This window comes from Meleagris gallopavo, chromosome 22 (assembly GCF_905368555.1).
Source record: "Meleagris gallopavo chromosome 22, MGAL_WU_HG_1.1, whole genome shotgun sequence".
NCBI classification, from domain to species: Eukaryota; Metazoa; Chordata; class Aves; order Galliformes; family Phasianidae; genus Meleagris; species Meleagris gallopavo.
Genome location: NC_139425.1, coordinates 2,850,016 through 3,847,719, shown reverse-complemented (window position 1 = coordinate 3,847,719; position 997,704 = coordinate 2,850,016). Strand labels below are relative to the sequence as shown.

The 997,704-nt window shown below is 44.4% G+C and overlaps 11 protein-coding genes, 1 long non-coding RNA gene and 8 pseudogenes across 40 annotated transcripts; 14 read left to right on the top strand and 6 right to left on the bottom strand.

Annotated features, from left to right (window-relative positions):
- Nucleotides 1-32,093: 32,093 nt before the first annotated feature.
- On the top strand, nucleotides 32,094-35,779 carry SLC32A1 (solute carrier family 32 member 1). The gene is made up of 2 exons (XM_085241491.1): nucleotides 32,094-32,878; nucleotides 33,627-35,779. Exons 1-2 carry the CDS (start codon nucleotides 32,501-32,503, stop codon nucleotides 34,812-34,814), a joined length of 1,566 nt encoding a protein of 521 aa, XP_085097617.1. The 5' UTR covers nucleotides 32,094-32,500; the 3' UTR covers nucleotides 34,815-35,779.
- A 1,888-nt stretch (nucleotides 35,780-37,667) lies between these two features.
- Nucleotides 37,668-52,164, top strand: SGK2 (serum/glucocorticoid regulated kinase 2). 3 transcript variants are annotated; one of them, XM_085242051.1, is made up of 15 exons: nucleotides 37,668-37,781; nucleotides 39,826-39,911; nucleotides 43,642-43,711; nucleotides 44,672-44,729; nucleotides 45,504-45,553; nucleotides 46,103-46,160; nucleotides 46,715-46,798; nucleotides 47,085-47,216; nucleotides 48,032-48,144; nucleotides 48,608-48,644; nucleotides 49,193-49,279; nucleotides 49,779-49,874; nucleotides 50,124-50,279; nucleotides 50,684-50,773; nucleotides 50,985-52,164. In XM_085242051.1, exons 2-15 carry the CDS (start codon nucleotides 39,875-39,877, stop codon nucleotides 51,138-51,140), a joined length of 1,224 nt encoding a protein of 407 aa, XP_085098177.1. In that variant the 5' UTR covers nucleotides 37,668-37,781; nucleotides 39,826-39,874; the 3' UTR covers nucleotides 51,141-52,164. The 3 variants fall into 3 exon arrangements, with proteins under 3 accessions (XP_085098177.1, XP_085098176.1, XP_085098175.1); XM_085242050.1 differs by having other exon boundaries at nucleotides 37,751-37,886; nucleotides 49,193-49,315; XM_085242049.1 differs by lacking the exons at nucleotides 37,668-37,781; nucleotides 39,826-39,911; nucleotides 43,642-43,711 and adding an exon at nucleotides 43,826-43,927.
- Nucleotides 52,165-52,270: 106 nt separating this feature from the next.
- IFT52 (intraflagellar transport 52) lies at nucleotides 52,271-63,265 on the top strand. 2 transcript variants are annotated; one of them, XM_010722330.4, is made up of 14 exons: nucleotides 52,271-52,470; nucleotides 52,819-52,906; nucleotides 53,725-53,854; nucleotides 54,614-54,689; nucleotides 54,776-54,847; nucleotides 55,710-55,836; nucleotides 56,714-56,869; nucleotides 57,649-57,735; nucleotides 58,355-58,423; nucleotides 59,191-59,345; nucleotides 60,452-60,539; nucleotides 61,649-61,757; nucleotides 62,247-62,392; nucleotides 62,958-63,265. In XM_010722330.4, the coding sequence occupies exons 1-14, from the start codon at nucleotides 52,352-52,354 to the stop codon at nucleotides 63,003-63,005; spliced, it is 1,470 nt and encodes a 489-aa protein (XP_010720632.1). In that variant the 5' UTR covers nucleotides 52,271-52,351; the 3' UTR covers nucleotides 63,006-63,265. The 2 variants fall into 2 exon arrangements, with proteins under 2 accessions (XP_010720632.1, XP_003211995.1); XM_003211947.5 differs by lacking the exon at nucleotides 56,714-56,869 and having other exon boundaries at nucleotides 52,273-52,470.
- Nucleotides 63,266-64,819: 1,554 nt separating this feature from the next.
- On the bottom strand, nucleotides 64,820-67,364 carry LOC104914002 (uncharacterized). The gene is made up of 2 exons (XM_010722331.4): nucleotides 67,111-67,364; nucleotides 64,820-66,477 (listed from the first exon to the last, which is right to left on the bottom strand). Exon 2 carries the CDS (start codon nucleotides 66,447-66,449, stop codon nucleotides 65,772-65,774), a length of 678 nt encoding a protein of 225 aa, XP_010720633.1. The 5' UTR covers nucleotides 66,450-66,477; nucleotides 67,111-67,364; the 3' UTR covers nucleotides 64,820-65,771.
- Nucleotides 67,365-67,407: 43 nt separating this feature from the next.
- Nucleotides 67,408-221,568, top strand: MYBL2 (MYB proto-oncogene like 2). Of its 10 annotated transcripts, none has more exons than XM_085242039.1 (33): nucleotides 67,408-67,472; nucleotides 67,973-68,066; nucleotides 69,199-69,270; nucleotides 69,667-69,759; nucleotides 71,460-71,680; nucleotides 71,846-72,002; nucleotides 72,716-72,985; nucleotides 73,778-74,161; nucleotides 75,943-76,082; nucleotides 77,051-77,150; nucleotides 77,812-77,925; nucleotides 78,507-78,623; nucleotides 79,354-79,500; nucleotides 81,579-86,862; nucleotides 87,831-87,952; nucleotides 92,350-92,473; nucleotides 93,411-93,515; nucleotides 93,619-96,230; nucleotides 106,226-113,922; nucleotides 115,993-116,097; nucleotides 185,006-185,293; nucleotides 188,606-188,991; nucleotides 189,715-189,848; nucleotides 194,082-194,259; nucleotides 195,927-196,080; nucleotides 197,306-197,441; nucleotides 201,792-201,888; nucleotides 206,517-206,858; nucleotides 207,180-207,320; nucleotides 208,027-208,154; nucleotides 215,846-215,945; nucleotides 218,520-218,644; nucleotides 219,627-221,568. In XM_085242039.1, the coding sequence occupies exons 1-14, from the start codon at nucleotides 67,453-67,455 to the stop codon at nucleotides 81,705-81,707; spliced, it is 2,058 nt and encodes a 685-aa protein (XP_085098165.1). In that variant the 5' UTR covers nucleotides 67,408-67,452; the 3' UTR covers nucleotides 81,708-86,862; nucleotides 87,831-87,952; nucleotides 92,350-92,473; nucleotides 93,411-93,515; nucleotides 93,619-96,230; nucleotides 106,226-113,922; nucleotides 115,993-116,097; nucleotides 185,006-185,293; nucleotides 188,606-188,991; nucleotides 189,715-189,848; nucleotides 194,082-194,259; nucleotides 195,927-196,080; nucleotides 197,306-197,441; nucleotides 201,792-201,888; nucleotides 206,517-206,858; nucleotides 207,180-207,320; nucleotides 208,027-208,154; nucleotides 215,846-215,945; nucleotides 218,520-218,644; nucleotides 219,627-221,568. The 10 variants fall into 10 exon arrangements, with proteins under 10 accessions (XP_085098165.1, XP_085098164.1, XP_085098167.1 ...); XM_085242038.1 differs by having other exon boundaries at nucleotides 93,411-95,439; nucleotides 96,089-96,230; XM_085242041.1 differs by adding an exon at nucleotides 141,902-141,997 and having other exon boundaries at nucleotides 93,411-96,230.
- On the top strand, nucleotides 154,867-156,773 carry LOC146542937 (uncharacterized). The gene is given in 2 exon segments (XM_085241850.1): nucleotides 154,867-155,136; nucleotides 155,458-156,773. Coding segments are annotated over 2 exon segments (1,224 nt in total). The 3' UTR covers nucleotides 156,412-156,773.
- LOC146542936 (uncharacterized) lies at nucleotides 156,444-163,642 on the top strand. Its single transcript, XM_085241849.1, is given in 3 exon segments — nucleotides 156,444-156,531; nucleotides 157,044-157,225; nucleotides 161,325-163,642. Coding segments are annotated over 3 exon segments (1,224 nt in total). The 3' UTR covers nucleotides 162,279-163,642.
- LOC146542935 (uncharacterized) lies at nucleotides 166,601-169,669 on the top strand. Its single transcript, XM_085241848.1, is given in 2 exon segments — nucleotides 166,601-166,870; nucleotides 167,192-169,669. Coding segments are annotated over 2 exon segments (1,224 nt in total). The 3' UTR covers nucleotides 168,146-169,669.
- Nucleotides 168,178-175,150, top strand: LOC146542934 (uncharacterized). Its single transcript, XM_085241846.1, is given in 3 exon segments — nucleotides 168,178-168,265; nucleotides 168,778-168,959; nucleotides 173,054-175,150. Coding segments are annotated over 3 exon segments (1,224 nt in total). The 3' UTR covers nucleotides 174,008-175,150.
- On the top strand, nucleotides 174,040-178,831 carry LOC146542933 (uncharacterized; annotated as a pseudogene).
- Nucleotides 221,569-312,360: 90,792 nt separating the features above from the next.
- On the bottom strand, nucleotides 312,361-867,269 carry PTPRT (protein tyrosine phosphatase receptor type T). Of its 12 annotated transcripts, none has more exons than XR_014887677.1 (46): nucleotides 866,717-867,269; nucleotides 745,842-745,967; nucleotides 696,096-696,367; nucleotides 690,886-690,967; nucleotides 687,383-687,498; nucleotides 684,966-685,140; nucleotides 645,022-645,315; nucleotides 578,557-578,853; nucleotides 575,823-575,932; nucleotides 543,626-543,827; nucleotides 540,372-540,474; nucleotides 521,563-521,836; nucleotides 513,708-513,744; nucleotides 500,993-501,128; nucleotides 495,418-495,447; nucleotides 488,082-488,129; nucleotides 485,775-485,923; nucleotides 479,440-479,475; nucleotides 470,705-470,892; nucleotides 464,477-464,564; nucleotides 458,079-458,155; nucleotides 457,128-457,164; nucleotides 455,700-455,797; nucleotides 454,211-454,327; nucleotides 452,867-453,021; nucleotides 450,085-450,220; nucleotides 448,978-449,127; nucleotides 445,964-446,137; nucleotides 443,721-443,852; nucleotides 440,826-440,951; nucleotides 439,310-439,473; nucleotides 438,689-438,824; nucleotides 432,913-437,961; nucleotides 363,360-363,471; nucleotides 353,611-353,840; nucleotides 340,037-340,173; nucleotides 337,720-337,760; nucleotides 334,975-335,075; nucleotides 329,506-329,634; nucleotides 327,784-328,022; nucleotides 326,432-326,514; nucleotides 321,014-321,207; nucleotides 316,267-316,345; nucleotides 316,060-316,187; nucleotides 315,478-315,656; nucleotides 312,361-314,275 (listed from the first exon to the last, which is right to left on the bottom strand). XR_014887677.1 is itself a non-coding variant. In XM_085241335.1 (34 exons), the coding sequence occupies exons 1-34, from the start codon at nucleotides 866,784-866,786 to the stop codon at nucleotides 437,908-437,910; spliced, it is 4,476 nt and encodes a 1,491-aa protein (XP_085097461.1). In that variant the 5' UTR covers nucleotides 866,787-867,269; the 3' UTR covers nucleotides 430,354-437,907. The 12 variants fall into 12 exon arrangements, 3 of the variants coding, with proteins under 3 accessions (XP_085097461.1, XP_085097462.1, XP_085097460.1); XR_014887681.1 differs by having other exon boundaries at nucleotides 495,418-495,444; XR_014887680.1 differs by lacking the exon at nucleotides 316,267-316,345.
- LOC146542932 (uncharacterized) lies at nucleotides 369,988-371,911 on the bottom strand (annotated as a pseudogene).
- LOC146542931 (uncharacterized) lies at nucleotides 374,835-376,758 on the bottom strand (annotated as a pseudogene).
- On the top strand, nucleotides 379,843-381,055 carry LOC146542930 (uncharacterized). The gene has a single exon (XM_085241845.1). It carries the CDS (start codon nucleotides 380,159-380,161, stop codon nucleotides 381,053-381,055), a length of 897 nt encoding a protein of 298 aa, XP_085097971.1. The 5' UTR covers nucleotides 379,843-380,158.
- Nucleotides 384,608-386,074, bottom strand: LOC146542929 (uncharacterized; annotated as a pseudogene).
- On the top strand, nucleotides 432,736-449,188 carry LOC146542928 (uncharacterized). 6 transcript variants are annotated; one of them, XR_014887692.1, is made up of 7 exons: nucleotides 432,748-432,860; nucleotides 432,982-433,231; nucleotides 434,528-434,615; nucleotides 438,305-438,422; nucleotides 439,218-439,443; nucleotides 441,199-441,302; nucleotides 442,763-449,188. It is a non-coding gene; the product is annotated as an uncharacterized LOC146542928 (long non-coding RNA). The 6 variants fall into 6 exon arrangements; XR_014887690.1 differs by having other exon boundaries at nucleotides 442,710-449,188; XR_014887689.1 differs by having other exon boundaries at nucleotides 442,211-449,188.
- Nucleotides 764,449-770,310, bottom strand: LOC146542927 (uncharacterized; annotated as a pseudogene).
- On the top strand, nucleotides 770,398-771,450 carry LOC146542926 (uncharacterized; annotated as a pseudogene).
- A 117,189-nt stretch (nucleotides 867,270-984,458) lies between the features above and the next one.
- LOC146542925 (uncharacterized) lies at nucleotides 984,459-985,497 on the top strand (annotated as a pseudogene).
- Nucleotides 985,498-996,972: 11,475 nt separating this feature from the next.
- Nucleotides 996,973-997,704, top strand: part of LOC146542924 (uncharacterized) — a 1,229-nt pseudogene continuing 497 nt past the window's right edge.

The window sequence follows — 997,704 nt, the reverse complement described above, 5'->3', positions numbered from 1 at the left end:
AGCTTATCAAGCTCATTTCACCCATTCATCTTCAGTAGTATCAAAGTGCTAATCTCTCTCATCCTCAAGGGCATTTTTTGATTGATCATTACATAGCTATCTCCCCTGCTCAGAACAAAAGCCCAGTATTTATTCTGTGTGCAACTTAGTTGGGTGTGCTGAGATAACGCAGCGTAGTAAAAAAGAATCTTGCCAATGCTGGTTCAAGTTAGCGTGGATGAAGTGGAACTGAAATACCACATCTCTAACAGTAAGTAGTTTGTTTTGGGAGAAAACAAACTCTGTAGCATTACACGATCTTTACAGGAACGAGGGGAGTTTCAACACTTGGAGGGAAATGCCAGATGAGAACAAATAAACAGGCTTCCAGAGCAAAGTAAGTAAATGACAGCAAACAGTTGAAAACAAACAAACAAAAAGAGTTGTGTTTGGTTAAGTCCATTGCTTTCATTTCCTAGTGCACTCTTTGTTGAAAACAAAGCAAATGGCATCTGTGTTTGCCTGCTGTCTTGTCTGTGGGAATGAAACTCTCAAGCTCCCTACAAATCCTGTCTGGCTCTACACACCAGGGCTGTGTGTGCAAGCTAGAGCCCAGTTTGGAGACGGGCACAATTGGATGTGTTTATAGTGACACGGTTATAACTCAGGTTCTTACAGTGCATGGCCACATCTTAGCCTTGAAATGTTCATGTAGTCACTGTATTTTTAACTAATGGGGCAATGGATGTATGCTTGGAGCTCTCTCCTCTTGGCTACAGCACCAATGTCCTGACTCTTCTGCCTGACTTCTGGAGCTGAAGTCCCTCTGTAGGGCAGCTCCTATTTTCTAAAAGGGTTCACCCAATTCCTGCCTGCCTTCTCCTTGGAGAAAGAACTAAGGCTATAGGTGAATGTTTTGAGATATTACGTAGAGAACTGTTTTCCCACTTGGTTTTGTCATTGAACTCCATCTAAGGGAAAGTAAAAGCAATGAGAAGTGATAAAAATCCATTTTTCTTTAGCTCTGGGAAGGAAACCTGAAGTGGTGATGGATGCTGCCATGTGTCTTGTCCTTTCTTGCCTGGATGGTATATTCTGAAGAGGTAAACAACAATTAGGGGATAAAAGAGGGAAAGAGGAAGAAAACACATAGGAATGGAAGATGTAGCTGTACTTCTTGTAGTGTGCTTCTTTTTGTTGTAGAGTTTTTGGTTGTTCTCCCTTCCAACCTCTGGCTTTGGAAGCTATGTGAATGCACGTGAGCTCTGCTGTTCTTGCTTTGCTCATCCCAAACCTTGTTCTGGACAATAGAAACCTTCTCCAATGCTTCCCTATCTTTGCTGGCTGAAAACCAAAGGCAGGCTCCTCTTGCCTCCAGTATTTGCTACCTTGCAAATGAAGTCTAAGGAGCCCAGGTTCTGCTTGTGACCAGAAAGGAAGCATAAACAACTTCTGTGGGTGTTGCAGTAGGATGTTGGGAGCCCCTCAACGTTACCTTAATGCAGCAGGGTCTTGCAGCTGGTGAAGTAATCATGCAAGTGAAGAACAGGCTCCTTCACTGCTGGAGGAGCTGAGTCTGATTCTTAATGTGGTTGTAGGTGGACACATGCTAGCACAGTGATTGCTACAGAGGAGAAAGAGCACTGCGATATCCCCTGATCTGTGATTCTGGGGCTAGTTCTTGCTGTGTAAGTTCAGGCTCAGCCTTAGACTCTGACAGTCGGGGTTTGGTTTATGTGCAGAGATTACAACAGGTTTATGGTTTGGATGGGAAAGAGATTTGGGCAAGATTTTTCTTGTTTGTGATAAGAAAGTACTCCTAGATATAGGAGAAAGACCCGTATATTTGAAACCAAATATTTTGATTCTCATTCAGAATTTTAACAGCATCAAGAAGTAGGGTGATGCGTAACCCACCTGCGTTACCTCCTGTCTCAGCAATTTGTATTTGCCTTGCCACTGCAAGCAGAGGAAGATGCTGTGCTGCTGATCATCTATGCTGATGGCTCAATATTAAGCCATTATCTGGACACAAGAGGCAGTCAAAAAGTGGAATAATTGCTTTTTACTTATAACAAACCAGCAGAGCTGTCCCAGGGTTTCAAGAGAGACAATTAAAGATATTGCATTGTTTTCTTCAACAGGAGAAATAGACCTGGGGTTACCTAATAGCCCTCCTGGTTCAGTGCTGTGCTCTGAGCACGTTGTTGTGGGTTGCATTTATTATGAGCCACTTACTATTATCCCTAATTGTTTAGCTGGGGGGAGGTCTCTCTCTAACAGGCAAATTTGTGACTTGATGAACACTCAGCTGTCTGTATTTAAGATAAAATTACTGTAATTAACAAATCGATCAACCCTACTTTCACTCTGCTGGCTGGGACAGAACAAACGGGCTAAATTAGACATATTTAGTACAAAGGTAGAGAAGGAGGTTTGCAGACTTCAGGATACGCAGGCTTAAAGCTTTTTCACACACTGCTTTCAATGATAATGTCACATAATTGTCTCTCATTAGATAATTTTGTCTCCAACAAAAAAGCACTCATGCTGTGCTCTCTGCAGCTCTGCCCAGCGAGGCTATTGTAGCTGCTGCATGGCCAGGTGGGTTGTTTTCTTAAACCCAAACCTCGACAGGGCTGGGCTGGATTCTGTGGATGCTCTCCCGTGCCTGACCTTCACACCCTTCCTCCCAGTGATGTTATACCAGCAGAAGTCATCCCCAGCTCTTCCATTAGGTAACTGTACTTGCTTGTGGTTGCTCTCTTTGGATAGGAATTCAAAGAGCTCTTCTGCAGCTGTAGGTTTGCCCTGGGTTTTGGTGTGGCTGCCCCTGGCACATCAGAAGTGAGTTGAAATAGTCCAGGGTGCAGGACAGTCATCGGGCTTTGTGATTTGATTCACAGTTGTTTCCTAATGAAAGCAAATGCCTGGAGTCAAGTGCTGTCTAGAAAGTCAGCTGCAGGGATTTGTCCCTGTTTAAGCTTCTGAGGTATGTCTAGGTGCTTTGGCAAGTTTATGCTCTGTCGTCAGCCCATCCCAGCTGCCTTATCACTCTGGGGTTGTGTGGCATCTATGCATGTATTTAAGGTAACTCTGTTACAATGGACAAAGGACTGGAGGGCCAAGGAGGTGCTCTGCACTTCTGTGTTCTGCTGTCCTGTGAAACCAGCTGGTAAATGGTGGGTGTGCACGGGAAGAAGAAACAGCTCTGGCCATTATTACAAAGAAGGAGAGGGCAACTAAGTGCCATCTTCAAGAAATATTCCTGTGATTGATTCTGTGAGGGCTGGGTCTGGCAATGATAGAAGGTGAGACTGCTCCAGTTATAAATGGAGTTGCTCCAGCATCGGCTGGCTGCTGGATGGAAGGTTGCTTGGATGTAGGGAAACTGATACTTCTTCTGGTGATGGTTCTTGCTACACCTACTCATCCAGAAGAAAAGAGGCTTGCTTATATGTGGTACGTAAGATAGTTTCCATCAAACATATTCTGACTGAGCTCTACCTGTACCTGCTGGTGCACAGGTGGCTGTGGTGTGATAAGAGTGTTATGTCCCATGGGTCAGTGGGCACCAGAGGAAGCCTGGCTTCATCTATAAAGCCTATGGTTCATCATTTAAAGGCCATGTTTCACGGTGTGCATGACTGCGCTCCATTTTGGATGCTGGCTTTCTGTGTCAGGCATTTTGCCACTCTTCTCCCATCCTGCCCATCACTATCCATTGGGCGTTCCCTCCGTCCAGCTTCGGAGACGTCTGTGGCTGGAGGGGACATCGAGTGGCTGCTATAACTGTCACATTGGTGCAAGGAAAACCCACACTGAGCCGTCAAAGGCATTGCCAAGAGCATGTGAAAGCTTCATTACCCAGGCTTTGTTCCGAGGAGCAGCCAGGCGGGGTTATCAGCCCGATGCAGGCCGCGGTTGCGTAGCAACCCGACAGGCTGCGGCCCTGCTGCTCCAGAGCAAGAGGAAATACTCATTTTCCTCAATTTAGAGGCACTGTAAACATGAATTCATTACTGATGAGAGATTCACTAGATTTTACATCTCATCAATGCAATGGCAGGTGATGTTGGCCTTGTTTTGGCATCATGTATGTGCACACTCACAGGTTGAATGAAGAATGAAGATGGAACAATCCCTGATTGTTGTGGGTTTTTTTGTTTGTTTTTTTTGGTTGGTTGGTTGGTTGGTTTTTTTTTGTTTTGTTTTTTTTTTTTTTTTTTTTTTTTTTTTTTTGGTCAGGTGGTTTTCATCTCTTCATCTCTTTGTCCTGCTTGGGACTCAGAATGAGAATGAGGTCTGGGAATGTCATTGCTACTTTTAATTTTTCAGGCATCAGCTTTGGTGTACATTGGGCAATGATGGCTGTGGTGGTTGGAAGATCTCCATCCTGGGCTGCTGAGACCTCGTGTGGACATTCCTGTCAGATTTGTCTGGATTTAATGCCCCTGAGCTCACTTGGTACAGGGCAGCACGCTGTCCTCATGCTATGCTAGTTAGCTCTTAATGTCTGTATTGGCAGAAAGAATGTTGTTTGTGTGTTATGAAACTCCTTTCTTTCTTCTGCTTGATCCTTTAACTTCTCCCTTTCAATATTGAACCATAATATATCTTCCCTTCTCATTAGAAATTCAGTCTGCAGACTGATTCAGATTAACTTGGACTTACACTGTATTAAACATTTTAAGAAAAAAGCAGAAGGGCTCAGGATGTTTATGAAAAGCAATTTCCTCAATGCCAGGCAGTTTAATAACTCTAGAGCTAGTGGCATTCAGGCTCATTTATTTTAAGCTGTGTTTCTAAACTGTGATGGGTCAAAAATAAGCAAGGCACGGTGGCAGATTTGGCATAGGAGAGAGCTCATTTCAAAGAGAAGAACATATGCAAGTGCAAGAAATAACATAGCTTGTAGGTCCACACAATTAGAGGTTCATTTGAAAAATTTTATTTTCTTGTAGATCAATATTTCTCTGCTGAATCATTGGCAAGAAGTGAACATTTGGAGGTGTACGTGGCAAAGAAGAGAGAACTCTGCTAATCTCTTGTCTAAATTGCTTTGTTTCTTGTAGTAGGAAGATTGTTCTGTGTATCAGTCTGGATTTTTTTTCTTTAATCAAGTTCCTGGCGGAGAGGTGTATAACCCCAGGCAGTGCTTTGCACCTGAGACCTCAGACCTATTCAAGCAATAAATGCAAGCATTGCAGTATGTTTCAAAGGACTTGTTAAAAATATTGGAAATCGGTATCTTGTAGGAAACAAAGTAAGTTAATACTATTTGTTGGAAACACCTTCTACAAGCCATATGGGACACTGAGTAGGTCAACTGGAATGTGTAACAGCATCCACCTGTCTCCTGTTTATGGATAATCAAGCACAGATGTTGGTGTTTTTGAGTTAGTGCAGAACATGCTGAAGAATGAAGCTGAATTGCTTTGTATCCCGCTCCACTTAAAGAAATGTGGGGTTCTACAGCCCAGGAAAGTCCACCATGTTCAAGGCAGCAAGTCCAAATTGTAAAAAATTTCCAAAAAAAATGTAAGGGCCAGATTGTCATTAAGGTACAGGTTGTGGAAACTGGCTTCTGTTGGAGAAGCTTCCTTTCAGATTATTCTTTGGTGGACAATATCCCCATCTTTTCCCTATGGAATATGAAATACCACAAATAGTCCCTTGCTATTCAGAATATTAACCTTAATTAAAGTGTTATCCAACTTGCTAATATTTAACACCTATCTGTTGGATATCTCTGTGAGTAATTGCGCAGGTAAGTTGTTTGTCATTTGTTCAGAACCAGCTGTGAAGGAGGGAGGCAGAGGTGGCTCTGCCTTTTGTTTGGTGCACAACAGTTACAAATCAGGTGCCCAGCATGAAGAGTTATTTAAGAGTCCTAACTTTTTTCTCATAATGCTCCTGAGTGCTCACTTATTGGAGTGCTCACACTGTGAATCCCCAGGAATTCATGAGATGCTTTATGTGTTTGCGTACTTCAAACGAAGCTTATGAATGCATGCTGCAGGCCCTGGGTTGTTGTAGAGCTGATAGTTTCTCCTAATTATTCTAACAAGGAGGCTGCGAATAGACATCTGCTGCCTTCCTGTGACATCCTTCTTCTGAAAGTTGTGGTGACGACCATTCCTTTCAAACACTTTTAGTCCAGAAATGTGCAGGGACCTGCCCTCACTGCTCTGTGCCATACTTCTGACCAGGTTTCCCATGACAGTCCTCACCTTGTCCAGGTGACAGAGTTGCACCACAATCTGGAATCTTCAACCTGTTGATGAACTTACGTATGGGCTTGCTTGTTTGAAATGAGCTTCAGTGCCAGCTGGACCGGGTGATGCTGGAGTTATGGGGGCCCTTTCTTCAGTGACGGTGTGGATAATGGATGAAGCGAACTGAAAAATATGTGAGAAAAGATCCATGACTGCTAGTTTGTGGCTTCAATCAATGTTATTCCAAATAATGCTTTTTATGTTGGACTGTGTATTCTGGTTGTGATGCTTGGTGTATCATTGCCCTACAAGCAAGGGTACCTAATAATGGTATCTCTCAGTGCCGTGGCATTTCAGCAAGGTTTTCTGAGATCAAAATTGGTTTCTTTAAAAAAAAATTACACCCTAAATCCTGTCCTTCTAAGACAGATCAGGCATAAAAATACCTTCAGCCTTCTGCCTGCCCCCCTTCTCTTCCTCCGTGTCTTAAAGCCTGTGATCTCCATGGCTGAGTGAATTAATGCATGTGTAAATACCTACAGTAGAATGCAAATGCACAACACAGTGACAAATACTGCTTCTTTGATGGTCAAAGGATTATTTTTAGAACTACTGTAATAAACTAAGTCCTACAGCTTGCTTGCCCTAGCAAGGATTAAATGGAGAAAATGCAATGCCTGGTCCTCCCGCAGCCCTGCCTGTGAGGATCTCTGCTCTCAGAGCCATTTCTGAATCATCGCTTGATGTGTTTGACTGCAGGGCACTGACTGAGTCCCAGGGTAGTCAAGGGCTGAATTGCAGCATGCCATGCAGGGATGCCTGCTGCTACAGCAGGCAGCAGGCACATGCATTGGTGACTGCCTTTTGGCTTTTTAATTCCTTAGATTTAAAGGAATGTTGCCAATGTGTGTGTGTGTGGGGGGGTCATTTTGCTTATGGGAGTCACAGAGAGCAAGAATTGTCATCTAGACTGTTGGCAGTGCTTTCAGTTCATGTTCTGGCTCACCAGTGCTTTGCTTTCACTCCAGATTTTGAGGTATGACTTTGTCTGTCCTTCCTTCCCAAAAAGCCTGTCTAAAACATACCACAAGCTGAGGAAAATTTCTGTCTGAAAATTGTACCTGATTTAAGGCTTCCCTGCAAACCAGAGTGTCTGGTCAGGTGGCTGGATAATACGTACAAATAGCTGAGAAAGCAGATAGTCTGCCAGCATTAGCTGCTCAGCTCTGATAATGCAGTCCCAGCTGTTTGCAATCTTCACTTTTCTAGAGAACCCATTTCCAAGACTATAATCATTTGACAGCTTTTAATCTTCCAGTGCAGATGTGACAAAATAGTTTCATAATCCTCTGCTGTGCTTTAGGCTGCTCATCCTGTAGATCTGTGGCTGACTAATGCATGGCTTTGTCCTGTGGTACGTAACAAAGCCATACTGCCTTCAGCTGTGTGAGACACGGGGCTGTCACGTTGCGTACAGTAAACGCCTCCAAAAGTGGGTGCACTGTAAGTGCATCATCGTGATTTCCAGTACGAGTTGGAAACTCGAAGCAAAAAGCCACAAAAACACAAAACAATACCCACAATGAATAGCACCTGAAAAAAAAAAGAAACAAAGCACTTGTGTGAGTCATGGTAAGGAAATCACTGGGGCCGAGCAGTACCCTCTGCATGAGCAGAACAGTGACTTTCCCAGTGCTTTGCCTTCAACGTGGCCTCCCTGCTTTCAGTTATGTTAGATGATGTGTGGGCTTGAGGCCAAAAATAGGAGATGATGACTCACCCCTGCTCCAATGGGTGTAGATCATCAGACAACAGCTCACTCCCCTCTGTCGTAAAGGATTCTGATGGCTTAAGAGTGCCCCTGTGGAGTTCCTGTGAGCCATCTGTGGGAAGAAAAGCACAGGGATGATGCGGAGCAAACCAAGGAGTGTGTCATCTGAGTGCCATGAGTCTTATGGGAAGGGGATCAAGTTTGAAGTTGAGGCTGCTTTGAGAGAAGAAGGATGGAATGGCTGATTATACGTCTGAGTGTTTCGCTGTACCTGGTGCACGTGGTCATCTGAGGTTATGGGTGTTCAATTTACACTGAGTGCACTGGTTTGACCTTGTTTAGGCTGAGTGAAAGAAGGATCAGATGCTTACCCACAGTTAGGATCTGCATATTCTCTTGTTCTTAGTTGACCACATTAACTTAAAAATAATAAAACATTCAATGAGTTTATCAGTGTACACAGAGCCTGAAATGGAGATAAATGTGGCTAAAATATCAATATCTCAGTCAGTACTAGAATTTCTTTTTGAGAAGTGTCGCTGAACCCTATAGGGGGAAAATGGGACAAGCCCATTTCCTTTGGAGATCACCTCTGATGAGACATGAGAGTTATTAGTTGGAAATTGCTTTTTCTTTCTCTGCTTAATGAATCTACTAAAGCCCATGGAAATGGGTGTGGAAGATTTTGATAAAGAATCTAACAGTTATTTTGTTAGGAATAGCAATAATAACAATAAGATTTAAAGGTATGGAGAGACACGAGTCCAAAGCTGAAGTGGGGCATAAATCTCATCGTTTATCTTCTGTATTTTCAGAAACAAGAAGTGACTGACGCACATGCTTAATTCAAACTAAATAGCCTATAAAACAAGTTCCCCAAGGCTAATAATAATAATATCAGGATAAATGAATATAGGGATGATTGAATACAGGATACACTGAACTGCGAATATGGAATATAAGATACATATCGCGCTAGCAAGAGCGGGCTGCTGTTTATGGTCTGTGCAGAAGTTCAATCCATCATCTGACCAGAGGATGTAATGCAGTTAGAATCAAAAAAGATTCCTCTGTCCAAAGCAATACATGCCTGTTATAAACCAGCAAATGCAAATAATCAATCAAAAGCAGCAAGCAAACAAAAGCGGAATATCATCAAGCAATAATTCAGATCACAGCTGTGATTATGAGCAATAACCTTAAATCTGCTATTTAATTAATATTAAGCTTCTGACACCCTCTATGTTGGGGCCCATAAACCTTCTCTGCCTAATATGACAGTAGCAAGGCGTAACGCTGTGTTCCTCACATCTCTGTGGAAGTGAATTAGCCATTCATGGATCCCTCATCAAAAGCTCTCAGGTCTGAGTGCATAAATAACACTCCCTTCATCCCAGAGCTGCTCGGGCAGCAGGCTGGCAGAGACTGAGCACCCCGCATCGGTGGTGCCCACTGAGGCCATCTGCAGCATCAGTGGCCCAGGAACCTGTGGTCTGCAGGTGTTCTGTTCGAGCACTCAGCAGAGGAGATCCGATGTCTTCAGCAGCGAAATGTGTGGCTGGAAAAGTGGCTCCCACCTGTCCCCACTGCCCGAATGGTCGTAGACTGTTTCCAGGTGAGTGAGCAAGCTGCTAGATAGATACATCTTTGCACTAGGATTTTATATTTGCTGATGGAAGCGGCTTCCTTCACCTTCCTGTGCTTTGTGAGTGTGTGTGTGCGTTAAGTGACCTTTGGAATGAAAATATTAACAGAAAAGGAAAACATGGTTGTAATTTATGAAATGTTAGCCCAGATGCCTCTAGGGGGCTGTAGACCTTTCAGTCTTTCAAGCTGATACATTGCTGTGGTGCTGGCATCTACACAGGTGCACTTAAAGAGTCAATTAAGGGAAAGCTGTGTATTTACACAGCCTGGGTTAATTTTGCATTTCGGCATCTTTCTTTTTAAACAGTTGAGCCTGCTGGTATTTCTTAAAGAGGCTGCTTGCTCAGAAAGTGCTGGAGGAGTGAGGAGATAGAGCACAGACTGATACCAAACTATGGAAGAGGAGATGTTCCTGTGGGAATGGGGAGGACCAGGCATCTGCTGGCCAGCAGTGTCCAGGCAGAGCAACCCTTGGTGGTAGGCTTTGGCAAATGACTGTAAATAATTGTCACGTTTCCAGGGACGTTATCTGAAAGAGAACAAAGAAAGCGGGCACACTGCTGGCAGTTTTTTTGTGCAATTCAATTTCCTGGGTAAAAGACCTCGGTTTCTGTCTTCATTACTGGCCAGGAGCTTCCATGTAGGGATGTAAGAACATTAAAAGATTCTCTTTGAACTTTGAGGTAGATCAATGCAAAATGGAATGGGGGGAAATTGTTTATTGCGGGAGAAAATGCAGCGCTGTGAACAATAAGGAACAAAATGCAGCCGAGGGCTCAAATTGAATCTCTATTATGCCTATGATTAAAGATAATGTGCTAGGAAGAGGGAATTACAGGAGGGTTTCTGTGCTAGGCTGAAAACGCAGTGATTACTTCTCCAGAGCCCTCATTGGCCTGGGCTTGATATCTAAATCACAGGGCTATTACATGAAATGAGCCTGTGCTCATTCTGCAATGCAAAGCCCCTCTGCTGCCCAGCTGGTGGGGGGAAGTGGCCGAGCTTGGGCTTGGGGACTCTGTTCCATGATTTTATTGACAGTGGAGGGTTCAGAATGCTTTGCAGGACCGAGAGGCTGGCTGAGTTCCATCTCTGTCCCTTTTGTGAGCAGTGAGCAGGAGGTGAACTTGCTGATGCAGGGGAGAAGTGTTATTCCTTGTGCTGGCCAAAGCCTTTCCCCATCTCCCCGTGTTCTCAGTGTCAGCAGAGCTGGAGGCCCTGCAGGACTAGGGCATGAGTGGTTTGAGTTGTGTCTTCTCTTGAAAAACTCAGAAATGCCAAGGGAAAGGAAAGAGAAGGAAGCAGAGCTGAGAATGACTGCATGCCCAGCAGTACTGGTGTGCGGAGCAGGAAAGCCTTGGGCTGGGAGGGCGAGTGGCAAGGGCTGAGTTTTGTGTCTGATTATGAATGCTATTGCAAGCCTGAAAATATCTCCCTCCCTCTGAGCATCTCTGATAACACTGTAGAATAGGATAAAAATATTACTTTGGTGCATTTTGATCTGAACAGTTTATAAGATCTCTTGCAGAAGAGTGTGGGGGTCATTATACAAAGAGGCATTACGTTGGGTTGGATTTTCTAGACCAGAATAACATGCAATAACTCTGTACAATGCCCTCTGAAGAAAGCTACCTGGAAATCACCAGCCTGAGCTCTGAACAGTGGTGCTTAATTTTACTGCAAAATTTCACACTAAAGTGATTTGTCTTTTAAGTGGCTAACAATCAAATCTGTATAGGTCCCATACATCATGTGCTGTCCCATGTAAACCTCCCGTCAGTTCATGAGTGGTTGTTTTGTTTTAAAACTAATCATTGATTTTCATGAAATCTATGTCCTGCTATCGATAATGTAGGGTGAGGCGGTGCAAAATTGATGATGTTCTCAAGAACAAACTTAAGGGCTTTTAAACAGTTAGGGCTGTAAGCAATAGCTTAATTACAAACTAAATTAACAATTCATATTGATCTGGGCTTAAAACTGGGGGATGCTTCTCTCCATTCAGAGCAAAATAATTGTCTGTAGGGATGAGACAATCTTGGTGATGAGACTTATTTAGTAGGCTCAAGGTGCTTTGCACAGATTTCAGAACCACTCAGCATCACAAACCATTCTCTCTGGGAGATCTTTCCCTGCTCCTCGTCCTCAGCCCTGCAAGCCTTGAGCTGGGAATTGTGCTATCAGCTGCCTGCAGGGCTCTGCTCCTGGCTTATCTCCCCAACACACACAGCGTGCTGCCAACCACTCCTCAGCTCCCAGCCTCAAGATCTTCCAGAAACATCAGCAGCATCCATGCTGTCACCCCAGTTTCTTTCCCTTTCATATGATGGGGATGGGGTGGGGGAAAGCATCCTTTACTGTCTATAATTTCCCCAAGCTTAAAATGTGCAGTGTTGTCTAATGTGCTCATTGTGTGGCTACACAGCTGTTTAGCTGCACCTTATTTTTAATCACAGAATTACTTAAACTCAGTGTTATGGGGCACGCAGCTGTCCACTCAGCCTCTCATCAAGGCCAGGTATACACACACCATAGCACTTGTGCTGCTCCAGCCTGCCCTGGTCACTGCTGTGGTTTTTTCGTTTTTCTATGGCTGCTCCTATTTCTTCTGCTGCTCTGACTGCCTTTACCTGGGCCACTAATGTGACAGCTGTCATCACAGTGCCAAAATGTGGCAAGGATGGCATGGGAAACTGGAGGAAACTGGATCCTGGACTGGAGAAGATGTCAAGACAGCATTTGACTGATGAACACAAGCATTTGTGTGAGGTTGCTGTGATTTTACTGAAAAACTGGGTGATGTGGACAGGGTGAACTGCTAGCTCTAAGCTCTGTGCAGTTTTTAATGTCCTTAAAGGAGGAAGAATACTTGGAATTCAGGAGGGCCAGGCTGAGGTGCACAGCAAAGTTGCAGTGCAGCAGTGACAGAAGGACAAGGCAGTGGCATCTCCTCTGGCTTATGTGTCCCCTATGCCTGGTTCCTATGAAATTTTTGTGGCTAACGAAATATGCCTCTGTGGCAGTGTGTCCATAGTGAGAGTGAGGTGATTGATGCTGAAGCCCAGCCTCCTCCTGTCCGGTCTTCTGAATGCAAGCAGTCAAGGCAAGAGGCACCATACTTCTCTTTTCACAGTTGTTCTGCTGTAATTTTTTTTTTTTTTTTTTTCAAGAGCCAATCATGTGTGAAATCAGGCAAAGGTTAAATCGCAAAGCTCTCTTAGCCAGGCGAAAATGTGACCCTTAGCCTGGGGCAGGGCTGTCTGACCTGCACTGCTGTGTGGCTCGTTAGGTTCTGTTTTCCAGAGATGAACACTCGGACACTGTGACCCCACGTTGCTCCTTGCTGTGAGGTTTTAGCCCAAATGTGAGTGTGATCCCCTCCACCCTGGTAACGTGTTCCATCAGACTTTGGGCTGTCAAAAAGAAGCTGCTTTGTGCACTTTTGGTGTTACGCCAGGAGAAAAGCACCTGTGTCTCCAGAGGGAGCAGGAGTTGTTAGATGTCCCTTTGGGTTTATGCCACTGCAGGTGAACAAATGGATTCTTGCGTGTGTTTGTAGGGCATACACTTGGCTCATGACATGGCCACGAGTGTTGACTGATGGCCTCTGCTTTGTAGGGGAATTGCAGAAATTTAACATCAATTACATACACTCAGCCACAACGCAATTTACACAAACGCAGCCTGAAGGCATTTTGCTGCCAGCACGCTGGGTGGCAGCTCAGCTTTGGTGTGCTGAGTGGACCTGGGACTGAAATAGCACTCTGTGTTGCTTTGTGTGTTAAAAAAGAAGTGAAGCTGCAGTAAAGCCAGCTGTCACCTTGCAGCTGCATCCATCTGTGGGGTCCCACGGCCCAGCCAGGCCTGCAGGGCCCTGTGCCCACTGACCCACGGAGGGAGCCGTGACAGAGAGGGGTTTGCTTGTGTTGTCAGCAGGGACGGTGCTTAGATACAGCAGAGGGTTTTGTAGCAATGGTTGCCTTCTGTGAAGCCTTCTGTTATTAATTTTTCCTTGTGGCAAACCTCGCTTCTACATCTGCTGTGGTTTTCTCGTCCTTGTGTGGATGCTGCATGCTCTTTGTTGCAGTCCTTTGTGTGGTGCTAAAGGCAGCAGTTTCTCTACCCAATCCTCCTCAGTTTCCCTTGTGTTTTTGGGAATGTTTCCGATCGCATCTCTGTGTGATTTTTAGATTTGTAGCTGAGGAGGAAAATTGCAAAAGGTCCAACATTGTTTCAGTCTCAAGTATCTGCTGAAACACAGCTCTGTAGGGCTGTATCTTGGCAGTAACATCTGTCTTCCTTCCTATTCCTTCTGGGCACACCTGACCACCTGATCCATTCACAAAATAAATATATAGGTAATCGGGCCCCACGTGGTGTTACAGAACAGCTCCAAGTCTCTTGGAGTCTCACACCAATTTTTAAGGTCACCCAAAGTCCTGGTCCAGGAACTGAGACTGAAACATGGGCAGTGACTTACTGCCTTCTGGCTGACAAATTAAAAGTCAGGGTCCCAAAGGGCTCAGAACTTAGGGCATATCAAAGCTGCCAACATCTAAGGTGAATTTTGGAAGAAAGCACAGCTGACCTTCCTTTCCGTTCTGCAGGCTGTTCATTTCTCTGGTGTCTGTACAACATAAGCCCCCGCAGACAGGAAACAATCCTTGCTTTCGCATCAGGACTCAGATAAACAAAGGCATCGTCGCCTACCCCCGGAGAGGCCGGGGTGTAATTGAGGTTATTAGCTCTGCCGTTCTTCAGACAGCAGAGTGGGCTGGCAGGGGGCCGAGCCCATCCCCTCCAGCAGCATCCCAGCTGCTCCAGCCACGGCTGCATTGCATGGCTCTGCACAGTCACTCCAGCACAAACTGGGAGATTTGGAGATGGTAGCTCATCCATGCAAAACAAAATGAAACTTCAGTGACTGCAAAATGTTCCCCTTTTCCACCCAGTTGTCCTCAAGAGGAAGCTTTGTAGGCTGGGGACTGCCCATGTGATGTCATGCAAGGGGATGCCTCCTGCGTGTTTTACTGGGGCTGTGTGGTCATAGGAAGGGCAGAGAAACCAAATAGATATTTTAATCACAGCATTAATTTTAGATTGCCTTTTAATGGCAGTGGATATCAAAGGGATCATTGCTTCTGCTCTGTAGTGACTTGTAGAGGTGACTGCCTGGTTGGGATGGGTCTGCTGACACTGGTGCCTGAATGAAGCATTCTGGGGCTGTTATCAGTGCTTCCAGACCAAACCTGGGTGTGGTGGGAGAGCCCTGAGCACCAGGGGAGCTTCACTGCAGAGTCCTATCTTGGGACACAAGCATAACATTGTGCTGGGCTGCTCAATGCATGGTCTTGATTGAATTTCTTGTTATTCTCTGATTTTTGCCCTTGGGCAAACACTGTTGTTGTAACACAGTGTTTGTGTTCCCTCAAGCATAGTGCTGAACCACTGCCTTGCACCTCAGCTGCTCCAGAGACTGCAGTGCTGGAATACCTCTGAGCCCTTTTCTTGGTCGTGTTTGTGACCTGTTATATCACCGTTAAATAACTGATTTGGAGACAATGGATTAAGCCATACATCAATAACAAAGCAGTGTGTCTATCAAGAGGGGGGACCATGGGATGAGATGACTGGAGGCGTTTCAGCCCTCACAGGGATTGCCACTGCAAGACCTGCTCCCCATGGCAGAGCTCTGCAGCAGCCTTCCACCTGTGAGCTCCTCCCAGACTGTCCAACTCGAGCACTTGATAAGATCAGCATTGATTACAGACCTTGCCCTGCTTGCATTTCCTTGCTGGAAAGACTTAAGCCTGCAGCATCCCCACCCAGGAGGGGCTGGAGCCCCATGAGGGGTCGGTTTGGTTCTGGTGTTGGTCTCACGATGAGGAGGGACCAAAGCCAAACCTGTGGCACAGCATAATTTTGGGATAGCTGCAAGTGGAGTTGCAGGGATAGCAGAGGATAACCCATCCCACAGCCTCTCCTCCCCCGGGTGCATTTGGCCATGCTTTGGGGCAGCAGCTCAGTGCCCTGTGGCATTCCCTATGTGACAAACAAGCACTTCTTCCTCCTGTGCTTGCTCACAATCAGGAGACAAAGCTGCAGTCATTGTTTTTATCTGCCCCTGTAGCTTGATAGATTTACGTCACACTTCTGGCTGCTGTAATTTGATGAGAAATGTGTGGTATTGGTGTCTAGAAATCAGAGTGGTGGGTGCTTTACAAACATCTCGGTGTCTAAAAATAGCTGCAGTGCTGCTCAGGCATTTCAAGCAGAAGAACATGCAATGAAAGCCCAGCAATGCTTGAGGGGATAGCAGACTTTCCATTTAAGGCAGTATTATTTAATTGGATAATCTGATTAAATATATAGGTTATGTGAGGACTTGATTCCAGCTCCCCTTAGAAACTGCTGCATACATGTGAAAATGGCACAACAGCCAACTGCATGCCAGGGAGGATGACAGTAAATGCTATTCTTGATGCAATGGCTCTGGCGAATCAGAGGCAGATGCGTTCTGCTGCTATTTGGATAAAGGGCTCTCCACACAAATAGCTTTACGAACTGCTGTGAATTGTCCTTTCCCAAAGTAACTGATTAAATCTGAGTCATCAGACTTGAATTTGCCGTGTTTTCTTTATCCTTTTATTTATTCACTGGGATTATGTGCCAAATGTACTCCTGTGATGACGCTGCGATGGACCTAACTGAAAGTCACGAGGTTGCTGTTTGAGCTCTGGTTTTAGCAGCAGTTGTGCCCTGCTCCTATGAGTTAAGCACACTGAATATATTTGCCCTGCTGTTCTCCTGTCCCTAAGCAAGGGGTTTGCCATACCCCATGGTTGGTGCTTTATTAGCATAGCTTAATGGCCAGCTATAAATAGAAATGCAGGGAGGTGCGGATGGAGACCTGCCTGCCTGGGTCCCCGCCTGTGGTCGGCTTCTATTTTTTTTTCTCTCTCTCTCTTTTCCACAGCGATAAATAGTTAAAAGGCAATTACAATGTTAATTTGTCGTGTTAATGTACTGCAGCAGGAAGCGAGGGAACGCGCGGGCGGCCGCAGGACCCGTCGGTTCCCATTAACCAGCCTGGCTGCCCGGGGAGTTCTGTGCTGTGCAGAGACACGGCCGGCGTGTTATCGAGTCTGACACTGCAAACGATGCAATCATGGTCAAGTGTCCCAGAAGGACCACGGTGCTGAATAAAGATAAAGCCACTCAGCTCTTTCTTTCTTCGCTGAGGTCATTGGGAAGGGAAGGATATCATTAGCCCAGCAATAAATCTCACTCCTGAGGCTTCTCTTTTTGGCTTTCTCTCCCACAACTTCTGTTTTGCCCTTTGAGGGCCGTGCCGGGATGGGGCTGGCACCCAGTCTGTGGCCTCATCGCCAGGGGAAGGCATTGTGGCCTTAAGGTGAGCATCTGCCAGCTGTGCCATGTCGCTCCTCTGCTGCTTGTTGCTGCCAGATGTGGTCCTTTGCAAATCTTGTGAGCATCCCATGCTTCCCAGCATCCATTGGGATGCCCTGTCCCTCATCTGTCCTCACCACAGAGCCAAATGGAGACATTGGGGCAGTGTCAAGGCTTGGATGCTTTGGACAGACAAGATTTGCTCAGCCCTGTCTGGCCAAGGAGAGTTCCAGTGCCTTTTGCAGGGCTCTTGGTGACTCCTGGGTTCCATCAGCAGCCATAAAGTGTCTGGACCCCAAAGTCAACGTTCCAGTGTGTGGGGGATCCTTGAAGGGAACGTCACATCCTCCCTCAAGGATCCCCATTTTCTTCATGTCACATCCCAGCTTTCCTCCCCAGGAAGGTTATGAGGCTGTAACAGTTCCTCTTGCCTTTCTATGAAGGCATTGGCTGAGGATGAGGAAGAACAGCTCTCCAGGTTGGGGACTTGCTGTAGGACATTACTGTCCTGTGGCCAGAGGATGGCTGGGCACTGCAGGCTTTAAATGTTCGGTGAGAATTAGGAGAGCTCCCCTGGCATTGCCTGTCTCCATTGCTCCCTCGCGTAATGAGGTTTATTGGAAGAATTTACAGCAGAATTTTAACTTAGCTGGATATTAATGTGAGATTTGCAAATCTGGACTGTGGACAAACATAGCAATGCTCAGGTAAAACCCCAAGCTGTATGTCGAAACCTGAAATATTATTCTTAGTTTCAGTGTAGAGCAGCACCCAGCTGATCTCTTCATGGCTCCTAGGCTGCTTTTGTTGTGTTTTAGCCCCCTACTCTGAGCATATGAGAACTTCAATATTTCAGAGTGCCTGAGCCCAAATCATGGCTTTTGGCTCATGATTGTTCTCTTTCCCTGTCCTTGTTGATGGAGTAAACTTGCAGTACTCTGTGTAGAGTGGTCAGGCACTGGAATGGGCTGCCCAGGGAGGTGGTGGAGTCACCGACCCTGGAGGTGTTCAAGGAACGTTTGGATTTTGTGTTGAGGGATATGGTTTAGTGAGAACTATTGATGATAGGTGGATGGTTGGACTGGGTGATCTCATAGGTCTTTTCCAACCTTGGTGTTTCTGTAATTTCTATGATTCCGTAATTTCTTGAATGATAAAACAGCCTTAATCAAATGGTTTTTGGTCAGGAGGTACATGCATAGAGGAAACCAGCCTGCAAACCAAATGACTTGGTACTGAAAGAAGCATCCCTTTAACAGAAGGAGCTAACCTTCTGAGGTATTAAAACTCATTAGCCTCTCCCATTTAGGGAAGAAAAAAAAGGCTTTTAAACATCAATTTAGAATCCATTTGCAAGCTCTCTCAAGGCCTTTTATTGCCACTTAGATCCAGTGAGAGTTCTCACTAATAAACAGCCCAAAAGTGCAGAAAAGCAGTTATGGTCTGTGTGGGAAATGGAATTTCTGATTTATTTATTTATTTGTTTGTTTATTTGAACTAAAATGAATATTGGTTTATTATATTAGCAATTGATAATAAAACATCTTTCGGGGTTCCTGTGAAGAGGACAGAGAGAGAATTACCAAATGCCAAAGTCCCAAAGGACAAAAAGCACATTCCTGCTCCTTGCAGCCCTGGCCCAGCACTGTGCTTCCTAGAGAGCAAATGGTACTTCCATGGGCAAAAGGTACTGGCGCTAAAATAAATATTATTAAGTTGAAGATTATTTATTTTCATAGAAAATCGTAGAATCACAGCACAGTCTGTGTTGGCAGTGTAGCTCTTTAACCACTTGTAGATGTACAGGTGCTCTTCTTTCCCTGTTCTGTGACTTGATGTTGTGAGAACGGGTTGTTCAGGGGTCCAGTGCCCCAAGAATGCAAATACTGCCTATTGAGTTTGGATGTTGAACATAACAGTTGTTTAATAATGCTAAATTCCACTTAAAATCTGGTGCATCTTGAGTTAAGTGTATAACAAAGAGCTGTACTCCATCATTATGGTGGGGATAATGTTGCCATGTCCTCCTCAATTAAAAAAAAAAAAGTTGCTATTTATTTGCTCATTAGATATTAGTCTTTCCATGTGTAGGAGACATGAGGAAAAGGAGTGTTGGTAGGAAAACTGTATTCTGGATTTGCTTAGAGATGCTGAATTAAGGCTCTAGGCATAAAATCAGCTCTGATGCCTTTGGTTGCTTATGGGCTTCCATTTGCAAAGAAGCTCTTTGAATACTTGAATATTTTCTTAGCAAGAAGGTTATGCTGGACTTTGGCACCCTTTGTGAAAGCCAGTAGGCAATGTGCTGGTGTGAATGTGAAAGTTGAATGTGTTTAAAAAGCATTAATAAAGACTGTCTGTGTCCCACTGGCATCTGCAGAAGTAGTATTTAGTCCTCAAAAATAATAAAAAAGAAAGAATATACATACATACGTATGTATAGCCCTAAATAGAAGGGCAGAGTAAGTAGGAACATCAACACAACGTTCCTGCTTCACAAAGGTGATGTACTGAGATGCCTTCACATACTTTCTCTTTCTCCTTACTGCACATTGCTGGGACAACTTGGGCTCTGCCCACTTCATCACCCAAACTCAGCTTGTGCTCCCAATGCTGGATCTGTCTGAGGCTGTTCTGTATGGAAGAGACTCAAGTTAAGTGTTAAGAGACCCAAGCTGGGTGTAAGTTAAAATCCAACAGGGAAATGCCATCTTGTTTGTGGTCTCAGTGAAAACAGTGACTGCAGTGCAAGGCCATGCTGGGCTCACACCTGCACCACTGCTTGCCCTTTAGTTGAATGGACAAAAACAAGGATCAAACTGTGATGTTGCTTTTACATATCTTCACAATAACGTCCTGCTTATGTGTAGGATATCAACGTAATAGTAAGGTCCATCATTTGCAAATGATGATTATTTTATTTTTCTTTAAATACCCTGCTGTATTTGCCAAAAGAGACGGACTGTTCCCCCCTTGGCACTCTGTGGTGCCACACAGCTGGTGTGGATTTTAATATCATCATCTTCAATTTAAAAAAATTAAGCCAATTTTGGACAAGAAATAAAAAAAGGATTTTTCACCCCCCCCTTAAGATGTTATAAATAGGAAAACATCATCAACAAACTCTGTCACTGTGCAAGAGCCTAATTTCTTCCTCTCCACTGGGATCTGGTGTGTTTTTCAGCCTCTGTCATTAATTGTGCTGTATTGTGTGCATTTTCTGCTTCACTAGTTAGTCAGATAGGCAGCAAATGGAGTCAGCTCTAGGTCATGGAACACAAAAAGCCAACTCCTGCTGTCTCCCAGTCAGGTAGAGATATTGAATTGAGCTTCACATAATTGAAAACATTAGCAGGCTGGAAAATAAGCCAATTCTTAAACACAGGGAAAAAGAAAAAAAAAAAAAGGAGAAGGTCTGAAATTCCTGATGGAGCTGATCCAACTCCCACTGAAAACTACAGAAATCCTCCCATCTCTTGTGATGGGTTTAGGTTGAGGTGACTGGAAGGAGGTGCTGAGAGCACAGTGATATAGCACAAATAAAATAAAATTCCCCAAAACTTGTGAAGAAAATAAGGTTTAGTATTCCTATATTTTTTGTACAAACATGCTGAGGCATGGGGGAAAAAAAAAGGTTTTTGACTGTTCTTATTTTTAAACTGGATAATAGTGACTTTTCCTTATCCTCAAATAGAGTTCATCGATGTATTTTAGTTATCCTATCCTGAGCTTTTTCTTTTCTTTTTATTCCTTTTTCCAGCTTGATGCCCAGAACTTGCTTGTAGTCTATTTCCGACGGAGGGATTTCTGCAGGGCAGACAATGCCCCCTGTTCCATGGTGGGCACTCCCCTGGCTGTGGGCTTCTGACTGACACCTGCACCTCCAGCTCGTCCCAGTGTCACGGCTTCACCCTGAGCTGGGTGGGACTTCTGTGCCAGACCCCCATTGCAGGGCTTTTTTTAAGCTTATTGCTAATAAACTTGGGTGAGTAGGTAAATATTTTGATGCCTTATGTGCATAGGGTATACCTTTAGCATAGTGTAGCTGTAAATAGTTGTCCATCTTTTTTGGTTTTGTGGCTTGAGTCAGTGGTGACAGAGCTCACTCTGGCTGTAGGAGTGTGCAGAGGAAGAGGCTATAATGCCTCAGCATGCTCTGCTTCTTATTTACAACATAACACCGTTACAGGAGGAAGCCAGAGACTGCAGTTCAGGCCGAGTGCATGCTGCGGGTAGGGCAGAAAGCAGCAGCTCCCAGCTTCTCTACAGGGAGCATCTCCAGGTGCCTTCATACAGACTCATTCCTGGTGTTAAAATACAGGGCAGGAGGAGACAGGAAGGGAAAGAGGCTCGATTTTCTGCACAGACAAATTTTCTTCTGGGATATCTATAGCATTTCTTCCCATTGAGCACCATGCAGCACTCAGCATAACCTTGCACTTTACATTGTAGCGTGCAAATATCAGGACTCTGTGCCTGGCCTCCTCAGTGCCATGACACCACCAGCCAATACGTGCATTTTAATTAGAATTAATTTGCATGTGCTTTCTTCCAAATCTCCTTAGATCTAAGGAATGCAGAAGAGCCGCTGTGGCTGTGCATGTAACGAAAGGAGCTGTACAAGGGTACGTGGTGGAGCGTCCCTTATCGGCTGGCAGTGTTGGCAGATGCATCCTCAGGGACGTGTGTTGGGAATGGCAGGAGCAGTGACGTGCTCTGAGCAGAGGAGATAAGGCGAGGAATAATTCCTCATTGCCTCCTGCTGCTTTGGGCTTGCTATCTTACATCATCACACCCCCTGCTCTGTGTATGCGGAGTGTTCGGCGCTCCGGCCCCACAATGCCCATGCAGCATATCAGCAAAATGTCTTAAGTTTGGTGCTCTGAATCTCCTCAGCTCCACGGCTCTGAAAGGGGTGAGTGTCAGCTTGCTGCTCTGCGTTATTGGCCCCAGAAGAGTGATAGGATTCTCTGAACAAAGAGCCACCGGGGTGCGCGTGGATGGATGTGGATGAGTGGCTGCAGCTCCTGCCCAGCAGCAGATTGGTGCTCCAGAAGGAACTCCGAGGAGAGAGGAACAACCCTCTCCCTGGGGAAAAGTAAAAAGGAGTCTATTCACTGTATTTATATATACAGCAGTTTCTTGTTAGTAAAGGACATACCCATACATTTTGTCATCTTCCCCTTTTTAAAGGACAATCCATTTCGTTACAGCTCGGGCAATAAGGTTGTTCCAAAGCACAGTGCTCTGCAGCAGGGTGCCTGCCCACTTCACAACCTCACGTTATAGTGGGATGTAAATTCAAAGCTGATGAAATCGGTATGAGGTGTTAAATGCAGTAAAACACAGCTTTGGATTTTACCCAGTGTCTCTCTAGAGCCCACCTCAGAGCTGCATTCCCATTTCTGACAGCTAACTGCTGGGGGAGAGAAGAGGGAAGCACAGCTATTATGAAGGTAAATATATTTAATGCTGTTGATGACGCAAGCAGAAATCCCTCATCTGTGGTGATGCAGAGGGCAGATGGGAACATCTGAAAATAGCTTCATGGGATTCTGTTACTGCTGCACACCTCACTGCTGCCTAGCACTGGTTGTGCAGCACGTGGACTGTGAGGATCACAGAGAAACAGCTGTTAGCAAGTCACCTTCACTAGGTTTCAGAGTAAACACAACATCGGGGTGAATAAGGTCATTCACACTGCTCAGGGAATAGTGGAAGGTGTTGATTTTAGGCTCTGTAAAGATTTCAGGAAGGTGAAAATGACTCTGCCCTAACCAGGCTGCATGCTTCTGCTCCTGGTGCTGGGGCACGGCAGCAGCTCTGTGCATGCAGTGCCTGTGCTGTGATCTGCTGGGATTGTGGCGGATGGCTCCTGGCTCCAGCCCTGTGCTTCTATGGTTGCTGAAGCCCTGGTGTGCCCGTGGGTAGCTGTGTCATCTTCTGAAACAGGCTGGCTTGTATTCCAGGCCATACAGGCTATGTGCAGGACTAAAATCTTAGGCTGATGCAGACACTTGGAAACATGAGGTTAAAATAATGCTTTTCAGTGCTGGCATTAGGACATGGGGTTGGAGCCTGGCAAATTTTGTTTTTGTGTGTTCTCATACTGACAGAATGAATTTGCTGCTCATTGAAAATCAAAAGAAACTACTCAAGAATAACAAGGAACTGGGGAAAGGAAAAAAAAAGAGGGAGAGAGAAAGAAATACAGATTTTGCTCATAAGATACAACTTTAATTCTTATAAAGCCTTGGATGAGATGCAAGAAGTGCAAATATTTGCTCTGCCTCTGACCTTCTCAGGCAAATAGTACGGCAGGCCCTGGCGGGCTGCAGGGATCGCACTGCAGGGAAGTGAGAAGTCAACGAGCAGCAGCTCATTGCTGCAGGAGTCATGTGAATTCCCTGAGTTCCAGCACAGGGAGAGGCTCTTATCTGGATGGATGTGCCCACATGGGCTTTGAGTCCCATCTGTCCCAATGAGACATGCCCTCCCTGCGCAGCTGAGAGACCACTGAGTCTGCTGGCACCTGCCTTGCCTCCATAGGAAACCTCCCTTATCAACCTCTTTAAATCTAGGAAGTAATTATTATGGTTAAAGGGCTTTAATGCAGTATGGTGTCAGCCCCAGATGCACAGCGAATGGGGAGGACTGGGCACCATGGATGGGCTTGCCACCATTACAACAGAGTTGCAAAGATGTTTGCAAAATGAAGTCACAATGCATAGCTCTTGAAGAATAGGAAGTTCTTTTGTGCAAATTCTGAAACAGTTGCCCTCTTACTCAGATTTACTGTAAACTTTACAAAGCTCAGTAAGAAAATATTCCCTGGGTTAATAGTTTTTTCAGCACCAAAATTGGTTTATTTTTGTACAGTCATCCATCACTGCTGCTGGGGACAGATTTGTTTTCAGTGCAAGTCTAGAAATGAAATTTTAACATCTTGGCCTGTCCCATCACTACTACAGAGAATACTTTTTGATGTTTTGAGCTGAGAAATGACCTCTTAACAAACATTGGTAGCGTGTGCTATTGCTTTGCTCTAGGCAGCTGGTCCTGGCCTGCCCGTGGATGCAGTGTGCTGCTGTGGTGCAGGGGATGGTACTCATTGGAGCTGGACAGGGTGAGAATCACTCTGGATTTACCCACCGCCTTGGGAAGTGATGGTATCCTGATACAAGCACCTGGCTGATGGGTTAGAAGGACATGTGTCACCACGGCTCCTGGTTCCTCACTGCATCCCCCCCCGTCCCTCAAGCACCCCAATATCGAGTCGGCATCCCCATTGCGGGCAGCTGACTGTCTCCATAATGATGCCATTCATGAGCAATCTTCCAGGATTAGAACTGAACTGTGGCTGCTGCAGCTTCCACCTTTGCCGCATAGCAACGAGAGTGGAAAGTCAATTAATTACCTTCTCACTGGAATCCGGGGGCCCTTTCGTCCCCGGCTCAGCCATGTGTGTAATGGGAAGGGAGCGCGGCAGGCTGCGGCTGGCCAGCGGGGAATTGCATGACAGAGTGAAAGATGAGCTCGAGGACAGGAGAGGGAGGGCATCGGGGGAAATCCTACAGGTTCATTTAAAAAGTAAGAGGCTACTGATTAGCCAATTATTGGCTCATTTCCCCTCTTTCGGCACCAGTGACAGCTCCATGGACACCTCTGAGGGCACCACCTGAGCTCCAGCAGCACACATGACTTGGTTGGAGCACTGGCCTGCTCACAGCTGGGCCTTCCAGAAGTTTCTTCCCAAAGCATTGCTCCTTTTTGGGTTGCCATCACCTCTGAGAATCTCTGTTCGCTTGCTTTCAGAAATGGTTTCACAGCGACCATTTTATTTTTCTTCTGGGTTGTTTTTCATGGGCAAAGTTAATGGAAAAAATGTTTTAAAGGTTGACTTTCCTAAAAAAGATTTACTGATGAGTACAAACAGAACTGAGGAACCGTGGGTGACGATCTGAACCAGCACTAGGTTTTACTCAGAGCAAGAGCAGGTCCTTCTCCTGTGGCTTGTCTGGGACATAGGGACTTGCAAAGTCACAGTGAGCAGGAGTCCTTGAACAGGTCCCAGTCTGAGTCAATCTGGAGAAATGAAGGAAGGTAAGGATATTTTAATGTCAATTTGTCAGATCCAGCAGCTTCGGACCCCTCTGTGGTTGCCTGTTAGAGAGTCAGTTCATGCTGTCCTCTACCTGTCTGCCTTCGCAGTGCCCCTCAGGTTGGGAGCAGGGATGTCGTGAGTGACACCTGGGATGGGAAAGTGGCTGTGGGAAGAGAACAAGTCCTGAGGGTCTTTGAATCACAGAACCACAAAACATCCCAAGACAGAAGAGACTTACAGGATCATGGAGTCCAACCCCCTGCTCCACATGTGACCACCCAAACCCTATGGCTGCGAGCTGTGTCCCAGTACTCCCTGTTCCATGCCATGCCCACCGCCCTCTGGGCCAGAACCTTTCCTTCACACCCAGCCTGACACAGCTTCTACCCAGAGCCATCCCCAGTGCACATGTAATTAATACGTTAATCCCAAGATGGAGCATTTCAGCACAGGAACAAAGTGCTGAAATGTCGGTCCTGCGCTCACTTGGCACATCCTCACCTTCTTCAAGCTCGCAGTGCTCTGTTTTCAGATGCTCCAGAAGTGGCAGTACCTTTCAGTCTCACTGCTAATTTATCCCAGCCTTAATTTACGTGTGTGCAGGGGAGCTAATCACACATTTACCTTCCCTGCTGGCTTTTTTTCAGAGATTTTATGCTCTCCAAATTTTTCTTTTTTTTTTTTTTTTTTATAAATCAAATTAGTTAAATTGCTTAAGAAGCACTTTTCTATTAAGAGAAGATACTGTTATGATGCCTGAAGGTTTACTATGAGAACTGTCTTTTCAATAGTAACACTTTGAGGTTATGAACTGCTGTCTTCTCTTTGAAGTTTAAGGGTTTTGTGCCTGCTTAGTGTCCCCCTGAGAAATGAATATTCCAGAATGCACTTGCAGAGATCTAAACCAAGTTATAAATGACTGAAAAGTCATAAATATGGCTAAAAGAGTGGCTCTGGAGTGTGGAGCGAGTGGCTGCCTCCTGCTTGCCAGTGAAGCTGGGAGAAGAGCAGAAATGCTGCTTTGGCGCAGGGGCAGCACTGCAGGGTGCTGTGTGGTCACTGCTTCGCTGGGATCTTTGCTGGGCTGGGGGTTTGTAATGGTAAAACAGAGCCAATGTGAGAGAGAAGAGAATAAAAATATATCCCACAAGATGACGACGACGATTATAGTTTTCAGGCTGGAAGAGAAGGGCATTTAGAAAGGAATCAGCCTTGGGGTTCAGCCCTTTTTGTCCTGGTGATGTAGACCCGAATGTCTGCACACAACATGGTGCTGAACTGCAGCTCTGGGCAGAGGAGAGGTGGGCCCTACCCACACCTGGGTGAGGACACAGCTGACCATGCTTGCCCAGCAGTGCTGATCTGAAGCACTGATAGAAGAACTTTCCAGCTCAGAGTGTTTTAGAGACTCTACAGAAAGGCTCCATGTGAGCCCTGTCCCAGTGAGTGCACCCAGAATCAGCAGAGAGCATCTGCAGTACGGCGTGCTGCTCTGCTGTGTGGGCTGCAGCAATGGGTGAAGACTCCAAACTGCTCATTTCTCCATGGCACGAAGGAAATAGGTGGTTCTCTACTGCTTGAGTTGGACACATAGCTATATTCCCTGTATTTATCCCCAGTCAGATGCAGGCACGCTTGTTCTGCTGTGTGCTGTGCCCCATTTTGGCTGCTGGAAGCCCACTAACCTCACCACTGCACTCAGCAGTGTCACACTGTGTTTTGCTCCTTGCTTTTCCTTAGACACCACAATGCCTTTGCACAGCACCTTACAATGTTGGCTGCATCCTTTACGTGGCTGTATTTTTGGCCTCTAGCAGGAGAGAACTCACAGCATCAGCACACAGAGACTACAGATCTGGAAACAGCAGGGGGTGCAGAGCTGTGCTCAGAGCCACAGTTCACCACCAACACTGCTCCCTGCATGGCTTTGGTGCACCCTGTGCCATCCTAAAACCCCAAGTGAGGTCCTGCTAAGGGAAAGCACAGAAGCTTGTGCCCACTGCTTTCCTTGGTGCCCTTGGCTGAATCACCAGCAATATCAGAGCAGGGGGCTGGGCTGCGTGTGCGGGTCGGGCTGTGCCGGAGGTGCTGTGGGAGCTGAGGGCACTGTGCTGTGTGCTTGCTGTGCCTATTGCAGCAGTGGGCATGAAATGGAGAGGGAAAACGAGCAGATGGGGGATGGACCCTGCTGACATTGGGCCCCAAAGGCAAAAGGCTGCTAGAGCCGTGCTCTGCTCAGCTGCACAGGTCTAAAATAATATGTATTAAAAAATAAAGAAAATAAAGCATACACTGAGCACGTGACTGAGCCCTGATTTGTGTAAAATGACCAGGAAATAAAATCCCCAAGTGAGCTTAACTTCATGCTGGAGGAAAACAGTTGATCTGGGAGCAGGGAGTGTGTTCGTTTCTTCTGGAAAACAGCTCTGACTCTACAGCTGTAGAGGAGAAGTGCTTTGTACATGAAAACTGAAATGAAAATCTTGGCATGTGTGAGGAATGCTTTCCCTGGTTCCTAATCGTTTCCTACGAAACTCTTCAGCTCATACACACACGTATTGAATTTGACAGTGATGAAGTTTATCTGTTTATTCAATGGAAATGCAGTTAAGCTCATGGGAACAATACGGTTTGTAAAGTGGGAATTCGACATTGCAGGTAACTAAGGACTTTCACTTCATTTTTATGACAGCAATAAAGGCAAATCCTGGGCTAAATTTAATTCCAATTAATTGGAAGCATTGTTGAGGAGGTGTTGTGGTCAGATCATAGCAAATGTTTGGTCTATAGATGTGGCTGCTGATCGGGGCTGGGCTGGGAAGTGCGAATCGCAGAAATCCCTGCACAGCCACCCACAGTACAGATCAGAAGGCTATTTCGTAATTAGTGAGCTTGGAGTCTTGCTAAGTAAAGTCTAAAGAAGCCTTTGCTTTGTTTTAATGGATTGTTCAGGTGAATTTTCCTCTGGGCACAGGCCCAAGCCATGCTCACTGGTGATGCCCATATCCCAGCCCCTCATCTCTTTGTCTGACATCTCTCCAATTTAGGCAGCCATTTTGTGTTCAGTTAAAAAAAAAAAAACAAGCAACAAACGATTAAATGAGGAGGAGGCATCCATCGTGGGCAACCTCCCGGAGATGCTATTTTGGGATTTTATTCCCTTGTGCTCACCTTACCCCAGAGCAGCTGTAATTCTGCCTACAGATGTCTGTGACTTGAAACCCATCCTGTGAACGGATGCAGCCTCACCATCAGGACCCCAAATATGAAGTGAAAATCACTGGAAGCAAGTGCTGCTCCTACCCATGGCGTTCTGTGTTGTGCCCTGAGTGCTGATGGCCGGGTCAGGAGGGAGCAACGTGGGGCAGAGCTGTACTCTCGGTGCCACGGGGCTGCTTGGAGGCTCAGGGCGCTGTGCTGCAGCATCCTCTCTCCCTCCCCACCACCTCCCAGCCACCACTGCTTTTCCTTCCCTATCCTCCCGAAAGTCCCCGAGCTATTAAGTAGGTCACGAGAGCTGGTCCCCATCCAGCAGTTTGTCTAATTGCCTTTTTATAGTCGCACCGTGCCGCTCTTCATTACGCTGTCAGTGCTGCGGGAGGACGGGGCGAGGAGTGAGCGGAGCTGGGGGCGACGGCTGCGGGCGGGGGGAGCGCGCCGGGCTGCGGCCGTTGCTTTGCTAAGTACACACGGGTGGGTCTGGGAGGGGATGCGGCCGAGGAGGGCTTTGGTAGGGTTAAGTTCCTCCCCCCGGCCTTCTCCTTGCAGTGCTGAGACGCCCAGCAGCAGCTCTTGGGGGTTTGTATGGAGTTTTGTGCCACGAGGACGGGATGTGTGCGGGGATCGGGGCACTGCACCCAGCTCAGGACGCTGCGGAGCGGGGCGAGGCTGAGCGTGCAGGGATTGCTTTCGATCCCTTTCTTTCTTATGGCTGTATTTCAGTTTCAGACGTGGTTTGCAATGCTGTGTTTGAGGAAGCGCACAGCTCACTGAAAGCCATAGGAATGAAATGCTTTGAGGTCCGGGGAGCAGCCCCTCCTGGCCCGGGTAATTGCGCTGCCATGGTGCTCCGCAGCTCGGAGAGGGGCTGGCACCGAGGGCTGCAGAAGCACAGCCTGCTTAAGCTCAGCCTTTCCTGCCTTCCTCAAACGATTTTTAAGCACGAGGAGCTCTGTTCCCTTCACTTTGTTAATCAGAAATCCCAGCCCCAACCCCTGAGCCTGCTCTGTGCAGATAAGGCAGCTTCTCTTCTCCATCTGCATCTCCTGCAGCCGGGGGTTCCGGGCGGGCTGCTCCCCCGGGGCTGCTCCTCGAGCCGTGCCGGGACCCCCCACCCCTCCCTTCTGCGGGGGGAGCGACGCCCGAAGCCCCCGGCGCCAGGCAGAGGGAGCGCCCGGCAGCCGCAGAGCAGGGGCTGCAGCTCGTTGCTGTGCTCTCTCCTTTTAGCTCCACCTGAGAAGATTTGCGGCTCAAACGCTCACCCGAGACCCGCTAACCTTTGGGTAAGGTTTGGCTCCGCGATCTTGCTTGGGTTAAATAGGAATTAGGGGGGGCACAGGAGGGACGCGGCTGCAGCCCCGCACCTCATCCCTGCATCCTCCATCCCCGCAGTCCCCATCCCCGCATCCTTCCATTCCCCCAACCCCGCATCTCCCCATCCCACGTACCCATTCCTCCCAGTCCCGCTCCCGGAGGAGCAGCGCGCTGAGAGCTGCAGAGGTAAATGCCCCGATCCTCCTCGCAATCTCTCCGTACCTTTTCTTCTCTTCCTCTGCCTCTCTTCTCCTTTTTCTTCCTTTTTCTCTTTTTATTTCCCTTCCTTTCGCTGCGTTCTATCCCTATTTTCAGCCGCCGGCAGAAGTCGGGGCGATTTTTGTTTCCAGGAGCCGCCGAACAAAATCTCCTTCTCCCACCTTCGGACGCGGCAGCGATCGGGGCTGCCCTGGCTGCGGTCCCCACGGCGATCCCACGAGGCAGGGGGGGCTCAGCGATGCCCCAGAAGCGGGGGGGAATTTGGGAGTCGAGGAAGAGCCCCGGCGGCCCGCATCCCTCGTGTTCCCGCAGCGTTGAGCTCGCCGGCATCCCTCACCCCCCCATTTATCTCCGTGTCTCGCCACGTGTACGCCGGGGCCGTGAGGTGTTTGTGGGGGTACCGCTGTATCCAACAGCGGCACAAAGCCCCGCGCCCCCGCCCAGAAGCATCTTCCCCCGGGCTGGCGCTGCCTGGGGACACGTTTGTCCCGCACCGGACCGGGGTCATTTTCAGGCTCCGTGGACGTTATTCGGTGTTTTTAATGATGACGATCATCATTATTTTAATGATGTTTCTAAATAGGTTTCCCGAGCCCGACGCACCCCGCAGCTCCGCACCGTACGGGGCCTCAGCGGTGCGGGGCCGGGGCTCTGCGGGGTGAGAGATGGGGAGGAGGGGGGAAATGCCCCAGTGTCCCCGCAGCACGCTGCGACTGGGGCGAAATTTCGTTGTTTTGTCCCTGACGCCCTCTGCGGCCCCCGAACATCGATCTCCTTCGCGTCTTTTGCAATGAACTTATCGCAGGTTAAATGAGAAATCATAATACTAATAACGAAAATTTTAAAAAAAATCGTTGCATGAACGCCGAGGTGTTCATCTGCTCAGTATAATGGTTCGGGTTTTCTTTTCTTTTCTTTTTTCTTTTTTTTTTTTTTTTTCTTTGTTTCTCGACCTATTTGTGCACTGATTTGTGTTAATCCCCGCCCCGGTGCAGTGCGATTCCCATTGGGGTCGGACCCGGAGGGTAACCGCGACCGAAAGACCCCCGTGGGGCGCAGCCCCGCTGCGGCGACGGCTCTTTTTGACGCATTTCATCCGCTTTGCACCTAATTCCCCTCCTGCTTCCGTCAGAAGGAAAATAAATAAATAAATAAAATAAAATAAAAAAAATAAGGGGGGATTGGAGGCGGTGGTATTTGAGGCGTTTTCTGGAAGCTCCGCTCCGTGCCGCACCCAACCGCAGCCCTCCCCTCTTCCCCCTCCTCCCCATCCCAAAGAACGGCATCAGGAAATCATTCAACGTTGTGTTTTCCGTTGTCTGTAGTAAAACAAAAAATGCTCGTTATAACCTCCGAAAAGCAGCGAACCGAACAGGCGCTCCCCCCAGCTCCACTTCGGGAACGTCTATTATTATTATTATTATTTTTCCTGAACCACAGATCCTCGGCGATCCCCACGCAGTGCCGCAGCGCTGCTGTTTCCCACCGGCCCCGAACCCCAAATGCCATCGCTCCCCCCGCGCCTCCTCGCACGGATTTCCCGTGGCCGTTATGTGCAGTGCGGGCTGCGCACCTCGGGGACAATTAAACAAAGAAAACTCGAGGAGGGCTTTTCTGTTCAACATAAGTATGGGCGTTCAAGGGAGCAGAACGGAAAAATGGATTTTTATGAGGAAAAATGGGAAATGGCTCCGCGAGACGGAGCGGAGACCGAGGAACGCCCCGGTGCCGCCCGCGGAGCGGTGCGGGGCAGAGCGAAGCCCGGGCGCGGAGCGGAGCAGAGCGGGACCGCAGCCGTCGGTGCTGCCGCTGCGTTCCCGAGGCGGTGCTTCTCCCGCTGCCTCCGGGCTCCGAGGGGGGTGCGAGGGGATTTGGGTGGAAAACCGACAAGGGAGGAGCTGCGAGAAGGCGAAATTCGTTGAGAATCTTTCGACAGCCGCCTGTCCGCCCCTTCGGTGGGGCCGTTTTCCCTCTGCTGCTCGGTTCACGGGGGGGGAAGGGGCTGGGAGCGGGGCTGCGGGGCTGTGGGGCTGCGGGGCTGCGGGTCAGGGGTTGCGGAGGGCTGCGAGGGGCTGCGGGGCCGGGGGGAGCCGCGCTGCGGCGCTGCTGGCGGGACCCGGCGGGCGTGGGTGTCACCGTGCCGGGGGGGGGAGGCTGGGCTTGGCCGGGGCCGCTGGTACCTCCCCCAGAAATGCAGCAATCCTCTCCCCTCTCTTCTCTCCGCGAGGTGGGCGCACTGCGATGGAGACGCGGCTCTCTCCGCCAGGGGTTTGCGCCGGCCGCCCGCTGACAGCCGTCGGTTGGTGACAGCCGCAGACCTGTGACCACCGCAGCTCGGCGACAGCCGCCGTCCGGGAGGGACCGGCGGAAAGGAGCGGAGCGGCGCGGAGCGGGGCGGGAGGGCCCGCGGCTTCCCGCAGCGGTGGCATGCCCCAGGGCAGCCCGCAGCGCAGCCGCTCGCCCTGCGCTCGGGAGCGGAGGTAGCGGCTCGGCAGAGCCTCCCGCAGCCGCCGCCGCCGTCGCCCTTCTCCCGGCGCCGAGGTCCCGGCCTCCGCCTCGCCGCCCACCCGCCCCGTCGGGTCTCTGCGTCTCCACGGCCCTCCGAGCCCGACAGCCGCCATGGCCACCCTCCTCCGCAGCAAGCTGTCCAACGTGGCCACCTCGGTGTCCAACAAGTCCCAGGCGAAGATGAGCGGCATGTTCGCCAGGATGGGCTTCCAGGCGGCCACCGACGAGGAGGCGGTGGGCTTCGCTCACTGTGACGACTTGGACATGGAGCACCGGCAGGGACTGCAGATGGACATCCTCAAGTCCGAAGGCGGTGAGGAGGGCGGCGAGCAGCCCCTGGAGGGGGACATCCACTACCAGCGGGACGGCACCGGGCCGCTGCCGCCCTCCGCCTCCAAGGATGCGGGGGTCTGTTCCGAGCTGTCCGGGCAGGGCAAGCCCAAGATCACGGCGTGGGAGGCGGGCTGGAACGTCACCAATGCCATCCAGGTACGGCCGGGCACCCGCTGCCACCCGCGCCGGGACGCGAGCTCCGATCTCAGCCCCTCTCCCATCCCTGGGCTCAGCGTTCATCCCCTTCAGCAATGTCGGGGTGCAACACCCTTCGGCAGAAAAAGAAAGGAAAAAAGGGGGGGGGGGGGAGGGAAGAAGAAGAAGAAGAAAAAGAAGAGAAAGCAGGGGAAAAGGAGAAAAAAAGAAAAATGGGAGAAAGAGGGAAAAAAAAAAAAGGAAACAATAATCTCCTCCCTTCCCCAAATTCAAAATAAAACATCTGTATTGCTTTGCTCTGCCTGCCCCCAGGGCAGCATGCGGGATGGGGGGGGCTGAGGAGGGGGATGTGCTGTGGGGGGTCCCCCCTGCGTTAGGATGGCTCTGCAGGGTGATGGGTTCTTGGTGCACAGAGGTTGCTGGGAACACACAGGGTGGAGATTTGGGTAAAAGCCGAGTGGCAGAGCTGTGCTTGCTTGCTGTGGGTGCTCCGGGGTGCGATGCTGTGGGTGTGCATGGATGTGATGGGTGTGCATGGGTGTGCATGGATGTGATGGGTGTGATGGCATGGGCGGCACGTCGGAGAGAGAAGGGTGTGCGTGTCATGGTGACCACACGGTGTGACTGTGGGGCTGTGGGCTGTGCCATTGGTGTCACTGCATGTGGCTGAGGCAGCGGGTGTGCGCCTGCTCACTGCCTGGCCCCTCCATCAGGAGAGCAACACGGTTTCCATTTTGTCTCTTTCTAGGGGATGTTTGTGCTGGGCCTGCCCTATGCTATCCTTCATGGTGGATACCTAGGACTCTTTTTAATAATTTTCGCTGCTGTGGTTTGCTGCTATACTGGGAAAATCCTTATTGCCTGTCTTTATGAAGAGAATGAGGATGGGGAGATAGTCAGGGTGAGAGACTCCTACGTGGACATAGCAAACGCGTGCTGCGCGCCCCGCTTCCCCACGCTGGGAGGCAGAATTGTGAATGTGGCTCAGATCATTGAACTGGTCATGACCTGCATCCTCTACGTCGTGGTCAGTGGGAACCTGATGTACAACAGCTTCCCTAACCTGCCCGTATCCCAGAAGTCGTGGTCCATTATTGCCACAGCCGTTCTCCTGCCTTGCGCGTTCTTGAAGAACCTGAAGGCAGTCTCCAAGTTCAGCTTGCTCTGCACATTGGCTCACTTTGTGATCAACATCTTGGTGATCGCCTACTGCCTCTCCCGGGCACGCGACTGGGCGTGGGACAAGGTCAAGTTCTACATCGATGTGAAGAAGTTTCCCATCTCCATTGGCATCATTGTCTTCAGCTACACCTCTCAGATCTTTCTGCCCTCCCTGGAGGGGAACATGCAGAACCCCAAGGAGTTCCATTGCATGATGAACTGGACGCACATAGCAGCTTGCATCCTTAAGGGACTCTTTGCCTTGGTCGCCTATCTGACCTGGGCTGACGAGACCAAGGAGGTCATCACAGACAACTTGCCATCCACCATTAGGGCAGTAGTCAACATTTTCTTGGTAGCCAAAGCCTTGCTCTCCTACCCCTTGCCGTTTTTTGCAGCTGTGGAGGTCCTGGAGCGATCCCTTTTCCAGGATGGAAACAGGGCGTTCTTCCCCAACTGCTATGGGGGTGATGGGCGGCTCAAGTCCTGGGGGCTCACCCTCAGGTGTGCCCTGGTGGTGTTCACCCTGCTCATGGCTATCTACGTCCCGCACTTTGCCCTCTTGATGGGTCTCACTGGGAGCCTCACAGGTGCGGGTCTCTGCTTCCTGCTCCCCAGTCTTTTCCACCTCAAGCTCTTGTGGAGGAAGCTCTTGTGGCACCACGTCTTCTTTGACGTCGCCATTTTCGTTATAGGAGGGATCTGCAGTGTCTCCGGGTTCATCCACTCTTTAGAAGGCCTCATAGAGGCATTTAGAACCAATGCTGAAGACTAAGGAGGGGCCAGAGCTGGTGGCAGTATGAGAATAGCATCGAACATCTGCATAGCCATGAGATTCTGCGTCCCTTCAAGGAGGAGTCATTACTTTCGTTACATGCATCCAACAAATTTTACATTATAGAATCTGCAAATTAAATGATATCAGAAGAGATGAAAACGCGTGCCCTGCCATCTTTTTAAATAAGCTAAGATTAAAAATATATATATTTATTTTTTTCTTCTTTCAAATATTTGGAAGGAAAATCCATGGTGCCCCACCCTGACCTCCTCACCAGTTGCCTGAAGCTCAGCCCCACGAATGAACCATCGGGAAAGGATAACAGCTCCCAGCACTGCCCGCAGATCTGCACTGCAGTGCTGCAGGAGGTGCCGACCCGATGGGATTGTGTTTACAGATGGAAGCAGACAGGCTGCGGGTGCTGGGAGCAGCAACATTCCTTTACATACACCACGAGACAGACGTAGATGAGACCTAGACTGTAGGAATAGCCCAGCAACCCGCGCTCCAGCCAATGGCCAGTGCTGCAGTCATCTGCAATGTTTACACTGTAGTCACATCGATGTCAGACTGCTTCATTCTTCCATCCGGATTGACACGAGGAATGGCGCTTCCCATTGATTACATTTTGCCTCTGGTTGAACTCACAGACCTGGAGTCCACTTCTCAGTGATTATTTTTTTTGTTGTTGTTGTTCGTTTGTTTCATTTTAAGAATTATTTCTGAATAATGAAAAGAAAAAAATATATATTGTTGGATTTGACGTCGTTCAGGATACAGGAACAAAACCAAGACAAAACTCATTCTGTGCAATCTACCAGATCCGTGGAGCTGTTTCCAATGTATGTGTGGTGTAATTGTGGTAAATAAGATGAAAAATGTATATCAGAAAAAAAAAGTCTATCTTTAACATATAATGTGGTACATAAATATATCAAACAATAAAGAGAAAACATATCTGAGGAGCTGGCCTGCTTCGTTGGGCTGGGCAGGGGCAGGGGGACGGTTGGGGCACCAGGTTTGTGGGTGTTGGAAGGGGAAGGGGAGGGGGCCAGTCCCCAAATCCCTTACAACCAAAGGTAGAGAAGGGGGAAACAAAACAAAATATGGGACTTGGAGGAGCCCTGGCTTGAGCTGAGCTCCCGATTCCCTTCCCATGGGTTGTGCCCAGCACTGGGATAGCCATGGCAGGAGGGCTGGGGGCTGCAGCATCGCAGCTGTGCTTCACATCTGCTTTGCACCCTGCAGCTCCAGGGCCTTTCTCTCACTGCATTCCCCGTTGGGATCGCACTGTGCTCTGTTCTCTGTCCTTGTGGGATGTGGGATGTTCATGGGCCGACACAGCCCTTTGTTTTGTATTTGTTGGGGCCAAAGGGCTGCTGTTAGGGGCACAAGCTGACGTAAGCTGTGGGAAGTGCTGTATTATTCTGGGAGCCCCCCTGGGCTTTGTCTTGCTGTCAGTTCTGCTCAAGCGCTTCCCTCTGTGCTTCCATTGGGTAATGCATGAGCAGCTCACAGAGTGAGCCCAGGCTCTGTCCTCTCAGCGTGGCTTTGGCTGTGGTGGAGCCCCTCTGGTGGTACTGCGGTGCAGGCAGCCCCCACCTGCCCAGCACACATCTCAGTGCTGTGCCAGCAGCAGTGACAGCACATGGATTCGGCTCTGCTGGGGATGTGCAGCCTTTCAGAAAGAGATGCAATGGGCTGAGCAAAACAAAGCCCAGAATAGTAGCAGAAATGGAAGAAAAGGATGGAAAAGGATGATCTCTATTCCAGATGGCTTCTGACTGCAGATATGTAGCTTCTGGTCATGTGCTGCAGCATCCTCCAGACCTTCTTATTCCAAAAATGAATGGCACAAAGGCCTTATCTGCACCAGGAGGGGACAGGTTTCCTTATTGCTCTGTGTCTTTGCAGCCCCATGCATAGGGGGCCCCTATTTGGGTTGGTTCCCTAATACATAGTGGCAATACCAAATTCTTGTCCTCATGGCCATGCAGGAACACCAGTGGCAACTGCAGTGATGTGAGGGCTCTGCCCGCTGAACTCTGGGTGCTAGTGCTGCACAAAGGACCTCATGGCTTCACACTTCCCCACGGACAGGGATCTGGGAACCTTGGCTGTGGTGTCTGAGCCTCATGAACCTTCACATAATCATAGAATCATTGAGGTTGGAAAAGACATTAAGATCACCAAGTCCAACCCACCCCACCATGCCCACTGACCTTGTCCCTCAGTGCCACATCTCCACGGTTCTTTGAACACCTCCAGGGATGGTGACTTCCCCACCTGCCTGGGCAGCCTCTTCCAGTGCATCACCATTCTTTTGGAGGATAAATGTTTCCTAATATCCAACCTGAACCTCTCCTTTTGCAATTTGAGGCCATTCCCTGTCATCCTATCGCTATTACCCGGGAGCAGAGGCTGACTCCCACCTCGCCACAACCTCCTTTCAGGGAGTTGCAGACAGCAATAAGGTCTCCCCTGAGCCTCCTCTTCTCCAGACTGAACCATCCCAGTTCCCTCATCCTCCACTCCCCATAAGACCCCACTGTGCTCCAGACCTTCCTCAGCTTTGCTGCCCTTTTCTGAACAGGTTCCAGGGTCTCAGTGTCTTTTCTGTAGTCAGGGGCCCACAGCTGAGCGCAGCACTTGTGCCTCAGACCCTGCAGACTGCCCTGCATTTTGGATCAGGAGCCGTGTGCCCTGGTGAGCAGCAGTGACTCCTGCTCTCACCCTCTCCTCTTTCCTGGAGCCAAGATGTCCTCTGGTTGCCCCACTGAGAGATTTTCCTGTCCCACCCAGCTCTTTCCATCCCTTGCTAATCATTTACTCCTACCACAGGCCACTCCTTTTGACTTCTCTTTCGACCTTCAGACTGAATCACCAAAACAAAAGCCCAGGGCAGGTGGGAGGGGAGCACTGCCTCTGCTGCTGCTGCAGGACTGCTGCCCCATGCTGCTGCAGGTAAAGGCATTGCTTTCTCTACGACTTTCCCTTCTTCTCCTGAGGGCTGAGCCAGCTTGAGACAATCACAGAGGTTTTGGTGGAGGGCTCATCCGTCACTGCTGGGTGAGTTGGTGGGCACAGGACTGGGGTGCAGGGGAGGCAGCTGGGAGCAGGGGGGCTCAGATATCCCGAATCATAGAATCATAGAGATACTTAAACTAAAAGAGGGGAAATTCATGTCAAGTGTTAAGAATTAATTCTTCACTCAGAGAATGGTGAGGCCTTGGCAATGCTGCCCAGAGAAGAGTGGGTGCCCCATCCTTGGAGGTGCCCAAGGCCAGGCTGGGTGGGACGCTGAGCAGCCTGTTCTGATGGGGGCAGCAAATCCACAGGCAAGGTTGGAATGCAATGTGCTCGAAGGCCCCTTTTATCCAACTAGTTCATGATTCTGCGATGTTATGATTAAGGTTGCAAAAGACTGAGATTATCAAGTCCAACCCCAGCCCACCCCACCATGCCCACTCACCACGTCCCTCAGTGCCACATCCCCACAGTTCTTGAACACCTCCAGGGATGGTGAACCCACCTCCTCCCTGGGCAGCTGTGTCACTGCATCACCACTCTTTTGGAGAAGAAATGTTTACTAATATCCAACCTGAAATCAGGCTCAATCCCCAGTAATCCCAGCAGCTCCAGGGAGGAGAGAAATAGCATCCTCACCCTTGGAAATATTGCAGGAGGTGAAAAGGTTTATTGCATTAAATGTGCACCAAAAATGAAGTTTTGATCTCAAGGAGCTCAAGGTGGCTGTGTTCACATTTGTGCAAGGGGACAGCCTCTCTCGGGCACTAGGGGGGGGGCTGCTCATGGGACGTGAGTGCCCTTAATGAGGACAACACAGCAAGGCTGCTCTGGGGGCAACTCACAGAGCCGTCTCTGTGCTGCTGAGCCCTGCTCGATCCGGTGCAAAACTGCTGCTCTGCCCTTGTCCTCAGGGCCAGTCCTGCACTGCTCTAGGATTTTAGAGAACCGCACTGTCCATGTACAGTCTGTTCAGCCTTTGTTGAATCCTCTTAGATGAAGAAATGGGCTCAGATCTTTTAAAGATTCTCCTGTCCCTGTCCCACTTGACTCTGTTCCACCTCATCCCTCCTGCAGCACTGATAACCCAGCACCAAACAGCCCCTGCTGACACCTCGAGTGCTGTGGGTCACCTTTCACTGCTGGCTGAAGGAGACTGACACAGTGCCTTCTGCAGAAGTGTTTGTTTTCCCCTTATCAGAGCCCTTCCCTGTAATCCCAGCTGCTTGGCACCGTGTGCTTCCTCTGCAAGTGACACATTTATGATTATGGGTATGGATATTGCCTGATAGGGAGATGCAGATAGCATGCCGTATCTTAACCACACACATTCCTTACACAATAGGTGCATGAAACAATTCAAAACAGAGTGTGCACCTGTGATGGGACAGGGGGTCCTTCCTGGATGTGCCCTTCTCTGAGCTGCACGGCAGCAGGGCAGTGACCTCCTGCTCCTCAGTGATGCTGGCAGCACCTGGAATTCATTTCTTCTGTTTAGAAAACCAGGCACCAGGGGGGACCTCTGTGACTGCTATCCCCCCAGGCACATGGGGACAGCCAGCTTGGGGTGATGTCCCCTCTGTGGGGCTGATGTCCCTGTCTGTGTCTCACAGCTGTCAGGGTGTCGCCAGGGCTGGGAGGTGACACTGGCAGGGCTGAGGAGCCGGGCACACTGTCACAGTGGGGCCAGCAGCCACGTGGCAATGTCTTGCTGCTGCACTGCCATGGGGCTCCGTTGGCCAATGTTTAATTGCATCATGGATTAATGATTTAAGAGCTGAGTTTCAGTGCCAGTTCCCACCAGCACCATGGGGGACACGTGGGGACACAGTGTGTGGGGGATGAAGGGATCTGTGTGCCTGTCCTGGTGCACAAAGTGTGTGGCCCTACAGGGAGGTGTGCCTGTATGACACACGTGCCCTCCAGCACAGCCACCCACAATCATCCCTCCTTTCACTGTGTGCTCTTTGCCTTCACACAGGGATTGCCTAAGGACACCCAGGGCCGGCTGCCCTGATGCCCAAGCCTGGATGGAGCCTTCCTTCAGCGCCTTGGGGAAGACAAAGGGTAATAGGCTCTGGGGTGGGAGAGAAGGGCAGTGTGGGAGCAGGCATGAGGGCTGGGAGGGCACAGCTCAAGCACTGCTCCCATTGCACTCCCATCAGGCACGCTGCAGCAGCGAGCATAGCCCTGACGTGGAGCGTGGGGTTCCCTCCATCGCTGGCACTGCAGCACCCATCACTGGCACTGCAGCACCCATCGCTGGCACTGCAGCCCCCACAGCCCCATGGCAGTGCGCATCACCAGGCAGAGCTGCTGCTGGGACAGCTACGCTCCTGCTGCAGGCACAGTCAGGAGATGTTATAGGAAATGACAACAGAAGCCGAAGGAGACTCTTTTATTTTTAATGATGAGAGAGAGAAGACACCAGCCCTTCTGCAATACCTGCTTTTGCTCAGAGCTTTATCTCTGGTTCTCCTTTTCCACATGTCCGTGTTTGCATTTAACCCAACACCACAGGCAGGAGGAGCACTGTGTAAGGAACTTCTAGGCTCAAGCACTTCTAACCTTCCTCCCAACCACATGACCAAATGCCCAGCTAACTAAAACAAGCAAAATATTGCTGTAAAGCACCTGACAGGACCCCAGCAGCCCACAGCCCATCACCCTCAGCTGGGCTGACTATATCTGGCAGGTGCCTGGTTGTGCTAGCAGCTGATCAGCTTTCCTGCTCTCGTTATAAGGCTGCAATGTACCAGCAGCACTCAGAGCAAGAAGGGTGCCCATGAGTTCCATGCTATGCTGCAGGCAGCCCTGCTGCTCCCTGCTGGGGTGTGGGGAAGAGCCCCCTGGGGCTACAGAGCTGCTGGGGGTGGGCTGGGCTGGGGCAGGGATGGGAAGTGAGGGGACTGCGTGCTCACCCACTGCACGCTGCTTCATGTGCCTCCCAGCACAGCCTATGCTGGGCAATGTGCTCCCAGGTGTGTGGCTGATGTTTTGTTCTCTGTTTTTGCAGGTTTTTAGTCTTAAGTTCTTTTTTGTCTTAATCTTTGCAAAGTGCTGCGGGCTTTAGCCACCTGCTGTTTTCCAGGTTTGCACACAGCTTTCTCTCTAAAACCCTGAGGGCTGCTGTCTGGAGGCTCCAGCTGGAGCTGGCACTGCTCAGCTTGTACCCTCCCACTCTGCAGTGCTGTGTAGGCATCAGAGATGGGATCCCCAGGAGATAACTGGGTGAGGAGCTCTGTGGGACAGCTCAGAGCATTTCCACAAGTGGAGGAGCCCTTAAAGTATTCTTCCTCCTCTGTCTTCTCACCTTCCTCTGGCTTCTAATGAGCACGGAAGCAGAGCTCAGTGCCAACCTGCAGCTATCTTTCAGCTCTGTAGCAGAGGGAAGCTGAATGTTTCCTTGCCAGCAGAGCATTGTGCCTGCAGAAGTCCTTCCCACCACCTGTGCTCCTTCTCTGTGCTGAAACTGGGACATCCCCCCATGCTGTGTGCAGGATGGGAGCCGTGGGCTGCCCCGGTGGCTCCCTCTAAGTCCTGTACTCCTTCCAAAGCCCTGCTGGCCATCCTGCCTTGCGTTCCCAGCATGGGAGTGGGTTTGCAATCTGGGTTAGGTATGAAGCAGTGCTGAGAGTGCTGACATCAGGAGGAGGGTTGGGAGGCAGCTGCACATGACGCGTCCATGAGGTTGCCTCTCCGCAAGGTACGCGTTGCATCGGTAATGTGTTTGTAGCAAATAATGCTGGGCTGGCATGGGAATGTGGGTCACTGCTGGCAGAGCTGCTGTAGGAAGAGGGAGCTGCTGCTGTGTGCTAGGAGGAAACGTGTTACTGAGGGATGCTTCTGGGGAGAGACTGCGCTGCAGCGAGTGCTCCTGTAAGTAGCAGCTCTGTGCTGGGTGTGATGCTAGCTGGGGAGGGCTATGGGGTGCGTGGTTTGTGCTCCTGGTGTGCAGTAAGTCACTGTGCCACAGAACTCTTCAGGACTTGGTGATGCTCCATGGCCCTGTGCCTGGAGCATCCCTACTGCCCCGTGTGTGCAGGGAGTGATGCAGCCAGGCATGGATAACCCGGAGCTCCTATGTGCTTCCCTGACCTAGTTCTGATTCTGTTGTTCTGTGTATGTGTGCAGTGGGAAATCTCTGTGCTTTCGGGGGAGAGGGGTTTGTTAGCAATAAGGAAAAGCCTCTTGGGCTCTATTCCATGAGCAATCAGGAGCTGGCCAGGCTTTGCAGGTGAGTGCAGGCTGATGGTGGAAGCGGCTCTGGGTCTGAACAGAAGTGGTATAGGATGGGGATGGACATTGCCTAATACTTGCATGGTGTCTCAGTGCAGAGAGGTTCCTCCCTCAGAGAGAGTGCACCTGATGGAGTGGTGCCTGTGGTCAGCAGGGACTTGTTGAACATCTCCCCTGGCTGCAGAGGGACAGCAGAGCAGCGTGGGGCATGGGGGGTGCGGGCTGGGGAGAGGGGGTGAAATACATGCATGTCCCTGTGGAACTGCCTGCCTTTGTTCAGCAGCACTGCTCTGCCTCACTGCAGCTCCCAGCTCCTCCTGCCCAATGTCCCACGTTGCCTGCAGGTGCAGCTATATGGATGTATTTCTGTGCTTTGCTCACGTGCTCCCCAGTCACCCACGCTGACCCTACCCCCAGCCTTGGGTCAGGGCTGAACGCCCTGCACTGTGCCCGCAATATCTGCCCAGTCTGTCTGGCAGTATGTGGGGCACAGAGTAACTGACTCAGGTGACCTTCAGCAAACCTCAGCGGGCTGGGGAGGCAAACAGGGAAACGAGGACTGTGCCCGGTGGGAGGGAGCAGGCTCAAACCGTCTGGGTGCTGCCCTTTTGGCAGGTGCTGCAGGGCTGCTGTACTCACTGCAGGGTGAGGTGCTGCTGAATGCCTCATGGGGGTTTGCTTTGGGTGCTTGCGTTTCCTGCCTGCTGTAACGTGAATGGGCTCTACAGTTTGGCTTGGACTTGTTTCCTCCCAAAATATGTCCTCCTACCAACCTCTTGTTTGGGGAGGTGTTTTCTGGCAGCCACTGCTTTGGCCGTAGTAGAACTATTCTGGTATGGCAGCCACTGCTTGTGTCCACAAAAGCACTTGTTTTTAAGGGAGGGGAAGAAGTACACGTGTGGATGTTTTTCTTCTTTACAGAGGGTGAGAATGAGCCTTAGAATTTTTCTGTTATCTGCTGCTGAGCAAACAGAGAGCTCCCCTGCTCAGCTTGAGCTCCTGAGGCCATCCCATGTGCAGTGGGCTCAGGTCTCTGCTCTTCCTCCAGGGCAGAGGTGATGATGACGTGTACTGGCAGCTGCTCCTAGGTGGGAATCCAGATGCTGGCTGTTCTGGCTCACCTCCTGTGGGCCCTGAAAGGTCTCATTCAGGCCCATCATTACTTGCAGAGCCCTGAATGAAAGTGGCCGTACATGTGCCAAGTGTGATGTGTTTCAGCACAGCAGCAACCTTGTGAGCGTTGCTCATCCCTCCTGCGGGTCAGAATAGCTGACAGGGGCTTGGTGGTGCTGCGGGAGCCCTGGTCCTGCTCTGCCCTGGAGGAGGGGAGCACCTGCTTTGGGGCTTCTGTCCCCATCCTGGGAGCTCTTGAGGGCTCCAGGTGGGTTGGGAGGGAGATGTCCTGGTTCCTATAATTTCCTGGTTATTTTGGTATGTGGGTGGGAGGGGAGGAGGGTGGCTGTGGGGAGAGGAGCAAGGTCAGTGAAGAACAAACATGCCTCTGTGCCTGTGATTGCACTGCCTGCTGATCAGCTCCGTGCTCCAACTTTCTCCGCAGAATTCATCAGGCACGGCCGTGAGAGGATAGAACAAACCATCAAGGCGTCCGGCTCCAGGCTCTGCTCATAGTGAGTATGGAACCCACTGAGTCCGGGAGCCCTTTAAAAGCTCAGCCTGGTGATGCTGGTGGTGGATGGCACTGGCTGGCACTGGCCAGATGTGGGCTGTCCCAGGGATGGCCGCCAGTGCCTGCTGCCAGCCTGCAGCTCCAGCCCTGCGCTGCCCCGCTGGGTGTGGGGTGACCATGGGTCTGTGTATGGGGCAAAGAGGGGCATTACTAACAGGTGAGATTTTTGGGGGGCTGGTGGAGGCTTCAGGACCCCTTTGTGCATGGGGTGAGGCAGAGAGAGGGTGGGGGAGTGGGGAGGGAGGAATGTTCAGAGCTGCTCTGTCTGGGATTCAGAGCCTGGGGGGGGTGGGGGGGGAGGGGAGGAGGAATAACGCTTTCTGGAGCAAGAGAGAAGGAACAGATTTTGGTTTTGTCCCCCTTCCTGTTGTCATCTCTTTAATCCTGACTTTTGCAAGGCATTTAGCAGAACCCTTTAAGCTAACGGGAACAGCTGTTGTGACAGGACCCAGCGATGCTCAAGCTGGACAGGTCTAAGCCAACCAGGGCACCCAGCAGCTTCACCTGGCTGCACTGCAGGGCTGGGGGCTGTGGCATCCCTGTGCAGTGGGGTGGGGGTCTGGGGCTCTGCCAATCTCCATGTATCCATGCCCTGACCAGTTGCTGCCATCCCAAACTGAAGGCCAGCCATGGTGTTTAGGAAGCCTGTACTCATTCAAACTCCTTGTGCACCTGTGAAGCTTCTCTCCCCCAATCTCCTGTTGGTATGTTTGATGTGCCACTACTGTCCTGCTTCCCACCACACTCACACCTCTATGCCCTGGGAGCATACTGAGGAGTTAGCTGGGGACCTCAGCTGATGTTCTGTGATGGAGACAGCATGGTCATACCTGGTAGATTAATGGTATAAAGCTGCTTCTCTTGGATTTGGTTTTCATTGCTCCCTTGCTCTCTTCCCCAGTGCTGAACGAGTTGCTATTTTAATGGATCGTTCCCGGACCTCAGACAGCAGTGCCCAGGTGAGATCCCAGCTTGGAGCTGGCAATCCCTACCTCGGGGATGGAGAGGGGAAAGTTACCATAGGAGAAAGGTGAGGAGGATTACCTGGGTTAGCCTGCTGGGAGATCCAGTTCTGCCCTGTCCCTGGGAGTGATGCTGGGTGGAAAAAAGAGGAAGAAGCCCTCTTTAGTCTCTGTGAGAATGAGATGAGGGCAATGTATTTGTCTGATGTGTACATAGTGAGTTTCTCACTGGGAAGAAGGAGGCTGCGCCTGCTGTGCTGCTGTGCTTAAGGTCACCTCCAAGACTCCAGACCTGACAGTTTGAAGTCTTAATGGGAAAGGGCATGGGCAGTAGGCTCTGGGGACAGTGCTGATGCCTGCTGCAGGAGTGCTCCTGCATCTCAGAGCAGTGCTGGGAGTTCCCTGCCCAGAGCAGGTGATGGGGAGCACCTTACCACTGCTGTGCTGAGCGACTGAACCACGGAGTGCCTTGCTTACTGTGCCAGTACTGAGAGTCTTGGATGCATCGAGTCAGGAGCTAAGCCACCTCTCAATCCTTTCTCTGCATGTATGGGTTGCAGACTTGAGCACAGACTGTAGCCAAGCAGAGCCTCCAGCTTGGGCATGATATTGCCACAGTGCATAGATCTTCCCTTTCTCCATCACTCAGTTTACCAATCCACTGCATATCTCACTGATACCTTATTGAAGGTAAGGGGTGCTATGTTAAAGGACAGGAAAACACAGACTGCAACATGTTCTTGTGACTAATACTGCTGTCTTCTTCTCTAGCCTACAACACCAACTGACAACATCAACCTTGGACCTTCTGCTAACCCAAAGTAAGCTCCCTGCAGAAGCCAGGTAGGGTGTGGAGCTTTCTGTGAAGAGATCTGGTAGGGGGAAGCAGGCACTCCCTGTGTCCTGCAAGGGTGGTATCTGCAAAAGACTTAACAACTACATCACTTAGCTTTTAACACTGTGCATCAGCTTTCAAGATACTCAGCTACAGCTCATTCCTGTTTCATGATCATCCTCTGTCCATGTCCTCTGCAGCCTCTAATCACATCTCCCTCTTCTGATGGATAATAGGGTGAAATTTTCCTCATTACTACTGGCTTCCAAACTGATTTTTCACTCTACTAAGGAGGGTAAGCTGCCTCAGAAGGTGGCTTTCTGAGGGGCTCCTTGCCCTTTTCTCAGTGCACTGACATATAGTGTGAATCCCCTGCTTGCTGACTGCTGGCTGCCAGGGAGGGTCCCTGTCTTGTGTCCTTCAGTCACTTTCACAAATGCTTCTGCTCCCAAGAAGGATGATTGCTTTGATAAAGGTGTTGCTGTTGCATGTTTTTCTTCTAGAAACTTTAACTTCTTTCATTCTTGCCCAACAGTGCCAAGCCAACAGACTTTGACTTCTTGAAGGTTATTGGCAAAGGAAGCTTTGGAAAAGTAAGTAGGCTTTTACTGGTGGGCTGTAGATTTTTAGAGATGCCCTAACAGAAGGAATTTGCCCTTTGTTGTGCCTCTCCTGAGGATCCTGGCCATGTTTGGAGGGGGACTGAGACAGGATGGGACTCGAGTAGTTTCCACAGTTTATTCTTACTTTGAGCTCCCCTGCAGCCGCTCTGGGAATAAGTGGGGTGTTTCATGCCCTAGGTGGTGATGAGCAGCACTTGACTGAAAAAGAATGATTGTAATAGAGCCTCAGATGGCTTCAATTAGCAGAAGGTGCCTAGGCAAAGCTGTGCTTCATAAGATGTCAATGATGAACTTGAAACAGGACTGCCTCTAAATGTTCTCAAACCACTTTCTGTCAAGAGTGTAAGATACTTGGAGATGCTAAGTGTCTTTTTCTGGCAACTTGCAACCCCTGGGCAGGGGAAGACAGTAGGCTGTCTTTAAAACTTTGTACCTGGCCCTCTGAAGCTGCATAATCACTTCCAAAAGCCCAGCTAGTGGGGAAGGAGGGAGGGACTCAAAGCTGTGACATGACTCTGTTGCAGGTTCTCCTGGCCAAACGCAAGTGTGATGGGACTTTTTATGCTGTGAAAGTCTTGCATAAGAAAACCATCCTAAAGAAAAAGGAGGTATGTCTGCTCTCCTCGGCCATGCATACACACAGTGATTGGTATCTAAGCAATCCTGGTAATGCAATTGAACCATCTGGTGGCTGAAGTGAGTGTTCACATCAACAATGCACGCAGTAAGCATGGATTTATCTGTGAGATGAAGCAAAGTTAGATAGGGGGGAGTACTCTCATTTTTGGGGCTGGATATGATCCATAGGATTCCCAGATTCCACATGGTTTCAGAACAACAGTGAGTCTGTAGAGCAGACTTCTGGAGAGCTTCTCCTTTCCTGCTTTTTGATAGCAAAACCACATCATGGCAGAACGCAACGTGCTTCTGAAAAATGTCAAGCACCCCTTCCTGGTGGGCCTCCATTACTCCTTCCAGACCTCGGAGAAGCTTTACTTTGTGCTTGATTATGTAAATGGGGGAGAGGTGAGTACAAACTTTAAGTCTTCTGTTTAGTTCTTCCCAGCCATACTGTTTTATTGCTTGAAACTTTCTTGTCTGGAGATAATGATGTTGAAGCATAACATTACTTTGTTGGAAAGAACAGCTAGGAGGGGCTGGCAAGCATCTCACTTCAAAGTGAAAATATTGCTGAGTGTGACCTGTGCCAACTGGTTATCAAGACAAGTAAGCTGAGAAAAAAGTTAGGGATGCTTTAAAATCCCATGGAGAGCATGAGAAATTCCAGTGTTGGTGAACTTCATGGAAAACTCACTCGTGCCAGCTCTAAGTCCCAGACTAGTGCTGATGTGATGCTACTGCAGTACGTCAGGCTTCTTTTTCTGATATGTAACAGCTGCTCTCTCTACAGCTGTCCCTTTCAGTGCTACCTGAAACAGACTGGGAGATGCTATTAACATAGATGTCTTGTTTATACAGAGTTCTGACTCATATGAGATTCTTAGGTTAATACTGTTTTATGACCATACTATAGGCTATACTATATGTACACCTATAACTGGCTCATGAGTTAGAGCTAGCAAGCAAGCTTAACTAGACCAGCAGATGGCCAGGTTTTGGGCACTGACTTCTTAGGTGTAATATTGATATGAGGAAGACAAATGCAACAATTCCTGGGAAGGTGCTTAGATAGTAAAATAAGGCTACTTGGTTTGGGCTTATTTGGTGCTGTTTGTGTACCCCTTGCTACAAATCAGCTTTCCCTTGAGTAGCTGGCTTGTGGACCAGAAGATACCTTTCTGTTTTTAGAGTGGCCATAAATCCTCTTGTCTCTGTCTTAGCTCTTCTTCCACTTGCAAAGAGAGCGTTGTTTCCGTGAGCCCCGTGCAAGATTCTATGCTGCAGAAGTTGCTAGTGCAATTGGTTACCTGCATTCCTTAAACATCATCTATAGGTAAGGTACACATCCATGCTTGGGAGAGCAGGGGCAATGGATCCAACAGCCAGCTGGGTGCTGGGCTGGGGAGAGAAAGGAGGCTTTTAGGTCCGTGTGAAGTGTAGTGGCATTCAGCAGTGTGAGGGACCTGCTGGGCAATAAACACCCCCAGCCCAATAGTGGGGAGAAGACAGCAGTTGCATAGAAAGATTTAGGATAAACCTTACTAAAGAAAAAAAGAGTTTCTATGACAAATCATGCATAGTGAAATGCAAATTAATATCTGACCCTGCATGAGAGCAGTTCTAAGTTAATATGTATATATTAATGCCCAAGAGCAATGGGAGTTTGCACCTTTGGAAAGGTCTTGGTGAGTTGGCTTATGAAGTCTTGTTAGTTCCTCCTTTCACCTGACGCTGTTGATATTTAGGCCAAATATTTAGAAAAGCCTGATCTGCTCAAAAAGTTTTTTGCCTTGCAGGGATTTAAAACCTGAGAACATCCTCCTGGATTGCCAGGTATATATGCACCTCTTGTGCTGCCTTCTGATTTTAAAAGCATTAGCATCATAACCAGAGAGCTATAGTTTTACAAGCCACGGCTTATTCCATTGCATGGATTTTGCATCTATGTTCCACTAAGTTTCTGTTCAGATCTTGCAAGAGGAAGCAAGCACATACTCTGCAGAACTGCATACAAAACACTCTGCTTGGTCCCAAGAGCTGGGACCTGGCTTGTGGGGAGGGACTTGAGTGCTAAGAGTAAGTCACTGTATTCTGGTGGTAACACTATGCCACCTGGCTTTGGGATAAAGCAGCGCCGAGGCACAGAAGTGTTGGATGTCATCACGGTGCAGTTGAAGTGAAACTTTAGAAAATGTCTATACTTATTTATTTTCTCCATAGACTTTCTACTTGCATGATAGGACACCCAAAAGGTGAGGGAAAGGAAAATAAGTGACCAGTGGGACACTAAAACATAGATTGGATTAAATGTGAAGGCCAATGCTTGGGAATCCTGCTGTTTCTCATGAGAGAGTGGGCCAGGCTGAAATTCTTTTTGTCAGGGACATGTGGTGTTGACAGATTTTGGACTCTGCAAGGAAGGAATGGAGGAAGAGGAGACTACCTCTACGTTTTGTGGCACTCCTGAGGTATGGCCCATGTTGGAGCTCTGCTATGAGCTGAGGGTGAGAACCTCCTTGATACAGGGAGCCTGATAACATGGAAATGATCATATGTGAGACCAGACTTGATGTGCTGCTTGTCCTGCAGGGCCACATGAATGCTTACCTGTTGCACCTGGGCTCTGAGTAGTTTCATTGTTTTGGATAGGTCTACTGGGTATGGAAACTGCAACCATCTCAAAACGACAGTGAGGGACAGGTTTGCTGTTGGTGGGTGGGCAATCACTGTACAAACTGTTTCTAGAAAGAAAGCACTCTGTAGCCCAGGAAAACAATTTTTTTTTTTTTTGTGGGCAGTTGGGTGTTGGTGGGTGGCAAATGGTGAATCTTTTAAGCCTATTTGAAGATGCTGCTGTGTTCTTCCAAATAATTTGCTGAACTTGAGCTGCAACCAGGCTTGCATACTTACAAAGGTGAAGTCCTTCCTTTATGACTGGATTCCAGTATCTGTTTCTGACTCTTCCAGTACTTAGCTCCTGAGGTGCTAAAGAAGCAGCCGTATGACAGGACAGTAGACTGGTGGTGCCTTGGAGCTGTCCTCTATGAGATGCTTTTTGGACTGGTAAGCATGGAAGCTATTTTATTTTATTTAGTGGAGAACTTATTTTCCAAATGTGTGAAGTGATGTCAACCTCATGTTCCTATGGCACTCAGTATGGACAACTGAGGCAGGTAACTGAATGCAGGATTCAGTTTCAACAGAGTTAAGGTTGCCCTTAACTTCTCCCTGTGGGACACATCTTGCCAGTAATGTGTGGTTCCTTACCATAGCTTTTACTTGATAGGCTGTTTCTCTTCTCTTTCAAATTAGCCTCCCTTTTATAGCCGGGATGTGTCTCAGATGTATGACAACATTCTCCACAAGCAACTCCAGATCCAAGGAAGCAAGACTGTGGCAGCCTGTGATATCCTCCATGGACTTCTCCACAAGGACCAGAAGAGGAGGCTGGGTGCCAAAACAGACTTTGTAGGTGGTCTCCCTTATGATTAGGAGGGAGGATGGATAAGAAGCCTTCCTATGATGAGCTTTTTCTTTTCTTTTCTTTTATGGTAATAGCACTGCCTTGGGAAAGGCTTTCCATGTAGGTAGATCTTTCCAGTTCCCTAAAAGAGGTATATGGGGTTGACTCATTCCTGAAGGGAAATGCTATGATGTGGTGGCAAGCTAGAACATCTGCAATGGTGTCATCTCATTCCTTCAAGGGATTACAGGACTATGACCCTCATGCGTTAAAGACTTACTACATGTCCATATAGGGTCCATGTGGCAGCTCCAAGTCTTGTTTCAATGACTTATTGCTATGAAACCAGTTGGCAGGTGCTGAGAGAGAAGGGTTATCAGGCAACTGACATCTCCCCTTCTCCATGCAGCTTGAGATAAAGAACCACGTATTCTTCAGCCCAATAAACTGGGATGACTTGTACCACAAGAGGATTACCCCTCCATTCAACCCTAATGTGGTAAGTGGGTATTTAACTTGGTATCTACCTTATAGGGGTCCACAAGGAATTGGGGCTGCAAGGTCAAAGGCTTTTCCCCAGGCGTCCCTCACTGATAGCGAGGGATGCTGAAGTGCAGGTTATGCACTGCAAATGTGGTGATAAGGGACTGGCGACAAGCAGGTGCTTGGGCTCTGCTTGCCCAAAATGATATGTCCTTCTGCTCCTTTAGGCTGGCCCATCTGATCTGCGGCACTTTGACCCAGAATTCACCCAGGAAGCCATCTCTGCCTCCATCACCCACACACCTGACTTAGCAGCCAGCAGCTCCAGTGCCTCAGATGCATTTTTAGGATTTTCTTATGCACCAACTGAAGAGGACTTCTAGATTTTATAAAGGCTTTGAGAAGCCAGATTTTAACTGAATGGAATTTTATGTTTGCTGTTATTGTTGTGGCTTTCCTCGTTTCAGTTTTTGAAAGGAATGGTAATGTCACTTGCTCACGGTTTAAGGAAATTGGGACTAATACACTAACTGGTTGGGATGGAACAGAGCTCTTAATTTGTGCTGTTTGGTGGATTTGCCTCTAAATGTGTGTTCCTCGAGCAAGGAAAGTGAGACACTAATAATTATCGCTGTACTACTTGGTAGGATTGTATTCACTGTGGTTGTATTTATGACTAAGATGTGTACCATCACTCACATCACAGCCACATCTCTGTAACAGGTCATTTCTATGGTGTGGAGCTAATGCTGCCTTGTAACAAAGGGAAACTCTTCACAGCACTGCAGTGGGAAGATCAGTGGCTTCTTCCTTTGAAGTAGGATGCTCTCATCTGAACGGCTGGGAAAAGGACAATCTGATCACAGGAGCAAGGCTGGAGATACAGCAGGGTAGTTCAGCAAGCCTTCTGCCTAGGGCAATAAAAAATCTCGTTGGATTTCAGTACTTCAGAGCGGAAATGAGGAGGTGAATGGACGCCTCTGGAGAAGCAGAGCTGCCTTGATGGAAGGAAGGAGGGAGCGCTGCTGATGGGAGGACACAGCAGCCTCGTGCTGGGCCGAGCAGCCGTCAGTTACTGCTGGCAGGGCTGCGGATCCTGTGCTGTGACCTCTCAAAAGCTGCTCCTCGGCAGCAGCAGAAGCCTTCCGGTGCCCGCCTTGCTCTGATGATGCCTGTCGCGATGCGCGCACGATATTTGTTCTGCCTTAATTTAAATGCCGGTATACTGCTTGAGCGTCACTTCCCCCCTTTCTTTCCTCGAGTCCTTTTCTTACTGCTGCTGGGAGGAGGAAAAAGGGGGGCGAGTGCTGTTCGCGCTGTGGGAAGCTCGTACGGGACCGTTTCTCTTGTATGTGCAGCAGCCGCCACAACTACCACACGGTTTCAATTAAAGCGCAATGCACCCCCCGTGCTCTCCCGCCTATATGTCAACACGGGGTGGGGGTGGTTGTACAGCACAGCGCCCCTACCGGCGGCTGTCGGTACGATCCCAGCCGCAGTGTTTCCTGGGAGCTGCTGCAAACCGCCTTCCCTCCGGGCTGCTGCGCATGTGCGGGCGCGCGTTGCCGGGCGGCCGCGAGCCGCTCCGTGCCGTATGGAGAAGGGCCCGCGGAACGCCATCGTCTTCAACGCTTCCAAAGGGGAAGCCTTCACTCCCGCCAGCAGCTACAAGGCCTGGCGTAAGAGGCTCCGAGGGAACTGGAAGATCCTGAGGTGAGGGCCGGGCCGCTGCTCTCCCCGTCCTCGCGGTGCTGCGCAGTTCGGCTGCCCTGTTTGCGGTTCCCGGGGGAGCAGAAGGAAAGCGCTTCGTTTGCACGGATTTTGCTTTCTGATTCAGGGCCACACAACGTGTGAGGTACAGGCTGTGGCTCTGCCGCGGGGCCTTGCTGACGGTGCTTTGTGTTTCATAGGTTCTGATTCTCTTCGTTTGAGTTGTGAATTCTAAACCGTAACAAAAGGATTGAAGCGACTGGAGTGATTTGCTTAATGTTTATTTGTCAGTTCTTAATAATATTGTGGTCCAGGACAAGAATACCGTGTCTTTTTGTTGTCTGTTTGTAGCTTAAAAGATGAGATCACGTCTGAGAAGCTCTTTGGAGCGAAACTGTGGATAACAGCTGGGCCAAGAGAGAAGTTCAGTGCTGCTGAGGTAAGAATTGCAGAGTCACAGAATGGCCTGGTTTGGAAGGGATCTCAAGGATCATGAAGCTCCAACCCCCTGCCACACGCAGAGCCACCAACCTCCACATTTCAAACCACACCAAGCTGTCCATCCAACCTCCAACACCTCCAGGGATGGGGCATCTACAGCCTCTCTGGGCAGCTGTTCCAGCCCTCACCATCATTTGTAAAGAACTTCCCCTGACATCCAACCTAAATCTTCCCTCCCGCAACTTAAAACCATACCTGTTTGCACTTGGGCTGTGTTTTAAGCAAATCTTAAAACAAAATAGAAAATAACGGTGTAGATGATTTTGCAACGTTACTACTTTGTATGAATTTACACAGCTTGAGATCTGAATGCTTTTCTCGTAGCATCAAATTCATTGCAGGTTGTCAGAATCATCTCAATGTAGCTTCTTCCATTACCTGAAGGGAGCATATAAACAGGAGGGAGACGGCTGTTTATGAGGGTGGATAGTGATAGGACAAGGGGGAATGGTTTTAAACTGAGACAGGGGAGATTTAGGTTAGATATTAGGAGGATGTTCTTCACACAGAGGGAGGTGAGGCACTGGAACAGGTTGCCCAAGGAGGTTGTGGATGCCCCATCCCTGGAGGCATTCAAGGCCAGGCTGGATGTGGCTCTGGGCAGCCTGGGCTGGTGGTTGGTGACCCTGCACATAGCAGGGGGGTGGAACTGGATGAGCATTGTGGTCTTTTTCAACCCAGGCCATTCTATTCTTGCAGTCTTGCTACTGTCTTCTTTTACTTATGGTTTTTTTCTGGATCCTTGTTGTCTTTTAGTTTTTGGTTCTGAAGAAATTCCTGGAGGATGGTGGAGCCATCCTGGTGATGCTAAGAGAAGGCGGCGAGTCCAGATCTGGCACGAACATTAACTTTTTGTTAGAAGAATACGGGATCGTTTTCAATAATGGTAATGGGGCTCACTGATGCCTTTTATTCTTTCATTTCCTAGAAAATCTAAGAGTAGTTCAGTCTGTAGGGTATGAGCTCTGCAGGTCCTGCACACAAAGTATGCCCTTGGGTCTTTTCAGGATGTGTTTCTCTTGAAATCTGTATGTGCTTTATAGTGTAATACTGAGGCACACCAAGGGTTTTCATGGGCACAGCAGCTTGGTAACAACTTGGCCATCTCTGTACCTCACCTGGAGCAGCTGTGGCACTTTCTTAGAGGAGACCAATAACATGCAATCCATTAGCTTTTGCACTGCCAAAGTGTAAATAAACTGCGTGTCTCAGTGTACAGGAAATATTTGTAGGCTCTTTGATGGCATTTGGATTGGTATTTTTTGTTTTCCTTTTTTTTGTTCTCGTTTTTTTTGTGCATCAACACTACTGATCATCATCATGCTTTAGGAGGTGTATTAAAAACTTTGATAAGAATTCTTTTAACTTCATCTTCTTTTTTAATCTAAGAATATGCAGAAGACATGGGGATGTGGTCATTTTTCATAGTTTTATTTTGCAAATATATTGCTGGTCTAAATCTTTATTTTCAGTAGGGAACAATAGTGAAGACTGACAGGAACTCTTTTGGGGGCCATGTGCCAGCTTTGCAGTGTTAGAAAGAAACACTCAAGGGAGCCCAGAGCTAAACTCATTTCAATTGCTACGTTTAGCATACTGATCAGTTAAGATAAAAATTTTCTCTTATTTCATTTTTTTATCCAAGATGCTGTTGTACGAAATGTATATTACAAGTACTACCACCCAAAAGAAGCACTGATCTCTGATGGAGTTTTGAATAGGTAGGTATTTTGGCTTTATACATCTTCACAATAAACTCTTTTAGCCCATAGTGTTTTCAGTAGGCTTTGCTTTCAATTTGTTGTAGGGGAATCAGTGAAGCTGCAAGAAAAACAGTGCTTGAGACAACAGGTGAAGATGGGAACGGGCATGACTCACAGTAAGTGTTTTCCTTTGGGGCAGCTGGTGTGAAAAGCTTTAGCCTCACTCTCCACTGATAGCCTCCATGGGCAGGAATTTCTTTAGCTTATGTTGAGCTTTTCTAACATATGTATGTCAGTGAGCTTCTTGCTTCCCAAGGCTTTATCTGGAAAGAAGGCTGTTTAGTGACTCTTGATAGCAGGTAAAGAGCAGGAATGATAGATTTTGAGGGGAATTATTACTTTCTTGACCAGATTTTTTTTTCCCCTTCTCTCTATATTTGAGTTTGATTGAACAGCATAAATAGGCATGGCCTCTAGTTGGTGAGTGGTCTAGCTGTAGAGAACAGGAAACCTACTTCTTTCTAAAGAGTTTTAGTTGAGGATCAGGAAGATGTGTTACAGTGTTTAATTTTCTGTCTGTCTGTGCTATTTTATTCTGCAGAGGAGTGAAAAGACATGGAGAATAATACAGCTTTTCCACAAATAGCTTCAAATGTTTTTATTTTTTCTAGTTCATAGACTAGTACAGTAAATGTGTGGATGATTACACGGAAGATGATAAATGTAAAAACATTTAATATGTTTATTTGTTTATGATTAAGTATGCCTGCTCTTCTCTCAGATACGTGAGTGTGCAAACAGAAATTGAGAGGAATCTTTTTTTCATTTTTTATTTTTTACCCCAGACAAATTGTGAGCCAGGAAACACCTTGTAGGAAGTAATGTCATTATGGTGATCTGAATTTCTCAAACAGGGCTCTTGGCATTCCACCATCAGTGCACGGTTAAACTTCTCAGCTTAGGCAGATAGGCTCGTCTCATCTATAAAAGTCTATCTGATGCATGCAGACACTTAAGGAGTCTGTGTATTTTCTGCAGAGCTCTCACTTTTGTGTATCCATTTGGTGCCACACTAAATGTGATGAGACCAGCAGTGGCTGTTCTGTCAACAGGATCTGTCTGCTTCCCTCTCAACAGACCTATTCTTGCATTCTATCAGCATGAGGTATGATTCTGCATGAAGCAAACCATGTAATTTGACCATTTACTGAGATTGTTAGCTTAGTTAATACTGGATTAAGAGCTCAGAACTGTAGATGTCTGTTATCTGTACAGCTTCCTTAGTTTATTAAAAAAAAGAAAACTACTAGTAGTGGATGGATATGAGGAATTAATATTGTTAGTGAACATAGCTACATTAATGTGTTCTTTACTGTGTACATAACTCTCTAACACTGTTGTGGGGTTTTTGTTTTTTTGTATCTTAGATAGGAAGGAAATTTTTCTTTATTTTTTTACTGAAGATATCTGTCTTCATTCCCCCACGTTGTATCTGAAATGCACCCTGTAAATCAAAGACAATACAGCAGTGTGAGTGAACTTACAAGTACACTTTACTGCTCGTATTTTGTGTGCAACTGTTGGAATAAAATACAGTAAAAATCCTTTCCCCCAACACAATATTTGCACATAAATCCAATGGACCTACAGGCTGATGTCTAATCTCACACCTATGGTAATCTTGAAATTATTTGCATTAATGCAAAGATGTCTTTTTGTGACATAAGTTTGCCAAAATTATGTAAAGCCTCACTGGGATTATAGCCTTGCTGCTTAGTGTTCTCATTTCAAGAGTTTGCTTGTTTTTGTGAAGCTCCACGTGCTTCACCTTGTGGGTACAGAGAAGTGTGTTTTCTTCTGAGAAATATAACAAATACATTGTGCTCCAAGTGCAATCCATGTAACTTCTATGTACCTCTAAAAGATCTTCTACGTGGGGTGATCACTGAAATGGAAACAATTTCATCTCATCCGGGTAGTTCTTCCTGCATTATAATACTGCCGTGTGAATTCGAACAGATGGCATCATTTTTCCTGTCCAGCTTGCAGAAGTTGTAGACAAAAAGATAGAAGATGAAGCCAGAGACAGAGCTTCTTTCTCAGGCAGAGCAGAGAAACGTACCAGAAGGAAAACAGAATCTATTGAAGCAAAGAAGAGATGCAGTAAAGAACAGCAACAAAAATTGAAGGAGTGGAAAGTAAGAGCAGGGGATGCTGTTTGGAATCAAACATTTAGAATTCAAGTTGAGCTTTGTTTGCAAAATGTGGAGAATATCAGAAGTTTGTTAGACAGACTGGAGCTCTGAGTGTCTTCAATGTCTGTACGGTTATGTTGTGCCACGAGTTCCACAGCTGGTGCAGGAAGCACACCTGGTGTCTGGTTCTGTTGAAAACTTCCTATTTCTTATGTGTGCCCTTGTGGAGGGCATGAGGGGTAACCTGGATAGAGAAGAGTACCAAAGTTGTTTCATGAATGCCTTTTTATGCACGTTTGATTTAGCTAAAGAAAAATATAAGGGCCTGAATAGTTTGCATTTTATATTAGAAGCAATGAAATTATCAAACTTTTCTGTTGCTAGCTGATGTACTCACGTGCTGTACTGACATGCATGCATGTCGCTGTCCTTTAGGTTTCCATTCTTTTAGCTTATTTTTTTGCTTCATCAAAAAAAAAGTGCTCTTTTTTCTGCCAAAATAACATAAGGGCAGCTATTGTTCACGATATGGGATTTTTTGGATTGTCAGCCAGTTCTTTCTAATCTTTAAAAAGATCAGTATTTTACTGAATTTATGAGCCTGCAGAGCATGTGCTCTTATAAAGAATGCCGCGCTCTTGTGAGCTTTCCGTGTTTGAAACTGCCTTTGATGCTTATTTTCTCATTTGTTTCAATTGCTTTGTAATTAGATGCCATTAACAATTGCCTTGAAAACTGCACCGAGGAATGTTGTTTTGTTATATTGTGTTCTTTCTCGATAGAGTCAAGGTGGAAAGATGGCAGCACTGGGATCTTGCCACATGTTCAGTGATCAGTATTTAGATAAAGAAGAAAATGCTAAGATCATGGTAAGTTAAAAAGTATGTGTATCTTCATAGGGTTATAAAGGAATTCAAGCTCAGTAGCTTCCTCTTGGCCAAGAAAGCTGTGAAAGTGATCTGGTGTGGAGTCTTATTGCTAACAGCTAACACATCCTGGAGACTTTGTCACAGCACAACTAGCAGAAAGGAGTTTTTAACAATACAGTGTATTGTTTATGTTTCAGGACTCTAAAAAGCTTTTCCTACTCCTGTTCACCACTCACTGTTATTAAAATGATCAATAGGCCTTGTGTAGTCTGTTACTTTTTAGCTCCTTTAGTGCTTGATTTTTGGAACATGATTAATAATAAACCTTTGTATATGTAGCTCCTGATAGGTTGTAATGTGCTGTCCGAGGTGTAGTGCCTACTGCCCTTATTTGTAAGAAGAGGCTTTTCCTGAAAGCACACATCTCACACAGGGTGTGCTTGTTGTTGTGAATCACTGCTTCCATAAGTAAATAAAAATTAAAGTTTGTCTTTTCTTTCTAGATATTCTTTGTTTTATTACCCATTTTACCTTTTTTTTTTTTTTGCTGTACATTATTATATTTAATATGAATGAACTTGGGCCTCCCTGATTTTAATAAAGTTTTCTCCTTTTCCAGGATGTACTTTTCCAGTGGCTCACAACATCAGATATTCATTTAAACCAGATGGACATGGAAGACCCTGAGGTAAGAGAGATCCTTCACAAGGCAGTAAATAATAGAGTGGTCCCAGCTGTGCTGGTTTTGCCAAACCATGATTTAGTGTGGAATGGTTAACAGCTAAATGAATGCTATTGTTGTTACAGACCCTTTATTTTGGGTAGAAGTTGGAGAATTCCTAGACAGACTAGGAGAGAAAATCGAGAATAACAAAATATATCTATTTTAGTCTTGGGTTGGTGCTTATTCATAAAGCTTGCTGTGAAAGACTTTTCCCAGTTTGGCTGTTTGAGATTTTTTTGCTGCTCAAACTTAACAAGTTTGTACTTCAGCTTTGAGCCTTCAATCAAGAGAAACGTGTGAAGCAAAGGCAGATTTTGTTTGTCTGGTTAAGGATCAGCCTTTGTATGAATTTTAGTTGTGGTTATTTTTTTTTTTAACAGGCATATGCAGATATTATTTTTTATTTAGAAAAATACGTGACAAAATTGTATACTCTGTGTATATGAAAAGAAAAAGTCTTGCACAGTTGAGTGTTAAGCTGTCTCTTGACTTTAACAAGAACTAACAAATTCAGAGGCAGTGTCTATGCAGCAAGTAGCTGTGCAGCTAAGAACAGTGTGCAGCTAAGAACAGAGCCTGCAGTCTTCTGGTGTAAGCTGCACTTCAAAGGGTCGTGCCTGGTGGAGAATGGAGTAATTATTTCTAGATGACGTTAGGAGAGGTGTAAACTAGTAAGAGACTGTAATTGACTTGGTCTTCTTAATAATGTGTGTGTCTGTGTGTTTGTTCAGATTTCAGACTACACCTTGCTCCCAGACACAGCTGCACTGTCTGAGCAACTGCGGGTCTGCCTGCAAGAAGGAGATGAGAACCCAAGAGACTTCACAAAGCTGTTTGATACATCCCTGTATCAGCTGGACACAACCGCCCTCCCTTCAGTTATCAAGTCAGCAGCTGTGAACTTATTTATTTATTAATGTGCTACATTCCTTTTTTTTTTTTTTTCTTCTACGTTTTCTGCTTGTGCTAATTGTGTCCACTTAGCAGAAGAAACTGAACTGTGTACCTCATTCTGAATATGGATATACCAGAGCTCTCAGGGTGATAGCGTGTCTTCTCTTGTTCTGCAGGTTTTTTTATTTCTGGTTTAACAAGTTTTCTCTTTGATATGAATTTTGCTGTAGTTTCTGACATTCTTTTTTACTTTTTCTATCAGTTGTTGCCTCAAGGAACTGGTACTTTCTGTAGAACTGCATGCAGTGATGTTGGGTACTTTCTGGAGGGATAAGAGAGAGATACTTTCTGAGAGCTGGTTGTTTCTCCACTCATGTATTATTACTTGGCATTTACTGAAGCTCTTTTTATTTCATCTTTGCATTTCCCAGCAATTCTCTGCCTGAAGATTGATCTGCTGCTTGGTTTCATCACTTTTCTATCACTAGCAGCTTTGCCCCACGTAACTTATGCTACTCAGATCATGTATGAACATGTTGAATAATAGCAGGCTTGGCACAGATTTCATGAAACTCCACTCCTTTGTGGACATCTTCTTACCATGTATTTTTTCTATTTTCCCTAGATGTGAATTCATACTGGAATGTCCCTTCTGATCCCATAGCAAATAATTTTTTAAACAGCTTTTGTTAGAAACTTTCTGAAAAACTTTGTTGAAATCTCCAGTCAGCTCCTTTTGATCTGGATCACTTTTTCCTTGTGTGTGTCCATCCCTTTAGAAGTTGTTGGAATAATTGAGAGGTGTGACTTCCTTCTATTTTGTCATTCTACTTGTCCATCTATCGTTGTCTGCTCTGCCATAACTTCAGTTTGTGTGCTTTAAAAGTCAGTTATTACTAATATGTAGTTCTCTGGGTTCCTTTGAAAAATGAGTGTCCATTTTTTTGTGCCCTTACTTTCTGCAAAATGTTGACCTTTGTGTCTTTGTGGAAAATTAACTTCTATACTCCTTAATGCATGCAAGTGCAAATTGTGTTATTTCTTTTCTCATACTTTGGGATTTTTTTTGTTGTTGTTGTTTGTTTTGGTTTACTGCAGAGCTTATGAGCAGTTGAATGTGAAGCATGAACCTCTCCAACTCATTCAGCCTCAATTTGAGACTCCGCTACCTGTCTTGCAGCCAGCTGTAAGTAATCTGGCTGATACAGGACCTGGAGGGTCTTTGTTTCATATGGACACACTGTACGTTGTTTCTATGTTTCTTTCAAGAAAAAAAAGGGAGAGGAATACTGATCTTGCAACATATTTGACTCTTATGAAGTAGCTTTTTTACACTTGTAATTTTTGTCAGCAGAACTTGAAAATGTGGCATCTGGCATGGTACAGAAACTCTCTAGGAGTGCCTTGCATGTCTAATCACTTCATCTGTGTAGCTGCTCCTGGCCCTGTAAGGCTTTGGGGTTCCGCTTTACTGTGAAAACAGAAAGTGGTGTTTCAGAAAATAGTGGTGTTGTAATCAGTATAATTGTACTGCTGGGGAAGAGCCAGTCAGTTCCACTGTTCTCTGACCTTCTGCATTTTTGGGGGAAGAGGAAAGTAAAGCGTTGGTCTTTTACAGCAAGGGCTGGCCAAACTGTTACTTGCAGAGATTTGGACTGGCACCAACACAGTGAGCTTCGGTGGTGTCACACTTATTTTTCTCTCTGAGCTCTGCCATTGTGGCCTGTGCTTTGGTTTGAGCACTGAAGAAATGTTACTGTGATAACTTACAGCTAGTTTCAGGGGTCAACTGGAAGTAGTATCTCTTGCAGTGCTCTTTAAAAACAGGTTCATTTAGAAATAAAGTGCTCTTTTAAGCACTTGATAGCCCTGTTAAATGCAGAGTCACAGTTGTGGCACATGTGGTGACTGCATGAAAAAGAGAATACCCTCATCAAAATTAGCACAGAAATGTTTCAAGGTGAGTTGTTATGGTCTGCTTCCTTGACTATCTCAGTACTAAACGGAATCACCTGGATGTCTTGGAACAAAATTAAAAATAAACTGCAAATATAGCATCTGTAGTTGTTCTAGGTGATAATTCTGGCATACTAGAGACTAAAATCTTGAAATATTTAGTTGTTTTTACAAACCACAAATGAAATTTTTAAAAGGATGTACATTTGTACTCTGGGCTTTGGAGTTGCTTTTGACTTTCTGAAAGGTTTATTGAAGTGCAGTCTAAAACTGTTGTCTTGGAGACTTTTGAAGTATGAGGAAAATAATTGTCAGTAAAACATGCTAATTCTCTTCAAGGTTTTTCCACCTGCTTTCAGAGAATTGCCCCCTCCTCCTCTGGAGCTGTTTGACTTGGATGAAACATTTTCCTCTGAGAAAGCTCGTCTTGCAGAGATTACAAACAAATGTAAGCAGAGCAGACTGATTTTTCATATGTGTATATGGCAGTTTTTGTAAGGAAATAGGTGTTTTACTTTAACCTGGTCGTAATTTATGAAAATTCGCTGTTGTAATCCTGGGCCAAGTATGCTTTGAATGTTGGAAGCTGTGGTTCATGACTTACAGCTCGACACATCAGTTAGCATCTTCCTCTTCCTATCCCTGTCTTTTCCTCTTCCAAATGGGCATTTCATTTGTAAGGCCTGCTGTTGTTTTAGAGAGTTGCTGGCCTCCCTTTCTATTCTTCTGGGGAATGGTTTTTGAAGTCAGCAGTTCAATATCTAGTACTGACTCAATGAGAAAGTACTGGCTGCAGGAATACATCATGACTAGTTCTTTGAACCTATTGGTATCCCCAGAATACCAGAAATGAATGGAGACTGGTAGTATGTTTTTGCCCAGCTGGTACAGCTATGTGTGATGCTCACCTGCTTCTTTCCTTGTGATGCTTGTTTAGGTACTGATGATGACCTGGAGTTTTATGTACGAAAGTGTGGTGATATCCTAGGAGTAACAAGTAAACTCCCAAAGGAGAAGCAGGATGCCAAACATATTCTGGAGCACATCTTCTTCCAAGTGGTTGAATTTAAGAAACTGAATCAGGTATTTTTAATAACAGAGTTACAAGTGAATTGTTGATAGTATCAGCACTAGGATGATACATCTTTGTAGCAGCTGCTCTTGTCACAGGCAGGAGGTACAGCAATGTGTAAAGGCAGTTGATGGACAATAAAGTAGACCACTGGTGTTTGATACAGATACCTATAATGATATAGATTGTGTAGTGCTCAATTTATTAAGTCTCCCATTTATTTTAATTGGGGGATATTGATACATGCAAGTGTAGTTTGAGTAATTTCAGTCATTTACATGCACAACATGTAAAAGCAGCCTGCCCTCATGGGTGTTCCTATGCTTGCTAATGCTACAATGTAGATGTGAAACCAGCATTGTGACTTACAAGGAGTGTTGTGTTCAAATTTACAGTAAAGAAGTACCTTATGCTTATAGCTCTGTTTGGCAGATCAGCTGTTTTTACTAACAAGTATCTCAAATTGTCCAGTTAAGGTCAAAATCTGACACTAGTTATGTTATACAAACTATAGTATATAATCTGTATAGTGAAATGTTTTATTCTGATTTTGTTTCTCCTTTCCTCTTCCCTAAGGAACATGATACTGACACAAGTGAAGCTGGATTCCAGAATGGTAACTGAGACCTGGCTTTCCCCGGATGGAGATGGATCTATTAAAAATGTACTTAGCAATTTTCTTCAACCTCTGTGTTCAGTACGTTGATTGAGACTGTCTGAGTATTTCACTGAATGTACGGATCAGTTACATGTAGTAGTTGGGATAACTAATGCCTTTTGAGGAAATGTTTGTATTTTACAGATAATTTCCTATTTTTCTATTTCTTTGTTGAAACTGTAATTTTGTTATATATATATATAAATCTTATGCTAAGAAAATGTAAGTTTGGTCCTTTCTTGCTCTGGTATTTATTTTCTTCTACTAAGTCTTACTGTGGGCCCTTTTGGCATACATGTAGTTTTTAATTGCACTGTGAGAAAGATCATTACTTTGGTTGGTGAGCTGGAAAAAGAAAATACAGCAATAAATGTAGGAGATGCTGAAAACATATTACTGTATCACCCCAAGGCAGTCTTCTTTTGAATCTCTGCAAAAATGAACCAAGGCGAGGTAGGTTTGGAACTGTAGGAGCAGAAGGTTTCTTTCCAGGGAGGGGAAGAGTTGAAATCAGACAGTGATGATGTTGTTAGATTGCTGCCTTGTTCAGGGTTGGAAGTACATCATGAAAAGAAGGGATGGTGTTGGGATTAATAAGTTAAGATTTAATGGATCTCTATTAGGAAAGGCTGATACTGTGCAGGAAACTCAGGGAGACATTAAACTAGGTATTGCACAGGAATGGAAACTCACGTGGAATTCATCATCCATGAAATATTGAAGCTCAGTGCATGGTGAAAATATAGCCAAGGGTATAAACAGTGAGAGGAATGGATTTGTCACTATCATTAACACTGTGTGTCAGTGTTGCTGGAGATTTTTAACAACTCTCTGAGGTTGCACTTTGATATTCAAAGAGTTCTGTATTTCATCAGACATCCTGACTGTAAAACTTGATTTTTTTTCCCCCACTCAAGCACTTTGTAAAGCCTTTGCAACACTTGTGCCTTATCTTTGTCTGTCATGTTTTTTAATACAAAGCTGCTGCTTTTCCAAAAGGTTTGTCTTACCCTCTCTCCCCTACTCCTTCGCCCCCTCCCCTCCCAAAACACCAAAAACATTTCACATTGTTTCATGTTTAGGATGCTTTCCTAAAGCTGGTTTCCCAATGCACCTACAAGGCTACTAACCAGCTGAGATGTGCCAACGTAATACTGGCAGAAGGGATCATACTGTATACTTTGCATCTGTATACGCTACAGACAATCCTTTATCATAGCAGCATGTTTCAGGATTTTCATTTTTTCCTCTTTCATTTATTTTTCTTTAATAATATGGTTGTGATTTTCACTCACAGAAGCTCTGGATTTACATAATAAGCCTTATCTTTCCCCCACAGTATCAATACCAGTCAACCAGCACCGACTACAGCTGAACCAAACAACTGTGTGATCTTCCTGCTAATTATAGATGTGGTTTGTACTGTTCTTTTGGTGTTTAGACTGCAAACTGTAAATACTTTCCTTCTGTGTCCCTTTTCAGTGTTGTTTTTGTCACCTGTTCCTGATGTTGTAACATGGTTTTTAGAAAGAAGTCATCTGAGCAGCTAGAGAATACAAGCAGCTCCCTGTTTGCTGTTTGTCTCTTGTGCCACGCTGACAGCTGAAGTAAAAGAACAGCTTTTTTTCCACTGAATGGAGGTTGTTTTGGCCAGAATGTCTGCTGTGAACTGTGTGCAGAGGCAATAGCTGCATTCTGTCTTTTAAAATTGTCCCTTTGGCCCTTGGGAAGTGTTTAAACTGTTATTCTATGAACAGAAATAGTGCTTTGGATGAGGAAATAAAATACATGTAATCTTTATTGCTGATTGAGAGAAGTTGGAAGGAGTTTGATCCAATGAAGGCTTTCAATAAGTGAAGCTAGCCAGCAGAAATGAAGGCAGCCAGCAGAAATAACTCTAGGCTTAACAGGTGCTGCTGTTGGTAAAACTGGGTACAAGTTAATTTCCCCTTTTACTCTCATGTAGTATTTTACCACTTCTCCTTTCATCTCTGAAAGAGAAGCAATAGTGTTTCTTCTGCAACCTGTGAGTGCCCTGAAAGCTGGCGTTAGCAAGTAACTTTAGAGACAAAAAAAGAGTGGAAGCGTGAGGTAGGAAGAGCAGCTCCAGGAGTGCGGTGGGAGCGTTCTGCCAGGCTCAAAGCTGAAGTACAAACTTGTTAAGTTTGAACAGCAAAAAAATCTCAAACGGCTCACAGCTGGCAGCCCCTGCTGCCCCGCGCTCTGCCTGTGCTTCTCCCCACGTGCCAGAAGAGGGATCCCGAGCCCCGGCCCCGCAGATACCCGCGGGCCAGACAGCCGCCCGGCTCCCGCACAGCAGAGCCGGGAAGGGCAGGATGCGGCGCTCCTTCTCGCACGGCCGCCGGGGCCGCGAGGCAGGTAACGCCGCGGGACGGGCAGCAGCGCGGCCGGGAGCGGGGCAGGGCCGGCCATCTTGGGGCGGGGTGGCGCGGGGCCGGCCGAAGGCCTTCACGCTCCGTCAGTCAGAAGGAGCCCGGGGGGTTGGAGGGCGCTGAGCGAGGCCCGGCCTGCGGAAAGGCGCAGAGGGGGAAGTTTAAAGCTTTATTACCTTAATACAAAAGATAGCAGTAGGATAGGAGCGGGGAGATGGGCCGGAGGCTGTGAGCTGCAGCTCGCGGGGCTCTGCTGTCTGCTTTCCACCGCAGAGGAGAAAAACCTCACCGTGTTACCCCACACCGTGCAGCTGTGACCGCCCTGCCAGGGCTGAGGCATCACGGGGCCTGGTGCAGGAGCACAGAGCCGGGCTCTGTATCGCCCAGCTGGGCCTCGTGGGACAGAGCCATGTGTCTCCTGGGCCAGGACACAGGGAGCACTACAGGGGTGCCCAGCAGTGATATGTCTGGCTTGGAGCAGCCCAGGAAGCTCATATCGAGGGGCAGGCTGGCGTCCAGGGGGGGCTTTATTTCTGAGATCTCCCACCTGGCTGCTGGGAGCTTCCCAGGGGACTGCAGGTCACTCAGCAGCTCGGTGCTATGGGACAGTGCTCTCTCCTTGAGGCTCTTCCTAGCCTTGCACGGCGTGGAGGTGTTCCTTGATGTCACGTCCAGCAAGCAGCCAGGCCCAGCTGGCAGCTCGCAGGGCACAGCTGACAGGTCGAGTATGGCAGGGCCAGAGGGGCTCTTACAGAAGGAGAGGAAGCTGAGGTCTGAGGAGCTCAGGCCGGCCCTCACTCCGCTGCCCATGGGTTGTGCCACCATACACACAGAGCTGTCCCTCGTGGTGTCCGCATCTGCCAGCAGCTCCCAGGCACTCTGCTTTGGGGCACTACTGGAGTCCAGATAGTAACTGCACACAGGAGAGAAGTGAGTGTGCCCAGAGGCCCCAGCCACAAATCCATTGTCCAGGAGGTCCTTAATGGTCAGGATGCTGTGCTGCTTGGAGGACAGCATGGTGCAGGGCTGGAGGAGCCAGGAGTCCCTGTTGGAGCACACAGTTTAAAGGCTACCCCCACTGGCAGCCCTTCAGAGCTATGCAGGGCACCCTCCCTGCCCCATCTCCTGATGGGGCACAGGACCCGCACTGCAGCACCAGGGAATGACTTTTCAGACCCCTTGTTAGGCAGAGGGACAAGGTAGCATCCCTAGGTTTGTGCTCACTCAATCTGCTATTAGCTTTGTTCCTCTGGGTGCGAGGAGCCTTAAAGCATCCCTGCTGCAGGGTACACCTGGGGTGGCCATCAGAGAGGCTTTATTCCCATTCCTGAGGTCAGGAGAGAATTTACTCTACGTGGAACCAGGCTGCATCCCACTAAGTGCAGCACAGAGGCCTTACAGACACAGCTATGCCAGGATGACCTGGGGACACACGGCATCAGAAATCACATCACACAGTGCCCTTTCAGAGCAAAAGCAGAGAGCTCACAGGTTTACTCAGGACAATTATGTGATCATCCCAAAAGGAAATGCTCAAGAGACCCAAATACTTCTTAAATAAAACTTTAAGTAGCACTTGGGGGTTGGAGATTCATGACCCTTGAGGTCTCTTCCAACCCTGGCCATTCTGTGATTCTAAACGGAGCAATATCTGGGAAATAAGAAGAGCACTACTTGCCTTCAATGCCTATAGGCTTCTTTCAGGATCGCAGCCCTTCCTTTACCCCTGCTTGAAGAGCTTTTATAATTCTGGCAGTTAATTAACGGGCTGATTCCCTCATTAAGTTCATTTGGGAACGCCGCGCGTTAGTTCCGTTCGTTCCGTTAAGCCCGATCGCGGCCCACTGCGCTGCGGGTTCGCCCTCGGCTCAGGCGGGGCACAGGCGGCAGGGCGCCCTCCCGCGCGCGCCTCTTTGTGCGGCCGGCGGCGCTGTGCGCATGCGCGGCCCGGCCCCGCGCGGGGGGGGGGCAGCCGTTGGCGCGAGATAGGAAAGTGCCGCCGCCGCCCGGCTCCGCCGCCATGGCGCGCCGCAGCCGCGGGTGAGTGGCCGGCGCGGGGACGATCCGACCGCTTTTCGCTGGGGATGGGGGGGGGAGGTTGCGGCCCGCGGGGTCTCGCGGTCTCGCTCTCGGGGTCCCTGAGCGGTGTGGATGGGGTGGCGGAGCCCGGCCCGCAGCTGCCGTCCCGCCGCCCGCCTCTTCGCGCTGCCCTCGGGCTGGGCCCGGCGGCTCAGAGCTGTCCGGCCCCGGGCCCGCTGTGCCAATGCAGTGAGGGAGGGAGTTGGGGGGCTGCATAGAGGGGGATGGAACGGGGCTGGGCTCACGGAGCCCGCACTGACGGGCGGGAACTGAAGAGAGTCCATTCTTGGTGTCACTGCGAGACTGGCAAACACACGGCAGGTCCTGGAGCTGGGGTGTGGAGAGGGTGAGGGAGGGTCGGAGTGTGTGTGTGTGTGTGTGTGTGTGTGCTGGGGGGGCTGCTCCCTCTGCCCTACTTTTCCTAGAGGAAACGGGATAACGCTCTGTCTGTTGCTCTGCAGTGAGGACCAGGATGAGCTGCATTGCCAGGACACCGACTCGGATGTGCCTGAGCAGCGGGACGGCAGGTGCAAGGTCAAGTGGACGCAGGAGGAGGTGAGTGAGGACAGGGTGCTCGCTGCTGACAGGGCTGTGGGTGGAGTTTAGTAGGCCTTTAGGGTGAGCGGTTCATCCCGCTCCTTGCCTGCTGCCACAACACCCACTCACAGTGTCTTATTGCTGGGAAAGGCCCTTTGTCTGTTTTGCTGAGGCTTTGATGGGAGGAAGGTCAGGTGAGTTTGAAACCTGGGGAGCGAAGAACTCTGACCACTTCAGCATCTGGGCTTACAGCATGGTGTCAGCTGCCTGCAGCAGCTACTAGAAGGTGGCGGAGGCCTGGAGCTGGTTCATGGAGTGCAGATGCCCTTTTCTGTAGTCAAACTGGACAGTGATTGGGCCATTAGGATTGTGCCAATAAGTTTGAAATGAGTAGGCATGTTTTCTGCCCTACTTCTATTTCCTCCTAAATCCTTTCTTTTTATTTTGTGAAAACTAAAAAGCGTTTCATTTCCCTTGGGCTCTAAATATGGAATAAGAGTGGCCTTTATGCAGAGATCAAAATCTCGAGTTTGTGTTGGGCAACGAATTATTTCTTATCTTTCTTTGCCCACCCACAAGGTGTTTCATTTCCTTGCCCATAGGCAAGGAAGCCTATAGCAGGCTTTGTGCGAGGTGTAATAGCAGGAAAACTGTAGTGCAGGACTTGTGAGAGAAGTGCTGTAGAAATGTCAGTGTAAAAAGGCAGCAGGCTGCCTGGTTAGTAGCAATGTAGTTAGAACAGTCTGTTTCTTTGGTCAGGTGAAGGCACTATGTGAGCTGGGAGATGGATTGCCTGGTCAGGGGCATACTGGGGCTGGATAAGCAGGTAGCTCTGGCCACGTAGTTTGAACCAAACTAGTTTGGAACAGAGCTCAGTGTGAGCCTGTGAACCACAGCAACTGAGTGTGTTTTGTACTCTGCTCTCATCATGCACACACCAGGAATTTGCCCTAGTACAGAGTCCTGAATCAAAAGTGTTCTAGCTGGCCTCTGTGCACTGGGACTGTTAAAGGACTCATATACCCTCTTCCTTGTAATGCAGACATAAAAAGCTTAACAGTTAAAAAATATCTAGATTGTTCTCTTGATGTCGTTAGTCCTGGGGTAACTGTGGCACATTTTGCTCAGTGGATGTCTTTGTTCTTTGCAGGATGAGCGGCTGAAGATGTTAGTAAGACATTATGGGCAGAATGACTGGAAGTTCCTGGCCAGTCACTTTCCTGTAAGTGCCCCTTTGCCTGGTTGGGAATCGTAGTGTTTGCATGCTGATTCTTGTGCTCAGGGCGCTGACTGTGTCTATGCAACACCTTGTGTGGTGGGACTTTGTTCTGTAGCTGCTACTGTTGAACAAATTTAGTGCTCCTCTAGAGCAGGGTAACACATCCTTCTTGCTTAGAGGAGTTCATGTGTGAGTTTGTTGGGAGCTGGAGTGAGACACTGAAGTTCCTGTTCCTGTATTCTATACCCAATACCCTCTACTATAACCATAGTATGCATTCTCTCAGTGCATCTGTAGTTTCTCTGTGGGGCAGGTTGTGTATGTGAGGACTGCTGTGTTTCTACAGGGGGTTTTGGAGCCTCCAGTCTAATGTATGTCTGTTCTGATTCCTTTCCCCAGAACCGTAGTGACCAGCAGTGTCAGTACCGTTGGCTGAGGGTGTTGAATCCAGACTTGGTTAAGGGCCCTTGGACCAAAGAGGAGGACCAAAAGGTAAGTCAGGCAAGGACAAGATCTGAGCATTGTGTGGCTGTGATCCTCTGTCAACAAAGTGGAGGTGTCAGACTCTCTGGTCTTACAGACTGTAGGTAGTTCTTTCCAGTTGTGGATACTCATAAAAGCTCCACTCTTGACCTGTTCTGAAGAGCCTAATGCAGCCATGGTCATGATGAGCAGAAGCAGGCCTAGGCATCTTCAGCTGAACACCCTCTCTCTTTCACACTGTACTGCTGAAGTAAGCTAGCAAGGGAGAGGGCAGATATGGGAATTAATTCATCCATCTGTCTGTGGTTCTCTGTCTGACCTGGCCATGATGAGCCTAACCAAAAATAAATCTGGCTTTTTCTGTGCTGTGGTGGATGTCTAATATTTGACAGATAAATTGTGAGTTCCGAGATACTGCTGGTTCCACAGTGAGCTGAGAGCAAGCAGCTCAGACATCCTTAAGAAAATTTGAAATTAATTCCTAGTCATATTTGTTCTGCTGTTTAATTTCTTAGTTTGTCAGATTCCCTGTGACATCACTGCTCACCCATTTCTTTCCATTTTGCACCCATTATAATTCCTTCTTCCTTGTGGGCTTTCCATCTGTGTTACGTCAAACTCTTCCTGAGGAGGCTTATAATAATGCCCTTCTACCTTCCTACAGCAGAACAGTTGCTCCCTATTCTCTCCTTGTCTTTTTATGTCCTGATTGCCAGCCAACCTAGTCCTGATGCCCACTGCCATCGTGGCCAAACCAGGCTCCAGCTTTCTGAAACTGTGGATAGCTTTGTGCTGGAAACTCTCCACGTCCTTGCACGTGGGTATCTGTGGCCCATTTGTCTGCCCTAGGCAATCAGTCTGTAGTGGGAATGTTAGTTATAGATCAAGAGCCCTGTGATGCACCTGCTACCTGCGCCTTTTCAGCTAAGCACTGCTGGACAGGATGAAAATACTTTTTTGGAGTCATCTGTCCTCCTCTCTGAGATTTTGGCAGGCTAAACGCTGCAGGCAGCATGTTATGTTACATTGCTTTGTTGCATGGATGTATTTCAAGCCAATCAGCAAAGATTCCTTGCCTGGAAGCATTTGTACTGAGTTTCAGGCAGACATGTCAAATCCCTAGGTGAAGAGAAAGTTGCAAAGCAGATGGCTTTTAAGTGAATTTTGTTCATTTCTGCTTTGGTGCTTGTACCACGTGTTCTGGTGTTAGTGGGGCATGGAGCTGCAGGTTGTGTCCTCTCCTGGGAGTTGTACCCTCTGTTAAAGGAAGGCTGTGCCTTGCTGTCCCAGTAGGCAGAGGAGTGTAGGCACGGTGGGAACTCTGGTCATGCAGCCAGGTTCTTGGGAAGAGAGGAAGGCAGAGGAGCCTTGGAGAACATGGGACTTGATGCTTTGACTTGTTCCTCACTGCCCTTGCCCATTTCTGTCCTAGCCCTCTGTGAGCCACCATCTACATACATAGGTGTCAAGTGGCAAGATGACTGCATGAAAACTGCCTCTTCCAGGCATATGGTTGAATTGTTGCTCACAAAAATGCTTTTCACCTGTCAGTGACATTGTCATGTGTCAGTGCTGGATCCCTCCAGCTTTTTTGCCTTAATGGATCCTTCACTGTCTGCTGGTTCCGACACAAGTGAAATGCAAAGCAATGCCTGTATTGACCTTCTCCTTTGCTCTGTTTCCTTATTTCCTTTCTATTTTCTTCAAAGGTAATAGAACTGGTTAAAAAATATGGCACCAAACAATGGACTCTGATAGCCAAGCACCTGAAAGGACGCTTAGGGAAGCAGTGCCGGGAACGCTGGCATAACCACCTGAACCCTGAGGTGAAGAAATCCTCGTGGACAGAGGAGGAGGATCGCATCATTTTTGAGGCCCACAAGGTCCTGGGGAATCGCTGGGCTGAGATTGCCAAGCTGCTGCCTGGGAGGTAGGGAGTCTTTGCTCACTCGTACCGTCAGAGCTGGGTAGCTTGTGGAGATTCATGTGTTGGTCTCATGGGATGAGGCTGGGGAGCTCACAGGAGCTGTTAGCTGTGCTTTAAGGCTGCTGATAATAACAATTTTTTATTTTCTTCTGCTTTCTCTCTCTGTAGGACTGACAATGCTGTGAAGAATCACTGGAACTCCACCATCAAGCGCAAAGTGGACACGGGGGGCTTCCTCAATGAAACAAAGGAGTCCCAGCCACTGTATTTGCTAGTGGAAGTGGATGACAATGAGAGCCAAAGTGGAACAAGAGCTGAGAGCCAGGTACTGAACAAGTATGTGGGCAGTTAGGTCTGTCTTGGCTCTGCTAATGTGCATCAGAGCTGTTCAGTCACCCTGCTGCTGCCTCTAACGCTGCCTTCATGTTTATATAAAGAGTGCCTTCTCCAAGACACTGACTCTAGGGAGATATCTCCCTCCAAGAATTAGAGGTATATGTGCCCAAGTGTGTTATCCAAGTGGAAGACAGCAGCCTGCTACTGTTATCTTGCTAACCCCACTGTCAAGTCTGTATTGGAGTCAGAAAAATTGGGGGGGACAGGGGGGAGAGGTTGCTTCAGGCTGTGCAGTGATGGGGGGGGAATGATGAAGAGGTACTAAATTCTCTTCCTTTAAAATGGAAAGCAGGAAAAGTATACATAGTTATTTGTGTGAAGAAAGCATGACACTTTCAAATGCAGGCTCTTCAGAGGAAGTATAGAGTTACTGCTACCTGCCCAGCCTTTGTTCCACTTCTTTCCGGGATACTGTTGAGAGACATCTTCAGTTAAATAGTCCTTCCCTTAATTTGCATGGGCTCCTTCAGGTGGTGTATGCAACAGAGCAATGAGGGAGAACAGGGATGTGAGACAATCCAAATGGCTGTTAGGAAAGCAGGGGGAGTGGTGGGCCCAGGGATCAGTGCTCGTGGCTTAGGACTTGATCTTGTTCACTTGGTTTCTGCTAATGGCTGCACTTTCTTTCTTGTTTGCATGAAGACCGTTGTGCCAAACTGGCCAGTTGATATCTCTGAAATAAAGGAGGAGGATGTCAGCGATGAGGAGGTGACAGGTTTGCAGGAGTTACCCTCAGAGTTGCCAGCTGCTGACCTGGCTGAGCACAACGGGGAAGGAACCCCAGATGATGTGGTGCCTGAGGATGCCTCGGCATCTGTCGCATCTCCGTACAAATGGGTCGTTGAAGCTGCCAATTATTTGTGTCCTTCGTCTGTCCCAGCATTAAATGAAGCTCTGGACATGATTGAATCAGTAAGTAGCACACCTTTGCTCCTCCACGTAGTGGTGGGAGACTTACGGGACCTGATTTCCACCACTCTTCCACTGAGTGAACTTGCTGGGTCACCTTGCTTATCACCATAGGTATAAGGAGAGTTGTGTGGATTCCTTTAATTTAGCCTCCAGTTTGATTCATCTACAGAACAATTTGCAGCCAACAAAGGGAAATATCTGTGCAATCTGGTTTATGAGCTGATTATCTGTGAAATATTCACTCCGCATGTGTAAAGAAGGACTTTGTGCCCAAGCCTTAATGGCCAATTTGTGGGTCCTTACAGGCCTATTTGAATGATACTTATATTGGGGTTGAGCTGTGAATAGTTCTGGCTATTTTTCATCTGTTTACAGCAGTGTGCTTTACAGAGTAGCCCTGTGTCCACCCATACTGGTGTAACCAAGTTTGGCAACAGTCACCTTTTTCAGACTCTGTCCCCAACCATTTCTGTTTTGCTCCCTCTGTGTGGATGCAGCTGTGTGTTGCAGCTGTGCTGTGAACTGAACTGGGAAACCGACCTAGCGTAAAAAGAAAGAACTGCCCTATGCACAAACAGTTTTCAGGTGGATCAGGTCTGTGGTCTGACTGTCAGCTGTGTTGACTGCAGATAAAAGAGAGCTTGATTTCTTATGTATAGCCAGGCTCCTTGCAAAAGGCAGTGCACTCTGCACACCTGCTTTTTTCACCTCGCAGTTAACCTTTGTATTTGCACCAGCCAGCTGCTCAGCTTTCTTTCCTGGGCTGTTGCTGATAGCTTCTCTTGTATGCAGGACCCGGATGGGTGGTGTGACCTGACCCAGTTTGACCTGCCTGAGGAACCCTCTGCTAACAGCAGCAGTAGCAACAGCCCCGTGCGGCAAACGCCCAGCAAACCAACGCCATCCCTACCCAACGTGACTGAGTACCGCCTGGATGGCCACACCATCTCCGACCTGAGCAAGAGCAGCAAGGGGGAACTCATCCCCATCTCACCACATGCGGAGGTGAGCTTTGGCACGCCGCCCTCTGTGTTGAAGAGGCAGAAGAAGAGGAAAATCTCCCTCTCCCCTGTCACGGAGAATGCCCCCAGCACCAGCCTCTCCTTCCATGACTCCTGCAACAGCATGACGCCCAAGAGCACACCTGTCAAGACACTGCCCTTCTCTCCATCTCAGGTACAGAATAGTGGTGCAGCCCTGCCTGGGCTCCTCTGCTTAGGTTTGTTTGTGAACTATAAGCATGTTAATGCTTTGTCTTAATGCTGTAATCTCATCAGCTCTGCCATCTTTGTGTTTCTCTTCTCTTGCATTAGGCAGTTCCAGTGCATAGAGTATGCATGTGTTTCTGGTAAAACAAGGTGTGGAGCTGGGTTCTGGCACTGCTTGTCTTCAGTGCTGCTCTTTCTGTGAGAGCAGCAGCCTATGATTCCCTCAGCAGGAGTGCTTGCAGCACAGGCCAAGCCCAGTTACCCTGTATGATGGATGGGGCCATGTGCCTGCTATGAGGAAGGAGCACTGCTATGCAGATCTGCACCTGCCCCCGCTGCAGGAGAGAGCACAGTGCTTCCTTGTCCAGGGTACCATGTGTGGGCATTAATGCCCTGGCATGGGATAGCAGTGATGTGACAGTGCATGTGGCTTTCCTTTCTTATTTGTAGCACAGTCATCTGTCTGGACAGCACCTGCTGGTGCACATCTGTGAGTTGATGGCACAGGGATGTGCTCACGGGCCTTGTCTTTGTTACAAAGTAAACTTAGGACTTTCCCATCTTTACCATGACTGTTGTAGCATCCATACCTGGTCTCACAACAAACATCTTACTGGAATGCTGCGGCATTCAGACTCCCTAACTCCTACCTTGACACAGTGAAGTTCTGTCAATAAGACAAGATAAATCCTGCTGCACTGCTGCGTCAGCTAGCAAAGCTTCCACAGCTACTCTGTCGTTCACACACTGTCTCCCTGTGCCACTGGCTGAACCTTCCAGGACTTTGTATTTCTGGGGTTTCTGCTGCCCTCAGTGGCATGTGGTAGAACATCATGGGACACTCTGATACCCAGATTCAGATCAACCTTGAATGCAAGGCCATCGAGAACTGGGGATTCAAAGTGAAACCTGAATAGTGCAGTTCTGCCATGAGAAGCTGAGAGGCCTAGAATTAATCTGGGAACATAGGAAGTTCCATATGAGTATGAGAAAAAATTTCTTTGGGAGTGACAGCGCTGTGAAACAGGCTGCCCAACGAAGTTGTAGAGACTCCTTCTCTGGAGATATTCAAAACCTGCCTGAGTGCTTTGTTGTATTATCTACTGTAGAGAACCTGCTTTAGCAGCTGGGTTGGACTTGGTGATCTCGATAGGTGCCTTCCAACCCCTACAATTCTGTGATTCCACAATCACCTGAGAAGTCAGTCTCAAACTGAACCCAACATCTCAACTGAAACTCAACATCAGTTGAATGTAACACAAACAGCTCATGTATTTATTACAGTCAATAGTCTGTGTTACTTGAAGTGACCTTGTGGTTGCTGACTGGAACTCAGAGCAGGCTTTTTGTTGTGCTGGTGGTACTGCTCCTTCACCACATAGCCAGGCCTTATCTGGACCAGTGCGAGCAGAGACTTCCTTCCCACCTTGTAGCTGACTGGTTGTATCTGCTTACCTCTTTTGGGAAAGTAAACTTTGTAGGTGTGAGGCACCTTCTTTGAAGAAGATGGACTTCTTAGTCCATCTGATGGACTATCTCAGTAAGAGCCATCCCAGCTGATGGATCCCCCTTCTGCCACTTGATTTTTGACAAAGGTCACCCTTGATCTTACTGGGGCAGATCCTCCAGTGAGTGCCATTCAGTATGGGAGGGTTGTCCCTACATCAGGTTTTCCCTCCCTCCCCCTGATGATATACCATGTTGGGAAGTTTGAGACTGTGTTTTCCTCTTTCTGTCCTATGTCATCAGTTCTTAAACTTTTGGACCAAACAAGATACACTAGAACTGGAGAACCCATCTCTTACCTCCACACCTGTGTGCAGTCAGAAGGTGATTGTCACCACCCCTCTGCACAGGGACAAGACTCCTCTGCTCCAGAAAAACTCAGCGTAAGTCCTGTATTTCTTCTTTCCCATTCCATCCTGAGCAGTGTCCTTTTTCACACAGGAGTTTGATTTAGGTCAAACAAAACTTCCCCAGTGCTGGCATTACTGAGAGTGACAAGGCAGGCTGAGGGATTTCCTTAAATTGGTGTGGCACCCAAAGACAGCTTCTCCATTTGCTGCAGGGGAACAAGTGTCCCATCTGGTTGGGACCTCAGCCAAATGACTGCTGTTGTGTTCAGCTGCTTGGTCGGCTGATGCCTTCTGTGCATGTCTTTGGGAAGCGTTACAATGCTGTGAGCCCTCTGCCAGCAGGGAAGCAGCTCAACAAAGACTGTTCAGATCCATCCCTTTAGATCTGCACCCTCTGACATGTGGGGCAGTCCAGGACATGATCTTGAGGCACCATCCCAGCTAGGTGAGAGAGGGTGTCCTGCACAGGGAGTGTTCTGCTGGCAGGCCTGTCTCTGCATGTCGCTACACCGATGCAGCATAGTTTGTGGGGTGCTGGCTGTGCTAGCAAAACTGATGTGGCCCTGAGCAGCAACCATATCCCATTGGTGTAAGCTGGCTTGGCTGCTCCAAGTGTAATTGCACTAGGATTTCCCCTGATCACAAAGCTCTGGCTGGCCTTGAGGAACTCTGCTAGCAGAAGCACTGCAGAGAAGTACTGGCCTGCAGAGATCTGTCATGCCAGTATTGCAAGTGTTGTATCACTTTCTGATAAGGGTGCTTGGCAGTTGACAGATTGGAGAAGCATAGCTGGCATTTCTGAAATATTTTCCCTACTAAAGGTTCCTTGGTAGCCTTTGGCCCTGCTTATGTCCCAGGAATGCCCTAACCAGACATATGGCTTCTGCTGTCACCATGTGAGACTCTGCAAGTGATTTGTGTAGTGAGAGTGGAAGGATGGGGTTTACTTTGTGATGTACAGCATGTCTGATCCTTAATCTTTTCTGCTTCTCTACTGGCAGGTTTGTCACACCAGATCAGAAATATGTGGTGGACAATACTCCACATACCCCAACACCTTTCAAAAATGCTCTGGAAAAATACGGACCAATTAGGCCTTTGGTATGTACTGGACAGGCCTGTTGCTTGCTGGTGGCAGTGCGTGGGGTAGTTTGCAGCAGAGCTGTGAGCCAGCCATTATTTGAGTAGCAACATGGTAGAGTTTGGTAGTGCTGGGCTGAGATGAGGGGGATGGAGACCTTGTCATACCAAACATGCATCATGGTAAGTAACCACAGGATTTCTAGGTCCTCTGCAAAGTAGTAAAAACAGAACAAAAAACAAAAACAAACAAACAAACAAAAAAAAACAAAACAAAAAACCCAAACTCCAAACAGCTTTTGAATATGGCCTCAGTGCTTGCTTATTCATGACCTTGGAGAAAGCAAGGAAACACTGCATCCCTAGATCTCTAACGTGGACTGTGGGTGCTTTGAGGATGGCAGTTTCAGTGTACTGTGCCTTTAGTACACACTGGTCTCTTGATGGCAATTCTGGGGGTTCAACTGCTAAGAGTCTCCCTTGCATGGAGATCCTGTAAGTCTGTCAGGCTAACAGAAATCTTGTAATGTCTTTTCCTGCTGGAAAGTAAATACTTTGTAATGTTTGTCTTCCCACTGTGAGTTCCTGTGGGTTACCCTGGCCCCATTATCCACTGATAGAATTCTAAATTTGCCTGGTGTACAAATTATGACAGTCTTGTGCTCTTTCTCCTTCACATCAGCCGCAGACTCCTCACCTGGAAGAAGACTTGAAAGAGGTGCTCCGAAGTGAAGCAGGCATTGAACTTATTATTGAGGATGACGTGAAGCCTGAGAAACAGAAAAGGAAACAAGGGGTGAACTGGTTTTGCTTTCAGTATCTGTTTTTGGACTGTCCTGAGCTGTAGAGGGGTGTTTTTGCTGCCTGTGTTCATCTTGCTATTTATGCCAAAAAGTTTTTCAGTATGTGGTTGCTGCCTTTTAGTGAGTGAATCTGCTTGTATGCCTGAGGTTAAGGCCTGCTTAAAATACTGGTGGCTGCGGCCTGGTTTATGCAGAACTCAGGGCTGTGCCAGGAGCTGCTGTCTCCCTAATGTGCAAGGAGAGACTTAGGGCAGACCAGAAGTATCTGTGGCAAGCTGGGCTCCGCACAGGCTGTAGTCTGGTGCAAAAAGTGTCTTGGCTCAGTAGGCCCAGGTGATATGACCTTTCCTTCCTGCTGGAAGGAGTTTCCCCTTCTAAATCAGTGGCTCTTAGGGCCAGCGGGGGGAGCACTAGAAGCTGCTGTGCACTGTGGTGGGGAAGGCAGCAGCATGTCTTTTTGAGCTGCTAGTGCGATGCAGATGGGTGGTTTTGCAGGCTCAGTATGCACCCTTGGCCCTTAGGATGGGAGTTCACCGAGTTGATTCATGCTCACACTTGTATTTGTGTTCCACAGTTGCGCAGGAGTCCCATCAAGAAGGTCCGGAAGTCACTGGCCCTGGATATTGTGGATGAAGATATGACGCAAAATATGGCAGCCCTCCCCAAAACTATCTGTTTCAAAAGAACCCAGGTGAGTGTTTTTAACACTAGCAATTTAATACAAGGGCTGTGTGATTCAGAGTTCAGGCATGGTGTAGGGGCTGTAGGCTGAATCACAGCCTGAAGGCCCAAGGCTCCGGATGAACAGAAATTCTTGTGAAAAAGCTGCCTGCGGAAGGAGATGCAAATTCCTTTGTGATTTGATTACTACCCAGCTGCTTTTCTACCTGTGGGATAGGAGAAGCCTTATGTGTTCTCATTCTTGGAGGTTTCCTTGGCTGGCTGCAGGAGTAAGAAGCACCTTCATCTCAGAAGACAAAGGCTGTGTTTTAGCACAGTTACTTATTTCTTACACTATTTGTGCTTTTTCTTTGTCAGCAAGCCTATTTTGGTTAGTAAGCTCTCCAAAGAAATCTTATGCAAAGCAGTGGTGAAGAATGACTTTAGCCACTTCATAGGAAGGCACAGGGAAGGGATGGGGTGCTGCTGTGAGCATGGGCTGGAGAATAGCAGCTCATTCTGTCCTGCTTTCTTTAGGAGTCCAAGCTGTGTGTGTAGCCACTTTGGTGCAATATGGTGATTTGGAGCCCTGTTTTACGTAGCCAAAAGTGAAATGCAGTGATTAGAGCAACACTCTAATTGCCTTATAATGTGTGGATGAAGTGCTGGGATTTGTTAGTTCACCTTTTGGCCAGGAGAAGTATCAGCACTGTTAGTGCAAATTGACTTTTTTCTTTATACAATTTTCTTTCTTTTTGCAGCCTGTGAATTTCCTGTCGAGATCCTTGAATCTTTCCTCCTCAAACAGGAAGAACGACTCTGGCTTGCTCAACAGAGCCTTTGTGCAAGTACAGTCAGAGAAAATGTCCTACAGGAAAATGCCAAGCCATTTCAGACCACCGGCACCAGTAAGCCCTGCAGCTATTCCCTTCCATCACCAGATCAGCTGGTAGTGCTGCCCCTGTTCTACTTCGGGAGGAGAGTTATGGGGGTCAAGCTCAAGAGGAATATAGTGTGCTCCTGTGTGGACATCTGTATGCTCTCAGGGCTGTCTTGGCATTCAGGTTTGGACATACCGAACTAGCAGTGTCACACTGCAGCTTCCTCTGCTTTTCTTGCAAACTTGCCCTTCCACTGGGGCTCAAAGCCCCGTGGCTGATCAGAGCTGTGGCCTGCAGGGCCTGTTTGGCCCTGGATTTCTTCCTGGGAATCTGTGTTCTGTCTCAGCTCATCAAGGGATTTAGACTAACCCAGCAGTGAAGTAAACTTCTTTTTTAGGAATCATTCCTTGTGTGGACTACAGTAGGTTAATCTTTGTTTCTCTGACTGTAACAACTCTGTGAGGCACAATATAAGTACCAAAGAGGCACTTCTCACCCCTGTAAGGCATATTTCTAGGCTATAGTGAAATCTGTGTGCCACAGACAGCATGGGCTGCCTTTGTCCTGCCATTTACCTGAACAGTGGCATTACCGTGCTCCAGTGGATGATGTTTACTTGCCTTTCAAGCATAACTCGTAACCTCTACTGTGATTGGTGCTTTTAAGGGCTGTTGACCTTAGAGTTATTTAACCTTTGGGACATAAATGGTTGTGTTCTTCGTAAAATCTTCACCAGTTGATGTAGTTTCAGACAGTGCATTAAAAGAATCGGATCCCTCCTTCATTTGGTGTGGTTCCTTGGAGAATGGCATGATTTTTGTAGGTATTTGTCTGGGCTGAGTCATGGCAATTCTCTGATAGGATGATATATATGAGATATTATATAGGCATTTTCCTAGGTGAGGAGTGAAACCACAGCTGGGGGCTAGCACAGAGGTGTTTTCAGATGCAAGGAAAAGCCCAGGTCCAATCTCTACAGAGCAGCCTTGGCTCGTTCCATCTTCAGATAAACAGAGTATCTATCTCTGGATTAGAGCTGTCTGTTGTGAAAGCTCTTTCTGACAAATAAGTACTCCTCAGCCAGTGTAATTCCTTCCCCTTCTCAAAATAGACCCCACTTAAACACTTCCATTTCTCCTCCTGTCCTGGGTAGAGGTGTATTGCTCTGAGTGCTAATAGATCCGTATAAATAAAGCTCTGGGAGTGATTTGAGGGTTGCAGTAAATCAGTAAGTCAGCTTGTGTGGTGGCAGAGTACAGATGTGCTGAGAAATCCTAGTCCAAAGACAGCAGAGCTGCCTGTCGTATTGCTGGACTCTTGGGATTTGTTGCACCAGACTGGTGCTGCTAGCAGTGGCAGCTATAGATTAAGGGTGCTCACTTAGCTGTGAACTGAACCTAAATTGTCCCTGAAGCCATGCTGTGTCTGCATGGGGTGTTACTGTTAGCAAATACTGCACATCAAATTCCAGTTCTTTGCCATACACATAAATGACTACTTCCAGTTGAGGGCAGTATATGTTGTTTTGCAGCATTTATCAGAAGATTTGTAGAGGTTTTCCTAGCATAGCAAAGCATGTCATGGGGGCTCTTGCTTTACACTGTGACTGAAGCACACCTGATTTTTTTTTTTCTTCCTGTGTGCTATGTGAGGGCCCTGTTGAAGCTACAGGCACTAAATTACTGCTAAGGATGGATGGTCTTTCTGACCAATTAAACCTTTCAAGATCTGGGGCTGAGCAGCTTCTGCAGGAGTTGAGCTGGTCAGCAGTAAACCTGGAAGCTGCTGTTGAATTCCTTTCATCCCTCCAGGCTCTGTTCAGCATGGTGAAGCTTAGTGGGCTTGTTCTCTGGGCTTTTGGTCCCGAGACAAGCTGGGAAAAGCTCTAAAGAGGCTATGGATGGTTCTGCAATGGGACACTTAACTGGAAACTGCTGAACATAGCACCCCAAGCTAGAGGTTTTTGTTTTTCCTGGGGAGCAGATAGTTTTTATTTATGCACGTTGTTTTAAAACAGTATGTCAACATTGTGCTTGTTTCACTAGTCCCCAGTGCCTTCCTCTCCCTGGGCTGTGTTGTACATATTCTTTCTTTTCCCTCCATAGATGACCAGGGCTTGGAAGGCGGTGGCCTGTGGTGGAACCCGAGACCAACTCTTCATGCAGGAGAAAGCACGACAGTTCTTGGGCATGCTGAAACAAAGTCACACATCAAGGACCTTAATCTTATCGTGAAGGATTGTTCTACTCTTTTTATTTTATGTTTTAAATTTTGTTATAAAAGAAGAGGAGGGAACTTCAAAGTTGGGGGGGGGAAAAGTCCTCTGCAAGGCCATAGCGTGTAGGGGTGAATTTCTTCCTTCTATTCCCAGGTTAGATCTGTATTGTAATAAATTGAGTTAACTGCTGGCTTAAATGTTGGATGCAAGTTCTGGAATCCCTGTGGAAAGGCAAATGAGGGAGGGGTGGAGAACTGACAGCAAGAGCACTCAGCAAGACCTGGGTTCTACAAGCATAGGAAGCTGATTCGCCTTCAAGCGTGCACGTCAGGCACTGGAAACAGACTTTGAAGGCTGCTGGATTTCATGCTGGCTGCTCTGGTACCTTGGGAATGGCTCTTGTTAAGTTTCCATTGCATCTCCTCATCTGGTTTTTTGTAGGGGATGGTGGTTCCTCCTTGCTTCTAGGGTGAAGATGATGTGCTGTCATGAGAGATGTGCTTTGGGGTGATTCGCATTTGGAGTCGGCCAGCCCTGCAGGGCTGTTTGTGGCTGTTTGTACTGCCGTGCTGCACAATGGGAGCAGCGGGTGCTTCTTCCCAGGGACTTGCTCCCTTTGGAAATAAACAATGGTGCTAACAACACCCTGTTGTTCAGATTTGCTTTGACTCTGCCTGGGGCCTCACAATGTGCACAGGGAGGCAGTGCTGTGCTGGGGTGGCACAAAGCAGCAGAGCATGCTGTGTACTGCAGCATTTCTGAGGCAGGTCAGTGTGGCTGCAGCCCTCTTGGACAGCTGCTGTGAGCCTCTGGCCTTGAGGAGCCTCTTGGCTCCTGGGTCAGTGCTCCTTGGGTGGAGGAGGCCGATCCAGCTGAACAAAGTGCTCAGCTATTAATAACTGGCGGGGATTAATGTTTAAGCATGGGCCTGATCTGGGCCCAAGAGGTAATGCTGTCTTTTGTAGGTGATGTTTGAGATACACTGAGGTCAAATGATGAACAGATGGGCACAGGATTTGATGCAGAGGTGGGAAAGACAGGATAGGCCAGCAGGAATCTTGTTTTCATGTGGAATCTCTTATTTCCTGGCAAGTTGTAGGCTTTCTCTGTTGGCCTTCCCAAGTTAGGGGAGGAGGGATGGTTTTCCTATTCCCCTCAACAGTTTTGCTAGTTTAGGAATGGCTTTGGCCACTTCATGGGAAGGCACAGGGAAAGGATAGGGTGCTGCTGTGAGCATGGGCTGGAGAATAACAGCTCGTATAGCAGAGCTGTTCTGTCCTGCTTCCTTTAGGAGTCCAAGATGTGTGTGTAGCCACTTTGGTGCAATATGGTGATTTGGAGCCCTGTTTTATGTAGCTGAAAGTGAAATGCAGTGATTAGAGCAACACACATCTGTTTGCAATTGGAAAGGTGCTGGAAAATGAAGAGCATCTCACTGGTCAGACTGGTACATGAATGGCTCTGCAAGCAAGCTCTGTTGTCTCTGTGTTGCAGTGTGCCAACCTTCGTAAGCCAGCAAAGCCATGGTGGCAGTCTTGCCTCTGGTGGTTGGCAGCACAGCGAAGTGCAGGGTGAGCATCCCTGCACCCCTGAGCCTCTTCAGTGGAGGACACTGCAGTCCCTTTGCAGGGCAGGCAAACAGGAGTGCTGTGTACATCTTGTTTCAGGCTGCGTTTTATATCAAATACAGAGCCAAAAAATCCCTACCAACAAACTTGTTAATAAAACCTTGGATCCTGGGAAACAAGGGAGTTTTCGAAGGCTGGCTCATTTTTCATTTCTACAAGCTCTGGGCCAAAGCAAATCCATGAAGTCATTTTTATTTCTGTTTCTCTGTGCTGCAGTGTTTGCTTTGGAAATACGGCTGGGACCACTTGTCTGAAAGCCTGGCTGTAGCAGTTTCAATTTTGTTGTTATTTTAAGAGAAATCGTTGTAAAACTCTCCCTCCTTCTTTGGCTTCAGTGGTGGAAGGCAGCCTTTGGGTACCTCCCAGGATATTTTTTCCCTAATCGTGTTGGACGCATCCCATGTTGATTCTCATTTTATTCTGAGCCCTCAGGATACTGAGTTTTGATGGAGATCATCCACAAAATTGCTTGCCATGAGGACTGCCTTGTCTCAGTGACTCTTCCACGTGCCCTGAGCTCTGCCATACCTGTGTGACTTCTGGCTTTCCTCTGTGGGACAAGAGGACGCTGCTCTCTGGGTTTAAGTGCTCTTGGCACTAAAATAAATAAGTACTAAGTTATATTTGTGATCCTGCACTGATGTGAGCTGAGTCCTGAGCGGGTGTTGCTGGCTCCACTGCAGGATAAATCAGTGCACGATCCCAGTGCATATGTTTGAGCTGCCCCTAAATTAAAGGATTATGAGGCTGAGAAGTATTAACTGCTCTCTAATGTTGTAAATCCAGATAGAGCTGGGTGTCCTGCATTGCAGATTGCTTATTAAGAAAGATTGAGGGGCAGAAAAATAGAAAAGAAAATGAGCAAGGCTAGCACGGTTAATGGGGAAAAAGACAATTAGCTTTTAATTAGAAAATGGAGCTCCTTGTGAGGATATTATCAACCTGGCTTGTCCATCCTTGGGCTTGAGGACAGGAATAGGCACTGTTCTGCTGCTGGGGAAAAACAGCTAGACCTGCTTTTTAATTCATAATTCAGATACTCCAGTTTCTTTCCAGTAAAAACTCGTTCAGCTCTCCGTGGCTGTAGGGGCCCTGGGCCCTCTGACTGGAGCTGGGGAACCTGGGCATGGGGATTGTGGAAATGGGGTTCCAATGCCATCCTAAGCAGTGCTGACAGTGCTCCCAGAGAGACCTGGAGGTTTAACTTTAAGCAAAAGATGAGGATGAAGGCGTCTCAGGGGCTGCCGTGCTTCTGATGTGCTGGAGAAAAATCCCCTCTGCAGCCCTGCTGTGAGGAAAGCTGCAGAAAACCCCAGGTTGCTGGGTATTTTATTGTTGTTATTGTTATTACTTCTTAGCTTTGTGTTTGCTTTGTGTTTTGCATTCCTAACTTGAGGCAGATTGCCCTTGTTTGAGTCCAGGCATGGGAAATTGATCAATTTTAGTAGGGTGAGAGAGGAACTCTGGAGCTGGCGCTCCTGAATCATAGAATTATAGAACGAAGGTTGGAAAAGACCACTAGGATCACTCAGTCCAACCCAATCCCACCCCCACTGTGTCCATTGCCCACGTCTCTCAGTGCCACATCCCCACGGATACTCCTGGGGTGATGACAATGCCCAGACTGCAGTGGGGACGTCATGCCTAGCTGAGGAAAGCAAAAATGTTGGGGTAAGGAGGGATAAAAAGGAAGGATGGGAGGAAGGAGAAGTAGCACCCAAGGATTTTTCTGTTCTTTTTTTTTTTTTTTTGGCAGGGTCCCTTTTGGGATGGACCTGGGCTGGTGCCTGGCTGGGCAGCATGGCCATTGTGTCCATCAGAGGGCTGTCACGTCCAGGCCCTGTTCTGCTGGCAGGGGAGCTCAGTTTCTCTGCCTTGTTCTCACAGCTGATGGTGCTAAAGCGCTGTGCAAGCAGCAGGCTGTGGGGAGGGACATTGGCTGGGCATCCGCAGGGAGCTCTGACCCTTCACACAGCTGTAGAGGAATGCAGAGGGTAAAGAAAGCATTTTCTCCTGTTTCAGGAATTACCTGAATTTGATCCTGAAATTTTCCTGCAGGAAAAAGAAAATTTTCTGTTGGTGGCTAAGCTTGAGCTTGTTACGCTTGCAGCTGCTGTGGTGATGTTTCATGAGCTTTATCCTGGCTGTGTGCAGGAAGGGAAACTGCATTGGACTTATGTGAGACCTCATGGTAGGGGAAAAACCTGGGTGCAGTGAAGGGCTGCTGGGGCTTCACATCTCGTGGCTTTGACCCCAGGATTTTTCAGAGCAGTGATGTGCCTCTCCTCCTGCCTTGCTTGGGCCATTTAGCAAGCAGTTGCTCAGCACTGACTTTGTAAAACTTAAAACATGTATTTTTATTTTTAGCATTCTAATTCGTGTTTAGAGGCCTAGGAGATGGATGGTTTTAGGGCAGTAGATACATGCTGAGGACTAGCTGAGCAGCTCCCTGATTCTTAGAGGGTTGGAGACAACTTGTGTGAAGAGCTGGTAGAACTGGACACAGAACTAATTGTGCTTTGGAAGCACACTTTTTTTCCCTGTCTCTGGACTGAGGACATTGCTATTTCCCATGTCTGCTGGGTCAGTCTGCGTGTCTTATGTGAGCTGCGGTCTGCTGGTGGAAAGTCAAGGGGAAAGCTGTCCTCATCAGTCTTAAGCCCTGCTAAATCTGGACAGAAATCCTTTTCTGCCCCTGAGAACAGTGCACCCCTCAGGCACCAGCAGGCCTGGCGTGGTGTGGGCCATCCCCGGGCAGACCTCAGGTACCCAAATGGAGAGGCATGGATTGGTTTTGCTTTTTTTTTTTTTTTAAATTGCTTTTAAATTGGTTATGGTCCAGTGTTGATAGAGTAACTGCAATGGACCTTCATGCTGCATTTCAGCCCTTCTTCCCTTCCAAACCAAAGTCATCTGCTTCTCCTAAAGAACAGCCGCCTCTGTATCTTCTCTGACACTTCTGCAGGTAGGGAAAAGTAATAATTTTAGATCTAGTTCTGCTGATGTGTTTGTCTGTTCTCAGCACTAGTGTAAATCTGGGTTTGAATTAAGCCCAAAACCTAATGTCTGAAAGTGCTATTTCTCAGGACATGTAGAAGCAGGAATGCACAAAATCAGTGTTTTCTCTAACTGCTGCTAAGTTTTCTTTACTGGTTAATTTCAGCCCAGTGATCTCCACAACCTGCAGAGCCCTCCTGCCTCAGGATCCTGCCCTGCAGCTCCTGGCTGCTGGGCACCAGCACCTGATGGGTGCTGGGTGTGCACCACCATCCCCTTCTCCTCCCCTCCCTGCCTTGTGCTCCTGAGTCTGCTCAACCTCTTCATTTGTCTTTCTCTGATCTAAGGTGATTTTCTGACTCTTTCATTGTCCCCTGACAGCCAACTGCACATCTCAGTGACATCTCTGCTGGTTGTGTCTTGCCTGTGTGACAGGTCTGAAGCAGATGTGAAAGACCAAACACACTGTCCCAAAGGAGAGGGCGAATATCCTGTCCCATCGAAAGGGAGAGTGACCTGATCTCAGGCTTGTTTTGGGCAATGAGGGTGAGTGTTATCCTTCCCTTCCAGCTAATGGATCTGACAGCTTGAGTAGGGGGACTGCCCGACCCAGGAAACATTGTGAGGCCTGAGGAGGAGATGCTGCTGACAGGCAGAATGAGGTGCAGGTGGTGGGTTAGTGCTGGGCAGGCTACTGGGTTGGCCTTTGCTGCTGCAGAAATGTGAGGATCAAAATAGAAGAAATACCCCAAAAATCTAACGTAAAAGTGGTTCTTTGGAGCCTGGAAAAGAGATATAAATGGATCTCAGTCATTTTTTACAGAGGCGTACCTCAGGATCTCTTCTTTGAGTGCTTTTGTATGAATCATAGAATCACAGTCTATCCTGAGTTGGAAGGGCCCCACAAGTCCAACCCTTGGCTCTACATGGGATTACCCAAACCCTATGTCTGAGAGCATTCTCCAACAGCTCCTTGAACTCTGGCAGCTCGGGGCCATGCCCCCTGCCCTGTGCAGCCTGTTCCAGGGCTCCATGTGAAGTGGGATATTGTTGCTCCTTGTCCCAGGTATCAGTAAGAGACACCTCTGCTCCACCTTTCACTAACAGCTCTTTTGTCTCACCTTGCAAGAGGTCAGAACTGATTTTTGTGTTGTAATTTACATGCTCCAGTTGGTCTGGAAGTTGTCTGCCTGCCCTATGCGATGCAATACAAGGGAGGCTGGCTTTGCCTTGCTGAGGTTATTTCAACCAGGATAAAATTCATCCCTTTCCCTGGTTAGGATACTACTCCCTTTGCCTATGACATGCAGATAAACCCATTTATCCTATTTATTTATTTACTTTTTATCTTTCCCTACAAAAGATTTGGGGATCTACAAATGCCAAACATGCTTGTTTACAGCTTGCTGGATTTAGAGTTGTGAATTTTCTTTAAAAAAAAAAAAAAAAAGTATGCTCTGTTTTCAATTTCTTATTCCATTTCAAATGTCATCCTTTTTCTCTTCTTCATCCAGGGCCACCCAGGGATTTTGTTCACAGAACGGAATGAGCTGCAAAAGGGATAAAGATCATTCACAGGAACCTTGAAAGAACTGCTTGAGCTCCATGAAATGAAGATTAAAAATAAAACAGGGAGGTGAGGCACAGGCTCCAGCACGAACATCTTATAAATATTTGGCCTTAGAAGTGCAAGTACTTCCTAGCAAGCCTGAGATGTGCAGAAGCACAGCCTTGGAGCAAGTCAGGGATGTTGCTTCTGTTGCTTCCTCCCTGTGAAGGGAACAGCAGAGGTGGGCTCTGCCACGAGTTACTTCAAAGTTGGGTGATGCAACAGGAGGAGGTTGCTAGAAATATGCTTGTCTTACGGTTTCAGTAGCTGTAAAATTAAGGGTTATGCTGATGGTGGCCCTGGGTGAATAAGACCTTAGCAGTGGCTGGGTTTTGTGCTGGATTTTGCCTGGTATTGCTGGTATATTTAGAGGTGGTCTGGTTGCATCTGGCTTGCTTGTGGGTCTGAGTTATTCTAGGCATCACTGATAAGAAAGCAAGTAAATCTCTCCTTTCTGCATCCCCATCTTTGCAAAAGACAGTTCAGTGAAGGGCTGAAAGTGATTGAGTGGGGGGAAAGTGATTGGAAAATACTATCATTTAAATTCTGAATTGCTCTGTTAGGAAAAGTGCCCCTGGCATTGCACATCAACCCGTGGTGTGTTAATGTTCCATGTCACCCAAACCATGATTAATAAGAATCAAATGCAACGTCAGCCTGTCTGAGCTCACAGGCAGCCTCAGACCACAGGTCACAACAAAATGTGCTTTTGGCATGGTCAGGGAAGTGTGATGGAGCCTGGGGGTCTGCCCAGACTGGGCAGGTGGGTCACCTTACCAGGTGGGCTTTGCTAGGACCTTGGCCTGCTTCTGGTGGGGCTGCCATGCCCTGCTACCCACAGGGGCTTCTCTATTGGCTTTAGCCAAGGTGGAGAGACGGATCACTCTGTCTTTGTCTCAGAAAAAGTGGAAATTGTTTCCTGGGAAGTAACAGCTGCCTGCCATCAACTGTGCAACACTTGGACATATTTCAGGAGGAGGTGTGAATGAGTGCACCCTGCTTAGTGTGAGCTCTCAGTGGTAGGACTGGGGTTAAAAGGGAAGGGCTGTTAGATCTTCCACTGATATCTTCCTCTGTTCTTCTGGTAAAATATGGTACTGGAAGAGTTTGGCAGAGAAATAGTTCACTTGGGGGTCCCTAGACCCTGTGTTCTTTATCTGCATCCATGGAGCGATGCATTCACCCCTCTAATGGGAAACAAATTTGGGAGTGGGGGGGGAAAGAAACAATGCAGAGGCAAGCTGTTTGGGAAGAGATGGCTTTGTTTTCATTTGTCGAAGGAACAATCTTCCAGCTGCCCTGCTCTTAATGGCTTCCCAGGGCCATTCGTTAACCTGCCAAGTCCAACCAAGAGCAACGATTCCAGCCGTATGCCAAGATGTCTCTTTTTATGCCAATAAACTTCCTGTTCCTTGCAGCCCAGCCGATGGCTCTGCCCTATGGTGCAGATGAGGGGATCTTGAAACAATGAATCCCTGTCAAAAGATTTGTGAGCAGCTGGCCAAACAATTCCAGCCCCAGAAAGACACAGGCAAGAACATCATTCCTGAAAGCACTGCATTATTGATTAAGCACTTGTGATCCATAAAGTACAGTAACAACATGGGGATGGCTGCAAATGAATTCTACTGAAAAGATCTTTTTACTGCCCCTGATCCTCAAAGACAAGGGTAAAATAAGTTTATGTGGAGCAGGAATTCATTTGTATAATAATGGTTTTTGAGGACTTGCAAAGGTTATTTTATGATTAGCCATCTAATTATAAAATGGCCAACAATTTCATCTTATCCAAATCTACATCGGCTAAATTATGAAATGCCCTTGGTTTATGCAAATTCTGAAAATATTGCTTCTCTAACCTTTCAACCCTGCTGTCTGTCAATAAGGCTCATGCGGAGCATAAATCTTGGGGTAGCACTGGAGCACAATTCAGCTGCAAGTAAATGACAGTGAATTAATTGTGCAGGATCCCTGGAAGGCAGGAAGCTGTCTGGTTCTGGAGTGGGCTTCCTTGGTCACCACAGGGGCTGGGTGTGAAGTGTCCTGTATGACAGCCGGTCCCTGTCATGGGGCTGAGCGAGCTCCTGAGGAGCATTGGGTGAGAACAGGGGATGCACAGCAGGAGCTGGGTGCTGATGTGGGTACCCCAGAGGGGGATCCAGAGGGGATGCCTGGAGCCTGGGGTGGCTGTGGGACAGCTGCTGTGGGCTCAGGCTGAGGCAGGGAACAGGCCCTCTGCTTCGGAGTGAGGGAGGAGTGGCAGAGAGGAAAGGCTGGAAAAGGGGGAGGAAAGCAGGATTATAAAGATTAGCTCCAATTAGATACGTGTACAACCATCAGATCCTGTTAAACACCCCTGGTTTAAATTCAAACCCTATTATATGGCTGCGGCTTCCAGACAAAACCCTATTAAGTGGAGCTGCTTTGAAATGCAGACACAGCCACTACAAAGACTATTAAAGCCCTGCAGGCTGAAGGCCAGGCCCCGCTTTGTTCATTCCACCTGATGGGACAGGGCCAGGCAGCAATGGGTGCCTTGGGCATGGGGATACTGGTGGGCTCCAATCCCTCCGGAATGACCTGAAGTAGGCAGGGAGCTGAGATGCAGTGACCCATCCCTGGGGAGTCCTCTGCAGGATGGGAGCTGGATGGGCTCTGGCAGGGCTTTGGGAGACTTCCAGTGATGCTGCCTGCAGGACAGGTTCAGCACCAACCTCCCCTTCCTGCTGGCTGTTACACCCATCGGGCTCCATCCCTTCCTTGTGCTTTCTGTGGTGTTGCACAGCAGTGTGAGGAGCAACGAGGACTGCTTCCATCCGACCCTGTGTCCACCAAGAGCACCTGAGATGCTCTCGTGAACATTGCTGGCATCACCACCACTTGTTTTCAGGGGATTTATTTGACGTAGAGCCCTGGTAGAATCAGATTTTAATTAACACTGGGTGCTTTCGTCTTTAACAGAGCAAAGGGATTTTGCCATTTGAATTTTAGTATGTGAAATATTAACTTAGATATCTATTTGATTTTTTTGTATTAAATACTATGCAGTTGTGTCTTATTAATATTAAAACTTTAATACAATGTAAATGTCAGAGTGAGTCGTAATGATAAAACCTAAATGAAATTGTATTTGCTTTGCTGCTTCACTTACAATAGCAAAAGATCTCCAAGTCAAAACAGACTTTTTTCACTTTTCAGTAGAAGCACGGTTTCTTTGTTTCACCAAAAAACATTCCTTCAGAGGGTTTCTCCCCACTCCCAATCACCGTGATGGAGACGTGGGGTGTCAGTGTGCTAGGCTGGGACCTGCAGGGCTCGCTGTTGTCTCCCAGTTCCTGCTCTACTCTTCCCTGTTCCCCTGTGGGAATGCTGAGGTGATGAATAGAGCACAGGGTGCTGGTGGGGCACTGCCTTCTCTATGAGAGCAGGAGATGAAGCTGGGACGTGAGGCACATGGGGCGTGCAGCAGGTCTCAGCATGGTGCGTAGGGGTGTGAGGCTTCCTTTCCCTTTCATCTTTTTATCTCCATCCTTTTCTGAAGGTGCAGCAGATGAAAGAGCCCACCACTTGTGTGAAATTCCTATCAAGTGTATTAAAGGGAATCTTTTTGTCTTTTTGGCTTGCTTTGAAAGGAAACACTGGCAAAAGGAGCAAGGAAGGTACAAAATAGACCCTGGCTAGCTTAGCTCCATTTATAGTGTCAGCGATTAGCTCTCCAAAGTAATTAAGATGCAGGTGCTTGGGGAGTATGCACAAAGCTGCATCGGTGCAGTGCACCTTCCTTGGGCTTCTGCGTAGCTGCAAGCTGCCCCAAATTCACTCTGCCATTCCAAGTAAGCCACAGGCTTTTTGGGATGGCAGGGACAGAGGCTGCTGGAGGATGCAGCTGATGCTACTGGGCTTGCCTCTGGGCAGCCCGGCTGTTTTAATTCCCCCTCCTTGCTGCATTCGATAAATCAGATGCAAGGGCTTCCTGTAGCAGGAGCAAGGTGTGTTTGGCCAAGACTGTGAGGCAGAGGAGCAGGGCGATGCACTGCATCCCTGAGCGAGGTGCTGAGGGGGTTGGCTGGGCTCCCCCACCTGCTAGGAAATCGTTTCTCCTGTCTCAGCCTCCCAGGGACCAGTATTTAATAATGGAGCAGATCACAGAGCATGATTGCAAATATCTTACATGGAGATGAGGAAACTTCCTGTTTTACTGTGTATGAGCTGTAAATCTCAGGCTTGTGTCTAGATGTGTGGAGGTTAATAAAACTAAATAAAAAATGGATTCTAGCAGTCAGAGCTGGCAGCTGATGGCAGCATCACTGCACGTCCCCAAGGCTGGCCACACATGGAAGCGGTATGATGCTAGGGAAGTATTTGGCAATTTCTTCCTTTTTGCACTCCTTTTCCAAGCCTGTAACGGTGTCTCATCTCCACAGGGACAATAAGTCAGTTGATAACTGCGCTGTCAGCTGGTGTCACCACGAGGATGTGATGGGAGAAGGGTTGGATCTGCAGGACCCTGTGCTGCATGCGCAACCATGGAGGATGTCCTCACCACTGGTCAGTGCAAAATTCACTGCAAGATTATTTAACTGGGTATCATCTTGTCCTTGTGCTGCTGCAAAAAAAACACTTGCAACAGAGTCTGCTTTTCATTTGCTTAGTGCTGATTTCTTTTTTTTTTTTTTTTTTTCCCCTCTACTTCCTGTTCAGTGGTGGTGGGTTGCTGGGGGAAAACATCTGCAGCAGTAGGAGATTCAGAGTCTGTAACAGGAGGGATGGTATCTGAGCCTTGTACTTTAGAAGGCTGCAGTAATCCCCAGCTCATTACAGCTGGGCTGGTGCAGTGGGAAATTGGGACAGATGTTGGACAGATGGTGACCCTCTGCTGTTGGGATCACTGCTGCTGGTTGGTATAAAGATGTGGTTTTTTGGTTTTTATTTTTTTAATATTAGAGTAGGCCATGATGCTTCTTTACCAGGATGGAGAAGCATCTCTTCTGCTCTTCTTTGTTAACAAATATTGGGATTTGATCATCCTAGCAGTCTGGTCATCAGTCCCATAAACCAGTACTAATACCAGCACTGGTACTGTGCCCCACAGAGGGGTTTGGGTTGGCCCTGGGGTCTGTGACCACTGGCTGGGTTTTGCTGATGGGTGGCAAAGCCCCTACCTGGCAGCAAGGGGCTGTATGAGGATGCTACTGTCCTGCTCAACTGCAGAAAAGAGGACTGGCTCAGAGATGGGAGATTTTAGTGAGTGAAAAAGCATCCTGGAGAGATGAAGGACCGGTGGGTTTTGGGGAGTTCATTGTTTTAATGGCAGCAGCGTTACAGGATTGCATGTGCTCAGTCTGCCCTGCATTGAGCTGCTCTATTGATCATCGCTTTGATTCCTGCTGGTTTATTTACTTGCTTGATAATAATTTGCTTAATAAAGCCTTGCTAGAGTGATTACAGAGTCCCAAAACCTTTTGATTTCCAATTTCATTCCCAGCTCCAAAGTCACTGGAATTTCTATGTTCCCTTGGAGGGATGGCCTGGGGTTCACTTTGCATGAATCAGGGTTACATGAGCTGACCCATGGCTGATTCATCGACAGGTACAAGTAGATGAAGCTGGTGAGATGATGCAAGCTCAAGTGCAATAAATTTGTAAGGTGAAAAGGTCCGTATTTCATCTTCTCTGGCCCCTTTTCCCCACAGGTGTTGTCAGCAAAGGCCTCTCTCTTTCTGTGCAGCTTCCCTTTGTGTCAAAGCATACCACGCTGAAATGAAAGTGGGATCTTCATCAAAGAGCACAGCCTGTCTTTGGGTGTGATTTCTTCGTGGGAACAAACGCTGCCTGATACATGTAGACATGTACCGGGGTGAGGAGGACAGCTTCCATTGCAGCTATGCAATGGAATAATGGGAGAATAACTTCAACAAAAAGAACAGAACTGGACCTTGCCTGGTGCAGACACACTGGGGCTTGTCAGGCAAGGCCAGAGCAGCGTGCAGGATCTGTGTGGGGTCAGAAGGTGCTGGGGAAGCATTCCTCAGCCTTGAACCAAAGCTGGTTAAAAGTGTGCAGGCATGGCTAGCTTAACTGCTGCAAAACAGGGCGACACAGGCAGGCACAGCCTGAACCCAACGAGGGGAAGAATGTGATATTTTTTTTCTCATTTAACATTTTTCCTCAACTTTCCATTTCTGGGGGTGTGGAGGGAGGGAGGGAATGAATCCTATTTAGCTGATTCAGTCTAATTTGGAATGAAAATGAAATGCTGAAATATTCCTCTGGCCTGAGGCACCGGTTAGCTGCTGCGTTAATGGAGCCACGCAGATGACGTGGGATACGCCAAGCAGAGCTGGGACCGCAGGGAACAGTCACTGTCCTGTGTGTCTGTGCCCCCAGGAGCTACGTGTGTGATGCACAAGGACACGATGCCTCGCTGGGCTCACACAGTACTGGGCCCACATGGCCAGCGGGTGCTGTGTGAATGCTGGGCGCCTTCGGGTGCTCTCAGGCACTTTCTGCTGCTTCACTGCCTCTAGATGGCACTGACCCAACGCGTAAGGTTGAGAGCAGGACAGCTTCTGAATTAATTTTTCTTTCCCCTTTCTGGTTATTTTTGTTTTGGAATCCTGTAATAATGGATTTTTCAGTTTCTCCAACGAGGTGCTGATCGCAGAAATGATCGATGTCTCTGGGAGAGAAGAGCTGCGCGGTGCCAGGCTCTGCCCTGCTCTCCTGTGCTGTGTGGGCTCAGCAGGGCTCCGGCCCTCTGGGGTGTGCACTGAGCAGGGATATGGGAACAGGAGGGCAGGGTTATGCTGTCTGCATAGCCCCAAACCCTCCCTTGTCCCTGGTGCTTTGGTGAGAAAGGCCGGTGAAGGCAGCATGGCAGCGTTCCTCGTTCTGCTCTCAGTTATCCCCGCTAGCAGCTTTGCTCTCTAAATCCCATTTTCTGCCTATTCCCACATCCCTTGAGTCAGGCTGCAAAAGGATCTGCCTTAAACTGTGAGGTAATGGGGGATCTGTGAAATGTGGGGATATGAACATAAGCACAGTTTCCTCCTTCCTTTTCATGAGGCCCTGCTTGGAATCTTTTTTTTTCCTCATTCCTAATGCTTGGCACATTGACAGCCCCACGATGATGGGTGCAGGGAGACCTGGGGGGCTGCAAGGTGGGACAAAGGACAGCATGGAAAACACTCATGAGGAGAAAGGAGGGACAGTTACTGTTCATGCTTGGCCTGCTGTGCAGGAGTGCAAGACTGCAAGTGGTCCGTGAGTCCTGCCCCATCTCCTCTCTGCAGTGCCTGTGCACAAGCATCCTCCTCCCTGTGGGGATGGGGTATGATTGTTTCAAGGAGAGACTGAGCTTCTTCAAGAGACCCAGACATAAGGAGTGCTGTAGAGAATTACGTGTCCAGTGCCCATCAGAAGGAGGCATGGCTGTAGCACGGGAGCTAGCAAGTCTGTTCCTTGCATACCTGCAAGGCTGCATCCAGCCCAAGGCATTACTTCTGGGCTGGAAGGTAAGGCTCCAGGGCCTTCAGGCTGAAAAGCTGCTTGTGTTCCCTCCTGGGAAATAATCGCAGCTTCTTCCATCAATTTTTGCTTGATCTTGTGGGTAGTAACATGTGTGGATGGGGCTCAGCGTGGCCAGTGCATAGCAAGGGAGCCACTGTGCCTGCTGCTCCTGCTGGGTGGCTTAGTGGAGGGATGAGGATATATTTGTATTTTGTAATATTCTCCAGCAAGATGCCTAAAGGACACTGGGGCATTACTTAAGCACATTTTAAGATGGATGGATATGTCACTAGGATGTGCCCTGAGAGCTCCTTACCTGACACTCCTGGGGCAAAGTGAACCGAACCAAGCACAGGCTGTGGGCAGGAGTGCCAGTGGGATGGGGAAACCTATTTGCTGAGTTATGTGAAAGCCTGCAAGGCTTCAGCTCCATCCCATGTGCACTGGGGAGCTCTGGTGGATGGGTTTTACCACTGGAATTCACCTTATTGCTTCTGACAAGAAAGAATCACTGAAATGCACATTTTCCAAAAGGTTGTGGGAGGGCGTATGAATGTCAGTATAAGAAACATGGATGCTTTGTTTGGATGAGGGCTCAAAAATTGTCTGGGGGATGGAATTGCATAAAACATGTGCACTATTTTCTATTTGCAGAGTTATCAAAGCTCCCAGAATCGTTGCTCTTAGTACTAGCAGTGTGTATGCCATTCTTCCTGCAGCAAAGGGAAGCTCAAAGGAAGGCAGCAGGTTTGCTGCTTGTCCCAGTGCAGCACAGTGCAGCACTGTGCAGGTCCTGGTAAGTCTCCATCTGCTCGTTGATTTCCTGCTCTGTTTTTTTTTTTTTTTTTTTTTTTTTTTTGCAAAACTTTTGTCTTTCCTGGAGAAAAAAAAAACACGTGTGAATGTGAGGTTTGATGAGATACAAACAGATTTTTCCCTTGCCATCCCAAATGGTGAGTGTTCTTGGGGCAGTCCTGTTTCTGCTCTGGTATCAGCTGCAAAGTCACCTCCAGGGCAAGGTGGGAGATGTGCCCCTAAATCTGAGGTAAAAGCAGCCAGTGGGTTGTGGTTTGCTCACAGTTCTGCACACCAAGGCAGTAATTAATGTGGGGAAGCTCTTGAGGCAGCTTTGCACACCTGTGTGTCCCAGGAGTGTGGAGCGAGGCTCAGCTCTGGCATCAGGTGAGGAGAACAAATCTTGCAGCTGCAGAGAGGTAAACAATCCAGAGCATTTATAATGAACAGTAAATAAGCAAGCAGGGGCTAGCTGTCTGCACAGGTATACAGCTTCATCAAGTGGCGCCCGTGACACACTGATAATGGCTTGCATTTAATAACAGGATTTAACATCCCTGTAAAGGGAGCAGGCAGTCAGCTGGTGTCAGGACGGTCAGATAGAGTTTCCTTGTATTACACCTTTACAAATTGCTTGTGAGGTGAGGCCAGCAGCAGGTCTGCCATCCCCACAGTCAGGTGTGGGGCTGCACACAGCTGTGCTCTCAGACCCGTTCCTGTTTGCACAACCAGAGCACCCAGCGGGGCCAGGCAGTGCATCAGGCTCACACCATCCAGAGGGACTGCAGACCTCCTCACCCCGCTGCTATTGCAGACTTTCCCTGCAGCTCTGAGGCTGTGGGCGTGCAGATGTGGAAGGGCAGCAGCTTCCCTCCTCACAGGCTCTATCAAAGGGGTCTGATGCTATGGTGGTACCCATAGGGGTGAAACTTGACTAGCTGGGGTTGTGATCAATAATTAATGATGGTTATTTAATATTTGCTAAGTGCCAGTGCTATGTTTGCCTCCAAATCCCCTAATGTATGTCTAGCCTTGTTCAGCATCCTTCGGTTGCATTTTTATACCGATGTGGGTCACAAAAAATTTTACAGAGAGAATATTTAAGAAAAAAGGAAGGGTAATCCTTTGTACAGAAAGAACAGAACCATCTCACTGGTTCTGGAAAATCAGCTGTAACCAGAGAGGAAAATTCTCATTCCTGGTAGTGTGATTTCAGGGCAGGCAGCTCCATCAGCCTGAGATGGCCAGATCCAGGTTGGGAGCCGTTTTGGAAGTGCATCCATGCTGCATCTCTGCCCAATGGTTGCAGCAGGGCAGGGAAGGGTGACATGGCTGGATATTAAAAGATGTGGATAATTCAGGTACTGGGCAGGACAGGCTCTTTGGTGCCTCTGCAGTGCTATCAGTGCTAGGGGCAGAAGGTACAGGAGGGTCCCTGGCGTTCCTTTATCCACACAGAGGGATGCAGGCACTATTTCCATGTGGTTGCTGGGGGCAGAACAAGGAAAAAACAGCGTGTCACAAAGCAACAGCCAGAGCTGGGAGCGGAGCTGCGGGGCACTGGCAGTGCTCGTGGCTGGAGGATGAGGAGAGATGCAGCCTGCTCCATGCCCACCCCATAAATCCTGCCTGCCCCATCAATCCCACCACCCCAGTGCCCCCATTCATCCCTCCCTCGCTTTAGCTCTCATTCCTGCAGCTCAGTGCTGCCTTCAACCACGAGTGCCTGAGCGGGGCCGGCGCGTGATGGATGCGGCAGCGTGGGCACAGAACGGATGTGGGTTGGGTGTCAGTGTTATTTGTTGCTGCCTGACTACAACAAATCAAATTTTTAAGCAAACTCTCAACGCTCCATGGCCCTATTGTTATCTGGCTGGTGCTGGTGACTTGGACAAATCACTTAAGCTTTGTGCTCGTGGTTTCTATTTCGTGCCAGCCAGCTTTGTTAGCATCCCATCCCAGGCGTGTGTCACGCAGCAGTGGAGTTAATCTTCTCTCTATAGAGAGAGCATTTGGTACATACAGAGTATTATTTTGTACTGAAATGCTATTTAATCCCTGTTTTGATGCAACAAGAGAGGGAGAGAAGGGTTAATGAACCCTCCCTGGGGAGATTAGGCTGGGGTTGTTCAGGCTTCCTTAGTCCCGCAACATTTATTAAAGGCTCTTTTTTGTTTTATTGTTGTAATGCTTCATTCAAAGAAATCCCTCCTGGAGAATTCTTTCAATTTGATCTCCAGCACGGAAATAAACTAGCTTATCTGCGATCTTTTAATATCATATTCAAGGCTTTTAATAAATGTGAGCTTCATCAGTGCCTTTTTTCTTTCTTTTTTTTTTCTCCTCTTTTTTTTTTTTTTTTTTACTGGTGAGATAATTTAATATTAACATATCACACCTTGTCACCCAATAGCAGTTAGTCCTTGTAATCCCATGACAGGCTAATTTCTGTAGCAACATCCCTTGTGTCAAATCTGCTCCATTCCATTGCTGCCCGGCTGCTCGTGGAGCCTGATTTGGTGATGAATATTCTGACTTCGAAGCTTTCATCTAAGGATTATGAAATGAATTTGGAGTTTAGCTGGAGGGAGTAACAGCTTCATTTTGCCTAGCGGAGTTTGTTCCTATCATTGGAACAAATGACAGCTTTTAATGCTAAAAATATGAGATGGAGAACTGAGAATACATGTGTGTGGAATCCCCCGGAGGGGTTGGGATGTTAAGTGCTAGATTTGAGAAAAAGGGTTAATTGGGAAGAGGACTGGGGAGTGGGGAAGGAATGCCAACGATGGTTTGCAGGGGGAAGGAATAGTCCTTGCTTTTCCAGGGGTGTCACCCACTGGGGCAGCGGGGTGCTGGCAGGGTGATGGGTAACCCCAGCCCTGTGCTGTCCCTGTGTAGGGTGACCCACCTCCGGATGCCAGCTCTCATTTCATGCAATGTGTGTGGCTCAGAAGCCAGCAGCGAGGTGAAGTCGTTTGGCATAAGTAGCGGATGTGCTGGAAATGTGATGCTGGAGCAGCATCGCCGTTTCAAAGCCGTCACACCTCGGCTGCTGGTGCTGCAAGGGTAGGGAATGCACCTGCTTCCTCGAGCAGAAAATAGATGCTTAAAGAAAACTGGCACAGGGTGAGCTGCTCTCATGGTGAGGTTCAGGATATGCTCCTGCTCGGCTCTCATTTAACCACAAGCAGGCAGGGGCTGCTGCTGCAAAGGAATCTCCCATGGACAATGCTCCAGTTGTGCCCAGTGCCCCTGGTCCTGGCCATGCTGTGCAGAGAGCCTGGCTCTGACCTTTCAGTTTCCTGCAGGGATCCATGGATGGGGATGGGACCCCCTGCCCCAGGCAGAGCAGCCTCAGCTCTCAGCTTCTCCTCCCAGCAGCAGAATGGAGCAGGTCGTACCCGAGGTGCAGGGTACATTCACCAGCTCTGTCCCATTCACCTGCTGTGCGTGGTGCCTGACTGCCTGACCCCCCCACTGCCTGACTCTTCCTTCCCAGCTGAAGGTTGAATAATAAATTAAAAAAAAAATAAATCATAAATTAGGTATTAGCATATGAATTAGAGTTTAACATATGAAAGGGCTTTTGATGCCATATAAAGTTAGTATAGAAAATGACCATTACAGAAGAACAAATTGTGCTGTAAAAAGCCCAGTGTAGCCAGCAGCTAGGGAAAGCTGGGGGGGGCATGGCTGTGCCTGGGACAGAGGGCAGCACTGCTTGGCACTGTCCCCTCTCTGTCCCCTCCATGGCTGCTTTAGGGGTGAGCACAGTGCTTGCATAGGAGACCCTCCTGGGGCACACCAGGGTGGGGGTCATTCATGGCCATCATCTGATGTGAATCGTGAGAAATTCATGGCTGTTGCTTTTCTCTCACTGTGTATATTTTTCCCTTTTTTTTTTCTTTTGGTCTGTATGATGAGAAATCCCTTAGGCCATACACACACCCAAGATAGTAACGTAATTACACCTTCCCAGCCACTGTTTCCAAGAGCTCTTGCCGGGAGTGCCAATTGAAATAAATGCAGCAGATCACTGGGAACTTAAAGGACAAGCAAAGTGCTTTTTGGCCATATATCAGCCTGGGTACCAGATGCTGCAGCCACGGAGGTGCTCTGCATAAGTACATTCGTCACCTGTACTGGGCATTTGACAGGGAACAGACCCCCAGGATCGTGGGGTTGGCTTTAGGAGAGCCTAAAGGTGGGGGGTGCTTGCTGCCCCTGCAGGCACTGGCTTTGAGTGCAGGAGCTGATGGGCCGCAGACATTAACTGCAATAGTCTGTTACTGCTAGCAAAGAGTGGGGCTTTGCACTCACCAGCTTCGAGAATCTATGGTTCAGGCTGTTTGTTCCCTTTTTGTCCGAAAGAATGATTGTCTCCTTGGACAAGGTTGTCCTCCAAATTGCACTGAATTGGTGGCAGTGCATGTGGTGTTTCTCACTTTGTCCAGTGGCGATTTGCTGTTTGCTGGTGCTCCCACCACAGCCTGCTTTTGGGGTGCTCACCTCCCACCCAGGGGTGCTGCAGGGATCTGATGGAGCCTCAGTGGTTTGATGCTGCTGACAGCTGCCTCAGCAGAGGCCAGCTGCATCTGGGATGTGGTTTAGCAGAAACACCTTCACTATGTGAGATACGTGCTGCCTTTTGTCACTTTTTTCGTTTGTCCAGCTGTTCCCTGTGGAGGACGTATGCTGCTCTCTCTCCTTTGCTGCCCTGCCATGAAGGGTTTTGTTTTTAATTTCATTTAGTTCAGACTTCTTCACCAAATGTCTAGAGAGAGTGAGTATCTTTGGCACTAGATTAGAAAGGTGTTGCAGTGAGACAATCTTTCTGCAAATATTCTCAGTCTGCTGCGATGTGTTTCCTTGGATGTGTTGCAGCACTGTGTTTTTATGGCACATGACCGTGAGCAGTCCAACTCTGTGCAGGAGTTCCCTGAAACCTCTCCATCTAAGGGCTTTTTCTATTTCCCTTGGTAGGGGGTTTGTTGATGTTCCATGGTGCTCACAGAGCTGGGATGGGTCTTGTGGGTGAGTGATGTGCCACGCTGGCCCCACGTCACACATCTAGGGGTGGTGAGGTGGAAATAGGCAGAATTAGATGGAGTTTAGGGAAATTACTAAATGTTGGATCTCGTGCCTTCGTTGGAAGCTGTGAGCTACCAGCAGGCCCTGAGATAGGACATGCACCAACCAACACCATGGGGTCCTGGAGCTGGGGGGCAACATGGCCTCACCATCCCAACCACCAATTATTGCCCCTTCTTAAGGCACAGAGTGGGACTTTGCCATGAGACCTTGGGTGGTGTGGGGAGACATCAGAGTCTCAGGATCTGAATGGCCAGCTCATCCCTGCTAAGGAGGTGCTGTTATATGATGGTTTCCTGCCACCCCCTCCAAGACAATCACTAGCTTAGATTCCACAATGAAGATCCACTGCTATCTTTAATGTCTTGGGCTCTTGTTTCATTTTTCCTTTGTTGCTGAAGCTGATTGCCTACAATGACATTTCTCTCCAGCCCATTCCTGCTGCTTCTCCCATCCCATGTTTGCAGCCGTAACTCTTCATGGACAAAAGCTGACTTTAGCACAAGTCTCCTTTGATCACAGGGAGCCTTATCTGGTCCCTGAGACAAATGCGTCCCAGGGAAATGGCAGAAATTAGGTCAGTTCTGCACCACAGCCTGCCCTTCTGCTGTGCTGTCTTCCATCCACCAGCCTCCCCTCTGTGGCCGCTGGAGGCTGGCCTGGCTCTCTCCTTTATCTCAGGGTTATCAGCCAGCTGTGAAGCCCAGGGGCTGCCTCAAACCCCTCCTGCTCTGCTCACCACCCCAGGCTTGGTTACCCCAGTTGGTCCCCTTGCCACTCATGCCACCAGAGCCCAAACCAAAGGGAAGCAGGGCTTGGCTCAGCAGGCAGGAGCCCCCAGCAGCATGCAGTGCAGCTCCGACCTTTTGTGCAGCTCATTAACAGCCAATACTAAAGAGAAGGAGGGCAGAAGCATTATGGAGCAATTTATATGTAAATGTCTGAAGTATCAAATAAAAGCGAGCCCACTGGCATTCATTAGGAAAAAAAAGAAAAAACATTATTGGATTTTCTTGTATTTTTGCTTTGTTGCATTTTGCTTTGTTTTTCCATCCTGGCAAGACAAAGCACGCTGACACACCACCTGTTTGGCTTCTTGATCCTCCAGCTGCATCCTTGCTGCGCCCAGACACAGTGCAGGGCCAGGATTTCCCTGTCCTGCAGGCAGGAAGGAGTGATATGGGGGGGCTCTGGACATCCATGGGACTGGGACCTCACGTCCCTTTGGAAGGATGATCCAAAGCCTTCATTTCAGAGGAGTTTCCAACCTGCACTGTCTCTGCTGTGGGCTGTCAGTTTCCAGCTGAGGCCCACTTCTCCAGAAAGAATAGAAAAAGGTAAAATGGTAATTCAGGCCATTTTGACGATAGCCCCAAGATCTACAGCTGGTGGCATTGCTGCTAGAGCCAGCCTTGGTGTGTTTGGCAAAGAGCTGATTTTCTCTTCCCAGCGCTGTAACACCTCCTGGAGTGCCAAGACCCAGCAGTGGGCTTAGGGTCTCCGACTGCAGCTGAAGGCCAGGGGAACGCTTGTGCTGCCAGCCTGGAGATTGTAGGATTAGAGGCAGAAAAGCTCAGCAAAGGCTATTTTTGGATTTATATACAAACAGGCTGAGTTTGAGCTGCACCAACCTCAGTTGTCGTGGGCAGAGCAGGAGGACCATGGGTTCATGGAGGATTTGGATTTGGTGGATGTCTGTAGAGCTGTGCTGATGTATGTGCAGCTCTCCACAATGCTCCTGCAGCACAGTGCCTGGCTTTGGTGGGGAAACTGCATCATAACCCCATGCTTGGCATTCTGGGTAACCTTATGTAAATTAATGTAAATGTGAAGAGGGCTGCCCTCCTGAAGCAGCAGTGGGATTGGCTCCTTTGTCAGGTGCTAGCTCTAACAGCATATTTCTATAGTGCTCCTCCACATAGGGTGTCTGGAGGTTTCTGAGGCAGACTTTCAGCAGCTGTGTGAGGGAAAGCTATTCAAATGGGAGAGGAGGAAAAATTGAAAACTACTGATGTTGTAACATCACTATCAAATATGTAAGAACTGAAAAGATGCGTTCATTACCTCCCGAGCCGTTATTGCCATATCAAACATGCAGGCTCACTCTGGGATGCTGATGCCTGTGGCCAGGCACTGCACACCCCATGTAAGTACGATGAGCAAACGTGTCCTCAGCCTTACTCATCCTGGGGGGAGTACTCAGGTAGGGCACAAAAATGATGATGCATCGCCATGTAGCGCAAGACACTGATATATAACACAACACAGCTCTAAGGTGGTGAATTCATATCTTGATGCGAGACTCTGCTTTTATTGCGTCCGTAATACATCTAATTCGATGCAAGATAAACATGATCATAACTTTTAATCTGAGGGAGATAGAAGGAATGCCTGTTGACAAAGCGGTGCTCCTGCTGTGGTTCCTCACTGCCTGCTCAGCACTGCCTCATCCCTGCCTGGCGTGTGCTTTCTAATCCTATAGCTTCCACTTGGCTTAATTCAAGCTAAGCTCACCTCAGCTGCGTGGTATGCTTGTGTAAGCTGAATGACTGCTTGTGTCATACTCTGTCTCTGCCCAACATCATCTGGTCTATTATATCAAATTAAAACCTAAGGCTGCAGACGTGGATAGGATGAAATGCTGAGCATCCAGCTGAGATTTCCTCCTTCACCAATTGGCCCTGGAGGACTGGGGTGATCCCAACATCCTCCTGCTCTCCTCCATCCTTTCCACCATCCACCCCCTCATCCTTCCGTCATTTCTTCACCCATCATCCCCTCTGTTGTTCCCACCAGCAAGGGATGGCAGATCTCCAGCAGGTCCTCACCTGGCCCAGGAGGGGATGAGGTGAAGAGGAGACTCCGGCCATGCTTTCCCCAACTGATTTCCAACCCACAGCGGGAGATGTGAAGCATTTCTCATCCTCCATGTGGTACGTCCAAGGGCAGAGCAATTAATCAGTCCCCAGCTGCTGTCTACCTGGAATTAGTGTATTTTCTGAGGATTAGCCTAATTGTCTAATTAAATTGTATCACCTCTCCTCATTTCTCGTTTGACTGTTTTATTTGTAAAATATCCTTAGTTTCTGTTATTTAAAGACTTTCAAGAGGCTGGTTTGGGTTTTGTATGCATTCCTCCTCTGACACAAACCTCTCAGGCTCCTGGAGAGCCAGGGTGGAGTCTGAGCCCTACTTCTTGTCATCTCTCTTCTGGTTGTCACCTCTCTCCCTGCCCAAATGCAAGACCTCTAATCCCTTATTTTTCCTGTGCTTGCCTTGCATGTGTGACAGAAGGGACATGTCCAGAGAAGATGCTCTATGAGACTGCCTTGACAGGAGGTTTAGGGCTATGATAGGGCATAAATGATATAAATGCCATTTCTCCTTCAGTGGAGTTTAACTTACCAAATCTATCTTTCTTTGCATTTTGGCTGGGGGTTGCAATGGCAGCATCCAGAGTTAGAGTATGACTTTCCTAGTGAAGGAGTGTTTGCTGTTTCCTCTTGGCTGAGGACCTTTGGTACTGGTGAGTAGTGGCAGGCTCATAAGGATGCCCAGGCTGAATCACTGTAGGTAATGACTCTTTCTTGATTTTGCCTCATTTTTATGATCATTTAAGAATGTTCTCTAAGCAGAACGAGACAATCTTCTGATCTCCTAGCAGGGTCTCAGTTCCACCATGGCTGAAGCGGGTGGTTGGGTTTGCTGGGTGCTAACGTTGGAGCCTTCTGGGGACAGGTCAATTCAGCAGAACCTTAACTGTGTTTTGATGGGTTCCCAAAATGTATATATGTATGTATACATTAGCATTCCGTGCATAGCTATGTTGGGGCTGGGAGTGGAGATGGATGGAGGTTGGGGTCTGAGGGAGCTCTGTGGTCGTTGTAACCCTCATGCTTGTGGACATGGGGAGCTTCCCACAGAGGGGAGAAGGAATGAGTGTGTGTGTGTGCATGTTGATAGAATTCTGCACATTCTGTTCAAGTGTCTGCAATGAAGATGCTTGAATGCAGCCAATTTCAAGCTGCAGCAGCACCATTCTGCTGCTCAGAGGTGCTTATTGGCTCACGCAACTGAAAAGATTATGGCATTCAAAATCAATCATTTATAAACAGCAGATGTTTCATAAACTATGATAAAAAAAAAACTCTGCCAGCAGAACATCAGCCCACCCAGTGTGTGTGTGCGCCTGGACTTGGAAAAAGGTATCTGACGGAGCAGCTGCTGGTAGAGGCAGAGGAGGTCGGCTCCAGAGCAGCAGGGAGATGCACGCGGTGCCATGTGCCCAATGAGGAACCTCGGAGTGATACAGAGAGGGCAATGGAGGGCAATTAAACTCATGTCATTTTATAAGAAATAGAGAAGGGGGAGGAAATGATATGAAGTGATGAGAAGCGATGTGGGGAATGGAGAAGGAGGTGGGTAACAATACGAGAGCTCTCCTCCAGAGCCAAGGAGGATGTGAACTACCCTCCCAGTGAGCTCTGAGCAAACCGGAGCTTGAAAACTGCTCAGCAGTGCAATGGGAACAGGGAGGGTTTCCCTTTACCTGTTCTTCTAGTTTGTCCTTGCCTGGGAGCCACTGAGATTTTGGACTTTTCTGCTGGGACCCAACTCCTGCTGCTGCCTGGAGCAAAAGTCTTGTGATGGATGTGCAGTGGTTTCTCAGGGTTTGGGTTATGCAGTGTTGCAAAAGCAGTGTGATTATCCTGAAAGAAGGAGGCCAAGCTCTGGTTTAAGAATGACTCGGGCTCCTTGGAAACTGTCACATAAAAGGCCTTAGAAACTGCCCTAATTATCATTCCCTTTCCCCTTTGTGTGCCCCAGGCCCAATGCATGTTTGTTGTGCAGACTGTGCATATGCAGGTGTTTAATTTTCACTTTCTGCTCATATTTCCCCAGAATGACACAGAATTCCTACAAACCTGGTGCTCTCCTCCCCACGGTCCAGGCTGAGAGCTGACGTTCACATTCCGTGCTGCTCATGGGCTCTGTTTCATGGATGGCCTGCTGTTTGCAGGTTCTCTTTGAGGAAGTGTGCACATCAGAGAGATGGGATGGTGCTGTCGCTGTTACCTGCCTCACCCCAGAGCTTCAGGTTCTCCAGATGGAAGGAGGAACTTTCCAGTCTAAAGACATCTGTCATAGCTGTCTCCACATGCTTCATATCCTTCTGCAGGCATTAAGAGCTGCAGGATTGCTTTGAGCACGGCAGAAGCACTGGGATGCTGTCCCACTCCCAACCTCCTTCCTGACCCAGAGAACAGGGCTGGCTTCTCTGGCTCTGCCTGAAGCCATTCCCCCAGAAATATTTTGTTTTGTGCCTGGAGTGTTTCATTTCCTTTTATTTGTTAATTTTCTGTTAAAGGAGAGATTGGACTCTTTCAAACAAGACTGGAATACAACCTCTGCGCATTATGGAGAGTTGTCACAGGGCTCACAAAGGGAGAGAGAGGAAATATCTGCAGCAGTGCAGCTTGACAGGAACAGGAAGATCGAGCATGAAGACAAAGCTACTGGGGGAGAGGGCTGCAGAGATCTCAGTGATGTGCTGCCTAGTGAGGGCCATAAGGTGAGGATCACCCTGCACAGGTCGTGCTGGGCTCAGCCAGCCTGAGAGGACAGCAGTGATGTCCCCACATTGCTATGAAGAGGCACAAGCCCTCAGGACCACAGATGAGATGTCTTCTGGAGGTTTGCATGCATCTCCAGGCTCCAGTCACCTTGACGAGCTTCGCCTGGACATGTTCCCTCTCACCCCACATCTCCAGTCCCTGTGCTGCATTTAAGCTCAGGCTCCAAGCACTATTCCCCTGGCTGGACCGTGCCTGCTCATGGCTTTCTGTTTGTCCTTGGATTTGCTTCATCACTTTGACTGCTTCTCCTTGTTCTGGTCCTGCCCTTTGTCGCTAGCGATGCTGCTGCCCACCTTGCTTCCTGGCTTCCTTGCAGTTGCTTCTCAATGCTGTGTCCCCAGGTAGGTCAGGCTATTTCACTTTCCTTGCCTCTGAGTGTGAAGGAGTTGGTTGCTCGTCCCCATTCATCCTACCAGTGTGTGCCAGGCTGCTGTGGGATTAGGAGCTGATTTTCAATGCTCAGAGTGAAATGCTGCTTCCTGCTGCTGGCAGAGCTTTGAAGTGCTGTAGACTGCCTGTGACATACTCAGCAGCGTGGCTTCAGGTGGGGACGTGGGGCCGGGATGTGTCATGGGAAAAGATCTGAGGAGGCACAGAAATAGAAATAAGGATAAAGAAGAGAGGTAAGGAGAACTGGAGGCAGCTGATGGAGAACTGCACTAAGGTGAGGAGAAGCCAGCACAGCAGCTGCTCAGTGCACCTGGTAACAAAGCATGTTTAATGAGGTGCTGCTAACCTAGGGTTGGCTTCTTTAAGTAAATGTTGCAATGATCTGTGGGAAACTGCTCTGTTAGGCATCCAGATTTGGTGCTGGTGCTTTTAGTTGGGATGCTGAGGTGTTTTTTGGTGAAAGATGCTGTGGTTCGCATGGGTGCATCCAGGGGCAGAGCGATGCTTTTACCCAGCCCTGAGAGTTCTGAGGCCTTGCAGTGAGCTCAGGGCAACGTTCTGCTCTGCACACCCACGCAGCTCTCTTCTGTTTCACCCATGGCTTTGAGAACTGCTAGAGCAGCCTTAATAAAGATGGTGAAAGAGAGAAGGTGTAAAAAAACAGTTTAAACAATTTCTGCATAGCTTGCTCTATTTTTAGTCCCAATTTGAGGAATGAATGTAGGTCAAAAATGGGGGAGTTTGCATTTTTCTTGTTGTGTAGCAAACATCAAGGGAATTCTGGAGAAGTGGAACAGCCCTGGAAAGGACGATAGGTCTACCAAGCACAGAGCTTCTGCCTGAGGAGTGGGGTCGTTGGGGGGTGGGCAGGGAGGAGTGAGATACCAGGGGGATCTCTCAGGTGGGGGATACCCTTTAACATACAGACTGTGTGCTCCTGGGTCTTCCATGCAGGTGCAGAGCTGGGGTCAAGCTGGTACCTCTCCTGGGTGTGAAGGCAGCCTGGGAGGTGGCTCTTCAATGGTTAAGGAAGAGCAACAGCCTTCCCAGTATGCAAGAGTGTTATATTCCTTATTATAGCAGTTAGAGAAGTTATAATTTAACTTGCACTTAACAACAATGAAAAAAAAAAAGCCCCCTAGAATGGAACTAGACTTGATCCTTTTTTCAGCATATTATTACTTGGAGCATACGGCTGCTTGCTACAGAGTGATAGAAATCCCCAGCAGAGTTAAGTAAGTGCTAAGTGGTATGCCTGGGGCAGGAAGCACCGAAGTCTCTTCTCAATGTTGGAGGTGGGCTTGGGTTCCCAGCAGGGCTCCGGCTGGTGTGGTCCTTCCCATCTGCAGGGCAGTGGAAGAGATCCTCAGTGTGCACCAAGCTGGTGAGATGTCTGCTGAATGCATGGGGAAATTCCCACCTGGTGGATACAGAACTAGAAGCTGGTGTTTGGTTCCTTTGCCACAGATTTCTGCTCCCCAGGGAAGTGTTTGAAGGCTGGGTTTGTGCTGAGAAAAGGAGTACAGAGTGGGAAGATGAGTTACTCTGCAATGGGCCTGGAGCTTGACCTAGCCCCAGTGCAGCCTCAGCTGGGTTTAGAAGTTTTACATCAGGTTTTCTGGATGTTGGGGTCCTCTGGAGAGAAGGAGCAGCACTGGTACTGTGGTGAAGGAGAGCAGTTGTACGGAGGGCATCTGTGCTTTGATCAAGAGGAGCTGAGGATGAGGATCCTCCTCTGCAGCACCATAAAGGCGTTCCCCTTGGAGGCAGGCTCAGGTTGGATGGTCTCTTTGTTCTCGCTGCATGAAACTGAGCCTGGATGGCTCAGTGTGCTCTGAGCTATGCCCCCAGCAGCCCCCATCCCACCTCACCCCACCCTGCGAAGAACCATCTGACAAAACAACTTGTGCTCGTTGCCTTCAAGACGCGCTGCTCATTCTTCTGTCTTTTCAGGCGTATGCAAATGTAATTAATAAGTTCTAAATGAATCCTCAGCACGCAGGGGAGCAAAAAGACAGCACCTTCCCCCCCATCTCCCCAGGTCCTTGCTCCACTTAATGATGGTGCAGACTAATAGGGCTGTGAGGAAGCGTTTAGAGTCCTGCCGTGCCATTAGGAGGGCGTGCAGCAGCTCTCCATGTGCTGGGATAATTGCGGTGCTGGCAGCTCTCGGCCATCACAGCAGGAGCAGTACCTGCAAGGATCCCCTCGGCTTGCTTGGGCTTCAGAAAATGTCACTGCTGTGCCACTGTGGAGCTGAGTGTCCCTCCAGCCTTTTCCCTGCTGAGATTTCTCGGTGGTGGCTGGTGAGGGGTTGTCAAAGGTCCCAGCTGGAATTGTGTGCCAGGAAGCCAAAGAATGGGATTGTATTTTTCTTAAAAAAGAAAACCATTTGATGGCCACCTCTCCTAGCAGGTGTGCTGTGTGCTGCTCCCAGGTTCTGCTGCATTTTGGCTCCCTGCTCCTGACACTGCTGTGCCTGGTGCCTCTGGGATGGGAAGTGGACATATTAAGTTTGGTGGGAGGCTTTAAGAGCAGCAGGATTAAGTGTTGCTGCTTAGTCTTGTTTGCCTGTGACCACTTAACAACATTTATGCACTGGGAGGAAACAAGTTGAGTTCCCTGCGTGTGCAAATCACGTTTCATTATGCACTGACCTTCTTCAGTGGCTTTTAGGAGCCTCAAAGCATCTGGTGAGGGGAGATGTGTGGCTGTGATGGTGCAGAGTGGCACTGCAGGGGCCACCCCAGCCTGCTCCCATGGAGCTGGGTGAAACCACGCTCTGAGCATGCAGCAGCCCAGTGCTGTGTTGCACAGAGAGCTGCTTGCACAGCCCAAACAAGAGTGAGGTGTTTCCTCACTAACGCTTCCTGTAAGAATGCTTGCTCTTGAACCACCCAACACGTTGCTTCTCGTTGAAGGAGCAAACATACCTGTCAGTGTCTGTGCACAGTGTTGTCTCAGACACTTCCCCTCTTCCTTTGAATACTCACTCTTGCTCTCACCAAATGCATTGCTTCCTATTGAAGAGGCAAATACAGATGGCACTGCTCACATGTAGTGTGGTCTCAGTGCATCCTTCCAGCATTTTGTACAGATACTCCAACAACACTGAGGTCTGTGCTCATGGGTGCTCTGTGCAGGTGTCCCACTCTCTGGCCACCAACGGCTAACCAAGTGCTCGGTGCTGCTAATGGCACATGCCTGCTGATAGCAGAAAGCAATGGCTTGATTTTTCTTTTAGACTCAGCTAGAGCAAGACTAATGGAAAAATCAATGTGTGTGCTGTAAATTCTGTGTAGTTAATACATACAATATTTTAAAAGTACCAAATAATAGAAAAGCAAGTAGGGTAAAAAAGACAGTAATTGATGGATTGCCTTTGAGTTTTGTAGAGAGAATAATTGTGTGTGTAACTCTAAGATGAGGCACTTAGCAAGCTGACATCCTGTTCTGCAACTCTCCCAACCATTTAGTCATGAAAATCACTGTTTTCAATGTACCTGGAAAGCTGTACCAGAGAATAGAGCAGCACATTCATTAGAGTCTTGAAGGTGTGTTGTACCTGAGTTGTGGCTGAAGAAGCTGCAGATGTGACTTATAAAATGCCAACCTGGTGTTTTGTGGTGTTTTCTTTTGTGCTGGCTCTTTCCCATCACCACCAGTGTCTGTGAGGTGTAGGATTCCATCCTTAATAATCAGGAGGTCATGCTACACTGCACTGAAGGAGGTATGGGCATAGGTGCAGCTTGCTACATAATGAATACTTAAGTTTCAGGAAGATGTTCCCCCTGGAGGCCCAATTTAATCTCTGAGTTAGCATACAAAATACCATATTCCATGACATGTGGGAAATAAGAGCTGTGACAGCCTGTGGAGCAAGGAAGTCTTTCACCAGAAGATGTAGCACTCAATTTCCACAACTTAAATGAGTTGCCAGACCTTCTAGGCTAAGACCTCGTTAATTCAAGGTACGTGAGCATCTCTCAGAAGGCACAGCTGTGTCCTGCTGATCCTTCCTGAGATGGGTGGCTCAATGAGATCCTGGCCAAAACCTTCACGGTGGGAAGAGGAGGGCTGGGTGTTGGCCACATGAAGGTCCTCCACTGCTGTACTCTCAGATCCAGGTGTTGGTTCCAATCTTCAGTCCCCTGCAGGTGTTGGGATGCAGAGTATCCATTGCTGTAGTGTTAGCTTGCATCTGTAGACCAGGAGTGTGTGATGAAGCCCAGCTGAAAATAGCACTCCAAGGAGCTGCTCCTAGGAAAAAGTTAGGATGTGGACATAGCTGCTCCTGGGAAGGCTGGTCTCTTCACTTGAGATTGATGGCTTCACCTCAGTAAGTGTTATTAAACATAAAAATGCAAGGGGATAAATTCTAGTATAAACCCCAAAGATTTATGCTTGAGCTCTTCCACCCAGCCTTGGTATTTATTTTATGGCTTACTTGAGGGGCTCAGCTATGTCATGGGAGAGGTGGGGGAAGGAAGCTGCCACCTACATGACATGGTGTGGTGCTTCAAGAAGGTGCAGTTCCTCTGGCTGCTGAAAGTGGGGAGGGATGGCAGCATTTGGGTGGAGGTGACAGCAACACCCTCACCCCCAGTGCGTGTGGGGCAGGTGAAGACCTAGGACTGAGAATGTGTGGAGGAACAGGATTACCCCAGCCACCTGGGTGCTCTGCTGCTCCAAAAATAGCCTCAACCATCAGCAAAAATCCTTTTGCTGAGCTCAGGGTAAGGGGCTGGGGGACCTTGGGAGCTCAAGGGGATCCCTCCTGCTTCCTCACCACCTGAGATGGGCTCTGCGTTGTTCTCACTTTCCCTTCCTCTGCATCAAGAGGAAATCTTCGGTGCACCATTGATAGCCTGAAGCACAAACATGGCAAGTGGTGTGGTCAGCCTGACTGATAATGGGGGGGAAAAAGCCAAACAAATGTTCCAGCTAAAGAACTTTGTTACTGTCAGCCTGAACAGCAGCTGAGTTATGTTCCATATCCTTCAGTTTTCCACCTTTTTCATCCAACAGTAATTCTCCTGGGGTTAAAAAGGTGCTTGTTTCTCCTTTATACAAATCTACTTCTGTCTTTCAGACTTTTGCTTTTAAAAATATATGTAATGGAAGAAGCACACAGTAATTTATTGCAGCTGTTTCTGTCCTGTCACCAGGGAGATGCTGCAAGAAGAGCAAGTGCATAGCCAAGAGAAAGTGGGAATGGGGGGAGAGACTGGGGTGGAGGTGGGGGAGGGCAAAGTCCCCCTCTGTATATGTGTACATACATGTATGCACAGACATGCCATGGATACATTTATGTATGCGTGTCACAAGTTTATCTGTTTCTATATGACTTACAAGCTCAGAAATCATATTTATTATTGCTATTATTGCCAAGAACTTTTTCTTCCTTTGATGCCTGAGTAGCAAGAGAAAAAAAATCTATATTCATGCCATCTTGTACAAGATGTCGGTACACAGGTTAATGAAAAACAGGCATGAATTTGGATAGATGTATAAAGGTCCCTTGGGTGTTCAGTCATAAATCTTTGTAGCTGGCAGGCACAGCAGACGTAAATAGGCCTGATATAACCAACTGTTTTACATACAAATGAATGCTTGCCTTTTATTTAGCTGACAATATTATTATTTTGAATCTAGGAGGAATATTAAGTAAATTCTGCTGTGCTGTCTCCATTAGGTGTGATCCTTGATCTCCAAATTGACTGTAGTGCTGCCTTTGGGCTTTGTGTAGGGTTCTACAAAGAGGGTGTGTGGATTATTCCCTGAAATGGGGCAACCATCACTGAAATACACTTCGTTCTTTAGAGAAAACTCTGTAAAGCTCTCTTAGGATGAAGGGGAAAAGGAAACAAATTGGCTTAGAGTGGTCCCATCTAATCACAAAGGGCTCTGCACAACGGGCTTCTACTGAACTGACAACAGCAGAGAGCCTTTTTCTTTTTAAGTATAAATAATCCCTGCCTCCTCCCTGCAGGCTGCATGGTGCAGGTGGATGCTGGCATCCTGGTTTCCTTTGGCACATGGGTTGGTATTGAGTGTAACCCCAAACAGCCCCGATCACTCATCCAGCTGCAAGCAGGGGCTGAACTCAGCAGGAGGGTCACAGAGCTGCTGGTGGCCATGGGATTAGTGATGCTGAAGCCTTCCAGTGATGGCAAGAAGCTTCACGTGGCATTTCACTGCAGTGCTACCAGCTCCTTTTAGATAGAGGGTGGTGTTAAAAACAAAATTAAACCAGGAGGTTGGTTGTTCTGCTTGTCCTTTGGCCACAGAACTTGGAAAAAGCTGCACTGTGTGGTCACTTCAGATATGTTACTGCAAAGGGCAAGGACAGTGGTGTAGTGGAAACACTGAGTCACAGCCTGAACCAGTGATGGAGCACCTGGTGGGAAGGCAGGGCCAACCCAGGGGTGCTCAGGTGTGTATGCAATGCAGCTGAGTGACTGGAATGGCTGGAGTGAGGATCCACCCCTTCCCAGACCTCATTTAAGGGCTGGAAGCTGAGGTGAGGGCGTCTTTTGCCAGAGATCCCTGCCTACCTGAGGCCTTCCACAAGTAAGTAGCTCTTTTTGTTTATTTCTGCCTCTGTGGTTGCTGATTTTTGTGCTTGTTCTCATTTGCAGCAATGAAAGACTTTGCTACCCTGCTATTATCCTGGTACTTTCCATCCCATTATAGCATTACATGTGGTAAGGCTTATTTAGCACAGCTCATTTTATGGAGGAATAGCCATTGCCAAGATGAGGGAGAAACTGTTGCTTTATTGGATTTGTATAGATTGTTCTTCTTTGTCTTTGCATAAGCAGTGTTAAAATGACTGTAAGCCCTTCAGCGTTTGTGATAGCTTGCTGACTGCTGTTACAGCACATTTCTGTATGCTTTTCTGTGAGCTGGGGCTGATCATTGCTCACCTTAATGCTCTGCTGATATTAGGTCTCTGAGCAAAATTTGATGGTTTTTTTGGAGCTACCTAGTAGAGTTCATGGCCTTAAATAATCGCTGAATACCTGTGTATTTGGGTTCCTCACTGCTTGTCTTTGTGCTCACAAAATCCATAGCAGGTAGGAGAGTGAATTGCCTCTACAAACAGTACGTGGGGTGATGTAAACTTCAGTCTCATTTGGTCAGAGTTGAAGAGAGGATCTGGAGCAAACCAAAGAGCTGAGCATGGTTTCCCCCAACCCACAGATTGTCTTCCACCTACAGCAATATATGCAATGTTATTCTAGCACCAAGATGCACCTTTTGAATATCACAGTTCCAAATGGAACCTCTGCAAGGGTTCGAGCAACCCAAGGAAAGGTTAAAATCTCAGAGCAGCGTTAGAACTGTGAGTTGTGTGCTGAGGGCTTTGGTGTGTAGAAAGGATTTTGCTCACTCTTCCAAGTTACTGTTTCAGCTGGGTTGAAAAAGAAAACAGAGCCCAAGTGGGCTGCCTGAGAGCACCTGAATCCTGTCTGCCCTGCAGCGTGCTGCCTCCCCTCTGCCTGTGGCTCTCCTTGCCTCGCTGATGCCCATAGGTGGGCAATGCCTCATCCAGGAGAAACCCTCTCTAGTACTTTGATATTTTTTAGCACTGTCAGATGCTGCCTTTCATTCCCTGAGCTTAGTTGAGGCGTTTCTTGCCTCTCTGGGAGTAAGACAGAGCAAAATGCAGCGTGGTTACTTTGCTACAGAACCGTGGGGTTATTTCTGCTCTTGGCTCACCTGAGCCATGGAGAAGTAGCTATTGAAATCTATACAGAGGAGGCTTTAATTCAAGGAAAGAAAGGTCTTTCAAACAGACAGAGCCAGCCAGCTTGAGAGACGGGGCTTTGAAAGGAGGAAGAAAAAAACAGCATTTGAAAATGATCTCCTTGATTCTACATTAATCAGGAAAACTATTGTTAATAAAAATAATTACAGAAACGAGTGGTAATGTCAGAGCTGTAGGATTGTTCCCCCTTGTCCTACTGCTATTGCAGTCCATGTAAACAACATCCCCCTTTAAACACTGGAAGACCACAGCAAGGTCTCCCCAGAGCCTTCCTCTAGGCCTGCTCTAGGTCCGCTGAGGACCTCCGTGCTTCTGGTGCAACACTATCAGCTTCTTAGGGTGGTGTATCTGCAAGCTGGGAACTTTGCAAAGCAGCATCGTTGAGGATGCCATAGGGGTCAGTGACAACAGCCCATTCCCTTGTTCCACTTGTCAGCCAGAAATAAGGAAAACCCAGCGGAGGACAGTGCTGTTGCTGTGGTGTGGGCAGTAATGATTTGCATGGCTTTTGTTTGCAGCTCCAAAACCAGGGATGGGGCAGGCTAAGGGAGCCATGCAGGAGCAGCCTGTAGCAGAGCTCATGTAGCAGTGCCCAGTGAGGCTGTTAGCTGCAGTGCTGCCTATTCCTCTTTTATTTGCATTGAATGTGCTATGGCTGAGTAGAGATGCAGAGCTGTGCAATGAGCACAGACTGCAATCTGTTTATAAGCAAATGGGGATGATATTTTTTTCTTCTCACATGTGTCCTGCAGCCCAGTGAGAGCTCTGGGACTTGGTATTCCATGTGTATGTCTTCAGTGGATGCTGTTTGTGTCTGTTGTGACCCTGGTGGTGTTTCAAGCCCTGGGTTTTGTGCTGATCTCTTGTAGTAACTTTCCTCTGGTGCCCAAATCCCAGCTCCTGGTGCTGCAGAGGGATGTCAGAGCTCTGCTGCTGAACAGCTGATGATGAAGACATCGGGATGTGCACTGTCAGTGAGTACCAGCTGATACAGAGCATTTGCTGGCGTTACTGGTTTAAGCTCTTCTGTATCATCTACTCCTCCTGCTTGCTTGCTTGCAAACAAAAGCACAGCACTCGCTGAGCCTCTCTGCTGATCCCTTCCTCGCCCCCAGGAGGAGAACTGCAGCCCATCTCTTGGGGAACAGGGCTGGGAGCAGGCAGCAATGCCAGTTGGGCACCTCTGCAGGTTGTTTTTGTCTCCCTATGGGGGAGGTGTATGTGTGTATGATAAAGGAGGTGCAGGGCTCAGGGTCACAGGGAGGAGTGGCTGCCTGCAGGGCTGAGGCAGGAGGTGCATTCTTCATTCGCTTGCTTAAAATGGAACACATTAATTCCTCTTGCTCAGTTGTGCCTTACAAAGCAATGAACACTTTTTTTTTTTCTTTTTTTTTTTTTTTCTCCTCCCATCTCAAGGAAGGCTCCAGTTCCTTCTACTTCATTCTAGGGTCTGCTTGGGCCTGCAGGGAACTGAATGGCTTCTTGATGCTGTTCCTGTGCCCTGCAGCTGGGAGCATGGAGGGAAAATCCCTCGGTGTGTTTGGAGGGTGGAAGTAGCAGGGATGGGGAAGGTCATGGGAAATGCATGTCCCTGGTGCAGAGCAGCCTGCATTTCCCACTTAGTGACTGTTTCCTGGCCATCTCTTGGAGGATGTAGCCTGTGTTTTGAGCTGTGGTCTTGTTTTTCTTCCACCTACATGAATTACATTGTGTGAGCTCTCCTCCTTGTGTTGAGGTGGTGCCTTCACACCAAGGGCTGTTGGTGCTGCTGTGGGCACAAAGCCAAGCAGTGGGGGAGGGAACACCTGTAGTCACCACAAATTATTATTTTTAATTTCTAGGCAGGCTTGGTCCCCAGCCCAGGCTTCCTAACATCTAACCAGTCCTGTGCATGGGCTCTGCCTGAGCTCCATCCAGCCCTGCTTTTGTGAGTGTAGCATGAAAGGGCACTAATAAATTAACTACTTATGTCCAAACCGATGTGCTGGCCTGTCCACTTAATTTTCTCTTCAAAGACAACCAGTGCTGATTCCTGAGGTCACCCTGCATTTCTGCAGTGCTGCATACACATGTGCTTCCAGTGACTGCTGGAAGAGGAGCAGAAGGAAGACTTGAAGTTCTTTTGTGTGGGTATGGGTGCAAATTGTTGATCTGGCCAAAGGGCTTCAGGTTTCAACCCTGTGGATGGTGACAAAAAAGCTGGAACTTGAAAAATCATTAGTGATTTGGCATTATTCTTCCTGGTCCTATGCTATAATAATGCATCAGCAGAGTGGTTCTGGCTTTTGGATGAAGGCAAATCTTTATCTCCTGGTGCCTGGGAGGTGAAGCCACCTGTGTTCAGCTTTGAAAGCACAGGTCTGTCTGCTCACAACAAGGCTTTTGGTCACAGTTATAGCATAAAACGTGGGACTGTCACCCAACACCAGGGCTCTCTGCAGTCTGGGCTGGGCACAAATAAGCTGCTGCCTGGCCCCTGGGAGCTGTCTGCTCTCGTCCCTATGGGCTGATGGTTGGACTGGATGAGACAAGATGATCTCAGTGGTCTTTTCCAACCTTAATGATTCTATGATCCTGGTCTAACGTGCTGAGTGATCACCCAAACCATCCTGCTGTAGGTGTTTTATCTTGTCCTGAGAGCTCCACCTATGTTCTGTCTGCGAAGAGACCTCAACGAGAGGTGGAGCAGATAAAAATAGATGGCTTTCAAGCAACCAGATTTCTTTTTCTTTTAAATCATAATAAGAACCAAACAACGCCTATCTCCCCAAACCAGGGAAGTTGTTTTTATTTCTGCAGTCTCTGTTTTAAAAAAACAAAACAAAACAAAAAAGCTCTGATGCAAGAAGGTTATACCAGTTAGCTCTAACATGTTGGTAGATTTATTTCCAGTAACTGGGGCCAATCAGTTCAATTTAAGCGAGTGCATGTCATTCTTCTTTTCTTTGATAAATCAGATTTAAATGCGAAGCATGTTTTAATACAAATATTTTTATTACCTAGCGTGCACACAAAGAGCTTCTAATAGAAAGCTCTGTGAAATGCTGATTTGTGCATTTGCATTCTCTTCCAGCTTTGGCACAAATAGATTGGCACGAGAAAAAAATAAACAATTTGGTGAATAAAGACATCCTTTTAGCATTGTTTATCACTGCAAAAAAAAAAAAAAAAAAAAAAGAGGAAGAATTCAGACTGCAGGAATGAAGGTATCTGTGCTTGTATTAATGCATATGGGTGCAGCAGGCAATGCTGCCTAAGGAAGAAGCAGTGAATGGTGTCTAAAGGTGAGATCTAATTGCAGTGCGATAGCAACGACCGTGCAGGATCGGTCTCTCTCCTCCCTTCTTGGAACAGGTTGCCCAAGGAGGCTGTGGATGCCCCATCCTTGGAGGCATTCAAGGCCAGGTTGGATGTGGCTCTGGGCAGCCTGGTCTGGTGGTTGGAGACATTGCACATAGCAGGGGGTTGAAACTGGATGATCATTGTGGTCCTTTTCAACCCAGGTCAGTCTGTGATTCTTCCTCTCTATAAGGAGCTGTTTTGTGCTGACAACTCGATCTCAGAAAAATTACATCCACCAAACTTGGTGCCCCTGAAATGCTATGTTTAATAAAATGTGTTGCACATCAATAATTTAGTTGCTTGTGACAACATATAAAAATCTTGTAAAATTATTGCAAACTTGGCCCGGTATTCCTGGTAATTAAAAATGGATGAAACAGCGAAGTATGTCAGTTGTTACTCTAGTTCGGGTTTCCATTGTGTTTAAAACAGGCTATCAATTTTGAAATGCTATAAAAATGTAGAGATTGCACTATTTTAAATGTCTGATATGTTGTCCTAGGTATGTTAATTATTAATAAACAACGCAGCCAACAAGAGTCTAAACTGTACCTTACAGGAGCTCCAGGCAGTTGTAATAAGAGGAGCTGGGAAAGCTGGAGGGGAATGGAGATGAACTGCAGCACTTTTCTCTTTCCCTGGGCCCAGATCTCCCCTACCTTGCTCTGTGCTGAGCCACTCGCATGTGCATGGATGGGGAGCTACCATTTCTTGAAGTTATTTGTTTAGGGCTGCCTACAGGCTCAGAAGGGCAGCAGAGCTGTGTCTGTTCTGCCTGGCATCGCATGCAGGCTCTGTTGATGCTGCTCTTGGGGCTGTGCAAGCACTGCTGCCTTTGGGGTGAGATCAACATCCTTGTTGTTCCTCCAAGGGCGCAATCTGTAGGTGATATTTAAGAGAAATCAATGCAAAATGGAAATGGACGTCTTTGACTCGCTGTGCAAATCACAAGTGCATCATTATTGGCCCAAAGCTTTATTTATTTGGAAAGCAGAGTAGAAAATGTCAATGTTCTGCTTTTCTTCTTAAGTGCACTCAGATTATTGTGGCCGTTATGGAAGCATGTTTTATTTTCTGTTTAGTACCATCTTCGTTAGGTGCCAGAACGGTTCTTTCCATGTAGCAGAACACACCATAAAGAATTAAACTGTGTGTTCACAGAGCTGATACTTTCTTGAGTCACTGATAGCAATGACTGTGGTACTTCTTTCAAGACTTTTTTTTTTTTTTCCTTAGAAAAACTATTAAAAAATAAAAATTAAGGAGCATCTTCTTGATTTGCTGGGCAGCAGCAGGGTGCAGGGATGGAAGTTTGGCATCCTCCTTGGACAGTCAGTTCTGGTGCTCTGTTCCCCCTGTAATTCAACAGGCTTTATTGATGTGTACCCTGGATGCGTGCTGCTGCAATTCAGATGTGAACTCTTGTTTATTAAGTTGTGTTCGTGTGCTCATTGTCTCCAATTTGCTCATGGCTTTGCCCCAGATAAAATCATCTACAAACTTAGTATCACCCCAGGTCAAATAGTGAAAATAGTGGATGATATTGGCCCGGGACAAATAATTACCCAGTGCACACTGATATGTCCAACAGTACTACCTGTCCTCTCTGTGAGCCCTGCTGCCTTGTCATAGAAAAAAATATCTGATGGACTTGACATGATCTGTTCCTGACAAATCCATGTTGGCCATTCCTTGCTGCCTAGGTACCATTCAGGTGCTTGTAAAGCACTTTTTTGATGATTTGTTCCAATATTTTTTTCTGGGAATTGAGGCTAAATTGACTGGCCTGTAATTCCCTGCTATGTTTGCTGTTCTCCATTCTTCTGGGACCAACTGCAGTCCCTGAGTTTTCAATGATAAGTGCTAACGGCCCCAAGATTGTCTCCACCACCTCTAAATACCTGGCAGTGAATCTCTGCAGACCCAGCTGATTTGCAAACATGTAGTTTACATGAATATCTTCCAAATTATTGCTTCACCCCTGTAGTCAGGGGTCACCAACAGCAGTGGAAGTATCAGTACAGTGAACCAGTCACTTTTCACAGGGGATCATTATTAGTCTTTGCAATGGCAGTTGGTAGCTGAGCTCTGCTTAGTTACGGAGGAACTCCTTCCTTTGCCAGTGTCTTATTACTAACATGACTTATTTTTTGTAATTACTGTTATTCAGGTTCCTTACAAGCTCTATAGCAATATATATCCTGACTTGACTAATTTTTTTTTTTTTTTTGCACAAATTCAAGAATGTCTTATTCTTTTATATGATCCTTAACACATTGAATCAGTTTCTACAACCTGTTTGTAGAATGGCTGGGATTGGAAGGGATCTTTAAGAGCACTGAGCTCTGATCCCTGCTGTGGGCTGGTTGCACCCCCAGCTCGGGCTGCCCAGGGTCCCATCCAACCCAGCCTTGAGCACCTCCAGGGATGGGAAACCCACAGCTCTGGGCAGCAGTGCCAGGGCCTCATTGCCTTCTGAATAAAGAATTTCTCCCTAACATCTAACCTAAATCTCCCATCTTTAAATGAAAAGATATTTCCCCTTGCTCTGTCACTACTAAACCATGTAGAAAGGTCACTCTCCCTCCTGTTAATAAGCTCCCCTCAAATGGTGGAAGGTCACAGTGAAGTCTTCCCAGAGCCTTCTCTTCTCCAGGCTGAACAACTCCCTCAGCCTGTCTTTACAGGAGAGCTGCTGCAGCCCTCTGAGTGTCCTCATGGCCCTTCTTGTGCTGTGTCCCCACTCCTGGATGCAATACTGCAGGTGGGCAGAGTAGACTGGGACGATTCTGTAATTCTGTGATTCCCTCCCTGCCTGCTGCCACCCCCTGCTGATGCAGCCCAGGATGCAGTTGACCTTTCAGGCTGCAAGTGTGCTCTGCAGGCTCACATCCAGCTTTTGTCCTCCAGAACCTCAGGTCCTTTTCCGCAGGGCTCTTGGTGACTGCTTTCAGCCTGTATTTGTGACTGGGATTGCTCTGACCCAAGTGCAACACCTAGAACTTGGCCTTGTTGTATCTCATCATGTTCAGACTGACCCACTTCTCAAGCCCATCCAAGTCCCTTTGGATGACATCGCTTTCTTCTATGGCATCAGCTGCACCACTCAGCTTGGTGCCATCAGCAAACTTGCTGAGGGTGCCCTCAATCCCATCATCTAGAACCGAGGTCATTGATAAAGGTATTGAATAGCACCAATCCTGGGGGACGCTCCCCATCACAGGCTTCTACCTGGGCATAGAGCTGTTCACCTCTGTCTGTGGCTATTCAACTATTTTGTTATTCACTGAATAGGGCTTTAAATCCATATCTCTCCAACTTAGTGATAAGAATGAGATGTGGAACCATATCAAAGGCCTATCGTTTTTGACACCATGTTAATAGTGAAGAGCAGACTTTACTGATAATGGTATACTGTAAAACAAATCATGGTAATGTTTTTCTCACTTGCATTAGGGATGGCTGGGATCTGGCTTGCTGAACAAAACCTCAGATTTTTCCCGTGTTTCAAAGTGTTTCCCATTTAGTTTGCAGTGAAATGGTTTGACATTTCTCAAGTAGGCAACGCTTTGATCAGTGTGTCAGCTTGCTTCAACTTGCTTCATTGGAACAAACAGGAGATGTTTTGTTCTGGAGAAGTATTTGGTATCTGCTATCCTGGATGTTTTAGAAATAAATAAGTAAAAAGCCAAGAATGTTTCAAGTCATACATTCTGTCATGGTAGAACTTGTCAGCCACAATAACAAGGTATGGTGGGCATGTCAGAAACTGGGAGAACACAAAGCTGTAGGACAGATGGCAATGGAAACTCCACAATTCTGAAATGAAGTTTTTCTCAGAAAACTTGAGACGAAGTGCTGCCGTGTCGTTTTGTTATTTCTTAATGGCAATTGACAGAAAGGAGCGTTTTTCTTTACATCTGTGTTTCACAGTTCCTATGCTTTGCAGACGTCCACTGGATCCATCCATCCCTGCCCCTTGTGCCACACAGCAGGCTGTTGCTCCACTGTTTGATGAAGTCGTGCTTTTCTGCATGTGCAGCATGCAGTAATTGTATTGATTTGACAATTTAAGTTCTCAGAGGGAAAAAAAGGCAGTATTTGGAAGTTGACTGGATTCGAATGACAGGTTTTGATATTTTTAGTTTGAAATAACCTTTTATTTCAAAATACAGAAAAGCAAGAGGGAGGAGTAGTTAAGAGACCAAACTGAAGAGAAACACGTCAGTTGACACGAGATTTCTTTTCTTCCCTTTGGAATGGTATTTCACCATTTAACAAAGGAAAGTAAAAAGATTCTGAATTTACACCTAGAACAAAAATCCCGACTCTGTGGGCGATGGCCAGCTCTACGCAGGACATCAACCAAGAGCTGCAGGTGGGAAGGGTTATTTCTGTGTGTACACCCTTCCTTCCTTTTGCTTTTCCTGTAGCCTCAATACAATCATGGAGAGGGTTTGCACTGGAAGCCATTGGGGTGACCTGGTGGCATCACTGAGCCCTCCAGCTGATGCTGGCTGCATTGCAGCAGTGTCCAGCTTTTAAAGCTTGGCATTCAGGGAAGCATCCTGGAGGTTACATGATAATAGAGATGCAGAGATGAATGTGTGCATAGTCTTGTGAATGGCACTGAGCTATGGGTGTGGGCTGTGTTACAGTGATGCAGGGTTGGAAAGGTTTGGGTCTGAGCGTGGCTGCTGAAAGGTTTCACAGGACCCGTCCTGAGCTTGCAGGTTGGCTGCTCTGTCAGCAGAACAATAATGAATGTACTTCTGAGTAATGTCCAGCTTCTTGATTGTATTCAGAAGCCAAGCTGAATAAATAGAGAATCCTAATCTCCTTGGTGCAGTGGTGTCCTCATCAGGATTGGGTGATCAGTGGAAAGAAATTTCAATTTGTATTGCAGCCAGACTCCTAAAGACCTTTGATGAATTGTTCTTATTAATACTCGGACAACTGAGACCAGTGAGGGTGGGACTGGCCCAGGTCCCATGCAGCAGCACCACAGAGCACACAGCTGCAAACTTTTTCTTATAAGGCCAGAAGTATGTTCTCTTCCAGAAGCCCTGAGCACCAACTAGAGCCCCAAAGCAAGAAATGTGTAGCCATGCAACCAGCATCAGGGCTCTGGTGAGGATGCTTAGCTCCGTGTGCTGGGACAGATCCTCTTGCGTTTGTTCCCTGCTGCCTTTTGCTTGGTGAAAGGCACTGAGCTGATTTATGGGGCTGGGAGAGGCAGTAGGTGCCCACAACAAAGAAACCAGCCCCTCTCCTGCTGACCTATCTTAGTGCACGACCTCACCTTGAGTCCTTTTCAGTTACAGTTTCACTGCTGCCTTTAGGTTGTCTTATTTCTGAGCTGAAAACTGTAACAAAGGGGAAAGATAAAGTGTGAAATTCACTGAAAGCTTTTTTTGGTTCTGTGGGGTTTTAAAATATTGCCTCACCTTGATGTTGTCTGTGTTCTCAGTGGCTAAGCGGAATGCTAATTCTGCCCATACCTCTGCTCCCAGCTCTGCCTTTCAAGCTCATCTCAAATAGAAGATTAAAAAAATCACCCGGATTTCATTTTTAATCTCCCTTTCACTTCAAACAATTTATCCTTTTTTGTGATACCTAATTAACTGACCTCTTTCAGATAACTGCATGATGTGTGTGCGTTACATCTGTGATCGCAAACAGAATATCTGATCCCCGTGGAACCATCCATTGGGGAATTAGGGTAATTAGTCTCTAACAAATACAAATTTGGAAACATCTGTGCAGATTTAAGCTTAGGGAATAGGACTGGGGAGCGGGTTTCAGCCACAGGAAGACAGTACGGAGGCAGAGCTGAAGGTACCAGGCAAATACTGCAATTAAATTAGTCAGCTTGAGGAAATTAAATCAAGGGAAATTGGAGTGTGTCATATTTTTCGATCTGGGTTTCTGCTGTTAGGAGATTTGGAAGAAAGGCAGTGAAGAAAATAGAAGCTAATAAGTTTTCTTTTTTTTTTTTCTGAGTGACTCAGAGGAGGGCTGGATAAAGCCCTTTCTCGTTTGGTGATAATTAATGTGACTCCCATGGCAAAGGGAAGCGTAGTGATTACTCACCAGTCAGCTCCGCTTTCACAGCAGATTTTCGGACAACTTCTCATGGTTTCAGCCTGCACAGCAACATCCTGCCCGCGGGGAAATCTCTGCCCCACAAAGCTGGGTGCAAACATCTGAGAGGGGCGGGTGAATTTTGCTGGAAGGAGCACAGGTGGGGATGTCCATTGGTTAACAGACACAGCTCGGGCTGGGGAGCTGATGTGCAAGTCCTTAAACACTTGAAGAGAGAACTTCCCTTATTTGTAGGGGATTTGGGTCAAGCTCCATTCCTTGTATCAGCATTATTGATTGTTTACCGAAGTCAGCACTGGGAAAAGTAGTTCAGTGGTGGTTAGTTTAATGTGCGTGCTTAGTTAAGGATAGATGGGAGCTCATCTGAAGGGCATTCACGAAAAAGGACACTTCCAAGTTATGAATGTGTGGATTTAGGTATTCTTTTGATAAAAATTGCATGAGATGCTATGAGTGCCTTGATAGCAGTGCCCACAGAGCCAGAACTAAGTTATGTAGTCAAAGGTGATTGTAAAATGGACAAAGAGCCTTTGCTACAGATTTCTGCTTTCTCATATGACCGAGGCTGCTTCCAGTCTGCAGCACTATCAGTTTGGGCACGGTCTGGGTGTTCTCTTGCAAACTAAGAGGACCAAGGGCTGTTGTTATAAGCCGTAGCTCCTGAGTTCTTCAGGGAATGGAGCAATACCTCCATAGCAGTACCATTCATTTCTCTGGTGCCATACAGCTCCACGGCCCCAGCAGATTTCAATTCAGCTGTGAGCCAAGAAGAGGCCAAAGGCCTTTGCACAAAGCAGATGAATTATGGTTTCATTTTTCATGATTACTCAGATAATACCATACTGACAGTCAATATAGAAAAAGGGACACGTCCTTCTTCATAGAGAGAGCAGGGGTCTGAAGAAGGATGTGCCATAGGGACATGGGCAAACTCAGCAATGCAGCAGATTTTCCTGCTGCTGTGCTCTTCCTGAGCCTCATTTCTTTCTCTTCTTGAAGTCTCTCCTTGCCCAGGGATGGTGGGGAGAGGAAACCTGGTGATGTGCGTTCAACCGCATTGTACCTCCAAAGATGCACAAAAGACATGCAGATATGGCATGTATCTGCTCTAAAACTGCAAAAGGTGTTGAGGTTGGAAAATGTGAAGAGCCCTAGTGAGCTTCCTGCTGGGCAGGCAGGGGAGAAGTGGAGTGAAAGCAAAGGCTCGATGCCTTCTTCCGAGCACCCAAGGGTGGCATCCAAGAGCTGCAAGAAAACACTGCTGAGCCTTGCTTGCTGTGCATGCCTTGTGCAAGAGGGGGAGAGCAATGCACGATGGTAGTGGGTGATCTTCTGCCACAGGAAGGCTGCCCTCCCAGGAGTGCTTTGCTTGTTTTGTTGTTGTTGTTGGTTTTAAAATCTGCTCGTGATGTGAGAGGAAAGGCTTTCAAGGCTGCACGCCCACAAGAAGACACTCGCTTTCCTCAGATGAAGCCTGTGTTGAGTTTTCTGATGTTGATTTTCTTCACTGATTGCCCTGACCTGGGGGTTCAGAAGCAGCTGCTGTGTAGTTTTTGCCCTCCAGAGCAATTTTGCTTCTGAAAACAATAAGCAGGAAGAAACCTGAATTACTGTTTTCAAAAAGGCCAACTCAGTCTCTCAGACCTGTTCTTAGAAAACACCACTGTTCCGAAGAAGTCTGCAAAACCTTCCCAAACCAAGCCATGGCTTTGGCCAGGAGCCAGCTGTGCCCTGCCCAAACAGTCCATGTCATTGCCTTAAAAAGCCTCAAAAGGTGATTTGTCTTCCTGCCCCCAGCTGTGCTTGCAGGTGGAGCAAGCAGGCCTGGATCCCTTCCTAAACATGCAGCTCCTTCCCCAGCTTTTGCTGGCATCGTTTGGCTCTTCCTGAATCTTTGCAGGCAGCTGCCTGGATGGAATTGATCTTTGTATCCCTTACATGCTAACAACTTCTAGCAGAAGAAGAAAATAAATGCGGGTGGGGTCACTGTGGAACAAAATAAGGGGCTAAGTTTGTTTTCATGCTGCCTCAGTGATTTAATGTTAACACATGCCGTGAGATTGCTATTTATTTCTATTAGCACTTTTTGCATCTTAGGTGTTTATTACAGGCTCCTTTAAACAAATGAATCATCTACTGTCAACAGCATTTCACCAGGGTGTGGAGAGGATGAGATACCGAGTTCAGATGGGTCTGTCCCCAGGTGTGCAGTGATTGATTTGTGCAGTGCTGGGACAAGCAGCGTCCCCGTGCTGCAGGCCATGGCAAATGATGTCAGGCTCAGTGCATTGCCTGGCGGCAGTGCAAACCACATGGATTCTCAAAGGGAAGGCTGGGATGTGATGGCCCCCTGGGAAGTGCTGCTGTCTGGATGCATTTGGTTTGGTTTCTCCCTGTAGGTTGAACTTGAGAAGGTTTTCCTATGGCTTCTAAAGTTCTGCAAATGGCTCTGTTGGTTTGGACTTTCTCGGTTGGAGGAGAGCTCATGTGCAGTGGGTGCTGCGTGGAGCAGACAGAAGCTGGTTAATTCCCTTATGAGGGAGTGGACCTAAATGAAACCAAAGGCCCTGGCTCAGTTGAGGCAATTAAATGGGTAAGAGAATCCTGCCTTGATTGCTGGGAGCCTTTAGGATGGATGGCCCTTTGGGAAGATGGCTTTGTGTACCAGGGCAGCAGAGCTGGCTGTGGTTGGCATGGCTGGAGGGAGGCTTTGTGCTGGGAACTGCTCAGTCCTACTATGAAAGGAGGAAATTTTGTTTGTTGCTGCTCTTCTCTTGTTTCCTGGTCTTTGTTAACTGAGAGTATGGGAGAGTGGCAGGAAGAGCACAGCATGGTTCCCATCTCCTCCACTTACAATGTCATTTCTTTGTGAATGTTTGCAAGCAAAAGTAGAAAAATAAATAGATGTTGAAGCAAATCCTAGATATGATCTGTAATTAGATTAAGACAGTTATGGAATAATAAATTATCTAAGTACAACAGTACAGCTTCATAACGCTTTTAAGATTGATTTTTGCCCAAGGCCCTGGAAAAGTGACTTCAACAAAACTTAGAGATTAAGTCTGATTATTATGTGAAAATACTTTTTTAATGCCCCTTCAAGGCACGCAAGGAGCTCTTCGTGGCCCTGTTAAAAAGCAGTGCTCTGAGCAACTCCAGCGGTGGCAATAGGGCTTGGAGATATATGGCCAAGTGTCCATGTTATTTCCAAGTGTGATTGTCTTCAGCCAAATGGTCTAATCATAGAGTCCTCAAGGCTGGAAAAGATGACTGAGATCATCAAGTCCAACCATCAACCCATCCCACCATGCCCACTAACTGAGTCCCTCAGTACCACAATCCTTCTTTCTCCTTGGGCAGAGCTAATGCATTTTTCCTTAGCTACACATAACTCCAGTCCCCCCAAGGTTTTCTTCTCCCCCACCGATGACTTTTGTTCTGCTTTGGGATGTGATGGCCATGCATTTCTAGCCTAGGCACAGTGGAGGTCATATCTGGCAGCAGCTCACAGCACTCAGGGCTCTTTACCTGTGCTCGCAGCAGGAGTTAACAAGTCAAATGCTGACCAGAAAACATGGCTGTGAGATGACGTTTTATTTTCAGCCCTTTGAAATTAAAACACGTGCCCTGGTGTTTCAAGTATGATGATTGTCTCCATTCCTGCCACTATATTACCTCTGCAACTCAAAAGTGATTTGCAGCATCATTCAGCCTGCTAATTCTACCAGGCTGAGCCTTACAGGGCCCCTTGGCTCACAGTGAGGTTTTGTTTCATAGAATCATAGAATGGTTTAGGTTGGGAGAGACCTTAGAGATTATTTAGTTCCAACCCTCTGCCACGTGCAACCAATAGGTCAGACTGCCCAGGGCTCCATCAGCCCTTTGCAGTGTCAGCTGGCAGCACGTTTGCTGACCCAGCCATGCCAGGGGAGAGCTCACAGTTCCCAGGTGGGAGCTCAGACCCCATGGGGTGACTTCATCCACCCCATGCAAGTACTCTCCCCATCTCCATCCTGCTGCAACATGGGCTGCGACGCTGCCTGCTTGGGCTCTTCCAATTCCAGGTGGGATGCTACAGGGATTTGATGCTAAGAGAATTGAATTACTTTTAATTCCCTCGGGACACCAATCCCTTTTTATTTTTATGGTTGTGGGCGATAGAAATATGTGCCTGGCTCATAGAGGTGTTAACAAGCAGCAATTAGGCAGTGTTTGCACATGGCTCTGAGAGCGTGGTGCTATTATTTCTCACCTGTGGTGCAGTTAACAATCCATGCACTTTTTTCTCTGCTTCACAGCACACCACAAGCAGCATTTAGGAAGGATTCACTGGCTGCCACATAGGAGCATTTGGAAGCCATTATTATTAAATTAATCCAAGTGGCTTGACAAGGCCATTGTACAGTGTGCTGGCCTCTTACCTCTGGCCACGCAAGAGCACTCCGTCTCATAAAAACACACATTGCTCCCCATTCATCTTCACTGTGAGGCTCTTGGGTCTTGCCACCATCGAAGGAAAGTGAGGGGGGGAAATGTGGGGCAGAACACATGGAGGTTTCCAGGTGGGAGCGTTCAGCTCTCAGCCTATGGGAACCACCAAGCCTGCCTCAAGCCTGGGTGCTGTTGGCACGTGCGGTGTGTGACAGTGAATGCAGCTCATTAATTGCTTGTCAGCCTTCACTGCCTGCCTCGCTGCTGTTGCGTGTGGGGGAAGGACAAATTGCTCCTTCCGTGAGCGTTAAATATTTTATTTTGCGACCTTCCTCTAATCAGATGCTTTATCTCAGCTGTATATTAAAAGCAAAGTCATAAAAAAAGGATTTTAATAAAAGTAACCTCCTTAAATTGTGTAATTGTCACTTTCCCAGGACATTAGGGAAGCTGTAAGGGGGGAAAAATATGTACAGAGTAGATTTTGGTACATTGATAATTTATTATCTAATAATCTCTCCTCTTCCTTGCTATTCCCGGCTTTCTCATTACACGTAAAGCAGCAGCACTCCCTGTTGCTGGCAGTGGGTTGCTGTGCTCCTGCAGAGCCCGATCAGCTCTGTGCTGGTGGCAGCAGCAGGGCTGCAGGCACAGCTGGGACCTGAGGCTGTTGCACTGCTCAGTGCCCTGATTTCTCTGCTGGTGCTGGTCTGACCTCGAGGAGCATCATCTCCAGTAGAGGTGCCAGCGTCCTGTCCAGCTTGCCAGTATTTCTCAGACACAAAGCAGAGTTGAGGCTCAGCCCACACTGATGGGCTGTATGTTGGTCACCCATGCTCATGGGCTGTACGAAGTGGGGTCTGGCTGTCATCTGTAGCTGCTCTTCTATGGCTGTTCTCATAGCATGGCTTGGATGGTGATTTGCAGCCTTGGGAGGAGAGGAGCGCATCCAAATGCAGATCAGGTCTGTTTTCACCTCTGCACCCTGTGCTTGTCAAAGCCTGTGGGGCCATTGGAAAGGACAGAGATGACAGCAGTCCTCTGGGATGCATCCTCATGTCCCAGGGCCATGTCTACACTGCAGTGTAACACTGCTTGGGCCTCTTTAGTGTGATTTATGTGACATAGCACACCCAGTGAGGATGTCTCTCTCCTGGTACCAAGGGCAGCTATAGGTGTAAGCAGTATGTGATTCTTCATGTGTTCCATTCCCTCCCCCAGCTTGGCGTTAATAGGGTGGAAAAACTTAGGAGAGCATCTCCAAGTCCAGCTTAGTGTCTGACCCTGAATTGTCAGTGGGTGGATCTTCAGCTCCCTGAAAGGAGATGGTGGTGGTGAGGTGAAGATCAGCCTCTTCTCCCAGGTAACAGCAATAGGATGAGAGATGATTAGTTCGGATATAAGAAAGTCTTTTACATTGGGAATTGTGAGGCACTGGCACAGGTTGCCTAGAGATGTTGTGGGTCAGACTCTGCACATCCCCTCTTCTTCCCAAGAAATCTGTCCCAGATGAGACTTCTTTTGCCTTAAGTTGCCATTATCTGGATAATGATGCTGTGAGTTTGTCGTCCCTGTGCTTGAGTGGTGCACGGACGCACTGCCAGCACAACGTGCCTGCTTGGAGAGCTGGTGGAAGCCATTGGCACAGCCTGTGCTCCTGCTGCAAAAACCTTGTGTTTGGGTGGGTGCAGGACCTGGGATTGAGGAGCTCTTTTTCTTACGTGGGTCTATCAAGCTGCCTATCAAAATGTAAAAGTACACATGGCTTAGGTGTGAAGAGGGAACTCCACGCCAGCTATATAAGGGGAAGCAGAGATGTATGTTGGAGATACGACTTCTTCTCTTGCCTGTATTTTAAAGTGAATGAGCCTCCCATTTTAAGTTTACTTTCACATGAGGATTTGTGTGACAGCTTTACCTGCCCCAGAGAGTTTTTCCCTGAGATGAATTTATGCAGTGAGTCACTTCTGGATCAGAAGATTATTAATGAAGAGCGAGCATGGGTCAGATAAGTTATGCAAGCTGCAGTTTGCTATTATTTACTGCATTTGGGAACACACACGAAAGTTTTCCCATCGTTAAGCTTTGGGCTGGTCAAATTGATGGATATGATTTGATTGAAATTGTGTAGAGGGTGATTACAATAAGGAGCTAGGAAATTAAATGGTACTGGTCAGGAGCCAAAGGTAAATGATTTGCCTCTGTTCTTCAAAGCTTTATGTAGGCTGATGTGCATCTGCCTTGCAAGGGAAGGACACAGTGCACAGGGTGCAGAAGATTGTAAGTGCTGAAGGCAGATGAAAGTGCTGTGGCTGTTGGGGATGGAAGGTCCCTTCCAACCCAGCTATTCTGTGATCCTGTATCCCACTGCCCTGACGAAAGGTTTGACCATAGCACAGTCTGGGGCTGCAAACCACTGGGGTTCGTGGTGGTTTATTTAGGAGTTGTGAATTCAGTGCTCTGTAGACAGCCTGTGGGATAGGGGGAGTATTGCCATGGGAGCCTGCTGTGGTTTGAATGCATGCGTGTGGCTGGGGCCCTGCTGGCAGCTTGGGCTGGTTGAGAATGGGAGGATCTGTTGTGAAGCTCAGATCCAGATCTAAACTCAGCCACAGGGGATAAAGGTCTCAGACCTCATCACTGCCCACCTTGCCCATGGAAATCGCTGCCACTGCTCTGCTCTCCCCTTGATTGTCGTGATTATAAAGTGTGATCAGCCTTATTTATTATTCATGAGAAGCTGGGATGTCTCTGCCCACCAACAAATAGGATACTGATAAAAGAGTCAATAAGGCTAATGTTGTTTTCAGTCACTAAATTTGACTTAAGGCTGGCCTGGAAAAAGGGAATTCATCTCTGAATATATTAGTTGATGACTGACAGGAAAATATTGCAAATGATGTAGTTGGTGTATATTATTCAGTCACCTGTTAGACTGGCTGAATATTGGAAAAATGTTTTTGCAAATGTATCGTAGTAATTGGCAGAAAAGAAAGAAATGACTGTTATGCAACTGATTCCCACACAGGTTGCTCCATTATGTAACTACACAAGCAAGAGCTTCCAAAATCAGGAACAGGCTCAAGACCAAAATCTCCATTTTTGGGTTCCCTGAGTGCTCTGTAAGGAACGTGTCCAGAGAAGGATAACGGAGCTGTAAAGGGTCTGGAGCACTATGGGATCTTATGGGGAGCGACTGAGGGAACTGGGATGGCTCAGTCTGGAGAAGATGAGGCTCAGGGGAGACCTTATTGCTGTCTGCAGCTGTCTGAATGGAGGTGGTGGCAATTTGGGGTTGGGCTCTGCTCCCAGGTATGAGCAATAGGATGAGAGGTGATGACCTCGAGTTGTGCCAGTGGAGATTCAGGCTTCATATTAGGACATGTTTCTTCTCAGAAAGAGGGGTGATGCAGTGGCACAGCTGCCCAGGGAGGGGGGGATTCAGTGTCCCTGGGGCTGTTCAAGACCCGTGGAGATGTGGCACTGAGGGACGTGGTCAGTGGGCATGGTGGGATGGATTGGGGTTGGACTTGGGGATCTTAGTGTCTTTTCCAGTAGTGTCTTTTCCAACCTTAATGATTCTGTGAGCTAGAGGCAGGGCTGGGAATGCTCCTGCAGTTTCCAGTGCTATGTGCAAGTCAGCTGCCCTGGTTTGGGGTGAGAAAGAGTTAATTTTCTTCACTGTGGTTCATACAGTGCTGTGCTTTCACATCTGATCTGCACAACTCAGAGACCCACCAATCCATTCCGTGGGTCTTCCGTTTGATATCTTAACACCACAGATGACAACCCCCTGGCAATGCCATCTATGTGCATGGTGTGTCGTGCACCCAGGGAAGGGTGCCCCTGGCTGGCTATGCTGCTATGCGCTCACAGACACATGGGGAGGATTTGCAGCTGACAAACACAATGCCTGCCACCCTCCAGTAGGTCTGGAGCTGGGGAAATCTCCTGGAAAAATCAGGGCAAGAGACAGCTAGACGAGGCAATAGATAACATTGGCAGGTGAGAGAACAATGGAGTAGGAAGAGGAGGAATAATCTATGAGGCAGTTCATGATGTAAGTGGCAGGACCCAAGGGGATGGCGGGTGCAAGCATCAGCTGCTTGCGAGGGGGACCCTCTGTTGAGCCAAAGCCTTACAGGAGGAGATTTTGTTATCCCTGGCCTCACCTGCAGCCAGGAGCCCAGTTAGAGCTCATGTTCTGCAGTCAGATCCAGTCGTTGCGGCTGTTGATTTCTCCTCTGGCTGTGTCCGCTGGATCCAAACTGCAAGCAATGTAATTGGATGCAACACCAGAGTGGCCGATGACTCAAAGCATCTTTCTGAAAGCATTTCCCCCCCGTGTTGCTGAAAGATTACATCTGATGTTGTAAACCAGCATTGCTCCCAGTTGGTACCACTGCTAAGTAATTTACCCTTCTGGAAAAGCTTCTCGTTATTGCAGCATGTTCACTGCAGCCATCTAGTGAAATTATTTCTTTCAAGTTAGAAAAAAAAAAAAAGAGACAAGATCTCTCTCTTTTATCATCCAATGTATCAAAACCCTTGGAGAAAAATGAGATATAGATCCAGCCCGAGGTGGGGGGAACACCTGTTATTAAGTTTGATTTCTAAAATAAGAGAGAGGCTTTGGGGGCAGGTTTCTGAGGGCAGAGGGGAGCAGGCAGCCTGCAGGATGCTGACCTTTCTTGGAAGGGCAAACATTGAGAAACCTTGGATGATGGGATGCAGAGTAGGGTTAGTGCTGGAATTTCCTCTGACTACAGGTGGGTGTTCCAGAGGAAAGAAACCAATGTATCACCAAAGGTATCTCGGCAATTTGGTGAATGAGCATTGGGATTTCTGTGGGGGAGAGGAGGTGTGATTTGACCACATCAGGTTGCCCTTAATTTCGCTTCCTCCACTCGAAGAGGAATTCCTCTCTTTTCCCCAACTCGTGCTTTGTTCCCCTTGCTTTGGGAGCAATGCAAGATGTTTATGGAGGGGTCTGGCCATGGCTACCTGCTGCTCACAGTCCCATTGCTGCCCTGAGCTCTGCTGTGGGACGCCTTCCCAAAAACACCCAGAGGGCAGTTGGAGACAGGATATGGGGATCAGATACAAAGCAGTACAAGATCTAATTTTGATCCAGATCAGAATGCAGACTGAAAAGGCTTTGCTTCTGGTCCAAAGTCTTCTGTGTTTCCCTCTGATTTGGGACTACACCTTGTGAGGGCTGATCTGAGCTCTCAGGCTCTGACCAGGTGTTGCTGCCTGGAGCTGTTGCTCCTGGCATCCCCAGGCTGGCTGGAAGCAGGGAGGTGTCTGCATTGTGTTTGTTGGTTGTTTTTCTTTGGTAGGCTTCGTTAGCAGGGAGAACAAAAGCTGCGTAAATGCTAAATGCCTGTGTCTGCCTGTCAGGCTGTTCTTGTCATCTTCTGAACAACTGGCCAATTTCATTGCAATTTGACAGGCAAGAGCTTGGGAAGGTAATATATTTCTGAAAGGCTCTGGAGAAATAGCTGGGCAGGTGGGGAGGCTCTTCTGTGGGCTTAACAAAGAGAAAATCCACAGCATGAACTCATGTCTTGGGGATGTCAGAAAATATTCTTGGGAGTTTTCCATAAGGTGGGACTTGGTGATTTTCCTGGCTTTTTTTCCACTAAGGTAAAGGTGGGATCGGATGTTTATAGTGTTCCCTAGTGCCTAGGGACCATGGTAGTTACCTAAATTAAGGTGGATATTGATAGGAAAAAGAATCGAGAAGGGGCAAGGCCATATGCAGCAGGACAAGAAGGAAATAATTGAAGAAATTTTAATGGAGAAAGAAAATCTTGCAGTTCTTTAATCCTTCCTGTTCAAGATCTCTTACTGAAAATTGGTGGGTTTTAAGGTGAGCTTGAAGGACATGGGAAGTCTGTGCTGGGATCTGACGTGGTCTCTGAGCAGACTAGTTCTGATCTTGGAGCCTCACTCACAGGACACTCCATTTTCTCGTAGCCAAGGATAAATTGGAGGTAAAGGAAATGAAGAAACCATTGGGAGCTGCCATTTCTCACGGGAAAAAAATCGTGTGATATTGTCTATTTTTATAATAGGTTTTTTAGAAAGTCTGTCAGGATTGATTTGAAATGTGCAGGATTAGAGAATCTTGGACATCTCCAGGTCAGCCATCCCAGAGGTTAACAATTTCTGTTAAAAAGAGTGCTTTGCTTCTCATGTAGGGTTTTCAGATGGGGAAGGAAGGCTCAGCTCTGCTCTCCTTGATGCTCTTTTCTTTGCTGGCTGCCGAAGCCAGAATTTCTTCCAAAGCCTCCACATACAGCCAGTGCAAGAGCCCAGATCAGCCCTGCTCCCAGTGCTGAGGTGTGCTGGGGGCTGACCTTCCCACCTACACAAACCTTAAGGAACTCCTTTCCCTGGTCAGGAGCCCAGGTGTGGAAGTCCTGCAGCACGGCTGACACCCGCCTGCCCTCCTGGGGAAGGATTTTGCAAGCTAAAGAAAGAGAAGCTTAAACCACCGGGATATCTCTCTGTCTGAGAAAGAAAATCTATCCGAGGTGATTCCTGGCCTTGTTCCTAATCAGCCCGAGGTGACAGGAGGATGCACGCTCCTGTGGTTTAATCACAGAGGATGCAGTGTATGTCAGTGCAGCTCAATGTTGGGCACAGCTGTGGCAGCTGGGTGAGCCCACTCCAAAAACCAGCCCGTGGAGGCTGGGGTGGATGAACATCCTGCAAAATGCTCCTGCTGCCTCCTGCTTAGACTCCGTGTTGGCAAAATGACCGGCTAATAACAGGCAGATCTGCAAATCACCATGAAGATGTGAGGGAACGGCTGCACTCTGCTAACTTTCAATAATCAGTGGAGGAGCAGCAATAGAGTTTGTGCACTGCAGTGGAAGAGATCTATTAAGAGTCCTTTCCCAGCCTGTGCTGCTGGGGAGAAGAGTTAATTGAAACTAAAGTGCTCATTTTAATTGTGCCTGTCCATAAGCTTTGCTGGAATTGCTGTGTCAATCTGGCTGCCCCACGGATGGCTCTGGCTGACGGTGTCAGTGAAGGTTTGTTACGGTGGGTTCAGATTTATTGGTGTGAAGTGCAATGGGACCTCAGAGCTGTGCAGCAATCATTCCCTCAGCTGCTTCCTTGCAGCCCAGGCTGCCTCCATCCTCCTGCATGGGGCACTTGGGGTATTTCAGAAGTGACAGTTGTCACCTCCGCTGGAGTAGATCTATGTGAGCGTGGCATGCAGGTTCTTGTTCCACACTGGCAAAAAGACACAGCTCATGGTGGTGACTATGATGAAAAATATTGGTTTATAGCTGAGAATTTGCTTTATCAAATAATGTAATTTACTACTTGTACTGGTTGTAGTTTCCATGGGAATAAAAGGAGGCATTACTTTCAGAGCAACCTATGTATAAAGGCAGCCCAAGGACAGGCTGTGTCGGGAGATGCAGTGCTGGGGAGGTCAGATGCCAGCTGTGCTGTGCATCCCATGGCAGCTGCTTCCGATTTGCAGAGGGGAGAGGCAAATGCTGAATTGCAATAGCTACAGAAGTGACATGGATGAGTGCAGTTTGTCAGAGAGCCGTGTTAGTCCGTGTTGTACCTCCATGTGTGACCCTCCCTCCCTCCATGAGGGTCTGGTAGCTGCCCAGGAGTGCTGGGCTCCATTCCCAGCACTGTGCTGCTGGCACCCTGCAGGGAAGGTGATGCTGTGCAGGCGACTTTGTGCAAATTACGTGGGCTGTAAATCATCCTGATTTCAAAACCACTCTGAGGTGCCAAGAAAATACAAACTGGTTTCAAGGCGCCTCAAAAAGACCTGTTCACCTGCAGCCTGGGACCCCGGGGAGGCTTCCATAGTCTCCAGCAGAGTTTTGCTTTGTTTGTGTGGATTAGAAATGTAAATATATTTAGGCTACGCATGCGGAATGGGAGAAAAGAAAAGATTAAAATAAAATACTGTGCGTTTCTGATTTTCAGATTTATGCTCATCCTCATAAAAGCATGAATGACATTTATTTGGCTGGCTGCATAATCCATGTTAACAAGACAATTAGTATGTGCTGGAAGTTATTATTTTCCTTGGCACGTCACAGTCAGGGCTGCTGTTGGATTTGGAATGGAGCCTTGATTCATTCCTGCTTTGCGGTAAAAGATAATATTGAATTTTTCTCCAAAGATCTTGGCAGCATGTAATTAATACCTTTTTTTTTTTTTTTTTTTTTTTCCTTTTTTCCCCCTTGCCTTAAATATAATGGAACAAAACACAACAACCCAGCTAGGGAAAAATTCAGACTTAAAAGAACTACTTTTTAAATTGTGTCTGGAGTGAATCCTGTGCCCTTGGGAGGCAGCGGATTGGTGACTAAGCACAGCTCCCTCCTTGCTCCCCATGGGATGTCCCCAAGGGACACCTCTGCTGGAGTTTCACTGCTGGAAGCAGCTCCGAGCTGTTTCAGTCCTAAAGAGCCCATGGATGCCTTGTTAAGTGAGAGTGCACCATTTAAATCAGCGCAGAAAGGAGTGGGTGTGATGCCCAGGCTGCAGGAACGTGGCTGAGCTGCTCTGGGCAGAGGGGGGTATAGGCATGCTGGAGGCCACGTGGATGATGGTTGGGGGTTTTGTGTTTTTGTTAGGGTTATCTTATGTGAGGGTTTCCTTCTGGCCACAGGAAGATGCTGGCTCCATCCCCAGGCTGGTCCCACAGAGGGAGGCTGCAGCAGCCATGGCACAGCAGGGAGCGTCCTCTGGGGCACAGTTCTGGTTTCCTCTGGGCACTGTAGCAGTCCCTGTGCCATGGCTCCCTACCTGCTCTGCTTTCCTGTGCTCTCCTGGCAACAGGCAGAGCAGCAGCTTAGCTCCAGTAAATGATAAATGCCCCTGGAAAGATCTGCATCTAATGAGAATGAATTCAACAGGGGCCCTACAGATAGAAGTGTGATTATATCCTAAAGCATCCTTCTGTGCTGGGAGGGTGAAGGCAGAGAGCAGCTTGCATTGTAGTGCAGATCTCCCTGGCCCTGCTGAAGCGGCACGACATGGGGCCAGGCACCCCTGACAAATGGTGTCTGTGGTGGGGAGATGGATGAGAAACCCCAAAGAGAAGAAAAGATGTGGGGTTAAGGATGACAAATGGCAGTTTTCTTGGCAGCCTGGCAGTCTCCATGGACACATTTCAATCCCTGGATGAAGGTCACAGGCGCTTCCCAGCCAGCACCATTGCAGCACACAACTGCATGGATGCATGCATCCCTCTTAGAAACTAGAGGCAGAAGCAGAGCTGCAGTGTTTGTTTTATTGTGACCCAAAGCAGTTCTTTTACTGCAGTGTTAGTGTTCAAGGATTTAGTTACTTCAGGGCAGGTTCTGTGGGCACAGCTTTGTTCCCATCATCAGTCTCTACTTCACCAATCTCACCACAGCCCCTACCTGCAGCCTCCAAGAGATGCTGTGGCAAGGCAGGCCCATCATCAGCCCTGAACAGTGGTTAACTGTATTCATCAGAAGATGAGGTTAAGCCACAGCAGCTCATACATGTCTTCTGGGCTCTGCCCACCCTCATTATTGACACAGAGCCTTCAGAAGCAGTGATCTGTGTTTTTTTTTTCTCTTGCTAGAATAAATTCATAGAATCATGGAATCATTAAGGTTGGAAAAGACATCTAAGATCACCCAGTCCAACTTCAGCCCATCCTACCCTACCCATTGACTGTATCTCTCAGTGCCACATCTGGATGGGTTTTGAACACCTCCAGCTGCATGGGCAGCTGTGCCACTGCATCACCACTCTTTTGGAGAATAAATGTTTCCTAATTTCCAACCTGAACTGCCCCTGGCACAACTTGAGGCCATCGCCTCTCATCCTATTGCTGTTACCTGAAATCAGAGACTGAACCCCACCCTCCCCTCACCACAACCTCCATTCAGACAGCTGTAGACAGCAATAAGGTCTCCCTTGAGCCTCATCTTCTCCAGACTGAGCCATCCCAGCTCCCTCAGCCGCTCCCTATAAGATCCCATAGTGCTCCAGACCCTTCACAACTCCATTGGTCCTCTCTGGACATGCTTCAGAACTTCAATGTCTTTCTTGCAGTGAAAGGCAACCCCAGTAGTTCCCTATCCCTCTGCCTCTCCCCAGAGCTCATCAGTGCAGTGCCCATCCTGCCTCAATTAAAGGGAATTTCAGCAGCTCAGTATTCTAAGGGAAAAGCACTGCCTGTTTGTTCTGCACAGCAGTTTGGCTACCCATAAGCAGACGTGTCCTGCTAAATGCATCTGTGGTAATGAGCTCTTATGTAATTAATATTTCAATAGAGTGATATACTGTAAACAAACAGCATCATCTGACAATGGAAATTAGATAAGGAGCAGCTGGAAGCGACCTGCTGGTAGTTAAGATCAGCCCTACTAAGAAATGCCTTTATTAGTAGATAGCTGAGTGCAGGGATCCCAATTTCAGATGCGGATGATGCTCTGCTGATGAGGGGTGGGATTTCTTGATGACTGCTGAATGTCAGAAGTCCTCTCAGCAAAAACCATCACTCCACTCTGGGGACAAATTTGCCAATTTCTTGAAGTTATTATTCACCTCATTATATGGTTTCCAGTTCATTCTTGGCGTGTTGTTTGTAGACCATGGATTTGGTTTTAGATCTTTGATCACTAAAAGATGATTCAGCCTAACACTGTGTTTTGTCTTGTGTGTGTTATATCTGCCTTGAATACATGCCATATGCATGTTATTTATGTCAGGGGAGATGCTATGGCTCCCTCAGAGCTGAGTGGTAAACAAAAGTTTGAAGGCTGGCTGATTTGTTTTTGTTAGGATGGGAAGGCAGTGATATGTGGCAGCTACATCTTTCATGTAGCCTTCTTCTTTTTCTAAATTATTCATAATAATAATAAAACAAATCCATATCAGTCTTGTTTCCTTAAGCACAACAGAGATAATTCAAGCAGATTTTGAGGCAGAAATCAATACATCTGCCACACCAGTGGGTGCTGTGATGGGAAAGCTCAACAGCTTGCGTTCTGTGTTGGGGATTTCTCTTGGGTTGCTGACTCTGTGGAGAGGCCACATCCTGTCCCCGCTTCCTCCTGCACCTCCTATGGGCTCCTGCACCACAGCATCCTTGCTGGTGGACATCCCTGGCATGGGAGATGAAGGATGCCCAGCATGGTCTGAGCCTGTCCTGGAGGTGGTCTTCAGGATGCTGCTTTTGTCCCAGGTCTTGGTTGTCCCATACAATGCCACCTATATGGCAGGATTTCTGTCTCAATGGCCAGACCTGGAATACAATGCATTGTTATAGGAGATTGGTGCCTGCATCCTATTTTTGTTCTGATTAAAATATATTGTGTTCAGTGTTGAAAACCTACCTGCTCTGTGCAGTACATGTTCACACTTGTGGACATCAGGGCTCTGTGACTGTTCTGGAGTCCAAAATACCCCCTGGCAGCCATTAGCCACCTGTTGGGGAGCCAGACAGCTGCTCAGTCCTTTACAAGGCACGGCATCCAGAAGAGGTGATTTATTTTCAGTTTGGCTGAAGAACACTTGCAAAAAAGAAACCCCTGTGACAGGAAAACTCATTTCAAAAAAAAAGAGAGAGAAAAATGTTCCTTTTATGAAATGTAAACTCCCCGCTGTGGAAAACTATTGAGGCAAGTAGATGAGTAAGATTATAAAAAGGATTAGATATGGATTATCCAGGATTAAGGCAATGAACTCTCTTGGATAAAATTCACAAGAGGTTTTCATCCTAGTGTGTTTAGGGCCCTAGATAAGCTATTACTTCATGTTAGGAAAGAAACCATCTCTCCTGCATCTTAAGGACCAATAGATTGTTTGGATTTTTTCCATTTCCTCCTTAATAAAACCTCCTGTGAACAGAGCCTGGGTGCAATGAGCTTAGTTGTGTGAGTGGCTGCACAGCATTCAGTGGGGCTGAATGTAAAGTATGTAGATGGAGAAAAAGGGTCAGCAGCCATGCAGGAGGTGGGAGAGCACAGCCTGCACAGTGTGAGCATGGTCACAGGGCTGGGCCATGCTGGAAAAGATGGGGTTTGGTGTAAATCATCCTCTGAGGCTTCCAGCACCGTCCTGCTGGAGTGAACAACAGTTATGTGTGTGTTACCACAGAGCTTTAATCCACAGCATCATCTTTCATGATGCTTTGCTCTTGAAATAAGCTTGGAACTGCAACAGTCCGAGCTGTCAGCTCCGTCCCTGTGTCTAATAAAGGAGCTGTTGCTTGGCTGTAGACAGAGAAAAATAATTTTCAGATGTTGCTGCTACTCTCAGCAGGGTGTAATAGAAACTCATTATCTTTCACAAGTCTAACTTAATTACATTTTTTCTTGAAGGATGCTATGCTGGTTCAGCAGGAAGGGGAGGGCTCATCTGCATACATTCAGGTCTGTCTTCTCAAATCAATTAGTAATATCCACGATAAAGGCTGGAGGAATGTGCCGAATGACTGTACAACCCTCTGATCAATGCAAGCTGCAGTATGGATCTGCCAGACCCATGGAAAACAGTATTGTGGGCAGTATCCAGATCAAGAGAGAAAGAGATGTTGCATTACTCCTCCTGTGGTTGTTATTTGCATCATAGGGTCACCAAAAATTGAAAATCAGTATCTCCTTTGTTGATCAAACCTTGAAGGCTTAACTTGGGTTATTCTTTGCAAAAGGAAATTGTGTTATATTGAAAGGGGAAAGAAAAGATGTTGGAATACAGTCTGGGGTGAAAAAGCAGCCTTTGGTTACTGACAGGTGATGGCTGGATATAAGTGGCCATGTGTGTGATGCATGTGTTGCTGTCCTGTGGAGTGGCTGCACTGGTTGCAAGGAGACCATTCCCAAGGCCAAGTCTCCTCAGAGCTCTTCCTTCCTTCTTCTGCAGTGCCTGGCCCCCATGTGCTGTCATTGGGAGGGTATGATTGAAAGCTGAAGATACCCACATGATATACCTGTGAGCATTTACTGATGGTTACCTCTGGTGAGTTCCTTGATGTTGCTTCCCAGGGCAGCTGGGAGGGCTCTGAGGTCTGACCCCGGCTCAGCAATGCAATTAATGCTTAGTGGGGTTTGGATGCGTGGCCACAGTCTGCACAGCCTTGGGTTGGAGGAGATGAACTTTGCGGGCAGGCTTCAAGCTGGGAACAAAAGAGAGGTGAAAGGAGGAGAACTCACCCATACAATTAGCTGTGTAATTAAGTCTCCTATTGGGTGAGGAACACTGGGAAGGTTCTGCCCCTTGTGAAGAGTGGTGACACCTCTGTCAACTCTACTTTAGGATAAATAAAAGCTGTGCCCAGGAGTATTCTTCCAATGAGAGACACAGATGCAAACACGGCTCCTGTAGCAGGCTTAACAAATGTTTGTGGGGTGAAAATGAATGGGTTGAGCCATTGGTATGGGATAGGGGATTGCCTGGTGGTGCATGTAGTCACAGTGGGGAAGAAACAAAATCTGAAACAAAGCAAAAATAATTACATAGAGCAGGTGGCACTTCTTTGCTAGATAATCCATGCAAACTACAAGGGCTCCTGTCCAGACAATCAATAAACCAGCCCATTCCATTTTATGTCTGTGTGGTTGCATGTCCTGTGATATTGTGATGGAAACATCGCAAAGAATCGATTCCCAGATAGAAATATATGTGGGTTGCTTGTAGTTTATTAAGAAGATCAAGATAACAAGTGCTGCATTATTGATCAAATCCAGAGGGACACTTCCTTTTTTACCTCTTGTCAATGAAATCCCGTTGTAATTATTTTTTCCTTTTTCTCATTCTTCCTTTCCTCTCACTCCTTCTCAGCCTTCTGGAGATGCAATAATGAAGTCGGTGCAAAAAACCTTAGCTGGGGCTAGCAAAAGGCAGGAGAAGGGGATAGGAAGGAAGCCAGCAGGCAGGGATACTGGGAGCAGAGTAAGCGCTTGTTGGAGTGCCTGGGGAGTGCCTCCTCTGCTAATGCACATCATTGCAGCTTAACAGAGAAAGAAGCTTAATAGAAGCCCAAGAAACCCTTTTTATTTGCACATTAGAAATCTCTTAGTGTGGATTTAAATCTCTCTTAACAGCACAACCAGGCCTGCCCACTGGCTCCTGTGCAGAGCTGGAATTACCAAGGGTACGTGCTGGTGGTCCAGCAGAGGAAAGATGTGGGTCTCCTTCCAGGGCCCTGCAGGGAGCAGCTGGTGTGCGCTCACCCCCCTGGGCTGAGAGTGATCTTCAGAGCAGGCAGAGCCCACAGCCTTTCTCTTTCCATCTCTAATTCTGGCAAGTAGCTGTGGGTTCCTTGGCTGCCTCTCCCAGGGATGGGCATCCCCTGGGGACAGGCACTGGGCTGCAAAATGCCAGTCATGCAGATGTGCTGTAAGGAAATCCACCAGCCCTTGGGATAGACCAGCAGCTCCCTTTCTTCTGTGGCTCTGCTTCCCCTTGCCTTCCTCTCCTGGAAACAGGAAAGCCCACAGCTCAGCCAATTTGCTGAATCAGGAATACTATGAACTCAACAGAAAGATACTGGGGGAGCATAGCAAAGAATGGCAAAGTCAGGAAGAGGCCAGAATTAATCACGGTTTGTCTGGTGTACATCAGTGTTCTGACCATGGTGGTGTTTAAAAGTTCTCTGATGGCACCATGCATCCCTGCCAGGAAGGATGAGATGCTCTGACTCTCCTTGGGAGAGCATCACCACCTGGTTTGGTATTCTTTGTAAGATAGGAACATTTTTGTTTGTTTATTTTTCTCTTGTCTGAAATCCCAGACTCATTTTGGACAAGCTATTTCAGACCTCTTCAGCCTGAGGTAGACACTACTGGTAGAACACGTTGTCCTCATGGAGAATTTGGCATTATAATGCAGAGCAACAGGACAATGAGAGGCCCTTCAGTGACTGGTGTTTCTGCGTGCTGAAGGTGATGCATGCAGCTGAAAAATAAAACGTATTTACTTACAGAGGAAAAATAAAGGAGAAGATTGGAGATCCAGAATTCCTCTCTGACTTAGGAAGCGATAGCCAAGTGCTGGAGTAAACCAGGGGCAGGAGCTCATAATGAGACAGAGATAGGTGGTACTGCACATCTGCCTTTTATTTCTTGACTCAGATTTGGCACTGAAATGTGAAAGGTTCGGGAGAAGCATTATGACACGGCAGCCACCCAGGGTTTGTCCTGCTGTCAGAGAAGAGCTAGGCAAGGCCTGGAAGCAGCACATTGACACTCCTGATTTAGGCAGCTGTTACAGATAGGTAGGCTTAATTTTGTCTAAACAAAATGACTACAACACTTCCTATAACAGCTCCAGGATTACGAGCAGAGGTGGGAGAGGGCATGAATCAGAGAAGATAAATTTGATATTCAAAGGTAGTCTGGCAAGTTCTTATGGCACTTAATAGCTAGCATACTCCCACTGCAAGGGAGGCAGAAAGCAAATTCAATCATTTCTGTTACTAAAATCCCACCGCTCTTTATTATGAGCACAGATGGCGTCTCGGGAGCTTTGCTGCCAGTGCTCTGCATGCCTAATGCCGGGCAGGGAGCAGTGCTTTTCCAGCCCAGTGACACGGGAAGGCTCCTTTTTTCATTTGCTAGGACCGTGTGGGTTTCCATGCTCTCCCACTTATACATTTCATTTAAACCAACCACCCAGCAAAAAGTCAAAGCGTTACTGCAGACCATATTTAGCAGAGGTGAAAGCAGAGACACAAATGAGAACAGATTATGCACTACGGAGGTGAAAAACTGTTGCGAAGAGAACAGCAAATAGAAGAGCATTGCAGGACATAAAGTATGGTGGGAAATGGAGTTCCCTTGCCTTAAATCCTCCCTCTGTGCAGAAACCTGGAAGGGTAATGCGTAGGATAGGCTAGATCTCTGGAAATTTTTTAACTCCAGGAATGGAATAATCTCAATTAAAGACCTTCCTGTTTTTGAAGGTGTCTTAATGCAGCGCTGCCTTCTGCAGAGCTGCACTTCTGCAGCTCTTTATGGATTATACATTATACCACTGTGGCCTTTTTTGATAAGCACCATCTTTCCTGTGCTGGTCACTGTGCTGGAGTTGTGTACCAGAAGCTCATGTTATCTCACTGCCAGATAGGTCTGGAATCTTATTCTAAGCAAAAGTTAGAGAACCATTGAAAGGTCAGATCTGCTCAGCCTCTTTTTTTTTTTCTCTTTTTTCTTTTGAGTGCTGCACTAAGAGTACCATTTACTTTAAGCAATAAAACACTCTGTGAGTTTATGCTTTCCCCCTCCAGCCTGAAGCTCTCCTGGCACTTAGCAGCTGTCGTGTTATGATGTACAGCACCACTAGGACAAGGTGAAGCATTATCCCAGGTTCATAAGTAGGGAAATAAACCACAGAAGACCTGGTCATCTTTTGAGAATCACAGATCTTATCTCACAAATGCTTTGGACCAGTAGAATTGAACGACAAGGTCCTCCAGCTAACAGAATTTGGCAAAGCTCCATCTCGCTGCATGCTGATAGAATAATTACTGCCAGATAAGAGATACGACGGGCAGGCTGTGGTTTTTTTTTTTTTAATTTCTCTTCCTCCTTTCCCAAAGGACACGAATACCCTTGTGCTGTAGTTGATGAGCTTTGCCCTTGGTTGTGTACAGACGAGTTGAAATGTGCTTTAAAGGGGAAGATAAACACAGTTCCAAATCCTAGGCTGTGTGGAATCAAAGTAGATATTTTAATTTTTGTGCACGTGCCTGGAGTGCCTTCATATCTAATGTTGGAGGTCATAGATTTAGTATGTATGATATCTTACTGGATCATGGACAAGCTGAGACACCGACTCCAAATGACTGCAGATAGAACATCTTCCATTGCAGAGCTTTTGATCCTTAGTCAACTGAAAACCAAAGGATGTAACACACAGCTGCTGAGCTGCCTTCATATCCTTCAGCAGAACTAAAATGAAACTGAGCTCTCTGGGAACTTTAGTAGTTTGAAAAAAGTAGACCTTACGTTCTTGATTCACCAGTGCCTCTGCTTCTTGTGGACTTCAGCATGCTCAAGAATTCTGGTTTCTGTGGTAATGCTGAAGGCTGATCACCTGTAAATGGCAGCACTAGAAATTCTTGAGAATTTTCTCCTAGATATTTTACTTCTGGCTTTTATTAGAGAACCTTCCAGATTGCTCTGCTGATTTTCATTAGTCAGTCTTAAGAGGCAGTTGTAGAGTGCGCTATGCCTCTACAATCTTCTTGTATTTAGGGCAATATTTCTGTACTCAGTGCTTCATTTTCCCTTTGGTCTTTCTTACTACTTTCCTGTTGTTTATGAATTAAAAGGACAAAATGAAGACTTGTACTTGTTAGCCACACTCAGCATGCCCTGATGGCTTTGAAAACTGAAGTGGATGCTCAGGGAATTGAGGGGCAGTCGTTTATCTCAGCTGGCTTCTGAAAGAAGTTTAGCACTTCCAGCCTTTCACCTTCAGTGCTACCAGCTGAGCCAACCTGAGATGCTGGCCCAAAGGAAGCTAATAATATAGTTTGCACTGTGAAGCTAGAGGAGTCGATAGTAATGAATATTTAAGTGGTGGAATTTTCCACTGCCACCACTGAACTTTTTTTTCCCGACTAATTACTGCCTTTAATAAAGTCCTGCCAACACCTGACTAATGAGGACTCAGCACCAACTTTACTTAATCTATGGCCTTTTGTCATCTTGGTTGCACAGTGCACATGGCAATTGCTAGGTAGCAAAAGCAGCATAAGGAGACTTTCTGGGCATGGAGTTTTAGAGAGTTTAGTACAATATGGAAGCTGTCTTGCAAGACCTTGGTGTTGATGAACTTAATTCAGACTCCATGGCTAAAGTTCTTGTTTTGTCTCTATGTGACTGAATCTAAAAAGAGTGTTTACACAGAGGTGAAATTCCAATGGAGCATGCACCTGCTCCTGAAGGTGCCCTACCACAGAAGCTGGGTAGAGTTAGCATCGCTACAGCTCACTGGTAAATCTTACCAAAGAGACAGTTTGAAAAAGGTACTTTTGGGTACCTAAAGAGAGCCCATAAACAGGAGGGGAGCCACCTCTTTGAGAGGGTAGATAACAGCAGGACAAGGGGAAATGGTTTTAAGTTGAAGGAGGGAAGATTTAGGTTGGACGTCAGGGGGAAGTTCTTTACAGAGAGAGTGGTGAGGTGCTGGAACAGCTGCCCAGAGAGGCTGTGGATGCCCTGTCCATCCCTGGAGGTGTTCAAGGCCAGGTTGGATGGGGCCCTGGGCAGCCTGGTCTGGTATGAAATGGGGAGGATGCTGGCCCTGCATGTGGCAGGGGGGTTGGAGATTCGTGATCCTTGAGGTCCCTTCCAGCCCTGGCCGTTCTGTGACTCATCTGTAGATTTTTTCCATACTGTTAGTTGGTGCATAACATGCTACGGGCAGTCAAGTGTCCAATATGTGGCCCTCCTGGGGATGATGTTCTAAGTGCTGATGCAGGGGCCTGGTGGTAATACCTTCCCTTTGTGTGGCTTTTTTATGCAAGTCAAATCCTTTGCTCAGGAGTAGATGTGAATTCTCTGAGACGGTGGAATTACTGACACTGCTGAGAAAAGATGGGGAGTGTAATTGCTGAACCAAAAAGTCAGCCTGACTCTGAAAGATGGGCTACGGGCTGTGATTTCAGTCAACACTTAGCTCTGGCTCCTATCATTTTAGAGTTGTCTCATGTTTAAACAGTGTAATCGCAGTTAAACGCAAGTTCTCTGTGCTTTAATAAAAATAGCATCACATTAATCTAACCAATTTTTACAGACGAGATTGATAACATTTATTAAAGGGCTTATATAATGCATTTGTCTGCAATAAAAGATGATAGGACTTGATGACCTGAGAGATCTTTCTGGTCCCAGTGCCTCTATTGCAGGTGGGCCAGCCATGAGAGGGCAACAAAGGCTTGTGGGCTGTCTAAAGTCTGTAATTAAAAACCAATTAACATATGATGAATCTGTCAACCCAGGGAAAAATATTTGCCACTGCTCACTAGAAGCTGGTGTGACAGCCTCAGTGAGCAGCTCCACTTCATGATGCTGATGCTCATAGGTAATGTGCTGGGTTCTGTCTGGGACAGGGAAGGAACTGAGCTTTAGAGCTGTCTCATGCTCTGTAATAATGACCACTGGGAGCTCTGGAAAAACACACTCAGAGCATCCCAGCTTGTGAGTCACTGCCTTTAGAAAGCAGGAAAACTAGTAATTGGTATGCAGCTATGAAGTGTTTGTAATGAATTTCAGTCCTGTTCCTTCTTAAATAACAACAAACAAGTGTCAAAAGGCAATTGTAATTGCAGACAGCCTGATTATAATGGGAAATTGCTCTGGATATGGTGAAGCACAGGTCAGTGCTGAGTGGGCAGTGTGGCTGTGGCCAGGCCCTGTAGTAATGTCGTTACAGAAATCCCATAAGGTTTCCTACACACACACACATTGGATGTTTCTGCATCATGTTTCTTGGACATGACAGCTAAAAGAGCTTTCTGCAACCATTGGTTTTAGAAGGTTTCTTTGATCCTTGGGTTCGGATCTTCAGGTTGACACCCACGTCACTTTTGGATGTTCACCCCTGGGTCTGGGAGCCCTGTTTAGTTTCAGGAGTTCAGCCCTGTGCATTTCAGCAATCTGTGCGGACTGCTGTGATGCTGCAGCTGCTCTGAGTCCCCAGACTGGCTGCAATTGCTAAAGGTGTTACCTAGAGGTGGGGGAGGATTTCATGGTGGTTAATCCTGCGCATCCCATTCCCTACCCCAAGCCCTGGATGAGCGACCAAATCTTGTCTCTGCTTTGGAGTCTGCCTGTGCTGCAGTGCTAATTGCTAAGGCATTGCTGATGCGTCAGCAGCTAATGCACAGGGGTTGCCTCAAATCCTGACCACTGTTCATCTCCTTGCTCGTTGGCAGTAGTGGCCTGAGGCAGGGCAGAAGGCTCCTTAATGGCCTTAAAATTCTTTCCTGACAGAACTGAATAAAACGTGCAGGAAGAACATGAAATCACTGGAACAACCCTTAGGCTCAGTTCAGCCATGGGGTGAGTGAATGTGCTCCCCTCTGAGAAGAATGTGCCCTGCAAAGCAGCAGCCCAAAGGTACAGCAGATCTGTTGCATGCCTGTTAATGGCAATCAATCCTTCAGCACTGCTTATCCCCATCAGTTTATTAAGCTGTTGGTGAACACTTTACTATTGTTTCAAAAAACTTCATTAAGTGCAGTTTCAAATGAAAAATGAAGAAAAAGTGGTAGAGCTGGAGATGGAAAGAATGCTGCTGAATGGAAGATTTGATGGAGGAGATTGTTGGGGAGAAGGGAGAGAGGGGAAACTGTAGGGAGCTGAGGGGAAGGCAGGATGAGGGAGGGGTGCAGAAGGGGAAAAGTGGGCACTGCCGCTCAGAATAAGAGAGAAAGGTGGAAAAGATGCGGTCAAAAGTTTATGAATCCTGTGGTGGACACTTTTCTGTTCCTGGTGGTCCTGTCACGAGGAAGCATATCTGTAAATATTTAATATAGATGAGGGGAATTTTTCTGCAGCCCGTTTGTCTGGGGGCAGTGCTTGACCCACTCCCAACATGACATGAATGCAGAACACGCTGTCAGTCAGCTCCCTCAGCCAGCAGGGAGGGGACGTGACGGGAGTTATAACTGCAAGAGCTAAAGATGAAAAACTGCTGCTTCCACAGACTCGGAAATAAAAGCTTCATGTGGCATTTTTTATTTCCTCGCACTGCCTCTTTGTTTTTAAAGGGGGAGAGAAGAACAAGATTATTTGTGGAGGTGTTAAGTTAAGCACCAGAAAAATCCCTGACTTGGAGTTGCTGGTAGTTTCTTCTCATTTGGGTTTTTTTTTTTTTTTTTTTTTTTTTTTTTTTGGAGCCTGACACATTCCTCTCCAGCATCTTCATAGGCTGAGGAATAAAACACGACATAACTAAGATGTACAGTGTGCTTTTTGGCTAAACTGCGGGGCTAGCAAAGCATTACCATTATTTTTTCTGGCTTTTATTTGAAATCATAAAGAGTTAAGTGCATCAGTTTGCTGTGGTTATTTTTTTCTTCCTTTCTGTGGGTAAAAAATGAAGGAAGAGGTTGGCAGTTAATTTAATAGTTTGTTTGGAAAATATACTGATCTATGACACCGTTAATTGAAATGAAGGGCAGAGAACATTTAGAGCTGCAGGAAAGGAATGTAAAGGAATATTTGGCAAATGACATAAAGTAAAAAATGAGATCTCAGGGCTCCAAGTTACCACTACCAAAACAATTTCCTGAGACCATTCAGAATGCTAAGGGAGAGTGAGCAGGGCGACCAGGTGGGCTTCTGAGTCGTGCCATTCTTCATTACCCCCCATCCAAATATGATAAATGAGTAGATATTTGTCAATGAATATTCATGGGACCCTTTCCAAGCAGCTGCCTTTCCCTGTTCTGACGATTACACGGTAGTTGTTGAGCCAGTTCCAAACGTAAGAATTTATTAAGGAAGGCACTAAATCCATATGTGGATACTTGATATTTATTTTCAGTATCTTACCTTTGAAGGATGACTGCACATAAATGATAAAAGTTGTCTGCAGGTTCCTGGGATAGTTATTTAAGCACAGTTTTAGAGGTGGCTGAAGACCTCAGATGCAAGATAGACTGACCATATTTATTATCAATCACATTCAACTAACTGCACTGTAAACCCAAAGTGCTGCTGTTAACCCTGGGTTATTTGTCTTCTGTTTGACTTATTTTGGTTATTCTTAATGGTTCTGTAGGACTAAATAGAGTGCTGTGCTTTCCTAGTACCTGCAACTTTGTGACAGCTCTTGTATTTCCATTAAATGTTAGTAGAAGAAGATAGGCTTTTACCATTAAGGCTCGAGGACATCCTAAATTTAGAGAGAGGAGGAGGAATATTCAGATGTTGCATGGCTGTCCAACCTTTTGGCTTGCCTGGATTGCATTGAGTGAAGAGGAATTCTCTTGGACTGCATATACGTAGGTTGCTCCATAAGTAATGCCTTCTATTTCTTTCTCTGGAATTGACAACTGACCCTGCGGGCCAGCAGCTCTGCAACATCTGCGTGAGCTTTTGCTTACTAAAGGCCATGGAGGGTTATTGCACCATGTGGAGATGGAGCCAGGTGTCTGGGGAACCTAACTATACACCTGTGTATCTTCTTCAGAAGATGATGTGCTTGGAAATTTAAAAGGAGTGAAATGTTAGCACAGAAATTAATTTCTTAGACTTCAATGCTATCTGGTTAGAGTAATTGCTTATTACCTACTTCCCTGAGGTTTTAAGCTCTTGGAAATGGCTCTTTGCATCTTGGGTTGTGCTTAAAGGAAAATTGTGCACCATCTTTTCAAGGCTCTGTTCTGGCTCTTTGATATTCCAGGAATAAAAAAGAATTTAGAGAAATCTTTCTCCTGACCCATCTGTTCTAAGCAGCAGCAGAGACTGACACATTTGTTTGGCTGGTGGGGATGGTAGCTAGTGGACTATGAGATCTGCCATTGTACCTGGTCTATCTTGGCTAAGCCCTGCTGTCAGCCCAGAATTATCCCCATGAGCCCTACTAATGCATTAAAAGTTTTTTTTATAAAAGGCAGATCAAATCATCATGTAAATACTAAGGAAACAGGGCCTGTGGAATAATCTAAATTAGGAGGAAAGTCTCTTTGTATCATCAGTAACTTGAATTTGCAGTGGGTTGTTGGAAGGGAATATGAGATCTGTTTGTGTGCATCCCAGGTTTGGTGTCTGCCAGGCTTCCAGGCCTCGTTCCCACCAGATAGATTGCTTCTGGTGGCCAGATGGAGCTGGGCTATGAAAACAGGGCAGCTCAGGCAGTTACCATCAGGCTTCAGAGTAAGAAAGCAGAGGGTGAGGAACAGTCTTAAGAACTGTTCACCTGGAGTGTCTCACAAAACTGACAGAAACCAGAAACAGGGTCAATGCCTGAAGTGCTCCAGTGAGATTGCCCAAATGGACAAGTTGGAAAGATGGGAGTATCAGCTGGGAGCCCAGGCACAGCAGGGGAGGAACTGACCCTGTATGACAGATGGAGTCTGGGATGTGGGGAAGGATCTGCACCAGGATCAGTTAGCTGTCCAGGTCCAAGCGATGACTGGGTCTCACTGTGCTTGGTACTGTGTGTTCATCTTGGGGCACAAAGCTGAGAGTGATGTGGGGCACAAACCTTCTCCTCCTGTACTGCACTTCCCAGGCTGGGATCTGGTATCTTTTGCAGCCTCTGATTTTTAATGTTATTTAAGCTGTGATTAAGCACAGTGCAGGGTAGTGGATCAGAAGCCACATTGGAGAGTGGGTAATAGGGAAGTTTTTGTCCTTCTCTTTGTCTTTTTATTTATTTGTTTCTAAGTCTACAGTAAACACTGCTATAAAATACACTGATGTAAAACAACTGCAAATTGAGGCATTATTCCACATTATTTGTACCACAATTTTATCGCTATCACAGTTATTTACAGTATGTAAATAAGATTCACAGTGTAGAAAAATGTTCTGCTATAACTCAGTTGGTTGAGCATTTAAAAAACAAGGGTGGGTGGGAAATCAACGCAAACCCTTCAATGCATGCATGCAAAAAAAAAAAAATTATGGACAATATTATGGATGTTTTTGTATATTGTTGTTGTTATAGGATTAGCTCTGTATGAAAATAGTACTCATTTCCTGAAACGCCAAAATTTGCGTGCTTTAGCTACCTGCATTGTGCTATAAATCTATAAGGACTATTTTCCATCGCATATTGTGATACAATTTGAATTATTAAATGCTACCTGGCTGTGTGCAGAGTGCAAAGCGAGGAGGATTTTCTGCCAGTTGAAAGAGAGACCCGGTGTGGGTAAGAATATAGCCTTAGAGCATTGCAGCATCTGTAGACACAAGCAATTATATGCAGATGGAGCACAGGCAGTACAAAGGTAAATGCAGGGTCCTTTTAAATCCCGCTTGCAGTATTCCCTACGTGAATATGGACTGTGGTGTGATTGTCTGGCTTTCTTAAGGCTTAATTTTCATCCCACTGAACGTAATGGTGAAAGATCTATTAATTTCAGTGGCAGCAGGGCAGGGTGCTTTGGCTCTAGATTAAAGCAGTCTGAAAAACAGTGGAGAGAGAGGCAGTGAACTACTTTGGCAGAAGAATATTGCTTGGGTGCCTGTAGTTTGAAGAGACTGTTCAGAAAGGGAAGAGGTTTCTGTGTTAGCCCTCGTGCTTTGTATTAGCAAGCTGGGCGTGTTTCCAGGACCCTGATCGAGGCTACTGTTAAGCTTTCCTTTTTCTCTGCAGAGATCATGGTGTTTCACTAACATAGCAAGAAAATAAGCCATTACAGCGCAGCAGAAATGAGACAACCATCCCAGTAGTCCTGACTAAATAAGGAGAGGATGCAAGGTAGGTGAGGAGTGATCCCAAAAAAACAGTAGTCAGGGCAGTGGCTGCAGCCCCAACTCTGCTGGTCACAGCTCTCTGCCAGGGCTCCAGAGCCACCAGATGAGCAACAACTGGAAGGACTTCTCTGCATGTGGAAGAAGAGTTAAAGAAATGGGACATTGTTACATCTAAACTGCAGAATTTATTCTCCTCCCTGAGGAACAAACCTTGCAAACAATAGGACACAGCACTCTCCTGGCATCGCCACTGTACAGTTGTATTTATTTCTTCACTCTTTAAAGTCAAAATACGGCTATGTAAATGAAAAGCAACAAGTGCTGTTCAGCAATGCAATGCAGTGATGATTTGCAATGATACTGGACTCTGCTTTTCCTCTTCAACAAATCACAGAATCTCTTGGCTTAGGAGGGACCTCAAATATCATCTGGTTCCAGCCCCCTGCTGCGGGCACAGTTGCCCACCAGTAAATCAGGTTCAAGATCAGGTTGCCCACGGCCCGATCCAACCTTTCTTTGAGCACCTCCAGGGATGAGGAAGCATACACAACTTCTCTGGGCAGCCTGTGCCAGGACCTCAACATCTCAGTGAAGATTTCCCCTCTTTTAGTTTAAAAATGTTCTCCTTCATCTTATCAGCATCCATCCCTGTAAAAAGTCTATTTCCACCCTGTTTATAAGATCCTTTTAAGGATTGGAAAGCCACAATGAGGTTTCCTATGGAATGCTTCCAGGCTGAAAGAGCCCAGCTCCTTCAGCCTGTCTTTGTAGGAGAGGTGCTGCAGCCCTCAGCATCTTCATGGCCTCTGCTGGGACTCTTCCAAAAGCTCCACGTCTTTCTTGTGCTGGAGGCCCCAGGCCTGCATACAGTAAAAGACTATTCCTCCAAGGTGGGATGAGAGAGATACCTGCGATGGTGCTGAAGATTCAATCTTACTAAAAGAAGAAAAAGACTTTCCAAGCTTGCACTGACAACCAGAGGAACAGAAGCAGTCCTCCAGTTTATTCTCACCCAGGGAAGGGTTCCTAGTGTGGGAGTTGAGTCTGATGGTGTCACGGTGCTGAGAATAAACAGTTCCATGCAGGACACACTACATGGAGAGCTGTCACCAGTTAGGTGGTTACCGCCTGGGGATTAAGAGTCTCAGGGTTCTGGGAGTAAAGTGCTGCAAAGTAGTGGCATCTGGGTTTCTCAATTGTTTTCTTTTTGACAGCCTTACGCTTTTCTGTTCCCAGAGAGCAAAATCATCACAGCGTGGTGGTTCTGACTTAGTGGTGTTGCATCACAAAGCAGTGGTCAGCCTAAGCAGAATGAGAGCCCTTTTTGATATCTGTGTTTATCATTTGCAGTTAAATGCCTTAGTCCTCCTATCTCAAAGCAGTGGCAACTCATCTGCTTTGCATTTTTAAAAAGCAGCTCTTTTACAACAGTGCCTTGTTGAAGACATGTTGTCCCCACCTGGTCCAAGAGGGCAAGGCCGGAGCTGGCCTGAAAAGGAGAGCCTCAGCGGCACCTTCTGTGGAGCAGATGTGAAGGGGAGCTGCCCCAGAAGCAGCCCTGAGGCTCAGCCCGGGTGGGTGGCTGCTGCCGGGCAGGACAGGCCCCGTCTGCAGCAGCTCCAGAGGAGGACAGGCAGCAGCAGCACGGTGGGCTCTGCGCTCCCCAAGTGCCGTGCCAAAGCCCCTCCCTGGTCGCTGGTGGCCGTGCGGCCTCAGGTGCAGCTGCCACACGGCCGGGCTGTGCTGCAGCAGCAGGCAGAGCCCTGCTCAGCCCTCTGCCCCCCTGGTGCGTGCTGCCACGCAGTCACAGAGCTGGGGCTCTCAGGGCTCTGGAAGTCAACGGTTTCACCAGCCGACCTCTTCCTCGTTCCCCGTCCCTGTTTTGCACTGGGATTCCAGGCTTATGGTTTACCTTCCAGAATGAAAGAGACACAACAACTGCTCATTTTAGGGTGCATGAAAGGGTTTATTGAGAGTGCCCAGATCCCCCCACGCCCTCTCTGTGGCAGCAGGGCCATCCCGGCGCCGTCCTCGTAGCCTCACAAGCGAGGCCCGTCGGGGTGCCGCGCGTGCTCTCCGGCGCCCATCTGCCGCTCCCGCGCCACCCGCCTCAGCCATTCGCGGTCTTCGTCCTCCCGCGGCGGTTCCTCGAAGCGGCTGCGCTGGTTGAGCTCCCCGTGCCAGGAGGAGCTGCGCACCAGCCGCCGGGGGGACCTGGAGCGGCTGCGCGGCGGGCTCCGTGCTGGGACGCTGCGGGACCGCCGGGCAGATCTCGTGTCCCGCCGCTCCCTGGTGCGCTGCAGCCTTCCCTGGGGCCGGCGGGTCGGGGGCTGAGCCGAGGGGCGCCAGTCAAGGCGCTGCTTGCCGAATATTCTCTGGCGGCACAGGGGGCAGCTGGGGTTGTTGGCAGTCCACTGCTGGATGCACTCCCTGCAGAAGATGTGCCTGCAGGGCAGAGCGCGGACGGTGTCCACGATGTGGTCGAGGCAGATGGGGCACCGCTCCTCGCAGGCCTCCACCGGCCAGACCCACGCCTTGCGCCTCGGGTTGGGAGCCGCCTCCTGGCTCATGGCTGCGGCTGCCCTGGCGCTGTGGGGCTCCAAGGATGGATTTGGAGCCCCAAGGATGATGGATTCGCTGGAGGCTGCCTCTTGCGGAGCAGTCGGCAGCCTCTGCGCCTCCACTCGCAAATCGCTCGCAAGACTCCTCTGTCTCACGCACTGGCAAGGTCTCAGTGTCTCGTGCTCCCACAGGAAGACGCTCACACCTCGAGAGTCGCCAGCAAGACTCAACGCAGGCTGGGCCCGCTGGCTATTTATAGGCACCCGGCGCACTGTGAGGTCACGGGCTGACTGTGACTCTGCGATGCCGTCACCAAGTGCGCACATAGGTGGAGCTTTGCTGTCCGGTTGCCGTGGCGTTCCTATTGTTGGCATTGGCCTGCCCGAGTCCACCCAAGGACTTTCAATGGGACATTTTCACAAGCGGTGAAAAATAAAGGATTGATTGAAGCAACCAATGGAATGGACTTGGTGTTGCCATTGATCAGTGCTGTGGCTGTGACCGTGCTGGTGTTTGATAGCAGTGCTTGCGAAGGAAATGCTATCCTGGGTATTTTTCACCAAGAAGTGAAGGGGCAGTGCTTAGCAAGAAGGGATCCCTGTCTTGGTGGGGAAGGAGCAGCGCAGCTTCTCTGTTTCTCTTGTCTCCTTAATTTCTCTCCCCGCCCCTCCTCTGCACCCTCCAGGACTTTCCCTCACATCCTAACCTCATCTGTTCCCTTTTGGGGTGACTTTTAGCGTGTCTTGGGTGGAGAGTCATGAACATCAGTCGTGTGTTTATAGCACGTTCCTCTTGGAGGGTGTTATCCTACTCAGGGTATGAACTTTAATATTTCCTTCAGCCTGCTCCATGTCAGTTGTCAGTCATTGGTTCTCCTGTCTTATTTGTTGGTTGGTTGGGGGTGAATGCTTTAATTCCCTTTTCTGGCCAACGTATTTGTGGAAGGAAGCCTTTGTTAGTCTTCACGTCCCTTGCCAAAGCCGCGTCCAAGTGTGCTTTGGAGAGCGTTGGCGGCCAAGGGGCTTTTCTGCAGGGCTGCTTTCCATCTGGTCACTCCTCAGGTGCCCTGGTGCCTCGGGTCGTTCCTCCCCGAGGGCAGGACTTTGCACTTCCCCTTGGTGCAATCCTGGAGATTCCCCTCAAGCCGTTTCTCCAGCCCGCCCGGATCCCTCTGGATGGCTGCACGGCCTTCTGCTGCGTCAGCCGCTCCTCCCAGTTTGGGATCCTGCGCGGCCTTGTGAGGGTACGCTGTGTTCCGTCACCCAGATGGTTCTTGAGGCTCTTCTGGGGGACTGGACCCACTTTTGACCCCTGCAAAGAGCCTGCAGGGTGGCTGCAGTTCTTCCAAATTCAGCAGAGCAGCAGATCTGTAGAGGTGCAAAGGGGCACAGGTATCTCAGCTTTGCATTGTTGGCAGATTGCCCCCAGTCATTTTCCAGGTGCAGGTGAAGTTGTTTCATGGCACAGTTACAACTGTATCCCTGATGGCTACGCTTGCTGATGGCCCTGCTAGCATGTAAGCATCTCATGCTTCCCTCTGAATGTGGTCATCCAGCTTGCAGCCCTGTCTCTCAGCTTCATTTCCCTTCCTCAGGTCCCTGCCTCGTGTCACAAACGCGCATTTCACTCCTGTAGCCTGATCTCTGCAGTGAATCACTGCATATTAATAGTCTGAAACTTTAAGATTTCCCTCCCCAACAGACTTCCCTGGTAGCGACTCTAAGCTGCATCTCTCTGTATGCTTAGACTCACGTAATGGCTTCGGTTGGGAAGGACCTTAGAGCCCACTCAGTTCCAGCCCTTTGCCACGGCCTGGGTTTCCACGCGGCAGCTCGGGCATCACAGCTCCATCCAACTTGGCCTTGAATGCCTCTGGGGACGGGGCACCCACACTTCTCTGGGCAGCAGTGCCAGGGCCTCACTGCCCTCTGAGTAAAGAGATTTCTCTTTGCATGGAACCTAAATCTCCCTCTGCTTTTCTTTAAACTGTTCCCCCTTGTCCTGTCTCTGTCTGGCAGTGTGAACAGTTGCTCTCCCTCCTGTTAAGCTCCCTTTGAGTACTGGAAGACAGAATCACAGAATTGTAGGGGTTGGAAGGGACCTCTAGAGATCATCGAGACCAACCCCCTGCCAAAGCAGGTTCCCTACACCAGGTCGCACAGGTAGGCGTCCAGGCGAGACTTGAATATCTCCAGAGAAGGAGACTCCACAACCTCCCTGGGCAGCCTGTTCCAGTGCTCCGTCACCCTCACCGTGAAGAAGTTCTTACGCATATTCATGCAAAACTTCCTATGCTGCAGCTGATGTCCGTTTCCCCTCGTCCTGTCTCCACGTACCACTGAAAAGAGACTGGCCTCACCGCTATGGCCGCCACACCTCAGATATTTATAAACCTGGATCAGGTCCCCTCTCCGTCGTCTTTTCTCAAGGCTAAACAGACCCAGTTCACTTAGCCTTTCTTCATAGGGGAGATGCTCCAGGCCCTTCACCATCTTTGTGGCCCTCCGCTGGACTCTTTCCAAGAGATCCCTGTCTTTTTTGTACTGGGGAGCCCAGAACTGGACACAGTAAATCCAGAAGCAAGAGGCATGAGATTTGCTTGTAAGCATAGCTGGGTACAGACTGCCTGCCTGCATGGGCAGGTGAGCCTTACAAGCAGTAACGAGCCGCTTGGTGGGGCAGTCAGTGCCATGATGGCAGGGGATGGCTGCAGGATGGGCTGGCTGTGTGCCTGCGGGTTGGAATGCCAAAGGTAAGCTGTTTACAGCCGTGGTGGGAATTACTGTCACTGAATGTGGCGTGAGAGGTTGGTTGAGCTGTAGTGTTTCTTGTTGGCAGTAAAACCCAGGGAGGTTTGCTTAGTCTAAAGTGTGTGTAGGGTGGCACTCACACTGTGCATCTTCCAAGTGTTGTAGCAACAGCAGAAATCAGATTTACGTTAGGGAAGGCAACTTTTCTTACTTTCTGGAGGCAAAAATTGAGGGGAGGTGTTTGGAAATGCTGTTACACATAGATGATTGAAAAAGAGGTTGCAGTAACATCATGTCCTAGTTTTTTCTTAGTTGTCCAAGGAAACCAGATGCCAGGCCTTGTGCTCGCTGTGTTGGATTAAATGCTTATCTTGTACATCCAGGTTATGGCTTACAGTAGCACCTCTGTCTGTTTTCTGGGAGGAATATAAGCCATGTCAGCTCTCTCCTGACTGGCACAACTGTCTTGCTTCCAAGGGGCTGCTGTCTGTGTGCTGCAGCACAAAGCCACGGGCACAGCTCACCTGCTCTGTCTTCAGTATGGTACTCCTCTGAGCCATTTAAGCGTGCATTTATAAGAAAAGAGGAGCTGTATTTAATTCCTGTCTGCGCCAGATTAGAAAAGTTGAGACCTGGCAAACCAACCAAACTGCAGCTTGCCTCTGGTGGGAGCTCGGGCCACTCAGCCTCGTTTGGTTGCACAGGGGAAGTGCTGTAAAAACTAAAAAGCGTGCTTGAAGTTGAATCTCATCATCCACGTTGCAGCTGGGAGTCACCTGTTTGCATCCAGCTTAATGTCTTAGGGCCACAAAGATGGTGAAGGGCCTGGAGCATCTCCCCTATGAAGAAAGGCTAAGTGAACTGGGTCTGTTTAGCCTTGAGAAAAGACGACGGAGAGGGGACCTGATCCAGGTTTATAAATATCTGAGGTGTGGCGGCCATAGCGGTGAGGCCAGTCTCTTTTCAGTGGTACGTGGAGACAGGACGAGGGGAAACGGACATCAGCTGCAGCATAGGAAGTTTTGCATGAATATGCGTAAGAACTTCTTCACGGTGAGGGTGACGGAGCACTGGAACAGGCTGCCCAGGGAGGTTGTGGAGTCTCCTTCTCTGGAGATATTCAAGTCTCGCCTGGACGCCTACCTGTGCGACCTGGTGTAGGGAACCTGCTTTGGCAGGGGGGTTGGTCTCGATGATCTCTAGAGGTCCCTTCCAACCCCTACAATTCTGTGATTCTGTGATTCTGTCTGTTCCCAAATGTGCTGCTTTCAGCCTTGCTGATGCTTTGTCTTATGAGATGTGAGCTTGAACAAAACACTGAAATTTCAGGGAACCATCGAACGACTTGGGTTGGAAGGGACCCTGGCATGCGCGTCGTCTGGCCCCGTGGACTTGTGCACATTCAGTCTTACCAGGTGCCTGTGGCAGCCTCTGCTGTGGCCGTGCCAAAGCCACCTCCGTGGCAGCCCCACGCTGCCCTGCTGCACCAGCGGCCCCGACAGGGCAGCTGCAGGCAGAGAGCTGGCGCCCAGCACAGGGGCACTGGGCAGAGGAGAGAGATGGGCACCCAGGGAAGGGTTCCAGGTGTGGGAGTTGAGTCTGATGGTGTCACGGTGCTGAGAATTAACAGTTCCATGCAGGACACACTACATGGAGAGCTGTCACCAGTTAGGTGGTTACCGCCTGGGGGTTAAGAGTCTCAGGGTTCTGGGAGTAAAGTGCTGCAAAGTAGTGGCATCTGGGTTTCTCAATTGTTTTCTTTTTGACAGCCTTACGCTGTTCTGTTCCCAGAGAGCAAAATCATCACAGCGTGGTGGTTCTGACTTAATGGTGTTGCATCACAAAGCAGTGGTCAGCCTAAGCAGAATGAGAGCCCTTTTTGATATCTGTGTTTATCATTTGCAGTTAAATGCCTTAGTCCTCCTATCTCAAAGCAGTGGCAACTCATCTGCTTTGCATTTTTAAAAAGCAGCTCTTTTACAACAGTGCCTTGTTGAAGACATGTTGTCCCCACCTGGTCCAAGAGGGCAAGGCCGGAGCTGGCCTGAAAAGGAGAGCCTCAGCGGCACCTTCTGTGGAGCAGATGTGAAGGGGAGCTGCCCCAGAAGCAGCCCTGAGGCTCAGCCCGGGTGGGTGGCTGCTGCCGGGCAGGACAGGCCCCGTCTGCAGCAGCTCCAGAGGAGGACAGGCAGCAGCAGCACGGTGGGCTCTGCGCTCCCCAAGTGCCGTGCCAAAGCCCCTCCCTGGTCGCTGGTGGCCGTGCGGCCTCAGGTGCAGCTGCCACACGGCCGGGCTGTGCTGCAGCAGCAGGCAGAGCCCTGCTCAGCCCTCTGCCCCCCTGGTGCGTGCTGCCACGCAGTCACAGAGCTGGGGCTCTCAGGGCTCTGGAAGTCAACGGTTTCACCAGCCGACCTCTTCCTCGTTCCCCGTCCCTGTTTTGCACTGGGATTCCAGGCTTATGGTTTACCTTCCAGAATGAAAGAGACACAACAACTGCTCATTTTAGGGTGCATGAAAGGGTTTATTGAGAGTGCCCAGATCCCCCCACGCCCTCTCTGTGGCAGCAGGGCCATCCCGGCGCCGTCCTCGTAGCCTCACAAGCGAGGCCCGTCGGGGTGCCGCGCGTGCTCTCCGGCGCCCATCTGCCGCTCCCGCGCCACCCGCCTCAGCCATTCGCGGTCTTCGTCCTCCCGCGGCGGTTCCTCGAAGCGGCTGCGCTGGTTGAGCTCCCCGTGCCAGGAGGAGCTGCGCACCAGCCGCCGGGGGGACCTGGAGCGGCTGCGCGGCGGGCTCCGTGCTGGGACGCTGCGGGACCGCCGGGCAGATCTCGTGTCCCGCCGCTCCCTGGTGCGCTGCAGCCTTCCCTGGGGCCGGCGGGTCGGGGGCTGAGCCGAGGGGCGCCAGTCAAGGCGCTGCTTGCCAAAGATCCTCTGGCGGCACAGGGGGCAGCTGGGGTTGTTGGCAGTCCACTGCTGGATGCACACCCTGCAGAAGATGTGCCTGCAGGGCAGAGCGCGGACGGTGTCCACGATGTGGTCGAGGCAGATGGGGCACCGCTCCTCGCGGGCCTCCACCGGCCAGACCCACGCCTTGCGCCTCGGGTTGGGAGCTGCCTCCTGGCTCATGGCTGCGGCTGCCCTGGCGCTGTGGGGCTCCAAGGATGGATTTGGAGCCCCAAGGATGATGGATTCGCTGGAGGCTGCCTCTTGCGGAGCAGTCGGCAGCCTCTGCGCCTCCACTCGCAAATCGCTCGCAAGACTCCTCTGTCTCACGCACTGGCAAGGTCTCAGTGTCTCGTGCTCCCACAGGAAGACGCTCACACCTCGAGAGTCGCCAGCAAGACTCAACGCAGGCTGGGCCCGCTGGCTATTTATAGGCACCCGGCGCACTGTGAGGTCACGGGCTGACTGTGACTCTGCGATGCCGTCACCAAGTGCGCACATAGGTGGAGCTTTGCTGTCCGGTTGCCGTGGCGTTCCTATTGTTGGCATTGGCCTGCCCGAGTCCACCCAAGGACTTTCAATGGGACATTTTCACAAGCGGTGAAAAATAAAGGATTGATTGAAGCAACCAATGGAATGGACTTGGTGTTGCCATTGATCAGTGCTGTGGCTGTGACCGTGCTGGTGTTTGATAGCAGTGCTTGCGAAGGAAATGCTATCCTGGGTATTTTTCACCAAGAAGTGAAGGGGCAGTGCTTAGCAAGAAGGGATCCCTGTCTTGGTGGGGAAGGAGCAGCGCAGCTTCTCTGTTTCTCTTGTCTCCTTAATTTCTCTCCCCGCCCCTCCTCTGCACCCTCCAGGACTTTCCCTCACATCCTAACCTCATCTGTTCCCTTTTGGGGTGACTTTTAACGTGTCTTGGGTGGAGAGTCATGAACATCAGTCGTGTGTTTATAGCACGTTCCTCTTGGAGGGTGTTATCCTACTCAGGGTATGAACTTTAATATTTCCTTCAGCCTGCTCCATGTCAGTTGTCAGTCATTGGTTCTCCTGTCTTATTTGTTGGTTGGTTGGGGGTGAATGCTTTAATTCCCTTTTCTGGCCAACGTATTTGTGGAAGGAAGCCTTTGTTAGTCTTCACGTCCCTTGCCAAAGCCGCGTCCAAGTGTGCTTTGGAGAGCGTTGGCGGCCAAGGGGCTTTTCTGCAGGGCTGCTTTCCATCTGGTCACTCCTCAGGTGCCCTGGTGCCTCGGGTCGTTCCTCCCCGAGGGCAGGACTTTGCACTTCCCCTTGGTGCAATCCTGGAGATTCCCCTCAAGCCGTTTCTCCAGCCCGCCCGGATCCCTCTGGATGGCTGCACGGCCTTCTGCTGCGTCAGCCGCTCCTCCCAGTTTGGGATCCTGCGCGGCCTTGTGAGGGTACGCTGTGTTCCGTCACCCAGATGGTTCTTGAGGCTCTTCTGGGGGACTGGACCCACTTTTGACCCCTGCAAAGAGCCTGCAGGGTGGCTGCAGTTCTTCCAAATTCAGCAGAGCAGCAGATCTGTAGAGGTGCAAAGGGGCACAGGTATCTCAGCTTTGCATTGTTGGCAGATTGCCCCCAGTCATTTTCCAGGTGCAGGTGAAGTTGTTTCATGGCACAGTTACAACTGTATCCCTGATGGCTACGCTTGCTGATGGCCCTGCTAGCATGTAAGCATCTCATGCTTCCCTCTGAATGTGGTCATCCAGCTTGCAGCCCTGTCTCTCAGCTTCATTTCCCTTCCTCAGGTCCCTGCCTCGTGTCACAAACGCGCATTTCACTCCTGTAGCCTGATCTCTGCAGTGAATCACTGCATATTAATAGTCTGAAACTTTAAGATTTCCCTCCCCAACAGACTTCCCTGGTAGCGACTCTAAGCTGCATCTCTCTGTATGCTTAGACTCACGTAATGGCTTCGGTTGGGAAGAACCTTAGAGCCCACTCAGTTCCAGCCCTTTGCCACGGCCTGGGTTTCCACGCGGCAGCTCGGGCATCACAGCTCCATCCAACTTGGCCTTGAATGCCTCTGGGGACGGGGCACCCACACTTCTCTGGGCAGCAGTGCCAGGGCCTCACTGCCCTCTGAGTAAAGAGATTTCTCTTTGCATGGAACCTAAATCTCCCTCTGCTTTTCTTTAAACTGTTCCCCCTTGTCCTGTCTCTGTCTGGCAGTGTGAACAGTTGCTCTCCCTCCTGTTAAGCTCCCTTTGAGTACTGGAAGACAGAATCACAGAATTGTAGGGGTTGGAAGGGACCTCTAGAGATCATCGAGACCAACCCCCTGCCAAAGCAGGTTCCCTACACCAGGTCGCACAGGTAGGCGTCCAGGCGAGACTTGAATATCTCCAGAGAAGGAGACTCCACAACCTCCCTGGGCAGCCTGTTCCAGTGCTCCGTCACCCTCACCGTGAAGAAGTTCTTACGCATATTCATGCAAAACTTCCTATGCTGCAGCTGATGTCCGTTTCCCCTCGTCCTGTCTCCACGTACCACTGAAAAGAGACTGGCCTCACCGCTATGGCCGCCACACCTCAGATATTTATAAACCTGGATCAGGTCCCCTCTCCGTCGTCTTTTCTCAAGGCTAAACAGACCCAGTTCACTTAGCCTTTCTTCATAGGGGAGATGCTCCAGGCCCTTCACCATCTTTGTGGCCCTCCGCTGGACTCTTTCCAAGAGATCCCTGTCTTTTTTGTACTGGGGAGCCCAGAACTGGACACAGTAAATCCAGAAGCAAGAGGCATGAGATTTGCTTGTAAGCATAGCTGGGTACAGACTGCCTGCCTGCATGGGCAGGTGAGCCTTACAAGCAGTAACGAGCCGCTTGGTGGGGCAGTCAGTGCCATGATGGCAGGGGATGGCTGCAGGATGGGCTGGCTGTGTGCCTGCGGGTTGGAATGCCAAAGGTAAGATGTTTACAGCCGTGGTGGGAATTACTGTCACTGAATGCAGCGTGAGAGGTTGGTCGAGCTGTAGTGTTTCTTGTTGGCAGTAAAACCCAGGGAGGTTTGCTTAGTCTAAAGTGTGTGTAGGGTGGCACTCACACTGTGCATCTTCCAAGTGTTGTAGCAACAGCAGAAATCAGATTTACGTTAGGGAAGGCAACTTTTCTTACTTTCTGGAGGCAAAAATTGAGGGGAGGTGTTTGGAAATGCTGTTACACATAGATGATTGAAAAAGAGGTTGCAGTAACATCATGTCCTAGTTTTTTCTTAGTTGTCCAAGGAAACCAGATGCCAGGCCTTGTGCTCGCTGTGTTGGATTAAATGCTTATCTTGTACATCCAGGTTATGGCTTACAGTAGCACCTCTGTCTGTTTTCTGTGAGGAATATAAGCCATGTCAGCTCTCTCCTGACTGGCACAACTGTCTTGCTTCCAAGGGGCTGCTGTCTGTGTGCTGCAGCACAAAGCCACGGGCACAGCTCACCTGCTCTGTCTTCAGTATGGTACTCCTCTGAGCCATTTAAGCGTGCATTTATAAGAAAAGAGGAGCTGTATTTAATTCCTGTCTGCGCCAGATTAGAAAAGTTGAGACCTGGCAAACCAACCAAACTGCAGCTTGCCTCTGGTGGGAGCTCGGGCCACTCAGCCTCGTTTGGTTGCACAGGGGAAGTGCTGTAAAAACTAAAAAGCGTGCTTGAAGTTGAATCTCATCATCCACGTTGCAGCTGGGAGTCACCTGTTTGCATCCAGCTTAATGTCTTAGGGCCACAAAGATGGTGAAGGGCCTGGAGCATCTCCCCTATGAAGAAAGGCTAAGTGAACTGGGTCTGTTTAGCCTTGAGAAAAGACGACGGAGAGGGGACCTGATCCAGGTTTATAAATATCTGAGGTGTGGCGGCCATAGCGGTGAGGCCAGTCTCTTTTCAGTGGTACGTGGAGACAGGACGAGGGGAAACGGACATCAGCTGCAGCATAGGAAGTTTTGCATGAATGTGCGTAAGAACTTCTTCACGGTGAGGGTGACGGAGCACTGGAACAGGCTGCCCAGGGAGGTTGTGGAGTCTCCTTCTCTGGAGATATTCAAGTCTCGCCTGGACGCCTACCTGTGCGACCTGGTGTAGGGAACCTGCTTTGGCAGGGGGGTTGGTCTCGATGATCTCTAGAGGTCCCTTCCAACCCCTACAATTCTGTGATTCTGTGATTCTGTCTGTTCCCAAATGTGCTGCTTTCAGCCTTGCTGATGCTTTGTCTTATGAGATGTGAGCTTGAACAAAACACTGAAATTTCAGGGAACCATCGAACGACTTGGGTTGGAAGGGACCCTGGCATGCGCGTCGTCTGGCCCCGTGGACTTGTGCACATTCAGTCTTACCAGGTGCCTGTGGCAGCCTCTGCTGTGGCCGTGCCAAAGCCACCTCCGTGGCAGCCCCACGCTGCCCTGCTGCACCAGCGGCCCCGACAGGGCAGCTGCAGGCAGAGAGCTGGCGCCCAGTACAGGGGCACTGGGCAGAGGAGAGAGATGGGCACCCAGGGAAGGGTTCCAGGTGTGGGAGTTGAGTCTGATGGTGTCACGGTGCTGAGAATTAACAGTTCCATGCAGGACACACTACATGGAGAGCTGTCACCAGTTAGGTGGTTACCGCCTGGGGGTTAAGAGTCTCAGGGTTCTGGGAGTAAAGTGCTGCAAAGTAGTGGCATCTGGGTTTCTCAATTGTTTTCTTTTTGACAGCCTTACGCTGTTCTGTTCCCAGAGAGCAAAATCATCACAGCGTGGTGGTTCTGACTTAATGGTGTTGCATCACAAAGCAGTGGTCAGCCTAAGCAGAATGAGAGCCCTTTTTGATATCTGTGTTTATCATTTGCAGTTAAATGCCTTAGTCCTCCTATCTCAAAGCAGTGGCAACTCATCTGCTTTGCATTTTTAAAAAGCAGCTCTTTTACAACAGTGCCTTGTTGAAGACATGTTGTCCCCACCTGGTCCAAGAGGGCAAGGCCGGAGCTGGCCTGAAAAGGAGAGCCTCAGCGGCACCTTCTGTGGAGCAGATGTGAAGGGGAGCTGCCCCAGAAGCAGCCCTGAGGCTCAGCCCGGGTGGGTGGCTGCTGCCGGGCAGGACAGGCCCCGTCTGCAGCAGCTCCAGAGGAGGACAGGCAGCAGCAGCACGGTGGGCTCTGCGCTCCCCAAGTGCCGTGCCAAAGCCCCTCCCTGGTCGCTGGTGGCCGTGCGGCCTCAGGTGCAGCTGCCACACGGCCGGGCTGTGCTGCAGCAGCAGGCAGAGCCCTGCTCAGCCCTCTGCCCCCCTGGTGCGTGCTGCCACGCAGTCACAGAGCTGGGGCTCTCAGGGCTCTGGAAGTCAACGGTTTCACCAGCCGACCTCTTCCTCGTTCCCCGTCCCTGTTTTGCACTGGGATTCCAGGCTTATGGTTTACCTTCCAGAATGAAAGAGACACAACAACTGCTCATTTTAGGGTGCATGAAAGGGTTTATTGAGAGTGCCCAGATCCCCCCACGCCCTCTCTGTGGCAGCAGGGCCATCCCGGCGCCGTCCTCGTAGCCTCACAAGCGAGGCCCGTCGGGGTGCCGCGCGTGCTCTCCGGCGCCCATCTGCCGCTCCCGCGCCACCCGCCTCAGCCATTCGCGGTCTTCGTCCTCCCGCGGCGGTTCCTCGAAGCGGCTGCGCTGGTTGAGCTCCCCGTGCCAGGAGGAGCTGCGCACCAGCCGCCGGGGGGACCTGGAGCGGCTGCGCGGCGGGCTCCGTGCTGGGACGCTGCGGGACCGCCGGGCAGATCTCGTGTCCCGCCGCTCCCTGGTGCGCTGCAGCCTTCCCTGGGGCCGGCGGGTCGGGGGCTGAGCCGAGGGGCGCCAGTCAAGGCGCTGCTTGCCAAAGATCCTCTGGCGGCACAGGGGGCAGCTGGGGTTGTTGGCAGTCCACTGCTGGATGCACACCCTGCAGAAGATGTGCCTGCAGGGCAGAGCGCGGACGGTGTCCACGATGTGGTCGAGGCAGATGGGGCACCGCTCCTCGCGGGCCTCCACCGGCCAGACCCACGCCTTGCGCCTCGGGTTGGGAGCTGCCTCCTGGCTCATGGCTGCGGCTGCCCTGGCGCTGTGGGGCTCCAAGGATGGATTTGGAGCCCCAAGGATGATGGATTCGCTGGAGGCTGCCTCTTGCGGAGCAGTCGGCAGCCTCTGCGCCTCCACTCGCAAATCGCTCGCAAGACTCCTCTGTCTCACGCACTGGCAAGGTCTCAGTGTCTCGTGCTCCCACAGGAAGACGCTCACACCTCGAGAGTCGCCAGCAAGACTCAACGCAGGCTGGGCCCGCTGGCTATTTATAGGCACCCGGCGCACTGTGAGGTCACGGGCTGACTGTGACTCTGCGATGCCGTCACCAAGTGCGCACATAGGTGGAGCTTTGCTGTCCGGTTGCCGTGGCGTTCCTATTGTTGGCATTGGCCTGCCCGAGTCCACCCAAGGACTTTCAATGGGACATTTTCACAAGCGGTGAAAAATAAAGGATTGATTGAAGCAACCAATGGAATGGACTTGGTGTTGCCATTGATCAGTGCTGTGGCTGTGACCGTGCTGGTGTTTGATAGCAGTGCTTGCGAAGGAAATGCTATCCTGGGTATTTTTCACCAAGAAGTGAAGGGGCAGTGCTTAGCAAGAAGGGATCCCTGTCTTGGTGGGGAAGGAGCAGCGCAGCTTCTCTGTTTCTCTTGTCTCCTTAATTTCTCTCCCCGCCCCTCCTCTGCACCCTCCAGGACTTTCCCTCACATCCTAACCTCATCTGTTCCCTTTTGGGGTGACTTTTAACGTGTCTTGGGTGGAGAGTCATGAACATCAGTCGTGTGTTTATAGCACGTTCCTCTTGGAGGGTGTTATCCTACTCAGGGTATGAACTTTAATATTTCCTTCAGCCTGCTCCATGTCAGTTGTCAGTCATTGGTTCTCCTGTCTTATTTGTTGGTTGGTTGGGGGTGAATGCTTTAATTCCCTTTTCTGGCCAACGTATTTGTGGAAGGAAGCCTTTGTTAGTCTTCACGTCCCTTGCCAAAGCCGCGTCCAAGTGTGCTTTGGAGAGCGTTGGCGGCCAAGGGGCTTTTCTGCAGGGCTGCTTTCCATCTGGTCACTCCTCAGGTGCCCTGGTGCCTCGGGTCGTTCCTCCCCGAGGGCAGGACTTTGCACTTCCCCTTGGTGCAATCCTGGAGATTCCCCTCAAGCCGTTTCTCCAGCCCGCCCGGATCCCTCTGGATGGCTGCACGGCCTTCTGCTGCGTCAGCCGCTCCTCCCAGTTTGGGATCCTGCGCGGCCTTGTGAGGGTACGCTGTGTTCCGTCACCCAGATGGTTCTTGAGGCTCTTCTGGGGGACTGGACCCACTTTTGACCCCTGCAAAGAGCCTGCAGGGTGGCTGCAGTTCTTCCAAATTCAGCAGAGCAGCAGATCTGTAGAGGTGCAAAGGGGCACAGGTATCTCAGCTTTGCATTGTTGGCAGATTGCCCCCAGTCATTTTCCAGGTGCAGGTGAAGTTGTTTCATGGCACAGTTACAACTGTATCCCTGATGGCTACGCTTGCTGATGGCCCTGCTAGCATGTAAGCATCTCATGCTTCCCTCTGAATGTGGTCATCCAGCTTGCAGCCCTGTCTCTCAGCTTCATTTCCCTTCCTCAGGTCCCTGCCTCGTGTCACAAACGCGCATTTCACTCCTGTAGCCTGATCTCTGCAGTGAATCACTGCATATTAATAGTCTGAAACTTTAAGATTTCCCTCCCCAACAGACTTCCCTGGTAGCGACTCTAAGCTGCATCTCTCTGTATGCTTAGACTCACGTAATGGCTTCGGTTGGGAAGGACCTTAGAGCCCACTCAGTTCCAGCCCTTTGCCACGGCCTGGGTTTCCACGCGGCAGCTCGGGCATCACAGCTCCATCCAACTTGGCCTTGAATGCCTCTGGGGACGGGGCACCCACACTTCTCTGGGCAGCAGTGCCAGGGCCTCACTGCCCTCTGAGTAAAGAGATTTCTCTTTGCATGGAACCTAAATCTCCCTCTGCTTTTCTTTAAACTGTTCCCCCTTGTCCTGTCTCTGTCTGGCAGTGTGAACAGTTGCTCTCCCTCCTGTTAAGCTCCCTTTGAGTACTGGAAGACAGAATCACAGAATTGTAGGGGTTGGAAGGGACCTCTAGAGATCATCGAGACCAACCCCCTGCCAAAGCAGGTTCCCTACACCAGGTCGCACAGGTAGGCGTCCAGGCGAGACTTGAATATCTCCAGAGAAGGAGACTCCACAACCTCCCTGGGCAGCCTGTTCCAGTGCTCCGTCACCCTCACCGTGAAGAAGTTCTTACGCATATTCATGCAAAACTTCCTATGCTGCAGCTGATGTCCGTTTCCCCTCGTCCTGTCTCCACGTACCACTGAAAAGAGACTGGCCTCACCGCTATGGCCGCCACACCTCAGATATTTATAAACCTGGATCAGGTCCCCTCTCCGTCGTCTTTTCTCAAGGCTAAACAGACCCAGTTCACTTAGCCTTTCTTCATAGGGGAGATGCTCCAGGCCCTTCACCATCTTTGTGGCCCTCCGCTGGACTCTTTCCAAGAGATCCCTGTCTTTTTTGTACTGGGGAGCCCAGAACTGGACACAGTAAATCCAGAAGCAAGAGGCATGAGATTTGCTTGTAAGCATAGCTGGGTACAGACTGCCTGCCTGCATGGGCAGGTGAGCCTTACAAGCAGTAACGAGCCGCTTGGCAGTCAGTGCCATGATGGCAGGGGATGGCTGCAGGATGGGCTGGCTGTGTGCCTGCGGGTTGGAATGCCAAAGGTAAGATGTTTACAGCCGTGGTGGGAATTACTGTCACTGAATGCAGCGTGAGAGGTTGGTCGAGCTGTAGTGTTTCTTGTTGGCAGTAAAACCCAGGGAGGTTTGCTTAGTCTAAAGTGTGTGTAGGGTGGCACTCACACTGTGCATCTTCCAAGTGTTGTAGCAACAGCAGAAATCAGATTTACGTTAGGGAAGGCAACTTTTCTTACTTTCTGGAGGCAAAAATTGAGGGGAGGTGTTTGGAAATGCTGTTACACATAGATGATTGAAAAAGAGGTTGCAGTAACATCATGTCCTAGTTTTTTCTTAGTTGTCCAAGGAAACCAGATGCCAGGCCTTGTGCTCGCTGTGTTGGATTAAATGCTTATCTTGTACATCCAGGTTATGGCTTACAGTAGCACCTCTGTCTGTTTTCTGGGAGGAATATAAGCCATGTCAGCTCTCTCCTGACTGGCACAACTGTCTTGCTTCCAAGGGGCTGCTGTCTGTGTGCTGCAGCACAAAGCCACGGGCACAGCTCACCTGCTCTGTCTTCAGTATGGTACTCCTCTGAGCCATTTAAGCGTGCATTTATAAGAAAAGAGGAGCTGTATTTAATTCCTGTCTGCGCCAGATTAGAAAAGTTGAGACCTGGCAAACCAACCAAACTGCAGCTTGCCTCTGGTGGGAGCTCGGGCCACTCAGCCTCGTTTGGTTGCACAGGGGAAGTGCTGTAAAAACTAAAAAGCGTGCTTGAAGTTGAATCTCATCATCCACGTTGCAGCTGGGAGTCACCTGTTTGCATCCAGCTTAATGTCTTAGGGCCACAAAGATGGTGAAGGGCCTGGAGCATCTCCCCTATGAAGAAAGGCTAAGTGAACTGGGTCTGTTTAGCCTTGAGAAAAGACGACGGAGAGGGGACCTGATCCAGGTTTATAAATATCTGAGGTGTGGCGGCCATAGCGGTGAGGCCAGTCTCTTTTCAGTGGTACGTGGAGACAGGACGAGGGGAAACGGACATCAGCTGCAGCATAGGAAGTTTTGCATGAATGTGCGTAAGAACTTCTTCACGGTGAGGGTGACGGAGCACTGGAACAGGCTGCCCAGGGAGGTTGTGGAGTCTCCTTCTCTGGAGATATTCAAGTCTCGCCTGGACGCCTACCTGTGCGACCTGGTGTAGGGAACCTGCTTTGGCAGGGGGGTTGGTCTCGATGATCTCTAGAGGTCCCTTCCAACCCCTACAATTCTGTGATTCTGTGATTCTGTCTGTTCCCAAATGTGCTGCTTTCAGCCTTGCTGATGCTTTGTCTTATGAGATGTGAGCTTGAACAAAACACTGAAATTTCAGGGAACCATCGAACGACTTGGGTTGGAAGGGACCCTGGCATGCGCGTCGTCTGGCCCCGTGGACTTGTGCACATTCAGTCTTACCAGGTGCCTGTGGCAGCCTCTGCTGTGGCCGTGCCAAAGCCACCTCCGTGGCAGCCCCACGCTGCCCTGCTGCACCAGCGGCCCCGACAGGGCAGCTGCAGGCAGAGAGCTGGCGCCCAGTACAGGGGCACTGGGCAGAGGAGAGAGATGGGCACCCAGGGAAGGGTTCCAGGTGTGGGAGTTGAGTCTGATGGTGTCACGGTGCTGAGAATTAACAGTTCCATGCAGGACACACTACATGGAGAGCTGTCACCAGTTAGGTGGTTACCGCCTGGGGGTTAAGAGTCTCAGGGTTCTGGGAGTAAAGTGCTGCAAAGTAGTGGCATCTGGGTTTCTCAATTGTTTTCTTTTTGACAGCCTTACGCTGTTCTGTTCCCAGAGAGCAAAATCATCACAGCGTGGTGGTTCTGACTTAGTGGTGTTGCATCACAAAGCAGTGGTCAGCCTAAGCAGAATGAGAGCCCTTTTTGATATCTGTGTTTATCATTTGCAGTTAAATGCCTTAGTCCTCCTATCTCAAAGCAGTGGCAACTCATCTGCTTTGCATTTTTAAAAAGCAGCTCTTTTACAACAGTGCCTTGTTGAAGACATGTTGTCCCCACCTGGTCCAAGAGGGCAAGGCCGGAGCTGGCCTGAAAAGGAGAGCCTCAGCGGCACCTTCTGTGGAGCAGATGTGAAGGGGAGCTGCCCCAGAAGCAGCCCTGAGGCTCAGCCCGGGTGGGTGGCTGCTGCCGGGCAGGACAGGCCCCGTCTGCAGCAGCTCCAGAGGAGGACAGGCAGCAGCAGCACGGTGGGCTCTGCGCTCCCCAAGTGCCGTGCCAAAGCCCCTCCCTGGTCGCTGGTGGCCGTGCGGCCTCAGGTGCAGCTGCCACACGGCCGGGCTGTGCTGCAGCAGCAGGCAGAGCCCTGCTCAGCCCTCTGCCCCCCTGGTGCGTGCTGCCACGCAGTCACAGAGCTGGGGCTCTCAGGGCTCTGGAAGTCAACGGTTTCACCAGCCGACCTCTTCCTCGTTCCCCGTCCCTGTTTTGCACTGGGATTCCAGGCTTATGGTTTACCTTCCAGAATGAAAGAGACACAACAACTGCTCATTTTAGGGTGCATGAAAGGGTTTATTGAGAGTGCCCAGATCCCCCCACGCTCTCTCTGTGGCAGCAGGGCCATCCCGGCGCCGTCCTCGTAGCCTCACAAGCGAGGCCCGTCGGGGTGCCGCGCGTGCTCTCCGGCGCCCATCTGCCGCTCCCGCGCCACCCGCCTCAGCCATTCGCGGTCTTCGTCCTCCCGCGGCGGTTCCTCGAAGCGGCTGCGCTGGTTGAGCTCCCCGTGCCAGGAGGAGCTGCGCACCAGCCGCCGGGGGGACCTGGAGCGGCTGCGCGGCGGGCTCCGTGCTGGGACGCTGCGGGACCGCCGGGCAGATCTCGTGTCCCGCCGCTCCCTGGTGCGCTGCAGCCTTCCCTGGGGCCGGCGGGTCGGGGGCTGAGCCGAGGGGCGCCAGTCAAGGCGCTGCTTGCCAAAGATCCTCTGGCGGCACAGGGGGCAGCTGGGGTTGTTGGCAGTCCACTGCTGGATGCACACCCTGCAGAAGATGTGCCTGCAGGGCAGAGCGCGGACGGTGTCCACGATGTGGTCGAGGCAGATGGGGCACCGCTCCTCGCGGGCCTCCACCGGCCAGACCCACGCCTTGCGCCTCGGGTTGGGAGCTGCCTCCTGGCTCATGGCTGCGGCTGCCCTGGCGCTGTGGGGCTCCAAGGATGGATTTGGAGCCCCAAGGATGATGGATTCGCTGGAGGCTGCCTCTTGCGGAGCAGTCGGCAGCCTCTGCGCCTCCACTCGCAAATCGCTCGCAAGACTCCTCTGTCTCACGCACTGGCAAGGTCTCAGTGTCTCGTGCTCCCACAGGAAGACGCTCACACCTCGAGAGTCGCCAGCAAGACTCAACGCAGGCTGGGCCCGCTGGCTATTTATAGGCACCCGGCGCACTGTGAGGTCACGGGCTGACTGTGACTCTGCGATGCCGTCACCAAGTGCGCACATAGGTGGAGCTTTGCTGTCCGGTTGCCGTGGCGTTCCTATTGTTGGCATTGGCCTGCCCGAGTCCACCCAAGGACTTTCAATGGGACATTTTCACAAGCGGTGAAAAATAAAGGATTGATTGAAGCAACCAATGGAATGGACTTGGTGTTGCCATTGATCAGTGCTGTGGCTGTGACCGTGCTGGTGTTTGATAGCAGTGCTTGCGAAGGAAATGCTATCCTGGGTATTTTTCACCAAGAAGTGAAGGGGCAGTGCTTAGCAAGAAGGGATCCCTGTCTTGGTGGGGAAGGAGCAGCGCAGCTTCTCTGTTTCTCTTGTCTCCTTAATTTCTCTCCCCGCCCCTCCTCTGCACCCTCCAGGACTTTCCCTCACATCCTAACCTCATCTGTTCCCTTTTGGGGTGACTTTTAACGTGTCTTGGGTGGAGAGTCATGAACATCAGTCGTGTGTTTATAGCACGTTCCTCTTGGAGGGTGTTATCCTACTCAGGGTATGAACTTTAATATTTCCTTCAGCCTGCTCCATGTCAGTTGTCAGTCATTGGTTCTCCTGTCTTATTTGTTGGTTGGTTGGGGGTGAATGCTTTAATTCCCTTTTCTGGCCAACGTATTTGTGGAAGGAAGCCTTTGTTAGTCTTCACGTCCCTTGCCAAAGCCGCGTCCAAGTGTGCTTTGGAGAGCGTTGGCGGCCAAGGGGCTTTTCTGCAGGGCTGCTTTCCATCTGGTCACTCCTCAGGTGCCCTGGTGCCTCGGGTCGTTCCTCCCCGAGGGCAGGACTTTGCACTTCCCCTTGGTGCAATCCTGGAGATTCCCCTCAAGCCGTTTCTCCAGCCCGCCCGGATCCCTCTGGATGGCTGCACGGCCTTCTGCTGCGTCAGCCGCTCCTCCCAGTTTGGGATCCTGCGCGGCCTTGTGAGGGTACGCTGTGTTCCGTCACCCAGATGGTTCTTGAGGCTCTTCTGGGGGACTGGACCCACTTTTGACCCCTGCAAAGAGCCTGCAGGGTGGCTGCAGTTCTTCCAAATTCAGCAGAGCAGCAGATCTGTAGAGGTGCAAAGGGGCACAGGTATCTCAGCTTTGCATTGTTGGCAGATTGCCCCCAGTCATTTTCCAGGTGCAGGTGAAGTTGTTTCATGGCACAGTTACAACTGTATCCCTGATGGCTACGCTTGCTGATGGCCCTGCTAGCATGTAAGCATCTCATGCTTCCCTCTGAATGTGGTCATCCAGCTTGCAGCCCTGTCTCTCAGCTTCATTTCCCTTCCTCAGGTCCCTGCCTCGCATGGAACCTAAATCTCCCTCTGCTTTTCTTTAAACTGTTCCCCCTTGTCCTGTCTCTGTCTGGCAGTGTGAACAGTTGCTCTCCCTCCTGTTAAGCTCCCTTTGAGTACTGGAAGACTTAGAATCCAGAAGCAAGAGGCATGAGATTTGCTTGTAAGCATAGCTGGGTACAGACTGCCTGCCTGCATGGGCAGGTGAGCCTTACAAGCAGTAACGAGCCGCTTGGTGGGCAGTCAGTGCCATGATGGCAGGGGATGGCTGCAGGATGGGCTGGCTGTGTGCCTGCGGGTTGGAATGCCAAAGGTAAGATGTTTACAGCCGTGGTGGGAATTACTGTCACTGAATGCAGCGTGAGAGGTTGGTCGAGCTGTAGTGTTTCTTGTTGGCAGTAAAACCCAGGGAGGTTTGCTTAGTCTAAAGTGTGTGTAGGGTGGCACTCACACTGTGCATCTTCCAAGTGTTGTAGCAACAGCAGAAATCAGATTTACGTTAGGGAAGGCAACTTTTCTTACTTTCTGGAGGCAAAAATTGAGGGGAGGTGTTTGGAAATGCTGTTACACATAGATGATTGAAAAAGAGGTTGCAGTAACATCATGTCCTAGTTTTTTCTTAGTTGTCCAAGGAAACCAGATGCCAGGCCTTGTGCTCGCTGTGTTGGATTAAATGCTTATCTTGTACATCCAGGTTATGGCTTACAGTAGCACCTCTGTCTGTTTTCTGGGAGGAATATAAGCCATGTCAGCTCTCTCCTGACTGGCACAACTGTCTTGCTTCCAAGGGGCTGCTGTCTGTGTGCTGCAGCACAAAGCCACGGGCACAGCTCACCTGCTCTGTCTTCAGTATGGTACTCCTCTGAGCCATTTAAGCGTGCATTTATAAGAAAAGAGGAGCTGTATTTAATTCCTGTCTGCGCCAGATTAGAAAAGTTGAGACCTGGCAAACCAACCAAACTGCAGCTTGCCTCTGGTGGGAGCTCGGGCCACTCAGCCTCGTTTGGTTGCACAGGGGAAGTGCTGTAAAAACTAAAAAGCGTGCTTGAAGTTGAATCTCATCATCCACGTTGCAGCTGGGAGTCACCTGTTTGCATCCAGCTTAATGTCTTAGGGCCACAAAGATGGTGAAGGGCCTGGAGCATCTCCCCTATGAAGAAAGGCTAAGTGAACTGGGTCTGTTTAGCCTTGAGAAAAGACGACGGAGAGGGGACCTGATCCAGGTTTATAAATATCTGAGGTGTGGCGGCCATAGCGGTGAGGCCAGTCTCTTTTCAGTGGTACGTGGAGACAGGACGAGGGGAAACGGACATCAGCTGCAGCATAGGAAGTTTTGCATGAATGTGCGTAAGAACTTCTTCACGGTGAGGGTGACGGAGCACTGGAACAGGCTGCCCAGGGAGGTTGTGGAGTCTCCTTCTCTGGAGATATTCAAGTCTCGCCTGGACGCCTACCTGTGCGACCTGGTGTAGGGAACCTGCTTTGGCAGGGGGGTTGGTCTCGATGATCTCTAGAGGTCCCTTCCAACCCCTACAATTCTGTGATTCTGTGATTCTGTCTGTTCCCAAATGTGCTGCTTTCAGCCTTGCTGATGCTTTGTCTTATGAGATGTGAGCTTGAACAAAACACTGAAATTTCAGGAACCATCGAACGACTTGGGTTGGAAGGGACCCTGGCATGCGCGTCGTCTGGCCCCGTGGACTTGTGCACATTCAGTCTTACCAGGTGCCTGTGGCAGCCTCTGCTGTGGCCGTGCCAAAGCCACCTCCGTGGCAGCCCCACGCTGCCCTGCTGCACCAGCGGCCCCGACAGGGCAGCTGCAGGCAGAGAGCTGGCGCCCAGTACAGGGGCACTGGGCAGAGGAGAGAGATGGGCACCCAGGGAAGGGTTCCAGGTGTGGGAGTTGAGTCTGATGGTGTCACGGTGCTGAGAATTAACAGTTCCATGCAGGACACACTACATGGAGAGCTGTCACCAGTTAGGTGGTTACCGCCTGGGGGTTAAGAGTCTCAGGGTTCTGGGAGTAAAGTGCTGCAAAGTAGTGGCATCTGGGTTTCTCAATTGTTTTCTTTTTGACAGCCTTACGCTGTTCTGTTCCCAGAGAGCAAAATCATCACAGCGTGGTGGTTCTGACTTAGTGGTGTTGCATCACAAAGCAGTGGTCAGCCTAAGCAGAATGAGAGCCCTTTTTGATATCTGTGTTTATCATTTGCAGTTAAATGCCTTAGTCCTCCTATCTCAAAGCAGTGGCAACTCATCTGCTTTGCATTTTTAAAAAGCAGCTCTTTTACAACAGTGCCTTGTTGAAGACATGTTGTCCCCACCTGGTCCAAGAGGGCAAGGCCGGAGCTGGCTGAAAAGGAGAGCCTCAGCGGCACTTCTGTGGAGCAGATGTGAAGGGAGCTGCCCCAGAAGCAGCCCTGAGCTCAGCCCGGGTGGGTGGCTGCTGCCGGGCAGGACAGGCCCCGTCTGCAGCAGCTCCAGAGGAGGACAGCAGCAGCAGCACGGTGGGCTCTGCGCTCCCCAAGTGCGTGCCAAAGCCCCTCCCTGGTCGCTGGTGGCCGTGCGGCCTCAGGTGCAGCTGCACACGGCGGGCTGTGCTGCAGCAGCAGGCCAGACCCTGCTCAGCCCTCTGCCCCCCTGGTGCGTGCTGCCACGCAGTCACAGAGCTGGGGCTCTCAGGGCTCTGGAATCAACGGTTTCACCAGCCGACCTCTTCTCGTTCCCCGTCCCTGTTTTGCACTGGGATTCCAGGCTTATGGTTTACCTTCCAGAATGAAGAGACACAACAACTGCTCATTTAGGGTGCATGAAAGGGTTTATTGAGAGTGCCCAGATCCCCCCACGCCCTCTCTGTGGCAGCAGGCCATCCCGGCGCCGTCCGTAGCTCACAAGCGAGGCCCGTCGGGGTGCGCGCGTGCTCTCCGGCGCCCATCTGCCGCTCCCAGCGCCACCCGCCTCAGCCATTCGCGGTTTTTCGTCCTCCCGCGGCGGTTCCTCGAAGCGGCTGCCTGGTTGAGCTCCCCGTGCCAGAGGAGCTGCGCACCAGCCGCCGGGGGGACCTGAGCGGCTGCGCGGCGGGCTCCGTGCTGGGACGCTGCGGGACCGCCGGGCAGATCTCGTGTCCCGCCGCTCCCTGGTGCGCTGCAGCCTTCCCTGGGGCCGGCGGGTCGGGGGCTGAGCCGAGGGCGCCAGTCAAGGCGCTGCTTGCCAAAGATCCTCTGGCGGCACAGGGGCAGCTGGGGTTGTTGGCAGTCCACTGCTGGATGCACACCCTGCAGAAGATGTGCCTGCAGGCAGAGCGCGGACGGTGTCCACGATGTGGTCGAGGCAGATGGGGCACCGCTCCTCGCGGGCCTCCACCGGCCAGACCCACGCCTTGCGCCTCGGGTTGGGAGCGCCTCCTGGCTCATGGCTGCGGCTGCCCTGGCGCTGTGGGCTCAAGGATGGATTTGGAGCCCCAAGGATGATGGATTCGCTGGAGGCTGCCTCTTGCGGAGCAGTCGGCAGCCTCTGCGCCTCCACTCGCAAATCGCTCGCAAGACTCCTCTGTCTCACGCACTGGCAAGGTCTCATGTCTCTGCTCCACAGGAAGACGCTCACACCTCGAGAGTCGCCAGCAAGACTCAACCAGGCTGGGCCGCTGGCTATTTGTAGGCACCGGCGCACTGTGAGTCACGGGCTGACTGTGACTCTGCGATGCCGTCACAAGTGCGCACATAGGTGGAGCTTTGCTGTCGGTTGCCGTGGCGTTCCTATTGTTGGCATTGGCCTGCCCGAGTCCACCAAGGACTTTCAGTGGGACATTTTCACAAGCGGTGAAAAATAAAGGATTGATTGAAGCAACCAATGGAATGGATTGGTGTTGCCATTGATCAGTGCTGTGGCTGTGACCGTGCTGGTGTTTGATAGCAGTGCTAGCAAAGTGAAGCTATCCTGGGTATTTTTCACCAAGAAGTGAAGGGGCAGTGACTTAGCAGAAGGGATCCCTGTCTTGGTGGGAAAGAGCAGCGCAGCTTCTCTGTTTCTCTGTCTCCTTAATTTCTCTCCCCGCCCCTCCTCTGCACTCTCCAGGACTTTCCCTACATCCTAACCTCATCTGTTCCTTTTGGGGTGACTTTTAACGTGTCTTGGGTGGAGAGTCATGAACATCAGTCGTGTGTTTATAGCATGTTCCTCTTGGAGGGTGTTATCCTACTCAGGTTATGAACTTTAATATTTCCTTCAGCCTGCTCCATGTCAGTTGTCAGTCATTGGTTCTCCTGTCTTATTTGTTGGTTGGTTGGGTGAATGTTTTAATTCCTTTTCTGGCCCAAAGTATTTGGGAAGGAAGCCTTTGTTAGTCTTCAGTCCCTTTCCAAAACCCCGGGCAAGTTTGGGTTTGGGGGAAACGTTGGCGGCAAAAGGGGTTTTTCAGGGGTTTTTACTGGGCATCCCGGTGCCCGGTGCTGGGGGTTCCCCCCAAGGCGGACTTTGCATTCCCCCTTTGGTGCAATTGGATCCTCAAACCTTTTTTCCCGCCCCCCGGGGTCCCCTTGGTGGGTGCACGGGCCCTTTGTGGTCAAAGGCTCCCCCGTTTGGGGTCCCGCGCGGCCCTTTAGGGGACGCGTGTTCGTCAAGATGGTTTTGAGGCTTCTGGGGGGTGGAACCCCCCTTTTTACCTGCAAAGAGCCTGCGGGGGCTGCAGTTTTCAAATTTGAGAAGCAAATTGTAGAGGTGAAAGGGGGGGTTCTAGCTTTGTTTTGGCTTTGCCCCCTCATTTTGGGGGCGGGGAAAATTTTTTATGGGCCCGTTAAAATGTACCCCAGGGTAGCTTGTGATGGCAACTTTGTGCTACAATTAGACTTAGAATCTTTCAATACGTGTTAGAAAATATTTCTCATTCTCAAAGGATTTAAAATAATTACAAGTCATTCTAATTTGTCTATACAATTTCTATCAACTGCGTGGTGATTTAAGTGATCCAGTAATTACAATAAATATAAATTTAATATACATACATATAGTGTTGTAATTATCCAAATCACTAGAGGTAATATATTTTTTGCTTTAATCTCTTTTGGTTTCATGGCTTTAAGAGCTGCTCTTTGCTTTAGACCTTACATCCACCCCATAGCTTATCCCTATCAGTAGGCAGTACCTAATTTATGCACTCTTAATTAACACTGTGAGGAGTTTCCTCTCTGGTTGTGATAGGAGCTTGGCTCCTTCACATGCACAGTCAGCCAGTTTTGCTTGAATTTGGCTGCTGCTGGCAGATCTGCAGCCCTTAAATCCAGGTGTCTTCACTCTGGCGAAGACCCACTGAGTATGATGCATTTCTTCCCCACCAGTGCTGGGTTCTTAGGCTTTGTTCAAAGATGGGCATTGCTAAAAAGAGAGGGTGAGAGAAGAAAGCAGTCAATTTCTGACCTGGATGTAAGCAACCCAGGAGTTCCTGTAGGTGTGAAATCTCAGAGCAGAGGGTTTGAAGTGGCCCTGGACCACCACATCCATGCTGGGATGGTAGATATGTGTTGTATTTTGGACCTACTGTGAATGGGAAAAGCTTTGCTGATGGCAAAGAAAAGAGTAAGATGAAGGCCTCTGTCAAGGAACCCAAAAAAGGGCAATGAGTCAACATAACACAAGGAAATAGGCTTCTCCATGTTACCAGTCTGGGCTGCAGCATCCAGCACATCTGAGATGGGCCACATCTGCATCAATTTCACTTGGTCTGTCACACCCATAAAGCTTAGAGTATTTTTATTTTAACCTTGGAATGGATATGCTCACACCTCTTTCTCCCAGCATCTCCTATGTCTAAATAGAGATTGGGAATCGGAATGCTGATATGCTCTTTGGTTTAAATGCCTTTATACTAGGAGGGACAATAGGGGCAAGACTAATCACTCTGTTCTTGCTGTTAGCAAAAGTCAGCTGGCATCTGCTTGAGCAAAATGCTGTGGGAGCTTTGTGGTGCATGAGGAATATCTCAGCCCAAAGCTGTTCATGCTCCAGTTCAGTACCAGTGTCCAAGCACTCTGGGCTGTCTGTGAGAAGGAACAAAGCAGGAGCTGGAGAGATTCAGGATCTGGGAGAGTGGAGGGTTGATGGTGGGACAGCATGAGTCCAAAATACAAAGCAAAGCAGTAACGATATATCAGAAAAACAACGGCATTTTAAAATCCATCCAAAGCTGCTGGTATACATATATACATATATATATATATATATATAGTTAGATGGGAAGGGGAAGGAGAGGGGGCTCCTGATACTTTTATTCAGATGACTAAAGAGCTCATGTTAATATTCACTTTTTAAAACACAGTGACGGCCTGTGTGTAAAATGAGCTTTGAAGTGCAGAGCTGACAAACCCCAGGGGAAAGCATGTCTTTTATTAACAACTGCTGGTACACTTCAGGAACCTTATTTTAATGTTTGGTGAAAACGTTTTCTGTGAGAGAAAAAAGAATCGCTGGGCTGAGAAATTCCTTGGAAGGGGCAGCAGGGTCTGGTGACAATTTGCCCTCATGCTTCCTTCTTCATCAGGGCTTGGAGTGGGAGGAGGACCGGTCCATGATGGCAGTTATTGAGTTGCCATAAATGAATCACGGTGTGATGCAGTTCCTTGTTTTGTAGGCTGGTGACGTGGCAGATGTGCAGAGGAATATTTTCTTTATGTTTTTAAGTGCAGAGCTGACTTAAGGCCCAAGGCTGCTTTTGGATTTCAGTGGCATGCTTGGTTCTGGTTCTTCAAAAGAGACTTGGTTGCTTCTGGAAAATGTTCTAGCAAAGAAGCAATGTTACCGTGTTATTTATGTATATCTGTGGCTTTATTTTAAACACATTTTTATAATGCAGCAAGTAGACCCAAATAGGAGATGCAGACCTTGTCTTCTAAGATGATCTCCTGAATAAACCATAGTTTCAGCTGTTGGAGTCCTTGGACTAAACGCTGAGGTTTCTACCCATAACCCTGGACCTCCCACTAGCTAACTGCTTACCTTGCGGGCGTCTCATCTTCAAAAATTATGCACGACCTCACAAGGGTTTATTAGAGAGATTCTTGTATTAAGGTCACGATGGAGTAAATGACTTGTCTAAGGCTGCAGAATGAGGTAGGTATCAATGATGTGATTAGACATCTGCAGTTCTTGGCTTTGAGATTTGGGGATCAGAGAGTGGCTGATAGAGAATGAAATACGAGCATTCTGAATTTTTTATGTTGCAGTTCAAGTATATTTGGGCTAGATTCATCAAAGGAATAACCGGGAGAGATATTTTTCATTTGTAGAATCTTAATGAATACATGACACCGTTATTCATTATTTATCTACTTTCACATGTTAATTAATAGTTCTACTGGCCATTTATGATTTTTCCTATATTTATAGAAAGCCGTCACTTCAAAAGTATTTAATTGTGCTGCTGTTTGTTACCTTTTGTAAAACTGCCTCAATATTAGGGAGGACTCAATATTGCTACAGCTTTTAAGCATATAACCAAAGGAAGAAAATTCCATATTTTTCTGTTCCTTTGAGTCATGTCGTAAGTGTGTGGTTTTCCTTCCCCCAAATGCTTTTTACAGTGCAGCTGACATAAATTAGCCAAGGAAACTGGTGTTTCCTGTACGGGTAGGAACCACTAGAGGACACCACCAGACGATGGTGAAGCAAGCAGGCACTGCTGTCAACAGAGAAACTGAAAAAAAGGGGTGGGAATGGGGAAGCGCTGTTCCTACCATCCCCTGGGGATGGATGGAGCTAATCCAGCATCTTATTGCCAGCCAGCAGATACGGGCTGGAAATGCACAGCTCCTTGCAACACCTCATCATCCTTGCATCTTGTGATGCCAGAACGGATCTGCTTGGAGGAGCAATTTGCTGCTGGGGGATGGAGAAGGTCTCTGAGCCTTTTCTGACCACAGCAGTTTCAGCTAGCTCAGAACCTGCAGTTGTTGGAGATTCACCTGGCTTTCTTTTGAGGTTTCCTGGAGCATTAGCAGCCTTAAATGAAGTAATTCAGAAGAGGGTAATGGTGGTGACATCTGACTTGGTCATAGGCTGAGTCTGCATTAGCCTGGGATGAAGCTGCAAACATATGTGAGAGCCTGCTAGAACGTGGGCAAATCATGGCAAATGTAAAACCAACAACAAAAAAATCTCTCCTTCATTGAGCTGTGGAGCCATGGGACAGGCTCCAGGGAAGGTGCAGAGCTTCTGTGACACACTGGGAGAAGCTCTGGGAGGTTTATAGCCTCGCCTCCTCCCAAAGTTCTGTCGGCAGCCAGAGCGCCCAAATGGGGAGGCACGGACTGGTTTTGCCTTTTTAAGAAATTGCTTTTAAATTGGTTATGGCCCAGTGTTGAAACAAAAGTCCCAATGGAGCAACTGGAATGGACCTTCATGCTGCACTTCGGCCCTTCTTCCCATCCAAACCAAAGTCCTCTGCTTTTCCAAAGGAACGGCCACCTCTGTAGCTTCTGTGACACCCCTGGAGGCCGCAGGGACTCGGGGCCATCACTGGGCTCCTACTGCTGTCCTGGTGCAGCAGAGGACACCAGTCCCAGTCCTGCCCTCTTCGCATGGCTCACCTGAGGCTGCACGGAGCTCAGGGCCATCCGCTGGACTTGTCTCCTATAAGCACAGCAGCTTATAGGACAGCAGTCCCAGTCCTTCCCGTTTCCTCAGAGCTCGGGAAAGAAGAGGTGAGAGCTCTTGGGAAAGGATGAGGATGGAGGACGGGGAAGAAGGGGCGGCAGGGAGCAGCAGCTGGCGCAGGGGCTCTCTGGCACATGGTGACATTTCAAGGCCAGGATGGAAATCGAGAGCCCCTGGTGCACTGCTGACGGATGTAGCAGCGTCTCCAGGCAGACACGATGTTGGGGTGCCTGCCCTGCCTCGATGGAGGTGGATCCACCTCCATGGGTTCCTCCTCTAGCGGGATGTCCACCTCTGTGGGCTCGACGCTGCTCTCTGGTGGTTTGACATCCGCCGGCCCAGGTTTGCTGCTGCTCCCCTGAAGCCGTGGCTTCTTTGGTGGAGGATCCATCCTCCTCCATGAAGGACAACACAAAAGGTGGGAAGGGACTCATCTCCAGCACTGTGTGCAGATTTGGGTGCTGCAACATAGAAAGGACATAAAACTGTGCAAGAGCATCCAGAGGAGGGCTGTAGAGGTGGGCAAGGTGTGTGATGAATTTGCTTTTGAAAACCCAATAGTACACACACGGAAGACCCTGCCTCCTATGGGATGTTTTTAATGCTAGAGGCTTTTCCCATCACTGATAGGTCTGTGATGAGACTGAGGATATTTCTACAGGTAATTTTAACCAAATCCACCAATAAATGTTTCTCAATTTTTTCCACCAAGATGATTAAAAAAACCCACACATATACGTTGTGGTTTATTTTTGTTTGCAATAACCAAGAAGGTTATTTTTGCTGTTAAACTTCCAGAGGTTTTTAGGCCTAAAATTGAATGGACAGTAGAAGATTTTAAAAGTGATTTCCAAAAGAGCTTTCCTGCTCTCTTTTAATTTACTTGTTGAAAAGCTAGAAATTGGAAACATTTTTTCCTTATAAGAATGAAAATATTTTGGAGAACATCTAGGTGGATTTCTAATGAATTTATGGGAATTATGTGGTTTAAAAATGTATGCATTTATTTTCCTCATTCTCAGTGAAAGGTGGATTTTTTTTCTAGTTGCATCATAGACTAGGAGCCCCTGTGGTGAAAACTTTCTCCACCAAATGGTTACATATCCAGTGTGCCTTATGTAGATTAAAAGTTGAGCTAGCAAAACAAACAAATTTTTTAATGGAAAACTGTTTTTGCCTTTTTCTCAGGACGGTGTTGGCTTTCAGTGAGAACTATCCTGCCTTTCTTTACCTCAAACCAGAAGTGGGGTAAAGCAAATCCTTCAGGCATGCCTTCCAGCGCAGCAGCAATCACTTCCTCCAGAGACTGGAAAGTGCCATCTTGCTCTTCAGAACCTTTCCAAATACACTCGCAGTGCATTTCCTGGAGAAGCAGAGCATTACCTGCTTGCTGTGGGATTTTTCAGACCCAGAACTGCTCATATTTCCACTGGGAAAGTGCAAAGTGAGCCTTGGCGCAGTCCCTGCCCGGAGGAGGTAAGAATGCATTGAGCATTTATTTTTTAACTGAGGATTTCTTAATTGATCTTATCTTTACCGTGTGTCTGTCACCCATGGTGCTGGAACAGCTGCCCAGAGAGGCTGTGGATGCCCCATCCATCCCTGGAGGTGTTCAAGGCCAGGTTGGATGGGGCGCTGGGCAGCCTGGGCTGCTATTAAATGTGGAGGTTGGTGGCCCTGCCTGTGGCAGGGGGTTGGAGCTTCATGATCCTTGAGGTCCCTTCCAACCTTGGCCACTCTGTGATTCTGTGATTCTGTGTTTGTTGCGCACAGACCTCAGCTTGTGAGCCGGGCTGTGCTTTTCTGAGGCTCCTCCTGTCGTGTCCTTCCGTGAGCCGAGCACCAGGGGGTGACAGAGCCCCGCATACCGCCACCGAGGAGTGACACCCCTCGAAAGCTCCTTCCAGGAGCGGCCCAGGGGGAGGGGAGCCGCTAGGGAACCTCGAGTGCCAAATGCACCCCTGGGTACCCAAAGGGACCCACTCCTCCTGCCTATGTCCTGCGCCTCCACCACTTCAGCCAGGGAAAGATGCTTGTGTTTAAAGAAAAAAAAAAAAAAAAAAGAACTGGAAAACAACAACCACCTGCCTTTAAAACAACTGAGAGAACTGTAGATTTGCTGGAGTAAAGGAGAAGATTAAGTTTGTGTTGCAAACTTAGTTTCAAAACTGATCTGTCTTCCCTGTCTTTCTCTGCAAACAAAATGCTGTTTAAAAATTGCTGTTTGTGTATAGGAAGATGGTTTTCTCTCCAGATCTGATCAGGTTCACAAAAAACTAGAATGCAGCTGATGCCCAGATATTTAAGTTAATACTACTTGTCCAGGAGAAAAAAAATACAACATTTGGCATTGAAAAGTAGAGGAAAAGCAAATTTGATGAGCATTTGGCTTTTTCAGTAGCTAGCTATGCCTGACTGGAAGCTGAAGGGAAAACAAATATAATGATTTGTGTGAGATTGAATTTCATTTCCAACTGAAAATACAAAATCTGTCACCTGCACATTCACTGTAAGCTGTGGGGCGCAGGATGCTCCAGCAGCACACTGAACCAGTGTGTGTGTCCTCCTGTCCCGCTGCCACCTGTGTCCCCTAAAATGAAGGTCGTCCATGTATCAGGACTTGGCTCCCTCCCAAAAAGTGCGGAGATGGGAAAAGTGGGTCCCCAGGCATTTGTACCGCAGGCAGCGAGCCTGCATTTGGCTGCTTGGCTGACCAAGCCTGCTGGAGCAAAATCTCTGAGACCTTAAGATGTACGAATAACATTTGGCTTGAGTCCATTTCCTCAGTGCCGGACAGCTTGCTGCTGTATGAAGTTTTTTTTATTCAGGTCCTCAGAGTCAGACCCTTGCCCAGATCCAGCTGTCCCTGGTAATTAAATTTTAATGCCTCAAGCTGGGTGTTTGCATTGGTGTTTTAAAAGAGGCTGGGAGCAGTCTGCTATGGTCACCTGCAGGCTTTGAAGCTCTCATCTGCTGGCAAGGGGAAGGTCCCACCTCCTTGGTTCCAGCTGAGCTGGTGTGACAGTTCTCCAGCCCCAAAAGGAGAACTAAAGGGATTCCTCTTGTGCAGGCAGTGAGGGCTTATAGTGTGAAAAGTGTGGGTCTGAGGAATGCAGTAAGTTTTCTTGAGATGGCCGTGGAGCAGTGAATGCCTGCCCTGGATATGGGGGGCTGTTTGGGAGGATGAAGAGGAGATGCCCTCTCTCCCAGCATAGCCTCTGAGCAGAGCTCTTGCATGCAAGCAGCTCGTGCAGCAAGCTCAGTGAGTGCAGTGTGAGCTATAAATAGGCATTCTATCACTTCGAGTCAAATGGTTCTTCCTCACATTGTGTTTTTCTGATGGATTTAATTAGAATTTAGAAATTTAATTAGAATTTAGTTGTTTGGGCTCTGCTTGGGTTGTGTTTTGGGAGCCCAGTGCTTGTGGTGGCTCTTGCCATGGCACCGCTTGGCCACCTGAAGGCACCTGTGCTGCCTGCGTTGTAGCAGCTGCTGATGTGCCCCAGTATGTTTCCAGAGCCACCACAGCCCATGCTGGCAGCACATGGAACTGGAGCAGGGCTAAGGCCAAGGAGAGTCATGGGGCTGATGGATCCACTCTGCTGTACAGGAACAGAGGGAGCATGAGAGGGAGGTGGCTAGAAACCAACCACACTGATGGGTGAGACTTTTCTCCTTAAACTGTTGCATTGTAATTACTGTGCAAACAGAAGACTTGGGTAATTATTCTGTGATTTTTGTGGGTGTAAATTTAACAAGTCATTCCCATACTACTTCTTCTACAAGTCATTCCCGTAGTACTTTTTCCTTTAAGTTTTTCTCCTTAACTGAGTGCTCTCAGTTTCTGTATGGGTGAAATATTGCTAGTTAACAACCTGAGTACGAAACAGCTCTGAACACAGATGAGTAGCAGGGGCTGGTACTGCTGCCAGGCAAACTCTGTTTGCAGTAAGGATGTGAGAGCAACAGCAAATGTTTTCGCAGATGCAGGCTGTGACCCAGCTCAAAGCACAAGCTCAGGGATGCCAAGTAGGTCTTGCAAGGCTTCTGAGAACCTTCTTGTGCCTGCCCAAACCATTGTGGCTAATGAGATCCAAAGGGACACTCTAACAATCAAATCCTGTATTTAAGTGCTGGGGTTCATACAGAGACCTGAGAGAGGACAGTGGGGTTTGCCTCTACAGGGCTCTAGTAGCTAGAGTTTATTAGCCTAGCTAATAAACTCTCATAAGTTGGCAGAGAATAGATTATGATGAAAAGCTATCTTTGGGATATTCTTTGGGCTTATTTTTTCTGGCTTTAGCATATAGCACAAAATATCATGAATCCCAAGTCACACTCATGTATTGTTAGAGAAGTTTCCATGGAAGTCAGTGAGGTTTCCCTCTTCAGTTCGTCATAATACTCTGAATTTTTCTGTTCAGCATTAAGCACAGCAACAAATCAGAGCAGATGTGGCTCAGTGAAACCATCTCGCAGCTTAGGATGAGTGAGGTGGTTACAAACAGCTTTGAATATGTGTATGCTGTGTGTTTGTGTACAATATAGCCAGACAAACCTCCACTGCTGTTTTGTTTGTGCTGCAGAACAGATGACTTGGAAAAGGCTCTCGAGTAAGTTATAAATTGTTTCCTGTCACTGTGCTGTCATCTTGTTTTGCTGCTCCACTCCTTCCTATTGCATTTGTTTCCTTCCTCCTTCCCTTTCCCTATATTAAAGCAAAGCTGAAAGTACCTGTGCTGGAGGCATCTATTGCCTTGCTCATGGTGTTGTTATTAAATCCCCCAGGTTTGGTCTGCCTGTTCTAAGAAATAAACCAGAGCCCATTGGTGAGCAGCTGATTTTCTGCTGGTTGAATGAAGATGCTGTCTGAAGCAGTTTCTTCTTTTCTGCTTGTCGTTTGTTTCCCATATGAACACTCTTTGGCATAAACATGTCCTGCTGAGTATTAAGCCTGACATAGACCTGCCTCCACTGCCACAGTGATGTTTTGTCCAAACCCATGTTATCCAAAACCAGGCTGGCTTGTCATTCTGAGGTCCCTATGGAAAGCAGGAGGTTGTGCCCACCAAGTACCAGGTGTCCTCTGGATTGTCTCAGTGTCCTTGATCAACTTCTGATGTCTGCATAAGGACAACACCCTCCATTTTGAAGGACTTGGCTGTAGAAATAAAGTTGAGTAGGTTGTGCTTTGGCTTAATGAAAAAGGTTATGCTTTTCTTTCTCTTGTTTTCCTTTGTAAAGTCCATTGAATCCATTTTGCTTTTTCAACAAGGAGTATATATGGTACTCCAGGGGAAAACAAAAAGATTTTGAGAGGGAGTGGGGGAAGAAAACAAATCATTTACTTAAGAATTGGAGAAGTGTTCTCAAAAAGGGATTATGAAATATGGTGACAGTATCTGAATTGGTAAAGTAGTATGAGAAACAATTTTCTTCTCCCAGGAAAGTGTGTAAGATTTTGAATCAGAAGGAATAACTTGAATTCAGACACTTTTGCTAATCTGTTAATTTATTTGCTTTATTTGAACAAACTCATTGCTGTCCTGACATCTTTTTAATAGTTCATCTAGCTTTAAGCATTTTTAATTTGAGCTTTAAATACATTTTTCTTCCCTTTTGTAAATAAATAAATAAATAAACACCCCCAGATATGAAAGTGACCCTTTCTTCTGATCAGCTTCCATTTAATAGATGTGCATTTTTCAAAGGGAGAATTACATTAAGCTTTTACTGATGAGCTTCATAGACTGGATGTGGCCAAGATATGTGCCTGGCTTAAGTCCTGCTTGTGTTGCTTGTCTTGCCTGTGAGCTGAGTGGAGAAATAGGATGAGATGGTGAAGAGCACAAGAGAGAAATGTTCCTCATACTGTTATATGCTCCTGTTACTTCCAGAGTTCTGGGACTTCAACCTGACATGTTCTGGATTTGAACATCCCCAAGTCTGGAGGCTGCCTGCTGCCTGGTGTGGGCTTATCTGTGCAGGAGGCAAGCTGAAGTGCTCTGTGCCGTTGCCGTGCCTTTTAAATGTAAGTGCAGAGCTCTCTTGTTCAGTGCCTTGGAAAATAACTGATGACAAAAGAGATTGGGCGTTCGGATAAGATAAGAATTAAATTGAAAATTTGTCCTGAAACAACAATGCTCTTGAACTTTTCAAGAGATGCAAAAAGTTGTGCTTGTTTTCAAAACAGTTTTTCAGTTTTCTTCATCTCCTGAAATTGTCTGTGCTGACATTGTACACAAGCACTAAAGCAATCAACAGCTCCAAGCAGCGCGGGGTGACAGTAAATTTGCCTCAGTAAGACTCCATCGTGGCAAACTTCCCTGTCTCTGTTTTGTCACGGCAAAACACCGCAGGAGGTGTGAGCACCACATGTGGCTGAAAGCCTTTGGAGAAACTTCTGTAATTTGTGAAGCAAGGCCTGACCCCCCAAGGCTGTTAATTTCCAAGAAGGACCCAAGCTGAAATGTTCGTACTGTCCCAGCTTCCGAAGGCACTGAAATGTGCGCTCAGCTTTAAGTACACGTTTCCATTTACCTGAACGAGTAGTCAGTATAATTAACCATGTGCAAGTGTACCCCTGAAGAGGAATTACATGCTTCAGTCCTAGATCTGTATCTTTGAGCCTCCTTGCTTGGATGAGTTGCAATTTATTCCTCTTGGACTGCGGCCTTGTGCCTTCCTCCTCAGAGAAAATTCCCATAGTTCCTGTATAATTAGATTAGCTCTGCCTAGGCCTACCTACAACGGGCAGAATAAATTGTTTCTAACCTCCCCAGACCCCACTGAAAATGATACTCGTGGTCCCTCCACATGGGAGCTTGTACTTAGAGAGATCACAGTGACAGAAAACAGCCTTTTTAAAATGAGGAGTTATATAGTGGTAACAGCAGGACCAGTGAAGCTTGAGAGAAGAGGATGCTGTATGGGAACTGTTGATCACGGCCTGAACCTCTGATTGACCACCTGAGGCAAGCAATGATTCAGCCACAGGAGCACAGGTGAAGGCAAATCAGCTGTGCTGCAGGAAGGGGTGGAGGCTGGCTGCACCTCTCCTAGATCCCATTTAAGTGCTGACTGCCACTGAGAGAGGATCTCTTTCTGGAGATCAGTCCTTGTGTGAGCCTATGACGCTGGTGAGCATTTCCACTTATTTTGATTATCTTTCCACTGTGGTAATCTTACTAAACCTAACCTCTATATACTTACTGATTGTACAGTTGTACACCTACTGATTGTACAGATGTGTTAAATGAAATGGGTCCCTGTGAGTTACCTGTACTGCCTGGGGCTCAAGCTGGTATGCTTTGCATGGAGACAAGCTGCTGGGCTTCAGAGGATGCTTTGCACCCCGGCAGACACATTGCTCCAGCTCTCCTCATTTTGCAGTGAGCCTTTGAAATTCAAAATTTTCTCATTTTGCATTCATTGTCTAAATCCACTGAACTAAAGTCCAGAAGACAGGAAGTTCATAAGGACATTGGGGTAGATACTGAAATAGCTGGCTCTTTGTTGGCTCTTGCTATTTATTTAGAAGATACAGGATGGAATGGTGCGTTTTCTGACAAACCTGCCAATAAATGTACATGGTAGGCAGCACAGGGCCATTGCCAATATGTGACAGTCCTAAATGTTGGTAAACAATTCAAAATTACCACATGATCAGAATGAGGTAAAAATTTAATCTAGTACTGAATCAAGGACTAAAACTTACAATATCAGTTGCAGTATGCTGCCTAGTAATCAGGTATAAGTAAATACATCTTGCTAAGGTTGTATATCTAGTTAGCACACGGTGTGAAAATTAAAGAATTAGCATATTTGTGGCAAATAAAACATTATGCTTTCACGCAAGTGACTGTCCTTATTTAATGTCTTGTTTTTTTTATTTAGGGTAGCTGCAGAGACTCATCCTATACGTGTTCAGTGGAGCCAGTTGAATTATATGTTTAGAGTAATTCATCAGATAAATTCATGTCCATGAATAATCTGCATTCAGATCACGACCTTTACCAAGCTGTGCATTTTCCAGGGCTCCAAGCTTTCAGCTGATGTGAGCATAGACAAGAGGAGCACAGAGACATTTTTCATAATCTCCTCCACTCCAGGAACAGTCTCACTTTAGGAGCAAGGCAGGAAAGCCTCAGCCCCAGGGAATGTTCCGAAATGGAAAGAAAGATTTTTTTTTTTTTGAGGATGGGAGGCAGCTGCTCCCAGCCAGGGCACTGCTGTTGCCTCTTGTCCCTAAGCCTGGGCTGCTGAGGAGCCACTGACCAGATGATGGATAGTTCTAGAATGTTACATTTTGTCTCTCCGTTGCTGAACTCTGGGAAATGAGGCAGGGCGGTGCATCCAGCTGATGTAGGTCCACATATGTTCATTCTCCAAAACAGCTGGCTGCTTACCCTGGCACTAGCCTGACAGGAAAACACTACAGCAGCAGCTCACTGCTGATGGCAGCTCTTGCTGTGAGAGCTGAACTCATTTTGCACACCTTAGCGCATTAGAGAGAAGATACAATTAAAATAGTGTGTCAGGCACCATGGGCAGAGCTTAGAGGAACGCAGAACAAGCTGTTGTAAGCATTGTAGCATCCTATACGTGGATGTATACAAGGAGAATGTTTTACTCCTTATGCCAAAACATGAATAGGAAATAAAATAGCTGGAAAGCAACAGGGCTGTGTTGTTTCAGGAACGAGTCAGAGATTTCCATGCAGTAAATATTGCTAAGTGCCCCTGGCCACAACAGGCAGCTGTGGAGAAGTTTGGACCTTTGTCTCTTAATAATAGGTATATTTGGTGCTAGTGATTTTTAGAAGTTCCTTTTCTAGTATTGTAGTATCATTTGTTTTCAGTAATTCCACAGAGCTTTGTACTGCTGTTTGTAGAAATATCTTACCAATGCTGCAGTGTTCTTTGATTGCTGCTTGTCTTTAAGATTGTAGGTAAAGTTTTGTATAACCTACTGCTACTGGAGCAGGCTGCAGCTTCTCAGGTCCTCAGGCTCATGTAGGGGAAGGAGAACCAGTCCTGGAGCTGCTGAATTATTTGGCAGGGGTCACAGTGTGTTCAGCTCAGGGGGATTCAATGCTGTGATAAACCAGGTCTTGGTGGAAGTGCTCGTCCTGTGGGACTGGCAAGACAACTTAGTCTTGGGGTTGGATTAGATATAAGCTCTTGTTATGACTTTGCTGTTCCCCCTTGGAATGAAAGCATTGCCTCGGTTTCTCTGTCTGTAAAATGGGGTACTACTAATCTCACTGTAACAATTTCCAGAGGGTAAGAAAAACTCCAAGCAAAAGATGCTGTCCTGTAGGAAATGTGTGTGAAGGAAAATTGAAATAGATACAAAGCACACTGTATACAGTAAGGTTTATTTGCTGTTTCAGCTTGTTCTTTCATCAGGCCATTGAACAATAGCCAAAGAATGGAGCAGATCATTTATTTTTTTTTTACAGGATATTAATGTCCCTCTGTCTTTGAAGCCAATTAACTAGCAGCAGGTTTGTAGCAAAGAACAGAACAGTGCTGGTTTCTTCCTGTTGGAGCTTTTATGACTGTTGCAGAAGCGTGACTGAATGAGGCTTTCATTACTTCATTTATTTTTTTATTTATTTTAGGCTGCTGAAGAATTAATGTGAATAATTTTCCCATTTTACCATCTGCTTTAGACTCTATCTCAAAGGGTTCCCAATGAGCACGGCACGTAAAACCATTTAAAAATGATCCTCTCCACATTTCCTGCACTCAGCAGTCTGCTAATGTGGCCAATAGATCTAGGTGATGGGGCTGCATGATTTAGAGAGGATCATTAAGGTTATGATGAGCTGTGCAACTGTCATGTTTATCCAGTTAGCTGTTTCATTGCAGTGCCCCTTGACACAAAAAATAATTTTGCATTTAACCATTTACAGAGCAGTGCCAGGAACATCCAGCTGGGTGGCTTCCACCTTGAATTCAAGAGTTGATCTACTAATTTCCATCTTATTTCCCTCTTGGTTTTGGCTGGAAATGTCAAGGAGCTCTGGTGAGCTCCATGTAACCAATATGAAGTTAAGTGGTATTTCCACTGGCTTTCAAAGGGTTATGTGCAAACAGTCTTGGCTATCCTGTCTCTGCACCTTAGATAATCCTGTGGTCTACTTGGATCCAAGGGTTTTGGCTTTCAATCTTTGCCTTGCACTCTGCAAAACCTCTAGTCAGTGTCTGTGCTTTGGTGACTCCCGGTGTGATGGACAAATGCTCACTGTCCCTTCTAGGAGGAGGAGAAGAGGAAAGCTGAAGTCTTCAATCTGCCTGTTGAACAAAAATTATTTGCGGCTGATGAATGGCTGAGTAGCAATAAGCAAATTCCCCTGAAAGTACATAGAATGGTCAGCTGTGGCGCAGCAGCGTTATACCGGTTGTGGGATGATTGACATATCTGAAAAATAAAAGGTACAGATCTTAATTTCCTTTGTTTTCTGCAAGTAAGGATCCATGTGGCCACGCCAGCAGCAGTGTGTGCAGTTAGATGTATTGCTGTGAGTGCAGTGTGATCGTAACGAGGTGGTGCGGCGCTGGGACCTCACCTAACTCATCTCCTGGCATTGTGGAAGTGGGAGAAGATGGATGTGCTGCTCCCTCGCCTCTTCCCTCCACGTTTTGTTTGTTGTTCAGAAGACATATGGGCAGCCATGTACCCAAATACACACAGATCTCTCCCTGAAGAATGATGTCATGACAGATTTTTTTGTATACAGAGTAAAATATTATAATGGCACGATTTCTTTCCTTCAAGCAAGAAAATGGTTGAGCAGATCTTCTGTTCTTATGAAAAGCCTGTGAGTCTATTACTTTCCTGGGAATTGGATTTTTTTTTTCTTGAAATGGGCTGCTTTTCTTGCTTTAAAAAAAGTCATATTTTGACTGCCACACAATTTTTACCATGTTTTGTAATAGAATGCATAAAGAACTCTGAATATTTTTGCTTTTGATTTTATATATAGAAAGTCTTAGAATTGCATTTTGAATTACAGCCATCACTTAAATTAAAAACAAACAAACAAAAAAAACCCACCCAAACAAATAAAAAAGCCCTTCAAGCTTTTTATTTCCATAAACTTTTCTATTTACTTGCCCTTTCTGTAGTGCACCTGCAGGGCATTCTCCTCACCCCGACAATCCGCACGGTAATAGAAGTGTGTACAACTGTGCTTGAAAAACCACATCACCCAGCATTCAGACATGCACTCCCCTCGTAGTTTGCAAACCACATTCCGATGGCTGGTTTGTTAATGCTAACATAAACCTGCCACAAAAACCTGATGCGATCCCTCCGCGTCAAAGAGAGTTTGTCCATTGACGTATTGGACTTTGACTGGGATATTTCAAGTACAGAAACAAAGAGACCAAGACGTGAGTCTGGTTGGAAGCCCAGGCAGCCTGTGGTGGGCAGCAGGAGCAGCAGTGGCCAGCCAGGTGTTGGCAGTGGGGTTGGATGTTTCTGTAACATGTGGCCACGGGGGCACTGGAGTGAGGCCTTTCATTTCACATTAGGATTCTTCTCGTATTTGTTAGATAGAACAATATTAACCTTTTGAATTTATTTAGAAACTCATTAGTGCTTTTTCTATAGTCCATTCTTTTTCTGATTAGCTCTCCTCATTACAATTCAAATTTCTTTCTGCTACATTTACCACATTGTCCTGCTTTCCCTCATCCCTATTGTTGCTTGGCTTAATTTATTAAAGCAATGAAAAAGACAGGGAGGATTGGCTGATACAGCACCATCCCTAGGCCCTGGTGTTCTGGGAGGAGGAGAAGAGATGAGACCCCCATGAGCTTGCCTTGGCTGGGTTGGGGGTCCCTTCACACAGATGGATGCAGTCCGGTCCCATGTCATCGTTTCATTCACTCCCCGGTCTAAGAGTTTTTAAATGGAATTCGCTCTGAAAGTTGAGTGTCTACATTGCATCCCAGAACCATGCACAGCGAATGCCCCAGCACGTCTGGCAACCTGTTTTTAAGGTTAGTTTGAAAATTACCTGCATCTCTTTAGTAACTTTTTTTTTTTTCTTTTCTTTTTATTTTTTTTATTTTTTTTTTTTTTTCTCATTATCAAGATGCAAGTGTGGAAGCTTCTGTAATTGCTCCTGTGTTGGTACAACTCCAGTGGAATATGAATTGACATTTTTGGTCAATTATAAGAGACCTAAGCTGATCCCTGTGCTGAGGACAAGGTGATGGGCGGATGTTAAGCTTCACATCTACATTTAGGTATTTGCTGTACTTTTTTGCAAAATATTTTCTGTTAAGAATAGGTGTGTTTAGTCTTTCTTTTCCTTTAGTGTGGCATTTGTTTCTCAAGAATGATGCTGATGTGCTCGTGATCAAAAATGCAATATGCTTTTAACGGGAAGTGATTAAACGCAGTCAGATGACTGAAACCATCCCAATTCTTGTGGTTTTCTGATTGTTGGTGTATTTGAACATCTTGCAGGGGTGAATGAATGTGTTTTCACAGCAGCTATCATAAAACAAGGAAGTTGCAAGGTGTTTTCTTTGAGGCACAAGGGAGTTAACTCACTTGGCAAAGGTTAGAGAGAGAGATTTTGGCAGAGCTACAAAGAGAAGCTAAATTTCTGAATTTCTAATTCAGTGCTTTAATCATAAAATCATCTTTTCTCTGGATTCTTTTCTGCCTGTAATAATTATAGTTTTGGCTAGTTTTATGTCCTTTATAAAAACCTGTCTTTCACACATCTTGTGAAAATGAAAAAAAAAAAAAAAAGATAAAACAATCGTAATTTTCCAAGTGTATAATTTTGGACTCCAGCAGAGGCCTAAAACAAGTAAGGTAATTATTTCAGTCAGCTCAGCGCCATTTGGAGAATTAGACTATTTTGCAAATTATAATTTTAAAGTAAGACCCATGAACTAGAAAAAGCAACATGTAAAATAAATGCCTGTAAGTATCAGCTGCAAGAGAAGAGATGCTGGCTGTGTTTGGCGTGAAGGTGATTGGAGGAAGATGGAAAGATCGTATTAAGGAGAGGAAGGAGGAAAAGAAAGATGTGATGATTTAGGTTACGGGGAGGTTGCCAAGGCGTACTTACTGGGCTGCAATCATTCCTGGTGCAAGCTAAAGAAATAGACTTTCCCCAAGGATGAATTTGGCTTCCAGGCCTGCAGGAGGTTGGGCAGGGGAAGCTGCCAAGAGGCGGTGGGGCCAGCATCAGTGGAGTTGTTAAAGTCTAGACTAGACGTGAGTTTGTTAGTGATGGTTAATTAACTTGTTCCTGGCAATCAGCCACCAGGGCAGGAGGTGGACTTGATTTGCAAGTCTTGATTGCCAGGAAAGTCACCCATAATTGCCTGAGAACTTCTGGCTTTCCGCTTTTCGCCTCAGTCCTGTGTTCCCTGTAAATCTTTGTATAATTTTCTCCTCTCTCCGCAGGCGCTTCACCTCAAATAATACCATTTTTGTGCTTATTGTTATCAGTGTGATTAAACCTCTGCCACTGTCTGATTTTGGAGACTGGTGAACATCAGCCATTCTTAGAGACAGCAGAGCCAGAGTAACCTGTGGCTGCAGAGGGGATGCGGGACAGCGCAGCTAAGGAGAGCGCAGTGTGCTTGTAAGTGGGCTACAGAACATCATAATTAATTCTGGGTAGTTCCCAGCTGCTAACAGCCCTGTTCCCAGGCAGTCCTTCACCTTGGAAGTTTGTTTCTTTTATTCTTCTTTGTGTTCCTAGAGGCAGGAATGGAAGTTGCCACGAGTTTCCACTTGGCAAGTATTGGACTTGTTTACTTTTAACCGAAGCAAATCAGGAAGGAGGAAAAAAAAAGCAATAACCTTAATTGAATTTTACTACTTCCCATATACAGAAACGAAAGGCAAAGCTGAGAAAGCCTGAATGCCTAATCGCATCCTCCTAGCATGATGTTTACTGTAGGAGAAAAGTCTCAGATTATGGCCAGGGCTGTGGCACAGACATGGAGAAGTCCTGGAGGGGCTCAATGCTGTGATATCGCAGGGAGAGAAGGTTGCTGGATCCATGGTGAAGTTGTTGGGCTTGGGGTGTTTGAGGGGAGGATGATGTGTTTTGCTGGGGGACAGTCCCTTGTCAAAAGAGAGAGAGGAGACAAATCTGTGAGACAGGAGCAGTTGCAGATGTAGGAAGAGACTTAGGGGAGTGGATTGCTGCTGAACCAGAGAGGAATAAAAGCAGGAGAATGACATTAGCATGTAATTTCTGGCAGTTGTTTCAGCACATAATAACTTCAATTTAAAAGCTTCTAATTTCCCTCACTTTGTGCCTTATTAAGTCTCCAACCTATATTTAATGGTGGAAATATCACTTTTTGCTTCTCTAATTGTATGCGTGCAGTTGATCTATGTAACCTACTATATCTATACTGGGATTTCTGAAGCATGTGAGGACACCCTGTGTCCTGAGATATGCAAAATTAGCTCAAGCCCTCTCTTGCTTATGTTATTTTATTCCTTTTCTTCCTTTTGTTGAGAGCACAGTAACAAAAGAGTAAGCAATATTGTTTTTCTTGCGCCTTAGATATATGCAATGATTCCAGAGGTGTTTCCAGCATTATGGTTTTCTAACTGTGTGTAACTACATGTTTCACATTAAAAAGAAGTAAAAGCACATATTTCATATTTTTAAGAAAGAAATTGTTTTTGCAATGACAAAGCTTGGGAAAATGCATCCTTTGGCAAGTTTTATTTGACTCCAGAGATTAGTCACGTTTTGCATAGGTTGGGCATTTCTACCCTCGCTGATCAACTTAGTGCCAACTTCTGCATTCATTTTCCTGTCTGTAGTTGTGCTGTTGATCTTTCCCAAGATACATATTTCTTTTCTGATTTGACTCACCCAGCTTCCTGAGAGAAAGCTCAGCTTATTCAAAGTACTCTAAATCTATTTATCCAGGCAAATATTTGGACACGTAAAGTGGTGTTAAAATGCTATGAAGTCTATCAGGGCAGGAGAGCAAACAAAATCTATGAGATTTAAAGCTGCTCCTCAGTGTGCTTTGTCTGAAAGTATTAATTGGCAAAGAGCAGTGTAGAAATTTGATGCATACAGGCACATGCAGTGATTGAAAGCTTTGTTTTTGTCTGAGATCCATTCTCATAGCACTAAACTTATGCTTACTATGCTATCAGATGCTTCACCACGAAGGGTATTTGAGCTTAGGTAACTAGATGTAGATTCTCCTCTGTGCCACTGCTTCAGTCTTTAAAAGCCAAGAGTTGTCACAAGCTGATGGCTGTGTAATGGATTCCTCAAAATCAACTTGTATCACAGTCAAACTCGTCAAGTTCTGATGTTTTATCCTGAATAGATCTGGTGTCTGAAACATTCCCAAAGAGAATTTCTCATGCAGTTTCTGCTCAGCCCCGCTCTGTAGTGTGATGGGAGTGCCCATGGAGCAGGGCTTGTTGCTGTGTTGGAGCAGGACAGGCACTGAACCTGGAAGAGAAATGTTTGGGAGGAAGCACTGAGCACTTTGGACTGGTCATAAACTCCAGTTTATGTTTTGATCAAGTTCAGTTCAACAGGTCTTTCAATAGAGGCCTTCCAATATGTAAAGAGGGGCTGTAAGAAAGAAAGGGAGACTCTTTAGCAGGGTCTGCTGTCACAGGACAAGGGGAAGTGATTTCAGACTAAATGAGGGGAGATTTTTGTTAGATATAAGGAAAAAGTTTTTGATGATGAAGGTGATGAGGCAGTGGCACAGGTTGCCCAGAGAGGTGGTGGTGCCCCATCCCTGCAGACACCCAAGATCAGGCTGGATGGGGCTGTGAGCACTGATGGAGCTGTGGGCATCCCTGTGCACTGCAGGGGGTTGGATCACATGGCCTTTGAAGGTCCCTTCCAATTCAAAATAATTCTATGATTCTAGGTCTTGACAATTATATACTGTCATCATGGAAGAGACTTTAGGAGAGGATCCTCCTGTCTCTCAAACAAGACTAACTTCTAATTTCTGAATGCTTGTTCTCTAAACTGTTGTCTGAGGCTGCTTGAGCCTGTGTGGAGTGATGGGGGGTATAAATGGCCATGTAAGTGATAAGGAATTTGGCAACATTTCCTTGCTGCCAGGGCTACAGATGTGAAAAACTGGAGTTTGTTCTCCTGTTTTGGTTTTAAACTTTTGGACTGCCTGAGCTGAAGTATTTCTTATTGGTTCTGTAATTCTGCAATGAAGGCAGAGGCCTGAATTCATATGTTGTGGTTTTTATTTGCATTTTTACTACAGTTAGTCTCATTTCCTTGTTGCTAAAGGCCATTAGAGAGGAGTTGGATGACTTGTCTAGGTTTCTGCTTTTTGTAATTTTCCAAAGCTCTATACATAATAAATCAGGCACACATTTTCACTTCTGCAATTAGCTAATCCACAATGCAACAGAAGCAGCAGAATTGATTGAATATGTCAAGTTTTAAGCCTCAAGAAAAAAAAAAAAAACACACAACAAAATAAGCCTATTTGTGCTGATGCTTCCCAGAATGGTCCTCATTCTTACACAAATCTAGCCATGAAATTAGAACAAGTAAAGATTTTGCTACTATACCACCCTTCAGTCAATCCTACCTTGTGCTTGCAGTGAACTTTTGATGTGAAACATTCAAATGCAGTCCAGCAGAAAAACTATCAGAGACATTGTCTACTACGGACATCTTGACGTGCTAATTCTAACTCTTCCATGGCAAGGCCTTGTCTTTTTTCTTTATGAAAAGCCCTCTATCTCATTGCTTTTCTATCTTTCCTTAACTAAGAAAGCCTTAAGCAAAGGAAACATTGCAGGAACACCTCTGAAGCTGCTGACTGGCAGTGAGCAGGGTATTTAGTCAAACTCATACTAAGCTGCATTTCACAAAGAAGCTGATTTCAGTATCACCTCTTTTCTTAAATAGAATTTGAAAGTCCTCTCTTGCAAAATGGTCTCTGTTAGCACAACCTGTAAGGTTTCATACTTGGTTCTCTCTGTATCACTAAGTACTCCTAGCTCACAAGCTGCTAAACTAGAAGCAGGTTACATAGATTATTTTTGTAATTTCTATGATTTAAGTAGTATCCTTGCTTGTGACATTTTACCCCACGAGTTTATCCCCCTTTTTCTTTGCATGGAAAGTTCTGAGTTGTTTCTTATGTAGGTAATGCTCTGAGGTACCTCTGCCCCTTGCTGGTGTGCTCAAACCTGAATTTCTTCTGCAGATTAGGCTCAGCTAGATTTTGCAATTCTGCTTTGGAAAACAATGCCACAGAGACACTGCTTACACCCCAAATGTGTAAAACTCTGTGAAATCGGCCTTACAGATGCGTGAAACCTGCAGGCAAAGTTTAAGGCTCACACTGGCCAGTGTGAACTGGTGGAACATGGGATTTTGGCTTCCTTTACAAGTTCCTAACAAAATTCCTAAGGACAAAACTCATGTTACAATATAACTCACTAACTTCAGTTATTTTCCTGCAACATTCTTCCTTAGAAGTTACTGCGGATGGAGTGCTGGAATCCTCCTTTCTTCCAAAGAAAGAGCATTGGCAGTCCCAGCTCTCTGTAATTGTTTCCCAACTCTGTTGTACACCTGCAAAACATTGCCTGCAGCAGAACTTCAGAGACCATTAAAAGAACATTTTTTGTGAAGATGAGAGATTTTATGCCTATTTAGTGAATGTAAGAATATTAATGGAATAAGGTATTAATTATCAGTGAAAGAACAAATGTAACTTTAACAGCATGTAAAGATACTGGAACGTACAAAATCGCTGGTGATGTTTGAAGCATAAAGCTCTAAAAATACATAATTAAAACATACATTTACAGAGGAGAAAGAAATTGAAGTATTCTTCATTTAAATAGATATTTTCTTGACTTCATAGAGTCTTCTTGCTTTGAGTTGCAAATATCTCACATGTACTGTGTTTTCCATGATCCGTTTGTACTTATTTGCTACTTTCAGAACCTGCTTTCTGGGCTGACACACAGAATGGCTTCCACTGAAAGTGTGTATAGAATCAGAGGGTTATTCCACACCTGTAAACTGGACAACCATCATGGTAAGTGCTACATGGTTTTGTGACTAAAGTAGTAGATGACTGCTGAGGGAAAATAGGGCTAAGTTTTGCCTGGTCATGATGATGAAAATCAACCAATGACTTCACTGTTTAACACCAACAAAGGTTAGGACATGAGGCACAGTAAATTTTCCTTTGGACTGTGCTTGGTTTAGTCCCTGTAGTGCACTGCCACAGGTCTCTGGTGCACCCAAGGCCTTGACAAACTGCACTTGCACTGCTGGCCCTGTGGATGTCACACAGTTATCTGACGAACAAAGTACTTGTTTTTACTGGCTTGAGCAACTGTCACGGGTCAGGTCAGGGAAGCAGGAGACAGTTTCTTTGGGAGATGGTTTGTCTGCTCTTGGAATCATCCAGGCATGACTCACAGCTTTGCTGGGCCCTCTCTTTGCCCCTTCCACGCAATCTTTGGAAGAAGAGAACAGGGCAGGGCAAGGTGCTTAGGGAGGGCTGAGGCACCCTCCGGCTAACTGCTGCTCTGGGCTGGGAGGAGCAGCAGGTTGGGCTGCCTCACTCCAGTGTGGGGCTGATGGGTGAGGGGCACAGATGAGACCTGCACCCCAGACACCACAGCAGCTCATGCAGATGTGTCATAGAGCAGGGGAGGTGAGCTCTCGTGTGTGGGGTAGAGAGAATCATCTCATCAGTTTGGATGCATTTATTAAAAAATGTGATGTTCGTGAGACAGAGCTTTTTTACAGTGCTCTCTTCATGCTGAAAGAAATGTCAGAAATCCTACGTAAGCAGGAGATGAGACGAGAAAGCCCTTCACCTGATCTTGTAGTCGGTAGAGAAGGTCAAAAGGCCACAACCTCTTTCCTGTCAGAGCAGAGCTGCTGGCAGGACCTGTGCCCTTACCTGACCTCTTACTGTGGTGATGGAACTGTAGACAGAATGATGGACAGCATGAGCATAATCCATCCTGATAAGGTTTTCTGAGCCTGTCTGGATGTTTGAATAGTGATAAGAGAATCAGTGTGAGCCTATGGAAAGCAGCAGGAGTTTTTTTCTATGGACTTTGGCCCAGATTGCACCCTATGATGTTTCAATTTTTTGGTTCCTTTTTTGCTTAGAGAACTGCAGTGGAGGCTCCCATGGACAGCCTGTCTCCCAGCTGGCCCCACATCTCTAAAATATGCAAGGAAGATGTGCTGGAAAGAAATATCACAGTAACATCCTCCTAGTGAGCTGCCATAAACCCATGCGTCTTTTGGAGCTTAAAGCAATGTTACATGTGAAAAAATATCAGCAAATGCTTTTCCAAAGGCAGTCAGATACTGTTGTTCTTTATTGGCTCAGATCTTTGTTGCCTGGGGCTATCTGAGTCATTCCTCTTGCTAAAGTGCAAGGATGATTTCCTCTCTTTTAGTGTGAGAAGTTTGCGCTCAGAAGATGCATTTATGAAGGACCGAAAGGAGCTTAGTTTGGCTGCATGGCAAATGGCAGCTTGGCGTTACCACTGCTTCATTACCTTAAGGTGGTTCTTACAAGGCAGTTCCATCACAGCTCTTGCTGCTGCTAGAAGTCTGAGCTCAGGTCTTTGCACACTGATGTGCTGCAAAATGTCCATCCTGCACCCACTGCTGCTGTGCTGGTAACAAACACCTTGTGAAGAAGTGCTTTTTTCCCCCCAATTAGTCTTACTAGATTTCACTTGTGTGGGTGTTTGCCCATATATTTCCTATTTTAGTGACTCCAAAAAGATCAAATAGGGCAGCAAAGGAGTATCAGGGATGTGATAAGGGAGGACAAGATGCTTGGGCAGGACGGTTTGAGGCACAGCAGAATAAATGTGGGGTTGGAGCGGGACTGAGCAAGGGGTCCGTGCTGTCAGCCTGTTCTACTGCTAATGAAAATCAGTTTTGTGCACAGTCCCTCTGAGAGACATTCCTCTGCAAGCCTGGGTACACCAGTTTTGTGCTCCAGACCTCTGCCTTGCTCCAAAATTGGCAAGGCTATTTTGGATATTAGTAGCTAGTGAGGAATGTCAGAGCAAGGCAAGGATTGTAGGGAGAGGCAAAACCTTTTATTAACTGAAGAGATATGATTGGGGAAAGAAAAAAAAAAGAAGCATTTTTTGACAGAGAAGTCTGTCCCTGCTAGACATAGCAGGCTGTCTCTTAGGACAGGGTTATCCTTCAAGTGGGACTTTGGGAGATGGGCAGGTAACAACAGCAGCCAGATTGGGGAAAGTTTCTGCAGGTTTGCTGTCAATAGCATCCAGCTTGCTTTTCCTGAGAATGTTTTTCCTTAAATCTCTTTTCCACTTCAGCCTTAAAAATGGTTGGAAAATTAGATTTTATTGATGGAAGAATTGCACATGAGGCTTTGCTTTCACCCACGTCTTCTATGGAAATAAGTCTGCTGCAACCTGACTTCTTTTTCTGGTGGTGCTAATCCTTTTTGGGTTGGTTACTCAATGCTAACTGAAAAATAATAACAACTTTGTGGAAAGTGGGGCTGTCCCTGAGCATGCTGTTTTGCAAAAAACTCTTTTTTTAGTGGTGGTTGTGGGGGAAATATTTCACTGGAAAACTTTCATCCAGTCTTGATTTGATTTTTGCCTTTCCTCAGTTTGGCTGCAACTCAGATTATTTGCTGTGCCCCCTTCCTCTCCATCTGCCACTCTCTAATGGGAAATAAATCTCCAAGCTCTTCTGTTCCTTACCTTCCTGTACATCTCCTCTCTTGCTGACTTGCTGCTGGAAATCATACAGCTTCTTTCACAAAAAAATAGATCTTCCATTTATATTTTTTCCCCAGAATCCTTTTTGATCGTGTCAGATACAGAAATGCTAATTAAAAAAAATAATAATCAAGGGTTTAAGAAGGCAAAAATCCTTCAATTCCTAACTACAGTAAAGATAGGATATGTTTTTTCAACAGAGGTGATGCCTTGGCATCTCTCGTTCTTACAACCCAAACTGTCCTTTTTGAGAGCATATGTTCCTCACTGTTGAGATGCTGCAGGTTGCTGCCCATACCAGAGTGGAGTGTCTGGCCATGAAATCCCCCTTCCCCAGTGAGCACATCCCCTCTTGGCACACTTGGTGGAAGCAGTGCCAGATTGCAGCATGATGGGACAGGCTCACAGATCCGTGTGTTCTTGCTTGCAGGCAGCAGGAAGATGGGACACAGTCAGGAGCGCCTGTAGGAGTAGAAAGGTGTTGTTCTACATTAACCCCTTGTCAGTGCAGAACTGCACCTGAAGTCATCTTGCTTGCATGTCCCATGGGAGGATGAGGTCCAAGCAGCACGGTGTGACTTCAGCTGGGGCAGTGCCATGAACCCACAGCTCCTGAAAGCCCCGTGGCTGTATCAACCAAACATAACTGCGGTGCTAATCGTGGCTTTGGGAGCTGAGGTACTGTCAGGGTCCAAAGGCTGATGGAACACATTGCAACCTTTCAGGCTGCTGTGTACTTTAACCCTCTTGGCTCTCCAGTGGCTCAGGAGGGATTTTCATCCCTCCTGAACGTCTCCATCTGCTATCAGAGACACTGAGACGTGCTGCAAGCGTGGAATGAAATGTAAGGGGAGAAGGGAAAAAACATTTGATTCCTGTCAGGTAGATGAAAACTCAGTTCTTCTCCTTTTCTTCCGTGCCTCCTGGAGAACACACTGTATGTAGAAGGTGACCTTTTGTCTCTTTCCTCCCTACCCGAGCTGAAAAAGATTCGGCTGACACATCCGATGACAGATAGATACCAGCATGAGCAAATTGTGCTTGAACTTGCTCCAGAGAAAATTGTTAGCAGGCACGGGCACGGGCTGGGCTGCGTTAGGGAGAGCACAGATCATAGTCAAATGTTTGTGTCATTTGCAAACGCCGCTGTGAGGGGATGTGGGGGATGAGCAGATGAGCATTTTGAACTCTAAAGGTTACTATGGAAAATGTGAAATAAGGCTCCATGCTTGACTTCTGGGGGAGATTCTCCATTTGGGGAAAGTTCAGGGGAAATCAGACTAATTCCAGCCATTTGGATTTTTTCTTTTTCTTTCATCTTCTGTTTCATTGGTTTTATTTATATTTTTCCTTTTAAAGTTGATTTCTTGTTCATTTTTCTGCCCTCCTTGCAAAAGGTCCTGAAATCTCAATTTTCAGAAAAGCTTTGGGTTTTTTTTGTTGTGTTTTCTGTTTTGCTGATAGGAATAGAAGCAAAGAAGAACAGATTAAAAACAAACAAACAAACAAAAACATTTTGAAGCTGTAGAATCTAATGATGACAAGAGATCTCTGATCACAAATCCCAGATATAAAAAAGAAGTTTAAATGCAAGCATTTTGAAAGCATACCCAAATAGCATTTCTGGGCTGATCGATATGAAAGGCCTCGATAACTCGTTAATTCACTGGGTTTTAATGAAGAATTGTTCTGGCCACCTCTGTCATTCTGTCGCTCGTGCCTTCCTGCATCCTGCCTATGTACAAGTCTGAACCCTGCCAAGCTTTGCCCGTTGGGCAGCGTGGACTTCCTTCCCAGCTGTTATTTTAAGAGATGAAGAATATTTTGGGATTAAATACACAGCTCGTTAACATCTCTCTTTCCTCTCTCTGTGTCCGTGCCTGCCGTGGTGATCTCATGCCTCTCCATCCCTCCACCTCAGGAAGATCGGCATTTACAGGCGGTGCTCACTCATCCTTCAGCAGCATCCCTCTCTCTGCCTGGTGCCTATGGGATCTGTTCAGGGCACATCTATTAGGAACCTGGCCTGCGCATCCCAGAAGACAGCAAGAGATGGATGGTGCTGGCATGCGGCCACTTCAGAGAACAGAGCTGGATCAGCCTGCCAGGGACGGGTGCAGACAAATGGAACCTGCAGGACAAGCATGCCATTACCTGCTTTGCCAAACTCATTACAGAGAAGTTGTGAAGTTCCAGTATGCTGCTCCTGGTCTCTGAGACAAAGCTGTCAGCTGGTTCGTGAATAATTCCAGGAAACATTCAGGTGGGGCTGGAGGAAGTGCAGCTTTTGATGAGGCTGGTATTCTTAGTGCTGCTGACACCAGGGACTGTGGTCTCTTGTGTGATGGCTTGATCGACAGAACAGCCTCTAGCAGGGGGTTAGATGGGAGCACAAGGCACCCTGGGCATCCTGCCCTGAACCTTGCATGTCCTGCAGCCACATTCTCAGCCCTTGTGCTCTGATCCCTGCTGATTCTTGAAAAACACCAAGTACAAGTGTGGGAGACTGAGCCAAATCTGATCTTAAGCTGTTATTAAAAGCCAGCAAAATCCGTAGTGTTATAAAAACCTTTTCTCTCAACAGAGAAATAGAGCAGTCGTTGGATTACTTGGTGAAATGCCTGTATTCAAGATACAGGAAGCTATTTTGGCCTTGGCAAATTGGTTAAAGTCCGATTACAATTTCTAAAGGAGGTAGATGACCACAGCTTAAGAGTGAATCCAGGTAAAATTCCTTTATAAGACATAAAAAGCTTCAACAACAACCAAAAAAAGGAACAGCTGGTAGTGCCAAACCATACAGTTCCAAGCCCCAGAGCTGCTGCTTCATATTCCTAAGAGCAATCTCTTGGCATTGACCCACTATAGCTTTTTTGGGCCACAGGGCTTTGTCTTCTGGTATCCCCAACCTGCTGTGCTTTGATGTCTGGGAGGAAGGATTACTTGGGCAGGCAGCTCTTGGGGCAGTGTGTGCAGACTCATTCCATTAGCAGCAACCATAGGATTGCCATTGCTGAGGTGGTCCCAGCACTTGCAGCCAGCAGCCTGCAGCCAGAGCCAGCAGCCTAGGGAGCAGCTGTGGGGACGGAGAAATGCACTGAGACACTGATAACAGCCATGAAGGCTTGTTTGGATAACTCACCCCTGTGATGGGCTGTTTTCAGAAATGACACATTGATATTGAAAGCCTTAAATGTTCCTCAGGCAGGCTGACAAAAACCGCACACTTGTCCTCGGGCTGCGCTCAACTAATAAAAAATGATTTTATTTGGTTCTTTTGCTGCTGCTGCTGCTGCTGTGGAAAAACAACCCATATTCACAGTGCACCAGAGGGCTGCAGACATGTTTCTCATCCTCTGGGGCTTTTCTGGGTGCGCCCTTGCTGTGGTTCTGAGCCTGGTGCCACGTGCTGATTGTCCTTTCTCCATCAGGCAGCTCGTTGTCAGCTGGCACCCAGCATGCTGCAGGTGAAGATGGAAGCTCCAGCCCCAGGGAGGAATAATGCTGACCCCACATCAGCACCAGCTCCTCACACCCAGCAGGGATCAGGTGCTCTGGGGTAAGCTCCTGACCAATGTTTCATTTTCCCCACTTCATTCCATGTCTGTCTAACAGACAGTATGTAAGTATATTTTGACCCAGCCGGTTATGTGTGTGCCTGGTGGCAACAAGCAGTGTTTTGCTTTGTGGGCCAAATTTCTCCCTGTTTTTCTGGGTCCTTCACAGACACTGTGTGGGATTCAGATTCCTAACTGCTCCCTAACTGTGCTTCTCTGTGGTGCCTGAGCTTTGTGGTCATGATTTTATTTTATTTAATGACCCAGAAGCATCATACATCCTCTTGTTTTCCAGTCGGAGAACTGAGGCACAGAAGAGCTGTGAAAAATTTCCACTGAGGTTTCTTTTTCTGAACTTGAAAATTGATGAGGCTGATTATTTATTTGTTTACAGCACTCATCTCTCTAGCTGATTTTCACGGCCTTTGCTACGTTCACATCTACAAATCTGGCCCTGGATATCTCAAATTGTGAAACGATTTACCATGGAAAAGTTAAGTCCTTGTTTGTTTCAAGGTTTTGTGACAAATGACATCAGGGTCTTATGCACCAGCGTCGTCTTCCCTTTAGAGTCCTGATCCATGGCCAGAACACCCCACTGTTCTGCGCTGAAGGAAGGACCCAGGGCCCTGCTGTGAAATACTTCTGACAATTAGCTGTGATTTTGAAGGTGTTATTTTGTTATTGCCCTCCTGCATTTGGCTCAATGTCCGTTCCTCAAAACCCAGTTAAGTGCGAGGGCTTTGGTGACAATGTTGTAGAGGACTACAGTTCCATTTTGAGACATTCAAGCAGAACTTCACTGCCTAAGCCCTGGGATGATAAATGGGAATTTTGTCAAAATCTTGTTACTGAAACTGCTGGCTTAAGCTTATAATGTTTCCTGTCTGATTATGTACATGGTTGGAGAGTTAATTTACTCTGTAATTAACTGCTTGACTGTTTGCCCTTGCCAATCTTCTTTCCCTATGTTGTCTTTTATGACAAGAGGCTTAGTTTTCCAACATGCATTTATCTTTCATTTGTGTTCCTGCTCCGAGACACCACCTAGCTTGTTGATGTTTCAGAAAGTGGCTGATACAGCCTGCCTGGTTGCAGTGATCTGTGCCATACTGTGAGTGTTGTTGGGCCACTGAGGCAAAGACTTTGCTGGTCATCGTTCTTTCTTCTCTTAAGCAGGTTCTTGCTTGAATTTTGTGTGTTCGGTGCCCTGTGGAGTCTGGGTTGAACCAGAACAGGGATTTCAAATGTCCTGGGACTTCTGTAATGGTTGGGGATAGCCCATGGAAAATGATGGCAGGACAGAACCCTGTAGCTCAGTACTCTTCTCCCTTCTTAAACTCCAACATATGTTTTATAAAATCAATCTAACATCTTAACCCAGCAGCTTTGAAGCCCAAGCAGCCTCTTGCCTTTGTTCCTCTCTAGCCTGAGCCTCTCTGAGCCTGATCATAACACTACATCCTTTCTCAGCTGCTTCTCCAGCTTTCAGCTGCTCCAGGCTATGATGAGCCACCACTCATGCCTGCCAGCAATTTCAAAGGATTTCTTGAACGTCAGTATCATTTGGGATGCTTTTATCCAAAGATGTGTTGTCTACAGAAGGGCTCCTGTGAGATGGAACGCACCAGGTGGCATTTTCAAAATGGTCTGTGTAGCATAGGATCTCAGGTCCCAGTGAGCACCAGTAAAGAAGGATGTCTTGATCACTGACGTGCTATTTGAAATCACTGCATGTTGTCTCAAAGAAATTGAGGCAAATGATAAAACACCAGTACACAAGGATTTGCATTTCTGTCCTGTTGTCCAAACCAGAAAATTATCTGTTTATGTAGACAGCAAAGTTGTTGTGTGTTGTAGTTGCTGAATGAGTGGTTTAGTGAGAAATATCTGGGGGATGGAGGCTTGGGATGGAATGAAATTTTGATTATCCATTGGTCTAATCAGAAGGCTGAAATCATGGAATCATTAAGGTTGGAAAAGACCACTAAGATCCCCAAATACAACTCATCCCACTATGCCCACTAATCATGTCCCTCAGTGCCACATCTCCATGTTTCTTGAATATCTCCAGGGATGGTGACTCTACCACCTCCCTGGGCAGCCTGTGCCAGTGCAGCACCACTCCTTCTGAGAAGAAATTTTCCCTAATATGTTATCTGATCCTCCTCTGGCACAACTTAAAGCCATTACCTCTTATCCTATCACTAAATGATGGCTTTCAGGACATACCCTTCCTCTCCAGAAGAAACAAACCTCTAAAAGCTATGGTCTCTCTCCAGGACTGCCAGGGACTAAGATTCAGACCTTGGGTTATGTGAACATGAAGCTGCTCTAGAACTGCTTCATGAAAGACTAAAATAGCTAAAAGCCTCTCCCTGCCCCGACAGCAGTCACACTTCACTGATGAAGTGCAGAATTGCAGGTTGTGAGCCAGTGAGAGGGCTGCTTCAACATCTGAGCAGGTGGAGCAGAGGACGGCTAGAAACCTTCCAGCTATGGGAAATCTGAGTCATGGAAGCCATTGGATAAATTTAAATACATTATTCTAGCTTGGAGGAGGAAACCATCTGGGTAAGTAGAGGGACATGCGTGTCTAACTAAGAGGAGAGCCCTTTCAAATGGCAGAAGAACTGTCCTGAGCCTGAAAATCTGGTAGACCCAAGATAAAAAGACCAGTTTGTATGTTACTGACATAATGTATGCATTTCAAGAATCCAGCTATGGATTATATTATTATATTATATTCAAACATTTAAAAAAGTGATAAAAGAATTTTGCTGCAGTTTGGCAGCTGTATGAAACAAGAAGGCCTGGAAATTTCATCAGAACATCACATTATAAAATCTCTTTTAAAGACTTTTGAAGAGATCTTGTGTTTGAACTCCAAATTCCAGCTCTGCTTTAGACAAAAAGCTGGGAAAGTAATGGGAAAATCTTTCTGTGGTTGGATTGCAGTGGGCTGAGGCTGGTAAGGCAGTCTGGCTTTTAACTTGGTTTAGAGTCAATGCTCTCATCTGCAGCCTGGCTCATCCCTGTGGGTTGAGGGTAATGGCCAGGGGGCTGAGTGGTCTCCTTGTGTCTGCACCCACTGCCACAAGGTGCAGAGCGACCAGCCTGGAGCTCTATCTCTCTCTCTTGTCACTGGCCTCAAGTGACGTGCAAGTGGGAATGCAAGATTTGAAAAATCCATGAGGGTACTGCTGGAAACTATGCAGAGACCCATGGGGCTTCCTCCCCACCTCAGCTTTAAACAGTAATGGTAATCTGAAGTTTTATTATATTGTTTTGCAGGCATAGATCTCCAAGCCCTGTGGTATGGGCTCATCAATGCCATCTTACAGATGGGGTTGCTGAAGCACAAAGAATTGAAATGGCTTCCCTGGAATCATTAGGTGGGCAAATGGCATGGCTAAAAATAGAGTCTCAATATCCAGGCATTCAAGCAACCCATTGCCATTCCTGACTTGGAAGAAGGGTGCCAATGATGTTAGTTAAAGCAGGTAACAATTACTCAACTGCATGCAGTACTCAGTCCTCTTGGTAAGACGTCTTCCCAAGTACTCCACCTAAATCGTTCCAATAACCCAACACTGTTTTGGAGAAATATATTGACAGAAAAAACAGCGAGCCACATATGGCTGTACTGTCCGTCAGTCATAAGAACCCTAATACGTTCAGAAGTTCCAAATGCCTTTTAAAGCTAATGGTCTGTGCACTAATAGCTCCTGGCCCTGGCATCCAGGCTAGCAGCTGGTGCCACTAATTGTTAGCCCCGAGGATGAGCACGTGTGCGGTAGGCAGGCGACTGGATTTCAGGAGCAGCAAAAGGATTGGGATGCCTGCCTTGCTAATCCTGCCGTTTGGCGTGCTCTTTAATCAAGATGAAAAGTCAAGAGACCGCGAGGGGCTAACAAACAACAGCTTTGGCTGATTACAGGAGCCCAGCTCACGCAGACCTGACAGGCATCGCCTGGAACGGGCAGCCCAGTAACAGCTTGTAAACCTGCCCCAGCTGCAGCTGCTCTTCTTCCCCAGCGGTGTCTGCCGGACAAGGCTGGAAATAGCATCAGAAGATAATATGTCTGTCTGGCCTTTTTGGGGATGCAGGATCTGTTATTTGGGGGGTGGATGTCAAATCGTATAAAAGCATCCAAACATCTCCAGCTAAGCCCAGCAGAAGTAAACAGGCTGCCTGACACAGGTCTGAGAAACGTCTGAGCATCACACTTCCTCTTCTCCTCTCTGGTCTCTGCCTTGTGGAGTGCTGGGGGAGCAACATTGCAAGGCAGAAAGAGCATGAGCACTAAAATGGGTGAAGGATGTTATCAGAGGGCTGGAGCCATTCAGGGAAGTGCCATGCACTGCTGATGGCAGCAGAGAGTGACCCAGCCTGTATCCAACAGGCAATGTGGAAAGATGGTGTGATGTCTAAGCAGTGCAAAGGGGTGGGTGCTACCTGTTCTCTTGGTGGCAGGAGGTTGCAAGGCATCCTCTGATGTTCCTTTTGAATCCTGCTAATTAAAGTTTTGATGCTCCCTGTGAAGCCTAACAGGTAATCTGGAGCAAATCTGAGCACCATCTGTCTTTGTCCCTTGAGAGTGAGCAGACCCAGAGCTGGGAGCTGCAGAGTCCCTGCAGTGGCTGAGAGTCTTCTTCTGATGCTCTGCAGGTGGTGTAGGTCACTCCGGTCTCCTGGATAAATCAGAGTAACTCCAAACTGAAAATCATTTAGGGCAAATCTTCCTGCTGTGATGACTAAGGATTTGTAGACCCCAGTACCAATCAGATCTCAAAGCTCTTTCTGTCTTTCCAGTTACTCTGTCTTGATGGGTCCAGATCATTCAACGCGTCACAGTGAGATACTGAAAGAGATCACCATCTTTAAGCATTCACATGATTAACCTTCCCACCACTCCCCAGAAATATCCTTTCCCATTACGCTCATGTCTGAGACCAAACCTTGCTCCAGATGGCAGTGGGCTGAGATGAAATTTTACTGCAGTCAGAGCTCACAGATACACAAAAGAGGAAAAATGTGCAAAATTGCAATGACAAGGTTGTTTGGGTATCGTGTGATGTTCCAGCTTTAGAGAAATCCATGCTTAATGTGCCTGCATGGCAAGGTAAACTAAAGACCATATAATTCTATTAAACCCTAACATAGGAAAAGGAGAAAACTCGTGTCTCCTGGCCTCCTTGTATCTGTGTACAGTAGAGCATGCTTTTACATGTGTTTCTTAGTCACTGGATGCTGAAGAATTAAGGGTAAAGTTTCCCTGTGATTTGGTTACTACAGAACTTGGGGCACGGCCTGTGCATTACTTGTACTTTCATTGGGCTGTGCCATGATCCAGAGCAGTGTGGTTATTTGGAGGTACATGGAGGAGGAAGATCTCTCTGTTCTTTCTTCTGCTGCTGTGTTGCTGTAGAGGAATCTCACTGTTTGTTTTCCTAGTCATGAGACTGAGCGTGAGATGGAGGATGAAAGCCCCTTCCAGAAGGCAAACTGGAGCTATGTATAGACTTTGTTTCATGCAATGACAGGATGAGAATCTGACATTTGGAGTGCTGGGGTGAGCTGCTCATCTTGGGCAAGGCAGGCACCAGTGGGTGGTGTCTTGTGAGCTCAAAGGAGAGTAAGGAAGCACTTCCCACTTGTGAGATGTGCAGCAGTGCTTTTGCTTGTGTGATGGTAAGGGTGTCTCATGGGGGCTGACGCCCTAACTGGGACAACTGGGAGCTGGTAGAGCTCCCAAATCCACCTCTTCCTCTCCCCAGATCCACCTTTTTTTTTTTTTCTTTTCCCCAACCTGTTCTTAATATCCTATTTCCAATCCTGGAGTATGTTGGAGTGTTTGAACTTTGGAAACATATCTTGTTCTATTCAGTGTGGGACTTCTCAATAGGTTAGCTGCATTTCAATACAGCATCATCTGCAGCAGTGCATTGAGGTTTAGAGCCTTGTATATTAAATACGCCAGCAGATACTTCTCACAATAGCTGCCTCCTTTTTCTCTGTGTATGAATAATGCAGGGAGTTCCAGATCATCTGTCCCTGTCATTGCTACTGCATATTGATATAGTCACAAGAACTAACCGTTAGAGAGCTGTGTGAGGATGTTCCCTGACCTTTCCCTTCTCCCCACCACTAACTCCTGTATTTTCTGTGGAGGCAACGAGCACTGTCTGCTGGCAGCAGTGTTTTGGTGGTCTGGATGCAATCAAGCACAAGTACTTCTCAGGAGGGTCACGTTAGTGTGGATCTCAGTGATCCTCTGACTTATTTCTATGATCCTCTTTTGTGCCAAACAGCAAAATCGAATTCCCCTTCCTGTCTCTGATCTCTGTCTCACATCACTGCAGGGTGCAAGTATCCTGCCCCACCTGCAGTGCTGTAGGAGGGCACAAAGGGGGGGCTGCAAGGGATCTGGGGGGTTTTAGTCCACCCCCTATAACTAAACCGCAGGGGGCTCCCATAGGCTGACCTAGGTTTTCAAAGTCTGAGTTTGCGGAGAGGCAAAGAGGTGTATGCCTCCTATAGCAGCTTTCCTTGTTGAAGAGGTGGAGGGAGCTGTGAGACAACCTTCTCTTACTTACTGAACATTCAGACTCATCTGGGGGCCTGCAGGTGACAGAAGTGAAGCGGATGGCACTGCACCCCTTTGCACTGCTGTCCGTGCCAACAGGGCTGGCCCTCCTGGATGCTCACGGATGTGTTAGGAGGAGTGGATCCTGAGGCCCCTGATGCAGCTGGCAGGCACAGCCACCACCTGTCTGCATGGGCAAATGCTGGCAGTTGCTGTTGCAATGCTCCGCTTCCCCTCTCCCTTGAAGCCACAGTGCAGCACTGCCTCCTATTCCAAACACCATTTTATTACAACTCCTCCTTCAGCCTGTTGTTTTCTCAGTGTGGATGGCAGCGACACGAGTTTGGCTCAGAGTGGATCTTCCCTCTCTGTGCCTTGCTATGGGTGAGCATGAGGAGATCCATGTCCTTGGGGGGGCAGTTTGGCAGAAAAAGGACCTCGCTGGGGAATGCACACTGGCACCCACAGGCAGAACCATAGTGAGGGTGCTGGGAGCCAGAGCCCAGCTGGCAGCTGGGTGGAAGTGATGGTGGCTTCCTGCAGAGAGGCACTGTAGGACTTTCTGGAATGATGAGGACAAGGACTTAGTCTCCCGGAGCTCTTCCAGGCACTGCCCCCAGGCAGATGTAATTAATGAGACATCCCGCTTTATGTAATAACATGTGTTGTGTGACTCACCCTAATGAGCAAAAACAATGCCACATGCCTCCTCATGGGACTTCTGGTCTTCATGTCCCAGTGTTTGCTATGAATTATGTAAGGCATCAGGAGGGATCTGTGAGTAATGTCATCTCTGATGATTCTGTCTCTCCTCAGATGACTCCAGGAGTCTGGTTAGCAGTTCAGGTCTGTTTTGGTCCTTCACCTGTGGACCTGCCAGCTTGCAAATTTCTCCAAGCTCTTGCTTTCTGCTTTCCTTTAGTCCTTGATTACATTTGTCAGAAAAGGAAGAAAAGCAAGTTAGCTTTTAAATCTAAGGTCAGTAGCCATATTCATGGCAGGATCTTATTCAGGTAAGTGTGTGGAAAGTGTGCAGGGTGTGCACAAGAGCCTTCTGTAATTCATGCTCCTGGACCTCACAGGCCCTCTCCCTTTTGTTGTAGGCAGAAAGCCTTGATTCATGGCATTCCAAGCTTCAGACAAAGTCGGTTGGAGCACCGTGGTCATGAACTCCATCACAGACTGGCTATCAGCAGGATGGAGGTAGGTGAAATGGATGGGAATTGCCAGCTATTGTACAGTGCATGACCTGCTGCAGACCCAGCAGCTTGATGAGTCCAAGGCTGATGCTTCTGTCGCAGTAAGAGTTCAGTGAAGAAGGAAGAAAGATGAAGGAAGGAAGCACAGGACTTTGGCTTCGGTGTTCAGAGGAATGGATAGAACAAATGGCTCAGTGGGTGGGGATTTTGGTAACCACTTCGATTTTGTGGTAAATTGATTTTTTTTTTTAAATTTTATGACTATTATTACATTTGTTGTGTTCACTTTTTCACTCAGTGCCTTGAGGTTGCACTGTGCTCTGGGTTTTGTGTGAAGCCATTCTTCTAGCTGCGGCCTTGGAACAGAGAGCCTGAAGGGGACTTTGGGAAGATTAAAGATTGCTTCGAGAGAATGAATGAGAGCAGACAGCCAGTATTTCCCAGAGCTAAGAGCTGGTGCAGAGCCTTAACGCTTTGTCGCAGCTCTGAATCTGCCATTGCCAGTGGCCAAAGGGGATAAAACTGAACATCTGCCATCTGTGACTTTTGACCAGAGAGGGACGATCCTCCTTATTCTGAGGAATGAAGCTCTGATTTAAAGCACTTCATGCCCTGTTTTCGCTGATATTAGAAGGGCTAACAGATGTTAAGGTCAGTCTTCAGTTTTAAGGAGCCTACTTTTGATTACAAGCCTACAATAGAGCTGTAGAAAGGAAAACATTTTCCCTTGAAGGAAATGAGTTAGGAGTTTTGTGGAAGCATAACCAAAGGAATGAATGTTGCAGAGGCAAGCTGCACTTCCGCTGTACACAAATGCCTCCAGCTCAAAGGCCTTTTCTTTGTTTTGGTGCACATTGCCTAATTCCCAAAATCTCCGACCTGTGCAATGTCAGGACAAAGCAGTTAAGAAGGCAATATCTTGAAGGAGCTCTTCTCAGGAGGCAGTGGTTGTTGGAAATGGTTGAGGTAACCAGGTGCGGTAGGATATTTTTATCCTCTCTCAAGTAGGAGGATTTAAGAGGACTTCAAAAACAGAGCCAACATTATTTTTAAGCATAACAGTTTAAATAGTTCAGGATTTTTCTATTGCCATAATAGACCAAATGTTTCAAAGATCTGACCCCTTTATCTCACTCTTAAGGTCCCCAAGGGGACATCAAAGCAGAATTCAGTGGGATTGGTGTGTCAAAGTGGGTGGTAAGGACACATCCTGGATGGGAGTGTGACATTTGGCTGTGGTCAGCTATTGCTAGCAGTCAGGCCTGGAAGTGGTATAAGGTTATAGCAGGAGAGGAATGAGGAAGGTGGTAGAAGTTGCTCATGCACCTCCATTTCCCCAGCAGCACTGAACCCGTGCTAGCAAACTGTGAAGGAGTATCTCCATGGAACCACTGAGCCTTGGCAGTCTTATTCAGACATCCTTCTGTTCTTGCTTTCTCATTCCTTCTTACTTTAAAATTAAAAAAAAAACAAGCAAACAAACAAACAAAAAAACCTTAAGAAAATAATGTGTTTGCATGTATAGTTTAGAAGAATAAAACAACCACATTAGCAAGATTCGTGTTTATTCCTGGCATCATTTTCCCCATTAGCAAAAGGTATGTCATAACTTCTATAACAGACTGCAAATGCTTTGGCCAATGGATTGATGTGCTCTGTGATTTAACAGGTATTTGTTAGAGATGACTTGACTGTGTTCCCCTGAAAACAATCAGAACATATGGGATATTACATGAAGAAAATCCCCCAAAAACTCAGAGACATTAAGAACAGAGATCTGCTAAAACATGATTGCTAATTCTTCCCAGGATGCAAAGTTTAAAAACAATTAGGTGGAGGCACAAACTGTGCAAGCAAATCCATTTCCACGTGCAAAATTTTCTGTTAGCAATTGCAAATTGGACAGCGAGTTGAAATTCTCCCCAGTGGAGAAGAGGAAAGCACAAAGGCTTCTGCCCCTCTCAAATCTTGTTTGTCTCTGTGGTACTTTCAGAGCCCTCATTAATGAAGTATTTAAGCTTGTTACAACCTCATTGCAGCCCCTGAGAATAACATTCATTTCACAGCATAAAGTGAAGTGCAGGAGCTGTGTTAACACTTTCTGTGGCTCAGCTGTCCTGGGAGCAGCAGCCTGCAGCATCCCCAGCCTCAAACCTGCACATCCATCATGTCCTCCTGAGCAGGCTGTACTGCAGGTCCCATTTGCTGTGGTGAAAAGTAACGGGATTTAAGATCCTGGGGCCATGTCATCTCCACCAGCTTCAGCCCCCAGCTATGTGGGAATGCAGCCTCCCACCTCGTGCTCAATCTGGCTTCAAATCCTCAAAAGCCCAGGTAAAAGGGTAATGTCGGAGGTCCTTGGGTCCTTCTGCCCAATGAGGGCTCTCTGACATGGGCTGCGGGTAGAAGCAATGCTCAGGACACAGCGTGCTGGTAAAGATGACCCAAGGGAGTCTTTTCCTACTCCCTATAGCTATCCATCCTCCTTTCAGAAAAATCTGAGCTCATCCCTGAAGTCAGCTGCTTGGGGGCAGTTTTCACCCTGCTGACAATTGTCTTCTTGCTTCTGATAATGCAGGTGGCTGCATGCTTTGCAGATGAATCGATATGGAGGAAGAAAGCCCTAATTTGCTGCATCCTTTGCCTTTTCCAGTTATGACCAATGGAGACGTTTCAAAACCATGGCTCAGAGGTATCTAGCAAGTAAGTTATCTAAATACAGTGCTTTTAAAATTATTTATATATTTTTATCTGTTAGATGAAATGTTAGATAGTTTCAATGAAAATCTGAAAACAACAAAGCAAAGATGGAACACTAATGTTGGTGGCCTCACTTGGAAGTCAGAAAGTTTTGTGTTCATCCCACATTTCTTCCCATGGCTGCTTTAGAAGTTCAGAATTGAGTAACATCTTTAAATACCATTTCATTTTCATATCAGACATCTATTTAACAATAAATTGAACATGAATTTACAACTCTTGGAGTTCATAAAGGATTTCAATCCTGAGATTTTGCTCCTAGAGGGATAAGGATAGGAGTAGAACAGAAAGCAGAAGCTGGCATGGAAGGACTGGATGTAGAAACACCTGAATGCTACACAGACAGACCAAATTAAAATGCTTATTAAGGAGCAGGAGAGATCATCCTATAGGGTGAGCTGGGAGCTGTCATAATAGGATGCTCCATGCTGGCAGCGTTTGGAGGGCTTCATGTCTCTAATAGGCACAATATGTTATTCACCCAAATCCCACTGCAGCCTTGGGCTATGAAATTAAGCAAGTCCGAAGAATGCAGTGGGGAGAGTAAATGAGGAGAGTCCTTGGAACTGTTTATTGCTGTAGAATATATGCTTTTTGGAATATGATTATGAAGAATGTAAAATAAATTATTAGCAGCCCAGAAATCAATTTCCTTTCGTACACAGTTATTCTTGGCTATGGTAATCTCTCCTCTCAATAATTTTAAAACTCAAAAATTGGTTCAAACTTTGTTCCTCACTGGGAATATATGTCACTACGAGGCATCGGAAATCTTCTTTACCACTTTCCCATAAAGACCAGTTGACAAATATATGAACCATCATGGGAGTGGGAAAGTTTATTTATATTTTTCAAGACGTGCTTAAGATTAGCTCCCCCACTTCCTCCAACCTGGGCACATCTTTTTCTTCTGTACTTTCTGCAGATGCTGATGGAAGGGAAATAAGGAAACAAGAGGAGCACATGGGGCGCTGGCAGCAGAGCTGCATGTGGTTGTTGTTGGGGGACCGGGGTCGGTTGTGAGCGTCCTTTGTGTAAGGCTGTTCTTGTGTCTGTCCATCCCAGTTTGTAGGCAGCAGTAAGTGGGGGCTCTGAATGCTTCTCCCTAGCTGTGTTTTACACCATTTTATGGCTCTGGATTGCAGTGAGTAAGGGGATTGAAAATGACTTTACTATAGTTCAGACTAGAGCTCACAAGAAGTTTGTTATCAAACTCATCAGTGTGGTAATTAGGGGTACTCGAGTGTATCTAGATGGAGAAAATGCATTTTCTGTAAAAAGATCAATTTTTTTTCCATGGAAAAAAATGATTTTCAAGGAAACACACAGACGTTTCTGTTTTGTCAAGAAGATTTGAACGAAGCACATCATTCCTGCCTGGCGGATCCAGATCAAACTATCTCAGCGTATTAAGCCAAATCAAAACATGTCATTTTCAGTTAATTCAGGGTTTCTCTGTACTGGCCAGAGCTCGGGCTCAGTGCTGTGAGCCACCCTTCTGCTGCCCAGGTGCTGTCAGGGCTTTCATGCCCTCGAGGCATGGGCCAGGGCTCAGAGGCTGGCTGGAAGGGCAGAGGGATGGCAGCAGACTGTGGGCTGATGGTGTTTGGGCTGAACCTGTGCAGGAGAGGTGAGCTGCTGTGCTGCTGCAACAGCTCAACAAGGCATAGCGGAACCTTTTGATTTATGTATGTAGAAATGTTCAGGTTGGACAAAGTACATTAAGGTAATCAGATCTACTGATGAATGGGAACTTGGGTCTGCAATCTTGCCTATGACTTACATTTAATTTCCTTTTGCTTTGCACAAAAACTCCTTGCACAACTCCTATGGTGCTGCACCATGTTGTCGCCTGGGCTGGGCAGCACTGGATGGACTAGGAGAGACCATCTAGCTTTTTTATTTGCAAAAACTGAATCCCTTTGAGCATAGCCAAACTCTTCTCTTTGAGATTCAACATAGCCAAACTCTTATTCTTTTTTAACCTGTCCATCTGCAGAGCTTTCCAAATACTTCTGTAAGCATTAGTTTCTGGGAAAAGATTGGGTTCCAGGCTTGATTAGTAGGCTTACTTACAGTGGTCATGGTGCTTGCAGCATCATCATCTTGCAGCACTGCTAGGGATTGATATCTGACAGTCAGAATAAATTCTCTGTATCTGTTAGGCTGATAGAGTCAGACCTACCACTGTTAGCCTTCTGCAAGTGAATGAGAGTCTCTGACTCTCCATGAACGTGCACAAATATGAATCTGAAGCATCACCATCCCTGAATAGGAGTATGGACTCTGTGATCCTTATGGGTCCCTTCCAACTTGGGATCTTCTATGATTCTGTGATTTTGTAAGTCAATTGAACAAGTCTTTGTAATTAAGCAAAAGCTTCTCCTTACAAACATCATTTGTAAATGCTGATTGCATTCAACTGAGATGCGAAACATCTGTTGACTCTAACCCAAGCTTTGGCCCAGGTGAGGAAAAAAGCTCATAGAGCTGTTCATGGATTTTCCTCACATTGAAGTGTTAAAGTTGAGAAGGACTGGGATGACTGCTACCCGCTGGGATCGCCTGGTAAGAGCGGTGTTGCTTTCTTTTCCCTTCCAGGCCTGCTGAGTGCTGAGTGTGATTAAAGACAGGTCAGGAAGGGCTGCCTGCTAATAATTCTATAGAGGAAATCTCTTGCATTATTCATCAGACATATATGGCCTATTCTAAGAGGAGAGAAAATAGAGAAGCACCTTTGGTTGTATTGTAACATCTGCGAGTACAGCTGGTTCTTTTTCTATGTTCCACTTATTATGTGCAATTTGTATGTTTTCTTCTCCATCTTCAGTAAAAAAAAAAAAAAGAAAAAAAAAAAAAAAAGAAAATTCTCTAAAGAGAAGGAACTTGCAAAGCTTGTTATTACCAGGGCAAAACTCCCACTCCTCCTGTAGAGACAGGAACTGCCAAGCTCTTGTTCAGCCTTGGCTGTAATACCTACTATCATTTCTCAGCCTTCACGTAATCAGGTAATTTAATATAATTCCTCCACTTTCAATCAAGCCTGGTGAGCAGATGTCAGGATTCAACCCCTGGGTTTTGTCTGCTGCCACAGTCTGGTTCCAGCGCTCACAGCAGAGCCCAGCTCTGCTCACCCTGATGCTCTGGGTGTGATGGAGGCCAGGGGCTGGAAAGCTCCACCTGGATAGGAATGGAGATAAGCACCTTCTTCCTTAAAGTGAAGGAAAAGCTTGGCAGTGTTCTCTGAGCAGTGAGTGAGCAGTTGCTGTTTCACAGCCGCAATATTGCCATGCTGTGTCTCAGCTGATGAGAAAGATAGGGATGAAGGAGAACAGATGCTGGGAACAGATAAATGGGGATGTAGGAGAACAGATGTTGGGATTTTGTATGAGATTTGCTCTGTCTTGATTCATAAGTTTGGCCAGCAAATGCAATGATCACATTTCTCCTGTCTCTGAGTAGCAACACTGACCCTATTGAGGATGTGATGCTTAACCCACAAATACCCACAGAATGTTTTGATGAAAAATAGCAAGAAAATATTTAATGTTTATTTTTACTATTAGGCAGGATTTTAGCATCCTTTCCCAGGCAGCTGCTCCAGAAATAACATTTTGTTTTTGAAACGTAGAAAGCCTTGTGTGCACTGCCTGTATATGGCAGGACCAGCTTCTGGGAAGCTGAGTCCATCAGCATCCTTTAGGATCTGAGTCCAGCACCACTGCAGGACTGAGCCCTAAATAGCTGCATCTGCACAAAATACAAGTTCTGCTTTATGTTCAGGTTGGACAGGCAATAGCACACTTGTGTATGTTTTTGCCCACACTGCTGAAGGTTTGGGGTCTTCTGACTTAGAAGCAATGCTGGGTTAGATGGACTCATGACTTGTAACTGCTTTGTTAGGAGCTACCTAATGATGTGTAATCTTGTCATGCCTGCTCCCTGAGAAAGGCTGGATGTGGGTGCATGGCATGTTGCATTAGCATAACTTTTCTGATCTGGAGTTGCTAAGCATCCCAAGAAAAATTGTGAGAGCTACCTGGAAGACAGAATCCTGGACACATTATGTAGCACAAACACCAGTGGCAATCTGGGAGGCTCACAATGTGTGTGAGGTTAATGCATAGCATATGACAGTTGTCTGGCATGTGGGTTTTGTGAACAAACTTAACTAGACTGTCGGAAATGATAACAAGGATCAGGAAGAGATGCACTTCATCTGGTGGGAAACACAACAGCAACAGGGAAGGAGATGAGCATGTTTCTGAGTTGCTTTTGTTGTGTGTGTTTATGTCCCAAGGAATGGTCTAGCTGCTCCCTGGTGCCCAGTAGTGTGCTTAGAGGACTGGCTGCGACTGAGGCTTTCTTTAACACTCTCTTCCCTTCCCTTCCCTTCCCTTCCCTTCCCTTCCCTTCCCTTCCCTTCCCTTCCCTTCCCTTCCCTTCCCTTCCCTTCCCTTCCCTTCCCTTCCCTTCCCTTCCCTTCCCTTCCCTTCCCTTCCCTTCCCTTCCCTTCCCTTCCCTTCCCTTCCCTTCCCTTCCCTTCCCTTCCCTTCCCTTCCCTTCCCTTCCTCTCCCTTCCTCTCCCTTCCCTTCCCTCTCCTCAACGCAAGGAGATGAGAGATTAATTCTCAGCTCTGATAGCCATTGTCTCCTTTTGCAGGTTCATCAGGTGCAACATGGGCTCAAGCTTGTCTGAACCTTGATGATAAGCTCTCCTTGTTAAAAGCTATTATATTTGTTACTAGCTGAGTATAATTCTGCCTGACTACCGCAGTTCTCCTCTGCATGTAATTGAATTCATATTCATCATAAAGCAATGAAAAATAAATTGTGTGTGTGTTTTTTCCCCCTCATAAAGCAAGGCATGCCGCTGGCTCTGCCTTCTCTGTAATCTTCCCTTTTGCAATGTATTGTAATAGAATTCATGGGAACAGAACAGTTGAAATAGATTGTGCATTTTTGACCCACCTAGCAGAAAGAGAGCTTTATTTCAATGCCGAGGAGGAATTGATTAATTCAGTTTTCTTCGGGGGAAAGCTAAAACCTTAGTTTAAGATGCTTCAGTGCCAAAGAAGAGAGCTTGCTCAGCTGGAAGCTAAGGTGGTATTGCAGAGGTCACTAATCAGTTGTTTTGAGTCTTAGGTCTTAAAGGCTTTATGCAAAGTTTCTGAGTTCAAGCCTCAGTGGCTCATGTGTTTCCAGCAGACGAAGATTTTCAAAAGACCTACAGACCTGCTAAAATCATAGAATCATTAAGGTCAGAAAAGACTACTAAGATCATCAAATCCAACCCCAACCCATACCCACTGTGCTCACTGCCCACGTCCTTCAGTGCCACATCTCCATGGTTCTGGAACACCTCCGGGGACTGTGACTCCCCACCTTCCTGGGCAGCTGTGTCACTCCATCGACACTCTTTGGGAGAGTAAGTTTTTCCTAATATCCAACCTTAACCCTGTGCACAGTGCTGGTGGGATCAGCTCAAGGAACTCATTGGCCCACAGTTATTGGCTATCACCAGTGCAATGACACCAGATGGATGTGAAAGAGATGTGCCCTCTTGGGAATCATTCTCCCAAGATACTTCAAAGTTGAGGGCACAGGACGTTGCTGTGCGGGGTGTCCATGTCCTGAGGCCTTGTTCCTGTCCTGGGACTGATGGCTTCCACAGTCTTTCTTTACCAAATAGACATCATCCTCTGAAGAAGACATCAAAATATTGATGCCTAAATTCTTTTAAAAATGCTCTTGCTTGCACATCCCACGCATGACAGCAGGTTGGTGGGCAGCTGGCCAGCTGGAACCCTTGCATCGCCCATCTTTGTATAACCTTTTCTTTTGTTTTCCTGTATTTGAAAGGATCCAGAAGCCAGGATCATACGGTGCCTGCGAGTGGGGCTGCTACGGCTCTGACAGGAAGAAAATATGTTTTCTGCAGCCCCTGGCTTCTTGCCAGCTGCACAATAGCTGCTGCGGAGACAGACTAGCCCAGACGGTCCTAATACATCATAATATTAGTGAGTTTTGTTCAACAAAGGGTTCAAATGTCTTTCCAGTTAATTATTAATTTCATTACAGTGAAATCATTAATTACGTTTTAATACTGAAAGACGTGGCTTCTGCAATTTATGAAATGTACATTGGGAAAAGGAAGAAAGAGGAATTCAGTGGTAATGAGTCCTGAGAGCTGTGTGTGTGTGCTTGGTGAGCTGGAGAGGCCGTGGTTCTCCGTGGGTTCCCACTTCTCAGCCTGCCCTTTCTCCTGTGCTTGCTCCCAGCTTGTACTGACAAGCAATATAGACTCATAGAATCATAAAATCATTAAGGTTGGAAAGATCTTTAAGGTCATCTAGTACAACCATCAACCCATGCCTGTTGCCCATGCATCAACTCTACATCATGTCACTCAGTATGACATCTATCTTTGAACACTTCTGGGGACGGTGACTCCACCATCTCCCTGGGCAGCCTATGCCTGACCAGTGGGATGTGGATGACAAGCATGGCAGGCGTGTGAGCAGCACCATGATACAGGTGCCCTTCGTAAGGTGAAGTTTTCATGCTAAATCAACAGCAGTTGCCCATCAGAAATTCCATATCCTTCCTTATCTTCGCTCAGGTTTGCTGTCCTCCAGGAAAGCCCTTATTCGTTGCACTGAAACCTCTCTGAAGCAAAGCTAAGAAGTGTAGGGCTGGATTTCTGTGAGCTCATGAGGAAGACCTCTGCCACAGATGATGTCTGCACCTGTGGTTCTGGGGAGGAACATCTTTGCCACCACTCCAAATGATGGTACTCAACCATATGATGGGATGAGGAGGGTTAAGACTTGACTGTGCTGCAAGGTGATAGAAACAGCACCTCCTCTGGCGACCAGGACTGGGCCACCTTTGCTCTGGGCAGTTTGCTCTGGTGGCTGTGTCATACCCAAGGGAAGAGCTGAGGCTGCAATGATATAATTACAGTCAGCAACTGTTAAAATAATTCATCTGTTTTCTGCTTTATGAGAGAAGTCGCAAATTAAAACCTGCAAAAAGGAAATCTGATGCATGACACAGTAACCCTACTGGGCATTTGACAGTCTTCTCTAAATTAGAAGTGGGTTTTGAAGGCTGTTCCTTGGAGTACTGTATTCTGCATAAATACTCTTATATATTCTGCATAAATACCCTTATAGTTTTGGTATTTCTATAGCTCAGTACGTAGGAATTACCACGCAGGATCAGAAAAGAAGTTTCCTCAGGTCAGAATCCCATTTCTGCTGGGGCCACTGCAGCAGCCTTGAGATGGGGAAAAAGGCGATACCAATATGCAGATGTTAAATAACAAATAGGTACTGTCATCTTAGAGGATTTCTTACACAGTTCTTTCAGAGCATGTCTTTTAAATGTGTCATTTATTCCTCATTTTACTGAAGGGGAAACTGAGGAGTAAGGAGGCAAAATAACTCATCTGAGGTTATTGTCTGTGAAAGGTAATGAGGAAGGGAGTTCAGATGCCCCATGTCCTTCTCCAGCATTTCATCTGTTAGATGTTGTTAACTCCTTGTTCCTGTTCACAGGAAGGTTCTTCTAAAACCATTACTTCTGTTTGTATTTTCCTCACAGATACTGCTATTTTTGTCTGTACAGCTTTTCAGATAGCATCATCAAAACTGAACACAGCGCTCAAGTGAGATCATGTCATTGGCTTTTACAACAGTGCTTTGATATGGGCATCCAGATGCCCTTCTTGCTTTGATTCCTTTGCGCTGTCTCACGCTGGTGCACAGTGCTTTTTCCAATGGTTTGCAATTAGTGTAGGCCCCACCAGTAGATCTTGATTGTATTCAAGAAATGCTGGGGTAAAAAAAAAAAAAAAAAAAATTCAAGCAATGACTGTTCCCTGTTCTAACTGACGATGGCAATCTCATCCTCCTCTCAATAACAGAAAAAAGGACAGATATTTGAACTTCTGATAACTTTAAAAAGGGTAATCAAGAATGTATATAGATGCATACAAGCACATATACCTTTGCATATAATGTGATTTTTAAAAATAATTCCTCCTACGGTTTTTTATCTTATTTGCCTCCCTTGCCAATGGGAGTTCCATCTGTGCCTGTCTGTAGGCTTCGAGCTAACCAACAGATTTGTCCGTGTCAGTGGAAGTCCTTCAAGGACTCTCTAGACCCAGCTGAGTTTGAAAAGGTCGTTTGAACCCTTGTGGGGTTGCTTTGGAATCTGGTGAGTAGTGATGCAGAAGGTAGGATCCACAGAGTCCCTGTCACAGCTACTGGTACAGGGGAATGAGGATTTCCAGAATGGGCTGTTGTAAGCGGCCACCAGACATGGAGGACTCAGGTCTTCAGCATAGTGAATACAAAGCCAGGCTGCAAGGGAGAAGGCAGTCTGGCCTTCCTCCATTAACTACTGTGGGATTTCTGTATGGCCACAGGGCACTAAGTGCTTCCCCTACCAGTCTGTGAATGCTGGCTCGTGCTGAGGATATCGAGGTGTTCATGCATGCATGTGTTATGTTAATCCACCAGCAGGCTGCCTGGGAAAGGGAGACTGGGAAATTATTTAGGGTGCTGCCAGCTCTGAGATGTGGCTGTTGCTGCAGGTCTCCTCCCAGCCCTCTTTCCTCCCCAGCAATTGGGCACTTCCAGCACTGCCATGTATCAGAGAACACCTACGAAGAAAAACCAGAATGTGAGATGGAAAAAAGCAGCAGAGGTCTGAGGCCCATCTCCTGCACACTGTGGCAATAGAGGGAATTACCACAAAGTCAGCATTGGAAGTGTCTGGCCTTCCAAGGCTGGTTGAGTTTGATGTTTAGGAGTAGAGACTGAGCACCTGGGTTTTCCCGTGATGTCACCAGATGGATTAACTTAAAAACGTGGGAAAATAGTCAGCCTGATCCTCCTACCCTAACCTCACCAGGCATAGACACCTGGCTTCCGCAGCAGCACCAAGAAACCAGCTCTTATCCTCAGATGCTTAAACTGATTGCATCTCTGATCCGTTTGGTCAGCCTCTGAATGCCACTTCCCCTTGCTTGAGTCATTTAATCGCCGCTGCCAATCAGCACTATTGAGCAGAGCAACAATACGTCTCAAAGCTCAATCACCTTCACAGTCGTCTCACTGTCAGCCCGTGTGTCTCCCTGCAGGGTGGAATTACTGTAGAGGAGATGCGGGGTGGTTTTGTAATTGAAATGTTAGTTCACATGTGCGTGTGTCTCACGAGGACGCGTGACTATGTGTATATAAATGGGTATGTGTGCCGTGCTTTGAAATGCAGACTAATTGTTAGGGGCAGCATGCATTCAGAAAGGAAATTATGCATTGAAACTGAATTTGCATCTTCTTAACTATTCAGTCAGCTGAGACATACACTGAGAAGCAGCAGCAGTGTGCAAGGCTTGCGGTGACACTGGGCTGCACTCATCTGCTCAGCAGAGCGGGCTCATGAGTCACAGAAGCATAGAATCACTATGTTGGAAAAGATCACTAAGATCATCTACAGACCCTGTGCAGGGCGATCTTTTGGTGCTTGATCTTCTCACTGTCATCATGTGGTGCAAGCCACTCACATTCCACTCCTTAAATTCAGCAACTTTCTCTGGAAATCGCCCTGTGAAGAGAGGGGCCCTGAGGAACCTGCTCAGCTTTGTGGAGATGGGCAGTCCCAGCTCAGTGCCAGCAGCCATGGCCCAGTGAGGCCGGGAAGTGTTCCTGCCCACCTTCCCATCTCTTGCCCTTTCCTTGCTAGAAAAATCTTCTCCGAAGTTTGCATTTCCACCTTCAATCCAGATCAAATTTCAAACTTCAATTTTCAAATTTCAGCTCGAGAAATGGTGATTTTCCTACAAAGAATCTGAAATTTTCCCAATACTAATAGCTATCCATTCCTCTTTCCTTTTCAGCTTTCTCCCCTGCTTTCTCTCTGCTTCACCCCTCCTGATATTCAGCAGCCATAGTTAAACCTTTTTATGCTCTGTGCTCTGGAGCAGCCTTCATCAACACTGTTTTAGCTTTCCGGGAAAGTCCAAGCAGCGGTGACACCTGCAAGCTCTGAGTCATGCCAAGGGGCACCCAGTCCTGCAGCCCTTACGCTCAATGGCAGTGCTGGGATCATTGGTGTTTGACCCTCTACATGGTGTAAGGCTAATGGTATGTAATGCTCTGTTGTGATTCATCACTCACGCATCTAGATTCTAATTATAATCCGCCTCTTATGTATGCCAATAGCCTATAATTTTAATCCCAAACATTTGTGTGTGTAATGAGGCAGTGCTTTTGTGCCTTACATCCTGGTGTAAGGCTGTGATTTGCGCCATGCTGGAAATACAAATTCAAATAAGAGGGAATAAAAATAAAACAGCGGAAAACTTTTGCCCTTTGAATTTGACATACAAAAAGTGTTGCGATGACTTCAAAATTTGCAAAGCAAACAACTGAATGTGCATGTGTCTGTAGCTGTGTATATCAAGGTAACTTTCAAAGCCCGGGCTTTCTTCGCAGATGCTCAGCAAAGCAGATCTTGATATCTGTTGACCCATGGGGAATGCCGTGAGCAGGATCAAACTGGAGCTGTTTCTGCCTTTTATTTACCAGAACAGAATGTGAGTATGGCTGCATGCACGTGGAGCTGCTTCCCACTGACTGCACATCAGTCCTGGGAACTCTCAGCAAAAACCTTGCTGCCTCCATTGCAAACTTCTGGGCTGCCACACAGTCAGTGCTGGGATCTGAGAGGTGTGGGGTGGTTTGCTGCATACATCATGTTCAGGGTACAGGTTCTGGGTCATTGCCAGCTCCAAGAAGGCAACAGCTAAACTGAGGCGTGATGGCCGTATGAGCTGGTGGACCGTGGGTCATATGAGATGGAGATGGCTGAAGAAGTGGGAGCTGTCAGGAAGCATGCTCTTATACCAAACCAGGAAAATGCTCCACAAGGTGAGAGATCGTCCTGAAGAGCCTGGGGGTTCTGGACACCTTACCAGTAAGGAATGGTAGGAAATGAATTTGTAGGAAATGAATGGAATGGAGGAGTCTTTCTGGGAGCTGGATGACATGACAAGAAAGGGAGATAAAGGCCAGTGAGCACAAGGGCACACACACACACACAACCTTGTATGCTGTACCCTGTAATGTCAATGCAACATCAGCCACTGGGTGCTCAAGAGCTCTGGGTCAGGTGTTGAGGTTGCAGTGAGGAATGAAGGGCTCTAAGTTCCTGGCTGTGCTCTTCTCATGGCTTCTGTGAGTCTGAGGGAAAGAAAATCCATGTCTGTGCTGAACAACTCAGTTTAACAGGCAAGTAAAACTAAACAAGTACGTGGGGAGGGAGAGGCGTATGCTTTGTCAGTGTGTTTTTCCTAAAGAACATATTTGATGAAAACCATGAGAGAATGAGCGGGCACCAAAAAAAAAAAAAAAGAAAAGAAACCAACAACAGAAAAACAACCCAAACAATGGGATTGCAGTGCTGGAAGAAGAAACCATCTTTCCTTGGAGAGTGATACCGTGGAAGAAAAGAGAAGGTACTGAGCAGGAAACAATTATGTTATATGTTTTAAAATAGCTGCAGAAGAAGGAAACTATTCCTTTTGGCTGCTTCTTCAAGCAAGGTACCTTGGATGGATGCTTTCCCCTGTAAAGAAAATTATATGATTTCCTCTTGCAGATTGGAGCGCTGCAGTATTCGTGTAGGAAGTATTTTGATGTCTTGCACGGGTCATTGAAAAATTACCTGGAAAATTGGATCATGAGCTACAGGGAACATTCCTGCTGCAGCAGGAAAATGCTCTGGATACAGCAAGTGACCAAAGGGTTCTGAAATATCCTACTGTATGCAGTAATTGTTTCTACTTACAACCACAGAAATATATATTTTTATTTTCCCTCCGTGATTTTTTCTTGCTTTTTAATAATAGCCTTTCCTTCACATTCAATAGCCCTTCTTATGCTTTCATTTTCCCTCAGTATTAAGACCTGATGATCCATTAAGGCAAATCCTATATTTCGAATTGCATTTAAATTGATACTGCAGCACGGTCCGCCTGCCTCAAAACCACTTCCATTCTCTTCTGCTGGAGATCAGATGGATTTTTTCCTTCTGAAAACAAATGAGAATTTTGATTATATGTGTCATTCAAACTGCAATTCCATCTTATTAAACAGTTTCAGGCAGTTGATGCTGGGAACATTGTAATAAGGACTCCAACATCTGAGACTGTTTAGCCAAATTTGTTGGTCAATTCCATGTACTTAGTCAGGAAATGCTGGCTGTGGCTAAGTGTACAAACTGAAAGGCATATGAAACAACAGAAATTAGTGTTTTATTATGTCACTAATATTCGAAGTGCTTTAAGATGGCAGCTGTTCATTTCTGCACGTTCCAAGGCCTTAAGAAAAATTACTCTCTGGACTTCTTTTGTCAGTGCACACCTTGGCATTGCGGGCTTGTTTGGCCTCATAGTAATAGGAAAAGGAGGAATGGCTTTAGGCTAAAAGAGGGGAGATTTAGGTTAGATGTGAGGAGGAAATTCTTTACTCAGAGGGTGGTGAGGCCCTGGACTGCTGCCCAGAGCTGTGGCTGCCCATCCCTGGAGGTGCCTGAGGGCCCTGGGCAGCCTGAGCTGCTGGGGAGCAACTGGATGATCTTTGAGGTCCCTTCCAACCTACGGCATTCTCTAATTCTGTGATTACAATTCAAGTGTGCATTAATCTTTTTTTCCCAAGTAGGTTCCGATTCATCAGCCCCGATCCAAAGAAGGATTCTGTATTCTTCAATTCTAGGCATCAGATGCTCTTGAAGGACAAGCTTGCTGGTAACATGCCTGACTCTGTATGGTAGCTGAGAGGATGAGTTCCGTCCACAGAAACACAGGACTTGCATTTGTCCATGGGAGATCCTCTGTCTGGAATACTTTCCTAAGGAAGATGCTTCCAAATCTTTTTTTTAAATAGAGCTAATTGACTTTTAAATTCACATATAGATGCACATCTCTAGCCACTCCCCAGATCCCCAAGGAACAGACTAGGCTGTGGGGTAAGGTGAATCCCTGCTAAATCCAGGTTACTGAGCAGGGAGGAGTGAATTTAATGGAGGTGGATGGAGAATGCAAGTGATGGCGTAGAATAACATGACTGTGGGTATGCAGAGGTCAGATTTAAAAACCTACAAATGATATCGATTTGTTCAGGTCTCACCCAAATGAGGGTTACCTATGCACATGTGCTGTGCAAATAAGACAAATTCTCCTGCCTTCAGTTAATTGATCCAGCTGGCCGGGAGACAGATTCCTACCCTAAGGCATGGGATTTTTTTAGGTTTTTGTTTTATTCTTTCGGTGTTTTTTTTTCAAAATCACTATTGAATGTGAAATGCAGCCTCTGCTGCTGGAGACCACAGCACGAAGGGGATGTGAATTGCAGCTGTGCACTCCATCCTGGTTCAGAGGTTGGCTGAGTTAAGCAGACTTCAGTCACCAGAGGATCAAACCAGCAGTGTCTCAGCACATCTGCAGCCTGTAACCTCCACAACAACTTCTAGATCATACCTAATTTTTCCCCCCTCCTATTTGCTCTGCTTCCCCTAAGGCCTCTTACAGAAATACTTTCCTCCCAACAGTGTCAGGGCAGACCGGGAAGCATCGACTGGTGTTTAAGCCAAGGTTCCCCTCTGCAGAAAGGATCCAGAGGAACCTGCTCTGCACATCGCTGCAGCTCCCTCCTCCTAGGCAAAGAACAACTTGTAGGAGCTTTTTCCCACGGATTGAGTAAAATCCCATTAAAAGGCCACCAGAGGGGGCAGCTTCCTCTGCTGCAGCAAAGACCCAGAGCGGGTGCCAGCATGGCACACATTGCTGCTATTATTTATAGTGCTCTACCTATACTTATGCAAGTGGTGCTAATTAGTAGATGGAATTAGCCAACTGCTCTCGGCAGCATAATTGTAAATAATTTCCTAACGTTTCACTCACTGAGTAATGAGTTTCTCCTGGAAACACAAAAGATGAACTACTGATAATCTGGCAGTTTCCAGCAAGATGACAGACATTAATTATATGAGATTAGGATGTGATCCTCCACTTTAAGTCAGGTTGGGATTTCTAGGCAGAGTTGAATCTTAGGACTTAATGGACTCTCGTCTACAGCATTTTATGGTCATCTGTTTGTTTTTCTGTGATTTTAAGCCACCTTCTAGCCTTACTTTTTCCCCACACATCAAGCCACCAGCAACTACTTTGCAGATGGAACTGCTGGGCCTGATTTTCTGGCAAGGTAGTCCTACAATTATGCCTGAAAAGCATGTACAGAGTCAAGATAACTTGTGTTTACAAATGACTGTGCCATCAGAGAAGTCCACTGCATGTTCAGAGATAGAGCTGAACTCTGGTTTCCATTAGGATCAGGCAGATATCAACTGAAACATGGGATGTAAGCACCACCAATAACACCAGGATGCAAAATATTTGCTGACTGAGGTCATGTCAGCAAACTGGACCTTATCTCTGATGTCTTTCAAGGGGCTCTGCTGACTGCTGGTGGTCCTTGAGAACTTCCTTTGAGCTAAGGGGTGAACACTGGAGCTGAGGTGGAATCCTAACTGCAAGGAGAAGCTCCATCTGCCGATGCAGCTGTGTTTTTCCTTGATTCAACAAGGATTTTCTCAAGTTCCTCTTCATCAAGTGCTGATGAAATCCCTCCTTCAGGAAGGTCGCAGTGTTCACTCATACAGGTATGAAACCAGGAGCAAGGATGTGGACTCGAGCTAAAGAAGTCCATTTTTATACTTCTAGCTGAGGCCCAATCATTCTTATGTATTCTGAATCAGACATTGGGTAGTTTCCATATTTGTATGAAAACGGAATTTAGTGTATGGTAATCTTGCTGTTTTCTCCATATTCACTGGTTTTCTATAAATAATACAAATGCATGATAATCACCACTGGAACTGTTCACAAAAATGAGAAAGGAGACATTATTCATTAAAATAAAAAGATATTCATAGACACTTGCTGGAATGAAATCCCCAAGCATCGGGATATTCAGAAGCAGTGTTTGCTTTCTGAGCTTTTGCAAACAGCCTTTTTCTATTCCTGCTGCTGTTTGCTGCTGTGCCATCTTGGGGGTGGAACGTTGTCTTTTAATTTCCCCACCTGTGCCCTGGGGATGATGACCCTGTGCCATGCACACGGTGCTCCCCCCCCCTCCCCAGGCGGTGTGCAGGGAGGTGGGACCAGTGGCAGCTGCTGTGTTGATGCTGCTGGCCCTCCAGCTCCTAACACAGTGCCTGAGTGCAGCTTAACCACTTGCACTCAGGTCCTACCAGGGCACTCTGGTGCTGATAGCACACGGGACCTTCTTCCCACACCCCTTCCATTGCTGTGCTGGCTTACTCTGATTTGGCAGTATTTGGCTAAGTGCTGGAGGTCAGTGCTCAAACTGTCCTGAATATTTTGGTGCTCCAGTCCTGTTGATTTAAAATGGAGTTAATAGTTTAAATGCCTTTGAAAATCTGCGCCTCGGAGTTTGAACTGCACAGACTCAGCCTGAATTACCAAGTTCAACCATCAGTATTTAAAGCAGAGCACAGCTGGGTGTGGAAGAATTTCCTACTCAAGTCTCTGGAGCTGAGGTTCAGCAATCACCATTTCTGTTGCCTGAAAGCAAGTACCTTTACATTTCCCTCTGCAGCAGGTGGAGCCCAGCAGCACTGATGCTCCCAGCTGCTGCCAGATGTGTGCCTTCACCCAGTGCTGCACTCTAGGGCTGCCCATACCTCCCACACATTGTACAGCCTCCATCTGCACTGGCAAATCATGGCATTATTTTCCCTCCCTGCAACTTTTCAATCAGCAGAAACATCTCTCACCTCAATTCACCTAATTAACTGTCAGGAGTTGATCTTTGGGCTGAAATTGGTATCTGAAGTAGAAATGTGTGAACAAGCTTTACTGATGGATTTTGTTATTTATAGGTAAGTGGAATACAAACTGACAAAGAGCTGGTTCAGCTGAAGGTTACTTAATCTATTTGTTTCTATTATTTTTTTTTTTTATTTTTTTTTTAATGTAATGGCTTGATATTGAATTAATTTGTTTACCAGGCCAGCCGTAGTCACATCTTTCCTTTGAGGGCAATTTTATGGAACCCTTACAATTAATAATAAGGACAGTCTTTACATGTACTCCCATCCTTCATTCTCCAGATCCTGCAGCCCCGCGCAGGTCAGTGAGCCCCATGCTGCATCTCACCATCAGCTGCTCAGAATGCTGCCAGACTGTAAGGATTCAGGCTGAGGACGTCTGCAGAAAATTTCTGCAGCTGCTTTGGTCGGGAAAAAAACTTCAGAGAAAGAACACAAAGGGAAATTGTTTTACTCATCCTAGTAGAGAACAACCCAGCAATCTGTCCATTGAAAATGTCCATGAGGGTGGATAGTGATAGGACGTTGAGGAATGGTTTTAAACTGAGATAGGGGAGGTCTAGGTTAGATATTAGGAGGAAGTTTTTCACTCAGAGGGTGGTGACGCAGTGGAACAGGTTGCCCAAGGAGGCTGTGGATGCCCCATCCACATTCAAGGCCAGGCTGGATGTGGCTCTGGGCAGCCTGGGCTGGTGGTTGGTGACCTGCACACAGTAGGGGGTTGGAACTGGATGAGCATTGTGGTCCTTTTCAATCCAGGCCATTCTATGATTCTATGATTCTATGATTCTATGATTCTATGATTCTATGATTCTATGATTCTATGATTCTATGATTCCACCTTACTTTAGGACTGGGATCTGAAAGTTCTTTTGAGGATTTTCCTGTTTTGAATCTACTCCAGATGTGTCCCCTCCATGCATTCAGAGTAATGGAGATGTGTTGCTGTAAATGCTGCCTCCTGGTTTTGTTTGCAGTGGGTGCACTCAGGTGCTGCTGGAGGAGGAGCAAAGGACAGCCCAGATCTGCAGAAAGCCAATGCAGGCACAGGGCAGAGAGCTCTCCCCTGCTCTTATGGGCCTTTGCTGATGCTCAGGCAGCATGAAACGCTAAGTTACCAGCTTCCTTTTCCATGCATCCCACGTCTCATGGCTCCACGCAGGGCCGTAGCTGGGGATGGGGTTCTGTGCAGGTTTTCCATCAGTATCCCCTCCTGGCTGGGAATCCCACCCCATCATTTTGAGCCTGTTATTTTCTGGCTGGGGACACCTCTTTATCTGCTTTCTTGAGTAAGAACTCAGACCTTCACTGCTCGTTGCTGAAAATATTTTATAAAGAGAATATTTAAATTTTACATAAAACATTCACAAAAAACTGAGATCTTAATTCTTCTATTTACCCATTAGCATTTATTATTATCTCCTATCTTCTTCCACTTGCGTTCCCTTTCCTTATCTTATGTTCATCCTAAAAGTATCTAATATCTAAATTGATTTTGTTTTGGTCATATCTAGATGAGAACAGTTCAATCTCAGAAGATGAGCTGTCAGTTTATTATCTGTCTCCTTAATTGGGCTTATTTGGAGTTGGAAAGCCAAATACTCCACTGGCAGAAACTGTTGACACTAGAGGAGCATTTGGCCATCAAAATCATGTACTTTTTATTGCTGTATGTTATTTATTAGCTCAGATAGCACTTTTAATTAAATGTCGCTGCACAGTGATGCATATCCATTAATTTTGCATTAATGCACACCCCATCAAATGCATTCTGGAGTCTGGCACTGGGATTTTGGGCTGTTTTGTTTCAGATACCAACTTGCTCTGACCTTAGGTGTATCTGTGAGAAAGTGGATTGATGCTTCCTGCCCCAAATGATGCACAGCAGCACCTGGAGATCTATTGGAGAAAGTGCAGTACAAAAACAGTATTTAAATCTAGATGGAGTTGTTTGATAACCTTTGGCATCCTGGATGCTGAATGCTTTCCCAAATAAAGACTAAACATGTGTCAGGGAGGACAAAAAGGTCTGCAAATATTTGCTTATGCTTTTAGAAGCTCTCCAGACACATTTGCAGAGCAAAGTGCTGCGCTAAAGCAGCAGAAGGGCTGGCAGAACATAGCAGCGCAGAGCAGGATCCCAACTATTGGAAAGGGATTTTTTGCATGGTGAGGACGCAACCCTGCCTCTCCCAGGCTTGCCCCCTTTTTGCAGGTATCAGGACACAGGCCAGGTTTGCTTTGTGGAGCTGCTCACATTAAAAAATAAAGTGAAATTCCTGTACAGCTATTCTGTGGCCAGAGAATTTCAAATGTGCTATGTTCATGTCCAAGAAGGGGCTGGAGGAAGAGTCCTGTGTGGGCAGAGAGCTGGGGACATTTGAACAGAGGGTGAGCAGTGGGGCAATAAATGGCTGTGGTAAGTTCATTGCCATTTGTGCTAGCTCGACTGGCTGCGTGCTTATGGACTGTCTGCTTGCCTAATGGAAAATAAGTATTTATTTCACTTTTGTTTATGGTCAGTATCTCCTAAGATTAGTTTTCTGGTTGCTGTGCGTTACTCTATGCTATGTTGTTTGGATGTTGAAGTAATGAGATAGTAATTCACCGTCTTGAAATACAGCTTGAAATCCTGGTCCTCCTGAGCACCAATACCACAAACCCTCGAGGGGCTGGGACTTCATCCCCACCACTGAGAATCTCATCTTTATTGAACCTGGAAAGCTTGCTAATAAGGATGTGCATCTGAATCAGCCATCAGGCAGTCAGAATGGTCTTTTGGGTCTGGTCTGGCATCACATCGAGCTGGAGGAAAAGGGTTGGGGTGTCCCAGCATCTTCTGAACTGCAGTGCAGGAGGCACAGCAGCCTCTGGGGAAGGTGCTCCAGCCCCAGTTTGTCAGACCTGCTGGAGGCAGCGATTTATACCAACCGAGGATCCAATCTGTGCAGTCTGGTTGAACTTTGATTTCTGCTCGGATTCCACCTTCCGTTAGCGCTCCGTGAGCATTTCTTTGACAGGAGAAATTTTTCACTATCTTTAGAAAAAAAAAAAAAAGCAGCTGCGTTTTGGGTGAAGCTGCCGCGCTCAGTACATCTGCACACCCGCGTACACTGCCAGGCATGCACAGAGCCTCATTTTGCATAATTACATTGGTTTTTAACCATGGCAATATATTCAAATCTTCAGACACCCGGCTGTCAGATCCAGCTCTCTAACTGCCACCCTGCAGGAAAAGCAACTACATCTGTGCAAAGGCACTGGTGAAGAGCGCAAAGGTGCCTCCATGCAAAGAGTGGAGGCAGCAGAAAGACTTTTGGGTTGACCATGGCAAAGGGGGAAGCCACCCAAACTGGCTGCCACAGTAAACCTCAGGTGGTCAAGAAGAATTGAAAAGTACATCCAGCAAAGGAAAAGGAACTTTAAGGAGTGAGTCGATCCCTTGTCTTTCAGTTTGTGGTGGTGGATCTGCTTGTTGAGCTTCCTCGGCCTTCAGTGCCAAAGTTCTTTGTCTAAGCAAAGAAGAGAAGAAGCTCTGCAGATAACTGGAAGGGTGAAAAAAAAATAAAAATAAAACAGAAGCAGCCACTTATTACTTCCGTACCCAGCTTCTTTCCCATGCAATCCAGAATGCAATGATTCTCCCAAGCTTTCTCCCTTCTGCCCACTTGGGCCAAGCAAAGGACAGTTTGATCCCCTGCTCTCAGCATCACTTTTAAGAAAGACCATTTCCAAAGGAGCAGTCCTGCCCAACAATTACAATTTCCAATGAATAACTGCTTGTTGTTGGATCCTGGTGTACTTCATTGAATTTCCATGTGGTTCCCTGCAGACCGGCTGAGGACATGTGTGGCTGAGACCTGTCAGGGCTGATGCAGAGAAGACTGATCCTGCTCCAGGGCAGGAAAATAAACGAGGCAATCTCATGAGGCCCCTCAGGCCCTGAGCTCCCACCATGCAGGAGTCACACGCATGCCCTTCTCTTTATATTTAACAATACTAAAGAAAAAGCCCTGTCCTATGACACTGAAATGGCACTGCTACGAAGATGAGAAAGCATCCTTCTTTTGTAGAAATTAAGTAGAAAAATGCATCTGTCTGCTGTTCAAAGTTTTAATGGACAGTGGAAGATAGTCTTCTTTCTTTCCTCATGTGGTCCAAGAGCTGAAGTCACTGAAATGAGAAACTTCAGAAAGTTAAAGGAGGGGAAAAGATTTTGCTGGTTCTTCCTTTTTTTCCCCTCTTTTTTTCTTTTTTTTTTTTTTTTAGATAAAGGCCACTGAGGTACAATGGAAATGAAGAACCATAATGCTGTCTTTCCCTCTCATCTCCATTAAAAAAAAAACAAAAACAAACCAAAACAAACAAACCCAAAATAAACCATTTAGGGACAGAGCCAGAGTATGATCTTGATTAATGCATCCAGATGTAATGCTGAAGTGAATCTCATGCTATAAATACAACAGTTTTAGGCTCCCATTTGTGCAACAGAGATAAAAATCTAACATGGGCTCCAAAATTTCTCAAGCACCTTCCAAGGCTCAGTCAGGCCCCCATGCAAAGTCCAAAATAAACTGAATTTACTGGAAAATCCCCAGGATTATGTCTAGAGCGATTCCAAGACTTTTCTGCTTTCCAATTCAAATGAGCCCTATTACACATCAGGAATGTCTGGAGGAGAAATACAGCCTGTTTCATAAAGCCTTATTATATATTTTAATGCACACAATGTAAACATGAATATGTCTCCTGGATATTTTGCTTCAGTTTTATAATTCTGCGTGCTCCTTGCTTACTTACTTATGAAAAAGTCTTCAGATTAAAAAAAAAAAAACAACAACAAAACAAAACACTTCTGTGATATTTATTTTTCTCCACAAAGGCTACAGCTGCCAATCCCAGCTGTGCTTCATGGGCATGTTTCAGTCATTCAGTTCACTTTGATCTGACGGAGGTGTAACAAATTGGGATGAGCCAAGTAGTGCCATTCAAGAAACAGACTCCAAACCCAGGTGATGATCATCTTGCAGGAGGCACTCATCCATTGCCAATACATGGACAATGAAGAGCACCCTCAGGCTTCTTTTCCATCACCAGTGAATGCCCAAAAGTTGCATATATCCTTGCATTGCCGTGCATCACAGATAACCCTACAGACATCCTCTCCTGCTCTACCCCACCCCACAGTGCCTGTCTGAGAAAGGCCACCTATTGCTAAAGGCTCAGATAGGGACCTTCACACCAGATCCATATTGAGAACAGGCTACAAAAGCCTGCTTTTGCAGTTGGATGGAGCAGGTCTGGTCAGGCTTCTCATGTTGTCTCCATCATCTCTCTGCAACTGCCTTTGCTGTGTCCTTCACAGCATGGCGAAAGCCAGGTCCACACATGGAAAAGGCTGTGGGTTTGGTGAGGATCTGTAGCACGTGCTTTAAAGAAAGAAGGAGTTTCAAATTCTCCCACAGGAGTGAATAAAGATACAAAGAACAAAATCCAAGCAGATTTGCTCAGATCAAGGAATCCTGCAGCATAATTCCACATGAGTCTGACCAAAAGGTCAGGCTGGTTCTTCCCCTAGTCAGTTGACATCTAGGTAGTGGTGCCCATAAACCAGCATGTTTCCTTCACCTGACATAAACAAAGAACAGAAAAAATCCTGTTTGCAACGGCTGTGCCTCACGGACCCAATTCTTCCTTCCTATGACGCAAAGAAAAACTTTCAACCTCCAGAGAGATACCAGAAACAAAATACATGTTCTTCAAGCACTAAGATAGTGGAAGATAGTGGCAGAAGGACATGCAGGTAAGTCAGTGCAGCTGTCACTGCATGCACCCACAAGCCCTAATCACCCTGAAGAGCCTTGGCTGGGCCCCAGGGCTGTGTTTAAACTCAGGCCCTTGGCCTCCTTCTGTTGAGCAGGTCTGTGGTCGTGTTGTGTCCATCTTTGCTCCTTGCTGCCTCCATTGTGTCTGCTAAGGGTGGCCTTGGCACTTCCATACCCCATGGGCTTGCCTGGTGGTGCCTGGGCCAGGCAGGGGATGGTACTGTTCCCTGGGTTCCAGTTGGGAAAGTGTCATTTTGGCCAAAATACAATAAGGTTGTTAACTCATTTATGGCACTGAGCTGAGCACAGGATGCTTCTGCTATGCCTTGGTATCACTGAAGGCTGGTGACCTTTTAATACGTTCTCTTTTAGTAGCAGTCATTGCTTAGACAACTTCTTAAACGTGAAATAATACCTTTTTCTTTCAGGAGCAGAAAGGTATAGAACCAGGGCATTCAAACATCTGTTTCATTTTGCATTTTCAATTCTAGCTCAGATAATGGGAGCTTTCACATAGGAAAGAAAAAACAGCAAGAGTCCCCATTATTTACCAATCTACAGAAGTATAAATCACAGAGCTAGTAAAGCCCCGTGCCTGTGTGACTTGGGTTTTATGGGTTATTAGTGCAACTGGCTTGTGAGGCTCTTTTTTAACATGCAAATGGCAATGCTTTATTTATTGTGGGTGGGATTGATTCCCCTCCGGAGGGGTCCCCATTGAACCTAGCATTACTTGCATGGATCACGGGAGGAGGGGTGTGATTTCTTTAGTCGCATAAAAACCTTCTTTAAGGCTTAGCTTCGTGTTCTCTGCTGCTGAGCTCCCTCGCAGGCTGATAGTTACTGTGGCACTAACAGCTTCAGTAGGAGGTGAAGGGCTTGTGGAGCTGGGAAAGCTAAATATCACTGTCCGTGTGCCTGCTCAGTTGTATCGAAGCTGGTGCTACAGGCAGTGCTGCTCAGACTGTGATTTGTAAGGGGGGTTCAGTGGATGTTGGCACTGTAAAGCATTACTCTTCTAAGAAGCAAGGATTTCTTTTGCTCCCTTTCAAGCTCTCTGAGCGAGCTGAAGTCCTGCAGCATGAAGTCTTTCCCTTTGCTTTTGGGACCCACTGGGTTCGCCCCCAGCCAGAGGGTTCCCAAGATGTGCGCGGTGCAGTTGGTCAGTGAGAAGCGGGGCTGATCTCCCTACCTGCAGGCAAGCTAGTCATGCTAATTAATTAACTGCAAGTTATTTCAGGATGCTCCTGTCTCAACGAGAAGTTTAGTCATCCTACTGTGATTAAGAGTTCCTCTCCTTAATGAGGTTAGTGGTTTCAAGGATGGTCATATCGACCTCAATAAAAGTATTTTTTTTTTTTTTGCTCTAAGGATTCTTGTAAAAAAGGTTAGTTTTTACTTGACTGACAACAAGAGGTTTGTGTATCCATGCTGAGATTGCACCCAGGAAATTGTTGGTTAGGAAAGTACTGGAAAGGCTCTGGCTAGGGTTTGTATTTTGCTCTTTCAGCTTGATATGGTACAGAACAGTGGATGTTCCTGAATCCATCATAGGAGTGTACCATACACACCTGAAACTACCTGAAGCAGCATATATATGGCATAAGATCCCTAAGCAATTACTTAATAAATCTGCAACTGTTGAGCAGTTATGTTCTTCTAGAAAGGGATACATTGAGCAGCTTCCAAAGTCCATACTGTGAAATCTGTCTTACTGTAGAAAGCAGATCTAAAGAGGAGAACTTTGTCAGTGATGTCTTCTGCAGTGGATTTCCTCTGATGATGCTTTAGGGCCTTCAGAAATAAATTTTTCAGATAAAGAAAATGAGAAGATAAGTTATAAGAGCAGCGAGAGGGGCAGGAAGGATGCTGCAGGCGAGGGAAGAGCAAGGATTTGTCTGCTGGTTCTGCTGCAGCTTTGATGCTTTTCACTTCCTCGCGAGGGGAATGGCAGGGGCTGCAAATATATTCATTTTCCTCCTGCAATAAATCTCACTGGACAAACTGTTGTCAGGAAAAAAAAACCAACAAAACAAACCTGCTGTTTTCCAGATGGGAAAGCAGCTCTGTGACATGAGCCTTGGTCTGAGAATAATGCAGGGATTATATTTATTTTCTTGGTGAGGAGGTGGCCATTCATTGCACATGGAGATGGCAACACCCCGCTGAGTGACAGCAGAGCTGCACAGGCTGGTGATGGAGCAAAGTGGGCAGCAAAACTGAGGGCACCGGGGGCATCAAGTTGTCAAATAATTGCACTGCTGGAATGTTGCGTAGCAACAACTGAGATCCTCTGTGGTTTTATAGTCAGAGTGTGGGCTTCATAGATGTCTCATCTGCCATACAGATGGCGAAAAGTCACATCCAAAAACATGAAGTGAGTGGGCACATCGTACCCAAACACAGCTAGTGGACTGGCTTCCTGTGGTCTTCTCTATTGGCAGCCAATATTTTCAATCTGTTGCTCTTAAAGCCTGTCCTGATGAAGGTGTTAAACACAGTCCTACAAAGCTGATGCATTTTTCCTACTCAGTTTGGCCAAGGGATGTTTTCCTACACATCACTGCCATCCCAGAACAGCCCTTGGCAGACCCATGGTTCTCCTGAAGCATGCAGTGCAGGTTGACAGGACCACACCAGCACCGTCTTCTCTGTTTTTCACAAGGATTTCCTTCTGCCTTTTGCTGTAGCCTGTGTCATGTAGGAATCTCTTCTGCCAGCAAAGCGCTGTGCCCAGTGATAAGTAAAAATGTTCATCACTGAATTCTTTAAGTCTGAAGCAGGAGTGGAAAAGTTCCTGTGCTGCACTCATGTTCCTGCACCGCCAAGCCCTCCATCCCATGTTTGCTACAGCAAGTATTGAATGGTTTGAGTACGTGTGGCTCTGCTTTGCCACAAAGCATCTTGCTGGCTGGCTTCAAATTGCATGGGATCAAAAAAGGCATTTCCTACAGCCTCTCCTGCACTGCAATTAGAAGGTCAGATAAACACCAAAAAGAATTCCTCTCTTTCCAGTGATTTGTTTGGGTTCTATGTCAGCTGGAGATGGCTTCTGTGTAACCTGAAACTACTCCAGTACTCATAAATAAATAAGTTATAAAATCACCAGCTCGAAGACACAACATGTTAGTGTGTTGGAAACAGCTTTCTGATTCCTACGTGAAGGTCAAAAAGCAAAGCTCAGCCCCCAGCCCCTGCCAAGTGAACACTGACAGCCCTGGCAATGAAAGCTCAGCTCGTGCGGTTTGGGCACCGTCAGCTTGGTCTGTCTCATGCATGCATACAGTGGGTGAGAAGCCTGCAATGGGTTCCCTCTGGGAGAAGCCTGCAATGGGCTCCCTCTGGGAGCATCTCTCTGCCCATCCTGCACCTGTTGCAAATCTCCTTTGTGTTGGGTGGTGTGAAATTTGTGCCAGGCCAGGCAAAGCCACACAGACATTTTCAGTCTTCCTAACAGAAATCGGAGGATGCTGAAATACTTCATTTCCCTTAATGCAAGAACCTTCTAATTTCCAGCCTAAACTTACTCTTTGCCCTGGGGCCATAATTTTTCATTTGTTCTTTTGTCACTGTTATATTTTATATCTGTGATGAGGACAAATTGGAGATTTAATTAGCATTGCTAGGAAGCTTTGCACTGCGTACAAATGGAAAAACTTGCAATAATCACAATATGGTTACTGCTTTCATATGATTAGCTGAAATTACATTGATTTTCCTCTTCCCATATTTCACATAAAAGCATCTTTTTATCAGCAGTATACACAAAAGTTACCCTAGGAGGGGCTGCTGTAGTTGCTCTAGATTTTAAGAAACCACTATAGCTTGTTTGTAAATATGTCCCATAATTTATAGTGCTATTACTCCTTTTGTGACAGCTTGGAAAGCAAACAGCCGAGGAAGACCTGGAGATGTGTAAAACTACAGGAGAGAGGGAGGGGATGGATAGAGGTTGACTGCTCACCAATTCCCCTGGTACAGGAATTAGTGGGCTTCACAGGAAGCCAGGAGAAGCCAAAGCAAATCCAAAACAGGAGCTAAAAGGTGAATCTTCCTACCCTGGTCTGCAGCAAGCTGGCTCTAGCTGGCACTAATGTCCTCCTCTAGGTATGCAGTGAGCACTTTCAGTTTATCACACAAATTTCCTCTGATGCCATTCATGTATGTAACGCGTGTAAATGAAAGTAAAGCCCTGAGGTTAAGAAGTGTTTTAAAACTAGAAAACTTACAGAGGTGGACAGGAGAAATTTGAAGAGCATGAAAGCACCTCCATTGATTTCAGTTGCGGGTGGCTTTGTCAAAGTACCCAGTTTACAGGTCTAGGTAAATCATCGCAGCAGTGTGAATCACTGCAGTTGTATCTATTGGAATTCCAACTAAAGGGGATTCTTTTCTCTTTGACCACTTATGAGCATTATAAAAGAACCAAGGAAAGGTTGTTTGTGCTGTCTCGGTGAAATAAAACAAAGTTTAGTGTAGGTTGACTCTTCCTATGAACACGTCATTGCTCCCACTTCTTTTTTCCTACTGAATAACTTTGATTTTATCATGCCAGAACATCACTCTTCTTCCCAGGCTCTGCCTGTCCCACCTCTGCTGTCCTTTATCCAATGCTCACTGACGTTACTTTGAATTGGAGCAGAAAGTCCAGAAGAATTCAAGGAGAAGTGTTGATTCTCCACCAAACATAGAAGAGAGGTGGAACTGGTGCTCCTTGGCCTATCTGTCTATTTGATGCTCAGTATAGGAAAAAGGAAGAAAAAGCAAACTTTTCTGTGCTGAGGGGTTTCTCCAACCTACTCACTGCTTTGCTCCTTTTGCTAGATCTTCTCTGAAGCAGTGGATGCAGGGAGCCAACTCCGTGTTTTACTCTCAGAGTAAATAAGACCACGTATTTCTGCGGGTGGTTTCACACCGGTGCAGTCTTGTTGGCTTCTTCTGGAAACTGGGATTGAGCTCAGCTCCAGCTTTGATTGTGTGAATATAGAAATAGAGCTTTGGTTCAAATGCATCTGAGCCTCTACCATTTCATAGACCACTTTGGAGGTCTGTTTAATGCTCCAAAGCACAGCGCCAACCCCATTGTAAAGCATGTGGTTAAGGACTACTAGTAAAAAAGTCTTTGTTTTCTCTGTATTCCATATATGTGTTTTCTGAAGGACTGCTGGGGTGGGGTGTAGGATGGAGAACTGGAATTAATTCATATGTCTCCAGCATGGATTGGGGCAATGAAGGGATGGTGATGGGTGGGGGCTTTGGGTGGGTGAGGAGATGATTCCTCCACTCTTTGCTGGCATTTCTCTGGCCGGGGAAATTCGGATGTTTGAAAATGAAGTCCAGTTCTGGAAGTTCAGTTCACATGGAATAGATTGAGAATTGTTTCTGAGAAATCCTCCAGGATTTCCAGAATCCAGAGATGAAGCAGGCAGGTGGGATGTTCTATGGGAGTTATACGGGTTTGGTTCATGAGATATCAATCTGCTCAGTAACTGTTGAAAATTCTGAATTTCATCACATAGCTGCAGCCAGGAAGGAGATCTGCTGCCCAAAATACTAGATTTTGCCCTGATGTGTACAATATATTTTATATCCCATAGAACTATTCACACCTTGAGACAGTTTTCCCTGAGCCTAGCTATCGGTCAGCTCAAATACATACTAAGACCACAATACACTGTAAGGCTGGCTCAGCACTTCCCATTTTAAGGCCTTTTTTGCTACTTATAACTGAAATTTTCTGCATGGGAACCTGTCTCAGTCTGAATCCTTCTCGAAAGGTCTCAGCAGAAGTGGCTGAGCAGTATGGCACTGGGAAATGTTGTATTTTATAAGTGTTAAGGGTGACTTCTGCTGTTGGAAGGAGAGCTGTGTATTCTCATCTGAGGTTTCAGGTATCACAGCCACATCCACTCGTCCCAGAGCATGCTTCGGAGAGGTGGAAGTTTTCACATTGAGAGAAATGGACTGTGGAGGCAGGAGGTACATTTAAGTAGTTCCATTGGGATGAATCCAGAAAGCCAGATGAGGCTCCTGATCAGCAAATGTGTTTTAACTGGCTTCAGCAAACCCAGATGTACATCCAAGGAGTTATGCTTCCCTAGAGTAAACTCTCCTGATGTGAGCTTCCACTCTGTAAGCATGGTTTAGCTACAGGACCTTCTTAGTGAGCACATCTGCTCTGCAAATTTGTGCAGCATCACATCTGCCTGCAAAGGTTTGGGAGGGAGTTAAAAAATAAAGGAAGTTTAATTTCTGGCTTGCACAGTGCCAACAAAATGAATACAAGTTATGGTTTGAAGCTACCTAATAGACCAACACTGCTATGCCCATGCAATGGGCTGGCTCTACATTGCAGTGTATTGCAGGGATGAGAGGTGCCAGGAGGGAGAGCTGAGCCAGGATCTGATCCAAAGGGACCCTGCAGCCTTTTGCATATAAGCTCACTCTGCATTGACCTTACCCATGTGCTGTTACTTTTTTTTTTTTTTTTTTTGTAAGAAAGTTCATAAAGGAAAAGCAAATCTCAAGTAATAAACCATCTTATGTTGCTACCAAAACTTCCACCAGCTCTCAAATTGTGTACCTAAAGATCAGTTTCTCACTGATTTCATTGTTCTGACCACGGTCTTGGTGGCATCTCAGTAGCTTCTGTGCCAGCTGGACCTCCACCAGACCATAGCCAAGTCTCTATCTGTGATGCCATATCTCAGCCCATCAGCATCTCAAGGCTGCCCCATGTTCCCCTTGCTCCCACCGCTCTCCTCAGCACCAGTGCTGTGAGCATTCACAAGAGGATGGAGAGGAAAGGTGCCCCGTGGAGCATTTCCTTCTGCCATCCCTTCCCAATTGTGCTCCTGCCCACACGCCTGCACTCCCGTGTCACTGTTTACTACTCAGGCAGTGACAGGGAAAGTATTTTTCTCCTCCCATGCTACAATTGCCGACAGTTAGCCTTCAGAAACATAATGACCAGCCAGTGTGAAACTGTTAAAATTACCTCATAAATAACTCTTAATGCACAGAGAACTGGGAGTTGTGGCTCATAGATAAATTACTCGCTGCCATTACGGAGCATTAAACCATGGCTAATATGGAGGTCTCCATAGGGGTTTCATTAAACACCAGAGGTTTTCCATAGATTTAACCATTGGGGAGCTGCACAGCTCTCGCTAACTGTCAGCTCTATCATGTTAGAGATAATGCACTTTTGCACAGGAGAACCAGGGATACTAATGGACAGCAAAATGCCTCCATACGAAAAAAAAATAAAAAAAAATCCCAATGTTGTTAACACTCTGTGGCAGAATGCTGCTTGCAGCAAGTTTTGAGTTGTCTGTATTGTTTGGAAGTTGTTTCCTTTTGCATGAAGACGTTAAGGAAGTGTGATAGGAATTGCCTTCTTCCAGCCAAGATCATAGAATTACAGAATCACAGAATGGCCTGGGTTGAAAAAAACAACAATGATCATCCAGTTCCAACCCCCTGCTATGTGCAGGGTCACCAACCACCAGACCAGGCTGCCCAGAGCCACATCCAGCCTGGCCTTGAATGCCTCCAGGGATGGGGCATCCACAACCTCCTTGGGCAACAAGAATAGCAGCTCAGGCTGCCCTGCCAGCCACAGCCATTTCCTGATCTCTGCAGCTGGCTTGGCTGGGAGAGATGCACTGCAGTTGTTCATCGGCTGCCTGTGACAGATCAGAGCTACCATGGGCATGTCCACCTGTGGCACCATCACCGCTCACACTGCCTGGTGGAGGTACCCTCTGACAGGACACATCCTCATCTACATGTGCATGGCCAAGCACTGACACTGGGCTGCCTCCACCCAGCCACGGTCACTGAACAGTGCTAGGAAGCCCCAGGCTCTCCATGATCAAGGGAGCTGAGAACTGGACTCATGCATGGTCAGACTCACACCTCAGGCTCCCTCAGCTATACTGTGGTGATGCTGCTGCTCCTCACACCATGCAGCTTCCAGCATGCAAAAGGTCCTGTGCGCTTGTGCTTGCAGAGCACGGATGGCCTTCTGCAGCAAAGGCCAGAAGAACAGATGGTGCCTACCAGCTGAGATCTTGGGAGGCTTAATGGCCACCATGAAAGTATTTATAGCTTCTTCTTGTAAGAAACTTCTGGAATTACCACCAATACAACTGTATTTCTGAACTGTGTTTTTCCATTAATATCACCTTTTCTATTGCTACTATACTATAGATAATTTTAATATGAAAATATTACAATCTTTAAATCACTATTTATTTTTTAATATGTTCAGTATTAGTGTTGTGTCAAAGATATGTCCTCTTTGTTGCTCTAGTGAAATTGTTCTTAGTCTCAAAGCTATTGTCGCTGTCATTCATGTTGTAATTAATGTGACCACACCACTGGCAATTCTACTGACACTAATTAGAGGTGTGAACAGGAATTAGGTCTGCATTTCTCTCATTCTAACCCACTGCTTCAGCTGAACAGTGGGTGGACAACAGCAAAGCACATGAGTGTGATCTCATTGTGGCACCAGGAGCACTGCATCCATGGGAAACTGTAGCTTTTCTCTGTGAAATGGGCACCTGATGGTTTTGTGTGCTGACCAATTCTCTGTGCACTGTTTAGACAGCAGTGTGGTTGTCAGCACAGCCCAGATGGCATCCAGCCATACCTGGCTTTCTGCATGTATTTAGGAGGACTGCCAAACAAGTGAGCCTTGATTGTTTGGAAGTTGTGCACAAGGTCAGTTATGGCAAGGAGTACTGGTGCTACACTGGATGAGTGCAAACCATTGCCATCTATTTACAGATAGAATCACAGAATCATTAAGATGGGAAAAGACATTAAGATCACCAAGTCCAACCCCAACACATCCCACCATGTCCACTGACCATATCCCTCACTTCCACATCTCCACAGATCTGGAGCACTTCCAGGAATGGTGACTCCACCACCTACCTGGGCAGCTGTGCCACTGCGTCACCACTCTTCTGGTGGTTCTCAGGGCAGGGTGGGTGTGCTACTGGGGAACACTCATCCTGGTGTGCTGCTGTCCTGGCGAGGAGCTGGCTGAGACATGCCCTGTCAGAAAGGGCTGGGAACTACAACGGGAAAGGAAGAATTAGGATAAGACATAGCTGAACAGTGCTTATGAGTTTCATAGTTTAAGCATTCCTCCCTCTGGTATAACCAATTCATTTCATTTTCTTGAGAAACACAGCTTCTGGCATTTGGAGACCGAATTAGGTGATGTGATTACTCCTTTAAACTGAAATCAGATGCTAATCCTTCAGGCACCCTGATCTTTCTGGCTTCTCTTCCATTCATTTCTCCAAGTACAAATTAAAAAGGTGAACTACTATTACTTAAACAGTTTTAAAAACTCCACTTCTTTTTCTGACCCCCATTTCTGCCACAGCAGGATAGAAATGATGTCCACTGTGTCTGGAGCAAACTCGGCTCCTTCCAATAAAAAAACCCACCTGAGATCTGAAGGGAGAAGATAGAGGTAAAAAGAATTAACTGTTCCACCGAGTGATCAAGAATTTTAATCCTAACCTGCAGCTGGGCTGTACTCAGCTGATAGGAGGAGAACATCATGTGGTTTATCCAGTCCCACAGCTCCTGCTGAGCCCTATCTGAGTTCTCGTCTTCTGGTTTCATCCTCCGCACTGCAGTGGGCAGGATCTGGCCTGGCAATACCGCTTCTATATGATTTTTGTTCTGCTGTGATGCATTAGGCAGGTAAAGAGAATGTGTAGAAATACTGCAAGCCTTCCACAATGCTTTATTCTGATATATCTGCATAACACCAAGTCTGCCCTGGTATGGTTATTGCATCAAATAACTTCTGAACCAGCGTTCAGCGGCCAGTTATTTTAAAGTGCTCCCAATATTGTTGGTAGTGATAAAAAGGATAAATAGAGAAATGCACATATTCACATCCGCACAAAGGCCAAAATCACATGTGGCAGAGATAGCTGGAAACAATAAAGTCCAAGACTGAAAAAAGAAAGAGAAGGATAAAGCCTTGTGGTTTAATATGAAGGAAAATATATGGCAGAATCTTTCATCTCTGACCGTGTTTGCTGCAAAGCAATAAGATACATTGGCTCTGAATGGAGAAGATAAGAGAGTGGGATAAAAACCAAGCTTCGGTACAACAAACATGGGAGCTAAATTATTGCCTTGTTTTTATTACTACAGGCACAGAAATAGTGGGAAGATGGAACTGCAGGGAGAAACTGCAACTAGCCAGCAGGATGGGCTGCTAATATTCAGGTACACTTTTAAGAAGGGTGAATGTCGGAGATGTTTTCCTCTTGTAAAATCATTAGAATAATGCAGCCTGTGGATAGCTTGAATGCATTGAAACAATGGCTGTAGCTTGCAGATTGTTGTGGTTTAACCCAGCAGGCAGCTAAGCAGCACACCACTGCGTGGGGGAAAGAATTGGAAAAAGATAAAGTTCATGGGTTGAGATAAAAGTAGCTCAATAGGACAGAAAAGGAAGAGAAATAATTATAACAAGGAAAGAACACAAAATAAGCGTTGTACAACAAGCGCCATCCCACCAATGCCCAGGTAGTCCTGGAGCAGTGCCCCCATTCTGGCCAGCTCCATGGTTCTATCATTCAGTGCAACACCACATGGCATGGGAGACCACTTAGATCAGTTTGGGTCAGCTGTCCTGATTCTGTTCCACCCCCCCCAGCTCCTTGTGCACCCACAGGGCAGCACGAGATGCTGAAGAGTCCTTGACTGAGTGTGAGCACTGCTCAGCAACAGCTGAGACACTAGTGTGTTGTCAACATTATTCTCATCCAAAATCCAAAACTTGGCACCACCAACCACTTAACTCTATTTAACTCTATCCCAGCCAAAACCAGGACACAGATTTAAATGAAAATCTTGTGAAAGAAGGGCCTCCTGAAGCAAACTTGTAGACCTGTGTGGGGTTTGGTGGTTTCTTTCTCCCAGTATTAGAATGATCTAAGTAGAAAACAAGTTAGAACAAGTTTTCCCCATGCAGAAGCGTACTGGTGAGTTCTTAACTTTGCAAGCAGTCTCCCAAACAAGTAGGCTGTTTTTTCAATATGCTGAGCAACTTCTGAAACCGAATTTATATGGAGATATATGGGTCATTAATGTGAAAAGAGGCTAATGTGAAAGGCGCCACATGAAAGTTGGTATCAAGCAGTTGCCTTGTCTCTATGGACATCCAGACAGCCCCTGAAGCTTAAACAAGTGCAAAGGCAGCACTACTCGTCTTCTTGGGTCTCAAGTATCTCAAGTCTGAACTTCTATACCTTATCTACTGTCATTAGTCTTCCTAGATAAGGGCACGTTTCCCTTGCCTAGGACGTGGTTTTCTGTTTGCCCATGTTTGAGTTGGTTGCTGGGGGAGGAGGCAGGAACACGAGTTGGTGTGTCTGTTTCCTGGCCACCCATGGGCTACTCGTTGCTCTTTGGCATCCAGCAGATGTGCCTCATCCGGCTCTCAGAGCACCAGGGATGCTGGGACTTGCAGGCAAGCGTTTTGGCTTTGACCCTCTTTTGGTATCAGGTCAGGCAAGTCATTGGCCAATCCTTCTGTGCACGGTCTAGCCCAGTTTGGGGGATGTCTGGATCCTGAGGCACCATTCAGCCATGTTTGCTTTTGACATGATTCTGTTGTTTCCTTGCTGGTTGCCTGCATAGGAACTGTTGATCACGGCCTGAACCTCTGATTGACCACCTGAGGCAAGCAATGATTCAGCCACAGGAGCACAGGTGAAGGCAAATCAGCTGTGCTGCAGGAAGGGGTGGAGGCTGGCTGCACCTCTCCTAGATCCCATTTAAGTGCTGACTGCCACTGAGAGAGGATCTCTTTCTGGAGGTTACACTTTGTGGAGTTTACTGTGAGTCTACAACACTGGTGAGTACTTCCATTTACTTTAATTATCTTTCCACTGTGATACTCTTACTAAACCTAACATCTGTACACTTATTGATTGTATGCTGCTGAAGAACACGTTTTGCAAGGTCCCTGCTCTTGTGCCAGTCTCCCAGGTTCTTTCCTACAGGTTTCCATATTTATCATGGGAGACTATAACATATTTGGACAAATTGTGTCGTAAGGAGCACAAAAAGGATTTTCCTGAGGGGCAGATTTCCCTAGAGCTTGCTTTCCCCCATGCCATCGGTGCTATTAAAGACTTGTCCTCTCCAAGTGAGATTGCTCAAAGCACTGTAAGTCTGGACCATATTAGAAAAGTTGGATTAAAGCAGCATTTCCAGTACAGTTTGAGGGGAAAAAAGCTTTCAATGGACCTACCCCGGCCTTTAAGGATAGGCCCTTCCTACATCTTGTAATAGCAAAATGTGTCAGAACAGCCTGCCTGCTGCTGGGTGCCAGGGTGGGTTGATCCCAACATACGTGGCTGTCTCGTGTCCAGGGATGACTTCTCCATCTGCTCATGGTTCTCTTGCCTCAGTAATGTCTCCTGTTTGACCTGATGTCCGTGATCTGCAGTGACTCTTCTAGAGCAGATCTGCTGTTATGTAAAGGACACCACAGGTGTGTGAAATGTTATATTTGTGTTATACTGAGGGATGTGGTTTAATGGGTGTATTGGTGATAGGTTAATTGTTGGACCAGGTGATCTTTGCTGTCTTTTCCAGCCTTTATGATTCTGTGATTTGAATACTGAAACTATGGAACATTTCAAAAGCATTTTTTTTCCTGACAGATTTCCTCACTTACTGAGTGTATCACAGTTTCAAGCATTTCAGTTCCAAACCACTAGAGCCGAATGCATTTTTTTATGTGAAGTGATTTTTTTTAAGACATCAAAATATTTAATTCCATTTTCCTTTTTAAAAAAAGAAATTGTTCAAAAGTTAGTTCTTTTGAACTTCTTGTTCAAGAAAAAAAGCTTTTAATTGTACATCACTTCAGTTATATCAGATTCCTTCCTCAGTAAAACAGTTTTGTGAGGATGAGAAGGTTTAAATTTAAAGATCTTCTTGTTTGAGATTTCTTTAATGAAAAAAAAATCCTATGTGTTATATTTAAAACCTGCTGTTATGTGCATGGAAAAAAAAAAAAATATAGGGAAAAAGTGTCACAAACCAGAATGTGTTTTATTCACCCCTACATAAATTGTAAGTGCAACAATGCCCGTGAGAAGCAGTGAACTGCTGAGAATTTTTCGAACACTTCATTGTGCCAAGAAAACTGTGCACTCATCAGTTACTGCTGCCACAGCTCAACATTTCTTAAGTAGAGGTATTTAAACCTTTTGCAATAAAATCCAGAGCCAACAGAAATCACCTCATTTAATTCTGAATAGGAGGTGAAGTCTGAGTTCTCTGAGGGTTTGACAGAGACTTCTGTCCTTTGTGCACTGACATCCTCCGTGAAGACTTTAATGTCTTTTACAGTAGTATGGGTTGCCTTGGTGGATAGAGAGCCAAGAAACAAAAGAAGAAAAGAAGCAGGTAGAACTGATGCTGGAAACCATTCACCTGGCTCTCAAATTTCAGATATTGGGGAGATATAACTCCAGGAAATTGATTGGTGGGCAATGATGCAGATATGGGACTTCAGTCCATAACTGCCAGATGTACAAGGGCTTTCCTGGGAGCAGACTTTGATTTGGAGCATCAAAGTGCTTACACACTGTTGCAAAGGTTACTCCTCAGATGCTTCTTCCTTCAAAGACTGGCACTGCTCATCTTGACATCATGTTTTGTGTGTGTGTATATATGTATGTGTATGCGTGTGTGTGTATATATGTATATATGGAAGTATATATTCACACTGAAACGTGTGTTTTTGCGAATAGCATAAAATCTTGGCAGTTTTTCTGACACTTGAAATATATGTTCATTAAGATATGTTGCAGGTGAACATTGTGAAGTTTGGGACAAAGGCAGAAGGAAGTTGGATATCATACCTTAATCACTCAGGGCTGTGCAGAAGGGAGCACAGGATGCATTGCTAGGAAAAACTCCTGGCCAAGACTGCAGTAAATCTTAATGCTGGCTCTAGGTGTGACAGTTTGGTTTTTGACTAAGTTTTACCTGGGCTAAAAATACTCCCAGAGTAGGGGTGAACGTCAATGGTAAATTGAAATTATTTTTAGCCAAAATCTGGTGTCTTGATACACCTCAGTTTCTACTTTCTCAGCACATTTTGCTCAATTTTATTAGGTCATTTAGCAAATAATTTTAATTTTCTGCTTAGATCTGAATTTCTGAAAGTAATGTACTGTTGTACAGTTAATGAGTCTGCTAATAAGCTCCAAGAAAATGTGATTTGCAAATCATTCCAGGACATAACTGTCACTCAGACCCTATGCCAATTAGCATAACCATTAGCAACTATCCCTAAGAGGTCCTTGAAATTTAAATGAGATTTCCTAAGACCCCTTTTACAGGGGAGGCTGAAGACTCTGCCTCATAGGGAAAATGCAACCTGGTGCATTGAAGACAAAATATGTCTGTAGATGTACATGCCCACCCGGACTGCTGAGCAGCAGCAGTCACTCAGTGCTCATTGCCCATCACAGTGGTAACAAAATGCAGTGACCAGAGCTCCTTTGAGTGCAGGAGAATTTCATCTGACACAACCTGAATGCTTTGCTCCACTCCAGAGAAAGTGCTTTTGTCAAAGTCTGCCTTGTCTGATCTTTCTTTCTCCAGTCTCCTACTTCCTTGGGTTTCCAGAACTAATTCTGTCATAAGTTTTAGGAATAAACAGAGCTTTGAGGTATTGTTTAGGATGACAACCTGATGGAGCCCTTGCACAGCATTGCAGGCTTATCAGGCAATCAGCACTGCAGGTGAGATGCAAAAGCTTTTGATGCACCAGAAGACTGCTTTGGCTTGGGGGCATAAAATAAAAAAGCATGGAATTTTAGACAACTTTAAAAACCCAGAAGAGCTATTAGCTTAATCTCTTCTCTTTTAATCTTGTATTATCTCATTTACCAAATGAGAAATCCCCATGCTTGCACCTGATTTCTTCCAAATTGAGCCAGGTGATCCAATAAGGCCTCCATGGCCAGCACCAGCTCATAGAGTGATGTCCCTGAGCCATATCCTTTTGTCCCAACAACTCTGCAGGGCAACGAAGCTGTGAAGGACCTGGAACAGTGGGGTCTTACAGGGAGCAGCTGAGGGAACTGGGATGGTTCAGTCTGGAGAAGAGAAGGCTCAGGTGAGGCTTCATCACTCTCTAAATCTGCTGAAAGGAGGTTGTGCTGAGGTAGGGTCAGTTTCTTCTTCCAGGTAACAGCAACAGGATTAGAGGTAATGACCTCAAGTTGTGCCATGGGAGGTTCAGATTGGTATTAAGAAAAATTCCTTCTCAGAAAGAGTAGTGATGCAGTGTGACAGCTGCCCAGGGAGGTAGGGGAGTCACTGTCTCTGGAGGTGTTCCAGAACCTTGGAGATGTGGCACTGAGGAACACAGTCAGAGGGCATGGTGGGGGGGTTGGACTTGGTGATCTCAGAGGTCTTTTTCAACTTTAATGATTCTACCAATCTATGACACGGAATCACCTTTGATGCAACACGTGCAGCCGAAAGTAGCTTGCTTCTGCTGAGCTGTACGAATGTGATGGAGCACATCACACATACGTACAGTGTTGACACACTGCCAGGAAGCAGCTATAGCACACCAAACACCACAGCTCAACCTTGTTAAGGCTCAGTTAATAGCAGGACTCCTTTCCTAATGAGGGCACCCAATGGAAATTTCTGTAGAAAGCCTTGGGAAGGATGATTCTCAAACCATTCCTGGTTCAGGGCTAATTCAGTAGCTATCATTTCCTTGGATATGTTGGCTACTGATGGATGATCATTTGCCACCTTTTCTTCTCTTGAAAGAAAAAGTCAAGGGCATATAAATCATATTTTCATGCAAGAGACCAGGTACAAACTTTTGGTATTTGCCTGTAATTGTCTTCTAGGTTTTTTGTTAGACAAGAAAGGATATTAACAGGATTGCACAATGGCCAATTAGTTTTAAAGGTCTTTAGTTGCATTACTTATCTGGAATAATTTGTAATCTTCCTTTGACAAAGGCGGTTGAGGAACCCTTTTTGATAATAACACTAAATCAGGCTGCTAGAGCACATACCGATTAACATATACAAGGGATGTTACACACAACAGAAATTCAATTTAACCGATCTCACAGCTCCAGCCATATCCCAATCATATTTAGACTCTTCTGCAAACTTCTGTTTTAGCCTCTTATCCCTTATCTTCAAAGGTCTCAGCATGGATTTATCATGTTTCCTCCTGCTCTGGCTCATACGCAGCCTGCTCGTTGCCCATCAGTTTTTACCATAGTGTTCTTTGATCTTTCTGTGCTGATCCCATGTGATTCTGCTAGCTGTAGAGAGAAAGGTCACCGTTACCAGGAATATGGAAGAAGGCACTGAACACTCAGGTCCTTCCCCACCTCCTAGAGGTGTGATGAGGAAACTGACTTGCTCTTGGTTCATCATTTCATGGCTGGAAGCTGCATGGGTAGAACAGCAGTTCAGAAAAGAACTAATTCCACCAGCTGGGGCTCTACATCCTGGTGAGAGGTGGCACTGGGAGGGCTGATGGGCGATGCTGTAGATTGAGCAGAATAAAAATAAGTTCACTCTCTACAAGGAGGCTGAAAAGAGATTGTTGTTTAGGTCAGCCTCTGCTCCCAGATAACAGTGATAGGATGAGGAGGGATGGCTCCAAGTTGTGCCAGGGGAGATTCAGGTTGAGTATTAGGAGAAACTTCTTCTCAGGAAGAGTGGTGATGCAGTGGCACAGCTGCCCATGGAGTGGTGGAGTCACCACCTATGGAGGTGTTCAAGAACTGTGAGATGTGGCACTTGGGGTCGTGGTCAGTGGGCATGGTGGAGATGAGTTGACAGTTGGACTAGATGATCTTATAGCTCTTTTCCATTCTTGATGATACTATGATTCTATTCTGTGGTTCTAAGTGCAGACCCCATCACATTCAGACAGGGCACCAGCTTTTATCTCAAGACCTTCCCAACAACGTAAGCTCTCAGATCTTGGGTGTTTATTGGCTTTCAGGCTTCCACCTCTGTTTTAAAGCATTAGAAAGGAAGATTAATATCTGAAAGGCAGAGTAATACCTGTAAGTTAGTCCTTTGGAAGAAGTATAGTATTACTGCCCTTGCTCTAATACAAATAAGAACAATTTATTATTTTTGCTTTTGAGTACTGGAAGGTGAAAGGTTGAAGACTCCCTAAACAGAGCCAACTGTACCCGTTTATAGGAAGTAAAATCCTCATTAACAAGTTGTTAATCTGCTAAAAAGTAGTGGCTGAAATCAGTTCAGGAGGAACTGAACCACTGAAGTGCTCTTGCAGAAGGGACATGTTCCTGTGATGGGACCTGCCCAGCTGGTTCCCAGCACTGCTGAGCATCTCAGCAGAAATTGTTTCTGCCACATGAGATTGCTGTTTTCAGTGGAGGTTTTCTCTCCTTTATGGTGTGTAGATTGCATCAGCTTTTTATATAGTGTGGGAGACAGCTAAATGCTGTATGAGCCCTATTCAGCCAGAGCTGCATCATGAAATGGAAGACAAGGAAACTAAGCAGCCAGAAGTGTCAGAGGGATTTAAGTCTGTGCCCTCTTCTCCTTCTCACTCTCATAAACCTGTGCTGGAGAGAGCACTGATGTGACATTACTTCCATCTTTCATTTTCTTTCCCTCTGTTTTTTATCTATTTGTTCATAAGCTGGGGAAGATTTCTTTGCAGCACTGTGCAGTCACCTATCTGAATGCAGTGTCACAGAGACTGAAGTCAGTTGTCATCTGTTCCATGCTGGAACCATCAAACAATGTGGGCAGCTGCTTGCACGCACACTGCTTGTGGCTGGGTTCTGATGGGGCAGGTTGGGGTCCAACCCAGTTTCTGGACCATGAGAAGTTTATGGGCTCATGTCTGCCTACCATGTCTCCCAGATGTGTTTTAATTCTGCAGGTTTCACAGAAATTAGGCTGATTCATGAGCTCAACCCTCATAAGACACCCAGGAGCACCATGGTACATACCGTGACTGCAGGAAAAGCTCTGGCTATACTCACACTTTGCAGACCCAAGCAGCTCCAAACAAGCTGCATGCCATAGGAAGCAGCCTTCATCACCTCACAGAGTTGCTTATTATGCCCTGTGCCTCACAGGATTTACTGTCACCTGGTCTGCATGCGATGCAGAGCATTGACCTGGGAGTCATGAATCCACAGCTTCTATTCCTACCTCTGCCTTGGTGACAAGGTGGACTGATTTCCATCCAAGTGATTTAAATGAGCCACTGGGGAACCTTGATTTAAATCATCACTGTTTGCTTTTTACATTGGCAGGAGAGGCAGCTTTAATGATGTATGGCCCTACTGCTGTGGCTGAAATCTAAATTCCTGGAATATTCCCACTAGATAATCGCTAAAGTTCATGCATTTGCCTCTGGCTAGCGAGCTGCACAGGCAGGAGCCAGCTCTTGGCAAGGCTGGGTGATTTGGAGCTTCTGCACTTGCGTTGGCAGCCTGAGATGGGCAGGGAGGTGTGAGGCACCTCCGGGCTTCTGCAGAACAGAGGAGAAAAAGGATGGGGCTCAGAGAGCTGGGGAGAGCTGGCAGGGCTGTGGGAGGAGCAGTGAGCTGCAGTGGGTTCAGGCAGAAAGCAACCCAGGGCTTTTGGATCTCCAACCTGTATCTGGAGGTATTCAGAGAAAAGCTCCAAGTCTGCATGGATGGACAATTAATAGAGTAAATATGCCATGAACTAAATGTGTATTTTTTTCATGGTAATAATTGACTTTTTTTTGTTAGTAAACAGATGGTTGATAATCAAGCTGTCCTTTCTGTTTTCTGCTGGCTAGAAAGATGCCACATACCTATGACCAACAGTGCTGCTACCTCTTTCCTCTATACTGATACCATCTAACAAGAAGAAAAAAGACCAACATTAATCACTGCATGAGTTCCAAAGCCAAGAAGCTCAACTGGCCTTTTTATCACAGATATGATAATGTGGTGAGCAGAGAAGATACACTCAGAAGTTGCTTTCATCTTGGAGATATTTAATAAACCAGATACCTATTTTTGTCTCAGTGAGGATTCTCACTGAAGGTATTTCAGAGAGTCCTAATCGCTCAGGTTCATGTGTGTGTTTTGAAACTCATTAACACTGCGGTGCCTCTGCCCAGCATGGCTCATCAGCACAGGGCTGTAATTGCAGAGGAGCTTCAAAGGGCCCCCTCCTGCCTCCTTGTGATGCTGAGGGAGGCTGGGACTGGGCTCATTTACCAACTACCTGTTTGTTAGGGGCAAACATGGCTATTAAAGGATATCTATTTCAAACACTGTGACCAAAGAGCTGAGTAACTCTTTGGCCTTTGCAGCTCTTTTCATGTGTGGATCTCAAAGTGCTTTGGCGTCACTAATTTGAAGCAGAAATCTCACTAATTAGCAGTGATGTGTGGGACAGAGGGCTGTGCTCTGCAGATCAGCTGTGACACATGGTGCCGATTCCCCATCAGTGAAGGTTAGCATATAACAATGTAGGCTTTGTGCACTGGCTTTTAAGCTCAGTTCCCTTTGGTCACAAAACAGAATCAGCTGCAGTGCTCAACATCATGAGGCTCCTAACCTGAATGGCAAACTGAAATACTTGTGTCCAATTCCTCTCTCCATAGAGTTACATAGATTGGAGAAAGGGACTGATGTCCACATGGACATCTGATTTTCCCCCTCTGTCATCTGTAGTGTCAGCAATTGGAGCTTGGATGCTGCCCCTGCTCTGCAACTGCAGTAAGTTCTGAGTGCTGCATGTTGGAAAAGAGGGTTTTGCAGGAGCCACTGGCTAGGAAACGTTTTGGGGAAGGAAAAACGGAGTAAGATGGGAGACAGCAAGCTGCTTCTACACTGAAAGAAACCATTTAGCATTCTAGCTCATCAGTGCTATTCTTTGTTTTCTGCTTCCAAAGCACAATTGCCACCAATGAGATCTGCATGGAGAGCTGGGAGTGAAGAAGCTTTTGAGTCAGGAGGGCTGTAGGCATTCATGTTGTCTCCTCAAAGGCTGGGAAGCCAAAGCATGAGCTTAAATGCAGTTGGATTCAGCTGGCAGCACTGCTGCCTTTGCTGTGCCTCATTCAGATCTTTTGCTTTAGTTGTGAGACCCAGCAAGCAAAGCTTAACAAGTCCCCAAAATGTAGGGTATAATAATGGAAAATACTTTCAGAAAAATGAAAGTGGAGCACTTAGCAATAGAAAAGCATGGGTAATGAGGGACTTGATTTGGAACATATCATTTGTCAGATAATTTGGAGGCACATCTCAAAACAGTGCACAAGAATGGAGTTTGCTGTACCAGCTGAAGTCACCCCAAGTGTTCTTTCTTTGTTGCAAGTCCATTTTTAAATCTAAGCCTTCAGAAAAGAACCTGGAACTGATAAATGACGTAAAAGAATAAATGTTCACAACAAATATTCTGGGTTTGGTTCAAACACAATGTTAGAAAGCTGAATTAATTGTGTTTGTATCAAACCCAAATATATTTTATGAAACAATGAGGCCTCTTAAATGACTAACTGCTGCCCAGAATATATTTTCCCTGAACCAAACTGGATAACAGTTTCCCTCTTAAATTGGTCAGAACTGGCTGCCAAATGACAGTTCTGTGTCCCATATTTATTCACCATCTGTGACTTCCACATCAATTTGCTCATTTTGGAAATCAAACCTTGAGGTTTTTTATTCCACAACCTCCTTCTTTTCCTTCTTCTACCAGAGCTGAAGGGTGAAAACCAAGGAAAGCTTTTTGCTGCATCGTGCACAAGGCACGATGGAGTGGGGCAAGTTCCTCTGCAGCTCAGCTGGCTTCGCGCAGTAGTTGAGTTTTGTGTATGCCAATGGGCTATAGATGAGCAGCAGGTGGGAGGAATTCCTCCAAGTGACCTGTATTGTCCCAGATGGATGACAGAGAGTGTAGGAGGTAAAAGGGAAAAGGGAGGAGTAAATTTGCCTGTTTGTGGCATCCTTTACCAACCTGAAAGGCTGCATTTACTTGGCAAGTGGCAGCTTATGATGGAAGCTCCCAGCTCCTGAAAGGAGGAGAACTGGGAAAACTGATTCTGGGTAGTAGTCATCCAACATCACTGCATTCCATCTATTTCTGTACTTAAAAAATACTTGACGTTTTGTGGCTACATAGCAAGCTTCTGCATACACCTCCATGCTCATCATCCCCCTGGCATTGGCAGAGGTTGGGCCTGAAGAGTGTGATGCCCACAGATGGATATTCTTCTTTGTATATCTCTCAACACAAGAAACACTGGGGCATCAGGAGCACTAATGGCAGCTCAGTCTATGATGAGGAGACAGGAAAAGCTGGCTCATGCAGAATGCAATCAGGCAATGGAGCCCCCACATTGCTGAGAGGTCAGGGAGCACAAGGTGTGCTGGATTTGGAGGTGACTCTAGCACTGTAGTTACAAGGACTCATCAGAGTGCTCAAAACTCAGGTGATAAAGGAACATAAGAGGAATAAAACTCTCAAAAGGAATTTTTCTTGTTCTTCCATCCCCTTTTGCAGCACTGCACACCTGTACAGTAGCAGATTTTTACCCTGAGCTGACATTGGCCACTTTCAGAGAGTAACCAATCCACTACAGCAAAACCAACACTTCTGCATTGGAGAAAAAGCAGCTGTTATCAGATCATCAAAGCAGTTCAGGCTGAGCTTAAGGTCTCCAATTTAAATAACAACAATACATTAAAATTCTGAGTAGAACTTATGTCCAAGCTGCAGAGAGACACATTCTCTGACAATTACACATTACTGCTGGGCTGATCTCTTGTGGTTGCAGAGGGTTAAGCACTCATTACCTGAGTTTGTTGAGCTGGGGCAGGGTTGAAAAGTAAGGCTGCTTACAGGTTATCCCTGGTATCTGTGTGCAATGCAGAGCTGCATCCACCATCTGGTGGTGTTTGACACGGACTCTTCTGGAAGCAAGCAGATAACTGTCTGTGTCTGCACAGCTTGCATGAAATGCAGCCCTGAAACATGGGCTCAGACTTTATGAACCTTTCCAAACTGATCTGTGAAATGGTTGTAAATGCAAGAGTTTTTGACAAACCCCAAGAACTGATGTGTTTTGCTTTAGTTTTATGTCACACTGCGTACACTTCTGATGCCTCTAAATCAGGAATCAATCTGAACTTCCTTAGCTATAGATGTGAGATAGAACTTGACAAGAGAAGGTTGCAATGTACCTTTTCTGGTACTTAACAGGCTTTATGGGAAACATCAGAATCATTTTTTTTCTCAGAGGTGTTTAGATAGCTCCATTCCTTCCTCTCCTGAGGATATTTCAATTGTAGTTGTGTAGGTTGCCTGTAACAATCAGAAAGGTCAACACAGTGGAAGGGCAATACAGGAGTGCAGTAGCAAAGGGACTAGAGTGAATGTAGTGGTGTTACAAAGAAAAAGTGCTCACCCATCACCAAAAATCCAGGCTTGCAAGAAAAACTCCACAAGGGAGGGATCTCCAGGAGAGACTCAGCTGACCAGCCCTTAAATGAGGTCTAAGAGAGGTGCAGCCAGGCTCACCCCTTCTGGTCCCACGGCTGAATTGCCATCACCTGACGGGGGTCCTTTCCCCAGGTGCTCAATCAGTGGTTCAGGCTGGGACTCAATAGTCATCTTTTGGATGGAAGCCTCCTTTGGCTGCCACTTTATCTTTACCCTGCCTACATAGCTTCTCTGCAGGTGACAAGAGGGAGGTGTCACCTGGGGGCAGCAGCTGGTACCATGGGAAGCACAAGGATGGGAGCAGGGTCTGCTCACAGCTGGGACAGAGGCTGGTGTGGTGAAGGGAAATGGAGGAAGGGAGAAGCACTCTCAGAGGCAATTTTCTGGGAGGAATAAAATTACACAAGGAATGACTGACAAATTAGAAGCACTTTGCACCTAATTTTAATGCATTCAGATCTCAGGGAGGAGAAATATGTTAAGTTTCAAATTACCCACTTTGCCAGTTGCTGCCTTTTCTAAAATCAAAATCGAACTAAGCATTTGGTCCTAAATCTTAAAGAAACAAATTGCTTTCTATGCTACACTGCATTCTTAAAACAGCTTTATTTGAGTGTCCAGCTGAGCAAGTTAATTTACACAGTGAGGTGGTCCATGACGGCCAAGCATTTGTTACTCACATCAGGACAAATCACACTGCCAGGTAAATGTAAGCTAAGATTGACCTTGGGCTCTGACTCAAACCCATCTGATGTCCATGAGAGACTTCCAATGGACTTACTGGCTCCTGAAGCAGCTCTCAGGTGACATCAGCCATCACTGATGGCCCCGGTTGATTTACTAGCCCCACTGACCCATGATCCCAGAAAAGAAGGTGCAATTTCCCAAAGTCCTTTTCCCTCCTTCTCACCTGGACATCAGCTGTTCCTGTGCCAGTTGTCACATCATCCTGCAGCTGTTACATCCCTCTGCCTCGAGAAATTTTTGGAGGAACATGTTATTCTGGAGGTTATATATGTTTTATATATCTTGCAGAGAAGTTGGAGTAGATGACCTTTAAGGTTCCCTACCAACTCAGATGCTTCTATGATTCTGTGACAAATACATATGAGTTGTTCCCAACACCAGAGCTTTAGAAGCACGGAGAAGACCTGAATCCAAGCTTTCAAGTGCTCTTCAAGCTGGACAGGTCCTCAGTCCACCCCTGGAGATCTTTCCCATGGTCTCGGTGCTCACAGGCCTGCTGGCAATGCAACGTGTCTATTTTAGTTAATGTAAGTGATCTGAAATTGCCAGTTCAACGTCCCAATTTAGTAATGAGGCTTATTAAAGCTTATGAGCTGCCTTGGCTTGTAAGACAATTAAATTTCAGGAAACAGAAAATATTCCAGTGAGGCTGGTGGATTCGTAATACTATTTGTGGTTTAATGCATAATAAAAATCTACCATTTAAGGTTTAATATAATATGCAACGACCGTAAATGACCAGGAAAAACATTATGCAAATTTTTAAGGAAGTTACTGCCTCCAGTAAATGACAATTTATCAATGGCTTTTACACAAAGGGCTTTCCTCGTAGTTATGGAACAACAAAAATGCAGAAATGAGCAAGTGTAAGTGGATTATAGAAGTGGGAGGTCAGCATCTACTGTGTAGTATGAATGGTCATGAGCTTTCTTGTTAGACAGGACTGGAATTTGATCCACCATTATTTCTGTGTGCTAACAAACCACATTCCAGCCCCAAAATACTGCTGCTACTACTACTACTACTACCTCTACTACTACTACTACTACTACTACTTGTGTTTAAAAATGATGAGTTTTTTTAATATAGCACCTTCCATTTATTTTTTCTTCCTTTCTTTTCCACTTTCAGTGTTCACTAAACATTTCCAGGCTTACTTGTAAATACGAGCATTGAAAAATCTTTTATTCTCAGTAAGCTTCTTGTATTGCCGCATGATTCTGAACTACAAAGCGTAAGTCTGCCGAATTCTCATTGAGATGCCCAGCACTGGGATGCTCGAGGTGCTCTGGGGTTATCATCTGCTGCCATGGTCACACCTGGAGGCAAAGTTGCTATAAAAGGAACTATTGGGCACAGGTTTGCATCCACTGCAGAGATGGCTGCATCCTGGTTTACACCTTGCAGAGGCTTCCCCCACTTTTGTGGAAGCAGAGCTGGCCTCTGAGAGACAATCTCACCATAGCCAAGTGCCTAGCATTATAATGGGCTTTGAAAAATGCTTTGACTATTATAGAGCTCTCTTTTTTGCAGTCATGCCATCAATTCTGTATGAGGAGATATTTTATTTTAAATGTGTTATGAAGATACGGAGGCATTTGCATTGTTAATTTCTGAGATGTCAAACAAACACCATTATTGCAAAATGAATGCAGCTATCCAGCTGAGAAACAGATCCATTCACTGCAAATAAGCGAAACTTAAAAAATGAATGAGATCTACTGATTGCAAGTATCACCAGAAATTAATAATACTCCAGGAGTTTTTCACACAAATGATAAGGAAAGAGCTGTAACTGTTTCCAGTTGTCGATCTTCATCCCTCCCTGAGGTGCAGGGGATCACACTGCTAGCATCCTTTTCCCAAGCCCAGCTTTTTCTTCCCTCTGCTACTCTGTGGCTATGGTTTTCTGTACGTCTTTGTAATAACAGCTTCAGCTCTTGGAAAATTAGGTGAGATGAACTTGTTATGTGACAAATTAAACATAAACAGCTCCAAAAAGCATTTTCAAGTATTTGTCCGTGTCTCTATATTCACCCACGAGATGAATCACTTGAGTTACAGATAGTGTGGAAGTGAAAAATCTAATGGAAATGATAATTTGATTACTGCCCATAATTTCTCACAAATCAAGCATATCAGTTCTGCACAAGTAGGCTGTCTGAATGTCTGTGGTTTTCTTATTTTCTTATTTAAATCTAATTAAACAACTGATTGTGGGCCCTTGTATGCCTTTCCACACGGTTGATACTTGATGTGGAAAGCAACAGACAGATATTTATTTTATGACTATGCAATAGCTGAGTCTCACAGGGCTGAGGGCTGCGTGCCCTTCTCTGTATCATCTTGTTTCAAATATTGAGAAAACACAAGAGACACATTTCTTCGCAGATGTACTTACAGAGGATCTAATAAACTGGTCTCCATGTCAAGCTATATTCTACTTTTTTTTTTTTTTTGTCCTTGGTTTGAGAGCCTTTCTGTGTGTGTTGAGCAGAACAGCTAAGGGATTAGCAGCTTTATTGTACATTTAATGATGATATCAAAGCATGTGGCTGAAATACAGCGGCCACCTTGTTGAATTAGTGACAAGATTCTGACTTAATGTCTTTTACCAGGAAATCGTAATGCATCCAGCAAATGCTATTTAAAAAAGAGTACAGAGACAAAAGCCCACTATAATGAAAAGTTACTGCAGGAAGAGTGGATATTAATTGTTAACAAGGTTATAAATCCTTATGTTCATGGACCGAATGCATAGGCTAGGTGGTTAAGAAGTTATTTATCCTTGCTATTAATTTTTAAGCTGAATGAATTCATCACAAATTAACCTACTTATTTTTACAAACTCAAACATTTTTTTTGGAACAAACAAAGCTCCAGCTTTATCCGCCGAGGTCCCCGAATATTCCTTTGGACTAACCAAGAGTTTGTGTAAGTAGAGGGTTGGTTTAAATCTGAGAGCAATCCTTTCCTTTCCCTGGATATAACTTTGACTTACTGAGAAGAAGCAGGTCCTCTAACAAAGGAACTTTAGGATTCTTAGAGGAAAAACGAAGTGTTCATGTTGAATAAGGCATAAACCATATCTAGATTACATACACTACCCCAGTTATGTGATTCAGTAAACATATTTAGCCAAAATAATCGATTGCAATTTGATTCAGTGCACACTTTTCCAACCTGATCCTGAGAACAGACTAATGGTGAAGAAACTGAGCCAAAGAGCAATGAAGCTGCTCATGCAGTTCCAGGCCAGCACATCTGCTTAGTGCTCATCTTCTGTTGATATCAGTAGGGTCAGGATGGTAGCTACTGGGACTCCTCCAAGTCTGTTATTTCAGATGATTTTCAAAAATAACATCTTTTCATTTGGTTTATTTTGCCATAAAGTCGCTGACTTCATCCTGCCAAATCCACTGGTAATGAAGTGCAGCCTGAATGTAGCACATACACATTAAATATGTGGAACTGTCATCCTGACCTGGGCACCAGAACCTTGTGCTACATATCATGTTCTTGTGCCATCATGCCAACAGGAACATTTTGGAATTGCTCCATTTCTGAGCTGAATCCAGATTTTAAAACCAGTCTCCAAAAGGTATCTGCTCACTTAATTCATTTGTGGTAATAGCCTCAAATGAGAGGCATTCACTTCCTCTTAGCGTAACCATATTATGGAAGCCTATTGTGAATGAGGCACTTGTAGGAAATCTTAATTATTTTTTAAAGCTTTACTTCCTCTCAGATTTGGAAGATACGTTTGCTCTTGTACAAGAGAGCCTTTTCTGTACTTGTGAACAGACTTTCTCAAGCTTTCTTAGACCCCAAAATCACTTAAACTCTCTAGGAAAGAAATGACAAAGAACAAAACCTCCACATGGTTTTGTGAATCCTAATGCTTTTTGGTAGTTGAAAAATGTATAAATACACTACATTTACATAAATAATCTTTTTTTCTATCAAAAAAAAAAAAAGTCTCTTTTTCCTCCTACAATAATAATAGATGTAACTTGACGTGTTTGATAATGCCTAGCTCTACCCAAATGACAATGGGACTTGACAGAAACTGGGAATCATAATAATTTCATGAACTCTCTTCTCTTGTCCTGTAGCCCAGCAAATCGCTGTGGGCTGTGCAATATAACTACTGCTTGTCAGGTGTCTTCTTCCACTGTCTGTGCAAATGCACCGTTACATTTATTATCTTTCTCAAGGGCTATGTGAACATTTTACTTAATTGGTAGATCAGACATAGACGTGCACATGCAGACAACTCAGAAAATTCAGATAGCTAATAGAATTTCCCTTCTGCTGGAAATTTCTAAGCAACACTTCATGTGCTCTAAAATACCTGTAAGCCAAACGAGAGAGAAGAGGTAGTACAGGAACAATCATAGGATTATTAAGGTTGGAGAAGACCACTAAGATCACCAAGTCTGACACCAACCCACCCCACCATGCCCACTGAACACGTCCCTCAGTGCCACATCCCCACAGTTCCTGAACACCTCCAGGGATGGTGAATCCACCACTCCCTGTGCAGCTGTGCCACTGCATCACCTCTCTTTCCCTAATACCAACCTGAACCTCCTCTGTTGCAGTTTAAAATCATTACTTCTCACCCCATCACTGTTACCTGGGAGCAGAGACCGACCCTCACCTTGCCACAACCACCCTTCAGGCAGTTGTACAGAGTGATAGGGTCTCCCCCAAACCTTGTTTTCTCCAGACTGAAGCATTCCAGTTCCCTCAGCTGATCCCATAAAAACTGTGTTCCAGATTTCTCAGAGTTTCATTGCCCATCTCTGGATGTGCTCCAGAACCTCAATATCTTTCTTGTAGTGAGGCACCCAACACTGAACACCACACTTATGCTGTGGCCCTACCAGTGCTCACTACAGAGGGACGATTGGCCTTGACTCAGATGGTAGGTGCAGATCTCCTACTGGTGCTCACTGGGATGCTGACCCCGTTGTTTATCCATGCTGTTCATTATATTGCCAGTTTTAGAGGGAAAAGCTCTGCCAATTTTATGTAGAGTTAGCTTTGTGAGGGCTATCAAACGTATTTTGGTGACCTGGCCTTAATTTTGCAAGAGTTTTATAACCATCTGACATATGATTTTGTTAATTTTTAATCTGTCATGATCTTCAGAAGATGCATCTTGCAGTTGGTTGTTGTTGGGGTGATGAGATCAGACTTACGGACATTTCTGCACCCTGTTGGCCCTCAGCAAATTCACTGGCATTACTGGAATGCAGCAGTTTAACTAGAGCCATTTCTGGCAGTGAAACCTAAAACGGTGCCAGTTTGGTGTTGCTCCTTGGGGAAAGGTGGGACAGAAATGCCCAGCTCCCCATGGTGCTCACGAGATACTGAATGGGGCCTTTTCCAAGTCGCTGGAGCCTTGGAGATGGCTAACATATCAGTAAATGGTTTTCCTCCCATCAGAAATTTCATGTCTGACACCAAAGAACCAATACCCGCTCTCAGGCTCTCCCAGAACATGTCCAAGGCTAAATGGAAGGAGGAGCTGCTGGGGCAGCTCTGAACAGCCATGTGTGTCACTGTTGTGCAGGCACTATTTTGGTGTGTGAACACAATGCAAACAGCTATCAGTCCATCGCACACACCTGCATTCTGCTGAAACATCACCCACTGGCACTAATCTTTCTGCATCAGTTCAATATTTATATTGCAATTTGAGACAGACATTTCTGGTACTCAAATTTAGGTTGGAACAAGGAGAAAAATGAAACTAATTCCTGCTTGTGAGCAATTCCCAGTTCCATCTGCACACACGCACAGGACGTGGTGTTCCAAATACAAAGAAGAGGTCTTCTTCATTCATGCTCTATGGCACATATTATTCTCCTCTCTCCAGGGACCAAAAGTAAATGCAGGGTTTATGGAAGCACCATTCCCGGTGGAAAAGCATTTTTCCTTCAGCTCCCTGAGAACTAAAGGCACTTTCCCTTTGGGACGGCAGATGAGTGCTCCCACACAGCACCCTGTGTTGAGCAGGAGCTGCAGCACCTCAGCAGTCTGTCTCCTTTTGTCTTTCTGAAGGTTCTGAGCCCTTGTTATTAAGCTTTTGCTGCCAGAGGGCTCGTTGCATTTGTTTGATAGATGTAAGTACACCTAGCCAAGGGAAAGGTGAGAGAGATGGGTCAGGGAGGAGACAGCATCTTCAGCTCTGATTTCAGTGACAAAAAGGTACAGACGTGTTTATAATCCAGAGGGATTTTTATTTTAAAAGTGCTTGAAAGATTAATGGCAGCCTGGGAAAATCAATAGCAACTCATCACAAGCAAAAGCTTCTGGAACACAAAACCCCACCGGGGGGACAAAGCCAAATTATGGCAGTGTGTAGAAGGGCTAATGAGCCTGTGATTAAAATGGAGGAGTAGCTGTGTCACCCTGCACCTCTATCACAAGCTCCCTGAGAAAATGGGCCCTTCAGGGTGATCCCCTTCAAAGATTATGAAAATAATTTAGACATCATTGAAAACAAGTTGGGCACTTCAGACCTCTAAACATGATATAAGAAGCACGGTCCATAATGTCTTCCTGCCTCAGTTTCCCCTGTCTAGAACTATGATCCTTCTTTTGTCTCCTATTGAACCTCTTTCAGACTGGTGTAAGGCAGAAAGCTTTTGCTTTTGGAATGCACAGTGCTTCACCCAGGAGAGCCTTGGTCTTGGCAAACATCTGATATTTCCAAGTGAAAACTCAAATGAGTTCCTTAAACCTCATCAGGGAAAAACGTAATATAAAGGATAGCCATGAAGTTGCTGGAGATGAAGTTGTCTTACAACAGCTTTACAGGGGTTATTAGGTGTTTGGGCTGCTATTAAGTTATATGAATGGGTGAGATGATCTCTCTTTCAAAAAGTCACCTGAAAAGTAATAGCAATTTAAAACCACAAAATACCCTTCATCATTTCTGTGATGCAAAATGAAGTCAGAAACAAGGTTGTGGAGCATTTCTGGCACAATGCCTTTGCAAGACCCTGTTGGGAAGGAGAGAATGAAAGTGTGCATGTGTTGAAAGCTATTCTAATAATATTTATCAAAAGAAAAAAGCCTCACAAAGTCAGCTGCTAGGGTTGAATCAGAATGTGTCAACATCCTACTGCCTGCCATCTACATTAGATCTAAAGGATTTGGCAAGGAATTTGGATCAGAGCAATTACCTATGTGGCTATTTGTTAAGGGTTGTCTCAAACACAGCACTCAGAGAAATTGAACTGTCAGAAGCTAATGCAAGAATAATAAGAGGACATTTCATCTCCACTGGACACCAGAGATGAATAGCAGGTAAGTCTGAATGGAAAAAAAAAAAAAAAAAAAAAAAAAGAATATGTATTTGTCTTTAGTTTTTGTTAAAGGACTATAACATGAATAATGAATATTTTAAGGAGAGAAGACTGGTCCTTCAATATCTTTCAATAATGTTAGTGTTGTATATACTAGTTCGAATAAAATACATTTCATAAAACACCTACACACAGCTCTGCAATGCATTATGGATGGCCCCTCTTGAGAAATCTTACACTGCTTTCAATTTTGACACAGTGATATAGTAATAATGGAAAATTCAGGCATAATATTCAGCCTGCATCTTTTCTCCCCCCTTTTATTATTCCTTGGCACACTGGGTGAGCACAGATATGCCTTTCTGATGCTGCCCCAGAGGTGCGGCGGATGCTCACAGGTGGTATCTGAGGCAGCAGGAAGGTCCTGAGTGCTGTGGGCTGAGCAGGGATGGTGGAACTTTTCCCACCAAAAGCCTCCCTAAAACACTCAGTTTCTGTACAAAAAGATGCCACTAAGGGTGGAGGAGCTGCCACCAGACACAGCAGGATGAGAAATAGTCACATAGCCCAGGAGGTCCCTTTGGAGTCATGGAGGGAGCACGGGTGCTTGGGCGTGGACTTTGCCTTCAGCCTCTCCTTTGCAGCCTTCCTGCTAACTCTGCTGCATTTCTTTCCTTTCAGTGTGTGCTGGGCTCTCACGGCTTGTTTGGGTGGGTTTTTGCATTAGCAGCAGGGTGGGTGCATCTGGCTTCCTGCTTTGTGTGTACAGCCTAATTTTTAGGCAATGCAATTATGAAGCAAATGTTGAAATGCTGTGGTAAACAGTTGAGCTTTTAAACTAAAAAGAAATCTGTTACTGATGAACAAATGGCAAATCAGGCAATGCCATCCATCCCAGGCTGGATCCAAAGCAGGGGATTGAGCAAAGACAGCAAGAGGGCACTGAGACACAAGAGAAGGTGCTACAGGCTGGTGCAGACAGCACTAACCAGCATCACAGCTGGGGCTCACCGTGCTTCGCAGGCCCTGCTTTTTGCTTCAGCACCCAGAGAAAAACCCAGCAATTGCTTGTGCCAGGTGGCTTTGCTGGAATAGGGGTAGGGGTGGAAATGTGAGATGCGTTCCCATTTCATTCATGTTTCTGATGGCAGCAAGGGGCTGCGAAACTTCACTGGTACAAATATATCTCAGTTTGTTCCATGCTGCGGTTCTGGTATGAATCATCATTATAGAAACATAGAATGGTGTGGGTTGGATGGAACCTTAAAGATAATCTAGTTACAACCCCCTGCCATGGGCTGGCTGCCCCCCACCAGCTCAGGCTGCCCAGAGCCCAATCCATGGCCTCGGGCACCTCCAGGGATGGGGCAACCACACTTCTCTGAGCAGCCTGAGTATGGTGGGTAGACAAAGTGTCTGTTTCTGCATTTGTGCTTCTTCAGAGAAATTCCAACCCTATGAGGGTGAGTTTGTGCTCTACAACATTGAGAAAGAATGTATTAAAAAAAAAAAAAAAAAAAGTGAAAATGAGGGCAAAATGAACCACAGTAGATGTACCTTGCTTCACAGATATAGGTTGCTGCTGCAGGTATTCATTCCCCTGCTACTGGCAGAGTCCAGAAGGCTGAGGAGCAGTCCTGAGGCTCAATGCCCATGCAAAACCTGCTGCACATACATCACACCTATGGACCTGCTGCTGCTGGCCCAAGAGGGCAAGTGAGCACTGCAAGTGAATAGTAATTATTAATTATTATGGTTATTAACATGGTTATCAGTTGTGTTCAAGCTGCCTGTTGCAAAGGTATTAGTTGCCTGCATAGGGAGAAGAGGTACTTGAGGGGGTAAATCTCCAAGCCTGCAATGGATCATAAGTATTCCAAAGTAAATCACCCATTGCAGGTGAAAAATAGCAAAGATAGCCAGCAAAACTAAATTAGCTTTGGAAAAGCTGTTATTGGGAATGAAAAGCGTCATGCTTATGGAAGCTATGAACTACATCACAGAAATTGGGCACAAAATGTACCCACAGACCAGCATGCAAAGGTAAAAAGCGACATTCCTTCTAACAATTAGTAATCACAACATTATGTTCCTTCCCATTACTGTCAGCCATGCCAGAGCCACCCACTAGGTAAAATTATAGGGTTACAATAACAAGTGTATATCAGCTGATTAACTGAGAGCTCCCTGAGAGCTGAGCTGCACAGTAGGAAAGTATGGATGGGCATAGAATAGAAAGCAATTCTGGGGCAAATCTTGGGGTTAATCTGTACACACACACATTTACTCACATGCACAAACAGAGTGTTGAAAGCACGGTATCACATGAGGAATTAGGCAAGAATCCACTTCTAGGGTAGAATGGAAAATGAAGGTGCTTTGGGAAGCAAGAATCTGTGTATAGGTCATCAGACTGCAAGATGTAAAGAGTTGTTTTGAGATCCTTGGACATCTCCAGGGATTTAGCTCCACTCCTCTCTGAATTCCAGCCTTACTCACTTGTTTGGGCACCTGTACCATTCGGTTTGTACTGCTGCTGTCTTTCCAGCAGACCCCACCTCAGGTGTCTGCCAATTGTAAACGTGGAGAAAAGGAAGGAGAAAAAGAGTGGGAGGTGTGCATGGCTGCAGGAGGGCTGCATGGAAGGTAGGCCCCAGAAAGACCCGTTGTCCTGGGATATTCCAGGAGATGGCTTAATGAAAGAATGTTGTAGGAAGGTCTTTCTGGAAGCAGAATTAGTGCACTAGAACAGCACAGGTGAATAAAATAAAATACTGCTCATTTAAACCCTCCCTATTCGTAGGACAGAATATGTTTTGGTTTGTTTTTTTTTTTTCCACGAGGAATGGAAAATTTCCCTTTCATAGTTCAGTATTATTTGTGAAAAATTATCTGTGGGGAAAAAATACAATTTCCCAGTCAGCTTTCTTGCTGGTAGCCAGCTGCCTGCCAACTTTTGCTAACATCACCAGATCTAAAATTACAGTTGTGGGGCAGATTTTGCTGTCTGCAGTTCATAGGAGTTGTCCAACCAGGGCTCGTCCCGTCTTGATGCTCACTGAAGCAAAGCATTTTGGAGGACAGGCTCTGTGATCTGTGTCTGTGTTTTTTCCTCCCAACTCTTCCCCTCCCTTCATTCCTGTATCCACCATTGTCTTATATTTTTCTTATTTCACTGCCTTATTCCTTCTTTTCTGTCTTTACTTCCTCTTCTGTTAAATCACTAATTCTCTTCCACATTACCATAACAATAACCATACCCATTTCTGCACCAATACTAAGGGAAGCTCTGTGAGCTTGGAAGGGGAAACAGACCCTTCTGCAGCTGCCATGCAGAGCTCAAGCTCTCAGTAATAGAAGTGTGCAGGGACCAATTGAAAATGGGAAACGAGTTTCATTTCAGGTCTGCACAAGGACATTTAGAGCTAAATCTGCCTGGCATTATTATTTGAAGTCCCCAGAGGAAACCCAAGGACTGAGTAGGCCATGGAGGTTTTCATAGCAATATGACTCATTATGATGATATATATCTTAATTACAGAGTAGCAAATGTAATCCCTGAGATAGCTTAGGTCTAACTTGAGCAAAGGCAATAAGAGACCCATGGCTGCAGGCAATTCTGATATGTTTTTTTAAAGAACATATAGACAGTCTTTCAATTTGTTGTTTTCCAGATACTACTGAAGCTTAATGAATAAATAAGTACAAAATTAAAGGCTCATTACCCACCCAAAAATCTCCGTCATTTATTAAACCTTTTAGAGACAGCGAGGAAAAGGGAGAAGTGCCCATTAGAAGGATAAACATATCACAGATCTGAATGTCAAATCAAATTGAGCAAAAATTAATTAACTCGGTAAGCGTTAGAAGGGAGAGCTTGGTGTGAGCAGACCTGATGCTTACCTGCTCTTTTTTTTCTGCCAGCTCAAAAGGCAGTAGAGGCTGTGAAGGAATTAATGGGAGCTGGGCGCACGTGGCTCATTTTCATGAAGGAAGCCCCTTCCTCATTTCAGAAACCACTTTTCTTGTGTCATGAAGAAATTGTCTGTAAATGGGCCTCTCCCTTGTGCCAGATGCTCTGAGAACTGAGACTTCTCTCAAGCTGCCCTCCCAGATGGGGACTTATTAACCCAAAGATCCCCCTGAAATTGCTGTCCGAGTCATTTGAGTGAGTTTTGGATCAGGCCTCCAGTGCCAGCTGGTTTATGGCTACAGCTCAGCTTACAAATGATGCCCTGAAACTGAACTATCTGTAGCTGAGAGTTAATCCCCTTGAAATCAATAATTCCTGATCCCTGAAGCTGTAGTTTCAGTGATGGACGGCTGGCAAGTGAGAGCCAACTTTGTGAAATCACCCCTTTTCCTCCTTTCTCTGAAACAAGATTTTTTTTTTCTATTATTATACCATCTGATAAAACAACTGTAATCAACTCTTTTCTGCTCCATAAAATGGTTACTGCTAATTACTAATTATTGGGAATGCACTTCCTACCGTATCTGGAAGCATTATAGTGACTGGGAGTTAACAGCAATCATTACTTTTAGAAGAATCACTATTCACTTGTAAGAGGTTACATATGGCACACTGAAGAGTTTTTAAATGACGCGAGCCAAAAAATATTTGAAAAGGAGGTTGATGATTGTAAGATATTAATATATACACATTTTAACACGTGTTTGCATATGTGACTATTCACTACAAATTGAAATTCAAGCCATTGCATCCACTAGATGCTTACTGGCCATTTGCATACAAAAACACTTGATTTGTGTAGACAATCACTGTAATTGCATGGACAAAGAGTTGCTGCCTTGTGCTTTCCTCTTGCAGAAGTTGTTTTTAGGCATTAGTAAGTGCTAGCAAGCTGAAAACAAACTCACTGGGAAGTTATATCCCTGTGCAGAGAACGAGACACTTGCAATATTTCTTCTTCAGGATGTCACTGTTTCTGGGGAAAGGAATTAGTGAGGATCAAACAAAAGTGACCCAAGTACAGAGTAATCCCATGTCTTCCAGTCCAGGAACACTCACTCTATAATCTTTGTATAAAACTAGTATCAGCTGCAGAGGAGAAAATCAACCAAATGGATAATGCCATATCAGAAAGTCCATTAAAGCAGTGAACAGTGTATTTGCCCATCAGTCTCAAGATGCTGATATCTTCAGGGCAGCAGAGAGGTGCTGGAGCCTGGGCTAGCAGGGGTCTGCAGGGCTCCTGGCACTCAAGTACCACTTTCCACCCCAGGTTGTCTTCAGGAATGGTAGAAACTGGGAAAGATCAGAGAAGAACTGATCAGAATATTCACCCAAAACCTGAAATGGAGAGAGGAGGAGAGACTTCTCTGGAAGTTCATAAAAAGGGTTTCATAAAAAGGACTTGTTTTGAGCTACACCATCTTCCTATTCCCTAAGGTAGACAAGTATCTGTAAATCCTCAAACTCACTTTGGACCTCAAGCCTACCTCTGCATCCCAAAAAACGTGTCATCAGCTGAAATTGACAAGTCTTTACTCAGGTCAAGAAAAGGACAGGACTAAAGTTTTGTTTCTACTAGCAGCAGAGACCCAAAAATTGAGAATGCTTTGTCCATATCTGAATCAGCACTGGTTTATGCAATGTGTCATTGGCCAGACACTATTCCAAACTTAATTAAGATGTAATATCTTCTGTGTGAAGGTATTCCTTGCCAGGTGCTTTAATCAGCTGTAGGAGTACACACACAGGAAGAAAACAAAGTTCTTGCTGCTTCTGGGGACTGTAAGCAGTGTTGGCTTCCCCACAACCCTTGGGGCAGCATTAGGAAACCAAGAGGCTTGCCCAGTGCTTGGTTTTCTCCTTCACACCTTAGCTGTGGGCATCGAGGCCTTCGCTGCCCTCATAGTCCAGCCCATGTGGAAAGTCCTTCCTCTCTGATAGAAGTGTTTTCTTCAACACCTTTGCTAAACCATGAAAGATTCATTAAAATGCTCACTTCCTCATTATTTCCATAAATGATCATAGAATCTTTTCAATTGGAAAGGACCTGTAAAGGCCATCTGATCCAACCCCCCCTGCAGTGCACAGGGACGCCCACAGCTCCATCAGTGCTCAGAGCCCCATCCAGCCTGACCTGGGGTGTCTGCAGGGATGGGGCACCACCTCCTCTTTGAGCAACCTGTGCCTCACTACTGCTCTGGGAATTCCTTCAGTTCTTTGCCCTGTTAGCCATTCCAGTCCTTCTTCATCCCTTCCTGATCACATATCCTTCTCTGGCTTAACTTTCCCTCCCTTCTTCAAATAAACCCCAGTGAAATCAAACACTTTCCTTTCCAAAACCGTATGAAGAAGCACGTAATGCTCTTCCTCTTTCACTAGTTTGCAAATGCATTAAATAAAACATCATCTCAAAGCCTGAGGAGCAGCCTGAAAGCACTTTGAGCTGGGTGTTTTTTTAATCCCTTCATTACATCTATAAAATAATACACAATACTAACCAAGGTGCAAGTAGCCCACTTCAAAAATGTACTTTAGTTTATGGACTTGCAGGCCCATTAATTCTACTACATAATTCGCCTGAAGGAGAAAAAGAAAATGTTCATTCCATGTAGAACAGAGAAAAATCCATCCCTTTTTATTTGCAGGAACGAACACATAATGTAGATAAGTCTTAGCTATAGCAAATGAGATATGAGCTAGAGCTCCATTAGTGGTGAATGGCATTTTCAGCCATGGATTGCATGAGAAAATAAAGCTGGAGCCCTTTTGCTCTGTGAAGAGCAGTGGGTGAAAGAAGCTACAGCACAAAGTTGGCTCTGACTCAAACTCCCTCTTTTTGCAAAGGTTTGTTCTTTATTTGGTGTTATTTTTTTTTCTCTTTTAATATTTGGATGAATGTGTGAAAATATAAAATTTGGAGGAGAATTAAGTTTCAGGAGGAAGCAACTCATAATATGAGCTTTTTTAATTTGGCTAACATTTTTTGCTAAAAAAGTAGAAAAAAAAAAACATGAAAAAAAATGTGCTTTCAAAACTGCTTATTTTTTCCCGGACTTCCAAAAATAAAACTGGCATAGATTTTGCAAAGTTAAAAAAAGGCTGAAATAACGAAGCAATGAAAGGCACATGGCAATTTTTAAGTTTAACGAGGTGTTCTCAGTTGATCCAAAATCTTTTATTCTGATCTGCTTTCCTGTTTTTCAAAACAGGTTACTTTCATTAACCTCATCTCTCCCCATCCGCAACAAAAATATCTCCCAAACCTCAAACCATATCTTACCTCAGTTCAACTGAAATACATTTTAAACCATTCTATGTTTTATTTTTACCTATGAACTCCCCCTTATCCTGCCTCTAGACCAGCTCATGTCAAAGCCTACAGTTGGTGCAGACCTTCGTTTGCAAGCAGAGATGAAGTCTACCTCACTTGAAGAGTGGTCCCAGGATCACGGGGGGCTCGACTCCAATTTCCAGATACAAGTTTCAATCCCAAGTTGAAGCCCTATCTTGATTCACTCACATCTTAAGTTTGACTCAGACAAAACTTCAGCCGAAAACTTAATAGAATAAGAAAACTCCCTACAGCTGTGAACACAAGTCAGCCATCCATCTGTGTTGTCTTTATTATATTCAATTTGTTCCAGCCTAGAAGAGCCTAGTAACTTGTGGAGCCGAGCCCAATAAGCAGAGATAACCCCCAAAATGGTTCCTGCAGGGCACTATGACCTCAGCCAGTATTTAACTTCATTGCGACAGCCAACTGTGAAAAGTGTCTGGAGACAAAATCTACTCTTGGTATGGAATGGTTAAAAGATGTCTGTGAGAACCACTCAGATAAGCCAGGAAATGTGCCCCAAGCTGATTACTCTTCCCAGGTGCTGCAAGTGACAGCTGAGAGCTCAGCTGGTGCAACCAATCCCACCAGCTATCCTTCTGTACTGCCCTTCACCCCGGTTGTCTTAGGCAAGCTCAAATGATAATGTAGAGCCCAAAAACAGAAAATCCATTTGAATTCCTTTTCTTTAAAACTTTTAAAGGTTTGGCTTCATGATCTGCTGAGGGGTAGTTAATCAGAACTCTTAGAACTGCTCCCAAGCTCAGATGTGTTGCACAGATGTGGAAGAATCACTGGCTAGACGGTATTTATAACCAATCCTGAACCCCATAAATCACAGTGCAATAAATCCTGAGTTAAGAGGACTACAGAAACTTCTTGGAGCTGAACAAGCAAATAATCATTATAGTTATTAATACCAATCTTCTATAAAGTGATCTTTTTCATTATGAGATCTGAAAGTGCTTGACAAAGTGTGTTATTACAGACACAGTCAGCATATCTTCATCTGAACTGTTTTCCACTGGGACACAGCATCTCAATAAACCTACAATGCCCCATTATGTGTTGTCCAATATTGCTAGCACGTGCTGAAATGCCGTGCAAAAATAGAATGATTCAAAGACATCTCTTTTTATCCGAGCCTTAAATTGTGTTCGAAATGGAGTTTTCAGGAATAGCATTTTGGGGAGTGGGGAGGAATTTATAGTTCACAGACGGATCTCGCAAATAGCTGGGAGATGTTCCAAACCAGAAGGAAAAAAATCTTCAAATATTTGCCACAAAATTATCAGTCTGCCACTGCAGCAGCTCTTGGTGAAATAGGGGCAGGAACAATGTCCATGTGCTGCATGTCTTTGCCCTCCGAGCTCCCCATCCTGCCAAGCAAGTGCCCCACTGCACATCCGTGACTGAAGGTACCTGGTGGAAGAAGTGTCCTTTGACAAGTTTCCTTTGCATGCTCCTAGTTATATTTTACAAAAGCTAAAGGGATGTTGGTGCATGTTAATGAAATCAAAGACTCTTAAAAGCTCTTTGCTCCCTGGGGTTATACATTTATAACTTACAAAGATTTTGCCACACATTCAATCTTGCCTTGCAGAAAACAGTTCTTTCTGAGACGCTGATGCATATGCAGTGAACAGATAGCTTTTATTTGTTTCTTAAAAGACAGTTGTTAATCAGCTACAGTACCAGTTGCAAAATACTTTGAGCCAACTGGATTAAAGTGATTATGGGCTTATTAAATTCATTAAGTTCTATCGATAACTGGTTGTCAGCCAGAAGAGCTAAAGTCCTAATCAGCTAGAGAAAACAGACCAAGCCAACCACTTACAATTGTGGTTCACCTTGAACTTATTGGTAACTTCTGCTAGTTTCAGTCACGTTTCTATAGCAACCAGGGTAATTGACATTAATTACCATATTTTGTCTGTGGTTATTTTGTGCTAATTTCATTTTCGAATTGCTCTGAATTCTAATGTGAGACCATAGTAACAGTTTTTCACTCTGCTTTTCATAAGGTTTTGCAGGCGTTGAGATACAGCCCCAACACATGTCAGTGACATCCCACATACAGACGTGGGGGCCACGTTCAGCTCACAGAGGAGAAGGCTGCAGCGAGCCGACACCAGCACCCTGCAGGTCATCAGCAAGGTGAGCCAGGCTCTTTGCAGCAACAGCAGCAAGCAGTGGGAGGAGGACACGATAAAGGGTGTAAATTGAAACAGGAGCAGTTTGTATTGGATATGAAGAAAACATTTCTCCCCATGAGGGCAGTCAGACATTGGAGCAGCTTGCACAAGGAGGCTGTGCAATTTCTGGCCTTCGAGGAGTCCAAGACCCAACATGACAAAGCCTTGGATGTCCCAGTGCTATTCCTGTAAAGATCATGATTCCTTTGTGGTCATCCTCACATCTAAAATTCAAATTCTGAATTCTCGAAAGTGTTTAAGCCACCAGTCCCCCTTCACATGGGAACTGTAAGCATAGGGATTGAAATGGGGATTGTTGCCCTCAGTCAAGAAGAATTTCAGGTGCTATGAACTGATTGCAAGCAGAAGTAATTAAATGTCATCTATCTGCATCAATGATGATTAATAAAAAGTGCAGAATAACAACTCAGTGTGCTCATTTGGGCGGGGATCTTGGCTTCATGAAATGCTGCTAAGTGTCCCAGAGTTCCTGTGAAATCAATGGAAGTTGGAGGCATGTGGACCCCACCTGAGTTTGTTGATGATCAACTTTAATAGCAGAGCCTTTCACATGGTATATAATTATGTTCTAGAGAGACTCCCAGCAGTTAAGTGCCATTTTTTCTTTCTAAGCTAGTTATCATATGCCATAAAAGTATGTATAGCATAGCTGCTGTCAGGCTGGGAGAGAAAAGAGGTTGAATTCAACTCAATTTGAAAAAACTGGATTTCCACATAAGCATGAAGACTTCAAAGCTCTTCTAAGAGCAATGAATGGAACTGTGCTAAACTCACTGGAAAGAAAAAAAAAAAAAGAGGATCCTGCATCTCTCTGCGTCACTGAAAATATTAGCAGTACACTACAGAACCTAGAGCTGTTAGAGCTGTAGGTTCAAAATATAGTTTTTCCTTATTCTGAAATATCCACTAATACTGTATTATTCTAAGGCGTGCTGGAAAGAAAACTAAGTGTATTTTACTATGTGTATACATGCATATTGTCAGTCAAAAAGCTGATGTGTCAGGCTAGGAACAGTACATGACAGATGTGCAAAGTTGTGTCACCAAAAGCACTAAAGATGATTACACTGACAAAAATAAAATAAGAAACCTGGATTATAAATTTTTGAGAACATCCAAATGTATCTCCTATTTATTTCTGATAAGCCGTGTTGATGACCATGCAAATGATGATATTCTAACAATTAAAAAAAAAAAGTACTGTTCATTGAATGGTTTAAGTTGGAAGGGATCTTCAAAGGCCATCAGGTTCAACCCCCTCAACAGTGCACAGGGACACCCCCAGCTCCCTCAGGCACTCAGAGCCCCATCCAGCCCAACCTTGGGTGTTTCCAGGGATGGAGCACCACCTCATCCCTGGGCAGTCTGTGCCAATTCTTTAATACTCTTATCACAGAGAACTTTTTCCTTACGTGAAGTCCTCCCTTCTTTTAGTTTGAAAGCACTTCCCCTTGTCTTGTCCCAACAAACTCTGCTAAAGAGTCTGTCCTCTTCTTTCCTATAGCTCCCTATTGAACTAGATACAATACTAAATTCCATACAATGCCACGATTCTGGCTGTTCTCACTGCTAGATGATGATGGGATTTTTCTCCTTTTGATATGGCTTCCTTATACATGTCAGTAATCCCTAAGTTTGAAAAAACACTATTTTAGGTGTGACGACCAGGTTTATGGGACTGGAAAGCCCTGTGGACCTCTGAGATGGTAGAGGATCTTACAAGAAATATTAGATAAGCAACAGCCCTTGCATAGAAGACAAATGTTCTAGCTTTCCCTCTCTCAGCACTCAGTGAAATAAATATCTCTGCAAGGATATGTTGATACAGTCTCATTCTTTTATGATAACAGATGATAACTGTAGTCTTGGCTAAAATGCAGGTGGAGAAGGAAGATGGGAATGGCACAGGGAAGAGAGGAGCTTCACAACTGGAAGCAAACAAGGATCACTCAGAAAAGCAAGACTTAAAGCAAGATGGTTATATTTAGCAAGCCCTTGCTGAATTTTCAGGGTATTTAGTCAGCTAGTATTCTCAATTATTATTAATTGATAAATAACCATTTTCTGTGTATGGGGAGTTCATGCAGCCATTCCTAAAGAGCAATTCTAGACCTTGAAGCAGAGGCACTGAAAGACAGCACAATTTGAAGCATTTTGGAGCTCAGACCTTAAATTATTACTGTCTCAGAGCATTAGATTTGCCTGGAAGTCTTCACAAGTATTTCCAGAACCTGAGTTATGTGGTTGCTTGTATAACTATGGAACCGGGGGTCTTCCTGAAGCAGCGCCTCTAAATCACAAACCCCACAGCTCTGAAATAATGGAAAGGAGAAAGAATGAGACCTAATTGAGCCTGCATGGAGAAGGGCCCTGCAGTTATTGCTTTCATCTTGTTCTCAGCCTCTCTCCTGTCTCAGAGGTGTCCAGTATGAGGCGTGGTGCACAACAAACCCAGAAGCTGTCCTTAAGCATGCTCTCTGATGGAGTGCTGCTACTGGCTGTAAAACCAGACTGCAGGAATCAAAGCAGCAGACCTGGGTGATGAGTACAGGAAGAGAGGAATATGCATAGGGGTAAAGCACTTCACGTTCTGAGCATCTTCCCCTAAGAAACAAACACAACTAGTTGAAGGAAGAATACATTTCATAATAACCATTCAGTGCTGTAGTCAGATTCTCTGGTTTCTGAGTGATGGTTTATTAACTCAGACATTGAGCACAGAGAATGCTTGCAGACTTTGCCCTTACACTTAATAACTCACTAAGCATGAACGGGCTCAGTAATTCATTCCTTGTCTCGTGTGGCTTCTCACTAAAACTACTTTGGGATGAAATTGATGGCTCGCTCTTGCAGGCCCATGAGCACCTCCTGTGGGTCCATGTCAGCCCCATACCCCTCCCAGTCCCAGCTGTGGGTGAGCACACCAGGACCTGCACCCCTACCACAGTTGTGTGGGATGGGATGAGTCACCTTTGGATTTGGCTTTGTTAATAATTCAGGTCTGATCGCACCTTAAACTTTCACTTTGGTTCTCTGCCTTCTTTCCACATCTGATACCTGGATATTAGGAAAGATTTCTTATCAGAAAGAGAGGTGATGCAGTGGCACAGCTGCCCAGGAAGGTGGTAGAGCCACTATCCCTGGAGGTGTTCAAGAGTCATGGAGATGGAGCACTGAGAAACGTGGTCTAATGAGCATGATGGGGATGACAGGTAGACTAGATGGTTTTAGTGGTCTTTCCAACCTACATGATTATCTGATTCTATCATATGACTAACTGCTCACACCTGATTATAGCAGGCTGGAGAACAAGCAGATTGTAATGTTACAAAGACAAAAAAGCAAAACATAAGCAGCTAAAAGAAACAGAGGGTTGCTTTTTGGAGGGGTTTTTGACAGGATGTGAGAGCAGCACTCCCCATACCAGGTGGCAATGCTTCCTCCCTGTATCCAAGTTGGGTACTGTAGTGGGGAAGCCTGAGTTGGTTTGTCTGATGGCTGCAAGGCAAAAATCTGGAAGGAAGGAAAACAAACAAACAAACAAAAACTTTAAATGCTCTCTTCCCCTGCAATTTACTGAATACAGAATGCAGTACAACCCAGCAGTACAATTGAGGGCACAACAGGAACACTAAACATTATTAGTTCCATATACCAAAATGCGTCTGGGGTCCTCCCTCGGTGCCCTGCGCCCTGCAGCAGTGACACGCAGAGGAGGACCAGTCCATTCTTTGGCACTTTCCTCTAAAGCACAATCTTTTGCCTGTGAATCACGTTGCCCTTGGAAAATCTGACAGATGAAAGGCAAAACAGCAGTGGTAAACAATCAACAGGTTCTGCCTACAGACACATTGCCACTCAAAACCAGGAGACCACAGCCCTGCATATGAACAGATGTGTGCAGACAAGAAAGTGACTCTAGAGGGAAACTTGAGATCCTCCAGTATAAACATAAAGCAATTAATTTTGCCCATGATGTTTTTCTGCTTTCCTCCTTCCTGTTTTTAAAAGATGGCAATACCAAGTTGACTGACAGACTCTTCCTGCCTGCTCTGGTTCGCATTGCTCTTTCCTTGCAGTAATCTCTAAAATTGGCATTTTCAAAGAGACTGAGGAAATAAGAATCCCAAAGGGGACATAAACCTCCAGTCCCCTCAGGATGGCCCAGACTGGATTACCTATGAACATGAAAGCAGAGAAGCTCGCAAACCTATGAGGCAGCGACATGCCAGGTGAGACAGAAGGAGAGTTGTGATTTACTCAAGGTCATCCACAGCATCATGTGCAGAGCTGTGAAACAGCACTCGTATGAACAGGGAGGCTGATGATATTTCAGTCACTGAAACATTCTCTTGCAAATGCAGAGGCTCTCATTCTTTACTTGCCCAAGCTTAGCACAAAGCAGAAGTAATGCCATGCAGGTCCCCAGCAATACTTGGCGATCGAGAGGAGAGTTGAGGAGCATCTACTGCTGAGATTCACCAGGGATTTCAGCAGGAGTCGGATGCCTAAATGCCTTTGTGAATTGAGCCTTGCGTGTCTTCTTTCATTAATGAAGCAAAGAAAAAAAAGTAACTGTAATTAGAGCAAAAGGAATGCCAGGAAGTAGCTGCATGAATAGTCTCATACTGAAAAATATTGGCTTCAAGCTCATTCGTGTTCATTGGTGTGAAAGTGAGTTTTGTTCACTGGTGCATAGAGGAGCATTCTGTAAATACAGTAATGATTGAAGTGTCCACCCTTCAAATGGCTCCAGGACTGCAGACAAACTGGAGCTTGAGTGGGAAGCCAAGAGTCACTCCCTATAGGGCAGCACTCTCAGTGGCAGCATCCACTGCAGAGGTCACCCTTCCATGGCAAGGAGAGGGAGCTGCATCTGTAATGTGGGACCAATCCTCAGCTTTTAGAGTCCAAACATCACAGTCCACAAGATGGTAACGAAGCAAATGAGATGAGCCTGAATAAAGCTGGGCACCCAGGGAAAGAGTGACATCTTGCAAGCAGTTTATGGGTGGGAGGAGAGGATGTCTTGGCCATCAGAAAAGGCTCGTGAAGACTTAATTACCTTTTACAGGGAACACTGCTCTACTAAGGGCAAAGGATGAAAGTGCAAAGCAACATCTGCAGCTCCCCACTTCTGTGACTCAAGCTTGGCTTGCTTTCAAGCTGCAAGATCTCAATAGACAATATATTAAACATAGGTCTTTTGAACATATTTCTGTAATGTCATAATGGGATGATAATAGCAGGGTGGAAAAGTCTTTAGCTACAGTAAATGAGAAGGAACCCAAATGCAGCAGCCACAAATGCAGAAATGAAGGAAAAGATCCGCTTACCTTTAGAAGGCCTCATGAAGGTAGAGATCACCAGCAAGAAATACCCACGCATGCACTACCAACCCTTAAATGAGGTCTGGGAAGAGGTGGAGCCAGGATCCACCCCTTCCAGTCACTCAGGTGCACTGCATACACCTGAGCTCTCCTGGGTTAGCCCTGCCTTTCCACCTGGTTCTTAATCATGGCTTCAGGCCATGATTTAGCATTTCCACTACTGTTTCCCTTGCCATGACTCTACTAATAGGCTTGGATTTTCTGAAGAATTATCCCCAACATAATGCTTGTAGACAGCAGACCTTCTACCACCTGGAAGACCACTAGACCGTTAGTTGGTGAATCATGTCTTACCAGGCCACATCTAATGAGATTGCTCCTGTAATCCCCATGCTCATGCATACACATTGCTATAGATATATTGAAGTTTTCTGGCAATTGTGATGAGATGAGCAGAAAGAAATGAGGAATCGCAGTGGATCTGAGTGCAGGATGATTTGCCTTCAGCAAAGAGTCCACTTCTTTATTACTATGTGGGTGTAAGGCAACAAAACCAGGAGATGAGCTGAGTTTGAATGTTGAAATTATTGTAACAGACTCTTGTAATGTCCAGGTGCTTTGACACCAGCAACTATGATAAATTATTTGGAAATCTCCTGTGACCTTAGCGAGGTAACCTGACTGAGATTTCACCAGTACAACAAAGATCCTTAACTAGATGGTGTAGCTTCATATGTAAATCCGATTTTGCTGCGGTTACAGAACAGCACATTTTGGGAGTGCTTTGGAACTATTCCCAGGATGGCACCTGCCCCACCAGCTGTAACCCCATTCTGACAGTCTGCCAGTTTGATCTGGGGGCAGAGAAGGATGGAGGATAGCTTTCCTCCCAACCTCTGATGAAGGGGGAAAGCCAGCAAACTTTCAGCCACATCCCTTCTTTGCATACGAACTACGGACAGCACTGCACAGTGGTAAAAAGTGTATAGCAACAATTTGTCTCAATTCAGCTTAATTGCTCGATTTGATTTTTGCATCTAATAATCATGAATGATAGAACTGTCTTATGCTAGCTTCTGAATGAAGCTTGTAAGTCTCTGAGGGAATCTCAGTTAGTGAGATCTAAATGCGTGCCATGTACAAAATCCCGACTAACCCCTGTCCAACCCAACAACAAACTGTGATTTATGCAAAACCAAGCATGCTTACTGCCTTCTGCCCAAGTGTGTGGGCTTGTTTGGTCAGAGTTCTTCAGGTAAAAGCAGAATTCATGGATGAAACAGATCTCTTTATAAATGATCACCAGAGACCATCCATTTTATAAACTTGTCGCAATGTTTTAACCCATAGTCTGAGAACGCAAGATAGGGCATAGGTCGAAGCTGTAAGCCTTGTTTCGCCTGTGCAGAAATCTATTTGCCACCAGACAAGGAGCAGTGACCTCATAGGCACAAGAGAAGTCTTAGGTGCAACACACCCAGCAACGCAGCTTGGGCTGTGGAAGATGAGAGTTGCTTCTTGCTGCCTCCCACCCAGCCTTCCCCCAAGGGAGCAGCCTGTGCTGTCAGCTCGTGAGGCTTTTCCTCTTAGATCAAACCTTGATCAGAAGAGGATACTGATGGGGGTGCCCAGGAAGGGAACAAACATATGTGGACATCCTAGGCTTCCTCAAGCATTTGCATAGAAACCTACAGCCAGCCCTGCTCATGGATAGAAAGGTTAACTCTCCCCCCCCACCACCACCAAAACTGTTCACAAATATAATAGAACAGAAACACATACCTTCAAGTAAAGTGTTTTTTTTTCCTGTTGCCTACACAGTAGATTATAGTTAATTAAACCTCTGCTCACATAAACAGAACAAGAAAGGATGTAAAAGTAATGAGCTGACAACATGGTCTGTATTATGTTGGGCTTCTAAGAGAATTTAATTTGGAGAAGAATTATGCACAGGCTGAAAGACAGTCCATTAAACTGAGCCAACTGTCTGGAAAGAGATAAAACAAAAAAAAAAAAAAGTGTTCTGCCTCCTGTGAAATAAATAGCACATGGTGCCTTGTTGTCACTGCGCGGACGGCAGATGCACGTGCCGGTGTGAGCACCAGGAGGCTGCAGCCTCTGCTGGGATGGAGATCACCTTGCATTGTCCTCTCAAAGGAAGTGGCAGATGTGAGAGAGCCTGTGAATGTGGTGGAGTGGAAGATGGCAAAGTCTAGAGCAATGTTGGAGATATTTACTCGGGTGCTGCTTATGTATTTACATCCCATGAATGCCTTCCTGTGCAAAGTGCCACAGTGCTGGACAGTCTCCAGTCCAGACATAAGTGTAGTCTGCAAAGGAAAGTGGTGGTGCTAGCTACTATGATCAGTTGTGACAAATGCTTTTACCGTTCTTCTAATCATAAATAAATTCAACAGACCAGCTCTGTAAATGAAGTGGTTCATCTTGTCCTTGCAAACTGAAACAGCAACATCTGAATGCAGGTCTCAGCTATCAGCCTCCCGAGCATGTGGGGAGAGGAGGATGCCCGTGGGATCACAGAATCATAGAATTACCAAGGCTGGTAAAGACTTCCAAGATCATCCAGTCCAACTGTCCACCTACCATCAGTATTTCCCTACTATACCATGTCCCTCGGTACACCATCTACACATTTCTCGAACACCTCCAGGGACAGTGACTCAACCACCTCCCTGGGCAGCCTGTTCCATGGCCGAGATGTTCTACAGCAACTGCAAGGCTGCAGAAGGAGGCAGGAACCTGGCCTCTACCTTCTGTCCTACAGACCTCCCATCTACATTCTGGGGACTCACCTCGTTGCACAGGTTAACAGGGATTTGTCACATACGTGGTGCCAGTGTTCTTCTCCTGGTTGTTGCTGGCATCTCCCTGTACCACTCACAGGCCATTCCTTTTATTTAAAGAAAATAAATGGAGAGAATCAACCTAACAGCATGGCAAAGCAGGCATGACGGTATTACCTAATAAGCAAGTTGCTTTGCTCAGGGGATTCATTTTTTCCAATTGTGATCTCCTTGAGGCAACTGATAGCTATTCAGGGCAATCAACTTTTAACTGGAATTCCTCCTAAAAATAAAATAACATAATAAAACAAAATGGACATTTGAGCTAAAGTGACTTGCACCACAGATGGGTCTCCCCCAAGTTATCTGACTTCATAAAGTGAGAGATTGTGTTGCCTAATCTCTGCCCCACCTCCAATCTGTCCCTTCCCAGCAGCTGTACAGTAATAATCCCTTCAAATGCTTCTTTTGAAACATTTTGCTTAAGCCTCAGGGGGATGCTGATGAGAGCTGGGAAATTAAGGGATTTGTTTTCTTCAGTTTGTTGAAAACGGGAAAATAATTTTGAGTAGAATGGAAACAGTGTTTGTGTTTGTTTGTTTGTTTGTTTTTAATTCCTCAAGCAAACTAATAAAACTTTAGTTCAGATTAAATGAAGATTTTCACATATATTTTTCCAGCCACTCTTAAAAGGAAGTGTTTAAATACTTCTAAATAAATCTGAAAGAATGTTAAAGCACAGATCAATTAATTCTAGGGAAAAAAGCACAAAACAACCAAACAACACAGAACTATTTTCATCTCGGTGACCATGAAATGATTCACCTTAATGAGTTTCTGTCATTTGCCCCATAACTGGCTCTGAATAGGCCCATTGATTTCAGGACAGGTAATTCAAGTGTGCTGTTGGAAGCAGAAGAAATCAGTCATTTCCCTTTGTTCCTGTGCCTTCGTTCTTCTCTTTCCTATGATTTTGGAGAACATCAGGAGGACTTACATGACTTGAGGGGCTGAAGCCATGCACCAGCTCCAAAAAAAGCAGGAAGCAATCTGAATAGAAAGTGAGAGAACATTTCAATTTGACTTGCTGTTGCCAGCTGGCCAGCTGCCTGGTGAGAGGGCTCGAGGAAGAGCACAGCATTTCCTGCTCTGGATTGCATGGGATTTGTGAATGGAGAAGCTCTATCTGCTCCCACGCACATCCCTCTGCTTTTGTTTGCTGCCCATTTGGGTGGGCAGTTGTGTGATTGCTATTCCAGGAGCATTATCTGCCTGCTTCCAAAGGGATGAAATCTCGAGGAGAGCATTTGTTTTGTACATTGACAATAATCCCTTAGTTTCTGAGAACCACAAAGGATCTTAAAACAAATACCAAACCCGAACAGAATCAAACTGTCAACATTTAGGCCGAGATTCTGAGAAAAGTTGAGCACTCAGTTTGCAATGCAGGCATCACGGGCTGACTCTAATCAGCCCTTTGCACGCACAGCCACGTACTGGGAGCTCAGGGACATGGTGCTGCCCAGCCTCTGCTGGCACACATGGCTTCTGCCAGAGCTCTCAGCTTCTCAAACAGATAAATAAATAAACCCTAGTGATGTGCTGGGGCATTTGTAGAGATCATAGAGAGTGTGGCTTGGAGCAGTGCGAGGCAGCAGGAACTGCCTGCCCCCATCTGCCTCCCACCTCCAGAGCTGGGGGAGTACAGCTGAGACAGGCAGATGACTTGCCTTGTGGGGCTGAACCCAGGGACGCTTGCTTTTCAACGCTCTGGAGGTTGCAAATAGACTGAGACTGTTTCCAGAGGGTGTGACGTAAAGTAGCTGCATGACATGAGTTTGTTGGGCCACATCCGTGACTGGATGTCAACACAGCAGCCGGTGCTTGCAGACTTAGAAGCTGAGCTGGGACAAGCTCTTTCACATGACCTGGCAAAACCTGATCTACTTTATATAGAAGGATGAACAGGAAGAGGCTAGCTCTGTTTCCCAGCCTTGGAAGCACTCATTTATGCCCAGATCTCTTCTATCCATTTTTTTTTCTATCCACTACTTAGCTGCCTTTATCACCAGAGCCTTTCCTTTAATCCTCTCCTGTTTTTTGTTTCCGCTCAATAAGAACCTGCTGACTCCTTCCTTTTTTGCACTCCTACCTCAAATTAAGAACAGGGTTTCTTTGATTTCCCTGCAGCTTAGTGCTGAATGCACAAAGTTGAGGTGATGGCATGATGCTTGGATGTAACCTTAGCCCTTCAGTCATCAGAGAGGGAACCCATGCTGTTGTGTATCTCTATCAGATTTATCTGGACAACAAGCAGGATTCTTGGCTGCAGTTATCTTTAATAAAAATCAGTGATCAGAGAGATCCTGCAAAAGTGATGTCTCCAGTGCTAACTGGAAAGCTGTTGGAGGCTCTTATCAGTAAATACTGATCTGCAGTTGGCCTTGGGGTGTGAGATGAATCCTTCTGGGCATCTGCCTTTGGTTTCTATGCAGCATCTCTGGGTGTCCTGTGACTTCTCCCCAGACACTGGCACACCCGATACTGCACCAAGGCTATTGGACATCCTGTTAGATCCTTTGCTCACCGGGCCATTGTCTTGTTGTTATTAGTGGGAGATTAGAAGCTTAAGGCCTGAGAGCTTAATGGCCTCAGCGGGTGGAGAGCATGGCACTAGCTGCAAAAATGACAAAAATCAATAGCTAATCCAGTGCAGTCAGTCAACCTTTTCAAAGCCTCATCCGTATTGATTTCCAAGCGCTGCTCTTCCTGTCCCTTGACGTAATCAGGCTGTTTGCTCAGAGGACTGCTTCGCTCCCTTCCACTCTCCCCCCATTTTTTGGGCTTTTTACATTAGGAAATGGATTACTTGGATCCCCCCAGCTTTTCATCTCTGGCTGCTGTCGGAGGAATGATTAAAGGGGAGGCAGTCTGGGAAGCCATCTCCTACAAATCAAAGAAGAGCTGACCTGGAGTGTGATGGATGTTTAAGGAAAGGAGCAGGCAGACTCTGACGTGGGAGGAATGGAGGACATCTGGGCGAGTTAGATAGTTGCAATCCAGGTAGTGAACACTGAAAAAAAAAGTCTTCCATCTCCTTTCTCCGTCACTTTGAAGGTACATCAGAGCCACTGTGCTGATGGAAAAGCACAGTGTGAATTTAGGGATTAGAATGCAAGTGTTTTAGGGAAAGGTCTTCTCTTCCAGTGAGAATATCAGACTTTTTCCTTTGCACACTCTGTTCTAGCTATTTTCAATATAGATTTTAGGGACATCTAGGCAGCCTTGTCAAAAACACCAATAAAAGAAGCAACTCAGTGTAGTGGTGCCACGCTGTGCCGGCCCTGGGCAGGGTGCTGGGACTCTTTCTGCTGTGTGTCTCCTTAGCATTTCCCACTCCCTGGAAAGCAGAGACATCTATGGAGCTGGGCTGTCTGTGTACATCTCCAGCCCTGGAGTCTAAGCAGCAGGTACACTGCTTTTGAGCTGGGAGGGTGCTGTGCTTTAGAAGACTTGCTCACTCCTGCTCTGAGCTGACCTGGCACCATTCACAGAGGCAGATAAAGAAACATAATTTGCTGTAATGCTTTTCTCCCCAGGCTGCTTCACTGCGCCTCAGACACAGTAGACAAATTCTGTCTGTCAAATCTGGTTACATTTTACTCTGTGTCTTGTATTTGGGATCAGAGGTCAGACATTTATCAGACAAGCAACTAAATTACCAAATTACATTCCTAAAACAACTGAACAAAGAAAGCCACTTTGTCTGTGACTCTGTTTTTGGGGAAGTTGGAGGGAAACTCTGTGTTTTCTCTTGAAATTTATATTGGAGCATCTGCTCTCATTAGAGCCACCAGAACGACTTCAGAAGTGCAGCTCCTGAAGACCAAAATATTCTCAAGTCTCCATTCTTAACAATGCTCTTAATGCCCTGTCTTCTGTTAAAAGCTGTGCCAGCCACAAAAATGCATCACTTCCCAAATCGACTCGTTCCAGGAGCAAAGCCACTCCTGTCCTGCTGCTCTGCCCCAGGCTAGCAGGAAAGCATGGCTTTGCGCTTCTCCAAGGCAGCACTTTATTCTACCTGCAGATGGGATGAGCTGGCAGCAGAAACTACCACTGGTCTGTTTTCTTCCCAGTTAGTTTTAATAGCCTTGTGTGAAGTCATTTGGTACAAAAATTAGAGGAGACACTGAAGAAAAGCTTTACAGTGCCATACGGTAAGGTCTGCAGGCCAATGCACATTTATTTTAATGAGAATTCCCTAACAACTTCAGCTGGCATGACCCAGCATACCTAAGAGAAGGAATTAATCTGAAGCACTATCTGCCTTCACAGGACGTCTGGCTAACTTCTGATGAGTCTAATGAGTTTCTTCCAAGACCCGTGCTGAGCTCAGCCCTGTTGCAGGCCGCGGCCTGCGGGCTGGCCTTGTCTTAATGGGTGATTTTTGAAGAAGAACAACAGCAGTGCCAGGAGACCATGTGGTACAGCAGGATGGCTATGTTTTGATGCATGGTTATGTCCAAATTACTGAGACGCTGCACTGCAGCCAGAGCCAGGCTGTGGGGCACTGCTGGCCCCAGCCCTGCTGCAGGCTGCATGTCCCCGTGCATGTCCCCATTTGCATACAGCTCTTGGTGTTGGTCTTTCTCTTTTGCATGCAACTTGCACATACTTCGCCTTTAGGACTTGAGAATTATACATTCTAATTACAAAGAGGCAGTTCTTTGAAGACAAAGCATGCTGTATTTGCCAAAAGGAGCAGAAGATGGCTGAAAAGAACAAAGATGTAGCAGCACTCACTGTGCTACTGAAGCCTGGGGGCTCTCTTAGGAGCCTACCACAAACTGGTTTGTCCATGGGGTCCCACACTGCTTGAAGAACTGAGGCCTCTGCTCCTCTCCCTCTCTCCATCTGCCTGCCAGGCTGGCAGCTCCTCCTCACTGCTTCCTGCAGGCTATGATCTGTAAGGTTTACATCCCCCTTTGATCTTCAGCTTAGCCTTGGGAAGACTGTACTTTGCCAGCCTGGAGAGAGATGCAGAAGCAATCCCAAGGTGGCAACTCATCTCTTTATTCTTGTAGGGCCCTTGCTTTGGCTGGTCTTACTTGGCTTTAACAGCCCTTTTGATCTCCCTCCCACACAGATAACTTCTCAAGATAGGATAGGAAGATAGGTGAACAACCCCCATTGAAGATAAACATGCTGCTTCTAACTGCAGGAGTCAGTGCTGGCCTGAGTGACTTGAGAGGCAGCTAGCCTTACGGTCAGGTCTGCCCTAGCAGGGGCACCATTTGCTTTTTGCCCACCCTAACACAGTGATTCAGGAGGCTCAATCCCTTCAACTTTCTGTAGCCAGTGGCAAAGGAGCTGTTCTTCCAGCAGAGCATGCTTCACAGCATTTCAACCTCTGCGCTGCCCACAGACCAGATAAAAGGGAGCAGGCTTTTAGCAAAGGGGACTGAGACTGGCACGTGACGAAGGTGATGTGATCTCCTTTGCAGCGTTCAAAGAAGTGTTTATTTTTAGCTAAGATGCCAAACCAAATTCTTGACTACTTGCAATAAATAAAAATGCTTGCTTTATTTTCTGTGAGGGGAAAGATCTTATCTCAAGGGCAATGACTACATTTTCCCATGAGTAAAGGCATTAATGCTGTTGTACTGACTACATTTTAGTCTAAATTATTGCTAAAAAATGTAATTTTTTTAATGTAATGACAGCCTTTTCCAGGAAATCTTCAAAGTTGCAGCACAGTGCTTAAGCTCTTTAATAAGGAGCACCAGCATTGCCTAGACCATGCTAAAAAACAACTTTGCAGCTTAATAGGACAAAATGGTCCTGCTGAAGTGCTGAAAATTGGATTCCCAAATCTATATTTAGGCACTACACAGTACAGCTGATTTAATGAACGATACATTTCACAGCCTATTTTAGCCACTCAGATTTGCAAATCCAATCTTAGTTTTCCTTTGGACACAACGAACAATGATGGGATTAGTTTACCACTACATAAGCAGTAAATAGGTAATTACTTTTCCGTGCATTCATTAAAAATTTAACCAGAATTTATACATATAAATGACATGTAACAAAGTGTTTTTAGCAGGTTCATTTGGGATTCAGATTGCAAAGATGTTAATTGACATTTAATAGTTCTGTAATTGATCTCTGTCATCTTGCAGTGTGGAAAAATGCTAAAATGTATTTCAGCACAATGGAAAACAGCACAATGTAATGTAATATTAAACATATCATCAAGATGCACATTTATTGCAGCTACAGAAAGCTAAACTAAGCTATGCAGTAAGTAATTTGCTAGTTCAAGACTGTATTAATCTTCAGTATTTTGTTTCCAACCACCCACAGAATTTTAGGAGGCAACAATTTCACATGGCAATTAAGGAAATGTGCTTATATGTAATAATGGGGCTACACACTCATATAGCATGCCTAGCTCATTGCTGGTTTTAATAAGTATCAGTGCATTTACAGTTGCACAAACACTGACTTCTGTGAGTGGTGATGTCCATGAAATAGCTCTGTTTATTATAATAATAATCTAATGCTTGTACTTTTATAGCTCTTTTCAGTGACCCAGAACTGTAAACTGAAAGCCTCTGTATTGCTTGGCCAAGTCTTTCTGAACAAATATACATGTATTTTGCCCAGGTAAAACTTGTCTGCAACCTTGGAGCAGGGCGCTGAGGTTTGACAGGAGGTTGGCCTTTATAGCAGGATACATCATTCGTCATTTTTGTGACAACTGAGCATAATTCAGGTGCTAAGGGGCATGGTGACCTAGCGGAAACGGAGAGCTGTTTCCACTCTGCTATAAAAACAGAAAAGAAAGTACACTAAGAGGATTTGGCTGCAGTAATTGTCTCCAAACGCCTCTGTGCATCACTCCTACTTGCAAGTCGTGACCCAGCGCATGGTACCCATGTTTGCAGCTCTCTCCAAGCCACTACCCCAGGTGAGCACTGCCTGCAGGAGGGCAGGGAACTGTCCTGCACAGACCAAGAGCTCTACAGGCAGATCTTTGCATAATTTCACCACTCTAGCATCCTCCAGAGCTTTAACATCAGTGGAGACGGGGGCCTAATTTATCTACAGGTGTGTGAGTTAGATCGTTGCTCTGGGGCTGTATGCTGTAGCAACCTGCAGGTTGTTCCACCTGCTAGCATAGGGTGCATCCAGCTGTCACAGGCACACTGCTCAGTCAAATCCAACCATCCTCCGAGGCTCTTAGCAACTGAGCTGCCTCTATTGAGCTGCAGTCTGACGATAGAGTTTTCTTCCCAGTCTGTCTACAATGACTTTTTTGTGGATTTTCCCTCACTGACTTCTGGTCCTGAGGAATGAGCTGCCACTCATGATCACCTAGATTTTCAATGCAAAAAGCCGGAGGAAAAAAGGTTCTTTCAGAATATTGTTTCTCTGTGATTCTTTTTTAAGGGTAGTACTGTCAGACTGAATCTGTGCAAACTGAATTTGACTCTTTTTACATGTTATGAAATTCCCATTATTTGCCAAATGAAATCCTAGCAGAAAGGATTGATAGGGTCAGTAATGCACTCGGAGATTAATATGTCTGAGTCACTGGTTTCCCATCTGCCCTGTGTTTGTGTTTAGCCGATTAGTTGGTAGAGAAAACATTTCACATAATCTGGAGCTTGGGTGTAATGTGAACATATTCAAGATTTTAGCATTTACAGATGCCTAAGCCTGGGTTCTGTGCCCCTGAGGCAAACATACTCAGCCTATCGCATACATGCAGCCTACCTGAGCACCTCATTTTGAAAAGCAAACACACGAGAGCTTACTCACTGATGGCCATTTGCTTACTTTCAAGAACCTCTGAACGTATTAAAATATTGATGAGACTGGTAAGTCCCAGGATTGGTTTAGGAATGCTGAAAGAATCAAAAATTCATTACAATTTCTGTTTATTTGCTCTTCAGTTGTTTACTTTAACTTTTTATGAATTAGGAAAGTCATATGTTTAGATCTAGGCATTTTAGAAGAGTATTTTATGCAAATTATATACAAATTATTCTCATTAACTGCTCCAGCAACACGACTGTAAATGAACAGTAATCCAGAAACTGCACAAATATGTAGACAATACTTCAGGATATCACTGTTCTCAGCAATGGTCTTCATGGAAACCTCAAAGGATCAGCAAATATGGACTATTTACGACAGCAGAATGACATTGCCTTGATTTGGAGGCTGGGCAGAATACAGATCTAAAATTATGCAGGAAAAAGCTGCAGTGCCCCTGTTCTTCTCTGGCTGTGGTTCATATAATTTTAATTGCAAGAACAGGAATACAGCTGCCCTCTGTTGATCTGAGGCCTAGATTGGTTATTCAAGATGAAGAGGAGGAATAACTTCCAAAACCAGTATGGTGGAAGTAATGAGGACAGCTGGCACAGAAGGGCACAGGCGGTAACCAGACATCCAGCCATCTCTGAAGGCCAGATGTAATTCATACCATGTGTGAGCTGTGAGCTGAGGTCGTACAATGGTCTACCTCCCTCCCTCCTCTTAAGATCACCAGCTAGGGACTGAATGGGCTAAAGAGGAAATGTTGCTCCCACTATGGGTTGCTGGAGCTGAAGTGCATTAGTGGGGTCAGATAGAAAATATGGAAGTTATTTCTTAAGATACAAACGTACAAACAGCCTTCATCCTGTCTGCTAGGGAAATTTCTCCTCCAGTGATCTGGAGCTGGATTTGAGCATGGCTGGTGACCTTTGTTTCATGTTTGTGTATATAGACAGAGGAGCAGTTTCTATCCGGAGGTATGCTTTCAGGGTATTAATAATGATAACAGCATTTCCCTCATTGATCAGAAAACATAGGCCAGCGCAACACACACCACACTGCCCATCTTGCACTGTCCAACTGCTTGGGGGAGAATGTTATTTTGCAGATCAGATGAAATGCTCATTCTGTTGCAGTTCTGTGCAGTGATATTTATACTAATGCAGTGTATACCTGCAATAGATTACTCTGAACCAAACTTTATACTGTCGACCTAATTGAGATGTAAAGTCTGGCCAAGCCAATAAATAATGGGCTCATGGCTGAGATGCACAATTGTGGAAGTCTATGGATTTCAGGAATTAGGAAGGTCAATCATTCGCTCCGGTAGCGGAGCCTGGTAAACTCCTGTAAACAAACTATTTTTCTTCATTATACTTATTCCTTGTGCTGATCTGTGAAATTTTGGTTACTGCCATGACATTTCACAGATCTGTTTGCTGCTCGATGGGCCATGGGGCGGTTGTGTTTCTGCCAGTTGGATGGGTGTTATGGAGGAGGGACTGTTTGTAACAGGTAAAGCAAAACAAGCGTATCTTTGATGTGGGTGGAAAACAAAATCACTTATGCTTTGTTATTCTCGTCACAAAAACGACAGAAAAAATCACTCCTATGCACGTTCCTGCTGAACAAATCAGGAAGATTGCTGGTAACAGAGATGGAAAATTGGGGCTTTCCGATTAAAGATCTGTTCAGTGATGTTCAGTTCTGGCTGTGAGCCCTTACCTTGTGCTTCCCAAGACCAATCTTGCAGCAATTCATCTCGCATCCTCGAAGTTCCAGCCTCCATGTGGTGGAGTTTTGCCCCACGAAGGATCGTTCAGCAGCACAGAATGGCAGCAGCAGGGGACCTCTCACAGCAGGGCATCATTTAATTTTTGACTTAAGTGAGCATTTAGGGAAGTTGCTTTGAATAGCAAATTCCTTCTCCCTTCTTTATCAAATGCCTCTGATGTTACCCCCGATGGAGAGCTTTCCAGATTTCTCTCATCTGATTTTTGTTACCTCTGTATTTCAGCTATTGCCACAGTGACTGGAGGTGAATATGACAAAGCTCGGCTTTTGTGTTGTGACACGATATGAAATGTAGACAAGTAATCTGGCAGAATTTAAGTATTCACTGGGATATTGCCATTAATAAACACCACTGCGAAATGCTCTAGTGCTGCCTTCTGAAAGGTGCTTTGTAAGGTGCACACGTTAAATGTAAATAATTATCAGTTCTCAGATTCTCATCCAGTCAGGATAGATGCCAAGAGCTTGTGTGTTTATCTTAAGATCTATTGGGAAATTTCCCAAGAGCATGAGCTCTCAGACATTTAGTCAAAACATCTAGTGATAACTGTCTCCAGAACATTCAGCAGCTCTTTGATTGACATATTTCTCATCAGCAAGTTGGCTTTGTTTACATGTCTCTGAGAAGTACATAGGCAATGAGGGAAAAAATACCACCAGACTTTTCTCTTCTTAGACTTTCTTCTTCTGGCAGGATGAGTTTTATTTCAGAAAGTGCTAGCAGCCCAGACTTGCTAGCATTAACCAGCTGGGCTGTGCTGAAATGGCCATGCAAAACAGCCTGCAAATGCTCCTTCTGGAGGTTTCCAGTGGCTCTGATCTGAAGCAAGATCAGCAGAAGGCAAAGAAAGCCTCAGTTTTCTTTCAGCCCATCTCTGCTTTCCACACCGAACACATTTGTGCCACTTTCTGGTAGAAAATAGACTCTGTATCCTCAAACTGCACACACTCCTGGATGCACTCCTACAGCTCTTCGGTTTTCTTTTTCTAAAATAGGTTCTGCCTTCACATGCTGCTGGGACAGCCCAGCTCATTCTTCCCAAAAACGCTCACAATACTGACTGACCTCATGGAGCCGTAGCAGAATTTCACTTATGGACACACTGAACTCACTTTATTTACAGTTTACAGTCATTAATCGGTGTTTTTGTATAGCACTGCTCAACACAGTGCCTAAATATACACAAACCAAGCGGCTGGAGGGAAGAATTCTGCAGCTCTTTTCTTACCACATTAATTCATGCAATGGGACCCAGACTGGTCTAGGGAGAATAGTCAGTATTGTCACGAATTCTAACTCTGAGTTTTCAATGAAGTGAACTATTTCCCATTTACTGCCTTCTTTGGATTTTCTTTTACATGGGCCACAGCTTTAAAAATATACCAAAAAGTTGGGTCAGGATGAGAAATGCACAGTGAGAGGAATACAGCTATGGAAACCTGGACGGAGGGTATCAGCAGATGGCTAAGTACAGGAAAAAAAAAAACAAACTATTACAACAGTAGTCTGCAAACCTCCCAGGTGAGGAGCTGTGGTGGTTGGCATCCCAGGTGAAGGAAACATTTAAGCTCACAGTCCTGACAGCTGCACCATGTGTCGATCTAATGATGAGAGTACCAGAAACCACTTTGTCAGTTGTTCCAATTGCCCTCGGTCAGCCCTGGGTGCATGTTACCCACAGCATGGGCATCCCTGCTTGCTCAAGCAACAGCACTCAGGTGCCTCAAATGAAACCAATAAGCCCCCAGAGTTAATAACCTTGAAATGCCACAGCAAAGTCTACCATGCTATCCAGCAATTAGGAAAAGTTGTGTTTTTAAATTCACAGCTAGCAGGAGTTCTTGAAAAAAAAAATAAAAAAAAAAATAGCTGTTTTGGAACAGAAAAAAGGACAGGCTGTTTCAGTCATCATTTTATTACTGATTCACAAGGGAAATCAGTGAATTTACCAGTGGTTCATGCAATTCTGTTGCCAGCTTCTTCGAAAGGAAATGTCATGTATAGCAACTTGTTTTTCTATTGCAGCAATTAAAGTACATAGGAGGCCACAACAAAATCAATACAAAACTGGTAAATCCTTAATGAATGACAGCAAAATACTGATCTTCTTGCCTAAAGAAATGTCTGTCTATCTAAATGCCACCATGTTAAGCAACAGAAGGCTTTTGTGGTTTATTTTTAAAGGATCTGCCATTTTTTTAGCTTGTATTGACGGATGGATCACCAAGTGGCTCATGCTTCTTGCTTGTGTTTGAGTTTCCTTCAAGGGAACTATGTTCAAATGCAAGTTTTCAAGGCTTCAGAGGGCCCTCAGGCAATGCAGTTTCTGCTGGATGAGGAAGGTGCCTGGGTTGCTTTTTGTGAAGCCCTATGGAGCTCACCATGGAGCAGTGCTGGGAGAGCTGAGCACAGAAGGGAGCTCTCATGCTTTTGCTCCAGACTTTAGCACCCCATGGTCCTTTCCCTTTGATGCCAGTATTGCATCCATTTCTCTTAGCACACCCACACAAGACAACCAATAGGCCAGAGGTGGGTATCAGCTTCAAACTCACAACCAGAACACAGCAAATTTTAAAATTAAAAAGATTTTTCAGCCAGCGAGAGCTGGTTCTGTGTATGTACTTCTGTACATCTACATCAACCTTCTCCACGTGAGCTGTGGAACATTCACACCTGACAGTGCACAGATAGTTTTCCCCTTCCTATGGTTATGAACCAGTAATTCACTGAGGCAGATGCCAACCTGTTTTCTCCAACAGCTTCCTACCTGCCCTGTGCAGTAACATGCAGTAAGAGCTGTAGTAGCCAGGGCAGCATGACCTCAGTATCTATATCACATACAAAACACATAAATAAGTGCAGATCAGCTCTATACTTTTCACTGATGTAACCAACCTCATTTATTACCTTATTATTATTATTGTTATTTTTACATTTCCACCCAGTCTACTGGTCTACCATCATAACTGTAGCACCAGCTAATGCTTTGATCATAGCCAAGACTTCTGCTGTTGCACTGCATGTTATTTTGGATTTTCTTTTTTGTGTGTGTGTGTGTGTGTGTGCAGCCAAGTTGTTTTCTAGTGCTGGAATGGCTTGATCTGCTGTACTAAATGCTCATTGTGTCTGTCACATGCTTATCCTATTTCAGCAGCAAGAAATCGATAAGAATTGATTTGAGAACATCCAATCTTATCAAGTATCGAGCAGGGTGCTGAGACAATCGCTGAGCTGATGGTATAACATATAGATTTTAACAAGGCACGTAGCCCTGGGTATGACAACCTTGTTTAAAAAGGATGGTTGGACTCCAAGGTGTTAAATGTGCTCATCCCTTGGCTTTCAAATGGTGCCAATTTCCGCACCAGCTCTCTCTCAGCTAAAAGCAGAGTGTAAGCACACTCTATAGTCCTAGCAAAAGATTACATAGGGAAGAGCGAAAGTGTTGCATTTAGAAACATCAGTGCTGCCAGCAAATGCTATTTCAGCAATTACCTATGTTTAGTAATTATGCTAATGTTGATTCTCAAAAGGCTGTTATTTGCTCAGCATGTTCTTCATACTTTATCTCTCTACCTGCCTAACCCTTTATTTTCACTCTAGCTATTACTGGTTGTTTGTCAAGTTAAGTGATGTTTGCAGTGCCAAGTGTTGTCAAGGTATTGTTGCCTTAGCTGAATTCCTATTTTTCCAACACTGGCTGCTGTGATTTTCTGCTCATCACTACTACGAGGCTTTGGGGATTGTATTTCACTGCTTTCAAGAGACCTTGGGTGCTGCAGGTGTTATTGGTTCTTCGGGCTGCAGGATGAACGAGCAGCTCCTGGGGTTGGAAACAACACGTTAGACAAAGTGTGATGGACATCAATTTGTAAGTGCTGTGCTGACACATGAGGAACCTGTGTGCTCCTCACTGTGTGCTCCACCTTAAGCCAGAGAATTAACCATGAAGAGCCCATGGCACACACTTCCCTAAATATGACCACAGCAAAAATTAAAGGACAGAAATCAGACACCAGAGCAATCTCACCATTTTGATCTGAGATCTTCAGTGAGATGTGTGCGTGCTATCACTGATTGCCAGCCCACAACTTGTACAGGAGTGTCTGTGAGTATACATACAGGAGTTGGACTTGATGATCCTTATGGGTCTCTTGCAACTCGGAATACTGTATGATTTTATATTGACAAGTGTGTATATGCACTGTTACGTGCCTAAGGCAAGTGCTCAGTTACCTGCAAGTACAGAGTAATGTTAGACCACCAAGGGCAGCATGCTGTAAAGCAGATGAAGTCAATGGACACTATGGGTGAACATCAGAGACCATGTCCCCAGGGACACTCATGCTGCTACCCTCTTGCCTGAGCAGCATGCTTGCCCAGAAGATGCAACAGCATAGAGTCGTAGTGTTGTGCATGGACAGGGAAAGAGAAACCTTCCTCCTGGTGGGGGAGGAATGGGGAAAAGCTAGCGTGTGTGCACGAGGTTGGAACACTGCTTTGAAAGGAGCCAGTTCCAGCAGCAGGGCAGTGTCTCTGAATTGATGTCAGTGCTCAGCTCTCCCTCATGGCAGACCTGTGCTGCTCCCAAGTCCTAAGCGGCATCCTCGCCTTCCTCCTTGCACTCTAAGCAGCATTTTGCTGACCAAAATCTGTACAGCACTCCCCAGTTTTGTCTCAGTCCAGTAAACTCACCTCCAGACATTTCCCAGGCAGGATTTGGGATTTAACACTGTAGGATCGTGGCAACAAGTATCCTGCAAAAAGCAGCCTGTACTGAAGGAAAACAGCTGTATGGTATGGATGTGAGACCACCAGCCTCTCCGTCAGACTGATATGGGGTATATTTACATTATCAGTCCAGATGTGGCTTTGGAAAGTTTGGCTCCTTCTTCCAGCCTCACCACAACACACAGCAGCCTGAAAAGCAGTGGGCTGCATTGTGCACATTAATAAACTAACTTACTATGCAAGCAGATGCTGGTGTTAAGTAACAATTGTACCTTGCCTGAACTTCATGGACTCCAACTTCTTTCTTTATTGATTTTTTTTCTTGTAATTTTCTACCATCTTCCTGCGGTTCAGGGAACAGATCAGGAGCCCTCCTGTGGTTAATTTAGCATCTATTAGCTTTCTATCAACTTATTTGTAAATTAATTGCTAGGACTTCCCTGGAAGGAAAAAATTACAGCTGATCCTCAGTGCTCTGTACGGAGTGAAAGCCAACCTCTGAACTGATGCTCCCACGCCGGGATGTGCAATCTCTGCACACAGCAACGTTAGCACAGAGGCAGCTTGTTTAAAATGGTCAAGATAAGCAAGGTGCAGATAGGGCTGACTTGGCATACGTGTTCATTAACTTAGATGTGGGAGCTTTGAACTGAAGAGAGAAGCGATTAAGCTCTAATTGTATCTTCTTTAAGGGAGCGTTTGGAACAGCCAAGCCTTTTGCAAGGTGGCTCTTTTTACACACATCACGTCTTCCTATGGATAAACAGCCCTTTATCTCACTTGACTTTTCTGTTTTTTTTTTTTCCTTGTGAAATGCTGGATCTGATTTAGGTTCTGATGTAACACCCAGCATACAGTGACTCAAAATTCAATAGATCTCTTCTGTTGTCACTTTCCTTTTGGAAAGTCTTCATCAATTAAACCCTTGCAGATGTTTTAAATGACCCATATAGAGTAGTGCTCTTTAACTGTGTAATCAGAAATGATTTACTGAATGCATTTCAGGGTGACTGTATCATGTGTTAAAAGATTGTTCAAGAAAAAGAGAAGAAAGCAAGTCACTAAGGTTTGTTTGCCTCCCCCCAAGGACAACACAACAAGGTAGGAGCACTAACTGTATATGTATATTCCATCACTCTGGAATAAAATTATCCATTAAAAAGCAGAAAGCCCAATGTGTCAGGCATTTGGAAACTTTCCACTCGCTGCAGGACCAGCAAAAAGCACAGACTGGAGTGATAGATCATGTGAGCTTGCTTCCTACACTGAGCACTGAATCACAGGTGCTATTTGTACACCCAATTTTTTAAACCAAATGCATCTGCAGATTCATTTATCTGCTTTGCACGTTCAATGGAAGCTTAGTTCAGGTGGTGAACCACGCATCTATCTTATATTCAAGGCAGGTTCTTCCTATAACATAAGTTACTTTTTTGTCTCAAGGGCCAGCTGTCATAATATACACTTGTACAGCACATTCAAGTCAACAAGAAGGTACAAGAAAATGTGTTGATCAGTAGCAGATCTCAACAGGTATTCTTTAGAATTGCTCCATCAACTTTAGCTCAGTATAATTGTGCCAGTTCAAGCAAACTGAAGAAGTTCAAATCAACCTTTTGCCTATCCCAGGAGAGGATCTTGGAACAGGAGAGATCTCACACGTCACATGTAATGCCTCTGCAACACTCAAACCCGAGAGACTGCCATAATTACTTTCTCTCTGTTTCTCAGCTCCATGTATTTAAATCAACCTTGGAATATTATACAATTGAACCTTCTTTTGGATTAATCAGTTTCAAACATTCATTTGTCTTTCTCCTCTGAAAGTCTTTCTGTCCCTACGTATCGGCTGAGCTGAGGCCAAGATCAAGTCCTCAGCTGTACGTAGCTCACAAATGAGCTTGTGTAAAAGAGGGGAAAAAAAGAAAAAGAGAACTTCAGTGGTCTGTGTGAGGATTAGGGATTGCTGTAACACAATGAATTTACAATAGCTTGAAAGTGTAGAGATCCGATTCAGAAAAGAAATATGATGATCTGTGTCCAGCGGGAATCAGGGAGGCCTTGGCCAAATTGGGAATTGCTTTTTGGTGCTTCTTTGCTGTGATTCCCATAACATTAATTATACTAATGCACTGGGCTGTAGAACTCCAGTCTTATAACACCAGGCCTTGTGCCTGACTTAATCCACCCAACGCCTCTTACTGAACTCATTATTTTTATGACTCCTAACCATGCATGGGGAGCTTGCTGTAGTTTAGGGACCTGCGCTGAACTAATATATACTTAGGAGACAAAGGAAACTGTAATGGATAAACAAATACAAGCCTTTAAGGATCCAGGTGGCAACATCTAACTCAGCAAGAGGAGCAGATGCACAGGGAGGTACCTGTGTTCCAAAGCAATTTGGGAGTTCTGGGTGGCAGGAAGAACTGATTGCTCCCTTTGACCTGGGCTGAGCTGCAGGTCCTGATGGTACCTAGACCTCCAAGCTCATACACTGTGTATTAAGCTCTGTGGGACTTCCCAGTATTTACCTGTGCTTGACCCAGGTAAGCAGTAAAGCTGAACAGAGAATGTTTTTTTTTCCTTCACTTTTTGCTCATAAGTACCTATATGCTGATCTTCCATCAGAATGCCTCAGAAGAGACAAATTGTTTTAAACTAGTAATTTTTCTTATCAACAGGAATACCAGGGCACACCATGCCCACTCCTTCTGAGGGAAGCAGTGCATAATGAAAATCACAGTGTAGCTGTGCTTTGCCCTGCTAGTGAAGCCAGCAGCAAGGGGCCGATGAGTCCGAAGCTACGTTCATACAGCATGGAGATTAAATGCTGTGCTTCCACGGTGTCTTTGCTTCTCAGAGGAACTTTGTTTTTTTCAATGAAAACTGATTTTTTTTTTTTTTCCCCTAAAGAAGTGTGATTCTTTTATTGAAGATCTTCACTTAGTCACCAAGGCGAGGTCGTTCTTCTCCATAGAATGAGTCACACGATCTGTCTTGATCCCTAGTAGAAACTGGATTACTCTTGGTAGTTCTCTCATATTTCCTTTCCTTTATTATGACTAACTTTGAGAATAGGTGGGCTTTCCTCTTTGGAAGCAGATTCTACATTGGCTCTCCTCCATCAGTGTAGTACCCTGCAGTTCTCACTTTCTGTTTCCCAAACACAAGGATTTCTGCCACTCATCCTGGACTCTACACACCTTGGCTCCTAGGAGGTATCCTGCCCATTGACCCAGTTCAAAACACGAAAAAAGAAATAAAAAACAAGTATTGCTCCATGGCTCCAAAACGTTTCTCAGGAGGTCTCTCCCACCCCTGAGGACAGCCCACATAGCTGCTGCAGGATTACAGCTTCCCACAGCCTCCCCCCTGCCCTCTCCCTCTGCTCTGCCTTCAACCAGTTAAGGCTTTGTTTTCTTAAAAAAAATAAATATATATATATAGATAGATATTTAGATATATATACATCTGCTGGATGGCAGAACAGATGCTGCAGAATTATGTTTTAAATCTGTCTTTACTCCCAGGGAAAACTCAATATTCAGGGGCATCGTTGGGTCAAAATTATTTCTTCATGGCCTTTGGGTATTCATTAAGTACATATAGCTCTGGCATTATTATCCCTTTTCAGTGATGTTATATTACTTTCAATAATAGCTACAATTTAGAAGGTGCAGATCCACCAAAGCAAAAACACACAATAAAGGCTTATAGCTAAACTGTAGCTCCATGAATTCAAGGGGCAAAAAAAGGCAGAGGCTTTCTGGTTGTATTAAGCTGTAAGGTAGGTGGGAGTTTCAGCACAAAGATCCTAATTCTGGAGAGCATTCCACCCGTGGAAGCTCACACCAATCCCTAACACAGACCAGGCCAATGGACTGTTGTTTTTTATTAAAGCATAAACTTCCATGGCTGAAGTCTATTCACTTCTATATGGGTCTTTGAGCAACCTGGTCTAGTGAGAGGTGTATAGCAGGGTAGTTGGAACTAGATGATCTTAAAGGTCCCTTCCAACCCAAACCATTCTGTGATTCTATGTTTCTATATATCAAACCCATTATATCTTTGTTCAGGATGCTTAGGATGTTTTCTAAGTAAAAAACTCATCTGAAATGACCAACATTCCCAGCTGGTCGTAAGAAAAGGAGTGGAAAAACAAACAAAAAAGTGAAAACATTAAAACATTCCAAGTACTCAGTCCTCTTCTAGTGAAATTGATACTGTTTTGAAGCAGTGAAATTTGATGTAAAATCTTGCACTGAATTTCTGAATTTCCCATTCTGGAGTGGGTGTCTAAACACCCCTGTGATTAATATTTTCATGTCTGCCTAGCCAGATGGATGCCTGATGGAAGACAGAAACATAACAGAAACATAACAGCCATGTAAATAAAAATGTATTTACTAAGGGCTCTGCCAAAGCAGGGAAATTTCCTGCCTGAAAGAAAAACAACAAAGTTTGAAGGGGGCAGAGGTGGTGATGCTGTAAATAATTGTGTCCCAGTTTTGGCTGGGATGGTGTTAATGTGCTATTTAGCACCTGGTACAGTGCTGTGGTTTGGATTTAGGATTTCCAGCTGAGGGTGCACAAGGAGCGGGGAGGGAACACAGCCAGGACAGCTGATCCCAACTGACCAAAGGGACATTCCATGCTATATGGTGCCATAGTGAATGATAGTACCAGCGGAGCTGGGTTAAGGGGTGCACTGCTGTGGGACTGGCTGGGCATTGGTGGGCTGGTGGCAAGCAATTGTGTCATGCATCACTTGTTTGGGTTATTAATATTATTATCATTATTATTATTGCTGTTGCTGTTACTCTTACTGCTGTTATTATTATTATTTTCCCTTCATTTTTTGTCTTGCTAAAGTGCCTTTATCTCAGCCCTCAGGTTTTATCTTTGTCCCCAGTCCACTGGAGTTGATCACTCTGTGGTGCTGGGCTCCCCCTGGGATAAACCACGGCAAATTGTCATAGGAATGTTCCCAGACGTGAGGCTCGACAGAATGCTGAATAGTCAGAAAGTTGTGGGAGGCTTTGCTGTGTATCCAAAACACTCTTATTTGGCATTCACTGCAAACACAACTTACTTATTATATAAGGTTGCTGAAAGAGCACCTTCAAAACGAATCCATTGGTCACCTGGGCAGAGGTAATGGGGCACCAGAGAAGCTGTTCAATATCACTTAAACCTAATTTGCCAGCCTACCAATATCATCATTTATCTTTTATTACTTTGGGGTCTGGCATGGGCTTCGTGCCGTTCAGCTCAGTGGTACCTGCAGGCACATGCTAATGCAGGATGAAATTCAGCTTGTTTTGTAACGATTCAGTGAATTCAAGCTGCTTTCACTGGACTCTGAGTATCCAATGTAAGTAAGGATGGTGCCTGCCTCCTTCAGCAGCTCACCTCGTTCATCTCACAGGAGGTCTGAGGCTCAGCCCCGGTGGTGTTATTCACAGGCAGATGGGCCAGGACAGAGCACAGAGGGAGCAGAAGCAGCACCGAGGGATGCAGGACCCTACCCACAAACCGAACACCAGCCCCTAACAGATGTCAGGCTGGTTACACACGCCAACTCTGGGCTAAAATGTGTGTGAGAGTGCAGATGGACTTCAGCACATAACAGGCAAACATGAGAACAGGCAGCTCACAAAGGGAACCTGCACGCAGACAGAGTAAAAAATATCAAACCTGCCTTCTGCTCTCTCAATATTGCCAGCTTTTGTTGCCTATCAATTCCATTTTCCTGCAAGCTTTTGCTTTCTGTTTTGGCTCATTACTGCGCAACCCATGGGAAGAATGAAAAAGGCTGTTTTGTTCTCTTCCAAACAGCTAATTCAGGTTCACCTATGAAAAGATGCCTACAAAATGCTTGCTAACAGCAGGGCAGGTTGTGCCGCGACAATCACTGCCACCCAAACAGGATTGATCCACCTACCTTATGCTCCCAAGGGAGATTCAGGTTGGATATTATGTCAAGATTCATTTCAGAAAGAGCAGTGATGCAGTGGCATAGCTGCCCATGGAGGTGGTGCAGTCACCATCCCTGGAGGTGTTCAGGAACTGTGGAATACGGCACTTAGGGATGAGGTTCAGTGATATGGTGGGGATGGGTTGATGGTTGGACCAGATGATCTTAGTGGTCTTTTCCAACCTTAATGATTCCATGATTCTGTGATCTCTACCATATCTGCCTAGTTCACTGTCCTTGGCTAAAGATACTGAGTTAGGGGAGATATGCGGAAAGTTTGCACAGCCCTCGATCCATAAGGAACCAATAGAGGCTACAGTAATACCAACAGTGCATAAATCATTCATAACAATCAATAGCTATATTCCTCCGATGCTTTATTTCCAATGAATAATTCCACCAGTTTGAGTTGTCAGCCATGGCAGCAGGCTGAAAAGCTGAGAGGCTCTGAAAACTTCCCAAAGTATGGCCTCCTGCTGCTGTTCTACCTATGGAGGCTTTTGATGGGCTTTCAGAAGCAGGTGAGGAAATAGGAAATCCACAGGCAGTGTGACTCCGGAGCAGCACTGACAGCCTGCAATGGAGTCAGGAATTGATAAATAATGTAGAAAATGAGTTGGCAAGGATAAAGAGATCTCCTCTAAATTCAAGCGAATGAGACAGACAAAGAATAGAGAGGGATAGACACCAGGGGAGCCGTACAGCCGGGATACGTGTCTCCTGAGGTATACATGCGTCTCCTGAGGTATACAAGAGCCTCCTGAGATACACATGCCACTTTCTACAGTTTCAGAAAGTTGACAGTGGGAATTGAGATTGTTGGAGGTTTTTTTTTGTATGTGTGTGTTTTTCCCCTCCAAAATGCTATTGGCTGACACTGTGAGAAAACTCCTTCAAATGTAGTTCCTTTGCACACAGAAGCAAAGCCATGGAGATGTCTGATGACCCTATGGGAGCAATCCTGCCTAGGATCTCTCCTCATCTCCTCCTCTCCTCATCTCCTCATGTCCTCATCTGACCTTGCATGCCTGCAGACAGTACCTTGCTCTTGTGCCATTTTTGCCCATCCTGAAGTTAAGCTGCATCCAAACCTGCATAACTCACCCACCTGCTGCAGCCAGAAAGAGGTACTGTATTTGGGCTATGAAAACCAGCAGCCTGCAATGCAGCCTCCTCTGGGAGCCCTGGGTTTGGAAGTACAAGAAGTTGTACAGCAAACCCGATCAGAACAAACCTCTACTCTCAGATTGCATTAGGTTTTGATCTTGCCTCTACGCAAATGCTTCTGTAATACCAATTAAGCCCTGCAGCTCCTCCAAACTGTGAGTAAAGCAGCACGTGTATATTCTTCTACCAAGAGAGGCATCTACAGCTTAAATAGTGCAGGTGAGGTGACACGGTGCATTTGTGGCAAATACTAGTCAGCATTTCCTGCTGCTGGTGCCCTGCAGCCGTTTGTGGTTTGTCCAAGTGGTATGCTCCTCCCCATCACATCACCATTTGTTTCTAAGCCACCCATGCACATTCAGACTCACCTCATTTTGTAGATGTGCTCTTTTCAACTCTTTGAAAGGGTAGATAACAGCAGGACAAGGGGAAATGGTTTTAATTTGAAGGAGGGAAGATTTAGGTTGATATCAGTGGGAAGTTCTTTACTATGACAGTGGTGAGGTGCTGGAACAGCTGCCCAGAGAGGCTGTGGATGCCCCGTCCATCCCTGGAGGTGTTCAAGGCCAGGTTGGATGGGGCCCTGGGCAGCCTGGGCTGGTATTAGATGGGGAGGTTGGTGGCCCTGTCTGTGGCCGGGGGGGTTGGAGATTCATGATCCTTGAGGTCCCTTCCAATCCGGGTCATTTTGTGACTCTGTGATTTTTTTGCTGGGAGGGAAATTTGTTTTCTTTTTTCCTGGAAAATCAGTGCTGTCCCAAAGCGATCCGCTTCTGGAAATGGGTGATAGCATGGAAGCTTTTTTTTTTTTGACTGGCACAAGTCCTTCCCAGTGCTCCTGCTGCTGGCCACAACCTTATTAGAAAAATTGCTACGGATTTGGCAACCGCACTTCATCTCAAAGCCTCTTGTTTGTCTGCCTCTGCCTGCCAGCGTGGTGACGCTCCATCCCTTCTATGAGCCCTTGTCACCTCCTATCGACTAAGTGCCACCACGCTGCAGCTGCCGCAGACAGTGCTGACAGCCATCCTTCACCCACAGATGGACCGCAGGAGCCGCGCAGTCACGGCACCTCTTTTGCAACACTGAGGAAATTCCTGCAATGATTTCAGCTTGTAGTGCTCGCATGAGAAATTTTTTGTTCATTCACAGAGCAAGCACTGTCCTGCTCTCATCTACATGCAGGCAAATTCAGTCTGCTGCCTTCTCACCACACCGGCACAGCCCCACACGTTAATACTGACGCCTCCACTGTATGCCCTCCTATACTTATTGGTGTGCACTATGGGGAAACCCACGCAGCCATTCCTTAGCAGTTCCCCCTCTTGTAGTCGTGCTTAGGTCTAAAAGCAGCGAGATGAATTGCAGTCCAGAAAAGGCTGGGAGTATTTTCCTTGTTGACTGCAAAAGGAGCCTAAGTGCTGAATGCGGGTGCCCAAAGCTTGGTGAGCTTTCTGCTATTCCACATGCACGTCTACAGTCAGTGCTGTGTGGGAACACCCAGCCTGTGCTCCGTTGCCAACAGCAGTGTGTTAGCACTGACCACCCTAACTAGCATATGATGCATTTCAAAGAGCAGGTTGATTTCCAGCCCCACTAACAAGGTTGCACAGCACCCAGGGACTGAGCGAGGTGCTCCCATTCAACAAACCCAACAAAGAAGCTTCAGTCCATGGTCACATTGTGATGCAAAAAGCTATTGTGCCCCACCAAGAGCCCCTGCCTTCCCCGCACCCTTTTTAACCACTAAACCACATTTTCTATACAACTGCATCGATGCAATAGCCTCTTTCAGGCTTCTGCCATTCATCCATCACCCATTAACGCCGTATTCTGATTTCTGAGGTACATTTAATCTGCTCTGACAGCCATAATTTTCATGTTACCCCTTTATTGAGGCAATTAAACCAGCTTCCAATCCATTCTTTTAGGCTCTAAATTTATGTTTTTAGCACCAGTTTTTCAGTGGCCCCGGTTCCTTCACAGTTGCTGGGTTTAATTCATGTTTATGTTCAGCTCACGTGGCACCCTCAACACATGGTTTATTTCTGTCAACCACAACTCCCTGCAGAATTCAGATTGCAGCCCACTCTGCATCCCCACCACAAGAAATACGAGTGTATGACCAAAACGGGGCTGATTTCATCAAACTTCAACAGCTTGCTTATGTTCCATAGCATTTTACATAAGGATTTAAAAAAAAAAATAATTCTATCTATCGTGATTGTAGTTATTCTCATTACAATGCATGTAAATTCATAATTCAGTGGGTGTGAGAAATAGACAGGGGGAGAGAAAAATCCTAATGAAAAACTCAACAGAGCGTGCAACACTTCTGCCTTGCATTTTTAAGAAGTTGTCCATCTTCATGGTCTTCAGAACCACTTATATTTTATTGCAGAGTAGGTCAGTGAATGCTTTTTCTTGCATGATTTAGATAATAACAATAACAATAAAAGATAATGGGAAAGCTCGTGCCTTTTGTGCTGGATCGGATGAAAGCAACAGAGCTTGGATCTCAGCAGCAAAAGGCAGCCCCACGTGGCTGCAGTCCTTCCCATAGCAGACCTGGGAGGGCAGGGCATGGCACAGACCAGCCTAAACGCTGAGCTGTATGGGGCAGCTCCAGAAAAACTGCTCCCCCAGTTCCTGCTCACAGATGCTGAAGCTCAGGTAGGAGTCACTGGGCAGGAGAGCTGCAGCTGCAGTTCCAGCCCCAGTCATCCGTCAGGCTTCTATTAGCACTGTTATCACCACATTTGTCAGTGGATAATGTTTTGCACAATCAGGGGGTGATGGATTTGGCTTCACTTGAAAGGAAGGGTCAGGCTTCATGAGGATTAGATCAGAGCAGCTTGTGAGAGTCCCAGGGGTGCTGCCTGGTCGTGACAAAGTCCCAGCCCAGCAGTTCTTTTCTTTTCTGTAAGGCAGTGACCAAATCCCCCAGGGAACAGCTTTGAAGCCACTTTCAATCCTGTCTCTGAAGGCTGTTTATAAAATAATATATGACTATTTGACATTTACGCCGTGCTACCACAAAAGCAGTATGTGATAATTCCCACAAGCCATCAGAAGCTGCCCGAGTGGACCAGTAAATGCACAGCACCCCACTTTCCAACCACTCTCAGCTCCTGGCATGAGACACAAAACCCCAGAAACAAAGGAAAAAATGTTCAAACCTTGCTTCTGCTGTGTGTCAGAGCACATTTCCTGGTAGGATCCAGCATCACTGAGCCTGCTGAGTGCAGGAGAGATGCTCCTCCCTTGGTCTGTCTGCAGAGATCTGTCCTTAGGGGGGGCCTGCAGGTGCTCAGTGCTCCTCATTCTGCATGGCTGCTCCCAGAATACTTTTCAGGTGAAGCAGAGAGTGCTGAGGGCTTTTGTGTCCTATTTCATAGCAGAGCTCACCTCTGTGGGTCTGTTTTGTCTGTTTGCTGATGTACAGCTCTGCTATTACATGTGCTGTAATGGGTCTTCTACAGAAAGGCAGATCTACTGAAAAAGGTGTTCTTGCGGTTTTATGATCATTTTTGGCACAATAAAATCATGAAGAAAGTCACAAGTCTCACCCAGACTAGCTCCATCAAGTTCTAATTTTTAGACCCAGAGGAAACATGAAATCTTGCTTACAAAATGGACTTGAATGAAACCAAGCCTGCATAACGCAGAACACATTTAATCTGTCTTCTCCTTTGATTTGATTTGCAGGGCTCTGCTGGCACTTTCCCTTAGGTTTCTTTCACTCTGCTTCCTTGGATGGCTCAATATTTTGTCCAGGGAAGCTGTGGGCACCCCATCTTGGGCAGTGCTTAGGGCCACGCTGGATGGAGCCCTGGGCAGCCTGCTCTCATGGAGATGTCCCTGCCCATGGCAGGGGGTTGTTTTCAACGATCTTTAAAGGTCCCTTCCCACCCAAACCATACTGTGATTCCACGATGGCTTGGCAGATTTATGGTCCAAACTTACTCCCTGGGTTTGGATTGTATTTAGCCTTCTCTGCTCCAAATTTCAGTTCCCAACTGCTGGAGGCATTACCAGCCAGGGAGACTTTTCTATGGAGAAAAAAAAAAAAGAACTCAAGAAAAGGATGGATTTCAATTAATCTTTTAATTAATCTCAGCCCTTCAGATCTTCTACCTTCAGTAACAGGTCTCTGTCTCAAGGCAGTGATGTGGGGGCTGGGTGCCCTACTGCTGCAACATGTGCTGATCCCAGAGCTGGTGGCAGAGGCAGGAGGGGTGTGAGGCCATCAGCACAGCAGTTTGCTTTCCCATTCCCTGCTGGCGAGCCAGGCTTCCTCCCCTTGAAAGCTTGAGAGAGTTCAAGCAAAGCTGCTCTGACAACATGGGCACTGCTGCCATGCCTGTCCCTGCCCAGGGGGAGGGCTGCATGCTCAGGCCAGCAAAGCAGCCTGGATGTGCTGCCAGTGCTTGTGCCAGAGCCTACAAATGTGGCTGGCTCCCATGGTGTGTTCAGGACAGGCTGCTTCTGAGCACGCCCTGCCCCAACAGAGCCAGACAGGCCCCAGCCCTGTGCACAGCATCCCTTGTCCTCACGTGGATTTGGCTTCATGTGCACAGCCAGGTGTGCACAGAGCCATGGCATCCCTTTGGTGCAGGGCTTGGGGGAGCACAACAGGCTGGGTTGCACCCACTGGGTGCTGTGGGGTCTCATCCCATCCTCCTATGACAACCAAGCCAGGCCTTTGAGTTATTTCCCACAATTACAAGAATGCTCCTCTAGTTATCAGGCTAACATTGATGCTGTCTTTTTAAATTGGACCAGTGATATTTAGCAGCTTATTACTCAGTTCCATGAGCTTCTACATTAGTATTGTCATCTTGTCATCAATTAGCTTTTAATTAACGTGAATTTAATCTTTTTCTCTCCTAACGGGAAAAGGGGAGGAGTGGAGTAATCAGCAGGTAGATGCAAAGCAGCCCCAACTACAATTTCATAGAGCAAACTGAGCTACCACGCACTGGTGGCACTTTCTAACACACACTGTAACCATTATGAAAAAGATGATCTATATTAATTTCTAGTGCCCTCTCCACAGTTTTGACCCAGAGCCACTACTCAGAGTCACGACTTCCACTCCCCCAGCAGAATTTGTGCACTCCACTTGGATGGCTGCATACACAGCTCATGAAGTTTGGGTGTATTTTATGCACAGCACAATCTGAAAAGGGGAAATCTACTCTAATATGAGTAAAACAAGCATGGAGGGAGAATAAGGTAAATATTTTCTCACCTTCTCTCGCAGTGCTGAAAAATGTGTGGGTTTCTTGTTTGTTTGTTTGGTTTACTTGTTTGGTTTGGGCTTCAGTTTGTTGCAGGGTATGCTCACTTTTGCTATGGATTCCCATTTGTACAAAGCTGTCATGGTAGAGAGTTGCACAGAATTTTGGTTCCACTGATGAAGAAAAAGCTCTGGGAAGAAGAAGAGTAAGAACAGGTGATTCTGTACTGTTTGAGTGCCTTGCCTGAAAGTATACAGTGATGGTAGGGCGAAGGATGGATGGTGCAGTGTTGCAACCATCCTAGAGGATAACTATGGCAGTCCAGAAAGAGGGTTTAAACCCATTAAAAGGGATATTCTGGACACAGGGCCATTTGCTTCCTTCTAGTTAAGCAGTCTTCACTTGGATGTGCTTCTGTCTATAAGCACCACTTCAAACTGAAGGAGAGACAAAACAGGAATTCATGGGGAGAACCCCAAACATTCCTGCACCCTCTTGGCTTAAGTGGGGGCAACCTCAGATAAAAATAATTGGGGGAGACTACATGCTTGTAAATGTCAGTGTCCTTATTCTGAATGTATTGCCAATTGTACCTCTGCTGGATCAGTCTGATCACTGGGGTTTCCTTGAGGACTGCTCCACAATTCCTCATCCACTGGGCAATCCTGTCCTCTCCTCTTGCCACAACAGCATCCTCATCAGACTGTCTTTGATGCAAGTCCTGAAAAGGGGCAGAATTTAAGTCAGAATTAAATACAAATGTTGGGCTTCTCCCCACCTCTTTTTGCCTCTTAAATTACCTTTCAGCTCAGTCCCAAACTGAGTAATTCAAAGCCAATGCGAAATGAAAATCATGGTCCATGAAGTGCTAAAGGTTACCTAAGAGCAGGAAAAAAAAAAAAGTAGGGGAAGATTTATCCTTCCTTCATCCCTAAATCCACCTGAGTTGAGAAGAGCAATAAATCAACAGGTCTGTTGATAGTTTCTCTTCCAGCTCAAGCTTATCATCCCATTTTATCCATCTCATCATCTTGTGGACCTACAGACTGGCGATAAATAGGCAGCTCCAAAAAGACTTGAGATGACATTAAAGAGAAGAATGTCTCCCTTCTCCCTGCTTGTTTATGCACACTGACTCCACTCCAGAGTCATCTTTACACCTGTACATCTCTTGCCACCTGTCTAAAGTAAAATAAAAGCCAAATAAATCCTGGCAGGCTGAGGTGAGGGCAGGTTCAGCAGTCCTGAGCGATGACACCAGACATTGACTCAAGGGAGATGACCTGAGGACATGCCCAGAGATATTTCCATCAGTGACTCCCCTAGGAGACATCACCCTGCTGTACCCATCCTCTGCTTTTCCCTCAGGACATGCTTTTGGGGAACAGGAGAGATGATGATAGAAGACATCCTCTTCTCTTTGGCTTCTTGTTTTCCTCCTCTAGGTTCTAATTTTGTCATATTCCCTCTCGGAGTTGTTTATGGAGGCAGGAAGAGTTGCAGAAGATGAGACAAATGCTCACCCAGCCCTGCACACTGCCTGAGGAATCACTTACAGCCTCACCCCCCTTTTAGCTCAGGGACTTTTTGGACACTGACATGGCCTGTGAATTCTCAGGCACCATCACATCCCCTGGGTTCTTGGCTCTGCAGAGAAAAATTCATCCCTCTCCCAGCCAAAGCCCTATAGAAACAATCAGTCCTCAGGCTGGCCCCACTTGTGGCCATTCATCCCTGTTAGCAACTGCTGTCAGCAAAATTAAAAGCAAGGTGCTTCTCCTGGAGATTATAATGTGTTTGGAGCCGTGACCTTATGTTATGGTTAGCCACACTTGCAGGCCTGTAACTCTTCCTGAGTTACTTCTGTTGTCTCTGTGACTGTCATTTCTATTTGTCCCTCAGGCTCTAATGAACATCTCTGCCAGAGCACGGCCAGCTGCAAACTGCCATGATGGCTGTGTGATGGGGAAGGGAGAGGAGCAAGGAGAGGCTGATTGGGCTGAGGCTGCATGGGAAATACAAAGCGGTATTAAAACTGAAGTCTGCAAAATCTCATCTCAACACTCACATTGCTGCATGCTATTGAGGGTAAAAACCAACTCTAAACCTGTCACTTGGAAATCTACTAATAAATAAATATTCATAGATTGAATTATCTTTTTTTTTTTTTTCTCAGGATTTTCCTACAACGAGCCTGACTTGGAAGGCATTCCTGCAGGCACTGAGCCGAGGAGTTATAGGAGGCGGTTCTCAGTAAATGAGTTTGATGCAGTAAGCATGTTTCAAATGTAAAGCACCAGGTTCTCACATTTCTCTCCCTCCCTGTCCTGCTGGGTTGAAGTAACTCACAGATTTTTTGTTTCTGACGTAGTGTTGCCATAAGAAGTCCCATTGCCTGCTCTGCTACAAGAAGTGCAAACTTTTATCTCCCCGCTGCAAGAGAGCAGTAAATCAGAGCAAGCAGACAGCTTTGTCTTGCAGCCTGTTATCCATGGGCGAGAGGATGCCTCCCCCGAGATCCCATTAGGTGTGCTGTCTCCACCACTAAACTTTCAACAAGCACATTGGTGGAGACCTGCATGTCAAAGAGAGCCCGCCAGCTAATGATGCCAGGAGCTCGCTGCCGCTGCTCCTTCCCTCCTGCCCCCGCCTCTCCTTCCTTTCTTGCTCACACTTTATTCTCAAGTTTATTAAAAGGAAGCTGCGTTTAGTGAAGTTTCATCACTTAGAGCTTGCGGAACAACTTCTGTTAGACTGATGCTGTGCATGATACTGCACGCCTCCTCTGCATGGGCAGGCATTGGGAATTCTGTGCAACGGCCATAAATCCTGCTTTCTCGCTGCTGACATGCACATAAAAAGAAAGCAAAGCAGAGTGACAGGGATGCAGCAAATCCTCCTAATGCCTAATGAGCTGCTCCCCTCCCAGGTACAGCTCAGCCATCACTCACAGGCACAGATGGTAGACACAACCCCTGCGAGCTCTTCACTCCCTCCCCAGAGTTATGAGCATGTCTCCAAGACTGAGCCCATCCGTGGGGAATGCAGTGGGGTGTGTGAGGGAGCTGCAAATTGAAAAAAGCAACGACATCATCTTTGCAGGAAGGGATACTTTTGCCCCTGACAATCTATCTCTAGGACACTACTGCCCAGGGCCCCCCCATGCAGCACTGCTGAGGAGTCAGGCTTCAGCAGCCAGCCCTGGCTTTACTGAGTTGGCTGTCAGCCCAGACTCCATGGCCCCTTCCTCTCTCCTATAAGATTTGCAAATTGCCCCATGAACCTGAGCAGAGCTGTGCTTGGCCCTATAGGGTCCATTCATCCATTCTCAGCCACAGCTTTTCCATGCAGAAGGAATGGAGACCTGTCATCAAAGATGGGTACAGGATCAGCAGCACAGTGAAGGCAGCAGATGCCATTTGATGACCATTGTGTGAGCATGCGATGAAGATTCTGGAAGTGCGTTCACTCCTCAGGAGGCGAGCACACCTTGGGAAAACACACAACAGGGCACCTCAAAAAACAGTGTACTCATGGCCAAGGCACTATCCATTTCCATCCATGCGTCTGGCTTTCCACTTGTGTCACATATCAAGGATAGAACAGTGGATTTCATTCTGAGAGCTCATAGCTCAATAGGGCAGAGGCAGCCCTAGATGAGAAAAGCAGGGAAGATGGCATTATAGACCCAAGAAACTAAAAATATAGGAGCCCTCCCCAAGGTCAAAGCAAAGGTACCAGGAGCAGACGTGAGAGGAGAAGCAAGGGAGAAAAAGCTTACAGTGCATTTCCTACTGCTGTTTCCTAAAAGATGTGAGAAATTTTAGTCTCAAGGAGCCTATGGGAAAGAAGTTCTCAGCTCTCTCTCTGCTTCTACAAATAGTTTTCTAAAAATACCAGAACCTAGCAATTATCACAAGAATTATTTTATATTTATTGTCATTCAAATGCTGATGTAGACAAAAGGCATTTACAAGACGTCAGCCAAACCCTGGACCACTTCTTCCCTCTTTCTGTGCTCTGGATAAGTAGATCAAATGGAAATCTCTATCCCATGTTGTATAACTTGATTAGGCTCAGCAGGTGCAAAACAAACTCCAGCGCACACTCGCTCAAAATTTTACTCTCTGCTGATGAATCCAACCTGACATAACTTGAAAACTCATAGAATAGTTTTGGTCCTGCACGCACAGCACTGTTGCAAGCTAGCAAAATAATACATTAACTTTCCTTGTGGGTTTTTAAAAGTAAGTGCTATCCACAGAGCCAACATTATGGTAGGGACAAGCCTTGCAGCGAGGAGCTCCGGTCTTAAATCCCAAACTGAGGTTGTGCCCCTTTGCACAGCACAGTAATGTGGAATGGCCCTCCGAGCACTCATTAAAGTAAAGCCTGGTGGATAACAGAGAGAACGAGGCAATAAATCCCCGCTGGAACCTGTGGAGCCCATTGAAGAGGAAAGAGTGAGTCAGAAAATGATGCTCCCTCCTGACAACATTTCCCGAGGTTGAGAGCCAGCTCAGAGGTGTTGCTGCCTGCGTGCCCCTTTGCAGAGTGCAAACAGGAGGAAAGCAAAGCCCCAAACATGAGCTGACTTCTCTTTGCTGAGATTTATTGCATGCAGGGAGTGGAAATGAGGATGAACCAAGGGGTGCTGAAAAGAGAGATGGATGTAAATAAGGCTGTTCTCAGCCTGGCTGAGCTGTCACAGCCCAAAGGGGAGGGAAAAAAAAGTTGTTTTCACATCCTCCCTGTAAACCCCAACTGGCTTCATCGGAAGGCTCACACCTGGCAGCATTTTCCACCCACTTTCCCATCAATTTGCACTGAGGCGAGCGGAACACGACAGAGACGCACCGGGCTGCTCCCTGAGAAGTGAAACAGCTTGAGAACCATTTTTCTCAAGTTTAACATAGCAGGCACATTATTTTCACCCAACTTACTGTGACTTCACGGGACAATCAGTCATCACCACTGCTGCAGGGTCCTGGGGCACCTGGCCAGCAGCAGAGGAACTGAGCAGCAGAAGGTTGTGTTGTTGAAGAGCACGGTACAAGCAGTGCCTTGCAGCAGATATAGTGGCCTGTTGCTAGATGTTAGCATGAGGAAACAAGACTTTGTAAGGTGCAAATTGGGAAAGTGCTCTCTGACTTTTCTGCAGCCTGAAATATCCCAAATATACACAAGGAAGAGCAGGAAGATCTAGAAAAGGGACTGAAACGCAGGAGGAGATGAGTAGGTATGAGATCCCTCTCTGATGTAGTGGCTTATTTGAAATGAATTACTTATCCTAAATCACCTGTTTACACCTACAGCTGCTCTCCAATGGAATCAACACTCCAAGCCCATAAGAAAGCCCTTCCCCACACCTGGGGCTCATGACATTCATACATCTTCCTGATGAGTTGTATCAAGAGTTGCTTTCCTCAAACCCAGCCAGCTCAAAAGCACATTGATGGTAGGACACAAACCTGTCCCACCAAAGCATGAATGAAACCCCACATGTCCCAGCATGAAAGTCCAGTCCCTGGCGCCCTGTGGACTCACCTGGGCTGGTTGGTTTCTTCACAGTAATGGGGATGAAGCCAGTTCTCCTCTAGTGCTGTTTTACATGAAAAGACACAGGTGTGAGGAACCCTTATTCCGTTTAGAGGTGTCTGTAAGCGCCATATTTCTAAAATTCATAAATGGGATCCAGAGGGAGGTTTGGCTCTGCTGTGAGGTGTGGCTCACAATTGTCTCTACGAGATCAAGGAACAAACAAAACAAAACAAAAAAGCAATTTAATCTGCTTTCTATCTTGTGTTTTGCTGACAGCTCCATAGGGGACCTCAGGAGCAGAGTAGCAGAGATATTGCAGGTACAGCTGTGAGCGTAATGGATTTTTTAGTTCGTTTGGAAAATAAACCGGAGCTGATCTGTGTTGACCTGAAAATTTTTTTGCACTATAATGATAAAAAGGAGTGAAAATTCACCTTCAATCAACAGCAACATCCCATTTGACCCAAAATGAAAGCTTTCATTTTGTTTTTGCGGCACTCAACCATTTCTTAATTCACATTAAATTAAAAAAAAAAAAAAAAACTTGTCAAGCAAAATGTTTTGCCTTCACCTAAATAGATTTCCTTACCCTTCCCTCCCACTCAGGGCACTCTGCACTAAATGCAAGTTGAGTTGGTGAACTATTCTGATTTCCCTCTGAGCTACATGGAAAGTGAAGGGAACTCGTACTGCAGGTTGGTTGGAGCTAGTGGAGCATCAGTATCACTGCAGGTTCCTCCTTATGCAATGCCTGCTGTCCTCACCAGGGATGTAATCACAGGAGCAGCTCCCACAAATAAGCAGTTTCAGCCTCCTTTCCTGTCCCATCCAACTAACTGTAATGAAGCCAATTCTCAGCTCAAGAAAGGTCTTCTTCTTCTTCCCACTGATGGCTACCTGCTAATCAACTGCAGGAGTGCCCCTGATCTGCATCTTAAAATGTGTTATTAATGGGCTGGTGTCCCCTGGAGAACAGCAGGAGGACTGAAAGTAAACCATCAGGATATGTCAGGATTTGAGGCACAGAGCAGTTCTAATTGAAATCTTCTCTGTCATTTGCTCATCAGGAACGTAGAGCTTCTTCTTTGAATGAAACGTTAGACACTGGCCTGACAGCTCCAGGTGGAAGATTATTCAGAAGCTTAATCGCTCCCTGACAGCCCCAGTTACTCCCACATCAGCATCTATTAACCTCTGTTTTATCCAGTCGCATTTATGGCATTTTAATTTATGGCTCTGGATGCTTTGGAGCGAGAGCTGGCCAAGCCCTACCTTGGAAGGGCACATAAAGAAACACTATGGTGCCTGTCAGGTCAGGTCCTCTGGGATGGAAATCTTCAGGAAAGAGGTTGCCCTGTGAAACCATTAATCTGATCGATAAATTGTAATGTTATCAAAACGATTCATATTTTGGGGGTGTACAGTTCAAAGCCCCAAGTCACGGATGAACAAGTCACTGTGAAAAATTCAGCTTTAATTTAATTTAGTTTTTGTGATAAGCTGGTCGTGAGCCTTTATTTTTGCTCAAAACCAGATGTGAGCACACCCCCAAGGCTCAGACACTGGAAGACAGATAAAAAGAACCCAAAGTTTATCCTCTCTAAATCAAGACTGGATGTCTCTTGAAAATTGATGCTATAACTCAAAGAAAAGTTATGGGCTTGATGCAGAAATTATTAGCTGAGGTCTCCGGAGCTGTTTTATGCAGGAAGTCAGACTAGATGATGCTAATAGTCCCTCCTGGTCCTCTGCTCCATGAATCCTTCTCCTGAGTGCTTTGCAATTGTCCCCGAACCGTCCTTCACTGTGTTATATACTTGAGTCAAGATCTTCCATGGTACTCAGATGTCTAGCAGCAGGCAGGGATGCTCCAGACAGAATTCAAGGCAGCTGAGCCCCTCTGTAACTTCTCTCTCACCTGCGTGGGTTCTTTCTGTTCCCTCTGAGCCCCCAGGGTGGGCTAAGGCAGTGAGCAAGCTGGAGCACTGAGGCACCAACCCAGTGACATTGGTGATTGGCACCACTGTGCAGCTCAGCCCCAACTTGCCAATCCCCCACTCCTGCCAGCTTCTCCACTCCCCAAGCAGAGAGGCAGTAGAGCAGCCACTGAGAGCTCTACAGAACGGCTCTTCCTTCCAGCAGCCATCTCTGTCCCCCCAGGCCCCACTCCACACTCCTCCTGCAGTGCTGCCCCACCAAGCAGCTGCAAACCTACTGCTCCACTCGGCCCTGGCTGAGCTGCATCCCCACAACATCTGTGTGCCTAAATGCCCAGGGATTCCATGCTCCTTTCTCATGCTGTTCTGGCACATTTCGCTTCAGCCTTGGCCCAGATTTCCATGGCTGGCTCCAGTTGGCTCAGTAATGTAATAGTGGAACCATTTCCACAATAAATCTCTCTCTTGTGAAAGGACAGCTGCAGACCTCTCATGCTCACGTGTGTGCTATGCTGTGCTGTTTTCCCCAAACTCAGTCCCGATGAAACGTGTCTGAAGTCATTGTGGTGGGGAGAAACACAGCCTTCAAGCAGTGATGCTGTACTTCTGCAAGGCAGTGCTGGAAATGTGGAATTCAGCCTCCCACCAGGGGTTCCCAGCCCCATTAATAATCTGAAATAAGATTGAGCCTGTGCCCAGCAGAGCCTCCAGCAAAGACAGATGAGCCAAAGCAGAATGCAGATAACAGTTGAGTGTTGGATGGGGTGAGGAATCCTGGGTAAAGGGAAAGAGATGGAAAGGATGGCTGGAGGGAATGCGTGGAAGCTGGATCTGATGGAGGAGAGAAAAGGCTGCCTGATGATAAGGAGAGGGATGTACAAAGAAGGAGCAGCACGACTGGGGGTCTAACAGCAAGAATGATGAAAGTGAGGGAATAGAAGAACAAAAGGGCTGTGAAGTATAATAACTAGACAGAGAAACTGCAAAGATTTGAAAGGTCTGTTTTGGAGTGCAGATTGAGCTAACTGAGTATAAGAAGCACAAAAAAAACCCAAACAATGACTGCATTCAGGAATGATATAGGTAAAGGAAAATTAAAACAGAGATAATTTTGTGGCTTACAAGCTTTTTCACAGAGACATAGAGGTAAAAGAGATTTGAATACAGCTAATGAGAGGAAAGTTTCAGTTTCAATACATACATATGCGTGCCTAGACAAAAAAGTATTCTACTGCCAAGACAAAAGAAGGAATACTCCCTCCACAAAGAAGCTGATGCCTTTCTGGTGTGCTGAGGAACCATCACTGCTCATCCAGGCACTGAGATACATGAGCTCTTTGATGACTCGGTGTCAGGTGAGGGAGAAGAGAAGGGCAACAAGATGCAAAGATGAGACTGTGACATATGCAAACAGCAAAGTTAACCCTTAGTCCAACTCTTCACAAAAAGATTTTGAAGATTTTTTTCTTTCCAGGTTTGTATATATGTCAAGTAGAGGTCATGTAGGGCAACATAAGCAGGGCAGCATGGGATAGAAAGCAAATAAGTTGTTTCATGGATTGCAGATGTGGTTCTTGTGGTACACAATTGTCAGTTCCCCTTTCATCTATTTCCCTAAAGGGAAGAAGCTAAATATAAAAAAGCGTTAAGCTATTCCTTTACCACCATATCAGATATCTATACATCAGTTGTTTCATGGGAATTACGCAGATCTTTCACTGTTAAAATGTCTCAGTTCGTGAATGGCACTGAAAGATTTTAATCATTAGGTTTGCCTTTATTTAATAGAGTTTATCTAATGGGGTCTGAGAATCTGCTGAAATCAAAGTCTTCCAGCTTGTAAAACAGCAGAAAGGAAACTGAGCTTCCTTATGCCAATTAAACATAATATTAAATAAAATAACCCTGAATTTGGAGGTCTTCTCCTACAAGGTAGTTGGATTTTGGCTATGGAGATACTGAATCATTGCACCAACAGTCGTATTCCCAAACAAAAAAGCTCTGTTTCACCAATAAACCAAACAGCACAACTACCACAACCAGGTAGAGCCCCACATTTTCCCAACTATCAGTGGTGCTTACAGGTTTGAATTTAATCCCAGCTGACTCCTATATATAAACGGAGAGGATTCTGAAAGCACAACCTGGATTTAGGAGGGATTGCAGTGTACTTCTTGTTGGAGGAGGATGGAGATCTTCCTGCAAACTACAAAGGGCATGTGTTAAGTATGTGTATCAGGCACATGCTGACAGCAGAAGATGATTTCCCTGCTTCCAGTGATGGTGATCCTGGCTCTGCCTCCTTCTTATGTTTAGAGAAGGGATGAATGTGTTTGCTGGCTATTGAAGTGGAGTTCTGAATTATGGGAATTTGACATGCTAGGATCCTCTGCTGAATAGTAAACCTAGAAACAGGTCAGGAGTGCTTACTGCCAGGTGACTTTATCACTGCTGATTCTGTCTGCATAGTAAGCATTAAGTTTATAATCATTATTTATAGTCCCCACAACACAGCTCACCTGAGGAATGCAAGTGAGGAAAAGCTTGGAAAGACAACTATTGCAGCTTATTTACAATGGCTCCATTGGATCACAGCACTCTCCAGATGCATGTTAAAATGGCAATAAAGAAAGCAAAAGCATTTTTAAAATCTGCCGTTACAGCTTTGCATTGGTGACATGTATTTAAATCATCTGCATGCCATCAAACTTTGGTTCCAATTTAAATGTCACTGGAAGCTTTTTCTCATTCCTTCACGAAGTCATTTGTCACCTTCCAATTCACAGCAATGAAAGGAAGTGAACAGAAGATTAGATAAACAAATGAAAAATCTTTGTTTTTAATGTAAAACGCAACCTTTGAGACCTCTTCTCACCATTCAACAAAAGAAAAAACAAACCAAGCCAAAATGAACCACTACTACCATTATTAGAGGAAACAACAGATAAAGCAAAAACTTTTTTTTTTTTTTTGTTTAAATGCTGGAACTAATAATCAAATGAAACAGCCATTAAAGTTGATCACCTGGCTGCCCAAATGGATTTTTACCTTTCCATTTATCACCATACTGTGATGAATTTGAATAAGTTATGAGGGGGGAAAAAAATCAGTGCTAGAGCTTTTTCCACACTCTTTAATATTAACATCAAGAAAGCAGCCTCGTTTTTCACAAGTAAAAAATGCATCCTTATTTTCTGGTAATCTGACAACCTATCTTATTTAGTCTGTTATTTTTCCAAGAATTCCCAGTCTACGCTGCCCCAAATTAGAACATTCCTCTAAATTTGAAAATCTTTGACACTCTTCTGAACAGTCATTTTATTTTTGTCTTAGGCAAAATATTATGAGCATAATCCATAAGTAATATAATATGGTCTCCATAACAGAAGACACTATTAAACCTTTATTTCATTTTTATTTTGCAGTGTCAAAAAGCCACACAAACATGGATTATATGATGACAATGATACAAACAGTGGTTACTTACAGTCATAGGCCAAATGTAGGAGGTCCTAAGTTGTCCAGTATTGCTCCTGATGATATCAGAATATAACCTTTTCCCTTTTTTACCTATTCAGAGAAGAGATTTCAAGTCAAAATAATTCTGAGACTGGCTTCTGATAGACACAGCATTTCCGATTATAGTCTATTACTATCAAATGTATATTTGGTTTGCCTTAGCAGAAAGTTCTGAATTTTTCCCCAAAGCCCAGCTTCTGCAGTCTTGTGATTGATATGAGAGTCACTATTCTTGCATAGGAATAATCAAAACTGCAAGTTGGACCCAGAGAAAATGCCTTGAGAATGTACAGCTCAGATTATAATACCAAAAGATGGATTCAAAGGACTCAGAATGTTCTTTTCAGGAGTCTCATCACTTGATGCCAAACCCAGGCTTGGATGGAATTGAATCATGGGCATACTCACAAAGTCTGGTCATTTAAGTCAAATTACTTACGAGCTTCAATTCAAAATTCACTCAAACAAGGATGTTTGTATTCTACTGATGTTTCCAGGCTTTGGGTCAAAACTAATTTGTAGACAAAGTAAAAAACACAATTTCACCACCCAAATAAATCATGAAGTCAAAATCAGCCCTGAGGATGGGGACCGTCCCACCCAGCAAATGAATTCTGACACAGGCACAAAGGGGGAAGGTGCAGACCTGTCTTCACAGTGATTATGAAATGGTACCCAAACACTTGGTTTTACAGTATTTCATCTATACTTGTTAGCATATGCCTATTGCTCAATCTGCCCAAAGCTGTTTGACTCAATTTACAGTCTCCAGGGCTTAGCTCAATAGTGAAAGCATCCATACTCACTGACTTCAGTCCTGCTTTGCTTTCCTACTCCTAGCACTGATGTAGCTGGTTCTATAGTACAGTATATCTGCACAAGACATGTTGAAAGCATTCTCTGCCACCTGCCACCTTGTTAATTTCTGCAGGTCTGCTTCTCATTTCTTTCAATGCAGCTCTTGGGTTTGGATTTTTTTTTTTTTTTAAATTTATATTCATTTTTTCCATCAAGGAACGACATTTTAACACTTAAGAAATCAGTTGCTTAAATTTACAATTGCCGAGTTGGCATATCTGTCTTTTGCCATTTCTGCACCAGGTACAGTTTGTAACAACCGAATAGCAAATGGCACTGATATTAGAATATATTTTTTCTACAGTCCATAAATTAAAAATTCTCACCAATAACCTGAATGTATGTGAATACACTGGTTAGTTTAAAAGCACAGTTTTAGTTCTTTGCAATCTGCTAATGTACTTATGGGAAAATTTGGCATTCACAGAAACAAAAGATTAGATGCTCTAAATCAAAGCTTACCATGAGCAGGTCCCCATTCAGAAATCCCAGCAGAGCTGGATGAATAATCTGCTCTCCACAGGCAGATGGTGATTTTGTTGTAACCTCAGTAAACAATTCTCTCTTAGTAAGTTGCCATTGATTGAGCAGTTTCCTGAGGATGCTCAGTGCTCACTCTGGTTCAATAGGAGGCGAGGATCACCTGAAGTCCTTGCAGTCTCTACTGGATGAGCAGAAGGCAACCTTTTGGCTTGCCTGGGCTGTATTGAGTGAAGAAGAATGGTTTTGGGCCACATATACGTTAGTTGCTCCAAAAGTAATGCCTTCTGTTTATTTCCACGGAAACTACAACTGATGCAAAGAGCACAGTAACAGTATTTGATAGTGCAAATTTTCAGCTACTAAACATCATCACCACCATTTGCTGTGCATTTTTGCTGTACATGAACATGAGCCTGCATATTGTGATCATAAAAATCTGCACCAGCAGAGGTGACTCACTGCTGTCCCTGCTGAAAAGCACCATTCAATGACTCACTGTGCTCACATCCACTGTTTGGTCTCCATAATCATTCAGCAGAGTCAATGAATGTCACTGGGTGACATGTTTTCCACAAGGAGGAATTCAGTTCTGTCCCTTTGCTTCATCCACCATTCTGTCAGACTGATCCTCTGTCACATGGCAGCAAAATGGAATGAAATATTGATGGGGACATTCAGTCTCTACTGTCACCCCACCAACATCCACCCCTAATGTTGTGGATCAAATTAATAAAATAGGAGGCATTATTTTCAGAGCAACCCTCATAAAATATATACTATAGTTAATATATAAGTAACAAAACATTTTAATATTTAATATTTTTATTAAAACATTAAAAAGGAAAAAAAACAAAAACATAAAACTAATAGGCTGTTCGACCTTGTTTGTGTGAATACATCAGTCTGTCTCAGTGGCAGTGGCTGCCATTCTCAGTGAGCTCTGAAGGCGTTCATCAGTGGCATTTTGATGGAATTTTACTCTTCCGTGCTTCATCTTTGAGAACAGTAGTATGCAAACGTACATACTGACAAAAAGTGATGATACGAATAAGGCATGATTGTGAAGCGAGGGATATCTTTCTCTGCTGAGAGAGGACTTATTAAAGTCTGGTAAAGGGACACGATCCCATTTTTTAGTTGAATATCTGCAACTCTGTACATTCCATTTGAAAATTTGCAGGTAACGTATTTATGCTGATTGAAAATGGAATCACAAACATAAATCAATTTCTTTCCTTTTTTTTTTTTTTTTTTTCAATCTTGAAACCTATTCTCAAATTCCTGTATTAAAATAGAAGGCTGTGTATTTGTCATGTCCACAGGACTGTGTTTAGGCAACATATCAAAATGCATAGTATGATTTGCCATAATTTGAGTTAGCATTGCCCTGTGCACTCCCCTCGTCCTGGTTTCAGCCCAGACACAGCTGATCACACACCCATGTTTGGTTGCAGTGAGCAATGGGAGCATGCCCAGGGCTGGGCAGAGCTGCTGCCAAGGGGCAGGCTGCACTGTGAGCTGTGCTGGGCCGTGGGTTGGACATGCATGCCTTAAAGACTGGTTTACAATGCAAAAGGCTGTGATTTTAATTCCTTTTCTAGGAATATTTTGTAAGCTGCACTTTTTACCATGAGTGTGGATGCTCCTTTGACCTTGAGGTTCCCCACTTCAGAAAGCCCACACTTACTACTTACTGCTTACCAGGTTTAAAAGGCAGATGCAGCTCCATGAATCTGGAAGGTTATCCATTGTCTGTCAAGCAGATGGCTGAATAGATAATATCTGAGAAGCTGTTTAGTTTCATGCTTGAATTCCACTGCATCTGAGTATCTGCAAAACATTATAAATACTCCAGTGCAGCAAGATAAGCTAAATCAATATAGTCATAGAAAAATTCCCATTGGGTGTAACAGCTCATATAATAACTGTGGCTGTCTAACCAGGCAACCTAAAATATCCATAAAATTACTTTATTTGTACATTTTGGGATTATTTACCTAACCTGGAAGACTCTGCTGATCACAAGGATTCTTTGAAAATGTGCACACCTACTAATAAAAATATTTTACAGCTTGATTTCATACTATGTAAGTTCCCCAGTGCCCGCCAATGAATTCTGAGTCTACCCACCTTTTCCAGATATGGATTTCCATCAGGAAGAAATAAAGTAAAAAAATGGCATTAGTGCAGGTTTTTCTTATTTTATGGGCCACGAGAAAAATCACTGATCTTACGTCTTAAATGTTGGCCAGCAAAGCAAATGACCATTCAAAGGAGAATTATAGAAGTGGAAATCATTGCCAATAAATAACGCCAATACTGAAAGCACAGAGATACACGAAGTACAGCAGAGGAAAAAAAACACATTCTTACCACTGAGATCCTAAACAACCCTGGCAGCAACGTCCGAGAGGACAAAACTATATATTCCAGTGACTCTGAGAAGGGCATTCAGGCTTCTTCATGAATAGCTTTCAAATCATCGTACATACACAAGCACAGAAACCTTGGATAAAGGCAGGAACTGTGGTTTGTGGGGTGCTTGTTGAGCTCCAACAGAAGACAGGGGTGGGTTGTACTGGCACTTTCCACTGTAGTGCAGGACAAGAACTGGACTGGTTGAACTGGTGAAAATCCAGGACTTCCAGCTCTGCATCATGTTAAGTGTGGGCATTGAGTGGGAACAACAAAGTTACTTCGTCTAAAAGTCTTGGATCCTCTCATGCTTGTGCTTGGCATAGTGAGCTGCAGAGGAAGGTGGCATATATTATGAAAGGAGGACCTGACTGAAGTCTTCTCATTTAGATGCTAGAGGTAAGTATATGAAAGCAGGAATTCGCACTGCCCATTTTTAGATGACTAACTAGTCTAATTTGACTTTCTCTGTAATTAAAGGAGAAACTCAGCCTGCTATGAAGCCGCATTTGAAACAGGAACCTAATTTAGCTGCTCTAAGTCACGCTATAGAGGAGCTCTCCCTGCTACCCATTGATTATAGAGGGAACTAGAGGAGATCAGTACTTAAATTAATTGAATAAATGAGATACCTGAAAAGTCGTGTGGTACAAATGCCCTGCAAAGCACCCTAGAACAGAAAAGATAGCAAGATTTCTAGTGCTGCGTGGATGACCTTGAATGGTATCCAACCCAAATGGATACCCAATTTTTCCAGCAACTCCTGTTCTTTGATTGCTGATGCTGACAACGATTCACTGCATGAAATATTGTTTAAGTGCCATAGAATGGCTTAGTATTGAAGCAAAATGCAATGTCACAATTAACACTGAAATCTTGGATAAAGTCTTTTGTTTTTAGTGGTACTAGAATTCAAAACAGAGCCAGAGGGTGATAGAGCAGCATAGCAGATGTGCAGTAAGGGAGAATTTCTCATGGTAAGTGTAGGTGTTTGCAATGACAAATTTGACTTTAGAAGAGAAGTTTCTAACCCTGCTGGAAGATGAATTCCTCTTTCTAAGATAACAGACTCGACGAAACAAAGAATAAATAAATGCAATTCTAAATAAAAATAAAAAGCACAATGATTAAGCTTTCAGCTTCTACTGCAGCTGACAACTGATCTGACAAGTTAACACATGGGTTGGAAAACAAAAAACTTTTTTTTTTTTTCCTTAAAGAAAGAGGGGGAAAAATTCCAGATTTTGAATAAAAGCTGATTTTGAAACACTGAAATGACTCCTATTGATTTCAGTGCTACTAGCACACATGCAGTCTTGGGGTAAGAAGTTTTGAATGTAGCTTCATGTTTTAAGTTTATCACTCCTTCAGAAGATGTAGAATCAGAGGATGTTTTCTTCCATAAGTAGATGACATATAGCAGCTTCCCTCTTTTCTCAGTTTTGTGTAACTACTGCTGAGGCAATAGTTCCAGGTTCAGCTTGATGAATTCCTACAGATAAAAGTCCTGAATTCTTACGCCTGCATTAGAGCAGAGACTCTTTAGATGGAATGCTTTAGCTGTTTGGGCTAATCGAGGTCCCTTGGCACTGCAGAGACTCCATGTCCTAGAAAAATCATCCCAAGATGGCCTTGAATTCACAGCTCTTCTGTTCTTGTTCCATCCCCGTAGAGCAGCAGCTTACAGAGATTCATTTTATAAAACAACTCTCAGCTGACATCTGTGGCCACCACGTCGTCCCTGACCACCGGAGCAGAAGCATTTTGCTGCCTTCTCCCAGTCCTCCAAGTCCTGTTATTGGAAATGAACTTTCAATGTCTGAAGCACCGAAGCAATCGCTCCTGCCCATGGAAGATGGAAGCACTAAACTGTTAAATTAACAGCTGCAAACAACTCATGGAATTGGGATAAAAACAAATGAATGCGACTCCAGTTCATTCCCTCCGAGCAAGGCACAGCCTGGGGCAGATCCGTGTGCTCAGAGCACAGAGCACTCAGCCTGGCGGGGGCTGCAGCTCAAGCAAACGCAGCCTCCGCTTCTGCCGCCAATCAGTTTGGATAAAAACACTTAAAGGGAGAAAAAAATCATCTTGCAACCGATGGAGAAACCTTAAAAAAGCATAGGGAAGGAGAGATTTTCAAGCCCCGCATTGCTGCTCAGCTGGGGGCATTTTTTTCTGGACTGTTTCACCCATCCCTACGCGGTGATATAAAAGTCAGTGCTTCACTGAACTTCCTAATAGCCAGGACATATTTCCTGCGCAGCCCCAGCGCTCGCTCTCACTATGAGCCTTCTCCTAAGCAGCATGACACAACATATTGTAAAGGGAAAATGATAATTAGAAGGAACATTCGAGCAGAGGAACTTGTCTGGAAAAATGCTTTAGTTAAATGAAGCGATAAAGATTGTTTTTAACTTAATCTGTTAAACACACACACTCACATGCACAGATGCAGATCTGTCCCAGTATGAGAGTGTCTGTTCACCGCAGTACTGCAGATTGGAGGTGGAGGACAAACACAGAAAAGGACAGAAAAGAGATCTTGGTTTGATTTTACAGAGGTTAAACGGAGGTGCAGGGATGTAAAGGTGCACTGAGCATCCGTGCTCATGAGCAACACGTTGCATAAGATGCACGTGTCCCCACAGGTCACCAGCCCAGGAACCTCTGCAGGCTGTTCAGCTGCACACAGCTCCCCCAGGGAAACCTGCATCATCAAGAACTCAGTGCAGAATCTCATCTGCATCACAAAGCTCTCCTCCTCCAGGGCTACTGTTAAAACTTTTAGCATTTTCAGGATAGGAATGGAAGATGAAGAAATGTCCAAAATAAATTACAAATACTGGAGAGAGAATTAAATAGAAAATAGTGTGCTGAAGGGAAGAAAAACAATCTATTGCCCTGACAGTCAATTTCTGTTTGAGTCTTTGTATAATGGGAGGGATGGCAGGAGATAACAGCAATCAGAAACATCCCATTTTTCAATTAAAAAATATTTCCAACCATATTCTTAATTCTCCCCACAGTAAGTTGTGAAAATGCACAGAAAGATAATAAAATTTTACTTAAATTCATATCTAAGTAGGAAAAATTTCTTCTCTGAAAGAGTGATGGGGAGGCATTGGCACAGACTGCCCAGGGAGGCAGTGCAGCTACCATCCCTGGAGCTGTTCAAGAACCATGGAGGAACATGGTTAGTGGGCATGGTGGGGATGGGTTGGACTAGATGATCTTACACATCTTTTCCAACCTAAAGCTTCTATGATTCTATGCTTCTACGCATACATACCCTTTCAAGATAACACGAGGGTCCAAAAAGCCCTCAGCCCAATCATAGCAGCTTTGCAGTCACAAAAATATTTATTTGGTTCTTGCTGTGCATGAAGAATCACCTGTTTACTCTCTCCACCGCATTCTGTGCTGACAGCCGAGCATCATTCGTACTGGGGCTGCCCAAGGCTGTCTCTGTGGTGTAGCCTCAAGCAGGACAAGCTCTCTTCCTGCTGCATACTTTCAACAGCAGCAGTCGCAGCGCCAAGCTGCTCCCCAAAATACAAATCCTGTCATTTTGGGCAGAGCCTCTTGAAACAAAGACAAAAAGGGCTTGCAGCTGAAAGACAATCTTTGTTCAAGAGCTGGTTCAAGAGTGCTCTCAAATGACAGAATCGTCTAGATCGGAAAATACTTTCAAGATCAAGCACCAACTACTGAGCATCTACTGAGTCACATCACTGAGTCATCTTCCTTAGTGCCACATCCATATATCTCTTTAGTACCTCCTCGGATGGGGACTTCACCACTACTCTGTGCAGCTCCTTCCAAAGCCTGACCACCCTCTATGTAAAGAAATTCTTCCTCATATCCAATCTAAACTTCTACTGGTGGAACTTGAGATCATTTATTTACATCTTCTTGTTTGTGACCCAAGAAAAAAGACCAACGTCTTTCTTACTGCACGAGTCAGGAAAGTTCTCACTGTGCAGCCTCAGGAACAAGACAGTGGGGCAATTTATGAGTGACCATGACAAATAAAAGCCAGGAAGCAGAATGGAAATCGAAGTGAGAGGACATGAGGAGGGAGTTTTCCTGCTGCCTATAGCACTGACTGAGCCTGCAAATGTAGTGCAAGAAGGCATTTATACAGCCACATATGCATCTCTCCAGAACAGAGATCTTTCTCTTTTCTGCATTAGTGTAAGATTTCTTTTCTGGTGGCTGTCTGCTTTTCTCTTTCACTCTTACTTTCCTTTGGTCTTCAAAGACAGAAAAAAGAATGGAAAGCAGAGCTGGATTGCAGCCTTTGCTGGGAGGCACAGGGCAGAGCAGCACAGCTCGTTTGTTCTCAGGCTCCTTTCAGTAATGCTGGAAGTCAGGCTGGGACAGGACAGCTGTGGGGCAGTGTTACCATCGCCCTGTCTCCCATCAATAAATCACATCTTCCTGACTAACATTAAAATTGCCAGCATGAAGAAAAGCCAGCGACCATTTAACCTAGTGGCTTATCTCAGAAAGTGATCAAAGCAGCAGCTTCCTGGGAAAATACAAAAAGCTACCACCCAGGAATATAATTTAGCAAACCTTTAGTGTAATACGAAATAAGTCTAAAGAGGAGCCGTGAACACATTCGGAAGGACTCTTAATGACTAACTATTACTACTTTGGATATTTTAACAGTCCTCTTTGAGTCTATCTCAAAATCATGTCCTTCTGCACAGGAGATAAAATGAACCTGGCATCCTGGCCAAACCTTACCTGAGATTGTCCATCTATGGTAATCCAAGAGGAGAACGTGGCCATGTGTGTACAGACCCTGATTAACCGGCCTTTCTGGATGGGAAAGAGTAGAAGTGATCCTGCATGAGGAGGAAACAGGTGATGGAAGGTAATTTCTCCAGCAGAATTTCTGTAGTTCACTATCAGCACAAATGATACATTTCTCCTTGTTGGATTTTATGTTTCCAGTAAATTTCATGCAGGTGGAAAGTGCCACCCCCACAGCCCTGGAGGCCCAGGCACTGTTGTGGAGGTTATTTCTTTTCCTGACACCACCTATAAACAAGTGCGTGTCTTTCCTTCCTTTTCTTTTTCTTTTTTCTCCTCTCCGTTCTTTTACAAGCTTTCCCATCACAATTGTGCCCAACATCTCTCTTTATGCAGGCAAAGCATGTTCACATATGACAGGGAGAAACACTGCCTGTGTTCAATGACAAATTCTAGGTATCTTCAGTCATGTAATGATTCTGTGATTGTGCTCCAAGCGTAACCACCCACTTTCATGAGTTTAATTGTAATAGGGCATTAATATCCAAGTTAAAATATATATATATACTTCCCCACAAATGGAGCATCTGGGTGCTGCAGGTTGCTTGATTTGGTATTCTTTGTCCTTCCCAAGTGAACTTTTTTTTTTTTTTGCTAGAGGAGTCTGTTGCAGGAGGTGCTGTAGCAGCACTTGCTGCCAGCATTGCACAGCCCTCATTTTCAAGACAGTGTATCAGCCATCCAGGCTGAGTAAAGCACAGTTCTGAAAATGTGCCTAGAAGTGTGGATAGGTTCAGGTTGCCTCTGAAGGCTGAGAAAGTCCATTTTCTGCATCAGTGACAAAAAGACAGAGCATGGAATGGTCACTGACTTTAATAGCAGCAGGACAGGCTGTAGCTTAAAAGCAACCTGCTCCAGATGATCCATCTGAGCTTGTGATTTATTATTACTTCTGCAACACCGCTGTTGTCGCAGATACTGATTTTGGGTGAAAGTCTGTGGGCTGTCAGAGAGTTGTTGTTTGTGTGCATTCTCTTACATAACTGAAGTAAACAATCTGACGTGCTCTACCCGAGAATATTTACTGCTGCAGCCACAGAGAGCAGTCAGACCTACATTTTGCAACAGAGGTATGCTTCCTCCTGTCCTGTTAAAACACTACAGTTTACTCAGCCACGGTTACAGAAGCTCAGGCTCTCAGTGCTCATTGTTAGGTTGGGTTTCTGGGTAAAATGTTAAAAATAAAATTCAAGTTCAATAACCATTCTCCTTGCAAAACATGTGTCACCTATAAATATCCATCACATATGGCTATGTGCTAAAGCTCTCTCATTTACACTTTGTCTGCAGGTGGCAAACTAAACCCAGGAAATAAATATCCTCCAACAGAAAAGTTAAATGTTAAAGAAAAATTAAAAGTTAGAAAAGCATTTTCACATCAGAGGAAATTTGACTTCACTATCTTTTTACTACTATCTCCTCCACCAAACCACCATACAGAGAATGTTCAAAAGGATTTCAGCCCACAAAGATCCAAGTCAGTTGGCCGTGAAATTTCATCCTACTCTTCAAAATATCTTTTCCCCTACCTCTATCTCCTTGATGCCAGCATAAGTAACTGCATTGCTGTCTGTATTTCTGCTTGTACCAAAGTCCTGGCTGCTCCTTCTACTTCCTGGTCCTTGAAAGACAGGAATGGCAAACAGAAAAACAGGGTGTATTTGTTCAAGATGTGCTTTCCTGAGAACATCACTCAAATTTAAAGGAAGGTGACTATCCTCTTCCATTCTCTCTCTTTTAATAAGGAAATAATTGTCTGTACTGGAAAATTTATGGAAAGATAATATAGAAAAGAATAAGCAGGTGGAATGAGTCAACGTAGCTTTTGTTGAGTCAAATTGTGATCAGAAATCTACTGGGGTTCCTTGAGAATGTTTATGACCTAGAAAGGATTTGTCAATGTAGTGTGGCTGGATTTCAAAAAAGATTTCATTGAAGTTGCTCACCAGAGTCTTAAAGAAGCGAGAACACTCTGGCATAGGAGAACTGCTTCGTTTGTAGATTAATGGTTGACAATACAATAAAAAGCAAAGGGTAAGGATGGCTTTCACCGGTTACCAGTGAGGTCTTAAAATCATGTCTGCTGGGGTTTGTTTTATTCAGCAATGCTACGTAACCTCAAAATGGGGGAGAACAATAATAAGGCAAACTGCTGATGACAGAAAAAGATTTACAATAACTAAAACTGGAGTTCATTTAAAGAAGTGTAAAAGGCTCCCATAACCCTGCATGATAAAAACGGTAGGAGAAATTTTTTGGAAGGGAATTATGACTTCATAGGTTCTGGAAATTTGGTATTCTAGGTGAATTAGACAAGGATTATCCACAGCTGGGGTGGATGAAGAAGAGGAAAAGGTGAGATAAACCTATCAAATCATCAATTATGTGGAGGTGAACAAGGAGTGATTATTTACAGTTTCTTAAAACATAACAACAGGGAAATACCTAGTGAAACGTGTTGGCAACAGGATCAAAACAAACAAAGAAGTTTAGCACAGATTAAATAACCAAGGCACTCATTGTCACAGGATATTTTGGGGGCTGAAACCAAGAACATACTGGAAGACAATTCATTGAGATAAGTTGCTATTGCATATCATCATTACATATACTACGCATCAAGTTTAGAAAATACTGACATCCAGAAACTGAGAAAAAAAATCAATTTAAAATTACCTGTTTTCTTGTAGATTCCTTCCCTGTTAGCCTAAGTTTGGCTGCAAAGAATGGTTAAGAGTGCTATTTTAATAAGATTGCCTATCTGGCTATCTATATATCTATCTTCATTTTAGTAGAGCTGTTTGTATGAGCTAGATAGTTGCTCTTAGCTGGAAGAATGACACTGTAGTAAGGTTGAACCACACCAGACTAGGGAAGGTTGCCCATAGAGAAGCAGGGGAATAAGGAAAAGAAGATGAAAGAGAGAGTCCAGGCAGTGCAGCCATGAGCCTGACATGTGCCCTGTTTCAGTACTAGCTCTACCCTTTCCTGATCCTGTAAGAGCATTAGGAGTTTAGGGAATGGTGCTGGGCTTTGAGAGGCATCTAGAAAACACCCTCACCTATTCAAAGGTAAAGCCAGAGAGGCTCTGTTCTGCAGCATTTGGGTTTGGGCTTCAATTCCCAGAATAGATCATCCACAGAAGATAACTCCCAGTGAAGCAGTGACATGCTCTCTTTCTCAACCATTAATTGCAGATCAGAATCAGCTGCTCGGATACCAAAGACAAGAAGCACTTGACATTCTCTGAAGCTGGCTTAGTCCTTGCTCTGAATCTGTACACAGCCACGTGATGCCTTCCTGCCTGCCACCCCCTCAGTACAGCCAAACTGATCAAACTTGGTCTTCAAAGTTTCAAATTGTCTGCTATCTGCTGAAACCCACTACTCTGATGGCTATCACTTGTACACAATTAATGAACAAAGATACCATCATTATGCATCCTAGCTATCCACTTCATCCCATAAGAGGCTTTTCTTTCTTCTGGAGTTATTTAGGACCGTGTGGGTTGCTTTGTCACACTGGTTGGGTAATGAAAGGGTATAGAAAACAGCCTGAGACCTGATACTAGAGACGTGTAATTATTTCTGATATTAAGAGGTCTTTCAAGTTTGATTTTTATTTTTTTTATTTCTGCTATGACAATTGCATCTGAGTGTTTACCTTTCAGCCTTATCCCACATTTAACAAGCTAAAAAGAAGGATGCATTAGCAGGGCTTATAAGGAGAAGAGAGCGTAATAAGATTTTTAGACCCCTTTGCAGCTATGGGACTGATTCTAAAAGCATAGGACACAGATGCTTGCAGTTAGCCTGAGTGACTGTTGAAGCTTGTTTACATTCTGTCATCGTTTTTTTGTGGGGCTGAATATCATGTAACAAGCACATCGCAGCACAAGGCTATGGTCTGACAGGGCCCTTTTTATGCAGCAGATTCAATTCCATATTAATGGCTAACACAGGTTAGGTAGGAACATACACTTTTAAATTCCAAATACATCTCCACTTTCATTTAACTGTAGCAAAACAGAAGATCAGATAACTCTCAAGCCAGACAAGAGCACTCCAGGTACCAGAGGCCATGTGTTTCCCACCAGATAATTGAAATCCTCACTGTGGGCTGGGGTGAGAGCCAACCTCTCTGCTAGGAATTATTAGGAGCAAGATATCAGTGTTGATCTACAAACGTACATTAGAAATAACAGTGATTTCTACAATACTGATAATACTACTCCATATATCCACTTAGAGGGGAGAGCTTTAAGAAAAGCTTTAAGCTTTACCCTGCGTCCCCATAAGCCTATCTGGTGTTCACTTTGGATTGCAAAGGGAAACATCCCAACAGCATCGATCAGAAAATGTTTCCTGCAGTGTGAAACCCCAGGAAAAACTCAAAATTTTTTCCTTCATGAGTTTCCTATACCTTGAGACAGACCAAAGTTATTAAACACAGAAATATACTTCTGCACTGCTACTAAAACACAGTCTGACTTCCATTCTTAAGAAAAAAAAAAAAAAAAAAAGATGCGTGATGCTGGGAAATTTCCTAGAAGAAATTCAACTATTTGAAAATCCATACATCTGAAATCTGGGGAGAAAAATTATATATTTTCATCTTCAGCTGTCACCTTTAATTAAAATGCCCTATTGCTCCTCTGAACAAGGTGCCTGTACACTATCACTTGCTTTGCTCTGGATTCCAGTTGCACACTTCTGCAACTGCAAAGAGGTGGAGCGTGTGGAGAGGCCAGCATAACCTGCTAGTGCATTGTGAAGGCACACAGCTATTTAATTTGCAGGAAAATACAGCAAGGCACAGGGCTGATCATTCAGAATTCATCACTGAAGAGCAGAAGCTATTCTAGACATTGACCAGTAGGAAGCAAAGTGTAAAGGAGGCCTCCAAGTAGAGAAAAAAAAGCAGATTGTGTGACTAAACAGGGGTGAAAATGAGCTGTGATCCATCAGGAAAGAGAGTCTGGCACTTGCCTCACCTTCGCCGTGCTGTTTCCTCTCCTGCTGCTTGAAGATAGCCAAGAGCTTCCTTTTTAATCAAGGACCATTGGAAAGTACCAGCAGGTTCCCACTCACAACGCGTTGATTGGCTTCCAACCGCAGTGACAATTGCATCCTGTAATCAAAATAGCAATCATTAATGGCACAATTATTCCCCCCCAACACGCATGCACGCACTCTTGTACCACTGAGTAATGACACCAAAACGCAGACTACAAACAATGTAAAATGCCTGGCTCTGGAAAAACTGCGCATCCCTGGCCTCACAACGGGCAGCCTGGGGTTTCTGGAGCACCAGGCACTGCAGGAAAGCAGGTGTTGATGGCAGTCTGCAGATCCAGGGCGTGACTGGAAATCTAAACGATTTGAGATGGGAATCCAAGTCAGTGGAATTGTTTACAGGCAGCATCCTGCCCTGCATACACACGAGCATCGCTCCTCAGGTGTCGTTCCCTCTGGCAGTTTCCCTTCCCCTGCTGGTGGTGCCCTGAGGCCATTGGAAAGAAATACTTTTGTAGGTGACTGATTTTTCTGACTGCTCTGAGCACAGAGTTGAGGCATTTTATTCTGGAGATGCCTACTCATGCTCTCAGCTTTTCCTTTTTGTCTTACTTCCTAACCTTTCTGTTCCCTGTTACTTCACTGGTGGCCAACAGGTTGGCCATGAACCAGCAGGGGTGCCTTTGTGGCCAAGAAGGCCAGTGGTATCCCAGGGTGCATTAAAAAAGAGCATGGCCAGCAGGTCGAGGGAGGTGATCTTCCCCCTCTACTCTGCCCTGATGAGGCCACACCTGGAATACTGTGTCCAGTTCTGGCTTCCCCAGATCAAAAAAGACAGGAATCTCCTAGAAGGAATCCAGCAGAGGGTGACAAAGATTAAGGGCCTGGAGCATCCCTCATATGAAGAAATACTGAACCTAGGACTGTTCAGTATGGAGAAGAGAAGGCTGAAAGGGGATCTTGTCAACATTTATAAACATCCAAAGGATGGGAACCAGGTGGATGGAGTCAAGGTCTTTTCACTGGAGTGCAGTGACAGGACAAGGACACCACTTCCAGTACGGACACATGCTGGAATACTGGAAGTTCCATGTGAACATCAAGAAAAACTTCTTTACTTTGGTGTGATAGAGCACTGGAACAGACTGCCTAGAAAGGCTGTAGAGGCTGCTCCTTTGGAGATATTCAGAACCTGCCTGGATGTTTTCCTGTGCTTCCTACTGTAGAGAACCTTCTTCAGCAGCTGGGTTGGACTTGACAATCTGCAAAGATTCCCTTCCAAGCCCTGCTGTTCTGTCATTCCATGATTGCTACATAGACTCTTCCCTGTTTACACCCCTACACACAAGCAGGATCTCTTCTCCCACTCTGGACCATGTGCTATCTTCCTTGGCTATCCTTCTCCATCAGTGACTCAGGACTCCACTATTTTAGCCTTTTCCCCACCTTTTGAGAATGAAATACATTTCTGCAGAGGCATATCCAGCTGAATGATGAATTCTCTTAACTTGCAAACCAGAAGAAAAACAGAGGCATTAAAGAATCAACTAAATGTCACCTTGCCTTTTCAATTTCAATTTGAATTTGTGCTGGGTGCACAACATACTTCACAGTTTACTATAAAGACAGTTGTTGTTGTTTTAAAAAAGGAGAATGTAAAATGCGTATGGATTTTACAGTAGGTTGTAGTTGATGAAATAAAATTTTAAAACAACTGTCTTTTTTTGTTTTTTTAATGTATTTTCATTTCCTTCTTGGATTATTTTACTTTAACAATATTGACAGCAAAGGTTAATTTTTAAAAGTTGATGTTTTAACACAAAGAGGTTGCAAAGTAATGCTCTGAAATGTCAAAAAAGAAAACTGCTGACAGACTGAAAATCCCCTTCTAATTTCTTTCTCCTCACCAAAGATGCACTCTGAGATGAAGACTGTTTTGTGCATAAATCTCACCCCTCTAATTTTCAGCTTAGATTTTCAGTTTTACTCCTTAGAATTGCCATTAATTCCTAGCATTTATGCCATTTTTTCCCTCCCTTTGTAAGGATCCTTGAACAGACTTGAGGAAATTAAAGTCTGTTGGAGTCTGGCTTAGAGCAATTAATGTATTTTTTATAAATACAAATTGGATCTGTTTGCAGAACAGAGAAGTTCCCAAAAGCAAAAGATGCCATTTCCAGTAGGCATGGGTCTTACCACTTAAGGTCTTCCACATAAGTTTGGTACCTTTTGTGTGAACATGAGAGCAACTGACTACGTGTTGAATCAGACTTTGCTGACCTGCAAAATTGGAATTGGGACATAAGGATAGACAGAAAAAGCTTTCAGTACAATGTGTAGATAACTAGAGGGCATGAATCTATGACTGCAATGTTTAACCAGCACTGAACCAGCTGTATATATATACACACCTGTATAGAAAAATAGGAAGAAATACATCTCCTTTTTCCTTTTCTCAGAAATAACGAAGCACATTCCACCTCTAGAGTGAGATGGAGAGTTTATGAAATGTTACTCATGAATAAATCTTTGAACAATACATTCATGGATTCTGTTATTCTTTTGCAAAGCATTTTGGTGGAAATGCTCCCAAGCATCATATTTTGTTCTCTCTTTCCCTACTCAACTGTATATCAACCAGTAGATGCCTACTGGTGTAGAAGATACTTTATAAAGTAATCAGTACAAGATGCAAACATGGGTCCCTCATGTTGGGAGATGTTACTTTTGTCAGCCTGCATCAGACTGAATTACTAGCAAATCATTAGCAACAAGTAAACCTCAAGAGTTAGGAATTTCATTCGTTCCATTCCAGATAAATATTTAAATGTGTTTGTCCTTAGTAATTTTCTCTGGGCTTATCCTAGTTTATTTGGTCTAGAAATCAGACTGAGGATTTAGGAGTCTGAATCAGCTTGACAGATTCCACAAACAAAATGTGGAATAATTCAGCGATGCCCAGTGGCTGCACTTGGAAGGTTGTCAATGCACGGTGGGATTGGATTTAGAATCTACAGTGGAAGAAAGTAGGAAGAGAGAAACTTGTTTGCACCAACAGGAACAGCGCATACAGCCTCATTAGCTCCAATTACATTTTCCTCAAGGTTCATTTTGCACCTCATGGTCATTTGAAGTCAGTTTGAGGGTTGCTTTTATTTCCAGAGAGAAGCAAAGCAACCCTGGTGCTGAGATCCAGCCCCACGGCTCACCCATAGCTGCACAGGGACAGCGAGGCAGGGTTCTCTGCAGGACATGGACACCTCCTTTCCATCCACACCTTCACCTCCTCCACCAGGCAGTGCTGCTTATGGCCATGGGTGCTTTGCTTCCAAGCAAGACAAGTGCAGGAAAACCCAAACAAACTATTCAAACCTCTCTAACAGTTCAGGTCAATTTTAAGAGGCTCTTTTGTCACAGCTTACCCAGCCGTCTTTACAGCCTTGCAACAGAAAGAAAGACCTAAGGTTTAAGAAAAGGAAAAGCCTTTCCCTGCTTGATTTTATTAATAAGTACTTTTTTTTTTTTCCTTTTTCCAAGCATAGACACTTTTTATTGTTAACTACTTCTGACCTATATCAGAGATTTCAGCCAACAATGGCTATCAAGCAGGGCACTCACCAGCTCTCAAAGAGCATAACAGCTCCCTAAGCCACAATTTTCCAGCAGCTGGGCTGATGGAAAGAAGGCCAACATCTTCACAAAAGCAAACAGCGTCCTGCAGAGGCTTTGCCTTAAGGGGAGCAGCCTGCTGCTATAGCTGCTTCAGTCACAGGGTACAAGGCAATTCCCAGGACAGGAAAATAAATAAATAGATAAATAAATTGGCTGGTTCCTCTATTTTATAAACACAAAAGCACAAACATGTGCATCATCGCCTTTTCTTAAAGTGCTTTATTATTAACTGGAAATAGTTGCCAGATCCATCATGTTCAGCATGCCCCACATCATTGCTCCACTAAACACCACAGATTATTTCCCTATAATTGCCTTCCTGAGCTGTCTAGCAGCTTCTATTCATTTCCATTAAGGCTCAGGAGAATGAGATCATTTAATATTTCTCCATTCTCCCTTTATATTTCCCCCATTTCTGTAAATTTGGCAATTATGTGCTCTCTCCATCCCCTCAGTTACACAAGTTCAAGTGCCGTGCTTGACGTTGCAGTGGAACAGCTGAAACAACAGCAAAGTAAAGCCTGGAATTTTCACTATGTGAGCTTTCCCCCTTAACCTGAAAGGGAAATCTATTTGTGCCCAACCAAACGAGGCACCCAACAACCACAACTGCGCTCACTTTGCACAGAAGAACCCTATGGGCCAGTGGTGGGGAGTGAAGGAGCCTGCAGGAGAATGCAGGCTAAAGTCATCCAGGAACCAACACCAAATGTATGAGTTTGTGTTCAAGCAACGCGCTGATGTTGTACTGAGGGACATGGTTTAATGGGAAATATTGGTGATAGGTGGATGGTTGGACCGGATCATCCTGGAGGCCTTTTCCAACCTTGGTGATTCTATGATTATATTATTCTAAGTCCTCTTTTTGGCTCTGGTGGCTGCAGAACTCCACCTGCTCACATGGCTGGGAACACTCGGATGGATCAGGATGACTTCAGGTTTGATGCCAGCATCACCTCCTCATAGAAGCACACACATTAAGTGAGCAATCCCACCATCAGCCACACGCAAATCACAAAGTTTCTGCCAGCCTGGAAGGATTCTGGTGGCTACGTTACAGCGTCAGAGCTGGCTTTGTCTCCACACAGACACTGACATTCTGTTTTTGAGAATGGGACCCAAAATGTCACGTTGCCATTTCTCTTCCTTTCCTTCATTTTCTGCACACAGTTTTTTTAATTCAGATTTTTTTTTTTCTTCCATTCTGATAACTGGTAATCTCATAAAAGAGCCATCAGATATTTCGAATCTCTCCTGTTCTAGCAATTATTACCCTTTGATGCAGCGATCTTTTGATGTTGCCACAACCTCATTTTTTCCATTCACTCTGCATGCCCTCACTGTCACAGCCTGTCCTGATGTGACCCCATGCTCCCCCAACACTGGCAGGAGCTTAGCAGGGTCAGGTTGGGTCCTCCTTCCCACCCCCTGCCTGTGACAGAGCCAGGTCAAACCCAGGCACACATTGCCCTAAGCTCCATCCCAGAGAGCCAACTGGGATGTGTCAAGAAGTCAAAGACCGATAGAAGTGTGCTGGGATAGCTCACAGAACCCCACAGCATTCTGAGGATTCCCATTAGTGTAGAAATGCATGGTCCATATTAAAAACTCCATGGTGATAAGAGCAGCAAAACTTTGTGCTTTTTTTTTTTTTATATAAAAGAAGGCACAGAACAGAAAATGTGAGCACCATGAAGGACACCTCATACAGCAGGGGATGCTTTGCCACTGAAAATAATTAATAAAAGTAAATGGCCTAACACGATCTTATGCAACACTTGGCAAGCTCCTAATTTTGACTTCAATGGAATGTGATTTACATCAGCTGGATGCCTGTCACTATAAAGACATAGATCTGACAGAGAATTATCAGTTTGCCTGTGCTTAAAATACTCTGGGGATGAGGAGGAATTCAGGTAGAACAGAGCTGAAGCATTAAACTGCCTCTTTGAAGCTCCAGAACAGAAAGCCACCCTCTAAGGGCAGAGTTGCACATCATTTGGAAAGCAGCTGAGTGAAGCATCCAGGAGATCCCCTTGGCTTCAGGTCACTAACAGAGATGGGAAGGCATTATTTAATTTAACCCAGGTCCTTACCTAGAGGTGGGGGTCAGCTCTCTGTACTCAGAGAGTGAGACCACCTGGATCACTTCTCAGCAGAGAAGGAACATCACTTCCCAAGGGTAGACAAGAAGGAAGCAGAACAAAACAAAGATGCAGGAGAGGGCACAGTGGCATTTATCTACATGTTTGCTAGAGAGAAGAAAAGCAAGATGCATTCACAGAGCAAATGACACGGAGACATGGCAAATCCAACTCGGGCTGCCCCAGGACCCCCTGACAATTGCAGCAGCAAGCTGTGCAGCTTCATGGAGTCATGGCAATGGACCTTGATGGCCACCTCCATCCCTGCAGCAGGACCCCCACACACAGAGAGTCTGGGACCTCTGCAAACTACTACATTGTTTCCTATGGGGGGGTAAATGGGCTCAGGAGATGCAAGAGATTAAAAAAAAGCTGGAAATGTTCCAGTTGCCCCATGGATACAATGGGAAAAAAAAAAAAAAAAAAAAAGAAAAACATGACCAGCACATCAAGACAGCAATGTTGCCCAGGATTTGCTAAAACCTAAGAAACAGTTCTGATAGGCATAAAGGGGCTTTCTTCCCTCAGGACGGGGCAGGCTGAAATATGGATATGCAGTTTGCCTGTGCTCCTGCCCCACATCACATAGCACCCAGAGCTCTGGCCAAAATGGTGAGCTGAGGAAGGGTCACTCCTGTGTCATGTCCCAGAACCTCACAGATCCACAATCCTCTGTGTCTCCAGGGCACAGGGTGCTTGTTGCAGCTATCAGACCACTGAAGCTTCCTCACAGCTGAAGGAACATTGTGTTTTGTTCCTGGGATGCTTTCCTGCAGCCCTCTGCTGCCTCCAGCCTCAATGTAGCACCACAGCCTTGGGACGCCCAAGCTGTGCCAGTGACCCATCTAATACCTAACAAGACAACTACACTTCCACCACATAAAACCTTTTTAATTTTTTTTTTTTTAAGGCAATCAATAATCCCTAATTATAATGTTCTTTCCCTTGCCCTTGTTCAGATCTGTGTCAGCCCAATAATGTCACCAAGTGGAATAGATAAAAGTTTTACTAGTCCTTCAGGGCTATTATGCCAAATGAGGAATTGCTACATATTCACTCGCAAACAGCTGCTAATGTTTAATTTTTTACGTAAAATGCTTTGGAAATGGAGATGCAACACACCGAGCAGCTGTTAATGCTCTGTTTTGCTTGTGCATGAGCTGCAGAGTGCAGGGCAATGCTTATCTCCAGCATTATTGCTGCCACGCTGGATTGAACACAACAGCATAGGGTGAGGCCTCATCTAAACCCTTGTTCATATCAGCTCCAGCTGCTGGGCTTTCAAAGAGTCCCAGAGCTTGGTCTCACACTGCAGAGAAATTCCAATCTTAAATCTCCTGTCAAAAAAAGATACAACCCAACAAAACCCAACAAAATCACTTCCAAGCAGGGAATGCTTTTTTCCCTTCTTTTATTTCAGCATATCAAAAGAAGAGATGGATTTAGTTCCCCATATCATAGGAAGCCAAACTGCCTTTTTTTTTTTTTTTTAAAATCTGCTTTCCTGCATGATGTTTGATTTCTTCTGATTTCACTTCAGATCTTTCCAGGTGGGGAGCAATGGCTGAATGAAGCTGGACATTGGCAGCAGTCTCCAGGTACACCTGGCTTACACCCGTTTCCCCAGCAGAATATACAAAATAGAACCATCAAAAAAGCGAGCAGCAAACTGCAGGTCTCAGGAGGAGAGAGAGAGTGGAATTAGTCACCCTTTGAAATATGGAGGCAGTAGCAAATGAGAATAGATGGGCTTTGATGTCAGGAGGAGAAACTGGCAGCTGAGCTCAGATTCTGATAGCTCCTTCCCAAACCCAGCTCAGATGCTTTCATCTCTCAGGGTCTGGAACAGCTCCGGGCTTCAAAGAAGCCTCTGAGGAATCTCTTCATTGAGAAGTCACACCAAGTCCAGCCTTGCTCAGCCTGGGAACTGATGCCATCCAGGAGCTGCCACGTGTGCTAAGGGAAGAGCTGGAGTTTGGAAGCTTAGGTTTAGAAATGGCTGCTGATGCCCTGTAACTAAGAAACAGCTCTTCTTACTGTCACCTTGACTCTATTTGAGCATCTAAAAGCACATGGCAAACAGATTAATTGAGCCTCCAGTAAATAAACCTATAGGGAAGGTTTATCAAATCCAGGCACAGAGCAACTAGGTGATTTGTGCAAGGCTATCGCTAAGGCTGGGCCTCTGGGCACAACAAAACAATGCTTTGTTGCAAGAGCACTGCCACCATGTCTTCCCTTTGTACTGCACAGCCCACAGATGGAGCGAGCCAGGCCAGCTAGCGCATGGACAGCTTCCTGCTGTGCTTCTTCAACAAGGAGAGCAGAGCTTGGCTTTAATGCCTTGGGGCAAATGTCTCTGAGTGTATGTGCGTGTGCATGAGACAGAATAAATTTGATCAGATTTGGTGTGACAAAATTATCAAGGAAACATTTGCATTGCCATTTATGCAGCAGGCTGCACGATGCAAAGCAGAAAGAGAACATGTTCAGGGTGTCAGCAGCTGCACGCCACAGCTAATGGGAAGAGACGTGTGAGCCAGAGAATAATCACACTCATTAACAGTGACATCCAAAACTAACATGGACAGTGCCTTTTCACCAAGGGCAACTGATGTGTGCGAGGCTGCTCTGACTGGAGCCATTGCTGCAGTGAGGCTCAGGGCAGTAGAGATGCTGCAGATATGTCCCAGCATCATCCCCTGCTTGCTACAGCACAGAGGATAAGGACAACTGATCCTCTCCTTTCTTTGTGCCTGGGACAGCAGAAGGGGAACTGCAGCCTGTGCATTCCCCTAACAGTTTAAAAAGCACCTGGAAGTCAGAGTAACAAATTTACTCCCTTTGCAAGCAAGCACTCCCTGAGACCAAAGGTGATCATTTCAGGAGGTGATGTGCTCTAGTGGCTCTAGGAAGTTTTAAATGCATTGCCTTTTTTCGTTCTACTCTCACACTCAATTAGCAGACTGAAGAGAGTGGTTTATATTACATGCAAGAGAACTTTTAAATGAAGAAAAAGGAGAATTAAATCATTTTATATGTCTCTACATTGGTTTGCTGTTGTTATACAAGCTCTCTCTTTATAGAGGGACTGTCAGACCTCAAAAACTGAGCATTTAGTATATGCATGTGTGTAAAGTGGCTCCTTTATCTTCAACCAATTCCTCCTTTTTATTCTTATAAATACACAAGGATTTGGCAGGGAGAATTGCGTGAGGTGGAACTGAGTAATGGCTTTTGGGGCTTCTATAAATTAGGAACACCCAACTTGACAATGTACACGCCATCTTCATGAATTTACTCCCCAAGCCCATGCCAAGCATTCCGCAATAAACTTCCTCTCCATTTCATACCTAATCACGCGTAGCATAAATCCCACAGATCACAGGCTGCTCATGGGCCAAGGAAGGATCAGATTAGGGTGGTTATCCTCATGTGGGATCAAGCTGAGGCAGCAATTCTCCATTCCTCATCCTCAATCATAGCAAAGGAACCTCAATCCAGTGAATAGTCAGGGTCTGGGTTGTTCTCTAATCCATATGCAAGGCATCTGGACACCCTTGTTTGCTATGCTGCCTGCCACCTTTCTTTCTGCTTCGCTTGTAAACAAGCTGCAGGTGAAGAGTGCTGCTCAGCACTTTTCAGGCTTTATCCCACTATTTTTAAATACAGCATAAATGTGATTAACACATCAGTCTGATTATCTCCAAAAGGATTCAAGAGGGAGGCTGCCAGACAGCTTCAAGTCTCTGAAAATCCTATTAAGTCTGAAGAAAGCAAGTGTTGATAGAAGCAAGTCGGGATGTGGAGGATTACCACTACAGTCCAGGAGAGGTGTGGGGAAGCAGAACTGCACCTTCATACTCTGCCTCTTCATGGCACCCCAACAGCATACATTATCACAAAGAACTATTAAATCTGGACCTTTCTCTGATGTCAAAGGTAGACGCACTAGAAACTCACTAAAATCTCTGCCCTTGACCTCATGGACCACTGTAATAATTGGACAGATTAATACGATGGGAAAGGCATTACAACAGAGGTATGATGATGGAAGGACCAGCATGATAAAAAGGTGCTATAAAGGAAGGGAAGAAGATTGCTCACCCATATCAGAAGATTCTTGGTTCACAGGGGAAAGCTTCACCAAGAAAGGATCCCCAGGAAGAGATCCTTCCCCAAGGGCAGTCAGCCCTTAAATGAGGTCTAAGAGAGGTGCAGCCAGGCTCACCCCTTCTGGTCCCACAGCTGAATTGCCTTCACCTGTGCTCCCAGGGCTGACCGGGTCCTTTCCCAGGTGCTCAATCAGCAGTTCAGGTTGTGACTCAACAGTTCCCATACAGCCACATTCTTACCTTTGCTCACTTTTCACAAGCAGTTGACATTCTTTCTGAGCAGAAAGCCACTTGTCTGGCTTTTTGAGGCCACCCAGGCAGAGTTGTTGCTCTTGACCATTCTGGAGAAATGGGCAGGGCACATAAGCATTCTCTTAACAACAACAAACCAGTACTTCCATTTGGGTATCTACAGTCCCAGAACACGCCTTTCTTGGATTCATGGGCTGACTCTGCAAAAACAGCACAGCATCTGCACCTCCATCTGGGAAGCGAGGGAAAAATCTGGACTGACATATGGAAGTCAATGTTTTTTAAATTTCCGACGTTGATAGATCCACATCTGAATTTTCAATAGCAGTATCCTTGGCTTGAAGGGTGAACTGTATTTGCCCTTTTTCTGTGGGATATAATGGGATTTCAAACCAGTGCTCCATTGATGGAGAGCCAAAGCCCCCCTATGGCAGGAGAAGCTGCTGGGGGTGCTTCTGGGTCTTGTGGCTGTCCTGGTGCACTGTGTGTGAACTGGGACAAGAAACAGAGCACTGAAACAATCAGTGCTGTAGTCACATGGAGAGTGAGATCTTGAAATCCAGGTAGTTCCCTATATGCTCTATTTTCAAATCAGTTCCTCTTTGTTGAACTTTAGAAAAGTTCTTTTCTTACCCCGTACCCATTTTGTATTCATTTTCTTCATAAGTCTAGATTAATCCATTTTACTGTTAGCTAAGTGCAGCTGTACATACACAGATACACATAGGTATTCATGTATATGCATCTGTACTTACATATGTATAGATGTATACATATATGTATGCATTCAATTGTAAATTTTTTACACCCTTGCAATCCTCTAGAAAACTCCCCAGAGAGCATTAGAAGACAGAAATCTCCAGAAAGGCTGATAAATCATCCTAAGTATGATGTTTGTAGGGAAGACATTTTAGAGATGATAAAAAGAAGCACATTTTCAAAATGTCAATGAACCCACAGAAGCGGTGAGCAGCCCTTCAGATGTCTGCCTGCTTATTAGAGATGGGCAAAGTCAGGCACCTATAATACTTGACAAGGAAAAGTTAGAGTACAAATGGCTACGTAGCCTTTGCAAGCCTCTAAAAAGGGAGGCACGGATCAGAAATGATTGGTGGGGAAAAAATGAGTTTCCCACAAACCTGTTTTTCAGAATGTGGAGTTCAGTTTGTCCCTGGGAAGTGCAGGAAGCATAGCACAGGGGAGGAATTGCTCATGACAAATTCTTTTTGAATACATAGGACAACATTACTGAGCAGTCTGGTAACAGGAAGCACAAACACCATCCTCGCCTGCTACTCAGGAAGCTGTTGGTATCAATTTCTGCATTCCCACATCTTTCTGTTATATAAATTAATATGGGGAGGAACATCACTAACATCAAGGGCTCAACGTGTCTATTTAGACATTCTCAATCCCAGTATCTCATATGCACGTACATGGGAGGTGTAAGAAATGCTGAACATAAACACAAATGTAAGACATAATTGCAGGAATGAGATGTGATGATGTGCTGCTTCTGATCATTCATTATGATTCAGCTTTTGTGCTATAGGGAATAGGAAGCCCACTTCCCTCCACTACCACAATTACAGAGCATTTTACAACAGCATCCTTGCTCTTTTTCATTTTTTCTTTCTTTCTTTCTTTCTTTCTTCCATTTCTTTTTTTTATTATTGGTAGAGTAACCATTTGTAAATGAAACTCCTGCAACCTTTCATTAAAGAAGATAGGAAGCCAAGAAGGTAGCATTATATATGGCATTTTTATGAAACATTAGGCACAAAGCGATATTCGTATTATTGTATATTAGAGAGCCCTGAAGGATGCTCAGCCAACATGATAGCTTGATTGCATGAACATTCAAATACATCTTTTTTAGAAAGGAGACATGAGCTAATGGAACAGCTAAAGGGCCACGTTCTGGCAGGTGAAGGGTTGATTTTTAAAGCAGAGCTATGACTGATAGCTTTAGTTTCCTAAAAACATGGCTTGGTTTTTAAGACAATTGAAATACTCACAGCTATTTTCTAATATACACTGAGAACCTCCTTCTCCTCCCACACGTAGCACTGGTCTCAGTGAATTTTGGCCTGATTCATAGCCATGTAAAAGAAGAGAAACCCGAGCTGCATGTTTCTTTACACAAGGTATGTAAGCACAATTTTAAATCAGTCTCTATTCAGAGAAGACCAAAGCAGATCTTAGGCTTTCAGAAGAAACTTACTTAAAGGCTTTGCTTAATAGGAATCAACTCAAGCCAGGGCTTTGGCAGCTGCTTTAGATTTTAGAACCTGCACCTTTCCTGATGAACCTTCCTGTAGAAGAAAGTTGTTATTTCAAAAAGAAGGGATTTGTGGTATGAAGTTAAACATAGGATTAACACGCAGGAAGGTTCATTATTTGTCTGCAGCACCTCAACAGAAAATAATACTTGATAATAAAAGAGAACAACAGATTAGATCACATTTTTTAGTAGGTTTTCCTAATTGCATCTGCAAAAACTGTAACTGTCTGCCCTGTGAAATGACAGCTTCACAGAAGCATATGCAGCAGGAGTACACACATGAGCTCCAAAGCCTACGAAGTGGTATTTCAGTAAGCCCAGACACAAGCATGCCCATCTTTTGCAGAGCTGGGATATGCTTGTGCATTTTATAGATGCTGCTAAAAATGCCAGCTGGAAACTTAATTTACCATGTTTCATATGAAGAGCGTGTTGACTGTAATTAAAATAATTTATATTTGGAGAGGGCAGTTTTGTAACGCTCTTCCTTCCGTCCAGGGCCGTGAACTGCGGCAGCAATTAGTAAGAGACATGACTGATAGAAGCTACAGTCTCAAAAGGTCAGAGATGCATTTCCATGCTCACAGCGGCTGAATACAACATTAGATTCGAAAGGAGCTGAAATGGGCTCATGTTTGTAACTGTCAGGTTGGACCCATGTACACTGTAGTGACAGACCCCATGTCCCCATAGAATATCCAGGCCCACCACCCCTAGCAGCACTAAAGCCTGGTCAATGTCTGCAGAGCCACCCATGCCCTGACCCTGCTGAGCTGCTTGGAGTGCTCTCCAACCAACATGGCCAATGCAGCAGCATCCATAAACAAGTACTTCATATTTTTAAGAACAAAACACTTGTAGACTACATTTGTTTGGGCTTAGAACAATTTACAATATCCAAGGCTTCATTAGGATTACAGTTAACTATATAATTAATCAATAATGGATTTCTGAAAATATATTCAGATCTGAACTTCCTTGTTCTGGAAAGCGTGTAACAAATAGCAAAATAAGAGTGCAAGAAAATGAGTATATGCAGTTTCTGTTCCTGTGGTTCTGAAGGAAAACTTGACAATGGCACATACCTGAAGGAACTGCTGGGGTACTGCAGAATACTGCAGTGGTGCAGTGCTGGAGTTCCACCTGGGATACTCTAACAGGGGCAGAAATAAATCTCACAGATCCTGATGTTCCCTGGCTGATGAGACAAACAGGAGTGGATGTGTGCCGGAGGAGGCAGACTCATATGCCAAGGCAACACCATGGGCTGTCTCTGGATCATGGAGCACAGTGGGCTGCTACCACCCATTCATGGCTGTAGAGATAGGCATATGTGTTATTACAGAAGTCATCCATAGATACTTTCTTATTCATTTGGGCATCACTGCTCATGCTTGGTAATGACCAACACAAATCTGCTTTCTGGCATGGTTGCTATGAAATCAGTAGAAATCCTGTATAAGATTTCTTGGATGGGTAAGAGTGCAAAAGGCAGAAAGGACAACTGCTTTACTCCTTTTCCTGTTGCTCTCTAAGCAAAGCAGCAGAAAAAGTCAGCATAAAAAGCTGTCAACATTTCTTGTGTTTCTTTATTTACTTCTGTTGGAAGCAAAGCTTTCCCCGTTGAAATCTCAATTTTCTTTCTCCATCTGCAATCCGGACCGTCGCGGCAGGGGTGAAGGCAGCGTCTATCTGGCTACATACAACAGACACCAGGCCAGCAGAGATAAAAGACAGCGCTCAACACATAACTGTAATTGTTAGAGCAGAAATGCACCGACCTAAATGGAATTTCACCTTGGGAGTTTTGGCTGAATTGAGTCTCAACAGAGGTGAAATTCCCCAGGCATATGGCAAGTCCTCGGGCTGGTGTCGGCAGAGCCCCACATCACTTCATCAGCCCTCAGAGGCCACCATTAACTCTACAGAGTGCTGTTATTAGGGAGACGAGAACAGCTGTAAGTGTCTCTTAATGCCAGTGGGGAGCTGGGGAGTGCTAAACTACTGAATGTATAATAGAAAAGGAAGAGGAATATAGCTCTGCTGAATTAGTTCAGGCCACGGAGGTCTGTTTGTTTCAATTATTGCCGGTACAGTCAAATCTCCTGAACTCCCCCATTAGCTTCCCTTGTGTTCATTTATACAGAAGCACACAGGTCCAGGCTGACTGGATCAAATGCCTCTTGCTTTTAATGAAGCTTTTTTATGAAGCTTTTTTTTTTTTTTTTTTTTTTTTTTTTTTAATATAGCATTGAGCAGATATCAAAAAGAAAGCATGAGCACTTAAAAATTAATGGGTCAATGACATCACTGCTGTACTATGATGGGATGTACTGATTGTTTAGATCCAAGCTGCTGGGCAAGTAACATAGCAGAAGAAAGAGAAAATTACAAAGAATTGGTCTAAAAAAGAGCTGGTTTGCCTCTATCCCTGGCTTCCCTTCCACTGAAGGCCAGTGTGTGATGTTCCTGCTTTGCAGCAAGGCATTTAGGTAGAATTTGAATCATTTTCTGCCTGATAATGCTATTTACCTAACCTTTTCTAGGAACAGGGTTAAATGCATGCCCAGTGCCTCCCTCCCAGCCTCCCTTCATGTCATTTAAGTACTAAAATATATGGAAAAAGTTAGTCTCCAAAGAGCTGCACAGTTTCCTGTTTCTTTTGCCTGGCTGTTGCAACCACCTAGGGAGAGATTTGAATTTCTTTAAAAAGCCGAGATTTGCACCTCAATTAAAGTTCAAAAACCATCAAGGAAAGGCAAGAAGGCAGAGTTCAAGCATCCTACTCCCCTCCTGCAGCCCACTGCCAGAGCCCAGCTCCCTGCCCTGGGGAGCAGTGACACGTGAGCACAACCTGCAGTGCAGGGCTGGTGCTGAGGGGCTGCAGCTCTCACATCTAATAGCAACATGAGCAAGCCAGGCTCCCCAACTCTGACACACGGGGGAGAGAACTTCAGACTAAAATTGGAAGGAAATTCTTTTCTTTTAAGATACTAAATCTCATTATACACAATTCGCTTGCAAGCCCACTGCATGCTCTGCTCAGCCTGAAATGCTGTCTTATTTCTCCATGCTTGGTCTTCCAGCCTTCTTGTTAGGCTCTATTTTGCAAGGTCAAAAGGCTCTTGACTCTCAAGACTCCCCTCCATGAACATTTTCTTAAAATGAGCAGTAAAATCTCCTCTCCAACTTACAACGAGCTAATGAATAGAGTTCTCTGTGCCGGATAGCTCATTTCCCAGCACCTGAGTCATTCTCACAGCCTTTCTCTGAGAGCTCTGTAGGATCTTCATGTCTCATGCTGAGAGGTGGTGCTGGAAGGTGACACAGTCCTCCAGCAGCCATCAGCACTTCGAGGACAGAGGATGCTCCCCTCGTTCCACCTGATGCCTTCTGTTCATGTGCACGCAGTGCTGCCCTTCTGCAAAATCAAGAGCTCATGTTGCCGCTATTAACCGCAATGGCCCCAGATCCATCCCAGAGACACTGTCTTTCAACTCGGACTCTCCCATTCAGTGGGTCTCTCCTGCCATTTTCCTTCCATCAACTAAACTCTGACAGTATTCAGTCACATAGTTCACATGTTCTTGACAACAAGTTGACAGTCACCGTGGAGCTGAGCACTGTGACCACTTCTCACAACATGGTGAGCAGCAGGTAAGGAAGGCCACAGTTTAAAGGTTAGATTATTTTGTTGAACCAGAACATTGTAGATTTCTATAATGTGGATTGAGGCATTTCAGTAGAATGTTCATGAAAACTGAAGCAGAAAGCTTATGCTAATGACCACCCTTCTTCCTAACGAGAAGTTGGGAGGCTTCAGTGCAGAGGGGCTTTGATGCTCCAAGTCTGAAGCACCATAAACCAATACAAACACATCAAATATCCAATAACTCTAAAGAGAATTTTAGCAAACATTTCCCTTTCCCTGAGACTTTTTTGAAGAAATAAGAAGAACAATCTTGTCCTTCTGAGAAGATATATTCCAGCGAAAAGACTATTTTTTACTGTAGCTGGTGCCCCTGCCAGCCCACAGGAAAGCAAATTGAGTGATTAGAAGCATCTAAAAACTATTGCTGCAAGTGAAAAAGGACATGGAGCAAGGACAGCTATTTTTAAGCCATGCAGCAGTGCTGCCTGCTGATTCCACAGCACCAAAGTTATAATTTCTTGTTGATCACGCAGTTACTTTTTCCTCTCTGCAATCCTGTTACCAAACTCATAGTCTGTATCCTATGAATTCCTACAGTGGCTTGTGAACAGAAAGAAAACACAAGTTTGGAAGAAAGATTCATGCACTGGCCTTTAGACTGCATGGGCTCAGATCAGAGTCTGAGTGCAAATTTTATTTGCAATCTTAATGATGAATGGAAGTTCCTAAGTTGCAATGGCACAAAAGGCCAGATGATTTTGGACTGGATCCAGAGGAGGGGTGAATACAAATATGTGCTCCAGTCAATGTGAATGTGTGGCAGGCACTCCCTGGTGACAGAACAGGGGTTCTGTTCATCACCCCAGGTTCTCAAGCCAAGTACAGATGTCAGGGAAGAACCAAAAGGCAGATTTTGGGAGAAGGTTGGAAATGTGTCCACATTTCATGGGTGGAATTGGAGTAATGCCATGAAACCCTGGGAAGTGGAGGGGCAGGTGGGTGCCGACTTGCTGCATTCCTTACCAGTACTGAAGTGCAGGCAGCTCCCCTCAGCCCACATAAAATGCAGAATATATCTCATTAGCCCAATTTAAAAGAAAAGGAGGTAAGAGAAGATATATCCACTGCTGCTAAGTGGAATAAAGAATTATACGCAAACGGTGCAAGCCTACAGCAGCTGCAGCCAAGCAAACAAATCAACCATTTATTACTTCTCTTTCAGTGTTTTTAAACATTTATGGAGTGCCATCAATAACCAAGTTAATTGTGAACGGCTGCTCGTCTATTCACAAAGCCTTCTTCAACCTGCAAGTATCAGAACTGCCGTGAAAGGGACTTTTCATCAATGACAATAATTATATGGCCATTTAACTGCTCTCTGCACATCTCATGCCATGATCCCACTCAATGCGTCACACCGGGCTCTGCTATTAATGACCAGGGCTGAAGAACACTGAGCAAATGAGATGAGAACAAGTCATTTCTGCATGCACGCACACACAGGGTGGGAGCCCTCTCCAAAGGAAGGAACCAGCCACCATTTTGCCAGGCAGAGACTTGCCAAAGCATTCACAAACAAGCAAGCCTGGTGCTCCTGCTGCTTACAGAGGAAGGAATTAATCCTGAGTGACCTCGTTACTGCCTATGGCACCTTTCTCAACTAACGAAACAAATAATAATAACAAAAAAAAATGAAACAACCAGCAGTGACCTAGTGTCAGGAATGAAGAATTTGTCTCCAGACTGATTTAATCATATCAGAAAGACGGATGCCAGCATTCATTACTGTGACAAAATGCTTATTGTTTAATCGCATTACCCGCCAGCTTCCAGCTAGGCTGAGATGAGTTTGTCTGACACCGACCTGCAGTGGTGATCCCATGGAGCTGCCCCAGGGGCTCAGTTCCATTGGGACATTTCTGAGAGCCCCGAGGCTGCACCATGTATGTCCCTGCATGCTCAGCTGGCTGCCTTCATTTACCTGCTCCCTCCCTTTCGGGTGGCTGGCCAAAATGGTTACAGCCTTTTCATGAAAAAAGGTTTCTGATTCCCCCACAGATGCACATTTTTATGTGAAACCCCCTTACTTCTCAAAGATGAAATCTAAAGAATTTTATTATTTTCACCACTTCCCCACTTCAGCAGACTAACCCCACTGAGGTCCACCAGACTTCCTCCAGTCAGAAGAAGAGCTCGCAAACAGGAAAAAAAAAAAAAAAAAAGTATATTTACATATATAATCTACTTAAGGTATTTCTGAAATGTTTTCGACGTTGGTGACATTTAGCAGATCTGAGTGTTCTGCTCAGCACTTGAGAGAAATGTGAGAACGACGCAAGCTCCCGCTCCCACTGGATGACTTCATGGTGGGCAGCAGATAGGGCAGACTTCCCGAGAAGCCCCAAGTGCCAGCTCTTGTCCCCAGTCAGCAGGAGAGCTGCATCTCACCCTGATTTCTGTAACCAGGATACAGAACATGAATAACTCTCCTACATACCCTGCTCAATGGAGCTGTAAATACATAAACATGTCCTGCAGGTTGCCTGTCCTCAAGCTTATAGCTTCTGCAGGAGTTATGACATATCTTTTACAAAGACATTTAGCCTCAAGCTAAGGACTTCAAATGATGAAGAATCCACCTTGCCGCTGGGTAATTTATTTCAGTGGTTAATTACTCTCACTAAAAAATGTGCACCATATTTCTAGTCTGCATCCGTCTAACTACTGCTCTAGTTCAAGTTTTTAAATGAGTCCAAATGCATGCTGGAACAGGACTTTGGGAGTTAATTAATACTGTTTGGATAGCCAGACAGTGGAGACATGTTCAATAAAGCTGACATTTATGTATCATTATCAATTCACAAAGATGAAACACATTGAACTCCCTGCAAAGCAACAGGCTCGTGCATTTTTGGACTTCCTCGTAGAATTTCAATAAAGTCATAAGGAATAATCTACTTAATTTCCAGTGAAGCCTGCTCTCTATAATATCAGGGTAGAACAGTTTTATTTCTCATCATTTAGGGGAAAATATTCAATCCATAGTCCCTTGCAAGGCTGAGCTGAGAAACATTTATCTTACCATTTTCATATTTTTTCTCCATGATTTATAAATTCTGGTGTCTTTCCCTAGAGATGGGCATGAGTTTTGGATTCCTGACATTGATTGATTCAAGGGGAAAAAGTACGTAACTGGATCTGACAAGACAAACATATGCAATGGCTGGACAGATGTACCACTGAGAGAGGTAATATCTGGAGCCTTACACAGAGTTCTGCCCAAGCATTACCCAAGTTCAGATGTTGCAGGAAATTTACAGTGAATATGCAAAGAGAAATGAAGTGCTGGAAGAAAAAAAAATCTCCCCAGATACTGCATAAGCTGAATAGCTGCAGCCAATTCATTTATTGCAATTCTTCTTGTTATTCATACCATGCCTAAAGTGAACGGACAGGGTTTTTGCTCAGATTGCAAACCAGGTCACACCAACATGTCCAGGACTCCACCTACAAAATGCTAAGACATGCAAATGTTCTTTAAGCAGTGCGAAAGCAAATCTGTTTTTCCTCCCCCTACCAAAACGTAAACCATTGGAAAAGTAAGGTTTCACACTTCCAGAAGGAAAAAAAGAAATCACAAATGCCTCCAGCTAGTTGCTAGTAAGTGCTGAGGTGAGCACCTAAAAGGGAACTGGATTTCCTATCTCCTGAAAACTGATGGTAGATGCCAGCATTTTTCCTCCGTTCAGATCATTCTTCAAACTCAAGTCAGGTTTGAAACTCAGGGTTCAGAGGAAAATTTCCAAGTTCTTGGTTTGGGTGAGATCAAATAGGTTAATTCAATTAGAATCAGTTCGGTTCACTCTGTTCCTCTCTTGCTTTGCTTTTTTATCTATAATATCATTATGGTTAAAGATGCATGGATAAAAATACATCATTTTGTCCCAGAAAAACAAACAAATAATAACCAAAGCCTAAAAATTTACACTTAGATTATTTTAAAAAATACCAATTTCTTCTTGTGAATGTCTTCATTCACCATTAATGAACAGACAAAAATAAGGTTTGTTCAAAATATTCCCTGCCAATCCCAGCAAATACTTCTTGCGATTCTAAACTTCTTTGCCTACACCTGCAAATGCATGATGTAGTCCTGTGTTAGCCTCTGCTCCCATCCCGTACATCTAATATGCCCTCAACAAATTTGGAAGAAGGGCAGCACGCGAACACACATCTGAGTGAAAAGGAGTTCCACAAGCACTTCCCTTCTATTTTACTGGTGGTAACCTTGTAAAACTCCCACGGAAGTGCAGCAAAACCAACATGTGTGGCCTTGTAACCCCTACATCTCCACCGTAAATATAGTGTTCCTAGAAGAAGTGCAGGTGTAATGGGGCTTGGGAAAACAACAGATTCTTTCAACCACACCTTCAAGGTAAATCCAGAACATAATGTTCAGAGGAACTAATTCTATTTTGCTTGCTTTCAATGAAAAGGAGAGTCGACTCCCCTCCCCTTCTCATCCCAAACATGCCTTGGCAGCAATGAATATTTTTTTCCTGAAGCATAATGCAGGAGCAGCTCTCATTCACTTCTGCAAATCCTCTTTAATCCCTGGACTTGTATCGTTTGCTGACTAGACTGAGAAATTTGGCTGCATCTAATCCTTCGGCTTCTGAAGAAAAATGGCTTATTTAAATATTTAGCTGCACTTTGTCAATATCAGTGGGGCAGGGGTGATGGATGACAGCAATTATGCTGGGTGCATCTCCATTAACATGCCACTTTTTCCAGGTACGGAGTCTGCCTCTCGTATGGTTTGTTTAATGATCAGAACTGAAAAGGAATTTTAATGACCCCCTTAGCAGCTCGCATTGGTTTGAGGATGGACGTTATTTAGTGGCATACAAGCTGGTGTGTCAGGATGAGAACTGCATTAGACATCTACTCTGCAAGCAAGTTTTCTCCATGCTTCCTGACCCCTAATTTAGAGTTCCAATTAGAGGTTCAGCCATGAAAATTTAAGTAGCTCCCAGTGTTCTTCAATAGAGCTGTGCAGCAGACGCAAGGCTGGGCAGGTGCAAGCACTTGTGGTTTTCCTACATGCCAGAGGAAGTGAGCCAAGAACAAATCTGAAGCCACCCCCAATTTACCATCCTGGCCATGACCATCATTTATTTTTATTATATTTATTTATATGATAGTGGATCTAGTTCTTCTTCACTGACTATTGTAAGAGTAAATACAGAAGAGATCATGGTACAATGTCAACGGGTTACTTCAGTACTTGTCACACTAACCTGAGTCTGACATGCAGTTCTCTTTCCAAAGACCCAAGTCTTTTCCCTTTCTGTCAGGGCAGGGGTCCTGTTCCTGCTACCTCTCTCTATTTGCAGTCCATAATCTTTTTTCATGCAGATGAATTTATTTCACTGCTATTTGGGGTATTAATTTTTGCTTTTTCATAAGCTCCTTTATGTACATAGGCCTCACGTGAACTTTTCCCTCTTGGCCAGAATACACATAAGAAAGAAATAATTGTTCTGGATGGTTTCTTGCATGTTAAAATTACTGTGAAATCCGTCAGGGAAGGTGTGCTAATCTGGTAAATCCCAGATCCTTCCTGTGCTTTGGGTGCACGTGGTATAAACCATGAGAATTCGGTTGGATGCCCAGACGGCACATAAAAGCAAGTGATATCCTTGCATATAGTAGCATTCTCAGGTAATGGGCAACCTTATACAAATGCATATTATTAAATTGAAATAGCGTGAGCGCTCCTGACCACTAATAGGGCAGTAATAAGGGATGCCCACAGAAATGCTGTGCCCTCCTTCCTCAGCACTCCTTGGTGCTGGAGCCAAGAAAGGCAGCTCAGTATCCCCTCTGTCTTTTGGATGGGGGGAAAAGAAATGCTTTTACCCATTAGCAGAAAAAAAATAAAGAAATCTATTTAAAAACTGCTTTCTCACAAATACAGGCCACACCAACACATTTTTCCTACCTATTTCTTCTGCTGAGACACTTGCATTGGAAAGACCTCTGTTCAGGTGTGATGGGCAGGTTTAATCAGTCAGCACACAGACCTGACCTCTGCTCTCCGTTACAGCCTTCGCTGAAAGAAACATACAGAGGCTACCTTAAAAATAATTAAAGGCAGATCACAGTAGGGATCCACGCAGCACTGCCATCTATTAACAGAAATGATGGATGCTCTGTATTAACCTTGCCATAGTTGTAGCTCTCCACATAGGCTAAGAAGCAGCTGTGCAAGTGATCCAGTGAGGTTATCTCTTGCAAATTGCATTAATAATTCACTTGTCTCTGTGAGCAAATCTCTCCTTTCCAGGCTGAGGGCTGGGTTATCTCATGTTTTAAGGTTCAGGTAGCCATGTGCTCCTCCAGACAAAGCTTAAGAAGATAACCTAGGGGAAAGCCATCACCCTTCCCGAACTGGGTGCAGCATCCTGATGCTGCCCATCTCAAGGAATGGCAGAAACCAACACCATCCATAGCCCCAGAGATTTGCAGCCTATGGGTGCACCAGAGCTGGCAGTCATTACATTTCAGGAGCAGGAGATGAATCATTCAGCCCTAACTGCACCAGGCCTCACAGCTGGCAATGGCATTTGTTGACCACAGATGAGAGCTGGAGAAGAAGAAAGTGATGTAGGACTGACAGATCAATTAGTTTCACCTCTCACCACCTATAAATTGTTTACAAGCAGATCACCAAACCCTCAGGATCTTTTGTAACTCTGAAGTATTCAAATATTTTCTATAATCAAGCTCTGCCCATGCAGTTACAGCTGCCTGGTGCCATGTCACAGACACACAGTAGGGTCAGTGGCATGTCCACCATGCCAGCCTTACAGCAAACCCAAGAATGCCCACTAAAAAGCAACGTTTATTGTGTTAATACATACACAAGCATACAGTTAATACATACCCCTGGTCAGAACCCCCTCAGGTCCACTGCTGCAGGCACTAATGGTGACAGCATCGTGGTGCTGTGCAATTGCTATTAAGACTATGATGCTATTTCAAATTTGCTGAATGTTAGCACTTTTGTGTTCATGGCAATCTGTAAAGTGTTAAATCTCTTTGTCTTTCGCCTACCTACACAGTCCAATTTGGAGTTACCTGCTAACAGCAATTTAATACACGACAGAGATTTCATACCTTTTTTTCACATCTGGAGCAGTCATTTGACAGCACGTGGAAGTGGGAGCTGAGCACAGCTGAGACTGAGCAATGCTGAGGTCCGAGTTAAACAGCGGTGGCAGCAGGGGGCCTGGGAAGATTCAGAAGCAGTTGCAATTACACAAGCACAGGGATATCTGACACAAACACAGTTTCCTATCATCCCACACCAAATCTTCCTGCTGGGTTTGCCCTGCAAGCACAGAGACACTCAGGGAGCAGGGTCATCTGAAGCACAGATTTGGAGTTTTAACTCCAAAGAGGAACAATTGCACAACTTTAACAAGGAACAGTTTAAATGACTGGAACTGCAACTGTTGAGACTTTCCAGTGGCACTGAAAAGCTGTGACACCACCCAACCAAGTCATTAAGCTGAGTTCTCCATACAACAGCAAATCAAGAGCAGAATCTGGTCCAATTTCTCCTGGTGAGAGTAAGTCCAGTGAAATACCTCCTGCTTCTGAAGCACGTAAAGAAGGCAGTGAGGGAGTTGGTGGCTTTTTCCAGCAGACCCTAAGCCATCTAGCAACTTGTTCTTTCACAGATCCTCTATGAGCTTGAAAGACACAGGGAGTGAAGACAAACCTGCACGTCTCTATTTATTCAGCAAGGCAAGTGTCAAAGCCAGGGTGGAACTCTTCAACACAGAAAGGCTGCAAATTTACATGTTCCTTGTTTCTAGCTTTGTTAGGAACTTACTGGACCAGTGGAATCCTTGCCCACAGTTGGCCAAATCTGGGCAACTGCAGCAGCTCTGAAAATCTGTACTTATTCTTGCCCAGCCTTGTTAAAAGATCAAATCTGCATCTGGATATGAGTGTTTTGGACTTTGAAATCTATTTTCTACAGCTGATTATCCTCATTCTCACCTCACTTCAGAATAATTATTTTTTTTAACAATGTTTCCTATTCAGCAAACAGTGTGCAGCAACAGCTTCCTGCTCATCGGCAACACAGATCATGAGACACTCATCCTGGTACCAATAACTTTGCACAGTTTTATTGTATGGAGCTCTTGACCCTACTGAACTTAGCTCCAGCTTTATCATATGAAGGAAAGTGTAAAACAACAGCATAAAAAGGAGATCAAGAACTGCCGCCATGTTATTCATTCACTGAGATGAAAGTACTAATGATTTTTTTTTTTTCCAAGGAAGCCTGATGGTTACTTACAGGTACACTTAAAAGGGAGAGTGAGGTGAAAAACCAGCAGAACTTACTGCACTGTTGACACCAGTGGGAAAACAGCACCAAGCAGAACTGCCCAAAACTCTTCAGCAAAAACGCTTGCAGAAATGGGCATCGTAAACACTGCAGTGATGACAGAAGGATCTCACAGATGTGGCATTTGTAATTTGAATTGTGGTGTGAGCACTGTGTATGAAGATTTCAACAAATACGTGCCAGAACTCTACTTTAGACCTTTCATTTTCACTTGGAAATAAAAAAAAAACAAAAACAAAACAATGTTTGTTCTCCCTCTGGCTGCTCCCAGGTATCCTGCAACCAGCAAATTGATTTTAATAAGGAAACATACGTTTTTGTCACAGGAAGTTTTGAATGGAGCACTGTTCAAAATAGAAAACAAATAAGAGCACCTTCTGCAATAATCAGAGGGGAAGTTTAGCTACCACCAGTCTGACTTTGAGCATCTTTAACAGCCAGTGTAACCTTTGTAGCACAGGGCTGACCTTCTAGGGGCAGAAAGAATGCCTGCTAACAATTGTAGGGCTCCTTGTCTGGTAGAAACAAGAAACAAAGACATCCAGAAGCAGGTGGGCAGTTTCCCTGCCCCTGATTTTGCAACAAATATGAAGTCTCATTCCTCACCATTAAGACCAAGCACCACCAACAGCCAAGCCTCTTCCTCCACAGCCATCCATGCTTTCCTCTGTCCACCAGGACATGACCATGGCTTCCCAAAACATGGAAGAAATCCCACAGGAACGCATTTAGTGCTTTGCTATCACCCAGAAGAGCAGTGTGAGGAGCTTTTAGGTCTGACTGCACCTACTTAAGTGTACTGGATCATTCCGTAAATGATAATCTGGCCTTGCACACGTGGGATGGCTGCAGGCAGAATCACCTGTCTGCATTTGTAGGGAGAAGCTATGCATTCCTGCTTTGTATGCTTTTCTAGCACGTGTTGGCTTCTCCAGTGGTGGATATGCAAGACTTTGAGCTCACCTGCAATCCTAAGTAAATGTGTTGGAAGCAAATCTGGGCACAAACTTAGGCCTGGCTGTGTGAAACAAGGCTACGTATGAATAAAACAAACCCATCTGTTGTCCTGTATAAACCCTAGGTGATTTCAGCTGATATGGGGTTTCATCGAACCCATGTTCTGGGTAAATGTGGCAGAAACACATGCAAGAAAGCCTGCAAGGCAGAATGATGGACTTTGTCTTGGGTAAGAAATACACAGAGTGCACTCTGCAGAGGAATGGATGTAAATTATTATTAAAAAAATCCTACTAGCTTGTTTACAGGGAACACTACCTAAATTAAGTCAATATTTCTCTTTTTTGTCAAGCTCTCCTTTAAATGCAAACAAATCCCTTTTCCATCCCGTAACTTTCAAAAAAATGCAAGCGACCAGATAGCATCTGAAAGTGCCAGTTTTCAAAGCATGAATGCAAAAAATAAAACATCCCTTATTATGTTATTGAAATGAACACAAAATAAAAATTCTGTAGCCTCAGACCATCCTTTGTGTTTCACCAGAAACACAAGGCTGGCCTTTACTCATCACTAATGACAACTGCTCTGCAGCAAAGCCTGCCTAGGTTAGCACAGGGGAGCTCTCACAGCTTGATGTGCAGAGGGGTTAATTAATGCTCTCTGTGATCTGTGATTAAATTTATCCTTGAGAATCACTCTACCTGACACGGTGAGGGCCATTTTTCATGCAGTCTCATATAAGGAACAAAATTACAATGGATACCTTCTTTTGCTTCAGTAAAGTAACGAAGAGAGTTGTTTTTTGTTAGACAATCAGGAGGTGCAGCAATAACTCTTGTCAGCAACTAGAAAGTTCTGGAGGTATATTGGCTGAAATAAATCCTGCGGGGTAATTACAGAACAGAGAGGTACGACATAAATCCTGTTTAATTGACAAGAAGAAGAAAAAAAGAAATTTGACTGAGTTTTGTTCCTCCTGCTGCTCTCCACAGGTTGTTCTTAATGTCTTCGGGACGTCTGGAAACCAGAGAGAGCCAGAGGCAGAAATCAACATGTTAACATGGAGTTACCTCAATGCAGAGCTCATGTAGGAAAGCCTCCTTCTCAGTCTTCTATAATGGCCTTTCAAGGAAAACTGACAGAGTAGAAAACTGCAGTCAGCCTAGATCATGATTCTATGATCGTCCCACCCCAGGACAGCCCCATTGCCATGCACACCATCCTTCAGACCAGCAACTTTTCCAACTGTGCCCTACAGTCATGAAGGGGGGCTGGAAGGAAATGCCGTGTGATCTGATTCGTTTTGCTGTGCAGAAATCAGCATTTTAAGGAAAACTCCTCGGAAGCAGGAAAAAGCCATGTGCCACCTCCCTTCATCCATTAGCTTGTGGTTAATTCAGTGTTCGAAAGGGGCAGCATGCCTCAGTCCATCCCACCATGCCCACTGACTGCATCCCTCTGTGCCACGTCTCCATGGATCTTGAACACCTCCAGTGGGGACAACATGTCTTCAACAAGGCACTGTTGTAAAAGAGCTGCTTTTTAAAAATGCAAAGCAGATGAGTTGCCACTGCTTTGAGATAGAAGGACTAAGGCATTTAACTGCAAATGATAAACACAGATATCAAAAAGGGCTCTCATTCTGCTCATCATCTCCTTCTGATGATTTTGCCCTCTGGGAACAGAACAGCGTAAGGCTGTCAAAAAGAAAACAATTGAGAAACCCAGATGCCACTACTTTGCAGCACTTTACTCCCAGAACCCTGAGACTCTTAACCCCCAGGCGGCTGCCACCTAACTGGTGCCAGCTCTCCATGTAGTGTGTCCTGCATGGAACTGTTCATTCTCAGCACCGTGACACCATCAGACTCAACTCCCACACCTGGAACCCTTCCCTGGGTGCCCGTCTCTCTCCTCTGCCCAGTGCCCCTGTGCTGGGCGCCAGCTCTCTGCCTGCAGCTGAGGGGAGGTGCCTTGGCACGGCCACAGCAGAGGCTGCCACAGGCACCTGGTAAGACTGAATGTGCACAAGTCCACGGGGCCAGACGACACGCATGCCAGGGTCCCTTCCAACCCAAGTTGTTCGATGGTTCCCTGAAATTTCAGAGTTTTGTTCAAGCTCACATCTCATAAGACAAAGCATCAGCAAGGCTGAAAGCAGCACGTTTGGGAACAGACATTAAGCTGGATGCAAACAGGTGACTCCCAGCTGCAACGTGGATGATGAGATTCAACTTCAAGAATGCTTTTTAGTTTTTACAGCACTTCCCCTGTGCAACCAAACGAGGCGGAGTGGCCCGAGCTCCCACCAGAGGCAAGCTGCAGTTTGGTTGGTTTGCCAGGTCTCAACTTTTCTAATCTGGCGCAGACAGGAATTAAATACAGCTCCTCTTTTCTTATAAATGCACGCTTAAATGGCTCAGAGGAGTACCATACTGAAGACAGAGCAGGTGAGCTGTGCCCGTGGCTTTGTGCAGCAGCACACAGACAGCAGCCCCTTGGAAGTAAGACAGTTGTGCCAGTCAGGAGAGAGCTGACATGGCTTATATTCCTCCCAGAAAACAGACAGAGGTGCTACTGTAAGCCATAACCTGGATGTACAAGATAAGCATTTAATCCAACACAGCGAGCACAAGGCCTGGCATCTGGTTTTCTTGGACAACTAAGAAAAAACTAGGACAAGATGTTACTGCAACCTCTTTTTCAATCATCTATGTGTAACAGCATTTCCAAACACCTCCCCTTAATTTTTGCCTCCAGAAAGTAAGAAAAGTTGCCTTCCCTTACGTAAATTTGATCTCTGCTGTTGCTACAACACTTGGAAGATGCACAGTGTGAGTGCCACCCTACACACACTACAGACTAAGCAAACCTCCCTGGGTTTTACTGCCAACAAGAAACACTACAGCTCGACCAGCCTCTCACGCTGCATTCAGTGACAGTAATTCCCACCACGGCTGTAAACAGCTTACCTTTGGCACTTCCGACCCGCAGGCACACAGCCCAGCCCATCCTGCAGCCATCCCCTGCCATCATGGCACTGACTGCCCCACCAAGCGGCTCGTTACTGCTTGTAAGGCTCACCTGCCCATGCAGGCAGGCAGTCTGTACCCAGCTCTGCTTACAAGCAAATCTCATGCCTCTTGCTTCTGGATTCCAAGTCTCCCAGTACTTAAAGGGAGCTTAACAGGAGGGAGAGCAACTGTTCACACTGCCAGACAGAGACAGGACAAGGGAGAAGAGTCTTAAGCAAAACAGAGGGAGATTTAGGTTCCATGCAAAGAGAAATCTCTTTACTGAGAGGGCGGTGAGGCCCTGGCACTGCTGCCCAGAGAAGTGTGGGTGCCCCGTCCCCAGAGGCATTCAAGGCCAAGTTGGATGGAGCTGTGATGCCCGAGCTGCCGCGTGGAAACCCAGGCCGTGGCAAAGGGCTGCAACTGAGTGGGCTTTAAGGTCCTTCCCAACCGAAGCCATTATGTGAGTCTAAGCATACAGAGAGATGCAGCGGTGCTTAGAGTCGCTACCAGGGAAGTCTGTTGGGAAGGGAAATCCAGACTATTTCAGACTATTAAGATGCAGTGATTCACTGCAGAGATCAGGCTACAGGAGTGAAATGCGAGTTTGTGACACGAGGCAGGGACCTGAGGCAGGGAAATGAAGCTGAGAGACAGGGCTGCAAGCTGGATGACCACATTCAGAGGGCAGCATGAGATGCTTACATGCTAGCAGGGCCATCAGCAAGCGTAGCCATCAGGGATACAGTTGTAACTGTGCCATGAAACAACTTCACCTGCACCTGGAAAATGACTGGGGGCAATCTGCCAACAATGCAAAGCTGAGATACCTGTGCCCCTTTGCACCTCTACAGATCTGCTGCTCTGCTGAATTTGGAAGAACTGCAGCCACCCTGCAGGCTCTTTGCAGGGGTCAAAAGTGGGTCCAGTCCCCCAGAAGAGCCTCAAGAACCATCTGGGTGACGGAACACAGCGTACCCTCACAAGGCCGCGCAGGATCCCAAACTGGGAGGAGCGGCTGACGCAGCAGAAGGCCGTGCAGCCATCCAGAGGGATCCGGGCGGGCTGGAGAAACGGCTTGAGGGGAATCTCCAGGATTGCACCAAGGGGAAGTGCAAAGTCCTGCCCTCGGGGAGGAACGACCCGAGGCACCAGGGCACCTGAGGAGTGACCAGCTGGAAAGCAGCCCTGCAGAAAAGCCCCTTGGCCGCCAACGCTCTCCAAAGCACACTTGGACGCGGCTTTGGCAAGGGACGTGAAGACTAACAAAGGCTTCCTTCCACAAATACGTTGGCCAGAAAAGGGAATTAAAACATTCACCCCCAACCAACCAACAAATAAGACAGGAGAACCAATGACTGACAACTGACATGGAGCAGGCTGAAGGAAATATTAAAGTTCATACCCTGAGTAGGATAACACCCTCCAAGAGGAACGTGCTATAAACACACGACTGATGTTCATGACTCTCCACCCAAGACACGTTGAAAGACACCCCAAAAGGGAACAGATGAGGTTAGGATGTGAGGGAAAGTCCTGGAGGGTGCAGAGGAGGGGCGGGGAGAGAAATTAAGGAGACAAGAGAAACAGAGAAGCTGCGCTGCTCCTTCCCCACCAAGACAGGGATCCCTTCTTGCTAAGCACTGCCCCTTCACTTCTTGGTGAAAAATACCCAGGATAGCATTCACTTTGCTAGCGCTGCTATCAAACACCAGCACGGTCACAGCTACAGCACTGATCAATGGCAACACCAAATCCATTCCATTGGTTGCTTCAATCAATCCTTTATTTGTCACCGCTTGTGAAAATGTCCCATTGAAAGTCCTTGGGTGGACTCGGGCAGGCCAATGCCAACAATAGGAACGCCACGGCAACCGGACAGCAAAGCTCCACCTATGTGCGCACTTGGTGACGGCATCGCAGAGTCACAGTCAGCCCGTGACCTCACAGTGCGCCGGGTGCCTACAAATAGCCAGCGGGCCCAGCCTGCGTTGAGTCTTGCTGGCGACTCTCGAGGTGTGAGCGTCTTCCTGTGGGAGCACGAGACACTGAGACCTTGCCAGTGCGTGAGACAGCAGTCTTGCGAGCGATTTGCGAGTGGAGGCGCAGAGGCTGCCGACTGCTCCGCAAGAGGCAGCCTCCAGCGAATCCATCATCCTTGGGGCTCCAAATCCATCCTTGGAGCCCCACAGCGCCAGGGCAGCCGCAGCCATGAGCCAGGAGGCGGCTCCCAACCCGAGGCGCAAGGCGTGGGTCTGGCCGGTGGAGGCCCGCGAGGAGCGGTGCCCCATCTGCCTGGACCACATCGTGGACACCGTCCGCGCTCTGCCCTGCAGGCACATCTTCTGCAGGGTGTGCATCCAGCAGTGGACGGCCAACAACCCCAGCTGCCCCCTGTGCCGCCAGAGGATCTTTGGCAAGCAGCGCCTTGACTGGCGCCCCTCGGCTCAGCCCCCGACCCGCCGGCCCCAGGGAAGGCTGCAGCGCACCAGGGAGCGGCGGGACACGAGATCTGCCCGGCGGTCCCGCAGCGTCCCAGCACGGAGCCCGCCGCGCAGCCGCTCCAGGTCCCCCCGGCGGCTGGTGCGCAGCTCCTCCTGGCACGGGGAGCTCAACCAGCGCAGCCGCTTCGAGGAACCGCCGCGGGAGGACGAAGACCGCGAATGGCTGAGGCGGGTGGCGCGGGAGCGGCAGATGGGCGCCGGAGAGCACGCGCGGCACAACGATGCGCCTCGCTTGTGAGGCTGCGAGGACGGCGCCGGGATGGCCCTGCTGCCACAGAGAGGGCGCGGGGGGATCTGGGCACTCTCAATAAATCCTTTCATGCACCCTAAAATGAGCAGTTGTTGCGTCTCTTTCATTCTGGAAGGTAAACCATAAGCCTGGAATCCCAGTGCAAAACGGGGACGGGGAACGAGGAAGAGGTCGGCTGGTGAAACCGTTGACTTCCAGAGCCCTGAGAGCCCCAGCTCTGTGACTGCGTGGCAGCACGCACCAGGGGGGCAGAGGGCTGAGCAGGGCTCTGCCTGCTGCTGCAGCACAGCCCGGCCGTGTGGCAGCTGCACCTGAGGCCGCACGGCCACCAGCGACCAGGGAGGGGCTTTGGCACGGCACTTGGGGAGCGCAGAGCCCACCGTGCTGCTGCTGCCTGTCCTCCTCTGGAGCTGCTGCAGACGGGGCCTGTCCTGCCCGGCAGCAGCCACCCACCCAGGCTGAGCCTCAGGGCTGCTTCTGGGGCAGCTCCCCTTCACATCTGCTCCACGGAAGGTGCCGCTGAGGCTCTCCTTTTCAGGCCAGCTCCGGCCTTGCCCTCTTGGAGCAGGTGGGGACAACATGTCTTCAACAAGGCACTGTTGTAAAAGAGCTGCTTTTTAAAAATGCAAAGCAGATGAGTTGCCACTGCTTTGAGATAGGAAGACTAAGGCATTTAACTGCAAATGATAAACACAGATATCAAAAAGGGCTCTCATTCTGCTTAGGCTGACCACTGCTTTTGATGATTTTGCTCTCTGGGAACAGAAGAGCGTAAGACTGTCAAAAAGAAAACAATTGAGAAACCCAGATGCCACTACTTTGCAGCACTTTACTCCCAGAACCCTGAGACTCTTAACCCCCAGGCGGCTACCACCTAACTGGTGCCAGCTCTCCATGTAGTGTGTCCTGCATGGAACTGTTTATTCTCAGCACCGTGACACCATCGGGCTCAACTCCCACACTAGGAACCCTTCCCTGGGTGCCCATCTCTCTCCTCTGCCCAGTGCCCCTGTGCTGGGCGCCAGCTCTCTGCCTGCAGCTGAGGGGAGGTGCCTTGGCACGGCCACAGCAGAGGCTGCCACAGGCACCTGGTAAGACTGAATGTGCACAAGTCCACGGGGCCAGACGACACGCATGCCAGGGTCCCTTCCAACCCAAGTCGTTCGATGGTTCCCTGAAATTTCAGAGTTTTGTTCAAGCTCACATCTCATAAGACAAAGCATCAGCAAGGCTGAAAGCAGCACGTTTGGGAACAGACATTAAGCTGGATGCAAACAGGTGACTCCCAGCTGCAACGTGGATGATGAGATTCAACTTCAAGAATGCTTTTTAGTTTTTACAGCACTTCCCCTGTGCAACCAAACGAGGCGGAGTGGCCCGAGCTCCCACCAGAGGCAAGCTGCAGTTTGGTTGGTTTGCCAGGTCTCAACTTTTCTAATCTGGCGCAGACAGGAATTAAATACAGCTCCTCTTTTCTTATAAATGCACGCTTAAATGGCTCAGAGGAGTACCATACTGAAGACAGAGCAGGTGAGCTGTGCCCGTGGCTTTGTGCAGCAGCACACAGACAGCAGCCCCTTGGAAGTAAGACAGTTGTGCCAGTCAGGAGAGAGCTGACATGGCTTATATTCCTCCCAGAAAACAGACAGAGGTGCTACTGTAAGCCATAACCTGGATGTACAAGATAAGCATTTAATCCAACACAGCGAGCACAAGGCCTGGCATCTGGTTTTCTTGGACAACTAAGAAAAAACTAGGACAAGATGTTACTGCAACCTCTTTTTCAATCATCTATGTGTAACAGCATTTCCAAACACCTCCCCTTAATTTTTGCCTCCAGAAAGTAAGAAAAGTTGCCTTCCCTTACGTAAATTTGATCTCTGCTGTTGCTACAACACTTGGAAGATGCACAGTGTGAGTGCCACCCTACACACACTACAGACTAAGCAAACCTCCCTGGGTTTTACTGCCAACAAGAAACACTACAGCTCGACCAGCCTCTCACGCTGCATTCAGTGACAGTAATTCCCACCACGGCTGTAAACAGCTTACCTTTGGCACTCCGACCCGCAGGCACACAGCCCAGCCCATCCTGCAGCCATCCCCTGCCATCATGGCACTGACTGCCCCACCAAGCGGCTCGTTACTGCTTGTAAGGCTCACCTGCCCATGCAGGCAGGCAGTCTGTACCCAGCTCTGCTTACAAGCAAATCTCATGCCTCTTGCTTCTGGATTCCAAGTCTCCCAGTACTTAAAGGGAGCTTAACAGGAGGGAGAGCAACTGTTCACACTGCCAGACAGAGACAGGACAAGGGAGAAGAGTCTTAAGCAAAACAGAGGGAGATTTAGGTTCCATGCAAAGAGAAATCTCTTTACTGAGAGGGCGGTGAGGCCCTGGCACTGCTGCCCAGAGAAGTGTGGGTGCTCCGTCCCCAGAGGCATTCAAGGCCAAGTTGGATGGAGCTGTGATGCCCGAGCTGCCGCGTGGAAACCCAGGCCGTGGCAAAGGGCTGCAACTGAGTGGGCTTTAAGGTCCTTCCCAACCGAAGCCATTATGTGAGTCTAAGCATACAGAGAGATGCAGCGGTGCTTAGAGTCGCTACCAGGGAAGTCTGTTGGGAAGGGAAATCCAGACTATTTCAGACTATTAAGATGCAGTGATTCACTGCAGAGATCAGGCTACAGGAGTGAAATGCGAGTTTGTGACACGAGGCAGGGACCTGAGGCAGGGAAATGAAGCTGAGAGACAGGGCTGCAAGCTGGATGACCACATTCAGAGGGCAGCATGAGATGCTTACATGCTAGCAGGGCCATCAGCAAGCGTAGCCATCAGGGATACAGTTGTAACTGTGCCATGAAACAACTTCACCTGCACCTGGAAAATGACTGGGGGCAATCTGCCAACAATGCAAAGCTGAGATACCTGTGCCCCTTTGCACCTCTACAGATCTGCTGCTCTGCTGAATTTGGAAGAACTGCAGCCACCCTGCAGGCTCTTTGCAGGGGTCAAAAGTGGGTCCAGTCCCCCAGAAGAGCCTCAAGAACCATCTGGGTGACGGAACACAGCGTACCCTCACAAGGCCGCGCAGGATCCCAAACTGGGAGGAGCGGCTGACGCAGCAGAAGGCCGTGCAGCCATCCAGAGGGATCCGGGCGGGCTGGAGAAACGGCTTGAGGGGAATCTCCAGGATTGCACCAAGGGGAAGTGCAAAGTCCTGCCCTCGGGGAGGAACGACCCGAGGCACCAGGGCACCTGAGGAGTGACCAGCTGGAAAGCAGCCCTGCAGAAAAGCCCCTTGGCCGCCAACGCTCTCCAAAGCACACTTGGACGCGGCTTTGGCAAGGGACGTGAAGACTAACAAAGGCTTCCTTCCACAAATACGTTGGCCAGAAAAGGGAATTAAAACATTCACCCCCAACCAACCAACAAATAAGACAGGAGAACCAATGACTGACAACTGACATGGAGCAGGCTGAAGGAAATATTAAAGTTCATACCCTGAGTAGGATAACACCCTCCAAGAGGAACGTGCTATAAACACACGACTGATGTTCATGACTCTCCACCCAAGACACGTTGAAAGACACCCCAAAAGGGAACAGATGAGGTTAGGATGTGAGGGAAAGTCCTGGAGGGTGCAGAGGAGGGGCGGGGAGAGAAATTAAGGAGACAAGAGAAACAGAGAAGCTGCGCTGCTCCTTCCCCACCAAGACAGGGATCCCTTCTTGCTAAGCACTGCCCCTTCACTTCTTGGTGAAAAATACCCAGGATAGCATTCACTTTGCTAGCGCTGCTATCAAACACCAGCACGGTCACAGCTACAGCACTGATCAATGGCAACACCAAATCCATTCCATTGGTTGCTTCAATCAATCCTTTATTTGTCACCGCTTGTGAAAATGTCCCATTGAAAGTCCTTGGGTGGACTCGGGCAGGCCAATGCCAACAATAGGAACGCCACGGCAACCGGACAGCAAAGCTCCACCTATGTGCGCACTTGGTGACGGCATCGCAGAGTCACAGTCAGCCCGTGACCTCACAGTGCGCCGGGTGCCTACAAATAGCCAGCGGGCCCAGCCTGCGTTGAGTCTTGCTGGCGACTCTCGAGGTGTGAGCGTCTTCCTGTGGGAGCACGAGACACTGAGACCTTGCCAGTGCGTGAGACAGCAGTCTTGCGAGCGATTTGCGAGTGGAGGCGCAGAGGCTGCCGACTGCTCCGCAAGAGGCAGCCTCCAGCGAATCCATCATCCTTGGGGCTCCAAATCCATCCTTGGAGCCCCACAGCGCCAGGGCAGCCGCAGCCATGAGCCAGGAGGCGGCTCCCAACCCGAGGCGCAAGGCGTGGGTCTGGCCGGTGGAGGCCCGCGAGGAGCGGTGCCCCATCTGCCTGGACCACATCGTGGACACCGTCCGCGCTCTGCCCTGCAGGCACATCTTCTGCAGGGTGTGCATCCAGCAGTGGACGGCCAACAACCCCAGCTGCCCCCTGTGCCGCCAGAGGATCTTTGGCAAGCAGCGCCTTGACTGGCGCCCCTCGGCTCAGCCCCCGACCCGCCGGCCCCAGGGAAGGCTGCAGCGCACCAGGGAGCGGCGGGACACGAGATCTGCCCGGCGGTCCCGCAGCGTCCCAGCACGGAGCCCGCCGCGCAGCCGCTCCAGGTCCCCCCGGCGGCTGGTGCGCAGCTCCTCCTGGCACGGGGAGCTCAACCAGCGCAGCCGCTTCGAGGAACCGCCGCGGGAGGACGAAGACCGCGAATGGCTGAGGCGGGTGGCGCGGGAGCGGCAGATGGGCGCCGGAGAGCACGCGCGGCACAACGATGCGCCTCGCTTGTGAGGCTGCGAGGACGGCGCCGGGATGGCCCTGCTGCCACAGAGAGGGCGCGGGGGGATCTGGGCACTCTCAATAAATCCTTTCATGCACCCTAAAATGAGCAGTTGTTGCGTCTCTTTCATTCTGGAAGGTAAACCATAAGCCTGGAATCCCAGTGCAAAACGGGGACGGGGAACGAGGAAGAGGTCGGCTGGTGAAACCGTTGACTTCCAGAGCCCTGAGAGCCCCAGCTCTGTGACTGCGTGGCAGCACGCACCAGGGGGGCAGAGGGCTGAGCAGGGCTCTGCCTGCTGCTGCAGCACAGCCCGGCCGTGTGGCAGCTGCACCTGAGGCCGCACGGCCACCAGCGACCAGGGAGGGGCTTTGGCACGGCACTTGGGGAGCGCAGAGCCCACCGTGCTGCTGCTGCCTGTCCTCCTCTGGAGCTGCTGCAGACGGGGCCTGTCCTGCCCGGCAGCAGCCACCCACCCAGGCTGAGCCTCAGGGCTGCTTCTGGGGCAGCTCCCCTTCACATCTGCTCCACGGAAGGTGCCGCTGAGGCTCTCCTTTTCAGGCCAGCTCCGGCCTTGCCCTCTTGGAGCAGGTGGGGACAACATGTCTTCAACAAGGCACTGTTGTAAAAGAGCTGCTTTTTAAAAATGCAAAGCAGATGAGTTGCCACTGCTTTGAGATAGGAAGACTAAGGCATTTAACTGCAAATGATAAACACAGATATCAAAAAGGGCTCTCATTCTGCTTAGGCTGACCACTGCTTTGTGATGCAACACCATTAAGTCAGAACCACCACACTGTGATGATTTTGCTCTCTGGGAACAGAAGAGCGTAAGACTGTCAAAAAGAAAACAATTGAGAAACCCAGATGCCACTACTTTGCAGCACTTTACTCCCAGAACCCTGAGACTCTTAACCCCCAGGCGGCTACCACCTAACTGGTGCCAGCTCTCCATGTAGTGTGTCCTGCATGGAACTGTTTATTCTCAGCACCGTGACACCATCGGGCTCAACTCCCACACTAGGAACCCTTCCCTGGGTGCCCATCTCTCTCCTCTGCCCAGTGCCCCTGTGCTGGGCGCCAGCTCTCTGCCTGCAGCTGAGGGGAGGTGCCTTGGCACGGCCACAGCAGAGGCTGCCACAGGCACCTGGTAAGACTGAATGTGCACAAGTCCACGGGGCCAGACGACACGCATGCCAGGGTCCCTTCCAACCCAAGTCGTTCGATGGTTCCCTGAAATTTCAGAGTTTTGTTCAAGCTCACATCTCATAAGACAAAGCATCAGCAAGGCTGAAAGCAGCACGTTTGGGAACAGACATTAAGCTGGATGCAAACAGGTGACTCCCAGCTGCAACGTGGATGATGAGATTCAACTTCAAGAATGCTTTTTAGTTTTTACAGCACTTCCCCTGTGCAACCAAACGAGGCGGAGTGGCCCGAGCTCCCACCAGAGGCAAGCTGCAGTTTGGTTGGTTTGCCAGGTCTCAACTTTTCTAATCTGGCGCAGACAGGAATTAAATACAGCTCCTCTTTTCTTATAAATGCACGCTTAAATGGCTCAGAGGAGTACCATACTGAAGACAGAGCAGGTGAGCTGTGCCCGTGGCTTTGTGCAGCAGCACACAGACAGCAGCCCCTTGGAAGTAAGACAGTTGTGCCAGTCAGGAGAGAGCTGACATGGCTTATATTCCTCCCAGAAAACAGACAGAGGTGCTACTGTAAGCCATAACCTGGATGTACAAGATAAGCATTTAATCCAACACAGCGAGCACAAGGCCTGGCATCTGGTTTTCTTGGACAACTAAGAAAAAACTAGGACAAGATGTTACTGCAACCTCTTTTTCAATCATCTATGTGTAACAGCATTTCCAAACACCTCCCCTTAATTTTTGCCTCCAGAAAGTAAGAAAAGTTGCCTTCCCTTACGTAAATTTGATCTCTGCTGTTGCTACAACACTTGGAAGATGCACAGTGTGAGTGCCACCCTACACACACTACAGACTAAGCAAACCTCCCTGGGTTTTACTGCCAACAAGAAACACTACAGCTCGACCAGCCTCTCACGCTGCATTCAGTGACAGTAATTCCCACCACGGCTGTAAACAGCTTACCTTTGGCACTCCGACCCGCAGGCACACAGCCCAGCCCATCCTGCAGCCATCCCCTGCCATCATGGCACTGACTGCCCCACCAAGCGGCTCGTTACTGCTTGTAAGGCTCACCTGCCCATGCAGGCAGGCAGTCTGTACCCAGCTCTGCTTACAAGCAAATCTCATGCCTCTTGCTTCTGGATTCCAAGTCTCCCAGTACTTAAAGGGAGCTTAACAGGAGGGAGAGCAACTGTTCACACTGCCAGACAGAGACAGGACAAGGGAGAAGAGTCTTAAGCAAAACAGAGGGAGATTTAGGTTCCATGCAAAGAGAAATCTCTTTACTGAGAGGGCGGTGAGGCCCTGGCACTGCTGCCCAGAGAAGTGTGGGTGCTCCGTCCCCAGAGGCATTCAAGGCCAAGTTGGATGGAGCTGTGATGCCCGAGCTGCCGCGTGGAAACCCAGGCCGTGGCAAAGGGCTGCAACTGAGTGGGCTTTAAGGTCCTTCCCAACCGAAGCCATTACGTGAGTCTAAGCATACAGAGAGATGCAGCGGTGCTTAGAGTCGCTACCAGGGAAGTTTGTTGGGAAGGGAAATCCAGACTATTTCAGACTATTAAGATGCAGTGATTCACTGCAGAGATCAGGCTACAGGAGTGAAAGGCGCGTTTGTGACACGAGGCAGGGACCTGAGGTATGGAAATGAAGCTGAGAGACAGGGCTGCAAGCTGGATGACCACACTCGGATGGCAGCATGAGATGCTTACATGCTAGCAGGGCCATCAGCAAGCGTAGCCATCAGGGATACAGTTGTAACTGTGCCATGAAACAACTTCACCTGCACCTGGAAAATGACTGGGGGCAATCTGCCAACAATGCAAAGCTGAGATACCTGTGCCCCTTTGCACCTCTACAGATCTGCTGCTCTGCTGAATTTGGAAGACCTGCAGCCACCCTGCAGGCTCTTTGCAGGGGTCAAAAGTGGGTCCAGTCCCCCAGAAGAGCCTCAAGAACCATCTGGGTGACGGAACACAGCGTACCCTCACAAGGCCGCGCAGGATCCCAAACTGGGAGGAGCGGCTGACGCAGCAGAAGGCCGTGCAGCCATCCAGAGGGATCCGGGCGGGCTGGAGAAACGGCTTGAGGGGAATCTCCAGGATTGCACCAAGGGGAAGTGCAAAGTCCTGCCCTCGGGGAGGAACGACCCGAGGCACCAGGGCACCTGAGGAGTGACCAGATGGAAAGCAGCCCTGCAGAAAAGCCCCTTGGCCGCCAACGCTCTCCAAAGCACACTTGGACGCGGCTTTGGCAAGGGACGTGAAGACTAACAAAGGCTTCCTTCCACAAATACGTTGGCCAGAAAAGGGAGAGGAATTAAAACATTCACCCCCAACCAACCAACAAATAAGACAAGAGAACCAATGACTGACAACTGACATGGAGCAGGCTGAAGGAAATATTAAAGTTCATACCCTGAGTAGGATAACACCCTCCAATAGGAACGTGCTATAAACACACGACTGATGTTCATGACTCTCCACCCAAGACACGTTAAAAGTCACCCCAAAAGGGAACAGATGAGGTTAGGATGTGAGGGAAAGTGCTGGAGGGTGCAGAGGAGGGGCGGGGAGAGAAATTAAGGAGACAAGAGAAACAGAGAAGCTGCGCTGCTCCTTCCCCACCAAGACAGGGATCCCTTCTTGCTAAGCACTGCCCCTTCACTTCTTGGTGAAAAATACCCAGGATAGCATTCACTTTGCTAGCGCTGCTATCAAACACCAGCATGGTCACAGCTACAGCACTGATCAATGGCAACACCAAATCCATTCCATTGGTTGCTTCAATCAATCCTTTATTTGTCACCGCTTGTGAAAATGTCCCATTGAAAGTCCTTGGGTGGACTCGGGCAGGCCAATGCCAACAATAGGAACGCCACGGCAACCGGACAGCAAAGCTCCACCTATGTGCGCACTTGGTGACGGCATCGCAGAGTCACAGTCAGCCCGTGACCTCACAGTGCGCCGGGTGCCTACAAATAGCCAGCGGGCCCAGCCTGCGTTGAGTCTTGCTGGCGACTCTCGAGGTGTGAGCGTCTTCCTGTGGGAGCACGAGACACTGAGACCTTGCCAGTGCGTGAGACAGAGGAGTCTTGCGAGCGATTTGCGAGTGGAGGCGCAGAGGCTGCCGACTGCTCCGCAAGAGGCAGCCTCCAGCGAATCCATCATCCTTGGGGCTCCAAATCCATCCTTGGAGCCCCACAGCGCCAGGGCAGCCGCAGCCATGAGCCAGGAGGCGGCTCCCAACCCGAGGCGCAAGGCGTGGGTCTGGCCGGTGGAGGCCCGCGAGGAGCGGTGCCCCATCTGCCTGGACCACATCGTGGACACCGTCCGCGCTCTGCCCTGCAGGCACATCTTCTGCAGGGTGTGCATCCAGCAGTGGACGGCCAACAACCCCAGCTGCCCCCTGTGCCGCCAGAGGATCTTTGGCAAGCAGCGCCTTGACTGGCGCCCCTCGGCTCAGCCCCCGACCCGCCGGCCCCAGGGAAGGCTGCAGCGCACCAGGGAGCGGCGGGACACGAGATCTGCCCGGCGGTCCCGCAGCGTCCCAGCACGGAGCCCGCCGCGCAGCCGCTCCAGGTCCCCCCGGCGGCTGGTGCGCAGCTCCTCCTGGCACGGGGAGCTCAACCAGCGCAGCCGCTTCGAGGAACCGCCGCGGGAGGACGAAGACCGCGAATGGCTGAGGCGGGTGGCGCGGGAGCGACAGATGGGCGCCGGAGAGCACGCGCGGCACCCCGACGGGCCTCGCTTGTGAGGCTGCGAGGACGGCGCCGGGATGGCCCTGCTGCCACAGAGAGGGCGCGGGGGGATCTGGGCACTCTCAATAAATCCTTTCATGCACCCTAAAATGAGCAGTTGTTGCGTCTCTTTCATTCTGGAAGGTAAACCATAAGCCTGGAATCCCAGTGCAAAACGGGGACGGGGAACGAGGAAGAGGTCGGCTGGTGAAACCGTTGACTTCCAGAGCCCTGAGAGCCCCAGCTCTGTGACTGCGTGGCAGCACGCACCAGGGGGGCAGAGGGCTGAGCAGGGCTCTGCCTGCTGCTGCAGCACAGCCCGGCCGTGTGGCAGCTGCACCTGAGGCCGCACGGCCACCAGCGACCAGGGAGGGGCTTTGGCACGGCACTTGGGGAGCGCAGAGCCCACCGTGCTGCTGCTGCCTGTCCTCCTCTGGAGCTGCTGCAGACGGGGCCTGTCCTGCCCGGCAGCAGCCACCCACCCAGGCTGAGCCTCAGGGCTGCTTCTGGGGCAGCTCCCCTTCACATCTGCTCCACGGAAGGTGCCGCTGAGGCTCTCCTTTTCAGGCCAGCTCCGGCCTTGCCCTCTTGTAGCAGGTGGGGACAACATGTCTTCAACAAGGCACTGTTGTAAAAGAGCTGCTTTTTAAAAATGCAAAGCAGATGAGTTGCCACTGCTTTGAGATAGGAAGACTAAGGCATTTAACTGCAAATGATAAACACAGATATCAAAAAGGGCTCTCATTCTGCTTAGGCTGACCACTGCTTTGTGATGCAACACCATTAAGTCAGAACCACCACACTGTGATGATTTTGCTCTCTGGGAACAGAAGAGCGTAAGACTGTCAAAAAGAAAACAATTGAGAAACCCAGATGCCACTACTTTGCAGCACTTTACTCCCAGAACCCTGAGACTCTTAACCCCCAGGCGGCTACCACCTAACTGGTGCCAGCTCTCCATGTAGTGTGTCCTGCATGGAACTGTTTATTCTCAGCACCGTGACACCATCGGGCTCAACTCCCACACTAGGAACCCTTCCCTGGGTGCCCATCTCTCTCCTCTGCCCAGTGCCCCTGTGCTGGGCGCCAGCTCTCTGCCTGCAGCTGAGGGGAGGTGCCTTGGCACGGCCACAGCAGAGGCTGCCACAGGCACCTGGTAAGACTGAATGTGCACAAGTCCACGGGGCCAGACGACACGCATGCCAGGGTCCCTTCCAACCCAAGTCGTTCGATGGTTCCCTGAAATTTCAGAGTTTTGTTCAAGCTCACATCTCATAAGACAAAGCATCAGCAAGGCTGAAAGCAGCACGTTTGGGAACAGACATTAAGCTGGATGCAAACAGGTGACTCCCAGCTGCAACGTGGATGATGAGATTCAACTTCAAGAATGCTTTTTAGTTTTTACAGCACTTCCCCTGTGCAACCAAACGAGGCGGAGTGGCCCGAGCTCCCACCAGAGGCAAGCTGCAGTTTGGTTGGTTTGCCAGGTCTCAACTTTTCTAATCTGGCGCAGACAGGAATTAAATACAGCTCCTCTTTTCTTATAAATGCACGCTTAAATGGCTCAGAGGAGTACCATACTGAAGACAGAGCAGGTGAGCTGTGCCCGTGGCTTTGTGCAGCAGCACACAGACAGCAGCCCCTTGGAAGTAAGACAGTTGTGCCAGTCAGGAGAGAGCTGACATGGCTTATATTCCTCCCAGAAAACAGACAGAGGTGCTACTGTAAGCCATAACCTGGATGTACAAGATAAGCATTTAATCCAACACAGCGAGCACAAGGCCTGGCATCTGGTTTTCTTGGACAACTAAGAAAAAACTAGGACAAGATGTTACTGCAACCTCTTTTTCAATCATCTATGTGTAACAGCATTTCCAAACACCTCCCCTTAATTTTTGCCTCCAGAAAGTAAGAAAAGTTGCCTTCCCTTACGTAAATTTGATCTCTGCTGTTGCTACAACACTTGGAAGATGCACAGTGTGAGTGCCACCCTACACACACTACAGACTAAGCAAACCTCCCTGGGTTTTACTGCCAACAAGAAACACTACAGCTCGACCAGCCTCTCACGCTGCATTCAGTGACAGTAATTCCCACCACGGCTGTAAACAGCTTACCTTTGGCACTCCGACCCGCAGGCACACAGCCCAGCCCATCCTGCAGCCATCCCCTGCCATCATGGCACTGACTGCCCCACCAAGCGGCTCGTTACTGCTTGTAAGGCTCACCTGCCCATGCAGGCAGGCAGTCTGTACCCAGCTCTGCTTACAAGCAAATCTCATGCCTCTTGCTTCTGGATTCCAAGTCTCCCAGTACTTAAAGGGAGCTTAACAGGAGGGAGAGCAACTGTTCACACTGCCAGACAGAGACAGGACAAGGGAGAAGAGTCTTAAGCAAAACAGAGGGAGATTTAGGTTCCATGCAAAGAGAAATCTCTTTACTGAGAGGGCGGTGAGGCCCTGGCACTGCTGCCCAGAGAAGTGTGGGTGCCCCGTCCCCAGAGGCATTCAAGGCCAAGTTGGATGGAGCTGTGATGCCCGAGCTGCCGCGTGGAAACCCAGGCCGTGGCAAAGGGCTGCAACTGAGTGGGCTTTAAGGTCCTTCCCAACCGAAGCCATTATGTGAGTCTAAGCATACAGAGAGATGCAGCGGTGCTTAGAGTCGCTACCAGGGAAGTCTGTTGGGAAGGGAAATCCAGACTATTTCAGACTATTAATATGCAGTGATTCACTGCAGAGATCAGGCTACAGGAGTGAAATGCGAGTTTGTGACACGAGGCAGGGACCTGAGGCAGGGAAATGAAGCTGAGAGACAGGGCTGCAAGCTGGATGACCACATTCAGAGGGCAGCATGAGATGCTTACATGCTAGCAGGGCCATCAGCAAGCGTAGCCATCAGGGATACAGTTGTAACTGTGCCATGAAACAACTTCACCTGCACCTGGAAAATGACTGGGGGCAATCTGCCAACAATGCAAAGCTGAGATACCTGTGCCCCTTTGCACCTCTACAGATCTGCTGCTCTGCTGAATTTGGAAGAACTGCAGCCACCCTGCAGGCTCTTTGCAGGGGTCAAAAGTGGGTCCAGTCCCCCAGAAGAGCCTCAAGAACCATCTGGGTGACGGAACACAGCGTACCCTCACAAGGCCGCGCAGGATCCCAAACTGGGAGGAGCGGCTGACGCAGCAGAAGGCCGTGCAGCCATCCAGAGGGATCCGGGCGGGCTGGAGAAACGGCTTGAGGGGAATCTCCAGGATTGCACCAAGGGGAAGTGCAAAGTCCTGCCCTCGGGGAGGAACGACCCGAGGCACCAGGGCACCTGAGGAGTGACCAGCTGGAAAGCAGCCCTGCAGAAAAGCCCCTTGGCCGCCAACGCTCTCCAAAGCACACTTGGACGCGGCTTTGGCAAGGGACGTGAAGACTAACAAAGGCTTCCTTCCACAAATACGTTGGCCAGAAAAGGGAATTAAAACATTCACCCCCAACCAACCAACAAATAAGACAGGAGAACCAATGACTGACAACTGACATGGAGCAGGCTGAAGGAAATATTAAAGTTCATACCCTGAGTAGGATAACACCCTCCAAGAGGAACGTGCTATAAACACACGACTGATGTTCATGACTCTCCACCCAAGACACGTTGAAAGACACCCCAAAAGGGAACAGATGAGGTTAGGATGTGAGGGAAAGTCCTGGAGGGTGCAGAGGAGGGGCGGGGAGAGAAATTAAGGAGACAAGAGAAACAGAGAAGCTGCGCTGCTCCTTCCCCACCAAGACAGGGATCCCTTCTTGCTAAGCACTGCCCCTTCACTTCTTGGTGAAAAATACCCAGGATAGCATTCACTTTGCTAGCGCTGCTATCAAACACCAGCACGGTCACAGCTACAGCACTGATCAATGGCAACACCAAATCCATTCCATTGGTTGCTTCAATCAATCCTTTATTTGTCACCGCTTGTGAAAATGTCCCATTGAAAGTCCTTGGGTGGACTCGGGCAGGCCAATGCCAACAATAGGAACGCCACGGCAACCGGACAGCAAAGCTCCACCTATGTGCGCACTTGGTGACGGCATCGCAGAGTCACAGTCAGCCCGTGACCTCACAGTGCGCCGGGTGCCTACAAATAGCCAGCGGGCCCAGCCTGCGTTGAGTCTTGCTGGCGACTCTCGAGGTGTGAGCGTCTTCCTGTGGGAGCACGAGACACTGAGACCTTGCCAGTGCGTGAGACAGCAGTCTTGCGAGCGATTTGCGAGTGGAGGCGCAGAGGCTGCCGACTGCTCCGCAAGAGGCAGCCTCCAGCGAATCCATCATCCTTGGGGCTCCAAATCCATCCTTGGAGCCCCACAGCGCCAGGGCAGCCGCAGCCATGAGCCAGGAGGCGGCTCCCAACCCGAGGCGCAAGGCGTGGGTCTGGCCGGTGGAGGCCCGCGAGGAGCGGTGCCCCATCTGCCTCGACCACATCGTGGACACCGTCCGCGCTCTGCCCTGCAGGCACATCTTCTGCAGGGTGTGCATCCAGCAGTGGACGGCCAACAACCCCAGCTGCCCCCTGTGCCGCCAGAGGATCTTTGGCAAGCAGCGCCTTGACTGGCGCCCCTCGGCTCAGCCCCCGACCCGCCGGCCCCAGGGAAGGCTGCAGCGCACCAGGGAGCGGCGGGACACGAGATCTGCCCGGCGGTCCCGCAGCGTCCCAGCACGGAGCCCGCCGCGCAGCCGCTCCAGGTCCCCCCGGCGGCTGGTGCGCAGCTCCTCCTGGCACGGGGAGCTCAACCAGCGCAGCCGCTTCGAGGAACCGCCGCGGGAGGACGAAGACCGTGAATGGCTGAGGCGGGTGGCGCGGGAGCGACAGATGGGCGCCGGAGAGCACGCGCGGCACCCCGACGGGCCTCGCTTGTGAGGCTGCGAGGACGGCGCCGGGATGGCCCTGCTGCCACAGAGAGGGCGCGGGGGGATCTGGGCACTCTCAATAAATCCTTTCATGCACCCTAAAATGAGCAGTTGTTGCGTCTCTTTCATTCTGGAAGGTAAACCATAAGCCTGGAATCCCAGTACAAAACAGGGACGGGGAACGAGGAAGAGGTCGGCTGGTGAAACCGTTGACTTCCAGAGCCCTGAGAGCCCCAGCTCTGTGACTGCGTGGCAGCACGCACCAGGGGGGCAGAGGGCTGAGCAGGGCTCTGGCTGCTGCTGCAGCACAGCCCGGCCGTGTGGCAGCTGCACCTGAGGCCGCACGGCCACCAGCGACCAGGGAGGGGCTTTGGCACGGCACTTGGGGAGCGCAGAGCCCACCGTGCTGCTGCTGCCTGTCCTCCTCTGGAGCTGCTGCAGACGGGGCCTGTCCTGCCCGGCAGCAGCCACCCACCCAGGCTGAGCCTCAGGGCTGCTTCTGGGGCAGCTCCCCTTCACATCTGCTCCACGGAAGGTGCCGCTGAGGCTCTCCTTTTCAGGCCAGCTCCGACCTTGCCCTCTTGGAGCAGGTGGGGACAACATGTCTTCAACAAGGCACTGTTGTAAAAGAGCTGCTTTTTAAAAATGCAAAGCAGATGAGTTGCCACTGCTTTGAGATAGGAAGACTAAGGCATTTAACTGCAAATGATAAACACAGATATCAAAAAGGGCTCTCATTCTGCTTAGGCTGACCACTGCTTTGTGATGCAACACCATTAAGTCAGAACCACCACACTGTGATGATTTTGCTCTCTGGGAACAGAAGAGCGTAAGACTGTCAAAAAGAAAACAATTGAGAAACCCAGATGCCACTACTTTGCAGCACTTTACTCCCAGAACCCTGAGACTCTTAACCCCCAGGCGGCTACCACCTAACTGGTGCCAGCTCTCCATGTAGTGTGTCCTGCATGGAACTGTTTATTCTCAGCACCGTGACACCATCGGGCTCAACTCCCACACTAGGAACCCTTCCCTGGGTGCCCATCTCTCTCCTCTGCCCAGTGCCCCTGTGCTGGGCGCCAGCTCTCTGCCTGCAGCTGAGGGGAGGTGCCTTGGCACGGCCACAGCAGAGGCTGCCACAGGCACCTGGTAAGACTGAATGTGCACAAGTCCACGGGGCCAGACGACACGCATGCCAGGGTCCCTTCCAACCCAAGTCGTTCGATGGTTCCCTGAAATTTCAGAGTTTTGTTCAAGCTCACATCTCATAAGACAAAGCATCAGCAAGGCTGAAAGCAGCACGTTTGGGAACAGACATTAAGCTGGATGCAAACAGGTGACTCCCAGCTGCAACGTGGATGATGAGATTCAACTTCAAGAATGCTTTTTAGTTTTTACAGCACTTCCCCTGTGCAACCAAACGAGGCGGAGTGGCCCGAGCTCCCACCAGAGGCAAGCTGCAGTTTGGTTGGTTTGCCAGGTCTCAACTTTTCTAATCTGGCGCAGACAGGAATTAAATACAGCTCCTCTTTTCTTATAAATGCACGCTTAAATGGCTCAGAGGAGTACCATACTGAAGACAGAGCAGGTGAGCTGTGCCCGTGGCTTTGTGCAGCAGCACACAGACAGCAGCCCCTTGGAAGTAAGACAGTTGTGCCAGTCAGGAGAGAGCTGACATGGCTTATATTCCTCCCAGAAAACAGACAGAGGTGCTACTGTAAGCCATAACCTGGATGTACAAGATAAGCATTTAATCCAACACAGCGAGCACAAGGCCTGGCATCTGGTTTTCTTGGACAACTAAGAAAAAACTAGGACAAGATGTTACTGCAACCTCTTTTTCAATCATCTATGTGTAACAGCATTTCCAAACACCTCCCCTTAATTTTTGCCTCCAGAAAGTAAGAAAAGTTGCCTTCCCTTACGTAAATTTGATCTCTGCTGTTGCTACAACACTTGGAAGATGCACAGTGTGAGTGCCACCCTACACACACTACAGACTAAGCAAACCTCCCTGGGTTTTACTGCCAACAAGAAACACTACAGCTCGACCAGCCTCTCACGCTGCATTCAGTGACAGTAATTCCCACCACGGCTGTAAACAGCTTACCTTTGGCACTCCGACCCGCAGGCACACAGCCCAGCCCATCCTGCAGCCATCCCCTGCCATCATGGCACTGACTGCCCCACCAAGCGGCTCGTTACTGCTTGTAAGGCTCACCTGCCCATGCAGGCAGGCAGTCTGTACCCAGCTCTGCTTACAAGCAAATCTCATGCCTCTTGCTTCTGGATTCCAAGTCTCCCAGTACTTAAAGGGAGCTTAACAGGAGGGAGAGCAACTGTTCACACTGCCAGACAGAGACAGGACAAGGGAGAAGAGTCTTAAGCAAAACAGAGGGAGATTTAGGTTCCATGCAAAGAGAAATCTCTTTACTGAGAGGGCGGTGAGGCCCTGGCACTGCTGCCCAGAGAAGTGTGGGTGCCCCGTCCCCAGAGGCATTCAAGGCCAAGTTGGATGGAGCTGTGATGCCCGAGCTGCCGCGTGGAAACCCAGGCCGTGGCAAAGGGCTGCAACTGAGTGGGCTTTAAGGTCCTTCCCAACCGAAGCCATTATGTGAGTCTAAGCATACAGAGAGATGCAGCGGTGCTTAGAGTCGCTACCAGGGAAGTCTGTTGGGAAGGGAAATCCAGACTATTTCAGACTATTAATATGCAGTGATTCACTGCAGAGATCAGGCTACAGGAGTGAAATGCGAGTTTGTGACACGAGGCAGGGACCTGAGGCAGGGAAATGAAGCTGAGAGACAGGGCTGCAAGCTGGATGACCACATTCAGAGGGCAGCATGAGATGCTTACATGCTAGCAGGGCCATCAGCAAGCGTAGCCATCAGGGATACAGTTGTAACTGTGCCATGAAACAACTTCACCTGCACCTGGAAAATGACTGGGGGCAATCTGCCAACAATGCAAAGCTGAGATACCTATGCCCCTTTGCACCTCTACAGATCTGCTGCTCTGCTGAATTTGGAAGAACTGCAGCCACCCTGCAGGCTCTTTGCAGGGGTCAAAAGTGGGTCCAGTCCCCCAGAAGAGCCTCAAGAACCATCTGGGTGACGGAACACAGCGTACCCTCACAAGGCCGCGCAGGATCCCAAACTGGGAGGAGCGGCTGACGCAGCAGAAGGCCGTGCAGCCATCCAGAGGGATCCGGGCGGGCTGGAGAAACGGCTTGAGGGGAATCTCCAGGATTGCACCAAGGGGAAGTGCAAAGTCCTGCCCTCGGGGAGGAACGACCCGAGGCACCAGGGCACCTGAGGAGTGACCAGCTGGAAAGCAGCCCTGCAGAAAAGCCCCTTGGCCGCCAACGCTCTCCAAAGCACACTTGGACGCGGCTTTGGCAAGGGACGTGAAGACTAACAAAGGCTTCCTTCCACAAATACGTTGGCCAGAAAAGGGAATTAAAACATTCACCCCCAACCAACCAACAAATAAGACAGGAGAACCAATGACTGACAACTGACATGGAGCAGGCTGAAGGAAATATTAAAGTTCATACCCTGAGTAGGATAACACCCTCCAAGAGGAACGTGCTATAAACACACGACTGATGTTCATGACTCTCCACCCAAGACACGTTGAAAGACACCCCAAAAGGGAACAGATGAGGTTAGGATGTGAGGGAAAGTCCTGGAGGGTGCAGAGGAGGGGCGGGGAGAGAAATTAAGGAGACAAGAGAAACAGAGAAGCTGCGCTGCTCCTTCCCCACCAAGACAGGGATCCCTTCTTGCTAAGCACTGCCCCTTCACTTCTTGGTGAAAAATACCCAGGATAGCATTCACTTTGCTAGCGCTGCTATCAAACACCAGCACGGTCACAGCTACAGCACTGATCAATGGCAACACCAAATCCATTCCATTGGTTGCTTCAATCAATCCTTTATTTGTCACCGCTTGTGAAAATGTCCCATTGAAAGTCCTTGGGTGGACTCGGGCAGGCCAATGCCAACAATAGGAACGCCACGGCAACCGGACAGCAAAGCTCCACCTATGTGCGCACTTGGTGACGGCATCGCAGAGTCACAGTCAGCCCGTGACCTCACAGTGCGCCGGGTGCCTACAAATAGCCAGCGGGCCCAGCCTGCGTTGAGTCTTGCTGGCGACTCTCGAGGTGTGAGCGTCTTCCTGTGGGAGCACGAGACACTGAGACCTTGCCAGTGCGTGAGACAGCAGTCTTGCGAGCGATTTGCGAGTGGAGGCGCAGAGGCTGCCGACTGCTCCGCAAGAGGCAGCCTCCAGCGAATCCATCATCCTTGGGGCTCCAAATCCATCCTTGGAGCCCCACAGCGCCAGGGCAGCCGCAGCCATGAGCCAGGAGGCGGCTCCCAACCCGAGGCGCAAGGCGTGGGTCTGGCCGGTGGAGGCCCGCGAGGAGCGGTGCCCCATCTGCCTGGACCACATCGTGGACACCGTCCGCGCTCTGCCCTGCAGGCACATCTTCTGCAGGGTGTGCATCCAGCAGTGGACGGCCAACAACCCCAGCTGCCCCCTGTGCCGCCAGAGGATCTTTGGCAAGCAGCGCCTTGACTGGCGCCCCTCGGCTCAGCCCCCGACCCGCCGGCCCCAGGGAAGGCTGCAGCGCACCAGGGAGCGGCGGGACACGAGATCTGCCCGGCGGTCCCGCAGCGTCCCAGCACGGAGCCCGCCGCGCAGCCGCTCCAGGTCCCCCGGCGGCTGGTGCGCAGCTCCTCCTGGCACGGGGAGCTCAACCAGCGCAGCCGCTTCGAGGAACCGCCGCGGGAGGACGAAGACCGTGAATGGCTGAGGCGGGTGGCGCGGGAGCGACAGATGGGCGCCGGAGAGCACGCGCGGCACCCCGACGGGCCTCGCTTGTGAGGCTGCGAGGACGGCGCCGGGATGGCCCTGCTGCCACAGAGAGGGCGCGGGGGGATCTGGGCACTCTCAATAAATCCTTTCATGCACCCTAAAATGAGCAGTTGTTGCGTCTCTTTCATTCTGGAAGGTAAACCATAAGCCTGGAATCCCAGTACAAAACAGGGACGGGGAACGAGGAAGAGGTCGGCTGGTGAAACCGTTGACTTCCAGAGCCCTGAGAGCCCCAGCTCTGTGACTGCGTGGCAGCACGCACCAGGGGGGCAGAGGGCTGAGCAGGGCTCTGGCTGCTGCTGCAGCACAGCCCGGCCGTGTGGCAGCTGCACCTGAGGCCGCACGGCCACCAGCGACCAGGGAGGGGCTTTGGCACGGCACTTGGGGAGCGCAGAGCCCACCGTGCTGCTGCTGCCTGTCCTCCTCTGGAGCTGCTGCAGACGGGGCCTGTCCTGCCCGGCAGCAGCCACCCACCCAGGCTGAGCCTCAGGGCTGCTTCTGGGGCAGCTCCCCTTCACATCTGCTCCACGGAAGGTGCCGCTGAGGCTCTCCTTTTCAGGCCAGCTCCGACCTTGCCCTCTTGGAGCAGGTGGGGACAACATGTCTTCAACAAGGCACTGTTGTAAAAGAGCTGCTTTTTAAAAATGCAAAGCAGATGAGTTGCCACTGCTTTGAGATAGGAAGACTAAGGCATTTAACTGCAAATGATAAACACAGATATCAAAAAGGGCTCTCATTCTGCTTAGGCTGACCACTGCTTTGTGATGCAACACCATTAAGTCAGAACCACCACACTGTGATGATTTTGCTCTCTGGGAACAGAAGAGCGTAAGACTGTCAAAAAGAAAACAATTGAGAAACCCAGATGCCACTACTTTGCAGCACTTTACTCCCAGAACCCTGAGACTCTTAACCCCCAGGCGGCTACCACCTAACTGGTGCCAGCTCTCCATGTAGTGTGTCCTGCATGGAACTGTTTATTCTCAGCACCGTGACACCATCGGGCTCAACTCCCACACTAGGAACCCTTCCCTGGGTGCCCATCTCTCTCCTCTGCCCAGTGCCCCTGTGCTGGGCGCCAGCTCTCTGCCTGCAGCTGAGGGGAGGTGCCTTGGCACGGCCACAGCAGAGGCTGCCACAGGCACCTGGTAAGACTGAATGTGCACAAGTCCACGGGGCCAGACGACACGCATGCCAGGGTCCCTTCCAACCCAAGTCGTTCGATGGTTCCCTGAAATTTCAGAGTTTTGTTCAAGCTCACATCTCATAAGACAAAGCATCAGCAAGGCTGAAAGCAGCACGTTTGGGAACAGACATTAAGCTGGATGCAAACAGGTGACTCCCAGCTGCAACGTGGATGATGAGATTCAACTTCAAGAATGCTTTTTAGTTTTTACAGCACTTCCCCTGTGCAACCAAACGAGGCGGAGTGGCCCGAGCTCCCACCAGAGGCAAGCTGCAGTTTGGTTGGTTTGCCAGGTCTCAACTTTTCTAATCTGGCGCAGACAGGAATTAAATACAGCTCCTCTTTTCTTATAAATGCACGCTTAAATGGCTCAGAGGAGTACCATACTGAAGACAGAGCAGGTGAGCTGTGCCCGTGGCTTTGTGCAGCAGCACACAGACAGCAGCCCCTTGGAAGTAAGACAGTTGTGCCAGTCAGGAGAGAGCTGACATGGCTTATATTCCTCCCAGAAAACAGACAGAGGTGCTACTGTAAGCCATAACCTGGATGTACAAGATAAGCATTTAATCCAACACAGCGAGCACAAGGCCTGGCATCTGGTTTTCTTGGACAACTAAGAAAAAACTAGGACAAGATGTTACTGCAACCTCTTTTTCAATCATCTATGTGTAACAGCATTTCCAAACACCTCCCCTTAATTTTTGCCTCCAGAAAGTAAGAAAAGTTGCCTTCCCTTACGTAAATTTGATCTCTGCTGTTGCTACAACACTTGGAAGATGCACAGTGTGAGTGCCACCCTACACACACTACAGACTAAGCAAACCTCCCTGGGTTTTACTGCCAACAAGAAACACTACAGCTCGACCAGCCTCTCACGCTGCATTCAGTGACAGTAATTCCCACCACGGCTGTAAACAGCTTACCTTTGGCACTCCGACCCGCAGGCACACAGCCCAGCCCATCCTGCAGCCATCCCCTGCCATCATGGCACTGACTGCCCCACCAAGCGGCTCGTTACTGCTTGTAAGGCTCACCTGCCCATGCAGGCAGGCAGTCTGTACCCAGCTCTGCTTACAAGCAAATCTCATGCCTCTTGCTTCTGGATTCCAAGTCTCCCAGTACTTAAAGGGAGCTTAACAGGAGGGAGAGCAACTGTTCACACTGCCAGACAGAGACAGGACAAGGGAGAAGAGTCTTAAGCAAAACAGAGGGAGATTTAGGTTCCATGCAAAGAGAAATCTCTTTACTGAGAGGGCGGTGAGGCCCTGGCACTGCTGCCCAGAGAAGTGTGGGTGCCCCGTCCCCAGAGGCATTCAAGGCCAAGTTGGATGGAGCTGTGATGCCCGAGCTGCCGCGTGGAAACCCAGGCCGTGGCAAAGGGCTGCAACTGAGTGGGCTTTAAGGTCCTTAACGCGGGCGCGGGAGCGGCAGATGGGCGCCGGAGAGCACGCGCGGCACCCCGACGGGCCTCGCTTGTGAGCGGGCGGCCCGACCTGAGCCGGGAACCACGAACGGCACGGGGACGGAAAACGCAGGCAGGGGAGAGGCTGAGGCATCTCCACTCCACTACGAGACTACGAGGACGGCACCGGGATGGCCCTGCTGCCACAGAGAGGGCGCGGGGGGATCTGGGCACTCTCAATAAACCCTTTCATGCACCCTAAAATGAGCAGTTGTTGCGTCTCTTTCTTTCTGGAAGGTAAACCATAAGTCTGGAATCCCAGTGCAAAACAGGGATGGGGAACGAGGAAGAGGTCGGCTGGTGAAACCATTGACTTCCAGAGCCCTGAGCGCCCGAGCACATGCAACATGGGGACCTGAGGTCAGCATTTGTCTGCAGTGAGCACCACCGTCGTGCCAGCTGCCAGTATTTGAAGCAGCATGCCCTTGCCTTGCTGGAGAAGACAAGGATGAATGATAGTGTGGGCTGAGGCTGCGACACCCAGCACAGTAAAATGTTTCCATACTGAGCTATAGAAGCTGCTCACAGTAACCAGGCTGTAGCCTTGGAGCTGAAGGAAATGGGATTGCATTTATTAAGCCAGTGTAATCCACTATGATTGATTTGACACAAACCTGGTAGGGAAGCAGCAAGCTGCAGTAAGCTTCCTATATAGGCACCACAGTTTGAGTTCAGCTCCTTTCAACCCAAGGGAGCAGAATGGAACCAGAGACACACAGGGCACAGCTGCCATGGCTGTGTGGTGGTGGTTCTGCTTTCTGTGATGCTTCTTTGCACATGGGCTGCTGAGGGACCTTCATACATAAAACATACTGCCCACATATCTCCACTTTGGTGGTGCAACAGCTGTCTATTTGTCACTCATGCTCTAATCTGATCCTTTTGATTACTGCTATTTGCTTTACGGATAGGTCTGCAAGCTGCTGGCTGTGATGATAACCTGTTACCCTGTGCTGTCCTGTGGACAAAGCAGTGAGGGCAGGGTGATGAAGGGGCCCTCTGCCCTCTGCTTGCTCTCCCTGCTCCCACCTCCATCCCTTCCTTCCCCATCTGGCCTACAAAGATTGGTCAGATACAAAGGATAGGAATGTACTTTCCCTTTGCTGCTATACAGGCTCCCTTTACAGACATACAAAGCAGCTCCAAGCAGAAAAAGTCCTTTAAATACATCACCATGGAAGTTGGGAGAAGAAATAAAACTTGCTGACACTCGTACTGACCTGTAACCACTGGGACTCAGCAGAGCCTTTTGCTCAACTTGCAGCTCATCAGCCCATGGCAAACCATCCAGCTTTAAATGGCAGCCTAGCACCAGGCTCATACAAATGTGTTTTAACCAGCCTGGCTCCGTGGGCAGTTTATTAGAAAAGAGACTGCATAATGACAGTTATACTTCCCTGAGCACTACAGAGATGGATCCAGCAGCATGTTAGAGAGCAATGCAGCATGCCTCATAGCCCTCAGCTGCAGATGGGCACAGTAAGGCAGAAAGGGAGACAGCCACTTCATTCAGTCCACACAAATCATTTGAGAAAGAAAGAGGGATTTCTGCACAGCCCCATCAGGTGTGCAAGCCCTGGGATTGCTCTTCTTCATCAGGGTACTTCTCCCAACTCTGAAAGTATAAACCAAAAAGCTGATCTGTAGAGGGAAGTAGTAATCAGTGATAACAGGTTTGAGAATTATCACCTGAGACTTCAAGACCATCCCTGGCAGCCACAGGCATTTGTGTAATCGATCATTTTAATCCACCAAGGTTTGCTAAATATCCACTCCTCTGTGCAAGAGAGAAAGGAGATTTCCATCTTCCATCCTGTGCATGACTTTCTGGAGCCAACCCTGCAGCCACACAACATTATTTTGCTGCAGCACAACAGCACAAAGCTGGAAAGCAAAACATCACTCCGCGCTGTGATGCCAAACTACTTGCAATCCTCTTTGCCTCTTCCCTTCTCCCCTAGGAAGATGCAAGCCGAATATTCATAAATCGAAATCTGTGCTTTGTTACAACATAGACATATGAGCAGACTTCTTTCTCCAGGGTTGTGCAGAGAGGTGCTGGCAACAGCTGCCACTCGTTTTTTGTTACTTCTACCAAGGAAGATTTACTTACAGTACTTAGGAAGAAGAGAAACCAAAAGGCAGGAGGAAAACATCTGGAGCAGGGAAGATTTTCTGGTTTTTATATTTTTGTTTGTTTGTTTTGTTCTTTCTTTTCCAGATTTGAAACTGCCATGTAAAAGGAAAATCTAGCATCCTTTCCACCAAGGTCAGTGGGAATACTCAGGAGCTTAAGTGCTGAATAGAAGAGGAATGGAGCCCCAGCAAGAGTCTCAGAGTTAGCACAACTCATCTGCCCCTTTCTGTTTCTCCTCTTGGTGATGCAGTGAGACAAAATGTTTGTGCTTACCATGACAATCCCAGGTCTCTCCTGCCTTTCGCATGCGGATCCCAGTTCAAAACAAGCAGATTAATTTTAGATTGCCCAGGTAGGCTAGCTCTTTTTCCTCTCACTTGCATTTTCAGACCCAGCATCAGCTGCTGGGTTAAGAAGAGGAACTGATTCCCAGCACAGCCATGGCACCCAGGGACAGAGCCTCCTGCCTGGGAAGCTGGGGAAAAATCCCACCCCCTGCACCCAACCTAGCATCAGCTAGATCTGCAACAATGCTGGCCCCAGGGATTTCGTTACAAAACCACTGTCAGATTAAAACTATTCCACCCACTTTCATTTTCCTTTAGTTGTATATGTATTGCTGTATCTAGACTGTGCCAGCATAGCTCTGTCTTCTTTTGTGAATAGACACAAGTTTCATCTTCTGCTGATTCCTGTAGCACCCTCATTCTTTTTCAGCTTACTCTTTCCTATCTTTCCTTTCATCTCAGCTTTATTCACTTCTCTATTCCCCTTTCACTGTACTTTCCTCTTTTTTTATGTGCCTTCCTTGGTGAGTGCCTTGTTCTGAAAGCACACTCCCGATGCTGTGTACTCTGGGAAGTTATATTAGCCTGCATTCTTTTGGTAATGCCAATGCTTTTAAAGAGGCAACCTCATTTTCATTAAAGCAATTTGCATTGCATTACCCACATTTGCATTCAAATGCACTTATCTGGATCCTAAAACATAGGTGTATTTGGGAGCAGATTAACAGTATGTTTGTAAGTACTTTAAAATACAGCAATCATAAAAATTCCAGCAGCTTTGGGAAATAGTCTTGCTGGCTTCTGCTGCATGGGCTCTGCGCTCGTCTGTGCACCAGGGGTCCCAAACTGTTTGTGATAATGGAACAAGCCATTTAAAAGAGCTGTCGCAGTGGTGGATCATATGGTTTCCAGTGAATTAAGCAGAGTCACTTAAATTTGATTATCCCTCTCTCAGTTAGTGTACCTAAAAGTGTTGGGGAAAAGTTACCCAGCGTCCTGCTCCTCCCATTAAAGCCTTTTGTGAGTCCAGCTTTCAAATTTGGTTGATAAAATTAGAGCCTCTATTGCTGCATTTTTATGTCCCTCCTTCATTCCTAGGCTACCCAGAATGGAGACTACAAGACCATACTTGTATTAGGCTTTCCTATTTACATGCAACGACCCAAACCTTTCAAAACATCAACAGCAGCAGCAACAAATAATAGCAAGACCAATTTCCTAGATATTATCATCTGTCAAATTTTGTACAAGTCAAAAGAGACAATTAAATCTAAATGCCAACCTATTCTCAGCACTCCTGCTGAGCTGTAATTCCTTTTGAGCATCCTTTAAAAATACACATCTCTAAGGCCTGGACACAAAAATTTAAACAAATAGCAAGTTTGGTGTGGATCACAAAAAGACAAGGCTGCACAAGCAATGCTGTTATCTGTACAGGGGCCAAGGAGTTTAACACATGGATCTTCTAACCATCAACAGGTAAGCTTGCACGACTGTAATTTAATGGGAGCCCAGCTTTGTTTGGGGTCTCGGATAGTACAAATGCTTTCTCTGGTTTAAGAGCATCTAAGAGATTACTGCAGTCAATTACAATATTTTGTTGATGAGTGGAAAGGTGACAGTGCTTCTCTTTGCTATTCTGTGCTTTTCATACCAGAGGCAGAGAGGATAAAAAAATAATAAAAGACAGAAATAGGGAGTCCAGTGTGTGTGTGCTGCATGAAGCAAAGACAGCATGGATGCTCAGAGCTCTGTCCCCCCACATCCCCAGTCATACTGTGAGTTGGAGATGCTGGGCAGTGCTGGGGCAAGGACACACACACGTAGCCACTGGGAAGTGCTGTGGGACAGGGAGCAGACAGGAGAACACGGGAAAGCAGAAAGCTGGAGCATAACCAATTTCAAACTGAGATGGATGGTGCTCTCTGCCTGTGCAAGGCACCAGGAAAAAATATCAAAGATTAATTTGTGAAGGCCCAGCAGGAACTGTTCATGCTGAGGATTGGGGTGGAAATAAAGCATGTAAAAATACAGTTTTACTGTGATAAAAGAAAGCCAATAAATCAAAGCATATTAGCAAATACCAGATGTATGAATAAATTGGCAGAGCCACTATATTATACCAGTTCCACGTAGATGAATGCAGATCGAACAACTTTTCTGCAAGGGATTTGCTGGTCGCAAAGTTTAAGTCACAAGTTTTCCAGAAGAGAAAAAGAAACAGCATCTTTCATCCCTTTGCCAGCAAGGATGTGAAGCTGTGATGGGCCACAGGGAATGGCTGAAGGTCACCTCCTGTCCGCTGTGCTGTGCCACATCCAGTGGCTGTGATCAGGGGCTGCAGCCACAGCACACGGCTTTTTCCCAGGAGAAAGCAGGCAGAGACAGAAACAGGGCAGGGATACAAAGCTCCTACATATCTTTCCTATGATTTCCTGTCAACGTAAGCGTAGGTGTGCAGCATCTGTGTGGAGATACTGCTTAGATGTATCTTTTTCTAGAAGCAAAAATAGTAAAGAAACAATGCGGAATGAAGCATTTAGAAGTCCCTATTCTGCCTTTTCGTAGTATTGTTTACCTAAGGTTGATTTTTTTTCTCCAGAACTGCTGACTCTCTTCTTGTGGCAGTTCCATTAGTTATGCTTATAATGTTATTTTAGGAGGAGCATCGTCTTTCCTATGATACAGAACCACCTGATCGAATAAAAGTGTTTCAATACTCCATAGGCTCGTGATAAAGATGCTCCATCCATCCCTTGTTTTACAGACAGAGGGAGTGAAAACACGAACTTTCAACTTTTTTACTGCTATCGATTTCAATAATGATACTGAATGGCAAATTGCAGAAGAGGTAGTGTTCTATCCTCTGGGAGAAGAGAAGAACTGAAGTTTTCTACTTCTTGGATTTATTTTGTAAGCCCCAAGGTACCAGAACATGGTAGTCACTTCTGAAAATCTCAGCTTTGAACTCCTGCCAAAGCATCTCCAAGGGGAGCGTGCTGCAAACAGGATAAGGAGAAGTGCTGTGAAGTCTTGCTAACTTTTATTAGGAAACACGCAGAGCTCTATAGCCTTGTCCCAAAATGCTACAGAAGGGAGCTCAGTGGTTAGGGAACAACACTGGGACTTGAGACTAATTTCCAGGTTTCTCAGAATCCTCATGTAACCCAGCGAAAGTCACACAGCTCACTGAGCCTCAGTTTCCATTACAGAAGTGTCTCAAGAACAACTAAGAAGTTTATGAGCTGTTCAAACGCTGTACTCAAAAAGACCTTGTATGAAGTGAATCGGAAGCATCACTGTAACTGCATGCTGGTGTTATTGCAGAACAACAACATACTTCTCAATAGGAAAAAGACAACATTTCCTTCCTCCTCGACCACCTCCTTCTGCACCATGGTCTGGTCCCCAGAGACAGCCTGAGCTGACCCATCCAGAACGGGGGACAATATTCCACAATGTCTTAGAAACATAACGTCACACAAAACCATAGGATTTCAACACAGTGTTGTAGGGAGAATAGGGTAATGCTTTTTCCCTGTGCATGAAATGCAGATGATAGCTCTTGTCCACAAAAAGCAACTGTGACTATATAATCCCAGAATGTTGTACTTATCTTCTGATAGCCCCAAAGAGAGCCCAGGAACTTCCTTTCTCATTCTGTGTCATTCCTGAGATAAAGATGAAAAAATGAGAGCTCAGGATAAGATTCTTGCAAATTTCCCTTTTCCAGCTACATGAATTACACAGGAGACTGAGTTGCTTGCAGGAAGTCCTCTGAGTTGATATCCATAAGTATGGCCAGGAAAAGCTGCAGTTGAACTTACTTCTGTCTAACCATTTCTTCTAGCACTGACATTCAGCACAGTAAGAGTTCAGATTATTTATTGCATTTTGAAACAAATTTTGGCAGGATTTATATGTAAATACCTCCTGAGAGCAAGTTCAGTTTGTAGTTAACACTAGCTTTGAGCTGAGCTTGTTTCCTAGGACGTTATGGCAGCCCGTTTGCGTCCAAGGCCATTTTGAAGAACTCACCTCTGAACATCTGACATAAAGTGGTGTAAGTCCATAGTGTGATTCATCTGAGACAAGCATCCTCTTCATTTGCAAAGAATCATTGCACTTCCAGCTCTGTGCATGCACTAAATTATCTTTCTTCCCTTGGTATTCACCACTTGCCCTGCGCCATTTAGCTTGCTGGCAGAGAGAAACAACCCTTAATACGCAGAACAGAATCTTGTCCTTGGAGGGCAATAAATGGGAAAACAGAGATTGAGACTGAGACACGGGTGGGTGCCTGGTAAGCCTCCTGCAGCCCTTACCCACCATCACAGAGCACTTCCAGCACAGAACGATGTCACGCATCGGCAGGGCTTGGAAGTGCTCCTGCGGGAAGGCAACTGCTGGCTTGCACAACAGCCCTGCTTTATTGCTGCTTCTCACCCTCCTTTTATATCTCTCTAAAGCACCACTTCAGCCTTTAGAACAAACAAGTATATTTTTAAAATAGCCAGCACACTTTGCCTTCACCCACTGGCTCTCATTTGTTGTGCAGTAAACTTTGCAGATCGTTCAAACTTTCCTCAGAAAAGATGCAATTCCTGCTTTCAAATCTTTCCTATTTTTTTTTTTTCCCACTGGACTTAGGGCTAAGTTGCATCCAGACCTGTGGCCTTACAGGAGTTGGGCAGGGAAGGGGAAGCTGTTCATCTGGGATCAATTTCTGGGAAGATGCTTCTCTGATTATTGCCTTGGACAGTGCTGATGACATTTTCCTTGGACTGAGAATATCCACACTGCACATTAAGAAGTGTGCTGATGATCACTCATCCTGTCCATCCCCCCGACACTGTGGTTATTTCAGCCCACCTTGTATCTGCACCCTGAATTTCAGCTTCTGGTACCTCCCACTAACCTCAGCAAATCCTACCCACCTGGGCTCAACCCTCAGATTGTTGTCTTTTGGTACATGGCACATCACGAGCACTGCAAAACCGAGATGCTGATTTAACCAAAGTCGGTACTCCCTGTGGACATGCGAGATGCCCATCACCGTGCTGAACACAGCCCAGTTCAGAAAGTTTTGCTGACATAATAATTGCTGCAGAACAGAGGGCAGGTCCTGTCCTGGTGGCCCTGAAAGCAGATGTGATCTTAAACAGCCAAAAAATGGATTTTCTGAAGCTTGCACTAAATGAAGCTAAACACAATTCTCAAGGACAGCTATTGCTCAAATCAAAAGCTACACAAGTTGGGAAATGCAGGAACTTCTTGCTGTTACCCCAGTTGCCTGTAGACATGCTATTCATTTTTAATCATCCTTGTGAGGATTTCTCCTTTTTACTGCCTCAGCCAAAGCTGAGTTGGTTGAGAGAGGAGGAGTTAATCCCTCCTGGCTCTAAAGGTCAAATGTCAAAACAATAACTTTAGTATCTCCACATTTGAGAGACAATTATGGATTTCTTTTTAGGAATTAAAAAAATAGAAGTTTCTAATCAAAGCAAAAACATGATATTTTTAAGAAGCCCAAAAATCTAAGGTACGTGGAAGGAAAAAAACCTAATCTCTCCTCCATTTTGGTGTTGGCTGAATGCTATTTGTACTGTCTCATTTAAAAGATGAAGCAGAAAAAAAATAAATCACTTTGAGGGAAAGTTCAAAACAGTAAAGCATTTTAGAACATCAGAATATTCTGATTTCTTTTCTAATGAATAATTCTGCATCAATTGAATAGTTTGGCACAGATTTTTAAAGCATCAGCTTTTGCAGAAATGGAAATCTGCTTTATTTTTTTTCTGTATTCTGAATTGAAAAAGAAGTTCAGTTGCCAGCTGAGGACACTGCTCTCAGAGCTGCAATATGTACTGTCTTTCTTTATAGGACACCAATCTCCCTGCTTCACGTTTTAGATCACACACACTTTATAGATGAAGAAAAAAACTGTAGTATTGTTTTCAAAGACTGCTTCAGTCATTTGATAGATGTGAGCTTGATGCATTTCAAACCTCAGGCAGGCATCACCCCCACAGGGTGGGCAGTGAAGCCCCCAAGGGCAAGAGGACAACTGAGCAAATGAAAGCATCATACTGATATTCCAGTGTTGTATCAAAAGCGATGCCTCTCCCACATTACCCTAACCTAAAGTTGGCCACTTGAGACTCTAAGAGATCTCATATTCAAAGTGACCAACTTGGAACAAAATGGTTCTGAACCATGGGCTCTGAATCAAGTTGTGCCTTATTGTATTTACTTACTGCTTTTCTATAGCACTTCGTTCTGTTAAGCCAAATAAATTTGCTTTCATTCTTTGTCCTAAATGGCTTATCATGCTTCTAAGAGATCTTTCATAATTGCTATGATTCCTCTTAGCCATGCTCCAGAGGGAAGATAACCAATTCTTGTATATTTTTAGTGTAAATCATGAGTAATTCCCTTGAAGTCAAGAGTGCATAAAAGCAAAGTGAGAAGACAATTAAGTCCTGCTGTTTCCAAAGTGCTTTGGAATCTTTGGGAATAGGAAGGTGCTATATAAATCTAAGATATTATTATATTATTTATTACTGTATAACAAATCCATGTAGCACAGTAACACGTGTACAAAGTCTAAATAGCAAACACGGGTCGGTAGGTTGTCCATATGTTTATTTGTTCTCTCTCTAGAGAGCTATGCCTTGTATAACAAGAAATGAGTAGCAAAATAAAAATGTGTAAGGACCAATAAAAATAAACTGGTTTTTAGCCCTTATAACAGAACAGTTTGTTACAATGGCATCTTCAGTTAATACCTCAATTTTTTTTCACTTGCTTCCCAAGTCCACAGAGTAATGATGGGCTACAACAGAAAGCTTCGGTGCTAATTTCAGAATGCCTGAGTCAGCCACTTGTCTTCATTTATCCCTTTCTGCTGGAATCTTGTTTAAAAAAAAAAACAACAACGACAAGAACAACAAAAAAACATCTCAATTTTATAGTTCTAAAATAAAAAGAACCTTCCTCTCTCCCGGAGTTTTGCTGGAAATTAAACAATCCCAAACTAATCCCCTGCATTTTCCTATTATTGTCTTTATTCTCAGCTACACTTAAGGTTGACAGTCATATTGGTTTTAACATTGAAGTAAAAAGAGTTCATATTTAGGAAATAAATTATGCTTTATTTAAAGATAACAGAATGCCAAGCTCAAGAGATCGCTCCTTTCAGTTACTTGCAGCTCACTGTCCCTGCAGTGTCAAGTTTCATTTTCTAGTGCAGTAACCAACCTATAACTCTGCTTTCCTACAGAACATCCACCATTCAGCCCAGAGTTCTCAGTGCTCTGAGCTGGCAGCAGACACTGTGGGTGCCCTGTGTTATCACTAGGGGCAATTGGAATCCTTCCACCTGGTTGCTCAGGCACCTGCTGAGCTTTCAATGTCTCAAAGAACAAAGGTTCCAAAACCTTCTGACTGTCTTGATGTCCTCCACCAAACTCACACCTCTATGTCAACATCTCAGCCGTGCTGAGGCACAGTGCTCTGTCCTTCATTAAGACAAATTATGCAAATGATCTTTGTCATTCAAATAGCCAAAAACTGCAACCTGAGTGCCAGAAATCCTAATGGGTAGACAAGACAGTGCAGGCTCCCCAGCTTTCTGGGCGATGCAGGCACTGAACCAAACAAATGCAAGTGTAACCCTGACATACAAAGGCTATGAGACACACAAACAATTAACCTTGTATAACACAGCAGCTCAGATTCTGCCTGCTTATTCAGAGCATTCTGAACCCAACGAATATTTGGCCTGCCACACTATATTCAGGAAAGTCAAATAACTGCTGGGATGTTCTTTTCCCTGTGCCTTGCACTTCTGCATGTCTTAATATTAGCTGTGCTTTCTGGAAATAGCTTCCATTTTATATTCTGTTCAGATAACAGCAGAGCAGAAGAGACGTATGCTGTGCTGACAGGAAAGAGATTGTTGGAGTCACTCTCAAAGCTGGAAAAGAAAATAACAGCAGCAGAAGAGGAATGTGTTCCCCTAAGAGGAATTTGCCTTGCCCCCTTAGAGCATGAACAGATATGTAATATTCTTGGTTACAATTTGTTCCTCACTTGAAATCATAAAGCACAAGTTTAATGCTACTGCCCATCACTGTAGTATCTGATCCCCCACCTCTCCTCACAGAGGCAGCTTTCAAAGTCCTGTCTCCAATGGGGCTCCATCCCACTGGGAACTCCCCAGTCTGGTGCAGATCTGGTGCAGGAGTGAAAAATTCATTAGTGTCTACATTAGTCTCCAGTATTTTCTGATCACTCCCATTTGATATATCATTGGACAACTTCTTCTCCTCTCCTCCTCATAACATGTTTTGTTACCCAGTTGAGAGCAAATGGCATCCCGGTGGGACTGGGCCACCTAAACCTTCAATCGAATTTATACATCAAAGTGATGGCCAAGTACAACAGTGGCAAATTGTCATCACAACCTTTCTATCAGGGAACAGTGTGCTCCATATAACTTGGATATTGAATAAGAAGAACTTGGAAATAAGTCAAAGGATGGGTCACTAAGTCACCAACATTTGAGACAACAGCTATTTCATGGAGATAAGAAGAGAAGCATGCTGGCACTAACTGAAAGGTGTTCAAAGTTTCTCAGTCTCACCCAGTGGGAACTTTACAACATATCCAGAGGTGACCTCTTGAAGTTTCTTCTTGTTTCCTGTTTGTTTTCAATTTATAAGGAAAAAATAAGGCTCAGAGATTCCTGTTTTTAAAGAAAGCAGCTGCATCAGGTTTGGCTAGCAAAGATGAAAAGGGAATTTAATTTTAACTGTTTTAAATATCACATTTCATGATATATGGTCTCTGACAACACATTGTCTTTCTGTGGAGTCTTCTGCGTGTGATCCTTAAATCCCTTTTCATAAATAAAGCCATCTGTCTCTTTTGAACTCTAGTAGTTCTAATTTTAAAAGTCAGTATTTGCCAATGTCTACAACTCATTAGCTCAAAGCTGTGAAAAACTTCCATATCTGATGCACCATTCAGCCGAGTCTGGCAATTGCTGTATTTTTAATATTATCCCATTAGTTGTAAACTCCCAATTTATGAAAGATGAGTTCAGCTGTGGATGTAAGAGGAAGAAAAAAAATAAAACATAGCTCAACCACTTTAATTAAAAAAATAAATAAATCACACTTGGGGATCTACCTGAATATAAATGCTATAGCAGATAAATATTCATTTCTATGTATGCTGTTAGCTTCCCTTACAGTAGCAAAGAGAAAGGGATAGAGAGAATAATTCTCAAAAAAAAGGGAAATTTCCCTCTAACTAGATTGTAGTGACAGGGCTTCTGAGGGCATCACAGGTTCTGTAGAAGAGAGGACTCTGGAAGAGATGTCTGGTGGTGGCAGGAAGCCTGGCACATGGAGAACAAAGGAAAATGTCCAACAGGATCAATGTTTTTTCCATCAAGATGCATTTTTCCAATAGTGCACACCCAGAATCACTGTGGTGCTTAATTGTTAAAATCAAAACAGATAAATACGTTTTGGTAACAGAAATCTTCTCAGGTGCAAGACATTTTCTGAGGTGCTGAAGCACTGACAGCCACTCAAGCAGCTCACTGCACAAAGGTGCCTTCTTGCCTGCTCACTGCTCTTTGAAGTAAAGCAACAACCCAATCTGCATTTCTTTGAACCAAAGTGGATGTGCAAAGAGGATGGCAGAGCTAATGCTTCTGCAGACCAGACAGGATGACTGAAAATAAGAAAAATAGGTGGGAGGAAAAAGACATATATCCAGTGATTTTAATATATGTAGGAAAGGACTCTTCTAAAATGAGATTTCAGCAACACGAGCCTGTGACATAAATTCACAAGACCCTACACACTTACAACTCATAAGCAAGTTTTAAAAACCCTTGGTAAATGTGTTGAAAGAGAAAATAAATCCAAACCCTCCTGCTGGTTAAGTGGGAGCCAGGAGGTTTGTGTTTTGATGAAATACAACAAAATACAGAGCGGATTCCCAATGAGATTAACAAGATTTGAACATAATGAGTGGTCTGTTGAGCTGAACCATTTTATGTGAGGGTTTTTTCTTAGAAAAATTGCTTTTTCCTTCTTAGCTCTTCACACATCTGCGGCTTGGAACTGATAGTATTGCAGTCCCAGGAAGAGGCCTGAGGTGTAGATATCAGTTCTTTCACCTCTTCTGAAAAGCTGCAGAGGAGTTTCCTAAGTAGAAAGTAAACCTGCTCTGAAATAGGAATAATCCCAACAGCCAAAGCCCACTGGAGGAAAAAGAAAGACCCTTCTTGATTTCAAAGGACTTCAAATGATACCCTAAACATGGTTATGGAGGCTCTCTGAAGGCATGGAGAATCACAGAAGAAGCACGTGCACATGGTACATGAAAGGAAGAGATCAGCTCCATCTAATAGACAACTGCCAGCAGCCCTGGGCAGACCTTATGGAGGCTTAAAGCCATCTTCATCATGCAGCCAGGATGCAGCTGGGCTCAGAGATGCTCCTGCCTTGGAGAAGGGCAGGTTCTAGCAGAGGAGAAGGATATTCAAAATGGTCTGCCTTCTTACCCTCCTTTCACTTATTGCTCTCTGCTTTCCCATTTCTCTCTAACATGTTTTTTGTTTGTTTGTAGCAGATTCCTTTTCTCACCAGGAAACGAAGGTTTTTATAAGGAAACTTGGGATTCAAAAATCAACTGCACAGTCACCTTCTCAGAAAACCATCCTGATTCCAGGGTTGACCATGTATGCAATGACAGGCTTCTCAAAAAGGAAGGAAATGTGTTGCCAAAGTTTACAGGCCTCAACTTAGCACCAGATTTCTGGGCTATATCCTCTGTATTTCGGGTAACTAGAATGACTGCCATAGCACTAGATAAAGTACTGACATGAGTTGAGTTAAAGCTCATTGAAATCAAATTGCACAACCTGTTTTAAGGCAGTTGTGTTGGACCTTTAGTTGAACAAAGCTCTCCCATGTTACAGCCACACGGGCTGATTCATGCAGGAACTGAGAATGGACCTGAAGGACATCACCAAGGGCACAGTGAGGTTACAGGTGGTGACTGGGGGGACTGGCACTTGCTGGAGAGTTAAAAAGCAGAAAACAAAAAAGCAAGGAAGCATCAGAGAGAGCCACAAAAGTACCATGGGAGGGAGACCTCAAGAAATCTAAAAGGGAGACTGGTACTGTGGAGATTCAGGCTCATTAACTGTCAAATACCTCTGCGATTCGTATGATTATTACAAATTAGAATACCAGGGTCACCTTATTACGAGCCAACTGTCTCAAAGTCATAGAAGGAAACTAATTTGTAAAAAGCAAAATGTTTCTTTCCCTAGATTTGGTAAAATCTTTTCATCTGGCATTGCTGTTAGCAAGGGAAGAGATGAGGTGCGAATGAGCCTCCTGGTTGCTGAACCCACAAGTCCAGGACAGATAAGCAAAGTACCACTCATCCATCACTTCAGCACAACAGCAAGGGGGGGGGGGCTCGAGCTGCCCACCCGTGCTTTGCCTCTTCTGTATGTCTCCCTATCTCTAGGGCTGTTAAGAGAGCACCTTTCAAAGGCAGAGAATCCTCTTCAGAAATAGGAAGATAATGAGCCTTTTTCTACTCAACATTGCATTTAGATAGAAAAACAAAACAAATAATGCTGTCAAGATTTCTAGCAAATACATTATAAAGGGCATTAGGACATTGTATAAAGAATGGAAATGGACCTGCAGTAGAAAACACACTTTACTTTTATGACTTTAACTTTAAGACATGAAAGGCAGTTCATTAATGATTAGAGGGATACAGATGAGCCATAACAGTCTATATATCCTTATAAATTATATACAAGGAGAGCTAAAAGACAGCAAATTACAGACTCCAGTTTCATGCTACTTCTTCCCTCTTCACCTCTACCTTTCTCAGTTTTCCAGCTCCGAGAAGGCAATTAGAACTTGTGTTTGCCAGCTTAGTCAAAACTAGCTAATTTAGATGCATGATGTAGATTCCAGTTGGTCTGGAGTGTCACATCCATCCCCGGAGACCTGGAAGGAGCCTGACACTTGCAGGAAGCTACACACATCGTGACAATGGCTGGTACCATCAGCACCAGAGTGCTACCAGCGCCATTAGTGTGCACTGGCTTACCCCTCTTGTTGAAGGGTCCTCACTTAGATAGTTTTCAACCACCTGAAAAATGGTTTCATTATGGAGCTGGCAGCCTGGGAGCATGACACACTGTATTCCCCTGAGATGTCTCGCTACAAGATGAGCTCCCACCACTGCCTCACTGAGCTCTGCAATGGAGATGTGTGCTGGGACACCAGGGTTGTGCTCTGAAAATAAAGAAGTTTTATGCTTTCTATAAACATTTTAATTCAGGGGGCTTTCTACCTCCTGCTTTATTTCCTAATTTCTAATGCGGAAGACTCTTAGCTGAAGTAATTCTACTTGTGGCATTCTAAACCAACGCTTGTATTTCCTGGCAGAGCCGGCTAAGAGCCCACGTACAGCCCGTTACTGCTGACAGACAAGTGACGTAATTAACTCATTAAGTCACAGTAACTCAGTCTCTTTAGATCATTTGATCTTATGCAAAAAGACAACTCATTCATCAAAGAATTTACCTCCCTGTGGACAGGAAGGAAGGGAAGAAGGAAGAGGGGCGGATGAGGAGGCAAAGCAAAATGAAACAACTTCCTCAAGGTCATGAGAAGCCTGAAGGACCACACGGCTGAGCTCAGCACTAGATGCCAGCTCAGGGACCTGGAGCCAAGCAAATACTGCCTCTAACAATCAGACAACCACAAACTGCACATCAGGAGACAAACCACCAGTTCCTTTCAAATTAGGGAAAAAGGAGGTGATGACTCCCAGCCCTGGCTGTTCTGACAGCTCAAACTTTGACCTGCCTCTTTAGAACAGGGCTCACAGAAAAGGTTTTTTTGTGGTGATCTCTGACTCCAGCAGAGCAGCTGAAGAAGAAGCAGTCTCATACTCACTCTATTGCTGTGATGAAGCAGGAGGAGAGCAGCTGAATGCTTCTCACCAGCTGCGGGGCCCTGACTGAAGAGCAGGAGCCCCATCCCCAGGATGCTGCCCCATCCTTCTCCCTCATGGCACTTCAAGTACACAGGTTCTCCAGACCAAGTAAAAAAAAAAAAAACAACAACCAAAAACAAGGGGTCAAAAGAGAAACAAATACACTAAGCATATTGCTCAGTTACCACAGCAATTAATTTGGCCAGTAATAAAAGAGCAAAGCATTTTTCCTTTGTTCTTCATGTGGTTTCCTTGAGAAGTGAAGGAGAGGGAGGAAGAGACAGAACGACTTCCTCTAGAAGATGCCAGTGTGTCTTGCTTTGCCCCTAATCACATTATGGTCACCCCAGCCCTGCTGCAGACCAGTGCCAGCACTTCTGCACTTGAAGCCCATTCTGCCTTTGGCCCTGAGGCTGTGTAGAGTGAGGCACAGGGGTCTCATGGATAACCTGCAGCTCTGGAGGCAGCCCAGTGCTCATCTGAGTCCCTGCTGCAAGACAAAGGGGAACAGCACAGGAAGAGAAAGCTTTCTTCAATACAGGAGCTTTGCCTGAGATTCAGATGCAAGTAATTCCTGCTGCAGAGTGGGCAAACCCAGTAGGAAAGCCAAGGTAGAGAAGTCTAGGAAAATTACCCAGAGCATTCTTTCTAACCATGGCAGCTCAAAGTAGAGCAGTGCGTACACTGTGCATCAGTCACCAGCTGTGTTTTTTGGAAGGTCCTGTGATAATTAACCATGTTACAGAAGTCCTGAGGCCGATATAATGCAGCACAGCAAAGCAGTCTGGAAAACCTCACAATCTTGCATTACCTTCTGCAGTTTCCTTAGGCTGCAGATGACACATAGGCACCCACACTAAGGTCAATGGATCTCCAGGGCTCCTTGAAAACTGCTTTTCAATAGGCACCTCTTGATTTTGGAGCCGACTTCTCCACTGCCTTGCTGTGCGATGCTCTCTTTATGGAGTTCTTACCTTGGGGGAAATGGGTTTTATTGCAAAGTCAAAAGGTAATTTTTACATAGACTCCATTACCTGTTTATAATTAAAACCATAAAATCCCTTTGTAGGAGGCTTAATAACTTCCCCCCATACCAGAAGAGGTTTTCATAAAAAGACTCATTAGAAGTATTCATAGCTAATGCTGTAAAATGAGGAGAAATATGTAAAATTATTAGGACTTATTTCAGCATTTTAAAAAAGGCTTTTTTTCCCCATTCATTTTTATAGCTCAAAGGGATACAGAAATGGTAGCCAATCTTAACCCTTCTGATCCTCAAACCTTTTGCGGTTGTAATATTAAGTAAAAAGGACTTTAGTACAGAAATTAGAAAGAAACAATGTGATTACACTCTCAGTCTGAACCAATCCTGAGCCAGCCCTTGTACTTAGAGAGCGCTGTCGGTCCTTCTCCATCTTTGAGGAATAGAAAACAAGCAAGGAAAACTACAACAAAACCTTAAAAACTACATGGCAGAAAGAAATCCAACAGAAATCTCAAGCAAGCTTTCTAAAAACACTTGTGGGTATCACAAAAGCAGCTTGAGCTGCATAGCTTCATGACCTACAGGCATCTCAAAAGGAGGCTGAACAAGACCTACCCTACAATTATCTTTATATTTTCTGTTTCATTGTCCCTTCAAACAATCTTATCCCCAGCTCAGCTTTTCAGCTCATGTTTTTTCTTTTTCCCTTGCCCTAAATAACACATCCTCATCATCACAAGCACTTGGTAATGTCACCTTGGCAGCAAATTATGTGTGCAAATGAGATAAAATTGGATAACTTAAGTGCTAGCACAGTGGAGGTCAGTCCCTGCTTGTGCTAAGTTCATGGGTTAATAGGCAAGTGTCATTGTTCCACCCTCCCACACAGGAGTGGATCTATTTAGAGTTTGAGGAAGCCCAGTCCCTTTGGAGCCTGGCATAAAGCATACACTGCCTATAATAGAGACAGAATGAGCAGAGCCACTCTTGGAACTCAGGATGTCTGAAACCATCACCTGGGGAACAACAAACTGAATTCTGCTTCTGCTCACAGACTAATCACTATGCAGCCTCATTTAACTACAGAATTATATCTTTTTCCATTCTTTCTACATAATCACTGATTTTCTTAAATTTGCCTTGTCTGCCTGCAATCATGTCTATTCTAAAAATCTCTATTTTTTTTTTTTCTTTTTCTAAGCCATTTCCAGTCAGAAGTGCTGACTCATGAAGGAACTGAGGTTAAAGAAACTTTATTTATGTCAAAGAAATTGATCCCTGATAATTTAAAACCTTCCTGTACCGCTGTTTATCTTATGCTTTTTACTCCATGTCTTTGTCCCACACCTACGCCATGGCAGGCGGAGGGCCATGCATCTGTCAGAGCAGCTGAGCTGTCTCATTGCTCACTTTTGGCCTCCTTGGCCTTAATGCTCACCTTACTTTATTAGCACAGTTCTTCAGAACTTCTGACAAAGCAAAATATTCCCCCCCCCACCGATGCCCTTCCTCATTTAATCTAGTGGCACTTCAAATGTCTTTTTCAAGTTGTAGCAACCTCTCACCTCCCTCCTTCTGACACCTCTTCCTCCCTTTCTTCTTTCTCACTTTTTCCCCAGATGGCACTTGAAGCCCACTTCTCTGTCCAGCCTCTGGCCTTTTAGATTCCTCCCTATGTCACTTTGGCATACAAACAGCTATTGCTATGTTAATTCCAAAGATGTTTCCCTTCCCTTCAGTGCTGGCTTACTTCTAAAGTCCTTCTAAACCATCTCATCCCTGCAGCAGTGCAGCAAACATGACTTACAGCACTCAGCACCCCTTTGTACAGAATCTCCTACCATGACTGAAGGTTTCTTGATTTTGTGCTGTTCTCCTTGATCTCAAGGAGTTCCTACTCCTCCAATACATACACTTTTGCCACCTTTCATTTTGTAAGGCTTTATTTTCATAGCCAATACAGCGTTGGTCCCATCCTTTCACACTTACAAGAGAAAGTCAGCCAAACCAATAACTGCTGGCGGTTAGTATCATCCATTTCTTTCCCCACAGGATCTCTTTGCTGTGGAATAGCAGAAACACGATCAGAGAACAGCAAGCCCATTAGAGTGGGCAGCCCTGAAAGGCAGCAAACCTGTCCTCTCTGCTAACTGATGCAGCACATTAGCTGCTCCCAAGCAGCCAGGGGATGCCACAATGATGGCTGTAAACAAATGCTTTCTATCTCATTTATCTGTCCCTAACATGGGAAGGAGCCTTGTGGTGTTGGTTTGCTGCTTGCTGCTTTTTCTCTATTATTTGGAACTCGCTCTTCTAAAACTTCAAGGCAATGTGCCTTGATGGATTTCACATCAATTTATCTTTCCCCATACCTCAACTCTCTTCTGTATGCAGCCTGTGAAGTCTTTGTAGAAGGGGTAATGTCCTCCTGCTAAATGTGTATTTTACCCAGTTTGGCAGGACCTGGATTTGGATAGGGCTCATGAGTAGCAGTGGTGCAAGTACGATGAAAAGCTCTCTACAGGTGCCCCTGCTCCTGCTGCACTTCAGGTTTCAGGCTTTCTTGGTAAGAACCCTGAAGAATTCATATAGAAATCTGTGATTGATACATTACACTGTAAGAATGGGATTTATCAGCTGTACACAATAAAAAAAGCAATCACAGTGGGAAGGAAACAAAAATTAGATTGGCTTAACAAGGCTGGCAATGGGGGAAGAGACATTCAAAGACAGATTAAACAAACCAGTCATGTTACAACATTGCTTTTGCTCTGTGTTATTTCTAGTTAGGGCATTTTTACTTGTTTCTAAAGAAAAGAACATTAAACTGTAATAGAATACAGTAAACACTAGAGGAAAGTCTGAAACTATTTGAAACACTACACAGCTGCTGTTATCAAGTATAGGAGAAAGTCCGACTTGCTAGGGGGAATTCAGAACCTTTTCGTTATGAACTTGGCTTAGCAATCTGCCTCCTGCATTGAGCAGCAGGGAAAACTCTCACACGTGTGCTCAACTCAGCTGCAGGCAAGCATCCAAGGATGGACTTAGCTCATCAAATACAGGAGGGATCCACACGTTCAATAAGGCTGATAGATCATTTACAAGATGCTGTGAGATAGAATATGCAGTAATCACAACGAAAGCACAGCAAAATGGAGACAGGACAGGTATGAAAAATTGCAGTCAGATTAGTAATTTGTCATAGGCTTACAAGGAGTTTACTGAAGCTGGAGTAATGAAGCAACACGTGCTTTCTGTGTCTTCAAACCAAGTCAGACACTGAGCTCTCCATTCAATTTCAGGAGCCGAACAGCAGTGATAATTGATGAACAGCACTGAGAAGCCTTCTCATGCCTTTCAGTCCTTGATTCTATCCTTCCAGTAGGAGAAAATTTCCCCAACAAGCAGTTTATTGATTGTCCATTACACATTTTTTTCCTCTGAAATTGTTAGAATGCCCTCCAGACGTCAGACACAAGATACTAAACTACAAGTTGAGCTAGGGAAAAAAGGCAACTTTTGGATGCAGTGTTGGATCTGACACTTCAGAACCCAGAGTCAGTTTCTACATCTAGAACCAACAACTTACAGCACATCATCCCACCTTGCTGAGCCTCCCCACTTCTATCAGAAAAGTAAGACAACGTCAGCTTCAAACTTTCACGGCCCTTTATACAGAGAATGCTTAACAGAAACAAGCAATGTTTTGGGACTGCAGAGATGACTGTAATAGAAAACAATAAATAATAATAACAGGCAAAGGATCTTGTAACATCTACACCGCATTTACAGTCTTGGACAGCTCCATATTTTCATTTTTTTGTGTTCTGCTTTTGTTTTTTTTGCTTTGAAAATTTGTCACATCCTTGCAGTGGATCCTTGCCAGAAAAAGTTCTGCCCTTCTCAGCGCACAGGGAGTGCAGTTCTTGCCAAATTAGCCCCTGCCCCATGATCATGTAAAAGCTGCATTCCCCACATCCCAGTCTGAGGCCGGCACTGTTGGACCAGATTGCACTTATCCTAGCTCACTTATCCCGGCCTCACTTATCCCAGCCTCAGAGCCTGGTGCAGCGCCTCATTACTTCTGTTCTTTAAGAAGAATACACACAAAGACAATGGATAAGAAACATCTCATTTTTCCACACAAAGGAAAGCGAAAGCCCAGAACAAACAGCTTCCGACAGGATCTGCAGTGAGCTAAGGGCGACATGTGCATACAAATGGTGCCTAATTAACTGCTTAAGGACAGATTAGTTGCCATATGTTGCCAAGAATGATGGGTGTACTTCCAGTGCGGAATTAATCGATAACAAATATGCCGTCTCATGAAACACACGCCAGGGAGATGAGCCGTCTGCACCCTGGGGAGCAGAGGAAGGGAACTGGGGGGGTTTGGAGCTGCTGTGGCCAAGCAGGAGATGAGCAGCGTGAGTGGAGCACGGGGCTGCAGGCACCATGTGCTGGAGATGCAGGTGCTCATAGCACCAGTCCCATGGGTTCAGGTGGCATCAGCAGTGACAGCACAGCAAGAGGTTTTGCTCCACTGGTGATAAATGGCAACTACTCTGCAAGCTATGCAGTAATTCAAGGCAAGGCACCAACTAAGCGGGCTGCTGCACGTCACCTGACATATCAGAAGATGCCAAGAGTGAGAAAGAACTGGATCTGCATTATGACCCATATCTCCACCCAAGCCTTTCAGAAAAGGAAAGCTTTTTGTTTGACTACTGAGGAAGGAACAGGATGCCAGGCTGCTTCCCCTTGGGCAGGAGCCCACCTCCACTCCTCACCTCCCTTTACTGCTCCCTTTGCTACACGGAAGCAAACCACGGACAAATAACGGTGTTGTGTGGCTCAGAAAGACAACGGGCCACCGTGCAGCAGGGCTGGTGGCCTGTCAGCAGGAAGGAAGGATGGAGAAGGATCACACTTCTGAGCAGCAATGAGGCATTACAGCAGCTCAGCTGCCTTTTCCAGCAGTGCCTTATTCTGCATGCGTTAATCAGGAGAAATCGTTTAATCTTTCTCACCTCCTTTTCTCTAAAATGGGTTATTGATATATCCCATCTTTGCATGGTTTGGCATGGCTAAATCCATAACTGGTACTCTGTTGCCATGGTTACGGGACCTGTGGGACTCTCCGAACGGGTGCGTGCAAGGAAGAAATGCAAACTGTAATTCTCATAGATCCCCCACTTTCTAAAATCCCAAATCGCATCAGTTGAAGGCCTGGAGCAAAGTCCCTGCAAATCAATGCAAAGATTCCACTGTGGTACAGATTGGTCTGTTAGAGTCTGAGTTTCAATATTTCCCAAGAGAATTCTCATCACCCTATAACTGGCAGCCCTGAAAGCAAGTAGAGCGTTGTCCCAACAAATGTTGGAGCAGCAGATTATTCTACAAGCATCACACTATTGAAAATGGTATTATAATGAAGAGTAGCTAACAAAGCAGTCACTGAAAGTGACAAAAGCTCAAGTGACCCTGTCCTTCTTTAGGAGCAAATTACAAAGTCCTTCAATTATATCTGAAATGGAATAATCATGAGTAGAAATTGAGAGCTCTCCTTCTGCTCTTGCCTGGACCTCAGTAGAAGCCAGAAAACAAAGGAGATCAGTTAAGGGTTAAACTGAAGCCAAAAGAAAGGATCCTCCTGCCTTCGCAGTCTTTTCAATTCCTCCTCCCCATGTGGTTTTACATGGCGACCTCATGATCTGAATCTCACACTGCTCTTCTGCACACACAGAAAAGTTGTATGGCAATGAGTGCACAAACAACTGCACCTTAGTGCCAATCAGCACTTGAAAGATAAGCAGGAACTAGCATTGACAGCACCGGATGATGCATAAAGATACTCCTGCATAAAGATATCTGATGCTGAAAATGCTATATGACCCACAGAGATCTCTGGCTTTGGTAGGGCTCTGGAAAATGTACTACAGAAGCCTGAGGAGCTAAGAACTGAGAATTACTGGGGTAGAAAAAAAAAAATATCTACATTAGGGCAGAAAAATGTTAAAGCAACTTTTAAGCCACAGCCAGGAAGCATCTTACTATTGCACTGGAATGGACCACTGAGCATCACAGCAGCACCAAAATGTATCCAGTGTGGAGAGGAAAATTGAAAGGTACAGGGGAAATTTCCAGGTAGAAGACTTGCTCCTGTAAGAGCCAAAGCACATTGTAGATGCACAGAGTGCCTCTGTAACAGAAGGTGACATGATCTGGCTATAAATTTAGCCTTTTAAAACCCACTGTTCTGTACAGAGGCTGCATGGTCTGAAGCAGGTTGGAAGTCAGCCCTACATGAGCAGTATGTTACTTCTCAATTACTGGCACTAATTGTGGTTGCCAGTTTGTCACCACTGGGATCATGTAGTGGATTTAAGTAGACAGAAGCATTAATAAACTGAGCTCCATCAAGTAACATACTAGTCTCAAATACCTTCAAAATTATTGAAGTCAGGCATCCGATTAGCTCCAGAAGGCCGGGGAAAAAGTAATTACAAGATCAGCAAAATCCCACAAAACTGCCGCTTTTTATTCAAATGCAACTCTATCAAGAAGCTTCACACAGCAGACAGCGTGCCATTTAAAACACTCTGCAGAAAGAAAAAACAAACATGTTTTTTAGAAGATAAGCCTTTTTGCAGTCTTCTTTATTATCATTACACTAATTATTCCGGGATAGTCATTCCTTTCTTCTTCAAGAAACATAGAAAATTCAGAAGGAAAACGCAGCGCAGTATTTCCTCTCTCCCTCATCCCTTTTCTTTTGAGAGGATGGTTAAAGGCTCTCTCTTAGAAGTCTAAAAGTAAGACACTAAATACAGTCAAACAAGAGATTGTCACTTATATTCAGTGTTTTTACAAAATCCGGTAATTTATAGAAAAGCAAAGTTCTTCAAAATGACCTTTTAGGTACTAGACAATTTATTTGAAGTGGGAGAAAGAGGAAAAAAATCAAGAGGACTTTCTCATGATAGTATGAAGTGCACTTAGTAAGAGAAAGCTGTTGAAAACACTTATACTCTATTTTAGGCCTTTCTACTGTTGCCCATCACCATGGTATCAGAACATCTGAAATGTAAAGCAAATTAGCGAACTCTGAGTCCCTGTGGAGCTTCTGTCTCTCTCTCATTTTTGGTGCATGCAGAATCCCATGCCAAGTGAGTCCACGTGTGCTTATTTCCAGTCAGGGTGAAAGCAGGCTGCATTTTTCAGCAGTGCTACATATGAGGATGGACTTACAGCAGTTTATTTAATTAGTCCGATTTTGACTTTCTTCATTTTATGCAGAAAGCGTACTTCACCTCCACAGCTGGGCTCTTTTTGGACATGATGGCAATAGCCATACTTCAGAACAGAAAGTGATATGCTAGTTTTTCTGAGGCCTAGGTAGATGGCCTGAAGTACAAACATACTCTTTATTTTAAATACTTCATTTCTAGGTATGAATGGGTTAATTGCTCTCACTGCTAATTCTGCTGAATTTCTCAAATGGATGTGAATTCATGACATACACTTTTTAAAGCTTTTTCTTTTTTTTTTTTTTAACAGAATTAAAACACGGTGCTTGTCACATTTTGTGTCTCTCCTAATATGACAGCTAGGACCATCACTGTCACAAGTTACATGATGTAGCTATTATTACAGTGAACATTACATCTCAAATGATAGGATTTTGTGGTCAGCTGGTTGCACTGTGCAAAACTATGTTTAAACAGATCTAACAACGAAACATTTATAACCATTACGTAAAGCATAAATGAGATGAAAGAACAAAGTAATGAAGGAGATAAAAAAAAAAAAAAAAAAAAGAACTTGGGAACATTCTCCAGTGCAGCTGGCAGCCTCACAAAATAAGTGAGGCTGCAGCAGGCAGAGCACAGCAGGACAACCCCTTCCCTTGCCCAGCCAGCAGCACTGGGCCTGATGCACCCCAGGGGACAACTGGCCCTTCTGGCTGCCAGGGCAACTGTGACTCATGGACAGCTTGTCGCCAGCCAGAACCCCCAGGTCCCTTTCTGTGGGGCTGCTCTCCAGCCTGTACACAGTCTGTACACAGAGTCAGGGCTGCCCCCGTCCGAGCAATTAAAAAAAACAATTAAAAAAAACAGTCCGTGCCTCTCCATCTGGGTACTTGAGGGTCTGCCTGGGGGCCTTTGGTCAGAAGGCTGAGGAGCCGCGGCCTTTGTGTCCCTGGCAGCCTCTGCAGCTGCAGGAACCACCGCGGCCACCTGGACGGAGCTCCACAGCCAACATGCAGTTGGCTGGGCCTTGGGCTGCAGGACCTCAGCTGCTTTTCACACACCTTGTCCTCAGACCCTTCCCCACCTTTGGAGCCCTCCTTTGGATGCCTTCTAATAGTTTTACAACCTCCTTATATTGTGGTGCACAAAACAGCACGCAGTGCTCGAGGTGAGGTCACAGCAGCAAGGAGTAGAGTGTGACAGCCCCTTCTCTGGTTTTGCTATAGCTCCTGGTTAGAGCTGTGTAGATGTTGTGAGCTGCTCTCAAGGTCCAGGAGGTCTCTTGCAACCCTGCACAGCCTCCAGGCCAGCCAGCCCCGGGGTCCCAGAGGTAGGATATGGTCTTATGCTGACAGCGTGTAGCCAAGGTCATTACTTGACAATCTGTGTAGCCCATTGCATCTAAGTAGTCAGCATGGCTCCAATCCCCATCAAATCTGCTTGCATTCGCATCGCTACACGCTCCTGGAAACCAAACTTATGTAAATAAATTATTCCACTGATTGTAGAGACTGACTTAATGCACAGTCGGCTGTATGCTATGAATGCAAATTTGCTGCTCTAAAGAATCAAAAGCAAACTCAACAGCTGCTCAGCAAATCCATGCACACAGAAGCACTCCTTCCTTCTTTCATTGCAACCCTTCTGCTTGGCCTTGATCAGCTGCATACAGAGCTGAGTGCAATTTCCAGAGACACAGCAAACTAAATTGCTGGCTCAATCCTCTGCTTTAGAACGTGGGAAAATTAAATGTGACCATCTGATCTACAGTAAGGTTCCCTTGTGTATGCACGATCTCTGAGCCTCATCATCCTGCATGGAGATGAGCTGGAGCAGAGGGGCTGGGCAACCCCCACCCATCTCCCATGACAGGTGAAGGAGAGCCCAAGCTGTGAGTGTGCCCTTTGAGGGTTGGTACATAGGATGGTTGGGAATTTGCGCCGTATTTCCAAATGACTGAGCTGTGATTGATCAATGTTAAGGCCTATGTTTGGAGGAGCCCTTCAGGTCTCACACCAAACCATCCTTCCAGCTGCTTGAGGCTGCTGGGCTGAGCATGCCAACACCACGTGGCTCAGGTTCAGTGCGGGAGCTGTATAAACATCAGTCCATTGGGGCTCATCCCCTCCATACAAGGTGACTGAGGACAGCAGAAAATTCAGCATTTCAAACATTTCACTTTAGGCCACCAAGTTTTCTGTTGCATCTAAGACTTGTATCTTCATAGCAGAGCTTTGGACAAGCTTTGTGACAAATCACGTAATCCTTTTATATCACATACTCTTAAATACCACTAAATTCAATATGCAACAAACACTTTTCACAGAACAAGGAAACAATTACTATAGTTAATATATTCACTGAAGCTATTAACAGATCAGTATTTATTTCAAAAAAACCTTCTGAGGGTGCATGGAAAGTTACCTTTAGAATTGTTTAGCCTAAGGCTTTTACTATATGTATATTTTTTGTACTACATGTAAAAGTAGTGTCTATTTAAAATAATTGCAAAGCTAGTATAATTTGTTCAGAATCACCACAAAATAAGTCCAAGGAGAAAGAACTTTAAAAAATTTAAAAAGGAATGAAATCAATGCCTTGAAGATAAATGTAACTGAAAAAAGTACAAGACAAAATCATTACTCAAGGAGGACAAGGCAAATTATTATTGCTTTGATGCATACAGAAAAAGCATCTTGATAACTACAAGGAAAACCAAAGTATTGCCATTATCACTGAAGAATATGATATCAAAAGAGAACTTTGCCCCTGCATTCTGAAACCTTGAATAATAGTGATTTGATTGAGCTGACCTCAAAAGAGGGTGCCTGTGCCCTGGACCAGAAAGACACAGGATCTGATGAATGCACAATCAAGGGTGCAGCTCTGGGAGAGCTCCCCAAGGGCAGAGCCCCGCAGCTTCACACAATGTCATCAAGCAGATAACTGCAGATCCATGAAGTCAAGGGGATGCAGATATTTCTGCATGTCCAACCAAGATATCAGCTTTGGCATAACAAGGTGCTAAGAACAGAATTTGGAGATGATAAGATAAGGAACGCCAAACACCAAGAGTAAACTCCACAATAAAACAAAGCATTTATACAGATCTTTTTCAAGGTGATAGAGAATCTAAAGGGAGGATATAGAGAAGATGGAGGGAGGTTTTTCTCAGAAGTGCACAGAGAAAGAGCCAGAAGCAACAGTCACAGCTTGCAGGAGGAAACTCATTGGACATAGAATACTTACTCAAAGCAGTAGGGCATGACTGGAACTTGTCCCAAAGAGCCTGTGACTTCCCCATTGTGGAGATTTTCAGAAGTGGATGGGACGAGGTCTGCAGCAATCTGTTCTAAATCTCGAAACTGGCACAGCTTTAACATGGAAGTGGGGCGAGAGGCCTCCAGAAGTCCCTTTTTGACCTAAATTAGTCTGTGATCTGCTTTAGATGGATGGAGGGAAACAGGCCTGTGCATGCGTAGGTATCCACTTTTTCCTAAATACTTTCCAGGACACCAGATCTCTTGGTTAGGTTAGACCAGCTTTAACAGAAAAGAGGCCCAGGCTGAAGGACCTCACACACCCAGTGAACTCAAGCATCTTACCTTACCAGCCTGCTGCTTTGAGCTCAGCATTTCCTGCAGCGGCCTTCCTCTCATCTGAAGCCTTGAGAGCTGCAGGGCCCAGCTGCTCTCAGCATGACCCCAGCTGGCTCCATGCACCTGGAGCCTCCAACACAGTGGTTGTAAGGAGATGGGACAGAAGCTGCCTGCTTCTACGCAGTAATTCAGATAAGGAATGGAGCTACATCTCTGTTTTGACACTGGATGTGTTAGTGGGCATCCAGACCTCACAGCTCACTCCTATATCCAGGGAGTGAAACACTTGCAGGTATAATCAGTCCCCCTGCCTCTTTACAAAACACTGCTCACAGAATGTTTCCTGTGGTCAAATAGCAGCCAAACATTCTAAAATATCAAGCCATCCATCATATTCAAACATTTCCAAAATAAAAGGTAAACTAAAAAATATTGAAAAAAATCAAGCGGCTTCAGCGGTGAGAAACAGTATTATTCAATATGTCCCAATCCTCAGAGCAGAGGAGGGGTAGGATTATTATTTCTCACACAGACATAAAGCTGGAGAGACACAGAGCAGGACTAATATTTTGCTGTGTCAGTCTGCTTCCCCCAGCTAACAACCCTGCACCTTCCCCATTCTCCTGCCCAGGTTCCCCTCTCTCCCTGCACTGTGTGTGCCTTATCTCAGCCACCCCAGCCCAGCTCTGATGCCCCTTCCATGCAGACACAAGCCATTTCAGGGCCACTTTTCATTGCCTGTGGTTAGGCCAAGATACCTGTATACGTGCAGCACTGAATCTGAGCTCACCCATCTACTCATAGCACTGTGACAGTGTTTGGGTGATTTATCCGACTGACCATGGGATGCTGTCAGGGGAGGTCAGAATTCCCTTAAATTCAATCAAGTGCCCATAGAAGCATTCCCACACTGTCATCTGCCTGCCTGATGTAAGGTATGGGCTGAAAATGTAACAGGAATAGCAGCAAGAGAAAGAACAGAGGTGCTGCTTTCTGTATCACTTCTCACTCTGCCCAGGCCTCACGACACTGATTCAAGCTCTCAGATCCATCGAGGAAATCTGAGCAAAAAGCACAAGTGAGCTTGCGTTCATTTGCACAGCCTCATTTTTCAGCTAATCACAGAGCTCATGCTCACTTTCCACGTTTGCTCATTTTTTCACCTTAAACCAAAATCCTGCTGTTGTTCCAATGTGTCCCTTTGTGCAGAAAGGCTACAACCCACACTCTGCCCCTCTTTCCAGTTTTATGCCATGAGGCAGCACTCTCCAGGAGTTCCTGTGGTGTGTCCTACCCTTAAGATTGCACGAAAGGGATTTGAGGTAAGGAAAAAAAAAAAAAAAAGGAAACAGAACAATCCTTGTTCCATTGCTAGCACAGAATGGCACAAGGCCACCAGAGATGAGGTCCAGGCTTGCCCCTTGCCATCTGGGATCTCTCCCAACCAGCAGCAGGCTGCCTCAACCCCTGCCCACTGCCAGCCATCACCTGCTGCCAAACACAACTGAGCTCAGGTGCTTGGGTGAATTTTGCTGTTTTTTTTTTATTGTAGCTTTTGCTCAATGGTGAGGGGGCACTGGGACATGATGAAGCACTGCCCCAAGAGATCTTGCTGTCCAGACCACGGTATGTTTTATCAAATATTTAGGATTGCTCTTCAGTTTCAATACATTTAAGATTGGAGGGAAGCCAAATGAAGGGTCTGGGGTTGTCTTCCCAGCTCTTTCCTTGTGAAAGCAATTTCCTTTATTGGCATCTTTGAAGCAAAAGTAATCTTTCTGAGGGAGATTTGGCAAAAACATGGAAGGTTTTTATAGCGATGGGGCCAAAGGTTTATAAAACTCCATTGCAGGCACTGCATTTCGAGGTAATAGGTAGCTATACACTTACAGAATTAATAGAAGGAAAGCAACCTGGGTTTTCAGTAAAGTGAATGGCAGAAACCTTTGTTTGATTTTCAAAATTGATTTTTCACCAGTGCTTTCCCTTCCTAATGTTCACACATCAACACCAAAAGGAGACATGATTTGGAAAACAGGCATTTCAGAAGGCTTGCAATGATTTAAAACAAAGAATAGTGCTGAAACATCATTCTTGCTTACCCACCAACTCATATAATGCTAAAATTCCCATCATTAGCATCTGGATACAGAGACTGTTCAGAAGCCCAATGGCTTTTCCCGTGAGTCCTTTTGTGTGTAGTGAAGAGTTGGGAGAAGCGAGCAACAACGGGAAAAACGAGGTTGTGCAGAATCTAACATTTCTAACCAAGCAGAGCAAATTAATATCAGCAGAAAATGAAAAAAGATTCCTATAGGACAGGAGGCTCAGCAGAGCCCTCCCAGTGCAGATGTGGGACCCCATATTTTCTGGTGGAATCAGCTCATTACCTGACCATCTGTGATGGAAGCCAGGCTGAGCTGTCAGCCAGCAAGTTTTAAAGCTAACCAATGTTCCCATCTCCAATTGTTGTTCACACCTGCAATTGGAAGTGTTTTCAAAACAGAAAGCAGGCAGATGATGGCAGAAGGGTTTTATTTCTTAGCACTTGTGCTGTGGGGACCATGAAGCTGGGACAGGATTTGAGCAACTCTTGGCAGCTGCATCTCATGGAGGAAGCCAGCGCTCTTATTCCTTCTGGACAAAGGGAAACTGCTGGATTTATAAAATGCTATTGTTTATATTCTTTAAAGATAAAACTAAGACATTTTCTGCTTTGGCCATTGTTTAATTAGTACACTGAGTTGAAAGGAGCAAAACTGTAGCTAGCAAAACTTTGCCTGGAGGCAGCGGTTTTCTGTTGTTAACTACATTGATTAGTTCACTGTTAGCATCTCCTTCTCTCCTGGTGTGACTGAAGGGGTTGGGGAATGCAGAGTGCCTCAGTGACAGCAGCATCAGTGGCATCAGGTATGCACAAGAGTGGTATGAGATGCTGTGGCACACCAGGACAGCCTACACCTTACCTCCTGTCAATTAGATATTGTGTCTCTATGTTTTAAAATATCCACAGTTAGATAAATACACGTACTTCTATTCAGTACCTCCTTCAAATGCTGCCCTACCTCCACAGCTGCAGCACTTCTATCTGCCACACTCAGAAGCCACCAGGACAGCCCACCGGTCCTCATTTGGTCCTTCTCCCATTGGCTGACAGCCCCTTGTTAAAGAAGCAGATAGCACTGGTACAACTTTGCTCTCCATCAGCAGCAGATGTGCACACAACAACCAGGTGGACCGCAAAGGTGGAATTAAAGGAGCAAAGTTCTCTTTTGCCTGCTCTGTGTTCAGTAGGGTAAGGAGATCTTCTATATGGAGGGTTGCTTGTGGACCACGGTTCTTGAAGGTGTTGCTCTGAGTCTTTCACTCTTTCTTTCCTGATTCCCACTATTTCAATAGCATTTCCAGTTTCTGTACTGCTCTCTCCATCTTCTGAGAACATATCAGTATTTTGTTTTAGGACTAAAGCCATGGAGTAATGCACTTACCTTGATGTTTTTTTTAAGTCACGCACCATCACACAAGTGGAGACATTTGCTCTGTGCATGTCTTTGCTGCAAAATGTTTTAAACCTAATGCAGTCACACTGCTAAAATACACTCATGTTCAGTTTTGGGTGGAAGTCAGCATCTCTGAAGTTTTTATGTCTGTTAGACTCCTACCTGGCTGCAAAGCCAAGGAAAACAAAGCCCTTATACCAGTGTGGTTTGGCAGAACCCCAAGCTGTCTGCTGTGATGTGTTCGTACCAACCCGAAGAAGTCCCAGTGCAGAAAAGCAGATTCGCCTGCTTCCAGCTCATCGTACATTTTTATCTCCAGGAGAAAGCTAAAGGTCAGTTTAGGCACCAATTTTAGGCTAATACTTCTTTGAAGGAAGAATTGCATCAGGGAAGAGTGGGGTTTTGCTCATTTAAAGGACATTAAAATCTGTAATAACTTGAGACTGGAAGGTAATTGAGGCAGTGATGACATTTGAGGCACCCAGATTGATTAGATCAGACTGTTCCCGCTTGCTCAGATTCCTCCCTTCCTAACCCTTTCATTTTTTCTGTGTGTTACTGCAAACACACCACACAAATCATCCTTTCAAACTTGCTGCTACCTTGATTTAAAAAAAAAGAGAAAAAGGTGCTTTCCAATTTCCTCTGCTGTGACTGCTGCGCATACGCCAGAAGTTTGTTCCTACTGTGTCAGCTCATACAACAACTCGGCCTTATCTACACAGCACAGAGATTTGAACAGGTTTAAGAGAGCTTTCAGAAATTTACATTCTGTTTACCAGCCGGTCGCCTCCTGTGCTTCTCTGCAGCAGTGCACACAGTGCTGCAAACAAACACAGCCCCTCCTGCTCATGCACATGCTGCTCCAAAAGGAGGGCCGCAAATTAAGGCCAAGTGCTGACCCAAGGCGGCCTGCTGGAAATGCCATGGTGATGAGCACCGGTAGAGCAAAAATAGGAAAGGGTTTTGAGTTTGGTCTCTGTAATTTCCCATAGTGAACGGGGAAGTGAGGTTGTAAGAAAAATAGAATTGCTGTCACCTGATGAGCCGCATCCTCACAGTGCTTGCAAAGGGAATCGGAGGTGTCAACACACACAGTGAAGTTTGGAAAGGTTTGAGAGAAAATTCCAAAGCCATGAAATTGTGGCCTTTGCGAGGACAGCAGCAACAGCACCCCATGTCTCTGTCGACAGCACACGTCCACAGGGGCTAATGCTTCCCATGATAACACACACAGCTTTGGGTTTGCTGGATAACCCTACAGGAAGTATCATGAAAGCTATTTACGTATCTAGATTTCACACAAGCACTTCTATATATACATATTTATATAAGTAGACTTTACAAGCTATGTATATATATGTATGCCCTATATAAAGTTATATACGTGACTGACACAAGATTCGTTAGTCACAAAAGTTAAAGCTGGGAGAAAAATCATCCTGGATTTCCCAAAAGTGAAAGTACGTAAGGCCAGGAACATTAGAGTGATATTTTACCACGTGAGCATGATTCTCCCTTTCAAGAGAGCTAGGCTGGTGGAGTGTCCTATGGAGCAATGTTCCCTTATCCATCAGTGAGCCAAATAGGTGGGCTGGGGGCAGCCCTGATAACCAAAGTAAACTGCTTCCCAATGAAGAGCACCAAACAAGAATAGGATAAAGCAGCCGAGAATGATTTCAGGGCTTAAGTAATTCAAAATTGCACGGAACATATTAGCAAAACGTTACATTTTGATCTTTGCACTCCATGTGAATTTATTAAAAAAAAAAAAAAATCTGCAATTTCTTCATCCCTGGGCTCAGAGGGTGTGCTGCGTTCTTATCTCTTCCTCAGAGCTGCATGTGGGATTGATAACTTCTAAGCCCACACGTTTTTCTAAACTCCATGGAAGCACAAGAAAATTGTGAGTATTTGCATCCTGAGTGATCTTACAACTGCACTCACATTTCCAGGACAAAAGGTTCCCCTCTGTCTCTCGCTGCACCCTGCACGCAAAGACTTGCCACTGCTCACACAGCTTCGTGTTGAGTCCTCAGTGGGATTCCTATTTTAAAAGTGGACGATGAAGAAGCACTGAGGCAAGGGCATTATTTTCCATGGACTGATGTGTACAAAATTCTGATCTCATCCCACATGCTTTCAGACCAAGAGCTGTTACAGTGTCTGGGATGGACAGGCATCCATTCTCTTTCAGCAAGCTGCATCTGCTTTTCATTTTCACTCACACACACACAGTTGGTGTGTCTTTGTAACCTGGACTTATCACTCCCAAACTGCAGTTTCCAAAATTAGTCTCCAAACTTGCAGATCTGATTCATGTAAGCAACAGCAGCAGTAGGAATCTGCCTGTGAGAATTATTTGCATGCTTACAGCCAAAAATCAGCCTTGACTTCTCACTGTACTTTCTCACTGCTTGATATTTTTGCAGCTATTTTGCTTAACAAGGTGGGAAACAAAGTCTGTTTGTGTTGGGCGTTGCACATCAGTTGATGGGAAAGGCTGCCCCACGCCCGCCCCTGGCAAACATCTGGAGCAGTGGGCAGGCTCAGAGGCAATGCAAATCGCAGTTTTCTCCCATGGACCTAGAGAATAGGGGATGGAAACTGTTGTAGCCCTGATAAGCACTGGAAATTATCAGGAAGGTGGGACCCTTGTCCATTACAAATGTCTGCACACTTCAGACTTTGGTGTAAAATGCTACTGAAAATGAATAGTGAATCAATTAATTATTTGTGCCTGGATACAGAACATCCCTGAGCAGCACAAGACTGAAGCAACAGGTCTCAGTTCTGTGCCAAAGGTTCAAGGCATGTAGGAAAGACCTCCATGGCCAAAAGCAGTAAATTCCCTCAGATATCACTGAGAACACTGTAACCTTCTGTTTCTTAGCACAGCTTCTGTCTGCAAACATGAAGGTGCTGCCATCGATGTGGAGCATGCTATAACCTACATCCATAATGACAAACTTCATTTCTACATATAACAAGCAATTTTGTGAAGGTGCAAAGCAGAAACCTAACCTGACTTATTTTGGCTTCTGCTATTGACACAGGTCATCTGTCCTCCAAACCACAGCCAGCACAGGAACAGCTACTGCAAGTTGTGATGCTTCTTCTGATATGTATGCACTGGGACTGGCTAATGAGTACACACATTTACAGAGAGCTAGGGCTACTCATTCCTACCTTTGTTATACCTTTTTTGGTTTTGTTTGTTTGCAAGATAGTTCCTATGGCACCAGTGTAGAGAATTGTTTTCATTCTTTGACCTTTCCATCAGCACCCATGGCTGCACGAACTCTGCCAATAATGCCTTCCAGTAGCTCCTGTTGTAGCAGATTAGTTGTGCTCAGCTTCCAGCAGCAGGATGAGCTGGCAGAAGGAAGAAACACACACATGCACACCATCACTTCACTGCTCTGCTGTTGGAACAGACGTTTGCATGGAAGATGCACAAATTAACATAAAGTCCTAAAGGGGACCTGTGCTTTACGTGCTCTTGGCACACTCCAACATTAGGTTAGAATCCCTGCATGGGCTTCTAGTGGGAACAATTGGTGATGGATGATGGTTGGACTGGATGATCTTGTAGGTCTTTTCCAACCTTGGTGAGCCTGTGACTCTGATTCTATGGATCCTAGGGCTGGAAGGACCCTATGTCAGATCAGAGACAAATCAAAACATCACTTGAAAGGAAGATCCCTGTGGGTATCACATCTCATTTGTGATATCCCACACCGAGGTACTGCATCAGAGAAGATAATTACAAATGCACACACCACTGGCACCTTTCCTACATAATTTGCCAATATCAGAGACATCCTGTGAGACTGGTGGCAACAATGGACTAGCTCCTAATGTTGTTCAAACCTTGCTGGAAGAAAACAAAATAACCTTCCTGAGATGCTAAGTCCACGCTAGAGCTGAAAGCTGCCTTAAGCCATGCCTAGCATCCTACTTGTGAGAGCATGATGGTTAGCAACTTCTGGCTCTAACCATCTCCAAAGGTTCTGCATATTTCATCCATTCCCCTATGCAAGCCAGACTTCCTTTCACAAATGTTTTAGAGGGAACCATTTATATATGCAATAAAAAAGCTATTTCACCACACTGCTGAAAAATCCATCTGGTTGCAGCTTATCTTACCAGTATATCATTTACAGGTATTATATTAATAAAAGAAGACTAAATATTATATTGCTTCTGGCATACGGAGTACATAACAGGTGTTTATAAACACATTACTGAATGTTACAGACTTTTAAGTAACCCCACTGACCTGTCCATAAATGCTCTGTAGCTATTGATTCACCGTACATTAACACTTAATGGATAAACTTTTACAAGCCAGTTATAAACATTCTCTGCAAGAAATATGACATCCTCCTAAACACACATAGAGATGACTCACAAAACAAAAGCTAAACAAAACACAAGAAAAAATGTATGCCAATTTTGTAAAACTGAAGTTATGTATCAATGTGCAAAAGTAAAATTGATATTGAACAGTGCTTTTTTTCCCCCCCTACAAATATTATTTATTATGTTTTCATCATTTTCAAATGTTGAACTTGATCAAAGAGGGAGGACCTGCAGTGGCCAACTCAGATGACTTAGATGATTAATTTCCAAGAATAGACATGAAGAATTAAATCTGTTCCTTCTCTATGCCATTATACGGCATAATTTCCTTGTTGATACGCAGTGGAGGATACATCTCCTCTAACATCAGACATCTCACAATGGTCCATGTTGGTACTGGTTATCAAGCTAACTTCGTAAGTGGAGAAAACAGGCACATCCAGAAGACAACCACCTGGCTGTCCAAGCTGGATTCACCTTCTGGAGAGGTCTTTTTCTCCCCATCCAGTTAATCCTCTCCATCCCCTCTCTAGACTTGGATGTTACGTGGGCAGCTATGCCTTAATAAAACCAATCCCATTTTTGACATCTGCTTTTAAACAATACCTGCATATCAGCATGGTGTGTGGTGTTTGAAGGTTTAACCTTAGCAAATGAGAGCAGCTGTATTTGAAGGCAGTGATGGAGCTGGATGACATCACTGTGGGCTCACACCTTGCACGTGCCAGGTGCAACACTGTGGTGAGGAGATTGCCTTGGCATCAACTTTTGTCTCCTATCTACCTGCCCAGAACAACAGTAAATGTGTGAGCAAACACTGTGTTTGAGCCAAACACAGATACCCAGTGTAGTGCTGTGGAGTTTTCTTTGTGTCAATGAAAAAAGCTAAGTATTTGCAAAAAAAAAACGTGCACAGAGAAAGGAATATGCTTCCAAGGTAGACTTACCATGCTTTAAGAAAAACAGGAGCCACATCATCCTTCTAGTCTATTTTTAGTAAGGCTAATTAACAATGCAAAACAGATTAGTTCTTACCACTTGGGTTGTATGAGTGTAGTAAGACACGGCTCTCCTGGCGCTAAGCTGTGAATCTCAATGCACCTGTGCTTGCATTGAGGGAATAAAGTGGTCTTTGGTGTAGAGGATCCCTGTCTACCTCCTCGCCTGCAGCCTCCTGCTTTCACAGACTGCCTTGGAAGCCAAGCACAGCCACGTGCTGGTGGATGTGTGAAAATATTTGCTACTGACATCTCATCCTACATTCAAGTTTGGCACGCAACACCTGCACACAAAATACCCGCCTATAGAAAGCACCAGAAAAAATGTGTTTAACGTTAGCAATATCAACATTAGCAATACAGCACTTGAATACCAAGGAAACAAGGCAATAATACCTGTTAGATGGAAAACATTGAAAGAACATGTTCAGTTCTAACTTGCACTTCTAAGACTGTAATTTTTAAAAGCACTCGGCACACGTGCATTGGCTTTCTGAGAGGGCTGTCTCAAAAGCTGCAGCTAGATTGAAATGTTGGGTGCATTCTCTTTGCTGCTGTTGAGCCACTTCTGAACGGCACGGTGAAATAAAGCCAGTTGCCCATCAATGTGACAAGAAGCTATCTCGTGTCTTCACCCCGCTGTTTCTAACAGTACTGCTTGCAATATATTGTCCCCTGCATGTGGAAAGAAAAGGCACGAGCACGAGAGTCTCTTAGTAAAACATTAATCTCAGATCACAGATTTATTTTATGGATTTGCAACACAGCCCATATTACAAACATTGTCTGGGAACATTTACAAGAATAAATAAGATGGACTCGCAGTTGTAAAAAAAAGATTACACTTCACTGTAATGTACAGTCAAAAAATATATCTGATATTCATTGACTTGACATTATTTACCTTCCTTCTTTTAAGCTAGAAAGAAAAGACACTGAATGCACAGTGTTGAGATTTCTGCATTTATATTTTTTTCCTTTTTTTTTTTTTCATACGTGCTTTATCTATCAAACATCCAAACTGTACAAGTGAGTTTCACCAGTAATCCATAAAGGCCAAAGGAGGGGGAGGTGGGGGCAGAATCCAACAGCAGAGACGCGCTGATGCAGCACGTGTGGGGTGCTGGGCAGGGTGCTGCTCACCCCAATACGGCCACAGCATCCTGACTGCAGGAGTAACAGCTCTGGCAACAAGTGATGCTACAGCATTTCAATTTCAGCAGGATTGGCGCAGGGGGAAGGAGATGAAATCAACATGGGAGTGAATTCTGTCACCGCGTTCGGTCAGTATGGGTTAAATGTGGCAAGGGCACAGCTGCGGCTTTTGCACTGAAATGCAGCATGAGTGCTGGAGACTTAAGAACGGGCTACAGAGGTGAAGAGGGTCATGCCAGTTCTGCTCCATGTACATGAAAGTCCTGCATGGGAAGTGTTAGAGCTAGTTCAGCAATGCCAACAACCATCAGGTGCCCTGGAGAGGCTTTCCGAATAGCTAAACTCATTGAAGCTTGCGAAGCGCCGGCCATGCACCCAAAAACACCTCTGCAAATGCATTCCTTCATAACTGCACACAAGCAAGATTTCCTGGAGGTGCCCAGTGAAGGATGAAGTGCTCACAGAAGGACGTACACCTCCACAGAGCCACCTGCTTGAGCAGCTCACCAAGTCCCCCAGAAAGTTGTGTTCCAGGGTAACAGATCTCCCTTACAAAACCTTCACTGAAATACTATCACTTGCAATAACTGATTCCTCCACAGTGACCCCTATTCTATTGGAAACCTGCACAGAACAGACCAGGACTGGTCCCAAAGGTTACACCTATGGCATATATCACATCACAACAACAAGCAAACCTCACTTCCAACTGTGTGAACTGGCTCATGGCCATGCAGCTTAGAATCAGCTCACACTGAACTGGTTTGCAAGAAAAACATTTTTTTCCTTTTTTTTTTTTTTTTTCTTTTCCCTCCACAAAGAAATACCACGGGAACACTGCATCTATCTTCTGCATAATTTTGTTTCTTAAGGTGAGGGTTGAAACCAGAGAATAAGGGTGAACAACCTGCCAAATGCACTGGGACAGGGATGGAAAGATTTTGCTCGTTTTCACAAATGGAAGAAGCTGCCAGGTTTTCACGACTCTGACATGAAGCTGTAAATATTGAATGCCATGTATTGCTTATAAGGGAAACTTTAAAAATATTTAACACAGAAAATAAAGATTACAGACTTGAGGCCACTGGAAGCCAGTGAGTTTTTTGTCACTCCATCAAACTCAGAACCACCAGGATTTGGCCTTGGTGTATGAAAATGCATGAATGTACTCAACTGCTACACTCAGCTGTACATTCTTCAGGTATATCTATGATGAGGAAGATGACTGATATTTGTCCAAGTCAATAAGCAGATACTACATGATACATTTTCCTAGCATCCCTCGCCAAAACTGCAGAAAGTGTGCTTTGCTTCTGTGCTGTTGGATGGCCCTCAATGGAGGAAGAGCTACAGGGAACTGGGGAACAGGGAAAGGAAGGGCACTTGCATTTAAATTGTATAGCATGTATGTATGGCTATAGAAGACTGCAATCTAAATAAGTATGAACGTAGGAGGGTTAACAGAATCCTCATTACTCCCTTCTGTATACCAAACTTTAATTAGCTGGCTCTCTCAGTTTCTGCTCCTGGAAAGGTCTGTGCAGGGAGGTGCAGTATTCTGTTCTACCACTTTCTGGTCTTCAAGGAGGTATACTGAGCTTCATACTCACAGGCAGAGATCATCCTGAAGCACTTTCAGCACAGGGTCCCATCCGTGTTCCTAACAAGCTGAAGTGAACTTTGTACACTTAGGAAGAACCTCAAATTAGAATACAAGTTCTTGAGATGCCCTTTGCAATGACTAAAACTGCGCTACCAATGAGATATTGTTTAAATTTACTACAGGACAACGTTTTCCAAGTGCAACATTTGCACTGAATTGCAATGGAGGAATATGCCAGGACTGTGCAATGCTCTGTGCTGACTTGCAAAGATTTCTGCCAGTGTGACAGAGGCACAGCAGATTTGAAGGTTCCTCTCAAGGAAATCTTTTATCTTTGTCCCTCGGGATTTATTCCCTCTGTTACACTGCCTGCTCCCTCTCTAGAGAGTTCTGCAGAGCAGAATGTGTTACTACCTGTTTTTTTATGATCCTGGCACAAACTCAGAAGAGTAGGAAGGACGTAAGTATATCCCTGCAAGAATAAGAAACAGAACAAAGTGGAAGTTCCTCACCTGTTTCAGGACACCATTTAATCCTCCTCCACTGTTTGCTTTTCTCCTTATCCTTTCCTTCTCTTCCAGACAGCTGCCTTCAGAACAACTGCTGCAGATGGGAGCTCTCTCCTTCCTCAGACCAAGGGACACCAAGGGCAGCGCATGCACAGTGCCTGGCCTGAGATTCCCAGGGGAAATCCCACCAACTACTCCTCAAGGACCTGTGCAAACTACATGGAAAAACAACTCTACCATCTGCAGGCTTAAATCTACTGCTGTGGAGTCTTGCATTGCCACTGGACGTTTTCAGAGGGAGCTTACAGATCCAGAATAAAAGGTAGGAAACTACTGACACACAAATATGTGCTTCTCTAGGCAAAAGCTATGCTCTGCGATTCCCACCTCTGCCCTACAGAGTGCATGGATCAGACCAATCAGGGCTCACAGACATTGCCCATGATATCTGTCAACTTTCTGGGAGTCCCCTGGGCATTCTTAAAATGTGGGCACCATGTGGACAGGGCCTGAATGGGAGAGACGGGTTGCAGTACTGTGGTTGATTTGGTGCAAAAGGTGGCAGGAGGGTTTTTCTGTGCATGGAAAAATCATCTTTCATTGCTAATTACCTGGTATCTGTGGACCAACATGGACAACTCTAGCTCACTCAAATGGCTCTAATGCAAATAAACCAAGGAGGATCAACCAGTGCACTAATAAAACTAGTTGAAGCTAACTAAGCACGGCAGTATTCCATGCAACTTTGCTAATGAATTTCAATCATGAACTGAAATGTCTCCTACTTCCCTGGTCAGAGAACACCAGTTACCTCAATCTACTAAATAAAACCACCAGATCCCATCTGCTTGTTTGCTACCAGTAGTCCCTACCTTCACACTGACATTGTACTCCCCAGCCCCAGTCTGTTCCCTTCACATTAATAAACAAGTACCTCAAGTCCATCTACAGGTCAACTCTACACTTTTCTTTACAAGCCATTCTCTGGAGGGAAAAAATAACAAAAGATGGCAGCAAAGGATGCAGTTTTCACAGAGATAACAAACAAACAAAAAAAAACCAACACAATCCAACAAATTATCAAGACCTATTGTACCTTGTAGAGACTTTGTTCTCTCTATCTCTTTCTTGCTGACAGTCCAGGTTCCTCCTTCTCCAGCATCTGGCTGGAGATCTGGAGGTAGATCTGGAATTCTTTGCTTCAGTTACATCTCTTAATAATTTAAGATGTCTTATGCCCTGTGTGTGACATAGTCCCTGTACCCTTACTCTTCTTATGTCTAGTTTTCCAAATTTCAGATTACACTTTAGACCAATACTATACTATCAACAAACAGTTCTCACCCCGTCCTACTATACTATCAACAAACAGTTCTCACCCAGTCCTGAAGGATGTCAGAATGGGAATAAGTGTTTTCATTATGACTATTCAAATACTGTCATATCATATTTACACAGCTTAAAACTCAGTCACTGAGGAATTCCCCTTTTCTACCTTACATTATTGCTCCCCAACTGCAGCAGGCAATACTTAGGTTGGAAAGCTTGTCCTGGATTGTCAATCTTTTCAAGAGTGAGAAAACCTCCTTTATTATCTCAAAATTTCTCTCTTTCTCAGAGAAAACAGACCCAACACCCACAATCTTGCTTCAAGCACGTCGCCTATGTTGCTACCGGCTCCTCTCCACAGCTTAAACAACCTTAAGGTAAGAAAGTTATTTATAGCTAGTTCTTTTCTCTTTCCCTTTATCATTAATTCATATTCAACATATAAGCGTGCAGCAAAGAACAGTGCAAAAGATGCCAATACAGACTGGAGCTGGGTTCCCAAAAATCAGTGTACCTGTGTGTGATGATGGAACACTTCGGACCACAACCAACATCACCCATAGTGTTTGCTGAGCACCCTTCCACACTGGCTGTAGGCTGAACATCACCAGAAGGCTGAAACGCAGACCTGAGCTGGCACACAGTCAGCTGTGGCTAACAGTTGGGCTGTATGAACCAACATGATTTGCACTGAACTTGTTCCTTGCAAATATAAGGTAAAATGTAGCTTAAAGACCCTTCGCTGAAATCTATGCTATCACTTTGCATTTGCAGAGGGCTAAAAGCATGTGGTGGGTTACTGCTGGCCAGCTGATGCTTGTACCTGACCCTATACTAGCATGCTTCATATCATGAAAATACATTTAAACCTACCTCAGGACCTTAAACAACTTCACTGCAAGAGCTCTTCTGCCTGGCTCACCCAACATCTGCTTCTCTCTTTGTGCACATCCCTCCTATAGGCTGACTGCTGGCTTTGTAATCCACTTTCCTTCACGCTACTGCTTAGCCTGAAACTACCTCCTACTCTTCATTTCTTGGTTACATTGCCATTTATTTTACCTCTCTATTCCTTTTACCCAGGCCATTAACTTCAGTGCCTGAACTAGACTTTCAGTAACTCCTGAAAGGGAGTTTCCATGTAAAATTGGGTATGCTAGTTTCCATGTAAAATTAACAGAATGCTAAATACTAATTAATATTTCCATAGCATCCATAGGGAGTTATTCCCTCTGGCTTTCTGGAGTTAGTGAAGTCATGAACACTTCGCTGGTAGCTTCTTCTCACCTTGGCAATTGCAAAATCCTATCCTGGGATCAGGATTCCCTCTTTCCTCTTCTTTGCAAACGGCCCCCAAGCAAACCACCTGTAATTCAAACACTAATATTATCCTTTTCTTCTCAAAGGTCATGATTTTGCTTTGCTTTTTATTCTACAGCAGAGTTGTTTGTGCAGCTTAGCAGCAATAGAAAAAAAAAATAGAACAATTTATTGTGTGAAACAGCAGACATTCACTGCTGCCCCAATGTATTCCAATGTTGATTTAGTGATTTCTTGCAGAACGTAGGGCCCAACCTGACACACAGCAGAGGCACCTATGAGGGGGTTCCCACTGATGCTTTGTGGCACAGCTGCCTGAGACCTTCAAGGTATTCACTTGGAAGAAGCCAAGAATCCAAAGCTTCTTGGAAAGAACAGCAGCTCGGTGGTTCAGCATCCTATGCAAATCTCTCATCTGCTCAGCAGGAAAGATTCCATTTCCAAATAGTGAGCCTTGTTTCTTAGACTGCTGTAGGTCCTGACAAAGATGATAACTTCTTTGTTAGGTACTGCTATATCTGAGTCAGTAAGTGTTCCAATCAGATTTAATTGTCAAGACAAAGATATAATTATCAAGCAAAGAATGACCATGAAGCAGAGGTGCCTTTTGAATTTATATATGGAATTGGTAAATTTTTTTAAGCTTCTGGTGTTCTCTATGTGAGGCATTGACATGACAGTTTCTGAGCATTTACTGATGGTGGAATACTATGAAATGGTAAGAAAGTGGAATTTCCTTAAACTCTTCCCTTACCCGTCTAGCTTTAAGCAAGTCTATGTTTGAAGAAACCTACATCACCAAGAATCTGATTTACACACTGGACTATCTTGGATCCCTGCACTCTCAGAATAAATAAATGGCTAAATTGAAATACTGAATGTCATAAATCCTTTGTTCCTTTAAGAATAATCTCAGAGATTATCCTGTAGACCTAAGTGATTAGCTCCTAAAACAGACTCTTTCAGAAAAGCAATTTCTTAGCTTCTAAGAAGTCAGAACGAGATCCAGAACCATGGCAAAACCCTTCTGATGTTTGTTGCAAAGAAAAAGAGTTGCACAGGCGTTTCTGCAGAACAAAAGAAAAGCCTTTTTGCTTAAGATGGAAAGTTGCTGTGCTGGCTGAAGCCTTTTCTTAGCAGGTGCCGGAGCAGGTTTCTGTGCATGTCCATCACCCTTCCTGCAGCTTGGATGGGTTACCATTTTAAATTTGCAGGGGATGAAAATCTGAATAAATCACTCAACTATGTCTGACTGTACAACAGTTTGGGAACGGCGAGGAAAACGTGATCAAACTCAATTTTAAGATTACCTTCAGATTCAAAGCTCTTGAGCAGGGGCTTTCTTTGTTCTTCATTTGCACAGTGCCTAGCCTAGTTCAGCAGGGACCTGTCAGGACTAGGGGTCCTAAGTTCTACAGCAATACAAATAATAAATAAAAAAATAATAATACATAGTATATGATCAATAATACCTACTTTATACCCTGTTTTTCAAAGACACACTGCACCCCAGCAAATACTTGAAAAATATGGTAACATCGTTACCAAAGTTGCAAGACAAATGCAATTTGTTTGATGCAAATGTTTAACTTCAGGGTTTAAGTGGCTGGGAAACTCATTAATATTGCTTCACCAGCACACAAACAAACATGGACCAGAGAGATGTAACCAGTTCATGCACAGCCTTGGGAGAAACTGGGGGGAAACGTGGAGAAGCCAAGATGCAAATCCATGAACAACAACTCCTCATCTCCACCATCTTCATGCTATAAGGAACCAGATGCGGAAAGATATCGAGTGTTTTTTGGTGTTGGCCTTTTCATTTGGAAGATAAAACAAAAACAGATAAGATAGGCAAATCGTAATGAAACATTTCATAAATTCCCTATGGCTATCTCATTTTTCCCAAATGACTGCTGCATGAAATTCAAAAATTAAAGACTGGGATTTGAGAACAAAATAATAACTTAAAAAGGAGACATTTAGAAGAGAATTTCCTAAAGGTTTCATTCTTTCCCCACTCTTCAGCAAGGACAGCAAAAATACAATCCTAAAGAGGAGAGAAGTCAGAGGGGATTAGAAAGTCCAGTCCTTCAGCCTGTCTCCCATTTCTCTTATTTTTACAGTAGGTTATTTAAGAAGCGGTAGATGCTCCAATAGAAAGCAGGCAGCAGCAAATACAGGCATCATCTCCTCCTTCCAGCTGGTCCGTCCAGTCTCAGTCTCTTTCTCCAAGAAGGAGAGGTTTTCCTTCCCACACTTGTTACCGCCTTCTAGTGTGGGACAGGGGAGAAGCGTCTGCCAGGGGTCGGGGTCTGCCATGTCGGAGGCTCCCCTCTCTCTGCTGGGCTAAAAGGAGCTCAAGTATTCCAGTGCAACCTCATATACAAATTTATACTGTTCCTGAAGGAGAAAACAGAAGTCAGTGACATTGGGATACAGGTGAACTGTTCGGACACTCATTCTGCAAGCTGCAAAAAATGCCTCCTTTCTCTTTCTTACTGGTCTTAATGGTCCTGTCCATTTGACAGAACCAGGCAAACATTAATTGTATTTCTATGTGATACTAAACAGTATTGTTAAGAGTCGTCATAATCAGTGGAAGAAAAATGCTCTAAGAGACAGCTACCCAATGGGCTATTCATTATTTGCTTCACACCCTCATCACAAGTTGCTTTTGAGGAAAGAATTCAGCATGATCAGTTGGGATGTTTGAATTCAGGATGGTTTAATCTCTCTCTTGCAGGGAGCAAGGTCTGAAATGCACTCTCCTCCCTCCATGATTTCAAGGCATGTCACAGCAACAAGCACCAGGCTGTACGCATAGACAGGAGGACAAATTCTACCTGCTACCCGTAGCTAAGGTGACAAAAGCTTGGGGTTTAACCTTCTGGGTGCAGGAGATGTTACCCATCTTGCTGCCAGGGTGGCTGTTCCACATCTATCCAAGAAGAGAAGCAGTGGGACTGGGAGATTCCTCACACATGCCAAAGCAGGGCTGGCTTTAATCCTGCTGCATTTATGGTATGTGTGGTTTTGATTCATGCTGGGCTAAACTATAAAATCTCATACCTATTGTGAAGTCCCCATGCCTACGCTGAGTGGAGAAAAGTGCAGGAAACAAGCTTACCAGTGACTCCACCATGTTGGACTTGTTATTCCGTAACGTTTTCACTATGTGGAACACGTCAATGATATTTTGCTGTTGAATCATTTCACACACACTGCAGATGGCACAGAAGGTGCCACTGCGTCCCCCACCGTTCCTGGGTGCAGAAGAAAAGAGGCAACAGATGAAGCTAGGCAGGGGATGAAAGCACAGCTTACAAATCAGCACGTACACTAAGAGAGGGGTGCGTTTACCAGCCTACTTGAGGAAGCTCATGGGTTTGTGAAAGTGCACCTCTGCAGGGCAACACGAGAGCTGGCAGCATCATGGCACAAGGGAAGGGCTAATGCCATCCCTGGAAGCAGTGGAGAGGGAGCCCTGGGCATTGCCCTGCTTCTCCTCACTCCTGTGGAGCTCACAGCAGAAAGCAGCAGAGCCTTTGGCTCCTCTTCACCACAGTTAGTAAAATCTCCAGGTCAGGTTGTTACAATGCAGCACAATATTCAACCTAAAGTACGCCACAAATGTAATTTAACTTCATTTTCCCCAGCTGAAGCCTGACAAACCACCAGATTTCCAGATCCATAATCAACCTTCTGGACTTATTTCATGAGGTTACAGACGATTTCCAGCCCTACTTACAGGCAGTGGACCACAGTGCGGCCGTCCCTCCCATCGTACTGCTCCTGCCACTTCTCCAGCCTCCTGACCACCTTCAGCAGTGAGCGTTTGGATGGAGGGGTGTCCCGGTATGCTGGCCAGCCAATGTACTGCAGGTGCTGAACTATGCGATAGCCATCCTGGGGCTGAAACAAAGAGCATTTGCAATGCTAAAGGGAATGGGGCAGGAAGCAGAGAGAGGGTGAAGCAGAGGGTACTGATCACACACACCTTCCCCTCTTAATTTGGTATCAGTGCTAGAATTTTCCACTCTGGATACATGATACAGCAGGGAACAAGGAGTTTTCCATATTTTGGATGATAACAATGATCTCAGATGCTACAAAGCCAGGCAGAAACTAGATGCTAAGGACTCCTTGTTTTACTTCCAGTAGAGAAAAAAAGTCTCACTGAATTGTGAGAATGGATCAGCTATGTCTCTCCTGGTACCTTGTGGTCGAGGTTCATTGTGTCAAAGCAAGTAATGGCTAAGACAACCCTCAAAAAAATCTCTGGGTACTATGGCAGAAAACATCCTGACAAGGATTTAGGATTTAGATATTGCTGCTGAATGCAGGTGGGTGTGAGAAATGTGAGTTTACAGCACTCATCCTGAGAGCTGTGCATTTACAAGGCAGCTTCAGCGTGCAGTGTTATCAGCCATGGGACTGCAAGGCTGTTCCCAGCTCAGTGGCAGTCAGCTTGGGATGTGGAGTGGAGCAGAAGTAACTAATTCAGCTGCTCAAATAGTTAGACCCCATGACTCACTCCACAATGACATAATTGAATTGCTGCACAGGCTCTGACTACACAATCAGAGACAGTATGGAAATGCAATTTCTGGAGCCTATTTCCACTTCTGATTGGGAAAAAAAAAAAAAGAACAAAAAAAAGAACAAAAAAAAGATTTATAATCAATCTGGGAAACAATTAATGGGAGAAAAATCCTCTGCTGAAACTCCTGCCGCAGCCCTGAAGTTGGATTGCATGGGTCCAGAGTGCAGACAAACCTCGTTTCTATCATGTCAGCCACACAGGGGCTGAGGGATACAGACAAAAAAGTTGCTTGCAGAAATGGCAGCTGCTTATTTATAGGAGAACAGTGGCAATTAGGAGTCCCAATCGAGCTGGTAAATATTGCATTTGTCAGGGAGCAGTTGATACTATTCCAGCTTATTTCCTATGATGCTGATACTTTTATTGTTTCTACTAATGGATTAATTGTTCTCAAATAAATGCAGAAAAACGCATTCCATCTGAATCCAGATTTTCAGCTCATACCATCCATTTTCTACTTTCAGCCAAAAGGCTTTCACCAATATAGACTAATGCAATTAAATGTTAATTAAAGGAAGTAGCTACTAAATTTCTGCAGTGGAATTTTGTTACTAGGTGAGCGATACAGCATCTCAAAACCACAGACTAGATTCTGCCTCTTTCCCATGCCAAAATATATTTGTGAGAATAAATAAGGAATGTGGCATTTCACTGCTCTTACCCTGGCCATGTTGCAGATCCGGAATATCCGGTTGATGATGTCTTCATCGATGTCTGCTGAAACAAACTCTACTTGAATTGGGCCATAGCAACAGGACGTCTTCTCTGGCCAGTACTGCATGCAGAGCTAGGGAGAATATCAAAAAGAAACAGAAAGCATCTTAATATTAACACGGGAATGCACCATCAGCCTTGTCTCACTTCAGATGGCCAGCCAGCACAAAATCCATAACCAATCCTCTGTTACAGAATGCATTTGCTCAGAAAAGATCTCCTTCTAGTTTCAGGAAACTTCTTGATATTATGAGTCTGAAGCCAAAAAGAAACGTATTATAGAAGCTTCACTTTTTTTTTTTTTTTTTTGTCTTTTTCAGTATGAAAACCATTGAATCCAGGGTGTAAAGGTGAAGGAAAATGGCAGAAAAATGAAGATCCTACGTGGACGTGGAGTTAGAAAAGAACATTAAAAGATCTGCAGGTAAATGCAATAAAATCACAGAAGTGTTGTGTTAACGAGAAAATGGTACGCACCAACAAAATTAATCTTAATTCAAGCAAAGAAGAATTTTTCTGCAAAATGAACTTTTAATGCTGATACTACTGAATTCACAGCATACAAAACCCTACTATTCACACAAATTACGTTCTAAGTATTTCAAATCCATCTGGAAATAGATCATGGCAAGAAAATATTTTGCATGAGATCTCATTAAGAGTTTCCGCTGAGATTGTATTTTTCTGGTTTTTTTTCCTCCTATTTTCAAGAGTAATTTTTGAGAAGTTCTGCAACCACCAGGTGCTCATTTGAACTTGATCTCAAGCTTTTCAAGTTCAATCACTGTCAGTAATAATGTCAAGTGTGTGCATACCACTGCATTAATTCTCTATTCCTGTTCCTCCTTTGATCATATGGGGCTGAAATTGGGTGGGATATTAACGAGATTTTATGCATCTTTGCCCTGGTTATTTTCTCAAGATTACAAAAGCACACGAAGCCCACATAAGCAAGCTCTCCTTTGAAGGTTATCTTCACTCTTCATCCAGATTTTTAAGCAGCCTCCAGACCTCTTCTCAAAGCATTTGCCCAATAGGCAAGGAGATAGGAGCTGAGCTGTAGGAACCAACCTCAAGGTGCAGTGCGAAGAACAGAAAGATTAAACTTAACTTTAAAAATCACTGTTCATAAAGCAGGTCTGTGAATGATCACCCAGATCGACGTCTGTATGGTGCTTAAAATGGTCTGTTGTGTTCTCTGAAACATGGTTTGCTTTGCACTTCTCCCTGCTCACTTCCGCATTTACTACATTTCCATTTATTAACCGCGTACTTATTTCTAATCACAGCTCTTATATAAGCAAGATATGTATTTGTGTTTTACTCCTGTAGATGAGCGAGATGTGCCACCTGGCCACACAGATGTGGTATCTTCTGCACACAACTGTACACTGACAGTTGTGTCATGCTTATGGTGTAGCACTTGGGTTAGGCAACAACGAGCAGCTCGAGAACAACACTGCTGCACAGCAACAGCGCAAGCATAACGCTGTTACACAGTTACACTTCCTCTTCAGAAATCTCACCTTCACAACTGCTATCAAACTTTCACACCTTGCCTTGAGAGCTTTTAAGATACAAACTTTAAAGCTATCCTTGCTTCCTGCGGTAGCTGGGTGCGTTCAGCACTGGCTGCAGACTCAAGGTAGGTGACACCATGCTGGAATGACTGTCAAAGTGACTTAATGCACTGCCAAACCTCCTCTCCTGTGCCTGCAAACACATGATAAAAACAGCAACTTTCTAGGGAAAAAAAACACAGGTAAAGTCTTTGGCAGAAAGACAGTCGGCAAAAGTAACAGGCTGAGGCTGATGGGTTTGTGTTTTCTAGGAATGAGGTGTGAGAAAGAACTCCTAGTTTCCAGAAAATGTTGTGCTTTACAGAGTCAGCAAAAAAAAAGAAAAAAATGCAATCTGTTCCCACACATGGGCTCCAGGACTGCATAGAGGACTGCCACCAGGAGGGTCACTTCTGAGCACAGCCCTTACACAAACAGAAATGAAATCCCACAGCTTTCACCTGAAGGGATCTCCCCTCAGCCCAGCAAGCCAAAGAGACCAATGATCCTATTGCCTTCAAGGATGGTGAGGCTTCAAAGACAGCAAAGAGACAAAGGAAAAATTAATCCATGAAGCACCGGCTACTTGAGGGCTCTTCTCTTGTTTAACAAGTGCTGTAATGGGTGAATTAGCAATGCCAAATGTACTCTCCAGACAAATTGCATGATTGCACCTTTTTGAAAGCTGCTATCTTCTACCACTCATCAGCAAGGTGCCTGCAATCCACTGCAACAGCTCCTGCTCTGCCACCTCGACTTCTGAAAAGAGCACCGTGGTCAGCAGCCAAGGAACCAGGGTACACATGGCACTTGAAAGAAAAGAATGAGAAATGCACAGCACAACAAAAGCAGTGCGAGCTGCACATCTCACTACTACCAAATCTCATTGGAAAGCTCAGGGAGAAGATCCTTACGATGTTTTCAGCATAGTGCTGGGTTTTATTCTTCTGGATATAATGGGTGAGGAGGCAGGCATGCAGTACATATGCCTGGGAGGAAATGAGAATTGGTTTGGGAGGAAACTTAGGCCCACAACAGCAGCATACATAGATAGTTAATCGCTGTTAATCACAGTAAGAATTACTTGCCTTAGAAGGAGTCAAGTATGTAGACCTGAACCTTGCTCTTCCACAGTACCCCAAAACATTGCCTGTTACATTCCAGTTCCCATTATTTATTTTGTTTTATTTATTGGTCACAAGCAAATGGCTGTAGAAACCCCCTGAAAACCTTCTGGATCTGAAAATAAAGTTATATGGCTGAGATGATGAAAAATCCCTTACCTGTGCAGCATCCATCTCATTCAGCATCACTACGGAGGAGCAGTTATAATCAAACACCAGCCTCCAGAAGTCTGCTACGGTGTTGGGCAAAGGGTGCTGGGTTACAATAAAGGCAGCAGGTTGCTTGTGGCTCTAACAAAAGAATAAGATTAGTTTAAAAAAAAAAAAAAATTCAATCAACTTTTATTCAAACGAATATTACACCCAGGAGGCTATGGCTAGGCAATCTGAGCCATTTAACCAGATTATACAAATCACATATCCTTCTCCTTGTTATCGCTGTGCAATGAATGAATGTCTCATAATGGGATTCTTTTGCACCCAATGAAGACATTTCATTAAGGAAGTGTCACAAGAGCAGAGATTACCCAAATCAATTATTTATATTTTGAGACTCAGCAAATAATACTAATTCTACTATTACTACTACTACTACTATCAGTAATGTTAATAATGGGAAACAAAACAGCTAGAAGCAAAGGCACTCCTTTCTGCTGCAGTGGACTCCAGAAACTAGAGGAGAGATTAGCCCCCATCTGCCATTGCTCCCCAGTGGCATAATGCTACCCAAGTGGCACATCTGGGTGGCAGCCATCCTTTAACAGGACATGGGGGAGTGGTCAGAGTCCACATCGCTGGCATTCAACTTCTGCTGCTACCTTTCACATCAGAAGAGCCTTCTGTCCTCAATTTCCCTAACCACGGAGTGGAGAAACTGTGGTCCCAACCTTTGCAGAGCTGTGGTAATGAATGTTTGTGAGGCACTTTGAGATGAAAGGGCAGCAGCTCAAAACGTTATCTCTTTCCAACCACAGCATGCAATGCTTAGATGAGCCTACAAATGCTCCGTCCTTTGTACTGTACATCTGTGAAGTAGACTTGAATCAAAAGGTATAATTCTGGGTTAAAAAAAATACCTATATCGGATTTTGGTTTTAAAGTAAAGAAATAAATAAATGCTCTGAGCGTTAAGCTAGTGGCTGTGGGGGCTGCCTTTTCTCCTCCCTGTGAGCCAGCTGTGGGTGCAATGGCCCCATGGTGGGAGGGGTGCTGTGCATGTCCTGCACCCCTCTGCAGAGTGGCTGCACCATGTTCTGGGGTGCACAGGTGAGCAGGTGATGGGAAGTGAAGTACGGAGAAGGAAAAGGAAAGCTGTTGGGAAGTGATGGGTCTGGAAGGGCTTCTCCTCTTTCTTTATACAAAATAAGAGTGATTAGCAGAGTTTTGTGTGGAAGGAGATGAGAGCCTTAAAGGTAAGGGAAGTTACAACAGGCAAAAACATTTCCAGGCTCTAGGTAATGAGAAAACTGATTGCACACCTGCAGATCTGCCAGTGCACAAAACATATTTTAAAGAAAGAAAGTTAAAAGTTTCCTTGAGCATATTTGCAATAAAAACATCACAGTTTTGTGGAAAAAAATAAATCTAAAATTAATTCTATGACCATTTTTCTTAACCTCTTAAATGCAGTAGTATCACTATTCCCCAAAGCCTGAAAGAGGAGATAACAGAGATCGACTCTACTCAACTTTGCTGGGGAAAAAATGAATGACACTTCTCCCCAGATCATATTTACATATACTCTAATTGCAGTAATTAGCAGTTCGAAGGCACCTCTGTCCAAAAGCAGTTTAGGTACTACAGTAAAAAGAAACCATCAACCTAACTCAGCCACTATAGATGCCCCGTGCTGTGAGTCCATAAACAAAGTAAGGGAAAATGCCTTCAGACAGATTCACATCAGCTTAGCTCATGTCCTTCAGCCCTAAAGCTTTTTGCACATCTGATCCCATATTCTTAACTGCAGTAGCTCAGATAAATCACTCACTCCATGCCACAAACTGTTCTTTTCAAAGAGCTGACGTGGCAGCTCCTGGTGAGCATTTCTCTTCCCACCTGTGCAGCAACCAGTGGGAAGAGCCGTCCCACCACCCCTTCATTCATTTGCCATTCTAAGATGCACCCTCAGACTGCACGCTCACAAGCTTCTCAGCCAAAAGTTTTCCAGCAGCCCGAGGCAGAACGACACAGGCTGTGATTTATCACATTACCAAGTGACATGTTTCTGTGAAGGAGAGAAAATTCACGTGGCTTTGCCCAGTTTGGAGATATCAGACTCAGAAACTACAGGGGAAAAAAAAAAGCTTCTTGCTTTTGATCCAGTTCTCCCAGAAAAGCAACCCAAGAAGGAATAAACCCAGTACAGTGATAAGGGGAGAGGGGGGATGTGCAGAGCTGCTTACATCCATGAGCGCAGCATTGATGTAGTTACTGGATTCGCCATCCACAGAGATGAGGAAGGGCAGGCACCGGTCCAAGGGCAGCACGTCCATGCAGCGGTTCTTGTCATGGTTCCTCGGCAAAAGGCCGATGCTGCAGTCCTCTGGTCGAACCCGCGGTGTCACAATATTGAGAGTCTGTGAAAGGGGCAGGGAAGAAGGGAAGGAAATACAGAAGCAGGCTGAGCATCTTTGAATTCACTTCCAGAAACAATGCCATCTCCACGGCATGCTTATACCAAAGAACAGAAGATCTCTGGCATCCCAGAGAAGGAAAAAGAACGAGCATGGAGAAGCTCGTTGCTGTCAGAATACATCACACTGCACATCCTCCTGAGGTGCCCTCCCACACACCATAAGCCCCAGCATAAATGGAGGGCACTAACCACCACGTAACAAATTCCAGCTGTAAAACACCACAGCAGTTAGATAATGTTTCTGTTCTTTGCAGAGGCTGGAAATGGCTGTCACAGCTGTGTGCTGCAGCTTTGACTTGGTGATGGAGAGAAGCCTCTCGAGGGTGGGCACACACACCCTTTCTCTTTGAGAAGATCCTGTGCACAAGTACCCTGAGTTCACCCACAGGCCAACTGGGTTCAAACCATCTCATGATTCCTCGGGCAAACTATTGATTTCTTTTAACAATACACACAAAAACCTAAGAGAAAAGAGTTGTTTTTTTGTTTTTGCTTTAAACAGTCAGTCAAGCTGTTGCCCTGTTATTTAGATTGCTCCTTTCCTCGTGGAGTGACATGCAGGCTGCTTCCTTTCCCCAGTCACACCTTATCTCTGGGGTCTTGCTGTCGGTCTTTTCCCCTTATCTGTCTTTCCCACAGCTTTACAGAATATGTTTCTTTAAATGTAATTTTCTTTTGTGTTATCCATCGACAAACCAGCCCAAGTTACTCAGCAGCTGTTAAAAACAGCAAATCCAAGTGAAAGCATCTTTAACACTGTCATTTAAGCCATGGTAGATCAGTAGCTATCTGATGGCATTTTATTTCTACTTGTCATGTTTTCTTTCCTGAGCAAAGCAGTCATGCTGTGAATTCCTTTGCAACCAACAGATGAACACAAAATACTGAGAGGCCAACCATTTTTACAGAGGGGCTGACTTCATCCAAAGAGAGGTTGTGAATGGAGAAAGGAGAAGGGTCAGACAACCTGTTATAGGAAGTTACATATAGAAAAGTAACATCAGAAATCTTGTAGTTGCTCTAAATTATGCACACAAGTCCCCTTACCTAGGATGGGAAGCAGGCAGTCTGGCAGGGAAGCATAATGAAACCTGAAATCTCTGACAGTGCAGATAATTAGGTGAGTAACTTGTTAGTGATTTACTCCTGACTATTTTATGTCCTTCCCTTTGCTCACTTGTTTTTTGTGGCTTACTCAGAAAATAAAGACTCCCCAGAATGAGCTTTTATATGTTCAGGCAATGTGCAGAGCATGAGAAATCTATCCAGTCTTACCTGAGGGACAGCGAGACCTAAATAATACAGATTGGACCAATAGATACAGTTAGATGAACTGGTTCATAAAGATTGTAGCAAAAGATACCATCCTATGCATTAAAGCCAAACAACTAAGGCTGAAGAATGCTTTAAGCTAAACCCCTGTAAAAATAGCATCCTAGTACTAGACAGCAAATGAACCTCTTATGCAAAGCATGGAGGAGCATTTCCTTCCCAGAGGAGCTGCCAGCCCCTGGCAGCTCAAAAGAACAAGCACACGGGCGACAAATCTCACTTCCTATCATGACAAAATAAGCACACTGAGTGGTGTCATTCTTTTAATAGTACAGCAGCACTTGATGAAGTCAGGCTTCGGCTCCCTCATGCCAAGCATCCATAGCCAGAAACGCTTTTACAGATCTGATATCACTTGATAAAACCAGATTATTTTTTTTTTTAATTGAAGTGTCATCAGTTGGGACCCACACTCTTTATCTCACTACATCAACCCTGATGATTCCCTGCAAGGTTTCAGATCAAACACATGTATTCTGTCTTCGTGCAGAGAGGGAGCAAATGAGGCATCTAGCTCAGAAGGCTCCTGACAGCCTCCTCCTGGAAAAGACACTTGGCTGAGGGACAGAGGGGCATCTCCCACAGTAAAAGCAATCTCCACCTTTTCACTGCTGACTAAGAACAGCTTCTTAATAAATACCAGTCTCTCTTTACAGTCAAAATCATCTTGCCCTAAATTTCCAACAGCATTATGCTGCTGGTTGAAAATCCTGAAGGGACTTACAGATATATTGAGAATCAGCCTAGGAAGCTTAATTCACTGTTCTGAAGGGTGAGTTGTCTGCTGTGTTGGAGGCACCCTTGCACAGAGCTGGCAGCCTCTGTGTCCCAAGCCCCATTTTATCAGAGTGGGATAAGTACTGCTCTTAGCCCAGCAGTCCTTGTTTCTTGCTCTAGTCAAACAATGCTACTCCAGCACTTGTGAGTGTTATTATATGACATTTCAGTTCTGGTCACAAGGTATTCATAAAAATGTTCTGAGTGAACTGAGGGCTTCAATTCACTGAAAATTAGTATTAGAGAAAGCAGCACTCATGGAGCTCACTCTCTTTGTATGGAAGGACATCAACAAGTTGATTGTCAAGACTCTGAAGGAACAGACAAGCCACAAGAACAGTTAATAAGGGGCCTTGAGGCATAAATGTTTCTGCATAAATTACAGAAGGAAATGAACAACTGAATATTTGCTGAAATGAAAAGTACAACGTTATCTGCGGAAATTAAAATCCTTGCTCTACTGAGGTGATGGGAACTTTTCCTTGCCAAAGGCTGAAAATCTCATGCTTAAAAACAAACCTCTGCCCGATTCAGTACTAACACACAACAAGAATCACCAGAAATCGGACCTCATCTCAGTGTCCCTCTGCTACGTTGGAAATCATCAAATAGCACAGAAATTGATTAAACACCTTCAGTACACCAATTGCAATGACCAAGAGATGACATTACCTGAAACTCATCTTTTATCTGGCTGGAATTGGTTTGTGGATCTATCCTGCTGATGTTGTAATATATGGATCTGAACTCACAAACTGGAATGGCCGTGTTGCCGCAGAGACACGCCTCCAAAATGGCATCATGGACAAATACATACTGTTCCTGCACAGGGGAGAGGATCAGATATTAAAGTCATGTTTTCAATACAGATCATGAAACATCATACTTTTTTTTTTTTTTCTTAAGTCATGCCTGCTATGCATATTTGGCTCAGTTTCATGTGGAGACAAATTACACATTGTGCTATGTGACAGCTTTGTGAGCATATTTCATCCATCACTGAATGTGAGGTCTCATGTATTCATTTCAAATTTACAAGTCTAATGGTAAATCACCCGTACTGGGAATGCTGGGACAAAACAGGGCTGGGCCAGGGGGGAATTCAAAGAGGCAATTGCAAGGCAATGGTCTCTTTATCACTGAGAATTCGGTTTGTGCTTCAGACCAATGACAATAACAGCACAAATGGAGGTCTGCTCCACCTGTTATTCAAAGATCCCGGAGAATCTGGTACTCTGGGAGAGCATATTTCCTTAAACAAAACATAAGATATGAGAAGCCTGTAAAGTTAAAAGTTCTTCTCTGTTTCAGGCTTTTGCTCTTCCATCAGAAGGGGAATACACATCATTGTGTAGTGGGATAACAGTCTGAGAGGAGTTTATACAGCTGCTAAATGGTATGTTCTGGAGCAGCTTGCTTCATCAGCACCCACTACTTAAATCCAGGATGTTTCACTGTTTGAGCTTGCACTTGATACAAAATAGGTACTGAGTTTGCAGTGCACCCACGAATGATTCAGGAGTGACCTCTTCTACTGTGAGAATAAATCAATCAGCAATGCTAAGGCCTAAACATCAATGTTCATCCTCCTGCCTTGAGGTCTGAGCAGCTGCCTGTGAACAGGATTCAGCACGCATCTGGCCACCTTTAGCAAAGAAAGCTCTGTATAATCCCATCACAGGGGAGGCAAGTGTTGACTTAATGAAGTGGTGGGCCCCTGTGAAGCAGAGGAGCTGCCAGGAAAGCAGCACAGGTCGGAGGAGACCTGCAGGCACCTACCTCCGTCTGCACCAAATTGACCCTCTGGGAGCGCAGCTCTCGCACGCAGTTAAATATATCAACCACACCTTCGTTCTCTGCCATGTCAAGCATGATGTCAATGGCAATAAAGCACCCTGTTCTCCCAGCCCCAGCACTGGAAAAAAGAAGAGAAGGCAATGAGGGTCCACACGATCCAGGGACTGTGCGGAGGCAGGGCTTTGTGGAGGAGAAAATAGATATACAGAAAATAGCTACACAGAAAATAGCTATACAGAAAATAGCTGCATGGACACAGCTGCTTCTCCTGAAAGCTGCTCCCCATGGAGTGATTTTTGTACTTAGTTAAATTAGCTTTGCATTTAAGAGAATGAGGTGAACTAATATTTCTGGGAATGGCAATGGGCCCAGGAAGGGACACAGAAAGCTTTGTTTTCTCGAATGTCAACAAAAACATCATTCTACAAAACCAGTCACTCTGATTTTACAGATCATTTTGCATGCACATCCACAAAGGATGTGGGAAAGCAGCCTCTGGGTTGCAAAGATACACAATTCAGAAGGGGTGGGAGTGGAATCTGCCTCTCCAAGGTTTTCCTTCTTGTGGGACTACTAAAAAGCATGCATGTGTACTCAAGAGAGCTCAATGGGAGGGGATTAGTTCATTTCCACAAACATTTCTTCTCTCTTAATGAGAAGGCTGGGTCCCAAGTAGGATGATTTCAAGTTATGGATTCTATAACATTATAGAGAAAGGAGCCTGAGGCTACTCAAAACCTTCAGCTTAGACCTCCCCCCAGCTGCCCATGAGAACTGAAGCATCTCTTGCAAAGTGTGTTGTCATTGTGTCCTCCTTCCCTCCTGGGAAATCATCCAAAGCTGTTTAGGTGTGAAGGATAGAGAGAGGAGAATGTCTCTAAACATAACACCGATGGAAAAAAGGAAAACTCAGCTCAAATCGGGGAAACTTCTGTTGCATGAAAACTCCAGCAGAGGCAAAAGCAAGGAGATATGAATGACCATACATTAATGGACCAGATTAATCAACTGCTGAATAGAGAGAAGATATTTTTCATTTGCAGAATTTTAATGAATAAATGGCATTTCCTCTCTCTTTATCTCTCAGCTTTTCAGAATTTTAACAAATAGTTATAACACTTCTATATTTAGAGGACCCCAGCACTTCATAAATATCGAATAGTGATAATATCCAGCCAGGCATCGGTAGGGAGAATTTGGTAATTACCACTTAAAGCAAGTCATTAAAATTCAAAAGCAGATAAATAACAGAGAGGAAATGGCATTTATTCATTAAAATGTGAAGGATGAAAAATTTCTTCTTGCTTTCTTGGTAACGATGAATCAGGTTCAGACTCCTTCCAAGGCCAGCTCCATGTCACAGCACCAAGGCAGCAAATTCAAGCCCCGAAAGCTCTGAAAGAATTCCCTTCTACCAGCTCCTTTGGCTGAGACACATTTTATTATGGATCTGATTCATCACTTGCTAAATTAAAAAAAAAATCACACACAAAAAACCAACACCCAAACACCCCAAACTGTTAAAAAGATTTAGCTGATTTTCCTTTTCAGAGTAACTGTGGGACATAATTTCTCTGTTCTCCTGATGGCAGAGCCCATCACTAGGAGGCAAGTGCCTGTGCACTGCTCAGGGTGAGATTCTGGGACACTCAGCTCTGCTCTCTGGCCTGGTGCTGCCTCCACATCTCCTTTTCAAAACAGGTGCACTGTGACTGCAGAATCATCTACTACAAACCCAAATTCCTTTTTTGCAGTAATGTCTTTTTCTGCATTTGAAGTCATGCAATAATGACAGTATTCTTAACCAGGCTATGCTACAGTCACAACTGCTTTCATTATAAAGTCAAAAAAAGGACATCGACCCACATCCAACACTCACTAGCACAGTCAGTTTTGAGGTCTGTTGCTTTCTTCTGCCTCATAATGACCCACATAACCCTGGGTGCCTCTGCTCTCCCAACACCACCAGCATCTCTGACTACATCTCTGACTGCTGGTTCCCCAAGCCAGGGACACTCTCCTCCTTACTCATGTACTGCCTTGCACAGCACAGCCTTAACTTCAACTGGAAAAAGACAGTGCAGAAAGTGCACAGTACCAGCAGCAGCCCAGGAGTCTGCCAGAATGCAAATCAATAATCTGAATTCTCACAGCTGTAAAGCCAAGCAATTTTCCTCAGGCATTTGCCTCTTATTTCCTAGCTGGAAGGCACTGGGCAGGTTTTCAGTCTGAAATTCCCATTCAGACTTGGTTTTGAGGAGGCTGAGATGCATATGGCTGGTATCCATACCCAGGAAAGCAGAAAAACATATGAGATAAAACCTCTGACCCTTGTGCAAAGCTAAACTGCAGTACATGTGGGTACAAAAAAGCACAGTTGCTTTAAAATCCCTCTCTGCAGCCTTGTTTGTTTGTAGGCATCATCCCTACTGCCACATGAGGTTTGCTGTGGATAATGACTGGACTTGCTGTCCCAGATATTTACCATTTTCTCAGCTCTGCTGTGAGCATCTAAGAGAATATGGGCCACCAGAGAGTCTTCTACAATCTAAGGGCCCTCTCTGACCCACTTATCTCCAATTCATGCCAGCTAAGCTCCAAAGCTGCCACTTTAGAAAAGAAACCAGATTCCACTTCCCATAAGGCTGACAAATTAAACTCTTACACAAACAAAATGTTGTTTGTCGTTGTCGGACGAAAAGAAGAAAAAAAGCAGAAAAAATCCCTAAACCTGATGGAGGAAAGGCACCAAGAGCTCACATACCTGCAGTGCACAACGATGGGTCCTGCCTCTGGAGGGTTGAGGAACTTTACTTGCCGAACAAAGCCCAGGAGGCCCGTGGCATAGCAAGGAACCCCGTGGTCTGGCCAGCTGGTGAAGTGGAACTGCCGAATCTCTCGGATCTCATGGTAGCCTTTCTGAGGAGACAGCACAGCCTCTATTTTTCTGCCACCAATGTATTTTGCCCACTGCTCCCTACTCTCACAGAGAGGACTGAACAATTTAGCTCTAATAGTGTTCACTCCAAGAGATTTCAAGGTGAAGGATCAAGATGCACTCCAATTACAAATGAAGTGGCAAAGTATAGCTGAGGACTGTGGAGGTGAATGCCAGCACCTGATTCAAACCTGTAGTCTCAGTGTTCAAAACCAGCTCACTGGGAACATTACAGGATGACTTCTGCCCCAGCATACCAGGGCTGCACTTTGCCCACCTCGCCTTTGGTGATACCTCCATAAACCACCACTCACAAATCCTTTCTGAGACACTGAAGCAAAAGCCTGGGGAATGAACAGTTAAATACAGAGGCCCCAGGAAACTGTAGATTTTCTGTTGCCTCCTGCCAAAAAATCTTGAGTTTGAGATTACAGCTGATGCTGAAAAGGGCAGAAAGTGGTACCTAGATCCACTACTTGGCCCTACTGGTAGTGTCAAGGGTAACACAGAAGTGTCAGTTAGCTGTGACCTTTTGCTATATAGAAAATGTATGTGGAGTTCACTAATCTGTCAGATTTTGGCATTAGCATTTCCTGTCAGGTTTTTCAGTGATTCAATGGAACGTGGACCTTGTGAGCTAGAAAACCTGAACAATATTCCCAGTATGGCTTAGTAGTTATTTTTGAAAAGCTTTAAAACCACTTACTGAGTGTTTGGAGAGTAATTTGGACAGACCTGGAATACTCTGACATTTAGATATTCCATTTCTAATTGTACATATCATAAATCTTCCAAATCCTGCCAATTTGGGGACAATTTTAATAGTTGAGCTTTTATTATTTCTCTTGAAAAAGAAACCTTTCTGGTATCCAATTTAGCTGATACCTTTTCTTCACCTACAGTTTTCTGCTGTGAATTGGGATAGCCAACTACCTGCTGGCTTTTGGATTTATTTAAACTTCACGCACTGTGGATTTTAGCTTTGTTGTTACATCAAGATGTTTAAATAAAATGAGAATATCTGTCAAAAATTTAGATTCCAGAAGTGAAAACTAGCCATACAGCAACTGTTCCCATCTCCATACCTCTGGATGTTTCACCCAGAGTTCACATTTCAGATCACAAACTGAGTATGACATCAAAAAATCAGCTGACTGAAGATTTCCTTACCTTTTGTACAGTAAATGTGCGTATGACATACTCTGCCAGTGGTTCTGTCTCAATTAATGTGACTTTAATGTCCCCATAGACCTCTGTGTCATCTGGCCAGTACCGAACACACTTCACCTGGTGGGAAGGGAAAGAAAATATTGAGAGGAACTAGCTCCAAGTGAGGCAGAGCTGATCCACATTTTACCCCACTCTCAAGTTGAAGAAGACATGAGCTAAGGCTCATGAAAAAAATTAACTCCTCATATGAACACATAGCACTGCTTCATTTAGAAGCCACGTGCAAAACTAAGAATAGAAATAAAAGCCAGAGCTTTAAAGCTCTAGGATATACAGGTTAACAAAGATTATAAAGCTACTAAATGCTCTAGCATGAAGAGGTGGACAGCACCTAAAATCTCAACCAAATAGCTACTGCAAAGCAGGTTCTATATTCCTCTTCAAGTCATAGAAAGAGGCTGTGATTATACGATCAGTTTAAGATTTGGAATTTTTTTGTTGGGTTTTTTGTTTGTTTGTTTGTTACACAGAGGAGTTTATTTCAAACTGAAGTGTCAGTAGAAGGTAGAATAGAATAAATAACAATAAATGAACAGAACCAGGCAGCACTCAAACATGAGATCTAAAGGAAATCAAACACAAAGCAGTTGAATTACTAGCAGTTGTGAATAATCTATTGCTTAAATGCTTCTTTTAGTACAAAGGGAATGGAAGGTGACAAACAGATGGAGAACATTTTTGAAGTGCTGGTTTTTGGCTGAGAATCTCTCTAAACCAAAGACTACCAGGAGTGGGGAGAGAACGTGCCAGGGGAAGCACATCCCAAATGTGCCTCCTTCTTACTCTCCGAAGCTGGTCTGTGCCTCTGAGTCATTCCCATTTGCTCCCACTGCGGGCTTTAGCAATAGCCCTGTGCTAACACAGAGACTCCTGGTTAGCTGAGCCCAAGAGAGCAAAGCTGTGTATGATGAAGAGGCCAGTGCCCCTAGGCGGCCCCAGGATCCAGCTGTGCATGGGCTCACACCACAACAGAACGGTGATATTCTGAAATGATCAGCAACTCTCAGCTTTGAAGTATCATTTAAAAATCTCTTTTGATCAGTTCAAACACCAGTTGCACGTCCTCATGCCTCCAGATTTTTGTGGGTAGAGAATTACTCAAATTACACAGATAAAGAATAATTATTACAGAAGTACATTTTTTCCCTCTGTACTGAAAAAGGAGACAGCTCCTCAGCTAGCATAAATTTGTATAACTCTGCTAAAGCAAGACTTACAGCAGGAACAAGATCCTTATTAGTTTGGAAGGGAAGCAGCTAAGTATTACAAAAATCTAGCATTTTAGAGGAAAAAATTCCTGAGTGGTTTAATTCCTTTCTTCGCTACAGTAAGCAAAAAGAATTTCACTTGCTGAGCACTGTGCAGCATCAACACAGCGCTACACCCAGCAATGCTTTGTTTTTCTGTGATAGGAAAATGATCCCCTTACCCTGCCCACTTCCACCAAGTTGGTGACCATGACAACGCTTGCAGAGTTTTCTTGCCAAATCATTCTCCAGAAATCCTTCACTGTCTCTTGCATCGGCCCTGGGGCATGAGAAAAGACAAAAAGACATCTTCAGAGAGTGCATCTACTGCCAACAACTCATTCCAGTTGTTCCCTTGCCATTGTGCTGTTCTCACAGGATCCTACTCTCCCTTTCAGAGCATCTTTCTGTGGCTCAGGGCTATAGACACTGAACAGCCTGGAGCTCTCTGACGGATCAGACACCTCACCTTCCTTGCAGTAGGTATCTGGGATTCCAGCGTGCCAGAAACAGAGGTGATGGCTGTGTTGTAAACAGCGGAGATGATATTTGCAGTAGGAAATAATGTATAAGCAAAGGGATATGGATGAACCCCACGGTCACTCTGCAATTAAGGCAGTATTGAGATTTGTACCAGGTGCAACACTACAATTCCTAATAGTTTATTAATTATGAAGGAGAAAGCATTCAGAAATTAGTCCTTTTTTGAGAGTCCCTACAAGGAAAAACATTGGGCTCCAACAGCCAAACAGTTAGCATCCACAAAAGATGATTTATTAGACTAGAGCTTCTTCTCTTATTCCCCTTTTCTCTTCTACCCTGTAAATGAACTCCTTCAGCCACTCTGCCCAAACTGCATCCTCCATGTTCTTTGCCATGATGCATTCTCTATACCCTTATAAACCCAGACACCAATTTTATTCTACTATGCTCTTTACTCCTTCAATAGGGACAAACGTGAAAAAATCATAAAGTGGAATTAAAGAACAGGGTCATTTATGTGAATATCACGTTTCCAAAGGAGGAAGGAATGCATTGAAATGAGAATGAATAATTGTAGGGAAAGTGGTTATGGCCAAAGAGTTTGCTTGGTGATGTAGGAAAACAGCAACCCAGTGCAAAGAACCGCAGTTAGGAGGTTCATCATCTAACATGCTCAGCATCCAATTGTGTTGCTGAGGTTTTTGCTTCTTTCTAAAGGCACAGGAAACCAATTTACAGAAGGTGGTGTGCAAATGCAATTTGCTACCAGTTCCCACTAACAAAAATTCATCGGTCACAGGCATATTCATACTGCTTTCCCACAGCAATTTCACTTCAGCAGGTAAACTCAAGCTCTATAAAGTCCCTTTTAGTTATAATCTTATATCTCATGCCCAAAGGGCACATTATAGATTGTTCTGCCACCTCTATGTCTACTCTTATAATTTAGATTTTTTTGTTTGAGCACCTTTAGTAGCTTGGAACATCTTATCTCCTTGCCTTCCGCTTCCCTAAACCAAGTTTTCAGATATTCCCAACACAGAAGATGTCACCCTACAAATAACTCTTGTAGCAATCTAAAACAGCAGAGATTTTACAAATATTTAGACATACAAGAATGAACTTGCCTTGAGTTGCAATGTAATGACGAGGCCGGTGGTACCCCTGGAAAAAAAGACAAATACGTGATGGCCTGAGGTCACAGTACAAAAGCACAGCAACATGCATTTTCACCTTCCGGGCAGCAAGAACTGCCCTGCACCAACACTGGTTATTGAATGCCTGAAGATAAGCAACAAGGTTGCCCTTTTAGATTTTAAGTGATGGTATCTCACTCTGGTCAAGTAATTTAATTAAAAACCCCACAGTATCAGGATTTCATGACAGCATAGAGAAAACAGGAATGGAACAGTTTCCACTATTCATTCCAAGAAACAGAAGTGTCATGCCCAGCTCTGGAAACTACCATGGAAAAAGCTGAATCTTTGTGCTTGAAAAACAGCAAAGGTGTGAGTTTTCCCCTGCACGATAACACTGAATGCCAGTGATATGTGACTTTATTAAGTGCATGTTTCAGTTTCTTCCATTAGAGATACTCTTCTGAACAGTGCCATGCTCCTAAGCATGAGGAGATGCATACAAGAAGTGCACGTCACTTAGCATTCTGTTTGTGCGAGGCAGAAAGCTTTTTAAAAGTTATTTTACAATGCTTAAAAAAATGTCAAGCCACTCACGCCTTCTGCACTGTGACTCTGTATGCAGTCAGTAAGAATCAGATATCCGCTAATGGTATTGTGAGGGGCTGATATTGATTTCCACATACATCATGCATTTACCCCACATTCCACTTGTGTTTGTGGAGCTGTCAGACATAGGAAATCTCCATCTGTCTAGACTGGTCAGAAAGAAGAGACTGGAGACCGAGAACCTTCTCCCTGTCACAACATGATGTCTGCATAGCGTTCATCTGTCATTCACATCAGACCAGCAGCCTGTCCCTACATAGCATGCACCACAAAGTGGTGAGCAGACTTGTCAGCAGCAGTGTTTGTCACATTGGGAACGTCCGTGAGCCTTACGTCTATGTAATTGGCGTTGATGTAGTCAGAGTGAGGGTCCCCATCCAGCAGCTGCAATCTCACTCTTGAATGATCATCTGAAAGAAGGAAAGAGAAAAGTGACAGTAACGATAAAGAGGACTTTGTCAGTGCTTTATTTTATCTGCCAATTCCTGCAAGTGAGTAATTGAATACTTACAGTAATAGTAAAAAAATATACTGAAAGAATATCAGAGCTATTCTAGTTCCTATACGCCCTTTCTTTTGCGTGTAAGATCTTTAGGTTAATGTTTGTTCATACTCAGTGCTCATTAAGTTCACTGCCATCACTATAATTTGTTACAGAGCTTTTGCAAAGACCAAAGACGCTACTTGGTTTGGGGGTCTTTCAGGAGGTATCTCCATTCCAAAAGCCATCTCCATCCTGGGAAGTAACAGCCCCCCTGGATTCCTCAGACCCATGGAAACTGAGACAAGAGCTAACACACAATCAAGATAAAAGTAAATATGCCCCAACAGAGGTAAGGAAGACTGAAGGAGAAATCCTACAAATAACAAGTGAGGTAATCCAAAGAACAGAAGGAAAATACTGAAGGAAATCAGAGCTCTTTTACACAACCCACAGAACCCACTGCAGCAAAATGGCAGGTTCACTGCAGCAAAAACAAAGTGCTCATGTTTTTGAGGACGTTCAAAGTTACTTTAGAGAAGGCAATAACAGATATCAATCTTTTCCTCTCCCATTATCCTCTAGAGCTCAGATACAGAAGGGAACTACCCCAGCGGGCAGATTATGTCATAATTTTCCACCAAGAGAATATTTTGATCTTCCTCTGGAACAGCTGGTGCTGAGCTCTGTCAAAGCAGATACTGAGCGAGCTGGGCGTTGATCTGATCAGGGCTGGCAGTCCCAGTGCTGGCATGTAATTAATTGCAGAGCTGTTATCTAAGGACCAGTTGCTTGAGAAAGGCAGCCGGGTTATGGAGGTCACAGCCAGGCATGCTGGGCTCATTTCTAAAGGGTTTTTATAATGAAGCAGAATGCAGATTCCATTAAGTTTATTTCCTCCCCACTAGCTATGTAGACAGTAGCTCCCAGGCAGTAAGGCATTAATGGTTAGAAACACTTTGCAAAATATGAGCCTAAGAATGATTTACATTCAATTAAAAAGAATCATCACAATAAAACAAAAACGTGAGGCGGGATTCTGCAGTAACTCAGAAAGTCAGAAAGGTTTTAGCCATGACTTAATTAAACACAGAATCAGAGACGGATGTACATACAGCTCCGAAAACTGAGATTTCAATGTATATTAAATATTCATTTGCTCATGTAAAACAATGATTCTATACTTTGCTCATTATTTGAGTGAGAATTTCACACCACAAACGACAGCCACACTGTTGTATTTCTCAAATGCCATATTTGCATTCAGAAATGGTTATGCTGGTGAATCCATCAAAAGCTCTGCTATACTTGCATTAATAAATACAAGCTGTAAATGCAGGAGGTATCTTTCCCAAAGTGCTGATGTTGCTCCCAGCTCTCCACAATTACCGGTGCTCAAGGCAAGCACACTAGGAGTTGCAGTAAATCATGTGGTTAGACAGACAACAAAAGAATTTATACTTAGGGCAATTCAAACAGACAGACAAGAGGCTGATTAAGGTGGACATCTCGATGAAATACACCAAGTCTCCTGTAGCCAATTTCACACTTGCAATTCAAGGCAGGAAACTAAGCTAGTTAAGAACCACGCAGAACAAAAGCAAAGCAAAGCAATCCCTAGAGCTAATGGTTCTGAGGGGAACAGTTACTAATCATCCTTGTGATGCCACAGTGTAGCGATGTTATGAAAGTCTTGGCTTATTGCAATAATATAACTGAAAAGTTGTGAGACCAAAAATGACCCTGACGACAGAAAAGAATCTCAAGTTGTTTTTTTTTAAAGTGGGATTTAGATGCTGTCTACACACAGTGTGTGGCTGAAGTGCTTTGCACAGCCACTAATGAAGAACCTGCCTCTCCTCATGTATCTGAACCAAGTTCACAAATCACATTTCAGCTCTGTGAGCCAATCCTTAGTTAGAAACTTAGAAAAAAAATGGATGCCTCCTTAAGGGAACTGGCTGAGAGAGGTCTGAGAAGGACTGCAAAATGATCTCTGCCTTTAGGACAGTTATGGTTAAATGACAGGTGCTCTGCAGCTAATAAAAAGTGTTCCTTTTGTTCACTTGAACCAAATATGGTTATTCTTACTGGAAATAACAGGAAAGTGATTAATACTTGCAGGTGATTCGTTTATCTTAAGAGTGCAAACTGTGCAGCAGAAGAACTGTATATGTGTAATAATGATGTCTTAATGGAGTCTTTAATCATCAGTTCATAAGTTTAGGGGACCATTCTGAGTACAAGCTCATGGGTCTTGTGCTTACTTTTTTTAACTTACAGACTTTAAATGGCTTTTTAAAGAAAGGCAAGTATCCTCACTACTTCCAGTGACCAGAACAAATCCCTCATTCTGCACCCTTTCCACTGGACTACACTAGCCAAAGAGACAACAGATTTGGCACACTGAAATGAACACATCACTCCACTCTTCTACACGTTCAACAGACATCACAAAATCTCCGTGTGCCACACATGCTTTACAGAAATCTCAGGGCTGCAAAAAATGGACCTAGTTTTACAAATGTATACATGAGCTTACTTCTCCCTGTTGCCTACAGTTGGTAGGCAAGTTAGCAGAAGTCTGCGTGAAGAGTGCTTTGACTGAAAATTGGTCTTCAAACAGATTTCAAAAGCGACAGGAGTTTCACTGAAAAGCATTGTGCTCCCATTTTAGCACAGAAACGTTATCATTTCATACTTCTGTCAAAATCCCCATTAGTGATCATTTGAAATATCATTGCAATTTTTCCACGTATCATTTTGACACCACTGCTGGATTAATCTCATGCAACTTTCGCCATCTAAATATTATGCAGCTACTCTAAATTGGCTGTCAAGGCACTCCACTGAGTTGATGGAGAAATACAGACATCTTTGGAAATAAATCAACATAGTTCTGGTAAGAAAGGATGATTTGACCACTCAAGGCACGCTGTCCTCTTATCCTATCCCCAGCAGCCCTAGACACCTTGAGAACAGGGCAACAGTGAGGTGTTCCAGCTGGGAGCTCTTTTAATCTTTCTCTGATATCTGTCAGTTCCACCACACAATTCTGATTAATTTGCAGTCTTACAGTCCAAAGCATATAGCAGTCAGAGCAGAAAGAAAATAAAGTAAGTTTCAATACTGCCTTTTGTCACCAACTCAATAGGTTTTAATGGTCCACCATAGGATGTTATTACAATGGCCTAAGTGAGAAGATGGTAAAGCTCCATTGCAGATGGGAGAATCATCTGAAGCAGTGCTGGTCAAAGTGTCCCTGAAAGTGCTAAGCACCTCCTGTGAAAACATGCTCAAAAATGGGGAAAAAAAAAGAAGGAAAAAAGATGGTGCTCTCCTGTAAATTAAAGCAAAACACAACCTTTTGTCTCTGTTTTCTCAGCTCTCGCCTGAGAGTTTTACTCCAAATTTGGGTAATATCTGGAGGAATAGAATAGAAGCAAAGGTCTCACACAGCTTTGTGATGTTTTCTACGCAATGGGATCAGCTCAACTCACAAGTGCAACATCTCTCCCTTAAACATCGCTTGCTGATGCACTTCCAAAGCATCAATATCTAGACAATCAAACATAAATCATTTCCATACATGAAAGCACCCATTACCTACCTCTGCCTCCTAAGTTGGTCTGCAAAGACTGGTTTGCAGATGTAAGAGCAGCAGCAGATATTGGGGCTGGCAGTAAAATTTGGGTTTCCACACAGAGGCACAGTGTTAATAAGGTACTGGGAAAGAGAGGAGCTGAGTAAAAAGGTCCTGTGAGTGTACTATTACATGGGAGGCTGCAAAGACAAGATCCAACCTGCTGTGAACCCCTGAGCAACACTACTTGTTGCAAGAGCTGATAAGCTCACATTTTAACAGAAGTCTCTGAAACAGTTAGAAAAGTTAGATTACAACCTGGCTTTTCAATTCACTCCCCAAAAAGCATGCAATACATTGTTCCAGGACTGATGAAATTGCAACTGTGATTAAACAAATAATGTTAATTGCCATCTGTAGCATTCTACCAAATGCACTGGTAAGAGCAATCAGTGCATACTCCAGGTTTTACCAGCAATTGTAGGTTTAGCACAACAAATCAGCTAAGGATGTAATCGTTTTCCGCCTCCTCTCCTCTGCTCAGGATTTTGCACAGTTTGTACCCACAGAGCACAATTCATTTTCTGCCTGGAGGGAACTGTTCTCCTGCTATTTTCAGCTCTGCTGTCAATTCTCCTTTCTGGATCCCGCCATTGCCTTTACTCAGGACAGCTGCCCAACATCACCCGTCAGGAGGTTCTGGTTCAAGACTTAGCCAAAGACATCACTGATAATTTCCCACCATTTTTGACAAAATGTCTAATGAATGCTATGCCCCTTCATAGGCAACCTCTCTTCCTTCTTCCAGGCATCTTCAAAGTGAAGCAAATATTACAATCCATTTTACTTCATCACTCTTCTTGGCATGTTACTAAACCTAGAAATTTCTCCTTCTGAATGTCTTTATGTCATACATACTTGAAGTGAAGAAAATCCATCCGGTCTTGTTATTTACCTTCAAATCTTCAGCATCCCTCTACTCTTTCACTATTTTTGTGCTCCTTAACTCTGTCTTCCCATTGCCTCAACAACCTGCTGATTTTTTCTCCCACATTCCTCAAATTTGAGCTTTAAATGGTGGCTCTCACACAGTCTTGCCTTCTTTCATCTCCAACTTGACATTAGGTCAACTGCTTCTTCAAAACTCTCCAAAGAAACATTCTCTTTCATGTTAGCTTCCTTATAGCACACTATGGCACTTCCACCTTCAAAAACCAATGTTCAGTTGTTATAGCTGGATGATTCATTTCTCAGACTAATTTCATCTAAGCTAATTGTCTAGACAGACAAATTGAACCTCTGTCTGGAAGTATCTTTCTTTGCCACTAGCAACACAGGAAGGTTACAGCAAGGCAGAGCTTTTAGACAGCTGAAGATAAGGGAGATGATTCCCACGGTAACTACAATGCTCCAATAGTACCACTTCTATTTTCCACATGGAGAAACAAAGATGGAACTGGTGTCCAGCTCATGATCAGTACAGAAAGACGGGAGCAAATGCAGGATTAGATTAGAGCTCAGAAACCTTTCATATTCATTTCCAGACTTCTTCACCTTTACCATGAGGTTCCTTAGCTGTTCTGCCCCATTCCCCCCAAACTGTTACATGAATCACTTCTTTAAAGTCTTTAAAAGAAAGAGAGGAAAGTTAACCTGCCTGAGAGACATCTCTTTGTGACCAAGATTTTTTCCACTTCTTTATTAAAGTCTGCTTGTCCTACAGAAAGTACATATTAAACCTGAGAAGAAATACACTACTACACGTATAATTCCATGCAACCTAATTTTGCTTTTACAGTGTTCCATACATTTATCCAGTCTCAAAAATGTATGGCACATCTATTTACATTCTTCTTGTTCTGATCGTCTCAGGCCTGGCTTCTCCAATTTGATTCTTCTTGGCAACCCTTAAAAAGTATGATTTATTGTACCTCTCCTCATTCCTCCCAGACACTGTTAGGAATAATGAAACACAGAGGAAAGCTGCCTGGAGAGCTTTCGGAAAGCTTAACTTTGGAGATCTTTAGAATAAAAAAATCACTAAGATCTGACAAAAAATGACAGAAGTAGAACTAGTCCTTAGATGGAAACAAAATAGATCTAAGTGGTTTTATGGAGCCCTGCCCTGCAGTTCTGCAATATATTAATATCTCTATAACACCAACTCTAATTTATTATAGAATTAAATATAACTCTGAACTTCTAGTATATTCTCAACTGTCTTTTTATGATTAGCAGAAGCTAAGCCTGTCCTACTCATCAAAATATCTCTGTGTAGACAAGGAGCAGCTGCTGCACTGGTTACTGACCACTGTTCCACATCTCCTTTTTCAATTCTGCTTGTGGAACTGAAAGATCTGAGTTATATAACAAAAAAATGAATGGAAAATGGGCAAAATCACCTACTGTGAAAATCTGAAAAGATGACTTTGTCCTTGATTTGAATAAAAAGATAGATTAAAAAAAGCATTAAAAAGGCCTAAAAAAAATATAAACAAACAAACAAAAAAATCCTAAAATTAAGCATAGCATGTAACAATCAGATTGAATTACTGCACGCTCAGCACTGTAAACCAGTTTTGAGTGAGGTTTTCAAGCACACCTCGTTTCCATACGATGCTTATGAAATCATACAGAAAGCTCAGTGTAATGTGACTTAACACCTACAGGAGATTATGTTTCCATATCTATTCTTATTGCGATTTTCATCTTCCTTGGCTGTATCCCAGGATGCCGTCTGCCCCTCAGGTAACGCCTGTAAAATAAACAACAGTGGAAGGTTTATAAAAATCTGGACAGTGCCTGCAGGTGGATTACGATGGCAAAAGAGGGCAAAAATAACAATACTGCATAATTCAGTAGTCAACCATGCAAACAGCTGTTCTTGAGGAAAGGGCACATTTACTAACAAAGAAAACAGATCTTGGTCCAGACCATTTGCATTGCTTGGCTTCTGCTAGCTGCTAACGCAGATCTAAAGGGATGAGGAGACTTGGTTTCTGGATGCACAGTCACAGATTAAGCTCATTTCTCCTGTAGAACAGAGGAGATTTCACATATATATGTTAAACTTTAAGAAAGCATCCAGAGGAGGGCTGCAGAGATGGGGAAGGGTCTGAGGGCTTCAGTGTGGAAGAGGAGTGGCTGAGGTCGCTGTGTTTGCTGGGCACGGAGCAGAGCTGGCTGAAGGGAGGCCTCATGGCGGCTGCAGCTCCTCACAGGGAGCAGAGGGCAGCATTCTCAGCCATAGGGTTTGGGTTTGGGTGGTGCTGTGTGGAGCCGGGGGTGGGACTCCATGATCCCTGTGGGCAGGGATCCAAGAGAGGACAGTCTGCGATTCTGTGCACAGCTGAGGAAGCCCAGATGGTGGAAACAAAGGGCTCAGGCTTTCAGCTGAGCACATACAGTGGTTTCAGCTAGTTCTATATTGGTGATGGGGTGATGTAATACAAATCACTTGCTGATTTTCTCTAAGGAAAAACAAAAAGCTCAGAGTTTTAGATCAGGTCTATAGAAAATAGGCAGAAAAAGGTAAAACATACAAACTATGAAAATAAACGGTCAACTTCCCCAGATTTACCCTTTTGATGGAGGCAAGGAAACACAGAGGGTGGTGAGGCACTGGAACAGGTTGCCCAAGGAGGCTGTGGATGCCCCATCCCCGAAGGCATTCAAGGCCAGGCTGGATGTGGCTCTGGGCAGCCTGGTCTGCTGGTTGGTGACCCTGCACATAGCAGGGGGGTTAAAACTAGATAAGCATTGTGGTCCTTCTCAACCTAGGGCATTCTGTGATTCTATGAAACCAGCAGCAGACAGCACTGCTTTACCATATAGCTTGAATGTAAGCAAATGAGCTACTTTCCCTTCAACACATGTCCAGTAAGGATTTTAAAGTCATAAAGGCAGAGCCAGGAAAGTGGCAGCTGTGATGGTGTCTGGCTGGAGGTTGGCCCTGCTCTCCTTGGGAGATGGGCTGAGCTGTCCATGAGGGATGGTCTCTCTAGGGACAGAAAGCCACAACCCGCACACAGCTGGTGCAACTGGAGCCAGCCCAGCCTTGACTTGTGCTGAATGCAAAGCTGAGGAAAAAAACAGCTTTGGCTGTGTTTTCTTGGCCTTCTCCAAGGTCTATACCCTGACGTGAGCCTATATGACTAAAATTAACCACAACATTACAAACTGTACTATTCATAATCCCAAGGGAATTATGGAGTTTTTACACTGCACTCATAGGGGAATCATATCTGCCTTGGCTAGCAGCGGGTAGTTTGACAACTGGAAAATGAATTTACATTCATCTTCACAAGCCATCCAGGTCTATTACAGTTCCTGAATGCAATAGCAGAGAGACAAAATTATTAGGATCTACAACACTGGCATTACAAATAAATTTAATAAGAGCAACCCTCTTGCAGACCAAATCGTTGTGAATTTCCCCCAGAGGGGTTCCAGGACAGAAAATGTCAGGCACTGCAGCACTACCATGAGCCTGCTGACAAAAGACAGGGACAGCGAGTTCCTATTCAAAAGCCCAGGAGAAAGAGTAATAAACTCTGTAATTGGCGAGGGCTTTGATCACACATATATTTCCTTTACAGACAGCTGTTTCCAAATAGAAGCTCATCTCCTCAGTACAAAAAAATAAAAAAACCACAATACCAAAACCACACTCAACAACAAAAAAATCCCTGAGTAAAAAAAAAGAGATAAGGACAGTTCATTTTTCTCTTTAAAGATTAAGGAAAAGGTGCCTTATTTTTACACTAATATTACAGCAGATTGACCAGAGAATGGCAAGTCATTAGACATCTAATCACAGCCACGTGAAAAGGAAAAAATAAAATAAATTCTTCCTCATCACTTCACCAGGAGGAGGCTATCTTGGTCAAAGAATATACTTGCAGTTCCAAAAAAACTCTTTCCAACAAACGCCATCCTTTCAGGTGATTTGTTGAAATTCTCCATTTAAATTCCTGTTTCCCAATTTGCCTTACACAGTCTCCAAAGATTGAAGAACCCAGGATTTTTCACCTCACTCAAAATCAAAGAAATCTGCACTTTTGATGAAACTCTCCATCTCTGGAGAGACAAAGGGCAGTTCCGCTTGATGAGGAACACAAACCATACCTCTTCTTCTATATAAGCAGCTGTACAAACTAGATTAATTGCACATACACAGGTGGTGCAGCACTGACACTTCTGCCATGAGATCACTGACAATGTAGCACTGAGAATCAAAACTGTGTTAGAAATACAAAAGCAGAAACATCAATTATGATCCACTTGTATCCAGAAAAAGAGCTGCATTCCTAATGGGTTTTGTGCAGTGAATTGCACAGCATATTTCATAAATATGCACTCAAAAGGAACACTTCTGTTTCTCTCCGTGGTACGAATGAGGGCAGTCCTGGGTGTCAGAATTTGACCCACATGTGGTATTTCTATAGGGAACACTGGATTCTTTGTTCAATTTATTAACTACAAAATGTTGGTGTTCAAAAGTCTGGGCTTAATTTTTAAGTCTTCCTTTCTTTTCTTCTTTCAGAGAAGAGTAGTAAAATGCGTACTGAAATACCTTCTCTGCAGTGGAATTCATAATGATGCTTTTTAAACTAAATTGATCTAATTTTTATCCGAAATTACAGGGCCAGATCTCTAAAAAAAAGTCAGCTTCATCTCAATCAAAATTTCCAAGCACAACAACTTGGATACGTAACCAAAGAGCTCACGTTCAGCTGAGGCTTAGAGCAAGTCAATATAAATCTCCAATGGAGGCATTTAATTAGTTTGCAGTTTGGTTTTCATTTAGAAGCATGAAAACCTGAATCATTCCTTTGCACTGATGTACCCCAATGCTGCAGCATTGTTGCTGAGTGAAATGCTATCAGTTAAAAGCCTCACTGCCATCCCACAGCCTGCAATGTAGTCCTGAATCCCTGCAGCTGCTGTCTTGTAGAGGTGGCAAAGCTCTTCCCACAACTCTGCTGTGACCCAGGGTTAAAACTACTTTGGCTGAAAACAAACAAATAGGAAAAAAAAAAAAACAAACACAACAACAAACCAGCGATGGAAAAGAAATAATTCAACCAGTTCAGCTCCCCCCTCAGTACACAGCAAGGCCAAAGAAAGCCTTAAACCAGTGTAATCCAAGGACAGCGTATCTAATGGCAATCCTGCTGACATTTTGTAGTGCTGCATCACAGGCTGAAACACAGGTCTGGTCTTTTAAGCAGACAGAGGCATTGTGGGCAGCCAGAAATGAACGGGTTAAAATCCTGAGGTTTTCAATCCATTGAAAACTAGCAATACTAAGACACCTGAAGAAGGAGCCACAGAATCTAAAGTAAGCAAGCAGTCTTGGTAACGCACAAGAGAAACATGCTTCAGTGACACCCTAAATCATATTTGAAATTTGGATACTTAAGCTTATTATCTCTGCAGACAGTAATTGGAGCTTGCAGTACAGTTAGGGACCAGCCTAGCAGCTCACAACAAATCAGGGCTGATATGCTCTGAGAAAGGAACAGGTGGCAGTTAAACAAGTCCCGTTTAAATGTTTATGGCCGTGCCTAATCCCACATAGTGCCATCTACATCCAGTGTCAGTGACGGATTGTTCTCCCGTGGCTCACACGTTTTACTGCCAACCACGAGGAGCAGACACTTCGGCCTGAGGTGCAGCTGGCAGGAGGAAATAACGCACACACTGCAAGTGCTGACAGGTTCCTATATTCACACTCAGTTACCAGCCAATTCACACGAGCACTGCCACCACTTACACCATCACATCCTGGTTGTTCCCTCAGTGTGGAGTTAGATGTAAGACGCAAGCACTTGAAAACCTTCCTTTCAAGATGCCATCGGTGAAACACGTGCCCTGTGTTCTGCAGGTGAAGGAGTATCAAAGAAAAGCCTGAACGCAACTCCCTGATTCCTCAGCGGAAGTGGGAATGCACGTAGATAAAAGATTGTCATGTATGACTGATAGGTTCTGTTCAAAGTGATTGTTCATGAGAGTGCAATTATTTGGTAACATGTCACTAAACAGGCTCCCATGTATGCTATCAATCTGCAAAGTAGGTAGAAAAGCAGCTTCTTAGAAGAAAAAATATACACACGGATGACATTGATATTAGTGTATAAAAACAGATTTTAAGAGACAAAAATAAATTTTCAGGCCTTCTCTTTACCAGAGCTTACCAACCATTTTGCACAATGTTTTGCAAGGCAGGTTTTCTAGCCAACTTAAAACTACTCTTCCTACCTCCTAGAAGTTACAACCCTTCAGCATCCTCCCTGCAATTTGCAATGTTGCTGTTGGTGGCTGAAAGCTGCTTGGAGCTGTGCTCTGAAAACCAAATTCCACCAACTAAAAGGACTGTCACTTAGGGCAACTGCCTCTGATTGCAGGGTAGGACAGTGCAAGTGATTTAAGAGCTTGTGGCATTCTCCAGGCCACTTCTTGTGAAGGAAGGAATTATGCAAATGTATATAATGTCATCGTCATTACATACGTATTTAGATAGCACTTTCTGGGAAAGGCAGAACTTGTGGAGCTGAAAGTTGCATTGACATTTTTCATGCTAATGTGTTATTTTGATAACTACCAATGCCAGTGCCAGAAAATCACATATATGCCAGCACCTGTTTTCTTCCCGAACATCAAGAACTAGATCTGAGGGCATCTGTAATTGAGCTGACTGTAGTTTCGGGTACTGTTCACAGAAGTGGAGGCCAAGAGAGGCTAAGTAAATCTCCCAAGAGAATTACTACCCTTTTTCAATATTTAACCAAGCTCTTTGAATTCATACTTTAATTAGTGTCCTTGATTGTGGCGCATGAGTGCATGGCCCTGGTTAACATACAGTTACCAGAAATATTTGTCATGACAATCTTTGATGCCATCTGATTTAAAAAAAGTACTCCCTGGTGACAACCAGGAAAAGATTATTTGCAATTAAAGCAAACCCCAGCATCAGAGAGACAAACCCTATGGACTCTCAGTTGCAGGGTGGAAAAATGAGCTGCTTTCATTAAGTAACTTACTTTTCACAGCTGTTAAGTTATTTTTAAGTAGTTTTAATGCCACTATGCATATTAATTACTTATTGCCTTCCCACCAGCTTACTACATTCATTATAATTATCGCTTGCTACAGCAAGGTCTCACATATGTTTGATGTTATTTCCCCTTTTTTTCTTTCTCCTCTAAACGTATAATTGTCTTCCAACCCCTCCCCGTTGCCATTGTTCTTGTCATCTGCATTCCATTTCTGGTCACTCCAGCTTTGTGGCAGGGAGTGGAGGGGCTGCTTTCATACTGGCAGCTTACTGCTCACCTCTCTTTTCACACAGAGTTGCAAGAGCAGATCATTTAAAGGCACTCTGAGACAGAGGTATGAGTATACAGAAAAACTCCATTTGAACTACACAAGGTTGCTGCCTTTGCCTTTACAATTTGGCACACAGAGGTCATTAAGCTGTGATTTAATTTGATCAATTGTTACAGAGTATTTAGGGGTTCCAAAGTGCAAAAAAACTTCTTTTTCTTCAAGCCTAGCTTGCACTACTGTCATTTAAAGCACATTAAAAAAGGACTCCAAATCTTTCACTGAGTTCAGCAACAGTTATTATCTCTCCGGGGGAGAGAGAGCACATGGACACAATACCATTCTCTTACAATGTAGTAAACACATTTTCTCTGGACCAGAGAGCCACGAAAGATTGCCAGTGTTGTAAATCCTAGTCTTATCAACAGAAATAAGATGGAGGAAGGCAACGACTAAGAGACTAAGTGAATTAAGGAAAACTGCATACAGTTAACCTTCCATCCCGAGCATCTCTCCTTTGTGACTGCCACTTCTCCACCGATTCACGCGACTGAAGGTTCCTCTCACCTCGTATTCCTCTTTAAATCCATAGCCCTGTCCACGTTTCATCTGGGTGATGTGCTGCAGCAGGTCGGCCACTCGGATGGCTGGCTGGAACTGCCCCCGTGGGTAGGACATTTCCACTGGCTCGCAGCTTCGGTACGGGTGGGTCTGGATAGTCAAGGTTGGCTGAGTCATCTCTCCATGGCTACTGTCTGTTTTAAAGACAAGGAGGCAAAACTATCTGTGACTGTCATTCTCATTCCTGCTCCACTTGTCTCTCCACCACCCCACTGGCTGGTGCAGGCAAAAGAAAGTAAAGAAATCAGTAAGAAACACACAGTGCCGACTGCTGCCCAGAAAGACCAACTCCCATTCAACTGTTTTTTGTGTCAAAGAGACAAAGCCAGAGGTGGGAATGGATTGAACAACCAATCAGGCACGAGGATATAGCACATATAGTGAAACAGCAAACTTAGTGTGAGCTCTGCATAACGATCCCACTGGGGTTACATACCTTCCTTCACAAACCTGCAAAGAACGGGACCAAAAGATAAAACAGATGAGGGAGATATTCAAGCAGGATTTGGGGCGTACAGCATGAGAAGAATGGATGGGGCCCAAGTTAACAGCAACAAACCACCAGCATTTCAAATAAGCCACGCAAGATGTTAGAGGCAATTTAAAATGCTCTGTAAATTCAAGCCTAAAATGTATGTCAATTGCAAAATTGTATTGTTAGGTAGAAAGAATAGAAGTATAGAAACAGTCATCTTGCATGCACAATCTGAACATTTAGATATGTAAACTTAATAGATATAGATCTTTTTGGAAGAAATATTTTAAAAATATCTATCATTACAGAGTTGGAATTGTAATCTCTTATATATCCTCAAGCAAAACTCCAAAGACACAGCAAAACTTCCTGTTGAGCTGACAGAAGTTTAAATAACCATACGGAGACTACCAAAATATTTCTTCTTAACAGGAGAAACTCAGAATAAATGAACAGTTTAGGGGTTTATCTATCAGAATTGATCAGATTGAGAGTTTACCAAGCGAAACAATTGTTTTTTTTTTTCCTATGGTTACAGATATCTAAGATCGCAGACTCCCAGGTTGACTGAAGTTGGAGGCACTCTGGGTCTCTTTGGTCCCACTCTGCCCCCAGCAGGGCCACCCAGCACAGCTGCCCAGCATCACATCCCATTGACTTTTGGGGATCTCCAAGGAGGACATCCAACACCTCTCTGGTCTCCGTGCCAGAGCTCCACACCCAAACAGCACAGCAGTGCTTCCTGGTGGGTTTGGGATCCTTGGCACATACAGACCTTAACATCCTGCATGGATTCTTTCTGGTCTTCCCCCAAAAGGGCCTGTTAGCAAACTGAAAATATAACCTTCTTCCACAGCTCAAAGAAAAAGAAAGGAAACAGTAGAAGATTGCATACACCAGGCTCATTTCATATAGAACACAGATTGAAAAAGAGCCCAAACACTATTCCTTGTCAGCAATAGTACAGTCATGTTTTAGGAGGGACAAAAAATAAATGAATCAAGTTGCAATTTCAGGGTGATTTCTGAGAGATAGAAATATGGCCAGAGTTACTGTAAACATTGCTATCCTTGAGAAACCACCATGAAATTTTGTTCATAAGCAGTCAGGATTTCTGCTCTGTTCCTCATTGCAAAATTGGGCAGGAGATTAGGGCATTAGATTGCCTTTTCAGCAAACGACAAAACAATGACATGACAAAACTTGACAAATTATGCTCTAGCTGGTTCACTGTTATATTGGAGGTAAGTTATCAAGACAGGCATATGCTCTGTTTTGGAGGACTATGAGAAGGAGAAAGGAATGACTGCAGTGGATGCACTGCCACGGCGCAAATTATCCCTACAATACATAGATACAGATGATATGGAACATTAGATATAGATACAGATATAGATAGATGAGTCTGATGGTTGAATTATCAGAGATGCTGAACATGTCCTGCTGCTTCTGAAATAAATGGCCATCACATCGATCATTCACTCTGAAGATGAGGCTACTGGATTAAAGATTTCTCAAGCCAAGATTCTCATAAACAGTCCATTCCTTGGACAGCACAAGATTTACAGACCTCTGGCTCTAGTGAAGCAACCTTCAAATACAAAATGTGAATAAATTTGGGATTTAAGGAAGAGTAACATCCAAAGCATTTGTATAATCATCCCTAATGCTCCGACTAATGATAGTGTGAGAACTCCGAACAGAGGGAATTTCAAGGCTTATTAATTCCCCTAGTTGGATTCGCTTTCCCAGAGCATCTTTCCTCCCCTGTTCCCTATTAGCCTCCTGTAATGGAGAGGAGAAGATTTTTATCGTGGACCATTTCCGACAGACGTACTATGCTTAATTTTCCATCATTAGGTTTAATACAAACCCAATTTCACAATTGGCTTCTCTGAAGAACCTACAAGTAATGCCACATTTTTATCAGCCCCAATTAAAAGACATTACTACATCCCTATTCGAGAGGGAGACTTAAAACTTACGTGCGATACCAGTGCTAATAGAGTCAGGGCACATGCAGAGCACAGCCTATTTGTAAAGCAGGGCTCAGATTAGCAGGGTATTATTAATTTCTCTCTTTTTCACATTTTTTAATTCTGGTATTTTTGGGTTTCTCCTCCCAGCAGTATCTGAGCTAGAGGTGAAAACAGCCCCCTCTCCAGAACAACTTCCTTCAAACTAGACTGGAAGTAGATGAAGCTCAGCAGCAAAGGGTCTGACTCCAGCCTTTAAGTTTATGGTGACAGCTGTGCTTCTGGTCTCTTTGGTCAGACAGAAATACAAAATCTACTGATTGCAGCAGCAACTCTTGAAGCATCACCTCTCACCCTGCCAACTGCTTCTCCTAAAAAAAACCCATGTCACACAATCTGAGTCATCCTGCTCTCAACCCTACCGCACACAGAGCTGACACAGGGAACACCACCTCCACTGGATTTCTGTGACAAATACATCCCAGGTGGCCTCTCTGCACTGCCCGACAGAAAACCACAGCTTGAGACCTGCACCAGCTTGGGAGGGCTGCCAGTTCTTTCCACAAGCATCTTATCTGGGACTAGGAAGAGATCAGTGGAGATTATTACGGAGATAAATTGCTATGTATGAGGCGAGTTTAGTGTTCATATGTTCTGCTAATAAAGCCCAATTCCAGAAACATATTGTTCCTTCCCAGTGTAATCACACCATGAGTCGGAACCTAAGCATGGTTAATGAGGCGCTCAGGCAAGGCACTGCCCCCTCCCTCAAGATGTGCAATTCATAGCAATTTGTGAGCAATCTGGAATGGAGGGTAGGAGGGGAGGCAGCAGCAAATCCATCTCTCACTGGGACAGTCAACCAAGCAGCCTTCAAGCATTTACCTTTCTTTTGCTTCTTTGCATTGCCTTTCTGCTGGTTGTAGCAATAGAAGGGACCTGTGCCTTCTGGTGCTGCTGTTACTGGAAAAGGCAACAGAACCACCAGCCCCTCAGCCACGTCACACTGTGCTCTAATGGTTGTACTGATGGCAAGTCACAGAAATTTACAATAGTCCCTCCTGTCTGCCCCCATCTCACCACCACTAAGCCTGTTTTCTTTGAGTAGGGATGACATTGAAGTTTGATGGTGTTTCTGGAGCACTTGTGTCTTTCCTGAGTTTTCAATGAGATGAGCAAACGAATTGAAAAAACTCTTTGAAAGATGCACGAAATAATTTCCTGTAATATTCAGAAACTAGTAAACATATAGACTGCAAATCGGGTTTTTAGGATGATATTTCATATGCCCTTCTTATTTCTAGTCTTATATCATCGTTTTGTTGATAGGAACACAAACCAACACATTTGACTTCATGCCAAAGACAGACTAGCGTCAAGAAATAATCCAAATGTGAAGATTTCAAGAGACGGTGATTCATCCTGACCCCAAAAGTTGTGCCAATGGTTAATTACCCTTGCTGTCTAAACATTTCTTAATTGCAATTTGATCTTGCTAAGCTTCAGTTTCCAGACACTGAATCTTATTATACCCCCTGTTAGATTAAAGAGCCCTCTGAGTATTTGAAATCTTGACCTGTGCAGGCACTGATCAAATCACTTCTCCAGTTTCTCTTTGATAGGGAAAATCAACTGGGTGCTTCTGAAGTCTCATTTGGACAGAGCATCCACGACCCCAGTTCCTTCCTACAGACATCTCCAATTTTCTAGTCTTTTTTGTGCAGCCATAAACAAAACAGATATTCTGTGTGCTGCTGGAAACCCACTGTTCGTAATAGGCTCTTTTCTAATACTAGCAGCTGCAACAGCAAAATATTTTGTCAGCTTGCTTGTTAGCCCTTGTTAGCACAATGTGCTTTGTCCCCACGCTAAGACACCAGTTGCCAATGTAGATATTTTGATTTCTGGAAGCTGGCACTTTCATTATCAGTCAAATAGTACGTGGAATGCCCTGAAATTTTCTGGAAGATGTTAAATCAATGGCTCACCGGCTCACACACAACTTGCTTGATTGTGGAACTCTTCAGGCATCTCAGCTTATCTGCTTGGTAGTGGAACTGCAGATAATAAAATTTAGCAATGTTGACTACACTTTTAATATTCTCAAGTTCTCCCTGCCTATGAAATGGCACTTCTGTGACTCTCTGCTTTGCTGGAGAAGTAATCACAAACTTGTTGAAGTTAACTGTGAGGTCCTACTCTGCCAAGAGAAACAAAAAGCAGCACCATATGCTGAGAAAAGCTCACGCAGAGGCCGATGAGGTGACATCTTTCCCCATTTGGTGGGTAACCCTGAGGGCAAGATAATATTGCTCACCTGCTGCAACAATACCTTCTATTATACACTTTTGCTGCTTCCCAGACAACTGAAATAAATGGCTCCCTCCACAGAAAAAAAAAATTCTGTAGATGTCAATGATGAGGTGAAGGAGAGCTGAGAAACTGAGAGCCGAGAAACTGAGAGCCCCAGCCTGCAAACAGCTGTGTGCAGCCCCATGCAACCTCTGCTCCCGAGAGAGAACCTGCCCACCCCTTAGATTCTTTTACAGAAGTTATCTTGTTCCACATGGTAGTCTGCAAGACAGACATGTAGACGCACACTGTAATGTTGCCTTCAGATTAGAAAACTAACTTAGAAAACTAACTTACACCTCAAGCAACTGAAAGGAATGCTACTCTAAAGTGAGTGTTGAATACGCAGAGTTTATTTCAAAAGTTTTGCTTTAATATCCTTAGCAAAAAATAAATAAAATGTGAGCAGTGTTTGTGATGGATTTTATTGCATGCATGTTCAGTGTCTCTACTAGAGTAAGGGTTGCCAATTATTTGACATCTTCTAAGGCTGACTACAGGATGGCTAACCTCTCTTCTTCCACTAGAGATAAACAAGGTAGCACCTGGTAAAACTAATTTGTTTTTTGAATGCAACAAGGCTTGATTTTATGATAAATATCCAGCCATAATGTGCTACATACAATACAATCAGTGGTATGGCAAAGCAAAGTCAAAACATCATTTGCCTAATGATATCAGCTGAGCTATAAAAGGCAAGTTCCTTAACAAAAAGCCTTCCGAGATCAGTTTTGACAGAGCAAAACACACATTGTTCATTTCAAAGGCTATGAAGAAGCCATATGGCCGGGGTAAATTATTTTCTCTATATTTAAAAAGATTTTTTAAAGATAACTTGGTAAATACTTCATAAAGTGCCCTCTAATCTTAATAGAACTATGGAACACAATTATTTTTTCCATCAGCACACAGGAAAACCGTGCTATAACTGTAAGGAAGCTGCTTTGGTGATATGGGCTGAAAACTGGGACTACTGGGTTCACACGTCACTGTGCAGCTCTTCAGATGTGTGGATTTCTCCAAACCTATGTGAAAAGAGGCAGATCTGCCTGCATTACAGAGCAATTCATCAGCTGAAGAGCTACTGGCAACTTCAAACCAGCACTCACAACAAAAAGCCACTAAAGCCTGGGCCAGTTTTGATTATCTGTAGTCAAAAAGAAATGTAAGGGAAATTCAGCTCAAGCAACAGCCCTCAATGTCAGACACCTCTGGTGCAGAACAACATTAGCACAGTGAACTGAAGTGAAAGACTCTCCCACAACCTCTTCGAGATTGACGTGGTCACAAGATAGCAGTGAATAGACTGAGCCATTGATTTTCAAGTTTTCAATGCAACTTACAAAGTCAGACTTGCTAATGCAGCAATATCAGCAACATCAGCATCTAAGCATCTTTTCTTCAAACATTAGGGTTGTGGATAAACTCAGAGCAGGTTGGATAGGCATGAGCAAAAGCCCACCCAAGCTACAGAGCAGCGACATTCAGAGCAAATTTCTTGGGTTTGTTTTTTTTTTTCAAATGCAAGCCAGGATTTGTTGAAGACATCCCAACAGTGAGCTTCCTCTGCTTGTTCCACCCATCTGCAAGGAACCACGAGGGACTACTGTCCTTATCCTCCTGGGGGGATATGGATTCTTCTTATTAGGATACTCTTGCATAAGTGAATTGAGAAGATGACATGAAGGGATGCAAGGGGAAGGTGGGCTGGCTCCCCTGAAGAGCCTGCATTGATGTCATTTGTTGAATGACTTTGACTGCCGTGCACATTTTCTCCAAAAACAAGATCTAATGTGGTACCATCTCCCACTCAGACTTTACATTAGTCATACAGCATGAACCTTACTCAAATATTAAAAGCAGGGGAACTGCCTCCTTAACTTGCTAGTATTAAATAATCTCTTTCCCAGCAAAGATGCTTGTGAAGGCCATTAAGTCTTGGAATCTACAACTCTAAGTTAAATTACAGAGCTAAAAACATGCATTACATAAAAATGTGTTAGTCAAGCACAAGACATAGCAGAGGCACAAAAAAAATCCCCTGTATCTTAATATCAAGAAATCATGTCACAGTCAAGCCCAGGGAGTCATCTAGCATGGCAGATACAGAACATTTATTAGCAGAAGGCATAACAGATGGGAACAAATAGCAGTGAAGCACAGGTGGTGCCCAGAGACAGATACTGGTGGTGAGATGACTGATGCCCTTTTTAAGATCTTTTTCCTTCCCAGGAATTAATAAACGTCAAAAATTAAACTTATTTTGCTCATACAGCATCATCCAATGTCTGGTAAGTCTGTCTGAGAGGTGAGAACGTCAGGCTTTCCATTTGTCTACAACTCACAAGACAGAAATTTCTTTGGTGCTAAGAGCTGTTTTGCAGCACCTGTGGCTGCTCAGTGCAGGTACAATTCAAGAGTGAGCAGCATGTGTAAATCATGTCTTAAAATGCTCTGTGCTTAACTTCTTGTGTGTAAGACAAGGATATCAATCCTTACTCAGCTCAGAGATAATGGTTAGTAGATGCTAATTTTTAAAGAGTTTTGAATATGTAGAGTTTTGAATACATAAGCACTAGACTACTTTAATTCCCAACTCGCTTTTTTAATTTTCCTCTCTAATTGTGGTGTTTTGAGAGCTTTGAGAGCTCTTTTTGGCTTTTTCTTTGCCCTGTGAGAGTAACAGATTGACTCTATTACTCCTTGAGCTTTGGCATCAGAAATATGCAGCTTGCTCTCTGGACACAGGGGTACTAACACCTCCCTCAGACTTTGATCCGCATTTTCACAGATGCTGAGCACCAGTGAGAGCAAAATGCAGGTCTGGGCACTGTTTCTAAAGCACAGCCAAAAGATAAATCCACCTTCAGACTTTTCTGTTGACAACGAGTCTCTGGGAAACAAGAAACCTTCTGGAAAAGACGACTCCTTCTCCATCACGTCAAAAGAGGGCTTATTCATCACCATCAGGCATGTTGATATATAGCAGGATAAATGTATATATTGTGGCAGTCCCTCCAAGCCTCTCTGGCTGTTAGTCTGTAAGCCAAAGCACTTAAGTGCTTGGTTGTAATTTCTTCCTGGTCTAACTATAGGCCTTCAGCGTGCCCAGAGTAACGTTTAAAGCAGACGTGGTAGATTACTGTGTCTGGAACTGAACATTTACCGTAGATAATCCAAAATGACAGGTTTCATAAATACCACTGGTTAGATTCTGATCAACTACATATCATCTTTCTGATTCATAGCAGAGGAATTGCCTTCTCCAAATTCCACACGCAGGCAGCATCCTACAGGGAGAGCCTGAAGTTGTAGGCTGTTATTACTCACTTTCAAGGGTATACCTCCAGTAAGTTTCTGAATAACTTCTTTTTATCAGCTTACAGTTTCTGTCAATTTTGTTCTCTCTGTTAACTTACTGTACTAACATACTTTTAAAAATCCAAAAGCTGGGAGCTGCACACACTGCAGCACGCAACCATCTTCCTCTAGAGTGACCAGCAGCCACAGCACAGCCTCCACCTCTCAGAACCTGCCTTTTCATTACCCTGTCACGTCCATACCAGACTGCTGCAATATTTAGCATTTAACTCTTACCAAAGCTGAAGGTGCTGGGCCCACTTCCCAAACCGACCCTTTGGTTTCCACACACATCCATATACTTTGAACTGTCTTTTCTCAAACAAATAAATAGAATCAACTAACAGTGATAAGAAAGCATGAGTGAAACCAAAGACTTTCCAATTAACACAGTACATGATCACGAGATTAATTATGATTTTGAAGCCCAGCCGCTTAACAGCATTCTCTAAGTTATTTGCAAGATGCAATGAGCATGTTCTCTCTCCAATGAGGGAATACCACCATACCTGTCTTACCTAACAGCGTGGTCGATGGAACTGTGTCTGATGATACTTTGAGATGGAATTCCATTCACCCACACGACACGGGTCATTGCAAATCAACAGAAGATCAGCAGGAATAAAAAAGTTACAAAAAATGAAAACAAGGTTAGTTGCATCTCATACTCAGCAGATTCAGTCTATAGGTCATATCAAGAAATGCACAAAAGTAAAGAAAATTTAGAAAAGAAAAAAAAGTCTGGCACTAGTACCTGAGTAGTAGGAATTCAACAAAGATTTGCTCTGAAGGGTTTTGCTTTGGACAGAAAATGAACAAGGAGAGGGTGATGCTAGGTAGGAAAGACATAAGGAAAAGACTTTAGACATATATTAAGAGAGAGAAAGAACAGGGAGAATGTTCCTCAAAGAACACAGTAATATGGGATATATAAGGCTTATCAAAATGAATTATATTTTTCATCTCAACATGCATATTACATTTATTACAATGTCATCATGATGGATTTTCTTTAATATAAGCACTTCGGACCCCAAATATAGTATTATAGTTTTTGTAAATCGGTGTGCTCCTACACATATAGGACTATATTCTACAGACCTCTTTTTTTTCTTTAAACCAAAGAAACATCTAAGAAAAAGATACTTAAAAACAACACCCAAAATACAAACTACAGAGAGTAAAATGCATTATTAAGAGTAAAATAAGCCTGCTAAGCACAATGTACACTAGTACCACAAAAATACACAGGCAGGGTAGCGAATTTTTTGTTAAAACCATACAAGATAAGAAGGCAATTGTTCTTCAATGCAGAACACTTAATAGCAAATCCTATAATCTTTTCCCCTGTGAGATGAGTTCTTTTAGCAGGACATCCCTACTTTCTCCCATCTACAGCATTAGCCTTCTCTGGAACAAATCCACAAATAATTCCCAGATTGATCAAGTATTTATGGAAAGGAGGCAGGGCTCCACATCTTCACAGCAGAATCTTCCCTTGCTAGCAAATGTACGAGATTGTTTATATCCACAATAGCATACATGTACATTCTTACGATAATCCATCATTTCTGAATGTATATTCTTTTGTTATCATTCTGCATTCACTCTTAGACTTAATGACATTTATCTCCTCCTCAAAACGTTGGGAAACAAGCTAATACAAATCTCAGTACATCAGAAAGATGACAATAGATAAACACAGGAAAAAGTATTCCATAATCCAGCAGAAGTAGATAAAAGTCAGTATACATCAAAGTATTTTCAGAAGCAATTTTTGTATCTCTAGAAAAAACACCACTAATAAATTTCAAGTTCTTCTATGGAGTGAATGAAAGAAGTCACTATCCTAGGGAGTTTCGTAAAGTATTCAGAATTACCTCCTAAGCACTTTATAATCAACTTATAATGAACTTGCTCCACTCTGCATTCTTCTGCTACATTGTCAGACTTTGACCATATGAAACACATTAAGATAATGCAATTTCTCATAGCTTAGTCTGCTTCAATGCAACTCTCATTTGGGACCTCTTCCACTTTCTTCCCTGTTAGCTAGCCTAAATAAGACCTTCTCTGTATCACACTTGGAACTTTTACAGATGTGTAAGACAAGCATTATCAAGAATACTTTGGTTGGCCGAAGTCACAGAACAAATCCTCCAATTTCCTGAAATTTGGGAGTACAAAAGTACATTGGGCCACAGCTTTTCCAGGAATTGCCAACTATAAATTACTTGGGCATCTACATGTAGACACATCATTTCCATCAGTGAATTTGATTACAAATGTTTCCAACAAAAGTTTCTGAAATGAACCATATTTGTGAGACAGGAGGCGAATTCAGACTTTCGGAGAGCTTATTCTCAAAGTCAGCCAGGTGGCTGTTGTAGGAGAGGTGCACACATAGCGCTGCGGCTTCATCACAGGTACCCATCAGCACCAGTGTGTGCAAGTCACAGAGACACGTCCACAGAGGACTTCACATCAAAGATTAAAACTCGATTTCAAATTCTCTATACACAGGAGCGGCACAAGAGGCCACCCTACTCATGCAGAATGGTGGATGTTCCTCCCTGTTACCAAAATGACTCTCCCTAATTTATTTTAAAATTTTTTAAAGAAATCAACTCTGAAAAAAAAAAACCAACAGCAAATTAGCATGAAAGAGGAAAAAAAAAAAAAAGGGGGGGATTTGGGTCTTTTAACTTTTTTTTTTTTTTTTTAACTTTATTACTCTTTATTTTAGAATTTTTGGCTGAAGAATACGTCAGAATATGTCTCATGGTCATGATCTTACAGATGCTTTGAATACATCCTACCCAAAAGTGAAGATCATCTGTGGAGTAGCAGTAGCAACGAGATCTTGATGCAACTGTATATTTTGAGCTATGGCAAATCTGTAATACCTTTGCATTTCATCACAAAAGCATGCAGGATACAAAGAGGTATGAATTTAGATGGATCTTGATTAAAGATGATCATTAACAACCTGAGTACCAATGAAGTTTTCCCTTTCTCTCCTTGTTTTTGCTAGTAAGAGCACAGTAACAATACCACTAATGCAAATCTCAATTCCTTAAAGCATCCTAAAAGGCACCTTCACACTGTGCCTCTGCCAGTAATGTTAAGGCTATCCACCTGGACTGTACCAGTGTCATTCCTTTGGATCATTTGGAAAGCAGTCTCCTCCGTGCACGACGTAGCAGTACATCATTGCTGAGATGATATACTGCTGCTTCTCTCACCACACAGTTGGGCTGCCAAATTGCACAAAATTTATGTGCAATAATAACCCCTTGCACACCTTTCTGGTCAGTGCACAGATACTGTGGGATAATTTTAGGTCTTCCTTGTCTGCCATTCGTCACCTCTCTCCACAACAACCCTGCATTGAGTCAGTGTCTGCATGTGGCCACACTGTGCCACTCCGAAGAAAATAATACTGCTTTCCAAACTTTCCTGAAAGATAAGGAGTGGTCTCAAATACTGCAAATATCAGCATTTACTTTTAAGAGATTTAAGATAAATATACAATTTTTTATTTTTATTTTTATTTTTGACTGCATTGGAGAAAAACATACATCTCACTTCACATGACTTTTGGGTAAAACTAGACAAACTGGAATAATGTTGGACTAGTTTGTCTTTCAGCAAACATCTATTCTGATTCTATGTTGCAGCAGAGTCATGGGCTGAGTCCATAAAAACTCTGCAGTTAAAATTTTAAGCACCAGTAAGAAACTGGCCTGAATAACAAGTATCATTCAGGAATGGAAAAAGGGATAAAGAGATTATCTTTGGGCCAGAAAATTTAAGAGCTTGTTTCTGTTTCACTTTTCAGCAAGATCTGAAGTCTCCCTGCTCCAGCATAGCATCACAGAATTACAGAATGGTTTGGGCTGGAAGGGCCCTTCCAGCCCCCCAGCCTTTCCCTACTGTGGGCTGGCCGCCCCCCCCCAGCTCAGGGTGCCCAGGCCCCATCCAACCAGGCCTTGGTCCCTTCTGGGGATGGGGCATCCACACTTCTCTGAGCAGCAGAGGCCTCACCGCCCTCTGAGTAAACAATTTCCTTCTGACATCTGAACTAACTTTCCCCTCTATCAGATTAAAACCACAGCTCCCTGTCGTATCACCACAATCTCTGACAGAATACAGCTTTCTTGTAGGGCCCCTTTAGGCACTGGAAGGCCGCACTGAGGTCTCCCCAAAGCCCCCTCTTCTCCAGTGTGAACACGCCCAGATCCCTCAGCCTGTCTTCATAGGAGAGCTTGCTCCAGCCCTCTGAGCATCTTCGTAACTTTCTCTAGACCTGCTCCAACATCTCCACACCCTTCTTGTGCTGGGGATCCCAGGCCTGGATGCACTAGTGCAGTTGGGGCCTCACAAGTGCAGAGCAGAGCGGCACAAACCCCTTCATCACCCTGCTGCTCCCCCCCCCCCTCCATATGTTGATGCAGTACATTTGGTCCTCTGGCTGCAACTGCACACTGTTGGCCCATGTTGAGTCTCCCATCAACCAACACCCGCAAGTCCTTCTCCTCAGGGCTGCTCTCAATCCATTTTCAACCCAGCCTGCATCCAGAGGCTAGAGATGTTCCACACATAATTACGTTTGACAATAAACACATCTATCAAGCAATCTGCACTTGGCCAACACGGCATGAATTTATAGACTGCACCATTTGCAAGAGCTGATATTGAACATTTCCAAAGACATTCCCTCTGAAGCAATGAGGTAGAAGTCGCTGTTAAAAATAAGCATTTTTAACAGTAGAGGGCAGGGGTATTTCCCAGTCACTGCTACAGCTAACTCAGACTCCTCATACTCTCATAACTGAGGTCAAGAAGGAGAGGATGAGCACCTATACGAGACATTGATGAGTACTTTTTTCTGTTGTGAGGTAAAAGGAACATTTAAGACAGAATTTTACTCTTGCTTAAGAGACAGGGCTGATTTCAAAAGCTAGGACGAACAGCCCTCATAAAACTGTATTAGTTAGCAGGAAAGTTACAAAGTAATCCAATTATGCTATTCAAAAGTAGGAGCGGGCCTATATAAAAACCTTTAAGTATTAAACTCCATTAAAGTAATTTTTTTAAAAGAAAGGCTTTTATTCTTTTTTTTTTTTTTTTTTTTTTTCCTGACTATACAATCAGCTGCAAACCCATAAAATTCTGGCATCAGCACGTGCACATTTTTGCACAGGAGAGAACTTACCTCCAACACCTCAGCATCCTGGACTTGGCAGAAAAAAAAAATGTGGAGAAATCATGAAGGCTTACCAGTGATTATTGCTCATGGATATAAAGAGGGGAAATAAAAAAATGAAAGAACCAGCCTATGACTTGAATCAGGCTGTGCTATAGAGGGAGGTGGTGATAAAATCTGCAATGATGTCAGACAAGCAAAGGACTTACTGATTTAAAAGAACGAAAAAGAAAACCTGAAGGTATGCTTCTCTCACAAAATTAAATATAACATTTCCCATAGTTGCTATTTCAAGCAAATGACTCAGCTGTTTTAATTAGTCTCTCAAAATACCAAGGAAAGAAATGAGGTCACATTACAGGCTCTTCTCTTATTTTCTGGTTGGAAAAAAAAAAACAACAAAAAAAACAACCAAGTTTTAAAAATCCAGATTCCAAAGAAAAGTGAAAAACTTTGTTTTCCTCATACATTTCAAACAAACTGCCTTTGCTGTTTCTAGGCTGCCTGTTACAATGCTGCCCTCTGCTATCCTGTCTTTCAAAGATATGAGGCACTGACAACTCATGCTGTCTTCTTTAGCTACTCAGCACCTGAGAAAATTAGATCTTGAGTCAAGTCAATTTAATATCAGAGAAAAGTGTTCACTGCTAGCCTTGATGGTCCCAAACACCTACTTATCCATCTCACAGGTATGTTACATAGAGTGACAGTAGCAATGCATGCAGATGGAATTTGGCATGACCTATAGACAGAGGGAAAAGAAAAATTCACTCAGCCTATAGTGATCAATCTGAGGTTAGAAAGAAAGGTTTCAGAGATAAGAAACTTTTTTTTTTTTTTTTTTTTTTTTAATCATAGGCAATTCCTTGTTAGTAATTAGGGGAAAAACACTTCACTAAAGATGTTAAAAAATAACAAGAATTCTAAGTATGCATTTTGCATTCAGAGCTGAACCTTCTTCAAACTATAGAGTAAGCATCAAAAGAAGGAGTGACATTCCCATAGTGTCTAAGTTAAAATTTATTTAATATGAAAAGGTTTACAAATCCACCATGCAGTCCACCATGCATTCAACCTGGATCTAGTGAGGCTAAAGGATAACTTAGTGCTGCTTTGCCCAGAGTCTTCCAGCTACAGAGGTCTGAGTGGTTTACAATTATTAACTACTATTAGTTTTACGGAAGTTGAGTGAAGAATAATCTGAGGACACAGACAAAAGAAGAAATGATGTCTTTCCATTTCTAACCATGAGACTGTTTTCTTTCATAAAAATTCCATACAGAAAACGATATTTCCATCCTAAACGTCAGCTAAGTGATTTTACTCATCAACTCACAAAGGAAAAACTGTTTCGGAAGAACAAATAAACATGTGCCTTTTTGAATGTCTGATGCAATCATTAAAACACTTTATAAATTACTTCTTGGTAGATTTAGAGTGAGAAGGAATGCTCCCCACCCAGCTGAGAGGTAAAATAGGGGCAGTATTAGAAGCATTTCAACAACTGATTTCTAGCAAGCTTTTGCAATGAACCCTCTCACTGCCACTCCCAGCTTCTCACTGTTGTGCCCATAGGAATAGGTCCTTTCAAGAACCCAGAGCTCTCCAAAGGGGACATATCCATTGCAAGCAAGTTAAACTTACTGAATCCATTAACATCTTGGCAGCTGGAAGAGAAAGCTTCTTCATTGTGAACAGCGCTGAGTTTGGTAGAGGCCTTGTCTGAAGCGGCCACGGGACCCATCTCTCTCTGTGTGCTGGTCTGAGTCTCCTTCTGCTTCTTGGCTAGCTTCCTTTAGGGTATTTTGAAGAGGGGAGAAATCAAGGTCAGTTTTCCCTCATTAGAAACAAAACAATGAGAAAATATCTCAAAAATCACAATTATCACACTTAAGAGACATGCAGGGCACATGGAACTTCAAGAGAGAAAACCCCACAGCTTTTTAATATATTGTTATGGAGTCAAATAAATGTAGTGATGCCAGCCTGTGAGTCTGGCTGTCCCTCCCAGTAACTCATCGTGCACAAACCCACATCACCCCAGCAGTAGGAGCACTACGTCACCAAAGAAGAGGAAATAAGGAAAGCCCTTGGAGCAGGTGGCATCTGCTCCAGGAAGAGCAGAGGGCACCGGGCATGGGCAGCAATGGGAAAGACTCATTGGAGGTACATGGGATCTCCACATCCATCCCACAGGGCCGCCTGCACCTGGGGCTGTCTATGGAGGCTCCAGGGAGCATTGTGACCTGAGGCTGTGCCACTGGGCAGCTGGGCAGGAGGCCCAAGTAGGGCAGGGAGGATGGCAGCCTCTGCTAGAATTTGACAAATTGCTCTGAGGATCGGCACTCAGGGAAGAGTGGGGCAAGTTAAAGGCTGCAGTAATTTTAAAAATGACTGTGTCCAGATATGTCCCTTTTCTGGGAATTTGGGTCTTTGAGGAGACCTCAAAGTAGAAACACTGCCAGCTCCAAAAAGAGTAACAAAGCCAAGAACTTAAGAGGCTCCTCTTTTGCAAACACAGCTAATAGTAAGGAAGTGGAGAGAAGCAGAAAAGTGAGCTGCTAAGCTTCCACTGACATTTGACTGCCCTGTGCTTCGTTCATACCAGAGAGCAAAAGAGTTTAAAAATGAATGTGTGACATTCTACAACCCGCACCTTGAAAAAATAGCACACAAATCCCCAGCACTAGCAAGGAACTTTGCTTACACGGCTTCCGCAGATAAGAAAATAAAACAAAATAAAAGGGAGAAAAACAGATTACTGTAAGTAGGAGCTTCGGTTTTCTCTTTTCCCTCTTAAATGAAAGAAAAAAAAAATCCTAACAACTAAACCATTTTGCAAAGAGGTTTTTCTTCACTGAAACGATATGCTTATGGTAAGTACTCCCCATCTTTTAAACTTCATTAGGCTCTTAAAAGGATATTGCTTGCAACAGGCTTATTTATTCACAGCACTTGTCAGTGGCATTTACAGGCAGGTCCCGGCACACAGCTGAGCTCCAGCCCTCCTGCAGTGGGGCAGCTGGGCCAGCCACATCCATTGGCATGGAAGGCTCAAAGAGAACTGAAGCCTTCTGCTCATCTCAGTGAGGAGCGGCTATCTTAAGGCAAGCTGCTGAATCCAGACCAGGAGAGCAAAAATTTGTGGAGAAATGTCCAATATCTCCTGGAAACTTGTGAACAAATGCATCTCTCTCATCTGCTTAGTCAGTTCAGTCTTGTGCTGTTCGTGCTTTCAATTCCAGCCCACAGCCATTCCAATTGGAGACATAATTATAGAGTGCATACTTAGATCTCACAAAATCTCCATGATATCCACTTCTGTAGATAAAGATGCAAACAGAGGAACCGGCCTTGAACGCTGAAGCAAAAAGCTGGCGTTTAATGATGTTAAAAGCTTTGCTTCCAGCACACAGCGATGCTAACACAGCCAGATTTATTAACCATGAGCCCCCTTGTTTTGTGCTGTTGTCCCTGAGGTAACAACAATAGTTTGGGAGCGTATTAACCCTGCTATGCGGTTATTTTAATCCTTTAGATTTGCTAATCATACACGGCTATGTGAATTCTTTGGCAACAGGAATTAAAATTTCTCAGTGGGAAGCACTAATCCAAAATGCACAAGTCCTTAATAACAAGCACTCTGGACTGCTGGGGTGAGCCATTACACGCTACCACTACTGATGTTTAAAAATAGCAAGTCAAAAAGGGTGACTTCTTTATAAAATCCAGATTAAAATATTTGTGGCCGTAATTACCCCTAAGTCCCATTGCTTGGTTTCCTTTCAGAAATGCCAACAAGCTACAAAGAGCTGGCGAGCTCCTTTCTCTATCAGTAGGCAAGCAATCCCACTTTCTGCATGTTCTGCACAGGGACAAAATCACCCCAAACCCAAACCCGTGAGTCCCCAAAGGCCTGCTTACAAAAGCCCTATGGCAAAGCAGTTCTACCTGGTCCTGTAGAAGACAGAGAGGCCCCTAAAACATTGGCTTGAATGCCTAAAAAGAAAAGGTGAGATGAGTTTAAGGTTCTTGACCTAGGACCCGCAGGCGGCAGCCTCCTGCGCAGGCTGCTCACCAGCGGAGGCTGCTGCAAGCGCAGGGGGAGCGCGCGGGAGAAGCCACACAGAAAAGTGTTGGGCATCCGACAGCGCTACGATCGGCTTTCAACGCGGTGTTATCCGTTCCCACCTTCCTCCCTCTCTCCTCCAAGGATGTAAAAATGCTTCATCTAAATTTAGAGGGAAAATGAAGACAGATCTCTTTTGAGGATTTCAGAGCTAAGCTTGCCAGACACATCAAGGGGCTCCTGGTTTCTAAATGTGCCTTTTCTGACTCTGTTACGTGTCTGGATAGAGTGGCAGCACAGGACTAAGCCTATTTGGTCCTCGCCATCTTTATAATTCATAGAAAGGATTATAAAATCAAATGACTAGCACTTTCTAGAACGTTAGGGATGCAACTTAAACCCATGGCAAGGTAAAGGTTTATTTGCCAGCATGTCAAAATGCCTCTGGAATCAGAAAAACATTTATCTGAAAATGCTGTTTCCAAAAATAGGGCACTTGAAGAGATCTCTGTGAATCACTGACAGGCAGCATCAGTGACACGGCTCCGTACTGACCAGCTTCCCCCAAACAGCACAATGCCAGCATCCCGAGGAAACTGCTATCAGTGCATTAGTGTCAATCACAGGCCGGCTGCAGGCTGCCTCCAGCGTGCAACTAGCATGGGCTGTCACCAGGCACAGAGGAGACACTTTCTGTCTCATGCATTATGCAGTTGAAAAGGGGAAGAAATAAAGGACTGGGCAGATACTTGGAAGAAGAGTCTGATACAATCAACACAGGGTGAAGAGATGGAAATGTCAAAATGTGAATGGGGCGATATTAGTGGCGGTTTTACATTTAAGTGTAAGGAGAAAGTGCCAGGAAGAACACGAGAATCCATGGATGGGGTTTACTGGGTTGCCCTTTTCAGTTCAAGAGGACTCATAAATGAAGAGATGACGTTTATGGACACAATACACACACAGGAGTGATGAGACAGAAAGATGCTCAAAGCAGAACAAAAAGAATGAAACCAGCTGCATAATCAGGCAGTTGAAGCTAACCCAACTAAAGCAAGGACAAGAGCTGTTAGCAGTGAACCTGAACTAAGCGCAAATTCAGAAAAAAAATACGATGGAGATTTGGTTTAGCTATTTTTGAAACTTCTGCTCATCAGAGAATATAAAATGCTGAAACGCTAAATTAAAACTGAGGGACTTCCAGTTTAACAATCCAGGAATACAAATTTAGTATCAAGTCAAAAGCATCCACTACCATGAGCACTAATCAGAAACCTGAAAGAATATTTTCAGCTCAAAGTATTCATAGGATCAGATTCCAGTTTTGCAAAGGCTTGGGTAAACTTCAAGGATTATATTTTTAAAAGCAGCTCTTACTTAAATTTTTATGTCAATTTTACATGCATGAATGTTAAATCTGTAACTGCCACTCCTAAAAAGCTCTTGTACATGTACGTTGACAGATTTAATTTTAGATGTTTCACAAGGATGGATTATATATACTATAGTGCAGATTTGCATGCACAGGTAATTTAGACATTAGGTATAGATCATGTAACTTAAACATGAAATTTCCTCCTACAGACAAAAATTGCATATTGCCCTCATTTCCAATAAGCAATTTAACAAAGCTACAAAACACAATTCCTAGTAGATATTTGTGTGGAGCAGCCTGCTAGGAGTACACACGTTATTTAACATGAAATCTGCACAAATTAAGGCAGAGATCAACCATGCCAACACCCTACCGGGAGCACTGATGAGCCAGCAGATCTACGGAAAAGGATCTTTGCTCCCTAGTAGGTCATAAGCTCAACTTGAAGGAGAAGCCCCATCTTTGTGCAAAAAGAAGGTGGGGATTATGTGGCTCTGCAGTCTGCAGGACACAGGTAATCCTTTTGCTCTGAGTGGTGATAAAGGCTCCACTGCAGTATAACATCCAGTTCTGCACTTCAAAAGGATGTGTCCCAAAGGGACATACACCAAAACAGAACAGGGAAGGTAAATCTGGAAAACACCATCTACAAGAAAAGGCCAAAAGAAGTATGGCTCTTTCACCTAGAGCAAAGACAAAGAGTTGATACCTTCAAACATAGGAGAGCATACCACAAGGAAGCTCTTCTCCTGGTCTACAGCACTGGGAAAAACAAGTAATGGGCTCAATGACAGGAAAGGCAGTTCATCTGAGACTCAGGAAAACCTGAACACAGCAGAGGCTGCCCATCGGTCAGATGAGCTGGGAGATCCCACCAGAGATGGTAGCCCCACAGGCTGATGGAGATAAAACAGTGCAGCCTTTTGCAGCCTGGAAGGTGGCTTCCCCTCCCCAGCCCAGCACTCTGCACTGTGATCTCCATCCCTAAATGAGCATCCCCTACCAGAGCTGAGTTGCAGTCCTGCTCTAAGTGTAGCTCACTGGTTCTCACAGCCTCCCCAAGGGCAACCTCTACACTTACTGGCTAGCGGGGACAACAGGACCAGTGAAGCCAAGGGAAGGTTTATTGCTGAAGCAGAAGAGAATTCCCCAAAGAAAAGGCTGTATGATGAGCAAGGGCCCAGCTGCACCACTGCAGCTCACAGAACAAGCACTGCCCGGCGTGAGGAAAGTGCTGTAATGCAGGCACAGGGCAAAGGATGCTCTGAATGTTTTTTTACTCTCGTATATACAAGCTCAGCATCAGGAAACATGCAGGGATATGCTCTCTAAGCTTTACTTGAGCAAATCAATCACTTTTTGTTGAGTACCTTTGGTCACAACAATATCAATTTTGGACTAGGTAGGTGCACATAAGAGCCATGAAGTCATATTATATATTGGTCCAAACTGTCCAATATATTCTGTGGCTTTGCACTCACCTAACAGACATGTTCTAAACAAGCTTTCACATACTTTCTCAATTAACTGGCATAGCCACTGATTTATGACTGTTCTTCCAGTATCTAATGAGAAAAACAGTTCCTTCCGAACATTCTGATTTGGCAAGCTGAGCTGTACAGGCAGATCCCACCATCACTGGAAATACATGAAATATAGGCATGTAGGTATTATTTATACAGAAGTATGCCCATAAATAAAGTTATTTTATTTCCTTTCAAATGTCCCACATGGTGGAAATAAATTCAGCACAGATTCTGTTAGTTCAGAAAAATGCAAGTATACGTTCAGCTTTACAATTGGGATGGAATCTCTCCTATGAAGAGAAACTCCAAGCTGATACCACCACAATTAAAGTTTGCTTTCAGTCACAATGGGAGCTGAAGGGGTTCCATGCAGTGCAGTAGGGCCCTCACTACTCTTGCTGGATCGAGGGCAAAGGGAAGTAATGCTCTGGCCACTGAGCACTCTCTTCTTATAAATAACATCAGCAGGGCAGGTAGCACGTATATGAATCTCTGCATTTCCAGAAACACTTTTCTGGTCTAACAGCAATCTTGATTAAATCCCAGCCTGCAACCATTACTGAGCGTAGCAGAAGGAAAAAACAACAACAACAGCAAACAAACCCGAACCAAACAAAAAGCAATTTGAAAAGCAAAAACAAAAGCCCACAGAAGGTAAAACAGACTTCCACATTTTATTATATTTTTTTCCTGGTGAGGAAATAACAAAGCCTCAAGAAGGCTCATTGCAGGGGAAAACACTGTGAGAAAAGAGGTGTCTGTCACTGAATGCAAAATCCCCTTTAAAGCAGCTGTAATGCCACCCATGTTTTACAGCTTCGTCTAAGCAAAGAAACAAAAACTTTCAGAGGTGGATGGGTTGTTATCTTACACAGTACATCGGATCTTACAGTGCATTAAACTTGCATGCAATGTGTCAGAGCTGGCAATTCTACAGAAAACTCAGGCAACGCTTGCACTGATGTAAATACAGAGCATTTCAGAACGCTTCTCCGGAAAGGCCTGTGCCTCATCACAGTGACAGGGCTGCAGTGGGCACATCTGGTCCAGAACTCACAATTCTGCATCCTTCTCACCCGTCACAAACCAGGAGGACTTGCACCACTAGTACAGCAGGTTCTGCCCAAGGACTTTTCTCTGCAGCTGACTTCTAAGGAGGGGTGAAGCAAAGTACACAAAATGCTGTCATCCTGCATGACAGGTGAGGAACAGAGCCTTGCTGGCTTTGTATCTCCCACTGTGGGTGTTTTAAAGATCTTCATGGTCTTCTCTATCAACCACAATAATACCTGTTTAATACCTGTTCCCACACATTGCAGGAAGCTTATAAATGGAGTGTTGCCATACAAAAACCTCACAGCTAATCGGGCAGAACTCAGCCTAGAAACCACCACAGCCCTTATGGCCCATGTCTGCAAGAATCAGTTGCTCATGATATAAATGTCAGTGCCTTTAACAGATATACCACATTAAGAATAAGAGTTGAGTCCGAAGATTTGGGTCCCTAAGAAGAAGAAATGTCTGTACAGCAGATGACAAAAAGTTGAAAGGAATTATCTGAAAGCAGATGAGAATTACTCCAGGAAGCACAGCTTTGAAGCCCAGAAACTGAAACTAAAAATAGAACAGTGGAGTCTATACGGTTGTATTTAAAGGTGTGCCAGTAGATCTATTTGAGAACATGTTTTTCAATACTGTTAACTCAATTCAATTTTGCTTCAGGACTAAAACATTCATACAAGGTCGTAGCATAGAAACCAATTTTATTTTTAAAATCTATATGTATACATATCCCTGCTCTTATTTTCACAAAACGTCAAATAAACTGAAATCAAACCTTTCTGTTCATAAGAGGCTGTAGTAATTTCTATTAGCTTTGGCTAACAATTACACTATCCTTAGCAATTTAAGATTTTCACCTGCAATCATAATAGAACACCTATTTCAAGTGACATCTGAAACGTGAAACTCAATAAAGCTTCATTATATGCTTCTTGATGGATCCTCCTGCTCTCTTCCCACACCTATTGGAAGGTCCTTCACACCCGAACACCTGTTCAGGAGACCAATAAAGAGCTTGGTTTTGCCAGATTGAAGCCATCTGTCAATCTGAAACCAAATGCTGCCACGTACAATGCTGCTGGAAGTGCTAATTGTGCAAGGACTATTTGAGCGTTACCTCTACCACTGAGATGTTCCAGCTAACAGAGGTCATGCTTGATATGGTACCTAAGACAGCATAAGCACTGAGCTAAGAACAAGCTCTCTGTTTAGGGTGTATCCTATGATTTCTGCACCCTGACTTCAAATCCCCATTCAGTGCTACAGGGAGTTGCTACAAACACAAAAGCTTGCCTGGTGACACCTCAGGCTCTCCTCTACTGTGATGCACTGCATGGTGCACAACTGCTTTATTACATCTCTGCAGCCCACCACCACTTGCTTTTGCTACTGCTGAAGTTCACTGTAACCTCAGGCTTTGGTGACCTGCACAGTTTTGTCTCTCCACTTTTCTCAAGTCACTCTCTTGTTCCCCAAGAAGAAAAGTACTAGTATATTGATTCACAGAAGCCACTGAAAGACAGCAAAGAGACTGCTTAACAATACCCTTATTTTCTCTGTACAGAATAATCCTCAGCTGACTACTTAAAACAACACTGTGGTGCAGCTGCAAAATGGGTCATACAGGGCTGAGAAGTTGACTTATGCTTTTAAATGCATAAATCTCAAAATACAATAAAAGTAGGGAACATTTTGACCACATGCTGCCTGCAGGAAGAAGATGAAATTGTATGGGTAAAACAGGGAATGCATTTTTCAGGCAATATAACAATGTAAAGCAGTGAAGATGGAACTTTCCTAATGCTCAGGGGAAATGCACTGAAGAGAAAAGATTGTAGCAATAATGCAACTAGTTGGCAGCATCTACATGCTAAAACTGTCCCTGACTTTAAGCTAAGCTTTTCTTGAAATCTTACTATTAATGGTCAAATTCTATTTGTGGTTAACAAGTGTGGAGCCTAGAGAAAACAGAGTTATCTCCCATTTACAATTATTTAGCTGGGTAAAGGCAAGTCTCAACAGGGCGTCTTTTGGTTTCTTGCAAACATAGCAAGCCATGAAGGTTTTTCTACCAATTATTTTCTGATAGGTCATCAAGAAGCAAAATCACTCCACGGCTGAACAGGGATCCTACTCTTAAATCCTTTGCCCTGATCTTAGGTTGTAACTCAAACTCCCATGGAAAATTAGTCAACTTCACTAAAATGAAGTTTAAACACATTCATTTCACTGACTTACTGAACATCTTTCAGATGTGTCCACAGGACAAAGTCATAACATAAAGATGAATGGTGGGAACAGGTGAAGGAAAAGGGTGGCAGGCTGGGAGGAACTAGCAAAGCAAAAGTGGCCCTTTCAATATTTTGCCTATGTCAGAGCCCTAAAAGTCAGGCAGGCTGCTGCTTGTGAGGGCAATACGGCTGCTGGCTATGAGAGGTGGAGAGGAGATCTGTTTCTCTTGGCAGTAAAAGTTGTCTTCTCCAGCTCTCCCAACTCTCTGGTGACAGCAAAGGCATCCAGGCTCTGTACTTCAAGACTCCCTTCTTCAGATCACTGATCCAGTCCTCACCTCCTCCTGATCCTCAGACACGTCTTATCATTGCAGAACCAGCTCAGCCCTGATTACTTTCCAGCCCCTCCATCTTTAGACAACAAATGGTTCCAGAAAGTTCTGGTGTGCAAAACATTTTCAAGAGCCTTAACTGCCCTAATTATGCAGCATTGTCATTAGGTTGGGATAGGTGATTTAGATCTGAAAATCTGAAGTCTTTCATTATCCACTGGTCTGAACTGACACTCAGAACCTGGCAGCTCCACAGACAGGGATATTTGTGGAGGCAATCTCAAGTCCTCATTGCCAGAAACCTTCCAATTTTAAAACGCTTAAAGCAAGCTTGAGAAATTCCCAGCAACGACTTTGGGTTGTGAATTTCCTGGCAGTCTGGCTGAGTATGGTGGACAATTTTAAAAAGTGCAGTTGTTCTGTATTTATCCATTAACATTTAAAGAAGTATAAATTATAATGGACAGATCTATGGACATTTAAGTGTTTGCAGGCATAGTTGCAGCTGAAATGGTGAAAGAGGAAAAATATATAAATGTGAAAGAGAAAACAAAATACAATCTATTGGAAAGACATGATTGAACACAATGGTTAAAAAAAAAAAAAAAGTGGTAAAAGAAAAGAACACAACAAATCACAAAATTACCACAGTAAGTGTGCTCAAGAAGCACCATCCCCTGCTAGGTACTTACAAGTAATAGGAGTAGGAGTATGCATTTCTTCTAAATATGGACGGCCAGCCAGACGAACAAAATATCCAAATGGAAAAAAAGAAAGAAAAACACATAATTAGATTTATATGAACTCGATACTATTTTTGGAAATACAAAGTATTTGTGCTACCACAGGTACTGAGCTATTTTCCCCCAGCACTGTTTCAGGAGCTGTATGTTCACAGGGAACGGATGCTGAGCTGGAGATAGAACACAGGTGTGTTTTCACTTCTGCTACTGACTTGCATTGCCATGAACAAATCCCTTTGCTGATTTCTTCTTCAACTTGACCATGTCAGCAACATGGACAATGATACTTACCTTTGACTGTGAAGTGCTTTGAGATTTTAGGAAGGGGAAGGATTATGTAAGAGCTATCAATATGAATGACAACAAGTAGGAAAGTGACAGTGCAAAAACATCTCAATTTCAGAATATTTAGACAATGAGCAAATTGTGCAATGACAAATCAAGCTTCATCAAACTCTAAAATGCAAATAGTTCATTAACAATTCAAGCATCGCTACATATTTATAGATGATCACTGGGGGGATGTATTAGCTTTCTGCGTCAGTGTGATTAAGCTTTTTCTGTTCGTTTTTCTACAAAGAACGTTTTGCTACAGCAAGACAAAATGAGTTCTGGCAATCAGTCATGACTGAAGAGGTGATGTCATCCCTTTTATAACTGGAGAAGAACTTAGAAAATGCTGCTCACAACAGGTGTGTTGTATGCTAGTATAGATCAACAGCAAGGCACAAGGCAGCATCAGAAGTGGCTATCACGGTCAAGACAAGGAACAATGCAACCCTTTACACAACTTTAAAACGCCATCCTTGAAGATATTACGAACACAAGGAAACACAGACAAGTAGAGATGCAGGATTCAAGTGTTCACTTTTATGGTTGTTCTGAGTAAAATTCCCTAGGTACACACCGAAACCAGATCCAGCAGGGTTGTTCTCTGCCCACGAGCACTCTCTTTGCTATGCACTTCCTGAACATATCACTGTTTGCACAATTGGCATTTCTTCTCTTGTTAAAAAATACAACTTGCCCCATTTCCTCACACATTTATAACCTGTTGCCCCACGAAGAGATTCCCTCTGGGCAAAGACAGCCGACTACAGATGTAGGAAAGGATTACTCCAAAATGGCAAGTTGTATTTGGTGGTGGCCCTTGCTATAAACCTGAAATTCAGATTCCTGATACACTCCAAGTTATCTGAATGACTGAGTCCAAATCACACCTGAGCACACCTTTACAACATAATGCCAGAGTCCCCTGATACTCAGAAACCCTATGGGTGATAGTAGTGCATCAGTTGTGGTGTTGTGATTCCACTGAGCTACACTGTAAAAGTTTGAGCTCTTCTGAACCTCCAAACAAAGGGAAAGCCACCAGGACGTGGCAAACGAAAGCCCACACAGCTGAGCCCCCTACATGTCCTAACATCTTCCTTAATTAAACTCTTCTGCTGCACTAGGGCCAGGCTCCGTGCAGCACTGCCAACTGGAATCTCCCTTCTGAACATCTTGCTGTACTTTCCGCTTTTCTCATGCCACAGTCATTGGACACGTGTGATCACTCAAGGCTCAGTCCTCATTCAAAAGCTGTGCATCCCTCAAGCTGTAGAGGAAAGCTTGAAGAGATTTATTCCTTAAAGACAAGAAACAGAGGAAGGTAAAGAAAATGAGGATTATATTTTGGGACTGGATGTATCATTTTGGCTTCAATCCACCCACAATATGCAACCAAAGATAAGGACTTCCTAAGGACTATGTTGATCTGAATTATGGATCACTAAAAATATGACTCGATCCTAGAAGGTGCAACACAACCTGAAGATCTTGCCTATCATCTGTCTTCAGTAAGGAACCAAAAAATACTGGGGTCCCTGAGCATTCAAATATCCCTATCCTGATTCTATCCTACAGCTTGGGTACATTCTGCACAAGACACTCTTGAGTTTTATTTTATTAGCTTAAAATAACAACTTAAATCCTAATCCAGAATAAAGCGCTGGAGTTTCCTAGAAGGAACTAGCAGTCCTAGACCCTACATAGCCCCAAATCTCCTTTTTTGCTACCAACAGCACTTTAAAGAACTTATTTACAGTGCACCCGTGACAGGCTGTCTGATCCAATTTATTCAGTCTTATACTTAAAGGGTTCAGTAGAGGCTTTGTCTGCTCAGATGCACAAGCCTGAAAAGTCACATTTTTACTCCAGGGAAATGCAAGTCACGATTACAGAGGAGTTAAAGCTGTCCAGATGAAATCAGAATCGACCAGGACCTAATTCTTCTGGGATGCAAAATCAAAGGGTATTTCCTCCAGAAACAGGGTTTGCAAATGCCTTCATTTTCTAGTTTTAGAACACTTTTATTAACCAGTCCTAGATTCTCTCTTCCACAAATACGTTTAACCTATATGAAGTGCAAATGAATGAACTCTTTATATAATTAGTAATATCTTGATACAACAAAAATTAGATACTTCAAGGTATTCTATATCTAGCTGTTCATGAAAGAAAGCAATACATGCAGGCAAATGACCACCAGCTCACATGCTGTAAATTACCAAGCTAAAACGAACTGCAATTTAAAAATGATGATATTGGAGCTGCAAAAACATAACTGATGTAGCCAGTAGGTCCCCAAAACCTGGAAAATGTCATTTTGATTTCAAATGCTGTAGGACAGCCATATTTATAAGAGAACCTCACTTACATGAACAGATATTTAACACAGATGACCTGTCTACTCCTAATGCCCAACCAATTTCCTACTCTTAGTGCTTCCTCCCCTCCTAGCCTCTCTCCTTCCAGTGCTCTGTACTGCATAGCTTCAGTCAGGAAATCCGTGGCTGTGTCTGTTATCAATGAACTATGAAGTCCTGCTCCACGAACAAACACCACTGTGATATTTGCCAGCTCCATTTGAAGAAAATGCCCTAAATGTATCTAATTACTTTTCTGCACTGTCGCCTTGCAAGACAACTGTCTCGTACACAGAGGCATTAGCCTCCATGAACTGAAAGGGGGATCTCTTTAAAGTAAGGTTAATGCAAAAACCAAACTCCAGAGCTTAAGTTTCTAACATTTCTCTTTGTAAAACACAAAGAGAACACAGTTGCTGTTCAGCTGCTCTCTCAGACAAGCTTTCAGCTGTGCTGCTCCAGAACTTCAGATTAATCTGTGGTCCAAAGCAACCTTTCCCTTTATAAAATCTGCTCCCAATCCACAATGGTTTACAAAAAAAATGAGCCCGACAGCCTTCAGTTCATCTTTGAGGAGTGCATGTCCATGCTCAGCCCCACACCTCGGTGTGATGTGAGTGGTGCTGCCCCAGGGACAGCAGGGCTGACACAAGCAGCAGGTCTATCAGGTGCACAGACCTGGAGAGCACACACCTCCGGAACCTTTCCATGCACTGTGACAGCTTCTAAAAGGGAAAAGGTTTTAAAGTCGATGAGCCTGATTATTTCTTATTACAGTGCATATTCCAGAGGGTAAGTCAGCAAGCAACAGCGAGTTGGCAAAGAGATGCTGCCTGCTGACTCTGCCTGTCTGCTTTCAGAACAGGGAAGCATAAGGCTCATAAGGGTACTTTCACCCTTCCTACTGAGCTGCTGGCAGACTGCACCACAGCAAAGACTGTCCTCAGGTAATGAACTCCAGGTCATCATGAAAAGTCCTGTCTTTTCTGCCCAGCAATGCACATAATTTACAATAACAACACACTGTGGGGCAGAAACAAAAGATGTTATCAACTCCTAATAGCTTGTGAAACACACCAGGATGTTCAGAGGTGGCACTACTCCATACATCATGGTGGGTTTCCTCCTAAGTTTTACCTTTCAAGCTGTACAGCTTTTCTTAGAGCATTTAGAAAGGTAGCAGGAGTGGATGACAGCTGGACATTCAACAGATCAGAAATGCAGGTCAATTCTTCTTGAAGTTCTTTTTCAGTTTGTTTGTTTAATTGAAGGCATTTGATTTTTTTTCTCTTTATGACCAGAGAAGCTGCAGGGAGGCTGGAATTGGAGACAGCTGTACCATTTGGGCTTCACAGTGAGCACATGTGCAGTAGGCATGAGTACAAAACGCATGCACATCTGTCCACAAAGTTTGATGCGTTTACACACCAAAAAACGGACTCAGAATCTAGACTGATTCCTTTATCTGAGTCAGAAGGAATTCACAGCACTCAGTACATACGTGATCAGTTTTGCAGAATCACATGATTTGGAAAAGCTACTGCAAAGTCATTGAGCCCGACCTCCTGTGTAAACCAGTTCCACCTACAGAGAGTCCCTCAGGGCTTCATCCAAGGCAAATTTTTGAATTTCTAAAATAAAAAGATTTTCCAATTTCCAGTCCTTTTTGGCAACCCTCCTCTAGACTGATCTGTGTGTCAGCGCTGTTACTGTGCTGAGATTCTGCAAAAACTGGACACTGCATACCCACAGCAACCTCAACAGTGCCAAGGGGATAAACACGTGCCTCAACCTGCTGGCTACCCTCATGCTTGCAGCTGCCTCCAAGTGCACACTGCTCACTTGTGTTCCATTCCTCCTCCAAGACCTCCAGCCTCCTTTCTGAAGACCTGTAGGTTGGGTGGGGTTACTCCATCCCACAGTGCAGGACTTTGCTGAACTTCATAAAGTTCCCATAGCTCATTTCTCCAGCTTCCTGAGTTCCTTTGCAAACCCAGCCCTCCTCTCCACATCTGCAGCGTAAAGTCAGTGCGTGTGCACTCTGCCTTATTACAGAAGAAGATCATGCCTAGGTTTAATTGCTCTTCCTATTTTTGTGTGATTGAAGGATGTGACTGTCACTGAGACAAAGAAATATCCAAGGAACAGTTTTACTTTGCCAAGTCTCATTCCTTACAGCAGGCCAAGAAGAATCTTCAGTGCTCTCACAGGTCCCACTGCATGCTCCCTAGACAAGGGGCTGCCAGGCTGGCTAGCTCACATTTCATTTGGAATCAAATTACTGATGAAAAGTAGAGCTCTCTTTAAAAACGCAACTGGTAAAAACACAAAACACATCCTCTCCTTATGAAAATCTCTAAGTGGTTTGCTGAATCAGTGCATTACGCTGAAAATGAGAAGCTCTTCAAACAGCAGCAGCTACAATGGCCTTCTTCAAAGTAGAAGTGCAAATGGTCCACAGAAAATCACATAAAATGAACTCTTTGAACAAATGTCGTTATCGGACATGTTTTGTTTTAAGTTTTATCCCCCTATAAACTAAATCTAATTCTTGCAAATAATACCAACCCTCCGCACCATGTTCCTTTTCTGTTCCTTCTCTTAGATCATTAGCTCTCTGGAGTAACAACCATATTTTTGTTGCTCATGAAATATCTGGCAGAACAGCCATCTATTCTGTGACCACAACTTCTAAGTAGTATTATATAAATATATATTCACTGCTGCCCCCAGTAACACAGATGGAATGATTTATGTCTGCCAAATTTAGAGTTCTATTGAAACAGCAGCATTCTAGCCAGGAGGTCCAAGATGTAAGCAAAGCAGAAACTTACCTTCTCTTGATGGTAAGCATTGCTCCTAAGAGAATAATAACAAACATCAGAAGCCCAGCTATAACTCCAGCCATTTTCACTGTGCTGTCAACTTGCTTTTCTGGCTCCACTGCATTGGAATTCTGGGTGGAAGCTCCTTAAAAGATGGAGGGAAAGAAGGGAGAAGATAAAGAGAGAACTTGTAGAAAAATCTTGCAACGATCCAGTTTTCATATTAATTTGAAAGCCTAAAAACATATTTGCAATTATAATGCAGCAGGCCATCTCATTTACTTTCTGCCTTTTAGAATGACCAATGCCAGAAATTTCAGGGCAGTAGTAGGGTGCAAAATCCCAGGGTAAGGCAACTAATATTTTGCAATATTACACTGTATTCAGGAATTTAATGTTGTGATGCATTCAGCATACACCCAGAAGCAGAAAGATTAACAGCAGTTATAATTTTCATCCCAAGCAGCTTAAGTGAAGGTGCAAGCCTTACTCATCAAAATGGTGGGTGTAGAAGTTTGCAGTTGTATATCCCATAATACCACTTGCAGAAACTCTTTTTTTTTTTTTTTTTTTCTTAAACCAGAACAAATTTGTATTTCTCACTATTTGGAAAGCCTGGCTTTGTGAACACACAATGACAGTCACACAATTTACAGCATCAGCCCAACCCACAGAGCCCCCTCCACATCGCCTCATGTATTCCATGCAGGAGTTCTTCTGTGGCTCAGGCAAGGAAACTTTTTTAAACAACACATCCTACACACCTAAAAACGACATTTACAAAGCATTTCTTCTTTTACTTGTTTGTTATAATCTGACTTCAAGAGTCCTTAGCCCTGCAATAACGTAATGTGCATTATATACCTCAGCTTTGCCAGTGTTGTCACATGCTGCACATAATTTTTTCTAAATAACACTTAAAGCACAGAGCTCAATTTTGAAAGCCTTGCAAGATTTGAGTTGTGGTTAATCTGAAGACTAAGTCAGCCTATTCTTACTATATTCTTAATCTCTGTAACTACTACTAAGAATAACACATCTGCATTTGGTGCAGTTAAATGCATTCACGTTACTTGAGATCACAATTTTATCTTGGGCTTCAACTTTGCTGCTGGCATCAGCCAGGTCTTCCCCTGCAGATCAGACACGGTACAGGCAATAAGAGGTGAAAGCAGTGCTGTCATGAGAAGACAGTAATGCTCTGCTCTTTTCACAACTCTATTGCTGACCTCCTGGAAAAGCTGAACCACTTCTGCTCACGTAGCAGCTGCTCGTGGCAAGGATATTCAATTGAGCCATATATTGGTGAGACAATTAGTAGAAAGCCTCACTGTGTTGCTCTTCTGCCCCTTTGCCACTTGTTAGTATGTGTGAGGTCTGAAAGATGAGTCCCAGAGGTGACCATGATCACACCATGTAATACAGGCTTTGTAGTATGTTCCAAGTAAGGCCTAAGCCAATGGACCTCCTGGGACGAGGATCAGATCTTGAATAAAGTATTACATGCTCCTCTCATCTTATCTTGAAGGGTAAACACAGAACAATGACACAATAAATGCAAAACAAGAAAACTCACCACATGCAGTGATAAAGGTATGATTTCAGCTTTCCTAAAGCTAAGCTGTTAATCTAGTTTGCCACAGGAAAATCCAATATTTACCAAGCAAGAACGTTCTTTGCTGTTTGAGGCACACATGTAATTTTCAGCTTTCTGTCCCTGACAATTGCACTGCTCTGCTGCGTCCACCAATTTTCCCATTCACTTAAGAGCTCAGCAGTAACTTCTGTGTACACATCTAAAATACACTGAAGGGACTCCTGAGCACGGAAATAAAATAGCATATCAGCTGCATATTACCATCATTGTTTGACAACATCTCCTAGAACAAATCTGTCCAAGAAGCGAGCTGTATGTCATTGCACAGCAATCCTGACACTATTGTATAACAAAATAAATGATAAAGGTACAATTTTACCTTGAAAATGGCTGAAACTCTGTTTGTTTGATGTGCAAATAAGTAGCATTCCAAATTACCCTTCGCTTGTGCTGCAGTTACTCCTATGACCCTAAATGATAGGTGTTGGAGAATCGCTTACAGCCACGAACGGTGAAGTCAGACCCACCCATTTTTGTTCCATCTGAGTGCCCTCACCAATTGTGAGCCACATAAAAAAAAATAATAATAAAAAATCAGAATGTGCTGTCAGCTCCATCCTCTGATTCTCTGGATTGGTTTGATTCTGCCAGGCTGTTGCTTATTACTACAGGCAATGTGTGTGGAGTGTATTTTTATTTGATATTTCTCTTCCTATTGTAGACTAGTGCAGCTCTAGAAAGAGACTAAAGCCTCATTATCCATCCTGACACCTCCACGCTGTAGTGACTGATTCACTCGGATCTTCTGTGCAACTCTTCCTATCTATCTTGGCAAAGGCCAACGATTCCTTTAGGCTACTAGTCCAACCATTTGGAAGTTGTCTTAGCTGATAGCGCCGAGGAATTGATAATATGACAGTGCCAGTAATTTCCTGAGCCTCACATTCTTAAATCTTTGCAATGAAGCAATCCCATAGAAGTGCACTGTTCTCTTGCCACTCCATTGTAATTTTCCGTAGGTGCCTAAACCTGCTATGGCTGCACTGTCACCATCTGGAGGCAAGGAGAACACGTCTGTGCTGGGAGCAGGAGGTCCATGGGCTGTTGTGCAGTTGCAGAAGATGACTTTTGCTGCTCCTGACAGAAACAGTTTAGAATTCAGTTCTGCTTCTTTCTGTCACACATGTGGATCTGAAATCTTCTGAGCACAGAAGCCCACAAAAACTGGCTGTTTCATTTCATAAGAATACCTTTAAAAACACTTTTTCTTCTGTAAACAACATTTATATTCTGTTTACATCAAAAGGGAAAAACAAAACTGCTATAACCAGTTTCTAGCAGGACTTCCACCACATCTCCTAGGATAAATTGTTCCTCGTAACTGCAGCCTGGATGCTGGTACAGCAGGGTGCAGCACAGGTCACTGCTGTCATTGCTGTGTGTATTTCAGTGGCACCCAGAGACCCCCACTGAAGGCAGGACTCCATTACAGTGCACTAACACGAGCAGGACAATTTCCTGCCCTAAGCTTACTTTCTTAATAGGGAAGGTAAACGACAGACAACAGATCCCAAGAAGGGAATACCACAGCACCCTTGACTCTCTGTGTTTGATCTACTAGACAAGTCACAGCTTTCAGGGACACATGTTTATGTATGTTTTGTACATTTATGCACTCCATTAGATGTTCATATCTGTTTGAAGATTACAGTCCTTCCCCACTGACCCAGTCTGCTTTGTTGTTTCAGCCTTTCACGATTCCCAGACTGAAATTGAGATGTGGCACCTTGCAGACAGGACACGGCCCAAGCTACATGCTCTTGGGAGATGCTGTTCCCGTGTCACTGCAGAGATCAGAGCAAATGTGTTCTTCACAGACACTCACTCACCTCACCAGGCAGGAGGAGTTGGGCTTATGGCTCAGCGAGCAGCAATGGCTTCAGTAATTTGCTCACAGGCACCTGACATCGACCCCAGCCATCCTGTTGTGTGCAGACACCTGAATCCCGGACTGCTGCAGTATCTGACCACTGACAAAATGGTTTGGTGCTGCACCAGATCCTTGGACTTTCACAGCCTTCTGATCTTCCTACCGCTCCAGATCCTGGGTAAAGCTGGCACTGCCCTGGCTGATAAGGACAGGAGTAATTTTGAAATTCCAAGTGACTCCCAGCAGAGAGAGCTGCCACTTGTATTCCAGAGTTAGATCCGCCAGATGATTTCTTCAGCTGAAAGAATTTCTGCCCATGAGGAAGAGCTGCTCTGAGCTGTGAGATGGCTTGCAAGTGATTCCAACAGCCAGAATTCGAGTTCTTGAAGAGCAGACAAAGCCTTCCTCAAAATACTGGGAAGGTGAAAAACCTTCCACTTACCAGCCAGTATTCATTCGTAGCATTAGACATTTCCAGACTAATTTAAATCCTCTAAATGCTCATGCAAGGTAAATAATAAACAATGATATCTCCTTCACAGATCCAGAAAGACTTAAGGGGATGCCTTGGGTATCATACAGCAGAGCTGAGCACTGCAATTTGAGACCTGCAGCCATCACAACACAGCACCTCTCACAAATGGGGGGAAGGGAGAAACAGAGGTAGCATCTGAGTGGAAGATGGCACTCTTACACCTGGCAATTCAGAGACTGATGTACCTAGAAACGGGCAGTGCCAGTGTCAGGGATGGACAGACAATTACCTGGTGAAGAATAGGTTTGGTCTTAAAATTGTAACACCAAATAATTACTCCTATGGGGAGAAAGTCACTCTTGAAACAAAAGCTCATCAGAAAAATTACCTCAAAGTAACAATTAACCCAGAAAAATTGAGGAAAAATAATGGGTTAAAAGTCATTAGGAGTTCAAAGAAGCTGCTCAATTAATCAGAGTAATTTCTTTGCAGCATATAATGGCTAGGCAACGTGCTGAACGTAACAGACCTGCAGGCTGATTTCAAAAGACAATTATTCTCCTTTCACTAGTAAACAATATTTCCTATTTTTTTCCCTTTGTTTTTACAGCACCTCTTTCACAACTAACCTTAAAATATTCAAAGTAACTGCATCTCGAATTATTTTCCCCTGTATTTTCAGATTATATCTACACCTCTGAAACTCAATCTTAGATAACCAGACACAAGGGCAGGCCTCTAACAACAACACTTCACCTTGGCTATGCCTTTGGTTGCTGCATTTCAGCAGAAAGGAGCACCACCACCACTCTCACTACACATCACATCGCTGTGTCAATTTTCCACCCCCAGTTACTGGGGTCTGCAAACAGCACAGGATTACTTGCTCTGGCTTCAGAGCACAATGAGACATTCTCATTTCTTTAAAAAAGCTCAAAAGGAGTGGAAAGAATGATGAAAGCCAAAAGCTTTCAACCATATTCTAAGTGGAAAGAGCAGCAAAGCAAAGTAGTCCTGGACAGAGAGACTGAGCAGAATTTATATGAGAGATTATCAGGCATACAGGTTGAATCAGCAGGAGGATGAGGGTAAACAGCAAGGAATCAAGATTAGCGTTACTGAACTGAATGAGAATTAAAAAATAGCAGTAAAAGAATAATTGATTCCGGAGATTCCAGGTAAATCCGCCACAAAGGCTTTTCTTCTCTCCTCCTGTTTTTCTTCCTCTCTCTTTGGAGCAGAAGCACTTAATTTGTGCTAACAGCAGATATACGGCCCCAGGAATGAGAAAGGTTATTACATTTACTTGAAAGAAGAGCTCGGATAAAGAGCAGCCGTTGTGATGTCTACGAGCGATGTGATGGTTCAGAAGGTGAAAGCACATTTCCATTTTAACTCTCCACTTATGCAGAGCTATTTAAAAACTGACTTTCAGTTATTAAAAGAAAAAATAAGAAAAAAAGAGCAAAATTTCTCAAAGTCCAAATTTACAGATGCGACTTAATTTTTGTGTGGTCTCCGGTATGCAGAGCGGGATCAATCTTTTGACTGATGCAGCCAAAAGCATTTCAGTGCAGGATGATGGCATGGGTGTAGAACAGAGCTCACGCTCTGAATAACAACTAATTAACCTTCTCACCAGCCAGTGCCCGTTACTCTGCTCTCCACGTGGTTATCATTAAAACCCCACAGCCAGAGCAGCTGCAGAAATTACAAAAGCAGCAAGCAAAGTCCAGAGGTGTGGATATAACAAAGTGTGAAACCAGGGCACCCCCGAGCCTGGCTGACAAGGGTGGTCTAAGCATCCTGGTGGCCTACAGAACCTATGGCTAAGACCTCACCTGCAAGCTGAGGAGGAAGCTCACTGCTTTACAGTAAAAAGGGATCCACGTAGTCAATGCATGAGGGAGTCCGTCTGCATATGCATGCTGTGTGTGGGCTGCATGAGATCCTGGGAAGCTTCCTGCACTTTGCTAAGTTGAAGCAGCACTTTCAGACCCATCTTGAAGGAAGGCTTTTTTTCTTTCCGCTCTATTTCTATTCTTCTATTAAGAATACTCTTCAGTTAAGAAGGGGTCTGTTCCATGCCTACCTCTCTTGTGCCACTGCCAGCTCTCATACTGTCTCTTATGCGTCCAGGTCTTGGAGGCAACTGAGCAGGTCCTGCATTAGTAACCCTACCTGGTTCTGAGTATGGGCTCATGGAGAAAGCTGTGTCAGAGCTTTGTTTGGGGCTCTGCAACACGCTATGGCCTCCAGCCTCCAGGTTTAGGCTACCAGGCCCTGCTCACCTCTGGCCTCATTCCTCTCTAGGTTCTTCCCTAACTCAGAGCTGCTTCATTAGCAACCTGGGGTAAGGATGCCCTCAGGACACCCTGAACCCCTCTAAGTCAATCTTGACACCAAACTGAAAGAAAATAAAGCAGCTCTCTAGTCCAACATGCATCCAAATGCTAGGAAGCTTTGATTTGTCTTCCCAGCCAGGAGTGTTTTTCAGTAAGAGCAATACAAGTGTGTCTGTTATTAACAATTAATTAGAGTGGTACATAAATTTGTGCTAAAATAATAACTTTTTGAAGGCTGAGACTTCTTCAAGGGAGAGAAAAAAAAGCACGTTCATGCTTCTAACTTAAAAATGTGATGCAACCTTCTGAAATAAATAGCACAAAACAGAATAAACCTGTCAAAGGAGTAATATTCCAGTGTATCAAAAGACAAAATGCAATAACAAACAGATTTGAAGTGGGATTAAATCTGTTTAAAAAATACATTACCTGTCTACGAAACTAGAATATATTTCAGACAAAAATTGAACCATCTTATATAAATTTGAGGGAACAAAAGCTATTAAAGAAACAGCTTTCACCTGCAGCAAAACTGTTTATGGTAAGAACTTTTTTCCTCCTAAACTTTCCCTTTTTTTTGCATGTATAATTTCATTGGTCCCCTTTCAGATCCAGATCCATTTTTGAGGTCTCTATATTGTCATGCATTCGTCTTTAAGGCAGTTCCCCTTTCCGGTGTTAATCCTCTGCAAAAAGCAGGACGATTTTTTTCAATCTTAAAAGCATTTGAACTTCAGAGAAATCTCAGTACTTTTCTGCCCAGTATCACCACAGCTGTCCTTCCATGTGGCTAAATAATTGCTGAGTAAGAAAAGTCTTATCTATATGGAGATAATCACGTAGTATGAGAAGAGGTGCATTCCTACAAAAATGTAACCCACTCCAAAACTGAAAACCCAACCCCCTCTTCCCACCCATTTGCATTAATCACACACCACTCTGTAATGTCCCAGTGGGTCATCTTCTGCACATCAAATTAAAGCAGTGGAAACTATTTCCACGAGATGATGTATTTCTCTTCTAGACTGAAATCTTTTGGAGCAATGCAGAGGTGCCAGTTTCAGTATTATGCAAGTTTACAACACAAAGGCTTTCATGTTCAAACTGCAAAACACTTGAGAAGCTCTGAGCTCCTCCATCAGTGACCTGTAAAGGAGCTTTACACCATTTGATTCTGCAAGGTCTCTGATTCCTGCAGAACTTTGTGCAAAAAAAGACTTACAGAATCAAGTCTTCATTTTCCCATCATCATGCCCTCAACACTACCACTCAGCTGTTTGAGCTGAAGTGTAATCACCAACCCCAGAAAAATGCAGACGCTATGTGATGTGAAAATACAGGACATCTCCATGCATGCTCAGGGAGATGTTCAGCCTCTGCAGAGGGCCAGCAAGGGATCCATGGGCCTCTTCAGTCGCACTCAGAGGCTCACGTGGAGATTAAAGTGCTCCTTAGGTCTCCAGACAACCCTCTGCTAAGGTGTACATTTTACATCAGTGCAAAGCAATTGCTACGTGAAAGTCCCCTCTATATTGCAGTTTGAACAGCTGTAAAAGCATTTTCCCACGCAAACAAAACACAAAAAGAGAAGTCATGAAGCTGCTCAGACTTCTGGAAGTGGCGGCAGTCTTCCTGGTCCTGAGCTGATAATCACCTGTGCTCAGGAGGCCGGGTGGGTTTCGTGTGGTCGCCTGTTGCCTACCCAGCACTGCTAAGAACAAGCAAAACCGTTTCCAGGCAGCATGCACAAGAAAAAAAAAAGGAAAAAAAAAATAAAAATGTACCTCGTAATGGTTATTAAAGTTCCATTCTTTCATTTGCAAGAACTCACATTTTTTAGAAAAAGAAGAAATAAATATCAAGAGATAAGGAAGCATTAATGAGCCCTTTGCCTTGGTTTCAATTACACCGTGAAAGTAATTTAATGCACTTTAAGAATACAAGAGGTAATTGCTCTCTCTAGTAAGAGGTTGCAATTTTCTCTAATAAAGTGTCAATATAAATATGTTGCTTTAAAACAAGGAGAACAACCAAGTTATTTCAGAAAGAATGGGACACATTAAAGCAAATGCCATCATGGAAACCGAATGGCAAAATTAATAAACAAACTGGCTGAGTGAAAACTGTATGGCAGAGAGCTGATAAACAGAATAATAAACTTATTTTTAAAGAATGCCTAATGCTAACGATATGCATCCAAGCGACTAATGCTATGAAAGATGACATTACTTCAGTAACTTAAGAAGAGAAGCAGCCCATCCAAGGAGGGAGGTGGTTATGACTGGGAACGGTCAAAAATCTGAGACCAACAAAACTGGAAATAAATACACGCGTAGATACAGAAGGTTAATAATGCTTGTGGATGTGAAACATGCTGGCAAAAGAGGGAATGGCTACACAGACTGGACAAACGCAGATTGCTTTCTGATGGATTGCAAAACGTGACCTCAGCAAACGCTGGTGCCAAGTCCTTGCCATTGGCCCATGGACATTAGTCAAGCCCCCTGCTGAGGTGCCAGAAGGAAGGAAATGTGCTCAGCAGATGCACTTGCCCACGTGAGCATCTACTAGCTCTGCTTTGAAGGCTGCTCTACTGGTGTCACGACCTTCTGTTCTGAGATGCTGAAACCCACCCCTGACATCTCGGCCAACAGACGAAGATCAGAGAGGCAAACTGTTGACAGAGGTCTCTCTTGGGACCAAAAGGACCAAGGTAATCTGAGCAGGAGCAGCAGGCAGGAGAAACGTGCAGAGAAGTGCACATGTGGCAGATGAGATGCAGCTCCTGAGTGGAGGGAAGCTGAAATGACAAGGGGTTATCTGAAGTCTGCTTCATAATGAAGCCGAGGTCTCAGCAACACAAAAGCGGAGGAGAGCAAGCTGAGAAATGTCCAAAACTCTTAATGGACTAGCACTCTTTTAAAAGAGTTGTCTGAGTTCACTTTATTGGTTTTGAGGCAATGGGACATACAAAACAAATTGCCTCCCAGCCTGCTGAAGCAGTGACAAGTAATTAGAGCTACGCAGCTTCTGAGCAGGTGCCTTGCAGCAACACCCAAGATGTGCTATAATCCCCCAGTACCACACTGCCTAACACGTTTTATTGCTTAATTACTCCCACACTCACATTTACTGCCCTTGTTAATCCACTACTTGAAGAGAACACTTGCCTTGCTTAAACGTTCCTCAATTCTAATCTCCCTGCTACTGGCATAAATCAGAACTCATTTCACTAACGTTAAAGGAGCTACTGGAGTGTCATGTATCCAGGAATGGAACAAAATTAGACCAATAGCCAGAAATGAACTTTTTCTCTGGCACTAGCAGTATGCATTCTTTTTTTTTTTTTTTTTGCATCAATCTGCAAAACAAAATGCACTTTCTCCCTGATACGAACTGCAGCTTGAGAGCTGTCAGTGCTCAGATCCGCCTAGCTAACTTCAGCCTAACTCCAAGACATTCATTCTCCTTGCTTGTTACAGAGGACACCACACTGATATCCCTGCTAGCAGCTCGGAACATTTTGTTGGAGGCACACTGCAGCCTTGCTCTTTCTATCCTCAGAAAGACAACGACGCAAATAAAGACAAATACATGACAATGCCACTAAAGATAATCAATCTAATGAGTAGACAGAAGACCACACAGACACAATAGGTCAGACAGAACATCCCAACAATCAGTTGTTGGCCACATCACAACATTATTACAGATTTGTGACTGTCTCCACCTATTTCCCACCCCAGCAGAGATGGGGCAGATATGAAACCCCTCTACAGGTGCTCAGATGGATGTAGAGTGGCTGAGTCCTTCTGTCCACATGGAGTTAATGTAGATGGAATTCAGCCCTATGACATAGAGAGATCTTCAACTATGGAAAATTCCCAAACCACAGAACCACTGTTTAGCTTTGGTTCAGCTGCCCATACATCACAGGTGCCAGCAATGGACTGTTAATGGACTGTTAAACTATTAAGACTGTAAATTCACTTGTGGTGCTACGCTGCTTGTGTGCTGCAGCCAATACTGTACATTTAAAAAGCCAAAATTGGCATAAAGCTAGCCACAGCTACATTCCAGAATTCTTGTCAGTGGTCAGGCACTGAGAAATACAAAATTGCAAATCACAGAATAAGAACAAGGAAAAAAAAAAGAAGAAAAACAGGATTTCCAGACTCCATGTATACAGAAACAAGACATACTTACAAATCAAAAGTAATATCCATCAAAACAGTAATAAACACTAGTGCTACCAGAATTTTTTTTTTACCCTTTCCCATTTATGTCAATCAAGAAAAATCCTAAAGCATAAGATCACCAAAAAGCTCTAAGCATCCCCAGGCTTTACCCATCTCTCTGATTTCTCTTGTCAAATTAGCATTAGGAAGAGGTCACTTTTTAAAAGGAGCTGGAGTTCAGAACATCAGAGTAAAGGCAGCCTGCCGATTCTTCTTGGTGACCCAACAGGTTAACAAAAATTAAATCCATTTGCAGAAGGCAGCTCAGGGTCAAATAATTATGGAATCTTTCCAGCAGTACTCAAATCAGGCTGTGCAAATCAAGAGAACACAGAAGAATAGGACTTTTCGAGCTGTACAGGTGTTTTTATTTGAACAATAATCACAGAGCAAATATATTTTTAGTTAGCACGACAACTTACTAACATTCCTCCACTAACTCCAGAAATAGGAACCACTAAAGTAGAAGGAACTACAGGACTCCAAAAATGAATCAATCTAATTTCTCCAAGCTGATGCAGAGACCTCCAGTCGTGCTCTGGGGAAACCCAGAGGAGAATCATTTCACCCAAACTTCACCCACTCCTGCTCTTTATATCTTTCTGCCACCAGAAGGCCAAAGGAAGATATCTGCACTGGTCACATCACTACCCACGGGCCAGGAAAACTGCAGGGGAATGGACGGGAGACTGAGACACAGAATGTTTGCAACCCAGAGCAATGAATTAAATGAAGATATTACAAGGAACACTTGAAGAGGAAACAACGGGAGGATACAGGGTCCACCAGAGCCACAGATGAAGGGGAGAGGGGAGAGATGGCTCATCCTTGGCTGTCAGTGGTGACACAACTGCTTACAGCCCCGCCAGCCTGCAGCACCAGCTCTCTGATGGAGCTGCAGGCAGTGCAGCACCTGAACCTCACGCCTTGCTGACAGTAACACTTCTGGAGATTCCACATAGGGGCAAAAAGAGTCCCCTGCTGCTACCTAGCAACTGCTAGCTGGGGCTTCTTTCATCCCCCCAACTCCTCAGTAAGTGCTGTAACAGAAGTGCACATGAAAAATTACCTAGAAGGAATTAATTTCTGCTACTGCTACAAAACAGAAAGGACTAAAAAGAATGGGGGAAAAAAATGGGGTGATGCTTCTTAAAGAAAAAGATCCATGGGTTTCTACCCATTTCTTTTCAACTTCAGGAAGACTCCATAAGCAGTAATGGAGTTATTCCACGTTACAACAAAGCAACAAGGGCACAGGATGCATTCATGAGGGTTAGAAAAGGAGAGTTAACCTCCAGCATGGCCCATAGCAATTATCTTAGCATTTCCTTACAACTCATTTTGAGACCAGATATGTGTTGAGGAAGCCTTTTTACAGCTACTCGGTTTGTGTTAGGAGTAAATTGCTTTAGTGACACCTTTGCTGGCAAAGTATCCTCTGGGGTGACTTCGAAGTCCTTCGAAGAGTTGTTAAAAGCAACTCTAAACTCCAAGAAGTAACCCAGACATTGTCATCATTGGTTCCCCAAGAGCTACACCTTGTGAAGCAACCTGGGGATCAAAGCACTGCGTCTCAACATATTGCTAAATCATTTGTATCGGGTTTGCTCAGTGATGATGTTAGGTCTATTCTGAACTTAATGCGATGAAAATAAGAAATATACTCCACGAGTTCACTGCATTATACCATGAAAATGGTGTGATGTAGGAATTGTGTCCCACTGTGTTCAAGGTCAGGTTTTTCGGAACCCATTTAAAAGTCAGGTTTGCATGAGATCTCCTTTAACTTATCTACACTGTGTAGTGTACAGTGTGTGAGAGAATGAACTTAGTAGGAAGCTTTTTCAATCACATTCTGCCAATAGCAAGAGCAGTCCTCGGGGCAGGAAAGCAGTTGATAGAACAAGGGAAAAAAGGAACCACAAAGAGAGAGAGACCCTGTCTTGAGAAATAACAGGGCCTACACATATAGTGAAGTGGTTCTGGAAACTGACAATCTGCCTTTGATATTTTCCTAAAAAAATAAAACTTTTTAAAAAGAAGCTTCTTCCCTGAGTAGTAACTGTAATCTAGTTGTGTCACCACTGCAGCTTTCATATTACTGGTGCTGTGTTTTGCAGGGAAAGGAAACCCACGTACCTTTAGTCGCCAGCCGGACGCAGTTGATTTTTGTTTCCTGAAAATAAAAAAATAAAAATAAAAAAAATAAAAAAAGAGAGAGAGAAAAAGAAAACATCAAGGTGTGTCATTGGCCTATCTGCAATAAACATATTTCTTATCAAAAGTCACTAAAACAAATAAGCATTTTTCTTGCACTTCATCACCACCAACAGTTTGAATGGCATGGAACACTCCATACTAATGGGTATGCATACAGCTGCTTGCCTGACTGCTGGGAAGTTGCATGTTTTTCCATACTCAATGTGAGTAATGGGCACCACGTAACTGCCTGATTTACTAATAGAATTTACCAGCTAAATGGTCTGATCTGTAGTAGGCAGACAAGCTTTGGGTCAAAAGTACATGCAACTGTACATCCAATTTTCATGCACCATTACCACAAATTTTGCAAATTGGGTATTTATTTAAACACATGGCAAACAGACACCTAAGCAGTCATTTGAATATTTCAGCCCTCTGATATGTATGTGAAGCAGAACAGCATGTTGTATGGCTACTTCTGCCAAATGAGCCATTCAAACACAACCCCGAGCACCGCAGCTTTTCATTGCAGAGCTGGGATAAAACCCAACGCTTTTGTTCAATGCACCTCAGAGTCCCCAGATCTGTGTAAACAGGAGTTTGGAGCTGAGCAGCAGCGTTGTGTTATTTGGCTTAGCTAAAGGCTCAGATACAGCATCCTCTCAGGCCACTTCCACTGAAAACAAACCCTTTCTGGTATCTCCGCGTTTTCATTCCGCAGCCCTTACTGGCAGGGATTGCCTCTGTACGATGCGTGATCATCATCCTAATCTTCTGTGTTCCTTTGGTTAAAAAACTTTGTCAGGCAGTAATCTGCTGCAGGGTGTTCTTAGCACATTATGACTTTACATGCTCTTGTGCATGTCTCGGGTGCAATGAATACTGCATAAATTACTGCGTGTGACAATGCCACATTAATATGGATGCTGCCTGGCTCTGGAAACGACAAATACACTGCTGAGCACCTTGCTCCATCCTCAAGCAGTTCAACAGAGGCTGTAAAGAAAATTTCATCTGCAACCGACCCTCCTCAGCTGCAGCACACAGGAAGGGGAAAACTGCAGACACTGCACAGGGAGATGCAGCACCAGTTCCCTCTGCTCCCTTATCATGCACTCATTGACTAAACTATTCCTTATTCCAGTAAACCCAAGGTATCTCTCTTTGGTTCACAAACTTCTCTCGCTCACAGAGCTGCTCTGCACATCTCGTACAACTGCTGGCACTGCAAAGCCAACAGAGCTGCAGAGCACTGCTGCACAGCCATCGCTGCCTCCTGTATAATCAGCCTGAATTGCCAGCTATTCTGGAAACCAACAATCTCTATTACTAGTGATGTTATATAAAGCAGGAAAAACATAGTCTTATTTTCAGAGCACGGCCTCAGCAGATAATGCAGGGAGTCAGAAGACATCTGATGCACTTCACAATCTACGCAAAGATGGCTTGGAAAATCAGCAATGACGAATGAAATATAATTGATATCAAGACAGCACTGCTGCAGGCTAAAAGTAGGTGGACACTGGCACACATTGCACATGCTTGTGGAAAATTTTCTTGTGCGTCTGCTGCTTTCTGCTAGTTTCAAAGGCTGGAGAAATTAGTCAGTGCTGAGAAGAGGTGACAAAACAAAACCCAAAACCTCGTTAACAATGCTGTAATTGATCTCATTTGAGCATGTGCATATTCCTGCACGTTGCCCTCCCACGGGGTAATTTGAGAAGACAGGATGCAGTGTGTTCTGTTTGCATTTACATCTACTAATTTAGCCCAGACAATTGTAGTTATTAGAAGACAGTGATCAGGCACTGCCAAAAGCAAGGGCAATCAATCACCAGAGGAACAAGACATCTGGACTTAATTTCAAATGGTGTCTTTTAAGGAGAAAAACATAAAAGAAACCTGCGCAGCCACCAGGCATCAGCTACTATGGATGCAGGAGCCTAAAGACCGTTGCTCAGTCCGTACTCCTGATGAGGGCTGATTATTGCTTTGATTTCCATTGAGCACATCATTGATCAACCCACTGCTCCTCTCTTTGATGTCTCACAAAAAATGAGATCTCCTTCCACTTACTGTATTTTTCTTTGATTAATACTGAGAATTATTTGTCTGAACTCCTTTGTCAATACACAGAATAAATAGTTTTTTCTCAAAACAGTGAAACCATTTGCCCATAATCACGTCTGCTTTCTGAAAAAACTCTTCTGGATTTAGATGAGGTGTTTACCAGAGTAAAGATGCTTCTGCTTAACCAATGGCAAAAGAGGAATAAATAACCCACAGAGATGGCTTGAAGGCATTACAAGAAAAATAATGAAACAAAGGAATAGTAGCAAACTTTTATAAAAACAGCTTCCTTACATTTCAGTCTCCTGATTGTATCCCTAGGCTCTTTCAAGTGCTCCGATACACGAATCCCATTTGATTGCATCACAGAAGTTTCCCAAACCCAGCTACAGCCATGACCCGTGCTCCCACCAGCTGCAGTAAGATGCTTGCTTTGTACTATGGCTGCAGGCACACAAATAACCCAACGTAAGACCCCAGCACCACTGCTGCTTTGTGCTCTGGGCACTGCCAGGCTATGCTATCACAGACGGGGGACGTTCAAGCAGTAAGAGAACAACTTAGGGATGTTTTAACCTAGATCCTGGTACTGGACAACTGTTTCGTTTCAGACCCACATCCACATGCCAGGAGCTTGTTCTGGCATCACACAATTCTCATTCTTTTTAATAGTTTGTTTCTTTCCTTCTCAAAGAAAGAGAGCTGATGCCATCTACTAATTATTTAGGCTCCAAAACGTGCATTTCACTGAAATGCACAGGATGATAATAAGACAAGTTCTGCCTTTGTTTTAGTACTGGGATAGGGACAACTTTCTGCAGAAAAGACCTATGAGGGCAGAAGGACATATGTTTATGTGACAGCTGCATCTTCACAACCTAAAAGGCCAAATGATTTTTTTTTTCCTTTTATTTTAAAATGACAGCTTGCTGTTTACAGACTACGAACAATAAAATAAGCAGAGCTTTTTCATCCATCTGTTTTCACACCCATTTTTTTTTTTCTGTCCCTTTCCTTGGCTCTGATTATGACCCTGCATTAGATAAACAGTGCATTCCTTGGCTGAAGCAGTCCCTGCCACCACCTGCACATATCTGCTGCCCCCAGATGCCAGCCTGCCACAAGTCTCCAGGCAGCCCCACCTGGGGACAGGCAGTTTTAACTCCTGCTGCTGCACAGACAGGTTAATTACCAACCTCCTACTTGGCCTCAGCCACAGCACTCCATGTCCCAAGCCTGTACCGAGCTCGCTTGTAGGCAGCTTGGTCCCATGAGATAGGCACTGCCCTTCCAACCTCTGAACTTCCTGTTGTTGTTCTTCAGTTTTTTCCATATGTCTCTTTCTTATTCCACTGAGACCAACTGTTTGCTGTCCTTAAAGTTAATTACATGCACAGAGTGTGCAGAGTCTACGGACTCCCCTATAATTTCTACTGCCAGCTCAAGGAAACTGCTAGTTCTCCAGGAGGCTCAGCTAAACCCCGTATTGACTTTCCAATTATCAGCTATTTTTAGTATCTGTGTTATCTGGAGAAGCGAGCTTTAACAAAATGCTTTGGGCTTTTATTATTTACAACAGAAAGTGATTTCAAGGATATTTAGTTTATTCAGTATCCATATCTCCCAAACTCGAGGATGACTAGACATACAATGAATAGGACTACCAACACTCAGCTTCGTGTCTTCTGGCTCAGGAAGGCCAGACAGATGTGAAAACAAGGACTTACAAAGAGTGAAGTGTATCCACAACTGCTTTACTGCTGCCCCAGGAGCTCCAGCATGACAGTAACAAGCAGTAAACATCACTGGACAAAATGGTACAGTTGAAATCACAGAACACTGAGTCTTCACAGTTGTTTGTTTGCAAAACCAATGCAGGCAGCTTTAGTAGCACGCTGGTTTTCAGAATAGGCCTTATGCTGAAGTGAAGTACCTCACTGGCTCTTTGTGAGCCATCTCCACAAGGACGACGGTCACTTTCCTACTTGCAGCTCTGCCCATACTTCCAAAATCTTTCTTAAGTATGTGAATAGACCTGTTAGCAACCAGGAATCCAGCCTGAAATCCCCTGATAATGATGAGCTGCCTGATTGTGCATGTAGTACAAGTCATTAGAGAGGAAAAAAAAAATCAATGAGAAACTCTGTAGAGTCCATCATTCCTTCAGAAATAATATTCTCATTGATTCCTGTGCTGCCACTTTTCACAAAGCTGGCCTGAACACATCATTCACCTGTTGGACCACCAGGCTGCAGGAGCAGCTGGCAGCATCCCCCACATCATCTCCAGCTGTGCTACAAAGCCTCCTGCCTCATCTCCCATTTAGAGGAAAAATGGCCAAGCATTATTGATTGCAGCTGTGCCGTTACAGATTTCATTTTAACTCAATGACACGAAGCACAGGAGCTACAGAAAAGATTTCTAGGAAGCTCCGTTTCCTGAGTTGCTCAGAAGTTCAGGCAGCACCCCAGGAGCCAAGGAATTCTCCCCACCTGAGCGTGTTTGCTGGATCTCTAACTGGACACCACCACCACCACCAATGGCTAGGATAAAGAACCTGGGGACAGCAAAATCTGTGACAATTAACTCTGATTATTAATTCTGCATAAGGATAATATCGCTGCCCAGGCCGCACCTTTCAGAAGAAGCACCACAGGGCTGTGCTTCAGAGAGGCTGAGCTCAGGGTGGTTTTACAGGCCGGGAAAGCATCGTGCTCTGCCAGCAGCCATCTGTAGCAGGTGGCACCAGGACACCAGCAAACATCACTTAGCTACAGGCCGGGACGGCAGGCATGCAGCTCCTGCCAGAACACAGCAAAGCCAGTTGTCTGCTCTTCCCTCTGTGTCAGTTCTTGCACTAACTGTCCCTAACAAATGATCAGTAGCTAATTGTGTTTCTCAACTGCCCAGTTATAAAGCCTGGAGTTTCTGTTTTCATTTTCTCTCTTCCCCCCCAACCCCCCCTTTTCAACTTTGACACCTTTCAGTTCAGCATCTGGCTTTCAACCGTCCCTAGGAGGAAAACCCACACAGTTTGGAAGCGTTTTGCACAACAAAATGTTCTGTTCAGACCCTTGTCTGGAAGCAGCAACAGGCTGCCCAAGCTTCACACAACTGCCCACAGAACTCAGGGAGCGACAGCTGTCAAAAACAAGCACCACACTGCACAAGAGAAGGCAGCAAAGCTAGAGATCTGATTTTGCAGCAATTTGCTGCACTTGTTTTGCATCCAGCTGTTAATTATGTCCCTTTCAATGCAACAATCATGGCTAATGGTTACAGAGCCAACAAGAACACCAAATGAGTGCAACCCTCCACACACAGAGGAGATGTAAAATAACAATGCAGAATTCCTCTACCACCACCATCTCCTCCTAATCAAGCTTTTTGACCAAACACAGAATGTTTCCTCAAATTAAGCTCCCCCTGGAGCCCTCCATTTCCAAAGGAAGACGTTATGGTTCACTGCACGATGGCTTCTCATTGCAAGTTCCAGGTGTGCAAAAGAAGTTTCATCATTCCAGATCTGTCAGTGATTAATGAAACTATAGAATATCCTAATTAAAAAATGAGCTGCGATGCTCTGTTAAGTTTTTCATGTGCAAAGGAACATAAGGCTGGATTTTAATTGTGCTAAATTGTTACTGTCTCAGATATTTTGCAGATGTGCGTTATCTAAAAATGCCTTCCTGCAGCCATAATTTTTGGTAGGCTTTATGAAGACCACCAAACTGCCTCAGGCTGTTGATAAAAGCGAACACCCAGAACTCTTAAAAACAAATTATACTTGCAAACAGTTCTGGGTATGAAAGAAAACATTTACAGCTGCAAAACATCAGACGCAAATCAGATCCTAACATTTGAAATGAGTGCCTCAAGGATTCTACCAGGGCAAAACAAGTTCCACAGCTACTCACTTAAGATCCATATTCCACTCTTGGACAATTCACCTATGTCTTTTTCCAGCAGCACTGCACTTTGAGGATACATAACCATATAATGTACTGATATAAATAATTAACACAAGAGGCATTTGCTTGCTCAGACGTGAACTTGATGCTTCTCTTGCCTTCACAAGCTACATACAGACTTTTTGGATTACTTCTTCCTGAAAGGTCTTTTAGTTTCCTATCTGAGCAGCCCAAGCATTACCTACTTTTTTGAGTGTGGAGCAACCTGTCAGCTACGGAGTTCTAGAAAAAGCAGGAGCTGCACATTACTGCTGCCTCACTCCAGAATGCCAAGGGAAGCCTACATTTCCATTCTTATTACCCAGTTATGGCACATTAGATTGTACTCGAGCAAATAAAAGTTTTTTTTATCCCTAGGGATCCATTCGCTAGCAATTAACTATCACATAAGGGGGAACTAACTAGAAACAGAGAGACATACACATATATTTCACAATTTCCTTTATAGAAGCAAATCTAAAATTGAATTAATTGATGAGTGCTGAATGGAAACTGTACCAACTAGAAGGGAAACCAAGGTGAAAAGCAGCACAATACCAAAGAGATTTGTGCTTGTCAGCCACACAGCTGATACTCTGCAGAATGGTGATAAATGAAGGCAGTAAAACAGCATGACATGTTGAGAACCTTCACTGGCACTGCCAGCCTGTTAAAGGACACACAGTCCTCTGTGATGCATGCCTGTGTTTTGGGTATCAAAGTCACTATCCCAAGTGGAGACCAAAGCCTTTAACATTCATCTTTGATTGATTTTTCTAATTTTGTTCTTTCAGAGGTGATGTATTAGAGAGCTTACCCATGTAAAAGTTGGATTCAGGAAAGCATTGCTAAATATACGAAAAACACCCCTGTCTACCCAACTTCTTCACTGTGTATTACTGCTATAAGCCTCCTCAGGAGGCTGGAGTGGTAACCTGTATCACAGACATGTGTCCGTGATAACCAAAAGCTACTGGGGGAGCCAGAGGGGATGCAGCTGAATGACTGCTTAGATTGGATTGGATCAGGTCTGCACGCTGTTAGCTGATCACATCTGCAGCAGGAGGTCAGTAGGTCACAAACCACTTTCCAGAAGAAGTTAAGAGGGAAGAGAGGCCTTCAGTTTTCTATGAATGGATCTGTTGGGCATGATGTGTGTGACATCTGACTCTGAGAAAGGGGTGGACTACATTTCCCATGCAGTCTCCATTTTAAAGTTAATATCATAAAATAACTGTATGTTAAAAATACAGTCTATGATATCCAAAAGGAGTAAGAAAGACAGGCACAAAGTTCCCTTTACCGTAAAACTTACATTTTGTTCAAAGTGAAAATCTCAACAATAACTGCTAAACTATGGCATGACCAAAAACAGGCTGCAAAGTAATCCAATTTAATAGCTTTTGGTAGTTCTCATCTCATCTCTCCTCTAAAATCACTGTGAACTGACGACTGCAAGGATGTAGCAGCTACATCTTAAAAGGACAACAGCCTCTACTCTGACATTAATGCAAGGAAAAAGATTATAAACAATCCACTTCATACATCATGTGCCAACATATGCCCCTTCCATCACTTGGCACTCCTACAGGTTTCCCATTGCATCTGCAGAGAAAGTTGAGTGAAGTAGTGGCATGTATAACTTCCACCAAATTTCTGCAAGAAAGTGATAATCAGCAATTAAACTGGCATCTGATGGAGAAGGAAGGAGAAAGACAGGGAGGCTGGAGGTAGTCATATGTACAGATACAGACAATATTCTCTGCACTTACGCCGTTTGCCTTGCTAAGAGCCTGAAAGTATATGCTGTAGCTTTTCAGGGGAGAAAGAGGAGCATTCCAGTAGCCATTGTAGGTCTTGTTGTCGCCCACGGTGAAGGGCTGTGTGACGGGCAGGTTGATGGGCTTCAGCTCGGCTGCAAAGTAGTGAGGTGAGTCAAGGCTGGAGGCGTTCTTGTAGCTCACTGGGATGGAGAAGCATTCAATGATGTCTGCAGCTCTGCGAGCTTTCTGTAGCTTCTCCTCCTTGACAACGAGCTGATAGACACTGGGAGGAGAGGGGAGAGAGGAAGTAAGACTAGAGTCCCAAGATCCTTAAACATAAAGAGTGTTTCCAGCAGTGAAAGAAAAAAGCAAAGTAACAAAAACACTGTTACATTAGGGTGAGATGGCAAAACAGCTCTTGGCACACCAGTGACAGTGGCTACGGCTGCTGTAAGCTGCTTTGAAGATAAAGTGTTGGTTCATTTGCTCTATTCCTTTAGCAGAATTACACCTTTGTGACAGTCAGAACAGATCTCAGTCATGCCACGCTTTGGGTAAAGAAGTACCTACTACAAGATCCAATCAGTAACAGATTTTTAATGTACTGAATATTCCCTCCGTGCCGGCCACCAAGGTGAAACACGAAGACTTCGCTTGGCCAAGGGATGATTGTAGTAGAGGGGAGCATCCACAGAAAGCAATGCTATCAGCTCTGTTTTGGACAGCTTCAAGGTGCAGGAACCAGGTCAGATGACCGAAAAAGATTCCCATAACTTCTAAGACTGCTACTAGTTTTGGCCCTGCCTCGCATCTCTTTTTGTGATACATCCTGGAATGAAAAAGTTTTTAGCCATGATTCCTACCGGCAAGTCTCCTCCTACCTTGCATCACTTACAGGCTGACTTACAGAGCAGCATATGTGGGTAGGCGGCTTCATCTCTCGCAATTCACTTTTGTTTCAGGAAACAACTCTTGATACTCTTTCTAGCTCTATGAAATCCTAATCCTTTTCGATTCATGCTAAGCCTTTGCCTTGCGTGATATGTAATAGCAACCTTGTCATTTCTAGCTTACTATTTCCAGGCTCAAGGAGGTTGCATTCAAATGCACTCTGTGTTGTTTTTTTCTTTTTGGAAAAGAAAAGACAGTTAACAAAGCCCTTTAGTTCAACGCTGCTACAGCTGCGGCAGGTTTAGTGCCTGCTTAACACCGCTCACCCCTTTGACAAAGAGAGATAGCGCTGCAGTCATTTCGCTTTTTGTCAGGATATTCACAGCGCTGCCCTCACCTGCCTGTGTCAGGCTGCTCCTTTGTTTACCTGGACAGGGGAGATCGATTAGAAGACCGGAGGCAGCCAGCAGCAGATCCGTGTCCCTGCTTTTGCAGGCTCACTTCTGCAGAAAGGCTGCTCTGGAAATTATCTCGCATAGCAATGGTTCATCAGCGCTTCTGTGGGAAGCAAAGTTCTGGCACCTTCCACAGGCAGGAGGCAAAACAAAACCTAGTTCACGGTTCGGAATGTATTACTATTTCAGGGCTGCAGGTACTTGGCATGCTCAGTGCTGAGAGGGAAGCAATCAGCACAGCAGGGCAGCTCCCACTGCCAGGCCCAAAGGCAAATCATCGTTACCAATATGACCGATGGATGAATTGCTTGCTATTACGACTGTCGTTATGCAGGATGGTACTCACACTTGCTAATGCAGCAGGAGCACCCAGACATATGGACACAGCCTTCAATGACATCCTGGCAGCCCTTTGGAAGACTCCCCTCAATCCTGCTGTTCATTGGAGGTTTTAATAGAATATTTTAAACTTCTCTAGCATTTCTTTGCTGATTTCTAAGACAATAAACACATTTCCCAGCAACGCTTCAGAGATTACCACTGAGGATGTAGTGGTAGCTTTAAGCAAAAGTGTGTCTAACTTCAACCTCAAGCTCAGTTCAGCTGTAGAGTTGTAGTTGCCTTTTGGGATGCTGCTCACTAACAGACTATATGCAGAGTCTTATTCTGACCCTTCAGGTTGGCAGTAATAATCCACACTGCTGACAAAAATAAAAGAAAGCTTTTGTTTGCTGACAGAAGTACTCCAAATTGTGATGGACATTTCTACGGGCATTTACCATATGCTTTCTAAGAAAAAAATGGTTTGTTTCCTGCTGCATACAATCCTACATGCCTGTTTGTGCTTGTTTTAGAAAATGTTTCCTTTATATACACACACAACTTATTATATTCACACACATATATCTAATTCTCCTTTCAGTCCACAGGGGCCACAGGTTCCCTCTTCTTTTCTCCCATACTTGCTGTGTTGAAAGGACAACCTCATTCTCCTCATTATGCCACATGCAAGCAGGGAACCCACAGACCTCTGGTTTAGAAGGGGAAGTTACCAGGGACATTAATGGCCAGGTAACTAAACTGTTTCCGTGATCAGAGAACTTAGTTACCTTTGAAGACATTCTCAGTTTCTCCTTTGACTGCTCTCACACCTACTGCATTACCACATGCACTCATTTTCATCACGAGCAACACCTTTGATGCATATAGAACCTTGTAACAGATACCCCTTTGCTTGTACTCTTTTACATTTCAGATTTCTGCCTTGACCATTAATGCATATTTCTTCCTATCCTGGGGATAACTCACCCGTTCAACAACCTTATTATTATTTAACTTATTTTTTATGTTTATTCTTTTGGAATCTTTTCAGATGTCTGGAAGCACAATGGCTCGTTCATGAGCGTTCAGCTGAAATTTAATAGATGTCCCATTTGTGTGCAAATTAAAACACCGTTAATCTATTCAAATACTGTCATCTTTTCCTATGAAATAAGTATTTGAGCCAGCACTGCTGTCATGATTCTCTCTGTCTAAAAAAGCTACTCCCTGGTGAAACACAGAATGAGTTATGGACGGCATTACTTTGAGTTCTCCCCTTTGTGCCCTGGCTCTCACCAACTGACACAGTGCTGGCACCTTTTTCTGGTGTACCTGCTCAACTCAGGGACCTTCATCATTCAGCCTCACTCTTTCCTTAGGCTCTCTGTTATTTCCTAGTGGTCAAGTGGCCACTCTCACAGGTGTTGACCAAGTGGCCAAGGGAGCAACCACTCTCAAGGATCACTCTGGGCTGAAGATTATCACTCTGGGAAATTGTTCTCCTACCAAATTATTACTCTGGATCTCATTTTTTGATTTGGATATTTTGATCTGGTCCCTCCAGAAATGCCAGATTCACACAGTTCACCCCTATCTAATAAAGAAACTCACAATCTCATTTTCTTATTTCCCTTCCTTGATGTATTTTTCTTTTCCAGGTTACTTTTCCTCATAGAATCACAGAAATGTTTGCGTTAGAAGGGATCTTTAAAGGCAATGTGGGAGACACCCACAGCTCCATCAATGCTCAGAGCCCCAGTCCCCTGACCTCTCTGGGCAACCTGTGCCACTGCCTCACTGCCTTTAGTGTAAAAAACTTCTTCCTTATATCCAACCTGCATCTCCCCTCTTTTAGCTTGAAACAATTTCTCCTTGTCCTATCCCAGCAGACCCTGAAAACAGCCTGCCCCTTTCCTTCATACAGTTCCTCTTCAAACATTGAAAGGCCATTATCGGATCTCCCTGAAAGAGTTTTGAATGTCTTGTTTCTACCTATGAGCAGAATTTTCCTGAACTTCCTTCAGGACGTTCTCAGGAATCAGCTTCTCTGCTTTAAGTGATGAGGTGCTGTAAGGCACATCGAGAGCTTTCACATCTGCTTCCATCAGCTTCACAGCTCCCTCCTGTTTGCCCTTCCACTGGAACTAAAAGCCAGTGATCCTACAACCAAATGAAATCCATGTGGGAATTCTGGATAGCACGCATGCAATTACTCACCATAATTATGGCCATGTTGTCTGTATTACCACAGAAATTCTCAAAAGAGTAAAAGTAATTCCAGTTTTCTCAAAAAGTGATAACATTCCATGATGCATTGTGACCCCTAAGATTGCAGTCAGGCACTAGCTCAAAATAAACTCTGTGAGCATGACCTGCCCTTTTGGCCTGCAGAGGCATCCAGCTGCAGCCACACTTCAGTTCAGATGTGGAGCAGAGTCAACATTTACAGCTTGTTAAGACCAACAGTTTTGCAACACACAGCACTGTGATTATAAGCAGAGAAAAAAAGGAGTGTTTTCCCAAAAAGAAGAGCTAAATGCGAGAAAAGAGGCAATGGAAATACAGAGGAGGTATCCAAGCTATTCTATTAGCTCTTATTCTGGCTACCAGGTAGGCAGTAAAGCAGATCTCCTGGGGCTCTCCTCCTCTCACACTTCAAAGCTATCGCTTCCAGCCAGTATCAGCTAACACTGCTTTCATAGCAGGAATCAATACATTGCTTGAAAATGCCCAGCTGGATAAAAGGAAGTTTCAGTGTCATACATTGAAATTATGTTAAAAGAGACAACAAAAGCAGAACATTGAAACTACCAATTCCATATAACAACCTCAGTGCCAGTAAACTGGAAGACGACACAGTAAAACTAACTACTTCTTTTCAATTTTTAGTATCCAGCCACATTTGCGAACACTGCGATCAAATCCACACATCTGCATGCAGCAGGGGAATAGAAGCAGGGGTCTTGCCTTCCTCGTGCTGAGCTACTCCAAACCACCTCACCGCAGACCAGCAACTGCTTTATCCCCATGAATGGCGATGGAGGACTGGTTTGCACACATCCACAGCTCTGCTCTTGAGAGGCAGCTCTCCAGGGATTCTCAATCTGGTACTGATCAGATGCCTGCCTTCCTCGAAGGCAGGAGAGCTCCCTGCCCTGTGGCGCAGCCGTATACTCTTATTAGAAAAGGAGGCCAAACCTGGCTTGCCTGAGAAATCTCACAGGTTTTATATAGATAAAACCACATTACTTTAATAGAAGCTTTTTAAAGTTTTTGACAGCTCCGTTCTAAATCACTGATAAAAGCAGCAGCCATAATGGCCGCCACAGCACAAATGTTGTCTGCAGAGGAAGAAAATGTGCTCTTATCATCATCTACAAGGTAATCTCTTCAATTATGAGTTCTCTATTCAGTGTGGAAGCACAAGTGTGATAATCAACATTCCAAATCACAGCCCTGTCTCTGAGCTACTGAGACATCTCTGAGCTCTGGCAGACTTCTCTTTCCCTGCTCTTGATTTCTTTTTATGCTGCTCGAGGATGGGCTGAGGAAGTAATTGTCCAGAATCTAGCTGTGCGTTTAGTCCAGACTCCAGTTTCGGGTGCATGATGTGTATGAATGTGGAAGGAAATGTCAGAGCTTCCCATAAAGTATCCCACATCTGGTCTGTGCACTTTGGTATGCTGACATGGCACTTCCCATCCAGGAGCATCTCCACTATATCCCTGATGATGAGAGAGTATGCCAATGATACACTTTCTTCTTAACCCTATGGTGATCTCCTCACATGACTTATTAAAGCTTAAAAGAAACAATGCTTCAGCTTTCAGTTTAGTATCCCCTTTGGACCATTTTAGTACTACATTTTCTTAAATGTACCACATTAAGATCTAATATTTTTTCATTTGATTTTAATATTTAACACACAAATATATTATCAGCTGTGCGCTATTTCCAATAACATTTTCACTGTGGGAATAAAACCCAGTGGCAATTAATACAGCCTGATGTTGCAGTGCATTTTTACCAGATTATTTTCAGCAAGTTTTGTAACTCACCCCACAGAGAACAGGAACTTCTTATTTGTGGCTCAAATGAGTACAGTATTTTCAGGCAAACTGTCTGTCAGGCAGCAGGAATTAAGATACTACCAAAGGGTATCTTTGTGGTTTCCTTCCTAATAGTTGTCTTAACTCAAAGATGAAAGAAAGACAAGAAGGGCAAACAAAGTATGAAGATGCAAGGCTTTTCCATCCTGACACTGTGTTATCTCAGACTGAGGGCATGCTGCAGCCAACATGAGCTATGCATTGAATTTCCCCCGTTGCATCTCTTCTGTAGAATCAGCAGATACAGCACTTCTGAAAAGGTTATCCAAATACATGCAAATCAAACCCAAATACTGTCTGACCAATCTGTGAGAGTTAGTGCTGCTTAGAGACGATCGAAAGGCATCGAGTGCACACAGCCAGGGGCAAAGGTGTGACACTTTGAAGGGCTAACAACCAATTCTTCTTTCCTCTTAACCACACTACCAAAGTTTTTAAAATGCCCTCTCTTAAGACCACGAATCTGCTCAGAAAGCTGATTCACAGCCTCAACAGGCAGAGGGTATGAATGCCCCAGGCACGGCACAACACAGAAATCAGACTACGTATACTTACGCCAGCACCTTCCACCATCATTTATTTCGCTTGTGACTCCATTAAATTGGGTTAAAACAATTAAAACATATTTGTAAATATACCTCCACATGAACAGGAAAACTCAGGGCCTTTATTCTGCCAGCACAGAGCCCTCTCCTGCCATAATGCAATGGGACGGGGTTAGATGTGGTGCATGACAGTCAAACTTCAGCATTCATGGAATCATAGAATGGTCTGCGTTGGAACGGACTTTTAAGGTCATCTAGTTCCAATCCCCTGCTATAAGCAAGGATACCTCCGTCTAGACCAGATTCAGATTAGCTACTGTGTCTGCAGATGCTTACTTTCTGGCCAAGTTGATTCTGGTGACTCAAACTGAGCCAGAAGAATGGCATCAACATCTTTAGTTTTGATTTCCCAAAGGTGTCTTATAGAAACCCCAAATTCTGCCACACATGCAATAAGAAACAAAATAAGAAACAAAACCACTCACAACAAGTCAATTGCATGGCAGCCCCAGACAGAAGACAAAGATTCTGAGCAAATTGGGTGTTCTGTGAGCAAGAAACACTTCACTATCCAGGCACACGTTTTCTCCCAAAGAGAAATCTGATGAAATACAATCATAGAATCATCACAGAATGGCCTGGGTTGAAAAGGACCGCAATGCTCATCCAGTTCCAATCCCTTACTTTGTGCAGGTCGCCAACCAGCAGACCAGGCTGCCCAGAGCCACATCCAGCCTGGCCTTGAATGCCTCCAGGGATGGGGCATCCACAGCCTCCTTGGGCAACCTGTTGCAGTGCCTCACCACCCTCTGGGAGAAAAATGATAAAAGCTAGAAGTATCATACAGAAATCTACCAGGTCTCCATAGAACTCACTCAAAAATTTAAATAACAACAAAAAAGTGGAATTAAATACTAAATAGTAATTACAGTGTGAACTTGTACAGAAGGATTTAGTAATAAATTCAACCAAAACCCGCTAACTCTCAAAAATGTTTATAAGAACACAAGTGATCTGCTAATAAAATTCACAGGAATGAAATGTATAACAGTCAGAGAGCAGTGACACTGTCCATCCCGAGCAGTGCTCTGGGCAACCTGTGCTAGTGGAAGGCAATCCTGCCCATGGTAGGGGGCTGCAATGGGATGTGTTTGGAGGTCTCATTCATCCCAAGCCATTCTGTGATCCTACAAAGCCAAACATGGAGGCTCGTTGTTCTGAGTGTACAACGCACCTACAGCTCCATGTTACTTTGGTGCAACGCTGAACATTCCCTCAGTAGTTTCTCCTTGTGACTATAATAAAATGCTCAGGTGCCAATACATTCCTGAGAATTGAGTTATCTACTTCATACACTCCAAAATTTCACCCTTAATATCTCCTATGCACTTTTAATCAGAAGCTCTGAAACTAATCTACGAAAGATAATGAACTGGGTTTCACAGCCACCTAAGATGTACGTAAAGGGACCCAATACACTGTTCTGCAATTTTCTCTCTATTTGGGGTCTGATTCTAAAGCTGTTAAAATCAATTAAAGATTGCTACTATTTCCATACAGCTCCATGTCGGACGCAATATGCTGAAGTTAAGGTCAGCTTTCAATAAACATTTTTATGGAAAAGAATATGAAATAGAGATTTTCTGCAATGTCATCTTCTGCAATATGCTTGGCTATTTCAAAGATTCCAAAACTAGTCCATTATGAATATTGGGCTGCAATTCCATCAATACAATCGTTAAAAGAAATCAGCTTCTTCACATCTGCAAGAAGGCATTCACACAAATAATGCTTATGAAAGCGATGCTACTTGAGGAAATAGTTTCTCATATTGCAAAGCTATTACACCAGATCTTTCATTTTGAAGTTATTTTTGTGTGCTCTTTAAACACTCATTTAAATTAAACAACTCTTCGGCTACATTTGCTCAAGTCGAAAATATCAAAATTCAGCCAAATTTGTTTAAAAAAAAAAAAAAAGAAAAGAAAAGAAGATTTTAACTACTGCCGTTGCTATGAAAAAATCCTGCTGAGATAGAGCCAGTGGTAATGCAATCCATTTCATCAAGAAGGCTGATAACAGTCTCTCCACATTTTATTCCATTCTGACACTCAGCCCAGTAGCCCAGATTTACCAGCCCACCACAGCCTTTCTACCTTGAAATTCATGAAATAAAACGCAGTGATTTCACACTTGGGTAACACTATTTGGAGCCACTGTTTTCATATGGGCGTTTATTTATCACTAGAACATGAAGCTTTGCTAAATTTCTACGATGACTGGAACAGGCACTAGAAAAAGGTAAGCAAATGTTAAGACTGATCCTATCCCTGTTGGACTAAAATTCCAACTGTAGTTCAACTTTTGCTATAGCTGGACTAATGGACTAAACGAATAACCCCAGCAGCGCCAGTAAACTCCAAGCAGAAATGTGTTACATGTACAAAACACACACAGCTGTCACGAAGACAACTATATTGAGAGGCAGTGTCTAATGACCAAAGGAAGGACTGTGCTCAAAAGCCCGATTGTTCTAGCTCTGGCCTTTAGCCCATACTTGAAAAAATTGCTTTCTCTCCATGCTCAGACCACCAGAACACTGCGTCTATTTAGCTGCGCTACAAGGGCTGCTCCGAAAGTAATGCCTCCTATTTTATGGCGTTGGTCCACAACCTCAGAGGCAGATGTTGGTGGGATGGCAGTAGAGGTTGAAACTTCCCACCAATATCCTGTTCCGCTTTGTTGCCATGTGACAGATTGCAGCAGAGGGGCAGCCTGACAGAATAATGTCTGACACTGAATTCTGTATGAAGCAAAGAGGTGGAATTGAATTCCTCCATACAGAAAGAATGTCACCCGCTGACATTCACTGACACCTGCTGAACAGTGATGGAGATCAAGCCGTGGATGTGAGCACAGTGAGTGGTGCATTTCAGCAGTGGTGACAGTGACAGTGTGCTACCTCTGCTGGTGCAGACAGTTACAAGCACGGCATGCAGGATCTTGTTCACTGGCAAAAAGGCACAGCTAATAGTGGCGACTGCTGAAAAGTAGTGGTTTGTAGCTGAGAATGTGCTCTATTAAGTCGTGTCATTGTATTCTTTGTATCGGTTGCAGTTTCCATGGAAATAAATAGGAGCCATTACTCTTAGATTGACCCATGTTTATTTACACATGTGTATATATATAAATATAAATATAAATATATATATATATATAGCATTTTTTTAAATGCCTAAAGTTTCTTCTGTTTAATCTTATTGGGAAAAAAAAAACATGGTAAAAATAATATAGAACTAGAGGGCATTTCAAAACACTGTGTTCCATTATCTCAGCCATCTCCATAAGGCTGACCTGGCTTGCAACACAGATTAGACATAATAGCTGCTGCTCCCCCGTGGAATAGGCCCAGTCCCTATCTCTCCAGCTCAATGTTATTTTGTGCTGGCAGATTAAAGATAATGAGTGCAGACAGACAGGGCTTTCGCTGCAACAGGAGCTAATGTTTGTGGCTTTGGAGGTGTTTTTTCCCTCCTGAACCACCTGCCATCTGTTTGATCTAGAGGAAAAAAAAAACACCACAACCCTTTTGTGCTGATGTCACTTAGCATTAAACAGGCATCGCTGACTGAGGTCTCACTGATCGCTGGTTTGTCTTGAGACCAGAAGAAAGAAAGTTTCAAGGACAAGAAGAGCCAAAGCAGTTCTTTGGCTACCTACAGGACTAGGAGAGAGCGTGGCAGGCCTTTCACTGCATGTTCAGCCATGCTCTCCATAAAGCAGAGCCTTGCACAAAGGCTGGGTGTATCTGCATCAGTTCCCAATGAGTTTGGGTATTTCCAATGGCTTCCCTGAAATTAAGCCAGTTTCCATACAGAAACAATCTAGTTTTTTCTCCATTTTACAGGCCAATAGCTACTGGACTTCACAGGGAAAACCCATACATATGAATCTAAAATCTTTTCTTAACAACAGAACAATAGAACTGATTTATTTATGTAACTAAAAGGCTAATGAAAGCAAGACAAACAGAAACACTTGCTCCAACGTCAGCAGAAGCGTCATTATTAAATAAGGCTGCTGTGCTCACGTCACGGTCTACTCACTGTTATTTTATCCACGAACAATAGAGAACATGAGCTCTCCTGGGAGATGGTAACACAGATTTTCACCTTCTAAAAGCTACAGAGGAATACTGGCCAGATTCTTTCTGCCTGTTCTGGGCATGCTGTGCTTTTCAGGAGGTGCGAAACGCTGCTGCTTCTGTCAGCAGGAAGAAGTGGCACCTTCAGCTCTGGAATACAAGTAAACTGTGGGTGGGAAAAGAGGAAAATGGAAATCCCAAGGATAAGGGCTGACAGCTGGTCTGTCATCACTTGTAAACACCTTCGGAGATCCCCAACAGAGTGGGAATGGGGCAGATTTATCCAACGGGAGGCCGTGCCTGATAAAGACATACTTCACCATTCACTCTCTTTAAAGCTATGCATCTTTTTGATGTGAGAGAAAAGCTGAAACATAGGGTGAATCCTCTGGGAGGAATTAAAAAAACCTTCAACCTGCATCAACATCAGCTCCTGCAATTAGTTTTGAATCAGGCAAGGTGGGTACTGAGGAAAGTCAGCATCTTCTGTTCTACTGTTTGGCCTTTCCAGTGAAATACTGCTCTCCACCTCTCTCCTCACCTTCGCCTTTTGCACCATGACTACTTTTAATTAAACCAGTCCAATTTCCCCTTCCTTCTGCACCGTAAGCAAGTCTCTCACCATCTCCTAGCTCTGCCTTTTGCTTTGGAAAAGCGCTGTGCTAGGAGAACTGAAATTATAGAGAGGCAGAACAGCACCATGGCTGGAGAGGTTTACTCTTCTGAATTGTCTGGCTGCATTTATGATAATCCCTTCATTCCATCTGCAGCCCACGCGCTGGTGCAGCAGCCCCCTTTTCTAGTTCAAGAAATTATGCATTCATTATGGAGGAAATTAACACCTCAAAGCAAACTATAATTAGGAATTCTTCAATTCGGTTTATGCTTTTTCAATTAGGCCCTCTATAATTTTAATCACGGGAGCATTAACATGTTTCCGGAATTTATATACCTGTAGTATAATTAAATCCTGAAATGCCTTAGTCTGCAACAGCAAAGCAGAGCTTACTCATCTTCCCTTTTATTGCAGTTTTGTGTTATTGCAGACACATTGAGGGGCACCTGCTAGCACAAACACTGCCTGCCACATGCAGGAAGGCATCCGTTTACCCTCTGAACATCTCCGCCCTGCTGCTGCTGGAGGAATGCTGGCTGGATAGGACTCATACACTGCTTCCGAGGGGTGATGTTTGCCAGGGACTATTGCCCAGGTTCATCCCATCTGATTGTAAGTACCAAAAGGAGCTGCTTCAATTAAGCAAACGTTTCTCCGTGGCCCATGAAGGGAACCAAGCTGCTGCCTGTGGGCAAGCTCCCACCTGGGGCAGCTCATCTCACCTCAGGATGTGATCCAGGGGCTGCTGCAAGCAAAAAGGAGGCTTGGTGGTACATTTCAACAAATGCATTTTCTAGTTTTTAAAATATTTTACGCAGTTTGCAATTATCCTTTTATTCTGGGATAACACAGAAGGGGAATACTGACTCCAGCTGCTCCGATGCAAATTAAGAAACATCTTGGGAAAAAGAAACCCTCACACTGGAAATGGGGGCATTTCCCTCTTTTCCCTCTTTGTCTTATCAGCTGACAGCTTGATGTGAGAAAACGGCCATCAATTTGTGATTCTCAGCTTAAAGTTCAGACTTCATTAACCTTTTGATTGCTGGAATTTAACCTGACAGATCATGTGGACAGCATGAAAGATTTATGCAAAAACATTCACTCCCTGACTCTCAATATCCTCAGGCCTTCAGAAAGCGCACTGAAAAATGTTAGTAAAAGCTTCACTGTGCAGCTAATAAAACGCTACTTGACACAAAAGAATTGTCTATGTGTAATTTGATTGTTAAAATATTATAATTAAAATATATGTAAATTTGATGGCTTTCCTCTCCCATTCCCAGCTGCTGCCAGACTCTCCACAGAACGGTTTAGCAAGACACAGCAGGTCATGCAGGCTCAGAGAGCAGGCATGTTTCTGATGGCTGATAAATGGGTAACGGCAGCTTGGTGACATTTTAAGGGACAGTCCTATCAGATGTAGCAGTAAGAGAACTTATTTCCAGTACCAGATGAGACAACTGACCCAAAATGCCACTTATCCTCACTTTTTAGGGCCAGGATCTGGCTCTTCAGGGGAACTAAAAAACCTTGAAACATCTATTCAACTGATCATGTCACGCTGTATAAAAATCAAAATGTTCCTTCCTGATACTTACAGCTGTCACCTTGTTTCCTGACTCAACCCTGCATCTCCATCGCACTTCTCCCTTGATACAGCAGGCACAGCATTTGTAAGATCCAGAACAACTCCAAGTGTCACTGAAGTCATTCTGCATGCCCTACAACCACCATGCAGTGACTCCAGCAGATACGGACGCGTATGCTCAGCTGTGCTGTGCCCTGCTAAGTTCACCAAGGGCAGAACACACTGACTTTACAGGTCAACCTGTAAATATTTAAGGCGAAACTCTGCTCCTTTTTGGTATAATAACCATCACAGCAGACTGTGCAGCTGCCATTATTCCCAACCTTTCATGCAAATTCTCATTCTCTTGGGCGCAATCACACAGCACTGAAGAAAAAGCAGCTCTAGTTTACCTTTGAGAGGAGAAGAACTTCGCTCATTTACCTTCAAACCCTTGCCTAAATGAAAGACAGAACGCCATGCAGGAGAAACCCAGTTTGAATGATTTTAGAACAATATCCCTGAGGAATATTATGGGAGATGTTAATTAATACAGATAATTAGGCTTGTACTATCAGAAGCCTAGATTGATAATCTCATTCCTCATTAGATACTATAAAATTAAAAGATCTAATGTGATGACTGTTTGCCCTCTGTTCAATCAACTGCATCATGTGATGCATACACTGGAATAAAAGTTTAGTAAAAGCAGGCTGGGATTTTTATTTTCCAGGTATTTACGGCACGCCTATCAATGCAGCTGAACTCTCAGAATTACCAAGGGCATAATAATTTGTTATGCTCCCCACAGCTTTAAACATCAGAACCTTTTTTATTGCTTTCCTGATCCCCGACTCCAATCTTTATTTTCAAGCACAAAGTATTCTGTGCAGGAGTTTTAAGAACAAGAAATCGCCACCCGTTCCTGGCATTAATGAATTTATTATAAGCATAAATGCCTGAGGCAAACTCATGTGGTAACACTCAAAAGTAGCAAAGCAACAAGCTGAACAGCACTGCTCCCAACACAGACACTGAGATGTAAACACCAAAGCCCCTATCTGCAAAACAAACAAAAACCCAACAGATTCTGCAAATGTATAGCTCCTCTTTTGTAGATCTCATTCCTCCTCCATCACACGATCAGGGTTATTCGGTTTGCAAATGATTGCTTTGCATGGATGGAAAGAACTACCGTGTTTCCAAAAATAATACTACTACTAATACTACTAATAATAATCAAGATGCCAGTGAGAGGGATTTATTAAGTTCTATACAAATAGACGGTAGCTGAAATGACAAGAAAAGAAAGAATGACATGAAGATGGACATTACAGCCTATGAATTCAGAGACTCAGCATTTCTACTTTGTCGCACTGAAGTGGAAGGCAAGTGTTAAGCAGTGAAAGTCTCAGCACTCCAACACAAGATGGAAGCAATGCCACTTCCCAACATTACAGGAAATTTTCCTTTGTTACTACGTGTAAGAACATGCAGAAACATCATAGAGGATTGCTTGCTTGGAGAACAGCTTGAGCAGAAAAACAGAAAAAAACACTGTTCTTAGGTGTTGTGTTGAATAACAACACAACTGTTTTCTCTTGATTCATTTAGCAACACACAGACCAAAAATATTTCCTATATTTCATGCTTGGGAGACCAAAAATCAGATAATACTCATGAGTAACACGGGGCTTTGTTCATATAAATTAATTTCTCCTACTGGCTGGCTGGCGATATGAAAATACTTGTTTCACCTTTTGCTCAGTGCTTCTAAATATATTCAAAAGACTTCCAGTTCCCTTCTCCTGTTTAGATTTCCTTATTTTCTTTAAGATGTGCATTAACACAATAACCCATCCACCTTCAGCAAAGTGATTAAGTATATCCAACCACTGCGCAAACGCATCGTAAACAAATCTGACCTAAATAATTTATCCACCGTTTCTCACACCTCCTCCTTACACAGCACACACACACCTGTATATATGCACAGGGTCATGTGCAAAGTTTGAAAACTTACGTTCTAAAAACACTTTTCCTTAGCCCAGCACAGGTTCAGGTGCCTAAAAACCATCAGATATCTGATGCATGTGCATCACAGTTTGGATACTGATACACTTTGGAGAACTGCAGCAAGGCTATACAGAAAAATTAATTTTTTTTTTTTTTTAAGCAAAGAGATTTGCCACCACCTCCAAAGTGTAATTGCAGACTCTGCTCTAAATGGCCCCTGCAGCTCCAAGAGATGGAATGGCATGCCAACAATGCAATCACCCTTATAGTGAGCATTATTTCAACTCTGAAATCCCTAAAACTAACACATGCTCTGAAAATGTGATGTTCTCTGTAATAGTAGTATAGGTGGATACAACCGACGGTTTCTTAATAAACGAGATGGACTTCCAAATACTCGGCACACAGCAAACAGCCCAGCGGACTTGTCATGGAGATAAAATCCCTCACAGCAGTATTTTCAGGCAGTGAATAAGATATAAATTCTCAAATAGAGGTCTAAAGATGTCACATGTGAATAATCTATGAAGGACCGACTCAGCCCTCCTGACAATAACGGATTCACAGGCAAAATTATCTTCAAAATCACACTGGGATTTTTTTCAGAAAGGAGTTGAGGAATAAAGATTGGGAACACTTGCATTCTTCTTTCCCCCTTCTGAATCTATTACAGATGAATGTCAGTCTTCAGCAATCAATCACAACACCATTCACAGGCTTTGAATTGATATAAGAAGCACCAAAAGTTATTTTTAAAGGGCAATGTGGTGTCAAACTCTGCAGGTTTCACCACAAGGGAATAATGAAATGCCCAGGCTGCAAGGGAGGATATTTATGCCTTGCTGATGCTCCACCTTTCTTCTGGCAATAAGACAAAGTCTACCAAAGTATACCTAAGTTTATATTATTTTTATTAGTTCATATGAAAGTGTCTTGATTTTTATCTATAGTTTGTTAACAATGTCAAGTTCACAATCATTAGTTTTATAAACAACCACATTTAAGTTATTGATCGTGAGCACAAGGAAACATCAGAAATGTCTCAATGTTGAAAGTGACTTTGGATTTAGTGCACCCATATTTCAATGAGAGGAAGAACAGTGAATCTTTTCTGCAATATTCTGCAATATTACTCTAAAAATGATCTTGCAGATCGTACTCCATCTGTATGCTGCTCAGACTAGAGCAGAATGAAATAACACAACGCAGTCACGTATCTATCTTTTGGGAGATACTGGTTTACAATCAAACCCTCACACATAGATATGCCAATTCATCTCCCTAGCATCTGAGAGAAAATATGAAGAATAATTGCTATGTACTGAAGGTGTTCTTTTGTTGTTGTTGTTTCTTTACTTTCACATTTTGGAAGGATTATATTGGAAACGTGGGGCACTGTAGAGTAGAAACTGGCTGCCTGAAGTACTGTCAAGAGGATGAGATGAGAGGTCTACCTATTTCTGCACAGTGACAGATCAGAGGCTTTATGAGATACTGTGAGCAGTATCTATTTCAGACCATTTTCAAGAGCCCTTTCTGAAACAACCCAGGCAGGCTGAGTGGTCAGGTGGAAAAGGGAATGGATTGACGAAAGCATGGCCATGCCTAGAAGAGAGGCCAGGAGAGCAGACATCCTACAGACATCCTTTAGGCATGCTGGGCATCCTTCCCATCACGTGGAATCCCTCCAGCTACCTCGCACAGCCTCAACGCTCAGCACCAGTGTTGCCTGAATCTGAATCTGTATCTTCACTAATGGCTTGGTAAATGAATGGGAAATGGCATCAGACTAAGAGGGGATGGAAGCACTCAAGGTTTGCATCAAGATTTAAAAGCATTTTGAAAGTCAATTTGATGACAACTAGTAGAGACAAACACAAAATATTATACTTGTGAAGGAAAAATAAACTTGAAATATAAAACAAATAACCAGACAAGAAAAAGAGGGTATATTAACTCTCAGCATGAATATGAACAAAAAAATCTATGAAAAAGCAAAGAAACACCTCATCCTTTTGTGATAAGTGTCACCAACAGTTCATAGCACGTTATTATTCTAATTGGCTGGACGGTTGTTGAAGCCTCTGAGGGAGTGCAACCTGCTTTTGGATATTGTAAGTGTGCAGAACAGGCTGAAAGAAAAGGGAATTGGTTGGGAAAATCTGATTCAAGGTCAGATTTGTTGGATTTCATAAGGTTAGACTAAGAGCAGGCTATATTTATACAGCAAAAGGAATTCATTCATTGTTCAGCTGTCATAGCTAATAAAAAGCTAAATATCTCCCCTGAGATTTTTAGGGGAGGACTCCTCCCCTGTCACACACATACACCTCTGCTCTGGATTTCTGTGTCAATGGACAGGGCTCAATAAAAAAAGTCATCTCATCATTTGGATGTGGCATAAATATTACACTCTGCAGACATGCACTATAGGCTACAACGCGATTAAAGAAACTAGACTGAAAAATTAGGAAAACTTTGTAGATTTTTTTTTCTTATAATAGATGCATTTGCTGAAAAAGACACTGTTCTCTAAAAGAGGTTGAAGTATAGCAAATTGGCTTCAAGAAAAATCGCAAGACTTTCAATAAAAAGACGAAATAGCAACACTCTTAAGACAGCAGGTGGTAAAACGAGATACAGGAACGTTCCCCCATATAAAGAAATAAAACAAAGCAGAGCTCTGTGATTTTACTGCCATTTTCCAGCACAACAATATCCCTAAAGGACTCAGAAAATAGGCTCCTAAATTCGTTCATATGGAGTACCAGAGATTAAAAGGGAAATGTTGAAGCCTGCTTCTCAGAACAACTAGAAAGGGGGTGGTGCTCAGTTTTTAAAAAAATAGCTATTTTGCTTTAAACTAACAATGCAACTTGGGAAAAAGCTGTGACAGAGATGGAGCACTAATTGGGGTAGGATACTTCATTAAATTAAACAAGTTTACACGTGAGTAATCTGCTCCTGAACACTTAGTGAGACGCCTTCAAAAAGCACTAGGAACTCATCCGTGGGATGTACAAAGCCCATACACTTCTGAGAGAAGCAATTATTTGTTTTTAAAATACCACTCAGAGGAAAAAAAGAAGTGTCTTGTGAAAACTCAAGGGAAATCCTAAAGAGCCTACAGGAAGGTAACGGCTGCTGGGTATTTTACAGAGCAGCCCAGATCCTCCTAGGTAAACTACAGCTAATTTTATCATAAGCAGTTTAATTCACATGCTCAGCTGAAGAGAACGGAGGATGGAGGAGTGCCTGGCATTCCTGCCAGCTTCAGGTAAGGCAGCGCTGTCTCTGAGAGGCAGTTTGTTCTCTTGTGCTGATGCCTTTCAACACGTGCACGTTTACCAAAGCAAAAGACAGCAGTGGAGTACAGGCCTCTAAGTCACGTTTCAGCAGCCAGAGAGAGATCTGCAGCTAGGTGCCCCATTTCAGTCCTGGAGAGCCAGTAAGAATGCAATCCAGCCCAGGATTAGTCACAAAATTAGTCACAGATGTTTTCTACAAGGCCATCATCCTGTTTCACAAGTTCCATCCATATAGCTTCCTTCCCCTGAGTCCTCCGCTCTGGAAATGGAAACTGCCCACCTACAGCTGGTGGCATCCCACTAAACCAGAGGGACTCTGCCAGCCTCCATCACCTCCTCTCTCTGCAACAAGCTGGGGGCAGCAGCTGACTTGTAACACTGAGATGCGAGGAGCCTGGCTTGATCCAGATTTGGAACAAATGACCTGCAAACATTTGTTCAGGCATTCCTACCATATATATAATTACAACAAAGGCTTGTCCCTCAGAAACGAGGGCAGGAGATGGAGGCCTGCAGCCTCGTCTACGCTTGCTGAGCTCACATCACAGCACATAGCTTTATATACTGAAACTCCAGTATTGCTGAGGCTCCTGAGGCAATGCCGAAAGGGCAGTGACCCCATGCAATGCCATCAGCAACCATTCCTGGAGGTTAGCAGCGGGATGCATTTATAAAAGGAAACGTGAAAGGCAGAATCAACAGCCAAGTTGGCCACGTAGCCAGCGTTCGCTTTCAACAGCTCCGTTATCAGATGAGAATAAATGATGAGTGAAACCTGGGGAAGAAGGAGAGGGGAACGCTGCAAATAAAAATAAAAAAAAAAAAGAAAAAGGAATCACCCACCTGACAGGGGCTCCCCGGGACTGAGCAGGCTTCAGCATGACAGTGATGGTGGTGTCTGTCTCGTTCAAGGGCGAGTCCGTGTCGTACTCTGGCATTGATGGTGCTGCAGCAGAACAAAGAGCAACATGTCACTGAGACACCAGTTGCTGCCTCTGGTAGTGATGGCAACGTGCTATTAACATTTCTTGGAGCTCGTTTAACATTTCTCAAATGAAACATCAAAATACTTTCTCAATGTTATGACCAAAATTGTCATAACTGTTTAAAAAATTTGTACACTCATTTCCTATTAAAATTAAACAGGACACTCAAATCTTCAAACTGGCCTTGAAAATCCTGCCCTGAATTTTTAAGACTTAGCAATCCTTTGGGATGGGATTGTTTTTTCAAAATTAAAAGTAGACGAAGAACTGCATGGACATTGAAAGATGCCATCTGAAACCTGTGAATCAGTGGTGGGGCTGAAAGCTGCACCCAGGAACCCAGCTCTTATTCACTATTCGTGCGAATGGATGAGAGTTCTCACATCTTAAAGAATTTTTAATGCACATGTGTGAGATGTATCTCCTTGATTAGCTGGAAGGTACATTATGAAGTAGGAAAGCATCAAGAGAAGAACGTGGAATTATTTGAGCACTCAAACAGGTATTTAACCCCAGTGCTTTAGTGGTGTGTCCACCAGCGTGTGTTGTGGGCAGTGACCAACCAGAGTATCCATCACTCCAGCAGTGGTGTTCCTCACAGCAATATGGAAGACCACTGACCACTCACACCTAACTCCAGTTCTCTTCCTACTTCTGCTTTATTACCTTCTGCTACGATCATTTCATCAAGGTGGGACAAGTTTCCCTAGCAAACACAGCCTACTCATTACGTTAATTCTTCCTTCCCCAGTAGCAGACATCCCTTAGGGACAAAAAAACTGAAGAATCTGAGCAGCACTGTATTTATTCCAAAGAGGTAAGCTTTGTCGAAATATCCCTAAATATAAAGCAAATAGAAGAATTTACATGAAGAGCACAGTCCCACTCAGTTCATCTCCAACTCTCAAGGGCAAGCTGCACTGTGGGGGTCCCACATTTAATCCTCTCACAGCGATTTCCACAGTAATCCTGTTTACAATCAGGATTTTTATCTAAATGCCTGAAAACTGTTAAGCACGGTGTTTCCTATTATCAGCTCAGCAACTGACTTCCCTATCCATAAGCTGGCAACGAGTTCAGAACAAATGGCAGTTCCTTAGCAGGAATTCCTCTGCAGAAGGTGCTGTGCACTGAGGGAAGCAGTATGAGTCACTTAAAGATGTAGGGCACCAGCAGTACCCAGTACCTGATAGCGCTGTACTCACTGGAAACGCCACAGTCAGAACTGTTTGCTGCTCCTGCACTGGGCAGAGGTGACACTGCAGTGCTGCAGGGCTCCTTGGGCACCACGAGCAGGTTGGGCTGTACCTCTGCAGGCTCTGCTTTGCTGCAGCTTCCATTGGCCTAGTTGTAATGCTGCACTGGTGCGACTGAATGGCCTCTGCTGTGTCAGCCAGCTGGGCTGGTTCCTTCACAGAATGCACCATTTGACTTTCAGATGCCATTTAGTTGAGAAACAAATGGAAGCGACATCGTTTTTGGCAGGTGTAGCTAATGGTATCAAGTACAATTCAGCAACTGCACTGTTATTTGTCACAAGATGCTGTAACAGGATATGGCATTTTTGTGTCCTCAACATGGAAGAGTTGGACAGTGCCTCATTAAAATGACTTTTGGCAGTGACCTCCCTAAAGCAGAGAGCACTGCTCACTGATGTGGTGCCTGTTTTGCTGAGTCCTGCCCAAAGAGAAGTCCTTGGGAATTCAGGCTAGTATTATAAAGTGTGTGATAAATAGTATATAAGTGTGATAAATAAATTAACAAACATCCACCCAGATAAACATACACATTCACACTTTCCTACTGCATAGGGTGGCCTTTCATTTTAAAACTAGCAGTTTCCAGACAGCCTTACAAAGACATTCTAAGTGAAAATAAGTCAATGCAAATCTCATTTTTCTCTCTACTTCCTTTAGGATTGCATCTTAAAGTAAATATAACAGTAACTCCAAAATCCCGTGCAGAGGACTGACCATACAACAGTACAATCTAACGCCAGAGGAGCCTGCATGAGGCCTGTGCCTATCTACTACAAACAAGAAGTTCAGAGGACAGAGAAAGAGATGATAAACTGAGCTCAGTGCCCATACATTTAATAACCATGCAGGCTTCTAACAAGATTTGAGCACTCCCTTAAAAATAAAATGAAAAGAAACTGAATAAGAAGAGAAAAGCACCCCCATTCCTGTGCTGTTTTGTTCCTCTGGCCAGAGGTGAGCAGAGGACACGCCATGCCTTCCCTCTGCAGGCAGCCTTACAGCCCTTGGCTGTACTCCACGTGGATGTGACATGAGCTTCTGCACTACGCCTAAAAGGCTCTAGCTTTGCTGATGGTCAGTGCAGAGAATAGAGATATTTAACTGTTATTTACTGCTAACAACTTACTAATCAGTTCTGAAAGATAAGGGAAAATATGCAGTGCTGCATATTTCAGCATTACAAGTGTCCCAAACATTTGATTTGATGTCACTGTGATAGATACTCTAAAAAAATGTCCATTAGAGAACCTGGCTTAGTGAAAATCTAATATTTAATTCTGCATATGTTCATTCAATGTCATCTCAACCACCACCTTACCTATTTGAGCTGTTGGTAGCCAGACCGAGTTTCCTTGCTTCTCCCGAGTACCCAGGAGCTTTCTCTGCAGTGCCTCCTGATTTCAGGGCCTTTGACATCCTTCTCTACCTACCTGAGGCCCTTCCCGTGGTCTTACTCAGGAAAGAAACCCATAAATACAGTTTCTCTTCTTCATTTTCTTCTCTTTCTGCTATTAATTCAATTACTTCACTGCATTCGTTTTTGATGTATTCTTGAGATAAAGCCACATTTTTGAAGGAGCTTCTGTGACCAAGCATATAATTTGAATAATCTGCTATAGTGAGAGTTCATCTATTGAACTAACAAAGGTTCCCATCTGAAATCCTCCTAAGGCATCCACAAATTAGCCCCTGCATTTGTAATCTGAACAAAAGTAGATAATAGATTACGGTCCCTATAAAACTCGTGGAGGAGACACCAAGCTGAACGCCTTTTTATTGTTTCACACATCAGTTGTAGATCTAAAGAACAAAGCCCTGTAAAGTTCCTTTTTTGTCTTCCCCAAAGCAATACCTGAAATCTTAGTTGCAATCCGTGTTGTGATGGGTGGCCCAAAGCCCTTCACTGTGCTGGCCTTGATGGTGAATGAATACGTTGTCCCTGGGTACAATCCTACAAAGAGGTGATGCGTTTCATTCCTTAGTTTGAAGACTTTCCCTCTTTGGCTGGACAGGTCAGCACTGGGATCCAGAGACCCAACGGCCTTGTAAGTAATCTGCAAATGAAGAACAAGGACAGTAAGGTGATATGGCCTCTGTCTGCGCCCCTATTTCACTCCCTTCTTGGAACTGAAGATCGAAAATAAAAGGGCAGATATAAGGGTAAGCATCTCCTAGTGAACTACCCTGTGTTTGGATGCTGGCAAGTGAACATCACCATTTTTCCAAGCTTTACTTTGGAAGAAGCTAATTTCTTCTCTCCACTAAAATCTCAGCGTGTGCTGATGTACAACAGAAGCCACTAAGAACAACTTTTTGTTCTCCACCCCAAACTTCTGCAGCCGAAGCTGAGCACAGCACAACTTGCAGAATTTTTGTGAGAATTTCCCGTACGATCCCCCAGAGCACAGGGGAACTTTTGGTGCACACAGGGATACATTTTCCATCAGGCAGTTGTTGTTTTCAGGAGGCTTTTAAGAAGAAACAGGAGCCTTTTACTGACAACAAAATTGTCCGAGTTCTTCTCCTATGCTGAAGACATCGTGCCAAAACGAAAGAGTGAAATTAAATGACAGGCTCACACGAAATAAATATCACAAAGCCTTTAGACAGCAGTCCCACTCTTTTCCTTGAGCTCATGAGACAGCTGCTGATAGAATTTCCCAGTTTTAGCCCCGGGCTGCAGGCTTACACATGGCGCCATGTCCCAAAGCAACCCAGCTAGGCCACAGCCCTGCATGCTCTGCACTGCTAACACACCTTCAGGTGAAGCCAGGCTGAACACACACCTTTGAAATTCTGCTCGAGCTCCGTTCTGTTTACCCGCGACAGCCCCTGTGATACGCAGACACTTGCGAGGAGAGCTCATGACTTATTTACCAGCCAATTCCTTCCTCACCTTCCAAATTCAATCCAGAGGCAGCTCAATTTCAACTGAGCTGTCAATATAATATAAGGCGCTCCGCTGCTCTCCTAACCTTTCCTTATATTATGGGATCCTCGCTTATTTGTAATGAAACACTATGAATAAATCAATGTATGTTAATATATGAAGTCTTCAATATTTTATGAAGGACTCCATGAAAATCTAATTCCCAGGTTTGCTGAAAGAGCCTTTGAAAATTTTTAAGTTGCTTGTATTGTGACAGGAGGAAAATGTTCTGTTTAAAGGAAAAATAAACAAACAATATTTAAAAGATGGGGCTTTAATAGTAACAGGATAAAAAAGGAATTATAAATAAGCAGCTTGTAGGCGATCCCACGGCAAACCTGCTAACTTTTCCAGGAATTACAACCAGCTTTTAAATTTTTATTGCTTGCTAGAAACCTGAGGAGGAGACAGAACTTGGTGCAGTAAGCATTAAAACAAGGCAATTAAATGCTGGAGCAGAAACGTGTGGTCCTGCTCCTTGTCCTCAGGTATGGTGAGGTGCACACAAGGCACTGCTGTGGCACCTGGAGGGAACAGCACCTGTGCACCTCCACCAGCAGAACCTGAAAGGGGTCAAAGACCTTAAACACAGAGATGTGACCCAGCCAAGGCCCCAGCAAATTCCAGAATGAAAAATGCATGCACTGTGTTTGTTAGGAATGAACTGATGCAGTCCATATGCTCTATTTGTAAACAGAGTGTTAGAGAAGTGACAATTGTGTATGCTTCTGCAGGAGAAGGAAATAATGAGGAATTGGGGAAATGGTGAGGAGCATCACAAGGGCACCAGGCACCAAGTTCACGGGGTGTCCTGTGCAAAACCACAGCTGTTTGCTTCCAACACACTGCACAGAAGGCTATAAGTGGAAGTGGAAGATGAAACTGTCCTTGATCTGCATTTAAATAAATGCATTCACTTACCTTTGCCAGTTCTAAAGTTACTACAAAATGAGTTATTTTTCTTCATCAATATACATGCATATCCCCTAAAGGCAAATGGGTAAAAATGTTTTTGAGAGAGAGAGAAAAAAAAAAACACAAAAACAATAACAAAGAAAATCACTGCTATAAAAAAAAAAAAAAAAAAAGAGGGGGAGGCTTGCTGCTCACTAAGTGAGCACAAGGATCTTAAACCAGCATGGGTTCAACTCATAAAAAGTGGGAAGGAGAAAGCAGCACTTGAGAGAACACATCCAAGATTATTTGAGGTTACAGCTTGGGCCAATTTTCAGGAAGACTGTTCACTCACATCAGTTATTTCCCCAAATTTTTCTAAGGGTATGTAAACTGTGGTAAAGACACATTCCTGACATAACCAAACTGCAAGGTGATTACTGCAGCAGACACCATTCCCATTGATGTGGATCTTACTAACCCAGGTGAAAAAGAACAACCCTTGTCCCCAAAACATGACACTAAATTTTAATATGGAAACAGGGAGAAGAGAAACAAAAAGCAGTAGTACAAAACTTATCCAAAACAGTGGTGATGCAGTGGCACAGCTGCCCATGGAGGTGGTGGGGTCACCATCCCTGGAGGTGCTCCAGATCTGTGGGGCTGTGGCACTGAGGGACAGTGGGCATGGTGGGATGGGTTGGGGCTGGACTTGGCGATCTTAGTGGCCTTTTCCAACATCACTAAGTACATGATTATATGACTTTATTGCTCACACAAAAGCAACTCTCAAGCTCTTCTCTGCTGCCCACAGTAAGAATGATGTGGTGAGGGAGGTACCGAGGGCCAGAGTGCAGCTGAGCTCCCAGCTCTGCTGATGGCCTCCTTCACAACCACGTTCTCTGAGCCTCTGTTCTGCCATTTATAAAATGAGGGCTATTACACTCCTCTGCACGAACATTTTTGAGGTTGAGGGCTTCTATGCATTTCCGTAACTGCTGAGAGCTGATGGTTAAAGCAGCAAAATCTCAGGTGAAATGTGAAGTGGTCCCAAAAACAGAGCACTATTTGGAAAAGGAGGCGAATTATCTTCCAGCTCAGAATAAAACAGAATCATTCTACAGCAGCCAGCCAGGCTGCTTGCTGCTGGCCACCCCCCAACCCCACTGCTCAGCCCCCAGGCTCACCGTGCACTTCTCATGGCCAGAACAATCTCTAATTGTGGAGGCTTTGGTATTTCTTCACCAAAAAACATCTGCAATGTGCTACAGCATGTATCTGTGTTTCCTTGCAGAACAAAAAGATGCTGTAAGATACCAGTTATAAATTGGGCCTCATGTATAAGTAAGTGGATGGAGTTTGTTTGTTTTTGCAAACTGTACGTGCATCATTACTACTTTTCTGAAAGCATAAGTGTAGATCTGCCCATGAATAAATCCGTCAGCAAAGCATCCTGATGTGAAAAGCTCCTGCAGGCACTGACTGCGTTCTCCTCCCCGCATTTCTCTAAGGAGTCTTCCCTGTGGATGGAAGAAAATGCGACAACACACTGCATTCCCATCCCAAATCCAGAGAGTTTGTCAGCTCAGTGCTGGCTCGTGCACCACGACATGTCAGAGGCTGACAGAGCACAGCTGTGGATCATCAGATGATGGCGAGGTGAGAAGATGCCGCTTTTCCTCTGAGCTGATACAAAGTTCTGAAGGAGGAGAAGTTTCAGGGAACCAAATGCAGAACATTTTTCAGTAAGAAACCATGGAAATTTCTGACTCTATAGAGTCATTTAAAAATGCACTGAAACATGTGTGGAGAAGAAATATGGCATTTCCTAGAATAAGAAGGCTGCTGAAATAAGCACCTGCTTCCCTTGCTGGTATGCTAACTATTTATCTTCATTTCTTGTTCCAAGTGTCAAACCATTTCATTACAAAATAAACAAGAGATTCTAATCTAAGAAAATGATATGACTCAATCACCAGACAACAGCTGCTCCAAATTATTTTAAAATAATCTATTTTAAAGACAAGTCATGTCATATAACACTTGTATATTCTGAAAAAAAACACGAGACAATGAAATTAAACATTTAAAAACCTAGACAGAAAACAAACAACAAGAGGCTCCAAAAGAAGAATTTCACTTTGATTGAAAATACTGAAAATATTTGTTTTGACTCTGATGCAGAATAAATGCAGATACAAAGAGGAGGAAACGTCTCACAAGACTGAAGCTCTATGTTTTTTAACCAGCTCCCCGGTTATCTCCCGCACAGCAGACAGCTGCTGTCCTCTGAAAGCTGCCCCTCCCTGCGCACTGCAGTGGCTGTCCTGCATTTGCAGACGTTATTTGGAACTTACATTTCGGCTCCAAGGTGACTCAGTGGTCTCAAGGAAAAGTTTGAGAGGCGAAAGCTGCTGTTCTGATCACAGCAAATGCCAGTCCAGGCTACTGCAGAGCGAGACCGAGAAACAGACAAACAGATCCTAAATCTTCCTTCCATTTTCTTCATTTAGAAATGTTTCTTAAATTGAAGCATCAGGAGTAGTAAATCCAAAAGATCAGGAAGCAGAGGAACTCAGGGAGATAAGGAAGAGCCATGTCCCCAGCACAGCAGGAGGATGAGCCCCTCCAGACAGCAGTGACATCCCAGGGGTGCAGAGAATGCACCCAGACTTTGCTCAGTTCAGTGTCCTGAACTGCCAAATCTGGCCAAATTCCTCATGGATAAAATGTAGAACAGGTCAAGAGAACAAATTCTTTCTGATACTTTCTAGTAAGCTAGGGGTTCAGTTGATTTCCAAGTGTTTAGTGACATATCTGCTGTGATAGACTATGGAGAATAAACCACAACAGGTCAGTGTCAGAAACAGGATGGTTATTGAGTTCACCTCCTTGTTGTTTAAGCAGACATCCAACCCACGCCACTGCAACCAGTCCCACCAACCATCAGCTCCCCTGTTTACTCCATCATACTCTGTGTTTTATACAGTTTAAAGTTCAGAACAGCAACCCCTTGAAATCACTGACCAAACACCGTGTTAACAGCCACAAAATGAAGACATAACACTGAGAGCAGGAGCACAGCTCTGCTCTCCTCCACAGCGCCTAATTTAACACAATTTGCTGGGAAAAAGTCAATGCTTTACCAGCTGTCATCATCTCTGACTGTAAAACTTCTATTACGATGTAACACTTCCATCGTCAAAGGAAAGACCATAGCAGAAATAGTAACTAAACTAGAAAGCACAGAGCTGTTCTGCCCTGCAAATCTTTCTTCAGAAGGAAACACATAATAAAAGTGTAATCAAGTCCTTCTTGTGTCATTTTTCCATGTCTCTCAGACGTACGGGCAACTCTGTGTCCAAAGCAAAAGGGCATTGGAACGTATTTCCATAAGGGTTCATCAGCATTATCATATATAACACCAGTAATGGAAAGAGCAGCTTTCTGAAGGTCAAAAAAAAAAAAAAAAAAATTACCCTGTAGGTTTTGTATTGTTAAGAACGAGGTAATTAAACAGCAAAACAGACCATCAGGGGACACGATCAATTATCCTTCAGGTTTAGACATTTCTTCAGAAGGATGTATCATGGCACAATCGTGAGGACCTAAGCTCAATATTACAATAAATCATGATAAAGATGTCCTCTCTCTGTTGTAATGACCCTTCTCACCCTCCAGTACCGTGCACGAAACCCCCTGGGAGCCCTGGATGGCTGCTCAGATTTTCTTTACTCCTCTTAAATAAATAAATTAACAGGGAGATGCTCCACTCCAGCCACGGTTGTTGTAGCCATTTGATCTTCTTGTACATCAGCACATTCAGATAAGCTCTCATACTGATGAATAATGAAGTTATTAGGATTTCATGTGCAATAACCTTAAAAGTGAGGGCAGCAAACTCCGATGTCTCAGGATTGAGAGCCTGCTAGTCAAGGTAAAAACAAGCTTGTATGGTCCTCCTCACTGAAACCAATAACATCACTTTGTTAAATCTTTTGTCATATAGAATTAATCAACATTGGTGAGCAAACTTGGTCTCTACAGCCACATTCATCACCAAACATTAGGACCATAAGCTTCCCCTCTGACTTCAGGGATTGCAGCCTGTTGGAATACAAACACGAAGCTCAGCTGTTAAATCAAACACTACTTTGTAGACACATTATACAACTGTATATCTGTTTTCCATTTTTGTGACAGCCTGCCCAGCAGTTCAGTGAAGGCATCCGAAACCTATAAATCCATTACATTATCCCCTGCATCCCCACTGATGTTTTATATCCCTGTCTCTATAAAGCAGCCTGTCCTGCCTCCTCATTCTCTCTCACACAACCCCGACCACCAGGGGAGCTGACAGTTGGCACCATGTCCACTTTTTCAGTTAGCAGCGTTTCAGGACAGAGCCTGCTCCTTCTATGGAGAGAACTGGAGGCATGACAAATCCACCACAGGCACAGGTACCAGCAACAGCAGGGATATCCCAAACTGCACCTTACACCTTTCTGAGCCAGGAGAAAAGGAAGCTTTTTTTGGATTATTAATGCTTTTTCAATCCCTGGCTTGAGAGACAAGACCTGGAATAGGATTTTTTTTTTAATCCACGGGCCCTTTATCTGTCCATGAGCACAGCAGCTCCCTCCACCCACAGACAGCCACCTCCCTGCACTCCTTCATACTCTGGCTTCCATTCCACAACAGGGCTGGCACAGCATCACCCAGACAGATGAGAAAAGTTTGTTGCAGGCAAAGTGTGATTTTCCAGGAGTAGAATTCCTTACGTAAGTCAGGAGTGCACAGAGAGAAGGGGTGGGATATCAGTGCTGTGCCTGCAGATGGATGGGAGGGGAAGCAGCCGAGAAGCTTCATGATTGAAAGTACCTTGGGAAACAATAGGCTATTTCATTTTTAATCTTGCTTTACATATTCCACTCTATGCTCTAATAAAGCCTACAAGCAAATTTCATTATTCCCCTGTTTCCCAAAAATAAACACAAATAAACCGATGCACTAAAGTCTGACAAATATCCTTGAACTCAAAGTTATTAGAACATTTCCTTCATTTCCTGAGACACTGCCTGAGGGAAGCAGTGCTCCCTGAGCCAGGTGTTAAGAAGCCATGTGCTTTACAAGTTAACTGCAATTTATTTACTGTAGAATGAAACCAGCTCTAGTTGGCAGTGCCTCCTGGATGGTATTTCTTTCAGTTCAGTCGGGGCCAGCAGGGTACAGGTGAAGCTGCTTCCTGAGCATCTCATGTGGTACCGCTCCAGGAATCACTAACCTCACAAATACCAGCTCATACCGTAACTGGATTGCTCTGCTGTGTTAACCTGAGTTCCTGAAACATGTAATTTGAATCTGAGTGTGAAACATTATAAAATACCTAACATCAAAAGCAGCTTGCGTTAAAATCCGAAACAAGAGCAAGAAATAACCAGTCCTAACCACAGCTTCCCCTCCTACCTTCTAGCCAGACCTGACTACAAAAGGATTAGCAAAACATTCCTGAAATGACATGCATCCCTTACGTAGTTCAGCCCAGTGAGCTTGAGCTGCCTTGTCCCCAGTCACTCATGCCAGGGCTAAGCTGTGATGAATTAATTGCCCTGTCCTCTTCAGTGACATCTTCTAGAATCAGGGCTTAAGCTGAATATAAACAATTAGCACTGCTGAATTCAAACCTGACAGCCCAACACCTTCACGCAGCCTGGAATTTAGTTAGGAATGAAATTCAGCTCCTTTCTTCTCACAGCCTCTTGCTCAGGATCATCCTCAGCAGCATAGCACAGACAGCTCTCAGGCATTTTAAGAGAACCCTGAAATACAGGGAGCAAGTTACAAAGTAGTGTCACCATCAACTGTGACCCAACAGCAAAGAGCAATCATGAAACAGAGCCCAAACTTCCATTTCCACGTGTGTGTTAGCAGAGGCGTTTGCTTTCCTGATGGAAGCATGAGACCAATCCCCAACCAGGTGTGTCATCCTGAGATGCTGCAGAGCATGCCTGCACCATAGGCAAGGAACAGCAAGTAGTGGTAAATCCTCTATTTCACAAAACACCACCTCACTGAAACAGGACATCTCCTAGGAGGCAGAGGAGGAGAAGTGTCAGATCAGATTATTCAAATTGAGTCCACAGCTCCTCCAAAAAGATGGGCCCTGCAGACTAACACAAGCCAAAGCTGTACATGTTGGTCAGATCACAGCTTAAACCCCCTACCAGGCCATGGGAAGCTCTGCTAAGCCCTTGGTGACATTCACACTGAACTAAAACAGCAAGAAGAGCAATTGCACAGCTGAATACCTGCCAGCAGCATCTCACCTGCTGACAACAAGGATATTTGGTACAACACACAAACTGGAAGCACCTAAGAAAGTGCTTTGAGCCCAGCAACCTATTCAAACACATATTTATCTTCCTTTACTACCAAGGGAACATAAAGTGCATGACCACGTGCTCATCTCAAAAGGAAATGGATAAATGAATCAAGCCCAGAGCTGCTCTGTTAGGATAAGATATACCAACCTATGAAAAGGTCACACAGAAAAAGTAAAAAATGACCTTAAAAGAAGGAATCGGCACTAATGATCAGAACTCACTTGTAAACCAGCACTACCCAGGACCCTGCAGTTTCTCTCATGCCAGCACCATAAATCAAAGTCCATTTTTCCATGCTGGCTGTCTGGTGTTCCTCTTACAGCCTGCACCTTTCTTTTCTGACTTAACACAGAACTGAAACACCAGCATCTCAAGCACTAATTACACATGAATGAAAGATGTGAGGCTTGCTGTGCTCTGCTGCTCATACAATAACCTGCTTACCTGTGCCTAGCCAAGTTCTCCAGACACTACTGACTCCCCAAGATGAACATTCCATAGCATGCCAGAATGGCATTTAGATGGAAGTATGCTTTTTTTTTTTTTTTGGCATAGCCTGTTAATAACAAAGGCAGTGATTGCAGTTTATACATCTCTCTCTCCAGTTATACCATTCAGCTGTCCCACCTTTGGATTTCCCTCAGCAGGGAGGTAAGAAAGCCATGCACAGTAAGTGAAGGCCAGAAATAGGCTGTGCAATTTCCATACCCATTTTCCTATTTTTTAAGTTAATACCTCCCCACTTCCCATCCAACATAATTCCCCAAGATATACACTGGCTGGTCACAAAGATTTTAGAAACTGCTCCAGGTCAATCTGTTACAATTCAGCCTTACAAAGCAGAAGGGAGCACAGCCCAGTTCCCCCACAAATGCACACCTGCCATAAATAACAGGGCCAGAACTTCCTCTTGAAGCCAACATAAGAATCCTTGTTTAAATGTTCTAAGTTAACGCAAATAAATACACCGAACTGCTTCGGACAGCAAAAAAGCCAAGTTGCTTTCTGCAGAAAAATGGTCAGCTTTTCCAGCCAGATAACACAGAGTAAAGAACATAAATTTTTCTGTGCTAAATATTTGCTTGGGATTTAGTGGTTAAGATGCTGTCTTGCATAACAGTATTTTTAGCAAGAGCAAACATATTTCCCTGAGTAGCTTGGCCAAGGTAGACAAGGTGAAGTTCTCAGGAATAGTGCCCAGCAATCCACGTGGCTGTCAGCACAAGGCTGCACCTTCTGGTCCCATCCTGCTACAGCAGTGCCACTAAGGCACTCAGGACTCAGCCCATCGCTTGGGGATGGAGCTGGGAAATGGGAAGGAATGCAGGAGGTGTACCGATATGCCGAGCTATGCTGGGAGCATGGCCCACCCTTCTCATGCCCGCCAGGTGGGGAAGGAACCAAAACAGGGACCACCTGTGAGCCGCACAGCTTGTGCCAGCTGCATGGGGAGAGCCCTGGGGTACAGCCTTAGGAAATCCTACAGCTGCATGAACAAAAAGCAACAGCATCACAGCTGAGCGCAGCCCCTGCCAGACTGCAACGCGTCCCTGTGCACGGCAGCACAGAGATAGGAGGAGCCCATGGAGCAGAGATGTGTGCCACTCTGCCCCCACCAACCCCACTGCAGAGCTGTACAGGAGCTGAATCTGAAGGATAAACAGCCTGCTGCTCCTCAGCCCAAAGTCTTTCCCGACAATCTTTCTACATCTCAAAATACACATTTTGTATCATCTAAACCCTAAATGATTTCTCCCATGCTCTCATTTGAAAAAGCCATTCAGCTCCCCTAAAAACATGAATTCCAATCATCTGCACAACACCCTCCCTGGCTGCAAAGTTCCTGCTCTCACTCAGGGCCATGAGGCTTTACACCATGATTTTGCTTTCCGCACTAACCAAAATCTTTCATCAGAAAGAAAACGAACTCTATGCCTGAGACATCAAGGCCTTTAAAGAGACTTCATAGCATTCCTACCCCGAGGGCCTTCATTTGTGCACAGACTGTTTGCAACTCCCACTGAACAAAGTCACTGACGCCTGTTTCCTCTTGAATAAATCCTGGACCTAATTTTCTGGTATCCTGGGGGAAGTCCAAAGTCAGGAGAGAGCTGGAAATCTTCCATCACCTTGGAAGCATCTCTTGTTCTTCAAGACGTAGCAGCATGAGAGGAGATACATGTAGCACTTAATGCATCTGCAAAATATCACACATGAATAAAATCCAATTCCTGGCGTGGAAGAGGTCTTTTCCAATTAGGTTTGCTGCAGTAAGTTTTCTGGACCATTCACCTGAACTGCACTGTCACAAAAGCCACAGGCTATAAAACACATTGTGTGTAAAGCAGGTTAAAAGCTCCTACCAAAAAATGAATGTTTTGATATTTAAGTGACTTTCCACACTGAGGAGTCTCAGAGCTGTCCATTAGCTGAAAATGAGACATGTCTCATTGAATCACTAAATACTCTTTGCAGAAAGGAAAGGCACATGGCAGCCCCACTATGGAGAACATGTTTGAGGATCTGAAGCTGAGTGAAGCAGTGTGGTCCCTGTGCCCAGAAATAATTGGATTGTTGATATTATGGTATATTTTACATTGGAAAGCTTTGGTTGTAGCTGTGTTATTTTGTTTCCTAAATGCATATTCTGGAGACCAGAGGAACAAAAGATCTCCAGATACCTCCCAGCTCCAATCCTGGTCTTATAGCCCTGTAGTCAACTTACAATCCACATAACACTTCTGCACTTCTAAACTATTTAACATGCTTTGCAAAACTCCTGGTGGAACATGCTTGCTGTACTCCATTACTCCTGCCAGCACCTGTGTTCAAAAAGAGTTAAAAAAAATAAACATTTTTGTTTCCTATCACAACAGTTTGCTGGGTTCTCCTTTTGCATCATCTGTAGGAACACTGTCATCGCCCCTTATCAAACATAAATGGCGTTCATCTGAAAATACACAAGATTGGCTCCATCTCCTTTTCTTTGTTCAGTAGCAGTGGTCCAAGCAGTCTTCATCCCTCTTTCTTATGACCTATTCCTCCTGATGCGCCAAAGATTCTCGGGATTCTTTTAGGCTGCATTAAAAGGCATCAGCATTAAAAGAGTCTCAAAAGATCAACTTTGAAATAGACTAATTCACTCTTCCAGCTTCCCCTTTAGGATGATCTAGCTCTGCATCCTTCCCTTTCACTAATGAGCTGGAAAAATCAAGCACCAAGCAGCTGGCTGACTTTGGCTAGCTCCAACTCCGCTTTACAAATAGGAAGCAAAACCTCTTTCAAGCTCTGCTTTGATTCTTGGTCCTCTGCTGAGAGCCCCTCCACCAGTGCACCGCTGGCACTGATGGAACTTGCACCACTACCTCCTACTCCTTTTCACCCTCAAAAGCGTTTGGAGAAGCCAGAAGTGAAAGCAGACAGCTTGGCTTCTCCGTGACATTGTCACAAAGGGCCAGGAGAAGCCGCAGTGCCAACATCACTGCTGTGTCAACGTCTGGACGCAGAGCTGGAGCAGGTGGCAGGGAGGAAGCCAACAGCTTTTAGTTTGTCATGGCGAGGAGGTAAACAAGGTTAACTGCTGCAGATGTAGACTTCAGCTCTGCACACCGGGAATCACACAATAAAAACAGACTGGAAAGATGCTGGCATTTTTCAAAATGGGCCTCGTTAGATTTCAATTAAAAAGCAAAACTGGAGGAGCAGAGAACACAAAAGAATGGATTCTCTGTTGAAGATGAAAATATTTCCTCCCTCTTGAAGGCCTCTCTTTTACTACTCTCTCTCCCACACTGTCCTGTATTTCTCAAACTCATCACTCCAAGACATTCCTCGTACAGCAGGAGCACAAGACAAGCAGAACCCCCCCAGGCACTGCATGCAGCACTGCCACCACAGGCATGCACAGAAGGGACACTGACCCACAGTGCTTGGTACAACTGCCTGATATACCCTCAACCTCCCCCTATCATACAAGTCAGAACAGTTTAATTTGCTGTATTGAGGTCTCAGACTCCATCATAACAAAATTCCAGGGAAGGGATTAGGCCAGGGGTTCCTACAAATCAAAACTAGGGAGAGTACAGACACATTGCCACAGCAACAACAGGATTCAAAAATCTAAATGGCAACAGTACAAAAGCTACACATTCCCCAGCCTCAGCTGCAGTAACATCAATACAAACATGCAGAAAACTCTTGGCAATTGCAGGCCTAGAAATTCTTCCAGTCTCAAGTGGTTCACGATTTCACTCTCAAAGCTTGTAAGGTTCAATCCCAAATAGCGTAAGAATGATCTTCCTGAATACATCAAAGCTGACTACAGTATTTTGTGCCACGGTTTTTTAGCTTGATTTCCAGATTTCACAGACCCATTGTGTGCTCTCTCAATCTATTCCATCAGTTGAAAGATGGAAACAGGCATGGAAAGAGAAATGGAAACATCACATTTAGCCATACACAACAGGTAGTGGGAATGTCTGGTGGGTGCTACCTACACTTACCCTGAAAAAACAGCACATCGTTCTGTAGAAGCAAAATGCTCCTACAGTGACATCTTGAATTATGCTTTGCAGCGATCTCAAATGGATTTAGCAGCTGCTCCTGGACTTCATGCAATATTTGTGTCTTTTTACCAACAAGCATTCAGACTCTGAATAGCAATAATGAGAATGCAAACTTGACTATGGCTCAGCTTTGGCTCCAAAGCATAAGACACGAGTAGGTTAGCATCAGAATGTGGCAAACTGGAGTGCAGACACCTGGGCCTGAAAAGTCACGCTAAACTTATTTTAATAAGAAACAAGGAGATGCAGCATAAACTAATTTGGAGGTTTAAAAGAGTAACAGATTCATGAATTCACTGGGGAACTGGAGAGAGTCATCACGCAGTAATGGAAAGGCAGTTTTTATATTGATTCAAATTAAGGGTAATTTATTGAGAAAAAGCCATGATTTGCATGAAAGATGTTGCCTAAAGACACAGCAGTCTAAGCATGTCTTGATATATTTCATGCATACTGACACAGACTGGTGTAACTCATCCTGCTAAGTGAATCAGCAAGCTGCACCGCTCTGCAGTGATTCCCTTGGTTTATGATCAGCAAGAGAAAACCAATCAGTCAAAAGGCTTTGCGCTGAGATAACTCAATCCTTATGCACTTCAAGAGCAACCTCTCCTCTTTTTTAATTTGGAACAGTCTGATTCTTCTTACCCACTCTGTCTCTCCCAAGCAATGAAACAGTGCCATGGCTCTGGGGTGCACCAGGACCCTTCCTCAGCTGCCTTCGTCCTCATGGGGCCTTCATTAAGGAGGTCTTTGCCACAGGAAACAAGAGAGTAAATGAGAACTCTTCTCAGGGAGCTCAGGTTCCCAGCAAGGCCATCTGTGCATATACTTCAATCCCAGCAAGATCAGTGCTTTCCAATCAAAGCCACTCGCTAAGAGAAGCCACTCTCTATGTGGAAGCTTAAGTTCTCCCAGGTCTGGTGTTTCTCAAACTTCAGATTTGAATCTTATCATAGAATCATTCCAGTGGAAAGGGACCCTTAAAAGCTATCTAGCCCAACTCCTCCGCAATGAAGAGGGAAACCCTCACCTCCATCAGGTGCTCAGAGCCCTGTCCCGACCTTCAGTGTCTCCAGTGATGAGGCATAGTTTGTTGCAAGTCTCGGAGAACCTCAGAGCTCTCAACATGCCAACATTTCCTGACCTAAATGCTCTGCCTCCATTCAGTACCAGGATTCCTCCAACCAGAGTGATGGGAACACAGCCACGGGCTGCAGACACTGAGATCCAGCTGAGAGCCAGCAGGACCAGGTGGGCATGGCACTGATGGCCCAGAACAGCATTTCCATTCCTAGGCTGCAGCAAGGAGCAGCTGCCTATGTGCTCCCACTGCCACCAGCTGGGATGTAGTCATGCACCCCAGATGTCAACTCAACAAGCCTACTTCTTCTGGAGCACCTTACTGCAAAGCATTCCTATTTACAAGAAAGTCTGGTTTCAATAAATAATGTGTAAGAAATGAGTGTAAGAAACTGGAAGAAAGGTGCCCTGCATACACTTGCCTTCAGCAGACGTTACATCCTGCCATTACTCCATCACACCACAGATGAGTTCATCAGAGATGCAGTCTCCACAAGCAGGCTATGTGAGCAGCACGCTGGGCAAGCATGCAAGGTATTGATCTCACTAGCCTAAATGCTCACACAGGACATAAGCCAGTTTCCATTTGCATGTACATGCTCTAGGAGTTAAGGATTTGCAGAGGCAGAATGGGGTCTGAGCAGCCCAAGTTTGCATTTTGCCTTTTGCATACGTATGGTTTAACAGCAGAGGAGCATGCAAACAGAATTCAGACAGCTTTATCAAAACCTGGCTTCTGGGGGAACTGCTCCATGGCAAACAATAGTAGGAAGCAGGATTCAAAGTAAATCTTACAGCCAAGGAGAAAGCCCTTGTGATGGGGGAAATGGCATGAAATGCTGAGAAGCCTCTTACAAAGAGAAATTATCACACTGCATAGATGGCAAAGGGAACATCTACATTCCCAGTTCGTAAAAAGAAGTAATTAATACAGCCAGAGAAAATGTAAAATTTAATGAATAACTGAAGTGTTCAAACAAATTGCCAGTTTAATAAAGCAGAATGACAGAGGCGAAGTGCTGGGAGTACAATCCCAAGGTTCTGTTAGCAGATAGAAAATTCATGGATCAAGTGAGAAGAAAAGGTGATTTAGCATCAAAGGAAATAATTACTCTTCAAGTAAATAAGAATTAGAATGAACATTTATATGGTCTCTTCCCCTCCTCTGAACGTCTCCAAAGCTCAAATCTATTTTAGTTTACACACTTAGATAATTAAAGCCCTAAAAAGAATATAATTTTTAATGGGCCATTTCTGGACAAAACCAGCACAGCTTAAAACACACCCAACTACTTTGATTATTACATCAAGTTTCTATTAGCTTCCACAGTGCAATATGTTCAAAAAACTGCCTCCTGCTGATCTAGTTATGATCCTGTTTTTAAGCAGGTTTTAAAAATTAGAAATATATTGGAGATTCTCATATGTAATGGCTTGAATTCAATAAAAATTACACTCAAGTCAGTAAAAAAATAATTACTGAGACAAATTCTCAGATAAGACAAACAGGAAAGCCTTCCAAACGCTGCAATGGTACTAGAGCTGGGTAGATGGTATGGACAGAAAAGCCCCTTTTCTCTCCCCAGCTGCCAGCCCTACAAGTTCACATCTCACTGTAAGTGCCAGGCTGGGTGCAGCTCTCCTCATGTCCCATTAACATGAACTGCTCTGCTGGCCACACTGCATCGGTGAACCTGTTTTCAAACTCAGTTGCTTGTAATTAAGTCACCAACCCAAAGTGATCAGAGCACCAACAAAGAGACTACGAACCAGACAGGTCTTCTCCTTACAAAAAAATCACATCCACCTTCCTAGATGATCCATATAGATCCACCATTCCTAACTTACATTCTGCAGGTCCAAAATTTCACAGTCTATTGGGCAGAACATGGTGTGACACAGATAATAGCAGCATACCTGGAACAGCACTGCACAAGTCGAGATGCAACCTGAAAACACAGCCAGCAGGGAATTAGCCTGACCCCACAACGTTAACAGAAGCAAACCAAGCTGAAATAACTCTTCAGAAGAGCACCACTTTGCATTCATTCAGCATGTCATCAAAACCTCAGGATGGCTCCCAAAATAAGAAGCACTGCTCTCACAATTAGGATATAGCTATGCATTTCCATTCCAGACACGCATACCGTGTTTAGAAGTACAGTACAATGAGTACTCCAAGTGGGAAGAGAAGTAACGCAAGTACAAGAGCACAAGCTATACTCTGACACAAAGTCATTATTTCTTAGTCTCTGATGTCTGCAAGACCTGCTCACAAAATTCATCTGCAGAGAAAGCACTCTTTCCACTCTTACAGCAATGAGGACCTGAGTAGGTTCAGATCCTGCCAGGCACTGGGGCTTCTTCCACACTCCTTTTTTCACTCCCAAGCACAGCTGCTTCTATCTTCACTTTCACCCTGAAAACTAGCCAATGTCCTGAGAGCACAGGACAGAAACAGCTGAGTGCAAGATGAGGTTCCCTGCTCAGGCCCCCCCTTTGTAGCACCCAGCACCTGAGATGCTGAAGGAGCTGTCACATCTCCTAGAAACGGTACCAGACAGGGACTGTAGCTGCAAACCAGGAAAAGAGAGAAGAAAAGCCAGTTTTGGTTAATAGGCAAGCAAAACTAAACAAACTTCAAGTCCACTCTTATTAGACAAGTCTATCATCAGAACTAGCTAAAACTTGGATGTAGATACAACCCCCTTCCAAAAATAACTAATAGCCAAGGCTGTTCTTACAGCGTATCTTCTCCCAGTGAAGGTGTGAGCCTCTGAAATCACTCCAGAAACAGACTCAGAAACAGATATAGCTGCATAGAAATTCAGGTTGTTGAGCTACAAAACAGTATCTACCCAACAGCCCAGTTTCCAAACCCTTTAGCGTAAGGCACAAACACCTCTGCTCTTGGTGGTCATCCCTTGTCCCTCCTGGGGATGCCTGACATTGGCATCTCCATACAGCAGGCTCTTGGCAGGGATGGTAAGTTCCATTTCATAGCAGAAGACTGCAATGATACCTAACAATATTCCCACCCACTGAAGCATATTTCACTCCAGGGACTTCCCTGTGAAAAAGAAAAACTGTTGAACAGAAGGCAACATATCTTCCTCCACATTCAAATCCAGAGACTTGTTTGCTTGCAATGACAAGGAGAAAAAACAAGTGTCACCTCAGAGCAGAGCTCTGTCACCTCATCTGTTACCTCCTTTAAAATAAAGACTCTCTGAGGGGCAGCTGAGGCTGAATGGGTTGTACCAGATTGCAGTGCATTTAGCTGCTGGCAGTACTTATAATCAGGAAGGTTTATAAGCAGAAATATTTATAAGCAGTAAATTTAGGGTTGACATGTTGCTAAAACTGTGCTAACCACTAAATGGTGCACTGTCCAAATGCTGCATCCCCTCAGGTGAGAAGGGGATGCCAAAGAAAGAATTCTTCACGTAAACTAATGACTGTCCACCTTCAGAACGAGCTCCCAAAAATTATCTCCAAAATTTTCTAATGGAAACTAAATGGAAAGCAGAATTAATTTCCACTTTCAGACATTTCACCTTTCACGTCCAGAAGTTGGTACGGAGATTGAAAAAAAGAGATCTGTTAACTGCTTTTGCAATTATTTCATTCTGCTTTTGGAGGGGGGGGAGGGAGAGAGAGAGTAAGATGCCTGCAATGGGCAAGATGCAAACATGTGAGTGCTCAGGGACAACATGCCAGCACTTGGCTATAAGGATGCGCAGCAAACAGGTCTCCTAACAATCAATGCAGTGCAACAGTACCAGCTTACTGGTTCAGACTTCCTCTAGATTTCCTTATCTGCACCGACATGGCATGTGAATTCAGGAAAGGCTTGGGACAGACTTATGAAAGTGCTGAGAACCTCCTGTCTAGGAGGCAATTCAGCCAATCTCATCAAGGACCCAGCTTACAAACAGACAGTAACACAGACAGATCCAAAACTCGTTCTTCTAACAACCTACACACGGACCTACGCACAGGCTGCTGGAAAAGATCATCAAACCACTGCTGTGCTGCTCATTGGCATATTACTACTAGCACAATCAAGGAGGCACTTCCAAAAAAACAGACACTCATTCTTAACAGACCTGCTGTGCAAAGCAGCAACTGGCAGAGTATTATTTTTTTTTTTTTCCTATGCTTATCTAATTTGAGAAACACTGAAAATCCTGTGTGGAACTGCAAACAAGTCCAGATATAAGTTCAGCTTCTGCATGTTTCTGATTGTCTACCAGAACAGAGGAACTTCTGTTGGGCTTATCTCATTCTTAATTGATTAATCACAGGCAAGGCTCCACCAGCAGTGCGTGCCCCCAGCATATCATTAAGGATTATGTTCACAGATATTCTGTTTAGACAGCACTGCGTTAAATCCCAGCAAATAATTTGGACACTGAGATGTGCATGGATCCCTTTAGGAGTAAAGCTGCTAAAACAATTGTGTAATGATGTGAAAAAGCAGTGGGTAAACCACACGTCTGGATCCTTCTCAGGCACAAAAGCTTCACTAGGGCTTCCTCTTTATCTCAGTCTTGTATAAAAGAAAAAAAATAGCCATTGCTACCATGCATCTCCCATTAGAAGCGTCAAACACATCATTTTTCTTCTTATGAGGAGCTCGGGGTAGCAGAACACCAACATGTTCATGCAGCAGACACAACTGTGGCTCACCAGTACCATCTCTTTGTATGACAACTATTAGCACACTGCTGTGGCTGTAAGGAATTCCTCATGGAAAGGCTGCTTGCAAGCGTCTGCCTGCCTGTACTTGAGGCTCTCCATAAGGCAGCTAGGAGCAGATGCCCCTCATGGTTCCCTTGCTGCTGCTGAGATTACACAAGTTAAACTAGTAGCAGGTAACAAGGGACTTCCTCAAAACTCTTTCAGAAGCAGCTTTCCTGGTGCCTGATTACCATGACAGAAGGAACTGAGAGGCTGAGAAGCTCAGCTGACAGCACAGCAGACCTTTGCCTCAAGCAAAGCAGAATGAATTTCCCTCGTTCCCAAGTCAATGCAATTTATAGCCCAGGGCTACGTCTCATTACTCCTGCCCAAGCCAAGGTTGTTGGAACTTCAGTGACAGTTCAGCAACAGACTTCTCTCACTGGCACTCCTAAGGCAGTAGCCACAGTTATTTAGCTGGAAATCTGCTCTACTGTACAGAGAAGTTTAGAAAGGAAGAAAAACTGTTCTGAAAAGTGAAGTAATACATAGCAGATCTTATTTAATAATGTTGTGGCTTAACCTGGCAAGCAGCTGAACACCACACAGCCTTTCATTCACTCCACCCTCCTCAGGAGGACAGGGGAGAAAAATCAATTCTACCTTTTTTTCCCTTCTCTTTTGTACTATTTTTGCATGATGTCATATGGTATGGAATGCCCCTCTGGCTAATTCAGGGCAGCTGGCCTGGTTCTGTCCCCCCCGCTCAAAGGGCAGCACAAGAAGCTGAAGAACTGAAATGTCCTTGGCACTGTGCAGTGCTGCTCAGCAACAACTGAACTATCAGGGTGTGAGCAGCACCCTGTTTTCTCCTAAAGCCAAAACACAGCATGATACTGCGATCTGAATACGAGAAGAAAACTCTCCAACTGCACTATGGTGTTAGAAAGCACATTCCTTAATTCCTCATGATACATACCAGGTGGCCTGACAAATCGAGTGTGCGCTCTTAGAATTCAAGTTCTACATTTAAACAGCTAAGAGATACATATCATAGAATGGTTGGGTTGGAAGGGACCTTCAAGATCATCTTGTTCCAATCCCCTGCTATAGGCAGAGACACCTCCCTCTAGCCCAGACTGCTCACAACTCCATCCGGCCTGGCCTTGAGCACTTCCAGGGAGGGAGCATTCACAACTTCACTGGGCAACGTGTTCCAGTGTCTCACATATGCAATACAATGGCATACATATTCATTCCTTTCCAAGAACTCATTAATATATACTAATGAGCTTCTGGGCACAGTAGGGGCCTACGGTGGTCTTGAACCACTACTTTCTCCTCATTTTTCCATCAGCAGCTTCACCAGTGTGACTTTTGGCTGATCTTTAGCTACTTCTTCCCAATTTGGCAAATTTCCATTGCTTGATAGGCCATAATGAGCAACTATCTATCTTAACATACTATAACCTAAAACAATATTAGAGATCTGAGGAAGAAGCCCTTGCACCTGGTGGGTAAAAGCAGTCTGTTGTGATTCCAGTGCTCCTGGGAAGCAGGATCATTGAGAAAAACAAGGCTGTTCACACACCAAGCAAAGCTAAACCAGAAAGTTTTAGAACTAGCACTTACTGATTCCTTTTGCTAAATTAATATACTGATTCTTAAACTAACATACTGATCCCTATTGCTAAGTGAGCTTATATCAGCATCAGACACAGAAAAATCAACTGTTCCAGCTGAAATCAGGACAAACAATAACTAAAAAATGACAGTAAGCAGGAAAAGAGTTATATCTACCAGGCAGCACTACTTACTCAGCAGCAGCATGGACAGTATCACGTAGTTCACTCTGAATAAGGACAGAGCTAGGTAAGGATGCATACTTTAGTCTGGTTAATCTGCAAAACTTGAATAATTTCCAATTTGTCTGCATCACAAATAAGAAAACGACAAGGTAATAATGCTGTATACTCATTGTGCTTTCTTCTAAATTTAATAGAAGTTTCACACTGTCACAGACATGGTAATGGAATAGCTCAGAAAAGGCTTCTAGCTCAGCAGAAAAAGGAGCCAGGCACTAAAAGAAACAGCGTCCTAGACTGTATTAAGATGGAGTTCTACGTTCATGAGCTGTGTTTATATTTCTCAATGCCAGTAACCAAGCTAATAATCATTCTTGCACACACATACATGAGCTATCTAAAGTGCTCATCAGTTCCTCAGCGCTGCTCCCTCTGACAGCACGGCTTGGAGCTACCATCACTCAGCCACGTGTGGGAGCAGTTCTGTGAAGGAGCTCACTGTGATGGCCTGAATCTGCCCAGCAGTTATAAGACCACATTTCTGACTCTCAGAAGATGCCAAAATGAGCAGAGAAAGATCACAGATTCTGAAATACAACATAAATTTAGACAGAAGCATTTCAGACTGAAGGGTGAAACTGATGAAGGAAGCGTTCCACGCAAAATACAAGACTGGTTTTAGATCTTTAAGGGACAGGACTGAGGAAGCTCCTAGAATTTTCATAGGGGAGTTATTTTGGATTGGATCAAATGTATTCCTGAAATGATGGAATTTGAAAAGGAACTCGATTCTCTGAGGACAGAGCCAGACCTTCTTCACAGGTATCTGAAAAAGAATATGCTTCATTGCCTCAAGACCATATCTTCACCACATCCCTTATTTCAGCTCCAGGAGTACACAGAAGCTGACTCCAATATCAAAGAGGACATCAGGATACTACATTAACAAGACATTTGCTCAGCTCTTCTTTCTATCAGACTTTCCTGACTCCCATAGCTCTTTCATTACCTGATCCCCACCACCACTGGTTTTGTGATTCATCCAGGCTCCCACATGTGCTGCCAACAGCCTGGGCATCCTTCTCCTAAATCACTGTGATTTTCACCAGATGATTAGGAACACAAAACAGAGCTGGCTATTCTGCTATGCTCTCAAATTCTGATTTCAAGGTGATTTGTGCTCCCTTCCTCCTTGGTTTGTAAGGACAGGAGGGGAAGCAGCAAGCTCTCTTTTGTGTGCTCGGAGCCAAATAAGGAATTAACTTGCCTAGCACAGTATCTGCTCCAAAGTGTATGGTACCTCAGGAGGACAATCAATTTCATGGTTCTCTAAAGCTGATTGAAACATGATTACACAGCAAGCCATAGGCTCTTTTTTTCTAAGACTTGCCAACCGCCTGTGCTTCTTAGGAACAATTACTACTGCAGGTGAATTCGGATCGCTACTGGGATGGACATTAGTTTCAATCTTATCAGGAAGTTTCAGACATTTTGGAGCACAAGACTAAGTTAATTGTGCCAAGTGTTACACAAAAGGAATAATCTGAAGAAAGTTATCTTCTAATGAACAGGAAAAAGTGGGTTAGGGAATAATCTTCCTCCTGTGTTGGACTTCAGAGCTAAAGAATGTATTTCATGACTAGATGATTGGGAGCATTTTCTGTTTCAAAACTTAGTTTAAGCCAGATGATTATTGCTACTTGTGTCCCTTCCCAGCCCGGTACATTTCATGCAAGAGATGTGAGGAAGCAAATGCCTTTTGTTCTCTCATTCATGAACTAATTTTTTTGGAAGAAGGTTAAGGGAAAGTTAAACGGCATTTCTGCAAGCCTTTGCAGCCTTATATTTAAGGCTGGCAACAGGTGGCAGACTAAAAGCCCTGAAGAATAAAGTCCCTTAATTTAGGCACAGCAAAAGCATGGCACGGTTAGTATAAAAGGATAAAAACCACAGCACAGCTCTAGGAATGGCTGTGGAAGTTAACCCATGGAGACCCTGCAAACAAAAGAGGCCCTTTTGCTCCCTAGCCTGTTTGCTGTGAACCACACAAGCAGGGAGTCAATTAAACCTGAATACAAACACAGAGTAGACACAGAACATAACATAGCCTTTACCCAGATCAGGAACATTAGGGCTGAGAAATTTCATGTATTCTCCCTCTTACCCAGGCTCCTCCTTTCCATTCATATTTCCTTGGGACTTTATTGCTTTTAGTTTTCTATAAATAAAGCTAAATTTAATGTCCATGAGAAAGGGAGAAAGAATGGAGTAGGTAACAAAGCAATTGGGAGTGCCTTGGTAATGTATTCAGGCCATTAAGGATTTCATTAGGTTTACTAAAAGGTCATTAATGATAAAATATCTTTTTATTTTACATACTTTCTAAACATTATAGTCTGTTCTGCCATTCAAGCTTGCACCCCACTGACATTAATTAGCATGCTATATATTAAAGAGAGTTTTTAATGAGCTGCTATTTCACATGATTTTATTGGAGAGCCTCATTGTTCAGTTTAATAGCAGAAAATGACAACTACAGAAATTGCTTTGATAGGACTGCAGAATTGAGGTGGTTATTCAACCCCCATGCTTGCTCCTCAGTTTGTTCCTGATGCTGAAAGTGCTGTTTAATGTCTCTCAGAGCTGGTTGGCCATGCTGCACTTGCTGTAGTGAAAGCTGTGGGCAGTGAACAAAACCCCAAATCAACAGAGGAGTAACAGCAACATCACTTTCAGCTGGTCTGCGTGCCATACATCACAAAGTAACAGCAGCAAGAACCACACTGTGCCACATGAATAGCTAGGACTGATATATTATCTATAAACGTAGCCCACGACTGTAAGACTACATTTTTTAGTGATGCAAACACTGAACTATCCGTCTGTACTTATTTTCCAAATGTCTGCCTCACCTTAAGCGACTTTTCAAAAAGCAGCTGAAGTAGAAACAAAGATGGGAGCAAGGAACCTCAACAGCCCTTCCCTCATGCCAGAACCTGGCAGCTCCAGCAACTCCTGAAGCTGTCCCAGCCTCACTCTCAGCAATGCCACCTTGGTGACACAGAGCACAGAAAGCAGAGAAACAGTGACAAATGCAGAGTGCAAAAGAGTAAGCAAAGCTGTTGGTAAGGAGAATGAGGCATGGAAAATAAACCCAAAACTAAACTCATAGTACCCAGCAGATAGCAGGAGCATAGTTAGAAGTCCCAGGTCTAACATGCATGCAACAAGGACAACAGTCAGATCAGTTTCCAAAGGAATCATAATGCTGGCACCTCCTCCTGAAGGCCATGACTGGCTTTTACTACATTTATTTTGTGTACTCGAAAGCTTCTTTAATACATGTCCCACTACATTGTAGCCCTGCGTGTTTATGTATGTTAGCATGCAAACCACTGTTTCATAAGCTGGTCCTTCCTGAAAAGGATCTTTCTTGTTTTCTAAAGAAAGTTTAAAAAACATTATTTGTTAAGGGTATTCTTCATACAGCTGTGTGCTTGCAAGCTGTGTGTCTTCTCCTCTGTTATGCATTTCCTCAGTTGCATCACTGCACAGAATGAAGCCAATTCTGATTTTTGCAGGACTCTCCGAAAAGTGATGCCTCCTATTTGTTCCCATGGAAACTGCAACCGACACAAAAAGCACAATAAAACTATTCGATAGAGCACATTCTCAGCTACAAACCACTATTTTTCAACAGTCACCACCAGGAACTGTGCATTTTCACCTGCAATGAACAAGAGCTGCATCAGCAGGGGTGTCCCACAGTCTCACAGCTGCTATGACAGCCCTGTTGGTAGGAAAATGCTGCACTCAGAGTCCAACTTTCACTGTGCTGACATTCACTGCTTGGTCCCCCTGAACATTCAGCAAGCACTAGTGAATGTCACTGGGTGCCATTTCTTCCACATGGAGGGATTCAATCCCACCCCTTTGCTTCAGATGCACTCCCATCTCCACACCATTCTGCCCCTCTGCTGCCATCTGTCACACAGCAACAAAATGGAACAAGATATTGGTGGGAAGGTTTAACCTCCTCTGCCATCCCACCAACATCCAGCTCTGACATTGTGCTCCAGCATCATAAAACAGGAGGCATTACTTTCAGAGCAGCCCTCATAAAATCTGTATATGCACTTTGCTTTCAAGTTAGTTAACCATCACATTTTGGGAAGCAAGATACTGCAAGATCTGAATCCGGAGTTGTTACAGGACTTTATTTGTAATACCATAACTGCACAGGTACACTGGCACTTGGTTTCTTACTCCATTCCTTCCATCTAATCTTTCCAGGTGGTTTCCTGGATGGGCAGCCAAGAGAATGTATGTCTGAAAGTATGTCTGAAAGGGAGAACAGTCCAAAACTGTATTTTTTCTAGCAAAGAAAACAAAGCAGTGGAAGGCAGAAAGAAGGAGCTCATACACCTACAAAAAGGTTCATTTTTCAAAAAATTTCATCTCTGTTACAAAAAAAGAAGCGTTGGTTTTCTGTTCTTACCATTTCATTTGGTTAATAAAATCTAACAAGCACAAAAAATAATTCAGTTCCTTCCTTTAAAAAAAATTTTTTTTTTTTTTTTAGCCAAATGTCTTCTCTCATTTGCACTGGATTTATATTGCTGTAACTCTTTTGGCTTCAAAAGAACAATAAAAAGGTAATCAAAGAAAGTGTTGTGCTCAGGGGACTGCATTATGCTTTTATTTCAGGAAAGCTTGATCAAGCTATTTTTTTTTAACAGTTGATTCATACTATTTATAACACAAGTCTGCTATTTACCGAGAGGTTGTCATACATTTAAAAAAAACCTGACATCTGAGTTTCTCAAAAAAAAAAAAAGTCTCTAATTTTCTCATCACGATGTTGCTGGAAACCAGAGGATTGAAAGTGCATCAGTAACAACTGTTTCCTAGTACACCTTGCAGGTAACAGCAGGTGAGCAGCACATGATTAAGAATCCTATATAGTTTGTAGATGTTTGCTCAAAAGCTCTTAAAGGTGCTTATTCAAAAAACAAAACCATCCCTAACCAGGAAATCATTCAAACATTTCTGTAATTTGAAGGCTGCAATAAGCTAACAGGGGCGGAATGGGGAGAGACAGGGCTGCCCTGCAGGGCCAGCTGAGTCTGCACTGAGCAATACAAGAAAGACAGAGAGCTGTTGTAGAGGATCCAGAGGAGCCACAAAGATGATGAGGGGACTGGAGCAGCTCCCTTACAAAGACAGGCTGAGAGAGCTGGGCTTGTTCAGCCTGGAGAAAAGAAGGCTGCGGGGTGACCTCATTGCAGCCTTCAGTACCTAAAGGGAGCTACAAACAGGAGGGGAATCAACTCTTTGAAAGGACAAGGGGGAAATGGTTTGAAGTTGAAGGGGGAAGTTCCTTACTATGAGAGCGGTGAGGTGCTGGAACAGCTGCCCAGAGAGGCTGTGGATGCCCCGTCCATCCCTGGAGGTGTTCAAGGCCAGGTTGGATGGGGCCCTGGGCAGCCTGGGCTGGTATTAAATGTGGAGGTTGGTGGCCCTGTGTGCGGCGGGGAGGTTGGAGCTTCATGATCCTTGAGGTCCCTTCCAACCCTGGCCATTCTGTGATTCTGTGCACACAGTCCTGCCACAGGGCTGCCAAAAACCCACACCTGCTGCACCTCCTGCCCTATCCTCCTGGGACGTAAGGAGCACCAACAGCCAGCAGACACTGCCCCAGAAACTATCGCACAGACACAGCAATGCATAATTCCTATAATCCCACACGCAAGCTCTAAATCAGCCCAACTCACTTCACTCCTGCCACAGCATTTTATGTTTCCAGACATGACAGCAGAAGAAAAGCCATCCCGCTTTGAAGGAGCAGCACATGCAGGCATTGGCTCCCCACACTGCTGCACCCAGGTGTAGTGCTGTAACACAGAGGAAAGCACAGCAATGGCAGCAGTTGTAGCAGCAAAATCCTACGCTGCAGCAAGTGAAGATTTGCTCAAACGTAACCAGCCATGGGCACAGAAACAAAGGAAAGAAGCTGCTTAGAAGCTGCTTACTTTTAGAAAGCCTCAGGTATGCAGGGATCTCCAGCAAAATACTTTTGCCTTCACTGCCAACCCTTAAGTGAGGTTTAGGAAGAGGTGGATCCACCCCTTCCAGTCATTCAGGCACACTGCGTGCATCTGAGCTCCCCTGGGTTGGCCCAGGTGCTCAATCACTGCTCCTAGCCGTGTCCTGCATTTCCACTGTACCAGGTAAGCCAGGCTTTCCCTGCAGCAGCACTGCAGTCACTCTAAGTGCCCAGGATATTGCTAACAGGTTGCTCAGGCTCATGCTAGAGTTCAGGGTCCGACAGGGAGCTTAGAAGCCATGTTCATCTATTAAATAACACGAGGGGATAGTGGGAATGGAAAAGGCTCCCTGTGAGATTCTGCTGGCAAACAACTCTGGACTGACAGAGGTGCTTCTCAGATCTCACCAGAAGTTTCTCACTGCCCCCCGCCTTGTACCAGAAGCAGAACCACAGTCTTATGGCTGACACACCATCCCAACCCTGCTGACCTTCTCAATTGTAATAAGATAATAAACCATTGCAGTCAGCACCAGTCCCTTTTCACATTCTGGCCAGAATCCTAGCTAAGGGCAGACCACAGCACCGGCAGTGGCTAACCAACCCAGCCACCAAGTGTTCTGAAAGCATGACAGTCAGCAACCATACAAAGAAAACTGATGTTCAGCTAGTGCAGCCTTCTTTCAGCACAATTCCGCACAAAAATCTGCTAACTACAGAACTAATTTAGGTGTGTATATATGCATAGCTTTCCTAACATGCAGTCAAGAGGATGAAGCAGCCAACTATAGAGCTGACAGCTTCAAACTTGAACAGATTATGGATGGCCGCACAGTTTCGCTGCTAGTTTAGATTATTAAGGGATTCTAATTCAACATAACACAGATGCAGTAAAGCACTTATTCTTCCTGTAATTGACTTTCATGGACTCTGGACAAACAACATACTGCAGAACAAGGCACCTATAAAATCAGTGTCAAAGGAAAACATTAGTGCTGCAGACAGAGAAAAACATCCAGTTGTGGGAAAACTGCATTGTCAAATGTCCTTATAGGAGGATGAGAAAGCTACAACCAAATATACAATCGTTAATTGATCATTTTCTGGGTTTTGAGCACTTAACAGCGTCTCCTTAATGCTCTCTTAATGCTCAGCTAAATGCAGCAGCCAGCTGTGTGTTGCATGGACTTCCTTCAGTGCACTCTTAGTGAGAAAGCTTAGTCCCAGGAGTATCGTGCTTCCACAGAATGCAATTGAGAAGCTGTAAAATGATTGATTTTCATGGGAACATTCAAAGCCACTTCTCACAGAAGGCAATTTCTGAGAATTGTCATCCTTCTACTATTTTGACTGTAGAGCTTTATATAAATTGGTTGCAAGATTTTGTGGTTGTTGCTTTCCTTCTTGAGGGAGCCATTTTTCATTCTTCTTAACAAAAAAAAAGCCTTTAAATAAACAAACAAATGACTAAGCCAAGTTCACACTTCAACTCCTTTGTCTTCTCCAGGAAGAGTTTGCTTGATACACTTTTCTGTAAGGAAGATTTTATTTCAGGTTCCATGAATAGCTCTGAAAAGGGACATGAATAGAAACACAAGCGTAACCGTGCAGTGGGTAGCTATCACATCAGATCATCAAGCTTCATCTTACAATAAGGAAGCAATTGTAGGGGCCAAAGCTGGGAGAAATCTGTTTCCACTCTACTGTAAATGCAGGCAGTGCATACAAAAATACTGAGCCTACACATGACCATCTAAGAGGCAGTTTGCATATAACATGACCTCTCCTGCTGAGAAAGTGAGTGCAGTGATTGAGAAGTGGCATATATTAGCAACTGGAGAGATGTTGCAGGGCAGACTGCAATTTCACATGGAAACACAGAGGATCTGTAACCTCCGATGCACAATTTAAACTGAAATCCATTGGGCTTAGAGCAACTAGTCTCTAAGCATCCCATTAAAGAGCTGAAATAGTGCATGAAAGTCCCTTATATTATTATTCCTAGCATCTAAATAGGGATTTGCAGCATTTCGAAAACAGAGACTGAGAAAATTAGTAGTTAGAAGTTGCAAATACATCCTTATCTCCCAAGACCCCATGTGAAACCCACATGGGACTTAATCAGTGTAAAGATGAGAACATAAGTGATTACAGGACTAAACCACACAATGTTTAAAAAAGTTTAAATGTTGCCTTTAGGCATGGCTTTGAAAGGACTTCAGTAGGCTGACTCTTTCTTCTAACCAAGGAGCTGAAAATGCTGCAGCCACACTTGAAATGCTTCTAAGATTGTAATGCATTGTAACAATGCCTTCCCCCTAGTAATACAACAGATACTTTAGACAGGAATGCTGTGGGTTTTTTTTGTTGGTGGTGTTTTATTTTTAATTTGACCTTAATTTTCCCCAATAAAACATTCTAAAAACTGGCAATTAGAAGAAACTGATTACACACAAATAAGATGCTTATGACACTGGAAACCAACATCAATCACTAAGTGCCCCTGTAAACTGACAGCTGCCCAAATAAACAGCAAAATGCAGCTATAAAAAGTTTTGCTTATTTACATTGTATAGTTCAAATACAAGTTTTCAAAAATTACCTGGGTCCACCTGTGTGCAGGATGCACTTCCATTTGGATCATGGAAAAATACCTGAAACAACCTCATGTCATCTACATGCAGGAGAATTTAAGCTGGTCCATGACCTTGAATTAGATTGCTTGTTCCTGCATTCCAGGGACAGCACAGGTCTTCCCAGTGCTTGATGCTGGTTTGACTTTACACACGCTTAAGATAAAAGAAAGAAATCTTTGTTGCATGTCTTTGTACACAAAGGCTTTGAAGCTGAACTCCCACGTGGGTATAAGCACCATTTGATTATTAGGGATTTTAAAGCACAGCAGCTTTTACAGGATTGGCTTAAAAAAAAAAAAAAAAAAAAAGGAAAAAAAGAAAGATTCAACAAGCTTTCAGACTTCCAGGAGATTCAACAGGGGGCAGAGCGTATCATGATATTGTTAGACTCTGCCACTCACAGCTCACTACGAGACAGCTGCAATAACACCTCTTTCACAAACGGCTCATGCTAAAACACCTCTGCAGAGCTTTCTACCCAAACCACTGTACCAGCAAAATCCATTATCACTGTTCAGCTATGTTTTCAAACACAGATTGATCTACTCGTCTCCTGTAAGTACCTACACAACTTGAAGCTACCTGGGGACTTGGCTGGAGCTGGAGCTCCTCAGCTTTATGCCCCCCGCAGTGCTTACCTGCAGCAGCAGCCTATGCATCTCCCTAATGGCTCACTGACTGGACAAACTGACACCCACTAACACAGAACATGTTCATCACATTAACTGCTTTGTTCCCCTAACATCCCCAGGATGCACTGCATCATCACTCACTTCTTCCTGACTCACATCTTCATCTATCCAGCATGCTGACAACTGACTTGCAACTCCTGGAGCTCTCCACATTCTCTTGCAGTGATGATTTCTGCTCCCTAGGAACAGACTACTATTACATACTAATTTGGTGATCTAAAGGATTCCATTGTTTAAAATCCCAGCAGTGGCTGTACCCAGTGCAACAAAAGCTTAGAAAGGTGGGGGTTTTATTTCTTTGTTTTAAACAGAACCAGAGAAAAAATACAGTACAGAAAATCCAGTGAGTCAGACCTAAATGATGATGGTGCAGAAGGAACTATTAATTCATTTGGGGAAGGAAGATGGCTTTTTTGTTTTCTTTTTATTAGGAAAGTTTGTGCCAAAAGGTATTTGAGAGAGAGAGTCACCTGAACAATACCTATGTGTGAATCTAGGCAGCTACTCCCAGCTGTAATGCAGAACTTGACATCACCAGCTCAAATTTATAATGTGGTGTTTCTTGATCTGTACCTTGGAGAGAATTTTTCTTTAATAAATTTTAGTTGGGCTCTTGGGCTTGTTTCTCCCTAATGACAGCAACACAACTGCAGAGTTTCTAGACAGCTGCAGACATCACTGAGTTTCCTGCTCCTGCTGGTGACAGAGCAGCGCTGCCAGTGCTGGCTTTCAGGAACTGTGCTTCCTACAGAGACCTCATTAAAATAGCACCATACAGGTTCCTAGTTTGACCTTCTTTTATTTTGCTTCCTGTTGCAGTTAAAGCCTTATACTTCTACATAGATCAGTACTGCAGAGCATAGATACCTGAAGAACTGAAAACCTATCACAGACTAACCAGCTGCTTTTTCTTCCTCTTTAACCAATAGGTCAAAGCAGCATCAGGCTATGATAACAAATAAATGACCAAACCCTGTCTAAAATAACACTTCAGAGGTTATTGCTAGTGAGGAATTACTTTAGCATGAAGTCTTAAAATAATGCCTGTAGAGACTCAGTTTCAGGTTTAAGCATCCATAGCAGGCTAGGGATTAAGCAAGTAATACAAAAAAATGCAATGACCAGGGCAATACTGGAGTTTTCTTGGTATTTCCAGGAAGATTAAACTTCAACTGCAGGTAGCAGGATGAGACATTTCTGTGCAAAGACCTATGCTTTATTTCCTGAGCAATTTAAAATACAAAGTCTCCTGTTAGAACAGCACACGTATTTGCTTATTCAACATCCTGACAACATCTCTAAAAGCACTCTGGCCTCTCTCCAGATTATAGATAACTGCTCATCTGTATTTTTGTCTCCAGCTGGTCAACTTCATTCATGTCGATACACTTCTCCCAGGGTGCCAAGGAGAATGGGAATGTTCTGGATGAATTTTGGCATTTCTTGACAAACCTCAGACATTACAGTTCTCCTGGTATTTTTAAACGCTTGGACTTTCATCCTTTTGGGGAATGGGAAAAGTTGGAATTCACCTTGACTTCTCTTTGGCTTCAGCTGTCAAATGTGCATAGAGTCATTATCAGAGAAGAAAAGATCTGTTTGTGCCTCAGTGAGACTCGAGCAGTGGTATGACTTGAGGGGCAAAGGCACAGTCATGAAGCATCACTACCCTGGAGGCATTAAAATATCTCTATGCAGCTGCTCAGCCAGAAAAGCTACTTGGTTTGCAGAAGTCCTTTCAATGAGCTGAGCCCAAGGCAATATTTTAGAAGGAAACTGCCTCTTTAAAAATTAAAAGGAGTTATTTTTGCATCATTTGACTGGGATTGCTTTAAATGTGTTCCATTATAGGTCACGTCCGCTGCCAGAAAAATAATGCGTTCGCAACTGATTCTATTCAGACCAATTTCTTAAAAATACAGATTGCTTTACTGCGTGACTCCTCACTCATGTACAGAGAATAGCTTACTACACCTGCAAAAGCCATGAAATTCCAAGGGTTTGCTTGAGTTTAGGACATTTGCAATCTGCACAGATTTTTCCAAGTGTCTCCACAATGACCAACAAAACACAACTTCTTACTTCAGTAAAGGATTATCTCTTGGCAAAATTTGCCACAAATACCATTGAGGCATTCCTCCCCCCAATCCCCACATGCCTTGAACTGGAAAACTTTTTCAGTGACAACAGCAGAATATCTGAAATATTCTTATGTATTTTATTCAGGCTTATCATAGTGTTTTCTGAAATCTCCCAGAGCTCATGACTGGCTTAAACACATATGAGAAAGGCCCTATGGCATATGTGCTTTGACAACAGCCAGTTCTCCTCACCTCATAAAGTGTAATGATGCCATTTGTCTCATTTGGAGGCTTCCACTGAACATAGATCTTCTCTTCAAAAGGTCCTCCCTGGATGGATTCCAAAGGAACAGGTCCAGGAACTACAGAAAGAAAAAAAAAAAAAAAAAAAAAAGGAAACACAATGCTGTGTTAGAAGCTACCACAAGCTCCAGCTGCCACACATATCCAAAGACACTAAGAGAACCATCAGGCAAAGCTCATAGCTGAAAATAAAAAATAAAAATAATAGTAATTAAAGAAAATCATTAAATGACAAACAAAATCAGAATCCATGACAATACAAAGCTAGCTCCAATATGCCTTCAGCCCATAGTAGAAAATCTTTGAGTACTTAAAAAGGAACCAAAACTACAGAAAGTGAATTTATTTGTTTATAAACCACCTGGAAGTATTTTCCTTGCATAAACACATAGAATTATGCTTCCTGCTTCCATACAGCATAACAAAATAAATGTTTAATTTTTCTCCAAATTATGCATTTATTTTTAACCAGTATTGCAGTATGTTCATTTTTCTAAGCATGTTTATTTTTCTAAGTTTCTCTTCTATTCATATATTAAGATGCAAAAGATAAATATTTTAAATAAAAAGAACTTAAACAAGTGAACCCAATTCAACTTCACCTCAAATACACCTACTTGCATTAGTGCAAATAACAGTAATTTACACTCTGCAGATAAAGCTTGATGTACAGAAAATAATCTAAGCAGTAATATTTGCAGTTCTCAGAGAACAGTGCATGAAGATCATCCTGCTTGCATGTATTGTTGCACCACTGGATAACCTCATGGCACGTCCTTGCAGCGCAGTGCAGTGAGGCATTGAGCCACCTCAGCAAACTGGCCAGAGGAGAGAACCAGCAATGCTCACTGATCCATCTGGCAGCGCTGCACTTCAGCTGGTCTGCACTGCTTTTATGGAAGTCTTCTGACTCACTGAGGCAGGAACATAACCTAGGCCTGTCCTTACCACGTAGAAGACTGATGAGGTGGCACACTGTTCCTTTTGTCTGAGCTTTGATACAACCTTCTGATCATTTAAATGTCTCATCTTTCTTTTCTGTGCTATTAGAGTCCCCAGGCCATCTCATCATCACTGTAACACTGCAGAAATGTCCACAATGCCCACAGAATGTCAAGGAGTGTTGACATTCCCTGTTCTGGAATACAACATCCTTGTATTTCCTGTGAGCTGTGTTTTATCTAGAAAAAGTTCAACAGTATCAGGTCACTAACAAGCCTGACACTGTTGCATCAACAAACTGCTTGAGAGTTGGAAGAATAGCACATCCACAAGGAAACAGGATTTGCCCTTCAAACGCACTGTGAGGATCAGTAATAATGTAGGCAGTGTAGCCTCCTTCAAAAATTATTTGCAGTGAGCAATTTCAGCTCCTCTTTTCTAGTTCCTTTGGACAATGCTTTCCCTATCTCATGCTTTCCACCTGGGAACATTACAGATGATATATGCACATGACAACTCAAGGCATTACACAGGTGGACAAGGCAGGACACGAATAATTCTCTTTTAAAGGCTTAGCATGCTCTCTGCTAATTTGTAAGATTGCAGTGCTGTGTATTTACATTTTGCTTACAAGCTAAATCTTGTCCATCTACCTGTCTTCCATCAGATACACAGGATGGAGAGTGTTTGAGGACAGAATCATTTGGACACAGTGCTAAAGGACAGTTACACTCAATAGGAAATATATTGTGTCCTCCTTCACCTACACAACAGCAAAGCTCCATCCACCTAAACAGCCAGATTGTACCTTGGCATAAAGATGCTATGAGCTGCACACCTTTATCAATATGAAAGATTGATTTCCCTAGTTAAGGACAACATAAGATTTATGTTTCAAGATGGCTACAAGGTCACCTAAAAATCCACCTACCCAAGCAAAATTTCAATGCTGTGAAAGATAACTAAGTACACTTCTAAGCCTGACTGATAAAAACCCCACTCATTTTTTTCAGAAAGATCTGCCATCCTCTTAAGTCCCTTGTATGATATATTGGATGTCTGGAATCACTTTCAGCTGAGAGAAACTTAGGAAAGCAACTTCTTATTGCTCAGGCAGATTTCTTTTTTACACTAGACAGAATGGAAGCTTGTAGTTTAGGAGAGTTCTTAGTCTGAAATAGCTCAGATGGGATAATAACACTTTAAAGCTTTCCATCAGTACTTCCTGAAAAGTGTTCTTCTGTCTTGGAATGGAAGAGTTAGCACCAAAAGAATTTAGCATCTGAGGCATATATAACTACATCTTAGAAGGTCAGCATTAAGAAAAAACACACTTTAGAAAGGAAGACATTATAACTCTTTGGGGACTGTGATGTAAAGGAATCAGAAAAAAAGACTAATGTCAGAATTATATTTGCCCATATGATAAAGGAAGCTGCTCCGTAGGTCCTGAGTAGTTCAGAACACAACTTTTACAGAATTAAACCTACTGCTGTTCAGTAACTGCTCAAACTGGTGCTTGTCATTTCCAAGCACTTCAGGGAGTCATGCTCTTTGAAGAACACTGCTGTAAAATGGAAATTATTTACACCTACAAATTTAACTTGCGTAACATACATCCTGTCCAGAGAAGCCATTTATAAGTCTTCTGGGACAGGAGATTATGCTGTTATTTACAGTTTGAAAATATTACAATGCCTTCACAAAAAAGAAGCAAGCAAGCAAACCCGACATAACTTACCATCCTCCTCAGTCTGCACAACCAGCTCCTCACTCTCCATTTTGCCTTCTGGATTGGAAAGAGCCAGTCTCAGCCTGATGGTCATGAACGGCCGAAGACCTCGCAAGGTATAATGGGAAGACGTTTGGATGAGTTCCTCTGCCTCAAATTTTTGCTGGTTAAAGACATACTGGTACTGGACTGTGAGATTGTAGCTGTGGCAGCGGGTCACCGCATAACCAAAGGGCTCCCACTGCAATGTCAGCTGCCGGGAACGGATATCAACAACTTCTACATTCTGTGGTCCATGAACAGGATCTGTGAGGCATAGAGAAAATAAACAACAAAAGAAATAACAAATTAATTCAACTTTGAAAGAAATCGGCCACCATTAATATGCCTCCTGCTATACTGCCAGAGTATCAGGGTCCCTCACAATTCTGAGTGTTCTTGCCTTTACAATGTAAAAGCGATATTACTCACATTTTTGAGAGAAGGAACAAAGGCAAAGGGAAATTAATGTTCGACCCACTAATGTATTCTAGCTGCTGAACCATCAGTGAAAATCCTGTCATAGGGCACCGAACAGAAGTCATGCTTCTGAGTCCTGTGAAATGTCACCGAACCCAACAATGGCAGCATTATTTAAGTAGCGTGGAAGCCGCACTTTCTGCACTTTTACACACACGTTCCTTCCCAATACCTCAGTGAATGCAGACCTAAGTGATGCAAGAAAATAACAGTCAGAAGAGCAGGAACGGGCTCAGGTCGCTCACCATTACACTCCTGCACCCTCCTTGCAACCCCAAGCCCACTCTGCTCTGACTGAGGCACAGGAGTACAAGAACCAAGAGAGGGACACTGCCAGACATCCTCTGCCCTAGTGCTGATTCTCCCTCCTTTTTTAATTCCTGGGAGGCACTCTTGGATGTTTTGGCAATGGCATACACGAGCAGACCATGCCTCTCTTTCAGTAAGTTTTCTGAGCCAACTTAACCTTATGCCACCAAAACTTTTATTTCAGAGCACATCAATGCTTTAGTCTCAACAAAGTTTCATCATCCTTTATTATTCTTTCTACAGTATCTGTCTGAGGTAAAGTTTGAATATTCATGTGTAAGAATCATTTTCACCTGCTGTTCCTTAATTTATTTTTAACAGCATAACTCAGAAGCTTTGACTACAGACTTTGCCCTTTTTATGAAATATAAATGCATGCGTCGTTACACATGCAGATATAAAGAATGAAAGATGAGTTAGTAAAATCAGTGTTTGAGACATGTCAGATGGTAATACCACGACGAGTGTCACAGTTTGTTTGTCTGACATTTCTTTAACTTGGCATGCTCATTTGCTTTGTTGTTCAATATATATCTAAGAAAAATAATTAGAAAATACATTATTCCACACATTTTGATAGATGTTGCAATTTAGTGTTTTGCCCACTTCTTCCATTCTATTCCTTTCACAAGCTGAAATTATAAGGGAACATTTTTATGGAAATAAAAAAAATTATTGGGACTCCAAAATAGAAGCTGCACTACTCTAGAAGACAGTAGAAGTGTAGGAAAATCTTTCTACTGATTCTTGAAGGAACACAACATCCATACTGTGAACAATCTACTAATGCACAAACAAAAAACATACTGCAACAAGCAGTATGTTCCATATTACTTTCAAAAATAAAACAAACAAAAAAAAACCCTAGCAACTGGCATAGTAACTGGCAATAGGAAAACACTGTTTCTGAAGTAAAAACTATTCTGAATATTTACATCATAAAATACCACAAAGCAGAAGGGACCCACAGGGATCATCGAGTCCTACCCCTGGCTCCAACAGCACCACCCAAACCCTATGGCTGAGAGCGCTGCACTCCGCTCCCTGTGAGGAGCTGCAGCCGCCATGAGGCCTCCCCTCAGCTGGCTCTGCTCCGTGCCCAGCAAACACAGCGAGCTCAGCCACTCCTCTCACACACTGAAGCCCTCAGACCCTTCCCCATCTCTGCAGCCCTCCTCTGGATGCTCTCTCACAGCTTTATGTCCTTCTCATGTTGTGGCACCCAGAGCACAGCAGGAGAACCCCTTCCCTCGCCTAGCCAGCAGCGCTGGGCCTGATGCACCCCAGGGAACGGCTGGCCCTTCTGACTGCCAGGGCACACTGTGACTCGTAGACAACTTGTTGCCAGCCAGAACTCCCAGCTCCCTTTCTGTGGGGCTGCCAGAGTTGCCCTGTGTAGTCTCAGCTGCACAACCCAGAACTTCTCTACTTTGTGCAGACAGAAACTACCCTCAAATCTCTCAAGACTTTGCAGTGAGGCTTCTGTACTCTCAACGCAACCAATGCTCCTCCCAGTTTAGCATCATCCACAAATTTAATTCATAAAACTTTCAGATCTTTATTGGAGTCATCGATGAAAACATGAAACAGAACTGGTTTGAAAATGGAGCTCTGCAGAACCCCGCTAGTGACAAACAGGGCAACTCTCAGGCCATAGCCCCCCACGCCCAACACAGCCATGTTTCGGTCATCATGGGACATTTTTAGGGTCACACTGCTAGGGCTATCTGATATCACAAACCACCTTCCATGACAACTGCTATAAATACGGGGATCCTGACAACAGAATATCAGTCTTTAACAGACCTGTGACTTGGTGGCAGTCTTCTGGCCCAAGGAGCAATTTCAAAGTGCCTTCCCACCTTTTGTGTTGTCCTTCATGGAGGAGGATGGATCCTCCACCAAAGAAGCCACGGCTTCAGGGGAGCAGCAGCAAACCTGGGCCGGTGGATGTCAAACCACCAGAGAGCAGCATCGAGCCCACGGAGGTGGACATCCCGCTAGAGGAGGAACCCACGGAAGTGGATCCACCTCCATCGAGGCAGGGCAGGCACCCCAACATCGTGTCTGCCTGGACACGCTGCTACATCCATCAGCAGCGCACCAGGGGCTCTCAATTTCCATCCTGGCCTTGAAATGTCACCATCTACCAGAGAGCCCCTGTGCCAGCTGCTGCTCCCTGCCACCCCTTCTTCCCCGTCCTCCATCCTCATCCTTTCCCAAGAGCTCTCACCTCTTCTTTCCCGAGCTCTGAGGAAACGGGAAGGACTGAGACTGCTGTCCTATAAGCTGCTGTGCTTATAGGAGACAAGTCCAGAGGATGGCCCTGAGCTCCGTGCAGCCTCAGGTGAGCCCTGAGAAGAGGGCAGGACTGGGACTGGTGTCCTCTGCTGCACCAGGACAGCAGGAGGAGCCCAGCGATGGCCCCGAGTCCCTGCGGCCTCCAGGGGTGTCACAGAAGCTACAGAGGTGGCCGTTCCTTTGGAAAAGCAGAGGACTTTGGTTTGGATGGAAGAAGGGCCGAAGTGCAGCATGAAGGTCCATTCCAGTTGCTCCACTTGGACTTTTGTTTCAACACTGGACCATAACCAATTTAAAAGGACAACACAAAATAATGACAATAAAAACCTAAGCAATTTTTTAAAAAGCAAAACCAGTCTGTGCCTCTCCATTTGGGGTCTGCCTGGGGACTGCCCAGTGCAGCAGTATGCCAAGAGATCCCTGCAAGGTCTGTGCACTCTTGGGAGAGCCAACAGCTCCTCCCAGCTTGAGCACTACTTGAACACATATGTATACTTCTGAAATAGGACAGTTTTTAAAGGATGTGGGGTCTAAATCTAATGACTGATTCTGTTTCCAGATAAGCCGTGTCATTTCTCTAGCAATCAGAAAAAACCTTAAAGGAAATTCTCCAGCACACCGTGTGTTTACATATATATACATATATTTAGAAATTAGAGAGTTTGTATGCATGTATATATGGACACTTATTCATAACTGTTGATCATTCCTTTACTATAAGACCACTGAAAGAACATTTCTGTAGATTTATTGTATACATAATTAAGCTGAACCAAATAATGTTTCTGTGACAACTTCCAGCCTCTGAAACTATAACAATTAGCACAATCCTGGCTTTTGGAAGCATTCAAAGAAAACCAAAACCACCTGAATGTCCTTCAGAGCTTTCCAAGGTAAACAACTCCTGACTCCAAACCAGAATGGGGCTGAGACACTGCAAAAATTTCATGTCTTGGCAGTGGTGCAGCTGAAGATGGCAATTAACCTCCATGCTAATGTTATAGCATTTTTAAAATTAGTTATTTAACTAATGTCGTGTTATAGAATGAAAGGGCAATGAGAGGGTGTTTGATTATTTATGTCAGGTGTTGACTATTGGTGGGTAAGAAATGAGACTGATTCAGCATCAGCTCATGAAAGTGCACGTCCAAAACCTTTACTGTGGATGATTATCTGCATTTTCCAGTTATCTCACCTTGTTCACATTAGCCATTTCATTTCTTAGTTTCACAAAACTAAGTCTCCCAAACAGGTTCGTGTTGAACAATCTCAAATTCTAATTCCATAATTTTATTATAAATGCTCTATGATATATCTTGATTTTTTACTTTCCTCAGCACAACGTTTTTAGAGAGTAACCTGGCTATGAATACCAGATGGGTTTGAATTATAAGGCAAGAAACTAAACTCCAGATTTCAGATATTGTCCAGAGAGCCCACTACACAAACACAGAACATCCTGCATTACCCCAAAAGCTATCTTTTCTCAGGCTTATGTCATTAAAACATGGAATTTATCAGTCCAGTGGAGTAGGGTTGTGGCAGTGAAGTGGGAAGTGATTCGGTGCTGCACTGAAAACAGAAATGAGATGCAAGTTTCAGAAATACCCATATCCTCGGGAGATTCCAAAAGTGTAGAGGTTTAACATCTAATGGCCTTCTAGATTCTTTAGCCAAGAGGAATGTATAAATACGTAAAAACTATTTAAACCTTAGGTTCAGAGAGGGAGAAATGAGGCTGGAATCACATCAGTAAATTGGAGCACAAGACCTGCAAAGCTTTATATTCCTTCTGGCACCCTTATCTCATCTTTCAATCTCCTTTTCCTGGAAGCTCAGACTATGTAATTCTGAAAATGCTTTCCTGTTGCCACACTGATTTCCTCCACAGCATAAGCCATTGAAAGTTATTGTTAAAGATGAGATTCTGTATTGTTTTTAAAGGGCAGCAGTCTTAGTACTTTCCCAGTTTAATTCCTCCTGCACTTCAGCTTTGCAAGTACATATCCTTCTTTTTCAATCTTAGTCTCAAAAGGTCTGTAGTGCCCATTTCCCTTGGTCTGCTGTATAACATAAACTATTTTTCATAATGTAATCACTTATTTTCCCTAAAAGAGGAAACTAAAGCTTAGCAGAAGGACATTTGGGGGTGCTGGTGACAGCAGGTTCAACATGTGCCAGGAGTGTGCCCTAGAGGGCAAACTATATTTTGGACTGCATTAAACACAGCACAGCTGTCTTATCAAAAGAGGTGATTCTCCTGCTGCATTTAGCACTGATGTGGCCTCTCTTTGAGCACTGTGTGCAGTTCTGGGTTCCACAATATGAAAAGGATGCCAAGGTCCCTGAAAGAGTCCAGAGGAGGACAACAAAGATGTTTAAAAGGCTGGAAGACACATGCCAGGCAGGAGAGACTGAGGACATATGGGTTGTCCAGTCTGGAGAAAAGGAGGCTGAGAGGCAACATCACTGCTGTCTGCAGCTTCATGAGGAGGGGGAGCAGAAGGTGGTGCTGGGTTGTAATCATGGGAACTGGTGGCAGGATGGGAATGGCACAAAGCTGTGCTGGGGAGGGTAAGACCAGGCATGAAGAAAAACTGCCCTGTTGTGAGGGTGGTCAGACACTGCAACAAGCCTCCCAGCAAGGGGGCTCTCAGTGATCAAGAGGAAACTGGATCATGCCCTCATTAATGTTCAGGTTAGCCCTGAACAGGTCAGGCAGTTGAACTAGATGATATCTGTATATTCTTTCCAACAGAACTATTCTATTCTCTATAATCTTCTACTATTGGAAATACCTGAAGAGTGGACAAACTGCTCCAATTCTGTATAGAATACAAAAATTATAGCTTTCCAATAAAGCAAGGAGAAAACTAGAAATTATTATTTGGCTAGTTGAAGAGAAGTTGCTAATATAGATCTCAACTTCAACTGTACAGGAAAACTATCAAAGCAAGACAGAAACAGTCTGACCCAATCTGAATAGTGATGGATCATATATATTAAGACATCAGTGGAACCTGCATATACTGAAGTTTCTACATGTACTGAGACCTTGGAAAACCCATGGAAATTCTTAACAGACAGCAGCAATGAAACAGCTGTCACTGATCTATTAAAACTAGCCTTGAATCTGTGCAAAGAAAATCATACTCTCTGGGATTTCACTGTGCAAACACTTCATTTTCTTTTCAGCCTGACTGAACTATTAATTACATCAAAATCAAGGACCAAACAGTATTTTTTAATACTGCATTTCTCACCAACACTTCCACACCTATCCTTACTTCAGTAGGACGCTGCAAGGTGTAGCTGTCCAGGAACCTTGCTGAACTGTGATAGCCAAGTGGCCAGGATGGAAACAAACTCTCCCAGCAGATCGTTCGGGTGTGCTCCTAGCCCTTACTCCATGTAAACACATGGTTTTGACCCACTGGTGACCGCTGCTGTTCAGAAACCGCATCTCCTGCTATCACCATTTCACAGAAAGTGTACTTTTATGGTTGTTTCCGTAATTTTCTTATTGAATTTTACAGATCTTGTTTTGTTCACTATAGTCGTCTCGCTCAAGGTGAGACTGTAGAAGGGCAGAACTTGATTTAGATTATTAATAGCAATTGTCTCTGCTTCGTATCTCTCTCCACCTATGGAAGACCAAAGAATAAAAGTCATAATGGCAACCAGAGTTGGAAGATGAAGCTAAGGTTAAGCAGAGAAGTTAAATAGAGAAAATCAGCTGTTGCTCTTGAGGTTAACTACTTGCTGCAGGGGCCTAATTGCAAGGCATTGTTACTGTCAGTAAGGACACAGTACTGAGTGGAAAACGGCTGAAATGTTCTGAGGCCCCACTGCCCACATCTCCGGACCCTATGGAGAAAGAGGCGGTGTTTATTAGCAGTGCAATTGTCCACTGACTGCATCGTTTCCTGGCAGTAGATTACTGAGGGTGAGAAAGCACAAAAGGAGGAAAATCGGGCATGACAGGTGCAGCAGCTTTCTTAGAGTCCTGCAGTTTCCTGATCAACTAGAGAAGGTAAGTATGTGAAAGTGCCTTCCCCTCATTACTCTCACCCATCAGCTCATTGGCCAGTCACTCCAACCAGATCCCAATTAACATCTGGTGCCTAATAAGGCCCACATCTTCTCTTTCCTAGGCAGGCTCTCTTACACACAGGGAGATGCCTGCATGCATTGGTAGTTAATAGTAAGACTAAAACTCTGCTCTCACAGCTACCTGTGTGCTATGACCTCTCTCTTTTGTCCACGAAGTATTTAAGTTCATCTTCACTTACCAAATATAAATTTGGTAGCATCACAGAATAGCCCTTCTAGATTTGAGAACTTCATAGAATACTTCACTTTTACAATAAATTGAGACTAATTACTTTTCATGCGAAAGCAACAACATTCCTACTAGCAGTAAAGTGGAAAATGGGACGATTCTTTTGTAGATTCTACCTGTTCTACAAAGACACCTTTTTTATTTCACAGATGGAAACCTAAACAGTAATTTGTCGGGCAATGATTTGAGTGCAGGTATTAGAAGAGAGCTGAAGCCCTCTCTATCTCACCTTGACTCCCTATTTCCCATCTTCCTCCTTACACTTCTATAGGATGCAGCATGCCAAGGGAAACATACCTACTAGCAAAATAATGTAGCAAGATAAAAACAAAGCAAACGTATTCAACTGGTATGTTTTATCCAATTCAAATGTGTGTGATGGCTCAGGATGAAACAGACAACGCCAGTGAGTGCTGTACACCTCTCCAGAGATGCTGACAGATGAATTATTCTATAAACACCTCCTGTATCTTCATCCTATGCGCAGTCTTTTCAGAGCTCTGTGCATTCTTGAAGCACTGCATGTCTTTTTGGTGACAGAGTTTCTTTGCTGAGCATAACAACAAATACAGATGCTGCCCATCATATTTCAATGCCTTCCCAACCTGAATGTGGTACAAATGCCCTTTCAGATATGACAGATAAAAACATTGATTAGGCAGAGCTCCTCAGTCTTTTTTGTCCTTATTCTTTCCTGCATAACAAAAATTTCCCTCATTTGAATTTCTTTTTAAATGGTTCAGGTGTCATCGCTCCAAAGACAGGGCAGAGAAAGCTGAAGGCAGACAATTATACAGAAAGGTGTCTTCTAAGAGAAGAGTTTCCACAGAGCAAACAAAAAGAGAAAAAAGGAAGGGACCTAATACAGCAAAATGGCCATGGAGCAAACAAGCTGCTTGTTGAAGCACGTGCAATCAACTCAACCTCATGTCACAAAGAAACAGGTGCCATTACAGCCGATGAACAAAAATAGGCCATCTGATGGCATTCTGTGAGAAATGAGGGAGCGGTGCCACACAGCTGGATCCATTATAAAAGAACTATGAAATAAGCTGGATCATTGACTATGTGCTAAGCTAGGGAGTGAGCTCTTGCAAGAGTTAACATAACCATTTCACTGCGAGTCACAGCGCATCTTCTTCATTTTTTGATTGATCAGGTTTGTTTCCGTTGCAAATTTTAACTTGAATTCCGCATTGTAGAAAACTCAAGGTTTCAAAATGTGTTTTCCCATTTGGAAATGGTAAAAAGAAAGCTTTCTTCTTCTGGTACCAAAAACTGTTGTTCCCTAACCAACTTAAAAATAATCATTTAAAATAACAATAAGGAGCAATTATGACTTTATTAAAAACATCTATCATGGAAACACTTAGCGGTGCTATTCCATGGCTGAGAACAAAATGGGGATTATGGTGCATTTTGATGATTAAATGCAGAAGCATAATTAAATATGCTAATGTAAGCAAAATTACAAAGCAGGTAAACCACTTGGTCTTTGGCAAACAGAAGCAAAATGTGTTCGTTTTTTTTTTTCCTATGAATCTGTTTATTTTATTACATATAAATAAAATTTATTTGTGCAATTTTATTAACATGCATATGTATTTAATTTGATTACCTCTTTCTCTGTGTACCTCTGCTGTTAGCTTCAAACAGAACAAGAGGAAAAGATTGCAATACTGTGTAAGATACTTCCTGACAAAGAATAAATTAGCTCCATAAAAATAAAGGAGGTAATCAGAATGGCAGGGAAACAAATGTTTGAGAGGTTTTCTCTATGCAGCCATAGGTCTGTTGAATTACTCTAAACAGCAGAGAGAAGCACTGCTCCTGCAGATAGACCTTCCACATTTCTAACTGCAGCTTCCTTTTCTGTCTGTGCAATCTGCAAGAGAAATTCTACATCATCTTTTGTAAGCCTTTCAAAAATAAATAAAAACTATGAAAAACAGTTTTCCATGTCTACTTGTCAGCTGAGTGGAAAGAGCCCCCAGCTGATGAAGCATTGGCTTTGAGGGGGCTATGGTGATACCTTAGTTGCCCAAAGCTACTTGAAGCTCATCCCATCTTCTCAAGATTCAAGAGAAGCAACAACTCCCTTTTTTACCAGCAATGGGCACTCAGATTTGAGAAATCCACAGATGATAACGACTAGCTGATACTTCTGTGCTTAATGATATTTCAAGTGATATTCTCCCCACAGTATACCATACTGGCAGAAAAAAAAAAAAAAAAAACAACACAGTATGTTTTCAATTGCTAAGAATGCTGAGATTGGATAATTATGTAGGGCAAAGGAGATAATGACACAGCCATAGAAGTAAAACTAGACAAAGAGAGGAGATGTCCTCCAGAGTGAGTGGTTGGAAATCCAGGTAGAGTAGAAGATGACAACCTGTTTCTTTTCCCAGTTATTCCCTTCACTGGGCCAAGAGATTTTCAAATTCCTGTGCCTGAGTATTGTCTGCAATATGTCTGCACGTATTTTTAGACAGGGTTTAAATACAACATATGGGCAGCTGTTTCATTCTAATTTCATGCTGATGTCTTTCTTCCAACAGAAAGCTGAAATCAGCAGTGCAATGTCATTACTGCCACGGATGGATAACTATTGTGTGAATGTACATATCTGAACAAACATTTATTTCAAACTGCTGTAGATACTCCTTGGGATGGTGGAAGAAGGATAAAAGTTGGCTCTGAAAAAAATCAATAGCCCACTAATTGCTCATTTCCTACGTTATGGTTGCACTTTTAACCTACAAAAAATAAAGCAGAATAACTTCATCCCTAAGCTTATCTGGCCGTAAAATTTCTGTTCAAAGATGTCCATGTTCCCAGTAGGAGCCATTCCCATTTTTCTGGATTTTCTGACTCAATTAATAAGCCAGACTTGCTACAGTGCAACAGCCAAAATCCTGGTGTGCTTCAACACCTGCTCACAAGAGGGACAAAAGCAAAATCTCTCCCAGCATCATCCTGTAGGTGCCAACTATCCACCACTGAGCTACAAAGTGCGAATGTCTCTTCTCTGGCCTTAACTAACTCAGTTTTGTCAGCTCCCTGGGATGTCACCAGGCAGCAGCATCAATAAGTAACTCCTCAGGTCACGGTCAACAACGCAGCAGCTAGGTAGATTTTACAACGGGATTGCCCAGATTTCTGCCTTTGACACTTTTCCCAATCTGCTTTCAACACCACCACAGCTCTGACACAGACAGGGAGCCAGGATCAGTGCCCTTTCTGATCTGGCAGGTCTGTAAAGCAAAAGGGCTCACAGAAGGAGGAGGCCTGGGCAGAAGTGAGAGCAAAGGTCGCAGAGAACAGATGTGAGGAGCAGAACCAGCATTTCTTCACCACCCCTGATTGGTGAGACACTAAAAAATTATGCTTACAGAATTTCAGTGCAGACTTTATGCACAACACAGATACATTATATGGATAAAGTCGTTCTTCAGAACAACTACTGAGCCTCTTAACAGAGGGCACTGCTTCTAAGACAGGTGAAATCTGAACATAAGGACCTTCGTGTCTGTGCATGAACCTGTGCATAAAGCTACACGCACACACACGCAGTCCCCCTCCATGCCAGGGTGCCATACTTGCTCAGAGAATGAAACTACAGTTTGCCACGAGGAAACTCTGCAGTCTTCAGAAAGAAAAAAAGCAGAAGGATGTAATGAAGTCTGAAAGCCACACAAATCATGCTGGTGATCAGTTTCTAAGCTTCTCTACCAAGTCCCTTACTGCTCCATTTGTCTTGGAACTAAAAACTTGAGGTTTTAATGAGCACAGGAAGGTCAACTCTAATGGACCTAAATGTAGAGAGGCATAAAACTGCCAGTCTGCACGACAGAAATCGGCCATGTCCTCATCTGCAGGCCACTGGAAAGGCAGAAGTAGATTTACACTCTGCTCACTTTGTTCATAATTCACTGATCCCCCATCAGCTGGCTTTCCCATAACAAAGAGCACTGTTACTGCACCGAACGCCATGACACAGCCCAGCCTTGGGAAGGCTGTCACTGGAGGGAGGCCATGCTGTGAGGACCCACGTCTGGTCCTGGGGATGCACAGCTCTTGGTTTTTGGTTCTGAAACACAATTGGCGACAATGTTTGGGGCACCACTGGAAGTTTCAAAGCTAATGAACAAGTTAGTTAGTCATGCCCTAAAGGTTGGGCCAAAGCACATTTGTCAACTTCAAGATCTTTATTCTGTAAAGTTTTATTTTTCTGGGTGAATGAAGCCTCTTGCACTTGCCATGTCTTACTGCATAAAAAAAAAAAAAAAAGAAATGAAGTGGAAAAAAAAAGCAGTGTGTTTTGTTTTCAGCAACTATGGCTTGATTCTTTGCTGCCATGGCTTTAACGACAAGGCTAGAAGGAAGTAGATGAGCATTCATGTGTGAAAAAGCCTATGTTTTTAACAGAATTAGGCAGCTGAGCTCATTTCCACCCCATTAGGATCAGTCTATGAGACAGTGCTGCCAATGAAAGCGCAGGAGATTAGTTTTCCCCTCACTAGCTTAAGCTATGCTCTGGGCACCAAATAAAGATCACGACACTTTCTGGGGATATTGCAAAGCTCATGCAGGGAACTGGTTCAGATCCTGCCTTTCCATTTCTCAGCAAAGCCATTTCCACAAAAATGTGCCACTGTGCCCTGAAAGAGTTTATTTTGAAATGGAAAGAGGAGGAAGGATGTCAATTCTGACTGGAAATCCATTTGCTGGAAGTGTGTTAAGGAAGTTAAGTTTCTAAGAAAAGATCTGTTAATATGTCACTGAAACATTCCAATAACCATTGCTGCAGGTTGGCACCACAGCTCTGCGTGTTCTAACAGCATTTACTGCGAGACACTTTTTGTTCACTTCATGTAGCCTTGAATTAATATAAAGAAAATGCCATGTTCCTAATTTCTTTTTCTTCTAATATTCCTTCCTAAAAACAAGTGTTGAAAAAGTCACTTTGATGCTTAGTTATCTTCTAGCTGTTAATGATTTCCTTCTGTTCAGAGCAGAGGGCAATAAAGAAGGGCAGAGAAAAAATAGTTACTGCTTTATTATTAAAATAATAATATTCCTACTGGATATGTGTTAGCATTTGCTCCCTGGATGGTTGTAATTTATCTCAAGCAGCAGAATATTAGAAATGTCAGGGATTTCCAACTGGCATCCACTCAGCTGCTCTCTCTCCAGACTTACAGATACAACCACTTTCTCTTCCTTCTTAATCTTCAGAAAATCTCCTGTGAAACTCAATATCCAAGAGCATTACAGCTACAAAGTGAAGCAATCATTTGTTGGGACCAGATGGAATTAGGGTTGCTTGTGCAATGTGAATGTTGTATTAAACACGCATACACACTGTGCCCATGGTCTTCAAGGGATTTTTAAGCATCTGTGGTAGCAGGGGACATGGAAAGAGCCAACCCAGCCCCTTCAGTACACAGGTGTAGCCCTGACTCCTGTCAGCCGCTGGGTCTCAGTCTCTGGCCTTACTCATACACTCCTCCTTCACCCCCAAACACATCCCAGCTCCACTGTCCAACACAGCTCCTCAGCTCAGAGATCAAATCTGGCAGATTGCTCCTCCAAACCACCTGAGCACAGCAGGGAAACCATTTTCTCCACAGGTGTAAGGATCCTCTCACTTCTAATCCAGGACTCAACCTTGGACAGGCTAAGAAGAATCCAGACCAACTGAAGGCTTTTGAAAACTTACCCAGTACATCTCTGAACATCTTACTGCATATCAGCGGGCTATAATTTTTTTCCATTTCATCCAATTCAATCACACAAAACCCAGCTGTGATGGGTTTTCACGTTGACAGGAAAAACATTAAAAAAAAAAAACATAAAAAAATAAAACCCACAAATCGGAGTGAAAAGTTAGCCTTAGAGATGCTTGAGCTGCTTCCTCCAGAAGACATAGGCTTAAGCTCAAAAACTGCATGAACATATTAGGTCACACAGACCAGCATAGGAGAATTGTATATGCAAAACTGATGTTCAGCTTGTTTTCGTATTAGGACTGAAAGATCCTGGATTCCTTTCTTCTATGAGTCTATCAAAGCATCCCACACAAAAGTAGGGGACACTTCTGCAATATTTACTGAGTATTCATATTCATTTAAACAAATTAAGAATAACAGAGCAGAAAAAAAAACCAAAATCCAAGATCACTGGAAAATACCTCAGAAAAAAAGGAGTACAAAGGGCCCCAGTTCCTCTGCACAATCAGTCAGGACATGAAAATTCTCAGCACAGCAAGCTTGCCTAACGACTGCTTACATTCATTACCACTGCACCTGATGGAAGCACTAACCCTTCGCCTCCATTACACTTCCCCAAAGAACACAAAAATAGAAAGACAATGACCAGCTCTCAGCTCTAAGTAAAGGTTTAGGAGATCAATCAAAGGATGTAAAAGGCTGTTCTTGTTTTGTGATGTTCAGTGTATCTGCCTTATTCGTTATCTGTGTACTGCAACTCAGATAGTGTCAGCTGTATTAAACAGTACACGACCACCTAATGGAAACCTAACAGCTTGGGGAAGTGTGAGGTACCAGTATACTCATCAAAATAAAATTCTCCTGTGAGAGCAGTTTATTGATTTGTGTATTTTACTCTCTCTGGGATTATTGTTCAATTACTTTTATCCTCTGAGATGAAAGCGGCAGAATGTAACATCAAAAGCAGATAAAAAAGTTGCATGTTTCAATTTTTTCTTTTAAATCTGCATAATATCCATTACAGATCTGATTTTCAAGGGAGCCCTCTGAGAGCAACAATGGAGGGTAACTATCAGACATATAGCTCTCATCTGCATTTTCTCTAATTATTCCGGAAATTCTTTTCTATATCATTTGTCATTGAGCAAACAGCAGGCTGCAGAAGTTATGTGACCACCCTTCATCAGATGGACTGCTTTCTAATTGTTGATATGATTAGTAGTTTATCACCACTTACATACTCAAATACAAACACAGCATAGAACTTCCACTACTAACTTGCAGTACCATTCAGGAGCTTAAAGCATTGGCGATGGCCAAGATATCAGGAAAATGTTATTTTGCTGGTCTGCACTCATTCTTCTCTAAAAGCTTTTCATCTTCTGTTTGTACAAAAAAAGATACTTTTCTAAACTGCCAATCCTCTGGGGGACACAAGCTCATGCCATTTTAGTTTACCACGCACATCACAGCCAATGGAACAAATGCAATCAGGACCTCGTTCCCCTGTCTGAGGGAACTGAACAAGGAATTCAGTGGTGCTCCCTTCCACCTGCACAAAAAGAGAGCTTTGCTCTGCACTCGTTAGATGTGAAACTGGCTTAACATCCTCAAATACAAAAAGCCACATACTCCAAAGTTAAAATTCCACAGGAATGATTACGTAGGTTAGTGACCTAGCAGAACAGCTACTGTGCTCTATATGGTAAGGCCACCACATGGACAGCAGTACCACAGCTCAACTCGCACCCTTGGGGATCACAACCTTCAATTTTAATAACTCAGCAGCTGCATGACCTCAGTAGCACCCACACACCTACAGACAGCAGGAACGTGCATTCTGCTAAGGGTACATGTGTCGGAATAATACGGTGAGTTTAAATAAATATTTGCACTTCTCAATTTACATTTTTGATGAATATTCATTTATTTAGCTCTAAGAGGTGGTATCCATTTTAGAATACAAATAATTCGGTACTGTGACACAGCACCTAGCTGCACTATCTTAGGCTGCAATATATGCTTGTCTACATAGAAGTGGGGAAGACTGCCCTTCGAATTACTCACAACATGTAGCAACGCATTTGGCTATTGAATGGATCAGAATGCCTCTTTGAATACAAAAAGAAATAGAGTACTGGAGATTCAGACCACTGCAGCTTGATTTTTATTGAAGTTGAGCTACTCATCTACTCTGGCACTGATTTTGTCTTTTTGCAACAGGCTGTTGTAAAATGAAGTCACTGCAAAGCTATTTCAGAAAAGGTTGGAATATAAAGCAGACTGGTTTTCTTTTAGTGATGCAATTACAAGGAGAATGTAGTCATGAATACCACTGAACTTTAAAATATTGTTTCTAGGAGCAATAGATTTTACCCAAAGAGATATTAGTGCTCCACCTCTACATTAAAAAAATCACTTGAAAACTTGCAGCAGCACATTTACAGTCCATTAGTATGCATTTTCAAATGCCATGCCTCAAATGCAACAGTCAAATTTCGGAATCAATCAGCCAAAAGGAATTATTTTACTCAGAAGTTATGTGGAAAGAAAGTAGCAGAAAACAGTAAAGCATAGAATAACTTTACACTACTTACAAACCTACGTAGACTTGTCGGTGAAATAAGCAGCAGTACACTATGCACTAGGGAAGTTTCTGTCCTCATCAAGTAAAAGACCAAATTTACAAATGGTCCTTTTCCTATTAACATATTTTAAAAAGCCCTTTTTCTAGTTCCCCACACTACTGACCAGCTCCAGTCCCAAGGTTTGGTCACATAACTGCTCTCTCTATAGTGGCAAACAACATCTCTGTGGTCTTCCTATATTCACAGAATCATAGAGTGACTTGGGTTGAAGGGACCTCAAGGATCATGAAGCTCCAACCCCCCCACCGCACACAGGGCCACCACCTCCCCATCTAATACCAGCCCAGGCTGCCCAGGGCCCCATCCAACCTGGCCTTGAACACCTCCAGGGATGGACGGGGCATCCACAGCCTCTCTGGGCAGCTGTTCCAGCACCTCACCACTCTCTCTGTAAAGAACTTCCCCCTGACATCCAACCTAAATCTTCCCTCCCTTAACTTCAAACCATTTCCCCTTGTCCTGCAGTTATCAAGCCTTTCAAAGAGTTGATTCCCCTCCTGTTTGCAGGCTCCCTTTAGGTACTGAAGGCTGCAGTGAGGTCACCCCGTAGCCTTCTCTTCTCCAGGCTGAACAAGCCCAGCTCTCTCAGCCTGTCTTCGTAAGGGAGCTGCTCCAGTCCCCTGATCATCTCTGTGGCTCCTCTGGACCCCCTCCAACAGCTCCCTGTCTGTTTTGTGCTGGGAGCCCCAGACCTGGATGCAGGACAAGAGCACCTGATCCACAGGTACCTCTTAGGTCCTTAAAGAACAAATCATCAGTGTCATTATCCTGGAGGGGTGGCCCCACAAGGGGTTCCTTTCCCACAACTGCCCTGCCTGTTGCTGATGAAGGGCCATTAACTGTCCATCACGACACAACAGGCACAGGGCTCTTCCCAACACATTTTGCTTATGCCAATGATACTACAGCTAAGGGACAGAGCCAAGACTTCCAGCTGCTCAGGCTACTTTCTCCTGCTGAGTGCATTGCTGTGCAGACATTTCACATGTGCTTCACTGTACCCCCCCCATAAGTGAAGGAAATGATGAAGGATCTCAATATCATACAATCCCTAACACTCTGGAGTCTTGTCTCACAGCTTATCACTGGTGAGCCTGGTTTTATTTCTTGTCATGCATCAAATCATATGCACCCTTCATATCCTCCTTCAAAACTAGCACCATAGCCCAACACAGCCATGCTTCGGTCATCATGGGACATTTTTAGGGTCACACTGCTAGGGCTATCTGATATCACAAACCACCTTCCATGACAACTGCTATAAATACGGGGATCCTGACAACAGAATATCAGTCTTTAACAGACCTGTGACTTGGTGGCAGTCTTCTGGCCCAAGGAGCAATTTCAAAGTCCCTTCCCACCTTTTGTGTTGTCTTTCATGGAGGAGGATGGATCCTCCACCAAAGAAGCCACGGCTTCAGGGGAGCAGCAGCAAACCTGGGCTGGCGGATGTCAAACCACCAGAGAGCAGCGTCGAGCCCACGGAGGTGGACATCCCGCTAGAGGAGGAACCCATGGAGGTGGATCCACTTCCATCGAGGCAGGGCAGGCACCCCAACATCGTGTCTGCCTGGAGACGCTGCTACATCCATCAGCAGCGCACCAGGGGCTCTTGATTTCCATCCTGGCCTTGAAATGTCACCATCTACCAGAGAGCCCCTGCGCCAGCTGCTGCTCCCTGCCGCCCCTTCTTCCCCGTCCTCCATCCTCATCCTTTCCCAAGAGCTCTCACCTCTTCTTTCCCGAGCTCTGAGGGAAGGACTGTGACTGGAGTCCTCTGAGCTGCTGCACCAGGACAGCAGGAGGAGCCCAGCAATGGCCCCGAGTCCCTGCGGCCTCCAGCGGTGTCACAGAAGCTACAGAGGTGGCCGTTCCTTTGGTGCTGCACCCCGATCTCGAGGCAGACGCAGCTCCTTCCAGCTGAGGGGCTCGGATCTGAGCACGTGCAGACATGTTTGAATCTGGAGTTATTAAAAGACGCGTGCTCCATACCTTCATTTTTTCCTTAACATGACATTTTCATTACAGTTACCTACAAACAGCAGATGGGTTTGACTTACTAAGCCAAAATCTAAACTGTAAATTTCATCTATAGTCCTAAGACCCCACTACACAAACACAGAACATCCTGCATTCTCCCAAGAGCCGTCTTCTCTCAGGCTTATGTCCTTAAAACGTGAGATTTTTCAGTTCAGTCTAGTAGGGTTGTGGCAGCGGGGTGGGAAGCAATTGGGGTGCTGTACTGAAAATAATATAGATAATATTATTGTACTCAAGCTCCAAACTGACACATCACAGAATATCTTGATTTGGAAGAGATCTTCAAGGATACAAAGCCCAACCCCCAGCTTCACACAGCAGCACCGCAACCCAAACCCTATGGTTGACAGCTATGTCCCAGCGCTCCCTGAGCTCCAGCAGCTTCAGGCTGTGCCCGCAGCCCTCTGGAGCAGACTCCTTCCCTGAGCCTCCCCTGAGCAAATCACTGTACTGCCATTTCAGTGTTGCTGAACACTTTAACGCTTCTCATTCTTGTGCTGTACTTTGTACCAAAGTCTATGGCGCATGTGTATGGTGTAGTTAAGATGATTTCAGCAGCATGTATTTATTACGGATTCACCTGGGCACAAAAGGGATAATGAACAACATTTAAATAAATCCTGGGAACAGTTTCTAAGTTATAGACCAGTCATATATTATAAATCTCTTTATATACTTCTATAGCAACTGCTACACAGGTACACCAAAAAAAGTTCAATGTGCACGGTGCAGTATGAGGAGATTTCTGTACCGATAGCTGCTGAAATGTCTAACTATAGGTTTTGTTAAAAGTATTGCTGTACCAAGACTTGCACTTGATTGGAATAAATTCATCATTCTGAATAACACATCCAATTACGGGCTGTCTCATTAGTGAGGCGATGCATCCAGCCACAACTCCCAGGGTGTCAGCCCAGGAACAGGAAGCAAAGCAATAACCTTTTCACAGCACTGGGTCTCCAAGCTGAATAAACTCCTGGAAGCCATCAAAGTTGGGGGCTTCAGTCCCTCTGCAGCTCAGCTTCATAAAACTAGGCACTTCCAAATGACACAAGGTACATCTCCAACTCGACAAACAGACAAGGTAAGATACAAGAAACACTGCTGTTGTGTGAAATCATCTTTTACATGCCCTATAAAAACATTTCAATTAATACTATTAATTAATACTATTGCTTAATTTATATGTAAAGCAAAGTAACACAGGCTTTGGAGATCTTCTGGGAAAAGTACAAAGCAAGGGAAAACCTCTCACTGAATGCATCACTGCGGAGTTCCTCCAAGCACACACTCATCTGATACCTTATGGAGAAAGATTCTTAGCAGAGTCTTTCTAGTCCTTTCTCAAAGAAGATTTTGATCTTCAGACATAAGAGGACAAAGCAATGTGCCTGTCACCTATTAAGCATGCTTACCTACTTCCCTTATATATATGTATCCAACTGAGCTTTAAAATTCATGGTTTGAGCATCTTTAGCAGTGTAGCCACTGAAGTATGCTGCAATAGCCACATATGCTACAATGCATGTATCAACTCAATAAATTCTGGCTTGTGAACTGCTGCTGAATCCCATGCTCTTCTGGGCTATATGTCCAACAGGTCATTTAAGAATCACCTTAGGATGTCCCTGAAACCCACAGACAGTAACACCAGAGAGCAATAAAAAATGTGGGTGCACAGTAAACACATAGACAAACCATGACAGAACAAGTACTGAGGAAAGAATTAGAAATGGAGAAAAAGAAATGTTCAGCCACAGGGTTAATATTCTTGAGATGATAATCCTCCTATCCAAGATATGACAAATCCAACTTCCTGGGAGATGGCTTTGAGACGTGAAATAAAGCTGCATTCAGCAGCAGTGGACAGAACACATCTGGTGCTTCTATTATAAGCAGAAATTAATACCCAGGTAGAAATAACCATAAATCAGTCTTACTTAGCTCATCAGCTGAAATACCAGCCTTTACATAAGAATACATTTTTGGCATTTCCAGTCTTGTACGTCACTGTCATAAGAAGCCAGCCTTGTCAGTTTATCCTGGTCTGCTAATCAGGAAGGGTGGGAAAATGAGAAGAGGAGCTCACATCCCATCGTTCCACGTCTGAAGCAGCGGCGTGCTGGAAGCTGCTCTGCTTACGGTGTGCATATAAATCTCTTTCCTACTTTTCCAACCCCATAAGTTTTAAATGGAGTACAGGATAAAACTAAAAAATCTTAAGTCTGCTATTCATCAATAGCCACGACATGAGAAAAGGGAACATTCACATGTCTTGGACTTCAACTTCTACCTATATCCAGTGGAAAAGAAATGTTTGGCCCATAGATACAATAAATGATGGATACTTGGATGAAGTAATCCAAAATCATTTTTATTAGAGACAGCCATTCTACTTCACGCTTGGAAGTTTCCAACTTACCCTGACACAAAGACTGCAGTAATGTGATATTTCTGTTTCATTTGAATCTCTTGCAAAAGGTCAGTCAGTTTGGGAACATCCTGTTGCTGGATCAGAATATATATAAGAATATATGCTGGCTATCTGTGGGGATTTGCTTCCTTCCCAGTCCCAGAACTATGCAAGAGTTGGGGATTCTGCCTCAGCTACTGAAATACCAATAATGTCTCTGGGCTCAGCTTGTCTTGGTACTAAAGTGAGGCTCACACAGCCACAGCAAGCATGATCTATCCCCTAATAAAGAAAGGAATCACTGAGAAAGAACTTGTGCCACAACAGCTGTGTTCAGGAGCACAGAATGACAGAGTAAGCCTGGCTTTATCGAATTTGACACCTGAATATCAGTGCTCACAGAAATCATCTATAGCTAAGACAGAGGGAAATCACTCTCACTCATTAGTGATAGTCTACTTCTATCTCAAAACTTTCTTTTCCCAGTACAGAAGTGCAATACTAATCAAATGGGAATAAAAAGGGTTTTCTTTGATGAGTACTTCACGCTGATGAAAAACAGCTGAAGCTAAGTAGACATAACCCACAAACATTAAAGATATCAGAACTGTGAGTTTCTCTCTGTTGTGCATCAGTCTCAGAAGGTGTATTTTTATGAATAGGAAGCAGAGTGCTGCTTGATTTGTGCCAGCGCCTTGCTGGAGCTCAGGGCCTGTGCCAGCACTCAGCTGCCAGTAGCTGTAACCTCAGATCTGCCCACAGCTGGCGTGTGGCAGACCTGGGAAGAAGCTCAGGGAAGTGGTTTCTTCCCCTTGATGATGCTCATGCCTTGCTTCCTGCTCTGTTCCTGACCCACACAGCAGCAATGTCTGTGCCTCACCACTGTGGACCAACTTATTTTTAGCAGTTTGACTTTTTGCCTTGACCCAAGGCCTGTCTCACGGCTGTGCTCAGCTCTCTTTGCTCAGGGGGCTACACCACTGCTCCCATTGGGCTGCCCCATGATCCTTCCCCACTCCCAGCCCTGGTGGAGCAGCCCCCCTCTTGCTGCTCCAAGTTCTGAATTTGCCATTGAATTCTAAAAATTAAAACAAACCTTGGTATTCCTTCCACCAGTATATCAGCAGTTGTTTAGTTTAGTGTTTCTACATTGTTTTTTTGTTGCCTTTGAATTTTTGGCAAACTTTTGTTTTAGTTCATTCTCCATGTCTGTGATAGCAAGGACTGAGTTCTGTATCTGGATGTCATTTTGTCCACTCCAGGCAAGGCTTTTGTCAGCTGATAATCATAGCTGACGTGCTTATATTGACCTATTTAGAATCTCAAATGGTTATAAAAGATAGGAAGCTTTTTAAAAGGCACTTCCAGAAGTGTTATTCAAAAGTAGAATGGTCCCATTTGTCAAAAACGTAAGTTTGCCCTTTAGCACAGACCTGGTGTGTACAATTGTCTGCCGACAAACTCCTTTCAAACCAGCTGCTCTCTTTGGGTTTTCACTGCCAACACTGAAAACACTCTTTGATCTCAGTGCAGAGGGCATCCATTTTGCTTTAACCTGCTCAAGAAGAAATGGAAGTTGATCGTCCCTGGCACCAGCAGCCACCACCGACTGCTCTTCCAATTGGAATGTGCCCTTAACGCATCTTCAATCTTGATAGGCTTTCATTTTCCGCAAGGAAGAGAAGGGCAGGAATGAAATGCCTGTGCTGGAGATGGAGCACAGGATGAGCCCTACAGTGTGAGTTGCTGTCGTGTTTCTGAGGTTTCCTTGCTGCTTACAAACCATTTTGGATTGTGTTTTAGTACAATTGCTGCACATCCTTTTTTTTCCCAGCGTAGGTAACCTTGGAGATAAATTGTTCATGAATCAGCAAATAGTTGCATGTGTTCTTAAGATTTTCTGAAGTGAGATATTTACATCCTTAAATAATCCTAAGAGGAAACAGGTGGCTCTTCAGTGTACTTGTGGCTTTTCCAATTACATGCTCAGGCTCACAGAACAGGCGCTCAGGGGAGGGTGGTTAGTTGCTGTGTAATTGCCCTGCCACGGTAGGCAGTGTCAGAAAAGCATTGAAATCTCCCTTACTAAACAGTATTGCATTGGTTTGCTTGTATGCAATTTGTGCTACGGTATTTGTCTTGAATAGCTTTGCATTTGAATGCAAGCTGAACACATTTATTTCCATCTACTTTCACAGTTTACTTTGCATTCACATTATAGGAACTTGAATACACATTGTGCTACAGACTAAACAATGTAAATGGGGGCTGTGCTGGGATACACAGAGCAACTGAAACAAGAAACAGGTCTAAAGTCCTCACTTTTCTCCCAAAGTAATAGAAAAATTCTGTAGCCTGGATGGGTGCTGTACAGATGGTACTGAGGTTGTTACATCAGAAATACGACCAAAGAGACGAAGGAAATCAGGGTTAGGAAGCAATACATTAATTATTTCTTCTTCAAAAGGAGCCTTAAGCAGTACATGCAAGCAGTGGTGTAAAGAAGGCCGCACCGACATGCTGACACAGATGCTTTTTATGGTCCCAGGCTATTTCTCTCAGTCAGATTAAAGGCACTCAGATTTGCTCATTATCTAATGCATCCAAATGAGTTTCACGAGTTCTGGAGACTGAAGGCACATTTGTAAATTAGCAGCTACTGACCTGTGATTGGCCTTCAATGTGTATGATCAATAGTGTGGATAGTACCAGAGAGAATAAGATTAAAGACAGAAATTCTTCGAGCAAGTCCCTATGAGATCAATCACATCATGATTCAGAAGTCCCTAAACTATTTTACAACAGATTTCCTTTTAAATACAGCTTTTCCTTAGACTTGTTTTTTGGCCACCTGTTTCTCAAGGCCTATTAACTAAAAATCTGCTGTAAACTGAAGAAGCACAAGGCACAGGCCATCACACTACTCAAATCATCCACCACATCCATTACGTTTCCATGTAAGAGGGTCTGTAAGGCAATCACTGTCCCAAAGCAACAAGTGTTGAACTGGTATCCTTCTAACTTGCCAATACAAATGCTCATACGTGTGTTCAAATCCAAGACTCAATATCAGAAAAAGTGACAGAAGAATATAAATGATCCTCTTTTCCAAAACATTATGTTTACACGAACGGGAAGTTTAAATTAGATATGCCTCAGGAGCACAGATCATTAAGATAATGTCCCCTGTCTTTGTAAAGCATGCTGTAGGAAATGAGCTGGCACTGCAATTTCCCTTCCAATCTTAAATGCCCCAGGCAGAGGTTACTAATTCTAATACGTTTCCCAAGACCGAGGTTTATAATAATAAGTTTGCTTTTTCTTTCTTTATTTCCATTCAACTATTCATAGCCATATTCTCGGTATCATCCCAAATTTTTCTTCCTTCTCAATGTTTACAAATGCGTAAATTATTATTTTTCACTCTCTGCCCAGATGTTGGCCAATAGAGGCACAACAAGTGTGTCTAATTACCTCTTTACAACCCACGTCTCTTTCCAGTTCCCTGAGCATTTGGAGTACTATTATTTCTAATCCTTCCAATTTTGCAGCATCCAGAAGATACCTGCAGATTACAACAGCGTGTTCATAAATGCAGTTTCTCCCCTTTACATCTCTTCATGCTTTCAAGCAGAACATGAGATGAGATGCCCCATCCCTGCAGGCATTCAAGGCCAGGCTGGATGTGGCTCTGGGCAGCCTGGTCTGGTGGTTGGTGACCCTGCACATAGCAGGGGGTTGAAACTGGGTGATCGTTGTGGTCCTTTTCAGCCCAGGCCATTCTGTGACTTTATGATTCTATGCGTCTCCAAGACTCCTAAGGTTGGTAGGTCCAGAAGTCACATCTGGGAAGCCACATGAGTAAACGTGAAAAAACCGTTCGAAATTCAAATGGCACAAAGAAAGAAAAACATAAATAAATCAGTTGACAAAAAAAGCCTACACTTCTGCTGATTGCCAGCATTTTAGTTAAGTCAGGACCTGCAGCGTTCCGTAACTGCTCGGCCTGCCAAGCAAAATGAATGCCACAAACAGAATCATCTTACTTACAAAAAGCCAGAAAACAGTGTAAGTGAGGTTAAGTGAGCAGCAGAAGACTCAATTCTTATCGAGCAGCATTTATACTGTCTGTCAGGAAACTCCCGCACACAGGAGATGTGTGAGGAAGATTTCTGAAGAACAAAGGCAGCAAGCAGGTACTCCAAAGATGATGGGAAGCAGGCAGGGCAGCTACCTGCCTCTTTTTGCCCTCCTTTTGAACTCAGCATCCCCAAATACTCTGAAAAAGAAGTATCTAAAAACAAATTTTAATGCCAAAATTTGTGCATTGTTTTGGAAAAATGAGTAAGCATAGAAAAATGTCACAAAAAAATCATGAGGAAACAAATCTAGTAAACAAGGACGGGAGGAGATGAGATGAGAGCTGGGTAGAACTTTTGCAGAACTGCAAGAGAAAGGGGAAGATATTTCAAACACTGCAGGCAGAAACAGAAAGAGCTTGGAAGGAGTTTCTGATTGGAAATGGCAAGGAAGTTCTAATCTATCCCTTTCAATCATTTCCCAAAACCCTTCCAAAGTTTGTTTATTCAAATGAAGAACTTGGGCCAAAATGCAAACAGAGACATTTACTGCAGCCCAAATCTCAATTCTAATTCTGAAACAGCAACTACATCTGTGCTGAGATATGCCAGTTTTGCATTAAAAGCAGCAAAATGCAGGATTCTGAATCCATTTGATCTGACTCAGAAGTTCCTGTGGTGCATAACTTAGCTTCATTTCTTTCTCTAATATTCAGCATCAAAAATAAGGATGCCTCCTATTCTAGGAGCATGAACTGACTACTGCACGCTTCCTGGCGGTCTTACTAAGAACTTCATGAAACTTTATCCTCACTAAACACCAATGAGCATAAGATGCTGTTTTCTCCTATTTTTTATAGTGGCTAATTAGCATGTCATTGCAAGAGGTTAATAATCTACTGTCTTCCAAGGAGATGTTTGTTTAACAGTCAAAAATCAGCACATGGTACACATCATTCATTGAAGCAATCAGAACACACTCCAGTCAACACCATTTATCAGTGTCAACCAGAGGAGCAATTATATTTCATGCAAGCAAAAATAAACAGGCATCACATATTGGATGGCACACAAACTACCAGCTGGAGAGCTCTCATCAAGTCCCCACTGACACACAGTTGTACACAGGTATTGGTGCTAGTTAAGAGATGTACTTGGTTGGAGTAATTGGAAAATAAAATTATAACATGTTTGAGAATGGTAAATGAAGAACATAAATCTTGGATGATGAAAAGGAAAAATAACAACATCAGCATTTATGATTCTTTGACTTTTTTTCAGATTTCATACCTGCCTGTAAAGGCCAGCCTAACTCCACTAATATTAGCTCTCTGGTGGAAAGCTGGATGCAAGAGGAAGAACTCCAATGTTGGTTATTTTATGAAGTGAACGCATGGAATCACAAAGCTATTACACATTCAGCTCTTCTCTGATTAATACCAACCACAATATGCTTTATTGCCTAATGTTTATCTCAAAGTGGTACCTGGAGAATCCCGTCAAGGTTAATGTACTGATGTGCACAGAGCTTGGTGAAGTCATAGGGGCTACTGAGTGATTTAGAATATATTAAGAGAAGTCAAACAGAAATAGCAAGTGAGATACATATATATTCCTGTACATTTTATTCTTATAAGGTGGGTTATTAGGTGGAATATGCACAATTGTTTGTTTTTTCAAAAATGGTGAAGGAAAAGTATGAGAAGTGATCAAGAACAAGATGAAGGGGAGAAAAAATTATCGTTGTGAGGGTTCTTAGTATCCTACTAATGACTGTTACACAGCTTTGGTCTGTGGCCATCTGCTGAGGCTCTTAAAAGGAGCAACTGTCCTTTTAGATTGCTTTCCTACAGCAGTACAGTGAAACCTGGAGCAGTGCTCACATGTACCTACTGCTGTGAGAGCCTTACAGCTTTCAGCCACATCTAGCCACACTGCCTAACATTCCCCCCAAAGACCTGCTTTCCTTGCTTTTATGCATGAATCTGGTTCTCGATAGCAACAAAACACTCCAAGCAGCAAATTAGTAGATATTAATGAATTTCTCAGGTAGTTTAAGCCACTTAATCTTTGGCCTCATGCCTTACAGTAACACCCAAGGCAGCCTATAATCACCCTGAAATGCACTGCCTGATGTGTCTTTATTGCTTAATTATCAAGGTGAGATGCTCATATTTAATTAGGCATTTAATCATAAACACACATCTCTAAGCATTACTACCAAAAAAAGTTACTTAGATAAATAATTTATATTTTTGTTGTTGATGTTCCATTCTTGCATGATACTGAATTACACCTTGGAGCACAGCTGTTACCTCTGCCAAATGGATCCTGAAGCAGAAACTACACCAAGCTTTAGCTTTCAGATATTAATGTAGGGTCAAACTGCAAAGCTGCTATTGGGAAAGAAATTACTCTCTACTTTCCTTTAATGTTCTTGAGGAGCATTATGTTCTTTACATGCTGTTCTCCAGACAAAACCACCCTAATGATTAATCTTGCCTTCCGTTGTTCTTACTGCTTTCCCTTGGGCTCTTCCTATTGCTTTCCAGGTCTGACTTTACAGCATCCAATCTTGGATTTGTTTCTTCAGCTGCAGCCTTATTAATGCCTTATTACAATCAGGAGATAACAACGGTAAGGAGAACTCAGCTCAACAGCTGCATATCACAAAGGAAAACAAAGTTTGTCTTTGACAGAAGACAAACGAATCAGGGTTAGCGTGCAAAGATGTGGCTGTCCAGGCAGACCTGCTGCTGGGACAACAGGCATCATTTTTTCATTGGGTAAGAAGGGTGGCAGAGACACTTTCAGCCTATTCCACACACACTCAAACTGATATACACTGTACTGCAAGTCTTTCACTGATTGCAGCATCTGAAGCTTGCCTAGAAGCAACAGCTGACCGTAACAGCAATATACAAAAAGCCTTGGGAGATTAATTATTCAATTTTTAATAATGTTGTCTTGTTCCCCAAACATCTCCAGGCCAGTTGTTCATAGGAGTCTTTTTGCATTACACTTGAAAGAGCAGTCTGAGTACTGCTATCTCTTCAGGATTTGTTGCAGGTACTTCACAAGTCACGAATAGAGGTGGGAGAGATGAAACCTGCTACAAGAGCCCAAAGACTTTGCTGTAAGCAACCTGCCATAAAACTCATACTGCCAGAAATACGCAGCCCTTGGCTGATGAGTTCTTTGCTTTTGGGCTTTTTCCATTGTGCTTATTTTCTTCCTTCCTACCTAACAGCTCACTCTCCTAAAAGAGAGATCAGATCATGCATACAACATCCCGGGTTGGATGTATCATTTTAGACTTTGAGATGTGGAACAATTCACATATTCCACAGCCACATCTGCCCTGTTACACAGCACAGAAATTTAGTTGAGTGATGCAAATCTTATATTTCATTAACATATTTAACCAAAGACAGAGCAAGGCAGTCCTGCAAAACTTGGAATCAGGCAGGGCTGATGTTATTCTAAAGTATCAGAAGAACACCAAGCACAGAAGAGCATAATGTATGGCAGCATAATGTATGGCAGCTAAAATACTGATATAATTCATTTCAGCATATTGGCAAGATTCACCGTGTATTTAGCAGAAAAGGAGCAGTGAATTATTTCTCACTAAAAAAAGAGAAACAAATGTGTTGCTACTCAGAAATACTGGAAGCTTATAAAATAGGAAGAAAGAAAACCAATATCCCGTAATATTCAGTGAGGGGAAACAACCACAAGCCACATTCCCAGCTGCCAGACCAAGCATAGGAGCAGCTTAAGGAGATCATTCTCTTCTCTCCCATTTCCTTGCATCCCATCCCCACACCAAGCAGCCAGCTGGAGCTTATTAGAAAGGATCTTCCCCATCTACACTTCAAGCTTTCAAATGTAGACAGAATGAACTGAGTAAAGAGTAAAAGAATATTTTAACATCTTTCTTCTCTTCCTGCACTATTTTAAGACCCGCACTTACCACCAAATTAATGATCTTAACGCTCTCTTCCACCTGAATGATTCTATGACTCTCCTCAGAGTTCTGGAGAGCTGAAATACAAAACTGTAAATGAGGCTGTTACTTTGAAGGCAGTAACTCTTAGCTTAGGCCAGCTACTTTTTCTGGTTTTTCTTCGTTTGGTTTTGCTTGGTTTGGGATTTTCTTGTCTGTTTGGTGTTTTGGGGTTGGTTTTTTCAGCCAATTGCATCAAGAGCTCTCGCGTTTGTGCTGGAAATAAAACCAACCAATACTTTCTATTTTATTAATCATGTGCAAGAGAAGAGGTCCCTGTTTTATATTACACTTCTGCTAGAAGCTGGAAGCAGTTCCTAAAGCCAAATGCCTTGCCTCTGCCTCACTCAGGAGCCCACATGTATTTCTGAGCATCTGATACAGCAGACTAATGGCAAAAGCAGATGACAAAGTCTGCATGAAGACATGGCAGAAACACCACCGACCATCAGCACGCTCTGCCACGTGGGCTCTCTGTCTCCAAAGTTCCAGATATCTTTGAAACATGAACATTATCTGTGACGCCCCTTGATCTGTAAATAATTTGGGGTTTGCATTTAAAATTATCTGTCTCTTTCCTACCTCTGCCCCATTCTTCCCAATCACACAACACACATCTCTCTTCAAAACACAGCAGTGAAAAAAGATAACTTTGGGAAACTATTCTTAAAAAGATTTTCATTCAAAGCACTGCAGTAAGCATGGGAGGGGGAAAGTGTTCTTTGATCAGCTCAAGATGATTCACTTTGCAATGCAGGACCGTAGGACAGCAAGTTTGATATTTTGCAGTTTGACACATAATCCTTACATTGCTGTAGGATGTGTGATCTGTTGGCTTTGACCCAGTGGGCATTCTTTGAAACAGTCCTTGAATGAGCTGCGTTTTCTCCTAGTTTAGCTTTGTCGTAAGTGTTAGTAATTACACTTGTGTTTGGATAATGAAGTTAGATTTATAAAAACGCCTTTCTGGCCTTTCAAAGAAAAGTAAAAAGACGGACCTGGCAATAAGCAGCCTCCTCCAGGGCATGAGGAAACGCACGAATGTACCATAAAATTAAAAAACAATAATAAGAAGTCGACTGAGTCCCCATTTCAGAAGCAGCCCAATTGCTGATATGAAGTCCTCTCCCAGACAGAAACTGCTGACCATTTCACACCAACAGGCAGCAAGCCTTTTTTCCTCCTGCTATAAATGAACATGCACTCCCCAAACACACCAAGTTGTGAAGCATAAGTTTAGTACTAAAGTCTGTAGTTGCACTACAACACTCCCATAGCCTGACACCAACTTCTCCCTCCAGAAAGGCACAACATGACTTGCACATGTGGGCATTCACGTGTTCTCATTTCCACCTCCCGCCACCCCTATCCTCTGGCAGAGGTTCTCATCCCTGTGCCTGTAGAGCAGAGGCAGAAGCTTCTTCCTCTTCACTCTGACAAAGCCTGTTACCCTACCTCAGCATCCCACTGACCACTAAATAAAGAAGACACTGAAGAAACATGCCTAGAAGGTAAGAAGTGAGGAGGACAAAACCACTTTGGGGAAATCTTCATTAAAACCACTTGGCACACAATGTTAGCTTGCTGAATACTGTATCCTACACCACTGACTGCCTGGAGAGACAGCTTTGTGCTCCTCTGCCTCTGTGTGCACACCAACCACCATGGCTCATGGCTCTCCTGCTTTGAGATCTCCTATTTCTATGTCTTATTTTGTAGAGCAGAACAAAATATCGTATGTGCCTTTTTCCCACCAAAGCACAGCATAGGAAGTGGTGATCTTTCCCCCATTCACTTTATACGCTCTATTGGCTTCCTCTCTCATGAGAAGTGAAAAAACAATTGACAACACCAATTCAGCAACAGAACCCAGTTTTAAAAATGATACTTCTCTGTAGACAGTCTGAACAGCTCTGCTATGTTCCAATTGCACTTCTCTCTTTAGCAAACCATTCGAAAATCAGGTATTCCCTAATGCAAAATACAGAAATCCATCAGGTTTGTTACATATCTTACAGTTCTCCCAGGGAAAAACATAACACAAGAAGACAAGCATGCAGTTTCCTGTCCTTCAGGAACAAAAGCTGTTTGTAAAGTTGCCTCCTATTCTTTTGTCTCTAGTTTCAGTAACAACCTCTGCACAGGAGGACAGATGGAAAGATGGCTGTGAAAAAACTCACAGAAGGGACTTGCTGCACACAGGATAATATCCAAAGGAATCAAACCAAGTTGTGAGCCCCATGTGCAGCACGACGGCAGGCGTTCCTACTCCTCCCCCAGCTCAGTGGGATTTCAGAAATCCTTGCATGGCAGAAATAAGAGCCCCCCGGTCAGCAGGGATGTCCTGCTGCAGTCAGCCCCTGAGCTGAGTGCCCTGCCTCTACCCACGGGCAGCAAAAAAGCTCCATGATAGCAGCCAGCTCCACCGCCCCGAGCTGTGAGAGCCCCCTGCTTACACCAGCACCAGCTGACAGCAGAACTTCTCATCATTTTAATCATTCTCAGAAAAGTACTGGAAAACTTGTTGAACAGCCCGGGTGCAGCACTGGGCAGCAGAGGGACAGCAGTGCTGCGGCTCCTTTGGAAAGAAGTGTCCAACTCATCTAGCTTGACAGAAAGAATCAATCTCATTCAAACCCAAACCAATCTCTTTCTCCCAAACCAACCACTTGTAAACACTCCCATGTACTTCTCACCCAGTGGACCACGATATTACTTCTCCACCTTTTAAAACAATAAGCCTTCATAAGGCACACATAAGGTGTGACCCAAGGGAAAGGAAATAAGGTCTTCAATTCCAGCAGCTAGAAATGCAACTAGATGGAGCACCTAACCATCTGTTAGCATTCACATGAACGTCAGACAAAGGGAATCACTGTAATGGGCCGGTCTTTGGTGACTGCAAGAGCGGAAAGGAAACAAACAGACTATGCTTTCCATTTATCACACTTTCCTAGCTCAATTAATGCCAAAGGAGAGGTGTTAAATGGACAGAGCAGCTCCTGAGCAAGGTGCATGTGGGGAAACATAAGAGGAATTTTCTCATTTAGAAAAGAAATAGAGCCAGTGGATCAAACCACTCATTGCTTCTGCAGGCCCAGCTGGCATGGACACCACGCTAGAGCCAGCAGCACAGTTTACAGGGTACAGCTATTAAGCTGGCGTTTTACTGTCAAGTTGTCAAAGCTGTTCCTTTTCTTCTTTTCACTCTTTTATCAATTCAACATCAACAACTTTCCCTGACATTGCTTATGTGGTGCTGCAGGCATGGAAACCTGAGCAACAGACACAGAGACTACGGCAATTTGAAAATTATCCAAAGGGAAAAAAATATATCTGAAGAGAAAATATATGTTCAAGCAGTTGGCATTTCCTCCCAAGCACTGTGCTCTGGGGTGACATTCTCCTAAAGTGCCAGGCTGGCGCTCAGCAGGACCCTGCCTTCTGCCCCAGGAGGTGCTGATGCCCAAACTCTGCAGTGCTTCATGGCAGGGATTGCTGCTGGTTGTGAGATGCAGCCACGGCCCCACATGGACACACCAAACTGGGAGCCTCTCAAGAAGACCTAACTGTGGCTCCAAAGAAGGACTTCACCCAGAAATGCCTCATTTTGTTCTCTCCTCCTGGCTTCCAAACTCTCAAGGCACAAACTAACACCAAAGGCGGATGTGCACTGGTTGTTCCAATCAGATGAGTTACCTTTGTTCAGTAACACACAATAAAGTACAGTAATGAAAAATAAAATCTGTTTCCTAGTACCAATCCAGGTGAGCTTTAATTTCCAGGAAGAAGTGCTGATCATATCTCCTTTTGTGCCTCCAGCAGACAAACCCAAGTTAAGCAGAAGCTACGTCTGCAGAGCCTGCTGACAACATCCGAGCCCGATTCCATAGCAGCCATCACAGATGTAGAAGGTCCCCTGAACAGCTCATGGTTTCCCCACAAGTAGTACCTGAAAACGGGAGGAATTGCTGATCTAGAGAGAGAGATCAGACTCTCAATCAAACCTGGATGCATGCAGAATTGAGCGAAGTGTTTTCCCAGATGTTGTCTTCTAATGATGAAAAGCTTTCAGACACCACCAAGCAGCAGGACTATACTCAGAGAATATCCAAAATCATTTCTCAGGGCTGCTCCTTTAATGAGGCAGCTCCAGTCTTCCCCTGCTCCCTAACAAACAGATCATTTAGGTGTTTTCAGGGTTTAAAACGTTCAGAATTGGAATTCAACCAATAAATTCATTTTTTTCTGCTCTGCTCTTCAGAAAAAGAATCTTATCAAAATGGAACCAGTGGCATAAATAGCAGTAAGAGGCCACTGCATAACAACTCCTTAACTCACAGAAGATAATTAAAGCAAAAACACAAAACACGAACCTCCTCTAACACCCAGTAGTTAAGAACGCATCCAAAGAGAGTCGTTAGGTGTTGTTGAAACAGAATTTCAGTGTTCTTTGAAGGAACACCTGCACTGTTAACACCTCAGGTTCAATACAAGGGAATTCACTCTGCGTTCCACTGAGAAAAATCTCTCACTTGGCCCTGGGAGATCACTGCCTCAAAACCAAACATTTTACTTAAGGGAAATTGCATTAGTAACCCATACCAGCTCAACTGCACAGAGTTAACTTTTATTCTGTCTGAAAAGTCATATAGGGGAAAGTATTCATACTAATCCAAAAGGAATAAAATGTGCATGTCCTATTAGCATTAATATTAACACCTGACTGCCCTGATACAGCACAAGTATGCAGAACAGAAACAAAAACACAAAATGTGAGTATATTGACCATTTACTGACTAAATACAGTAGCACTACGAGATTAACGCTAATAATGCAACTTCCCAATCACTCTTAGGGCCAAAGGTTGCTAACGACACCGAAGAGCAGCTCTGGGACAAGACCAGCTGCCCCCTTCCCAGCTTGGAGAGAGAAGGGTTGCCAGCTGGATCCCCAAACGCTTAAAAGTGGGGGATCCAAGGAAGAAGAGTTGGCATCGCATAGGTGTAGAATGGAGAGGCAGAATTTTGCAGAAAGCAGTTGTAAGTACCACGCATCCTTTCATGTGTGGGTGGCACCACAATCAATAGCGAGGTGCCCGCATGAGGGAACAGACAGCAGCCGAAGCAATTCAGCTTATGGGCAAGCTGATAGACTCACAAAAATCCTTTGATTCCTCCTGGGCAGATCTTTGATGTTTATGCCACAGCACGTTCCATTTGCTGTTTTTACATCTTCAAAGGCATCTAAAAACATTTTCTCTGGCCAAATTTCCCTCTAGCAATTCATTTATAGAGAAAAGGAAAAACACAAAAAAAAAAAAAGGAAACAAAACAAAACAGACAATGGGGGTGGTGTGAACAACCAAGTTCCTGGCTGTAAATGAGCAGCATCCGAGCGCATTTGTACCCATCTCCCGGGCAGGAAAACAAAATGAACACCTTGGTTTCAAAGCTGTGGCCATCCCTCCATATCCGAGCACCACCAGGCTGCTGTGTTATTCGTGCCTGGGTTCTCTGCAGTAATACTCTTTCATTTCAACACTGCTGTCACATAAGAGATCCAACAATATCAAACAGAATTTATAGAAGCATACACTGCTCTTGCCAAAGGCTACAGCTATAAAATCCAGATTCTGCCCGCTTTTTTATTGTTTGTTTAATTTTAAATATATAGGGAGCAATAACAAAGTTTTAGTCCATCTATTCTAACGTTATTAGAACGAGGCACTAAATCAGGAAGTTCAATTAGATTTCTGTTTGAGCAGACTGACGTCTAATCTTGTCTGCAGCACTACAGCACAAAGGTAAAAGCATAAAACAATACAAGTCAATAATGGATAGTGCTTTGCTACACTGCTTGTGTGTTGTGTTTGAAGGCACCGTGTCAGTAGAAGGCTCAGCCATCTTCTAATTAGTCACAATGGGCAGACAGAATATTTGCTTGTTGGCTGGCCATGGTTTTATAAAATATTTACACATCTTTCACAGCCTAAATAATATTAAGATTTCTTTCTGTTCGCCCATTTTCTAGTTCACACTGGGAAAGTTCACTGCCCAAAATGTTAAAAAAAAACAAAACAAAACAAAACAAAAAAACAAAGAAAACTGCCCACAACAGTATTTTGGTCAGAAGTTAATTTGAATCCCCAAAGCCAACAGCCCCTGAAACAATGCCACTCTCTACTTTGAAATGCTGCCTATGGACTTCTACTGCACTCATTTTCCAAGAAATACATGTTCTGTGGGTGCCACAGCAACGACGTTTCTGATACAGGGGAAGGACAGGATGAAGGAAGAAATTACTGATGTGACTAATGGGATGTGAGGCAACTGTGAGATATTACTAAGAAATGGTCAGTGCCATTGAGACGCAAGCTGGACTCCTTGGAAGTATTTCTATACATCACCTTTAAAAATCAGTTTTCAAAATGTGATCTAGTGATTTGAGATAGATCGTGGATGTCTCACCTATCACATTCATGATGAAATCCAAACAAAATAGGATACCAAAAATATCAATATGAGCATGCTCTAATGATACGTACAGATAAGAGGCACCTCCAGAAATACCCACCTCTCTATGCAATTGTCTGTTCTCTTCTGTATATTTTCCTTTCTTACACGCACACCTCTTCCACAGCATTGAACCAGCTATTGCACGATATTGACATTTCTTTATATCATAGCTCTAAAGAAACTTCAGCATTAATTGCACCTATAATGAGCAGAAGTGGGAAAGGTCAGCGCTCTGCTAATGCTTGTTGTTCAAACTGCCTCACAGCAATCGAGGCTTTGAGCCTCATGGTAGCAATTGGTAACCTCACTGAAGAGCCAAGAGAACAAAGCCATCTGTTGGTAAATGTTTGAGGGAACTGCATCTTCTGAGGAAGCATTCCTGCAAATGCAATTCCTCCAACATACTACAGATCATGAACTCGGATGTCACTTACTTCTGGGTTTCACACAATGAAAAACAAAATAAAGCGTCACAGATATAACCGATGACCTGAAACAGTAAACTCTGTGACCAGCAGCCCTCAGATAGCATCCAGTCAATAACCCTGTGCACAAGGAACAGCGCTGAGCTGATGATGCATTTCGTCCTCTGCAGCCTGGGTATGCCTGTGGTTTGATTTGGGCTCTGGGTCTGCGTGGGACAGCATAGGGAGCCCCAGTCACTGTTCTGCAACTGAATGTGGAACACCAGTAACATTACTGAGGCTATTCAGGTAAAAAATAAGACATTCACCTCTATTTGGTAACAAAAAAGGCCAGAGCCCGGTCTTTCCTCATCCTACATACTGTATTCACTGAGGTCTTCACTCCCCATGAAGCAATGGAGCACTCTAACATTTCTGGTATGCAAACACCACTCAGGGATTCTTTTCCCCATCCTTTTCTACTGCCCAAATTCTTTTGCTGTACTTCAGAATGCGTATGTTCACAGAACTGAGATGTGTTATCTTCTCGTTGCAAAGAAGCTGTTAGCCCTTTTATTCACTTCCAAATTGAATTTCATATTGATTAGAAGTTCAGACAAGACTAGTGATGTCTCGTTATCCCTGATGGGGAAGTACCTTACAAAATATTTAATTTTTCTATTGCATTCTATATTCAGTGTTTTCATATTGCTGTATATTTTATCTCTGCTATAGAATTTTATGTGGGAGAGTCTTAAAAAATCGTTAGGAATAGACATTCATAGAATCGTAGAATGGCCTGGGTTGAAAAGGACCACAATGATCATCCAGTTCCAACCCCCTGCTATGTGCAGGTCGCCAACCAGCAGACCAGGCTGCCCAGAGCCACATCCAGCCTGGCCTTGAATGCCCCAGGGATGGGGCATCCACAGCCTCCTTGGGCAACCTGTTCCAGTGCCTCACCACCCTCTGTGTGAAAAATTTCCTCCTAATATCCAACCTAAACCTCCCATCTCAGTTTAAAACCATTCCCCCTTGTCCTATCACTGTCCACCCTTGTAAACAGCCGTTCCCCCTCCTGTTCATACACTCCCTTCAAGACCACAATGAGGTCTCCCTGCAACCTTCTCTTGTCCAAGCTAAACAAGCTCAGTTCCCTCAACTTTTCCTCACAGGAGAGCTGCTCCAGCCCTCTGATCATCTTAATGACCCTCCTCTGGACCCACTCCAAGAGCTCTTTATTCTTTATTAATTTCTGCTGCTTTTTGAAGTAGGATCCCCTTGATCTCATCCTTAACAAATTCTTCAGACACCATTCATGGGGCTTTGCAGGACACGCAGAGGTGAGCAGAGCAGTACCTGCTCAAGCACTCAGCTGGGACAACCCATGCCGTATTGCAAAGGGTCTCTCTCCATTCTTTGCCTGTTTGCTCCGATTTGCAAATAGGAAACCATCCTGCTGGTCAGCTCCCATTTCTTTACCAAACTGCAAAAAATATGTGAAATGAGCTGTCCATTTCAGAAAGGCTGTCCTCTCTTCGCTTGAGATACCACCGCCCATCCACCCAGCAAGGAATCCACACTGCTGACTCAACAACAGATGCTGAGCTATGCATGTTTCCTGCATGCTCAAGAGCAGTCTGGTTAATTCTCCTGTACTGAACTGTACCTTTTTTGGGGTCCTCTAAAACTTGTTTTTGTCATCCTATGGTCTGTATGAATACTGTGATCACAAGGAGCTCACTATCATCTTCTCTGATTAATAATTGTTTAAATCAAATATTATGGGAGCCTAAAAAAAAAGGGGGGGGGGGAGGGGAAGGGAGTATTTGAATGGAACAAATTGCAGCACTCAGAATAATCAAATTTCCAAACATTTCAACATACTATTTAGGAAATGCAAAGGTCCTTCAACCAAAAGAAGTGAATATTGATGGAGTTTGCTGACAGACCAATGTAAGGGTCAAAACTATGAAGCAATGAACTTGCAGCAAATGCTTTTCCCACCTAACAACGGTTCCTTTGAACATAACTGATGTGCTCCTTTCTTCTAATTAAAGCATGAAATGAAACCACTAGGAGAGATGTAGAACAAGATATGGAAACAAACCACAATTGGCTGCATAATTTAATATATAACACTAGAGGAAAAAGAAAACTTGTTTTAAAACTCAGCAGTGACTTCTAGGGATGGATGGAAAAGGAAAACAGTGTGGAGCAGTGACCCACAAGGGCGATTAAATGCCTGCTTACACTAACCAGAAGTGTTTTAAAAGAACAAGGCAGTGCAATTCAATAGGGCTTCTTCATCAAAATGAATCTGACTTCAGCCACCCTCAGAAGCTATGGAAATGCACTGCTACATTTTAGTTCCAGAGCCAGGAAGGTGCTGATGGGATGCTCAGCACCCAGCAGTGCACACTCACCTTCAGACAGCTCCGTCATTGGTGACACTTTGATTTCCTATACTGCAGGACTGGCGTGGAACCAAGCACACAGAAAAAGGAAAGATTAACAATATAGGAAAGAAACAAGCAGTCCCAACATTATAGTAGTGGCCTGAGGGCACATCCTAAGTGTTTTCAAGCATTACTCCAATGTATTTTTCAAGTATCTCATACTTCCAGAAGCCTCTATAAAATGCAGCCAATACTCATACTATATATTGCTGTGGTCACTGCCACAAAATGTGTTCTGGAAACAGCTGGGAATGCTTTATTGCATGGCCTTAATAGAAAGTAGCCTAAAGGTTTATAGGCTTAATAGTGAGAAGGAAACTGCTGCTCGCCAGCCTTGTTGTTCTGTGCATTCCCATTACTGATGGCTCCATCATCGCACTGTATGAGCGCTGCAGCGTTGCACGTTTGCCTGTACACAGTCAAGGTATTTTTTCCTTCTGCCAGCATTTCTTCTTCCATCTGTCTCTATGCCATTCAGCACCATGTTCATTTCCCATTTAAGTTTCATTCTGGAAACTTCAAGGAACATGCACAGATCCAGGGCCACTGACCTGGGATCCTGTATTAAGAAATAGAGGATGAGCTACGACTCTGTGGCTCATTTTGAAAAAAATGGTTACAAATACTGCATTTAAAAGGACTTCTATATTTTTCTGTTTTTTTTTGTGTCATCTCAGAGACGCAAATACAGCCTAATTCTTTGAGCTATATGCATATGGGAGCTTCATAAAGTCAAGGTGGGTGGCTGCATGCAGAATAACACAGGGTAATGGACAGGACAACAATCCCCCCCAAACCAAGGAGTGCTCCTGAAGATACCATTTCCCCTTCTCTCACTCAGCAAAGCATGCTGCTCCCCCCGACCAGCTTGCAGCCCTCAGCACCCCATGCAATGCCTGGTCCCAGCAGACTTCAAGTAACCCACTGTGAGGGCAAGGCAAGGCAAAATAAAAAGCCTTGATGTGAGTCCTTAATGCTGTGGACAAGTGCCACTCACGGACAGTGTGAGTGCTGTGAAACAAGGGGCAGGGCCTCGTCTCACATGGGCTGGCAGGGAAGAGCTGCCTGCACTCCTCCTGCTGGCCTGATGCTCGAGCTCTCTCAAAAGCTCTGTAAATTAGTGAGTTCCTCCCTGCAGGCAGATATGCAGATTGCACAGATTTCCATCAACAGAACATCTACAGCTACAGAAATGAATCAAAATTTAAAACAGAGCTGGAATGTGGAATTATCTGCACCTTTGTATTTTTCAAGCTTCTTGTGGGAACTGAACTTTTTTATGCAGTTCCCCTTATCACTTGGTTGGCAGTGTTCTCTGGGCCAATCAAACACTCAGGGTGTGCTCTGCCAACATCATCCATATTCCAAAATCTCTTTACAGAAATGGTTCCAAGTTTTAGAACATGGAACACCTCCAAATCACAAAGTTATCTGCAGTGTGTCAGGTCACATTTACTACGTGTCACTGATTTTCATGTATATGAAATGAACTATTACAGTCCACTTGAATGCATGTATGCACACATATGCCTTTCTGCATATGTCTTCTGTCTTCCTATTCTATTTCTTCAGCCAGCCACCGTGTACACAGAAGTGTTCTTTAGGATGTATGGTTTTTGCCTGGGAAATAAATCTTCATGGAATGCAAAAGCACCGAAGACTTCTTTCTTTATTCTTAAAAAGGGGGAACAAGCACATCCTCTTCATGTCTGCTCCAACTAAGCTACAAAAATCCCACCAAGGACTGCTACTGCCTCAGATTTGTGCTTCTTTTGACCTCTGGAAATGAAATGAGAGGATTCTGTTCTGACTCTTGTGGAAGCTGGCAACAAAGCAAGCCCATGAGCAAGAGTAGGCAGAAATCCTCCTCCTCCACCTCTGCACACCTTGCTGGGATGCTTCAGCCTTCTCCAGGTGCAGCTCAGGCAGCAGAGAGCAGTCATTTCAGCCTCGTGTTCCTCACTGAGCTTCCTGCTGGAGCACCCACTAAGTACATGGGTCTTTGGGAAACAGTATTGAGACTGCAAAATTTATTTCACATAGAGAAAAATGTGGGAGATATATTTTTTCCAGCATTTACAAGCTGCTTTTTATTAATTATTTCATCTTCTAGCTTTTTTGTTTTATTGCTTGCTTTTTGTTTTAATGCAGATTTTTCCAGGCTATTTAGTACTACAAACTGTACACGTTCATTATGTTTTAAACTAATGTCACATCCCAGACCTTCTGTGGAACTTTGGAACAGAACAAGTTTCAGCTGCTGCTCAGGCACCATGAAGATGCAGCACTTGTGTCACTCACTGGGCCAGCTCACCCTCACTCCTGCAGCTGGGTGCTGAGAAGAGGAAATGCCCCTCTGTTCTCTTCTGTGTAACTGCAGCACGAGGTGCAAGAAGAAAAGAGCTCTTTCCAAACTCATCTCTCCAAGAATAAATCAATATTACTTACTACAGCTAACAATTCTTCAAACACCAGCCTTGAATGCAAACCTGGTTTTGTTTTTCTTCTGTAGCATGTTCAATCATTTCTAGTCCAACTTGAAAGCATTGATCTTTGCACTTCTAACAGTTTCAGTGGAAAACAGCAGCATTCTGTCTGAAAAGCATGCTCAGATAAGCTGCAACTTCTAAAACTTAATCATAAAGATAAGCTATGTAACGTCCTTTTCTCAACCTCACGAACTACAAAAAATCAAGAGGTCACTGAGGTAAAATAAACCTTTTCACCATGGCCTGGTTCACCACCTGTGCAACGGATGTGGCTCTTCCAGGGACAGCAGGGCATGCTGCAGATAAGGATATATGAAATGGACCTGTGCCACCAGCTCCTCATGTTAAGGTGCCTTCTATCTCCAGCTGTGACGATTCTAAGACTGAGACATGCAACCCTGTGAGCTGCTGCTGCCACCACAGAGGGGCAGAGCTGTGGAACAGCAAAGAAGAGCTGTTGTGGGGGCTCCCAGTGCAGCTAGTACTGCTGCCCCATAACCAAGTGGAACGTAGGGAACTGCTCCCTGGGCTCTTCTGGGCCAGTCAGGTGGGGAGAAAGCTCCAAGTCACAGCTTCAGGTTTGCTTTCTCTTCAGACATCCCCTGCAGTCTGGGTCTGATTGAAAGCAGCATGCCAGCGTGACTCTGGTTGGAAGGCTAACGATGGTATTTGGAGAGACATTTAGCTGGAACATATTGCAATATAAAATATCTTTAAGTAGAATGTTAGCCTACTGGGAAGCCTCCTGGGCTCTTTAAATTTGTGCTTTTTATTTCTGACTCCTCAACAGAAAATCAGGCTTGCTTTATCATTTAAATCTCTAATACAGCAAAGATCAAAGTGCGGTGCTGCACAGTTCGCGTGCCTGATGAGCTAATCAGCAGCACTGCCTCCAGTTTGGGAGTATGCATAATGTAAGCAACAAAAGCAAGAGGCAACTAAAAAGCAATCTGTACAAGAGCCTTGTGGCAAACCCACCCCTTCAGCAATCTAAAGCTCAGCTGGGCACAGCACAGAAGAGCTCAGCTTTCTACACAACTGAGACCGCACCGTCAGAAGTAGCACAACTCTCAGGTCTCCTCCGTCTCTGATTATTTCAGTACTGCTGTACCTGTAACAGCTTTTATTCCTGCCTTTGCGGGCTCTTTTTCCTCACATTTAAGGCAGAAGAATGAACTCTGCACCACATCTCTTGGCCACGTCCGTAAGGCTTATGAGGCCTCACCTTCAACAGCGTTCCCTAACAGAACCACCCTGAGAGTTCAGTGGTAATATTTACATACACAGAGATCTAAAACAGGAGATTCTTCCCATCTGAGGGTGAATACTGTTTATATTCTTTTAACCTACTGCCACAGCCCTGGTGTGGAGCGCTGAGGTGCTGTTCCAAGGGGATGAAGGCTGTGGCTCTGGCTGGAGCGTGCATTAGGGCCTTCCCACATTAACACTTGTGTGAAAATGACAGAAAGTGGATACCAGGGTACAGCTGGGTCCATGTTTGTAAGTCACAAATACGTTGTGATTGCCATCCCAGAATACAAAAACAGTTCATAAATGTTAAAAGTACAAACCAATGCTAATACGTATCAGAACATCGTACATGAACGAGGACAGGAAGGCAATGCAGGACAAATATAAAGACTAAAAAGCCAATACACATTTTATTTTTTATCACAAAGTAAAACAGACCCTAAGTACAAACTGGGGCACTGAGCATCCTGTTGTCAATGTGGCTGTGATATTGGGCCAGCAAAGTTTGTGCAGACACCAGCATGCATTTCCACACAGCGGTTTGCAGGCACAAAGAACTTTAGTTTATGATCACAACTGAACCACCAGGCAGAAAAATGCATCCAGCACAAGTTGTGATTGAAAACAAACCTCGTCAACCCCAGTCTGACAGAAAACCTGGGCTAATGCAGCGATGCAATGAAAATCAAGTGGGTTCTAATAAAGCCAATGACACTTGGAGCTTCCATGGGGTGTGGCAGACAGATCCAGCTCCTTCCCAGAGACCCAAAGCAACAGATGGAGCAATTAGCTCCCTGCCCCACAATATTGCTGGGCTTGGAACTGAGGGTGCCAGGGAAGATAATTGCTTTCCCTGCTCTCTTGGAATATGCCGCACTGTTTGCTGACAGACTCTCTTACTCAAAACACACAGCATAAAGCCCAGGGCACAGGAGCATTTGTCTGCCTTTGTAAATGCACATAAGCACAGAAACTCATCCCCAGTGCAAAATGCAGCACAGGGAGGTCGATCTCTGGAGGTGGGGATACACCGGGGTGCTGCCTTCTTGTGCACTAAAATGGAGAGTTAAGAGATGCCTCCACCCCTTGTACCTCAAACTACTGGTTATTATATAATGTTCCCAAACAAAATTAAAATGCCTGCCATGGCTTCTCCTGGTAGCCACATTTCAGCAGCAGGCAATTTATGTCTGGCATTGTGGCACGGAGAGGAAAGCTGGATACAAAATGATAATTAAGCATTTTGAATTAATTATTATTATGGCCCTGACATTTAAACTTGTCAGTTTCCCTGTAAGAGAAATATGACTGTTACGGCTGCTTCAGCCTACGGTTCTTCACTTCTCTCTGTGAAATGTTATTTGCACAATTAAAGCAAAGCATTTACAAACACATTTACAACTCCATGTTCCTTAGTACAGGGCTACACACAGTACTCTGTACGTGTGCATGTATTTTGGTTTAGCATCATTAGCAGGCTGAGAAGAGCACTGGGTCATGCCTCACATCTCAGTGATCACTGAGACCATCCCTCCCCAGAGAAGCCCCTGTCATAGAATCATACAATGGCCTGGATTGAAAAGGACCACAATGATCATTCAGTTTCAACCCCCTGCTATGTGCAGGGTCGCCAACCATCAGTCCAGGCTGCTCAGAGCCACATCAACTGATCAGGCACAACACAGCCAAAGATTATTTCCCAAGACATCTCATGTCGGGTAGGTTCAGTCCCCAGCTTTGCAGCATGCTAGTGAGCATCACCTGTAATTGTGCCTTGAGATTATTTATGCAGTGCCCCAGGATGATTTGCATCCTTATTGAGATCTGATCTTGTAAACCAGACTTGAGAAGATCTCCATGGGTTTGGACAGAACCCAGCACCTGCCAAAGGCTGCTCACATAAATCTATTACAGGACTGACACACAGAAACAGTAATATTTGCTATAAAATGACACGTTTTATGCACAGCATATTCTGTGTTGTTTCTCCCTAATTGAGCTGTCCTGCTCCTCGCTGTTCCTTTAGCAGCAGGCAAATTCCAGCCCCTAGCCAATGCTCGCTCTGTCACTGCTTGAGCTCCTATCTTCAGTTTCTTTTCCAGAAGAACTGAGTGGCTGTCAGATAGAGCAGGGCCACCTGACTGTATGCCTGAAGACATGCACACGTTGTTTCTGCCAGCCCAGCAAAGCACCTCTGCAGAAGCAGCTCCATGGACATAGAGAGTCAGAGATGCTGTGTTCTGCAGGATGCACGTGGTTACTCAGTGGGAATGGGGCATTATTTATAGTAAGAGTCAGAACATTATTTATTCATTTGGCATTGACTGTAAAGACAAAATGAACCACCATGACACTCGCAGGACCATGCAGCACAGTTCTGTTGCAGTTCAGCACAAAGGACTCTGAAAGTCTTTGACAGGATGTACATAAACAGCAGGACAGTAGTGGGAATCTACAGATGCTACCACTGTACTGCTTTATCAGAGATGCTTTGTTGCAGGGCCCTTATCTACAAAATACAAAATCACGGACAGTATTTATTGGAGGGTCTGACAAATCCTACTCTTTGCAGCGCCGTGTGCTCTCCTGCCTCAGAACTTGGCACCTTGTTTCACTTGTGAAGTCATCAACGTGTTTATCTGGAAGAAGGGATATTTCGTATCACCACCTTCTGCTGTTGAATTCCCAGCAATGAAAGCAGATGTTATGGAAAATCCACAGTGACAAGAGGGCTATGCCCCCACCACCAGTGGCAGAAGCCCACTTGGGACACGTAGCAGCACACAGCATCCCAAGTGCCTTAACCCAGGCAGGGCTAGGACCTGCCCTTAGCAGCTCTCAGCAGGCAGCACCCCCTGCCCCTAACGTGCTCCAGCCAGCAAAAATCCACGTGTCTGCAACCAGCAGTGACTTTGAGAAGATCCTGATGAAAACTCAGGATCATTCCCATGACCAAGTGTTACTGAGAACTGGCTGAGGGAGGACTGAACTTCTTCCAGCTGCCACTGGAAGACTCACTGTGTCCTTTCTTTATTTTTATCCCTCAAAAAGAGCTGTCGCTGCCATCAGCTGCAGATGCCACTAAAAGATCTTTCTGCACTTTAGCCTGCCTCAACATCCTTTGTACAACACTATTAGACAGATCGGGCAGGGAACAAGCATGAATGCAGAGCCCAGCTGAAGCACATTGTAAACATTGTGTAAATGCACCAGGATAACTGGGGTAACATCTTGTCGCTGTTTACCAAAGAGAGGATGGCAATGTGCTACAGATATTGCAGGGCTCCTACAATTGTAGTACCTAAAATAAACAAAAAACACAACGCAAAGCAGAAGCGTTGCTAATGCTCATTTTACAGATGGGAAAATGAAGAGATGAACTCTTTATTTCCCCAGTCACTTCCAGGTCCTTCCAGACCTTCCAACAACTCAGCCTTCTAGCTGAGCCAACCCCAAAAAACATGCAGAGCTTACCAGCAAAAAAATCAAGTCACAAAGACAGCAAGGACACTTTCTGCCCCTTCAGTCCATTAGAAATAGCACCTGGCAGTGGTCCCAGGGCAGGTAAAACAGACTGAGATGTCCTCCCTGCACTGCAAGCTTCCAAAAGTCTATTTAGATACACTTGTGTTCATCCTGTTCTTGTCATGTCACCACCTCTGTAACATCCTGTATCCCTAGAAGGGCAGATTTTTTGCCCTGTGTATCTGGGAATCCCTTCTGCTCTCCCTGTTCTGAGGCTGTAAGAGAAAAACATAGACTTTGAGGGTCATTGCTGAGCCCCAGCACTGCACCAACACATGACGTGCTTCAGGCTTACACCAATGACTGTGCTGTCCTGCCAAGATGGCCATGGAAACATGCTCAAATCAGAAACACTATCCCAAACCAGCATCAACTTCAAGCTCTTGGAGAAAGAACTAAGCTCCAGACTGGTTTAACCTTAATTTTCAGCAGTACTAGTTTGAAATGCCCAAGTTTGGGAGCTCAAACAAACTTCCCTAAAAGTGATAAATGCTTTCTATTAGTGAAGTGCTATTGCCTCCTCCATGGCCAGTCTGTAATGATGGCCTCTGCAGGGCTGCTCAAGGTCAGGGATCTATTGCTCTGCTAAATATTAATCACATTGATTTCAGTCATAAAATATGAGGCCATTGAATCCTCATCCATGTGCTTACACACACTGTGTACTTGCCTGCTCAGCAAAACTACTATCATCCTAGCAGTGATTTTTCTTTCATAATGGTAACATTATGGAGTCTGCAAGGTGACAGAGAACCTATGGCTGGGGACTTCCCCTGCCCCATGATTTTTCACATCACCCTGCAGAGCTTTAAGCACATGGTAAAAGTTCACCCAAAGAAATCTCAGTCTAGACTGTACATTAGCTATCCACTCCTACAAATGCTTGCTGTAACAGACATCAAAATGTCTTTTTTTTTTTTTTTTTTTTTTTTATGTCAGGGATTCCTTTCTTTTATTGTAATCTTTCATCAGCTTTCATTCTCAGTTGTCCACTTTGATTTAAGGTACATCTTTCTCTAGACTGACAAGGCAGCACGAAGCAGGCATATCAAAGATGAAGAGTTATTTACTTGGAAAATGCCAGCTTTGAAGATCTCTTTTTCCCTTAAATGAAGTCTTTCAAAGTCCAGTGTCTGCAATTCCCCACTGAGTAAAATCACTGCACTTCTCACGCAGCTGCTTTTTGGTAGTCTGTGATGCATCTGGGAGCTCAGGCAATTTATAAATGTGGCATAATACAGTTAACACAAAATGCTGTTAACTCAGAGTTAAAAACACATTAAACTTACATGAAGAAGAGTGTAAAGAAGGCATTTGCAGAAAGAGTTCTCCAGCAATTCTGCATGCAGCAAGGCCTTCATCCATAGCATCCATGGGAGAGCTGGCTTTTGTAGAACAACAGTACCCTCACAGGGTGAACTTCAAGTCTCATTTTTCCCCTGTCCTCCTCAATCCTTGACTAAAAGTCCTCTGGACCTTGATTTAGTTTGCAGCTTCTTCATTTCTCTCCCCACCTCCAACTCATATCAATAGCTAGTATAGCAACATTAAAAATCAAGAGTGAGATAATATACTCCTGGTCAGAAGGCAGTGAATTTGTTGATTAAGTGGAACAGTAAATGAAAAGTTTCAGTTAAAGGACAAGAGAAGCTGTTCTATACCCTACTAAAGGTTGTGATGAAGAAGGAACAAAACCAATCCTGGAATCATTCAGGTTGAGGGAAACCTTTACAAGTCATCTGGTACAACAACTCCACATCCAAAATAGAATTTCAAAGTTACATTCAACTTCAAAATTCAACAGATGTATTTCTTCTGGTCCTCTCCCTATGCATCAAAAGGATGATTTCACTGTGCTCTCTTTATTACAACTCACAGGACAGTTACAGCAATCAGATACCATTCCCCTCCAGACCCATGTGTTCAGGTGGAACGAACCCATTTTAACTTCTCAGAGAATGGCTTAGGCTGGAAAGGATCTCAAAGACTATCCAGTTCCAACAATCATCTACCAAATGATTCAAGTTCGAATCTTTCTTTCATAGAATTATTCTTGCTGTACTCCAAAAGCTTCTCGGATTCTTCACATCCTGCCATGCTGCCCTCTCAGCTGATGTTGGAGTGACTGAAGTTCAGTGTGAGAACAGTACTTCCAAGAGGCTCCGTGGGCTTCCACAAGACCCCACAGACAGGCTTCACACCTCGAGTCCTGCCAGTCCATAGCTCTGTGTTATCGCCATTGACCTGAAAGTCACACAGACAGTTCATCCCCAGTGAAACTATGCTAGCACAGATAACTAGTGTGATCATCTTTGTTTCACAAAACCAAACACTGTAGTGAAAAAAGAGTAGTTGTGTTTTACTCTCCGAGAAACAAGAAGAAAAAAAAAACACAAAAAAAACGCCACCACACTGAACATATGTTGCTTATGATCTTGGATAGGGAGAAATCTCTCAGCGCCCTTCTCATTCCTTGATGTCAGAGAGCTTGCCAGATTCTCCTTCTTCCCATTCACACCAGAGGTTGGTTTTGTGGGTTTTTCTTTTAGCTGAAATACACTGTATGAAGTTTTGACAGTCTTGACAGCATCATGTGTCATCTAAAGCTTTCCAGCACAAGCAAGAAAAAAACAGAAATGAAAAGTGAGTATAATTTCATGACTCACTAACGGACAATTTGTATGCAAGTCTGCACAGTGCTTTTGGTTAACTCATCAAAATTTTACACCAAAACAAAGCTCCTGTGACTCTGACCTGCTCTCCAAAAAGCAGGTAGAGTCCTTGCATCATTTTTGACAGCTCTCCCTTAAAAATGGAAAGAAGAATTGCCGTGCAAATAGAATTCACCCCTGGAGGACATTAAACTCTGTTAATTTCAGTGGCCTTTATTTTTTATTTAAAATCTCACATGTCTTGCTAGTAGTGTGGAGTAGAGGCTTGCTGCCTACTTGGCTGCTCAGCTCACCATGCAAGGAGCAGTTGGCAAATCTTTGGAAAAAATGCTGAAACACAAAGCAAGTCCACAGCATTAATACAGGAACCACGTTACGTGATTTTACACTGACAGGTTTGCCACAGACTGAGACCAAGTGGGTAATGCAGAATTTTCCCAATCATCACATATCTCAAAAATACAAAAAGTATTAGGTTAAATCCACTATTGATGTGTGGCTATTTTAGTCCATGACTCTACAGTGATGTACACCTGTTAAATACGTGCAATCAAACTCCAGCAATGTAAATGAATCTTGTCAGATTGAATAAAAGCATTAGGAAGAGATTAAGAAGTCTCTTCAGGAAACTAGTAAATTAGCTAATATTGAACAAAGTATCAGGTGCCTCATTAAGAATGTAGAGCAATGTTCCACTGTATTTCCTTTCACTAACTTCTAAATTTAACAATATACTCAACAATTACAATTCTCTCATTAAACAACTCACAATAAGATACAATCTGCATTCCAGATGTCCAGTTCTGCTTTCAGATATGTACCAACAGAACTCCAGTACACTGGGAAAATGTAGCCAAAGTTTATCTCAAAGTTTAATCCCAATTTCCAGTCAAAGTCCAATTTTCCAGTTAAAGTCAACAGAACAAGGCTTCCCTGAATGTGAAAGACAGAAGATAAAATCAAGAGACCACACACCAGCAAGGCATGAAGGAGAACTACATGTCCAGCACACAAAACCGTGGGCAACGCTGAGCCCATCGAGGCCTGGATCAGCGCTGCAGGAGAGCCAGTTTGGGGAAAGTCACTGCTGCCACACAGCCACAATTTACTTACAGGTAATGTCTGTTCCACTGGCTATTGCAAGGACCTGTGGGTCTCCTGCAGTGCTGTGGTGTGCTTTCCCTTGGCCGTTGCATTTTGATAGACACAGTTTTAATGATTCACCGTACAAGAGGTACTGTTCTCTCGTAGGGTTTCTTTTGCCAGGGCTGCCAGCAAGTCCATTGTAGGGTCATCTGCATTTCAGAAACTACTAAGAGTTCTACTACATCCAACAGACTCAGCATACATGTGCTTCTCTGCAAGGCCACACTCATGACAGAAAAACCAACAGCAAGCAACATCAGCAAGGCTCAGCAGTTAGCTACAGCCTGGGCTGCCCCCCCGAGTGCTCCTGAGTTGTCCTCTCAAACACAAGCTGAACCCCTATCCTTACTGAAGCCTGTAAGCTCTCACATCACTTGATTTGCACCAAAACCTCAGGGAGCTGAGTCTCAGGGAACCACACACACTTTTCATCCCTTTGAAAAGATGGATGGTGAAACAGAAACCGAGTGGCAGCGCTTCCAGGCCCGTGCTGCTGCCCCATGTAGGACAGGGCAGTTCCAGCCCCCTCCAAAAGGAAGGACAGCACAACCTCACCCCAGCCATCTGCATGGAGCAGGAACTTTGCAGGTATAGAACTACAAGTGATAGCCTTGCTCCTTCTCTAGGTGAAGATTCTAGTTCAAATGACAAAAGACCTTCTTTGCCTTTAAAAAGATTAAAAAGTAATAGCAGCTAATGAGTTCCTGCAGCATTCTATGCTAAGTCTGGTATTAACCAATGCTGTAAAAACGTTTATTCTCCATAAAGCTAAAGAAAGCAACCATCAGGCAAGCTATTCTGTAAAACCCACAAATCCTTCACGACTCAATGTGTTTAATAACAGTACTTCACTCAATGAATAATACACAACAATGACTCCACTAATATAATAATTAGTTTTTTGCTTTCCAACTATCTGCCACTACATAAAGTAGAAGTTGGATCTATTTTATTTTTATTTTTACAATTACCATTTCTTTTTCTCTGTTTAGAAACAAGTGTAATTACTTCAACTAGAGAAGACCGAATTACTTCTGCAGCAGAGTCAAAACATGCATCAACACTCATTTTCTGTAATTATTTCACAAGCATTCTGTCTGGCATCATTCTGAAATGAAAGGAGTTTTCAGAAGGGCCTTTGGCTACTTGATGAGTGGCGTACAATCACAGGCACAACTGAAGAAAGAAACGAAGGAAAAAGAGAGCTTCTCACCATTCATTTAACCTTCTCTTTTGGTGTCTGCCTTGAAACACAAAGTGACTTCAGAGAACAAGATGAATCTCCTCATCCCCTCTCTTTCCCGCTGTACTTGACAAACAGTAAAGAGTTGCCAATCTCTTCTATGACCAAGAAGTGTCAAAGCTGGGATACAAATACATACTGTGTACCCATGTTTCACCTCCTAGTAATTTATTATTGGAGCTTCTTGAAAAGCGTGTTGTCATTAACCTTAACTTTTTGAAACAATCATTTGTTAAGGTTGTTGCCTACACAGAAAAAATCCAGCTCCCAAATCCCAGGTGAATTAGTGCACCCCAGAATGTTCATACTTAAAACAGTTGTAGAGATAAACATAACGAGTAGAAACAAATGTGGTTTAGAGTAACCCTCAGAAGATAAGATTAAGGTACATCATGGCATTTGTTAAAAGCCAGTAGTGTGAGCAGGGCAGCCAGCTGAATGCTTGGATTAGCTGGAGCTTTGCCTCTGCTGCACGCTGCAAGCAGTGGAAGCTGAGGACTGGAGGAACAAAGCAGGCGAGAGGAGACAGGCTGCTCTTGACAACCAGATTCCTCTCCTCTCTCATCAGTCTTCAGCTAAAATAAAATGTGACACGAGTATGACAAAAGGCTATTCCCTTTCCACTAGCTTCCTAAAGAAAAGATACACAGAAAGTCCTATGTATTCTTCTAGCCTTCGCTCAACAAATTCATCACCCTTCTGACACCCACAGCCTGACAACTCCTGCCATGAGCTTTTATGAATTAAAAAAGAGTTATTTTAAATTCAAATATGGTGGCACGGTTATTTTTATACTCCTCCGCACTTCTAAGACAAACTTCAGGTCTCTTCTCTTCCCAAATAGGTGCTCTGAGGCATGGATGAGTAAACTGTGCGCTCCACTTCCTCTCTTCATTCATTTTATTGCTGATAGCCATTAGCACTGCAGAAAAATATATTAAACTAAAGGGCTGAGGAGTCAAGAGTGTGTCCAACCTGAAGTAAGAACAGTTAGAAGAAGTGCTGCAGCAGCGTGTAACGCTAATAAGTAAAAAAGCAATGAGGTAGCTTCAGGTTTCAGCAGCGCTAAGCTCAGATCATTGCGAGATTAGCGTTCATTTGGCAGGAAAAAAAATTAAACTTCTAAAGATAAATCTGTAGAATCATGGACGATTTGTAAAACGGTGTCAAACAGTTTGCTATAAATTTAAGGGATATTCAATGCAGTGAACAATCGTAAGATCTCCAATCCAGATAACTAGGCAGAACAGAATTTGGATGTTTCAAGACCAAAGATGAATTTTAATGACTTCGGAGAAAATTGAGAAGGGAAATTGCCTTTCAAATCTTCTTCCACAGCAGTTAACGCTTCAAACTGCCAGCGACTGTACCAGATGAAACCTCATTTTGTCTCATCTCGGGATAGCAGAAACAGTAACCGAGAACCCAGAAGAGAACCTGCACTGCATCTTAATGCCACCATTACTGCTTGGGTCGGGAGTCAGACTGAAACCTCATTTACTACAGACTTGTTTATTTATGTATTTAGAACCTAAACCAGATTACTTATTTTCACTAAAACTATTTTCTTTACGGCATGCAGAGACAGGAAGGAAGCTGCTCCGTTTGCTATTTGGACGTCAGAGGCTGTGTTTGAAGGCAAAGGAAGGCCACAGCTTGCTGGCCCTGCAATGAGTCCCATCTAGGGAGCAAGGAAAAAGACTCTTAACATAGAGCAAGACTCAGTGCTAAAGACTCACTGAATGGGCTACAGGCCAGAAAGAAAGCAATCAATCACTTGTAGGCTACCAATAGATACTTACAGATGTTATACAGAAAATAGCTCCTTGATACTGATTCACACAGAAAGTTTAATAGAAAGTTTCTGTATTTTTCCTGTTCTACATTAAGCTTAATTCCACTCCTACAATGGAAATGTTTCGTTGCTCTCGAGGTTGGAAGGGACCTCAAGGGATCACTGAGTCCAACCCCTGCTAAAGCAGTGCCCTACAATAGGTCACACAGATGGGCATCCAGCCAGGTCTTGAATATCTTCATAGGAGGCTCCCCAGCCTCTGTGGGCAGCCTGCTGCAGTGTTCCATCACCCTTACATAAAGAAGTTCTTCCACACGTTGTACTGAACTTTCATTGCTCTTTGTCCTATCGCCGCACACCACCAAGAAAAGCCGGGCCTCATCCATCTGACAGAACATCAACTGAACACCAGCATTTAGAATTTGGCAGCATTAGGAGATTCTTCCTTTCTCATGCAGCCTCAGCAACACTGAAAACGGTAGAAGCCTTCAGTCTCAAGGTTTGTCACAGAAATGGCTGTGCACCTGCTTTTTGTGCGTGCACACTCAAGGATGGAGAAGGGCAAAAAGTGCATTCATCCAGTTGCCAAAGTTTGATACAATTTAATGATGCTCTTACTACATTTTATACTTCCTTCTGTATTTACTAGTACTACATCAGTATTTAGGAACCCCAGGTCCAGTTTAAGTTCCCACTGCACAAAAACAGAGAACTGCAGTCTCTGCAGAGCACTTCCATACACACAGACAACATGCATCAAAGTCTCTGTACAACATACTGCAGAAGCAAGATGTCTCCAACTTCTGTTATTATAAAGAATACACTATATGGTATCAAATAATGAGATCTTCCACAAAGCTGTTACTAAGCAAGTGACATTGCTTAGATATTTAATTGCCATACGTTTTACTCAGAGGTTTTTTGCCCTTCCCTACACACACAATTTTTAAAGTTTGGGTTCTCAGGCAATTTGACCCAGAGTTATGAAATCATATCTATGTTGTAAGAGTTTGATTATAATGTGTTGTTTTCTGGTGACATGCGAGGTCCTAAGGAGCTTAAGTATAACCCAAAGGTTTTATAGATGACACAATCTGCAGGATGAAAAAGCCCATTCCATGATGCCTCGTCCTCCTAAGACAATACCTGGAATTCACTCACTACCCACCCGACACAGCAATCAAAGGAAGCAGGCACTTGAGAGCTGAAAGCTGGCACAGTGCTTAAAGAAAGCAGAGATCTGAGACTGTGCTTGGAGGGAGGAGAAGCTGAGCTCTTATTCCCATGAGGATGAAACCTCAACTCTGAAATTTAAAAATACTTCTTTTTCAGCAGAAAAAAAAGAGAGATAATAAAATGTAAAGAAAATAAAGGAAACAGAGCAAGAGACTGTTTGAGTTAATGTGAAAGTTGAACAGCACTCAGCCCAGCACTGCTGTATCTCAACAGTGAACCCAACAGCATTCCAGACATCCACTGCTCTTGTCTACTAAATTCAGTACTGCATATTAATACCATAATAGCTCTGTATAAAAAAATAAAAAATAAATATAGATTGGTTCAATGCAATGCAAAGGCTGCCAAGAAGCTGTGCTGTTCTGAAGCTTCATGTCAAACCTCCCCTTATAAATGTCTCTCTAATATGGTACATCTTGACACCCATATGTTGTCTCAGCAGTGTAGGAAACGTAAAGCTTTGCAGATCACACTGACTGGCACGATTCCTGAGCTCCCACGCTTCCTTTCAAGCAGACAACATACTACACAGAATAAGGCTCCCTAGATAGTCTAGGATAATATTTTAGTATAAGTAGAGCTAAAATTATTGCGAGCTATATGATTTGGCAATTAGCAGTGCAAGAAGCCCAGGAAGCTCAAAGGAATTGTTTGAGCTAATTGTGACCAGGTAAAGGGCACAGTGCTGCATCCTTCTGACTGCAGCAAAGATGCTCCTGGTGCTCTATGGAGATGGCAGGAGCAAATTCCAGATCCTCTGCCATCATACAGCCTTGCAGTACAAAGAGCAGCCTCTCACCCAGCACAGAGCTGGGGCAGCACGTCCCACCACCTGCTGACTCTCTTGGGGCTGGACTCGAGGACAAACAAGCAGCAGAACCAACAAAGCAGCTTTTAGCAGCCTGGCCCCCAATTTGCCTTCCGCACACAGCTAGATGTGCACCTAGCACACAAACAAAATATGCTCCTGTTTTCCTCTGCCCAATATCCTTGGGGCCATCACAGACAAAAAGCTGTTGGTTTTACCACTTTGGAAATGTATTCAGTCTTGAGGTGGAGCAGTGCAGAAGAGAGGATGCATGTAGATGGCAGCCTGGAAGCACAACTCAATGCCTGTGTTTTAGCATGGAGAACAAATCATCCATTTGTGACTGTTAAATATACATAAAAGCATAAGCAAAATGAAGGTTTAAAAACAAAAACAAGACCAAATTTCCTGAGGTTGTAACTATACAGGGAGTGGCGACACAGATAGATAGTTTCTGACTCCAAATTTTTCAGCTCTTTGGACCAATGGTACTGTAACTGTCATAAAAATCTCAAAAGCAAAGCAGAAAGGGTTTTTAAGGATAGACCTGTCAACACAATCTGGGAATCGCTCGGCTTTGCTGCCCAGAATCCGATCACATTGTTGTTCCTTCCGTGCTCTGAATACACAAGAAGGCAACCTGCAGCGGTGCAAAGGGTGCCCAGAGCATCTCACACTGTCCTCGTGCTCTCGGGAGGGAACAGATGGACGGCTGCAGGCTACAATTTGCTATTTTTCAGCCTGACTCCTTTGAGAAAGACCAATTTAAAGGAAACGCTGAAGGTGATACACCACCAGTGCCCTGGTCCTTAACCCAGGGGACAACCCAAGGTAGGATTTTTTTCATAAATCCTTGAAGGTATTTGGGTTTCAAAGCTGTCAACACATTCACGTACATTATCTGAGGCAATGCTATTTCATGATTCCCAAGCAACTGTCATGTACAGTGTGGCCATTTTTGTCCTGCTGTGGAGAATAGTGGAAATTTCTGCATAATGTTTATGAAGTCTGTGACTCAGGCAGCAGTTTAATCTGCCTTCTTGGATTTTTTTCCCTTAACCCCCGGAGGATAACCTGTTTTAGAGTTATTTACCTGCAATGGAAAATACGTGGTCAAGCAGACATGGGTATAAGGGAGTATCTGTTAAGGTTTGCTGACAACTGGAAAGGTCTGAGCAATCGAATTGTCAATGGTTAAACAGATAAAAGTGACCGTGCCAAGTGGGGCAGCTAGCTGAGGACAGGAGCTCCAGCAGAGAGAAAACCATCACCGAGTGCAGGCAAGCTGTTTGCAGGGACTGGAAGGCTTCAATTTCAGTCATGTAAGAGAAAACTCAACTCTAATTTCAGAAATCAGAGACAGAAGAAGAAAATATTATTTGAAAAGAAAGGTTGAATTAGATGAAAGTTTCACAGGCAGAATCCATTTAGAAATGAAGCAGAGACAGAGGAGAAAACAAAACTGCATACGGATGTTTAACTCTCCATATTCTTATAGCAGCAATGAGATTTCTTGAGATTTCTTTTACAAAACCCTGTCACAAGCATTTCAAGCGATGGGCTACTCCCAATGCAATAGCTGTGAGCCCTGAATTCCCCCAGCTGGTGGTTCAGAGGAAACCCCACTGCCAGTAGAGACTGCAGGGCAGGGGTTTGGCCACAGCACTGGGTTTGGAGTGCCTGTGCCACGGTCCTGTTCCTGGGTGACAGTGCCAAAGAGTGCCTGCCCCACAGCTGTCAGACTCTGCTTCTCAGAGCAGGGCTGCTGCTTTGGCTTGACATACAAACGTGTGGTTCTAGATCTGGGATGCAACACCAGAAACTTCTGGTGCCTCCCCCAGGCTGGGCTGTGGCATCATCCTGCTCTCGTGTCAGTTTTCCTATTGCTCCTATGAGAAAAAAATAAATAATGTTTCTATGACATTAATAGCGTAGTGCTCAAAACCTCTTCTATTTCACTATCTGTATGATTTCATATGTACTTGTGTGGAGACTAACACTTCTAGATCTGAAATTAAGGAATCAGGGGTTACTTAATGCAGCGATAAGGGACAAAGAGATGCAGAATTATACATAAGGTTATTTTTCATACTGTGAATGAGGGCAAGTGTAATGAAAAACAAAACTCATTACCCATTCTTTAAAATAATTCTTTTCATTGAATTCTTCATTCAATATTCCTTAGGATATTTAAATGAAGATTCAATCCCATTCCTATCAACCTCATCCAGTTCTTGTACAAAAACTTCAAACTTTTGCACATGTGCAAATGCTTATGGTGTCCACACAAACTGCAAGTCAAACAGCACCAAGATATTTTGCTAGACAAACTAAGTTTCACAGAACATATGCAGACTGACTTTATATTTGTTCATTCCGCTGTCATCCGTGTCATCTACAATTAAGACTCAGGTATGTTATGTGCTTTTATAACTCCTATTACTTTCCCTTGCCAGATGCATGGGAAAATAAGATATTTTATTGCTGTTAAATGTACTCTAGGGTCAGCTTCTAAAGGGAACAAACGCTGGGCTACAGCTGTACGTGATGAGCCTTTTGACTTCAATCCCCAAAAATGAGCTTGTGCCTTCCCAGAAAAACAAAAAAGGATTGGCTTGCCAGGACCACACCGATTTTTCATCGCAGACATCCCATCCCAACAATAGAGAAGGCAAAGGGGAATGCTCCCAGCAGCATGCTGCACATGAGTTGGTCCAAGCATCTCAGGGCTACTGGAGTATCACATGGCTTAAGGACGAACGTGAGGAGAACGTTCTTCATTTTTAATCATTGTCTCTAGGAGAAGTGCTTGATAAAATTGCAGGTGAATGTAAATATTTTGTAGCAAATTGCTCCAATCAGAAGAAAAAAAAAAAAAAACAACAAACAAAAAGCCTTTTCCTGCACAAAGAAACTTAGCACAGAAGTGATTCAGCTCAGAAGACACACATCTCCAGAAAACAGCCTGTGATTTGAAAACAAGTTTTAGAATGTTTTTCAGTAGAGTGAGAATATCCCCCCACTCCTTTCATTTTAGGTTCTTCCATTCCACTTTTGGAAACGTACCCTTTGCTTAGCATATCTAAGCAATCATAGAATCACAGAATTGCTCAGGTAGGAAAAGACCTTAAAGATCATCAAGTCCAACCACAACCCAACCAAACTACCCTAACTCTAACACCCTCTGCTAAATCATGTCCCTGAGCACCGCATCCAAACGGTTTTTAAACACATCCAGGAATGGTGACTCAACCACCTCCCTGGGGAGCCCATTCCAGTGCTTAACAACCCTTGCTGTAAGTTTGTCCTGATGTTCAACCTAAACAATGCACTGCCTTCCCCTCTCTCAACAGCGCTTGCTTTTAAAACCTCCACATTCTACTCCCAAGGGACCCCAATGTCCCAGAGAAAAGGCAGCAATAACACAATGATGCTGCTGATGCTCCCAGCACCCGAGTGCAGCCCTGCAGTGAAAAAAAACCACCACCTGCAGCTCGAGACTGCAGCCCTGCTGTGCTGCAGCACTGCAGGAGCTTTGGGAGACTCAGCTCCTGACAAGCTGCAGTGTGCTGTACTGGTTGCACACCTGTTTGCACAGAATGCAATTCCAGCTCTTTTAAACTGAGGTATTTGCTTCTGTGGGAAAAGAAGTAAATATTTGCTCTGCTGTGCCAGCTGGATCAAGGGAATGCTATACATTGCCCAAACCTTTGAGATGCGGTAGGAACAGGCTGGCAGAAGGCATGTATCTGCAGTACACATGCACACCACAAATTGAAACCAGCAGTGACTGAAAACAGCTTTGGAACAAGCAGGAACACAGGTAGCACACAGAGGACTGAGTTTTAGGACAGGTATTTCAAAATTCATCTTTCACATCTGCGTTTCGTGATCTCTTCAGAAGAGTAGGACTGAGATGAGAACTGGAGAAATTGAGTTTTCACACAGGAAAGTCAACTGAAATTAGGGTGATTTAGAAAAAGGAAGACCATAACCTGTGGAGGAACGAGAATCCACGCTCACAAGCATCATGACGCATTCATTACCCCAAAGCAAGTTATAACACATCACATGCAGGAGTGATTTGAGTGGGCATTACATCAGTATCTTAATGTCACTTGTATCAGACAAAGCCCCAAAACGTTTGGGCAATAAGGTTATCCATCTGAACTGGCATACCAGGCGTTTAGCTCTGCATGAAAGAAAAACAAGGACAGTTGTAGAGAGGCTTTCATGTTCAGTTTTAGTGGCAACGGGATTCTGCCTGGGATGAAGAACCATGTGGATGTTCTTGCAAGGGAAGGTGTTACAAATATAAAAATAAGCACTGTATTAAAGTGACCCATAAAAGAAGTGGAAAGGTTTGCTCCTACAGGAGCTTAACGAATAATATGTCTGAGAATGAAGCCAACAAGGAAGAACTGTTTTTTAATATGTACAACTTTGTCCATCACATACAGTATTTGGTACCTGAGATTGCCTTTGGTGCAGTGTTCATTGTCTTGTAGCTGATGTTCCACTTCTTTGCCTCACTCCCTTTTCTGTTAAAAATAACTCAGTACTAACAATTTATCTATTACAAGCATTACTAAGCCAAATGTACTTAAAAAAATCCGTGTTGGACAGACAGATCTCTCTAAGACTTCATCTTCAAAGTGATGGACTTCCTTGATAAATAGCCTAATCTTTCAAGCTCACCAAATATTTTCATCACCCTTCCTTTACTCACAGATCAGCTTCTGGAGATCTGGACATATTTAAGGACTACTTCCCTCCTGCATATTTTTCATTTTCTAGTAAATGCTGGAAAACCTTTCGAAGTGCCACAGGGAGAAAGCTGTTATGTTAAGGTTTTCAGATTTTGTTATTTTGGCAGTTGTGGTCTTCACATAAATTCCTTTCCAATGGTTTCTGCAGCAAGATTTTAGTTTAATACTTGAAGGATTATTGGCAGCTAAGAGGAGGATTTGTGGATGCTGAATGAAGTACATTGTAATAACAACTGTCAGGCTGATTATGATGCTCAGGCCTGTATGCCTCTCCAGCAGTATTTGAATGCTTTGATATGGTCACAGCTATGGCCTACTTGAATATGTCTAGAGTAAAAAAAAATAGTCAATTACTTCATATTTTTTATTAAATTACAATAAAAAGCTTTTATAAGCTTTTAGCTTATAGATTAAGTTTCAAGGAGTTGAAAGCATTTCCTTTTACTTGCTTTGAGCTCAGTGGAATAACAAAGAATTAAGATAGCAACAAAGCTTCCATCCTCTACTAATCCCATGGCAATCACCATGGCATCACAATCCAAAGACTGTGGAGTTCAGGGTCTTTGCTTCTCCACTTGTGAAATGCAAACTGAGATACAGAGGGATTCTGGCACCCTATGAGGAGGGAGGACAAGTCTGGCTCACTCTTGGCTTTGTCATGTTCAGACACCATAAAATAATGGATCACAGAAACATCCATGAACAAAAGAGGTGGTAAAGACCCATACAAGCAAACAGAGAAACCCACAACCCAACTTGTCCTACTTTTGAGCTCAACCAGGGTGAAAACCAAATGAAAATGCAATGTATTTATGAAGGTAAACGCAGGCACTGGCCCAAAAAAGGCTCTGTACTCTCATACTCCATCTGCTGGCTCTCCTCAGTAGGGCTCACTTGTATTTGTGTGTTTGGTGTGAGTTTTTTTAATTCTTTTTTCCCCACTTCTCTCCCAAGCTGGGCACCATCCCAGCTGATAGGGGTAAGCTGGAGAGCACCAAGCAGGAAGCCACACTAATTTCAGTGTCCAGTGGGAAAAAAATAAAAGGGTAAAATATTTATGGCAATGTAAAACAATTGAAGATGTATGGAACAAAACACTTTCTAAATGTTTTACAAATATCTCAGGGTTAAAAGCGTAAAGTGAGGCTAAAGATGCAGTGTTCTATTCACAGTTTGTCCCCTACTTTGCTTTTGTGTTACATGCTAGAGCTTCTAAAAAAGCCAATTAAAGTGCCTTTTATTCTATGAAATGTTTAAAATTGGGCACTTTTGGTATACAAACTTTAAGCATCTCTTATTATTATTTGGGTTCTTTTTCATGCAGACTCATGCACATCAAAAACATTCCAAATCAAAAGGCATTTATTTTTCAGCTGCCTTTAGAAAAGCAGAAAGAGAAGCGTAAGCAGGAAGCAGAAAGCAGCATTTGTCCCAGGACAAAGGTAGGCTCATGACTACACAAACACAGAGCTCCGTGAATGCTTTGCCAGAGTGGGGTCTGTCATTTCACAACATGAACTGTACAGAGAAGAAAAACAGCCTCCTCTCTTTGGTCGCTCCCCAGTGGAAGCTCAGTGCTTCCCACAGGCACGGCAGGAACACACACAGCGTTACCCGTTCCAGTTTCCTCCCACTAACTGGGCTTTTCACTCTCGTATAAAGCGACATCTGGAAATGATCATCTCATCGCACCCTCAAAAAGCTACAGAAGCAGTAATAATATGGTAATAAGGGATGAAATTTTATGAAAGATGGCACTTAACTGAAGACTAAAAGACACCATGCAATTTAAATAAATTGCTTTTAGCAGGGGACTGAGTGACAATCAGAAAGAAAAAAAAAAAACAAACCACTCCTGGCCCTTTTTTGCAAATTGTGGGCCCGACTTTCAACTGGTGTGAAATGGTGACGTTGGTACAGCAGTGCTGGTTGCACACAAACCCTTTTTATATGGAATACTGTTTTGTGGAATGGCACTTTTAGGATCGTGCTGAAGAGACCCTCAAATCGAGGATGCTAAAATGAAGCTGCGTAAGCAAAGCGGAAAGAAGCTATTAGCATGCCAAATATCTGCTTGTTTTGCTTCTCTCCCTTCTTTAAGTGAGCTGAAAAAGGAGAATCACACCATTCTCTCTCCCTTTGCAACTCTGCCTCTTCAGACCTGTCAGTTAGGGATGAAACCCGGACAAGACTTGAGAGTCAAGGAATATCAAGAGTGTCCTAAGGCAGCTGGCATGGAAACAGCTGCCAGGGAGGTTCCATTCTTTTGGGAAACGACATGAGATCCCATCGTCAGCAAGATCTCCTCCTCTTACCATGAAAGCATCATGCCTTTTGGAAGTTATCATCCTCCTGGCCAGCCAGCCCGCTCAGAACACAATGCTATATTCAAATGCCATTATAGAAAGTCATTATATTTAACACCAACAGCACCAAGCAGAAACAGGGTGATGTGGAAATGAATAACTAGACTTCATACTAATAAATAAAAATAAAAAAATAAATACTTCAGGATAAAAAAAAAAAAAAACACCTTTGCAGATAGAAAGAAATAAATCCCTAGAATTTAAATCCATCATGAGCAAAATCCCTCTGGAAAAAACTCCAGACCAAAGCCCTATCTTGACTGCCTCTACATTCATGAAGGTATTTATGCAGACTAAGATAAGGGTAATCAATCCACATGCCTTGGGACAAAAGCTGATCTTCTGCAGGGTCAGGATAAAGAAATTTCCTCACCACATGTGCCCCGGTTCAGGGCAACAGGAGGCACGCTTTGCTAGGCTCAGGAGCTGCTAGAAGCAAGCCTTAGATTTGTGCCATGCTGATGCACTCCCACAGTAAATCCCAGCCTTTCCTCTGCACACCATCATTCCCCAACACACTGAATATACTGCCTGAACTTTGGCTGAGCTGTGCTTCTCAAGACTACCCGGGTAAACTGTCATGCTCCAATTTGTCTCAAGAGTCCTGTACTGTGAAGCATCCTGCTTCTCATTTCACCATTTAATTACATCCCTTTCTGCTCCCAGATTCTTTCTGTTCCTTGGAAGTCGTCCCCTTGTTATAGCCCAGACAACATAGTTGGTTGTTGTTATTTTCCTCAGTTCTTTTCTAGTAACCATAATTAATAGTTAGATACAAACAATCCTCTGTTCTCTGAATGGTGTCACTCTGCTTTGACCACACTTCCACAGCTGGTGCATCTCTAACCTGATATTTGCAGCTCCTCCAAGAGACACCTTTTGCCTGGGACACCCCTGGCACCAGCAGCATCTCTGCAGCACCAAGACAAAACAGAAGCACAACTTCTTCCTACGGAACTGCGCTCTTCAGTTTGACACCATGCCTGCACTGTCCAGGAGGTCTGAATGCACACGTTATGGGCTAGAAGAAATTAAAGTCTGACAAAGATGAGGAAATTGCACCACTCCATGCCCACAGCACGCCCACAACCACAAAACACATGACATCCGGAAATACTACACCATTTCTTTCTGTTATTTAAAGGGTAGATGCTGTTCTTCTACTCCCCAAAAATTAGGAAGTGAGGAGGGAAAAAGGATAAACCAAGAAACACATGTTATCTATTTAATCAATTTGACAGAGAAAGTCATCCTCTCTCATGTAAAAGAACTTAAGCTGTTCAGATGAAGTCCCTATCTTTCAATAACACCATCAGTCTGTTTCCAAGCACAAACTGGGGATCAAGGATCAAGCAAAAGGAATATCATATTTTGGTAAGTCTACTCTTATCTCTCCAGCTGCCACGCCAAAGGCTATTGAGGTGGAATGAAAGCAGTTTCAATCATCGGCAAAACGCTGCAGCTCACGGACAGAATCGCTAGAACAGGCACAAGTCCCACAGGCTTTGCGGGATCCACGTATCAAAACACAGATGTAAGACCGTGCCATCCTCAGCAGCTCACCTGCAGGGCTCCGTGGCTCTTGGGAACAGAAGCTATCAAGAGAAGAACAACTCATTTTCATTGTGCTGTACAAGCCTTTGTTTGGGGGAATTTAGCACAAAGCAAACACAAATGGAACATGTGCCACTGAGGCTCGTGTCTTGTCTAGTGCAGTAAGAATGGAAAGTCCCTCACAATATTTACCAATAAAAACAGGCAATAAGTAGCATAAGTAAGGTTTTCTTTCACTGCTAATGTGTGTGGGTTTTTTTGTTGTTGTTGTTTGCTTTGTTTTTTTTCTAAGTGTTTTTTTCTAAGTGTTCTATTTTCCCAGTTGTCTACATTTAAAGCTGCAGAAGACAGTGGATCTAAGAATTACATTAAGTTCCCTATTCATATTAGTTACAAATTTATGTTCCAAGGGAAGACCTAGAGTAACTGCAGGCTGAATTAGTGTGTGAATCAGTGATTTAACAATACCTACGCATTCATTGCACAGGACTCCTTTCAAATCACCTTATATGCCACATGGGTGGTTCTGTGACGCACGTATCAGCTATTTTTTCTAGATTTTCTGTAAGTTTCAATTAGATAAAAGCAACGGTATAGCAACCCCAAATGCTATTTTTCAACATCAACAGCTAATGCTTCCCATTTAAGGGGAGTTATCACCTTAACATTAAATACAAAGTATTTTTGAAACTCTAAAAACTCAGTGTTGGCAGCCTTATTACAAATAGACTTTTTGGTTGCTCAGTTCACTCAGAAGGTGGTTCTGAACAGATTGTTACTGGGAGCTGTGTTCAGACATATTATTTTGACCCTGCTATCTCCTTCCCTATTATTCTGGGGGAAAAACCTAATATTTTATATCATCTCTAATTGCCCCTCAACCCCGTGTCTGGTTTTAACCTCCAGCAGTCTTTCTCTCGTCCTTGTTCCCTATCACACATCTCTTCCCTGTGACTGCCAATCCACTGCCAGAACATTTAACCTTCTCCTGCCCCAAGTCAGGACCTACCACAGCCTATGGAAAAAATTACAAGACAATAAAAATAATCATTTATTTGCAAAGGCAGGGTTTGCTCTTTCCCTGCAGCTGGCTTTTTCCTGGAAGAAAGCAAGGTAGGGCTCACTTCTCAGTATCACTTCTAAATATCAAATATAAATGAAGCCTTGCAATACCGTCCTCTGTGAAAGCAAAAGCACCACCAAGGGGATAATGGATGCCCAGGTGTACCCCGTTTAGAAAAAATTAGATATTATCCAGTCTAACAAAACTTCTTTGTGTTTATTTAAAGCGAGACCTTTCATAATAGATTTCATTTAATGAAAACCTTTTACAGTCTGGGTAAACACATTCCATTTATTGTGATAAAAAATTTGAAGATCACAAATGATCCTGATAAAGACTCTGTGATGGAGTGATACCTTCCAAGCTCACGCTGAGCGTTCTGGGGAACACCAGCTTTGATGCAAGACCAGCAGTCAGCTAACTCATACCAGTATTTTTAAATTAGCTTCCATCACTTGAACTGAAGCAAAAAAAGAAAAGCCTGATTCTTCCCAAATCCTTTCTCATTCAGAGTTATAAATAAAAAAAAGGATCTCACCTCAAGGAATGCCTAAATTCTTAGCTTCCCCAGCACATACTCAGACTCCGCAGCACAGAAGCAGACCATGACAACATGAAAAAATGCACAGGAGATTATTTAGTGAAAGAGACACTGACATCCTATTTTCGGAAAGTTGCAGACAACTTCCATTTATGGTTACAAAGATTTCTTGCAATTTAAACAACCAAGCAAACACGTTTCTTCCAGTACAAGTGATACTCTCTACTACCATTTCTGCATTCAATTTTGCTATCTGTATTAGTGGGCCTGATAAACACAGTACAAACAACGTAAAACAGGACCACGTCACCACTTATTGATGACAAACAAGTGTGTAGGAGTTTGGTACTTCCCTCCTTGCTAAGAAAACATAATGACAAAAGAAAAAACGCACTGAAAAACAGTGGCATTGCTCATCACTGAACTATTTAGAAAACAATAACTCTGTTTCAATTGATGTCATTCGTTGGGTGCTCTAAGGAAAACCAAGGAGGTAGTGCTGCTTTCTTGATTCAGTACACTTCTGAAAATCTTTACTATGAAAGTTTTGTGTAATTATACCAGAAATAGGTTATTTTGAAGTCCTATCATCACATATGAAAATTGGGAAATGCCATCTATTTTCTTGTCTATCATTTCAGTTAGCCTTTTCTAGAAGGCGTACATCTTCAGAAAGGGGGGAGGTCTCTTCCTTCCTTCCTTCGAGTCCATGTTTAGATAAAGATCACTACAAGTTCCCCCATCCAGTGCCCTAAACAAAACAAAATGCCATCATCATCAGCCTTAACAAGCTCTAAATTGCAACGTATGTTAACAGAATGACCTTCTCCAGTAAGATTTTCATTAGCAAATTAGGATGGAAAACAGTAAGTAGCACCACTTAGCCAATTTTAATAGATCATCTACATCATTCTTTGTGACATCAGTTGATACTCAGAGCAAGAAATTTAGCAATTTGGGACCCACTACAAGCCATCATAAAGCACAAAGTTAACCACTTTTTTTAATCCTGTATTACCTAGAAAGTATTACCAGACAGGTTTACAAGTTTGGCTGCTGCAGAAAGTTTGCCTGCAAAGCTCCAATGCGTGAGCAAGAAACCTAACCTCAGCATGTCACAATTCCACATGCAAATGCACAGTGCCAGGTTATTTCTGCTGAAGGTAAGAAAATTTGACAACAACATGACCACAACACTAGAGAATGAGGACAGCCAAAAGCTGATAGCAGAGCACATGCCCATTTCCCAAAGAGGCCAGCAGGACATCCATACCACTGATGAACAGCTTCCAAACATCTGTCTTCTGCCATTGGATAAGTGCTGAATATAGCAAACATCTAAATGCCAAATCCTTATGCTAAGGTTTCCTTTCTTTTTTCTTTTCCAATCAAAACTTCTTAAAGAGACCATACGTTCACTGCTGTATAAGTCACACAAAAAGCAAAGGCAGTAAGGATGTGCCCCCAGCTCTGCCCTGCACTCTCAACATGCCAGGCTTCCTTGGCAAAGGAAGAGGATGATGCTAGGGATACTCATGCTGTGAGAGTGAGTGAGGAGCACTAATCTTGATTTCCCTTAGTGATTCATTTATGAAAATGGGATGAATAGCCAATACACCTGAAACATGAAGAATGTGATCCTTTAATTTCTACTGAAAAGGCCAACATGCTTTAGAAAGAAGATAGATTTTTCCTATCCTTGGATCAAAACCGATCTGTTCTGATACGAAAGGCAAAAGGAAGACACTGCAGAGCGTTCAAATAGGTCTCTTGGTCAGAAGTGAGGGGAACAATCAGCACAATCAAATAGAATAGAGAAATGAATCTTAACAATTCATTGCTTACCGTTTATCCCTACTGCTCTGAATAACCAACACTGAACTGCTGCTACTTAACAAGAACGTATGTTTTGCTATAAACTTGCACAGTGAAAATTTGATAAGTCAAGTCCTAAGATCTGTTTGCCTATTGAAGAATCAGTTGAAAAGCTCTCGTTTGCTTGCCCGTTTCAACAGAAAGCAAACATACACTGTAGAACAAAGTCTTGCAAGCAAACACACTGCATGAATAAAAACAACACTCTCAAACATTTGCCCATGGATGAAAAGGCAAAATATACCTACAACATATCAAAATTCATCAATTTAATTCAGATCTCCAAAGAAGCACATCTACAAGGACAGGTGGAGTTAAGCAACCCAAAACATCCATGCAGTACTGGAAAGCAGCAGAAACACTACCTGCACATTTTGTCCTTGTTGTGAGTGGTGGTCCAGGCGGTCCTGTGCCTCCTTCTCCAGGGCGAGTCAGCAGCACTCTGATCTCATACTCCACATCTGGGTCCAGATGCCACAGTTTGTAATTGGGAGAGTCCACAATGTGTGTTTCTGCCCAGTTCCCAGTGGTTGTCCGATACTCCACCTCTTTCAGTATGATGGGCCCGTCTCCGATGATGGAGTTGGCGTTGGGTTTGATCCACAGGTAGGTGGCTCCAACAGCCAGCAGCTCAGGAGGGGCAATAGGAGTTGGGGGTTCTGTAGATAAAAAGAAATCATGAGAGGCCTGAGGTCGTTTTGTCGAAAGGACCAAATTTCCACTATGTACCTGTAAAGCAAGTCTGCCCCCAAATCTTTTGTTAGTTACTGAGCGTTTCCTGTCCAAATCTTTCATGAGAATTTGTTCTGTTACAGAAAAACAAAGGAAAAAGGCATTATATTTGTTTTGAAGTTATTGCCCCTTGTGCTGATGTATTAATACATCTGGTAGCATTACCAATGCAGAAACATTACTTCAAAAATACAGTGCCTACAAAGCAGCTTCTGCTGAAAATATAGAGCACAACAGTCACACATTTAAAAGATCAGAAGGTTTGTACTTATTTCCTCCTTTATTCATATGCATAATGGCTGTGAATATAACACAGGAGGAGGAAAAGAAGTCTTAAATAACACAGATTGAGCATACCTGTGTAATGCTTAAAACGACACAACTAGCAATGAGTGGAAAACTCAAATCACTTGCTCATTCCATAGTTTTATGAAGGCAAACAAATGTGAAAAATAGGATAGATTTGTAGTGAAAGCACTGGCTATTTGTCTGAGAAGGTACTGCAGCTATGAGCAGTGGGGATCTTCCAGTGGTCCTGCACTCCAGACACCACTAAAACTGACTGAGAGCTTTGGTAGCTTAGCTCAGAGCTAAGAAAAACAAAGGCACCAATGATTGACTGTGAAGTTTGCTTAATTTCATGAGCAGAAGTACTCAAGTAAAGTCTGCGTGAGACTTGGAAGAGTGCCTAGATGTCTGAGAAGCATCACGAGGAACCCAGCCTCTGAATATAACCTGTGTGATAGAAAAGCAAAGACAAGCACCAATATCTCAGCAGCACCTCAGCATCTGAGTGACAAAAGCCACTGCTGGTCTCCTGGGCTCTGCCTGCCCGTCTGTCTGATCCCCCCCTCCGCCGTCAGGATGTAAGTACCACCTTGGTATTGAAGCCACATGAATAGCATACGCTTTGTGGTTCTGAAAACCCGAGCTGAACTGTGCAAGATTATCAGCAATTTCATTAATTTCATTTAGCGTTCGCTCTGCCACACTCCAATGTGGTTTGCCTTCAGCCCAGAGGATACAAAGCCTATTCTCTTGTGCAAACAAGGTGACAAAAAGGACATTTCTCTCTCAGAAAAAGAAACATATGAATGTTACATCATAACATTAATTTTAGAGCCCTGTGGGAATTACTCCACACCCCATAACCCCCACAGCTGATTCCTCACAGAACCCAGAAAACAGCAAGAAGGCAGAACCACAGGAACGGGGAAGAAAGGAGTTGGATCACCATGGGATGGGAGGAACAGAGCACTTCCCCCTTTGGAGAAGTTTTGCAGGTTAACATCTGCTCACTGAAGAGAAACAAATGAGAAACAGAAGAGAAACAGAAAGCACTATTATACAAAATTACTAACTAAAACATTACCTAATTTCACCTCTTCTGGCTAACATCACCATGAGCTATGCTATCTGAGATCAATTGCATCAGCTGTGCATTGTACCTCCAAAAAAGCACCAGTCTGATTTGGAATTGGAACAGGTATCCAACAAGAACATGAACTGCAGTCATGAGCTAAGTCTTTGTGTGATGGTTTGTTTCTGCTTTTATTCTGCAATGTTCCCCTACCCGCAGGCAGATTTTTGTCCCCCAATACAAAATGTCAGGCTGATTATATTTTGACACAGTAAAGTTATTTCTCAAAAAAAATAAAAAAATAAAAAAATAAAAAAATTGTTTTCAAGAAATGCATGTTGATACATTTTCATTAAAAATCAGATTATTATAAATCTTAAAAGATAGACTCACTGATTTTTATTCCCAATGCAAACATGACATCTTGCAAGTCACACTACAGCTGAACACAAGACAAATGAAATATCAAGCATCATTCTCCTGGGCTGTAGATACTTCAACAACAGCACGATCCAGGTTACTCTGGGATTTGATTGCCAGTTAGAACAGATTTATGGGCCTGAGTTTAATTAATAAAACAGTTTGTCCTGCTAACCAGACATTAAAGTCTTGTCTAGCAAGTTTAGAAACTAATATTGCCAAAGCAATTTAAATTAAGACGACATCCAGCATTACTTCACTGTCTACTTCAGGATAGATCTAAACTACCTTCCCTCCACCTCTGCCAAGACAGGGATGATGGTTTCCATTTTCTTCTACCCACTCATTTTTGTCTCTCCAGTAACATTAGAGAAATAGATGTTGCAGGATATTAGAAAATTAGGAGTTGAAACTGTTGCTCTCATTTTCCAAAGTGAAGAAGCAAAGATGAGCAGCAGTAACTGTAATTTTTCAAGACTCAATAACACCTCATGCACATAATGGGCTCTCTCCTACTGGCACCAACTGGACAGAAAGCTACTTTTCAATATCACTCTTTGCCAAGTTATTGCAAGTGATCTAAACAAGTTATTCATTATTTAGCACAACCAGCATATAAATAAGGACTGCTTTTGGCCACTAACTAAACACGCTTGTCAGTTACAGATGATCAGGCTCATGTTATCAAGTTTGCTTTTGTAATTAAAATCTCTCTGGGACCTTGATTAAATAAACAGGGTAACAGATTGGGTCTGTACACATGTAATTGTGATCAGCAGTATTTTGAGCCTCATTTGATCCATCCAGCCAGTATTTTATATTGCAAGCTTTGCCCACCATGTTGCTCCCTCTCAGTCTTTATTCCTCTTCCTGCAGACTCTTCAGGAAAAAGCACATCTGGAACTGGGCTGCTGCAATGGGGATGGCATCTAGCCTGAATCCCAGTCCCAGGAAGGACACAAAAATGAGGGTCCTAGATGACTTCTTTCAAGAAAAGACAAGACATAGTAGTACAAGCCCAAAATAGAGTTACTAACATGCATACATTTTACCCTGTGCACAAAGCACTCCCAATTACGCAGCCAGCGATGGAATTCAGGGTCTACTCTTCTCCGCTCCCATAAGAAGAGGAAACACTTCACATACTGCACCGATTTTACTCTTCAGCATCTGTTTCTGGGTATCTCTACTCTACTACTGGAATACTTCTCTATGTGACAATTCTAAGCAATGGCTTTAATAGGGCTCAAAGGGTTCCAAAATGAGGGAGAGAAAAGGGGATGAACCAAGTGATCTGCAACAAAGCACTGGGTGCAAGACGGATGAAAAACTTGAAATGAGAACAGGGGTTATGTTCTATACTTAGTTTTTCAGTTATCTGTATAGTTCAGTGGTAAAGCACTGTGAAGTGGACCAAAAGATGGAGAAAATCAATAGAAGTCTGCTAAGCTCTGGTAGTTGGGATCAATCACGAAGGAAAAAAGATATCATAGAAGACAAATTATTTGTTTGAGTCACCTTCACCACACTACTTTTTTTTTTTTTTCCTCTCCTATAAAGATGATGAACTGTTAGTAAGAAAATGTTATGTTGGGAAAAATCAAGAAGTCTGTTAGAAACATGGCAGGAAGCAGCTGGTCAGTCAGTCCTTGGTAGAGGTTCAACAGTTCTGGAGCTTTTCATGGAAACAAAGAGCTCCCAAGGAAAACATGAAATGCTACAGATTTTGATTGCTGCAGTGAAAGAAACTAGAATTACCTTCATAGGAGGTGCTGGGTAATCCTTTAAGTAGTAGATCAGTAGATCTTCGATGTATAAGCAACTGTAAAATGCACTAGATTGACTATCATTCAAGTAAAAGGCATGTAGTTGCTCTCCCAGCAGTGTGACAAATACTCCCCAATCAACAATGACTTTCATCTTGGAAATGCACCCAGAGGTACATTAGGATTATTTCACAGAGTGCTTTTTCTGAACTCTTTTTGCCAACTTTAGCCCAACTTACCTCTCACATCTAAAACCCCTGTGTGAAAAAGCAAGATGAGATTGCTGAAAACCAAGCAGCCTGTTCAAAAGCCAAATAGAACTGAGGGAAAAAATTCCCTTTTGACAGAAGTATATGATGAAGCAGACGTGGCAAAAAATGTTTGAAAATACAGTTGCAAGAAACACGCTCAGCCTAACTGAAACAAAGCTAAAGCCATTGATTTTATTGCCCATTACTGAATACAAACAGAAACCACCGCTTATATTCCATAAGGAGATAATCTTAGAAGAGGCAATCCCTGCTAGGACAACCAACGAGCTATCTCAATGTTGCAGTGAATGTCACTTGCATTAATTCTGTCTGAAAGTTTGTACCATCGTTAGCAACACAGAGAGGCAATTCCTGAGTATGTCCTTGCTAAATGCCTATTCTAAACCACTACAACTCCAGACGGAAAGCAATGATCTCCAACTAAGAACAAATCCTGAGTATGAAGCTGGAAAGCAGCACAGCCGAGATCTTGCTGTATCAATCCTCGTGAAAGAAGACTGAAGTTCCATCACCACGACATCTCTGACCTGTCCAAAGGAAAAGGGCACTCTCTACCAGGAGACCTTTAGAAACACTCCAGTGTTCTCGTGGGCAGCAGAAAGGAACAAATAAGCTGTCTCAAAATCAGACATGAAAACATGAGAATGTTGAGGAGGTTTTTTTTGTTTGCAGGTTTGTTCTAAATCAGTGCTTCTGATTTCTATAATAAAGTAAAAAAATGCTCTATGCTAAATTGGCACACTTCTGTTTCTGTTTTTTTTTTTGGGTGCTGTTGCAATTGGATGGTTGTTCTTTGCTTTTTGATTTTTTGAGACTTCATGCATGTATCTCGTGACAGAAGGGAATATTTCTGAGAACAGCTTACATTGATTACAAAAGATTCAAGAAAATTAATTGACAAAACTGAAGCCATGGAATGTTGCTGCTTTTTGATCAGGGGCAGAAGAGACTGATCTTTCTGATAGTAAAAACAAAGGGAAAGTAGCTGATTCCTTTGCAGAGAGTTAGTGTTAATATTGGGAACTTTACCTGTGTGTGTGTGTCTTGTCCTGCCTCCATAAACAGAGAACACATAGGAACACAAGATCAGCTCTACCTGATCAGCCCAAAGGTCCATCACACCCAAAAACCAGTCCCAAGTCTGGGAAGTGTAAGAACAGGAGAATTACATGTTGATTTTCTACAGCACATAGTACTACTTAAGTCTTTCCAAGCTCTCTAAAATAATCTTCCAGTATCTGTATCATCCAGAGAAGTTTCCCAGGACAGCCTCCTGCTGACCAAAGTCTCCACCTGAAGTTACAAAATGCATCAAAGTGCAAAGTGCTATCAAAAGACGTTTGCTGGACAAGCAGGATTTGTTTTCCAAACCTGATACTGCTTATTCCCCTACTAACAGGAACTGTAACAGTGCAATTTTCTCACAGCATCCTCACTGAGCAGATGCAGACTGGGCAGATGAAATGGGTAAAGATGAGACCAGAATGCAAATGTCAAGCTTCTTCAGAACCCTTTTTTTTTTTTTTTAATAAAACAAAAACACCAGAACAGAACATAATTGCATTATTTTCTACACAATAGCCACAAATAGTGATTACTGAGAACGTACATAATTAAATTTGCACTTAAGAATGCAAACCCAGCTGTTTTAGAAATGGAAACATGTTGAAGTGCCACCGTTTGGATTTTTTGCACCTCTGTCCTTGAAGATACATCTGTCACCTTTGCACAGCTGCTGCACACCTTGTTAGTAGTGACAGCTAGCCCTTAGAGCCACACACGTAACTGAACAGCATCTGTTTGACTCCTACTTTTACACCTCTGCAATAAGCACTTTGAGCTCGGTATCATGGTATTTATATTGCTTATTAAGAGCACATTACTGTTATAAATACAGCCATTAAATTTTGTTTTGCAGTGACTGTCTGAACTTCCAGTTCCATTAACTGCACAAAGAAACAACATAAGGATTTTACAAAATTTAGCACGAGACTATTTTACTGCACTGACAGACACAGTACTAATAGCTCTTTTGTCTATAAGAGAGACATTCAAATCAGTCTCTCAGTAATGTAATAGGCTGACAGCAGTGGCATATGTCAACTGTGTTGGAAGAAATGTGCCAGTGGCATTAATAAAGTGATTCATTAATTCACCTGCATGGGTAAATTGCACCAGTCTGCCTACTCTCAAAGAAAAGTGCCCATAACCAGTTCTAAAATCATTAATTTTGAATATTTAATTAAAGCAAAAATCCAGGGAAGAGGGAGAAGACAACCTAGGGTTTCTACAGTCTGTAGAACAAAGATTTATACATTCTACGGATGCAAAAGCCTTCCCTGTGGGAAGCTGGCTTTGTGTCCCATTATCCCATTTGTATCCCAACACAGCAGTCCCAGCCTGCAATCACCACCCTTAGATACATTTCACTACTCATCCTCCACCAGCATTCCTGCACTGCATGCAGTGGCCCTGGGGGTGTCTTGTTGGTCCTCTTGAGATCAACACTGCAGCCACTCCTGTGAACCGTCAGAGGATTTTTATGTGTTTATAATCAAAGACTGACAAAAAGAATGGAAACTTGGCAGGTTGGTACTTAGCTAAAGATCCTAAAGGACAGTGGGGCAGTAATTGGGGAGCTGCAATTAGACGCTGCCATATTGTTTTACGGATTAGCAAATTTAATGCCTGTCCTGTCCAGGTGATACTCCTTCCAATGCAGAATTTACTAGCACACAGTAAGTAACTTCAGTACTCTAGGATACAGACCACATGTCATAGCATGTCATCTGCTTCTCACTTCTGCTTTCACAGCTAATACCTCTGCCTGCACGGGACTTTACATAATTTCATGATTTGATCAACCTTCTCCTATCTTACAACAAAGAGGTCACCTATGAATATTAGCCAACGTCTACCATGTCATGAGGCAGGAATTGTTTCCCAGAATCTGAAGTTGTAGATGACTCAGTCAGAAGTACTGGTATCGCTGAAAAAGGGAAGCAGAGGGAGCAGATACAACGCAGTTCGATGTGACAGATTGAGCTAGGAAATGCCTTTGTTTCTGGAACATAAGAAACAAAAGATGGCTGGTATTTACAGTGGGAAAGGTGGAAAGTGGGAGGTTTTGTGTAGAAGCAGAACTGCAAGTTCTCAGCAAGGCAATCATAGAGATCTGGCTGAGAAGGACAGAAGTGAGAGTTGAAAAGGCACAAGCATGGAAGATTATACAGAGAATAAAAAGAAGTAAAACAAAGCCCATACGTACAAGAAGCAGGGAAGAAAATGTATGTGATCCAGAATGGTGTCAAAGAACTAAACAAAGTGGTCAAAAACTCAACACAATGGCAATGCAAAACAAGAGAAGAGCAGATCTCTGGGGATGGTAACTATAATTAAAAAAAAAAAAAAAAGCCAGTGGAGCAAGATAACCAATATTTGACAAGATGCTGATCTTCCAACATTCCCAAAGACCCAGTATTCAAAAAGTATGGAATTATACCCTTTACATCTCACAGCAGTGTAGGTGTAGTACTTTTGTTCTAAAGGACTTGCTGCAGCCTAATGAGAATGAAGAACACATTCTCTACATATTTTCCTCTTAAAAAGCATGGAAATACTTCTGATTTGAATATGTATGTTCTAAATTAAGTAAAAGAGCTGCCTGGGTTTAAAGAGGGGCATGCAATAATGTTTGTAAGAAGTAGGATAATCCAGCAGAAAACTTTCTTGACAGCGCTGCAGTTCACCAGACAAGACAGGTAGAACAAACCCTAGAGTAACAAAGTTTATCTGTATCAGTATCACCTTATTAAACAGAAATTTATGAACTCATCCTGAGACCAGAAAGAGTTGGTACAGTCCATCGCCTCCTACCAACTCTTCTCCTAATTGTGGCATAGGTTAAAGGAGTGGGGCACAGATACTGATTGGGAATTAGCATAGCATGTTATTTCATTAGCCTTTCATACTATTTGTCTCTCAGAAGCTTAGTCTGAATCCCACCAGAGCTTCCAAGGATGCTTTCATTCTCTAATAAAGAAGAAAATAGCATCGGATTAGTTGAACAGTATCTCATTTCCCAGCGTAAATTAAGTGAATTAGATGGAAGACTGCTCTAATTGTGAAGCTTATTACAAGAACTCACATAGATTAGAACTGAATGCTTCACTTTGAGTCATCATTTGTACTGTAAAAGAGGGAAAAAAGAAGGCAATTGTAGACTCTCCCATGGCTCCCTAATGGCTCAGTATTGATGAGCCACAACTGTATCAAAAGAATCAAAAACCTTCACCACTGTGGCAAAACACACTCGTAAGTTTTGTGCTCTCAGAGGCTAGAAGGCAACTTTCTTTACACAGATAGGAGTGCACAGGCAGTCTCCAGCAACTCCCTGAGAGCATCAAGCTCCCCAGGTTTGGGAGAAATGGCCATTTAACTCTCATCTTTAATGCTTGTGTGATTTTTTTATCTTCTCAACCACAAAACAGCTACACAATGACATCACGAGAACAAGAATAGCAGTGTGTCCCTTGATGCTAATGGAATGACACTATTATGGAATACCATTCTGGTTACAGATATCTTACATGAGAGGTTCAACACAATACACTCTTATGTATTAAGAACTTACATATGCATGAATTGATGACAATACTCTGACTTTTATTATGTAGCTTCTATATGCTCAAGCTTGTACTAATCATCTCAAATTCCCTTTATAGTCAATGGAGAGAAATGGACAATTTCAGACAATGTTCAAGGTAAGTTTCATATCCAAGACAGATAAAATCAATCAGTTCTTGAACCTCACCTGTTTTCAATGCTTGGCCTTCAACATGAAATAGAGTGAAGTATCAGACCAGTTACCCTATTTGAAGAGGAAACCACAAAGCAAGCTGTACAAAGAACTGTGCAGCAAGAAGTAATACTGAGCACCTGCATGCTCTTTGAATGCTCTCCTAATGCCCTCAATTCAGGGCAGCAAAGCTCAGGTGCTTCACATGAAGATAATCATACTTTTCTCTGGAAAAAAACAGGTCCAACTCTTTCTTTTATATATGCAATCAGAACATGCACTGGTGAGTGATGCCCTTTAATTTAATAACTCAATGGCTGAAGTCCTTGTCAAAGAAAGAATACCCTTCTCTTACTCAGACTGTTCTGAAGCTGAAGCATCTCAGCCCCATCTGTTGAGGCTGCACACAGAAATAAAAAGTTCTATTTTCATTTGACACACACACACATCAAAAAAAAAAAAAAATCAACAACAACAAAAAAAAACAATTAATTTCTCTACCTAACTGTTCTGTTTTGCCCCTCTGTTAGCACATCCTGAGTGCCTGAACCAAGCAAGCCCCGTTCTCCAGACTCTCTTTGATATGTTTTCTCTCACAAGTTAATCATTTTCACTTATATTACTTCCCTCATTTCTTGGAACTTGCACTTGATGACAAACACACCAGATGTGTAGATTAACATTTCATATTGGTCTTGAAATGACCTATGAAGAAAGCCACATTAGAGTTTAGCAGAAGACAAGCATCAGAGTGCAGCAATTACAAAAGTAACATAGCACATCAGCTCTCTGACAAGGGAGATGAGAATACTGGAGCTTTCCAGACCCTAGAGAAAACATATTGAGATTTCCACCAGAAACCAGCAGTCATTCAAGTTGTGTTTCTGAACCAGTGTCTAAATTCTTTGTCCTTCCCATGTGAGAAGCCCAGGGTTACTACGATCTGTGCATATTTATACCCCACACTGCTTTGCTCGTAACAGCAAACTACACAACAGTAAAATGTGCAACATTGGCTGATGGGAAGCTCTCTTTTCTTATGGCTGCACCTACTCTGTACAAACATACTGAAAACTGCATCCACATCCCATTCAAAAACAAGATGCTCTCAACAGCCAGCAGTCAGGGCCAGCTTTAGCTCTATCTCATGCTTCTAACACCGCACGCTATTTAAGCTCATATATCATGTGTTATTAAATCTATTTCAGCTTTCTGCATGAACAAGCTGCTAATCTCCCACAGGGACTGCAAATGTAAATTCAACAAGCATACACACACACACACACACCAAAAAAAATAGTAGAAAGGCAGCAGTAAACACATAAACCGTGAAACATGTAATTTCAGGTCAACTCAAGTTCAAGCAGCTTCATCAGTTGCTACGCTACTAGCTTATGATGGTGGGAAAGGTTGGAGGCAACAAGATTTCATAGTTCTTCTAGAGAGGCTATTTAGCAACTCCGGCTTTATGGCACATCTCTGTCTGCAGAATGAAGGATTGTCTGTCTCTAAGCTGCCGAAATGACCAGTGACTGCTGGTATTGACTACCATGAGCAGCACGGAACAGTTTGTCCAGATTGATTAAGTAGCTTAATCCATAGCAACCTGCTAGGTTTGCAGGAAAAGCCTGAGGCAGGATTTTTCATTTCGTTTAAGGCAAATTGGGGAATTAAAACATCCCACTGCCCTTTACCATCAGCCCAGCCATCTCTGAAAAGTATGTGGAAGAGACTATGAGCAGTAAAGAAAACTGAGACAATCGTCAAGCTGGAGTTTAAACACAAGAGCCCATGACTGCGAAGATGCTCAGGCTCATCAGCATCCATTCTGCTGCTGCACCACTGGTACTACTCTCTCTTCTCAATGAACCCCAGAGATGGGTCAGCATAGTGCAAGGACAGCAGTGTACGCACACACAGGGCATTTCAGGAGCTGTATGCTCACAGATCATCCTCGCAACATACCGGTGAAGCAAGTAACAGTATGTCATTTTAGAACTGGAAATAACGACTAATGAATGGCTGTAGGGTCATATCCAATGTAGTCCTGTGTTTCAGCCTACAGACTTGATGACCCCCAACAAAGAAGTGCATGCCAAGCTTGACATACAACTTCAGGCTTTCTCAGCTCATAAAACGAAACATCCTCATTGAAGTATTTACTTTCCCATGACAGATCTATGAAAAACATTGAGCACATTTGACAATTAAGGCGCAAGTCACATCTTAGGAGCTTACACTGTAATAGTAGTATGCAATAAAATGCTAACAGGGATCTTGGTCAGCCATCATGGACAAGATAAAGCACTAAAGCAGAAACCTAGGAACTTCTGAACAAACATACCTGTACTACATGAGCAGTGCTGAACAAACTATCCAGGCAGCTACCTTGCAGAATGGATGGACACCTGTGTGCATGTATTTTGGCAGTAATCTGAGCAGGCAAGCACTTCAGAGTTCAGTATTATATGACAAGTCAGTATTATATGGACACATGAGAACTTTCTATTTCCATAGTAGCTTTGCTGAGTGCTCATGTCAGGAAGTCACTCTGTATGCCTTAAAGAACTAACTGAAATGACATTTATACTTGAGGAGACTGTGAGGGACGTGGTTTGCAAGAGGGAAGAACAGGCTTTCCTGTTATCACAGCTGTGCTTCATTCAAAGTTTTCTCTCTTTATTTCTCTTGCTGACAATAAACACAGATGTACACTCTACAAAACTTAAAGAAAGTACTTGAAAACCTGCATATTAATCCAGCTATTCCCTACAAATATTCAAAAAACATTTACATTAATAACATCAAAGTTGTACTCTGGTTTACTTCTAAACCATAACTTTTCATCCCAGATGTTCAACACAGAGACAATTACTGTTCCATTTTTACTGACAACAAATATTTATGCAAAGTGTGAAAAAGTCCAAGTGTGTGCCAATAGCACACCTTGAAGCTCCAATTAGACTTCCAGATCATAAAGGGATCTCTTCTGCCCTTAGGTTAAATGCCAGGCTGTTGTGCATACTTCACATTAACCACAAAGTAATAAATCTTCCTACTACACTGAGAAATACTCTCCAAAGTGGTTATTTCTATTAGTACTTATGATTTCCAATGTGCGTTGTTTTGTTGTTTTTTTTTTCCCCATAAAAAACAAACTTTCTACTTCTGAATGAACCTAACAGAATACCTGAGAGTCAATCCTGCACTTGGGAAACTGTGCCTGTTGACACTGGGATCTTCAGGTCTGATAAATCCCCATTTTATTTAAAAAGTCTCACCCTGTATCATAAACTTCCCTCTGAAACAGTATAAAAGAGGCATTTCAAAATCTCTTTTGTGTATGAAAGAATCTATTTTGTCACCATTAAAGAAAAGAGATTGAAGGTCTAAGACAGCAATCTACAGTGGTGAACAATGAATGACATTTCTACTCAACTATTCTTAGAGCTACCAACTGAGTGAGCAGCCAATCGGAGAGAAATTACAGGGGATGAGAAGTGAGAGCTGGTAATTTCCCCAGCTGCAGCACAATGGAGAAAATGTCCCAAGCACAGAGTGCAACTCCCTAACCAAGAGGCCAGACCACATCAATAAATCTAATAGTCCAACTACAGGAAGGCAGGCAGGATATTTCCTTAGACTTGAAGTCCAGCAGAGATCCAAAATAAGATGCTACCATTTTACTGGTGGTTTTTTTTTTTTTTTTTTTTTTTTCAATCAGTCTCCCATTATTCCCAGTAATGTCTGTAAGAAATTCTTTCAGTAAGTGCATGTTCACTGCTTTTTGTTGTGTTGTCCCTGAGGGAGTTGATTTGAAACAAGACCTCCTACCATCAGACACACCTGGAAGCTCAGCTTTGGGCATGGCTCCTGGAATACAGACTGTAGAAGAACTGAAGTGGTTTTGATATAGTATACTGTATCAGGAAGTCAATGTGAAATAAGTATTAAGACAACCTGTGTCTTCTCTTCCATAGACAAGGTCTTGTATTTGAGCGTATGCAACAGAACCCTGTCCTTCTTGAGAAGATGTTATTTCTCATTCATGTTACACCAAATTTCAATTCAAACACATTCTGTGAGACCTCAAATCAAGGCCTTCCAAATAAAATCTCTACTATAAAAGTGTATGTTCCAATTATATAAATGATAGATTAAAATGATTTATGGAGGAACTAATGGACAGAATATTCACTTTGCTACAAATCTTACCTAAACAGAATCTGCGGGTGTCTGAGAACCATCTGCATATATGACTAATTAGATTACTAGTAGTTTGTTCACTGAAGGACGCTTTTCTGCCCAGAGTTTTCTGCTTAAAGTATATTATTACTCCACCTACCCATGCAAATCAAACCTGGGCTTTCCTGAGCACTTTCAGATTCAACTTGAATGTACTGATGTAATGAATTGAGAGTTTCCCAAGTAGTTTAGTTCCCTACAGACATACATTCCAACATTCATCAAAGCCTAAAAACAGAATAAAAAATCTGTTAAGACATGCAAAGACACCCTTGAAAACAAACAAACAAAAAACCCACAACTACAAAACACAGTATCAAGAACGGTACAAAGGATTCAGGTCACAACGATTCCTCATCCTTTCAGGATGATGTGCTGTGGTACACAAGCTTTGATATACAATCTGTCATCTTCTAATAGCACCATTCCCTAAGCATGGCCATCAAACAGGTCAAGAATCATCAAGAAAATGCAGTTCACACATGCCTTCTGGCTGAAGCAAGATCTTATTAAACACTGCATTACTCCAAAGTGTGATTTGAGATCGCTGCTGATGGAGAGCAGTGGATTATACATGTTTACATAAGTACACACCTGCAGACATTTGCACTGCTGTACTATCTGTTACAGTGATAAGCACTGCAAAATAAACCAGCCTCTACACCAGGCTGCACACCCCGACAAGAGAACAGGAACAGTGATGATTCCAAAAGCAAGACTGGCTGGAACCTTTTTGCATCATCATCCTGTTACCAAGTACTTTGTAATCACAACAACAAAATTGAGAGCTGCCAATTACCTTAATAGCTAATACATAATTAGCAACAGCCTGAACAGTGTGTCATCCTGTGTATCTGAAGAATCAGCAACTAAAATGCCAAATGACCAACATGCTATTAGGTGTGAAAAAGTGTTATTCCTACCTCAGATGGAAATTGTGACTGGAAAAAAAAATATATTTTCCTCAGTAAGGGCCATTTATAACTTTGTACAAGGTCTGTATTTCTTAACTAGGTAGAGAAGTCATTAATTTAGATCTGTTTGAATCACCGGTGGAAAAAAAGGTTTGGTTAAAAAACCCACAGAATTTAGAAATGTAGGCCTTGAACTCTCAAGCTGTCATTCACACTGAAGCAAAATAGCAAAGGCCATATGTTGATTATTCCAGCCTTCAGTACGTACATAAAATTGAGTTAGGGTACATCAGGGCTTTCTTTTTGCCCTTTACTGTGTACACATGGAACCCTGCTGATGCAGATCAATGGAAAACTTTAAGTAGACAAGTCCTCCATAAGCTGTCATTTACATAATCATGAACATCTGTGCTAAAAAAGTCAGCAATTTTCTCATTACATAATTATGAAGCACTGGGTCAAAATTCACCTTTATTATTGTCAGTAATACCTGCCATGTAGCTGCTGAAATGCTCAGATTCTTAATGCCTCTCAACATGAAGCAGGATTGCACTGTGCCACTGAAACACAGGCAAGTAACAAAGAGCAGCAACACAAACCATCTAGAACTGTCCTGTACAATCAAACAAACGGATACGACCTGAGTATACAGAGTTAAGAGCCCAGTTTCCTATTTTCTATCTTCACAAGCAGAAACCTAGTGTCCAAACAAATTCCAGGTAATACCTGATGAGATCTCCTTCCAGTGCAATAGAAAACTCTATTTCTTAGACTTGTACCTTTGTGTTCCCACAAGTCTGAATCACAACAAGTGAATTGCTGCAGATAATCATGTACCTTAGAGGAGCTAGAGTAAAATACCACAGGTCAAATCTTACCCAAAGTACTTGCACAGCAAAATCTACTGCTTTGTAAGGGCTGTTTAGACTGAATTGTTTTTGCTTTTCTCAGAGTTCTTTTCAATGCATACCCCTAAAAACACCTCCTGGTTGAGAACAGGAAGATATGGATTACGGTACAATATTTGGCTTAAATGAATAGCATTTGCTCCTCTCACTCACTTGTTAAATATTCATCAGTATAACTCCTTGCAGATTTGGTTGATTATTTAAGAAACACAAAGATTATTTGGCTCTGTGCCTAATTCTTCCCTAGTTTACTCTGGTACAAATGCAAAATAAATGGAGTTACTGCTGCGATGTAAATAAGCCAAGTTTCTGCTCTTTTGTCCCTGAGTAATCTGAAATATTGATAAATTCTTATCCTTCACAGGCAGGCTGATAAGAACCAGCACCAGAGGGAACTGTTTTCTAGCAGTATCTGTGCTGTGCCTGCTCCGAACCCATTTGTAGCTTAGTAGGACCCTGGCACAACTCCACAGCCCAGCGAACATGATTAAAAATGATTTGATGAACTTAGTCTGTTGAACAGGTGGCTGTAATGAGCCTGGAGAGATACGAAAAGCACTGTCAGCTATGTAGAAAGAGTTGATGCTTTCTAGAAATGTTTCAACACCAACAGATCCATGGACATGAGTACAGATAAATGTCCAGCACCCTGCTGGCTGTCAGAAACTGCAATGACCCGGTGTTAAAAGTGAAGACAAGAGAAAAGAAGCCACCGCATAACTTCCTTTACTTTTTGCTCAGCATGAATTAATGAGTAAGTCCTGGGGTACCAGGAAACAGGAGACTATAAGAGAGTTTGACAAGAAAGGATGGAAAGGATGCTACTTGGAGACAGTAGTTGCAAGCAAGGCAGTGGAGTGAAGCCTGTCCCTGAGGGTCTGGCTCAGCTCCCCAGCAAACGCAGGGAGAAGCAGAGCCAGCAGCTTTGAGTCAAAATAAGCCATGCCAACTGGATAAGAAGTGACTAGAGACAAAGGAAGTGGATGGGGAGCTACTCAAACTGCTAGGCACACACTGACAACATCCAGAACTGGCATCTCTGGGGCACTAAGATAAAATACGAGAGTCTAAAATAGAGTTGTCAGTAGATCTTTATTTTTAAGATCACATAAAACCCCAATTTTAAGAGCTAGGGAATAATTTTATAAAAGGCAATAACTGTGGAAGTCAAATTTATCTGGACCTTCTGAGAAGCCATGTTCATTTGTAGGTATTAGAAACCCTAAATAAAGTATTACAGTATATATAAGTTCCAGGAAAGTTAAAGTTATAAAATAATCAGAAAAAAAATAAACCAGGACTGATGGAACAGATACGGAACCAGACCCAGGAATGTAAGAAACCTTCTGGAATAAGCTCAATTGCAAGTTGACTTGATTATTAAAAGTGAGAAGAAAAACAAACAGTGGAGATGAATCTGCTGCTTTCAGATCCAGCAAAATTTATTTCAGAAGTTTTCCACGGGGAATCAGATTTTTAATATGTTATGTCTATGCCTTCAACTCCTGCCAGTGATCTTGACAGCTGCATTTTAATTTATTTGGATAACTGTTATTGAAACATATTCAAGTAGAATACAGAATGCAGTGAATCCACACAATGATTTAGGACCATTATATATACATCCATCACAAGCTGCCACTTTGAATGCGATCTGCTGGGCAATCACTTCATTGGTAATAAAATTCACGGCTGTATTTTCTTGGGATCTACCAATATTCATTGCATAAAAGCAGCGGGGCAGAAAACTGAGATAAATTCATATGGAAAGTGCAAGCTTCAGATGAGAAGATAACAATAGCCTACTGCTTCTGATATTGTTGGAAATGCATTATAACTAAGAACGTAACTCACCTCTGCGCATGCATTAAAAAACTCCCAATGATGCACAGGAAGATGATAACCTGGTACTATGAGGATAACAGGGAGGGACAAGCAGTCCACACATGCACTTTTTTCTTTTTATAGGGTTCTTAGGAGCTCGTTTGGAATTTACCGTGCATGTAAATGCCAAATGAATTTCAAGTACTGTGTTAGCTGCCAATCCATTACACAACCAATGCAATTTTCACTTACAACTCTTAACTGCCTGTGGTACCAATTCTAGATTTTAGTCTTACAGCTCATCGCTTACTACTCAGACAATCTTGTTATCTCGTGGAAATCACAGTATTGACATTTCATACCTTCTCCTAAATAAAGGTGTGCTTACAACAGAACATTGCGCACTGTTTTATAAAGAAAACGAGCACACAGGAAGCTGCAAGTAAGCTCTGCTCCATTGCAAAGGATTTCTATAGCTAAACGAATTTTACAGACAGTTATTAAATTTAACCACAACAATTTAAGGTGCTTCTTTAGAAGAGATTACCATGACATGTAAGAGCACGAGAAAAAAAAAAGCAGTACTGCCTCTCCCATCTTATTAGCTGTCATGACAGCCTCATATTCTGCCACAGCAGTATGGAAAGCTGCAAATCCTTTCCCAGCAAATCTAGCACTCTGCATTTGTGAGAGCTGTAGGGGTAACTGAACATCTTCCACCTGCCATGAGCCTGAGTCAGAGGAACGTGGCATTAAGCAGGCTGACAACCATAGGTGTCAGGAAAGCAGACTTCGGTTCAGTGACCAAAGAAGAATCCCACAGGTCCTGGACACAAGAGAAGCCCAGGAGAAGTGGTCAATTTTCAAAGATCACCTCCTTAAAGCTGGACATTAAATAGAACACAAGATTGTGTTTCATCTATTAGCTATTAAAATCAGTTCTTACCATCGGTGACAACAACTACTGGGGCTGGCTTCAGGAATCTCCAGATCACAGCCTGATGGCAGTGACACACAGCACACAAACTTCAAGCACACGCACATATCAGCAGTCTGTCACAGTTCAGGACTAGGAAAGAACACCTAATGAAGTCACAGAGGGCTCAAATCAGCTGTAGCTAGTTGCTGGCCATTCCACAGATTTGGTGCTTGCAATGTAATAAAGATTTTCTTCATCAGATAACCAAAATTTTCATGACGACTTTATACATACATTTATCAGAACTGCTGTTAAAATTTAGACTTATGCTTTTAAGCCTATTTTCACTGCAGGCTTAAGCAAAGATATAAAATAAAACAAAATCAAAGATTTACCTCAGTACTTTCTAAAAGGAATTTGCAAAAACACAGAGGATCTGCAGCTTCTTGAAAACATTAAGATTATAAAAATAAAAACAGAAATCTTTCCTTACATTAGCTAACACAAGGGAAAAAAAATCTGAGTAAGACAAAAATGAATCACGGTGCAAGGCCTTACCAAGTGCAAAGGCTTTCAGCAAGCTTTAGTTTTGTAAAAACAGCGGGCAACGTAACAGACCATGAAGAAAGCAGCACACACATTGTTCCCATTGCCCACCCCCACAGGTATCCCAAACTGTGCCAGAGTACAGTGCACATATCCACAATTAGCTAACTTGACCCACGTGGCCTTTTCAAATATCTTTAAAGTGCTTTTTACTTGGATTGTACTTTACAAATCCCTTCATTTCTTTGATTCATTAAGTTCAATGCCTCCTTCACACTTCTGGTAACAGCAGTATCTGGCTCTTCAATCAGTGTAATCCTTCGGGAGACCCAAGTTAACCACATGAAAGGAGCACAGGTATACGAAAGTGGAGAATTTGAAATTTCCATCTGATACAATTAATTACCCAGCTGGGTTAATTTACCACTGACTTGCACCCAATTCCTTTCTTCAGAAATCCCAGTACAGATTTATGATGATCCAAATGAGTCATATTAACCATACTTCAAAGACACAGTGATGAAAATCTACCCACCTATTACCTCTGCAGGACAATGAGCTCCTGCAATAGAGCTAAGGTAGAAGAGCAGCACTACCAGCTCACTTGCCTCTGGGCAGCCTATCTTGTTCTCAAATCACTGGAATTAAGAAAGTAAGAAATGTGATATCAGCTGAAGGGAATTACTCAGTCTTCACTGCTCAATTGAAAGTGGCTGGACATTAAGCTTGGTTGTTTGTATAAAAGATCTCTCACTGAAAAGTAATTTATGTAGATAATAACAGCATATGCATTGCTATGAAATAAATCTTAAGGCACTATTATCTTGTATGTAAACAAGAAAAAATGCTTAGCAGCTGCATATGATCAGGAATTAGTTGGCAGTCCTGAGATCCTTGTATTTCTTTCAGAATGTTGCTACAAATTATTTAGTAGAACTAACTATGGAGTAGTTTAACACAGAAGGTAAATGCAGTGACTCAAGCAAGCGCTTAGATGCCACAATTCTCCTATGCAAAGCCAATTTCAAAGCTTAACAAGTCGTATCTATAAAAGACTGAGAATCTAGATTAAGGAATGTTTGAAATCAACAGTTGAACACAACCATGGCTAGGCAAGATACAGATGTACATGCTGATTGAAAAAAAAGAAGTGGCAATACAGTTTATACTGGGAAAAATATCTTCTCATTACCTCCGCTCTAAGATTATCTGTATTGTAGGATTTATAGGGTACACTACTATAGCTTCATTTGTTGGAAAGAGCAGCAGAAAATGCGATCATGGATCATTTATGATTGCTCAAACGACAAGCCACTGAGGGAACAGTTAAGAAGAACTGCAAAGTGAATATGCAATACACTTATATTTACAGTCCCTTCTTTTTCCACCAACAGGACAGGATGGTGCACTAATGCACAAAAATTCACTGTCAGTCATAAATCTTTTGATGTGCTTTAGCTTAAAAGAAAAAAAAAAAAGTACATCAGGGACGACCTGTTTTATGCTATTCCTACTCGCCTGGTCTTTATAGTTTCTGGTTAATCCACATCAGCGTGTCCAAGTTAGAGCCTAGTAAGTCCAGCCTTACTAAATAATTCATCCCACCTATATTAAACATCATTCCATTCCTTTTGTCATACCAGCCTGTCAAAAATGACAGGATTCCTTGGGACTCTAGGAACTCTTCTGCCTCCTCTTCCCAAGGAAGTAGATGATCCCTTTCTACATAAAGCATTCCAGGATTCAGTGACTTAGATATTCCCTGCCCAGTCACTTCCCAGCTTGGGGCATGTACTTTTATGATCCAATTTAGACATTTCCCATCACATAACCACCTACACATCCATTACACGCTGATATTTGCTCATTTGACAAGACATCTTTCCAAACACAAAGACGACTTGGTGCAAACCTTGAGTGCATCCATACAGAACCACAGAGGTGCCCCAGGCAAAGAAAGGACTTCTTCCTTTCCTTCAATGTGGAGTTTGGGACTGCCAGGAATGCTCCAGGATTCATGCCTGTAATGGGCAGTTTTAAGGCCAGCTTGTTTAATGGATTATCTTTCCCAGTTGTTTGTCAGAGCTCAGTACCTCTCGTAATACAATGTGAAGGTTTAGAGGATTTTTGTTTTACTTCCTTTAATAAACTGAACACATACTCAATAGATGAACCAGTGAGGTGCAACAGTATGTATTTGATATGGCAGCAACAGTTCCTTCTTAGTCTTTAAATGCATGACAGGTCCTGCTATTGCAGCTGTTGTCATCATGTCATTATTTACGTAATGCTTTTCCCAACCACTGGACTGAGAGATCAAAACGTTTAGCCTTTAATATACATCACCAAATCTGGCAGAATTCACAGTAAAGGAGCAGCTGTCAAAAACTGTGCAATGCCAGCAATGTGAAGGAAAGTGTTAAAATGGTTTTCCTTTTTCATAACCACAGAGCAGTCTTCTAAGTGCATTACCTAAGACTATGCATTCTAAAATATCAGCCCTACTGACTTTTCTTGTTAAAAACACACACACAAAAAAATCCATGAAGTAAAAAGGTGACTTCCACACTGTAGAGGTGCAAAACAGAAAACAAAGCTTCTAAGGAAGCTCTCCGAATAAAGAAAATAGGGCTTATAATGAGGCAATCTAAATCTCTTCTGAAGAACAGAGATGAGGAAGGAGGGATATAATTTCCCATGATCTGTTATTTCCTTTAAAAGCCCCATTACAACGAACACAGAGCTGACTGCATTTCAGTTCTACTCCATCTTATCAAGGAAGTAAGATGTGAGAAAAGAAAGCTGAAGGAGTAAAACTTGGGAAAGCATTAAATGAAAATTTCCAACGAATCAGAGTCACATGGCTTTTGTCCTACACTGAGAGCATGTACATTTTGGAGGGCTAGTAGGGTATAACAACGTGTAAAATAGATTCAGAAAAGTCATAAGAAAAATTATTAGAAAGCAGTGCTACGTGTGGGAAGGAGCAAAAGCCATGACATGCCTCAAAATCAGAATTAAAATTCTCCTCTGTGTCAGCTAAAAATATAGCTGCTTCTGATGACATTTATTCTAAACAATTCCAGCTCCTGAACTCCGTTTGGAGAGCAAGAGAGGAAGCAAATACCAGAATACTTAAGGCGGACATGTAAGGAGACTGCAATTAAGAACAGCCTAATTCAATTTTTGGAGAGGCAATCCAACATGAAGCGTAGACTGCAAAAGAGAAAATACAGTCCTACCTGCAATGGATTTGTTCTTATCCTGTCTGCAGCTCCTTCCCAATCAGCACGACACGGCCAGACAAAGTGATTGCAAAAAAGGAGACTAACACTGGTCTTGAATGCTGAAAAATTATATTTATCTCAAGGTGGACATTGCTACATCCTTCACTCCACCTTACACCTCTGTAAAGGAGGAATTTCAGTATCTTGTAAATAACACACAGGTACCCACCAAGTGATTAGCAGCACATCCCAGGTCCCCATTACCAGTTTGTCCACATTATAAACACATCTTTTTTTCTAATAATCACATAGATACTGTGTAGCAGAATTTTCACCGTTCAATTACACAACAGGAGGAAAAATTATAACTTTACTAAATTTTAATATCTCATCTGCCCTTCAATTTCACTTGCTCCCAAACCCTTCTCTAATCAAACTGAGTGCAGACAGACAGAAAAATATTCTTTTCAATTGTAACAGTGGCTGTAGAGAGGGACTCCAACTAAAAAAATCACCCATCAAAACATTCTGCTTTCCTATGCATCTCTTTAAAGAGTCTTGCAAATGCCAATGGAAATGATGGGGCTCTGATGTTTTGACAGAAGCAAAAACGTCATTACGGCAAGAGCTGTCAGCAGGTATTTTATTTTCTCCCTGAAGAATTAGGCTACAGTTTAGGCATTACTTTTTTACTAAATCTCTTTTATTCTTTATTTCCATTTCCAATGCAATCCTGAAAGATGGCACACTTTATTTCCCTGTGAACTAGATAGATTAGAGAGTAACAGTGACAGCTTGTGAATAAAAGCACTACAACCATGCAAGATTCAAAGTCAGTGGCCAGTGGAGATGCACTAATTGCATCGCCATTGGCAGAACTGAGAGAAACTACTCTGTGCACCAGTGTTTTCCTTATTAATACACTCAGAAACATATCTAACAATGCTTAGGTGTAACTATATATGAGCAAAACTATACCAAAAAATCATTATTTCATACACATTATCTACTGACATCAATAGCATTAATAGGAAAAGATGGCATTCTGCATGTATGTAAAAACTCATAAAACTCATCGATGGCACAACGAGCAATACACAGCCAGTCAGCTGGGTGACATCAAGCACAGAGGAACCAGAGTATGAGCAGCCTTGCCCAGTGGATGACTTTGGGTCTTCCATCACACTAGACAAAGATGAGAAACTAGAGCCAATATGCCACCCAAATCTGCGAGTGGGCACAGGAAAACAGCCACAGGCTGTGAAGTAACTCAAACTCAGTGATGCTTATCTAACTTGCGTAGAGTAAGAACTGATCTTTCCCAAGGAAGTGCTTGGTACAGCAGATGAGAGAGGTCAAGCAGACTTGCTAGCACGGACTCCTCAGAAGACATTTATTACTATCGGAAAGGGTTGAATCAGAAAGAGGAAATACAGGCTATTCCTTTATCAACAACAATACAATAGATGTTTATGCTCTGTACTAATTGGTTTAATGGTACTTATTCAGAAATCCTCATTTAGTTATTAAAGAAACAAGAGGCATGTGAATAAGTATTGTTAGATGCCTTGAATACTGAAGAGAAGGCATTTTCTATAGAACAGCAGACGTATGAGAGAATGAGTCAGATATTTATGTTCCCTTTATAAAATAAAATCAGTAAGCTTTTAAAGGAACACACTGTTTCCAGATAACGGAAAAGCATTCATGATTATATCTGGAATTTACAACCAAAGTAAAAGTTTTGCTTTTTTTTTTAGTGGATACACAGTGTTCCTTCCCATTCATGCGGCCCATAATAGGGATCAACAAACACTACCTCAGAGAGTGAAATAATTTGTGGAGTCAAAGTTGTTTTACATTTACAATGGGTACGCTAGAGAAGCAAACAGACAGATGATATATAAATAAATGAGTAAATAAATAACTAAATAGTACATCATGCACAGAAAATCAGATTGGACAAATAAGGTCATTCATGACTGCAGGTTTGTAGCTACTTCCCTATGTAAGAGATGTGTGAGACACTGCATCTGAAAGCCTCCAGATCATGCTCTTAAGCTTTGCTTGCCCTGTGCTTTTTCAAAGCACGTCACACACACACTCACTGAATTGGTGCAGGCTCGGAAGGGAAAAAAATAACATCTGGTTCAATGCAGTCAAACTCAAAGAGAAATTAAACAAAAAATTTTGAAATTCCTTCATTTCTGATGACTAAAAAATCTGTATGGGTTTTCCAGATCTTGCAAGGACATTCACAGCCCAAAAATTCCTATCTGCAACAAGTGGCAGGAATATTTACTGTAGGCTTTTTTTTCCCCCTCCTAAAAAGCCACAAAGAAAAAGCTGTTTTGAGTAAATTTTCTTTTCAATACAGCATATTTGGTGCCATTTGGTGCTATACAGCACCAAAATAAACCTTGTTACAACATTCCAGCTGATCTTATTGAATAAAGAACTTTAACCTGTTTGAAACCAGCACTCCCTAAGGCTGTATTTAAAGAACAGGAAAGACATTTTGTTGACTAATTAAATTTGAAATTGTTTATTTAGTTGGAAAATAAAACACTAATTGCCTATAACTGGTATGAACAGAGATATCCCAGGCACTATGTAAATGGTCTGCTTGCCTTCCACTTGGAAAGACTGGAAAATTCAAACCTTCTTCCTACCCAGCAGGATCAGCCTGTTGATGGATGATACAATGACTTCGACTAGCAGCAACATCAATCTAGAAGGTATCTGTTTGGCCCTCCCACTTCACAGAAATGTGTGTGACAGAAATGATTCAAGTAAATTTCCTCCCAGGTTGTGGCTGGGAACAGTTGAAAAACTTCTTTTCCCTTGATATGGGCCATAGCATGTCTGCTAAAGATCCAAACAGCATTATTCCTTTCCAAGGGCATCACGGACACCAAGCTCCATTTATTCAGTTAAAGACATGTTTTCCTGATTAAGAGGCAGGAATAGGACTGAAGGAATGAAGTAAAGAGAATAGGGTGATGGAGGACAGATAGAGGAGGACAAAATGAGGAAGGCTCTGGTCGTAATGGACATGCAGAAGAATGAGAGGAGAAAGGATGGATTTAAGTGCATATAAATGCCCACACAGCTAAGGGCAGCCACACAAGTACAGACTGTGGGAACTGACCAGCAATGCTGGTCAAATCTGCTGACCTGTGTTCCATCCCAAAACAACCATCACTGCAAATGAATTGGATATAACTGAATGAAAAGTGAATTTTCTCACTTTCACAGGATACCATTCATTAATAAGAGCAGAGGAGTGGATGCAGGGGCAAGTAGGTGCTTATCAGTGTATTTAAACAAAAAGTGTACACCTGCTACACTGGATTAACTTTCTGAGATCACAGAGCAAGCTGCACAGATTTGAACAACACACTTATTAGGAATTGTAGATGGATCCAAACATGCATTCCTACAAAAATCCATTTTCTTTTTCTTCTTGGATATGCATTTCATGCAGTATTAACCACACCCCATCCTTTATTACACTAATTAAGTTTGCATTTGTTAATTTTCTTGAAAATTGAACCCAGTGGGGTTTTACTGAATGCTCCTTTTTTCCACAACCCCCCCCTACACACACACAAAGGATGGTTCCAAACAGGACCATACTAACGCATATAACGAAAAGCAGGCTGCAGATCCCAGCAAGATACGTGACAACTCATTTAACATATAAATTGTTTGAGGTGCTATTTCAGCTAAGTGATCTTAATGCACTGCCACATTTTATGCCATTAGCCTCAGGGCCCCGAGCACAATCATTTAGTTCGATATCATCTTAAAGTCCCCTGGGTTCAGTTTTTCATGCATGTTAACAAATATAGGCTTAGATTTGCAATATGGTAAATGCTTACTTTTACACATGCGACACAATGCAGAATGAGATCTCTACCTGTGCCTGTACTCCAGTATGATGGCACCCACTGTTCTAACTACAGAGATCATTTTAAGCTTGCTGTGCCTACAGCTACAGCCACTTTAGAAATGATATGCACATTAACCAGCACAAGTATAGCTATCCTGAGGATGAATTCTAGTCACCTAATGAAATGGCCTTGGAGAACAAGTGCCTCAGTCTCTCATACAGTTCATTCTGAAAGGCAGGTGCCCTTGAAGCCCTTGAGAGAAAGATCTGCTCCAGTTCAGGTAACTCAGCATTGGCAGACTGGATGCCATCCATTGTCAACTAACCATCAAATTTCTGTTTGAAAGCTTCATAGAATTATACATACCACCAGAATCACTGCCTTTGAGTTTGGCGAAAGCTTGTCTCCTGTCTCCATCTATTTACAAGAGCAAATACCCAATCTGATTCACTGCTGTGTAGAACACTTTTTTCCTTTCAGGCATGAAAAAGCACAGGATGCTCTTGAAATGTGATGTACATCTGGTGACATGAATCAATTTGGAAACAGTATCTGTAAACAGAGCTGCCACCCAGACCAGACATATATAAACCATCAGAAAACATAAAATTAAAAAGAACACACACAAAAAAAACTGTGTAGGTGTCTAGTTATTACATCTTTTTCAAATAACCACTACGTAATATCCAAGGGAAAACAACTCAAGAGAAAGTCAGTGGTAAATCCCAGAATTGCTCACATAGTCAAAACTTGTCAGATATACATGACTAAAATGCCTCTATCCTTAAAATGAACTTTTAAGATGATTAAATCATGACAGAGTCTGCAACAGCAGATGGGACAAGAAGAACACATGGAACAATCAATAGTTACAAGTTTCATGCTTTCTACTAATATGTTATTTTGGGTTTTTTTTTTTTTCTTCTACTCATTTTGATGTAGAACACTATCAAATCATAGTTTGAAGAGAAAAGTTGACTCATTTGTCCTCATAGATATAAACATCTCACACATCCAACTACAAACTGAACTCTTCTCTCAATTTGTGATGTAACTGCATGGACCCTTGGCTTGTTGGACACAAGTGGTAAGAGAAAGAACATATAGCAGACTATAACCTTACAGATGTCACTCTAAACTCTTGGGCTAAGTGCCCAAGGATTTCCAGTTTAGTGGAGGAACAAAAATAAAAGAACACTTTGTGTACAACTTTCTCATTACTTGTTTTGAAATACACTGACTTTCCACTTTTGCTTTTATCATGAATATATATAAAGCAAGGGGAATCAATAGTGCAGTCCCACGCAAGGAACTGAACTGCTGTCATTATAAATAAACCTCTACTATTCTGGAGTAACCCTAGCAACTCAAGTGTCTTACTTGCCAATTATCAGTAATTTGCTCCATTCAATTCTACCAGAATTACCTACTGCTTCTTGCTTTGTTTGGATTGGAAACAGGATAAATATACCTTGCAGGAACCAGAGGGACATTTGTCTGATCTTACTGACAGAAGTTTGACTGATGTAAGGAAAATTGTCGCCTCGTCTGCAGCCAAACATTTTGATGTGGACAGACAAGTCAATGAGTGGATAACATTATGGCCTGTCATTTGAGTTGCTGCTCTAGGGAGCAGCTAACAAGAAAGAGAAGTAGCAGGTGCATATAAAAGTGTAAGAACTGACATGAAGATGTGCAGTGGATTCAGCTAGGATAGAAACCTTACTTTTTTATTTATAATCACATAGTACAGCAAATATAGGAGCAAATATAGTAAATGCAGCAAATATAGGAGGCTGCTTATTTAGTGTACACAAAACACTTGAAATAATTGCCATCCAGAATACCTCACCAAATGTATAATATTAAACTTCAAAATTATTTTTTCATGCTCTTGTGCCATTCTCAGCTGATGCTTTTAGCGGGACAATTTGTTTTCCTGTAGTTCCTGGAAGCATCATTGCAGAAGCTGTTACCCAGGGTTAAGCAGTTACTCCATTACCCAAGTCCCTGCCTCTACACTGTTAAAGGTTTCCTGCTGAGACTTCAGAGAAATCTGATCCATCATTGCCACTCATTACTGCTGCGAGGATTTTGAAGAAGAGACGCAATCTTCTGCCAAAACTTGGAGCAGTCCTCACCACAATAAATCCAGGATTTAGGTGCAGGCTCCTAAAGAAAGTTCAACTGTCCCTGAGTGAAGACAATTTGATGTTGCTTAGGCTTTATAAAATTGAGTAAATCATACAACATATAAAAATATTCCGGAGTGTCCGTCATGCCTTCAGATGTCACAGACATTTCAAGTTTTGCATATGTTAATTCCTATGCTCATAGAAGATTCAGGCTCAGCTGTGCCCACCACCCTCTGGGGCAGAGCCTTTCCCTGACCCTCCCCTAACACAGCTCTGTGCCGTTCCCTTGGGCACTGCTGTGGTCCCCAGAGAGCAGAGCTCAGCGCTGCCCTCCGCTCCCTATGAGGAGCTGCCATGAGGCCTCCCCTCAGCCTGCTCTGCTGTGGGCCCAGCAAACACAGCGACCTCAGCCACTCCACACACACACCTTGCCCACCTCTGCAGCCCTCCTCTGGATGCTCTCTCACAGCTTTATGCCCTTCTTATGTTGTGGCACCCAAACCCACACTCTTCAAGTTACAGGAATCATGGTGAGAAAAGACAGGTCCTGACTCAGGCTTCGTTCCTTGGAGCCCTGGCTGGTGAGTAACAAGTTAAGGACCGAGAGAATGATGTAGACAGGACCAGCCTTATCTAGCAATTAAAAAATGTTTCTGAATGGAGTGGAGGTCTTCAAGTGTCGAAAGAGAATGATGAGAAGGAAGGAATGGTGTATTTGTCACTTCCAAGCAATGGATGCAAGAGAGCAGAGGATCCACCAACAAAGAACCAGACAGAAACTGGCACTTCAGAAATCAACTTGTTGCCATGATTTTTTTCCAAGAATCAATCATTACTGCTATAAACAGATTTGCTTCTTGTTTGTAGAAGAGACAGGCCTTGGCAAAGACTCCACAAATTAGAGAAATCGTTTCAAGTAAAAAAAATATATTTTCCAAGTTTAAGATTGCTCAGGTTATGGCTCATCTCTATGGAAATTTTTAGCATGAATCTGAAACCGTATAATTTCAAAGTTAAGTGTCCTCTTGCAGCCTGAAACATTGAGGTCACCCATCTCCATGTCATACACCAGTCCACTTCTACCAGAGTGAGAGTGTTATCACAAACAATACCCTTTCTTTTATTCTATCTTCATACTTTTGCTACCAAGTTCAACAATGAAAAACCAGCACACACCTCCTAGGTAATCATGCACTGATCCCAAAACTGGGGAAAGGCACTGTGCAACAGCCCCCATATTCCCTCAAAACAGCTCAAAGTAAACGTGCCAGGAAATTTAACAACAGTATGGAATGAGTCCAGCATTCATGGTACAAAGTGTCACAAATTTGGTGCACAAACAATGCGTGTCATCCCAATTAGTAAGCTTTTCTGTGGTACAAAAACACCTTTTGGAAGACTTTTTTTATTATTATGACAGGCACCAAAAAGTTTTTGGATAAAAAAACAATCTTGAGGTTGTTTTCTATTTTTATTCCTTTGAAGCCATTCCCAGGGACACCCACTGCACTTTCTTATGTTTCAATACATCTGCTATTTGTTACTGTAAGTGCAGGAGATTATCACACAGGCAATGATGGTCTCCCAACACAAGAAATGATATTAAATGCTCTGCTTGGAAAACATTTTATTTAGCATGCAGAGCATGCATGTAGTTATTTTCTTTGTCACTGTTGAAGAGTGCTTGTGTCAGAACTGGAAAAGATATATATAAATGTGCTTAAAAGATTCACATTCCATCTCAAAGAAGAAAACAAACATAGTAAGCAAAGTATTCATTGTGAAAACAAAAGGTAATGGTTCACAAGTATATGTAGAAGTCCAGTCTTGAGCCGTTTCCCCAGAACTGACAGCAGCACTTCCACAGAACAAGAGACTTTGCAAAGAAACTTCTAACTCTTATGTAAGTTAATCAAACGAAGCCAAGCTCATGGTCAATACAAGGTTCTACACAACCACAAGCATTCAGTACCTGAAGATCTATTATATTTAGCAAGGAGACTTAAGATCTGATGGTCAGATTCGAAAGCTGGAAACAGTCATTAGAATAAGATATATAACTAAGCAGCTAAGATAAAGCAGCTTATGTTATGATGATTATGATTGAAAGTTTTAAATGATTAAAAAATCTCTTTCAAAGACAATTCTGCTTTATTCATACATTATCATACAGGATGCAAGAATGACCTGTACATTCTAGGGCCTGCATACTGTAGCATGTCAGGTTTGATTAAACATTATTTCTTTCTATCATTACATCTCTAAGTGACATGAGATGGGTGAAAAACAACAGATTTCTTAAGACTATAGAACTGCTCTAGCCAAGGCTGAGGCAGGCAGGACATTTCCATCCTCCAGCTTGAAAGTCTAGTTCTTACTAAAACTAACGATGAAATTAATTTAATGAAAAATATAAAGGTGTCTGTTGCTTGTTTGTTTGTTTTACTCCCAAGGAACTACCAAAATCCTACTGCAAAGACTGTACCAGTGCAGTGATTCCAAGGAAGAGACAAAAAAGTAATTATAATAAACTTGAAGATTGTAATAGAATGAGTTTCCTCAGACTCTTGAATAAATGCAGTGTTAACTAATGCTAAATTATATCCAATTGACAGAGATTTTGAGAAGACCATGAATATAGTGAAAAGGTTATATCTTAGAGAGAAGAAATATATTTTTCTAATTACTGTTGGTGTGCAATTCACTTCCTGAAAGCAAAGTCTCAACACGTGTCATCTGATCCATACAGCTTTTAAGGTAGTCCTGTCCACTCTTAGCAGGCAGCAGAGAAGAAGCAGAGCATTCAGCTGTCAGAGGGCATTTACAAAACCAAGATTCACACTCTCAAAGCTAATTTCAAGTTAGGGTCAAGCAGATATCCCAAATTTTATATCCTGAAAAAAAATAGTGAAAAAGCATTATTCTGCTCTAGGACTTCTCATGCTATATTTACATAGAAATTGGTACAAAATACTTGTAAACAGACAAGATGTCAGTTCTCAAGAACCTGTGGGTTTGTGACTGCAGTAATCATAGAACTTTCCAGAACCTAAGCTACTGCTGCATGCAATGAACAGCCAAACCATTTTGCAGCAAAAGCAATGCACTAAAATTCCTTGTCATCCACAACGCACATAAGGAAACAAAAGTAAGAGATTTGGCAAGGCTCGACAAGTAGAGCAAAGGTATGTGTCAGACTAAGTCAAGCAGAAGAGCAATGGCAAAAGAAGATGCAAGAGCAAACACGTAAGTGCTTATACTGAGAATTTCAGCCTCAAAATTACAGAAAATACTGAGAAATACTGCTCACATTTAGTGAGCAGTCTGGGACAAAAGACAAAATAATACCATAATGCCAAGTAAGAGGGAATAGGGTATTGTTAGCACTGCTCACTGGGGTCAGTCAAAAACTTAGAAGCAGAAGAAACAAAAGAAGCACTTGCCATAATACAAAGGGAAAAAAAAGATAAAATTAAAGAAATAAGCAATCCAAACCCTTCTCCATTTTAATTTGTGTCTGTATCCTGCTGAGGGAACAAGCAGTTTGTAAGTTGTAGTCTGCCATGTAATTCAGTATTAGCTGCAGGCTCATAAATAGGACAGTAAAGCACACGCAAAGACTGATTTATAGGATTCAAAGAGAGAGAGCCTAAGTCCTGCAGCTATTTGCATCCTCCTCACATACAAACGTGCGCTGATGGAAAGCTTGCTGCTGAGAAAGACAGAGAAGCAAGAAATGCCTGGGAGGGAAATCTCACCTGTAGAGAAATAGATCTAGCCTGCAGAAAGCCAAGAAACTTCATATTATGTTGGTGGCTTTTTCTGCCCTCAAATCCACAGGCTAATGATTACACTAGAGGCAGGGCTTGCTGCAATCCCACTACTTAACTGCTGCTCAGCAGGTTCCTGCCCCTACATCTGAAGCCGTCTCTCCAAGTCACAGCAGGGCAGAGGTAATGGGGAGGATGTGAAGTGAGCAAAGTGTCCCAACACCAGTAAAAGAGGGCAACAAGTGGTGGTATTTATCATGGCAGAAGATTAACACATCAGATCAAAGCTGAAAAGCGTCACAACAGGTTTGGGGGTTTGTTGGTGATTATTTGAGAACTGCTTTTCCTCACCTGACAGCTACAATGGGTGCTGGGAAATCATCTGCTCAGAAAAATTCTTCAGCTGAGCAGAGGTGAAGAGGCGGGACTGCAAAATCTCAATGCAAAATTACAACTTTGGATCTTTTCCTACCACAAATAATCTCGAAGCTGAGTGGGAGCTGACTGCAGAGTGAGCATTCTTTCCCTAATGCTGAAAAATGCTCCTTAATCTTTTCATTTGGATAGGGCAAACGTAAACATAACCAACACCCAGCTTCTCCTCTGCTGACTTTGAAAGCAAAGCAGTTCAGCTCCATCATTCAGAGGCAAATACTATGTGAACTTTAAAACCCTCATTTCCCTCAATACATAACAGAAGTTGGCTGAAGGGCCTCCATTCAGCACACCTGACTTCAACAGACTTCTGTGAATTCCTGCTTTGAAGATAAAGGGATTCTGGGGCTGCTGCAGTGTGAATGTCCTTAGCTCTGAACTCAGCCTCTCACAGTGTTGATGGGCTCCATCATTCATTCAAGCAAAACTTGCAAGCTTCTTTACCTTAGAATTACAACTGTGGCTTGTAAAGCCCACACCTCCAAACCCAGCAGAGGAGTTTAACAATTGCCCATACAGTAGAACAGTGGAGCTTATGTAGTGCTATGCCAAAAGAAAAGCAGGTGGAAAGATATGTATTGCATATAGACCTGGAGGGGTGAATATGCACCTGAAGAACATTGTTCAAGAAAGACTTTCACCTCAACACAATCAAAGGTGGTTGGAGAGGCACAAAAGAAAAAAAAGCTGTGTGCTTTAGCATAGATCACTGGGAACCACCATATTTCTTTTAACCATTCTGTATTGTGTTTTATGAGTTTCTGTTTGTCTTTTTAAGAAAAAAAAAAAAAAAAAAAAAACTGGGCAAACACTTCTTGCATCCCAAGAAGGCTGACTGGGCAACTAAGCAAACTCACATCAAACTTCTGACAGAGGAAAGCTTAAATCAGGGCAAAGAGAGCTGGGGAATTCATTAGCACTTTCCTCAGAAGAAGGAAACTGTCACTTCCACAGGTCATTTTGAACTGCTTCATTCAGTTGTCCAGTAGCAAATGTAACACTTTTGCAGCAAGCCTATTAGCTGCAGTAACTACTGCATTCCTGAAAGAGATCAGTAACTATGCTTCTTTACTCTCTGTGTGTCTAGCACCGTAAATTTCTTATAAGCTCCAATCATCTTGATCTGAGGCATTTGCATCCAATAGAATGAGTTTACTCCCTTCATTTGAAATTCAACCATTTCTCACATATAAATGGAATCTGCACTTTTTTCCAGTTTACTCTTGCAGGTTTTTTTATTAATAATGATCATTGCATACTAAGAAATCTAATGAATCTTTGCCTACATTTCATATTAAGCAAAGCACTACAATTTAAGGCTTCTTTTTTTTTCCCCCACTGCAACAGAAAAGATATTTTGATGTGGAAAGGATATCCTTCCTGCTGAGATAACAGCTCATATCCACCAATCACATCCAACAAATGTCAAAGGTCTCTAATCAGACCAGACTCCTCACCAATATCCAGCACAATGACAGATGGTACTTCAAGTGTCTTCTCTTGAATTAAAAGCACTTAACAGGATTGTAACCACAGCATGGGCAAATTAAGAATAGTTCTAGGTTCCATTTGCCAAGAGGTTTGAAAGTTCATTCAGAACTTCCCTACAATTAAAAAGGCAGAAGAAAAATGAGTGAAAGAGAGAAAATTAACAATGCACGTGATTCAACTTTTCTGCTAAATCTTACATTTGAGTCACAAGGGGACAAAAAAAGTGTCATTGTGAATTGTAATATCACATGAGCATCACAAGCAATCAGTCATTATGAAAAATTGTACCTTGGAAAGAAACAAAGAACAACGGAAAGTTCCAGATACATTTTGCAATGGCATACATCTGATGCTCTGAGTTGGCAAGCTATCCCCATTGCGAGAATGTTTCCAGCTAGCAAACACTTTTAAGACAATTCCTTAGCATTTGATGCTTTTTTTTTTTTCTTTCCCTGATAGCAGCACTCCTGAATTAATTTCTGTGCAGCTGCTTTAAACTTTTCTGATTATTTTCACTAGGCAGTGAGAGGGCTGTGCTTTCCAACTGCACAATATAAACCACAGGCATAATTCAGCAGGATCAAACTCTACTGAAACAGAAGCATAGGTTGCAGAACAATTAACAAAGTGACAATTTTGTATTTTGAGTGTATTTTGGCAACAAAGCGAGAAAGCTAATGGGGGACAAGAAACAATACTGGCCAGGTAACTGCTAATTCCTCCCTTCCCTTTAAAAATAAACAAATGAGAACTGTTACTATAAGACTCTACAGACCATCGAATGCTACAAATCAATGGAAGCCTAGAGCAGTGAAAATCCAGCAACTTAAGTTAATACTCTACACATCCCAGCAGGAATATACTCGAAAATTGCATTACTGCTATCTTCCTCCAAGATGTAAGGCAGCATGAAATATATGAAATTACCTGTTTTGTACTTTTCAAGCATGAGTGTAATCCTAGGTAGACTGAAACACATTCATTTGTTCTTGCAAGCTTCCCTCCTTCCGCCAGCTGCACTTTTTTTGGGAGCTTTCTCTACAACAGGAAGCTAATAGGTAGATGTTTACTGGAATACTAAGCAATAAACAACATTTTATTTCCATCAATTTCTGGACCACATCTTTTGTCTGAAGACCAAAACCTTATATAAATTATTTAGGCATCTTTAACATATCAAGATTGAAATTGCTCATTTATTTACTTTGATTCCCACTTTCTCCTTTACATTTGTCTGATGTGGGGAGACACTTCACAGAACAGCAGGTAGAAGAATAAGGCTATCTTCTTTTCTGTACAGGTCTGCAGGAACAGTTCATGGAAAAGCCAAGGAATGCCAGGGGAGTCTGGCAAGAAGAGAAAGTCTACCACCCAGTGACGCTTTTTCTTTCATTATTTTTGCTCTTTGGAGATTTCTTCTCCCTTTGGTAGAGGCAGGTAAGAGCATACAGGACAGGGCACAAAAGACAACTGCTAGCTACTTCTTTCATCCAACCACAACATTATCTTACCTAAAAGCAGCAAGAAAGCTTCATCCATAGGGAATCTTGCAGTTTCTCAGTTCAAGTTGGGAGGGAAGATTTAAAGAAACAAAAATAAAAACGAATAAGCCTTTTACTAAGTTAATCATACCTAGCTATTTCTAGAGTCCTGACAGAGAGGAGATAATAACCCTGGGAGAAGCCTCCTTGCTGCTACAAGCTGTAACAGCTCTCTCTGCTGAAGACTGATGAGGACTGCTTGCCCCATGGCTTTCAGCCAGCAGAACCACAGCTCACATGAGCTGTCTGCTCCCTGCACCCAACAACGACAGGTCCCTGAGATACATCAGGGAGGCTGTAGGCAACCACACTCAGAAAGCAGAAGGATATTTACTCAAGTTCCTTCATTTCAAAAAGACTGTTTTGTATTCTTTCTTTACTTGTTAATGCGTTTATTTACCTTGTATTCCATTAAGAACTTTATACCTGTCCTAAGTTACACCTCCTTGGCAAATGTAAACACTGGAAACAAGGAATACAAACATGGCAACGTGACTGCAAGTCCACATTGCACTGTGCAGTTCTGAAAAATCGATCCAGTCAATAATATCATGTATATCTATCAATCAGCTCTCAAGGAAGGGCTTCATTTCCAGTTTTATTTCGGAGGTTAAACAGAAGGAGAAGGAAATATTTTCTTTTGAAAGAACACGTATCATTCTTTCTAACTGCCTATTTCTATGAAACAATGGCTTTGTCCTCATCACTCTGCCCTCCTCAAAAAGCTATTAAGCCCGAGTGAAAGAAAAGGAAGCAAAGGTAAAACTCTTAGTGAGAGGGAATGAGTGTTCAAAATCTCATCTCCCCTTTTCTCAGCACACAGCCATCCAATGATTAGAACTGAGTTAAAGCAATAGCTATTGGACAACACTGAACTAGATGATTAGAACAGAGCAAAAAGTTCAAGTAATTATTAGCCCGATTCAAACAGCAGGGAATGGAGCACTGCATCCCCTACATCATTTGGGCTACGAAGGAATAAAGAAATGTTAGCAGCTTCTTCAGGCACCTGACAACCACAAAGCCGGTTTCTTTTGTTCAGTAATTTCATAGCCTTCACAAATGGTTCACATACACACACACATACTACCCTGTGGTGGTCCAGAGTTGAAAAGAGCAACATTTACACACACCTGATCAAATCTACACTGAACTTCTCATGGTGCAGCACACATCAGTACTGCAGACAATCCAGTTGTGTGAAAAAGGCAGAGAGAGAGCATGAAGCCTGAGGAAAGCCCTCCCCGTCACAGCTTTACTGATACTGCTGCCAGTGCCAACAAGAGATGCTTTCCTGTTCACGACGTGATAACTTGGAGGACCTTGATTAATGCGTATTACTGAGGCAAATTAATTCAAATCTACTCAGCAACTTTTGCAACCTGGATGAGCCTGATTAATAGCTATGAGGCACGAAAATTCCTATCTGAACTTCTGCATACTATAAAAAATATCTTAACAGTGAAATCTAAAAGGCATTTATTTCTGACCATAGATGAGCTTCTCTCCTAAATGGCTACAAGTGAGAGGCCGTGCTAGGATCTTCCAGCTACTCCCAGGAAAAAGAAGATAACTGCAACAGTGCTACTTTTCTTATCAGTACCCCCAGCCCAGGGGTCTGAGTACCACTATGGCAATAGTTGCTGTATTATCCTGTGATGGCAGTGATATTACGATACATTTAATGAGTACATTTCATACCAGTATCCTAGGGTACAGAATTATACATGTACTGAGGATGAAAATAATAATAATTTTTTAAAAAAAAAGGTTTCAAGAATCTTTCTCCTATCCCATGTCCTGATAGTTGTTTTCTACGAAGTGAAAGACCATGGAGTTTATGGTCACAGATATTTTGTTTTAATGCATAATTATTTCTCGTTATTTGTTGTTTTGACAGGCATCACATCAGAAAAGAATCAGAGAAAAAAAACAGTAAGCAATTCTGGGAAAAAAAATCCACCTCTCCCTCTGGCATCACTGAAAGTATCAGCTTCATGTCTGAAAACCTCAAGAAAAAAGTGACTGATAAACAGATGAGCTGTCCCAAATATCAAAAGGATGACAGAAAGCCACTCAGCTAGGGAACAGACTGTCTTACATCTGTGTTGAGTAATCAAACACTTTAAAAATCAACAAAGACAAAACTGAAGAGAAAAAGAACATATCCTAAGAGGGGCTTTGTTGCATACTGCAACTCCTGTTGTGGTAGAATAGAACAGATCTCACAGAAACCATCAGGTAGCAACAAGATAATTTCAAGGGACTTGCTGGAGAGCCAAAATTTAAAAAAAAAAAAAAAAAAATTGGTTAATGAAAAATAAGTTACAAATTTCTACCATTCATTAATTTGGGCACTCAAACTACCTGAAATGGATCAGAAAAATAAACTGCAAACAACTTGCCATACAAACACATACACAGTTTAAAATGTTATTCACACTTCTACAGGAAGTGACAGGTTTTCTGGAAGGACATTTGAATTGTATCATCAATACAGATCTTAAGCGTTCAGATTCTGGCCAATTTCACAGTATTTTAAAAACTCTTTACACAAGCAAAATATGCATTTATTTTAGAATACGAATAACTGCCGTGCAGCTTTTACTTAATAGAAAATTATAGACGAGAAGCATTCCATCTGTATGTGATCAGTATAGCAAGATGTAGAAGCTCCAGGTTTTTTGAAGCCTGCTCTACACAAAATTACAGTATGAGCAACTGTGAAAGTTAAGAAACAGAGCAGAGCTATTTCCACAGGAGCACCAAAGGATGGTAAGGTGTGCAGAAGGAAATGATGGGTTTTTCAGGCTTTACAATTATGATTCTGAACTGCAAAGAGAAGAATAAATTTACTGTCACTTATACAAGCCATGCAACAGAATCAGTTACAGAAAGGTATTAGCACAGACAGCGAGCAGCTCTGCAGTGGCAGTTCTCATGCATTCGCAGTGTTACAAAGGTAAAGTCCACATAGTCATGTATGACAACCGAGGGGGTTGGTTTGTGTTTAATACCACTGATTTATTTGTTGAGAGAAGTATCTACTGTTCCAATTTCAAGTGCTGAAGTAGTAAATGTATTTCAAATAAAAATTCCTCATTCTGTATCTACTAAATTACGCAACATCAAGAAATGCAAATCACTTTCTCATTACTGTAATAAAGTATCTTATGGCTAAGGGAAGCAATCAGATCTTTACATGAGAAAGATATACAGATAGTTTTTTCAACCTTGACCTTTGTTGAAAAAATCCCACATGATTTTATGTTCAACTAACTGGGAGAAAGCATGCGAGGCAGAGTATTAGCTTGGATTTAGTAGGTTTAGGGACAGGACTATCAATTGAGCAGAACTTCAATTACAGACTAATTTAATGTATACCCAAGTACATTACTGCAATTCAATAAACATCTCTTCAGAATTAAACAATTCCAATTTGCTTTCATTTCAGCCTGTATATATGCGTTACGAATTTGCTATTATCCACACTAAAATTAGCCAGACTAGAAGTACTCATCCATGCAATCCCAGTGTTTCACAGTGCTGCATCAAGCTAACCTCAAATGAACCACTTCACTTTGCCTGCTTACTATACAGAAGCGCGGAGCAGAGGAGTGTGCCTTCCCATAACAATAGTACTCTCCTCAAGCTTTTCTGGCTAGGTGCCTGCGTGGGTAATTCAGCAGGGAGTCTATCAGTGTCCCTCATGTTGGATGTCCAGCCATTCACATTTACAGCTCACTCTTCTATTTTTCTCCTCTTCCTATTGTTAAACATGAAAGTGTCAGGCACATGCCCAACTTTGCATATTTGGTTGCTCTGGAAGACTGCCTTCCCTCTACTTAACAATCATATGGCACTGATATGCCACTCTTGGCAACTCAATTTCATTTTACTCATGAGTTAACTCCTCCAACAAGTAAGATACTAGATAATTTGGCAGGAATTAAATGCACTTAGCACCTAATCTGAACATTCTCTTCATAATCAGTGTAGTCTGAATATCTACAACATTGGATATTTAAGGCATTGCGAAGGTACTAGCACTAAGTGACAGAAGAAGTTGGTAAAAAAGTACTATAGTAGAAGAAAGTGATCTCATTTCTCCAGCAGTCTTCCATTTCCATAAAAAAATGAAAACATTTCGATCAATAAAATTATATTCTGTGAGAAGATCCATACTACAAATTCCTTCCACCCATGTCACTACCACCTTCAATAGAGATTAAAACAGCCTCAAGGGAGACAGTCACCTTCTGGTTTCCTCTCCTAAGACACAATGAGCATCCCTGTGGTGCAGCTTGGGTAACATTAATCAAGCAGCGTAGTAAATAGCATTTCACTCTGTGCATCATGGATATTCTTAAGCAAATACCACCTTGCATGTGTCAGGCACAGCATCACCTCCTGAATCACAGTGAATAAGAGAGCTGAAACCTCCAGCTTCCATCAAGAGCTACTGATATCCCTACTGTGTGCTTCAGGACATCAGCAGAATCACAGAATCACACAGAATGGCCCAGGTTGGAAGGGACCACAAGGATCATGAAACTCCAACCGCCCTGCCAAGGCAGGACCACCAACCTCCACATTTCACAGCAGCCCAGGCTGCCCAGGGCCCCATCCAACCTGGCCTTGAACACCTCCAGGGATGGACGGGGCATCCACAGCCTCTCTGGGCAGCTGTTCCAGCACCTCACCACTCTTATAGTAAAGAACTTAATCATTCCAGATCATCTACACCCAACAGTCTTGAGCAGACTCTTCTGACATGCAACGCTATTACAGAATTATTTATGTCCAATGTATAAAGCAAGCCAGATGAAGCCTACCGACAGTTAAACTGTTCTGCTGACTGCATTAAAAATATCCATAGCTAGCATGCGTTACTTCAAGAGCTTGTGAAGAGATCTCTATTCAGATGAAGCTTTGATTCAAATACTTGTTTTAAGAAATGATTGAAATTCATGTCACTTTTACCCATTTCTCCTACTTGAATCTAATATGATTGGAAGAGAAAGGCCCAATAGGGTGCCAAATTTTACACACAGCTGACACGGGAGGAAACGTTCATCTAAAACAAACTTGCTGTTTTAATACAACCTACCTTTCACTATTAATTCTGCATAATTTGAAACTCCAGATCCACCATCTGAGCGAATGACACAGCGGTATTTGCTGATACTGCGCTGCGAGGTGTCAGCAACGCTGACCGTAGCAGAGAAACGCCTGTGGTTGACGACTCGAGTGACCATTAGTGCTGTGTCCCTCCCATTCCACTGCTGTGAAGACAGATGAAAACGACACAGGTCATGAAGGCATACAAATTATTCATTCTTTGTTACTCTTAAAACTGCTCAGACCTTCACTAGGTTAGATTTTGTACAAGCACCATTTTTCAGGAAAAGACAGCTAGTAATGTCCCTCAAAAATTTACAGGCACGCTGGGTTTTATGAACTAGTGGGCTTAAATGTTCTTATATATTTGTTTAAGTTTTTGTATCTACTTAAATTCTGATATATTTTTGTGCATTTGATGTGTTATGTATACTGAAAAGGCTGGAGAGTGACAGCTCAGAATATCTGTACAGGGTATATCCAGAAGCTAAGCTAAGACATGAAAATACTACAAATGAATGCATTTTGTACTCCTGTGAAAATGCTATAAATGAACAGATTTTATAAACCTGTCATTTTCAGGCATAAAACTTTGTTTCCAGAAAAATTTAAATATATTAGTTAGATGAACAGAAAACTTGATATGTCCAGCATTCCTCAATAAACCTCTCTCCACCAATGCTAGGCAACATTTTCCCAACTGGAAAACTGACAGGTGATGAATTAACTAGAAATCAGCAAAAACAGCTGAACTTGCTCAGTTGGTCTATTTTATTAGGAGGCCCAAAGGAAAACACAGAGCCATTCTGCCAGTTTCCAGTAATCAATTTTGGGAGGTATTTCCAAGGCTATTTTCATTAAATCCTTCAATTTAAAAGATAGGAAAACAGGCTCCCACTAGGAATGATGATTTCCACCCAAATCCCTTCTTCTCTTGGAAAAAGGTTCATAGTGCTTCAGGTCAGACGTGTTCTCACACACATCTAATTCTTCTATGGAAAGACTTCACAGAAGGAACTCAAAAAAGATATAGAATAAGCCAAAATATATTTCTATTAATGCTAGAAGTACAATATAGGCCAATAACTTTCAGACTACAAGGTAAATTTTTGGATAACAGCTTTGATAAAGTACAGTTAAAATAACTGTTATTTTTACCTAACACCAAGCACATTTCTCACCATTTCTCACTTTTCCCCAAAATTAATTTTAATTTATACCATTAGTAAACTGATTCTTGCCTGAGTATTTAGCCTAGATACCAAATTGTTATTTTTAAAGTTTATTAAAAAGTCTGAAATCAATAAAAGTTATTCAACCACCAATATGACAGCAACTATAACAAGGGTACGCCACAGATGATGATGCAAGTTTTCTTCTGCTTTTGTTTGTTTTTTTAAGCTTTCTGTTTGTTCATTTAATTAGGCACTACAAAAAAGGAACAGAATTCTTGCCCTCATAACATTATGTTAAGAAAAAAATTATGTTTAAATTTGACTGTATGCAGAGTCTTTAAAGAACATTCTTGCTGAGGCCCTTCATCATTAGTCTGAACTATGTGTTGACTTGTTTAATTATTTTGAAAATGGATGTCAGATCTATGGCCAGACACAGTAAGTACAGTAACAGAGTCCTTGCTTGGGACATCAGTGTTTCATGGCGTAGCAGCTTAGACAATGCACAGAGCTCAACTGTCTTAAAAGTCTCTAGAATTCTAATATAGAACATGGCAATGCTGGGACTCCACAGAGCCAAGCACTTGAAAGGGCACAAGTAATAACTTTGTCGTCCACTGGGAAACAGCACTCCACCCTTGCAGTTTGCTAAACACTCCGTTTCTAACTCCAGAACTGAACATCAGTTAAGCTTGTTACTACGTGAATAGCAAAAACAGTCTTTGAACAACCAGTAGGATGAAAATAGACACAAAGAGAAGGAACTCTTTGGTCATTTCGTGAGCAATCAGAGGAACAATCTGCTATCAATGCAGCCAAAGGAAACTGGGAGGAAGAAATAAATAGGTACAAACTGGTTTTGTCTTTTTTTTTAACATATCTTAGGGAATGTTTTCATTTCAACGCACCTTCCCCAGCCTTGTCAATATTTTTGGAGGGCAAAAGAAAAGAAGACCAAAAATTAAACAGAAGGGAGTGATTATTGCACCTGTTCTGTCTTTTTTAAGAAAGAATGCTTACAGGTATGCAGACCTATGTTTGGAACTAACATTTTGCTGTAACTGGCCACTTTTTCCATCTTCTGTAGCACAATTCTGCATTTTATCATCTTGAACTCTGATCTGGAAACAACTTAAGGCAGTTCTCAAAGCATTTTGATGATAAGCATTTGCCCCACCACCCAGTTGTCCTCTGTCTACTTATTTTACCTGAAAAAATTGCATCGCTTTACCTGGAGCCAGAGTTTGTCATGCTGGGACCACTTTCCCCCAGCAATGCACTGGAACGTCGCGTTCTGTCCCACGTTAACCTCCACATTCTGAAGCCGTAAGAAATGGGGTGCTTTTCCTAACAAGAGATGCAAAGAATAGGAGGGGTAGAGCAAGGCAGCAATTACACCGACACAGATATCAGCACCTAGCACATCACCCTATTCCTCACAAAGTGATTTAGCAAAATAAAACTGTCCTTTAGCATTTAACCATTCACTGCAGAGCAAGGTGATCTTACAGAGAACAGGCCAAGCCAATACAAACCTCCAAGCACACCTGAAAACACACACTTACTATTAGATCACACCACCAAAACAATTTCTATAAAGAGTAACTGAGTACATTTTTTTCTTTAGAAAACTCTGGTTCTACAAAGGCCAAAATAAAATCAAATGTTTGAGGTTGTCAAGCATGACTGGCCAAAACAAATTCTTGTAAAGAATTTTCTTCTTTTAATTTCATTGACTATCAAATACTTCCTGTAATTGTGGAATAACAATGCTATTGCTATCAAATCATTGATATTAAATGAAATATTGATATTACTGATAAGTGTTGCATTGCTGCGTTGGTTAACAGCACCAATATGTGTTTTCTGCTAACAATAAATTCAGTATTAGTTCAATACTAAACAACTGACATCAAAATGCTAATATCATCAATATGATGATATCCTTTTTGAAGATTTTGAAGAGAAAGATTATCTTTTTGACTAAGTATCATTTGTTTACCTCTGCAAAAAAAATTATAAGAAAATAGTTTAAAAAATAGTAATTAATCTGACTTCAAAATGAGCTTTGTGCTTCAGAAAAAAGTTTGTGCACCAACCAAATACTCTTAGTAGGACACACAACAGCCTTGTAATGCAGTAAAGGTCGGCATTTTTCAACTTCATCTTTACATTTTTGAGTATAAATAGCCAAAGAATTACATATTTTCAGAGCACATACTAGCTTACATTTTTCTACTGGAATTAAATAGCTTCAGAAGGATGTAGGCATGTGTGTGCAGGAAGCTTGGCAAATACATGGTTTTCTACTACAGGCACACGAACAGAGGACATTTGCCTATACGCTATGTCAGAGGTTTTTATCTACATCCTTTGCCACATTCTCCACATGCCCAGTTTGCTGACAACTTTAGCAAACAGACTGCTAAAGTGCAGTGATTTCTATGGTGCTTTCTGGGGGTCAGTACTGTGTTCAAAGCCAACTGGAAAACCACCTTTGGGTGACAGGCAGCAAGTCCTATGTGCTGCTTGCAGGCTACTAGGAGTGACTTCTGCCTGCATGCAGATACGAACGAGCTCCAAATGAGAAGCTCTGCAGTCCATCTACATGCAGCCATACCAGCCCCAAGCCCCAGAGCTCAGCTCTTCCCAACTTCCAGGGCACTGGACTGTCCTACGACTGCAAGTGTTTGTGGTTACACAGCCAGTGAGCCTTTAGCACAGTGGAAACTGATTCTCTGTGCATTCCTTCACAGGATTAAAAAAGGCAGTACTATCTAGACCTTTGTGTTTCCACATCACTGTGTCATCAGGGGTATTTCCCAGATTAATAAAAAAACAAACAAAACAAAAAACATCTGCTAGTTATGATTGTCTGCTATACTACGATTTGTGTAGATGAGGGAGAAATTAAAAAATAACACCAATAATTTCAAGTGACATTCAGGCTCAATCAGAAGCTTCCTTATTCCTATGCTTTGAGTTTTAACAATTGTAAAATGAACCCAAGGGGCAAAGTAAATCTGTACAATGTCACTGCTGACATCTACCCTGGTGGCTGTCATTGCTGAACAGCAAAGACAATATTGGGAATCAGAAGTATTTACAATAAGACTACAGAGAACTTGTAGCTCGTAGGGACCTGTGCACAGTGCAGGTTGCCAACTGATTCTAAGTGCACTGGGCATGGTTTGAGTCATTTCAGCTCTGGGTCACCACGATCTCACTTAATCTAAAGAGGGACCTGCATGTACCTGGAGACACAGATTTAAACATCAGTTTTAATAGTTCACTAAGTAGGGCTTTGGGTTGGTATATATTTTTTAATCCCATAACCTTCTTGTCTTTGCCTCACAGTTGGTTTTGTGGCCTCTTTCCCAGTAAAGGGATCAGTCATCACCAAACATGCTGTGGAATGCATGCACATCATTTGGGGGATTTGTTTGGAGGCTGCCAGTTATCAGCAACATCTGGTCAACACAGATTGTAAGTATTTCTTAATGAAGTAAATACACCCAAAGGCCTGAGCAACGAGCACATGGTAAATACAAATATAATTTAGTTAAACTGCAATTAACCATACTGCAGTTATCAGAAATGTCCTGTTAAACTTGAGCAGAGCCATGTTCCTCACATCGAATGATTGCTATTCTTTGAAATAAAGTGGGTGAATCTCATCCCACTGATACACCCTACAGAATTTTGTTGTGAAGAGCTGCTGCTCACTTACTGAAACTAAGAACCAGTGAAAGGGGCTGTTAAAGCTCTGACCTGGCAGATTGGTGGGCTACCTTCCCAAGTGACATCAGGCTACCTGGAAATACTGCAGCATCAAAATAATAAACAAAAGTAAATATAATAAACCAAAGTATCACCCAAAAGTGCAATTTAATATGCTACATAACAACTAATAATTCAAGCATTAAAAGACATAAATTTATTACAGATTACTTTTAGAAAAATAACATATTTGAAGGCGATATGAATGAACTCATTAATGAACATGAAAGCTGTTAAAAATCTGTAGAAATCTGTATGCTCCATACACAATATAGGGATACAAAAGTTCTCAAGCCTGTCTGTGGTTGCGCAGAGAAACCAAAGAAGTCTACACACAAATGTAGAGGCTTAAGGTGTCTCTAAGCAGGAAAAAGGTAAGCTGGGCATAGTGTGCAGCTAAGGTAGAAGAAATAGAACAAGATTTTTGAACAGTGTAATGAACGTGCATTAGTTTTCATTTCGGTGCAAGTCTAAATGAGATTTATTTTTTAAACAACTCATGCAGAATCTGAGTGGGTTCAACATTTCTTTTGAGATATACCTTTGGGATATGTCCTTTATCAAGGAAATATCGAAGCAATTTGTCTTCTTTTCTTAAGTTAACCTCACAGGACGTTACCAGAAACATTTAGATCTTCTCCTACAGCAGTACAATTCCAAAACAACAAAACAGAGTTTTATATTCCTGTGACACTTCTACAAATAGAAACTTCCACAAAAAAAAATCCTGGCACAAGTGACAGAGTCGGAGCACTTTTGCCTTTTGCACAGTCAAGTTATTTAATTGCACAAGGCTGACTGTCTTTAGTTGTTTTGGGGGATACCAAAACAGAAGATATTTTAGTGTTGGCTGAATTGGGTAACTCACAGCTTTAGACTGCAAAGCCTGGTATAAAGACTGCAAAGCTTGGTATATAACACATTGAGATGGTTAGAAAATCAAAGAATGCTCACTGCATGGATGGGCAAGAACTCTGACTTCATCCACAGCTATGTACCCTGGATGTCCTTTCACAGAGACAGATTCAAATATCACCTGAAATACAAAGAAAAGGTTTTCTTAAAAAGAAAAACTGCACTAGTCATTTGGCCAGTCACCACATTCCACTCTTTTTCCAATGTCTGATACATTCAAGGCATTTTATCATTAATAACAAAGGGGTACCTATGCAATACAGCATGAAAACAAATATCAAAGATTGAAAATCTATGTGATACAGAAAACAAAGTCAGAGCAACATTAATTAGGATTAGTGAGAACTATGTACTACTTCCATTTGGAAGAGCAAAGAAAATACCCTGTGTTCACACACACTCTGTATTCACTTTGCACCATTCCGAGAACATCAGACGTGGAATCATTTGGCATCTTATTCCAATTAGCATGCCTCAGAAAGCTGTAGAATGCCACTCGTGAGATAATTTTATTTCATTAAATCAATAACACTGCATGGATTCTTTTGGAGAAAACCTTTTGCATTTTCACATGCGTGCCATTGCAGTACCAGAAAGCAATAAATGAACAACAGATGACCTGGGTTCTAATGACTGGACTGAAATAATGTTGTCCCAGAAATAACAAAGTTGCTCCTGCCTTTCCCTGGATTGAACCAGAAGAGAATTTTTGAATATGTAAAAATGTAATATTTCTCTATGTTAATGGTACACTACTTAATCCTATTTTATTTATGTATTTAGACAATGAAAGTGTCCCACTAATTTGAGACTGATTACACACACGTGTAATTACTTCTGATTTGAAGTGTCCTGTTAGGACAATACACAGACTGTGTGCAGAGTTCGGGGCAAGCAAGGGGACCCTGGAAGACTGATAAAATTCAAACTGATTTAACTATTACGAATAAGCAAAATAAAATTCAGCAGAAAAATATTGTATTAAATATATCAAACAACAATTGTAAGAAAGGGAATTTGACAATGTTGAGTTGGAAAGGAAAAAAGAAAAATGCAGACTGATCATTTAACACTGAGTATGGTAATGTCACCTCTCGAGTTAGTGATGCTCTTCTCAAAGGAAAGGAATGAAGTGCTATCCTTAACTCTGTGTGTAGAAATGAAATGAATGCTGTCCCCAGCATTTGAAAGAGATGTCCCCAGCTTTATTGTCTCTTACTATTGTGTCAGCCACACTCCAACTTGGGGCTTTGAGCAATCTGGTTTAGTGGGAGGTGTTCCTGCCTATAGCAGGGGGTTGGAACTAGGTGATCCTAAAGGTCCCTTCCAATCCATTCTATGATCCCATGATTTTCGCATGAGTTTGCAGTAATGCTTCCAAGGACAGAGCTAATTAATGTGTTCAGCTGGCACAGTTACTACTATTGCAGCAGCATTCAAGTGCAGCTATTCTTTTTGCAGGATAATTCGTGTCTACCAAAATCATTACTGGAACACCACAAAGTTTGTTAACTATTGCAAGCCAGTCTTCAACACTGCTATTTCCACTTTAAATAAAAGCTGGCATTTCTAGCCTGTCACTGTTGAGCCTTTCCTTCATCTCCTCCATCAGAAAATTTAACACAACAAAAGATTCAACTTTCTGAATGCTGATAACCACATGCTCAGACTACAGAAGTAAAGCAATGTGTACTTCATAATCAGGTTGCCATTAATCATTTTGCTTTGTATTTGGACTTCCATAATTCAGTTTCTACTTATATATTCCCATGACATCTTAAGATCTGCTCCCTCAGTTCAAAGCATTCCAACTGGGAGCACTCCTGAAAGAAGCCGTTTAGAAAAACATCATGATAAAAACAGGTAGAATACAAAAATAAAGGGAAAAGACAAACTAAGAAAAGCTCAGGTGCTAGCAATGCAAAGAAACAGAGTTCTGCAGCAGATGAAGGTGGGCAAAAAATAGGTTGTCCAAGGGGTAAGAGGAAGAAGCAAATATCTGGAAGATGATCAAAACATCAACAAATGTTTCCTGTGTTCAAGAGTTTCAATATTTTCTAGACACTGTATAAGCAAGGAATATAATGCATGTCCTTAGTATTGGAATTACAATGTACTTGATAAATGAAAAGTCATTCATGATAAAAATGGCACTTACTGGTAAGGTCACGCAGCAACTACTGTGACTCCCTTCAGACTAGGATTATACTGCACCTTTATAGCTACCAAACCTTACTTTGATTATGCATCAGTGAGAAGTTAAAAGCTTTGCTGAATTGCTACATCAATTTCCTGAAAGAAAAATTCCCCGCTTCTTTGCGGTAAAAACAAACACATAGTGAACTGTCTTCTGTTAATTACTGACATGGTTCAATGTCTTTAATAGAGCACAAAATAACCTAAATCTAGAGTCACTAGCAGCTGAGTCAGCTCCTATGAACTAAATCCATGGATTTAATATTCACACAGTTACCAAAATCGTTGACAAGAGTGGAGGGGTCCCTCTCAATTCTGTTTTGTTTGGACAGACAATTTTATTACCTGATTCACACTATACTCAGGTCTCTTTATTTCCCAGTTCAGATCTTTACACTGTTGCCCTTTTATGCAGTTTTTTCACCACCTCAGCCCTATCAAAGTGAGCAGAGCAGAAGCACCTCAGTTTTCTAAATACAGGGAACTGAGATCCAGCAGTGAGGAACAGGCAGAAATCCATGCTCATAGGTGGCACATTTTGGCAAATTTCACACTGAATTTCTTTTACGTCCTTTTAACTTCAGTTGAAAATGTAATAAAATGGTTGAGGAACAGGTGTTTAATACTTTACACTTTTGGAAGTTCTCAGAAATTAATATAACTGGCAACGCAAAGCTTTGCTCTTCAACATTCTTAAACGCTCCTGAGAACTGCAAATACCAAGTCACTTCGTGTTTCCTCACCCATAAACAAGCCCACATTTCCCTGCTGCTCTCCACAGCAATGTCTGTGTTAGCGATGTAGCCTGGCTCATCTGTTGTGGTACGACAGCTTTCCTTAGGCATGGATCAATACCATTCCTTGCTGTACATCAAAACACCTCTTCCTGGCAGACTGTAGTGCTGCTCTTGGTGCATTCTGGGACTAAGTCCATCCTTATGGCACGCAGTAATTCAAGAGAACACGTCTTACCTTTCTCCAAGAGCTATTACAGCTTTTACTCGCTACACTAAAAACGCACGCAGACTGGGAATCAAGGCACGACTAACTCTTGGGCAGAGCTGATAAACCTCCACTGCCCTCACGTCAATAGCTTAGCAGAGTGCTTCTGGACTCATACAACCCTTGTGCAGAACTTCCAGACGCAAACCACGACCCTCTGGCAATAGGCCTGGCACTGGTTTGCCGCTACTCCCAACTCCAAAGCTCCCAGTACTTGTCAAAACCTCACACCCAGGGCAAATGGCTTCGGATTTTTATGCCTGACAGAATTTTCGATGCACACAGCAATTCCTGATGGTGCGACTGTCGTGCATTAAGAGAATAATCCACATTTTGCCTGACACCGATTTCATCATTTAGGAGAAATCCTTTTTTTTTTCCCGCATTACCTTGTGCTTTTGAAATACGGAACATGCTTTCAGGCCTCTTGGGCACAAATCGTTCTCCGAGCATGCAGTTTTGATTTAAAGCTGACAAATAACACTCTTACAGCATAATGCAGATTGTGAGTGTAAAAGGAGACATTCCTTAGGCGTTGGTACACACAAGCTTTTACCACCCTGCCATCTCTGGACTCCTTTAGCCACAGGTGTTACGATGTCAAAGAACAATGATTTTGATAAAATTCCATGATAGTATTTTCTCCTGACTTTTGAGAGCTTAAAGTTTTCTTTTGTCTTCTTTTTCTTTTTTTCTTTTTTTGACTTAATTAAACATAGAGAGTTGCTAGATTGCAGAAACTGATGTACAAAACTAGGGATCAATGACAGAACAGCCTATCAGATCCCCCACAACCTGTGGGAAAGACCCTCGCATTTTAAAAGCCATACTTTAGAAGAAGGAAACTGGAACCTTATCCATCAAAAAGGTAAGGTTGAGGAGAGGGAGAGAAAAAGAGAGAGAGTGTTTGCATTTTGTGGGCAGGAACCACTCCCAAGTAGTCACTGCTGCCTTTAGGCTCTTCGTTTTTGCACAGCAGTGCAAAATTCTTCTTTGATTTAAAGGATTTTCTTTCTCAGGAAAAGCAAACCTGACCTCTAAAAAGACTTGCAAAAGATGTAATAAGGTTCAGGAAGTCTGGTATAGGTATATCTAACAGTTGGATCTCTTAGTTTGAGATCAGACTGTCTTTTCCAGGTTTTTCAAGCACTGATTACCTGGGTGAAAGATCATTTCTGTTATCTCTGTACAGCACCTACTACAAAACAGATTCTGGTTGATGTTAATATGAAAGTAGTATTGATCACTTTAATATGATTTCAGAGCAAGTGACAAGTTGTGCACAGCCCTTAAAACACCACTTTCAGTGCATTTGCATCTCTTTATCCCATTCACCCTGTACAGTGCGCTCTTATCTATTCTGCTGAAATCCTCTGCTCCTTTTCGGAGGCAGAACATTAAAGTGCTCTACTTTAGCTCAGATTCTATAGACCTACTACCCAGTTATTAAATAAAAAAAAAAGCTTTTCTTCCTACTGTTTTCTATCCATAGAGCATTCATTGCCTTTTCATAGTTTCTTTTACTGTAATTCCCATCTCACTCATGCTTTTTTTTTTTTTTTTTTTTTTTTAAACTATAATATGTATTTCTCATTTTCCTGTAAGGAGTAGGGTGCAATTACCTCCCAGGCACTTTTTTTTTTTTCCTCTTGAATATGAAAAGATAAAAATTTGAAGATAAGAGTCCTCATGCCTTCACCGCTTAAGAAGAAGTATGTGAGCCCATTGTGTGCATGGGAAGTGCCAATCCAAGTCTGTTTACATGCATATTTTATGACATACAAAGGGGTTCTAACTTTCCAACAAATTATTTCATCTGTCCAGCTTTTTCTCTGTGACCTGAGGACATCTGAAGAAAAAGGGCGAGAATAATTACATCAAGATGTCTCTATCATCTCTTGCTATAAAACTGCTATATGAAAACTCATTTTGATGCAAAAAAACATGTGGGGAAAAACACTGTATTTAATTTTCAGAAGACTTAATGCTAACAGCAGCTCACAGCTCACACCCAGCCAGATGTTCAATGGATAAATGTTGCAAATTCATACCTGATAAAAATGTGGCCAGAACGTACTGATGGCAAGTTCCGCCTTCACCCATCCTTCTGTAACAACCCCTGAGACATTCCATATGGGATTGCCCTGTGGTCCTCCATTCACTTTCACGTAGACATTCAGAGAGCCAGGACTTGACCGATCTCTGCTGGATAAGTAGTAATGGAAGTCGATGCAGTGTGTGTCATTTTCCTTCAAGGTGGGCAAAAGTAAGTGAGCTTTCTGCCCAGATGCCCGTCCAGAGCTGTTCACCATCATGAAGGAACCTATACACAGGCAAGGGAAAAAAGAAAGAATACAAAACATCTGCTGAGCTCTTTCAGTTAAAGCAGTTTCCTTGGAAAAGTCAGTGATTCCTTTAGAAGCCAGAAACAAAACAGTTCCTCCTAAGAACTCAAACTAGCTATTTTATGCTAGTTGTTAGGTAACAGAAAAGAAAGGAGATCTAAATTACAGGGTATAAATACAAATAGATTCATGGCCAGCTAGAACCACCTTAATTAGATAACTTTAAAAATAAAAATACGACTTTGCTTTTATTGTTTTATAACATTGCAATAAAAAAGTCACTCTATACAAAATCACATTTACCCTTCAAGCAGCCATGAGGCTCTCCTACTGCGTACAGCCCCAGGTATCTACTTTCTCAAAGGCACATTGAATACAAAAGACTACTACAAAAGATCAAATTCTCAGCTGGCATTAGCCTGCATGGTCCCTACCAACTCTGTGCCAATCTATACCCAGGAACCCTGTATCTTGTGGTACAAGCTTTGGAAAGAGGCAAGGTGTTAAGAAAACCTGGTGTCCAGAGCCTGGATGAATTAGGCTTGTTAGCACAACATCTCAACTAGCAATACAGCAACAAGGACAATTACACTTCTAAGAGGGAAGGACTGGCTGAATTTTAGGAGGGAAATCTATACTAAGGCAATTTATGAGTTTGTTAACCCTGAAGCTTGCATCATATTAACCATGGCACTGGATGTTGAACTCGTGTTTTGATTCATCAAGCACTTATTTTACAGCACATCATGTCTCAACTCATCTCCTTACAGATGCATCAAGGTGACATATGTTAGCAATAAGGAAAAACATTATGAGAGTTATTTGATTCAATTCCGTTTAAGGGATCTGCTTTATGTGTGTGCAGACACTCACAGAAAAAGCTGAAGAAAATACCAAGATCCGGGGGGAAAAAATCTATGTGTCAGCAGCTAGGCATAATAATTTTTAATCAAATGCAGCCTTCTTGACATTCAGAGTCCTGCTGCAGCTGCCAAGTCATGCTACAAATGTATTTCTCTACTGGCCTCTTGCAGTTCACAGAACATTGCGTTTGAAAAGCCTTGCCTCACTTTTAACCTATTGACTTCCCCAAGTCCATGCCGCAGCACTTTGACAGGCACTCAGATGAGCCAGGTAAACATTCTGATCAATTCTGTCCAGTGGACAGCCATACATTTTAGGTTTGTTTTTGTTTGTTTGGTTGGTTGGTTTTGTTTTTTTAAGTCAACAGATGCCAGCAACTTTCTCACACAAAACTGCTTATGGTGGATTGTTCTTTTTGTTGTTTTTGTTTTTTTCTGTTTATGTGATATATGTACATATACATTTTGTAAAGGACTGAAAAGCACGGATGCAAAAGAAAGTGGATCTTTTATAAGAAATCACACACACTCCAGAGACCTTGGAAAATGCAAGCACAGTGCAAGCACAGCCGAGGAAGAAGATGTACAAGAAAAAACAGAAGATGTACAGTCAAGGTACTCTCTGGCAATCCAATCTTTCATTTGGATAGCTTGAAAATCCCAATGGCCCCTAATCAAGAAATTCCAGATTCACAGCAAAGAGCTCAAGAAACAGAAGAGCTGAGTCCAAACTTTTAATTTTTTCTCTAATAATCAAAGTCCGTAAGGTGAGACTTTGACAAATGTTCTCTGTTGATATACTCCTGCTCTCAGTCAACCACAAAATCTCCTTTGTCAGTTAAATGAGAGATTTCAATGAGTGCTGCAGTAATCTTCTAATCCACCCAAATAAACTAACATTGTGACAATCTGAGATTTGGGCTCAGACTTGATGACGTGGGATAGTTTATTACCAGGAAGCAGAGTTACCAACAGGCTTGGCAAGGCAGCACAACTGCTGGTTAAGGCAGCAAGATGGGCTGGTTTCTAAGTCTAATGACAACATTCAGTTCTATGACCTCTGCCTGTATGTGTAGACTGCCTTATCTCCTGCATATATCAAATAAGAACACTAGTAAAATCTGCTACTAAGAATCAGAGACAGAAGCCTGCTGAATACCAGAAGGGCTTTGTTGTTGTTGTTGTTTTAGCAGCTGCAAAATGCACCGCCCGCAGTGTTTCAGTGACATTTTGGGAAACAGTACAAAATCTGATGAAGACAATTTTGCTGGATGTAAGATACAGGGGTGACGGTACAGCCAAAGAAAACATTCAGTAAAGAAAAGCTGAGTTCATTCATTTCTGTTCCGTCTTTGATCAGATCTTAGCACACATCGTTTCACTTCTGTGTGTCTTCTTCAACCTTTTACACTTCTGTATTTGGATAATAGATGGATCTCCACCCTAAAGATCTTCTCTGAAGCTGTACAGTGCCTAACACAATTAGGTCCTGAACTGCAGTACATTAGGCAAGCGTTTCAATGACAGACAGACTTAGGGAGAATTTCACTTCTACAGATTCATGTATAAAAATAATGAGCATTCCTCTGGGAGAAAAACATCAACTTTTATAAAAAAAAGTTCAAAGCAATAATTACGATTTTATTTTTTGACACCCACAAAAAAATGAATCATATGCTATTTGCAGTACGACAATGGCCTTTTGTGCAACTGCTGACAACTCTAGAGAGAGTACAGAGGCTGTACATAATGACTGACACAACGTGAGCCAGTAAAACATCCATCGACCAAAAAACACTTAGCAAAATAATTAGCCTTCGCTACTGGAAGAATAGCCTTACAAAAAAATTATTGCCATTTGCAAATTATTCACAGCCTTAGTTCTGATTTATGGATGCCTTAAAACCAAATAGCCACACCCCACATCATGCCTAGAGATACAGGAGAAAATGCTGTAAAATTCTGTCTCCAGTAAAGTCCTGAGGAGAGGTATTGCTTTACACAATAGTGACAGATAAAAAATTTCCACTTCTAGTGCTGTCTCTGCTGCAGAAAAGTGCTCCCATCCTTAACTGTGCCATCTGGTGCCTCTATCTGCCCTTACTTCCACAGAGACTCAGATGGCAGCTGCCACAAGAAGCCCTTTTCATCCCGGGTCAAGTTGGTGCACAACACACCAAGCCTGCCCTTAGGAGGGGATATTGTTAAACTAAAGCTTCACCCATGCCATAACCGAGAGTGGGTACAAGAACATCTATCTATCTACCACAAATTGCCCTCCATGTATGTGATTCTCATTTTCCTTTCTGCACTGTGAACTTGAATGCAAATCCCATCCCCTACCCTCAAGAACCTTCCAAAGGTTGCTCTGTGTGCTCCTGGACCAACAGCTGGGATGCACTGACTATGTGTTCTGTGCCAGTGAAGCTTTTCTGGGCAGTACACATTGCTTACCAGCAGCTCTGAGATCACTGCAACTGCTCCCAGCAGCAATAAATAAATAAATACATAAAGTTCAAAACAGCCTTTTAAGGACAAGCGTATTTTGCCTTATTAGCCGTAATAAAAACTGACACATCGCGATTTAGAGTCTGACAGCCTTCTTTAGCATGAGCACAGAATTGAAGCTGATGGGACTTCTTTTGAATTTATAGGCCTGTACGTGCAAATAAAAGAGGTACAAGCAGGTCTGGCACCAGCAAACCATTTGTCACATTTCTCACTCATATAAAGCCCTAGGGAATGCATTAACATGTCACAAATGGAAATTATTGATCAATGAATGACTGAAAACCTACTTAAATTTCTCCTGGCATGAATTTGTATAAAACAAAAGATTCCTTGAAGAAACTCTGATTTAGACTGACTTTGAACAGTAATGACAGTAAAAAAACCACTGGGTGCTATTTTGTTTACCTCCATCTGGAAAGTTCAAATGTCATCAGATAGACACTGAAATGGGAAAAGAAAGTTTGGAGAGAAGAAATGATCTATTCTGTCTGGAAGTTGTTGGGTATTTCTATTTTTATTGGACACAGAAGTATATGCTCGTTAATGCAGCTGAATATCAGGTCAATTAACTTTAGTGCTCTTGAACCAACAGGTTACATTAATGAATATCTTGCTGGCTTTGCCACCTTCCTGAATAACTAAAACTGAACGTGCTGTGTTCAGATCAGTCAAAAGCACGGAGAAAAGAAAGATGGTAAATAAATTCATTTTTAAAAATCCATTCGAATGACAGTGAACATAAAAAGGCACTCTCTTACAGTTATTAAACATACCACTGAAAATTGGGGAATTAAACCATGAAGTGCTCTCTAGCTGGCCATAAATTTCAATTTTTCCCCTGCTTGGTGCATAATGATGCCTTGATAAGCTTCCTATTATTGATGCATCTGCAACATATACCCTCTTTTTGAACTGAAATGCTGCTCTGTAGCAGATGGTGGCTATTGTGTTTACACATCAGCACTTTATGATTGCATTTTCTCACGTCTGCAGTAAAAAGAAAGCCGTAATTGAGTTTTTAATGGCTTTGCACATTGTTCATTAAGATTACATGAGTGTGTTCTGATAAATGACAGCTGAAGAAATGAGCCACTGAGAACCCCTCACGATCACCAGACAGACCTCAGCTGATGCTCTTTCACTGCTGCCTTTGAAGAACTGCGCTGTTTAAAAGTAAAATTACAGCAACCATTAAAGACTGAATGTAAACTTGAAAAGAAAACTGTCAAAAAGCTCAACTGCAAAAAGAGCCTTCTTAAACCCTGAGAACCCAAATCAAGTACAGAACTTTTTTTTAAGCAGCAAACTCCTTCTCTCAGTACATCAATCTGCTTACCAGCAGCTCCATCACAGCAGAGGCCTTTTTTTTCAAACACAAGGCTGCTGGTTTCCAAAGAACAACTCTACCCTCAAAAAGGAAGGGCCTGACATCTGATCCTGTTAGCATGGAACAAACCAAGCTGGAGTAATTTCAGTTGGGAGGGGCCTTAGGTCATATCTACTCCAATTCCGTGCTCAGAGCAGGGTCATCTCTTTTCCCCACTGACTCTCTAAAGCCTCCCAGATGGTCCAGTCCCTCTGGGAAACCTGCTCCTGTACTTGGCTGCCCTCACGGCATCCTCTATAACCTCCCATACCCCTTGTCTCCTACCCTCCAGACACTCAGTGCAGTATTGAGCCTACCCCATCCTGCAGGCACTGAGTTGTTGCTCTCAGGACCCCCCAGATCCTTCTTGCCTCAGCCTGAACAATCTCATCACTCCTCGGCCTCTTCTCCGAGGGAGCTAGCTTCAGCCCTGACCACTCGATGGCCTTCACTTTCCTTCCTGCCTTTCATCAGTGATGTTGGGGCACCCAAAATTGCGCACAATACGCAAATGCCATCTGACGAGTGGCAAACAAAGATGGACCACTTCTATTTGTCTGCTGGCTTGGTTCCTGTTAATACAGCCCAGGATGCCACTAGCAGTCAGAGCACATGCTGGCTTATATTCAGGCTGCCCCTACCTGACTACTCCATGTCCAATTTTATGATGCCCCATTCCTGAAGGCATTCAAGGCCAGGCTGGATGTGGCTCTGAGCAGCCTGGTCTGGTGGTTGGTGACCCTGCACATAGCAGGGGGTTGGAACTAGATGATCTTTGAGGTCCTTTTCAACCCACACCATTCTATGATTCCAGCCTGCCTCTACCCCTCCTGATGGTGGTCCTACCTTTGACTGTATCAACTGTTCCCATAGTTTGATGCCAAACCAGAGCTGCCACCAACTGCAGCCAACCAGCGTGCTCCTCCCCAGCTGCCACCACCAACCCAGACCATATCAACACCCTGACCTGGAAACACGTGAAGCTCTGTCCTGACTCTGGTCCCTGTAGTTTCATAGCACTTCTGCAGTTGAATTACAGGACCAAGGGAGTTCTGGTTACTTCACATCTTACAAAACCAAAATGCTCTGAGAAAGATGCTTATTAAAACAGTAGAAGCTATCCACATCACTCATACACATTAGTGAATGACTATACATCTCCGTGGTTTTCAGCAGAGACATGAGAAGAAAAGTCTGCTACTATGAATCCCTAATAAACACACACATGAAGACATCCTGGCCCACAGTCTTTGTGGGTGGATATCAAGACGAAGGGCAGTTTTTGGTTAAGGTGAACAAAGTTATTGAGAATAATCTTAATTACAGTCGCAGGTGAGATTTCTCACCATCCTTTCAAGGTTATGTCACAGGGCACAGACCCGAGGGGGTACCCCTGGCAACCTCTACTGAGGAAATGAGTTTGCTGGTAGTCTTTGCTTATTACCTGTGCATCTTTGGAGCACTTTGTCTCTTCCACTGCAGCCTTACCTCTTTTCAGCAAGAGTCCTCTCAAAACACTTTCTGGAACTCCTTTGCATTTGAAAGTCATTTTAACAATTTTTTTTTAATTCTTGAAAGTATTCCAACAGACTGCTGAGGTGTGACTTTCCAACAATATTCTTTCCCAGTTCCTCAGTCACAGAGGATTAGGGTCAAAGCCAGCTCATTATCTCATAAAATGACTTGGAAGTCCACAAGCAGTGGCGTTTTTATGGGACAGATGTAGCAGGAGGCATCAGACGAGCCAGCTACGAAAGCTCATCTCTCTCAGTTAGGCTCCCCAGTATCATACACTTGCACAGCTTTTGGCAAGGCACATTCATAACACTGTTAGTCAGTCTGAATGCCACAGAACAGGTTTTGAAGAGCACCAACACTAAGTATGAAAAAGGAAAAAAAAAAAAGTATTTCCATATAATTTCTTTAAGTTAAAACCATGAAATTCATAGTTCTTATTTTACAAAAAGTTACTATCGCCCACTTGCTTCATACTTTCCACATTTTTCTATCCTTGCCTTCCATAGTCACGTGTAACAGCTGAAGAAGGCTCAGAAATCTCTTCTCCTGGCTGATGAACCACAGAGAGCAGTGCCTGTACAAATTCAGAATTAAACAAGGCATATCTCATAGCTGCTATCCCTTTTTCAAATATTAGGACAGAATCAGACCCATGCATTTCCTCTCTCAGATGTGGGCCACACTGAATTAATCTGCCATGGAATAAAAAGAACTTGATTCACAGACAAATAGGAATATAAACTGCAAGTGCAATCCCATATAATTCACGAGGACAATTCATTCAGTTGGGAAACTGTTGGATAATACGAAAATATTTTTTAAAGAGACAGCCTTTATTTGTGAAGACATTTTCTTCTGGAAATTTATGTCATGAAAAGAATTATGTTGCTGTGTTGTTTTTTTTTTAATAAGATGAATCTTCTCTGGAAACAAGACTGATTACATATTGCTTTAGCGACGGCAAATATTTGCTGTACTAATTTAAAGGAAGCGAAGATTGTGGCACTGCCGCCTCACTGACCTTCCTGAAGCAGTAGGAGGGTAGCAAATAAGTGAGAGCCTGGTTTGCTCGTTTCATAGTTTCTCTGAGAAAGGGGATGTTTGCAGTTCTTCTCTTTTAAACAAAACCAAATAATTACAGGACAATACTCAGAACTAGGGTTTTCCTTTATGTGTTTTTTTTCCACTTCACGTTTAGCAAGGACCCCTACACGTTAAAGGAATGCTCCTTTAACCTTACAAAAATATTTAAATCAAGTGGAAGTACATTTCTCACTGCTCTTTTGTTTTTCTAACATAATGCATGTCTGTAGTTCTTGTTCACGTAATCGTACGACGTTTACCAAGGACAGCCATTGACAGAGATTGATATATTTGCAATGAAGAGACAGTGTGCAGGATTCAGGTTCTGACTGCATCATTTCCTCAGTGACAAACAGGGATTTTTTGCATCGGCCTGAAGAAAATTAAACTGTAACGTGAAGGCACAACTTTTACAAAAAACAGACATAAAAAGAAGCAGTTGGAGCAGTGACAGAATCTCACATTAGCAGAGGGATTTCTGGCCTCACCTCCAGACCAGAGCAGTCCCTAGCAGCTCAGTACTCAATACAGGCACACCTGCACCCAAACTACTGCTAGATTCAGTGGAAAATCACCACTTAGAGGTTAATTAACATCTGTATGGAGTGAGAACACAGCAGTGATAGTTAACTACAATTCCGATACCCAAAAAACTTCCATCTAAACCTCCATAAGATGAGTCCTGAAAGCGCTGACATCTAACAGCCCTGGTCTGTAATAGGGATGATACAGCTTATCACAAAGACTCGTGATAACATTTCTCACTTGAAGGTGCAAGGTGCTGTCGAGTTGTTGCTTTCCACTCGAGCCTCACAAGCAGTTGCTTCCACCATCAATCAGGAGAAGAATATCTGCAGCTGGTGTTTGCTGGAATAGCATCTGTGGTCCAATCACCTTTTCCCCTCCAACACCAGACTCAAATTTTGATTTACAAAGCAAAAATCCTTGGTATCAGATCTCAGATGAAAGCCATTGTTTGAGGGTTACAGCTATCTTACAAATGCTCTGCACATCTCAACGCTCCACAGTCATTTTTAGAATTTTCTTTCCATGTTTTGTAAATGTTTCTTTATTGAAAGACTGATTGTCACAGCCATCAGCCTGTTGCTGAGAAGCAAACAGAGGTGTGCACTGTGGATCACAAACAATTCTATAAATCTCAACAGTGAAAAACTTTTTAATGGATTCACAGCCTGCATTCATTGTTGCTAAGGTCACTGCTGTAGCATACTCTGAGACTGTCCTTATTCCATTATTTATAAATACAGTATAAACTGCTTTGCAGTGCTACAAAAAAAGGGTCCATTAGCAATGAAGTTACTCCAGCTTACCAGCTAAATGAATCTTGTAATAATGAACATGTATCTCTACAGTCAACAGATCAGAAACTCTCTCTAATTTTAATTATACCTTCTTGTTTGCATCATCATTTTTTAAAACGCGTGAAAATATACACTAAAACCGTGAAGAGGTATTGTTGATTTTCAATTCCAGTAGTCTGATTACTATTTATCCTATCAATTACTAACTTAACACTTTGGCGAAACGTAGAGAACTGATTTAAACACTTAATAAAGTATAGGTTATTAAATGGGCAAATAAACAAAATACAGGGAATGGCCATAACTCAGCATAATATCTTTGCTTAAAGACACTGCAAATCTTGTTCTCAGCACTCAAGAGCTTTATTACAGCTGAGCCTTGAAAGAGAGGCCCACAGAAATGAGTTGTGGGGACATTAGTAAGCCTCAAAGCCTCTTGCAAATGTAGTTCCAAGAAGGCTCAGAGTTCAGCAGAATACTAAATATCTTCTTCACCTGATTTAACCTGTGACCAATTGGCTGCTGCCAAGTGTGTCTCTCACTTGGGGGAAAGGCAGCATTTCAGTACAGAGCCCCTGGATCCACTCTGAAAATGCACTGACCTTTTTTTTTTATTTTTTTTTTTTTTGAAGTTCCAGGCATACAACTACTTGTATAATGAGGATAATTTACAAATAGATGCTAAAGAATGCTCTCGTGAGGAAATGCCAACAACAAAGGAGTTTAGAGGTAGTCAATAAAGATTTTTCTGAACAAGTAATTGCTATTCATTATGTGTGCCTCACAGCTTTGCTTACAAACACAGAACTATTTTAAAAATAAAATTCCCTATCTCATTAAAGCTCAATGGCTAAAAATACAGGTCTCTCCAACCAAGACGCAAGGAAAGCATGTTTTCAGTTGTTGATTACAAGTCATTAAAGAATTAAATCGGTACCTTACAGCTCCTGCAACATCAGCTCTTCCTGGAGGCAGAGGGCAGCAAGGCAAAGGACAGCTCTGCTGCCCCTCTGGATCGGAACAGCCAACAGAACCAGGCTTTGATTTGCCTGAACATACATGGTGTGCACAAAAGTAGGAATACAATTTCCTTCTGGCTTTGAAAGCTGTTCGGTATGAATGTTTGATATACATGTAACAGTCAACAGACATGAAATAACAACTCGTGATTACCCTCACAGAACAACTATCCTGCATTGTTCAGATACAGTGTTGGACCAGTCAAAGTCATTTAAAAACAACAGTCCCTTCTCAGAATACCCTTTTATTCTCTACTTTTATTTTGTACTGACAGTGTTTCCCATTTCTGGTTTGTTTCTGAACACATTTTTTCCCTCCTCTATACACATCCTAAAAGATGACTACAAACTCCGTTATGCCACATACTTCAAGTATGCAGCAGCCATCTGTTAGATGCAGCCTCATTTGAGAGGTGTGTGGACGGATGGCTCAAGGTTCACAGAAGGGCCTGGTGTAGTTTACTTTAATTTGGCTCCACTAAAGCCACTGAGATTGAATACCACCAGACAGTCACCCTGCTGGAGCTCAAGGTTCTCAGATGCTCCACAGCACCTAACTCTGCATCAGACAAAACCTACTGTCTGTTTCCAGTGTCCCATGAGAAAGTCATCTGGGCACTTGTGTTCATAGGCTCCTGGCTTTCACAAGTTAAGAGCACATGCCTATATCCTTGTTGTTGCAATTAATAAATAATCTAAATTGCTGTGCTAGTTGGACTCCAAGAGCTGAATCAAAGTGTATTTTCCGAAAGGCACTCTGGAATCACCTTTGCAATTGGCATAAGGGCTACCAGAAGTATTTTGGCAAAAATATTAGTTTACTAGAAAGTACTAGACTCCAAGTAATTCAAGCACAGTCTTATTTTCAATACATTTGGATTCTTTCTTTGCTTAATCATTAAAGACAAATGGCCAAATAATTTATTATGTAATTCCAAAGCATAAGAAGTGTTTTATATGCCAGCCAGAACCAAATATCTCATTAGTAGGCATGCAGCTCCATTGCCGGCCAACTTTTACGGCCTCTGCAACTCGTGTAAAACTTCCATATGTCTTGTCTATGTAACATTCACCAGGCAACTGCGGAGAGATTATTACCTTCTGCATTTGTGACAGAAAACACATACTAAATGCAATGCCAAAAGCCAACTACAGCAAACAATGTCTGAAAAGGAATTGTTTCTTAAGAGTTTGTTTTTACATAACAGAGTTCCAACCATATGGCCACTTATTTGCACACTTAAGAAATCAGCACCACAACTCATAACTCGGAATATGTCAAAGGTTGGATGCTGAGTTATTTTTGTAACAAATTCCCAACTCCTCTGAGCTCGGTTTCAACAGAAAGTGTTAATTGCTGTTAAGTCAGTGATGCTATTCTGGGCTTACTGCAATATAGCCAAGGATGGAGTTTGGCAGAGTGAATTCAGAAAATAATTAAGCCCATCTCACAAGTCACCACACTGTATGGCAGAGCAAGAATTTCTCAAAAGGAGCAGCTCAAAACTGCAAAAGCAGAGGTTCATGCAGGCCACTGAGGAGGCGTATTGGCACAGCAGAAAGGAGCCTCAGTCATTTCAGCCCACACCTTTACCAGCTGTGATCACTGTGATTTGCTCATTCCCATGGGAACTAAATTAAACCAGATTTTTCTTTTAAATGGGCAATGTTTGTTTGCCTATCATAACTCCTGTTGCAATTACAGCAAACTAAGCAGAAGAGTCACTGTCAGCATCCTCATTTCCAAGCATGTTGTCCTCTTAGGGTGGTCATTTTCTAGCTGAACATTACTGATATATACTACAGGAAGAGAAAATGAAATACCACCTTGAAGCAGCTCAGTTGCCAACACTGGCTAACACTACCATTTAGAGAAGGTGCAAACTTTCCACAATAAAATACTAATTTAATCCAAACAGAAGACATTTCTCAGAAACAAGAAGAGTTTAGTGGCTGGCTCAGGACACGAGACAATATTTGTGCTCATAAAAAATCCCAAACCATGCAGTTCCAATTAATGATTACTGAACTGGATCCATCACTACACAGAAGCCTAAGTAAACACCTAGTAGTTACTGAATATTGACAAACATTTTTACTCAACTTGACAGTTGTACTCAATAACAAAGTTTTTCTTTGAGTAGCTTAAAAGCAGCTACCTTTGAGCCGCTGGACACATCCCTGTGTTTTAGTCAAACAAATATGCTCAATACACTCAATGCGCATAGTTTGCAGTAGTTTATCATGATTCACTTCATGGTCTTTCAGATAGTAAGCAGCAACAAGATTGTTAACATCCATAGAGGCTATTATTCATATGTGGTTTTTTGAGCCCAGTTGGACGTCTCTGTGAGTCTATTTATTTTTACTAAATTGCCCAAAAGTGTGTACACATTTATGTCCCGTGGACTGCAGTTCATTTAGAACCTAATAGTGTTATACACACAATGTTAGATTTTTATTAGAAATTAATAGCATTAACTGAATCACATTTTCTGGCCATGCTCTTTCCTGCTGAGAAACACGGCTGTGCGACACCCATTCCAAGCTCCGCAGTTGATATGGACTGAGTTGATACCACTTTTGGGGTGGGAACTTCCAATATTTGACCTGTTAAGTTCTTTGACACAACGTAAATCCACCTTTTAAACAGTTCATAACATTACTAAGAAATCCTAAGAGCCTCTAAACAACCCCAAGTATGCCAGCTCTTCATTTAACTAGAGTTCCTCACAGTTCTCAACAAATTTTGCAGTCAGTGCCATGCTACTTATTTAATTGTTCATTTCCTCCTAAGAATGCAGTTTAATATATTATTAAGAAAGTCATTTGGGCAATCCTTTGTTAACCTTCTGCCACATTTGACTATTTTCTATCTTCAGTAGACTTCAAATCCCAAGCAGAATTTTGACCCTCCCCTGAGGATTACTTTATTTAATAAACTCTCAGGAGGTATTTCAAAAGCTTTGAAATCCTTGGTAAATCCAGTTTTTAATCCATTATTACACCGGCATTGAAAAAATTTCTGTAAATTAGAACGCCATAGTGCTCTGCTGGTTAGTATTTCATGCTGGATTCACCTAAGTGGATTCATCTATTTGTTATTGTTTCAATCATTTTACCTCCAAGCTTTCTAGGATCATCCCTTTTTCTTTTTGTTAGAGAACGAGACTCCTGGCTCTTCTCTTCAGTAGCCAATTAAGCAGCTGTGAAAAACTACATTAGCAAATCCAGTACTTCCCCTAAAAAATTCCACAGGGTATCATAAAGTTTTCTTGTTGGTTACCAAAACCACATCTGGTTGTTTGACTAAGAATCAAAAAAAGGAAAAAATGAAAAAATAAACCTCCCCCCACCACCAAAAAAAAAAAAAAAAAAAAAAAAAAAAGTGTCTAAGTGTAGATTTTTGTACCTGAAAAAGAAACTAATTACTGATATTCTGATTCTAGATGACTCATCAGTCCTCATTTCCTGCAGCCAGGAGATTTAAATAAACTCAGAATCTCATATTACCTTATTCTGAAATTATCTTTCTACCCCAATTTCCCAATTTCAAATGTCTATACTAGACCTCAAAATTATTCTTAATAGGCTTTTTTAAAATTATTTTTTAAAGTGGAATGCCATTTTTATCTTCAAAGGGCTGGCAATGATAAGGTTGAGTCTCTGTGGGTAAGGATCCGGGGGAAAACCAACAAGGTGAAGATCCAGGTGGGGGTCTGTTAAAGACTGCCTAACCAGGATGAAGAGACAGACAGCAGCTGGCAGAAGTTGTGTGATTGCCAGCCCTTGTTCTCATAGGACATTTTAACTTCCCTTGATAAATATTGGAAATCTAACACTGCACAAAGTAAGCAGTCTAGGAGGTTTCTAGAATGTGTGGAAGACAACTTCCTATCACAGCTGGCAAGAGAGCATACTGTGGAAAGTGCACTGCTAGACCCAGTGTTCACAAACAGAGAAGAACTGATGGGAGATGTGGAGGTCAGGAGCTGTCCTGTGCAGAGTGATCACACAATGGTCGAGTTCTCTATTCTTGGGGAAGGGCTAATGAGAATGTCCATCGTTTACTGGATGCAGATGGGTACCTGACCACGGAGGATAATGGCAGCCCATAGTTGGCACCAGTACCCTCTTTGCTGGGCAAAGAACTGGCTGGACACCAGGCCCAGAGAGTGGTGGGGAACATAGTTAAATCCAACTGGTGACCAGGCACTAGTGGTTCTCCCCAGGGGTCAGTACTGGGGCCTGTCCTGTTTAATAACTTTATTGATGACCTGGATGAGAGGATCGAGTGCACCCTCAATAAGTTTGCAGATGACACTAAGTTGGGAGGAAGTGTTGACCTGCCTGAGGGTATGAAGGCCCTACAGAGGGACCTGGACAGGCTGATCGCTGGGATGAAGCCAGTGGGATGAAGTTCAGCAAGACCAAGTGCCAAATTCTGCACTTTGGTTACAACCACCCCATGCTAGAGACTTGGGGCAGAGAGGCTGGAAGACTGTGCAGAGGAAAAGGACCTGTGGATGTTGGTCGATTCTCAGCTGAACATGAGGCAGCAGTGTGCCCAGGTGGCCAAGAAAGAAACTGGAGTGTGTCCAGAGAAGCACAATGAAGCTGATGAAGGGACTGGAGCACAAGTCTTATGGGAGTGGCTGAGAGAAATGGGATTGGGATTGTTCAGTCTGGAGAAGAGAAGCCTTTGGGGAGACCTTATTGCCCTCTACAACTACCCAAAAGGTTGTAGCAAGGGGGGGTCGGCCTCTTCTCCCAGGTAACAGCAGTAGGATGAGAGGTATGGCCTCACGTTATGTTGGATATTAGGAAAAGCTTCTTCTCTGAGAGTGGTGCTGCACTGGCACAGGCTGTCCAGGAAGCTGGTGCAGTCACCATTCCTAGAGGTGTTCAAGAAACTTGTAGATGTGGTATTAAGGAACGTGGTTAGTGGGCAACATTGGAGGTAGGCGAATGGTTGGACTGGATGTTCTTAAAGGTCTTTTCCAATCTTAATGTTTTTATGATTCTACAAATTATTTGCTTTATTTCATGATAGCCCTAACAGTCTCTCTCAGTTCATACTTTCAGTCTTCAAAGATGCCACCAAATGTAGCTAGCAATGGTTGAATAAACTTACTCCAATGTAAGGACAAATGGTAGCATGGTTTCCTATACATAACCCTTCTTAATTCTTCAACTGAAACATCAAGATAAAAAAAACTAAAACTCTACGTGAGACAGCCTTGAAACAACATGAAGTATTGAGACTTGAATGGAGTGTTTGGCAATTACAGCAGAGCATTTAAGATGGCCAAGAGGTAAAGTGAAAAATTCAGTCACACTTTTAGAACATAAAGGAAGTTTTCAGTACTGGCACGAGTTCAAAAGGAAACAAATTTTTCCATAGGCAAAGCTCACCCTTACTATTCCAAGAGCATGCTGTTGAAACAGGTTGTAAACACTTTAGTAGAAAGAACTCAAATTAAAATATACTTGAGCAGTTTCCTCAGGTTCTGATGCTGCTCTAATGAAGCGGACAAATAAAGCTCCTCCTGAACTCAGCACGATCAGGATCAGTGCCAAATTATTAACAGGCATTTTTCTGAGTAGGATTAACTATCTTTGAAAAATAATTGCTCCTCATGGCCTTGCAAACAAACGAGCAATTTTTGTAGGACTTACAGTGAGCTAAGTAGAATTTTCACAAATTCATGCAAACAGACTAGCATTCCAAGCATGTGGACACAATTAGGCTTTCAGGCTCTCAGTTTTACCATTAATCTCTATTACAGAAATGTACTCTGGAATTGTATTTCTATTCCTCCTGACTTAATATATTGAATTTTATGATTGCAGCAAAAGTTGTGCTGTAGGAAGCTCCAAGAGTCAACGCCCTGGCAGAGATTTTGGAATGGAGATTTCTCTAGCATCCACATCCTGCTCTTTTTCAGAAATAAGAAAATGTCTCAAAATGCATAAGTAAGGTTTTTTCCTCTGGTGGTCATGTGCAACATAAAATGTATCATTTTTAAACTTGTTTCTATTAGCATTACTTAATTATTAGCATTACCTAATTACATAGGCAGCTACTTAGGCAAACACACAGCAGTAAAAATATAGGGATCTTAGGGCTTCTTCCCTTTCTAGAGGCCACTTTCACTTTGACTGCAAGCAGCTTAACTCCATGTATGCTACAGCAGGGTCAGCATGCATTATTCTGTCCTCAGCTACTGGAATGGCAATCTACCCACAGGTGAAGATTTACAGAATAAGTTAGGAAATTTATACTCCTGGGAAACAATTGTTGAAATAAGCTCAACATTTATGACAGCTATGCAACAGCGTTTCTACTTCAGAGGTTCTATGGATGCTCAATGGAAATAACCTGCTTAGGTTGCTCACGTCTGCCATTCACAAGGAGCACTGGTCTACAAAACTCAGTGTGGTGAGCAATCTCATGAAACCCTTTCAATGTGAGTGTACATACATGTAGCATATTGGATCATGAGGATAATCAGTTTTCTAAGAGCAATGGTATTGTGTTTAGGTAGCCTGTGTATTTCTCAAGCTATCAAGATTACTCAATTATTTTTTATTTTTTAAAAGCATTTAGACTGCCTTCTGTATTATTTGATAAAGCACTGAGATGCACTGGAATGCAGAGCCCAATACTCAAATATTAGGCAGTGGGATACTGGCTAAAGTTTACCATCTTTGAGCCAGTGATACACGACAACATGGAGGTGCTGTAACCAAACATAAAGAGCCCAGTGTTGTTACGTGCACAGAGCTGTTCCCTTCCCAGCTCTGAACTGAAAGGAATAGAGAATATACTACATTAAAAATACATTGTCCAGAAAAACAGTAAAAATGGTAACAGCTTAAAGCACAGTCCATGCTCAGATTGGCTCTATACCCATATCATTTTCAGCAGCTGGGGAAGAAAAGTACCCAGAAGAGACAGCTGCTGCTTATGATATAAACATAAAAACTACATTGAATAAATAAATAAATAAATAAATAAATAAATAAATAAATAAATAAAAACACAAAGCTCCTTTCCATTTGTTTAGTCTTCACTCTTACTTTTGGTATTCAGAGCACCTTGATGTGAGCCCCCAGAGGAATGGAATTTGAGCAGTGCTCCTGCCCAACAATTTCCTTTGCTATTTTGTCTCCTTATACTCTAAGGATGAATCCAAATTCCAAACCTACAGACAGTTCATTTAAAACACATCTTTTCATTTTGAACACATACCACTTGCAGCTTGTGCTTTGAGGACACACAATTATGTTTCACCCTAGTAAGGCAAAGGCTCAGCATATTCCAATAAAACTGGTAACAGGCTGCAGGTTTACATTTTCAACATAGATAACTTAATGAAATTTTGATTTCGCAGTACTGTAGATACCACACGCTGAGTGTAACCTTTCCTTCGAGAGATCTTTCTGAATTCCATCCTGTTTTAATTTCCTCCTAAAGTACCGCATCTGGTACTAGAATATTTTTATTTTAAACAGTTCAAGATTTTAGTTGTTGTATTTACAATAAAGCATAAAGGAATTAACAAGAACTGAGATCAGTCGCTCGATTTCTATTTTGCATTCACACAGCCTCCATCCAGGGTGCTAATTTGGTAGAACAGTGGAGACTGATTTCTTCCCAGTCACAGAACCGCCTAGCCTCAGCGTGCAACAATTTGCCTATCAAACAGTTTTTAAGAGCTGAAGGCTATACATACTGCTAATCCTACTAGAATTCTCTTGGCCATGAGCACACATTTTTCCCTTAGTATTTCCATTATGGCTCAATACGAAAGTAGATTTTAACTTCTTTCTATTTAGGAAACAACCAAGTGACTCTAAGTCATATGCAATGATGCTGGAAATTAAATATCAAGAAGCATCTGAAATTCCAGATAGTACCAAACAGTACTCTTTGTTGATCTTGAGAGAGACAAAATAAATTGTGGATGGCTGAACTGCCATACTGATGTTTGGCAGAGTCCCAGCATAGATGTTTCCACGTATTTTGACACCAGTGCCGTAAAAGTACTCACAACTAAGGATGTGTACCAAACTCTGACAATGTCAGTGAAAGCAGAACACTTGAGGTATGGCATTCACACTGCCTACAACTCCAGACACCTTTAAATCACATGAAGCACAGCAAGAGTGATTTTCAAAAGCCTGGTACATCTTGATTTCTGCATTCACAACCCATTCATGTGCTGCATGACATGATTTCACATATTCAACCACACAATTGTATGGCAATTGTAGACATGCTTGTAGCTACACATTTGCAGCTCTGAATAGGTGTGAATTTTAATTACACATCAATCTCTTGAAGATGCTGTTCTTACTACTTCGATGCCTAAGATGCTCTATACTCAAGGTACAAGCCTTAGAAAGGCTAAATCTTTACCAAAAGTGTTGTCTCATTTTTAGCAATGGAAGTCACCAAAGCATAAAGAAAAGCTGACCTCAAAAACCTAAGAAAGAAATTGGAAGACACTGGAAGAAAGATTATACATTGCATATATTATGCAAACATGAACATTGAAAATGTATTACACAGTTTTTCTTGTCCTTCTGAATCAATGTAGTACAGTGAGCTGATTTTCCAGCTACATTTAACATGAAAACAGATTTTCACAGAAAAGATAACTCTAAAACACTGCTTTCCTTCCTCAGCATAGTATAGTATGCAGAAGGACATGGGAATGTCAAGAGAAGGAAAAGCAGGTCTAGCCACCCAGCCTCCAGGGCAGTTAGCAAAGGCCTCTGCTGAAATCACCCACACTTCCCACAATGAACGTTCCCTTATAAATCATAAAAAATACTGAAGCTACACATTTGATGTCATATTTTTCTGTTCCCAGTTACTATAGTCCAGACTATCTCTAACAAGTTCTTGAACTATATCCTATAATGCACAGTTTTCTGTACACAAAGTTGATATAAGGAAAAATTTCCTTATGACAAGGGTGGCCAAACACTAGAACAAGCTTCCTACAGTGATGCTGAGCCCTAGACATGTCAGTATTCAAAAGGCACTTCAATGCCCTCATCAATTTGCTTTATCCCTAAAGAGGCCAGGCAGCTGGACTCCAGTTTTGTAGGTCCTTTCCAACTGAACCATTCTATTCTATTCTGAGATGACAACAGAACCAAGGCACCTTGGTCAAAGGTGGCAGCAGTGGCAGGGCTTGGATCTCTTGGATTCACTCCTCATAGCACAGCTGTTTAATTATTGGAGTCAGCAAGTATCTGTGCCATAACACTTAGTTTGCTCAGGATGATGAAGCAGCCAAGATGGCCAAATATCACAATATGGTTTTGCCTCCAAAACTCTCAGAACAGGACCAGGAGCACCTCAAACAGTTGATGCAGGAGTGAAGCAATGCAGTAAATCATATTGCAAGACCATGCAGACCCCTCCCCACAAGCTCCTTAAAAGTCAACAGTTTCCTAATATACATAAATGAAAGCAAAGGCTGGGGAAATAAATAAATAAATACATAAAGACTGGGGATATATTAAAGTCAACTTAAGTCCTAGTAGTTTAAAATTCAGTGAGAGATTTCTTTTAAACTTCAGATAAATACAGAAATCAACCTAAAATGTTAGATAAGCAACTAATTAGATTGGTATTTTCTTTTTAGAACCAGCTAGCCTTTAAAACCTTCCAGAGCAAAAAGTCCAAGAAATCTTATACTGAACACTTGCAGAATAACACCTTTTACTGAAACTCTTCTAAGCCCATGTAATTAGCTATCAACCTTGAGAACTCCAAACATAACATCTTAGAGGCTTATTATACAGGGAAAAAAAGGAAAAAAAAAAACCTCAAAAATGAAAAAGAAGAAAAAAAAAATTTGATTCAGCTACTGAGAATCAGAGCAGACTTGTGGCTTCTTGAGGAGAATTTGTTTGAAATACAAGCTTTAAATGAATTAGGGGTCCAAAAGCCACATCCAACCCCACAAAATTCAGAATTTCCTTTCCTTTAACACATCAGTGGAGACACTTCCCTCATGTTTTATCATCCTGATACTTCAGCTTCACTGGGGATTTCCCCCTCCCCACTCCAAGCCATAAATGTGCCAAAATAGAAAGCAGATGGGAAAAGTGTGCCCAGAAATCAAGTTATCCTTCCTCTTCCAAGTGCCCAGCGAGTGCTTCTCTCTTACTGAAGGCAAACACGACAGAACGAGTTCTCTAATTAATGGACAGACATGCAGTTTGTGTTCGGAAGTGAGAAGTACTCAAATATATTACCCCACCACACAGTGCAGCAGCATAATTTAGTCTTTTATGACAAGCTTAGGGAAGAGTGCATGCTTTTATAGGGCTTGTTGAAGTATGTGCTGGTGCATATGTTTGTGAAGAAGCATGGATTTATCTTGCTCTGTCAATACAGATATTTTTCTACTTGATGAATAAATCATTAGGCATAACAATAACCAAGTCCTATTATTTACATTTACAAGAAGGACCTTCAAGGCTGACACTGTTTAATTTCAAAATAATAATTCATAGACTTGATTTTCTATTTTCTTTGGGGGTTTTGCCTCACCTTGTTAACACATGGACCATACACACACGCACAGTGATCTTGTACTCTGATTAAGGTAATAGAAAATATATATATTTGCAAAATGCTTTTATGCACCACTTGAATCTTCATTCAAAGCAGACTAGTATTTGCAGCAGCCATATGACTTGTGCTTACTGGAAGGATGTACGAGAGATTCCTTTAGGAATTAGAGCATACAAAATGTTCCCTGTGCTCTTGATTCTGGTTACATGTCACATCACTACTTACAGCTATGTTACATCTTCCACACAGCTCAATAAGGACTTAAAACAGACTCATATCTGTTAAAAATCCAACTACTATCTTACTCTTGAGTACTGACATGCTACCAAAGGATGCAGAGGATTTCAGAACCAAGGGTCACACTTCAAGCTCCTCCTATTTAATGCAAGCTATGAGAACAGCTTCAAAAGTAAGGTTCCTATTTTATTATCTTAGCCCATGACATCAGAGGCAGATATTGGTGGTATGGCCAATATTCTGTTACATTTTGTTTGTGATGTGACCATCCTCTGGTCCCTCTTATGCCATTAACTTACTTGAAAAAAAGCCCTTTCTCCAGTTCCCCACACTACTGACAAGCTTCAATTCTAATTGAGCTTTCGTCACACAAATGTTCTTCCTACAAGGTTAAGTAACATGTCTGTTGTCTCCTCATGTTACTCAACCTCACATCCAGTGGTCATATACTTGCTTATTTCACCTAAGCTGCACAAGATCCCTGCTCAGGCAAGCTAACCTTCTGTTCCACGTGCACGCCCTGCAACATTATGGCATTGCCTTTTCCTGCACTCTACAGAGCTGACACTTCAAAGTGACCAATATTGATGGACCCCAAAGACTTCAACAGCAGTTTCCCAGAGGACCTTGCTACCTAGTTCCCTGAGGAGCCTTAGGTCTGCTCTTCCAATATCCTGGGCTGCTCCCTGCCACCCCTTCTTCCCCGTCCTCCATCCTCATCCTTCCCCAAGAGCTCTCACCTCTTCTCTCCCGAGCTCTGAAGAAACGGGAAGGACTGGGACTGCTGTCCTGTAAGCTGCTGTGCTTATAGAGACAAGTCCAGCAGATGGCCCTGAGCTCCGTGCAGCCTCAGGTGAGCCCTGAGAAGAGGGCAGGACTGGGACTGGCACCGTGCAAGCTGCTGTGCCAGCACAAGAAGAGCCCAGTGGGAGCTGTGCCTGGGGTGGGGAGCGGTGCTCCGGCTGTGGACAGAGCTTTGGGAGGAGGTGAGCAGCATTTTGCTGCTTTGGGACAGATGGCCCAGACAGATTTGCTGCTTTGGGACAGATGGGGTAGACTGACAGTATGCACACGAAGCACAAAAGTGGAGCTGAATTCCTCCATGTTCAAAAAATGTCACCCACTGACATTCATCAATGCTTACTGAACGTTTTATGGAGACCAAACCATGGATGTGAGCACAGCGAGTGCTGGGCAGTGCGTTACAGCAGTGCTGATGGTGGCTCACCTCCATTGGTGCAGATGGTTACAAACAAGTCATGCAGCTCTTGTCCATCACTGCTGAAAATGCACAGCTAGTGATGTGGTGTTGAAAAAAAAAAAAAGTGTGTTGTAGCTGAGGATTTGCACTATCAAATGTTGTTATTGTGCTTGTTGCAGCTGTTGTAGTTTTCGTGAAATAAAAAGGAGGCATTATTTTTGGAGCAGCCTTCAGAAATTCAGGAGCCAGACATTCCCTGAATATTTTGTCTATCAGTTCTAAGAAACAAATTGTTTTTTCAATAAACTCCAATACACTAATGTCAAAAAAGGGGATAACACATCAGAAATAACTCCAGAATCTGAGTTGTTCTGCTGCCTCTTCTCAGAAGCCTTCCTTGCTCTGCAAGGCTAGACTTTCTGCTTACAGCAGAAAGCAAACATGAAACTGGAAGTCACTGGAACATTGATCTCAGCAAGGGTGATCATATGCATATGAATAAAATCACTGACATTCTTATTTTACTAGTATGAAATGACTTTCAAAGAGGGGAAAAAGGCTATGGAAAAAAATGTTGAAGCATTAGAAACCCAGCCCTTTGTACCAGCTCCCCGTGCCAGACCAGCTTCCCATACCATTCTGCTCTGCAAACCCTTGTAATATGATGGAAATGCTTTGCACTGCTCTTTCTGCACACATTGAAGTGGGATTCTGATTAAGCAATGTAAATGGCTATCCTAACTAGATTCCCTTTTTTTCCTGTTAGGTCATCTGTTAAATAAACGGAGGTGCTCCTTGTGAAATGCTGGCAGTGGAATATGGATGCCAGCCGAATTCCTGGCACAACTACTCAGCTAAATTTATCAAAAAAATATTGTTTTGAAACAAACAAAACTGAACAAATAAAACAAAAAAAGCACCAACTACACAAGCTCACTACTGTGAGAAGGTGCTGAGCAGAACCTCACGAGTGATTTACCCTGTAACATGGAAACTTCTATTTATGAATTATTCACAAACCTAACTTGACACCTATGAATTTTCTTGGGGTTTCTAATAGTTCGAATTCTGTATGTGGCATTTCTCAGCTGATGGGTTACTCACTATTCATTTTTACTCATCGCAACTCGTGCCTCCAAGCAACAAAGCAGTGTTTCTATTCCTGGATCAGATCACTGAGCCTTTTGTGAGCAAAGAACAACTGCTTCTAACATAAATAGCAAATACCATATAGGTTTATATTTTATTTTTCCTCCAGGTAGGCAATGGAGTTCTCAATAGCACCTATTTGCCCAAATTTCCAGGCTTCAACCCCCCAGAAACCCCACACACTCACACCACAACTGATTTCCCAATCAGTTTCTCTTGCTTCCAATCTCTCCCAATCTTTCTCTTGCTTCCAGTTTGTATTTTATTTGGCCCAGTCAATATGATGAACACTCTCAGAAGTGGAAGAGAAATATCAACAACATGAGCCCAGGGCAGGCAGCCTCTGTCAGCAGCACCAGAGACAGTGTGAAAGCAGATTTTGATTGGACTGTATCAGTTGGGAGAGCTTTGCAGAAAACCACTGCATTTCTAGATTCCGAACCAATCTTTTCCTTTAGATGCAAAAATCAGACCGCAGCCTCATCATAACAACAAACTCAAACTGAAAAAATATATAACCACTGATGCATAGGTAACAAAAGCACAGCAACCACGTTCTCAACATATATGAATGCCGTCAGAGAATTTCAATTTAAAAATATTTTAGTACAATTAATGTTTTATTTTGCTCTTAGAACTTGGAATTCGGAAGATACATGCTCAATAAACTTTAAATTATTTAGAAGTATTTTTAAGGAATTTCTTGTCTGAAACAGTGATAGAAGATGTTTAATTTAGTGCTCAACGCAAAATCTGTTTTAAAACCCATTTTAGCTGTGGGTCTCAAGCAAACTACAGAGACCCAATAAGAAACACTCCCTGCCTCCACTGCTCTTCTAACCTTTCATTCCATTCTGAGCCTTTTGCACCAACGTAGCCTATGTCATCACCCAAAGCTGCACAAGACTGTTAAGACTCACCATATTTATGACTTTCCCCCTAAAAAGACTTGTTGTTGCCACTTAGTGGAAATACAAGGAGAAAAGAAACTTGCCCAATATAATTTCAGTGACACATAAAAGCTTACAACTTAAGATCCTACAGAAATACACTCGCACGTCATGAGAACAGGTATATCAATGATAACAGATCTAACAGGGACAACACACATAGTTGCTCCTTGCTGCCCTTAGGGATTTTGGACAGCAGCATGTCTACACTGCAAGTATCTCTGCCATCATCATCTCACAGTAACATCAAAAACACTGTGTTGTCAGCTCAAAAAAAGAGTAATCAAGTGCAGAAGTTTTGCTTAATAGCCATTTGAAAACAATTGCTGGCATGTATTGCTGATGTTGTTCTAACACATACATTATAGTTTCTCAAGAAATTTCTAAGTTCTAATACATTTCTAAATAGCTGTTTAAAACATAAAATCTAGAATGTAGCCTGTATCTCAACAGAGACAACTGAGAAAGAGTAAAAAGATTAAGCTGTTAGAGTTAAGTATGTCCCTCATCCAAGGTGATTCCTTCCAGAAATACCACAGGTCCTTCTATGCTTCAGGACAAGACAAACAGCTCTGTGCTTGTCTACATCTTTAAATCTTGCATTATATCATGTCATCTTTTAGTTTTGTACATGGTTTAGAGCATTCAACTTAGCTATAAAGTCACAAACAATGCCTCTGGCAACCTAAGTCCTATTTCTATAAAACACACGTGGATATCTGCCTCCTGTAACATTTTGTTCTTCTGCAATTTTGTTTTTCACTCAGCTTTAATGTTGCTCTTTAGCAGCTATGGCTAAGATATCCAATAAAGTGAGAGCAAGCAGCAGTAAAAAAAACCCAACGGCAACATAGTTCAATTAAATCTATGAAAGTCCAGCTCCACTGAAGCAAGACATACTGCACTTGCATGTGATCAAGTGTGACCCTCCAAAATTCCTAATTCCTGCAGCTGTTGCCGTAAGAGGAATTCAGCCTCTGATGGTTTGCTTCAACCGGCTGAATTCAAGGACTGAGATTGTGAAGAGAAACCAGGCAGTGTTTCCACCTTTTGTACAAAACTGAATACATGAACACTGCTCTAAGTGGAGTGACAGAAACATTCACAAATTAAATGAAAGTATCTTCACTGGAATGAAAAAAAAATAAAAATCCCACAGAACAACTCTGTGCCATTATCTTCTCTCCATGAGCTGATGCATCAGGAAGTACAGCATGAGGTATAACAAAGCTCCAGAGAGTGCAGAGTCTTTCTGCTTAAGGCACAAAGTAAAAGAGGCCAGGTGGCACAGTAAATTGAAGCATCAGTTTCTCTACAAGATATGCAGAGGAAGTTGCAGGTGAAGAACTCACCTCCTGAATGTTACTTGTTTACTTCCAGAAGTTGTTTCAATGCCATCCAAGACACCTGGGGATTTTTTGTTGGTGGAAAGTTTTTTTCCTCTTTTTTTTTTTTTTTTTTTCTTCCCATCTTTTTTTTTTTTTAGATATGGGCAAGTGTTCACAGCAATCTCTTTGCCAACTACAATAAAATATTTACCTCTTGGCTGAGGGGCAGTCTGGGGAAGCACAACTGTAGATTTCAGCAATCCAGTGACAGCAGTCCAGTTGGGAAGGCTGGGGTCATGAATTCCCACACAAAGAGTCAGAAATCATGCTAGAATTCAGGACTGCCTACATAGAAATTCAGTAATTTCCCAGTAGTCCTGATAATTCCATCTTTTCTCTGCAGAACATTCCTGTATATATAGTCATAGTACACTCGTGCATAATAGAGAATTTCGATGACTGGAAATAACCACAGTGAAAGGAAACAAATTTCTCAAAATACCATTAAGTAATGAGTAACTCCCTGCCCTATGTGCTCTTGATGAATAATTTGTTTTTCTACAGGGTTTTCTGGGGACACTGCAAGGAAGCACTCCTTCCTTTTCCATTTGTCTTTAGACCTCCTCTGACCACAAGCAAGTCTCAATTGTCTTCTGGCTGTTAATAAAGAAAAACAATCATTTTTATATTGCAAGTATCAATTTATCTAATTACTTGCACTACCTAAAATATGCAGAGTTATAAAGAAGAGCAAAAAAACACACAGAAACCCATTACAAACAGGCAGAAGACAAAATTAAGTAAATACAGGATACATACTGAACACAAGATAGTAAATTCTCCTGAGCATTCAAAGCAAATTACTTTATCCCAATGTTTTAAATGGTATTGATTAATCTCACTGTTGCACTAATTCCATATTTCAAATTTTTCCCCATCTCATTTACTTTCTGCATAGACTCTCTCAGGCAGTTTACTATCAGCTCTCAGAACCTGTAGTGGAGTTCACTGATGATACATACCATATGCTGAAGTAGAAGTTATTCAAATCCTTTGCAACATTTAGAAAGTGCTAAGATATTACGACCTTTGAAAAGCACCAGGAATGAGAAGGCAGGTTGCAGAATGGGAAGAACAACTGTTCTTTTCTTGGGAAAACAACTGCAGCTGATAGAGGCGCGCCCTTCAAGAAATAATTAAATTCTCAACTGATATAAACTGGCCCGGCTCCAAGAGAAGCAAGAGATAGACTGAAAACACCACATGGGAATCTGGCCTATTGGTTAAGAGAAAAAAAAACAACCAAGAAAAAATGACAGCAACAAAATCACACAATCAGAAAAGCCCACAAATTTCTACTTATCTTCATTTTTGCACAAGGATACAATGGTGCCTTTATTATCTGCAAAGATCATTTGCCTCAAAGCAAGCACAAACCTTCAACACTTCTCAAGTATATTTCCTTCCTAGCTAATGGGAGTTAAAACTTCATCCCAAGTGGTAGACATCATATGGCAAAGAGGCACAACGAAGATCATGATAACACTGCCGTGTAGCACTAAACATCCAACTTTTCCTCAAAAAATTATTCTGAGGACCCATTCTTTCATTCTGGCTTTCACCAAAAGCCTCACTGGAGGAGAAGTCACACAAAGATTAAGCAGCACTCCCTGCTGAAGGACTTTCCAAAAATAAAAATACCAGGGTATAAAAAAATAAGTGCACTTATACAAAAATAAGTGCATTTCTATTTTCACCATACACAGGACCAAACTGAGCAAATTCCTGTCAGAAGAGATGTATGTTGCATTGATGTTACTGCACTGGTGAAAAACAGAGAATTCCAGACCGCAGCTGAGGTGCAGCAGTACCACTTTTTGCTGTATGGTTGTCTTATGTTAACCACACAGACCTCAAAAATTTTATCAACCCCTCACATCTGTCAATATTATTTTTAAAAGTTTGCCTGATATAAGAAATTTGACAGTTCTTCTTGCAGTAGACCAATCCTCCAAAGAGATACAACTAAACAACTAAACAACTAAACAAATGTTTACATTGGATATCACCTGATGTTTCCTCAGGTCAATTTAATCTGTGAACTTCACCTGTTAGAAATGATAGAATACCCACACTGGAGTCATTTCAATGAGAAGGGTGAAGAAGATAGAAATGAAGTGATATTTCCTCTACTGCTGTCCAAAGAGCAGGGTCACAGATGGTAGTTTTCAGTCAATATCTAATATTACTGATTTCATGCTGCAGTAATTGCATGCTTGATAGAGCCCTTCTACAGATTTCAGTAACAACCCAAGTGAATTTAAAGCATACCTTTTGGGAAAACTGAGGGTTTTATGAACAAAAATAATACTTAAGTGTTTAGGTTTTGCCTGCAAGAATTAGTTTGGCAACATTAGTTCGTTTGTTGTTTTTTTTTTTAATTTATTTTTTAATGCAAAAATCCATATTTATAACTTAGTTCTATTTAACATGATAAATACAGAATTTCTTACTTGGCCAAGACAAATATCATTGCTTCAGGACAGAGCAATGCTTTCAGAGTCTGAAAACATCACCTGCAAAACCAAGGTGTTGAAAATGTTGACCTGTTAGAGCTGCAAGTATCCAGACAAGCTAATGAACAGACTGTCTTTTAGTCAAAGTAACACCAGGAATCCCCAAAATACGACTGTTCAGTGAGAACATGACTTGCCAAATACAGAACGTACCATTGTTTTGAGGATGACTGTAGTCTAAATGGATACCTGGTAGGATAATTAGAGCAAGTAATCAATTAAAAATATAGCAGAAAACAAAAAACATAATAGTACTGTGTATGATGCTCTGCATACTGAAGTAAATGTGGACAAAGACAAAACTTGGTTTGGGTCCTTTGCCTTCAGCTCTGCTGTGCGTTGTTCAGTCACTAGCACAACAGTACATATTGTACTTCCCTAATAAAGTTCTGTGCCTGGGGAAGGCTGTGTAAAAAACCAGGACTAATGCAATCTCTGAAGCACTGGGAAGTTAACCAAGCCGTAACTGCTAAAGAGCTAGGACTGACCAACAGTACAGCAGGTAATTGTCTTGAGGCAATACAGTTTCAGTTTTAATCTCATTCATCTTAAATTAAAATGAGCGTGTTTCACTAGAAGCCTTTATTTCACTGGAGAATGATTTCATCTGTAGCCTTTTAGGAAAGATTTTGTATTCTTGTTCCAAAAGCCCAGTGCTAAGTGCTGCAGATATTGAGCAAGGTGCAAACAATCCAGAGTGCTTAATAACTCCTATTAAAACAGCCAAAGCAGGTTTTGGGCTGAAATGCCTGTGTCTTCAGAAAAGTATCTACTAAGAAAAAAATAAAGAGTATTTCATCTCTAAAACTGCCAAGCAACAGAGACTTTGGGGGAAGGTCCAGCTGAACAGCAAGGTCAACTGGATGCTCATTTCCCATATAATTTCAGTATCCTCCTCTTCTTACACTCTTTAGCCTGGACTTTCATTAACAATCCCAATAGTCACAGTTACTCTCTGCTCTCTGACCTCATTCCAACAACATTAGAAGGACTTAGATATATAAAACTCTTTTGCAAAGCAGGTCTGGAAAATTTTTATGGGGGACTGAAGGACTGGTGGAAAGCCACTTTTCTCACCACACTCTGAAAGTTAAAACTTAGCTAATGTTTTAAAATTGCTTCGAGCATTTACCCTACTCTTCTCCTTGAAAGTCTATTTGATGCATTTCTCTTTATTCTAAGTAACTGTGGTTAAATTAATGTGCATAACCCCTTCTCATTTTTAGTTCACAGTACCTTGTTCTTAAATGCATCACCAGCTCAGAAACTCCTGTAGCATCTGCTCATTTTATTCCCAGTAGAACAGTCTTATAATTCAACAAGGCCCTCTGTTGATCATTTTCCTTCTCTATTTTCTAAATGCTATTAAAACAATATTTTCCTGTTCCCTCTTAATACTTTCAGATCCTCAGGACCCCAGACCACTCCAGTTTGACCTCTGCTGAATCCTCATCTCTCTTCTAACTGCTTCTCTATAATGGAGTAAGCTCCACTAAATACAGTCATCCAGCAGCCATGAAGATACCTTTAGGTTTTTCACTACTTCTGTGTATCCACTGCAGAATTTGTTTGCTTTTCATTATGCTTTTAATACTGCCAAGCAATGCATTAAAGGCATCAGCTTTATCCTTTATAATCCCTTTTTTTTTTCTATTACTGCCTTTGTGTGTGTGTACTTACACTGTTGTTTTTCAGCTTTTTGTGTTTCATTTCCTTTCATTTGTCCAGAAATCACAAATCAATTATTGTCCTATTCTCTTGGCAGGAACAAACTCTGATCCTTTTATCCTTCTTTTGATTATAAATATGCTATTTTACAAAACTCTTAAGTTTGTATTTTCAATGCCCTGCTACAGATTTTCATATGTCAAAAGATTCCATAGACTAGTTCTAGGATTTATCATTTCAACAACTTCATAGGCTATAAAGACCTAAAACATATACTTAATCCCAGCTCACATAGTAACTTCAGATCTCCATGGATATTTCTAGGGAATAATAGCTTCTTTAATGCACACAAACATCAAACTTCATTCCAGAGGCTGATGCAATTCTCTCTCCTCCTTCTATGGTCATTATCCTTTTATTTCCAGCCTTATACAGAACTAAATACACTTTTTGTGTTGCCTCCTCAGTGCAGATTCAAGATTCAATTCAACAACTATTTTCTTCTTGCATTTAATATCTCACTTTACATCTAGATTGGAAGGACAGAATTTGGAAGAAGAGAGTAGAATCTTTCCACACCTTCTACCCTCCTGTTTTAAAATTTTCATCTTTATCTTTTAAGATTTCGATCCCATTATAGAATCACAGAATTGCTCAGATTGGAAAAGACCTTAAGAACATCAAAAATCCAACCACAACCTAACCATACTACCCTAACTCTAACAACCCTCCGCTAAATCACGTCCCTGAGAACCACATCCAAAGAGTTTTTAAACACATTCAAGAATGGTGGCTCAACCTCCCAGGGGAGCCCATTCCAGTGTTTAACAATCCATTATGTAAAGTTTTTCCTGATATCCAACCTAAACCTCCCTTGGCACAACTTAAGGCCATTTGCCCTCATTCCTGTCACCAGTGAGAACAGACCAACCCCATTTTCATTGCAATCACCTTTCAGGTATTTGAAGAGAGCAATAAGGTCTCCCCTCAGCCTCCTCTTCCCCAGACCAAACAGTCCCATTTCCTTCAGTCTCTCTTCATAGGGCACATTCTCCAAGCCCTTCCCCAGCTTTGTTGCCCTTCTCTGGACCTGCTCCAGCACCTCCATGTCCTTTCTGTACTGAGGTGCCCAAAACTGAACACAGCACTCAAGGTTGGGCCTCATCAATGCCGAATACAGGGCAGGATGACTTCCCTGGTCCTGCTCACCACTCCATTCCTGATCCAAGCCAGGATGCCATTGGCCTTCTTGGCCACCTTGGCACACTGCTGGCTCATGTTCAGCCCACTGTCCATCAGTACACCAAGGTCCCTTTCCGTCAGGCAGTTTTCCAGCCACTTCTGCCCAAGGCTGTAGGGTTGCCTGGGGTTGTTGTGACCAAAATGCAGGACCCAACACTTGGCCCTATTGAAACTCATACAGTTTACCTTGACCCATTGATCCAGTCTATCCAGGTCCCTCTGTAGTGCTTTTCTCCCCACAGGCAGATCAACACTCCCTCCCAACTTGGTGTTATCTGCAAACTTACTGAGTGCATTCAATCTCCTCATCAAGATAGTTAATAAAGATGTTAAATAGAAGCAGCCCCAGTACCGAGCCCTGGGGGATAATGAATTATAGAACACACTGATTGTGATCTAGGAAACCTGTCTGTGGGCTCTTACAATATGATTAAGAATTATGTTAGCAGTATCTTAGTTAGATAGTGGTATCTTATTGCACATAGTTCGAACAGTCTATGGCTACAAAAAAATACTTTATAGGTGACATTCTCTGGAGTACTTCATATATATATAAATATATATATATACACACACGTATATATATATTTAAGATACTAGTAAAATTTACATTTCAAGACACTGAGTTATATGTGAGAGTGGGATTTAAGTACCTGAATTCCTTGAACACTCTTCAGATTTCTACGAGATTTTTCAACTGATAAAGAAAAAATTCTAACTGCCTCCAAGTACTAACTATGGCTATTTATCATATTCAGCATATTCAGCATCAGAATACATGTGTTTTTTTTTTTAAATGTCAGAATGCACATAGGAATATTTGCGTGTTTTACACACTGGAAAAGTAATCCTAAACACACAGGAATAAAACAATCTTTGTCGCTTATGTTTCACTTTGCATTCCAAACCCCTAAATGGTCACACAGCAACTACCAAAGGCAGAATGATTTTGTGGAAGCAGCAGCTTTCTTCTTTACCTGAGCCATAAGAGATTACTTCATTGCAAAGAAACTATATGGGTACCTGAGACTTTATATATAGAGATTGTTTCAAAAGTAATGCCTCCTGTTCATTTCCATGGAAACAACAACAGATACAAAGAGCACAATAACACCTTTTGTGTACATGATGTATAGCAAACTCTCAGCTACAAAACACTCTTTTTCAACACAGTCATTAGCTGTGCATTTTCACCAGCGATGGACAAGAAAAAGCTTGCATGTCATGCTTGTAAAAATCTGCACCAGCAGAGGTGACCCAGTGGTTCACCCAGCTGCTATGATGGCATCGTTGCTAGAAAAATCTTGCCCACACAGTCCATCTTTCATCAGCCTGAATAAATGGAAGTCAGAAGGAGCCAAATCCAGACTATATGGTGGGTCCAGCCAAGATGGGCACTGTGTTCCATGGTCCTTAAACTGGTATGGGGCTTGGTGTTACCTTGAAGCAAAACTGAGACCATCTTCTTCTCTGGCAGGCTCTGGAAGTTGAAGCTTTCAGCTCAGTCAGTTATGATGTAATGGTCAAAGTTGATAAATTGTCCGGTTTCCAGGAAATCCAGAAGGATTTCCCCTTTTCTGTTCCAAAGGACAGTGTGCATCTCTTTACCCACTGAGGGCTGCATCTTGAGCTTTTTCTTTGATGCAGAATTTGCATCACCACTACACAGATTGCCATTTTGACTCTGGCTTGTAGCAGTGATGCCACATCTTGTCACCGATAATGATGCAATCCAGGAAACTGTTACCTTCATCCTCACAGTGGTTCAATACGCCCTGACAGACCTGCATATGGTGTTCTTTCTGTTCCTGTGTGAGCATCTGTGGGACCCACTCGGCACAGACTTTCCAATATTTTAACACAGTCACCATCATTTCCAACGTACTGAAGCTGATATTAAGTCCTGTACACAGTTCCCAGGTTGCTGACTCATGCAGATGAGCTGATGGAGATACTCTTCATTTCATGGTGTGACAGTTGTCCAGAATGTGGCTTGTCTTTCACACTGCTGCCACAGTTGCTGAAATGCACTCCCCCCCGCAACATGCACCCTTTGTCTCCACAAACTTTCAGTAAATGTCAATGAATGTCAGTGGGTAACATTTCTTCCACATGAAGGAATTCAGTTCCAAACCTCTGCCTCATACACACTCCCATGTTGACATCATTCTTTCAAACTGTCCCTCTGCTGTCATCTGTCACACAGCAACAAAATGGAATGGGATATTGGTGGGAAGGTTCAACCTCTGCTGCCACCCCACCAACATCTGCCTCTGATGTTGTGCACCAACATCATAAAATAGAAGGCATTACTTTTGGAGTAGCCCACATATCAGAAATGAGTATTTATATTTCAAAATTCTAAATTACTCTTCTCAATGCACAGAAAACCAATTACGTTTTAAATTACTACGAAATGAAAATAAAACTGTTTTGTATCTTCAGATTTACTACTGGAACAGTACGTCCTGAACGAAGGCAGGAGAGAGATCAAAGCTTTCTGATGGCCATTTTCAGAGCTAGAGACTCCACAAACCCATCTTCAGTTCACATAAGTAAGTTAAATAAGCTTACAGGGAGTCTCTTGCCTTCTGCTTGTATTCTATACTATAGCTCTAAATATAATTTAGAAAACAAAAGCTCCAAAAGCAGAGAAATATGGTATACAGCCAACATGTTATTTGGAGGAAAATAATGTAGATTGTCCAAATATAAAAACACGTATTCTCCAGTTAAGTACTTGACGTTTACTGTTCCGTATAGATTAGAACCAAACCATGTCCCTCATGTACATCCTTGCCATTGAATGTTATAATACAAGTCCTGTCCCCAGACGGATTCTATTGCCTTTCCATTCTACAAGAAACAGTACATGACTTTGGCAACCAATTAAAAGCAAACAAGTCTTTAAATACCAAACAAAAATAATCACAAATGGCTAAGGGGTTGCTTTTGCTGTTGTTTTAGTTGTTTTAAATTAAAAAAAAAAAAAAAAAAGACATCAAAAAAAATGAGAGTATTGCAAATGAGAGACTAATTCAGGATAATTGCCATCTGGTTTAACATTTGAAAGCTGTGCTTTCTGCATGTGAGACTCATGTTATTTTCAGGGGAGACATCTCATTTGAGCAGGAAAGAAAAACAACCGGGTGACAGTCACAACAGTTAACTCAACAGGGCTCAAGAGCTTTAAATCCAACTAGCAACTGCTGGATTAAAACAAGTAAGTGCTGAATTCAGAGTTTAGTGGGTGTCCTAAGCAGTTCCAGATTTCTTCCACCACTTAAGTTGACACGGGCAATACACAATCTTGCAATAGAGAATCAGAGTACTACTTCCACTTCACTCCCTCCTGCTCCTCAAGAACAATAGCAGAGGAACCAAGGGAAAATGAAGCAAATCTACAGAGCCAGCTTCTATCAACATATCCCTTTTTATCATAGAATCATAGAATGGCCTGGGTTAAAAAGACCACAGTGCTCATCCAGTTCCAACCCCCTGCTATGTGCAGGGTAACCAACCAGCAGCCCAGGCTGCCCAGAGCCACATCCAGCCTGGCCTTGAATGCCTCCAGGGATGGGGCATCCACAACCTCCTTGGGCAACCTGTTCCAGTGCCTCACCACCTTCTGTGTGAAAAACTTCCTCCTAATATCCAAACTAAACCTCCCTTGTCTCACTTTAAAACCATTCTCCCTTGTCCTATCACCATCCACCCTCATAAGCAGCCATTGCCCCTCCTGTTTATATGCTCTCATCGTCTGGCTTTTCTGGAAGCCATTCCACAGGCTTACAACTTAATAAGCAGACCATACACATACAGCATCCAAAGAGATGGCCTCTATCCAGACTGTCCTTCCAGGCACAGGACCGTCTCCCTGCTCACACAACCCAGCTTTGTGCATGAAAGTAACCACACACTGTGCACAAAGGCTGTGGGGTTGGGTTGGTTGGTTGGGTTTTTTGATTTTCCAAAAAGCATTCCTTAGAGGGGGCTTTTTTATATTCTCACTGAATTATTCCTATCTCATCACATTACACACTTGTCGTACAGACCTGCTGTTTATGGGATCTGCTACGCAACAATGTCTGGTGATTTTCATTTGTTTCAGATTGCAAAGTACTGCAGGATAATTTCAAAATCAGCACAAACACAGAACCGTATTGTTCGTACAGCAGTAAGAAAGGTAGGCCAGGCAGCTTCATATAGCATCTAGCTAATTTTGTCTGCACTCTTCCATTAGTTTTAATTAGGAAAAAAAAAAAACTATTTCAGGATGAAAAAAAAAAGGAAACAGCCACATACCAAAAACCTGTGAATGTTGTTTTACTATAGAAGTAATTGATTTGCTGTATAAGGTATTTATTTATTTATCCAGAGGTTCCTATTGTACTTTATTAAACACTCAGGCACTGAGTTACTGATGGCAGCAGCAGGGGCTCTGCCTCCCTGAATCCATAGGTTTGTGGATCTACATCTGCCTATGCACAAGAGTCACAAAATCAACACCTTTGCCATTTGCATATTAAACTTTGAAATGCCTGAAGAAACGCATATGTCAGACATTTGTCTGAGCCTTCATTTCCATGGTTCAATCTACATTCAATATGTTTTCCTACAGAACTCAACAGAATCACACAAATCTCATTATATTGATTAATGTGCTACCTACACACTGCTGGCAAGGATATACCAGAGCACAAAGAAGGAAAACTGCAGAAAATACTGCCCTGGATCAGCCCCTGCTCACACAGTGTGGATACAGACATGTAGCTGCATCCCCCTTCCAACTCCCAGCTCAAACACGCAAGGCTATGGAAGGGAAAAAGCTTTAGGAAGCATTCCTGAACATCCCATCACATCTGTTCTCACAGTTCTCTGATGCTGAAGCTTTTTCTTTTTAGAATTTGCCTTGTGAAACTTAGGCCAGGTTGCTAGCTTTGAAGTGAAGGAGGATATAGGTAAGAGATCCAGCTGCATTTATGTTCATACAAAAGAAACGCTTCCCTTAAATGCTTATACTTAATTTCAAGGTAAACATCTGCTTCTTCACAACCTTAGCATATCCATCTGTAAACTGATGATATACCATATCGAGGACAGGTGACTGCACAATGAAATTCCATGGTAGTAAAGAAATGAAGTAATCAGGAGTCATCCCAGTGGGCAATCTGCTGCCCTTCCAGGCATCACCAAGCTGGGTGAGGTGATCAAGCCCAATCCTATTCACTTAGTTTGTGGGAGACCCAGTTTTGATAAGGCAGCAACATGGGGACAGCATATAAAACCTGCATCAGTCTGCAGTCTTTGTTTAACTGATGTTAACCACTGCTTTCGAGAAGTTCCCAGAGCCAAAACTATGAGAGCAAAGAAGTCTCCAGGGCTCTGTTCCAACACATCTGGAAGGAGAATTTTGCTCCTGGCTACATTCTGTTCTGCCAAAATCTTGCTTAGGGTCTTCTGAGCACACGCTAAGGGTTACAAGGTAAATAGGAGAAGATAGGAGGCAAATCTAGTTCCCCACAAAAGAAAAGAACAAATTTACAACTAAACAATTACTTGTGGTATATTTATCCAAATCTCTCAACGCACAAATGTTTTCAGTGACTTGAGGCAGACTGTTTCGCTTATAAGAGATACAAACTGTCAGGAAACAGCAAAAGGCAATTAGTAAATCACTATCGCTTTTGTAATCACTGATGAAATTTCCATTTTTTTAATTCTCTATTGCTCATTCCCACAAACAAGCACGACATCACCTTGAAAATAAATGCAATTAATGATCTTAGCTGAAGCTTTTAAAATAGAATGGCTTCTAATCTCCATTCCTGGCAGAAATTCAGTAAGATTGCACTACTGCAATGTTAACTGACTACTGTTGTGGTTGTACCACCATCCCTCTATTTTTATTTTAACTTTTAAACACTCATTTACAGAGTTTTTAGAATTCAGTGCTTTGAACAATTAAGTGTTCTGAAGTAAAGGTGTGGTGAAAAATCTATGGAAAGCATGGTTTACTCTGCAGCGGAGCTGGAACCATTTTGATTCTACTCTATAATATCCAATAGCTGTTAGCCCCACACATCCAGCTACTCAAAAATCAGCTGAATTCTATGCACCTGAACTAATTAGTCAGCGTGCCTACCCACACTTACACATTCTTTTCTTAGCACACAGCAGTTGTGTTGGTATGAAGTGATTGCATCATTTCTGTATGGGGATTTTGGGATTTCATTTCAGTATCAGTGTAACAGCAGCCACCACATTACTGATTTATTGCCCTAACAATAGAAATAAAAGTAAACAAACACAAAAGAAATTACTACACTGCCCAGGGTAACAGTTTTTGTAGCAAACTTTCAGTTAGCCATCTGAAGGCAAGAAAGATTACGTGTGTATTTTTGAAAACATAATTAGTTGGCAAAAAAATATTATAATTTGTGGTGATGTTAATAGGAGGAAAAATGTAGACTGTTGGTTGGATCTCAAGCTGCAGCATGATGTGACGGCAGACAAAAATCATCTAATTGCAAATTGGGTACACATTCTACAAGCCCTGTAATCATTCTACTGCAGAATGACACTCCTATCAGAGATGCAGAAGAAAGCTCAGCTGTGGTCCAACTGTGCTCTGTGAGCGAGGTACAGAAGGGAAGGGTGACATCTCTTAAATCAAGCAAATAGACATATACACAAGCAACACGTTTCCAAAAGTAAGTGTAGGTTAACTGAATGAAAAAAACATAGTTGATGTCCTATAAATATCTATTATGTAAAGTATTGAATAGGCTCTAAAGTTGATAGGTTTTTATCGTTTTCTCAAGTTAAAGCAGTTGTATGCAAGTACGTGCATAAAAGATACTGCATTCATGCTTGTAGAAACAATTTGTCATAGCCAGATGAATTCTGGATGGACTATTATAGTGCACATATATGGCCTCAAGACATGCTTGTTAAATTTCCTATCTGAGCTTAAGACAGCTTTAGAAATATTTATCGTCAATGAAATTATTTATTGCTTTTACTTTTGGAATGATGAAAAAGTACTCAGGAAATGCAGGTAGGAGGATTAAGTCTGATATGTGAGATAGCGAGGGAGTTTGTCACAGTGAAGAGAGAAATTCTGTATTGCTACTGATGCTCATACTTTCTTACCTCATGTTAAATGCTCAAGTATTTGTGGAGAAAAGGGCTTCTCTTCAAATGCAAGACTAGCATATACACTCTTTCCTCTTCTAACAAATGAACAGCTTGAATGGAAAAGATTAAAGTGTTAAAACATGCTTAGAAAGAGATGAAATAGATGGAAGTACTGTGATTTCACAAATCAGGCCAAATAGACATCTTCATAGTCCACCCTGCCAAAACACTAAAGCATCGGGGACAGAGGAAGCCCTGTGTGTAACAGCACTTACTTATTTTACAGAGTTACAGCTCATTCCAACTGCTTTGTTGGTTTGGAGCAGCACACTAATTAATACAATCAGAAGAAAAAGTTTCAGAAATCTCCCACCAGCACACATTAGCATATACTGCCAAGAGACTTGATAGAGTTCAAAGCTTATCTTGTAGCCTACATGTTCCATGTTTGCTCAAAGCAGCAGCTGGCCAAGTGATCTCCCTTCTTCTCAAAGAGCAAAATTAAATTAGATTAGATCATCTATTCTCCCTTGTAGAATTAAGATCGTGCTATGAAAACAAGCAAATTAGCTTTCGAAATCCTGTTTCTCACTTAAAGGGTAAAAGGCTGAGGGATGCTTTCTATACCAATTCAGCCAGGCTGCTTTCTGTACCAATTCAGCTAAGCTGCAACAGAATGCACATGCCTTCTTTTCCTGGCAGCCTATAAGAAACAGGTGTGGCCCACTGGACTTGAGGCTGTGAGTGACAGGGAAGCCTGAGGGATGAGGTCAAAGAAGAAGGGATCGAGGGAAAAATAAAAACAGACACAAGGTCTTGAGATAGATGCACAGAAATGGTGTATTTCCTGGATTGAGCTGCAGGACTACAGAGTTCTGAGAGCTGCTTTGTTTGCTGCCATGTAAAAACACTCCTGAGAACAAGAAAACTTGGTTCCTAGACAAATTATGTCAAAGAACGTTTTATGAAAAGAAATACTCACAACATTAGGAAATAGAAGGAAAAATGTAAGGGATAAGACTGTTAGACTTAAAAGCTATCTTGAAGAACTAACGTTTGTGGATGATGAATGGGATGGAGAATGAACAGTTTGAATTAAGATACTGCAGTGATGCTAGATGCCACATGAGAAAAGGCACAACAGTGAACGAAGTTCAAAAGGGGCCATACAAATAAGATCTTACATTTAAATGCTAGTTTCTAGTGTTGCATCACTGCACACCAAGCTGTGAGGTCAGTTGGCACAGATGCAGTTAAACAAGCTTATAAAAATGTGTTCCCATTAAATTACCATGTTGCAGCAATTAGACACACTCCAGAAGATTGTCCTATGCAATCTGTTCTAGATGAACAGCTAATGAGAACTAAGCTAAAACACGATCTGGTTATGATTCCTCTTTTTAATATTCCCTATATCACTAAACAGCTTAAATCTATAAAATGGAAAGGGTGAAAGATATTTGTCTGCTATGGTCAGGTGGAGTAGTGAGACTGGCCATGAGAGCACATAATTAAGTCTGTTGTGCACCTTCACTCCATCACCCTACACTGCATCAAGTTTAGCAAGAAGTTAATTTAAGTTATCATAGCTTGATTAGATCTTAGTTTGGCTCAGGGTGAGGGAGAAGGCAACTTCAGCTTTGCTGCCAAGATTCTTCACACCTCAATCTTCACCACTGTAATTGGTACAGATTAAAACAAGATGCCGTTGGAAAAATAATACCAAAGAAATAAAAATCTCCTATGGGAGGATGCATTTTAAAGAGAGGGATGGAGTGAAAAGAAACTCCTCTTTTCACATGGTAACTGAATGACAAACAACTAAGCCTCAGTTCACAGGGCACACTGACTTGCAAAAAACCACCACTAAGTTATCCTGTGAAAATCATGCTCTTCCAAGAGTTACTATATTGGGTGTTCTAGTCATACATAGTGTAAAAGTTTAAAAATTGGAAGCACTAAATATACTCTCAGTGCATAAAACATTTGTTCTGAAACATCTTCAAATTAATCAGATCTGTTATTTCAAGATCTTGAGGAGTGCAGACACTTACTGTCCCTACTTTTCTTCTTTCAGCATGCTTCTGCCCACTGCTGCTGCTGTGTGGACAAACACATCAGCTGAGACTGCAGACTGGCTCAGCCAACATCCATACACTGCAATCGATGGCATTTTGAAGGATCAAAGGGATGTAGTCAGATATTTAATGGTAAGAATAGCCTTATTTCAGGTGAACCAAGAAGGCTTTTAGACCTGAGCTATGTCATTCATTTCCTATTCTGTTTCCCTTAAAGCACCCTTAAGATCAGCTCTGCCATTTCCTTCATATTAACTCTGATGTTTGCACTGTAAGTAAAACTGAAGGGGAAGACCAGGAGAAAAATCTGATTCCACAATTAGAAATATAAACACCTTATAGTAAGAGCCTTTGTTCTGTTTGTACAAGGCTGACTCTTACATACTGAGTATAAGTACTGCAAATAAGGGCTTGACACCTCTCTATTTGTGAGCTGTACTGAAGACATTATGCTAAAAGTCAACCATTTCTCAAGGTAAATGAGGGCTCAAAAAGGGTTGTCTCACAGCCTGAAATGTCTCAACTCCCTATGAATTCCCCTGACTTGACTGGTACCATTTTATTGCAGCTGTTCATTCAATTCAGAGTTCACATCATGAAACGTGACAGAAAAGGAACTGATGAGAATTCAGTGAACGCAGCTTTTCATTTGAAAAGATCCTCAAACATATAAAATTGCTTTATTTTGCTTAATTTTCCACATTTAAAAGCATAAATTGCATTTATTTTTCTAGTCAATACTGAAAACAAGTGATAATTTGTAGTATTACAACTTTCATCTCAAAGGAATACAACCGCAACAGTTTCCATTCCTTCTGAAAGAGGTGAATGCTATGGAAGAGGTTGGATTGCCTAATGCAGGAGATGCATACATTATTTTTCCCCAAGAGAATATGCAAGAACTGTTGCTATCAGCTTCTTTTTGTACACACTTAAATGACTTTCAGGAAAACAGACTTTTTTTTCTTTTTTTTTTTTATGTGCTGAGTTACATGCACTAAATATCTAATATTGGAAATGGGAAATGCTAGTATTTCCTAAGAATAAAAAATCAGTTAGCATTCCTGGTAGCCACAGTTCTCAGCAGGATCACTTAACTGAGGTTATTACCATTCAATCCAAACAACCTGTATCCTTTTAAGTAAGTACTGAAGTATTTAAAAGTCTAGACTGTGTACTCTGCCTATTATGAAATCTCATCTTATTTATTTTGGAGGTGGTGGAAAGACTTCCACTTATTTCACTACACAGCAAATTAGGCCTATGGTAAAGTTAAATAATTAATGACACTGGAATCTTAGATACTACAACATAGCTTTGTGATCTGATGCTGAGATTTGGTTTTGTGATAAAAGTAAAAAATAATGATAATAAAAGTAGAAAGATGAGCTCACCAGGAAGACATAAAACATCCAGGAAATGTACTGCATTAGTCAGACAATCATCACAACATACAGTACCCATAAGTGACTATATCCAGTTTCCACTGAATTCAAAGAACTTCAGGAAAATTCCACTGACTTGGTGTTAAGCAGCTGCAAAGAGCTGAACATTTGTAGAGACTTGCCAAGACTGCTATTAAAGCAGACGAGGGACTGAACCTTGACTATACCTTCTGTCCTTCCTGTATTCTGATCAGCTCTGCTCTAAAGGCTTTCCTCTGTTGCTTTCTGATCACTCTGGGATGTAATTTTGCCTCAGCACTTCCTTTTGTAAATCCTTATCTTTCAATGTTCACTCCTCATTCACAATCTTATCCTTTTTTTCAAATCTAATCTATCTTGACTTTGGCCATCTGCCCATACAGCCCGCTCAGGTCATTCTTCTCTCAGACTTCTTCCATTTTAGGTTTTCCTTCTCTAGATGACCTTAGTCACTGTTTTTCCTCTGTTCCTTAGTAGCCACTACTTTCACATTTATCAATTTTACTACACCAGCTTCAGCAGAAAGACCTTCTCCAAGCCTCTTCCTACCTACGCATCTTGCTCATCTCCTGTTCTTCCTTCTTTTTCTTGCTCTGAATCTTCTAATAAGTATAAAATTATCAATCTTCCCCTTGTTATAGAAAGAATTTCCATAGAAATAACTATTTAAAACAGGAGATCTTAGTCACAGAATAACAAAACTTGTTTTGTATACTAGCCTTATTTCAGTGCAACTGTATTAACTTCTGTAGCATTTAAACTAGATAGTATTTATCCACTTGGAAGAAACCTAACATGAAAAGAAACATATCTTCTTTCTACCTCTCCAACCCTCGAACATTTTCAAGTTTTAAATTAGAAATGTTTTTCCATTACTTTGGTTATACAATGCCTTAACTTGGCTCTCAAACAACTGCCCGTTGGCACCTGGACAGCATGCCCTAATAGTCTGCATTTTTCCTCATCTAAGATGCTGAAAAGCATCAGTTCCCGTTAGAGCCAACAGGTTCCGGGAGAAATGAAAATGCCTGAAACCATGGAATATAAACACATACAACAATGGATTTCTTGCCATCCTAGTGTGACGCTGAATGATGTTATGGCAGTGCTTTAGAAGTGTCACGGTCTCTCTAATGGTGAAAATGGAAAGGTCCTGACACTCACAAACAGTCCCACTTCTGACAGTTTCCACTGAAAAGGATCAGAAATAGACAACAGTTCAAACGTACCATTTAACACATCAAGGTGCAGTAACTACATGCATTCCCTACATGGTTCCTTCAGGGTCATTAAAAGGCCTTCTGAGAAGTCATTCTTTCCATCTTCTTTGATATATCTTTATACTGTGCATGTTCAGAAAAAACTACGCTCCCTTGCCAAGCAAGATTACAGTACCAAAGTACCATCTACACAGAAGCATGCTTCTTCTGACTTCTCACACTGGTGCATAAATGTGCTGTTTCACATTTATGATACAAGTGACAAAACATTAACAACCAGGATGTAATTTCCTTCAGAAAGGAGCCTCTGGGGAGGTAAGTGTTCTTAATTAAATCAATTTCTCCCGCATATAACATCACAGAATTGTTGACTAACTTATGCTTATTTTTTTTTCAGTGCAAGATTGTTACTTTAGAAGTCTGTAATCTCACAAGTAGTTCAATTCATTACTACTTATGGTCCACCCAAAATCAGTAGGTCTACCCACAGATTGGTGTTAGAATACAGGAACACCAGATAGAAATCAAACATGTGGTACGAATCACCCTCAGGCTAATTGCTTGGAGTTACCTTTCTGAAAGCAACTGTGTGCAACAGAAGCAATTGCTCATGGTCTTCACTGTTAGTTTTCCTTGGCTGAAAAGCGAATTATATACTAATGTAGGTATGATTTACTTACAGATAACCTGACCAGAGAAAATAAAAAAATATGGATGACAATACATTCCTTTGAGGGAAAATAAATACTAATACTGGTCTGCAAACAGCTATTAAGGAATCAGCTACAGTAATGGCTTCTGGGGAGAACCAATAGATAGCATAAGAGTGAGCAATTTAAAAGGAGCAGTTCAAAATATGCTCCCTCTAGTTGTTTACAAGATTCTGTCCATCCCGAAGCTGTATCCATAAATAGTTATAAAATCATTTATTTTCCTGGGCCTAAGCATTCTTATGTACACTTTCCTAAAATAAAATCAGGAAAAAGATGTAAATCATCCCCCCAAACTCAAGTCAGTGTAAATTAGTGATGAAATTCTGAAAATTGAGAAGAATTATTTACTATTGATACTATAAAAGCCAATCCAAAATACAGACACTAAATGAGATGGAAAAGAGCAAAATTAAAATGCACTATGGAAAGTCTCCACAGATCCCTTTTTGCTCAGACCTTAAAAGCTGAGAAATTACTTTGAGTTCAGTACCCAGTCCCCAGACTAATCTATTTGTTTCTGTGGAAGTCAAAGAGTGGGGACAAACGTATTTCACTCATTCTTAGTAATTTCCCCTACAAAAAACATTTTTTTGAGAAACAATACACAGACAGCTGAGCCAATTTTCCTTCTCCCCTCTCAGACAAAATTGGATCATGATTCATCACATACACAGTTGGATTTTAATTTATTCCTTTAACAAGTTTGTTTATTTTCTTGTAAGCAAGTATTAATCCACTCAGACACAGGAAAATGTTAATTTTACTGCACTGCTTTTCAAACTTAAAAAAGCTGAGTCTAACTCATGTTGGTGCTCATTCTAGCCTTGAAGAAAAAAAAAAAAAAAGAAATGCCTGGCCTGTGTGCAGAGATTCCCTGTTCTCTGGGGAGGTTAACACTAACTGCACGTCAGTCCTCTCTGAATTAAACTGAACAATCCTGTCAGTCTTCAATGTGGGCATAGATGGAGAGTTTATCATCATCTTCAAGGAAAGCTGTTCCGTAATTATTCATTCACACTGACTTCACAGTGCCACTCACTGCGAAGAAGAAGGTGACACAGGAAAGCATTTGGCCCATTAGAGAAACATAAAACTTCACTCAGTTCAGTGGAGTCCAAGTAGAATTTAGCCATCTGGTATTCAGATATACATCATGCCTATGATGTTCACTTGCTAAATGGTTATTTCGTGAAGCAACGCTAATGATGATAACCCTTCTGTTCTTTCAGTGAGAAGCTCAGTGAGCCCTCCAGCTACTGGAACAAAAGTACACACCCAATTAGATGAGAGAAGAGTCCCCATCCCTTATCTCTGCTACAAGAGAAAAGAATAAATCTGCTACATGTTCAAGGGATCAATGCGATTCCAACACCAAACACCTCTCAAGCTACGTTCATTTCATTGTGCCATGCAATATGGACTCACACAAGAAAGTACTCAGAACGTGTTCATGTCTTAACCTTACCACTATCTCAAAACATCTAGCATTATGAGGATTCAGCACAGAGCCCTTCTCCAAATTCATGTGAGGACAGATATAGGACAAATGCTGACTGCATCTCTGAAGAGTGAACTGCTCATCTCAGTGTTGCACTTGCCATTAGGGTTTCAATCGACAGGGTAGCTGACAGTCACTTGGTACTAACCTACTCTGTCCCCTGAAGCACTGTAAAACAGTTAAAATGCTTTAGCTCAAATGTAAACAGCAGAAGTTTAAAAGCAATACATGCACACTTCCGAATCTGTGGTGCAACACTGCTTATCAGCTATTTGATAAGTACACACTTATCAGATACACACAAGAAAACCCATAAAATTATGTATTCGTGGCATTTCCCACAACTATTTGCAGCTTCCAAACTGTGAGTTACACATTTCAAGCAAGTTTCAACCCTTAGATAACAATGCATCCATTTCTAGCATGAAAATACTGTTGACTGTTAATGGGCCTTGTTTCTTTGTGGAAAATTGGTGAAATTTTTGTGAAGTGAGGAAAGCTAAGCAACCTGCACTTGCTAAGGAACACGCAAATGCTACAGTGCTAATTCTGAGTGCTCTAATTTCTTCTAAGCATTTCACTCATCTCTAAGCTCATCTAAATTTGTTTCTTAGACAAACAGGGTGTCTACTTGATTCAGCACAAAACAGCAGTGATATTGTGCATCTTTACAGAAAGATGACTATGTGTATACACACATATACATACAAAGTAAACTAGCACTTACACTAAGTGCCAATTTGTATAAATGAAGGGAAATCAGCAGTCAGGAAGATGAGGCCAGACATTCAACTGCTGCGTGCCGACTGCTTTCTGCTAACACAGAACAGGGCAACTTCACCCAACCAACCAGGAGATTAACAGTCGGTGTAACGCTGACAGACACTGCTGCACAAAGGCACATTGCACCATAGCTCTGCATTCAGAGAACGACCGTACTTAACACAATTAAAGTAATTGCTCCAGCCTAGTCAGCCCAGTTAGGTCTCCATTGGAGTTAATTAGAAAATGCCAGTAAAATACTTTGAACATGCAAATGCTAAATGTTAAATACTTCCATTATTAATATATTCTCACAAATGCTGCGATGGTAGGCAGGTGCAGGGTTCCTGGAATGCTGCAGTGTTATAACATGAAAAGTAAAGCCAGTATTTTTCCAACACTAGTTTTAACACAATACAAGAACTTGTTCTATGAACCAAGCTTTTGCCTCTGAAATACACACAAGGTCAGGTCCTTTTACCACCAAGGAAGTATTTTCTGTGATTCAACACAAGCTAGAACCCCATGTTCATCTCAAATCATCTAATACATAAGCACATAAAGACTAGTTATTAATGGGGGAAAAAAAGGGGGAATAAAAATGGGAATAAAAGCATGAAGGAAATACAAGGAGCAGGACATAACTACTTGCTGTAGTCTAAACTTCTGGAACAGAATTAGAGCTGTGCATCCTGCCAGGACTGTCATGCAGAGTTTCAAATCCCAGCTTAGTAAGAGAGCTTTAGGCAAATACCCCAAAAAGATAAGAAAGAATGGCTGAAGGCATGAAGTAGAGAGAAGGAAACAAAACATTCTGAATTAAAAAAGGTTAAAAGCACTGGGTCATACTTAGTCCTGGGAAACAAAGCCTTAACCAGACACTATGTAAGAGATAATAAAAGAGAGCAACAACTGATTATTCTTCCTAGTCATAGATGGAGAAAAAAATAATGAGATTAAGCCATAAAAGGGAAAATGGAAGATGAGTACTGAGAACCTTTATAACTCAAAGAGTGGAACAAGTAGCCCAGAGGCTGTAGAATACTCATCACTGAGGATATTCAGGCTTAAGTAAACACCCATCTGTTATGGAATATTCTGTTATAATCGCTCCTGCTATCATGCAAGGAGGTGGAAAGAGTTGCACCAAAGTCTGGGGATTGGATACCTACAATTAATTTATTTCAGGTTTCTGAAACGTTTATTTGAAACAACAAACATCTGTTTCTTAATCCCCCAATTAACACAGTTTCCAGCCCGAAGGAATTAACCACAAAATTCATGAAAAACAGTTTATTTGCTAGCAATGGTGTAAAACAAATTGCCTACAAACTTTTACATGGCTAATAGAGCAGTTTAATTGTGCGGGTTTTTTTTTTCCCCTTTGAGGAGTGCATTTTAATTCCAAAAAAAATATAAATAAAAATAAAAATAGGCAGCAGTGTCTCAGCAGAGAATTACACAGTACTACAAACTCAGGCTCTCATTCATGATACTGACCTCCTCTGAAGAGCACTCTGAGATCTAACGATGAAAAGGACTGTAAAAAGCACTAGATGTTATCATTAGTATTCAGGAGGATGGAATTCTGTGGCTTGGTTGAATTCAAAGGGACCTGCTGGTGCTTATGAAAGCTGACATTTTAAACAAGGAAATAGCTCTGACAGCAACGTTAATGTGGGCTGACCAGGATGGGGTGAGGCCACACTTTTCTGCCAACATTTCCCAGCAGGTTGCGCTGCAGACTTATTTAGGATCATGGAACCAATTTAATGCCTGCTCACACGTTTTACCATTTTCACAATACAGTATTTTAATCTGATTCCAGCTACACAAGAACTGTGTAGTGTCTAAAACAGCATCCTGATCAAGAAAACATGCATTGCTGCTTGCATCCTCAGAACTCTATGCATTCTTGCACTCCTGTTGCTCCTGCCCATGCTAAAAGTGATTTCTTGCCTACAGTTGGCCACCAGAAGTTGCTTATTCCAAACAGTTACCACCTCTGTCACCCTTGCAACTCGATGGATTTGCATCGTGCTGCTTCAGCTGCTTTGGAAAAACTAAATGGAATAGAAAGTCAATCACCAAATGTTCTAGTACTCTGGCTTGAAAGATGTCTCTAATTGTAGGAGTGGAACGTGCTGTTCACCAGTTTATTTGGCTGGCTTTGCCGCTAGATGAATTTTAAGTAATCCTTTATTCTCACAAAACAGACTTTCAATGAGTAACCAATACAAACAACACATGCATTAAGATTCCATCCAGCAATACAGTCTCCCAGTAATAGCTCTAGCATCTCCGCAAGCTTGAGGCAGTTTAATTGAACACCATAATTTACCTCAAGGTTAGCATCATTTGGACAGCTTTTGAAAACATATTTTTGTTACTGGAGAAATGTGTTCTGTACACATTTGCTCTGGTCAGCCTTCTTTTCCAACCTAATGATTTGACCTTCTGTTCTCTGTGACTAGTACTGAAACATCAATTAGTAGAGCAAAGCACTTTGTCATTCCCCCTCATACTCCTTAAGGTCTCTTTAAATAATATCTCATTATCAGCACACTACAAGTTGTTAGAAGCCTTCCCTCTTCCACATACAATATAATAATATATACATATAACTAATACAATTAAGATTTCTGCATTTTTTTATGTTGCTTTTTTTGTTGTTGTTGTCGTCGTTTATTTGCAGCTGCTCTAACACCTTTATTGATCTAACTGTTAGTGCTACCTGATTACATGGAACACAGCAGTAAGAGAAAGGACCATATGTATCTCTATCTACTTTGCTTTGGGAAAAATAATTCTGTACTATTCTGGGGTTTGTTTGCCATTCCAGGCTGTTGATTGTCTATCAATTTCTCCACGGATCCAGCATCTTCAGATGATAAAACACTTTCAGATGGAAGGCAGGAAGATAGATTTTCCTTCACATTTGGAGTTAGCAAAGTACTGAACTTTTCCAGTACAAGCCCTCCCATTAATTCCTTGCCTTCCAGATGGCATCACAGCTATCTGTGTTCCTATTCCTTCAGATCATTCTGAGATCTGTAAATTCAAATATCTGCCGTGTCTCTCTAGTTAGGTCTACTACGAACAGCGAGTGTGACACACAAGAGCTGAAGCTGAGGAGCTGTAGAAATAAAACTGCCCTTATTAAAAAGTCAACACATTCAGAATGATGAAATACATTCTTACAGACAAGACCAGAGAAGTAACTTTCAGAATTAACTTTTGGGATACCAGAGCCAAAACAAGTAGTCCTACATGTCACACACTTTGAAAGATTCTGTTACTAACAGCTTCCAATTTAGGCTGTAATTAAAACAAATAAACAAACAAAAAAGCAGCTATCTTGTGGTTTTGTTTCTATTAACAGCTTTAACATGCAGGGATGAACACTAGCCTGTCTACCCATGGCTACAGCAGGAAACTATTGTTACATCAGCTCTACGTGCTTCCCTTACCAGGCACCTAGCAATTTCAGTTTCTTAGCCCAATAATTTACAGGCATAAAAACACCCCTGCAACAACACAAGATGTTAATTCTGCCAAGTAGTTCATGCTTGTCAGAGTACAATCAATTAACTGGAACAAATACTTAATGACTGCAGTCAAGTTGGCTGGCCAGTTCTGTTTGCCATTGTGTCAATTGCTTTAGAGCAGGGCCTTCGGCTATTTCAATTGCCAAAAAGCACAAACTATGGTTTTTAGAAAAATTTAGTGCCTTTTCTTAAAACATGCTTTTCTTCAAGCATTCCATAGGATTTATGCCATATATACACCAACAATATAATGTTAATTTCCAGTAAGAAATAAAACCATTGGGAATTTTCATTACTGTGAGCTCTTCAGAGAATGCTGAAAAGACTACAGTATTATTATATGTTCACAATGTGCATCAGCAACCTGTACAGGGCTAACAGCTGATCCTCACAAGGAGTAATACCTCTGCTGCTGCAGAGGCTTCTTACTTACCAGTTGGGACTGCAGGATCCATCGTTGGCTTTTCCCAGGTATTGATCTGCTCCCAGGTAAATCCATTGGTTCCCAAGGCCACACTGTAACCACAATTACTGTAGTGCTCATCAAAGGAACAGCCACCTAGAAACAAGAAAAATGCATGCATTCCTGCATTAATATTATATATAATCATTATACTAAAATCATTTAATTTCTCGTACCTAGGTTTACAGAGAGAGAAACTTGAAAAAAAAAAAATTCCTAAATATTATATTTCAGGAGCAGAGAAGATATCCAGAAAATATTTTTGAATTTTCAACCTTTTGTATCTCTTAGAAGTCTTTCTTCTCCCATTGCTACTCTTCTCCTCTATCAGCTCCCTTTATTTCAACCTATTTTCTTAACATTTTCACGGACAATTGCACATAATAAGCACATGCATTTGGGTCCCAGTACTGATATTTACAGAAACCTTTAGGTCAGATATTAAAAAAAAAAAAGAGGGAGAAAGAACCCAAATGGCAAAGACAAGCAAAGTATCACTATACAACAGCGATACTCGCTTGATTTCACTTTTAAGATTCAAATTACACTGGGTTGGGTTGCAACTATAGAAAGTGCACCCTTCCTTGCAACCATCTCTTATGCTTAATAACCACGAAGTTCTACGTGACACGTATCTACTTCTCCAGATCTTTCAGAACTGGACCTCTGAGTGCAAGCCTTTAATTTCTCTACAACAAGGGAATAACAAGAAGTGGATGGAAACTAACATTCACACCTTCCAGTGATCTTTCCTACTGCAATTCCTGAAATACTTGAAAGTGATTAACTATCATCTGGCAGCTGTCTGAACACTTACGAATCAAGAAAAAAATATATCTCAACATGGACTCGTGTGAGGCAAACAAATTCAACTAGTTTAGTCCTCATTTAGTATTAGTAGATTGTTACTACACTGCTGAACCACTCTTCCATTGACTCAGGTACATACATCACATCCAACCAGCTTGGTTTGCCAAACATATTGCAGTACTGGATCTATTACATCAGGTAGATTGGGTGCCTGGGTTTTGACCTTAATTATGACAACAGTGTCACTGCCCTGCTTTTGTTTTCTCTTACAGAAGCAAGGAGAAATTTCTCTGCAGTTACTAGTACTCCAAAGTCAGCTGGACATATCTAACACTTCTGGAGCTGCAAGGACTGAGCAGTGCTCAGGGCTACATGATCTTGCCTTTCCAGCCAAACTGCCAATTGCTCCTGACACGAATCAGAGTTATATGCAGAGAGACATTCCCGGCTCTTTACCTTCCCACAGGCTGCATTCCCTACACATGCACAATAAATAGCAAGTACACAAGTGGTTTCCATTCAATAACAGTTACCCAACAGTGGGTCATTTAGGCATTCTTTAGTTTTCGTGTATATTTTTTCTCTCTGGCTCCCAACAAAACCCAAACCCATCTCAAGTGGGGATGAAATTCCTCACAAAATCCTTATTCTGTTCAAGGATTTAATGTGCACTCCAACCACAACTGGTTTTCTAAAAATTCCGGTGAAACTTCACACAAATTATTCCTACTTAAGCATATAAGCTTGAAGGATTTGTTGGATAGAGTACCTAACCATACTCGGTGCTGTTAAAGAAAAGTTCAAAGCTTAAGCTTGTCCTAAAAGAAAAAATTGTTATGTTGCGTAATTTTAATATAAACAGTTCTGAGTATAGCAGATTTCATGACCCTTCCAGCCTTGCCTGCTTCAGTAGAGACCTTGCAAATGTATTTTCTACAATTTCTAAAAGTATTTTTGCTTTAAATTTACAGTGCTTGTGAGGCTTTTCAGAGCCGTCAAAATGAGCAGGACTACACTTCAGCTGTTTCCCTAAAGTTTTAATTTGATTTAGGTGAAAGAGTTCAAGTTTAAAATATTAAATGTGCTCATTAAAGTGTCTAACGAAAAACAGGTGTTCTGGATTGCCTGTGAGGAGCATGCAATGCAACTGAAAGTCACCTTTTTCGTAGTGAGCAGCTACAAGAAATGATATCAAATACTCTGCTCTCAGTCTCCACGCAGGGCATTGTAGTTTTGACAGATTCACTCTATCAGGAGGACTTCAGACATATTCCATTTGCACACCACCTCTCTACAGCACACTACAGAGTACAATAAGTGGTGCTGTCTCTCAGCTATTTCTATGAAGGAATAAACAAATACTCTGATCAAGCCAGACAATTGCATGAGGGCTCATGTACAAAGAAAATGACGCAGGTGCTGATATAAAGTTTCAGAAGCAAAATGAGATGACAACAAAATACAGGGTAACAGTCCTTATTTAACAGGGAATGTAATTGCTGATATATAGATACAATTAGCTAACTAGGTTGTTTTATGTACGCAGAGGCAGGTGAAGTTGGAGAACAAGCTGAACAAGGGTAGTGAGAGCTTCTGGAAATTAACTGGGAGTTTCTACTGATAAGAGACAACACCTTAGAAAGCTTGAAAGCATCTTGTGTGAAATTCAAGACTAACCCTTGTAGTAAGATTGGATAAGAAAGGAAAAACTGTGGAGAGCCTTAAAAGCAGCTGCAACACATCTACATTTCTAAAGAAAAGTTAGCGTAGGAACCACCAAATGCAAAGTGACAAGGCAATAAACCAGATGGATTAATTTACTGGAAGCAACAGAATTGGAATTTGGAGAGGTGAATTTGCAGGAAATGAGGACAGGGAAAAAAACATTGGAGTCGATTCTCAAGGCTTGGATAAGCTGCACAGGGAGAGTGGCTGCACAGGGAGCACAGAACAGCTCAGTCTGGATGATCAAGAAGAGGAAAGCACCTGTCAGCTTTTTGCTAGAGAGTGACAAAAGAGACAAGAACTAAGAGTGAACCTAGCTGGGACACAGCCATGATCGCTTGTGAGCAAGACAGCCATCAACTCTGTTATCACCGTTAAAATACAGCATATACCATATTATTAAACAGGAAAGACTTCAGTAAGTGCAGGCAAAGAATCACACAATTTGAAATACTGCAGAATTTTAAGTGCTTTTTGCTCATATCTACAATACATCTTGCTGATGGTTTTAGTTCACAGAAGACAAACATGGCAACGTGGCTGCAACAGGTGACCAAGAGCAGCCTTCCATACCCCATCCTGCTCTACCTCAGAAATCCAACATCCATCTCACATGCTCTTCTTCTTTACTGACCCTGGTGTGCACAGCACTGTTTCTCACATTTTTGCCCTTTCTGTAACAATCTGTGCCCTGTGGAAGTGGCTGTGCCCAGCACGGCCTTCTCCTCCCAGAGGTGCCCCGCTGCCAGCACCCACTCACAGACACCCACTGCAAATCTTCTAAGCATCAAACTCTGCTTTAAACCATATGTATGGCTCCCAGGTCAAACGGGAGCATTCCCCTCGCCTCCCTGAAGCTGGTTTGGGCAGTTGCAGGCCCATCTGTGCCACCAGCACTCAGCAGCACCCTGCTGCCTGTGGGGCCTCAGCCCGCTGCCTTGCTCAGGCCGCAGCAGGGTCTGAGCACACACAAGTGTGTGTGTGTGTGTGTGTGTGTGAGAGAGAGAGGTCCATAAGCTCCCAAGCAAGATGGCAAGACAGCAAGCTGAAGGCATGTGTGGTGTTTAACTGCTCTTACACATGTGCTAACCTGCCGGGACGGAGCCATCCCTCTGCTACACGAACACTTTGCTGCCAGATCCCTGGAAATTTAATCATTCTCCACTAATTAATTTCAGTCTAAACAAAAATGTAATCATGGGACTGTAAATGCCCGCTTAAGTAGGGATAGTGACTCCAAAACAGTACAGCAGGCTAAAACCTGCAGACGAGTTCCTTTCACGGATAGCAGCACAAGCTTAATATTTACTATTTCCTAAGACATCACATATATGGATACCTAAAAGCTACAGCTATGCAGGAACATAACAAGGGAATAAACACCACAAAATAAGGTCCATCTTAATACAAAATCATCCATCGCTGAAACATAACTGCTTGACAGCAGAACTGGGATATTCATTAACAGACAAAATAATTCACAATAAAAGATATCATGTTGTAAATTTACATACTAGGTTTGCACGTCACAGTTCTACCCACAGCATCACAAAGCAGCTTAGAGGAAAAGTAAAGCACTCGCACACCAAACAAAATGGGGTTTGGTGCTTCGTTAATTATTAAGAGGGCTAAGGATTCCAGGATGCAAACTAGAATCTTTCCATTAATCAGTTAAAAATTAAGTGAAAAATACAATTGCTAAGTAGGGCAAAAGGAAAGGAAATTGAGATGACTCTGATACTGCTAAGATAATGCATGCGGTGTTGACCATCTCTTTTCACAAAATGAAAGCCAAACAAGGATGAAGTCGTTCCCTTCCTGAAAAGGGTCATATTGAAGCAAATAACAGCTCACACAGGACAGATAAAATATCCCTTGTTTTACACTGCAGGCTTGTAACAATGCCACTGCTCATCTGAGTGATGCTAATTAATCTTGAGCAGACCTATCATCAGTTACTGAGTCTTGCTCCCGGATTAAATGTAAACCAGCCCTGCATAAATTGAATGCCTCCTTTGAATATATAATTGAATTTGCAGAAGTGTGCGCCAGGGGGGTGTTTAAATAAGTGCACAAATATGATAAAAAGGACTTCACGCCATTATATCTAATTCAGTAAGCAAAAATAATGGCAGGGCACGTTCCAATTAGTGTTTGATTTATTTATTTTAACAAATCCAATTAGTAGAATGTTTTATAAAGTCATCCAATGTCAAACTCTCACAGACTCACTAGATAAAAAACAATACTTCCAAAGAGGGATAAAGAAATGTATTAATGGGAGAAGCCTCATTGGTTATCCTGTGTTTTTAGATACAGACAGAAAATAACACATCCTCAGACAGTTTGATCAGGCATTTACAACATTCTCAGGGTGGGGAAGGGGGAACAGAGCAAGAACCTCAACGGTTCCATTTGTCCTCTTCCAGGCCTTTTCTTTTGGGATAGAAATCATAACAGCACACATAATTCCAACCAATGCTTTTTCCCTGGAATACCTTTTCTGAAAATGTGTTGAGATCTATTTATTTAGTTAAGAACCTCTTAGCCTAACAAAATATGAACAGAGTACAGGAAGAAACAAATGGTCATAGAATGAGATAGTGCTTATGAATTGCAAGACTCCAAAAATTAAAACAAAACCAAACGCTCTCTGATCAATAATTTTTGTCTATACTTCACTGAAAGAGCTGTGTTTGGCTCCTTAGGAAAACAATTTATTCTACACGATTTGTCTTACAAGAATCCATTTATAACAAATTTTTCAGAATGCAGACTTCACGTAGTATACCCTTGAAAAATTTGTTCTATGTTGTTACTGGGAAGGAGAGGAGAATAAGCATGCATATCAACTTTGTGTTGAGTCACTTCATTTATGACAGGGTAAATCTTTTCATGGCCTATTGAGTTTTCTTCCATCAGGAGCGGTATTACAACTTCATATGCCTTCTACACCATCCAGAAAGGTTAATACAGAAGGCATCAGAAATACACGTACAACCAACCAGAAATGCTAAGCTGAACTGGAGATCAGATCCAAATTCTACAGACCACACCTATTTCTGATGAGCACTGTCCAATGACCTCAGCTCTCAACAGGCATCATGCCAAAGAGAAGGACAGGGCAGAAGGTGCTTGTCATCTCAGTCATCATTAGTTTCACTCATAACAGCCTAGAAATGATATGCTTTGTGTATCTGCATAGTACAGGGTTGGAAGTTTCAGAAAGGCTATCACATTCCTCAGAAAATCATCCTTCTGCCACCTTATCAATCTACTGTTGTAACTGGTTAATTTCAATCAGTACTTCCTTACTTTCCTAAACTACTTCTATATTACCAGGTTTTCAAGAAAAAGGTTTTTGCAAAGAGAAAAGTTGCCTTTACCATGTCAAGACTTACCATGTGTTCACTGCATTTATTCAGACTATGAGGAAGAGGAAGATGCTACTCTTTAAAATGCAAGGACAGCTCTGGTAAGGTTTTGTCCCTCAGTCACCTGAGGATTTACGCCAGGAGAAATTAAGGAGTAGATTCCCCAGCATATAATAAGGAATAAACTCCAATGTAAGGTATTTGCAACATCCTTTTCTTATGTCAGTTGCTTGAGTTCACATCTAACAGAAATTCAGATAACACAATCATGAAACGCAAATCCACATTTACCCATCAAACTCCCATGTTGACAGAAGTGCATTTCTCAAGGTATCCAGATATTTTGGGCTTCAGGAGAAAACATCAATGATTTCTCCAGTGCTTCAAACACATTCCTTTCATTTCCCCTACAAGTACAATGACTTGTTGATTCTCTGCTGCCACTATCAGTCCTCACTGTCATGGGGGTCATGATTCATCTGCCACAGGGGAGATCCACTAATTTCCTTTCTATCTTACTTTTAACACATAGTATTAGTTGGTTTAGATGTATGCAAGGGAGGTTTTATCTACTCTAGAAGGTGCTAGATTTTTGAGATGCAGTGACCAATTGCCCATCTTAGGCACGGGCTATTCTTGTTGCATTTGACTAAATTTCATTCCTTTTGCACATTCCATCCCATGACAATCAGATCTTTCTGATGATGGAGGTGGGGACAGGAGCAGGTGGGAGAGTTGAGTGGATTTCTGTTACATATGCAACAAGCATTTAAAAGCTGTATTTTCTGGACTTGTCAGTTATGCTACGTTTTCATTATTAAATTCATTGTTATAGGTTTATCTTTGCAGAAGTTTCCCACGTTCCTCATAATTTCAACCTCAGACCAGTTCATATATTCATTTTTAATTCTGCTCCTCATCTCCTACTAAAGACTAGTGAAATCCCTTTTAAAGTACCCTAGGAGTAAAACCAACACTAAATGTCATTTGTTTAAATTGATATGTCCAAATCAAGTACAAATCAATCTAACACCACTTCCCAGAATGTGTTCTGTGTTTAGCAGCAAAAATATCTTTTTGCTTCTGATCACTCAGCTGTCAGTACTTCAATAACAAATTGTAACATTTAGCTGCTTTAAATACATACACCTTTATTATTTCATTGTTGTTTTTTGGTTTTAAGCTACAGAACCAAGTCAGTTAACCCAGCACAGCACTCAAGTTGGTTCTCAAGGAATCCGGGCTTTGCAAATTAAGCTTAGCTTCAGGCTGCTGAAGCACCAGGATTAACTCGCGTGAAGTTTTCAGGCTAGCCTATCCTCACATAATTAAACTTGCAAGATTAACACAGGTTTTCAAAATCATGAAACATTCTTAAATAGATGTTCCCCAATGGCTTTTGTTATGCTTCCAGTTAATCATATCTTTTTAATTCATTAGTCAGGTAGCTTTCCACTCCTGTAGGAGGCTCCTGTGCTATTCACAGTATGATAAAATTAAGATTCCTTTTTTTAAAATGCAAATTCATAGCACTTACTTGCCTTTATTTTTGTACCATAAATATAACCAAGTTTTACTTGTCTCCAATTTCTGCTTTTTAAGTTAGAGGACCACCTTTTTCCGCCTAAAATAATACTGTTTTACATTCCAAAATTAATTTTCAACATTTAGTAATGCTACTTTTCTTTCCTTCCAGCATATGAAAATTGCTGGCTCTAGTTATTCTGTAAATCTGAACAGGGTTATCTGTTACGTGTATGGTACATTTTGACCAAATTCTACATCAGTTATTCCACTGGAGTCTTAGATCAGTCAGAATGCTCTACTGACTGACTTTATTTCAGCATTTTATAATGTCACATTGAATAGCTAGATATTCAGGCTGCATAGTCATTTAAATTACATATCTATGACTTTTCCCATCCACACAGGCAGCAAAAAAGCTGCCTGAAGGTAGCTCTTTCGCCCTTATTTTCTTTACTCCATTATGAACTCTTTTAAATAAGTTTAAAATTAGTATGTTGGAACTTCAAACAAGAAGCAGTCATTGGTTCACTCATATTGTGCTTGCGATGAATTAAATACTGTATCAGAAGATAGAATATCAGGAATTCCAAGGAGGATCTCCTTGTAGCTGAGATCCTTTCTTTGAAGAGTTCATGGCCAGAACTCATGGAGACAGTAGCTTAGGAATAGGAATTCACATTAACTGCCACAACAGTGAAAAAGGAAAGTAGTTACACACAATCTGGTTGCAATCAAAAGTAACTAAAACAGATTTTTATCAGTTTTAGAGACAAAATTAAGCTGAGATTTTCAGAAGCATTTTACTACCTCAGTGCTCTTCCCAAGTGAAGTAAATAACTCCTTTTCTCCGTGGTAGTTCCCATCATTCAGTCTGCAGTGACCTTTCTAAAGCTGTTTGCACCTGACATTTCCTGAACCTTCACCACAAGACTTCCAAAGCCAACCCCCACTAACACCTAGCATAATCTAGGGACCACAACTCGATTTTCTACTTGCAGAAAGCTACCCACAGCATGCACAAAGACAATGTAATCATAATTTGATGATCATCTAGTTTCAACCCCACTGGTATGTGCAGGGTTGCCAACCACCAGCCCAGGCTGCCCAGAGCCACATCCTAGTTTGATTCTTGTCGATAAACACTGATTTTTTTGTTAAATTGCTTCTGAAGCATGCATGCAATTTAAGCATCCAGCATTGCATAGATCTCCAAAGATTGCTTCTTGATATTTGAGCTGGTGTATTTAAAAAGTAATAGCTCAACTGTATACTGGTCAAATACCAGAAAGTTATCTAGAAAGATGGATATAACCTGTTAAAACAGAATCTCATTGACTAATACAATGATAATAACTTGCAATGAGTGTTGCAGTTGACATATCTTGTTAAATTTAATTTTGCAGTTATTGGAAGTTACTCCCAGTGTTTGGCTGCATAAATAAATTTTATTGAGGTCTAGCAATTCTTGCAGCTACAAGTTTGTACCTTCCACAGACAGTCCACAAAATACCTTCTTATTTGTTGCCAGCAATTTCAATTTACATGTAAAGTGCAGTGTCAAGGATAGTATGAGATGTGTTTTTAAAACTGTTTTCAGTTACATCATGATCTTCATTTAATGTGTCAGGAACAAGTCAGGCCCTGAAATAGCAGCGGCGAGCCAGCTGCTCTGTTCTCAGGTGCCCTGCAGTCAGGCTGGGGGCAGGATGTCAAATGCTAGATGGACTACGCAAAAGACCTTGCAAAGTCTGGACAGCTGAGTGATGGTTAAGGCACTAAAAATCAGCTAGAATCAAAAGTTAATAATCTGTTACATGGTTTTCATTTTCTTTTATTTTTTAAGTCCATTTATTTTCTATTTTTCACGTATTTTGATGTTCCTGAGTGTACCACTCGCACTGCAATAACCAGGATGCTTTCCAGATCATAGTAAGGTGGGGGCAAAGAGCACCGGGAGCCTTGTTATCCCCTGCAGCACACTGTAAACACAGGAATCATGGGAAGATTTGCTTACTTTCAACTTGCAGTGCAAATATCTTTGTCCAAAGAGCAAAACACAGATAGGTGCAGAAAAGACTAGATCCCTGTCTAATAGCATATGAGTCCCTGGAAATATACAGAGCTCCTTTTCTGCTTAACCAAATTTCCTATTTCAGTATGTGAGCAGAAATGCAAAAGTGCCCCTCTAATTACAGCTATGAATCTTCAACTTACAGAACCAGACTCAGAACATGCATTTAGCAGAGGCACAGCTGTTGGCTTCTAAACTCTGTATTAGAGAAGGACAGCAGGGGAAAGGAGAGAAAATTAAGGGCATTAACACAAATGCAGCTCTCTAATGGCAGCTCATACTTTGTTAGAAAGGAGGCCACCACAGCACATCTCACCTCTCAGCGCTGTTCTGAAGCAGCCTCAGCTGCAACCAATGACAAATCAAAGGTGATCTCAAAAAAATGACCATCAGCCATGCAATAGTGAGGCAGTTCCACTATGGGAGAGAACAGCTTTTGCTCTGTCCTGTGACGAAGAAAATCATTTGCTAATAAAAGATTGAGAACAGTTCAATGCTATCTGCTCAGATTCTTGATTTTAGAGGAATTCCAAGCTGCACAAATGGGCTCATTTGTAATGTTTTAAGTTCACTACACTTTTCATTTCAAAATGGGCTCAGGCTGCGCTGTCATTATATAAAACTTGATGGGTAGCACACATACAGAAAAAAAATAAGTGTGCCATCATCCAAAGCCTTCCTCCCGTTTCTGGGATGCTTCTTCTCCATTTTGAGTCTGTAACTTAGAATGCTACATTTTAAATGGAAACTATGTCTAAAGGAGGATTTTCTGAATTCCTCAGTTCTTATTTCTTTAAAATAGCATCAAGTTGAACTCTGCCAGGAAGCACTAAATGTTTAAAGCGCCTCTTCCCAAGATACAAAAGGCACAACATCTCAATGCAGTTACTTTTCAAGATACTGAACAACCGAATTCTAACAAGAAACCCTTTCCTGACATATTTGGTCGTAATTTAAACCTCATGTCATTGAGTTGAGACACATGAACCAGGTACTCTGAGCTTTTTATCCCAAGTGCACACAGGTATAACCTGTGCTTCATGCTGCACTGCAAACATATTTGGTACAGCTCAGATGGTCCAGTGAAAGGCATCTAAAAATCCAATAGCATTTAGCGTACAATATGTCACAATATGTCAATATTTCCTTTTAATAACCTAAAAGGATTTTGTAACATTTTCCACATAGGGTGCAATACAAAACACTGGAAGCTTTGTAGCCAAACATTTCACCACTGTTGCTACACTGAGATGGTCCTGGCTCACTGGTGCAATTCAGATGCACAAAGAGCTCATTTGCTGAAAACCAATTCTGGAAAAAGTCTTAGCATCACTTTAAGAAAGTAACTGCCTTCGCTTACAAAATTTCCCTTTACACTAGAGGTCAAACGACACTGTCTCTGAGGATTAGACAAACATTTACTGAACGATATTGTTCTATCCACACACCATCAAGCCCTATAACATTCCTCTCCCACTTGATTTTGGTACAGGGAAGAGTATTTATGCATACAGCTGCATGCAGTCGCTTCACAAGACAACACAGGCATCCTCATTAACATTTAATGCATTCCCAGTGTCCTCAGGTGAAAGTGCAGATACTTAGAGATGAAAGTGGATTAAGGATTTCAGCTATGTAGTTAAAATCGAGTGTAAAAATCCTAATAAACTCAGTGTTCTTCAATAACGTTTTCATGCCAGACACTGTAATTTTGAAGTAATTGTGCAGAATCTGATTCATTAAATAGATAATGCTTCAAAACACTACAATGATAATATTAATTCAGAAATTAGATTCAGTTTCTGATCAAATGAATTGGTACTAAATATACCTATCAAATTAGAACCACACTGTAATTCCACTGGTATTTCAGTTAACAACCACGCGTTAGGCTCTACTGCCCAAAATGTAAGAAATGAAGGTAATGCTTTCTTGGTGTTTGCCCCATGGTCCTTCTCTTAAAAAAATGCAACTGAAGATCTTTCAGGCTTCAGATGCAAGTTTCAGTGTATCACATCAGGCACGGTAGTGACAAAAACAAGCTAGTCAGGTATCTCCATTTGTTATTCATGCACTTCTTAGCCTAAGAGAACAAGCACGGTATGGTATGAAACCTTTGTTGATCCCCCCGGGTCCCATCATAATCACCTGACCAGCACATACCCGAGATTGGCAGAAGGAAAAGACAGCAGAGCACTTCATGCAGCTTACAAAACAGGAGAGTGACAGAAGCACGTCAGACCAAAGGTCAGACATCTGCTAGACGTCACTTGGGAAAGATGCAAAAGTAGGACAAGAACACAACAAATCTTCTTCAAAACTCCTTCCCAGCCTCAAACAAGCCTCGCTCAGGTCAGTTGTTCTCTCCCCACAAATCTGCCCAACCATCTTCAGAACCTGCACACTTGTGATGACTTCTAAGGCTTTGCTGTACTCTGACAGCTTCTGGCTACTACTTTCCTGGGGATAGTTAGAAACAGAGATGGGGTTATTTTTGCCCTTATGCAAAGCCATACAAGCACAGGACAGTGACACTATCTTTGCAGAGATGGCATTTGCCTCATGTGCTGAACTGACACTTTAGTGATGAGAAAGGGATTACAGTATATTGTTTTCTCATGTAAGTGACAGCGTTTGTCGGGCTGTACCCAGGAGGCATAACTGTTTTAAATCACATTCTGCACTTTGGGACAAGACGGACTTCTCACTAGGCTATCAGCCAACAGTATTTTTTTTCTCTCCTTGTGAAGAACTGTCTCTCAGGGAGAAAAAAAATCGGTACACTTGACTGTATTGCAGCAGTTCTAGTAGTTTAAGGCTATTTTAAGATTATCTAATGAAGAGAAACCTGACAATGAGGTCCCAGTTGGAATAAAGATGTTATTTAACTACCTCTGAAAACACTCATCTGTGGCAGAAACTAATAGAATTTCCCAGAACTGTTACCACAATTAACACGGACTTTAAAAAGCAATATTTAACTAGCAGTTATCATTTTATTAGCATAAAGAGTAAAAAGAATCAAGGTGATGGACTTGGTTTCAAATGTAAAGATTATACCAAATTGCTTTATGTAGTTCAAGTTTTACTTTAATGAAATCTTTCCCCTTCCCTCTTTTTTTTTTTTTTTTTTCCTCTGAGAGATTTTATATCCATAAATCATCTGCATTCAACTGCAGGACAGCTGGGAACATTGATTTACGGAATATATTTGACCTGACTTATAATTATGTCACTAACTTCCAAAAACACTGCTCCAACCTCAGCGATCCCACTCGTCAATGAATCACGCAATCTTCACACTGTACACAGAGCTAATTGACACAACACTTCTTCAGCAGAATGGATGTTATCACAAACACTGAGTGAATTTGATTACACTCAACTCTGAAAACAGGCAAATCATAAGTAGAGACCTTCTCTTTCTTTAGAGTTGACAATAACCACTGGGAACACCGCATGCATGATGGCATCAAGTCATGAAGGACTGAGCTATTATTGCTTGAGCCAAGTGCCAGGAATAAAAATGACATCATCTATCAGCAGAAAATCCAGCTAAATTATCTGATTATCTCTACCTATGCTGACTGAGGTAGAAAACATAAAGGCATTCTCAAAAGGACTACAGCCAATGCCATGGCATCCATTGGTAACATCACTTTATCTTGCTGCTGTCACCAGAGATCATCTCAACGTGGCCTTTTAAGACTAGACAGAGAGCACCATAGGGAGGACAGAATGATGTAAAAAAGAATATACTTCTAAGTCTAAGAGGTTTGTACAAAACACTGTTTCACTTCAGCAAAAGTTCTCAGATTGCTCTAGAGTGAGGTTTCCACATCAAAGAAAAATCTCATTGAAAAACACTGTTGTGAGAACGGCATCCTCAAACCTGCACAGGCTGGGGATGTGAGAACAAAGTTTACATTTACCTACACAATGAGAGAAAGTAAAACTGAGCTGCCTCAGCCAGTGAAAAGCACCAAGGGCAATAAGCCACTCTACCACGAAGCTTCTGGATGTGTAACTACATGTACACCATGGTGACTGGTCAGTGAAGTCATTAATTTTATTAAAAAAGAGGAATCCAGAGTGTTTAGAGCGTTCTGTTATTTTCCTTTTCTTTCTATGTATTTTCATGAGGAGCACTTCCTAGCTTCTGTCTTCCCAGATTAATAAAGTCACGCTCTCGTGGTCTTTTCACAGGGAAAGTTGTCAATTTTACCAATAATCCCCATAGCCCTTCTTTGCATCTGTAATGTCCTGAATTAATCCTTCTTCTAAAGGAGTACCTAAATTGTACAGAATATGCCATATTAAGTTATTTTTTATCTGTATAACGGCATTCTTATTTCACCATCCTTCCTTACAGGAATACGTTCCCTATTTTAGGACAAATCTCTCAGACTCACCTCAATCTCCTCTCATTAATGCTCCAGCAGCTTTTTGTCACTTTCAGCTGATTTCCTATCTTAAAGCCAAAATCTAATTAATCCCGACATGCATGGCCTTACACGCTGCAATACTAAATTACATCCAATTTCGATTTCACCACATTTCAAAGTTTTCATTCCTCCAGTCTGATTAATTTATCCTCTTCCAACTGTGTGTCAGTGACTGCTTGTGGATTGCACATTCCCTGCTTTTAGGTTGGATGTCAGAGGGAAGTTCTTTACAGAGAGAGCAGTGAGGTGCTGGAACAGCTGCCCAGAGAGGCTGTGGATGCCCCGTCCATCCCTGGAGGTGTTCAAGGCCAGGTTGGATGGGGCCCTGGGCAGCCTGGGCTGGTATTAGATGGGGAGGTTGGTGGCCCTGTCTGTGGCAGGGGGGTTGGAGATTCATGATCCTTGAGGTCCCTTTCAGCCCAGGCCATTCTGTGAGCATCAGTGAAAAGCAGTTAGATCTCAAGAATTATCCTTTATGCCTTTAGCTAACTCACCACCAGTCTCATACAGAAGAAAGGTATACACAAAGTTAATAATGCCCCGGTTAGTCACAGACTCATCCATTTAATGTATTTATTCTATAAAAAACATTATTTTCACAGTTTTATGTTCTAAAACTTGAATTAGATCAATCATATTACTTTTTCCTAAGCAGTCCATCCATAGCACTGCATCTCAAACCCACTAAAAATTTTTCAGTAACATCCATTCAAACAGTATGTCTATGTACTGGTTCCCTCATAAAGTCTATCTTGTAGGATCTTTATGAGTGTGCTTCCAAATACCTTGGATTTAAATTAAATCTTTATCTAGCTTCAGCAATCAACATTGCAGGATTCAGTAGTGATTGAAAAAATTTGTACCAGCTTGAGCCAATCTTTCATCCATCCAGTCCCACAGAGTTTATGACATTAAAGGTTTTGACTACTTGATTTAATATCTTAGATAAAGTCAGTGGACTGTCATGCTGGTATTGCTAAAATTGGGTAATTATTTAATAGAATCTGATTTCTAGTACTGTCAAATTGATACAATATTTAATAGATAGGAAAATAATGATGAGAAACAAAAGAACAAGTATACTTGCTCTAAACCCTTCATTTAACAAGTTTCTATTTGACTTTCTCAAATCTTAAGTTACTGTTTTGACATGAAACATCAATGATTTAGAAATTAGTAACTTGTAAGTACATTATCAGTTACTGCAAGCTTAGATCTTCATTCATGGAGATTAGGGCGTAATTTTACAGTACTGCTGACATGCACTGTGTTGATAAAGCATGCTATTTTTCAAGCTGGCTTTAAAAGTCCATTTAGATAAAATAATAATATATATATGTATACACGTAATATACATAGACATTGTTAAGAAAACCAGTAATATCCTGTTTTTGCTAACTGTAAAAATCAGGAAGTTTACTCCCAATCTTTTATATGTGGATTGACAAGCTTTTTTTTTTCACTCAGTCTTAAAAAAAAAAAAAAAAAAAAAAAAAAAAAAAAAAAAACTGAAAACAGTAATCACCTGTTAAGTAATAGTTAATCACCTGTTTCCCATGTGAGAAGAGTGACTAGCTGAAGACACCAGTGAGAGTGAGCAAGCCACAGAAACTTGTTGAAAGCATTAGATATCTATCTTGCTGTTTAGGACAACATGCAACTATACAACATTTGGGATATTCTATAAGAGAAATGGAAAACCACATGAAAGAAACTCAAGCCCTTTTTTAAGGCTGGTTTACTAAATCCCAATAGAACACACTGACATCATCCTCTTCATTTCCACAGTCCTTCATTACCGAGACATCCAAGTTAAATGGTTATTCTTAACATTCCCAAGATAGAAGACTGGAAACCCTTACTGGGGAACTATTATGGAAATGAAGCTTTCTGCTGAGAATCAAAGCCTTCTTTTGTAACAATAAAAATATTGCAAGTTACTTTGCATCATTTGATGAGAGGAGGTGATCCTCCCCCTCTACTCTGCACTGGTGAGGCCTCATCTGGAGAACTGTGTCCAGTTCTGGGCTCCCCAAGTACAAAAAAGACTCTTAGAAAGAGTCCAGCAGAGGGCCACAAAGATGGTGAAGGCCTGGAGCATCTCCCCTATGAAGAAAGGCTGAGTGAACTGGGTCTGTTTAGCCTTGAGAAAAGATGACTGAGAGGGGACCTGATCCAGGTTTATAAATATCTGAGGTGTGGCGGCCATAGTGGTGAGGCCAGTCTCTTTTCAGTGGTACGTGGAGACAGGACGAGGGGAAACGGACATCAGCTGCAGCACAGGAAGTTTCGCACGAATGTGCGTAAGAACTTCTTCACGGTGAGGGTGACGGAGCACTGGAACAGGCTGCCCAGGGGGGTTGTGGAGTCTCCTTCTCTGGAGATATTCAAGTCTTGCTGGGACGCCATAACCTGGATGTACACAATAAGCATTTAATCCAACACAGCGAGCACGAGGCCTGGCATCTGGTTTCCTTGGACAACTAAGAAAAACTTGAACATGATGTTACTGCAACCTCTTTTTTAATCATCTATGTGTAATAACAGCATTTCCAAACACCTTCCCTCAATTTTTGCTTCCAGAAAGTAAGAAAAGTCGCCTACCCTTGTGTAAATCTGATCTCTGCTGTTGCTACAACACTTGGAAGATGCACAGTGTGAGTGCCACCCTACACACACTACAGACTAAGCAAACCTCCCTGGGTTTTACTGCCAACAAGAAACACTACAGCTCGACCAACCTCTCACGCTGCATTCAGTGACAGTAATTCCCACCACGGCTGCAAACAGCTTACCTTTGGCACTCCGACCCGCAGGCACACAGCCCAGCCCATCCTGCAGCCATCCCCTGCCATCATGGCACTGACTGCCCCACCAAGCGGCTCGTTACTGCTTGTAAGGCTCACCTGCCCATGCAGGCAGGCAGTCTGTACCCAGCTCTGCTTACAAGCAAATCTCATGCCTCTTGCTTCTGGATTCCAAGTCTTCCAGTACTTAAACGGAGCTTAACAGGAGGGAGAGCAACTGTTCACACTGCCAGACAGAGACAGGACAAGGGGGAACAGTCTTAAGCAAAACAAAGGGAGATTTAGGTTCCATGCAAAGAGAAATCTCTTTACTCAGAGGGCGGTGAGGCCCTGGCACTGCTGCCCAGAGAAGTGTGGGTGCCCCGTCCCCAGAGGCATTCAAGGCCAAGTTGGATGGAGCTGTGATGCCCGAGCTGCCGCATGGAAACCCAGGCCGTGGCAAAGGGCTGCAACTGAGTGGGCTCTAAGGTCCTTCCCAACCGAAGCCATTACGTGAGTCTAAGCATACAGAGAGATGCAGCTTAGAGTCGCTACCAGGGAAGTTTGTTGGGGAGGGAAATCTTAAAGTGTCAGACTATTAATATGCAGTGATTCACTGCAGAGATCAGCCTACAGGAGTGAAATGCGCGTTTGTGACACGAGGCAGGGACCTGAGGTAGGGAAATGAAGCTGAGAGACAGGGCTGCAAGCTGGATGACCACACTCGGATGGCAGCATGAGATGCTTACATGCTAGCAGGGCCATCAGCAAGCGTAGCCATCAGGGATACAGTTGTAACTGTGCCATGAAACTTCACCTGCACCTGGAAAATGACTGGGGGCAATCTGCCAACAATGCAAAGCTGAGATACCTGTGCCCCTTTGCACCTCTACAGATCTGCTGCTCTGCCTGAATTTGGAAGAACTGCAGCCACCCTGCAGGCTCTTTGCAGGGGTCAAAAGTGGGTCCAGTCCCCCAGAAGAGTCTCAAGAACCATCTGGGTGACGGAACACAGCGTACCCTCACAAGGCCGCGCAGGATCCCAAACTGGGAGGAGCGGCTGACGCAGCAGAAGGCCGTGCAGCCATCCAGAGGGATCCGGGCGGGCTGGAGAAACGGCTTGAGGGGAATCTCCAGGATTGCACCAAGGGGAAGTGCAAAGTCCTGCCCTCGGGGAGGAACGACCCGAGGCACCAGGGCACCTGAGGAGTGACCAGATGGAAAGCAGCCCTGCAGAAAAGCCCCTTGGCCGCCAACGCTCTCCAAAGCGCACTTGGACGCGGCTTTGGCAAGGGACGTGAAGACTAACAAAGGCTTCCTTCCACAAATACGTTGGCCAGAAAAGGGAGAGGAATTAAAGCATTCACCCCCAACCAACCAACAAATAAGACAGGAGAACCAATGACTGACAACTGACATGGAGCAGGCTGAAGGAAATATTAAAGTTCATACCCTGAGTAGGATAACACCCTCCAAGAGGAACGTGCTATAAACACACGACTGATGTTCATGACTCTCCACCCAAGACACGTTGAAAGACACCCCAAAAGGGAACAGATGAGGTTAGGATGTGAGGGAAAGTCCTGGAGGGTGCAGAGGAGGGGCGGGGAGAGAAATTAAGGAGACAAGGGAAACAGAGAAGCTGTGCTGCTCCTTCCCCACCAAGACAGGGATCCCTTCTTGCTAAGCACTGCCCCTTCACTTCTTGGTGAAAAATACCCAGGATAGCATTCACTTTGCTAGCACTGCTATCGAACACCAGCACGGTCACAGCCACAGCACTGATCAATGGCAACACCAAGTCCATTCCATTGGTTGCTTCAATCAATCCTTTATTTGTCACCGCTTGTGAAAATGTCCCATTGAAAGTCCTTGGGTGGACTCGGGCAGGCCAATGCCAACAATAGGAACGCCTCGGCAACCGGACAGCAAAGCTCCACCTATGTGCGCACTTGGTGACGGCATCGCAGAGTCACAGTCAGCCCGTGACCTCACAGTGCGCCGGGTGCCTACAAATAGCCAGCGGGCCCAGCCTGCGTTGAGTCTTGCTGGCGACTCTCGAGGTGTGAGCGTCTTCCTGTGGGAGCACGAGACACTGAGACCTTGCCAGTGCGTGAGACAGCAGTCTTGCGAGCGATTTGCGAGTGGAGGCGCAGAGGCTGCCGACTGCTCCGCAAGAGGCAGCCTCCAGCGAATCCATCATCCTTGAGGCTCCAAATCCATCCTTGGAGCCCCACAGCGCCAGGGCAGCCGCAGCCATGAGCCAGGAGGCGGCTCCCAACCCGAGGCGCAAGGCGTGGGTCTGGCCGGTGGAGGCCCGCGAGGAGCGGTGCCCCATCTGCCTGGACCACATCGTGGACACCGTCCGCGCTCTGCCCTGCAGGCACATCTTCTGCAGGGAGTGCATCCAACAGTGGACTGCGAACAGCCCCAGCTGCCCCCTGTGCCGCCAGAGGATCTTTGGCAAACAGCGCCTTGACTGGCGCCCCTCGGCTCAGCCCCCGACCCGCCGGCCCCAGGGAAGGCTGCAGCGCACCAGGGAGCGGCGGGACACGAGATCTGCCCGGCGGTCCCGCAGCGTCCCAGCACGGAGCCCGCCGCGCAGCCGCTCCAGGTCCCCCCGGCGGCTGGTGCGCAGCTCCTCCTGGCACGGGGAGCTCAACCAGCGCAGCCGCTTCGAGGAATCGCCGCGGGAGGACGAAGACCGTGAATGGCTGAGGCGGGTGGCGCGGGAGCGGCAGATGGGCGCCGGAGAGCACGCGCGGCACCCCGACGGGCCTCGCTTGTGAGCGGGCGGCCCGACCTGAGCCGGGAACCACGAACGGCACGGGGACGGAAAGCGCAGGCCGGGAGAGGCTGAGGCATCTCCACTCCACTACGAGGACGGCGCCGGGATGGCCCTGCTGCCACAGAGAGGGCGCGGGGGGATCTGGGCACTCTCAATAAACCCTTTCATGCACCCTAAAATGAGCAGTTGTTGCGTCTTTTCTTTCTGAAGGGTGAACCATAAGCCTGGAAACCCAGTGCAAAACAGGGACGGGGAACGAGGAAGAGGTCAGCTGGTGAAACCGTTGACTTCCAGAGCCCTGAGAGCCCCAGCTCTGTGACTGCGTGGCAGCACGCACCAGGGGGGCGGAGGGCTTAAATGGCACAATGGAGTACCATACTGAAGACAGAGCAGGTGAGATGTGCCCGTGGCTTTGTGCAGCAGCACACGGACAGCAGCCCCTTGGAAGTGACTTCTGGGTGTCATATGTGTCATGTGATGTGTGTGGGTCATGTGACATGTGCAGGTCATGTGTATGACATGTGTGTATCGTGTGAGTCACGTGATGTGTTATGTGTCACATGTACGTCACATGTCCTGCTGTCACACGTGCACACCACGTTCACCCCAGGGTTCTGAAGGAGCTGGCTGAGGTGGTTGCCGAGCCTCTCTCCATCACATTTGAAAAGTCGGGGCTGTCAAGTGAGGTCCCGGATGACTGGAGGAAGGGTCACGTCACTCCCATTTACAAGAAAGGGAGCAAGGAGGACCCCGGGAACTACAGGCCGGTGAGTCTCACCTCTGTGCCTGAGAAGATCATGGAACGGATCATCCTGGATGACATGCTTGATCACATGAGGGATGGGCGTGTGATCTCTGACAGCCAGCACGGCTTCACCAGGGGAAGGTCATGCTTGACCAATCTGGTGGCCTTCATTGATGGAGTGACAGCATCGGTGGACAAGGGAAAGGTGACCGATGTCATTTACCTGGACTTGAGCAAGGCCTTTGACACGGTTCCCCACCACATCCTTGTCTCCAAATTGGAGAGATGTTGATTTGATGGGTGGACCACTCAATGGATAAGAAACTGGTTAAAAGGCCGCAAACAGAGGGTGGTCATCAATGGTTCTTTGTCCAGGTGGAGGCCAGTAACGAGCGATGTCCCCCAGGGCTCTGTCTTGGGACTGGTGCTCTTTAACAGCTTTATCAATGACATCGATGATGCAATTGAGTGCACCCTCAGCACGTTTGTGGATGACACCAAGCTGAGTGGTGCGGTTGACATGGTTGAAGGAAAGGATGCCATTCAGAGGGGACCTCAAGAGGCTCGAAAGGTGGGCCTGAGTGAACCTGATGAGATTCAGCACGGCAAAGTGTAGAGTTTTGCACTTGGGCCGGAGGAATCCGAGGCATCCATACAGACTGGAAGGAGCGGTCCTTGAGAGCAGCCCTGTGGAGAAGGACCTGGGGGTCTTGATAGATGAAAAGCTTAACATGAGCCAGCAGTGTGCCCTTGCAGCTCAGAAAGCAAATGGGATCCTGGGCTCCATCAGAAGAAGGATGGTCAGCAGGGGCAGGGAGGTGATTGTCTCCCTCTACTCTGCTCTTGTGAGGCCCCATCTGAATACTGCGTCCAACTGTGGAGCCCCCACTACAGAAAAGACAGGGAGCTGTTGGAGAGGGTCCAGAGGAGAGCCACGAAGATGATTGGACTGGAGCACCTCCCCTATGAGGACAGGCTGAGGGAGCTGGGCTTGTTCAGCCTGGAGAAAAGAAAGCTGGGAATGCGGGATAGACGAGTGGACAGTGAGGTGGGTTGAGAACTGGCTGACTGGCAGAGCGCAGAGGGTCGTCGTTGGTGGTGCAGAGTCTGGCTGGAGACCTGAAACCAGTGGTGTCCCCCAGGGGTCTGTGCTGGGTCCGGTCTTGTTCAACATCTTCATCAATGACCTTGATGAGAGGATAGTGGCCACCCTCAGCGACTTTGATATGAAGTCGGGAGGATTGGCTGACACGTCTGAAGGCTGTGCTGCCATTCAGCGAGACCTGGACAGGCTGGAGAGCTGGGCAGTAAGAAACCGGATGAGGTTCAACAAAAGCAAGTGTAGGGTCCTACACCTAGGGAGGAATAATTGCATGCACCAATACAGGCTGGGGAAGGAGCTGCTGGAGAGGAGCTCTGCAGAGAGGGACCTGGGCGTCCTGGTGGACGACAGGTTGGCCATGAGCCAGCAGTGTGCCCTCGTGGCCAAAAAGGCCAATGGCATTCTGGGGTGCATTAAGAAGAGCGTGTCCAGCAGGTCGAGGGAGGTGATCCTCCCCCTCTACTCTGCCCTGGTGAGGCCTCATCTGGAGAACTGTGTCCAGTTCTGGGCTCCCCAGTACAAAAAAGACTCTTAGAAAGAGTCCAGCGGAGGGCCACAAAGATGGTGAAGGCCTGGAGCATCTCCCCTATGAAGAAAGGCTGAGTGAACTGGGTCTGTTTAGCCTTGAGAAAAGACGACTGAGAGGGGACCTGATCCAGGTTTATAAATATCTGAGGTGTGGCGGCCATAGCGGTGAGGCCAGTCTCTTTTCAGTGGTACGTGGAGACAGGACGAGGGGAAACGGACATCAGCTGCAGCATAGGAAGTTTTGCACGAATGTGCGTAAGAACTTCTTCACGGTGAGGGTGACGGAGCACTGGAACAGGCTGCCCAGGGGGGTTGTGGAGTCTCCTTCTCTGGAGATATTCAAGTCTCGCTGGGACGCCATAACCTGGATGTACACGATAAGCATTTAATCCAACACAGCGAGCACGAGGCTTGGCATCTGGTTTCCTTGGACAACTAAGAAAAACTTGAACATGATGTTACTGCAACCTCTTTTTTAATCATCTATGTGTAATAACAGCATTTCCAAACACCTTCCCTCAATTTTTGCTTCCAGAAAGTAAGAAAAGTCGCCTACCCTTGCGTAAATCTGATCTCTGCTGTTGCTACAACACTTGGAAGATGCACAATGTGAGTGCCACCCTACACACACTACAGACTAAGCAAACCTCCCTGGGTTTTACTGCCAACAAGAAACACTACAGCTCGACCAACCTCTCACGCTGCATTCAGTGACAGTAATTCCCACCACGGCTGCAAACAGCTTACCTTTGGCACTCCGACCCGCAGGCACACAGCCCAGCCCATCCTGCAGCCATCCCCTGCCATCATGGCACTGACTGCCCCACCAAGCGGCTCGTTACTGCTTGTAAGGCTCACCTGCCCATGCAGGCAGGCAGTCTGTACCCAGCTCTGCTTACAAGCAAATCTCATGCCTCTTGCTTCTGGATTCCAAGTCTCCCAGTACTTAAAGGGAGCTTAACAGGAGGGAGAGCAACTGTTCACGCTGCCAGACAGAGACAGGACAAGGGGGAACAGTCTTAAGCAAAACAAAGGGAGATTTAGGTTCCATGCAAAGAGAAATCTCTTTACTGAGAGGGCGGTGAGGCCCTGGCACTGCTGCCCAGAGAAGTGTGGGTGCCCCGTCCCCAGAGGCATTCAAGGCCAAGTTGGATGGAGCTGTGATGCCCGAGCTGCCACGTGGAAACCCAGGCAAAGGGCTGGAACTGAGTGGGCTTTAAGGTCCTTCCCAACCGAAGCCATTACGTGAGTCTAAGCATACAGAGAGATGCAGCTTAGAGTCGCTACCAGGGAAGTTTGTTGGGAAGGGAAATCTTAAAGTATCAGACTATTAAGATGCAGTGATTCACTGCAGAGATCAGCCTACAGGAGTGAAATGCGCGTTTGTGACACGAGGCAGGGACCTGAGGTAGGGAAATGAAGCTGAGAGACAGGGCTGCAAGCTGGATGACCACACTCGGATGGCAGCATGAGATGCTTACATGCTAGCAGGGCCATCAGCAAGCGTAGCCATCAGGGATACAGTTGTAACTGTGCCATGAAACAACTTCACCTGCACCTGGAAAATGACTGGGGGCAATCTGCCAACAATGCAAAGCTGAGATACCTGTGCCCCTTTGCACCTCTACAGATCTGCTGCTCTGCCTGAATTTGGAAGAACTGCAGCCACCCTGCAGGCTCTTTGCAGGGGTCAAAAGTGGGTCCAGTCCCCCAGAAGAGCCTCAAGAACCATCTGGGTGACGGAACACAGCGTACCCTCACAAGGCCGCGCAGGATCCCAAACTGGGAGGAGCGGCTGACGCAGCAGAAGGCCGTGCAGCCATCCAGAGGGATCCGGGCGGGCTGGAGAAACGGCTTGAGGGGAATCTCCAGGATTGCACCAAGGGGAAGTGCAAAGTCCTGCCCTCGGGGAGGAACGACCCGAGGCACTAGGGCACCTGAGGAGTGACCAGCTGGAAAGCAGCCCTGCAGAAAAGCCCCTTGGCCGCCAACGCTCTCCAAAGCACACTTGGACGCGGCTTTGGCAAGGGACGTGAAGACTAACAAAGGCTTCCTTCCACAAATACGTTGGCCAGAAAAGGGAGAGGAATTAAAGCATTCACCCCCAACCAACAAATAAGACAGGAGAACCAATGACTGACAACTGACATGGAGCAGGCTGAAGGAAATATTAAAGTTCATACCCTGAGTAGGATAACACCCTCCAATAGGAACGTGCTATAAACACACGACTGATGTTCATGACTCTCCACCCAAGACACGTTGAAAGTCACCCCAAAAGGGAACAGATGAGGTTAGAATGTGAGGGAAAGTCCTGGAGAGCGCAGAGGAGGGGCAGGGAGAGAGATTAAGGAGACAAGGGAAACAGAGAAGCTGTGCTGCTCCTTCCCCACCAAGACAGGGATCCCTTCTTGCTAAGCACTGCCCCTTCACTTCTTGGTGAAAAATACCCAGGATAGCATTCACTTTGCTAGCGCTGCTATCAAACACCAGCACGGTCACAGCCACAGCACTGATCAATGGCAACACCAAGTCCATTCCATTGGTTGCTTCAATCAATCCTTTATTTGTCACCGCTTGTGAAAATGTCCCATTGAAAGTCCTTGGGTGGACTCGGGCAGGCCAATGCCAACAATAGGAACGCCTCGGCAACCGGACAGCAAAGCTCCACCTATGTGCGCACTTGGTGACGGCATCGCAGAGTCACAGTCAGCCCGTGACCTCACAGTGCGCCGGGTGCCTACAAATAGCCAGCGGGCCCAGCCTGCGTTGAGTCTTGCTGGCGACTCTCGAGGTGTGAGCGTCTTCCTGTGGGAGCACGAGACACTGAGACCTTGCCAGTGCGTGAGACAGCAGTCTTGCGAGCGATTTGCGAGTGGAGGCGCAGAGGCTGCCGACTGCTCCGCAAGAGGCAGCCTCCAGCGAATCCATCATCCTTGGGGCTCCAAATCCATCCTTGGAGCCCCACAGCGCCAGGGCAGCCGCAGCCATGAGCCAGGAGGCGGCTCCCAACCCGAGGCGCAAGGCGTGGGTCTGGCCGGTGGAGGCCCGCGAGGAGCGGTGCCCCATCTGCCTGGACCGCATCGTGGACACCGTCCGCGCTCTGCCCTGCAGGCACATCTTCTGCAGGGAGTGCATCCAACAGTGGACTGCGAACAGCCCCAGCTGCCCCCTATGCCGCCAGAGGATCTTTGGCAAACAGCGCCTTGACTGGCGCCCCTCGGCTCAGCCCCCGACCCGCCGGCCCCAGGGAAGGCTGCAGCGCACCAGGGAGCGGCGGGACACGAGATCTGCCCGGAGATCCCGCAGCGTCCCAGCACGGAGCCCGCCGCGCAGCCGCTCCAGGTCCCCCCGGCGGCTGGTGCGCAGCTCCTCCTGGCACGGGGAGCTCAACCAGCGCAGCCGCTTCGAAGAACCACCGCGGGAGGACGAAGACCGCGAATGGCTGAGGCGGGTGGCGCGGGAGCGGCAGATGGGCGCCGGAGAGCACGCGCGGCACCCCGACGGGCCTCGCTTGTGAGCGGGCGGCCCGACCTGAGCCGGGAACCACGAACGGCACGGGGACGGAAAGCGCAGGCGGGGGAGAGGCTACGAGGACGGCGCCGGGATGGCCCTGCTGCCACAGAGAGGGCGCGGGGGGATCTGGGCACTCTCAATAAACCCTTTCATGCACCCTAAAATGAGCAGTTGTTGCGTCTTTTCTTTCTGAAGGGTGAACCATAAGCCTGGAAACCCAGTGCAAAACAGGGACGGGGAACGAGGAAGAGGTCAGCTGGTGAAACCGTTGACTTCCAGAGCCCTGAGAGCCCCAGCTCTGTGACTGCGTGGCTTAAATGGCACAATAGAGTACCATACTGAAGACAGAGCAGGTGAGATGTGCCCGTGGCTTTGTGCAGCAGCACACGGACAGCAGCCCCTTGGAAGTGACTTCTGGGTGTCATATGTGTCATGTGATGTGTGTGGGTCATGTGACATGTGCAGGTCATGTGTATGACATGTGTGTATCGTGTGAGTCACGTGATGTGTTATGTGTCACATGTACGTCACATGTCCTGCTGTCACACGTGCACACCACGTTCACCCCAGGGTTCTGAAGGAGCTGGCTGAGGTGGTTGCCGAGCCTCTCTCCATCACATTTGAAAAGTCGGGGCTGTCAAGTGAGGTCCCGGATGACTGGAGGAAGGGTCACGTCACTCCCATTTACAAGAAAGGGAGCAAGGAGGACCCCGGGAACTACAGGCCGGTGAGTCTCACCTCTGTGCCTGAGATGCCTGAGATGATCATGGAACGGATCATCCTGGATGACATGCTTGATCACATGAGGGATGGGCGTGTGATCTCTGACAGCCAGCACGGCTTCACCAGGGGAAGGTCATGCTTGACCAATCTGGTGGCCTTCTATGATGGAGTGACGGCATCGATGGACAAGGAAAGGTGACCAATGTCATTTACCTGGACTTGAGCAATACGTAAGAACTTCTTTACGGTGAGGTGACGGAGCACTGGAACAGGCTGCCCAGGGAGGTTGTGGAGTCTCCTTCTCTGGAGATATTGAAGTCTTGCCTGGACGCCTACCTGTGCGACCTGGTGTAGGGAACCTGCTTTGGCAGGGGGGTTGGTCTCGATGATCTCTAGAGGTCCCTTCCAACCCCTACAATTCTGTGATTCTGTGGTTCTGTGATTTGCCTATATTAATGCAAGCATGACTTCAAATACTAACTGAGCAATGATGTGGCAATAAGAAGTGCAAGTCATGTCTGATGATCATTCCCTTTACTGGCCCACAACATACTTATATTTGGGTGCAAGGACAGTCAGTCCAGTGAACTTAAAACCTTCTATAGTAATAAAACCTTCTATATATCTACTTTTAAACAACTATTAGTCATTCAAGATTTTCTCCAAAGAAGAGATTGCACACAGAGAAATATGTACATCTAGCAGGAGATCTTGTTTGTTTCATTTACTGTAGAATTTTCAACTAGCTTCACATATTTCTAGATTCCTGCAAAGGTCACCTAATTCTGCCCATTAACATGTGATTTCCTATATCAGATGGAAAAAAGCTTCTCCTGATTTAAATGACCTTTGCAGCCTTCATGAACTCTTAAGCTATTTTATACACACACACACACACCCCGCTGTCTAACGTGATACACTGGAAATGTTTTCAAAAGATATGCAAAACAGATTACTGAACTAATCATTATCTCTTCTTAAGATTTTTTTTTAAGTCATGTTCTTTTTCTGTATGACTTTCAAATAAGTATTATCTGCTTGAAACCCCTCAGAACGCAGGCATGTAGAAAGACACCAGTGGATTATAAATGATTATATTCTTAATGTTCTAAATTATTAAAATTGCTGCCTTTCAGCACCACTGTTTCTGGACAAGTATAAAGTGTTTTCCAAGAGCCTTAAGTCTTTTTGACTAAGATATCAATCACAAGCCTTTTTCAAAAATGTCTCCTGGAATGGATATCCATCCTTTTTCATTTTGCCAGAGATGAAAACTATACCCAGCTGAATATCCAACTTTCCATGCACTTGTATTATCAGAGCACCCCAGAGACCTAAATGATGGTCAGGATTTGAACAAATTCATGTTATTGTGCTAAACCTCTTCATTTCTTTGGAATTTTTAATACACTGTATGCTTTAAAGTATCAGTAATGGGTTCCCTAGATAACTGAGGTTTTGGTAATATGCTGAGAGGCTGAGAATTTAGGAATCCAAACACAAGTCAGAGATTTGTTGCTCGTATAACACTAATTTATCTACTAAAATGTTGGTTTCCTGTAGTTTGACCAGAGGGATACTGAATAAAGCCCTTTTAAGAAGGCTAAAGGGGGAGAACTGAAGGACTACAGGCCATCCTACTTCTGTCATAATTTGGTTTCTAAAACATGGTTTAGGTTCTACAATATGGCTTAGGTTTGGCTGGTACCAGACAAAAATGCTCAACTCACTTGAGCACATGTTTGATTCCTCTTTTATGCTGCATTCCTGCACTGTGCCACGTGCAGCAATAGGGCACTGTGGTGCTGGAATGTTTTTGCACTTACATCCCAAACAGCAGATCCCAGAGTTGCCATTATAGGTAACAATAAGTTAAAAGTGCAGTAGTTGGATTGGCGGAATACAACAAAAGTCTCTGGCTGGTAAATGGGTAATTCCCCATTTCACAAAGCTGACCTCTCGAATTTATGCCTGCTATTTCCTAGACAAGTAAAAATCTGTTGCTATGTATACACCCGACTTGAATTTGTCTGCCAGCAAGGCAGGCCGCTCACGATGGTGCCAGCTTTCTAAATGCCTGGCTCCAAGTATCTACTTTCCCCTTGGATATTTCATGGTTCAGGATGCAGACTATAAACAGTATGACAACTCCTGAATAGAGATAAAAGTGACTTCAAGTCCTAGGACTTGAGTATCTTCTTTCTCTAGTAAGATTTTACCTATTTTAGAACATGCAGTATTTTAATTTTTCTTTGAAACAGTCACAGAATTGTTCTCACTCAACACATCTGCTTTACCTGAAGAACACAAAAGGCTCAGCAAAACCTTGACTGAAAGTTCACAGTACCACCATTATCCATCAATCTATAAAGGAAGACAGGTTATAAAAGTAATGTTCTACTTTCTGTGCAGCTACTCTTGGAAAACCAGAAAGTAATGGATGCTCTAACTTCCTTAGAGACCTCAAATGCTCACCGTACAACAGCAAACAGGCATTTTCAAGATAAATACTGCTTTTGAAGAAAGGCTTATTGTTTCCCCTTTTTCTCAGGGCATATGAAACACTGCTTTCAAACAAAATAAACGCTATGATTCTATATCATTCATTTACTTTCTCTTTAGGCAGATGCATTTCCAACATAGAAGCAAGCATAGGCTTCCATCCATCCAAGTTCCCTCCTAATTCTTTTCTACATCAAACTCCTATCAGGGCTCCCCAGTAGTTAACACGCAGAGCAGACCCAGTGCTCTGCAGATCAGCAAAGAGACCATAAGTCCTCGCTTCGGAACACACGTCTCTGCTCACACTTCTGACACAACGGAGTTCAACTGCAGAATGTGGCGTTTTATTTTCTGCTATCAGATTGCATTCACATGCACACCCCGCCGTCATGTTTGCATTCACGAGTGAGCAAACTTTGGGCGCCTGTAACTATAAAGCTTTCACTTGCAATTTAGGTTTGAAATTCTCTGAAAGGCAAACGGTGTTGGAAACATTTTCGTAATGTGGGATAAACGTATCTACAGAAAATTCAAATGCATCCTCGGGTAACTATGTTAAAATCACGAGTATGTTCTGAAACTGCTGACTTGCTAATTGACAAAAGCAGCAAAGTCACTTCCCCTTCAAATTGTACCTTAGATAAGAAGCCTATATACAAAAATAACCAGATTTCTCTTCCAGAGGGAAAACCAGAGTCAATATTTGCCTTCAGTTTCAAGTATGTGAAAAAGTCTTCTAAGTGTGATTCTTTTTTGTATCTTTTCAGATAAATTATCTGACATCAAGGATAATGCTGTAATAAAAGCAAAGCAAAATCTTTTCGCTTCACAGCGAGAAAAATAAATATTTATAGACTTTTAATTTGGGCTTATTTGCAGAGAACTCTGCACATCAGGATGAGCTAGCTATGAAAACAATGAATAAAAATAGCCAAGGACATAAGAAGCAGGACAGACAAGAAATCATCATTTTGATGGCCTCCTTTGACAACTGCTCTGTGTATCAGGAAAACACAGCTTAGCCTCCAAACTGGCCTCTGCTGGTTAATTTTTGAAAATAAATTACTTTTATTACAACCTTCTAGTTGTTTAATTCTGCTTGAAGATGTTATCTACCACTGCAACAATATTTCTTCCTCCCACCCTCTCTGCTATGCTGAGCTGACCACAGCCTGGATCTGCCCTCCTTTTACCCATCACCAGGAGAGACAGCATTGGGTTTCACCTCCTCCAGCATCTTCTGCACTCCTCCATTTTCCTTTCCAATACCAACAACATTACACAGATTCAAATCAAGAAATAATTACAGAGCAATGTTTGTGCTTCACCCCCACCCTCTCCTTTTAGACAATATTATTATGTTGAAAAATCGCAGCTTAAGTTGAATTTGTGGAGATGAAAAGCTCAGTTAAAAAGTCAACTACAGAACCAGGAATGGCGAAAAATTAGATTGAAGCAAGTTTGAAGCCAGAGGCCTTGCCAGCATTTTCTCACCCTAATAACACCCTGATAAAAGCAAGGATTTAATTACATTTTCTTTCCCATACAAGTGGACATACTAAAACTATATGGTGGAGAGAGGGGAGTTAACTTGATAAATTTTCTAGGGCTGCAGAAAGGATGGTTGGTAAATAACAAGCAAGATATATACTGCAGTATGAACTCCTCAGTTCTGTAAAACAGAACCCAGAAGCACCAGGCCTTATCTGAGCCCATTCTGCAACCATTGCACAATGCCTGGGCATTCTGCCATGTTGGTGCTTCTGGCTTACAGCAATATCAATACACAAACCCAGAGCAGAGCTACTTTTCACTGAACCGCAAAGGCTGGAAAAGAGCTCTAAGATCATCCAGTCCAACCCCAACCCACCCCACCATGCCCAGTGACCACATCCCCAGTGCCACATCTCCACGGTTCTGAGCATCTCCAGGGATGGTGACTGCACCACCTCCATGGACAGCTGTGCCACTGCGTCACTGCTCTTTCAGAGAAGAAATTTTTCCCAAATTCAGAAATCTGAACAGAATGTGGAAGTTTGGATTTGTGTATCTGCCCAGAAAAACCTGCACTGACCACGCTCATGGAGAAACTGCCACTGGGAGCAGTGACTCAAGACTCTGCTGTGCAATAAGGAGCAACTGAGCCAGAAGCAGTCGGGGCTACAGAGGAACACTGTACAGAAACACGAATGTCCTGATGGTTTCTCACACTGCTGCCCAAGATGGAGCAACCCACTGCTCCATATACAATTTTCCTTAAGATTTCATTGCACTTTTCTCCATTTGAAGCGTCTGAAACATTTTTTCCCCCTTAACAACAGATTTGAAATCTGAAGATCCTTGAATCTAATCACCAAAGGCCTGATAAAAACTGCAGCCAGCAGCTGCCTCTCACAGGAAATGTTCCGAGTCTGCCCTCCACATGGCACTGGGGCAAAAAGCAGCAGCACAACACCAGAACGTTTGCTTGGTTGTGGTTTCCAGAGGAGCTTCCTGTATTCCACCGTCACCTACAGCTGCTAGAAAAGAAAGTGATGTGAGGAAACTTCAACTCTTTGAAAGGGCAAATAATGGCAGGACAAAAGGAAATGGTTTTAAGTTGAGGAAGGGAAGATTTAGGTTGGATGTCAGGGGGAAGTTCCTTACAGAGAGAGTGGTGAGGTGCAGGAACAGCTGCCCAGAGAGGCTGTGGATGCCCCGTCCATCCCTGGAGGTGTTCAAGGCCAGGTTGGATGGGGCCCTGGGCAGCCTGGGCTGGTATGAAATGTGGAGGTTGGTAGCCCTGCGTGTGGCAGGGGGTTGGAGATTCACGATGTTTGAGGTCCCTTCCAACCCTGGCCATTCTGTGATTCTGTGAAATAGCCACAGCTGCTCCTGCCCCAAATGCTTTTCTCTGCACCACATGCACTGAAAAGCTGTGGCCATCAGGAACAGGTCATCTTCCCTTGTTATCTGAGCTGCCGTTTGGAAAGCTAGGATTCCTTCTACCTTTGCACAGTGCAGCAATACAAGATGCTTGTGCTTCTCAAGCAGAATCCTCATGCTCAGTGCATCCAAGCAATGACTCGATCTTGTAATTTAGGAATTCCTCAGAGGAGGATTTGACTATTCTGGAGGAAAACAAGAGACTATCTTTCATAGTAAACAGCATCAGTTCCTCCCAGAGGTGAAGACAGATATGTGCCCGCTCTGACTACTATAGCTGCTGCTTCTCAGGCTGGTCACAGACAACCTACAAGAACTGTGGAAAATGGAAGATTCTCCATTTTTCTAATACTGCCTACAAATCAAACTATCATTTTGAAATGCAATATTGTATTTAAAAAAAAAAGAAAGAAAGAAAGAAAGAAAGAAGATCTACTTTTTCCTGCCTTGCAGAGCCTTGATCAATTCACCCAGGTCAGGTTTTTAGGATAGATCAATTCTGCTTTGCAGGTAGGCAGCCAGTGCATAAGCACAGCACCTGCTCTGCTCTCAACCTCTGCAGGTTGTGAAGGGTTGGGGCTGGCACCTGGGCTGGGAACCAACCCCAAAGAGGAAGGATGCAAGTCACAGCAGTGACCCTACACATCCTACAAACAGAAGCACAGACAGACAAATCCTAATTGTTAATGATTTTCACAAAGCCTTTAAGCCAGCAAAACCTTGCAGAACTCAAGTCACAAGATCTATTGTTTCCCTACCCTGAAACACTTGCAGGATTCATCGATATACAGAAAGTTGTCATTCAAACTGCCTGCAGCTGCAAGTAAATGGGAAATTAAGACAAGGGAATTGGGGTTAGCTGGCTCAGGTGCTGAAGGTGTGCAGGGGCTACATGGAAGGGACAGGGAAGAGGTGATAAATATTTACGTGAGGAATCTGAAATTTCTCTCAAATCTCAAGGCAAATTGTAAGCACTGGCAGGATTAACTCCTGGAAAGGAAGAACACTGTGCTCACATCATTAGGAATCTCTGCCCTCCTTTCCTACCCGTAAAATCGTTGCTGCAAGCCTTAATATTAAGAAAACTGTTCTGATGATTTCAAGACTCACTTTCTGGCAGTGCCAATTACTTCTAGTTCCAAATCCAAAAAATTAAATTGTTACTTTGGATCCTTCTCCTTCCTCCTATGTAAAAATATCTGCATAGATAAACACAAGAAGAAGATAAAACCTCAGATGACCACAGAAAGTTTCTTTACTATGTGAACTGTATTGTTTAGACATCCTCTACAGGAGTTGCTTTACTACAGATGTCAGCCTTTCTGTTTCACAGTGCAACAACCACACACAGGACCATCAGCTGCTCTCCCAATTTGTTCTCTAACCAGCAAACCAAACCTCAAGCCCTCAAGCTCTGTAGCCCTTAACAGACCCTGGAGCACAGACAGCAGGTAGTACAGAGTACAATATTTTTCCTAACGCTGCAAAAAATACCCAAGCACTCTTGACTGCCAGACTTAAGTGAGAACAGAATGGAACAAAAATACTACTATCGTTAACACATCTCAGATGATGCTGAAATCAGTGCTTTATTTGGAGCACGTACACAATGTCAGGCTCTTCCATTCCTCATCCACTATCACAAATACGATCACCTAAACTTTCTGTCAGGGGGATAAGACAGAGGTGAAGGTTTGCTTCACACTGCTGGCATTCCACTGTTTCTCAGTTGGCCCACCACCTCCACAACAACTAGAACCAGATGAATATTTGCTCTGTGACATATATGCCTCGTGTCAGTCAAATTGTTCAGATCCTGAAATGATGACAGAGAATGTTAGGAGTATTTCCTTACTTTCTCTAATGCTTACCACTCATCCAGAATAAGACGTACTGCATCCAAGACCCTGCTCTTCTGAGAGGCACAGGACCTGCCCCGCTACCCTCACACGTTTGAAGTAAATAAAGCAGTGAGAATGAACACAAATTGGAGCCAGCAACTAAAACTTTTGGGGATGCATCTATAAATTTTTTCTGCTAAGCCACTTAAATGTTTATCTGCCCATTCTATTTACATTCTCACACTTATTTGTTTAACAATGAGGATTCAAGCAATCTGCACTCCAAGCAGCCAATACTGAACTCACAGGCCCTTTACAAAGAAGGCACAGCCTACATTTACAGAAACAAAGCCAGTGCCACCATGGCAACAAGTGAGCAAGCAGTCTCAATTCCTTCTAAAACTGGGAAGCAATCTTGCCTCTAATCACACTGATACCAGGTGTATGACTCTTAAATACAGTCATTCCTGGCACACACTTTGCAGAAAGAAAACATTAAACTATGTGTACAAATATTCACTGAAAATATATTTACAGATGTGCGCTAGCAATAAAAATTGAATCTGTAATACTGCCTGAGATGATTTTCGTTCAGGTGGGAAATAATATGAAAATAATCAACTGTGTACAAAGCTGGGATCGCAAATAAGCACGAGCTTTGAAATAAAATACATGTATTTTGAAGTAAAAGTACTAAGGACTGATGCCTGTAGTCAACTTCAGCTAAAAAAAGCAGAAGTAATCAACTAGATTTGTTTCAAAGCATATGGCTGTCAAACCAGAGTTCTCCTCTCTTCATTTAAAACTCCCTAGCCACAGGTACCCAGGAAACATAGAGACAAATGGCTAAAAGGCCACTTTGAGATTAAGAACTTCCAAATAACACTGAACTCTGTTAATTTTTGGTAGAAAGACAAAAGGATAAGAGGTGGGCATTTGATTTTGGGGGTGGGTTGTTTTTTTTTTTTTGGTAGTGGAAGTGGTATCAGCATGACTTCAACAGGTTATAGATGAGAGCTCAATGGCCCAGTACAGCCCAAAGGACCATCTCCAGTAGCTTCCTTGCCTTATTTTCTTTTTGGCTAAGGCCATGTAATCAGACAGGTGAAATGAACTTTAGAGAAACAGCCATCATGAAAGACCTGGATACAGCATTAGCTTTGATGACCTCAAATAAGGAATCATACCTCAAAAACAAAGCATTTCTGCATCTAGAAGCCAGAGATGGGGTGGAAGTCTTCCAAAGCCCTTCATCTATAAATTGCTGCTTGCACAAACTCACAGCAGCAGTTCCAGCCTCAAGTGCTCCATCCAAAATGAACTTCTTTTGGAGCAGCTGCGACATGGGAAGTTTGAGCACGCTGCTCAAACCCTTTCTATGTACAAAGTCAAACATCTCAGGTTTTAATGTGGCACATCTTAGAACCTAAATACAGAGCTAACTTGAAAGGAACCACAGGAACTATTTCAGAGCTAGAATTATCTTTTTGGAGCGCAGCAAGAAATGTTTGCCATTCAAGATCGAGAGCCAGAACAGAATAAATACCTTCCAACTTCTTGGCATGGCACATATACTGCAACAGAAAAGCATAAACACACACCTACAGCTGTTGAACCAGGAGAGGACTTGTCAGAAAAAAGTCACGGTGAAAGGGTTGTTAAAAGTAAGAAGTAGTTTGAGACAAAGTGTCTGAGTGGGGAATGAATAGCATCTTTAAAAAACGTCAACAAGAGGTGCAAATGACATCAAAAATAACCACATTCTGCAGAAGTAAACTTTCTAATGTGCTGCCTTGCACCTCTTTACATTCCCACAACTTCATTGCAGCACTTCTCCGTCCTTTCCTAAAACCGTGGCTAGCTAACCCAAGCCAGATGGAGCAGAACAGAGAAGCACGGACTGCAGCCCCCATTTGGGCATCCCAGTCCTACCTACTTCTCCACTGCCAAAAATTTACTTGAGATTAAATCCCACTTTGAATTTGTCTGAAATTTCTAAGTATTTCCAATTGCTAATTATCAGGACAAAGGAACATCACAACACTGGCTTGCTTTGGAAGTGAAGTTTAGGGATCTCAGGCTGTGACTATAGATTACAGGCATACAGACAGACTCACCCATATAAGATCCTATTCTTATTGATAAGAAGTAGGTTACAGAAGTTACCAAATTCAGTGCCAGCTAAGGATGCCTGGATACCTATGGAGCCCCTTTACGTTCCATAAAACCTGAAAAAGTACCGACATGCAGTGCACAGGTTCCCAACCGTTCTGTCTGTCCTAGACTGGAGGTAACTATGTGATCTCACATGGTTGCTGTAAGATACAAACATGGTTCTCGCTGTTTTGTAAGTTGAAACATATGGAAATTTAAAGTGTGAAATTGCAAATGATTTCTACATCTTGCATCCAAAATGCAATTATGTACAGATCTCATATTTTCTTTTGTGGCAAACAGTTCTGTCAGAGAGCTTACAAGCTTGAAAAAGCACTATGCTTCTGGTCCTGTACTTGCAATTTAAGGTAAAAATAGATTCCACTACCCTGTACCTCAGCGAGCATTTCCATTCCCCTAGTATCACATCTGAAGAATTTCGTCCTACTATTTTCTTCATGCGAACAAGATAGAAAGAAAACAGGAAAGCATTTCCTTCATTGACCCGGTGAGCTCTGAATGCCAGACATCCCCACTCATCCTTCCATTAGACAGCCCTCCCCTCTCCTGCAGATCACCCATCTTTCCCCTACAGACCTGCAAGAAATTACCTCCTATATTTGCACTTCCCTTCGTGTAATGAATTGTTTCCTTCTGTAGAAATGGCTGATCAAGATTCCTAATGTCATGTCATAAAGAAGCAGAATAAACTTTAGTCATCAGAAAACGTTTATTAAACCTTCCAAACAACCTCAAATCTCCCAACAACTGTAGGTGTTTGTGCTTTTCTATTGCTGTATATGTGCCATGCCAAGAAGTGGGAAGGTATTTATTCTCAAAAAATGAAGGGTTTTGGGGTTTTTTTGTCTGTTTGTACCAGGAAAAAAAAGTTAAATGTGGCTGTTTTATCACGCCACGTCACTGCTTTTTCTTTGAAGCAATCCTTAGTACAATTTAACCATCAAAAGAAAGAAACCCGAAGGATTATGCATAGTTAATCCCTGCACCAAAGAACTTCAAAGTTGCAGTAGGTACTACTTAATAGCGAAGGTTTCCATGGCTTTTAAAATACAAAGGCTTTTGATATCACGTTAATAATTAAGAAATGACAGAGTTGATGATCAGTAGGTATAACTGCATGAAGGAGGACCCCACCAAAACTGCATTCACACAGACAAACTGCCAACAGCACGGCTTGAATCACAGAACAGCTTTGGTTGGAAAGGAACTTAAAGATCATCCAATTCCAACCTTTGTCACTGATTAATAATCACTACTAATAATTGGCACAGGATTTCAGATTCTTCCCATCTTTATCCGACACAAATTCAGAAGGTACAACTTCAGGCTATGTTAGGACTTGACAGCTTTTTTCCCCCTGAGCAGTGACCTGGACTTTCACAACTCCTCATTTCCAGCCGGTGGGGTAGGTGAGTTAAGAGGTTCTTTGTCCCCACAAAACACTTTGGGCTTCTACTGATAGCAGGAGCACGCAACCCCCAAAACACCATCACCTTCTGCTTTCTAATTCCCAGCCCACCTATAGAGGTTTGAATGCACTACTCTTTATGATCTCATCCAACTCAGCTTCTGGATGCTGCTGTGCCTGGAAGCACAGAGTTCAGTCCCCATAGCCACACAGAGTACTTAAATTTCTGTGGCACATGGCACTTTGCATCATGCATTAACATCAGCCCTTTGATATTTTCGCCCTTCCCTAGTAGCTGTTTTATGCGTAACGACGTTCTACTTGAAGTCTGCTCCGGGGGAATGAATACTATGGGATGGATTTGTACACACAAGCTTTAGAATTAGGTCAAGGGCAGGCACCAGCTCTCACCTTTAGCTGATAACACAGCTCCTAGGGACACGAGGACCCACAGAGGAGCTCGGCTGCAGTCACACAACATTTGCAGTGGAGGGGTCATGGAGATCCAACAGTAAATGAATAAATCACCAGTAACAGCATACGTACATATAAGCTGTCAGATGGGTAATTCAGCAGGCAGTGTGCTTCTTTGCTGCTGGCAGGAGAGCCCACAACCTGGGGACATTGCCAGTGCCATCTCAGCCTCACCAGAGCTCTTTGGACGGCACGGTGACTTGAGGGAGGGTCAGCAGCAGGAGCGCTGCCTGTTACATATACATGGTTGGGACTGAATTTTCACAAGTGCTTTTTCCCCTGCCTGTTGTAAGGGCCCACAGGGAACGTGTCATTGTTGCTTTCATCAGGAGGCAGCTTTGGCACAGCTCCTTTCACTCTGGCCGGGGCAGAGAGCAGACAGGAGTAGGACCTGCTCCAGGGACAGCCACAAAACCTAAAGGGAAGAGCTGTGCAGTTCCTGGCAATGACCTCCATCCGTAATGAAAAACAGAGGTCACTGCCAGGAACGGCCAATGCCATTCCATTCCTCCATGGAGGAGGAGAGCGAGTTTCCCAACAGTTAATTGTACCGACATTTTGAATACTCTTGTGGCTAAGAGTATCTTCGTTACCAAAATTAATTAAAAGCTGCAGGAAGCAGAGGAGTGTGAAAAGATGATGCCTCAAATGAAACACTTCAACAGACAGAAAGACAACAGAGTCTGCTACTTATTGGGAGGGACAAACCTGCCTTGGCTCTATCAAAGTGAGGATGTGCTCTGTGACAGCTGAAAATGAGATGAAAAGAAGAGCAAACATCTCTCTGGGGAGCAAAGGGACAGCATTAGAAAGTTGAGTTGAAGGCATCAGGCTGCATCAAAGCCAGGTCAGCCCACCGGGCTATGTCTAGTAAGCTTCTGGACAGGTGGGACTTGTGTCTAGGCCATATTTTTAATCCTTAATTTCTTATGCCATAGGGTGAGCCGGGATTTATTCTTTATAGTTTCTTGTTGGTGATATTTTGTAGGGGGGGGGTTGTCAGCATTTGTCTGTTATCTAAATAAAGGCTATCTATATGTATCCTATATGGTACATAGGATAGAGCAGAAGAGTCAGAGTTGTTGCCCATGACCCAGATTTAAAAAAAAAAAAAAAAGTAAATCAGGAAAACAGAGAGAGGTGCAGCCTTGCACTGGCAATTGTGAGATAACATCTCAGCTGAGAGCAGCATCACTGCAGAGCCAGGAGAACTGGTGCTGTTGGGTGACAGCAGGATCCAGCTGCTTCTTGGTGCCTGCTGCAAGCAGGGGGGAGCGTGCACCTCAGCAGGCATCATGGAACAAAGCAGAACAGAGCAATTTTTCTCCTTGTTCCTCGTGTGTTTGTGTTTGCAACCATATGGGTGGCCGAATCAAGATCTCGTGCAGCCATGGCTGTTTCTAAACAAAGCATGTTTCTGTAAACTAGGGGGATCCATTACAGAGCACAGAAAAACATTCCAGTGCACAGTCTAATAACACGTTTTGTCAATTAGCTCACTCGCCATTCAAAGGAGTCACAATTCTACCCTCTTCTCCCCTTTTTTTTTTTTTTTTTCTCCTTAGAAATAAAAAAAGCAGTTTTAGAAGCAATCCTTAAACTCAATTAGCATTTATTATAACTTCCCAGGTACAACCTACGCTTATCTCCCAACAGCATAAAGAGAGGTCTCGTTGAGAGGTTATGATAAAAGTAGTCATTTCACAGCTGATCTCCGCACACTGTTTTAACAATCCTGCCCGTTTCTGGAAAATCCTGTCACCCTATAATCTTCAGGAAGATTAAAGGTACATAACAGAGCTTTAAAAACCCACGTGTGCTGAAGGTCTCTTATTAGTCAGGTTTTCCCGAAACTCGCTGCTGGTTATTGCTCACAGCCAGGCAGTGCAGTTCTGTAATCCCAGCTGTGTGTCAGCTGAGCATGCAGGGGATCCTGGCTGCCAGCAGGTCAGAGAGCACCCCAGAACCATTATGGGATGTGGAGGTGACAGCAGAGCAACGTGCTGAAGCAATCTGAGGTATCCTGTGGTTAACTCCAAGTTTTCTGCATCCTCCCCTCTGTATGGACACACTAATGCTACGCTCTTGAGAGTAAGGATGTTCATCTTTAAGGTAAAATCAAAGCCCTGAACACTCTGTAGCTCACCGGCTAATATATGCCCCCGGAACAGTGAGATAATAAGCAGTGCTCCAATAATTAGTGAAGGGCAGCATGTTCCCCTTCTTCCTCTTCCTTGCAACATCTGCTTGACTCACTGTTCTTATTGTGACTGCTCTTTGGGTTTTATTTTAAGGAGTAGGCTGCTCCTATGAAGATTAAATACCCTGTGATGGGAGAGGGACAGAGCGAATGCCATGCTGAACTCCCAGCTTTCATTTTCTCATCACCTGAATGTGGTTTTATAAATGCTCATAAGGAACAGCCACAGCACCTCCCTGTGCAGGTGGCCAAACCGGACACAGAAGTTTGTATCAGTGTTTCTCTGCCAGCACAACAAGCACTTCATCCTCCTACAGTTCTGAGCACTCAGACTGGGCTCATCTGGGGGCTCTTTAATCTCTGAAGGAGTACAGGGAGCACCAGAACACTTCTTTATGTTTGTACCAGAAGGAAGAGGGTAAGTGGTGCTGTACCTGAATCCATCTCTTTTCTGCTCAGCAGGGAGAACCACAGGCCCTGCTGATTTGTTTTGCACGTGGACTTGCTGACAGCTCAGTTCAGATGAGCACTACATTTGTCTCCTCAGCTCTCATCCCTGCTGCAGTGGCACAGCGGAGTGAGACCATCCAGAAGGATGACACTCAGATGATCACTGCTGGAAAGGACTCAGCTCCGGGCTCTGAAGGACCCCTCCAGGTGCAGCAGAAACAAACACTGCCTCAGCACCGTGGTGTGCAGACAGGTGCACTGATTTAAAGGAATCATTCACAGTTGGGTACTCTTCTAAAGTCTGATCTGAGGTACGCACAAACTACTCAAGACAGCAACCATACTAAGAGATGAAAGTATTGCACAAGAGACTGAGTACGGGCTCCACTTACGTGTGCTTGTCGGCAAAGACATTTACATTTGGGCAGTTTGTGACCTTTAAGATTTTGCTCTGTCAATCAGGCATGAACAGAGAGGAACGTTTGCATCTGAGCACCTTAATGCTCACCCACCCATTGGCCTCTGTGCCACCAGAATCCACCTGGGAGCAGAAATAGATACATCCAACTTCACCAATAGGGTTATTTGGAGCACTTTCCATCCCGCTGTAGTATGGAAGGTTGCTATCCAGGGATGCTTTCAGCCCAGCTCTGAAGGAAACTGAGAAACATAAGAAATGTGAGCACTTAGCTAAGAACTGAGATTTCTTAATTTCACCTGTTGCTTATAAAGCCACATTACATTTTCATTACAGTTCATGTCTTCCTATTACCAAATATAGTACTAGGAGAAAAAGAATCCCTTTTAAACTCTGGCAGTTTTACCTCCTTTCATCAGCAAGAAAATGGGATATTACAACTTGCAGCAAAACAACTTTTTCTTCTATGAGTATTTTTGTGCTTTTGTTGTTGTGGCCAATGAAACATGGTCAGCAACCCACTTCCCCACTCATTCACCACCATGTCAGAAACTTGCTGAGAGCAAACACAGCAATCATGGCATAAATGCAATAGAGTTCCTTGCAGATACATGGCACCACACATGGTGCTTGTGGGAGCTTTATCTCCCCTTGGTCAAAGCATCAGCAAGACAATTCAGCCCTGCCTCTGAAGGCAGACAAGAAGAAAAGCTTGTGGTTCTTTTCCTAATGAAGTACGTACTAAAAAACAAACTGCACAGCTCTGCCTGTAGTTGCCCAGATTCTTTTTATTCCAGTGGCAAAGCACAAATCTAAATTAAGGCTGGTTAGATCTATATTAGCTAGTTTTTGTACTCCTTAGCATCCAAAGATAAGGTGTGCTGGTTATTACTGCAGCTCATTAGAAGCAATTGGGATCAATGAGACGATCTGGAAGACACAAGGCAATGAGGTGGCTGAGCTTGCTACCACTCACGGTGACTCACGGGTAATGTGAAAGAAATAACATCTTCCTAAAATATCACTACACCACCACGTTCCGTGAGAAAACCAAGGTATGATTTCCTGAGCCCTTCTGTACGCTTCACTCGCTCTTTGAAAATGGAATGCTGATAACTTCCTTGCAGTTTGCAGTCTAAATCCTTAGGGTAGAACTAATGGTGGAACATGGCAATGCCGTGCAGGGCCCAGCTCATGGCATGGCCCAAAGAGCATCCTACAGAACCATGGCCACAGCTGGAGGAGCCCAGGCAACGTGCAAAGCCATGGCCAACACCTGCTTCCCTGTATTTGCTCTGGGAGGGTTTGCCAGCCTGCAAAAAAACAAAACAAAACCAAAAAAACCCTGGTTGCCGTGGAAACTGAAATACCACAGTAAGGCAAAGGGAAGAAATATTCAACTGTCAGTGCAGAAAGAATAATTGTTTAGGCTTCCCCGCACCTGTGTAAAACCAACACCAAGCTTTGTGTCATTTACTCCCAACCTAAATTCCTTCCTGCTGGTTCCATCTGATATTTATGAGTGCTGTGATCCAGTAAGGCTCTTTCCTTTCACAGCGGCCGCCTCCCCGTGCTGTGGGAACAGCAACCCCACGCACACCGAGGGGAGGGAGCCTGCGCCGCTATGTCTCCATCACATCGTGTCAGCAAAGTGTGGTAGGAAGAGGGGAAGGAAAGGAGAAAACGTCATAATTATCTTTAAAAAATTCCCTTTGGGCAGCGCTCCTTGAATATCAATGGCTGCAGTGCGGCTCTTTGCTATGCAAGTGGCATCGGCGCATAGTCTCTTTCAGAAAACAGCCAGCCTGAGCTCCGCGGCTCATCTGATGGATTATTCCCAGGGGCTGTAAATCACTCACGTTCCCCATTAATGAAAAGCATGAACAACTTTATGACCAATTAATTGGTGTACTTAGGTAAACGAAAGCAAGAGTAACACATCGGATGAAAGCAACGGAGCAGCCTGCCTCGCGCTCAGCCCCAGTGCTGCAGGGAAGGGGATGCACTGGCCTGGGGCAGTGGCTTTGCATCTCTTCCCCAACTCCATCCTGCATAATTTAACCATGAATTTTCAAGGAAGCGTCTGATCTTTCGCCAAGCCAAGTTATTTTCCCAAAAATGCCTCAAGACAGAACGGCACAAGTAAAATGTGCACTTCTCTTTTCCCATCAGTTCTAAATGCACAACGCGCTACCTTCCAAACTCCTTGGATGTCCCTTTGTTCCTGCACTGCAAGAAGAGCGAATAGCCATTAACAAAGAACTGCACAGATGTTGCATTGCCTCTAATAGATTTTTGTGCATTTTAAGTGAGTTGCAGAAAAAAATAACATCGGTGATTTGTATTTTCATTCTGGATTAAACAATGGAATGCACAGCGAAGAAAAGGACAGAAGCTAATTTGGAGAAGAGAACTAAGCTCAAGTTCAGCACGAGGAGCCAGGGAAGCAGTGGGGATGCTGTGGTGCCAGAGGGAGCCAAGCACAGCAAAAGAAAACACTTCTGCTAGGACACAAAACAATGCAAGGAGAAGGCTGCTTTCCTGAGAGTGGGAACGGGATGCAAAGGTGTTAAGTGGCAGAACAGGCTGCAGCAGGACATAGCACAGGTGTAACAATCTGATGTACACAACTGGATTACAGTCTGATTATAAAGTCAGTGTTAAATGAGGGGTTCAAAGCACCACAATACTGTGTTCAGTTCAGTAGGTTGAAAGAGCTCACCAACGCACGTGTACAAAAATCCCTCCTTTATTTCCCAATTTTAGGCAACAGCAAACGAACAGCAATGAGGGTCAGAGGAGCAGTCTGTGCCAACTGCTGCCAAACACCTCCACACTTACACCAGGCTCAGCTCCTGACCATGCTGGTGCTCAGGTTGCTGCACTGGAACCACACAGTGGGAAAGGATGCCACGGCCACCAGATTTCCAGATGGCGCACAGCGCTCAGCATGGAGTTCATCTCCCATTGCTGTGCTGCGTGCACCTTCCAGGGATGTTACACACACAGAGGAAACTGCACAACATCCTATACACATAGCAGGCCCTTACTTTAGGATGAAGTTCACTTCCTCAGTGAAGCTGCTGCCCAAAATCAATGTAAGAATCAGGAGGTGGCTTTGGTTGAGCTTTAGCAGAATCAGCACACAGTGCAGAAGGAGTGGCCAAAACTTTGCAGCGGGAGAGAGATCAAGGGAGATCTCAGAAACTAAAGCTACAACTAAAGCTCCTGCAACACTCACTTCAATTAGGGGAAGAATTCAGAGATGGGCCCAGGTAGCATTTTCAGAGACGTGCCCTTCTTGCAAAAACCAAAGAACAAATTATGTGTTAGCCAGAATTCCTTGTACTTGCAGAACACTCTTTCCACGTGCAATAATTTGCCATTGCTCCTTCAGGCACAAAGGAACAGAGAGCTGCAGCAATGCCTCGTCCAAAGCCTGTGCCACTGGAGCAGCAAAGAGCAGCTGCGTTACACGCTTGGCATTGTTTCACTTCTGATTACAGAATAAAAGGTGATAAACAAGCAAAGGGCACACATTTATATCTACAAGCCACAGCTATATCACAAAAATCAAAAACAATGACATTTGCTATAGCTACATTCATTTCTTGTTACCACTTCACCAGAGCTGGCATACAAAATTTTATTTTTATTTTCAATCTTCTTTTCCTTTATAAAAAGGATTGATAGGTTTTTCAGGGCTTTTAAAATTGCAAGAAAACGCAGACAGCTTTCAAAATCAGTGAGGCAAAGCCAAGCTGTTTCATATTACAAATGTTACCTGAGGTAATTTCCAAAAGACACAGCATTTAAAAACTGCTGTGTTGACAGATGTACATCTCTTACACATCCCTAAAAACAGAAAATAAAAAAACAAAACCAATGAAAATTCACTGCATTGTATCACGTATTTGGGGGGGCCTGATCCAAAATTCATCCATATCAACAACAGTATGACAAAAAATTTAAAAAAAAAAATCAGTTTGTTTGGGCTGGATGTGGCTTCACAAAATCTAAGCACAGTAATGAATTTTCAAACACTCCATCTCCAGTACAGCTGCTGCTCACAACTTCTAACATGACACTTTGCAGTACAGATCCCCCATCTAGAGCCTCAGAAGACCTTTTTCTCGTTCTTCCAAAGCACTGCAAAGGATTTTGGCAGGGTTAACTTGGGATATGTGTGGGGCACTTTGAACACAAACGCATCGTATGCTGTTGAATTATTTGTGTTGAAAAAAGACCAGCCCCAAACAATTCTGCATAAAACCTCACCACTAGTCCCATCCTCAACCTTTTTCAGCTCAGTGCTGGTTTATTTATGCATTATGACTTCCTCGAGTTCTGCAAAATTCATGGACTTAAACCAATTCCAGTTTAAGATACTAATTTCTGTAAAATACAGTCTGCAATGCTCCAGGGCTTTAGGGGAAAGGAAAAAAAAAAAAAAAAAAAAAGAAGCATTTTGTCTGCTAAAAGGAAAACCAGAGAGGTCCCCCGGGAATTGCTGGAATTGCTTAGTTTCTCTGCTCATGTCCTGAAACAGCAGAGAAACAAATGCACGAAGGAGGGCACAACCCAGTGCACCCCCTGGGGACGGCCTGCAGCTGCAGCACTCGCAATCATGGCTTCTCCCCAGCCATACCTTTGGCTGATGGGGCAGGAGGGGCTGTTTTGCATTGGGATGTGCAGGATGGAGCAGTTCCTCCCCAGCTGCTGTTGGCCCAGAGTTGCATAAGATAAGATGTGTTTCATTAAATTTAACTTGCACACAAATAAGATGGCGAGGCCCAGATGCTCTAGAAAGCAGAGATTTTAGACACTGATATCTAGCATCAGTTCCGAGACACGTACTTAAGTACATGTAAGGTATCTGCTGTACAAAGTCTTCCCAGCCTGTAACTGCATTGTTCTGCTTTCAGGTGAGAGAATTTGAGTTTGAAATCAGCTTAATCCATCTGCTGAAGAATTACTATCAATTCTGGAGGGAAATGTCATGGAGTGTGCAGGAACAATGTTCAAGCCTTCTTAAAGAAGCAAACAACAACAAAATAGGCATCGCTGAGTCCTTCCACTGAGTGCTCTATGGAGACTCTGGTAGCTGCTGTTCCCTATTGTTTCAAAATAAGCCATCTTCCATTCCAGTATCATGAATGGGTCTTTACAAACCCTTTTTATGCTCAAGATCTGTTCAAGTGTCAAAGAGTTTGAGCAGCTCTACACTAGAGTGCAGACACACCACAAGGATATAACAATACCACAGGAGTACAGCATCCTTCCACAGCACAGCGAAGGCTTGAAGGTGAAACAGGTTATCCAGAAGAAGCTATCAAGTGCAACCTGCATTCTTGGCAAGGTCTGCAAATCCCAAAGGTTAAAGGCAAGATTTGCAAAGGAACTGAAAGCAGGCTTTCAGCAGTGGTGCACCCCACTAAAATTTAAGTGGGTCTTTCCTTAATGTGTTCTAGGACTCTCCAGTGCTACATACCTCACACAAGCATTGAGTTTTCTGACATTCATAACTGCATACTGTGCTTCAATGGAAACTGAAAAGTTATCATTCACTTCCAGAGTTTCACAGAAGTGGCTAATTCCCTTTTTTTTTTTTTTCCTTGTGATTTATCCCAAGTGAAGGGGGAGAAGAGCCCTGCCACTTGGCATTAATAGTGTTGCACAGAGTTTTGCCTGAAGGAAAGGCTTTTAAGCAAGCAGAACCAGAACTCAGCAGAAAAAGAATCCCTCATTCTTTCAATTAGGAGATGAAAGGATCCTCTCAGGTCTCTAGAAATCCCAAAGGAAGGGGCAGTAGGGGCAATAAAGCTCTCTGATTCTATTTTAAGTCTTCTAATCACAATCATTGAGAACATTTTCCCATACGCCAGACTTGGAGCAGGATCAACGGCACAGGATTTTGGCTTCTGACAATTGATGTAAACACAGAACCACTCCACTGATAACAGTCATCTAGAAAAGAACCTTCCCTGTACAAAAAGAATCAGCAGTTGCAAGTTCTCATAGGACCATCCAGGTGGGAAACACTAAGATAATCAAGAATAACCATCCAGCACTCATCACTGTTGTGTTTCCAACACAGCATTAACTATTATTAACATCGAACTTCTGTCACCAAAGCTGTGTGTTTGGTGGTGGTTGTTTTTTCTTTTTCATTTTCCCATTGCAGTGTCCCATGCACAGTGCAGGGCTTTTCATACAGAAAAAGCTTTCCTTCTCTCAAGAAAATGATGAAGAGCTTGGGAAGGTGAACAATGCACGTTTCAGATGTCACAGCATTATAGATCAAGGAGCTCTCTGCTCAAGGTAAAGCTCTGCACTGAAGTCTCCTCCAAGAAGTCCCCAGTCTGGCTCATGACGCAGGAAGTCTGTTGTGCTCATCTCTGCTGCCCATGACTCAACACATGGGAAAAACAATCAGACTAACTAAATAGGATGGGTATCTCTGGAAGAAATACACAGCCTCCTCCTGGTTGTGTTAAAAATCACTTGAATTTGATATTCTGAGTTTTAAAGGATAGCAAGAACAGGCCCAGGCAAGAAAGATAATTCTAAGTCAAAAGCAAAATGTAGAGAGAACTGACCTATGAATTGTGGAGAAGGGGAGAAGAAGAGCCACTTTATTCCCTAGTTAGTGGTAACAATAGGGTTTTTTTTTCCCCCCTTGTGTGTCACTAAAAGGCCAGGACAAACTCTCCATTCCCTTCTGCACTTAACAAGGGCCTCAGTGTCCACCCAGCGCCCAGTGCGTGCTTTGATGCAAAGAGAAGGAAGACAATGCCAACTTCCACAGGTAACGTTTTATTCATTATTGCTCCTCCACATCCACCTTCCCTTTGTCAGGGACTCTCCTTCGCCACACAAAGCACCACGCGACTCCCGCAGTGCTTTTCACTCCACGCTGATTCAATGCCACAGCAACGACACTTTGCTTTTCCTCTTGACCGCCTCTCCTCAGCGGTGCTATTCTGTTGGAGATGCCCTGGCTGCCACTTAGGATTTCTTTTACATTTTCTTTAAGCGCTAACAGCCTCTGGGAAATCAGCTGTGTACACAGCGAAAAGCCTTTTCCCCCCCGCTAAGCTGACCAAGCCCCACGCCAGCAGACACAGAGAAATCCTGCAGGACTTTGATGACATAAATCTGCTCCAAGCAGCTGTGCTTTAGGACACTGCTTAAGGTTCATGCCTGGAACCCAAATTGTTTTAAAACAACCAACAAAGCAAACAAGCTAAATTCACCAGTACTCAGGCTGGCAAATCCACAAAAAAAAAAAAACAGAGCCTGAGACCCGAGCTTCACAGGCTGTATAAGAAAGTGACCTCATTCCTATGACAAAAGCCTACCTCAGCTGATGCACACATGAGGAATAAGGGGAAAGCCTTTACCTGGTGACCACAGCCCTCCCTACCCTCAGCTGCTGACCCAACACAGGAGGAAGAACTGCAGTGCCACGTCCAGAGCTGCCACCAGAAATCTAACCCCAACTCCTTCAGATTATATGCAGTGTTTCAAAATGAGTAAGAATAATTATTTTTGAGAACTCTCATCCTGTACAGGCAAAAAAAAAAATAAATCAGTACTATTCTCATTCTGTATAGGCAATCAATCCTGTTCAGGCTGCTTTGGATAATGAGCTTCAAGAACAACCACGAGTTCATCGTCACTTTTAATGGCTTTATCTATGAGCTAAAACCCAGGAGTCGAGCAACTTGGTGCCAAACCCACGCACGTATCATAGAATCATAGAATACCCTGGGTTGAAAAGAACCACAATGCTCATTTAGTTTCAACCCCCTGCTATGTGCAGGTCGCCAACCAGCAGCCCAGGCTGCCCAGAGCCACATCCAGCCTGGCCTTGAATGCCTCCAGGAATGGGGCATCCACAACCTCCTTGGGCAACCTGTTCCAGTGTGTGATGAACACAAATCTACTTTTTGAAGGTGAAGGTGCTACGTGATATTAACTCCCAATGGCCAAATTTCACATCTTGGAGTCTTCTGCCAAACTTTGTTGCAAAGTTTTATAAATTAACTTTTCCTTTCCTTGTTCTGACACTGAAGTGTTGAAATTTGAAAAGAGCAGTATCTGCAGCCCAACGAGGAGGTGTGACTCCTGCAGGGTGCTGAGGAGCGCAAATACTGCACTGGATAATTCTTAGACCAACCATCAGTTGAATGTGTAAATAGCATCAGTGAAAGTTGGGGGAGGGAGAATTCCCTCACAGCAATCCCCCCGGTCTCACAGATGTGACCCAGCGAGAAAATCTCCAATTCAGTACTGCCTCAAAGACACAGAGATAATTAAAATTCCCATTATAAAAGGACTAGAACTTCTTTTTTCTGTTTTATCCCAAAATGCAAGAAGGCGATGTGGTTAATCAAAGCACTTCCAAATGCTTACATTATTATTCAAGCTTCTATTTCCAAACAGAATCATTGAGTAGATTTTCTGCTGTAGGCAAAATAAATTGAAAGCATCTGCTAGTATTTTTGTTGGGCAATGGGTGAAAGAAAGCAAATAAAGAGCAGGCATATAAAGTGGCTGAAGCCAGTTTGTCTTTCTCTAAATATAGATCAGCAGCCACTGATAGCTCCTTAATGTGTTGCTCTGTTTAGGAATACAGCAAATTGGTTCAACTCAGATTAGATGTCTCATTTTCAAAACGGCAAAGTCTCCTGCATTTATTGGAACAAAATACATCCCATGGCTTTTTATTGTTCACATAACTGTAGAAAAATAAATCGTCATCATCATCCATCACCATAGTCCATATTTCTAGACTAACAATATTCCACAATTCATTGTTTGCTTTTAATTGGATGGACTCCAGTTTGAAGTCACCAGACATGTCACCCTCACGGAAAGGCTGCAAGATGCAGTTTGTTGGTTCCTCCCAAAAACACCGAGCTCCTGCATTCCCCAGCATGAAGGGCCTTTGTTGCAGATAACAAATCAAGACAGAAATGACAAGTCTATCATTTTGTGTTTCATTGGCCCTTCATTTCTTACATACAGATATCTGGAAAAATAATGAAAGAAGGGTAGAGACAACCAAAGGCCATCCCTGGCTTCCTTAATGAACAGGAAAAAAAAAAAAGACTGACCTTCCAGGGGAGACAAACAAAGCATCCTTTTGCAAAACAACAGGGAATCCATTGTGTGCCCAAAATACATAAGAAATGCAATAGGTTATTGTGCCTGATATTTGAGATAATTAGGTTATTCATGTAAGATAAGATGTACCTGATCCATCCACTGTTACTAGCTTCTAGTGAAATGAAAGCTTGTTCTCAGGACCCTGATAATGAGTCACTTAAGTCTCCTTAAGTCTTAGAGCTTCTCCAGCACAGGAGTACACCTGGGAACGTCAACACCACAGCAGGGCTGGAAAGCTGACAGCAGCTGCCATACCTCCAACATACTCTGACAGCCAGAGATGTACATCACTGAGCAGAGCCACGCTGACAAACAGGACACCTCTACCATGGCACAGCCATGCAGTTAAGCAGAGGGAGGCTTCATGTAATGCAAAACGACACAAAACCTAACAACACATTTATCAATGCCCACTTTAATAATAATGCACAAGGAAAGATCACTCAGGTAGAGCCCTCCCAGTCCTGCCCCAGGAGGCAGATGCTCTCCCTGTCCCAGGAGTTGGAGCACACAGGGATCCAACAAAAGAAAAGGGCCTTAAAAAGTGAGTTCTGCACAACTTTCTGCAAGCAGAAAGCCCCAGCTTGGCATGACAGAGAGAACACCTCCTCCAACAGTCTTCAGGTCAAGTCTGGCATGGCAGTGCTTGAAGAGCAACTATCTGCTGCCAAGGCTGCCCGGAAAAGGCAGGAAATTAAAAGGGAGATGCTGTGTCAACATCTAGAATTGTTTTTAATACACAGCTTATGATTACAAATTCCAATAAACCCAACCGCAGCAGAACAAAGAACGCTTATGCAAACTCTGCTCTATTAATTTGTTGATAAGGCAATACATGAGAGAACTAAGAGCATCAGATGCAACCAAAATGTGAGGAAGCTTTCAGGACACTGCAATTAGGATGGCTCTGGTCCCAAGACTTTGAGCTCAGGCAAAGAAGAAAAATGCAGACAGGCTGGAGAGTGCTTTCCTCTGTGTGATGGAGTCTTTGGGAAGGGACAGACTGCATCAGAAAACTGCCATCTCCAGGTGAGCTGCTGACTGCTCTCCTTACATGGGGCTGGATTCTCTCCCTTGGAGAGATGTGACACAGCAGCAGTTTCCCTCCCTACCCTGCTTAGTTTTTGCTAAATGAGCGCCTTGAAAAATCATAAAAACTCAATATTTAAGATGTGTGAGCCTCTATCTGTTCAGTGCATGGAAAATTGTGTCCAGAGGACAACACTGCGTTTTGTTGCAGCAGCACAAATCCAGATGTCTTCATCTATTTATTTCTTTAAGCAGTGACTCTATGCCTGTAAAACATTTCAGGACAGGATTTGGCTCCAGTGCTGCCAGCCAGGATCCTCCCATGCCCATACTGAACAGAAGAAAAGCTTTTCTCTTCTAAAACAAGGCACTTGGTGGGAATCCTCTTGCATCCTTAGTGCATACAGCCCCCAGCACCACACAGTCGGTATTCCACAGCCTTTAACATCTCTGAACATAGAGCTGCATTCTTAGTTGGTGCGATGGGCAAATCCAGGCAGTCCCCACACCACAGCACAGTGCCAGCAGTGGTGCAGCAGCTGCCTCCTTTGGTTTGAAGGTTTGGCTGGTTATTTTGCGATGCAGAACTGCTCAGCTTTGTCTTTTTTTCTGCAGCTTCAGTTTCTTCTCCAGCTGCTAACAGCAATTACATTGACAAACAACAACTTATCTTGCAGTAACCGAACTTAAACTCGGTTTCCAATGGCTCAATTAGCCAGAATACCTAAAAGCCATTGGTGGGACACAGAGCATATGCGAAAAAGAAAAGCTTAAGAAAGCCAAACATAATTAGCTTAGTCTTTCATAAGCATGCAAGCATACAATCTCAGTGCATGTCTCAAACTTCATAAGAAATTGATTAAACAACAGCTCTGAGCAAGATTGAAACTTTACCAGACACTGAGCCAGGGCAGCTTTGTTCTGACTAGTGAGAGCACAGCCTGAGCAGCAAGCAGTAACACTCAACCAGGACCTTTTTCTCTTTTGCCATTACATGCACCAAGATTTACTTCTATTGCTTTACCACAACTGAGAGCACGGGGAAAGCAACCGCTGCTCCAGAGGGATGCTCGCCCTCATTTAGAGCCCTGGCATCAGGACAGCTGCCTCATTTATTAAGGATAAGGAAGTTATCAAAGAGCTGAGTAAAAGCCAGATGATCGATTTCTGGACCAGAAGTGAGCCTGAGCTGTTACTAACTGTGTACTTGCCAATGAAAGGGCAAAACTCCTCTGCTCTTTCTCAGACACAGCTCCATCCATGCCAGAAGCTCATCCTGGAACTTGAAAGTATCTGCATCTATGAATCAATAGTGGTGTCCGAATCTGTCTGGAAAGCACATCTGGCATTTCCACACTATTTTTTTCTACAGTATATAAACACCAACTTCATAAAACTGCTGTCAGATGTGTCTGCCAGGTCTAACCTCGTTAAACACATTTGGTGCAGGTTCACAAAGTATAAAATAATCCACCTCAGCAACCTCTTTTAAAATATACAGGATGGCAGTTGCAGGCTTAAGTCTGTTCCAAAATAGAAAAAAAAAAAATAATTGTTCCTGACCAAGAACTGAGCTCATTAACAGATTAATTTTTACTTCAAAGTTTGCTGGCTCCACGCTTACACAGAGTAGAAGCAAAACAACTTCATCTAAGATAAACATGGATTTGGGAAGCACTAGCCCAGCACAGAGCTGCTGTTCAGCTTCCACACAGCTCCTGCTAAATGCCTGACTTCTCCAACGGAATGCAGAGTTACAGCTGAGTTTGCATGAAGTAGATAAACACCACTGCATTACATGGATAAATCTGTTGTAAATGTAAAATACTTTGGTAAGCTTGCTTTCTTGTTCTGTCGACTGCATATTAAGAGAAAATTTTATGCATCTAAATATTTAAGTAACCTTTTCCCCCCCCAGTTATTTGAACACCAAATACACACAGACAAAAGCAATAACTAAATTTAATGAAGACCTGCATGATTCACCCAACGGCAGAAACATATAGAAAACAACCAAAAACCCATATGGAGTGTAAACCTGCTTCATTAAGTGCTCCTATCTACATTGCAACCGTAGCTCTGAACCCTGCATTAACCTTGCCAGCACACAGATCTCTCATCCAAGAATCAGCTCTTACCTGGGAAAGCAAAGCAAGGCCACAACCAGCACGCCAGCTCACAATCATCATTAGAAACTTGAATTAAAATGTTAAATTAAGATTAATAAAAAAAAGATCAAGGCACTCTCGAGCTGGTTGAGCACAAGCTCTTCAAGGACAGCAGCCTTACAGAGCTGACTGCAGCCTTACAGGGGCCAACCTCTGCAGCATGGACTTGTCAAAATGTTCTTCATTAGCTTACATTGGCTCTAAATTACACCAGAGAGCCTTTCAGCACTGACCTTGGTGGAAGCAGAATTAGGGCACCACAGAGCACATTTCTGAGATCTTAACCTCCCCTAATATTTCCACCAGGTGCTATGACTGCAGTCACCACACATTATAGTTCCACTCTGGCTTCTGCTCCTCTCCACAGCCAGTGGTATTTCAGCTTTAATTGGCTCAAAAAAAGCAATAATGAAATCCTACAACCCCATTCTGAAAAGGGAAGTGGCTTTCTTTGCATTTCTTATGAGGAGGAATAGACTGAAGCAGTAGATTGTATCCATGCTTCCCTTTCCAAGCAAACTCACCTTTTTTTTTCGTGCATATCCACATGTCACTGAAGGAATTAATAGTATCTGACCGAGATGACTTGGTGAGGACAGAATCCTGCCCTCCTAAGTATTTGCACCTTCTGCAGCAGCAGCTGGCCAAGCACATGCCCCACATGGGACGGAACTGCATCATTCCAAGAACCACTTCAGACCCCACTAGAAAACTTGAAACTTTCAAAGAAAGGAAACAAAGTGGAGAAAAAAAGAAAAGAAAACACATTTCTCTCCCATTTGTTTCTACTCTGTGCCAATCAAGTCACTACCACCTACACAACAATTCCTTTTTTGCTGCCTCCCATCAGCAAATAGATGAAGGATATTGATTTGAGTGGCAGAGAAATAAACAGAGATTCAGCTTCACTAAACTTTAATATAACATAATTTCAAGTTAAATACATTCTGGACTGGTATCCAACAAAGCAGCACTTCTAAATCTGAACAAACTGATTCCACTTGAAGAACTATTACAGGAGATGGAGAGCAGGAAGGACAAGCATATTTCACTTGAAGGCCAGAGGCAGATAGATTGCGTAAAAACAAAATACAAAGAAACTTTATCTCACACCAATGCCTGAGGAAAGATCCTCTCTGCTCATAACCAATATTGAGTTTCTCTGACATTCGCAATGTATTTACATAAAAGCCCAACTTCTATTCCACCATCTTTGGAGCACAAGAAGAAATCAATCTCAGGGTAACACAGATAATTACAGTGACCATTCCAATACAGACATAATACCAGCATTAAGAGGAAAGGATAATCTGAATTGCTGTTCCTCTAATCTCATCCCCCCCAGAACCACAGAAGCACTGCAGCGATGCAGAACATGGGCTGGTAAGCATCCAGAAACAAGATGAAATTAATTCAAGCATCCACTCCCCTCCCAGTGTCCTCCAGGTCCAATATGGTCCCTGAAACATCCACTCCCCAAGAGATCTGTGTGTGCAACCCATTGCTCCAGGGGCAGCATGAATACAAACCCTCAGGATTTCATATGAAGCTGAACTTTCAGATGAAAGATGAGAAGCTTTCAGGTGCTGCTGCAGAAACCAAGCAACCAATGGTTAGGAGCAGTGAGATGCTTGTGATCAAGTGTGCTCACACACAGCTCTCAATTGCACAGAATGCAAGAACCAAGTGAGAAAATTTTAGTCTAAGACTGCAGGACGTGCTTCTAGAAGTAGTGCTATCCCAAAAGCCACACAAAGTTAATTAGCAAGGCTTCAAGCGGCCAGGCCCACAGCCCATAGAAAGCATTACCCAGCTTGGCCAACAAGGCTCCTTTTGCCCTCACACTGGACACAGCCCCCTCGCCTCGCACCCCCACGTTCCTAAAACAGACACAGCTGGCACCCCCAGCCCCAGATTTGTCCCCCAGGTCAGTGTTACCCTCATCCCTGATGCCCCTTCCCCGTACTGCCCCATGCAGCCTTGCCCTGGGGTCCCTTTGGAGCACAACACAAAGCTATGGGGAGACAACGCATAACCTTTAGGCACAGATCCTCTTCTACCTCCAAACACGCAGCTCTCCATGGATAACAAGCTCAGAATACCCACAGAACTCTCACCTATGAAAAGCAATACAAAGCAGCACAAACAACCTTGAAGCAAATCTGTTTCTGAGCAGCAAGAGATCTTTAAGAAAACAAAACCAAACAAACAAACACGCACAGAACCCACCAAAGTTCTAAGCTAAAGTAGAAGCCAGCACACACACACACACACACACACACACAGTGTGTGGATTCCACTTCTCTAGTATTGACAGTGCTCACAGCACTTGCCCAAACGAAGCCACCAGCTAGTCCTACACACTTCCCACCACTACAGCACAGAGGATGGAGTCAGAATGGATACAAAGATGAAAAAAGTAGTACTGTAAATATGTATCAACACTGCTACTACTCTAAAGCACAATAAATCTGCTGCATGGCTGTGCAGATACCAAGATGCTGGCTCATTTTTAAGAAGTTGCCAGAATGATGTGCATGAGAGCAGCACAGAAGCGGGGCGTCCTTTGTGTGCAAACACTCTCACAGCAGGCGTGTAAAACCTTGGCAACCCAAGTGGTCCACAGATGTTAAACACTATTAGATCACTTCAGGGAAAGATCATGAAACACTGCTCTGTCAGATGCACAGCTGCTGTTCCAGGAAATCTCAGATTAGAAGGAAAGGACACATTTTTAACAGTAAGAGCGATTAACCGCTATAGGAGAACACGATGGGGAGGGATGTATCCTCCGCATCTTCGTGTTTGAGATGAATCTCTTAAAGATATGCACAAGCCAAAATACGTTAGGTTTGGTAACAGTTACGGTCCATTTCTCAGCTCTAAGAGAGGGAATGTAAATGAAGGAGAAGCAGAAGTGCCAGCCAGAAAGTGTGGGACTGGATGGTCCCTCCTACAGCTCATTCCTGGGAACCAACAAGTTGTAGGGATGATTATAGCACGCCATTCACTTTGCAGCCTTCTGAACTTTGTGTCTTAAAAGGACGAAAAGAAACTGCTGAAGCTGAGCAGCATCCTTGGGTGATTCTGTCCTTAATCATCACATTAAGCCCCACGGTTTCAACACTGTAAATAGGAGGAAGGTAATAAATTTGCTGGTGTTGAAAATGGGAGGCCAAACATCCTGGGGAAGACTGTTTCAATAAAAATCAAAACAGTGGCTGAGCTTAGGAAAACTCATATGAGAAAGTATGTACTGAAGCCTGCTGGTTAGATTAAGTTTTAACATTCAAGCAGGAAGCTCCATGAGAATTAATAGGCAAGCAGGAGAGCAAAGGAAAGGAAAAAGATACCGATTAATAATCCTTCAAAAAACAACTATATTCCTTGATTTAAAAGGAACATGTGAAAGGAAAACCCCAAAGAGCTAACAAGCAGTCTTAAAAAACAGTTCTAATAAGGTTGCTGATGAAAACAACCAGGCTATTAAATGCTCCTGTTGTTGAGATTAATATGGACAAAACCTACATTAATATTGTTTATATGTTTGCATGCTGGGATTTATTTCTAGAACAAACCAAAAAAAAGCATGCTTGTTGATTCTTCCAGTATTGTTACTCCTGTTAATTCCTCTGTACCACTGGAGTAGCAACAATCACATGCAAAGTAAGAGAAGATCCTTGAAGAAACATCATGATCTGAGATAAATGATGCTCCAACCCTAGAGGATGGTCAAGGTTTCCAGAAAGCTTAGCTGAAAAATCAAGTGCTGGTGAGGTTCTGAGCAGGATGCAGGTTTTAAGTGTATTTAGAAAACACACAAAGAAAAAAATTAAAATAGGCCATTAGAAAGGTTAGTAGTAGAATGGCTTGGGCTGGAAGTGACCTTAAAAATCATTGAGCTCCAATCCCCAGTATATAGAACTAAAATATAGAATCAAAAGGAAAGGGATGCATTAAAAGGAAAAGCAGTAATCTAAAAGGAAAAGGCATAAAAACTGATGTTGTGGAAACCCTTTCTTTCTCAAAGATGCCCCTTTCACCACGATGCTATCTTTTCTGGTATATAGAGCCACACACGAGCCCCAGGGCAAAGAATACAGTAACCCAGAGAAAGGAAGGAGAAAGGAAACTAGTATATTAAAGCTGAAAATATGGGATGGTTTCCTCCCCTAAATCAAAAAAAGCACAGTTATCATATGCAAAGGCTAGATTGACACCCATTGGCCTCAGAGGTGCATCACAGCATGACGCCTCACGCATTTTACAAGATCTCCCTTAGGACATTAACATGCTTCAGTGGGCCACAAAAGGGAGTCCACTTCTCAGAGAACTCAAGATGCATTTTATTCAGCTTCTGCATTTTGTGAGAAAGGATTTCATGCAAATAGCTTGAGAAGTCAAGCCTACAGAGCCACAAGACGTTAAAATTGCCTTATTTTAGATAACAACACTACTGTACTTAACAAGCATTTTCTATACTACGACAAGCCCTAGCTTGAGTTTGAACTTTTCCGTTTCAAGCAGAAGTGGCAGCTATGGCATGAGTGGGAATGCAAAGAGGATTCAATAAAGTACTTAATCTGTTCAGTCTTCCATACACAAGTCCAAGTGTCCAGAGCTGTAAAAACTTTACCCAACTAAAAGATGAAATAAAACTATACCATTTCAATCTCACAGCTCCTGCTTCCATCACCACCCCAACTGAAGTCTCATTTCCAGTTCCCCCAGCCCTAAAGGTTGCACATCTAACCCGGGCAGCTTTTCCAGCTCCCTTCACCAAGTTGGCCCACAAGCAGAGCTGCAGCGTGCTCAGAACAACACGTTTGGTGGTCCTTCCACAGGGTACCACAAATTTGAACATATATATAAAAAGAAAGGATTTGTCCAAGACAGCTATTCCACACTGAACAAATGCTTTAAAATTATCTTCTCTGTAGGAAAAAAAGCCATACGATTTTGCTTTGGATACATGTTTTACTGCTGTTGCTTTCAAAAACAAAAAAGCGATTTTGCGGTTACCTTCCTACATTATCAGAAAAATTCTGCCAGTACAAAGCTAAAATATTCTGTTGCTTAGCAGTTCTCATCTCCTAAAATGAGACAGGGTACGAAGGGACTTACCATGGCCTCAGAAGCAAACAGTGCATTATTTCAGCATGCTTTCAGAAACAATAATCTCATCTTTACCAGCACTGAGCTTTAGAGCTTATACGTCTGTGCAATTGAATGTTTTTATGGCTCTTATAAGATCATTAGTCACTTTCTTACATTCCTTCTTTTCTTTCACAGTAACAAATGAACGTGTCAGCTATACAAGAGGAATTCTCAGACCTTGATGCTGTGCTCAGTTTCATAGAAGCACCAAATTTCATGTGCCTCACAGTTACTCATGTTCTCAGATACTATGGATGCAATTAACACCTAGAAGTCACGACACAATTTACACACTTATAGAAATCTGTACTAATTAAGCTTCAGGTAATTAATCCCTTAACACCAGGACCACATGTTCTTTTTCTCCCCCTGAAATACCACAACAGAAAACACAGACAATGAAAACAGAGCTCTGGTCCTAGAGAAACACTAACCAGAATAAACATTCATTATTTAAGGACTGATCCCTACTTAGCTGTGATCTATGGACGGTGTTTGTAGATGCACAGTGGGAGACAAGGAAGCAAAGATGCAGTGATTCCATCTCCTCCATCACTTCCATTTTTTCTGAAGCTGTGGGGCTTTGCAGCTCTGAAAGCCTTGTTTCCTCAGAGCCTCAGCACTGAGCCTCAGAACGTCCGTACCTTCTGGCAGGTTTACGTTGCCTTGGAGCATCAGATCATAGAATGATTTGGGTTGGAAGGGACCTTTAAGATCATCTAGTTCCAACCCCCTGCTATAGGACACCTTGAATAAACTATGGCAAATCCTCTACTTCTGATTCCAAATCTTTCAAGTGATATTGATACCCATCATATTTGTCTAAAGCACTCCGATCTGAGGCAGCAAGGCACGCACTAACTGGACAGGATCAAGTGCTCTGCCTTTTCCAGCACCACTCTTTACACATCGTGTGCTGGAGCCTATTCGAACAGCAAAGTTGAAGGTAAAAACAACAGAATGAATCAACATCAGAACCTCTGTCAGAAAACCGACTGTTATTTTGTGGAATAGAGGTAGGGAAGGGAGTAGCAGAGATTAGCTGATAACACTGTTGTCAAGCTACGCTTCCTAAACTTACAATTTCTGTTTATATGGACAGGCATAACCAAATTTACAAGCGTCTCCAGAGTAATATTCATTACAAATTGACTTCATAAAGCAGTTGAACAGGCAGGAGCAAGAGAAAAACTCATGCTACTCTTTCATAAGTGCAGAAAAATGCTCCAAACTGTGTTTGTGTGGAACTTTCATGCAACTGAAGTTTTAAGGGGTGCATTATTAATTATTAATTATTTGCTTTTTTCTGAGTTAATCAGCAAAGACTACCTTCAGCAGTAGGACAACATGGTCTAGCAATGCTTCAGATGAAGCCCTCCCTGATGCAAAAACATAGAGAAGCCATTACCCCTTCTTCTCCACCATTTCCCAAAATTTCTTAAGCTGGAATAAGTCAGAGCAAACAAAGACTGTATCCTGTGACTGATGGAACAAAAGATTAGATATTGACGAGGAAGATGTAAAAACTCAAATCCATCAGACAGGGTTTATTCACTGAAGTTGAAAGGCTTATCAATGCTCTGCAGCTTGGAGTTTGCAGCACATTCCAGCTGAAGCAGGAGAGAAAACATCACAAAGAGTCGCACTGGAATTCTCCCCAAGCAGAAGGAAGCTGAACCAGGCTGACTGCTGCTCTGAACTACTTTGTGAATTAATGGGTTACTTCCTGCCAAGTTCAAATGCAAAAGGATGTCACACGTGACTACCAGAGCATTGCTTCATCTCCAAAAACCTGAACAAGCCCATTCTCAGCAAACTCAACCAAGAGCCATCTTTTTTCCTGTTATGAAAACATAACATGAAAAAGATACAGATAAAATATCTTGCATAAGAAGTCTCTGATTTATAGACGGTTGCATCTCTTGCTACATAAGCCACACTGTGAGTGATAAATTACAGGGATGCATAAAATTACAGAGTACAGAGGACACGTTATCAGAGATGCCAAGTGAAGATGCAACGTGCATCCATTCAGAACAGTCAGTGGAAACGAAGCTCTTTTTGCATGAAACATTCCTAGGTGTACAAATTCCCTGTGACTGATTTGTTAGTTTGGGGTTTTAAAGGAGGAAAGCAAAGAGAACGCTCCCTCTGCGCTCTTGCACCTAGCTCTAGGGACTCAGACAAGCAGTAGTGCTTAAAGACTGCTGGTACACCTCAGCAGACCCCCACACCTTTCCTAGGGTCACCCCAAGCACTGAACTGCTGCCACTGCTCATAGTGGTCTGGGTCCTACCCAGAGATGACCACTTATTCTCTCTTTCTCCTATCTTCCTTGCTTGCCAAGAGCCAGAGTGCACCAAGTCCAAGCTGAGAGGCAGTGTTTGCTCAGCACTAACTCTGCATTGGTGCACTGACAGCTTCTGGACCATTCCCTACCCAGACACACATGGCCTGCACGTATATGGCAGGAACCAATGCTAAGGTCCTCCAAGGACCAAGTTGTTTGTGCCTTTAATACAGGAGGTAGAGGTCTCTATGGACAACTGCTGCCAAAAGAGCCTGCAGCAGCAGGTTGTAAGAAGTGCTTCTTAGCTTGATACACGACAGACGTTTTCACAAAAGCCACACTGAGGTACTCTGTAGGTCAGGCTGATGGGACAGGAGGAGGAAAAAATGGCAGCACACACCCAAAGAGCCCTGTGAGCTGCAGGAGAACAACTTCATGCTTTTTCTTATCAAACCTGTTCGCTGTACGTGGCACTGAAGGACATGGTAAGTGAACATGGCAGAAATGGGTTGGGGTTGGACTAGATGACCTTAGTGGTCTTCCTAACATTAATGATTCTATGTCCCATAAATGGCCTGGGACCCACTTACTTTTACTTTAAGTAAAACCAAGCCTTCACACATTTCAAAAGGTGATGCCAACCAACCCAGCTTGACAGCAGGAATGGCTGCTCTGCAACTTGTTGTACCAGTTCGACCACCACGCGCCCTGCTGATGGGGCACCCACTGACTCCTGTCCCCATGGACCTCCAGCAAGGCAGAGCTGAACACAAGGCAGCCCAGCGAACATTCATGCTGCCTTGTTCTTTCAGGGCTGACAGCAAGCTGTAATTTCTAGAGGCAATCATGCCATTGCTTAAGAACTCTGAAGGCATTTGGATTAAATGGAAAAAAAGCAGCTATGGAGTAAACACTGCACAGCCCCCACAGCCAGCCAGCCACTGGCTGCACATACAGGTGTCATGCTGAGAGCAGACTTTGGCTCTGGGATGTCCTTAGGAAATGCTACCATGCTTTCCAGTTGGGCAGCAGGAGCAGGTACCAACACCTTCAGCTGCCACAGAGGGGGAGGAATGACACAACCACTGTCCTCCTGTTCTGGATTGGATGGGGACATCTCTTTGTCACTGCCACAGGTCTCCCTGGAGACCAGAACTCTGCCTCATCTCTGCAATTCCAAGACATCTTGCCTAACAAATATGGAAAGCAAGAAAGAAACACTCTCACAGGGCATTAAGAGTTAAAGAACTGAAGGGAGCAAAGTAGATTTGTTTTTCCATTTTTTCTTTTTCCTATAATAATGACCAAAATTTACACAATAGTAAAAGTCTCACATGCAAATGCAAACATCACTATAATCCCTGTTAACAAAGCACACAGAGAAATTAAAGCAAGCTTAACTAAGCAGTGTTTGTGAATATTAATGAGCCTAAAAAGCTAAATCCAAGCTTTAAAAGTTCTTTAAAAAGTAAGAAAAGAGGATTGTTTTCAAATTGATTTGTATTTTAAACTGAGTGCTTTGCATGTGAAATGCAAGAAGAACCAACTATCTTGCCCTAGAAAAGCTTTAAAAATGAATACAACAAAGATTTTTAAAAACATCCGGATATCTGGATATAGTCAGCATTTAAGCTGATACACCAAGCTGTGGATGTCACCGGACATTCCAAATCTCCACACTGCACTTGTATGCATTCTTTTGATCTCTGCACAGATTTTTTCCTTCCTGTCAGAGCCCCCAGAAGTCAGGCTTTTCCACCTGACAAGTGGAAGCAATGCATTCGCCGCCCACTGAAGTTTAGGACAAATGCGGAACGGCTTTCACATCTCGCCAGCAGCACAGGATGGGTTTTGTGAGTGTTGTACATCCCTTGCATCAAACAGAATGCTTTGAAATCCCACCAACTCCAGGGAGGAACAGAAAAAGCACGTCAGCCAGGATTCACTTAAATCTTAAATGTTTGTAACGCAGACATCCACGTCATCTCTGCTGTCTTTACAGCCAGCAAAGAGACGGCAGTACTTTTATTTTGAGTGTCATCTCATCCTCACGTAGATGTCTGGGTGAGAGGAATCACCCTTGAGAAACACCTGCTCCCCTCCACTGACTTTAAAGAGAATTGAGGACTTCCTCCAGTGCAGGCATCTAAAATGCATCAAAAAGATGCATCTCAGCATCCACGTTCTGAGATTCAGAAGCCCAAAGAACACTGCCCACCCACTGAAACCTGACCAAGAGATTGAACATTCAGCTCAGCTCTTAGAACAGTTGTGTTCTTCCACAGCCAGGCTCCCTCCACTCAACCTGTTCTGTACTGATATAGTTTTCCTACTCTTTGTTTTGTTGTTTATGAAAAAAATGCCCAACTATGCCAGATCTACACTTCCCATTGAATTAAGTCCCACCACTGGGAAAGACAGGCAGAACAACTTGACATCCTGATCAAGTATCTGCCTGCTGTCTTATATTTGGAAGCCTTCAGCCAATGAGAGAAAACCCAAACCCTGTGTAATAATGGGAAGGGAAAAACTGGGTCGTAAAAGGAGAAATTTGTAAAAGGAGAAATAAGAATCCCAGTAACCTTCTGAAAAAGTTGTGGCACAGGAGGATGGCATTCTCTTTACCAGAGTTGAGCACCAGATAATCACCAGGAGTGCTCAGAGCATTCAGGCTGAGATGGGGAAATTCAGGCCCTTCTCCTACCCATAGGCACATCCAGTACTTTAGGGAAACAAGAGATAACCAGGCAGCCTCATCAATATTTTGCCATCTTATAAACACCTTCCTAGCTCAAATAAAGCAAAATCCACTTTGAAGGGACAAAGGAGCCCTTCTGCTTTTACTTCCTTCTGCTGAAAGGCAGCAACCTAAAGAATGAACTATGTGCAAAAGACAAGAAATCACCCAAAAATTCCCAAGCCAGATACCTTCTGTGCCATCACCTGCCCTCCCCTCCCTCTGCCCACACCATCCTATCGCCATCCCTTCCACGTGATGCCAGCAGCACCGACAGCTGCAGCCTGCATTATTCAGCTTAAACAGAGATCAGTGGTTACTGGAGTTCAAACGGTTCATTAACTTCTTGTGCTCGGAGCCTGGAGATAAGAACCCACTGTCTAGAGCAGCATCAGGTGAAGACAACAAAATAAAGCGGTGAAATAATACACCGTACAGCGAGCAAAGCAGGATGGTTTTGCCTTCTGACGAAGCCCCGAACAAAGGGGAATTCCCATCCTCGCCCCAAGAGATGAGCAGAGAGCTGCGAGCTTCAGACTGGAATGCACCCCTTGCTCTCATGCACAAATGGGCTAATAGTTTGGATGCCAGTCAGAACTACAGATGTGTATATCCTAAAACACAAGTGCTAGCACATTTGGCAGCCTGGGCAGCATCGGCATGCATGAGGCATCCCTGACAATCTGCCAATTGGTCTCTTAAGTTCTGTGCTTCTGGGATGGACTATGGGCAGCAGCTCTGTCACAGCCTCACTGCCTCCTCCCACAGCACAAAGCATCCAGGGGCACTGCACTCAGGTGCTGGAAGGGACACGAGCTCACAGCCTGCTCATCTTCTTCAGCCCTGGCAAAAGCAGCGACATTTGCCAAAGTTCCAGTTTAATTCATCCTCTGCTGTAAAGGCCCATTCCCTGGGGGTACATATTGCTGTCTAATGAGGAACAGTCACGCACAATTACGCCACAAGGCAGCAAATGGCTGAGGATCTTGAGGAAGCTGATTTTGTTAGCCTAATTCCTGGAGGGAAGAACTTTGCTAAGCAATGGCTCAAAACACAATCTCAAAACCTCTGAGGGGATGCTGCAGTACATATCCTTCTGTTGGCCTTACCTTTATCAGCCCCTCCTGCTCTACAAAGCTTTCTGTGCCTGCCACCAGCCCAGCTAGAGTTCCTAATGCACATCATTTCTCATAAGGACCATCCAGCACGGCTAAGATAAAGCAAAAAAGCAACTATACAGATTCCTTACTATATAGCAGAGAGCCTGGAAAATCAGAATGTGTGGCTGGAACAGGACGTGCAGTTTCTCTGCCATCTGAAGAATGCTCTCATTCCCTGAGGGTGCCTCTCTTGCATCAAACTCCATTCTTCCCCACCTTCAAAATGTCAATGCACGCCTACAAGAAGCTTTCAGGCCCTTGAACTAAAATCATCTTAATATCTGGGTCTCATTTTAATGCTACAGGGCTTCTGGACTTTTTGCTTTACACCCATTAAGAGCGATCTCAGTAGAAGAGCATCTTTTAGGAAGGAGATAGGAAAAAGAAACCCCTTTAGCAAGCCCAGTAACAGAGACTACTGTAATTGATACAGGAGGGAGACGAAGCCGTAATTAATCCATTCGGGAGATGGGGATCTCAGACTCTGCGGAAGGGGAGGGAGCACCTTGTTACGCTCACTTTACAAACAAGCAAAAACTAATTGCTTCAGAGTACCAGCTAAATCCACCCAGGGAATACATCCTCTTACCTAATGCCACCTGCAGCAGGACCGTGCTGCTCTGAATTACAGCCAAGAGATCAAAGAGCACCCACACTTCGCCTTATTGCATTTCCCCCTCCCGTCCACGAGACTGGTTTGTATTCCCCATCACTCTGCCCACTGGGCTGTCCCTGCTGTGAGCCCCTTCCCCCCCACACACCCCACGATGATGCTGAGCCCTCTGGACAGGGCTGGCACAGGGCAAAGGTCTCAGCTCAAGGTGAAGTTGGTCCATGCAGAGCACTGCTGCCAGGCACAGCCCAGCACTGCCCACCTCCTGCTCACCACTGCTAACACAGCTGACTTTGAAACAGAAACGCATTAATTTATTGTAAATTGAAATTCATTATTACGGTAATTAAAGCGCACATGAATCTAAAGTTGGCTTCTTTTACAGTGATATTTACAAGAGAAAGATTAATAAGGTGATTTGTGGTCAGCTCTTAGCAACAACCCCACGAGGAATTCAGCACAAGGAAGCTGACAGAGACACCCCTTACTGGATCACATCACCCTAACACCTTCAGGAGGATGGAGATGCTCCTGAGAAGTGCCATGGAGCACAAGTTTTATAACAACACAGTACATCTGCTGGGCACAGGTTTGAGTTCCCTGCTTTGACCCTCCTCCATTGACTGGAGGTCCACCTGTATTGCTGGGAGCTGAATTTGCAGACAGCTTTGCCTTCGAGCAATGACCAAAGCAAAGCAGCAACACCAGAAGCGGCCACAGCCCAGCAACCTCATTCTGCAAGGCCCCCCCCCCAGCTCTGCCTCACAGTGGGTATTTACCTTCCAGAGGCAACAGCAGAGAAACAGCTCTTAAAAATTACTGGCTGCAAAGCAGAGAGCACTGCATAGAGACATCCCACGTGCTGGAGGAGATTCAGCATCCCCCACATCTCAGAAGCTGGTCAGCAGTATGACTTCTGTAAGCTGGTTTAACGCTTCCAATCTCCACAACCAGCTGGAAATCAGCAGCTTTACTTACAAAGAATTGAGCTTACATGTCAGCCTCGGCTTTAGTGGGCTTTGCAATCTATTTGCTAACACCAAAACACTCAGCGCCTCTGAACACCGCATGGCAGCGGGTGGCAGCACCCACAGAGGATGAGCCCCCCACGTCCATCCGTGCCAATTAACACCACTATCAATAACCACTGCACAAGGGACTGCACGCCTTGCTCCGAGTGCAGCAGATTGCAGAATCACAGAACAGTTTGGAAGGGATGGGCTGCCCGCAACGGTCATGGACAACCCAGGGAAGCTGAGTTATAACAGCGACAGCCAAAAAGAAACATTTGTGGGTAGATCAAACTGCTGCCCCAGGACACTGGAGCGGGCATGGGATCTGCAGTAGCATCATACAGATGAAGCTCTGGACTTTGCTTAGCTCAGGTGGCAGCTTATGGGCCAGCAAAGCCCCTCCTGGAAAATCCACTTTATTTGATGTGAAAACAAGTTTGGTGTCTTGCAGTGATAAAAGGAATGGCTGCAAGGGATGACGAGGAGGAGAGATTTTTGTCTGTGCTTATCCAGCCAGGAAAGACGTACCTGCATGTTACCTGCAGGGCACAAATCAGCACTGCGCCAATAACGCGCCATGTAAAGCACGCTTAACTTCCCATCACTTCTGTGAAGGGCCTCTTAGTCCTGTAAGTGCAAGTTTGTACATGTTTCATTCATTTACCATCCTCAGTGGGGTTTGTATTAATTTAAATGTTTATACAGTGCTTTGAAGATGTAAAGGACTGAAAGTGGCAAGCGCTTTCATTAGGTATCAAAGAGCTAGCTATAACTTGCAGAGTAAGTCGATCCATCAGCCAAAATAATTGGTTGCGTCGAACACTGTGACAGAGTAGAATATTATAAATGTCAATTTTTTCTATAGCATACACAGAGCAAAGAACAGAATCCCGTTCAGATTTGCTCTTAGATGAAGCACATCACTACGGGGTTATTTTGCCAAAGCATTACCTTCTGTTTTTGGAGAGGAACATTGTCTTTCTCTGAAGAATCACACGTTGGACAAGGCTAAAAATAAGATATCGAAGATGATAGATAACTGCTATAAACTGTTACAGCAAATGTCTTTGCTATAGTCCTATTTTACCAAAGCTTGACTCTGCTGACTTGGCTGTTTGTGGCTCCAAAAGTGCACAGGTCAATGTGCAACCGAGGCAATGCATGGAAAAGTATGGAGAAGAGAGACAGGAGCTACGATTTATGGAGTTTCTTACTTCACACACTAAATATGGATGTTTATCTGCAGTGGAAATACCAGCAACCCAGGGCATTCTTTTGGTTTGAATGTGACATCCAATACTATTTCAGAGGGGTTTTTTTTCTCCTCCCCTCCTCCCCCCCCTTTCTGTCATGTTATTCTGAGATTCTTGAGGAAGATTCTCAGCTGGCAAGCTTTCACCAAATGGTTCCACTGCCAACTGCACAGCTGAGGTGGGGGGAAACCACTCAGCCTCGAGTGTGTGAAAGCCAAGACAAGGGAGAAAACCCCCTCCCCACCACCAAACAATAGGCAGCAGATTAACACTGCCACCACTAATTAAACTAGAAATACACCACTGTAGAAATAAAGGGGAAATAGTCAGCAGGAAAGACATTGACATAGCAGCAGAGAAAGCTCCAGCTGCTTGAGCACATCTGGTAAAAATAATGACTGCCACCGACTTACTCACCCCAGGGAAGGGCAAAACACCAGGAGCTGATTTAGTGGGAATTTGTCCAAATAATGTATGGGATGGGATGCAAATATATCAAAACCCAAGAGAGGACACCATGAAAAAGTCAGAGTGGTGACCACACCTAACAGTGCATAGGTACATCTGAGGGGGGGGGGGGGAGCAAAATCAGCACGCATCTTGGTGCCATGGTGCTCTTTGAAGTCCTTGCTTTCTTCAAATATTGACCCAGAGCTGCTGCCCCATGGCTGATGGACAACAGCACAGCAACAGGACACATCTGTGAGCACAGACCTGAGAGGCTGGATGGGGATGGAGGGAGCCTCATTCACACCCACTACAGAAAGATGGGGAAAAAAAAGGAGATTTAGGCCAGCATCCATGCAAGACGACAAATGACAATTGCTTGAATATCCTCACATATTCTGATTAAGGGGCTGGGCTGTGTAATTTTGCTTAGATTAGGTGGGTTTGGCATCCTCATCCTCTCCCATAAACTGCAAACAATGTTTTTGGAATCTGTGCAACTCTGCTAATAACAGCTCGTGAAAGCAACTGAGATAATGCACAACCCCAAAACACTCAGGTTTGTTTACAGAACGCTTTTAAAGGAGTTCAAGACTCAAGTTTTGGTTATTTCAAGTATCATTTTGAATTTTTTTTATACTGTGGAGGTTTCTTCCTGTCTTCCTCAAGCAATCAGTTTAATTCCTTAATTAAACTTGACTGAACATTGAACACAGGAATTGGTTGCCCAGAGAGGCTGCAGTTTCCATGCCTAGAGATGCTCCAAGGCAGACAAGGCCCTGAGCAACCTTCTCTAGCTGACCCTCCTTTCAGGAGGAAGCTTGGACCAAACAGCTTCCAAGATGCTTTCCAAACCCAAAAATTCTGTGATTCAGGAACACATGAATAGAAGTTGAGAGGATCTCACATCTCTCAGGAGCCAGCTCCTCCCAACTCAACCCCCAAAATTTGGAGGAAAGGACTCAAGACGTCTTTAAGATGAAGAAGGCCCCAATTTGAGATATTACTTCACCACAACCCCAAGCTCCTGTCCATCCTTCAGCACCCATCCATTTGATGCCTAGTGCCTTCCATCTAATACCTATGTGGAAGCACTAATTTTCTACCCAGCTTCATTTTTCCTTTAGCTCTATTTTCAATAACATCTTCCAAATCTACAGTAAACACCATATATTAATGAAATAATCCTTCAGAAACTGAACGCAGCAAGTCACACATGAGCACCTTTTCCTAACAATTTTGTTCAGCAAGACTTTTTTTCAGGAGAAGAGCTATGGTTTAACAGCTCCAAGTTTCTCTCTCTAGTGTCTCCTCACAGTTCTAAGAGCTTCTTGACAGTCTACATAAGTATACAGGTTTTTATAATGCCCACCTTGGCCATTAAAAATGAAGTTCTCAGAACTGCAAGCAGAATGTAGAGGAGGCACTTTGCTTTAGCTTGAAGCTTCAGTTTCACAGTGGCAGCTGGTGATATGCTCTCAGAGGAGCGAGTTGGAGAATTCTGCATGCTGCAGTGCTCTCCTCATTGTATCTGGTTCTTCTTCCTGAGGGGCACTCAGAGCTCAAATAGCCTAGGCTTCTTCCAGCTAATCCAAGAAAACAGTCACAAACTGAAAATTGCAATAAGAAGCTTGGTATGGTCCATTACAGACATATTTCAGCTTCGTACATCTGAGTTAATGCACAGCAGAGCTCAAGCTACAGGTTTTCTTCAGCCCGTGACCTCCTCCCCAAGACTGATGAGTGCTGCTAGCTGGTATGACACAACCACTTGTCTGCATTAGCTTTCCACACACAAGGAAAAATGCCTTGCTCACTTCTTGAACTGACTTCTGTTTTACCTGAAGGAAAAGCAGATGCAGAAGTCATCTGAAACTCCCCAGCTAGAGCTCTAATAGACTTTCAGCTGCTGTGTGAAGACAACCCAAGGCATACTCTTCCAAAAGGCTGAAAAAGCAAAACATGCCTGCAACTCAATGGCCATCCCAGCTGTGGTAATGGGAACAAGAGGACATTCAGCTAGAACACACTCAGAAAAACAAGCAGCCCATTTGCAGAGAAAGGTAAAAATCACAGGTCAGGTCTGGAATGAGCACAGGCCAGAGCAGCACAGCTCTCAACAGTGCATTTAGTTTTAAATCGAACATATGAGTCAATAAATAATTTCCATGTAGGCCACAGGAGAGCTGTTGGATGGCAGTGACTTTCAGAGGTTACTGATCGAGCCCAGATTCAGAACTGCAACTTTGAATTTAAAAGATAAGAGTCTGAATGTCCCATCTGAAGTGGAACTGCACATAAAGCAGCTGCGGGAGCAGCAGCAGCAACATGCTTTTAATTTACATCCTTTATGATCCATATCAGTCACTTTCAAGAACCTGGGCTAATTGCTATTTTTCCCCCCCAACCTTCCCAATATAATCTTGTTCCAAGCTTTATTAGGCCCAGTAAAGGGCAGTGACACAAGGTGTTGGCATGAGAGCATCGCAGTATTAGCTCTATCCATCCCTACAGCCATCTTCCTGCTCATCTCATTTCAGGCACCGATCTGACTGAGGTTGTCAGACATTCCTCTTAACTTAAGGGCTCTCCACCTGGGTCAGCTTTATCTACCTTGTATTCACATCAGGAAATGCAGTGTTGCTACCAGTGCACTGAATATTATCCTGGCTGCTGAAATGCCCAGGCAGCAATGTCCTGACCCAGGCTGACCTTGCTCTGCTGCTTACTGCCCAAGTCAGCCAAAAAAGTTGGAGAGTTGTTTCTAAAAAAAAAAAAATCTATCATTATGGAATACTGCTTGAACTTCAGAACGAAAGTTCCCATTTTTTGCTCTGCAAATATCATTTTCCTTATGTAACTACAAAAGGAATTTTTTATTTATAAAAAACAAGCAGAGGTCAATTCCACTCGGGATGAAGCTGACACAAGTACTGCTCCAAGCTTACATTGGGGAATAGAACTAAGACCATGTCAAGTACTTCTTAAATTCCACCCTAAACTGACAGACTTAAGGAAAATAAGATGAAACCTGACTTTGAGCATTACCATCTTTTCTATTTCTATGATAGAAGCAAGTGTCTGCAGCAAGATTAGCACATTAGCATTCCAGGGAGCTAAGTACTGTTATTCACACTTCACAAATGAAGAAATAAGTGATTTGCCCCAAAGCCTTAAGACAGACAAGGACTGAATGGAAGACCCAGCAGCCAGCCGGGCCATCTGCTCTGCTCCTATCTGCTCGACAGCAGAACTCCTGGGATACCACCAGCAGAACCTTTTTGCAAACTGGGTCTTTTCTGGTCCTGCTAGATTTTTTTCAAAGAGGAAATAGATTTATATTGGAAAGCACTTGCATTGATTGTTTGCTCTGAGTCTCAAATTAGTTTCCCATTTGGATAAAGTAGAAACAGTCTCATCTTAATTTAAATTTCTCTGCAATGAACAGAAGGATCAAAGACACCAGAGATTTTTGCCAAGCTATAATAGAACTTAGAATAGAATGGAATTCAGAATTTCTGGGCCAGGATAAATTCAAACATTAAAATATTTATTTGCATCCCAAATTAGAATAAGAAGTTCCATTTCTTTTAGCCTCTAAAATAGCAATGTTCAAATTTTGTTTCAAGAGCCTTTTTCATAGGAGTTACATATTTTGATATTTCAACAACTCTGTTTCCAATTTCCAAAACTACAAGCCAGCCTGACAGCAAGCAGTGCTTCCTCCTCCATCTCTTACAGCTGCTGGCAGCACCACTGCTTCCATGGGTCCCCTGCAATGGCACCAGCGGCGTGCCACAAGTCTTGAATATCACTGCAGCAGGTGAAGCTCAGACTTTCAGAAGTCTCAGCAGCTTTACAAGATGGTGGATGGTACGGTACTGACAGCAGGATAAAGCCATGGCAACTTTTCTGATTCAAAAAGACAGCACAGGAAGACAGCTCAGATGTTTTCATTTAAGTGCCAATACTTTCCGTACAGACCTTGAAGCAAAACATTCTCATTTTCCAAAATTTCAGTTGTCTGATTGCTTAAGGGAGAAGGAGAGAAGAATTTCTCTCTTGTTTTAAAGATTCTGAGATTAAGACCTTCACAGGGAAACAACATCAGAAACCAAACTTTGTACCATAACTACAACAACTCCCAAATAATTCCTTACGTAGAACTTAAACTTTTGAGCCATTCATCGGGGTTTGTTTCCTGATGTTCCCTTGGGGCTCAGCACTGCTTGCTGGGTCACCAGCAGACCCTGCATTAAAATCTCTTTATTTTTGTCTGTTCTGTAGCAGTGAAAATGATAGATTTACAAGAACCAACAGGCAGTGCCAAAATGGACATCATTTAGAAATACAGCAAGTACAGCCCCTAGGAGAGCTTCTTCTAGTCACTTCTATTGTATCCAGAAGAAAAAGATATCAAAGTAATGTAAATACCTACAGGAACAGGACTAATGAAACAATACTGCAGTATCATGGAAATTTTGGAATTAGCAATCCTACACAACTTCCCTGGGTTTATAATGAGCAGAGATGAGATGGAAATGAATACCTCAGCCTTGTGGGAGGTGAAGGAACACGGGCCAGATACGTCTTCAGATTGCTATAGCTCATGCAGGCATGGCAATAGGCAAAGCATTTGCAGTCATGTGTGACAAAAGCAATGGGCAAGATAGGAAACTGTGTAGGGAAAACCTTTGGTTTTAATGATTAGCTGTCAACAAACAGTTGTATGAACACAATGAAGAACAGAAGCAAAAAAAGCCAGCCTTAGCTAGATTTGCTCAAGATCTCATTCACTCACACCTCTGTTCATGCCTACGTTACTCAACATGCCAAGCGTGATTGCCTACAGCTCTGTGCAAAGCCAAGGAATGCTTTTCGACAACACAGCTCCTTGAGATGCTTCCTGCAAAGAACCAGTGGGAATCAAACTTCAGGTCTTTACACTGCCCCTCCATAAGCAACAAAACCACTAGAAGTGATCCACAACTAATTCTATCCAGTAAATAGAGGAAATTAAATCTATTCTTCTTTAATGCTGACAGGTCAACCCATTGCTCAGCTGCCTTTTTTTTTTTTTTTTTTTTTTAAAGTGCTGGTGAAGCAGAAGCAGCTCCAGCCCTTGTGAGGAGCTCTGTGGTCCACATGTCCATCCAGGCCCTGCATCCATCTGAGGATGTAGATAAGCAGCCAGACACCCCTTGGGCTGCATTCCTATTTCCTTCCAACCTACCACTGAGCCCCTCACTCTTCCTTAATTGCTACAAGTAATTTTATTAAAATACTTCGCAGCACCATTAACTGTTACCTGAGGCTTAACATTAAAAATGATGAGGCAATATAATCTTAATGGTATTAATTAATACTATCATGACTTTAAGGTTTCACAAATTTGGCAAAGAAAATGCACACTTTTTTTTTTTTTTTTGAGGCAATGTCTGGCAACACACAGGAACATGTGATGGTTACAAAAGCAGAGAATGGAGTGAGAAATGGGTAACACTAAGACAACTCTCTCCCAGGCATTGCCACTACAAAACAACAGTTTGCTCAAGACCCCTTAATGCTGCTGATGAAGAAAACTATTGACAGACATAAGAAACATTGGGAAGACAGCAAAAAACATCCTTTTATTCTTTTTTCCCCTTTGTTGGGGTCTAAACATAGAAGCAATAGGTACGGAGGTTGGTGGTCCTGCCAGGGGGGGAGCTTGATGATCCTCGAGGTCCCTTCTAACTCAAGCCATTCTATGATCCTATGATCTCTCAGCATCACTTCATTAGACAAAGATATGTTAATGACCACCAATGGACAGAGATGGTGAAGGCTGGACTGGACATGAAGGGAAACAGCAAAATGGAGCCTTTGGTCCTCCAGGGGCATATCCTAAAACCAACGCACTCGGCACCCCATCAGCCTGAACTGTCGGTGCTCAGCACACATTTTCAGTTTTGCTCTTTAAAATCTCCATCAGTGTTCTAATTTATGATTTCCATGAACAAATTCTCAAAAAAATCTACCACCAGAAACCCACAGAGATTTGTACTTCTCTTTGCCTCAGGTTGAGTAGATGAATCAAGCACACGAAGAGCAAGTTTGCTTTAAATCCCAACACTGAGCTCAGCAGCGGCTCAATCAGGAAGAAATCCCCAAGCTAGGTACGCCACCGTGGCTTCCAGGGCATGGAGCAAACAGCTCCAGTTGAGCTACAAAGGGCTACAGCTGCTCAGCACCACTGAGGAAAAAAAATCATCTCATAACAATAACGAAGTAGAGCAGTCAAACTACTCAATAGATGTTATTAATTATATTGTCAGCTGCAGACAGATATATTTACACTGCAGCGATACTGTAATTATCAAGAAAATGCCTTGCCTTCTCCTCCTAAGTGCCGTGTGCAGTAATTAATTTTTCTGCTACACACAGACATTTGGTAGCATTATGTAAATCACAAGGCATTCGCTACCTGTATTTAAAAGAGACATTCACTGTCACTCTTGAGAACACCTCAGAAGTAACAGTGAAGTCATGTGAACGCAGAAATAAGATGCCCTTGTTACAGCTCTGAAATAGGTCTTAGGGGAAAAATAGTTGGTTAACATTGAGGAACATCCTGACACTACAGCCAAAGCGTTGGCTTTGCCAACAACTCTTCACAGCCACGTACAGAAGTTAGTCTGGGAGTCAAAGCAGCTCTCCAGCTGTACGAGATCCAGCCCCTCCAGCTGTGTCCTTTGCCCTCTGCTCTCTCAGAGGTCCCAGCCCCCAGCCTCAGCTACCATAAGCGCTAGAGGGGGAAAAAAATGAATTAAAGAAATCACAAATGAGCTGAAAACCTGAAATAAACCATGGCAGCAGCACACAGATACTGTGGCTCAGACTCCATTTGTCCCCACAGTGCACAACTATCGCTTCTCCGTGCTCCTCTGCAAAAGGAAGGCCTGTAAGACCACAGGGTTGCAATTACTCTGTTCAATACTGGCATTCAGCAGCACAACTACCTTTCATTATAGGCATCCCCAAAATACTAAATTAAGCCCTGAAGCTATTTTCTCTCTCTTACATCTTTTTCAGGTGTTCAGCATTTGCATTTTCTGGCTAATGGAAGAATGCTATGATGTTCACACCACATTTTTATTATTATCTGCAAGTGTCTCCTGCAGGACAACTTCTATGTTTCCTTCTCTGGAGTAGATGCTGATTTCCCAGAAAAACTGCTGTAGTTTTGCTGTAGTAAAAGCTGCAGGAGGCTTCCATGGACATTCATTCAACTAGAAGAGGAATTTCTTTTTCAAGAAAAAAAAAAAAGTAACTTTTTTTCCTGACAACATACGGCTTAATTGGAAATACAGAATAAATTAGGACAAAAAAAGCCCAGGGATGTTTAAGGCAAAAATAGGCTTTAGCAGCTTTGCATACTTGAGTATGAAGTGGAGACAAATTAACCGATAATCTTCGCTAAATTTATACAGGAGACAAGCTGCTTTACAGGGAATTCTCAAGAGCGGTCTTTAAAATATATTAAAACAGGAAAGAAAGAAGTTAATATTTTGCTTGACCAAGGTTATTTCCTACTTGAGCAACTGCAATTATCTATTTCAATACTACATCCTCCTTTTAAGGTAACCTACAGAGCATCACTGCTGTGGGTGCTGCACAACACTCAACAAGGTCAGAGACTTTGATAGAACATTTTTCCAGTGCTTGCCATTTAAAATCTAATGAAACAGGAAATAAGCATAATAAATAAATGCGTTGGGTGCTAATAACACCAAAGCTTTCTTAAATCTCCCAGTCTTGTTCTGCATAGGAACATAAGGTTTTTACAGCTTATGAAGAGATCAAATATGTCTCTTTCAAACCCTATCCTAGAAATGCCATTTGTAATAATAATGAAAATACACAACACCAGAACACAAGGACTACAGCCCCATATTTTTTTTTTCTCTCTCAAAGACCTCAAAACTATTCTTACATTCATATTTCCCTCATTTCCCCTTTCCAGAGTCATCAGAAGGGAAGTCATTTGTTGCAGACATGGGCACCCAACTCTGCAAGGGGCAGAGCTCCTCTCCCAGTGCGCCGCTGCATAGAGCTGAGCAAGAGCAATCGTGTGCACCCTCTTATTTACTGCTTCCACTCAAAGACTTGGAAATTAACACAAGGACAAGCCTGTGATATTAAAATGGTCTCTTGGTCATTTTAGTCTGCTCGCAGCTTTGTAATGAATCACAAAATGGCCAGGGTTGGAAGGGACCTCAAGGATCATGAAGCTCCAACCCCCCCACCACACGCAGGGCCACCAACCACCCCATTTAATACCAGACCAGGGCCCCATCCAACCTGGCCTTGAACACCTGCAGGGATGGACGGGGCATCCACAGCCTCTCTGGGCAGCTGTTCCAGCACCTCACCACTCTCTCTGTAAAGAACTTCCCCTTGACTCCCAACCTAAATCTTCCCTCCTTCAACTTAAAACCATTTCCCCTTGTCCTGCTGTTATCTACCCTTTCAAAGAGTTTACTCCCCTCCTGTTTGTAGCTCCCTTTAGGTACTGAAGGCTGCAATGAGGTCACCCCGCAGCCTTCTTTTCTCCAGGCTGAACAAGCCCAGCTCCCTCAGCCTGTCTTCGTAGGAGAGATGCTCCAGTCCCCTGATCATCTCTGTGGCTCTCCTCTGGACCCCCTCCAACAGCTCTCTGTCTTTCTTATACTGTAATGCAGCTCCATTAATTCATAACCACTGTGGTGTTTCTGCTGTCTGGGAGCAGAGCAGTATGTAAGGGTGCCAAAAGAACAAACACAGTGCAGAACCCACGCATCACTGGCCAGCAACTTCAGCACAGAACATGGAGACACAAGTCTCTGATCAGAGACTTAAGAAGAATAGTCAGATCTGCTACAGACAGACATGTTGCAAATATTGCAAAAAAAAAAAAAAAAAAAACAACAATCTAACAGGCTATATCATCTTTCCATTGCATATGTTCATACAAATTGCGCAAAACTCAAATGTAGTTTACTTCTACTGCTCACACTACTACCTGACAGATACCTGACAGCAACCTGCCAAAGCAATTAAGACCAGAACATTTACTGCCACATAGTCTGATCTCGTGGGAGCTGCATCTGAGGCAGAATGGGGCCCTGGGCAGCCTGATCTGATGGGGGGCAACCAGCCCATGGCAGGGCTTGGGCCTGGGAGGGCTGTCAGTTTCCCTCCAACCCAACCCCACGGGCAATGATGTGCTCCCAGGCTGCACAGGGCTGCCTGGGGTCACACTCCCCTACTGAAGGAGTTCCCCATTGAGCTCTCCTCAGAGTGGCCTTGCTTCCCAAGCAGTTGCATTCAGACAAGTCCCTTTGATGTGTCAAGATGCACTGAACGTAAACAACCTGATTACAGCAGAGAAAACTCTTTGTGAATTCCCCCAGGACAGAAAGATTTTCTTGTTCAGAAATATTTACTTCCACTCGGAATAGTATTTCAACAACAAGCTATCTTAACATATCCAGAAAACAAACACACACACATTCCCCTAACCACCCTTCTATATATCTTTCTTCTCTCTTGGCTATCCACCAGAGCAGCTGGACAGCCAGCTCAAGAAGACATCACTGTCCAAAGTAACCCCAGCACAACTGCAGCCCCTGGGGACACAGAAACCCTCAACACAATGGCTGACATGGCAGCATGCAATGCTTGCAATTCACTCCGGTGGTCCCCCAATGCCTTGGTAGCACTGATTACTTTCATTACAAGTTTCTGATTTGTTGGCTGATACTAAACTGGAATAGCTGATGCTAGATCTGATTTTGTTACGAGGCTACAATAGACCCTGACTTTCCTCACTAAGGAAGATGACTTTGTCATCCATTAGCAGCTGTTTATTATGGAGACTTCATACTGCCTTCCAATATAGATGTCATGGATTTTGAAAGGAAATCAAAACAGGCACTGGTAATGTTCTGAGAATGAGAAGCAAAAATAACATTGTTATTTTGACAGTAAACTCAGCAGAGCCCGATTTCAGTATTATACTGGCCTGTCTCAATTTTAAAGTTCAAGTTATATATGAATTATACACATACAGGCCACCCTAAAAGTAATGCCTATTTATTTCCATGGAAGCTAAAAGAGATACAGAGAGCACAGTAACACTATTTGATAGAGCAAATTCTCAGCTGTAAAACACTCTCAGCTGCAAAAGCTGCCTCTGATGTTGTGGGCCAGCCTAAAAAACAGCAGACATTACTTTTGAAGCAGCCCTTGTATGCAAGACTAACCATCTATAGGGTGAAGTCTCTGCTATGAATTCTGCTTTCGCACTGCTCTTACAGTTACAAGATGTGCCTGGGCATAAAAGCAAAGACTGTTTGCACAACTCAGCTGAAAAACCCTACTCATAGCCTTCCTCATTAATTCCTGAACATCAAGAAATACAATAGCATTGTATGGCTATATATTTCTCTGCTAAATTTCCAAGTTTACAGAAGAAATCTTTAGGACTTTGCTTTCTGCTCTCCCTGTGAGCACTCCTTTGTTTCAGAACTCTTTTTTTTTCCTCCCCCTTCCAGCATATTGTACATCTGTTTTCCCCTTCCTATTTGAGTATTTTAGTTCTCACTAAAGTAAACCAGTAGACAACAGGAGTCCAACCCCACAGTGCAAGCCCAAACTTCTGGGATAACCCCTTCATCAGCACCACAGCACCTTCTGGTTCTTTGCAGACAGCAGTGACAATTAGAAGCTGAGTTCTCATGCATTCCTGTTTTTATCACTGTTCAACAGCCACCTCGTACTCAATGACTGCAGTTACACCAAGAAGCCATAACAATGGAATGAGCTGCCTGCTTTATTAGTACACAAGGTAAACCCACGTTCCCAAAGCAGAAAATCCCACTGAGTAATTTAGCTGCTTTGCAGTTATGATCACAGGTACGTGGCTGCACGTAGTGCATGCAGAAGAACAACAGTACTTGCTAAAAAGAGTGATTTTAGAAGCTTAAAGTTTGAGCATACTCATATCATAGAATCATTTGAGTTGGAGGAGATCTTTAGAGGCCGCCCAGTCCAACCCCCCTGCAATGAACAGGGACACCCACAGCTCCACCAGTGCTCAGAGCCCCATCCAGCCTGGCTCCATCACCTCTCCGCGCAACCTGTGCCACTGCTTTACCACCTTAATCATAAACACAGTTTCTTTATATCCAGTCTAAATCTCCCCTCTTGTAGTATGAAGCCATTTCCCCTTGTCCTATCATGGCAGACCCTGCTAAAGGAGTCTGTCCCCTTCTTTATTACAGCCCCTTTTTAGACACTGAAAGGCCACTATAGGCCTCTCAAAGCCTTCTCTTCTCCAGACTGCACAGCCCCAGCTCTCTCAGCCTACCCTTGTAGGAGAGGCATTCCACCCTCTGGATCATTTTTGTGGCCCTCACCTGGACTCTCTCCAACAGGTCCATGTCCCTCCTGTGCTGAGGACCCACATCTGGACACAGTGCAGCAGGTGGGATCTCAGCAGCACAGAGCAGAGGGAACACCCCCTCCCTGTCACATTGCTTTAGATGCAGCCCATGATCCTGTTGTCTTTCTGGGCTGACATTTCCACAAAACGTGGTAAAGAATTGAGATTTGAAGGGGAAAAAAAAAAAATCTCAGAACCCTGTACCAAACACTGTAACTTCCCTCACACGAAGGCAAACTTCCAAGCATGGAGCCAGGATGACAACTGCAGCCCACCCAGAGCAGCCTTGATTCTTCCTCTGCTACAGTAGTTCTCTTCTACTCTCACAACATGTTTCCAGAAAAGCATCTGTGATCACAAAAACACACCAGCTTCTCAATGCAAGTGGCCACGCAGCACATAATCCACAGTTATAGAAGAGTAATTTTATTTTATTTTTTTAAAGATGACATTTCAAGGAGACAAAAAAGCACAACTCGATCTCTTCGGAGGAGTTCCAGTAAAAGACATTTATTTTCTGGACAGCCCATGACAAACAGACTACATCATTTTTATTCCACTGAAAATAGACTTCGCATTTATATTCCAAGAGATCTATATACGATTTTGCTAATTGTGCAATAGCACAATGCTTTCTTGAATTGTTCAGAAAGCCGTATTACAGAGGGCTGAGAGAAATCTTTATTTGGGGATTTTCTGCTAACGTTGGCAGAAACAAAAAGACAGCAGAGGGTCATTTCCTACTGACATTGTGGTTGCATCCAAAGGCTACTGAACAGGAATTTCAAATCATAGAATGGGCTGGGTTGAAAGCGACCACAATGATCAGAGATTCAACCTCCATGCTATGTGCAGGGTCACCAACCACCAGACCAGGCTGCCTAGAGAGAACCCTGACCAAGACAACATTCAGGAAAGGCTGTAAGAACAACAGAACAGTACTGCATCTGCTCCCCCTCACCTGTACCCACTGCACATCTGCAAGGTGCGAGCTCAGCTGCTTGTTCTCAACTGGAACATCCCTACTGCTCCAAGGGATGCTTGAGGCAGCAACGTGAATGGGCTTTGTAGCAGAGCGAGTCCTAAGCAAGGAAAGTCAAGTGGTTTAAAAAGCAGAATATGCTCTTATCTCTTGACAAATAAACAACTCAGAAGCTTCCTAGCATTACAGCCTGATTTCCAGCATTTACCCTTGCCCTAGACACCAGTCATTCCCATTGACAACTGTGGTGTATTGACAAAGGTTCTATTTCACACATGGGCTTGGCTGGAGCAAACGTGACAAAAGACACAGCAATATGAGAAAAACTGCAGATGTTTCCACATAAACTATACCAGTTACACTGCAAAGAGACATTGCAGCTTTGTCCATGCTGGAACATCCACATTTCTGTGATACTTGTCAACAAAGCACTCCTTCCATAGCCATAAAAGGCTGAAATAAGGAGTTGTCCTGATAGAGCTCAAAAAAGCCCTTAGAACAAGAGCACTTAATAGACAAATGACACACTCAGGAATTGGATATCATCTGCTATTTCTCAGAAACACCAACCTTAAAGTCAATTAAAATAAGTTCCTACCAACTCCCTGCACCACCTGCCATCACTCCAAACATCCCTAAGGCCCCATAACAAAACTTGTAGAAATAAACCCCAAAACGCCAACCATAGATGGAACAACCATTCATATATGTTAACATTCTGAAAGTACAATCAATATTCACTCCCCATTAGCTGCCTCCAGATTCATCAGCAAGACTTTGCAGCCTTGAGGGGAAAATGAGAAATATATACAGCTGCACAGAAACTAAAGAAAGACTTAAAGGGCATTTAGAGATGTTACAATCATTTCCTTTCAACAGATGAATGAACTCAAGGTATTAGACACAAAGAAAACTGATTTCCTATTGAATGTTACTTAAATACTGTGTTGCAAGCTGGATAGGTCACCTTTGGGGCTGTGGATCCTCTCCATCCTGGCCTGACCCCACTGTGGGTTTCAGCTGGAGGTCTGCTTCTGCCCATCCCAGAAAGCAAGGGCAGGACTCCCACCTCCAGCTGCAACCATTGCTCTGGCTCTCGCTTCCCTCATCACCAGGGCACACAGCAGGGACCTCACGTTTCCCAGCCATGCAGGGTTCTCATCTTCAGACCTGAAAGTTCAGCCATCTGTTCCTCACCAAGTCACACTCTTACAGAGTAGGAGATAACAAGTCAATGCCTTCAGAATAGTGGGATACCGATTCCCATTGGACAGCCATCAACCTGCAGCGAACAAGAGATGCCAGTGCACTGTGCTCCCAAAGCTCTGCTCCAACACCCAAAGCTGCACTGCATCTACAGATCCCAATTGTGAACTGGGCTCTCATCAGAAGCTCAGCTGGACAAGGCAGCCTGTAGTGCTCACACACAGCTTACTTACTGCATGCTACAGCTGGTAACACACTGCTCAGGATGCCACTCATCTGGGACTCTTCTTAGATCAGGGAAAAACACTTCACAGAACATTTAACTGATACTGTAGAGAATGCTGCATGTACCCCACTCTGCTATTCAGAGCTGGAGAAACTCCTAACAGCAGTATTTATTTCTTCCTAATGATTCCTTGAGAAGTATGAGAAAAGAATCCAGAACTATCTCTGCTAACTACCATATATGCAAGAGCTAATCAAGTTCTCTGCAAACCCAGCAATCCCCATGAGAAATGGCACACAGGTACTCAAAACCACTGGACCAGAGTGCTGCAACTCCCCCCATCAATGCTCTCAAAAGTCACACACTGATCACCATTACATCCAGGTTTAGAACTGAAAAAATGTATGAAAAAAACCTTATCCTAGCATCATAGAACATCTCTAAAAGGTGGAGAACTCAGTTGGAAAGATGGAAAAGATGCATGCTATGGATTAGAGTCGAGATAGCAGAGAACAGATCGACATTACATTAATGCAAACCAGGAATCATCTCTCCATAATAAAAAGGAGATATGGAGCTATGGAGCTAAACAAGCATCAGAGAAGTCGGTCCCTAGGATGTGATTTCTCCCCTTGAGGCTCTGTGCTGAACAGCCTGCTTCCTGTAACGTTCTCCAAGACAAAGCAGCATCGTACACTGTAGGGAGAGAACAAAGTGGTTCCTTTTATCTGCCTCTCTTCTCAGTAAATATTGCAGCATTGTTCTCCCCAGGAAGCTCTTTTCATCTTCGTTTCAAGGATGTGGGTGAGCATCCATCAGCCTTTTGCAACCAGGAGCCAGAAATCTGCAGGCGTCCTCTCCATAACACAAGCACATGCAAACATTTCCCTGTCATCTTTGCTCACCACTCTGACACTCCTCACCCAAGGTCAGCCCACTCGAGATTTTGGGCTGCTGAGGGCAGCGAGAACAGCCTCATGCTCAACTTTTCCCCCCTGAGAGTGTCAAAACAGCTCAGAGAATCAAAGCATGTCTGTGCTAGGTGCCATCTGTTACCCTTTCCAGAAAAAGTGTCATGATATTTATATCCCCCGAGAATTTCTGCTTCTGCTCTACGTAAAGATTCCACTCCTTAGATACGACTGCACAGAAATGTAATGGCTGCAGAACAGATGTGTGTTGGGGGGTAAATACAAGGATATTATTAGGACAAACATACATTCTATAGAACAGTTATATTCCTGATACAATTATAGCAAGGTTTGGAGGAAATAATAGACATGCACTACATTTTCTGGAGATTTAAAAGTTTGATAGAACTCATAGCCTCAGTAAGGAGCCCTCATTGGGTATTTGCACTTTAAATGCTCCAAATGTAATCTGGATTAAGAGGAAAAGAATCATTAGAAGATGGTAAAATAGCAGTTGTTTTTATGGTTCTATTCATGACTTATTCCATCAGTACTCAATATGCTCAAGTCAGAAAGGGCTTCTTCCAGTGATGCTCCCCTCCACCGTCATAGAATACCTGCAGAGCTACAGCACCCACCTCTGCTCTTTTGGCCCAAGTACTTAAAGGGAAGCTCTCTTACCTCTCCAATTTCGAGTTGATCAGAGGAGAAACACATCCACACACTCCTAGGTCACTTTCATCAGATGAGTTTGGTCTGAGCACTTAACGAAGACTTTTTTGTCCAAGAGGTGATCTCTCACATCCCTGTTCTGCTACACACACACACACACACACACACACACACACACCTGCCACGTGGATTTCTGTAGGAAGGTCCTACTGCTCACCTGCTGCAATAAGCACTGGTAATCCAGTCCCCAGCTAAAGAAATCTCTTCAGTGCTGCACAAAGAAGCATCTGGCAAATTTCTTAGTGATAAAACTACCTCATAGCTCCTGCCAGCGTGGAACAGTCAGAAATGCAAGACAATTTAAATTCAGAAGTATAATGTACAGCTTAAGGTCACTTCTTAATGATACTTCTATAAAACCATCTTAGCATACTATTGCTTTGTTTAGTTTTAGTTTTTTACTGAGTGAAAATAACACATTTACATAGTTCCTTTGATGGATAGTCCTTTTTCTCTTGATTGTAGGTTGTGTAGCGGAAGTGTTGGTAGAGGTCTGCTGCTGTTAAGGATGTGGGTAACAGTTTAACACAATAAGCCATTGAGTGAACTACTACTTCCCTTGCCTAAGCATGTTGTAAGATATGCATACAGTAGACCACAAATAGCCTGCCATGAGAATGGGCAGAATCCTAACACAAGAAGTAAAAATGCAGACTGGGTTTAGAACTTTGCCTCCTCACTCACATCTATGCCATCACAACAAAATGGATCCATATACCTCCAGAAACAGAAGAGCAAACATTAACATTCACTGCCATAGTCTCCTGGTTCATGTATTAGTTCACATTACCAAGAAAAAGGAAGGAATCATCCACACCTGCTTATAGGTAGCTATTACCTTACTTACTGCACAGTTAACAATACATGTGAATGCTCTCAGCTGACAACGAATGGATACAACAGGGCTTAATGACCTGCCATGGAAGAAATACGTAACAGCATCTTGAATTTGCTATGAGCCATCCACCAGAATCCAGCTGATGTGCAATATAACCAGGTGCCAGACTTTGAGTTAGCTGCACAGACCACACAACTCTCGGATGCCTTGCATACTCCTCCAAAGAGCAATAGGAAGAGCAGACACTCATCTGCTGTTCCTGTCCCTTCCTTCCCATTCTGAGGTCAGTAGCCCCCTAACACCAAAATATTCCATCCGACATTTGTTCTGTGATCCACACCTTAATTCTGTTACTATATCATGACAGGAAGGCAGATCTTCAACATAATATCCAGAACCTCATAAAGCAAACTCTGCACCAGTCAGTTCAAGTAGCTAGATGTTTGTTTAACCTCAATTTATAAAAATACACACACCTTTGCTTAAGACTGGGGAAGCATTACAGTCTACCATCACTCACCAGTAGTAGTTTGGCTATCATCTTATTCATGCAAAAAAGCACACTCCCTTCCTCCCCATCACATATAAATGTATCTGCTTCCGATTTCAAACAAAGTTGAATTTTGATTTTTAAAATTTAAATTAAAAAAAAGCTTTTACCTTAAGAAAGATAAAAGTTTCAAAGTTCTGTAATTTGCAATTCATTTGAATGTTAATGGAAAGAAGCGTTCTTCCACTTCAAACCATTTCCTCAATCAATTAGACAAATCCTTTAAGTGGGGTTTGTGAAGCAGTTCACCTCTGGGAACTTAATTAGTACTTAATGCCAGCACTTGCATCCACCTCTATCAACCATACACAGGTCCTGCACTCCCAGGGCTCCCCAAGGCCATCATCCACGCGAGAAGAGCCATGGGGCAGCTGGAAACACCAAAGGGCACATTCAACCAAGACAGCAGCTGGAAGCAACATGTTGGAAGAGGCTGCAAGAGCAAGCATCAGAATAGACCAGATCATTAAAAGACTCAGCAAAGGCCCTGTCTATGGTCATCAAGAGAACTCCTACTGCAGAGTTTAAGAACAATAGTTTTCCCCAATACCCTTACTGAATTTCTTTGACATTTTCCAACCGTTCCTGCTCTCTCCCCCTGCAGTTTCAATTATCCTGTCACTTGTACATTTGTTTGGCCCCACTCAGCTGCTCTGCTCCTTGCTGTGGTTCATGGCACCTCCATTGGGAGTGCTAGCACACAGCCAGCACTAGAAGTATGGTTCACAATCCAGCATTGCCTTGCAAGCCAGAAACCAGTAGGAACTAGGCCAAAAGCAAAGCAGCTTTATGCTGACAATGCAAGAACGATATTTCACTCTCCAGGTAGCTGCATGTCCATGGTGAAAGTAATGCAAAAAATACTAAGCAATTTTCAAAAATATTTAGTGTCTCCTGTAGGCAAAGAAAAAAAGCTTTCAACAATATTTATAAGACAAACTGAGCTAGGAAAAAAGGAACAACCCCTACTGCCAGAGCAGTGCTTTAAGTCCTGATGATGGCACGTTAGAGTGGAAACTAAGCAAGTTTTCTGATAAAGAGGTTTATCTAAAGCCAGCTTGCCTTGTAATACAGGGTTTTATCCCAATTTCTCCACTGTTGTCTCTATAGAAAACACAGGAGTGCCAATGTGTTACCAGTGGATTTCAGGACCAATAGGGCACACTGGAAGATAACTCCCCTTTCATGTGTTTCAGTAAAGGTTCAGGTTTGTTGCTGTGGTTGTTTTTCTCCTCTTTTTAATTTCAAATAAATTGGTTATCAGTCAGCCATTCAGAAAAGAAAAAAAATTCAATGAGGTGAGCACAGTCTTTGGTGCAGTAAGTAGAGCTGCTCTCAGCACATTCAGCAGATAAATGTGCTCTTTTGATATAAGGAGTAGCTTTAGAATTCAAGTTACAGCCAAACACAAGTGGCCACATCCATGCTCACACATCCAGAAGGCAATGTTTCCTACTCCCTCAACTCTGCCCCCAAATCATGGTCCAGCAGATCATGTTTCCTTTCGCTTTCAGGTGAGGGTAAGAGCCTTGAGAACACTGAGGAATTAGGATCTCAAATTAACAGGAAACATTTCTGTAAGCTTCTAAAGTGATAGATTGTGTGCCAAATGCAAAAGAAATCATTTTTGAACACTCCTTTCATCAGGTTATGTATTCATCTTTTGTGCAGAACTGGAATTGCTCTCTGCTCACACACCTCAACCTGCAGTGATGAAACAAGAAACATTCAGGATGTTTTATTTATTCCACACCTTTCTTTCTCCTCAGTCTGATTTAACTCTCTCAAATAAAATTCAAAGATATCACCATCATCAAACATTCCAAATCTTACAGATGCTGAGTCACCTCTGTGACTTGGTATTGTCTGGGAAAGGGAACATGTGCACACATTGCATGGCTGTATATCAGCAGTAATTACATAGTCCTTTCTGACCAGGGTATCTAGACATTGCCTTTTTTATTGTTAATAGTTTGCCTGGATCCCTGGACGTGAAGACTTCTTCTGATATTACACTTGTAAGTAAATCTCAAGAACCACAGCTCAGATCTCACGAGACAAGAAGCATCAAAGCACAGAGGGGCTCTGTGGACATCTGACAGATACTACAGACTTCAGTTACCCCAAATTAACCAAAAAGCCTAAAGAGAAGGCAAAGCGAACCCTGGCCCACAGCGTAGCCTCCCATCTTTAAAGGATCTTTCCATACAGAGGGGCAGGATTTACACAACCTGAGGAAGAGCCCATAGCAAAACCACAGGGCTCAAGTCCAAGGGCTTGATCTTGTGAAGTAATAAGCATCCGACTTCGCATTACACAACAAAAGAAGAAAGCCAAGAACCCAGGAACTGTCTCAAGGATGGCAGGGTCAAGAATCAAGGGGAAAACCCGAGTAAGAGATGCAACAACTGAAACTAGCCCAAACGTATCCACCATTTTTTTTTAATTTTTCTTTTTAAGAGCTCATATTTCAGTTTTGTTTATTGTCAGAAAGAAGTACAATATATTTCCCATCCCATAAAATACAAATAATTTTCATGGTAATAAGACCCAGGAGAGGCATAAATATTCCCAAGGGTTTCTGCAGTTCAGAAGAACACTGTAAAACAGTTTGATAACTCGGAGATTGCATTTCCCTCTGTTCACCATACACATACACACAAGCCTGCAAGGGGAACATTATTGATGCTTTACAACTATAGGCCAGTAAACCTCATGAATTTCATTTGAAGGCTGCAAAAGAAGGAGAAAGATAAGTAGCATCCTGAAATTTAGAGTCATTAATTTAATCACCTCCTTGCCCCCTGTACACATCAGCTAGCTTTCCTATGTTAAATCTGTTTATGGTCCTTTTGCCAAAAGCAAGCAAAATCAGCAAATGGCATTTCAAACCCATTTAACAGCATCCCTCCTGAATCATCCACAGCACCAACCAAATGGTGTTGCGATGCTCCTTCTGACAGAGCTTCTGTTTCCTTTCCAAGAAGGATCAAGATGAGAAAGAATAGTCCTTGCCCCCCAGGAACACAGCCCATCTGTCCTCACCAGTTCTCCCAAGCACCAGAACTCCCTTCCTGGAGGTGGTGCGAGGTCCACCATCAGCAGGAAGAGAACCTGGCAGCTCCTCCTGCTGCTCCCAGGCCTACAGCATGAGGCACTGGGGGCTTGCAGAGCAAGTTGGCACAGTGTCACTGCAAAACGTTCACCCTCTCTCACCAATATAGCAAGAAAGCTGGCACATAACGATTCATAGCAGCAGCATAGTCAAGATGGGCTGCTTTAAAAAAAAAAAAATCACTATAAAAAGATCATTAGACCTACTGTAGAATTTCACACAACTCACTGCAGCCACCCATGCCTTACATCAGTAGCTCAGCTATGGCCTTTGGCACCACAGCTCCCACCAAGAGCACAGAGCATCAACGTGCCTGCTCTGAACTGCAATAAAGCTGCTCTACATGAAAAGAAAAGGCAGATCAAATCCTTAAGTCAAAGGCTTCAACAGAGAAGAAATAAGATGCTGTGGAGTGGGGAGTGCCAAAAATCCATCAAATGCAGGTAAGCTGTCTTGTCAGTGGTGCTAAATAGGTATAAATGGATATGTTCAGCCAGGCAGACAGCACTGCAGGAGCTCTGTGAGGGAGAAGGAGGAGGGCAGCAGCTCCCTTCCAGATGGGATAAATCAGCATCTGTTTTGTACTCAACTTTGAACGCCTAAATGCATCTGAAAAAAAAAAAAAAACCAAACACCACACAGAGCAAAGGAGTAGGAGATAAATGCAGGAGGGCTGCCTAGAGTGGACAGCAAGCATTGTAGCCGATGCATGCAGGCAGGAAAGGGCTGGTAATCATTCACAACTTGGGCAATGTTAGTCATTTTCTCCTTGCACATTCCCAGTGCAGACCCATATACTGCAGCAAAGACTGCTTTGTGATCCAAGTTCCTCACAAAGCAGCCCACAGAGGCACTGCACGTCCCCTCAGCAATGACACCCTCACAAGGGCCACCTTTCTCCCTCTGCCTTCTCCAAGGGTATGAAAAAAAACCAATAAGCTGCTCAATCCTGTTATTTCAGCTTCCAAGATTTGAGAGCAATGTATTTCTGTTCCATGAATCACCAGTGATCTGCTTGGGCCAGCAAAGTAAAAAAAAGCAACAGCAGCAGCTTCTGGTGCAGCATCTCTGCCCTGCTGCTTCATGCTGTGTGCTTCTTGCTCCAGTGGTGCTGCCCAGCAGCACAGCACCACTATTTACACCCAGAGATCTCCCCAGAAATCTGTCTCCACTGCTCCTGGAGAAGAAACACACCCGGGGCAGCTACAAGCTGCATGGAAGACAGTTACAAGCTGGTCACTGCAGCCACTGAAGCTCAGGGCCAACACTCCCCTTGTGGTCAGCATTCCCCAGATCCCAGGGTATAGGAGAATTTATTTCAGGAACTAGTGATGTGAATCCAATTCCGTGTCTGGATTCTGGTGCTATTTTGGTTTTGAGTGTAGCTTTTCAGTGACTAGCAATCTGCTTATGCCACCAAAACCTTAACAAATACAGAAGAAAACTGTCACCTTAAAGTATGCAAAGAAAGAGGGAAAGAAAAAAAAATGAAAGAAAAAGAAAAATGAAAGAAAAAAAAAGACAGCCTCCAATATTTCACATAAGCACAAGTCTGACTCAGAAGTTTTTCCAGAACAAAAAGAGCATTCTTGAGGCTGCTGTCCAAGCACCACCACCACACACTGCATTCCTCCCAGCAGGGCCCAATGCAGCCCAGCTGTTGCCAAAAGCCTTCCGATCTGTGGGAGCACAGCCCAGAGAGGCACATGTGGCTGGGGAGCACTCAAGTGCCCATAAAAAAAAAAAAGAGGGATGTGTGGCACCCCAAAGAAACCAAACACACTGGAAGTATACAGAGTAATAACTCATTCTTAAAATAAATTATTCTGTAATTGAAGGGGAATTCAGTTACTGCATCTCCTCAAGTTAAGCATCTCAGACTGCCCAGCAAGATTGTGGATGCCCCCTCCCTGGAAGCACTGAAGGCCAGGCTGGATGGGGCTGTGAGCAACCTGGGCTAGGAGATGTCTCTGCCTATAGCAGGGGGTTGGAACGAGGTGATCTTAAGGGCCCTTTTCAGCCAAACCATTCTATTACTCTGACTCTCCCCTTGCACCACTGTTCTCCAGGAGTAGCATTCATCTTGTCACCCCTTTTGGGAGGAAGGATTTATAGCAAAGCGGGGCAGAAGTTAAGAGATATTCAGTAACTTCCTGACTCATGGCCACCCCCTAGCCTGGCCCAGCACTTTGGTCCTCACAGCAATATAGGTCGTACAAGCAACAAGGCCTCCAGCTGGACACCAACCATATGGCATTTGCAGCTGACTGCCAACTTAAATGGGAAAAACAACAGCTCAGAGACTGGAACATGCTATTCCTTTATTGGCTGTAGGTTGAGTGGCCCATAGAAGCACTGCAGCCAGTACTAAGCACTCCTTCACCATCCACCTATGGAATCAGATGCATAAAACTCAGAGCAGGCAACACAGAAGTGCCATGAGATGTTTTACAATTACAGATTCAGCTTCCCTTGACTGCCAGCCTGCTACAGCACAGAGGAGCCATCTATCCCTTTGAACTCCTGTTTTCTAATTCATAGTGAATGTCAGCTTCAGTCATTATTATTACTCATCACTAATTATTATTCCTTACCTTCAAGGCTAATGAAAAAAAACAGAAACAAGTTGTAGGCAATGCATACATAGGGCACTGTGATACAAAGATACTAAAAACTACTATCAAAACTACAGACAGATCTAACCAACATCCAGAGCCACTCACATCTCCCTACAGGAAAGCGAGGACATGGCCCTGCAGCCCATACATCACTTCAGGACCTAAACTTCTCTAATATTGTGAAGTTTCATTACCTGTTGGCCCACTAAAAGTGCTTTTTCTTAATACAGACAGAAATGGTTCAACGCTGAGTTCACCCTGGGCATTTGGTGAGGAGTAAAAAGATCAGAAATGCAGAGCAGACAAGACTAACCCATGAAGAAAGCAGTGACCAAGCCCACCTGCTACCATATTCACCAATGGAAAACAATTGCTCCCAAACATTCCTGAGACATAATGAAAATGCCAGGCATCTCAGAGCAATGTTGGAGGAGGGAATATATTGGAAGATTTGTACATGTCTGGAGGTAAGTGGTAGAAAACAATCTGCAGAAGGTGCAAATTTCATCTTTCCAGCTATTTATCACCTCAAAATTTTGACACTTGCTTTGGTCACAGAGACATATTATAAATTTGTTTCCAATCTTGAAGTGTTCTCCAAGACAATTTTATTTTCCAAAATCAAAGTGGATAAGAGGCAGTTCTGCTATCTGCACACCAATGCAAAATGTATTTTACACGCACAACTCATAGTTCAATGTATTAAAAATGTAATGAAACTGACAGGAGCTTATCCAAAAACAAAGACAGCTCTGCCTGCTTCCTTCCTTCACACGTGTCAGCAACCGCAGAGATTTCACTTTCCATTTGTCCACCTGTAGAATGGTCAATGTTTCAATTTACAGTAAACACTGAAACTCAAGTACTTCAGAGAGCTTACATGGACTAAGCTCCTACCCAAAGTAACAGATTAATTAGCAATTAAGAAATTTAAAATCAGAAGGACAAGCCCAGTCTACTTTATCACAAGTCATAAAATTACAATGTAAATTAAAGCCCTTCAGACAAAGCCAAGGAAACCCTGCTCCCATGGCAAGCCCTCTAGGGGTGGGAGTCCCTCTACTTCAGTCATCACAAGGTCTTGAACACATCACCAAGGGGAGGATCTCACCAACTCTACACTGAGGTGCCATGGATGTCAAGGCAGATCTCCTCACCACGGGCTGTTCTGCCACAGATAACTGGCAGGAGCAGGCTGCTTCACACCTGCACGTCTGTCACCGCTCCTGATGATCACACACAATTAACTCCTATCACAGGAAACGCCAGCCTGTACTTCTCTGCAAGGAGAACAGAATGGAGCACAGGCCTCAGCACACCTTCTGTCCAAACAAGGGCTATGCACAGATCAGGTAGGTAGGGGTAGGGCTGCTATTGCCACCACAGCCCCCATTCACCCCTTGCTGGTCAAAAGTAAGAGTTCATGAATATTGGTCAAACTTCAGTGTAATTTAAATTATCTTAAACTAAGAAATATAGGTTTTTAGAAGAGCCCTCAATTCCTCGTCTTTGAGAGCCTGTGAATGAAACATTGATGCCTAGTCAATGTCTTTTTTAAGCAGTAAGAACTGTGTTAACCACTTCTCCATGCCCACAGCACCGAAAAGGGCCACGTTTGCTTTTTCATCCCAAGAGCATTCCCAAAGTCCTCGCTCTAATTGCACCATCAGTTCTTGAAAGTGCACCTCAGATCTTTGAACCAGCATCTCTTCCCACCACTGCAGAAAACAGGCTGATAAGTGTGTACAAGAATAAAAGAACCACTGTATTAGACAGCAATTACAGCCCTGTGGATTATCGTATCAGGATTTAGCATAACTCTTCTGGCTGTGAAGTGGGAGGTGATGAGTACTTCAATGCAGTAAAAGTACACAGACAGCATTTCTTACGGTGAGCCAAGAGAACGTAACGGCAAAATCCATTATTGAAGGTAGACTTCCCCAGTTGATTCCCCTACAATGGAAGTTCATTCGATGACTGCAACACTGCAGGTTCCACTACAAACTCCACATGAAGCATTCACAGCCAACTTTCAGCTGCATCACCAACACAGTGACCATTTTGCCACTACAGTCAGCTCTGATATCTGCATAAAAACAGAGCACTGTCCTGGAAATAAGTCTTCATAGCCCAGAAGCAGCTAAGGATCAGCTGTGTAGCTCAGGCATTTGTTCTGACCTAATTAATTCTAAATGAGTCTAGAGGGGTTTGGGTTGTTCTATTCCCACCCCCTTCAGGTAATGCTGGAAATCCTTAACTACATTTTCTAAGCTAATGATTCTCAATGCACTTCTCAAAATATGAGTAATAGAAATTAACCATCATGCCCCCTCCCCCCCCCAGTTTATTTAAATGCTTTCAAATTTTTAAGCAAGCATTTCCAACTGTGAACCACTGACTGCTGGGACTGATTGCAGCACACAATGAGGCCCTTCTATGAGAGGCATCTGGGAGCCCACCTGGTCCAAGCATGTGGTCAGGTTCTGACCAGCTGGTGGAACTCCTAGGCTGGCACCAATAAGTAGAACGATTCTGGTAAGGCTTTGCTAGATTCAGGAACAAAATTCATTAACATTTAAATTATTTTCCTTATTCTGATCCTGAAAATAACCACTGCTAATGTTTGCCTTTACCTGGAGGTGTCCACTCCCTGCAGACATCAAGTCAGGCCTCCCAGCTCTCGCAGTAGCATCACAGAATCATTATGGATGGAAAAGACCAGTAAGATCATCAACCATCAACCCACCACTACCATGCCCACTAAATCACCATCCCTTGGATGGAGCCTTATCTGGAGATGCTCAGCCTCATTAGGGTGGTACCAACATTCCTCTGTCCCAAGTTCATCCAGCTGAGAACTTTACTTGCTATTTGAGCTTTTGTTAGGAGAAAATCAACCCTTTCAAAAGCCAGCACTGAAGCTAAGCCCTTTCACCTATTTGCTGTTTTTTTTTTTTTTTTTTTTTTTTAATCCAGGTCCAGACCTCCTACCTCTTCCCCAAAGCCACAACTCAAGAAGTCATAAGAGGCAATGAACCCTCATTCTTTATTCATTTCAAGTTATTGCTCATAAAACCAACTTGCTAACCAACAGGCTGGTCCTGCTGCACACAGCCAGGAGTGCATCTATGGAGGGTAATGCAAAGGAATCTCTCTCAAAGGCACCAGGAAGCAATAGAGACTTCTTTACAGCTATCACAATGACTTTGCACTTGGGTAATTTTTTATGTCGTCTGTATTTTACTAAAGGGGGGAGAGAAAGAAGAGGAAGGGAAAGAGGAGGGAGAAGATGATGATGATGTTTTGACTTCACTTGGGAACACAAAGGAAAAAGCATTTTTAAAGCTCAGCAGGTTTAATGAACACTATAGTGTTTATCATCTTTTGACACATTTGGGAAAAAGCTAAGAAACTAGAAAAGAGCATGAAAGAAAAGGGATTTCTGGATCCGATACACACAGAAAAACCACTGCTTTTAATTCCTTCACTGCACAGAAATGTCCCTACCATGTGAGGATCCCTACCCATGCAAGTAGGGCAGCAGAAAAGACAGAGCTCTAAAACACATGAAGGCCCATGTATGCACACAGAGAAGGAAGAAGGGAAAAAGTTATACAAATCAGTTTTATGTATTGAGAAAAGGCAGAAATTATTCCTTAACTTCAGAAATACATGTAAAGGACTTTTTGTTAATATGCTTTTAAAGGCCAAATTAAATGACCTGAATAACTATGCAGTTGTCAGCTGGCATCAGTCCCAGGTAAAAAAAAAAAATAATTGAGCAGCTGATAGAGAGCTCAGTTAACGAAGAATTAAAGACAATGAACATAGTTCATCCATAAACCCACGTTGACTGAAATAATAGGCCTTGGCAGATTAATGCAATCTCCTCCATTAAAGAAATACATTAAATACCAGTAAGGGTAAGTGTTGACAAAAATATTTTACACTTTCCCCACTCAACACCTCGCCAGCTGCTGGAGGAGCATAGAGCACACCATGGAACACTTCCATGGGAAGCATTCTCCCAGTTCCCAATAACTAGGAACCAGTGCCAGACCAACTGCTTGCCAGGCTCCTTCATCAGCACTGGCACAAAATATTTTCTCTGTATGGTTTACATCAGTATAAATAAAAGCAACCAGAGACAGAATCTAAAATTGAGGACAGCTCCTCTTTCCTCAAAAGATGCGCTGCTATGAAGCTGGACTGTGAGTCTCAGGCATAGGGAAGATGCACAGAGTTGTACAGTGTCATGGACTACAAGAAATCATAAAAGCCTGAGAAGAGATAGGAGAAAAAGGAAGCAATGGACAAAGTGACCAAACTATTCAAAAGATCAGGATCCCAGCATCAACCAGCCACTGGGACTGGGGTATAGATCATTTTCTCCCACAAAAAGAATGGATAATATTCCCAATCTCAGATCAAATCTGCAGTAAACTCCATGGCATCTCTTTTATTTCCAAATGAATTTGCCTTATTAAAAAGGTAATGAGCTATTAATTAACTTTGCACTCATACAAAGCTGTTTAATTCTCAATCCAATTAACAGCAATCTGCTGAAGGATTCTAATGATTATTTTAAATTTGCTAAGAGAAACATCTCTGAGCCTTTCATAATAAGATATTTATAGAATAGCTTGGGCTGAATCTTGCTTGCATTTTAATTCAATAACATTTTTATTATACTTCAACAACTCTCTACAACATTATCTTTGACAAGGTATCATTTAGATGCAAAGCAAGATTGTGCAGCTAAAACTGCTTATTCACAACTTGTTTGGGGAGGATTGTTTTGGTGTGGGTTTTTTTTTTTTTGGCTCTCCAATCATATCAGCCTTAGCACAGAGAGTTCCACATCCTCAGGTCCAGTTTCTGAAGTCACCTCTTACCTGTCAACTTCTCTAAATGTTCCAAAGTTTCCTCAGTCTGCACATGCAAATCCATGCTGCAAATCCATGCAGCTTCCCAAAGGAAATTATGTTATAGCAACAGTGTTCTTGCAGAACTAAATAGAGGTTGATCTTACATTGTGCTCATGGGACTATCTGGAGGTATTTCTTTTGGTACTACAGTCGGAACACACCCACACAGCAGCATCCATCACCAAGTCCCTGCACACATTTGCTCACAGCATAAAGGAACTCCCAAAATTTGACATTTCAAGAGCTGTCATTCTGTCCACTATATCAGAAAGACATTCAGACTGGATCACAGCATCTGATCACACTGATGTTACACATTTTCCCACAACAAAGTGAAGAATTTACTCAGCTCAAAGCAAACGTGCATTCAGAAAGAAATAACCCACTTGTAAAAACCACAGCTGAAAAGCTTTAATACCAGACATCACAGCTGCATGTAGAATTCCTAATAATTAATTGTGCTTGCCTACCTGGAATGAAAGCTGCAGATCAATATTCAATTCTCAGCAGTTCTACATGCCGCATCACGTGGGTCCCAGACACCCAGCTCCAATCTCGTGCTCCCAGCAGGAAGGCTTTGAAGGCAGCTCACATCTGGCCTTGGCAGATATTAACTCACATCACACACAACACCATCTCTACTGCCTTAATAGACACCCACACCTGTAGCAGTTCAACTGGTGGTGTGTTAAACCCAACACACCAGAACCACCAACCCAACTGCTCCAGAGCCACTGCAGCACTGCGAGTCACCGGCACAGGATGTGATGGACGGAACTGAGGAGGTGCCATAGCTTATGGGTTTATTCTGTCACTGCTCTTTCAACACCAGCAACCTTTGGTCAGTGATAACATCGTTTGCCATCCAGATACACAGGGCTTGCAGTCAGCAGTAAGCTCACTTGGACCCTCACTTGTGTGTCAGGATGTTGGACCTCCCCACTTCACTCATCCCCATAACGCTGGCAGTGCCTGTTGAGGAAGCTAAGGGCAGAAACAACACATAGGGGAATGCCACATGGAACAAGGACCCTTCATCTTCTTAATGAATGATGATCTCTGGATTTTGTCTTTTCCTTCACACAATCCATCCTGTACAGCTCTAGTGCTTCCCAGCCTCCTGCATTAGAGGGTTCACACAGTTTGATGATTTACTGCTTGCCTTTGAGGCTGAGGGCACTCTGCTTTATTATCTGATGTGTATACACAGAGCACATTTTAACTGCTGCATCCATACTCTTATTTTACAAATCAATGCTGTGCCTTTGCTCGTATCAGAGCCACCATCTGAAATTATCGATCTGTTCATATTTTTCCCTGTTGATCACGTTATCTACAGCACCAGCAAGCTGCCCTTGACACAGACCGCTCAGATTATCCCATTTCCCACATTGAGTATGGAGACAATTGCTACTAACTTGCCCCACAGCAGTAAGAGCCAAACTTCCTGAACACTTTGTGCACAACCCTCTGGACACCCACGTCAGTGCAGCCCCTACCTGTTTAGAGTGGGCTCATTTCCTGCACCTGACAAGACCTCCCCAAGCCATGGGTGCTACCCACACATAGCAGTCCCAAGAAGGAAGAAGTGGGCAGAATTCAAGATCTGAAGGACTACAGATGATGACAAATGATTTATGCTTTCATAAAGCACAGAAAGTGCTCTCAGAGCCACTTCTGAATCTTGTTTACCCAATGGCAACTTTAATTTTCAAGTGCTGAACTACTGATCTAGCTTGAGGGGATTAAGAAACAATACCTAACAACCTTCCAGCTTCAGTAAGAACAGCTTCTACAAATTACTTTTTCTCCAAAATTCTGCTCTCCAGAAGCCTATAAGGCTGTCATTTCTGCTAGAGTTACTAAATGGGTTCTAGGTATGGGTTCCACACTTGTCACAGGGTGCCTGCGTTTTTACACTCTATAGAAAAGAAATAACTGTGATGCTGGAAGGCCTCATACTGCCTTCTGAAACTCAGCACAGTAGTGCAGAACAAGGAAGCTGATGTTATGCAGCTTCACAGATGAATGGCCTTGTGTCTCCTGACCTGTGCATGGATATGTGTACATGGACAGTATACCTAGAGCTTTGTAAGTGCCTGCATTGGGGCATGCTACTCGAACACCACTGCTGCCACACATCTAATGCATCTGAGAAGCTCTCAGTAGCACACTATGCACGTGATGTGCATGACAAGAGCATCTTGTAGCTCAGGTAAAGCAATTGAGCCAACCAGTCTGCAAAGCAACTGGACATGACCAAATTACATCCCAGCCATCCTCTCAGACAGGACTTCCTGATGAAATTGGGCACGTTCAGATAATGAGAAATAGGGCAGCTTCAAAGCAAGGCCTCAGAGGAAGCACTGTATGCAGAACCATCTCCAAAAAGACTAAAAGGAAGCATGGCTTTAAGTGTAACAGTTCTCTCCCCACTGAAATCAAGTGAGCCACATAAACATGGAGAAACTACCTTCAAACTGAAATCTAAACATGACTATACGGGAGCTAATAATCTCGAAAATAGCAGCACAACACAGATCTAAGTCTGCAATAGAAACCTTATTCACACATTTTGCCTCCCTCTTTTTAAAGCACAGTAGCTTCTACAAAATACCAAATAATTGATTTGTACAAATGTACCTCATTTATATGAACACCAGAAAACAGTGCCAAAATAAATGTGAAATGGTACAGTTTTGGTGCCACAGAGGAAAACATTGTGGTATTTGAGACGTGGCTAAGTTCACATGACATAATTTTACATTCAACATTTGTTCATCACAAGGTAAGGCTTCCAAAAATTGATGGCTTTATGACTAACTTGCTCTGTATGGACATGCAGATAAGGCAGGAGGTTTGGGGAGGGGTAATGGTGAGCCAGATGCTAACACTGCTCAGCAACAAAGGGGAGCAAGCACTAGAAGTGACAAACCCAATTGAAAGAAGTGCAAATAACGTAGGTTATGACTGTTCTCCCTTCCTTCTGGGAAGGCCTTCCCCTTCCCTGTGGGAAGTTTGATGAAGGCATCACAATTTTTTGTTTATTTCTGTTTTTTTTAAGTGTCGTCTGGTAGAAGTCTGGGCACAAAGTCTACAGAAGCGCAGGATCGTTATGAATTAAATTATTACTGATGCAAGAAATATAACGTGGCTGCACTAAATAAACAAAACGGTAAGACCAAAACTGGTCTGCTCCAGGCTGGGCACCTCGCTGCTGTAACTCAATTTTTTCCAGCACAATTGCAAAGCAAACAATTTGTTCTCCTTCAGACAAACCCCAAGTCTAGGCTGTGCAGCCTCAGCTTCTCCACTCTGAGACAATGCAAAGCCATCAAAGCAGCAGCTTGAATTCACGTGCTTAGAACCATCTGCAATCCTCCATTTACATTCAACATTAAATTGTGCTTCATTCTCTTCCACAAACTCGGTCTGACTCCAGCAGCAACTCCCATGCCTCTTCCAACATCCACATGTTAACCTCTGTAAGTAGAAGGATGGCTGCTCTCGAAAGTTCAAAGGAAAAACACATCTTCAGAGTTAAAGATACATCACAATACTTGTTGTTATTGCATCAGGAATGCAGGTGCTTCAGTTCTGATATGCTAAGATTTACACATACTGTTGTCATTACAGTTTTCCCTACAATTGCTTTTCTTCCTGCAGTACAGGGTGGAGATACGGAAAAGCACAGATACCACCATCACCAGGTGCAGACACAGCCACCCTCTCTCCTGAGGCCCAAAACCAATGCAATGCCATCAGCTGTAGCTCTGGCACAGAGCAGAGTGCTGTGGGAAGCATTATTTTCGAGCACTACAAGCAACAAGGAGAACCTGCAGCCTTCCAGCTACCACTAAAAGACCCCACAACCTTGCAGATCACTCGCTGCTATCACGAGCTCCATCTACAACTAACCCTATCTACTGCCTATAATATAATTCTTTTAATCTCAGCCTTTAAGATGCATAATTTGCATGCAGAACAGCTTATTATCAATCTTTTCACAAGCAAGAAAAACCACAAAGTCACTTTGCACAACTTCCAAAGCTAAGAGCTCCAAAAGAGATGAATCCACTCACTTGCAGCACAGCCTCCCATTAGTCAGGGCCAAGATGCTTCCCCAGAGCTATCATGCAGCTCATACAGCATGTGGGGATTGGTGTCAATTTGGATCGGTCCATGTAACAGGTATCTGATTTTCCACAGTATATTTTAAGTGTATTCAAACACCTTAAGGCCTCAATAGGTATTTTAACAGATCGAAAGAAACAAGTGAGTAAGGGCATTTTTGCCACCATTTACAGTTCAGAAGCTTTCAGGATTCGTGTTTAATCAGAGTTGGTTAGGATTATGGCTGAGTGATTATTTATTGACATGTGCACAGAGGGATGAAAACAGAATGGGATAATTGGTTCCTTGCCACAATAGCTGGCAATGGTTATTGACTTTTTTTTTTTAATCTGGACATCATCCCAAATATGATGCTGTAGATGCCAGATGAAGATTTATGTTCAGCAAAAGTGAAAGTACATGCAGAGCTTTACATATGTGATTAATTCTTTTAATATTGGGCCAAGCTACGCCCAGAAACTCATAGCTAGGTCCTCCATCTGCATATGCTACAGAGTACTTACACACATATACGTTATTTTCAGCAATCCAAGCAGAAAATCAAGTTGGCATTTAAAAAAAAAAATGGCATAGCAATCGAGCAAATTCAAAAGCACAGCTAAGATGCATTTCAGGCACTTGGTATGAAGCAGTAATCACAACCATTCTCTCGCAGCCCAATATTGAAATGAGGGAAAAGCAAATGTTTGCTTTTTCTGAGAAGGGTGATATTCCAACAGATGAGAAGTGTAAAAACCAAATATTGACAGAATGGAAGGGTGCACAGTCAAAGCAGCGTAGGGCCTTCATCCCCACTGGGACTCAAACAAAACACCTTCACCTCCTGGAAACGCTTGCTCTGTCATCTGAACTGCTGTAATAATCCCATCTGAGGGCTGCAAACGGAGATATCAGGCTCACAAGAGAAGATCACAGCAGAAAAAAAAAGATAGCTTAAAGATTGCCAGGACTCATCTGTTTCAACAACATCGAGTCAGGCTGGAGCTGACCCACCACCATTCAAATCAACGGAATTTCCAAGTATTTTGATGGGCCTTGGAGCAAACCCTTGGACACAGCTGCTGAATTAACACAGAAGCCTTTAAATAAACCCAGATAATGCCTTCATATCTCCTCTGTATGACTGAAGCTGAGGCCATACCTCAAACACTGTGTTCAGTGTTGGGTCCCTCACTACAAGACACTGATGTCCTGCAGCGTGTCCAGAGACAGACAGCAAAGCTGTGAGGGGTCTGCAGCACAAGTCTTATGGGGAGCAGCTGAGGGAACAAGGATGGGTCAGTCAAGAGAAGAGGAGGCTCAGGGGAGACCTTATCACTCTTCACAACTGCATGAAAGGAGGTTGTGGCAAGGTGGGGGTCAGCTTCTGCTCCCAGGTAACAGCAATAGGATGAGAGGGAATGGCCTCAGTTGCACCAAGGGAGGTTCTGATTGGATATTAGGAAAAACTTCTCAGAAAGAGTGGTGATGCAGTGTCACAGCTGCCCAGGGAGGTCATGCAATCACCACCCCTGGAGGTGTTCAAGAAACATGGAGACATGGCCCTGGGCATGGTGGGATGGGTTGGACTGGGCGATCTTAGAAGTCTTTTCCAACTTTAATGATCCTTTGATTCTATGAAGCTGTACGTATGCAAAATTCTGCTGCTTATGTTTTACCTCCAAGAAGCATCAATGAAAACAAGATTGATCAGGAATAGATTTTTTTCAAACTAAAGATTAATCTATTGACTCTACTCCAAACTTCCTGTTTTAAGCATCCTTCTCCCTTTGCTGAAAACTGCCAAACCCAAAAAGACACTGTCTCAAATATTCAGATCACAATATTTTCACAGACTTTTTTTTAGCACTACATTAGCAAAGGAATTCCAAACAAAAGCACAGCATTTACATATGGGGTCACTAATTCAGTTCCCAGCTTCATTAGAAGAACTCTCTTAAGACCTTCCCAGAAGCATCTGTGCCCTCTGCTGCACTGGGCTGAGCACACAGATATAAACACAGCTCAAACCTTCACAGTTATAAAATAAAGACACCAAAAATCCCCAGAATGTTAAAAAAATCACGGTAGGAGAGGCCACATGGCTGTGAGAGCAGGGTCATTTCCTACAAGCTTTCTCAGCAGAGATCACTAATTGGTGTGGGGAGTTCAACGCACTTTAATATCCTTCAGCTCAAAAAGAAACCCAAGAACATTATTTCCCTGAGCCTCTGATTGGGGCTGAAATTGCAGGTTTTTATAGAGATGTATGCATGTTCTGCTGTGTTTAAAATGCTATATATGTATATATGTGTATTTTCTACAGCGTAGAAAATACTATTGGGGTTGGGATGCATATGGAGCAGAGCAGCATGCCAAAACTTACTTTCAAAGTTCAGCTTTCAGCAGATTCCCAAAGCTAGCACAAATCCACTATCTTGCTATCAAATTCTGAAATAATTCTGCATCTGCAGGCAGACACCCGTTGGTAATTTTGATAAGCAGTCTGTGCGTATTTACAATTTAGCACAAATATTAAGAGATATGGAGGAGGGTGCTGAAAAACAGAACTCAGCTGTATGTGCAAGGCTTTATCTCTATGCAAAACAGTGCTACGAGGAAGCAGTTGAGGAGCTGATGTGAACTTCTTTGCTTTAATACCTGCAAGTCAAGAAAAAAAATCAATGGGTTTTAATTGTAACACAAAGTAACATTTTGCTCTGAATTAAAGCAAGAAGTTTCCACATTCTCTGCTAAAGAAAGCTTTCAAACAAGTGTTTATTTGGTATTGATCAAATTTTTTCTCATCTATAAAAAAATCTCCATTTATATTATACAAGGTTGAAACTGAAAAACTTTGTCTCCAGCAGAAAAAATAAGCAATGAATGTAGTGAAAACTTTTTTTTTTTTCCCCCCCTCATTTTTCCCCTAGAAAGACTGGCTGGGATAGTAACTGTGTTTTTACCACAGTCACACCTTAGGAAATGCACTGCTGTCCAGGAGCCCCTGGGCTTCTTCAGAGCAGACAACAAACAAAAGCACACACTTCTTTAATAGGTTTTTGTTGCATTTTCCTTTCTTTTTTAATAGATGCAGTCAGTTGCAGTGGTAGGAAGTTAAACTAGGGTCCTTAAAGTAATACAGCTCTAGATTCCCAATTAAAAAGTCAGGGAAAAAAGGACTTTTAGAGCCAGAGCTCTGGAATACCAGGTTACAAATCGCAGCCCTTTAGTTACGTGATATCCCAAGCCTTCTTCACATTTCAGTGTTCAAGAATCCCGTCACCATGGGATTTCTGCACCCAGAAGCTGTGGCCGAGGCTGCACTGGGTGGAACCCAGCAGCAGATGGTCAGAGCTCAGTGCTAGCCTGTACATTGGGGTGAAGGGAGCTCCACTTATTCAAACTCAGGGTTCACAGAGAATCACAGAAAAAGCCAAACCAAGTCAGCAGTTCTCACCTATCCAACCCCAAGCGGTGTTTTCCTGCGTTCTTACCCCATTCCTCATTTTTACAACCCCTCCAGCTCTCCTTCGGCCTCCTCTGTGTTTCCACACATCAGATCTAAAGATCCCTGAAGCAGCTTTACAAAGTACATCAATCTCAGGCCATTTGTCAGCATGACTGACACCTGCCTCCCACCCAAACGCTGCTCAAAGCAGGAGGTACAAAAGCAGGGCAGTGCTCAACACACAGACGTGCTCAGCACTGCCTTCTTTCCCCTCCTACCCTCTGCTGAGGAAAGGAGCTTTCTTTCAAGTCAGTGAATAACGCTCCTTACAGCACAAGTCTTTGCAGGGAGCTCTCTTAAATCCTCTGTAGAGCAGCAAGTCACCAAGGAGATGAACAACAGCCCAAGTCCTCGCCTTCCTGCACCAGCACAGCTGGCAACAGGTCCTACAGGGAAGCACACAAAGCAAAGCTCAGCCTGGGATGCGCTGAGAAACAGGAACAGCACTTCTTTCACTAAAGAAAAAAAAAAAAAAAAACATCCACCTTCACAGCACAGCAGCTCAGCAGGGGCCATTTTTCCTCATGACTTCATTCAGGCCCTCCTCCTGAGCTTTTCCAGTTTCCTCGTGCTTCACAACTTGCTCTTCTGTGCTGCTATCCTTCTCTTTTACCACTCCTAAACAAGACGAGTGGCCAACATTACTACAGATTTCAAGTGGTAACATTACACACACTTGCAGATCCTCCTATAGAAGGAAACTGACTTTGTCTATATCCCAAACTAAAGAGCTAACAGCACACTGGCTTATATCAGAAGTAGCACAGCCAGCAGGACAGAAGGGCAGTCATCTGCCTGTACTCAGCCCTGGTGATGCTGCACCCAAATGCTCTGTTCAGCATTGGGCCCTTCACTACAAGACAGACACTGAGGCCCTGGAGCCTGCCTAGAGAGGGGCAGTGAAGCTGCACTGAGGGACATGGTCAGTGAGCATGGTGGGACGGGTTGGGGTTGGACTTGGTGGCCTTAGTGGTCTTTTCTAGTCTCAAAGATTCTATCATCCTTATGCCAGTTAAGATCACATGTGGTTATTAACACAATTTGCTCTGAGCATACCACTGAGTTCCCCAGACTGGGAATAATAATGTGGAGTTCTCCAGTTCTGAGAAGATGGGGCATTATGACTGGGAAATATCCTGTCTGGACAGACTCAGGTCTTCTAAAGACCTTTTGAAGACACTGCTAAGGGCTGCTCTGATCCAGCAATGGCCATTCCCTAGCAAGTACTTCAAAACCAGCCAAAGCCTCTCCAGAGCCCAAGAAGAACCTGAATAACGGCTATCAGCTGGTCCAGACAAGAATAATGATAAACCAGGAGATCATGCAGACTCAAAGGAGGAGAGATTCAGCTATGCAGACTTTTAACCTCACACTACATGCACAAGTCTGCATAAACACCTCCATCTTTCCTCATTACAGCAGCCAAGCTCACAGCAGAGAGGCCTGCCCTGAGCTGTGTCTTGCCCTGCTTAATGCATGAATTCTAATTCTATTAAGTGCGTTTTCAAGACTACTTGCAGCTTACAGACTACTGAAAGCAGGTTGCCAAATTCATCCTTCTGCAAATCATTGAAGTCAATAAGATTGCTCCAAGGAAGCACAGCAGCAGGGCTATCAGTCCAGTAACAGCAACTGGAATTACCAGTGGAGCCCTGCACAAACCTTTGGATGTGAACAGCCATAGGCCAGCCACAACTGGGATGGTTTGGGTTGTCTGCACACTCACAGCACAAATGAGGAACTTCTATAGTTTTCTAGTCAAGTCTAACAACATGCAAGAGCCCTGCCTTTTTTTCCTACAAACATTATACAGCTCTTCAGATGTGAACAAATACAAATTTTAAGTATAGCGCTGGCAGAAAAAGGACTCTCCTACAATCTTGAAGGTATCAAATATGCAATGCTGCTTTGTAGCAGCACTCCCAATAAAAGGGTTTAGTGAAGTTAAACCACATACAGCCCTAAGTCATTCAACAGACCATAAAAGAGAATAAATCATTGATTTGGTGTTTTTTTTTTTTTTTTTTTTTCTGATTTACAGAATTCAAAGCACACTTAATTTATTTCTACAAAACCAAACAAGCTGGGCAGCAAAGATGCCTCCAGACTTGATGGAGTTCCAAGAAATCGCTTCAGGTCTGTAAAGGAGTAGAATTGTTCAAGATATCTTAGAAAAGTTTGAGCTGCTAAAAGAAACTACTCTAGAAATACACTGCACCAAATCTTTTTTTTTTTTTTTTTGCTGAGGGAATATATAAGCAGTATGTTTTTCCTCAAATGAAAATATAATAGCAACTGACAGACCGATTATTACCTTCCTCTATCTACTGGACAGGACTGAGACAGTAAATCAGGACAGCCTAACTGAATATACCAACTTATTCAGTGCAGCCAAATATTTGATGAAGCGCACAAATTGAAATACAATCAGACAAGAACCACCTGGGAAATTCTGTCTTATGTATCAATCACCTCCAATTAAAAATCTTTGTATATCTGTATGTATAAAAAAGACTATGTAAACCAGCTGAGAAATGCATTAAAGTTACACTAGCATGTGCAGGGAACCACAGTGTGTGCTCATGCAGTGTGTCCAACAAAGGGCCACAATGGTGACTGAAGGACTGGAGCACCTGACATGCACAAAGAGGCTGGGATAGCTTAGCCTAGAAGCAGGAAGGCTCAGAAGGATCTCATCAGTGCTTATAAAAACCCAATGGAAAAGCATAAGGATGACTAAACAAGACTTCTCCCCACACACACACACCAATGCAGAGGTGGTCAGAGTGGGATGCTGCCCACTGAGGTTGTGGCCTCCATCTTTGAAGATGTGCAAAGCCCACGTGGACGCAGCCATGAGGAACCTGCTCCAGGTGGTGGTCCTGCTCTGAGCACGGGGTGGGCTGGGCCATCTCCAGAGGTCCTAGCTCACCTCACTGAACTGATTCAGTCCCAACATCAATGCCATTTAGTGCAATACTTGGATAGCTCTTTACGTATACCTGAAATTGTAGGGAATTAAAGTTTTAGAACATTTTTAACTGCACGCATTCTCACTAAGACAGGACAAAATGAGTTATTTGTTAGTGGTTTTGAGGAAAAAATGAGATTCAGAAGTTCATTTGGACACTGCTTTCACTCGGGAAGGAAAATGGCATGTTTGAATAATACTATGCTTCAGCACTCTCAGATTTCTCTATCTTGTCTTGAAGTAAAGAAAGAATGACTTCGGTCCATTATAACCCAATGCCTAAAAGAAATGCATTAACCACATTAACCTTTTCCTCTACAATAATCGCACAGATCAATCAAAAATGAAAAAGACAGTCTCACCTCCAAAATCAGTTCTTAACCTCTCCAATGAAAAAGCAAATCTCTTCCACTTCCCAGCATTTGTGTATCTGCTCTTGCACCATCCTTCATAAAAGAATACTTTTCAGCTATGTGAAAAATCAGCATCTGCCTGCCTCAATGCCTCTGCCAGAACACCAACCAGAAAAGCAAATTCCAGGGCCCGTTTAGGATGGAGAGAGGTCCCCAAGAATTTACCCTGCAGATGCAAGGTAACCTTGTTCTACTCATTCAAGCACTGCTCCAATACACAACCCCCCAAGGCTGTTTGTAGTGTTGCTCTGATCAGCTGCAGGGAGGGCAGGAGCACAAACACGCACATGGGCACACATTTGGGTCAGGAGCTCACTAATAAGAGTTTGCTTTTGCCTGAGGAAGTGCAACATCCATTTTGGGAGGAGCATGACATCCACATCCTCTAGCGAATCCCTCATTTCTGTTGCTAAAGAAGTTGCACACAGTCGCTAACCCAAAGGAGCTCCCCAAAGATTACTGCAGTCTCCTGCAAATAGCCCCAGTTAAACCATCATTTGTCTCACCTGTCTCATATACAGGGCTCTAAAAGAGAAAATGGTTTGCTCTAAACCCCAACCTCTATTCTTAGCTACAAAAGGCAATCAGGACAGAATTTAAAACAAAAGTGTACAATGCTAAAATTCTGGAAAGCACTTTCTTCACTCTGCCTGTTCCAACAGGTGTTGGCAGTGGGACCAGGCACACAGGTTTAGGGAGGACCCATCATCCCATGGCAAGGTGCTGTGTGCCACTCAGGGTGCAGAAGCAAAGCTCCTTGCAGGTAAATTAGGCAGCTCTACTGTTTTCATTCAGCACGTATTCTTGCGTGTCAGCCGAGATCTTATCAAACCTCCTAGGGAAGAGATCACTTGGTAATACTGCCAACCTGAAAACACACTGCACCCATTGCTTTTCATCATAATACAGTGTTAACTAATCTTCCCCTGTGAGACAGAATAGTAACACGCATGCCATTTACAATAGATTGAGATATGAAAAAATTAACCAAGGTTATAAAACAAGGCCAGGACAGAGCTTATAGCAGAGGCCCTGGGTCTCCAAATGCCAAATCAAAGTGTGACTGGATATTCATCTGCTCCTCAAGAGTCACACAAAGCTGAAAGTATTCAAATATTATGAAGGGAGCACGCTTCTCAAATGGTACCATTTGGGTACAACATCCAGTGGGCTGCTTTGTTACCAAGAAAATCTCTCATTACTGAACAAGGCCAAGGGTTCGCCTACATCTGTGAGAGCTCCTCGATTCTCCCAGAAACACAGGAGCATGGAGAGCTGCAACATGCCTACCTCCAAAAGGTTAATTAGCAGTGAGCTGACACAGGAGCTTGGGGGAAGGGAAGGGCTTGATTCATGTTAAGTCTTCAAATACACTTTCTTTACATCTTGTCCCCATGTAATTACACATACACTGCAGATAACGCTCTTGTACCCAATTCACCTCACTACGGAGTGAGGATGTAAACTTCCTCTTCCTCCATAATCTCCTTGGAACTAAAGTTATTATCTAAAGAAACAGGTATCCTGGGGAACAGTACTTGGTACAACAAATAGCACCTCTGTATTTACTTTAATACATTAAGAAGGAAAGAAGGGAGCAGAGTCAAAGACAAGTCCAAGGAAAGCATCAGCCTGAATGCATGATACCTGCTTTCTCCACCTCATGCTATGCAGTAGTGCCCACGTGGCAAAGTAACATCAATAAACTGCATTGTAAGTTTCCAGGCTGTTTTGAGTTCCCATAGAGAGAAATCAGTTGTTCCAAAGTAGATGCCATTTCCAGTCACTGTCTCAACACACAGCCTTCCTTTCCTTCACTGATTTGATTCACAGATGAAACCGAATCCACAGCAGCAAAAGCATCCACGGTTCTTAGCAGGAGATGCTAAAAGGAGCAGCAGAGGCACTGCTGGCTGCCAGTGATGTGCAAGGCAAACCGGCACCTGGGAGAGACAAACCTGCAAGCTCCAGCCACAGCCCAGCACCAGCAGAAGACCACCAGAGCTCTGCTCCCTATTCCAACAGCACCACAGCACAGGCTTCCATCAAACCACATCAAGTTTGCATTTTTAAATCCAGGTTTTTTAAGAAAAATCCTGTCTTGGAAGAAGCTCTTAAAACTGTTTTAATTATGGAATTTTTCTTACCTTCTTGCCCTTCTTAGCAGAGAGGCATTGCAGGGGAGAGGAGAATTGAAAGAGGATTTCTAATAAATCCATTCACCTTTATGGCCTCGGAACGGGAATTATTCTGCATATTTATCAGGCACACGTTGAGAGCACGCAGGCACACACCTGCTGCTGCAGCACATAAATGCCTGCAATGGAATTTAACAGCACCAGTGGGCATTACCAGCAACACACTGGATGCAAGAGGAAAAAATGGACACTAGATACAGCTTGAAGAAGAGAGAGGAACAGGGGTAAGTCGGAAGCCTGAGGGTATATGAAGAAAAGAGATTTTTTTTTTTTATGAAACTCATTTGTTCTCAGCTCTGCAATAAAGTAAATATGGAGAAAAAAATAAAAGGGAATGGAACTGAAGTTAATTTTCAGGAGACAGAATATCCTCAAGTTGAGTGATAAATTACACAGCCCATTTCTCACCTCCTTTATTCTTTAATGTGATTCATATAATCAATTCAATTTAATTGCAGCAGCACTCGTTTCCCCACCCAGCTTTCTACTGTTTCAAGTTGAAGTGAACAAAGCACAGGATGACCTTAATTGCACATAACATGCTGATTTTGATCCAAACAAGTATAAAATGATTGCACCGTGAGACATCACGTAATAAATACGAGACATAGAGACACGAAATCTCAAACATTCCATCCCAGGCCAACTGCCAGCTCACGGCTCAAGCCTAAGCCACACTACCACCTTGGGCAGCCCTCCACAAAGAAAGCAGCCCTGTGCAGAGCTCACTGTATAGCTATCCAAAGCTTTGCTTGATAGGCTCAAGGCTGATACTGGAAAGCAAAAAGGGAGGCAGAATATTGTGCAGATGAGTTCACAATCACAAAGCAGCAGTAGAAGCCCCTGCCAATGCACTCATACCCAATGGAGAAGTCCCCAAATTTCTGTCAACTCTGGTTGCTGATGGGCATCCCCACCTTGAAGCAAGACAAAAAAAAGTACTATTATTAAAAACAAACAAAGAAAAAAAACAAGCTTTCAGAAAGTTATTTATTGGCCTAGCAAAAAGGTCATCCACTGAACCCTGCATCAGTCCTCCAGTAGATCCAACATTAAAGGACAAATAATTACCTGATCCCATACTCTTTCCTGCCATGGGTCCCTTTGTTGTTCCGTGCAAAAGATGGATGGTGCTCACTGAATGAGCAGCTATTCAATATTTTGTTTTAATCTTATTGTTAGCTGTGCGACCCCATGCATTATTTACTGCACGCTATGCAAACTGATCTCCACAGAGAGAATTATTAATTTCCTCTTGGATTTCTCTACAGCTATAGAATTTCTATTCCTTCACAACCGTGCACACACACACGCTCAGCAATGCCCCACAGCTCCTTCTTTGGCTGCTCCTGCTTCAGGGAGTCAGAGATTAAGAGAAGATAGCATTAATTCTGTATCCCCCTTGTGAAGCACCCAGGGCTTTTCAACATCCTCTGGAACTCGTACCAGCCCGACAAATGGGAAACAGCACCACTGATTCCAGCTGCAGCTATGGCTTCTTAAGCCCTCTGGATATCAAATCCAGGGTGTAAGAATCAGGTCCCACCAGGGTGACAACCAGCAGCCAGCCACCAAAACTGAGCTTTGAGAAAGTTAGCCAGTGCCACTAGGGAGGAATTGGGAGGGGTACACGATGCCACCATGCAATCTTCAATTCACTGCCACTGCTGATGAAGGCTGCACACACCCACTCTATTTCAGCCAGTTATTACCTTAAGTCCTTAGTTTGGAAACCGCAGTTGTGATCATTATCACCCATATGAGTACAAGAACAAGCATGGCACTTAGGAAGCAAGAGTGGATGTGCTGCGATCCCCAACCAAAGCCCAGTGCTGTCAAACCTGTCGTCTTCAGATACTTAATCAAATGAATTGAAAACTCACCCCATTAGTGGGCTAACATCCCTCACTTATTGCATGCTAAGTACGACATCCTCCTTTTTCTTGCAATACCTTTTCCCTCTTCAATAACTTTACAAGAAAGTTTGAAATTCAGAGAAAAAAAGCTAGCAGGGGATTCTTCAATTTTTTCCAAGGATTGAATTACTTTCCCTCTATAGATGGCTATTATTTCATCGTGCCTCAATTAAAACGTCTCAAGCAAAAGGGCTTCCACCATTTCCTTTGGGACACAACTCCACAGCCTCACAGACCTGCAATAAGGCTCTCCTAATGCTTAAAGTAAATTATGCTCTCGTTTCAGATCTCATTCCATTACCCTTGGTGCACATTAAGTAACTCTCCCTTCCTCCTCCTTTCCTCCAAGGTACTCTCCCCATCACAGCTGAGTTCTCAGCTGCAGATCTGGGAGCTAAATATATGTAGACTGCATACCTGAGCATTTAGATGTTGTACTGTGAGACATGGTTTAGTAGGGAAATAATAGTGGTAGGAGGATGGTTGGACTGGGTGATCATGGAGATCTTTTCCAACCTTGGTGATTCTATGCCTCAGTTGTACGAGGGGATAAGTTGTTGGTCACTTCCAGGTCCTCACAATAGTTTGTCACTCTCAGGAATACGATGATGCCCGGATATGTTCAAGGCAGCAAAAAATAAATCCCAAGCACATAGTGAAGGCAGAATATCTGACCTGCTGCTTATGCAAATCACAACCATTTACTTGCTTCTTTTCAAAGTCATTTCAGTCACGTGAAAATATTCTGTCAACTGCCAGTCCTCTCAGACTCCCAGCATTGCTCCCAGATCTCTCCCATTCAACTCTAACTCCATGAATTTACTCCAAATCCATATTGCAGTATTGCAAAACTGCAGTTTCACGAGGTTGGGGTGAAGTTTCTGCCTCTAGTTTATAACTTTGAGGACTTGATGTTATTTCCCCCACTTCACCATCACTAAGAACAGAGGAACTGCTTCCAAATTTTTCCTGAACTTTAATGAGGGGAAATGACTTCTTGTACAACAGGAGCTATCACACTTCCACTGATACAGGCACAGGAGCAAAGAAAAAGCCTCTTTAAAAACAACAACTACAAATAGGAGTGATTTAATGGGGGGGGGAGGGAACTGCTGAGTGACCTTCAGCCAAGAGCAAGACTTGGTTCCAGAGAATTACATCTCAGCTATTTGCAAAATAAGTCTCTGTTATTGCTAGAAGAGCATCAAAGTGTGAGAGTAAAACAGGTGTCCAATGCAGCTATACTCAGTATGCTAAGCGTTGACACTAGAAATGCAAAGAAATGTAAATAAGTACATTAGAAAACATTAAAAAACTTTGACACTCTGAAAAGCTTTATAATAAGAGATGCAAAGTAGAGACTTGGCTTCAGAAGGGTAGCTTCTGCTGGGTAGGTTCATCTAAGGACAATTAATTATACTTTCTTATCTTTGCAGGCTCTGGCCTTGGCAGTCTCCAGAGTTATCCCTGTGCCAACAGAGACAGCGGTTGTTTATTTCCAAGCTTTCCGCTTCTCTGAGTATTACAACCACGTGCTGATATCTGTTAGTATATAAACCATCTCCCATTTTCAAATCATACAAATATAGTCACTATTTCTCCAGGAGACCCTACTTGTAATGAAGGCAATTTATTGGGAAGCTGAAACATTGCTTCACCATTGTAGAATGCAATAGTACGAATGTGAATATTCATTGAAAGCAGAAATGCCTTTAAAGAAGTATACTTGGGGCCTCCTATATGGCTTACTGAAAACTGTTATTTTGCATTAAATTACACGGACTTTTTTCCTTCCAATTCACATTAGAATGTTTGAACCCCAAGAACAGCAGAACTGCTCATTTCAGAACAGCTGTTTTCCTTCAAATCAATTTTCAGATCGCAGTCATGTAAACTTTTCAACTGGGCTTAGAAATTAATGAAGATTTTTCTCCCCCACAGAAATTAAACGGAGGGTCCAACCCAGCCAGGCAGCATCTGAGCAGTCAGCTGTGCCCCTGGCAGCAGGGCTCTGCATGTGTTTGTGTGGGGGGGGAACAGGAGGGAACTGTCTGCACTGCTGGCACAGGGACAGGCCGGCGCTGTCTCTTTTCTCATCTCTCTTGCAGGAAACCCAGGCATCCTAAAGGGAATGAAGTCAGCACTGGCAACAAAGCCACTGACCCAAAAGCTGAATTTATCAGACTGCATCCTGTAGAATTTCCAAAAAGCAGGGGTTTTTTTCCCCCCCCTCCTGGAAGGAAGAAGGTGCAAGGAGATGCAGTTGGCTCAGCTTTCTGATGGACATAACTTGTGAAGCATAACTGTGGGTGCCATGCACAAGTTCCAGGGTACCTGGATGCTGCTGCTCTCTCAACAGCTGAGTGCAGGCAGTGAGGGTAAGAGCATTTTGCAAGATGAACATCAGTCTTCGCTTGCTGCATGCTCATTCTCTCTCATTACTAAAATAAGCAGCACACAACCATACCATAAATACAGCAGCGCTCGCAGGAAGAGATCTCTAAAGTATCAGTCAGTAACAACAGGGGAAACTCGCTGCTGTCAGGTTATAGGCTCTTAAAATATTAAGTGATTGGCAGACATAGCAGTGAAGCTCGCACACTCTTCTAAGCAAACACAGAATGGCTTGTTAATAAATTGAAAGTGTTCTCATCAGCCTGGGTTGTGAAAAGAAGCTCAACCACTTTGAGAAAACACCACAGTGCAATTGAGGGAGAATAATAAAAAAAATTACGCGGCAGCCCATGTTCTGGCCTAAGGGCCAACTCTTTAGCAACAACAAGCCTTCTTCCTAGCTGGCAATTAGCTTAGGGAAAGGGAGAAGAGAAGCGATGGCAGCGACAGCCGCCCTCAGAAGCTGCAAGCAGCAGCAGCTGCCGAGCTCTTTCATGCCTGCTCCCTCCCCAGGCCCATGCCAGCAGGTTTCCCTTCACCTTTCATGTCTTATTTCATGCTTCTTCCCTTCCTCTTCCTCCTTACGACAACCCCATACCCACATCCATTGCCTCTTCCTCGAGCATCCCCCATCAGCAGCCACCATCACTGCTCCCATTTCTTCTTTGCTTTTACAGCTCGGAGATGAAAGCCTTCTTCAGGGTACAAAAATGGGTCGTTCTGCCTCTGCAGCACGTATGGTTATCTCGGAGTTGTTACGCACTAAAGCGAGCACATTAAGTTTAAAAGAATAAAAAGGAGAGGAAAAAGGACTTCAATACAAGATGCTCACTAAGGGAGAGGATCTGATACTGGTACAAACTGACAACTGCCCATCAAGCGCACAGCAAGAAGGAAGACGAGCTCCTAAACATCCACCACAGGCAGGTCTTCCTGCCCACCATGGATGTATGCACATGTGGCTCTTGGAAACAGCCCTATTTGCTTTACAGGTAGCCCACACAAGTTTATACTGATGCTGTTCAGGCCTTGGGAACAAAGGAGTAAGATTTAAAGTATAATCTTTCATCTACACATTTGAATTACCACCAAGATATGGAATATTTCTATTAAAAAAAACAACTAATTATGGTGGAAATACACAGTGCTCTACAGTTCCATCAACAACTGCTTCTTTTAGGGTGTTTAATTGACACCTAGAGGAAAAATGAGATTTGGGCTGCCATCAAGAAGGGATATGCTGACAGAAACCTCTGTTTAGGAAAGGAGAGCCATCAAGTGCAGCAGCTCCCCATCTTGCTGACGAAGTGCTCTTCTGTTTATCCATTAAGTACTGCTGCAATTCCAGCAAGTATTTCTACAGGAAAAGAGCCCCCTCCATATCAACCAAACTCCATTAATTCCCTTCTCCTGACTTCAAGCCCTCCTTCTGCTGGGCAGTCTCAGCCACACACACTTACACCAAGAGACACTTGGTGTAAGAGACCACCTGCCTTCATCACACTCATAAGGAAAAGTGCATAGCATGAACAGAACCCTCAGCATGGTGTTTTCATTTAAAAGAGGAGCCTGAAAGCACTGCACATTATCACTATTTGCTTATTGAAACCTTCCTTCTCGTTTGCAAAGCTCCATCCTCCATCGCTGAGGAGCTGGCCTTTGAACTGATGCTCAGGTAGTGGAGATGCACTGACACAGGTCATTCTGGTAACACCGACAAATTCAGCAGTACCAGAGTCAGCAAAAGCACATTTCAAGGTGAATAGCCCCAGCACAGTTCAAAGGCCTATTTCTGCTCAAAGAGGTAATAGCATTTTCTTCAGATTTGAGAAGATCCCCAACATAAAACAAAATGGATGAATTCAGGATTAAAGTGCAGTTCTCTTCCTATTGTCATCCTTCATAACTTCGCAGAGGAAAAGCAGCAAGTCAGCCCTCCCAACACAGCTGTGTGAGCACTGAGCCCGGGGTTGTTACACGGAATCACAGGAACTGCTCTGGTTCCCCAGCCACTCAACAAAATCACTGAGTGGGATCAAAGCTGAGATTACAGCACTTGGAGGTGATACTGGTAAAAAACATGAAGACAAGGAAGGACTTCCACAAGTGCATTGGATAGAAAAAGGAGATTGAAAACAGACATCCCCAACCCACTGACAAATAAGACAGGAGAACTAGTGACAACTGACTTGGAGAAGGATGGAATTAACACTGAAGTTAATACCCTTGTTTATGATAATGATCTTGACTTCTGCAAGGCCTTGGACATGGTCCCACATCATATTCTTTATGTTGGAGATATATGAGCTCAAAGGGTGGACGTTTCAGTGGAAAGGGATTGGTTGGAAGGTCGCAGCCAGAGAGTGGTGCTCAAAGGCTCTGTGTCCAGGTGGAGGTCAGTGATGAGCGGTGTCCCCAAGGGGGAATAGCATAGTTAGTGCAATAGAAGGAAGGGATGCCATCCAGAGCAACCTAAACAAGCCCCAAAGGTGGGCTCGTGTGAACCAAATAAGGTTCAACAAGGGCAGATGCAAGGAGATCGACTTATATTTGGGATTTCCCTGATCCATGTACAGACAGGGAGAAGGCCTCCTTGAGAGCAGCCCTGCTAAGAAGGACTTTTGGTCCTGGTAAATGAAAAGCTTAACACGAACCAGCAGTGCGTGCTTGCAGTACAGAAGGCCAACCGCATCTTGGGCTGCATCAATAGAGGGCCATGTGGCAGCAGGATGAGGGAGAGGATTAGTGCCTGATTTAGTGGTTAGCCACTGCCCACAGCACAGAGATTGGAACTAAGCAGTCTCAGAAGTCTGAGGTCCCTTCCAATCCAAGCCAGCCTATAATTCTATGATTTTAAGTTAGTACTCAATGGGAGCCAAGAGGTGCAGGAGCAGAACAGCATATGGTCATCAAAATGAAAACAATTTAGAAACCCAGACACCACCACATCTCAGCAACTTCAGCACAGAACATGGAGGCAAAACCCAGATCCTTGAGCAGAACTCAGATCTGGTACAGAAAAATATGTTGCAAAAAAAAAAAAAAAAAAAACAATTTAACAGGCTACAATGAGACTATCTTTCCATCATACAGGTGCATGCAGACTGGACATTACTCAAACGTAGTTCATTTCTACTACTCATAGTACTACCTGACAGATACCTGACAGCAACCTGCCAAAGCAATTAAGACCAGAACATTTACTGCCAGCCTCACCACTTCTGCAGCAGCCTGGCTGCATGGGAGCTGCACTTGAGGCAGGATGGGGCCTTGGGCAGCCTGATCTGGTGGGGGGCAGCCAGCCCATGGCAGGGGTTGGGACTGGGTGGGCTTTGAGGTTCCCTTCCAACCCAACCATCCTGTGATTCTATGCTGTTTCTTGCAGCACATGCCGTGCCCTCCCATCCAGGTTGGGCAGCATCCAACATCTCTGAACCATGGTATGATGGATAGGATGTATTTACCAGATATTAAAAAACAAGTGGCTCTGATTAAATGATGTATGGTCTGATTAAGACACAGGAATGATCTCTTCTTCCATCAAGATAGATCATCTTTAGAGCTTGCAATAATGAACACTAGAAGCAATTGCACATTGGTTACAAATGTACAGCAGGATAGGGCCAGGCTGTACAAAGCCTTTCACGATGCTGTGACAGTGAGCAAGCAACATCCAGGTGTAAGAGGTGACAGGTAAATAAATTGCATTTCCCCTCCAAAAAGCAAGTATCACTGCAATGAAACAATTCCCAAGCAGCACAAGGCAGTACAAAGAGGTTGCACACCATCAGCAGAAAAATGGGAGAACTGTAAAATTCAAGTGGCACCAGAAAAAAAAAAGTGTCTTGTCCAAACACTGTGGTTTAAATGAGCCAAGTAATACTACCCCATAAAATGCTCAGAAGTGCCATGAAATCCAAGTGCACCACATTCTTCTCAGAAATGAGAACCAAGCAGCATCAACCCAGGAGAGCTCTCCGGGACCAACCACCAGGTGACACAGGAGGCTCTGTGCACTGCAGCTTCCAGCAGCCCATCACAGCAGTGACCTCCAGACACTGCTGTTCTTTAAGTCCTCTGCAAGGACAGCCTCGTCTACCAGCATACCTACAAGCACTCTTTGAAACTTCATTGCACGTTGTGTCTGTGCATTAAAAGACACTCGGGAAACACTCCGAAGCGGTTTCCAGACTAAATTAAGAAGTGTCTCTCTAAAGGATGCATGCTTCGTGCAGAGATATACACACACTCCTGCTGCTCTTCACCCAAATACCACGAGTTTTTATGAAAACTGGCCAGCTAAGCTCCAGTATTTCTAAAATGAAACAGACCAGCAGTGCTCTTACTGCTCCCAGCAGCCAGCAAACCCACCCATGCCCCAGCACACCTCAGCAGCTGGGTTTCCCACACCTCTCTGTCACATTTGCACACCGACAAAATATTTCAACTCAGGAGTTCCCATTCAAGCATAGAACGCATTGATATATATTAGTTTACCCCATTTATAAAACTATAATGGATGTTAACGGAAGCATAACCACCATTATGATGAATAACAAGCTTAAAAAAACCCACTAAACACAGAGAGAATGAGAGACACACTAATCCTGCGCTGAAAGCTATTCAGGGGGATTGTCAGCGCAGTGCTGAACTGATCAGTTTATTTCTTTTTTCTCATCTTCACTTAACTGGATTTTATATACAAAAGTAGATGCTCCCGTGAGAAACAGCCCCTGATGGCAGCTGTTTTTTGGGAGGTTCACGAAGCCTCAGACCTACATCTTTACCACTACACAGGTTTCCATGGCAACAGATGGCGGTGCCTTTGAAAAAATACTATTATATTCTAGAATAAGTATCCCAAATCATTCCTGCAATATTACCTGGAGCACGTGGGCCTGCACAGAGATTCTGAGGCTCTATGGAAGTACAATTAAACGAGAGCAGCAGAGCTGAGGGACTCTCGGAAGGGCAGAGGGAAAGAAGGGCTTTGCATTTGCAGAACCAGAACTCGGATCCACGAACACCTTTGTGCACAGCGACCTTTCACAGCCCCTGTAAGGGAGGCAGCTTCGAGTCACCTTTTTAATATTATTTATTAGAAAACAAATCAAAGCAGCCAGGGATGTAAAATAAAGTTGAATTGTAGCGCAAACAGTTCCCCAGTGAGAGTGAAAAATGATTATTGAGTTAAATGGCTGCATTGTTAACAATTGCCACACTGAGTAGCTTACTTGGAAAGATCCATTTTTCACTGCCAATTTACTGACAGCGAAATCCACGACTCAATTAACTCCTGGGAAATTAATTCATTTCCCTCCCAAATCCTTCCAGCTCGGTCCTTCACCCCCATCTCCTCTCCCTTTGATGCCCAGACAAACCCACGTCACAAACCATCCAGCGCCGTAACTCTGTGATGGGCAGCAGCCTGAAAGCAAACAGCCACAGCTCAGTGGCAGGGAGCACAGATAAACGAGCAGGAAAAAAAAAAAGATATATAGATAAAAATATAAAAGATTGACACTGACATCAGAAGATGACCAAGTAGCCAGGGGAACAGTCCCAGCACAAACCCACTGGACAATTTCCCCCTCCAGATGCCCTTTCACAGCTGCAAATGAACTTTAATGTCCACAGGCTCCGCTTTCTGGTGTTAAAAACACACAAAGGGCTGTAGTGAAGTGCACAGCAACCAGCAGGATCTTCCTTGTAGAGCTGCACACGTGCTTTTGGGAAAACATCCTGCTTTAATTTCTGAGCTTCTGCAAAATCAACAGCCACTGGAACTACCTGCTGCTACTTTATAGAGTCACAGAATCACCCAGGTTGGAAAAGACCTCCAAGATCACCCAGTCCAACCATCCCAAGTACCACCCATACTTCCCCACTGAACCACATCCTCAGTACAACATCCACACATTTCCTGAACACGTTACCCATTCTATGGGAAAACAGAGGAACTGAAGTAGCAGCCAGCCCCAGAGCCACCCAAAAGTTCAGCACCCACAAGCACACCTTTGCTGGTAAGCACAGAGCTCAAACGCAACCCAAAGCGGCTGCTGGGGGAACTTATAAATAGAAAACACCGAAATTACGTAAGGAAATAAATGTCAGCCTGCTCCCTCTGTACGAAGCCACACACTGCAAGTAGGAGGCGGCCAGCAGCCTGCTGTAGGGCTGCAATATCTCCAGTTTCACACGCTGAGGATAACGGAAAGCAGCAGGTAAGAATTTAGCATCGTTCTGCCTCGACTCGTGGCTGCGTTAACTGTCGTGTCGGGAAATAAACGAGAACACCACCAACTCCTCGCCCAGTGGGTTCCCAACTTCTTTCCCCTACAATTTCGGGATGTCCGAGCGGCAGCAACGCGCCGGGCTTCGGAACTCCATCACAGCGAGACGGCAGCACAGACGGCCCATAGTTATGGGCACAGCACCACCCGATGGGCGATGCGGGAACGCGCCGTGCGGGGACCGCAAACCCCACAGAAGTGTAAGAGGCAAAGCGTGGCCGAGCAACTTCGGCCTTCCCTTCCTTTTTTCTCCCCACAAAACTATCAGCAATGCGGAGCACGCGGCGCTCAGCTCCACGGTGGACCTGCAGGGGAGGAAGCTCTGCTTGGAGTTCAGCACACACAGCTCCGACAGCACGAAAGGCAGCCCCTCTTGCTTTGAGCAGCAAAGAGCACACAGAGAGGAGGTGAAACGCTGTTAATGGTTAGGAAACCCCACGGTCACTATTCCTGCAAAACCAACGCTGAAAGCCAAACACATACCGTGGCTTCCTGAAAATAAGGATTAGCCAGATGCTTCCATTAAGTTCACACACACTTAGCTCATATCATATTGCTGTTTCCCTCAATTTCCAGTGTTTCTTGCCCCCTAAAAAGTTCACCACTTTCACTGAAAAGCCTCTTTCTTAGCGCCTGGCTCAACAAATTCATCAGAAGGCACAGATCTCACTCCAAGCGATACGACACACACTGCGAACCCAAGAACACCTTTGGAACAGAAAGGACAAAAACAGCCCCACATATCACTTACTCAAGGAAGAAGCTCCTTAACTAGGTTAGACTTCCCATCTTCCTAACAACTCTGCGGCTATGTGCAGTTGCCTAGCAATGTCAACACGGTGCCGTGGTTTTGCCAAAGCACTGATGGATTACAGCATCCCCTCTGCCGAGCTGGGGGTTCAATGCCTGCCCAGCCCTCCCCATGCCAAACTTTTCCAGCCGTGCTGCACCGAAGGTATTATTTAAAGGCATACATAGTGCTGGCTGCATGCTCAGCATCTGCTGCTCTGTGCACTAGTTCTGTTTTAAAGAAGAGAGACGAAGTCATCAGGGCTCTCAGTCTTAAGGCATGGAACCCCATCTCCAGCACTGAGATTCGTCACTATTAAGCAACAACAAGGAGAATTTTTATTTCCTATAAAATCTTCCTCATCTGTATACAATCAAAAGTAGAAAAACTAAATGCATTAAGTCAGGAAAGGGGAATGTTACAACTGTTGTATTGTCCAGCGTTAAAGGGAAACTGCAGTTAGACTGTTTCATATTGAAATATCTGAGGGAAGAGCCAAAACTACGCACATCTTTCTTTCACCCACAAAACGGAACAAGATGAGAAGCCTGCACCTGTCGTCTCACAGCCATTCGAACTATGCCTAAAGGAACTTGTAGGAGGGAGAAATAGCAGGCTGCTATTAATGTACACATGCCAGGGAGCAAAGTATTCCTTAACTGAGCCACGGCGAGAATGACAGCTGGGAAGGAGCGGCTTCCCAGGGAAAGTTACTTGAGCAGCGAGATGAGAAGGGAGAAAAATAATCTGTCCCCAACTCCTGGAAATAACACGAAACGCTCCTCCGAGCCGAGGAGCTTCCAGGCAGGAGCCCTCCGGGGCCGCTCCTCCTCCCGCAGCCCGGCCGGCTCGCAGCGACAGGTCGCGGAAGGGACTCCAAGTCCGGCAAGGAGGCGGCGATGCTCAGCCCTCTCCCCGCACAACTTCCCGAGCAGCCCCGGCCCGCGGGCACCGCCGCGACCCTTCCCGGGCCGAGCCGAGCCCCCCCGGCCCGCACCGCTCCGATCTGCCGCGGGGCTCCGCCGGAGGCAGGGCTGAGGCTTGAAGAGTTGAGGCTGCCGGTGGTCGGCACGCCGCGAGAACCGGGCACTACCCTTACCTGGGAAAGCCTGTCCGTCCGCCTCGTGCAAAAGCCGCAGGAGAAAGACGATCGCGGCGAAGCCGGTCATCCTTCCTCGGACCGAGCGAGTTCACCGCCCGCCTTCCCCGCCGCCGCCGTGCCGCTGCCTCCCCTCCGCTCTCCCCCGCATCGGAGCTCGGGCGGCAGCGGCGGCGGCCCCGGCAGCCGGAGCCGCGGTGCTGCTCGGCGGAGCCGCCGAGTGGCGGCGGGGAGCGGGGGGAGGCGGGCGGAGGGGACCCCCCCCCAGCGGCCGCGCCCGCGCAGAGCCGCCCCGCTGCCCCGCCGAGGGGCACAGCCCGGCTCCCCCTCCTTCGGATTGAAAGCCGTCCTCCGTCGCGCCTGGCGGTTTGTTTTTTGTTGTTTTTTTTTTTTTCCTCCCCTCTCTCTCTTCTTTAAAATCCCGTTCCAAGCCCGGCTGCGCACACCACGATCTCCTATCGGTAGCGGCTGAAGTGCAGCATCGTGCAGCGAATCTCGGGTTCCTGCTCCTGCCCGCTCTTTCTAGCGGGGATGGAGCGCCAATGCAGCGATCTGCGCTCAGCGGGGACGGGGCAGAGCCGGGAGGAGGGACGGAGCGACCCTCTGATTGGGGGGGGGGGGCGGCGGCAAGAGTTCGGGATTCTTTGTCAGCAGCTCGCTGGGCGGCTGCTGCTGAAAACAGTCGTTTTCGTCATTATTCACTTTTGAGAGAGTTAACCGCTGAAGACCGAATCACACCGCGTAGTGCTGCACGCGGGCTGTGTACACAGGCACTGTCTCGAGCAAAATAATTTAAAAAAAATCGCTTTCCATAGGCAACTGTACCAAAACAACACACTTTAAAAGCACTAAATCAGGATACATCAATATTGATCAGCCACCTGAGCTGGGATTTGCACAGGAAGGGGGCGGCTATGACCACCTCGCCCAGAATAAAACGAGTCTTTAATCACCAGCACAACAGGAGATTATCTGTGACAGTAACTCAACTTCCAAGAAATTCCAGCGGTGCTACATATGCTTTTCCTCCGACTGCTTTAGGTTTAATAGAACACTGCTTCCTCATTAACTTTAATACTGCTCTCGGTGTCACTTAATCTCCCCTCTTTGTGCTTCCTCCGGCACACAGCCCATTTCTCCCAATGCACAGTGGGTTCAGGGATGGAGTGAATGGGGTCAGCCCTCCCCCCAGGTACCTCCAGCCAATATTAGGGTGGGAGACCACCCTGTGCAGGGCAGCAGGACCATGGCACAACTGCATGCAGCTGGGATGGGGCACTGATAAGCAAAGCGTTCATCTGGTGGGCCCTTTCAAGCAGCTCCTCCCAGCAGTTAGAGGAGACTCCTCAGGTGAGGAAGTTTTAGCACCGCTGCATCAAGGTTCACGTTTGGAAGTCACTGTTGAAGTATTTCACATTGCATTCCTGGTTTGGTCAAGCACAGACTTCACCAGCCAAGCATCACCTAATGGAGGTAACTTCAACTTGCTGCTGGTATCCACCTGCTGCAGCCATGAGTTACACTGCTGGAAGCCAAGACAGCAACATGGGTACCAGCACAAGTAACAATGGGCCCAGAGCAAACTAGGGATCACAACAGTGGTCCAGATTTTCAATTTCTTACCTAAATGCATAAGACTATTTCCAACAATACAACGTTCCTCCGTAGACCCAACTGAAAGACTTCCAAAGAGGTGAAATACCTCTTTCAAAAGTTCTGCAGAAGAAGTTATTCATCCTCAGTGCAAAAGGGGAGAGACAGTCCCCACCCTTTTCACTGTCACAACTATGTGACTCCATCAGCACACCTTGCTTATGGGGCAGGATCACCACACTGCAAACTTGGTGACTGCAGAGAGCAGACAGCATCGAAGACCAGGACAGAGCACAGCACCATTAATTGAAGCTGCTCCTCTATGGCACCAAGTTCTTCCCTCCTCTGCCTGCCAGCTCATAGGAACAGCTTCTCCATGACAAGCACCCTGGAAGTGAAGTGTTGAAATAATTGCCATTATTTAAAAATAGATACAGAGCTGAGTTGCACTGGTATTGAGTATCTCCATCCAGAGAGGAGTCTGAGAGAAGGTCTGAGCACTATGCTCAAAACCAAAGTCTCTGCCAGTCCAAAAAAAGCCCTCCAGCCAAGGAAATGCAGTCCTTTCTGTAGGTGTCAGCATCACTTCAAGAATTATGGCATGCCACTATCTTTTGCTGAGTAAAGGGACAATCACATAAACAAGTATACGACTAGCAGCAGTGAAAGCAGAGAACGCGATGGCAAGGAAACAGAAAACGTCACCATCCAAGCAGCCTAAGTCACAGAAACAACCCAGCCAGTAAAGCATAAGCAGGCAGAAACTGCAGAGAGAATCCTGCATCAAAGTGCTTGTACAATAAGAACACAGAGGCTTGAACCACAGAGGTGATGCCGTTAAGAGAAGGAAGTAGTAGCGATGGGTAAATCACAAAAACCAACCCTACATCAAGTGATCATCGCTTGTCTCCATATATATGAAATAAAAGGAAGAACCAAAAGCAAGCTTGCAACGTGCGTTTGGAGTGACAGAGTTCCATGAACAGATTTACTGAGGTCTGAGGAGCTTAGGGAAAACAGAAGTTTCTTCCAAGCAGAGGTGATGATCTACGAGAGAGAAATCTGCATCATAAGCAGTGTAAAGGAGAGAAGGTAGGATCCTCACCCTCACCTCTCACCAGATGGGAGAAAATGGATCATAACAAGCTGACACTTCTTTGACACCAAGAGGGGCAGAGCCAAACACCAGGCTGAACTGATGTCTAAAGGACTGGCCATCCAGAATCACTTCACTGTAAGAAAGGAAAAGCAAAAGATGATGTGCAGTGACTGCAGCAAGGACAGGAGAAACTGAAGTTGCACAGAGATTGGCACAATAGAGCTAAATGCTGGTGTAAGTACTTTGGTTTGACTTCTGTTCATTCAAGTTGATGCAAATTGCAGAATAGCACACCGCATCCATACTGAACACTGGGAAAGGGATATAACTGGTTCTGGAGCCACTCAATTTCAACAGCATAAGAGTTGGTGGGAGACACTCTGAAGATTAGAGCTGAGCAACAGGCTAAATTACAGCAAGGATGTTCTAATGGAAATATGCAGATCAAAAACCTTACAGAAATTGTCTGTTCAATAAAAACAAGCATGATCAGGTCAACATTGAAATCACAACTTTACCAAAACAGCTGATAAAAATGATATACAAGAAAATCCAGCACTACTACCAAGAAATACATAGCGAGACTCTGCCCTAAAAGGAAGGTAGCAGAGCCAACAGGCTGCAGAGACATGGATTAACAGCAAGGCTCTGTCAGAGTCCTGATCAAAGTCTAATTTTTATCTTAATACCCCTAGTTGCCTCCTAATGAAATACACTGATGACACAAAGTCAATAGGTATCACTGACACAAGGACTGAGAACAGTGAGAGAGGATTGGACGTATAGACAGGATGAAATCCAGCCATAAAAGATATCAAGTTGCACTACTGCAGCTCAGCAACGAGAAAACATGCTGGAATGGATCACTGAAACAGACACATTGAGTGCAGCAGGCTTACGTCCAGGGAAAGCTCTGAGCTTCAAACGGGGCCATGGAATGTGGTTGAGTGCTCCACGACTGAGGGCAGCAGGGCATGCCATGCACCAGCACTGAGCAGCAGCAACACACGCGTAAGCTGTGGCCTCTGCAGCTATTGCAAGGAATTAGAAGCCCACAAAGTGGTCTCGCACTAAATCTTTCTGAGCTCACATCATATACAACATTACCATGTCAAATTAGCAAAAGAGGAGCTGTAATTAATTCCATCCTGGCATTTATTGTTACAGCTTGTCTCACTGTTGCTAATGATTCAGAGCAAGGTCCCAAGTGGCTTAAAACAAGAAAAAAAAAAAAAAAAAAACAAGAAAGAAAAGGAGGAAAACATTGCTGTAAGTTCTAAAGTTCGCTGCAGCCTGCTGCTCAGGGCTCACTGGCTGCACAGAACGGCTCCCTTGCTGTGACAGATAAGGAAACGTAATCCTTGCTTTTACTCACCCGCAGACGGGACCGTTTGCCCCTGGAAATCAAAGTGCTGAACAACTGAAAGTGCTGGCAAAACGCGACGCTAAATTCATTTAACCCCCGAGAAAAATCTATCCGGAAGAATCAGCTCGTGGACCCGAATGAATACATTTGGTTTTGAAACGTTTAACCACCCAGTTAGTCTACGAGCACCCCAGCCTGCCGGGGGTCGGAAATAGAAGCGTGCTCCTATGGCACACAGCATCCTTATTGCAGCCGGAGTCGGCTCAGCCATGGCCAGGCTGCTGCTGCCCCCCATAGACAGCACGGCTCCTACGAGAAAAGGAACGCTCCACGACCACGTGCTGCTTTAGGGAGTGGAAAATCCATCTTTTTGCAGCTCCGCGTGCTCCTCCGGTAGTGCACCGGGCATGAAAACACGACTGCAGCTCCCTGAGATGCTGTAATTGAGAGAGATTGTGGAGGAGCTCTGTTCTACAGCTGCAGCATCACTCCTCAGCGCACAAATCCTCGCCTGCCTTTGCAAACTTTGGCAGACATTACAATCAGCTTTGATCCAATTTGGTGAGCTTTTTTCTCCCCTGAAGCACATATCACACATTTATACAAAAACCACTTTCACTTTTCATTACAGAAGCACCTATGATGCAGCACATCCCTTGCAAGTCAGCAGGATTCCCAGATGAGAGCAGCAAGTAAAGCTTCTCAAGCTGCTCCTTGAGCTCTCAGTCAGCACTTCCTCCTGTCCTGCACTGTACATTTGGGTCTAAAGCATGCTCTGTTCAGTTTGTTGTCACAGGTGGGTGGAGAGGTGTTAGAGGCAGCACGACATCATGTGCTGTTCTGGCACCACGTGCACCTTCACCCATCTCCCCTCCCAAACTTAATGAGTTTTATCTTCAACTCTAATTACACACATACACATGCAGACCATCCATCCCGTGGAAAAAGGGATCAACACTGAGCTGCACACCTCACGACTGCAGCTAGCAGCAGGCTGAACTCCTTAAATCAGGGAGGAGACCTCTGCCCCACTGCCATTGCCTGTATGCCCTCAGGTGTTACATCCTCTGTTTTCTTCCCTGCAGATAACCATGTCTTTTATCTGTGTATCTGTGGGCAGACAAAGCCGTCTTTTTTAATCTGGTTACACGATGGAAGCATTAATTGATTTCAGCCATGCTAGCACTGCTATCTCATGCCTCAGTTTCAGTTTTTTCTGTTCAGAAAGGAAAACTGCCCACGTTCAGTTATCCAGAAATACAAGCTCCCCTTTACACCAACACAATGACACTTTCCAGGAAATGCCAGAGCAGCCTGGATGCAGCAGTTTATCTTGACAAGGCCATATCATGGGAAAGCAGTGTTAATAACACGGGCAGACAAGCAGCAGCACCGATCAGCCTGAAAATGCCATGCAGCCCAACAGCTCTTCTAAAGTCACCATGAATTTTCAACTTCAACACTGACCTTTATTTTATTAAATAGTGGGACCTAGAGCTTTGGTGTGTGGGTGTACTCCAATTGAAGTACCTTTACAAATGAGACAGTGTTTTGGGACTGTAGCTCTAAAACTCAGATAAGTAACAACTAAGACAGCAGTAATGCACAACATTTAGTTCCCCTGCCTTTCCTGCAGCACCTGGGCTGTACAGGCTGCTGACAGCACAGCATGGGATCCCAGATGGGGAGAGGGAAAATTCCCTCTGGAAAACACCTGCACATGCCCAGGGGGAGGAAGCTCCTGGCACATAGGTCCAGAAAAGTCAGTCCCAGCCCAAAGGGAGCCCACATTTGCAGCACAGCAAGGGGACTGCAGAGCACAGGGAATAGAGATGCTTTCCTAAGCAGCCAGGATAGATGCTGCGTGCCTGCAGGAAGCCACTGTGTTTGCTGAAAGCAAACCTGAAGGACGAGGCTGACCCTGAAGGCAGGGAGGGGTTTCCCTTTGTTTTTACCCTATATTTTCCAGATCACCAATTTCTCACTATTTTAGAAAGTTTGTTACTCCAGCAGTACTAGCAGTGCTTGCATGGTAAAGAACAAAGAGGGATGCTGGTGTCATTACTGCCATCTTCTGACTCAGCAGTACCTTGAGCATCATCACTTGCTTGTGCTGTGTTCCAAGCACCAGTCCTTAACACTGCTCAATTTTCTCACTGAAAAACTTCAAGAAAGTTACACTCGATACCAAGTTTCATTTTAAATCATTGCAACTGGGATCTAGATTACTTAGGGCTCACCAGCACATGGTTACATTATCAGGGGACTGGAGCATCTCCCCTATGAAGACAGGCTGAGGGAGCCAGGCTTGTTCAGCCTGGAGAAGAGAAGGCTGGGGATGACCTCACTGCAGCATTTCAGTACCTAAAGAGAGCTACAAACAGGAGGGGAATCAACTCTTTGAAAGGGTAGATAACTGCAGGACAAGGGGAAATGATTTGAAGTTGAGGAAGGGAAGATTTAGGTTGGATGTCAGGGGGAAGTTCTTTACAGAGAGAGTGGTGAGGTGCTGGAACAGCTGCCCAGAGGCTGTGGATGCCCCGTCCATCCCTGGAGGTGTTCAAGGCCAGGTTGGATGGGGCCCTGGGCAGCCTGGGCTGGTATGAAATGGGGAGGTTGGTGGCCCTGCATGTGGCTGGGGGTTGGAGCTTCATGATCCTTGAGGTCCCTTCCAACCCAGGCCATTCTGTGATTCTGTGATCCTACAAAGTTTTCCCAAAGACTCTGCCATTAAATGGGGAAGCAGGAGCAGTTCCTCCAGGTAGGGGACAGATCTCTGCTGTCCTTCAGAAATAGATACAGAGTTCACCAGCTATAAGGAATGAAAGCCATGCAGTTGCATTCCAGTTGAAAACTACTCCTGTGGAGTTTCAGGAGCACTCACAGCATCACTTCTCTATTAACAAGCATTTCCACAATTTGTGGTCAGGGTACTTTTAGGATCACTTAAATTCAGGAATTTGATCACACGAGTTCAGATACAACTTTTCCACTTTTGGGAGCTTCACCCCCCCCAGATACAGTGTCACAGCTCCCTTCTGCCATAACAGAAGCAAACAACAGAACAAGGGTGACCATATGAGCACCCCTGGACCCAACCACTCTTCCCCCAGTAAAAACTTACCCTAACTTTGTGCTTCAGCTTCTCATCTCACCACAATTAGTTCCTCTCTATTCTGCTTATAGGTGAAATTAAACCATGCTTGGAAGCCCATCTGCTGGAGACCACAAATATCCAGCTTATGGAGTAGAGGGAAAAGGAAGAGAAGCCAGTTGAGGTACTTCAGAAAACTGGAACAAAAACCCTTCTGATATTTGGGAACCTTCTAGAATTCAGTTCATTTTCTTTCCCAGTCCTAAGCTAACAAAGACAAACTCCCACTTCACTTGTTTGGTTTTTTTTTTTATTTATTTATCTGAATTTCTCTCACCTTCCAATGCACTTTGTTCTGCACTTATTTCTATTTTTATTATCCCAAACAAATATATTAAGAACAGAACTCACTCGCTGCCACCACGCAGTTAACTCTTTTTAGGGCTCATCCCAACTGAAGCAACAATCACAAGCCTTGCTCTCTCTACAGGAGAGTTGGTGAGAGCAGCTACGATCACAGAGCAAAAGGATTTGTTCCATGGAAGACACTCTCCCTTTCTCTATCGCCTGCACATCAAGCTGTGGAGTGGGAAGCTCCAGATGACTCCAGGTTGCGTGCAGGAGGATGGGCTGGACAAACCTCAGTGCCTGTTTTACTTCATTGCTCACCTGTCCTGAAAATGGAAACGTCCCTGGCAGAGAAATCCTCAGCGTGCAGTGCTTAGCATAATGGGATGATCAGAAGCAACCACAGCAAAAGTCATCAATAACCGAACTGAAGACTTCAAAAGGTGACAGGGCAACATATCCAACACTGACTCTTATGTCCCCTGTTCACTAAGCGTTCACGTTAACGGCTCTAAATCACACCGTGCTGCACCAAGCCAAACAGCTCCTTGCCAGCCAAGTAATCGATTAGCAAGAATATTATGTGCTTTTGTGACCAAAGTGTATTGAGCACTGAGAGGCTCAAGAAGAAATATGAAGGATAAGGTTTGACTTATCACAACTCCCAGAGGCAAGTCTGTTGATAACACAAGATTACTAAAACTAATATGCAGTACATACATATTTTCTAGTTACAAGTTCTCCATCCCTTGTTTCTTTTATCCTTATTGTCCCTTGATTTTTAGGGCTAGAAGGAAGGAGAATCAATGGGTACAGCAGATATGAGTCCAGCTAGTGTTGTCTGAGCATTAATTCCCCCCCAACATACCAACCCAATATGACAGATCACTGCTGCTCCTTCACTGTGTGGCTTCCCCTCCAAAGAGCTGCAGAATCCCATGATGACAGGGATATCACACAAATTCCCAATTCAGCTAAAAAAATATCACTACTTAAGTTAATTGGTGAGGAATGAATGTCGGTGACATCCTAACAGTTCCAACTCATCAAGTTTCTAAGAGCAAAGTTGGCCAGGATGGAACAGGGAAGCAGCAAATCCTCAGCACTTCACACGTGAACTTTTGGCAGGTTTTTCAATTCCAATTTGCAGATATAAAAGCATTGTCTGTCACTACCTGGATTACATGGGTACACCACAAAGTAATCAATACAGAGAGTTCTCTAGGAAGAGAGAAAGGATGAGCATTACTGAAAGGGAAAACTAAAACAAAACCGGTTGTGTTCTAATTTATGATGGAGCATCAACCCACAGCCCATCACAGCTTGCTTGTGAGCTGCACCTGAGTGCTCTGAACCCACCATGAAGAAAGATACAGGCAGCAAAGCCTCCCCTTCTGCTCAATGCGCTCAGTGCTAATCCCAGAAACACTCTGATGAATCATGTCTAAAGGATCACATCCATTGCGTGCTCATTCAGGAAAGCATAGGAGTGCATAGAAAGCAGTGTCAAAAACTTAAAAATAGGTGCTCTAGGATTTCTCAATGCATTACTCATGACATGCATCTAATACAAGCTGAAGACAAATTGATAAGCAAAGCAGTAGAATGCTTCTGTTCAGAATTTACTGCATCACTGCAGCTTGGCACGAACTTTGTCAAGTAGTTAGAAAACAGAGCATCATTAAGATCATAATTACTATATCTTTACCTCCTCTCCTTCAAAAAATACCCAACACAGAATAAGTCAAACCAAGTAATCAGAAGGGTTCCACTAAGGCCATATTTTACAGCACTGTGTCACTCACAGTCATGGGAAGAGGTAGAAACAAAATTACACAGCAGAGGGTTATTAGTTTGGAAATCAAAGGAACAATTTCACACCAACAAGATGCCAGTGAGGGAAACTGAAACTGCAGGAAACTTGAAACCCCACTTGTCCTCTTCAAGGCTAATCTAGCTTCACTCACTAAGCCCATCACACCCCTTGGCACAGTACATCTTAAAAAGCACACTATCCCAGACAAAGCCACAGATCAACACAAGGTACAATCCCCAGATCCTCGTGTCACACGACAGTCTCCTCCATCTGAGGGTGTAAACTTTCCATAATAACCAGACCACTGAGTATGGACTGGCATCAGATATTGTATCCAGTCCAGTAAAAAGGTCCCTATATTTTAAGGCTGCACTTTATAAAACTGTTAGAAGAGCTGCCCATTTCACATCAGTACGTGAACAAATTTGGCTTTGCAGCTTCCTAAATAAAGTGTTGTTGCCTTAGTAAGTGCTTGTAAAGCAATCAAGAACTGACACAATAACCAAATGTTTCTCTAATAGTAATTATGACTCTTTGAAAAGGACATCTTATAATGGTAATTTCCTACTTGAAAGCTAATCTTGCTAGTTATTAGACATTCCCCATGCTATCACTATCAGTAAATTATTAAACAGCTGACCAGGCTTTGTTTTTTAAATAATTCTCTTATGAAGCTCCTTGATATATTTACCATGAATACTGAATGATTCTGAGGCCTCTAAGGACACGTGAATGATTTCTATTTACTACCTTTAGCAAAAAGCCTGTGTAATTAGCAGCAGGATTTTCACTTGAATCACAGCTACTGGTGATATTTCCAGTTCACTTACATACGGTCTCAAAAAGAAAAAAAAAAGGAAAAGAAAAGAACAAAAGCTTTAAGCTTTTGATGGAGAAAACATTTCAGCCTGGGAAGTCACTAAGTGGCTCTGCACTCAGAGACGTGTGAAGAATCAGTCCCCTACTGGGAACATGGCAAGGATCTCTGTACTAGAAAGCATCAGCCCTACCCCCTAACAGAGGAGAGAATTTTATTGAGTTCCCTATAAAAGCATCTAACCTCATTTTCAGCCCTCCTGCTACTAGGCTGTACAGCTATCACACTCCCACTCAAATTAAGAACACAAATTCCTCTGGTTACGTGCATGACCTATGGGCATACCTATAGGCTCTTTTTCCTTCGAGCCTCTTTCAGCCAGCATCCTTTCAATGCACACTCAAGCACCTACTCTCCTAATGACTCTGCTGAACAGAGCAGCATTGTTATCTCCATTGCACAGATGTCACATGGACAGAGGGGTCAAGGTCTCCCTGCACAGTGAAGAGGTACACAGCAGAACTGGGATTAAAAACTCTAATTATCAGTGTTATTACAATGCTATCAGCATCCCTATGGCCCATAGTAGTCAAACATCAGAAAAACATAGCAAACACTCCTAATTCCTTCTCCAGCTTCCAGTAAGCACAAGATACATAGAAATGGTTCAATTATTTGTTTAAAGCAGCCACAAGCAGATGGGCTTGCCACATGCCTGAGTCATTTCACAGGACAGATTCATGTAGCAATCCCACCACTCAAAGCAGCTTGCTGCAGTGATGTGATGCTTAGAGTTCCTTCACGTGCTCTTGGTTGGCTTTCAATCCACGCAGACCATCCACATCCAGCACATCCCTGCCTGCAGCTGACAGCCTCAATGCATGGCAAGTTGGAGCTCCAGAATTGGGTTCTATTACCACGCTGCAAGAACTCCATTCAAATAGCCACTTCTTTCAGGCATGCCCATTTTAGACATCTCACGGAACACAAGTCACTTTGTGATCTCTTCAAACAACATTCACACAGCGGAACTCAGATGTGAGAACTCTTCACAAGCATATTTACAAGTTAACGCTCGCAGACAGATTTGAGCATTCATCTCGTGTTTGCTGCACTGCTTCTATTCCTGTAAGCAACCGTAGGCGATGCTGCAGTTGAAACCACTAAGAGTTGTGCACCCAGTTCTCGAAAGCAAGTACTGCCTTTGAGTTCAGCTGTAAGATTGAACTCAGATTGGATGCTTCAATAGAAAGCACTGTTCTCAGTAGCATTCATGCTATCTCTGACTCGAGGAACAAGCCTACAAAACCAACTTTGAGCAAGCTAGCACACAAAGAAAGTGAAAACAAAGCTCAGTTGTTCTCAAGGCCTCAAAAAGCCCACAGCCAAATCTTGACATGTGGGACTCAAAGCATTTTTTTTCTTAAGCAAAGAAATAAAAAAACTCAAGCTTCCATAAATCAAATTCCTCTTGGTGTAACACCACCAAGTTGCGCTATGCTAGGAAAAAATTTGGCCTAGAAATTCTGAAGCTGAATGTTCTAGTTCAGCACTTAATATTTTGGTAGCTGCGGTAATTGCTTTCTGTTGGAGCCAGAAATAAACCTGTTAAGCGTGCAGTAAAAGCAATACCATGACAAGTGAAATTGTAAAAGCACAACTTCCAAAGTCGGCGTAATCAGAGCCATCTCATAAGCTTTTTGCTAACTAATTGTAATACGCATACAAGCAGCTTCCCTGTTAGGAAAAAGGGATTCCCTTTATCATCCACTTCACAGACCCGCTCTACAGGAAGGAAAGAAGAACCAACAAATGTTAGTTACATCACCCTGTACTTTTACCCACGTTACACTCTCCATTGCAGGCCTCTCCAAGGCCCTCCCAGAGTACTAGTTAATAGTGTTTAAGTCTCCCCTTCCACAAGGCAAACCATTCTCAGTCAAAGGTAACGTTTTGCTGCCCGTGCCATACAGTCTACAGAAGGCAGAAGCTGCCTCAGCTCTCCATCCCTCCACAGGCAAACTGACAGGATTTCCTCTGAAACAGGGCAAACCCACAGCACAAAACAAGGTTTATGTAATCCTGTTGGTTCTGCTGGTAACAGCAGGTGAAATACCCCTAACGATGACAGGCAGTAAAGCTTTGGTCCTCTGCCATACCCGGCATCTTCCTTCCCCACTCGCACACACCCTGAAAATGGGGCATGCAGAGCACCATGACAATCCATCTCCACCTCAGCCTAACAAATCACACAATTTGTGCTCCGTGCAGTTCAGTGATACGCAATTGACTGCTCAACACCAGAAAGCAACAATTTGTAGAAATGGATTGTTATGATTTTGACAGCAATACCAGAGCCAGTTTTACTCTGAAAGTCAACAGCACTTAAGCACATATTCATGACATTTAGGAAAAAAGAAATTAGGCTGGGAGTTGAGAGAGACTCAAAGGTAGCATTTACGCTTCCTTTAAATCCCAAAGAAAGTTAAAATTAATTCCCTCAGGTGACGTTAAAAAAAAATTCCTTTCAAGCTGATTTGCTCTAAGATCATGTTTTAGAAGCAGCATCAGGCATGAGAATTAGTGGCTAGATAACGCTTGGCTATCACATAAAATAGATCAATATATAGCATTGCTGTGATACCCAGTTTTTTTCCTTCCTGTCTGAGCAGTTTTATCATCACCACCTCTGACATGGTTAACATGGAGCCAACATTCATCTCAGCATGAAGAGGGAGTGGAAATCCATCCTCCTTCAGCTAAAATCCAGAGAAAACGGTTCAAAACAAAGCAAAGCATCCATAAATGAACAGAAAGAAGTCACTATATGTTAAAAAAATACACAATATGGAACAACTGAAAGAGAACTCATGGCAGAAGAGCTGAGTACAATAAAGTTGTTTAAAAGCATAATGAGATTTTATCACTGCATAGGCAGACTACTGCATGAGAAGGGTAAAACTATTCACAACAACAGAAAAGCTCAATAAATATTTCTGGTTTGTATTTAGAAAGAAACAGGAGAATATACTTGTATCCCTTCAGAAAGATGAAGTGCTTCATGCTGCAGCTGCAATCAAGAGCGACTCTGCAAAGATAACAGCAACTTATGAAAACACCCTGGGGCACGTTTGATGCCCTGGTACTAACTTTAATACATCTCTAAAGGTTGATAACATCATGCCAATATCTACGTAAGTCAAGCAAAATGACTCAGCTCTGCAAAAACTGATTAACTGATGACACCAAGCTGAGATACAACTGATACAAGAGAAGGGATGTCATGCAGTGGGCCCTGGACAAGACTGGAAGGTGGGCCTATGGGAACCTACTGAGGATCAACAAGAGCAAGTGATCACCACTCATCCTCTGCCACACCTTGGTCGGGGACATCCCAGGCTTGAGTAGAGACAAAGAGAAAAACGTATGGAGAGCAGCCCTGGAGAAAAACATGGGGGTTCTGGTGGACAAAAGCTGGATGTGAGCCTGCAGTGCACACTTGCAGCCTGGAAGATCAACTGCATCCTGGGCTGCATCAGCAGGAGGTGGCAGCAGGCACAGAGGGAATTGTCCCCATCTGCTCTGCCATTGGACCCACCTGCAGTACTGCATCCAGGCCTGGGGACACAGCATAAGGACAGGGAGCTGTTGGAAGGGGTCCAGAGGAGGGCCATGAGGATGCTCAGAGAGCTGCAAAGTCAGGCTGATGGATTTGGAGGCGAGAAAGCTTTGGGGGAAACCTCATTGTGGCCTTCCTGTATTTGAAAGCAGCTTATAAACAAGAGGGGGACTGGCATTTTACACTGTGTAATAGCAACAGGGCAAGGGGGGGGGGGATGGTTTTACACTAAAAGAGGGGAGATTTGGGGTAGATGTTAAGGGTAAATTTACTTTTATTTAGAGGGCAGTGAGGCCTTGGCACTGTAGCCTAGAGCTATGGGTGCCCCAGGCCATGGATGGGCTCTGAGCAGCCTGAGCTGGGGGACAGCCAGCACAAGGCAGGGGTGGGGCTGGGGGCTGTAAGGTGCCTTCCAACCCAACCATTCTATGGTCTTCAGCAAAAAGGAAAATTGGGCCCAACCACTTAACTGAAGGAGGGTTGCAGTCCAGGAATTTACAGAAAATTGGGTTGATTCCCACTCAAAGTTGGCCTTGATGAATGTGATATATTCCAAATGTTAAGGATATTTGTTTCAATGACACATCATTTGTACTACGGAATTTATACCATAAGCTATGAGGAGCACAGAACACAGAGTGAGCAGAGGAAGTTGACAACTCTCCAAACAGCCGTAATCCAGGAAACTGATCAAGTTTGTTTGTAATGCAATTCACCAGCAAAACACAGCAAGTATATCAAACAGTGTCACGTTCATCAAAAAAATGGGATAAACCCAAACACATCCACAGCAAGTGTTTGAAGAAATGGTAAATGATGATGGGAAGGTCTGTCGTGTGATGCAGTCTGGAGAGCTTTGTACTCATCTCCCACAGTACTACTGTAGTACTACTCTGCAAAAAGCATTAGCTTGGAGAGTGTGATGACACTTGTAGAATGGAGATCTCTTGTTCAGGAAAGCAATCAAGAGATTTATGGGTCATATTGACCACTAACAGAATGAGCAACAGAAAACAACGCAAGCAATTCTAAAGCAACAAGGCTTTTCAGGATGTATGGAACAGGAACAGCAGTGCAAACAAGCAAATCAGCAGCTACTTCCACCACAAACTAGGGCAGAGCAGACACTGTTACTGGAACTGTAGAAACTGATGCCCGCATTCTGGTAAGACACTGAAAAAATTGAGACAGCATGGAAAGTGTCAAAGCAATTGCTTTAAGCCAGAGGAGAGTGCGTCTCATGAAGGATAAGAAAGATCAGTCTCTTTATTTTATCAAAAAGATTGAAAGGGACTTGATTACAAGTGTGTCCTTGGGGATAAGATACCAGCTACTAAAGAGCTTCTTAATGTAATAGAGAAAGCCATGACAAGAAGCAATCTCTGAAAGGCCAAGCCAGAGGAGTTGGAAAACCCAGGGAGCATTTGCTTTTCCCCCAACCAATACCCAACCACTATAGAAAAACTATAGAAAAAGAAAAACACGCATCCCCCCTTAATAAATCGTTACCTTGAACTGCAAAATGGCTATTAGGAATGCTGTATCAAATTATTGAAAACTGGACCCACAGCTCAACTCTTAACTATGGCACACTGAAACCAAAATGAAACTAATTCAGCAACTCTCTGTGTACCACAAGTCATTACTCTGGGCCCAAGCGACACCGTGTTATCACCATGATGAACAAAACTGGTTTCAAGGTAAACTTCTTTATTAAGGAGCAAAAGCTACATACAGAAGTTCACAAGCAGCTTATTATTCTCTCTCTGCCTGAAGATGTGTCTCATCTTGCCCAGTATGCAGTGCCTTCTAGGAAGTGCTACAAAAGGAGCCTATGACACATCTCTACACCTTCATGAAGGCATATTTCATACAGCTAATACCAGCCTGGTGGGAAGACTCACAGAAATGACAAATAATAAAGAGCAATCGGAACGTAAAAGCTTGCTCCTCAACTTCAGGGTTCACCCACACTCACTGCACAGCAGTGCTGAGCTCTGCTTCCCCACTGCCCATCTCCCACAGCCCCAGCTAAGTCAGCTGTCTGTAAGCTGAGGATCTGTCCCTGAGGCTTCAAGCACACACCAGATAGCTTATAAATGCTGTATTTTCCAAGCAGGTACTTTTTTTCCCCCCTTTTTCTAAATGGTATTTTTACTCCTCCATAGCATCTTCTATCTGAAGGACTCAAGGCACAGGGACACACATTCGTATACCTTCATCCTCCAAACTCTTGCTATTCAAAACAGGACCAAAGATGATCACAATTTTACAAATACACTTCAGTAGAACACAGGGTGCTTTTACCAGAATTCAGTCTTGATCAGTAATTCCTTCCTCCCAGCTCTCAAATGCCATGCTGTACAACTGGGTTCCTGGCAAAGGCAAAGCAATTAATATTAATGGCAGCAACCTGCATCACTGAAGAAATCGTTCATAAGGTAGCACTGACCTGCAGCTCTCTCCCCCAGTCCCTAAGGGCACAACTGTGACCACAGAACAAGCACACCCAAGCCTGTGCCTGCAGGGCAGCACCTCACTGGAGTCGGAATCCACCAGTGTGAGCAGAAGCTGTAGGATGGCACATACAGTGGTTTCCAGCCCGTGGTTTGTGGTGCCCTCTAGATCCAGGAGGTATTTTTAATTCATCTCTAAAGTGCAGCTTTACACGTTTGTTTTCACAGGTACTTCTACTGCACATTGCTTGAGTATACAAGAAAAAGGCAATGGCAAATTAGTGACAAAGAGATGAGTTCTCCCTGCAGCAGCTCAGCCACTTATAGAATTGAACACGATAGGCCTAAGGTGGTAGCCAGGAAAGGACTGCACTTCTAAACTTCACCATTTTCCTGCAAGAGAGGGCTGAGAAGCTATCAGAAGAGCAACCTGCCCTTCATCACTTCAAAGCATTGCCTTCACGTGCACCATCAGGACATGGCTGATTCCAGTTATTCTGGGCTTTCACACGTTAGACAAAGTTACACTTGCAGCAAAGCTGCACTTTGAATGCAAGCACCAACTTCAAGTCTTTTTGTATCTACAGTTGTACTACAGTAAGAAAATAGAATGAACACTCCCTTAAAACAGCTTATTTTTGAATTGAAAAGTGCTCTGTAGGCTATTAAAGTTCAGTAAGGAGACTGCTCTGATGGATTTAGTTTCTCTTCCCAGGCAACCCCTGAGCTAACCAAGCAAGAGTCAGTAAGAGACTTCAGCCTTCAAGGGGTGCAGAAAAACACAAACACTGCAGTGTTGGAGTGAACCCAAGGAGAAAGGAGACAAAGCTGCCTGTGGACTCCAGACAAGATGCTGTGGGTGCCCAGTAGAGCTGCTGCAAATCATCAGCTGACAAACTGCATTTTGCTGTACTTTTAGTTAGCATCTCCTCCATATACAAGCAGCATAAGTCACCAGTTAAACTGACAGAGCTTAAGAGCAAAAATAAATTGAAATAAAGAATTACAAGGATGTTTAAAATATATAGAGCATGCTATGGAATCATCCTGCATCCTTAGAAGTGTTCATCTAAATAAGCATTAAGACAAATGAGAAGATAAAACTTGATGCAATTCATGAACAGCTGTATGCTAGTACTCAGTCTCCATGAAGAAAGGTATTAGGCTCCCCAGGCCTCAGCTTGCTGGTCAGTGTTTTTATGCTATCCTGCCATGAAAGCTTCTCATATCCTCTTTTTCCAATTCAAATAACACAGATGGAAATGGTCAAGGAATTTGTTATTTAAAGAGGCACTGAATTACTTGGAACAGTTAAATCCAATAGATGTGAGGATTTCTGAAAGGTTACAAGGAAAGTAGTCTTGATTTTAAAGTAGTATCAGTAGAAAATGGTAATACTTCAAGAGAATTGGCAGTTATATTTGAAGTTTAGTAACATGAAGAAAGTCAGAAGAAACTGAAAGCTGCCTTAAAGTGACAAGGAAGGCAAACACAGCAGGCTGTTGCTTGAGTTTTAAAGTTCCATTCATCCAGGACAAGCAAGTGGCTGCTTGTGGGAGAAAACAAGCAGGGCACACCTTGCACACAAAGGAAGCACAACTGCCACAGGATGGCTTTACTCTAGTTACATCATTAATTGTACAGTGTAATGAAGCTGATGCATGGTGACCATGACCCAATGCAGATCTACATCCACACGAGTGTATATTCAGTCTGCATACATGATAGGCAGTACCAAGAAACTGGCAGCCAGCCTTGTGATATACAAGCTATGTCCTCAACACTGTAAGCTCATACACACCAATGGGGAATGCAGTCACAAGAGCTACATGAGATGTCCATCAGCACCATTGCTTCAGGCTAAATTACACTTGCAATGGCATTTGTAATATAAAGCACTAAAGAAGTGCTTACATCTTCTGCTTTAATATTTGCCTTGCTTGACTTCAGAAGATGCAAAGGAGAATAATCCAGCAGCACCAAACAGCCTGCATTAGTCAGGGTCTGGGCAATTAGCATCTTTAATAAAAACTGCTTGAGGATAAGGTATATTTGGAGGCAAAAAAATTTAAATTATCTAATTTTGATATACTCACAATTCAAAGCAAAGCTTCCTGCTGTCTTCAAAGCATCACTGAATGTCAGCAAGAGGAGAAAAGTACCACTGCATCTTTCTGCAACATACATTCATTACCATCTACTCACCCATGAATGTCAATGTTGTTTCACCATCTCATTCCTCCCGTTTACCCATCCCCACTTTCCCCAAAAATGCAGCCTTATTTATTACATGAGGTTGTGCGATTTCTCTGCTGCTGGGGATTTAAGTAAGCAGAGTCCTATACAGTCCTGCCATACAATGGGAAGTGTATGTACATACACAATATTAAACAGAGCATCTGTAAGAAAGATTACTTTATGGATGTTGGATTTACTCCCATTACAATATAAAAGCAAGAAATGCCATTGTATTTCCAACAGATAGCACCACTTACACCTTGCAATGTAAGTCACACCCCATGGAATAACATTATAGGGTCACTCACTTCGCACAAGTGTCAATAGCTACCATGCTGGAGTCCAGCAATAGATGAGTGGGTAATGTATTCTGAGCTACAGGGCTTGGATAATTTACTGAGTCTATTCCAGCTATTGAATTGTCATAAAGAGCTCTGTCAGACTGATGACATTCATCAGATCAGCCTGATCTAGCAGTTTCATACATTATCTTTTCCCTTTCTTCTGCTGGCAAAAGAGCATGACTGGGGATGGAGAACATACAAGCATACAAATGGGTAAACTTACTCCCAAATTCTTCCATCAATGCATCTCTAAACCCACCCTATCCCAGGATTAAGGCACGAAAGACAGAAATAGGAATGCAACAGTGATGTTTCCAGTGAGACATCCCCAGATACTGGTTTTGGGCAATTACCTGCTCTGTAGGAAGAGGAGGAAGGAACAATAAGAGAAGCACAATGCATCATGGTGAAACAAAGATCACACCTTAATCACCTCCCCAACATTTGGCCAGTTAGAATAGGTTTATTGCAAGGGGAAGACCTGTTGGTTAATAATGCTGTTCTGAGACATTGATAAATGGCACTGTAAGGCAGATAAATTGGCAGCCCATTTTCAAGAGCACAAGTCAATTGATTTGTCCACTGCCAAAGGGAAAGTGAGTAAAAAGTTCAGAAGAACATGAAAACCCATAAGTTATGGCTCACAGCCCCTGTGAGCAGCACCACTCCCACCCCCAGAAAGCACTGCAGCCCCCTCTGCTCAGGGCTGGGAGCACAAGTCCTCATCACTACCACTGCTGAAGCCTCAAGGACACATGGGTGCCAAGCCCTCCCTACCCCAAAATGCTGTCAGCTCACCAAAAAGCAAAGATGGGTTCTGGGAGCAGATCACAGCATGGTGATGAAGGTGTTTACTCAGCTCATCTTTCTTTTTCCAGTATATCAAACCTATGCCAATGAAACAGTAGCTGTACTTCACCATCAAGGCAGGTGTTCAGCAGAGAAGTGTGCTGCAAAACAACGTGCAGGACTCTACACCTGCCATTTGCAACCAGCAGTACCTTGGGCTAGCTGTGTATGTGTGCATACATGGTGCCCATGCCTTACCCGGACTTCAACGCTGCTCCTTGCTGCACATTTTACCATTTACAACCATGTTTTGTGGTATGGATGCAGAAGGCATCAGCCACCACTCAGATCTCTGGGGAGGGGGCATCTGTGTGCACCCTGTTTGGCTCTAAGGATTTTCTACAGGACACACACAGTTTAAGCATCCTTTTGCTAACTGCACACATGGCAAGAGAAGATACGAGAGAAGAGTGAAAGCTATCTACATTTGTCTCAAAGGCCGAAACAGTTTGAAATGTTTCCAGTTAGGGAAGTTCTACTTAAAGAACTTTGTCATTTTGATTTTTCTTGCACACTTCGTAGCACTCTACATCTTGTGAACTCTTATCTCCTCAGCCCAATGCCACAGGCTCCAGATCTGGAGCACAGCCCAGATCCCATTTTAGTCACAGCAGATGAGGATAAGGTCTCACGTGACAGCAGAGCTGAGCACCGCCACTTCTGACTCCTCAGGGCTTTGTGGGATCTTCTGGTTCATCAAGCAAATGTGGGTCTCAGGGCATCTTCTGGTGCCGCTGCCGCTTCTTTCTCCATCATCTCTGCTGTTAATTTGCCTGGGGCAGCACCACTAAGGGACAGGGCAGCGGCACAACCAGGGAAAGGCAGCTCTGCAGCCAACAGGAACCTGGGGTCTGCTCCTTGCTCCCCACCAACAGACAGGAGCAGGTGAGAATCATCTATCACAAGAGCACAGGATGCTGGCTCACACGCCAAACCTACTGCCCTCTCGTTTTCTGCTTGGTGTGATCATCCCATTTCCCAACAGCTAATGCTCCGAGCACAGTCACAAACTCAGATCTCAACAGGATCTGCTTGGCACTGTTTCCTTCAAGACAGAACGTCTCAGAAACATTTAATGTCCTGGGTTAAAAAGGACCACAATGATCACGTAGTTCCACAACCTCCTGCTATGTGCAGGTCACCAACCTCCAGACCAGGCTGCCCAGAGCCACATCCAGTCTGGCCTTGAATGCCTGCAGGGATGAGGCATCCACAACCTCCTTGGGCAACCTGTTCCAGTGCTTCACCACCCTCTGGTGGAAAAACTTCCTCCTAATACCTAACCCAAACCTCCCCATCTCAGTTTAAAGCCATTCCCCCTTATCACTATCCACCCTTGGAGACAGTCATTCTCCCTCATTTATATGCTCCTTCCAAATATGGGAAGGCCACCACACTACAAACTTAAATTATAATAGAGTTCCTGTTGGGTCTTCAGGTGAGACCCCATGCTCCATACAGAGTTGGACTGGTCACACAGGCCCCCGTATGGCTGTCAAATCACTGCTGTCCCTGCTGCCAGCTCCCTCATGCATGGAATAAGGACGATTCCTCCAAGACTTGGTAAAGCTCTTGAGGTATGAGTGATATGTTGTTTTTGTACAGGTAATTCCTAAGCTCCATTTCCATAGCCAAAGTTTTCACCATCCTACCCCTTTACAGAGTTCACCACATGCTCACTGCCACTCTCAGCTCGCGCCAGCACCTCATTCTGGTGGGGCCCTCTGCAAGGACATACAGCACAGACTGCAGCAAAACAAGATGTGAAACAAAACATTGAGGGAATAGAAGGAAAAAAGCTGAACAAATCAAGAGTCCATCCAAGCCAAGAGGTTACCACGTTTCTGTTCATCTTCTGTCCCACTTCATTTCTACGCTCTTAGAGACAGCAAAGAAAAGCAAGCAACTGGATACCTGTCCTCCACAGGCTGTTCACAGCACAGCAAAGCCATGCCATTAACAGCTGGGTTAACCCATCTTGGGCCACCTCTTCCTAACCAACCCCCAACAGCTAGAAGGCAGGTTCGCTCCTGGTGAGCAAATCTGGGTTGCAGACCAACCTGCTCCTACCTTCCTGCACTGCTGCTTTGGGAAGACACAACAGCATATGAACAAGGGAGGGGTCTGTGCTTGTACAGCTGAGGAATTTCAGTTAGTGTAAAGCTAATCATTGCTGAAGAAGCAATGGCACTTAGAATTTGCCTTGACATTTTCATTCATTCTTGTTAAAGACAGACAATGCCACCTCTTTAGGGCTAAGGAGAAAATGCATACAGTACATTAGAGCCCATTTTATGCTTGGCACTTTAACACTGTAGCAATCATTGCACTTAAGGGCATACTATCAAGCAGTTTAATACCCCAAATATTATTCATTCCCTGCTTTTCACAACTATCTCTGTGCAAGACCACATACAGTGTTTACTGCCTAATGGGTCCCTCTGGGATGCTCTCAGATCTCTACACAGCTCCAAGTTTATCTGATCAGCACAGCTCTTCCTTCCCACAGTCTGGTCTGTGCCTCGACCTCCAGCTTCCTCTTCCCCATGGAAGTAGCATCCCTCCCTAATTGAAGGCCTCTGTTCTACAATAGCACAGGTTTCTGCCATTGTGTTTGATTTGGCTGCTTATGAAGCAGCAGCACTTTTGCCCTGGCCTCCTCAAGCATCCCTTCCCCCAGTGGCCTGACACAAAGTCTATTGCATGATGCATTAGCCTTCAATTCTGCTCCTCTCCTTATATGCTTTAATAATTCTAAATTAGGTAGATGTGACAATATAATCCTTGGACTGATTCTTACCATTACAGTATTGAAAGTCAGTAAAGATTCAGTTGTTTTGTGTGTGGTTGTTTGTGGTTTTTTTTTCTTTTAAGAAAATAACACTGTTCAGTGTTTCAAAGACAAAATGCAACTGTTATTCTTGAGAGCAGCTCCACAGTCCAGTTTATGGCTAATTGGCATCCTACCAAGTGACAATAAAAATAGAGTATGAAAGGAGTTTGGCAACCAGGTACTTGTGTGTCAGGAACTTTCTTTTTTTTGAAATATAAATATCAGCCTACCAATACTCACAAGAGGATCTGTGCTACCTATACACTAGAGAAGGGTGGAGCTTCTTATATCACAGTTCTGACTTTTTATTAACCAATGAAGTGCATTATCACATGCACAAGGCAGCCAGCCCTGCTCAGCACCTTACTCCACACAGCCACAATAACTGAACACAAAATCTACCCTGCAGCTACAAAACCAACACCATTAACAACTACATCACAGCCTTCCTACCCAAAGCATCCAACGCAGGTGGCAAAGGGAACAACAGCATTTTGTTGGTTCCTCAGGCACTCCACCCTATTCCTGATGGAACTGGGGTTACTCAATGCACCTCCAGGCAGTTTTACAGACATTTCTAAAGCAGCGCAGCTTGAAACTCCAAGATTTAAACAAGGTAGGAGGCTTTCCCAGGGCAGGATTATTCACCATCTCTGCCTACTGCAGGGTTATTTTGATGTGCAGCATTTGTCACTGCCTGCTGCATTCATCCAGATAAATGGTTGGTACCTACTCTATGGTTTGTGCCATTGCTACATCATTCACAGTTGTCCTATGGGCTCACTTTGCATGCAGGCATCACCCACCAAGGAATAAGTGCCCCCATCTCTCTTCATTCCACCCAGAGAGCAAAGAGACACCAAGAGAAGTGACAGTGCCTTCATGCTGCACAGAAAATCCCTTAAATCAGTGTCATAGCCTTTTAAAACCAGATACTGACTCTTGTTCACAGCCATCATCCACTGAAAACGCACGTCAGCAAGAAAGACCTACCTGCTGAACAAAGATTAAGGAGGCAAAAGAAAACCAGGGCACTGCAAGAGAGTAAACAAAGAACATCAATAGAGCTGAGAAATAACCCATCACAACAAGGAGTAGGACAAATCAGGAACTATCTCACTGGTATTTAACAGGAGGGGGAAAAAAAGGAAGATCAGAACCTCTGCTGTGGCCAGACATCTTTCAGTCCTGAGTACAGCAGCAGTTCAGCAGTGGCTGGGGTGACCTGCTACCCCTCAGCTGATAGTAACACTGCTGCTGAGCTGCACTTCTATCAGACTAATTTCAAGAGAAGTCTTTTCGACTTTACACAGGGCAGGAAGACTGCTGAGCAAAGCCTGGCTCTCCTGCAATAAGCAAAGCTGCTGCTCTGCCTTGCTTCTCCCTGCTGTTATTGTAATCCAACACAACCTCTCTAAGCAGCAGGGGCAGGGATCTGCTCAGTTCTCAACCATGGGAGCGTTTGCAGCTTTCTGCAGCTCATCAAGAAGCCCGGGGGATGTTGCAATGACAGCAGGTTTGTACCAATTCTTGTTTCCTATTTAGAAATGTGCAAGAGGTGACTTGGGGGGAAAAAAACCTAAGTGTTTAAATTAAAAAAAAAAATCCATCCATTTCCCCTAAGATGAAACATTCCTTCTCAAGGTTCAGTTTTCCTCCTACAGCTGAAACGATCAACAGTTACACAAGAAACATTGAAGCACTGCCAAGCTTATGTGTTTGGGGATTTTTGTTTGGCTTTTTTTATTTATATATACACACACACACAGCAGATCAGCCTCAGTGCCGTGCTGCATCCTCCCTGCAGCAGGATGGTCCTCCTTCACATGGAGGATGTGTGGATGCAATGCCCATCAGCACCCCAGCTTTATGGACCCAGAAGAAGCACATACACAACTGCCCATTGGCACTTAGCCATAGGAACACTCCATCTAACTGCAGTCACACTAGGGCAGCTAAATGAGGCTGGGTGAAGGCAGCACTTGCAGTCAACCCTTGGTATCAGTAAGCACTATTTCATTATTTATCACAGATCTGGGCATCCATTGAGAAATGCCATTCAACCAAGCTCTCCTCTAGCTCCATCCTGCACACCCATCTGCTCAGGCACCAGAAGCCACCCAAATGCTCAGGGGAAAACAACAGCCCTCACAGGAAGGTGGAAGCCCAATCTGCTACCAAGCAATGGGTGGGGCCTCCCAAAACACCAGCACAGAGACCAACCCATCTGCCCCATCTCTCTCGACACCAGGACGCATCTCTTGCATTATTTTCTTCCTCCCACTTCAGCTTCATTCCGAGCAGCAACCTGCCACAAATAACCACCTCCTGCTCGCAGGCCACCACGCGCTCTCCTGCTGTCAGCACTGGGGCTTATGAGCTCTGCAGCTTCCCTAGGCAAGCTATTCTGAGCCCGCCATGCAAACCCATGACTTTACACTCTGTCTGAGCCTCAGCAGCGATCACTAACACTGTTTTCAAATCCAATCTCATTTCTGATTAAACTTTTCTCTCTCCCATTTGTAACCTCACTTGGCAGCCTGATTTGCGCAGCTCAGTATAAATATATGCTTTAGAATTAAACTGGTTCAGCAATTTTGACAATGATTTCTCGGAAATTAAGTCTGGACGATTTGTTTGGCTGAAGTAGAATCATTTGAAACATATATGATAAAAAGGCTACCAAGTACTTTGTAGCATAGCATGCTAATAAATATTAGCGATGCAGATCTCATTTGTGCCTAATGGCAAGGCTGCTGGAAGCCAGCACGCTGACCCAGAGCTGAAACAGCACTCATGCTGAAAAGCACAAAGCAAAGGAACACACGCAGGTGACAGCCATCATCTGCTCCCAGTGAATAGCCTCATTTGGAACAGTGGTTTAGAGGAGGGCTGAGCAACCAGAAGAACAGATCTGAAGACCAAAACCAAGGCCTTCCCTAGAACCTCTGGATTTTTCACTGCTTAAGGACATCAGACCATCTCCTGGTCATTCTGGTCCAATCTGTTATCATTTCTAGGTCCCCAGTCACCCACGCTAAATTTTCTCAGCCTTTGTCTGATGTCTATAGCAATTATTTCCTTAACCTGGACATTGTTTTGTAGCAATTCTTATTTTTAGTTCTTCAGCAACATTTGAGTGTTAAAATAACAAAAACAGCTTTCCTCCACTTTCCTCACATATCTTTAAGCCCCCATTTTATCTTCTCCCTTGATTTTTCTTGTCTTTAGTCTTTGAAAAACACACTCCTCTTATTCTTTCCTCTTCACAGTTTGTTTTAACTTCAGCATGCTCTTGGTCATCCCCATCCAGCGCTGGTGGCCAGACCCTACCATCATCTCACTCATCTCAGAGGGAACACTCAGCCGTATTTACGGCACTCAAAGTTTGCAGCAACGCCAATAGCTTCACTTCTCTGCTGTATTTCAGCCTTCACTGCCAAACTTTTCTTATCTACCTCCACAACTATCACTCACCCCATAAAACCCTCAAACTCTCATTGCTACTTCTCAGCCTTTAAACAGGAACAACTCCTCAGGCCTACTGTAAATGCTCGCCCTGCAGTGTCTGCTGGCAGAGTGCCATTGCCCAGTGCTGTGGGCTCTAAGCACACCAAACACACACCTTTGGAGCAAAAGATTTATTTTTCTTCCACATTATTCAGGACAGATTTTGTTCCTGAATAGGGCCTCTAAAAAACCAAAGGAGATGCATTACTAATGGATGCCCTGAGCCACCGTCCAAATACTCAGATTTCAGTTCTTCATTCTCTCTCTTCCCTGGTGTTTTGCTGATGGAGATATTTAGCAACCCATTCCAACAGAGGGGAAAAAAAATCATTATTTTTCTCCCCATAATTAATCTAAGGTGCCACTGGACAAAGAGACTAATTTGATTCTAGCTGAAATTTCTTAGAAGTTAGTAACAACATGCTTACAAAGTGTTGAAAAACCTTATTACTGTTTCCCCCCCGGTTTTTGTTTTGTTAATACTACTGAAGGACCTTGCCAAGGTTGGTTTATTTCCTTCTATTCCTATTGAAATTTAAGGTTTTGCCAAAGTATCTACCTTCATAGGCAAGAACAACATTTAACTGAAAAACACAACACACAAGATAGCCATTCTCAACTGTCTGAATGAATATAAAGCCCATTAGAAACCCCAGACACCTTCACAGAAGAGTTAAACCTCCTATCCCATCCTTCCACATCATCACAAATACACCTCCAAAGTCTCCTTGTTTGGCCACACACAGTTACTCCATACAGGAATCTGTTCTGCTAAGTACATGAAGCAGCAGGAGAAGCTGTGATGGGGCCAATCTGCGAAGGAACACATGGGAGGCTGCAATCACAAACTGACACAAAGGCACAAGGTTGCAGTTAGCACCAACCAGATCATGTGGAACAGCCTGGGGATTTTCCTCTCATCTACCACCAGAGCTTGAAACTTCTGTACTGATGGCAGGGTGTGCAAAAGAGCCGTGTATCTGGGTTGCTCACACCCTTCTGAAAAGGGTTTTCATTCTTCAGGAAGCACCAACAAGACCTCATTTTCAGCTAGGAGAAATTATCCAGAATGAAGCCAGTTTCTGTGTTGCCATCACCCAACAGTGTTTCTCGTTAGTTGTTCTGCATTTTGAAGTGGTGGAAAGCATTTAATTGCACAGATGAATTCAAGTATGGTTCACCTGATAGCACCAGCTCCTTCCAAGGCTTCTGTAGCTTAGCCATAACACCTTAACAAAGGCTGGAGGAGCTCTCTGCTAGATACACTGTACAAGTGAGAAAAGAGCAAAGGCTGCAGATAGAAGGAAGGAACTTGGTTCAGAAAGGAGACATTACCCTTCTGCGGTCCATAAACTCATGGGCACATGAAGCAGATTGATGCTGTTGTGATGATTTGATCTCTTTCCCAGTGTTGGCTGATCCACAGGAGCAGAATCAGGCTCTGAAAAGTGTTTATTAGCACTATTTATCCAAAACCTCACCTCATGCTTTCTTTTTATCTATTCCATAGCAACTTAAAGCCCACGCTCAGCCTCCATTCTAAGTCTAACATTAACTCAAGCGTACCAATTCCCATTCTTATTTCAGTGCCCGTGCCCCAAATGCTGTGCTGCTGTGGGTCCAGCAGTAACCTGGCTGCAGTGGCACAGATCCCATTACAGGAAGCAGTGAGAAGTAGATCATCAGCTCCTGCCTACCCCACCTACATCCTGACACTCCGACTGGAAATGGATCTGCATGACATGCCTGTGAACATAGCAGCAAGATTTACACGGGGTGGGATTTAAAATGCAACTCCTCTTGTACTGCATTTAATCGGAAAACAATAGAGACAAGGATATCCTTACAAGAGAATATGCCAAGTGCCTTGGCTGTTGCATTTGGCAGCTATCTCTGTGTGCAGAACTTGGGACTTTTGTTTACCGATTGATTTCATTTCTAAATAACACTTCCCATCCTGGATGCACAAAAGCTTTCCCTGCAAATCTTCTCACTGATGTCTCACTGAAGCAGCTGACAGCCTGAACCACCAGCACTACCAGGGTTGTGACCTTCCCCATCCATCTTAATTAGGTGTTAACTTCAAAAGCCTTTTTGTTACATGCTACCTGCCAGCATCAAACAAAAAAGACAAACACCAGCCTTGAGTCATCAAAAATGCAATTACAGGCTCTGTCTGAGAGGTGGCTCTGCCTACTCCTCTACTATCAGCTCCAGGAACTTACAGCACAGGAACACCACTACAGCAATGCTTAGAAGGTTCCCCACAATGAGGAAGTACCAAAAGGCTCATACAAAATAGTTTTATCTCAAACAATCCTGAATATCACAGGCACTCACATTGCTTACTCAGTGCTCTCCCACCTAGGTTTTCAAGCTATATGCCTTTAAAAGATATCTAACTACTAAAAGGCACAGGTTCAGACAGCATATGCAAGCTTCACAGTCCAGTGGGTTGGCACCTATCAATCCATTTAATTACACCATCCAAAATGAAATCAACTATCCAGAAGGAAGAGAGTTATCAGGCAATAGGAAGTTACCAAGGCACTCAGGGAGGCATCAATTGCTTCTGCCATAGGACTTCTCACACATTGCCAACCCACAATCTGCATTTTGTACATCTTAAATGCAACAGTACCACCTGATGCCAAAATGAGCTCCTTCCAGACTCATGGCAATCTATCTACACAAAAACCCACATGCCCTGGACACTGCCTTACATAAGCTACATTCTCAACAAGTTTTTTGGAATTATTTCTTAACATGATAGAGAGCACACTCTACAAGTTCATCCACAGCTGCTGTGAAACCTGTCTTGTTCCTGCAGACTTGGAAAGAAACACAAGAGGCTAACATTTAAAAACTGTGGCTGGGAGATGCATCCTAACACAGACTGCACCCAGCAGCTCAGCTGTAGAAAGGAGGTCAATAACCACGCACCCAGGAACCATCTCCACATTTATAGGTGTTCAGAGCCAACGCGTTGACAAGGGCATGTTCCACAGCTGGGAAGGTCTCTTTGTTCCTTCATGACTCGGAACCTAAGAGGAGAACTCAATTATTTTCAAGGCCAGGCTTGATGGGATTGTGAGCAATTTGGTCTGGTGGGAGGTGTCTCTGCATACAGCAGGGGGTGGAACTGGATGATCTTATGTCCCTTCCAACCCAAACCTTTCTGTGATTCTGTAATTACACCCAAATGGTTCAGCTGGGGCTTCCCCCTAGCATGACTATTTTTTCTGATGTAGACATGTACCACTCTTTTCACCCCAGCAGCATCCCAGATCTGATGAGTGAGCAAAGCACTGAGGACACCCACACTCACCATTCTCCTACCATTAGGAGCGAGCTAAGTGACCACGCGTTACAAGAAAGCTCTCAATCTGGACTATATCAACATCCTCCCACCTTTTACCCACAGGAGCTCAAACATATGCACCGAGTACTGCTGAAAAGAAATGACTGTTTCCCAAAACACACTTGAGGCCACACAGCGTGCTGCTAACCCACACAACAGAACACTGACATTTACAGCTATTTCGCAGTCGTAAGCTGCATGTTACAGAATGGGCGTCAGAATTAAGAGCTTCCAAGTTGAATACATCCTTGCCTTAAAATCCACCAGCTCTCCCTGTTCTAATACATTAAACCAAAATTCCTTTGGAAATGCAGGCAGCGCAGTGGAAGTCCAGGAAAGCTCTGATTTTCTTCTATCTGGTGATTTCAAAAATGAGCCTCTGTCAATAACAGAGTAATAAAAGCACTGGAACTGGGCAATTTGTTATTGTAGGAAGGTATTAAACAGTAAGCCACCTCACTCCCAGCTGTTACTTCTGGTGTTTGTTTGTGGGGTTTTTGTGCTGTTGTTTTTTTCCCCCTAAGAGATTTTTTGGAACTTGGAACACATTATCTCAAAACCACGTCTGTTAATTCTTCTGCCAAGCAGCTGAAATATTTTTTCACTTCAAGACAACAAAAGAGAAATTATTTCCCAGAAAGCAGAATAGCAGAATTTAATGCTATAGCGAAGGCTAAATCAACTGTTTTTAAAACAAATTAATCCACTAAAAGTGTTCCACTACAACAGCCATACGCTGAAGCAAAGAGGCGATGCAGATCCAGTCATTTAGCTGTCAGCACAAAAGAACATCAGCACATTTTTCTCCAGCACAGCAACTAACTTTTTGTTCTAAATGGACAGGCATTAAGTAAATCAACCTACATTTGCAAGAACAACACCTGCAACTGCTGTGGGTTCCTATTTATCCTACATGTTCTGTCCTCAGATACCAGAACCACTGCAAAGTTAGCTGGCACGTTCTCTTCAGGTGAATAAAATGATCTTAAGGGCAAATCTGAGTTTATTTTGTGTATTAGAGATCAGCTGCTGTAACCAACTGCAGGAGCTGCTGGAGACCACCCCAGGTACAAGACAAGAAACCTGCAGTGCAAGCACATGGCCCAGTGCGCTGCCCCAGCCATAATGCCTGCAGCCCAACCTGCCCTCAGTTTGCTTACAGCAGAGCCCAATGCCACCTCCAACCAGTTTCAAGGCTCCACACACCAACACCTGCTATTGGCACAGAGCATAGAATGCATGGTTTGGGCAGGAGGATCCAGTGCCATTGCAGCATCCCACGCAAGCAGCCAGGCATACACAACAGAAACACAGCCCCCATGGCCTGTTGCAAAGAATGAGGCAGCTCAGGCCTTCAGCCACCCGTGGCTGTCCCTGGGCTCCTGATGTTCCAGTTCTTCATCACTCAACTTCAAGCTGCAGGATGCTCCCACAGAGGGGTCATTTTGGGATTGAGTGGCACATATACAGAGCTCTCACTGCACCCAAACCATGGATGTCCGAATTCTGGAACTAATCCTTTAAGTCTCAGAAGCCACACCAGCAGCTCTCCCAAAACCCTGGAAGCAGCTCTGTCCCAGAAGCCTCAGCTCATTTCAGTGCTTTGATTATTGTGCTACTCTCAATGGGCAAAGAAGTTGTTCTGTATTCCTCATTTTTCCCCACAGTGCCCTTCAGGAACCAAGTGCTTCCTCAGTCTTATCCCCATGCTCCCTGCAAACATCCTCTGGATACCTCACTGCTGCTGCACACACAGCCCTGAACTGCCAACACTTCTTTCCTCAGCCATGTGGCACACGAGCTTCCCAAGGTTACAGAGCCCAGAACCAGGATCCAAAAAGCCCTCCATGAGATCCCTCCTGACAAAGAGGTACATCCACTTCTCACCTCAGGGAGTTGGGTGACAGAAAGCAGTTCTGCCGTGCTGACTTCAAAGTCACTGCAGACCTCAGAGGCATCAGGTTTTGTAGATTTCTTTACAGTTACCAAATTGGATTTAATACATGGGAAGGTATGAATGTCATTCAGCAGACTGTTAAGCAGTTCTCACCAAGACCCACCCAGCATCCAGCAGAGTGCTATCACAGTAATCAGCTTCTCAAGTAAAACAGATTGCGATTCTACTTCTGCGTCTTCCCAAAAATGAAACAAACTCATCTGGAATGCTGGGAGCGACTTCTCCAAAAGGCAGTTCTGCCTCTGACTGAATAACTCAAGTCAAGGCAGGGACAAAGTGACAGCCCTCCTTCCCCGTACGGCGTGTGCATGTTGTTTGCAACAGAGCTGTTTGCTGTGCCTCTTGGCTGTGGGATCAGAAGGGCTTTTAATACCAGGCTGAAACAAAGACGTGCAAAGGAAAAAAGCCCAGCGTGATTTAATCACTGGAACTGCTAGAGATGAATTTCTCAGAGTGCACCGATCCAAACGCTACTTTATTTTGTTTGACCATTTTCAACAAACCCAATCAATACCTCAGAATAGAAACATCAATCAGTGCACAAAACTTTCTCAATCACTGTGCTGAAGAAAAAAAAAGCAACCACTGGAGACCTCTGCTTGCTCAGAGCTGCACCCTGAACTCAGGCCATGCCACAGTGAACAAGTGCAACACCCCCCATGAAGGACACCCTAACCATGCACACAGCTACATCATAGAACACCCTGGGTTGGAAGAGACCTCAAAGACCATCTAGTTCCGACCCTCCTGCCCCTATCAGGATTGCCTGCCACTACATCAGGCACCAGGCCATGGCTAGGCACTCATCTCACTGCCCTCTGTCCTCAGCCCACCCAGAGGTCTCCACTGCAAGAGCAGAGGAACCAGGCAGTGACACTGGAGCTGCAGATGCTGATTTTAACCCATTTGAGGTCTCTTTGCACTGCTTAGGTGTTGTAATCCCACTTACGTCATTCCACAGGCCTCTTGGTTGGCCAATCTTGGAAAGCTTTCACAGAGTCATAGAATGGCCTGGATTGAAAAGGACCTCAAAGATCATCTGGTTTCAACCCCCCTGCTGTATGCAGGGTCACCAACCATCAGACCAGGCTGCCCAGAGCCACATCCAGCCTGGCTTGAATGCCTCCAGGGATGGGGAAACCATAACCTCTCCTTGGGCAACCTGTTCCAGTGTCTCACCACCCTCTGAGTGAAAAACTTCCTCCTTTTTAAAAAAAAAATTAAAAAGAAAAAACCAACAAAATGAAACAAAACTCCAATTTCCCAGCACTGAAACTGATCTTTATTACCCACAAATTCCTTGAAGGACTTCCAACAGACTGCTTGCAAGTGATCTACACCTTCTAGGAGAAAGGCAGCTCACTCACATAAGATCTTTGTTGTCATCACTTCCAGGATGGCAAAAAAAGACTCCAAGCTGCACGAGGGCACTAAGAATTGTTTAGGCTTCTAGAAAACCCTGTGTGCATGACACCTCCCAGCAGGTGATGAGAGTTGAACACAACGAAGACAGAGCAGTGCAGTGCAATAGCAGCACAGTGTGGTTAAGAAGCCTGAAGGACATGCACATTCAGAAAGTAACAACTACCAGGGCATGGCTCTCCCCACACGTGCCCTTCCCATTCCAAGTCTTTCACAGCTGGTTGCAGGAAGAGTAGAGTAAGAAGTTGTTCACTGTCATCCTCGAGACACTTTTTCCAGTGACAGATGTTCAGGTTCATTTCTATCAGTAGGGAAGGCTTGTCACTCCTCACTACAGAATTTGTCTTTCAACAAATTTTCCTCATCTCAGAAAATCCTAGCTTTCCCTTGGGATGAGCTTTATTTATAACATTTTAACTTGATTATGTGTTAGCCAGCAGTTCATACGCAACGCATTCAGCTTACCATTAGTTTTCTTCCTCCAGCCACGCAGACACCAATGCACAGCAAGTCACAGGTGTACAGAGCACAGCAACCACCTAAGCTGAAAACTTCATTCAGAACAATTTCATAACCCCTACACATCAAGTCATGTTTAGCTTATTATCTCCATTCATCAAATTTGTTATGATGTCAGCCTCACTTCAAAGCTCATCTCTCGGTGCTCTCCCTGAAGATGTACAGCAGTCCTGTTTTCTAGGATTTGGGCTTGACCCTTACCTTCTGCCCAGATAGGGACCTTGCCACCATGTCTACAGATACCAAAAGCCTTCCTTACACAGCTGGCTGCAGGTCAGGTCTTCCCAGGACCACGGCACATGACTACAATTCACATTGAAAGCTTTGCAAGACACTAAGGCTGCCTTTAGGAAATCAGACTGTCTTAGGACCCTTAAATTCAGCAATTTATTTTTATTATTCCATTATACTCTCAACAGGGACCAGCTCATGGCCTATCCTCTGTCGGCATGAGTGGTCAGTTCCCCATACCCCTGGATATTTAGTTTTGCTCTGCGCTACTGAAGAGCTTATTAGTTCATTTCAACAACACAAGTCCACATAAAAACATTTTATGACCAACTCAGTTCCTTCACAAGAGCCTGCCTTCCTTCAAGGCCACATTCATTTATTTCCCTCTTTCACTTTGTTTATTTACTTGAGCTCGTAGCAGCCAGTTCTGTACTTAAAAATATCCAGCACTGAGGTATTTATGACACTGGGCCACTTACAATTTCAACAGGTGAGAGGATGATGGGAGTTTATCCTCATCACACTGGAAACACCCTTTAGAAACTTGAGCACCTATTAAGGGGTGCACTTGGCTTATTAAACCCTTGCAGTCTATGCCCATGGCACATTTTTGGCTTTTATTTTCATGAATTCCTGCAGTTCTGAAGCACACTAAGCAGCTTTCTACCAGCAGTCACTGTACATTTCATTATGAAAGCCACGGAATGGTATATCCTGCAGCACATCCCTTGATGAGCTACACGCTGCTTCCCTTTAAACAAGATCGTCTCCCCCACACACAGCCACAGCCCCTCCTTGCCTCCTCACCCATCATCACTCAAACAATTTCCAGCACAGCTCATCTATGGCAGGCTCTGCTCTCTTAAGATCCTTCCCAGGTCTGTACTTTCATCTCCTGATTTCAGAGGAGATTGTTAGATTTCTAGAGGGAGAATAGCTTTTACTGCCAAGTATACTGAAGAAAAATTGATTTCTGTCATTACTTCATTCTCAAGATACTTGAGAATATGGCTGTTCCCTGCTCCCGCTAAACTGTTCCACCTTGGGTACATCAAGCTCATGATTTTCCCATTGCTGCATTTGTTTTCTTCATTACCAGTGGGTTCACTCAGCTATTTATCATACCACAGGCCTTGTTTTTTAAAATGGCAAACAAGACCATGTTCCCCTTTCTCCTGCTTCCTACCTTGTCCAGACCACCTGGCATCACCTACAGGCCTTCCCTTTCTGCTTTAGATATGGTTGCATCCACACAACTTTTCAATTCCTATTCAAAACAGGACTGTGCCCTCAAAGCACTGCTTGGAATTCGTTGCTCTGCTATACACACACCACAGCATGGAAGGAGTGCCAGGGACTAAACACAAAGTTAGGGACAGTGTGACTAGGTAATCTAGTCAGCAAAGCATAGTTGGACACCAGCAGCATCCCAAAGATAAGAAGAACCCTTCAAGCATCACATCACCTCAAAGGTAGAGGATAAAAATGTGTCGGTAGTATATCCAGTCAGAGTAAACTCATTATAAACACAGATCCAGGGCAGAATTTTTGAGCTCAGTTATTTAGTTCATTAGTAAGACAAATATTCTACAAACGATGCCAGCAGAGTCAAAAAACAGCTTCCAAATTACTTGATTTGGGACAGAATCCTAATAAAAGACATACCTGTATCCCATCTGTTTTCAAGTAATACTTAAAGATATTTCTGATCATTTTGAACAATTATCTTAGTATTCAATCAGAACACCATAATTCAAACAGATATTCATTGGTCTGAGATTTTACATCAATAACAGAACTTCAATTTATGTGCTTTGTTTACATCCAAGTTCAGATTAAATTACTGTAAATTACTGTATAAAAACATAAAACATGAAAATCTCAGCTGAATCACAGTACTTGAAAGCAGTTCATTTAAACGTAGTAACTAAGAACTATTCTGGCTTTGATTACCAGGAAGACAGAAATATGGAGTGAGATGTCAGCACAGCAGCTTAAGGGCATCCAGACTGAGGAAACCAGAGAGAGTTCTCAAGGAAGTCTTGCCATTATCCCTAGGAAAATACATCTCAACCTCCCTAGAGCCTTATTCAGCCTCCTAACATCCATCTTAGAAGTCCAACTTCAGAAGTAGTGCCAATGATAAATGAGACTTCCCCTATGCAAGTTCTCCTCATTTTCAAACTGTTACATAAATCTAACAAGAGATGCTCCCCCTTCTATTCCCAGCATCCCCACTGTTTGAGTTGCACCAAAAAAAGAGCAAAGAGACTGCTGGAAAGATATTGAAGTGCAAAAGTTTTTACATTCACCCTAAGCTGTTGGTGCATCTTATTTCTGGCAAGATCACACCATTTAATGGGTGCTCCCCACTTCATAACCATCTACAAAGCAATTCAATGGTGCCCACAGAGCAGCTGACATAGAGAGGAACACCATGAAAAACTCAGAATGAAGACTGATAAGAAACTAACATCATCCACCTCCGTTTTCAACTCCATTCTTTTTAGAAAAAACATTATAAAGAAGCTGCAACATTTTTATACTTGAGTTCCAATACGATGCTGTGTACAACATAGCATTTGCCTTCCCATTCAAATACTTCTTTCTCCTAGGCTTCTGTAACAGTTCCATATCTAAAGGACAGCCTGCCAACACAGTATCTTTTCCTACAGAGGTAGGAGACCAAACCCAGCACCTCACTGCTCCTACACTGACCAAGGCAGGCCTGGAGGAGAAGGGGAAAAGGATAGGAATCCACAGCCTGCAGTAAGTCAGCACTGGACATCGAACTCAAGTTTAGAAACTTTTTTTTTTTTTAATTTAAATGAATTAATATATATTTTTTTAATTTCTGGTTTTGTGGCAGAAATCCCTTCTCAAACACCACTCTGACGACTTGCAAGAAGCACTGGGAGTTTAACAGGCTGCAGAGTATTGGATCAGTTACAAGAGGACTTTCCCTTCTGCCCGGTCCCTGTACTCCCCAGTTCATGGAGGAAAGGAAGAAAGGCTCCCACCACAAGGAAGCACAACACCGCTCTTACAGAAGATGCAGGAACCGCCACCTACTGCAGACTGGACAAGGACTCCCCGCCTGTTTCTTGCAGGCCATTGAACAGCCACCAAACTAAGACAATGCTTCCAATAACCACGGAGAAGTTCATCTTTAAAAGCTAAAGAGATTTTGCTTGACTGATAAAAATAAGACAAATTGGCTTCAAGAGACAACAGAAGTTACCAAACCACTCAGGCTGTGAATGCCACGCTGCTCCACTGCTAAGTTTTGAGAATGAATTCAAAACTACTTGATCCACCAGAGTGGTTCCTGTCAACATAATATTTAGGGATTGTTTTCCTTATGAAAACACTGGAAAGTTTCAAGCAACTTGATAGCAAACACATGCTTTGATACATCTGATTATACATCACAGCACAGGAGGAAGGGAGATTTCTTACTCCTAATTCCTAGCCTTGAATTTCCGTTGCCTATGCAATACCTTTAAACTTTCAGTTAAAGTTGCCCTTTCAGCAATCCCTCATATGACAGAAGTGGCCCATAGGTAATTATCTCAGACTACACACAGCCTGAAAGCTAGACAGGTTTGTCAAAATGATTTTTTGCTCCTACAGTTTATTATCTTGTTGTGAAGATTTTATGAGAACAAGATTAAACCACTGCCCTGATGTGTGCATTTCATTAAGCTTCTAATCCTTGAAGAGTCACTAATGCAACTAGCCATTGAAAAGCATTAAATCAGAGTTCACTCATATTGACCAAAATAATCTCCTAATTATTTCAGAATAGAGCAAAGCACAGAAGCTGTGCCGTAAATTACACTCCAGAACTCTTTTAGGTTGATATACAAAAGAAAATGAATAGAAAGGCAACTTTGATTACTTTTGGTACGTATGAATATGGAAAGGCAACAGCCGTGCCTCTGCAAAGCAGTTCATTCAAATTAGATTGGATTTCAGAGCTGCTATTCACGCAGCGGTGCTTAGTTCAGTGCCTCATGTGGATGGGGTGTGGGGTGTTATTTCTGCTGCAACAGATTAGCAGTTGCCACCACAGTGAAGAAAACAGCTAAAAATGAGCAAGCGAATCCTAGGTGCTACTGAATTATTAGTAAATTTAATTTACTGAAGAAAAATACTCCTAAATACATTTGTAGCTCATAATAAAGCCATATGGACAATGCAGCATCCCTTGAACTACAATTCTACTGTGCATGTTTCTAGTCTTTGCTACCAGAAAGATGTCCAGAAGCTTACGTGAAGGGCACTATTCTTAAGGGTTGGAACTTACTCCTGACTTCACCTCCATCTGCTTCTCACATAGAGGATGCAAGCTTCCATCAATGTGTCCCAAGATGACCATGCTCTTACACATCAGTTAATGTCTTCTAGTTTCCAGAAAGAACTCCTGCCACCACCTTCCACTCAGGTCAACCTGCTAAAGGCTTGAGAACAGGTAGAGGCTACCACAGGCACTGCAAACAGTAATCCACCATGGAAAGCTGTGACTGATACGGCTTCATACTCAATGCTAAGTTTACTAGACCCTCTGTGACTGCAGCTATAAATCTTTCAAGAAGAGCTTGCCTTGTAAAGCAGGCTTTTGAGTATGACATTAGCAATTTAAACACTCAATAACCAATAATAATTCACTGTCAACACTTACAAATCCTTCTGAAGAACTTGCATTCTCATTATCAGAGACCACTGGAAAGATTTAAGCAAGATGAGCTCCCCAAAACTAGAGTACAGTGCACAGAACAACTTCCATATCTCTGTATCAACTCAGACCAACTCTTCCCATTCTGCAGCAGGACTGCCCTCCCACACACAAAAGTTCAGACCAAACCACAGCTCTCTAGACCTCCAAATTGGAATTCAAAACCATTTCTTCTCTGAAGAAGCACTAAACAGATGCAACTTTAAAACAGGAGAAACCAGCACAGCAGAACAAAGTTTTCTGCTTCCACCATTACATCCATACACACAAGGTCATCTCCACCGGCTTACTTTTAACCCAATTTAATTTATGGCATTACTGCCAGCTCTGCCAGTCCCCTGTGCCTCACAGAACCCCTTATGCAACCTCATTCAGTGCACTTTCAAGACCAGCCAGGTCCCTTTGGCCACCCCCTGCCCAAGGCCCTCATCTTGCAGAGCCCTTCTCTGCCCACCTCACCCCACAGCTCTCCCTTCAGCAGAGAGGCCCTCCTCACTGAGGGAGAACAACAACAACAAAAGATGCCCATGTACATTCTAAATAAAACACTTCTCTCAATCCACAACAGTATCTTACAACACAAAATAAGTCTAGAAACCAAATAACCATTCAGCACAGCAGGTTTCAAACTGCTGAACTTCTGCTGAAGTTCGCAGATTTGCTAACAGCACTGGATGGGCAGGGATTTGATTTAAAGAACAGGAATTCTGCAGCGATCAAAAGCAGGTTATCTTTACATACATTTTAATCTTCCCTCACTCTGCGCACTTTAGACCCTACTGGTCTTTGCCACAGGCTAGATTTTTCTCTTTAATTAACCACCCTGACCTGGAACAAGTTAGACTGATACCTTATTTCCTTCCAGCATTCATTCTTTTAGCCAAAATTGAGCACATATATATGCAACCACCACTGGGTAGTAGCCCAACACTCACATCAAAGATAAGGTAGATAAGGGAGGATCGCAAATCAGACCAGACTCTGAGGCAGGCTGGCCCAAACCTTTCCCTTAACCACAGGCCCCAAGAAAAGATAAAAAGGTTACAGTAGAAAATAAGCTAGACCAGTTACTTCTTCCTAGAACAACAAAAGCACAAAACACCGAAGACAAAACAAAATGTAGAAGTTTTAAACCTTTTTCCTCCAGCCTACCTTAGTTCTCCAGACGAGTCCTCCTCCATAGGTTCAACTTCAGCTCCAGTGCTCCCCTTCCTGCAGCAGAACCAGCACAACAGGTTGGAGTTGCAGGGCATTTATTGACCCTTTCCCTGATTGCAAACACCTGTATCCCTTTCCTCACTCATTGGCTTTGTTTCTACCTCTCCCTCCTTGGTGCTTTGGAAGCTGCCTCCCCCCAGCCCTGCACAGCTGCTCCTAATGATGGAGTAATCACACCTTTTACTGATGCAGCAATCAGAGAAACTTTGTGAGAATCTAAGAAAAGTGCCAACTGATTTTCTTTCTTATATCCCCACAGTCTTGTAATGATGGTTTTATAACAACTGTGAATTTCCTAGCTTCAGTCCTGTAGGGATCAATGAGCAGACTAACTTGTAGGCTACAGGAAAAAGCATACCACAAGACTGCTGTTATCAAACCTTTACCTAACTGTACATGAAACTCAGCTTTTTAATGCTGAAGGTCTCCTCTCCTTGCTGTAGAGCCTGCCAAGTTGAGTGTCATACAGTGCTGGAAGCCTTTATGAGGGTTTCCTGATCTAATTTTCTCTGAACTGGATGCATTTAATTACAATTAATTAAAAATAAAAGACCGATCCAGTCCCTATATTTTGCATTCTTGGGTTATTTTGTCAAGTCTTGCCTTGTGAGCAAGGGCACAAATAGCTGCAATGCCTGCAAACCTGGGGTCGCTCCCCAGTGCTGGGACCTGAGAATCTTCCATGGTGGGAGCCTTACCTGGAGTGAAATGCATGTGCTGCAGCTGGCACGGGTTTGTTTTTCTTGTAATTCTGTAAAATTCTCTTGTTTAAGCATATGCTTGCAGACCAAAGCAACTTTACCCATGCAGAGAATTTATGTAGCAATGCAACCACACTTCATTTAGCATGCAAAGAGCTCTTCTCTAAAACTCAACTGACTAAAATATGGTATTGTATAGAATTTATTCTCATCACACAAGTCACAACAAGCACACAAATGCCAGTTGACACACTATGGCATTGAAATAACCAATTTGGCAGTGTATTGCATTTACGAAGGCACCTTTCCACAGATATATGAAGAGAGAAGGTCACCCCAAATAGCAGCGTTCCCTCTGCTAGGTTGCGGGTGGGTTTTTTTCCTTTTGTTTGCTTGTTTTTGGGCAGTGAATCTTTCCTCTCTGCCAACACAATAGAGGATGCTGCTGAGTTGTTCATCTCTGTTCCAAGTTTATCCAGTGGGATACTGACTGAAATGTCTGTTTCTAGTGATGTTAGCTACTCGCTGCATTAGCTAAATGCAAGAGCGTGCACTGCAGGTTGTATCCCATCAGGACCTGAGTTTTTCACTTGCTCCCTGTGCCCTTTATTTCCTCAGTCTTGTCCAGATGAGGTTCTTTAATTAAATTGGTCCTTCTGCACGTGGTCCTGAGCCCGCTGAAATCAGCGGCGCAGACCTCAAACCGTGGCTCTGAATTGCCAAACCCGAGCTGCCCCTCAGCCCCCACTTTGTGTGCAGCTGCTGTCCTGAGCAACGGTGGCTGCCACGTTTTTTCCAGAACCTTCTCTATCCCGCTGCCATCCCCCAGCACTAAGCTGTGTCCTTGCTGGGGGATTGGACAGCACGCTCCCCATGCAAAGGGAGAAAATGCTTTCTCATTTAGCACTGTATGCTTTTTACCACTTTGTAGAAGAAAATCCAGTTTCATAAAAGTTCAAGTTTAATATCAGCTGCAGGCCTCCAGGAGCTATTAGCTGATAATTCTCTAAGCTTCTGCTGTAGACTCCCTTACCAGCAGCACTGAAATTATCAAATTACAGCAATATGATGGAAAACCTTTGCTGCAGCAATGAATTTGTCTCCCACTGGAGCTGGACACGGTTACTTACCCTCAGTATTCACAAGTGTATTGGAGATCTTGCCATACGACCAGAAGGCCTGAGTCTCTTTTTTATACAATTACAGAACAACCAACCTCAGAAGGCCAATGATCCTTAAGACTCGTCACAATTTTAATATTTCTTAAAACAAAGCCATATAGAACACCTAAACTGCAAGCCTTTTCCTGCCAGTTTTTTTGGCCAGTGCTTTCATTTTCAGGCTCCCTGACTGTACCACTTGCACATGAATGGGTGTTTTATTTTCTTCACATATGAAAATAAAGGAAGATCACTGCCAGAAGCATTGACTCTCTCACTGCTGGGCAGACTTGGCTTATCTCCTGCCATAGAGTCATACAATCATAGAATCACAGAATGGTTTGGGCTGGAAGGGACCTTTAAGATCACCTCGTTCCAACCCTGTGCTATAGGCAGGGACACCTCCTTCCAGCCCAGGTTGCTCACAGCCCCATCCAGCCTGGCCTTCAGTGCTTTCAGAGAGGGAACATCCACAACCTCTCTGGGCAGCCTGTTCCAGTATCTCACCACCCTCACAGTAAGGAATTTCTTCCCGTCTACTTCCAGTTTAAAGCCATTTCCCCTCGTTCTGTTGCTACCTGCCCTTATAAAAAGTCCCTCCCCAGCTTTTCTGTGGGCTCCTTCAGGTACTGAAAGGGCTATAAGGTCTCTGTGCCATGCCAGCCTTTTCCTGATCTCCTTCCTGTACCTTCCGTTTCTGGGAGGGATGTTGCTATTTGATGGAGAATTTCACGGGGACCTTGACAGCTCAAAGATGTTTTCATTCCACCATAGTTTCTGCAACTTGATAACATTTTAAAAGAGCAGAGGCTGTGCTTCCATAGCACAAGGTGCTCTCTTTGTTCTGATATTTGCCACTCCCCATTTCATTTTGCAGAATGGAAAACACACAATGTTTATTATCAAGAGGTTTATATAAAGATATATCATTGAGATAAAGATCAAAATGCATCTTGTGCAAACTTAATTCTATGTATTTGGGGAAATAGGAAATACATTGGCTAAAATGAGTCTTTTTTGGCCCATAAGCATAACTACAGAACAGATCAAATGTGTGGTGCTCTACGAAAACAAAGAAAGAGTATCAATGGAAGTGGGTAAACAGTGTAGGAAGAATTTCATTCAGAGTTTTCAGTCTGAAAGCTTAAACTCAATGTCACCCCTGATTTTCCAGCTAGTCAACCTCCAGGAATTTTACAGCCTGAAATAAAGAAGCACCAAGACTATGTTTAGATAGAGGGGAACAAAAGTGTAAGTTAAGCAAGAAAAACAGTTACTGCTTTCTGTTCATCCTCCAAGATGTTAAAAATAGGTTTTCTCTTCTTCATTTTGCCATGAGATCCTTAGGAGGCTCTGAAGACCGTAAATGAAATTTGCAGCGCTCTCACTACACACATTCCAACAAACCCTCAGCAGAACCTTTAGCAGCAGCAGTGCTGCCCAGTGCCTGGCTCACTGTGCACATGGAGAGCTGATGGGTCACATCCTGAGGCACCAGGACTCTGGGAGAGCAGGACGCCGGGCATGCACTGAAGTCTGGGCTTCAGAAGGCAGTCCTGAAGCATTCTGGACTGTGAGCCATCAGGATTAGCAAAGAAAATTAATTACAAAACTAGGAGCAGTTTGATGAGTCACGCTGTATGGGAATTCCCCAGCCTGGTCCCACCCGGCACTGGGGCTGCTGTGATGGGCAGGGCTGAACCCTTGCAGTGAACAGCAGCTCTGCAGTGCCAGCACCGCAGCAATTCCACCTCTGCAGCTCCATTGCATCCTCCCTGTGGATATGCACAGACCTTCTCAGTGAAGGAGCAGCAACTATTTAGCACATCTGGAGTGCAGAAGATTTCTTTTTACTACTTTTCTACTTCTCCATGTGCTTCCTGAATAGATTTTGCTCACTGCTGCAAAACTGAGGCTTTACTGAAATACAAACGTCGGTAGGTTCTGTACCGAGCAAGAAACTCCTGTGTGCATGAAATTCTGTATTTTCAACAGGGAAGAGAACCTGCAGAAAAAGTACTGCTCTCCAGGATGCAATTTTCTGCAATATACTTTATGATAAAATGTTCCACTCTGTGGTATCTCAGTAAATACATTTATCTGTGATACAACATTATTTTGTTTGGGTTTTTTAATGGGAAATGGGAGGTTCCTGGGGCTCGGGAAGGAGCTGCTCTGAAATTCTGGTGGCCAGTGGCTGTTTATGGGGGGATGAAGCACTGTGTTCAGCACAAAACCTGCTTGTGGGTGGTTACCCTGGCAAACCACAGTGCAAAGAGCCCCATGCTGGAAGCAGCAGCAGGGAGCAAGGAGCTCTGCCTCTTTCTTCCAGAGCTCAGCAGCCTCTGGAGCACAGCAGGAGATGGCTGCAAACAGAGCACAGCAGCTCTTGGGTTGGTAAGCAGAGGGCCAGCAGCTCCTGAGCTGCTCTGAAAGAGATCAGCTCGATGTGGGGAGGAGGAAGATGCTTAGGAAGATGCTTCCCTACGATCCTCATGCCTATGCAAAGATACCACATCCAAACTCAACTGCACCTCTGCTTCTTCCTCCTCTTTGTACTAACAACCTATCTGTATAGTGATCCAGATAGAGAAATCAGTTCCTGCAGTACGAACGTGCGCTACATGAACTCAGTTAGCAATGTGAATGATAGCAACAACAAAATAATCAAACTTTGTCATGAATTGTAACAACAGTGCTGCCAACCAGCAGCACTCAGGTCATGCATCAGCCCTCGCAACAGGAGGTGCTGTGTTTCTGAAACATAATACAGGATGACTTATTTACCTTCTGCTTTTCTTCGAAAGCTTTCAAATGCATTTAATCACGTCTTCAAGTTTCTGTCTTTAATCATGAAGTAGAAACTTACTTTTAGGGTGGGGGGAAAAACAAGAGTTTCTCAGCCAGCGTGACTCTGGGAATAGAGCCTATGGAATCATAGAATTACTATAGAATCACAGAATGGCCTGGGTTAAAAAGACCACAATGCTCATCCAGTTTCAACCCCCTGCTTTGTGCAGGTCACCAACCAGCAGCCCAGGCTGCCCAGAGCCACATCCAGCCTGGCCTTGAATGCCTCCAGGGATGGGGCATCCACAACCTCCTTGGGCAACCTGTTGCAGTGCATCACCACCCTCTGGGTGAAAAACTCCCTCCTAATATTTAAAAATATGGGGAAAAGCCCAAACAAATATCAGTAGTGAACCATATTAAAGCAATGCTTTAGAAGTTGGCAATGCTTTATTGTAACGGAGCATTTAATGCCAAAGCTGTGTGTGCAGCAGGGGTCAGCTCCCCTCCCTGCATCCTGCCTTAACTCCCAGCGTGGCCCCACGCTCCTTGCATGGCTCTGTGTGGATTTATTGGTGAAGGGAGGAAATCCCGGAGCACTCAGGGTCAGAATCTGCCCCTGAGCAGTAGCTGCAGAGCCACGTTTACCAACTGCACCAAGCAGACATCAGAGCTCCAACTGGAGATAGCTGAAAGTCATATAAAAAATGATGTCTCCTGCTAAAAGAAAACTAAAGTGGAAGGACGGGGGAAAATCATTAGATGGCAGTGAAATGAATGATGGGTCTGGAGCTGATTCTTTAGGCTTTTTCGGGGGCAACAGCTGCGTTAATAAGCGGCAGCGCAGTGTTTAGGGAAGAACGGTTCCATGGGGACGTGTTTCCCAGTTTTGAACCTGCACATCATTAGCTGCACGCGACTGCCTTCAGGTGCTTCCCACCTCCCTTCCAGATCCGGGATTTGATCTCACCAGAGTCCCTCGAGTGTAATTAAAAGTCTGAATATCCCCGATCCTACGCCAGCGCAGTTGCATAGCAGGAGTGAGGAGTGTATTTCTCAGGAAGGAGCCAGAGACAGCAAAAGGATCTCAGCCACCCCACATCATCCTGCTGCTGCACGCCTGCACCAAAGCTCAGAACTGGGCTGGTGCGGCCCGCTTGGGTGTTTCAGGCATTGCAGCAGTTCACTGGGGTTGCACTGGAAAGCCCTGCTTTCTTTCCAGAAGTTTCTAGCTTCGTGTCATCTGAATGGTACAGCATTTCCAATGAGCTGAGGCTCAAAACAGAATGTGAACAGAAGCATGAAAATATGACTGTAAAAATTGACTCTTTTAAAGTCAGTCCAGGTAGACCAAGTTTCATTACTTCTAAAAGGTGTGCAGCCGATAATACTGTATCAAGTGGAGTTTTTTTGGCAGAGAAATAAGGAATGGTAAGTAAAGAAACTTGTAGCAGCCTCCGCAAGGCACTCGCTGAGGTTTGCTCTTTAAATGAGTTAGTGCCATGAAACAAAGGCAGAAACCCTCTATTTGCTCAAATAATCCCCTCAGCTGCAGCATAATCTTTTTTTTAAGGAAATCCAATGCTGTAAATAACTGGAGTAATTTCTCAGGAGATTAAAGGAAATAAGCTCACTTTCCTTCCTGAAAGAAAATCAGCTAAAATATCATTGACAGATGGCAATCTGAGACTGGAATACCTCATTACAGACTGATGACACCATTTTCTCACCGTATTTACAAGCGTGGCAAGGTACCTTTTATACTGCCAAGTGGAAAGAGCCTGTTTAGCTGAGTGCTGCTGTTTGGCTTGCTTTCCCCTCTCTCAGACAGAGAAAATACTCGCTGTAATGTCCCAGTAAATCTGATATCCATGAAAATGGGACCGAGAGCCCAAAGCAGGTCAGGCACAGCCATCCCAGTGCTGGCTGCATTGGTGGCACGAGTAGGGATTCTTCTAACACCATTTGCTGGTGATCTGGGCAGCAAGAAGGATGGATAGGAGGACAGCAGGGGACTCTGGGCTATAGGCACATTTCATCCCTTCTGCTCATTTCAGCTCTGCAGAATACTAGAGCTGTATTACAGACAGAAAAGCGATGAAAGTGAAGGGGACAAAAGCTCAACCAGTGAGGTTGGGGATGCCTTCTCCCTTGCAGCATTCAAGGCCAGGCTGGATGGGGCTGTGAGCAATCCCATTTAGTGGGAGGCCTTTCCTATTACAAGGGAGTTGGAACTAGATGATCTTAAAGGTCCCTTTCAACCCAAACCATTCTATGGTTCCATGATTCAATTTCTGTCCAATTTCAAGCCAATTTCTTAAGCTAAGCAAACAAGCTCTGATGACTGTGTGCTCCCTTTTCCCCACACCCAGTGATTGAAGACTTAGGAAATGCATCATGCTGCTGGCTTCACAAGCATCCGTCTTGCACCAGGAAATCCACCCCAGCTGAGCCACCCGAGCTAGCCTCACACATCACATACGCAGCTCGCCTTGCAAGTAATGCAGCTCTAATCCTATAGGAGCTACTGTAGACAACCCCACTGTTTTGCTAGAGGGATACAACAGAACAAGTAGACACAGCTCTATACCCAACTAGTTAAGCCTCTATGTCTCAAAGAAAACCTTTGGGTTTGCAGCATTTTTGCTTGCAGCCACTCTTGGGGGGCTGCTGTGCTCCCATGCACACCGAGGAACACGAGACAGAAAATGGTCACAGCTGGAGATAACAGCAAGCAATTGAGAGTAAAAATAGGGAGGAATATATGGACAGAAAGCTACTTCTGCTCTTAACTGACCAGCCTGAAAAGGCTGGGAGGGAGAGGGCAAGTCATTAAATCCAAATCTCAGCTGATAAAAGGAGATAGCTGCATCTCTTCTAGTGGGATTTGCAAGGAAAGAAATAACAGGTTAAAACATTTTCAGCATATTGCTGGTGTGCACCACCATTGCAATTACTTTGCAAAGAGGCATCTTAGCCTAAATAAATACTGCTCCGACTTTGATCATGGTGTCCTTTTAATTTGTATAGGTCCAACGGTGCACTAAGGGCTACTGGCACAATTATTTTCAAAGAACGTCTTCTCTTTCATGAGCCCATACCCAGCATTTCTTTTGCTTTTGTCCCAAGGATAATAGAAAATAGCAGAAGCTTGACATCATAATAGAGTTCAAGTGCCTTAGCCGTATATATACTCTCAAAGAATTATAAAAAAAGCTGAAGCTAATGTACTTCTCTGCAAGCATGGCACAGGCGGGCCATTTTATAGCTCTTGCAAATAAACAGGCTGTTGCCTCTCTTGTCCATCAATCGAGGCGGTTCTCGCAGTGATATAATGCCGCTGATTCAAATCCGATCAGCTGCTGTTGCCTAATTATACAAGCCAAACAAATCCAGACTGTTTAAGGTAGAAGGGGGAGGTGGGATGGGGAGCTGCTATAAAACACTGAGGGAGAACTGTCTTCTCTTTTCAAACATGTGGTGAAAGCAGCGAGTTGTTTTCCCCTCCAACAGGAATACCGCGGCCATGATTCCACAGACCTATTTACTTTTCTTTTCATAATGTGCCAGTCTGCATGCAGTAAAACTGCCAGGCGCAACTCGAGAGCAATAAATATAGGGACAACTGTTACTTAACGGGCCAAGAATCATCTGCGCGGTGTCACAGCGCATTCAGAGCTTAAAAGTCATTTTGCAAAATGAGGATTTGCATCGCGTCTCTTTGCATCACGTCTCTTTGCAGCCCTCCTCCCGTGCCCGCTCACTCTGTTTTCTTGGCAGAGGTGGGGGGATCTCTGTCACCTCTGTGCTGCTAACGAGGCAGGCACTACCATGGAAGGAAGGGAAGCAAGGGGCAGAGAGCTGCAGGGTCTCTGTGGAGGAAGCAGAATGGGAAAGTTACTCTGTTTTATCAGTCTCAGATGAGATACGTCAGCCTAAGGATCATGTATATCCATAGGCAAAGGGAATAAAAGGCTGAAGCCCCACAAGGATGTGAATATGTATCTGCTTCAGTTATAACTCACTGAAACTCTTTGATGCTGTGGTCCCTGTCTGAAATCAGAGACAGAAAAGACTCTAAAATTGGGCCTTTTATAACCCACCACAGCACATCCTAGCTCTTACCTGTTCTTCGGGACAAGTAACTGAACAGACAGCCTTTAAGAAATCTTTACTTCAGCCAGTCCCAAGTAAAACAATCTCATCATGCCCACCAAAAGCACAACCTAAACATATGGCTCTTATTTTAAACTTCTCTGAAAACAAAGTTCACCTTTCCAAGATGCTCATTTCACGACTCAGAGGGATAAAATTGTTTAAAACAATTCTCATGCAAGTACTCAGCTTTATATCCTGGATCTCCATATAAACACATGAGGCACCGTGGCAGCCTCCAGGAGGTCCTGGGATCTCAACAAGGGTTGCTCTGAGCCAAAACACCTCAGGAAAGCTGAATGGTGACTAGAAGGATTTACAGAAGGAACAAATCAAGGGATTTCGCAAGGAGTGAAGAGCCCTGAATGTTTGTGCTCTGTAATCAAGGTAGCAATCTCAATGGCCTGCTTGTATTGTACTCTGTCTGCCTACCTACCACCAGAACCTTCCTATGTAGGAATAAATGGATACGACTTACTTCTAGTCACTTATTGAAACCTATGGCCTCTACCAAAGATGTACTTCTGGCTTTGTGCTGTGCTCTTGTGCACTGCTGTTTTTGTAATGGCTGCGTACAATGAATGGTTTACATGATCCTTCCCCTCCAGGTAACTGTGGGCAACTTGGTCACTGTGTTTTGAAATGTCCATTCACAAACACTCCTCCCTGGGGAGAGGAGAGGAAGAGGAAAAGGAAGGGGAAGGGGAAGTGAAGGGAAAGAGGAAGAGGAATAAGAAGAGGAAGGGGAAGGGGAAGGAGGAGAAAAAGGAGAAGAGGAAGAGGAAGAGGGAGAGGGAGAGGGAGAGGGAGAGGAGAGGAAGAGGAAGAGGAAGAGGAAGAGGAAGAGGAAGAGGAAGAGGAAGAGGAAGAGGAAGAGGAAGAGGAATCTCCTGGAAGGAGTGAGCACTTCTGGGTGCTCTCCTGCTTGATGCTGCTGCCAGCTCTCTTGTCCCACTTACCATTCTCACTGTTGCACCATTTTAGAAGCCTTTTAACTCCCGAAATCATAGAATCATCAAGGTTGGAAAAGACCTCTATGATCATCTAGTCCATCAGCCTGTCCCACCATGTCCACTGACCAGATCCTTCAGTGCCACATCTCCATACTTCTTGAGCACCCCCAAGGATGGTGACTGCCCCACTTCCCCAGGCCTCCTGTTCACCACTCCTTCCTGAGAAGCAATTCTTTCTGGTATCCAGCCTAAACTTCTGCTGACGTGACTTCAGGCCATTTCCTCTTGTGCTAGAAGAAACACAATGACAGTGTACCAAAGGTGCAGGAACTGCACTCATGCTGAACACTGCTATCCATCTTCTCAAAATACCAGGGCTGCTATCACAGGAAGGGGTTTCTTGGGTGGAATCTGAAAGAAAACCAATTATCAGACTTTGATCTCCTGTCATGCTACCAATACTGCTGTGTGATCTGCCCTTTTGAGCATTTACAGGAGGTTAAAACACAGTGCACTATCTAGCCAGTCCATTTCAGGAAAATAAATGGGTTCCCGAAAAATCCCGATGAGCAACAATAGGTTTAACAACAGCATATGTGGGAAACAAGCAGGCAGCATATCGATCTGGAAACAACCATCACCACGGGTTGGTTCAGGAATCACATTTATTTACGCACTGCAATTACCAGCAGGTATGGTTACTGGATAGGCTGTGTTGTATCTGTGGCCACAGCCAGCCAACTGTGGAGATGGGCTGAAAATACATGGCATCTGATTCGGGACTTTTACAGCCACTTGGCAGGCTTGCTTTGTTGTGGGAACATTGGCAGCCCTATAAATAAGTTATTGATTTTAATTTGCAGACAGAATACTGTTTAATCCGTGCAACCCGCCTCCTGTTCCACCGTATAAAGTCAGCAGAAGGAAATAAAAGTATCAAATATCTGCTGAATTGCACCGGGTTAAAAATCTGCCATCGGTGACATTTTACCCTTCAAAAACACAGCTAGCTGCTGCATCCCATTGGCCTCAATCAAGCTATTTCAGTACAGCAGTAGCTGTCCCCATCCGGCCTCTCCTCAGATTGTGGGATTTAAATGATACCCAATAAACTAACAAGGCAGTTTGGGCATAGCTTTGGCTCACCTGTGGGTTTTCTGTGGGGCTGTGCAGAGGGCTTCCCATTGGGGCTGGGTGTGGGTGGGGGGCTCAGGGGAACGATCTGAACTCCACTTAAGAAAAGCATTCAGGACTGGGGCTTGCTCTCCCTTTTGGGTCTTTTTTCACTCCCCTGATGCCACATATTAAATTACTAAAACAGACTTTAGCAATCAATTATCTGCTTGCGTTGCCTTGATTTATGGCTGTATGTTACTTGGAGTCAAACTGGAGCTGGACACCAGTCCCTGTCAATGTTACACTCACTGCAGCACCCAGCCCTCTTTTCCAGCCACAATGTCAGCAACTACCACACCACATTTTCACGTAACCTTGTAATTCAGAAAAGTTCTGTCAAGAAAAGCATTTTCAAATTAACCTTTGAAATTATGCCTGCTCAGAGCCTTTCCCCTACTTGACTCATGGAGCGAAGCCTGTTTCCCCTGAAATTCTATTAAAAATGCTAGCAAAATAAACTCATTATAGCTATAACAGCTCAAATTAATGTCAGCATGTCAGGACATATGTCTAATTTCAGTTTGGAGACTTGAAGATCGGGATCCTCATTATGGGCACCATCAGCTGTTCCCAAACAGCCTTCAGGTCTGGAGAGATTCATTTTAAATGAGGAACATCAAGACAGAGCAGACAGAACAGTTCAGCTGGTGCATTAATTTCAGTCAGTTTGCTCAGGCTATGATTATCATCACTGTGGATTCAATAATTTCCTCCAGCTCACTGCTGATGCAGTTTCATGGCTTTTCCATGCATCGTTCCCTACAGGAGACAGCAAGCAGAAGCATGCTAGCTGATCTGATGGGTGGCACCTGGCCCACAGAACAGGGTGGGAACTGGGTGGGCTTTAAGATCCTTTCCATCCAAGCTGCTCTGTCGTTCTGTGATACACAGTGGTCTTTGGTTAGAGCTGGCAGGAGCAAAGACCCAAAGGGCAGAAGCATAGCAGGGCCTCGCACCACTCAGTCACCCAACAGCTGTGCTGGCTCAGCACAGTGCAACCACAGGTAGGGACCAGCAGAGACAAAATGAGACTGGGAATGGAACTGAAAGTATTGAACCCCTCGAGTTACATGTTCTTTGGTGACAAACCAGCACACAAAGCTGTATGTGTGTTCACTACACTATATAGAAAGGACAGCTGAACTTGTGTTATAACAGAACTCAAAAACTCCAGTTGGCACAGAAATTCTTTGCATGGGATGATGCATGAATGCAGTGTGGCAGACAGATCTTTGCACAGATCTCCTGCCATGAAGGTTCGAGTGACACACAGGAACACACAAACAGGAGGAGCGATGGGCGGCGGTGATGCGAGAGCTCAGAGCTCAGCAGAACCACAGCATATGCACAGCTTGAGTCTTCAGACAGCACGCTTACAATCACAGCTTAATCATCTCTCTCCTGTTCTGAATTTTATAAGCTATTTTTTTACTCCCTCCAATTCCTCCCTCTCACTGTGGCTGCCCAGAGAGGCTGTGGATGCCCCATTCCTGGAAGTGTTCAAGGCCAGGTTGAATGGAGCCCTGGGCAGCCTGGTCTAGTACCAGATCTGGAGGTTGGCAGCCCTGCCTGTGGCTGGGGTTTGGAACTTGATGATCCTTGGGGTCCCTTCCAACCCAAGCCATTTATGATTCTATGATCAGTTCTCGCTTGCCCTTCTCTGTTCCCAGTATCCCCCACTGCTTTCAGGAGAGGTTTTACTCTTCCCAAGGTAATCTACATCATATGCTTCCAAATACAGGTTTCCAAATTTCCTACAGTTGAGCACCTGTATTCTCAAACAAAACAGTGCCTCTCAGTTTTGTTTTGCCATCTCCTAGCCTGAAAAAAAAACCAATGGCCTTTTGGCTCAACTGAGACACAAGGGCAGACTCCACTGGTTCAGACTCTTTGAAAAATATTTTTTCTTGTTCTCAACTGCATTTCAAACACTAACCTGAGAAATGCTGACAAGCACAAAATGAATCCCAGTTGAAACTTCTCACAGTGAAGAGAAGTGAGCAAGTTTTGGAGTAAAGCCCATCAAAACTCTAAATGCATGATGGAGGAAAGAGTCATATTGTATATCGGGGAGAAAAAAACTAAAACATTCATTGAGCCCATTAATGTTACAGGAAAACTTCTTAGTTGTGGACACAGAGGTTGCTTGGCAGTAGAAGGACAGGTTCCCATTGAGGCTGGGAGTGGGAAACCACCAGGAGCAGCTCCAAGTGCTGAAGGAGCACTGCAGTGTGTGCATGTACACATCTGCACACATCTGCACACATCTGCACACATCTGCACACATCTGCACACCTGTACGGAGTGCCAAGGGTCAAAGGAAGAGAAAGAAACCCCGTGCCCACTTGACTCATAATTTTCTCCATTGGATTTATTGGCTCAAATAATCCCATCAGAAAATAGCCATTAGTGCAGAGTAGGCTGAAGGGAATGGAAATAAAAGTAGGGTGGAGGTGGAGGGGAAAAAAAAGGGGCCACCTGCCTGCTATCATATTTTATGCCAGGTAACAAGGAGTGTTGCATGTGTTGTACAGGATTAGGGTAAGGTGGGTTGTGCTGAGTGTAAAACTGTCATAAACACTTCAGCTATGTGTGAATCATAGAAAAGACCTCCACGATCATCCAGTCCAACCATCCTCCCACCACCAATGTATCATTTCTCACCAAAACGTTGCCTGGGTTCGGCAGGGGGCTGAAGTAAGGGAGCAGGCAGGTTCTCCACCAGAGGAATCTGCAAACTGGAGTTCTCTGTGCTTATGGCAGCAGAACCAGCACCTGCTGGGTGGTTCACATCACGGGCCAGAGCTTCCCCTCATTAATACCTGAAGCACAAGCACTTGTCATGGTTCAGTGCAAAGTTCAGACCTGCAAAGAGTACTTCAAACCTGGGTTCACAGATATGCCAGCATAGCAAAGCTCCCAAAAGTCACTGTGGTGATTTGCAGGACCCCTGTAAGCACGATGGCCATTTCCCACTCACCTTGGGCTATCTTTTCACTCCCACATGCCTCAGCCCTTTAACTTAATATTTACGCCAACGTTGTCATTAGATTTTCCCTGGATGAAAGGCTCTATAAACGTAAATGCCACTTGCTAATTCACACCAGTACAAAATAATAGTATTTGTACATCACACAATAAGAAAAAAATTAAGCTGGTAATTTATACCGCTGAATTAGATACACTAACAAAGAGAGAGGCAATTATATACTGCAGTAAAATCTTCAGCACGCAGACTTAAGCATTCCTCAGTCTTCAGTGTTCAATTAGGGTGAAATTTACTTTCAATCCGCGACATAACACCGAGGGCTCTCAGGCCCTCAGCAAAACTATAGGATTTCATCTCATCTGCCTCCACGCAAAGTTGTCTTTATTCTGGCAAATCTTGAGGTTTAGCTCCAAAGAACAATTAGATTTGCATTACACATTGTGCTAACAGGAGGCAGCATGCAGATTTATCTGCTGAATGAATACATTCTAATAGGTCTGATGATCTGTCTTTATAGCGCCGTTTGATTAACTACAAATTTATTCACTTGGCAGCTGTATTCCTTAATCAGGTATTCACTAAGCGATAGCAAATAAATATGGATAAATGTCAGATTTATGGATCAGAGGGTGCAATAATTTCATTGAAGAAAGGTGGATTGTCTATAGCTCTAATTAGTTTCCCTTTCAACAGGCTCATCATGTGGATACATTTGTTACATCAGTCCAGGGACTGATTTTCAGCACGAGAGGACTGCAGGTAGCACTGGACATTGCTCAAACATCTCCCCTCATTAGGGGCTCTGTGGGGCTCCAACATTTGCAACCTGGTCACCTCTGCTCGTCACCCCCTAATCAAGGCACGTGGAAGAGGTGCTGCTGAACAACAGCGAGAGCCATTCCTACAGGGAATATCTTCAGTACAACGGATCCTGGTTGTGATAATAATGAAAAATGATCATAATTACCAGCAGAAATATTCCATCTGTGCAACTTAACCCAGGCTTTTAAGACGGGTTATAGGCTTATCTGACAGAAGTGTCTTTACCTTTGTCACACAGATCCTCTCACAGCCAATTGTGTGCTCCATGAGGGGCTGGAAGAAGAAAAGATCTGCGGTAACCCTGGGCTTATTGGGGTGAGTGCTGCTATTTTGATATTGGTGTGGGAGGTGACAGGACTGGAGCTGCTGGACACTGATTCCAGTAAAAGCTGGGCTCGCTGCATGGAGGTAAGCAGTCTGAACAGTGTTAGCAACCTTTGCTTCACTGCACACCAGACACCTGCCTTGAAATTCAGAGCACCTGCATTTAAGAAGATACAGTTCTCTCCAAAGAGCTCAGGGTAGCTCTGCTACATACCCGTGTGCACATCACAGAAATTCAGAGAGTGGTTTTGGAGCAGCATGTCACACATGTGGGGCTTTGCTACGCACTGTTTGTGTCACCACGTGCACCAGCATGAGCCCAAAACCTACATCCACAAGTGAAGTGGGGATTCTTGGAGTCACCGCAGGCAGGCAGGGATGCATTTGGGAGCACTGATGCTCTGTGCAGCCCCCCTGGGGATGGATGCATTGCAGGAGGACACCCTGCCCTGATCCACTCCCCATGTCAGCACAGGGCAGAACGTGACATGAGAGTGAGAGCAGAGCCCAGCCATGCTTTGCTCCATTCTGGTACGTGTGACCGTGGATGCACTGCACCCTCAGAGAGGAGGAGTGCATGAAGTGCTCCTTTCTGCTATGCACTAGTCTTTAAATAAACAAATAAGTAAAACCTATCCTTCACACAGCCCCACTCAAATAGAAATCTGGCCCCATTTTGTTTACTAATCAAGTTACTGATCTATAATCTTTCACAAATGTGACAAGTGACTGACAAGAGACTGATCTATCACTGTTCAATATTCAGCACACATTGCACACCGAGATGAGTATGAGAGTATCAGTTTCTTGTAATATTTAAGTACTGAGCCCTGAGGATCTCTTCTTCTAATATCACTTGATTTATCAAATCTGATTTGGGGCTTATAGCCTATACAGAGAGAGTTCTCCACTTCCTAATCCATTTGCCAACAAGTATTTTCTCTGCTTTCCCACTTCATCATCCCTATAAGCTGATCTGAAGGGTTGCAGTTTTAAACTTATTTAGCAAGGAGAAAAAAAAAGAATTTATTTTATAAGCTTTGACAATTATATACAGCCTGATCCAGGGAATAAATCAAACCCGAGTGCCTGTTTGTTATGCCACTCAGTGCAGGCCACCAAACCAGTGCCCTGTGATGGAAGATATAAAGGATTTGCTGCTGAAGGAACAGAAGAGGCACCAGTTTATCACCCCTGAAAAGAAAAATAGTTTCCAGCAGCAATTATCAGGCAGCTGGAACTGCACGCTGCTAAAGCCATGTGTTGCTGAGGCAGCCCCATTCCCAGGGACATTTCATGGCAACGTGCCGAACAGAAGAGTCTTCTTTTCCCAAGTTTGCACTTTCTATCCTAGATTTGAGAGAGACGTTTGGCCACGCAGGTTTAAACCCACTACTGTGGGTTCTCAGAATTAAAAGCAACCAACTTCCTGAGGCTGACAACTTTTCTGGTTGTAAGGCACCGTCCTTCAGCCAGTGAACGCCTGGCACACAGTTTTTCGGTTAATGACTTAAAAATCCAATAAAATATTAAAAAAGCAATAAATACAAAATGAAAAGTACCAATCCCTTCTTGCTCAGAGGGAAATTGTGCAACCTTAATTGAACAGAAAATGATCAGCTTTATGACTAGATGCGTTGCAAATAAACTGACAACCTTTATACGATGCAATTACTTTATTTTATGTGATATTATTATTATCTGAGACATCTGACTCTCTTATGGCTCATATGAAAATTCCTATTTTAGCACAACTCCAAGCTCAAACAGATCTCTTTGTACTATGGAAGGCAACCCCCCTCCTCTCAGCTTCACATCTACAACCTCCAAAACAGACTGAGCTCTGTCACACCCCTTCCTCCTCTGTTCTAGCAGATGGGTTTTTGTATCTTGGTCAAAGGAAGCATTTCTACTGACTGAAACCACCGCTGGATCATCCCAAAGGTACACCCACGGGAACCAGTCAGTCCCACAGGACTGCAAGGCTACCGAAGGCAGATGACGTTTTTTACAAAAATAAAAATAAAAAAGAGGGAAAAAAAAGAAAAAGGTGTGTTTCTGGATGGAGAATCACAATAACTCAGCTATTTGCTTCTCTTCCTTAAGTAAATTCATGGAAATGGCTGGCATCCATTCATTACCATCTTCCCTCACTACACGCCGCACATTTAATTTTTCAGCTCCTTCCTCCCAAATCTCTCCCAACCCTGCAATCCTGTTAGCAGTTCTTCGCCTTGCTCAGTACAAATCCCTCAGGAAAACAGGCAGGTAACTGCCATAATGCTTCGCAATTACTGGAAAGCACAAAATTTTCCCCCCCTGTGTTATTTCACTCTTGGCAAAAGGCAGCCTCTCCCTCACTGCCCACGGTTCGAAGGACCCACGACCCACACTGGTTTTCTCATCACCAGTGATGATATCGGTGATGAGAAAACCCACAGATTTTCTCATCATCATCAGTGATAGTGCCTGGCATGTCAAAGAAACAAACCCCTCCCAACACATGGGGATCATCTTCATACACGTGGGGAAAATACACAGCACCTGTCCTACAGCACCTCACCTTATAGCACCTGTCCCTGTGGTTTAACTCCACCTGCAGAGAAGGACCTCCCTGTGCCACGCAGTCAACCCTGACGCTGGGCTGGATGCAAAGGAGCAGAGAATCCTAATCATAGAATCACAGAATGGCCTGGGTTGAAAAGGCCCACAATGCTCATCCAGTTCCAACCCCCTGCTGTGTGCAGGTCGCCAGCCAGCAGCCCAGGCTGCCCAGAGTCACATCCAGCCTGGCCTTGAATGCCTGCAGGGATGGGGCATCCACAACCTCCTTGGGCAACCTGTTCCACTGCTTCATCCTCTGAGTGAAAAACTTCCTCCTAATATCCAACCTAAATCTCCCCTGTCTCAGTTCAAAACCATTTCCCCTTGTCCTATCACTACCCACCCTTGTAGACAGCCATTCCCCTTCCTGTTTATATGCTCAATGATGTTGCACTGACACCAGGCCAGAGGAGCCCTTCTCCAACCATGCAGTGCATCAAGAGGGACAGAACTGCCTGTTTTCCTCTATATATTTGCAGGAATTAAAATTCATGTGTTCTTTACAGCATTTATCTCTTTCTGGCTGGTTCCAATGTGTGATCCAAAGCATTTAGTAGTGCATCTAAAACCTATTTTCTCCCAAAAACGTGTGGAAAACACTTTGCTTTTTCGGCCATAAGTGCACTGCTGCTGTAAACAAGTTTTTTTTCTGAGCTCTTTTTAATGAAGATAATTAAGATCACATTATAAAACAGATTATTAGTAGTAAACAGCAAGTAGCAAATCCCATCTATATAATGTAGCAATATTACTAGGTTTTTTCCACTAAAACTCCAGAGGTACCCCCTGGCCATCCTCCTAATGCCAGGAATTCTTGATGTTTGGTTACAGCTTTCACAACCCGTTATGCAGAGTGGTCTAAGAATACTGAAGGCTACTTATCATTGAATACAACTGGATGCAGAGGCAAACAATCATTTGTCAATTGATAGCATGTTAAACTGCAAAAGCAGGAAATAAATGATCCTGAAAAGCATGCAAGCCTTCAGCATTTGGGAACCTTTTAAGACAACGCTGCAGACATTAAAAGGGAGGTGATGGGGTATTTTGACAATGGATAGAAAAGAAGAGGGAGCACCACAACAGCACATATTATTTACTGCATCCCTGACACTTTTGCACCAGCATGTGATCCTGAAAAGCAGCTTGGCTGATTCAGAATAATGACATCACCATCTCCAGTGCATTACTAAACCATGAAGCCACCCTCAGAGGGAGAGAGCTGGTTCCTGCTCTCACCACTTGCCATATGTCTCCTTCTCCTTCCTCCACCGTTGCATACTCATTTGCTATGGAAACAAGGCTCGTGTGATCCTGCTGTCTTTCTTATTCCCTTCACCTCACTTACCACTTGCAAGCCTGTAGGTCTGTCTCGATCAGAGCTGACAGATCAATAGAAAGCTCAGAGATAACTGGCTCCTCAGAAGTGTTGTGAGGATAGGATGCTGAGAGAAAGGGAAATGCCCTATTTCTGTCCCTGGGAAATGTCCCATATGGGTTAAAAGGTTGGAGTAGCTAATGCTACTGGACACCCAGTAGTCACTGTAAGAGAAGGGTCTTAACTATGCAAATTTCCACTATAAACATCTTGAGTAGAAAATTCAATCAGCTACCATTGAAAAGAAAACACACGAGTCTTCGTTATTTTTAGTGCTCATAGATCTTGCATTTTCTACTCTTTGCTTCTGTTTTTGACTTCTATTAGTACAAAAAAAAAAAAAAGACAGCATCGGCCAAGCAAGACTTCCCTAGCTCTTTCAGAGCACTTCTGTACCCGTTACTGGCAATGGAGCTGGAAGCAAAGCCTTCAGCCCCGCCACAGCAGTGCTGCAGAGGCTGATCGGCGCACATCCCATTGCTGTTTCTCCACTAGTAAGACTGCTGGGAAATATCTGTCCCATGAAAAACAAGCGATGCATCTTTTCATTGCTAATCTCTTCTTGTCTCTTCACTCAACATCCTGGTTTGCTTTGGTTTTCCTTCAAGGAAACAGAATTATATTTCAATAGGAACAATAGCAAGAGCAGTAACATCAGCTCTGTGATCTGTTAATGGCTCTTTTCTCCCAAATATTTTTTGCACCCTCTGAAAGTCTCCCAAACTGCATTTTCCTTAGATTATGGTTTTGGGGTTTTTTGTTTGTTTGTTTGTTTGTTTTGTTCTGTTTTGTTTTGTTTTTTGTTTTTTTCCATCTGGGTATTTAAAAGAAAAAGGATTAAGGAATACTGTTAAAATGAAAGCTCTATTTAATTCCTAACATCTTAAATTCTGTAACTATTTTTCCTTTTCCTACATCTCTAATAAAAGGTTAGAAAGATCTTTTAGGCTGATTGTTACCATGGGACTAAGCAGCTTGCAGTCTATTAATTCAACTCCCAGCAGTTTGTTTAACTAGTTAGTGTGCAACACTAGCAGGGTCATGCTGACATCCTTATTTCAGCCTGCTTTTCAAGTAATATAATTGTACTACTCCTGATGACTTACAATTGAATTTTGGAAAGTTCTCTTGTGAACTTCAGCTATCTATTAGCCTGTGTCACAAAGCTGGGTGTTCTGCATCACACAAAAAAATAAAAACAAAGATAAATGAGAAAACATTATGGTTTATTAGATCAACCCTCTGCTGATTTAGGGCCTGACGCAAATTATTTCCTAATGCTAAAGGCTGACGTTGGTTCTTTCCTGCTTTTTTTTTCCCTTGCCTGTTTTCCTGCCAGGCCTGGAGTTTCACCATACTTTCCTTCGTATATAAAATGCTTTCCAAGTTTTCTTAAACTATGACTGGCTCTGAACATGTTAATTCCTTTCCTCTTTTGAGCAACTGCTTCTTCCTCTTCAAGGTATGCCTTGCTATGCAGGACTCCCCGGTGAGGAGCTGGAGAGACGTACACTACTGATAAATTTAATTAGCTGATGATAGATAAATTCAGTCCTGTAGTTCAGCTGTACTTCAAAAATCTTCCTCTACCTTTTTGGTTTATGCTACCACAGGTGACACCAAAATGAAATGCCTTTTGTTAAAGATGAAAATTTGAATATCTTAAAAATGGTGCATGTGTATACCCGGAGTATATAAAAGTGTTTGTGTCTTTACCTGATTTGTAGCTGTTGGGGCAGGACACTCATTCACTTTAAATTAGAGCTCCTGAGGAAAGGGGTTACTTGCATGGGTTTAATTTTCTGCAATAGTTCAACCTTTGCCATTTAGAAAAATTCATGAAGACCATTAATATTTCATAGCAACTGAATGTCTACGTATGCCATATGCAAACTGTGTTGCAAATAATTATACTTAACTCCATCCTTATAAATAACTCATGAAAATGAAGTTAAATGCATGTAGCTGCCAACAACTTCATAACCACAAACAAAGTAATCTAATCTTTCATTCAGAAAATTACTATAAATGTCAACCACTGAAAAGTGAGCCACAATAAAGGATATTAGAATCAAGCTATGCTCAACTGCGTAACACCAAAAAACCTTAATGGCCCCGTTCCTGGAGGTTGGATGGAGCCCTGGGCAACCTGGGTACAGGCATGGAGGTTGGTGGCTCCCTGTGGCTGGGGGTTTGGAGCTTGATGATCCTCGGGGTCCCTTCCAACCCGAGCCATTCTATGATTCTGTGTCCCCAGTCTGACTGAGGCAGCAGAGCCACAACGGAGAGCGCTTCCAGGCCCTCCAGCCTCCGTGCAGCTCTGCCCTCCATAGAGTTTTCTTTGATAGAGATACTAAGCCATTAACTCCCAGCATAAACCAAATGAGAATAGGCAGGATTTCAGTCAGGATCCTCCACAACAGACCTCCACCTGTGTGTTTAATGAAGTATTGAGGAAGATGAATGCACAGAAGCTTACGCTGAGTAAAATGAGCACCACCTTGGAGAAAGCTTTTGATGAGAGGAAATTGCTCTGTATTAAGAGCTCTCAGGAGCCAAGGCAGAGACAAACGTTACATTCAGTTCTCTGAAAATGAGTTCTGCTCTGTATCTTCACAACTTTAACTAAACTGATGAAAGTGGTAGAAAAGGAAGACTTGGTTGCTCTTGAGACTCCATAATTTGCTCCATGAATGCTTTAAAAAGAGATGGGCTGGCAAAGAAGATCATTGCATTTAAGCAAAATACAGTAGTCACAGCACTTCTGGTATCAAGAGGCAAGGCACGTGACTCGCAGATGAGAAAGGAGCTCGGCTGTAAAGGTAGGAATCTGGAATGAAGGAACACAGTGTAGAAAGAATACTTTGTGTCTCGAGTGAACAAGAAAGAAGTGATCATTACACAGCAAATGACGTCGGCTATTAGCAAGGCAAGAGGAAGAAATTAAGATCAACGGGGGATGTGATGATTATAAGTACCCCATTTAGAGCAACAGTCCTTGGATCAAAAGATTGCCACCGAGATTGCTGCTCAGGCTTTGCTCATCACCCACCCAGCTCCTCACCACTCTTCTGCCTGGAAATTGCTGGATTTTGCGCACTGATTCCCAATTCGAATTTTTATTTCACCTCTCCTGTTCAGGGCAGTTTTGCTGTGACTGTGGGATTACAGCAATAACCCATGGAAGTGGCCTTTACAACTCCTGTTTTGAAATTACTGTTGAACATTTTTTTTTTCCTTTCTGTTTTTAATCAAGCTTGAAATGTTCTACCTCTAAAGAAGCCTTTAGAATCCTCTCATTTTCTCTGGATAATACATCTCTGAACTACATTGTTATACTCTAAGAAAAGGGCTATTTTCTGTCACTTGGAAACCCACGCCTCATTTTGAGCTGAAATAAACCCACTAATAAAATTAATCAGAAGCACTATTTCTCTGGAGAGAGTCAGGGAAAATATGATGGGTTATAAACCAAGCCACAGGATCCAATAATGCAGCACAGGCAATACTGAGGAGCAAGACCTCCGCTAGCTGGGACACAGCATACCTCAGCAGATGGCTATGTATTACTGGAGAACAGCACAGATAAGCCAAAATATAAATAAAAGCCAGGTAATATAAAGTTGTAAGCACACCAAAATCCTTGCAGGAGATCTGCATGGTTCCTTAAGATCCTTGTCCGCCATTCAAGGCTTAAGCTTCAGTTTTGAACCATGCTATTGGTGCACATCTTTTGGGGGCATCCCATTGGCAATACCCCATCCCTAGAAGACAGAAGGAGTAGTGTATCCTACTAAGAGTTGATTACTGAATAGCCCTGAGATTCAGGCTGAAGTGCCAGGAGCACAGCTAACAGAACACCGAAATAGCAAACCCTGAATGAAAACTGGGGTATCACTTCTGTCTGAGTCTCCTTTCAAGTTTCTCTGTAAAACAGAGATAGTTACAGCAATTTCCCAACTGTGTAGGATGGGTCAGCTAGTGACAGCAAGATGTTTTAGTTTGTAAAACAATGTCTGCCAAAAATTACTAAGTCAGATCCCCGTAATGAAAGTGCAGGGCATCTCTAATGGAAGCAATAGCAGACAGACAGCAGACTTCGTTTTATAATTTTTATGACTGAGAGATGAACTGACAAAAGCTGACAGTGATGAAGAAAAGGTGCTGCTCTAGAAACTGGCCAGGGACTCTGAAGCTGTTATCTACAGAAAGGCAACAGATGTGGTGCTTCAGTAACAAGCCATGAGAAAATACAGCCAATGCATACAGTAAGACAGCAGAGTCTCTTTTTTGTTGGTTTTTGTTTGTTTGTTTGTTTGCTTGTTAACATGCCTATAAGCAGGCAACAATGCTCTAGCAAGTCTGCTGCTGTTTGTGCTATGGAAGTTTACCATACGTGCCTCTAAACATGCTCCAGAACTCACAATCTCCTATTCCACAAAGGTGTTTCTCTGTGGTCTGGCTGGGAAGCTGGACAAGCCCCATGCCTGCAGTACTCCATCAGTCCTGAGTCCATCCAACAAGAGGACCAACAATACACACTGAGCTTGATGTCATTTACCCTGCACCACAAAAGTGTTACAGGATCCCTCGCTCAGTGACTGCCCATGATGCTGACTTGACTGAAGCTACAAACTACTTGTTTCTACATTCCAATAACACTTTTATCTGAGCACTTAGGCTGTGTTTATGACACAGCCTTGATTATGCAAGCTGCTCCACTTTCCTTTCTTCATCATTTCTTCTGCTGGTTGGCCGCCATCTGCAGTGTTTCTTGCTGCCTTGCTCCTTGCCCCAAGCAGTGTTTCTCCCCCAGAGTCCCCCAGACAGCAGCTCTGCTCCCTTCATTGCCACATGCAGACCCTGACTGCATCGCTGTGCTCTCACCAAGCTAAGTACCGGGCAAAGATACTTCCACAACCTTGAGGGATATCAATGTTCTAATGTTCTATTTTAGCATAGATTTCAAGTAGCTTCCTTTAACAGCCCTGTCAAAAGCTTGAAGAATTGGACCATACAATAGAAGCAGTCTTCATTTATTTATAGATGCAGTGTTCCAAAGGAGAACAGACTCAGAGGCAAAGCTCACCTTAGCATCCAGGGGGGCTTGAGGAGCACTTTGTGCAGATAAGCCAGCTTCTCCTCAACATATCTCAAGTACAGTATTAAGTGGATGACTGTTAAAGTCTCTGCAGGAAAAAAATATTTGACTATTCCTTTAATTACTCCTGTTTGATTTGAGATAATCCGTAACAACCAACTCAACGCATTTATCTGATTTTCCCCAGTTCCATAATTGTCACTGTGGATCTGAAATCACCAGCCTCCAATGGGGCACCAGCATTCCTGCAAAGAAATCATGGGCTCTTCAGAGACAACCCCCAGTCAGCCTCCCCTTACCTGTGACAATCAGGCTGATGTGATCCTCCAAGACCACAGCCCAGCTTCAAACACAAGGCGGCATTCGCCTCCCCGCAGATTCACTCATGTTTAACTCTGCCATAGCAACTAAGCCAGCAAATAGACAATAAACTACTTTAGGTATCAACGCATATATTTTTCTAAGCGGGATCCTGATACTTCTGCACAAGGACTGAAATACTGCAGTGATTTCAGTGTTGTCATTTCTGTGACTGCACGACAAGACTTCCGTTTGGTGCATTTCTTAGCAGCTCAGCTCTTGCAGGGAAAGGATTAAGGTAAAAAAAATAAATCCTTAAATCCTTTTTATTTTTAATCTTGTAGTTTGTGGGGAAAAAATGCGAAAGGACGTAGCTTGCAGTTACACAAAATGGTAATGGTTTCATCCTAATTTTTCTTCCAAATCTACTAGTATAGTTTAAACAAGCTTAAGACCAAGAATGACAACTAAGGAAAACAAAGGAGTCAGTGAAACTTCTGGACTGCATTCAGTGCAGCAAGAATTGACGTGCTAAAATCTCATTTTGTTTTTTACTATTTCAAAATCTGTTTTTTCCTATCAGCGCCATTTAACTTAGCTTTGAATTATTTACAGGTAGGAAACCATCCTTCAGAATCTTAGCCCAGGCAGAGAAAGACAAGGTGGGTTCTTTTAAAAACAACTTGGGATGACAGGAGTGTAGAAGTTACAGAAGGGAAGGGCAGACAACAGGGAACACATTCCAGCAGCCAGAGCACTCAAGTCCAGCACAGGGCAGCTTTGGTCAACAATGAACTTTGAAACTGTGGCTTGCATGCCATGTACTGGTTCCTTGCTGATGCTCTTTGTTGGTGTGCCTAAATGAGATGAGCAAGGGAATGGAAAACAACTCTCCACCTTGTATCCCCATGCACTAGGCTGGTACCACACTGTTCGTTATAGTCCTGGGAGGACAAGGACTGAGCCACACCGAGCTGCCATTGCCACTGACCTCCCAAAAGCTCTCCCCATGACTGCTCCGGCTTTGACACTGACCTTAAACCATCACTGCCCCCTTATTTATTCCTATCTGGTTTTACTGATACAGGAGCATTGCTACAGTGGTCAGAGCCATAGGATCAATAAAGCAGAGACGGAAAAAGCTGCTTTCCCATCTGCCTCGTCCATCACCAGCCAACCTGGCAGCTGAATGTTACTGCATGAATTCCATTTTTCACTTGACAAAGAGCCTCTCTTGGAGCCTACTGGTGGAGGGACCTAAAACCTTATATACATTAAGGCACTGAATTGATACCCTGCCAGCCGAAGAAAATCTCTCTTTATCTGGTGAGAGCTAATGATGATTTCTTAGGCAGAACAGACAGGTCCCAGGACATATTTGCAAGCACTTGTCAATCAGAAAAGAAATTCTTCCAGAGATTTGGGCTAAGCTTATTTCATACTTTTTATTTAGAAGACATGAGAGGAGAATGAGGCTTCAGTTTAGAAGTACTTCTAAGATAACATGGAGCTTTAGAAAGATAAAACAAAAAACAAAAAACAGATGAGAAAGGACATCTTAAGTCACTGCATACAATCCCATGTCATTGTAGAAATGCCACTGAGGAAACACGTTTAAATGAATAGGATTTGGGGGACAGTAAAATAAACACAAAGGCTTGCAGGGAGGATTCCTGATAAAAGGAATGTCTGGAATGAAAACAATGGAAAGCATACTGCCTTAGAGCTCAATGAAAGCCAACAAAACACCACCAGATACTTTCATTCGTGATCTCACCATATATGATCAGCAGACTCCCGGATTAGCTGTCCCACCAGGGTAGGGCTCTGCCCAAAGCTGATGTCTCCATTTCACCCAGGGACTCTAAAACTCAGAGGGACGAATCCTATCCCAGTGAACACCCTGCTGTTTGCTAAAGGGTTGCTCATATTCCTTTCAACAATTGCTGTCTTTACCAAGAAGGATGTGGCAGAAAGCAAGGCAGAGGCAGAGCAGCATGTCAGCACTGACAGCTCTTTGCTAAGTCTCAACAGGAGGAGATGCCACTGACACACTGACAAAGACACACACACACATGGCACCTCCAGCTCAGGGCACAGCAAGGAGGAGCTCATGCTCTGCCCTCCCTGCAGGCTTCTCTCCTCTCTCATCCCTCCCTGGCCCTGAAATGATCCCTGCACACCAGAGCCATGCTGCTGCTCAGGGCATGGCAGGGCAGCAGTAAATGCCTTTGGAAAGCTGCTGTGTTCCAGTGACAGCAGTGTGTATCAAACTGGAGCTGAGGCTGCACCATCCCTGTTTGCTGGTATTTATAGCAGAGCAGCAGGAACTTGTTTTGGACTGCTTCAAGGCCCCTCTCTCACAGTGCTTTTAATTTATAAAAGCAGAGCACAGCCCATGCTCCCTGCTTGAATTATAAATGCAAGCATTCTCTCTGTGCTCCCTTAAAATGAAAATGGGCTTCACAGAAGACAGCCAATATTTGCAATTGTTTGCTGTAGAGAGGTGAACCCTACCTGAGTAAGAGAGACAAACTGCAGGATGTCCTACAAAAGGCACTGCTGACATCCTGCATTCTTCAGACATCCTCAGCAGCAAGACAGGATCCTGCTCCCAGACAGCCCAAATTGCAAGGAAAAACCACTTGGCATGATTTCCTTGTCCCTCCAGGTCAGGGCTGGCCCCTCAGACCGCACTCCCACTTTGGACACCCCAGCAGTGGGTCAGCCCTGCATCCCCAGGGCACTGCATCCCTTCCCAGCATAGCAGAGCTCAGGGCTCACACTCCCACTGCAGAAAGCTATGGCAGCGGCCCTTGGTCCCAAACAGCAGCTCTTGGGCCAGTTCTGCTAGAAAAGAAAAGAGCTTGTTCATACAATTGTTCATACTCAATGTATGAATTGTATATTGTAATATAGACTTGCTGTATTCACACTGATGCAAGGCAATAAATACCTGGAAATTCAGTAAAGGATGAAATGAGGCACATACTTCCCTCCATGGCCTGCTGGGTAGAGTTACTCTGCTGTGTACCTCTTCCCCCTAACTGGATTTACTTGCACAACTTTAACATTTTTAATATCACTTTTGTCTATAATAGAGATTTTCTTCTGTCCTTGCTGCCTGCAGTTATACAGCCCATTTCTCTTTGTCACTTGAGCAGAACCTCCAAGCGAGGTTTATCATCACCAGAACTGAAAGGCAGTGAGAAGCAACACTCATTGCTCCAGCACCTTTGACTGCAGTCTCAGCTCAGCTTGGTGGGCCAGCTCTTGCTGCCCCAGCCCTTTGCTCCAAAGAGGGGCTAAAAGCACCTTGCTTGCAGCCTGCAGCGGTGCGTGTGGGGGTGCAGGAGCAGCAGTCACATAGCATCAAGGAACAGAATTCAGGTCTCTCCACCCTGTGATGATCAAAGACAAGACCATGAAGACTACAAAGAAACAACCTTCACTACATCTGGGCCAAATCTGCCTGGCTGCCATTGCCATAACTAATGATTATTATTACTGCTCCTTGCTGAGTTTCATGCAAGCTTGTTGCTTCTTTGATGGGGAATCTATGGAGACAGTCCTGACTGCAGCAGCCCCTGTATGCATGAGGAGGACTAGCAGTGACCAGCTTGCTGGGCAGTTTGGGAAACAGCTGCCAAATGAGAATCATAGAATCATAGAATGGCCAGGGTTGGAAGGGACCTCAAGCATCGTGAAGCTCCAACCCCCTGCCACACGCAGGGCCACCAACCTCCTCATCTAATACCAGCCCAGGCTGCCCAGGGCCCCATCCAACCTGGCCTTGAACACCTCCAGGGATGGACGGGGCATCCACAGCCTCTCTGGGCAGCTGTTCCAGCACCTCACCACTCTCTCTATAAAGAACTTCCCCCAACATCCAACCTAAATCTTCCCTCCTTCAACTTAAAACCATTTCCCCTTGTACTTCCATTATCTACCCTTGTAAAGAGTTGACTCACCTCCTGTTTGTTGACTCCCTTTAGTATTGGAAGGCTTAAAGGGAGAGACCACTACACAGCTTGACCTGTGCTGGAAAGAGGAGCAAAAAGGGAAAGAAATGTCTAACTTCAAGAAGCACGTTGCTCACAAATGCAGCTCAGTTGGGAGGCCAAAACCATGCAGAATGCTGGTTTAATGTTTCTGCACATGCTTCAAGCCACAAGGAGCCCAGCAAGTGCTCCTTCCCATCAGGTTGTTGAAAAATTAATTGAACCACTCTTAGTACCATGCTCCTTAGCTGAGAGCCCAAACAAAAACTTTCCTTTCTAGAGGGTGTTCAGGTTGCTTGGGAGATTACACAGAAAGAATGAAGTTACCACGTATAGGTAATATCTTACAGGCTGCAGCATCTGCTCCCGTACATTTAATTGCTTCTGGTGGAAGATAAATTAGTCCCCATGATAGTGTTTCATGGGATGATCCCTGTAAAGGAGGAGAGCTGTGCTAGTGGGTTTTAAAAGTCTACAGTAAAACAACAACAAAACTGTAGAGGAGCTTACATATCTGCTGTAAAGATGCTGCTGCTGATTCACGTGTAATAAAACATCCTCTTTCTTGACTGGCTGGATCTGCTCTGTTACTCTTTACTTAATGCTTTTTTTATTTTTATTTTAGATTTAGAGCACACTATAAACACCTTGCAGAAAGCGGATGTGCGAGCGCTGTGATTTAACACCATCAGTGCCAGAGCAGCTCTGCCGTGCGGGAGCAGAGTGACAAAGTCATGCATTGTGCAGCACATTTGCTTTTCTCTCTCTCTCTCTCTCTTTTTTTTTTTTTTTTTGTTTAAATTAAACTCTTTGTATAAATAGTCATTCTGGCTGATTATATAATCTCCCACATTTAGATCGTCTGTGTTGCAACCATGGCAACTCCTCGAGCCAAATGCATTCAGTTCAAACTTCTTTCTAAATTTGCTGATGAGGGTGAAGAAACAGCTCTGGAAGCCCTTCTCAGACAACCTACATTTGTTCTCTGCACGCAGAGCTCAACCCAGCCTGCGCTGATAGCACCCAACGCCCTAAATAAGGGCAGGGACAAATGTCCATCGTATTCCATGAGCTGATCACATCTCCGATGTCATGGGGAACAGCAACGCCATTAGGGAAAATTAGTACTTATATTTGGTTAATGCTAAGTAAAAGAGATGTCATTCTCCAGCTCTGCTACAGCACATCTCTGATGTGCAGAACAGGCAGCACTCACAGGAGCTGCGCAGATTTTCTCCCCTTGCCTCAGCAGAGCACTTCATTGTTGGTTTGGGAACACAATCCTGAAGGGTCCCAAATCCTTTTTTCCTGTGCCTTATAATCCATTGGAGAACAACGCCAGCCACCCTGAATGCCAATATTTTGCCCTGCTGAATGCAGCCCACTGGCTGGACGGAGGGAGCAGCTCAGCAGGGAATGAGGAGAATGTGGCCAAGCTGCACCGAAAGTGCAAGAACTGCAGAGTGCAGCCCAGCACTGAGCTCCTTGGGTTGGCAGAAGGTAAAGCAAGGCCTAGAGCTGTGTGCAGAGTGCAAAAAGCACAGGGAGATTTCAGAAAACAATTTGGAAAAGGGGGGAGGGGGAGGGAAAAAAAAAAGCAACTAGATGAGTGTTCTAATTAACCATCATCATCGCCTATTGTATTTTTTTCTACTTATAATTCTCAATATTTTCTTCAAAGGGATGAATCATCACAGTCAGGTCTTTCTTCTTCTTACGCCATAAATACCTCAGATGAAACATCTGGCCAGCTTTCCAAGTAACATAGCTGTCCACGAGCGAACATCAGACGGGGTAATTTTGGATGTGTAACACCTCCAGATTTGCTGGGACTGAAATCCTGCTGTGCCAGGTATCGGCTCAGTCCTACGGTCAACTTGGACAGCTTACAAAAGAAGTTAAATTGTGCATATGCCATTGCCCATCTGTCTTGCACAACAAGCTGCTCCTGTACCAGGAGGGGTTTCTGTGGGCTTTGCCAGACATGACCTGAGAGACTGCAGACCCATTTTTGCCTTCGCTATAGCCCTGCCTCACAGCCAGAGATTGTTATCTTCACACAAACAGGGCACAGACTAATCTAATCCAGGAAACAGAAACCTATTCCTTCACATTCTATTTAGATCTTCACAACAACAAGCAAAACTAAGAGTGTCACACTCCTTATTTCAGGCACTCCAAAGCCTGCACTGCTCTAGCTTCAATTGGATATTTACTACAACAAGACCAGCCATGCACAGCCAATACAGGCAATAACTGCACTTACAAAAAACAAGTGGTAATCAATATCTCACATACAGTCTGATCTAGATTATACTTAGTCAATGGTGGTGCTAATAACTTACTTATATTATTTAATTTCTTTCCAATCGCCCCTTAATTACTAGTCTGGGTATACCAGAGTTGCTTAGAAATTTCACGACAAGAGCCCATATACTTTTTCATCTTATATTGACATGAGCTTTGACACCATTAAGTGCCAGTTTGCTTGCTGCAGACTGGAGGGAGAACAGAAATTAAATGCAGTAATTAATTATGTGCATTTGAAATCGAATAGGAAAAAGAACGCACAAAAAGTAAGGTTACTGAGCTCATACATTAACGGGAGCTTGTTGCATTAATCTGGTTTCTCACTGATGCTTTCTAATTCACTTTTCATTACACAAAGAGAGGAGATACATTCCGCCAGATCTAATACTTTTGTGAAGATGTTGGGCTCATTTTAAATGCCTATTCTCCTTTCTGTAGAAGATGGATCTCTTTGTTACCTTCTTTCCTTCCTGATAATCCCACAGAGGATTGAATAAACTCAGACATTCAAGGGAATAATGGTAGCACCGCAAGCCTGACATTCACAAAACCCACCAGGACTCAGCATAAGGTGGGGAAGGTGCTTAAATAAGCAAATAAAAAGCCACCTGAGCCTCCTTTGCAGAATAATGTTGCAGGAGCTTCTCTGGGAGCCAAGTAAACAAATAAATTAATAGAAGTCTTTGCCTCTTGTTGGGTATTATTCACGACGCTTTATTAGGTTGCTCCCTGGAAGCCTAGGTAAATTCTGGCTGTGACTTCCTTTTTGATCTTCTTTGCCCAAGCTGTCTGCTTTAATGTAATTCTGGAAACCTTTCAAGGAGTCTGCATTCATAGCCAGGTCTGTACTTATTTCCATTTGAAAGGACAGCTGGTGCAAATCATGGCTGGAGCCACAGGTGATGGGAGCTGAAAGGGCAGAAGGAGAGCGATGGGAAGGCTTGTGTTACTTGAGCAGCACAGAGCAGGTATCCAGAGCCACTGACACGGGAGAAAGTTAAGAGCTCTGACCTCATCTCTGCCCTCTGAGTGCCTGGTCAAGCCCAGGGTCTCTCACAGGGAGAAAACTACAACTCTGGAGCCCTTCTTTGCCATTTCATCATCAGAAAGCAATTCCGAGTGAATTCAGGGTTACTTACTAACAATGCTTTAAGTAAAAATTTGGTCATTTAAAGTCACTGCCTTCTTGCTGGCATCTTTTTCTGGATGTGTTTCCAAGCTGGTATCCTTCTCCCAGGACCCTACGTGCAAAGCCTCCTGCCGTCTGCAAACCCATCCAGGGCTGCTACAGGCAGCAAAAACAATGTCTGTGACTGAGAGCACTGAACGTAGGCCCACAGCTTTGTTTAGCCAAGCTCTCGTGACTATTTTAAGGTTTTTACATAAACGCAGTCTCTCCTATTTGTCTTTTCCAATGTCTTGGAACCCACTAGTCTGACACCTTCCTTTTTTAATTTTCTACCAAACTTCAATGATAAGACAGTGTTTATTATAACAGTGTTTTCGAGTCCTAATCCTCGTTCTTGCTGCCACACAATCCATGGATCCCTACTGCAAGGCCCTGGGGGTGAGGTTACCCTACATGGTGCATTCATCTCACAGTGGGTCTGTGCCCAACTGCATGCACTCTTTTGGCATCACCTCTATTTCTCTCCACGTGTCACAAAGCAACCTTGCCTTCAGCTGCAGAGGAACGCACTCATTAGTGTCTCTGGGGAAGCTGCTCTGCATTTCAGTACAGGAGGGCTTGCATCTCTTAACAACCTCCCTAGGAATGAGCGCTTCCCCATGAAATACTTCAGTGGTACCACCTCTTCTTGTTGGGATTTGGACCAATTTAGATTGTCTCTTAAGCACTGCCAGAGGTTTTCCAGCCAACACAAGTGAGGGAGAGGCCACCACAGGGCTGCAATGCTGAGTTACCTCCTGACACAGGACTCACAGCACCATAATCCAGCTACATGCAAAATACTAAAAGAACAAAAGGTGCTAGCAGTGGCTGTTGCCATCAGGAGCTAAAAATATTCTAGTAGTAAGCATGATACAGAAAACACCAATCCACTCCCCTATACATTTTTTCCTCTCTGTATTTATTCCAGAACAAATGAACACAATTACTACAGTAATTTCCTTTTTTTTCTACCTACGCTGAGGCTATTTGGATATCCTGGTATCATAATCGTTGGTAATTATTGAGTTCTTAATGGCTACTGTAAGTTGGGCCCAATAATGCTGCAGAAATAAGTAGGCAATGAGCGGAGCTGTTTAGGTACTCGTTGCTATTGTGAGTGGACTTTGCAAAAGGAATTAGTTTACGTAACTCCTATTTCATGAAGGCAAATGAAATCTCAAAAGTCCTATAATTATAATAATTATTTCTGCCTGATGTTTAATTACTCTACCTAATGAGCCAGCAGTACTATAGCAGGCAGGTAGAGCTCTGAAGAAATTGTCTTTCTCTTGTGATCTGTTTCCAAAAAAGGGCAGAGGTTTCAGTAGTTACAGCAGCATTTGGTTAAGTCATGCCACATTTTCTGTGGTTTCCAAAACGTGATTAGTAGTAACCATCCTGGTTCTGCAAACTGCTGCTCAGAGCACAGCAAAGTGAGTTGGACCGTGCATAAATTCTTGTTCAAAAAATACTGCTGCTGATGTTGATTACAGTGAGAATAAATGACCACTGATATTTAACCAAGGTGACTGCAAGAGTCCATTAAGATCACTGAATCACAAAGGTTGGAAAAGTTCATCCAGTCCAACCAATATCTGCAAAAAGGACTTAGAATACGCAAACATTATATGAACACACAAAACCATGGTTTGCATTAAAGGAAATGCATCACTTTGATTTGGGGTGCTGGAAAATGTGATGGATAGATGTAAGTCAAGCGGTGGATTTAGGGAAAATCTTTGCTACTGTTCACAAAACAATGGGAGAAGAAGGAAACAGCAACAGAGAAACAGTAAGATTTAGGCTCACATTGCATTGCATGTGAGCCTGGTGACATACGTAGAATTCCATGTACTTCAGCCTCATGTAAATACGAAATGCAGTTTGTATGTCTTTATTTCAAAACCACTGTTCTGAAGCCCACTGGGCTGTGGAAGGACTGCACCACTGACACGAACCAGGGAAGGCTCTCTTGCTCCAATTATTACTCCAATATTTGAGATATATTGCTTGCAAAAAATAGATGGACAGTGTTCAGGGCCTGCTGCTCAGTTATCCAGCCCTGGGAGGAAAGAGCCTGCTAATGCACAATTTGTCCTTGCGACTTGCTGGTCTTTTAGCAATACAAGGCTCTGGTATTAATACCCCCAGAATCCTCCCCAGCTGCAGGTGTATCTAAGCTGCAGAAATGGAGCCAGGTTTCATTTTAGTTTGAAGCATCAAAACTGCTGACAATTAAACTTAATTGTATGAATAAGCTCCTTAACAGAATGCACCGCTGGGCTTTCATCCAGCCCTGTGCTGGCAGGAAAGGAGAAATCTCTATGCAGAGTGTCTGTCAACATCCTGCAACCTGGGAGAATGGGGCTTTATCACTGTTTAATGGAAACATATAAGGGTCCTGATCTTCCCGCTTTTCCAAGAAAACTTCATTTCCCTCTTTCACAAAGTTTTGCATTAACAGCCCTTATCCTCAGCAGTCTGCTTTTCTGCTTTTCCCTCGCCATGTTTTCTTGAAGGTAAATTTCTAGAAAAAGGACCACGTATTTGCACAGGATTTAATTATTTGCTTCAGTTTTACCTGCCCAAACAACCGGCATGAAGAGCCCTAATAAAAAAGGGCCCAGTATCTTCCTTCTGGAAATATCTTTTCTTAAATATTAATGTTTTGTTCCCTCTGGGGTGGCATCTTTATTTGCTGTTTTTTATATAACCAGCTTGTTACTGCATCTGCTGCTACAACCAGAATAGCAGGAAGCAAAGATGTTCTTAGGGCCCAAGGGTCAGCCGTTGTCTATTTCATTTCTCTTTGGTTTAATTTTAATTTATTTTCCCTTATTTTATCACTAATGGAGATCTGAATGCAACTAGTCAGGTTGAATAAATCTAAATACCATTACCAATAATTGGATGCAGCCTTCGTGTGGGTTTCTGTAATGCTATAAACCCACCTATTTTCACGCTAGATAAAGTAGGCTTTAAGAAGGGACAGTTGACCAACATCACATTGTGATACTCAGAATTTTTGCCCTATGAAGGAACAGATTTTGTCTCTGGTGTTTTTTTTTTCATAAACTGTGATTTTATCACATTCTTATAATTACAAAAGGGACAAGTCCAAACCCCAGACCAAATGCCACAAGACTATGCAACAGTTTAGAAGCAGATTCTTGTGTTAATCAGTGGTTTGTTCCACCCTTCGTGGTGATAAGCGTCCAAAATATCTACTCAGCATCTGTGAACTGTGGCAGAACTGTGTCCCTTAGCATCCTACCAAAGCTCAGACCCCTCGCTGAGTTTCTCCCCATTACCTCCTCAAGGAACGTGGTTACCCCAGCCCTGTTTTACTGACTGGAAACCAGGATAGAGGAAGGGGTTCAATCTTGCATATTTAATGCCTGCATGAGACAGGATTCAAAATGACTTCTAAAATCCACAGGAAGAAGGAATCAAGGAATAAGAACCCAGGGCTTCTGGGGCTCATACCAAGAGCATAGCCAGTCAAGCATTCCTTCTGCCATTACAACAGAAGAAAAAAGGTTTTAACTTTTGCTTTTAGATCTCTTATTCAAAAATATTCTAACAAGGAGCAAGCCAGATCTCTGGCTCAACTCTTCGGTTCTGGTATCAGAATTAAAACAAACTGAGGTGATACATCAGAACAGGATATTCAAATGTCATGGGAATGGAAATAAATAAAATTTTGAAAAGCTACTTTCTGAGTGTCTTCCTTTCTTGACATAGGCAGGATGTGAAACACTTCATGTTTTTAATAGATTTTGGTTAGTCCCACAGACAACACTAACTGCATTACATACACTGGAGGATCAGAAAAACTCCAGAAATTGAACAGAGCAGAGTTGCAGAAGAAAGAGAAAATATAACCCAGTTTGCAATTTGTTCGAGGCTGCAGAGACAATTTTGCAATTTTTTACTTTATCCCTCGAAGGGAGCAGAATTTCAGAGCTCCCTACAAGATACAAATATTGATTGGAGTACGGAATAAAAATTCAGAGAAACGTTAGGAGAAACAGCATGAAGTGTTGGCAAAGCCACAAGCAGTTGCCCAGCAAAGAATGTCATGTAGTGCAGAGGGGACTTCGTGGAGCCAGGAGAGTGCTTGAATAGTGTGGCTGCGAGAGAGAACTTGAAACACTCCAGAAGAAAAGGAGATGAGGGGAAAAAATATCCAAAGCAAAACAAACAACGTGGAGTGATGGAGTGTTTTAACTGAGACAGGGGAGGTTTAGGTCGGATATTAGGAGGAAGTTTTTCACTCAGAGGATGAAGCAGTGGAACAGGTTGCCCAAGGAGGTTGTGGATGCCCCATCCCTGCAGGCATTCAAGGCCAGGCTGGATGTGGCTCTGGGCAGCCTGGGCTGCTGGCTGGTGATCTGCACATAGCAGGGGGTTGGAACTGGATGAGCATTGCGCTCCTTTTCAACCCAGGCCATTCTGTGATTCTATGAGTGGTGACAAAGGACATTAACAACGTGTGACAATTTAAGAAGGCACTGCTGAAGGAAGATATGAGCCCTGCAGATACTTCTGTCCAATTTATTTCCTTTATACAAAGAAAAAATAGAATATAACTAATTGCAAGCCATTGGAAATCCTGTTACTCCACTGGCAGAAGCAGCAAATGGACACTGATCCTTGAGAGGAGCAAAGTGTCTACATAGGAACAGAAGCCAGACCCAAGCCAGCAACTTAAGGAAGCCACAAGAGTGCCCTTACCAGAAATGACAGTTAGCTTGTTCCTGTCCTGGGGAGCACAGAACCGTCTCCACTGTGTTGGGAAGGCATCATTTCCCATTTCCAGCCATCATCCTAGAGTGGGTTTATCTTCCCTTCGCTTTGCACTTGCGTTTATTATCCCATATTTTAGTAAGCTTTCAATTTTATTTAAATCTGTTTTAGAACAAATCAAAAAAACTAAATTGATTCATGAGGATTTACGGCATTTTAATTATGGAGTGTGCTTGTGAATGATTTAAAGGCTGATAAGAGCTCGAAGCAGCCCAAGATTCGGAGGAAATGAGAAACATGACATTTTGAGAAGGAAACCAATTTTCCTCAACTTAAACTGTTGCTCATATAAACCAAATTATAAATATACTCTGTGACTGTAATGCTACAGAGGACTGCTTATGAAAATATGATTAGTAGTGCAATTTTCTTAGGTTTCAGCTGCTTTCTTTTCTTTGCTGGCTTTAATGCAGAAAAAAAAAAAAACAACATCCTTCCTCCTCAACCGCCCATCTTTCTCAAGGAAAATAAAATAAATCACATTCTGCATGATAGCTGGGGATATCCTGATAAAAATCTACCAGGCAAAGAGAACTCAGAGCAATGGTGGGGCAGAGAAAAACATATGTTTATAAAATGTAAATAAATGTAGACATAGCTGTGATCCCAAGTTTATGCCTCATTCGGTGCCACAGTTTGGCTTGCATTGATGTCCACAATTCCCAAGAGAAACAAGGAGTGAGAGATGTGGCAACATGACCCATTTCTTCTGCTCCAAAACCAACTCCCCATAAAATGGCAGTCACAGGGCACCACAGTGCAGACATCAAGAGATTACTTTTGAATAGCTTTTGGTGGGTCAGGCATGTCATCAGTGGGAAACAAGCAAATCAACAATTAAATAGACATCAATAAAACCTATACTGAGTTGCATACGACCTGGCTACCCCTCAGCCTTCAACATTAGATGGTACTGTGACTGTAGAGGCTTTGCAGTGAAGCTCAGGACTTTGTAGCATTTCCTTATGTCAGTGATCTACTCCAAAGCTTTGTAGTTTTTGTGTTAGAAAACTCAGTACTGATAGATTTAAATTTAAAAAAAAAAAAATTAGGAAAGAAAAAGAATCTTCCTTGCCCCATCTGGTTTCTAGAGAGCTTGTACTATCTCTTTGGAGAAGCTAGGCTCCTCCCTTTCATCAGCAAAGGAAAAAAGAAAGCATTCATTGGCATTCTCCTTTCACAAAATATATACATATGGCACTTCAAAAAGGCACCAGATAAAAGTAAGATCATGCTATTTATCAGCAGTGATGGGAAGGAAAATGCATGAGAAGTACTTGCTTGTAAGTGAGTGGTAAGATGATGCTGTGTGTTGAGTTTCTTGCATTTTGGCAGGTGTTTATTGTAGAAGACCCACCTTCACCTGAGTCCTGTTTCAAACAGAACCCAAACATCAGTGACATGCATAAGGGTGCCAGAAAGCCGGGACTGGACATTCACCTGGGAGGATCTGAGTCCTGGCATTTTACAACCAGTTCCTGCACTTGCTGGACAGATGATGGACCAACCTCTCCTACCAGCATGCCTCATGTACACTCCCTGTCCTTTATCCTTGAATTTGCGTCTTTACACACAAAGAACTATGGCTGGAGGATCAAGGCAACCCAACATATAGAACAGAAATATTCTTTTAAGTCTTTCTTTATTCCTTTAACATTTCTCCTTGCTGCTTGATGTTTCTTACTGCATTCTTGATATAAAAAAAAAAAAACACAGCATAACTTCCCCCATGCTTAGTTTCTAATGTGTATTTAATCTCCCAGCATTCAAAGGGTAATAGATTGTTAAACATATACCTTAAACAACAGGTGCCTGGTGTGTGCAACACCTCTTCATTACACCAGTGAGTGAACTCTATCTTTTTTATTGTTATTATTAATCTCTCTAGCTTTCCAAAAGCAGTGGCACACGTCGTAATTTTAAGCTCCCAGCTGATGACTCATTCTATTACTCCCAAAAACCCATGCAGAGCAAGGCAGAACTCCGTGTAGCTCTACAGCTCTGCTGGATAAAGAGCCACATTGCACCACAGCTTCAGGAAGACTCATAGGAGGAAGCTATTGTCAAAGATGAAGCTCTGTAAGACATAAAGCTGATATTAAATGACTGATAGCCCCTCCGGTCCCTTCCAGCATCACCTACTCTGTAGCATCTACATGTTGCTTGCTCCCAGTGCGCATGCTGAAATGAAGGTGCAAATGAGACAGATTTGCTGCCAGGAACCCAAACGAAATAAAGTGGTGTAGCCACATTCACAACAGCTCTCCAGATTTGCTCCGATAGAATGCTGTAACTCTGCGAGGAGGTAACAGGGAGCAAGGCCTACTCCTCCCCCAAAAGGTGCAGCAGAGAGGAGGCCCGAGAGGGCTGTACCTGGAACTCCCTGCAGTACAACCTGCACGTCTCCCATTTTGTGGTACAGCCGGCTAGCTCGTCACGGGAAGCACTGATGACCCCAGAGAACCTGCTGAGGTATGGCCTCAGAAGAGACTGACGCAACGGAGCTTTGCTCAACATGCCCACCATCTTCTGATCAGCTTCCCCAGCAGTGTCACACACAGCATAGACAACGTACAGCTGACCTGCGTGTGACAGATGGAGACCATTCTCATTTGCTCAGGGAACCTCTAGAGATGCAGGGATGAGGCACTGGTGCTCTGATGTGCACATCAAGTCTGTACCTGCCCTGATCCAACCCAAAAAGACATAAGACTGACAGATCTTATGTCTTTTTGTCCCCCCTAAGAGACCATTAACAAGACCTTGCCAACATAAAAATGGAGAAGGAAAATTAATAAGGGTGCTTAACTGCAGAAGAGTTCTCAGAATCAGGAATTTTGAGTATGACTTGAAGAAATTCATGCTCATTTAAACAGAAGCAGTTGTAAGTGTGAGGCTGCATACAGAGGCTCTTTTTCCAGCATTTTGGACCCTGAGAGATTGAATACAGCACGCTATCAGGTGTGAATAGAAATTACAGAAAATATCCCAAATGGAAGACAGGAGCAGCAGAAGCAAAGTTCCAGCAGAGCTGAAGTGATCTAAAAATATGGAAGACAACCAGAAAGGATTTATTCAGCACTTTGTAAGCATAAGGCAACGCTGCAAATGGAAGGGGGGAGAGAGGAGATGCATTTCTGACAGTAAAAGATTCTTACATGCTCTACACATAAGAGTTTGCTGTTCTTTCCTGGCCACTACGATAACTAAAAACCTGGGTTACACAAAATAGAGCCATATTGCATGCTGCATAAAACTAGGGGCTTTAAACTAGGTGTGAAGGGGGAAGGGGATAAAACAAGGCTTTTTTGAGATGAGCCTGGAGGAACAGTGATGGGGCTGGGGCTGAGGCCAACGGCTCAGCTGAAGTACATCTACACTAATGCCACCCGCCCCAGTGCTGCAGAGATGGGGCACTGTCATCATAATCATAGAATGGCCTGGGTTGAAAAGGACCTCAAAGATCACCTATTCTCAACCCCCAACCCTAGTGGTCACCAACCACTCGATCAGGCTGCCCAGAGCCACATCCAGCCTGGCCCTGAATGCCTCCATCAACATGTGTGTGCTGGAGAGCAACTGCACCATGGCCATCACTGCTGCAAGGGGATAACAATGGACTAAAGTGAAATGAAAACAGTTATTTGTATGTGTGTGAGTGCTTGTGAGAGCTCCATCAATCCCTGCAATTTGAGATGATAGAAATGAATAAGAAACAAGGTCCGAGAGCAACATTGCCTGGGCAGTGTTTAGCGAGCAGGGGGAGGGAAGGAGAGGATGGGATTCCACAGTCTCAGGAGAACGCCCTCAAAGATATTAGAGAATGATATGACAGAAAGATGCACAGAAGGAGGTTTCAGCCCTGCATGAAGACTAAAAGGTGAACCAGAAAATCTGTAAGGTAACTCAAGACTTGTCTTACCAATACGGGTCAATGTGGCATACAGAGTGGTAGGACAGGGCAGATTACTTCCACTCTTAAAGAAATCAGTGAATGAAGAAGTATATACTTACATTATTGGAGAGGTTTGCTTGGAAACCCCGACCCAAACTTAACTGCTACAATACAGACATGAAAAAGAGACAGAGAATGTGAATGTTTAAAGCTTCAAAGACTGGAGAGAGAACAGAGGGAACTGTAGACACAGCACAACACAGAACTCTTGCTGTTGAAAGAGCCTCCACATCTTGATTGGTTCTAATTGCCTGGGACTTTGAGTTTAATCATCCGTGTTTGTTAAGCTACATTCTGGCTGGGAAAGAGATATATTATTAGGCTTCTTCCTTAAAGAGGATCAGTTTCCAAGATACTGGAAATATGGAGCGACTTCCAAAGACAATTTTCAGTTCAGCACAGGCAATTAAATCTGCATGACAGAATAAAAAGTCTATTTCAATCACTTTTGGCCCGGGTGGTAGATGAATACTATATAATTAGCATCAAGTTGGCAACTCTCCTTAGAACACTCAATAGCTAAAACGCTCCCTCCCCTATGATCTCTTTTCCTCACCAAAGCCCATCCTCGGTCCCCCGCATTGCTGCAGAAGCCCTGAAATCGCCTGCAGAAAAGGAAGTCTTTTTGCTTCATACATCTCTTTGTCCAAATGGCTGCCCTTCCTGGCCAGAAGATGGGAGCTGTGTCCCTTTGGTCCTGTACAGCCTACATCTGAAATGTGTCACTTCTGCTCGCGCAAGTGGTGATGCTCTGCAAACCTCTCCATGAAGCTGTGCTCTGTGCAGCTGCCTGTGAGAGCACATTTACAGCTCGTGGATGGCAATCAGCTATCCAAAATGACAATCATCTACCACTCCATGCATATCTCTAGGAAAGAACTGAGAAAAAACATGATCTTCAGTGTTTTGGTAAAGATACCACATGATGAGTGAAGCCTCTGAGCTGCACGCAGCCCAGCAGCAGGGGCTCAGCAAAACAGATCCAAGCTTCATCTGGAGAAGTCTGCATTCTGAACACAAAACTGAGGATCAGTTACTATGCACTGGAACATCCCCGAAAGGAAAGAGTGAGGTTAGAGGCAAAGCATCTGCATTGCTGTCTCTGGTTCTGGGCATAATGTAAGATAGCTACAGCATCACAGCACTTCCACCCGGCAGGAAAAAGTGGATGAACAAAACGAAAACAAAAACAACAACAAAAAAACATCTCCCTAAGCTTTGGATGCTGAAAAAAATACATATTTTTAAGTCAACTTTTCCAATAACACCGAAGCCAGTACACATTTCTGTAGTGCTCTAGTCAGAAATCACTTCCAAAGGGAAAATTGTAATGTGACAAACTGGACTTCTAGTTCTGGAATGAATCTGGCTGGAAGAAATGGGTAAATCGATAAACCAGCAAAACTCCTGCGAGCAAACAGCCAGAAACTGACTACAGAAAAGCACTCCTGGGAAGCACTGGTCCAGTCACCATGGCAGCTTCAGATCCGCAGTGCTGGAGGTGAGGGGTGGGAAGGGTTATGTGAGCACAGAAGTTCCTGGGGAACACGCCGGGATGCGAATTTACAGCCCGCTGTCTTCTCCATAGTAACTCAGAGCCTGCCTGCACACAGGCTTTAATGCCACAGCTTTGTGTGAGGTCATTTCACACGTCTTACCCAACAGTAAAAAGCCAGGTGAGCTACATTGCATTTATTAGGAGGTTAAAAGCAGCTGCAAGGACACTCACACCGGAGTAGCTAACAAATTGCAAGTTCTGACCCTTGCTCATCCACAGTGCTCATCCAGCTTTGCACCTCCAGGTGCTCAGCTTCCATGTAGAAGGCTAAAGACTTCCCCTAAGCACTCTGCTAATCACAGAAATTGGAAGATATCATCCCGAATGCTGAACTAGCAAAAGCCCCGCGCTGCCCACATGAACATCCCCCAGTGTTCAATTAAGATAAGGTTTAGTATATTGTTCAGTCTGCAATGGACTTTTTTTTTCCCCCTTTTGCTGGCTTCAAGCTTTTCAAATCAATAGAAAATGAAAAAAAATATTAATACAGCACATCATCTCTGTCCCACTGGAGCCCTATTACACATCTGCTCTTCACCCAGCCCTTGCGCCTAACTGCTGCCTGCCAAAGCACATCATGACTTCATAGAATCACAGAACGGCCTGGATTGAAAAGGACCACAATGATCATCATTTCAACCCCCCCCACACCCCCGCTACGTGCAGGGTCGCCAACCAGCAGAGCAGGCTGCTTCACTCGGAACGCCAGACCCAGCGGCTACTCACAGCCCTGCAGCCCACGGCGCCGATGTCCCCTTGCTGCCCTCCCGCGGCCATGCCACGCTCTGCTACCTCGCTACGACCCCCCAGTTTCTATCCGAGGATTGTTTGCCATCCTCTCTTCACCTGGCTTGCCTTCTCTGCCCGAACGGGGTTGCATTTCACGAGACAATCGGTGTTTTTATGCGAAGGGAGCATGGATATGTTCCTAGATCATAAATTTTAATCCGAAATCTCTCCGGTACCCGAGGATTAATATTTAATGGTTGTTCTGTAATGTAATTTCTACAGGCCAATCTTTCATCTTCAAAACTTTATCATCACAGACCTACGAAAGTTAGACTTCAATATGATAACAATACCTTATGAACACGGTGATTCTTAAACTCCCCAGCTGTCTCCCACAGGCAGGGCTGGCGCTCCTGTGAGCCTTGAGAAAACGAACCAACACTTTTAATCACTTATTTCCTTTTCAACTTATATTCAGCATGGTTGAACTTCCAGTGTGAAATGTTAAGAGGAACCGGGTTGCTCTTGGGACAAGATGACAGGTAATACCTTTGCAATTGAGGTCATCATCCCAAGATTAAAAGGATCTGATTCCATCTCTTACGGTCCCAAGACCCTCATGTGATACGGAAGAGTGCTTGGGATGCCCTTATTACAGCAGCATCAGCCAAACACCACATATGCTCAGTCTCTAAGACTTACATCCAACAAAATAAGTGTTCGTGCACTACTCAGAAATTCAGTTAGGTAAAGACTCAATTACTGTTTTATCAGTAGCCATTTTTTCCCTTGCTAGCAAGCAAAAAATCACCTCAGAAATAGAATGACACATTCCAGCTACCCCAGTATCATGAAGACTCCCACTGTGCTTAGGCTTACACCAGGAATAGCCATCAGTTTTGGGCAAATCACCTTTGCCGACAGCGTGTATTACTACTGAGGACTCATTTCTAATGTGGAGTGAGATTATGAATAAACCCAGCTAGTAGAGGACAAAGCTGCTTATACAGTGACTTGTAGTCATAGAGCTTCTGTAATCATCCAAAAGAAAAAAATCCCAGGAGAGCCAAGAGCCAGGCCACAGTGATCAACTCAACTTCAAATAGAGCACACTCACATGACAATTTCAGTCCCTCTGATATATCCAGTCCAAAGAAACATACACAGCCTAACCTGTGCCATGCAAGAAGGCTTTTCTTAGGACAAGCAGGTACCTGCAGGTGGTCCTCAGGTTTCTCCCAAGGTGTCAAACACAGGTTCACGCACCCCCAGTCACTGAGCTTTGCACTTTATCTTGATTTTCACTACCAGGCAGTAGTTGATGTTCATCTCTCCCCTCCCTTGTAAAGCTGGGCCACAAAGATGCGACTCCCCAGTTTCCAAGCAAGGTCACAGATGGACATTTTCTTGTGTGACACATAGGCCAGTTTTACTCAGTTCAGACCACTGACACCTGGGAAAAACCCTGCCATTTCCTTCCTGAGTGTAAATTCAAAGCACAGGCTTTCTAATATGGTTATACAAAATAGCTGCTTCCCCTGAGTGTTATCAATGTTGTTTGAACAAAGAAATCTGTATCTAAGTTAAGCACACAATAGTGCTTTCAAATCAGGAGTGACTCTAATGCTTGCCTCCATCCAGAAAGCCAACAGCAACCTTACTTTTAAAAATATCACAATGACAAAGAGCGAGTTACATTTGTTTAAATTACAGCTCCACTGCTATCTAGGTTAATTGCCAAGTGGGAGCAATATTTTGGCTAATAGTTCTTTATACAGAAGGCAGAGCATTTAAAATGAAATCCCAACCGCAAGTCCTGGCAGTGATGCTCTAGGACTGTAAGTTCCATGTAAAATAATCCTTTCTTAACCAGCCAGGTTCACCAGCTCATTATTTCCCAGCCAGTGATGAGTCCAGACTTGTCTCCCTGCTTCTGGGATATCCCCACAGCCCACAAGCCTTACCTGCTGCCGGAGTGCTGTCCCACCAGCTGCTCCCCAGGCTGCCTCTGAGTGACAAGATGTCATGTTGAGCCAACTCGTGTTCCTCCAGGGTGGCTGATCTTCAGGTCTTCACAAAGAAAAGGTGTCAGAATAAGAAAACTCTTATTATTATACATCTTATAGTAACAATAAAGAATCATGTAATCATTTCAGATGAAAGGGACCCTTAAAGGTCAGCTAGTCCAACTGCCCTGCAATGAACAGGGACATCCCCAGCTCAGTCAGGGTGCTTAAAGCCCCATCCATCCTGACCTTGAATGTCTTCAGGGATGGGAAACCCTCCACCTCCCTGGGCAATTTGTTCCAGTGCTTCACCACCCTTACCATAAATAACTTTATAACCAATCTAAGTCTCCCCTCTTTTTATCTGAAAACATTTCCTCTTGATCTATCACAGCAGGCCTGGCTAAAGAGTCTGTCCCCTTCTTTCTCACAGCCCTTCTTTAGATACTGAAAGACCATTCTCAAGTCTCACCAGAGCCTCAGGCTGCACACCCCAGCTCTCTCATCCTATCCTTGTACAGGATAGGTTTTCTATCCCCCAGATCACTCCCCTGGCCCTCTGCTGGATACGTCTCAACAGTTCCATGTCTCTCCTGCACAGATGACCCCACATCTGGGCACAGTATCCCAGGTGAGGTCTCACCAGTGCAGGACATAGCAGCAGCATCACCTCTCTTCAACTGCTGGCTGCTCTGTTTTGGATGCAGCCCAGGATCCAGTTGCCTTGCTGGGCTGCAAGGGCACACTGCTGGCTTATGCCCCACTTGCCATCCACCAGTACTCCCAAGTTCTTTCAGTGCTCTATCCTTTCATCCTCCAGCTTGCATTGATAGCGGAGGTTGTTGCAACCCTGATGCAAGATGTTGCTCTTGGCTTTGTTGAATCTCACGAGGTTCTCCTGGGCCCACTGCTCAGCCTGACCCAGTCTCTTTGGATGGCATCCCGTCCCTCAGGTGTATCAGCAGCACCCCACAGCTTGGTGCCATCTGCAATCTGCTGAGGGTGCACTCAATCCTACCACTACTGCTGTTGATAAAGATGTTAAAGAGCTGGTCCCACTTGTCATTGATCTCCATCTGGACACAGAGCCATCCACCACCACTCTTTGAGTAATATCTCACAATCAGTTCCTCATTCATCAAACAGCCACTCATCAAATCCATGTATTTCCAACCTGGAGAGAAGGATGGAGTGTTGGACTGTGTCAAAGGCCTCGCTGAAGTTCAGACAGATGCCATCAGTGGCTCTTCCCTCATCCACAGACACAGTTATGCCATTACAGAAGGCCATTAGGTTGGCCAGGCAAGATTTGCCCTTGGTGCAGCTGTGCTGTTTATTCCATATCACCTCTCTATATTATTATGCCTCTCAACACGCACTGGAATAAATTCCATCCCCAATTCTTCCTTGCAGATTTGTATTTGTGAGAAATAATTGTGTCCAAAGTCAAGGAAAATTTATTCAAAAAAAAAAAAAAACACTGAAACACCACTGGGGCCAAGTGCTCATTTGGCGACTTCCTCGTTTTATTGCTCTAGATTTCTTTGGGATGTGTTTTTCTGTAACATCTATGTCTGAACGTTACTTTTTTTTCCATCTGTACATAATATTCTTTTCATCCCCTCAAATTTAATTTTCTGACTTGTTGCCTTTATCTTACATTTTTAGTAGAGAATTTGGGTGCGCTGTGGACAAAATAATTATTTATATTGTATCAGTCAGTATCACTCCATTGTCTAAATATTTCATAATGGTTTTTCTGCAGCTTCCAATTTTCCTCAGAATAAAACAAATTACTTAGCAAGTGGAATATCTTCTTGTCATAATAATTTAATATTAAAATGTCAATAAGATTTGGTACACACAGCAGAGGGCACAGAGGTACAGAGACAGAGCAGAAATGAAGTAAACTTAATAAAGTGAGTGAGAGAGGGTACAATAGGGATTGAGTCTGGCTGCTGTACTTGATATGAAAGAACCTTTTTATCCTGCAGTGCTGCACAATCACTGTGTAAGCAATAATATGATTGCAGGAGCACTTATACCTGCTGCCTGCCTACTTGCACGGAGCTGAAGTCCAACACCAGCCCCATCCCTTGGGTTGTGTCTCTACTGGAGAAGGGATCAAGAAGCACTGGATAGGGACGGTGCAGGCAGGTGGAGGAAGGCAGACATCATGGGGTGGCCAGGGGTTGGTGGTGTGCCCAGGTCCCATTCTAGCACAGCATGAGGGGACCCTACTGAGGCACTCCTACAACATTTGTTGTTTGGAGGTAAATACCGTGGTCTGGCATCCTGATCTCAATTTTGAGAAAGGATTCGTTCTGGAGAGCCTGGTCCTTGCACGTGTCAGGTCAAACCTTAGTGCTCAGCTTCATTTTGATGCAACCCTGGAAGGCCAAGTTTTCGTTCTGATGCAGATTGGAATGAAATGCCCATTATTGGACTGACCCAGAACATAATGAGTTTCCTGGAAAGTTCCTCTGTTCCTCAGGAACAAAGAAGTCCTTTCCTTCAAGGCAAGCTGATCAACAGGAAACGTTGTGGAATAATTCCACTCACAAAATGTAAGCGCAGAATGATCCCAGAATCAGAATAATTCAGGTTGGAAGAGTATTTGGATGTCTTCTACCACTCACTGCAACCCACTGCTCAGAGTGGACTAGCATCACAGTATCACACAATCAAAAAGGAAGCAAATTTGCAAGAGCTATCAGGTTCTGCCATACCTCGGACTATAGGAAAGATATTTCCATATCTAACCACCCTTTTCTCTCCTGCGGCCACAGAAGTGAGCATTACACTCTATAGATGACTCTTTCCATGCAAATATGTCACTAAATGCCTGTTGTCTACTTCTGGAAAAAAGGGATGTATGGCTGAAAGGATGTGCAACACCAAAATACTCCTGCCCATCTCCTCCAGCTTCCCACAAGCAGGGCTCAGACATGGAGATGGACACCAGGGAACTGTAGAAGTGTTTCCACCAGCCCAGAGCTGCAGAAAGTTTGATGAAAGTTTGTGGAGTCTTCCCCTGCTAGCAATTTTACAAGGAATTAAAAGGGAAAGGCCTTCACCTGCTCTGGGAGGCTTTTTCTTATTAACTGCTGCCCTCCTATGTGAAAGAATAAAAATGGCAAACAGCAAAGTCCTAACAGCCATAGTCCCGTGTGTCAGGATGATTTAACTGCTGGAGCCATAAACAAAACTGCTAGAAAAGGAGGATTTCTTAAAACCCGCTGCCATTGGAAGGCTGTTTTCTGCAGTATGGTTTGTTTCCCAGCCCTCAGTCTGTAACACTTTAAAACCACTCAGCACTTTTTTTGAGAGCTCATTCAACAGGACTAATTGCTCTGATAATAGAAAACTGATGCTGATGTTCAGCCAATATTTTCCTATCCTCCCTAGTGAGCACTTTCTGGCTGCCACCAGGAGTCCTTGCCTCTTTTTCTATCTACATGTTAATACATTTATCTACATCTTAAATGCATGTTGATGCTACTCTATTTCTCCCTCCTCCATCCAAATTTTAGCTCAGCAAAACTGCCATTGTAAGTCTTTTACCTATCAGATAACTTCCTGTCACTCCTTTTTAATTGCCTTTCTTTTTTAGCTTCTTTCTGGAGTTGAAGTGGTCATAAACAAATGCAATTTTCTACTTATGCCCTGCTGGTGCTTTCTGGTCAATATTTACATCCTTTCTCCTCTGCAGTGCTTCTGCTCATCCAGACCTAACTGGATGACAGCCCTACCTGCAGCCATGCTGTGTCACCAAATCATTCTCTCAAATATCAGCCACTTTGATCTTCTCAAATCATCTTTTCCACCCACCTACCAACACTGCCCACCAATCCACCCATCCACAGTTTGCACTTAATGGCATTTTCTTTTTTCTCTTGGTCCACCAGTTTGTGGGTTTTTTTTTTTGTTGTTTTTTTTTTTACTGGATGGTTTTCCCATTGTTCTTTTGTTACACCTTCCAACTTAAGTATCATCTGAGAATTTAATTAATGTGCTCTTTTCTGCTTTTCCAGATCATTAACAGTGCTTTTGAACAAGGCTAGATAGAATAAAATTCGGCAAGGTACTCTTAGTGCTGCTGCCCCTAACCAGATCCAGCACACCAACGTCTGCTGTGCACTGCCAACAGCTTTCTAGACGCTGCAGTCCATGAGAGATTCCTCCAACCCAACTGAAAAGAGTTAGTTTTCAAGTGATGGCTTGCAACCTACTGTATAAGATTACTTACTGGAGTTCTAAGTGACCAAACAATGTGAAGATCTGACGTGCCTACACTTTCAAATTTAATAAAATGAGTAACCAAGCAAGTTCCTTTCCACAGGGAACAGCACCCAGTGTCCCAACTGCACCACTTCTGTGATCTGAGTTCTACACAGGTCCACAGATCTGCTGCACAGGGCTACAAGACTTCATATCCCCATCTGGTCCTGGTCCCATCAGGCCCTGCCTGGGATCTGCTGCACTGCTGGCAACAGGAATGATGGAATTTCACATGGGGCTGCATTGCAGCATGCTGCATGCACACTGACAGGCCAAGAGCCACATACACATAAGCAATCACCAACTTACAGCAAAGCTTAACGATGCAGTATTTCTAAAGCACGAGACCTTCAATTAAAAGCATTACTTTGTTATTTTCCATACCGTAACTCTTAGAGGCAGAGAACGCCAGGCTAGCAACCAACTGCACAACTAAATCCAAGCACAGATCCATGCAGAAACAATGGTTGTGGGTAATTATACCAGAGGAAAGTCAGCTAGAGATCCTAGGCTCTGTGTCAATCCCAAATGGCACTCAGAAAACATTTCAAGGGGATCAAAGCTGCCTCACAGGCACTATACAAATTCACCACCATAAACACTGAATAATACATTACACTAATCTGATTGCTATTGACTGTTACAGTTGTATGTGTGACCTTGGGCATACATTAATCAAAGGGAGCCGTTCATATTTCCATCCTCTATCCTGCAGCAATGAGCAGAACTCATCTCAAATCTCTTCTTGTCCCCGCTCTTCCTTCTGTTCCCTCTGATGTCGCTGGGAAATGGAAGCTGGTATTTGGAGAGAAATGCCTTTTTCTATCCGCCCCTCTTTGTTTGAACACACACAAACACTCTCATACAAAATAATAAAAACAGGCACCTTTTGTCCACCCACTGCTCTCCGAACCCAATTTAGCAAGTGTCGCAATCTTAAGAGCATTCGTACTTCAGAGTAATTGGTTTCTCAGCAGCAACTATAACTAATCAGAGAATCTCTCTGGACTTCCACCAAATGTGCTTATTATTTACCCTAAGAAATGAAGCATCATCAAAATGAAAGATCCCCATGCTTTCAGCTGCCTGGGACAATGCAGTGAATATAGCACACCGCTCACATGAGGCGCATCAAGGCTCAAACTGGAGAAACCAATCTCCCCACCAGCTCCTTTCCCTTTATCATTACCAGGAGTAAATGAATACTAAAAAGAGCTGACAACATGTTGAAAACAAATTGAGCAGGTATCACTTTGCCTGCATCGATTCTCCTCTCATCCTTCCCCAAGGCTAGGAGATGATACTTATGGCAATACGTCGCAAAGCCCTCCTGCAAACAGTCTGGCACGCTGCCTCCAGCCCCAGGTGGCTCTTTGAGCACATTCCCAGTGGAGGAGCCATCTCAAGACTCGTAAAAAAAACCTCAAAACGAGACAAAACTTCAAAATAACCCAATGAGCCGCTTTCAATACAATTTCAGATCGTTGGCATGCAAATGCATTTCTTTCACTGCCTTACTGCATTATCTGAGAGTTAGGCACAGCAGTCAATAATTTAAGGTAAAGGATTTTAAAAAGACTGGGATTATTCCCAAGAGAAAGTGCCATAAATGCAGGCCATTCACACTGAAGATAAGATTTAGATAAATTACGGTCACGCTAATATTATGAGAATAATTGGCTGTACAACCCCAGGAGCCTGCTTTTTACACATTTGATATAAAAATGAATACATTTTATAAAATCTTGCAGTGCTTTCACTAAAAGCTGTCTGTGCCTTGTCAGAAAGCACCAAGAAAAGGGATGCTGAAGAACAGCTGGGCACAAAGGAGACCCATCAAGGAGCAGGCGGTGAGTTTACTCCCGACACTCAAGCAGCACTCACTCCCCTGCGATGCAAAAAAAAAATGCAGGACTTAATTAGCAAGGCCTATTTTGTCTCCATAGCCTTTTTATGGTCTGTGGCCTCTGCTCAGATCCACTTACTTTTTCCATCAGTCACACCAGAACCTCACGAGGGGCTGCTGCTCAGAGTCACCAGGGGAACACTGGAAGCTTTCTCCTTTATAAATCTTTCAACATAGTGCTATTGGCTGGAGTGGACTTCCACACCATAAGAATGCAGCCTGATCCCCCCCCCCAGACCTTCAACAGCCCTCAGTACACACACCATGATGAAGGAAAATAACACACCTGGATTACTGTTCTTCTCTCCTTCACCATGCAACATTTCCTCAGTACAAAAAAAAAAAAAAAAGTTTTAGGCCAAACTAGTGGCTATTTTAGGACATCAGTAACACTGTAATAGGATGATAATAGCAGGGTGGTAAAGTCTTTAGCTACAGCAAATGGAAACAAGCCCAAATGCAGCTGCCACAGCTACAAAAATGAAAGAAAAGAGCTGCTTACCTTAGGAAAGCCTCAGGTATGCAGGGAACTCCAGCAAGAGGTGCCACCACCTCCACTGCCAACCCTTAAATGAGGTCTGGGAAGGGGTGGATCCTGGCTCCACTCCTTCTTGTCACTCAGGTGCATTGCATACACCCGAGCTCCCCTGGATCTGCCCTTCCTTCCCACCAGGTGTTCAATTACTGCTTCAGGCCGTGAGCCGTGACTTAGCATTTCCACTACAGCATCCAAAGAGTGGTCTCAGAAAGATGCACCGAGTGTGATAAGGAGAGTCTCAGGACCATAATAACGTCTGTGATAAAGCTTTAAAATGCTTCTGAAGTGGAAGGAGAAATGTTAGTTGCTGAGCAGCCTTGGGAATCAAAACCGTTCAGGGGTTTGATCTCTTTGTTGGTTCAGTGACTCAACACAAAATGGTCATGCATTGAAAATCATTCTACAGAAGTGTTTTATTTTGTCCCCACTAACTTCCCTCCTCACTTCTCACCAGGAAAACTCAACTCAGCCCCCAGTCTGAAGTCTGAAGAGGAGGATTGCTGGCTACCGTAGGTAGGGATGCTTCAAGGCGAAAGACTGATGCTATGGGAGAGAATCCAGGAATCAATTCCTCTGAAATGCAGTTTCAAGAAGTAATTAAAAAGAATGGCTGAAGACTGCATCCTGCGGTGCGTGGCTGCACTCCTGTGGTTCAGGCAGCAGTCTTTTCTTACATCTGCTTTCCCTTTGCAGCAGGAGAGGCTGAACGGAAGGAAGCAGAACCTCAATTTCACTTCCACAAGTTTAAAGCCAGCCTAACTTCTAACTCTTGTGGGTGTTACTTTTGATTTATACTTGTGACGCCAAGAAGAAAATCAGATCAAGGGCACATAAATCAAACAGAGATCAATACTGAGCATCAAGGTACTAATTCTATCTCCTGAAGCAGCCCTCCCAAGCCGTGGAGGCCAGGGACAATTCCCCTGGCACGGGCACAGCAGATTTATGGTGAGCTCTGGTCCTGGTGCAGGAGAGATGCTGGAGGTGGAAGGGGACGGGGCTGCACCACGCACCATTAAGAATCTCTGTCTGTCTGGGCTGTCAGGCAGTCTGTGGGCAGCCTGGGAGGTTGTCATAAATCAGCACACCCTTGCATTGGTGAGAGCCAAGATGGTTTAAAATTATCTTGCACTCTGCGCTTCTCCTTTCTGTTATCACAGCGGCCTTCAGGAAGCACTACAGTCTCTGCCTCACGCTTCCCCTAAGGAAAGAACCATATGAAATAGAGATGCTTTAGGCCTCTTCCTCAAAACCCAACCGAGATAGCACAGCAATGGTTTCTATCTCCTGCAACAGCAAAGCCGGCCTTCAAGTCTTGCTGAAATGTTTCATGAGTTGGGCAGACCCACACTGGCTGGAGAGGGCCGGGCCCTGGGAAGGGGAGAACGTGGCCCCGGAGTGCTCAGCATCCAGCCTGTGAGCACCAGGCAGATGTTCCTCCCAGCCAACAGCTTGCATGGCGGAGCCTTCATTTGTTTTTAGGAGACATACTAAAAAGGATGAGGCAATTTGGCCGCTTGAAGTCTATCTATAATAAAAGTCAAAAATCAAAGGGCACGAACGTGGAAGAGCAGGAGCAGCATAAGAAATGGGCGAGAACTTTTTACTGTCTCAAATTGTACAGTGCATTGATCAGAGGAGAAATTCTACACTTCCTTACTTTGTGGACATTTGCGTGAAATTTGAGTGAAAGGGGAGTTTTTTCTGGGAGTGTAGAGGGGCTGGTCTGGCAAGACTGATGGCATGTTAAACTGCAATAGCTGATAGCATAAGTAAGTAGTAAAACTCTCCAGGCAGTAATTATAGGAGATGTCAAATGGAGTTATAAAGCAGGAGGCCAAAGGCCAAGCGATTAACCATCTGAGAAGTGCAACAATTCTCTGCAAGTGCCCAGCCCAGACTGCTGTTGCTGCAATGAAATATAATTTAATAAACGCCAGCAAGTGGGAACAGTTTTGCAGCCAATCTCCGAGCCTGTGGTAGTGTGCCTCACATCAGCCTTCCAGACCGCTTGAAGAGAAGTCAGAGGAGCTTCCCAGGGCACTTGTGAGGCTGAGCACACGATTTTGGAATTTGTGCCTTCCCTTGGGTCCTCAGACTGAGGTGCAGCAGGAGCATGGCACCTCGACCTGAGCTGCATGAAGCTGGTGCACGCTGAGGTGCTCAGGTTTGCTCTGGACAGGAATGCAGCAGGAGACAGGTGAGGCAGAGATGTGTTTTAGGAAGCTGCTTTTCATACTTTTTTTAGCAATCATAACAGACTCCTAGAAGAGATGTGGTGCCTTACTCAATGTGACTAAGATATCTCCTGCAACAGGCACTAGGGATAATTCCTATCACTGCAGATTTCACACAGAGAGGTTTCTAGTTCATTAACTCCAAAAAAATACAGAGGGAAAACAAAACAAAACAACAAAAAAAGATCTCTATCACAGCTCACAGATACACAAAATCATATTTTTTTCTAAAAATTATTCTGTCTGCTGCTTTGGGAGTGGAGGCAGTAAATCCATTCATGAACTAAGCTGCCTTAAAATTGCCCAGACTTGGAGAAGCCATGGCCAAGCTCAACACCTCATTCAAACTTTTCATTCCTCACAATGAGGTCAGTGCTCCAATGAGGTATACTTGGATGCCCTTATATAAGCCTTATGCCTAAGACTTACAGATGTCAGTCTTCTGCATGATACTGCTGCCCTGCTGTAAGCTATACATAAAGGTCTAAACTGCTTGCTTTTTCATTTCACTTTACGGGCTTTCTGCTCAAGGAATAGGACTTCTTGCCTTACCATCTTTAAACACATTGCTGCTTTTAATCTCTTCCTATCATTACCTCTTATTCCTCCAGTGTCTAGGACACATGCTGCTAGGATAAATGCTTCTAATTTTTTAATGTCTCCACATACTACAGCTTCCTATTTCCTTCATCATTTTCAATGCCTTTCCTGGACCTTTTTTTATTTCTGCCTTGTCCTTATATAGGACTAGAGAGCAAAGTTGAGTGAAGTATTCATACTGAGGTGTCACTTCATTTAGAAGCTACATCATAAGATTGTACTATTAGCAAGTTCTTTCTTTATGCAAGCAAATGTTTTGTTTGCCTCCCTGGCCAACGTTTCATGTTGAATGGATGTTCTGTTGGCAATGATGCCTTCCTCCTTTCTCAATAACCTACGGTTAACTTACTTCCAATTCCACATGAGTACTTTAGACTGTTTCCTTTTTCATAGACTCTCAGAACCACCAAGATTGGAAAGGACCTCCAAGATCATCCAGCCCAACAATCCTTTCAGTGTGCTTCAGCATAGGCTTACCCCCAAATGTAGTCCACCTCATTCTTTAACATCTCCTGAAACATTTTGCTATTTTCTTGATGCTTTTGTCAATCTAAGCCATTATTTTGGCTTGCCAGTAGGGCAGGTCCCATAGCCCCACACCACTAACCCTGTCCTGACATGGCTATCACCCCTTCCCCCATGTGAATTCTGATGACAGACAGCTGCCTCCTTCCCAAGAGTAGTTCTTAGGAGGCTGTTTCAGACCTCACTGCAGATGGAAATGTTTGAAAGGTAGCGCTTTCTCTGCCCTGCTGCAGAAACACAAAGAAGTGTATCAGACTGGAGATAAGTGGGCTTTTTCTTACAGAACAGTAGCATTTTGTCCACGACAAAAAAAATTAAACAAAATTTTATAACTGCCGTATTTTTAGCTCGTTTGTTTGATTAAAGTGAGTATTGCTTCTCTGTGCTTTTCAGATGATTCCTACTACGAGACGTTCACACACATCATGTACCTGACAGCCCTTCAGCACTCTGCACGCCCCATGCTGTAAGTAAGCTCGTGTGATCGGCGCTGACTTACGCAGAGCAGCTGCATGCTCTGACTCTGGCTAATGCAGATGGTGCTGACCTGTTCTTGTTGAGCACACTGAACCCACCACGCCAACTACATTATAAAGCCCTTCTCCTCGAACCACTTGGTGTGTGCACGTGCCACCGCATCTTCCCATCTTTCCAAAAAATCCATTCTCCAAGCACCATCATACCAATTTTCCACTATCCCTACTTGCTGCCAACAAACCTCTCCCCTTTCACCCCAGTGTCCAGGATATGGGGACAAAATATGTTATTTGCCATTGAAACAAACTCATCAGTACAACATTCTGAGTCCCAGAGCCTGCCTGCAGCCTCCCAGGAACCACTGCACTCACACAAGCCAGCATGTGACAGAAGTTTTGGAGATCTGAAGCTGCTTGCTGTAAGACCATTAGCTCATTTCTGGAGTGTTACCGAACACATTAATATTAAAAATTAAGCAGTTACATAAATAAGTCAAATGAAGTACTAATTTCAGTGACTAACTTAACTCTTCACTTTAATAGGTAAGAAAAATACCTGCCTTCCTCTCCCTTCACCCACACTCTTCTTCAGCCTCAGTTATGAATCACTTCTTTGTTCCAGCCATTGCAGCTCCAGTGCAATTTCCTTTCTGTGTATGTGCGTAAGAAAGCTTTCTCTCCTTCCCTCTTGTCTCTCCTGGGTCTTATTAAACAAGGCAAAGTTGCTCCTTGGTCCCTCGTTAGGAGCAAAGCTGGCAGGGATGGAGGAGCTACCACACCTGGGTGAAGCAAAAAGGCCAAAGTTATTCCTGAAATAGCAGCAGGATGGAAACATCACTCCTGTGCTGCAGTGTTTACCTCTGTGAGGCTAATTGTGCAACTGGTTTACGTGAGGATGAGAAGGGGATTCTTTAATACTGCAAAAAAAAAATTAAAGAAGCTCACAGGATTATCATCAGTGCCTGCTAACAACCTTCCAACACATCCGTTATGAAGTGTGTGCATATATCATATTCCCAGCTTAGAAACAGATGCATACACACCATTAAATGGAAATTTAATTATAGAATACTGTTTAATAGCTGCTTTTATGTTTTGGCTGTGTATTAAGCAACGTTCCTGAATTTCCTCTCTTCGCAAGTGCTCCAAAAATTAAACCATCACATCCATTCCACAAATGTTTACTGCATAAACATGACAAACACAGCCTGCAGGACATTTAGGATGATGGCCAAGCGCTGCGTTTGTGTGGTGGACATTCCAAATACCCACTTCAATCTCAATTCTGCATTTCAGAAGCTGCCTTTCCAAACGAGGCATCTTTGCTGAGCTACAGGCCAGTGATGAGGCAAAGAGCAAGCTGCAGCAATTGCTAAGGATGTTGGGAGTGTATTTCCAGCTCTAGAGCTGGCTGTAAATCGGAATGGCTGCCAGTGGAATTAGGCCTCCAAACTCAGCTCTTTCCTGTTGCTGAGGACAATGAGACTTTTGGAAACCTGGCCCTGGGGGCCTGGCAGCCCCTGGACAAAGGGCACCGGGGCGACCTGTGGCACAGAGGGAGCAGCTCAAATCTATGTCTGGGGGGACACTTTGAGCTGCTTCTCTCAAGCTGCAAGATGGCAGTAATGGTTCAGAAGGGACAAGAGGCATGAACGAGCCTTCCAATTTGTAGTAAATATCTTTCCTTGCAAAAATCAAACTCCCATCTGCAGCTCCAGATCCTTTTCTCATGCAAAAGCCTGGTGATGCTTTCTGCCTCCTGCAGGACCCACTCCTGGCACTCAGCTGGGCAGAGTCCCACCTTCCTCAGCACAGAATGACACGGATACCCCTGCAGATACTGCATGTCCTCCAGCAGGCTCGCTGACTGGGGCATCTTGCCCTGCAGAACAGCACATATCTTCTGGTGAAAAACTTCACTTGCCGTATTTAACAATTATTACTGGTTTTTAACATCCTTCAATCAATTCACTTAGGCAAATTCCTAAGCAGATGTAAGAATACATTTTAGTCGCATTTCAGGGGATACTTATTGCACGTTAAATACCACCAGGCAATTATTTAATGAGGTTTAACAAGTATGTAATAGATAGATTACTTATGACCTAGATGTGAAACCTCAATGAATATGTTTAATCAATTGGCATTCAATTAACATACATTAGGCTTTTAGCTGCTTTATTTTAACTGCCTGGCTAACAGACCACTGTTAACTACTTAACTACTTCTTGCCCATAATTTGAGGTCCAATATCGTACCTGTAATAGATAAATAAAATTTAATTGCAAACCCACTCTTTATGAGCTTATTGGCCTGCAGTTACCCATTTAGAAGCAGAGGTCTCGTTTGGTGCAGCAGTATTCTCAATTTTCCTCTCTGCTTCACAAAGGCAGGGGTCTTCCCATGCCCCAGATGTCTGCACTGTGCCTTTTTCTGATTCAGTCAGGCAACCAGCCGGTGCCTTCCTCTGAATGCCAAGATTTTCACCAGCTATTAAAAGGTAATATGGGATTAAAGTGGAATATAAATGTGTGCTGCTGATGGATGTCCTGGGCTGGAATTACTCTCCTGAAAAATCACAAACAATCCAGAAACTGCAGCACATCTCCCCAGTGCTGCTGCTTCATTAAAACCTGGTAGGGAAAGATGGATCTGTAAGAAACTCTGCCCAGCTGCATTTGTTAATTGAAGTGTAACTTTTTGTTTTCATCAACAGCAGAAACGCTGCCTCTCTCTGAAAACTGTCAGAAACACATAAAGCACCACCAAATAGAGCTGAAAGCAAGCCGTGCCAGGAGAGACGTCCAGAAAGGAATTAACTTTCAATGCTGCTCTGAAGAGCAACAGAGGCTGTGCAGCACCTGATGTCTCACGAGGGATGTGGAAACGCCCTCATCCTACCTGCAAACAGCAAAACTGGGTGCTGCACTTGCTTGAAAAGGGTCAAGGGATTAAACAAACACAGGGAACACCGAATAATGTTTTCTGCAAACTTTGTCAGTTTTGCTCTGGAGACCTTTACTGACACCTTATCTCCCTCCAACTGCTATGTGTTGCTCTGCAATACAGTTTCTAACCCCTGTCCTCTGATCCCTGTCTAATTCCCCACCTGATGTCACCGGCTCCACATCACCACGTGCTGCACAAGGAATGACACAGAGTTTTGGAAGAGGGAAAATCATCTCTTGAAGACAGAAGCCTCAGTGGGAGAAGTGAAAAAACGACCCAAATATCAGAACGCTGCTCACTGGCTGGGGTTCAATCCCCCCTCTTCTAAACAGAAGGAGCCCCACCACGTGCTTATGGCAGAGTTGGAGTGGAGGTTAAAATACAGCAGAATTGCTCTGTGCACATGAATTAACCTGCCAGCTGAATAGCCGTGTGCACTTGTCCAACTTTAATTCCTGCCTTTGTTTTAGAGTAGGTTTCCCTTTGGAAATTTTCTGGCTTATTTGCCACATTCCATACCGACAGACACAGCTTTCTACAACCAAACCTCAATGTTCCAGGCAGACTTTGGTGTCAAGAATTGAGGGGTCAAGAGGCAAGGAGATACGTTTTGTTCTTTTCTTCTGCAGAAAGGACACCCTGCAAGATTAAAGTAACTGGATTTTGATCAGCATTTCCCATTTGCACCGGGCTCTTTACGAATTGAAATGTAAAAGGTCAAAGCTCCAAAAGCATTTTTCATTTCTAAAGAGGTTTGTTCACTACTGTAATTTAATAGCCATGCCAAAGCTGATAAGATTTTGGAATCTGTCCATGGCGTGTATTGATGTCACAGGTCAAAAATAAAGGCCTCAATGTAATTTATTTCTCCAAGCACAGTGAAGATAATAACTCAAGCACAGAGCAATATGTTAAAACTAAATTATATTCAATAAAGATGACTTATGCCAGTCTTCTAAAAACTAAATACACTTGGCTCAATTCAGATGTGCTCATCCCTGTGGAATGGAGGCCTCCAAAAGGTTCTTGGGCATCGCAGACAGTGTGTGAGCACTGTGAGCATCCTCCCTCCTGTGTTCCAAACCCGGCTCATAGGAGTGTATTCTTGCACTGGTGGCTCCTCCTGTTTTGCTTTCTTCTGGCTGGAATGATGCATAAGAGCAAAAATGCTCTCCTGCTATAAATAGGGTATGTGTATGTGATGTAAGGGGGAAGAGAGCAGATTCCTCAGTGGCACATCAGCCTGAAGCTGGGGACGGGGAAGGAGCTGCTTCCAGAACAGCAGGAGAGAGAACTACCAACGGGATTACAGCAGGGGCAGGCAGGTAGGGCCTTTCCTCCACCATCCACACAGCAAACTGAATTTAAAGCACCGAAGTTCAAGGCTGAGCTGTTGGCCCACTCTTAGCCTTCCAGGCTGGTACTGAAGACAGACAAACTATTGTCACTGTTGGTGTTGAACTTCCCCCAGCAAATTTCAGAACCTACCCTGACCCACTGGTCAGCTTTCGCCCTTTCTTGCAAATATTCCAGCACACTGCTTCTCCTTGTAAGCACTTCTTCACATGACATGCCTTTCATTTGAGGTAATGAGATTTGATGCATGATACTTGATTCTGACTGCATGCAATGGGTTATTTTAGGAAGGAACTCTCCACAAGAATATGAACCATCATTAAAATGCTGTATTTGATTTCAAAGTCCTAGAGGAGACATACCCAGAGAGAGGCAGCAACCCTATGACCTCAGTACGCAGGCAAGCAGCAAGGACATTGCTCTGGATAAATGCAGAGGAGCTGCGATGAGCCCCGTGATCCATAAAACAGAATGTCTGCTGGTGTGCTTCTCAGAAGCTGCCCTCACTTCTACCTGCAGAGCACTGCGCAGAGCAGGAATGCTTCTGCACAAGTTTGCTCTGCCTGAAATCTCTAGGTTACATGGATGGTTCTGGTTTCAGTACGGTGTCCACACAATTAATACTTTTCAGTTATTTGAATGTCAGAAGTACAGTTTATAATCTGGGAGCCAGTTAGCTGGTTGTAATTTATCTACATCACACACCCACAGAAAGCGACGGGGATGAGAGTCAGGGTCAGGGCTGCGGATGTCTTCAGAATCTGATGAAAATCAGGCACGACTTCCACTAAAAAAGCGAGAAATTTCAGCCATGAATAATCAAGCAGTGTGGGAGAAAAGCAATCAAGTAGCAATCTGGATTATGAAAATACAAACGGCGACAGACTGGTGGCATCTACCGCCCAGAATGACCACTGCTATGGATTGAATGAGGCTGGGGGAACCACAGCTTGCATCAAAGAGTTCAGGATTAAATTTAAAACCAACTAAAATTAACAAACTCAGAGGTGAAAGGCTGTAAACAAGCACAGAATCAATGTCAGCTTGAACCGAACAGGTCACACACCTTGCAGGATGCTATCAGCCAGCTTCCGGGCAGGTAAACCTCCAGCCAGGGAGGATGAGGGCATCTAGAATGTATGTGAAACAGCTGGAGCTGTAGTAGCTTCAAACCCATGAACAGCTTTGGAAGGTAGGATGACAATCAACAAACCGGTCTGCATATTGTGGCAGTGAGGTACAGGGCCAGGGAGGCTGCAGAAAGGAACTAATGTTGTGAGTCAGAAGGTGGCCATTGCCTCTACTGCTTTAAGGAGAGATTTGGTTATTGAAACCCTTGAAACCTATTGAGCCTATTGAACCTCTACAACTTAGGATCAAAGAGGGCATTTTTGCTTTTTTCCATTTTCATCTTATCATATGGATGCAAAAGGCTGGAAACCTGTAGCAGATACAGGCAGGCACGACACACCTTTGAAAGCAAATGCTCAGGAAGCTAACGATGTTAAAGGACTAAAAAAAACGGGAAATTCATCACAACTTGGCAATCACACTCCCAGAAGCTAACCAACATGGTCTGACATAGGTGTAACTGCTAAGGAGAGGGTCAGCACATCTGTCCACAGCTGGAGAGTGGGAGGAACACACCTGGTGTACGCAGGGTGGCACTTGTGGCTCCCCAGCATGGTCAGACCCTGCGGCACAGCCATCCCCCAGGCTTTTTCCCAAGGTAAGGAGGAGAGGTAAGCAGAGTGTTGGATGACATTCCTATTATTAATGCCCTTCAGGCCTTTCGGCTGACTTCCTAGCTCCCAGACAAATGATTACAAGGAAGAAAAAAAAAAACACTTTTCCTGCTTTGCCCATCTGTATTCCAAGTCTGTTTGCCTCTCTCCAGTGAACTCACTGCTCTTTTTCTGGACAGCCTTGGAGCAGCCCCAGCTGCAAGTCAGTAGGATCTGTCTATTAACTCAGCCTATTCCTAATAAAAAAAAAAGAAACAGCAGCACTACTGGGGCAGAGCAATTGTCCATCTGGCCCAGTTTGCTATAAAGAGGTTTAAAAAGGCTAATTGGTGGAGTTGCTTCTATTGGTATGAGGTGAATGGCAGTGGGTGAACACATTCAGTTAAATTTCATAGGTTTCAAGCCATTTGCTGGAGGGCAAAACACATTTCTGCTGCCTATTATGCTCTGCAGCAAGTTCAGGACTATTCAGTGACTTAACTGTCAGATCAATACTAGGGAAGGATATTAAAAGTTTTGTGGTTTTTTGTTTTTTTGGTTTTTTTTAACAGAATTCTGTTGTTTGCTAGTTAACCAGCCACTGGGCAGATGCTTGCATTGAATGGAAAACAAACAGAAAAAGCTAGGACCCCCCCATAGAGCTCGGGGACAATGAGGAGGATAATTCATCTGGGGCTCCATAAGGCTGGGGTTGTCTTCTGCCGGACAATGGCAAACCCCAACATGGAGGTGGGGTCTCCTACCCCTGTTTCTCTATGTGCAGTTCATTATCCACTGTAGAATTGTGGACTCCGTAAGTTCTTGGTGACCCTGGACTATGCTCATAATGAGGAATGGATGTTAGCAAGACAAATACGAGCACAGTAATTAGTACTGTCTATCTGCAGAGCACCCTCCAGCCCAGAAAACAGCCTGCTTTTACACACGCAGCGTGCTTGAGTGCCTCTTCCCTTGATCTCTGCAATATAGCAGCTTTGCGGACAGAGGAAGCCTCCAAATCTTCTTTCCATTCCAACAAACTGCAATTTATGTCTGCTCAACCACTGCTCCCGTAGCCCCCCAAGGACCTCAGGATCTCAACTTTCGGCGAGCACTGCTGCTGCGTCTCAAAGCATCTACAGAGAGCACCGTGCCCCAGAAATCCACGTGGCAGCTGTAGGGTGGGCAAAGGGCACGAGCATCCTCACATCCCCAGTGCTGGGGAGCAAGGGGCTGGGGGAAATGGCACAGAGCACAGCCAAGAGGGCAACGCCAGCAGCTCTGCGTGGCTCTGACCTGCAGGATCTGAGCTGATTTCTGTAGCTGGTGAAACGAGTGGTTTACATATAAATTATCTGATGAATGCAGCCTTGTTTTCTGTGCATGAATCATTCATGGCCTAAGCCCAGTTCTGGCAAATGCACGCACTTTCTTTACGTATCATCCGAGTCCTCTGAAGAGCACTGAGCTGATGGCAGAGCCCAGGCTGCCCCTCTGGGTTCCTGCTGCCCATGTCGGGCAGGTGAATGCCACGTTCTCATTTGGGCTGCCTTCATTGCATGACTGAACTGTTTAAAACCAGATGCAAATTGGTAATGCTAAACTGGAGGATGTTTTTCTTGGCCTGACACCAGCTCCTGCTGGCAGCTCCATCAGGTGAACGCTGTCTCGCACCATTCACCAGCATGGCCGGTAGAGGGGTTCATCCTCACATCTTCCTATAATGATTTTCCTCTCATTTCAAGTCTAGACTAATTTCTGGCTTATCTAAACTATTTATCTTCCCCATATTTTCCATGCCAAGTCTTCACTTAAGCCAGCACGATGCTTTTTTCCCCTCTCAGATGAACGGTCCTTGCTTTCTCTGACTGTTCCAAAGCCCTTCACCACATCACCTGCAGTCCACAGAATTATTTGCTCTCACATCTGGGAGAACAGTGCACAGCATTTTGGTGAGAACAGACCAACCTTTATAAAACCAAATTAGCGCTCCTCAGCATTCCCATCTTTAACTGGATATATCCATGTGGACATATCCAATCATTTTATTCTCAAGACCACATAATTGACCATCAATGGTTAACCTGCGACATTCAGGTACACTCAGATCTTCCTCATCCTCTCTCATTTCTAACAAATAGCTGAATTATTTTACTGCTGTCCCATAAATACTTGCCCATACATTACGTATTATCGCAGTTTATTCCATTTCTATTACTTCAGATTTCAAGGTCAGTTGTCAGCTCTAGCCCCATCCCAGCACACACTGACGATGCTCCCCACGTCGCAGGAGCTATAAATGACACCAGCACACTCCCGTCTTCCCTTCCAAGGTCAGCACAGAAATGAAATATGTTCAATCCCACTCTTGGTCCTGGGGGATGCTCACAGGTAACCTCACTTCAGAGCGATAATTCCCCTTTCAGTGTTGCCTGTCACTGGCTTCCCTTTAGCCAGCACTGTACCCACTTTACAGTTCTTGTCTAAATTTGCAGCACTTTCAGTCATGCTGATAATTTCCCATGTGGCACTATATCAAATGATTTCTTTGGTCCAGATAGATGAGATACCCTGCATTTCCTTTGTCTAGAAAAATCATTTATCTTATCAATTTTATCACAAGCAGACACAGCTCACCCAGCAGAGCTTCTGTTGCCAGCAGGACGATTGTGACCACAGTGGGAAATGGGGCTGTGCCCTGCAGCTACGCCGGACCTTTCAGATGGAGCCCTAATTCCAGAGACAAAATCTCCTACAGTGCTGCCCCTGGAAATGACCCAATTTGCCACCGAGGCTGTGAATAGATGGCAACTCTCATTCCCGGCACGGAGCTTGAAGTCAATGCCAGCGATGTATTTTCTTACAGCAGGCAGCTACAGCCCGGCACACCGAGGAGAGAAGCCAAGGCATTTACCTGCTTTATTTCCCCCGCTGTTATATATCTATTTGTTTATTACAAAGGAAAAGGTGCACGTTTGTTACCCAAAACTGATAAGTTTAGTGCTTTCATTTTATGTTTTGAGCAGTTAAGCCATTCAATGCTTTAAGGGCAGCACTGGTTCCTTATAACTCAGCGCCGACAACAAGAGTGGAAGATAATGGAGCCTAAAGAGAGAGATTTTTCCACTCTCACATTGTTTCTGAAATATGAAGCGATCAAATGCACTCAGTAGAAGGTTTCCATCAGTAAATCTTCAGTAAAAGTGCCTTTAAAAGTGAGATAGAAAAATTGGTGAAAACAAAGACTTTCAGCTTCGGTAAAAACTCACACAAGTTTTGTGACGATTCCTTGCAGGCACTGCGTTGGGATTCCTCCAACACATCCCGAAGGAAAGGGCTGCAGCCCCTCCAGACCTCAGTACTCACACAAGGAACGAATACCCAAGAATGGTTTTGTTGCATTTTCATCCGCGGCGCTTGGGTGCAACAGGGAAGGGTTAATCTGAGCACACAAGATGGGATCTGGGAAGCTGCCTCTGCTGAGGCTTGTCCTGAGCCCCCACCTGCACCTGGTTCTCAGGTGCACCGCCCTCCCAAAATCCTGCTGCTGGTTACAGCACACCTCTGCTGTTTCCAGACTGATGAAAAGTCCTCATCCCTCCTGGGTGTCTGGTTTTAAATTCCTGCTTGGGCACATTTCCTAAGTGCATAGAAATGTAGGACCCAGCTGCACACGCCATCAATAGGATCTTCTACAAAAACTGCCCATGGGCAATTATGCATGGAAAGGGCAATTACACGCAGCAACCCAATTAGCATACTGAAACCAGACCTCTGCCAAGAACTGCATGCACATCTTTAGTGCACTGTTTGGTAAATTGGGCTCTAAAGACATAAATCCTTTCTTCTGATATCAAATCGCTTTTTACTTCTGCAACCAGAAATGGAATGAAGGAATCACATTAGGAAGTTATGAATATCAGAAAGTGAGTATGGCCATAAGGAATGAGGCCATGGGGCTTTTGGGGGCTGGGCAAGGGTTGGGGGAGCTGGGAGCAACAAACCCAGCACGTCTTGGGCTCACCCATATCTTCTGCCAGCACTTCATGGAGCAGTGACTTCCACAGTCAAAGATTTCAGTATTCAATAGCCTGGATTATTCACTAATAAATGGGTTATTCTTGCAGATAAAAATTCAAATGGAGGATAAACCAATTCCATTTGCTCACATATGTCCATACCAATCGAGCGTCTGATGTGTGAATATGCTGCAGCAAGCAGATTCCATTCTTTGCCTTTGCACAGTTGCAAACACGGCCATCAGAGACATTTTTGGTGCTGCATGCCCACAAGAGCTCTGCCAGGGCCAGGGTATGCTTGGGCTGGCACTTGGGCTGCTCCCAGGCACTGCTGGCCATGGCTGTCATGAGGACTGAATGCAGAAATCTGCTGCTTCTTTGCACCACCACCAAGGCCTGGCCCATGAGCCCTGGGCTGGGAATGTTCTCATGTAGCCAGCTCATCTCGATAGCTCTGCTTCTTGCTGTCACAGGTATTCAGACTGGAAAAATAAAGCCACCTTTTATGAAAGTACATTTTAATGAGAGTTTAATGTTCGCGCAGTAAATTTGCGAGCAGCTGGATGTGTTCTTAAGTTTCCCTGACGTCTTTTATTTGTTTAATACATGGGTCTATAAAAGCCATTCCTCTGAGCCTGCTAATGAGCAATGGGGGACTCGCAGAGATTTAAAACCTGGAACGAGGCATCAAAATGAAGAATGCAGCAAAGGCTGCAGAGCGCGGAGCTCCAGATGTGACAGTGGTGCTTTGCAGGGCAGAAGATGGAACAGCAGGTGTGTGCTGTGGTGTCACACACAGTACAGGCTCTGTGACCCCAGAGCTGTGTTTTCCATCAAGCTGATGAAACTGCTTCCTCTGGATCCTACTGAGCTCAGCCTAATGGGAGTGTGGGCATGGGAGGTTTAAGGAGGGGGGTGGGAAGAGATGGGAGCTCTGTGGAAGGCCCTGGTGACTGGAAGTTGATATCCACAGCTGTAGCTGGATTCCAAAATCACCACTGCCGAGTTCTTTGTGAGTAAATGCAGAGAGCACCCTGATGACCCTGCCACCTCCCCATCACAGCAGTGAGAAAGCAGTGCCTGCCTGCAGCCACTGCATTGCACGAAGCCAAGGAAGTGTGGTGGAGCCTCCAGAAGCAGCTGGAGCTGGGGAAGGCGTTCCTTGGAATGCTTTCCATCAGAAAGACAAAGATCATAACTGAAAATAATAATAATAATAAGATTTTCCTAATAAATTTTGCTTTGAGAAATTGTTCAAAAAAAAAAAAATCCTTAGGAAAATAATTTAAACGAGAGTACTTTTTCTTGATGTCTTTAAACAGAGCCTTTTAAGCAATATAACAGCAGGCCATTGATTTTATTCTAAAAGAATTAAAAGCTGGATAATGAAAGTCTTTCATTTCATGAGAAATATTTCTTACTTTAAATTCACTAGAAGAATTTTATGAATTGCTTCAAGTTGACGTGAAATGATTTCCTTTTACATTTCCTTATTCAGGTTGTGCAACAGAGAGAAAAATCAGTTCTTTGCACAGCTTTACTCTTGAATATATTGAATTCCTCTGCGAAGATGGAAAGGAAGGCAATCCTTGCAAACTGAGTAATTCAGATGAATAGTGTCTTCGGAGTCAATTACCGCTGTGCTGAGCTGCCTCTCACTTCTGTCTCATCCGGACTCTCCAGCTCAATTTTTGCTCTCCCCAGAACTTTCCAAAACGTTTTGGTTTTTATCAGTCAATCTAGCAAGGGATCCCTCTGTTGTGCACGTGGATTAACTGGAGCAAAGAACTTTAAAGCAAGTCCCAAATCCCTGAACTGCTGTACTGCATTATAAAACACCTCGCCGACACCGCTGCTTGCTTTGGTCCAAATGGCACCTTCATGAGGCGAGTTACGAGAGCCCCAGGCCTGCTTGGTGTGGACTCAGCAATGGGCAGAAGAGTTTCCCTTTTCCCACAAGCAGACAGTCAAAAGCCTGTCCAGCCCTGAGCCGCTGTGGGGACTCAGGTTCCTTCTTGCAGGCAACACCAATCTAAGGGAAAAGACCATTAAGTGCGTTCGTGTCTCCTGCTGTCCAAAGGGCTTACTGCACAGCACTCTGCCCCACTGGGAGACATAGGGGGCCATGGAGGCATTCAAGGCCAGGCTGGATGTGGATCTGGGCACCCTGGTCTAGTGGTTGGCAATGCTGCCCACAGCAGGAGGGCTGAAACTAGATGATCTTTAAGGTCTTTTTCATCCCAGGCTGTTCTATGATTCTATGGTTCTATCACATCCATTGCAACAGGGGATGCAAAGAAGACAGAGCTAACCTCTTCTTGCAGGTGCGCAGCAATTGGGTGAGAGCTGGTGGACACAAGGGTTGGATATATCCAGGCTGGATATTTTCAGGTTGGATATTTGGAAAAATTCCTTCTCCAAAAGAGTGGTCATATGCTGAAATGGGTGGTGGTGGCCCAGGGAGGGAGCTGAGTCACCATTCCTGAAATTGTTCAAGAAGCGTTCAGATGTTGTACTAAGAGACATGGCGTAGTGGGGAAATATTGGTGGTAGGAGGACGGTTGCAATAGATGATCTTGGAGGTCTTTTCCAACCTCGGTGATTCTATGATTACCATTCATGACAGACAAGCATTTCATTTTCTTGCATGCCCGTTGGTTGAACCAGCAGAACTGCCTGCAGCACCTGTCTGGCAGCCCAAACTCCCCCTGGGTAAGCAGAACCATGAATTTAAAGCACTTTGTCTGCCTGCTGCAACTGTCCACCATGGGCAGAAAAACATTGTATTACCTCCTCCCAGTGTTGCTGTCCATTATATGCCTTCCTGTTTGATCTGGCAACGTGCCGGTGTGCTTCCTATTCTCTATTGCTAGGGAGATCATAAATAAGGCCAATTATTCCTACTGGGGTTGCATTAAGAACCACTACTTCCTGCAGTGCAATGTAAATGCCACTTCCCATTCTTATTTTTATGATTCTTAGCCAGTTACGGATCCATGTTGCTGTGCTTATATCAAAGGCAATTTTAATTTATTTCAAAATTAAAATTTTATGAGAGATTGCATCAGATGCTTTTCTAAAATTCAAATAGACTGCGCCCACCACATTCCCTTCAGCTAGTAACTGTAACTCTACTTCAATAAGATATTGAATTTGTCTGCGTGGTTATTATTTTTTGTATGTGAACCCACCCTCAAAGAAGTATTTTTCTCCTTTTTTTTTCAGACTTAGAAATCCAATGTATGGTAGCTGATTGTCATTTCTGACTTACTGATGAGTAGGACAGTATTTACATTTCTCCTTTTCTTCTGGTGCTCCTCTAATTTCTCAGAAATAAGTCAAGACAAATAAGTGACTCCACCTGGTAGTCCCTTTATCTTCCTAGGATGCATAGCACTTCAGATAGTTGGTTTCTATGTGCTTTACATTTTTCCAAGGGTTTGATTAATTTGCCTCATCTAGTGGTTTTTTTTTATAATTGCTTTCAGTTCATTTATGTATAAAACAGTTCTAATATGAACCTGGCTGCATTGGTTAGACATACATGTCATATTCTACCACATAACCCTGAACAAACCTGTTTTGTTCAGTGAAATGGATGCCCCTAGACCTGTGCAACCTGCAAGGCTGGCTCTCATGCGCTGGCAGGGACATCTCCATCTCCATCTCCATCTCATCTCATCTCATCTCCATCTCCATCTTCATCACCATCTTCATTTCCATCTCCTCTTCACCTCCATCTCCCCCTCCATCTCAATCTTCATTTCCACCTCCACCTCCATCTCCATTTCCCCATGGCTCAGAAGGATGCATGTCAGGGATTTGGGTGTCACTCCATCACAACCTCTCACTGGGATCACTTCAGCTCTCATGTACAGCTTGATGAAAGATGCACATACCTGATGGTTTTGAGAATTTCCTCTGCAAAAGACCCACCTCTTTCCAAGAGATTGAATATTCAGAAACAGGAAAGGACGTCCTGTAACCACCTTGTATCCAGTTCCCTGTTGCTTTGATTACAGTATCATCTTAGTGTATTCTCATCTCAGATGGCTGACTTGCTTTTGTCAATAATAAAAATAAGTAGCAGAACATCCAATGTATTATTGATTAGAAAATAAATATTTTAGTGTTTTTCAATAATTCAACATTGTCTTTAAAAGAAAAAAAAAAACACACCCAAAATCCCATGAACAATGGAGAAAATTTCTCAAGTCCTGAGAGGGCTTTTGGGAAAAATGTAAAAAGGATAAAATCTGTGTTAAAAGCAGATATGCCTTTCCCATTTTTTTAAACATTTTCAGGTTCAATAAAACAGCAGAGGGTTTGATGCACTTAATGACTTGCCTGAGTTGGGAGAGTAAAATATCTTTCATATCTCAATAATTTATCAGAAATAATGTTATAGTGGAAAGTACACAAAGGGTTGCAGCCTGGTGGAGCAAAGCAGAGTATCTACTGCAATACCATGTTTGCAAGTAACTATTTTTATATGCTACCTCTTTCTGTCCTAAAAGAAACTGTCAGCTCCCTCTCCCTGCACAATAGATTGTGCCAGATTTACTTTATTTTTACTCCTAGGTAGAAAAAAGAGGAAAAAAAAAAAAAAAAAAACACCAGAAAATAAAACCCACTTTCTTCTACTTTCTATTGCAATGGACTGTAAAAGCATACACTTGGTGATAGTTGGCTGAACATTACTTGTACCACGTTTCCCATGTTTCTCGGTTGTGCATTTACTGAATGAGCTATCATGCAAGCAATGTACCTAGTCAGAACTATAAAGATCACTGGAAATACATTTCCACTTTTGAAAAGTGACTTTGTGGAAATGGCACCAAGGAATTCAGTCGCTGCTGTCTTTTATCACATTTGTCCTGCTTACAGCTCCAGAGGGACGGTTTCCCTGTGCTTAGTGTTGCATACGGTCATTAGGTTTCTTTGGCTCTGAACCAGTAACCAGTCAAAACTTCAGCACTGACTGTGCTTAAATGACACCCTGTGTCTGTATAAAGGTTATGAGGTGCAAATTTCCCATATAAAGAGAAAAAACTACATCACACTGGAGACTGAGTGCTGACAAAATGGCACCACTGAGCAAAGGAGGGGAGATTCACATGGATCTCTGTCCTCCTCCAGCCCCATAGCCTTTACGCTCCTCCCACACTCTTCTTCACATGGAATGCTTGAGGAGCTCCAAACAGAGCCTTCATGCTCCAGCTCAGCTCAAGGCAGCTAGTGGAGGGTGCAAGCCAAGAAGCAGTGGCAGTGCTGACACCTCCTGGGTCCTCTGGCTCTTCACATTGCTGGTGTGAACTCATGTCGAGCACTCACCCTGCTGGCATTAGGCTGCTTTCATTAGCTATTATTAATATTTTAAGCTAGAACAAAATTAGCTTTGCTCTGCCCAGCCATTCTTAGAAAATGAGAAGCAATTTGATTTTATTCTACATGCAAACTTTCAGTTTATTAACAATTATGTGAGCTAGGGCAGCATGTGTTAGATCTAATTCACAAGAATGGCAAGTGCACTGAAAAAAATGGCCTGGCTGGGGGATGAATCATCAGAGCAGTGAGGCAGGGATGAAACAGGCTACTGATGCTGATTCTCTCTTTGCTGAGTTCCACTTCCTAATGGAGATCAAAGATCCCATAAGAGAGATTTTACGAAGAGACAGTCCCTCATTACAGGGATTGGTTCAGCTTTGAAAAAGCTGAACAAAAAGCATTTAAAAAACAGGATCTGACTCTTCCTCTGGCAGGTGTGTCTGTATCTCCAGCATCCCAAGCAAAGATGTTACAAGCTCATTTCCAGAATTTGCAGGAGTTCTAATGAGACTCTCCAGCTCTCACAGAGGAAGGAATGTAGAAATATCTCATTAGTTTAAATTTAAATTAAAACAACAACAGCAACAGCAAACAAGTGGGGAGGGAAAAGCTCTGAAAAAAGAGCCATCAAAGCAGCGAGGCCGTGAATGTAATTTAAATAACTGACTTCTATGTGACAGAAGTGAGAATAGGGGCAGTGGACTAACTTGGGCTTTGGGTGTCTTGGCTACACCGTGGAGATTGGCTGTCCTCTTCCTGCTGACTTCCAAGGGCAGGCCATGCTCACAGTGAGCTGGGAGCAGTGCTGGATGTTCATCAGTGCCTCATACTTGAGGTAATCCCACTGCCTGGTTTGCAAAGCTGCCACATCACCATTGAAGTCCAAGCAGTCATGTCTACTGGGTGCAGGTTTGGGTGCAGCAATATAAGGACGTAAAGCTATTAGAGAGCATCCAAGGAGGGCTATGGAGATAGGGAAGGGTTCCTCTGTGGGTTCCTTCCAACTTGAGATATTCTAAGTCAGTCTTCCAGCAGCACTTGTGTGGTATGCAGTATCTTTTAAGGACGTCTAGCACTTAAAGGTATCATCTCTGGAACACTCTGGAACATCTCTGGAACACTCTATCCTTTCTTAGCTACCATATAAACATATACAGTTATGCTACCACGAGGTGAAGTCCCATAATGCTGGAATTCCATAATATTGGATTAATTTATGCCACAAACCAGGTCACATAAAAAATAAGATTTGTGTTTCCATGACAAATAAATGTCCACAGTTGGTATCACTCTGCATTGCAACTCTTTTCACCTTCATCCCATTTAGTCAATATTCCCAAAAAAGAAAAAGAAAAGCATTTTTAAGTCCACTTACAGCCCAAACTCTCTGGTCTTCACCAGCATTAGTTTGGCAGAGTTCTGGCCATCCCCTGCCTTCAGCTCCTCTTGGTAAGTGGAGATATCTTTCCCTGGAGCTGAAGTCATCACCATTTCCACCTCCTGCTGCTGCACTCCTCCTTGCAAAGCATGAGAAGAGAGGAATTGAGTACAAGAAGCCTCTGACTTGTTCCCCATGTGCAGCTCTGTTGCTGCAGCCTCAATCAGCTGCACGCCAAACACTTTAGTTAATTGGCAACAAATTGGGAGATGTGAGCTGATTGCAATAAATATTTTATTAATTTGAAGAAACAAAAGGTTGCATCCCTTCTAGCCCAGTTTGATTGTGCACAATTGCACATATTAATATGTAATTGCCACATCAATTGGCAATCGTAGGCTCAGAAGGAGCTCATTAGGAAAAATACTTATGCATGTATCCTCAGTAGGTGTCAATCAGCATCGTGCCATTGAGATCAATGGAGCTAGGCTTATTTATAGAGTTAAAGCTCTGAAATTTCACCTGGAAAATAAACCCTACAGTATGTTCTCATACTTAAGCTGGGCAGAGGAAGAACTGTTTTTTCTCCACACTTTTTATTTACATAAAAACCCTTTTTTTTTTCTATATCTCACCTGTGCTTAGAAACCAGCTATGAGGTTTTTGTGCCAAACACCCCAACTAAAACAAATATTCAAAACCAACAATGCTGCAGTTCTCCACTTCCCATGCTTGCCTTTTCGGTTCCAAACCACCAGCACAGTGCAGGGAGCAGCTCAACCTGGGGGACAGGAAATCATCTTACGCTTCTTCTGTCTCCAGTTCCCAGGTTTTTATGATAAAATCAAATGCAGGCTATGGCAGAAACATGTGTGGCAAAGCAATGACAAGAAGGGTTGAATTATTCATGGAGAATAAATTAGGGAGGAGCACAGCCCCTTCCCGGAGCAGGAAACCTCTGTGCAGGTCCGAAGCAGCTCCAGTTCACTGAGCAGACTTACTGGGAGAACTGGTGCCAGGATTAGGCCCACAGCTTGCAATAAGGCACTAGAGCTGTCACTGCAGCGATGTTTCATTAACAAATGTGGTTTTCATTTTCATCCGAGTGTTGCATAGGAAACCATTGATTTCCACAACATTTCTGATGGGAAAAAGTCAAAATAAAGCACTTCTCTCTCATTTTGATAGGAAAAAAAAAAACCCACATCGCTGACTTAACTGGCTCAATTCCCTTCTCTTTCACTTTTCTGGGTAATTCTGTTGTTCTCACATTTTAGAAACAAAGGAAGCACAATTATATCCAACTAACACTTTTTGTGACATTTTCATTCTGTGCAAAAGGTAAACAATTTTTCTCCTTTTTTTTTTACACTATTTTTTTTTAATTTGAGGATTTTCTGTACAACAGAAATCTCTCTCTTTTTTTTTTTTTCTGAGTAATTTGCCATGTGGATGAGATGAATAATTTTTCTGTCTGTATTTTCCTCCTAAGCTGTTTATTCTGACTTACTAGTCATTCTGCGGGATAGCTGAGCTGTCACTGAAGTCATTTTGGCTTTCCTTCTGCTTCTGGAACAGAGGACAAACTGATTAAACAGAAAAACAACAAACGATGAGCAGCAACGAAAGAAATGTAAATAATTCATAAATACTTGTTTCTGCACATCCTGGCATTGGTGCACAGCGCAGCCGTTCCCCACCAGGAATCTGTTCGTGCAATGATGCTCAAACCCCCTTCCCATCAGTATTTGCAGGCAGCAGCTTGGAAGCAGAGCAGAGTGTTGCAACGGGTTGTACTGAAAGGGAGAAGATAAGGCACAGCAACAGATGTTTTCCCATCTTGAGACAGTGTGATCTGTCTGGTTTTGTTAGTGCTTTATAGGACGTAAAGGTCCATACTTCTGGGAACGCTCAGGGAGAGCAATCTGGAGGTGTGGAGATGGGACTGGGAGGAGTGCTCAAGATGCCAAGCAAGGGTAACCCAACCCCATTCATCACACCCCCAACATGGCATCTCTGGGCCATTATGGCAGCAGCCCCACTAAACATCTCACATGTACATATGTCTCCATCTTAACTTCCAGAAGCATCTAATTTGCCCAAGGAATAGTGCCAGACACTTATCTCAGCATCATCTTCACCTTCACAGTCACTGCGAGCTCCCAGGACCTCACACCCCACTGCACAGAACCAAAGGGTAAGTAGGTAGGTTTAGGTTAGATATAAGGAAAGCAGAACCAGCTGCTGGTGTGGCCCGTGGTCCGCTACAACATACCAGAAAACAAGTGCAGGGCACTCAACCTTCTGTCTGAAGATGTATGTCAGTAAATAACTAATGAAGAATAGATTTAGACTTTCCAGTTTGGCATGGGGACTAAAGTTTTTTCCCATTGTATTGCAATCTCCGTTGCCAGCTCAAAAAAATAATGACAGTGGTAGCTAGATATGAGTGGATACAAGCGGGGTGAGCCCCTGGAGACAGCTTTCCAAGTCACCACAGATTCATCCTTACCTCAAGAAAAATGAGTTTGCTACTGGCTTCCTAATGACCATTTTCTCCCTTGGTTTTCTCTCAGTTGCACCAGCACGGCCAGTTGCTATCCTCTTCCTCTGCAAAGAGGATTGTTATTTGTACAAGGTGGAACAAGAATGAGGTGGAACAATAATGTTCCCACCCCATGGTCTCGCTCTATGCAGCATTCCATAGGAGGACAAAACAAACCCCAGTCACAGGCACACACCTCCTCCAGCCCTTTTCCCAAGGACATTCCAGCAGACAAGTGGGGAGAGTGAGTTTTCCCAGCTGTCACTCCCCTGCTCTGACACCCTTCGCTCTGTTTAACCCAACCTAATTAAGTTCCTTAATTCCATTTCACCGATACACTGTGGGAGCAGGGCTATGTTCCAGCAATGCTAACGAGCCTCAACGAGAAGTTAAAGCACCATTAATGAGTTTAAATGAGTTCTTCCTCAGAGCTCTGTGACCAGCTGGAAGACACCAGCAGTGCACAGCAGGGCAGAGCCAGCCCCAGCTTTGGATCCCTTGTCCCACGCTGGGATTTCAGATCGATCAGAGCCCAAGGAGCCCCCTGATGGAGCCAGCAGCTTCCCAAGCACCACCTGAGCTTTTCCCATTGGAATATTTCAACTAACACTGATTTATTTTTTTCCCTAAATCAGTTCTTGGGACACTTCAGCATGGGGAAAAAGGACGAGGGGAGCGTGCCTAAAGTCCTCAGCAGCTCCTTCCCCTCAGGATCAGTTCTGCAGAGGTAACTGACAGCTCCTTCACCAAGTCACAGAATCACAGAATCACAGAATTGTAGGGGTTGGAAGGGACCTCTAGAGATCATCGAGACCAACCCCCTGCCAAAGCAGGTTCCCTACACCAGGTCGCACAGGTAGGCGTCCAGGCGAGACTTGAATATCTCCAGAGAAGGAGACTCCACAACCCCTCTGGACAGCCTGTTCCAGTGCTCCATCATCCTCACTGTAAAGCAGTTCTTACGCACATTCGTGCAAAACTTCCTATGCTGTAGCTTATGTCCGTTTCCCCTCGTCCTGTCTCCACGTACCACTGAAAAGAGACTGGCCTCACCGCTATGGCCGCCACACCTCAGATATTTATAAACCTGGATCAGGTCCCCTCTCAGTCTTCTTTTCTCAAGGCTAAACAGACCCAGTTCACTTAGCCTTTCTTCATAGGGGAGATGCTCCAGGCCCTTCACCATCTTTCTGGCCCTCCGCTGGACTCTTTCCAAGAGATCCCTGTCTTTTTTGTACTGGGGAGCCCAGAACTGGACACAGTTCTCCAGATGAGGCCTCACCAGGGCAGAGTAGAGGGGGAGGATCACCTCCCTCGACCTGCTGGACACGCTCTTCTTAATGCACCCCAGAATGCCATTGGCCTTTTTGGCCACGAGGGCACACTGCTGGCTCATGGCCAACCTGTCGTCCACCAGGACGCCCAGGTCCCTCTCTGCAGAGCTCCTCTCCAGCAGCTCCTCCCCCAGCCTGTATTGGTGCATGCAATTATTCCTCCCTAGGTGTAGGACCCTACACTTGCTTTTGTTGAACCTCATCCGGTTTCTTACTGCCCAGCTCTCCAGCCTGTCCAGGTCTCGCTGAATGGCAGCACAGCCTTCAGGCGTGTCAGCCAATCCTCCCGACTTCATATCAAACTCGCTGAGGGTGGCCACTATCCTCTCATCAAGGTTATTGATGAAGATGTTGAACAAGACCGGACCCAGCACAGACCCCTGGGGGACACCACTGGTTTCAGGTCTCCAGCCAGACTCTGCACCACCAGCGACGACCCTCTGCGCTCTGCCAGTCAGCCAGTTCTCAACCCACGTCACTGTCCACTCGTCTATCCCGCACTCCCAGCTTTCTTTTCTCCAGGCTGAACAAGCCCAGCTCCCTCAGCCTGTCCTCATAGGGGAGGTGCTCCAGTCCAATCATCTTCGTGGCCCTCCTCTGGACCCTCTCCAACAGCTCCCTGTCTTTTCTGTAGTGAGGCCTCCACAGTTGGACGCAGTATTCAGATGGGGCCTCACAAGAGCAGAGTAGAGGGGGACAATCACCTCCCTGCCCCTGCTGACCATCCTTCTTCTGATGGAGCCCAGGATCCCATTTGCTTTCTGAGCCGCAAGGGCACACTGCTGGCTCATGTTAAGCTTTTCATCTATCAAGACCCCCAGGTCCTTCTCCACAGGGCTGCTCTCAAGGACTGCTCTTTCCAGTCTGTATGGATGCCTCGGATTCCTCCGGCCCAAGTGCAAAACTCTACACTTTGCCGTGTTGAATCTCATCAGGTTCACTCAGGCCCACCTTTCGAGCCTCTTGAGGTCCCCTCTGAATGGCATCCCTTCCTTCAACCATGTCGACCGCACCACTCAGCTTGGTGTCGTCAGCAAACTTCCTGAGGGTGCGCTCGATTGCATCATCGATGTCATTGATAAAGATGTTAAAGAGCACCAGTCCCAAGACAGAGCCCTGGGGGACACCGCTCGTTACTGGCCTCCACCTGGACATAGAGCCATTGATGACCACCCTCTGTCTGCGGCCTTTTAACCAGCTTCTTATCCATTGAGTGGTCCATCCATCAAATCAACATCTCTCCAATTTGGAGACAAGGATGTGGTGGGGAACCGTGTCAAAGGCCTTGCTCAAGTCCAGGTAAATGACACCGGTCACCTTTCCTTGTCCATCGATGCCGTCACTCCATCAATGAAGGCCACCAAATTGGTCAAGCATGACCTTCCCCTGGTGAAGCCGTGCTGGCTGTCAGAGATCACACGCCCATCCCTCATGTGATCAAGCATGTCATCCAGGATGATCCGTTCCATGATCATCTCAGGCATCTCAGGCACAGAGGTGAGACTCACCAGCCTGTAGTTCCCGGGGTCCTCCTTGCTCCCTTTCTTGTAAATGGGAGTGACGTGACCCTTCCTCCAGTCATCCGGGACCTCACTTGACAGCCCCGACTTTTCAAATGTGATGGAGAGAGGCTCGGCAACCACCTCAGCCAGCTCCTTCAGAACCCTGGGGTGAACATGGTGTGCACGTGTGACAGCAGGACATGTGATGTACATGTGACACATAACACGTCACGTGACTCACACAATACACACACGTCATACACATGACCTGCACATGTCACATGACCCCCACACATCACATGACCCACACATCACATGACACATATGACATCCAGAAGTCACATGACATGCTTCCAAGGGGCTGCTGTCTGTGTGCTGCTGCACAAAGCCACGGGCACACCTCACCTGCTCTGTCTTCAGTATGGTACTCCTCTGTGCCATTTAAGCCCTCCGCCCCCCTGGTGCGTGCTGCCACGCAGTCACAGAGCTGGGGCTCTCAGGGCTCTGGAAGTCAACGGTTTCACCAGCCAACCTCTTCCTCGTTCCCCGTCCCTGTTTTGCACTGGGATTCCAGGCTTATGGTTTACCCTTCAGAAAGAAAAGACGCAACAACTGCTCATTTTAGGGTGCATGAAAGGGTTTATTGAGAGTGCCCAGATCCCCCCGCGCCCTCTCTGTGGCAGCAGGGCCATCCCGGCGCCGTCCTCGCAGCCTCACAAGCGAGGCCCGTCGGGGTGCCGCGCGTGCTCTCCGGCGCCCATCTGCCGCTCCCGCGCCACCCGCCTCAGCCATTCGCGGTCTTCGTCCTCCCGCGGCGGTTCTTCAAAGCGGCTGCGCTGGTTGAGCTCCCCGTGCCAGGAGGAGCTGCGCACCAGCCGCCGGGGGGACCTGGAGCGGCTGCGCGGCGGGCTCCGTGCTGGGACGCTGCGGGACCGCCGGGCAGATCTCGTCTCCCGCCGCTCCCTGGTGCGCTGCAGCCTTCCCTGGGGCCGGCGGGTCGGGGGCTGAGCCGAGGGGCGCCAGTCAAGGCGCTGTTTGCCAAAGATCCTCTGGCGGCACAGGGGGCAGCTGGGGTTGTTGGCAGTCCACTGTTGGATGCACACCCTGCAGAAGATGTGCCTGCAGGGCAGAGCGCGGACGGTGTCCACGATGCGGTCCAGGCAGATGGGGCACCGCTCCTCGCGGGCCTCCACCGGCCAGACCCACGCCTTGCGCCTCGGGTTGGGAGCCGCCTCCTGGCTCATGGCTGCGGCTGCCCTGGCGCTGTGGGGCTCCAAGGATGGATTTGGAGCCCCAAGGATGATGGATTCGCTGGAGGTTGCCTCTTGCGGAGCAGTCGGCAGCCTCTGCGCCTCCACTCGCAAATCGCTCGCAAGACTGCTGTCTCACGCACTGGCAAGGTCTCAGTGTCTCGTGCTCCCACAGGAAGACGCTCACACCTCGAGAGTCGCCAGCAAGACTCAACGCAGGCTGGGCCCGCTGGCTATTTGTAGGCACCCGGCGCACTGTGAGGTCACGGGCTGACTGTGACTCTGCGATGCCGTCACCAAGTGCGCACATAGGTGGAGCTTTGCTGTCCGGTTGCCGTGGCGTTCCTATTGTTGGCATTTGCCTGCCCGAGTCCACCCAAGGACTTTCAATGGGACATTTTCACAAGCGGTGACAAATAAAGGATTGATTGAAGCAACCAATGGAATGGACTTGGTGTTGCCATTGATCAGTGCTGTAGCTGTGACCGTGCTGGTGTTTGATAGCAGTGCTAGCAAAGTGAATGCTATCCTGGGTATTTTTCACCAAGAAGTGAAGGGGCAGTGCTTAGCAAGAAGGGATCCCTGTCTTGGTGGGGAAGGAGCAGCGCAGCTTCTCTGTTTCTCTTGTCTCCTTAATCTCTCTCCCCGCCCCTCCTCTGCACCCTCCAGCACTTTCCCTCACATCCTAACCTCATCTGTTCCCTTTTGGGGTGACTCTTAACGTGTCTTGGGTGGAGAGTCATGAACATCAGTCGTGTGTTTATAGCACGTTCCTCTTGGAGGGTGTTATCCTACTCAGGGTATGAACTTTAATATTTCCTTCAGCCTGCTCCATGTCAGTTGTCAGTCATTGGTTCTCCTGTCTTATTTGTTGGTTGGTTGGGGGTGAATGTTTTAATTCCCTTTTCTGGCCAACGTATTTGTGGAAGGAAGCCTTTGTTAGTCTTCACGTCCCTTGCCAAAGCCGCGTCCAAGTGTGCTTTGGAGAGCGTTGGCGGCCAAGGGGCTTTTCTGCAGGGCTGCTTTCCAGCTGGTCACTCCTCAGGTGCCCTGGTGCCTCGGGTCGTTCCTCCCCGAGGGCAGGACTTTGCACTTCCCCTTGGTGCAATCCTGGAGATTCCCCTCAAGCCGTTTCTCCAGCCCGCCTGGATCCCTCTGGATGGCTGCACGGCCTTCTGCTGCGTCAGCCGCTCCTCCCAGTTTGGGATCCTGCGCGGCCTTGTGAGGGTACGCTGTGTTCCGTCACCCAGATGGTTCTTGAGGCTCTTCTGGGGGACTGGACCCACTTTTGACCCCTGCAAGGAGCCTGCAGGGTGGCTGCAGTTCTTCCAAATTCAGCAGAGCAGCAGATCTGTAGAGGTGCAAAGGGGCACAGGTATCTCAGCTTTGCATTGTTGGCAGATTGCCCCCAGTCATTTTCCAGGTGCAGGTGAAGTTGTTTCATGGCACAGTTACAACTGTATCCCTGATGGCTACGCTTGCTGATGGCCCTGCTAGCATGTAAGTATCTCATGCTGCCATCCGAGTGTGGTCATCCAGCTTGCAGCCCTGTCTCTCAGCTTCATTTCCCTACCTCAGGTCCCTGCCTCGTGTCACAAACTCGCATTTCACTCCTGTAGCCTGATCTCTGCAGTGAATCACTGCATAATAGTCTGATACTTTAAGATTTCCCTCCCCAACAAACTTCCCTGGTAGCGACTCTAAGCTGCATCTCTCTGTATGCTTAGACTCACGTAATGGCTTCGGTTGGGAAGGACCTTAAAGCCCACTCAGTTGCAGCCCTTTGCCACGGCCTGGGTTTCCACGCGGCAGCTCGGGCATCACAGCTCCATCCAACTTGGCCTTGAATGCCTCTGGGGACGGGGCACCCACACTTCTCTGGGCAGCAGTGCCAGGGCCTCACCGCCCTCTCAGTAAAGAGATTTCTCTTTGCATGGAACCTAAATCTCCCTTTGTTTTGCTTAAGACTGTTCCCCCTTGTCCTGTCTCTGTCTGGCAGCGTGAACAGTTGCTCTCCCTCCTGTTAAGCTCCCTTTAAGTACTGGAAGACTTGGAATCCAGAAGCAAGAGGCATGAGATTTGCTTGTAAGGAGAGCTGGGTACAGACTGCCTGCCTGCATGGGCAGGTGAGCCTTACAAGCAGTAACGAGCCGCTTGGTGGGGCAGTCAGTGCCATGATGGCAGGGGATGGCTGCAGGATGGGCTGGGCTGTGTGCCTGCGGGTCGGAGTGCCAAAGGTAAGCTGTTTACAGCCGTGGTGGGAATTACTGTCACTGAATGCAGCGTGAGAGGTTGGTCGAGCTGTAGTGTTTCTTGTTGGCAGTAAAACCCAGGGAGGTTTGCTTAGTCTAAAGTGTGTGTAGGGTGGCACTCACACTGTGCATCTTCCAAGTGTTGTAGCAACAGCAGAGATCAGATTTACGCAAGGGAAGGAGACTTTTCTTACTTTCTGGAGGCAAAAATTGAGGGGAGGTGTTTGGAAATGCTGTTATTACACATAGATGATTGAAAAAGAGGTTGCAGTAACATCATGTTCAAGTTTTTCTTAGTTGTCCAAGGAAACCAGATGCCAGGCCTCGTGCTCGCTGTGTTGGATTAAATGCTTATCGTGTACATCCAGGTTAAGGCGTCCAGGCGAGACTTGAATATCTCCAGAGAAGGAGACTCCACAACCCCCCTGGGCAGCCTGTTCCAGTGCTCCGTCATCCTCACCGTGAAGAAGTTCTTACGCACATTCGTGCAAAACTTCCTGTGCTGCAGCTGATGGCCGTTTCCCCTCGTCCTGTCTCCACGTACCACTGAAAAGAGACTGGCCTCACCGCTATGGCCGCCACACCTCAGATATTTATAAACCTGGATCAGGTCCCCTCTCCGTCGTCTTTTCTCAAGGCTAAACAGACCCAGTTCACTCAGCCTTTCTTCATAGGGCAGATGCTCCAGGCCTTCACCATCTTTCTGGCCCTCCGCTGGACTCTTTCCAAGAGATCCCTGTCTTTTTTGTACTGGGGAGCCCAGAACTGGACACAGTGCTCCAGATGAGGCCTCACCAGGGCAGAGTAGAGGGGGAGGATCACCTCCCTCGACCTGCTGGACACGCTCTTCTTAATGCACCCCAGAATGCCATTGGCCTTTTTGGCCACGAGGGCACACTGCTGGCTCATGGCCAACCTGTCGTCCACCAGGACGCCCAGGTCCCTCTCTGCAGAGCTCCTCTCCAGCAGCTCCTCCCCCAGCCTGTATTGGTGCATGCAATTATTCCTCCCTAGGTGTAGGACCCTACACTTGCTTTTGTTGAACCTCATCCGGTTTCTTACTGCCCAGCTCTCCAGCCTGTCCAGGTCTCGCTGAATGGCAGCACAGCCTTCAGACGTGTCAGCCAATCCTCCCGACTTCATATCAAACTCGCTGAGGGTGGCCACTATCCTCTCATCAAGGTCATTGATGAAGATGTTGAACAAGACCGGACCCAGCACAGACCCCTGGGGGACACCACTGGTTTCAGGTTGTCAACGGTTTACGGGCTGGTTCGGCCCGGTTCCGTGACTAGAAGGGCGGAGGGATCCGCGGATCCGCGCCCCCGGAAAAAAAAAAAAAAAGAAAATAAGGGACCCCGAAATAATTGAAAACAGTGGCAACAATCTGAGGTAAAACAAAGTAATTTACTAAATATGGTATCAACAGAATTTTATAAGGAGAGAGAATGTGAAATTGATGGTGGATCGGCCTTACCACAACGCTGAGATGAGAAGCGCAGGCAGAGAAGCGCAGGCGAGAAGCGCAGGCAGAGAAGCGCAAGCGAAGCAGCGCAGGCAGAGAAGCGCAAGCGAAGCAGCGCAGGCAGAGAAGAGAGCATCAGGTGACCTTGCCGGGAGTTATATCTCCTCGCTGACCGCAAAGCCCCCTGGGGAAACGTAGCTGCTCTTCTCCGCTGGACAGGCACCCGGAACTTGAGCATCAGCAGTCAAACCCCCAGTACATTGCATGATGTTATGATGTGGAATACCGATAATGAAAAATCATGAAACCATGACATTCCACCCCTTATTCCACATCACTACATCATGCTTAATATAGACAAACAAAATATAAACACACGCACTAGGAATTACTGACTGCACTCCCTCAACATCAAGTTCCCTTGCGGTACACATTGAACATCCCCGTTTTCCTGCATCACCCACCAAGTGGACCCAGGTCCCTGGGCAAAAACAGTTCCACGAAGAGGTTTGTCCTTCTCAGAGGCTGGAATAACCCAAACTGCCTTTCCCAACATATTCTTTACATGTACAACAGGGACTTTATCTCCCTCTACGGTATGTAGGGAGCTGGACTGGGTTGGACCACCACGATTGATAGATCCTCTGGTATTGACTAACCAGGTGGCTTCTGCCAAATGCTTCTCCCAGTGCTTAAATGTACCGCCTCCCATTGCTTTCAGCATAGTTTTTAACAACCCATTGTATCGTTCAATCTTACCTGAGGCCGGTGCATGGTAGGGAATATGGTAAATCCACTCAATACCATGACCTTTAGCCCAGGTACCTACAAGAGAATTTTTAAAATGAGTCCCATTATCTGACTCAATTCTTTCTGGGGTACCATGTCGCCACAGGACTTGTGTCTCAAGACCTAGTATGGTATTTCGGGCGGTAGCGTGGGGTACTGCATAGGTTTCAAGCCACCCAGTTGTTGCCTCCACCATGGTGAGCACATAACGCTTACCATTACGAGATCGTGGCAAGGTGATATAATCAACCTGCCATGCCTCCCCATATTTGTACTTTTGCCATCGCCCTTCCTCCCAGAGAGGTTTCATTCTCTTGGCTTGTTTAATTGTGGCACACGTGTCACAGTCGTGAATGATTTGCGCAATAGCATCCATAGTTAAATCCACCCCTCGGTCTCTAGCCCACTTATATGTCGCATCTCTCCCTTGATGGCCTGAGGTCTCATGGGCCCATCGGGCTAGAAATAATTCACCCTTGTTCTGCCAGTCCAGATCTATTTGGGCCACCTCAATTCTGGCAGCTCTGTCTACCTGATGGTTATTTTGCTGCTCTTCAGTAGCCCTATTCTTGGGCACATGGGCATCTACGTGACGCACCTTTATAACCATATTCTTTATTCGGGCGGCAATATCTTTCCACAGGTCAGCAGCCCAAATAGGTTTACCCTTTCTTTGCCAGTTGTTTTGCTCCCACTGCTGTAACCACCCCCATAGAGCATTTGCCACCATCCACGAGTCAGTGTAAACATAAAGCATTGGCCACCTCTCCCGTTCAGCAACATCCAAGGCCAGTTGGACAGCCTTTACCTCTGCAAATTGGCTCGATTCTCCTTTTCCTTCAGTGGCCTCTGCAACTTGTCGTGTGGGGCTCCACACAGCGGCTTTCCATCTGCGGTGTTTCCCCACAATACAACACGATCCATCTGTGAATAGGGCATATGTCTTCTCATTTTCGGGTAGTTCATTATATGGTGGGGCCTCTTTAGCACGTGATATCTCTTCTGCTGGCGGTGTTCCAAACTTTTTGCCTTCAGGCCAGTCCATGATCACCTCTAGGATTCCTGGACGGTTGAGATTCCCCATCCGCGCTCGCTGCGTAATCAGCGCAATCCACTTACTCCAAGTGGCATCAGTAGCATGATGGGTGGAGGGACCCTTTCCCTTGAACATCCAGTTCAGCACTGGCAGTCGAGGTGCCAGAAGGAGCTGTGTTTCTGTACCGATTACTTCGGAAGCAGCCCGAACCCCCTCATACGCGGCTAAGATCTCCTTCTCAGTTGGAGTGTAGCACTCTTCAGACCCTCTGTACGCCCGACTCCAGAATCCCAGGGGTCGGCCTCGGGTCTCTCCTGAGGCTCTTTGCCACAAACTCCAAGTGGGACCTTTCTCTCCAGCAGCAGTGTAGAGGATGTTCTTCGCATCCTGTTCCATCCGTACTGGCCCCAGGGCCACGGCACGGGCTATCTCTTGTTTAATCTGCTCAAAAGCCTGCTGCTGCTCAGGACCCCACATAAAATCATTCTTCTTCCGTGTCACCTGATAAAGGGGGCTTACAATGAGGCTGTAGTTTGGAACATGCATTCTCCAAAAACCCACTACACCCAGGAACGATTGTGTCTCTTTCTTATTAGTGGGTGGAGACATGGCACTGATTTTGTTGATCACATCTGTTGGGATGTGACGACGGCCATCTTGCCACTTTATACCTAGGAACTGAATTTCCTGGGCAGGCCCTTTCACTTTGCTTCGCTTAATAGCGAAACCAGCACGCAGAAGGATCTGGATTATTTGCTCTCCTTTCTCAAAAACTTCCTTTGCTGTGTTGCCCCACACGATGATGTCATCAATATACTGTAAGTGCTCAGGAGCACCTCCCTGTTCCAGTGCAGCTTGGATCAACCCATGGCAAATGGTTGGGCTATGTTTCCACCCCTGGGGCAAACGATTCCAGGTATACTGAATGCCCCTCCAGGTGAAAGCAAACTGTGGCCTAGATTCTTTGGTCAAAGGAATGGAGAAAAAGGCGTTAGCAATATCAATGGTGGCGTACCATTTGGCTGCCTTTGACTCCAATTCATATTGGAGTTCTAACATATCTGGCACAGCAGCACTCAATGGGGGTGTGACTTCATTCAGGCCACGGTAGTCCACCGTCAGCCTCCATTCTCCACTGGCTTTACGCACTGGCCATATGGGGCTGTTAAAAGGTGAGTGAGTCTTGCTAATCACTCCCTGATTCTCTAGTTGGTGAATCAGCTTCTGAATGGGGAGCAAGGAATCCCTGTTGGTGCGGTACTGCCGTCTGTGCACCGTTTTTGTAGCAATCGGTACTTGTTGCTCTTTCACTCGTAGCAACCCCACGGCAGATGGATCTTCTGACAGGCCAGGCAAAATAGACAACTGCTTAACACCTTCTGTGTCTACAGCAGCTATTCCAAAGGCCCATCGATACCCTTTGGGATCCTTAAAATATCCCCTTCTGAGGTAATCAATACCAAGTATGCATGGAGCCCCTGGGCCAGTCACAATAGGGTGCTTTTGCCAGTCTTTACCAGTGAGGCTGATTTCGGCCTCCAACATAGTTAGCTCTTGGGAACCTCCAGTCACCCCATGAATATAAATTGATTTTGTCCCTTGGTGACTCGAGGGCATTAGAGTGCACTGTGCACCAGTATCCACCAGGGCCTTATATTTTCGTGATTCTGATGTGCCAGGCCATCTAATCCACACAGTCCAATAAACTCTATTATCCCTTTCCCCCCCCTGGCTGGGGGCAGGGCCCCTCTATTTGTTACCTTCATTGTCTGCAGCAACTGGAGCAATCACCTTTTTGGAGAAGTTCACCTTGGTGGTTGATTTGTCTTGTAACTCTCTTACCCGTGCTTGAAGTACAGGAGTAGGTTGTTTATGCCACTCCTTCATATCTTCTCCATGGTCACGTAGGTAATGCCACAAGGCAAAACGTGATGTGGTCTTACTGTTGTCACTTGCTCGAGCAGGAGAACGTCTTCTTTTGATGGCTGAGACATTAGATGCCACCGGCTGGGAGGAAATCAAGTTGATGAGCCCCTCCAATAGGCTGTTTTGGGAATTCTGGTCCCCATTTGATGTATCCGTTACCTCCATGGATTTATCAGCTTCAGGCACGGTTGATAGTTTGTCTATTATATCTTCTTGTTTGTTTTCCATTCTGTCCAGCTTTTCAGCTACCTTTGTAATGGCTGAAACACAAGCTCGCAGAGGGCTTAAATGTAACTCAAAGTCTTGAAGTTTATTAACCAATTCACTTATAAGGGGTCTTCTTTCCCCTCTGCCATACATTGCTGCAAATGTGCTGGCGTACCTTTCTGGTGCGGTCTTTGTGAATGTACGCCACATGTTTGGTGTACACCTGACTCTCTCGGGATCATGCTCTTGGTCTGGCTCGTCAGGAATGAAATCGGGGCTATGTAGCATTTCCACCACAGCATATTCTCTTAAATAACAGATGCCTTCTTCCATATCAGCCCATTTCTTTTTCTCAGGCATCAGATCATCTTTGAAGGGGTATCTTTCTTTTACAGCTAACAACATCCGCTTCCAGAGGGTAAAGGCCTGGTTCTGGCATGTACTAATACCTCTGTCAATGGCTGAGTCCCTAGCAACGCCACCCAGTTGGCGAGCTTCTCTACTATCCAGCCACACACTGTTGGCCCCATTGTCCCAACATCGAAGTAACCAAGTGGCAATAGGCTCATTTGGGTGACGTGAAAAGTCTTTTCTCAGACTTCGAATTTCATTCATTTTCAGAGATCGATCAACAATGGTAACGATATCTTGCTCACCTCTTACTCTTTCGGGACTTCTTGTTGCCCTCATTGGCGCCGGTGACCGTGGTCTTACTGAGGGCCCCTCCCCTGGACTTAGGGGTGCTTCTTGTGGATCTTGGAGCCACTCCTCTGGACCTCTCTCCTCTTCTTTCTTCTCTTCTAACTGAGTCGAGATTCGTTTCATTTTCCGTCCTCTTACAGGGGCAAGTGACATCAATTGTGGTGCTTCTTGTAGTTGATCAGGTTGGTCAGTTCCAATGCTCTCATCCTCCAGTTCAGCTCGGAGCCTGTCTCGTTCGATGATGAGAGTATCTAGCTCAGATTGGAGGGTGTCTTGTTGAGATTGAAGACTGTTGAGTTTGGATTGCAGGGAGTCTCTCTCAATTCGGAGGGCATCTCTCTCAGATTGGAGGCTGTTTCTCTCGACCAGGATACTCTCTCGCTCATTTTGCACTGTTTCCCTGAGACTCTCCTTTTCAATTTCACAAACTCTCTCCCTCTCCAGGATAGTATTGAATAAGGCCCGGTAAGCATTAGCCAGGCCCCAAATAATTTGGGCCTCCTCAGATCTTCCTGAGCCGCGACATTCCTGTCTCAAATATCTGTTTAAATTTTCAGGGTCTTTCAGGTGTTCTGGAGTAAAGTTCCATGACACCGAAGATTTCCATCTCTCTAAAGTCTCACCCAGGCCTCTCCACATTCCCTGCCACTCAGTATTTACTGGTTTTGGGGCAGACTTCCTCAAAATATAATAAATACTAATAATAAGTGAAATGGTGAGCAGTACATTCACGGAGATTAATAACGTGATCAGGTGAGCATTGAAAATCCGCATAAAGAATTCAAAGGAGAGGCTGGAAACCTGCTTAAAAATCCCCAACCCTGTAAAATTAGCAGCTCCCTCTGGAATGGTATGCCACATAATATGCAGATGCCACATAGTTATTTCCATCCATGTTTTCAATTGGCTATATATACCTATTGCTCCATAGAGCAAAGTGGTGAACTTAATTAAGGCCCAGTATGTTTTTAGCATTAAGAAAGAAGAGACAGTGGCATGCAGCCCCTTAAAAGGCAGTTTCAGTAGAGAAAGCATTTTTTTCTCTTTTTTTTTTTCTTTTACAGAAACAAGATAGCAAGGCTCAAAGTTTACAAATATCCTAGAGTATTGGCCGTCCGCCTGGACTTTTCAAGGTCACGCTTTCAGACAGTACTGGTGAAACAGATAAACTTTCCCAATGAAGCTGTCTGAGAGCGGAGAGAGAGATTTGTTCAAAAAGCTAAAAAGCAACTGTTGCCCGCATTCTCCACCAAGAATGTCAACGGTTTACGGGCTGGTTCGGCCCGGTTCCGTGACTAGAAGGGCGGAGGGATCCGCGGATCCGCGCCCCCGGAAAAAAAAAAAAAAAGAAAATAAGGGACCCCGAAATAATTGAAAACAGTGGCAACAATCTGAGGTAAAACAAAGTAATTTACTAAATATGGTATCAACAGAATTTTATAAGGAGAGAGAATGTGAAATTGATGGTGGATCGGCCTTACCACAACGCTGAGATGAGAAGCGCAGGCAGAGAAGCGCAGGCGAGAAGCGCAGGCAGAGAAGCGCAAGCGAAGCAGCGCAGGCAGAGAAGCGCAAGCGAAGCAGCGCAGGCAGAGAAGAGAGCATCAGGTGACCTTGCCGGGAGTTATATCTCCTCGCTGACCGCAAAGCCCCCTGGGGAAACGTAGCTGCTCTTCTCCGCTGGACAGGCACCCGGAACTTGAGCATCAGCAGTCAAACCCCCAGTACATTGCATGATGTTATGATGTGGAATACCGATAATGAAAAATCATGAAACCATGACACAGGTCTCCAGCCAGACTCTGCACCACCAGCGACGACCCTCTGCGCTCTGCCAGTCAGCCAGTTCTCAACCCACCTCACTGTCCACTCGTCTATCCCGCACTCCCAGCTTTCTTTTCTCCAGGCTGAACAAGCCCAGCTCCCTCAGCCTGTCCTCATAGGGGAGGTGCTCCAGTCCAATCATCTTCATGGCTCTCTTCTGGACCCTCTCCAACAGCTCCCTGTCTTTTCTGTAGTGAGGCCTCCACAGTTGGACGCAGTATTCAGATGGGGCCTCACAAGAGCAGAGTAGAGGGGGACAATCACCTCCCTGCCCCTGCTGACCATCCTTCTTCTGATGGAGCCCAGGATCCCATTTGCTTTCTGAGCCGCAAGGGCACACTGCTGGCTCATGTTAAGCTTTTCATCTATCAAGACCCCCAGGTCCTTCTCCACAGGGCTGCTCTCAAGGACCGCTCTTTCCAGTCTGTATGGATGCCTCGGATTCCTCCGGCCCAAGTGCAAAACTCTACACTTTGCCGTGCTGAACCTCATCAGGTTCACTCAGGCCCACCTTTCGAGCCTCTTGAGGTCCCCTCTGAATGGCATCCCTTCCTTCAACCATGTCGACCGCACCACTCAGCTTGGTGTCGTCAGCAAACTTCCTGAGGGTGCGCTCGATTGCATCATCGATGTCATTGATAAAGATGTTAAAGAGCACCAGTCCCAAGACAGAGCCCTGGGGGACACCGCTCGTTACTGGCCTCCACCTGGACATAGAGCCATTGATGACCACCCTCTGTCTGCGGCCTTTTAACCAGCTTCTTATCCATTGAGTGGTCCATCCATCAAATCAACATCTCTCCAATTTGGAGACAAGGATGTGGTGGGGAACCGTGTCAAAGGCCTTGCTCAAGTCCAGGTAAATGACATCGGTCACCTTTCCCTTGTCCACCGATGCTGTCACTCCATCAATGAAGGCCACCAAATTCGTTAAGCATGACCTTCCCCTGGTGAAGCCGTGCTGGCTGTCAGAGATCACACGCCCATCCCTCATGTGATCAAGCATGTCATCCAGGATGATCCGTTCCATGATCATCTCTAGCATCTCAGGCACAGAGGTGAGACTCACCGGCCTGTAGTTCCCGGGGTCCTCCTTGCTCCCTTTCTTGTAAATGGGAGTGACGTGACCCTTCCTCCAGTCATCCGGGACCTCACTTGACAGCCCCGACTTTTCAAATGTGATGGAGAGAGGCTCGGCAACCACCTCAGCCAGCTCCTTCAGAACCCTGGGGTGAACGTGGTGTGCACGTGTGACAGCAGGACATGTGATGTACATGTGACACATAACACGTCACGTGACTCACACGATACACACATGTCATACACATGACCTGCACATGTCACATGACCCCCACACATCACATGACCCACACATCACATGACACATATGACACCCAGAAGTCACATGACATGCTTCCAAGGGGCTGCTGTCTGTGTGCTGCTGCACAAAGCCACGGGCACACCTCACCTGCTCTGTCTTCAGTATGGTACTCCTCTGTGCCATTTAAGCCCTCCGCCCCCCTGGTGCGTGCTGCCACGCAGTCACAGAGCTGGGGCTCTCAGGGCTCTGGAAGTCAACAGTTTCACCAGCCAACCTCTTCCTCGTTCCCCGTCCCTGTTTTGCACTGGGATTCCAGGCTTATGGTTTACCCTTCAGAAAGAAAAGACGCAACAACTGCTCATTTTAGGGTGCATGAAAGGGTTTATTGAGAGTGCCCAGATCCCCCCGCGCCCTCTCTGTGGCAGCAGGGCCATCCCGGCGCCGTCCTCGCAGCCTCACAAGCGAGGCCCGTCGGGGTGCCGCGCGTGCTCTCCGGCGCCCATCTGCCGCTCCCGCGCCACCCGCCTCAGCCATTCGCGGTCTTCGTCCTCCCGCGGCGGTTCTTCGAAGCGGCTGCGCTGGTTGAGCTCCCCGTGCCACGAGGAGCTGCGCACCAGCCGCCGGGGGGACCTGGAGCGGCTGCGCGGCGGGCTCCGTGCTGGGACGCTGCGGGACCGCCGGGCAGATCTCGTCTCCCGCCGCTCCCTGGTGCGCTGCAGCCTTCCCTGGGGCCGGCGGGTCGGGGGCTGAGCTGAGGGGCGCCAGTCAAGGCGCTGTTTGCCAAAGATCCTCTGGCGGCACAGGGGGCAGCTGGGGTTGTTGGCAGTCCACTGCTGGATGCACACCCTGCAGAAGATGTGCCTGCAGGGCAGAGCGCGGACGGTGTCCACGATGTGGTCCAGGCAGATGGGGCACCGCTCCTCGCGGGCCTCCACCGGCCAGACCCACGCCTTGCGCCTCGGGTTGGGAGCCGCCTCCTGGCTCATGGCTGCGGCTGCCCTGGCGCTGTGGGGCTCCAAGGATGGATTTGGAGCCCCAAGGATGATGGATTCGCTGGAGGCTGCCTCTTGCGGAGCAGTCGGCAGCCTCTGCGCCTCC

Bases quoted from the DNA above. Each gene is read 5' to 3' on its own strand.
- SLC32A1 (XM_085241491.1), top strand. From the start codon at position 32,501: ATGGCCACCCTCCTCCGCAGCAAGCTGTCCAACGTGGCCACCTCGGTG. The intron at 32,879-33,626 runs GTACGGCCGGGC...GTCTCTTTCTAG, and splicing joins ACGTCACCAATGCCATCCAG to GGGATGTTTGTGCTGGGCCT.
- LOC104914002 (XM_010722331.4), bottom strand. From the start codon at position 66,449: ATGCTGTCCTCCAAGCAGCACAGCATCCTGACCATTAAGGACCTCCTG.
- IFT52 (XM_010722330.4), top strand. From the start codon at position 52,352: ATGGAGAAGGGCCCGCGGAACGCCATCGTCTTCAACGCTTCCAAAGGG. The intron at 54,848-55,709 runs GTAAGTGTTTTC...TATTTTCTGCAG, and splicing joins GGGAACGGGCATGACTCACA to AGCTCTCACTTTTGTGTATC. The intron at 57,736-58,354 runs GTAAGTTAAAAA...CTCCTTTTCCAG, and splicing joins AAGAAAATGCTAAGATCATG to GATGTACTTTTCCAGTGGCT.
- SGK2 (XM_085242050.1), top strand. From the start codon at position 39,875: ATGGAGCCTTCCTTCAGCGCCTTGGGGAAGACAAAGG. The intron at 47,217-48,031 runs GTGAGTACAAAC...TCTCTGTCTTAG, and splicing joins ATTATGTAAATGGGGGAGAG to CTCTTCTTCCACTTGCAAAG. The intron at 49,875-50,123 runs GTAAGCATGGAA...CTTTCAAATTAG, and splicing joins ATGAGATGCTTTTTGGACTG to CCTCCCTTTTATAGCCGGGA.
- LOC146542930 (XM_085241845.1), top strand. From the start codon at position 380,159: ATGCCAACAATAGGAACGCCACGGCAACCGGACAGCAAAGCTCCACCT.
- MYBL2 (XM_085242039.1), top strand. From the start codon at position 67,453: ATGGCGCGCCGCAGCCGCGG. The intron at 69,760-71,459 runs GTAAGTCAGGCA...TTTTCTTCAAAG, and splicing joins CCAAAGAGGAGGACCAAAAG to GTAATAGAACTGGTTAAAAA. The intron at 71,681-71,845 runs GTAGGGAGTCTT...CTCTCTCTGTAG, and splicing joins GCCAAGCTGCTGCCTGGGAG to GACTGACAATGCTGTGAAGA.
- PTPRT (XM_085241335.1), bottom strand. From the start codon at position 866,786: ATGACCGGCTTCGCCGCGATCGTCTTTCTCCTGCGGCTTTTGCACGAG. The intron at 687,499-690,885 runs GTGAGCATTCTT...ATCTCTTGTTAG, and splicing joins AGTTCTTGCCCATCCATGCA to GAAAAGCACCCCATTTCTTA. The intron at 464,565-470,704 runs GTGAGAGGAACC...TTTATTTTACAG, and splicing joins GATTTAAAGAGGAATACGAG to GCGTTACCTGAGGGGCAGAC.